At 36.2% G+C, this 1153433-nt stretch overlaps 4 protein-coding genes across 17 annotated transcripts in view; 1 reads left to right on the top strand and 3 right to left on the bottom strand.

Annotated features, from left to right (window-relative positions):
* Positions 1-250505, top strand: part of LOC150110591 (kinesin-like protein KIF14) — a 716770-nt gene extending 466265 nt beyond the window's left edge. For 3 of the 7 annotated variants that reach the window (XM_090399854.1, XM_090399845.1, XM_090399836.1), the window contains 10 exons: positions 15995-16089; positions 28148-28267; positions 73442-73540; positions 117053-117243; positions 125437-125574; positions 132949-133089; positions 149416-149493; positions 165083-165215; positions 172816-172975; positions 188340-189020. In XM_090399854.1, the coding sequence (XP_090255980.1) occupies positions 15995-16089; positions 28148-28267; positions 73442-73540; positions 117053-117243; positions 125437-125574; positions 132949-133089; positions 149416-149493; positions 165083-165215; positions 172816-172975; positions 188340-188532 (1348 nt within the window). In that variant the 3' untranslated portion in view covers positions 188533-189020. Of the gene's footprint in view, positions 1-15994; positions 16090-28147; positions 28268-73441; positions 73541-117052; positions 117244-125436; positions 125575-132948; positions 133090-149415; positions 149494-152724; positions 152858-165082; positions 165216-172815; positions 172976-188339; positions 189021-190980; positions 191039-250467 lie in introns of those variants that run through there. The other 4 variants (XM_090399877.1, XM_090399869.1, XM_090399862.1 and 1 more) reach the window with 4 other exon arrangements.
* Positions 210950-211357, bottom strand: LOC150110592 (uncharacterized). The gene has a single exon (XM_090402311.1). The coding sequence runs from the start codon at positions 211355-211357 to the stop codon at positions 210950-210952; it is 408 nt and encodes a 135-aa protein (XP_090258437.1).
* LOC150110590 (phosphatidylinositol-3,5-bisphosphate 3-phosphatase MTMR4) lies at positions 250322-610841 on the bottom strand. Of its 3 annotated transcripts, none has more exons than XM_090399896.1 (14): positions 610608-610841; positions 578757-579043; positions 558560-558714; positions 540902-541004; positions 515193-515306; positions 507901-508112; positions 473342-473561; positions 465705-465900; positions 444822-445007; positions 401891-402055; positions 368808-369698; positions 363486-363602; positions 252122-252309; positions 250322-251957 (listed from the first exon to the last, which is right to left on the bottom strand). In XM_090399896.1, exons 2-14 carry the CDS (start codon positions 579038-579040, stop codon positions 251798-251800), a joined length of 2991 nt encoding a protein of 996 aa, XP_090256022.1. In that variant the 5' UTR covers positions 579041-579043; positions 610608-610841; the 3' UTR covers positions 250322-251797. The 3 variants fall into 3 exon arrangements, with proteins under 3 accessions (XP_090256022.1, XP_090256030.1, XP_090256036.1); XM_090399904.1 differs by having other exon boundaries at positions 251799-251953; XM_090399910.1 differs by lacking the exons at positions 250322-251957; positions 252122-252309 and adding an exon at positions 344218-344354.
* A 56522-nt stretch (positions 610842-667363) lies between these two features.
* LOC150110589 (TBC1 domain family member 19) lies at positions 667364-1144348 on the bottom strand. 6 transcript variants are annotated; one of them, XM_090395037.1, is made up of 18 exons: positions 1144327-1144348; positions 1108861-1108986; positions 1096698-1096770; positions 1076906-1077018; positions 1039007-1039081; positions 1026193-1026256; positions 983999-984101; positions 971794-971854; positions 937118-937241; positions 907747-907859; positions 874689-874763; positions 857495-857557; positions 842161-842308; positions 774405-774514; positions 769119-769210; positions 733878-733993; positions 706528-706598; positions 667364-667562 (listed from the first exon to the last, which is right to left on the bottom strand). In XM_090395037.1, exons 2-18 carry the CDS (start codon positions 1108948-1108950, stop codon positions 667455-667457), a joined length of 1599 nt encoding a protein of 532 aa, XP_090251163.1. In that variant the 5' UTR covers positions 1108951-1108986; positions 1144327-1144348; the 3' UTR covers positions 667364-667454. The 6 variants fall into 6 exon arrangements, with proteins under 6 accessions (XP_090251163.1, XP_090251146.1, XP_090251138.1 ...); XM_090395020.1 differs by lacking the exon at positions 1144327-1144348 and adding an exon at positions 1144280-1144321; XM_090395012.1 differs by lacking the exon at positions 1144327-1144348 and adding an exon at positions 1144257-1144305.
* Positions 1144349-1153433: the final 9085 nt, after the last annotated feature.

Here is a 1153433-nt window from a genome sequence, read left to right as displayed (position 1 = left end):
GCTCCTAAATTAGGAAAATATCGTCCGTGTAACATAGCCAGATTTTGGGTTTCGTTGCCACTGAGGAAATGGCCTTTTCCTCAAAATCTTCCAGCTAGCACCGGAGACAATGGCTACCCATTGCCGAACTGCTGTTCTGTTTGTAGATCTTCTTTTCAAATAAGAAGTAGCCTGAATCCACACAATGCACAAGTAAGGCGAAAATCTTTTTAGATAACTTGTTTTTTTAAAAGATTAGGTACTTCCTGGGTTGGAACATTGGTGAATAGTCGAAGACTATGTCGAAGCTTACCATGCTTTCTGCTTTGTTAAGTTGGATGTTCTTTATCTTCGAGACAAAATCAGCTAAGTTTTTGATGATATGTGAAAAGGATTTTTCTGTGAGATGTTTTAAGGAGACAGAGAGATATTTCGAGAGATTGTATGTAGGGAAGTCAATGCCTACAACTATTGGTCTAAGAGGAGTGTTTTCTTTGTGGATCTTCGCAAGGCCATATAAACGGGGGCATAAGTGGATGAAGAGAGCGGAGCAATAAGCAGATATTCCTAGATAATTCTGAGGTGGATTTGAGATTATTTGTCCGGTTATGTAGTTCTCTTTTGGGGTTTCTTTGAAGTTCAGAGTAAGTATTACAATCTAATAATGCACAGATCTTGAGGCGATAATCGGATCCATTCAGGATGACAGTGGCGTTCCCTTTGTCAGCTGGCAAAATGATGATATCTTTATTATTCTGCAGTTGATGAATAGCTTTTCTCTTTGAACGGGAGACGTTGTCAGTGGGAAGTCTACTGTTGTTGATTGCAAATATAGCTTCTATCCTAAGTAGGTTTGCTTAGGATAGAAGTTGGTAGATTGGAGGCAGCTTTTTTCTATTTTCATAAGAAAAAGTTCTTTGGGAATAGATCTAGGTGAAGGGACGAAATTAGGCCCCTTGGAGAGTACATTTATTTCTGCCGTTGTAAGAATACTTGAAGATTTATTAATGACAACATTGGTAAGAGTGTGTGTGAAGCAATAATTAGAGGATAAACGGTCTTGCGTACGTTTGAGGGAATCAAATTTCCTAATCAGTTTATATTTATTGATGTTTTGAGTTCTAGCAGCAAAATGTGCACTAATAGATTTAGTCTCTTTCCAAGATATATTGTCTAATGAAGACTAAGTTGTTTTCTAACATACTTTTTTAGAGAACAAAGAAGCTAAACTATGTTTGGTATCAATAATCCTTTCTGCTAAAAGTTCTAGTTGGCCTTGCGATAAATACTATGCACTTGTTTTGTATGGATGGACTCTTTAAATTGTAAGAACTTAGGGATGATTGAATGGAACTTACATCTTTTTAAGAACACAAGTCTGTTTATGAAAAGTCCAATATTTTTAAAGGTCTTCCAGTACTCTTTTATGAGATGTTGGATATCCTTGTCAGAACTAACACTCGGACTCAATTTCAAATACAACTACTTGTTCTAAACTGTTTTTGTCTAAAGTACATATATTTTTAAGATGCTTTCTTCATGGTACTGTATTCACCTGACGAAGTCTGCATTTCTGATGAAACTAGTAGTGAAACCTTATTAAATCTCTTGTATTTTTTTCTTGGCATTTAAGTCAGTTAATAATTTTAAACATATATCTATATATATATATATGCATATAAATGATGCAAATTAATCATTTATTTATGTCAGATATACAAGCAAAAAATTTTAAATAAGTTTTACGAATGAAAAAGTTATGAATTACTTGGCTTAAGGGAACATGCCGACCAGCTTGGTTATCGATCTACACCATTAAGTTTTTCCATTTTAGCAATAAGATTGTTACATTTACGGATAACTGTGGTATTAACTGATACAGTACTTTTCACTAAGCGAAAAGTACTGTATCACACAGTATTTCACTAAGAACTTGATTTTTAACAGCTGTAACAATAGTAGTGTAAGGTAATTTAGCCTGTAATCATTTTAATTTTAGTATGTAATATCTATGCATCTTCTTTTCACTGGAAGCAGTAGCCCCCTTATTTTGAATTTTATCTGCTCTTATTAACAATAATAATAAAAATAGAATAAAAATAGTGATAAAGTTTATAATTCACAGTGAAACACCAAAAAAAAGGAAGATATAGAAAGCAATGATGTCATAAACAAATAGTTCACTAAAACTGTCTAATGAGTAAATGCAATGTCATATAAATGGGCATTGATCATAATTGAAAAGCATCATATGAGCAGATCATCGCAAAGCGAAGCATAGTAAGGTTGGGTATTGCTGTAGTTGTTTTAAAAATGACTTTTTTTTTTTTTTTTAACTCGTGGTATTACCATTTATTTAAATAGAAATATACTTTGTTATACAGAGCTATGTATTGACTTCTTGGTGATCATTTACACTAAGAAGTAAATTCTTGGTGTAAATGAATTTTACACCAAGAATATAATAATGCGCCGTAACTGTATGTTATTCTTATTATTGTTTAAAATTACTGTACTGATGATGTCCTAAGATACTTAGGATGAAATATATACAATTAAATAATTTTCAGTGTGGTTAATACGTGTGTTTCTTTTAATTATGATCGCACCACAGGTTTCGTTATTTAAAAAAGTTTTATTCCTTCACGGGGAAATGACAGCGCAGAAGACAAACTTACTAGGAAAACTGCAATTAAAACAGAAACAGATTTGTCAAATACGTTAAATCAAGAATTGCTACAATTAATTATAACTGTCTCAAAGAATTCGGGGAAAAAGGCTTTTGATAAAAGCAATAGTGCTCTACATATTAAATACCTTAATCTATTAAATCGATCAAAAAGATCACTAACAAATTACCAATGGAAAAATGGGTAGTCAATTTATCTAACCGTCCACTAACAAAAGATGAATTAAATGTTCTAGCAAGAGGCCATAAATTTGCGATTTCACCAAAGTGTTTCCCATATTTAGACTTCATACATAATATAGAAAGAAACGTCAAACATCTCTCCAGTATTGAAGCCAACAGATTTCGATTTGAAGTAGGTAAAGTGATCTACAATGCCAAACCTTCAGAATTAAATATCCCACCATCAGAATCGAAAGCTATTAATTCCTTAAAACGTAACAAAAATATAATCATTACATCATCATCAAATTCCTGCCATGTACCCTCAAGGGGTGTACAGGATATGATAGTACTACATGAAAAATTTCCATCATTACTAACTTCCTATCTACAATTTTCCTCCAAATCAGTCTGTTACTTGTCAAGACTCCAATATTATCAGATCTTATTTTTCTATCGTCTAAGGCACATTGTACCGTATCAATCCACCTATATCTTGGTCTTCCTCTGCATCGTTTTCCTGTCAACCTGGCAGAGAACACTTGTATTGCTAATCTTTCCTCGCCCATTCTGTTTAAGTGACCATACCACCTGAGATGAGCTCTGCTAACACACTCCTGGATGCCGACAATGTCAAGTTCTTTCCTAATATCCTCGTTTTTTAATATGATATTGCCATTAATGCCATCTGTTCACGCCTCTAATCTTTCTCAGGGCTCTCATATCTGCAGTCTCTAGTCTTTGGTCAAGTGTTTTACTTTTGACCTAGCCCTCAGATCCATCATCATCAAATTCCTGCCATGTACCCTCAAGGGGTGTACAGGATATGATAGTACTACATGAAAAAAATTACATCATTATTAATTCCCTATCTACAATTTTCCTCCAAATCAGTCTGTTACTTGTCAAGACTCCAACATTATCAGATCTTATATTTCTATCGTCTAAAGCACTTTGTACCGTATCAATCCACCTATATCTTGGTCTTCCTCTGGGTCGTTTTGCTGCCAACCTGGCAGAGAACACTTGTTTTGCTAATCTTTCCTCGCCCATTCTGTTTAAGTGACCATACCACCTGAGATTAGCTCTGCTAACACATTCCTGGATGCTGACAATGTCAATTTTTTTCCTAATATCCTCGTTTTTAATATGATATTGCCATTGATGCCATCTGTTCACGCCTATAATCTTTCTCAGGACTCTCATTGGTGAAGTGTTTTACTTCTGACCCAGCTCTCAGATCCATAAGTTAAAACTGGTTTGAACACTGTCTTGTATACATCTAATTTAGTGTTCCGACTAATTTCTCTCTTATTCCATATGAATTTATTCAATTGACTTCCCACCATACCAGCTTTGCTGATTCTGTTGTCTATTTCTATATTTAATTTACCATCTTCAGTAAAAATCGTACCTAAATAGCTGAAATGTTTTACTTGTTCCACAGGTTCTCCATTCACAACACAGTTGACATTTTCAATGATTCTGCCTATTTTCATTGTCTTTGTCTTTTTATTGCTGACCTTCATACCATATCTATTACAACAGCTATTCAATTTAGTCAGAGAATCTTCCAGACTTGTAGCAGATTTATTTAGAAGTATAACATCGTCTGCATAAAGCAAAGAGCTGACATTAACATCTCCAATTTTGATATCATGTTTAATACCACTTTCCTTCATAATGTGATCCATATAGATAATGAATAAAAGAGGGGATAATGTACATCCTTGTCTCACACCAGATTTAACATTAAACCATCTTCCTGTACTTCCTTCAATTCTAACTGCTGACTTACAACTCAAATAAAGACTAAGTATTGCTTGATATAATGCTCCATCGACACCATATAACTGCAGCGTATTGAATAGCTCTCTCTTGGCACTTTGTCCTATGCCTTTTCCAAATCGACAAAACTTAAATACAGATCTTTGTTGTATTCCCATGCTTTCTCGACTGTTTGTCGTAAAGTGAAGATCTGATCCTGACAGCCTCTATTGGGCCTGAATCCAGCTTGTTCTTCACCAAGATTTTCTTCCACAATTCTTCTCAACCGTTTCTCAACTATACTTCCATAGATCTTGCCAGGGACACTCAGTAGGGAAATACCTCTGTAATTCTCACATGCAGTTTTATTTCCCTTTTTATATATGGGTACTATGAGAGCTCTACTCCAATCATTGGGAATTCGTCCCTCTGTCCAGGCTTTCTGAACTATGCAGTGCAGCCACTGTAAGACTCTTATACCACCATACTTCAGCATTTCTGGTCGAATATCATCTACTCCTGCTGCCTTTCCACATTTCAGGCTTTTGATGGCTTTTTCTATTTCAAGTATGGATATGTATTCCAGTCGAGTGTTTTTTACCAATGTGCTATCACTGCTTGTTTCATTTAGCAATTTTTCAAAGTAATTACTCCATACTTCAAGGATATCTTTTTCTCCTGTTTTCATGTCACCTTTATCTTCTCTAACTCCTTTTACATCACTCTTTCCTCCATTCCTCTTCTTCAACAACCTCCAGAATATTTTACTACCTTCTTGAAATTTATTTTCTATGTTCTTGCCAAAGTCCTCCCATGACTTTTGTTTAGATAGTTTTACACAATGTTTCGCTTTCTTACATTTGTCTCTGTATTCTCTAAGAGCAAAAGCTGACTTATTTGCAAGGAACTTTTGATATGATTTCTTCTTTTCCTTCACTGGCTCTTTAACTTCCTGTGTCCACCATGGAGTCCTCATTTTTCTATCCTTGCAGACAACCTCTCCACATGTTTCTCTGGCTGAATCAATCAGGGTTTTCTTAAAGGCTTGCCATTGAATCTCCAAGGTTTGGTTCCTGTTCTCAAACTCTTTCATTTTTTTTTCAATAATCTTTGTGTATTTTAGTCTACAGTTCACATCTGAAAGCTGTTCAACTTTTATTTGCTTTAAAACTTTCTTACATGTTATTCTTTTCAATATGAAATTCAATTTTATCCTGCTCAAGACTAAGTAGTGATCGCTTCCAATTTCAAATCCTCTGTACACTCTGGTGTCCTCCACCAGGGAGAAAACATCACTATCAACAATAACATAGTCAATGAGACTTTTCTTCCTTGCTTCTTCTCTCCTTGTGAATTTGTGCACATTTATATGTTGGAACATGGTGCTAGAACCCAAAATATTTTTGTATGTCTGACAGTCATTTCCTACTCTGCTATTTAGATCCCCAACAAGGACCAACTTTTCCTTTTTCATCGTGTCAGTTGCTTTCTCTAAAGCATCAAAAAATTCCTCCACTTCTACCTTAGTAGAACCTTCTGTGGACCATAGGGACAAATAAGTCTCATTGTGCAGTTTCCCATTCTCATATTTGCCCACATCACTCTACTTGAGACTGCCCGCCATTCAAGAAGATTAGCCTCATATTTTGTGTTGAATACTATGGCTATTTCTTCTTTTCCTTGATTGTCATTGCCTGAATATAACATTTTGTATTTATTGCTCAAAAAGATCTCACCAGTTTTTGTCATTTTTGTTTCAGTCACCCCTATTATGTTGATCTGATACTTATCTAATTCCTCACTATCTCTGTTTCTTTGCCATTCAGGCTTCTTACGTTGATATTACCGATCTTTAACTCTGGTGATGTTGAGTTTGGGTGTGTTTTCACATTTGTTCCAGTAACAGACTTTTCTCTGTTCGCCCTGGTTCCCTGGTGAAAACAACGGGGATCTTGTTTAACCGGGCAATGCCCCAGCCAGCATGAAATTTTGTCATGTTGTACCATCATTTTTTATTGTGGTTTAAGCAATAAGAATACAATTTGGTTGGCTAAATCAGTCATTACTGAGCTGATAAAGGAAATACCACTGTGGTTCTTGATACCAATTCATATGACCGAAAAATTAATTTCCTACTTCGAGATCATAATACTTGCGCCAAATTGGATTATGATCCTACGAAATGTCAATCAGAAAATTAAATAAACTACTTAATGAAACTTCCTCCTTAGATGAAGAAACAATCAAAAAACTTAAGACATACCATGCAAGACCTCCTAGAATTTATGGCTTACCTAAGCTACACAAAACTAATGTTCCACCTAGACCTGTCGTAGACTGTATCAGCTATCCAACGTACAAGTTATTAAGATTCTTATATAAACTTCTCCGCCCACACATAGGCCACTCAGTCTCTTCAATCAAAAATTCTACTGAGTTTCACACAAAAATTAAAAACATTCAACTATCAAAAACTGACTTGTTAATCAGCTTCGACATTGTCTCTCTCTTCACAAACATTCCCCATAAAGAAATAGAATTACTAACTCAAAAATTTCCGTCTGATATAGTTGAATTATTCAAGTTTGTTATTGCATTAGGTTACTTCACCTGGAAAGGTCAAATATACAAGCAAGAAGAAGGAACAGCAATGGGATCTCCTTTATCACCAAACCTGGCAAACTTGTTTCTAGAACACCTTGAGGAAAAAATATTCACTCTTGAACCCAAACCAAAAATTTGGTTAAGATATGTCGATGACGTATTTGCAGTCTGGGATCATCCCGAACATGAATTACAACTGTTTCTAGATAAGATTAACCTTCTTCATCATCGCATCAACTTTACGTTAGAAAAAGAATCTCCACAGGGTATCTCCTTTTTGGATTTACACATCCAAAGAAAAGAAGATGGTTCCATTGCCACGTCTGTCTTTTGCAAGCCTACATTCTCAGGTCGCTACATTCACAATTCTTCTGCTCATCATCCATCTCAGAAATCTGGCATTATTAAATCACTAGTTTCCAGAGCACACAAATTCTGCTCTTCTGAAGAATCTTTAAGCCAGGAATTAGAAGTAATCAAAAATACAGCCATCCTAAATGGATATAATCCTAAAACACCTCAAAAAATCATCACTCACTTCTCCACACATCAAACCAGACAGGAAGAAGTCCATAGGATTTCCATACCTTACGTTAAAGGCATCTGAAAACGTCTTTCTAAAATTATGAAGAAATACAATTTTGCCACTACTTACAAACCTATCAACCAAATTTACAACTTGTTACCTTCTCCTAAGGACAAACTCTCACCATTGATGTTGCCTGGCGTTTATGAGATTCCATGCTCATGCAAATTATCTTACTTTGGACAGACATGTAGGTCTGTTCAGAAACGCATCTCGGAACATCAAGACCACATTCATCTTTTTAAACCGCAGAAATCTGGCCTCTCTCAAAAGGATAATACTTGGATAGGGAAGCAAACAAAGGTAATGGACATTGCATTAGTAATAAAAGGTAACAAATGCTGCTGGGCAGGACATTGGATTAGAATGTCTGACAGCAGATGGACAAGGAAAACAACAGAATGGACCCAAGAACTGGTTATCGGAAACCAGGTATAACACAAGATGTTATGGACGTTTATGGTTGGAGATATGCACAAGATTGGTCAAAATGGAAGAAGCATGGAGAGGCATTTGTCCAGCAGTGTACTGAAGCTGTTGATGATATCTTATTAAACAAGCTACTTATATATTGCATCCCAAAAATGAAACATTATAACATGTTTAACACTAAAATGTGGTTGTGTGGAGGATGCGCAACTGATTAAGGAGAAAGAAGCACGTGTGTATTTCTTGGACAGCTAGTTCATAGCTCTTGAAGACAATTTGAGGATGGGTGATCTATCATAAAAAAAAAATAATAATAAAAAATACATAGGTATGAGCAGGATGGGAAATTGGTTTGGTAAGTTTGAAACCAGACTGTGTATGAGTGTGGACCAACAGCTTATTCTTTTAGTTGAGGAACATGTAGAAGTTATTGGTGACCTGCTTGATGCAATAGTTTCCTGAAAATGCCTATAGAAAGGCATATGGTAGAAACTGAATGTCCGTGGAAAAGCATAGGGCAAGTTTGTGAAAGAAGAGTCATCTATTAAACAGATTTCCCCTCTTGTGATTGCTTCAAGCATATTTAAGGAGGTTTTTGGCTCTTCTGAGCATGGGTGAAGTTTGAACAGGTGAGGTTAGTGTCTTGGAAAGAAAATTAACATAAATTTTTTTGGAGGCTGAGGAGGCATGAATGTTATGTTTTTATGAAAAAAAAATGAGGTGAGCATCAGTTCAAGAAGATAAATCTGATCTTTTCTGGAGATGTAGGTATTATCAGAGTTAAGAGGAAGTGAAGTAATTTTTCTTGTGAAAAATACAATAGTGACAAAGTTCAGAAATTTCCATCATCTTACTTGAGAATGGGAAACATGTCAGTTATGGAAGATCTGTAAGCAAGAAGCATTTATGCACTACAATTTATGCAACAGTCTTCTATGCTGTATTCTATCAAATCAATGGCAATAATGTTTTGAATGTGCGAAAGTACCAATGATTCCAAAAATTTCGAACTAGGGGACTTTGCTTGAAAGACTCCTCGCTCTGGTTGCCCTGTCTCTCTTGATAGTGATATGCTGGTAACCGCTATTGCAAGAAATGGCAATGCAACTGTCGAAGATTTAGCAAAAGATCTTAATTCATCGTCATTGACCATCCATGCCATTTGCAAGAACTTGGAATTGTGTCTAAGCTCGGCAAGTGGGTTCCTCACAAACTGACGAACAACAATCGAAGAGAGCGCATCAACATCTGCATTGCCCTTCATTCTCAAGAGGTTCGATCTCTGTTTTTGAGTTGTGTAGTCAGTGGTGATGAAAAGTGTATGCAAGAATGTTAAGTGCCAAAGGCTTTAGGTTCATTCACGGAAACAGGCTAAACCTCAGCCAAAGCAAGATCTTCACCTTCAAAAGGTTTTGTTAAGCATTTGGTGGGATATGGCTTGTATTATATACTTTGAACTCTTGACACAAAACTGAACAATCCCAGCTGAAGTATACTGTGAATGAACAATTCGATCAATTGAATGAAAAACTGAAAGAAAAGGGTGTGCTTTGGTCATTCGATAGGGTGTTGTTTTTCACCATGATAATGTACACACTCGTTTTGCAAGAATCACCTGTACCAAGATTGAGGAACTTGACTGGAAAAAGCTTCCGCATCTTCCATATTCTCCTGATTTTGCACCTTCAGATTACCACATATTTTGACGTTTGCGACATTGCATTAATGAAAAACAATACAATACATTAAAGGCAGGAAATTGAGCATATATGACTTCTTTGTCTTCAAACCTCCTGAATTCTATAGAAATGGCATTATGAAGCTTTTAGACTGTTGGAAGAGCATTATTGATTCAAATGGAGAATATATACTTGATTAAATTAGCAAGTGATTTATCTTTCATATCCTTTCAAAACTTGATTTACTTTTTTGGGATGATCTGATACTATGTATCTGTCATTTCTTTCTCTTAATACTATCAGGCTCTCTTACACCCCTATAGTTTCCTGGGTAGTAGTCCTTCCCATTATACATGTCTGTAAGGATATGTGCATTGCATTATGGGATGCTAAGGTAATTGATGTGAATTCATCAACCTCTATATATTACTTGTATAAGTAGCCCAGTCATGAAGTGACTTCACATGCAAACTTTGCTTACACTTGGATAAAGAATTAAACCAAGAATATAATTTCTTGGCATCTTTAATTTATAATATCCCTACCTGTTTGATCACTTGAATTAGAGAAGGGAAGCCAACTAGTTTTGGGTTGTTGAAGTTGTGAACGTTAAATGACTTTAACTGCTCAGAAAGTCTATGAATACTGAAAAATTTGGAAAAAAAGAAAATTAAAAAGTTCAGAATATGAAAGAGGAATTTTTAGTTACAAAACAAAAAAGAAGTTGATTCTAGGTTGGATTCTTTCTGGCATAAGATGGAATGAAAAGAATCGGAGAATAATGCAATCAAGTGAGGTAAGTAGGTGTGAATTTGCAGCTTGGGATTGGAACTGAGACAGTTGTGCTTGTGAAGTTACTCTGGAAGATTTTTGGGAGTTTTTAACATGTATTCTATTTCTTTTTTACTTGACTTTTTCTTGGTTTTAGGGTAAATTGAAATTGGAAGAAAGGTGGAATATTATTATTTATGGCCTTCCATAAAGAGACTTTAAGTCCATGTAGACTAGCAATGGGCACGTTCCCCAAATTATCCATATTTTACTTTATAATTTACAAATAATTTACTACCAAATATATGTAAGATGAGCATTGTGGGGAAAACTGAGAGCATCCTGAGGAAATCCAACTCCACTTTCACAGCTGGAGAGTAACTAACTCACTGCTAAAAAAAAAAAGATGTACTTGAAATAAGATAAGTGTAGTACTGAGTAATTTCCACGACGAAACTGGAATGTAACATGAGATTCAAAATATGTTTTAGCACTCATAGATTTTTCTCCATTTTCTTGTCTCATTTTATTTTATTATTAATTTGGTTGATTACTTGACTTCATCCATAACAATTCTCATGATTTTTAAAGCTACCTAAATTTAATGTTTTTATAACCCATCGTGAAGATCAAAAAGAGCTGTTCTTTACTAACTTTTGATTATGCCTTTTACTAAAGCCAAGTGAAGCCTGCTTCTTATTGTTTCCTAAACTACCTCATAAACTTCAGTTAAATTTCCTGTTAGATAAATTCTACAAGTTACAGCTAACAAGCCAAATTTTTCAAATTTTAACAAATAAATAGGATATTTATTTCACTCCAATTCATCCCAATATCATTAATGTAAAATTAAATTTGCTGACAAGGTTGGCCAAGCAGAGAGCATGCCATTCTCTAACCTGTATATTGTGGGTTTCGCACTAACTGAAAAAATCTATCACCTAAAGACTGACAGAAATCCATCTTTTTTTTTTTCTCACCTAGTGTGAAACCACCACCCTGCTTGTCTCTTATTTCAAGAATAATGAGATGATATGACTTGAAAATTAAAATATTTACTTTTCAAGGTCTTGGTCTATAGAACAAGGTTTATATATTATTTAGCCCTTGGCTCACCTACAGTGCCAATGTACTGTAGATTTACAGCTTTCCTTGGTTGGGATTAGTCCAAGAACCAATGCCTCAGCTCACCTGCCCCCCCCCCCCCCCTTCCCTTAATTTTTCTACACCATATGCTACTTTTTTTAAACTGACCTGAAAAATTAATATTTTTTTTTACTCTTTTCAAATTAAGTTAGCAGTATCTTGTTGCATTCAGACAAACCAGCCAGAAGAGCATATTCAATTTACACACAAAAATATACATAACACTAATCTTGTTTATGGAAACAAGGATACATGTAAGTTGTGGGCCCTTCATCTGTAAGCACCACTAATGTATGAATTCTGAATCTCAGCTGATCATCTAGCATTCACCACCCACCTTTTTTTTCCGCAGCTGTGAAAGTTTTGGAGAAGCTTACATGATTGCGCTTGACATTTCTAGGACATATGATCAGGTTTTGAACAGAGGCCTGCTCTGCAAACTACCATTCCTATGGACTTCTTTCTGCATTTCACAGTTGGGTTGCCAGCTTCCTCTCTGGCTGCTTATTACATGCCATGGTAGATGTCTTCTCAGCTTTCCCAACTGGTATAGGATCTATTCTCTCACTGACTTCAAATCCTATTCATAGCTTTGATAATGACAGTACACTCCATTCCTCTTTCTCACTTGATAAATCTTGTAAATTCCAATTATTAGATGCCTCAGTCTTTCATAACTAATGTTCTAAGCTCCAGTCTCTTTGCTATTTTTTGGTGTGGTTAGAACAGTTTTGCGAACTTCAGTGCTGCCAAAACACAGTTCTGTTCGATTTCTTGTAATAAATATTCTGTTACATTTCCCCTTTTGATAATATCCAGATCACCAAATGATCAGATTTTTCTTCTGGGGCTGACTTATACCATACAAGCATATCTCAGGCATGCTTCTTCGGCATACAGGAAACTGGGTGTACTTTTTTACTCAAGACATTATTTCTCACCAGTACAACTTCTAATACTGTATAAGTGTCCCGCCATGGAATACTACTCACACATTAGGGATGGTACATCCAAAATCTCTAAGAGTGCTTCATGTTATACAGAAGAGGACAATCTGATTCAATGACTTCTTTCATCAATGAAACCTGAATTTAGATCGACTCCAGTTACTTTCTCATAGACATCTGGTTTCTTCCCTCTCTCCGTCCCCTCTCTCTCTCTCCCCCCTATTGGCACTTTCATAGACAACATTGATATACTATGATGCTTGTGATCTTTTATTGTGCAGTCTAATATATATATATATATATAAACTTAAGGTATTTGCATCTGAAATGAAATGTTCATGGAACAGTAAGGATTCACAAGTGGTGGTGGGGGGGGGTAATTTTTATCCTAGTTAATTAAGAGAGAAAATTTACTTTAACTGCTCAGTAGTGTTTTTGTAGGTGTTAATACAAGAAGAGAGTTATGATCTTTAAATATGCAGTGGATAAATCTGCTGTAAATTCTATTTTTATAGTTTCATTGCTACCCATGATGAAATTATGAGCAGCACTGAAACTGATGGGTAGCCAACTAAAGCAATAGCTTTCATACTAATTTAGACTGATTTGTATTTGCAATATTATCTGTATCTTTCCCTTCAGAATATTTTTCTTCTATACAGAACACGATTCTTTTCTGGTATCATATGATGCACTATATAATGTTTTAAATCATTGGAATTGTAATGTTTTTAGTAATCACATGATTAAATGCACATTTGGAGGTTGTTACTTAGTATAGTGTGCCGATGACTGTTGCACATTACCTAACCATCTTCAAATGTTCATGAAGGTTACAACATTCCCATCACATAGGAGCGATATATGGCAAATGATGACTCAACTACAGAAGAATCAAGAAAAATATTGTATGTTTGATTATTTTTCTAGGGCATCCATAAAGAAAACAGGAGCTGCGTGTTTGAAAATGGTTTTAGTTTCTTAGAAAATGTATTGATTTTACTTGGGTTGAATGTAATTGTTTCCTCTTTTGAACCCAGTCTGTAAAATTTATTTTCACTTGTTTAAAAAAAAAAAAAAAAATGAAAAAAGTGCACTATATTCCTTGAAGGCAACTTCAGGCTGAAAAATTAAGTACTATGTTGCATCTGAGGTCAGTCTTTTGCAAATGTATTTAGCTTGTACTTGAAATGCTAAAATTCAAAGTTAAAATGGTGATAGGTCTGTAACCTCACACTCAACACATGGCACAAATAACTTGCATTGTTATACTATCATATAAGGCAAAAAACATATGTAAATACATGAACATATACACCCTCTATCCAAAAAGAAACCGAACTGTTGATAGAAAATAAAACGCAGGCCAATTATAATTATTCAAATCATTTAAATTCAAATCAATAAATTAATTTGTTAAATGAGTTTTTTTTTTTATGTCAGTTTTTGGGATAATGTTGAGGGTTGTGGTTACTGCCGATTGAATGTTTTCAATGGTGTCATGTTGCTTTCCTTTAATTGGCAAATGAAGTCGGGGGAAGAGAAAGAAGTCACAGGGTGTTAAATCAGGTGAATACGGCAAGTGATCCAACACACAAACTTGGTTTTTGCTCAAAAACTGTCTCACAATGTTCGGACGATGAGATGGTGCATTATTGTGCAAAAGTGACCAGCTGCCTGCATCACGATATTCATGCCGTATGCGATGAATTCTCACTATCAATCGCTTCAAAAATTCGAGATAAAACTCACCATTTGGCCAGGCGGAACAAATTCTTTCTGGATAATGCCCTTGGAATTGTAGAAACAAATCAGCATTGTCTTTACTTTTGACTTCTCCAAGCGACTTTTTTTCGGATGCCTCTCTTCTGGTGGTCTCCGCTCAGCACTCTAGCGATTTGTTTCGGGCTCATACTCAAAGCACCACGTTTCCTTACCAGTAACGATCATTTCAAGTAAGTTTAGTTCATAAAAGTGGTTTTTATTGAGGTCCTTGCAGTGTTCAATTCGATACATTTTTTGGTTGTCGGGCAACTTGTGGGGAACAAATTGCAAATTCAATTTACGAAGACCCAAACTCTCAGTCAAAATGTGCATAGTTGATTTTGGAATCCCCAGTTCATCTTCAATCAATCTTGCAGATGATTTCGGGTTTTCTTTGATGAAATCACCACTTTTTGGATGTTAGCTTCGCTCAGTCCAGTTTTTGAATGGCCTGGCTTTTCGTCGTCCTCAAGCGTCTCACAACCACTTTCATATCGCTTAAACCACTCGTAAACTTGAGTATGGGATAAGCATTCATCACCATATGCTTTTTGAAGCATTTGTGTTAAACTCGGTAAAACTTTTACCGAGTTTAACACAAAAGTCAATCGCAGATCTCTGTTTTAAACTCATTTTCCGACCGTTCGTCAAAACACACTGTCACCCTTGGAACCATAACTTGGCTTCTAATGAAACAAATGTCATAAACAGTTGACACAACACTAATGAAGGTTGCCGCTTTCGACAACAAAAAGATACAAGTAGTGCCACTAGTTTCTTCTATTTTCGAAAAGTTTGGTTTCTTTTTGGACAGAGGATGCATATATTTGCCTTTTATCAGTACTTTTTTTAAGGTTGTGCTATTAGACAGTGGCAGATAGGAACTTTTGATGTTAAGTAACATTACATGTCATGAATTATAAATAGCCTTAGGGCAAAGCATAATGCTTTACTTTTACCAGCTACTTTGACAATTAATTTAGTGTATGATATATACACAAAGGTGATACAAAAGCATGGATATAACGAAAAATGAGGTAACTGATTAATAAAATAGTGGTGAGAAAACTTCAAACCTAGATCTTTCTCATTACTGGATGGTGTACATTTTACTGACTATGCTATGATGGCAATTATCCCAATGGACAATGTGTCCATTGGGATAATAAGTGTAAACTATCTGTTATTTATTCATATTTTAGTGTTATGAGATAATGATACTATCTTTGCAGCATTTTTCCATAATCATTAAACACATATTTTAAGAAACTTGAATTATTTCATTTTCTTTTTTTGTGATTTGAAATAGTTTTGTCCAAAAATAATGTAGATTATATTTTTTTTGTATTAATACAGAATAAATAACAATTATGGAACTTAATGATTTCAATATATTAAAGTTCTATGAACCACATACAAATTATTTAACAAATTCTATAATATATTATGTTTCTATTCCCTAACCATACAGCTCTCATTCCTTAAAGAATGCTCAACAAATACAAAAATCACTGACCCAAAAGCTGCAGACACATGTAAGTTCTTCTAGTGTTGATTCTTCATTAGGTAAGTTGAATGCTGATGATTCTATTGTCCATTGTTTATCTGAATACTAGGAAACATAAAGTGACCATAGAAAGCTGATTAGTGAAAACAAAAATAATGAAAATAAGAGGCAAATTGAAAGATAAATACAAAATGCTGTTGCTGAACTTATCATTACTGGTAGTGTTCTTGGAATCTGTAGTTCACTCAATATTGATAATACCCTTTGGTTGGAAAGACATGGATTTGAATTCCATTTAGGATGCATAGAATCTTTATCAGAGTTTCTTCATCTGAAGATCATATTGAGGTGGCAGGGTTTATCCTCTTGCAAAGTTTGGTCTCTTTATTGCTAATGTTCATGGAAAATTTGTTACAGCTGTTATTCAGTTTAGTTAGGGAATCCTGGACACTTGCACTGGTTGGGTGTAGGAGTACATCATCATCTGCATGAAGTAAAGAGCTAAGTTTGATATCTCTGATTCTACACCCAACCAGTGTAAGTGTCCAGGATTTGTCATCTATATGGATCAAATTATGAAAGAAATGTGGCATTAAAATGACAAATAAGAGTAGAGATAGTATGTCCTTGTCTTACACCTGATGTTTCATCAGACCATCTTTCTGTATTTCTTTCATTTCTAACTGTTTACTTACAACTTAATATTATAACTTACAACTGAATATTATCCAGAGTAATACATAGTCTACATTTGACTGTGTATTGCTGTATATATTCCATTTACCTCACACAACCATATCATTTTGAAAAGCTTTTCTCTGGGCACCTTGTTATTCCCATGATTTCTCAACAATCCCTACTTGTTCTCCAAGTTTCTCCTCCACAATTTTTCTCAGCCTCTTCTCAAGTATACTTGCATCAATCTTATCTGGAATTCTTAGCAGAGAAATTCCTCTATAATTCTTACGTTCAGCTTTATGCCACTTTTTATAGATGAGATCTCTACTCCAGTTATACGAAAATCAACCTTCTGACCAGGCCCTCTGAATTATGCAGTGTAGGCAAAGAAAAACTTTTGTATGTTTTTATATGTTTATCTCCATATTTGAGCATTTCTGGTTAAATAGCATCAACGCTAGCTGCCTTTTCACATTTCAAATTTTTGATGGTTTTGATAACTCAAGCATTCCCTCCATTAACATCTAAGCTTTTTCAATAGCTTCCAGAATATTTTTGCCACCTTCATGATATTTATTTTCTGTGTTTTTACAAGTCTTCCCATGACTTTTGTGTAGCTACTTTTATACATAGCTTTGCTCTCTTACGTTTTTTCTCTATTCTTTTAGGGCATCTGCTGACTTATTTGCTAAGAGGTTTTGGTATGCTTTCTACTTTTTCAGGACTGCTTCTTTAACTTTTTGTGTCCACCATGATGCTTTTATTTTTCTATCCTTGCAGACAGTTTCACCACATCTCCCTAGCTGAATCAATCAATGTTTTCTTCAGTTTGTCACTGAGATTCCAAAGTTTGGTTCTTGTTTTTGAACTGTTTCATTTTTTCATGAATAATTTTTGTATATTTGAGTGTACAGTTTACCTATAAAAGCTTTTCAACTTTAATTCTTTTTAAATACATATGATAGTATAACATGATGAGATCATTAATGTTGACATGGCATTTCTGTAAATTCTGTTAACTTTACTCTTTTCGATTTATGCATATGTTGATGACTTCACTGAATTCAATGTTTAATCTGGTTCCAAGTTTTGGAATCTGTAGTTCACTACAGTTTCTAAATTCAGTAAAATTCAGAAAGATTTTCCTTTATGATGGTGTTGGATATTGTACAATGTTTGTGTTATAGATTTAGAGTAATTAGCTACCCATATTCAGTAATAATGTTGTTCACTTTTTTAAATAACAAAACCTGTGGTGAGTTCATAATTAGAAGAAACACACGTATAAACCACAGTGAAAATTATTTAATTGTAAATATTTCAATAAAATTAGATAAACTTAACCTTCTTCATCATCGCATCAACTTTATGTTAGAAAAAGAATCTCCACAGGGTATCTCTTTTTTGGATTTACACATCAAAAGAAAAGAAGACGGTTCCATCGCCACTTCCGTCTTTCGCAAGCCTACATTCTCAGGTCGCTACATTCACAATTCTTCTGCTCATCATCCATCTCAGAAATCTGGCATTATTAAATCACTAGTTTCCAGAGCACACAAATTCTGCTCCTCTGAAGAATCTTTAAACCAGGAATTAGAAATTATCAAAAATACAGCCATCCTAAATGGATATAATCCCAAAACAACTCAAAAAATCATCAGTCACTTCTGCATACATCAAACCAGACAGGAAGAAGTGCATAGGATTCCCATACCTTACGTTAAAGGCATCTCAGAACGTCTTTCTAAAATTATGAAGAAATACAATTTTGCCACTACTTACAAACCTATCAACCAAATTTACAACTTATTACCTTCTCCTAAGGACAAATTCTCACCCTTGATGTTACCTGGTGTTTATGAGATTCCATGCTCATGCAAATTATCTTACTTTGGACATACAGGTAGATCTGTTCAGAAACGCATCTCGGAACATCAAGACCACATTCGTCTTCTTAAACCGCAGAAATCTGGCCTCTCTCAACACGGAATTGAAAATCCAAACCATAGGATCCATTGGGAAAAAGCTAAACTTTTACATAGATCTTTATTTAAACATGAACATTTATACAAAGAAAGTTCAGAAGCCCTACTACACAGACCAAACCTAAACCGCAACGACGTTCTTACTATTCCTAAAGTATGGGAAATTATCATACAAAACTGTGTTAAATAATTAACTTTTTTTGTACTACTTTAGCACGTTATGCACATTTTCATGAGATTCTATTGTAATCATGCGCCCTAACTCTATGTTATTCCTAATTTTTGTTTAAATACTGTACTGATGATGTCCTAAGATACTTAGGATGAAATATTTACAATTAAATAATTTTCACTGTGGTTTATACGTGTGTTTCTTCTAATAATGTTGTTCACTATAAACCTATAATATGATAAGAGTTTTGGGCCAAGATTTTCATTGTAGAAGAGTTATTTGCTTTAAATTATGATAAAAGGAATTTACATACCAACTGTGGTGTCCATATCTCTTGCTGTTTAGGTGAAATCTCTCAGAATTTGGTTTTGACTTCTGAGTGTTGTTGGATGGCCTTTTTAACTCTTACCCTGTTTTGTTATGACTAGAATAAACTGTATGCCTAATTTGGTGTTTCTTGCACTTACTATTTGGATAAAATTCGTTTAGCTGTTCATCTGAGGGTTCATTAAAATCATAATTGCTTTATAGTGTCACATTGTCATCCTTTCTCAAACTAGTTCTTGTGAATTCTTGATACAAGAAACATGTAATCTAAAACTTGATATTTTTTTTTACTATTAAATGAAGTTAATAAATACACTGTTAAGAAATAATACTGCACTCTACATATCATGAAGTACAGTATTATTATTTAGGAATGGGTTGCTTAAGAGTTAATACTAGATAACAGGACAGATACCTCTCTTTTAGTGTTACACGGTGATCAGCATTCATTTTAGAAATTATGGATTTTATGACTGTGTTATAAATAACTCATTTTATTATCCTGATGTTTCGATCTTCATATCAAGATCATCATCTGGAGCATACACAAATATACAAGACAAGCTGCGTTACATTACAGACAGTAAGCTAGAGAAACAATGATTTGATCATGTTATTCTACTGGCATGACCTCTAGTGAAAAAAAAAAAATTACATCAAGCTAGATTTATGATAACATGAATAATGAATAAACATTCCTTCTTACAGATAGTTTTCTTTCAGTAACAGTGTTATCCTATTTTTTTATTACAATTGTTATTTTTGATTTAGGATCCTGGATTTTCTACAGTCCTGTTTATAGTTGTTCTTAGAGAGGAAGGATTCGTAGGTCGAATATATGTTTTGGATTTTTAGACCATCATTATTGTTCAGATTGGGGTGGTTGATAATGATCTCACAGGCTTCCTTAAATTTGCATTCATACCATGTTTTGGTGTGATGTAGACAACTCGTGCTTTTCCACTCAATTCTATGTAAGCTGTTCAGAGCATGATCAGCTTACATAGAACACCTCATGGAGGTATCTGTCCTTCGTTTTATTCATTTTAAAAATTATGAATTTTACAACCGTTTTGATCTGCATATCAAGATCATTTGGAGCATACACAAATATACAAAACAAGCTGCGTTACAATACAAACAGTAAGCTAGAGAAACAATGATTTGATCACGTTATTCTGCTGGCTGACCGAGTGAAAAAAAAAAAAAATTGTTCTTTATGGAACACGGAGAAAGAACTAATTAGGGCTTCTGACACAATATCCAATCCTCATCTTCACATGGAGCCCACTGTTATTAACTATCCACCCTGACATTGAATGAATGAGGATGAGCTGATAATTCAGGACATAGCCTACCAAATTGTCTTTAATAAAGAAAAAACCTGATGGTTGAACAGGATGAAATGCCATGCTGGCCATGATGTCACAGTTATACAAGGCCAGTACTGTTTTCTTCAGGGAAAACCATGAAGAGTCAAGTATTGGAATAAACTCATTTGTTAACTGGATTATAGATAACATCTATTTCACAAGAAGCAGAAGAATTAGAGAAGTGCTACATTGGCATGCTTGGTTTCTGAGACAAAGCAAATTAGTACAGCTGATGCATTGCTAAATTAAGGATATTTATATATATATATAGGCAATAGTGATTAGGAAAAAGAAAGAGCTACAATAGTATTATTCAACAATAAACACAAACTTCTTAATAGCAGGCAATTTCAAGTAAAGTGATATGGGCAAGTTTAAAAAAGGGAATTATACAATAAGACTTAATTTCACCTATGATTCCATAGAAGGTTCCACTAAGGAAGAAGTGACTTGTTGAGAAGTCACTGGCTTAAAAACAGAGAAAGTTGGTTTATAGCAGTCAGAACAGCAGAGTACTAAATGAATACATACAGAAATGTTTGAGAAAATTCAGAGAACAAGATAATAATGGTTAAGTACCTGCTGTGAATTAGTTATACAAACACCATGTTCTAACTTAATGATGTTTATAAATTCATATTAAAGAAGACACAAGAAGTAAGTCTTATTGACTGTGCTGTTGTTGATAGGTCTTCACACTGGTTCAAAATTCAATATTTTACAGGAAACTTGACATGTGCAAGCAACATGAAGTCGATTGCTTATTTCAAGACCTGATGCAAGATTTGAAATAAACAATTGTTGCTTTAAAAAAAAAAAAAACAGACTAGTGGCTTTCAGAGGCCGAAAAGAAATATGCCGGAACTGTAAGGGCTGAAAGTTCCTAACTAGACCATCTAGCTAAGAACTTTTGGATTATAGTCCACAGATGTCAGAGTTCTAAGGAAAATTAGGAGAGTGAACGGGTGGCATTGGTGACAAAATCATAAAAAAATGAATATTTTTCATATATGATTTTAAGGAACTTGCGATTATTAGCATTCAAGCATGTTTAGCTGAGCTCATCTAAAGTTATAAACAGAATGGAAGAAGTTTGCAGAACTTGCATTTGATGGGGGGGGGGGGGGACCTAGAGGACAACTAAGAACTAGGTAGATTGAATCAGTAGTGTGTTAGATATGACTGAGTTCTGACAAATAACAGATTTTTTTTTTTTGTGGGAGAGGGAGCTAATGGGAAACTAGGAATAATGCAAACTTAACATAGTACTATCATATTCTATTTGGTAGGGAATGGAAATTTACTGACTTAATTACCACTATGATAAAAAAGAAAACTTCATAAAATACTAGTTTTACCAGTAATTTCTTACCTTTTCAAAAAGTTATATTGAAAGACAGTTAATAAATATTAAAACATCAATTTTATGGAAACATAAAACATGACTTAAAACATTTTAAAAAATTATTCAAAAGAAAAATTTAATATTATTAATATAAATTATAAACAAATCAAATTTTTATTTCAAATCACAACTAATAATTTAAGGATAAGGAAAACACTTATAACTCAGCATAAACCATTATTTAAAGTTTATTTATGGTCCTTTTTTATTAAAATGATTGCATAGAAAACATATTATAGCTGTTCCTTTTTTATGAAGGTGTTCCACTAAGTCCATGATTATTTTTATTAACTGTATATATATATATATATATATATATATATATATATATTTACTAGGGGGGGGGGGAACCCATCCCATGTCATGCTTGCTACTACACCAGTGTTGTGTCCCATTTTATGATTCTTATTCTATCTAGTAATTTCCTTTTATCTATGTTCTTTTATTATCTACGCACGAGATATCACCAAAATTTTTACTAATACTTAAGTTAATTCTCCCCTTAGTACCCCTAATATTTGTATTTATACTGCGCCTTTTGGGATATTTAGTTTAAGATATTATATACAAAAACAAGGAGAAAGAACTCAAATATGTCTGAAAGTGTAACTATGTTGCAGTCGTGACACTTTATCTCGTTTCTTAACATTAATTTCCCGCGTGATTAGGTTCGTATTTTTCAAGTGGTGCATTGGACAGCAATTTCAGACAACTCTTTTATCATTTGAACAAAGGTTTATTAAATTCCCTAACATGGTACAATTCAATTTTTATGATTACTCAATTTAATGCTAAACTAAATACTTACAAACTAACATTAGCTTATTACAAGTAATTAGGCTATGATCCTATAATGAGTATTACGATCATGCCGCCATAACAATTCAACACATAAATTCACTTGACATGGACAAATAAGATTAATTCACACTATTTAACAAATTTAACTTAAGTAGATTAACTAAACCCTTTTCTGCACTAACACACAATTATGACATTTTAACTTTCTAATACATTACAATAGACATGCAAAATTCTCGGGACTCTTAATTTTTCACATAACATTAACACTAGCCAGCTTACTTTTAATATATTCTATCAGATACTCAAGTCCTAGTATAAATTTTCCTTGGTCACTTCAACAGTTCCGTATTAGATTAATGATACTTATCACAGACAAATTTTAGTTAACATTAGATATATTTTACAGTACCTTTCTTTCTTGGGTTTTTCATATGGACCTTTACCTTCTTCTGATTGAACTATTTCGATATAACCTCTCCGATAATCTGCTACTCCTACGTTCCTTTTTGAGTTGAACTATGCTTAGACACACTCTGAATCATCTATATATTGGCTGTGCAACTCGCGACGTGGACATCTATTTCTTTACAGCTCTCCGTTTTTCGTAGTTGTCATTGAAGTTGGAACACAAAGAATATGCTTTCTTTTCCTCGACTATATGGCATTCTTCGCTTCTCACATAGAAAATACGGAACCGAAATTCTGCTCACTTTCGTTTCTGTGTTGTGACGTGGAGATATAATCCCTATCTCGCCACTCAGGAAAACACCGTGAAATTCCTACGAAAGAGCTCGCGAAGGACTCTCCTGGAACAGAATCAAAATCTAAACCAAAACAGCCTCGTGCGGGGGTTTCCAACCCTTTTATACCTGTTCTCCTAACGGCACTTTTTCTAACTTCTTTTCTCCGCTCCCTACTTGTTTTTACTTCGACCAATTAGGGTGGCGTTTTTCTGCCAAACGTCATTTGATCGGCGGGCCCGTAACGATGTCTCAATCCGGGAATTGACCCTAAGCGATAGTCTGTTGTTTTTCTTGTGCTAGCCTCTAATATAAATTTTTCTATGAACTTACTTAATAACTTAATCTCTAGCCTCTCACATACCATCTTTTATGACTAATCCTTTTCTGTCTTATTTATTTAACTTTTCTCATTTAAATCATATCACAATATTAATATTTTCTTTCTTTTGTTATTTAGTTTAACAAAACCTTTATATTTTATATATTTCATTGGATGCAAGAATCTTTCTTTTTCTTTTAATTAATTCAACTATTATCTTTTATGCAGGGTTTTTAATTTATTTTATTTATTCTTCATGTTACACCATGATAGCTGAGAATTTTACATTCTTAAGATATCAGGGTGTAACACCAGAAAAGAGACATTAATTTTGTTAAAATTTGATGTAATTTTTGATCGAGAATTCCAATCATTCTTAACTTGAATAATTTTGGTTGAAGATTCTGTATCATCAGCATCTTCAACTTTTATTTCTCTTTTTAATAATTTTGTGCTTGCTTTTAAAATAGTTATGCTAGTCACTAATACTTACAACTGCTTTTTTGGGAAATAGCCTTGTTTACTCTCTGACTTCAGTATATTTAAAATCAAACCATGATGAATTATTACAAAATTCTGTGGCTTATATATATATATATATCAGTATCTCCTTTTTTTTTTATCAAATATTCACATGAAATATTCTAATTCTTGCCTTTGACTTTTCACTGTTTTGCACAATATGTAAACAAATCATGATCAGTCAGATTGTAGAATCACAGAATATAATTAAGTCATTAACACTCAAACAAACTTGGGTAATTCAATGCATTCTTGCAATGGGCAAGGAGAGTGCTTCCATCAAAATGGGGTAATGGGAGACACCCCATTACTCCCAACCCTGACCCTTTCCCATCAATCCTTCCTCTTCCCCCAAAAAATAGTTTCCGTTTTAGATCCTTCTTTCACCCCCTCCCATCTCTCTCTGCCCCACCCCTTAATAATAATATTACATACATACATAATAAAAAAAAAAGTTTTTCAAATAATTCTTCCACATCACTTTACCCTCCACCTTTTCCAAAACCTTCTTCCTTTAACAGCTTAACAGCAGATGAATGCATATTATCATGGGATAAAGAGACAGACAACAACATCCAAAAAGGTATGTCCGAATTTTCCTCTTATATTATTCTTCATATATATCTGTCTTTATAACACATCAGTAATGCCCTAAGATTTGAGTAAAAAGCCAATGACATTGTAAAAGGGGACATTACTAAACGAAAGTAGGCTATATAGCCATATAAATAATATTTACTTAGAGGAGTAACATGGGAAATTTCTCAGAAATAATATCTATAGATATTTGCAATTATCTTTACGTGGGAAATGAATTTCATTGCTTGGTGTAAGATTGCCACCTCACATACTCGGAGGCCTGAAGTAGCTTGAAAAAATTTTATGAAAGGTCTCTAGAACTTGTTTTGGATTATATCAAAAATAAATAAAAATGCAAAAAAAATTATATATACAGGTATACCTCCGGGAATGAAGCCTCGCTATAACGAAGTCTGCAATTTCAACCCCCATTTTACGTAAAAATATTAAAATTTTAAGATCAACACCTGGTAATCATGCGATTGGCGAACGATGGCCACTCATCACGTACTCCCAAGCTGTGTGTGTCTGTTTTAACAGTTTCGCACGTCATCCGTGTTAATTTAGTCCTTGCTTACATTTCGTAGGGTGCATTACAATAAATGCTGTATGTTCTCTGATAGCATTATTGTAAATTTTGTAAATATTAATTGATATTTCATTTTTCTACCCATATAGTTAAAATGTCAGAATCAAGGAAAAGAAAAGCAATTTCTTTAGAAACTAAATTAAATATTGTACAACAGGTTGAAAGGGGTAAAAGAAAATCCGATTTTGCACTTTCTTTAGGATTAGTGCAGTCAACTTTAACAACCATACTTAGTCAATCAGAAAAAATAAGAGTCTACTCAAAATTGTACAGATGTTACAGCAGCAAAATTAACTCACTTAAGGAGCCCAATTTTAGATTCTTGCTTGTTTGTTGTTTGTGGATAGATGACATGTCACAATGTCATATGCCTTTTAACTCAAATGGTGATTCAAGAAAAAGCATTATTTTTGTTTAATCACCTGAAATCTGAAGAAATTGCAGAAAATTTTGTGGCTTCTCGTGGTTGGTTTGAGAAATTTAAAAAATGGGCCAGAATTCATAGTGTAAAATTATCAGGAGAAGCTGTGAATAAGTTTCCAGAAAAACTAAAGGAAATAATTGAATGAAAAATTTTCACCAAATTTGGTGTTCAATTTTGAAAAGCAGTTTGTTCTGGAAACAAGTACCATCAAAAAGCTTCATTTCTGTTGAAAAAAAAAATCAGCAGCTGGGTTCAAAGCAGCCAAAGACTGTTTAACATTACTCTGTGGATCAAATGCCTCTGGCGATTTTAAATTAAAATTGTTATCAGTTTATCATTTAGAAAATTCGAGGTTAAAAGGTAACATAAAAATGAATTTACCCGTAATATGGAAAGCTAATAGAAAAGCTTGGATTACCAAGGAATTATTTACTGATTGGTTTGTTAACCATTTTTGTCCAGAAGTGAAATAGTATTGCCAAAGAAATAATTTTGAAGAAAAAGGTCTCTTGTTGCTGGACAATGCTCCAGGACATCCTGCTGATCTTATTATGTTAGGCACATGCATTCCTGTCAAAGTTGTCTTTCTTCCAGCAAACACAACTTCCCTGATTCAACTGATGTATCAGGGAGTAATAGCAACATTTAAAGCTTATTATCAGCATGGTACATAAAGTAGAAGATAAAAAGCAAATGTCAATTAAAACTTTTTTGGAAAAACTGCGCCATTAAAGCTGTAATTGAAAACATTAATAACTCTTGGAAAGAAGTCACTCAGAAATGCTTAAATGGAGTTTGGCACAAATTATGGCCAGAAGTTGTACTAGAAGAGGAAAATAACACTTGAGAGAAAGGAACTTATCCAGATGGCTCAATCAATAGGTTTCAAAAATGTCAACGAAGAGGATGTAAGAAATTTATTAAATGCAGATGATGATGGCTTTTCAGTGGAAGATTTAGTAAAACTTGTTAGCAATGAAGCCAAATAAAATGAAGACGAAATTAAAGAATTTCCTACCAAAAAAGTGTTAGCAACCAAAGATTTAAAAAGGTGCTTGAATGACATTGAAAACATTTAAAATTTTTTCAGTGAAAATGATCCTGATTTGGAAAGAAGTGTTGTTGTTAAGCGATCAGTGTTAAATGCTATAAATCCGTGTAGGCAATTATTAAATGAAAGAGAAAAAAAGCATAAACAATCAACTTTAGATTAGTATTTTAAAATGTCGTGATTTTATTTTTGTATGTAATATTGACTTTTTATTTAATAAAGCTTTTCTTTTTTCAAAAGATAAAGACATTTTCTTTACGTACGAACGTATTCCTATTATGGCCATAGTATTTTTACCTCTGAGAATGAAGTTTCACTTAACAAAGTAATTTTGTGGAACTCATCCTCTTCGTTAATCAAGGTGTACCTGTAATTAATGAATATAGGGGAAAAATTCTTAGTCCGCTCAGTACTGTGTTACTACAGATGCAAAATCCCTCGACACTTCTGTGCATGTCAAAAGAAGGCAAATCCATTCTGATAATTGGGCAATCAATGCATTTTGTTGGATGAGTGTTTATTATTATATGTCGGAAAATTAGCTTTTTTTTTTTAATGAAAATTCTAGTTTTTAAAGTGGTAACTATTTTTTGTGTTGATAATGAATGTGTACATCACCTTATTCCTTTCTCCCCTTCAACATGAATTGACTCCTCTTGTCACATTGCCAGATGAGGATCTCACATCTGTAGTCGGACAGTACTGGCATACTTTATCTTTACAACCTTCCTTGGACTGAGCATAAAACAAAATAATAAATAAAATAAAATTAAATACCCAAGTATATTAGTGGGTGATGTCTGGAATACTTTTCAAACATAATTTTATAAATAAATATTTTACATTTTATATATTTAAACTTTAAATATTTATAAATTTACCTGGCTTCATGAAAAAATATATTTTCTCTGTCTATTTAACCACCCATGATGTGTTTAGCTGTCACACAAACATTTATGCAAAGTGTGTCATTAAAATTGAAATATCATTAAAATTACATGAGTACAAAATTTAATGTGATAGATGTTTCATTCATCATGCCTGGTTGGGTGGTAAAATAGCTTTTCTGTTCTTTTTTTAATAAAGAAAAAGCAGTTGTTTTTTTTTGTTGTTCTTTTTTGTTTAATTTATTACATTGGACATTAGGTTCACAGTCAAGTGATATCTTTGACCGAAAATTAACTTCTCCTGTCTCTGTTTGTACAATTAATGAAACAGCAGTTGTCTGCCATAGCCTTATGGCAGAAAGAGTTGCATCATTTGAAAGTAAGTCTTTTATATGTTAAAGTTCTTTCTAAAGTTTAGAATCTTTACTAATTATATAGTTACTGTTTTTTTTTTCTTTTATTTTAAGAAACAACCAGTTAAACTTCTTATTGCAGCCATTTCACATAGGTTAGTTGCTTTAATATGTTGCTAATTCACTATTTTACTACAATATAGAAACAATATTTAATTATAAGAGGCATGTTGTAACTATAGTCTGTCCTGTTCACAGAAAAATTGTGAAATAGCTTGACAAATTTTAATGATTCCAAATATACAGAGTCTGTCAAAAAATGTATACACACTTTAACAGATGTCATCTATGAACTTTTTTTTCGAAGTTGGATCGAATTATGGTAGCAATGTATAGTATGATGTTCTCTCAAAAGATGCCGTTACTCACAAGAATACTAGCATCAACACATAACCGGTAGGACAGTCAAACAATATGGCCGAGGCACGAATGTCTGGTGTGGATTGTGATCTAGTGGTTTAATGGGACCATTCTTCTTTGAAGGTACTGTTACCAAGTGTAACTAGACATGCTACATCCATTTTACCTGCCAGTGATCAATTTCTCTTCTAACAAGATGGTGTACTACCACTCAGACATGAGAGTTTGCAGGGACAATGGATTGAACGAAAAGGTGCAGTTGAGTAACCCCCCCCCCCCCCCCATGTTCTTCTGATTTAACATCCTTGGACTTCTACCTATGGGGGACTCTAAAGGATGTAGTGTATCATAGAAAATCAGCTACACTGGTGGCCCTTCGGAAAGATATTGAAACGGCATGTGCAGCATTCCCACTGGACACTTATAGACACTGGACACAAATAAAAAAAATAGTTTGCTAATAATAAGTATCTGGACACTAATGGTAACCACTTTGAGCACCTCGTGTAATTGTAAAAGTCAAAGGTAACTTGTATTCATGTCTTGATGTCTGTATAAATTTAGTATTACAATTTTTATACAGGTTTTTCTTTTGCTGAAGTGTGTATACATTTTTAATGGACTCTGTATATAAAGTTCATGATTGACCCAGTCATCATTGATCTTTTGAATACAGGCAGACATGAATGATTAATACTACTACTAGTCATACAGAGCATGTTTAAAATATTGCACAGGGATGAGTAAGCAAGACACATATATTCCAGACTTTTATTTTGATCTTGGCCATCCAACTATGGAACAAAAATGTATCATCAAAAAATAAATAAAAACTAATATAAGGAAAATGTGTGGGTATCTCTGTGGTCATTTTTGCCTATTAACATGTTCATACCAGGTAGTCTCTTGTGGTCTTAACTTCAGAAATAAGTAAATTGAGTCTTCACACCTCTATTTAAAAAAATGAAAAACATTATATATATAAAATACATTCAAAGAAATTTACAATATTCTCAACTTTGACCGCAACTTAAAATCTAAAAAGATAATTTATTGAATCATATCTTATCTGGTTTTTGGGGCCAAAAATATGCCACCTAAAAAGAACATTGTCTATTAACTGTGTCTGGATCCCTCTTGAAACAAACAATTTCTTTGGCAAAAACAGTTCTTCTCCTGAAAACCACTTTATCTTGGAAATAACTGTAGATTTACTAATCTCAGTTAGAGATAAAAATGTTCAAACTTGACAATAAAATCTTCAACTTTGAATGCTGTCTAGTGTTCTTCCTTTAATGCCTTCTTGAAAAATCCCACAAAAGCGTTTCTTCTTTCTACTTTCATTTTCAAGATTCACAATCTTTTTCCTCTTCCTGTATGAAGCTACACATAAACATATTATGTAAACAATTCACTATTATATACAGGGGGTCCTCGAGTTATGTCCGACGTAAGTTTCGATGCAAGTTGGAATTACCATAGCCTAAGTTACTTACCTAACCTAAAACACCCTAAAGTCATACGTATATATATCAAGAAACAGAACTAGGCCATAGGAAAATAAAAGGGAGAACATAATTACTGTATAGTACAGAAAAATGACAACAAATGAAACTGTAATAAAAAAACAAACATAAAAATGAGAACAATCCCCAAAATTACAAATGAAACTATACATTCTGTACAGGTGATTAAAAAAAAAAAAAAAAAAAAAAATGAAAACAATTCTTTGCCTTTTATCCAGTGATTTCATGGGTGCAAATCCTTTCACGTGTTCAAGGATGCAAACTTTATCCTTGATAATAGTCCTGACTGTGGTACAACTTAGGTTCAACATGTGGCCAATGTTCATTGGCGTTTTTTTTTTTTGCCCTTTTAATAATGTCTAATTTCACTTCTAATGTAATGGCTTTCCTTTTCTTCGACACGCTGCCATCGGAAGAGTCTGCCTTACGTTTGGGGAGCCATATTGAAGGGGAAAAAGTCGCAAAAAAACACAAACACAAAAGTGAGAGCTGATGTAAACAAAGCGCGTGGTACCCAAAGAGTGGATGCCTGGACCCAAGCGATGCCACCTCTTCCAAACAAACAGCTTATTCTTCTGCCTCACTCACAAACAAGTTCGCCCAAGACGTTTGAATTTTACTCCACACTGCTTCAAGTCGAAATTTATTTTTTTAAAATTATTTATGGAATTATCGCCGTAAAGTCGAAACAACGCATGTCGAGGACCCCCTGTATATATATATGTGTGTGTGTATATATACAGGGTGTTCGGGATAAATTTGACAGTTTCGTAAGGAAAAAGAAAATCTTCTTTGTATCTATTAAATTTAATGAATTGACAAAAAAACATTACAGGCAGAGTTAATTACAATACTATCAACAAGATTTACTCAAAATAACCACCATTAGCATCGATCACAGCTTCAATTCTGCTTCGGAACCTCGAACAAGCTGATGCTACAGTCTCCCTGGGAAGGGCCGCAAAAACTGTTTTAATTTTATCCATTAACTGGGCTTTTGTATTACTGGAAGTGCGATTGGTGTCTTTTTCAACTGCGCCCCATACAAAATAATCCATGGGGTTAAGGTCTGGGGAGTTTGGAGGCCAAACATTTGGACTGGTGAAGTCGTAGAAATTTTCAGACAACCATTTTTGACTTTTCCCAGAGGTGTGGCAAGGGGCCGAATCCTGCTGCCATACATACGGCCTACCATTGGCTACCCTTGTTATCCAGGGCTTGACTACAGTTAGCAACTCCACGAACAAAGCCCGAATTCCAATGCCAGGGTTCTTCAACACCTGTTCCTGCAGATTTGCGAGGAATTCTGCTGTACGAACGCAATCAGATCGTCTGCTAGGGATCTTTCTTCTTGCTACATCCTCGTAGTCACCATTGCAAGTCTCTAGTTCATGCCTGATTGTTTTTACTGTATTCAGGGAGCATTGGGCAGCAGTCGTAATATCCTTATTTTGATGGCGGGCACGAATCATCATGATACAAGTTATTCTCTTCCATGATTCAGGTGGGTTCCAGCTATCCATCCTTTCTGACATCTTGTATATGAATGAAGAAGGGTCCAAACTTTTAAATGAAGAGAAGTGTGTGTTAATACATGTAACTTACGGAAAAATATAATTAATTATAAATATGTCAAATTTATCCCGAACACCCTGTATATATATAAACAAGCAATTAATCATGAGTTCTCACAATATAAATGCACTAACAACCAAAACGGTAATTTGAAATGGAAAATTTAAGTTTACTCTAATTTACATAAAGAAAATTCTGTAGCATATCTGTATGGATATATGGCAATATGCATGTGTTTACTGAGTCATGATAAAATGTATTTCTCATTGTGGATCACAGTCAAAAACATTTGAAAAACACTGAAATCACTATTACCATTTTTCTCTGTCTCACCATTAGCTGAAAGAACTATTGTGATTTTCCTTTGGCTAAACTTTTGTATTGCATTGCACTTTATTTCCTTACTATATAATTTTTCTAAACATCATACTTGTGCCTCTGGTCATTGCATGCTATTTTATACATCTCCATTACTTTTTCAAGACTGTTTGATTTCAGTTCGTCATATTATTTCTGCCTTATTTATCTTTCCCACTCTTAGTTATACAGTTGTTTCTGTCAAATTTAAACCCATAGGAGGAATAAGGTATATTGAAGGGGAAAGAGTAGATTTTGGGGGCATTAATATAGGCTAGAAATGGAATGACCCTATAGCCCTCAAGTACTCTAATAGCATCAGGATCATAAAATAAGAATTGGCTGATAAGGCCTTATAGAAAAGATTAAAGTAAGTGGATCTTCTTCAAAGTAGATGAAGAAGAAGAGGATAGATCCAGCTGGGGACCATGGGAATGCCACTTCCTTTACAATCAAGATGATTGCCCCTTATAGTCCTGTTGGTCTAAGAGTCCTTATTCAATATATTTGGACCACTCCACCATATCCGGTGGGCTCCACCTAAGGGATGCACTCTCTAGAGGTTACTAGTTCCCCTGAAAGAGGGACATCTAAAGAGATTCAACAATGACTTCTAAGGTCAGAACAGGCCACTCTAAGCCTAAATCCTTGAAAAGTGTGATGTTGGTGATGAAATATGTTTGCTTCCCATGCTATATCAGCCAATTAACTCCATGATATTGATATAGGCTGGCTGTGGAGCCTTCCATGATTATGGTCCTTATAGTTCAACATAATACCTTTTTTTTTTCACTGAAACTATGTCCTGTTTTTCTTCCTCTAGTCATTGCCTCATGGCCAACTGGTGGCATTGTTAATATATAATTCATATGTATGCTCTGAGCTGTGGCCAAATTCAACATTCTAATACCTCATGTTAACTTCATCACATGCTTTCAAAGGTAATAATTCTGTATAAACTCCAGAATATACTCTTTGAAGAAATAAATAAACCTTGGTATCTCTTCTTTCCAATCTATATTCTTATAATTAAAATCTTACCCAGTCAGTTTATCAAAATATTTCATGATCGTTGCCATTTACATTCCCAGGCCTATGATAACGTTCTATTACATATGCCATTCTGTTTATTTTAGCCTTCATGCCATCTCTTCTACTCCTGTTTTTCACTTTTATGCTGAGTTGGCATAATTCCTTTGCTATGATTAACTGGATCTTCCTTCCTTCCAGTCTTCCCAGAATATAAAGTAGAAGCAGCAGAAGTGTAGTATTCCTTAAATAATATTACAGAGAGGGGGAGCCTGTGAAACGGCTACCACTTCCAAGGAAGGCAGCAGATGCGCAAATTACCTGCTTCTGGCAAGGGGAGGTAGTGAAAGAACTGTGGCTAGCCATATGCAAACTTCTGTGAGGAAAGGACATATGTAGAAGTACAAGGTTGGTGATTATGACAAGCTCAGGAGACAGCTTGGAGCTATAGCATGGAATGAGGAATTGAGTGGTGAAGAAATAAATGCTGCTTATCATTAAAGAAATACATAATAGCATCAGTGTGTGAATGTATTGCCAAGGTCAAAAGGCTGAATAAGGTAGGTGTAAAATGGATGAATAATAATAGGCTTAAGCATGAAAAATGACAGAAAGTAGCACTTTGGAGCAGTACAAGATGAATAATGGTAATAATCAGTTACATGAAGAGTATAAAGAGCAAGCTAGGAGAGTGACTCAGTGAGGACAACAAAAGTGCATTTTGAGCAAAAATTAGCAGATCAGGCAAAGACAACCCTAGAGAGTTTTTTAGATATGTGGCAAGTAGAAGGAAGAATGATTATGGTAAGATGGTAACATCCTCATTAGAGTGAAATCATGAGAAACTCAAATGTAGAGGATGTAAGAGAGTATGACTTAATTGTGAGTGATTAGGAGATATATGAAGGAATAAAAACTTGATGTCAATAAGGCAATAGGATATGATGACATATCACCACACATCCTAAGGGAATGTTCCAGGGAATTGGCAGTAGCATTGACATGCCTGTTTAATAAGCGTCTTATATCAGCACAGGCTCCAAGAGAGTGGAAAGAGATGCCATATATGGTTGTGACTACAAATTATAGGTAAATCTGTATGTATGGATTGTGGTGAAGATACTAGAGAGAGAGAGAGGGGGGGGGGAGATTGCTGAGAAGTAAAATATAGAAATGGGTTGATAATGACAGTATTCTCTGTGGTTATCAGCATGGGTTTGTTAAAGGGAGATCATGTTTTGCTTGCTTGCTTATGTACTATAATAAGGTGACAAATGGCTTGTCACCTTGTTATTAACAAGACGTATATAACTTGGACAAGGTCATATACAGTTGTAAACGGTAGGCTATTACTTGCTATTTATAAGCCACCATTATTATTAACTTTTATATATATATATATTCCTTTCTTATTCTTATTTATTGCGTACTTAGTTTATCTACCTTTCGCACTACGAGTTTTATGCCTATGGATAATAGAAAATTTATTTGATAAGACTGCGCCACCAGTATCTTTTAATTAGCATAAAACTCAGTAATATAGCCGATTGATTTCTCTCTCTCTCTCTTTCTCTAACAGATTCCTTCAGTAAAACTTTAGACAAACAGTCGTGGCCTATTTGCACTTGACTATATGCTTCGGCTATCTTACTTGGTTTCCCGCTCTTAAATTCACGTTTTTTTAGGAACAGTGCATTGTAAAATAAACAGTCAAGCAGCACTCTATTGGCATATAATTAAAACACATTTATTTACAATAAAAACAAAGTACATTAAATAAGCGATAGGGAGGTTACTTTCTACCTATCCTTATACTTTTGGTATAAAGAAACAAACTTTCCCTTTTCAATATTAAATGACAATACAATGGTAATTACTCTGTTACGTCTCTGCTTAAAATCAAATTGCCGAGACTAATTTACTCATAAAGAGATTAGCTAGCCACAGCAAGTTATCTTACAATTTACATTCCAGTTAACAACAAATCAGAGGACTCTCTTATATATTTCTTATTACTATTTCTTATCAGTCCATCTATGACATATCTCCTAGATTACGCAAAGAATGTACATAAAAGGATGTAACATGCTTACAGAGGATCTTTGTCATGACACCTTCCAAAGTTCTGCATCAAAGTCTCTATGGTTTTTCTTTCATCTCAGGCCTTAGGTTTCCATCTGGAGAGTCTTGCTTCAGGGGGCATTTCGTCGGAATATCAGCGGGTCTTGGACTGCAATCTTCTCGGTACTCAAAAGCTCAGGCAAGAAGTTTCAACATTCAGGCTTGAAGATCATTCTGTGGCTTTTGGCTTTGGTTGACTTCCCACAGCACTAGGACATCCGACCAGCACTTGGCATCGGCTGTTCTCGAGATTTTTCCTCTGGCGTGGGTTCGCCGTAAAGTCTGTTCCTCTGGGTCCGACTGCCTCTGGCTCTCTTCAGTAACACCACTTCACCTCTGCTCTCTTGACAACTGGATCTCAGCTTTCCTTTGTCGGGAACTGGACCTGGACTCCCCTCTCGATGTTTGGCTCAGTCCCCTTTTATTTTCACCTTCTCGGGACCTTGCACCAAAGGTTGTAAACCCTGAAGAAATCAGCAGTTCTCCTTGATCCTTTTGTTAAGGCTGACCCCTTCTTTCTTCTCCACCGTGCACTCTTTTTTTTTTTCTTCTCGGGCAGCGGAAACTTCTCTGGAACTAGCGGATCTCTTTGATACTGACTTTGAAGGTGTTCATGCACAGAGCTTGCAAACAACTTTCTTGTGCTCTTATACAGGGTGTCCCAAAATTCACGCAAGATTTAAATTAGCACCATTTGTGCGGTAAAGTGCTGCCAACAAGAAAAAAAAGACAGCGTGACAGCTGATAGTTCAGGGTTATTATTAAAAATGGAGCGCTACACAAAAGAACAACGCATTTTCATTTTGAGCAATATTTTAAAAATAATGAAGGTTTGGCAGCTACAGTTCATGCAAAATTTTCATACAAAATATGGTCGGAATAGTGATTTAACTTCAACTGTGAAAGCATTAATTAAAAAATTCAAGGAAACTAGATCAATTAGTGATCTTATACACTCTGGCTGTCCTTCAACAAGTTGTTCAACAGAAAACATCGAAGCAGTTCGTGAGAGCGTTGCTGAGAGTCCAGGAACATCGATTCGGCACTGTGGTCTTGAATTGGGCATTTTGAGAAGCTCTCTACAGCGTATTCTGATGAAAAATTTGCATCTCTATGCTTACAAAGTTCAATTGACTCAAGAACTGAAGCCTACTGACCACACACACACACACACACACACACACACACACACACACACAGCGAAGAGAGTTCGTTGAATGGATTATGGAACAACAACAAGTGGATGCTTATTTTTCAAACAAAATCATCTTCAGCAATGAGGCTCATTTTCATCCTGATGGCTTTGTTAATCGACAAAATTGTCGCATTTGGGGGTTCAGAAAATCCGCGAGCGATTGTTGAGAAACAAATGCATCCACAACGTGTCACTGTGTTGTTCCATTCGTCTTTGAAAATGTGGCAGGTAAGGCAATAACAGTTAATGGTGCTCGCTATCGCGACATGATAATCCAGTTTTTTTTTCCCAGATTGCAAGATATGGATGTGGACGACATGTGGTTTCAACAAGACAGTGCCACATGCCATACAGCCCGAGAAACAATTCAATTACTGCATGAGTCATTTCCTGGTCGTGTAATTTCCCATTTGGTGATCAGAATTGGCTTGGATCCTACTTCTTATCAAACTACACTTTGGATCCGACATGATTACTATTACGATGTTCTTAACCTAAAAAATAGTTGCTAGTTGATTTCTAATACAAATATAGAGAAAATTTATATTTATAGACTGCGCCACTCTATATCTGGATTAGTTCAACAATTGAAGATAAATCAACCTTCAACTATTTCTCCTTAAAATATATATTGGCCGAGTATATTTGACTTATTTATTTCTCCCGCTTTGGTTCGAATATTTTATGAATGGTGTAGTAAAAGAGATTCAGGCAAAACACAACTTTAGATTAACAAAAACAAATATTTAATTTTATAATCACAAATTATACACTCAAGATTAAATCACTAATTAAGTTATTAGAAACACTTCAGCCTTTCCTATAATACTGTCATACAAACTCAGACAGTGGTAAATTTGTCATCTCTGATACAGTCTTCTCACAGTTCCTTAAGTTCCAAAATACAATAAAATAGCAGTAACACCGCTTTACAAGCAAACACTTTTAAATTTTCACTTCAGTTAATCTTCGCGATAGTTACTGTTAACATAAGGAAATTCTTGGATGAAACTCGCACACTTCTCTGTACAGAAATATTAAGGTCGGAATAATCTTACCGATAATCTTTTATCTTCATCTACTTATACATAAACACTTTTTATAACCGTAAACACTTTTAACAATAAGCAGCACTCATTAAAATAAATCTTCTAAGCATTAACTGAATTAATTCACAGGCACAATACATATAATCAGACGTTCTTGTATGACGCACTACTGATTACTACTGAGCACAATAATTCTTATCTTGGGGTTTTATATGCACAGTTGTTCATTCCTCCGGCATTCAATTAATTCTTTAGGCACTATAATTCTAAACAATCAATTTTACGGCCTCTACTATCCTCTAGTAACTTCGTGTTTTACTTCAAGGTTCCGTATGTCCTTGAAAGGTCGGCGCTGAAATTAAATCCCAATTCAAATATCGCTAGTCTATTTAGTAGTCACTCAGCTGTCTTGCTGTCTTCCGTAGCCATAATTGTTATTCTACAACTTATTAGCTAACCGCCTCTCGACTAGTAGACTTTATTTAGCTGCTCGAGTGACTTGCCAACTCGCTATTATCGCACTGTGATTCCCGAATGCCTGATTCCAACCTAATACCAATCTCTCTCTTATAAATCTCTAATTCTTCTAATTAATAATTCCAGCATTCGTCGCTTATATATCAGTTTTTCCCCCCTAAATTGCTCACGTCATTTCTTTCTAAAACTCTTTTTAATAAACCTTACGTGGTGTTCCAAAACGTGCTTGCTCACTTACATATGTTTCCATGACAACAAAACAAAATATAATAAAATTGAGCTATTACATAACGTTAAACTTTCACAAACAGGAATAAATAAAGAATATTTATATTTCAATTAATGCGCAGTTAATTTATCAGATACAAATTCCTATAATATTGACATAACAGTAAATAAAATAACTTATTAATATTTAATACAGTCTTTTCATTATTAATACATATCTTTGTTTAAATAATTAAATATTAGACAAAGTTAAGGTAGTTAAATGAATATTAAATTGTAAAATAAGTTGTTTACATTAAATAATATTTACAAGTCCAGCCTTTGTGATGGAAGATCATGTTGGATTCTGAAGCAAATAATTATTACTTTAATCTCTACATAATCAGAATCCAACACCGCCCAGATCATGTGACTTAACGTCATTGGACTTTTTTCTTTGGGATTTTTTGAAGTCTAAGGTTTATGCCAACAAACCTACGACTACCCATGCCTTGAAGGAGGAAATTGAGCGCTGTATCAACAAAATTCAGCCACATTTATGCAAAACGGTCATGAAAAATTTCGACAAAAGAGTGCGTATGTGCCAGCAAGGCCGTGGAGGCCATTTACCCGATATGCTATTCCATGCATAACCCTATACTGTATACTTTATGAATCAATAAGAAATTACAATTTTTAATTAAAAACCTGTGTTTTCTATCAAAATTACTTCTTGCATGAATTTTGGGACACCCTGTATATATAGCTATTATACGAAGTTCTGATGGCAAAAGCATTGCCTTTGTTTTTGATATTCTAGAAACTTTAAATAAAACAGTAAATACAATCAATTCCCATAGTATTTACAATAATATTTAGCATAAAACATATAGACAAACAAGGTTATTTTTATAACATTCTCATGAGACTTGACCTCTGTAAAAATTGATGTAAAGCGCTTTGGTATTTCTAAGCTACATCGAGTTTTACACTGTGGTTTACTTATAAATTAGTTATCAAGAAATTATATTCTTGGTTTCATCCTTTATCTAAGTGTAAGCAAACAATGTTTGCATTTCACACCTAGGCTACTTGTATATAGAGGTTAATGACTTCACATCAATTGCCTTGGTATCCCATGATGCAATTCACATATCCTTATGGACATGTATAATGATATGCATATTGATCAATATGCATCAAAAGTTAAACCAGTCTGGGTAGTGGTCCCTCCCATAATGCATAGCATTATACATGTCCATAATGATGTGCATTGTATTACGGGATACTAAGGCAATTGAGTGAAGTCATTAGCCTCTACATACAGGTAGCCCAGTCATGAAGTGACTTCACGCACAAACTTTGTTTGCTTACACTTGAATAAAGGATGAAACCAAGAATATAATTTCTTGGTATCTTTAATTTATAGTATAACCAAATGAAAAAACTTTCAACAAGTGGTATACTTAAATTTTGGTAAAGCTTTTGATAGAATACTACATGACAAGCTGTTAAATAAATTGAGATAGATGGGATTGGATAACAGACTTCTGAAGTTGGATCAGTGACTGGCTGTCAGATAAGTATCAGAAAGTTGTGTATGAGGGATGCAGCATCCCAAAAGAGGAAGGTCACTAGTGGTGTGCTGCAGGGGTCAGTTTTGGGACCATTGTTGTTCAATTTGTATATTAGTAATATTGGGATGAGTTTAACTGGTGATATGTAGATGTTTGCAGATGATGCAAAATTGGGGAGAGCAATGTAGAATCAAGTAGATATTATGGCCTTGCAGAAGTGCTCGAATAAATTGCATGAATGGGCAGATAAGTTGAACTGTCAGTTCGGTGTCGCAAATTGTAAGGTTTCGAAATTTGGTGAGTGATGATGTGTTGCAAAGTATACCTATACTTTGCAATCCATAAAATTAAAGATATAAAGATAAAAGCATTTGGGGATAGATAGATTAAAAGCTGTGTATCACATTGTTGGCACTGTACTCCAAGAAATAGATGAAACTAGAGATTTAGGGGGTTATGGTAGACAGAGTTAAAGTTTGCAGGACATTTTGCTAAGGTAGCCCATAAGATTACTTGGCTATTGAAGAACACATTAACAAGTAGAGATAAGGAAGTTGTCATTCCTCTTTATATAAAGCCTCAATACGCCCACATCTGAATTACTGTGCTCAAGTTTGGTCCCCTGAGTTTCTGGGGGATGAAGAAGTGGTGAAGAGGATTCTGGGGCAAGTGACCAAGATGGTGTGTGGCCTGTGGAATGCTTCTAATGAGAATAGATTGAAGGTATGTGGATTGCAGAAGTTAGTTGATAGGAGAAAAAGAGGGGATATGATAGAAACATTTAAGTTGCTTAAAAAGTTTTATAGGATAAATGCAGGGGAAATATTTCAGCACTTGGCCAGAGGGACCAGAACAAGGAGTTACCCCTGGAAGTTGAATAAAGGTGTGGTCAGTAGGAGTGTGACGACTAGATTTTTTGCTTGGAGAGTTGTGAATGAGTGGAATGGGTTACCAGTGTCAGTTGTGAGTGCTTTGTCTGTTAATGAGTTCAAGGTGAGGTATGATATATTATGTGGATAGATTGAGTCTCCTGCAATGAGTCTTCGGACTCCATGGAGGTGCCCGTAGAATAATAATAATTGATCCACAGGGAATGTTCTTACTTTGGCATTCATTTCCCCCCAAATGAATGACAAAGTAAGACAGAGTAAGAAGTCTTCAAAGCAGTATAACTGGGAAGAATCCTCCATGTAGCCTTTTAAGGAATGCAGGAAACCAACCAGACTTCTGACCTAATATCCATTCCTCACCTTCTCATGGTGCACCCTATTAGGTATCTACCTGGATACTAAATGAACGAGGATGGACTGCCAGTTTGGGATTTCTCATCTCATTTTCCTTTTACCCTCTTTTACCTTGCGGTGTCGAGGGTTTATTAATCATCGGACTTCAAAATGTTCACAGGATAAGGTGGTCAACCCAACGCTCTGGTGTATCCTATGTCCGTAATGTTGAGTTTTCAAGGCTGGTTTGCCTGCTTTGCGGAATGAAAAACCCCAGGATAGACTGGGGAAAAAACCCTACTGTCCACGCCCAAGACTGGCTAACTTGGCTGAGGAAGATCCTTCAGCTCCTCACGTCACCGACGGGAATCGAACCTAGGACACTCCTTCCCCAGGCATGGTTGCGAAGCGCACAGCCACTAGGCTAGCCGCGTGGACAGTTTGGGATTTACCCAACCAAATTGTATTCTTATTGGCTTAAACCATAGTGCAAAATGATTGTAGAACATGACAGAATTTCATGGTGACTGGGGCATTGCACGTTGTTTTCATCAGGGAACCAGGATGAACAGCATAAAGTCAACTATTGGAAAAAATTCCAGAATACATTCTAACTCAATGTCAGCAGAGTTCAAGATTGGTACTATCAGCGTAAGAAGCATGAATTGAAAAGAAACAGAACTAGCAGAAGGATTTTATTGTACAATGAACCTGTGGAAAATTCACGACTAAACAAACACATAATAACCACAGTAATAAGTTTTAATTAGTAAATATTTCATCCTAAGTATCAAAGGACATCGTCAGTACAGTTAATTCAAACAATACTAGGAATAACATACAGTTAGGGCACATGATTACAGTGGAATCCTAATATGTGTGCAGTAGCGTATTATAGAATTAAATTAAAATATATCTGGAGAGGGGAGGGATTTAGATTTTATGCACAACATTGAAAGAAACATTGGTCATCTTTCCAGTATTGAAGCCATTAAACTTCATTTTGAAATAGCCAAAATAATCTATGATGCCAAACTTTTGGACTTGAATATCCCACCATCAGAATTGAAAGCTCTTACCTCCTTAAAATATAATAAGAACATAATCATCACCAGAGCTGACAAGGGAAATACCACTGTAGTTCTAGATACCATATCATATGACCGAAAAATGAATTTACTACTCCGAGATCGAAATACATATGTCAAACTTGATTGTGATCCTACAAAAAAACAGCTGAAGAAAGTCAAGTTACTTGATGAAACCACTTCCTTAGATGAAAAAACAATAAAAAATTCAAGACATACCATGCTAGGCCTCCTAGAATATACGGTTTACCTAACATGCTACTTAGCTTCGACATTGTCTCCCTGTTCACTAATATTCCCCACAAGGAAACAGTAGACTTGTTAACTCAAATTTCCATCTCATATTGTTGAATTATTCAAATTTGTTATTACGTCTGGTAACTTCACTTCACTTGGAAAGAGAAAATTTACAAGCAAGAGGAAGGAACAGCAATGGGGTCTCTCTTATCACCAAACTTAGCCAATCATCTGTTTCTAGAATACCTGGAAGAAAATATTTTCATGTTTAACCCAAACCAAAAATTTGGTTACGATATGTTGATGACGTCTTTGCTGTCTGGGATCATTCTGAACAAGAACTATTCCTGTTTCTAGATAAAATAAACCTTCTTCATCCTCTCATCAAATTCATGCTAGAAAAAGAATCTCCACAGGGTATCTCTTTTCTGGATTTACACACCCAAAGAAAAGAAGATGGTTCCATCTCCACTTCTGTCTATCACAAGCTGCCATTTTCAGGTCGCTACATTCACAAATCTTCTGCTCGTCATCCATCTCAAAAATTTGGCATCATTAAATCATTAGTAACCAGAGTACACAGATTCTGCTTCTCTAAAGAATCTCTAAACAAAGAATTGGAAATAATCAAAAATACAGCCATACTAAATGGATATAATCTTAAAACAACTCAATAGATCATCAGTCACTTCCCCCATACATCAACTAGACAAGAACAAGCCCGTAGGATTCCCATACCTTATGTCAAAAGCATCTTTGAGCGTCTTTCAAAAATTATGAAGAAATACAAACTTGCTACTGCCTACAAACCAATCAACCAGATCTATAACTTGTTACCTTCTCCTAAAGACATACTCTCACCTCTGATGCTACCTGGCATGTACATGGTTCCATGCTCCTGTAAATTGTCTTGCTATGGACAGACAGGTAGATCTGTTCATAAACACATTTTGGAGCATCAAGACCATATCCGTTTTATCAAACGGCAGAAATCTGGCCTGCATAACACGGAGTTGAAAACCCAAACCATAGGATCCATTGGAAAAAGGCCAAACTTTTACATAGATCTTTATATAAACATGAACATTTATATAAAGAAAGTGCTGAAGCCATACTTCACAGACAAATCTAAACCGTAATGACATTCTTGCTATTCCTAAAGTATGGGAAATTGTCGTACAAAATTGCATAAAATAATTTTTTTCCCCTCCAGATATATTTTAATTTAATTCTATAACATGCTACTGCACACATATTGGGATTCCATTGTAATCATGACCCTAACTGTATGTTATTCCTAGTATTGTTTGAATTAACTGTACTGATGATGTCCTTTGATACTTAGGATGAAATATTTACTTATTAAAACTTATTACTGTGGTTATTACGTGTTTGTTTAGCAGAAGAATTGGATAAGTACCAGATCAACATAACAGGTGTGACTGAAACAAAGAAGACAAACAGGTGATCTTCCTAAGCAACAAATACAAAATGTTATATTCAATCAATAACAATCAGGGAAAAGGAGTAGCTGTAGTATTCAACACTAAATACAAAGATAATCTTCTTGAATGGCGGGCAGTATCGAGTAGAGTGATGCGGGCAATTATCAGAATGGGGAACTGAACAGTGAGAGTTATTTGTGCCTGTAGTCCCACAGAAGGTTTTCCTAAGGAAAAAATGTAGGAATTTTTCGATACATTACAGAAGGCAGCTGATAGAACAAAAAAAAAAGTTGGTCCTTGTTGGAGATCTAAACAGCTCAGTGGGAAATTATTACCAGACATACAGAAATGTTTGGGGAAAATTTGAAAAAAAGTTGAGCAGCTTTCAGTGGTGAACCGTAGACTGAAATACACAAACATCATTCAAGAAACCAAGTACCAAGAAAAAATGGAGTCTGAAAACAAGAATTATATTATATTGATATATTTCGATATGTTGAACACTTCCTGTTCATCTGCCTCAATTTTGATTGGCTTAAAATCTCCACCTGGATATGCATCAAAGGTACATCATTCAGGTGAAGATTTTGAAATTGCTGATGAGACAGAGATGAATATCAAAATTGAGGCAAATGAACAGAAAGTGTTCAACATATTGAAATATATCAATATAAATGCAGCAGTGAGACTGGATGGTATGTCAGTCCACTTACCATGTGAATGTGTAAGAGAATTGGCATTGTCTTTGATGAAGTTGTTCAATCTAAGACTCAGCCCTAGAAGGGTTCCAGGGGAGCGAAAGAGAGTAAGATAGTAGTTCCATTGCATAAAGGTGGCTCCAAGACAGAGGGAGAAAACTACAGACTAATTAATATATCAGGAGTGGTTATTAAAGTATTTGAAAAGTTAAGGGTAAAATCCAACAGTGGGTGAATAGGGATTTGATACTCTATTACGGGCAGCAGCAGCAGCACTGCTTTGTCCTGTCTTAGTAATTTATTCACATTTTATAAGAAATTGACAGCTGAATTGGATAAAGGAAATGGCTACACCATGATACTGCTGAACTTTGTAAAGGCATATGACAGAATACCACGTGAAGCACTATTACAAATGTTAAAACAAATGGGAATGGATATGAAGCTAGTAGCATGGATAAGGGGATGGCTGACAGACGGACACCAGAGAATAATATATGGTGGAATGGAATCTAAGAGAATGAGGGTGACTAGTAGAGTACCTCAGGATTCTGTATTAGGGACACTATAATTTGTATATCATTGATATGGAACAGATTAAAAGGGGGGATATTCAGTTGCTTGCTGATAATGCAAAACTGGACAATAATTGATAAAAAAATAATGTAAATATCCTGCAGGATGATTTAAATAAAGTTGCATTGTGGGAAAAGGATAACGATTGTCACATTAATACAGCCCCCCCACCCCATCCCCCACACACTTATTTGCCAGGTTAGGGACCAGAGCACTGGTGAAAAGCAGAATCCAGCCTTTATTTAGCTTGCAGAAATGCATTTTGGCCAACTGAAAAACATAAATAATGTACTATATATCACTTGCAAATGCATGCAAAAGCAAAATAACATACCAGGATATATAAAAGCTTACCTTTAAATATTTTAATTCTTGCAAGTCGATTAAGAGAAGTGCATGGAAGGTTGGTGAAAGTGTGAACCATGTGGCAAGTATAAGGATCATGGTTACATTTGAAAGGGGCAGAATGGTGAAAGTGGGTAACTAGTGTATTGCAGAATGTGAAGTTATGCCCTTCAGGTTGAAAAGGTTACATACAGTGTATCATATTTGATGGTATTGGATTGCAGGAAATTGATGAGGTTAGGGACTTCAGGATAATGATGGACAGAATGGAAGTTCAGAGAGCATATTGCAAAAATTGGTAAGATGATTGGGTGAGGCTCTCATTGTACCTGTCTGTAAGGGAAATAAAACTGAGTATAAGAATTACAGAGATATTTCCCTACTCGGTTCCTTGTAAGATTTATGCCACTATTCTTGAGAAATGGCTAAGAAAAATTTGGAAGGGAAGCTTCAGGAGGTATAAGAGAGGATTTAGAGATGAGTGACAGCTGTTGACAGGTCTATGGAATGCTCCCTACGAGGATAAGTTGAAGGTATGTGTGGTGAAGAGCAACCTGGATTCAGGCCAAATAACAGTCAGGATCAGATTTTCGCTGTAAGAGAAATACTTGAGAAATCTTGGGAGTACAATAAGGATTTATATTTCAGTTTCATAGATCTGGAAAAGGCATGTGACAAGGTACTAAGAGGAAAGCTGTTCAAAATGCTACAGTTATATGGGGTAAATGGGACATTATATTGAGCAATACATAGTCTCTATTTAAGCTTTAAGTCATCAGTTAGAATTGAAGGAGATACAGGAGGATGGTTTGAAGTTAAAGCAAGTGTGCAACAAGGGTGCACATTATCTCCACTGTTATTCATTATCTATATGGATCATATTATGATGGAAAATGGTATTAAACCTGATATCAAAATTGGTGATGTTAATCTTAACTCTTTACTTTTTGCAGACAATGTTATACTTCTAAATAAATCCAATACAAGATTTTCTAACTAAATTGTATAGTTGTTGTAATACATTTTGCATGGAAATCAGCAATAAAAAGACAAAGATAATGAAAATAGGCAGAAATATTGAAAACATCAAATGTATCCTGAATGGAGATCCTATAGAACAAGTAAAACATTTCATCTAAAGATGGCAAATTAAATATGGAAATAGACAACAAAATTAGTAAAGCTGATATAGTAGACATCTGAATTCATTCAGCTGTCTACTATATCAGCTTTACTAATTAATATTATACTATATTAAAACACTAAATTAGCTGAATACAAGATAGTGTTCAAATCAAGTTTAACTTCTGGATCTGAGATATGGGTTAGAAATTTTTTTTAAAAAAATGTCATTTAAACAGAATGGAAAAGAAAAGATTAGTAAAATTATTTTTCTTTGCCAGTCTGGCAGGAAAAATACCCAGAGGAAGACCAAGATGTAGGTGGACTGATACAATAAAAATTTCCTTAGAAAACAGAAATACAATATCTGATAATGCTGGAGTCTTGACAGATAACCAATCAGTTTGGAGGAAAATCATCGATTGGATGATGCAACTTTTTCATGTAATACTATCATAATATCTGTATACACTTGAGGATACATACCAGTAATCTGATTGGGTTTGACACAAAAGGTCATAAGCTTTGATCATATTGCAAGCTTTCTCTCTGGTTGCATTTCTGTGTGATGGTAAATGGATTTTTATTCTAAGGCTTTTCAACTGATAACAGAATATTATGAAACTTCATTTTTTCACCAGTTCTCCTGTTCTTTTTTCTCTCTCTCTCTCTCTCTCATTGATCTCTTTCAATTGACTGCAAATGTGTTGCACACGTCTGAAATATCTATCTGTAATCTTAAATACTGATCACAGTACCATTTTTGGTAACTTTGTATTCTTCAGTGCTAGCTAAATTCAGTCTTATCTTTTGAGAGCACTCATTGGTAGACAAAGCAGGATTTCTCTTCTTGGTGATAACTATCTCCAGTCCTTCTTAACATAAGCATTGCTTATTACCTCCTCTTAACTATCGCATATTACTTCATACACCCCTTTTAATGCATGCCAAAATACTAAGCATTAACCAAAACCTTGCTGAGTTGACCATTTTCAGTGTAATGTGTTCCAAACATTTATTATAACCCTTTGTTTCTTAGGTCTTTCAATTCCTTTATACTTCCTGTTCCAACTCATAATTGCATATGAAGGGGTGATAAATTGCACACAAAAAGTTGTTTGTCAACCAGCAACAGCTTTGCTGCTGCAATATACTGTACTGTGGCTTGATATATATATATATATATATATATATATATATATATATATCAGTATAATAAATAGGAACAAAATTGAATTTTCTGGAATTCTTGGAAATGCAGAATGTTTTCATAATACTTGGAAACTCTTTCTACCTTAATTTTGTAATACATTGCTGCTTCAATACAGTGAACAACTATTAATGTAAACTATAATCAATATGATTACCTTTCTGAAAAAATTACAATAAATGTACTGCTGTCGTGACGTTCTGTTTTCATGTTATGTTCTAAATCTGCTATCTTGGAATTCTTGGAAATGCAGAATGTTTTCATAATACTTGGAAACTCTTTCTGCCTTAATTTTGTAATACATTGCTGCTTCAATACAGTGAACAACTATTAATGTAAACTATAATCAATATGATTACCTTTCTGAAAAAATTACAATAAATGTACTGCTGTCGTGACGTTCTATTTTCATGTTATGTTATAAATCTGCCATCTTGGTTCAAGTCACTCTTATCAATATAATAACTAATTGCAAATTGATCACCGATCCAAAAGTAGAGAAATTTATAATTATACTGCGCCACTCTATTTTTAGATTAGTCTATATAAAATAGTAGGATCAATTCTTAATTAAGTTAGCAGTCTTCTCCTTAGGCCGAATTATTTATTATTCCACTTGGGGCACCCGCAAGATTCGAATTTTTTATGAACGGTGCAATAAAAGGGAGTTCAGGCAAACACAAAATTTGGATTAACAAAATAAAACATTTAATATACAATATATAGCAAATACATAAATTCTACTTTTAAATGAAACAATACAAATAACTTAATACATCTTGCTAAGTCACTCATTCCAATTCAATGTTCTAAACTTTAGCATACAATTCACAGCTTCAAAATTACAAGTTTTCTTAACTCAAGTTAATAAAATAAAACTTCTCATTTGATCAGTCTGCACACATCTATCAGTTGTACTTAATGTTTAAATTCACAGCAGGCACTAATCGAGGTAGACAATATTCCAAGCAATCTTATTTCGGACCTTGAACTTCGAAGATACGCTATAGTTAATGTTAGAATAAATAAACATGTATGACTACTCTTACCAGATACAATCTTCAATACATCTATTAATTGTGAGCACACTTATGAATTAACTTATTTACGTTAGCGGAAAACATTAATAAAAATTCTCCAACGATTTAACTGAACTACTGTTAATTGCGCTTCACTACTCAAAAAAAAAACACATCAATAAGGCACTGATATCTTCCCTTGTTTACTTTTCTCAACTAGTTAATTTCAATATAATTCTTCTTAGGGCAACATAGAATTAAGACGTAATCCTAGATTAACTGGAACTAATCAGAATTTTTTATTGAATGTCCAGTTCTTTATTTATCCGGATATGGCATTAATTTTCTTTTACAACACAGCTGACTTCACTTGCAGCTAAATATATGATTCACTATGTTTTGGCTCACTTCTAAACACTATTCTCATGAATTTCTGCCCTAGAGAACTTATAATTTTCTTCCACTTCTTTTGCTTGTATCCTACCTTCCTTCCTGCTCCGCAAAAACTTCCTCTTTTTTCTAATTCAAAATCTTCTCTCTATATAATATCTTTTCTCTCCTTTTCGTCCGAAGGTCACGCTCTATTCGACTCGTGCTTGTTTATTTCATGCGTCTACATGACAACAAATAAACGCAAACATTTCGCTAATGTAATACAATGCTCTACTACTACATGAGTGATTACATAACGTTAAATTTTCACAAATAAGAATAAACAGAATATTTGAGCTACTTAATCATCTTTTTCATTACGTATAGAATTAATTATAATAATACTTTTTGTTACATCATATATATATTTTAGTTATTATAAATTCTGCACATATTATTGCTTAACAAATTAATAGTAGGTTAAGTTTAGAATAAATATTTAAATAGTAATCCTAAATTAAGGAATAATAAATAATTTTTATACAAATCATGATTAATACATAATAAGTAATGTTAAATGTGAATGAAAAAAAAAAAATTACACAACATAGTTTCATTCACAATTTAACACTGCCATGCATTTTACATTAATTACAAACTGCATTAGAGTAAAATCCATAATGTTTTAAGCAGCTTTATGAAAATATTGTTGTATATCTTATGCAGACAAAAGGTCTGAAACTGTTGTATCAAGATCAAGAGCATGTTTTTTTGGAATTCTCGTAAATTGGGTAGTGGGGGGGGGGGGGCATTGCTATATCGTCTGTTTATATGTAGCATCCTTCCATGTGAAGACATGGAAAGCAAAAGGAAAATTGAAGAGATTGGTAATGTCTTGTTGAGGGGGAGTTGGGAGGTAATTTTAAGTAAGTGTCAGAAATGGGAATATTGATGAACTAAATTCTAAATTAAATATTTAAAGTAGATGGATGTTATAAGATGAACAATCACCAATATTCTTTTCCTAAAAGTGGGGTAAACAGTAGCAACTGCTATAAGACAGAGGTGGTTATTGGATTTATAATTTTTGGGTAATCTCTATATTAGGGAGGGCAGGAACTAAAAGGTTGTGGTATTTTTAGTTAATCCAATCAATCATGATATAAAATTTTTAAGAAGTATTTTTAATGTTTTCTTCTGAAAATTAGGATTATAGTCTAATGAAATATAGTGAGATATCTGAGCACACATTCATTTTATAATTGTATTCACTGGTACTGTGGACCATAGTGGTACATACCTTCATCAGTAGTTATTATACTTTTGTCTTTGTAATTTATAAAGCATGGAGAGTTGATTGCTAAAGATTTTTGTTTTTTTAGGCAGCAATGCTCAGACAAAGATGTTAGCTATGCCAAGTTTGTCGATAATATCTGAACACATTAATGCTGCAATCTTTATACAATATAAAGTATACATTCAGGACTTAACAAAGATGTCATAGCACAGTTAGGGCCAGTTATGGTTTCAAAGCTCATCCAACAATGTTAGCTATGCTAAGCCTAATGTTGACAATATCTGAAGGCAAATTTTGGATGCTACAATCTTTATGCAACCGTATGGTATAACTTCAGGACTTAACAAGATGTTATAGCAAAGTTGGGGCCATTTATGGTAGTTGCTGTTTTGTTTAATTTTGTAAAAGAAAGGCTGATGATAACCTGAAGAATCTGAATATGCAACTTATTGGAAATTAGTACTGCAAAGGTTCTTATATTTCTCGTTGTATTTGTTCTTGATTTTCAGAAATTCTTTGTGAGAACATTTATTAAAAGTATCAAAAAATTATAGGTATTATTTCTGGGAAAATTCCCATGTTACTCTAAAATAAACTATTATTTTGATGGCTAATATAGCCTACTTTCGTAGCTTAACAGCAGATAAATGCATATCGCCGGGATAAGGAGACAGAAAACAACATCCAAAAAAAAGGTATGTCTGAATTTTCCTCCTATATTATTCTTCATATATATTAGTTTTATAACACTTCAGTAATGCCCTAAGATTCGAGTAAAGAGCCAATGACATTGTAAAAAAAAAAGGGTCACTCCTAAATGAAAATAGGCTATATTAGCCATTAAAATAATAATAAAAAAAATTATGCTTTTAAGTTCTGAGTTGAGAATAGAAGAGAGCTAAGAACTGCATTTGTTGTGGCTAGGCTAATACAAAAGGCAGCCTACTCTTCATGTAGCAATGCAAAGCTAGTACATCTCTTGTTACTGAGGATTTTTTTAAATTCAAGTGAAAAGGCTTATGTGTTGGCACAACATTTAACATTATTGATTACAACACAGAATAAGAAAATAATTAATATTTATTAACTTATTAGCTGATATTTTGCTGGTATTATATCCAACATCTTCTGAGCACAAGAACAATTTGTCACAGTACCCAGAACAACAACAATTTGGTATGACAGTGGAACTAGTTCAAAAAAATTGTAATGGACAACACTAGGAACTAAAGTGGATTTTTTGCTTTTACAGTGAAATTTTCGATTTTTAACTTTAAGTGTGTTGGTATCATTTTGGTATCCCTATGTATTTTAAAGATGGCTAGTCAGTTCCCTGAAGAAATAGTTTCCACTTTATTGTTTTGCTTTGTGTAGAGTGAAGAATTAAGAATTGTGTATATAGATTTGGTGCTGGTTGAAGGTAATGCTCAGGTTGAATGAAAAGAGTGCAATGAGAGAATTAAACACAGGTGTAATGGTTCCAGTATTTCATCTCTCTCACAGAGATATCGTCTAGGATTCAGTAGGAAAATTTATAACGATGCACATATCTCTTCTTCTTCTGCAGCTTCTCCCACTTAAGTGGGGTCACTGTTGATAATGAGTCTCCTCCACACCTTCCTGTCTTGGGCTGTCACCACATCCAAGTTCTTCATCCTCAAGTCCCCTTCTACCAGCTCCCTCCATCTCTTCTTTGGCCGCCCACGCTTCTGCCTTCCTTGTACATCCATCTGCATGACCCTTCTTCCCACATATTCGTCCTCCCTCCTCACCACATGACCAAACCACCTCAACCTTGCCTCCTGTATTTTCGCTCCTAAGTTCGTAACTTTCACTGTTCCCCTGACATAGTCATTTCTCAGACGATCCTTTCTGGTCACACCGCACATCCACCTAAGCATTCTCATCTCTGCTACTTCCATCCTGCTGATGTTATTTTTCCTCAGGGCCACAGTTTCTATAGCATATGTCATAGCTGGCCTCACTACTGTCCTATAGATTTTGCCTTTCAGATTGATCGGCACTCTCTTATCGCATAACACTCCAGCCATCTCCCTCCAGTTCCTCCAACCTGCTTGTATCCTGCATCCCACTTCCTTCTCAGCTCCTCCATCTTCTTCCACTGTTGAACCTAAGTATCTAAAGTCTCTCACCTTCCTGATGACATTTCCTTCCAGCTCCAGATATGTCTGCTGCCCACTGTGCAACACATACTCTGTCTTACTTCTGCTCAGTCTCATACTTCTCTCTTCCAGTACTTTTCTCCATCTTTCCAGTTTAGTTACCGCTTCTTCTCTTGCATTTGCACACAGCAAGATGTCATCTGCATACTACATTGTCCAAGGTACATCTTCTCTCACCTCCTCTGTTACCACCTCCATCACAATATTAAACAGAAACGGACTTAATGCTGACCCGTGATGCAAGCCAACTGTTACTTGAAAACTTTCTGTCTGTCCCAAACAGGTCCGAGCACTTGTCTTCACATTTCTGTACATTTCCCGCACCAACCTGACATATTTCTCCGGCACCTTCTTCTCCCTCAGACAACTCCAGACTTCTTGCCTTGGTGCTCTATCGTATGCTTTCTCCAGATCAATAAATGCCAGATGTAGCTCCCTTCGTTTCTCTCGACACTTTTCCATCATCTGCCATAACCCAAAGATAGCATCTGTTGTTGATCTACCAGGTATAAAGCCAAATTGTTCCTTTGCAATCTCTACCTTCTTCCTCAATCTACCATCAAGAATCCTTTCTAGGATTTTCATTGTGTGGGACATCAACTTTATTCCTCTGTAATTTTTACGGTCTTGTGCATCCCCTTTACCCTTGTAGATTGGGACAAGAGTACTCTCCTTCCATTCCTCGGGTATATTTTCATAGTTTTTCGGGTATATCCTCAAGGGCTCACTTTAGTGAGTACGGGCATGGCAAACCCGAGGTACCAGATGCTGGACCATGCCTTACTTCATGTAATATACATCTGTTATATTATTCTGTAGACTGGTCCCTCCTCTTCTTTTTTTTGCTTCTTTCTCCTCTCCTTGCTGCTTCTCCCTGATGCTATTAGAGTATTCGAGGGCTAGGGGGTGAGTCTTTCCTATCTTGCTAAGTTATTTCGTCTTATGCAGCCACCGAATGAGGCAAGCTAGCCTCAATAGGTGCCGGGCCCAAGCCTGGATAAATGGTAAGGGTTGATGTCAGGAAGGGCATCCGGGTGTAAAACTGCAATGCCAGCTCAAACTATGATATGAGTCAAAGAGAAATAAGGGCTAGGGCGTACCCCTTAAGCAACGCGCAGCCTCATCGCCCTACAGCTGTGAGAAGTGGACGAGGGCTACCACATCAAGGACGGGTGCGGTTAAAGAAGCGAGCCCAGCAGGTGGAGAGGATGTTGTGAGTGGGAACACTGAATGTTGGAAGCATGACTGAAAGGGGAAGAGAGGTGGCAGACATGATGAGGAAGAAGAAGTTGGACATTTTATGTGTGCAGGAGACAAGGTGGAAGGTGGGAAAGGCAAAGGAACTGGGAGATGGATATAAATTGTTCTACTCTGGAGCGAATAACGTGAGAAGAAATGGTATAGGAATTGTGGTGTGTGGCAGAATGAAGGGCGAAGTACTGGAAGTGGGTAGAAGGAACGACAGGATCATGCGAATGAAATTGGGTCTTGGAGAAGAGTGGGTGGTCGTATTATGTGTATATGCCCCGCAAGTTGGTTGTGCAGCAGAGGAGAAAGATGAGTTCTGGAATGTGTTAGATGAAGAAATGAGGGAACTGGAAGAAAATGAGATGGTGATTGTCAGAGGAGACTTGGACGGACACATAGGAGACAGAATAGAGACTGTGAAAGGGTGCATATTGGCCACGGAGTGGGAATGATGAACCAGGAAGGAGAGAGGGTTGTGAACTTTGCAGTAGTGTTTGATCTGGCAATTGTGAACTCGTTTTTCTGCAAGAGGGAAGAACATTTGATAACATTTAGGAGTGGTAACAAAAGTTCACAAATTGACTATATTTTGACTAGAAGAAAACATCTTAAGGTTGTGACAAATTGTGAAGTAATTCCAACAGATCAAGTAGCACAGCAACACCGACTGCTGTGCGCAGACTTTAAAATAAGATCGAAGATAAGAACCTCTGGATGCCATGGGATGAAGACAATTAAGTGGTTTCGCTTAAAAGAGGAGAGTGTGAGGAATCGTTTTAGGGCGAGGGTGGTAGAGAGGATTTCAGATGGACTGGAAAGTGTACAAGATTGGTGGAAACATAATTCAAAAGTAATCCTGAGCGGTGCAATCGAGGTGCTTGGTGAGACATCTGAAAGATTAGAGAGCAGAAGGAGGGTTGGTGGTGAAATAATAATGTACAAGTGGCAGTGACAGCTAAGAGGAAGGCAAAGCAGAAGTGGGATGAGTCAAGAGTGGAAGAGGACAGAGAGAGAGAGAGAAAGCAAGAAGACAAGAGAATTGTGGCAAAGGCCATGGCATATCAAGATCTGTATGATCAATTAGAAACAAAGGAAGGACAGAGAAAAATTTACCAACTAGTGAAATGTAGAAATAAAGCAGCAAAGAACATCTTACATGTGAGATAGATCAAAGACACTGAAGGAAGAGTATTATGGAGGGATGTGGACATAAGAAACAGATGGAAAATATACTTTGAGGGACTTTTGAATTAGGAAAATGCAAGGATTTGATTTGGAGAAAGAATAACTTTGTAGAATACGAATTAGTAGGTTATCAACAGCTGCAGAGGAGGTAAATGAACTACTAAATGACCACTTTGTGAAGAGTCCATCTGCACAGAACTAGCATAACCTGATGTTGCACTGAGAATAGATAAGGAGATGAATAAAAATGAGTGGAAAATTTTAAAGATATTGAAATGTCTCAAAATAAACAGTTACTTTAGAAAAGATTTCAGTACATGCATGAAGGAATGTGTAAGTGAAATGCTGCAAATTTTCAGTCAGTATGTATTTCTGGGTAGTAGTTCAAGTCTTGGTAAAATTATATAATCTTGCAAAAGGACTTTATAAAAATGGGATCATTCCATATGCAAGAAATTAAAGAGGCATTCCTGGAAAAAAGATAAGTAATGCTGATGTAATATGTTATTCATAGACATAATGAACTCGCTGTAAATGTAAATTACATAATTTATAAAGCATGGAAAGTTGGCTGCTAAAGATTTTTGTTTTGTTTTTGTGTAATTTTTTAGGCAGCAATGCTCAGCTAAGGATGTTAGTTATGCCAAGTTTGTCAATATCTGAGAGCAAATTTTGGATGCTGCAGTCTTTATGCAATATAAAGTATAACTTCAGGGTTTAACAAGATGTCATAGCAAAGTTATATGTGTAATTTTCTTTCTCTTGCTCTCCTACCAGTCACATATTATTATTAACACAGCAGTTAACAAATTTAGCCTATAGGCAATGGAGCGAGAACCTGTAGCTCAGTGGATGTGGCGTTTGCACACCACAGTGCTTGACCGCACGAAGGAAGAGCTCTTGGTTTCGAATCTAGTCGAAACCAAGAACACTTCCTTCAAGAACCGACTAGAAAAAATTTCTTCTAGTCAGCGACTAGAAGAAATTTTTCTAAGTCTTTTTTCGACCAGTTCCCGAGTTAGTCGATCTCTGGCACAGGCAAGCGGGTTTTTTTCTCCTGGAAACTCGGGTTTTTCATCCCGTAAACTCAACAAAATCGACTGTAGAACCCACATTGTTTCAGACATTAAATACGAATGTTAGGGTCATGGACCACGAGATGGTGGCACTTGTTGAACCGTCTCTCTTCACTGCGTGTTGCTTAATTAGTGATAACCTTGGGCCAGCTATCTCTGATTAGATACCAGTGGAGATTGAACTGCCCACTCAGTCTTCAAAAGTTAGATAGGGCTAAAATGTCCTTGCCTACTCCCTATATATGGGAATAAAAAAGCATTAGCTGATTTTTTTTAAAATTTTTTTTTAATTTTTTTATTTAGGCAATGGAGCACAAGGCTGTTGCATAGAAATTGAATATAGAATACATATAAATACTTTATTAACATATGTGTGTGTATAAAAGTATATACTTATAATAATATAAAAAATACTGTTTTCTTAAGAATACATATGCACATTACAAATAAGGTTATATTATTAGTGAGAATGCCAAGTTATTTCACAGAATTTTGACATTTTTAGACCATCACTGCAATTTAGAATGAATTAATTATGAAAAGCTTCATACTTATCATCTCTGATGAGTCCCTCAAATTTGAATGGACTTGTGTGAAGAATTTTTGTTTCATAGGATCCTGTGGCTAGTAGAAACTCGGTGTTCTGATCATCGTATGTCTACATTATTGAACCCTCTGGCCAAAATAGGATAAACTAGCTCCTGAAGGCAAACCAGGAGAGGAAATTTGTCTTTTGTTCAAGGCAGTATAGAATAGATTTTGTTTACTAGCGTGGAAGTTGTCAGAAAATCAGTTTTTTTTTTTCCTCCAAAATATTTCAGATACATTCAGAAGTGCTTATTATATAAGAAATGGAAATTCTTTTGATATCTGATAAGGAGCTATTAGTAAGAGAGTAATTATCCAGTATGTGTTGCACATCTTGGATGGAAAATAATTGTTGAATGATTATTCAGTCACATAATTGGTATCATTTTGGTATCCCTATGTATTTTAAGGATGGCTAGTCAGTTCCGTGAATAAATAGTTTCCACTTTGTTTTGCTTTGTGTGCAGTAAAGAATTAAGAATTGTGTATTTTAAACACAACAACAGAAAAATATATATATACACAAAACTCTCTTCTTTGTTGTAACACTGCTTTAAGCATTCCTTGATAGCCTGTTTGGGTGGAGTGGTTAGCACATTGATTTTCAATTAACAGGCTGCAGATTCAAATCCTACCATGGGCATAGATGTTTGTGATTGTCTTTAGGTGAAGGATGAATTTCATTACTCAGTGTGAGACCACTGCCCTGCTTATTGGAGGCTTGAAGTGGTTTGAAAAAAAGCTCCATATTTTGTCTCTAGAGCAGGGTTTCTGGGCTGTGGAAAAAAAAATAAATACAAAAAAAAAGTGTATATAAAATGTAAAATCGATATAAAAGAAAAAAAAAGTCCTTAGCCTGTTCACTGTTCAAATGTATCATAGATTTGCAAATCACCTTTTGGGAGTGAAAGCCACATAAAAAAAAATTACGGATATTATTACTACACTTGAGTATTTAATTTTTTTATGACAGCTATGCTCTTGAAAGATAGTAAACTTGTAATACATGACAACCGTGACGGGATGAAGTATTAGATAATCTCATAACCCTGAGAATTCATTTTAAAAAATTTTATGTTTTTAAGCCTGCAGCCCCCCCCCCCCCAACTCAAATTTTCATTTAAGTAGGATAGTAGTTTCATGGTTTCGTGATGGGTGATGAAAATCCTCTACATAGATACTATCTAAAGACATTCACAACAAGTATCCATGCCACAGTAAGATTTTGGTCCACATCCTGGCAAAACTGAGATGCTGTTCACTTTAACAGATAAGCTTAAGTGTTGATGATTATTCGTGACTTACTTTTAACAGTATTAACAATATTAACAACGCAAAATGCACTCTTTTATAAAAATATGTTTTATTAACTTGTTTATATTTTGCTGAATTTCAAATCGGCATCATCAGAGCGCAACACAGCATGTATATGCAACAGTGAGTGAAACAATACAATTGTAATGAACAAAAGATCTAGAGTCCTAATTTGGCACCCTCTAATGTTGTAGGGAAAAAAAAATGCAGCTATGTGAGAGTTGCTCTTAAGATAAGTTTTCCAAATTTTTGGCAAATTAATGCAGCCATATTTATTCACGTTAGGAGAATTTTCCATAGCCATGGCTGACTCAAAAAATAATCTTTCGGATCTGTAATGACTTCTAAATAGCACATTGGTTTTCTTCTATCTAATCCTGTGTTAAAGGCTGTCCAAAGCATGGTCTGCCAGTCCTGACTTGCCATAATAACAGTAGTGAATGTATTTTTATGTTCTTCCAGGCAGGTGTAACAGATCTTCCTGTGTGACTTGGCCCATAGTAGGCCAAGTCAGTCGCAAGGAACTTCATATAACCCAGGGTGTGCTAGAGGGTGCAGTTCATCCTTAGGCGAGCAGAATCAGAGAGTTGCTAATTTAACATAAGGTTTGAATGTGGTGCAAAGGCCATGTTTCATTAATACTTTGGCTATCTTTTCTGTACCTCTGATGTAGGGAATAGAAATGGTAATGTTGTGTTCCTGTAAAATTAGAAGAGGGAGAAGTAATGGGGCTATATAGTATTTTATCTATTTTGTATCTGTGCCCAAGAAAGTGTGGCAAATATTTGTTTATGAAGATATCTTCTTCTTTGTGTGTTAGCTTTCTGTAAATGAAAAAAGATAGTGATCCATCTGAAAGTCAGTGACTAATGTGTCAAGAAAAGTTAAACAGTTATTAGATTATTTTTTCTGCTGTGAAGTGGAATTTGTGGTGTTGCTGTTTAGGTAAGTTACAAACACATCCAAAGTGTCTTGTCCATGGGGCCAAATGGCAAACACATCACCAACATAGCGTAACCACACTAGGGGCTTGTATGTAGCTGTGGTAAGTACTTCGTTTTCAAAGTATTTCATGTAAATTTTGCTAAGGGGGGGGGGGGAACCCATAGCAGTACCATTAATCTGTTTGTAGATTTTTCCTCCCCATGTAAAGTAACCTGCATATATGCTAAATTTGAGTAATTCAAAGAAATGGGGGGGGGGATTTACACTTGATCAAATCAAAAGTGTTTATAAGTGTACATTAGTAAATAAAGAGATAACATCAAAACTACCCATTATGTCTAAATTTTTTAGGATATGATTTGTAACTAGTGATGTGAAATGGAGTGAATTTTTTTACAAAAGTAGAGGAGTTGTCAGTAAACATGGCCTTCACACCACATTCAAATATCATGTTAAATTAGCAGCTTTAACACAGTATATTAGATGTAAAGAAAACCAGTATGCTATTTAGAAGTCATTACAGATCCAAAAGATTACTTTTTGAGTCAGCCATAGCTATGAAGAATTCTCCTAACCTGAACAAATATGATTGCATTAATTTGCCAAAAATTTGGGAGACTGTGACCTAAAGAGAAACTCCCACATAGCTGTAATTTTTTTTTTTTTACAACATTAGAGGGCATCAAAATACGACTTTAGATCTTTTGTTTGTTATGTATTGTTTCACTTACTCACTATCGTGTATACATGCTGTGCTGTGTTCTGATGATGCTGATTTGAAATTCAGTGAAATATAAACAAGTTATTGAAAAAAACATCTTTTTATAATTTAGTTTGTTTGGTGTTGTTAATACCATTAAAAATAAGTCATGAACGCTGTTCACTTGATAAATCATGCTGGCAATTTAATATAAATTAAGTTGATATTAATTATAGCTGTTACTCAAACATGTACAGGTGTATTTTTTTTTTTTTATAAAAAATAACTGCTAATGTAGGATGTAAAACTTAGTGAGATGTCTGATAATGAATCCACTTTCAAATACATTATTTGCTAGCTTATACTTATTATATAAAATAAGTATAAGTACTCCCCACTAATGAAGTACCCAAGAAAACTTGGATTTTTCCACACCATGAGTTAATTTTTTTTTTTAATAGAAATATTTCATATTACACTATCAAGCTTGTTCTGCTATCTTTTAACAATGCACATAAACTATTGTTTTTACATTTGCAGAGCTTCTGTAGCTCAATCAGTATAGACGAAGCCCTTTGGTCAGAAAGACCTGGGCTCGATTCCCGTCAGCGACATGAGGAAATATTAAATTTTATCTGGTCTCTTTCGATGAAAGGCGAGTTAGCCAGTCTCATATGGAGGTAGGGTTTTTTTTTCACCCAGAAATTCAGGTTTATCACCCTCGAGAACAGGCAAACCATCCCCGTGAACACCCACGGACTACAGTCAGAAATACTGCCCTTAGGGGATGCAGCAAGTAGTGGCAACCTGGTTGCATTAGTTGTGAGCCTCCTTGGTGTGTGTGGGGGGGGGAGGCTCAACTCTTTTTAGGATAGGATGGACGAGTAGATATGATATGATGATGATACATTTGGCATTGTTGTAGCTGTAATTTGATTTTATTAATTATTGAATGAAGACTTTATTGTTAGAAGTAGTGAAGCTTGTAGAAACCACTCAAGTTAAGGCCTCTTAAAAAGCAGAAGAGCCACAGTATTTTATTGCAAAAGTGATGACACATGGATTCAGTGAGATTGCATCAGGAACAGTATGATTTGAGATGGATCCCAATGTGACTGCATAGTAGGAAGCACAGGATCCGAGTATGAGGGGAAATTAGCCAAGCAGAGAACATCCTGGGAGTTCTTTTGCTACCACCCTACTTAAATGAAAATCTGAGGTGGGGGAAGGATGGCTTGGAAAGTTCCATATTTAGCCTTTTTCAAGTTCATAAACAATGCTTTTTTTTTATGATAGGACAACTTTTATAAATACTGATGGTAAGGAGGTGACAGAAGCATATGAAATAGGTGAATTACTGAGCAATCAGTTTGCAAGAGTATATAATCTAGTTGGAGATACTGCTGTGACATGGGCTGAGATGCAAATAGTGGTGGATGAACTAGAAGTGCTTGGAATATTACAGAATCTTGATGTGACTACAGCTATGGAACTAGGTAAAATTTCTGCTCATATATGAGAATATTCATTGAAATTGGCTGAACTGCTGTCAAACTGTTTGTCTCTGCTCTCATAAGGACCCAAGTGGTCAACGATGACAAAACATTACATAATGTAGGCTCCAAGACATATATAGCAAGTTATATACTGGGTAGACTGCTCACCATCTCAGGTCTACTGATCAACATATCGGAGTAGTTGATTAAGGACCAAATTCAAGAATGAAAGGATAAGAATAGAAGGAACAGGAATCTGAACTTGGGCAACTTCTGTTTAATTTCTACATTAATGATAAAGGAAATGATTATTATTTTATTGATACTTCCATGGAGACTGAACCTGTGTAACTCAGTGGATGTGGAGTTTGCACACCACAGCGCTTGACTGCATGAAGGAAGACTTGCTTTCGAATCTAGTTGGCGACTAGAGGGAATTTTTTTAAGCCTTTTTTCAACCAGTTCCTGAGTTAGTCAATCTGGCATGGGCAGGTGAGTTTTTTCCTCCCGGAAACTCGGGTTTTTCGTTCCATAAACTCAGGAAAATTGACCGTAGAACCCACATTACTTCAGGCATTAAATATATTGTGTTAGGTGTTAGGTACCACAAGATGGTGGCACTTGTTGAGCCGCCTCTCTTCACTGTGTGCCACTTAATTAGTGATAGCCTTGGGCCAGCTATCTCTGATTGGGTACCAGAGAAGATTGAACTGCCCACTCGGGCTCCAAAAGTACTGCCTATATGGGAATAAAAAGGCGCTAGCCGATTTTTATTTTTTTTTTAATTTATTTTATTTATTTTTTTTTTTAACTTCCATATAGTCAAAGACAAATTGTGGAAGACCTGAATGATCCACACAATATCTGTCATGCCTCTCCTTGAACCTGACAGATGAAACACTCACAACTGACTGGTAATGGTATTCCACTCATTCACTACTTTCAAAAAAAAATAAAAAATTAAAAATTCTAGTCCTCACACTCTTACTCAATACCCAAGAATGATCTTTTGTTCTTTCTCCCCATGTCTAATGCCGACATATTTCATATTCATCAATCCTATAAAATCCTTTAAGTTTGTCATATCTCTCCTTTTTTTTTGTTGGTGGATCAGTCTTCCAACCTTATGCAACACATAAATCCCCAATCTATTCTCATAGGGAACATTCCATAGACCTCTCACCATCTTACTTATTTACCTCTAGATCCTTTCTGCTACTTCTCATTCCTCTAAAAACTCAGGTTGACCCATGCCTGAGCACGGTAATCCAGATGTGGACATACCAAGACCTGTATACAAAGAGGAATGATAACTTCCTTATCTCTGCTTGCTAGTGTGCCATGTAATCCTATGAGTTACCTCAGTAACCTTGGCAATGTGCCTCTAAACTTCAACCCACTATCTATTATCACCCTCAAATCTCTACCTTCATATGTTTCCTGGAGTACAGTTCCACCAATGAGATGCACAGCTTGTAATCTTTTAATCCTAAAATGCGTGACCTTATGTTTTTCCACATAAACTGATTATTTTATGTCTATACTGTCATCCTATTTAAGTCATTCTTGAAGCTCTTTACATCTCCTTGATTAACCATTACCCTACCTATAAATAATAATCACATGATTCCCACAGTAATTAACTTTAATGAAATAAAGGTACAAAAATCCCCAATCTATTCTCATAGGGAACATTCCATAGACCTCTCACCATCTTGCTTATTTACCTCTAGATCCTTTCCGCTACTTCCCATTGCTCTAAAAATTCAGGCTGACCCACGTCTGAGCACAGTAATTCTGATGTGGACATACCAAGGCCTTAATGATAACTTCATTATCTCTGCTTGCTAGTGTGCTGTAATCCTATGGGTTACCTCGGTAACCTTGGCAATGTGCCCCCTAAACTTCAACCTTCTATCTATTACCACTCCCAAATCTCTAGCTTCATAAGTTTCCTGGAGTACAGTTCCACCAATGAGATGCACAGCTTGTAATCTTTTAATCCTAAAATGCATGACCTTATGCTTTTCCATATAAACTGATACCCATTATTTTATGTCTATACTGTCATCCTAGAAGCTCTTTACATCTCCTTGATTAACTATTACCCCACCTATAAATAATAATCACACGATACCCACAGTAATTAACTTTAATGAAATAAAGGTACATCATCAGTGTAGACAACAAGCAATTCAAAGGAATGGAATACAAAGTACATAACAGTCAGTGGATTACCAATTAAAAACTGTTGTCATGTGCTAGAAATTAATATTAATAAAATATTAAATAATTCTTAAAAACTATTTCCTTGATGATTGCATAAGAATCTCCCAAACTTGAGAGAGAGACAATCATTTCAATTCAGATTTGGCTGAATGTAAAAAGGCTTCGCAACTTTCTTTAAAAAGGCGTTTGTATTTAAATTTGCATCTATGGAGAAGATGAGCTTTATCCCACTGGATATTGTGTTTAGTGTCAATACTATGTTATGCCAGATCAGACTTTTGAGGTTTCACAGTTTTTAATTGGTAATCCACCGACTATTATATACTTTGTATTCCATTCCTTTGAATTGCTTGTTGTCTACACTGATGATGTACTATTAATTTCGGTATGAAATATTTGCACCTTTATTTCATTAAAATTAATTACTGTGGTTATTGTGTAATTTATTATTTATAGTTATGCCACAGGTACCTCTAAAGATTACTATCCCACCTAATTTTGCATCATCAGCAAACAAATGAATATTTCCCTTCAAATTATTTCATATGTCATTTATATCAATCTCACACCAAATTGTCTCAAGTGAACTTCTATCAGTACACACACTTCTCTTCTACTCTTCCTACTCTTTTATGGTTGCAGTTCATCTATCATCAGTAGTACCTTTTCCCTGAAAAATACTAAGCTCTTCGTGTTCTATCCCTGTAACTACATCTGATGTCAGCTAAATTTCACTAATCCCTATAAGTTTTGGTGATTTCTTCTACCTGGATCAGTCAACTGCTGGATAAAGGTCTCCAATTTTCTCCATTCCATTCTATTTTCAGCTTTTCTCATCCATTGCATTGCAGGAATCCTAACAACTTTCTCAGTTTCTTTTTTTCCCCTATTGCCAAAGCTGTTCACAAAACTGTCATATTCTTATTATTTTCAATAGTTCGTTTTATTTTTCTAGTATTAAAGTTCCCTCTTTGCATAATTCTGAATATTCTGTTGAATTTCTTTTTTTAATTTCTTTTCTCAATCTTTTTTTAATTCTATGCATTTTCTTAAATCTTTTGAAAGTTTGTCATTTTTTGTATGAAAAATAATTCCACCTATTTCATGAGAGACATTAATTATTATAGTGTTGCTTAATTTTTGATTAATCTCATCTAGGTTATCTTTTTTACCCTCTTTGCTCTGAATTTATTTGAAGGTTCTCTTTTAAAACAGATTAAAAGAGAGCCTTCAAATAAATATCTACTTTTTCCAAGTTTTAAATTTTTGAGGTTTATTGCATTGAACTTCTGTTTGATTAGTTTATTTCTTTCCTATTTGTATTATAATGTTAGATCTTACCATTCTGTGATTACTGCCTGTATTAAAAAAGTTTAGAACTGTTACATCATTTACAATAGTTCTTAACCTTTTTTTGCCTGGCACCCCCTTTCAACTATTTGTATGGCCTAGCACCCCTACTCATTTTTATACTAGGTTAATGATAATAAGATTTAAGATAATTATAATATGTTATTAGGCAAACCTAAATTACCATCAAAATATTTGAACTGACAGTTAATTAAAAAATTAGTGACTGATACAAATTAATTTTTACTCAAAAAAGATGTAAACTTACTGTAATTAATAAGCCAGTCATTAATGGCTACCCTGAGCCTGATGAAATCCTGCTAATTTTTTGATATTAGGTTCAATGTTTGACAAACGAAGTCTCAACTTTTTTATATTAAGTTTATTATTATAACATTTATTATTTATAAGTTTATTATTTTTTATTATCCACGCGTTTATTATTTCAAGTTTATTATTATATTTGTAGTACTATAATGCTTACTGCCCCCCCCGGGGGGGGGTACTATTGCCTAGGTTAAGAACCACTGATTTACAATGTCTCATATGTTATATCTATTTCAGTAAAGTTCTGGCTGTTTAGACTTAGTTTTCCATGTCCATTTATGTGTTTTTTAATTAAAGAATGAATTTATATAAAAGAATCTGATCTTCAGTAAATTACAGCAGTCTTTCTTTCCTATCATTCTTCTTTCCCTTTGAATATAAGTTATTATTGTTTTCACCTATTTTTGCATTTAAGTCACTCGTGATAATCATATAAAATTCATTACTGTAATTTGAAGAGTTTCTTTTAGTTTGGCACAGAATTCTTCGATTTCTTTATCTGAGTAATTTGAAGTTTTAGCATACACTTGTACAACTTGATAACTTTAATTTATAGATATTCGTATTTCTGCTATTTGGGTTGATATTTCTTTCATTGTAGATTATATTATCTTAATTTTTTATGTGTTAGAAAACTAATGCCACCAGTGGAATTGTTATCCATTCTGTGATTTAATTAGATATACTTCCAAGAGTTTGATCATATCCCATTTAATATTTCCAGTTTCTCTCAGTAGCTCTCAAAATTGGATTTCATCTTGAAGAGATCTAAGATTGTAAGTGTCAATGAATATTCTTCTATTGCAGTATTGTTTGTCCATTTTCTTTATTTGAGTTTATGCTAACCAGTACCAAGAACTCCTCTCTCTTGTTCCTGATACTTCTGGCATCAGTATATATAAATTGTAACATCTCCTTAAGCTCCCAACTACCTTTACAATCTGTACTGAATACCCCATTCAATATTGTTGCCTGATAGACCAAATTGCACATTTTTTAAAGGAAAATATCCAGTTCTTTTGCTAATAATGCATAACTAGGTAGAAGAGTAGTTAATGAAGGTGATGTAGAAAACTTGCAGGACAATTTAAAGAGCCTGACAATATGAAAAAAGAAGAATGTTTGTCATTTTAATGTTTAAAAGTATAAAGTTTCACATTCTGAGGTGAAAAGATATACTACATTGATAAAATTGTAATTTAGGAAATTGAGGAATCTAGAGATTAAGGTTCTGATGAACAGAATTGAAGTTTACAGGATATATTGCAGAGATAGCTAGAATAACTCATTGGATTATCTGGTTATTGAAAACACTGATATTCACAGATAAGGAAGGTATTATATCTCTTTATAAGACCTTGCTACTGCCACATCTGGAATACGGTGTATGGATCTATGAATTGTGGGGAGAATCTAAAGGCAGGTCCATGGACCAGCTTCAACCTATGAGGATAGGTTGAAGATTTTGGGGTTATAGTTGTTGAAAGGCAGAAAATGGAGATGTGATTGCCCTATAACTTATTACAGGGTTTACACCCCCCTGTTCTTCCCCCTCCTTTAGAGGAGGAGAAGAACAATCAGATCATCCCTGAAAACTGACTAGGAGTGGTTAGCATGAGTGTAAGGACTTGTGGTGAATGAGTTCACAGAAAAGTATGACAAGTATTGTGTGAATATTAATAACATATTAATGCTGGCATATATTAATAACTACAAAGCTGACAATCATTGAAAACTTTTAGGTGGCAGCTAGGAATAGTGCCATAGCATAAGAAACTACAAGGAAAGAATGTCAGTACTGCAGAGGAAGTGGTCGGGGATTGTTTGAGAGAGGTGGTACTGGACAGCATTACCAAGGATCAGGAGGATAAACCAAGTAGAGATTAAATGGATGAGTAGCAATAAAAAGCAGTAGCTACAAAAAGAGAAAGCATTGGGGAGGGAATATAAACAAAGAAAATTATCGACATTCTCATGAGCAATACAAAGTGCAGGCAAGAAGGATGACTAGAATTGTAAGGTGAAAGAAAATTAGCTAACCAGGTCCACTTAATCCAAAAGATTTTTTGCTGTGTGCAAATAAAAGGATGTGATTACAGAAGGATAAGTAAAAAGAAGAATGGTTACAGAAGGATGATTAATCAGTACTGAGGGTAGGAAGTTGACAGAAGTAGAAGAAATACTTAAGCTACTATTTCTTTCTTTAGCTAGACCCAAATGGAAGTGACAGAATTTTTCATCCTGCAAAACAAACATAATTCACTGGCCACATAGCCATAGTTACTTCAGCAATAAATCCAAAATAATTAAGTGATCACTTTGAAAGTATCATCCAGGTATAGGCTTTGCAATTACTGATGTGGCAGAGACTAATGTGACAATTGAGGTAGACGAACTGGAGGTGCTCAGAAAAATATCAATGTGAATACAGCAGTGGGACTGGATAGTATATCGGCCAGTTTGCTATGAGAATGTGCATGAAAACTGGAAGTACCTCTGAAGTTGTTTAATGTAAGTCTCAGCTCTGGCAAAGTTCCAGCCTTGGAGTGGAAAGAAGGTAAGTTATTTCCATTACATAAAGGTGGTTCCAAGACAGAAGTAGCAAATTACACAGTATCTCAGGAGTGGTGTTTAAAGTATTGGAAATGTTGATTGAAGATAAAATTAAGGAATGGGTGTATAGGAATATATGGAGGATAGCCAAGTTTTGTAAAAGGTAGGTCCTGCCTAAGTAACTTATTTGCATTTTATAATGAGTGACAGTAGAATTGGATAAAGGAAATGGTTATACCATGGTACTGCTGGACTTTGCAAAGGCATTCAGTGAAATACCTCATAGAAAACTAGTACAAGTTGGAGCAAATGGGAATAAATATTGAAGTGCATGGGAAGTGTTTAAAAATACTTAAATGATGCAATATCAGAATGTGTCCCTAGAGTTTGAAGAATAAATAGGATAGGAGTAAAATAGATGTTTAATTTAATTAAGAAATTTGTAAGAAAAAAAAGCTGTTGTTTCTCCTAAAAGTCCTGATGGTCCCCCCATAGCCGGCTATTTAAGTATTCTCGGCCATTGGGCTGAAGGTTGTCTGATCTAAGTCTCCCAAATTTGGGGCAGTCTCATGCAACCAAATTTGTTGAGGTTTGGCATGTTTCTTAGGGCTGGGGCTGATTCCGAATAGTCTTTCAAATTTGAATTTACTATGGTGTATAACCGTAGCTTTCTTCCACCGTATTCTGTGGCAAGTATCCAGAGAATGATCTGCAAGACCAGAATGGCTATACTGGTGAAAACGGATGTAATCCTTGTGTTCTGATATTCAGTGTCCTGCCTGTTTAGCCAAAATAGGACAGCTTACAGCTGCAAGGAACCTAGTATACACCAGGTAGGTCTAAGGAAGGTGGTTGGTCTTTAGTTGAGCAGATAAGGGATGCCAATTTTTTATATGATCTGTAACAAGAGGTCAAGTTATTAATTATAAATTATATGAAGAGCCAAAGGCACCTTCTTGGCAATTCTCATAGTAGGGTATATAAGTTCTGTTTGCTACAAACTTGGTATTACTAGGTCTACCTACTCACTGATTATTCCTCAATAAAGGTTGAAACCGGTATGGGTAGTGACCTTCTCTCATAATGTAGAACAGTAATGCAGCTCCTATGAGCTGGGGTTCACATTATGGGTAAATACCAAGAATAGTGATCAGAGCTTGCTCCACTCTTACTATGAGTTGCCTCAGTGGCGTACTATCAGATGAGTCATGTGTTGCACTATCCAGGTATTTGCTTACGCTTGGACTCGCCGAACTTTATATAGTTTCTGTATTCGGATATGAAACAATATGAGATGTAATATCCCTTAACTTAAATAAGGTCAAGTTATGTTTTTTTAGGATTTTGGTAATTTTTTCCAAGGTGCCTCGGATGTATGGAATGGTGATGGATTTAGAATAATCCTTGTTGTGTGTGTGTGTGTGGGGGGGGGGGGGTTTGGTTAACTGGTGTCAATATTTTTTGGATTTTTTAGGGGGTAGCCATTGGCTGAGAAAGTGTTGAGGATGTGGTTTAGTTCAGTAGTTAGGACATTATCATTTGAACAGATAAGTTTAGCCCTGTGTGTAGTGTCTTAATAACTCCATATTGTTGTGTGTGGGTGGGGGGGGGGGAATTGTTGGTGAATGTATCTGCCTGTGTGGGTAGGTTTTCTATAAACTGAGAAAACCAAGGTTCCATCAGGCTGGTGGGTGACTAATGTGTCTAAGAAAGGGAGGCTGTTCTTTTTCTCATTTTCCAGGGTGAACTTGATTCTGGGGTGTTGGTTGGTTAAGTGTGTTAGGAAGGAGAGGAGTGTATCAGAGCCATGTGCTCAAATAGCGAAACCATCATCAACGTAGTGAAGACATATGGTTGGTTTCTGTGGGGCAGAGTTTCAGGCTTTCTCTTCAAAAGTCTCCATAAAAAAGTTGGCCAAGGGTGGGGAGAGTGGTGAACCCATGGCTGTCCATGCTATTTGTTTGTAGAATTTTCCTTGCAAAACAAAATAACCTGAGTTCATAGTGAACTGAAATATCGGGATGAAATTTAGCTTGGATTAGCTGTAAGGTTTCTTTGAGTGGGTCATTTATGAATAAGGAGGAGATGTCAGAACTCACCATTATGTCTATGTTGGAGTGTAAGGTTTTTCTATGCTGGCTTTGAAATGGGCTGACTTTTTTATGTGTGATGGTGTGTGAGCGTTTGCCAAATGTTAAGCTAATTTGTATGTGGTGGAATCAATGCCATCCACTATGGGACATAATGGCACATTTTCTTTGTATTTTTGGGAGCCATATATACAGGGGGGGGGGTAAGGAGTTGAAGGGTTTTAATTTGTTAATGATGACTTCTACAGGCGAAGAAGTGACCTTCTTAAGGAGCCTGTGGAGTTTTCTAATTTGTGAGTTACTGGAATTGTACTCAATAGGGAGGTAAGTAGTCTGATCTAATAATAGAGCTTTAAGCTTGCCTGTGTAGTCCGTTTGGTTAAGTACTACCGTGCCGTTACCTTTATCCGCTTTGGTGATTATTATTTCTTGGTTTTTCTTTAATTCCTGCAGCGATTTATATTTCTTATTGGATATGTTGGTTTTTGGTGGTCTAGTTTTGGTGAGAACACAAGTTACATCCAATCTAATATCGTTGACCATGTGGTTGGGAAGGTGGCGGATTCCGCATTCAATTTGGATCATTATATCCTCAGCCTGTAATTTTCTGGGAGCAATGGCGAAGTTGTGGCCACATAAGAGAGCGTTGACTGTTTCAGACTTCAAATTAACTGAAGAAAGGTTGACCACAGTGTCGGTAGGAAGTTTTGGTTCGGAGGTCGAATTCTTTTTTAATTTCTCAAACTTCTTGATATGTCGACCTCGTAATTTTTTAAATTCTTTATCAGCAGCAGTGCATGAAATGTCGTATAAGATTGACTCATGGTTTAACGTGCTAGGAAGCTCTTCTTCGAGCACCTCTATAGCTAAGTTAGCGTTGGCTATGAGACAGCACGTAGTGGCGATTTGTTCTCGTAGCAAAGCCTGGCTGGTGCAGTTATTAATTCAGAGAGCCTTTTGTGACAAGAAACAGTGCTTGAATTTAACACAATTTGGGATTATCTGATTATCCTGGCAGCATTTTAGGAAGGTCAGACGGTTCAGTTGTCTTGAAAGTACTTAACCAAACAGACTACACAGATAAGCTTAAAGATCTATTATTAGATCGGACTACTTGCCTCCCTATTGAGTACAATCCCACTAACTCGCAAATTAGAAAACTCCATAGGCTCCTTAAGAAGGTCACTTCTTGGCCTGTAGAAGTCACTAACAAATTAAAAACGGTTCAACTCCATACCCCCCCCCCCCCCGTATATGTGGGCTCCCAAAAATAAATAAAGAAACTGTGCCATTACGTCCCATAGAGGATGGCATTGATTCCCCACACACAGAAATTAGCTAAACATTTGGCCAAAGTGCTCACACACTATACTGGAAACACACCATCACACATAAAAAAGTCGGCCCATTTCAAAGCAGCATAGAAAACCTTATACTCCAACATACTGACATAATGATCAGTTTTGACGTCTCCTCCTTATTCAGAAATGACCCACTCAAAGAAACCTTACAGCTAATCCAAGCTAAATTTCATCCCGATATCTCAGCCCTATTTCAGTTCACTATGAACTCAGGTTATTTTGTTTGGCAAGGAAAATTCTACAAACAAATAGAGGGGACAGCCATGGGTTCAGTACTCTCCCCACCTTGGCCAACTTTTTTATGGAGACTTTTGAAGAGAAAGCCTGCAACTCTGCCCCACAGAAACCAACCATGTGGCTTTTCTATTTTTTTTTTTTTTTTTTTTTTTTTTTTTTTTTTTTTTTTTTTTAAGGGTTACACGGTGATCAGCACTCATATTTGTAGATTTAGGGACTCAAAAACACACGTGTTGAACAGATTATTTTATTAATTACAAATAAAATAAAACTTGACGTTTAGACCTCTATATCGAGGTCATCATCGGAAGAATACAACTGTATGCAGAACCAAGCTACGTGCTCATGCTTTCTATACCAGTAAACTAAATCTACGTAGTTAATAAATCTTTTTTCTAGCCTGACCTCTAGTGATAGAAAAAAGAAAAAAAAATATATATATATATATATATATATGACAGAATGATCATTGACTCGGTTAACATACATAGTTTTATGAAAAAAAAATTGAATGACTAGAACCGAGATTTAATTAAAAAGGTTTTAATATAAACACACTACTAGTTTCGGCCTGTAACAGCCTTCTTCAGGTGACATTTTAAAAGAAAAAACACTAAACATTGAGGGTTAAAAGACTATGAACAACATAGACAGTCTTTATACATAATTAGCATGAAAACGTTGTCTTTGAAGCTGTTCTTTCATTTGTTGCATTGTTGGCAGAGTGCGTGCTTGCTGCATCACGTGAACGCCAGTACATGATTACAGCTGAATGACTATCTGGGAGGTTGTAGCTTAAGTTGTTATTTAGATGAACAGGATTGAAGATGATTTCTCTCGATTCCACAATTTTTCTCTCTATTTCGTCACTGCAACGGAAGATGTTTGTAGATTTTTCCCAGCAGACTTTGTGACTTTGGTTATCATCATTAGGATTAGCCGAGAAAAGGATATGACTTGATAATGCACTTGCTCGCTGTCTCTTGTAAGTAATGTCTCTCATGTGTTCTTCCATACGCATTTCGACAGATTTGTCTGTCTGCCGGAAATAAGGAATATCGCAGTCACATAATATTTTATATATGCCAGGGTATTTGAGTTGATGATGACAAGGTTTTGGGTGGCTAATTAAGGAACGGATCTTTGGAAGTGGAGTGAACAAGGTTCTGATATTGTATTTTTTTAGAACTTTTGCTAATTTATGTGAAACAGTACTTATGTAAGGAATAGAAATATTGCCTTTGAATCTATTTGTTTCTTCTGAGTGATGTCGAGGAGGATTAAGAAGGAATTTGTTAATGATTTTCTTGGAATATCCATTAACTTCGAAAGAAGTTTTCAGGTGGTTTATTTCTGTAAGACCGCCCCAAATTTGGGAGACTTATATCAGAAGACCTTCAGTCCAACAGCCGAGAATACTTACATAGCCCCACTAGGGGGCACCATCAGGACTTTTAGGAGAAACAACAGCTTCATCATCAGTTACTGTGTGTAGTGCCTGCGTGCATGTGTCTTTATTTTAAGTTCCTGTAAAAATGGCAACGTGACGTTGCCGAAATATTGGAATATAGATTAAAGTTTAATTTATATCATTTGTACATTGTAAATTCCTTAAGTGATTTATAAGCTTGTATAACCAACGTCTAAGCCTTTCTACGAGAACTCCCATGATGTGTCTTTTGATTCCATGGAGACACACTGTATAATAATAATAATTATAACAGTGCTGGTGAAATGTTTAGTAGATTCCCATGCAGTAATATTAGCTATAATTTTCCACTGCTTTTGAAAGTCCAGAGCAGGGGGGCTTTTTTATTCTATTATCGAGAAAGCAGTGATTAATTATCTTGTGATTTCAATTTTTGATTTCTTTAATTGCCATTCATAGTGAAATAACATTCACAAATAACATTATCATTGTGAAAAATGTAAGATCTAACTTGCTATGAGTCAAATTCTGAACTAATGAAAAATTCAGCTTACAAAAGGATTTATGAAATAGAATAAGTTGAGTAGTGTCTGTATCTACTATGGGGTGGGGTATGGTAAAAAAAAACTCTGAAGATTAACTTTCAGTTGAATGTTAGATTTAAATTGTATGTAGTGATAAGAAGTATTAAGGAAAAATCATAAATGTTTTTTAACTCTTGCAGCACTAAATTCTGAATATTCAGTATTAGATGAGGTTCTATTAAATTGTCTAAAGTTGATGAATGTTGCTAATGGTATTAAACATTGCTCCAGGATTACAGGTATTTTATAACTGTTACTATATGACAATAACATATGAAATATTGATTGGTCATTATTTACATTCTAATTAGCTTGAATATTAGTTTAACATGTGTTACAGTTGCATTCTCTACCCATTTGGGACAGTTGACCACCAATAATAATATTACATACAGATAAACATAGAAAGGATTTTTTTTTTTTTTTTAATTAGTTATCATTGACATACTCATGATAAGTGCTAATTATCTGGTTCATGTAAACTGATAACATTAAATGACTAGCAACAAAACTGTATTTGAACTCACAACTCATGATTTTGTTATTTCTATGTGTCAGAGATATGAATTTCAATAACAAAAAAAAAATTCATATCTTTTATATCAAAAATCAATATAATTGATGAAAAAAAATCTGGTCTTCACACACTGGAAATATGTAAATTTTGTTTTAGCGTAAATTAAAGATGTAAAATTGATTGACACATAACATTAAATTTGTTATCAGAAAACTGACTGCCAAGCTCAATTATTATTCAGGTCTTTCATACTATTTCTTGAAATCATTTCCTGTCTTCACATTCTACCTTCTCAGAGGTTTATTTCCTCTCCACTGAAATAAAATAAAAATAACCTTACATCTCTCTCTCTCTCTCTCTCTCTCCACTCTTATGTTACTTCCATGCATGGCCCTTGTCCATATCAAAATTCCTCTGGTGCCTATCCAGTAAATATCTCACAACAGCTTAAACATCTCGATCATATTACTCCTTACATCCACTATGCTGTGTAGATTATGTATTATGTTCTCGGTCTTCCTCATAATAAAGTTCCACAGTCCTAATAGCATCCTAATTGTTAGTTTTTTCATCCTCTTCAAAGTATGGTGATCAGATATGAGCACAGTAATTTGCATGTGGTTATGTGGTTATTTCTGATAGTCAGTGTCCTAATTATTGCAGCACCTAAAGATATTCACCCATAACATGTAACATTATTGGTTGAGAGCATATATGCTTATCACTTAGCCAACCTGTCCAGTCACCAAACTCTAGAAGGAATTGAAGATATTCTTCTTGAGATATCCAAGATAGATAGAATATTCTGAACTTCTGTTTAGTCTGTATGACTTTCAGCAACCAATTCCTTCATGTAGGCTGGGCTCTTAGTGGTTCTGGATATATCTTTCCCAAACCAATAGACGGGAGGAAACTGTTTAGGAGTGAATTAATGTGGGCAAGGTTATACTCAATGTGTTGCATCTACATCCTCCCCGTTAGAGAAAAGGATGAATCACTGTGGTTCTAAGCACCACTAGGTGTTAGATAAGTTCATCACCTATGTAACATTTCCACATTGCTGCACTGGAAGCGTCAAATGTTTAGAAACCATTCTTGAGCTCTTGAGCAAAGCCAAGTTTTTTTTTTAAATCTCTCCATTTTTTCTGCCATGCAAAATGAACGATGTTTTCAAAATTACATCAGACATCATAAAGAGAAACAAGAGTTTTTCTTTTCAAAGTACAGCTTTGAAATAGTTATTCCACAGACCACCTGCTGGATAGTATACTCGATAATGCTTTATTAGGCTTCCAAGTAAGCTGAATAGCTTGCTGTTCTGCCAGGTGTGCTTAGGAGGAGCCTTGAAATGGTATGAAAGGAGCACTATACTAAGAACAGGATTGGCATAGTTTGGTGAGATTCTCTATGTGTAGGACTTAGTAAAGAATCTCTGTTACTAGATAAATATGTAAGTTTCTGTGGTTTAGCAGTTCTGTAAAAAAATTTCCAGTATTGAGACTACATGTTTTTAGACATAACTAGTTGAATAAAATAAACAGATATATTTGTTTGTTGTGGGATTATATTTGTTTATTTTATTAAATTCATATGTCTAAAATCATTTTTGATACTAGAAATTTCTACAATCTCCGTTACTCTTATTCCATGTCCTACTCTGACCATGAAAAATCAAGTAGTGAGAGCTAGACTACTGTGGAGTGTATTGTAAATTGAAATGTTCCATTCAAACTACATGTACTGCTTCACTCTATAAATGTAAGCTTTGGCATGAATCAGAGTTCTCACATGCAAACACAGTACAAAGGAGTTTTCAAAAAAGCTTGACAAGAAAGTGTGAGATAATGTAACTAAGATTAAAGTAAGAAAAATTGCATTTTATTATAATTACATATTCTTATTTATATAACTTTGTATTAAATATAGTTTTATTGTTTGATTAAATATTCCTGTATTCTGTGTAACACTTATAACTTCATATTAGAATAAAAGCTGCCTTTAGTCTCACCTCAGTGATGTTCATTTCCATCTCAAACTGAAAACCCACACCTGCAAAATCTCCTAAACTCAAATTTCATCATCTTCAAGTAGTATACTGATCTCAACTTTTCAAAACACACTGTTGTTTTTTGTCTCAGAAATGGTATTATCTACAATATATGTCAGTTTCCAATTTGGAATCTTCTCTCTTTTGCCTTCTTCAGCTAAAATTCTCTCTTCACAAATTCCCATTTCACAAAACTCATTTTCAGATTCCGTCACTCTCGTAATGCATCTACTGAATGTTGATTGTCTCTAACCCATTTTAACATATAAGGCAAGATAGTGAAAGTGTTGTAGAGAATGTGGAAGGAGTGAATGATGACAGTAAGGAATAAAATAGCATGCTTACACAGCATCCTTCACAGGACAAAATGTGAGCTAGAGCCTACTGGAGAAATGATTGTTGTGTGACATACCAGGAGGGAAAATAAATGAAAAAATGAATGGCAAAAGTAGTAAAGTGCAAGAAACTGGGAGTAAGGAGAAGATATTCAATGATCAGAGGTGTACTTAATGAGAAAGTGAGAAAGGCTTGTTTTCCAGGTGTAAAGATCAAGGATGTTTGTGAACCTCTTTATGAATTCTTTCACTTCTCCCTATTGTTTACAGATGGGAGAAGTGAAAGAATTGGTTGTTTTGGCTGCCATGAATGATCAGGGCTCCATGATAGACTCAGGAAATTAAATACGCAGTCAAGAAAAGGAAGAAGAAAGCATATCAAAAGATCTTTGGAAGTAAGTTAGCTGGTTCTCTTTACAGAGAAAAATGGAAGAAAGTGAAGCACTGTGTAAAATTAGCTAAACACAAGTCATGAGAAGGCTCTTTGGTAAGAACATTGAAAATAAGCACCATGAAGGTGGCAAAATATTCTGGTTTCTATTGAAAAAGCTTAGAAATGGAGGAAAAAGTGCAAGATAAAGGTATTCTAGATGTCTGGAGTAATTATTTTGAAAGACTGTTAAATGAAACAATCAGTGTAAGCACGGTGGTAGAAAACTCTCAACAGGAATACATATCCATATTTAAAGTAGAAAAAAAGTCATCAAAAACAAATGTGGAAAGTCAGCTGGAGTAGATGAGATTTGGCCAGAAATGCTCAAATATGGAGTTAAATAAAATAAAATAAAAGTTTTACAGTGGCTGCATTGCATAATTCAGAAGATGGTCAACGGGTCAAATTCCAGATGATTGGAGCAGAGCTCTCATAGTACTCATCTTTAAAAAGGATAATAAAACTGAATGATAAAATAACAGAGGTATTTCCCTACTGAGTGTTCCTAGTAAGATTTATGCAAGTATACTTCAGAAACGTCTAAGAAAAATTGTGGAAGGAAAGCTTGGTGAAGAACAAGCTGGATTCAGGCCAAATAGAGTTGTCGGAATCAGATTTTCACTTAAAGACAAATAGTTGAGAAATCTAAGGAATGTAACAAGGATTTATATTTAAGTTTTGTTGACCTGGAAAAGACATAACAAGGTGCAAAGAGGAAACTCATCAAAACACTAAGTTATATGGTGGAAATGGAACATTATCTATACGAATCACATTATGAAGGAAAGTGGTATTAAATCTGATATCAAAATTGGTAATATTAATCTTAGCTCTTTACTTTATGCAGATCATGTTATATTTCTGAATGAATCCAGTACGTCTACAAGATTCTCTCACTAAATTGAATAACTGTTGTAATAAATTTGCTATGAAAATCAGCAATAAAAAGACAAAGACAATGAAAATAGGCAGAAACATTAAAAACATCAACTGTATCCTGAATGATGAAACATTTCAGCTGTTTAGGCAAAATTTTTAGTGAAGATGGTAAATTAAATAAGGAAATAGACAACAGAATTAGTAAAGCTGATATGGTTGGAACTCAGCTGAATAAATTTAAATGAAATAAGAGAGAAATTACTCAAAACATTAAATTAGCTGTATACAAGATGGTGTTCAAACCAATTTAACTTGTGGATCTGAGGGCTGTGTTAGAAATAACACTTCGCCAAAGACTAGAGACCACAGATATGAGAGTCTTGAGAAAGATTGGGGGTGTGAACAGATGGCATCAATGGCAATATCATATTAAAAATGAGGATATTAGGAAAGAGCTGGACATTGTTAGCATTCAGGAATATGTTAGTAAAGCTAATCTCAGGTGGTATTGTCATTTAAAAAGAATGGGAGAGGAAAGATTAGTAAAACAAGCACTTTTGCTGACAAGAAGATCCAGAGTAAGACCAAGATGTAGATACATTGATACAGTAAAAAATGCCTTAAAAACAGAAATATAAGATTTGATAATGTTCGAATCTTGACAGATAATAGATTAATTTGCAGGAATATTGTTGATGGGAAGTTAATAATAGTGTAACTTTTAGTACTATCATAATTTTCCTGTACACCTCTTGAGGGTGCATATCAAGAATTTGATGAGTGCTGAGGGTAGGAAGTTGACAGAAGCAGAAGAAATACTCAAGCTACTATTTCTTTCTTTAGCTAGACCCAAATGGAAGTGACAGAATTTTTCATCCTGCAAAACAGACAATTTACTTGCCACATAGCCATAGTTGCTTCAGCAATAAATCCAAAATAATCAAGTGATCACTTTGAAAGTATCATCCAGGTATAGGCTTTGCAATTACTGATGTGGCAGAGACTAATGTGACAATTGAGGTAGACGAACTGGAGGTGCTCAGAAAAATATCAATGTGAATACAGCAGTGGGACTGGATAGTATATCGGCCAGTTTGCTATGAGAATGTGCATGAAAACTGGAAGTACCTCTGAAGTTGTTTAATGTAAGTCTCAGCTCTGGCAAAGTTCCAGCCTTGGAGTGGAAAGAAGGTAAGTTATTTCCATTACATAAAGGTGGTTCCAAGACAGAAGTAGCAAATTACACAGTATCTCAGGAGTGGTGTTTAAAGTATTGGAAATGTTGGTTGAAGATAAAATTAAGGAATGAGTGTATAGGAATATATGGAGGATAGCCAAGTTTTGTAAACGGTAGGCTGCCTAAGTAACTTATTCGCATTTTATGAGTGACAGTGGAACAGAATGATTTGAAAGGTGAGAAATATGCAATGAGTGAAGGAGTTGTATTAGCAATTTTGCTTAAATGAAAGGGTTGAGAAAGTAAAAAAAAAAATAAAAAAATTGTGCTTCCTCAGTCTGATTTTACTGTATTGTATTGAGCAGAAAGGTCATAATTACAAATGAGTCGGTGAGAACATTCAGATGGAGGAATGGTGTGCAGTTTATAGATGTATGGAGTTAATTTGATGGATGAATGGATGGAAGTGCAAAATCGGGAAAACTGGAAATATTGGGAAGGGATGTAATCAAGTGTGAGTCCTGTCACCCCGAGACAAATGACTGTGTACAGAAATTATTATGCAATGCTGAATGTGATTTCACATTTAAGTGGGTTAGTAATGACATTACACAAGGATAACTGTGAGTCCAAGGGCATGTGGAAATGCAAGTAAACAAATGTCAGAAGTATCAGCAAAAAAAGGAGAAAAACTTTTGGCCTTGCTCAACTCAACTTAGCCAGAAATTATACACATCAGTGAGACCTGGTTGACAGAAAATGATATAACTGGTAATTAGTTTACGGAATTAACAACGCAAATGAAGTATATTAATTAAAGGTAACTTTAATGAATCACTTCTATATTTCGGCAACGTCACATTGCCATCTTCAAGAACATAAAGATATGGTATGTGCACTCGGGAACTAACACAAAGCAAATGAGGAAGAAGCTTTGTGTTAGTTCCTGAGTGCACATACCATATCTTTATGTTCCTGAAGATGGCAATGTGACATTGCCGAAATATAGAAGTGATTCATTAAAGTTACCTTTAATTAATATACTTCATTTGCGTTAATTCCGTAAACTAATTACCAGTTATGTCTAACCAACGTATAAGCCTTGCTACTAGACTCAAGAAAATGATATAGTCGTGGGCAGATTATGCCAAACAAATTAAGCCAAATCTTACTTACCATGTAAAAAAAAAATATACTTGCTGAAGTCCTCCCCTTATTTTATTATTATTTTTTTTTTAATAATATTCCCTAATCAGTATATTGGAATTTCATAAAGTGATTAGTGATGCGGAATCATTGTTTGGAGAACATTTCCTTTCTGTGAGAACCATTTCAAGTCATCATCATCATGCGTATCAAGGATTTAGGCCTAGCATGGCCTGTTCCGGCCTTAGAAGTCATCGTTGAATCGTTTAAGAGGACGTCCTGGTTTTCTTTTTCCTGATGGCTTATACTTTAAGGCTTGTTTTAGTAATCTTTCTGTTTTCATTCTTTGAACGTGTTCCATCCATTTATGTTTATATTTTTTAATTTTTTCTATTACTGGTTCTTGGTTTAATTCTTTCATAATTTCTTCGTTTCTTTTGTGATCAAATAGGGTATACTTTGCAGTTTTTCTCATAAACTTCATTTCTGCTGTTATTAATCTTTGTTTGTCTTTTTGTTTTATTGTCCAGATTTCGCTTCCATACATTAAGACTGGTAGGGCTAATGTATTGTATACTTTAGCCTGGTTTGTTTTTGAACTAGGTTTGGTTTAAATATAGAGTTAATTACACCTGTTATTTTTAAATATTTTGCAATGTTTACGTTTATATCTTTTTCATTTTCATATGTGATCATTCATCCTAGGTAGTTAAATGAATTCACCTGTTCTAAGATCTTGTTATCTATTACTATTTTAGTTCTTGCTGGATCTTGTCCTTTAAAGGCCATAGTTTTTGATTTGATTACATATAGAGTTAATTACACCTGTTATTTTTAAATATTTTGCAATGTTTACGTTTATATCTTTTTCATTTTCATATGTGATCATACATCCTAGGTAGTTAAATGAATTCACCTGTTCTAAGATCTTGTTATCTATTACTATTTTAGTTCTTGCTGGATCTTGTCCTTTAAAGGCCATAGTTTTTGATTTTTCCGATGATATTATCATACCATAATCTTTGGATATCTCATTTAGATCTAAAATAGCTTTCTGTAAGTTATCTTCAGAATTTGTAATTATTATTTGGTTGTCGGAAAAGAGGAGAGCGTTTAAGTTCACTGTAGAAGAAAGTTTAATTCCTTGATGTAAATTTTTATTCCATTTTATTATTATTTCATTTCAGTAGATATTAAAAAGAGTTGCTGAGAGGGGACATCCCTGTTGGACCCCTTGGTTTATCTCTCTCATATATGATAGCTCGTGATTTAATCTTATTTGTATTTGATTATTTTCATATATACTTGTGATAGCTTTTAGGATATTATTTGGTATTTGTCTTTCTTTTAATATGTTAAATAATATGTTTCTTTTAACTTTGTCAAATGCTTTTTCAAAGTCGATAAATGCAATATGTGTTTCTAAATGATATTCTCTTCTTTTCTCTGTTATTAATTTTAGGCAAAAGGCCGGGTCTATACATGATCGTCCTTTTCTAAATCCATTCTGTACTTCTAAAATAAAGTTTTCGGAATATTTCATTAGTTTGCTGTTTAAGATTCTGCTATATATTTTGTAACAGGAATTTAGTATACTGATACCTCTAGTTTTTAGGGTCATCTCTATTACCTTTTTTAAAGATAGGAATCACAATTGCTTTTTACCATTCTACTGGGGGGGGGGATACCAGTTGAGTAAATTTTATTTAAAAATAATAAGAGTCTTTCTTTGAATCTTGTTCCTGCGTATTTATATAGTTCTGAACCTAGTTTATCTTCTCCTGGTGATTTTCCATTTCTTGTTTCTTTCAGGCTGATTTCTAATTCTTCTTCACTTATTTCCTTTTCATTCTCATTAATTGTTTGCCAGTTGTCTTTTTTAAAATATTTGTCTGTCCACAGTTCTGTGTAGTAATTTAGAAATTCTTCTAAATTCAATTCAGTGTTTAATTTTATGTTTTCTTTGGTATCTGCATTTAAGTGTTTCAAAATTTTATATACATTGGGTCTTATTTTATGTAAATCATGTTCTAAATTAGAAACAAATTTGTTCCATGATTCTCTATGCCTTTTTCTGGCTTCTCTTTTAGCTATGGCTCTTATTCTTTTATATTTATTTCATCTTCTAATCTTTTACTGCTTAACCATTTGCGATAGGCTTCTTTTTTATTTTTGATTATTTCTTTGCTTCTTAAATTAACCAATATCTAGATTAAATTTTATTTAATCTAGATATTGGTTAATTCTTTGTTCATATAGCCATTGTACATTTGTGTCATTCAGTAGTCTAGTTTTATAAAGAAATGTTTCAATTTTTCTTTCTGTTCTTGTTACTTATAGCCATTTAGGTGGTAATCTTAATTTTATTTTAACAAGGAAGTGGTCACTGCTTATTTCATATCCTCTGTGAACTCTAACATATAGTGAAAATTTTGATGTCTTTTCATTTAGTATAAAGTAATCTAATATTGATTTCCATCCTCTTGCTGCCCAAGTATATTTATGTGTGTCTATGTGTGTTTTTATGTTTATAGAAGGAATTCATTATTTTCCTTTTCATTTTTGTTAATTTTTTGCCAGTTGTCTTTTAAAATATTTGTCTGTCCACAGTTCTGTGTAGTAATTTAGAAATTCTTCTAATTTCAATTCAGTGTTTAATTTTATGCTTTCTTTGGTATCTGCATTTAAGTGTTTCAAAATGTTATATACATTGGGTCTTATTTTATATAAATCATGTTCTAAATTAGAAACAAATTTGTTCCATGATTCTCTATGCCTTTTTCTGGCTTCTCTTTTAGCTATGGCTCTTATTCTTTTATATTTATTTCATCTTCTAATCTTTTACTGCTTAACCATTTGCGATAGGCTTCTTTTTTATTTTTGATTATTTCTTTGCTTCTTAAATTAACCAATATCTAGATTAAATTTTATTTAATCTAGATATTGGTTAATTCTTTGTTCATATAGCCATTGTACATTTGTGTCATTCAGTAGTCTAGTTTTATAAAGAAATGTTTCAATTTTTCTTTCTGTTCTTGTTACTTATAGCCATTTAGGTGGTAATCTTAATTTTATTTTAACAAGGAAGTGGTCACTGCTTATTTCATATCCTCTGTGAACTCTAACATATAGTGAAAATTTTGATGTCTTTTCATTTAGTATAAAGTAATCTAATATTGATTTCCATCCTCTTGCTGCCCAAGTATATTTATGTGTGTCTATGTGTGTTTTTATGTTTATAGAAGGAATTCATTATTTTCCTTTTCATTTTTGTTAATTTTTTGCCAGTTGTCTTTTAAAATATTTGTCTGTCCACAGTTCTGTGTAGTAATTTAGAAATTCTTCTAATTTCAATTCAGTGTTTAATTTTATGCTTTCTTTGGTATCTGCATTTAAGTGTTTCAAAATGTTATATACATTGGGTCTTATTTTATATAAATCATGTTCTAAATTAGAAACAAATTTATTCCATGATTCTCTGTCTTTTTCTGACTTCTCTTTTAACTGTGGCTCTTATTCTTTTATATTCTATTTCATCTTCTAATCTTTTACTGCTTAACCATTTGTGATAGGTTTCTTTTTGATTATTTCTTTGATTGTATCATCCCAGATCTTCAGTTTCTTTCTTTTATTGAATTTTTTGGTCTTTCCTAAGCTTTCATTTGCTGCTGTATTTAGTATTGTTTTTATATTAAGTCATTCTATTTCTTCATTTTGTTTTATTTTATCTAGATATTGGTTAATTCTTTGTTCATATAGCCATTGTACATTTGTGTCATTCAATAGTCTAGTTTTATAAACAAATGTTTCAATTTTTCTTTCTGTTCTTGTTACTTGTAGCCATTTAGGTGGTAATCTTAATTTTATTTTAACAAGGAAGTGGTCACTGCTTATTTCATATCCTCTGTGAACTCTAACATCTAGTGAAAAATTTTGATGTCTTTTCATTTAATATGAAGTAATCTAATATTGATTTCCATCCTCTTGCTGCCCAAGTATATTTATGTATGGCTTTATGTTTATAGAAGGAATTCATTATTTATAGGTTATTATAAACTACAAAGTCGATCAATTTTTAACCATTTCTGTTTAGAGTGTGTTCTCCATGTGTTCCTATATTATTATTAATTTTCGTGTTTCCAATTCTTGCATTTAAGTCTCCTGCTAAAATTATGTAATCATTTTTATTTATTTTATTATATATGTTTTGTATCTGATTATAAAAATCAATATTATCCTGTTCTCTTCCTTCTTCTGGGGCATATAAACCAATTATTGTTAAATAGCCTCTATCTATTTTTATTCTCGCTTCTATTATCTTTCATTTCATAATTTATAATGTTTTAACTGTTTTGAAAGGGAGTTATGAATCCAAATCATGACTCCTGCTTGTGCTCTTTGGTCTCTGTCGACTCCACTGTATATCACATTAAAATTTTCAGTTCTCATAGCTCCTTTTAATTTCTTTCATTTAATAACTGGTCTAATTCTATTTCTTTATATGCTATTCCTCTTACATTCCTGTTTGCTATGTGTATTATATTTTGTCGTTTCCATTTTTATTTTACCTTTTCCATTCCAGGGTCGTTTCCCATAGATTCAATCCGATTATCTTTTTCTGTCAGCTTACAAGTAGGATTATGTTCTCCATGTCAGGGGACTAGCCTGACGATGGAATAGTTCAGTGATAGGGCTGCTACCTTAAGGCTTCTGAACTAGCCTTCTTCCGAATTTAAACCCATAGGAGGAATAGTGTATATTGAAAGGGACAGAGTAGATTATAGAAGAATTATAGTAAGGTTTATAGAGAGGGCATAGTTGTAAAGCCAGAAATGAAAAGACCCCATGGCCCTCGAGTACTCATTTCAAGTCAGTAAATAAAAATAGGAAGAACAGAAAAACAAGTTTGATTTTGTGGAAAATATGATTTGTTACATTAATTTTTCTTACTAGAATGGCCCTTTATATTATACATATTCTGTTGTGTTTTCTTAAAGTTAAAAAAAATTGTTTGAAAGTTAACTTTTTTTTATTAAAGATATTCCATTTTATCTAGCCCAGAGATACTTGCCACTCATGAGTGGGCAAGCATTATGGGCTTTGGTTATAGGGATAGAAAGTAAAAAGCAGTGTACTTTCATGGAGGATATAGGAAACAGGACAAGAGATGGAGTATTGCTAATGATACCTGAAGATCTTCGACAAACAAAATTAGAAGTTAAAGAGGATTTCAGGTCTGCGGGAGGTGGTTCATTTGAGACCTTCTGGCTGGAGATTAAACAGCAGTACAACAAAATATATTGTTGGTTGTTGCTATAGACCAGTGAATCGCCAGTAAGATATGAATGTCATACATTGGCAAATTACCATGCGTGCAGAATGAGCAATTATTATGGAGGATTTCAGCCATGGAGACATAGAGTGGAGGGAACAAAGAAGATATGTAAAGATGAAAATGGAATTTATACATTTAAGATATAATTACCTGATACAGCATTTCATGGAGAGAACCAGAGGTTTGAGAGTATTGCATCTGGTAACAGCATCAGAAGATGAAGTTGTTCGATATAAGTCTAAAGTTCTGGAAAGGTCCCAAGGAAAGAAAGGAGGCAATATATTTCCATTACATAAAGATGACTCCAAGACAGAAGTAGCAAATTACAGACCATTTCATATTTCAGAAGGTGTTTAAAGTATTGGAAAAGTTGGTTATACGTAAAATCCAGCATTGAGTAGATAAGAATACACACAATTCTGTATGGTGGGCAGCATGGCTTTGTAAAAGGTAGGTCTTACCTTAGTAATTTGCTCACATTTTATAATGGTGACAGCAGAATTACACAATAGAAATGGCTACACCATGATACTGGATTTTTTAAAGCCATTTAACAGAATATCACATGGAAAGCTAAAGTTGGAGCAAATGGGAATGGATATGAAACTGGTAACGTTGATAGGGAGTTACTGATAGACACAGAGAGTAGTATATGGTGGAGTGGAACCTAGGAGAATGATGGTTACTAGAGTAGTGCCTCAGGATTCTGTACTAGGGACTGGAAAGTATAGGGCCACTATTTAATTTGTATATTAATAATATAGAAAAAGATTTAAAGGAGGAGGATTCAGTTGTTGATAAAGGTGTAATGTAAATATCTTGCAAAATTATTTAAATTATTTTAAAATAATTATTCTTATCTCTGACTAGTGTCGAGGCTAGCAGGTGAAAAGACGTACTGTCAGAGAGCTCTTTAAAGATTTGTGATTTTTGTTAATTTATTAAGTGTTTTCTTCTTGTAGAAAGGCTTATACATTAGTTGCCCATGATTACTAAATAACTTAAGGAATTCACAACGTATACTGGAATGTAAATTAAAATAAACTTTAATATATACTTCCTATATTTCGGCAGTGTCACGTTGCCGTCTTCATGGGAACATAAGATAAAGACGTGCACACAGGCACTAAAAACAGCAAATGAATTCGAAGAGAGGAAACTACTGTTTTTCCTAAAGTCTTCGACCTCATTTGCTGTTTTTAGTGCCTGTGTGCACGTGTCTTTATCTTATGTTCCCATGAAGATGGCCACGTGACACTGCCGAAATATAGGAAGTACATATTAAAGTTTATTTTAATTTGCATTCCAGTATACGTTGTGAATTCCTTAAGTTATTTAGTAATGAAGTGTTTTCTTAGATTTAATTCTGTATTTTTAGTATATTATTGTAGTTTTATTAGTGTAGTTATTGCAATAAAGTGTTTTATAACATAATTTCGTGTATAGAGGCTTAAGTGCTGTGAGGACATCATGTTGGAGGCTTAATGGAATGTATACAGCACTCAGAAAGGATTACCATAGGTTTAATACTGCCTATATTTCGTCCTAGACACTAGGACATCTTCGGGGATTACAAAAACAACTAATGTAACATGAACACAAATATTATACAATACTAAGCCCAACCATATGGGTGACACTAAAGTCCTATCTAGGTGGAGCACCCTCTAAGGGCAGTTGTAGGTGGCCTGGAATGTAAGGTGGGACCTCTGGTGATGAGTGTTTCTCAAATCTTCGGAAGCTTAATGCAACCTTATTTATTGAGATTTGGTTGATTTCTGAGAGCTACTGCTACTTCTAAGAATAGTCTCTCTTTCTTGAATTTGCTGTGGTGGAGTATGGTGGTTTTCTTCCAAGAGACCCTGTGAGTGGTGTCCAAGACATCACCAGAGGTCCCACCTTACATTCCAGGCGACCTACAACTGCCCTTAGAGGGCGCTCCGCCTAGATAGGACTTTAGTGTCACCCACGTGGTTGGGCTTCGTATTGTATAATATTTATGTTCATGTTACATTAGTTGTTTTTGTAATCCCCGAAGATGTCCTAGTGACTAGGAGGAAATATAGGAAGTATTAAACCTCCGTTAATCCTTTCTGAGTGCTGTATACATTCCATTAAGCCTCCAACATGATGTCCTCACAGCACTTAAGTCTCTACACACGAATTCTAATCATTCATGGAGAAGATTTAGCATGCAAATCCAAGCAGTACGGTAAGTCAAAACTACGACTATCTAGGCAACTAAATAGGCTGGCCTTTTTAAAAAGATGTCGGGATACAAGAGTGATACTGAACTGCGTTAAACTAAAGGCCAATTTCGATTCCAAAAAAGCCCTCCGCATACATAACCGTGCCAGCCTGGCATTACTACGTGAGCAAATCGCCTCTACTCGTGCCACCCTCTCGGTGACGAATGGCTCTATTGGCTCCTTACATTCAGAGCTCTCCACCGTTCTTAACCCTGAACTTTGGTCAATTCTCTCTGGCATTTTGGAAACTCGCGCACAGAAAGGATTTCGAAAAATAAAAAATAAACATGTCAAGAAATATAACAACCTGGTTAAAGACAAACCACAACTGCAAAATCAACCGCTCCAGACAGTAGTAAACCTTTCTTCCAAAAGGCTCAACGACAATGCCGTCAGCGCCCTATGCCTCGGCCATAATTTCAGCATCGCTCCAAAGGAAGTGCCGGTGATTGATGTTTAACATCGAACGTGGGATCGGTCACTTACCGTTGGAGATAGCCAACAACATCAGACTTGATGTAGCCAACATCCTCGCTCATTCTTCGCCTCCAAAAAGTAATCTATCGTATGCCCAACACATGGCTCTCCTGAAATTATGCAAAGAAAAAAGTATCATCATCACCAGAGTGGATAAGGGTAATGCCACAGTCATTCTTAATACCAGTGAATACAATCGTAAAATGAATATTATCCTCCGAGTTCGCGCTACCTACATCCTGCTAGAACACGACCCCACAAAAACACAAGTTAAGAAATTAAAAATCTTACTTAAAAAAAAGTATCTTCCTGGCCCCCTGACATCACGAAAAAACTTAATCCTTCCCCCCCCCCCCCGAATATAAATCCACAAACCCAATTCCCCACTTAGACCTATAGTAGATGCCACCAATGCACCTTGCTACAGGTCTAAACAGCTGGCCAACTCTCTGATCCCCCTCACTGGAAGGTCCACATCCTATATAAAAAAATTCTACCCACTTTAAAGCCCTCATAGAAAATTTAACCTTGAATAATGCAGACATATTGGTAAGCTTTGATATCTCCTCTTTGTTTACTAATATTCCCTTAACTGACACCTTATCTCTCTTAGAAAACGTTTTTCCGTCTGACATCTTAGATCTCTTTTCCTTTGCCATTAACTCTGGGTATTTTTCTTGGAAGAACAAAATCTACAAGCAGATAGAGGGAACGGCCATGGATTCCTCCCCCCCTCTCACCTCCTCTTGCAAATTTTTATATGGAAGATTTCGAAAAACGAGCCATAGACTCAGCCCCACTCAAACCTTCTATCTGGCTAAGATATGTAGACGATATGTTCTCTAATTTGGCCTAATGGCCCAGACACGTTAGACTCCTTCCTCGGTCATCTCAACAGCCTACATTCAAGAATCCAGTTTACTATGGAAAAGGAAAAGAACAATTGTTTATCCTTCCTAGACACCTTAGCTACACGCCTGCCTAACGGTACACTTGCCTTCACTGTATACAGAAAACCCACACACACACAGGCAGATACATTCACAAACTCTCCTACCACCACCTCTCTCCACAGTATGGCATTATTAAAACTCTTACCAAGAGAGCCCACAATCTTTGTTCCAGTGGAACCGCCCTCACTACTGACTTAACCACATACACAGCACTTTCCTCTCCAATGGCTACAGTGATCACAGTATCAAAAAAAAAAAATCGGTTCCTCCCCTATTCCCTACCCTTGTCAACAAGAGTTTAAAAATGCTATCACCGTACCCTACGTCCATGGCACATTTGAAAAAATAGCCAAGATTCTAAAAAAGTACAACCTACACACAGCATATAAGCCCCACTGCAAACTTGCTACCCTTATCCGTTCTACTAAAGATCAGCTCCCTCCTCTCTCTCTGCCTGGAGTTTACAAAGTACCCTGTTCCTGTAAGCTGGTATACTTTGGACAGTAAGGCAGATCAGCATCCATCCACCTGGAGGAACACAAGTCTTACATCTGTAAGCACAACTATGGTCAGTCAGGTTTGGCTGACCATGTCTTGGACACCACCCACAGGGTCTCTTGGAAGAAAACCACCATGCTCCACCACAGCAAATTCAAGAAAGAGAGACTATTCTTAGAAGCAGCAGCAGCTCTCAGAAATCAACCAAATCTCAATAAATATGGTTGCATTAAGCTTCCGAGGATTTGGGAAACACTCATTACCGGAGGTCCCACCTTACATTCCAGTCCACCTACAACTGCCTTTAGAGGGCACTCCACCTAGATAGGACTTTAGTGTCACCCACATGGTTGGGCTTAGTATTGTATAATATTTGTGTTCATGTTACATTAGTTGTAACATGAGCACTTGTTTTTGTAATCCCCGAAGATATCATAGTGACTAGGACGAAATATAAGAAGTATTAAACCTATGTTAATCCTTTCTGAGTGCTGTATACATCCATTAAGCCTCCAACATAACATAATTTCAGAGAAATTATTAGTTTTTACTACTCTTCAAAATGGCGCCAAAAACTCGTCGTAACAAGGCGGTGACTAAAGCTAAAGTTGCTACTGTGGAGAGCGTTTGTCCTGAACAAAAACTCTGCTGCAGTGATGATGACAATTTATCTGAGGATACACTGACATTAGAAATAGCTAGGTTAAAAGAAATTATTAGGAAATCAACCAGGGAATTGGAAAAGGTGGAAAAATATTTGTTTAAACTTCGACAGGATAAGACAAAGGATGAGAACAACAACAGGCACGAAAATACTGAACTTGGTAATCAAAATATTAATAACAACAAAGTAAGTCAGTTAATATAAGAAAAAAGAGATGATATGATATGGTGACTCAATTTTAAAATTGCGCTTGGCGAGGGAGTCACCACTTCTAGTTTCCCGGGAGCAAAAATTAAAATATGACAAACATAATTGAAAACCAAAAATGAAATGTTAAAGAAATGGTAGTGCTGGTAGGTACAAATGATTTAACTGGTGACAAACATAGTATGAGAGAAGATATGAGAGGTCTGTTGGAAGAAGCGAGAAAGAAATGTGAAAGAGTAAAAATTGTAGGATTGCTACCTAGCTATGTACACCAGTACAGCCACTCTAGTCTTGCAGACCATGCTCTGGATACTTGCCACAGTTATACACCATAGTAAATTCAAATTTGAAAGGCTATTCATGGAATCAGCCTGAGCCCTAAGAAACATGCCAAAACTCAACAAATTTGGTTGCATGAGACCACCCCAAATTTGGGAGACTTATATCAGAAGACCTTCAGTCCAACAGCCGAGAATACTTACATAGTCCCACTAGGGGGCACCATCAGGACTTTTAGGAGAAACAACAGCTTCCTGCTTCGTCCTCAGTTACTGTGTGTAGTGCCTGCGTGCATGTGTCTTTAATGTAAGTTCCTGTGAAAATGGTACCGTGACGTTGCCGAAATATTGGAATATAGATTAAATTTTAATTTATATCATTTGTATGTTAATTTAATAAGCATACCTAGCTATGATAGTACTGAGTTAAGAAGGAGGGCAATGATAGCAAATGATTTCACACGCAGGCTATGTAGAAGATATGGATGTGAATTTTTAGATGTGTGGGGGGGGGGTGTTTGATGGCGGAAAAGATTTGTATAAGAATGATGGTCTACACTTGAATTCATTTGCCATCAGAAACCTGGAGAAATGACTTCTTGGTATGAGACTTAATGCAGAGAGTCAGGGAAACTAGATCATCAAGGGAGGAATGGGGAAATGTGTGTGAAAGCTCAGCAATGGTATACAAACGTCATCAAAATATAAATGCCTTTGAACATGGTTATGTATGTGGCAAAGGAGTGGAAAAATATGCTTTGGTTTAAGTAAGGAAATACCGTGAGAAGACATATTAATTACTATTATAATAACGGAATTAACTCGCGTAAAATATTCTTTATTCGTAGAATTTTTGCCCGAGTATCACAGGCATCATCAGTACAGGCAGAAAGGCTAATTAAACAATAACTGTTATATTCACAAAGCGCCACCTAAGTGGTTTAGGTTAAATTTCCTAAATTTATTTTAAAAAAATAAAATTAATAAATAAAATAAAATTTGATCTGATCCCGTGGCTTCCTCTCTAGAGAGGTTTGCAACTGATTACTAGGGATATAATGACGCAAGGTGGTTTCTCGTTGCCTTCCTTGTCGTATTTTTATGACTGTAACCTGTGTGTTTACGGGTCTGGTTTGCCTGCTTGCAGGATGAAAAACTCCAGATAAACTGGCAGAAAAAAACATTCTGTCCATGCCCAAGACCGGCTAACTTGGCTATGGCCGAGGAAGATCCTTAAGTGCCTCACGTCGACAGGAATCGAACCTAGGACACTCCTTCCCCAGGCATATGGTTGCGAAATGCAAATCCACTCGGCTAACCGCGCAAACAAAATAAAATCTTCTTTCGCTATGCCTTATCTCGTGTTAAACAGGGTCAGCGTTCCCATCTTTAATCTTCATCCAGATTCTCTGGTCCAGGGCATCTTCCCGACTCCGTCCTTTCTCCCTAAGATCCTCTGCCACCTTATCCCTCCATCTGAGTTTGGGCCTGCCTCTTTTCCTCCTTCCCTCCATCTCCATACGCTCCACTCGTTTACCAACATACTCCTCTCTACATGACTGAACCACCTCAGCCTGCTTTCTTGTGCCTTCTTACCGATCGGTCCCCACCTTGATCATCCCTCTGATGTAGTCATTCCTTATCTTGTCCTTCTTTGTCACACCACTCATCCATTTCAACATCTGCATCTCCACCACCTACATCTTCCTCTCCTGTGCCTTTGTTATACGCCACGTCTCCGCGCCATGGAGCATCGCCGGCCTCACCACCATCTTATACAGCTTTCCTTTCATCTTACAACTCACTCTCTTGTCGCACAGGACCCCACTGTGTGACAAGAGAGTGAGTTCTTCATCTTCCTCCAGTTCATCCAGCTGCATGTTATTCGGTGCTGTATTTCCTCATCCAGGTCACCATTCCTCTTGACGACCGACCCGAGGTACTTGAATTTCTTCCCTGAAGTTAACCTTTCACCCTGGAGTCGTATGATCATATCCTCGTCACTCCCCGTTGATATATATTCGGTCTTTACCCAGTTAATTTTCATGCCTCTCTTGTCCAATACCTTTCTCCACTCTTCCAGGGTCTTTTCAAGCTTCTCTTGGGATGATTCGCAGAGAACAATATCATCAGCAAACATCATGCTCCCTGGCGCCTTCTTCTTGACGTCCTCCACTAGTACATCCATGACCAGATCAAAGAGGTAAGGGCTCAGAGCTGATCCCTGATGGAGCCCTACAACAACGGGGAACCCCTCAGTCATGCCAACACTAGATCTGACCTGAGTTTTCACTCCCTCATACATCTCCTTCACCAAACTCACGTACTTTTCCGACACCCCTTTCTTCCTCATAAACCTCCATACCTCCTGTCTGGCCACTCTGTCATATGCTTTTTCCAGGTCTATAAACACCATATGTAGCTCCATCTGCATCTCCCTATATTTCTCCATTAATAGCCTTAGCTCAAATATTGCATCCATTCTCCCTCTTCCTGGCATAAATCCAAACTGCTCCTCACCAATTTTTGTTTCTCACCGTATCTTTCAATTACTCTTTCCCATATCTTCAACATGTGTGACATCAGCTTGATCCCTCTATAGTTGTCACAATCTTGAACATCTCCTTTTCTCTTCTAGATTGGGACGAGAATGCTTTTCCTCCATTCCTCTGGTATCTTTTCCTGTTGGGCTGTTTTCCTCATCAGATCCCATAACATGTTGTCTACACCCTTGCTGCCCAAGCTTCTCCACACTTCTCCAGGTATCTGGTCCTCCCCTGCAGCCCTTCCATTCTTTGTTTTTCTCAGTGCCCAATACACTTCCTCTCTGCTTATGTCCTGCACTGATCCTTCGTTTGTCTCTCCATCCTCACACCTCTCTCTCTCTTGAATTCTCCTCATTTAGTAGATTACGAAAATATTCTTCCCATCTTCCTCTGATTTTGTTCTCCTGTTGTAGTACTACTGCTGCTGTGGCATCCTTTATCTGTTTAATTGATGTTATGTCTTTTGAGGCCTTATCTCTAGCTTTTGCTATTCTCAACAACCTAGCTTCACCACTGTTTCTCTCCAGTACTTCATAAACCTCTTCAACTGCTCTCGCCTTTGCCCTTGCCACAGCTCTCTTTGCACTTTTCTTCGCTGATCTATATGCCTCCTTGTTGGCTCTAGTTCCAGTCATGTCCCATTTTTTCTTTGCCTCTTTCTTTTCCCTGATCTCCAACTGTACATCCTCATTCCACCACCATGCCTCCTTATCCTCAGGCAGCCCCTTTCCTGATGTTATATCGAGCACCTCTTCTCCAATTTTTCTAATATTCCGACTATCTACGTCCCACCATTCTTCCACATCCTCTGGTAAATTCATTCCTTCCAATACTTTCTCTTTAAACTCATTCCTTGGACCTTCCTCTTCCAATTTCCACCACTTTATTTTCCTATCTTTCTGCCACTTCTGTCTATTCTTCTTTTCCCCTTTTATTTCACAGTCTACCACAACCAACCTGTGCTTTGCTGCTACACTTTCTCCGTTAATCACTTTACAGTTTTTCACCTCCTTCAGATGTTTCCTTCTGCACGTAATATAGTCAATCTGACTCATCCTGTCCCCGCTCTTATAAGTTGTCAGGTGTCCAACTCTCTTCTTAAACCACATGTTAGCTATAGCCAGGTCAAAGGCCACAACATGCTGTATGATACTTTTTCCTTCATTTCTTTCACCACTACTCCAACCCCCCCCCTGGACCCTTTCTTCACAACTTCGTCGCCTTCCTACATGCCCATTCAGGTCTGCTCCGACGATCACTCTCTCACCGTCAGGGATTCCCATTACTACCTGGTCTAGTTCTCTCCAGAATGCCTCTTTCTCTTCCTCATCACAACCTACTTGCAGAGCATATCCACACACTATCACAGCCACGCTTCCTCCAATCTCAAGCTTAACACTCATAATCCGATCGTTCTTCCGGCACAGCTCGCAGACTCCTTCAGCTCCTTGTCGATGATGATTTCGACTCCGTTTCTTCCATTCTCATAAACTGTAAAACAGTTTATATCCTTCCGCCAGCTCCTTTGCTTTATTGCCCTTCCACATTCTCTCCTGCATGCACAAGATCTTCAGCTTCCTTCTTCTCATCATGTCTACTATCTCTCTACTCTTCTCATTCATTGTACCCACATTCAGCAACCCGATTCTTACTTTACACACTCTCTCTTTCTATTGGACTCGCTTCTTTAGCCGAAACCGTCCTCTGTTCGGTAGCACATGCCCACTTCTCACAGTCCTCGGAAGACAGAATTGCGCGTCGCTTACAGGGGACGCCCTAGCCATTGTCCTTTCTCTGTTATTCGACATTTCATCCCTGGTTTTGGCATGTTTTTTTATGGCCGGATGCCCTTCCTGACGTCAACCCTCCCCATTTATCCGGGCTTGAGACCGGCACCGATATAGACTAACTTGCCCTCCCCAATGGCTGAGCTGCAGACAAAATAAAATAAATAATTAAAATAAAATCATCATCATCATCATGCGTATCAAGGATTTAGGCCTAGTATGGCCTGTTTCAGCCTTAGAAGTCATCGTTGAATCATTTAAGAGGACGTCCTAGTTTTCTTTTTCCTAATGGCTTGTACTTTAAGACTTGTTTTGGTAATCTTTCTGTTTTCATTCTTTGAACGTATTCCATCCATTTATGTTTATATTTTTTAATTTTTTCTATTACTGGTTCTTGGTTTAATTCTTTCATAATTTCTTCGTTTCTTTTGTGATCAAATAGGGTATACTTTGCAGTTTTTCTCATTAACTTCATTTCTGCTGTTATTAATCTTTGTTTGTCTTTTTGTTTTATTGTCCAGATTTCGCTTCCATACATTAAGACTGGTAGGGCTAATGTATTGTATACTTTTAGTCTGGTTTGTTTTTAAACTAGGTTTGGTTTAAATATAGAGTTAATTACACCTGTTATTTTTAAATATTTTGCAATTTTTACGTTTATATCTTTTTTATTTTCATATATGATCATACATCCTATGTTGTTAAATGAATTCACCTGTTCTAAGATCTTGTTATCTATTACTATTTTAGTTCTTGCTGGATCTTGTCCTTTAAAGGCCATAGTTTTTGATTTTTCCGATGATATTATCATACCATAATCTTTGGATATCTCATTTAGATCTAAAATAGCTTTCTGTAAGTTATCTTCAGAATTTGTAATTATTATTTGGTTGTCGGCAAAAAGGATAGTGTTTAAGTTCACTGTAGGAGAAAGTTTAATTCCTTGATGTAAATTTTTATTCCATTTTATTATTATTTCATTTAAGTAAATATTAAAAAGAGTTGCTGAGAGGGGACATCCCTGTTGGACCCCTTGGTTTATCTCTCTCATATATGATAGCTCGTGATTTAATCTTATTTGTATTTGATTATTTTCATATATACTTGTGATAGCTTTTAGGATATTATTTGGTATTTGTCTTTCTTTTAATATGTTAAATAATATGTTTCTTTTAACTTTGTCAAATGCTTTTTCAAAGTCAATAAATGCAATATGTGTTTCTAAATTGTATTCTCTTCTTTTCTCTATTATTAATTTTAGGCGAAAGGCCGGGTCTATACATGATCATTCTTTTCTAAATCCATTCTGTACTTCTAAAATAAAGTTTTCGGAATATTTCATTTGTTTGCTGTTTAAGATTCTGCTATATATTTTGTAACAGGAATTTAGTATACTGATACCTCTATAGTTTTTAGGGTCATCTCTATTACCTTTTTTAAAGATAGGAATCACAATTGCTTTTTACCATTCTACTCGGGGGATACCAGTTGAATAAATTTTATTTAAAAATAATAAGAGTCTTTCTTTGAATCTTGTTCCTGTGTATTTTATATAGTTCTGAACATTTTTAAAATATTTGTCTGTCCACAATTCTGTGTAGTAATTTAGAAAATCTTCTAATTTCAATTCGGTGTTTATTTTTGTTTTCTTTGGTATCTGCATTTAAGTGTTTCAAAATCTTATATACATTGGGTTTTATTTTATATAAATCATGTTTTAAATTAGAAACAAATTTGTTCCATGGTTTTCTGTCTTTTTCTGACTTTTCTTTTAGCTCTGGCTCTTATTCTTTTATATTCTAGTATAATTTCTTTTATATTAAAATAAAATAATTAAATAAAAAATGAAATTATTTTTTTGTAATTAAAAATACATATATGTGTATACAATTACAAGTTAGGAAAGATTTGCTGATTTATAGAGTACTATCTCCCACAAGGGGGAAAGATGTAGACCATCCGATCTATTTAGGTTACGGGAGTGAAGTAACGTTTCGCGTTTCTTTGTAAAGCCGTTCCATTAGGAACCAACTTTTGTGAATGACTTTTGTCTTGTTCCACTGAACTCTATGTCTAATGTTGATGGCATGCTCTGCAAGACCAGACTGTTCAGGTTCAAGGTACTGGATATATGACTTGTGTTCTTCTAATCGGATCAGAGCAGATCTTCCTATTTGTCCGAAATATAACTACAAGAGCAGGGAATCTGGTAGACACCTGGATAGCTGAGATGTGGGAGCTTGTCCTTTGGAGATATGAGGAATGCAGAGATTTTTCTGACGGATCGGAAGGCCACACAAATATTTAGTGGTTTTAACACTTTAGCTATGTGTTTGCTAATGCCTTGCACATAGGGGATAGGTATACGCATAGGTTCTTCTGTATTTGAAGAGGATGCTGAAGCACGACTACTTAAAGCTCTTTTTATGAAGAATTCTTATAACCATTGGATATGAAGGAGGAATTAATATATTGTAATTTTTTTTTATAATAGTTCTTCTGTAAAACAAAAGGAGTGGGCTCTATGAATCCGTGTTTTTATAGTACCTCTCTTTTTGTAATAGTTCTGCAAAACAAAAGGAGTGGGCTCTATGAACCCGTGTTTTTATAGTACCTGCCATTTGCCTGGGATGGTGATGTGAATCAGCATGGATGTACTGGCTTGTATGAGTCTCCTTCCTGTAGACTGTGAATTGTAGGTTATCAACTGGTTAGTGAAGAATTAAGAGGTCTAGAAAGGTTAACTGTTTACTTACTTCTCCTTCTAGGGGTCACTGTATCCTTTGGTGAAGTGCATTTATTTTTGAGAGAAACTGTTGTAATTCTTCTGAAGTACCCTTCCATATGGCAAAAATGTCCTCCACATATCTGAACCAAAGGTTAGGGCTGGGTGTAATGCTGTCAAAGGTACGTTCTGTTCAAAGTGCTCCATGAAGTTGTTGGCAATAGCAGGAGATATTGGATTATCCATTGCTGTTCCTTCGATTTGTTGGTATAACTGGTTTTTGAAGGAAAAATACCAGACTTTATTACAAATTCAAATAATTTGACTATATCTGGAGGAAATTATTGGTGCAGTAATTCAATGCTGTCTGCCAACGGAACATTCGTAAATAGCGAAACAACATCTAGACGAATGTTCCGTTGGCGGACAGCATTGAATTACTGCACCAAGAATTTCCTCCAGATATAGTCAAATTATTTGAATTTGTAATAAAGTCTGGTATTTTTCCTTCAAAAACCAGTTATACCAACAAATCGAAGGAACAGCAATGGGTAATCCAATATCTCCTGCTATTGCCAACAACTTCATGGAGTTAATTTGACAGAAATTTTGATATTTTGTAAGTGGGACAACCTATGCAGGCTGCAACAGGTCTTAATGGAATTCCTGGCTTATGTACTTTTGGAAGACCATATAATCTCAGTGGGAGCTCGAGATTATATGGTCTTCCAAAGACCATATAATCTCGATTTTATATTATATGGGAGTGCAAAAATTCTACGAATAAAGAATATTTTACGTGAGTTAATTCCATTATTATAATAGTAAGTAATATGATTTGGGTTTGGACCTTTTATGTATGTCTGGGGAGGGAAAAGAGGAAATTCTAGAACAAGACCAAATACATTGCATATCTAATTATAAGAATTGGCTAGGTCATAATTTATTGTCTATACACAAATGCCAGGAGCATTAGAAATAAAGGGATTCATTTTGTTGCTTTATTGAATACGATGTGGCCTAAGATTGTTGGCATTAGTGAAACCTGACTATCAGAATTAGATATGGTAAGTGGGATTGAGTGTAAAAGATATACTATTTTTAGGAATGACAGAAGAGATAGGAGAGGAGGAGGAGTGCTACTAATGATATCAGATGACTTAAGTCCAGTTAGGGTAGAAATACAAGAAAACAATGATGGTAACAATGTCCCATGTAGCGATGAGTTTGAGTCTATTTGGTGTGAAGTGGAGGTTAACAGAATGAAATATATGGTGGGGTGTTACTACAGACCTGGCAGCTCAGTTGTAAGGGACGAAGAAATGCATTGCCAATTTAGCCTTATGGGGACCAAGCGAATGATCATTATGGGTGACTTTAATTTTCCAAGCATTGATTGGGTAGAAGAGTAATCTCATGATCAGAAAGAACAGAATTTATCGAATTATTGCGAGATAACTTTCTCAAGCAGCATGTGAAAGAAGGAACTCTAGGTGAAAGAGTGTTGGATTTGCTCATAGCATCAGAAGGGATCTCTGTCAAGAATATTGCTATTTTACCACCAATTGGTGATAGTGATCATGCTGTTCTTCCTTGGGAAGTATCTACTTGTATTGAAACTCCAATTAAATCAGGCTACATGCTGAATTACAAAGCTGGAAATTATGATCAAGTTAGAAGAGTACTATCTTTGGTCCCATGGTATCAGTTACTGAATGGAAAAAATGTCAGCAATGCATGGAATCTTTGAAAAAGTGCTTGAATTTAAGGTATCTGAATGTATCCCTAGTGTTCGAAGAATAAATAGATTGGGAGTGAAATGGATGTGCAGCCTTATTAAGCTAGAGATCCACAAGAAGAAGATGATGTAGAAAGAATATCGTGAGAATAAGAGTGAGAGGAGTTATGAAATATGTAAAGCTCAATCCAGAAAAGTAACGAGTATTGTGAGAAAAGCTAAAACGGAGTATGAAAAGAAATTGGCCATGCAAGCCAAAGGCAATTCGAAAGAATTTTATCGTTATGTTGCAAGCAAAAGAAAGAATGAATGTGGAAGAATAACTTGATTGAATGCATATGGTACACGAGTGTCGGAAGCTAAGGATTCAGTTAATGAGTGCTCACCTTGCTAAGATATATCAACCAGGTATATGGTGCTACTGCTACGTTGGATGAAGAGTTAGAGGTTCATGAAAATGAGGTTGAAGAGCTCTTGCATAACCTCGATAAGAATTTGTCAGTAGGGACAGATGGAATATCTGCCCGTTGTTAAAGGAATGTTCAGCTGAATTGGCTAGGCCTTTCACACATTTGTATAACTTGAGTCTCAGCTCAGGAATGATACCAGAGGAATGGAAGGAATGTATGATAGTTCCATTGCACAAGGGTGCAAAAACTGATGTGTCTAACTACCGACCTATTAGTATCTCTAGTGTGGTAGTGAAGATTTTAGATTGGTAAGAACTCGCATACAGAAATAGGTAGATGAGCATTCTATATGCTTAAGGAAACAGCATGGGTGTTACTAAAGGAAGGTCATGTTTTAGTAATTTGCTCATATTTCATAACAATGTTACGGCCGAGTTGGATAAAGGGAATGGATACAATATGATAATGTTGGATTTTTCTAAGGCATTTGATAGGATACCACATGATAGGCTGTTGTGTAAACTGGAGAATATGGGATTGGAACATAATCTGTTGACTTGGATCAGGGGATGGTTGACAGACAGACATCAAAAAGTGGTATACAATGGGTGTGAATCTGCCAAATTTAAGGTAACCAGTGGTGTACCTCAGAGTTCAGTTCTTGGGCCATTATTGTTCAATCTATACATTAATGACATCAAGCAGGGTCTATCATCAGATTTGCAATTGTTTGTTGATGATGCGAAGATAGGCAGGGCAATCAGGGATGCTACTGATATTCAACAATTTTGTTGATTTTGTTCAAATCAACAAAATGATTTGAATAGACTGGAAATCTGAGTAAACAAAAATTGCTGTCAGTTTAATGTTAGTAAGTGTAAAGTTATGCACTTTGGCGTGATTAGAGTTCCAGCGGCATATTATATTAGCAAGGTTATGCTACAAGAAACTAAAGAAGCAAGGGATCTTGGTATATTGGTGGATAAGAATTTAAAGTTCATAGGTCACATAGCAAAAGTTGCAAATACAACTCGGAGGATAATTGCTATGTTGAAGCGAACCTTGACATGTAAGGATAAGGAAGTAATTTTGCCTCTTTATAAGGCTTTGAGAAGACCACATTTGGATTACTGTGCGCTGATTTGGTCTCCCGGGTTCCAAGGAGATAAAGAAGCCGTGGAAAGGTGCAAAGAAGAGTTACAAAGATTATATCCTGATTATGGGATTTAGATTAAGAGGACAGATTGAGAGTATGTGGATTACAGACTCTGGTTAACAGGAGAAAGAGGGGTGATATGGTAGAGGTCTATAAACTTTTGAATGGATGTTATAGCATTTCAACTGATGAAATTTTTCGTTATATGGAAGGTGGGGAGAGAACATGGGGGCATCCGTGTAAGTTAAATTTATTTGCAGTCAAGAAAGGGGTAAGAGCTAGGTTTTTCTCCAAGAGAGCAGTAAGTGAATGGAATAATTTGCCCTTACGGGTAGTGAGTGCATCTAGTGTGAATAAATTCAAGGGTGGGTATGATAGCTGGGTTGGGTAATTTACAGCCTCCCTTGATGAGTCCTTGACTCCATGGGAACAAAGTATAATGATTACTTATTGATGGTACTGGATTACAGGAAATTGATGAAGCTAGGGACTTGGGAATAATGGTGGACAGAGAGTTGAAGTTCAGAGGGCATATTGCAAAAGTTGGTGAAATAGCTGAAAGGATTACTTCAGTGTTGAACAACATGCTAAGAAGTAGAAATGGGGAAGTTGTTCCTCTTTATAAGGCTATGATTCAGCCATATCTTGACTACTGTGCACAGATTTGATCATCTGGGCTTCTTGGGAATCAGGAGGCAGTGGAGAGGATTCAGAGACAAGTTACCAAGCTGGTAAGAGGTCTCTGGAATGCTCTCTGTTATGATAAACTGATGATAATCCTTTTAATGTATGGAATGGTTACAGTTTTATTGTAGTTTAGTTTAGTTTTGTATTTTCGTGAGGTCTTGTACAGAATTTTGTTGGTAGTATTTTGGCTGTTACCATTTTTAGGAAGATATTGCTGATAACTTTTAATTCATCTTTAAGTGCTTGTTCATTGGAGCAAATCTTCAAAGCCCTATTTTTTAGTATTAATGACACCTAGTGTTTGTGATGGGTGGTGGTAGGAGTTTGTGTATGTATTGGCCAGTATGTGTCGGTTTCCAGAAAACAGTGAAGGAAAGACTTCCAGAAGGAAGACGTCTGACAAGTGCATCTAGAAACAGAAGTGTGTTCTGCTTTTAAATCTCAATTGTGAATTGTATGTGTTTGTGTTGTTTGTTTAGGTGGCTGAGGAAAGTGTCTGTCTAGTGGCCATGGGGCCAGATAGTGAAAACATTGTCAACATATCTAAGCCAGGTGGGTTTTAAAGGAGAAGAATCTAGAGCACATTGCTCAAAATGTTCTATGTAAAAGTTAGCAATTGGGAGGATAATGGTGAGCCCATGGCTGTGCCTTCTTTTTGTAGGTAGAAAGTGTTTTGCCACACAGAACACTTCCTATGTAGTACGTGTGCAAAGAGTGCTGTGATATCAGGAGGAAATTTGTAATAGAGGGATTGTGTCATTGATCGGGACATTTATGAAGAGGGCAGAGACATCAAAACTGACTAAATCATCTTTTTCCAGTGTGATGTCTTTGATTTTGTTTACAAAGTGTTGTGTATTTTTAATATAGGAGGGGAAATGACCTACCAACTCCTTGAGTGTTGATGCTAGTTTCTTGGCTAGGTGATAATTGGGGCTGTCTATATCCTCGACTGTCGGCCAAAGTGGTGTGTTTTGTTTGTGAATCTTTGGTAGAACATAAATTCTCGAGGAATGAGCATAGTGCAGAAGTAATTTTTTAACTGTATCTTTGGGCCATGTAGTGACTGATTTAAGTAGCTTCTCCATTTTCTTTTTTATTCGATTGGTTGGGTCATAGTTAACAAGTTGATAGGTGCTGTTGTCCGAGACTATTAGATTCATTTTTTCCAAATATGTAGTTCAATTTAGAATAACTGTGGCACTGCCTTTATCAGCTCTAGTCCAGATTACGATGTCCAAATTTAATTTTAGTGATTTCACTGCTGTCAGTTCGGATTTCGTTAGGTTGCTAATTATTGTTTTTATATAATTTAAAATGTTAGAGGTTTCTAAACGTATTTTATCTGTTTTTTATTTTATTCTATACATGATGCTGTATTCATGCAATAACAATCAGCGAAAAGAAGGAGTGCCTATAGTATTCAGTACTAAATATGAGGATAATCTTCTTCAAATGGCAATTATTTGAGAAAAAGTGATTGCCATTTAGTTTAAAAAAGGATAAAATTGAATATCATAATGAAATGGGCGTAAAAAGTTTCAAAACAAATCAACGTTGAGCACACTTCTATTTTTTGGCAGGCGATATCAAGTAGAGTGATGTGGGCAAACATCAGAAATGGGAATTTGGACAATGAAATTTATTTGTGCTTATGGTTCGAAAAGTTTTAGAAAGAAAGAAGCAGAGGAATTTTTCAAGGCATTAGAGAAGGAAGCTGACAAAAAGAAAAAGGAAAAGTTAGTCCTTGTTGAAAAACTAAACAGCAGAGTAGAAAATGATTACCAGACATGGAAATTTTGGGGTAAATTTGGAGAAAACAGCAACGCGGATAATGGTATCTGTTGGATTTCTGCTCAGGATATGGACTAGTTATTACTAACGTCATGTTCCATCATAATGGTGTGCACAGATTCACATGGAGAGAAGATGCAAAAAATAAGAAAAAATTTCTTTGACCATGTAATTGTTGATAATGATATATTTCCACTGGTCCAGGACACAACCGTGTACAGAAGAATTGAAATTGAAAGTGATTGCCATTTAGTTTTAAACAGGATAAAATTGAATATCATAATGATAAAGATGTAAGAAAGTTTTAAAACTAAATGTTGAGTCAGGGAGGCATATAGTGAGGTTGTCTGCACAGATAGAAAAATAAAAATCAGAACTCAATAGTGGACTCAAGAAGTTATACAAGCAGTGATTGAAAAGAAGAAAGTGTATTGGGAAGTAAGTCACCTTGTAATCTTAGAAAATACAGAGAAAATTTTAAGACATCAAAGCACTGTGTAAAAGTAACTAAACAAAAGCCATGAGAAGATTTTGGTAGGAACATAGAAAATGCACATTAGGAAGGTGGCAAAATATTCAAGGCAGTTATTGTAAAAGCTTAGAAATAGAGGAAAGAGTACTGTAAAAGGAATCAGAGATGATAAAGGTGACATGAGAAACGAAGTAGATATTTCAGATGTCTTGAATAATTCCTCAGAAAAATTGTTAAGCAATGACAACACAGTGATAGAAAATATTCAAGAGGAATGCAATCAGGATTACATATACCGTATTGATTTTTGGATCAAAATTTCCTTGTCTCCTTTTCTGATTCATCTGGCTTCTCCAAAAGCTGAAATTTGTCCCACAGCTTGATTAAAAAAAAAAAAAAAAAAAAAAAAAGAAGTGGAATTCAAACAAAGTACCGTATTTTTCACACGATAAGACGCCCCAAATTTATGAGACGATTTTTAGAAAAAAATATTTTATTATATAAAGATATTTACAAATTCTTACTTAATTTTTATTTATTGTTACAATCATTTGTATTAGCAATGTTCAGTCATCTTCACTCTTGGTATTATCACTCGTCTCGTTAACCCTTTGACATATAAATTATTTTTTAACTCTAAATTCGTTTGAAATTGACGTGAACTTTGTAACGTCTGCAATAAGTCAAAATCAATTTTGGTGCAATAAACAAAACATGTCACAGACGTCTTTGTGTGAAATTCATTTGAAATTGACACAAACTTCGTAAAGTCTGCGATACGTCAAAATCAATTTTGGTGCAATAAACAAAAGACGTGTCACAGGCGTCTTTGTATGTTAAAGGGTTAATATCACCGTTCGTATTACTTTCGTCTGAACTATTGTTGATACTCCCTTCAAAAACTGCATCATCAAAGGTACCATCCATCGCATTACTTATCCAGCATTTCTTAAATGACTTTATAATCGTCTCTTCTTGCACAGCTTCCCATGAGTTTTTCACCCAGGTACATGCTTCTGAAATTGTTGGCCGTTTCATACGTCCTTTTGCTGTAACATCGTGATTTGGCTTTGCCATCCATTTGTTCCATTCTTCCCGCATAAAATTTTTGAATGGTTTATTAATAGATCCATCCAAGGGTTGTAATTGACTTGCAAGGCCTCCAGGAATGATAGCTAATTCTGTATTCATTTCGTTTCTTTTAGAAGCTTCTTTGTTGATTCTGTTTTATGCGCTCTGAATTGATCCCACACTAACATCGCAGGCTTTTTAAACAACGCACTGGATGTTTTGCCCATATCTTTTGTATCCATAATTTCATTCGTGTTTCATCCATCCAGCCTTTATCTTAAACGTGGATAATAATGCCACAAGGAATTTCATCGCTCGGTAATGTTTTTCTCTTGAAGATTAACATGGGGGTAGTTTTGTTCCATCCGCGCAACAAGCTAAAACTACAGTGTAGTGAGTTTTTTCATGACCTGTTGTTTTGATCAATGTTGATTTGAATACTTGCCGTTTGAATCTACTGTCCGATTTGAAGGAAAACATCAAAAGTTAGAGGCACTTCATCCATGTTCGCAATTTGATTAAGCTCAAAATTAAATTTCCTTCTCGCTGATATGACAAATCTATGGAATTCTATCATTTTAACTTCATAGTCAGCCGGCATATTTTGGGCTAGAGTGGTTTTTGCATGCATGCATAACTCATGTCTTTTCATAAATAGCACCAAGACGGTGATCTGGTAAAATCTAAAATTCCATTAGCAGTTGCCCATCGTTTCGCTTTCATTATTTTCATAGAAACAGATATTCCCATGTTTCGATATTTTATTACCCAATTTTTCATTTGTACATCTAATTCTGGCCATTTTTCTAGATGGTGCGAACAGAATGTTTTCTTGTGTTTGCATAGCTGTTTTAAATGTTCCTCTTGTTTTCTCCACTCACAAACCATTTTTTCTGTTGGTGGTGGACCAAAATGTCTTTCTGCTGCTCTGTTTCCATATTGTTTTGCATAATTTTTCACATTTAATTTATAACTTACATTATATGAAAGTCTTTTTTGTTTTATACTCATTTTTTTAATTTTAAGATAAAAATTTTAACGACTTATAAAAAATAATTCAAATGATCCGTACAAAAGCACATATGTTTACGCACTAACGACTATTGATGCTCTGAATTGGTGATTCACTCACATGCAGCGAGATAACTTAGGTACCTACCTTCAGTGGTGTACTTACTAATTTTATTAACATATTGCGATAGTAATTGAACTTCGCTAACAGCTTCAGTACAGTGTAAAGATTTGTATTTTAATGTTACCTTCGGACCATAAGACGCACCCCAATTTTCAGTCGATTTTTCTATATAAAAGGTGCGTCTTATGGTCCGAAAAATATGGTAATAATTAGGCACAAAAAGTCATCAAACACCTTGAAATGTTGAAAGGTAGCTGGAGTAGATGATGATCAACCATAAATGCTCATAAAATGGAGGTGTTTATTATTATTTTTTTTTTTTTTATATGTGAGATATAAGAGTAACAAAAGAAATTCAATCATTTGATTCCCTTAGCATAGCTGCTTCCTCTGCCCAGTTTATATTGTTATAGTTAGAAGTCTAATTGTTATAATATGGAAGTCCCCCATAATGATCACTCAGTTTGCATTTGCCAGCCAAATTTGAGTAAACATTTCCTATTCAGCACGCCAATATTTCATGGTTTATAGCAGCATCCTACTAAATATCTTTTCCTATAAGCTTCTATCTCCAAAGCCATTAGTGTCATTTCTGCTCTAATTCTTCCACCCTGAGAGGGTGAAATTCATCTCTTATCATGGATAACACCCACCACTGCATTTACTTCCCTGTTCTACTGAAATATGGTGTACTCTTCGATTTCTATTCTTTCTGTCAGAACATCTTCTCCAGTTAACCCAGGTTTTACTGATACTAACAGTCTTTTGAGAAACTAAGTTGATCAATGAAACAAACTCATTCCCTTTATTCCTAACGTTCTTGTCTCATGCACTTTGGCATTTGCATACAGAAAAAGCAGTTCATTTCCAGTTCTTATATAGTTATTTTTACTCCCCACATACTCTACTTGTCTCTGCAGTATAATATGTATTTTCTCAAGCCACTGTCCCCCATGTGAGGCCATTCCACCCTTGCAGTTCTAGTTTCCTTGCCTTAACACATCCATTTGCCCAGAACACAACAGATATCCAAATACTTGTGTCCTTGTATGATCAAATTTAATCCATCTCTTACATACGAGGGCGATCTGAAAAGTTCTCGGCCTAACAATGAAAAAACAGATTTTTAATTTCAAAATTATTTTTATTTTTCAACATAATCTCCTTTAAGACTAATACATTTATTCCAGCGATGCTCCAGCACCATTATCCTGTCCCTATAGTTGTTCTCAGTAAGATCTGCAAAATACCCCACTATAGCTTCAATCACCTCTTGATTCAAAGAAAAATGCTGACCAGCGAGGAAGAGTTTTAGTTTTGGGAAGGGATAGAAGTCAGAGGGAGCCAAATCTGGGGAATAGGGTGAATGTTCCGACAATTCATAGTGCAGATCTCTTAATTTTCCCATTGCCAAAACACCTTTGTGGGCAGGTGCATTGTCCTGATGAAAGATGATTTTTTCCTTCTGCAAACCGGGTCTTTTCTGATGAATTTTTTCATCTAGTCTGGTTAAAAGATCGGAATAATATAACCCAGTTATTAACCCTTTTCAAGATAATTAATAAGCAAAATGGCTTTAGCATTGCAAAACACCAATGCCATCACCTTTCCTGCTGATGGAACCCACTTTGTCGTCTTTGGTGTTGAACAACTGGCTTTTGTCCACTGTTTTGATTGCTGTTTGGATTCTGGTGTGTAATGGTGAATCCAAATCTCATCCATAATAATAAAGTGACGCACAAAATTACTTTTGTTCTTGTTAAAACACTGCAGGAAGTGTTCAGTGATTTTCATGTGAGTGCATTTTTGATCTGCTATGAGTAAATGTAGCACTCATCTTGCGCAAAGCTTTTTCCTTTGCAATTCTTCCTGCAAAATATATCCTACATTTGAAAGGGGAATGGTAAATCCCGTTCTATTTTATAGACGGGTCCGAAACTCGGATCAAAATCCATGGAGTTTCATGCCGAAAAACTATCGGCAGGCCCAAGTGTAAATGCTCACTTGGGTAGTACAACATCAGGGCAACCCCATGCAAAGGTGCAGCAAGCTCCATCACTAACTTTAATATTCTCTCATAATGTAAAACCCAGTTCCTAAGAGATGTATATATATATTGTTTTACATTATGAGAAGAGGTCACTACCCAGACTGATTTCAACCTTTTTTGAGGTCTCATCAGTGAGTAGGTAGCCCTGGAATATCAAGGTTTTTAAGTGAACACGAACTTACATACCTTTACTATCGAATTGCCAAAGTGGTGCACTCCTATATTGTTAATAATCTTAATTATATATCTTAAATATATTTTATCTTAATTATATATCCTACGTGTTCTTTTTGAAATACCTATAGTCTCAGCAATTTCACACACTTGGACTCGCAGGTCATCCAATACCATATCGTGCACTTGATCAATGATTTCTGGTGTTGTTGAAAGTTTTTCACTTGGTAATATTATAAATTAAAAATACCAAGAAATTATATACTTGGGTAAGTAAACAAAGTTTGCACCTGAAGTATCTTTCAGGACTGGGGTAACGCATGGCAAAGGTGGTATAAGTTCTTATCACTTGCCTCAGTATCCCATAATGCAAAACACATCTCCTTGCAGACATGTATAATGCTATGTATTAAGGGAAGGGTCACTACCCAGATCTCAATAAAGGTGTTCGACCTTTATTTGAGGTCTCATCAGTGGGAGCCAGACCCAGAAGTGGTAATGATACTGAGGTGGAAGTAATGGAGAAGTCATATTTCCATATACCAGTTGCCAAAAGATGTAACACCTTATTATTAAAAATACTCTAGATTAGAGATAGTTGTTGAAAGTTTTTCACTTGGTTATATTATAAATTAAAGATACCAAGAAATTATATACTTGGTTTAATCCATTATCCAAGTGTTAGCAAAGTGGACATGTATAATGCTATACATTTTATATGTCTGCAAGGAGATGTGCATTGCATTATGGGATACTGAGGCAAGTGATGAGAACTTATACCACCTTTGCCATGAGTTGCCCCATTTCTGAAAGATACTTCAGGTGCAAACTTTGTTTGCTTACACATGGATAATGGATTAAACCAAGTATATAATTTCTTGGTATCTTTAATTTATGATTTCTGGCGTTGTTACACATTTTGGATGTCCTTCATGTGGATCATCTTCAAGGCTAGTACGGTCACGTTTAAACTCAGCATGCCATTTCTTAATTGTTGAAAACGAAGGCGAAGAGTCCCAATAAACTTTTATGAACTTCGAATGAATTTCTTTTGGCGTTAAACCTTCTTTTACAAAGAATTTTATAACCGCACAATACTCAATTTTATCCATTTCAAGGGATACAGACAACACTTTTGCTTCAGACAGCTGTATAAAACAAATTACATGATAGAATGACTTGCAGTTTCACATGGATGCTTATGAAAGATGTACGAACTTAGAGAAAAAAAATTGTGATTGTGCCAATAGTGTTTCTCGAGAACTTTTCAGACCACCCTCATATAGCAAGAGATGGATTAAATTTAAATTTCTGTTCTCAGTTGTACTCCACTTCTTCCTAAATGTTCTTACCATCATCATACTTATTATTAATGCTTTTATTCTCCACTCTGCATCTGCATTATTATTCCACTGGCAGCACACTTGCTATATCATTCTAAAATCTCTTGCTACGTGATTCATGCTGCCTCTCAGGGTCAGTTATCTCCTCTACATTTTCACCTCACCTCACTGCCATCACTACTCTGTTGTTCCTCCTGGCTATCACTCAACTCTGCACAATCATCAACTCTTGCTAGCATCTGTGACTCTTCTTCTTGCCTTTCTCCAGTTATTTGTCTGTCCTATTTGTGTATATCATCTTTTTCTTTCCTTTATTGTCACACCTGGCATCATTCTTACACTGGATAACCCTCTAATCTTGGGGTCATGCCTGGATGACCAGAAAGCCTGCTAGGCTGCATACTACTTTAATGTGCAAGAGAAATGGCAGTGCCTCTAGCATAGTTGTTCAGTCTAAGTCTCGGCTCTGGAACGGTTCCAAGGAAGCTGAAAGAGGACAAGTTAGTTCCATTACTTAAGGTTGCTCTTGCTCCTAGACAGAAGTAGCAAATTATGGACAGATTAATATCTCAGGAGTGGTGGTTAAAGGCAAAATTCAGCAATGGGTGGATAAGAATACCCTACTCCAGTGCTCAGCATGGCATAAACGGTTGAATCTACCATAGTAAATTACATATCATAATAGAGTAACAGCAGAATTAGATAACAGAAATGGCTACACCATGATATCACTAGACTTTGCAAATGCATTTGACAGCATACAGCATGGAAAACTATTACAAAAGTTGGAGGGAATAGATATGGCTCTGGTTGTAGGGATATGGAGTTAGCTGACACACCAGAATGTATTGTATGGTGGAGGGAATCAAGGCAAACAAGAGTAACTAGTGGAGTGTCTCATGGCTTTGTACTAGGACCACTACTCTTTAAATTGTATGTTAATGATATAGAGAATGATTTAAGGGAGATAGTCAGTTGTTTGCTGATGATGATGCAAAACTGGGAAGGGCAATGGTTGGTAAAGCTGATGAAGATATTCTGCAGGATGATTTAAGTAAATTAGCATTGTGGACAAAGGATAATGGTTGTCAATAGATTTTATATTTTATAATGTAAGGTTATGCTTTGGGATGAAATTATTTATATATACCATGGATATATAAATTGATAGCATAATGAAATTCAGGAAATTGATGAGACTGTGGATTTAGGGGATGATGTTGGATGAAGTTGAAGTTCAGAGGGCTTGTTTGCAAGAGTTGCAAAGCATTACTTAGTTGTTGAAGGACACATTAACAAGTAAAAATAGGGTAGTTCTGAATAAGTAACACGTCAACACAGTTGAAAATATTTAATTAAGATGGATTAATTACAGATCTGTCAATTCGCATATCATGGATCGTTGTGAATAGGTTGATAAGGAAGTTGTGTAGGAGTGTTGTTACTAGAGGTGTGCGACTAGATGTTTTTCTTTGATAGTGATGAATGAGCAGACATTCATTCCCAGGATTAGTTGAGTGCCATTATAGTGAATGAATAAAGTAGTATAATAGGTATTGTGTGTATAAAGGTTGGTGGCAGTCTCTCATGATGGGTTTTCTGACTCCATGGAGATCCCATTCCATTCATGTGCCATATATCTAGGATTTTGACTACAATGATGTGCATCATGTTTAACAACTACAGGCACATGGAGATATCCATATAATAATAATTATTAGTATTTTTGTATATCATTTTAATTTATGGATGTAAGAGCTGGATTACAAATCAAACACTTGATCAAAAGACTGGAGACCACAAATATGAGAATTTTGAGAAATGATTAGGAAAGTGAACAGATTGCATCAGTGGAATAATCATGTTAAAAATGAGGATATTATGAAGGACTTGACATTGTTACCGTTCAGGAATGTGTGTATGTGCACGTGCGTGCATGTGCAGAACTAATATCAGATATGGTCACTTAAACAAAATGAGATGGGAAAGATTAGCAGAGCAAGTATTTTTTTCTAGAATAACAGGAAAAGTGCCAGAACTAGGCTGATCAAGACAGTAAGAAATACCTTAGAAAAATGAAATATGAGTTTGGACAGTATTTGGAGAGAAATTAGTGCCATTGTATATCCTGTACATCCTTCTCCTCCCCAGGGGGTATATATCAGTAATTTAATGATAATTATCTTACCAGTTTGCACTTTTTCACAAGATATCAGTTTATGCTGCTTGCAATTTCTATAAATATCTCAGTCAGAATTGACATGAGTAATTTTTCACTCTTCTCTAAATCTGTTAAAGCATGTGCAGCAGATATTCAAGACTCAGCACTTCATTTCCGAACGGACTTAAATATTTTTTCCTTGTCATTCATTCCTTTTATTGTAGTCTTTTGGAATAGTTGTGCAAGTTGAAAAACAAACTATCATGCATAAAATTGTCTCCCCCTACACCCACACTGAAAAAATAATGGCAACTTATTTCATATATCCCCACTTTCGAAGAACTCAGATACGGGCAGCCCTCAATTTATGCCTCACTTCCTTTCCTGAAAAAATGGACGTAAACCGAATCGCCGTAAAACGAACCTAATTTTAATGGGAGTTACAAAGTTATGTTCCACACAGTCAAAAAATATGCACATGAAGTATGTGTAACATTATTATATTTAAAGCTTTGGTAATACATACATACATATTTGTTAAAATAAAATTTATTAAAATAACGAAAACGAAACAAAATTATATACAAAAAATATGAAACTTCGAAAAGATATTACATATTTTTATGTTGAAGTTCCTGGTTTCGGATCACCTGTATTTTGAAAAAAGTATCCAGTGTTAACTGCCTAGTTTTTCTTTCTTTAAGGAGTTCAGTGTAAGGTCAAATGGATGCGATTACTCTTTTTTATGTTCGCACTCCGTTCCCAATCGTGGTCCATTTTGCAGAGTTCATCAGTCAATGTCTCTATGCTTGCAAGGATACGCTGTAAATCTGCCATTTTTATATCTCTCAGGGGATCTTTGTTTTCTTTCTCCTCCTTTGGATGTTGACTTAATTGTTCAGCTAATTTTTTTAAGTCTTAATTGAAAAGTGGTTTATCATGGCTCTCTAAGACTTCTGTCACATTTTCAGCTGTAGTATCATCCACTCCCACTTCTCATGCAAGCTTGGTAACATCAGTAACATTCTCCTCTTCTCTAATTTCTCGAAGTCGTGCTGGAAGAAGTTTTCGGCATGCTCCTTTTAAATACTTTGCTGACACTTCGTTCCAAGCTGCCTTGATGTTATTAATGCCCTTCAAAATATCGAATGACTGCCAATAGTCTTTAATAGTTTTTCCTGATGTGTCCAAGACTCTTACCATTTCCATAAATGTTATACGGAGGCTTTGAAGATTGATATAATCCCCTGATCCATCGGTTGCAAAAGCGATGTTGTGTTTGGGGGCATGTAAACAACCTTGACATCCAATGGTGTTCTTACTTCACCAAGGTTTTGAGGATGTTCAGGGGCATTATCCAAGAGAAGCAATGCCTTGGCTGGCAAATCATTTTCTTTACAGAAGCGAAGCATGGTAGGATAAAAATAATTTGTGTACCAGTCTATAGAAACATCTTGTGTTACCCAAGCTTTCTTGTTCCATTTCCAATAGTGTGGCAGCATGGCTTTTAGACCCTTGAAGGTGCATGGTGTCTGTGAATGGTACACCAACATTGGTTTAAGCTTCAAAGTTCCAGAGACATTTGCACCCAACAAAAGCAGCTTTAAAATCTGGAGCGGAACGCTCTTCACAGGAAATGAAGGTGTGTGATGGCAATTTTTTCCAGTAGAGCCCAGTTTCTACTGGAAAAAATTATATTTATATAATTAAAATTATAGTATATGATTAAAAAATTAATTATATACATGGTATATAATTACATACTCATCAACATTAAAAATGAGATCTGGAGGATAACTTGTTCTACACAGTCTTGAAATTCTTTAGGAAAAGCAGCTGCTGCTGCAACATCTGCACTTGCCGCCTCACCACATAATTTGACACTATGGCACTTACTTCGAGACTTAAATTTCATGAACCAACCTTTGCTTTCTAAAAATGTTTCTTCGCCTCCATCTGTCTTTTTAAGATCCTTAAATTGTTTTTGCTTTTTCAGTTATAACAGCCTGCTTCAGAGGAATGTTTTTCTGATTCAGGTCATCCACCCATAATGATAATAATTTTTCTATTTTTTCATGAAGTTTACCCCTGCTATAACGTACATGTTTTGCATTTAGTGCTGTGCCATAGATTGTTGTGCAGACTGTTTTATTCTATATGCATTTTTCGTAATTGTAGTAACAGTTGATGGAGGTAAGCCTTCTTAACACCAAGTTCTGCTAACTTTTATGCACTTCCTTTATCAGACATGGTATATAATTACATACTTTATCAATTTAAATATGTATGTATGTAAAAAAAATTAAATAGAACAATTAGGTAGATTCAACAGTAAAACTAGGTTTGATATATATGTATCATAGTAGCTCGGTAAACACTGAGTGCCTGCTAGCATTGTTTCTCAGTCAGACTACACTACAGTAAGAAAGCACGCACAGGCATCCGGCATTATTGTGAATCGCCGTAGATTGAATCGTCAACCATCGTAAACCGAGGGCTTCCTGTACTTATATTCTATCCTCAACAGTATCTCCTTCCATCTGCAATCTGTCTACAGGGTGTCCACATTGAACCTCCCTAGTTTCAACTTGTTACTACTACTACTTAAGTGTATGGACCATGGTGTTGAAATTGTACAAATGATAAGGAACACTCACCAAGTTTTTGTAAAAAAAAAAAAAAAAAACTGATTGAAACTCAGTTTGAACAACACAAACCTTGCATATTTCTGCATTTCAATTTTTTTATTGTTCTTTAAAACTAGGGAGGTCCAGTGTGGGACACCCTGTACATTATACCTTTTGCTCCTGTTATTATATGCTCCTCAGTCAGTAGTGTATCATTTAGGCCAATGTTTATTTAGTTTTCATTTACTAAATTATACCCTTACCTAAAAATATGCTCTTCCATATATTCCTAATATTGCTGACAGGTATTATTTGGAATATAGGATTGTGAGCCTTTAGCATTAGTTACCCTCAGTCATGCAACATTCATCTTTCTCAGTAGCAGCTGCTACTCAATTCAAAAAGTATGAGATTTATGATGAGGAGTTAGATGCGCATGAAAATGAGATGCTACATCTATCAGCAAATGGGTTGATAGATGGAATATCAGCCTATTTGCAAAAGGAATGTTCAGCCAAATTGTCTAGGCTTTTCACATATTTGTATAACTTGAGTCTCAGCTCAGGAATGGAAGGAATGTATGATAGTTCCTTTGTACAAGGGCAGTACAAAAACTGATGTGTCTAACTACCGATCTATTAGTATCTCTGGTGTGGTAGTGAAGATTTTAGAGAAGTTAGTAAGAATTCGCATTCAAAAATGGGTAGACAAACAAGCTATACTCTGCAAGGAGCAGCATGGATTTATTAAAGGAAGGTCATGTTTTAGCAATTTGCTCATATCTTATAACAATGTTACAGCCGAGTTGGATAAAGGGAACGGATACGCTATGTAATGCTGGATTTTTCTAAGCCATTTGATACAATACCACGCAAAAGGCTCTTGGAGAATATGGGATTGGAATATAAACTCTTGACTTGGATCAGGGTTCACAGACCAGACATATCAAAAAGTGGTATACAGTGGGTATGAATCTGGCAGATTTAAGGTGAACAGTGGTGTACCTCAGGATTCAGTCCTTGGGTCATTATTGTAATGATGTGCAGTCAGATGTGCAATTGTTTGTTGATGGTGCAAAGATAGGTAGGGCAATCAGGGATGCTACTGATATTCAGTACTTACAAAATGATTTGGATTGGCTGGAAATTTGGGCAAACAAAAATGGCTGTCAGTTAAATACTATTAAGCATAAAGTTATGCACTTTGTCATGATTAGATTTCCAGTGGCATATTATATTAGTGCGGTTATGTTACTAGAAACTGAGGAGGCAAGGGATGTTGGCATATTGGTGGATAGGAATTTGAAGTTCAAAGGTCACATAGCAAAAGTTGCAAATAAAACTCAGTGGATAATTGAAATGTTGAAGCGAACCTTGACATTTTAGGATAAGGAAGTCATTTTGTCTCTTTATAAGGCTTTAATAAGACCACACCTGGATTACTGTGTGCAGATCTGGTCTCCCGGATTCCAAGGGGATAAAGAAGCTATGGAAAGAATGCAAAGAAGAATTACAAAGATTATATCTGGATTATGAGATTTAGATTATGAGGACAGATTGCAAGTATGTGAATTACAGACTGGTTAACAGGAGAAAGAGGGGTGATGTGATAGAGGTCTATAAACTTTTGAATGGATATTATAGGATAGTGGCTAATGAAATTTTTTGTTATATTGAAGTCGTGGAGAGAGAGAGAGAGAGAGAGAGAGAGAACATGTGGGCAATCCAGGGAAGTTAAGTTTGTTCACAGTCAAGAAAAGGCTAAGAGCTAAGTTTTTCTCTCACACGACAGTGATTGAGTAGAATAGTTTGCCTTTATGGATAGTGAGTGCATCTAGTGTGAATGAATTTAAGGGAAGATATGACAGCTGGTTTGGATGATTTATAGTCTCCCTCGACGAATCCTTGACTCCCTAGAGGTCTCAGATAATAATAATATCATAATATGCATAGTCATTCTATCCATGTAAGCGTTCTTCTGGTTTTGCTCACATTATTTCTTTTTTACTTTGATTCAGCTTCTCTACTATTTACATAGAATATTCATCTTACACCCTAACTCTAATTTCACTACAAATTATAGTTGACAAGAAATTATTTTATTATTATTATTATTATTCAGGCCTCCATGGAGTTATATGCTTGGTTTTTATCTTACTTTTATTCAAGTGTGAAGAAACAGAGGTTTGTAAACATTAAATATCTTCACAGTGCAAACCAAAAGTTTGCACTGTGAACAAAATGTATCAATGAGACCATCTGGTCTCCTTCATACAAGGAAATTTTTTTTTGATTGGTTTAAATACTTTATTTAATTGGTTTAAATTACCTTTCATCTGCACACATTTAATGTAAGTAAGATAGTGTTGTCTTTGTGATAATGATGGTGATTAGCATAAATTCTCTTTTTATTAGTTATTGATTACGTGGATGTGGTTGTTGATGATGAATCCTCTGTGGTTTAATTATTGTCTTATCAGGTGTTCATTTGAATGAACAGTTGCTGAAATCCATCAGAACAATTGTATAGTTACAATTGCTTATTCTTCGTGAAAAACAGTATAATCTTTATCAAGTAAAACAGTTTTATTGGTGTGATTTTTCATGTTTTTATCAGTTGAAACTGAAAGTTTTAAATGTCATCAGCTATAGTTTCTAAATTTATCAAAAAAATCTTACAGAATCAACTGAATTAATTACATTAGTGTCATCTTATGAGTCGCTCTATGCACATAGTTTACAGCTTTTAAGTCAGTGGAATACTGTGGATCAAAATACAACAATGAAGTCTATGGATTTATTAGTAAAAATATCCAAATCTCTAAGAGACTCCCTTTTGAGGATATCTAAAGCAGTCACTTTTATACTTCAGGTAATGAGACCAAAATTTGCATGTATTATTTTAATTATAACTGTAAACAAGTATGATTCTTGCTGTATATATGCTTCAACATGCAAAAAAGTTACACATGCATACAGACCTTGATTTACACAAATTATCTTGAAAAGTCTATGGGAAAAAAATTTAATTGATAAAAAAAAGATTACTTACACACCACCTAACAGTGATCTTCAATAAGCAGATGGCCCATGTGTTGCATGGATGTATCATCACGTCTTGCTTTATTTACTGTTGAACATGGATGTTTTGTTTATTTATATTCATACACTTTAGAAGATGATAATCATGCTATGTGAAATTTGAAGGAATGGTACAGTTGGAGAAGATTGATGCTTTAATCTGTTAAGACATTTATGAACAGAAGAATGAAGCCACTATTCAGTTCACCTCTTGATAATTTTATAAGGGAAGGTTGAATGGCAAAATTGAACTTTTTTTTATTTCTCTATTTTCTCATACTGGTATACTGTATTATATTACTTCTTATAAATAATTATTAATTTTAATATGTAATTATAATTACATATTAAAATTAATTTGTGCATGCATCCTGTGAATGAAACTAACAGAAATAACTTTCCAAACAGTAGAAACAGACTAAATGCATGGGTAGGTTAAATTTGGTTTATGTAAAATTCATGTTATGTAAAGATTTGTGGAAAGTAATTGTTCATGGATTATCCAAATATTAATAATAACATGGAAATTCACTGTGAAAATGCTCTGGATATTTGACTTAATATCCAGAACACCCTCTGTCCAAAAAAGAAACCAAACTTTTTGAAAATAGAAGAAACTAGTGGCGCTACCTGTTGTATCTTTTTGTTGTCGAAAGTGGCAACCTTCATTAGTGTTGTGTCAACTGTTTATGACATTTGTTTCATTAGAAGCTGAGTTATAGTGCCAAGAGTGACAATGTGTTTTGACAAACAGTTGGAAAATGAGTTCCAAACAGAGCTGCGATTGACTTTTGTGTTAAACTTGGTAAAAAATTTACCGAAATGCATCAAATGCTTCATCAAAGCATATGGTGATGAATGCTTATCCCGTATACTGAAGTTTACGAGTGGTTTAAGTGATTTCAAAGTGGTTGTGAGACGCTTGAGGATGACGAAAAGCCGGGCCGTCCAAAAACTGGACTGAGCGAAATTAACATCAAAAAAGGGCGTGATTTCATCAAAGAATACCCAAAGTCGTCCATGAGATTGATTGAAGATGAATTGAGGATTCCAAGATCAACTGTGCACAACATTTTGACTGAGAGTTTTTGGGCATTCGTAAATTGAATTTGTGATCTGTTCCCCACAAGTTGACTGACAACCAAAAAATATATCGAATTGAACACTGCAAGGACCTCTTAAAACCTCTCGTAAGGACTCAAACGTCCTTGAAACGATTGTTACTGGTGAAGAAATGTGGTGTTTTGAGTATGAGACCGAAACAAAGCGTCATAGTGTTGAGTGGAGACCACCAGAAGAGGGACATCCGTAAAAAAGTCGCTTGGAGAAGTCAAAAGTAAAGACAATGCTGATTTGTTTCTTTAATTCCAAGGGCATTATCCACAAAGAATTCATTTTCTCCTGGCCAAACGGTCAGTGGTGAGTTTTATCTCGAAGTTATGAAGTGATTGATAGTGAGAATTTGTTGTGTACGGCATGAATATCGTGATGCAGGCAGCTGGTCACTTTTGTACGATAATGCACCATCTCATCGTTCGAACATTGATTTAGCACCCTGTGACTTCTTTCTCTTCTCCCGATTTCATTTGCCGATGAAAGGAAAGCGATACGACACCATTGAAAATGTTCAAGTGGTAGTAACCACGATCCTCAACAGTATCCCAAAAATCGATGTAAAAAAACTCATTTAACGAATTAATTGACTATGGCAAATGCTGTATCAAAGATGAGGGAGAGTATATTGATTGAAATAAATGATTTCAATAATTATAATTTTAAGGCCTGTGTAGGTCAGTGGAAGTGGCGCTTGCGTCCTCTGCACTTGGCCACTTGAAGTTAGACTTAGGTTCTAGTCTAGTCGCTGACTGGAGGAACTTTTTCTAAGCCTGTCTTCAACCGGTTCCCGAGTTAGTTGATCTCTGGCACAGGCAAGCGGGTTTTTCGTCCCGTAAACTCAAGAAAATCGACCGTAGTACCTACATTATTTCAGACAGTGACATATCTTGTTAGGGTTAGGTACCAAGAGATGGCAGCACTTGTTTGCCAGCCTCTTCATCGGTGGCTGCTATAATTAGTGATAGACATGGGCCAGCTATCTCTGATTGGCTACCGGTGGAGATTGAACTGCCCACTCAGTCTCCAAAAGCTAGATAGGGTATAAAGGCCTCACCTACTCTCTATTAGGGAATAAAAAGTGTTAGTTGATTTGATTTTTGATTAATTATAATTGGCCTGTGTTTTATTTTCTATCAAAAGTTTGGTTTCTTTTTGGACAGAAGGTGTATATTATAACTTTTGATGATCACAGGATTCAACATAATGCACTAATAAAACATCCATTATAGTGATATCAGCATGGTTCCATTTGTGTGTGTGTGTTAATTTTTCTCAAATGAAAGGGAATCTTAAATATCAAAAGGTTTGATATTAATTAAACTAGATTTAAAAACAAAAAATAATATGAGGGAGTTTTTAGTGATACCAAAAACTGCTTTGAAAGGTGCAGTAAAAGTGCTCGTGAAATGTAGTTAATTGTTCCTTTTTTTATTTTAATACTATTAAAATACCTATATTAAGCTGGAAATTGATATTTCTTAATGAAAATTTATTGAAATACAGGTTATTAAATTTGTTTTTCAGCATTTTGCCATTGGTATGATGTATCAAAGAAATGCTTAAATTATATTATTTATATTATATTATATTGATTTTCTAAAATTATTCAGATTTTTTTTTTAACATTCTGATTTTGTAGATATATTTATTATAAACACACACAGGCACACATAATTTGAAAAAAAGAAATAAACTCAGAGACTTATTAGCAAACTCTTAGGAAAAATTTGATTCACTGCAGAGGAAGTATAGTGTTGTTTGCTGTGATTTAAAAACCTGAACTCCGTGGTAGACTCAAGTTGAAGATGCAATCTTGGAAAGGAAGAAAGTATATCAAAAATAGCTTGTTAAACTAAGTTAGCAGGTGCCCTCATAGAATACAAAGAATAATGTAAGAAAACTAATAGTGAAGCAAAAGTTATTTGAAGAATTTTCCAGCATTGTACAAGATAATGAGGAAGGTTGGAAAATGTTCTAGAGGTTGTTGCCCCCCTTCCTCTGGCTTTGAAATAGAGAAAAGCATACTGCAAAAAAGAATCAGAATAGTGATAAAATATTCAAGAGGAATACAATCAAGAATACTTGTCAATACTTGATGTAGAGCCAACAGAATATGAAATATTGAAAGGCAGCTGGAGTAGATGATATTTGACCAAAAAATGCTCAAATACAATGGTGTTAGTTTTAGAGTGATTATACTGCATAATTCAGACGACCTGAACAGAAAGTAGAATTTCCGATGATTGGAGTAGAGCACGTACATTGAGGCTCACGGAGGAATATTCATGAACAATGCATTCCAAGGAAGAGTTATACAAATCTTTTTAAAGAATAGGGTAAGAAAAATTGTTGAAGAGAGACTAGAAGTGAGCACAAGCTGGATTTAAACTACATTAGGTTATCATTATCTGATTTTCACTTTAAAACAAATAGTTGAGAAACTATGGTAATATATAAAACTATATTTAAGTTTTGTAAATATGGAAAGATAATGTAATACAACAAGAGAAAATATTTCATAGCCCTGCTGTTCTATGATATAAAATAGGACATACAGAGCAATATATTGCCTATATTTAACAGTTATAAGTCAATATAACTTGGGAGGTACAGGAAGATGATTCAGTATAAAATCAGGTGTATGGTTAGAGTTGACAATCACAACTCTTATCTGTCATCTGTATTTAAATATGACATCATGAAGGAAAGTGGCAGCATAGCTTGATAACAAAATTGGAGATATTTAACCCAGCTCTTTACTTTATGCAGCAGGGTTATACTTCTAAATTAATCCAGTATAAAATTTCAGGATTCTTTAACCAAACTGCATGTTAAGGTTTAAGTGCTAGGTGGAACTCATGTTCGAGGCTTAATGGAGTAAAACAGCATTGGGAAAGGATTAAAATTGATGGTTAATTTTTCCAATATTTTATTTCAGTCACATTTTATATATCCTGGCATAAAATTATAACATACAAAGGCAACAACACAAAACTAAGCAACCCTCCATAGGCAAAACACCAATTCTTTCCTGGAAGCATTCTAGGAAAGGAAGATCTGGGGATTAACATATTTTTTGGCTAGGTGATGCAGACCACCGCATTAGGGAAGATAAATTTCTGTCTTTTTATTATGAGAGATTTTGCTGACTGTTCTATCTTCTTAATTAGTATTCTTATGATCAACTGCACTGCAAAGATGACTGGAGAGCAATCCTAGGCACTTGAAGGGCAACTCAAGGTAATTTAGAAAAAGCTAACTACTTGGTGTCTCTGAATTTTGAATTTTGGTTCTAATTTAGCATTTTGGTTATTTTGCTGTATAAGACTGTTGAAAAAGAGAAATATATACTTTCTATATATATATATATATATATATATATATATATATATATATATACTTCCTATAATGCACAGCAGTATATACACTTTCCAAAGGAAGTGTGCTGTGCATTATTGGGTACTAAGGCAATTGATATGAAATCAGTAGTCTCTGTATACAATTAGTCTAGTAATGAAGATACCTTGCATGTAAACTCAATTTGCATATGCTTTGAGTTAAGGATTAAAACAAAAATAGACTACTTGTTAATGCAGTACTTGAATTAAGTGTATGTTCATTGTTTGGAATGGAATACCAGAATGAAACAGACTGCAGGTGGATTCATGATGATAATAATCAGAGAATGTTTTGAGAAGCCTTGGATGGTAGTTAGAATGGTTATCTCTCAATGTTTCTGTGATTTCTTATTTTAGGATAATGCTATTAACTTTTTCATCGTTGGGCATAGGTGGGAATTAATAGCAGATTTCTTTGTTCATGCGCATATTAAGTACAGCTAAGTAAAGTAAATCACTTTTTATACTAGGAGAAGATACCCATGAAAGAACAATTATGTTCTTTCAGAGATGGTAGGCGAGAAAACTGTACCATCATAGTCTTAAACTTTACTGAAAAAAAAAGTCAACTAAAATTCATCTTTCTTACTTGAGATTTGAATTATCCTCTTTCTGAATAAATAATAGATTAAGCCGTACATATTATGATCTTTTTCTTGACCACTAGTATTAATAAATTAAAGACTAAATTCTGTATGTTAGTCAAGTAAATAATAGTTTAATATCTGTCAGCATTTTCAAAGGATACACTGGTAAGCAATAGAAAGTAACAAAAACTAGGAAACTAACCAACAATTCTAAAAATTATATAAAGTTATCACTGTGCATGATACAATGATATAATACGTGTGTCGCAAGTACAATGTTTTATTTGTTGAGATATTTATTGTAATTTTCATGAAAGTTCATTTCTTTTTGGTTAAAACTCTAATCAGATCTGATTAGAGTTTTCCATATATCTGGTAAGATTAGGCCTTGATTCTTATTTAAGTTACCTGTTGAATGGGCGACTGTAGCAGCTTCATTGAATGTTCTGGAATGGTAGTTCTCTTCTATGTAGGGCATATGACTCATATCCCATTCAATATTATGGTTGGTAGAGGCAAAGTGGGAAGAAAAGCCTGATATATATATCCTGTCTGTTATTCCTTACATAGCCTATGTGTTCTTTCTTTCTTGTTTCAAAACTTCTAAATGTCTGTCCGATGTAATTGATACCACATGAACAGGGTATGCTATAAACTCCAGAGTATTTGTAGAAAGGATGGCTATCTTTTGGTGATCTTATAAACTTTTGAATGGTCTCAATAGGTTTGAAGGTTACTCTGATATTATATGGTTTTAGAAGAAGAGCTAATTTTTTGGATATGGTACTAACAAATGGAATTGTTATAGATCTTTGCGGTATGTCACTAAAGAGAATCTTGTTGATGATTCTTGTAGGGTAGCCATTTAGGGATAGATCTCTGGATATTTTCATTAATTCTTCTTGTAAGTCACCAGGGTCTGTGGTGCACTGTATAGCTCTTTTTTTGAGCATATGAATGATGCTGAGTTTCTGGGATATGTGATGAGACGAGTCGAGATGGAGGTAGTGTCCAGTGTTAGTAGGTTTTCTATATACCAACAGGTTGATGCTATTGTCAGTTTGTTTCTTAATAAGGACGTCTAGGAATGGAAGTTTATTATCTTTATTATATTTATTATTATCTACAAACAACTTACTGGATTAGCCAGGGGTAGCCCTCTCTCTCTCCTTCTTGTACCGACCTATTCTTGGGAAATTTGGAAACTCAAATTTTATCCCAAATTACCCCTAAACCAGCTACATGGTTTAGGTTTGTTGGCGACATCTTCATCATTTGGAATCACAAAAAAGAACTAATAGATTATCTAAACAAAATTAATTGCTTTCACAACACTATGAAGTTCACATTGGAATTAGAAAAAGATAATAAACTTCCATTCCTAGACGTCCTTATTAAGAAACAAACTGACAATAGCATCAACCTGTCGGTATATAGAAAACCTGCTAACACTGGACGCTACCTCCATTTCGATTCGTCTCACCACATATCCCAGAAACTCAGCATTATCCATATGTTCCAAAAAAAGAGCTATACAGTGTACAACAGACCCTGGTGACTTACAAGAAGAAGAATTAATGAAAATATCCAGAGCCACCCTACAAGAATCATCAACGAAATGAAACCCAATACATCAGCTCTATAACAATTCCATTTGTTAGTACCATATCCAAAACTTTAGCTCTTCTTCTTCTATAACCATTTAATATCAGAGTAACCTTCAAACCTATTGAGACCATTCAAAAGTTTATAAGATCACCGAAAGATAGCCATCCTTTCTACAAATACTCCGGAGTTTATAGCATACCCTGTTCATGCGGTATCAATTGCATCGGACAGACATCTAGAAGTTTTGAAACAAGAAAGAAAGAACACATAGGCTATGTAAGGAAACAGACAGGATATATCAGGCCTTTCTTCCCACTTTGCCTCTACCAACCATAATATTGAATGGGATATGAGTCATATACCCTACATAGAAGAGAACTACCATTTCAGAACATTCAAGGAAGCTGCTACAGTCGCCCTTTCAACAGGTAACTTAAATAAGAATCAAGGCCTAATCTTACCAGATATATGGAAAACTCTAATCAGATCATTTAACCAAAAAGAAATGAACTTTCATGAAAATTTACAATAAATATCTCGACAAATAAAACGTTGTACTTGTGACATGCATATTATATCATTGTATCATGCACAGTGATATCTTTATATAATTTTAAGAATTGTCGGTTAGTTTCCTGTTTTTGTTACTTTCTATTGCTTACCAGTGTATCCTTTGAAAATGCTGACAGATATTAGTCAGTGAAACGTCAGATATTAAACTATTATTTGCTTGACTAACATACAGAATTTGGTCTTTAATTTATGAATTTACATAATTCAAATCATGGATGCAAATTATACCACTGAAATTGAAATAATACTATTTACATAACATAGATATGAATCTTGACTTAGATGGTGGATGGTTAGTTTCCTAGTTTTTGTTACTTTCTATTACTTACCATTGTATCCTTTGAAAATGCTGACAGATATTAGTCAATGAAACGTCGGATATTAAACTGTTATTTGCTTGACTAACATACAGAATTTAGTCTTTAATTTATGAATTTACATAATTCAAATCATGGATGCAAATTATACCACTGAAATTGAAATACTATTTACATAACATAGATATGAATCTTTACTTAGATGGTGGATGCATTTTACTTACCATGGCACCGTGATTGGTTAAAATGTTTTCCCTGCATGAATATATCGGAATGTTAAGATTCTCTTGTGAATGTATTTGAAATTGAAGTTTAATAGCTGACTTATAAATGTAAAAATTCTCTTATGAAAATTATCAAGTAGACTCATTTTTATATATTGCAGGGTATCATGAAAAACATTGAGGATCTAGTGAATGAATATGGAGAAAACATAGAAAAATCTATTTTAAATCTCATAACATTATTAGGGAATATTGGAGTTGCTCTTCAACAAATACCTTCTTGGACGGTATTGGAAAAAGTATGTAAAATTGATTAATTTTAGAAACAAAATATCCCAACTGCTTAGAATCTTTCTACTTTATATATTGTTTGTTTCCTAATTATTATCATCACCACATTAATTCATTCACAAACATCCATGTGACAGTGGATTTGAAATTTGAACCTATTGATTGGAAAGTATAAGTGTTATCCATTCAGCCAACCAGGTTACAAATAAAATTGAACAATGGTTGAACATTTTTTTGTATTGAACTGAAGACAAAGTAGTTGACTCTTAACTTAGCTACTGATTTACTCTAGGAACTTAAAATTGCCCTTTTGCTCTCCAGTTTTCAGGAATCAAAATTACATGTTGAAGATTCAAAATATGGATTCTCGAAACCTTGGAGAATTGGCAAGCCTAGAAAACATTGATTGAATCAGCCAAAGGCAAGTGGTGAGGTTGTATGTGAGGCTGTGTCCGTTATGGAGTTCTGATTTTTCCATCCTTTGCAAGGATGGAAAAATCAGAACTCCATAACGGACACAGGAAATTAAAGAGGCAGTGAAGGAAAAGAAGAAAGCATATTGAAAGTTCCTGGCAAATAAGTCAGCCTGTGCTGCTCTAATAGAATACAGAGACAAATGTAAGAAAGCTAAATACTGTGTAAGACTAGCTAAACAAAAGTCATGGGAAGACTTTGGTAAGAACATAGAAAATAAATATGAAGAAGGTGGCAAGATATTCTGGAGGTTGTTGAAAAAGCTCAGAAATGGAGGAAAGAATGTTGTAAAAGGAATTAGAGATGATAAAGGTGACACGAAAACTGGAGAACAAGGTATCATTGAAGTATGGAGTAATTACTTTGAAAAATTTCTAATTGAAGCAATCAGTGACAGCACAGTGTTAAAAAAACACTCAATAGGCGTGCAATCAGGAATACATATCCATACTTGAAGTAGAAAAAGCCATCAAAAGCCTGAAATGTGGAAAGGCAGCAGGAGTAGATGATATTCGACCATGATCAAGTATGGAGGTGTAAAAGTCTTACAGTGGCTTCACTGCATACTTCAGAAGGCCCGGACAGAGGAGGGACAAATTCCAGATGATTGGAGTAGAGTTCTCATAGTACCCATATATAAAAAGGGAAATAAAACTGAATGTGAGAATTACGGAGATATTTCCCTAATGAGTGTTTCTGGCGAGATTTATGGAAGTATACTTGAGAAACAGTTAAGAAGGATTATGGAAGGGAGGATTATGGAGTAAGCTCTGATCTCTTTCCTTAGTATCTCAGAATCTGGCTCCCACTGGCGAGACCTCAATAAAGGTTGAAACTGGTCCGGGTAGTGGCCCTTCCTTTAATGCATAGCATCATACATGTTTTCAAAGAGATGTGCTTTGCATTATATGAGATACTAAGGAAAAGTGATCAGGGCTTACTCCACCTTTTACTACGAGTTGCCTCTGACCTAAAAATACTCCAGGCGTAAACTTGACTTAACTGCTTGTTTGCTTACTTAGGCAAAAAGGATTAAAACCAAGTTTATAAAATTGCTTGGTATCTTTAACGTAATCTATTCAGCATGTTCGGGGAATAGGAATATTTGGTATACTTCTCAGATCTAGGAACATACCAGATTAGATGCACAGTAGATATCAGAAAAGAACACAAAAACTACATCCGCCATGGGAAAACAGGCCTTTCTAATCATGCTCTGGAAACGTTCCACACATTACATCAAACAAGAACATGTTATGAAAGAAAATTTAAAGAGGCATGTGACACTATCATAAAGCAATCAAACAAGATGGTTTCAAAATTTCTAAGTTACAGTCAACACATATGCTACCCTGATGCTAATGCCCACCCTCATATTGTATTGTCTAGAGTACAGTAACACTAATCTTTATAAACAAAAATAATGAAGATCACATTAATTATTGGCTACTTGAATGCAAAGAAGTAAAGAAATCTCATCAGTAAAGAAATGGCAACAGAAGCACCAAGGTGTTTTTTTTGAAAGGACTCTAACAAATACAATAATCAGGGCTGAACAAATTATTCATATCTCACTTGTGCATAATTTATCAATAAGAGTTCCATAAAGTTTATAGAAACAGTGGATATTAAAGATTATAACATTTCAAAATATGTAGAAACTTTGGAAGTTTCAAAATTTTGACCAGAGAGCTTATGAGAATTCAATCCTTAGCATCAGGGTTGCCTTGGCTTGCACTGCTTAAAAGATGAGCATTGCCCAAGCATCTGTATAGTCACCTTTCATTAGTTCATTTTGATAAAGGTTTCACTGGCCTGACAGCTGTTTCGAACTGGTTAGTTCTCTTCAGAACGCAAAAACTCTCATTCAGTACCAAAGTAATGTGATATCAGAGTTGTGTTTTTCGTGAGCCCCCGTTGCTCAGTCGTTATAGATGAAGCCCTTTGGTCAGAAAGACCACCTGGGTTCGATTCCCATCATTGACATGAGGATCTGGTCTCTTTAGTCAAAAGAGACCTTTATCTGGTCTTTTTTTGACTAAAGATGAGTTAGCCAGTCTCGGAGGTAGCGTTTTTTTTCACCCGGAAACTAGGGATTTTCATCCCCAGAACAGGCAAACCAGCCCCATATGCATCTACAGACATAGTACACACCGGGTGGCATAGGACTTTAACTACCTTATCCTCAAGTTAGTTGTGAAGTCCGAGAACATAAACTTTGACACTGTAAAAGGTAAAAGAGGAGGATTAAGTAAATTAGTAAAATATTTCATAAGTATGGCTCTTTCTTTGATAGTTCCATACGATGATTAGGGTATATCATGATTAGAAAAGTTTTTTTTTAAATAATTAAGAAGAGCTTCTTGCCAGCTAGCAAAATACACTTGCCATTGGTGAATGGGCAGGCATATTTGTTTAGCACTTGCAACTATTGCACAGGCAAAGAATTAACAGGACTTAGCTATATACTTAATATAAAGTGGCAGGAATAAGTATGTGGGGTTTAATAACTAGATCTCAAAAATAACAATTTTCTTTGATTGGCTAATATAATTTTTTTAATTAATTTATTTTTATTTGATTTAATTAGTTTTCACTATGAAGGTTAGTCTAGAAAAGTTAGTCAGTTTTTAGGTTTAGCTTATAGTGGAGTGAAGTGACAGTGGCTCTTGTCAGTACAGCTATGATCACCTGTTGTGCCTTGCACAGCAGGTGATCATAACTGGATAGAAAAGTAGAGAAATAACTATCAGATCATGACCATGGTAATTGTGATGATCTGATTTCAGCAAGCCTTCATATGAACCTGCCAATTGAAACATGCCAAATGGATTATTGGAGATTATAGAATAAAAGAATTTCTTAACAGATCAATGACAAAGAATAGTTCAGTGTGAGAATATCTAATACTTAATATCAAGCATTAAGTTCACTTTTGAGACCTTGTTATTTAATGTGTTCATTAATGTTTTAAGTTCAGAGGCAGAGTAAATTTATCTTTGCTGATGGTATGAAACTGGGTAGAGAGAAGTAAACTTTATAGACTGATCTCATTCCTATGGACTGTGCATAATTCATCTTGGAGAAGAGCTGGGATGATTCAGTTTTAAAAGAACTTTTAACTGTCATAAATAATTTTCCAGAGGATCTCTCAAATCATTGGCATATTGTAACTTAAAATTACTTTAATATTGTATTGTTTCTCTTTAATAAATATTTGATGAAAGTGATTTAACCTAAGATAAATCGCTTTCATCAAAGCGATTTATCTTAGGTTAAATCTTAGGTTAAATAAATTTTGCAAAAAATATTTGCAAAAATTTGATAAAATTTAATGCAAAAAGATATTACACAACTTTTTATTCATCCTGTATGATACACACCTTGGGAATGTTTAATAAAAACCACATTTTAGAATTGCTGGTTATAACTCCCCATACTGGCTGAAGTTGAGTTGAGGATCATCATCATCAAATTCCTGCCATGTACCCTCAAGGGGTGTACAGGATATGACAGTACTACATGAAAAAATTACATCATTACTAACTTCCTATCTACAATTTTCCTCCAAATCAGTCTTTTACTTGTCAAGACTCCAACATTATCAGATCTTATATTTCTATCATCTAAGGCACTTTGTACCGTATCAATCCACCTATATCTTGGTCTTCCTCTGGGTCGTTTTCCTGCCAACCTGGCAGAGAACACTTGTTTTGCTAATCTTTCCTCTCCCATTCTATTTAAGTGACCATACCACCTGAGATTAGCTCTGCTAACACATTCCTGGATGCTGACAATGTCAAGTTCTTTCCTAATATCCTCATTTTTAATATGATATTGCCATTGGTGCCATCTGTTCACACCTCTAATCTTTCTCAGGACTCTCACATCTGCGGTCTCTAGTCTTTGGTCAAGTGTTTTACTTCTGACGCAGCTCTCAGATCCATAAGTTAAAACTGGTTTGAACACTGTCTTGTATACAGCTAATTTAGTGTTCCGACTAATTTCTTTCTTATTCCATATGAATTTATTCAATTGACTTCCCACCATACCAGCTTTGCTGATTTGTTGTCTATTTCTATATTTAATTTACCATCTTCAGTAAAAATCGTGCCTAAGTAGCTGAAATGCTTTACTTGTTCCACAGTTTCTCCATTCACAACACAGTTGACATTTTCAATGATTCTGCCTATTTTCATTGTCTTTGTCTTTTTATTGCTGACCTTCATACCATATCTATTACAACAGCTATTCAATTTAGTCAGAGACTCTTGCATACTTGTAGCAGATTTATTTAGAAGTATAACATCATCCGCATAAAACAAAGAGCTGACATTAACATCTCCAATTTTGATATCAGATTTAATACCACATTCCTTCATAATGTGATCCATATAGATAATGAATAACAGAGCGGATAATGTGCATCCTTGTCTCACACCAGATTTAACATTAAACCATCTTCCTGTACTTCCTTCAATTCTAACTGCTGACTTAAAACTCAAATAAAGACTAAGTATTGCTTGATATAATGCCCCATTGACACCATATAACTGCAGCGTATTGAACAGCTTCTCTCTTGGCACCTTGTCATATGCCTTTTCTAAATCGACAAAACTTAAATACAGATCTTTGTTGTATTCCCATGCTTTCTCGACTATTTGTCGTAAAGTGAAGATCTGATCCTGACAGCCTCTATTTGGCCTGAATCCAGCTTGTTTTTCGCCAAGCTTTTCTTCCACAATTCTTCTCAACCGTTTCTCAAGTATACTTGCATAGATCTTGCCAGTAACACTCAGTAGGGAAATACCTCTGTAATTCTCACATTCAGTTTTATTTCCCTTTTTTATATATGGGTACTATGAGAGCTCTACTCCAATCATCGGGAATTTGTCCCTCTGTCCATGCTTTCTGAACTATGCAGTGCAGCCACTGTAAGACTTTTATACCACTATACTTCAGCATTTCTGGTCGAATATCATCTACTCCTGCTGCCTTTCCACATTTCAAGCCTTTGATGGCTTTTTCTACTTCAAGTATGGATATGTATTCCTGACTGCATGCCTGGTCAGTGTTTTTTATCACTGTGCTGTCATCACTGCTTGTTTCATTTAGCAGTTTTTCAAAGTAATTACTCCATACTTCAAGGATATCTTTTTCTTCTGTTTTCATGTCACTTTTATCATCTCTAACTCCCTTTACAGCACTCTTTCCTCCATTCCTAAGCTTCTTCAACAACCTCCAGAATATTTTGCCACCTTCTTGATATTTATTTTCTATATTCTTGCCAAAGTCCTCCCATGACTTTTGTTTAGCTAGTTCTACACACTGTTTAGCTTTCTTACATTTGTTTCTGTATTCTGTAAGAGTAAAAGCTGACTTATTTGCCAGGAACTTTTGATATGCTTTCTTCTTTTCCTTCACTGCCTCTTTAACTTCCTGTGTCCACCAGGGAGTTCTGATTTTTCTATCCTTGCACACAACCTCACCACATGCCTCTCTGGCAGAATCAATCAATGTTTTCTTCAGAGTTTGCCACTGAATCTCCAAGGTTTGATTCCTGTTCTCAAACTCTTTCATTTTCTTTTCAATAATATTTCTGTATTTTAGTCTACAGTTCACATCTGAGAGCTGCTCAACTTTTATTCGCTTTAAAACTTTCTTACATGTTATTCTTTTCAATATGAAATTCAATTTTATCCTGCTCAAGACTAAATAGTTATCACTTCCAATTTCAAATCCTCTGTACACTCTGGTGTCCTGCACCAGGAAGAAAACATCACTATCAACAATAACATAGTCAATGAGACTTTTCTTATTCCTAGCCTCTTCTCTCCATGTGAATTTGTGCACATTTTTATGTTGGAACATGGTGTTAGTAATAACCAGTCCATGTCCTGAGCTGAAATCCAACAGATATTTGCCATTATTATTAGCTTTGCTCTTTTCTCCAAATTTTCCCAAAATATTTTTGTATGTCTTACAATCATTTCCTACTCTGCTATTTAGATCCCCAACAAGGACACCAACTTTTCCTTTTTCATTGTGTCAGTTACTTTTTCTAAAGCCTCAAAAAATTCCTCCTTTTCTACCTTAGTAGAATCTTCCGTGGGACCATAGGCACAAAGAAGTCTCATTGTCCAGTTCCCCATTCTCATATTTGCCCACATTACTCTACTTGAGACTGACTGCCATTCAAGAAGATCAGCCTCGTATTTTGTGTTGAATACTATGGCTACTCCTTCTTTTCCTTGATTGTCATTGACTGAATATAACATTTTGTATTTATTGCTCAGAAAGATCTCACCAGTTTTGGTCTTTTTTGTTTCAGTCACCCCAATTATGTCGATCTGGTACTTATCTAATTCCTCAGCTAGCTCCATTTCTTTGCCATTCAGGCTTCTTACGTTGATAGTACCGATCTTCAACTCTGGTGATGTTGAGTTGGGGTTTGTTTTCAGATTTGTTCCAGTAGCTGACTTTTCGCTGTTCGCCCTGGTTCCCTGGCGAAAACAATGGGGACCTTGTTTAACCGGGCAACACCCCAGCCGGCATGAAATTTTGTCATGTTGTACCATCATTTTTTATTTTGGTTTAACCAATAAGAATACAATTTGGTCGGCTAAATCCCAAATTGCCAGCCCATCCTCGTTCGTTCAGTATCAAAGTAGATACCCAACAGGGTGCACCACGAGAAGGTGAGGATTGGACATTAGGTCAGAAGCCCTGGTCGGTTCTCTGCATTCCTTTAAAGGCTATGTGGAGGTCTCCTCTCAGTTATACAGCTTTGACCCTTAAGCACCCCTGAGTTGAGGATTGCTATAATAAATACTTGAAAGGAGAATTATTTGTGTAATTATCTCATTTTGTTTAATTTTATATTTTAATTTGCTTATTCTTTTAATTAGGATCCTCGGTTTGTTCTCAACATTTTTCATGGAGCTCAGGAGTATCTGAATGAAGTCCTTTCTTGCATTTTACAAATTGCTGAGGACTTAGAACTCAGACTGAATGCTATTTTAGATGACAGTTTCTTTGGGGCGCCTCGGGTAAGAATTTTCTTATTTTTCAAAGAGATTTTTAAAGTTCAGATCATCAGCTCTTTTAATTTAAAATATAAGTAGGATATCACTGTTATTTAAGAATCACGGGAAATTTCCTCACAGAAATGCATTGAAAGGAAGGAAGATTATATTGAGAGATTGTATATGAAAATAAGTTGACTTCAAATTGTAATAATGAAGTAGGCTGCGCCTTTTGTGATAATTATATACGTTCTGCTGTCTGTTTCATTTTCCACTACCCTGCTTTGTCTTTGCTTTCTCTTTACTTAATTAGTGTGAATGGGTTCATGTTCCCTGCTTATATATATCCTTACTTTAAAGTAGTTGTGGCTTAAATATAAATCATACAATTTATATTTTAATATAAATAATCATATAAATCTCAAAAAAAAAATAAAAGAAAAAAGAAAAAACATAGAGCAGGAAAGTAAAGCTTGTAATTCTGCTTCCATAGTTTGATAGGAACAAATTGAGAAGGATTGCAAGTAAATCAGTGTATATGCTGCAGATTGTACATGTATGGAGTGGTTTTGATAGACAAAAGAACATGATGATGATTTGCACTTGAATGAATATGAAGTTAGATGTCTAGGCTGGCAGGTGACCTTGAGGCAAATGATTGTGAGAATTATGGGAGGGAAAAATACTGAATGTTGTTATTCAACAAATCATAAATTTGAATGGGACACTCGATACCAGATGCAAGGGTAGTTTGAACCCAAGGAAATGTCGCACTTTTTATTGAGTGTACCATTCAAATTTAAGACTTGAATGCCTGAAACATCTGAAATTAAGGGAAAGAGTTTTAGCATTGGTTAATTTAACTTTGCAAAAATCATTGGCATTATTGCAACTTGATTGATGGACAATGATATAGGAACAGAACATAAGGTATAATATTTTCATGGAACAGAGAGAAGAGGATTGGGAGGGGGGTATGTTTTTTGATGATAAAATATGAAATGCAGCCAAAATGTAGTTCAGTAGATAGTCAAAGATGTGGAAGGAGTTTTTTTTTTTGAAGTTATTTGATATGAAATAAAGGCTGATGGAACAAAATGTATATTGTCAGTTGCTGATATAAGGGAAGATGTGGACAGCATGCATTGACAATTTACCAGCGAGTGCAGGGTTTGTAATTATGGAGACGGGATCAGATTTAAAGGAGAATAGGTCATATGGAAGGAAGAAAATGGAACTTATATAATTACCTGAAACAGCATGTGCTGGATTTGGTGATAGCATCAGAGGATTTGGCCCTAACTATGCAATATTGCCTCTAACTGGAGAGAAGTGAGTATGCAGTTTTGCCCTGAGAGTTTGCTAAATGTTAATTTTTAGTAAAGAAAGAAAGAGATGTCTGAAATTGCTGAGCAGATGATTGTGACAAATTTAGAAAGCAGTTTCTTGAAGCAGTGCCATTGCATAAAAATATGCATGAGAAGGATCTTATCAGCTCAATGGAAATGCTTAAAGAATATTTAAAGGAATTGGTATCAGACAATATACCCTGGTAAGGAGAATAAATCAAATGAAATTTAAGTGGATGCTTACATTAAGCAGGAACTGCAAAGAAGGAAAATATTTAAAGGATATATAATGAGAAAGGGGTGATTTCTTTAGGGTCAAAGCCAAATAACTGGGAGGAGACCTGTATTACCTTTCAGGAATGCAGAGAATTGACTGGGACTTCTGACCTAATGTCCAATCCTCACCTACAAGTGTTGCACTCCATTGATAGGTATCTACTGAGTACTGAACAAACAAGGATGGATCGACAATTTGGGACTTGGCCGACCAAATTGTATTCTCTATTGGCTTAAACTACAAATGCATATGATGAGATTTCATAACGACTGCAACGTCACCCAGTTAAACATAGCTGCTGCTGTTTACATCAGCAGGAGCTTTGAACCAGGGCAAACAGTGAAAAATCAGTTAGTGGAACAAGCTGCAACTCAACATCTAGAAGAAACCCAACATCAGAAGCACCATCAATATAAGGAGTACTAATGGAAAGGAAGTTGAACTGCAGAAGAATTAAAAAAGTACCACGTGGACATAATTCGCATTATCGGAGCAAAGAAGACAAAAAGCGAGATCGTACTAAATAATAAGTATAGTATGTTATATTCAGGCAATAATGATCAAGGAAAGGAAGAATGAGTGATAGCATTTAACACCAAACATGAAGATAAACTTCTTGATCAATTAAAAGAAATGTATTAACCACAGTGAAAATTATTTAATTGTAAATATTTCATCCTAAGTATCTTAGGACATCATCAGTACAATAGTTTTAAACAATAATAGGAATAACATACAGTTAGGGTGCATGATTACAATAGAATCTCATTAAATGTGCTACAGAAGTTTAAAAAAAAAAAAAAAAATTATTTAACACAATTTTGTATGACAATTTCCCATACTTTAGGAATAGTAAGAACGTCGTTGCAGTTTAAGTTTGGTCTGTGTAGTAGGGCTTCAGAACTTTCTTGGTATAAACATTCATGTTTATATAAAGATCTATGTAAAAGTTTAGACTTTTCCCAACCAATCCTATGGCTTGGATTTTCAATTCCGTGTTGAGAGAGGCCAAATTTCTGCGGTTTAAAAAGACGAATGTGGTCTTGATGTTCCGAGATGCGTTTCTGAACAGACCTACCTGTCTGTCCAAAGTAAGATAATTTGCATGAATAAGTCGTAGACTGTATCAGCTGTCCAACGTACAGGTTATCAAGATTCTTATCTAACCTTCTCCGCCCTCACATAGGCTACTCAGCCTCTTCAATCAAAAATTCTACTGAGTTTCACACAAAAATTAAAGACATTCAACTATCAAAAACTGACTTGTTAATCAGCTTCAACATTGACTTCACAACACAACATTCTTCACAAACATTCCCCATAAAGAAACAATAGAATTACTAACTCAAAAATTTCCGTCTGATATAGTTGAATTGTTCAAGTTTGTTATTGCATCAGGTTACTTCACCTGGAAAGGTCAAATTTACAAGCAAGAAGAAGGAACTGCAATGGGATCTCCTTTATCACCAAACCTAGCAAACTTGTTTCTAGAACACCTTGAGGAAAAAAATATTCACTTTTGAACCCAAACCAAAAATTTGGTTAAGATATGTCAACGATGTATTTTCAGTCTGGGATCATCCCAAATGAATTAAACTGTTTCTAGATAAAATTAACCTTCTTCATCATCGCATCAACTTTACGTTAGAAAAAGAATCTCCACAGGGTATCTCCTTTTTGGATTTACACATCCAAGGAAAAGAAGAAGGTTCCATCGCCACGTCTGTCTTTCGCAAGCCTACATTCTCAGGTCGCTACATTCACAATTCTTCTGCTCATCATCCATCTCAGAAATCTGGCATTATTAAATCACTAGTTTTCAGAGCACACAAATTCTGCTCCTCTGAAGAAAACCAGGAATTAGAAGTAATCAAAAATACAGCCATCCTAAATGGATATAATCCTAAAACAACTCAAAAAATCATCAGTCACTTCTCCACACATCAAACCAGACAGGAAGAAGTCCATAGGATTTCCATACCTCACGTTAAAGGCATCTGAAAACGTCTTTCTAAAATTATGAAGAAATACAATTTTGCCACTACTTACAAACCTATCAACCAAATTTACAACTTGTTACCTTCTCCTAAGGACAAACTCTCATCTTTGATGTTGCCTGGCGTTTATGAGATTCCATGCTCATGCAAATTATCTTACTTTGGACAGACAGGTAGGTCTGTTCAGAAACGCATCTCGGAACATCAAGACCACATTCGTCTTTTTAAACCGCAGAAATCTGGCCTCTGCCTCTCTCAACACAGAATTGAAAATCCAAACCATAGGATCCATTGGGAAAAGTCTAAACTTTTACATAGATCTTTATATAAACATGAACGTTTATACAAAGAAAGTTCTGAAGTCCTACTACACAGACCAAACTTATACTGCAACGACGTTCTTACTATTCCTAAAGTATGGGAAATTGTCATACAAAATTGTGTTAAATAATTTTTTTTTACTTCTGTAGCACGTTATGCATGTTTAATGAGATTCTATTGCAATCATGCACCCTAACTGTATGTTATTCCTATTATTGTTTAAAACTATTGTACTGATGATGTCCTAAGATACTTAGGATGAAATATTTACAATTAAATAATTTTCACTGTGGTTAATGTGTTTCTTTTAATTATGATCACACCACAGGTTTCGTTATTTAAAAAACTTCTTGATTGGAAGGCAGTTTCAAGTAGCGTCATGCAGCACACTTCAAAATGGGGAAATGGACAATGAAAAAACTTATTTGTGCCTGTGGTCTTACAGAAAGTTCTACGGAAGGGGTGGAAGAATTTTTCAAGTCATTAGAACAGGCAGCTGCCAAAAAAAAATGGGAAAGTAGTCCTTGTTGAAGATCTGAATAGCAGAATAGGAAATGAATCCCACCAGGCATATAGGAATATTTTGGGAAAAATTTGGATAAAAAAAGACCAAAGCAAATAATGGTAAATAACTGCCGAATTTTCGCTCAGGATATGGAGTAGTCATTACTAACACCATGTTCCGATATGAAGATGTGCACAAGTTCGCTTGCAGAAAAGACACAAGAAATAAGAAAAGTCTCATTTATTACGTCATTGTTGGTAGTGAAATCTTCATGCTGGTTCAAAATGCAAAAGCATACAGAGTATTTGAAATTGGAAGTGACCATTATTTAGCGCTAAGCAGGATAAAAATGGATATTACATTGAAATGAGTAGTATGTAAAAAAAAAAAAAAAAAAAAAGTTTTAAAAAGAATTAAAGTTGAGCAGCATTTATAGGCAAACTATAGACTCGACTATACAAATATTATTGAAGAAAATTTGAAGCTGTTTGAAAACAAGAACCAAACCTTGAAGACTCAGCAAAATGTTCTGGAAGCAATAACCAATAAGCAAGAAATGGAGGAAACAGTACTGTAAAAGAAATCAAAAATGATAAAGGTGACATGAAAACTGAAGATAAGGATATCCTAGATGTCTGGAGTAATTGTTTTGAAAGACTGCTAAATGAACCAAGCCCTGACAGAACTGTACTAGAAAATATTTTAAGAGGAATGCAAAGAGGAGTACATATCAATACTTGAGGTAGAAAAAGTTGTCAAAAACTTGAAATGTGGAAAGTCAACTGGAGTAGATGATATTTGACCAGAAATGCTGTATAATTCAGAGGGAGGGACCTGGTCAGAAGTTCAAATTTCCAATGATTGGAGGAGAGCTCTCATAGTACCCATCTATAAAAAAAAAAAAAGGAATAAATCTGAATGTAAGAATTACAGAGGAATTTCTGTACTAAGTTTTCCAGATAAGATTTGTGCAGGCATACTTGAAAAGAGTTTAGAAAGATTGTGGAAGAGAAATTTTGAGAAGAACAAGTTAGAATCAGGGCAAATAGAGGTTGGCTTGATCAGATTTTATTTTCACTTTAAGACAAATAGTTAAGAAATCGTGGGAAATTGACAAGGATCTATACTTAAGTTTTGTAGATCTGGAAAAGGCATATGAAAAGGTGCCCAGAGAAACAGAGAAAAGTTTTTTTCAAAACCCTTCAGTTATATAGGGTTAATGAAATATTATGCAGAGCAATACATTGTCTATATTGAATTGTCAGTCAGCAGTTAGAATTGAAGGATATACAGGAAGATGGTTTGATGTGAAATCAGGGGTAAGACAAGGATACACATCTCCATTCTTATTCATCATTGGCATTAGACCTGATATTAGAATTGCAGATGTCAAACGTAGCTCTTTGCTTTATTTAATAAAGTTGTGCTCCTAAACACATCTAGAAGAAGTCTCCAGTATTTTCTAATTAAATTGAATAACAAGATACTGTATGAAATTTGATATGAAAATCAGCAATAAAAATACCAAAACTATGAAAATAGGCAGAAACATTGAACACATGAGCTGCATTCTGAATGAAAACCCTATAGAACAAGTGCAGTATTTCAGTCGATGTTGACAAGGAGTTGAAGTTTAGAATTATTTTATCAGACTAATTAATGGTTTAGTTCAAAAGTGAACAATAGCTCATAGTATAACTAGGTTGTTGAAGAGCACAGTGACCAGTAGAGTTAAGGTTATCTCTTGTTGTAAGGTTTAGATTAAGCTGCATTTGTAATTTGCACAGATTTAGTCACTTGGTTTTTTTATAAATGAGAAGACCTCGATGAAAGTGACCAAAATGGTGATAAGGGGAAAAAATTACTACAACCATTGCCTTAAATACTAATCTTTACCATTCTTGGTGAGGTAAGGCTAGTCAATTCAGTGCTATTAAAATCCAGTTATGCCTTTTTTATTGCAAAAAGAACCTTTCTTTCCTTCATTGATACACATTTCATCAGTTGCTTCCTCAGCATCCATAAAAAGTAGGCATTCTTTTCCTCAAGATGTTAATTTTCACCCATTCAGCTACTAATTGTCCAAATCCCAAATTCCCCCTTCCTTAGAATATTGCTCAGATGGGTTAGGTTTAGGTGTGACACCTAAATCCTACTTAAAAATTCCTGATTCTGTCAAGAGAGCAATTCAGCTGATAGATGATCCCTCCCTCACTGACTCACTTCATTGACTATCTTTCATATGGTTTGCTACAGGTGCTGTCTCTTATATATATGTCTTTCATGGATGCTGCTCCTCCAAATCATGAGCAACAGTTGTGCAGCATCCTCCTTTTTAAATCCAGCTACAAATGCAATGAAACTGCTTATCCTCTTTTATTCCATCTACTTCTACTCTCTGAAACAGCCTTTTTCATAAATGATCCCCAACAACTACAATCTCCAGCTTCTCAAGAAAAATGTCAGCAAATTCCTTCTTTCTCACCTCTGCATGTCACTATGTTCCATAGATTCTTCTACCTCTTGTATGGAATTGATATATACAGTGCTTTGTCTGAGATGACACATGATGGTATGCCATATTAGTACCTTTATTAACAGTGAATTGTTGATTTATGGACTCATTTAACATTTAAAATTTTAAATGTACTGAGTAATTTATAGTAATTTTTTTATTCATTTACCTAGTATGCAAATAAACATAGTTATTTGATGAAATTTACATTTTTCACTACATCTATTGCTATCGATATTTACTATATAATTTTATTTTTATATTTGCTTTATAAATTTGTTTAAAAAAAAGTAACCTATTCATTTTGCCTATTTTTTATATACTTGTACATTGTTTTTACTTGTCCATTTATATTGCTTAATAAACTATGTTATATAATTCATTTGCTGTTTTTATTCCAAAAACCTTATCATACCATGGAGTATAAATATCAGTAATATTTTTTTACTTTTCTCTCTCTCTCTCTCTATATATATATCTCCTTTCAGTTTTTAATTTTTCTTGCTAGCAAAGATGGAGTACTACTGCTCTATAAAACAAGCATTGTGTGCGGCAGGTGGGGGGGATTAATCAACAATTATGAGATTTTTACTTCAATATTTCCTTTATATTTATTGCTTATTGCTCACTTTAAATCTAGTATATTCCATATCTTAAACACCTAAGTGACTCTGAAATACACATTCTTCCTTACAAGTCAGTGGTCTCTATTACATGCTTAGTTTACCTAATTTGAGCTTGTAATTCCTTAACAGCTAAATCAAAATTGATTGACTTTAATAGACATGATGTTAGTTTGTGGGGAAAAGTATTCATGGTTATGAATTGCTTGGTTGTGGTTGAATAAGAAGAGTAGTGTGAGATCTGGGAAGAGAAGGGATGAGAATTAGAGAACATTGCAAGACAGAATGAGAAATGGCAGCAAAATGTGTCTTATTAAGATTGTAAGTTAAATTACCAACATGGAGGCAAGAGAAGGTGAAGCTGGGTCTGGCTCCCACTCCTCAGTAGAGGTCAAATCCAGTATAAGTAATAACCCTTCCGATAATGCATAGTATTACACACCCAAAAGGATGTGTACTTTGCATTATGAGATACTAAGACAATTGATGTGGAGTCATTAGCCACTATATACAAATACACAATACAAGTAGCCCAGTTGTGGAGATACTTCATGTGCAAACTTTGCTTGCTTATACTTGGATAAAGGATTAAACCAAGAATATAATTTCTCATCATCATCATCATCATCAAATTCCTGCCATGTACCCTCAAGGGATGTACAGGATATGATAGTACTACATGAAAAAAAATTGACATCATTACTAACTTCCTATCTACAATTTTCCTCCAAATCAGTCTGTTACTTGTCAAGACTCCAACATTATCAGATCTTATATTTCTATCGTCTAAGGCACGTTGAACTGTAACATTTTGTATTTATTGCTCAGAAAGATCTCACCAGTTTTTATCTTTTTTGTTTCAGTCACCCCTATTATGTCGATCTGGTACTTACCTAATTCCTCAGCTAGCTCCATTTCTTTGCCATTCAGGCTTCTTATGTTGATAGTACCGATCTTCAACTCTGGTGATGTTGAGTTGGGGTGTGTTTTTCAGATTTGTTCCAGTAGCTGACTTTTTGCTGTTTGCCCTGATTCCCTGGCAAAAACAATGGGGACCTTGTTTAACCGGGCAACACCCCAGCAGGCATGAAATTGTGTCATTGTTGTACCATCATTTTTTATTTTGGTTTAACCAATAAGAATACAATTTGGTCGGCTAAATCCCAAATTGCCAGCCCATCCTCGTTCGTTCAGTATCCAAGTAGATACCCAACAGGGTGCACCATGAGAAGGTGAGGATTGGACATTAGGTCAGAAGCCCTGGTCGGTTCTCTGCATTCCTTTAAAGGCTATGTGGAGGTCTCCTCTCAGTTTATACAGCTTTGACCCTTAAGCACCCCGAATATAATTTCTTGGCATCTTAATTTGTTACATCTATTATATATAAAATAATATATTCATATTATTTCAGCACCTTTACACCTTAAGTAGGTGTACAATTGTAATATGTATTGTTCTATGCTTAGTTTCACAGCTCTCAACATGAATTAGCTTGGTTTAATTAAATACTTGAAAATTTTACATAATACATTCTTTTTAATACTGTTATTTAAAAAATACAATTACCTTGCAAAGACAAGTCAATGACCGGATCATATTATTGAGTGCCACCTACTTTTTTTGTTTTCATGAATTTTATTATTTGCCTGTCCTTAATAAACATGTTAAATGATTATTCATGGATAATTTATATAAATTCACCCTTCATTATGAACAATAAAGTAAAAAGAAGACACAAACTAAGTTGTGATGAGCTGTGTTGTGGCATATTAAAGGAAAGTGTATTTCTGTATAATTACATGTAATGTACAGTGAGAAGTAAAGATTGTGTTACTTTTTTCATAACATTAGGTTTTATTTTATTTTACTTTATTTTTAACATCATCTATAACAGTATTTATATAAAGTAGACAAAGATACCTTGAGTAATATTTTTCTTTGGCTAGGAGATTTGAGTCATATTTCTGAAGCTCTACCTTAGAGGACAGAAATATAAGATCTTAGTCTTGACAGATAACAGATTAATTTTGAAGAAAGTTGTAGATCAGAAGTTAGTAATGATGTAACTTTTTTCATGTAGTACTATCATAATATTCTGTACTCCCTTAGAGTATATATTAGGAATATGATGATAATAATTTATCACATCAGACCCTATTTAGAGAATCTTGCAGACCCTATTTACTTACCACATAACAAATACTTCAGATTCCTAAGAAGATTAATTAAAGCTAATACTTCTTTCTCTATTGCAGAGTAGTAGTTCTTCTCTGAGCTGCAAAGTTTCCTACTGAAGAATGTCACTGGCTTCAATTTATAATGTCAAAAGAAGAATTCAGGAATGTGCAGTATGGTTTTTTGAAAGGTAGTCATAGTAATTTACTCACTTTTTAATGATAGTGTGATGCAAGTTCATACAGAAAGGAAATAATGACCACATATTGATATGGCTGGATATTGCAAAGGCACTTGATAGGATACCATGTGGACTGCTGTTACATAAGATAGAGAAAATGAGGATGATATCAGTGACATGAATAAGAGATTGACTGATGGTAGACATCAGTATGGGGAGATGAATCCAGGAGAATGTGGATGACCAACAGTGATTTGCACTTGGGCTGTCTGCTATTTAAGTTGTATATCATAATATAGGAAATGATTTAAAGGGAAATATTCAGTAGCTTGCTCATGATGCAAAACTAGATATAGCAGTAGTTTAATAGAAATGATATAAAGATCTTGCACAATGATTTAAATAGACCTGACAGTATTGGTAGAGGATAATGGCTGCCAGTTTAATGCTTAGGTATCAAAAGATTACAAGCCATCTTACTACCTTGATATAACTCAACTGCAGGAAATTAGTGATTCTTATTCAAAATTAATTTCCAAACTGCAACTCTCCTGAATCACTAATTCAGGAGTTGCAATTTGGAAGACATTTTAAAAGTGAGAAAATAGCTCATAAGATCACTTCGTTGAAGAACAGGGACAAGCAGTTATTATGCTATTTTGTTCCCTGTTGTTTAATTGTTTTAGTATCCCATGATGCAAAGCACACATCCTTTTGGGTATGTATAAGTGAGTTAACTCTCAATACCGAATATAATTTCTTAGCATCTTTAATTTAAAGATTATATTTTGATTCCAGCATTTAAACAGGAATCAGTCTGAATAATCATAAAGCGATATGCAAACTTCACTTTTAAGTTTATTTTTAAAGCATTGTTATATCATTAATAACTCATGTTATAGAAAACAAGAATGTACGTTGTGAAAATGAGTGCGATAATCTGATATTGAAATTAAGTAAAGCTAATGAGAATTTCTTGGAATTTTACTTCAGGGTGCTTAAGAGTCAAAGCTGTATAACTGAGAGGAGACCTCCACATAGCCTTTAAAGGAATGCAGAGAACCGACCATGGCTTCTGACGTAATGTCCAATCCTCACCTTCTTGTGGTGCACCCTGCTGAACGAACGAGGATGGGCTGGCAATTTGGTATTTAGCAGACCACATTGTATTCTTATTGGTTAAACCAAAATACAAAACGATGGTACAACATGACAAAATATCATGCTGGCTGGGGCGTCGCCCGGTTAAACAAGGCCCCCATTGTTTTTGCCAGGGAACCAGGGCAAACAGCGAAAAGTCAGCTACTGGAACAAATCTGAAAAAAAAAAAAAAAAAAAAAAAAAAAAAAAAAAAAAAACCCAACTTAACATCACCAGAGTTAAAGATCGGTACTATCAACTGAATGGCAAAGAAATGGAGCTACCTGAGGAATTAGATAAGTAACAGATCGACATAATAGGGGTGACTGAAACAAAAAAGACAAAAACTGGTGAGATCTTTCTGATCAATAAATGCAAAATGTTATATTCAGGCAATGACAATCAAGGACGAGAAGGAGTAGCCATAGTATTCAACACTAAATACGAGGCTAATCTTCTTGAATGGCAGGCAGTCTCAAGAAGAGTGATGTGAGCAAATATCAGAATGGGGAACTGGACAATGAGACTTATTTGTGCCTATGGTCTCACAGAAGGTTCTACTAAGGTAGAAGTGGAGGAATTTTTTCAGGCTCTAGAGAAAGCAACCGACACAATGAAAAAGGAAAAGTTGGCCCTTGTTGGGGATCTAAATTGCAGAGTAGGAAATGATTGTCAGACATTCAAAAATGTTTTGGGAAAATTTGGAGAAAAGATCAAAGCTAATAATAATGGCAAATACTCGTTGGATTTCTGCTCAGGACATGGATTAGTTATTACTAACACCATGTTCCAACATAAAAATGTGCACAAATTCACATGGAGAGAATTTGTGCAAGGAACTCATTGACTATGTTATTGTTAATAGTGATGTTTTCTCCCTGGTGCAGGACACCAGAGTGTACAGAGGATTTGAAATTGGAAGTGATCACTATTTAGTCTTGAGCAGGATAAAATTGAATTGAGTTTGAGAACAGGAACCAAACCCTGAAGATTCAGTGGCAAGTCTTGAAGAAAACCCTGATTGATTCAGCCAGAGAGGTATGTGGTGAGGTTGTCTGCAAGGATAGAAAAATCAGAACTCCATGGTGGACACAGGAAGTCAAAGAGGCAGTGAAGGAAAAGAAGACAGCATATCAAAAGTTACTGGAAAATAACTCCGCTTGTGCTCTTAGAGAATACAGAGACAAATGTAAGAAAGCTAAACACTGTGTAAAACTGGCTAAACAAAAGTCATGGGAGGACTTTGGCAAGAACATAGAAAATAAATATCAAGAAGGTGGTAACATATTCTGGAGGTTGTTGAAGAAGCTTAGAAATGGAGGAAAGAGTGCTGTTAAAGGACTTAGAGATGATAAAGGTGACATGAAAAACGGAAGAAAAAGATATCCTTGAAGTATGGAGTAATTACTTTGAAAAATTGCTAAACAAAACAAGCAGTGATAGCACAGTGGTAAAAAACACTGACCAGGCATGCAGTCAGGAATACATATCCATACTTGAAGTAGAAAAAGCCATCAAAGGCTTGAAATGTGGAAAGGCAGCAGGAGTAGATGATATTCGACCAGAAATGCTGAAGTATAGTGGTATAAAAGTCTTACAGTGGCTGCACTGCATAGTTCAGAAAGCCTAGACAGAGGGACAAATTCCCGATGATTGGAGTAGAGCTCTCATAGTACCCATATATAAAAAAAGGAAATAAAACTGAATGTGAGAATTACAGAGGTATTTCCCTACTGAGTGTTCCTGGCAAGATCTATGCAAGTATACAAGAAACGGTTGAGAAGAATTGTGGAAGAAAAGCTTGGTGAAAAACAAGCCGGATTCAGGCTAAATAGAGGCTGTCAGGATCAGATCTTCACTTTACGACAAATAGTCGAGAAAGCATGGGAATACAACAAAGATCTGTATTTAAGTTTTGTCGATTTAGAAAAGGCATATGACAAGGTGCCAAGAGAGAAGCTGTTCAATACGCTGCAGTTATATGGTGTCAATGGGGCATTATATCAAGCAATACTTAGTCTTTATTTGAGTTGTAAGTCTGCAGTTAGAATTGAAGGAAGTACAGGAAGATGGTTTAATGTTAAATCTGGTGTGAGACAAGGATGCACATTATCCGCTCTGTTATTTATTATCTATATGGATCATATTATGAAGGAAAGTAGTATTAAACCTTATATCAAAATTGGAGAATGTTAATGTCAGCTCTTTGCTGTATGCAGATGATGTTATACTTCTAAATAAATCCACTACAAGTCTGCAAGATTTCCTGACTAAATTGAATAACTGTTGTAATAGATATGGTATGAAGGTCAGCAATAAAAAGACAAAGACAATGAAAATAGCAGAATCTTTGAAAATGTCAACTGTGTTGTCAGTGGAGAACCTGTGGAACAAGTAAAACATTTCAGCTGTTTAGGTACGATTTTTAGTGAAGATGGTAAATTTTATAGGGAAATAGACAACAGATGAACGAAGCTGGTATGGTAGGGAGTCGATTAAGTAAATTCATATGGAATAAGAGAGAAATTAGTCGGAACACTAAAGTAGCTGTATACATGACAGTGTTCAAACCAGTTTTAACTTGTGGATCTGAGAGGTGGGTCAGAAGTAAAACACTTGACCAAAGATTAGAGACATGAACAGATGGCATCAATGGCAATATGATATTAGGAAAGAACTTGACATTGTCAGCATTCAGGAATGAGTTAGCAGAGCTAACCTCAGGTGGTATGGTCACTTAAACAGAATGGGTGAGGAAAGATTAGCCAAACAAGTGTTCTCTGCCAGGTTGGCAGGAAAACGACCCAGAGGAAGACCAAGATATAGGTGGATTGATACAGTACAAAGTGCCTTAGACGAGAGAAATATAAGAGCTGATAATGTTGGAGTTTTAACAAGTAACAGGCTGATTTGGTGGAAAATTGTAGATAGAAAGTTAGTAATATCGTAAATTTTTCACGTAGTACTATCATATCCTGTATACCCCTTGAGGGTACATGGCAGGAATTTGATGATGGAATTTTACTGCAGTTAAGTTATGAGGGTACTCATTTCACAATGTATATTGTTGTTTCCTCTGAACATGAATTATTAATGATATAATGATGCTTTAAAAATTAAAACTTGCCATTTGAAATTCGCATATCAATTTTATAATTATCCAGACTGTTTCTGTTTAAATGCTAGAATCAAAATATAATCTTTAAATTAAAGACACCAGGAAATTATATTCTGTAGTGAGAGTTAACTCACTTATGCACACCCAAAAGGATGTGTGCTTTATGGGATGCTAAGGCAATTGTGGGATACATTATGGGATAGTAATGCAATTTATGTGAAATCATCAGTTCATGAGGAGACCACTTTTGAAGCTTAGACACTATTCCAAGTTCTTGCAAATGGTGATGGTTGGTCAATGATGAAGAATTAAAATCTTTTGCTAAATCTTCAACAATTGCATTGGCATTTTTTGCAGTAGCAACTTTCAGCATATCATTATTGAGAGAGACAGGGTACCCAGAGCGAGGAAAGTCTTTTAAGCTAAAGTCCTCTTGTAAAAAGTTTTGGAACTGTCACTGGCATTTCGCACATTCAAAACATTATCACCATACACTTCTTGCACGTTTTTTTTGCAGTGTTAGCGGCATTGTTGTCTTTTTTGAGCTCAAAGCATCGGACAACACAAGGAACTGTAGTCCTAATTGGTGCCATCTATTGTTGGATAAAGAGAGTGTGTTAATTAGATGTTGAAAGCTTTTGCACTTGGTTATACTATAAATTAAAGATGTCAAGAAATTAGATTCTTGGTTAACCAAGTATATATTTTCTACTTGAATCAATATTGTGATATTGATTCAAGTTCTTCCAATGTTATGAAAGCTTAATAATGTCATTTCTATAGAATTCATGAGGTTCAGAAGCAGAGAAGTCGTGTAGGCTCAATTTCAGTGCCTCTAACATACATTATTGTTTTTCATTAATGAAATGTTGCAATCTTCAGAATAAGTGGTAATCTGAAGGTGCAAAATCAGGAGAATGCAGAGGATGTGGAAGCTTTTCCCAGCCGAGTTCCTCAATTTTGCACTATGAGGGCAAACTGTAACAGACAACACAAGGAACTTTAGTCCTGATTGGTGCTATCTATTGTTGAATAGAGAGAGAGAGTATTAATTAGATGTTGAAAGTTTTCCCACTTGGTTATACCATAAATTAAAGACGCCAAGAAATTATACTCTTGGTTTAATCCTTTATCCAAGTGTAAGCAAACAGTTTGCACATGATATATCTTCACGACATGGCAAGTGGAAAAACTTTCAACATTTAATTAAAGAGAGAATTCTATCCAACAATTGTTGGATAGAATTCATTCTTTCTATCCAACAATAGATGGCACCAATTAGTACTAAAATTCATTGTGTTGTCCATCACTATATTTTTTTTAATTGATTCCACTGTTAAAAAAAATTGTTGCTGTTCGTAAACTGTGACAAACAGTTTTTGTGCTCTGAAGATGCTGTTTATAATACAAGAAATATCAACAAATAGTAAAATAAATATTGTTCATTTACTGGCTGTCACTCTCCTATTCTTTATGCTACTTCTGAGCCTTATCATTACCACTCTTATCATAATATCACATTTATGCACATCTCCTTTAAAACGTTATTCATTCATTTAAATCTCATGCAATTTACTCTTCTAACTCTTGTGATGTAGTCAGCTGTACCACATATTTTATTGTTATGCATTGTGAATTAATACCATCAAATAAATTGACAAGAACTGCCAACTCATAAGCCTTTCTATTCCTTTATCATATAATTGGTTGAGTAGATTTATAGTGATCACACTGGTGCCCCTTGTAGGCATTAACATGCTTTTCCAGTTTAAATAATGCTGTCTTGCTGATTCAGAATAATCTGAATCACAATTTCGCATGACTTTTAGTCTCTGAGTATAGCTATGCATGTTTTTTTTTTTTTTTTTTTTTTTTTTTTTTTTTTTTTTTTTTTCATGGGATGTCAAGCTACTCTAATTTATTTGGTTGTGCTATAGCTTATCATAGTGCTACTAGAATTAATTCTCTCCTTCAGTAAGGATACGTTCAAGGATATCTGTATGTACTTCAGATAATAATCTTGATTCTTATAAACTGGTTCTCAAAAACTTCATAAATAGTGAGAGCTTTTCATATGTCTAGACTGAAGTATAGTGAAATTATTTTCTACCATTGTGATATATACACTGTTATTTTGTTTAATTTTTAGGACTACAGAAATTTTCTTCTGTTAGTTCTGGATATAATAAGAAGGTTAAAAGCCCTGTTCGTATGGTTTAGTTGTCAGGTAGGAACATTTAACCTTATTAAATTGTACTTTGTTTTTATAGGCATTTAATCTGATTATCATGGAAGATATTGTATTTTACTCCCTATTTTCCATCCCAATTCCTCATGCTCTGAAAATTCTGCACTTGTATATTTGAGGAGATCCTTTCACAAATATATCTTGATCAAATTCCTACTGAACCTCTGGATATCAACTTTGCAACTATCTCCAATTAAGATTTAAAAAAAAACAAAAAAAAAACAGTCACCTTGTACCAGAACCCTGTGGTTCAGCTACTCATCTGTCATATAATTTTTCATACCTGTCCCTCTGAGAGTGTATAACATTCTTATATGCAGAATCCTTTTAAATGCCTTGACAAGATCCATGTGAGTTGTGGTATTTCATTTCCCTTATTCAGTTCTGCTTTTATTCTGTTATGGAGTGTGAGCAGGTTGATAAAACAATGTCTGTGTTTATCAGAGCCATGCTGTCCTTTATATAAAAGTATAGTGTTCTATCTACCCATCTTTGGATGCAATTATCTACATCCTCTCCAGTACCTTGATGAGATCTTTCTCAGCAATAAATACAAAATATTATATTTGGGCAATGACAAGGAAAAGGAGTAGCCATAGTATTCAATACGGCAATCCCTCGATTAGTGCACCTAATGCGTTCTTTAAAGCAGGTGCATTAATCAAAAACACACTAATCGAATATAATAACCTATGGGAAAATGTATTCGTTTCTCAGATTTCTTTTTTGACCCTTAATTTTTTTTTTATAAAAGAATTAGGGTATGTCTCAGGGCTAGTTAAAGGAAAACCATGAAGCCAAAAGACAATAAAACATATTCAGAATATAAATTTATTATTCTGGTTCTTAACAAAAGAAATGATTGAAAAAAAAAAAAAAAGAAAGAATCGAGCTAAGGTAGTTTGGCAGGCATTCTGTTTCTTTTTATCATACAACTGACGGTATGAACCTATTGCCTCTTCGGCATATTTTATTGGTTCTCTGTTCACCAGGGTCAGTTTCTAAGCATTGCTGCTTAAAAACTGCAATTGTACGAAAACTATTTTCAAATTGTTTCTGTAAAACCTCTTTGGGCTTGTCATTGATTAAATTTTCTTCATATTCTTCAAGATCTTCCCGCTGTGTATCTAAATTTAGCAGGTCTGAATCATGCAACTTCTCAGAATGAGAGTTAATTAACTTAGATTCATTTGAAAAGCCTCTGAAATCATTTGCACAGTGTGGAAGAATGTTCTTCCAAACGGCTTGCATATTGCTGGCAGTAATTTCATTCAACTTTGCGACTTTATAACCAGGCTGAGATTTCTCTGATTTGGCTAGAAAAGTCTTGGAAGGCATTCGCTTCCAAAAAAAGGCCGGTTTCATCGACATTAAATATTTGTTGATCACAATTTCTTCAAAATCTCTGGATATCTCCTTATCTGCACTTGTAGCTTCTCCTGTGATTAGAACATTATGTAGGCTATTTCTCTTTTTTCAAATCACCCAGCACTAACATGGAATTCTTCTTTTCCATCACTGATAGCCCTTTCTTTCCAGGTTACAAAGAGACAATGCTTTTGATTTAATAAGGCCAGTGTTTAGCAGGATCCGTTTTTGGCTACAATCTTCGATCCATGTAAAAAAAAATCTCTCTCTCTAATCCAATCATTGCAATACTTTGATTTTGAGTGCATCCATGATGAACTTGAAGCAGCCTTACCTTTCGCTTTGTATGCAGCAATTGATTCACCATTTTTGTGTTCTTGTCCTATCTTTGCTTTTGGCATACCTTGTTCATTTTTCTTTATTATTCCACGTTTTTCTTCCAATGAGATTACTTTTCTAATCATTTTCACACTTCTATTTTTTGCCCACTAATTCTATTACTCAGGATTAAAGGTTAAGAAAATAATTTAAAATAAAAAAGTAAGGAAAACAATTGCACGTGATATGATCAGCAAAATGCTATGTAAAGCAGACAACATAAATTTTGGCAGTAAATTTGGAACATAGTGTAGTATGCCATTAAAAAATAACTTTGTAAAATGTTTCAAATCAGTAACTAAATTATTTCATCCTGGTGAGTGATTTTTTAAATAGTTAGCCATAAAAAATGTATAGATCAAAAATTTTTAAAATCTGTAACATTTATTTTTAAGATGTATATAGGCGCACTAATCTAATTTGGGTATCGAAAAAAAATGACGCACTAATTGAAAACACACTAACTGGGGGGGGGGGTGCATTCATCGAGGGATTGCTGTATGAGGCTAATCTTCTTGAATGGCAGGCAGTCTCAAGTAGAGTGATATAGACAAATATCAGAATGGGGAAGCCTGACAATGAGACTTATTTGTGCCTATGGTCCCACAGAAGGTTCTACTAAGGTAGAAGTGGAGGAATTTTTTGAGGATTTAGAGAACCTAACTGACACATTGAAAAAGGAAAGGTTGAATCTGGTCAGGGATCTAAATAGCAGAGTAGGAAATGATTGTCAGACATACAAAAATGTTTTCGAAAAATTTGGAGAAATGAGCGTTCATAATAATGGCATATATGTATACCTGTTGGATTTCTGCTCAGGACACGGACTGGTTATTACTAGCACAATGTTCCAACATAAAAATGTGCTCAAATTCACATGGAGAGAAGAGGCAAGTAATATGAAAAGTCTCATTGACTATGTTATTGTTGATAGTAATGTTTTCTCCCTGGTGCAGGACGCCAGAGTGTAAAGAGAAATTGAAAGTGATCACCATTTAGTCTTGAGCAGGATAAAATTGAATTTCATATTGAAAAGAACATATAAGAAAGTTTTAAAGTGAATAGAAGTTGAGCAACTCTCAGATGTGAACTGTAGACTGAAATACACAAACATTATTCAAGAAAAATAAGAGTTTGAGAACAGGAACCAAACCTTGGAGATTCAGTGGAAATCTTGAAGAAAACATTGATTCAGCCAGACAGACATGACATGTAGTGAGGTTGTGTGCAAGTGTTAAATTTGATACAGCAGAAATTTTTTTTCTTAACTTTGCATCAACTTTTACAGAGGTCATGAATATTGTATAAAGAAGAATATTGCAATTTAACACTGTGATTGTAAATTTTGTTATGAATTTTGTATATAAGTTATATATTGACACTGTAGTTGTAATAATTTTGTGATTGAAAAAACCATGCAAGTATATGTTGAAACTGTATGAATGTTAAAATGTATATTTCAAGTTTAGTGCCTTAGAAGGCTGCCCTGCATTTGATGTGGTTCCGATTTAAAAGAAATAGCTTAGAAACTTTGTTTGTACAATGTAAAGTGCTTTCAATTGTGTTCGAGCTTAACCAAATGCAAATCTCAAGGACAGTGTAACAAAAGGCGGCGAACATCTAAGGATGTCCCATGTTTGGTAAATAAAATTGTTTTTGTGTGTTCTGTGGGAAATGGAAGTAATCGACAACTTTGAAGGTCACATCCCCTTTTGCTCGTGAATATTAGGGCTTCTCAACCCTTAATCCAGGGACCCATGAGAAGTATAAGAAATCATCGGAGGTGAATCAATAAGGGAGTCTCCTCTCATAGTGTCTCGATCCATCATCGCGGACAACGGTCCATTAGAAGTCCGGAGAGAAGCAGTGAGTGCCATGAGGCATCGAAAGGAAAGAGAAGTTGGACCAGCATGCCTTGCCAATAAGATAGTCATCGTCTGATGTGCATCGGACGTCGAAAGCCATCAGCTGACCTAGAAAGCATCGGTGTAATATGCCTCAAGCAGCTGGAGTCCTCCACGATACAACGCTGCTAAAGGAAAGAAGCCTGCACAAATGTTGAGGCCCAGGACGGAAAAGCAGTCAGTGGAACCAGTTAATATATATATGCATCAGAGAAGAACTGTGAATAAAATTTTGTGTTTGTCTAACATTACGGAAGATAGACTGATAGTCCATGGGACATTTACAGAGTTTAATTGTGATTGTTTGTTCTGGACTGAAAAGCAGAAGATTAATTTGTATACTTTAGATGCAAGAAACTTGTTAATTGAAATATATATTGCATGAACATATTAGTATTGGGATGAGAACAACGATTTTTGTATGATAGTATTGATGCATGTCTTAATGTGTGTACAATTATTGAGATATTATAATTCTTAGCTTTAGATTTTTAGAAAGAGCCAATTCATTTAAGATACTGTATAATTGCATTGTAGTTTAATAAATATGTTATGTTAAAAAATGTGTATTCACTGAGCCTTAATCCAATGCACTGTTTCTAAGAATAGCCACAACTGTCAATAAAGCTTGAGATAGATCTAGAGAGATTCTGCAGGTAATCTTAATTATATTTAATACCTATAAAGGGGAATCTTGGTGATGCAGTCGTAACATTAAATAAATTTTCCAAGGTTCCCAAGGTATTAGAAATTAGATAATCCATAGTAATTTTAGGTAAAGAGTAAAAGTGCAATAATAGAGTAAATAGAACATAAAGTTAATAATAGCATAATATTACAAACGTGCAATAGACCCTACGTTTACACAAGGATAGAAAAATCAGAACTCCATGGTGGAGTTCTGATTTTTCTCTCTACTTTTCTCTCTCTCTACTCGCTTTACTCCATACCAAGGCAGTGTTTCATTCAGCTAGTTTATAGTAATCAAATACAATTCCACATATGGCCCTGCTTTGTCAAAGTTCCAAGTCCCAGTTAAAATTACATGAATACTCTCAACATTTGGAAGCATATCTCATTTATAGACATTAATGAAAATGTGGTACAGTTACAAAATAAATTATCAAGTATGAAGTAAGGCCTAAAGTTTCACTCACTACAATTATAAATGCTCAATGTGCCTTCATTTGTGGTTCGTAGTTGCAGAGATATACAATTTTCAAAATGTGACATTCTTTTTGAAACACCCTGTGTATATTATTATTATTATTATTCAGGCCTCCATGGAGTCAAAAGACTCATCGTGGGAGGTCCTTCCTAAGAACATAAAGTCTGTCAAGACTCATCGAGGGGAGGTCCCCCCCCTAAGAAACACAAAGTCTATCATACCACTCCTTAAGCTCATTGACCGTTCTCGCTCTCACCACTCCATCAAGCAATGCATTCCACGGTTCAACCACCCTCCACGCAAAGAAACCACTCCTCACCCTCTTGCTCACAGTTTCCTTTCGTAACTTCCAGGATGGCCTTTTGTCATCACTCCTTCCCGCTGTTCAACCAAGCGAAAGAACTCCCCAGTGTCTCAACCCTGTAACCACCTCTCAACAGTTTAAAATTCTCAATCATATCACCTCTCCTTCTATCCACCAAACTCTGCAGTCCACATTCCCTCAGCTGATCCTCGTAACTATCCTTGTACAGTCCTGAAACCATCTTTGTCATCCGTCTTTGTATCTTTTCCACAGTTAATTTATCCCCTTCAAATCCTGGAGAACAAATCTGAGAACAATAGTCCAAGTGTGGTCTGATCACAGACTTATACAACAGAATGATAACCCTCTTATCTCTGCAGGTCAGTGTCCTTCTCATAATTGCAGCAATCCTCTGTGTTACCTTCACCACCTTTGCAATATGTCCCCTAAACTTCAGGTTTCTATCAACCATCAATCTCTTGTCTCCCCTACTTCCTCCAGCATAACTCCTCCCATAGAGTATGCTGCATCCCATCGATGTTTCCCAAACCTCAAGACCTTACATTTTGCTGCATTAAACTGAAACCCCCATTCATTTGCCCATCTATCTAGCTTATTCAAATCCTCTTGCAGGGCTATCACATCTGCACTATTACTAATAATCCTTCCCAGCTTTGCATCATCCGCAAACAACTGAATATCCCCTTGCAATCCACTGGCAATGTCATTGAAAAAAAAGTTAAACAATATAGGTCCTAGTACCGAGCCCTGTGGGACCCCACTTGTAACCCTCTGTCTCCTTGAAACTGCTCCACCATACACAACTCTCTGATACCTATCAGACAGCCAATCCTGAATTCAGTTGACTAATCTGACATCCAGACCCATGTGCTGCAACTTAAATATCAGCTTATCATGTGGCACCCTGTGAAATACCTTTGCTAAGTCTAAGAAAATTGCAGTATATGCCTTTCCCCATCTAATGTTCTTGTAACTTTATTATAAAAGGCTAGCATATTGCTAAAACAAGAGCACCCTTTCACAAATCCATGTTGACTCTCACAGATAACATTACCCTCATCTGCCAAATGTTGTATACGGTCCCTCACTACTTTCTCAATATAATACAATATATATAAAGGAAATGCTACCAAAAGTGCATTTTACACTGGCTCATTAAGTTCTTAATAGGCTTTGAGGAGTATGGTGTCCCACTCGCATCCCAGGCCATGTTGGAATCAAGTTTCCCTTGATTCCAACATGGTTTGGGATCAGTTCTTCCCTAAAATACCTTGCAGAGGACATCGTGGATTACAGACATATTATAAGACAAAAATTAGTTTACTCAGAGGTAATCGTTGCATAGTGAGTACAACAACAAACTATATCAGATTCAGTATAAAATTAAACTTTGGTAGTCCAATCTATACAATGTTTACATAGAGGGAGTTGTTCTTGTTTGGCTCAGCATAAGTCACACTCTTTGTGGTTATATAAAGGATGAGTATTATTCATACGCACTTGCTGTTTACCTTATTTTAATCAACTGCCCTCATTATTTTAATGAGTGCAGTTATTTTACCACTTTTGCCAATCTGCCAAGACCTTATACATTCAGGCAGATATAACACTGTCTTTCTTTAGTCCTGATTAACTTTTGATGACAACTAATTTCCATTCCTCAGTCTTCACTGATAGTGAGCCCAAGCTATCAATGAATCAGGTTTTTTTTTTTTTTTTTTATGTTCTAGAGGGGATAGTGTATATGACAGACTGCCACCATCTCATGGCCATAAATGCTAACACACACACATTGTCAGTTATAGAGGCCTATGTTTTTTGAGATATAGCTAAAGATTTTAAATTTCTACAAGATATTAATTTCTTTAATGTTTATAGTTATATTTTAATTTAGTTTCATACAAGCTGTATAAAAATTGAGCAGAATTTAAGTAGATTTCTTATGTGTAGATTATGTACCAAAGCACCAGAAAAGAGTACATCATCTTCAGCTAAGTACTTTCGGTTTATATGCAATCATCACAAAGAGGTTGCAATAACTTAACAGTGGCATATGTGAGCAAGTGGTTAAAGGGAACAAAGAAAGTTTTTCATTTTGTTTCTTAAATGCCTGGAGATAACACTTCCCTTGGGTGCCTCAAAGAAAAACAGTAGATGGAATGAGAGAGGAGATTGAGATGTTGATTCACTAAGTTTGAAGTTGAACTGTGTATGGATATTGACTAGCAGATGCTTGTATTTTTACATGTTTGGAGGATAGTAATAGATAATTCACTGTAACCCATGTCTGTCCTTCAAAATACTTATAGAAAAACATAATGCAGAAACAGAGAAATCTTTGAGAAAGTGATTGAAGGGAATCTGTAAATGAGAAAGTGTCATCCACTTAAGAGTGGATAGCATTAAACATTCCAACGGAGATTTTTAGCACACCACCACAAATGCAAGAACAATATTCTAAGGTATGTTATTGGGATTTATATACTGTTAGGAGTTGTACAGATGGATAATGAGGTTTTTAGTGGCACTTTCGACATAATGATGATTTTTAGACACATACAAGAATAAAAAATAATTTTATTATTGCAAATACAATCCCTATTCTTCTCAATCGATATAAACCTGATGCCATTGCAAGTACAGGACAGCTTGGATAGGCTGTATAGGATGACAATTAATTCTGGAATACAGATGGGATACCATCTGGACCAGAGACTTACTGATATCTAGAATAATGAGGATTTTTGTGATGACTTTCTGGCAAAGGATCAGGGGAGTTTCATAGCCAGAGGTAATTTGCCTTGGTCTTCAGTACAAAAGTTGTAGGAGAAAACTAATGCCAAGTGAGCAGCATTATTTTTGGTGATATGACAGATTGGTTAGCTAACACATGATGATACAGAAACTATGACCCACACAGGCAGGTATGACTCCATCTAATGAAACCAATATAAGACTAATGGTGAAAGTATAAAAGAGCAGAAGCAAAAATTGTATACAGTAACCTTTGTGAGGAAATAGAAAGCTTGATTGCCATTTGAGCAGGAGATAAGTGTAAGCTGAACTTAAATTTGTCAAACAGATAACAGGAATCTAGCTTTGATGTAAGATTTTTTACCCACCAGTGATCAGGCCAATAGTGTTAACAATTGACTAAATTAATGTGACTTTAGCATACTATGTGTATTTTAGCATAGTTTGTTTCTTTGAATATATGTATATACTTCAGATGATGTGAAGGTCAAAACGTTTGTGATTATTTTGGTTTATGTTAAACTGAAGTTTTACTATAATCTGGTTGTTGTCTCCATAATTTTTAAAAATTTTAATACAAAAAGGAAGGCAGTATAATTTCCTTTCTGATGAAATTACAATACTGTAATGCATTTTACACTAATTATAAACTGTACTATAGTAAAAACCTGCATTGTTTGAAACTGCATTATGCATGGAGTATTGCTGTATTTGTAGATTCTGAATTTTCAATAACATACAAAAAACTATATACAGTTTTTTTTTAATTATAACAGATTAAAATTTCAAAATAAACATGGTTAAAAAGTGAAAAAATTATAATAATAAATTTTTAGGCCACCAACCAGGCCACCTGGCCTGGTTGGCAGAGTGGTCAGCGTATCTGCTCTCCAGCCAAAAGGCTGCAGGTTCGAATCCTGCCGTGGGCATGGATGTTTGTGATTGTGAAAATACTAGTGATTGATGATGGGCGGTAGATGGCACTGGTGTCGATGATGGTGGTTGGTGGATTGAGCAGTGGGGACAGAGTTGTAGAGTGTCCTCCCTCGATGAGTCATTGGACTCTCTGGAGGTGTTACATAATAATAATAAAAGTTAATGAGTGTTTAGCAACCCCCCCCCCCCAAAAAAAAAAAATAAAAAATAGAAAAATCTTGATCATGTGAAACACAAGTCTCTTTGTTCCAAAATAGAAACTCTATCTTTCATAACATTGAACCAACATCTGTTCCCCTTTGCCTACATGTAATTTATCCCAGAGTCATTCCTTATTACTCTTTGGTACTTTGCATCATAAGAAACCAGTTGTAAATCCTCTTCAGACTACTATCAATATGTATTGTTAATATAAAAATTAAATAACTGTAACCTAAGACAGTGCCTTATGTGTTGTATTTCCCTACTTGCTGCATTTGCTCTATTTATCTCAGCTGTCTCCTCTTCTCCTTTAGATGTGTCAGTTTATTATCCATCTGTTCTGTTAAAGACTACTGCAAAATCCAGTAATATTACAGCATAGCTGGCCTGGTTGATTTGAGTGGATAGCATACCTGCTCTCCAATCAACAAGCTGTAGGTTTGAATCTTACTATGTGTGTGAATGTCTTTAGGTAGCAGGTGAATTTCATCACCAGGTATGAGACCATCACCCTGCTTGTCTGAAGTGCTTAAAAAGTTCCATGTTCACTCTTTGGAACATACTTTCTGGATTATCTAGCTGTTACCCCCCCAGCCATGGTTGTATCTTTAAGTTTTGGCAGAGGTTCTGCCTGGTCAAACAGTGGTAGTAGTAGTAGTAGCAGTTGGATCTTGTCATAAATTACCATCCTTCAGAGAATTGGTGATGTGAATGCAGGCATCTGTGTTAGAGAATCCCACTTGAGCAGGTAATACCTTTGTACCACCTGCTTAAAGCTATCATCTTTTCAGCTGCCATCTTAGGTTATTCCTCTTCTCACTCAATATAGTTAAAAGATTTTGAAGAAATTTATCAGAACATTGCTAAATGATGTCTCTATTACAACTAAGTACAATCATTTTTATGAGTCAGCATTTTTCAGGCATCATCCTTTCCTTCTTCCTGATTAATAAAATACATCATGCATCATCTGTTAATCAAGCAGAAAGAAATTCTTTCTTTTAAGGTTACAGAGCATTCATAGTGAGGAATTTATGGAGACACAACACATATTAGAATAATGTGTTTTTTTTACTGTGATTGTTACTTTACTTAACATTAAGCAAGTAACAATCGAAGTTTTTACCTCTGTATTGAGGTCATCATCAGGAAAACATATGTACAATATACGAACTACATGCCACTGCACTATACCAAAGTAAAATGAATAAATGTTTGTTAATCATTTATCCTAGCTTGACCTCTGGTGGTGGGGGGGGGGGGGATACTAACTACATTAAACAATTTCTACAGCGCTCACATGCAGACATTATATAAGGAGAGAATTGTTTGTGCCAAAAAAATAATGGATGATGAATGGAGCAACTCCAAGTGAGATGCACGAGGAGTTCGCTTTTGTCTTTTCCACTCCACCACCATATCTACCTTATTGAGTCCATTTTATCCTAAAAACCATTGGGGAAGCAGAACTTGCCCATCCATCTTGATGAAATAAAATCTTCTCTTTCAACTGCTTCATCAGCTGCAGGACCAAATGATTTTACTACCACTATCGAGCTGTGGTAAGTCCTTATGCTTGTCTTAATTGATTTACTTCCTTTTATCAAATGTATACCATCATATTTGTCTGAATCCTGGTGCCAAATTCTGTCTCTCTTTATGACATCTTGAGCCTCTAGAATTTCTTTGACAGTATCTTCTAGAGATATACAAAAAAGCAAGCTTAATTTTTTTTTTTTTTTTGGCTTTTTTTGAAGAGAAGATATCAAAAATCCTCAACGTTCATTCCTTATCTACCTAAAGGGATAAGAGAAAGCATACCTGCTCCATTGATATCCTCATACTTGGAAGAAATGAACTGCGAGCTCTCTCTCTATGTATATCACGTTGACTGCCGTATGAATCAAATACGATTCACACTACATTTTTTCAATGCATTGTGTGAATCATATTTGATTCGCATAAAGATTTTTCTTTCAGGCCGCGTAGTTCACCCGTGATTCATATCTAAATGAAATGCTTATGGGTAATGGAAATTTTTGGCCTGGTAAACAGGTTTATATAGTTAGCACAGTAGAATTTCAACTACATGTACAACAGGTGTCCTATTGTAAAACAAAAAGAAGTTGGCCTGGGGATCACAAAATTTTTTAACATTACTGCGGTCAATGTGATATATATACAGTATATATATGCATTGAGGTTGATTTACTCTGTTGTTAAACATATTTTTTAAAAGAATATATGTAGAAAGTTTTTTATCTTGTGTATACTATATGTTAAAGATACCAAGAAATTTTATATACAGGTAACTCTCATATAACGCAGTACTTATACAACGTGGTTTCAATATAACGCGATCTACAAATTGTAGTAACCCTTGTTCAGCGTGGTACTTATACAACAAGGTTTCAATATCACACGATATACAAATTGTAGTAACCCTTTATCTTTTCATATATTTTTCATCGCATGACATAAAAAATCAAATTTTATCTTCGTTAAATTTGTGTCTGCCCGTATCGCTCATGTAGTTAATATACCCTTTAGCACTCATGTATGTCAATTTTTTATTGTTGAAAATTGTCTTTGTTTTCTGCCAGGAAAGTGCATTAAAATTCATAACTGTGTTAATCTCAAACTGATCACTTTATTTTCTAGTGAGTTACACACAATATGTAAGGTTTTTTTTATGTAAAAAATGTAATGGCCACTAAAACTGCAACAAAAGGAAAAAAACATGGAAAAGAAAATTTGTTTTTCTCAAAGAAAAAATTAAAATCTTGGATCGGTTGAAAAATGGAGAAAAACCAGGAATTGTTGCAAGGACTTTGAAGTTAAATGAATCAGTATGATTTAGCTCCGCATCCACTGGAGGTGGATGCGGAGGAGGGTTTAAATGAGGAGGAACTGGTACAGTTAATAGATGGCGGGGAAAGTTCTGTGAAGATTCTGATTGTGATGAATCCATTAAAGAGTTCAGTCTAAAGAAATTAGCAGAAGGATTGGACGTGGCAAGAAAGTTAGGAAGTTATTTTACAGATAATGATTCCTCAATGGAGGCCTCCAGAAAATTCACGAGACAATTGGATATTTGTTTAGCTCCATATTATGAACTTAATAAAAAATTGCAGCCGAGTGGTAAGCAAAGTCTTATTACTGACTTCTTGATAACTAAACCAGCCGAAGTATGCAATGAGAATTATACAAATAATGTCCAAGAGATTTCAATTGATGATGACATCCGGCTACTTGTAAATAAAGAACATCTACGAAATGTTATTTCTGAAGACAGTGATGATGATTAAAATATGCACTTTATTTTATTTTGCCTAAAATATTTATGCATTATGTGAATGAACTTTATGTACAATTGGTAATTTTTATAATTTTGTACTATGTATTTGCTTCATAGCTTGTTTTCTTAACCCCTATAAATTACCTGAATTAAATAAAAATATTTTTTTGTTGGATATGTCAGTTTTTTATAATTAAAAAAAAAATGTTGGAACATAACCCTACTTTTTGTATGTGATCTGAGTCTCGCATAATGCGATTTACATAACGCACCATTTCTATGCAATCTAACATCCACGTTATACGAGGGTTACCTGTACTTGGTTTTAATCCTTTTTTTTCCCAAATAAGCAAGCAAGCTAAGTTTGCACCTGAAGTATTTTCAGGTCTGAGGCAATTTGTGGTAAAGGTGGCATAAGCTCTGATCACTTGCCTAAGTATCCCATAATACAAAGCACATATCCTTATGGACATGTATAATGCTATGTATTATGGGAAAGGTCACTACCCAGACTGGTTTCGACCTTTATTGAGGTATCATCAGAGGCGGTGATACCAAGGTTGAAGTAATGCAGAACTTATATTTACCTATACGAGTTGCCACAAGGTGTGCTTTTACCTTATTAATTAAAAATCTCAGGACAAGAGAAAGATGTAGAAAGTTTTTTACCTTGGGTGTACTATATGTTAAAGATACCAAGAAATTTTATATACTTGGTTGAAAACCGGTCTTGGTAGTGACCCTTCCCATAATACATAGCATTATACATATCCGTAAGGATATGTGCTTTGTATTATGGGATACTTAGGCAAGTGATCAGAACTTATGCCACCTTTACCTCGAGTTGCCTGAGACCTGAAAATAATTCAGGCACAAACTTAACTTGCTTGCTTGGGAAAAAAGGATTAAAATCAAGTATATAAAATTTCTGGGTATCTTTAACATATATATATAGTAGCAGTTGTACAGAATCAACACCAAATTGAATTTAAACTTCAAAGCCTGTTCATTCTTAATTATTTCCTTCTTCCTAGATTCTACCATAGGTAAGTACTAAGCCAAGTCTCTCTCTCTCTCGGTACTGTCTTGGATGGATGTAATTATTTACTCAGCAGTCTGTCTTCATTAGGTCTTCCTCAGGATATGCCATTAGCATTTTTCCATGCCACTATAAACTATGTAGGTCTTGTAGGATTCCCAGGTTGCAAAGGTTAGTGCTAGATTGTCTATCGATTAAAAAAAAATTTTTCCTATCCTCTTCAGAATTATGTTTTGCTCCCTCTAGGACTCCATGTTAAGGATGAATTCAACATATGAGGGTGGTTCCATAAATTTACGGCCTGACTAACTTTGAGAGGTGATAGAAAGAAAATAACTGTCACAATAGATGGTTGTACAGTCGATGTTCAATCTCTTGGAAGCCACAGTCCTTCACTACAGCCTTCGCAACATTTGCTGTATGGACTGAAGCATTGTTGTGAAGCAGGAGAATGCCATGACTCAACATTCCTCATCTCTTCTCCTTTATGGCATCGCACAGTTTGTGCAGGAGTGAAGCATAATATTCTGCAATCAAGAGACTTCCTCAGCAATCCCAAAAGATTGTTGCCATGATCTTGGTGGATTGAGACCTTGGCTTTTCTCAGCAGGTTTGTGCTACTCCATGGATTCCCTTTTTGAAAGAGGATTATAATAAAGGATGGGATTCCTGCACTTCTCACTGATTCCCGGCAAAGCTCTAAAAACTTGCAGAACAGATCACACGATACTGAATTGAAGAGAGGTCAGGGCACCCACCTTGCATGGACCTTCATCATGTAAAGCTTCTCGTGAATGATGCGAAAGATAGTTGTTATAGAAAGTCCTAACCTTGCTGAGATTTCTTTGAGCTTCATCTGTCTGTCATTGAGCAGTTCCTCTTCAACAGGAGAGATATTTTCCTCAGTCATCACTTCCACAGGCCGACCATCATGAGGATCATCTCTGATGCTCTCTTCCTGGGCGAAACTCTTCTTCCCATTCCTTCACAGTGGAATATGAAGGAGAAGCTTCTCCATGAACATCATCCAATCGCTTTTTGATAGCACTTGAAGAAAGCTCTTCTTTAGTGAAAAACTTGTATCATAGCACGGTACTCAATTTTTAACATTACAGCCACTTAGCATACTATGTGTTAGTCTAAGTGTCTCCAACTGAATGACAGAGGTAGAGATTTGAAACTGGTTTACTAAGCTCCTCCACAAATGATGCTATCTATCATGCACGGTGTTTTAAAATTGGCACAGATTTTATATGTCAGGCTGAAAATTGGAACCTACCTCTTCTGGATGGGTACTTGATGGAAGAATACCAATTACAACTGTCTTGGCTAAACAAAGGAGATGGGCTTTAATGCAGCACCATTCAATTAATGAAGCTGCATTATAAGAATCTGAACATGTCCCCTCCAACATCAATGGTTGGAGATGGCATTTGTCTCCTACCTGTATTTGAATATATTGATTTAATCAAGATAAGAATCAATGCTCTGCTGATTTGAGCTCATACAATATGTTGTTAGAGTATATAAATTTGCCTTAAAATTCATAATAGAAACATTGAATTTGCTGTTAGAGGAATGCATGATTTCTATTACTATACTATGTAGTAATAGGAATGCATGAGCCATGTGCTTCCAAGTAACAAAGTGAGTCAGTTTTGATTTTGTGGTGGACTCCATGAACTTTATTATTATTTCGTGACACCTCTAAGGAGTCCAAAGACACCAACTACAGCAATCTGCATCATCTACACCAATGCCATCTGCTGCCCACCACCACTAGTATTTTTAGAGACAATCACAAACATCCATGGCCACAGCATGATTCGAACCTGTAACCTTTTGACTATAGAGCGGATATGCTAACCACTCTCCAACCAGGCCGGCAAAAAATTAGTGACCATATGTATATAAACAACAAAGATTTGAAATTTATCGTAGGCTTCAGTTTTCATTCCTCTGCACTAGTTATTAAATTTATTAAAGGAAAATTTACGTAAAAGAAATGGATTTAAGTCTTCCCTTATCTCCTTTAATTATGAGTCCAAGATTGATTGTACTGTTCACTTTAATAAGATTATGAATGTATTTAATGAATTTCATCAAGGTAGCATTTTCTCATGACTTGAAGTAGTGTCTTGCATATTTCACATCTTGAAGTATTATTTAAGTAAAACTATTCTTATGTCTACTTTAGGCCTTTAAACCAAAAGATTTTTCTTATGAAGAATACAGTGACTATATGTATTGTGTGCAGCACTTAAAATCATTAGTTCACTTGGCTCACCAGACAGTGGAATCTGTAGAGACAGTCTCAAAGGACTCCATGGGTAAGATATTCCATTGACTTTAAACTACCTTAAATTTTCATTATTAGTTCTTATAACATTCCTCTTACAACTTTGCTGTATCTTAAACATGTAAAACACAAACAAAAAAAATTTTAAACTTGGGATAAATCGACTTCGTCTTCATCGTGTTGAGTCAGTGTAACATAGCTCAGATATTACAGAAAGGATTTTTTGGCCATAAGTACTAAAATTTAGTAACTTTATTTACTTTTCAATAATATAAAACAGTAAATAAGTGTTTTCCTTAAATAATAATGTTTCTAGTTCACTAGGACTATCATATTCATTTGCAATAGTGGACCCACAAACCAAATCTTGCAAAATTTTTTGACAAGATCGGGAAAAGGATAAGGTTACAGTGTATTGCTTCATCATTACACCATTATTTTTAGAAAAATGTCAAAAACATTGCTTTTTGTTCATCAAATTTCTCTCAACTTAATTTTAAATTAATTTATTTAAAAAGATTAGATGTCATAATTAACTTTCTGGTAAATAATGTCAATTTAAAGTTATTTAACTTAGGATTTCTTTACAAAATGCAATCAGTATGAAATATTTATAGGAGGTGAAAATGCATCACATTTATAGATTTTAAATATCCTTACAAAATAAAAAAGGGAAAAGTTACATTAAATTAAGTAGTTAAATTGCAAAATTTTTGTACATATATCGTAAGTATCCCCACTATGCAACATAAATGAATTAAGAGAAAGATTTAAAAAAAAAAAAAAAAAAAACATGCAATGCCAGCTTTTGCAAGGTAAGGTGACTATCATCATCATGAATTTCCTGAATATGTATCCTCTAGGAGTGTACAGGCTACTATGACAGTATTATATGAAAATGTTTGCATTGTTATTAATCTTTTCCTATCAACAGGTTTTTTTGCAAATTAGTCTATTTGTCAGCACTCCAATATGGTCATATCTAACATTTCTTTCTTCTAGGTCACTTCTGACTGAACAAATCCACCTACATCCGGGTCTTTTCTTTTTTCTGTTATTAGCATTAAACACCTGTTTTGCTAACCTTTCCTCTTCCATTCTGTTTAAGTGACCATACCACCAACTTAGATTAGCACTGAAGTAGTTGAATTGAATGCTAACAATGTCAAATTCTTTCAGTCTTATTTACTGCTAGTTTAGTGTTTTGGTTAATTTCCCTCTTATTCTGTATAAATTTATTCGAAACCCCCACCATGCAATCTTTGCTTATTCTATTTTGCCATCTTCACTAAAAACTGTACCTAAATAGCTGAAATATTTCACTTGTTCTGTAGATTTTCCATTGAGAACGCAGCTGAAGTTTTCTATATTCCTGCCTATTTTCATAGTGGCCTTTTTATTGCTGATTTTCATGTTCAAATTTCACAGCTATTATTCAGTTTAGTTGGTGAATCCTGGAGTCATGCACTAGATGTGTTTAGGAGTACAACATCATCTACTTGCTTTAGCAAGTAGCTAAGTTCGATATCTTCCAATTCTAATATCAGGTTGCTTTCTTCCATATTGTAATCCACATAGATGATGAATAAGAGTGAAGATAGTGGGTACCCTTGTCGTACCTGATTTCCCATCAAACTATCTTTCCTATGTTTCCTTTAATTCTTACTGTTGACTTACAACTTAAATATATAGACTATGTTATTCCTCTGTATAATGTTCAATTTACTCCATTAAATTTTTGAAAAGCTTTTCTGTAAGCACCTTGTCATATATCTTTTCTAGATCTACAAAATTTAGGTACAGATCCTGGTTGTGTTCCCATGATTTCTCCACTATTTGTTGTAAAGTGAAAATCTGATGTTAACAACTGCTATTTGGCCTGAACCCAGCTTGTTCTTCTTCAATTTTCTCTTGCACAGTTTTTCTTAGCCTTTTCTCAAGTATAGAGACATAAATCTGAATATATTACCTTAAAATCTTAATGTTAATAAGGCTGTAAGACTTGATGACGTATCCCATATTTTGAAGAAATGTACCAAGGAATTGACATGTTTGTTTAATATGAGTTTTACACTGGGTCAAGTTCCAAAGGAGTGGAAGGAAGGTACTGCTTTATAAATCAGATGATAGAACTCAAGCATCAAATTATAGGCCAATCTGTGTGTCAGGTGTTGTGGTTAAAGTGTTAGAGGCTGATGTGAACCAGGATTCAGAATTGGGTTGACAACAGTGGTATTATCTTTGATCAAGCAGATTTGCTAAAGAGCGGTCATGTTTAGTAATCTGCTTACTTATTACAATAAGGGAGATGTAGTATATGGAATATATAATAGTATAGACCAGTGTATTGGATTGGCTATCTGATAGGTATCAGCAAATTGTGTATGGGGAAACAATTATCCTGGAAGAGGAAAGCCACTAATGGTGTGCCTCAGGGGTCTGTTTTAGGGCTTTAAAGTCTGAATTCATTCACACTGCTTGCACACAACATCCAATGGAAATCCATTCTAATCACGCACCACTCTATGAGAGAAAAATCTATTATATAGGAGTACACGTCAAAGTATTGATGTGTACTCCTGATTACACACTGAATATTTTCTACTATCATTGTATCACTGCTTCTATCACTTTCATATAATTGTCTGCAAAGTAATCACATCAGACATCCAGAATATCTTCATCTTCTATTTTTTGTCAACATTATCATTTCTTATTCCTTTTACAGTACTCTTTCCTCCATTTTTAATAACCTCCAGAAGATAGATAAATTGATATCTATCTTCTTACCAATGTTTACTCCTGATTTTTGTTCAGCTGTTTTTACACTTCACTTCATGTTGCTTAATAGCATATTCTATCATCTTAGTCTTGGAATGCAGTGTTAGTAATGGCTGGTTTCCAGAATAGAAACCCAGCAGGCACTTAACCTTATTAGCTTTGCTGTTTTCTCAAATTTTTCTGAAATATTTCTTGGTGTCTGATATTCATTTCCTACTCTGCTGTTTAAGATCTTCAGCAAGAACCAGCTTTCCTGTTTTCTTTACGTCATGCCTTCTCTAAGGACTTGGAAATATTTCTTCCACTTGTTCCTTAGCAGAATTTCTCAGGAACCACAGGCACAAATGAGTCTCATTGTCTAATTTCCCAATTGGAAATTTGTTCACATTGCCCTACTTTACACTGCATGCTATTCAAGAAATTTGTTTTGTTTAGGGTTGAATGTTATACCTACTCTTACATTTCGATGTTCAGTGTTGCCAGAATATAACATCTTATAGTTATTTTTCAGCTTGATTCCACCTGATTTAGTCCTCGGTAAAACCAGTTAAGTACGCATTATACATCTAATTCTTCTATTAATCCTTCTTCTTTTCCATTGCCTCTCTGCCATTTTGATGGGATTTAGTTTGTTCCAGTACTCTCCTGACAAAAAAAAAAAAAAAAAAAAAAAAAAAAAAAAAAAAAAACAGCAGCAACATTCTTATTTAACCAGGCATCATGCTTTCCCCCAATTTGGCATAAATTTATCATGTACTATCATTCTGTTTGTGGTTTAAGCCAATTTAGTCTATCGAGTTCGAAAGTTGCCTGCCCATCATGATTAATTAATCTCCTCACAGATACCTGATAATGGGATACACCACAAGAATGAAAGGATTGATTCACTGCATTCCTTACAGGTTTTGTGCAGAGCTCCTTCTAACTTTGACCATTATGCAACTCATATATGATACCAGTGCATTGGTTATTAGTGTACTGAAGTGACCAAAACCATATATAAGGGTGGTCTGAAAAGTTCTCGGCCTCACCCATAGATGGCAACACTATCGGCAAGATTTTTTTTTTTTCAAAGTTGGTTTATCTGTCATAAGCATCAATGTGAAATTGCAAGTCATTCTATCAGGTAGTTTTTTTATACAGCTGTCTGAAGCAAAAGCATTGTCTGTATCCCTTGAAATGGATAAAATTGAGTATCTTGTGGTTATAAAATTCTTTGTAAAAGAAGGTTCAGCACCAAAAGAAATTCATTTGAAGTTCATAAAAGTTTATAAAGTTTAACTCTTCACCTTCGTTTTCAACAATTAAGAAATGGGCTGCTGAGTTTAAACATGGCCATACCACGTGATGATCCATGTGAAGGACGTCCAAAAAGTGTAACAACACCAGAAATCATCGATCGAGTGCACAATATGGTATTGGATGACCGGCGAGTTCAAGTGCATGAAATTGCTGAGACTATAGGCATTTCAAAAGAATATGTAGGATATATTTTGCACGAAGAATTGCAAATGAAAAAGTTTGTGCAAGATGAGTGCCATATAGCAGATGAAAAACGCACTCACATGAAAATCACTGAACAGTTCTTGCAGTGTTTTAACAAGAATAAAAGTAATTTTGTGCATCACTTTATTACTATGGATGAGACTTGGATTCACCATTACACACCAGAATCCAAACAGCAGTCAAAACAGTGGACAGAAGCCAGTTGTTCAGCGCCAAAGAAGACAAAGTTGGTTCCATCTGCAGGAAAGGTCATGGCATCAGTGTTTTGAGATACTAAAGACATTTTGTTTATTAATTATCTTGAAAAGAGTAAAACAATAACTGGGTTATATTATTCTGATCTCTTAACCGGACTAGACGAAACAATGGATCTGCACTATGAGTTGTTGGAACATCCACCCTATTCCCCAGATTTGGCTCCCTCTGACTTCTGTCTCTTCCCAAAACTAAAACTCTTCCTTTCTGGTCAGTGTTTTTCTTCAAGGAGTGTGATTGCAGCTGTAGAACGGTATTTTGCAGATCTTACTGAGAACCCCTACAGGGACAGGATAATGGTGCTGGAGCATCGCTGGAATAAATGTATTAGTCTTAAGGGAGATTATGTTGAAAAATAAAAACAATTTTGAAATTATAAATTCCTTTTTGCATTGTTAGGTCGAGAACTTTTCAGACCACCCTCGTATAAACTTCAGTCCCATAAATATTTGTTAACTGAACAAGAGTCATGGAATATTTATTTCCATTCAGTTTAATATTTTTTGTTTCAATCTTTTCTCTTTAGCATCCATGAACTGAGATATGTCTTCCAGGCTATTTTGAACTGAAACTGATTTAACCACTTTTGGGTTTAAAGAGGCTATGCTTTGAAAAAATTGGATTTTTTTCCCTGCAGAACCAACTTTTAAGTGATCACATGCAGTTGACCACTGTAATATACTCCTAATGGCCTTTACTGTCTTAGTTTTATTTCTAAATTATCATAACTCAGATTTTTGGAAAATATAGTATATACAAGTAACCCTCGTATAACGTGGATGTTAGGTTTCATAGAAATGGCGAGTTATATAAATCGCGTTACGCGAGACTCAGATTACATAGAAAAAGTAGGGTTAAGTTCCGAAATAGTTTTTTTTTAATTATATAAACAACAGTGACATACCCAACAAAAATATATTTTTATTTAATTTTTGTAATTCATATAAATTAAGAAAACATATAAACTATGAAACAAATATATAGTATAAACTTATAAAATAAAATTACAATTTGTACATAAACTTGATTGCACATAATAAAGTGCATATTTTAATCGTCATCACTGTCTTCAAAACAAACATTTCGTAGATGTTCTTTATTTACGAGTAGCCAGAAGTCGTCATCACTTGAAATCTCTGGGACATCATTTGTATAATTCTCATTGCATACTTCAGCTGGTTTAGTTATCAAGAAGTCAGTAATACTACCTTGCTTACCACTCGGCTGCAATTTTTTATTAAGTTCATAATATGGAGCTAAACAAATATCCAATTGTCTCGTGAATTTTTCAGAGCCCTCGTTGAGGAATCATTATCCGTAAAATAACTTACTAACTTTCTTCCCGAGTCCAATCCTTCTGCTAATTTCTTTAAACTGAATTCTTTAACGGATTCATCACAATCAGAATCTTCACAGAACTTTCCCCGCCATTTGGTTCAACGTCATCTATTAATTCTACCAGTTCCTCCTAATTTAAATCTATTTCTCCATCAATTAATTCACTAATTTTGTTTTCAACCATATCGCAAAAGCCCTCTAAGTGGCATTACTATAAAAATAAAATTTTTACCTAAAAAGCATTACATATTGTATGTAACTCACCAGAAAATAAAGTGCTCAGCTTGAGATGAACACACTTATGATTATTAATGCGCTTTCCTGGCAGAAAACGAAGACAACTTTCAACAATAATTAACACTTTACATGGTAAACAGTTGATGTACATGCGTGCTAAAGGGTATTTCCCCTAAAATTCGCAACTTATGACTACATGCGCAATACGGGAAGACACAAATTTAACGAAGATAAAATTTGATTTTTAAGTCCCACGATGAAAAAAATATGAAAAGATAAAGGGTTACTGCAATTTGTAGACCGCGTTATATCAAAACTGCATTGTATAAATACTGTGTTGAACAAGGGTTGCTACAATTTGTAGACTGTGTTGTATAAGTGCATTGTTATACAAGGATTACCTGTACTATAATATTAATTAAAAAAATTTAATTAATACTTCCCATATTTCGGTAATGTTACGTTACCATCTTCAGGAAACATAAAAATAATGTGATGTAACATTACCGAAATATAGGAAGCATTAAAGTTTTTTAATTAATAATATATGTTGTCTTTTCCAAAAATCTGACAGTTATGTATTACCAACCTATAAGTTTATCTACAAGAATTCTAAATTATCATAAGCTGAAGATTTAAAATTCTGTAATCATTGTATTTATAGCCATCTGATTAAATTGTACATGTTTTTGGTCATAAAATGTTACAATATATAAGACTTATTGTTATATTGACCATATATTTAAAATGTACTTATGTTCGTACAAATTGTCTACCAGTTTCACTAGTAACTGACTAGCTTTCTCAAGGCTTGCACAGTACAAAAAATGGTAAATGCAAAAAGGTTTAAGAATACAAAGAACCGTTAGTACCTGTTAGGTAGCTAAGGTAACACGTTCGCGTGACATATCTACTCAGCATCATGAACACGTGTTACATGCAAACACGTAATATGATTATTCGCGTACTGTAGCTCTGTTGAACTGAGGGAATTAATTAGATTTTTCCAAGTATCGTTCAGTATGGCCCCCTTGATTTCTGTTTAGGTTATTGCCCGTATGTAGTACAACGCGTTACATGCAAACGCATAATAATCATATTACGCATTTGCATGTAACGCGTGTTCATGATGCTGAGTAGATATGTCACGCGAACGTGTTACCTTAGCTACCTAACAGGTACTAATGGTTCTTTGTATTCTTAAACCTTTTTGCATTTACCATTTTTTGTACTGTGCAAGCCTCGAGAAAGCTAGTCAGTTACTAGTGAAACTGGTAGGCAATTTGTACGAACATAAGTATGTTTTAAATATATGGTCAATATAACAATAAGTCCTGTATGTTGTAGTCATCTGATTACTTATCAGTTTCTTTTCTTTCCAGGTAATGAAAAAAAAGCTGCAAATTAATAGTTATAATAAAATATAAATATCATGCAGACTATATTATTAATAGGTAAACTTTACTATGCAGCATGTTGACAGAATTGTAAATATATAAATCTCTCTCTTATAGATAAAAATAATTTGGCAATTAAAGAACTGTCATTTGTGACTAATCAAATGAAGGACAAACTTAATATAAATCTCTCATCATGTGAAAAGACTGAAAAACTGAAACATTTACAACAAGATGTAGTATTTGCCGTTCATGTTCTTCAAGGTACAGTTGAAAAGTAAGTACTTTTTTTTTTTTTTTTTTAAATTTAGATAATATCTTGTTCAAAATCTGATCATTTGGTCACTCAAGTCAGATAATTAGGAAGTTAGATAATCTGGAGCCCTTGCTTTTGGAACCAAACAAGAACTTCTTCAAGCTACTCAAGACTGCTAATACATGGTGTAAGTGGTCTCACACCACTAATCTGCTTATTGAAAGATAATCATCTCACACTAGGCAGTGAAATTCATATATTACTTAAAGATATTCACAAATATCCTTGTCCATGGTAGAATTTCAACGTACAATGTGTTAGTTGGGACTTAGTTGACACTCTCTATTGGCTTAAACCACAAATGCATATTTGTGGTTTAAATCATGTTATACCATCATGCACAAATGCATGATGGTACAACATGATATTTCATGCCAGCTGGGGTGTCACTCAGTTAAATAAGGTGGTCCCCACTGTTTTTGTCAGAGAACCAGAGTGAACAGTGAAAAGTCAGCTACTGAAACAAGCTCCAAATCAACATCTAGAAGAAGGAAGAATAAATCTGATATCAGAAGAACTGAAGATAGGAACTATTAATGCAAAGGAAATTGAACTTAAAGAAGAACTGGAAAAGTACCACGTGGATATAATTGGCATTACTGAGACAAAAACAAAGTAGTCAATGGTGAGATCTTACTAAATAATAAGAATAGGATGTTATTTTCAGGCAATAATGATCAGTTAAAGGAAGGAGAAGTGATAGTGTTAATTGAAGGAGATAAGATATTGAGGTTATCATCATAATATTAATCCTACCTATAGAGATGATCTCTGTCAATTTTTAATTTATTTTCGAGTGTACCTATATATTATATGCACAAGGGTTCACTCCGGTTGGTGCAATGACTTTAACTCTTCCTTTCAGAATCCAAAAATCACTGACTCAAGACCAAAATACAAAATAAACACATTTAATAAAACACAAACAATATATATACACTTCAAACAACTTTTACAAAACTATAACTAACTGCAGAATTAATTGGATCCAAGGCCTTTTAAAAATAAAACTTACACTTTAGTCTAGTCTTAACACTTTGTTTTCACAATCACAAGATGTTCATAGCCAATTTCTTTCTCTATCAAGGCCCTTTTCTGAAGATATATGACTTTATTCTTCATTTTCACAGGATCCTTTCTCATCACTCATGTTGCACACAATAATTCTTCCTAACTCAATTCTGTCTCTTTTTAGTATAAATAATAGTTAGATCCGCCGTCCTTAAGACAGATGAAACTTCCCAATTAGCTTTTCCAAGAACATTCCTTTAGAAAGTAAATAGCAACTTCTTCTTGCCTATAGCAATATTTTATGTTATTTACCAATACTTATTCCACTTTAACTTCATAGTTCCATGATTCCTTTTTTTGGAATATACTATTAATTTTCCTCCGACTGTCACATAAAAAACTTAAGTTCCTTCGAACCTAAATGTCTACCGACTTGGGTTCTAATTTTCTCCTGAATGCTATCTTGTTTATTTTCTCGTTGTTTCAATACCGAACTTGTCAGCTGTCAATCACACATCAAACTTCTCCGCGAGCATGCACACTCCATGAAAGTGGCAAGCGAAAAACTAAATACGATGGCTGACATGGTGTCTCCGTTAGCGACAAGAGAATGTCTTCATAAAACAACTTAATATTTTAAACTACAATAAAAATCTTTATAAAGTAATACAACTCTTCAAATCTGGTAAGTACATAAACTTTTTAAATGCTTTACATATCACTTTGACAAAATAATTTCAATAACGGGCACATCGCAAATGCTAACAATGTGTGTTATGAAACTAAAACTAATAAACATACTAACATAAACAATACATAAAAATATTAAGAATTTTAAATTATGATTATTTTTACAATAGCATTCAATACCAAACATGAAGATGTTTGGAATTGTTCTTGATTGGAAGGCAGTTTCAAGTAGAGTTGTGTGGACAAACTTCAAAATGACTAGTGTACAATGAAACTTATTAGTGCTTATGGTCCCACAGAAGGCTCATATAAGAAAGAAGTGGGAGAATATTTTGCATAGTTATTAGAACAGGCAGCTGAAGCTAATTTGTCAAAAATCAAAGCTAATAAGAGTAAGTACTTACTGGACTTCTACTCAAGAGATGGACTAGCCATTACTAACACCACATTTCAACATAAAGAAGTGCACAAAAGAAGACAAGGAATAAGAAAAGCTTCATTGACTACATCATTGTTGATAATGATATCATTATGTTGGTTCAAAATACAGTGTAAATAGGATTTGAAATTGGAAGTGACCATTACTTAGTATTAAGCAGGATTAAAATGGATATCACATTGAAAAGAACTATGTAAGAAAATTTTATAAAGAATTAAAGTTGGGCAGCTTTTACAGGTAAATTGTAGACTTGATTGCACAAACATTATTGAAGAAAAATTAAACAAATTGAAAACAAGAACCAAACCTTGGAGTCTCAGTGGCAAACTTTGAAGAAGAACATTGATTCAACTAAAGAGATATATGGTGAAGTTGTTTGCACAAGAAGTTAAAGAAGTACTCCTGGAAAAGAAGAAAGCATACCAAAAGCTTTTACAAAATATACACAGAAAAATGTAAGAGAGCTAAGCTATAAAAGTAGCTAAAAAAAGTCATTTCAAGACGTTGGTAAGAGTATGGAAAATAAATATCAGGAAGGTGGCAAAATGTTCTGGAGACTATTAAAGAAGCTTAGAAATGGGAAAAAGAGTACTGTAAAAGGAATCAAAGATGATAAAAGCGACATGAAAACTGAAGATAAGGATATCCTAGATGTCTGGAGTAATTACTTTGAAAGATTGTTTAACAAACCAATCAGTGACAGAACTATACTAGAAAATTTTCAGGAGGAATTGTAAAGAGGAGTGCATATCAATACTTTAGATAGAAAAAGTAATCAAAAACTTGAAATATGGAAAGGCAGCTGGAGTAGATGATATTCAACCAGAAATGCTTAAGTATATAAAAGTGGCTGTACTGCATGATTCAGAGAGCCTGGTCAGAAGGTTGAATTCCCAATGATTGGAGTAGAGCTCTCATAGTATCCTACCCATATATAAAAAAGAGAAGAAAACTGAACGTGAGAATTACAGAGGAATTTTTGTACTAAGTGGTCCAGGTAAGATTTATGCAAGCATACTTGAAAAGAGGCTGAGAAAGATTGTGGAAGAGAAACTTGGAGAAGAGCAAGCTGGGTTCAGGCCAAACAGAGACTGTCAAGATCAGATTTTCACTTGAAGACAAATAGTTGAGAAATCATGAGAATATGACAAGGATCTGTACTTAAGTGCCTAGAGGAAAGTTTTCAAAACATTTTACAATTATATGGAATGAATGGAATATTATACAGAGCAAGGCATAGTCTATATTTAAGTTGTCAGTCAGTAGTTAGAATTTATGGAAATACAGGAAGATGGTTTGATGTAAAATCAGGGGTAAGACAAGGATGCACATTATCTCCATTCTTATTCATCATCTATATGGATCACATTATGAAAGAAAGTGGCATCAAGCCTGATATTAGAATTGTAGATGTCAAACTTAGCTGCTTACTTTATGCAGAAAATGTTGTACTCCTAAACACATCTATTGCAATTCTCAAGGATTCTCTAACTAAACTGAATAGCAGCTGTAACAAATTTGGCATGAGAATTAGCAATAAAAAGACCAAAACTATGAGAATTGGCGGCAACAGTGTAGAAAACTACACCTGCATTCTGAGTTGAGAACCTATGGAACGAGTAAAATACCGGGTGATTACAAAATAACGTCAAGTGTTCAGAGCGTTCTAGCGAGTAATGTATTGGATGAAACACACCAATATTCAGTAGACATACACAGTGGAACATGGGAATTCGATTTAACGGGAAAAAAATAGTACCAAAAGTCGCCAACAGGGGAAATTTTGGCGCAGCCAAATTAATTTTAGTAGGTGTGACTAATGAATGACTAAATGGCAAATGAGAGACAGCACACATCAATTTCATGACGTTTATTGTTAATTACAAATGAGGTTCAATATGACCACTATTCTGATGTTCCAGGAACTACATACAGTGCACGACATTTTCCACAGTGGCTCGCAACATATCGGAATTGATTTGTCTCATGTGTAACGTTATTCGATCTTTCAAAGTTGGAATATTGGGTACATGTCCTTGATACACAATGCTTTTAAGAAATCCCCACAGCCAAAAGTCACAAGAATTGAGATCAGGCAATCTCGGTGGCCATGACGTGGAAAATGCATGATTAATGATTCTTCTGTCAGAGAAATGTTGTCCCAAAACACGCTGTACCTAAAGTTCAATGTGGGGTGGTGCACCATCCTGCATGAAGATGGTCGAATCGAGACATCCTCTTTGCTGCAGTTGTGGAACCACAAAGTTCTGTAGCATATTGGCATACCTGTTAGCATTGACGTAACAGATCACTGGTCCATTTTGGCGATTTTCCTCGTAAAAGTATGGACCGGTGATAAAAGATGCCGTAAATCCGCACCACACTGTGACTTTGGGCGAGTGGATAGGCATCTGCAGACACACGTGCAGATTAGTTGCAGCCCAAATGTGACAGTTGCGTGTGATATCGCCGTTCAAATAAAAGTACGCTTCATCACTTCGTAAAATCTGCCACGGCCATGCATCATCTACTTCCATGCGCGTTAAAAATCTCAAAGATAAGTCTATTCGTGTAGTCACATCACCAGGGGACAATTCTTGAACATGACTGATTTTATAGGGGTAAAACTTCAACATCTGATGTAAGATTTTCCACACCGTTGTGTTTGCGATATCCGTTTGCCAGGATATTGTTTGTGCACTGCTGGTACCCTGCACATTCGTCATCTCCTGTTCCACAATAGCAGTTGCAAGTTGTTCAACTTGTTAGTGATTGATTGGTTTGCGTCCCTTGCCTACCTGCACTGCTAGAGTTCCAGTAGTTTCAAATCGCCAAATCAGTTTTCGTAAGTTTGTTATGCTAATCGGTCCTTTTGGTAAATTTTTCATGTGCCGAAAATCATGAAGACAAGCACTGGCATTATTGTTGCGCTGATAATAGAGTTTGACTAACAAAGCACGCTCACGTAAGGTAAGAGGCATCAAAAAGCAGTTCATCTACGAATGATAAGAAATCTCACAGGCTTTCCTTTTATTGCATGATCGCTCACAAGAAACTGAGTATTAATGCAAATTAATGCATTTTACTCGGTAAACAGCACCAAAATTTCTCCCTGTTGGCGACTTTTGGTACTTTTTTTTTCGTTAAATCAAATCCCCATGTTCCACTGTGTGCATCTGTAGAATATTGGTGTGTTTCGTCCAATACATTACTCGTATTAAGAGGGCTCTGAACACTTGACATTATTTTATATATAATCACCCGGTATTTCAGCTATTTGGGTACAGTTTTTAGTGAATATAGTTTAAATATAGAAATAGGCAACAGTATAAACAAAACTGATATGATATGACAAGATGGTGTTCAAACCAGTTTTAAGTTATGGATCTGAGAGTTGGATTAGAAATAAAGCACTTGATCAAAAACTAGAAACCACAAAAATTGGGGGAGTGAAAACCAATGGCATCAATAGCAGAATTCTATTAAAAATGAAGATAGAAAAGAAAAACATGACATCATTAGCATTCAAGAATGTGTCAGAATAGCTAATCTAAGGTGGATTAATATTTAAGGCTATTTAAATAGAGTGGTTGAGGAAAGATTAGCAAAGCAGGTGTTTGATGGCAAGATTGCAGAAAAGAGACCCAGAAGACTACCAAGATTTAGGTGGATTGATTCAGTCAGAAGCACCTTAAAAGCATGAAATGTTAGATATGGCAATATTGGAAGTCTCATAAGTAATAGACTGATTTGAGGAAAATTGTTGATAGAAGATTAATAATATTGTAAACTTAATCATGTAGTGCCATCAAAATAGCCTAAACATTCCTTGATGAGACGTGTTGAAGAGCAGTTATCCAGTCCTTCATGTGTAAGGAATATTGGAAATACTAGAAGGCCTATGTAGTGTTAGTCCATTCAAAGGAACATTATTATAGGTTTAGTTCTAGTTGGTGACTAGAGGAACTTTTTCTCTAAGCTTTTGTAAATTAAAGATGCCAAGAAATTATATTATTAGTTTAATCCTTTATTCAAGTGTAACTAAACAAAGTTTTCACCTGAAATATTTTCAGGACAGGGAAATTCATATATAGAGTACTTCAACCTTGGTCATCTCTGGGTCTGGCTCCCACTGATGAGACCTCAATAATAGTTGAAACTACTCGAGGTAGTGACCCTTCCCATAATGCATAGCATTATACATGTCCATAAGGATTATGTGCTTTGCATTATGGGATATCAAGGCAAGTGATGTGAAGGCATGAGCTTCTATATATGAGTTGCCCTGTCCTGAAAATACTTCAGGTGCAAACTTTGTTTGCTTACACTTGAATAAAGGATTAAACCAAGAATATAATTTCTTGGTGGCATCTTTAATTTATAGTATAACCAAGTAAAAAACTTACATGTAAGCCTTTCTGTTGTGGTTTTGAGTTAATCTTTGGCATGGGCAAGTAGGGTTTCCTCTCTGAAACTTGTTTTGAATCCTCACATCTCAAAAATCAATAGTAGAAATGGTAGGATTTATGGCCAAGAGTGCACAAGTTATCTGCTGTACTCTCTCTCCAAAAAAAAAAAAAAAAAAAAAAAAAAAAAAGCCTTCATTCATTGAGCTGGTCTCCTTCAAGCCTTTACTAGTAATGAGCTCAAGCTGCCCATCTTCAAAACTTTGGTTAATGAGAAAGGAGCTGCTCTTCTAGGAAAATAAAAGATGTTAGTTTTTTTTAAAAAGAAGAAAAATGCCTTTCATAATGCATTCCAAGACACTGGCTTGGATGGCCAAGTGGTTAGTGTATCCACTCCAACCAGCTGGCTGAAGGTTTGAATCCCACTGTGGGCCTGGATGTTTGTGATTGTCTTTAGATGAGAGATGAATTTCATTGTCTTGTGTGAGATCACATCCCACTTATTGGACGCCTGAAGTGTCTTGAAAACATATTTAGTCTCTGGAGCAGAGTTCCCTGAGTAGGTAAAAGATGACAATTTTTTTTTTTTTAAATTAATTAAATCAGAAAAAAAAATCCTTACACTCACTGCGACATTATGTACTGTTGTTTACACCCTTTCATGAGTGGGAGTCACAGAAAAATAGACATACATACAACCTTGATACTGCTTTAAATCCCTCACAAAATTAGCAATTCCAAAGATCACCTAAAAACTATTGTCCCATCTAAAGCATCAAATGAAGTACACCTATTATTTATCCTACTTAGAGTAAACAGGATTTATAATACCTATCAAAAAAAAAGGAACATAAGTCACAAAAAATATATATATATAAAGAATATAGATTTATTAACCATGGGAAAACATTGAGCATTCCCAATCATGCCGTGGAAACTTTCAGTAGAATCAACTGGAAAAGCACTTGTTACTAAAACATGGTTCGAAATGAGCCCATGAGATCCTAATAAGTTGACTTCACCAAAAAAAAAGCTGAGGTAGACATATCTAAAATTTGGATGTCCCTCACCCAAGCCTTGCAAATAGTGATAGCTGTGAACATGCTTCTACATCACTGTGTTTTATAAAATAAAAATAAATTCACTAATGCCTTTTATTCCCCAAAGGGAGCAAATTAGGCCATTCAGCCCTAACTTACTTTTGAAGCTAGTCTCCATTCAAATATCATTGTTTTAATTTTTTTTCTGTGTTTGCTGTCAATCCATATCTCTTTCCTTAACATCCACACTGCTCTAATTCGATGTCTGTTATCTGCAAATCTTAAATTATTACTTCTTATACCGTGAAAAATTCCTCATATATTTTCCTTCATTCCTCCAAATGCATGATAAAGATTCCGATGGACGTTAAGTCTCATTGTCTGGAACCATCTTCCTGTTTTTCCACAATTTCTTAGAGAAGTATTTTCTTCTCTTAGTTTCCTTATTTGGAGTGCTTAAGGGTCACAGCTGTATAACTGAAAGGAGACATCCACATAGCCTTTAAAGGAATGTGGAGAATAGACCAGGGCTTCTGATGTAATGTCCAATCCTCACTGTTGTGTCGAGAAAATGTGATGAGTCATCCCCTTTTCCGACCCAACATAAGGTTGCCTCAGAAGGAGTAGATAAGGACATACTTATGCCTCCAAATAGAAAATGTGCTCATTAATGACCCAACAAACGTGTATATCCAGATTTGTGAATTCTAAGCAATGTTCAAGTAGCCTACAAACTAAATGGAGAATGATTGTAAATTTGTTAAGGTAGAAAATCATGTATAAATTCTAAAAAGATGTGTAAAAGTTAATAATAGTTTTAGGCCATGTCAGAGGCAGTTCGTGGCTACGGTATCCAATCGGCAGCCGCCGTACGTATGATGACACCACCGAGTGAGGGCGCTGTTTTGTAGTATATAGGTTTTGGCAGGGATTTGAATCTCTATCTTTTCTTCTCGTTTCGTCGATACCTGGTTTTCCTGTGCGGAAGGCTGCATAGTTGTGATTAGCTTGCCGCCATGCGTAGCGAGAGTCTTCCCTTGCTATGTGTGCTACGTGGAACAAAGCTGCAGCTATAATGCGTCCAGATTCCCAAGAAGAAAGGGTCACTGATGATTTAACATCAGTGTATAAGTCAGTGTAAGTTTGTTCCATTTCGTGTGGAACAAAGGAATGGTGAAGCCGCCATTAAAGAAAGTACAGTAAGGAGATCCGAATATCCAGATAAAGCAAGAACGGTAAGCAGAAATCTTTTCATATTAATATCGGAGTAACCGTGGAGTAAGAAGAACTGATCTTTAAGAACACAGCCCATTTCTGTGAAGTGTTACAAGAACTGTCTGCACTTTGGACACTTTGTCTGTATCTAAGAAAAGGCATCTTAGGCTTGAGCCGAGTAGGAGACCGAGGCTACGAACTGTTTGTGTCTAAAGGACCTAACTAAAATTTTGGGGGAGGATTAAGTCTAAAATACAAGAAGGAGCATTGCCTCAAGAAATCTATGTCAGAGTTATAGAATTGACTTGTATATATGTGTAATTTGCATGTGTGATAGTAAATAAGTAATTTAGCATATGTTGTCAGAGTCTGAGGATAGTTATATATAGATGTGAAGGATTTGTGTTAATATAAAGGATTACAGTGTAGAAATTTTCGATGTGTTAAATTAAGATAAGGAGAGAACCCAGACTCTAATTTAATTAAAGATTTAACTAACATGTATCTTTATGTTTTGTGCTAAAATAAACGTATTTCTTTATGTGTAAATCAAATGAGTTTGTCATGCTTTCTGTGGATTGAATTACCGTTTGGAAAATTACGAACCGTGTATAAAAGGGAAATCCACTAAGAATATAAGAAACAGGACCACGACTGCATATTTCATGATCCCTGCATTTTCTTTCTGAATAATCTTGGATAGCGTATCAGGATTCAGTTGTCGGCTGGCACAGTCATTAATTAATACAAATTTGTCGGCAAACGAGTTAACTGATAATAAGTAAAATAATAAATTAATAATAACTAAATTAAGAATAAAAGAATAAGACACAAAGACGAAGATATAACAAACCCCAAGATATAACACTCACCTTCTCGTGGTGCACCTTGCTAGGTATTTACCTGGATACTGAACGAACGAGGATGGACTGAAAATTTGGGATTTAGCTGACCAAATTGTATTCTTTTTGGCTTAAACCACAATATCAAATGATGGTACAACATGACAAAATTTCATGCCAGCTAGGCATCATCTGGTTAAACAAGGCCCCGTTGTTTTTGCCAGGGAATCAGGGCGAACAGCGAAAAGTCAGTTACTAGAACAAATCCTAAAAACCCACCCCAACTCAACATCACCAGACTTCAAGATCGGTAGTATCAACATAAGAAGCCTGTTAGGCAAAGAAATGGAACTAGCAAAAGAATTGGATAAGTGCCAGATTGACATAATAGAGGTGACACAGCATGTACAGAGGATTTGAAATTGGAAGTGATCGCCATTTAGTCTTGAGCAGGATAAAATTGAATTTCATATTGAAAAGAATAACATGTAAGAAAGTTTTAAAGTGAATAAAAGTTGAACAGCTGTTAGATGTGAACTCATCTCATCTTCCTTTTTCCCCTCTTTTACGTCGCAGTGTCGAGGGTTTATTAATTATCGGACCTCAAAATGTTCGTGGGATAAGGTGATCAGCCCAACTCCCCGGTGTATCCTATGTCCTGTAGTATTGAGTTCTCAAAGGCAGTTTTCGGGATAAAAAACCCCAAGATAAACTGGGGAAAAAACGCTACTGTCCACACCCAAGACCGGCAAATTTGGCTATGGCTGAGGAAGATCCTTCAGCTCCTCACATCACTGACGGGAATCGAACCTAGGACACTCCTTCCTCTGGCATATGGTTGCGAAATGCACAGCCACTGGACTAGTCTACAGATGTGAACTGAAGACTAAAATACACAAACATTATTCAAGAAAAAATGAAAGAGTTCGAGAACAGGAACCAAACTTTGAAGATTCATTGGCAAGCCCTGAAGAAAATATTCATTGATTCAGCCAGAGAGGCATGTGGTGTGGTTGTCTGCAAGGATAGAAAAATCAGAACTCCATGGTGGACACAGGAAGTCAAAGAGGTGGTGAAGGAAAAGAAGACAGCATATCAAAAGTTCCTGGAAAATAAGTCTGCTTGTGCTCTTTGAGAATACAGAGACAAATGTAAGAAAGCTAAACACTGTGTAAAACTGGCTAAACAAAAGTCATGGGAGGACTTTGGTAAGAACATAGAAAATAAATATCAAGAAGGTGGCAAAATATTCTGGAGGTTGTTCAAGAAGCTAGAAATGAGGAAAGAGTGCTGTAAAAGGACTTGAAAAAAAAAAAAAAAAAGCTAACGCCTTTTAATTCCCATAGGACTTAGAGATGATAAAGGTGACGTGAAAAATGGGAGAAAAAGATAACCGTGAAGTATGACATAATTACTTCAAAAAATTGCTAAATGAAACAATCGGTGACAGCACAGTGGTAAAAAAAAAAGCACTTAACACGTGTGCAATCAGGAATACATATCCATACTTGAAGTAGAAAACACTATCAAAAGCAAATGTGGAAAGGCAGCTTGAGTAGATGATATTCGACCAGAAATGCTCAAGTATGGAAGTATGAAAGTCTCACAGTGGCTGTACTGCAAAGTTCAGAGGGCCTGGACAGAAGGACAAATTCCAGATGATTGGAGTAGAGGTCTCTTGCACCCATATATAAATATAAAAAGGGAAATAAAACTGAATGTGAGAATTACAGAGATATTTCTCTATTGAGTGTTCCTGGTAAGATTTATGGAAAGGAATCTTGGTGAAGAACAAGCTGGATTCAGGCCAAACAGAGGCTATCAGGATCAGATTGTCACTTTACTACCAATAGTTGAGAAATCATTGGAATATAACAAAGATTTGTATTTAAGTTTTGTAGATCTGGAAAAGGCATATGACAAAAGAAAAGCTATTCAGAATGCTACAGTTATATCAAGCAAACTCAAATAATGATTAAATATTGAGTTGTAGCTCAGCAGTCAAGGAAGTACAGAAAGATGGTTTAATGTGAAATCTGGTGTTAGACAAGGATGTACATTATCCAATCTCTTATTCATTATCTATATGGATCACATTATGAAAGAAAGTGGTATTAAACCTGATATCAAAATTGGAGATGTTAATCTCAGCTTTTTTCTTCATGCTTCTAAATAAATCCGCTATAAGTCTGCAAGATTCCCTGAATAAATTGAATAACTGTTGTAATAGATATTTTATGAAGGTCGGTAGTAACAAGACAAAGACAATGAAAATAGGTAGAAGTATTGAATATATTAACTGCATTGTGAATGGAGAATCTATAGAACAGGTAAAACATTTAAGCTACTTAGGCATGATTTTTAGTGAAGATGGTAAATTAAATATGGAAATAGACAACAGAATCAACAAAGCTGGTATGGTAGGAAATCAACTGAATAAATTTATATGGAATAAGAGTGAAATTAGTCAAAACACTAAATTAGCTGTTTGTTGGGGCATGAACAGATGGCATCAATAGCAATATCATATTAAAAATGAGGATTATTAGGAAAGAAGTTGACATCGTTAGCATCTAGGAATGTGTTAGCAGAGCTAATCTGAGGCGGTATGGTCACTAAAGCAGAATGGGAGAGGAAAGATTAGCAAAACAAGCCATCTCTACCAGGTTGGCAGGAAAAAGACCCAGAGGAAGCCCAAGATATAGGTGGATTGTTATGGTAAAAAGTGCCTTAGAGGATAGAAATATATCTGAGAATGTTGGAGTCTTGACAGGTAACAGATTGATTTGGAGGAAAATTGTAGATATGAAGTTAGTAATGATGTAAATTTTTCGTGTAGCTATCATATCCTTGACATATACCCTTGAGGTATATGTCAGGAATTTGATGAGTTTTCTTATTCTTTTTATTAATAATATCATCATGGATACTTCGCCCATTGTTTTGGTAATTGTTCTGAATTTGAAGTTCATTCTCCTTCCTTTTTATGAGTGGATATTAAAATTTATCTTTTCCTTGTGTAGTTTGTCATCTTGCTGCCATAGTTCAGTTCAACATTATGCCAATGATTTCATCATTCCATGGGATTTTCTGATCCTTCAGAAAATTCCAAGTTGTAAAGGCAGCACCTGATCCTTCAGGTCTGCTGCTTTTACAACTTATTCCCTCAGTATATCCACTTGCCGTTTGTGCTTGGTTGTGATATTTCTTCAGTTACTTTGGACCTCCTGGACAGATATTACTGAGTAGCAGTAGTATGTTGCCCATCTCTAATTTCTTCTGCATTCATCAAGATTTACTCTGGTATGATTATCTGCTTTTGTTTTGTTTGATGCATGTGATCTTTTTCTTCTTCTGTTCTTTCTTTTCTATGCTCACCATGATACTTATTGATATCGTCACATACTTATTGATATCCTCCTGACCGGTTTGACTTGTTCTTTTTAGCTGCCTTCTTTGCTTTATTGCAATTAGCTTTATGCTATTCTTCTGCTTCCAGAGAAATCTCTCTCTCTCCTAAGGTTTAATTTTTTTTTCTTGAATTAGCTTTAACGTCTCTTGTGAAATCCACTTCTTCTCTGGCTTCCATTGCATTCTTGATTGCAAACACCACTCTGTTGTTTCCATCTTCCTGTATACTTCTTCTGTGATTTCCTTGCTCAGCATCCTTAAATTTCTTTGACTTTGAAACTACACCTTCTTTTGCCATTTGAGATTCAACTTAATGTTGACAGTCACTAAGCTGTGATCCTAGTTCATAATCTGCTCCTTGAAATATTCAACACCTCTGGACTACTGATATTGCCCATCTCTAACTTATGTGCATCATGTCCAACATGTTCTTTTCTTCTATCAGGTGATCATGTCTGCTTTTTGCAGTCATTTTGCTGTAATTTTGTATTGCAAATTACCATTGTGTTTTAAGACAAACTCAAGCATTCATTCTCCTCTTTCACTGCTCTCTCAATATCCATATTTATTCATTACTCTTTCCCATTCCTCACTGTCAGTTCCATTCTTAGCATTATAATATCCTCCAGTGATAAGTACATCTCTCTCTCTCTCTAGTACTTTCTGAAATCTGTGAATAGACCCATTTTGATGTTGAATGGTTTTGATGCAAATTCTTTGCAAATCTTATTATGTGACACCTACAAGGAATTCGAGGCCTCATCATGGGCACTGCACTACTTAATTCTCCATTTACACACAGCACTACTAACCACCATCTACAACATAATGCCATGCCATCTACTGCCCTCTAATAGTATTTTTTGTCTGTAAATTGCATACATTCTCTGGTTGAGTTGCTGCTATCATGGTTTTATTTTCATTTTCTCTTGTGCCTAAAAATGCTTCTCTTCCACTTTTACTTAGAAGAAATTCAAACCCTGTTTTGTATTATTTTTTTTTTAATAGTGGGCCATATGATTTTTCCACCTTTCTTCTCCCTTGACTGCCCAATACATCTCTGCTAATCCAACAATATCACATCTATATTGGTCCATCTCTCTCTGCAAACAAGTAACTTTCCAATGCCCACAAAGTATAGACATTTCACATTCCTATTGATAATGTCTCTTACTACTTTTGATGTGCCACTTCTTATGGTATATGATTGTTAATCCAGTCCAAATCGATCAATTGAGTATGCAGACCTTGTTTGTGCAGGTGACATTTGAGCCAGCATGTTGTACTTTTCCTTTGTGCTCTCATATTGCATCTGATTTCAGTCTTTTTTTTTTTTTAAGTCAGTACACTGATGCTTATTTGACACACCTTCGTTCATTTGGCCATTCCTAACATGGGGAATAGATCTGTTTGCAATTCCACTTTAGATTAGACCTGAGAGGTATTATGTTTCCTCCTCTATGCTCATATCTTGGAGGCACTGCCCCATATACCCCCAACAGACAAGAATGAAGGAAGGAAGGAGGGCAATTCCTACCTCTGCAGGTAGATACCTTTACATTTTGCATCATTCAACTGATTTTGACCAAATTTGGAATATAGTTTGTTACTAAAGGTCTCCTGAGAAATTCAGCCTGATTGGACTTCAATGATGAGGGGGAAGGGGCATACACACATTTTTTGTTGACACTGCTACAGGTGTCATTTTTGGTTTTTCACTAAGTTTAGAATATAGTTGTTTAAGAAGAAATTAATGGAGAGTGGAGAAAATAAAATTCTGTAGACACTGCTACAGGTCACATCGTTCAATTGATATTGGCAATTTAATGCTCGACTATTTTACTTATTTCATCTATCTTTAAAAAAATTGGACAATTTAGAAGTGACTACCTAGCTGACATTATTGTTGAGAAAGTGAATTCTCTGTAATTTGCAGAGCAGCAACAGTATTCTAAATTAATAAAAAATAATAAATAAATAAAAAAAAGTCAGTACCTAGTTTAGATCTTTATGTGTAAGATGTTTTATATGTGACTGTTTCAGCAGAGATGATGACAACATTGAGTTGATTTATTTTTTTAATAAATTATCCATAAACCGTTGTATCTAAATGGTTTATAGATAGAATGCTGTACTACTGTATCAAGAAAAGGTTATATAATAAGATTATCTTGCAACCTGAATTATTTGAAAATGGCATTTTTCTTTGTTAGCAATAATTACACTCTTCCCAATGGAAATTAATTTCATAAGATATACTTGTTTCTGTAGGTGGTGTTATTCCCAAAACATAATACTAAAAGAGCAAAAGTTGTTCTCTCGGGATGAATACACCAACTGGATTGCATTCACTGATAATACCTTAGGAAATAATATATCAGTTGGACATAGTGGCATTCTATCAAATTCAATTTCACAGAGCACTTCTTGGTTTAGTAGTGGAAATGATGTTGTTGATCTTTAATTATGATGTAAATGACAAGATAGAATCAGAGAATACTATTTGAATTATAATATATATATCTTTTTTATTACTATATCTTGATTCAGCTCCTGTGTTCTATGTTACTAAAAAGAAACTTTTCATCTTCTGTAACTTTTTTCTTGTATTGCTGATTAACAGTATATGAACTTCACAGTCAATCATGTTTCTGAAATTTCTCTAAACAGTTAATGCAAAGAAACCAAATCATTGGTATACATAATTACTAGAAGTTAATTTTATTGATGTCTGAGATTTTGCTTCCAACAGTAATTGCTGTGATATGTAGTTATTTTAAAAGATAGCGGAATTTTATATTTTATGTATGATTCTTGTGATTTATAGCCTTTTGAAACTTATGTAGATAAGGTATTATAGTTAGATGTCAGCAGCTGATTTATTTATTGTTTTTAGCAAGAGAACTTAATTACTAGATGAAATAGTGCATCTGTATAATTAAAAGTTCATGCTGTATTTAAAAATGGCAAATAGTTGTTAAAATAGATTCAATTATTTTGTATTAATTTAAGAAATAAAAATTAGAGGTTTATAATAGTTTTCAGCACAAAAATTGAATTACCATATTGACCAAATACTGAAGATATTTCATAATGAATATAATAAATTTAGTTTAATCCTTTATCCAAGTGTGAGCAAACGAAGTTTGCGCCTGAAAGCATCTTCAGGACTGGGGTATGGTGGTACAACACCAGGGCACTCCTTGCAAAGGTGGAGCAAGATACCAACACTCCTATCTCAGTATCTCCCATAATGCAAAACACATCTCCTTGCGGATATGTCTAATGTTATGCATTAAGGGAAGGGCCACAATCCAGACTAGTTTCGACCTTTATTGAGGTCTCTTCAGTGGGAGCCAGGCCCAAGCGGAGACACCAGGCAGAAGCACTAGCAGGTCATCTCCACCTATTTCTCATCTCCATCTCCACCAAAGGATTAAACTAAATTTATTATACTCTAACCAAGTGAAAAATAAACTTCCAACATCTTTCTCTAAATCCAGAGTAATTTATTAAAAAAGGGTGGCACACCATTTGGCAACTCCTATTGGTGGAGATGACCTGCTAGTGCTTCTGCCTGGTGTCTCCACTTGGGCCTGGCTCCCACTGAAGAGACCTCAATAAAGGTCGAAACTAGTCTGGGTTGTGGCCCTTCCCTTAATGCATAACATTAGACATATCCACAAGGAGATGTGTTTTGCATTATGAGAGATACTGAGATAGGAGTGTTGGTATCTTGCTCCACCTTTGCAAGGAGTTGCCTGGTGTTGTACCACCTTACCCCAGTCCTGAAGATGCTTTCAGGCACAAACTTTGTTTGCTCACACTTGGATAAAGGATTAAACTAAATTTATTATACTCTAACCAAGTGAAAAATAAACTTCCAATTTCATAATGAAGTCAACAGTTCTCAGTATATAAATATAAATAGTCAACTTTTATACAGCTAATTCTCTTTTTACACGGCGTTTTTACGCTTTCGAAATAACAAAAGCAATTCTATTTTTACACTGTATATTTTAACACGGTTCAAAGGATGCTTATTTTTAAAATTTCTGTGTGAATTCAGTTCTGTTAAAAAGGGTATTCCCATTATAATTATTATTTTAATCAGAGCCAGCACTAGGGTCTTTCGCGCCAGCATGCAATTTCTATCTAAGCGCCCCTGTAACGATCCAGGAGAGTGTGGTTCTTTTACAATAATAAAAATTTTAATTATTTGAAATTTCTTACATAAATTTTGACGGAACAGCCACACGTTGGTTCGCTAAATGTAACGAACCGGGGGTGTTGGCTGGGCAGGATAATCATTAAAAACCAGAATATTCAAAAAATTCTCAAAAGTTAAAGCAAATTTTGATAAAGCCACTTCACTTTAATCGTTGAATATAATGATACAGGGATTATATATAGCCTTCTCACCGACCCGAATTGCTAACAAAATTAAAATCAATTTTAATTAAAGTTAAAATTTATTTGAACTAAAGTTTAAAAAAATACTTGCATTTTACAAGTTACTAAGAATTTAGTAACTTGTAAAAAGTTTTTAATAATTTTTAAGTGGAACTATCTGTTAGGAATATAAAAGAAACTCAAGATAGATGAGAAAACACTAAAAGAATTCAGAAATAATTAGAACATTTAATATAAGTATTCAAAAAATTACATCTTTACAGAATAATAGAAAATAAATTAAATTACATAAATATACTTGAATTTTTTTAATTAAAAATTAAATTAAAAAATTTTTAATTAAAAATAAAATCAAAAACCTTAAAATTTCAAGGTTTTTGATTTTATATTCACAAAATTAGAAATAATGGTCTTAACGTTTAATTCTGCACATATATCATTTTCAATAGCTATTAACGCCTAACTAACAAGCCTTTTTTGTGACATACTTGTTCTTAAGTAGGATTTAATCGATTTCAACTTGGAAAAGGAACGTTCACTGCTTGCTACACTAACAGGTATGGTTAATAGTATTCTTAAAGCAATTGAAAAGTTATGGAAAGATAAATTATTGGACACAATAAAATTAACAATATCAAAAGGGCTTTTCAATATTTAAATTATCCTTCCGAAAAATATCCCGGAAAGCACATAACTCGTCATATAGTTCTATTGCATTTACGTCTTTATTGTCGCAGTCCTTCAAGAGAATCTCTAAATCATCACAATTTTTTCATAAATCTTCATTATTAATTTGTAGTAATCTACACAAGAAATTGAAATTATCATAATATGTTTTTAGTTGTTCAAAACGTTCTATTAACGAACACATTGCAACGTCTATAAGTGTATAAACACATTCACTCTAAATTTATCTTCTGTCGATTGTGGCATTTCGTCATGATGCTCGTAGTCAAATTGACGTCTTCTTTCGTCGTCGAACTTCCGTACCAGTTTTAAATTCTTGTTCTCCATCCACCTCTTCACTCAGTTCTTTTGCCGTTTTTGGAACTTCTTTAAAATTTGTATCTGATTGATACTCTTGTAAGAATATTTTTAAGTTTTCGATAGATTCTAAAGCAAGTGTATGTCATGTGTATGGCAAGTGTATGTCATGTTCAAAGCATTTTACTCATGGTTTATTCTATTAAGTAAATCATGCCAAGTTATAAGAGAGCAAATAAATTTGTAGTCCTTTATTTTAGCACATAATGTTTTTGCTTGATGCTGAGTTTCTTCATTAAAATTTTCATTATTTAAAATTTCAAAAAGTGCATCACAAATCTCTCCTAACTGATATCGTAGAAGGCGGATTGCATTAATTTTACTTTCGAATCGCGTTTCTGATGGCTGTTTCAATGTTAGTTTTTTTTACAAACTTTAAAAGGATTGCCCAACGTTTGTAAGAGAATGAAAAGAAATTTTATATTTCTTGAATAATTGCAAAGAAACTAATTGTATCTGCATTCACTTTGGCTGCATCGTTAATTATTAAATTTAGAGTATGAGCAGCACATGGCACTTAAAACGCTTGAGGATTTTTGTTCAAAAGCAAATTTTGGAGCCCATATTTTTTTCTCTTTCATATTTGCCCCATTTTCATACCCTTGATTGCATGTCTTCAATGGGAATGTTCCATTTTTTCCAGTTGTTCCATTATTGGTGCACATAAACCTCGTCCGTTCAAATATGATATATCTGCAAAACCTAAAACATTTTCCCTGATCTTGACAATTCCATTGTCACAGGAAACAAAGCGGATATTAATGGTCATTTGTTCTGTTTTACTTGCATCAGGTGTACAGTCTAAAATTATGGAATAATATTTAGATTTTCGAATTTATAATAAAATTCTATCCCTGATTGCATTACTTAAAGTTTCCAATATTTCATTTTTACTGTCTCTACTCAAATAGTGTACCCTATTGTATTCGTTGTAGGGCCCTTTCAACATGAGTTTCCGTAACGGGATCAAACATAGCAAACAGTTCGACTAATTTAAAAAAATTGCCGTTATTCCTTTCATATAATTTATCACATGATCCGCGAAAAGCTAAATTTTGGCTACCAAGAAATTTTATAATTACAATCAAGCATTCTAAAACACTCGTTCAATGTTTCTTTTCCATTTCATACATGCTTTGAGTCTGGCAATCAATAGTAGTTTTGTTTTTTAAAATTTTATCAAGTTCCTTCCATTTTAAGAAATTTTTCATGTGAGTTAAACTAGTCTCATGTCCATGCAAAGTTGTACTTACATTTCTCCAATCGTTATAACCTTCTACAAGACTACATGATTCAGTAGGTGCTTAAAGTTTGCAACAAAAGCAAAAAACAGAATTTAAAGTTTTGGAATAAATGAGCCATGTTCTTGGCACGAGCTCCCGTTTTCCATTTTTCTATTATAATATGTCACCAAATTTACAACCATATGTATTTCTGGGATATATATTGTATTTTTCTTTTGAACAGACCCCATTTCAATTAAAATAGCTCATAATTTTTCATCAATATTTCCCCATTCACTTGGATCTTCTAAATTTACAGACTACCAATGTGTTAGTTTCGTGGTCAACTACAACTAAATCTTGTTGTAGTTTACTAAATCCTAATTATTTTTCACTTAAATCATGTTCAGTTAACTTGTTCAATAGTTGCAATAGTACTTTCATGCAAACTGAATGATGTGCGCGGTTCATCAATTCTGATTTCTGATGTATCGAGTTGGTTACAATCTACATCAGAATATTTTAACAAATTTATTAAGAGCCCCAGTTTGTTTCTTAATATCTGCTTCTTTTGCAGCATGACGCTTACGATTTTGTGCACCGAATAACTTTTTTTTAAATTTTTGAATCCAATTCTATTTTATACCCACAAGAAATTATTACACAACATGACACAGAGATGAAATAATAGTCGGCACTGCGCTACTGTCAGTAGCCTACCGAGATGCGTACCATATGACTGGTTAACTAGCAACAAATGTTTTGTACGAAAATTTGTTTCTGCACATAAAAACTGTTCATTGTTTCACTTTAGATAGATTACAGTAGAGACAACATTCTGCAGGCAAGCATTTAGCCTGCTCTAGCTGCAAATTGTAAGCAGCCGCCTGATCAAAGAGGCGGCAATATACATTTTTTTAAAATTTTATTCGGTGTATCCAGCCTTATTTATTTTAATATTGATCATTTTAAGAATTTTTTGTTTTTATGATAAAAATTTTGTTTCTTAAAAATTAACTTATGAACTGCTCCCTGGCAGTGGCGCCCCCATCATAGCGGCGCTCGTATGCCCGCTTCTGCCGGCCCTGATTTTAATTATAATGAATTTTGGGGATTCCCCCCCCCCCCTTGATGCTTTAAATATTGGGGATTACTCTATGCTACCCCGGCCTTTTGCCTAAAATTAATAATAGAGAAAAGAAGAGAATACGATTTAGAAACACATATTGCATTTATTGACTTTGAGAAAGTTAAAAGAAGCATTTTAATTAACATATTAAAAGAAAGAAATATAGCAAATAATATCCTATCCTAAAAGCTATCACATATGAGAAAGATAAACCAAGGGGTCCGACAGGGATGTCCCCTCCCAGCAACTCTTTTTAATATTTACCTAAATGGAACAAAAATTTCCATCGAGGTATTAAACTTTCTCCTACTGTGAACTCTCCTTTTTGCCAATGACCAAATAATAATTACAAATTCTGAAGATAACTTACAGAAAGCCATTTTAGATCTAAATGAGATAGCCAAAGATTATGGTATGATAATATCAACAGAAAAATTAAAAACTATGACCTTTAAAGGACAAGATCCAGTAAGAACTAAAATAGTAATAGATAACAAGATCTTAGAACAGGTGAATTTATTTAACTACATAGGATGTATGATCACATATGAAAAAGATATAAACCTAAGAATTGCAAAGTATTTAAAAATAATAGGTGTAATTAACTCTATATTTAAAACCTAGTTCAAAAACAAACCAGACTAAAAGTATACAATACATTAGCCCTACCAGACTTATTGTATGGAAGTGAAATCTGGACAATAAAACAAAATTCAAACAAAGATTAATAACAGCAGAAATGAAGTTTATGAGAAAAACTGCAAAGTATACTCTATTTGATCACAAAAGAAACGAAGAAATTATGAAAGAATTAAACCAAAAATCAGTAATAGATAAAATTAAAAAAATATAAATATAAATGGATGGAACATGTTCAAAGAATGAAAATAGAAAGATTACCAAAACAAGTCTTAAAGTACAAGCCATTAGGAAAAAGAAAACCAGGACGTCCTCTTAAAAGATTCAACAATGACTTCTAAGGCCGGAACAGGTCACGATAGGCCTAAATCCTTGATATGCATGATGATGTGTTGGTGGCTTTAAAGCAGCTAAGGATCATGTGACTACTATTTTGCACCAATGCTTCAGGAGATCATATATTAAAACTATTACTCAATCCCTATGACTGCGGGCAATGAAAGTTATGGATTTTAACACGTTACCAGTGCAGTGCATTGGAAGGCAAGTAAAAAAAGTTGGGTTACAAATGATTTTAATGAATGGTTCTGTCAATGTTTTGTTCCAGAGGTTAAATGCTATTTCATGGAAAAAAATCTGGACTTTAAAGTTTTATTGATTATAGACAATGTGCCTGTTCATCCTGTTTTAGAACACCCGAATGTGGAATTTTTTCTGCCACCTAATACAACCACTAGACCAGGGTGTGATCACTAACTTCAAAAAACCTACTACATAAGAACAACATCCCAATACATTTTGGATAAAAACTAGATAAGGATAATTTACTGACAGTTATTGATGTGAGGAAGAAATTTTCTATTTTGGATTGCATCAAACTTCCTAAGTTGGCATTATCAGAATTGAAACCATCAAATTTAAATGCATGCTGGAAAACTACTTGGCCAGAATGTTTGAAAAAGAGAAAATCCCCTTTGCATACAACTGAATATCCCAATATAATCACTTTAGCACATGCAATTGGTGGAGATGGATTTGATAATTTTTCATCTACAAATATTAAAGAATTGATGGTTGACAAGGTACAGTTAACAAGATAGTTGTAGGGTTGTGTCAATGGGGCATTATATCAAACAATACCTAGTCTTTATTTGAGTTGTAAGTCAGCAGTTAGAATTAAAGGAAGATGGTTTAATGTTAAATCTGGTGTCAGACAAGGATGTACATTATCCTCTCTGTTATTCATTATCTGTATGGATCACATTATGAAGGAGAGTGGTATTAAACCTGATATCAAAATTGGAGATGTTAATGTCAACTCTTTGCTTTATGAGGATGATGTTATACTTCTAAATAAATCTGCTACAAGTCTACAAGATTCCCTGACTAAATTGAATAACTGTTATAATATATATGGTAGGGGGTGCTTAAGGGTCAAAGCTGTATAACTGAGAGGAGACCTCCACATAGCCTTTAAAGGAATGCGGAGAACCGACCAGGGCTTCTGACCTAATGTCCAATCCTCACCTTCTCGTGGTGCACCCTGTTGGGTATCTACTTTGATACTGAACGAACGAGGATGGGCTGGCAATTTGGGATTTAGCCGACCAAATTGTATTCTTATTGGTTAAACCAAAATAAAATGATGGTACAACATGACAAAATTTCATGCCGGCTGGGGCGTCGCCCGGTTAAACAAGGCCCCCGTTGTTTTTGCCAGGGAACCAGGGCGAACAGCGAAAAGTCAGCTACTGGAACAAATCTGAAAACAAACCCCAACTCAACATCACCAGAGTTAAAGATCGGTACTATCAACGTAAGAAGCCTGAATGGCAAAGAAATGGAGCTAGCTGAGGAATTAGATAAGTACCAGATCGACATAATAGGGGTGACTGAAACAAAAAAGACCAAAACTGGTGAGATCTTTCTGAGCAATAAATACAAAATGTTATATTCAGGCAATAACAATCAAGGAAAAGAAGGAGTAGCCATAGTATTCAACACAAAATACGAGGCTAATCTTCTTGAATGGCAGTCAGTCTCAAGTAGAGTAATGTGGGCAAATATGAAAATGGGGAACTGGACAATGAGACTTATTTGTGCCTATGGTCCCACAGAAGGTTCTACTAAGGTAGAAGTGGAGGAATTTTTTGAGGCTTTAGAAAAAGCAACTGACACAATGAAAAAGGAAAAGTTGGTCCTTGTTGGGGATCTAAATAGTAGAGTAGGAAATGATTGTGAGACATACAAAAATATTTTGGGAAAATTTGGAGAAAAGAGCAAAGCTAATAATGGCAAATATGTGTTGGATTTCTGCTCAGGACATGGACTGGTTATTACTAACACCATGTTCCAACATAAAAATGTGCACAAATTCACATGGAGAGAAGAGGCTAGGAATAAGAAAAGTCTCATTGACTATGTTATTGTTGATAGTGATGTTTTCTCCCTGGTGCAGGACACCAGAGTGTACAGAGGATTTGAAATTGGAAGTGATCACTATTTAGTCTTGAGCAGGATAAAATTGAATTTCATATTGAAAAGAATAACATGTAAGAAAGTTTTAAAGCGAATAAAAGTTGAGCAGCTCTCAGATGTAAACTGTAGACTAAAATACAGAAATATTATTGAAAAGAAAATGAAAGAGTTTGAGAACAGGAATCAAACCTTGGAGATTCAGTGGCAAACTCTGATAGGAAACATTGATTGATTCTGCCAGAGAAGCATGTGGTGAGGTTGTGTGCAAAGATAAAAAAATCAGAACTCCCTGGTGGACACAGGAAGTTAAAGAGGCAGTGAAGGAAAAGAAGAAAGCATATCAAAAGTTCCTGGCAAATAAGTCAGCTTTTACTCTTACAGAATACAGAGACAAATGTAAGAAAGCTAAACAGTGTGTTAAACTAGCTAAACAAAAGTCATGGGAGGACTTTGGCAAGAATATAGAAAATAAATATCAAGAAGGTGGCAAAATATTCTGGAGGTTGTTGAAGAAGCTTAGGAATGGAGGAAAGAGTGCTGTAAAAGGAATTAGAGATGATAAAGGTGAAATGAAAACAGGAGAAAAAGATATCCTTGAAGTATGGAGTAATTACTTTGAAAAACTGCTAAATGAAACAAGCAGTGATGATAGCACAGTGATAAAAAAACACTGACCAGGCATGCAGTCAGGAATACATATCCATACTTGAAGTAGAAAAAGCCATCAAAGGCTTGAAATGTGGAAAGGCAGCAGGAGTAGATGATATTCGACCAGAAATGCTGAAGTATGGTGGTATAAGAGTCTTACAGTGGCTGCACTGCATAGTTCAGAAAGCCTGGACAGAGGGACGAATTCCCGATGATTGGAGTAGAGCTCTCATAGTACCCATATATAAAAAGGGAAATAACACTGAATGTGAGAATTACAGAGGTATTTCCCTACTGAGTGTTCCTGGCAAGATCTATGCAAGTATACTTGAGAAACGGTTGAGAAGAATTGTGGAAGAAAAGCTTGGTGAAGAACAAGCTGGATTTAGGCCAAATAGAGGCTGTCAGGATCAGATCTTCACTTTACGACAAATAGTTGAGAAAGCATGGGAATATAACAAAGATCTGTATTTAAGTTTTGTCGATTTGGAAAAGGCATATGACAAGGTGCCAAGAGAGAAGCTATTCAACACGCTCCAGTTATATGGTGTCAATGGGGCATTGTATCAAGCAATACTTAGTCTTTATTTGAGTTGTGAGTCAGCAGTTAGAATTGAAGGAAGTACAGGAAGATGGTTTAATGTTAAATCTGGTGTGAGACAAGGATGTACATTATCCCCTCTGTTATTCATTATCTATATGGATCACATTATGAAGGAATGTGGTATTAAACCTGATATCAAAATTGGAGATGTTAATATCAGCTCTTTATGCGGATGATGTTATACTTCTAAATAAATCCGCTACAAGTCTGCAAGATTCTCTGACTAAATTGAATAGCTGTTGTAATAGATATGGTATGAAGGTCAGCAATAAAAAAACAAAGACAATGAAAATAGGCAGAATCATTGAAAATGTCAACTGTGTTGTGAATGGAGAACCTGTGGAACAAGTAAAACATTTCAGCTACTTAGGCACAATTTTTACTGAAGATGGTAAACTAAATATAGAAATAGACAACAGAATCAGCAAAGCTGGTATCATGGGAAGTCAATTGAATAAATTCATATGGAATAAGAAAGAAATTAGTCGGAACACTAAATTAGCTGTATACAAGACTGTGTTCAAACCAATTTTAACTTATGGATCTGAGAGCTGGGTCAGAAGTAAAACACTTGACCAAAGACTAGAGACCGCAGATATGAGAGTCCTGAGAAAGATTAGAGGCATGAACAGATGGCATCAATGGCAATATCATATTAAAAATGAGGATATTAGGAAAGAACTTGACATTGTCAGCATCCAGGAATGCGTTAGCAGAGCTAATCTCAGATGGTATGGTCACTTAAATAGAATGGGAGAGGAAAGATTAGCAAAACAAGTGTTCTCTGCCAGGTTGGCAGTAAAACGACCCAGAGGAAGACCAAGATATAGGTGGATTGATACGGTACAAAGTGCCTTAGACGATAGAAATATAAGATCTGATAATGTTGGAGTCTTGACAAGTAACAGACTGATTTGGAGGAAAATTGTAGATAGGAAGTTAGTAATGATGTAATTTTTTCATGTAGTACTGTCATATCCTGTATACCCCTTGAGGGTACATGGCAGGAATTTGATGATGATGATATATATGGTATGAAGGTCAGCAATAAGAAGATAAAGCAATGAAAATAGGCCGAATCATTGAAAATGTCAACTGCATTGTGAATGGAGAACCTATAGAACAAGTTAAATGTTTCAGCTACTTGGGCACAATTTTTAGTGAAGATGGTAAATTAAATATGGAAATAGATAACAGAAACAACAAAGCTGGTGTGGTAGGAAGTCAATTGAATAAATTCATATGGAATAAGAGAGAAATTAGTCAGAACACTAAATTAGCTGTAAACCAGTTTTAACTTATGGATCTGAGAGCTGATTTAGAAATAAAACACTTGATCACAGACTATAGAGACCGCAGATATCAGAGTCCTGAGAAAGATTAGGGGCATGAACAGATGGCATCAATGGCAATATCATATTAAAAACGAGGATATTAGGAAAGAACTTGACGTTGTCAGCATCCAAGAATGCATTAGCAGAGCTAATCTCAGGTGGTATTGTCATATAAACAGAATGGGCGAGGAAAGATTAGCAAAACAGGTGTTCTCTGCCAAGTTGGCAGGAAAACAAGCAAGACAAGATATGGGGCAGGGGTGTTCAACCCGTCGATCGCTGATCGATTTTTGGTCGATCTCTTGTGTATTCCTTCTTATTTACAAATTTAATTAAAACTGAAAACATATTTTATTTATCATTATTTTGTATTTTTTTAAATTCAAAGCTTATAGCTATTTTGACCACATCTTTAAAACATTTTAAGAAAATCTACTGCTAATCTTATTCAACAGCTAAGGTCAGTGCAAAAGTAATTTTTATTAGTAATATCTGCTTTAATTAAAGCAAAAGTTTTCATTTCATTTAATAATTATGCTACTCTCTTATATCAGGAACTTGTCTTTGTTGAGATACCTTTTAAACACTTTTTGCCTGAGCCAAATTATGCTGTTCTTGAAAAGTATTCTTTTCAAGACGTTGAGTTCTTTAATATCAGGAATCTATATTTCCCAAATAGTCCATCTTCATATTAGTGGAAATTTATACACAGTTTGGAAAGAAATCAATGGGCAAAATACATCGTGCCATGTAATGAGTCACTTGTTTGTACTCGGTCTAAGTGGGATGAATATGAAGCACCCAAGTCAGTGCAACTGAGTTTATGAACTGACAGATTTTGAAACAGGCATTGTGATAGGATACCATGTTGCAGGCCTATCTGTTTAGATAAATTAAGCAATCCCAGATCAATAATACCATACTGAGATGCAAGTGCAGTGAGTCAAGTGCTACACACAGTGGACCACCATAATCACCGAACGTGGCTTTACGATACTAAAACCTTGGAGGTTATATCGTAGTGAGTAGTGTTCGTGCAAGCTCCTGATAAGTATTATTTTCAGTTATCGTTGATAAAATTACTTAATATTGCGTAGTTTTGTTTGCCTTGCGTATTTTAGTGCATCTGTTTGTGACTGATGTAACTGAGTCTATTAGAGAGCAAAAGGAAAGGGTGAAAGAAATGATTGTGTGTTTTTGGTGTGTTATAACCTATAATTTGATAAAACACATTGCAAATAAGTATGGCACCTGTACGATGGAAAATGGCGGCCAGTAATGATGGTTCGCCATCTTTATCAAAGAACGGTAGTATAAAAGAGATGAATCAGTGTACTAGCTGCGAAATGTACGCTTTGAGGAGTGTGGTTAGATGATAATAAAGGAGTGAATGTGTGTAGAAAATGTAGGGAGAATGAGAAATTGAAGAATATTTCGGATCGTGAGTGATATTTTTGTCAAACTTCAGAATGAAGAAAATAGGGATATGACAAGAAACAGCGAGGTTGTACCAGAGAATTGTGAGAGTGTGAATAATAGTATTAATGGTTTTACCAAGAATAAAAAAGATGAGATAGGTGCAATGAGTGAGATCGCGTTGTTGAATGGTGCAGCTAGAGCGTATAAGCAAAAGTCGACTGAATGAACCAGCCAATAATAAAAAGTATGACAGGAAAAATAGACGTATGAGTGTGAACATGAACAAAATGAAGGATAGAGTGCTGTATGGAGACTCGTTAGTACGAGGTGTGATAGTAGAGGGTTTGACAAAATCGTACCAACCTGGTGCAACCATAAAGGATGTAACTGAGTCTATTAGAAAGCAAAAGGAAAGGGTGAAAGAAATGATTGTTGTGGCAGGTACGAATGATTTGAAAGGAGATAAAATGGAAATGATAGAAGACCTGAATGAATTGTTTGAGGTAGCAAAAGAAAAGAGTGAGAGAGTTAGAATGATTAGTCTTTTGCCATGGTATGACAGTGAAATGTTTAAAAGGAGGGCCATAATTGCGAAGGACTTTATGCGTGGGTAATGTATGATGAGTGGTGTGGACGTGTGGAGTGAGTTTGATGGGGGAAATGATCTGTATAAGATGGATGGCTTGCATTTGAATGGTTATGGTGTAAGAAGACTTGAGAAAGTGTTGCTGAATGTAGTGGATGTGCCAATTCAGGGAAACTATATTTGTTAAGTGGGGGGGAAGTAGATATACAGTCCTTAGGGAGGCAGTTGAATGTAAGAATGAACATAATATGCCAGAGCAAATAAGGACAACAAATCAGAGTGGGATAGTTAATATAAGGCATCAAGGTAGGGTTGGGGCTAATGGGGGTCTTAAATTCATGTACACTAATGTTAGGAGTATTAGGAACAAGAAGGAAGAGTTTTTGGCCATGGTTGGCACTTCCAGACCATAGGTTATTGGTATTAGTGAGACATGGCTGACTGTAGATGATATAGCCAGTGGGAATGAATGTGATGGGTATAGTGTGTTCAGGAATGACAGAGAGAATAAAATGGGGGGGAGGAGTATTGTTGATGATAGCTGATGAGCTATAGCCAAGGAGAATAGACGTTGAATTTCAGGATAGAGAAAAGAGCACATTTGAGGCCATTTGGTGTGAGATTGTGGCTAGCAGAACTAAATATACAATTGGGTGCTGCTATAGACCAGGTGATGGAAAAGATGGTGGTGACAGTATGCACAAGCAAATAGAAGAAATGAGTGGAAGGAGGGTGATTATTATGGGAGATTTCAACTATGGTCGCATTGATTGGAGTGAGGAGAGGAGACACGGGGAGAAGGAATTGGATTTTATGCGGTTATTAAGGGTTAACTATCTGCGACAGCATGTAATGGAAAATACTAGGGGGCAGAGAGTGCTTGACCTAGTAATTACATCTCAGGATTTGGCTGTAACAAATATGACCATATTGCCACCAATTGGTGAGAGTGATCATAGAGTCTTGACTTGGGAGGTGGCTAAAGGTGTAGAATTTTCAATTAAGACAGGGTACATGTGGAATTATCGGGCTGGAAAGTATGACAAGCTTAGGAGTTTGATTGGTTCAGTGCCATGGCATGTACAACTGCAAGGACTAGAAGTTGATAGTGCATGGGAGGTAGTTAAGAAGTGCTTGCATGAAGCAATGGCTGACTTTATACCTAGAGTCCGAATAATAAATCAAATAGGGGTTAAATGGATGAATAAAACCATTAAGCTTAAGCTGCAAAAAAAGAAACAACTATGGAGGGAATTTAAGGAGAAAGGTGACCGGCAGGCACATGAACGGTATAAAGCGCAGGCCAGAAGGGTGACGAGTGTGGTAAGAAAAGCAAAAAAGGATTACGAAAGAACATTGGCCATACAGGCTAAAGAGAATCCTAAACAGTTTTTTAGATATGTAGCAAGTAAAAGGAAAAATATACATGGCAGAATGATTTTAAAGAATGCCGATGGTAGGGAGGTAACTGAATCAGTTGAGATAGTTGAGTTATTGAGTGAGCACTTTGCAAGAATATATCATCCAGGTGGTGACATTGCAGAAACGAATAAACCAGTAGATTATACGGGAATTGTGGTGAATGAAGTGGAGGTGAGTAGTCTATTGCATAACCTCAATGTCAATACATCTGTGGGATTGGATGGTATACCAGCTCGTGTTGTACGAAAAGCAGCTAAAGAATTATCAGTACCCTTGACCATTTTGTTTAATTTGAGTCTCGGGTCTGGGTTAGTCCCGAGGGGGGTGGAAAGAGGGGAAAATAGTTCCACTGCATAAAGGTGGTTCCAAGACTGCTGTTGTAAATTACTGACTGATTAGCATGTCAGGAATCATTGTCAAGGTCTTAGAGAAATTAGTCAAGAAAAGAATACAGGTTTGGATAGATGAAAATGGGATATTGTATGGGTGGACAACATGGTTTTGTGAAGGGTAGATTATGCCTCGGTAACTTGCTCACGTTTTATAACACAGTGACGGCTGAACTGGATAGCGCTAATGGGTTTACAGTGATACTACTGTACTTTGCCAAGGCGTTTGATAGGATACTACATGGAACCCTAATCAGTAAACTGGAGCAGATGGGGATAGATATAGGGTTGGTGAGATGGATGGGAGGGTGGTTGAAGGAGAGATTCCAGAGAGTGGTTTATTCAGAAGTGGAGTCTAAAAGATGTCTTGTGACTAGTGAAGTGCCGCAGGGCTCTGTTCTTGGACCACTGCTTTCAATTTGTTCATCAATGATATTGGAAAGGATTTGAGAGGAAGTGTTCACTTGTTTGCTGATGATGCAAAGTTGGGTAGAGCAATTGAGAGTGCACAGGATGTCAAAATTTTACAGGATGATTTGGATAGTTTGGAGGACTGGGCTCGGAAAAATGGATGTCAATTTAATGTGGCAAAGTGTAAGGTTATGCACTTTGGGATGAAAAGAATAACAGCAGTATATCGCATTGGTGGAACCATACTCCAGGAGATTGATGAGGCCAGGGATTTGGGAGTGTTGGTGGATAGGGAGTTGAAGTTTAGGGGGCACATTGCAAAAGTGACTAAAACAGCTCACCAAATCACTTGGCTTCTGAAAAATACTTTAACATGCAGAGACCAACAAGTTGTTGTACCTCTGTATCGAGCCTTGATAAGACCCCATCTGGACTTCTGTGCCCAGTTATTGGGCACCAGGGTTTCTTCGTGATGGGGAGGAAGTGGAATGGACCTTATGAGAATAGGTTGAAGATTTGTGGGTTGCAGAAATTGGACGATAGGCGAAGGAGGGGTGATATGATTGAGACATTCAAATTACTGAAGGGTTTTTATAAGATTGATCCAGAAGATATTTTTTAAAATATGACTGGTGGTGGGAGGACTAGGGGCCATGCATGGAAGCTGGGCAAGAACGTGGTTGACAAGGATGTTAGAGCTAGGTTTTTTTCTTGGAGAGTGGTGAATGAGTGGAATAAGCTTCCAGAGTCTGTTGTGGGTGCTTCGACCGTGAATGAGTTCAAGGCAAGGTATGATAGCTACTGTGTGAATGTTGAATAGTTGTTCTTGACATGATGTTAGGGTCTCCCTCGATGAGTCTGTCGACTCCTTGGAGTTTCCCGGAACACTAATAATAATAATAATAATAATAATAAAAAAACCTCAATTCAATTGGTTGAATGCTGAGTTCTGGCATTGACTGGAACACGAATCTGCGCAAAAACATTCGCAACCGAGACTCTCAACATAGTTGTTTTCCATGGTAGGACCACAATATACAAAGATTAAAAACAGCAGAGTGTTGCAAAAGACCTAGTGGATCGTCCAACCAACAAGCTGAGGGAACGTTTTTTAACTTGGAAGTTTATTTTTCACTTGGGCAGACTATAATAAATTTAGTTTAATCCTTTATCCACGTGTGTGTGCAAACAAAGTTTGCGCCCGAAAGTATCTTCAGGCCAGGGGTAAAGTGCTACAACACCAGGCAACTCCTTGCAAAGGTGGAGCAAGCTACTAACAATCCTATCTCACTATCCCAGGTTGCGCCACTGTGTGTGTGTGTGTGTATATAAAAGAGGAAAAACTGATCACAGTAAACACATATATAAACACATATATATATATACTGTATATTATTGAGACCTCCAGGGAGTCCAAAGACTCGAGGGAGGGCATCTACTCTACAACTTTGTCTCCATCACTCAAACAGCAATACCATCTGCTGTCCACCACCACTAGTATTCCCACAGACATTGGCAAACATCCATGTGTGATTCGAACCTGCAACCTTTTGGCCAGAGAACGGATACACTGACCATTATCTCCTCTATCATATCACCTCTTTTTCTCCTATCACAAACTTCTGCAGTCCACACACCTTCAATCCATCATCATAAGGAACATTCCACAGGCCACTCACCTCTGAATCCTCTCCACTGTTTTCTCATCTATGGTCTGGTCCTCTGGAAAGAAACCCAGGGGACCAGACCATACTTCCCTTCAATAACCAAGCAATCTTATGGATTACCTTAGCAATATGGCTTCTTAACTTTCTCTTTCTAACCCCCCCCCCCCCAAATCTCTAGCTTCATCTATTTTCTGGAGTACAGTGCCATCAATGTGATATATAGCATGTAATCTGTTTATTCCAAAATTCATAACTTTAGATTTCTCATTAAACCGTTACCCATTATTATGACCTTTTTCTTAACCAGTTAATAAATTAAAGACTTAATTCTGTATGTTAGTCAAGTAATTAATAGTTTAATATCCGACGTTTCACTGACTAATATCTGTCAGCATTTTCAAAGGATACACTGGTAAGCAATAGAAAATAACAAAAACTAGGAAACTAACTAAGGCGTAGGTTTTTTTGAATAGAGGCCTTCTCATTAATTCAACACGCAATAGCCAGTGACTTACCACTCCCGCGAGATATTCTCACACCAACTCGAGCACTATGGAAAGAAAAGTACAACTGAAATTAAAGAACAAAGAAATCATACTGAGAGCGGACAAGGGCAACAACACGGTCATCTTAAATACTAAGGAATATGAAGAAAAGATCAATAATCTATTATTGGACACATCTGTCTGTGATGTTCTTAACACAGATCCTACCCACAAAAACCATCTTGATACCAATGAACTATTATGTGATATGACCAACTGGCCTGTGGACTTAATCAAAATACTAAAATCTATGCATCCGTTAACTCCAAGACTATATAGTGTTCCCAAAATCCATAAAAAAGTACACCATTACGTCCAATAGCAGATGGTATCCATTCCCGTACTTAGACTATCAAAATATCTTGCCAAAATGTTACAAAAATACATTCACAACACGGATTCTTATATTAAGAACTCCCAACATTTCTTGGAGAAATTAAAAAACATCTGTATCTCTGAAGATAATATTATGGCTATCCTGGATGTCGCATCTCTATTCACAAATATCCCAGTTTCAGAAGTCATCGACATCTTAGAAAACTTGCTCCCACCAAACATCACCAAGTTGTTCAAGCATTGCTCAACTTCGAATGCCTTTACATAACAAAAAACCTACTACAAACAACTTACTGGATTAACCATGGGTAGCCCTCTCTCTCTCCTTCTTGTGCCGACATATTCTTAGAAAATTTGGAAATCAAATTTTCTCCCAAATTACCCCTAAACCAACCACATGGTTTAGGTATGTTGATGAATCTAAATCATTTGGAATCACAAAAAAGAACTAATAGATTATCACAACACTATGAAATTCACATTGGAATTAGAAAAAGATAATAAACTTCCATTCCTAGACATCCTTATTAAGAAACAAACTGACAATAGCATCAACTTGTTGGTATATAGAAAACCTACTAACACTGGACACTACCTCCATCTCGACTCGTCTCACCACATCCCACAAACTCAGCATCATCCATATGCTCAAAAAAAGAGCTATACATTGTAACACAGACCCTGGCGACTTACAAGAATTAATGAAAATATCCAGAGATCTATCCCTAAATGGCTACCCTACAAGAATCAACAAGATTCTCTTTAGTGACATACTGCAAAGACAACGAGATAAAACCCAATACATCAGCTCTATAACAATTCCATTTGTTAGTACCATATCCAAAAAATTAGCTCTTCTTCTAAAATCATATAATATCAGAGTAACCTTCAAACCTATTGAGACCATTCAAAAGTTTATAAGATCACCGAAAGATAGCCATCCTTTCTACAAATACTCTCCTGTTCATGCGATATCAATTACATTGGACAGACATCTAGAAGTTTTGAAACAAGAAAGAAAGAACACATAGGCTATATAAGGAATAACAGACGGGAGATATATATATATCAGGCTTTTCTTCCCACTTTGCCTCTGCCAATCATAATACTGAATGGGATATGAGTCATGTGCTCTACATAGAAGAGAATTACCATTCCAGAACATTCAAAGAAGCTGCTACAGTCGTCCGTTCAACAGGTAACTTAAATAAGACTCAATGCCTAATCTTACCAGATATATGGAAAACTCTAATCAGATCATTTAACCAAAAAGAAATGAACTTTCATGAAAATTACAATAAATATCTCAACAAATAAAACGTACTTGCGACGTGTATTATATCATTGTATCATGCACAGTGATAACTTTATATAATTTTTTAGAATTGTCAGTAAATTCCAAGTTTTACTTTCTATTGCTTACCAGTGTATCCTTTGAAAATGCTGACAGATAGTCAGTGAAACGTCGGATATTAAACTATTATTTACTTAACTGACATACAGAATTAATTTAATTTATTGATACCCATTATCTTTTGCTCATACTGGCAGCCTATTTAAGTCATCCTACAAGTACTCCAACATTGCCGTGATTAACTATTACTCTACCTAATTGTGCATCATTAGCAAACAATTGGATATTTCCTTTCAGGTTATTTCCTATATCATTTATGTAGAAATTAAATAGTAATGGTCACACCACTAGTCACCTGTTTTCACCTTGATTCTGTCCCTCCCTATACCACTTTGATATCTGTCCAGCAGCCACCCTCTTATCTATCCCCATTTGTTCTAATTTGCATAGCCAAGTTCAATATGGTATTCTGTCATACCCCTTTGCAAAATCATTGTGTAGACATTTCATTTATCCAACTCAGCTGTCAATCGATTATAAAAAGCTGATAAATTACTAAGGCAAGACCGACCCTTCACAAAGCCATCTTTACTCTCATATAGTATTATATTTTTGTCTACCCCTTCTTGAATTCAATTTTTTTATCAATTTTTCTAGATACTGATTGATCTATAATTTGCTATATTTAAGGCATCTTAAGTAAAACAGTTACAATTAACAAATGGTCAAGAAATTCCTATTTAAAAAAAAAAAAACTTTGAAAGGTTAGGAGATTGAAAATGTAATCTCAATAAGAAAGATTACCAGACATCGCTAGATCTATTTAATAATATTACAACTTATGAAGAAGTATAATGTTTTTTCCATCTGATCTACAACACAAAAGGTTGAGACCTATAGCATCTATATGTGTAGGCAGTTTCCTTATAGAAATTGTAGTTCGCTACACAGAGTAGACAAGCAAGGCTAGTTTGTGCAAAAGACAGGAATCACAAACGCCTAGAAAATTAAGTGAGGAAGCTTGTCTTTTGGTGGAGAGAGAGAGAGAGAGAGGCAGGGATTTTTGAGAATTGCCTGTCTGGCATGCCATTTTTTACTTTTTTCCTTTTTTTTAAAAGTGAATTGCCCAGTAAAGGATGTAGCCTATAGTATATTAGTATTAATGGATGGGTTATAGGTTAGACAGTCCAGAAAACCTCCACTAGAGACCAAACTCTTTGAAACCACTTCAGGCCTCAAATAAGCAGGGTGGTAATTTTAAACCAAGTGATGAAATTCGTCTACCACCTAAAAACATTTAAACTTACAGCTTGCCAGATAGCATTTTGCAAAAATTAAATATGGATAAACTACCATAAAAGTGAATAGCAGAAAAAATATATGCATATTAAATTAATGAAATATAAGGTGACAATGTAATTCCTGGAATGCACCTGTAAAAAACCTGCATTCGGAGCTACACATAAGTGGCTACTATTGCCTTCGAAATAGTTCAAGACAATTCAAAAAAAAAAAATCAACTAATGCCTTTTATTCCCTAACAGGGAGTAGGCGAGGCCTTTATACCCTCTCTAGCTTTCGGAGACTGAGTGGGCAGTTCAATCTCCACTGATTGTCAATCAGAGATAGCTGGCCCATGTCTATCACTAATTATAGCAGCTGCCGATGAAGAGGCTGGCAAACAAGTGCTGCCATCTCTTGGTACCTAACGCTAACAAGATATGTCACTGTCTGAAATAATGTGGGTACTACGGTCGATTTTCTTGAGTTTACGGGACGCAAAACCCGAGTTTCCGGGAGGAAAAACCTGCTTGCCTGTGCTAGAGATCGACTAACTCCGGAACCAGTCGAAGATAGGCTTAGAAAAAGTTCCTCCAGTCAGCGACTAGATTAGAACCTAGGTCTAACTTCAAGCAACCAAGCACAGAGTACGCAAGCGCCACTTCCACTGAGCTACACATTCACTATTAAAATATTATTCATATACAAATCGTTTCATAAGAGAATATCAATTCTGCGCATAAATATCGTGTAAACCTCAAGATTTCAAAACTTAATATTATTGCATAAAAAAGAACAAAATAATAAAAGCTTATTACTTATGATGCAAGCGACATTAAACGAAAAAACAGCAGCCAATCTTACCCAAAAGCAATTTAACTACTCAGGAAAAACAGGATCTCAAACTACTATAGCATATAGCTAATTATCATTAGAATAGATATCAGCACAACTTAATATCAAGCCTAAATTACTTTTTCTCAGAAACTGGATCCAACTTGGTCAACTCCTAGGATTCAACATATAATCAGCTTGTCTATGCAATATAAAATAAATCTTGGAATACAAAATATCTCTCTAAGATGTACGCATGTCAGCTCAAGAGACAGTCTCAAACTGACTATGAAAGACGATCCACTAATAGTGTTTGTTCTGAAAGCATTAACTCAGAAATAGATCAGTAGTGTATGATTTTAAGCGTTTTAGGTTTGAACCCACCAAGTTATCAAAGCATGCAGTTTAAAGGTCAGTGCAAGAGAATAACGATGACGTTAAGAAACTTCAAGATGTAGAAATATTGAAGTTGAACTTTTATTCAAGTTTAATCAAATTCAGTTATAACTTTTCATTTTTGGAAAGTTACAACTGTCCAACCGGACCAGTACCTAGGTCGTCTGCAGACGATTTGGTGTCCACACATCACACCCGAATGGTGCGCCGTAGAAGGCAGTTACACTCGCAGACTGTGTGGTTACCTAAATTTCACAAATATCACTTCTATCTCCATATATGGATTGCATCAGTTCATCTTGCATATCTATCAAAACACTTGCTCAAACTTAGATTTATATACATATGGGTAGGTGGGTGTGTTTCACGTGCGCTAAAACCTGAATTTTTAATTCAATAACATTAATCGCCTTGTTGGTTGTCCCACCCCCACTGCAAAACTATACAGCAGAGACATCTGACGAGCAGTTGCTTGTCTCCAGCCATTCAGTGACTGTCCATGTGGCCAAGTAACATTTATTCCTTTCCATTACAGCTGGAAAGATGCAAATATTTATTCTCCGATTATTTCCAATATCAGTAGAATACAAATTAAACAGTAAAAGCCCAGCGACATGCCACTAGTCACAGACCTACTGGACTATTGAATAAACTACAGTGGTATGACATCCTTTTCATCAACCACTCTCTTTTCCATTTCACTGAGTCCAGACCAGAGTCTGGTCCTCTTCAGAGGTCCAGTTTTGATGGTCCCCACACTAGGCAAGGCAAAGCCTGATGACGACCTGTCAACAGCAGTACACGATTAGGGTGTCGGCTTCCGTAGCTCATGGTGTGCAGGGTATTCTGTACTATTCGCTCTCTGACGCTGCTTGGACCTCCGACATTGAAACTGAATGCAATTTGTGCCCCCGTTGCCCTTGAGGTTAGTCTGTATGCGCCTGGACCGTCTACATCGACCTCATTCATAACTTTTTCGCTGGTATGTCCATTGGTGGTATACTCGTGGCAGACCTTTGATACAGTTGCCCTTGAGAATCCTGAGATTCTTACCACTTGGGTAATAGAATGACCAATCTGTCTTCCGCCGATATTACGTCCACGATCAAAGTCGCTAAGGTCGCCACATTTGCCCATGTTTGTCGATTGCGATACACTATTGGGAAGCCCTGATGTCTGCCTATTTACCGTCTGTGTTTGGTTTGGGTACGTTTCACACTGTGCGGAGGACCAGTGTTAACTTTCCATCACCCCTCTCTCTAATGTTTTGTCCATTGAGTATATATGTTGATCGATTAAATGGACACAGTTGGAGAGTAAAGTGTCCTCCCTTGATGAGTTCTTGGAGGTGTCATGTAATAATAATATATTACTACTATGTGATCTATGAATATAGTAGGTTTCAATTATTTTATGTGGTATTTTTGTAATTTCTTTTTGATATAATATCAAAACGAATAAATAGGCGTTAGATGATTTTTTTTTTATTTTATCAAAACGAAATTCTAATCCCCAGTTAGTCGATCTCTGGCACAGGCAAGCGGGTTTTTCGTCCCGGAAACTCAATAAAATCGACTGTAGTACTCGCATTATTTCAGACAGCAACATATCTTGTTAGGGTTAGGTACCAAGAGATGGCAGCACTTGTTTGCCAGCCTCTTCGTCGGTGGCTGTTATAATTAGTGATAGACATGGGCCAGCTATCTCTTAAAGGCTACCAGTGGAGATTGAACTGCCCATTCACTCCATTCAAAATTCTCATCCAATATGCAAGCCATGGTTTTCCAAGAGGCTTGACATAAACTCTAACTTCATACACAGATTACATCAAATTCTTCAATCTTCTAAAAAGGTCACTTGCAAGAAAAAAAAAAGTTAGCTGCAACTTCTGCCCATATGTCCTCACACCTCTCTCTCACTCAGGTTGCAATATTGTAATATTAACTAAAGATAAAGCTGACACATTCTTCTCATCCAAATTTAATTGGAAGATTGCAATACCTCCTGCAGATGTTAGAATAATCTTGAACCTGGATACCAAAAAAAAAAAAAAAAACTGGATCCTGATGGTATTATTACCATTACCAGAGATCTCCAGTAAGTCAAGATTCACCAATAAAAGGCTATATATCACCTGCTCCAAGACCAGTCCTCTGCCTTTTTCTTGAATTCATTCCCACAACTTCCAAAGGCAACTGATTCTAATCGTGCATTCTTTGAGAGAAAAATCTAGCTGTTGCTCCTTTCTTAACTGCATTAATTATTCCATGGATCATTCTATCTCTGTCCATAAAATTTGAAGGTCTATCATCACCCCTTCTTCTCCTGTTTCCTAATGTCTGCATTTTCACTGATTCTCAATCTGTCCTCAAGATCTACTTTGTATTATCAACTTTATTTATCTGAACAGCCCTCAGTATCTGCATCAGTAATTTTTGCCTCTTTACAAGATTTTTATTTGATCTCACTTGGAGTATTGCACTCGGACCTAGTCTCGGTGCAGTACTCCAAGTGAGATCAAATAAAAGCCTTGTAAAGAGGCAAAAATTACTTATTCTTACATTTGAATGTTCATTAGAATATTGCAATTATCCTCTGAGTTGTAATCACAATTTTTGCTATCTGGCCCTTGAACATCATCTTTCAATCAATTAAGATCCCACACTTCCAACTTATTCAACTCATTCTGCAAGCTGTATGTCAGTCACATTCATGATTACGTTGTCTATCTCTGCATAATCAGAAAACAGCTATATGATACCAGTCAAATCCTTCCTAATGTCATTAATGAAAAACTGAATAACAATGGGCCAAGGACTAATCCCTGTGGTACATCACTGGTTAACCTTAAATATTGCAAACTTATTTTGCAATGCATTCCACTGTCACTAGCAACTAATCCACTAGGCCTGTAGCAACAACCCACTATGTCTTTGATCTTGTGAGGCTCCATCTCACACCATATAGTTTAACTAGACTCAAATCATGATATTATCCTTCTTTCTAAAAATACTGTACCCTTAGCACTCTCATTACCAGTTAGTATATCTATCTCTAAGAACCAACTCTCACTAGTGCCTACAATCTGAGGTATCCCAACTTATTCATCAAGGCCACAAAACTACTCCTTTGTTCACAATACTCTTGGCATTCATGTGCAAACATAAGCTACAATTCTCTCCATTTTTTCGTATACTCTCTGTAGTCTGTGTGACCTAGCTGAACAAATTACAGATCTCTATTTGTATCTAAAACTTGCATTCACACACACATACTTATTAACTCCAAACTAGATGAACACATGATCATCTTCATGATATCCAATCAACTTTGCCCAAGAGATATTTTCTGAACTAATGCCTGTCCTTTTATTATCTCCACAATATATATTATACTCAGCCAGCACTCATTCTGTTGCAAAGGATCAGGTCCACACATAGCTGATCCCAAAAAGGAGGAGGAGACAATATATACCATCAACCTATTGATATACTGCTCTCAAATCAGTACTGTCAAAAGTAATGCAGATTATCAACAGTCAACTTTTTCAAACCTGAAAGCCTGAGAAACACTCACACCATAACACACAGTAAATGGACTGCAAATTTTCGCCATGATCAGTCACTGTGTATTATGGTGTGAGTGTTTCTCAGGGTTCTTATTTTCCCCACCTTTTTCCTGATCTCTCACTGACAAATTCTGATAACAGTTTTGTTGATGATAGCATTCTCCATTGCTGCTATTCATATGACAAACCTTACAAAGTTCAACCAGCTGAAGTTTCAAGATCTATTAGTGCCTCATTTAAACACTCCCCCCCCCCTTTTTTTTTTAGAGAGAGAGAAAGAAGAGACAATCCTTTATAATTCGCCCACCGTTTGTAGATCTCTCCTTCGCATTTTGCGAAGAATAGTCGATTCATGCTGAAGGGGAGAAAGAAATGATGTACGTACGAATTGGTCGCCAACATGCGAAATCACGTGCTTTCTTGTCTGTCGCTGTACTATTATTATTATTATTCCTGACACCTCCAAGGAGTCCGAAGACTCATCGCGGGAGGACATCTACAACTGTCTCATCCACTACACCGAACCTCTACTACGAATCAACGCCGTCCACCTCCACCACAACTGGTATTCTATGTAAATTGCGTGTGTTCTGAAGGGCCAATTTGTCTGTATGCTGAATGGAAAACCCGAGTTTCTGGGAGAAAAAAAAAACCTGCTAGTACTAGCGTGATTTTTTGTCGTTGTTTTGCATTATTTTTTTATTATTAATTTGTATGATGGATCCGGTACAGTCAACAAGTTCTGTTGTTAAACTTTTCAGTACCTCTTGCAAAAGAATATTGAATAATGTCCTGACATTCTGCGAAAAAAGAATCGTCTCCTTGTTCCCCTTTCTCAAAACATAAAACGTGAAAGTGCAATTGCGAGCGTATCGGGGTCAACTGTTAAAGAATTCGTAGGGAATCAAAAGATGAAGGTAAGCCAAAATTTAAATCTCCTAAAAAAAAAAAAAAAAAAAAAAAAAAAAAAGCGCCAGAGTAAAGAAAACCATCGAAACCGTAGCTTTGAATGATTTTGATGTAGACGTTATAAGAACTATTCATGAATTTTACGTGGTCGAGAAAAGAGTGCCAACTGTCCCGAAATTGATTCCTGTGCTTAAAGAAAAAATTAATTTTCCTTGGAAAGGAGAAACTTTAAGGAAAATACTTCACGAAATCGGATTTTGTTTTAAAAAGTAACAGAATAAAAGGAAACTTATCATGGAGCGAAGTGACATTGTTTTATCTAGAATGCAGTATTTGAGAGCAATAAGACGTTTCAGGGAGGAGAAAAGACCGATTGTGTATCTAGATGAAACTTGAATTGATAGTAATTTAATTTATGGAAAATGTTGGCAGTCTAAAGAAGAATGTGGAGTGCTACAAACCGGAAATGCCTCGCGGCGCATAATAATTTTGTGTGCGGGTGGAGAAATGGTTTTTTTTACCGAATTCAAACTTACTATACAAAGCCAATTACCATACGCAAATGAATTCTACGATCTTCGAAAAGTGGGCAGAAGAAAAACTGATTCCAAACCTTCCTAAAAATGCTGTTGTTATAATTGATAACGCTTCATATCACTCTACTCAATTAAACAAAGTTCCAAATTGGTCTAATAAGAAGCAAGTTCTTATGGATTGGCTCTCTGCAAATTGCATTTCTCATTCCCCAGATATGCGTAAAATTGAATTGCTTAATTTGGTCAAAAGAAACTTGCCCACAACTAAACTATTTAAATTCGACACGATGCTCAAAGAGCATGGATTTCTAGCTTTGAGGCTACCACCATATCATTGCGATATTAATGCTATTGAGTATGTTTGGGCAGAAGTGAAAAGTTTCATTCGCCATCGCAGATATTAACATGTCGAAACTTTTTAAACTTTCAGAACAGGCGATTAAAAGTATTACAGTTCACAACTGGGGAAAATATTGCTTTCATGTCACCTCATTGGAAAATATGTATTGGGACAGAGACGGAATTATCGAAGAATTATGCGAACCTTTGGTGATCAGTTTAAATGAAAGTGATGGCGATTCAGATGACTATGAAGATTAAAAGGATTTGATAATGGTATTTTTTTCCAACCTTTTTTTGCATGGGTTTGTTAAAAGAGTCACGACAAGTCATAAACAATTAATCGGTTTAGAACATTAAAGTGTCTCAGTTCTCTCAAATGTAAGTTTAGAATATCTAATTTCATTTGAAAAAATTTCTGTTTTTCTGTATAATTATTTTTATTTTATAGAAAACCCTTAAAAAGAGCCTGTGTAGCTCAGTAGAAGTGGTGTTTGCGCTTGACTGCACGAAGAAAGGATTTGGTGGTTCAAATCTAGTCGCCGACTAGAGGAAATTTTTCTAAGCCTTTTTTCGGTCGGTTCCCGAGTTAGTCAATCTCTGGCACGGGCTAGTGGGTTTTTCGTCCCGTAAACTCGGGTTTTTCGTCCCGTAAACTCAAGAAAATCGACCGTAGAACCCACACTATTTTCAGACATTAAAAATATTGTGTTAGGGTTAGAGACCACGAGATGGCGGCACTAGCTTGCCGCCTTCTTCACTGCATACCGATGAATCAGTGATAGCTCTCGGCCAGCTATCTCTCTGATTGGCTACCAGTGGAGATTGAACTGCCAACTGTCCATTCCGATAATAGATTGATTACCCTATTATCGGAATGGATTCTCCTTTTTCTGACATGCGCAGAAGTGTCGATGGACCTATAATCGGTGGGCGAACTATACCTTTGATAATTCTCAGTATAACAGACAAAACTAGATCTCACTTCTTGAAATGACTTATCCTAGCCTTTCCTACTATAACCACACCACCACCTGTACAGCAACCAAGAGCTTAAAATAAAAAAAAAAACAGGTAACAATTGAATACAAATCAGCTTAACCATGCTCTCACGTTTTTAGTGATGTGTATCTAAGACCTCTCCAAAAATTCTTGATTCACTTCAGAAGAGGGCAGTTTGATAAACTTTCCCTCACAAATGGTCACTTTTAGCAATAAGTCGCTTTTACAGATATTTCTATGGCTGTTCAACAGAACTGGCTGGCATTCATCACATCCCTATTTCTGTTTAATCTACAATAATCATGAGCAAGGTGCTCATCATTACAGCAAAAATGCTGGCTCATCAAACCTTCTCCCATTCACTTCCCACCTAGGTTATGTGGAACACCCACTGAATGAAGTATATTCCCCAAAGAATGCAACCTCCAGTTCTTCAAAAGAAATTTCAATAATAAATTTTCTCTTTACTCAACTCCACACACAGGGAGAGAGAAAGCATTCATCTGCTATAAGTTAGCCTCATGTGTGTGTAGCAGTCATGTTAAAAAATAAATTCTGATGAACATAGCAGCATGAATTACCAAAAATCAAATTAATAAGATTTTCTTAAAACTGTAATCTAATGCAACAGTGAAAGATATGTAGATATTATTACTACCATGGCACCCCAACGAGTCCAGAGACCCAAAGGAGGGTACCTACTCTACAACTCTCTGTCTCCACCACTCAAATCCATCAAATACCACTACCAGTGGCGTATTTAGGTATATCCCGCTCCTAGGCCCGAAGATAGTGCCGCCCCTCATATTTAATGAACATGTTGATTTACATGCATAACCTATTTATATCGTAAATTCGTAATATAAATATATATGTATATGACTCACCCGAAATGTCCTAGAATATTCTACGTCTTGCCGCTCGCTCGGCGAAGGTATTTATCACCTCCTCGTAGTCCAGTGTCCTTGTAATATCGCTCTCAATTTGTAGAACTGCCAAGTTGCTGAGCCTTTCTTCTGTCATAGTTGTTCTATGGTAGTCTTTCAACCTTTTGAGGGTGAAAAACGATCGTTCAGCTGAGCAATTTGTTGCCATCTTACACAGAAAAATCGCAACAGGAGTGTCCAGATTAGCATATATACACACTGTAGGGCTTCCTGTCAAATTTTCTGTGAAAGTTGTAGGAATGTATTTATTTCTGGGCCACTTGATTTCAGGTGCGCTCTGAAGTGTAGACATTGGTTTACAAATTCGGGTTCAACATCAGTCGAAAAGTATTCTTGAAATTTTTTCCCCACTTTTATGGCTTTCTTTAAAGATATCACATGCATTGTTGTGAGAAACCGGAACTCTTTCGAGAGGTTTTCATACGACACTTTTCTTCGATTCATTTCGCATGAGAGACTGCAAAGCTGTGTCATAAGTATCAGTTTTGAAACTGACTGATGGATTGTACTCGTCTTCATTTTCGTTACTTTCATCTGCGCTATCGTCAAAAAACCTGGTAGGCTTTTTCTCTTCCTCATACATGTCAACTCCACTAAGTTTCTTGCTCTGTTCTTCATAGGATTCATAAAGTAACTCTTGCCATTTGAAATATTCTTCGAGGGACCCGTACAGTTCACACACAGTTCCTATATCAATGATTACACTTTGCAATTTCTTGCTTGTGGCATTCGTTCTTGCTAGAATATCACCCCATAAGCAGCTCATGATTAGGGATCCCAGATACATTGGAAAAAAATACAGCACTTATAACTGAGAGTGAAAGTTTAGTATGCGCATCCATCACATATGTCAGTCTTACAAAATGAATCTAACTTTCCAAGTGTATGCGTGGTAAGGTTTACTATGCACACACTTTACTAAGAATAAGTAAACAAATAGTAAATCCAATTGTTAGGCTGCATATTTTCATTAAGCCACTTCAAGTTGCCTTCAAATGATTCTAACTTACTATTATAGATACAAAATAGATTGTTAATACAGTAATGATCTTCTCACCTGACAATATTGTTATTAATCAATCAGATCTTGCAAGAGTGAGAATCTTTCTCACTCTTGCAATACTTTTCTGAAGAATGAATTTCGTAAAACGATCGTAAAATACGGGATCGTCCCGTATTTTGCGGGATGTCTGGAATCCTAGACGTCATGATCCCAACCCCCAGTGACTAAAGTTGCTGTGGAATCCCACTTGCTTCACATCGCGTAATTTTCTTCTGGATGGTGTCATTTCAATTTTGGACAAAGTGGAACTTATTTCCTTCCATCTCTCACGAAGACTCCGACAGGCATCATCACGAGCTGACCAACGAGTAGGCGAAGGACATTTGATTATTTTTGAAGAAGTTTCGAGGTGCTTTTTTAGAACACTCCACCGGTGCGTTGAAGATGCGAAAAATACGTAGTTTCTGAAGGACATCAAAAAATGCGGAAGAGTACCGACAGGATTCGGCAGCGCAAGTACCAATTAGAAACAGAATGCCCAGCGCATGGTGTGAATTCTGCCAATGGATTCAAGAATTCTTGCTCGCGGTCCTGTGTACTTGCCTGAAATGTTACTAGCATTATCATATGCCTGCCCTCTGCAATTTGCTACATCAATTCCAAGCTCGTTTAGTGAAGTCAATACCGCCTCTTGTAACTCTTCAGATTTGTGACTTACGTTAGGAATGAAACGCAAGAAACGCTCCACAGGAGTTCCATGTGCTTTCACATATCATACAATGAAGGACAGCTGATCAACATGAGACAAGTCTCGTGTTGAGTCAACATTTATGGAATAGTACTTAGCTATTTTAAGTTCTTCCACAATAAATGCGATTACTTTTTTTGCCCACTATTTTAATAAATTCCTCATATGTGGCAAAGGACAGATAGGAAACGAAACCTTTTCCTCCCCCCCCCCCCGCTTTTGGCAATGTGCTCAGCAAGAAAGAGATCAAATTCACTAATTAACTCTATACACATCATTACATTTCCATTATGCACAGAACCGAAAATGTCATGCGTTCCCCTCAAAGCAACTCCTCTACTGGCCTATGTTTTTAACTACTCGTTTTAACACCGCCTTCCAGTACTTAAGTTTTTCTTCCAGTTGCTGAGTTATTTGTAAGTCAATTCTCCCTGCAAGATTTTCTCCTTGTTTCAGAGCTATCAGACAGTTCATATGACTAGTTGCGATGAGGTGCACAGATCTTTCCTGTACTAGGAGAGTAAACAAGAAAATTTCTTATTATTTTGCCATTAATCAGATTTCTCTCAATGAGTTTCTTAGAAACATGTCTTACTTTGTCAGGATAAGCCCTTTTCGATTTTGAAAGGATACTAAATTTTGTGGAAACCTGTTAACTGTGATATATAATCGCGTGTTACGTCATTTAGAATCCACTCAGCTGGGTTATTACTCACTATTGACTGTTCTGCAAATTGTTGGGATTTGTTGTAGGCATGTCATTCGAAATAGATTCAATTTCGTCTCCTCAACCACTTGTACTTTTTCCAGATCAATTACTATTAACAGATACCGACGCAAAAAAACTGTCGTTTTCTTGTCTTTGATACTACTTCGTTAATTTTCGCTTCCTTTTCTTCTATCCTCTCCTTATATTCACTACCACTAAGTCGCTTTCTACCGTCACTCGTTTTAAAATTTAAATAGTAATTTAAAACACGCAGGAAGTATCGGAATGATTTAAACAATTTACAACTTTTTAAAAGCAAAACAATAAAACAGTATTACCTTCACTGTGATGACAACATATGACAAAGGCACTGAAAACTCTAAAAATAATTTCTGATTTAGTACGTCTTAACTGCCACAGAGATATCAGAATATTATTATTCCTGATACCTCCAAGGAGTCCGAAGACTCATTGAACTAAATAGTTGAAGAGCAACAACTAACAATCTTAATTTGAATTCGAAATAATCAAGAAGGAAAAGTTGTTAGTAAGAATAATACCCACACAAAATTAATTTGCATCAACAGTATCTTTCCGTGCACGTCTCGGTCTGTATAGTTATGCAGAATCTGATTACATGCCAATATGTTTGCAGCTAAACTTACAATGAGGAATAGAAAAATATTTCTCTATTTGTGAGTAGATGTGGAATATAAGAAACAAGTTATAATTACAAAAATGAGAGCCTGGAAATTTCTGCCACCGCTAAAAATTTGCCTCTCTAGGCCCGGGCCTATACCTAAATATGCCACTGACCTCTACCATCCTCTAAACCAGTGTTTCTCAAACTGTGGTCCACAGGCAGACTTAAATTAATTAAATAAATATATTTTTTAAAATTATCTAAACAAATTAAAATTGAATAAGTAAAAATTATCGTAGTCAAATGGAGACTTAAAAAACAAAACAAATATCGTCAGAATGTTCAAAGGCGGAAGCAATAAAACTATATTGTTGTTCACTTCACCCTTTTTATCAGCCATTCTGCAGAATGACAACAATAATAATAAAAGAGGGGTGAAGTGAACAATAATATAGTTTCGCTTCTGCCTTCCCTTGCTGTTTTGTCAGATTTGAAGTGAAAATGTGTTATCCATATATATCAACCAATGGCTTGTTTATTGATTTTTATTATTATTGAAGGTTTCCCTCCTTCAACCAAGACTCAGTATATCTTGAGAAGTGCCAAGTGATACTTGGACAAAGTGTGTCCTGAGTTAACCCCAGTATTATATATTTTTCGGAAACAAAAAATATATAATACTGGGGGAAAATATATTGTATATTTTTTGTAAACGAAAAATATATAATACTAGGACTTTGAAAAGAAGGGCAAATGAAACAGGTGATGCTAACCCTAATTGTGATACAAGTGTTGTAACGGCAAGTAAATCTGATACTATTAAAGAAACAAGCAGTTCAAATAAAAAATACAGTTGGAAATATAAATTCATATTTGGAATTCGGGTTTACTTGGTATGAAGATGAAAGCGAACAGAAACATCAGTGTGTTTCGTGTTATGAAATGTTGTCGAACGAGTGCATGAACCCTGCAAAACTCCGACGACATTTAGAAACTAAACAGTGATTCGAAAAATAAGCCAATTGAATTTTTTTCAGCGATGCTTAGGCGCATTAAATCATGGGAAAGATATAGTTTTGGCCATGGTTTCCATTAATAGCAAGGCACTGGAAGCGAGGTTTCCCTGTTTTCGCTATGCGTAAACAGGGAAACCTCGTTCTATTGAAGAAAATTTGCTACTTCCAAGCTATAAAAGATGTGGTAAAAACGATGTTGGGCAACAAGTTACTAAAAGATGTTGATTTGATTCCTCTTTCAAATGACACTGTCGATCGCAGAATTAATCATATGGCAGGTGACGTAGAATCTCAGTTAATTGAAAGAGTTAAGAGCCCTTATTATGCGTTGTAAATAGACGAGACTACTAATGTTACAAGTAATGTGCAGTTAATATGCTATGAAAGATATGCACATAACATTCATGATGATATTGTTTTGTAGAACTTTGCCATCCTGAATAACTGGAGAAGAAATATTTCAAACTCTTAATAATTACGTAATACAGAAAGGGATCCAATGGGAAAAATATATGGGTTTCTGTTCGGATGGAGCTCACGCCATTACAGGCAGGCATAATGGGGTTGTTTCTATGGTCAAGGAAGTAGCTCCGGATATGAATTGGGTACACAGTTTCATACATAGGAAGCGTTAGACACCAACGGAATGCCACCAGAATCTAAAACTATGCTATACAACGCTGTAAAGCTAGTTAATATTATTAAAGCTCAACAGTTAAATAACAGGTTATTTTCAGTGCTCTGCAATGAAATGGGCAGTGAATATATACAACTTTTGCTTCATTCTGAAATTCGCTGGCTTTCCAGGGGTATTAAGAAGGTTATTTTAATTGAAGCACGAAGTTTTATTATTTGTAAATGAACATAATTCTGATTTTGCATCACTCCTTGTTGACGAAGCATGGTTATGAACACTCTCCTATCTTTCAGACATATTTTCGAAATTAAATGAACTAAATCTCTCCCTTCAGGGAAATTCTTTAACCGTTCTTGATGTCTATGACAAAATAAAGGAATTCAAGAAAAAACTGCTTTTATGGATTATGTAAAAGACAGACAATTTACATCTTTTCCAAGATTGGAATCCTTTTTAGTGGAAAATGATATTTTTGTTGATTCTGAGTTTCTGGAAAAGGTTTGTGACCACCTCAAAAATCTGAAACGGAATTTTGACTTGGGATTTACTTGGGTTCGAGGTTATATGGTGAGTGGTCGGTGTAATTTAGGGCTCGTGTAAAATTGGTGATTTTTGGTGTTTTTCCTTAGAAAATTGGTTTTATAGTATATTAGAACGATTTTCGTATTTTTAGAGTATTTTGTGCATCTTTATAACATATTTTATTGGGCTGTCGCCGCTAGAGGAATTCGTAGTGTGTAGTGTTCATGAAAGCTCCGGATAAGATAAGTATTATTTTCAGTTATCGTTGATAAATTTATTTAATATTGCATAGCTTTGTTTACCTTGCGTCTCTTAGTGCATCTTTTTGTGTGTTTTAGGTGTGTTATAATTTATAATTTGATAAAATACGTTGCAAGTATGGCTCCAGTACGAAGGAAAATGGCGGCCAGTAATGATAGTTCGCCATCTTTATCAAAGAACGGTAGTATAAAATAAAAGATGATTCAGTGTACTAGCTGCAAAATGTAAGCTTTGAGGAGTGTGGTTAGATGATAATAAAGGAGTGAATGTGTGTAGAAAATGTAGGGAGAATGAGAAATTGAAGAGTATTTCGGATCGTGAGCGTGATATTTTTGTCAAACTTCAGAATGAAGAAAACAGGGATATGACAAGAAACGGCGAGGTTGTATCAGAGAATTGTGAGTGTGAATGATGTTTTTTTACTGAGAATATCAGTAATGATAGTTCGCCATCTTTATCAAAGAACGGTAGTATAAAATAAAAGAGATGATTCAGTGTACTAGCTGCGAAATGTAAGCTTTGAGGAGTGTGGTTAGATGATAATAAAAGAGTGAATGTGTGTAGAAAATGTAGGGAGAATGAGAAATTGAAGAGTATTTCGGATCTTGAGCGTGATATTTTTGTCAAACTTCAGAATGAAGAAAATAGGGATATGACAAGAAACGGAGAGGCTGTACCAGAGAATTGCGAGTGTGAATGATGGTTTTTTACTGAGAATAAAAAAAGATGAGATAGGCGCAATGAGTGAGATCACGTTGTTGAATGGTGCGATACAAAGAGCAAAACAGCAGCTGGAGCGTATGAGCAAAAGTCGACTGAATGAACCAGCCAATAATAAAAAGTATGACAGGAAAAATAGACGTATGAGTGTGAACATGAACAAAATGAAGGATAGAGTGCTGTATGGACTCGTTAGTATGAGGTGTGATAGTAGAGGATTTGACAAAATCGTACTAACCTGGTGTGACCATAAAGGATGTAACTGAGTCTATTAGAGAGCAAAAGGATAGGATGAAAGAAATGATTGTTGTGGCAGGTACGAATGATTTGAAAGGAGATAAAATGGAAATGATAGAAGACCTGAATGAATTGTTTGAGATAGCAAAAGAAAAGAGTGAGAGAGTTAGAATGATTAGTCTTTTGCCACGGTATGACAGTGAAATGTTTAAAAGGAGGGCCATAATTGCGAATGACTATATGCGTGGGTTATTTATGGCGAGTGGTGTGGAATTTGTCGACGTGTGGAGTGAGTTCGATGGGCAAAAGGATCTATATAAGATCCTTTCTTATATAGATGGCTTGCATTTGGATAGTTACGGTGTAAGATTTGAGAAAGAGTTGCTGAATGTGGTGGATGTGCAAATTCAGGGAAACTAGGTTTATTAAGGGGAGTCTTAGGGAGACAGTTGAATGTAAGAATGAATATAATATGCCCAAGCAAATAAGGACAACAAATCAGTGTGGGATAGTTAATATAAGGCATCAAGGTAGGGTTGGGGCTAATGGGGGTCTTAAATTCATGTACACTAATGCTAGGAGTATTAGGAACAAGAAGGAAGAGTTTTTGGCCATGGTTGGCACTTCCAGACCACAGGTTATTGGTATTATTGAAACATGGCTGACTGTAGATGATATAGCTAGTGGGATTGAATGTGATGGGTATAGTGTGTTCAGGAATGACAGGGAAAATAAAATGGGGGGAGAGAAGTATTGGTGATGATAGCTGATGACCTGCAGCCAAGGAAAATAGAAGTTGAATTGCAGGATAGAGAAAAGAGCACATTTGATGCCATTTGGTGTGAGATTGTAGCTAGCAGAACTAAATATACAACTGGGTGCAGCTATAGACCAGGTGATGGAAAAGATGGTGGTGACAGTATACACAAGCAAATAGAAGAAATGAGTGGAAGGAGGGTGATTATTATGGAGATTTCAACTATGGTCGCATTGATTGGAGTGAGGAGGACACACGGGATATAGGAATTGGATTTTATGCAGTTATTAAGGGATAACTATCTGCGACAGCATGTAATGAAAAATACTAGGGGTCAGAGAGTGCTTGACCTAGTAATTACCTCTGAGGATTTGGCTGTAACAAATATGACCACATTGCCACCAATCGGTGAGAGTGATCATAGGGCCTTGACTTGGGAGGTGGATAAAGGTGTAGAATTTTCAATTAAGACAGGGTACATGTGGAATTATCGTGCTGGAAAGTATGACAAGCTTAGGAGTTTGATTGGTTCAGTGCCATGGCATGTACAACTGCAAGGACTAGAAGTTGATAGTGCATGGGAGGTAGTTAAGAAGTGTTTGCATGAAGCAATGGCTGACTGTATACCTAGAGTCCGAATAATAAATCAAGTAGGGGTTAAATGGATGAATAACACCATTAAGCTTGAGCTGCAAAAAAAGAAACAACTATGGAGGGAATTTAAGGAGAAAGGTGACTGGCAGGGACACGAATGGTATAAAGCGCAGGCCAGAAGGGTAACGAGTGTGCTAAGAAAAGCAAAAAAGGATTACAAAAGAATATTGGCCATGCAGGCTAAAGAGAATCCTAAACAGTTTTTTAGATATGTAGCAAGTAAAAGGAAAAATTTACATGGCAGAATGATTTTAAATGCCGATGGTAGGGAGGTAACTGAATCAGTTGATATAGTTGAGTTACTGAGTGAGCACTTCGCAAGAATCCAGGTGGTGACATTGCAGAAACGAATAAACCAGTAGATTATACGGGAACTGTGGTGAATGAAGTGGAGGCGAGTAGTCTATTGCATAACCTCAATGTCAATACATCTGTGGGATTGGATGGTATACCAGCTCGTGTTGTACGAGAAGCAGCTAAAGAATTGTCAGTACCCTTGACCATTTTGTTTAATCTGAGTCTCAGGTCTGGGTTAGTCCCAAGGGGGGGGGGGGGGGGAATAGTTCCACTGCATAAAGGAGGTTTCAAGACTGCTGTTGTAAATTACCGACCGATTAGCATATCAGGAATCATTGTCAAGGTCTTAGAGAAATTAGTCACGAAAAGAATAAAGGATTGGATAGATGAAAATGAGATATTGTATGGGGGCCATGGTTTTGTGAAGGGTAGATCATGCCTCAGTAACTTGCTCACCTTTTATAACACAGTGACAGCTGAACTGGATAGGGGTAATGGGTTTACAGTAATACTATACTACTGGACCTTGCCAAGGCTTTTGATAGGATACCACATAGAACCCTAATCAGTAAACTGGAGCAAATGGGGATAGATATAGGGGTTGGTGAGATGGACAGGAGGGTGGTTGAAGGAGAGATACCAGAGTGGTTTATTCAGGAGTGGAGTCTAAACAACGGCTTGTGACTAGTGGAGTGTCACAGGGCTCTGTTCTTGGACCACTGCTTTTCAATTTGTTCATCAATGATATTGGAAAGGATTTGAGAGGAAGTGTTCACTTGTTTGCTGATGATGCAAAGTTGGGTAGAGCAATTATGAGTGCACAGGATGTCAATTTAATGTGCCAAAGTGTAAGGTTATGCACTTTGGGGTGAAAAGAATAGCAGCAGTATATTGCATTGGTGGAACCATACTCCAGGAGATTGATGAGGCCAGGGATTTGGGAGTGTTGGTGGATAGGGAATTGAAGTTTAGCGGGCACATTGCAAGTGACTAAAACAGCTCACCAAATCACTTGGCTTCTGAAATATACTTTAACATGCAGAGACCAACAAGTTGTTGTTCCTCTGTATCGAGCCTTGATAAGACCCCATTTGGATTACTGTGCCCAGTTATGGGCACCAGGATTTCTTCGTGATGGGGAGGAAGTGGAGAGGATCCAGAGACGAGTGACCAAGATGATAGCAGGTCTGTGGAATGAACCTTATGAGAATAGGTTGAAGATTTGTGGGTTGTAGAAATTGGTCAATAGGCGAAGGAGGGGTGATATGATTGAGACATTCCAATTACTGAAGGGTTTCTATAAGATTGATCCAGAAGATATTTTTGAAAATATGACTGGTGGTGGGAGGACTAGGAGCCATGAATGGAAGCTGGGCAAGAGCGTGGTTGACAAGGGTGTTAGAGCTAGGTTTTTTACTTGGAGAGTAGTGAATGAGTGGAATAAGCTTCCAGAGTCTGTTGTGGGTGCTACGACCGTGAATGAGTTCAAGGCAAGGTATGATAGATATACTGTGTGAATGTCGAATAGTTGTTCTTGACATGATGTTAGGGCCTCCCTCGATGAGTCTGTCGACTCCTTGGAGTTGCCCGGAACAAAAATAATAACTTTTATTTCAGGACTGCAGTCAAGAGACCGACCTTTCGTTATCGAAAAAAGAATAGTTATTTGAGCTTTCAAGTGACAGTGAACTTAAAAATGCAATTCCATTATCTTGGTTTGGCTCAATTTTGGATCTCTCTTTCAGTGAGAAGTGATTTCCCGAATTATCTGAAGCAGCGTTGAAAATCATCATGCAGTTCTCTACAACCTATCTTTGTGAGAAAGGATTTTCATCGCTCCTTCAAATAAAAACAAAATACAGAAATCATCTTCGTGTGTGTGTGCCGATCTTTGACTGCATTTGACCAATATTGAGCCAGATATCCAGCAAGTCTGCAAGGGTCAACAAGCTCAACTATCTCATTAAAAGTAAGTAGTAACATAATTAATATTTGTTTAATAAAAATTAAAACTTTGTTCAATGATGATACTTATAATCGTTTATTTCCAATTTAATTATGTTTCCATATGTATTCAAAACATGTTTTTAGATGTTAGATGGTACTGTTTTTCTGAAATGTTGGTAATTCCTACTTAGGTTTTTAAAAAAATTACGAAAAGTCAAACTGATGTATAGGGAAATAAATTAAAAACACTATGTTTATTTTTGAAGCAAAACTTTAATTCCAACATTCTAAAAAGTTATTTCTCTTGCATTTCTGTTCGTAAAATCGTCAATGGCACTGTCGAAATCTATTTCATCATTCAGTTGCTGTTTTATGTTTTATAGACAGTAAGGCAAGATTTGCTGCATATGAAAATGGATATAGGGTTGGTGAGATGGATAGGAGGGTGTTTGATGGAGAGAGATCAGAGAGCGGTTTATTCAGGAGTAGAGTCCACAAGACAGCCTGTGACTAGTGGTGTGCCACAAGGATCTGTTCTTGGACCACTGCTGTTTAATTTGTTCATTAATGATATAGGATAAGATCTGAGAGGAACAGTTCATTTGTTTGCGGATGATGAAAAGTTGAGTAGAACAATAGTGAATGCAGATGACATCAAAATTTTGCAAGATGATTTGGATAGATTGGAGGTCTGGGCTAAGGAGAATGGATGTCAATTTAATGTGGCAAAATGTATGGTTATACATTTTGGGGTCAAAAGATTAGCAGCAGTTTACTACATTGGTGGAACTGTACTCCAGGAAATTGACGAGGCACGAGATTTAGGAGAGTTGGTGGATAAGGAGTTGAAGTTTAGCGGTCACATTGCAAAAGTGGCCAAATCAGCTCATCAAGTTACTTGGTTGCTGAAGAATATGTTGACAACAGAGACAAGCAGGTTATTGTTCCTCTGTATTGAGCCTTGATAAGACCCCATCTCGACTACTGTGCCCAGATTTGGTCACCTAGGTTTCTTCTTGATGGGGAGGAGGTGGAGAGGATCCAGAGGTGAGTGACCAAGATGATAGGTCTGTGGAATGAACCTTATGAGAACAGGTTGAGGATATTTGTAGGCTGCAAAAATTGGTTGATAGGCGGAGGAGGGGAGATATGATTGAGACATTCAAATTACTGAAGGGTTTCTATAAAATTAATTCAGAAGATATTTTTGAGAACAGGGCTGGTTATGGGAGGACTAGGGGACATCCATGGAAACTGGGCAAAAGTGTGGCTAGTAAAGGTGACATCAAAACTGGGTTCTTTACTTTTAGAGTAGTGAATGAGTGGAATGCACTCCCAGAGTCTGTGGTGGATGCTGTGACAGTGAATGAGTTTAAGGCGAGATATGATAGATACTGTATGAATGTCGAACAGTTGTGATGAATATGATTTGGGGCCTTCCTCGATGAGTCTAATGACTCCCTGGAGTTGCCCGTAATAATAATAACAATTTCTTAAACACCAAAAAAGTGCTGCCCAGGGCAGATCAACCCCCCCCCCACACACACACACACAGCTACGCCTCTGTAACTTAGTTGTCTGTAGAATTGTTTTCAGAATTTTACTGGTCCTTGGCCTTAAAGGTTGAGAAATGCTGCTCTAAACCAATGCCATCTACTGCCCACCGCCACTAGTATTTTTTTGTCTATGAATTGCATGTGTTCTCAAGGCCGATTTGTTTATCAGGATAACATTAATTTAAGTTTAAGGAATTTAATTTAAGCTGTAATAGACTTGCTTTTAAGATTCAAAAGCAAGTCTATTCATAGTTTATTCAGGTCTTGAATAAACTATTATTAATTGTTATGTGCGTTAAATATCCCCAAAAGAAGGAATAATGGAAATCATAACTGCTATCACTACATTTTAGTAATAGCAACTGTAAAATAATGGTGGTTTATAATGTTAAAAATGACAGATTTCTGAGGAATTTTGATGCAAAAGTCAGATGAATGAAATGATGAAGACAGAATACCACCAAAATAAGCATAGGAGAGGTGGACATTGATGGTATACTCCAGAAATGTACACCACAGGTGGTGGTGGTAGACAGAGTTAAAGTTTACAGGACATATTGCTAAGGTAGCCCATAAGATTAACTGACTACTGAATAACACATTAACAATTAAAGATATGAATAGAAGGCCTTGATATGTCTACCTCTGGATTATTATGTATAAATATGGTCTCCTGGGTTTCTTGCAGATGAGGAAGCAGTGGATAAGATTCAAAAGCAAGCAACCAGGATGGTGAGTGGTCTGTGGAATGTTCACTATGAGGATAGAATGAGGGTGTGTGAATTGCAGAAGTTGGTTGATAGGCAAAGAAAAGGTGGAGGATATGATAGAAATATTTATTTATGTTACTTAAAGGCTTTTACAGGATTGTTGCTGGGGAAATGTTTCAGCACATGGGTAGAGGGAGCAGAACAAGAGATCATTTCTGGAAGTTGAATAAAGCTGTGGTTAGTAGAATTGTGAAGACTAGATATTTTGATTGGAGAGTTATGAACGAATGGAATGGGTTGCCAGAGTAATTTGCCTATTAATGATTTCAAGGAGAGGTATGAGAGATGTTGATAGTTTGGGTTTCCCATGATAAGTCTTAGGACTCCATGGAAGTGCTCATGCAATAATGCACAGCAGTTTCTAATTTCAAATATTTTTCATAATATTATGAATTTTGAAGTCTAACACCATTTAAATATACGTAGGGAATAATGTACATCCTTGTCCGACACCATATTTAACATCCATCTTCCTATACTTCAATTCTAACTGCTGACTTAAATAAATGCATTATCATCAGAGAAGTAGGTGTAGTTCATCAAATTCCTGACTCTCAATGGGGTATGGGATATTATGACAGTACTACATGAAAAAAACTTACATCATTACTAACTTCCTATCAAAGATTTTCCTCCTAATTAATATGTTACCTGTCAAGGCTCCAACATTATCAGATCTCATATTTCTGTCTTCTAAGGCACTTTTTACTGTATCAATCCACCTATATCAGAGAACACTTGATTTGCTAATCTTTCCTCTCCCATTCTGTTTAAGTAACCAAACCACCTGAGATTAGCTCTGCTAACACATTCCTGGATGCTAACAATGTCTAGTTCTTTCCTAATATCCTCGTTTTTAATATGATATTGCCATTGATGCCATCTGTTCACGCCTATAATCTTTCCCAGAACTTTCATATCAGAGTTCTCTAGTTTTATCAAGTGTTTTATTTCTGAGCAGTTCTCATATCCATAAGTTAAAATTGGTTTAAAAACTGTCTTGTATACAGTTAATTTAGCGTTTGGACTTCTTTCTTTCTTATTCCATATAAATTTATTCAGCTGACTTCTTACCATACCAGCTTTACTAATTCTGTTGTCTATTTCCATATTTAATTTGCTATCTTCACTAAAAATTGTGCCTAAGTAGCTGAAACGTTTTACTTGTTCTATAGGTTCTATTTATGATGCAATTCATATTTTCAATGTTTCTGCCTATTAACATTGTCTTTGTCTTGTTATTAGTGCTAATTTTCATACCAAAGTTATTACAATGGTTTTTTAATTTAGTCAGGGAATCTTGCAGACTTGTACCAGATGTATTTAAAAGTATAACATCATCTACATAAAATAAAGAGCTGACATTAGCATCTCCAATTTTGATATCTAGTTTAATACCATTTACCTTCATAATATGATCCATATGGATAATGAATAACAGAGGGGATAATGTACATCCTTGTCTGACACCAGATGTAACATCCAACCATCTTCCTGTACTTCATTCAATTCTAACTGCTGACTTACAACTCAAATAAAGACTAAGTACCTGCTTGATATAATGCCCCATTTCCTATTGCCTGCCCGGCTAATTTCTTCTCACAATCTTATTTTGCCTTCCTTAACATGTTGGTCACCTTTCTTGCCTGATCCTTTTATCATTCACGAGTTAGCTAGTCAACCTTTCTTATATACCTGCACTTTTTTTTTTCAAGCTCATGCTTAATGATACTACTCATCCGTCTAACTCCTACTCAAATTTATCCTCCTGACTTTTGGTACACAATGTGATATTACTTCCTCCAGATATCTCTTGATTATCCCGCAAATTGATGCTTAAAAACTAAAAAGCATGCAAATCACTTTCAAGTTCTTTGTAATAATGCATAGGTACTTTTCAGAATTTTTTTGTCCATTTCCAAATGCATATAATATATCTGTTCTTGACAGACATTTTAATAAAATATGGTACCTTGAATTTTTTTTACATCTCCAATTTTAATTAGACTATTTTTAATAGCAAAATTATTCAGAACATTACTCAGAAAAATATAAACTAATAGCACTTTTCTGGAAGTTAATAAAATTTGCATTTAGAATTTGTCATCTTAATTTTGGTATAACCAAAATTAAAATGACATTAAATTCTAAATACCATTTTTATTGAAAGGCAAAGTATTTCTCAATGATACAAATACTAACTGAGTTTATAGTAGATTAAGTCAAAAATTCTCAGCTTCAACTGATCTGTTAATGAAAGATATAACCATACAAGAATGGTATGGGAAATATACTCCATTTTTATCAATTATTTTTATAAAATTTACAAATGACTCAGGGGAAAAAAAAACATCACTACACAGTAATGGAAAGCACATCGCTGAAAGGATAATAACTGATATTTAAAAACTGATGGTTACATATACTTTTTTTAGCATAATTACTTATTTTGATTTCCCCCCTCTTTTAAGATACTGAATTGCACATACCACACGTTGAGTGACTAATTAACAGCACTATTTTTAGCTTTTTAAAATGATTTAACTTGCTTTACTAGTAGAAAGTATTTTTAACTTGGGTATAGTTATGTTAAAGATACCAAGCAATTTTAAACCTGGTTTTACTCCATTTTTTCCCAAGTAAGCAAACAGACAAAATGTCAAGTTTGCACCTGCAATTTATGCAAGACTAGCTGATCCCACAGGTAGTGCAAGACCAAGGCAACTCGTGGTAAAGGTGGAGCAAGCTCTGATCACTAATCTTAATATTTACCCTTAATGCCAAAACACATCTCCAAGAATACCCAAGTTAAAAATACTTTCTACATTTATATCTCCTCCTGAGATTTTTATTTGATAAGGTTATAACACCTTATGGTAACTTGTTTTGGTAAAATACTTACAAGCTCTGCATTACTAAATCTTGGTATTTCTAGCCTGGCTCCCACTGATGAGACCTCAATAAAGGTCGAAACCGGTCTGGGTAGTGGCCCCTTGCCTTTAATACAAAACATCATACATCCCCTTTCTTGGAGATGTGTTTTGGCATTAAGGGTAAATATTAAGATTAGTGATCAGAGCTTGCTCCACTTTTACCATGAGTTGCCTTGGTCTTGCACTACCTGTGGGATCAGCTAGTCTTGCATAAATTGCAGGCGCAAACTTAACATTTTGTCTGTTTGCTTACTTGGAAAAAAATGGAGTAAAACCAGGTTTAAAATTGCTTGGTATCTTTAACATTGCTTTACTAGTTTCTGTTTAAAAATATTTTATTTTTAAATTATGAAGGAATATCACAAGTGTGAAGGAAGTCCAATTAAGAACTGTTTCCAAACTTCAGTTTCTATGTGTTATCATTTGGATCTATCTTCAAATAACTAAATATATCTCAATCAGCTTTAAAAAACTACCAAACTAAAAAGTAATCATCATAATACATACAAGTATAATTGCCATGATTCTAGAAGCAAAAAAGTATATTAAGCAACAATGACATTATACAGCAAAGCAGTGAAAAGCACTGCAGTTATTGTGAATGTTGGAAATGTGCCATCATATTCTGTAATAAAGGCTGCAGAAATAATCACAGGATATTAATTCAACTAGTTATCAAGTAAGAAGATTACAAACAACATATCACTGCAGTGGTAAAGAAAAATAAATGAAGTTACAGTACTTAATTTCACTGCAATTAAATTAAACAGTGCAAAATTAGTTGAAACTATTTCATGATGACAACAAAAGAAAACAACATGGGCATATAAGTTTGTGTGTGTGTGTGGGGGGGGGGGATTATATTCGTTATTTTCTCATTTTCATTTCTTATTCAAAATTTACCATGAGAAACATAACTTCTGGTAAGTTTTAATACTACTAGAGTATCATACATTTTTACTTGTGCATCATGAAGCACACACGATAACATGTGCATCATTAGAAGAAACTACTTAATTTCACTGCATTTAAAGGCACATAAATGAAAAGCAAAGTATTTCATGATAATAAATAAAAACATACGTGCACACACATAACAAGTTAATGCTTGTTTTCTAGTCAAGTTAAGCATGGTAATTTTTTTAAGGTTAAATACTGAAAGACCATCATAGCCCAGTCAAAAGATCTGTACGTTATCAGAAGAAACTATGCATGAAACCCCATTTAAAAACCTTATACAGGAAAATCAATTGTTTTCAGAGAACAGTTTTAATTTAATAGTAATTCATCCATCATGGCATTTTCATGAATACTGAATTTTTCTGAGTGCATGACTAGTGGTTTCAAGGACCAGTACCAATAAAACTAGATCACTGAATAGGTGCAACAATCACTTGTGATAAGCAGCAGTTTCTCACCAAACTACAGTCACTTATGAATCGCATATGTTGAATAAGGCTAGCTTTTAGGAACAGATACATGTTTCTGTTGTCTACAGTCATTTGGGATAACCATTTTGTTTAGGAATGTAACAATTGTATGTTATTGAGATATAATACTGAATGAACTTCATTTTGGTATTCAACATACACTTGTACTAATTTAAAATTTTAAAACTACAAGAAAACTTTGATATTTGGCACCTTTCATAATTTATACATAGGCAGTTGCTTATGCATAAACAACCCAAAAAACATGCAGAATTGTGTCTATCACTTGTTCCATAATATTCATATCAACAGAAAATAAACAAGGCAAGAAAAATGCTTAAACAAGACTGTATCAAAAAGCACAATAACCTGTAAATGCAATATTTTAACACTTTTAACACTTGCTATTCACCAATGATTAAGGTTTATAAATTATGCTTTTTGACAGCAATTAATTCTTACACGTATCACTTTCTGTTAAAAAGCAGGTGCAATTATTCACAGATAAACTAATAATTAGATTAGAATATCAATAAAGTGTTAATTAAAAAAATAAATTTATTTTAACCAGAATAATCATGCTACAGAAGGGGTAGCAAACCTTCATTTTGAGAACATCTGCCAAAATTGCTGAAAGGTGAATGGATAAAAGTTTGTTGCATGCCAATGAAAATTCTTAACAGAAAATTGTTAAAATTGGGTTTATTTTATTATCATCATATCCTCTGAGTTAGCAGACTAATCGTGGGATGAGTTTGCTATTTATTAATTTAGTCAGTTAATTCATTTAAATATTATTTTGAAATACATATATAGTTTTTATCATGAACATATTTAAAACAATATATAAAGAAATTTTTGTTTACTTTTAAAAACAGTACATGCACAACATAGGACTCAACTGTAATCTCTTTCTCTATACATACATGCATACTAACTCTCTAAATAAAAACTGAAGTACATGAGTAGAATGGAACCAACAACCCCAACTCCTGTCATTACCAAAATGCTAATATTTACAACACAACCACATGTTAATATGGGCCTGTACATCATCATTAGCAGAAATCAAAACTGCTTGGCAACAGCACTGCCATATGGGTGAACTTTATAGGCATATCATGCACTGTTCGCCTAGATTTATTTACTTAATTGACAGGTAAAATAATTTGGGAGAATGGTGCATGCTGCATGTCATAGGTCCACCAGCTCTATACTAAAGAGTACTAATTTGAAGTTAGTGAAACTTGGGTTTTATGATATTCGTATTCTTTAATCCTATAATACTCAAATGCTCAACAATTAAAAGATAATTTTAAATGACATATGAAGGGGTACAGAGGAAAAACAACTTCAGTCCAATTTTTGTGAATTCAAGCTAATTGCCATTTGTTTTTTTAATTTTTAAGTACTATTTAAATTAATTATGCTTATTATACATGAATGTACCTTAGCTATTATTTTTTTATTTTGTTATGCTATGTTTACTTGCATTTTGACAAGGAAAATTTAATTACGTTTTTTACGGAAGTCAATATCGTGGACTGAAGTTGTTTTTCCCCTGCACCCTTCATATAATAAACATAACTTTACTAGCAGGCTTTCATCATTGTGGAATAAGTTGCAAGAGCATTAGTAGAACTGAGCTATAATTCTGTTTCCACTTTTGGAAATGATTTAGATGTATTTCAAAAAATGAAACTTGAAAAAAATTGATAGTGAAAGTAAAATATACTTTTTAGGGAAGCATAAAAAGCAATTCAATACTCACATGGAATTTCAAAAATGTGTTGAGGGATCAAAAAAGAATGTGCATTAAACATATATAAGTAGATAAAATATACATTGCAGTGAAATGGCTGGTTCAATAGTGATCATCATCAGAGTGAATACAAGCATATTATTCTTAAGCTATTAAGAATAATCTTCACTTTCATTGCAACAGGTTACAAATTGATACTGAAATGCGGGAAGGGAGAAAACAATCCATATTATAAATAAATTAATGCTCACCAGATCACACAATTGGGATCACTTAAGGGTCAACACCAAATAACTGGGAGGAGACCTCCACAGCACACCTTTCAGGAATGTGGAGAACTGACTGGGGCTTCTGACCTAATGTCCAAACCTCAACTTCACATGGTGCACCCTGTTAGTAGGTATCTACCGTGTACTGAATGAATGAGGATTGACTGACAATTTGGGACTTGGCAGACCAAATTGCACTTTCTATTGGTTAAACCACAAATGCATATGGTGGTGCAACATGATGAGATTTCATGCCGGCTGGTGTGCCACTCAGTTAAAAGGTCCCCCACTGTTTTTGTAGGAGGAACCAGGGTGAACAGTGAAAAGTCAGGTACTGGAACGTGACAATTCAGCATCTAGAAGAAGAATAAATGCAACATTAGAAGAACTGAAGATAGGAACCATCAATATAAGAAGTATTAATGAAAAGGAAATCGAACTTGCAGAAGAATTGGAAAAGTACCACATGCACATAATTAGTATTACTGAGACAAGGTGAGATCTTACTACATAATATGTATAGGATGTTATTTTCAGGCAATAATGATCAAGGACAGGAAGGAGTAGCAATAGCATTCAACACCAAACATGAAGATAAACTTTATGATTGGAAAGAAGTTTCAAGCAGAGTTATGTGGGCAAACTTCAAACTGGGGACATGGACATTAAAACTTATTTGAGCCTATGGTTCCACAGAAGGTTCTTCAGAGGAAGAGGTGGACGAATTTTTGGATTCATTAGAACAGGCAGCTGACAAAGAAAATGGAAAAGTGGCCACTGTTGGAGATCTGAACAGCAGAGCAGGAAATGAATTTCATCAGGCATATACAAACATTTTGGGAAAATTTGGAGAAAAAGGCAAAGTTAATAATAATGGTAAGTATTTACTGGACCTGCTCAGGACATGGACTAGTCATTATAACACTTGTTTCAACATAAAGATGCATACAAGTTCACATGGAGAGAAGCCTTATTGACTACATCATTACTGATAGTGATACCTTCATGCTCATTCAGGATACAAGAGTGTACAGAGGATTTGAAATTGAAAGTGGCCATTACTTAGTACTAAGCAGGATAAAAATGGATATCGATATTGAAAAGAACAGTATGTAAGAAAGTTTTAAAAATAATTAAAGTTGAGCAGCTTTTACAAGTAAATTGTAGACTCAACTATACAAACATTATTAAAGAAAAAAGTAACCAAAATGAAAACAAGAAGCAAACCTTGGAGTTTCACTGGCAAACTATGAAGAAGATATTGATTGGTTCAACTAGGGAGGTATGTGGTGAAGTTGTCTACAAGGAAAGAAAAATATGAACACCATAGTGGACACAAGAAGTTAGAGAAGCACTCCTGGAAAAGAATTACACCAAAGGTTTCTAAGAAATAAGTCAGATGTCCTAAAAGAATACAGAGAAAAATGTAAGAGAACTAATCTTTGTGTAAAAGTAGCTAAACAAAAGTCATGGGAAGACGTTCTGGAGGCTACTGAAGAAGCTTAGAAATGGAAGACAGAGTACTGTAAAAGAAATCAAAGATGATAAAAGTGACATGAAAACTGATGATAAGTATATCCTTGATGTCTGGAGTAATTACTTTGAAAGACTGTTAAACAAACCAAGCAGTGACAGAACTATACTAGAAAATTTTCAAAAGGAATGTAAAGAGGAGTATATATGAATACTTGATTTTAGAAAAAGCCATCAAAACTTGAAATGTGGAAAGGCAGCTGGAGAAGATAATATTTGACCAGAAATGCTTAAGTATGGCGATATAAAAGTGGCTGCACTGCATAATTCAGAGAGCCTGGTCAGAAGGTTGAATTCCCAATGATTGGAGCAGAGTTCTCATAGTACCCTACCCATCTATAAAAAAAAGGGAAGAAAACTGAATGTGAGAATTACAGAGGAATTTCTCTACTAAGTGTTCCAGGTAAGATTTATGCAAGCATACTTGAAAGGAGGTTGAGAAAGATTGTGGAAGAGAAACTTGGAGAAGAGCAAGCTGGGTTCAGGCCAAACAGACTGTCAAGATCAGATTTTCACTTTAAGACAAATAGTTGAGAAATCATGGGAATATGACAAGGATCTGTACTTTAATTTTGTAGATCTCAAAAAGGCATACGACAAGGTGTCCAGAGAAAAGCTTTTCAAAACACTACAATATAGGATGAATGGAGGATTATACAGAGCAATACATAATCCATATTTATGTTGTCAGGCAGCAGCTAGAATTGAAGGAAATACGGGAAGATGGTTTGAAAATTTTAGTCTCCATAATTTATTGAAATGAATACTGATCCATGTAACATTAAAGTAAAGGAAACAGTTTTATATATTCTATCCACTTAATTTTTTTTTACCACTCACACATACTTCATTTTCTTCTGTGTAAGAAACTATATTTCACTACAATTTTCTGAAATTCCATGTTGGGATAGAATAGCTTTTAAAGCTTATCTAAAATCCTTTTAGGAAATGTTTTATACATTTTGTAAAATGTATATAAAACATTACCTAAAGTGAAAATAAAATAATTGTATAATTTTGTTCTACCAATGGACTTGCAACTTAAAAGAGTCATCATATTTAACATACAACATATCCAATAGGGATAGCACTACAAATTTTGGGCTTTGCTAAAATTAAAATAAGTGCTGAATAGTATTTGCAAATAGAAAAACATTAAATGCCTTGTGTGTTTGGGCAAATTTTTCTCGCACAAGTTTTTTTTTTTTTTTTTTTTTTTTTTTTCACACACACACACACACACACCACTTGTTTGTTAGTGGGTAGCAATGATGATGTGGTAGTCACTTTGGGCAGCTAAGCTTATAGCATGTGAGTTGATCCATTACATTCGTTATTCTAATAAATGGAGTATAAAAGTTCACACTATCATCATATTTAACATACAACATATCCAATGCCTGAGAAATTCTGAGTTTTATGAAAATCTCTCTCTCTCTCTCTCATATATGTATAATTACTGAAACATAATGATAAAGAAACATTCAATACTGCAAACACAGTATTAAAGTAAATGAACAGATATTTAAGTATATTGATAATAAATTAAGGCAACGATAGCATACACACACATTGAAATATTGTTGAAGTAAAATGTTCCATCAGAGAGGTAAAATAACAAACTTATCAATGATAGCTGTTTTCAAGCAGAAGTACTGGGAGTCGACAAACTTGGGATAAACAGAACTAACAGCTGTATCTAGTATTTATGAAATATGCAGAGAAAGAGAACAGTCATCAATTATGAGGTCATTAATTCAAGTGTTTTTAATCAATAATTTTAAAAGCAATTAGAAAAAATACAAACACTTTATATGCAGAGTTGACAAAATATTATAGAATATGAAAAATACAGAAATAAAAAAATAAATTACCATGAAAGTAATAAGATTTCCTCAATAATACCTGATAGGCATTTTGAAGAGAAGACTGTAAGCTATTTAGATTGAACAATTAAATAATAAGATGAAAGTTTCATGGCTTCTCACAATGCAAATAAAGATATTTTATTAATGATATAATAATTATCAATGCATGAAAATCTCTATAGGTACTGAAAACTCACTGTAAGTGGCCTAGTATATCCACAAAATAGCTATAGTACCTCCTGCTTGAAAGCACTCACAACACATTCCACTTGTTCATCACTTCCCAAGTGAAAAATCTAGTCCTCATACCTTTGTTAACCATACTGTTACTCAATTTCCAGGGATGACTCTTTGTTCTGCATCCCTGTAGTCAATTACTGAAAAATTTCCTCTGTATTGTATTAATATAAAATCCTTTCAGTAATTTAACTGTATCTAGCATATCTCCTCTTTTCATCTATCCATCAACTTGTGCAACCAAGAAAACCCCAGTCTACTCTCATAGGGAGCAATCCACAAACTCTACACATACCATCTTGGTACTCGATTCTAGATCCTTTCCACCCCTTCCTTATCCCCAAGAAATCCAGATGGCTAGAGCTGTGCACTAGCAATCAGGGTTTCTTGCATTAGGCTTCACTCCCAGATGGCTAGAACTTTAATCTAGTTGTGGCCATATCAAAGCCTTAAGGAAAATGATAATGTGCATGTTAGTGTGTTTTCTTCAATAACGAAGTAATCCTATGAGTGACCTTTTCTACTTTTGCAACATGCCTTTTGAAATGCACCTGCCTATCCAACAATACCCTAAACTGCAGTACTTTTTCAGTAATATGATACAAATCTACGAATGTACCGTAGGCTTTAAGCCTACAGTACATTTAGTTCCATGAGTGGGCTAAGGATTTCTTCCTCTCTATTTTATATATATATATTGAGATATGATGTAGATTTCAGAATCCCCCTGCTTTTGATCTTCTCTGGCTAAAGGTTTCCTTGTCTTATTTAGTAACATTTATTTGCTACATTTACAGGTCTCTAAACACCCATAACCACTCAGACCTTTCATATTCCTGTCCACGAGACTCAACCATTTGCAATCCTTTCTTTCTTTTTTTCTTCATCTTTCCCTCTTTTACCTTTACGGTGTCGAGGGTTTCTATTAACTGCAACCATTATATGAGGATAAGGTAGTTGGTCCTATGCCTTCCAGTGTATCCTATGTCTGTAGAAGCATTATGTTCTCAAGGCTGGTTTGCCTGCTTGCAGGAGGAAAAACCCCATATAAACTGGGGAGAAAAACCTTGCAGTCTATTCCCAAGACTGGTTAACTTGGCTATGTCTGAGAAAGATCCTAAACTCCTCATGTCAATGACAGGAATCAAACTCAGGACACTCCTTTCCCAGGCATATGGTTGTGAAGCATAGCCACTCAGCTAACTGCACGGACCCATTTGTGATCCATCTATCCAAACATTAAGGTTGTCTAGGAATAGTGAGCGCATCTTCCTAGGCAACCTTAATGTCCACAATTTCAACCGGCTTCCCTTTTCCAACACCACTGACCAAGATGGATGAGAAGCAGAAGTCTACACTTTCCAAATACTCTCTCTCTCTTTTTTTTTTACCAGTTCTCCTTCCAGACACACTGTATAGGTCACCTTTTGGCAACTGAGACCACAGTTTTGGGCATGTCTCCTCTCTCACAAAATGCTCTTCCTCAAACCACTCCTGACCTCTCATCCTTTGGCACTATAAAGGTGGCAATTGAGATGAGCTCTGAAATTTCTATTCCTCTTTTCTATTGCTTCCATTTATCCAACTCCTGCTCTGAATGAGTTACAGAAATTATCCTCACTGGCAAGAAGGCCTTCAACCCAGACTCCGCATGTGCTCTCCAAGCAAGGATTCAATAGAAACTATATCATGCCAGTCGAAGAATAAACTTCAGCTTACTGTAGGTAGCTCACATCAATGACTCCAACTTCATACTCTATACATATACTAAAGCATACAACAAATGCAAAACGGTCATCAGCATATCCAAATCAGATTTTATAAAGGCCAACCAACAGCAGAAAACTTGGTTCCTGTCCAAAGGCCATACCTTCTGGTCCCTTACCAAAGCCTTAGGACACAACTTCTACTCACCTGCACTTCCACCTCACTGAAAGAAAAATCTGATCTCTTGTCATCACTCCTCCATTAACTCCTGACATACATATTGGAATGCAAGCACCATATGCCTCCTGTAGTTTTTTGATAAAAAGACATCAAAAACCTCAGGATTAGTAGTGATTGACAACAGGTCATTTACCCAATTACAGAAGGTGGGATGGCAGGGAGACCAAAGGATGACAATTTGTTTAGCAGCCCTCGTTGCCATATGTGGCATCGAGGGCTTCTAAATTTTCAAAAGCAACAGCATGTTCCCCAAACCTTTCCATGGCAAATGTAAGCTAAGAGGTCATGGCTGATCACTGATTAATTGTTAAGCCTCTAAGTAATGAAGTTGGATATTGATAAGTTTCTCCATCATTTTGGAGAGGACAGAGGTGATGGCAGTTTGATGGTTGATTTCTATCTCCCTTTTTTTGGAATAGGCTGGATATGACATTGCCACCACACATTGGGATAAGCACCAGCTAAATATAGTAGATTGTAAATGCGATGTAGGACATGTGTTAGCTCTGGAGCAAAATGTGCAGAGAACAATTAAAGAGATGCCATCAGAACCAGAAGACATTTTAGTCTCTCCAAGTTTAGTATGTTTCTCAACTTATTTAGTAGGTTTCTGATGTTTTTTTTCTGACAAAAAGACATCATTCAAGATGACCTCTTCGCTTACATCACTCACTACTGGACACATGGCATGAAAAGGTTCAGAGAAACATGTTGTTGCTCTTGAAATTTCCAGAGTTTTTAACCATGTCTGCCATCCCTTGGTCTCTCTGCCACCCTCTGTAATTGGGTAAATGGCCTATTGTCAATCACCACTAATCCTATCCACAGCTCTTCCTGCAGACAACAGTACTCTTCATTCATCCTAATTTGACAAGTCATACATTATTCTGACATCCCAAGTTACAAGATCATCTATCACCAGTGCCTTAAACACTGATCCACATACTATCATTCAACGAAGCAAAAATAATCTTGTCAATGTCAAAAAAAACACGATCTTGCCTTTTCTCTAGCAAAAGAGATCTCAACTCACCTACCTTAAGTAATACACAAATCACCAGAGAAGATCAGACATCTCTGCTTGGATTAACATTTATCGCCATTCTCTCCTGGCATTAAATACAAACACATCAATAGCTTCCTTGGAATCCAAAAAGCTATGTGCATTTTCTTTTGTTCAAGATGCTATTTTATGCCCAACCAACTCTTAACTGCATAAAAATTCCATATTTGCTCATGCTTAGAATACTTTAACTTAGAATGCTGTAATTTTTTAGGAAATGACAACATAAACTAAATTATTAATTAATAACTACCTATATTGTGGTAATTTTACACTGTTTCATGATCCCTGAAGATAGCAATGATATGTGCATGCAGACATTCACACTAAGCAAATGAGGCTGAAGAAAGGCAACTGAAGTCCTATAGTCCTAAAAGATGCCCCCTAGTAGGCTAAATTCATTTGTCTTGACATTGGTTGATTGACTTTCTTAGAATGTATGCTTTCTAAATTTAGGGCAATCTCATGTACCCAAATTTGTTGAGGTTTGGGAAGTTTTTCAGACCTAAGGCCGATTCAAGGCATAATTTTTCGTACTTGTTGCTGCCATAATACTGTGTAATAAAGTGGCCTTCTTCCAGCTTATTCTGTATGAAAGATTATTCCTTGAACCAGCCTCAGCTCTGTAAAACTTCCCAAACTTCAACAAATTTGGGTGCATGAGACTGCCCCAAATTTGGGAAGCATCAGCACAACAGCCAAGAAAATCCAATTTAGTCCACTAGGGGACCCCTTTTAAGACTCCAGGAATGACTTTAGTTGCCCTTCTACAACCTCGTTTGCTTAGCATGAGTGCCTACGTGCACATATCATTGATTTGTAATCAATGTAGATGGCAATGTAACATTGCCAAAATATAGGTAGTTATGAATTAAAGTTTTTATGATTAATAATTTAGTTTACGTTGCCATTTCCTAAAAAATTAGAAGTATGTCTAACCAACATACAAGCTTATCTACAAGAATTATGATCATCCAAGGATGATTCCATTGCATGCAAGGCCTGTCAAGACGGCAAGTTAAAGCTGAAGATATCCAGACAACTAAATTGGTTAGTTTTTTAAAATGCTTCCAGGATAATGTGATCCTAAATTGTATAAAACTGAAACACCTATTTACATAATCGAAGGCTCTCCACATATACAGATGCACAGATGAACTAGCTTCACTGTTCTACAGGAGCAGATTGCAGCCATCTGCATTCTCTTGGCAGACTCCAACAAAACTATTCGTGTGTTAAAAGTAGAGCTTGCCGCTGCACTGAACGTCAATCTTTGGACAATCCTTTCCGATGACTCAAATGCTTCAGCAGAAAAAGAATTTCAAAGAATATGATGTTAGCACATTAAAAAATGTGAAAGTTTACAAAAGAACTCAGCTTACAAACCTCAACTACCTCTCAACATGGCAATAAACCTATCATTTCTTACCCTGAAGCAATCAGCGCATTCGAGCATGGCCACAACTTTGCTATAGCACCTAAAAAAATCATTGCAGAAGAAATAATGATACAGGTAGGAATAGGTATCTGCAGCCTTCCCAACCATATTGCCAACAATATCAGATTGGATGTAGCCAGTGTTCTTACCCAAGCCAAACCACAAAAAAAAGCAACCTATCAAAGAAGAATTAAGCTCTGCAAGAAATGAAAAGCTGCAAAAAAAATTTTAAAAAAATAAAAATAACTACTAAAGCGGATAAGGGAAATGCCATTGTGGTTCTAAACCAATCAGATTGCACAGGTAAGCTTGCCTCTTTATTTCTAGATCATTCTACTTACCTCCCTATAGAACATGATCCCACAAACACCCAAATGAGAACACTCCATAGGCTCCCCCACAGACCAAGAGGTAACCTTAAGGTTACCTCTTGGTCTGTGGGGAAGCCTATGGAGTGTTCTGATTTGGGTATTTTCTGTGGAAATAACTAACAGACTAAAACCTTTTAACTTTATAACTCTAGACCCCTCCTCCTCCCTAGATATATGGACTACCAAAAATTCATAAGCGAAATGAACCATTACATCCCATTGTGGATGGCATTGATCCCCCACCACACACACACACACACAAATTAGCAAAACATTTAGCCAAAGTGCTCACACAATATACTGGTGTGTTACCTTCACACATAAAAAACTCAGCCCACTTTAAAGCCAGAATAGAAAACTTCTCACTCCAACACAATGACATAATGGTCAGTTCTGATGTCTCCTCCTCCTTATTCACCAATCCTATCCCAGTGGCTTTAACAGGCCTTTAAGGCCCTCAATCTTCCAAGCATGCTTGGATTTCATAACCGAAATACGAGGATAAGATGGTCAAACCCTATGTCTCTAAGTATTCCTGACTGTATCCCTGTCTGTTCACGGGGCCGGTTTGCCTGCTTGCAGGATGAAAAACCCTGCTGTCCACACCCAAGACCAGCTAACTTGGCTATGGCTCACAACGATCCTTAAGCTCCTCACGTCGTTGACGGGAATCAAACCTAGGACACTCCTTCTCCAAGCATATAGTTGCGAAGCACAAAGCTACTAGGCTAACGGCGCAGACCTTATTCACCAATGTCCCACTCAAAGATACCTTAGACCTTTAGATCTCATCCAAGCCAAATTTCCTCCTGATACCTCAAGCCCTATTTCAGCTCACCATGAACTCAGGCTATTTTGTTTAGCAAGAAAAATTCTACAAACAGATAGAGGGAACAGCCATGGGTTCTATCCCCCTTCCCCATCCAACTTCTTTATAGAGACCTTTGAAGAAAAAGCTTTAAACTCTGTCCCACATAAACCCACTGTTTGGCTAAGCTATGTGGATGAAGTGTTCGCCATTTGGCTGCATGGCCTGGATACACTCCACAATTTCTCAACACTTAAACAATCGATACCCCCCCCTCCCCAAGATCCAGTTTATCTTGAAAAAGAAAAACAACAACAGTCTCCCCTTCCCTGGCTTCTCTGTTTACAGAAAATTTACACATAAAGGTAGATACATTCACCAGCCCCCTCCCAACAATATGGGATTATAAAAACCCTATATATAACAGGGAAAATTATTCAGATAACAATGCTTTAACTACTGAACTTAACCATATCCTTCTTAGCCAATGGTGCCAATCCCCCCCAAAAAAAATCCAAAAAATATTAAAACCAGTTAACCACACCCCTCCCCCACCCCTTCATAGCAGAGATTACTCTAAATCTATCACCATTCCATATATCTGGGGTACATCCAAAAAACTAACAAGAATCCTAAGAAAGTATGACCTCACAACTAGTTACAAACTACATAAGAAATTGGCATCTCTTATCCACTCTACCAAAAACCAGCCACTTCACATAGACCTAACTGGAGTATACAAGGTCCCTTGCAGTTGCCAAACAAATAGGACAGCCAACATCAGGATATCCGAACAAGCACTACATCCAGTTCCACCACTACAGCTACTCAGGCTCAGGGCTTGTTGACTTTGCATTGGATACCCACCATAGAATATGTTGGACGAAGGCCACTTTTTTACATCACAGTAAGTGCAAGTGTGAAAGATTATTCCATGAATCAGCCTCAGCTCTGAAAAACTTCCTAAACCTCAACAAATTTGGGAAGGATACATTCTAAGATCATCAGCCTCAACTGCCAAGACAACTCAATTTAGCCTGCTAGGGGGACCTTATGAGATTCTAGGATCAAACTTCAGTTGCCTTTCTTCAGCCTCCATGTGAGTGGTTGTGTGCACATATCATTGTTTTGTGATCCCTGAAGATGGCAATGTAACACTGCCATAATATAGGTAGCTACTAATTAAAGTTTTTATAATTAATAATTTAGTTTACGTTGTCATTTCCTAAAAAAATTAGAAGTATGTCTAACCAACATATAAGTTTATCTGCTCAAAAAACTGCTCGCACGTTTGGGGGTGGTGTACCTAAAACTTTTCTTAAAATCTTTGATGCTGTCCAGCGCTGAGCAATTAGGCTCATAGATGATCCGTCTCTTACAGATTCACTTCAACCTTTATTTCAGAGAGGCAACGAAGTACTTCAATGGTCATTGCTCTATTGAACTAGCAACCACCATTCTGTTGGTTTAACAGAAGAACAGCAGCAGCTACCCAGCATCCCTTTATTGAGCAACTGCAAATATATCGAACCTGCTTCTCTTTTATTCCATCTAGCTCATGCCTTTCTCACAAAGTGTTTTTAAACAACTACAATTGTCAACTCTTGAGGGGAAGGGAAAAAAAAAAAAAAAACATTAATAAGCTTCTATTTCAGTCCTCAAGCAACTGCACCCCCCCACCAGTTCTGATGTGTTTATAGGTTCTTCGACTTCTCACATAAAGAATGAATATATATAAATATATATATATATATATATATATTGTATTTTTATTTATTTATTTATGTTTTAATATAGTCTGGAAACTCAGCTCTAGGTACCAATGGAACTTTTTCAAGCTGCTTCAGGCCAATAAATAGGGTTGTGGTCTCATAGTAGGTGATGAAATTCATCTACACTTAATCAAAAACGTCCATGGCTACAGCAGGATTCAAACCTACAACCTGAGTGGATATAATAACCACTCAGCCAGCCAGGCTAGCCAATCAGACGTCTTCTATTCCAATTACAATTTGTGCGATGTCATTCATAATAAAGAGAGAAATGCATACTTTTGTGAAATCAGACATTCCTTGCCAAAGGATATCAAACCTGGAATCATTGTTTTACAATCAGTTCTGGCTCTAGATTTCTTTCTCCCTTCATAGATTTCATTTCCTGCCTTTACCAATCACCTAAATCAGACAACCAAGCTGCACTTTTTGCTTGTCTCTAATTTTTCATACAATGTGATTACCAAAACTGTGAGAGAGTACCTTCTAAAAAGACTAACACACATTACACAAACTGGCTCTCATTCTGCAAACAGATTAAGCAAGAATGAAAGCTGAATCATTTGCTATCAGTCATGATCAAAAGCTACAGCCAACCATAATACTACATTCTTTCTTAATCCTCCTCTTCTACCTTTTATGGTGTCGAGGTAAGTATTCTTGTAACTGTAACTGAAGGAGGTTAGCCCTATGCCTCCCGGTGTGTCATGTCTGTAGATGCGTGTGTTCACAGGAGCCCGGTTTGCCTGTTCTGGGGGGACAAAAAAACTGAGTTTCCAGGTGAAAAAACTCCCTACCTCCATATGAGACTGGCTAACTCACCTCTTGTCGAAAGAGACCAAATAAAGGTTCCTCACGCCACTGATAGGAATTGAATCTAGGTCTTTCCAACCAAAGGGCTTCGATCTATACCGAATGAGCTATGGAGGCTCCATAATTCTTCTGACACTGTACCTTTTCTCAACCAGTTCTCCCTCCAAATACAGTGTAGATGACTGCTCTCATCTTGGCAACTTTAACCATAATGTTATCTGCATCTCCTTTACTACACATCTACCTTCTTCCAGCCAATCTCAACTTTGTCTATGGTACTTATAAAAGTAACATTTATGGTGCTAAGTGGGATGACCTCTGGAGATTCCAGACATTTGTGCTGTCCCAATTCATATACTTATTCCAAATAGCTGAAATACACCTCACTGGAATGAGAGCCTTCATAACCCACCCCAGTACAAATCCTCAACCTCTATCGAAGCTGTGGTTCTCTAAAAAATGTGTTTTTCAGTCTCTCATAACACATCACACATTTGATGGCTCAAGTCAAAAGCTCCAGCTTCTCACTCGGCTTACATTATAGACTGCAACAATTGTTAGAAAATCATCAAGAAATGCAATGCAGACTTCACAAGGGACAAATGCAATAATCTTCCCTCCTACTTAGATGGAGATGAGCTTTCTGGTACCTAGCACTATCAGTAACTTTCATATTGTTCGAAAGATTGATACCTTCCTTTCCTCACTTAAAAACAAGCTTTCTTCATTCAGTTGTCCTGGCTACCAGATCCCTTGCTCCTGTGTTTGCCTTACTTTGGCAGTCTGGAAGATCTGTAGGGAACATTGCCATGAGGGAACATAAATTGTATATAGATTTATACCTTCCTTTCCTCACCTAAAAACAAGCTTTCTTCACTCAGTTGTCCTGGCTACCAGATCCCTTGCTCCTGTGTTTGCCTTACTTTGGCAGTCTGGAAGATCTGCAGGGAAAATTGCCATGAGAGAACATAAATTGTATAGTCAGTATCATGAAATTGAGCAGCCTGGCCTAGCAGGAAATGCCATCCTGACTAAATATAGGATTCTTTGGAAGAAAACTAAACTCTTACATAAGATTGCATGAAATAGATTCTTTGTAGGATTCTTGTATGACCATACAAGACCTCTACACTGACCAAACTGAAACAGATCTGATAGCCTACGGTTATCCCTTTCATGAGAAATATTATTGTATCAATCTTATGTAGATTCCTGATTATTATCTTATTATATTAATTTATTTTTTAATTAGGAATTTACTGATCTCTGCTATCTTACTTATGTTGTATTGGCACTTTTAAAATTAATTACTGTTATTACACTTTATGTTGTGTTCCATTGTCAGCATACTGAATATGCCCCTGATACTTCGGCAAAAAATTTTACATCTGGCCGAGTGGTTAGCATATCTGCTCTCCATCCAAAAGGCGTTCGAATCCCACCATGGGCATGGATGTTTGTGTTGTCTGTAAAAATACTAGTAGCAGTGATTGGCAGCAGATGGCATTGGTGTAGTTGCGATCAGTTAGTGGATTGAGTGGTTGAGACAGAGTTGTAGAGCAGGTGCCCTCCCTCGATGAGTCTTTGGACTCCCTGGAGGTGTCAAATAATAATAATAATTTACGTTCACATAAGTTTCAGTTTCCATCTTTAATATTTTGTAACAGACAATAATTGCAATGAGTTGCTTCATAATTTTTCATTTTTTAAAATGTTTCCAAACTTCAACTGATTTATTTTCATTTATAGGCTGAAATGAAATATTAAAATTATAATAAGAAAAATTAAAATTATAAATACTGTTTTTATCTAACCAATATGTTATCAAATGTGATAATTTAAAACTAAAAATAAAGAATAAATTAGCCATACATTACAGCCTGTTTGCAAGTCCGTTTGCTATTAGTAGTTTTTAACTAATGGAACCACCTAATAACAGGGTCATTCTGTGAACGGAACTGACTCAAATCAGCTAAGTGTAATAAAAATGTCTACTAAGAGTGGCTGTTTCAGTTCACTTGATTTATAGTCACATAATATATTATTGTATAATATTTAAGATAAACACAAATCAATGTATAAAATAACAAATAACATATTTATTGCAATCATTAAACAGTTTCATTAATTCATAATAAAATTTTAATCATAATTAAAAAACTATACGATCCAATTCTCATTTTGTTAAAAGAATTACAATAAATCAAAATGCTTTTCTGTTTCAGGTTTCTAAATTCAGGACTTGGGACTGGATACAAGAAAGATTACATAATTTCCTGGGACAAAATTTGGGATTAAATGGTGATAAAATACCTGCAATCCTGCCTTGCTGTATTATAGTATGCCATTAAACTTACATAGTATTATGTATAATCAATACATAAGCCTAAATACACAAGCAATTAAAATTAAATTCTGCAACAAAGAATGGAAAGAAAATTAGTACTTTATGGTAATAACTGCAACTCACAAAAATACAAAATACCTCTATTTCACATAATTTGCATAAGGATCGTTTACAAATGTTAGTATATCACATAGCAAGGAAGGAAGAGAATTCATGATTTATTTATAAAACTTAAAAATAAAATTAAAGATGATAATCCTTGTTAATTCAAATGATTCATTTGAATTTCTTCATTAGTTTTTCACTTTGATTAGTGAAATTAATCTCTTGCTTCAAAAGGTTTTTCAAAAACTACAGTTTATATTCTTGCTCCTTATTCAAGAAGAGATTTGAACTAATAATAATTCCATGTCTACATTACAATAAAACTATTCTTTCACAGAAGCAACCTTCAAGGTAATGACAATGCATACACTTAAACAAACACCATTACACAAATTTTTATTTGTTCAGTATTATGAAAATAGGAACTTTGCTATTATAAAAAGTGCTGCTAACTGATAAAGAGAACTGAACAATTTCACAAGATTATTCATTGTAAAAAATAGTTAAAATAGCAAAATGTATTTTGTACAAATTATTACAGCCTTAATCAATTCTCTGATCATTATTTCAAATATCACTATTCAAACTTTTTTTTTTAATATCTAAATTCTCTCATTTAATATCTATGAAACTTGGAATGTAACTGTTGCAACATTACGATTGTTATAACAATCAATACAGCGAATCATCATAAACCTTACAGAGTTTTGCACACATATGTACTGTGTATTCCTTTCCAAACAGAAGGAGATATATGGCTTCTGAAATTAAATATATCTACATGTAAATGGTCAAATTACGAAAATTAGGTAATCATAACCAATTTTTTCCAAAAATCAACATGTAAACTAAAATCAGGGAAGAATTTTAAATTTCAGTATGAAATAATGTTTCGATACTTAAAGCTGGAAATCATATCTTATACGACAATATTACACTATAACAAAATCATTTTATTTTCACCGAAAATTGTAGAATGATTTTCAATTATATACAAAACATGAAATTATATTTCACATTTCATTATATGCTTATTGCACTTCAGAAGTTCTTATTTTTCTACAGTTAAAAAGCAAAAAAAATAATAATAATATATATATATCCTATGTTAAGTTTTCTCCTGATTCTGACAGAAAGGATTGATTATTTGTTTGCACATTGCTATAACAGGAATAGCAAACCCTCACTGGATAAAATAACTGCTCACTGGGTAAAGGCATCATTTGGTTGGAACAGTGTGCACAGAACACATGGCCACACTTCCTGAAACAGTTTGAACAATGTTACAGAAAATAAATCACTTATTGATATTAGATAAAAAAAGAATTTTTCACTTAAGTTTTGACTTGAGCAATGATATAAAACAGATACATAAAAAACCTTTAATCAAGTTTTGATGATTAATAATGCTTAAAATTTTTTCTAACCTGCAATGATGTTTACGTTTTGCAACCCAAAATTTAACACCACAGCCCATACAGGATGTAACTGCATGATCAGGTATCCAAAGAGTTCTTTGGGAGTCATTCAAATCAACTTGTTCCCAGCTGATATCTGATGATCCTGCACTACTTTCTAAAAGTTCACCACTGCAAACCGAATCTGGTAATGAAGCCTGTAAAAAATAACATGGTAATCTGAACCTTATTAATTGATCTAATCCCAATTATGGTTAGGAATGCCAAGTTACTTGGTTTTAATAGGATATTTGGTGTAATACATAAGAATATTTCAATATCTTATCATATATCTTGCAAGGAATTCTTGTGAAGTACTCAAACAATGCGGTCATCACAACAAATTGCTCTAATAAGCATCAGAGAGATAATTTAAACTACTTAATATAATTAATATCAGGGACGTATATTCAGGGTGTGATAGGTGTGTGATACACACCCATGGAATAGCAATATCACTGATATTATATTTCTAAATTTATTCCTGTTAAAAACTCATTATCAATCCTCCCATAATTATTTCCTGGCTTTGCATGATTCCTACAATTAAACATAATTTATTTATTTATTCTTATGGCAAAAGGAATACAGAACAGCTACAGGTCAATGTCCAGTCTGGAAAGCCAATCTAAGGCCTCATCCGTCACCTTGTGAATGTCCTGTATATATCGTGAAATTAGCACCTTGGGCAGTCGTTCACAATATGAGTAAAATCGTCTGAGCCACGGGAGAACAATCATAATAAGGGTGGTCTAACAGCTTCCATTTATGTAGAGGGTAGCAACATCTGCCCTGGTTAGTTTGATCCTGTTGAAAATGACCAAATCTTCCTAGGAAGAGCAAACCCAGGCTGCAGAGCACAGGGATCTTCTACCAGGAAGCCATTTGTTGGGAGATTGTTGGACCAGTATTCTCTCCACATGTCAGGCGTTGATGGCAGGGCAGCTGAAGAGAGTTCGTCCATGGACCAGAAAGGCTTTCTAGATTTTAGGCAAAGACTAGGTGGATTTATGAGAGAGTGGTACAGGAGCAGGAGTGGGTTGCTCATTGCTTCATTAAATTCTTTAATTGAGGCTTGACTTCTCCGTAAGTTTGGTGGAGCAATGTTAAATAGGACAGGCAGCCAGGAGAGAGGGAGTGCTTCTCACTGTCCCACTAATTGTGCACATCGTAGAGTTCAGCAGGGTGTCTATAATGTTAGTGTGTGCACTTCTTTCCCAGACAGGAGCACAATATTCTGCTGCAGAGAACGTGAAGGCTAGTGCAGATGACCTTAGGACTTCTGCACCACAATCCCAGGTTGTTCCAGCAAGCCTTGAAATGATATTGCTTCACGTTTTAATTTTGTTGGACAGGTTGGTGATGTGCCTTTTATATGTTAGGTTCATTCCAAGGGATCTCGGGTGAGGCTCATGTTCTAACATTTTTCCACAGAAAGAAAGGTTGAGGTGTCAATTAGCCTCTGAACTGTTGAAGTGAAATACCGTGGAAACAGTTTTTGTTGGATTTGGCTTCAAGTACCACTGCTTGAAGTACTCTTCCAGGATGTTCAGGTCTGTGTTCAAGGTTGATTCCAGGTTGGCAAAGGAGGTAGATTGATGTAGGATCGCTAGGTCATCAGCGTACATATACTTGCTTGAGCTGGTATGTGGTAAGTCATACACTTAGATGTTAAAGAGTAAAAGGGATAACAGAGCCCTGTGGGAGATCGTTGTGAAGGAATCTGGGCCTGCTCTTTTTTCTGCCAATATGGACCCAGATCTTTCTGTTGGAGAGAATGGATTCAAAAAGCTGGAAAGTTTTTTTTGCACCTTATATTTCCTAGCTTTAGGAGGAGGCCCCTGATCCAGACTGTGTCATAGGCTGATGTTAGGTCAATGAAAGTGGCTCCAGATTTTTCTTCTGAAGCCTGCTTCAATCTGTGTTGTCAGGGCCAGGACTTGGTCACAGCAACTTCTTCCCGGCATGAAGCCAGCTTGTTCAATCGGGCATGCTCTTTTGATGAGTGGTGAAATTCTTTTAAGGAGAATTCTTTCAAAGAGCTTAAACATGGAGCAAAGCAAGGAGATAGGTCGTAGATTTTTGACATCATTTGGATCATTCCCTGGTTTAGGCATGGCAATTATTTTGGCTTCCTGTCACAAACTTGGTAGTTTTCCAGTTATTATAATTTTTGAGAGAAGAGCGGCTAACCATGTTTGGCCTTGTTCACCAAGATGTCTTAGAAACTCGGGGAGGATACCATCCACTCCTGCAGCCCCTGCAGGAGTGGATGGTATCCTCCTGGACTTGTACACCCAGTATCTAGGGATACTGGGTGTACAAGTCCAGGAAGCATGGGGCCCCGTCTTCAGGATGCTTTGTGAAGCGGACACTTTCAACATGTAAATATTGCATCACATTCACATTAATAGCCCAGGTGTATGGTCACAAACATGGACACTTTTGAACAGACATACAGATGGTGCAGCTTAGCGTTCCAGTGGTTTTAAACCATCCAGAAGACGGCAGGGCATGCACTGAGACAATAGCACCAGAAATCAATGGCTGTGATCGGTTAATATGTCAACAAATCCAATTGATGTTGTCTTTTTTCATGAGTTGTGGTTTTAGTTTTCTGAGATTCATATGTTTTGTGTGCGTGAAGTGTGAACTGACATGTTTAGGACACTGATATAGACAAGTTTTTAATATATAATTTTTTATAAATAATTTATAACTTTTTTGCTCATATTTACAATGGGAAACTGTTGACAATCTATTGAATGTGCTGTTTTCTGCCATAGCTTTTGCAGATAATATTGTAGTCAAAAGAAGTAAGCCTCATCCCATTCTTCCAAATTTACTATTATATTTACTCCCATCCCATTCATGTGCCGTCCCTTATCCAGGGATTATATTTATACCTTTGAGTAATTCAAAAATACCAACCAAATACAGAATTCTCCTTCATTATTGTTTTCTAAATATATCTTAAAACAAAAACACATTGTCGTCCACTCTATGCAGATTTGGCTACAATTAACTGATAAAATTAAAATATTCAGAGTTATCCTACAATTGCTTCCATTGGACCAATTAAGATGAGCACTGATGTGCTATTCACTCTTAAAACTTTCATACATTGATAATAATGCAATCGTAGTCAAATTGACATGAATTTTGTAGTGTGGGTTGCATAAGCCACACGACACCACTGATGAATATAATTATTTTTCTAATGATAAGGAAAGCTACTTTTTTTCTTTTTTTTTTTAAATTTTCATGTTTGGTTTAGTTTGATTGGAATTAAGGTCAAAACAATTAAAGTTCAAGCTATGAAAACAGTTATGTTTGTTAACTGCATATATGTTGCCTGGACATTCCGCTTGTTTAACTGCATGAAAATTGAAGTTTCAGATGGAAAACTCTACTATCTCCGTAAACTGAAAATTTCTTATAAAAGCACTTCATAAGGGTTCTGTATTCCTCAGGGATCTTTCCAACCAAAGAATAAATGTTGCAGAGAGCCTTGTGTCTATTATGAAACAGTTATCTATACATTGCTAAACTTGCAGTCACTGTGGATGGCAACATACTGTATGCTGTGAGTCACGCAAATTAAGTAGGAGTGAATGGATGAATAGCAGAATTAGGCAAGCATCATCATCATCATCATCAAATTCCTGCCATGTACCCACACGGGGTGTACAGGATGTGATAGTACTACATGAAAAAATTATATCATTACTAACTTCCTATCTACAATTTTCCTCCAAATCAGTCTGTTACTTGTCAAGACTCCAACATTATCAGATCTTATATTTCTATGATCTATGATCTAAGGCACTTTGTAACTTATCAATCCACCTATATCTTGGTCTTCCTCTGGGTCGTTTTGCTGCCAACCTGGCAGAGAACACTTGTTTTGCTAATCTTTCCTCGCCCATTCTGATTAAGTGACCATACCACCTTAGATTAGCTCTGCTAACGCATTCCTGGATGCCGACAATGTCGAGTTATTTCCTAATATCTTCGTTTTTAATATGATATTGCCATTGATGCCATCTGTTCATGCCTATAATCTTTCTCAGGACTCTCATATCTGCAGTCTCTAGTCTTTGGTGAAGTGTTTTACTTCTGACCCAGCTCTCAGATCCATAAGTTAAAACTGGTTTGAACACTGTCTTGTATACAGCTAATTTAGTGTTCCGACTAATTTCTCTCTTATTCCATATCAATTTATTCAATAGTCTTCTCACCATACCAGATTTGCTGATTCTGTTGTCTATTTCTATATTTAATTTACCATCTTCAGTAAAAATCATGCCTAAGTAGCTGAAATGTTTTACTTGTTCCACGGGTTCTCCATTCACAACACAGTTGACATTTTCAATGATTCTGCTTATTTTCATTGTCTTTGTCTTTTTATAGCTGACCTTCATACCATATCTATTAACAACAGCTATTCAATTTAGTCAGAGAATCTTGCAGACTTGTAGCGGATTTGTTTAGAAGTATAACATCATCTGCATAAAGCAAAGAGCTGACATTACATCTCCAATTTTGATATCATGTTTAATACCACTTTCCTTCATAATGTGATCCATATAGATAATAAATAACAGAGGGGATAATGTACATCCTTGTCTCACACCAGATTTAACATTAAACCATCTTCCTGTACTTCCTTCAATTCTAACTGCACATGACTTACAACTCAAATAAAGACTAAGTATTGCTTGATATAATGCCCCATTGACACCATACAACTATAGCATATTGAATAGCTTGTCTCTTGGCACTTGTCATATGCCTTTTTCCAGATCGACAAAACTTAAATACAGATCACTATTATATTCCCATGATTTCTCGACTATTTGTCGTAAAGTGAAGATCTGATCCTGACAGCCTCTGTTTGGCCTGAATCCAGCTTGTTCTTCACCAAGCTTTTCTTCCACAATTCTTCTCAACCGTTTCTCAAGTATACTTGCATAGATCTTGCTAGGAACACTCAGTAGTGAAATACCTCTGTAATTCAAGCAGTATAGAAAGAAAGTTGTCATGGATGATATAAGATAACAGGCAATGATCAGATGTGTGAGGAATATAAAATGAATGTTAAAAAAGTGATAAGCATAATGGAATGAAAAGGAAATTCAAGCATTATCTTCTGCTCTATGGTGAGCAAGAGAAAAATAGTGACAGAAGGATGGCTCTAGTAGATAGTGAAGATGGCAAAGTGACACTGCAAAAGATATATAAGTATTCAATGTTATTATGTCAATGTATATCATAATGATGTGAATGTTGGTGTGCAATACCCAAAACAGAAGCAAATACTATAGTAATTAGAACGTAACGAAAGAGGGTTGTTATGCAATGTTAACAAAGCTCAAGGTTACCCAAATCTGTGAGGCTGGATAATATATTGCCATGTTTTGAAGAAATGTGCAAAAGCTCAATATGCCTTTATCTGGTCATATGAGTAGTTTGTTTCATTTTTCCAGTATCCCCTTAAAATATAGTGGATACCGGAAAGAAGATAAATTAATGCCATTGCACAAGAGTGGTGTTAAAATAGAAGTTTCCAGTTATAGACCAGTGTGTGTACACACACTGTATAGAGATCTGCAGTTGTTGCTAAGGTACTGAAGAGATTGGTTAAGAAGAAAACAGTGATTATACACTGAGATGATAGATATATTCTCCATGATAGTCAGCATGGGTTTATAAAGGGTAGAATTCTGAAAGAATTTTATGAAAAGATAACAAAAGGGGATAGATATTCGATATTTTTGGAGAAGACAGCTGATAAATCCACACATGGTAAGTTGATGTACAAGCTGAGGTAAATGGGGATGGATATAGAAAAACGATAATACAGTAATAGAATAGTGCTGAAAGCTAAGGAAAATGATAATAAAAGAGGCTATGGAAGAGATATAAGGAGATAGGTGAAGAGAAGATGCATGAAGAATATAAGACACAGGCCAGAAGAGTGACTAGTGTGGTAAGGAAAGCGAAACTGGAATATGAGAGGAGATTGGCCCTAAGATCCAAAGAAAGTCCTAGGGAATTTTTTAGCTATGTGGCCAGTAGGAGGAGAAATGACTGTGGAAGAATGATATTGTGGGATAAAAACGGGAATAGAGTGACTGATGCAGAGGACATAGTGGAATTGTTCAATGAACACTTTATTGGAGTATTTCATCCTAGAGATGTCAGTTTTAATGCTAGAGGGATAGGGCTGGTTCGAGGTTTAGAGGTACAGGAGGAGAGTGTGTTTCAGATACTGAGTACTCTGGATGTCAGTAAAGCTTTGGGACTGGATGGTATTTCACCACGAGTTTTGGGAGAATGTGCTAGGGAACTGACAGTGCCTTTAACCTGGCTTTTCAATGAAAGTCTGGCTTCAGAAAAGGTGCCCAGGGAATGGAAGGAAGGTAAGATAGTGCCATTGCATAAGGGCGGTAGCAGACTAGAAGTGTCTAATTATAGACCAGTTTGTGTGTCATCAGTAGTTGTTAAGATCTTGGAGAAAGTAGTGAGGGACCATATACAGCATTGGGCAGATGAGGGTAATGGTATCTGTGAGAGTCAACATGGATTTGTGAAAGGGCGCTCTTGTTTTAGCAATATGCTAGCCTTTTATAATAAAATTACAAGAACATTAGATGAGGGAAAGGCATATACTGCAATTTTCTTAGACTTAGCAAAGGCATTTGACAGGGTGCCACATGATAAGCTGATATTTAAGTTGCAGCACATGGGTCTGGATGTCAGATTGGTCAACTGGATTCAGGATTGGCTGTCTGATAGGTATCAGAGAGTTGTGTATGGTGGAGCAGTTTCAAGGAGACAGAGGGTTACAAGTGGGGTCCCACAGGGCTCAGTACTAGGACCTATGTTGTTTAACCTTTATATCAATGACATTGCCAGTGAATTGCAAGGGGATATTCAGTTTATTCCAGATGATGCAAAGCTGGGAAGGATTATTAGTAATAGTGCAGATGTGGTAGCCCTGCAAGAGGATTTGAATAAGCTAGATAGATGGGCAAATGAATGGGGGGAGGAGTGTCAGTTTAATGCAGCAAAATGTAAGGTCTTGAGGTGTTTGGGAAACATCGATGGGATGCTGCATACTCTATGGGAGGAGTTACACTGGAGGAAGTAGGGGAGACAAGAGATCTGGGATTGATGATTGATAGAAACCTGAAATTTAGGGAACATATTGTGAAGGTAGTGAAGGTAACACAGAGGATTGCTGCAATAATGAGAAATACACTGACCTGCAGAAATAAAATGGTTATCATTTCGCTATATAAGACTCTGATCAGACCACACTTGGACTATTGTTCTCAGATTTGGTTCCCAGGATTTGAAGGGGATAAATTAACTGTAGAAAGGATACAAAGATGGTTTCAGGACTGTACAATGTTAGTTATGAGGATCGGCTGAGGGAATGTGGACTGCAGAGTTTGGTGGATTGAAGAAGGAGAGGTGATATGATTGAGACTTTTAAACTGTTGAGAGGTGGTTACAGGGTTGACACTGGGGAGTTCTTTCGCTTGGTTGAACAGCGGGAAGGAGTGATGACAAGAGGCCATCCCTGGAAGTTACGAAAGGAAACTTTGAGCAAGAGGGTGAGGAGTGGTTTCTTTTCGTGGAGGGTGGCTGAACAGTGGAATGCATTGCCTGATGGAGTGGTGAGAGTGAGAACGGTCAATGAGTTTAAGGAGTGGTATGATAGACTTTGTGTTTCTTAGGGGGGGGGGACCTCCCCTTGATGAGTCTTGACAGACTTTATGTTCTTAGGAAGGACCTCCCATGATGAGTCTTTTGACTCCATAGAGCCCTGAATAACATGGAATCTAGAAATAAGAAGCTTTGTATTGATGACATAAATAAAAAACGTTAACATATGAAATTTCCAGACTAAAAGGAATTATGAGAAAATTGACCAGAGAGAGAAAAAACAGAAATGTTTGCAATAACTAAGACTAGAAAGGAAATATAAAGAGAACAAGAGGAAGAAAAGCATGGAAATTCATAAATTATCAAAGAATCAGAGAAGTTTAGTAAGATGATGACGATAATAATACTAGCAAGGTAAGTCAATCAGAATATAAAAAAAAAGAAGTAACATGGCACAATGATTTCAAAATTAAATTTGTGCTTAACAGTGGAGTCACTACATTGAGCTTCCTGAGAGCTAAAATAAAGGATGTGACAAATGCAACAGAGAAGTAAAACTGATGGTAGTGCTCATTGGTAATAATGATTTAAGTAATAATAAATATAGTATTAGAGAGGATATGAAAGACTTGATATATGAGAACATAAAAATGGTTAATTTATTATTGAAATATGATAGCAATGAGTTAAGGAGGAGGCTATGATAGCAAATGATTCAATGTGCAGACTACGTAAAAGAACCGGGTTTGAGTTTTTTGTATGTGCAGAGTCAGTTTCATAGAAAAGATGGTTATATGAGGGATGGTCAGCACTTGAAGAGATTTGCCAATGCAGGGAAACTAGATCATCTTGGGAGGAATGTTGAAAATGTATATGCAAGTTCAGCTAAGTTGGGAGATGTGAGAGTGATACAAATAACAATGAGTGCAGTTATGAATCTGCTGAAAGGATAAATAATTTGGGTTTGCCCATTTTGAATGTGTCTAGGAATAGAAAAGAGAAAGCTGTCAAACATAGCCAAGCAGACTGCAAATATAAGCAGATGAAAGGGCAAGGAGGTAACTTGTTATGTCTATACAAATGCCAGGAGCAACATGGTTGAGTTTGTTGCTTTGGTAAATACGTTGTGGACTAAAATTATTCGCATTAGTGAAACCTATCTATCAGAGCTTGATGATGTGGTAACTGGAACTGAGTTTAAAGGGTGTAGTATGTTTAGGAATGGCAGAAGACATAGGAAAGGAGGGGAGCTACTAATATATCAAATGACTTAAGACAATTAGAGTAGAAACTCACAAAAGAAATAATGGTAATGATGGCCCATGTTGCAGTGAGTGTGAGGAATTTGAGGTTTTCTATCTGGTGTGAAGCAAAGGCTAGTAGGATGAAATATATGGTGAATATATTTCATCCTACTAGCCTTAGAATAAGGAAGATGGATGCTAAACGAGTAATTATGGGTGATTAAATTAACCAAACACTGATTGGATAGTAGAGAAAACTCATGATAGGAATGAATGAGAGTTTATTAAGTGCTGTTGCAAGACAACTTTCTCTAGTAACATGTGAAAGAAGCAACTTAAAGCAAAAGAGTGTTAGATTTGATCATAGCAACAGAAGGTGTCTGTTAAGGATATGACTGTTTTGTCACCAGTTAGTGAGAGTGATCATGCCATACTGACCTGGAAAGTAGCCAACTATATGGATGATCCAATTAGGACATCAACATAAACAGGTTACCGAACTAGAAAACTGGAAATTGTGACAAACTCAAACGAGTATTATCTTTAGTTCCATGGTAATGTCAGTTACTGAATAGGGAATACATCAGCAATGTATTGGAAGATTTTGAAAAGGTGCTTAAATGAAGTTGTATCTGGGTGTGTCCCTAGTATTTAAAGAACAAATAGTGTGGGAGTGAAATTAATGTATAACCTTATCAAGCAAGAGATCAATACGATGATGATGTGGAAGGATTATCAGGAGAATAAGACTGAGAGGAGTTATGAAATACATAAAGTGCAGGTCAGAAAAGCTATGAGTATTGCATAGAAAATTAACTTCGGGCATGAAAAATAACCTGCACAGACTAAAGGCAACCCAAAAGAATTTTATCATTATGCTGCAAGTAAAAGAAAGAATAAATGCAGAAGAAGATGCAACTGTTCAAATAATGTGTGCTCACTTCATTGAGATCTATCAATCTGGTATATGTAACGTAGTACATAATTCTACAACTACACTGAATGAAGATATAGATGTGTGAGGAGGTTCTGGAGCTATTCTATGTTCTCCCCAGGACCTTTTGAATGAGCAAACTGCCCGGCTAATTAATGTTGTGAATTGACATGGCTAAATAATGAGCAAGAATGGAAAAATAATTTAAGACTTTTTTTAATTAATAGTGATGAGAAATCGAACTGGAGAGTCTTGATACTTGTGAGACCAGCTCAATTTCTTGCATTGCAAGCCATGGACAGTCATACAAAAATCTAGATCTAAGACAAATACTGCTGAAATTAGCAACAACATCTGAGCTCAAAGAGTCTTTTCCAAATTTAGCAAAACTAGCTGCTGTTGGACTGGCCATACCTGTGAGCACAGCTGAATGTGAAAGGGGTTTCTCTGCATTAAAAAAACCTGTACGAGGAATTACATCAGCCAGAACACTAAATAATCTGATGCTGATTTCACTGGAAGGACCAGATCCAACAGATTTTAATTACGAAAAAGCTGCTGACAAATGGGCTTCTAAGAGGAAGAGAAGAATTAATGTATAGAATTTTAAGTGAGCATTACAAGGTTTTTCATTACTTAATGAGAAAATAAGAGAAATCCTATTGTTTGTTATAATTACTATATAAAATATTATCCTTGTTTGAAGTAATTTCTAATAAAATTACTATTTTAATTTGTTATGAAAAAGGGTCTTTCTTAACTCATTCAAAATTTTTGTATGCCTGGCTAATGCTTCATTCCACCCAGCTGGGTGGAATGAAGCAGTGTTCTCCCTAGAAATTTCTATGGAGAGCACTGCTATTGCATAACTTGTATAAGAATTAAGTAATAGGGACAGATGGGATATCGGCATGTATGCTAAAGGAATGTTCATATGTCCTAGGCCCTTGACATAGCACATTCGTTTTCTTCCATCTAATCCTATGTGAAGGGGTGTCCAAAGAGTGGTCTGCCAGTCCTGACTTCCAATATAATTTGAGTCTCAACTCAGGAAAGATTCCAGAGGAATGGAAAGAATGTATGATATCCCAATGCACAAGTATGGTGCAAAAAGCAATGTGTATAACTACTGACCTATAATTATGATATTTCTCTGGAAAGGTGGTAAAGATTTCAGAGAAGTTTAGTAAGAACTTGCATATAGAAATGGCTAACAAAAGAGCTATACTTTGCAAGGAACAGCATGGGCTTACAAAGGGAGGTAATGCCTGAACAATATGCTCTTATTTTATAATTTTATAGTTGAGTTGGATAAGGGAATAGAATACATATGAAAGGTCAATCTAATAGATAAGTTTAGGTGTTGACAGTTATTCATGAGTTAGTTTTAACAGTATTAATAACACCAAAACAATTTTAACAAAAGATGTTTTATTAACTGCTTATATTTTGTTTTATTTTAAATCAGCATCATCAGAGCACAACACAGCTTGTATACGCAACAATGAGTAAGTGAAACAATACGATTGTAATGGACAAAAGATCTAAAGTCCTATTCTGGTGTCCTCTATTGTAAAAAAAAAAAAAAAATACAGCTATACGGGAGTTGCTATAGCACATTCGTTTTCTTCCATCTAATCCTGTGTGAAGGGGTGTCCAAAGCGTGGTCTGCCAGTCCTGACTTGCCAATATAATAATAGCGAATGTATTTTTTATGTTCTTCCAGGGAGATGTTAATCGATCTTCCTGTTTGCCCATAGTAGGCCAAATCACAGTCACAGGGAACTGCATACACTCAAGGGTGTGCTAGAGGGTGAAGTTTATCCTTAGGCGAGCAGATCAGAGTTGCTTGTTTAACATGGGGTTTGAATGTGGTGCAAAGGCCATGTTTCATCAGTATTTTGGCTATCTTTTCTGATGTAACCTCTGATGTGGGGAATAGAAATGGTAATGTTGTGTTCCTGTGTCTTAGGGGAGGGAGAGGTATTGTGACTATGTAGTATTTTATTTTGTAGGAATTGTAGCCGTTGACCAAGAATATATGGCACAAATATTTGACTTCTATGGACAGAGCTGCATCGTTAGAACAAATGGCTCTGGATCTGTGTGTAAGTGTTTTTAACACGCCATAACTGTTGGACTGGATGATGATGTGATTGTTTGTCTTTATCTTCCTGTGTGTGTGTGTGTTGGCTCTCTGTAAATGGAAAAGATAGCGATCCATCTGAAAGGTGGGTGACTAATGTGTCAAAAAATGGTAGACAGTTATTCGATTCTTTTTCTACTGTGAAGTGGATTTTGGGGTGTTGGCTGTTTAGGTAGGTGACAAATGCATCCAAAGTGTCTTGTCCATGAGGCCAAATGGCAAACACATCATCAACATAGCGTAACCAAACTAGGGGCTTGTATGTAGCTGTGTAAGTACTTTGTTTTCAAAGTGTTCCATGTAAAAGTTTGCTGGGGGGGGGGGGCATGGCAGTACTATTAATCTGTTTGTAGATTTTTCCACCCCATGTAAAGTAACCCGCATACATAATAAATTTGAATAATTTAAAGATATCAGAGGGAAATTTAGACTTCAAGTCAAGAGCGTCTATAAGTGATACATTTGTAAATAAAGAGGTGACATCAAAACCAATATTATGATGATGCATTTGTCATTTGGCACCATGGATAAGTTATTAGATTCTTTTTCTACTGTGAAGTGGATTTTGGGAACAAGACACTTTGGATGCATTTGTCACCTACCTAAACAGCCAACACCCCAAAATCCACTTCATAGTAAAAAAATAATCTAATAACTGTCTACCATTTCTTGACACATGGGTCTCCCTCCTTTTAGATGGATCACCAACACACACCGGAAGATACCTATATAAACAATCACATCTTCATCCAGTCCAACAGTATGGCATTTTAAACAACACACACAGAGCCATTTGTTCTAATAATACAGCTCTGTCCACAGAAGTCAAATATCTGTGTCATATGTTCTCCCCCCCACAATACACAGGAACACAACATTACCATTTCTATTCCCCATGTCAGATGTACATCAGAAAAGATAGCCAAAATTATTGATGAAACATGGCCTTCACACCACATTCAAACCCATGTTAAACTAGCAACTCTGATCCACTTGCCTAAGGATAAACTTCACCCTCTAGCACACCCTGGAGTGTATGAAGTTCCCTCTGACTGTGATTTGGCTTACTATGGGCAAACAGGAAGATTGCTTAATATACACCTGGAAGAGCAAAAAATACATTCATTACTATTATATTGGCAAGTCAGGACTGGCAGGCCACTCTTTGGACACCCCTTCACATAGGATTAGATGGAAGAAAACGAATGTGCTATTTAGAAGTCATTACAGATCTGAAAGATTCATTTTTGAGTCAGCCATTGGTTTGAAGAATTCTCCTAACCTGAACACATATGGTTGCAATAATTTGCTAAAAATTTGGGAAATGGTGATCTTAAGAGCAACTCCCACATGGCTGAATTTTTTTTTTACATTAGAGGATGCCAAAATAGGACCTCAGATCTTTTGTCCATTACAATTGTATTGTTTCACTTATTCATTGTTGCACATATACAAGCTGTGTTGTGCTCTGATGATGTTGATTTGAAATTCAGCAAAATATACGCAGATTGTAAAAGATCTTTTGCAAAAATTGTTTCGGGTTGTAAATATCGTTAAAAATAAGTCGTGAATGGACATATTATATTATTACGGGTAACTCCAAGGAGTCGACAGACTCATCGAGGGGAGGCCCTAAGATCATGTCAAGAACAACTATTCGTCTTTCACACAGTATCTATCATACATACCTCGCCTTAAACTCATTCACGGTCATAGCACCCATAACAGACTCTGGCAGCTTATTCCATTCATTTACCACTCTCCAAGTAAAGAACCTAGCTCTAACACCCCCTGTTAATCACATTTTTGCCCAGCTTTCATGTATGGCTCCTAGTCCTCCCACCACCAGCCCTATTCTCAAAAATATCTTCTGAATTAATTTTATAGAAATCCTTCAGTAATTTGAATGTCTCAATCATATCACCCCTTTTCTGCCTATCAACCAATTTCTGCAACCCACAAATCTTCAACCTGTTCTCATAAGGTTCGTTCCACAGACCTGCCACCATCTTGGTCACTCGTCTCTGGATCCTCTCCACCTCCTCCCCCATCAAGAAGAAACCCTCACGCCCATATCTGGGCACAGTAGTCCAGATGGGGTCTTATCAGGGCTCGATATAGAGGAACAATAACTTGTTTGTCTCTGCTCGTTAAAGTATTTTTCAGTAACCAAGTGATTTGATGAGCTGTTTTAGCCACTTTTGCAACGTGGCCCCTAAACTTCAACTCCCTATCCACCAACACTCCCAAATCCCTGGCTTCATCAATCTCCTGGAGTACGGTTCCACCAATGTGATATACTGCTGCTAATCTTTTCACTCCAAAATGCATAACCTTACACTTTGCCACATTAAATTGACATTTTCCTTAGCCCAGTCCTCCTAACTATCCAAATCATCCTGCAAAATTTTGACATCCTGTGCACTCACAATTGCTCTACCCAACTTCGCATCATCAGCAAACAAGTGAACACTTCCTCTCAGTTCCTTTTCTATATCGTTAATGAACAAATTGAAAAGTAGTGGTCCAAGAACAGAACCCTGCGGCACACCACTAGTCACAAGCCGTCTTTCGGACTCCACTCCTGAATAAACCACTCTCTGGTATCTCTCCATCAACCACCCTCCTATGATCGCTCTCACCAACTGGTGGCAACGTGGTCATATTCATTACAGCCAAATTTTCAGATGCAATTACTAGGTCAAGCACTCTCTGACCCCTAGTATTTTCCATTACATGCTGTCGCAGATAGTTATCCCTTAATAACCGCATAAAATCCAATTCCTTCCTCCCATGTGTCCTCTCCTCCTTCCAATTTATGTTACCATAGTTGAAATCTCCCATAATAATTACCCTCCTTCCACTCATCCCTTCTATTTGCTTATGCATACTATCTCCACCATCTATTCCATCACCTGGTCTATAGCAGCACCCAACTGTATATTTTGTTCTGCTAATTTCAATCTCACACCAAATAGCCTCAAATGTGCTTTTATCTCTATCCTGCAGTTCCACTTCTATTCTCCTTGGCTGTAGCTCATCCGCTATCATCAATAACACATCTCCCCCTATTTTATTCTCCCTGTCTCTCCTGAACACACCATACCCCTCACATTCAATCCCACTAGCTGTATCATCTTCTGTCAGCCATGTTTCACTAATGCCAATAACCTGTGGTCTGGAAGTGCCAACCAAGGACAAAAATTCTTCCTTCTTGTTCTGGCATTTATATACATGAACTGAAGAAGCCAATTTGTTCCCATCCCTATTTTGATGCCTTATACTAACTATCCCATTCTGATCTGTGGTCTTTCCTACTCGTTTGGGCATATTACACACATTCAACTGTTTCCCTAAAATCTGCATATCTACTCCCCCCCCCCCCTTAATAACTCTTGTTTCCCTGGTTTTGTACATTCACTTCCACCACATTTGACAACACCTTTTCAAGTCTCCACACACCAAATCCATTCAAATGTAATCCATCCATTTTATATAAATCCTTTCGCCCATCGAACTCATTCCACACATCCACAAATTCCATACCACTCAAACATAATTCACGCATAAAGTCATTAGCTTATGGCCCTCTTTCTATACTCTTCACTGTTATGCCGTGGCAACAGCCTCACCATCCTAATTCTCTCACTCTTTTCTTTTGCTACCTCAAGCAATTTCTTCATATCCTCACTCATAGCCTTTTTGTTTCCTTTCAAATCATTTGTAATTCCTTCACCCGCTGTTTTTGCATTCTAATTGACTCGCTTACATTCTTTACAGTCACACCGGGTTGGTACAATTTTGTTAAACTCTCAACTAACACACCTCTTACTAGGGAATCTCCATACAACACACGCTTTTTCATTTTGTTTAAAATGAAAGAGTGCGTGTTGTATGGAGATCCTCACTATCATACCCTTATTTTTTCTATCATACTTTTGCCGATTATTAGTTGGTATGCTTGTTAAAGATTTTTGCCAACGCAGAGCGTTGGCAAAAATCTTTAACAAATGTAATAGAGCTATTACATTGCTCTGCGTAACAGAGCTATTTCACTCATTATATCAGTGTCATCATTTTTATTTTCCGATGATTCATTCAATCGTTCTGTATGCTTAACTTCATTCTCTCTTACAACGCCACTCTCACAGCTATCAGGTACTACCTCGCAAATATCCTCATTCATACCTCGAATATCGCTGTTATCTAGATTCCCACTTTCGACAATGTTATCACTCACACGACCTGAAACACTCTTTAAATCCTCACATCTTTACACTTTTTTGCACGCATTCACTCCACATTGTTTAACCAGATTCCAACTGCTCTCCTCGATGCATACATTTCGCAAATGGTACAGTGAATCAAGTCTTTTAAGTTAAGGTTTTCAGACAAATATGGCGACCTGGATGTCATCTTTGTATTCCTCTTTATGGGAGCCATGTGCACAGATAACCGATCTATCAATTTACTATTAAAATACTCAAAAAACACACAAAAATCACCCAGACACATTAAAATACTAAAGTAAACAATACTATGCAAATTCATCAATTTTTACTCAAAATATCACTTATCTGGTCAGGAGCTATCCTCAGACACTACATACTATATAGCCCTCTAGTGGCTTGAAAGGCTGTTGCATAAAGTGGAGAAATGCAAGCTATTGCCTTGGATAAGCAGGTGGATATATCATAATTCCAAAGTTATGAACTTTGGAATTATGATATATCCAATGGAATATTATATTCCGTTGGAGATATCATCAAACGGAATAGGTGAGGCTACAGATCTTGTAGCTATGGTGGATAGGAAGTTGAAGCTCAGAGTTCACATAGTAGAAAACTGCAAATATAACTCAGAGGATGAGTTATACAAAAGAGTTTAAGAGCAGGCATGACAGCTGGGTAATGTATGGCCTCCCTTAACAAGTCCTCGGCTTCTTGGAGATCTGATGCTAGTAACAATAAATTACTTGATAGCTAGTAGTATGGAGATGGAAGGGAAGAAAACATTGTCATAGACAATACTACATAGTTCCATTACCCCTCTCTCTCTCTCTCTCTCTCTCCCTAAGACACAGGAACACAACATTACCATTTATATTCCCCACATCAGAGGTACATCAGAAAAGATAGCCAAAATACTGATGAATGCAATGTTCCAAACATTGACATTTAAGGATGTAGAAACCATTTTGCCTCTTTAGAAGGCCTTGATATGACTGGAACTACTTGCACAGATTTGGTCTCCTTGGTTAGGAAGGGATAAAGCTGCGGAAAAAGGAGAATAATTACAAAGATAATATTAGAATTATAGAATGTAGGTTATAAGGATACGGCAAGCGTATATGAACTGTAGACACTGGTAGACAGAAGAAAGCGAGGTGATATGATAAAAGTCTATGAACTTCTATATTATTAGACTTGAAATTTTTTGAATGTAGTAATATAGAAGCAAAGATGCACAGGACAATCAGAGATGACTGCAAAAATAACCATTATGGGCATCCTTCGAAATTAAGTTTGTGGGCAGTTTAGAAAGGAGGGGAGCTAATTTTTTTCCCTGAATGGAATAGTTTGCCTGCTGATAGTGAATGCATCTAGTGTGAATGCATTTAAGAGAAGGTATGACAGCTGGGTGATGTATGGCCTTCCTTAACAAGTCCTTGGCTTCTTGGAGATCTGATGCTAGTAATAATAAATTACTTGATAGCTAGAAGTATGAAGACGGGAGGGAAGAAAACATTGTCATAGAAAAGTTAAAGGGGTTCTGTTGATCAGGCCTTTGTAATGGTGTGATGAACAGAAAATTTCAATCTGAATCTAACATATCAACCTCCCCACCCCCAATGTGACAAAACTACTACTAATGACTGATAAGAATAAAATCAGAGAACATGATTTTCCCATAGTTCCTAAGAAAATTCCTTATACCAATCACACAATACTAGTCAGAACTTATCCACCATCAGTTGTGATGATGCCAAAAAAACATCATCCAGAAGTTCTACATTAATTAAGTCTAAACTTCTGCCCTCCTCAAAACACCACTCCTGCAGAAAGCCTTAAAATTTCTAAGGTGAAATTACTATTTAGCTATTACCAATGCTAACAAGGAGAGAGCCACTATAATTATGGATACCTCTTCTATACAACAGAAAATAACCATTCTGCTATACAACAGAACCACATATCATAAAGTTGACTGCAATCCCATTAACAGCCAAATCAACAAACTAAATTTTCTATGAAATTCCCTGTGATTGACATCTCTTGTACTTTGGACAAGCAGGACATTCTGTGCAGAAAAAACAACAAGGATAACAATTGTAAATTTATATTGCCTATAATAAGCCTAAGAATTGTAGTTTAGTACAGCATGGAATCAACATTGACAACAGAGTTTTTAATTTTTCATGAAATGGCAAACGTATAATAGAATATTAATTAAATCAATTTAATCAATATTCTAGTATACGTTGTCATTTCCTGAAAAATTAAAAGCTACATATAACCAACGTATAAGCTTATCTACAGATATGGTTTACTTGTTTACTTCATTGTCACTGCTATAAATTTGAATGCTTATTCAAGGAGAGTGCTAAGGCATTTTTCTACACAACCCAAATTTGAATTTTAACAACTGCCTTTCATTACAAAAAATTTGGGAGTCTAGTTCTTATGAGTCATTAGCAGTATTTTTTTTTTTAAAAATAACATCTCACTGTCTATTGTACTGTATAATACAGATGTGCAGTTGATATAATTTTGAACTCCATTGTTATTGTTCTGTTCCACCCTTGTTTGAAATGTCACTGAGGACTATATGTTAGATTCAGATCAAAATGTTTTTTTTTATAAAATTTTTTTTTTTAATTTTTTAATCAATTTCTTATGTCTATATGTTTCAGTAATCAGTATTCTACACGATGAGTCTGGCTTATCATGTATTTTGCATGATGAGTCAGACTCCATAAAGGTCTGCTAATAACAATCTTTTTACCATAACTCCATCCACCGAGGTAAAAGCAAAATAATTCAGTTTGCATATACATACTTAACATTCTATGTATTGAGAGCAATATAATAGCTGAATTGTAATATTCCCTCCCTCTCATTTATATTTCTTTTGCCAGCAGTGTGCAATAAACCTCTTAGAAACTAAGGGGTACACAACAGTTTGGCTATCGAACCAAACACTCAGTTTGGCTCAACAGCCTGTCACAGACAAGTAACTTACTTTCTTTGAAACCTAATTAATGCTCTTATAGGGCAGTTAATCATACCTGCATATTATATATTATGGCTGTCAGTTGTGTGCATTTGTTAGAAAGGAATACCTGTTTTTTTGTAATGAAAAACCAGTTTCTGATAGGGGAAAAAACCTTGATAAAGGTTCTTTGTATACACAGATGGGATCTGAACTCAGTTCTTTACAACCAAAGATTGTAAAATGTATTGACTGCTTCTGTTATATTATTATTCTTATTACACCCACCTTGGAGTTGGCAGACTCATTGTGGGAGGTTCATTCAACTGATAATAAATCTATCATAATGAATTTTAAAATCCTTAACACTTCCTTGGATTAACAACATACTCTGGTAATGCATTCCATTCATTCGCATTTCTCCCTATAAAAAAAACCTACTCTTTACACCCCTCTTCACCACACTCATACACAACTTCAGGGATCACCTCTGGTTCTTCCCCTCTCACCTTCTACTCTTTTTATAATCCCTTTTGGATTATGCTGCCACCACATCTTCAACCTCATATCCATCTTTCTCCTGTTGTACAATCAGTTTAGCTTGTGAAGCAGGATAGTTTAACTATCCTGCTTTGCAGGATACCCATTCAAATGTAATCCAACAACCATAAACCATTCCAACTTTCTTCCAATTCACTCCACAGATTCACATACTGAACCCCCCCCCCCTTTGTTTCACCACAATTCAACCATCTTGCTATTCGTTATCTCTATTCTCTTTTCAATTCACTAATGACCTTTCCAACAACATATTATCCTTTATCCGCTGCAACAACTTCAAGTTTCTATTAATATTCTTTTTTCACCAGCTAAGTCATTTGTGTCCACAACTATCATTAATCCAATGTTTGCTCTTTCCTTCTCTGCAAAGCGGTTATTTGTTTCATTGTTCCACCAGGAAAGCATGTTTTGTGTACTTTATTAGTCATGACACCTCTAATGATTGAATCCTCATGCAATGATATACGATTATCTTTTGACTCTTTCTTCATAACAGTAACCTCCTCCTTCTCATTCACACCAGCCAATCTCTTCTTTAGGTGTTTAATTTCATCTTCTAGATGTTTCTGTTCACCTTCCATTATTGACTAACTCTTGCCTAAGCTCTTCTACGATGGTCCCAACTCAAGCTCCCATTGCTAATCACTCTGACCTATCAATAGAATTTTCACATACATTAACGCTTTCCACCTTTTCGTTCACTCTAACGGTCAAGAAATCTTTCATTTTTCAGTGCATACATGAAGCAATTTTTGTAATGCATCCAATGGGAAATCTCCAGGGCAGAACTTGATCTTTGTACTGAAACTTTCTGTGCCGCTGACATGCACTTCTTTACAGATACTATTTTCAGAAGCAGTAGGTACAAGTAGCAAAAACAATAAACAAACACCACTGAAGGCCACTTGTATCTAGCATGAAAAAATGCAGCAATTTACGATAAAAAGACACACTAATACACTATTTAAAAAAGCCTTTCTTAGCACAGCTCAAAACTGCTATATGCAAGCGATTCATTTACAAGTAATGACATCAAACTATCACCTGTACAGTAAGGAGTGGACTACTTATTATTGCTGAAAATTTGATAATGGATTCAGAGAAAAATCATGACTTTTTAGATGACAATTATTTTGAAAGAATCAAATGACCATGTGGATTTCCTGAAGAGATATCATATCAGCAAAATGGATCAAAGAACATAAGCCCCACTCCCAAGTAAATGCTTTTGCTGTAACTGGTCTCGTGAAAAACTTTGTTCAAGCATTAGATAAAAACAGGCCTGTGATCCTACACAGAAAAGAATTAAAGCACGGGAAGACTCAATATACCCGGAACGGTGGTGTCAGGGTGATATAGCAGACCCTGCTGTATTGTCAGTCCATGACTGCTATAAAGAAACTCGACACAGAAATTGCTTGAATATTGCTAATTGGAATGTAAGAGGATTGAATAAATGCAGGAAATTGGCTAATGTGATGAGAGAGATGGAGAGATTGAGTATTAGTATACTAGGAATAAGTAAAACTTTTTGGAAAGGATCATCAGATTTTGAGTCAAAACTTCCAAATGGCAAGATATATAAAATATATATGTCAGGTGGTGAAATATCAAGAAGAGGTGTAGCGTTTATTGTAGAGAAGAAAACTAATAAAAACATTATCCATATAATCAATCAGATAGAGTAATGACAATTCTAGTGAAATTTAAACCTAGAGATATGCAGATCATTCAAGTATATGCTCCTACAAACAGAATGAGGAAGCAGAAATAGAATGGTGTATAAAGAAAAGATGGAGGCAAGAAAGATCGAGTTATTTATGCAATGGGTGACTGGAATGCAGAAGTTGAATCAGAGAGAGAACATCTATACACGTGGGTCCATTTGGACAAGGAATTGGGAATGAGAGAGGACAAAAGCTGATTGATTTCTGTAACAAGCACAGTCTCATCACAACTAACACTTATTTTGAGCAAAAACCAACAGCACATTATACATGGGAAAGTCCAGATGGAAGATACAAAAATCAATTAGACTATATTGTAGTCAGTAAACGTTACTTCAATGGAATACGGAACTCAAAGGTGATGCCAAGTGCTGACTGTGGATCTGATCATAGACTGGTCTTAATGAAGATGAATATTCGGCTGAAAACAATAAAATTTAAAAGAAGTCAACCCCTAAAATGGGATCTGCAAATGGTACAAAATCCAATAATAAAATCAAAATTCAATGAAAATATTTCAGAACTGCACAGTTGCAGAACAAAAATGAACCCTCTCAGTGGAATAGACTACACGCAGCTATCATAACATCAGCTAAAAACCACATCAATAAACAAAAAGAAAGAAAAACCATGGATAACTCAAGAGGTAATCAACCTTATTGATGAAAGAAGAACATGGAAAAGAGAAGCAAATGAAGATGAAAGGTTAAGATATAAAACTTTGGATAAAAGAATCAAACAGTTATGTAAAAGACTGCAAGAAAACTGGATAAATAGTACACTGAGATAGAAGAATTACAAAATAGGAACAAAACCAGAGAAGCATTCCTGAAAGTGAAAGAACTTAATGGAAAAGCAAAACGTACACAGTCTAATAACATCAAGGACAAAGATGGAAACATACTCATTAATAAGGAAAAGATAAATGGAAGATGGCGGAGTATTTATCAGACCTCTATGATGATAATAATGGTAACATGTTAGATGATTCACAACACCTTAAGTTAAACGTAACAACAGATACCACTCTACCCATAAGAAAGGAGATAGAACATGCAATCAAGAATCTTCCTAATAATAAATCCCCTGGGTGCGATAATATTCCGGCTGAGCTGTTGGAAGCTTTGACTGGCAATAATAACAACTATTTAGTGGAATCCATTCAGGACATCTACAAAACAATGCAATTACCTGAAGTTTTTACAACATCTATCTACATACCAATTCCAAAGAAACATAATGCACAAAATTGTGAGGATTACAGAACTGTGAGCCTAATATCCCATGCATCTAAAATTATTTTAACCTTCGTTAACAAACAAACTGAAAGAGCCATAAGCAGCGAATTGAGTGAACAACAGAAAGGCTTCAGAAGAGGAATGAGAACCATTAATGATATCCTTGAACTAAAAATACTAATAGAAAGATCACTTGAAAGAAATAAGAACATTTGCATATGCTTCATAGACTTTCAGAAGGCTTTTGACTGGGTAAAACATAATAAAATGTTCAATATATTAGATAAATTAGACACAGAAGATCATGTACTTGATCATGTAAAAATGATTTACACCAAACAGAAAATGCAGCTGTTTAACAATGAGACTTCTGCAGTGAAAATAAAAAGAGGAGTTAGACAAGGTTGTATCCTTTCACCAAATCTATTTAATATTTATAGTGAGACAGTGATGAAAAAGATTGAAAAACAAAAAACAGGAATTAGTATCAATGGTATAAAATACAACAATCTTAGATATGCTGATGATACCATTCTAATAGCAGAAAACAGGACATCACTGCAGATGATACATTACTGCAGCTGCTAATTGAAGAAGGTAAAGAATTTGGATTAGATATAAATGCAAAAAAGACCAAATTTATGAAAATCACAAAAGAAAGATCCGAGCCAGAAATATTCATAAACAATATGAAAATTGAACATACAACAGAATACAAATATTTAGGCACCTACTTTACTGCAGATGGAAAGCAAGATAAAGAAATAAAAATAAGAACAGCCATAGCTAAAGATGCATTCTGAAAAAATAAAGATCTGCTCAGAAGTTCTGTAAGTATCGAGACAAAGAAAAGAATGATAAGAACATTAGTGTGGCCAATTTTTACATATGGAAGTGAGACCTGGATATTCAAGAAGAGAGTAAGGCAACAGATAATGGCCTTTGAAATGTGGTGCTATAGGAGAGCTCTGAAAATCCCCAGGACAGAACATGTGACAAATACAGATGTCCTACAGAGAATGAGAACACAGAGATCTTTATTACAGGAAATGATCGAAAGAAAGATGAGATTGGCAGGACATGTACTAAGAGGTTCAGCAGGCCAGAGGATACTAACAGCTTTAGAAGGAAAAATTATGGGAAAGGGATCAAGAGACAAAAACGAAGGACATGGCTTAAAGATATAAGATCATGGACACGATTACATGGTTATGCAGAAACAAAAAGGAAAGCCACCAACAGAGAGAACTGGAAGAATATGGTGCTGCACCCTCTCACTGAGGACGCTACATGAAGAAGATCTTATACCAAGACTTCAGAAAATTTCCAAAGCCAAACTCAAAGAAGATATAAGAATGTTGATCCACAAATTCATATGAAAAGGTAACTTTCTAGTCTTATTGAAATCAAAAATGTAACACAAAAGAACTAGATGATCAACTTATAATGAAATACAACAATATGAAAGCCAGTATTCACCAGAGCTTAACTTCATTCTCATCTAGATTTCTGTCCTGAAACTCTGAAACTTCTGGTGCTGTGGGTGATGAGCAAGAAGGGACAGTTCTGCTAGGATCATGGTAATGGAACAATAATACCAAGAAAAATGGAAATGATCAACTTTTAATGAAGTACTACAAAATGGAAGTCTGTATGTCACTAAAGATCCACTTCACTCACCTGAACTTTCTTTTTGAAGCCTTTTATGCTATGAAGATCAGTTCTATATCATGGTGATAAAGAACTACCGATGGAAGCCTCCTCTAACTTTCTTCAAAGTTTCATCCCAGGAGAAAATAAGTACAGGAATACTTCGATTATCGCAGCTTATAATTTGATACCAAAATTTCAATTATTGCACTCCAAATTCGAATTATTGCAGCAGCGAGATGTAGCCCACTACATATGCAACCAGTTCGAGTCGCCACTCTCCAGGTATCGCTCTCTTGTAGCACTTCGTTTTTATCCGACGGCACCTGCTCACCACTCATCAGTAACTGTCTGCCTTTGCCTGAAGTACATGTGGATATTTATTAAAAAAAAAAAAAAAAAAACACAGGCTAAATGTGGATATTTATTTCTCTTCTTATTTACCCCTACAATGAATGCTAAAAGAAACAAGGATGATATGAAGTTAACAGCTATCAAGAAGAAATGTAGAGTGATCAGCTTAGAAGATAAGTTGCATATGATAAACAAGTATGAAGCGGGCATAACCAAAACTAAAATTGCAAGAGAGAGTACGGTCTAAATTAATCAACTGTTCGCCATATTTTAGACCATGCTGCAAACTACAAGCAACTAGGACAAAGTGCATCGACCTTATCTAGGTCCCAAACTACGAGAAACAGAAGCCATCTTATGATTGAAATGGAAACGCTATTGTCAGTGTGGATAGAAGATTGTAACCAAAAGAGAATTTCTCTGTCAAATGACTATAAAAAGAAAAGCATTGAATTTGTTTGAAACATCGTAAACAATTAGAAAGCAAAAATGATTCGGCGTCAGTAGTGGAAGAAACTTTCTCTGCATGTTCAGGGTGGTTTGATCGGTTCAAAAAGTGATAGAGCATTCATAGTATTCATGTACAAGGTGAAATTGCAAGTGCCGATGAAAAACAGCAGCTAGTTTTCCTGGTGAATTGCAACAGATCATTGAAGAAGGAAATTATACCGATGATCAGATATTTAATGCTGACGAAACAGGCTTATTATGGAAAAAAAATTGCCCACTAAAACATTTGTAGCAAAAAATGAAAAATCATAGCCTGGCTACAAGGTTTCGAAGGAGCGTGTAACACTTTTACTATGTGGAAATGCTTCTGGAGATTACAAGATGAAGCCTCTCTTTATTTATCATTCACAAAATCCTCACCCGCTTAGAAGTTTAGATAAAAATTTTCTCCCTGTTCATTGGAGATTCAATAGAAAAGCTTGGATGACAAAAACTATTTTTGAGGATTGGTTTAATGTTTTTGTCCTGAAGCTGAAAGGTACTGCAAGTCATTAAATTTTGATTTTAAAATCTTGTTGATGTTAAATAATGCACCTAGTCATCCAACAGCACTGAATGATTTGTGCAAAAATGTAAAAGTTATTTATTTACCACCTAATACCACTTCCATCATCCAGCCAGTGGATCATGGTGTAATCGCATAGTTTAAGGCATATTACCTACGAAGAACTTTTCACAAGCAATAGAAAAGACTACAGAAGATGAAGCTATGACTTTGACAGAATTCTGGAAGGCAGTCAATATCAAAAATTGCATTGAGAATGTCAAGGAAGCATGGAGTGAAGTAACATCTAGCAACCTGAGAGCAGCATGGCAAAAGATTATTCCTCATTGGTCACTTCATTTTCAAATCCTTTAAAATCATTTGCACAATGAGGAATAATCTTTTGCCATGCTGCTCTCAGGTTGCTAGATGTTACTTCACTCCATGCTTCCTTGACATTCTCAATGCAATTTTTGCAATGACACAATTAAGCTTGGCTTCGATCTAGGACTAAAAGAAATTGAAAAAGATGATGTCCAGGACCTGCTTCAGTCACATGATAAGGAGCTGGATGATGAAAACCTAATTAACCTCGAGAGAGAATGTACTTACGATGCTCAAATTGATGATGATGATGAACAAACTCATGTGGCACCGAAGGAATTTACCCTCAAAGAAATGGATGAAATGTTTAGAATTGCTGAAAATTTTAAAGAAAAAAATCTTGAATGGCGATCCTAATCTCGAGCGATCAATGAAAGTTTGTCAGGAAATTGAATATTCCATCCATGCTACCGAGTTTTATACGAAGAAAAAAAGAAAGAAAAAATTCCACCAGACAACTCTACACCAATTTTTATCCAAGAAAGAATAATTGTATGTACTGTATGTACTCCTTATATATAAATAAAGATTAAAGAATAATCTTGTTTTTCTAAATGAACCTTCATTTTTTACTTAACACGTTTAACACATTTCTTTTTTTTTTACTTCATATATAAAATTTAATTAATAGATTTGAAAAATCCTTGGCAATGATCACCCATTTTACATGCATTATTTATCCTGATTATCGCGGATTCGATTATTGCGGTATTTTTCATGGGAACAATAACCATGATAATCGAGGTATTCCTGTACTTATATAAGAGTAAATATAAAGACACATGACTAAAGAAACTCAATTAAGAATACATAATATGACTTCTAAAATACATCTCTCAAATTTGGAAGTGAAACTTGGATTCTAAAACAAAGAAAGAAACAGAAAAAACAAAGAAACTGGAAGGAGCACAGATGAAGTTTCTATGACCTCTCCTGGGACTCACTAGATTAGATAAAAAAAACAGAAATAAGAGAATAATTAGATGCAAAAACCATCATACAAGAAACAGAAGAATACCAGCAAAATGTAACAGAAAGAATGAATAACAATTTGATTCCTAAACACACTAGAATATAAACCACAGGAAGAAGAGACTGTGGACATTCAAAATTAAGATAGAAAGTTCAACCTCATCTGCAGAGTGGGAACAGGACACAAAAAGCCTATACTTAAATTTGTTGAGACAACAAACGAAATGTTTTTTTTTTTTTTTTTATTTCCTTCCTTATGTATAATAAAATAAACAAGTACTTGAATTTTGACTGCTTATATTCATTGTACATTTTTTCCAATAGTGTTCATTATAACTGGGATGTGGTCAAGTAGGGAAAATGTCATTATATATATAACTATTAGCAAACAAATTAAACTGGACTTTCGTCAAGTTTTTGGTTTGGTTTTTGTTTCACTTCACAATAATTCTGGTTTACTATTTTCAGTTTTGGTTTTAGGTCACTATTTTGGTTGAGTGCTGTGTGTGTTTTAACAGTCACTACAATGTTTATTAATAGTGTAAACAAGATGACATTCATAGTGTTTATTCATTTTCTTTATTATTTAGGCCTCCATGGAGTCAAAAGACTCATTGCAGGAGGTCCTTCCTAGGAAACACAAAGTCTATTAAGACTCGTTGTGGGAGATCCTTCCTAGGAAACACAGTCTATCATACCACTCCTTAAATTCATTGACCGTTCTTGCTTTATCAGGCAATGAATTCCACGGTTCAACCACCCTCCATGCAAGAAACCACTTCTCACCCTCTTGCTCAGTTTCCTTTCGTAACTTCCATGGCCCCTTGTCATCACTCCTTCCCACTGTTCAACTAAGCAAAAGAACTCCCCCCCCTGTGTCAACCCTGTAACCACCTCTCAACAGTTTAAAAGTCTCAATCATATCACCTCTCCTTCTTCTATCCACCAAACTCTGCAGTCCACATTTCCTCAGCCGAGTCTCATAACTAACATTGTACAGTCCTGAAACCATCTTTGTACCTTTCCCACAGTTAACTTATCCCCTTTAAATCCTGGGGACCAAATCTGGGAACAATAGTCTAAGTGTGGTCTGATCAGGATCTTATACAATGGAATGATAATTCTGATCTCTGCAGGTCAGCATCCTTCTCGTTATTGCAGCAATTAAGATTATATAACATGACCTCTATTTTGCATTCAGAATCAAGCCTGTCTTTGTGAAGGGAAATTAGCAGCTGCATTAAAATGCATATTATTACAAGTAACTTGAAATGCATTATGTCCCCTGAATTTCAGGTTTCTCTCAATCGTCAACCCCAGATCTCGTCTCCCCTACCTCCTCCCTCCAAGAAAGCGTTCGAAAATATGTATTCATTCTCAGCACACATTAATGATTCAAGGACAAATTACCAATTAGTGTTTGGGTACTTTTAACATGATTTTAAATAGGTTTAGGTAGACAGGTGCCTTTTCTCCTGACAGTAAAGGAAAATGTGGGTGAAAAAGGAAACTACACTTACACAATATCATTTACTAGTTAGGGAAAGCAAAATTAATCCAAGATTGCTGCTGTAGACTTAAATAGAGACAGCAGCTAGTGGGATTAATGTTTCTGACATGACAGTCTGTCTAAGATTATTGCAAGCAGGGAGGCTATGACAGCACCAAACAATAATTATTAACTTATCAAAAATTCCTTTTTAATTAATCGGCTATTTGTCAGGAACCGAATATTAACAGATCTTATGTTTCTATTTTCTAAGACACTCCTATATCAAACTGCTTAGATGTTTATTTCCACTGGATTTACTTTTCCTACTACCTATATGGGCATCAAACATCTGTTCTGCTAACCTTTTCACCTCCCATTCTGTACGAGTGGCCACACCACCATAGATTAACTCTGATCACATATTATGAATGTTAATAATGTCAAGTTTCTTCCAGATATTCTCATTTTGCTGTTTCTAGTCCTTGATAACCCAACTCTCAGATCCACAAGTTACAACTGGTTTGAACACTTTTGTATTGTGCTAGTTTAGTTTTTTGACTAAATTTCTCCTTTATTCCATATCAATTTATTCAGTTCACTCTGCACCATAACAGCATTGCCTTCAATTTGTCTATGTTCATATTCAATCTGTCAACTTCACTAAAAAATGTTTCTAAATAGCTGAAATATAGTACTTCTAGATATTCCACTGAGAAAGCAGTTGATGTTTTCCAGGTTCCACGTTGACAATTTGCTTTCTTATATTTTTCACTATTTTTTCAGCATTCTGCTGATTTCTTCACAAGAAATACGCATTCTTCTTTTCCAGGATTGCAACTCTGACTTCCTGAGTCCAGCATGAAAAATTTCTCAACTTCTTCTTTAATAGCATCTTCTTTGGGACAACAGGCACAAATAACTTTCATTATACAATTTCCCTTTCTGAAATGTGCAATATCGCTCTACTGAAACTACTTGCCAATCAAAAAGTTTCTCTTCATGTTATTGTTGAATGTTACTCCCTCCTTTCCTTGATCAGTATTACCAGAATATAACATCCTGTAATATTTACAATATTTGTTAACTGAATTAATATCATAACATGAAATATTTATCATATTTCATGTTATGATATTAATTCAGTTATGATTTCAATTGTTTCTGCAATTTCTAATCAAGTGCCGTGTGTTTACCACAACTATAATTTTTGCTCCAAAGATGCTGGGTAAAAAACAAACAAAATATTAGTAAGTTCAATAAATTAATATTTTATTCTCTTGTAGTTTATACAATGAAGTCCTGTTACGAATAACCAACAACACCTCAGCTCAATGATTCATTTCCCAAACACAGACCTGTGCCTTTCTTCTTCTTCTCTCTTCCATCATCTATGTGGATGATGATGAGGCCGAATGAACTCTTTCCACTTCTGTCTGTCCCAGGAGAGTCCGAACAATTCTGTCCAGTTTGGTGTCGCTTGTTGCGATTTGGTTTACAGGTCCTCTTTTATTATGTCTATCCATCTAATTCTGGGTGTCCTTTGGATCTTTTTCAAAGAACATGTTATAGAAATATTCTTCCAATTCAATGGGTACAAAAGGTAAGGAAAAAAAACTGTATTGCAATTGTAATTACAACACTCTATCTTGCTAGATGAAAAAGATGAGATTTTCTAAAAAAGGAGACACTTCCGAATCAGGGCTTTAGATGGTAGTCTTTCTGTTCCCATTTTGGTCACATGGCCAAAACTATCGCAGCCTTCTTTCTTGGATTTTGTCTATTATTGTTATTTCTTGTTTTAGTCGTTTTCTTATGTCTTCATTTCTTAGTCGATCCAGCAGCAGAGATACTCCAAGTAATCTTCTTAGCCAACCCATTTCAGTAACTAATTTTTTTTTTTTCTAAACCCATGTCACCTGACTATGCTGTACAACACTCAAGTATGCTTCTAGGCAAAAGTAGGTGATTTAACAATGACACCATACTGTCATTGTTAAATGACAGTATGGTGTCATTGTTAAATCACCTACTTTTGCACCCCTCCCCACACTTTCTCTTCACACACTCTCTGCTGAAGAAATTTCTTTTGTAATAAGTCTACAGCAGCATCGAATCAGTTCAAGGTCAACTTCTCAAGGATAAGCAGGTACAAAAGGATATAATGAACACATTATCTAATATCTATATATGCCAAGATCACTGTCTACTAAAGTTGTTAAATAGCATTGTGCATTTCAAGTTACTTGTAATAATATGTATTTTAATGCAGCTGTTAATTTTGCTCACAAAGACAGCCTGCTTGATTCTGAATGCCATCGTAAAGTTGCAGTCGCATATTACCCTGTGAGTGTAGGAAATGTATTCAATTTTGCTATAAGTGTGAGGAAAAACATTCACTCTACTAACTAAGCAAATGCGTGAGAAGTAATTTGGATACAAAGTAGATCAAACCTGGGATTCCTAATGTATGTGTGGCACTCAGAATGGTCTGAGGGTTTTATCATTTGCTATCTCAACAGGTATGGAGGGGGCCTAAAGCTCATGCACTTCTATGCTACCAACACTTCTATCTCAGTATCTCCCATAATGCAAAACACATCTCCTTGCGGATATGTATAATGTTATGCATTAAGGGAAGGGCCACTACCCAGACTAGTTTCGACCTTTATTGAGGTCTCTTCAGTGGGAGCCAGGCCCAAGTGGAGATACCAAGGCAGAAGCATTCTGCAAGGAGATGGGTTTTGCATTGAATACAACAAACAACTTTGGATTCTTTACTAAATTAAACCTCTAATAAAATATCCAAACATGCAGCCAGCAACCTCAGGATATTTGCCAGTTCCTAAATATCCTTGCAACAGTGAAAGTTGATGAAGGCAAACCAACAGAGCAGATATTTCAACACCATAACAGAATTTGTAAAAAAATAGAAATTGAACAACTGGAGATGTTTAGGATATTACAAAACCTTCATGCGAACATGGCTAGAGCAGATGGCATATTGATCCGTGTATTACGAGAATGTGCAAGAATTATCAGCTCCTCTGACTAAGCTGTTCGATTTAAGTCTCTGTATGGAAGGTATTTTAATCCATGAACACGTGATTGTATACATAAAGGGATTCCAATTTAACGAATGTGTTCTACTGTTTTGAAAGTTTATTTTTCACTTGGTCAGACTATAATAAACTTAGTTTAATCCTTTATCCAAGTGTGTGCAAACAAAGTTTGCGCCTGAAAGTATCTTCAGGACTGGGGTAAGGTGGTACAACACCGGGAAACTCCTTGCAAAGGTGGAGCAAGCTACCAACACTTCTATCTCAGTATCTCCCATAATACAAAACACATCTCCTTGCAGATATGTATAATGTTATGCATAAGGGGCACTAGCCAGACTAGTTTCAACCTTTATTGAGGTCTCTTCAGTGGGAGCCAGGCCCGAGTGGAGATACCAGTCTCCACTTCTCAAAACCCATCTCCAGGCAGAAGCATTCTGCAAGGAGATGTGTTTTGCATTATGGGAGATACTAAGATAGGAGTGTTGGTAGCTTGCTCCACCTTTGCAAGAAGTTTCCCGGTGTTGTACCACCTTACCCTAGTCCTGAAGATACTTTCGGGTGCAAACTTTGTTTGCACACACTTGGATAAAGGATTAAACTAAATTTATTATAATCTGACCAAGTGAAAAATAAACTTTCAACATCTTTCTCTAAATCCAGAATAATTTAATAAAAAGGTGGCACACCGTTTGGCAGCTCCTATAGGAGGAGATGACCTTGCTAATGCTTCTGCCTTGGTATCTCCACTTGGGCCTGGCTCCCACTGAAGAGACCTCAATAAATGTTGAAACTAGTCTGGGTAGTGGCCCTTCCCTTAATGCATAACATTATACATATCTGCAAGGGGATGTGTTTTGCATTATGGCAGATACTGAGATAGGAATGTTGGTAGCTTGCTCCACCTTTGCAAGGAGTTGCCCGGTGTTGTACCACCTTACCCCCAGTCCTGAAGATACTTTCAGGCGCAAACTTTGTTTGCACACACTTGGATAAAGGATTAAACTAAATTTATTATGTTCTACTGTTTCTTTATTTGATTCCTTATTGTTTGATGTTTGACCTGATGATGTCTTACGAGATATAAGACAAAATATTCACATAAATTTATTTTTACTGTGGTATTAAGTGTTATTATATAGTCATTAAGAACCATATTCTTTACTACCCAGAGACCCACTAATTAATTAGTGATCATCTCATTAACAGTGATACTCCATTATCAAAAGGAAGGAAATCTTTATCCAGTTTGTTTCTAGAAATAGAGATGTCATTCATCAAATTACCATTCTGCTACTCTTGAAAATACTCGAGAAGGCTGTTAAGAGCCAACTTCTTCACTAACTGTAGGCTGACCAATTAATCAATGATCACCCAACGTGGATTAACAATTTTCATTGCACAGCAGATCTATCCAATCAGATTTGCATCTGGACAGATACCATGGAAAAGTTTTGAGAAACGTGGTTACTCAATGTATTTGGAAAGCCTTTGCCATAGAGGACTTCTTATCAAGATACCGCCTTCTAGTTTCCCTCCTACCTTTTGCGATTAGGTCACTGTCTCCTCTCTTGTGGTTCATGCATGTTGTGCATCACATATCTCTGTAAATTTGGGGTACCCTAGGGCTCTATGCTTTCACCCATACTCTTCCCTCTAAACATTAATGACCTTCTCTCACTAACCTCAAATCCTACATACCCCATTTCACTTCTTCATTCAAGAAACCTTGTAGTGCTCAAATGATTCAAGATCTTCCATAACCAATGTCATAAACACAGATCTTTTCATCATTCTCAAGTAAATTGAAGATGGTGAACTTCACTTCTACCAAAATGTAAGTTGTCCTCCTTCACTTTCCCTTACATTTGATAATATTCTTAACTCCACTCAAGATCAATTTTCTCTTTTTGAACTGATTTTCATGTCTAGACTAATCTGGCATAAGCACATTACAGCTACAGCCTCCTCAAACTTCCAAAAAAAAACTGGATGGCCTTTTTCATGCAAATAATACTTCTCACATGCAAAACACCTAACACTTCATAAATCCCAAACCTGCTAAAACTTAAAATACGGTACTCATGTTTGGGATGGTACACCAAAAACCTTAAGAATGCTTCATACCATCCAGAAGAGGGCAATATACATAACACCACTTATCTCTCACAAACTTCCTCATAGATACAGACACTGTTTCTGAATTGTCTTTTTTTTATAACTTTTTAATGGACACTACTCCACTGAACTGGCTGCCAACCTTCTTCTAACCATAAGAACATAGGCAGCTATTGGGCAATATCCACACATACGCAAACACTCGCTCACTTCAGGTTTAAACTTATCAAAGAATCCTTCCCAAATTATTTTCTCCAAAGAATAAAAAAAATAAAATAAAAAATTCAGCCCTAATGACTTATCCATATGAGGAACTTTTGTATTGACAGTGTTTTGACCTCTTGTGTGTCAAATTGGTGTTAAAAATCAGTTTGATTTACAGCCTACATACTGTACACTATAAGTCAAACATCCAAACCAGTTTCCACCTTTAATGAGTTTTCATCAGTGAAAGTGAGATTCATGAAGATAGTGACAGCCTAATCATTGGCAGAAAATGTTTCTACATATGTTGAGCTGATTTAGGTGTGTCACAAAATCGGATATTTTTGAAGATTAATTTTTAAGATAATACTTAATTTTTATTATGCAGTATCAAACTTCACTGATGTTTTTTTTAAATAGAATTTAAGAGTGATCTAACAATATTTAGAAGCAGATATTGGTGAGTAATTAAATCATCATGGATTTTTTTTTTTTCATGTTATTGGAAAATGCAAATGAAGAACATAAGTTTGTTTTAATGTGAATACAGTCACAGATCCAATCATCTTTCTTTATGTAATACCAGAGAAATCACTACTTTTTTTTTTCTGAGAAAGTCGAAGTCATTGTTTTAAAACTTTTTGTTAAATTTTATATCCATAAAATTTGTAATGGCTTCTATCAGAACCATAAAAAGGAATACAAACAATATTTTGTATTTACAACGTGGTGATCTATGTTGCAGTTAACAATGACATCACACACACACTGCAAGGAATTCTGCATAAGCGCTGAAGAGCCTAGTTTAATCAGACTTCTTGGAAATTGATAGGACAACTACCAATTTACTCGACTGATATACCATCCTATTTTAAAATCTGAAAAGAAGCAATCTGTAGATCACATGGAGCCACACTAAAATAAGATCTAAGATCACCCAAATGTAGCTATTTTTGAAAGTTTTTATCTTGCTCAGGCTATAAATGAGAGAGAGAGACATTCCTGATAGCAGTAAAATTGGATTCAAAAAGAGATTGTTGTTTGGATGGAGAGTGGGTATGCTATCCACTCAACCAACCATGCCAGAAAGTTTTAGTTTTACATTACTATTTATATTAGTAAAGGCTCCTTTGAAGATATATAAAAGCCTTTTGAATGCCTCAATCTTCTGAGTTGTGGAAGAAAGGTATGCTAATGTTGAAAATGCTCGAGTCAGATGCATCAATATCACTCCAACTCAATATTTTTTTTTGTGCTCATCAAGCTGAGTTGATTGCAGAACTACACATACTCTTGTGCATGTTTGATTATATAACTCATTCATATTTTGAGTGTTGTTATTGTGAGAAGGGTTTGTTTGTAATGTGTTTAATGGTGCAAGGACAGTTATGGTCATACTGTGCCAGTACACAAAGTAATAAATAAGGAGCATGAACATGTATAAAAATCAGTACAAATTGGTAAAAGGTGTGTAAAAACAAATGTAAAAAAAAATATAAACATAAGTATAGAAAACTCCAAACAGCATCTAAAAGTTTCTATACACTAAATTAAATTAGTATGTACACAATTTCTATAAGATAGTATACAGTGATATTCTGTACAAATTTTAAAATGAGGATGTCACTTAATAAATCTGATAAAATAAAGAGAGTGCCTGTGTAGCTCAGTGGAAGTGGTGTTGTTTACACTCTTCAGTGCTAAACGACCTAAAGAAAGTGCATCACGAGTTTGATTCTTGTCACCAACTAGAAGAACTTTTGCTAAGCCTTTTGCCAGCCTGGTTGGCCGAGCGATTAGTGTATCCTCTCTCAAGCCAAAAGGTTGTGTTCGAATTCTGCTGTGGACATGGATGTTTGCGATTGTCTGTGAAAATATTGGTGGCGGGTGGTAGATGGCATTGGCGTAGTTGGTGGAGACAGAGAGTTGTAGAGTAGGTGTTTTTCCCTCGGTGAGTCTTTGGACTCCCTGGAGTACATAACTTAATAATAATAATAATAAAAATAAAATCTGCCTGAGTGCATAGGGCTCAGACAGATTATGAATACCATTAAAAGTGACTGCACTTGTTGATGAAATGAGGGTAGTAGATTAAAATGTGCTAGTCTGTTATTGCACTAAAGCTTCTGTAGCTCAGTAAGTATAGACAAAGCCCTTTGGTTGGAAAGCCTGGGTTCAATTTTCATCCATGACATGAGGATTATCTGGTCTCTTTCGACTAAAGCTGAGTTAGCCAGTCTCATACATTCATTGGACTGCCATACAACCCTTTGATATAATACCTGATATTAGAACTGGAAATATCAAACTTAGCTCTTTGCTTTTTTTTTTTTTTTTTTTGATATATCATGTTGTACTCCTAAACACATCCAATGCAAGTGTCCAGGGTTCTCTAACTAAACTGCATAACTGGGGTAAATGGAACATTATACAGAGCAATACACATTCTATATTTCAGTTGTAAGTCAGCACATCAGAACTGAAGGAAATATAGGAAGATAGTTTGATGTAAAATTGTGAGAGAAGGGAGGTAGAAGGGATGCACATTACCTCCACTCTTATTTCATCTTTAGGATCATATTATAAAAGAAAATGGCATTAGACCTGATATTAGAAATGGAAATATCAAACTCAGTTCTTTGCTTTTTTTTTTTTTTTTTTTTTTATTTTTTTTTTGTAGATCATGTTGTACTCCTAAATACATCCAATGCAAGTGTCTAAGGGTTCTCTAACCAAACTGCATAACTGCTGTAACAAATCTGGCAGGAAAATCAACAATAAAAATACCAAAACTATCACAGAAACTTTGGTTGCACTCTTAATGGAGAACCTACTGAATAAATAAAACATTTCAGCTTTTTAGGTACAATTTTTAGTGAAGATGGCAAATTTAATTTGGAAATAGACAGTAGCAAAGCTGCTATGGTGGGGAGCCAGTTGAATGAATGTATAAGGAATAAGAGAGAAATTAGCAAAAATACTAAACTAGCAATGTACAAGGCAGTGTTTAAAACCAGTTTTAAGTTATAGATCTGAGAATTGGGCTAGTAATAAAGCACCTGATCAATGACTAGAAACCACAGATAGTTGCAGAAACATTAAAAATGAAGATATTAGAAAGAAATTTGCTGTTTTAAGGATACTTGTGACATAAGACTGAATGATATATGCACGTAACCACAAGAAAGATATTTATTTAACCAAATATTTCGGTCTGGAAATAGCAGACCATCCCCAGTGGTATTACAAGAACAGTTTAGAAAAATACAAGCTAGAATACTAACAATAGATCGTTAAAAATAGAACACGCTGCGTGATGTTATATCACTAAGTATGAAACGGAATATTTTGAAGTAGAGACATGATTGGAAAAAAAAATAATAAAATAAATAATTAATGAGTAATCTTGATTAGACTTTCCCAGATTTTTGATATAGATATACAGTCATTACGATTCAGGTTGGGACGATGGAGCAAGGCCTCCACGCTTTCCTTGAACAAACGTTCGAACCTATAACGGAATCTATGTAAGAGGCGAGTCCTGGACCAAAAGATGCTGTGGTCAGTTTCAATCCAGTGTTGAGCCAATCCAGACTTTTCAGGTTTGTTGTGAAGAATGGAGGATTGATGTTCTTGGATTCTTTTTTCAAGAGAACGTCCAGTCTGTCCAAAATAGGAGAGATCGCAGTTGCACGGAATTTGATAAACTCCAGGAAGAGATAAAGTTGAGCGTTTGTCTTTAGGAGAAGGAAAATGAGAAGACAATTTGTTAATAGGTGAATACGTAGTTGTTAAATCATATTTTTTTTAAAATTCTTTTGATAGGTTCTGAAATACTGGAGATAAAAAAGAATTAGAGTTGCCAATGTAAGATTTCAATAATTTAGCTAGATATTTGGCTATACGGTAAGTAGGAGAATCAATACAATCTACTATTGGATGAAAAGGATAGTCAATCTTATGGATTTTTGGAAGGCCATAAAATGTAGGAGGGCTTGTAAAATGAGTTTTAAGTCTTTTAATTGTGTCTTTATCTAAACTGATGACTTCATCTAAAAAAAAACTTTAAAATTAAAGTTTTTTTTTAGATGAAAAACTTGCTAACATCTTTCCTCAAGACATTATAAAACTATTCGATTTCGTAATACATTCTGGATATTTCGTATGTCAAAATAAATTTTACAGCCAAGTAGAAGGAACGGCCATGGGAAGTCCTCTTTCTCCGGCTTTAGCCAACTTTTATTTAGAAAAAGTCCTCTTCTCATCTATTTTCCCTCAACCATCTTTACTATTTGGCCTCACAGCAAAAATGCTTTACCTTCTTTTTTAAACAGTATTAATTCCTTGCATCATCGTATAAAGTTTACTATGGAAATAGAAGAAAACAACCAGTTATCTTTTTTACATTCTCCTCATCCGGTCACCTTCAAATATTCTTACAACTACAGTATACAGGAAACCAACATTCACAGGTCGTTATATTCTTAAAGAATCAGCCCATCATCCATGTCAAAAAACAGGAATTATAAAATGCCTCATCAGAAGAGCCAAAACTAATTGTTCTACTTTTGATTATCTACAGAAAGAACTTTCTACTATCCAACAACACATGAAACTCAATGGCTTTTCTGAAAAAAAGTACTCAATATCTTCTCAATTCTTATAATCCTCCACAAAACAACAAAGTTTCAATACGTTGAGTGCCTATTCCTTATATCTCCGGTATTTCAGAACCCATCGCAAGAATTTTAAAGAAATATGATTTAACAACTACGTATTCACCTATTAACAAATTGTCTTCTCATTTTCCTTCTCCTAAAGACAAACGCTCAGCCTTATCTCTTCCTGGAGTTTATTAAATTTCGTGCAACTGTGATCTCTCCTATTTGGACAGACTGGACGTTCTCTTGAAAAAAGAATTCAAGAACATCAATCCTCCATTCTTCACAACAAACCTGAAAAGTCTGGATTGGCTCAACATGGGATTGAAACTGACCACAGCATCTTTTGGTCCAGGACTCGCCTCTTACATAGATCCCGTTATAGGTTCGAACGTTTGTTCAAGGAAAGTGTGGAGGCCTTGCTCCATCGTCCCAACCTGAATCGTAATGACTGTATATCTATATCAAAAATCTGGGAAAGTCTAATCAAGATTACTCATTAATTATTTATTTTATTTATTTATTTTTTTTCCAATCATGTCTCTACTTCAAAATATTCCATTTCATACTTAGTGATAAAAACAGAATACGGCGTGTGATGTTATAACGATCTATTGTCAGTATTCTAGCATGTATTTTTTTAAACTGTTCTTGTAATACCACTGAGGATGGTCTGCTATTTCCAAACCGAAATATTTGGTTAAATAAATATCTTTCTAGTGGTTACGTGCATATATCAATTAGAAAGAAGTTTGATATTGTTAGCATTCAAGAACATGTGAGCAGAACTAATCTAATGTGTACAGCCACTTAAACAGAATATGAGAGGAAAGATTAGCAAAACAGGTATTTGATGCCAAGATGACAGGAAAGAAACCCAGAGGAAGACCAAGATCTAGGCAGACTGATTCAGTCAAAGTGCCTGAGAAGGAAAATTGTAGATAGGAGATTAATAATAATGTAAACTTAATCATGTAGTGCTATCATAGTAGCCTGAACACCCCTTAAGGGTACATATCAAGAAATATTCCCTCTGAGGCCAAAACTGCATCAGTCTTTCAATATTCCCAATCTCCAAGCAGTATTGTATGCTTTTTCTATGTACTTTAAATACTTGTGTATTAGGCATCTAGGGATGGATACTTTCAGTCAGACTAGACAATCAGTTGCTGAATGATATTCAGAAACTGATTGTCTAGTCTGATTGGCTGATAGTTCATTGGGGATTTTGGACCTTTCTGGCTCTGGAAAGGCTATGATAATTGCTTTTTTTTTTTTTTTTGTGAAGTATCTGGAAAAACATTGGCAAAGAAAATTCTATTCAACAGGTGCACTGATCAATCACTGGCAGTTGGTGGCAGATGTCTGATCATTTCATAATAGATGTTGCTTTGTTCAACAACAGTTGAATGACATTTAAGCAAATATAGCTTCCCATGTCTTGTTCTGTGAATGCTATATTCTTCAATAATGCTCAAACAGAACAGAATTTGTTTTTCTGCTTTACATTTTTTATGGCAAGGAACTTGTGTGCGTGTGTGGAGGGGGGGGGGGAGAGGAAGCAATAATAAAAAGATATTGCTGATGTTTTAGCAAAAATCTCCCTAAGCATGCTGGCAATTGTACATCCCTTATGTTCAAGAATGAAGAACTGGTGACTAGAATATCTAGGCTTCATTTTTCCATATTTTGCCCCAGATTTCTTTACTGTTAGCTGCTCATGTGTAGAAGATGTGTATTGGATCCAGGATTTCTTTTGGCTCCGACAATGGATGTATCTTGCTCGAGCATGTTGATGGAAGTTGTTGTAGAGTGTTGTTAGTAAGAGTGTGCAGACTAGGTTCTTTACCTCAGGCAGGTTTGCTATTGATGTCAACAGACGAAAGCTTGGAATATCTTCCTCTGCTGCTGGACGATTATTGTTCTATCACAGTTTGGGGAAACATGAAAACTAGTCAGATGTTGTGGGAATTGCAGTTGCTGGATCGTATTACACAATCTGTCACATGACTAACTGCATCACTGATGATGCTCACTGTCATAGAATAAAATTCTGCTAATAAAGAGAAGGTGAGCGAGTCAGCTTGTTCAATTTTCCATCGTGATAGCCATGATGTAGTACATGGTTGCTCATGGATAAAAGTGAATATCACTGAGAAAATGATCTTTTTCAAAGAAGTTCTCATTAATTTTCCACTTAAGGAGTGAGAAAAGAGAAGTGGGCAGACAGTTAAGTTGATGGCAGTGAATATTTGGATAGGCACATTGAAGACGTTCAACAACTCTTCCTCTGATATTAGTTTGGCACTACGTCATATAATGTTGTATTAATTAAACTCATTAAAAGTAAAGAAGATGGTAACTGCAATATGATGTCATCAAGGTCATCCTGAGATATAATCTGCAACAGGAGGTAATTAGATGCAGCATACTTAATACTATTATAATCTCTTATAATAGTATTGCCACCTCTGGCAATGCTATTATAAAAGATCCGATTGGATTTCAACTGCCTCCATGTTTGTATTAAGTAGGACTAGCTGTAAGGGAGTATATGACCAGGTCCATCCCCTCTCCTATTCTTACAAACAATGATTACATTTCATAATGCTGGATCATCATCAGGCTTCAATATGTTTCTTCCAGGCAAAAGCAGCCTGGTTTATACTTCTGCATGAGAACCCCAATGTGATTAGTGTTTTTGATGGAATCCATAACATAATTATAGATATTTTTGGATTTCGGATTTTGATTTGATTTTTATGGCACAAAGAAATCAAAAGTAATATTGTGCCAGAATACGTTACAGCAGTAACATATGGTAAATGGTTAATATAACAGTTCATTATTTTGCTATGGGAAGCCAGATAATACCACTTTGTGGTGGTATCACATGGCTTCATATGTTGAAAGGTATAGTTTCATTAGCCTAGAATTTTTTTTTTTTTTTCTGGAGCATTGAGGATAGCCAGTGTCCATCATTTCTTCTTCATCAGCAAAACCACCCAAAGCATCATCAAATTGGACTGCCTCTTGGACACTAGGTATATTAATTGTTTTATTTCCTTGTGTGGGGAAACAAAGGCATCCATGTTATCTATTAATGGATCCAGAGGCATGTCTGTGATCCTTTGTGATGCATGTTCCATTATTTTTTTAACTTAGTGGATTCTCGTGCAGTGGGACCTTCCCCCCCCCCATCCCCTTTATAGAGACAGCAAGCAAATAATACTGTAGAGATGTAGTTATGAGAAGGCAGGATGAACACAAGTTAACATCCTTAATTACTTTTTACAGTTGCCTTCTCAGCATAAAAGGGTTTATCACTTGGTGCTGCAACTTTTGTGATATAGTGCCTCTTTGCCTCCTGGTATAGGATGCTCTGCTCAGTTTTCTTTTTTGAATCTCCTTTCCATCTTTCCACCTTTGGCATGCTCAGAAGTAAGCTTAGTGATCTCTCTCACAATTAGGGCATTTTGATGTTTTGCTCTTAGTCTTTGTTCTCATGATATTTACTGTGAGATCTAGCACAAATGGCAGAGCCACAACAGGCAGTTTGAGAATGACTATTATTATTATTTATATGAGTACTCCATGGAGTCAAAAGGCTCACTGTGGGAGATCCACACTATCCAATAGCACAATACCTATCATACATCTCCTTAAACTTATTTACTGTCTGGGCACTCACAACTATCTCTGGCAATCCATTCCACTCATTTATCACTCTCCAAGTAAAGAATCTAGTCCGCACACCCTTATTAACAACACTCTACGACAACGTCCATGTGTGACCCTTTATTTTCCCCCTATTCCCCATGTACTGAAAAATTTCTTGTGTCAATCGCATAGAATCCCTTTAATAACGTAAATGTTTCTATCATATCCCCTCTCCTCTGCCTTTGCAATCCACATACCTTCAATCTATTCTCATAGGGAATATTCTACAGACCTGACACCACCTTGGTCACCTGTCTCTGAATCTTCTCAATCACCTTCCAATTCCAAAGAAATGCAGGTGACCAAATATGTGCACAGTAATCAACATGTGACCAAATCATAGCCTTATAAAGAGATAATTACCTCCCTATCTTTACTTGTCAATGTATTCTTCAACATCTAAGTAATCTTATGAGCTATTTTGCCAACTCTTGCAATATGTCATCTAATTTGAAATCTCTACCCACCATCACTCCCCAAATCCCTAGCCTTATCAATTTCATGTGCACTAGTACCATTCACATACCAGAAACATATACACTGCACTTATAGTGTGTATGTATATTGCGAAGCCTGTTTTCATCCTGAAGTGCATTACCTTACATTTTACAACATTGAATTGACAACCACTGTCCTTTGCCCACACTACCAATTTATTTAAATCATTGTGTAAGATATCTATATCACCATTATCAACTATTGCCTGCCCTAGTTTTGCATCATCGACAAACAACTGAATGACCCCTTCAAATCTTCTGCTCTCTCATTAATGTACAAATTAAAGAATTTAATTTGTACATTAAACTCTTTGCTTAGTTCTAGTCAGGGGTGGCTCGTGCATAGGCATTGCGGAACTGCAGCACCTCCAATTTTTCTTGATATGTAAATATATTTATTAATTTATTTATATTTGCTTGTAATATTTAATTTTATCATCAAGAATCCTATACAATTCTCTTATTTTGTATAAAAAATAATAAAAATCCATTTTATAGCACTTAGGAGGACAAAGGATGCTAGCATCACTGTTTACCAGTGTCATATTGCTATGCGTGCAAGCATATGCACATCATAGTGAGGTGCGAGCTACTAGCGTAACGCGCCACTGTCCGTAATTCAGTTCCACTGCTGTTTATATGCAGTTTGCACCAGTAGTAGAGTGTTCGTAGTGCTTATCGTGTTTACTCTGTCTCTCTTTAAATATTGCTTTAATTGTAAGGTCTAAAAATTGTAAATCCATTCCTTTAATTACAATTAAAGGAATGGATTTTATTTTTAAGTAATTTTAAATTATACCAAACTGTATAATTTTATCAATAATAAACAATACTTTTTCATGTTTAATTTTTTAAAAAATATTTTACCATAATTTTGATATTTCATCCAAACACTTATTATACATTGTACTTACAGTGTGTACGCATATTTCGAAAGTTGCAGCACCCCCATGATTTCAAGCCACGAGCCACCACTGGTTCTAGTAAAGAGTCCTGGGGTACTCCACTAGTCACCCTCTTTCACCTTGATTCTACTCCATGATACATCACTCTCTGATGTCTATCAGTCCCCCCCCCCCCTTCACATCCATTCCCATTTGCTCTAACTTGTGTAATAGTTTTCTATGCAGTCTGTCAAATGCCTTTGCACAGTCCAGTATCATGGTGTAGCTATTTCCTTTATCTAATTCCACTGTCATCTTATTATAAAATGTGAATAAATTACTGAGGCAGGACCTACCTTTTACAGATCCATACTGCTCCCTATAGAGTATTATATTCCCATCCACCCATTTCTGAATTGTACTTTGAACCAACATTAACAATACTTTAACCACCACTCCAGAGGTACTAATTAGTCTGTAATTTGCTACTTCTGTCTTGGAGCCACCTTTATGTAATGGAACTATCTTACTCTTCTTCCACTCTATTGGAACCTTGCCAGAGCTGACACTTAGATTAAACAAACTTCAGAGGCACTCCCAGTTCACTTTTCTCTTTTGTTACTTTTAGTAACTCTTATGTCCTCTCTCATACCAAACTTTCAAATCATCCTTTCCTGCCAAAGCACAACTTTTTCACTTTATCCTTCTGCATTCTAATAGCCTCGCTAATCTTTGCACTTGAGAAGCATGATTTTGTCGCTATCTTGTCAAGCACACCCCTTATAATGAAATCACTGTAGAAGACTCTCTTTCCTTTTTTCCTTTATTTGAGTATTCATTTCTCTTTTCTTGCACCTCTTTTTTCCTGTTCTCAGCTGAGCCACTCGATAGACATTTCTGCATTTGCTTATGTTCTATCTTCTGAAGACGTAAGCAATATGGCCAAGTCTTCCTTCTGAACATCTTTCTCACTACTATTCTTCTGATCATCACTTCTGCGCTCTCTCTTAATCCTATCTTCCACTACACTATCACACACATAAAAGACTGCGATGGTTTGGCCATGTGACCAGAAAGACTACCATCTAAAGCCCTGAATACAACGATGGAAGGTAAAAGATCCAAAGGATGGCCCAGAATTAGATGGATAGACAAAATAAAAGAGGACCTAAAAACCAAATCACAACAAGCGACACCAAACTGGACAGAATTTTTCGGACTCTCCCAGACAGACAGAAGTGGAAAGAGTTCATTCGGCCTCATCATCATCCACATAGATGATGGCTGACTGACATATCAAATAGTGGTATATGGGGGGGGGGGTGAATCTGCAAGATTAACCAATAGTGTACCACAAGGATCAGTCTTTGGTCCACCGTTATTCAATCTGTACATTAATGACATCGGGAAGGATTTAAATAAGATAAGTAAGAAAACTGCAGATCAGCCATTTGCTGATGATGCAAAGATAGGTAGGGTGATCAAGAATGCAGATGATATGCAGTACATGCAGAATGATTTGAACAGTTTGGGACTGTGGGCATGGGAAAATGGATGTGATTTCAATGCCAGTCATGCACAATTGGCATGATTAGATATCCAATGTCATATTACAATGGTGGCGTTATGCTAAAAGAAGAAACTGATCATGCTAGGGATGGATCTTGGAGTGTCAGTATATAGGAAGTTAAAGTTCAGGGGCCATGTAGCAAAGACTGCAAATACAACTTAAAAGATATTGTGGTGATGAAATGAAATTTGACATGTAAAGATAAGGATGTCATTTTGCCTCTTTATAAGACCTTGATAAGACTCACTTGGACTATTGTGAGCAGGTCTGGTCTCCTGGTTTTGTGATTTTGGTTGTGCAATACTGATTATGAAGATAGATTAAGAATTTGTAGACTGCAAACAATAGCAAACAGGAGAAAGAAGGGTGGTATGATTGAGATTTATAAATTTCTGAAAGGACCATACAGAATTTCAGTTGATGGAATGTTTCATTTTATGGAGGGTGGAGAAAGGACAAAAGGGCATCCTTGCAAGCCGAGAATGAATGCTATCAAGAGGGGGGAGGTGTAAGATCTAGATTTCTCACATAGTGATGCATGATTGGCATGGATTGCCATTGGATGTGTGTGTATGTGCGCAAGTAGTGTAAATGAATTCAAGAACAAGTATGACAGCTGGTGTATGTAATATGTGGCTTCCCTCAATGAGTCCCCGACTCCCTGAATGCCTCACTTAATAATACTAATTTACTGCTCTAGTCTCTATTTGTTATGCACTTCTGACACTCACTTCTATAACATTTTTGATGCACTCTCTGACCACTCTTGCTTTCGAACCAAAGTTCCTTCATCTTCAGTAAGATACATTTTGCAGATATTGCACTGCACAAAGTCCTTCAGGCTGAATTCCTTAAATAATGTTGCATTGGATGCTACTGTTATATTTTGCATTGGTGCCATGCTACAAAACTTACCATACAAAATAACTTATATTTCAGGACAAAACTTACTTAAGTCTAATTAACACCAAATATAATCTACTTTTACAGTTTCTAACTAATATCACTTGTTTTTTAAAACAAACTACTTAACTTAAAGAGAAAACTTAAACACAGATGTGGCTACTAGACACCACCTATTGGCCTTTTCAAATTTATATGGAGTAAATGGGAGAAGCAGTATACTAGACAGTATTCAAACCAATTTTAACATATGAATCTGAGAGTTAAGTAAGAAAACAGCACATCAAAGACAACAGATAACAGATGGTGTCATTAGCAAAATTATATTAAAAATGTAGCTATAATAATCGAGGAATATATTTTTAGTATTGTGGGTTAGCAAAAAAAAGTTTATTAGAAGAAAAAAAATTATAATATAGAGGAAGATTAAGATCTACATGAACTGATGCAGTTAGTAGTAAGACCAAAATAAAAAGCTTAAAAAACAGGAAGACAATTTATTTTGATAGGATGCAAGTAGTAATGTAATTCTAATCATGTAGCACTATCATAGTATCCTGTATATTCCTTGAGAGTAATAACAGCAAATGATGAAAATGTGGAATGTGAGAGGAAACAATTGCAGAATGGTTATAAGAATGCTGATAATAGCAAAGTCGTTAACTATATCAGTACTATTTCAGTGTACACCATACCAGTGTGAATTATGCCTGTGCAGCACCTAGTAGAGAGTCAAATATTACAGAAAAGAGAATAAATGTGAAAGAACCAAAATAAAACAGGTGTTAATAAAGCTATGAGATTAGATGATGTTCAAAATGTATTTTTACAGAATGTATGACAAACTGTAGAATTTGCCTTACCAAATGAAATTATCCAAGTTTGTGGTGAAATGAAACTGGAGACAGATTCCCTCATTCATGTGTTGGCTCCTATCTAGGAGGTTGACTACCATGATGTGACTCATGGTTAACTATGGGCACAACGACATGTGGTGATGACCCTATCTCTTCCACATAATGTCGTAAGTATTCATGACTGTAATCTGTGTGTATTCAATAGGGCCGGTTTGCCTGTTCTGAGGGACGGAAAACCCGAGTTTCCAAGTGAAAAACCTCTCTACTTCCATATGAGACTGGCTAACTAACCTTTAATCGAAAGAAACTAGATAAAGGTTCCTCATGTCTTGGATGGGAATCGAACCCAGGTCTTTCCGACCAAAGGGCTTTGGAAACAGATTATTGGTAAGAAATTCAGCTAGGATTTGTTCAAAGTGTCTTTAAGTGAAAAACTGATGATGACAAGGAGATATCAGGAAAACCTACTTAACCTGGAGTGTTTTATTGGATAACAATTTGACATGATTAACTCGCATCAAAATCAATTATATGGGATAAAGCTTATGCAACTACTTCAAGAAAATTACTGATTAGCTGACCACAAAACACTTGGTAGTACCAAGAATGTATGGCACTCCTCAATTACACCAGGCTGATATTTCTTTATGTTCCAATGTAGATCTGACAGGCTCCCCCAACTCTAATCTGTCCAAATTTAAAGGCTACTAGTTCCTCATATAAGGAAGAAGTCTTATGTGAGAAATTCCTTGCCATTCATTGAGTATAAAAAAGTTAACACTGGCCTTCTAGAAGGCCTTGATATTGTTAGTATATTCATAATTTTCAGGGATAATTCCTTAAGCCTTTTACAGGAACTCATCTTGTCCTATATCAAACTCAATGTTTCAAAGTTCAACCTACACTGTGGGGCAGCAGTTGGACAAGAGGTGAAACATAGCCCAGTCTCTGCTGCAGAATGCAACAATGTTAATTTTCTTTTCTGATTCCAGGTGTTTCTATAAGAGAGGTATATAAACACCTGGAACCAGAAAAGAAAATTAACATTGTTGCATTCTGCAGCAGAGTTACTTTAATCTTACTTTAATAATGATTACTGAAGAAATAATGAACTTAGGAAATGCAGTATTTTCTTTTCTGATAAAGAAACTATTATAGAAGACAATTCTCCCCCCCCCCCCCCAAAAAAAGACAGACTGTTAAAATTGGGTTCTTTACTTGAGAGCACTTTGTCAAAATGATAAATCAAGACTGGACCTCATTTCTTACTAATATTAATATCATAAATAGTACTTGGAATGAAATATTACATGAGGTTAAATAAATATAAATGCTTTAATCTTTTTGTATTATTTAAAGAATCAATTTGTACATGCCAGCTGCATTATTCCTGGAATTCCAAAGTAACATGAGATTAGCAGACAATCTACAATGACAAAGTCACTCTGCACATGACATACAAAACTATACGAGAAATGGACATCAATCTTTCTACTTTCAAGTATAATATTAAACTAAATGGTAGGAATAAAAACCGTGCCAATTAAATGTAAAATTTACTTATTTTCATTTTACTTTCAGATTCACATTACTCTTTTTGTACAATCTTTACACATTTACAATTTATTACTGAAAACGAGCATTTAAGCTGTCATATAAGAAAATAATTTATAAAAAAAATTATACAATTAGATATAAAAACAAAAATTTGTTTAACAACGGTGCACAATACAAATGTTTTATATATATATACACACACACACACACACACACACACACACACACACACACACACACACACACACTCATGAGTAGTTGAATTAGAGATACCTGCCTAGTAGCAGGTAGCACCCCCCCCCCCTTTCGCCTTGATGACAGCAGCAATGGAGCGTGGAATGGAATCCACAAGGCACAGGAAGCGTTGGGGAGCCAAACTGATCCATGACAAATGTTTTTATATATATATATATATATATATATATATACACACACACACACACACACACACACACACACACTCATGAGTAGTTGAATTAGAGATACCTGCCTAGTAGCAGGTAGCACCCCCCCCTTTCGCCTTGATGACAGCAGCAATGGAGCGTGGCATGGACTCCACAAGGCAAAGGAAGCGTTGGGGAGCCAAACTGATCCATGACCACTGCACAGCCTCCCACAATGCACGGAGATTGGTCGGAGCAGTGTCCAGGGTGCGTAACTCTTTCTCGACAGCATCCCAGATGTGTTCAATAGGATTGAAGTCAGGGGACCTCAGGGGCTAGCCAAGCATCTTCATGTCTGTGGAGTGTTCATCCACCCACTCGGCCACAATTTGGGAGCGGGAGGCCAGTGCATTGTCTTGCTGTAGGTACAGGTCTCCTGCAGGATGCTGTAGGCACAGAAATGGGTGCACATGAACTGACAGCAGGTCCCCGTATCATTCGCTGGTGAAGGACGATGGTAGATGTACCAGGGGACCCATTTCATCCCACATAAATAGCCCCATATGAGGATACCACCACTGGCCTGAACTGTATTCAGCCGGCACAATGAATCCATCGTTTCATGTGCTTGGCGACGCACTTGTACCCTGCCATTGGCATGTACCAACATATACCTCAACTCATCAGTCCAGATGACCTTTTTCCATGATCCGAGAGTCCAATGGCAGTGTTCCTGTGCCCATACTAATCGTTGTGCCTTGTGACGTGCAGTGAGCAGAGGTACCCTAGTCGGGTGGTGGCTTCTGTACCCTATAGCGAGGAGATGGTTCTGGATGGTGTGGTTGTTCACACGTTGTTGTTGTTGTCCAGTATTGAACTGGCGAGTGATCTGTGGTCCATCTATCTGCTGTTACCATCCGAGCTAGCCGACACCATCCCCTGTCATCGACACATTGTACACCATGACAGTTTTCCCTGGTGGCTATGGTTTTACCCGATTCCATGTACTCATGACACACTCTTGACACAGTGGCCCGTGAAAAGCCCAGTGCCTGCACAACTTCGGAGATGGAATGCCCCATATGTCTGGCCGTGATCGAATTCGCTGAGATCTCGAGTCTTCCCCATTCTGTGCTCTACTATTACTCAGACAGTCAGTACAAGGTCTGACGACATCACGTGCCACAATTCCATTCGCCAGAGCGGCCACAGCACCATTTTGCCAACACGACAGGTATCTCTAATTCAACTGCTCACGAGTGTGTGTATATATATATATATATAACAAGAATGTATACAAAAATACTGTATATATGACATTCATGTAAAATGATTAAATATCTCTGAATATCAATATTTTCTACAGAGATCCTCTGTCCATATTTTTAATATGCATAACTGAACTGTATTTATAACTAATAATATAACTAATATTATTAGTTATATATAAAACAAAACCTCAATAGTATGCATCTTGTATGAGGACAATATACAAAATAGACCAATGCAAATGTTTTTGAGGAGTTCTCTGATAAAATTAACATTTGAAAGCTTCCACAAATATCTATACTGAAAAACAGCAAACTTTTTTTTTGGTATGCTATTAATAATATCCTAACCACAGTTCATCAATAAGATCATCTTATTAACCCACACAGCATTTATTTGCTGTAGTTGCAGCTGCCTTGTGTGTGTGTGTGTGACCTACACACACACACACACACACACACACACACACACACACACACACACATTGGAAAGAAGTCAACTGACACCTTTTTACATGGCAAGGTGCATGATGCCATTTAATATGTCACATGTTTGTAGCTGATATAAATTGGAAGACTATGATGCTCCCAAGTCAAGCAACTCTATCCAGGTGAAACTGCTGCAAGAAGTGAACTGACAGAGCATAAAAGAGGCACTGTGTAGGATGCCATGTTTTTCAGGCATATCTGTATGGCAAATTGGGCCATTCCAGGTCAACAATCGGTGATACCATACTGAGATGGAAGCACAGGGACTCAACTGCAAGTACTACCCACAGTGAAAGACCCACTGCACATGACTGTAGGGCTACGAAGGATAATATGTAAAAAATGCAATTTGTCAGCCAGCATGTTGAATGTGGAGTTCCAGACATCGACTGGAAAATCAATCTGCACAAAAAGATTCAGAACCAAGGTTCACAACATGGGTTTCCATGGTAGGACTGCAACATGCAAGCCATACATTACCCAAACCAACATATATCATAGTTTTCAGTGATGTAAAGAGAATGTATAGTGGGATGTGAAAGCTTGGAAAAGTTTTACGGAGCAATGAATCATGCTACCCCCTCCACTGAGCAGATGGTAGATACCTGGCAACATTCTTATCAGAGTGCATAACCACAACTATGAAATTTGGAAGTGTGGCGATGTGATGTGGTGGTTGGTTTAGCCTTGTACCTCTGATTGTGGTGCTACAAACATTACAAAACATTCTGGACAATGCAATGCTTCCTACTTAGTAGCAGTTTCCACAGAACTGACTATTGTCTCTTTCAGCGAGACAATGCACCATGTCATAAGGCTGCTGCTGTAACTGCATGGTTTGTGGACATGAACTTCACCACACTTGACTGGCTTCCACAGAGCCCTGATCTCAACCTTATCAAATATTTGTTTAGTGAACTGGAGTGTCAGATGAGGTCACAAAGGACGTCTGCTCCCACAGCAGTTCAGGACCTCATTATATGTCTACAGGAAGAATGGTCCAAAATTCCCATTGATCACTACTGTATGCTTGTGGAAAGTATGCCTCATATGATTGCTGTAGTCATTGCAGTGAAAGGAAGTCCTACATCTTATTAAGTTGGGTGCCATGGCTGTCTGTTCCTCATTATGGTGTCCATTGATTTCTTTCCAAGCAGAGTGAGTGAGTGTGTGTAATGTCAACCATTAACAGTTTAAACAGTAACAAAAAATTTTTCAATCACACAAATTCATAAAATTTAAGACTGAAATAATTATGTACAGCATTTGAAACCTAATGTAAAATGAAGTATGTAATGCCTTATTTGCTTCCATGTAATCTAAGTGGATTTCACTCTGTCACTAAAGAAAGTGGTGCAGTAAGGGTGGAAGGTGGCTAAGATGATACATTTTTTTTTGTCATGTTTTTATTTTTCAGTTGCTTCATATTTCCAAATCTCCTCAAACAGAAAATCACATTTCTTCATTTTTTCAGTGCCACATAATATCCATTACTTACATTAATAAAGTAATTCCTAATTGCTAAAATACTTCAAATTTTTCAGTTTATTATATTAGAGACTGCTGCTTAATGAGAGGACAGAAAATCAGATTCTCAATTTTTCAACTTACATATCAAAATATTCTTTCACGAGATTTGAAGCTGCATAAAATGAGGGCAATTCATGTTTTAAGAAAGCGTTTTAAGAAAGCATTTAAAGAAAGAGGTTAAAAAAATAATTAACTTAATTGTTAACAATAGTTCCACACCAGCAGATCACTGCTGGGATTAATACCCTCAGTCATTAATAATACAAATATATATATATAAAAAATTAAATACATGCACACTTAAGGTAAGACCAAATAAATGAAGATTTGGATGTAGTTTGAGCTTCCTTACATGCAGTTCTTGCTGGAATACTGCAAGAATTTGATAAAAACTGATCATTTGTAGTCACATTGATTCAGATCATTGGATCTTCAGCCAAAGTAAGTTAATTTACATTAATGGAAATGTACTTAGTTATAATAATTTCTCCCAAAAGAAGATATATTAAACAAAAGATTATACAAAATGGATTCTTTTTTGTGAGAAAGAGTACTAGTTTGATTCAGAAGGATTTGTTTAGTTTATCTTCAGCCCACTGAAGAAAGTTAACAAAATCAGCATTTAAGAAAGTGGTTGAGTGTTGATATCCATGTGACATTTTAAAACTCTGCATACTAAAAGTTTTAAAAAAGCAGCAGTGCAGACAGCAAAAGAAGATAACTGTTTTACAGTAGGGGAAAAAATGAAAACAAAAGACAATGCACTTTACCAATGATCAAGAATTTAAAGGATAAAATCTTTCTACCCTTCAGAAAATGAGTGACCACAGAGGAAAGTGGCTGATGAATACATGTGCAGGAAGAAAAGTACAGAGCAGATGTGACTAAGCAAGCTTTCATGACAGCTATGATCAAATGCATTTCTCTGAAGATAAATGAAATAACATTTCTGCATGTTAAACTCACCAAGGAGAATGAAATGATCTCACTAATAAGATAGCTGAAGTGCAGAAAGTCTATATTTGGAAAAAAATAAAAGAACTTTTCAGTATTTTGTTAAGTTAGAAAGGTGTGAAATGAAGTAAGGAAATTTTATGCAATAAAAGATCAATAAAGGGTGAGTCCATATTATGCTGCTATTTTGAATTTACAGTCAAAGCAAATAAGGCCAGCATATTATGTCTGTTAACTGCATGTGGTCTTCTGGCTGGTTTGCCTGTCCGTATTATGCATGCTGAAATGCAATATCAGAGTAGATGCACATATTCCTCTTTTAGAGCAGAAAGAATCCCAAAAGAAGTGAGCGGGAAAAGTAAGTTTTGTGGGAGGAGGGGATGCAGAGAAAACAAAAAATGGGAAACTTGACGATGAAAACTTCGTTGAGGTTGAAATTTAGGACATATACACTGGAATACAGGTTTATTTTTGCAGTAGATTTTATTTATATTTTTTTTTATGCTGGTTTATTTAGAGAGAACATGAAGGTTGGTAGAAAAATACACAGAGAGCAAGGGTTAACTTTTTGAATGCATGAGTATGTGAAACACCAGACTCCTTCAATGATTGGGTGAAAGAAGACACCTGTGCATTGAAGAAACCTTATAATTTGCATCCCACCAACGAAAAGGGGATGGAGATTCAAGAAAGGAGAATGGGGGGGGGAGAAAGTCAGGAAGCTACGACATTCCAACAGTCATACTGGCTTCATAGCTGTTTTTAAATAATGCTGTAAGTTCTGCATGTTCAAAATGACAGTGAACAAGTAAAATTATAATTTTACTTGTTCACAGATAGAACAAAAACTCAAAACTTACCGACACAGTTTTACAATAATAGTGTGTACTGTTGATGTTTATAGATGTAAAATATACTGAATGATAAATAACAGAAGTGAGCTTTTGATGCATATAAACATGAAGCCCAGTACATATATAGAAAGCATGTTAAATATGAGAGCTCATCTTTAGTTGCAGTTTTTTGCAGTACTACATGTCTCAAAGGCAAGTCAAATTGTCACATAAAATATAGACTGCATAACTTCTGTATTCTGAAAAGCTTAAAAAAAATAAATAAAAGTATATGTGATGATTATTTTGCTATTATTTATTTTTAAACCATAACATACCACTAAATGATGAAGAAAATTTATATAGTCAATTCTCACAACAGCAAATTACTTAAATCTCTTGGCTGATTCCTGAAACAACAGTACTGCTTTATGCCTATGGAAATCATAGGCATCAATCTGATGAATGATTTTATACCTTTAAACTTAAACCTAACTTATTTAAGGATGGAAGGCAATAGAAAATGTAAAGATCACAGTCAAAGTAGTTGATGTTGACTGAGGTGAATCAACATTGTGCTGTAAACTATAATGACAAAAATCTTAAATCATATTTCTGCCATTATCATATAATGGTTGAAATTTAATTCAAAACCTTGACTCAAGTGCCAGCCATACTGTCGAAGTGGATAACACTTCTGCTCTCCAAAGAGATATGGGTTCAAATCTTAATGCAGACATGGATGTTTGTGAATGTCATTAGGTGGCAGGTGAATTCCATCACTTGGTGCAAGACCACCTCTCCAGAGATTGGAAGTGGCATAAAAAAATTCCATTTTGATCTCTTGAATAAGGTTTTTGAATTACCTGGCATTTAGACTACCCAGAGTACTAAGGTATAGTATGTTACAACTTTCCTTGGGCATAATTCATTAAAAATAAGTTCAAAATTTGCAATTACACAATCTGCAAGTGATTTATAGCACTTGGGCTAATCATGTATTCTTAAGTATTTCTTTGTTTAAACAAAGCTAACACCAAACAACAGGAATAAAAGTGAAGAATTTTTGGCAAGTAGTAAAATTAAATGGAACCAAAAATTACTGGTATTAGAAAGTCCTGGCTAACAGAAGAGGTGAGGATACCCTTGTAAGAATAGAATGTGATGGGTACAGTGCATTCAGGAAGGCAGAGGAGATAAATCCAACACCCTAGTAGTGATCCCAAATAGTGGTGACAATAATATGAGTTTGAGGCCATCGTCATATGAAAAGAACTTAACTACACAGAGAGAATAACTTTATTAATGATAAAGTGGGACAATCATTATGAGTGATTTAAAATTGATATGGAGATGTTGATTAGACGAAGAAGAGGATGGCATGCAAGAGAAAGAAAAGAGAATTCAACTAAGCTGATGAGGGATAACCACCTTAAGCAGTATGCGATGGAAGGGACTTGTGGCACAGGAATATTGGATCTAGTACTGCAGCCAAGAATCTGTTAAAAAAAAAAAAAAAGGGTGGGGGAGATTACTGGTGTCTCCATATAAAGAGACTAATAGTAGACTTAACTTGTGAGGTGACAAATCAAGTGAAAACACTGAATGAGAAAAGATATATTTGGAATGCATAGTAGAGAAATTAGCAGTATATGATAAGTGTCCAAAGAATGCCTGAAGAAAATTGACTACATTCCTAAAGTTAAGAGCAAAAAATCAAATGGGAGTTAAAATGAGTGAATAAGACTGCGAAAAAAAGAGTTGTATAAAAAGAAACTTTTGTGGATGTAATGCTGAGAGAAAAGAGATGACTAGGTTCAGGAGAAATATAAAACAGCAGGCTAGGAAGAATAACAGCTATAGTGAGCAAGGCAAAATCAGACTACGACAAGCAGTTAGTCTTACAGGCAAAGAAAAATTCAATAGAATTCTCTTGATATGGGATTAGTTAAAGATAAAATTACTATGGAAGAATAACCTACAATGCAGAAGGCATTAGCATCTCTTTTCACTCATTAGGAAAAGTGCTAAACACATTTCCTAATTAGTACAAAGACAATCAAGATAATTCCATTACACAAGAGCAAAACTAAAACAAACTAATTATAGACCAATTAGCATCTTGAGAGGCCATTAAGGTGAACGAGAGGTAATTACAATCTGAATCCAGAGGTGAGATGGCCCAGGAGAAGCATTTTGATCTTTCACAGAGGACATGATGAGTATGTTAAATATAAAACTCTTTAGCAATCTGCAGACATTTTATCATAGTAACTGCAGAGTTTGGATATGGGAGAAGTAGATATACCATAATACTTCAAGATCTTTCCAAGGATGAAATAGGCTTGTGACAATGGACAGGTATTACAGAGGAGCAATGTATGAGAATGCAGAGTCTAAACAAAGGAGATGACCAGGAGAGTATCACAGGGTTCTGTACTTGGATCACTGTTTTTAAATGTATATTAAAGATACTCAGTTTAGTCTGGTTAGTAATTACAATTATTGCTTTGTTGATGATGCAAAGTAATGACATCAATAAGGGACATTTCTGGTACACAATCCTTGCAGGCTGATCTGAACAAAATGGTTGTATGGACATATGATAATGAATGTCAGTTCAATATTGCTAAGGTACAAGGTTATCCATTTTGGACTAGATAATGCTTAGGGCTAGCAACTCAGTCTCAGAAAAAAAATTTTGCTATGCAAACTGAAACCTTCCAAAATGTGAGGTAAAGAAAATAGAATACGAACTGCCACAAACATGACACACCTCTGTGAAAGCCCTTCTGGGGAAGCAAAGGTGTGGAAGAAAATGACAAACACCTTATCAAAACACAAACTTAGACTGGAATGTTGGAATGTTAGAACATGTTTGAAACTGGGAAAACATATCGTCTCGAGAGTTCTAGAAAAAATGGGATTAAGTGAAACGAGATGGATAGGAAATGGAAAAATCAAATTAAACTTTGGTCACTACTTAACCTACTCTGGGAACCAAAATACAAATGACCACACAAAGACAGTTGCACTAATGATGAAAAAGAAAGCTCATGGTGCACTAATGGAGTGGAACCCAATATCAGAAAGAATACTAAATGCTAGATTTAAAGCTGGCAAGCAGAACATCACAATAACTGCTATATATGCACCAACAAACAATGCGATTCAGCAAGAAAATTATAATTTCTATAATATGCTAGAGTGAAGTATAGAAACAACAAATAAAAAAGATATGCAACATATTTCGAGACTTTAATGCTAAGGGCAGAAATGATAATACTAATAAAGAACTGTTATGGGGAAAGTATGTAGAAGGAGAAATAAATGAAAATGGAGGGTTAATTATAGACTTTTGTATGTTCAACTAGCTTGTAATAGGAGGGAGTCTCTTCCAACAACAACAACAACAACAACAACAAAAAAAAAAAAAAAAAATACTTAAGTGGACATGGCTAGCACCAGACAGTAAGATGAACCAAATAGACCATATACTTATAACAAGGAATTGGAGGAAATCACTCCTGGATGTCAGAGTTAAAAAAAGGAGCCAAGGCATATTCAGATCACTTTCTCCTAACAGCTACAATAAAAGTAAAAATATTTAAAAATAAACAAACAATGATAGGAAGAGGTTTAGAACTGAAGAACTCAAAAGCAAAGAGATTAGAAATCAATTAACAACAACTCTACAGGATAAATGGGATAAACTTGAAAAAAGAGGAGAAGATAACATAGAGGAAAAATGGATAAAGACTAAAGACATACTAATAAGCACATCAGAAAAAATATTGGGATTTTGAACTAATACACATAATGCAAAGGATGGATAACAGAAAACACTAAATTAAAAATAGAGGAGTGAGAGATAGAATAAAAGAATTACAGACTGGCGAACATAGAGAACTTGTTGTTGAACAAGAAGAAAGATATATAGAGCAATTAACAAAGAAATAAAATGTGCAAGAAACGATAAAAGAAAATACACAGAGAATCTAGCACAAGAGGCAGAGGATACTGCATATATAAATAGTACTAGAAAGTTATATGATATTACAAGGAAATTAAGTGGAAAAAGAAATAAATGGATAGTTCCCATATACAATAAAGAAGGAAAACTATTATTAAATGCAAAAGAACAGATAAATAGATGGATAGAATTCTTCTCAGAGAAATTTTAAGAAACGACTGATGGTGACCAGAGCCTAGAATTAAATGAACAAAATGCATTGTTGGATATAAATTTGAATGAAATAAAAATAGAAATTACAAAAGCAATAACTCAAATCAAAACAGGTAAAGCGCCGGGAGCAGATAACATACCAGGCGATATACTAAAAGCAAATCCAAAACTTATAATACAAAATATTATATCCCTTACTAAATGAGATATAGCAGAAAGAAGAATGGCCTTAGGAATGGAATAGAAGATTCCTGGTTAAATTAAATTACCCAAAAAAGGGAACCTATCTGAATGCAAAAATTGGAGAGGTATAACATTGCTGAGTGTTATAAGTAAAATACTAGCAAAGATAATATTAGAAAGAATCAAAAGAGAAATAGAAAAAACAACTAAGACCAGAACAGGCAGGATTTAGAGCCAATAGATCATGCACCGACCACATTACTACTTTATGAATTATCATAGAACAATCATTGGAATGACAGGCAAGCTTATATTTATATTTTTATTGATTTTAAACGAGCTTTTGACAGTATAAACAGATCTTCCTTATGGAAACTACTTGGACATTATGGACTCCCCAAAAAAAATAAGAAGAATAATTAAAAATTGTATGAAGATTTCAAAATTAAAGTAATACATGGAAATATCCTCTCAGAACCATTTAAAACAAAGACAGGAGTAAGGCAAGGTTGTACACTCCCCCCCCCCCCCATTATGTTTTTAATTATCATAGAGTGGTGATGAGAAAAGTATCACATGAAAATACAGGATTACAATGGTTATTTCAAAACCAACTTCATGATCTAGATTTTGCAGATGATGTTTGCTTACTTTCACAGAAACACCAACATATAGAACAAAAAAAAACACGACACTTCTAGAAATAGCCAAAAAAAAGTTGGTCTTAGGATAAATAAAAATAAAACAATGTTGATGAAAATAAATACAAAGCAAAATAAACAAATAACAATATAAGAAACACTGATTAAAGAAGTAGAACAGTTTTCTTGGTTCAATAGTATCAGTAAAAGGAGGAACTACTGAAGATATAAATAGAAGGAAACAGCTGGCTTATTCAACTTTCAACCAACTTCGAAATATTTGGAAAAACAAGAACTTGTCTATAAAAACTAAAATGAGAATATTTAACTCAAATGTAAAGGCAATACTAATATATGAATCACAAAAGTGGATGTTAAACAAAAATATAGTTAACAATGTCCAGGTCTTCCTAAACGAGTGTTTAAGAATCATACTGGGAATATATTGGCCAAAACAAATATCAAACAAAGAACTACAGCAGGGAACAAACCAGAAACCCATGTTGCAACAGATACACAAAAGGAAATGGAGGTGGTCGGAGCATGTGTTGAGGAAAGAAGATAAAATAATAGTAAAACAGGCTCTGGATTGGAACCCACAGGGTAAAAGAACATGGGGAAGGACAAGAGAAACATGAAAAAGAATAATACTGAAAGAAATAACAAATATTAATAAAAACTGGAACCAAATAAAAGCAGAAGCACAAAACAGTCCAGTGGAAAATGGTGGTGGAAGACCTATGCTCCCAGGTGGAGTGAAGAGAATTAAGCCTAAGCCTTTAACGTAAAGAGAGATAAGTATTTTGTTACTGGAATATGTTCCCTTGAGTCCTTGATTCTATGGAGGAGCTGCCTGCATAATAATATAATTCTGAAGCTAAGTTACTACAATGCCCATCTTTGAGCTTTAAAAATTTCAAAAGTAATCAAGAAGTTATGAAAGTATTAGGATTTGTTGCAAGCATCATGAATTCCAGTCAGGAATGTGTACATTTACATTCTGATTAATGGTTTCAGCCTGACAGTAACTATATGCTTATCAGAGACAAGACAAAAAAACTCTGAAAATCATAGTAGTTCTCAGTTTAAAAAGTTATGTATTTATCACAAACAAGAATCACGAGTTCAGAAACAAATGAAATCAGAAATAACCAGAAAACTTAAGCAGGCAGTTGACTGGTCACACACAGAAAGAAGGGAAGGGACACATGTGATGAACAGCTGGCATGTACAAGTTAGCTGCCCAGTTACTTTCCCCTACCCACAGATGTTCATTAATTTATGTCCCTTCTCTCTTTCTAACTGGAGGTGCTCAATTATAAAGATGACTGACAGATGAAGTTTTCAGATTATTTTTGACTTTAACGGTACACATTGCATATATTTAGTTAACTGAAAATTCTCTAAGTGACATAAATTTAAGCAAACTTAGCATTTTGAAAATTTAAATCAGGATTTTCAATTTTTATAATTTCACACTCTTCTTTCTTATATGTCTCCTATTAATGTTTACATTTGCACTTTTTTCATGCTCTCGTTTTGTGTGTGCTTTATGTGGTTCCTGCCAATCCTGTATTCTGTTGTCAATGGCTGATTTCTACCATTTCTTCTTTATTCTATTTTCTGTCATTCTATCATCAATGTATAATCCCACATTTCCTTTGTTTCCTGACCTCAGCTACATTCTTCTTCATTTTCTAGTTTTAATACAAAAGCAAATAAATTTTATGCAGTATATTCAAAAGGATTACTTCTAACAGCTGTATTTTTTACAACATGGATTGTAATCTTATTTGTGAGGAAATTCAGTTCCCCCACTGTGAAGATTTTGAGCTTTCGCTGTTTGCAATTGGAAACATAAAGAACATTAGTTCTATGGGACTTTCCTAAAATTCATTAAAGTAGCAATTTTGCAATAGTTGTGTTTATCGTGTGTATCTTTTGTATAAAGAACAAAAAAAGCAGGAATTCTTGTTGAAAACAAAAATGACAGTGCTGCAAACAAAATGAAGCAGTGGCATAGCAAATGAAGTTTGAAAAGTTTTGTTTCTGTGAGAAAGAGAATTAAATTAGAACTGCCAGCAGATTTTGACACGAAACAGACATAAATATCTTGAATGTAGAAACCTGTGCAAAACTGTACATGTGATAGTTATTCAAAGAGAGAGTGAGAGAACACTTGAAACAAAGAAACTTCTCAAAATAGCAATTACTTTCTGGTAATTAATAAAATATGTATTTTTCCTAGGTAAATAGTTTAATTGTAAAAAAGAAATACAGTTAAATTCGCTCAAGCCAGATCATTTTTTTAAGTAACTCTGGTTAAAACTCACAAACACTATGGGTGTCAGCTTAACATGACACTGCTTTGCTTGATCTCCACATTGCTGTGGAGAGTGTGTTAAAACAAAACACACAAAATACAGTTAGACTTTAAGATGAAAAGCCAAACAGCTATAGTTTCTGGCAAAGTTAATTAAATTAAGGGGTTAAAAATCCCTTATTATTTTACAGCCAGTATGCGAAACTCTAAGATCGAAAACTACAATCTACGAGTTTCATGCCGAAGAACTATCGGCAAATCCAAGTGTAAGTGACCACTTATGCTTGGATTCGCCGATTCCTAGGAGTTGTGTTTTCACATTATGAAAAAATGTCAAGGATAGTGAGGGAGCTTGTTCCACTTTTGATTCGCTTTGCCTTGGTGTTGTACTACTAAGTGCTCACTTACGCTTGGATTCGCCGATAGTTCTTCGGCAGAAAACTCTTAGATCGTAGTTTTCGATCTTAGAGTTTCGCATACTGGCTGTAAAATAATAAAGGATTTTTATCCCCTTAATTTAATACAGTTAGACTTTGTTGTAACAAGCATGGAAATAACCAGCTGTAATAAGCAAAAATCCATAATGATTTGAATTTATGTGTATTCCCATACAAATTTTGGTAACTATGAAAACATTCTTAATTTCTTGGATAGTTCTTGGAATATGCAAAAATAAAAGGAGTGACTTAGCTTTTATGACCACCTGCATCAGATTACAGGTCAGCTTATAGCCTAATCTTCGTCTTGGGAGCTATCCTCATTCTACCTACCTCTCTGGCATCTAGTCCCCCCCCCCCTGCCCACTTTACCCAAGCATTGCCACAACTGTAAAATCAGTTTACATACTAGCAATAGAAAACAACATAAAAAATAAAAGAAAAAGTGCACGCTTACAAATGTTGACAAGGCATTGTTTCAATAGTTCACTACCCAAAGAAGTGCTGGATTATCAATAAACAGTCCAATCTTGAAGGCTTAAGTGGAAAAATGACTTTTTCTAAACAATTTAGATGTAAAATTTGGCTGGATTGATTTAAAAATTAACTTATCATTTATGCAAAAATTAGTGGAGAATCTTGACCTGCAGATTTAATAATGGCAAATGAATGAACTGACCATGTATGTACAGAAATCAGAAAACGTGATGAGTGGGGAAATGTGAGAAACATTAAAGTGAAATCTTTACAACAAAGATCAATTTTAAACTTTATAAATAAAAAGACTAATTGAAATTGTTTATTATTAATTAGTATTGTTTTTAAAAATGGACAAATAAAGTGTGTTTAATATTAAGTGCATACAAGAATATTCATAGAAAAAATATCTAGGTATGTAATTATATATTTCTCTCTCTAAACTTCTTTTGTTTATTTTTGAATATATTTTTTTTTACCAAGTTATTGAAGAAACGGCTGAGAAGAATTGTGGAAGAAAAGCTTGGTGAAGAACAAGCTGGATTCAGGTCAAATAGCGGCTGTCAGGATCAGATCTTCACTTTACGACAAATAGCAGAGAAATCATGGGAATATAACAAAGATCTGCATTTGTTTTGTTGATCTAGAAAATGCATATGACAAGGTGCCAAGGGAGAAGCTATTCAATATGCTACAATTATATGATGTCAATGGAGCATTATATCAAGCAATACTTAGTCTTTATGTGAGTTGTAAGTCAGCAGTTAGAATAGAAGTACAGGAAGATGGTTTAATGTTAAATCTGGTGTGAGACAAGGATGTACATTATCCCCTCTGTTATTCATTATCTATATGGATCACATTATGAAGGAAAGTGGTATTAAACCTGATATCAAAATTGGAGATGTTAATGTCAGCTTTTTTGCTTTATGAGGATGATGTTATACTTATCGATAAATCTGCTACCAGTTTGCAAGATTCTCTGCCTAAATTGAATAACTGTTGTAATAGATATCATATGAAGGTCAGCAATAACAAGACAAAGACAATGAAAATAGGCAGAAACACTGAAAATATCAACTGCGTTGTGAACAGAGAACCTGTGGAACAAGTAAAACATTCCAGCTACTTAGGTATGATTTTTAGTGAAGATGGTAAATTAAATATGGAAATAGACAACAGAATCAACAAAGCAGGTATGGTAGGAAGTCAACTGAATAAATTCATATGGAATAAGAGAGAAATTAGTCTGAACACTAAATTAGCTGTATACAAGACAGTGTTCAAACCAGTTTTAACTTATGGATCTGAGAACTGGGTCAGAAGTAAAACACTTGACCAAAGACTAGAGACCGCAGATATGAGAGTCCTCATATTAAAAACGAGGATATTAGGAAAGAACTTGACACTGTCAGCATCCAGGAATGCGTTAGCAGAGCTAATCTCAGGTGGTATGGTCACTTAAACAGAATGGGAGAGGAGAGATTAGCAAAACAAGTGTTCTCTGCCAGGTTGGCAGGAAAACGACCCAGAGGAAGATCAAGATATAGGTGGATGGATATGGTACCAAGTGCTTTTAGAGGATAGAAATATAAGATCTGATAATGTTGGAGTCTTGAAAAGTATCAGACTGATTCGGAGGAAAATTGTAGATAGGAATTAGTAATGATGTAAATTTTTCATGTAGTACTATCATATCCTGTACACCCCTTGAGGGTACATAGCAGGAATTTGATGATGATGAGTTATTGAAGAAAAAATACAGGAGGTAGATTTTACTCATCACTGATATAGTGAGTGGTTATAATAAGGAAATTTTGTTGGTCCCCTGATGCTCATTATAACAAAGTTTGACTGTAATAATCAAATTTGCTTGATCCTGAATTTCCTAGTCCTTCCCCCCTTAATTTAATTGAGAACAATTTGCAGTTCTGGTGCTTTGGAGTAAAGCAATTAACTCACAAGATGTCCAGCCATTAGATAAATGTCATAATTAATATATGCAGTCAATAGATTTTTTCACATTTTTATCAAATTTTAAGTCTCTTTTTGTGTATTTATGCATTAGATATTTGTTCTTGTTTCCAATTTGTCAAAGAGAAAGAGCAAATCTTCAGATTTTTTTGTCTAGTCTCATGTAATATAACAAGAAATATTATGTGGGTAGTACCAATGTGAAAAAGAAGTATACAGAAGAAACATTCTAGTCACATGCTGAACACCACATTCAGAATACAAACAGAAGTGTTATGGACAGATGGGACATCATTAATAAGAACTTGCACATAGAGCTTTATGAATGCTTTGCATGCATAAAGCTCCATTTGCAAATCCTTTTTATAATACAGTGACAAGATACCACATGGAACTCTATTGTGCAAATGGCAACAAATGGGGATGGATATGAAACTGGTGATATAGATAAAAAGGCAGCTGATGGACAGATACCAAAAAATAGTATAGGGAGGAGCAGAATCCAGGAAAAGGCTGGTGACTAGTGGTGTTTGTGCCACAGGGCTGTGTGTTGGTCTATTGCTGTTTAATTTGTACATAAATGATATAGGAAATAATGTGAAGGGAGATATTCAGTTGTTCTGATGATGAAAAGTTGGGTGAGATGATAGTTAAGGTGACAAAGAGCTTGCAATATGATATGTTGACGGCATGGACAAAACATAATGGATGTCATATTTGAAATTATTATAATTCTTGACCACTGAGATTAATGAATAACTAACTCTTATTTAGAAGTATTGGTCAAGTGTTAATAAATTATTTAATCACCAACTAGTTTTGCCAGCTATTGCTGTCGGCTTCTTCAGGATACAATAAGGTAGGCAAAGTAAATTACAAGCTACACGTTAACTGACAAGTCTAATTCAATAACAAAATGACCTTAATCAGATCACTAAACACACATGAAATGCACTTTAGTGCCAACTACAAAATGTTTCTCAACAAGTAAATCATGTATCTGTGATACGTGTATTGTTTCATGCTCAGTACTATTTTGTTATTGAATTAGAATTGTCAGTTAAATCTAGCTTGTAAATTACTTTGCCTACCTTATTGTACCCAGAAGAAGCCGACAGCAATAGCCGGTGAAACCAGTTGGTGATTAAATAGTTCATTAACAGTTGACCAATACTTCTAAATAAGAGTTAGTTATTCATAATGGATGTTAATTTAATGTGGAAAGTGTCAAGTTATGCATTTTGGGATACGAAGATTACAAACTGTGTACCATTGAGGGAACTGGATACTGATGAAGACAGGAATTTGGGGATAGCAGTAAAGTTTGTGGATTGTAAAAGTTTCCTATCAAAAATGTGACAGGAAAAAAATTTCAGCATTTGGCTAAAGGGAGCAGAACAAGAGGTCATCCCTGGAATTGTTAGTTGAAAGCCCACACAACTGAGTTAGTTATGAGAGCTTTATCTGTTAATGATTTCAAGGAGTGGTAAGACTGATATTATGTTGATAGTAAGGGTCTCCCACAGTGAGTTTTAGGACTTCATGGAGGTGCCCATGCAATAATAATAATAAAATGCTGAAGATACTTGCAGATAGATGTGGTGGCAAAAATTATTTGTGAAAGATGTGGACCATACATATTTCTGAAAAAAGGCAATCCTAGTTTCACATTCAAACTTAGAACAAGTTTTGGATGGTTGGCATTTTAAGAACAGAACAGGGATCAAACCAACTGGCATGGAATGCAGCATCACGAGACAGAACTAGCAAATTCAAATAAAATTTTGAAGAACTTTTCCAAATGTTAAACATCAATGAAACTGGTTTCTTCTGGAAAAAGATGCCCAAAAGAATATATATCAAAAAGGACAAACATGCTATAAGGGAAATGTCATCAAAAGATCACCTAATGCTGATGTTGTTTTAAGGATACTTGCGACATAAGACTGAATGATATAATCACGTAATCACAAGAAAGATATTTATTTAACCAAATATTTCGGTTATCACCGAAATATTTGGTTAAATAAATATCTTTCTTGTGATTACGTGATTATATCATTCAGACCTAATGCTGATGTTGGAATCAAATTCCTTAATAGATGTCAAAACGAAACCACTTCTTATTCTTATTCTTATCTCAAGGACACTGAAGAATGCAATTCTTGAATCCTGGTGATTTTTTAACTGAAAGGCAAAGGTGACCTGTGAAATTTTTCAAAACTGGTTTGTGAATTATTTCATGCCAGGAGTAAAGCAACATCTTCGGGCCAAGAACTTCCCAGAGAAGAATTTCCTATTTTCTGATAGGAGACCCTTCACTAGGAAATGTAGATCTTGGGTATTCTCCAGGATTCCCAGTGGAATTCATGCCTATGAACACTGCTCAATGATTCAACCAAAGAATCAGCATGTTATCACAAATTTCAGGAGAAAGTATACAATAAGCTCACATTTCACATAATGTTCTGCAGTGAGTAAATGGAGAAGTGAAGATTAAATGAATTCTAATAGTTATAACATCAGAGATGCTGTGCAAAATATTGGCATATAACAGAATGTGAGAAAGAAATCATTGTCAGCTGCACAGAAAAAAAAATCTGTGGACCAAAATTATACCTAATTCTGAAGACTCAAACCCACTGAACAAATAAAAATAAACTACAGAGATGGCACAGCCTGAAGCAAATCTTGGCCTGGAGACAATGTTAGGAGATGAGGAGGAGCTCGAATTGCCTCATTCTGAATATCTCTTTGAAGAAGAAATTTTTCACATCAATAATCAACTCAGCCAGCCAGCCTAGCTGGCCAAGTGGTTAGCATATCCGTTCCCCAGCCGAAAGGCTGCGTGTTCGAATCCAAGCCTGTGGGCATAGATGTTTGTGATTGTCTGTGGAAATACTAGTGGTGGTGGTGGTCGGTGATAGATGCCATTGGTGTAGTTGCAGTCAGTTGGTGTATTGTGAGTGGTGGAAAAGAGTTGTAGAGTGGATGCCCCCCCCCCCCTAAATGAGTCTTTGGACTTACTGGAGATGACAAATAATAATAATGAAGTTGCAACAGTATCAGTATATACAAAGGCTACAAAAGAACTCAAGATGCACAATCTGAAGGAAATTGTTGGAGAGACATAAACTGAAGTCAGTAGTAAAGGTCTGTAACAGTCAGGATCACATGAAGACATACTGTCTTCATGTGATCTTGACTGTAACAGATAAAAATTGATTGCTTAAGAAGTATCATAACAAGCTTCTCTCTGCATTGACAAAAATGTCAAAAATCTATCCTCTCTGCATCAGACATCCAAAATTTTTTTTAGTGTTTGTTGCAAGCGGACAACATTAGAAGACCAGGACAGTGTTCTATGCCTTTCTACCTATAAAAATAGACTCTGATCCCCAAACTGCAATAAAAATAAAAAATGATTTTAAAAAATGTTTTGGGGTAGCCTGTTCTAAAACAAAATGTGATACCCGCTCTCACCAAACAGAACAATGCTGTACATTTAATGAGACAGATAAGTAGTTTTCCTAAGAAAAAGTCAGTTTCACCAGATGAAGTACTTTGGTCTTTTTTGTAGCTGTTTGGGGATCAGTCTCTCTCTCTCTCTCTCTCTCTCTCTCTACTTATTTTTGCAGGCAGAACGTCACTGCTACCTCTACACTGGATGAAAAAACTCAGGTGTATGAGAGAGAGGTATTAGAACTATGGCATAAATCAAATAAAAAATCAGCAACAGGGTCTGGTGGAATATCAGCATAGATGCTGAAAGAGTGGTCAGCTGAACTTTGGCCTGGCTGTATAATTTGAGTAAGCACATGGTTGATTCTGCAGGACAAAAGATTATTATTATTCAGGACTCCATGGAGTCAAAAGACTCGAGGGAGGTCCTTCCTAAGAAACACAAAGTCTATCAAAACTCATCGAGGGGAGGTCCCCCCCCCCCCCCCAAGAAACACAAAGTCTATCATATCACTCCTCAAACTCATTGACCGTTCTCGCTCTCACCACTCCATCAAGCAATGCATTCCATGGTTCAGCCATCCTCCATGAAAAGAAACCACTCCTCACCCTTTTGCTCACAGATTCCTTTAGTAACTTCCATGGATGGCATCTTGTCATCACTCCTTCCTGCTGTTCAACCAAGCGAAAGAACTCCCTAGTGTCAACCCTGTAACCACCTCTCAACAGTTTAAAAGTCTCAATCATATCACTTCTCCTTTTTTTATCCACCAAACTCTGCAGTTCACATTCCCTAAGTCGATCCTCATAACTATCATTGTACAGTCCTGAAACCATCTTTGTTATCTGCCTTTGTACCCTTTCCACAGTTAATTTATCCCCTTCAAATCCTGGGGACCAAATCTGAGAACAATAGTCTAAGTTTGGTCTGATCAAGGTCTTATACAATGGAATGATAAATGTTTTATCTCTACAGGTCAGCATCCTTCTCATTATTGCAGCAATTCTCTGTGTTACCTTCACCACCTTTGCAATATGTTCCCTAAATTTCAGGTTTCTATCAATCATCAACCCCAGATCTCTTGTCTCCCCAACTTCCTCCAGTATAACTCCTCCCACAGAGTACACAGTGTCCCATCGATGTTTCCCAAACCTCAAGACCTTACATTTTGCTGCATTAAACTGACACTCCCCATTCATTTGCCCATCTATCTAGCTTATTCAAATCCTCTTGAAGGGCTGCCGCATCTGCGCTATTACTAATAATCCTTCCCAGCTTCGCATTATCTGGAATAAACTGAATATCCCCTTGCAATCCACTGACAATGTCATTGATATAAAGGTTACACAATATAGGTCCCAGTACTGAGCCCTGTGGGACCCCACTTTTAACCCTCTGCTTCCTTGAAATGTCCCACCATACACAACTCTCTGATACCTATCAGACAGCCAATCCTGAATCCAGTTGACCAATCTGACATCCAGACCCATGTGCTGCAACTTGAATATCAGCTTATCATGTGGCACCCTCTCAAATGCCTTCACTAAGTCTAAGAAAATGGCAGTATATGTCTTTCCCTCATCTAATGCTCTTGTAACTATCATAAAAGACTAGCATATTGCTAAAACGAGAGCGCCCCTTCACAAATCCATGTTGACGCTCACAGATAACATTACCCTCATCTGCCCATTGCTGTATACGGTCCTTCACTACTTTCTCCAATATCTTACTAACTACTGATGACACACAAACTGGCCTATAATTAGACCCTTCCAGTCTGCTACCGCCCTTATGCAATGGCACTATCTTACCTTCCTTCCATTCAATGGGCACCTTTCCCACAGCCAGACTTTCATTCAAAAGCCAGGTCAAAGGCACTGCCAGTTCCCTAGCACATTCTCTCAAAACTTGTGGTGAAATACCATCCAGTCCCAAAGCTTGACTGACATCCAGAGTACTCAGTATTTGAAACACACTCTCCTCCTGTACCTCTAAACGTCAAACCTGCCCAATCCCTCTAGCATTAAAACTGACTCTTCCAGGATGAAATACTCCAATAAAGTGTTCATTGAACAATTCCACTATGTCCTCTGCATCAGTCACTCTATTCTCATTTTTATCCCACAATATCATTCTTCCACATTATATGATAATTCCATTGAAAAAGGATAGTGTAAAGACCAGTGTATCTAATTATTGCCCTATTAGTATCTCTGGAGGGGTGGTGAAGATTTTAAAAAATTTCGTAAGAGCTTGTGTACAGGTGTGACAAAGAATCTGTACTTTGCAAAACACAGGTTACTAAGGGAAAGTCATGTTTGATACACCATGATACTTTCAGACTTTGCTAAGGCATTTGATAGGATACAACATGGAAGGCTGTTGCATAAGTTGCAGGATATGGGATTGGATTAGATAAGAGGATGCCTGAATGACAGACATAAAAAAAGAAACATATAGTTCATTGTTATTCAATCTCTACATTAATGACACTGGGAAGGATTTAACAGGAAATATACAACTATCAGTCGATGATGCAAAGATAGGCAGGATAATGAGAAATGTGAATGATAATGAACAGGATGGAACTGTGCGTATGCAAAGAAATGGTTGTCATTTTAATGTTAGTAAATGTAAAGTTATGAAGTTTGATGCAATGATGTTTTATTGGTGAGATTATGCTAGAAGAAACTGATCAGGTTATAGATCTTTGAGTCTTTGTAGATAGAAAGTTGAGGTTCAAGGACCATCCAGCCAATATTGTGAATATAACTCAGAGGATACTGCAATGCCTAAACTAACAATGACATGTAAGGATACGGAAGTCATTTTGCCTGATACAACCTAAACTGGACAAATCTGGTCTCAGTGAAAATGCAGACATCGTAGAGAGACAGAGAGCAAAGGAGTGTTATAGATAACATCCAGGCTGTGGAACATAATTATGTGGACAAATTGAGAATTTGTGGAATACAGGCACTGGCTGATAGGAGAAAGAGAGGTGATATGATAAAGATCCTCAATCTTTTGAAAGGATTATATAGGATACTAATAGTTGGAATTTAAATTTTATGGAAAATGGAGAGAAGACTGGAGGGCATACATGAAGTGAAGAGTGAATGGAGTGAAGAAAGGGATGAGAGAGCTAGATTTTTCTGTCAAAAAGCAGTGTGTAATTGGAGGTGATAAGTTGACGTAATTTAACCAATTCAAGAAAAGGTATGATAGGTGAGGTGGGTGAAATGAGGCCCAACTCTCTGGTAACATATTAAATAATAGCAATAATTTACATTCAAATTTACAAATGTTTTCATGTATTTTTCTTTTTAAAATTAATTTGTAATTTATACTTGTGTTTAACATACTTATATAAATGAAAAAAAAATCACAAAAACATTTCTTTATAGATTCTTTATTAGAAACCATCTGTATACTCTATCATTATTATATATAAAAAAAGAACATCTGAATTATTGTATAGAAAAACCTGATCCTATTGCCTGTTGATTGTGAATTCACTTACTGTAATTTTTTTGGTCCCAATTAATCGTGGTAAAGGATGACCCACTGTATCAAAAGAATACTGTGTATACATACACAATATTGTATTTTTTCACTGATTAATTTATTACATTTATTATTCAAATTAATATTTTGTATTCAAATTAAAATTAATATTTCAAAATAATTAGTAGAAATACAAATATAACACTGTCCAAATTTTTCAAAAGTGTCCATACCACTGAGAAACTATAACATATTGGTAGAACAATGTGATATTATTATTATTAACAGAGACTAAGTGATAAATGCAAATTAGAATTTGCATTTATCACTTAATCACTTATCATTTAAACACTGCCCAGTGCATGGGAAGTGTTTAAACAAAACTTAAATGATGCACATTTAAGTAGGTGAGGAAAATCTATTTTGTGGTATTTGCTTTTTGCCAAAATCATGTGTCTAGGTAAAGTGAATATATAAAACATGCTGAAAAAAAAAATTATAAACTTATATCACAAGAAACAAAAATGTCGTATCTAGCATACAACAATTAAGAAAGATGTTGATGTTGGAAGTCACTTGGATAAAGGATTAAACTACATTTATTATATTATAAACAATTAAGAAAGTTTAAAGAAACAGACAGGATGCATATCAGCTCAACAGAACAAAAATTAAGGACTTATATGACCAACTAAGGAGAATGCTGGATTCTGCGGCATGGTATCAGTGCCCTGTCTAACGACATTTGTCAGTTGTTAGACAGTGTAAAAATGTTTATGTAGCTATTACAAGTCTAAATATTTTTACATAAAGTTCACCAAGGTCAAGCCCAGTAAGAATTGTGACTTGTAAATAGATGTATGTTATATGTAAATAATCCCAATGGGAATTTGTATATTGCTCTATGCCAAATAAGGGAATATTCTGGAAGGTGTAGTATTAAGGCAATACCTTGCCAATAGTAAAGCAGTATATTTTTAGATTTTGTAAAGATGTCAAACTTTGTGTGTATTCTACATGGGAAGCTCAAGGTCAGTGCTAGGTGGACCGACAAAAGCTTCAAACGAATGTCCGCTGCCAGAACAAATAAGATTTAGGGAATGTAGGAGAAAAACAAAGGAAGGGTCAGTCAGAGAAAAGGATCAAGGGATTTCGCCAAAATGTTCAGGGTTCATTATCTCTGCACAAGGATTCGGAAGTGACCGAATAAACGGCGTAGGTGAAAAGATCGCATCATCGGTTCGAGAAATTTGTCAGAGATCCAGAGGTCAGGATTGAGAAGTTGCCAACGGTTGTCCGGCAGATGTAAGCCATTGAGGACACAACGTCGAGAGAAATTATGCCAGTGATCTGAAACAAAGATGACGAGGAGCCGATCCGTCAGATAAAACTGATAGTTGATGACAAATTGATGCGTCTTCGCCGGGAGCTGCCGTCAGAGGGAAGAAATTGCTCCATTAATCCAACGCGCATGCAAGCATTCCACAAGCTGATAATCTTCGCTCGAAGTGCAGCAGGACAGAGTATCCTAGAAACATCAGTAGATCCACTGCTGGCGTAAAGAGGGATTGAAAAAAACCTGACACAGAACGGAAGTCCAGTTCGAAGCCAAGTACACAGAGGGTAGCAGCTATAAAGTGAGTTGACCCATTTGTTAAATTTCCTTGAGCTTATAAGAGAACACTTATTAATGGACTGTAAGTAGATGCTGATCTAAATAGGCAAATCTAACAGTTAAAGAATAGTTAAGTGTCAGGAATTTGTAGTTTGAATTAAGTATTTAATTCAAATGATTATTTAATAAAGTATTAAATAATCATAATATAACTGTTTGCTGAAACTTGCCTATAGAATATTCCCAGCATAGAAGGGAAAGAGCAATTGAGTGTAAAAGATATTGTTTGTGTGTTCAATGAGTAAGATTTAATAATTTAGTAACAAGTACCATTGCTCAGTATAAATGACTTATGTTGCATTAAGAAAATTAGTTAAATATGTGACATGATTTTGCGCGAGATAATGCAGGAACTTAATTAGTCTATTTATGCAGATTTAAATTGTGATGTTTCCTTTTTTTTATTGAAAATGCAGTGTAAAAATGTATCTTATGTGAATTAAATGTTTGTTGTTTAAATATTAATAGAGTGTTGCCTGATAATTTAATTCTTTGATGCACTGATCTAAAAAACAACCGAGCTCGTGAGCGGGGAAGACAGATAATTAATACGAGAATTAGATAAAGGGATAGCCACAACTGTATATAAGAGTAGGGAATGATATCTACCGAAAGTAGTAATATTTAATGCCATAAAAGGATTTCCGGAGGCGCAGTCACTAATTCAAATAAATATCTAGAGATCCTTGGTATAATAAAAAATAAGAATACTGGAGGTAGAAATAAGCAACAGGAGGATATAGGGTTAAAGTTAACCCTATATCCTTATACAACTATTAAAGTTAATAGAGTTGTATAAGGGAAAGAGACATAAGTCAAAGTTTGGGAATTGATGATAAGATATAGAAGAGAGATCTTCTTCTTCTACGCGTTATTTCCTCTTCCTATGCAGGGTCCGCGTGTTACTTAGATGCGACTTCTTGTTAGTACTACTCCCAACCGACCCGTCTGCCGCTGGGGGGGGGGGGGGGTATATTTTTGACTGTAGAGGCGTATGTTCACGGGGCCGGTTTGCCTGTTTGCGGGATGAAAAACGCCAGATAAAATGGCGGAAAAAACCCTACAGACCGCGCCCAAGACTGGCTAACTTGGCTATGCCTGAGGAAGATCCTCAAATTTCTCACGTCTACAACGGGAATCAAACCTGGGACACTCCTTCCCCAGGCATATGGTTGCGAAGCGCAAAGCCACTAGGCTAACCGCACGGTAAGATATAGAAGAGAGATATAAGATATACAGAAATAAGATAAAGTGAAATATAGATAGAAAAACCTTAAGATGTTACAACAGGAAGGATATCAACAGTGCATGGGCAGTGTTTAAACAACAGAGAATAAATAGAGCAGGAGTGAAATGGATGTGTAATGTTATCAAGCAAGACATTTTGTAAGAAAAGGATGATGTGGAAGGAACAGTGTGTGCATAAGGATGATGTCAGTTATGATAATTATAAGCAGTAGACCAGAAGAGTCATGATTATTTTAAGCAAAGTCTTTTGAGTATGAAAAGAAACTGGCTCTGCAAGCTAAAGAAAACCCAAAAGAATTCTATTGTTATGCTGCAAGTAAAAGAAAGAATAAATATGAAAGAATAAATACTGAATGTAGATAGTGTGAGGGTGACAGGTGCATTTTTAGCTCATTTTGCTAAAAGCTATCAACCTGGAATAAGCAGTGTTGTGCTCACTGCTACCTCTTCAATGAATGAAGAAAGTCAGGTGTATGAGGAGGAGGTATTAGAGCAGTTGCACAAACTGAATAAGAATTCAGCAATAGGGACTGATGGTATATAAGCAAGGATGTTCAGAGTGTTCAGCTGAACTGGCTATTCCTTTGACCAGGCTATATAATGTGAGTTTCAGGAAAGGGAAGATTCCACAGGATTGGAAAGAATGTATGGTAATCCCATTACACAAGGTTGGTGTAAAGACTGATGTATCCAACTATCGACCCATTAACAGAGATTCTCTGAAGTGGTGGTGATGAAGATTTTGAAAAAGTTGGTTAGGGTTTGCATTCAGAAATGGGATGACAGAGAATCTCTACTTTGCAACAAATAGCATGGGTTTACTAAGGAAAGATGTTTTACCAGCTTACTCACATTCTATAATAATGTCACCACTGAGTTAAACAACAGGAATGGATACACTATGATAATTTTAGATTTTGCTAAGGAGCTTTTGACAGAATACGGCATGGAAGATTGTTGCATAAACTGGAGAATATAGGTTTGGATTATAGAAATAGCATGGATAAGAGGGTAGCTGACTGACAGATATCAAAAAGTGGTATGTGAGAGTAATGTAAGTCTACAAGATTTAAGGCAACCAGTGGTATTTAAGACAATCAGTCCTTGGTCCACTGTTATTCAATCTTTACATTAATGAAAACAGGAAGGATTTGAACAGGTGAAATGCAGCTATTTGCTGCATTTCACTTGTCATAAGGGTAATCAGGAATGCAGATGATATGCAATACTTGGAGAATGATTTGAATAGGCTGGAATTATGGGCATGGGAAAATGGATGTGAGTTCAATGTTAAGAGTTCAAATGTAAAGTCATGCACTTTGGTCTGATTAGATATCCAATGTCATATTATACTGATGCGATTATACTAGAGGAAACTGATCAAGCTAGGAATCTTGGAGTTTGGTAGATAGGAATTCATTTCAGATAAATCATGGAGACTACAACTTTGTTAGAATTAATTACTTTCTTTTCCCGACATTTCTTTTCCCTTCATAATAATGTCATCATCTGGAGTAAACACACGCATATATACAGAGACAAGCTATATTACATTTCAAACAGTATGTCAAAGATACAATGATGTGATCAACCGTTACTCTACTGGCCCGACCTCTAGTGGAAAAAAAAAAACTACATCAAAGTTATATTCTGTTTATAACATCATCAGAGAACAAATTCATATAGATAGTTTTATTACAGAAAAAGTGGTGTCCTAATTTAACATGAGAGTTGTTATATTATTATATTAGTCACTTCTTGGTCCAAGGATACAGTTAAGAAACTATGGTTTACTCAAGATTTGCACTCTGGATTATAGTTGAAGGTATAGACAGCCCCAATTATCATCTAGCCAAGAAACTAGCATCAACAAGAAGTTGGTAGGTCATTCCCCCCCCTGTTGATATTAAAAACAAACAATACTTTGTAAACAAAATTAAAGACATCACCCTGGAAATAATGATTTATTAGTCAATTTTGATGTCTCTGCCCTCTTCCCAAATGTACCTATCAATTCTTTTATAGGACAAATTCCTATAAATCACAACACTCTTTGCACATGTACTATGTTCTGACTATTTGGTGTGGCAAAACACTTTCTACCTACAAAAAGAAGGCACAGCCAGGCTCACCATTAACTCCCCCCCCCCCAATCGCCAACTTTTATATGGAAACTTTTGAGCAATGTGCTCTAGATTCCCTTTACCTTAAAACCCAAAATCTGGCTTAGATTCACTGACGAGGTTTTCGATATCTGATCCCATGGCCCCAGACATTAGACACCTTCCTCAGCTACCCAGACAAACAACACAAATGCCTACATTTGTATGCATTTGTGTTGTTTGTTTCTAGATACATTTACCACACGTCTTCCTTCTGGCAGTCTTTCCTCCTCTGTTTACCGGAAGCCTGCACATACTGGCCAACATATACACAAACTCTTACCACCACCACTCTACACAAAAACTAGGTGTCATAACACACTAAAAAACAGGGCTTTGAAGATTTACTCCAGTGAATAAGCACTTAAAGATGAATTAAACATTATCAGCAATACCATCCTGAAAAATGGCTACAGCCAAAATAATATCAAAATAATTCTTTAAAGACCCACTTAATAACCAAAATAAACTGGATTACAATAAAACTGTAACCATTCCGTACATTAAATGGATAGCAGATAAAATAAACGAAATACAACAGAAATACAGCATCTTTAAACCTCATGAAAATTAAAGAACTTATTCAAATGCATCCAAGGACCCACTTTGCTGGCCCACCTTGGAGTATACTGTATTCATTGCACCTGTAATCTACCATATATAGGGGAAACAGGATGCACAATTCCTATCCAAAAAAAGGATAAATGGCACATTAAATATAATAACCTTGGTCAAGCTAGCCTTTCTGATCATGCCCTGAATACTCTACATAGAATTGACTGGAAAGGTACCTATTGTTTATGTCACACCAAAACATGGTATGAACATAAATTTAAGGAGGCCTGTGAAATTCTTTTCAATCACCTGATCTTAACAATGATAGTCTAAAAATCCCAAGAATATGGAAAGCGCATACTCTATTCACATAACCTTTTCGTCTAAGAGTTAATTATAAATAGGACTGTAAATAATCCAGGATCTTAACTCTAATATAACAACTCACATGTTAAATTAGTACACCAATGTAATAAAGCTATCTATATGAATTTGTTCTCTGATGATGTTATAAACAGAATATAACTTTAATGTACAGCAATCCCTCGATTAATGCGGGCCCCGATGTGTGTCATTTTTTTCGATACCTGAATTCGATTAGTGCGCCTCTAAAATTCAATTAATGCACCTACATACATCTTAAAAATAAATGTTACAGATTTTAAAAATTTTCGATCTATACATTTTATGGCTAACTATTTTAAAAATTCACTCACCAGGATGAAATAATTTAGTTACAGATTTGAAACATTTTACAAAGTTATTTTTTAATGGCATACTACACTATTTCCATGTACACTATGTTCCAAATTTACTGCCAAAATTTATGACGTCTGCTTTACATAGCATTTTGCTGATCATATCTCGTGCAATTGTTTTCCTTATCTTTTTATTTTAAATTATTTTTCTAACCTTTAATCATGAGTAAAAGAATTAGCGAGCAAAATATAGAAGTGTGAAAATGATTTGAAAAGTAATCTTATTGGAAGAAAAACGTGAAATAATAAATAATAAAGAAAAATGAACAAGGCATGCCCAGAGCAAAGATAGGACAAGAACACAAAAATGGGTGAATCAACTGCTGAATACAAAGCGAAAGGTAAGGCTACTTCAAGTTCATCATGCATGCACTCGAAATCAAAGTATTATAATTATTGAATTAGAGAGACGTCTTTTTACATGGATCGAAGATTGTAACCAAACACGGATCCTGCTAAACACTGGCCTTATTAAATCAAAAGCACTGTCTCTTTGTAACCTGGAAAGAAAGGGCTATTGTTAGATCGTGAATGAACTACTTTCACTATAGAAATAATTCACTCAAGATTTAACAAATATAACAAATCAACAAAGAGATACCTCTGTTTAAATAAAGAAGCAAATTGTAAAAAGGGGGCTATAAATGAATGCCATTAAAATGGAATTACAAAAATATATTTAAGTAAAGTGATCTATTTGTAAAGTGTAACAATTAAAAGGTGTTTTATGTGAAGTGTTTATCAAAATGTAAAAACAAAAGTTTGAAGTCCGCTGGCGAGATTTCAGGTGAATGCTTGGCCTACGGCAGTAGCACTTGCACAGCGAGTGGCACGCTCATATTTCTCAGAAGATGCTGAGGAGAAGATCAACCCGTGTGCATAAGAAGATGCGGTATGGAGAAACGTCTCGCGTGAAAAAAAAAAGATTGGTGCTGAGCGGAAAAAAAACGTAGCTGTAAAGGGGGCACAAAGTGTGCAACATAAAAGGAGTCTGCACTCCTTTCATAGGCTTTTTTTTCCCCTTGGATGTTGGGTCACTCTCTCTCCCGCCTCACCGAGGGTTCTGGATTGCCTTCTGCTATTTGATGTCGACACCGGTTTGTTCCAGAGTCCAGGCTCGGTACGTCTTCGGAGAGGAATAGCTGAGTACGATAATCGGGACGGCAATGCAGACGAAGACAAGCAACGATGGAGCACGCCAAGCACGGGCACAACAGCAGCTTTCGAGATAACCAGATCGAATGACCTCCTTGAGTGACCACGTGGATCAAAGCCAGAATGAGACATCTAATCACGATTTGAGAGAAAAGGATAGAGCAATGCAAGCTGAATTATGAACTAAGTAACGAATTCGCTGAACATCACAGGAGTTGGTAATATACAGTTTTTGATTTCCTTTTCCGTTTGAAAAGATGAAATGCTGTGAATTAATGTACAAAGACATCCTAGTGTAGGACTTTTAAGTGATTGGTATAGGAAGCAGTGGCGTAACTCCTGTGATCAATTCTTTAGAGGATGTTATATTAGATGAATTGTGTCAAGTATGTTATTACAAGGTGATTGATAAATCTTAGTAGAGTAATTGTTGATGAGAATTTAGATCCTGTATATTGTATGAAGGTAGTGTTTAATTTTATAGAAAGGTTACATGTTGAATCTAATTGATTTGAAACTCAGTTGTCTTAAACAATTCCCTAACTTAGAATGACAATAATTTAATAGAGTGTATGAATGCAAATATGTATTCTTATGACTTCAATAAATGTACTGCATATTTTACTTGATTCTTGGCCTGAGAATGAATTCAATGCCCCACTCTTTTTTTAATCGGAACCTGAGCAGAACAGAATAGCATGTTTAAAACCACGACCGCAAATGATAGTTAACAAAAGTGATATAGATAGATTGATTATCTCTGCTTATTATCTGAGAGTTTTGCCTTGGTTAAGAGGTCTTTCTAACCTAATGGTATTGGCTGGCATAGCGAAACAAATAAATTTGCCAGTATCTTATCGGGAAGTAACTCCAGACAGTCGAAACACAGGATTTGTCTTCTGCCCGAGGCATACCCTTTTCTAAGTAATTAATGCACTTGATCAATCTAGGAATTGGCCAAATTCTGTAGATAGCATTTCTGCAACTAGCACCAAAGCCAAATTTTAAATTAGGATCTTAAGTGTAGAGAATAAATAAAATCAATAAAGGTAAAGTTGTGAGATATATACATACAAGGTGTAAACGAGTAATTAAGAAAAAATCAAAGAAACACAATTAATAATAAAAAGGAACGACACTATCAATGATGGAAAATAAGAAGAATTCCATGTTAGTGCTGGGTGATTTGAGCGTTTCAAAAAGAGAAATAGCCTACATAATGTTCTAATCACAGGAGAAGCTGCAATTGCAGATAAGGAGATATCCAGAGATTTTGAAGAAAATTGTGTTAAAAAGGGGACTATTATGGTCAACAAATACTTATTGTCGATAAAATTGACCTTTTTTTTTGGAAGTGAATGCCTTCCAAGATTTTTCTAGCCAAATCAGAGAAATCTCAGACTGGTTATAAAGTCGCAAAGTCGAATGAAATTACTGCTAGCAATATGCAAGCAGTTTGGAAGCACATTCTTCCACATTGTGCAAATAATTTTAGAGGCTTTTCAAATGAATTGAAGTTAATTAACTCTCATTCTGAGAAGTTCAGTGATTCTGACCTGCTAAATTTAGATGCACAGTGGGAAGATCCTGAAGAATATAAAGAAAATTTAATCACTGACAAGCCCAAAGAGGTTTCACAGAAACAATTTGAAAATAGTTTTTGTACAATCGAAGTTTTTGAGCAGCAATGCTTAGATACTGACCCTGGTGAAGAGAGAACCAGAAAATTTACAGAAGGGGCAATAGGGCCATACCGTCAGTTGTATGAAAAAAAGAAACAGAATGCCAGCCAAACTACGTCAGCTCAATTCTCTGTTAAGAAGCAGAATAATAAATTTATATTCTGAATATGTTTTATAGTCTTTCAGCTTAATGGTTTTCCTTTAACTAGGCCCTGAGACATACCCTAATTCTTTTATAAAAAAACTTAAGGGTCAAAAAAGAAATCTGAGGAACGAATTATACTTTTTCCCATAGGTTATTATATTCGATTAATGCGCCTGTTTTAAAGAACGCATTAGGTGCATTAATCAAGGGATTGCTGTAGTTTTTTTTTTCCCACTAGAGGTGAAGGCAGTTGATCAAATTATTGTCTCTTTTGCATACTGTTTGAAATGTAATATAGCTTATCTCTGTAAATATATGTGTATACTCCAGATGACGATCTTAATATGAAGATCGAAATGTCAGAAAATCAAAGTAATTAATTCCAACACAGTTGTAGTCTACAAAATTTGTCTGAAATGAATATTGATCCCAATTCAACACTAAAGGAAAGGATATGTAGATAGGAAGTTGAAGTTCAAGGGCAATATAGCTAAGATTGCAAATATAATTCAGAGAATAATTGCAATGCTGAAACAACTTTTGACACACAAAGATAAGGATATCATTCTACCTCTTTACAAGGCCTTGATAAGACCTCACTCAGACTTTTGTGTGCAGATCGTGTCTGCTTGTTTCATAGTGATTCTGATACAATGGAGAAAGTGCAAAGGAGAGTGTTAAAAATGATATCAGGAATACTGGTTAAAAATGATATCAGGGATATGGAATACTGATTATGAAGCCATATTGAGGATTTGTAAACTGCAGAACTAGCAAACAGGTGAAAGAGCAGTGATATAATTGAGAACTTCAACTTCTGAAAGGGTCATACAGGATTTCAGTTGATGGAATTTCTCATTTTATGGAGGGTGGGGGGGGAGGATGAGAGGGCATCCTTGGAAGCTGAGAATGATTGCCACCAAGAAAGGAGTGAGATCTCAATTTTTCTCTCATAGTGGTGAGTGATTGGAATGGATTGCCATTGTTATGTGTGCAAGTAGTGCGAATGAATTCAAGAACAGGTATGACAGCTGATATGTGTAGTATGTAGCCTCTCGATGACTTGACTCCCTGGAGGCCACTATAATAATAATATAATTAAACATATTAGCCATCCCCCTGTTTACAGAAATGTAATGCAGTTTTCTTTTATTACCATGTTGTGACATTTGATTTACCATTATAATTTAATTTAGTTATAATATAATTTATATAATATATAATATAATTTAGTAATTTTGTCTACTGTTTTTCTTCAACTTGAATTTACTCCAGACAGTGGATGAGATTGAAGTTAGAGCATTTTTATTTAGTTGCAAGACAAAGTTCTAATACTGAAGACAAGTAGGAAAGACAAACTTTCATCACTATGAAAGGATTGTACAGAAAAACTGTCAAGCCATACAGCTAAGTGTTTGCTCCTCATGGATAATTTTCTGAAGTACGGTAATTTTCTTGAAAAGATGTTTACACTCAAGTCTACAGAGGTAGAACAAGAATATTTCTTTCAGTAAATAGTTTTAATGGAACATGTGTACTAGACATTTAGGTAACTTTCAGGGCTTATGCATGTAACAAAAAATATATGCAGGTATCCCTTGCTTAATGTGGCGAAATTAATTGAGGCAAGAATTTTGATTAATGAGTGTTTAACCCTCCAGAGCTTGCAACTGATCTGACAGATACATGCAAAATGTTTAACATAAATATTCTTACACAATTCAGTGTATAGCTTGGAGGTCATGAATAGCTGTGCATTCATATGTTACAAGTAATACTATGCACTGTTTTTTATTGTCAGTTTGGTTTAACACATGTTATGTAAATATTTGTGATATTTGACGGTAAATTGTATCTGAGAGATACTGCGACCTCTGATGTCAGTATAGTATGATTTAGTTTTTTTTTTTTTTAATTCTTTGTTCAATAATTTCTAGATTGTAACTGAAAATAAATAAACCATCATGTATTACTGAAATAGAGAGCAAAAGGCTTATTTATCATATATGTCCTCTAGGAGATGTGCTTTACATTATGGAAAATACTAAGGAAAGTGATCTGGAGCTTACTTCACCTTTACTACGAGTTGCCCATAAGGATGCTTATGCTTGCATTCGCATTTCAACTCTTGTAGTTTCTATATTCGGCTGTGAAATAATGTTGCATTCAATATCCACTGAATTTGTATCATCATGTATTATATTTGTAGTGTTTTTTCTTTATGTTTTATTGCTTGTTTTCCGAGGTCTGGAGAGTCATTTTGCTTGTTTTCGTAGAATTTATGCCGATAAGAAAAAAACTAAAACTGTTCAAACGACTCTTGATAACTTCTTTTGATAAAAAAAATTTGCAGTAAATAATGTAGGTAGAAGCATTTATTAAACATTTACTTTGCATTCATTTTTTATCTTTCCTAAAAGAGTACCATATAAAAAGAATTATTAATACAGTAATCGATCATGGACGAATTGTAATTTTTACCATTGATTATTAGATTTGATTAACCCAATTTTGATATACGCGGTAACATCGAGGGATACCTGTATAGAATTTAATCAAAAATTTTAATATATTTCATTCAATGTTATGTGGACATCATCTGGGAGACAGACCATGTACATATGTGTCTCGGTCACAGCTGAAGTATATGATTACACTATTAGAGTTCCAAGCAGCAACTGTAAAAAGTTTAAGAGATAAAAAATAGTTTAAAAGTAATTAATAATTAAAAAAAAAAAACGACTTATGAACAATTTATAATGAGCGCTTCCCAAAACTTATAGATTGACATAATCAGATAAACATACATAAATGACATAAACAGACAAATAACAGGTGGTAGGGTCAATTTAAACAGAATGTGGAAAAGGAAAGATTAGAAAAAACCAGGTGTTTAATGCAGTAAGAAATGCTTTATAAGGCTGAAGTATAAGGTCTGACAATGCTGAAATCTTGACAGATAAAAGATTAATTCGGAGCAAAATTGTTTATAGGATGTTAGTAATAACATAAACTTTTCACATAGTACTATCATAGTATTCTGTATACGAGTTGTGACAATTCCCAGAATGCACCTGTAAAAAACCGACATTCAGAACTATACATTAGTGGCTGCCATCGCCTTCGAAGTAGTCCCCTTGTGCATTTATACACTGGTTTTGATAGTGTTCCCATTTTTGGAAACAGGCCTGGAACTCTTTTTCCAGAATACTCTTGAGTTCCTTTATCACATTATGCTGAATATCAGAAAATCGATGTTTTGGTGAGCAATTCTCTCAGGATGAGCGCACTATGGCTTGACACATTGTTGTGATGGATGATCCACTTGTCAGGCCACAATTCAGGTCTTTTTCTCAGAACAGAATCTCGTAATCTTTTCAGCACCTCTAAATAGCATTGCTGGTTGACCCCGGTGAACTCAGGGTTTTCTACTGCATGCTCTGGCATTTTGTTTTGGGATCGTACTGGAAGTACCAGTACAATCTTTTGTCACCTGTAATTACTCTCAGAAATGTGCTTATTTCCAGAAAGATCAGTTGCAACTTGAAGCCACTGCTGCTTCTGTTCGTCCATCAAGATCCGAGGCACAAACTTCGCAGAAATCTTTCGCATACCCAATTCTTCAGTTAAAATTACCCTGACTGTTTCTTGATTCATTTGCAATTCATCAGCCATTAATTACAAACTTAATCGTCAGACTTGACTTTTTCAGAGCATCCACAACATATGCCACTTTCAACAGCTCCAATGTTTCAGTAGCAGTTTTGCCAATTTTCACACAAAATTTGATGTTAACATGCTGCTCCAAATTTCAATCACACATTTTTATGCCAAATTTTCCATGCAGATCTCTACTTTTTTTGCAATAGCCAACTCGCAAATGGTCTATTGGCTTGAGGTTTGCACACACGTTAAGTAAAACATGTACAGAGATGATTACTCATGTGACTCCAACCAAATCACCACACGGGGACACTACAGCCATTCCGGGAATTAAATTGTCACACCTCGTACAGCAGGTATTTGATAATGGCATTTTGTCAGGAAACAAAATATATTTAGAATTAAAAGTTAGCCTCAGGAAAACACCCTAAATTACATATTGTAACATTATGCCGTGCACACAGATACCATAGTGAACAAATGAAAAAGCCAGGAAAATACAGTAGGTTCTCAATATAGTAACCGCTACAATAACAAACTCCAACAAGTAGAATTCACCACGGTGCAACCTTAAAAGAAAGAACTGCTGAAAGGTGATGTTGTGACACACAGTGTGATATTGTAAAATCTCTCATCATCATAAGTAATTCCATGACTTATCATGTTCGGTTTTACAATGGTTTTAATTCAGGAAATGCACAAAAAAAAAAAAAAAAAAACGACATGAAAAAAGTTCAACGAAATATAATTCCTTGTAAATTATTGTGTTAAGCAAAAAGGAATTTTCTTTGTTACTATAATGTGGCACACGAATCAGCAAATTTACAGCAAGATTAGTGAAGAACAAAGAGGATTACCATGAGAAAAAAAATTAAAGAGACTTGCAAAAGATGACATCACCCCATCAAAAGGTCAGCAAGTACCAAAGACAAAGAATTCGAAAAGCATTCAAAGATGACATCAACACGCCTGGAGGTAAGCACGTGGCAAGTTCGAAAAGCATGCGAATTTGAAAACAAAGGAAGCCTAGACACATTAGGCACCGCAGTAGTAAGTAAAATTATTACAGGATTTTCAATGCTTGCTCTTGCCTGTAATCACCGCCATCCGTGGTCGGAAAAAGAAAGATGGGCTTCGTGTATCTGCCTTCAGGATTCTCAAGATGTGCTCGTATTTGAAGATACATAGATTTAAATCGTTTGTGATCAAAAGGAATAGAATTGTGATCAGAGAGGCTTCGCCTATTGTCTATGTGGATCGCCTACTTGAAGGAAACATTGTGACAAGACGTTAGGAAGGAAGAGATCAACACAGTGAATGAAAGAAAGGTTAGGACAATTCCTGTAGAACATTTTGATTAATGCAAAGGATTGTTTGTGAAGAAGAAACTTGTAGCTATATCTCTGAAAACTGTGTAGAATGTGCATGAATCTATTGTATGTAATATGCCAGTGGGATATTGTATAGAAAATAGTTAATTAGACTACACCAGTGTGTGTCTCACGATCATATAATGCTATATTATGATAATTCAGAATCAAGAATTAGAGGAATGAGGAATTTGTATCTGTCTAGTGTGTATATCATAAATATTCTTTGGGCCTAAATAAATAGTTTGTAAACAACACACTGAACTGTGAAGTGTCAATGCACTATCTCCAAAAAATTCTGAACCTGTGTGTGAGTATTATGTACAATTTTTATGTAATTGCCATGACTGACTGAAAGGGATAAATTTAAAATAATGCGGGGAACGTGCATGCGATCTCAGAAACCTGAATTGTCTTTGAATAACGTCTTACACTCTCACTCTCGATACATAGTCTAGCTGGCAAAGTAGATAAACAAATATATTTGCTAAACTATAGAGAGTGAGAGATAAGACATAAGCATATATATGGCAGCAGTTGGAGATGGTCGACCATAGTAAGAAAGTTAAAGACAAGGCAGGATAGACACGGATATAAGAATTTACAAATGGAGCAGACAACATATATGTAATATGAATTTTACAATATGAGCTTATATAAAATCTTTAAGTGAGATTGTAATTTGAATGTTCTTTACAAAAACTGTACTAATCAGGAGAAGGTATCAAAACTTTACCATCTAAATTAAGGATTTGCAATTCTTAAACTAATATATTATGCCATTTTTAATTTCTTAATCGTACGTTACTGATACTGAATAGACTTCTTGCCTTAATGGCATACACTGCAGCAAGCTTCTTCCCATACTACATAAGATATGGAAGGAAGGGCAGAAACAGAAAATTATCAATTTTTAAAGGGATTTTTACCAATTCAGCTTAACATATAAAGCCATTATTTAAATATACTTGAAATATAACTTCACTAAGTGAAGTTATATGAAATATGAAAATATGACATGCTATATGAAATGATTTTAAAAAAAAATAGTGATTTTATCTCATAACTGTATCCCAAAGAGATGTGTGGTTTTGTCTTCTTATGTTTTAATAGTTCCCCCTAAATTAAGGAAAAAATATTTACTGTATTTTTCTGTGCATAAGATGATACTTTGAAACCAAAAATTGGGGACAGTCTTATACACGGAGGGGGGTAAGAGGGTAACCAGTTGAGAGGCCCGGGGTTGCCGTGGCAAAACTGCCGGTATCTTGTCTCCGTGAACAGGCTTCCGCCAATCACTAGCCTTTCTTAACTCTGTCGATTAAAGTCATTAACAACCGATTCTGAATAAACCAATCAGAACTACGAAAGCATTCATATGTCTGCAACTCTTTGGCAGGGTAAGTTAATGCAATAACAATATTTTGAGCACTAGCCCATAAAAATGTCTGAAAATAAAATACGACTGTCATATGATTGTCTTCAAAATTCAAGTTAAAAGTCATCAATTACGCAAAATGTTAATAGTTTTAAAAAAGTACCAGGGCGTTGCCCTGGTCCGACTACACTCCTGCATTTAACAGAAAAGACAAAAAGGGTTGCAGCGGATTTGCGAACATGGCTAGCAGTTATTCCTGGTGGACTTATAGTTCAGCTACAGCCACTAGATATTTCTATTAACAAGCCTTTCAAAGCTCTGATGAAAGAATGGAATAAATGGATGCAAAAAGCAGGTAATAACTTGACACTGACAGGAAGAGTGAAAAAAAAAAACAACCATTACTGCAAATGAGTCCTAAACTCATGGAATGGAGTCAAGCAAGAGGTGGTTGTGAAGTCCAAGAAATGTGAAATCAGCAATGCCATGAATGGAAATGAGGATGATCTCATATATATAGACAGTGACTCAGAAGACAGTAGTCAATAAACAGAGGTTGAAGAAAATGATATGCCCGGAACTGAAAGTGATGCATAATTTCTTAGTATGTATCTTAAAAATATTACCTAATTATTAAATATACTTTGAATATTTAAAAAAACATCAAATGTGTTCTATGTTTAAAATATTGATTTCTTAATTTTGGGTTCAAAAAGGTAGGATTCATCTTATACACGAAAAAATACAGTAAATCTTTTATTGACAGGTTACATAAAATGTTGTTGATGTAGCAAAAGTTACATACTAATAATCGAAAAATACTTATTTAAGCTAGAGTAATTAAAATCGCATTCATATGTGGAATATGCAAAGTCCATTCAGCAGTTATTCATCTACACTTTCAAAGGCAACAAACTGGGAATAAAAAAGCAGTCCCCAGCCAACAGAGTGAAGGCATCAAACTAGTGCTAATCTTATTATGTTTGGCCAAGTTGGCAAGGGGAGATATAATAGTTACTTTTCAATAAAGAAATCATGAGTTTTAATCCCAATGTGGGCATGGTTACTTTTAACTACCTTCTGGTGATATATGAATTTCATTGCAGTGTGATGGTCTCAAATCAAGCATAAAATTCATATGCCAACTTGTAAAACCACCATCATTTAGTGGAGACTTAGCAGCTTAAAAAAATTCTACACTGTTCAAAATTTCCATTCAGTATCCAAAAAAGTGCCAGTGTAATCCAAGAGAGCTTATTTTACATATGTGGCTTGAGACGAGAATTCCAGCTTCATTACTTACCAGCCTACATTGTTGTTGGGCTGTAGGGCGTAACATCTCTCTCACCCAAATGCAATACCACTTAAAGATAAAGCTGACCTCTTGGCATCTTTCTTCTCATCCAACTTTTGCAGAGATAAACCATCTCCTTCTTTAAATGGAAGACATGTGATACAGCATCCCAGATAAAGAAAAAGATGATATCAGAACAATTCTAAAAAATCTGGATACCAGAAAGGTTCTTTATAACATCTTTTTTTTTAATCATCTCTACACTATATTATACTCAGTTGTCATCTACCCTAGAGCACAGAAGAATGTCCTTATACACCAATTCCAAAAAAAAGTGATCACTGTTTACCATTGAACTATCAGCTTATTGTTTTCACCTTGGTGTTGTCTGAGGTTTAATGGAGAGGGCTGTCAACAGCCAACTTCTTTGACAGATGAAGAACTGACAACTAATTAGTGGTCATCAATAAAGATTCCAAAAGTACAAGATCCACTTCTAGACAAGTTCCAATGAAAGGTTTGGAGAAAACTGTACTGTTGCACTTGATATTTCCAAGGCATTTAAAGATGGTTTGGCATTGCCATTTTATGATCTGGATTCCTTCCTTTATACTGGATTGGTAGTTTTCTCACAGTGCATTATAATATAGGGTGTTCTCTCCATTCAGATTTTTCAACTAATGTACATGTTTCTCAGAATAGTATTTTTTACCTATCCACTTTCTCATATACATAAATGACCATTCTCACTAACTTCATCCTACTTATACATGCCTTATAGCACTAGAGCATCTGAAGCTACAAGATCGCTATAAGAATCTTAAATACCAATCTTGACACTGCTCTTCAATGGGGTGATAAAAACACAGTCACTTGCAATGGTCCATAACAAAGTTCTGTTTCTTTTTCTAGTAAAAAAGACCTTAGATAATGATCAATTTAATAGCTAAGAATAGATCTCTCCTCTCAGACTGATTCTTACTCCTAGACTTTCCCCTTCCATGATCGCATCACTTCTATATCATTATTGCTCAAATCACTTTCCATCTAGCTAGCTACTTATTCTGTACACATCTCAAATCCACCCAATTACAAAATACTGCTCTCACATTTGGAGTGGTGTATGTAAAACTGTCCTCAAACTTCTTAAAGCAGCTGTTTAAAAGAGGGCAGTTCAGTTGGTTGATAACTTTCCTCTTAAAGATTCTCTTCAACTACTGTCTCATACACAGTTTCTGCATTATGTCTCTTCTATAGATATTTCCATAGGTACTGGCACTGTTCACAGCAGAACAGAAATTCATCATACCTCCCCAATTTCTGCTAAATCTACAATAAGATATGATTCTTTAACGATACTTGTGACATAATGATTAGAAATATATACATGTTTACACAAGAATAATATTTAATTTGCCAAATATTTCGGTCTGAATATTACAGACCATCTTCAGTGGCCACATAGGAATAGTTTTAAAAAACAAAGTGGAATACGAACAACTGATCATTCACACATAGAACGAGCCACGTGATGTCATATTGCTAACTATTAGAAGAGTAAACATTTTTAAAGTCATAATTAAAAAATATCAAAACAAATTTTACAACCAAGTGGAAGGAACAGCCATGGGAAGTCCACTTGCTCCTGCTTTTGCCAACTTTTATTTGGAACATCTAGAAGAAGTCCTGTTCTCATCTATATTCCCTCAACCATCCTTTTGAGTTAGATATATAGACGACATCTTTGCTATATGGCCCCACAACAAAGACTCCTTACTTTCCTTTTTAAGCAGTATCAATTCCTTACATCCTTGTATAAAGTTTACCATGGTTATGATTTTTAGACGTCCTCCTCATCCGTTCGCCTTCAGGTATTCTTACAACAACAGTTTACAGAAAACCAACTTTCACATGTCGTTATATTCTCAAAGAATCTGCCCATCATCCTTGTCAAAAAACAGGAATCATAAAATGTTTAATCCGCGATCCAAAACTAATTGTTCAACTTCTCATTTATTACAGATAGAACTTTCAACTATCAAACATCACATGAAACTAAATGGCGTCTCCAAAAAGGGTACACAACATCTTTTCGATTCTTACAATCCAACACAGAACAGCAAAGACTCAATACGTTGAGTTCCAATTCCTTACATTTCCGGGATTTCAGAAAAAAATTTCAAGAAATTCTGAAGAAATATGATTTAACAGCCATTTATACACCTATTAACAAATTATCCACCCATTTTCCTTCATCTAAAGATAAGCACCCAAACTTGTCTCTACCTGGTGTGTATCAAGTTCCGTGTAACCGTGATCTTTCCTACTTTGGACAACTGGACGTTCTATAGAAAAAAGAATTCAAGAGCATCAATCATCAATTCAACACAACAAACCCGAGATATCTGGATTAGCTCAGCATGGATTAGAAACAAGCCACAACATCCTTTGGTCCAAGACTCTCCTCCTACACAGATGTCGCTAAAAATTTAAATGTTTATTTAAAGAAAATGTGGAGTCCTTCAACGTCCTAACTTGAATCGTAATGACTGCATATCTATATCAAAAATTTGGACAAGTTTAATCAGGATAACACACTAATTTTTTTTTATGTAAATTTCCTATATTAGTCTAATGTTATTTAAGATTATTACAAGAATTTCTGAATTAATATCTTTAATTATGACTTTAAAAATGTTCACTCTTCTAATACTTAGCGATATGACATCACGTGGCTCGTTCTATGTGTGAATGATCAATTGTTTGTATCCCACCTTGTTTTTTAAAACTATTCCTATGTAGCCACTGAAAATGGTCTGTAATATTCAGACCGAAATATTTGGCAAATTAAATATTATTCGTGTGTGTGTGGGGGGGGGGGGTTATCAAATGCTATCTTTTGTGGGTGGAATTCTTCACACACACAAAGCAAGTGTTCTATCCTCTTCTTAGAATAAAAGGCATGCTTAAATAGCTTCAACTAAATGTTACTCTCCCCCCCACTGATGCTGAGATGTTAGTAGATGATTAGATCTAACTGAAGAAAACTGATTGCAATATTTACAGAGCTCTCTTCATGTTCAGTTTTTAGACATTAGCATACATCTTCTTGTGAATGCTACAGGAAAGCCACATGTAAGAAATACATTACATCTAGCATATAACAGCTATACTAGTAAACAGCTATCACTACAGTTACATTAAGTGTATTGCACTCTCTGGAAAATATAATTCCATTATTTATGCATATGATGGAGACAACCAAAGTATACCCAAGTTTTCCCATACAGAACAGAATACAATTAGATATTACGATTTGTATAACAGATACACTTAGTGATTACCTTATCAGTTTCCATCCCAAATTTAGGGCGAACTAATATATATATATATATATATATAACACTTAAGAATTAAGACATAACAAAAACATGATGTCAAGACCTTAAATATGACAGCTAATATGATATTCATCCTGCAAAATGAATATCCTACAACTATGCCAAAAGATCATATAATGTACATGCTATGATGTTTTATACCAGTTTTCTAACTGGTTACCTAAGAAAGCCCTTCGCATAATTGTTTCCAACTTAAGATTATACAAGTTTCAGAAGCTGCTGCCTGCTGCTATCTCTAGGCTTTCAAATTCAGCAACTTATTAGTAGTTAATTACATCTGATGATGAAAAAAGCCTGCACAGCATTCTTAAACATTACCTGAACATCTTCCCTCTCAGTGAATAGATTAGCAGCAATGTTTCCGAAAAGATTCAGACAATAACTGTATTTCATATGTGTCTTTTGATGTATAGCTCTGCAATACCCTCCTCAAGAGGCTAATTGATTAAATAATCATCTGTATAATAGATAAAACAGAAAAATATAAATAAAAATGATGCTACGGTCCGCTTATAAAATACATAACACAATCAGATTACTATGTTACATAACATAATACTACAAAAGATAGCTTATCACATTCATGAAGTGTTCTAAATGTCAGGAGAAAAAAAAAATGGAACAGATTAAATATGCTGCATGGTAACAAGGTCAGCATATACCAAAATCACATTTTTATAAATGAAAGCTAAATATGCTACTCTGTTTAAAATAAACAAAGTGCAGCAGCAATTCCAAATAACTTTATCAATGACATTTAGCCCATTAAGAAAGAGTAAGAAAATAAGTTAACATTGATAACTCAAAATGGCTGCAGCAATCAGTGCAGTATATAAACTCAAAGCATGATAAGATGATCAATAAGCCAAGACTTAAGTAATATTGTTCTTGGCAACGGCAACTAAGTCCATGATGTAACACATTCAGGGGGATTAATACAAATTATCTTTATGCTCTTAAAACACTTATTACAATAACAAAACTACTAGCTTTACTGAGATAATTAACTATTAAGGAGAAAGACTGTCGTTATCAACAAATATTCAATATGAGAACTACTGTTCATTGCAGATGTGGTAAGAGTGAAATGATTTCTTCCTGCTCCATCATTTTGCACATGAAACAAATCATTAAAGAGCTATATTTTTTCTTTTAGATTACCAAGATTAGTTTGAACTACTATAAGAAACAATCTTTTACCCCCCTCCCCCCAAATCATGGGGTAAATTCCTGATAAACCTGGGACCAATCGACAGACTGAATAGTTTCTCACTGAGAGAGTCATGTCATGGTAGTGTTTAAACTAGACATGCATATTTATCCAGTAAAACAATTTCCTGTGTACATGTAAAGTTCTTTAAAATATGATCAGAAAACAAAATTAGTTATAGTAATAGTAAATAGGCTTTCCAAAATTCTTAACTTTGGTTAAGTTGTAAATTAAAACCAGATGTTTAATTTATTTCCTTTACATTTCTTAACTCTTCAACAGTACAGGTTGTGAAAAATGACTGGCTATGAGAAGTCAATTAAAAAAAAATTTCAAGTCAACCTTTAATGAAAAATGAATGTGCAAGATCACATAAAAACAAGTAACTCAATACATATCATTAAATATATTTGTGCTCATTTACAGAGAAAATAAAATAAAATTAAGAAAACATTAACCACAGTAAGATTTTACTTACTGTGGTTAATGGTTAAATTACAGATATTTCAGTTTATCATAAATCATTCTGAGTGTAGAAGAATAAAAACAATGAAAAATTCAAAAGCAGCCAATTAACGGATGATTTTTGATGCATTTGTTAATTTGTTGCACTTAATATCTGAAATGTACCAGTTGAAATCTGTAATTTTATGGAATATTTCTTAATAAAATATCTTTAGTGTGGTTATTTGTTATTTTCTTTATTTCAACAGATTTTACTTAGTTATATCTCCATCAAAAAATTTTCAGAAGCTTTATTGTAGCCTCATTCTCTGAATCACAACTTAAAGGAAATACTCCAGTTGGCTTTAAAGATAGTAATCAACCTTATCTAATTTTCCAGGTTACAATTAATATCAGGCTATCAGAACTTCTCTTAACACAACAAACTTCCCATGCAAAGATATCTCTTATTTGCAACCAAGCAATTTAAAATAATAAAAATTTTGGGAATGCCAATGAGTTTAATATATAGAGATCATAAGGTCCTTCACCTAATAATTTTCTTTTAATTAACAATCTACATTAAACTGGTTTGATGGGATTTACCAAGTTATTCATATTCAAAGAAAAACAGACATGAAATTAATTTAGACTGATTATACTTCACTGAATAACAAGGAACCAGTTAGATTACCAGTTAGATTACCAGTAGTCTTTTATTATTTTGAATATTGATCCAATATTCAAAAAAGGAAATGCACTTTACTGACAATGCCTGTCAGTAAAGTGCTAAATTTTATTATTGTCAGTGCACACTTATGCTACTGGACTTGCACTTTGCACTTGAAATCTCTAACAAATTAGAGATTTCAAGTGCAAACAATCTGTTTCTTGAATTATTTCCTTTCTTCAAGCAACTGCTGTTTTATACTTACAAAAATAGGATAAACTTATCAGTTTTGAGTCAGCTCCTTGGTAAATTTTTTCTTAGTCATTAAGTAGAATTTAGCACAATATATAGTATACGCTGTATAAAGTAATTAATGTTTAAGCAACTGATTCTGGTTTGCCAAATAAGCAAATGTTTCTGCTGTCCAAGAAAAACAAATAAAAATCACCAAAAAGCAAGCTTAAGATTTTAATACTCTTAGAACTTAGTTCAGAACTGCTTAATTCAGTTCTGAAATATTCTCGTCACATTCACACTACTAGCAACCTGTAAGTAGGTAACTAGGTAGCTACTCCACTGCACAAAAAATTTTTGTGCAGTGGAGTAGCCTAAAAAATTTCAGTGCTCTTGGCAGTTTTACAGCAAGTCAGCCATAAGCTGAGAAATTCCATAATCAAAATCATTCTAGTAAAAAATTCTATTGTGTAAAAGTTTTTTTTTCTCCCTTTCATAAGTATTCCTATAATCCAACCCATGAACCATGACTACATATGCCATAATTCTTTGAGAAGAGAGAGAGCAATGTTTACATGGGCACAAATGAAGCTTCAAAGCAAGTTTTATGACATTTTTCTGATAATGCACTTATCAAAAATTTGTCTAAGCTGTTTTACGATTCTTATCAATAGTTATACTTCATTTTCCTAAGTTTAAAACAGAACATGCAATCCTCAGGTAAACAGAGACTATGTGATTCAGCTATGTGTTTACTCTGAGAATATATACAAAAGAATTCTCATCAAAGCTCAAAAATACAAATGATATACTAGAAGCAATTCTCTAAAAAATTAATTATTTAATTTTCATGTAGAATATATGAAACTACAAACATTCTTCCACAGTACCAATGGGAAGGCGCCTTATTTCAGAGCAATAATTTCAGAGAAATCTTGTTTTGTAACAAAAATATAGTTAAGGTATTCAAAGTTGCTGCTGCAGCAGTAACTATGATCTTAAGCATGCCCTGACAGACTAATCTTTTTCTTCTTCAGAAAAAGAAGAAAGCACAGTACACTTTGTTATAGTCGGTGTGTGTAACACATTAAATGTGTACTTACTGCCTATAGATACCTTCAGAGCTCTAGATCCTCATATCATGCCAGTTAAATATTCCTGAGGATGATTTGCTTAGATTGGAGGTCTGGGCTAGGGAGAATGGATGTCAATTTAATGTGGCAAAATGTAAGGTTATGCATTTTGGGGTGAAAAGATGGGAGGCAGTTTACTGCATTGGTGGAACCGTGCTCCAGGAAATTGATGAGGCACGAGATTTAGGAGTGTTGGTGGATAAGGAATTGAAATTTAGGGGACACATTGCAAACGTGGCCAAATCAGCTCATCAAATCACTTGGTTGCTGAAGAATACGTTGACAAGCAGAGACAAGCAGGTTATTGTTCCTCTGTATCGAGCCTTGATAAGACCTCATCTCGACTACTGTGCTCAGATTTGGTCACCTAGGTTTCTTCTTGATGGGGAGGAGGTGGAGAGGATCCAGAGGCGAGTGACCAAGATGATAGCAGGTCTGTGGAATGAACCGTATGAGAACAGGTTGAGGATTTGTGGGTTGCAAAAATTGGTTGATAGGCGGAGGAGGGGAGATATGATTGAGACATTCAAATTACTGAAGGGTTTCTATAAAATTAATTCAGAAGATATTTTTGAGAACAGGGCTGGTTGTGGGAGGACTAGGGGACATCCATGGAAACTGGGCAAAAGTGTGGTTAGTAAAGGTGTTAGAGCTGGGTTCTTTACTTTTAGAGTAGTGAATGAGTGGAATGCGCTCCCTGAGTCTGTGGTGGATGCTGTGACAGTGAATGAGTTTAAGGCGAGGTATGATAGATACTGTATGAATGTCGAATAGTTGTGATGAAAATGATTTGGGGCCTCCCTCGATGAGTCTAATGACTCCCTGGAGTTGCCCGTAATAATAATAATAATAATAATAAATTAAAGGTAGGCTCACAAGAAGAACAACAGCACCAATGAAATTTTCATCATCATCTAACATCGTCACTTCAGAGCAAAAAATAGTATCAGCTTATCTTATTAGTGGTAAATATAAACTTGGTTTGATTAGATTTGCTTTATTGCATCCACTTCTCAGTTTTTTTTTTTTTTTTCATAGTTTGATACAGCATCAGGAAATTCCCAATGCTAGTTAAAGTACAGGTAAATATCAGGTATCTGAGAGTTGCCTTGTATATCTTGAATTTGCGACACTAATACTTTTTTGGGATGAAAATATACTAATCTTTTTTAAGTGCTTTCTTTTTAGTGAGAATATTTTAATGTACCAAATAAAATAAGATAAACAAAGTGAGATACACGTGAACCCCCAACTTACGAACATAATGCATTCTTGGAAATGTGTTTGTAAGTTGAATTTATTTTTCTCATATGATATATTGTTAAAGTGTTTCTGGAAGAACTTACCTTATAACAAAGATAGCAAAAATGCATAACTGAAACAATTAATTTATTCTAAAAACGTTAATTGTAAAAATACATAATTTAATTTCCTTCTCAAAGTAAATGAAGAAGAAAAAGATTGATCTTTTCAGTATATAGAAAACCTACCACAACTGGAATATTTTTACATGCTGCTTCATACTACCATCCATTACAAAAGACAGGTATGATTAAAACCTTATGAGTCCAGTATGTTAAAAAAAACAAACAAAAAAAAAAGTAAAGAACTGCACTGAATCATATTCTTGCCCTCAATGGGTACAAACCGAAGACAACTAACAAAATTCTTAGTACACCTTTGACAGCACCTTTACATAAACAAGATTTCAAGAATGTAGTCACATTACCTTACCTCAAGAATGTTACAAAGTTGCAATGCTGCTTCATGATTACAAAGTTAAAGTGGCTTTGGTGCTGTATAAGATGTTGATGTTCTTGCATCCTCCAAAGAAAAAACAAGGCGTTGACAAAATTCACTGCTCTTGTGGCATTTGCTATGTAAGCCAGATGGGAAGGTCTGGGGGAGATTCACATGTCTGAACATGTAAAAGATTTTGAAAAAATATGACAGCACAAATCAGGATTAGCCTTCTATACAATAAACACAAGCCGTAGTTTGGAAAGAAACAGAAATGCCATACATTGATCATAACTGTTTCACAAGAAAGTTCAAAGAAACTTCAAGAAATACTCTGGATCCCCACACAATGTAACAAAAACCAAGGCTTAATCCTACACCAAGTTTGGTCTTTCATCAAAAATCTAACAACTGCAGTCCTGGGATATGACGTGTCATGCTACAGAACATGACAATAACAACTGGCATTGTTCCAACGTGTATAGAACAATTAATACAACAGTTTTTCTGGCCACTTGTTTGTGTGTACTAATTGAGATAATGCCTAATGATTTAAGTCCAATGACTTAGGAAACTTGTGGATTATATTGTTTATTTTATTAAAACTGTTATATGTTAAGAAATGTAGTCTCAATACTGAAAGTTAACTGAAGAATTGCTAAACTACAAGCATTCACATTCAATTAATTTTTTTTTCCATTTTTTTTTCTTCTTGTACATTTGTTTGCAGCAGGCCCTCTCTACTAACAACTTTGCAATATAGGAAAACCAATCATTAGTTGTTTCTTCCACTTCCCACTATTGTGATCCTGAAACCTAATTGTAAAACAGCATTCAATTTCTTCAGCGATATTTCAATTTTTAGAAATGTACGGACTGAACAGAGCTTGCATTGTGAGTATAATCACACATTTTTTTCTTTTAAAATTGTTTCAAGTATTGGAATAATTGATGTTATAAACATAACCAACTGAAGCAAGTAATTTACCATTTGCAGAATGCTTACTTATATCCATTTTAGTATCTATTGAAATCAATGAATTTTTTTTTTGCCACTTTTACAATCACTACATTTCCATTTATTTTCCATACGAAATATGAAAATTAGGTATCAAAAAACAAAATGACATATATGTCATTAACACATAACATTAACGTGTGAAATACATTCAGCAACTGAAGAACATTCAATATAATATACTGGCTCAGAAAGGGGAAGGAATTATTGGACCAAATATTTTTCATGCATCATAAAATATCGGTGAACTTCACATGGTAAAATGTTGTAAGTGCAGGATTCTGTATTCATTAAAGGAATTGGGAGTCGCGATTTGTTAATCCATGCAATGTTTGCAAATATGAATTGTTCATATCTTGAAAGTTCATAAGCAGAGGTTGGCCTGTATTTTCAAAAAAAAAAAAAAAACCTTTTGCATTTTTCCAAGATGACAATAAGAACTCAATTCTGATATACACTATGACTGTAGTATGTTAATTAAAAAAGTATAATGTGCAACTGTCCTATAATACAGGAACCTAAAACTGTAAATTATTTATTAATCATTTAATTTTTTTTTCCTGAAAGAATAAATCTATTCAGTGACATAAGGACTACAAACTTGTTTAAACCATTCAAGGAAGGTACTGTGTGACAAGCATGATATGCATAACAAAAAGGGAAGATGGAATGAAACTTAACACATGAAAACTAGAATAATCATATAGTTAAAAACTATATGATTATTCTGAAATTATACTTGCATGTACATCCTAATTGTATTACTAATGATTTAACAGCATGCTTATTGTACAAAGGCACATTCTACTTAGCCAACCTTGACTGTAGTGGAGAGGTATAATTAAGGAACAGAAAACTATTGAATACTTGTGCTAATACAAATCAAGGAAAAAAATGACTTGTATTTTTATTAACAGTAAAACCTACCCACAAAACTATATTGAAAATAAAAAAAAAAAGTTGTGATCTTTACTTCATTCTTTTACTATGATTAGTCAAAGGTACAAGCTAACAGACTGAATGTGAAAATAATACCCAAATATAAAACCACAAAGAAAAAACTCAAAACGATCAATATAAAATGTGAATTAGTCAAATATATTATATATATTTGACTAATTCACAGAATATATTATAAATAGCTAAAAAAAAACAACAAAGATTAAGATGACTGGAGGGAAAAACTTATGGCATTAAATAAACAATGGAATAGGAAGAAACAAATTATAAAAAACATGGTGTGCGAGATGTTTTGAGCACTGTATCATCTTCAAATAAAAAGGGAAGATGAATGAATAAACAAACGATACCCATGGAAGATAGGTGGCAGAGCGCACTAAATAGACAGTCTTGAGCAACAGAAGCTTTATCACTGGTTGAGGACTTAACATGATCACTGCTATTTAGGATCAAAATCTCGTACACTTTTAGCAAAAATCAAACATCATTCAATTTCAGGTAATATAACAGTGATCAGAATAAGTCTTCATACTAAAATGACTTCTAAGAATGAGTTTTGTGTCTTTGTAACTGATGTCCAGTCCTCAACGTTCATGCCTCACTAAAGACTGGACATGAATGAATCGCCATAATGGGTGTATTTTGGTGTCCACTAATCCTCTTCTCAATCAAATAGCAGTTTGTCCAAAATACAATAAGTAACAGTGGCAGGAGACCCAATACAATATGATGATGGTTTACAAAAAAGTTTGTTTCTTCTTGTAAGTGTAAATGACTCTGGATATTATGGGAATTTTAACTATTCAGATACATTAAGGTTTTGATGATAAGGAGCTCCCAGTTGTTAAGCAGTACCAGATAAATAAATAGTGCTACCTCTGGTAGGTAGTAATTTTATGATACTGTACTACTGTGAAGGAGGGCGAGTTGACTTTTAATGTATATATCTGCCAGTTAAGATTGTTTACAGCATACAAAACTGGCACAAGTGTCTGTACGTGTGAATGAGAATGATGTTTAAGGCAATTTACTATCATTTGCTTTTGTTGTAGAAATCTGCTATGGGAGTAAAGATACTTTTTGCAGGATAGTGATCAAATTATATTCTGAATAAAGCCAAATGACAAAAAACACCATCAATGTAGTTGGATAAATTTTAAATGACTAAGGTATTAATATAGTTGAAAAGATGACCTGGAGAAGGCATTTATAGCAATGCATTTATATCTGTGTATAGATTCTGTTCATCCAAATGAAATAACCAAAGTGTACTACAAGATCTCAACAATATAAGCAAAGTCATGGACAGCAGATCTAAAGTGTCAGCAAAAGAGATGTTGGTAAACAGACAAACAATATCAAAACTAACTATTACATCTCTGCTGGTTGCAGAACATCACGTTTCTATATTATGTCTCAACTATAGTTATCCTTAAAAGTCTAAGTAACTCTGACAATTTTTGTAACTTAATGAAGTTACAAAAATAGTTTTTTTGTTTTCGACTATCTGCTACTTTCTCGCTGCCGCAGTTTGAATGAGAGAAGTAGAGTAGCCTATACACTACTTGGAAAAAAACTCAATGGACAATAGTGTGAGGAACAAATAGCCATGGTGCCCAATTAAGATGTAGGAATTCTCAATCATTCTTCTTGTAGGCATGTAATGAGGTCCTGAACTCTTGTGGGGGGGTAGATGTCCCTTGACCTCACCCGACATTCCAGTTCACTAAACAGATGTTCAATAGGGTTGAGATTAGGGCTCTGTGGAGACCAGTCAACCATGTAGTTACAGCAGCCTTATGACATGGTGCATTGTCTTGCTGAAAGACACAATAGTTAGCTTTGTAGACACTGCCACAAAGTAGGAAGCATTGCATTGTCCAGAAGGTTCAGATACTTCTCAGTGTTCAATGTTTGTCGCACCACAAACAGAGGTGCGAGTAAACACCAGGAAAAAGAGGACCATACCAACACACTGCTACCCCAGAATTTCATAGTTTGGGTTATGCACTCTCGTAAGAGTGCATCCACCACACAGAAACCATGCTCACAGCTGTTCATCTGCTCACGAGTGTGTAGCATGATTTGTTGACCATAACAGTTTTCTAAGCTTCCATGTCCCACTGTAAAGACAATGCTGCATTGTCTTCAGTGGTGCAAAGACAATGAAGACAATGCTGCATGTTAGTTTGAGTAATGTGGGACTTGCATATTGCAGTCCTACTATGGAAACCTATGTTGCACATCTCTGTTCTAAATGTTTTTATAGAGATTTGTGTTCTAGTTGATGACCAGAAGTCTGTCTTCAATGTGTCTGCCAACGAAGGGAAGATTTTACATATCATCCTTCATAGCGACCTACAGTCATGTTTGGTGAGTGTGGTGGGTCATCCACTGCAGTAAGCACTTGAAGTTGACTTCCTGTGCACTAATCTCAGTATGGTATCACTGATTGTTGACCTGAGATGGCCCAATTTGTCAACAATTTGCTGAACAGATAGGCCACGACATCTTATCACAATGGCTCTTTCAAACTCCGTCATTCCCTTCTTGCAGCCATTTCACCTGGATACATATGCACTGGATACACATGGGAGCATCATATTCCTCCAATTTATACAGGCTACAAACACATGACTAGTTACATGGCAGGATACATCTTACCTGTGGGAGTGTCCGTTGACTTCTTTCCAACCAGTGTATGAGCAATTAGCAGTTGTGATAAGAATTTGGTAATTATATTGGCAAGCACATTAAATGCAATTAAAAATAGGTATCAAAGGAGAGCTTTGATTCCATGATCTACTTAAATGTGTAGAATTTAGGAAGATAATAGAAACAAAGTGTTCCATGGTCAGGCAAGTTGGCTGCATTTCTGTTTCACAATCAAAGGTTGTGAAGTTTGAATCTCACTATAAAAATTGATACTGGAAATGTCAGGAGAAGAATTACACTGTCCAGTATGTGTGACCACTAATTTGCTTAATGGAGGCCTGAAGTAACCTGTAAAAGTTCAATGCTTAGTGTCTAAGCAAGGTTTCTTGATTATGTAAATCCGGCAAAGGTTGGTCGATTGGTAGAGCCTCTGCTACTAATGGCTCAGTTAAGTAAGTTTGAGCATGGTTAGTAGTTGAAAGTGGGCCAATCGTTCGATGCTGTTGGCACACTCTCCCTCGATGAGTCTTTGGACTCCCTGGAGGTGTCAAATAATAATAATAATAATAATTTCATGTTCAGTTTATTTTTATTCAGCTCCTATAGTGATTAATTTCTTGATAGGTAGCTCCATTCACGAGAGGGAATGCAGTTTTTTTTTTTAAATCAAATATATTCATAACAATAACTTTTCATTTATCAGCCTTCTCAATAACCTTAACACATCAGAGATTGCAAAGGTCAGTATTGGAAGTATTAGATGAAGGAAGTTTGACCTTAAATAAAACAGGGGCTACTTAAGAACCTGCGATTTAGCAGAAGTCTCCCTGACATGTTCACTACCTATTTGTAAACATGGGCCTAACCATAACAACTCCTGATGGATAGTGAACAAGGACCAAGTGAACCAAGGATTCAAATTTCTAATTTAGTTTTCTTTTATAGTTCTCAGGGGACTATACTAAAGACTGGAAATATACAAAACAATTTCCAGAAGCTCAGCATTAAAAATTTCAGGAATGAAAGTTAAAGCCCTGATGCTACCTCTCACTAAGAACCAAAGATTCAGTGGCAATTAAAAGCTTCTCTCAGTGCAATCTGCAATGAGAGAGGGATTTTGATTCTGTATCTATTTCTATCATTTCTGAGAAGATTGTCAGAGTTCTGATGAGGTTTGGGCTTGTTTTCACTTTTGTACCTTGAAACAAACTTCCTTGTTTTTTGCCTTCAAGAAATTTTTATCCTCTTTACCTGTTGAATCGATTTCCTCTATATATTTTCCTTCTTATATTCTGAAAAAAACTTCATTTGAAAATCATTTTGACAATTCACTAATACACTAAGAAGAGAATTAGTGAATATCTCTAGGAAACTATTATGATGAATTGCTCATCAGGTTGCTACAATAGTGCATTCTACAACAAAGGATCCTTTGAAAAGACATGAAGCTGATATAGAGAAGCTATTTTAGGCATGAACTTATTCAATAAGAGTTTGAAGCCCTATTAACATATCACTCTAAATGTAACTGGAATGATGATATTGGAAGTGTGGGAGATTCCCATCCTAAGTGGTAACAGTGTTCTAATATCAGTTTCATGTGTTTTCATTCTATCCAACTTCTTTCTTTCAGTACATCCTCTGGCATCAAGCAGAAATGAATACTTTTTAAAAAAAATTTAACACATGTAAGGGAAATTAGAATTTATTAGCAACTCCTATATATTTCACTCGCTGTAACACGAGTATTATTTAGGGAGAGAGCAAAAGAATTGGTTACAACATTCAAAATATTAACAGAAAAATGAGACAAATAGCACAAGTGTCTCAGCTGCCAAATAATTTTCAACAAAAATGATAAAAACTGGGTAAGCTATTTGTATATCCTACAGAGCAGCAGTCATGCATATTAATTTAAGAAAATGCAGTTGGCCTGCTTAAATCACATAAATATACTATTCTATCAGAAATCTTCAATATGATAGCACCTTTCACGACTCCCCACATTGCAGGCACAAAAACACATACTTCATGGAAATCTATAAAGAGGATGGGGAAATCATTTTGACAGTGTATGCAAAATAACGAAAAAAAAAAAAGTTAAAAGGGAGGAGTGCTAGCTGGTCATTTGAAAAAAGAAATATCTATATATATTATTGCATAGTACTTATGTATTCCTAAAATATACACAGTTGGCAATGTGTCAGAGAAATGGAAATCTGAAGTGAGAATGAGTCCAAGATATTGCCCGACTGGTCTAAAATGCTGACTGACAAGAGCTAAAGTTTTCCTTGAGAATAATGATACTTCATCTCATGTCTGACCACAGAAAATCAGCAGCATGTGAAGTCAGGATTCATGAGCAGTCTCTCACCATGCAATTCTATTAATGTTTCCACCAACATAAAAAGCTTGTTATGAATTTTCCCAGAACAACCAGCCTGGACAAGCCTTTGTTAAGTACAAACCTGTAAAGTGACATGTAACCCTGTAAGTTTTTTTTCATTTTGATATGTTTGGAAATGGAGAAAACCAAAGAATATTTTTTATCAGTATAATGACGTGGAAGTTTGCTTCCTATATTATGGAGTGGATGGAATCATTACTGCAAAATTTGATACTGATGTTCTACAGAATTTTGCTTATGTCTAACATTGTAGCAGATTTTACAGTAATGTGTCCACTTTTCAACATGATCACGATCCATGTCATGTTTGAAAACAATGACATCCAACCACTGGAATAGCAATCACAAAGTCCCAAAACAAGCTCAAAAGAATCGGAATTAATTAGAATGCAAAAATAGGAAATGGCAAGGTGGCTCTCACAATTTGTGGAACTTACTATTGATGTCAATTTGTTGTCAATTTCTGTCAATAAATACAGATATACCTCGATTAATGAAGAGGATGCGTTCCACAAAATTACTTTGTTAAGCAAAACTTTGTTCTCAGAGGTATAAATACTACGGCCATAATAGGAATACGTTCGTACATAAAGAAAATGAAAGACTTTTTTTTGAAAAAAGAAAAGCTTTATTAAATAAAAAGTCAATATTACATACCTAACAAAGATAAAATCATGACATTTTAAAATATAAATCTAAAGTTTATTGTTTATGCTTTTTTTTCTCTTTCATTTAATAATTGCCTATACTTAACAATAACACTTCTTCCTAAATCAGGATCATTTTCACTGAAAAAATTTTAATGTTTTCAATGTCATTCAAGCACCTAAATCTTTGGTTGCTAACACTTTTTCAGTAGGATCTTCTTTAATTTCATCTTCATTTTCTTTGGCTTCATTGCTAACAAGTTTTTCTAAATCTTCCACTGAAAAACCATCATCTTCTGCATTTAATAAATTTCTTACATCCTCTACGTTGAAATTTTCGAAACCTATTGATTGAGCCATCTGGATAATTTCATTTCTAATTTCTTGAATGTTATTTTCTTTTAGTACAACTTCTGGCCATAATTTGGGCCAAACTCCATTTAAGCATTTCTGAGTGATTCCTTTCCAAGAGCTATTAATGTTTTCAATTGCTGCTTTAATGATGTGGTTTTTCCAAAACGTTTTAATTGACATTTGCTCTTTATCTTCTAGTTCAATTAAATTGCTTAATGTACCATGCAGATAAGAAGCTTTAAATGTTGCTATTACTCCCTGATACATCAGTTGAATCAGGGAAGTTGTGTTTAATGGAAGAAAGACAACTTTGACAGGAATGCATGTGTCTAAAGTAATAAGATCAATAGGATGATGTCCTGGAGCCTTGTCCAACAACAAAAGGGCTCTTTCTTCAAAATTATTTCTTTGGCAATATCGTTTCACTTCTGGACAAAAATTATTAACAAACCAATCAGTTAATAACTCCTCGGTAACTCACGCTTTTCTATTAGCTTTCCATATTACATCTAAATTCATTTTTATGTTACTTTTTAATGCCCTCGGATTTTCCCTAATGGTAAAAACTGATAACAATTTTAATTTAAAACCGCCAGAGGCATTTGATCCAAAGAGTAATGTTAAATAGTCTTTGGCTGCTTTTAACTCAGCTGCTGATTTTTCTCCAATAGAAATGAAGCTTTTTGATGGCAGCTGTTTCCAGAACAAACTGCTTTTGTCAACATCGAACACCAAATTTGGTGAAAATTTTTCATGTGCAATTATTTCCTTTAGTTTTTCTGGAAACTTATTTGCAGCTTTTGCTGATAATTTTACAATACAAATTCTGGCCCATTTTTTAAATTTCTCAAACCAACCACGAGAAGCCGCGAAATTTTCTGCAATTTCTTCAGTTTGTTTAGTGATTAAACAAAAATAATTATTTTTCTTGAGTCACCATTTGAGTTAAAGGCATATGATGTTGTGACATGTCATCTATCCACAAACAACATTTTCTCCACTTTTTTTTCTAAAATTGGACTCCTTAAGCAAGTTAATTTTGATGCTGTAACATCTGTACAATTCTGAGTAGACTCTTTCATTTATTCTGATTGACTAAGTATGGTTGTTAAAGTTGATTGCGCTAATCCTAAAGAATGTGCCACGCCGGATTTTCTTTCACCCCTTTCAACAAATTGTACGATATTTAATTTATTTTCTAAAGAAATTGCTTTTCTTTTCCTTGATTCGGACATTTTTAACTATATGGGTATAAAAACAAAATATCAACTAATATTTACAAAATCTACAATAATGCTATCAGAGAACATATGCCATTTATTGCAATGCACACACTGAAACACACCCTACAAAGTGTAAGCAAAGACTAAATTACAGCGGATGACGCAAAACTGTTAAAACAGACACACAACACAGCTTGGAAGTACATGATGAGTGGCTGTCGTTTGCCAAACGGATGATTACCGGGCGTTGACCTTAAAATTTTAATATTTTTACGTAAAATGGGGTTGAAATTGCGGACTTCGTTACCATAGATAATGTTAACCGAGGTACACCTGTACATGGTTTACAAATAGTTTCTGTAGTTAAGCAGTTCTGTAGGAGGTTTTTGGTATTGAGATCACATTGTAATATAAAGAGTTTATTAAAAATAAACAATTAAAACCTGACAAGTTTTGTGCATCGTAAGACTCACATAAGTTTTAAACAACAAAAGCCAATTACCAATTAATTACACATATTACATGTTTTTGATAACTTCACAACTGTTAAATAATTGATAAACCAGAATTCAAATGGTAAATTCATTACTGTATGCATGTTGGAACATTACATTGCTAGTTGTTGCTATGACGTGTGCTGTATCCTAGATCTGTGGCAGCTAAATTTTTTGGTAAAAGAAGATCATACTTGATGTAAAATTAAGCCTCAATTTTTATTGCATTGTGTAGGGATACTAAGGATTTGTGAGGCTTAGATCCCTACATAATTGTTAATAATCTTTTGTTGTGTAAAACTTTTATGTACCATTACTCAGATGATGTAAGTCTTACGACACATGAAACTTCTCAGATTTTACTTATTTTTAATAAACTCCTTATATTACAATGTGGTCTCAATGCCGAAAACTTCCTACGGAAATACGTTTAGTTTATATATGCCCATGTTCCATAACGTTTGGAAGGAAAATGTATACAGGCATATTGAGAGCTTTACAAATCAGTAGAAAAACACAGAATGAACTCCTAATATATATATATATATATATATATATATATATATATATATATATATATATATATATATATATATAACTGCAAATGGATTCACTATCAGATAATATATAATACAGAAAGAAATGGATTGAACAATTTGAGACTATCCAAAATTACAATTAAATTTCAGCTGGAGGACAAAGAAGTCACTGACAAACAAGGAAAATATGAAATGAAACCAGAACAGGCTAGCCACTGGGTCTAACAGTGGATACATTAATGCAGTGGTCGCCAAAGTCGTCAATATCGATCCCCAGGGGTCGATATAACATTGTTAGGTGTCGATTCGGGCTCAGGAGTGTCGATAGAAAAATATAAGACATCATTGTATGGGTAATATTTAATTCAGTTAACTTGGATTACCTCCATCCTGAATGACAACGCAATTAAGAGTGAATCGTAGGAACAGTGACATGAACAAGACCTGTAAGATGGTGCAAGGTCATGAAAATAGTTACGGAGGCCAATCAAGTAGGCCAAAATGACGTATTTACCAATAAATGGATGTATGTGGTTCCCGCTTGGCCAGCGCGGCGGGGAGCGAGATGGCAACACATGCGCAGTCACTTATTTACTTATACTTACACGTATTCAATCCCAGTCTCATTTTTGCCATTTACATACAAGTGAGTCTTAATGTTCTAAAATTCATCAACATACATATTATAATTCAATCGTTATTCATTCACGAACTAAACTTCTCTATGCTGAAGAATTGAGAAGGGCTGGTAGTAATACCAGTGATATTAATACCAGTAGTTTATTAATATCACTAGTAATATCAGTGATATTACTAGTGATAGTAATAGTAGTAGTAATAGTAATATAATAATATATACTATATTATACATACAATAACACTAACTATAAAATAAACAATCTAAAAACTCACATAAGCGTCTTTTTTGCTTATGTGAGTTTTTATTATTACCTCCTATTATAATTACGTAATAGTAAAATAGAGGGGGGTTGATAAAACATCAAGAAACACTTGAAAGGGTCGACGGTCAAAGAAGTTTGGCAACCCCTGCATTAACATATACTAAACACTACTTGCATGCACATCCAAGGAAGAACTCAGAGGTTCCTTCTCAAGGACTGAAACAAAGCTCGTACATTCAGCAATGTAAGAACACTATTTTTACTCTGACATCAATTAGCATCACCACCATATTGGCAATGACTAAAACACATAAAGATAGGCTCTGGGTCAAATACATTTTTAGCCCTCTAACACTTTTGAGTTCTGGTATTGTTGAAGAATGATTTGCATTCATTGCAGCACACATACACTTTCAAGAAGCTCAGCAATAATAAAAATTAGCAGTGTTACATGGCCAAGAAATGTATCCAGCTGAGCTTTATGTTTATGTGCCAGTTTTAGACACCGCAAATAACTGGGATAATGAACAATCTATAATGTTCAATATCCCAGTTATTTGCAATACAATGAAATATTGATACCTAAACATCAATATCTTTAATTTGCAAGTCATAATAGGATCCATTTCAATTTTACGAATTTAACGTTACTGGGACTCGCTATACTATTACATTATACCATCAGCATAAGCACAGAAGGGAAAGGGAAGATATTTTCAATCCAGGACCCCATGATCTTTTCCCCTTGTGTCTAGATCAAATCCCCTTCCCAGGAGGATACACTAAGAGGATAGTGCACCAATTTAACATCATCATCTTGGCAAATTTGTTCATCATATTGAATTTCTTATGTGAATCCCATTAATGAAAGGATATGAGCCTATGGTACATTTTGTATTAATACTGTGAGTGAGCTTGACAGCATATTTATAAATAAGTGTACAAAAAGTTAATTTAAGAAAAGTCAATTCAACTTTTTAAAATTAACTTTAATATTTTAAAATATCCAGCTATATGCAACTTTATGAAGCTATTAAGCTTAATAATGTAAAAATTTCACATTTTACAGGGCTAATTTATATGCAGGCTGTATAAGTGAACATATATGCAATCAATAATGAGGAAAGATAGCTCTCACCTTTTTTCTGATAAAGAAGCAGAGGTATTTGCTGTATGGTCTGAATATCCAAATTAAATCACAAGTCCTTAGCAATATCAAGGATAAAAATCAACAAATTATATGCTGAGCTTTTGGAAGTTCAGCAGTTAGACCTTAAAATCAGTTATTCTTGAAAAGTAGAACAGAATAGCAGACTGTCTCTCAAGATCTATCTCAGAGGGAGATGATAAAAGGAAATACAAAAGTCATTATCAAGTGAATCCTATTTCTGAATACACAAGTGGGAACACATAGCAGTAAATGCTCAAAAGGAAGTTGGGGAAAAATTTACTTGCATCTTCAAGCTAGTAAGATTCCTAAAGATTTTTCTGTTAATTCCGAAATCCTTTGCTTTCATAGGAATGGAATGAGATATCTCAAGGATGCATCTATGAAAGGTAGTTTTCTTCAGGTGACTGTTCCTCTTGTGATGGTGTACGTTTCATTCTTCTCATTTTGTTGAACAAACTAGAAGAGTGACATATCACTCTACATGTCGCTCTTCTCATTTTGTTAAATATCCTGGGTTCATAACAAACTTGAGTTGTACAGTGTCTGATGGTAACAGAGGACAGAAGTTCTAAGGTAAGGAATTTAGAGGTATGTTGGTGAAGGCAAAGTAATGTCGAAACCAACTATTAAATCACAAAAGTTGTTTGATTTCTCCAAGTTTTGAAATAAAATCAGATTTTTTTAACATTGTATATAATAGTATAACAGATCCTAATAGTACAACATTTACCTGGCACTCTCTCATAACTGCAAGCAAAGAGACAATTCTCTAAGTGGTTACACTTTGTTTTTGAATTTCCAATTATTCACTTTCTAACATGGCCAATGCGTTTACAATATTTAAACCAAATTACCTATGTAATTATTAAACATTTTATTATACACACTTTTTTAATTATACTTTTTATAGATACTCCATATCATAGAATTAATCTAAACTCTTCTGAGGAAATGCACTTCAGTTTTTTTAATATCAAGTATGTAAGTACTGAGAGTCAAGACACTGTTGACTACTCTGTAGTGATTTAAATGCAAAGGTCTTTGTGAAAGGCTGAAATTTTGCAGTTCACATAGATGATAAAGGAAACCACTCTCTCTGCTTTTTTTTTTTTATGTTATGTTAAATGTTTCTTTTGTTATTTTCAGTCTACTTCACCTAGATTATGCTACCAAGATACTGTTCATTACCTACAGAAAAGTAATATAACTTGTTAGTTAGTAAAAGAAGATAGTGAGTCAGTATCTAAGGGGTAAAAAAAAGGGGGGAGGGAAGGACATTCATAGATGAGCTTAGAGAGCAAAAAGGGAAAGAAAAAAACAACAACTAATAATTAGTTTTATTAAAGAAAGAACAATTGAAAGCAACGATATTTTGGTTCCGACATAGTTTTGGAATGCTTATCTGCAACAAATTACAAAATACACTAAGAGCTTTTTTTTTATAGTCCTCCCACTCTGGATATGAACTCCAATCATATCTATCTAGAGTAAATCTAAAGATGTTACATAATAAAGGCTTTATCAAAGAAAAAAATAAACAAACTATTATAGTTTATCAAAGTCTACTCCGAAGCTTCTGCTGCTATTGAAAAACTAATATCCTGTTCTTCAAGCAACTGTAGGAGTAAAAATTATATTTATAAATAAATTTATTGAAAATAATTGTTCTAATGAACCTGATACAAAAACATTTAATAAAAACTATCAATATATATATATATATATATACACATTATTCACATAAATTAACAGAAAGCTGCATATACAAATTCATAATGAGTACATACAGCATCATCTGAAGATCCTAAATGCTGGCCATCTTTAATTCTACAGCTATGGCATACTTGTTGACATAACTCTAACTGGGTCACATATAACTCTCGACGCAAACTTGCAACTTCTTCCTGTAATATTAATAAATATTCAAAACAAATTTTTATCAATGAAAACAAGTATTTATAATGCTTTATTCCATCAACATGCATGTGAGGGGAAAACCAATACACCAGGGGAAAAAAATTTTAAATTTATCAAGTTAATGAAAAAAAACATTAACATTTATGAGATTAATGATAAAAGGAAATGTTTCCATCTCCTAACTCTTGCCATTTATTATTCAGCTAATTGGATCCAAACCTCTCTCTGAGATATCTCAGAGCCCATGCCAATGACATGTGTAAATTATTTCCATTCTTCATAAATAAGAGTTTGCATGCAGCACTTTAATTTATCTTCCACTCCGTCATAACCACATCCATTATATTTCTAACTCCAACAAAAAGTTTTATCAACCACATAGAGGAGGCATGAAACTTCTGACTTGGAGCTTTCAATAGGAAGTATACTTATGGTAACAATTATGACTCAATCGCAAGTATAAAAATCATTAATTGAAAGGAAGATGCATAAATGCTGCTATGTATTCTGCAGTACTGACAAATTTCATTATATGTTAGTGAGGATGAGCTTCAGTTCAACATATGATTACAGAAGGTAAAGTGTTATCATTTTTAATTGTGAGCAAGAGTACTAGATGGAAGAAAGGGAAAAGAAAATAATTTTTGGATGTTAAGAAGTGGAATAAACACAAATCAAAATCAATATTTAATTTATTTAAGTTTAACAAGTTTAGTAAATGGAGATGAAGAAAAATGCCAATGTGTTGAGAGTATGGAACTTAACAGTCTATAATGTAACTTTCATATCAAACAATGTACAATCAAGCAATCACAGCTTGCAGAGTTAACTGATCTGCAGAAATTCAAAATGTTTTGTACATGGAAAAGTCAAATTGGAATAAAAACCAAAGATGGCATGACAATTTTTTTTGCAAAGTTTTTGATTTTAAACACTGAATTTCCATAATATTCATCAAACAATCACTGAGGATTAACTTCTATACCGAAAGCTAACATGTATTTTATGTTTAATAAGTGTTGCTTATGTAATTTGCAAAATGTAGCTAATAAAAATTGATATATTTATCATTCCTTAGTTCAAATATTCTTTCTCATAAAAAAAAATAGTCATGGTAAAAAAAAAAAATTATATATCTATAATCTCCACAAACCAAGAGTACAAATTTATTTTTAATTATTTTGAACTAATTTACCCCTAACAAACTTTTGGAAATTGGTAAGCAGCCAGTCACCATTTCTTAATCACCAGCGATAGTTGAGTTCATGGCCACTGAAGATTAGAAGGCTTTAAAGTGAGAGTAAAAAAAAAAATTTTAAAAAAATAAAAATAAATAAAAAAAAAGTGCTAGCCATTTAATGTCCCTACATATTAATATCTTAGTGTCAATTTTTCAGTGGCTAATTCCTCTAACTTGTGAAGTTCAAAACTCAAGTTTCCGTGCAAAAAATACTATTTCCATGGGTCCAAAATCAATTAACTCTAGAACCAGTTATAAAAAAGGCTCAGAAAAAATCTACTTGGCAACTAGAATCAAAGTTATAATGGTGTTTCCTGTGGTAGTGATCTAGCATATGGAACCAGAAATGTTCCTAGAAGATTATACAAACAATTTGAGTGAAATAGCTAAAACAAATTTCGCGAATTAAAAAGTTATTACGCCAAACATGAAATTAAAATTTCACCCTTTTAAAACAATTCAGTGAAATAATTTTTTAAAAAAATCAGTCAAGTTATTTGGACTGCAGTATACCAATGAATTTAAAAATTCTTCTTGGGGGGGGGGGGGGGGGGGGGGGGGCTTAACAGTCAAAGCTGGATAACTGAAAGGAGAATGCCATGTAGCCTTTTAAGAAATGGAGAGAACTGCCCAGGCTTCTAACCTAATGTGCAATCCTCACTTTCTTGTCGTGCATTCTATTAGTAGAGATCAACCTGGATGCGAACAAATGAGGACACACTAACAATTTGGAAAACCAAATTGTATTATTATTGGCTTAAACCAAAATAACATGATGTACAACATTACAGAATTTTGTGTCGGCCTAGACATTCCAGTCAAAAAAAGCCCTCATTTTTGTTAGAGGAACAAGATCTAGGTGGAATGATACAGTAACAAGTACATAGAAGATAGAAATATAAGATTTAACCCTTTAACTGTTGATTTTATATTCTACTGACATTGTCCCATGTGCTGAATTAATTTTGCAAAAAATTTATAAATAAAATCAATTAAAATTCTTACTGAAGTAAGAAGTCTGGATAGCATCACACATTCTTGATATACACTTTCACTCACACAAATGGCAATAATAGCGTTTTATAAAATTTGCAAAATCAAGGAGTATCCACTTGATTATGTAAATTACATTCATTTATGTAGAAATTAATCAAAATATATAAAGAGCACTACTATTTACAACACAGTTATTACTAAGCCTACCAAGTGCCAGGGTATGAAAATCCTAAAAATTTAGCATGGAATGATATTTTTCAAAACAGGACTGTACACATTCCAGCATCACATTTGGTGCACACATACCAGCACTCATGACGCCTCTTCTGCTCAAGAGTGTTATTGGAACAGACATAACAAACTCGAGCTGCATTCTTCTTCTTCTGAGTAGAAGGTACAAGAGAAGGGAAATGCCTTTCTTTGAGATGCAGTGGTTGATCTCCAGGTGATGGACGTCCTTTCAACCTCCCTGTTGTTCTGGGGATATGGTACTTTTGAATTATTTCCCTGATAAGCATGAGTTGGTGGTCTGCTAAGTTTGTGTTTTTTCCAAATTTTACATTATAGAGACAGTGGGAATTTAGAGTATGGCCATATCCAGAAGGCATAAAAATAGTTTTTTGTAATAGCTAGAAAAATGTAAAGTTCTTGAGGAGTGGCATTTTTCCACTGCTTTAGTCGTGAAGATGGTGTAGATGGTCTATTATTATGTAGATGTTGCATATGAAGGTATGAAACTTGTTTGTTTCATCAGCTATTGTTGTCATTAGTTCTATGGTAAAAAATTGTTCAAAAATATCTAAAGCTGAAGAATCATCAATGATATTACCTGTGATTATTCCTGAATTACTGCTATCAAATTCGTGTACACTTGGAGTAAATGCATCATCATGCCACTTGAACAATACATCTTCGGTACGCATTCGCTTACGCACGTTCGTATCGAGACTTTTGTCACTATCTTGTTCGCTCGTTCTTCTTCATCTAAGTACACAATTCACTTAACTCGGACAATTCTTCTCCCGACTCATTTGTTGTTAATGATTCATCAATTTGATCATCAGTAAGATAACGTGGATATTTACTGGTAGACGCCATATGACATCCCTGAAATCCCCGCAGTCATGTGGTTTATGCATTGAGCTGCATATGATTAAGTTGTACCAGTTCAAATTTTTCTCTTTAGAGAAAAATTTGAAGGCGTCATACAAGGACAGAAACCCAAGTCAAATAAACTTCAATTGGTTGGCAATAGATGGAGGAACCTATTCACGAAGTCTGAATATCTTACGACGATTCTTTCCATACTAAAAAATGTGCATTTCTGAGCCCGTAATAATACGTTCTCAGAAGTTAAGGGGTTAATATAAATCCTGACAGGTAATAATTAATTTTTCATGTTACCAATTTGATAACTTTTGAGAAAAATTGATAACTTTTTCATGTATTACTATCCTAATATCCCATACACCTTCTGAGGTTACACAGGAATTCAGTGAAGATAAAAATTTCTCCACTTCATAAAAACATTTGGATGCTACTATATTTATACGAGGATAAATCAAAACAGTAAAAGCAATTTTGTACACACAGGATTATTTTTCAAAGTAATTCTCTTGCTTCTTCCAACTCTTGTTAAAGCTATTTTGAAGTAAACTTAATAATAATAAAAACTTAAGATACAGCAAGTTCAATAGCATTCATGTTTAACTGTGTCTATGGTCTACAGCAATATACATACTTTAGATTTGAAAAATTACTGCAGGGAAGCTTGTAACAATATAAACATAATTACGTATTACTATCATGGAATGTAAGTAGTGTTCTGATGCAATTTATTTAAATTGTACATTATGATTTGAAACAGCCACCAAAGCTCATTCAATATAGACTATCCTTCATTTGGAAAGATCTGAGTTGGAATCCAATCTAGAAGGTGTGTAGAACTATTTATAAAGGCTTTTCAACTGAAGGCAAGTTAGCCAATCACTGAGACTTTTTCCTCATAGAAACCCTGGTTTATTATCCATCAGACAGATCGTATATGCAACTGACAGAACAAAGCACACTATGCAAATAGGATTAATTGCCCTATTGAACCATTCATTTGATTTTTACGGAGCCAAATTACTTGGTTGTGACAAGTTCACAGGTCCAACATGTAAAGGGAAGATGGGATTATTACTTAAATCCATTCATAAACTTATTTTTTGGTTCTGGCAACCAAGTGTACTTATTCTTTAGCTCATCTTCACAAATTCTTCCCCCACCACATTTACGGTGAATAGGTTTCTTCTTGTTTTCTGAACTTTCATTTATCTATCTTTATTTGAATCATACATTTCTCACAGCACACTATACTAACTGTAAATCACAGATAGTGTGATTACTTCTGATTACCAAAAACTCATTTACATCAAACTGTTCATTAATAGTGCAAACAGGAAATGAATCTGGCATGTTTACTTCCTGACTGTATGAGACATGACGAACACTGGTAACTAGAAAAATAGAAAACTACCTTTACTTTTGGATTTTCTTCGTAGTTCAGGGATCTAACAGAGAATTTTTCCAAATGATTTGGTTCCTAATAACGAATCACTGAACCAATCATAACATATTTAGGATCTACTTTTCACAGCACAATAAAAACAAATTATTATATTACAGTTTTACTTATATGAACCACATGCAGTACAGCTGCTTTTCACTAGAGCAAACACCATTATAACCAACTAACAGAAAGTAAAAAAAAAAAAAAAAAAGTACCATGGGTACAACACTATTCTAAAAGAAATTCACTACAGTAAATTATTTATATGGTCTCCACAAGTTCATTACAGAGTCAACCATGTATTTACAGTAAAGTAAGGCACCATCTTGAGAAAGTTAATACATCTTACTTGGTGAAAAATTTTATCTGTATTTTAATTAAATATTTAAATAAAATAAATACCTGATAATGAGTGAATAACTGGTGCAAATGTTCTTGAATTTCATCTCGTATCATCATTAATCCATCAAGATCAAGTTTATGAGGAGGAATAATGTGACTACAGGAAGTAATACTTTCACAAGAGTGATCTTCACATGGTGTTGCTGGAAAGCCTGAACTTGGGGTTCTAGAAAGATGGCGATTTAACGGCCTTTCATTTTCTACAGTTTGGCTACATGGCTGTTTCACAACAACATCTTCATTCCCATTTAATTCTGGTTGTGATTTTAATACAGGAGAAATAGATGAACATTTTATCTGTGCATGACAGTCAGTAAATACAGGAGACGAGATACAATTGTTAGTATGAGAAATATTCATATTAGTTTCTGCAACAGTACTGGAATTTGATTTCTGTAATTCAATACAACTATTACCAACAATCTCAACTTGATTATTCTCCTCGCTAAGAAATGCAGAAGCACCATTTTCATTTACTAAAGTGTCTGTTGAGTCATCCACAGATGCACATGGATGTGTCTGAAGCTTAGTACTATTTTCTGCTTTTAGGTCTGTATTAGGAACCAAATTAATTTCTTCTTCACTGCCAGTGCCATGAGAATTACTTAAAAGAGAATGTTCCAAGTTGATGCCATTTGATTGCAACTTGGCAGCAAAGTTTGTCCCTCTATCTATTACAGGATCACTAGAATGTCTGTATAATTTGGAATGATGATCTATAGCAGAAATAGTATCATAGGAGTGAGTTTTTGTAAGTAAAGTACTATCTCTTTTCTGCAAAATTTGCTGTAATTCACGACTTGCTTGACCACTTACAGGAGAAAGCATGGTAGGCAAGTAAAGCTGGGACCAAAACACAAGATCCTTTAATTCACAAGATGGTTGTAAAACCTATAATGGAGGGAAAAAAACAATACCTCAAACTGCTAAAAAAAAAAAAGTAATTACAAGAAATGTAGCACATTAACAAAATCTTTAAATTCCTTGAAAATGCTAATAGTGAAGTGTTATAACAAGATTTTTTTTTTTTAAATTACAATAATTACTTACACAACTTCTGCCAAATTAATTCAGAAGTGTTATAAAACCTAGTTATTAAAGCCTGATCATAATATACAATACACCTTTCAGAATACATAGCAGAAAATGAAGGTCATTATAAACATTATCTGCATGATATAAAATATACATGGTGTGCCCATTGAATAAAAAGACAGATTATTTATGGCATACTGTAAATAGAACTAAGCCTAGTAGTATATCATTTTAACTCTTAGTGTGCTCTTTCAATGAGCAAATGCATGTTGCAATAACTTCATTAATTCTCATATAGCTGCTGTTTGAGCATTCAAAAGAGAGAGAGAGAATCTTAATTAATAATGAAGATTTATCCTGTTTTTAACTGCTTTCCAACTGAAAGATTATATTGAAGACCTCAATATTTTGTATGATGTAGGTAATTTTCACAGGTATTGGACAGACACAAGTATTACAAACGTGTAGCCAGACTTATGTGTTCGTTGAACATGTTGTTTATTTTTTAACGGTATATATTAGAACACAGAAACTAAGTAAATAATTAATTTATTAACTTATTGCTGATATTTCGCTGGTGTTATAACCAGCATCTTCAGAGCACAACACAGTTTGTCACAATACGCGAGATTATAACAACATAGTGAAATCAACGGACTAGTTAAACAAAATTGTAGCAGCAACACAAAGACTAGAGTCCTGATTTTTGATGCCCTCTATCTGAAAAAAAAAAAAAACTGTAGCTATCACATAAGACTAGAGTCCTAAAAAAAAAAAATAGTTTTTTCTTAAGATGACTGTCTCCCAGATCTTAGGCAAGTTAATACAGCTATATTTATTGAGATTTGGAGTGTGTTTCAGGGCTTCTGTGTAGTACTTTTGTGTTTTCCCAGTTGGTCCTGTGTGCAGGGGGTATCGAGAGCATGGTCTGCTAGGCCTGGCTTGCCATAGTGCTAATTCCGGACGTATCTTTTGTGTTCGCTGATGCGGATGTTCACAGTTCTTCCTGTTTGACCGTAGTAGGCTTGATTACATGAGCAGGGTACTTGGTAGACTCCTGGATGTGATAAAGGGGGAATGCTGTCCTTGGATGAGCGGATAAGGGTTGCTAATTTGCTACATGGTCTGAATGTAGTGCGTAGTGTATGTTTATTGAGAATTCTTGAAATCTTATCAGATGTGCCTTTAATGTATGGGATGGTGACTGTTTTGTTGTAGTTCTCTGTGGTGGATGGTGGGAGGGGTTTCTTAGGAGTGTTTAGTATTTTGTTTATCTTATGTGGATTATAGCCATTGGCCAAGAAGGTGTGGCATAAGTGAGCCAGTTCAGCAGCAAGAGCATTGTCATAGGAACAGATTGCTCTCGCTCCATGGGTTAGCATTTTTAAAATGCCATGTTGTTGAGAAGGATGATGGTGTGATTGTTTGTGTAAGTATCTCCCCGTATGTGTGGGTTTTCTAAAAACTGAAAATGATAAGGAACCATCTGGAAGACGTGTGATAAGTGTATCCAGGAAGGGCAGACAGTTATTACCAGTTCCATTGTAAAGTGGATTTTTGGATGTTGGCTATTTAAATGCGTTAAGAACGTTTTCAGTGTCTCTGGGCCACGTAGCCAAATAGCTAGCACATCATCAACATAGCGTAGCCAAAGTGTTGGAGAGATTGTTCTTAAAGGAACAATCTCTCACAGGACAGAAGCCCTGAAACACACTCCAAATCTCAACAAATATGGCTGTATCAACTTGCCTAAGATCTGGGAGACAGTCATCTTAAGAAAAAACTATTTTTTTTTTTTTTTAGGACTCTAGTCTTATGTGATAGCTACAGTTTTTTTTTTTTTCAGATAGAGGGCGCCAAAAATCAGGACTCTAGTCTTTGTGTTGCTGCTATAATTTTGTTTAACTAGTCCGTTGATTAAATCATGTTGTTATAGTCTCACGTATTGTGACAAACTGTGTTGTGCTCTGAAGACGCTGGTTATAAAACCAGTGAAATATCAGCAGTAAGTTAATAAATTAATTATTTACTTAGTTTCTGTGTTCTAATATATACCGTTAAAAAATAAACAAGTATTACAATAAATCAGTTCATCTTATTTTTTATTCTTATTTGGATATTCATGCTAGTTTTTCATCAACTTTTCTGTAGTATCAGTTGTAGTTAAATAAAGGAGTTCATAAATATTCTACATGTATGGTATCTATATGTATTTTCAGTGTAAGACAGTTATCTTGATATGCACAACAAAGCAACAATAGAGCAACAGATTACTATGTCAAGAAAATAAGCTATTTGGGATCTGGAAAAGGAATTAAGAAAAATACTACAGAAAAATTAATTTTCTGTAGTACCACAGTTGTAGTTAAATAAAGGAGTTCATAAGTATTCTACATGCATCATATCTATATGTATTTTCAGTGTAAGACAGTTATCTTGAGATGCACAACAAAGCAACAGATTACTATGTCAAGAGAATAAGCTATTTGGATCTGGAAAAGGAATTAAGTAATAGATGCTTAAACAAAAAGCAAGTGATTAATCATTTCAGGATGAGTGCTCTGCTTATTTCTGAAAAACACGGAATGTCATTAAAATTAAAAATTTAAGTGCAGCAATGCCGCACTAGTTTCTTGTTTTGTTTAAAAAAGACAAGTCTTATAAATTCAAGGAACCATACAAGCAGGCTTTTACAAACACCCATACTCACAGTGGGACTCCAGCCCACAACCTGCTGGTTGGAGATCAGGTATGTTATCCACTCAAACCAGGCCAGCTTTCTTTAAACAGCCTTTCAAGTTTGAAGTAATGGTATAAAACATAGTATTTCTCCATTGTATACTGTGGATATTAATTCAATGCTTAACTGCGTGAGTTCCAGACTTTCTGCATGGAATCAGAACAAACCTTATTCAAAGATTCTTAATTCAGTAAATATCCAGATCACCTAAAACAAGTACATGAAATTTTATCAATTCCTGAATGTGAGAGAGGAAGAATCTCATCTTTGACTTGAGGCATGAAGCCAGCAATTTTATTGACTTGTTCAGAGATATGCAGGATGAATATTCTTCTCATGTCCAATGTAGTAGGAATCAAAGAGATATCATCAAAATTCCTGATACAACATACTTCCAGGAGTATACAGGATACTATGATAGAGTAAACACAGACTATAGTGAAAACCACTATAAGAAATGATGTGCTATAATGAACTACAGAAAAGGACTGGCCTAAGTTCCACAGAACCAATGCCATTTTAAAATCACTATTACAAACAGTAAAAGCTGAAAAACTCCACTAAAGCAAACTGAATTTCTCAGCAAATGATGCTAGAGTCAGGAGATAAAGGAAATGGCAGAAAAATAAAATAAAATAAAATAATATATATATAAAAAAACAGAAAATCGTGGAAAATATAACAAAAGAATATCGAGGAAAAAGAACAAAAAAAGGTAGTAAATCGCACATTGAAGAAAAAACACATGGAACTGGACATTAACTACACAAAATGACAACTAAATTGAAATATATATTGATCTTTAATTGACCATGATTTATAAACATCTAATACCAATAAGTTTCGCTGTCCGGCTTCTTCAGGTCTTATAACGGTAAGAGAAAAAACTCAAAGTGACTAGTACAGAGAAAATGGAGTAACACTATCGTATAAATTAAACATTCAAATAGAATGAGTAACATTACACACATGGAGCATGTTGTGCTAGTCACTGTTATGAGAGCATGTTCTGTAGTTTTGAGCGAAATTAAATTCTGGCAGGCTGAGTGATCTTATTAAGGTTTTCCATATATCAATTATTATGGTTTCTGTTAAAATTTTCTCCAGAATGGAGGACTACAATGGCTTCTTTGAAATTTCTACAATGGAAATCTTCTTCTACGTAAGGCATGGAGCTGCTATCCCAATCAATAGTATGGTTAATCGCAAAATGATGGGCTAAGACCTGAGTTGTCTGTTCTGTTGTTATTAACATCTCTCCTATATGTTCTTTTTTTTCTTCAGATTTTGAGGCTTCTCGATGTCTGTCCTATATAGTTTAAACCACAAGCACATGGGATGCCGTACACTCCAGCATGTTTGAAAAAAGGATTGATATCTTTTGGCGATCTTAAAACATGACAGACAACTTGACCGGTTTGAATGCAACTCTGATGTTGAAAGGTTTAAAAGGTTTTGCAATCTTCTTGGACACCGCACCTGTATAAGGAATAACTAAGGATGAACTGTATTGAGTGATGGTAGGTTGTTGTTGTTGTGGGGGGAATGTTCTATGAAGAATCTTGTTGATTAGATTCTTTGAATGGCCTTTTTTTTTATTAATGTCTCTGACATATGAGTAATTTCATCATAGAGTTTTTTTTTTTTTTTTCTGAGATGATGTTCGTAGCTCTATTTTTGAGCACATGTATTATGCTGAGCTTCTGGGAAATATGGTGAGTTGACTTGAAATGAAGGTAGTGTCCAGTGTGTGTTGGTTTGCGGTAGACTGTTAGTTTGACGTGACCATCTGCTCGTTTCTTGATTAGGGTATCCAAAAATGGTAGTTGATCATCTTTTTCCAGTTCCAAAGTGAATTGTATTTTTTGATGAAAAGAATTAATTTTGGTTAAAAAGTCCAAAAGAGCTGTTTTTGTGTCCCTCCAAATTATGAAGATATGGTCTACATACCTCCACCACACTAAAGATTTTGGATCTAATTTTGAGAGGATGTCTGATTCTAGCTAGGGAAGCAAAAGGGGATTGCCCATAATTAAGCCATTTAGTTGCTCATATATCGTTTCATTCCATTTGAAATAATTAGATTTAAAGCAGTGATGAAAAAGGTGAGCTGTATCTTCAGGGAAGAGATTGTATAGGATACTGATAACTTCTTCTACTGGGATGTTGGTAAATAAAGATATCGCATCCAAGCTAGTGAAAATGTCTGTCTTTAAGATCGAGATGTTTTTCAATAAAGTGCTTTGAATTCTTAATGTAAGTGTCTGATTTTCTGATATGTCCTTTTAGGAGGCTGGAGGGGTGTTTGGACAATAAATATGTGGGAGCATTTCTTCCGTCAATGATCGGGCGTAGTGGAACTCCACTTTTGTGGACTCCATACAATCGTGGCGTCAATGGGTGTAGTGGCTTCAGATTCCGTTGCAAGTCTGTGGACCAACTAGTCATGTTCCATAATAAGTTGTTAGTGTCCTTGTGGTTTTTCCATGTTGGGTCTGACTTTTTCCATCCGACTCTAACAGTGATGGGTCTGATAGTAATTCTGCAATCTTAGCTATGTAGTCCTTAGTGTTTAAAATTACTGTAGCATTACATTTGTCTGCTTTTAAGATAGTTATTGACAACATGAAAAATTACAAATTTTAACAATAATAAAAGACAAAAACAACTACAACTGCAAAACATTATAAAAATCTAGAACATTTATATTTTGAAAGGTTACATTAACTTAAATTAATGCCACTTACCTGAAATACTCTTAATAAACTATAATAAATATGTGAAACTGTAAAAATGTAGAATTTACAATTAAAATTGAAAACTGTCAAAAACTTAGAAATTCTTAACCAGAGAGTTAGAATTTTTAACTTATAGAGAATCTTTCAAACACAAAGTGAGCTGCTACCTAAACAAATTTCATAACTTATACTTTCATAATTCTAAATTAAAGAAATACTGTATATAGTGCAATTTTTTTTTTTTTTTTTTAATTTTCAGTTTGAAGAGAATAGCTTTAAATTATGTATATCATTGGAATCTCTGTCCAATTGGAAATTTATACTCACACCAGCAGTTCTGTCTATTACTTTTCCCTTCCCTTCAAGCAGACTAATGCAGGCTAATGTTCATCACTTCTATTCCCTTGATCTTTGTAACTGGAGATGACCAAGTTTACTGACTTAACTACTGAAATTTTCAGGTTATTTTTGATTTTAATGGTAGACTGCACATATTTAGTTGATTGTGATGATTACAGATAATTGACATTGCTCAATTTAAACTAATTCTAGATTTTCTTTTTATAATTTCATACTCTTAGTTCTTTCCTTTGTCTCCCATCATTGTTTGCATTTTTACTTTTTCTTGTTATCATTTTGTGTTCTATGTATAGTCCCTGCCAAACTTTTGTGTTCAATCATCAATGTACAATTTCCTGCCATTTTCTTTGTTACATAATCTGTAACAAAGACAAGTAACAAGGAAATTTCAAAGACAAAGTAACAAGGAAATTGCAAGAAACAAAATTGCAAAGACAAAGTAACAAGGAAATTGCAAGAAATAGACCAAAAGAAATCCAACGATTTCTTTTGGTCTATTTCTTGCAATTTCCTTTATTCTCTTTCTCGTGATTTTCTTTATGAATTTTGCAATTTTTCTTATGCTCTTTCCTGTGTTTTCTTTTATTTCTTGTAATATGTTATGTTCTGGTGGTGATTTCTTTTGTTATATTTCCTACAATCAACCCCATTTACTTTTGTTCTCTTTCCTGTGATTTCTGTCTTTTGTTGTGTTATTTCCCATGATTTCTTTTATTTCTCATGATTCTTTTGGTTCTATTTCTGGCAATTTCCTTTGTTCTGTTTACTGTAGCTTTTCTATTGTTATGGGTTTTGATTTCTTTTGGTTATTTCCAGTGATTTATTTTATCTCTCATGATTTCTTTTGCTACATGGGAGAATGAATGTAAAGTACTATATATAAAGCATACATCCTGTGTAACACAAGTGTCATATGTTAATTGATTCAATGAACTGAATGAAAATTGGGAACTGAAAGTGAAGAATACTAGACAAAAGGCAATGAATGGATGTAAGACCAAGAATGATAGCCAGAAGAGTGGCAATGTGAATATGAGTGGGGAGAATGTTATTGCAAATATAGAAATGATTAAAAAAAAAATGAAAAATTTGGCATATTTAAAGAAGTGAAAGTGGGCCTGACTGAAAGAAAGAGCTGGTGTGACTGTGGAAATGAAAGAAAGTATGATTGATTGAGCAATAGCTGGAATGCAAGAGCTGAAGAATGAAATTAGGCATGTACAGAATGAAATTAAAGATAGTGGAGAGAAAGAAGTAGCACATGACTCAAGAATAGTACTGTATGGAGATTCTATCATAAAAGGTGTAGCCAAGTGGTTAGCGTATCTGCTCTCCAGCCAAAAGGCTGTGGGTTTGAATACTGCCACGGACTTGGATGTTTGTGATTGTCTGTGAAAATACTAGTGGTAGTGGTGGGCAGTAGATGGCATTGGTGTAGTTGTGGTTCATTGTAGTTTTTGGATTGTGGGTGGTGGAAATAGAGAGTTGTAGAATAGATGCCCTCCCTCGACAAGTCTTTGGACTCCCTGGAGGTGTCAAATAATAATAATAAAAAAGATGAGGGTGCACAAGGTATGTTTACCAGGAGAGAGAATGAACACAGTGACTGTGGCACTGGATACGAGAAATAAGCATGCAAGGGAATTAGTGGTTGGGATGAATGATTTGGTAGGACATAGGGAAAATGTGAGAGTGGATATCAGGAGATCGAGGATAGTGAAAGTCAAAAGTGTCATAGGAAGGGTAGGTTGTGTGTTGCCCAAGCATAAAATGAGCTGCAACAGAGAGCAAAGATCTTGAAGAATGTTATCAGAAATGTGTGAAGAGAAAGGAGTGCAGTTTGTGAATGTTTGAGACAAATGGAACTGTATAAGAAAGACAGACTGCATCTGAATGGTTTTGGAAGGTTGCTGCTAGAAAGAAGCGTAATAATTGATGCAGAAAAGATATCAGTAGAAGTCAAGATAACGTGAATGAGCAGGAGAGTGAACCAGGTGAGATTGAGGTAGTTGTGAATGGAGAATAGAATGTGAGAACAGGAATGCAAGTAGGAGAGGGAAATGGAGTGGGCCAGGGATACATGGCATAATGAGAATGGATTATGAAAGTGTAATGGATGCACGTATGTGGACAGTCAGCATAAGAATGGAATGGTCAGGAGTACATTTGGGGTTGGGTCTGGGAGGGGCTATGTGGGACCGGTTGAGTATGAAATTGTTGCACTAATTGAGATCATGTGTCCGAAAATAGTTGGAATAAGTGAAACATAGTTGGATGAGAATGACATCTTGAAGAGAATAGAAATGGAAGAATATGGCATTTCTCGCAAAGCTTGGAAAGACAAGAAGGGAGAGCAAGTGCTGCTGCATGGGAATTATATCTGTGCACGGTTGAAATACAACGAGAAAAAAGTAGCAGTGGTTTTGAAGCGGTACAGTGTGAAGTGGAGATAGATAGAAAGACATATTTGGTAGGGTGTTGCTGCAAGCCAGGGAATGTGAAAGGTGGAGACAAACATATAGGCAACTTGGCTTATGTGTTTAATTACCCATAACTGATCACCTTCTGCTAGCTTAGTGAGCAAGCAAAGGGCGATCAGTTTTGCATAATTTCAACAATGCCAATATTAATTGAAATGAAGAGATAGCATCAGGGAATTTCTCAAGTTCTTAAGGGACAACAATCTTAGGCACATGAGAGTTAAGTCTTACATCCAACGAGAGTAACCACAAAGATCAACCTGGGTTGCAGCCAGTCACGTGAGAACTTCTATAAAGAAGGGATATATATATATGTAGAACTAAGGCTGGCAATTATGAAAATCTTAGGAGACAATTGGGAACTACAGTATGGAAAGAGGAGTTGAGTGGGAAGGATATAGACACTGTGTGGGCATTGATTAATAGCTATTTAACATCAGCAATATCCAAGTATTTCCCAAAGGTGAAAAGACTAAATAAGACAGAAGTAAATGAATGAATGAAGAGATTAAGTGTGAAATCTTGAAGAGACAACACAAGATGAATACTGATAATGATCAGTTGCATAAAGAGTATAAACAGCAGGTCAGGGAGGAAACTTGGTTGGTAAAGGGAGCAAGAGTGCAGCATGAGAAGTTAGCCAATCAGGAAAACAAAAATCTTAGTGAGTTATTTTGATGTGTGGCAAGTAGAAGGAAAAATTACTACAGGAGGATGATGCAAGCTGATAACACTGGCAGATTGGTATTGGTAACCAATGCACAGGATATAGTTGAATTATTCAACGATCATTTTATTAGCGTATTTCATCCTCATGATGGCAATCTCAGGAGAAGCTGAAGTGTAGAGGGTATAGTGGACGAGGGACTGATGGTGAATTAGCAGAAAGTATACGAGGAATTAAGAAAAACTGCATATCTTTGTCACCTACTTCGTAATGAAAAATATAACATACTTCAATTGATTATAAAAGGGAAGATAAATGGAAGGAGGAAGATGAAGAAAATCTTGGCTGGCAGACTTCGACAGTAGTCTGACATGAGCTCTGAGTAACTCTCCACAGTGGCTGAGGATTGCTCAAAAATTGCCAAAGTGGTCGCCGACCTCTGACAGGAGATGGTGCTCGAAGAAGAATATGAGAAATTAAGTAAACTTGATATTAATAAGGCAATAGGATTTGAAAGTATACCATCATGTGTCTTGATGGAATGCTCTATGGAATTAATGTCACCTTTGGTGCAACTATTAAACCTGTCTTGTGACAGGATAGGTCCTGAGAGGGTAGAAGGTGGGAAAAATTATTCCACTTCACAAGGGGGGGAGGGGTAAGGCTAAGGCTACAAATCATAGGCCAATCTGTGTGCATGGGATTGTTGTTAAGGTATTAGAGAAGTTGGTGAAGACTAGGATTCAGAAATGGGTTGAAAATGGCAGTATCAACCCACTTCTGAATCCTAGTGGGTTGGTAATAGCAGTATTCTTTATGGTCAAGTATGGATTGGTTAGGGGACGTCATGTTTCTTCAATCTGCTTATGTATTACAAGGTGACCAATTCACACAATAAAGGAGATGAATATATGATGGTGTACTTGGATATTTCAAAAGTCTTTGATAGACTGCCACATGACAAGCTAGTAGCTAAACTGAAACAGATGGGATTAGATAACAAACCAGTAAGTTGGTTAACTAATTGTTTATGTTATGATCTGCTCTCAATTAGGACCACTAATGCAAAATATCAATGTATCATCAGTGTAGGTATACATACCAGCTTACAGCAAATAACATGCATTCTGCCATTCTGCAGACAAAACTGGTCCTCTGGAATGGAAATGTGCCCTGTTCCCATGCCCAAACTTGACAGAAATAGTTTAATGAACACATGAAAGACATCACCTGTTCTGAATGGCAAATTCACTGCATCTCAGCTGAACAGAACACTAATGGGACGTTCTGGAATGTACAGTGATACAACAACAAAACAACAACATTGCACTCTCCTCCATTCAGGGAATGTGGAATATCCTGCAGACAACGTGGCTATAGATCTACATTGAGATCATTAAACATTTGGTGAAGCTAATGCCACAGCAGATAGAGATCGTTATCCATGCCTAATAGTAGCTCAAGATGATATTAGAAAGATAGTCATAATTCAATATCATAAAAACCATTCAAGTTGAGTGTTTCCATAAGGCCAGAAATGACTCATCTTAGAGAAGATATGTATTTCTAGTTCACAAATTACTTTCTCATACTAAACACAGATGACCTGAACTTTGAATTATCTAAGTCCCCTTTATCTAAAAAACCATACACTAAATTAAATATGAACTACTCCATCTTTGTTTGGATTGGCTATCACAAAATTATTTCACCTCTACAAGTTTTTTTTTTTTTTTTCAACTCTACAATATAAAAAACCTCAGAATATTACATATATTTTGAAGTATTCTCAAGGAAGTATATTTGATAATGCAATTTTACTTTTTATTAATACATAGGGAGAAATAGGTCAATATGCGTTACTACTGAAATCCTCAATACCAACTATACTGCTAAGTAAATACACATATATGATGAAGATGCTTTGTGCATATGAAAGTGAAAAATAGCTCAAAAGCAGATCAGGAGAAACTCTGGTGAAAACACAGGAAATTGTAGCAGTCTGGTGTTTATGAACTAAATTTAGCTGGTTTCACTTAATTTACTTTATATATTATTATATGACTGAAAAGCTAAACTATTTTTGTCTTCTTGTATAAATGTGTTCTTGAGAAGGAAACACATTGGACAATAAATAACTTCAATCAAATTAACCAAATATTTTGTACCAAAACCAACAATATATCACCAGTGTGGAACAAATGAGCAATTCAAAGAGACAGAATACATAGTAAATATAAGAAAGAGTTAACCAATAGCAGCATATGCTGTCCATTAGAAGGATCATATCAAATCATTTCTGATATTTACATAGGATATACAGTTCCATGCATTGGTTGACAAAATACCAGAAGCTGTAAATTCTCAGAACACTTCTTTTTTTGTGATGAACAGAATACATGGATGTAGGCTATTGATTTGATATAGAAAGATGGTTGGTTCATTTCCACAATGAAACCAAATTTCAAATATATCAACTACATAACAAGCCCAAAAAGAGGGTTGAGGATAAATGGCTGAAAGCAAAGTATCTTCTAGATGATTTAAATAATAATTATCATGAGTGGAGGGCAGAGGGACCTAAGGATGAACTCTCAATGTTCATAGATGCTATTTTTCCAGCTAAAATATCCTGACTGTATAACGAATTTGAGCATCTTTACAACATCCAGAGAGAAATTATCATACAGGAGTGTCTGCTAAGGGGATGTTAGTGAACAGTGAAATGACGTAAAACCTGACAAAAATATCAGAAGACTGTATGGAAATATCCTTGATTTTCTCAGGAAAATGTGTAGAGTTATCGATAAATAATCCAGATTAAGTGATGAGTGCACTTAATAGACAGAAAAGGAACACACACACACACAGATTTAATATATAGAGTCAATACAATTCACAATGGGTCTCACATGCCAGACTTCATTTTCAGAAATTATATAAAGAGTCCATCTAAAATACTGATTCTTACTGTATTGCATCCCAGCTGACAATTTCATCAAGGAGCTTCTTCAACTGTCTGTGTTTTGGTAGGTTATAAATTATTTCTTGATAAGTAGGTGTATCCTGTGTCTCTCTTATTCCTCCCATGGTCATCTTTATCTCCTATCACAAAGGTTTTACCTTTCTCTGCTTTCAAAATAGATACAGTCAACTTCCAAGCATAATGTTGGCATTAACACTTGGAAGATCGGAAAGACTGCATTTGATATTATTTGATATCGTTATAAACCCTCGTATGTCAGTACGAGTTTTTATAGTTTATAGTATATTTGTGTTATGTTGTCTTTGGCAACAAATATTTTTCTATGCAAATACTTCTCAAAAGAATGATTGTTGATTCATATCTCTAAAAACAATCATTAATTTGCTCTTTTCTCAAAAGTCACAGGTTCCATTAAAAAAAAATGCTTCAGAAAATTAATTTGGGCTAGTTAAATTCAAAAGTTGAGTATAATTATTATTTTTTCCCCTTTTTCACTGGTTGCACACAGAAAGCATCTTCATGCAGTATTTCAGGTTCAGGGCGAAGAGGTGGGTAAGCATTCTGATCTGTAAATCAGACAACCAGTCACTTAACACCATGCATTACGTGACATGATTTCTTAAAGCTACCTTTGCATATTTTTTGCACCATCATCAAATTCCTGCCATGTACACTCAAGGGGGGGTGTACAGGATATAATAGTACTACATAAAAATTTACATCATTACTAACTTCCTATCTACAATTTTCCTCCAAATCAGTCTGTTACTTGTCAAGACTCCAACATTATCAGATCTTATATTTCTATCGTCTAAGGCACTTTGTATCGTATTAATCCGTCTATATCTTGGTCTTCCTCAGGGTCATTTTCCTGCAAACCTGGCAAAGAACACTTGTTTTGCTAATCTTTCCTCGCCCATTCTGTTTAAGTGACCATACCACCTGAGATTAGCTCTGCTAACGCATTCCTGGATGCCAACAATGTCAAGTTCTTTCCTAATATTCTCGATTTTAATATGATATTGCCATTGATGTCATCTGTTCATGCCTCTAATCTTTCTCAGGACTCTCACATCTGTGGTCTCCAGTCTTTAGTCAAGTGTTTTACTTCTAACCCAGCTCTCAGATCCATAAGTTAAAACTCATTTGAACACTGTCATGTATACAGCTAATTTAGTGTTCCGACTAATTTCTCTCTTATTCCATATGAATTTATTCAATTGACTTCCTACCATACCAGCTTTGTTGATTCTGTTGTCTATTTCCATATTTAATTTACCATCTTCACTAAAAATCATGCCTAAGTAGCTGAAATGTTTTACCTTGTTCCAAAGGTTCTCCATTCACAACACAGTTGACATTTTCAAGCTAATTTTCATTGTCTTTGTGTTTTTATTGCTGACCTTCATACCATATCTATTACAACAGTCATTCAATTTAGTCGGAGAATCTTGCACACTTCTAGCGAATTTATTTAGAAGTATAACATCGTTCGCATAAAGCAAAGATCTGATATTAACATCTCCAATATTGATATCATGTTTAATACCACTTTCCTTCATAATGTGATCCATATAGATAATGAATAACAGAGTGGATAATGTACATCCTTGTTTCACACCAGATTTAACATTAAACCATCTTCCTGTACTTCCTTCAATTCTAACTGCTGACTTACACCTCAAATAAAGCCTAAGTATTGCTTGATGTAATGCCCCATTGACACCATATAACTGTAGCATATTGAATAGCTTCTCTATTGGCACCTTGTCATATGTCTTTTTCAAATCGACAAAACTTAAATACAGATCTTTGTTATATTCTCATGATTTCTCCACTATTTGTCGTAAAGTGAAGATCTGATCCAGACAGCCTCTATTTGACCTGAATCCAGCTTCTTCTTCACCAAGCTTTTCTTCCACAATTCTTCTCAACAGTTTCTCAAGTATACTTGCATATATCTTACCAGGAACACTCAGTAGGGATATACCTCTTTAATTCTCACATTCAGTTTTATTTCCCTTTTTATATATGAGTACTATGCGAGCTCTACTCCAATCATCTGGAAATTCGTCCTTCTGTCCAGGGATTCTGAGCTATGCAGTGCAGCCACTGCAAGACTTTTATACCACCATATTTCAGCATTTCTGGTCGAATATCATCTACTCCTGCTGCCTTTCCACATTTCAAGCCTTTGATGGCGTTTTCTACTTCAAGTATGGATATGTATTCCTAACTGTATGCCTGTTGAGTGTTTTTTTATCACTGTGCTGTCATCACTGCTTGTTTCATTTAGCAAATTTTCAAAGTAATTACTCCATACTTCAAGGATATCTTTTTCTCCTGTTTTCATGTCACCTTTATCATCTCTAACTCCTTTTACAGCACTCTTTCCTCCATTCCTAAGCTTCTCAAACAACCTCCAGAATATTTTGCCACCTTCTTGATATTTATTTTCTATATTCTTCCCAAAGTCCCATGACTTTTGTTTAGCTAGTTTTACACACTGTTTAGCTTTCTTATATTTGTTTCTGTATTCTCTAAGAGCACAAGCTGACTTATTTGCAGGAACTTTTGATATGCTTTCTTCTTTTCATTCACTGCCTCTTTAACTTCCTGTGTCCACCATGGAGTTCAAATTTTTCTATCCTTGCAGACAACTTCACCACATGCCTCTCTAGCTGAATCAATCAGGGTTTTCTTCAAGGCTTGCCACTGAATCTCCAAGGTTTGGTTCCTGTTCTCAAACTCTTTCATTTTTCCTTCAATAATCTTTCTGTATTTTAGTCTACAGGTCACATCTGAGAGCTGCTCAAATTTTATTTGCTTTAAAATTTTCTTACATATCATTCTTTTCAATATGAAATTCAATTTTATCCTGCTCAAGACTAAATAGTGATCACTTCCAATTTCAAATCCTCTGTACACTCTGGTGTCCTGCACTAGGGAGAAAACATCACTATCAACAATAACATAGTCAATGAGACTTTTCTTATTCCTTGCCTCTTCTCTCCATGTGAATTTGTGCACATTTTTATGTTGGAACATGGTGTTAGTAATAACCAGTCCATGTCCTGAGCAGAAATCCAACAGGTATTTGCCATTATTATTAGCTTTGCTCTTTTCTCCAAATTTTCCCAAAATATTTTTGTATGTCTCACAATCATTTCCTACTCTGCTATTTAGATCCCCAACAAGCACCATATTTTCCTTCTTCATTGTGTCAGTTGCTTTTTCTAAAGCCTCAAAAAATTCCTCCACTTCTACCTTAGTAGAAATTTCTGTGGGACCATAGGCACAAATAAATCTCATTGTCCAGTTCCCCATTCTGATATTTGCCCAAATCACTCTACTAGACACTGCCTGCCGTTCAAGAAGATGAGCCTCGTATTTTGTGTTGAATACTATGGCTACTCCTTTTCCTTGATTGTCATTGCCTGAATATAACATTTTGTATATTAATATTTGTATATTGTTTATTTTTATATAAATTGTATATTTGTATATTGTTTCAGTCATCCCCTATTATGTCGATCTGGTACTTATCTAATTCCTCTGCTAGCTCCATTTCTTTGCCATTCAGGCTTCTTATGTTGATAGTACCGATCTTTAACTCTGGTGATGTTGTGTTGGGGTGTGTTTTCAGATTTGTTCCAGTAGCTGAATTTTCGCTGTTCGCACTGGTTCCCTGCGAAAACCGGGCGACGCCCCGGCCGGCATGAGATTTTGTCATGTTGTACCATCATTTTGTACTTTGGTTTAACCAATAGGAATACAATTTGGTCGGCTAAATCCCAAATTGGAAGCCCATCCTCGTTCGTTCAGTATCCAGGTAGATATCCAACAGGGTGCAGCACGAGAAGGTGAGGATTGGACATTAGGTCAGAAGCCCTGGTCAGTTCTCCGCATTCCTTTAAAGGCTATGCGGAGGTTTCCTCTCAGTTTTACAGCTTTGACCCTTAAGCACCCCTATTGCATATCTAGAGCAAAAGTAAGACTGAGACTCCAAAACCTTCCAAGCAGGGCCCATCCTGCAAAATGGTTGGACAATCTTTTTGAGACTAGCAAGGAAAACTTACCCGAAATGCTATGGGAAGGGGTCAAGGTTATAATAGAGGATACAGTCAAGAAGTATCTAGGACAGATTAGAACTAGAGACCCATGAATATCAGATTCAATATGGGATCTGATCAAAAGGAGGCAGTTGGAGAAACAAAGAGACACAAGAACTGAAGAATATAGAAGATTACATAGAGAAGTTAAAAAAAAAACCATCAGACAGAACAAGGAAGAATTTTATGCTAATAAGTGTGAAGAGATAGAATTCCAGATGAAGAGGCACAATTATAAAAGGATGTTTATTTTAGTTCATGACCTAAAGTACAAGTTTAAGCTCAAACTGAATGCCATCAAAGACAGGAACAGAGCAATAACAGAAGAACTGGAAAACAAAAACTGATGGAAAGAGTAATGTGAGGAACTGTACAGCAGACAGAATAAGGAAAATTTGGAGGTTGCTCTTATCAAAAAAATTTTGATTTGGAACTTCCTCCACATAGGCATGAGGTTGAAGAAGCAATTAAACAGCTTAACAACAACAAGGACTTGAGTGCAGATGGAATCCAAGCAGAGTTAAGGCCACGGGGGGGGGGGGGGGGGGATTGAAGGATAACAGTGTTTCATAGACTGATTACAAGGATATAGGAGACAGGATCATAGCCTAGAGATTGGAAGAAGTCATTCTTCATACCACTGCACAAGAAGGAAGATATGAAGGATTGCAAGAACTAAAACTATTAGTTTAATCTCTCATGTAAGCAAGATTTTATTAAAGATCATTCTAAATAGGATTGAGTCCAAAGTTGAGGCAGAGATGCCTGAAGAACAAGTAGGTTTTAGGTAAAGAAAGGGTACCAGAGATCAGATCCTTTGCCTTAGACAGGTCATTGAAAAGTATAATTTAGACTCATTATGGTTGTTTCATAGACTACTCTAAAGCTTTTGACTACATTCTGCATGTGAAATTGTGAGAAGTAATGTAATTAATGGGTTTTCCTCAACATATCAGGCTGATAGCTAACTTGTATGAGCAGGAAGCCATAGTAAGAACATGTGTTGGATTAACTGATTGGGTTCAGGTCAGCAAAGGAATCAGCAAGAATGCCTCTTTCTCCTCACTTATTTAGTATCAATGCTGCATGCATGAAGTATTGGATGAGCTTAACATAGGAATTAGGATAGGTTGCAGATTGATCAGTAATCTGAGGTACACTGATGACACAATACTCTATTGTAATGACAAGGAAGAACCAGGATGAATCCTTAACAAAGTTAATAAGATCAGTAGGAACAGAGGACTTCAGCTCAATTCTAGCAAGACAAAGATTATGGTTCTCAAAGGAAATATAGACAGCAAAGCTCCTGAGAAAGATGTGTACTTTAATGGAGAAAGAATTGAAGTAGTCAGCAAATTTGAATACCTGGGATCTGTTATTAATGTGAAGAATTGTTGTTCAGAAGACATCAGAAGAACTAGGAATGGCTAAAACAACAGTCAGAGACTTGTCTAAAATCTGGAAAGATAGATATATCTCTACAGGAACAAAGTTGAGGATTCTGGATGCAGCTGTTTTTCCAACAGCACTTAGGGATGTGAGACCTGGAACCTAAAGAAGTGTGATAGGATAAGGATAATTGCTTATGAGATGTAGTGTTACAGAAGGCTGGGTGCTAGAAAAGATCAGTAGAACTTTAAGGCTCCTAATAGATATTGACAGAAGAAAGCTGAAATACTTGAACACACTGAAAGGATGGAAGGAGGAGACCTTCAATGAGATGGGTGGATGGCGTGTCTGGAATGACTGATCTTTAGAGAGCTGATATCTCCAGAAAGGCATTCGACAGGGCTACCTGGTGAGGAACATTACCAAGGAAAGCAGTGACCATATGGCATCAGTCTTGTCTTATTCTTTTGGTTATTTTAATTTCTTCAGTCTGTCCATGTTCTGTATTTATTTACAACTGTTATCTGTGTCATATATATTCTTAATTAGTTCTAAAATTTATTCTTTTTCTCATTTTTAATGTGGTTATTATTGTATTTTAACACGTTCACTGTCACGCTACTCGGGCATAGTTTGTTACTGTATGCCAAGCAATTTCACTTCAAGGTCAGTACGAGTAATCTCGTTGCCGGCAGTAATCGACATACGAGTATATTCGTAGTTGGTTTGTGAGGCTCATATACCATCTACAAGTATATACACTTTCGCTGCTAGCTCTGCATGCCAAGCATTTTCGCTTCTTCAAGGTCAGTATGGGTAATCTCGTTGCTGGCGGTAAGCATCATATGAGTATATTCTTAGTTGGCTTGTGATGCTCATATACCGACTACGAGTATACTTGTAGTTGGCAGCGAACGTGTTAACTGAATTATATCAAATTTTAGTTAAAACAATAAAACACATGTAAAGAGGTTTATTGCTTTCTAATGTGTTCTCCATTATTTACTTTAATATAAATATTGCATCTGTCATTGATCTATTTTTCTAAATCTTTGATGCTCATTAGATAATTATTTCTAACTATTTTTGCACATAATTTTAACGTAGTGCAAAGTAGATTTCCTCTGTAGTTCTCTGGGTTTGCCCTGTCTCCTTTCTTAAAGATTATATTTCATGTTAAGCTCTTTTGCAGGCAATCGGTATTTTTCTTTCTTTAAATAATGTATTGAAAATATCACATAATTCTTTTATTAATTGTTGCCCTCTATCTTTTAATAATACATTCTGTATCTTATCTATTCCAGCTGATTTTCTGATTTTTATTTCTTTAAGAGTTTGTTCATTATCGTTTCTGTTATTTCAAAAGTTACATCGTATTCTTTATAAACATTATCTATGATCATATTATCTTTATTCTTTTCTGGGTACAAATTTTGAAAATAATCTTTCCATTTATTCAATCCAAATTTGTTAGTTATATAGTCAGTTAGTTCTTTTTGAGTTTATATTATTTTTCAGATTCTTCTCTGAGTACCATAAAAACCACTATAATTCTTTGGAGTAGTTATTCCAATATTCCTGTTTAATTTTCCTTATCCCACTATTTTGTATAGTTTTATATTATTCATACACTAAGGTATTCAATTTGATCTGTAGATATCTGTGAAATGCAGTTTTGTTTTCTTTAACTAAGTTTTTACTTCTTATTTTTAACCATGGTATCCATCTTTGATTAATTTTTGTACTAATTGTTTTTTTTCCCCCTAATGCCTCTTCTGCTGATTCATATACAACGCCTTTAAAAGATGTTCAGTTCTCTTCTGTTTGTTTTTGTCTTTTAAGGTTTCCATTTTATCTAAGAATCTTTTCTGGTATAGATATCTTATACTTTCTTCTTGAAATAATTCTATTCTGCATTTTGTTCTTCTCTGTGTCTTGTGTTTTCTTTAATAGTTTTATTTTTCCAAGAACTAACTTATTGCAACTTCCTATATCTGCTGATGTTAGAACTCTTATACCAATCATTTTTTCTGGCATAATTCCTCCATTAGTTATAATGTAATCAATTGCAGATTTTTATTTTATATGTATTTGATGATCAAAGAATGTACTATTTATTCTACATTCACTATTTATGCAAAACTGTAACAAATTTATCTAATTTTTATTAATTAATCCTGTCATGTAGCAATTCCCTTTATTCAAATCAACTATTACTATTATAAAAAGTGAGTAATGACCTACCCTTTTCAAAGGTGCTATGACACTCATGGAAAAGTAAGTGTTCTTTTCACTTTCTCCTTAACAAATTGCCGATTACACAGCTCTATCCTTGCAGTATGTACAGCTGTGCAACCAGCTTTTAGTAGTTCTTTACTCTATTTAAAAAGGAGCTAAGCTGAATTTTTGAACGTCAGAATGAAATAGTAGTAGAGATTCTAGCAATACTTTCTCCTAAGGGTGTCTGCAATTGCTTTAGGTTCAGCAACTCCACTTCCGTTATGTACAAGGATAGACAAATGGTGTGTTCTATATCTCTCCTTCATTCTTATGGATTTATCCCATACTACTTTTGCACTGCCTGCATGACTGATAGATGATGAAATCAAATCCAATACTGTATCTGACTTTGACATCCAATGTAACACGTTTTGGCCAGAACATATTTAAAAGCTGTGAAAGAGTATCTTCAAATATATATCCCATACTCTGTCTTCAATTTTTTTTTGCTGCCTGGCACTCAAAGTTCCACCCTGGTTTTGGATAGAGTGGAAATAAAGATGACATTTTTGGAACTGTTGTTGTTGCTGCCACTGACGAGACCTCAATAAAGGTCGAAACCGGTCTGGGTAGTGGCCCTTGCCTTTAATATATAGCATCATACATCTCCGCAGGGGGATGTGCTTTGCATTAGGGGAAAATACTAAGGAAAGTGATCGGAGCTTACTCCACCCTTACCATGAGTCGTCTCAGACTTGAACTATGTTCAGGTGCAAACTTGACTTACTTGTCTGTTTGCTTACTTGGGAAAAAGGATTAAACCTAGCTTATAAAACTGCTTGGTATCTTTAACGTAGTATATACCCAAGGTAAAAAACTTTCTACATATATTTATTCTCTTTAACAACATGAACATGCATAAACAGTGGAAGAATGACAAGGGAACAGAATGTAAGATGCACCACAAAATATGAGTAAATGGATATATTAAAGAAGGTACCATGTCCCTTATTAAGACAGATGTTATCTGACATGCATACACTCAACATTATAGCCTTGAACATTCATGTTAGCACTATCCTACAGAGGTAATGCATCCATTAAAGTCACGAATAAGAAGCATGAAGCAAGACAGTTACAATATAAGATTATCATGGACAGTCTAAGTTAAATCAGAACCCAATGTTAAGTAAATGAAACATAAAATTCTATTTATGTTTTTTTTCCCCCCTGCAATTCCTTAAGGCAGATCCTCACTTGGTTTTAAATGTCTCTGGCATAGAAATAGGTTATGTTACTACATATGGACCTTGATATTACCAATACACTGGCAGAATTCAAAGTTCCACTAAGAATTTCTGCATTCCTTTGACTTAGTAGAAATATCCAATTTCCAAGTGGCTGAGGTTTTACCTCTAGTTTGTGTTTGTTATTTGATTTTGGAAAGCCAGTATCCATCTTTTCCTCTGGAAAAAAGTAACATCTAATATTGCCATGGTCAGTTCTTATGCAAGATGTGAAATTTCTCACATTTTGCAGCAACAGAAGTATCCATTTTTTTTTTCTTTCTTTTTTTTTTTTTTTTTGAGGCAGTATATAGTGGTTTTTCTTTATGTGCAGCTCTTTCATGAGTTTTTGACAATTAGGTTTTGAATTTAGCAGGATCATTTTAACCATTTTTTTTTTCAGGTGTAAAACTATAATAAAATTAGGAATGCAGAAATCGCTGAATCACAAGACAGACATATAGGTTTGTGTTCCTTTTGATATTTTCTTAATTGCCACTTTTCTGAGCACAAGAGGACTTCATGACAAGTGCTGTAGTGGCAAACTTACTCTTTGCACCAAAACATGAAACGCTTGGTTTGGTCTTGATCTTACTTATCTTTTTTCATTCTTCTATCTTTAGCATGCTCAGAAGTAGGCTGGATGGTATCTCTCACTGTTGATGCAATTAGGTTCTTTGCAAAGCATGATTTATCATCATGCACTTTGCTAATGTGTTGGGCACAAATGGCAGAGTCATAACAGGCACTTTGAGTATACCCATATTTCTGTCATTTACAACATTGAAGTGAATTAGAGAGGTAGAGCCAAACAGTGTTTCAGATAATTCTTCTACATATGCTAAAGGTTTCAGTATGTCAAAAGATAATACTGCTGGTTGGAAACAGAACATCATCCCTATGTATCAGGATGTACCAAATAGCTGACACTCCTTCTTTAAACTCTGAACATATCTGCTGATTTAGACAATCAATATCAGATCCCATTTGAATATCACTCTTCTAGAAGAGTGTTTTATGTGGTGTTATCATAACTGGTATTCCTCCAGAGAATGTTTCTGAGTTTGCAGATATGGTCTTTCCACAAGAATACCACCAGAACATAATACTCTAACTGCTTTGGGAGATCCTCCAATCACTTCTAAACACTTCTTGAAAAAAGATGGGTAGCATTTTCCCTAGTGGTCACTCCCTTGTTACAAGAAAGAGAAACATTTATATGAGTGTCAGATGTTTTCTGTTTCTCTTTCTGTTATCAGGTGATGTATCTATCTGCATCTGGTTAGAGCTTTGTAAGAGTTTCTAAAAAATTTGAGAATGAAGGATTCGTGCTCAAAGAAATTTATTATTATTATTATTCGATGCCTAAATCCCCACTAGTAATACAGCAAGCCTTAAACCTGTCCTTAAACCATGGGGAAGGAGACTTAATACAACCATTGACCCTTCCAGGCAAGTCCTCTAAGCACAATGACCTTAGCCAAAAACCATTCAATATCACCATTGTTAGATCCTGAATAAAGGAATCTTGCAAAAGAAATCATTCATTCAGAGTCTAACATACTAAACTTACTAATAAAGAGAAATATCTGCACATCAGCTGAAATCAAAAGTGAAACTTCTTCACTTTATGTATAAATTTACAATTTTTATCTTATATTCCATGTACTGTAATCTTTTCATCACTACTAGAATTAAATTAGAGAATGCCTTAAAGGAAGAATTTTGTTAATATTAATTTTAAGCCTCACTTAAGCTGTATAGATTAACTGTGAGTCACCAAATAGTTACTAAATTATAATTCTTGGAAGGTATAAAACTACACGTGTACAGCGTAACGCTGGCGGCAATAGCACAAGCGGAATGCATAGTGATGCGAATTCTGGGAATAGAAGAGCATAACAGCATCGGGAAAAAGCAAGGGATGAACCCAAGGGGTAAAAAGATATGGGCCATATGCAAAGGGAACCCCAAAAAAAGAGGGCGCTCTATCGATCGAGGGCTCTCTTGTCGTATCGTTTTCCTGTTTGGTGGCTCGGAAGTTAGTAGGAGTTTGCGTAAGGGGGGGGGGAGAAGCGTCTGTGCTAAGATAAGATGTCGGACAGCAGGCTTTCTTTCTGGAAATTGCAGAAGGATTCTATGCAGAGCTGAAGGTAAAAAATTTCCAGTCCTAGCAGAATCAAGCCGTTGCCGAGAAGTCCCATTGAGTTGTTCCTGAAATGCAAAGATTTAAGTCTGTTTTCTGCAGAAATAATGAAGATAGCGTAACTCCTACGTTGGCATATGAACAGCCAACAGACAAGAAGTAACCAGACGTACACGTAGTGCTGAAAGACATGGGAAAAGTTCAGTAAGAAATTACTCTATTTTGTGTATAAAATTCATTAGAAGAGAGAAGATTGTTTGCGATTGTAAAATTTAAGAACAGTACTCTAAAGAACTTTGTGGACAGTCTCTAATTAGAAAGTTAACCTCCTTTGAGAGAGTAAGAAGAATTGTTTGGAAGAGACCTTTAGTATTGTATGTGATAGGATTAACTTAATGAGATCAGAATTGTGGATTTTAGTAACTGAGCAACATTAGAATGTTTGTTTATATTATCTTATGAATAGCATTACAGAAAGAAATTTTAGATTAACTTCATATCATTTGCTATTTATCCCAATATGCAGTTATTGTGTTTCGCACGCTTTATGACCTTTAATTAATTTAGAATATGTTAACCTCTTTAATCGAGTCTTTTCATTTAGTATTGAGTCATAATTGAGTGTATGAATTTTTGTGTATTCTGTTTAAATATTCCAATAAACATGTCATATTTACCTGAACCTGAGTCATGCCTGATTACAATTCCAAACTACCACTTATAAAAATAGAACCTATTTTGGTGGGAAGGAATTAGAAAGTGTATACAATTATAGATTTAGGTCACGACTGCAGTCTGAATCTATACAGCCGTATTAAAGTAAAGTATTGTGTAAGAACGCCTCAGAATCTAGTATTGTCTCCCTGAGTAAGGATCTTTTCTGCTAGAGGATACTGGCTGGTGCAGTATAATATAAATTTGCCAGTATCTGAAAAGGAAACAATCCTAGATGTAAGCATATTAGGCCCGATATCTGAAGAAGTAAAATAGCGATAGACAGATAGAATAGATATATATATAAAACAGAAAATATTGAGAAAGCAACGACATAACAATAGAGCAGCTGGAAGGATTTTAATTGAATAAGGTTTTGAATAAGAAAGGATTTAATCAAGTAACAATCAAATCAAGTAAGCAACTAATTAAGTATAAATCAATAAATCATATAAAAATATATAAAATATTTAACACCATCTTGTGAAGCAGAGGCCAAAGCAGCACATAATCATGATCCGCCTTTCTAGATATTCATGGTTTGTACCACACAGCAAACATAGCAGTAAAGGATTTAATCAAGTAATCAAGTAACAATCAAATCAAGTAAACAACTAAGTATAAATCAATAAATCATACAAAAAATATATATAATATTTAACACCATCTTGTGAAGCAGAGGCCAAAGCAGAACATAATTATGATCCACCTTTCTGGATATTCATGGTTTGTACCACAGAGCACACATAGCAGCAAGGTTCCCAATAAACTCTGTGATGGTGGGCTGGAGAGCAGGAAAGCAAAAAAATACTCAGGAAAAGGGGAGTAAAGGGCAAGCACCTTTACTCCCCTTTACTCCAAAACATCACAGGGAAGTTTTCACCACCCCCCCTCACCATGTACAGATGCCCCACGTGAAGGCGTGATTTTCAGAATTTGAGAGCAGTAAAGACAGCTGATGAATATAATGAATTGAGCAATGAAATCTTAATGCAAGAAAGAACAAAAAAAAAGAGAGGTTTCCAGATATGACATTCTCTGGCATATGGAACACTAGATGCTGAAGACATATATCATCCTTGTGCTGACCAAATTGTATTCTTATTGGCTTAAACCAATATAGAAAATGATGGTACAACATGACAAAATTTCATGCCAGTTGGGGCGTCGTCCAGTTAAACAAGGTCTCCGTTGTTTTTGCCAGGGAACCAGTGCGAACAGTCAGCTACTGGAACAAATTTGAAAGCACACCACAACTCAACATCACCAGAGTTAAAGATCGGTACTATCAACATAAGAAGCCTGAATGGCGAAGAAACGGAGCTAGCTGAGGAATTGGATAACTACCATATCGACATGATAGGGGTGACTGAAACAAAAAAGGCAAACACTGGCGAGATCTTTCTGAGCAATAAATACAAAATGTTATATTCAGGCAATGACAATCAAGGAAAAGAAGGGGTAGCCATAGTATTCAACACTAAATACGAGGCTAATCTTCTTGAATGGCAGGCAGTCTCAAGTAGCGTGATATAGACAAATATCAGAATGGGGAACTGGACAATGAGACTTATTTGTGCCTATGGTAGCACAGAAGGTTCTACTAAAGTAGAAGCAGAGGAATTTTTTGAGGCTCTAGAGAAAGCTACTGACACAATGAAAAAGGAAAAGTTGGTCCTTGTTGTGGATCTAAATAGCAAAGTAGGAAGTGATTGTCAGATATACAAAAATGTTTTGGGAAAATTTGGAGAAAAGAGAAAAGCTAATAATAATGGAAAATACCTGTTAGATTTCTGATGAGGACATGGACTGGTTATTACTAACACCATGTTACAACATAAAAATGTGCACAAATTCACATGGAGAGAAGAGGCAAGGAATAAGAAAAGTCTCATTGACTATGTTATTGTTGATAGTGATATTTTCTCCCTGGTGCAGGACACCAGAGTGTACAGAGGATTTAAACTTGGAAGCGATCACTATTTAGTCTTGAGCAGGATAAAATTGAATTTCATATTGAAAAGAATGATATGTAAGAATTTTTAAAGCGAATAAAAGTTCAGCAGCTCTCACATGTGAACTGTAGACTAAAAACTAAAATACACAAAGATTATTGAAAAAAAAAATGAAACAGTTTGAGAACAAGAACCAAACCTTGGAGATTCAGTGGCAAACCTTGAAGAAAACCCTGATTGATTCAGCCAGAGAGGCATGTGGTGAGGTTGCCTGCAAGGATAGAAAAATCAGAACTCCATGGTGGACACAGGAAGTTAAAGAGGCAGTGAAGGAAAAGAAGAAAGCATATCAAAAGTTCCTGGCAAATAAGTCAGCTTATGCTCTTAGAGAATACAGAGACAAATGTAAGAAAGCTAAACACTGTCTAAAACTAGCTAAACAAAAGATATGGGAGGACTTTGGCAAGAATATAGAAAATAAATATCAAAAAGGTGGTAAGATATTCTGGAGGTTGTTGAAGAAGCTTAGAAATGGAGGAAAGATTGCTGTAAAAGGAGTTAGAGATGATAAAGGTGACATGAAAACAGGAGAAAAAGATATCCTTGAAGTATGGAGTAATTATTTCGAAAAATTGCTAAATGAAACAAGCAGTCATACCACAGTGCTAAAAACACTCAACAGGCATTAAATTAGGAATCCATATCCATACTTGAAGTAGAAAAAGTCATCAAAGGCCTGAAATGCTGAAGTATGGTGATATAAAAGTCTTACAGTGGCTGCACTGCATAATTCGGAAGGCCTGGACAGAGGGATAAATTCCTGATGATTGGAGTAGAACTCTAATAGTACCCATATATAAAAAGGGAAATAAAACTGAAGGTGAGAATTACAGAGGTATTTCCCTACTGAGTGTTCTAGGCAAGATTTCTGCCAGTATACTTGAGAAACTGTTGAGAAGAATTGTGGAAGAAAAGCTTGGTGAAGAACAAGCTGGATTCAGGTCAAATAGAGGCTGTCAGGATCAGATCTTCACTTTACGACAAATAGTTGCGAAATCATGGGAATATAACAAACATCCGTATTTAAGTTTTGCCGATCTGGAAAAGGCATATGACAAGGTGCCAAGAGAGAAGCTATTCAATACACTACAGTTATATGGTGTCAATGGAGCATTATATCAAGCAATACTTAGTCTTTATTTGAGTTGAAAGTCAGCAGGTAGAATTGAAGGAAGTACAGGAAGATGGTTTAATGTTAAATCTGCTGTCAGACATTATCCCCTCTGTTATTAATTATATATATGGATCACATTATGAAGGAAAGTGGTATTAAACATGATATCAGAATTGGAGATATTAATGTCAGCAGTTTGCTTTATGCGCACGATGTTATACTTCTAAATAAATCCGCTAGAAGTTGGCAAGATTCCCTGACTAAACTGAATAACTGCTGTAATAGATATGGTATAAAGGTCAGCAATAAAAAGACAAAGACAATAAAATAGGTAGAATTGTTGAAAATGTTAACTGTGTTTTGAATGGTGAACCTGTCGAGCAAGTAAAACATTTCAGCTACTTAGGCTATGATTTTTAGTGAAGATGGTAAATTAAATATGGAAATAGACAACAGAATCAACAAAGCTGGTATGGTAGGATGTCAATTGAATAAATTTATATGGAATAGAGAAATTAGTCAGAACATTAAATTAGCTGTATACAAGACAGTGTGCAAACCAGTTTTAACTTATGGATCTCAGAGGTGGGTCAGAAGTAAAACACTTGACCAAAGACTAGAGACCACAGATATGAGAGTCCTGAGAAAGATTAGGGGCGTGAACAGATAGCATCAATGGCAACATCATATTAAAAACAAAGATATTAGGAAAGAACTTGGCATTGTCAGCATCCAAGAATGCGTTAGCAGAGCTAATCTCAGGTGGTATGTTCACTTGAACAGAATGGGCGAGGAAAGATTAGCAAAACAAGTGTTCTCTGCAAGGTTGGCAGGAAAACGACCCAGAGGAAGAACAAGATATAGGTGGATCGATACGGTACAAAGTGCCGTAGATGATAGAAATATAAGATCTGATAATGTTAGTCTTGACAAGTAACAGACTGATTTGGAGGAAAATTGTAGATAGGAAGTTAGTAATGATGTAAATTTTTCATGTAGTACTATCATATCCTGTACACCCCTTGAGGGTACATGTCAGGAATTTAATGATGTGACAGAATGAATCATACAAAGTGTAGCTGAGAGAGATGGTGTGATATGCACAATGATTACTAAGGGCGACATTTCAGGTGTGGATATCTGTAAATGATGAAGCACATCATTTATGATGTGAATGTTAGTGAAGTGGAAATGGAAATTATGTCATCATCAAATTCTTGACATGTATCCTCAAAGGGTTGCACAGGATATGATAGTACTACATGAAAAATTTACATCATTATTAACTTCCTATCTACAATTTTCCTCCATATCAGTCTGTTACTTGTCAAGACTCCAACATTATCAGATCTTATATTTCTATCGTCTAAGGCACTTTGTACCGTATCAATCCACCAATATCTTGGTCTTCCTCTGGGTCATTTTCCTGCCAACCTAGCAGAGAACACTTGGTTTGCTAATCTTTCCTTTCCCATTCTATTTAAGTGACCATACCACCTGAGATTGGCTCTGCTAACACATTCCTGGATGCTAACAATGTCAAGTTCTTTCCTAATATCCTTGTTTTTAATATGATATTGCTATTGTTGTCATCTGTTCGTGCATCTAATCTTTCTCAGGACTCTCATATCTGCGGTCTCTAGTCTTTGGTCAAGTGTTTTATTTCTAACCCAGTCTCAGATCCATAAGTTAAAACTGGTTTGAACACTCTTGTATACAGCTAATTTAGCGTTTTGACTAATTTCTCTCTTATTCCATATAAATTGATTCAGTTGACCTCCTACCATTCTGGCTTTGTTGATTCTGTTGTCTATTTCTATATTTAATTTGCCATCTTCACTAAAAATTGTGACTAAGTAGCTGAAGTGTTTTACTTGTTCCATAGGTTCTCCATTCACAACACAGTTGATATTTTCATTTTTTCTGCCTATTTTCATTGTATTTGTCTTGTTACTGTTGACCTTCATAAAATATCTATTACAACAGTTATTCAATTTATTCAGGGAATCATGCAGACTTGTAACAGATTTATTTAGAAGTATAGCATCATCCGCATAAAGTAAAGAGCTGAGATTAACATTTCCAGTTTTGATATCAGGTTTAATATCACTTTCCTTCATAATGCGATCAATATAACGATAATGAATAACAGAGGGGATAATGTATATCCTAGTCTGACCCCAGATTTAACATAAAACCATCTTTCTGTACTTCCTTCAATTCTAACTGCTAACTTACAACTCAAATAAAGACTAAATATATAATGCTTGATATGATGCTCCATTGACACCATACAACTGTAGCATTTTGAATAGCTTCTCTCTCTCTCTCTCTCTCTTTGCGCTTTGTCATATGCCTTTTCCAGAGCTATAAAACTTAAATATAGATCTTTGTTTTATCCTCGTGATTTCTCAACTATTTGTCATAAAGTGAAAATCTGATCCTGACAGCCTCTATTTGGCCTGAATCCAGCTTGTTCTTCACCAAGCTTCCCTTCTACAATCCATCTCAACTGTTTCTCAAGTATACTTGCATAAATCTTACCAGGAACACACAGAGAAATACCTCTGTCGTGCTCACATTCAGTTTTATGTCCCTTTTTTATATATAGGTACTATGAGTGCTCTACTCCAATAATCTGGAATTCATCCCTCTGTCCAGGCGTTCTGAAGTATGCAGTGCAAGTGTAGCCATTGTAAAACTTTTATACCTCCATACTTGAGCATTTCTGGTTGAATATAATATACTCCAGCTGCCTATCAACAATAACATCCAATGAGATTTTCTTATTCCTTGCCTCTTCCCTCCATGTGAATTTGTGCACATATCACACATTTCAGGCTTTTGATGGCTTTTTGTACTTCAAGTATGGATATGTATTCCTGATTGCATACCTGTTGAGTGTTTTTTTTTTACTAATGTGCTGTCACTGATTGTATAATTTAGGAATTTTTTGAAGTAATTACTCCATACATCAAGGATATCTTTTTCACCAGTTTTCATATCACCTATATCATTTAATTCCTTTTACAGCACTCTTTCCTTCATTTGAGCCTTTTTCAACAGCCTCCAGAATATTTTACCACCTTCTTGATATATATTTTCTACGTTCTTACCAAAGTTATCCCATGATGTTTGTTTAGTTAGTTTTACACAGTGTTTAGCTTTCTTATATTTGAGTCTATGCTCTAAGAGCACAAGTTGACTTATTTCTCAGGAACTTTTGATATGCTTTCTTCTTTTCCTTCACTGCCTCTTTATCTTCCTGTATCTACCATGGAGTTCTGATTTTTCTAATCTTGCAGCCACCATATGTCTCTCTGGCTGAATGAATGTTTTCTTCAGGATTTGCTACTGAATCTCCAAGGTTTGGTTACTGTTCTGACACCATTTCATTTTTTCTTGAATAATGATTGTGTATTTTAGTCTACACTTCACAACTGAGAGCTGCTCAACTTTCATTCACTTTAAAACTATCTCACATTTTCTTCTTTTTGATATGAAATTCAATTTTATCCTGCTCAAGACTAAATGGTGATCACTTCCAATTTCAAATCCTCTGTAAACTCTAGTGCCCTGCACCAGAGAGAAAACATCACTATCAACAATAACATCCAATGAGATTTTCTTATTCCTTGCCTCTTCCCTCCATGTGAATTTGTGCACATTTTTATGTTGGGCCATGGTGTTAGTAATAATCAGTCCATGTCCTGAGCAGAAATCCAGGTATACATATATGCCATTATTATTAACTTTGCTCGTTTCTCCAAATTTTCCCAAAACGTTTTTGTATGTCTGACAATCATTTCCTACTCTGCTATTAAAATCTCCAACTTTTTCTTTTTCATTGTGTCAGTTGCATTCTCTCAAGCCTCAAAAAATTCCTCCACTTCTACCTTAGTAAAACCTTCCGTGGGACCATAGGCACAAACAAGTCTCATTGTTCAGTTCTCCATTCTGATATTTGCCCACATCACTCTACTTGATATTGTTTGTCATCCAAGAAGATTGGCATTATATTTTGAGTTCAATACTATAGCTACTCCTTCTTTTCCCTGATTGTCATTACCTGAATATAGCATTTTGTATTTACTGCTCAGAAAAATCTCACTGGATTTTGTTTCAGTCACCCCTATTATGTCGATCTGGTACTTATTCAATTCCTCAGCTAACTCCATTTCTCTGCCATTCAGGCTTCTTATGATGATTCTAGTAGCTGATTTTTCGCTGTTCGCCCAGGTTCCCTGGGCGAACAGCGAAAGTCTTGTTTAACCAGGTGATGCCCCCAGCCGGCATGAAATTCTGCCATGTTATACCATCATTTTATATTTTGGTTCAAGTCAATAAAAATACAATTTGGTTGGCTAAATCCCAAATTGCCAGCCCATCCTCATTCATTCAGTATCCAGATAGATACCTAACAGGATGCACCACGAGAAGGTGAGGAATGGACATTAGGTCAGAAACCCTGGTCGGTTCTCTGCATTCCTTTAAAGACTATGTGGAGTTCTCCTCTCAGTTATACAGCTTTGACCCTTAAGCATCCCCTTTAATAGTTTTGTTTGGTTTTCATAACTTATCTTGTGTATGTACCTGTGTGCAGTGTGAATTTACTACTTTGTGCTCTGAAGTTGCTGCTGTGACAATAAAACCTAAGCAGTAAGATGATCCTACCCAAGAAAGGTTAAAAACCTACAGCCCATTACTGCATGGGATAAGGGTAAGATGATGTGCAAATACTGCTAAAGAAATCAAACAAGATACATAACCAAATCATTTCAATCCTAGAATGCAGAGTGGTGATATCACATTCTCATATCAGATAACAAACATCAGCTATAATCTGAATTATCATTAAACTTATAATAAATGTAACTAAATATAAGAAATAAGACACTTATTAATTTTAAAACACTGTTACACTTTCTGAATTTTCAGCAAAGCAATCAAGCAGAATTGCTAAGCACTTTACCCATTTACAATAATCAAAGCAGTTACCTTTATTTAACTGAATACAATCTATGAATAAAATATAGTTTATCTATAGCTTAAATAATTAGTTATAAAAGTATTATTACCTTTTTCCGTGGGACGTACAGAAAATTGTGAAAATGTGATACAGAGTGAAGATAAGCCCAAACAGAAAAAGTTTTATCATGCACATTATACTGCTTCCTTTCTTGACTATTATTACATAAGAATGTTCCAAACAAGCAAGAGTAAGTATGCAGAACTAATTTTATCTGAAAGTAAACACAAATAATTTAAAAAAAGACTTTGACTTGCAAGTATGAGGTTTCTGTGTTTTTTTTTGAAGATGTTCACATCACGGTTTTGGTATAATGACTACTTGACAGAATAAAAAATTATACTTGTATTCAATTAGAAATCTCTACTAGTTTTATGAACAGACAGAGCCCACTTCATCAGGAGCTTACTGATGTTATAAAAAAAACAAACAAAACTCACCAGAGAAGGTAAACACATAACATCAGTTAATTAAAAAATACAATGAATTGTTACAGTCTGCAATATAATATACATTATAGATAAGATCTTAGGATAGCAGATTAGCATTGGTTTTTAATGAACTGAGTAGGGGTGCACATTTCAGAAGTCTCCTTGACTTTCTTTACAAATCAGTTATGTTCAATATAAGATATTTCTGTTTTCTGCTTAAGTGGTTTACACTTGTCTGAAAAAGTAATCCTGATCTGTGGTGCTTTTCTTTTCAACATGAAGATCTCTCCAGGCATCCTGTTTGGCTAAGATAATGAATGTCACAACAGTAAATCTTGTGAATGATGATGATGGGGAAGGGGGGAAATAAGAACTTGGCACCTTGTAAAGTGGAGTGAAAGCTACTTTTATGTCACAGTTCCAAAGCAAATAAGAGATTCTGTCAGTGACATTGCAGATGGAAGGGAGGACAACTGTATCTTTGAATTCCAAATATTGAGTGCACCCAAGATATCGACTTGTTAGTCGATATCTTGGGTGCACTCAAGCCTGTACCAATAACGTTAGATTATTCATGACGTAACAAAATCTTTTATGATACTAGAGATGAAGACTCTGTTCCACCATATTTTGATCATACCTACCTACCTACTGTGAAGGGCGGTAGTGAGAGGAAGCATGTTGGAATCTAGCAGGATTGGTAGGCTTACTGTACACCGAGATTAATGATGTGACTAATTGAAATGTAAGCCATAATAACAATAATTAATACAGATTTGCTTACAAAATTTATTTAGTAACCATAAAATTTGTCTAGTTATCAAGCGCATGTTCAGTATGATTTTTAAATTAAACAACTAAAATGGAAACGGGAAGACCGAACAATGAAACGTGAACTACGTATACATGATATAGAGTGACAATCTCAAATAAATACATTAAGATCCTTGATAAACAAATTTAAACAAAAGACTACTAATTCATTAAAAAAAAAAGTAATTGCGTTTGGATGTGGAGAAATACTATTTCCTATAATAGGGATAATTTTAGTCTATTTCTGTTCATATTTGGATGCCATAGCAAGGCCTCACAACACATAGGCACTTTATCAGATTACTTTTATGAAAGACCTTAATCTTCCTCCAAATGACTATGTTTGGTGGCAATATGTTCTACAAGTCCTGATTGTTCAGGCTCATTGGATCTAATGCAAGCCAGGTGTCCATCACAGTGTATGGCAAAAATATGATTATCCACACTGGCAAGAAATTTCATTGACTCCAGGGTGGGCCAAAAGTCAAAGTTTATCATTTTCAGAGTGTAAATAAGTAGAAATCTTGTTCATAGGAGAAAAGAACATCTGCAAGCCAACAGATCTAAGTAGTTCTGTTCAGATTTGGATGGTGAAGCCTTGCTACACCATCCAAATCTGAACAGACAACATCATCATCATCATAATCAATACTTATCTGTCCAATACTGGATGATGATCTCCTCCATATTTTTCCACATTTCTCTGTCTCTGGCCCAGAAGCTCAGTCATTTCCCATTGAATGATGAAGTTCATCTCTCCACCTTGCTGATGGTCTGCCATGTCTTCTTGTACTTGCCATTCTGTACAAATTTTTGTCCAGTGGTTCTCTCCCTGTCTTGCAGTGTCCTGCCCATCTCTATTTTTTTTTAATTTTTTTAATGATGTCTTTTAACCTCGTTTTTTTTCTGATATCTGTTATTGACTTTTTTTTTTTTTTATATCTAACATTAATCTTTCCATGTTTCTCTGTGCAGCTCCTAATTTATTTTCCAGTCTTCTTGTGATGCTTCAAGTTTCTGCTCCTTATGTCATAGCTGGTATGATGCATTGTTCATATGCTCTTCTTTTTAGACAGATAGGTATGTTTTCTTTAAAAATTAAACACAGAACAGACATAATGGACTAAAATTATCCCTATTATGGGAAATAGTATTCCTTAACATATTCTGAAAGCAATATATATATATATATATATATATATATATATATATAATTGATAAGGGTCTCTTGTTTAAAGTTGTTTAGCTACAGCCTTAACGTATTTTAGATTGTGACACTTTACATTGTGTATATGATAGTTCATGTTTCAAATTTTCTGTTTTTTGTTTAATCTGAATGTTATGTGCCCTCAATATGAGTAAAAATGTTACATTTGCTAAATAAAATACTATGCTAATAAATCCATATGTTATTTACTGACTAAGAAATACTGCACCAGGTTGAGTCTTTATTTATCAAAAAAAGTATTACAGAGCTATGCTATAACAGGCATTATGTTACAGAATGTGGCAGTACCAACTGTTTCTCCTACCTTTACTCAATCATTGTTTAATTTTTTTTAATACTTTGTGTTTTTTCATTGCCTAATGTTATGTGTTACCTCTTCTAGTGTTTTCCAAACAATTTTTCTGAAAGATCAATAAGCTCTTGATGAAGGGAGGCCTGTTAACTTACAAAACTAGTAGAGATTTCTAGTTGAATAAAGTATAATTTTTTTATAATCTTTATGTCATTATACCAAAACTATAACAAAAGATTAATTTGTTCTGCTGCAAAGAATTAATTATTATTTTTATTATTTACAAAAACTAGTTCATATTTTATAGATACAATAATACTATTAAATTAAATCTTATGAGCAAATACTTTTGAGGTTTCTGAATTTCAATATGCAAGGATATTCAATGATTTTAACGAAGCACAGACTACTAGAAATTGTAGCATGTTTATATAATCTTGAACTTCACAATTCCTTACCTTTAGAAGAATCATTTTCATTGTTCACATGAAATAATAAATTCTTTAAACACAAGAGAAACAATTATTCCACAGACTTATTTACCAAAGAGTGCTTTACAAAATATTTAAAGGATGGAATTGTCTCAATTAAGCTAATAATGATCTATTAAAACTTTTGTAACACACATAAACAAATAGATATTTCATTATTACGAATGCTTTATGATTCAGTTTCAAAACTTGAATAATGAAGTATTAAGTTAGGATAGTTGAACACTAAGTTAGTTAAAATCCTGTAATACAAAACTAAAGAGATGAAATGTGAATAAAAATAGAAATATATTTACTCTAAAAACAAATAAACGAAATAAAATATACCAACAAGCAATATAGACAACAATTTTAACATAACATGTGCACATTATGTTACAGTTGTCCTATAGATCCAGATAGTTGTGGACTTGTCACAGAAATAATCCATATTGGAATGAGGGCCTTTGTTCCCCCAATCTGTTCAAAATTTCCACCAAACAAGTCCATAAAAAGTTTATTGCAAGTGGCTTGAGATAAAAATCCATCTTTATTCATAACCTACACCTTGCAAAACTATCATTAACAAGGCTAAAACTCTCCCTCATCCAAATAACATTGCAACATCACTAAAAAATAGTATGATCCTCTGGCATTATTTTTCTTGTCTAACTCTTGCACAGAAAGCAGGGCAAATCATTACCCCCCCCCTTTTATGACTTCCACTCACAAAAGACTGTAAGCCTGTAGTATGCTAATGCCATGAGAACTTTTTCAAGCTACTATAAGCAGGGTAGGTGATCTCACACTAGCCGATGAAATTCATCTCCCACCTAAAGACAATTGCAACCATTCATGATTCATGCCTAGATTTGAACCTTCATCCTACTGGTTCTAGAGTGGATACACTAACCATTTGGCCAGCCATGCCTCCCTGTGGCCTTCCCAAAAGACATCAGAGAAACCATGAACAACCTGGATGAAAAAAGGTCATATAAGTGCTGATGGCATCTCACCAATTGTACTCAAGAGATATGCTCTTCTAAAGCACTAGTTCTTTATCATCTCTACATTATATTATACAATGATGTCCAAAAGTTAAGGACGAACTATATTTTTATCTGTATATGAAAAAATTTTGACTACATCCAAGTGTGAACATAAATTTATTGCCATCATACTAATAGAGCCTCCGTAGCTCAGTTGATGAAGCCCTTTGGTAAGAAAGACCTTGATTCAATTCCATCCAAGAGATGAGAAATCTTTAACTGATCTCTTTCGACTAAAGTTGAGTTAGCTGGTCTCATATGGAGGTAGGGGATTTTTTCACCTTGGAATATACTTGAAACATACTCCAAACCTCAACAAGTATGGTGGTATAAATTTGCCAAAGATTTGGGAAAAATTCATCTTAAAATCTAATTAATACCTGCTTTCTCTCTCTGTTTTTTTTTTTTTTTTTTTTAATGTAGATGCCACCTAATTAGGACTTTAGTCTTTGTGTTGTATGTTACAATTGTGCAAACCAGTCCTATTGTTATACCGAATTGTTGTCTCGCATACTGTGACAAACTGTTATGTACTACTGCTTTGAAGATGCTGGATAGAATACTAGCAATAAGTTAATAAATAGATATTTTCTTATAAGTCTGTGTTCTCATCTAACGTTAAAATTAATCAACAAAACAACTGCAGATACTCTCAAGAAGAATCTGTCAAAACATTAGCAGTATGCCTTCATCCCCTCCTTGAATTCCTGGCTCTGAAAAGCAAAGCAGAACATCAAATTACTACTTTGAAAGGCATGGAACTGGCATTCATGAAACAAGAAAGGAAAGCAGCTCCGTTTTAATGTTAATCAACTCCTATAGGGCCAGATGACAGTCATTATGAGTTGGTTAAACATTGTCACCATCTTCCATGGCTCAACTACTCCTCTTTAACAAAATTCACTGTGGACACAAATTTCAGATTACTGGCAAAGAGCGATTAACTTCTTTCTAGCCAAGAAAGGGTCTAAAATCTCCAACAAATTAACATTCAGTTGCTCTGACTAGATGCCTGTTCAATCTCTTGTAAAAAATGGTGAACTTTCTGCTTTCATGGTTTCTAGAGAGTAACCACCTTTTTTCAAAGATACAATCTGGCTGTTGAAAGCATCTAACATTGTCTCAACATTAGATCACTTCATTAGACTGGAAACATCCATTAGAGATGTTTTCCTTAAAAAGTATTAGCACTTAGTATTATCTTTCTTTGACATAGAAAACAATTTGAGACAGCTTCCATCTTCGATGGAATCTTCCTCTTTTCATCAAAAACTTTAACTAAACCTTTCAAGTCCACAAGGAAACTACCCTGCCCTATTTTTTTTTTCTCCCAAGAGAAGGGAGTCTTGGCAAGTCAATGTTAAATGTCACATTATTTCCAATATGAAGGTGATTAGAAAGACAGTTACAGCAAGCCGGTCATTAACTTTCCACTTGGATGCTTGCAAACAGGTTAAGGTTTCCACCAAAGAAGACTTTTTATGTGTACACTTTTGATGCAGATGTAGCTTTCATATGACCAAGGGCTATGACTAAAACCAATAATGATCCCAGTTAAAACTAAAACAAAGTTCTTGTGGATCACATGCACATATATATAAAACACTCTTGCCCCCCTCTCTCTCTCACACACACACACAGTTACAGGATAAGTGCCAGAGAGAAATGGACATCCTTCATACCTACTTCTGCCCAGGGTGCAGACCTTAGGCTGAAGCACAGATATGTACTATTGCTCAAGTCTACACTTCATTGGTCAGATCCCATCCACCATCAGTAACTAGAATCACAACTGAAAAATTTCAGACATCAACTTTTCCTAGTCTAAACATCAATGCATATGCCTCTAATTTCAATGACAACTGTCTTTGCAATCCTCTTTCTCTTCTCTCTCATCTGTCAAGTGATGGGTAGAGTCCTCTGTGAAGAAATTGTTGCCATCTGATTCTGTCTCTGGTCATTTCTATCATCTCTCTGAGGCTGGAAAATTGTGACCTCTCCTTCAATGACTGTAGCCAAGGTATTTTTTTGGTTGTCTTCCTCCAATGATTCTGTTCGAGATTACATTCTGCAATCTTTGAGATATTCTCTAGAGATGTCCAAAATATCTTGATTTGTCATTTAAAAATTATATCCCTGATATCTTTTCTGTAGTTTAATCATTTTTAACTTGCTCATTTGTTTTATATTCTAACTGGTGAGTCTTAATTATTTTTATTAAGCATTTTGAGTGATCTAACTATTTCTTTATGGCCAGCCCATCCTCAATGTGGGCAAAACCTTCTCCAAGCCCTTGGTGGTGAATCTCCTGGGTTCAGGGGTTGGAACAGTTTCCTCCTCCTCAATCAGCTGCTTCTCTAACTGAATGAGTCCTTCTGCTGACAACTCCTCCCCATGAGATGCCAGAAGCTCTGCGACATTTTCGGCCTCCACTTCCAAATTCATCTGCTTCCCCAGGGCAACAACCTTCTCTGTGACAGTCTCAACTGTCTCCTCATAGCCATGGAAATCATTCACAAACTGGGGATACAGTTTTTTCCACACACCATTCAAATTTGTTTGCTTCACTTCATCCCAAGCATGCTCAATGTTTTGTATGGCATTATAAATGCTATACGATTTCCAAAAGTCTTTGAGGATTAAGTTCCTGTCTTTTTCAGTTGCCCTGAAAGCCATAGCAAATGTCCTGAAGAGGAAGAAGGCCTTAAAGGAAGCAATATCACCCTGGTCCATAGGCTGCAAAAGGGCTGTGGTGTTTGATGGAAGGTAAACCACCTTAACATTAGGGTGGAAGTCATCCAAGTGGGCAGGGTGACCAGGGGCATTGTCTAGCACTAATAATGCCTTAAATGGCAGACCCTTGGCTGTACAGTACCTCTGAACTTCTGGCACAAAATGGTTGGTAAACCAGTCCTCGAAGATTTGAAATGTCACCCATGCCTTCTTATTGGACCTCCAGATGACACACAGTTGACCCTTCCAAATGCCCTTGGATTTTCAGCTTGATAGACCAACAAGGGCTTCAGTTTTAAGTCGCCAGCATACATTTCCGAAATAGGCCTGTCTCGTCCACATTAAACACTTGAGCACTGTAGCCCCCCCCCCCTCATTTATTATCTCAGTCAACCCCTCAGGAAACTCACCAGCTGCTTTATCACCACCACTAGCAGCTTCACCTTGCACCTTAAGGTTATGTAAATTGCCCCAAGCTATAAACTGCATAAACCAACCTTCACTAGCATTCACCTGCACTCGTTTCCCCCTTTCACTTTTCGATGCCTCAAACAATCTTTTCGCCTTTTCTTGAATTAACATGAGGCTAATTGGGATACAACGTTAATGCTGGTCTTCCTGCCAAAGAACAAGAAGCTTTTCCATCTCAATCATGAGCCTACTATGTTTTTTCATAATCACAGTCGATTTCATGGGTGCCAATCCTTTCATGTGTTCAAGGATGCGAACTTCATCCTTGATAATAGTCCCGACAGTGGTACGATTTAAGTTCAACGCATGGCCGACGTTCCTTGCGTTCCTCCCTTTTTTTGCCCTTTTAATAATGACTAATTTCACTTCTAATGTAATGGCTTTCCTTTTCTTCGACACGCTGCCATCAGAAGAGTCTGCCTTACGTTTGGGAGCCATATTGAATGGTAAAAAGTCACAAAAAAAGCACAAACACAAAAGTGAGAGCGTATGTAAACAAAGCACACGGTACCCAAAGAGTGTATGCTTGGACCCAAGCGACACCACTTCTCCCAAACAAATGCCGCATAACGGCATATTCTTCTGCCATGCTCACAAACAAGTTCGCCCGCGACGTTTGAATTTTACGTCGCACTGCTTCGAGTCGAAATTTATTTTTAAAATTATTTATGGGATTACCGCCATAAAGTCGAAATGGCGCATGTCAAGGACCCCCTGTAATTTCTTTTACTTTTAATCTAGTTATCAATCTTAGATCATGATGTTCTATGGCAAAAATCGAGTTTGTAACTGATTATTCACTTATTGTCTTATTGGACAATACTATCACTATTAATTTCTCCATTCTAACGTTTGCCCACATTGCTGGACTCGATATTCCATTAAGGTTTTAAGGATACCATAGTACTGTATTGAGTAATGGTGAGTTATTATTTATTTATTTTTTTTTTTTTTATGTAGCAGAACAATGCATGTTGGTTTCTGTAAACAGAAAATACTAGGACCATTTTGAACTATGAATAACTAATAGTTCCTAGAAGTTTTTCCACTTGGTTATACTATAAATTAAAGATGCCAAGAAATTATATTCTTGGTTTAATCCTTTATCCAAGTGTAAGCAAACAAAGTTTGTGCCTGGAGTATTTTCACTTAACACGGTAAGCAGGCGATACATCGCATAAAGTGTGACAACTTTTGGCTACTCTTAAATGGAAATGCGACTTCTGCATTACTTCAACCTTGGTATCACCTATGGGTCTGGCTCCCACTGATGAGACCTTAATAAAGGTTGAAACCGGTCTGGGTAGTGACCTTTCCCATAATGCCTAGCATTATACATGCCCTTAAGGAGAAGAGCTTTGCATTATGGAATACTAAAGCAAGTGATGTGAAGTAATTAGCTTCTATATACGAGTTGCCCTGTCCTGAAAATACAGTGGAATCTCTGTAATCCGAACTAATAAAAACCGTGCTCATTCGGATTAGCAAATTTTCCCAAGAGACAACAATAACTAGCGTTTAAGACAAAAATAATCAGATTCTAATGTACATCAATTTAATTCTGTAAATTAATGAACCGATAAAAAAAAGCTACTGTACTGTAATGTAATACAAAAAAATAATATAGTACACGAGTTTATTTCAGTAAAAAATTTAATTTGTATGTACCTGTATTGTTGTGGATCCTTTCTGAAAGCCTTTCTGAAATGCAATTTAATAAAAGTGCATTTCAGTAAGGCTTTACGCAAGTTAAGTAAGCAACTTAATTTGCGTAAAAAATATCACTTTCTTGTACACAACACAAAACAAAGTTTCACAAATTAAGAGAAAAAAAAAAGTTTTTTTTTATTTCTTTGTAAAAAAGTCACTGATTTACTTTTGCTTCTAGGAAGCTAAACTTTTTTCAAATGCTTCTTCTCGGAGCTGCATTAGCAACAAAATTTTGTGGAATGCCATATCATTCTGCTTAGTCCATTCTATACACGCATTAAAACTGTCAGCTGCCTCTTCATGTTTTACTTTTATTTCTTCGAGTTCTTTCGAATTCACTTTCCATTCTACCTATAATCCATTCCGTAACATCTGTTTGTGAAATTTCAACATCTGGATTTATACAGTATTTTTAACCAAATTATGCACGTTTTGAATTTCCTCTTTTTGTGTATATTTGTGATTCTTGCCAACAATACAGTACGTACTGTACTGCATAAAAAAGCAAACGTGAATACACAATAAATCAAAATAGCCCTCCAGTATAACCGTACAATCGACAGTATGAAAAAATTCTGTACTACTGTAATAATAAAATAAATAATAATAATTAAAATAATAATTATTAAATAAAAATAATAATACCAAAATAATAATAATATGTAATAAATATTTTTGTTTTTCTTTCAAACTGCCGTTCGGATTACTGGAGGGGTTTGGATGAAAGAGGTTCGGATTAGGGAGATATCACTGTACTTCAGGTGCAAACTTTGTTTGCTTACACTTTGATGAAAGATTAATCCCCCTACTGGCTGAGGTGGATAAATAGTGAGATCGAATTGCACTTCTTATCTATGTTATTCAATAGGTGTTACAGAATAGTATTCAGATTTAGCTGGACATCTATAGTTGTCCTGACTGGTTGCGGGGTTAAACCAAGAATATAATTTCTTGGAATCTTTAATTTACATTGTGTCTGGGAGTAAAGAAATTGATTAGAGGGGAAAAGAAATGGGGTAATATCCATGGTACCATCTAGATGCTTGGATATTTTTTCCCTTCTTGTAAAATAATTATCATGAACATCGAATGTAAACAATTCAAATCACAGCCAGAAAGAGGGAGAAACTTAATATTGATTAGTAGTCTCTTTTAAAATACTATAAAAAAAAAGGGGGGGTATAATATCAAAGCTGATCAATAGCTGTTCAGCTTTGTTATTAAACAATTTTTGTGGGTGATGCTTTCTTAACTAGTTAAAAATGAAATGTTTTTTAAAGGATGCCACATGGGTGAACTATTTTTCATTTTGCTAACAAATGGGATTGTGCATGTTATTGACTATTGGATGAATGGAGTACTAGATTAGTCAATATTTGGAATCCTGTAAATCTAAGATGTTTTAGCATATAAGTTTCATCTTGATAGAGATTTCTTCGGGTCAATAATATATATATATATTTTTTTTTTTTTTTAATAATAATTTGTAATTTTGTGTGTGCATGTAAATTTAGTTGCAAATATTGTAACTGAATTCTCGCAGTGTTTCTATAGCATTTTGTTCAGCATTCAGGAAAATGTCTGATTGAAGAAGCAGTGAAAAAAAAAATGGAAAGAATATGTAGAGGATTTGTACAAGAAAGATAATAATATTGAAGGAGAATTTGAAAGGAGAAGATTTGTTGAGGAACCCATGATAATGAAAAGTGAAGTGATATGAGCAATGGAACAGCTTCCAAAAGGAAAAGCTCCTGGAGCTGATGGAATGCAAGTGGAATTATTGAGAGCAGCTGGAGATGAAGTAGTGAATAGTAGTTGATTGAAATTTGTCAACAGGTTTGGAAGAAATATACTGGCCTAAAGACTGGTATTCATTATAAAAATTAAGTGGATATTAGATCCAGCATTATTTCAAAGCTGAATGTAGAAACTATGAAAGTTTCATAAAAATAAGTTGACCAGAGCTTAAGGGAATACACTAGCCAGCATTTACGAGTTGCCCTAGTGCAGACCATTTAGAAAGTATGAACACTGCCCAGGTGTCCATATATTCGCTTTCTAATTAGTCCATTTTTGATTTTAATAAATGAGTATTCATCCCAATTAAAAAAATTAATTAAACAATTTAATTGTTTAAATTTAAATTTATTAAAATTAAACAAAAACAATTTAATTAAACAATTAAAAACACCCTGTTTTTGATTTTGGTAAATGAGTATTCATTCCACTTAAAAAAAAAAAAAAATCCCAGAGATTGTGAGAATTATAGAACCATCGCTTTAATTTCACACGAAAGTTAAGTTATGCTGAAAGAGATCCAACAAACGTTGGAGCAATATGTGAATAAAAAATGCCAAAAGAACAGGCAGGCTCTGGTAGAGGAGCTAAAAACCAAATAGTAAACATGAGATGGATTATGGGAAGAATAAGAGAATTTCAGAATGAAGTATTCATGTGTTTTATTGATTATAAGAAAAGCTTTTGATTGTGTATATCACAACAGACTTTGGATTGTAATGATATCAATGGGAATATCTGAACATCTAATTTTCTTGATAAGAGAGCTGTATAACAATCAAGAAGCTTCAATAAAAAGTCTCTGAGGAAACGGAAGTGTTCAAGTGGAAAAAAAGGGATGCAGCAGGGTTGTGTACTGTCACCCCATCTTTTTGATGTTTACAGTGAGAATATTATGAGAATGGCTAATTCCAGCTGGAATTAAGATTGGTGGCAGGATAATAAATAATTTAAGATATGCAGACGATACAACCCTCATAGCAGAAACTAAAAAGATCTGGAGCAGTTGATTCTATTGGTTAAAAGGGAAAGTAACACAACCAGGATTAATTTAAGCATCAGCAAAACAAAAGTGATAGCTTCTGACAATTTAAATGAATTTATAATAGAGAGAGATAAAATAGAAATCGTTAAAAGTTATGATTTACTGCGATCAATCAAAAATGATGATAAATGTGAAGATGAAATTAAAAGGATAATCGTGGGGGAAAAAGTGATGTTAAACCTGTCAAAAATTACGAAAGATAAGAGGTGGGAGTAAGGCCACGAAAATTAGATTGTTGAAGCAATGGTATTTCCAGTAGTGATGTATCGATGGGAAAGCTGGATTATTAAGAAGAAAGCGAATTGATTAATTTGAATTATAGATGTGGAGGTGACTATTAAGAATCCCATGGACTGCAAGAATGACCAATAAGAAGGTTTTAGAGAATATAAAGACAGAATGCCCTTGAAGGTAATGATCACTAAACAGCGGCTGATGTACTTTGGACATATTATGCAATCTGATGAATCATTGGAAAAGGCAGTTATGTTGGGGAAGATTGAGGAAATGAGAAGAGGAAGGCCACAAAAGAGTTGACTTAACTTAAAAGAACTTACCAACTGAAACTTACAAGTGCTGAAAGAAAGGACAAGAGTCCTGTGGGATAGGGAGTGTTTGTGCACAAGATGACCAAGAGTTTAAAACGACTGAAAAACGGATTCCTCCTTACTTACAAATTTAATTAAAACTGAAAACCTAATATTTTATTTATCATTATTTTGTATTATTTTTTGTTAAAATTGTCAAATCAGTAATTTTCTTATAAGTCTGGATAAATGAATTAATTTGGATCAGTGGAAGTCAAACAGGGAGCCGAGAGAATACGATTATAAGCAATGCACATCTTATGCATTTCGTTTATAACTGTGTTTACTCATACCTACATCACACACTTTCCACTACCCACTCTTAGAATTTCAGTTGAGTTTCAGTTGCTCTAAATTTATCATTGGATTTACCATTATTTTGTTCGCTAATTGATAAGTCATAAACATTTTTTATTTTAATAAAATATTTAAAAGTTTTTTTTTTTTTTTTTTTAATTTGAAGATAATCATGAGTGTAACAAAGAAATCAAAGATGTATCATTTTCACAAGGAATGGGAAATGGATTATTTCTTTACGATGATAAATGGAAAGTGTTGTTTGATTTGTAATTCATCTGTAGCAATTCCAAAAAAAGGTAATATTGAGAGACATTTTCGATCGCTACATGCAAAATATGAGAAGATTTTCCCAAAAATTCTGAAATACATGAATCAAAAATTGTAAATTTAAAGGCAGGACTTTCTGGACAACAAAATATGATTTCAAAAGTAATAAATAAACCAATATCAGCTACTATTGCATCTTTGAAAGTGTGTCATTTATTAGCAAAAGCAAAAAAAGCCTTTTACTGATGGAGAGTTAATAAAAGAATTGTTTCTTGCAGCAGCAGAATCTTTATTTTCTGATTTTAAAAATAAAAATGAAATCATTTCGAATATTAAAGATTTACAACTTTCCAGAACAACGGTTATGAGAAGAGTTGAAATTTTAAGTGCCGATCTGAATATTCAGTTATAGTTCACCCACCGTTTGTAGGTCCCTGCTTTGCGTCTTTCCAAGAATAGTCGATTCATGCTTAAGGGGAGAAAGAAATGAAGGACATCCGAATTGGTCACCAACACGCGAAATTACGTGCTTTATAGGTAAAATTTTCCAACTGTTATACAAGCAACATAGTTAACTACAATAATCATAAAAGAGAAGTTAATTTTCCGACCGTAATAATAAACAACTCATCCCACAATAAGGACTGATTACCCTATTATCGGAATGGGTTCTCCTTTTTCTGAGATGTGCAGAAGTGTCGAGGGACCTCTAATCGGTGGGCGAACTATAATGTCAGACATTCACCAGTGTATTGCATTTTCATTACAATTTGATGAATCAAACAACTTCACTGATACTGCTCAGTTAATGGTATTTATTTGCATGGTATTTCAAGATTATTCAAGTAAAGAACTTTTGAAAATTGTATCATTATTGGGATAGACTAATGGTGAAGATATTTTTTCAGCATTTGATGAATTTGTGAAACAACACAAACTTCTGCTTTTTAAACTTGTGTCTATTACTACTGATGGTTCTCCTGCAATGATAGGTAATAAATCAGGCTTCATTATATTATGTAAAAACGATGACAAATATCCATATATTTTAACATACAACTGTATTATCCACCAACAAGTACTGTGTAATAACAGATTAAACACAAAAGATGTTTTGGATATTACATTTAAAATTGTAAATTCTGTTCGAGGAAAAGCCCTGCGATGGCGGTTATTTAAATTATAGACAGATGACTGGAAGCAAAATCTGGACAATAAAACAAAAAGACAAACAAAGATTAACAACAGCAGAAATGAAGTTTATGAGAAAAACTGCAAAGTATACCCTATTTGATCACAAAAGAAACGAAGATATTATGAAAGAATTAAACCAAGAACCAGTAATAGAAAAAATTAAAAAATATAAACATAAATTGGATGGAACACGTTCAAAGAATGAAAACAGAAAGATTACCAAAACAAGCCTTAAAGTACAAGCCATTAGGAAAAACAAAACCAGGACGTCCTCTTAAACGATGACTTCTAAGGCCGGAACAGGCCATGCTAGGCCTAAATCCTTGATACGTATGATGATGATAGACAGATGATGATAGGGAACTTCTGTTGTACAATAATGTTCGCTGGCTCAGCAAAAGTCAATTTTTAGAAAGATTTCTTTAATTAACAATATAAAAAATTTTCTTGATGAAAAAGGAGATATTTATCCACAGTTGAGTGATAAAAGATGGTTGTTACACTTATAATTTTTAGTAGATTTCTGTACAAAATTAAGCAATTTAAATTTATAGAGTTACAAGGTAGAGATAAAAATTTAATTGACATGTTAAGTTCAATGAAAATTTCCAATACGTACTTTTATTAAAGAAAAATATAAATAACCGCAAATTTAGACATCTCCCATATTTATTAAAATTTTTTGAACAAAATCAAGAAATGCTTCGCTGTGATTTAAATTAATTTATTCGTGAAATAGAATTAGTTGAGGAAGAAATAAATTCAAGATTTAAAGATTTTAATAAAACTGAAATGATTGTATCTTTTATCAATAATCCATTTCAAGAAAACTTGAACATCACAGAAATTTCAAATAAAGTTAGTGGGCTGTTTGATATAAACCAAGCTGAAGTAGAACTTGAGATAACAAACATTCAGAATAGTTTACATTTAAAATCAATAAACAATGAAGTAATTTGGAAGTACATACATGAAAAATTTCCAATATTAACTGATACTGTGCGAAAAATTCTGTCGTGTTTCGGATCGACATGCTTGTCAGAATCCGCTTTTTCAAATATGAACGTCATATAAAATAAATTAAGAAATCAAGTTACAGATGATCATTTGGATGATTGTCTGCAATTGGCCACTTCATATCAACTTATGAAATTATTGCGAGGTTCAAACAATGCCAAATTTCACGTTAACTTTTTCTTTAATCAACGAGCATTTCCTGTAACTTGTGAGTTTGTAATCAATCTGTTGTTTTTTCTAACTTTGGTTTTCCAAAATAGAGAAATAAATATTTTATTCCAATATATTTGCTTTATTTGTTGTACTAGAATAATTAAAAGTGATAAATAAATTTTTAAATACACAAAGTTTTTAGGGCTGGGAGAGTGGGTCCTCCGAAGTGAGTGAGTGCATTTAACTGAATAGTTGTGTGCAATCAGATATCAGGTTGGGGGAACGTGATCTATATAAGAGAGTAGATTGCCGAATAACTTAGTAGAGAAAAGTAGTTCACATAGTAAAAAAAGGTTGAACGCCACTGCCCTATGCTGATTTTTTGGATAATCATCCTACATTGCTGCAGTTCATCGTCATCATCAAATCCTCCCTGATAGGTATCCTTTAGGGGGTACAGAATATGATATTACCACATGAAACTTAAATCATTACAAACTTCGTATCTACAATTTTCCTCTAAATCAATCTGTTACCTGTCAAGACTCCAACATTCTAACATCTTATATTTCTATCTTCTAAGGCACTTTTTACCATATCAATCCACCTATATCTTGGTCTTCCTCTGGGTCTTTGTAATGTCAACCTGGCAGAGAACACTTGTTTTGTTAATCTTCTTTTCTCTCCTATTCTGTTTAAATGACCGTATGGTCATTTAAACAGAATACACCTGAGATCAGCTCTGCTAACTCATTCCCGGAAGTTAACAATGTCAAATTCTTTCCTAATATCCTCGTTTTTAATATGATTGCCATTGATGCCATCTGTTCACACCCCTAATCTTTCTCAGGAATCTCATATCTGTGGTCTCTAGTCTTTGATCAAGTGTTTTATTTCTAAATCAGCTCTCAGATCCATGAGTTAAAACTGGTTTGAACAATAATTTAGTGTTTTGACTAATTTCTCTCTTATTCCAAATAAATTTATTCAGTTGACTTCCTACCATACCAGCTTTGTTGATTCTGTTGTTTACTTCCATATTTAATTTACCATCTTCATTAAAAATCTTGCCTAAGTAGCTGAAATGTTTTATTTTACTTGTTCTATAGGTTGTCTATTCACAATGCAGTTGATATTTTCAATGATTCTGCCTATTTTCATTGTCTTTGTCTTGTTATTGCTTACCTTCATACCATATCTATTACAACAGTTATTCAATTTAGTCAGGGAATCCTGCAGACTTGTAGCAGATTTATTGAGAAGTGTAACATCATCTGCATAAAGGAAAGAGCTGAGATTAACATCTCCAATTTTGATATCAGGTTTAATACCACTTTCCTTCATAATGTGATCAATATAGATAATAAATAACAGAGGGGATAATGTATATCCTAGTCTGACCCCAGATTTAACATAAAACCATCTTCCTGTACTTCAATTCTAACTGCTGACTTACAACTCAAATAAAGACTAAATATTGCTTGATATAATGCTCCATTGACACCACACAACTGTAGCATTTTGAATAGCTTCTCTCTCTTTGCACCTTGTCATGTGCTTTTTCCAGATCTACAAAACTTAAATACAGATCTTTGTTATATCCTCATGATTTCTCAACTATTTGTCATAAGTGAAAATCTGATCCTAACAGCCTCTATTTGGCCCAAATCCAGCTTGTTTTTCACCAAGCTTCCCTTCCACAATCCGTCTCAACTGTTTTGGTAAGATTTATGCAAGTATATACCAGGAACACTCAGAGAAATACCTCTGTAATGCTCACATTCAGTTTTATTTCCCTTTTTATATATAGGTACTATGAGTGCTCTACTCCAATCATCTGGAATTCGTCCCTCTGTCCAGGCCTTCTGAAGTATGTAGTTCAAGTGTAGCCACTGTAAAACTTTTATACCTCCATACTTGAGCATTTCTGGTCGAATATAATCTACTCCAGCTGCCTTTCCATATTTCAGACTTTTGATGGCTTTTTTTGTACTTCAAGTATGAATATGTATTCCTGATTGCATGCCTGGTCAATGTTTTTTTAGCACTGTGCTGTCACTGCATGTTTCATTTAGCAATTTTTCGAAGTAATTACTCCATACTTCACAGTTATCTTTTTCTCCAGTTCCATAATAATAATAACAATAAGCTAACACCTTTTTATTCTGTTATAGGGAGTAGCAAGACCTTTAAACCCTATCTAGTTTTTGGAGACTGAGTGGGCAGTTCAATCTCCACTGGTAGCCAATCAGAGATAGCTGGCCTATGTCTATCACTAATGATACGTGGCCACTGATGAAGAGACCTGCAAACAAGTGCTTCCATCTCTTGGTACCTAACCCAAACAGGATATGTTACTGACTGAAATAATATGATGTTCTACAGTCGATTTTCTTGAGTTTCTGGGAGAAAAATCCCACTTGCCTGTGCCAAAGATCAACTAACTTGGGAACCAGTCAAAGAAAGACTTCGAAAAAGTTCCTCCAGTTGGCAACTAGACTTGAACTATAAGTTTATTTCTGAGCAGCCTAGTGCCACTTCCACTGAGCTACATAGGCCTCTTGCCACAGTTTCAAGGTACTGGTATCAATTAAAAAGAAAAATAAACAGAAATTGTATGGGAGTTATTTCACATAAAATTTTCAGAAAGGCACAAACAAACCTAACTGAAGATTCAATAGTGTGAAAATGTCACAGTAATATATGAATATAGAGCAGCACAATCCAGTCTGTGCTAGAGACCTAACAATGTTTAAAAATATATTAAACAGAGTCACATGTCAAGAAGAAAACTTTCCTGTGACAGGGGAAATAAGATGTTGAATCTTTAGGTATCCTTGCATGTTCCTTTATTCCATTTTCATGTTTATACTAATTACACTTTTGACAGCTGATTGAAAATTTTATATGCAATAAATCATTTCATGTAAGTTTTCCATTGTTTTTCTTTTTGTCGGTTTTCCATTTAAACAGAAAAAGAAAGAGTAAGCAAATTATTCAGCCAATAAGAGTCAATATATACACGTGTTTAAGAGGGAGAGATTATTGCTGTTTGGCATACACTCCACAATTCTTCTTCATGAGGGATTGTGGAATATAAATCCACCATTATAAGGAGGAGAGGCAATTGTAACGCATGTAGCATATTATTGTAATAAGAGATCTGACTGAGAGCAGCACAGTCCAGCAGTCTATGGAAAATGGCAGCTGCCTCTATATTTGGGGGGGAGGGGGCTTCGTGGAAGGAAGGTAACTCCTCCTCCTTAGGCAGGGGTGTGTCTTTACAATGATGGTAACATTCAATAATGTAAGATCTTCACCAGGGTTTAAGGTATGTCCTCATACATGGAAAAAGCATACAAGATTATACTTCTGCAAGAGGACCTTTATTCCACTTTCTCTTGTGCTATAGGTTTGTCCTGCCCAATGATGTTTTCCACATTCTGGTAGATTAGATGACAATTCTATTGTAAATAAATAACCAAAAATAAATAATTTCATTATTTATTTTTGGTGGAGCCACCTATCTTTCAGCATTATGAGATATTATCATTATCAGTCTAGCATTTTTCCTTTTTGGGGAATTGTGAATGGCCAGCGTCCATGTCTTCTTCCTTACAAGAAATATCCAAGATGTCATTGAATTCTGCATCTATGTCCAGGACAATGGATAGTTTATGGTTTTCTTGTCCTCTGAGGGATGGGGTGGGGGCAGAGAGAAGTGTACTACATCTCATTAATTTGGATATCTGAAAGTATGTTCTTTAATGTACATGGCCCATCATTTTTATTTTTATTTTTTTTTTTTTAACTAGAAGGGTTTTGATGTAACTAAATAATTTTTGTTACTCTATTTACAAGTATATTATACTTGTAATCTCAGTAGAGGATATAGATGCAAGAAGAATGGGAAAATCAAGAGTTCCTCTTTGGTACTTTTTTTTTTGTTGTTGTTAGCAGCGTCTCAGTATATGAGGGTTTTTCACTACATGTTGTTATTATGGTGGTGGTATACTTCCTCTTGATAAGGTACATTTTTTCTCATATATTCCCCTTCAGTGTGTTTAGAAGTATGAAGAATTATTATCATCATTACACATTTGGGTATTTTGAAAGGTTTATTTTCATGCTCCTTAATGTTGCATTGGGCATAGATGGTAAAGCCACAACAAAGCAAAGGATTTGTATGATGTAGGGCATTTCAGAACATTGAGACAGTTTGCTTTCACTGATATTGGGATTTTCGGGTATGTGAAATGTAAGGATGATGTTCCTGGTTGCTACTAGCAGAACAGCATCTGTATATATAAGAATTCTTCTTGTGGATGTCTGGTCTTAATCTTTTAATTCTGAGCAAATTTCCTCATTAGGAACATCTAAGATGTCACACTCTGCTGTCAACCCAATTATGCTGCACAAAAGAGTTATTCTGATTGATTGTGGGAAGAGATTTCAATGACAATGTCTCTCAGTAATGGAGTTTAACAGTGAGATCTTGCTAACCCTTTGGATAAAGAATGTGACATTTTCCTGATCAGAGGTTCACCTACTGAATGTATAATAGAAAAAAAATTTTTTTTTCTTATTATACATCATCATCAGGAACAGAAAACATCAGGTATATCTGATGTTTTCTGTTCCTGGTTCTTATTGTCTGGTGATGTTACTATGGTTTATATATTTGGGTGGAGCTTGTTGAGGGCCTAGACATGCAGTCACAAAGAGTTCATTCTGAAATGAAGAGAGAACTTAGCTCCAGAGCTTCACACAAAGCCACACAGGGATGGACTTCCTCTAACAAGTGACTGTGCTCAAAAGTGGAATGCCAGGCTATCCCACATTGATTGATTGATTGATTGATTTGGGATTTTATGGTACAAAGACAGCAAAGGTCGCATTGCTCCAGGACACAGGTTACAGCAATACACACATGTTGATAGGTAAATAGTTAAATAAATAAACAGTTACACGGAGATAAAACAGTGAATATTATAAAATATATAACAAAGTTTATTACACTTTTTTATAATCTTTGTCAAGTAGCTTTATTTTATCCTCCTACATGTTTTGCCAATCCTTTTCTATTGGCATCCTCAGGGAATACAAACTAGTAAGCTAAAATGAAGGTTACAGACTAGGTTATAACCTAGTTCAATGAAGGTTACAGACTAGGTTATAACCTAGTCTGTAACCTTCATTTTAGCTTACTAGTTTGTATTCCCTGAGGATGCCAATAGAAAAGGATTGGCGAAACATGTAGGAGGATAAAATAAAGCTACTTGACAAAGATTATAAAAAAAGTGTAATAGTCTTATGAATAATTGTCAAGAAAAAATTCAACACAATATAACAAAGTTATCAGAATATAAATGAGTAAATAAAATATATGTACAAAGTTTAGTATTTATAATGCAGTATCTACATATATACAAATTTGTATATATGTAGATACTGCATTGTAAATATCAAATGTCTTTGATATTTGTATCAAAGACATTTGATACAAATCCATAATCAAATGTCTTTGAATAAATTAATGTTTTTTTAAAATCTAAAAACATTGTGCAATCTGAGTCTGATAACATCTGGCTGAGTGAACAGGGCTCAGCCAGATAAGTAAAAATATAATCTCTCTTGTGTGAAGCATTCACACTCCACCATAATGACTAATAGTAAAATGGGTATTGCATTTCCCACACATAGGTGGGACATCAGCCATCAGTAAATAAGGGTGTGTGAGATGACTATGACCTATGATAGCGTAGTAAGAACAACCTTCTCTCTTCCATTCCTACATTGACTAGACTGCCAGTGCTTAATGTCAAGCTTAATCTCATGTAATTTTTTCGTCAGTGCTTCCTGCCATGAATATTGCCATTGTGTAATTAACTTTGATTTTATAGCTCATGTGTAGTCAAGCATAAGGGGCTGTCAAACAGTAGGTCGAGAAAGTGAGCTGATCTAGCAGCTGCATCTGCAATGTCATTTCCCCTAATTCCAATGTGGCTGGGAATCCAACACAACTGAACATTGAAATTAAAGGGTCCTTATTTTGTACAAGGGTTTAAGTACTTCAAGCATTGGATGTGGATTATGCACCACACAAGACACGGCCTGTAAAGAACTCAAAGAGTCTGTATAAATTATACACTTCTGGAAGAAGTTTTCAATGAATGTTCAATGCTTTTTTTTTTTTTGCACTTATTCCTGAAGATGATGAATCTGTGTAAAGAAAGTGAGCTTTCTATCAAAGATGAGTCCCAGAAACTTGGCCTCTGGAACTATGCGGATAATAGTTTGCCCCATTCTTAAATCAGGATTGGATGAAGAATGCATTTCTGGAAGACGTGCACACAGATGATTTTTTTAGCAGATAACCTGAACTCATAAAAGAGCCATGAAGAAATACAATCAATTGCTTCTTGAAGATGTCTTTCAATGACTTGCATATTACAGGAATGACAGTAAATTGTGAAATAATCAAAATAAATTCAAAATAAAAATTGAAAAAATTACCTACTTTGGGAGAAAGCTGTTCAGTAATTGAGTTCACTTTAATAGCAAAGAGGGGCACACTTAAGACAGAGCCTTGAGGAATCCCCTCTTCTTGATGATGTGGTCAACACATAATGTTCTATCCACTCAGACATGGAGCACACACAGCTGGATGGAAATTCTTAATAAAAACAGTAAGGTACCCCCCCCCCTCAGACCAAGATTAAATAGTCCTTTAAAATGCCACATCTCTATCCAGTGTCAGGATTTTTCCATGTCAATGAATAGTGAAATCATATGTCTTGTTTCAGGAAAGTGTTTATTCTACATGTTTCTAAATGGACCAAATGGTTCAAGGTTGACTGGTGTCTACGAAAGCCACACTGCATGTTAGAAAGAAGTTTGTTGCTTTCTAAGAGTGCCAGAGAAGCTTTGTGTTTACCATTTTTAACAAGACCTTACAAAGACAGCTAGTCAGAGCAATGGGACAATAATTGCTGGTTTGGGCTGGATCCTTGCCTGGCTTTGAGATAGCAATGATAACTGACTTATGCTAAAAGTATGAAATAATTTTGGGATCAGCAATAATACATCCAATAAATTCAAATGTAGACAATTGTGTGCTCTGTATTTGTCTTGCATCTTCCTGATTTTATCCCACAGTTTTTACATTGGTTGTTTGATTAATCAATGATGTAAACCTGGATCCAGGATTTTTTTCACTTTGACATCTCACATGATGTGCTTTGGCCTGAGCAAATTTAAATGCTGTTAAGTTTGTTGTGGTAAGGTATCTACAAAATATACTCAATGCTCTATCTTGATCTTTTTTTGGCTGCTTGGTATTCTGGGTTCCACCAATGCTTTGAATATAGTGGAAATCAGGATGATGTTTTTGGCAATGCTGCAGTTACAATAAAATCTTTTATTAATGTTTAGCTGACTGCTTCAGTATTGAATTTTGCAAGATAGGAAAATGTATTCCAGTGAGCCTGCCTGGTTGATTTTCCACATGAGCATACAGCTAGGATGACATCATTCCTGTGAAAGCATAGTATTAATAAGAGAAAAATGATTGCTTCCATATATATTTTCATCAACATCCCATGTGAGCAGTGGAAAAATGATAGGGGAGCATATTGTGAGATCAATTGCCAAATAAGAGTGGGTAAGCATGTGGAAGAAGGTATTTGTGTTGCTATTAATAAGGGAGAAGTCATGGTTGTTGAGCATTTGCTCAAGGATTATACGACCTTGTCTATTCACGTTGGGGAGGATTTAATATGCACCACCCCACAGAGTGATGCACATTAAAGTCACCCAATAAATTAAACATGTCAAGAAATTATATTTTTAGTTTCATCCTTTATCCAGTAAGTGTAAGCAAACAAAGTTTGCATGTGAAGTGACTGCACAAATGAACTACTTGTATACAGAGGATAATGACTTCATATCAATTGCCTTAGTATCTCATAATGCAAAGCACATATCCTTACGGACATGTATAATGTTATGCATTATGGGAAGGGTCATTATCAAGACCTGGCTCCCAGTGACGAGACCTCAGTAAAGGTCGAAACCGGTCTGGTTAGTGGCCCTTCCTATAATGCATAATATACATGTCCGTAATGATATGTGCTTTGCATTATGGGATACTAAGGCAATTAATGTGAAGTCATTAACCTCTATATACAAGTAGCCCAGTTGTGAAGTTACTTTGCATACAAACTTTGTTTGCTTACAAAGTGGTTAGTGGCCCTTCCTATAATGCATAATATACACGTCCGTAATGATATGTGCTTTGCATTATGGGATACTAAGGCAATTAATGTGAAGTCATTAACCTCTATATACAAGTAGCCCAGTTGTGAAGTTACTTTGCATACAAACTTTGTTTGCTTACACTTCAATAAAGGATGAAACCAAGAATATAATTTCTTGGCATCTTTAATTTATAGTACAGGGTGTTTCAAAAAGAATGTCCTGATTTGAAAATTGTATATCTCTGCAACCACGAACCACAAATGAATGCACATTGAGCATTTGTAATTGTGGTGAGTGAAACTTTAGGCCTTACTTCATACTTGGTCATTTATTTTGTAACTGTACCACATTTTCATTATTAAATATAATTATTTGAAATCGGGTCATTCTTTTTGAAACACCCTGTATAACCAAGTGAAAAAGCTTTCAACATTAAAGTCAGCCATTAGGAGTATGGGCTGAGCCAGTTGCATTATGAGATTAAGTTCTGTTTCATTTAGTTCAGAACCTGGGGGTAAATGTATTGAGACTACCATGATTAGATGCCCCCCCCCACACACACACAGGCAAATCGCTACTGCTTCCACAGCATTATTAAGCTGAACATGATGGAATGGAGTATGACTGCCATGTGAATGGCTAATCCACCATGTGCAGGACCATGTCCAGTTCAGTTCTGTCCTTGCTTACAAGACTGATATTTCTGATGATGGGATCCTCACTGGGTTTTAAATAAATTTCCTGCAGACAGAAAAAAAATCCTGCCAGCCCTTCTGCTTGATATTATTAATATTGTGGCAAAACCCACAACATTCCACTGAAAAAATTTTCATATTGTTTAGGATTTGTAGATTTGTCTGGTTTCCGGGAGGTTGAGGACTTGCCCTTATCATGTTTATATTTCTCATTAGGTTTTGGGATGACCAGTGTCCACCTCTTCCTCTGGAAAAATATCCATTACATCATCAGATGAGTCAGGATCACCAGGTTATAGTTCAAGTTATTTACAGTGGATACTGAAGTATCCATTTTTTTTCTGTGGAAGGGTCTGGTGGTTTGTCTTTAAGTGTCACCTTGCCACAATTTTTTTTCCCAAGTGGATTCTCATCAAATGGAACCATTTTCAGAGGGCCGTACATTGTACTAATGATGTGCTCAAAATAGAAGCACTAGTGACCATAAAGTTCAGGTATGGTGAAATTATTAAATGGTGAAATAGACATGTGAGTTTGAGTTGCTGTTGGCATTTTCTTTACTGCTACCTTCTTGGCATAAGAGGATCTCAGAGTGGTTAACTTTCTTCTTGCATCCTGATTTATGTTCTCTTTCTGTTTTTATTTTTTGCATTTCTTTCTCATCTTTTCACTTCTGACACAGAGTACACTGGCTGATCTCCCCGATGGTTTACACATTTATTTTTCTTGGCAGAGCAAGATTGGTTATCATGCACTTTACTACCACATCTGGCACAGATGACAGAACCATGACAGGCAGTTTGAGTAGGTCCATATTTCTAGCATTTGAAGCATCTTAGTGTATTAGAAATGTACAGTTGAACAGGAGAATTGAGATACCGTGCTTTAACAGATGTTGGAGGCATAGGAGCATCAAATATAAGGAAGATGTTTCTAGTTGGAACTAAGTGACTATCCCTACGGATAATGATGAACCACACATGTCACACCCTGATCTTTCAGTTCTGAAAATATCTCCTCATCATGGACATCTAGGAGATCTCACTCTGAGATCATCCTCTACAGGAATGAGTTTTATGGGATTATTGATATTCAACCCATTGATGTTACTCTAAGTTGTTTTCCAGAATGTTGTTGATGTATGTTTCTACAAAGACATAATAGCAAGAAAATAGTTTCTTTGCTGTTTTGGGAGAACCTGCAAGCCCTTCTATACCCTTCTGAATGAAGAAGGGTAATTTTCCTTATTGGCTTTTTACCTGTAACATGGATGATTAGAAACTCTGGTGTATTTATACTGGTGTCATATATTGTGTCTTGCTTCTGTTGTTGAATGGTGTATCAATGGTATCAATACTTGGTTTGGGCTTTGTTAGGGTCCCTGAAATGACTAAGAATGAAGTATTCATGCTCAAGTGGTTTTTGGTTCAGCACCAGAAGCAAGCAATGACTGTGCTCAGGAGTGGAATGCCAGGGTTACTCTGGACACCATACTAGCACCAAAGGAAGTCTTGGGCACTGCTCCAGGACCATGGAAAAGGAGCCTTACTGTGACATCCTTGACCCTTGCAGGCAAGCCCACTAGCCAATTGATCCTGGCCAGGCCAACCAGGACCGTCCATCTTGCTGAGGCAGACAAAAGTAGTGCAAGACTACCAGGATTCTCCTTTCCAAATGTCCACAGTTCACACCGTATGGCAAGCACAGCAGTAGCAAGGTGTTGGATTCCAGTGATGGTAGTCTGGAAGACAGGATAGTAAAAAAGGACTCAGGAGAAGTAGAATGATGAAAAGCAAAGAAACAGAGGAAGAATGAAAGGGGTAAGTACCATCACTGGTAGGGTCCCTTCTGCCATGAACAGCACCTCATGTGGGAGGGGGAGGGGCTATCCCAGATACCATGCAGCCACATTACTAGTCATGAGCCTCGTCTCAAGAAAGAGGCTTAGTGCAATATCATTTACTTTGCAGGCAAGCTCACTAGCCAACTAGTCCTGAGTGAGCAATTCAGGACTGCCTGTTTGGTCAAAGCAGTACAAGGCTACCAGGATCACCCCTCTTTTTTTTTTTTTTTTGCTGTGAGGTATGTCTACAGGTCATACAGGTTGTAATGCTTAATTATCAGAAGATTAAGCATTACAACCTGATATCATGTTGTATTTCCACAAGCCAGTTGAGAGATCAGGAGGTGGAGAGATATCCCCAGGGCTAGTGGAGAAGACTCTGGAATGAACTACAAACAAGTACCTGATCACAGATCGAACTGTCCAACCTATTGGATTCAATCTACCTCAACACCTCTGGAGCCAGCAAAACAGATATAGAACTGGACAAGACTGCTATGGCCATTTATTACACCTGTGAGGAATTTCACAGTCACCCTATGTGTGGCACTGTGCAAATTATGAATCATATCACTGATGACCGCCCCACACCCCCCCCTTTCCTTGAAAGCCTCAGGATCTTGCATTTACCTCCCAGATAGTGTCATTTATTGGTTAACTGAACTGTCAATCTGTATGTAGTTTTGCTCATTAAATTCATTACCCATATACTAAATAATAAAATAAAACCCATCTTGTTCTTTGGTGACTTTTCATTCTCTTGGTAATCATCCACTCAGCACTTAATAAGGTCCATCTTCCATCTGTTAATCTACTAATATAGCCAACCTAACTCTATTTACCACTTTAAAATACTTCACAATGGTTCTAGGAAAATTCGGCGCAACATTTACGCTGAATGTTGCGCCGTAACATTCGGCGTAAATGTTACGCCGAATATTTACGGCATTGTTTTTAACTTAACACATCATCTTCAAATTCCTGCCATGTACCCTCAAGGTACATAACACATCATCTTCAAATTCCTGCCATGTACCCTCAAGGGGTGTACAGGATATGAAAAATTTACATCATTACTAACTTCCTATCTACAATTTTCCTCCAAATCAGTCTGTTACTTGTCAAGACTCAAACATTATCAGATCTTATATTTCTATCGTCTAAGGCAGTTTGTACCATATCAAACCACCTATATCTTGGTCTTCCTCTGGATCGTTTTCCTGGCAACCTGGCAGAGAACACTTGTTTTGCTAATCTTTCCTTGCCCATTCTGTTTAAGTGACCACACCACTTGAGATTAGCACTGCTAACGCATTCCTGGATGCAGACAATGTCAAGTTCTGTCCTAAAATCTTCGTTTTTAATATGAGGACTCTCATATCTGTGGTCTCTAGTCTTTGGTCAAGTGTTTTACTTCTGACCCAGTTCTCAGATCCATAAGTTAAAACTGGTTTGAACACTGTCTTGTATACAGCTAATTTAGTGTTCAGACTAATTTCTCTCTTATTCCATATGAATTTATTCAATTGACTGCCTACCATACCAGCTTTATTGATTCTGTTGTCTATTTCCATTTTTAATTTACCACCTTCAGTAAAAATCGTGCCTAAGTAGCTGAAATGTTTTCTTGCTCCACAGGTTCCCTGTTCACAACACAGTTGACATTTTCAACAATTCTACCTATTTTCATTGTCTTTGTCTTTTTAATGCTGACCTTCATACAATATCTATTACAACAGTTATTCAATTTAGTCAAGGGAATCTTGCAAACTTGTAGTGATTTAGAAGTATAACATCATCCGCATAAAGCAAAGAGCTGACATTAACATCTCCAATTCTGATATTATGTTCAATATACCACTTTCCTTCATAATGTGATCCATATAAATAATGAATAACAGAGGGGATAATGTACATCCTTGTCTCACACCAGATTTAACATTAAACCAACTTCCTGTACTTCCTTCAATTCTAACTGCTGATTTACAACTCAAATAAAGACTAATGCCCCATCAACTGTTACTTATCAAGACTCCAATATTATCATGTCTTATATTTCTGTCATCTAAGGCACTTTGTACCATATCAATCCACCTATAGCTTGGTCGTCCACTGAATCTTTTTCCTGCCAAACTGGCAGAGAACACTTGTTTTGCTAATCTTTTCTTGCCCATTCCGTTTAAATGACCATGCCACCTGAGATTAGCTCTGCTAACGGATTCCTGGATGTTGAAAATGTCAAGTTCTTTCATAATATCCACATTTTTAATATGATATTGCCATTGTTGCCGTCTGTTCACCCTCTAATTTTTCTTAGGATTCTCATATCTGCGGTCTCAGATCCATAAGTTAAAACTGGTTTGAACACTGTCTTGTATACAGACAATTTATTGTTCCTACTAATTTCCTTTTATTCCATATGAATTTATTCAATTGACTTCCTACCATACCAGCTTTGTTAATTCTGTTGTCTATTTCCATATTTAATTTGCCATCTTCACAAAAAATCATGCCTAAGTAGCTGAAATGTTTTACTTGTTCCACAGGTTCCCCATTCACAACGCAGTTGACATTTTCAACAATTCTGCCTATTTTCATTGTCTTTGTCTTTTTATTGTGGACCTTCATACCATATCTATTACAACAGTTATTCAATTTAGTCAGGGAATCTTGTAAACTTGTAGAGGATTTATTGAGTAGTATAACATTGTCCGCATAAAGCATACATTAATATCACCAGTTTTGATATCACGTTTAATACCACTTTCCTTCGTAATGTGATCCATATAGATAATGAATAACAAAGGGGATAATGTACATCCCTGCCTCACACCAGATTTAACATTAAACCATCTTCCTGTACTCCTTTCAATTCAAATAAAGACTAAGTATTGCTTGATATAATGCCCCACTGACACCATATAACTGTAGCATATTGAATAGCTTCTCTATTGGCACCTTCCCATATGCCTTTTCCAGATCTACAAAACTTAAACAGAGATCTATGTTATATTCCCATGATTTCTAACTATTTGTCATAAAGTGAAGATCTGACCTGACAGCCTCTATTTGACCTGAATCCAGCTTGTTCTTCATCAAGCTTTTCTGCCATAATTCTTCTCAACTGTTTCTCAAGTATACTTACATATATCTTACTAAGAACACTTATTAGGGAAATACCTCTGTAATTCTCACATTCAGTTTTATTTCCTTTTTTATATACATACATACTATGAGAGCTCTACTCCAATCATCAGGAATTTGTCCCTCTCTCCAGGCCTTCAGAACTATGTAGTGCAGTCACTGCAAGGACTTTTATACCACCATACTTCATCATTTCTGGTCGAATATCGTCTAATCCTGCTGCCTTTCCATATTTCAAGCCTTTCATGGCTTTTTCTACTTCAAGTATGGATATGTATTCCTGACTGCATGCCTGGTCAGTGTTTTTTACCACTGTGCTGTCATCACTGCTTGTTTCATTTAGCAGTTTTTCAAAGTAATTACTCCATACTTCAAGGATATCTTTTATTCCGGTTTTTATGTCACCTTTATCATCTCTAACTCCTTTTACAGCACTCTTTCCTCCATTTCTAAGCTTCTTCAAGAGCCTCCAGAATATTTTGCCACCTTCTTGATATTTATTTTCTATGTTCTTGTCAAAGTTCTCCCATGACTTTTGTTTAGCTAGTTTTACACAGTGTTTTGCTTTCTTACATTTGTCTCTGTATTCTCTAAGAGCAAAAGCTGACTTATTTGCCAGGAACTTTTGATATGCTTTCTTCTTTTCCTTCACTGCCTCTTTAACTTCCTGTGTCCACCAAGGAGTTCCGATTTTCCTATCCTTGCAGACAATCTCACCCTATGCCTCTCCAGCTGAATCAAAGTTTTCTTCAAGGTTTGTTCTCAAACTCTGTTTTTTTTTCTTCAATAACCTTTGTGTATTTTAGTCTACAGTTCACATATGAGCTGCTCAACTTTTATTTACTTTAAAACTTTCTTACATGTCATTCTTTTCAATATGAAATTCAATTTATCCTGCTCAAGACTAAATAGTGATCACTTCCAATTTCAAATCCTCTGTACACTCTGTGTCACCTCTATTATGGTCTCCTCTCAGTTATACAGCTTTGACCCTTAAGCAACCTGCCATAACACTTTGATCCTTAGGCATGCCGCTGAAACACATTTTGAATTAAGTGCTATAAATAATCAATGGATGATAAAGGTATTATAAATTCATTAAAAAGGCCAATTTTTATTAATGTGAATTTCAGTGATATAACATAATAAAATCATTTAAAAACTGTGCAAATTAAAAGAGATGCTTTGTAAATAATTAATTTTTTGCTGCGGATTGTCAATTCAACAAATCCATCAGTAACATCGCTCACTGGAAAAAATGCTAATGCTGTGAAGTATTTAATTTTCGTGTTGAATTCAGCATCTGTTTGATAGCGTAACTTCAAACCAATGGCAACAATTTTGCGATAAAGATTTTGTGCCATATGAAATAAACAACCTGTTATAGCTGTTGATGTAAATATGTTAGATAAAGCGTCGATAGTTGCTTTCTTGAAGTCAACCATTAATGTTTTGGGATCTAATGATGAACATAAGCCCTTTAAGGCACTGAATAATCTGCTGTAAGTTAATTCTGATTTGCCATGAAGCAAAGCAATAAGCTGCCATGGAATTCTTAGTGGTCTCATGCCAGTCCCAAGCCTGGATAAAGGAGGAGGATCAGTCAGATGAGTGTTGATACTCTGACCGTAAAGGAAACACACGATTGTTATCTGATGCATATATGATCAACAGCCACAATATGCTGGCTCGGATGTTGCCCAGATCAACAGGATCTGCGATACCAATTGCGCGATTGGAAGTTGGATCGAAAAGTGTGATACTGAAAGGAAACAAACTATCAGAACTATTATCAGTAGGAACATGGAATGTACAGACACTTTTGATGGCAGAAAAATGAATTACTTCACGAGGAAATTAAGAGATATCGGTGTGATATACTAGGACTGGCTGAGTTGCGATGGATATCAGCAGGAAAGATAAATAGATGCGAATTTATGGCACGACACCAAGCATGAAGCAGGAGTTGGTTTCCTTCTTGACAAAAAACGCTAGAAAGGCACTCTCAGTTAACAAATCGGGCAATGAATGAATCATAGCAGCAAGTTTTCAAACTTAACCATTTAATATATCAATAGTCCAGATATATGCAACCACATCTGACAGCACAGATGAGGATATTGGCTTATTTTACAAAGATCTGATAGAGACAATAGAAACAATACCAAAACAAGATGTACTAATTATTGAAGGAGATTGAAATGCCAAAGTCAGAATATATAAAGAGATGGACAGGTATAAAATTAACATCTTGGGATTTACTCAGGTGGTGACTCAAAACATCATGGAGTAGCTGTGATACTGAAGACAGCTCAGGCAAGAAGCCTTCTTGGTTATAACCCCATTAATGATAGGATACTCTCCATTAGACTTAAGGCTCAGCATACCAATGTATCAATTGTGGTAGTTTATGCACCCCACACAGATAGGCCTGAAGAAGAGAGTGAAGAATTCTATGAAAACTTACAAACTGTTTTGGACTGCCTACCAAGGAGAGGCATACTGTACATCTTAGGAGACTTAAATGCAAAAGTGGGAAAGAATATGAGAGTCAGGCTGGAGTGTGCAATGTTTGGTCTGGGTGAATGTAACACCCATGGTGAAAGACTGTTGGGATTTTCCCATGCTAACAGATTAGTTATTACCAATACCTGTTTCCAGAAACATCCACGACGGACCTATACTTGGACATCCAACATTGATAGGTCAAGGCACCAGATTGATTACATCCTGGCTCTCCAGTGGTGGAAGACAAGCATCTCTGATGTGCACACTTGTCCTGGAGCAGATTGTGGTACAGACCATCAGCTGGTAAGAGCCAAAGTAAGACTAAGACTCCGAAAACTTCCAGGTCAGGCACATTCCACTAGATTGGATGTTAGAGTAATTCCTAGTGCATTCACAGAAGAAACATCAACTCAGCTGGATGATTTTTTGGAGACCAATGAGGAAATCTCACCAGAAATGCTTTGGGAAGAAGTCAAGATGATAATACAGGATACAGCGAAGACGTATCTCAGCCCAAGAGAACCAAGAAAACCAAGAGACCCATGGATATCAGATTCAACATGGGAACTAATCAAAAGAAGGCGGTTGGAAAAACAAAGAGACACAGGGACCGAAGAATACAAGAGATTACATAAAGAAATCAGAAGAGCCATCAAGCAGGAAAAGGAAAAGTTCTATACTAATAAATGTGAAGAAATAGAGTTCCAGATGAGAAGGCATAATTATAAAAGGATGTTTTATTTAGTTCGTGACTTAAAGCACAAGTTCAAGCCTAAATTAAATGTCATCAAAGACAGGAATGGATCATTACTAACAGAAGAGTTGGAAATCAAAAACAGATGGAAAGAATACTGTGAGGAACTGTACAGCAGAGTGGATAAAGAAAATGTGGAGTCCTCCCACCAAGAAAATTTTGATTTGGAACCTCCTCCACTTAGGCATGAAGTTGAAAGAGCAGTTAAGCAGCTCAACATCAATAAGGCCCCAGGGGATGGATGGATAAGAGTGTTTCGTAGATTGATTACAAGGATATGGGAGACAGGATCATGGCCTTGAGACTGGAAGAAGTCAGTTTTCATACCACTACACAAGAAAGGTGATATGAAGGCATGCAAGAATTATAGAACTATTAGTTTGATATCTCATGCAAGCAAAATTTTATTAAAGTTCATGCTAAATAGGATTGAGGCCAAAGTTGAGGCAGAGATGCCTGAGGAACAAGCAGGTTTTAGGAAAGGTAGGGGCACCAGAGATCAGATCCTTTGCCTTAGACAGATCATAGAAAAATATAAAGAATTCAGACTCTCTCTGGTAATGTGTTTCTTAGACTACTCTAAAGCTTTTCACTGTGTTGAGCATGTGAAACTGTGGGGAGTAATGAAAAGAATGGGTTTTCCTCAACACACTATCAGGTTGTTAGCCAACTTGTAAAAGGAGCAAGAAGCCACAGTAAGAACAGGTGTTGGATTGACTGACTGGCTTCAAGTTGGAAAAGGAGTTAGACAAGGATGTTTACTTTCTCCTCACTTGTTTAGTATATATGCAGAGGACATCATGCGTGAAGCATTGGATGAGCTCAGGACAATTACGATAGGAGGTAGATTGATCAGTAATCTGAGGTACGCTGATGATACAATACTCCTTTGTAATGACATGGAAGAACTAGGACTAATTCTTGACAAAGTTAACAAGATCAGTAATAACAGAGGACTTCAACTCAATTCTAGCAAGACAAAGATCATGGTTCTCAAAGGAAAAACAAACAGAGAAGCTCTTGAGAAACAAGTGTATCATAATGGAGAAAGAATTGAGGAAGTCAGCAAGTTTAAGTACCTGGGATCCATTATTAATGTGAAGAATTGCTGTTCAGAGGATGTCAGAAAAAGGTTAGGAATGGCTAAAACAACAGTCAGAGACCTGTCTAAAATCTGGAAAGATGGATCTATCTCCATGGGAACAAAGTTGAGGATTTTAGATGCAGTTGATTTTCCAACAGCAACTTATGGATGTGAGACTTGGAACCCAAAGAAGTCAGATAAGAAACGGATATCTGCTTTTGAGATGTGGTGTTACAGAAGGTTGTTGAGGCTAACATACACTGAAAGGCGTACAAATGAATGGGTGTTAGAAAAGATTAGTAGAACTTTAAGGCTCCTTAAGGATATTGACAGAAGAAAGTTAAAATATTTTGGACACATAGAAAGGATGGAAGGAGGACTTCTCAGAACAGTAATAGAATGTAAAGTTCCTGGAAAAAGAGGCAGGGGTAGACCATCAATGAGATGGATGGATAGCGTATGTGGAGTGACTGATCTCCAGAGAGTTGAGGCTGCCAGAAGAGCAAACAACAGGACTACATGGTGAGGCCTAGTGAGGACATCATCGAGCATCGGAGTGACCATACAGCATCTGTAGATGCCCAGTGAACACAGACGGGAAAGAGTCGTGGGAAAATATGATTTCGGAGAAAGAAATGAATGAGGTGAAAAAATGTTAGAATTTGCTGTGGACCACAATATGATGATCTGTAACACAAGATTCCAGCAAAAGGAGTGTGGAAAATGGATGTGGTGATCAAATGATAGGAAAACCAAGAACATATTGTAAAATCTTGTATAGAAGGAATTTAGAATGAAATTTCTTCTATATCAATTTTACTTGGAAAATGAAATCAATATAATATACTTGTAATTTGATTAATACTTAACTCAATTATGCTGTAATAAACCTGAAAAAGAATGTTAGAATAAATTGTAATAAGAAAATTGTACAAACAAAGAAATAACTCAGATGGGATTAAAACCCCATACTTCGAAGGTCAACGAAGTATGGGGTTTCCTGCCTTAACACAGCAACCACAGGGTGGTGGAGAAGATCCCTCCAAGAAAATCCGGGCAATTCAATATGTAGGAGTTCCAAAGTTGGGAGAGCAAAATAAAAGGGGGAAGAATCGATGGAAAAGAGGCTTTTTTGGTTTCTGCTCTCACCACGAGGAGTTCCAGTGTGTCCTGCCATTCCAAGGACGGGGATCCACGTCCCACCAGCCAAAGCCCGACAATGATAGGAAGTTTGTAATAGCAGTGATGGTCTATTCCAGAGTTCCCACCACTAAGTTCCTTGATGATCTCTGAATGTGAAGTATCATCGATGTTGTAAAAAGTACCCATGTCTGAATTTTACCGGAAAGTAGAAGAAAGTGTCAACAATCTCTAGGCGCTTGTATAATGAACTCGATGATAAAGAAGTAAGACTTTTTGTGTAGGACTTTCCTAGATGTGAAATTTATGGCAAAGATTGCCGATTTTAGAGATTGTTAGCATAAAGAGCAGTAGTAAAGACGGAAAGCTGTTTTGTTAAATTAATTGTGAAGTAGTTTGCAGAGTTACGAGAAGTTAGCTACTAATGTCACATATTGAAATGGTATGTGAAAGTTTTAGTTAAGCTTAATATTTACAGTCTGAGTGAAATTAATACAAGTCTGCTTTCCACGTCTGATTTTTTTTTGTGAGCATATTTATTGCATTAGTCATTGAGCTTAAGCAAGAAATGTTTAATTAACCTAGTGGAGAACCAGACACGTGATTTTTATATCCATTCCATGTCATTTTATTTAGTGAATTTGAGTTAGATTATTTTAGTATGTGTACTGTTACCCTTTATGCGTATTTTGATTTAGCATAAATAAATTGTTTTGTTTGTCAAATAACTTGCCTGATTCTGACTTACCAATGCACTTCTCATAAAAAGATAGAACCAGTGTGACCTTAAGAATAAAAATAGCCACAACTGACGAATAGTAGATTTACATATTGCTTGAGTTAGAGATAAATATTAGATATATTTTCGTGTTGTGCTGGGCGCTTTTCTTGCATGTACAGGAAAGATATACCATTCCTTATGCAATTTCTGATGCCACAGTTGTATATACAAATAAATTTTTCAGAGATCAGCGTGGGAAAAAGCCAGCTATTTAGACAAAGAAATTGGCTCCAGCCAGAGGCAATTCCTAAATTCTAAAATATGTGCACGTGAAGTAGCATAGTCACGATCTAGAGAGAGAGAGGGGGGGGGGATTAAATTGATAGACTGAAAGGATTAAAGGAGATAGACTATTTCAAGCAACGAGATTATGACTCAGAGTTATGATTGTTAAGTAAGTTGATATAAATAAGATATAAAAGTAAATAAGACAAATAAGCAAAGAGAAGAAATATTGAATTTTGAAGTACAAACATTTTAAAGTACACATTAAAGAACAACATAAAAATCATTTATTTTTACAATATGATTATGATTAAAAGAAGATGGATAACATCAGTACAAACTTTTCAAGGAGCGGATATAGACTCGGACCATAGTTTAGTGATTGCAAACATCAAGTTGAAATCAAAAAAGAAAATATAAACTCCATCATCAGAAACGAAGACAGCAAGAACAAGAGAAGCAGAAATAGGAAGAAGGTACAGAACAGCGTTAGAGGAGAAACTTAAAAGTGTGGACAAAGAAAAAAATTCGAATCTAAGAGTGAAAGGAGTAATGAAGGCGATAAAAGATGCAGTTGAAGAAACAGTAACAAAAGAAGAGAAGATAAAAAAAGAAATGAATTAGACAAGAAACGTTGAAGTTAGTACAGGAGAAAATAATGCTGAAGATAAGAAGGAATATATCAGAACAAATAGAGGAGCAATATAGAAGAAAGTGTAATGAGGTGAAAAAAGCAGTCAGCCGGATAAGATGAAATGGTTAGAAGTCCAATGCAATAATACAGAACAGTACTATGGAGAGCATAAAACTAGGGAGGTGTACAAAATGATTAGAACCATTTAGAAGATGGCAACTAAAACAGAATACAGTTAATGATGAAAAAGGCAAAATATCGATGAATAAAGATAAAATTGTACAGCAATGGAAAAGATACTGTAGTGTTATATGAAAAAGCTAGATTTAGATAGCGTTGGGAAGCTGATTGAAGAATTGAAGCAGATATCGCCACTAGGTAATGATATGGAATCGCTCGATTGGTATCGCAAACCTTGTTGATCCAGGCGACGTCCGAGCTGGCATGTTGTAGCTGTTGATCGTATATGCATCAGATAACAATCGTGTTTTTTCTTTATGGTCAGAGCATCGACACTCACCTGACCGACCCTCCTCCTTTATCTAGGCTTTGGACTGGCATGAGAACCCCTAAGGATTCCATGGCAGCTTTTTACTTTGCTTCATGGCAAATCAGAATTAACTTACAGCAGATTATTCAGTGCCTTAAAGGGCTTACGTTCATTATTAGATCCCGAAACATTAATGGTTGACTTCGAAAAAGCAACTATCAATGCTTTTTCTAACACATTTACATCAATAACTACAACAAGTTGTTTATTTCATATGGTATAAAATCTATATCGCAAAATTGTTGCCATTCGTTTGAAGTTACACAATCAAACAGATGCAGAATTCAACATGAAAATTAAATACTTCACAGCATTAGCATTTTTTCCAATGAGCGATGTTACTGATGGATTTGTTGAATTGACAATCCGCAGCAAAAAATTAATTATTTACACAGCATCTCTTTTAATTTGCAATTTTTAAATGATTTCATTATGTTATGTATCACTGACATTCACCTTAATAAAAATTAGCCTTTTTAATGAATTTATAATACCTTTATCATCCATAGATTATTTACAAAAATTAATGCAAAATATCTTACGCCGTAAATATTGCGGAGTTTTCCTATGGCAAAAATGGTGCATTCTTCTCTCCAAACACTCTGATCATAACAAGCTGTCTCACTTCCACAAATAAACAGTGGAATGGGACACATATTAAATAGCTTTCTTTTTAAACACGGTTAAATTTCCTCCTCTACTAAATTTTGTAGAGGATTTGTATCTGTTTTTCTGCCTGTGCACAGATCCCTATAAAACACCATATATTTTCATTATTTTTTCCTCTATTGTATATACTGTACCATTCCTTGCTTGTGCTTAAGGGTCAAAGGGGTGCTTAAGGGTCAAAGCTGTATAACTGAGAGGAGACCTCCACATAGCCTTTAAAGGAATGCGGAGAACCGACCAGGGCTTCTGACCTAATGTCCAATCCTCACCTTCTCGTGGTGCACCCTGTTGGGTATCTACTTTGATACTGAACGAACGAGGATGGGCTGGCAATTTGGGATTTAGCCGACCAAATTGTATTCTTATTGGTTAAACCAAAATAAAAAATAATGGTACAACATGACAAAATTTCATGCCGGCTGGGGCGTCGCCCGGTTAAACAAGGCCCCCGTTGTTTTCGCCAGGGAACCAGGGCGAACAGCGAAAAGTCAGCTACTGGAACAAATCTGAAAACAAACCCCAACTCAACATCACCAGAGTTAAAGATCGGTACTATCAACGTAAGAAGCCTGAATGGCAAAGAAATGGAGCTAGCTGAGGAATTAGATAAGTACCAGATCGACATAATAGGGGTGACTGAAACAAAAAAGATCAAAACTGGTGAGATCTTTCTGAGCAATAAATACAAAATGTTATATTCAGGCAATGACAATCAAGGAAAAGAAGGAGTAGCCATAGTATTCAACACAAAATACGAGGCTAATCTTCTTGAATGGCAGTCAGTCTCAAGTAAAGTAATATGGGCAAATATGAGAATGCGGAACTGGACAATGAGACTTATTTGTGCCTATGGTCCCACAGAAGGTTCTACTAAGGTAGAAGTGGAGGAATTTTTTGAGGCTTTAGAAAAAGCAACTGACACAATGAAAAAGGAAAAGTTGGTCCTTGTTGGGGATCTAAATAGTAGAGTAGGAAATGATTGTGAGACATACAAAAATATTTTGGGAAAATTTGGAGAAAAGAGCAAAGCTAATAATAATGGCAAATATCTGTTGGATTTCTGCTCAGGACATGGACTGGTTATTACTAACACCATGTTCCAACATAAAAATGTGCACAAATTCACATGGAGAGAAGAGGCTAGAAATAAGAAAAGTCTCATTGACTATGTTATTGTTGATAGTGATGTTTTCTCCCTGGTGCAGGACACCAGAGTGTACAGAGGATTTGAAATTGGAAGTGATCACTATTTAGTCTTGAGCAGAATAAAATTGAATTTCATATTGAAAAGAATAACTTGTACGAAAGTTTTAAAGCGAATAAAAGTTGAGCAGCTCTCAGATGTGAACTGTAGACTAAAATACAGAAATATTATTGAAAAGAAAATGAAAGAGTTTGAGAACAGGAATCAAACCTTGGAGATTCAGTGGCAAACTCTGAAGGAAACATTGATTGATTCTGCCAGAGAGGCATGTGGTGAGGTTGTGTGCAAAGATAAAAAAATCAGAACTCCCTGGTGGACGCAGGAAGTTAAAGAGGCAGTGAAGGAAAAGAAGAAAGCATATCAAAAGTTACTGGCAAATAAGTCAGCTTTTACTCTTACAGAATACAGAGACAAATGTAAGAAAGCTAAACAGTGTATAAAACTAGCTAAACAAAAGTCATGGGAGGACTTTGGCAAGAATATAGAAAATAAATATCAAGAAGACGGCAAAATATTCTGGAGGTTGTTGAAGAAGCTTAGGAATGGAGGAAAGAGTGCTGTAAAAGGAGTTAGAGATGATAAAGGTGACATGAAAACGGGAGAAAAAGATATTCTTGAAGTATGGAGTAATTACTTTGAAAAACTGCTAAATGAAACAAGCAGTGATGACAGCACAGTGATAAAAAACACTGACCAGGCATGCAGTCAGGAATACATATCCATACTTGAAGTAGAAAAAGCCATCAAAGGCTTGAAATGTGGAAAGGTAGCAGGAGTAGATGATATTCGACCAGAAATGCTGAAGTATGGTGGTATAAGAGTCTTACAGTGGCTGCACTGCATAGTTCAGAAAGCCTGGACAGAGGGACGAAGTCCCGATGATTGGAGTAGAGCTCTCATAGTACCCATATATAAAAAGGGAAATAAAACTGAATGTGAGAATTACAGAGGTATTTCCCTACTGAGTGTTCCTGGCAAGATCTATGCAAGTATACTTGAGAAACGGTTGAGAAGAATTGTGGAAGAAAAGCTTGGTGAAGAACAAGCTGGATTCAGGCCAAATAGAGGCTGTCAGGATCAGATCTTCACTTTACGACAAATAGTCGAGAAAGCATGGGAATATAACAAAGATCTGTATTTAAGTTTTGTCGATTTGGAAAAGGCATATGACAAGGTGCCAAGAGAGAAGCTATTCAATACGCTGCAGTTATATGGTGTCAATGGGGCATTATATCAAGCAATACTTAGTCTTTATTTGAGTTTTAAGTCAGCAGTTAGAATTGAAGGAAGTACAGGAAGATGGTTTAATGTTAAATCTGGTGTGAGACAAGGATGTACATTATCCCCTCTGTTATTCATTATCTATATGGATCACATTATGAAGGAATGTGGTATTAAACCTGATATCAAAATTGGAGATGTTAATGTCAGCTCTTTGCTTTATGCGGATGATGTTATACTTCTAAATAAATCCGCTACAAGTCTGCAAGATTCTCTGACTAAATTGAATAGCTGTTGTAATAGATATGGTATGAAGGTCAGCAATAAAAAGACAAAGACAATGAAAATAGGCAGAATCATTGAAAATGTCAACTGTGTTGTGAATGGAGAACCTGTGGAACAAGTAAAACATTTCAGCTACTTAGGCACAATTTTTACTGAAGATGGTAAACTAAATATAGAAATAGACAACAGAATCAGCAAAGCTGGTATGGTGGGAAGTCAATTGATTAAATTCATATGGAATAAGAAAGAAATTAGTCGGAACACTAAATTAGCTGTATACAAGACTGTGTTCAAACCAATTTTAACTTATGGATCTGAGAGCTGGGTCAGAAGTAAAACACTTGACCAAAGACTAGAGACCGCAGATATGAGAGTCCTGAGAAAGATTAGAGGCGTGAACAGATGGCATCAATGGCAATATCATATTAAAAATGAGGATATTAGGAAAGAACTTGACATTGTCAGCATCCAGGAATGCGTTAGCAGAGCTAATCTCAGATGGTATGGTCACTTAAATAGAATGGGAGAGGAAAGATTAGCAAAACAAGTGTTCTCTGCCAGGTTGGCAGGAAAACGACCCAGAGGAAGACCAAGATATAGATGGATTGATACGGTACAAAGTGCCTTAGACGATAGAAATATAAGATCTGATAATGTTGGAGTCTTGACAAGTAACAGACTGATTTGGAGGAAAATTGTAGATAGGAAGTTAGTAATGATGTAATTTTTCATGTAGTACTGTCATATCCTGTACACCCCTTGAGGGTACATGGCAGGAATTTGATGATGATGATGATGATTTTTTGTATTCTATGTAGCTCTTATTTTATTGTTTTCAGATTTTTTTTTTTTTTTTTTTTCTATTATGTTTTGCAGTGTTATAGTTTCTGATATTTTGATTGCTTTTCTAACTTTCACATTCCTACAAATTCTACATGATCTGTGCAACTACTGTCTCCATTTCCTTAATTCTTCTGTATTTTAAATTAGATCAAGTATCTGTTAAATAAGGAAATGGAGACATTCATCCATGTAAACATACTTCTTTATTTCAACATTCGTTTCATTATTATCTTATTTTTCTTTATGGTTATATCCTCACCTTCTATTGTGGGTTTTTTCATTACCAATTTCGATTTTTCTATCTTATTTTTTTTTTTTTATCTCTGATCGTAGGTTAGATCTTTTTTGATCTAACCTACGATCACTATTACATTAACAATTCTTGTCAACTCCATTTCTTCAAGGACATTTGGTCAATATTCCAGCAAAAAAAAGAACAGTAACAGTGAAAAAATGAAAAGAGCTAATGCCATCACTGGGAGGTCACCGCTACTATCAGCAGGAGTATCCACATGGAGAGGGAGGAGTGCACTATGGAAGAGAGCAACTGGGTTAATTCATGACCTCTCAACCAATTTTCTCCCTTTCTCTCATACACTGCTTCTGCTACCTGCATTTCCTACCAGCATCTCCATACATCTGTTTAAATATGGCAATTCAATATTTCACATTTGAACTCAACATCACAGAACAAATTTTTCTTCTGCACTGACGGCCTGGTTGGCCGGTTAGTGTATCCACTCTCCAGCTATGAGGCTGAAGGTTCAAATCCTGCCAGGAACACAGATGCTTATGATTGTCCTACTAACCATTTACCATATGTACTGCTGTAACCTGTGTCCTGATGCAGTATGATCTTTGATATCTTTCCACCATAAAAATCAAAAATAACTCATCTTCTGCTGCTGTCTTTCAGTCTTTCCGTTATATATTTAATGAAGTGTAAAATCTGTTAAGTTTCAAACCCAGTGCTAACATGTTTTGTTTCTTTCACTTCAATATCTTACCTATCTATGGTATTAATGTAATACAAGAGCAACCTTTCGCGTATGTGATTATCATAAAAAACCCACATTCAACAAACGAAAAGAACTGTTTCCGGAAATATATATATATATATATATATATGGTATTAATGTAATACAAGAGCAACCTTTCGCGTATGTGATTATCATAAAAAACCCACATTCAACAAACGAAAAGAACTGTTTCCGGAAATATATATATATATATATATATATATATATATATATATATAATGTATAAGATTAATTACATAGCATTCCGAGTTCATATACATGTTAGTAGTAGGCCAGTTAGTTGAAGTTATTGCAGGAATCCATGTTTTTATCTATCCTTCATTAATAAAAAAAAAAAATAACACAGCAAAATGCAAGAGCTTTAAGATCAGAATTTTGCTTCTTTTTTTTTTTTTGAAAATATTTATTCAGTCAACCATCAGAAATATTTTAAAAATCATTTATAACAACTCCTTATCCATATAGAATAAATTTAATATAGACATACATGTACACTAATCGCACTCTAAAAAATAGGTTAGCAAAACAAAAAAAACAAACTTACAAGATACTGTTTGTTAAATTCAAAACTACATGGAAATTGATGCAAAAGCTGATATACACAATCCATCCACTGCAAGAAGACAGGACATCGCTCATTGGGATCCACACCACCTGGCTTGTGACCACAACGATCAGCAAATTTATGCCCAAAGTCACACCATTCTCTTTCAACTAACACTTGAAAACCCTGTATTAAAAAGGGGTATTGAAATAAAACAGTGGCCATAATCTAGGTTAAGCGTGGAAACAATGTTATTTCATAAAATTTTCGCTGAGATCTTAGTTCTTAGTTTTTAATATTAAAGAGCAAACTTCTGTGTAGTAATTTACCAATGATCTAGTTTACTGAAAGAATTGAATCTAGTCTATAAGAAGACAGAGAGAAGGGGAAAAAAAAGCATACATTTATCTTTTACTTCTGAAGATAGCAATTCATATTTATTCAGTCAACCATCCACAATTCAGTCAATGGAGGTATCATTTATCAATGATACCTCCATTGTAGTAAGTAGTAAGTTCCCAAGAAGATGGCAACGTGACATTCGCCTAAATATCGGAAAGTATATATTAAAGTTTATTTAATCTATATTTCTAGTATACGCTGTCAATTCCTTAAATATTAGTTATCATGTTTAACCAGCGTATAAGCCTCTCAACAAGAATAATGATCATCCACGGAGATCTCTTCGCACGCAAGGCCCGCCATTACAGCAAACTGAAGCTGAAGTTATCCAGACAACTTAACCGTCTGGCATTCCTAAAACGCTGCCGGGATAATCAAGTCATCCCGAACTGTGTTAAATTTAAACACCGCTTCATCTCACAGAAAGCTCTCCGTATTTACAACTGTGCTAGCCAGGCATTACTTCGGGAGCAAATTACCGCTACATGCGGTTCCCTAGCCGACATAAACAGAGCTATTTCAACGCTAGAAAATGAGCTTTCACTTACGCTGAATCACAAGCTTTGGTCAGTCCTACATGACGTCTCGTGTACGGCAGCTAAAAAAGAATTTGAACGAGTATGGAGCCGACATATCAACAAGTTTGATAAATTAATAAAGAACTCTGCGTCCAAACCTAAACTACAAACCAACACTGTTCTTAACCTTTCGTCAGCCTGAAGCACTCCACGCTCTGTCACGTGCTCACAACTTCGCCATTGCTCCTAAGAAATTACCGGCCGAGGAATTAATGATCCAAATTGAACGCGGGATTCGCCAACTTCCAAACCACATCGCCAACGATATTACATTGGATGTAGCCTGTGTTCTCAATAAAGCAAAACCTCCAAAATCCAACATATCCATTAGTGAATACAAGGCACTACAAGAATTGAAGAGAAACAAAAAAATAGTGATCACCAAAGCGGATAAGGGGAACGCCACTGTGGTACTCAATCTTAAAGACTACACAGGTAAGCTCAAGGCTTTATTATTAGATCGTTCCACTTACCTCCCCATTGATTACAATCCCACCAACTCACAAATTAGAAAACTCCATAGGCTCCTTAAGAAGGTCACTTCTTGGCCTGTGGAGATTACCAACAGACTAAAACCCTATAACTCTAGACCCACCCGCATATATGGGCTCCCAAAAATACACAAAGAAAATGTGCCATTACGTCCCATAGCGGATGGCATTGATTCCCCCACTTACAAACTAGCCAAGCATTTAGCCGAAGCGCTCTCACACTATACTGGCAATACACCATCACACATAAAAAACTCAGCCCACTTCAAAGCCAGTATAGAAAACCTTACACTCCAACATAATGACATAATGGTCAGTTTTGATGTCTCCTCCCTATTCACGAATGTCCCCCTCAAAGAAACCTTAGAGCTAATCCAAGCTAAATTTCCTCCCGATATCTCAGCACTATTTCAGTTTACAATGGACTCAGGCTATTTCGTTTGGCAGGAAAAATTCTACAAACAGATAGAGGGGACAGCCATGGGTTCACCACTTTCACCACCCTTGGCCAACTTCTTCACGAGACGTTTGAAGAGAAAGCCTTAAACTCAGCCCCACAAAAACCTACCATATGGCTTCACTACATTGATGATGTTTTCGCTATTTGGCCACATGGCCCGGATTCACTCCTCTCCTTCCTAACACACTTAAACAACCAATACCCTAGAATCAAATTCACCCTGGAAAAAGAGGAAAACAATAACCTCCCCTTCCTAGACACACTAGTCACCCGCCAACCTGATGGAACCTTGGTTTTCTCAGTTTATAGAAAACCCACCCATACAGGCAGATGCATTCACCAACAATCCCACCATCCCCCCTCACAACAATATGGAGTTATTAAAACATTATTCAACAGGGCAAAAATAATCTGTTCTAATGATCAAGCCCTAACCACTGAACTAAATCACATCCATGACACTTTCTCAGCCAACAGCTACCCTCTCCAAAAAATACTTAACCCAGTTATCCACAACCCACCACCCCCTCCCCTTCACAAAAAAGATTACTCTAAATCCATCACCATTCCCTACATCCGAGGCACCTCGGAAAAAATCAATAAAATCTTAAAAAAACATGACTTGACCACGTGTTACAGACCACATAGAAAACTGGCACCCCTCATCCGCTCCACCAAAGACCAACCACTTCCCCTAGACCTACCTGGTGTATACCAGGTCCCTTGCAGCTGTAAACTGTCCTACTTTGGCCAAACAGGCAGGACAGCAAATATCAGAATCTCAGAACACAAGGATTACATCCGATTTCACCAGTACAGCCACTCTGGGCTTGCAGACCACGCTCTGGATACTCGCCACAGAATAAGATGGAAGAAAGCCAAAGTAATACACCGCAGCAAGTTCAAGTATGAAAGACTATTCATGGAATCAGCCTCGGCCCTTAGGAACATGCCAAACCTCAACAAATTTGGATGCATGAGACTGCCCCAAATTTGGGAAACTTTTATCAGAAGAACTTCAGCCCAAAGGCCAAGAACTACCAATATAACCCGCCAGGGGGCACCATCAGGACTTTAGGAAAACGCTAGCTTCCCAGCTTCAGTCTCATTTGCTGTTATTAGTACTTGTGAGCATGTGTCTTTGTAGTAAGTTCCCAAGAAGATGGCAACGTGACGTTCGCCGAAATATTGGAAAGTATATATTAAAGTTTATTTAATCTATATTTCTAGTATACGCTGTCAATTCCTTAAATATTAGTTATCATTAAAATGATACCTCCACTGATAAATACAATCACTGTAATTTTCAGTTAAAGTATAAGCAGCTGCATTTACTGTTATCTATTTTTAAGTAGAGATTAAAAACAAATACAGGAAATAATAGTACATCATCAACAGTTAAAAGAAGGAATTCAAACTTTGCAAAATATAACACTCAATCGAAAAAAGGCAAGTAAACACATACACATGCTAAAAGGGTTACATTGCACAATTGAATAATCAAAAATTATTACCTTTATTAAGAATGAGAATCTTTCAAATTTAGGAATGGATAAGCCATCATTCTGATTTAAATCAGGATACTGCAATAAGTCTTCAGAGCTCTCAAGCATTCATGTTTGAAACTACTCTTCTATGCATTATCCTTTTAATGAAGGATGTGTTCAGTGTCAACATCTTGACTTGTGAGATTTATGTTAAAAGATACGGCAGTTACATTATTTAATTATTTTCTCCATAGAGGCATTAGTTTCTCAAATACAACAGATGACATTCATGTGAAACCTAATAAATACTAGATAAAGAAATAAGGGAGAGTTTATCCTTGGAGGGTGGTAGAAAACCAGAAAATTTGTTGTGGGAACAGATGCTGGTATACGATGATACCTCCTCAAAATTCTACCAACAGGTTGAGTAACTTTTTTTCCAATGGGAGATACAGCTAAGCATGATGATGACTACTGTGAAACCACAGATGAAGGAACCCATGCTGGCACAGTGCCAAGAATCAATTCATGTTGAAGGGGGGGGGGGAGGAATAAAGCGAGGTATGAATTCGTCACGAACATGCGAAATCAAGTACTTTATACATAAAATTTTCCAACTGTTGTACAGTTACCAACAAAACAGTTACCACTTTAAAAACTAGAATTTTCATAAAAGAAAAGCTAATTTTCATCATCATCATCATCAAATTCCTGCCATGTACCCTCAAGGGGTGTGCAGGATATGATAGTACTACATGACAAAAATTACATCATTACTAAATTCCTATTTACAATTTTCCTCCAAATCAGTCTGTTACTTGTCAAGACTCCAACATTATCAGATCTTATATTTCTATCGTCTACGGCACTTTGTACTGCATCAATCCACCTATATCTTGGTCTTACTCTGGGTCGTTTTCCTGGCAACCTGGTAGAGAACACTTGTTTGCTAATCTTTCCTCGCCCATTCTGTTTAAGTGACCATACCACCTGAGATTAGCACTGCTAACGCATTCCTGGATGCTTACAATGTCAAGTTCTGTCCTAAAATCCTCGTTTTTAATATGATATTGCCATTGATGCAATCTGTTAATGCCTATAATCTTTCTCAGGACTCTCATATCTGTGGTCTCTAGTCTTTGGTCAAGTGTTTTATTTCTGACCCAGCTCTCAGATCCACAAGTTAAAACTGGTTTGAACACTGTCTTGTATACAGCTAATTTAGTGTTCCGACTAATTTCTCTCTTATTCCATATGAATTTATTCGATTGACTTCCTACCATACCAGCTTTGTTGATTCTGTTGTCTATTTCCATATTTAATTTACCACCTTCAGTAAAAATCGTGCCTAAGTAGCTGAAATGTTTTACTTGTTCCACAGGTTCTCCATTCTAAACACAGTTGACATTTTCAATGATTCTGCCTATTTTCATTGTCTTTGTCTTTTTATTGCTGACCTTCATACCATATCTATTACAACAGCTATTCAATTTAGTCAGAGAATCTTGCAGACTTGTAGCGGATTTATTTAGAAGTATAACATCACAAGCATAAAGCAAAGAGCTGATATTAACATCTCCAATTTTGATATCATGTTTAATATACCACTTTCCTTTATAATGTGATCCATATAGATAATGAATAATAGAGGGGATAATGTACATCCTTGTCTCACACCAGATTTAACATTAAACCATCTTCCTGTATTTCCTTCAATTCTAACTGCTGACTTAAAACTCAAATAAAGACTAAGTATTGCTTGATATAATGCCCCATTGACACCATATAACTGCAGCATATTGAATAGCTTCTCCCTCTTGGCACCTTGTCATATGCCTTTTCCAAATCGACAAAACTTAAATACAGATATTTGTTATATTCCCATGCTTTCTCGACTATTTGTCGAAAAACGAAGATCTGATCCAGACAGCCTCTATTTGGCCTAAATCCAGCTTGTTCTTCACCAAGTTTTTCTTCCACAATTCTTCTCAACAGTTTCTCAAGTATACTTGCATCGATCTTGCCAGGAACACTCAGTAGGGAAATACCTCTGTAATTCTCACATTCAGTTTTATTTCCCTTTTTATATATGGGTACTATGAGAGCTCTACTCCAATCATCGGGACTTCGTCCCTCTGTCCAGGCTTTCTGAACTATGCAGTGCAGCCATTGTAAAACTCTTATACAACCATACTTTAGTATTTCTGGTCGAATATCATCTAATCCTGCTGCCTTTCACACATTTCAAGCCTTTGATGGCTTATTTTACTTCAAGTATGGATATGTATTCCTGACTGCATGCCTGGTCAGTGTATTTTACCACTGTGCTATCATCACTGCTTGTTTCATTTAGCAGTTTTTCAAAGTAATTACTCCATACTTCAAGAATATCTTTTTCTCCCGTTTTCATGTCACCTTTATCATCTCTAACTCCTTTTACAGCACTCTTTCCTCCATTCCTAAGCTTCTTCAACAACCTACAGAATATTTTGCCGTCTTCTTGATATTTATTTTCTATATTCTTGCCAAAGTCCTCCCATGACTTTTGTTTAGCTAGTTTTACACAGTGTTTAGCATTCTTGCATTTGTCTCTATATTCTCTACGAGCACAAGCTGACTTATTTGACAGAAACTTTTGATATGCTTTCTTCTTTTCCTTCACTGCCTCTTTAACTTCCTGTGTCCACCAGGGAGTTCTGATTTTTTTATCCTTGCAGACAACCTCACCACATGAATCTCTGGCTGAATCAATCAATGTTTTCTTCAGAGTTTGCCACTGAATCTCCAAATTTTGATTCCTGTTCTCAAACTCTTTCATTTTTTTTCAATAATCTTTCTGTATTTTAGTCTACAGTTCACATCTGAGAGCTGCTCAACTTTTATTCGCTTTAAAACTTTCATACATGTCATTCTTTTCAATATGAAATTCAATTTTATCCTGCTCAAGACTAAATAGTGATCACTTCCAATTTCAAATCCTCTGTACACTCTGGTGTCCTGCACCAGGGAGAAAACATCACTATCAACAATAACATAGTCAATGAGACTTTTCTTATTCCTTGCCTCTTCTGTCTCCATGTGAATTTGTGCACATTTTTATGTTGGAACATGGTGTTAGTAATAACCGTCCATGTCCTGAGCAGAAATCCAACAGATATTTGCCATTATTATTAGCTTTGCTCTTTTCTCCAAATTTTCCCAAAATATTTTTGTATCTCACAATCATTTCCTACTCTGCTATTTCGATCCCCAACAAGGACCAACTTTTCCTTTTTCATTGTGTCAGTTGCTTTTTCTAAAGCATCAAAAAATTCCTCCACTTCTACCTTAGTAGAACCTTCTGTGGGACCACAGGCACAAATAAGTCTCATTGTCCAGTTCCCCATTCTCATATTTGCTCACATTACTCTACTTGAGACTGACTGCCATTGAAGAAGATTAGCCTTGTATTTTGTGTTGAATACTATGGCTACTCCTTCTTTTCCTTGATTGTCATTGCCTGAATATAACATTTTGTATTTATTGCTCAGAAAGATCTCACCAGTTTTGGTCTTTTTTGTTTCAGTCACCCCTATTATGTCAATCTGGTACTTATCTAATTCCTCAGCTAGATCAATTTCTTTGCCTTTCAGGCTTCTTACGTTGATAGTACCAATCTTTAACTCTGGTGACGTGTAGTTGGGGTTTGTTTTCAGATTTGTTCCAGTAGCTGACTTTTCGCTGTTCGCCCTGGTTCCCTGGAGAAAACAATGGGGGTCTTGTTTAAACGGGCGACACCCCAGCCGGCATGAAATTTTGTCATGTTGTACCATCATTTTTTATTTTGGTTTAATCAATAAGAATACAATTTGGTCAGCTAAATCCAAATTGCCAGCCCATCCTTGTTCGTTCAGTAAGTAGATACCCAACAGGGTGCACCACGAGAATGCGAGGACTGGACATTAGGTCAGAAGCCCTGGTCGTTTCTCCACATTCCTTTAAAGGCTATGTGGAGGTCTCCTCTCAGTTTTGAGATATAATAAAAAAACACTCATTACTGATAATTTATTATTGGAACAGATTAACCTTCTTATGCCATGCACAGAAGTGCCAAGGGGTCTTGCATCTGTGGTCTGACAGTAGAAAGGCAAACTACTGGCATTATCCTATTCCCTAGCAAATTTGATTAACCCAGCATTAGAAGGGTGGAGTGTCACAGACCCTCAAAGATATAGAAAGAAATCACTGTGACATTGCCACCTTACTAATGCCAGGTTAATGGACAAAGGCTTGTTGATATGTTATAAATATATGATCAATTCAATTTTAAAATGTGGCCAGATAACAAAAATATCATCCAAGTAACAGACTCAGAGAATAATTCTCAAAAAAAGTTTCAGCAGGGAAGGGAGGTGGGAATTGCTATTTAAATCCATTGTATTTTCAACTTTGTCTTACACCACAGGTTACCACCAGAGAGTTGCTATCTCGCATGTTTCAGGTATAATCAAACATTAGAATTTTGACATATTACTATACTGACATTTATTCTTCTGAAAAAAAAATTTGGCTTTTTTTCCAACAACCACTTAAGAAACTCTCTCCTTTGTATTTACTTGGCTTTTATCAGATTCCATATTAATGTATTCTGGATCAACCACCCACACCGTAGATAAAATAATTAGTGAACATATTGCTCACGCAGCAGGGTGTCAAGGGTGAACAAAAAATCTGGAAGGATATGCAACAATTCATAGAAGTAATTTTAAATATGAATGTTTGTTCTGAAAGTCCTATTACATCATAAATCAGAACGATAGCCTGTAAACTAAAAAATTTGGAAGATATCTGATATATTTATTTATCTATTTTCATAATTATTCAATTGCATGTAACCTAGAGTATGGCACTTACATTTATCAGTTAACCAAGTATTATATTCTGATTATTTGAATGCTTAATCATGGTATGTGTAGAAAGTCTTTCCACTAATGTACAAATGTATATACTTAGTCTAGTCATAAATACTGTTACAACTTGAGCAGTTCATAAATCTTTAATCTATCAGTTTACAGCTATCTATTTACAGCTTTCAGCACACACCAATCACATGCATGATGTGCACGTAGCAGCACTCAATGTTTGAAATGTTACCCTTTTGCCCTCATGCATGCCCAAAGTCTGTGAGGCCACATATCAATGGTAGCATGCACATTGCTTGCTCCCAATCCGCCTTCAGGCTGGCGATGACAGGGTGTTGTTGCTTGCAGGCCACTCTCTCAAGCTCTGACCACAATTTGATGTCAAACGGATTCAGATTGGGACTTCTAGACAAACCAATCAGATTGTGACATATAGTCGGGCACATTTGCCTCCAACCACTGTCGTGTGTTTGGTCCTCACCTTTGGTCCTCACCAGGGAGGGGTGGGGGGGTGGGGTGAGTCCTGTTGAAAGGTCCACTGCCTACCATGAAACAAGGTGTTGTTCAGCGCTGTACGACAGTTTCCATCACGGTGTCTTGATACATTTTGGCAGAGGTTTGGTATCTTTCTCACAGAAATGCAACTTGAATACCCTCCTGATATGTCACCCTCCCCCACCAAACCATCATGATGCAGGGTGATGACCTCTGAATCCAATTTAAAATTCTGAATATTTCTACATATTGTTTATATTAGTATGTTTATTAGTTTTAGTTTCATAATACGCATTGTCGGCACTTGCGATGTGCCCGTTATTGAAATTGTTTGTGATATATAAAGCAGTTAAAAATTGATGTACTTACTGGATTTATTGTAATTTAAAATTATCAAAAGTTGTGTTTTATGAAGACTTCTCTTGTCGCTAACGGAGACAAAGTGTGACATCATACCTAGTTTCTTGCTTGCCACTTTCAAGGCATGCGCATGCTTGCAGAGAAGTTTGATGTGTGATTGACAGCTGACAAGTTCGGTATCGAGGCAATGGGAGAGGAAACAAGACAGTGTTCGGAAAGAAATTAGAACACAGACCAGCAGATATTTAGATTCGGAGGAATTTGAGTTTTTTTATGTGACAGTTGGAAGAAAATTAATAGTATATTCCGAAAAGGAATCGTGGAACTATGAAGTTTCAAAGTGGAATAAGTATTGATTATTAAAAGAAAATATTGCTATAGATGTTTTAAAAGGAATATTCGAGGAAACGCTAACTGGAAGATTAGCAGATTCCGAAAAGGGAATCATAGAACTGCGAGTCTTTTAAAGTGAAAGAGTTGAGACTGTCAATAAACATTAGTGAATAAAAGAAGAAATGTGCTATTTAAGTTCTAAAGGAATGTTTGAGAAAACTCTCATTAAGAAGTTTCATCTGTATTAAGGAGGTCGAATCTAACTGTTATTTCTACTAAAAAGAGAGGAGACAGAATTGTGTCAGAAAGAATTAATGTGTGCTACATAAGTATTGAGAAAGGATCCTGTGAAAATGATCAAGTCAGGGCCCTTTTCTGAAGAATGAATTCATATATCTTCGGAAAAGGGCCTTCACAGAGAAAGAAACTGGCTATGAACATTTTGTCATTATGAAACAAAGCGTTTAGTCTAGTCTTAAGTGTAAGTTTATTTTTAAAAAGGCCTTGGATCCAATTAATTCTGTAATTAGTTATAGTTATGTAAAGTTGTTTGAAGTGTATATATATATTTGTGTTTTATTAAATGTGTTTATTTTGTATTTTGGTCTTGAGTCAGTGATTTTTGGATTCTGAAAGTAATAGTAAAAAGGAGGTCATTGCCCCAGTCGGAGTGAACCCTTGTGCAATAAATAAATAAAAGCACTCGGAAAATAAAAAATAATTGCTGAACAGAGATCATCTCTATATTTAAACAACGGCACAGCCGGTAGGATTAATATTATGATAATATCCTCTATATAAACATATCTCTAAATCTATATAAAAATCTCTAATTATTAACAATGGTGTCATGATACAATTTGGCAGAGGTTTGATATCTTTCTCACAGAAATGCAACTTGAATACCCTCCTGATATGTCTTCTCACAGAAATGCAACTTGAATACCCTCCTCATATGTCTTCTCACAGAAATGCAACTTGAATACTCTCCTGATATGCCACTCTCCCCCATCAAACCATCATGATGCAGGGTGATGACCTCTGAATCCTAGGGGCTATGGCAGGTGTTGTGCAATCATCTGATCAATACTTGATCGTTTTGGTGGTTAAATGATGAAAATCTTCTCATCTAAGAAAAGGATATCTTTCTATCTGTTGTTCGTGTACTGCCACAGTCGTGCCTTTGATTTTATCCCCCCTCTGCTATGTAAGTTGTGGTGTTAGGAAGCATCCAGTGGAATGACGACAGGCTCTCATTCCCAGGTCAGTTAGTACATATGACATCGTTCTCTGAGAAATGTTAATCTCTCATGACATTACTTTCTACGTTCTCACAAGATTATGTAGGAGGCGTGCCTTCACAGCCCTCACAAGCTGTTGCATCCTAATACAGCATGGTCAACTTGTTCTTTGATGATCAGATACGTCTTCTGTATTGTTATGATGGTTAATAGCACCTGGTTGGCTGAGTGGTTAGCACATCCAGCCAAAAAAGGGTTCAAATCCCACCGTGGGCATGGATGTTAGTGATTGTCTGTGGAAATACTGGTGGTGGTAATAGGTGTAGTTGAGGTTAGTTGTAGTTGGTGGTGGAGACAGTTGTAGAGTAGGTGCCCTCGTACCTCAATGAGTCTTTGGACTCCCTGAAGATGTCATGTAGTAATAATAATAATAAGTCCAATACACAAACTACTGATCCCGAGTGTTTTTAGTATGTCGGAAATAAAGGTGGCTGCATTCCAACCTTGTGAAGTGCTATTACAGCTACACAATTCTCATAATCTCCCCACTGCATGTTAACCCATATAGCTAGACTCTCTCTCTCTCTCTCTACTGATAAACATGCAAATATTTGCTGTGCAGGGGTATGTAGAAGTTATAACAGTATTTATGGAAAGACTATGCATACTTGAAGAAAGCAGGTATATTCTTGTCTTAATCCATTACCCAAACTGAAAATAAAGGAAGTTTGCACGTGAAGTTATCTAGTTACAAAGATATTTCACGTGCAAACACTGCTTGCTTATGCTTGCATAAAGAATTGAAACAAGATTATAATTTCTTGTCAAGTGTAATATAGTTGTGCTGATATGTACTGTCATTTTCAGCATGAAATATTTGTGGCTTACTTTCAACAAATCTTTTGGTAATAATTTCTATAAAATTGAAACCCTCTCAAAGAAATGTTCTGTCAGATTCCCCTCCCTCTCACCTTTCTTTTACAGGTACAGGTAGAGGACATGTTTAAGGCATGCTGTTGGTTAATATTTAGATTAAAGACATATATTACCAGATATAATTCGTGATGTTAATAGAAAAAAAATAAAAAATAAAAATGAATGCTCTTGTGAAACAAATGAAAATTTGAAAATGAAAAATACTCATACAGACAACAAATTAGCTGAGTGAACATATGAATGTGTTCAAGGTTAGACATGTATTATAGTCTGGGGGAAGTTTAGCCTCCCATGATGATTCAGTAATTCCACAAAGGACTGGAAATAGTACTGCTACTATATTAGTGTATCAGATTTGGTAAAGTTAACATCCTTACTGTACAGCAATTAAAAATTTGTTCCAAAAGTACACAAATTAACCATCACAGTTTCCTAGTTCTTTACTTCTGGTTTGTTTCTTCAACTGCTTAAGGATCAAAGCTATATAACTGAGAGGAGATCTCCACATAGCCTTTAAAGGAATGGTGCACCTACTAGGTATCTACCTGGACACTGAACGAATGAGGATGGACTGACAATTTAAGATTTAGCCGACCAAATTGTATTCTTATTGGCTTAAACCAAAATACAAAATGATGGTACAACATCACAAAATTTCATGGCAGCTGGGGAGTCGTCCAGTTAAACAAGTCTCCCGTTGTTTTTGCCAGGGAACCTGGGTGAACAGAGAAAAGTCAGCTATTGGAACAAATCCTAAAAACCCATCCCAATTCAACATCACCAGAGTTCAAGATCAGTACTATCAACATAAGAAGCCTGAATTGCAATGAAATGGAACTAGCTGAGGAATTGGAAAAGTACCAGATCGACATAATAGGGGTGACTGAAACAAAAAAAAAAAAAGCGAGATCTTTCTCAGCATTAAATATAAAATGTTATATTCAGGCAATGACAATCAAGGAAAAGAAGGAGTAGCCGTAGTATTCAACACTAAATGCGAGGCAAATCTTCTTAAATGGCAGGCAGTCTCAAGTAGAGTGATGTGGGCAAATGCCAGAATGGGGAACTGGACAATGAAACTTATTTGTGCCTATGGTCTCACAGAAGGTTCTACTAAGGTAGAAGTGGAGAAATTTTTTGAGGCTTTAGAGAAAGCAAATGAAACAATGAAAAAGGAAAAGTTGGTCCTTGTTGGGGATCTAAATAGCAGAGTAGGAAATGATTGTCAGACATACGAAAATATTTCGGGAAAATTTGGAGAAAAGAACAATGCCAATAATAATGGCAAATACCTGTTGGATTTCTGCTCAGGACATGGACTGGTTATTACCAATACAATGTTCCAACATAAAAATGTGCACAAATTCACATGGAGAGAGAGAAGAGGCAAGGAATAAGAAAAGTCTCATTGACTATGTTATTGTTAATAGTGATGTTTTCTCCCTGGTGAAGGACAGCAGGGTGTACAGAAGATTTGAAATTGGAAGTGATCGCCATTTAGTCATGAGCAGGATAAAATTGGAGATTCAGTGGCAAGCCCTGAAGAAAACACTGACTGATTCAACCAGAGAGGCATGTGGTGAGGATGTCTGCAAGGATAGAAAAATCAGAACTCCATTGTGGACACAGGAAGTTAAAGAGGCAGTGAATAAAAAGAAGAAAGCATATCAAAATTTCCTGGCAAGAACACAAGAGGACCAAAGGTGTATTCTCTAAGAACACAAGTCCACTTGTGTTCTTAGAGAATACAGAGACAAATGTAAGAAAGCTAAATACTGTGTAAAGCTGGCTAAACAAAAATCATGGGAAGAATTTGGTAAAAACATAGAAAATAAATATCAAGAAGATTGCAAGATATTCTGCAGTTTGTTGAAGCTCAGAAAAGGAGGAAAGAATGCTGTAAAAGGAATCAGAAATAATAAAGGTGATATGAAAACAGGAGAAAAATGTTTCGTTTAGCAATTTTTCAAAGTAATTACTTTGAAAAATTGCTAAATGAAACCAGACGAACAATTTCCAGATGACTGGAGTAGAGCTCTGCTCTCATAGTGCTCATGTATATATAAAAAGGGGGAATAAAAACTTTTTAACACTGATGGTGTTAAAGGGGCATTATATCAAGCAATACTTGGTCTTTATTTGAGTTGTAAGTCAGTAGTTAGAATTGAAGAAAGAACCGGAAGATAGAAAATAAATATCAAGAAGATTGCAAGATATTCTGCAGTTTGTTGAAGCTCAGAAAAGGAGGAAAGAATGCTGTAAAAGGAATCAGAAATAATAAAGGTGATATGAAAACAGGAGAAAAATGTTTCGTTTAGCAATTTTTCAAAGTAATTACTTTGAAAAATTGCTAAATGAAACCAGACGAACAATTTCCAGATGACTGGAGTAGAGCTCTGCTCTCATAGTGCTCATGTATATATAAAAAGGGGGAATAAAAACTTTTTAACACTGATGGTGTTAAAGGGGCATTATATCAAGCAATACTTGGTCTTTATTTGAGTTGTAAGTCAGTAGTTAGAATTGAAGAAAGAACCGGAAGATAGAAAATAAATATCAAGAAGATTGCAAGATATTCTGCAGTTTGTTGAAGCTCAGAAAAGGAGGAAAGAATGCTGTAAAAGGAATCAGAAATAATAAAGGTGATATGAAAACAGGAGAAAAATGTTTCGTTTAGCAATTTTTCAAAGTAATTACTTTGAAAAATTGCTAAATGAAACCAGACGAACAATTTCCAGATGACTGGAGTAGAGCTCTGCTCTCATAGTGCTCATGTATATATAAAAAGGGGGAATAAAAACTTTTTAACACTGATGGTGTTAAAGGGGCATTATATCAAGCAATACTTGGTCTTTATTTGAGTTGTAAGTCAGTAGTTAGAATTGAAGAAAGAACCGGAAGATGGTTTAATGTTAAATCTGGTGTTTAGACAAGGATGTACATTATGAAGGAAAGTGGTATTAAACCGAGATGTTAATCTCAGCTCTTTGCTTTATGTGGATGATGTTATACTTCTAAATAAATCCGCTACAAGTCTGCAAGATTTCCTGAATAAATTGAATAACTGTTGTAATAGATATGGTATGAAGGTCAGCATTAAAAAGACAAAGACAATGAAAATATTAACTGCATTGTGAATGGAGAACCTACAGAACAAGTAAAACATTTCAGCTACTTAAGCACAAAAAAGAAAAGAAACAGCACAGTCAGACAAGAATTATTATATAAAAAGACAATAATAGAAAAAATTAGAAAACAACAACTGAGATGGTTTGGCCACATTGTACGCATGGACGTAGACAGACTTCCTAATGTCCTAATCAATACTTTTCCAACTGAAAAAAAGAAGACCTGGAAGACGAAGAATTACCTGGCTGAAATTAATAAAGAACATCTCAGGATGCAGAACATATAATGAACTTTTCCGAACAGCAAAGAATAGAGAAGACTGGAAGATCCTGCTCAAGAGAAGACTCAACCCATCTTAGACGGAAGAGAAGAAGGCACGATTTTTTACTGAAGATGGTAAATTAAATATAGAAATAGACAACAGAATCAACAAAGCTGGTATGGTAGGAAGTCAACAGAATAAATTTATATGGAATAAGAGTGAAATTAGCCAAAACACTAAATTAGCTGTATACAAGACAGTGTTCAAACCAATTTTAACTTATGGATATGAAAGCTGGGTCAGAAGTAAAACACTTAACCAAAGACTAGACACCACAGATATGAGAGTCCTGAGAAAAATTAGGGGCATGAACAGATGGCATCAGTGACAATATCATATTAAAAATGAGTATATTATAAAAGAGCTTGCCATTGTCAGCATCCAGGAATGCATTAGTAGAGATAATCTCAGGTTGTATAGTCACTTAAACAAAATGGGAAAGGAAAGATTAGCAAAACAAGTGCTCTCTGCCAGGTTGGCAGGAAAAAGACCCAGAGGGAGACCAAGATATAGGTGGATTGAGACATTAAAAAGTTCCTTAGAAGACAGAAATATAAGATCTGATAATATTGACAGGTAACAGACTGATTTGGAGGAAAATTGTAGATAAGAAGTTAGTAATGATATAAATTTTTCATGTAGTACTATCATATCCTGTACACTCCTTGAGGGTATATATATCAGGAATTTGATGATGATTGTTTCTTCAAAAGTTAATGCAAATTCTTTCCTAATTTTCTATCCTCTTTAAAACAATGATAATGCACAGTATTGATATTGAGAAATTTAAGGAGGAAATATGCATTAGTTTTCCAATGATGCTAAATTGGGAAGGATAATAGTTAATAAAAGTGATATAGAGATTCTGTAATGAATAAATGGACAGTTTGGGAAAAGGATAAATGGTTGCAATTTCAACATACAGGTGAAATTTGACTACGAAAAATTGAGGAGGCCTAAGAATATAAGTCATGGTAGATAATGTTGAAATTCAGAAGGAATATGCACAAGTAGACAAAAATAGCTCAGAGTATTAACTCAATGTTAAGAATCATTGACAAACACATAAAAAGTTATTAACCTTCTTTATAAAGCTTTGATGTGACTATATCTAGTATATTTAGTTGTCTACTCTCCCCTTGGAGAGTAGTAAATTAATGGAATAGGTTGCCAGAGTTGTCAATCGTAAGTGCTTTAAAATCAGCGAAATGAGTTCAAGGGGCATGATTGGCACTATGTAAATAATAAGTGTAACCTCCCAGTATGGACCCCCATGAAGATTATGCAGTATTTATAATAATAAATGCTGCATACTCATATACACATGCACAAATACAAATATAAGTCGTTTCTTTTAGAACTGAAAAGTTATATTCTGCATATGGTTTAAATTTTACATAGTATCTTGGTATGTTGCTCCATTTAAACTTACAAATGATATATGTGCAGTAAATACAAATAAATACAAGTTTCATAGTGTTTCACAGAAAAGACTACCAAATCTGAACCAGCTGGAAAGAGGAATCTTTGCAAACTGTCTAGTGCAAATGGCATGAGAAGTGAGGACAGACTTGTTGGTTGAACATTCCCATCCTTGGGGGGGGGTAATTTATCCTTTGTAGATGGTAAGAAAGAAGACAATTTCCAAGCTGGTTTAAAGGAAGCATGCAGATTGAATTTGTGAAGAATCCATGCTATTTCTTCAGGTTTCTTTAACACAGGATACTGAATTATTTAAGGTTTGTTCTAGTCTAAGTTCAGGATTGGGATTAGGACAATGCCTGCAGCAAAACTGCATGCAAACTATCTTTTGTTATGAAAATCTGAAACATTGACAAGTGCCCATTTAAAGATGGTCAATGACTTTCTGCCACTGTCTTTCTATGACTCATGTTACTTAAATGACAAATGGTTAATTCATCTACATAGAGGGCATTACTCACAGTTTTCGAAAGCTGTTCAGCTACTGAGTTAACCTTGCGTGCAAAAAAAGTAAGACCTTAAACTTGTGGTACTCCCTCCTCTTGAGTATACAGTTGAGAGAGTGCAGAACCTGTTCAGACTTGGAAGATTTGGTTGGATAAGAAGTTCTTTCCTTCTGAGTTCTGTGACCAAAGTTGTGTAAGATCTTTTGATATTCCAAATCTCCAAGAAGTGCTGTGCTTTTTTTTTTTTTTTCATATAAAAGAAAACTGATACTAAATGCTTGCATTTTAGGAAGGCATTTGGTCAGAACAACTGGTTGATAATTTATTGGGAGAGGGGGGGGGCGGGGATCTTTCCCTGTCTTAGGGAAAGGCAACAGTAATTGCCCTTTTGCCTGGTATCCAAAAAAAACATTCTCAGAAAACAATTTTGCTGAACTATAGATATAGTTGATCCTTAGCAGATGTTTGATCATCTCATAATGGATGTTATCTGGTTCAACAGCAGTTGGATGACATTTAAGCAAAGCAGCTTTCATTTCTTGTTTTATGAACAGCCCGTTGTATTCTTCTATACCACTCAAAGAGAGAAGAATTTGTAGTTTTTTTACTTTACATTTTTGGACAAGGAACTCTGGGGAATAAGAAGATACTGCTGATGTTTTAAGAAAAATCTCCTTGAGAGTCAATGACTGTCATTCAGTTAGCAACTGTATCCATTATGTTCAAAGATGGAGAATGGGCAGGCAATATATCTGCCCTTTATAGTCTGGATTTTATCCCATACTTCTTTGATGTTGATTGCTCTTGTTCTAGAAAATTGTACTGAATCTAGGATTCCTTTTGGTTCTGACAATGGATTTGTGTTGCTTGGGCATGTTTGAAAGCAAATAGTTTTTTGTTGTGGGGGTATTTGTAGAAGATACTCCAAGCTTTCTTCTGTGTTTCCTTGGCTGCTGTGCAATCACCATTCCAACATAGTTTAGGGAAAAGTGGAAACCAAATAGATGTTTTAGGAATTGCAGTTGTGGGAACTTGTGTAATACACGCCTTGTGACAAGATAAACTGCATCACTGATAGATGTGCCAAATGTCACAGAATCAAATTCTGTTAAGGAAGAAAAAGTAAGCTAGTCAAGTTTCCTCCAACTTCCACTATGATATCCATGTAGTACATACTTGTCCAATCAAGAACATGGATACCACGAGAAAATGATCACTCCCATATTACCTTATCATTAGACCCCCACTAAAACAATGGACAGAGGAAGGGTGCACAGATTGTTAGTCAATGACAGTGAATGTTAAGCTAAAATGGAAGAGATTACAAATGTTGAGCATATGCATGACAACTGTTCCTCTGATGTTAGTTCGAGCACTACCACACACACTATTGTCTGTTCAAATTCCCCATTAAAAGTAAAAGAGATGGTAAATGCAATATAACATCATCCAGGTCATCTTGAGAGATATCTACAGCAGGAGTTAGGTAGATGCAGCACATTGTTATAACAGATCTGAATGAAAGTCTGATGGGGACTGCCTCTACATTTGTTTAAAGTGAGACTTGCTGGAAAGGGATAAGGTTGTCCACAAGGATTAGTGACCTCTTCATGGGCAGGTTCATTGTCCCTGTCCTGAACTTACAAATGATGGTTATATTTTATAATGTCAGACTGTCACTGGGCTTCACAGATATTTCCTGTAGACAAGAGCATTTGGTATATAACTCTGAAATGCCTCAATGTTTTGACAGAATCCATTACAATTCCTTTGTAGAAATATTTTCATTATTTAATTTTGGTGATGCCATTTGGCTTCCAACATCATGAGGCCTTGTTTTCATTGGCCTTGGATTTTTTCCTTTTTGGAGAATTGTGAATGGGCAGTTTACATCATTTCTTCTTCATTAGGAAATATATTCATGACTTTGTCAAACTGGATTCCCTCTAGCACACTAGGTATATTAATTGTTTTATTTTCCTGCAGAGGAATGGATACATCTACCCCATCTATCAATAGATCAAGATATGTCCTTGATTATCTGCATTGAACCATTATTTTTTTCACTAATGGATTCTAATGCAGTAAGACCATTTTTGGCATATCCTGAAGAGTGAACCCATACTGATTTTTCTCTTGATACACTCTAAAGACAAAGCAAGCATATTGTACCGTTCAGAGATGTAGCTGTGTGACATACATGTTAAAGTCCTTACTGATACTTTCTTTACAGTTGCTTTCTCAGCATAAGAGAAACTTACCACTAAATGTTGCTAGCATTGTAACATACTGCCTCTTCACCTCCTGCTAAGGGATGCTCTGCTTAGTTTTTATTTTTTGGATCTCCTTTTCATCCAAATATACATACTTCTATAGTCCTAAAATATAACATCTTGCATACAGAGAATACTAATCTCCTAGCCATAATGCAGCTTTAATAATGGCTTCCATACACCCCTCTAAGCACCACTGCTGCTGTTTTAAATTATAGCCTAAGTATAACTATTCTTTTTCAGGAAATAGCAGCCTAAAGCCTAAGCAATTAAGAAGACAAGTTATTATGTGATAAGTGTGCACATGTTCTTCTGGCTAGTTTATCTGTTTTGGAACTAAAAAAACCTAAGTTTCCACTAAGAAAACTTGGTCATCTCTATATCAGACTGGCTAATTCTTCTACTTCAGTTGAAAAGTCAAAGATTCTTTAAATCATATCCTATACAGAATTTAAAACTAGGTCTTTCTGAAAGTAAATGACAGAATTATGATTGATGGTCATCCTGATTCATTACTATTAGATTTCATTCCATATACCATCTATATTAAAGGCCAAAACTATGGCCTTTAAAGGACAAGATCCAGCAAGAACTAAAATAGTATTAGATAACAAGATCTTAGAACAGATGAATTCATTTAACTACCTAGGATGTATGATCACTTATGAAAATGAAAAAGATATAAACATAAAAATTGCAAAATATTTAAAAATAACAGGAGTAATTAACTCTATATTTAAACCAAACCTGGTTCAAAAACAAACCAGGCTAAAAGTGTACAATACATTAGCCCTACCGGTCTTAATGTATGGAAGCGAAATCTGGACAATAAAACAAAAAGACAAACAAAGATTAACAACAGCAGAAATGAAGTTTATGAGAAAAACTGCAAAGTATACCCTATTTGATCACAAAAGAAATGAAGATATTATGAAAGAATTAAACCAAGAACCAGTAATTGAAAAAATTAAAAAATATAAACATAGATGGATGGAACACGTTTAAAGAATGAAAACAGAAAGATTACCAAAACAAGCCTTAAAGTACAAGCCATTAGGAAAAAGAAAACCAGGACGTCCTCTTAAACGATTCAACGATGACTTCTAAGGCCGGAACAGGCCATACTAGGCCTAAATCCTTGATACGTATGATGATGATGATCTATCAACTAGCAGAACTGTCTTACTGCTGTATCCTCATATAGGAGAATGTTCTGGATCTCCAATGTTTGCCATATCCATGAAAGATATTCTGACAAGCTGAGGAGCAAAATGATTAGTATCTGTAATCTTCAGCCCCTACAGCTGCCACAATTGGATTTAGCGAAGCAGTGTTTATCTAAATTGTACTAATTCAAAAGTTACAGGTTCTTTTCATATTTTATGAATTCGATTAATACTACTGCAATACCGTTTTTATAGAAGTGCTGTAAATAGTTTCCATGTTTGAAAAATAAAGTAATGTAGCACTCTAAAGAATGCAACATGGAATATAATATACATGGAATTTACACTAACATTAATAAACAGAAAATTAAACATACATACTTCCATAGTCCTATAATATGAATCTAGCATGAGTTCTGCTAAAGCAACAATCTGAGAGGTTCTATCCCATCCATCAGAGCAATGGACAAGCACAGGTCTCCTCTCTTGATCAACAGCTTCAACCACTCTCAATGATGCTTTCAACAACCCAGATATATAATGAAGCCATTTTGTACTTTCAAGTGAGGATAACCAACTGAAATACAGAAAATCTGGATTTAAGATTGACTTGTATACTAGATGCATATAAGTCAATCTTAAATCATGTTATCATATTAAATTATTTATATAGTTAAATATATACGAGGTGAAAACCTCGTATACATAAATAATTAAACTAATTATTTCATAAAATTATATATAAATTATTTAAAGCGGCAATCTGAATTATATACTCTATTTCATATGCCCTACTGACTGACCCATTTACCGTTTATACCCTGAAGATGTTAATCTCATCTTTCTATAGTCCATAATAGAAATGCTGAGCAGATAGCAGGAAATGTTCCTCACAGAAATCTTCCAATAAGTGTTTTTTTTTATGAAGAGGTTGATACCACAAACAAAACAGTGATCTGTTTTCAGTTTTTTTTTGAAACTTTTTTTTTAAAAAAAGTTGCCTAACTTGCAAAAAAGATAAATATTTCTGTTCTTCAGCAGTTGAAAAAAAATCCCATTATACATATCTGATCATTCTTCTGATGATAAGGTAACATTCATTATCTGGTGAAATCACTACCCTCCTTTAATGAAGAAATGCCTTGAAAAAAATACTACGTCTGGTTTCTAAAGCAGTGGTTCCCAACCTTTGTCCACTTGTGTACCCCTTTTAAACCCATTTCTATAAATTGTACCCCTTGTTTTTAAAACAGCTGTTTCAAACTAAACATTTATTGATCCATAACTAACATTTTGCATTTTGTTTACTTTACTTGTTTTTCCACCATTACTGATTATTTTTCATGTACCCCTGAATGGGCCAGCATGTACCTCCAGGGTTACGCATACCACCAGTTGGGAATCGATGTTCTAGAGCAACAGTGAAAGTTACTGGATTTTAACTCTCCATCTACTGTGTTACCAACTTGCTTATAGTGTTTTTTTTTTTTTTTTTTTTTTTTTAACCTTTCATGAATGGAATGTTGAAAAAAAAATATACAGAAATATTAACAATTAGCATTTAATTTTTTTTTTTTTTAAATGATAAAACTCTCCCCACAAAAAAAAAAAATGGAAACTGTCAACAGTTAATGATTAAGACAATCCAGGAATGATCTAAATATGATACTTTTTTCTGTCTTAAATGTGACACTTTTTCAAGCTGCTTCTTCCTTGCTTATTCAATCATCTATGCTGAAACCTGTAATATAAAAACCATTTATGCATAAGTTCACATGGAGAGAAAATGCAAGAAATAAGAAAAGACTAACTATGTCATTATTGATAGTGATATCTTCATGTTGGTTCAAGATACAAGACTATACAGAGGATTTGAAACAAAGTGGCCATCACTGAGTACTAAGTAGGATAAAATGAATATCACATTGAAAAGAACAGTATGTAAGAAAGTTTTAAAAAGAAAGTTGAGAAGCTTTTACAGGTACACTATAGACTCAACTATACAACTATTATTGAAGAAAACATGAAACAGTTCAAAAACAAGAACTAAACCTTAGAGTCTCGGTGGCAAACCCTGCAGAAAAAGTTGATCGATTCAGCTAGGAAGGTACATGGTGAAGTTGTCTGCAAGGATAGGAAAAAAAGAACACAATAGTGGAACAAGATATTAAAGAAGCAGTCCTGGAAAAGCATACTAAAAGTTCCTAGCAAATAAGTAGGCAGATGCCCTAAAAGAATACATAGAAAAATGTAAGAAAGCAAAACTATGTGTAAAAGTAGCTAAACAAAAGTAATGGGAAAACTTCAGTAAGGCTGAAGAATATGAATAAGAATATGAAGAAGGTGGCAAAATGTTCTGTAGTCTATTGAAAAAGTTTAGAAATGGAGGGAAAAGTATCTTAAAAGGAATCAAGGTGATAAAGCTGACATGAAAATTGAAGATAAAGATATCCTAGAAGTCCAGCTTTGAAGACTTAATAAAACAAGCAGTGACAGAACAGAAGTAGTAGAAAATTTTCAAGAGGAATGCAGAGAGGAGTATGTAAAAAAGCAGTCAAAAACATGTGGAAAAGCAGCTGGAGTAGATGATATTTGACAGAAATACTCGAATATGGAGGTATAAAAGTTTTACAGTGCTACACTGCATAATTCAGAAGCTTGGTTAGAGGATCAAATTCCAGATGATTGGAAAAGAGCTCTCATAGTTCCCATCCATTAAAAAAAAAAAAAGGGGAATAAAGCTGGGTGTGAGAATTACAGAGGGATTTCTCCCAGTGTTCCAAGTAAAATTATGGAATTATACTTGAAAAGGGGTTGAGAAAAATTGTGGAAGACATTGGAAAAGAACAAGCTGGGTTGAAACAAAATAGAGGTTGTCAAGATAAGAATTTCATTTTAGAACAAACAATTGAGAAATCATGAGAATATGACAAGGTGCAAAGAGAAAAGCTCCTTAAGACACTAAAATTATATGGGATAAATGGAACATTATACAGAGCAATACATAATCTATATTTATTTAGGTCATAAGGCATGAGTTACAATTAAATGAAATACAGGAAGATGGTTTGATGTAAAATTAGGAGAAACACAAAGGATACACACTATCTCCACTCTTATTCATAATCTATATGGACCACAATAGGAAAAATATGTATGCCCACAGTTCATAGCACTGGGGCTAACAGATGCAGAAGAGGAGAAAGAAATAAAGGATGTATGAATTGGTCACCAACAAGCGAAATCACATGCTTTATTGTCTGCTGCTGGTAGTAGCTTGATTTTTTATTATTAAGTAACTCCTGCAAAAGAATATTGCATAATGTGTTGACATTCTGTGAAAAAGAATCGTTAGAAACAGTCTCCTTGTTCCGATTTCTCATGTCACAATACATGCAAGTGAATTGTGGGCACATCAGAATCGACTGTTAAAAGAACTCATAAGTAATCAAAAGGTGAAGGTAAGCCAAAATTTAAATCTAAAAAGTGCCAGAGAAAGAAAACCATCGAAAATGTAGCTTTGAATGATTTTGATGTAGACATTCTGATGAATTCTGAAGTGCCACCTTTGTAGCAAAAAGAACTATGTAATGTGTAGTTTGGGCAGTTGAGGTTACAAGTTGGGATTCTGATAAGAATAGTAATTCTGGTTTAGATAACTGTAAGTTGTAGTGGCACACATAGTTTATATTGCTGTTTAGGCAACGAATGTTGGTGAAGTGGATGTAAATTTTTTTTTTTTTTTGGTAAGAATTAATATTGGTGGGCTGTTTGGTTGGATTTCTGTTGCTTTTTATGATTTTTCGGTTGAAATTTTTATTGTTTTTTTTTGATTTTTTTTGTGGGAGAATTTTTAAGATCCACAGTAAAATCACATTTCTTTTAGTTGTGGTCCATTGTATTTGGTAAGGAAGAGATAAAAAGGAAGTGGGGCATGCAGTGAGAAGTGACAGACTTGCAAACATACCGTCCACGCAGAGGGAACTCAGTCTCCTGTCCATATGTGGACTTGACAGTTGCCCCTGCAGCCACAGTATTTGGTCTCCCTCCAGTCACAAACTGGCAAAATATGTGGCTGCAGATTTGATGATAGATGATTGGGAAGCCTCGAGATTTGTTAATGATTGGTTTGTCCCCATGCATTAACCAGCAGCCAGCCTGCAGAACCGTTTTATTGCTGCACCCTTGAATGGGGGGTCCATTTATTGCTGTCTTTTTTCTTAATAATCCAGCTCTCACATCCATGCATCATTACTGGAAATACATTGCTTCGAAAATTCTAACTTTTGTGGCCTTAAACCTCTATCTTTCATAATTCTTGTCAGGATTAACATCGCTTTTTTTTTCTTATTTGTGGCTCTGAAAATAGTCTGAGTGAAACAAAAATTGGAATAATTTTATCTCTCTCTATTATATATTCATTTAAATTGCCAAAAAATCATCACTTTTGTTTTGCTGATGTTTAAATAAGTCTGCCTTTGTTACTTTCTGTCTTAACCAATACAATCAACTGGTTAAGACAGAAAGTAACAAAGCTTTGATTTAGTTCTGCTATGAGGGTTGTATCGTCATCGTCATCTGCATATCTTAAATTATTTTCCTGCCAACAATCTTAATTCGAGCTGGATCTTTGTCTAAGTTCATTCTCATAATAAACTCACTATAAATATTAAAAAGATAGGGGGTAACACTATCAACCCTGCTGCACCCCTTTCTTCCACTCAAACACTGTTTGTTTCTCCAAAGACTGTTTTTATTGAAGCTTCTCGATTGTCATACAGCTCTCTTATCAAAAAGATTAGATGCTCAGATATTCCCATTGATATCATTACAATCCAATGTCTGTTGTGATCCACACAATCAAAAGCTTTCTTATAATCAATAAAACAGATGAATACTTCCTTCTGAAATTCTCTTATTCTTTCCATAATCTATCTCATGTTTGCTATTTGGTCTCTAGCTCCTCTACCTCTCCTAAAGCATGCCTGTTCATGTGGGATTTCTCTATTCACATATGGCTCCAATTTGTTGGATCAATTTAAGCATAACTTTATTTGAATGTGAAATTAAAGTAATGTTCTATAATTCTCATAATCTGTGGGATTTGATTTGATTTGATTTTTTTTTTTTTTTAATTGGGATGAATACTCATGTTTTCCAATATCTAGGTCAGTATATTTTCTTCCAAACCTGTTAACAAATTTCAGTCAATATATTCACTACTTCATTCCCAGCTGCTCTCAATAATTCCACTGACACTCCATTAACTCCAGGAGCTTTTCCTTTTAGATATTCCATTGCTGATATCACTTCACATTTCATTATCATGGGTTCCTCAACAAATTCTCTTTCAGTATCATTATCTTTCTTGTACAAATCCTCTACATACTCTTTCCATTTTTTTTTTCACTGCTTCTTCTTCCATCAGACATTTTCCCCGAATTACTTTTTACAACTAAGCGAGGGAAAACTTCCCTGTAACATCACTTATTTTTCTAAACAGATCTCTTGTTCTATCTGTAATACTGCTTTCTTCAATTTCCTTGCACCTTTTGTTTATGTTGTTCCTTATCTTTCCTATTCTGTCATTGGATTCCTGTTGAATATTTTTGGTTAGCAATCCGTGACTGCTAGTTTCATTTAACCATCTTTTAACCACACTACCAGCCAACACGTCTAGATGTCAAGGTTATCATGGATGCGAAGTGCATATTAAAATTGTAATACCACTGATATTACATTGAAATATATGATGGATAGGAAGTGTATGAGGATGCGTACTTGATCCATAATGGCCAGTAAGGTGGTTAAAGTAATTAATCCAATTCTAATTCTAAATTTTCCATTTTAAAAAGTAGAATTTAGTAAGAAACAATGTAAATTGTTTTTTATTTTAAATATCAGTTCCACATACTAATGGTGACAGAACCTGCTGCACAAGAATGCAGCATGTAGGAAAGAAAAAGAACCTATCAATTCTTGAAAAACTGAAGGATGTGAGCATTTCACGAAAGATGGTTCCACAGAGCTGAAACAGTTGGAATGAGAGAGAGAGAAAAGCAGGTTTGGGAAAAGCAGGTTGAACTATAAAAGGGATGTTAGGGCTGCTACTCATGTTTTAACAGGCCCAATTAAAAGCAGAGGAATGACGGATATCAGCTCAGTGGAGCAGTATCCGTGGAAGTCTGAGCAAAAATTAATGTCTAAGAACAAAGACCTTACAGCCTCACTGGTAAAGTAGAGAAAACATTGACTGATTCAGCAAGAGAGGCATGTGGTAAAGTTATCTGCAAGGATAAAAAAAAGCAGAACTTCATGGTAGACACAAGAAGCTAAACAGAGTTCTGGGAAGAGGGGAGAAAAAGCATATCAAAGTTCCTAGCAAATAAGTTAGCAGATGTCCTAATAGAATACGGGAAAAAATGTAAAGGAACTAAGTTTTGTGTACAAGTAGCTAAATAAAAGTTATGAAAGACAAGTTACGTAGAAGGTATTTTACCTTGGGTATAATAAATGTTAAAAATACCAAGCAATTTTAAACCTGGTTTTACTCCATTTCCCAAGTAAGCAAACAGACAAACAAGTCAAGTTTGTGCCTGCAAGTGATGCAAGTCTAGCTGATCCTACAGGTAGTGCAAGACCAAGGCAACTCGTGGTAAAGGTGGCATAAGCTCTGATCACTAATCTTAATATTTACCCTTAATGCCAAAACACATCTCCAAGAAGGGGATGCATGATGTTTTGTATTAAAGGCAAGGGGCCACTACCCAGACCGGTTTCGACCTTTATTGAGGTCTCGTCAGTGGGAGCTAGGCTAGAAATATCAAAATTTAGTAATACAGAGCTTATAAGTATTTTATCAGAACAAGTTGCCATAAGGTGTTTTAACCTTATTAAATGAAAATCTCTGGAGGAGATATAAATGTAGAAGGTATTTTACCTTGGGTATAATAAATGTTAAAAATACCAAGCAATTTTAAACCTTGTTTAACTGACGAGACCTCAATAAAGGTCGAAACCGGTCTGGGTAGCGGCCCCTTGCCTTTAATACAAAACATCATGCATCCCTTTCTTGGAGATGTGTTTTAGCATTAAGAGTAAATATTAAGATTAGTGATCAGAGCTTATGCCACCTTTACCACGAGTTGCCTTGGTCTTGCACTACCTGTAGGATCAGCTAGACTTGCATCACTTGCAGGCGCAAACTTGACTTGTTTGTCTGTTTGCTTACTTGGGAAATGGAGTAAAACCAGGTTTAAAATTGCTTGGTATTTTTAACAAATATAAGAAAGTTGGAAAAATGTTCTGGAGACTACTGGGAAAAAAAAACACTAACAAATAGAAGAAAGAGCACTCTGAAAGGAATCAAAGATAATAATAGTCATATGAAAACTAAAAATAAAGACATTCTGGATGTCTGGATTAATTACTTTAAAAGATGGTTAAATGAAGAAAGCAGTGACAGAATACTACCTGAAAAGATTCAATAGGCATGCAAATAGTAGTACATAGTTGCTTGAGGTAGAAAAAAGCTATTAAGAAGCTTGAATTGTGGAAAAGCATCAAGCAGATGGAATTTGAACAGACATGCTGATATATGGTGATATGTTTTGCAGTGGTCAGAAGGTCAAATTCTAGATGCTTGGAATAGAACCAATTGTAATAATATCCATCTATAAAAAGGGAAATAAAACAATGTGAGAATTGAAGGAAATACTATTTTGAAATGACTATTTCAAAACCCATATCCTTTAAGATCTCCACATAGTTCATACTTCCTTATAAATATATATATATATATATATTTTTTTTTTTTTTTTTCACACACACACACACACAGATTTTCATCAAGGGACAATCGCAACAGCTAAATTAGTGATGAAATCAGTAATTTAGCTAAAATAGAATTTTTTCTTTCCTCATTAAAAATCAAAATATTATTTTTTCTTTTTTTATTCATTTTTTTTTTAATCATTGCACATAAGATAGACTAATTCAATTATTAAAAAAAAACTTACTTTTGATAGTCTAATGATGCACAGAGAGCTCTGACACCATGAAAACTTTTACGTATACTATGAATGTTTGCCAAACTCATAAACTGAATTTCACAATTGGGATATCGTTCTAAAGACTCACAACCTCCTCCTTTCGCTCTGTTAGTCACAGCTGCTGCATAAGAACGAGCATCTAAAATTAGTAATTTCGGCCTAGGAGATTCTGATGTCATAGACTGTTCTGCAGAGAAAAAAAAATTTCAGAAAATATTACTGAATATATATGGAATAGAAAAATTTTTTGCTTTTGATCTGAAAATAATTAAAGTACTAAGTCAGAAAATCACTAAGTTATAATAAAAATTAATTTTAATATGACATAATATTGCCAAACTGTAACACACCTGAGTTAGGATTCATGACTCTCTAAAACTATCAAATTTAAAACATAATTAGATCCCTAGATTTTAATGTTTATCAAATTTGTGTAGTTTTGAAATGCGTGATGCATTAAGCTTGGCTACATTCCTATTCATATGCAATTCAAAAATAAAAGAAAAAAAACTAGAGAATAAGTCTAGAGAATGCAGGTTACAAAATATGTAAGAGATAAAGAACTCTAAGAAGAAAAAAATTTAATAAAATTATCAAAAATAAATAAAATAAATAAATAAATACAACCAATCATTTAACCTCTCTACCAGCTAAGGTGGATAAAATAGACCACCTGAGCATTTTTCATGGATCAAATCATCATTGGCATTCTACCTTTTATCATGTAATTACCCTCCTCGACAGTTAATCCATTAATGGCAATAGTAGTGCCATTAGCAGATTAACTGTAATGGGGGGGTGACCTTTGTGCCAATTGATTTGTAGTCTACTGTTTACTTGGAATATATTTCACTGTCCTTCTATATTTAAATTTTTTGCTGCAAGACATATTGTATCTCATCCCAAAAAATAAAAATGAATGTTTCTTATGTGCCAAAATAAATAATCAATCCTGAAATGACTACAGATCAGTCTTTGGAATGAATTTATTTAGTAGCAGTAAATTTGCTATCTTTTATTCTTCAAATCAGCTTTCATTTTTATTTGAATTAAAAACTATTATGTTAAATATGAGGGTGGTCTGAAAAGTTCTCAGCCTAACAATGAAAAAATGAATTTATGATTTCAAAATTATTTTAATTTTTCAACATCATCTCCTTAGGACTAATACATTTATTCCAGCAATGCTCCAGCACCATTATCCCATCCGTGTAGTCTCAGTAAGATCTGCAAAATACCCCTCTACAGCTGCAATCACCTCTTGACTCGAAGAAGATGACCAGTGAAGAAAAGTTTTTGTTTTGGTTAGAGATAGAAGTCAGAGGGAGTACAATCTGAGGAACAGGGTTGATGTTCCAACAATTCATAGTGCAGATCCCTTAATTTTCCCATTGCAAAACACTTTTGTGGGCAGGTGCATTCTCTTGATGAAAGATGATTTTTTCTTCTGCAAACCAAGTCTTTTCTCACAAATTTTTTCATTTAGTCTGGTTAAAAGATTAGAATAATATTCTACAGTTATTGTTTTACCCTTTTCAAGATAATTAATAAACAAAATGCTTTAGCAATCCCAAAACACCGATGTCATGACCTTTCCTGCTGATGGAACCGACTTTGTCTTCTTTGGTGCTGAACAACCAGCTTCTGTCCACTGTTTTGACTGCTGTTTGGATTCTGGAGTGTAATGATGAATCCAATTCTCATCTATACTAATAAATCGATGCACAAAATCAGTTTTATTCTTGTTAAAACGCTCCAAGCACTGTTCAGAGATTTTCATGGAGTGCTGTGAGCAAGAGCGGCACCCATTTGCAAAGCATTTTCATTTGCAATTCTTCATGCAAATGATATCCTACACATTCTTTTGAAATGCCTATGGTCTCAGCAATTTGACACATTTTGACTCGCCGGTCATCCAATACCATATTGTGCACTTGATCAATGATTTCTGGTGTTGTTACACTTTTTGGACGTCCTTCACGTGAATCATCTTCAAAGCTGGTACGGCCAAGTTTAAACTCGGCAGCTCATTTCTTAATTGTCGAAAATGAAGGAGAAGAGTGCCCATAAATTTTTATGAACTTCGAATGAATTTCTTTTGGCATAAACCTTCTTTTACAAAGAATTTTACAACCACATGATACTCAATTTTATCCATTTCAAGGGATACAGACAACACTTTTGCTTCAGACAGCTGTATAAAACAAACTACTTGATAGAATGATTTGCAATTTCACATGAATGCTTATGACAGATATACCAACTTAGAAAAACAAAACCTTGCCGATAGTGTTGCTGTCTATGGTCGAGGCTGAGAACTTTTCAGACCACACTCATGTGTATACATTTCTTCAAATAACATTTATTGAAATAAATATGAACTTTTGTTTTTTTTCCCTGCAGAATACTATTATATGGATCTTCACACTTAAGTTTTATAAAGCAGTTTTTTGTTTTCATGAACAGTAAATGATGTTAAATTGTATTACTCACTTCCCAATTATGAGACTTCCTTATAATATTAAAAATTCGTATCCAATGATATTGAAAGATTGAGGGAATGCAGCGTGTAAAGCCTTATGAATAGAAGGAAAAAAGAGAGGATGTTATTGAGACATCTAATCTGATAAAAGGTTGTTACCAGGTTAATGTGGAAGAAATTTTTCATAAAATGGGAGAAGAGGATAGAACAAGGGAACATACCTGGAAGTTGTATAAGGAGGGTGTGAGCAGAGGCATATGGAGTAGTTCTTTTAATGGAGGATGGTTAGTCAATGGAATGTGTTTGCCTGACATTGTGGTGAATGCAGATACACTGAATGAATTTAAAGCACAGTTTGAAGGGCTTTATGTGTAACAGTGTTTGACTCCTACAATGAGTATTTAGACTCCATCGAGGTCTAGTGTTAATAACAATAAAATAATAAAAAATATGGAGTATTTTCTTTTTCATTGACTGAATTTACAATGTTCTTTCTTTCTTTGTTTTTTTGAAAAGAAAGTGCACTTTTTGAAAAGTTTTCTTTTCAAAAAACACTTTGAAAAGAAACTGTTTTTTGAAAAGATGATGAATGTGTTGGATAAGGGAGAATCATATACAGTGATATTCTTGGACTTTTCAAAAGCATTTGATAATTACCACATGATAAGCTGCTGTACAAGCTGCAGAGAATTTGGTATATTGGTAAATAAATGGATCAGAGACTGGCTCTCTGAATGATACCAGCAAGTTGTGTATGACAGAGTCTCAGAAAAGGAAGGCGATCACTGGTGTGCCTCAGGTTCTGTTCTTTGGGTCCAAATGTTTGCCAATGATGCAAAGGTAGGTAGAGTTATCAGGAGCAGTGCTGATGATAATCTCTACAGGAAGATTTGAGTAGACTTTTAGCTTGGACAAATGAGAGGGGTTGAAGTTTTAATGTTAATAAATGCAAGGTGTTACACTTTGGGATACAGAGATATAAGACTATGTATTGTATTGTGGAGCTATACTTCAGGAAGTGGATGAGATTTGGGATCTTGGAGTGATGGTGGACTGAAATTCCGAGGGCACATCACATATGTCGCAAAGACTGCACATCATATAGCTGCTATGATAAAAAGTACATTGACATGTAGGGATAAGGTGGTGGTGGTGCCTGTATATAAGGCACTGATCAGACCACGGACTTGTGTTCAGATTTGGTCACCTAGTTTTCATTGTGATGTGGAAACACTAGAGAGGGCCCAAAGATGAATAACTGAAGTAATATCAGGACTCTGGAGTATTGAGTACTGGAGTACAGGGCTATGAAGAGTGTTTGAGAGAATGTGGATTACAGAGGTTGATGGATAGAAGGAAAAGAGGAGATATAATAGAGACCTTCAAGTTAGTTAAGGGATTGTATCAGATTAATACAGAAGAAATTATAAAAAGAGTGGATGTTAAGATGGGAAGAAGAGGCCATCCCTGGAAGTTGTATAAAGATATGGTAAAGAAGGGTGTAAGGAGTAGATTTTTTAGATGGAAAGTTGTTAGTGAGTAGAATGCATAGCCTGAGTGTGTTGTGAATGCAGATAGTGTAAATAACTTCAAAGCTCATTATAATAGACATGCTGATTTTGTTGGCCTCCCACGATGAGTCTGTTGATTTCATGGAGATTACCAAATAATGATTATTATTTTCTTGAGACTTTTGCCAACAGAACATCAGAAATAATTATAAGAATGACAATTATAAGAATTAACTTAACTGTAGCCAAGTTGCAACATTTATGAACTCTTGACTTAGAAGAGTCAAATGTGTTACCTGAAATTTCCTCTAATTGGAAATTCCAAGTAAATATTTTGTTTTTTTGCAAGATATATATCCACTCTGGAAGATGTGTTACTGAAAATATTGTGGAAATTATTTTTGCTCTAATTTTCAAAGTTTGTGTTAAACAATTATTTTAAAATATTCTGAAAAAAAAGATGCTTTAAGCAACATTTATTGAAATAAATATATACTGCTCAAAACAATTAGGGGATATTTTGGTTTTCTTGTAAATTATAAAAATAATTTACAAATGTAACACATTTATTTTAAAATATTCTTAATATACAACAGTGTAGAACACACAACTGCGTACAAAAACATGTCAAGACTTGTCGAAACGTGTCTTAGCCGTATTAGCATGTGAGGGGTATAAAAGCATGGCTTGTTGCGCTCGCTTCTATAGTGCATAATTATCACTTCAATTGTAAACTTGTGTCACCTACCACCCATTATTTTGTTAAAAATGGCAGAGCAACATGATATCCCAGAACCCATGGCTTGGAGAGCCATTGATCAATTAGAAACTGGACAAATGCAGCAAGTTGTCGCTCAAATGTGTCGTGTATCTCTAAGCATAATTTTGGAATTGCTTTCTGGAGACAGAAAATGTTCGAAATCGTCTTCATGCCATTGGTTTATATGCTTGAAGATCAATGGTTTGCATTCCACTTACTGCAAATCACAAAAAAAGGCCGAAGAATTTGAGCAGGAACACTGCAATTGGACAATTGAGGATTGGGCTTGTGTACTTTTTAGTGACGAGTCCAGGTTCAGTCTGAAAACAGATAACCGACATATCTTGATATGGTGCAAAATTGGAACAAGAAATAATCCAGTTTGTTCGTGAAAGACCCCCAACATCAAGGTGGGAGTTTGACATAGGACAAACTGGCAGATCTGGGGAGACATGTCAATTGGAACACATCAAGAACATTGAGAATGAAAGCACAAATGTATCTACCAGCAGTATACAGCAAATCACAAACCAGAAGCCAGCGAATGCATGCTTTCCATTGTTTAAACATTTTCAAATATTTTCACTAGAAATGTTAACTGTTACTTTGCTTGTAATAGTTTAATTTATTTGTGCTATTTCCTGATGAAGTGAAACAAAGTTTTTTCACAAAACTAGTCAAATTAAAGGATAATTTATTTTTGACTTCTTTGTGTGTGGTTTATTACCGAAAAATAGTGAATCTAACATGTACTTTCTCCACAGATGCCTACACAATGAGATAATTATCTTGAATCAAGATAATTATCTCATTTTAATCTTTGAGAATAAAATGCATTATTAGCTAAGATATTAAACAATTAGCACAAAAAATTGATAATGAAATTATTTTATCAAGGTGATATAATATTTGAATCAAGAAAGTATAAAAGGTATAGACGTTGGTTATAAATTCTTAGTAAATAGCTTAAGGAAATTACAACGTACAATAGAATATACATTAAAATAAATTTTAATACACTTCCAATATTTTGGCAATGTCACGTTGCCATTATCACAGGAACTTAAATACAAGACACGTGCACGCAAGCACCAAACACAGTAAATGAGGAACGAAGCAGGAAGCTATTCTTTCTCCTAAAAGTTCTGATGGTGACCCCTAGTGAACAATGTTGGTATTCTTGGTCGATTGGGCTGAAGGTCTTCTGATGTAGGTTTTCCAAATTTGGGGCAGTCTCATGCAACCAAATTTATTTAGGTTTGGATTGTTTCTTAGGGCTGAGGCTGATTCCATGAATAGCTTTTCGTATTTGAATTTACTACGGTGTATTATCGTGGCTTTCTTCGTATTCGATGGCGGGAATCCAGCGCATGGTCTGCGAGACCAGAGTGGCTGTATTGGTGAAGCCGGATGTAGTCCTTGTGTTCTGAAATTCTGATATTAGCTGTCCTGCCTGTTTGGCCAAAGTAGGACAGCTTACAGCTGCAAGGGACTTGGTATACACCAGGTAGGTCTTTAGTGGAGCAGATAAGGGAGGCCAATTTTTTTATAAGGTCTGTAACAAGAAGTTAGGTCATGTTTTTTTAGTATTTTTGTAATTTTTTCCAAGGTGCCTCAGATATAGGGAATGGTGATGGATTTAGGGTAATCCTTGTTGGGAAGGGGGGGTTGTGGTTTATTGGTTTCAATATTTTTTGATTTTTTTTTTTTTGGGAGGGGGGTAGCCATTAGCTAAGAAAAGTGTTGAGAATGTGGTTTAGTTCTGTGGTTAGGATATTGTCATTTGAACAGATAAGTTTAACCCTGTTGTGTAGTGTCTTAATGACTCCACATTGTTGTGAGGTGTGTGTGTGTGGGGGGGATTGTTGGTGAATGTATCTGCCTGTATGGGCGTGTTTTCTATAAACTGAGAAAACCAAGGTTCCATCAGGCTGGCAGGTGACTAATGTATCTAAGAAAGGAAGGCAGTTGTTTTCTTCTTCTTCCAGGGTGAACTTGATTCTGGGGTGTTGGGTGTTTAAGTGTGTTAGGAAGAAGAGGAGTGCATCTGAGCCATGTGGCCAAGCGAACACATCGCAAAACCATATGGTTGGTTTTTGTGGGCCAGAGTTTAAGGCTTTCTCTTCAAAAGTCTCCATATAAAAGTTGGCCAAGGGTGGGGAGAGTGGAGAATCCATGGCTGTCCCCACTATTTGTTTGTAGAATTTTCCTTGCCAAACAAAATGGCCTGAGTGTTCATTGTGAATTGAAATAGGGCTGTGATATCGGGAGGAAATTTAGCTTGGATTAGCTCTAAAGATTCTTTGAGTGGGACATTTGTGAACAGGGAGGAGACATCAAAACTGACCATTACGTCAGTGTGTTTGAGTGTAAGGTTTTTCTATGTATAAAAGTATAAAAGGATCTCTTATTCTGCACTGGTATTAAAATTATAATTATACGATAAAAGACGTAGAAAAAAAAATCTCTGTAGGTCTAATATAATTGCATTTCTTGCTATAGGTAACTGAACATAGCTATAAATGTGAAGTAATCTGGTTCAAGATATTGTTGGGATATTTAGATTGGGAGTGAGAAATGAAAGAGGAGATATGTTGTTGCATTTCTGTAGAAAGCATGATTTAGCAATTATGAACATTTGGTTTAAGAAACATCGAAGAAGATTGTACACATGAAAAGCCCCAGGGGAGGATATAAATAGTAGAAGAAATCGGATAGATTATATTTTGATAAACAAAAGATATAGAAACATTATAAAAGATGTGACAACATATCCAGGAGCTGACTGTGATACAGATAACACATTGTTGTCAACTAAGATAAGGATTAATCTAAAAAAGATAACTACAGGGAAACGGAACAAATCATGGAACATGGAGTGGCAGAAGATACCAAGTACGGCAAATGAATTCTCAAAGAAAGTAGAGGAAGACATGAACGAGAGAAATATACAAGTAAATGATGACGCAAGTGAAAATGGAAGATTCTGAAGGAAAGCATAATTACTGCTACAGAATTGCATTTAGTCAAAAAAGAAGAGGAAAGAGAGAAAAGAAAGAAACCATGGATGACAGAAAATATTTTGAGGAAAATAACACAAAGAAGAAAGTTAGTTAATAGTAAAACAGAGGAGAAAAAAAAAAGCAGTATAAAGACTTGGGTAGGGAGATACAAAGATGGATAAGAAGGAAAAAGGAAGAGTGGTTAGATGAAATAAGTAAAGATACAACAGCAAAGGCAGAAAGAAGGGACAAAAAAGGTGTTTATAAAAACATTAATATGATGACAGGAAGGAGAAAGATGCTAAGGACTGGAGTAATCAAGAATGAAAGAGAGAGGTGAAATTCTGATAGAAAAAGAGAAGATATTACAGAGATGGGAAGAATATGTAAGTAAACTTTATGAAGACAGGGAAAGAGGAGAAAATCAAAGGAAAGGACATAGTGGGCAGAGACTGTGCATCATGAGGGAGGAATTGAATCTAGCAATTCAAAATATGAAAGAAGGAAAATCGCCTGGAATAAATGGTATACAGATAGAACTCAAAGAATATAGGTGAAAAAGGTATGTAAGTGTTATGGCAAATTATTAATGGAATTTATGAAGGACAAGAATTACCAGGAGTTTAGAAGATCAATTTTTATTCCCATTCCAAAAAAGACGGGAGTTTTAGACTGTAACAATTTTAGAACGATGTCTTATAACTCACACAGCAAAAATTCTGGTGCAAATAATTTTAGAGAGAATTAGGAATAAAATAGAAAAAGAAATGAATGAGGAACAGTTTGGATTCAGAACCAATAGAGGAACTAGAGAGGCTATAACTTGTCTAAGAATTATTGGGGAGAAAACACTAAACCATGGTGGAAAGTTGTTTTGGGGATTTCTAGATTTTGAAAAGGCATTTGATACAGTGAAACATGAAAGGCTTTTTGACATTCTAGAAAATACTGATATTGACTCTTATGACTTGGAAATTTTAAAGAGATTATATTGGTCACAAATAGCATCAGTATGTGTAAATGGAGAGGAAACAGGAAAATTCCTGGTGGAGAGAGGAGTCAGACAAGGATGCAAGTTATCACCATTATTGTTTAACTTTTATAGTGAACAAATGTTTAGAGAGGCACTTGAGGATGTAGAAGAAGGAATAAAAATAAATGGAAGAATCATTAATAACTTAAGATATGCAGATGATGTAGTGGTGATGGCAGAAAGTGAAAATGGGTTACAACAAATTATTCAAAGAATTGAAAACTTGTAAAGAGTATGGACTAAGAATTAACACAAAAAAGACCAAGATAATGATAATGGGTAGAAAAATAGGAGATGATGTAAAAATAAGATGTGGAGGAAAGATTTTAGAAGAAGTGGAAAGATTTCAATATTTAGGTAACTGGATCTCAGAAAAAGGAACTTCAGAGTTAGACATTAGAAATAGAATAGGCAAAGCTAAATCGGCATTTATGGAAATGAAGAGAATTTTAATAAACAAGAACACTAAAATAGGCATTAGAATTGGAATAGTTAAAGCAACAGTTTGGAGTATTGCAAGTTATGGAAGTTAGTCACGGACTCAGAAAGAGAGATATGGAAAGAATTAATGGATTGGAAATGTGGTGTTACAGAAAGATGGAAAAGATTAGCTATACAGAAAGAATATCAAATCCAGAAGTTTTAAGACGAGTTGGGATGGAAAGAACACTGCGAAAGAATATTATGCAAAGAAAGACCAGATTTGCAGGACATCTTCTAAGAGGTTCTTCAGGACACCTGACAAGAACTATATTACAAGGGAAAGTTGAGGGGAAGAGAAGACGTGGAAGACCAACTAGTGAGGTGGTTTAATGACATCGTGGAATGGACTGGTTTAAGAATGATGGAAGCGACAGACAGAGAGAAATGGAGAAGAGCTGCTCATCTGCTGCAACCCTCTTGCTAGAGGATGCTAACGGCCGACAACAATGACGAATCTGGTTAAATGTTCTCCTCAGCATGAAGGATTATTGCACCTTGGAATGGATATGACAGCAGACTTAAACTTCTTATCCATGTTCTTTCAACATAGAGTATGCATCATATTAAGGTTTTGCTGGATAACATTAATCCATCAATTTGAGTTAAAAAGTCTAATAACTGAAGTAAAGTATAGAGGTTACTTTCTAGAGGGTGAAATAAGGATATGATCAGGAAAATAGGAAATCTGAAGTGACCTACCAAGCTAGAGATCTAAAATCAATCTAGAAATACACAAATAAAATGACAGTAATTAATGGAGGTGGTCCTTGTTATTGTTTTGGTTATTATGGCATACCAACATCTCTGGCTATAATATACATCAAAACAAAAGAAAATTAACATGTTTACATAAATAAGTTAAAATTGGTATATCTGATGTATAAATAAAATAAAAATTAGTATATCAGAATATAGTATAGTACTAAGATGTTATATACAAAGAAAACATTGATTGATTCAGCTAGGGAGATGTTGTCAAAGGATAGAAAAATAAGAACACTATGGTCGATACAAAAGTTAAAGTAGTAGTCCTGGAAAAGAAGAAAGCATACTGAAAGTTACTAGCAAATAAGTTAGCAGATGCCCTAAAAGAATACAGAGAAAAATGTAAGAGAGACAAACTATGTAAAAGTAGTTAAACAAATATCATGTTTTTATTCATTTTCTATATTCAGTAAGAAATTAGAAAATAAATACCAGAAAGGAGACATGGAGACATAAAAACCAATAAGAATATTCTATATCTCTGGATTAATTACTTTGAAAGCCTATTAAATGAAACACATATTTAGTGAAACATATATTTAACATATATGTTGGGAGAATAACATGTATTCAACCAGAAATATTCAAATATTGAAAGTATAAAATTTTTGAAGTGGCTGTGCTGCATAATACCAACAGCCTGGTCAGAAGCCAAATTCCAATTGATTTGAATTGAGCTGCCGTAGTTCCCATATTTAAAAAGGGGAATAAAGCTCAATGTAAGAATTATAGACAAATTTCTCTATTCAAGGTAAGATTTATGCAAGCTTCTTGAAAAAAGGCTGAGAAAATTGTGGAAGAGAAACTTGAAGATCGTGCCAGGTTCAGGCCAAATAGAGGTTGTCAAAATTAGATTTTGACTTTAATTATGGCTAATTATAGCTTGTTTTTGATTAGGAGTGTCCCTTATTTTAAATACATTGGTTATAATTACTCAAAAATGGAGTATACAGGGTGTTCGGGATAAATTTGACATATTTATAATTAATTATATTTTTCCGTAAGTTACATGTATTAACACACACTTCTCTTCATTTAAAAGTTTGGACCCTTCTTCATTCATATACAAGATGTCAGAAAGGATGGATAGCTGGAACCCACCTGAATCATGGAAGAGAATAACTTGTATCATGATGATTCGTGCCCGCCATCAAAATAAGGATATTACGACTGCTGCCCAATGCTCCCTGAATACAGTAAAAACAATCAGGCATGAACTAGAGACTTGCAATGGTGACTACGAGGATGTAGCAAGAAGAAAGATCCCTAGCAGACGATCTGATTGCGTTCGTACAGCAGAATTCCTCGCAAATCTGCAGGAACAGGTGTTGAAGAACCCTTGCATTGGAATTCGGGCTTTGTTCGTGGAGTTGCTAACTGTAGTCAAGCCCTGGATAACAAGGATAGCCAATGCTAGGCCGTATGTATGGCAGCAGGATTCGGCCCCTTGCCACACCTCTGGGAAAAGTCAAAAATGGTTGTCTGAAAATTTCTACGACTTCACCAGTCCAAATGTTTGGCCTCCAAACTCCCCAGACCTTAACCCCATGGATTATTTTGTATGGGGCGCAGTTGAAAAAGACACCAATCGCACTTCCAGTAATACAAAAGCCCAGTTAATGGATAAAATTAAAACAGTTTTTGCGGCCCTTCCCAGGGAGACTGTAGCATCAGCTTGTTCGAGGTTCCGAAGCAGAATTGAAGCTGTGATCGATGCTAATGGTGGTTATTTTGAGTAAATCTTGTTGATAGTATTGTAATTAACTCTGCCTGTAATGATTTTTGTCAATTCATTAAATTTAATAGATACAAAGAAGATTTTCTTTTTCCTTACGAAACTGTCAAATTTATCCCGAACACCCTGTATATGTTTTAGGACATTATGGATGAGTACGCTCCCCATGTTCCTTCCCCCCATTATAAACAACTTTCAGCAGGATCATGGAATTGGAAGACATCCTAGCATCAAAACAAGGTATGTACAAAATTTTTCCAACTCTTTTATTCTGCTATAATTGCCTTCTATACTCGCCCATAATGCCCTAAAATATATATACCCCTTTTCTGAGTAATTATAGCCGATGTATTTAAAATAAGGAACACTCCTAAACAAAAACAGGCTATAATTAGCCGTAATTATAATAATAGTGTTTAAGAGGAGTAGCATGGGAATTTCCCAGAAACTATACCTAATTAGATTTTTATTTTACAAGGTGTGTGAAGAGAAAATCTTTTCAAAACACTACAATTATGAGGTAAATGGAACACTTCACACAACAATACACAGTCCATATTTAAGTTAAATTAAAGGAAATACAGGATGATGACTCCTTACTCTATGAGAAAGGTTCAAGAGAGGATTGCAGTCAGATATAAAGTTTTTAATAAAGATAGGAAGTTTCTCTGACGAAAGTTATGTAAGTCTTTCAATATGCCAAAGTTCTTAAGCTGTGTCACACATTTTTCATGTCAAAAAATACCAAGTACTCATGTTTTAGGAAAGCATCTCTAATGCAGGATTCCAAAAATAGACTTGCCATGGGCAAGTAGCAAAATTTTCAGCCTCTTTCTAAATGCACTCAAAATAATTTATTTCCTTTGCATAATTTACTTCCCCCCAACTTTAAAACATCTTATTTGCTACCAAGTTAGTGATCATAGGTGACTGCCAACAAATTTATTAAAGGAGTTTTATTTCCAGAGATTCAGGAATAAAATTTCTGGATCTGAAATTCTTAATTTGAACACAATGTTTCCTTTTTAAAGAATCACAAAAACATTTGAAAATTTTGGATGTCAGTTGGTTTTGTCTAAAAGTCATAATGTAAACCAATCAGTCTTAACTTTTTTTTTTTTTTATCTACCTGAATTTTTCTTTCTATATGAAAAATTACAAAAACATGAAAAATTCAATCTGACATATCCTTTTTCCCCCAACAGTCCTGTTGATTATCATAACTAATAACTGTGTGGAAAGGCTTATGTGTTCGGTGCACATGTTGAATGGATTTTAACAGTATAGATGTGAACACAGATTGATAAGAAAATAACTATTTATTAACTTAAATGCTAATATTTCGATGGTATTATATCCAGTGCACTCATTTTACAAGGAAAATATACAAACAATTGGATAGGACAGCTATGGGATCACCCCTTTCTCCCCTGTAGCCAACTTCTACATAGAACATCTGGAAAAGCTAGCTATAAACACAGCCACTCTCAAACCCTAGTCTCTGGCTATGCTATGTTGATGATGTGTTTGCTATTTAGCCACATGGCCCAGACACATTGAATGCATTTTTAGTACAGCTAAATAGTCAGCACCCTAAAATCCACTTTACAATGGAACTAGAAGCCAATGACTGTCTGCCCTGGATACACTAATCACAAGTCTTCCAGAAGTTCCTTATCATTCTCGGTTTATAGAAAACCCACACATACAGATATCTACACAAACAATCACACCATCATCCTTCTCAACAATATGGTATCTCAAAAACACTAACCCATAGAGCTAGAGCAATTTGTTCCAATGACATTGCTCTCACTGCTGAACTTTCTCACCTACGTCACACCTTCCTGACCAATGGCTACAATCCCCATATGATAGATAAAATACTAAATGCTCCTCCCCCAAATCCCCCCCCCAATATTTACCATAGAAGACTACAACAAAACTATCACCATCCAATACATCAAAGGCACATCTGAAAAGATATCCAAGGTGCTTAACAAACACCAACTACGGAGTGTATTTAAACCTTATGTGAAATTGGCAACTCTCATCCATTCACCTAAGGACAGATTCTCTCCTTTATCACATCCAGGAGTCTATGAAGTGCCCTTCATGTCATCGAGTCTACTATAAACAGACAGGAAGAACTGTGGACATCCACCTCAGTGAACACAAAAAATATATCTGGCACTTTCGCTATGGCAAGTCGGGTCTGGCAGACCATGCTTTGGATACCCCTGCAGACAGGATCAATTGGAAAAAAACAAAAGTACTGCACAGAAGCTTTTACAAGTCAGAGAGGTTGTTCCTGGAATCAACAGAAGCCTTGAAACATACTCCAAACCTCAACAAGTATGGCTGTATAAATCTACCAAAGATTTGGGAGACAGTCATCCTAAGACCAAATTATTATTATTTTTTTTTTTAACTTAGATGGCACCTAATTAGGACTTTAGTCTTTATGTTGCATGCTACAATTACTCATACTAGTCCCACTGTTATAGCAGGTTGTCTTGCTACTGTAACAAACTTTGTGTGCTCTGAAGATGCTGGATATAATACCAACGAAATATTAGCATTTAAGTTAATAAATAGTTATTTTCTTATCAATCTGTCTTCGCATCTATACCGTGAAAATCCAAACAACATAACTAATAACTGTTAAATGTTTTCCTTTTTATATGAAAAACTTCATAAACATCCACAATAAAGGTTCCAAAAATCATATTCTGTTTGTGTGTCCATAGCACCTGAGATTAGCTCTGCTAACACATTCCTGAATGTTAACAATGTCAAGTTATTTTCTAATACTCATTTTTAACATGATACTGCTAGTGATATTTGTTCACTTCCCTAATTTTTCTCAGACCTTTCAATATCTGTGGTCTCAACTATGATCAATCTAATAAACAAGCTTGAATACTGAATGTTATAACTTATTTTAATCGTATTACAACACTTAACCAACAAATTATAAAAAAGATGTTTATTAACTGGCTTATATTTTGCTTGATTTCAAACAAGCATCTTCCGAGCACATTACATGTTACAGTTAACAAGCGAAAATGAGTAAGTGAAACAACTTATGTTACGACTTCCAATGTTGTAAAAAAGAAGTATTATAGATATGTAGAAGTCAAATCTCCCAAATTTTTGGCAAATGAATGTAACCATAGTTGTTCAAGTCAGGAGAATGCTTGATAGCCATGGCTGACTCAAAAAAAGCAATTTTATTGACCTGTAATGACTTGTATAAGGAATATTCGTTTTCTTCCATCTAATCCTATGCGAAGGGATGTCCAAAGCATGCTTAGCCAGTCCATACTTACCATAATAATGGTAACAAATGTATTTTTATGTCCTCTAAGGCAGATATCAACAGATCTTCAGGTCTGTTCACATTAGACCAAATCATGGCCAGAGGGAACTTTATACACTGGAGGATATGCTAGGGAGTGGGGTTTATTGTTAGGAGAGAGCAGATCAGAGTTGATAATTTAACATGTGGTGTGAGGGTCATATTTTATTATATATACTATAAACAAAGTATATAGTCAGTTAAATTTTAATCTTACAGTGTGTGTAAGATTAAAATTTAACTGACTAGAAACCCAAGAAAGTATAACAAAAACCTTTAATAAATCACGACTAGTTTCACTGGTATTCCGACTTCTTCAGGTGAGTAAGAAATAACGTAAGACTTACTCACCTGAAGAAGTCGGAATACCGATGAAACTAGCCGTGATTTATTAAAGGTTTTTGTAGTACTACAGAAGGTTCTACTAAAGTAGAAGTGGAGGAATTTTTTTGATGCTTTAGAAAAAGCAACTGACACAATGAAAAAGGAAATGTTGGTCCTTCTTGGGGATCTAAATAGCAGAGTAGGAAATCATTGTGAGACATACAGAAATATTTTGGGAAAATTTGGAGAAAAGAGCAAAGCTAATAATAATGGCAAATATCTGTTGGATTTCTGCTCAGGACATGGACTGGTTATTACTGGGTCAGAAGTAAAACACTTGACCAAAGACTAGAGACCGCAGATATGAGAGTCCTGAGAAAGATTAGAGGCGTGAACAGATGGCATCAATGGCAATATCATATTAAAAATGAGGATATTAGGAAAGAACTTGATCCTTTCTTTTAGGCTTGCACGGTGATCCGAATGCATTTTTGGAAATTATGGAGACAACTACCATGTTTGAATAAAAACTTTAGTTTAATATTACTAAAATTTTACAATTCGACGTTTCGACTTTATGTCAAGGTCATCTTCTGGAGCGTACAAATATACACAAGCTATACTACAATCATACTGGTTCGTTAAAGACACTGACTGACCGCTACCATAATTGTTGGCCTGACCTCTGGTGGGAAAAAAAAAAAAAAAAATTATACATCAACGCTAGAGTCCTATTATTTGTGTTGTCTACTATATACATATATTAACATCATTCCAGCCAGTTGGAGTGGAAAGGTTTCTAATACTAGCGGATTGGCTAGAGTCCTGACTTATGTTGAATCTTTCATATTAGGTTGGCTGAATGTGTGCCATCCAGATCCTTGGAATTTTCATACCATCTTTATTGTTGATATTTGGGTGGTTTATCAGGATTTCGCAGGATTCTTTAAATTTTCTTTCGTACCATGTTTTTGTGTGGTGTAAGGAGCAGGTGCTTTTCCAGTTGATTTGGTGTAAGGTGTTAAGTGCATGGTCTGAGAGGCCTGCGTCACCATAATGGTTATATTTAATGTGTCTGTGTTCTTTCTTGCGTATAGGGATTGTCCGTCCTGTTTCACCAATGTACGGTAAGTTACAGGTGCAGCGGATGCAATAGACTCCAGGATGTGCTAATGGGAGGAGAGGATCCTTAGAGGAGCTGAATATGGTTTTAAGTTTAGTGGGAGGTTTAAAGGTGGCATTGAGGTTATAATGTTGTAGGATTCTGTTGATTTTTTCTGATAACCCTTTAATGTATGGGATGGCTATGGTTTTACTGTAATCTAGATTCGTTTTTGTTGTGGTTTTATAGAGTATTTTATTGACAGTATTTTTGTTATAGCCATTGTTTATGAATGTGTCACTAATGATTTTTAGTTCTTGTTTCAGGGCTTGCTGGTTAGAGCAAATAGTTGTGGCTCTGTTTTTAAGGGTGTTTATGACTCCATATTTTTGTGCTGGGTGGTGGTATGAATTCGCATGTATGTATTGGCCCGTGTGTGTCGGTTTTCGGTAGACCGTGAAGGATAGACTGCCTGAAGGTAGACGTGTAACTAGTGTGTCTAGGAACGGGAGCGAATTTTGGTTTTTGATTTCGATGGTAAATTGTATGCGTTCGTGTTGTTTGTTTAGGTGGCTGAAGAATGTGTTTAGCATTTGTCGCCCGTGCGGCCAGATCGCGAACACGTCATCAACGTATCTGAGCCAGATTGTCGGGTCGAAGCGTGGCGGAATCAAGAGCCCTTTGCTCAAAGGTTTCCATGTAGAAGTTCGCGATTGGGGGGGATAATGGTGAGCCCATGGCTGTACCTTTCTTTTGTAGGTAGAATTTGTTTTGCCACACGAAGTAACCAGACTTTAGTACGTGAGCAAAGAGGGCCGTAATGTCGGGCAGAAATTTGTTCTGTAGTAGGAGAATTGTGTCATTGATGGGGACATTAGTGAAAAGGGCAGAAACGTCAAAACTGACTAATAAGTCGTCTTTGTCGAGTGTTATGTTTTTGATTATGTTTATAAAGTGTTGTGTGTTTTTTTATGTAGGAGGGGGAATGACCTACCAACTCCTTGAGTGTTGCCACTAATTTCTTGGCTAGGTGGTAATTGGGACTGTCTATTCCTTCCACTATTGGTCGAAGGGGCACATTTTGTTTGTTTATTTTTGGAACCCCATACAGAAAGAACTTGACATTGTCAGCATCCAGGAATGCGTTAGCAGAGCTAATCTCAGGTGGTATGGTCACTTAAATAGAATGGGAGAGAAAAGATTAGCAAAACAAGTGTTCTCTGCCAGGTTGGCAGCAAAACGACCCAGAGGAAGACCAAGATATAGGTGGATTGATACGGTACAAAGTGCCTTAGACAATAGAAATATAAGATCTGATAATGTTGGAGTCTTGATAAGTAACAGACTGATTTGGAGGAAAATTGTAGATAGGAAGTTAGTAATGATGTAATTTTTTCATGTAGTACTATCATATCCTGTACACCCCTTGAGGGTACATGGCAGGAATTTGATGATGATGATGTAATACTTTCTTGGGTTCTAGTCAGCTAAGTTTTAATCTTATAAATGTATACATCCTGAGTCAATCCTAATTACAACAATATATATATATATATATGTTAAAGATACCAAGCTATTTTAAACCTGATTTTATTCCATTTCCCAAGTAAGCAAACACACAAACAAGTCAACTTTGCGCCTGCAAGTGTTGCAAGTCTAGCTGATCCTACACGTAGTGCAAGACCAAGGCAACTCATGGTAAAAGTAGAATAAGCTCTGATCACTAATCTTAATATTTACCGTTAATGCAAAGCACATCTCCTGGAGGAGATGTATGATGTTTTGTATTAAAGGCAAGGGGGGGGGGGGCACTATCCAGACCGGTTTCGACCTTTATTTAGGTCTCATCAGTTTGAGACAGGCTAGAAATACCAAGATTTTAGTAATACATTGCTTATAAGTATTTTACCAGAACAAGTTACCATAAGGTGTTTTAACCTTATTAAATAAAAATCTCAGGAGGATATATAAATGTAAGAAGTATTTTACCTTGGGTATAATAAATGTTAAAGATACCAAGCTATTTTAAACCTGGTTTTACTTCATTTCCCAAGTAAACAAACAGAGAAACAAGTCAAGTTTGCGCTGATCCTACACGTAGTGCAAGACCAAGGCAACTCATTGTAAAAGTAGAATAAGCTCTGATCACTAATCTTATCAGTACCATTAGTCAGTTTGTAGATTTTTCCCTACTAAATAAAGTAACTTGCATGCATAGTAAATTCGAAGAAATCATTGGGGAAATTAGGCTATTAATTCTAGAATGTCTTTAGTGGTACAAAATAAATAAAAATATGACATCAAAACTAACCACCATGTCTATTTTTAAGGATGTGATTTTTAAATACTGATTTGGAAAGGACAGCGTTTCATAAAAGTTCAGGAGTTGTCATGCGTGTGTGTGGAGGGGGAGGGGGAGTGACTCAGCTAACCGTTGAGTAAGTTTTTTATAAATAGGACTGTCTATGCTATCAATGGGCATAGGGGAATATTAGATTTGTGGAGTTTAAGTACCCCATAATACAGGGTAGTTTAACATGAACAGGTTTTATTTTGTTGATGATTTCTTTGGAACAGGAACTAACTTTTTTCAGTAATTTATGGCCTTTTTTCTTTTGAGACATAGTCAGGTCTCGATAATTTTTTCAATAATTCTCAATAATCTGGTAAGTAGAATTGTCACTTAGGAGATCTTGCTTTTTTTTTTCGTGATAACTGTGGTATTACCCTTATCAGCTTTATCACAATATTTTTTATTCTCATAAAAGCTTTTTAAAGCAATTATTTCATTCTGTGGTATACTGCTTTTAGGTGGATTAGATTTGCTTAGCTATTTGTTTAGATTAGCTATGTATAAAAGTCTGTAGATGCCTCATTCTATGTTCATCATAATTTCTACTTTTGGAACTTCTTTAAGTATAACAATGAAGTTATGTCCACAACTGACAGTGTTCTTTCCTGTAAGTACCTGTGATGATAAATTTATAACCACACAATCTCATTAGAGTTGAGAACAGAAGAGTAAATTAGCACTGTTGTAGGATTTAAAATTTCTTCAAATGTCTGCTTTTTATTTTTGCAAATTATTTTTTTTGCTGAAACTTTGGAGGTGTGATATAGGACAGTCCACAGTTTAGGATTTAAAATGTTAAATATCTTTTCATGTAGAGCCATTTGAATGCTGTTTAACTTGAGCTCTATGCAAGCAGCAGCAATTTATTCCCATAGGAGCACGAAACTCACCTGTTGGTAAATAAGATGTGCTTTAGCTGAATGTAACTTTTCTTTAAATTTGAGAAAAGCAGGAATAATAGAACTATCATGGCATCATTTGGGGAAGGTTAACCTGTTCAAATTGTCTAGCCAATTTCAGTTTCATCTTACAGAACTGTTGTGCTTTGTATACAATATCATCTTCGTGTAGAATCATCAATCTAACAGACAAGCTTAGGTGTTGAATGTTATTGATGACTTACTTTAACACTAAACCAACAAAATTATAAAAATGCTGTTTCTTTCTTTTAAGGTTACATGGTGGTCAGCATTCATAGTTAAGAATTTATGGAGACAAAACACGTGTTAAAATAATTACTTTACTTAATATTAGGAAAGTAACAATCTATGTTTTGACCTCTGTATTCAGGCCATCATCAGGAAAATGCATATGCATGAGATACAAGCTACATGTCACTGCACTTTACAAGGGTAAAATGAATCAAACTGCTTATTAATCTTTTATCTAGCCTGACCTCTTGTAAAAAAAACTAAATTAATAATATTAAATTTTTTTTAAATTATAGATTAAAAAATTAAAATTAAATTAAAATAAACACAAAACATTTCTACGAATTAATAAATTGAAAACAGAACTACATTAAACTTTTCTAAAGTCCTCTCATATTGAGATTTTCTTCTGGGCTTGTTCCAGTTGCTCTAAGGGTTGCAGATGGATCCTCCATATTCTTGGAATGTGTAATCCATCATTTTTTTTCAGGTTTAGATAGTGTTGCAACATTTCAGAGGCTTCTTTGAATTTTCTCTTGAACAAAGTTTTGGTGCAGTGTAGGGACTTGGTGCCTTTCCAGACAATTCTATGAATATATGCATAGTCTGATAGGCCTGTTTTACCATAATGGAGGTATTTAATGTGTCATTTGTATTCATCTTTTCTAATTAGGATCGTGCATCTTGTTTCTCCTATGTAGGATAGCTTACATGTACAATAGATTTTGTAAACCCTTGGGTGGGCAAAGTATGGAAGAACTGAGTAAATTTTTTAATTTTGTCAGGGATTTGAAGGTGGTCTTGATGTTGTATTTATGTAGGGTCCTGTCTATTTTTTCTGAAATGCCTCTAACTTAGGGTATGGCTATGGCATTCTTGTAATATTTTTTGTTTTTAGTGGTATTTTTATGGAGGATCTTGTGAACTGTTTTTTTATTGTAACCATTTTTTAAAAATGTATGGTTAATGATTTGAAATTCTTGGTTTAGGGCCTGTTCATTTCAACAAATTTTTAATGCTCTGTGTTTGAGGGGGTTTATGACTCCTAGTTTTTGTGTTGGGTGGTGGTATGAATTTTTGTATATGTATTGGCCCGTGTGTGTGTAGGTTTGTGGCAGACAGAGAAGGAGAGGAAAAGAAGGAGTAGCCATAGTATTCAACACAAAATACAAGGCTAATCTTCTTGAATGGCAGTCAGTCTCAAGTAGAGTAATGCGGGCAAATATGAGAATGGGGAACTGGACAATGAGACTTATTTGTGCCTATGGTCCCACAGAAGGTTCTACTAAGGTAGAAGTGGAGAAATTTTTTGATGCTTTAGAAAAAGCAACTGACACAATGAAAAAGGAAAAGTTGGTCCTTGTTGGGGATCTAAATAGCAGAGTAGGAAATCATTGTGAGACATACAGAAATATTTTGGGAAAATTTGGAGAAAAGAGCAAAGCTAATAATAATGGCAAATATCTGTTGGATTTCTGCTCAGGACATGGACTGGTTATTACTAACACCATGTTCCAACATAAAAATGTGCACAAATTCACATGGAGAGAAGAGGCTAGGAATAAGAAAAGTCTCACTGACTATGTTATTGTTGATAGTGATGTTTTCTCCCTGGTGCAGGACACCAAAGTGTACAGAGGATTTGAAATTGGAAGTGATCACTATTTAGTCTTGAGCAGGATAAAATTGAATTTCACATTGAAAAGAATAACATGTAAGAAAGTTTTAAAGCAAATAAAAGTTGAGCAGCTCTCAGATATGAACTGTAGACTAAAATACACAAAGATTATTGAAGAAAAAATGAAAGAGTTTGAGAACAGGAACCAAACCTTGGAGATTCAGTGGCAAGCCTTCAAGAAAACACTGATTGATTCAGCCAGAGATTCATGTGGTGAGGTTGTCTGCAAGGATAGAAAAACCAGAACTCCCTGGTGGACACAAGAAGTTAAAGAGACAGTGAAGGAAAAGCAGAAAGCATATCAAAAGTTTGTGTCAAATAAGTCAGCTTGTGCTCTTAGAGAATATAGAGACAAATGCAAGAATGCTAAACACTGTGTAAAACTAGCTAAACAAAAGTCATGGGAGGACTTTGGCAAGAATATAGAAAATAAATATCAAGAAGGTGGCAAAATATTCTGGAGGTTGTTGAAGAAGTTTAGGAATGGAGGAAAGAGTGCTGTAAAAGGAGTTAGAGATGATAAAGGTGACATAAAAACCGGAATAAAAGATATCCTTGAAAAACTGCTAAATGAAACAAGCAGTGATGACAGCACAGTGGTAAAAAACACTGACCAGGCATGCAGGCAGGAATACATATCCATACTTTATTATTATTATTCCTGATACCTCCAAGGAGTCCGAAGACTCATCGCGGGAGGACATCTTCAACTGTCTCTATACCTTACCTCTACTACGAATCAACGCCATCTACCGCCCACCTCCAACACCACCACAACTAGTAATAACTTGAGGTAGAAAAAGCCATCAAAGGCTTGAAATGTGGAAAGGCAGCAGGAGTAGATGATATTCAACCAGAAATGCTGAAGTATGGTGGTATAAGAGTCTTACAGTGGCTGCACTGCATAGTTCAGAAAGGCTGGACAGAGGGACGAATTCCTGATGATTGGAGTAGAGCTCTCATAGTACCCATATATAAAAAGGGAAATAAAATTGAATGTGAGAATTACAGAGGTATTTCCCTACTGAGTGTTCCTGGCAAAATCTATGCAAGTATACTTGAGAAACAGTTGAGAAGAATTGTGGAAGAAAAGCTTGGTGAAGAACAAGCTGGATTCAGGCCAAACAGAGGCTGTCAGGATCAGATCTTCACTTTACGACAAATAGTCGAGAAAGCATGGGAATATAACAAAGATCTGTATTTAAGTTTTGTCGATTTGGAAAAGGCATATGATAAGGTGCCAAGGGAGAAGCTATTCAATACGCTGCAGTTATATGGTCAATGGGGCATTACATCAAGTAATACTTAGTCTTTATTTGAGTTGTAAGTCAGCAGTTAGAATTGAAGGAAGTACAGGAAGGTGGTTTAATGTTAAATCTGGTGTGAGACAAGGATGTACATTATCCCCTCTGTTATTCATTATCTATATGGATCACATTTTGAAGGAAAGTGGTATTAAACATGATATCAAAATTGGAGATGTTAATGTCAGCTCTTTGCTTTATGCGGATGATGTTATACTTCTAAATAAATCTGCTACAAGTCTGCAAGATTCTCTGACTAAATTGAATAGCTGTTGTAATAGATATGGTATGAAGGTCAGCAATAAAAAGACAAAGACAATGAGAATAGGCAGAATCGTTGAAAATGTCAACTGCTTTGTGAATGGAGAACCTGTGGAACAAGTAAAACATTTCAGCTACTTAGGCACGATTTTTACTGAAGATGGTAAATTAAATATAGAAATAGACAATAGAATCAGCAAAGCTGGTATGGTGTGTAGTCAATTGAATAAATTCATATGGAATAAGAGAGAAATTAGTCGGAACACTAAATTAGCTGTATACAAGACAGTGTTCAAACCAGTTTTAACTTATAGATCTGAGAGCTGGGTCAGAAGTAAAACACTTGACCAAAGACTAGAGACCACAGATATGTAAGTCCTGAGAAAGATTATAGGCGTGAACAGATGGCATCAATGGCAATATCATATTAAAAACGAAGATATTAGGAAATAACTCGACATTGTCGGCATCCAGGAATGCGTTAGCAGAGCTAATCTAAGGTGGTATGGTCACTTAATCAGAATGGGCGAGGAAAGATTAGCAAAACAAGTGTTCTCTGCCAGGTTGGCAGCAAAACGACCCAGAGGAAGACCAAGATATAGGTGGATTGATAAGTTACAAAGTGCCTTAGATCATAGATCATAGAAATATAAGATCTGATAATGTTGGAGTCTTGACAAGTAACAGACTGATTTGGAGGAAAATTGTAGATAGGAAATTAGTAATGATATAATTTTTTCATGTAGTACTATCATATCCTGTACACCCCTTGTGGGTACATGGCAGGAATTTGATGTGATGATGATGAGAGAAGGAGAGACAACCTGAGGGAAGATGTGTGACGAGTCATTTTTGTTCAAGCTTGGATAGTGTTCTAACATTTCACAAATTTCTTCTAATTTTCTCTCAAACCATGTTTTGGTGCAGTAGGAACTTTGCCTTTCCAGTCAATTCTATGGTATGTTTGGAGTCCATGATCTGATAGGCCTGTTTTACTATAATGGAGGTATATAACGTGTCATTTGTGTTCGTCTTTTCTGATTACGATCGAAACACTATCCAAACCTGAACAAAAATGACAGATTAATCATTCCAAGAACATGGAGGGCCCATCTGCAACAAGTCTAGAAGAAAATCTCAATACGAGAGGACTTTAGAAATGTTTAATTAGTTATGTTTTTAATTTATTAATTTGTAAAAATATTTTATGTGTTTATTTGTTATTTCTTTTAATTTAATTTTTTTAATCTAGTTATAATTTTTTAAAATTTAATATTATTAATTTAGTTTTTCCACAAGACATCAGGCTAGATAAAAGATTAATAAGGAGATTCACTTTACCTTTGTAATGCGCAGTAGCATGCAGCTTGTATTCCCATACATATGTATTTTCCTGATGATGACAGCAATACAGAGGTCAAAATGTCGATTTGTTACTTCTTAATATTAAGTAATGTAATTATTTTAACATGTGTGTTTTGTCTCCACAAATTCTTAACTATAAAAAAATGCTGTTTATTAACTAACTTATATTTCACTGGATTTTTAAACCAGCATCTTCAGAGCACATTACATGCCATGTTACGGTTAACATGCGACAATGAGTAAGTGAAATAATTCAAATTGTAACAGACAAAAGATCTAAAATCCTAATTCAGCACCCTCTAATGTAGTATAACAGAGAATATTGTAAATGTTGTTCTCTTCTTAATAAACACCTTTTTTTATGTTAAAAAATTTATGTTAAAAGTTATGTTAAAATAAGATCAAGTACTTTATTTCTAATCCAACTCTCCAATTCATAACTTAAAACTGGTTTGTATAATGTCTTGTATATACTAGTTTAGTATTTTGGCTAATTTTCCTCTAATTTCATATCAATTTATTCTCTTATTATCCTAGCAAAGCTAGGATGATAAGAGAATATCTTTCCCTAATTCTGATGTCTATTTCCACATTTAATTTGCCATCTAAACTAAATGCCTATATACCTAAAATGGTATACTTATTTTATATACAGGTTTCCCCATTCATGTTGCAGTTGAAGTTTCCAATGTCGTCATCATCATCATCAAATTACTTGTAATTTGATGATGATGATGATCAAGGGGGTGTACAGGATATGATAGTACTACATGAAAAATTTACATCATTACTAACTTCCTATCTACAATTTTCCTCCAAATCAGTTTGTTACTTGTCAAGACTCCAACATTATCAGATCTTATATTTCTATCACCTACGGCACTTTGAACAATCAATCCATCTATATCTTGGTCTTCCTCTGGGTTGTTTTCCTGCCAACCTGAAGGAGAACACTTATTTTGCTAATCTTTCCTCACCTATTCTGTTTAAGTGACCATACCACCCGAGATTAGCTCTACTAACACATTAATGGATGCTGACAATGTCAAGTTCTTTAATATATTGCCATTGATGCCATCTGTTCATGCCCCTAATCTTTCTCAGGACTCTCGTATCTGCAGTTTCTAGTCTTTGGTTAAGTGCTTTACTTCTGACCCAGCTTTCAGATCCATAAGTTAAAACTGGTTCAAACACTGTCTTGTATACAGACAATTTAGTGTTCCGACTAATTTCTCTCTTATTCCATATGAACTTTCAATTGAACTCTTATTCAATTGACTTCCTACCATACACCAGCTTTGTTGATTCTGTTGTCTATTTCCATATTTAATTTACCATCTTCACTAAAAATCATGCCTAAGTAGCTGAAATGTTTAACTTGTTCCACAGATTCTCCATTCACAACACAGTTGACATTTTCAATGATTCTGCCTATTTTCATTGACTTTGTCTTTTTATTACTGACCTTCATACCATATCTATTACAACAGTCATTCAATTTAGTCAGGGAATCTTGCAGACTTGTAGCAGATTTATTGATAAGTATAACATCGTCTGCATAAAGCAAAGAGGTGACATTAACATCTCCAATTTTGATATCAGGTTTAATACCACTTTCCTTCATAATATGATCCATGTAGATAATGAATAACAGAGGGGATAATGTACATCCTTGTCTCACACCAGATTTAACATTAAACCTTCTTCCTGTACTTCCATCAATCCTAACTGCTGATTTACCACTCAAATAAAGACTAAGTATTGCTTGATATAATATCCCATTGACACCATACAACTATAGCATATTGAATAGCTTGTCTCTTGGCACTTGTCATATGCCTTTTTCCAGATCGACAAAACTTAAATACAGATCACTATTATATTCCCATGATTTCTCGACTATTTGTCGTAAAGTGAAGATCTGATCCTGACAGCCTATTATTTGCAGATGATCAAATTGTATTAGCTACATCAGAAGATGATCTACAGAGATCAGTAAAACCATTAAATAAAATTTCAGAATAATATGAGAATATCAAAAGTAAAGACAAAAACAGACTTTCAAAGGAGAAAACCCAATAAGAAATAAAACAGTGATAGATAATAAAATATTGGAACATAAATATATTCAAATACCTGGGATATAATTTATCATATAAAGATAAAAAAAGATATAGACATTAAAATATCAAATTTCGTTAAAGTAAATGGCATAATAAATAACATATTTAAGACATCTCTGGTACAAAAACACGCCACAATTACATTATATAACAACCTGTCTAAACCAACTTTATTATATGGAAGTGAAACATGAACATAAAAAAAGAAGAATGAAAAACAGATTCAAACAGCAGAAATTAAATTTCTCAGAAAAACAGCTGGATATACCAAGTGGAACCATAAAACAAATGAAAGTTACAATCCCTGAATGTAAAACTAATTACCTACTGTCTAAGTAAATATAAACAAAAATGTTTAGAATATCTAAATAGAATGGACAATAGCAGACTGTTAAAAATACTATACAGATATAAAATAAATATAAAAAGAAGAATTAGAAGACCGAAAAAAAGAGATTGCATGAGACTGGAACAGGCCATTTGGCATAAAATCTATGAAAGGAAGAAAAAGCATCCTCCATGGAGTTCTGATTTTTTCTATCCTTGCAAAGAACTTCCTCAAATAACTCTCTGATTGAATCAGTTTTCTTCAGAGTTTGCCAATTGAATTTCAAGGTTTGGTTCTTGTTTTCAAGCTTTCATTTTTTTTTTTTTCAGTTGAATAACATTTTTATAGTTCAGCCTACAGTTCACCTGTAAAAGTTGCTTGAGTTTACCTCTTTTTAAAACTTTCTTATGTATCCTTCTTTTCACTATGATGTGTATTTGTATCCTATTTAAGACCAAGTAATGATTAATTCCAATATCCCTATATGATCATTTATCCTGATCCAGTATGATGATATCATTTACTGGTACACCACTAATTTTCCAGCATTCTTGCTTCCAGAGTTATGTGGGATTAGCCATTTTGCAGACCAATGGAAGCCAGGTAATAATGATTCATCGCTTTGATGAAATCCATGTCTCTAAAGCATCATGTACCACTAGAAACTTAAATGTGAATTAAGAGATTAAGTGAAATCATCAGTATAAATTATACAGTACAAATGGATATAGACTTGTGCTTACACCACCACCACTCACTGAGAATTGACACTTGCTGGCAATGCCATCTGTGGCAGTCCAGTGAACTAGTCAGGTTGCAGGAATTTCAAGTGCTCTCATAATTTTGTCTGGAATAAAGGAGATGCTAGGCCATCCATTCACAGAAAATTGGTAGTGTATTTGTATCAACAATAACATAAACAAAAGTTTTTTTTGTCTTCTTGTGTGTTCTCTACATGTGAATTTGGGACACCTTTATGCTAATGAAAGATGGTGTGATTAGGATCGTTTCTGAACAGAAATCCAGTAAGTACTTGCTATTAATATTAGCAAGTGCCCTTTTCCCCAAATTTTCCCAAACATTTCTATATTCCTGAATTAATTTCATACTCTATTGTTAATATCTTCAATAAGGATTAGCTTTTCCATTAATATCAGCTGCTTTCCTTAATTGATTTGAAAAATTCCTCTACTTTCTTCATAGAACTTTCTGTAGACCATAGGCACAGATAAGTCTCCTTAATTCTCCATTTTGAAATTTGTTCACATTGCTTGAAATTGTCTGCCAATCAAAAAGTTTATCCTTGTGTTTGTTGTTAAATGCTATCACTGCTCCTTTCTCTGATCACTATTGCCCAAATATAACATTCTATATTATTTAGCAGGATTTCACCTGTTTCAGCCTTCATCTTGGTAATAATTATATCCACATGGTACTTCAACTTTTTTCATTGATACTTATGCTGATGGCATCAAACTTAAATTCTGCAGAAATATGACATGCCTATATAAACTGTTCCAGATTTCAGTTTCATAAACTAAAACAGACTCTAACAAAATATTTGTGCAATTCATTCACTTTCTGAATGAAAGAATATCTGATACCGATGATATCTTATTCATTACCCTCATTTTTTTTTTTTTTTTTGATCAAATTTAATTTCAATTTCAAGATTAGGAATTTACCATCTGCAAATGGAAAAATGAGTAAGTCTTATCCTTTACTTCATTCAAACATCTGCAATATGGAATAACAGAGATGATCAGGTGATTATCAAGGGAAAGAATTCAAAGGAATTACTCACCAGTATTCATTCGTCAATTCAGTTATCATTTAGTAATGATCTGCTTCAACTAAGCTAATTTTTTAATCTAATCCTGTGACATCTTCTTTTGAGAGGGTTGCAGCTGATTAAGCCTCTCTATCTCTTGCTTCTGTAAGACTCTTGCCCACCCAGTCTTTAATGTATTTCCATTGCAGTTGGGGGTCTTCCTCTCCTTCCCCCCACCATCCTCTGCAATACTATTCTGGGGAGCTCGCCAGAAAAATCCCTCATCAAATGTCCTGCAAACACAATTTTTCTTCTTTGGATACCAGCCATATAGTCTCTTTTCACCTTTAATATTTTAAGAACCTCTTCATTGTTGCTCACTCTTTCAGTCCAACTGATACAATCCATTTTTCTCAAGAACCACATTTCAAACACATTCAATTGGTCAGTCATCTCCTTATTGATCATCCAGGACTCACATCCATATGTCCCCATACTACAGATCATTGTCTTGAGGATTCTTACTTTTAACTTTTTGTTCAGATTTTTGTTTCCTGTGGTATATTTGGAAAAATGCTGCTTTTGCTTTTTTAATTCTGTTCTTAATTTCATAGTTAGATCTATTGTCATCTGTTAACCAGCTCCCAAAGTATTCAAAACTTTTTACATTCTCTATTCTTTGTCCATTCAAAGTGATTTCCATCCCATCATTTCCTTTCCTGGAAATCTTCATCACTTTTGTCTTTTGAACATTAATTTTCATTTTATATCTCTCATTTCCAACCCTATTCTGTCTATTCAAAATTCTTTGCAAACCTTCTTCTGTTTCACTCATGAGTACAATATCATCTGTGTATCTTATATTATTTATCAGATGTCCTTTTATCTTTATTCCATCCTTCAGGTCTTCCAAGGCCTCTCTCATCATCCATTCACTATAGTCATTAAAAAGGAGTAGGGACATCCTACAACCTTGCCTCACACCCTTCCTAATGGAGATCCATTCAGTATCTTCTCCTTCAAATAAAACCCTGGCTTCTTGAGTTTTATATATTCTGAACAGCAGTCTGATAATTTTTTCATCTATTCCTATTTTATGCATAATATTAAATAAAACAGAGGGATTAACATTATTGAAAGCTTTTTTGTAATCCACAAAACATAGATATAAATTTTTATTGCACATGATCATTCTTTTCCCCAATATCTATAATGTTGTGATGGCTTCCTTGGTTCCCTTGAAACCAAATTGTGCTTCGTTTAATTCTCTCTATCATCTGTTCCGTTCTTCTATATTGTTGATTAGGACTTTTGCAACATGGCTCATGAAGCTGATAGTTCAATGCTTATTGCAATCCATTGTTCCTGTAGTCTTGGGAATAGGAACAAAAATAGATCTTACGAAGTCTTTAGGTATTCTGTCCTCCTTCAGACTAATATTAAAAATGATGGATAGAAGTTTTATTTCTTCCTTTCCCAATGTCTTCAGCAGCTCCCCATGAATATCACCCACTCCCAGAACTTTCCCATCCTTTATTCTTTTAATGGCTGCTTTGGTTTCCCATTCCTTAATTTCTGGGGTATCATCATTTTCTATCTGATCACATTCCAGATTATCTTCATCTCCATAAAGTTCTGTTATATACTTCTTCTACCTTATCATTTTTTCCCCCAACAAGATCTTTCTTCTTTCATCCTCCAATGCACTGCTTTCTGTCCTTTTCTTCCCTGATATCAAGTTCAAGATCTTTCTCATATCTTTTGCTGTATCATTTTCCTCTATTTCCTTGCAGACCTGATTGAGCCAGTCTTCCTTTGCAGAATTTTTACTTGTTTATTGATCTCTTTATATCTGACATGGGCTTCGTCATTCTTCCATTTTCTTCTTTCAACCATTTTTCCTATCACTTTCTCAGTAATCCAGGTCTTTCTCCCTCTGCTCTCTGCCTCACCCAGAAGACCTTTAGCACATTCTTTGATTTCTCTCTCTCTCTTAAATCAGTCCAGATTACTTCCAAGGGTCTATCAGTATCAATATTGCTGACTTTATTTTCTAGTTCAGCTCGATATTTCTCTTTGATATCTTTTCTTTTTAGTCCATCAATTCTTATTTTTCTAGTGTCATTTTCTTTATTTATTCATTTTAATCTGATTTTTACTTTAATTGTAAGCAGGTTATGATCACTATTGCAGTCTGCCCCAGGATACGTTTTTGCATTTTTTATTATATTTCTATATCATGAGTTAATCAGTATGTAATCAATCTGATTTCTCATTTCTTCCCCTCTCTGTCCAGGTGCTCTGCAAGCATAAAGTCTTCTCTAGTGTTGTTGAAACCAGGTGTTAGTCACTATCAATTTGTGTCTTCTACAAAAGTCCACCAATCTGTCTCCCATTCATTTCTTTCTCCCAAGCCCCAAGGGTCCACCAGTCCATCCGCTCTTCCTCTCCCTATCCTTAGCATTCATATCTCCCATTATTATCAGTATATATCTGTTATTTTTCAAATGCTAACATTCATCTATTTGTTGGTACATCTCTTCAGCTTCTTCATCTATATGATCTGTTGTAGGCAAGTATACTTGAATTATAAGGATATTTCTAGGTTTGGCTTTTATTTTCAAAGCAATTACTCTTTCAGATCTCTGCCAATAGCCCTCCACTGTTAAATCTGGAATGAAAGGCTTAATTTCTTCTTAAGCATTTCATTCGGGATTTAACTGGGATGCAAAGTTTCCCTTTGATTTTTACCTATTTGTAAATAGATAAAAATCAAAGTTGTAAATATAGTAATAATGGTTCTTTTATGTATTTTGCTATGTATTATTTTATAAATGGTCCTGTAAATAACAGGAAAGTAAGGGCAAAGTGCAGACTTGTATAATCGGATTATAAACATGACCCCAGGCAGTAGCTATACGAGGTCCGAGATGACCACATGGAGACGCAATGGACAGGAGAAAGTACGGGGTGCAAAAAGGCTTGGGTGGTGTCTGCAATCGATGACATAGTAGGGAGAGCAGACACAGAGGAACATAAAAGGTTTGGTGGTGCAAGCTCTCTCTCTCTCTCTCTCTCTCATGGTCCTTTTCTCGTGGCATCAGAGTCGAGTAGAAGTCATTCGGGTGAATGAAGGATGGTCAAGTGGCAACGATACGGTTAAGTAGCGGCCGAGTCCGAGCATTGTCATCAATGCAACAAGACAACCATAGAACACTGAAATTTCGTGCAGCTCCAGCCATACCTTTCCGTCAGAGGAATTTAGAGTATGGAGCAAAGAGTGATTCGTGACCGAAATCACTGGAAGGTCGCGACGGGGGAACAACAGATCCCAGAACAAGGTAACCACCCAAAGGAAGCTTACAAGAAGATCTGATGAGAAGTGTCTCCTGAAAGATTGAACTGGTCAGTAATGTAGAGTTTTTATGTCCATTGTATTGTATTTCAAGACCAGGGTGAGCGAAAGTGTTAAACTTCTTGTGATAGGACTTGTTGATAGAATTCAGGACTCTAATACCTAATCTTCTAGTAAGAACTTTGTGGCGCTAGAAGTGCATTGTTTTAAGCATTGTCATTAGATTGATTTGATGTGTTATATCTTAATATTTGAGGAGAGAGCAAGATATTCATATATACATGACTGTAATAAGTGAGTGGGATTAAGACAGCTTGGCTATGCTAATGTCCCTTAATGTGAAATGCCAATTGTATTATAGATCTTGTCTGTTGGTATAGCATTACTTATAGACTTTCATTTAAATTAGTTTTTTGATTAATATGTACCTTTACTTGGAATGAATAAACATTCATGTTTTCTTTACCCAAAATATGTGTCTGATATTTCAAGCCAATGCACCACTTACTATAAATAGAACCTGTATAAGTTAAAGTGTGGGAACTGGTTACAACTGCAATATTAAAATAAGTATCATAAGAGTTTGTTAGTATTAGGTTGCTAATATGTGTAATAGTCTGTGGACTGACTCTCTGACAATATTAATTCTATTGTATAGGAATTAAGATGGTGCAACTAAACAAATAAATTTTCTTAATTCCGATAAAGAGTTGACTTTAGATTTTCAGCGCCAGAGAGAATTTGGCTCTACCTTGGGACAATCTCTTTGTCTGAAAGATTTGCACATGAGTTCGTTTAAGAGTGAGGCCACAGAAAGGCTGGGAGGTTTGATAGATAGCTGTAACTAAGGGAATTGAGAAGGGAAGAACGAAGCTGAAATAACCCAAGGTGCAAACAAATTTAGAATAAATAAATTAAAAGAAGAAGAGAACACGAAAATTAGGAAATATTACAAAGACGCAGCAGACAACAAGATTTAAAGATTTGATAAGAACAGAATTTGATAAAGAATTAATATAATAAATAAAACAATAATAATAATAATAAAATCATCATGATATTACACCACCATATCGGCTATCCTTTTATCAGCATTATTCTAACACCCTTTCGATGTTCTCCTCCAGAGTAAATAAATCTAAATCCATCATCTGTTCTTATATCTCCTTTCCCTCTCCATCTAACCTCTAAGATTCCAAGAATTGGTATCTTCTTTCTTTTCATTTCTCTGACCACACTGGCCATCTTTCCTGCTTGATACATTGAGTTAACATTCCAAGTGCTCATATTTGTGTTTTCCTTGAGGTTCATTTTCTTAGGTTGTGTCCTCACATCAGCTAAAGAACTTCCAGGAGGCTTTGATCCTGCAGTCATTTGGAGTCTTATCCTCCTGGGACTCCAACACAGATCTGCAAACCTCCTCCCTGGTAGCATATTGCACAAGGTTAGACCCAGGGGTCCCATCTGTTCTTGTACATAGTTCATACTTCCATCTTTATGTGGTCATCATTACTCGGGAAAAAAGTATGCATCATGGTGTTTCTATGTTGCCTTCCATGAATCTTAGTAGGTTGGACATTTCCTTCCAACCAGATGTAATGGCTATACTGCCATGACTCAGTATCTTCAGTTCAGATACCCCAGGATCGCCAGTTCCCATGTACACTTAGGTGTGTCCCTGAGGGGAAGTTAATTTTTAAGACATAAAAACAAGTAATTTTTAAAAAAACAAACTTTTTTTCAAGTTTCTATTTTCAATCCATATTAAAAAAACTCCTGTCTGCCTTAACAATCCCATTAATGAAGCTGTGATCCAATGATGCATTATATCATGGATAATGACAAGATAATCCAAAAATCATGTTTAGAAACCCAAGCATGAACCTTTTCTAAAGCCATATCAGACCATAATGATATGCATAGGACAGACATTCATCTGACAATATTTATAAAAATTCATACCTAAAGTGCGATTCAAACATACCGCTTACTGGGTGAAGAGATAGAGTATCCACTTGGCCAAAACTCTCTCATTACAGAACTGTTTTATAGAATTTTTTAAACCTTGCATGATGAACACAAAGAAAACTTCAGTTATTAATGCAGAAAACAAAACATTTTAATGACTATTATAATACAAAACTGACAGAATCATTAGCAATCTGCACTGTACAACATGATAATAGATTAAAAAATGTAATTCTATTTTGTAAACTACTTATCCATAGTAACATAAAACTGATATAATAATATGGTATAATAAGAATTATAAAACTTACCAATTGGTGGTAATGAATTTTCAAGAACATCTGCATTACTTTTTAAAGAATATACATCATCTTTTATGCTTCCATGGCCTTCAATGCCAGCATCAATAAGACATGCATCATAAATGGCCTGAACTAATTTCTCATCATTTTCATTATGCCAGCCAAACCATCCCACTTGAGGTTGACTACAACGAGCTATCACTGTTCCATAGTGCTGATGCCTAAACAGTTTAAATGAACCTTAAATAACTTTTATCTAAAACAGAATTCTAATTTTAAATATGAATACTGGAGAAGAATTTTTCAGTCCATATTATTAAGATCTAAAATTTTAAAATAAAGTGGATTTATAACTTCACTGCATTGACTGGACTAACACAGACACACAGGAGAGAGAGAGAGAGAAAGAAAAATAAAAGCTCACATTTCTCATTTTTTGTGTGTGTGTGTGTGTGTGTGTTACTGTGATTACGGAACTAATAAAACTGAGCAGTCATGTGAAAATATACACATATGAAGAAAAATCTGTTGCTAAACTGAATGCCAAAAACTGCATTGCATACTGTCATAATTTTTCTTTCACATATTATGATAATAATATTAAATTAAGATAATTAATTGCTTATCAACAATATTATACCAAACTGTCCAGTGTTTAGGAATTCAATAATATGAGCACTTTCATTTATTTTCCAACTACATTCATTTGACTGCTTCAATTATCTGTACTCTGATAAATCTAGCCATTTCTGCTTCAAATTGTAACGAGGATCCTAAAGATTCTAAATACCAGTAGAAAGTCTTATAAGCTGGTTAAACATGATAACTAATAATTAAGGAATTGACAGCGTACACTAGAAATATAAATTAAATCAACTTTAATATATACTTTGCGATATTTCGGCAACATCACGTTGCTATCTTCTTGGGAACTTAAAATAAAGACAAGATCATGCAAGTACAAATAACAGCAAATGAAAAAAAAAAAAAAAAGTGAGGAAGCTACCGTTTTCCTAAAGTCCTGATGGTGCCCCCTAGCAGGCTATATTGGTAGTTCTTGGCCTTTGGGATGAAGTTCTTCTGATAAATGTTTCCAAAATTTGGGACAGTCTCATGCATCCAAATTTGTTGAGGTTTGGCATGTTCCTAAGAGCTGAGGCTGATTCCATGAATAGTCTTTCATATTTGAACTTGCTGCGGTGTAATACTGTGGCTTTCTTCCACCTTATTCTGTGGCGAGTATCCAGAGCGTGGTCTGCAAGCCCAGAGTGGCTGTACTGATGAAATCGGATGTAGTCCTTGTGTTCTGAGATTCTGATATTTGCTGTCCTGCCTGTTTGGCCAAAGTAGGACAATTTACAGCTGCAAGGGACCTGGTATACACCAGGTAGGTCTAGGGGAAGTGGTTGGTCTTTAGTGGAGCGGATAAGGGATGCCAATTTTCTATATGGTCTGTAACACGTGGTCAAGTCATGTTTTTTTAGGATTTTGTTGATTTTTTCCCGAGGTGCCTCGGATGTAGGGAATGGTGATGGATTTAGAGTACTCCTTGTTGTGGGGGGGGGGGGGTTGTGAATAACTGGTTTAAGTAATTTTTGGATTTTTTTTTTGGGGGGGGGGGGGGTAGCCATTGGCTGAGAAAGTGTCAAGGATGTGATTTAGTTCAGTGGTTAGGGCTTGATCATTTGAACAGATTAGTTTTGCCCTGTTGAATAGTGTCTTAATAACTCCATATTGTTGTGAGGGGGGGGGGGGTGATGGGATTTTTGGTGAATGTATCTGCCTGTATGGTGGGTTTTCTATAAACTGAGAAAACCAAGGTTCCATCAGGTTGGCGGGTGACTAGTGTGTCTAGGAAGGGGAGGTTATTGTTTTTCCCTTTTTCCAGAGTGAACTCGATTCTAGGATGTTGGTTGTTTAAGTGTTTCTTCAAAAGTCTCCATAAAGAAGTTGGCCAAGGGTGAGGAAAGTAGTGAACCCATAGCTGTCCCCTCTATCTGTTTGTAGAATTTATCCTGCCAAACCAAATAGCCTGAGTTCATTGTCAACTGAAATAGGGCTGAGATATCGGGAGGAAATTTAGCTTGGATTAGTTCTAAGGTTTCTTTGAGGGGGACATTTGTGAATAAGGAAGAGACATCAAAACTTACCATTATGTCATTATGTTGCAGCATAAGGTTTTCTATACTGGCTTTGAAGTGGGCTGAATTTTTTTTTATGTGTGATGGTGTGTTGCCAGTATAGTGTGAGAGTGCTTTGGCTAAATGCTTAGCTAATTTGTAAGTGGGGGAATCAATGCCATCTACTATGGGACGTAATGGCATATTTTCCTTATGTATTTTTGGGAGCCCATATATATGGGGGGGGTCTAGAGTTATATGGTTTTAGACTGTTGGTAATCTCCACAGGCGAAGAAGTGACCTTCTTAAGGAGCCTATGGAGTTTTCTAATTTGTGAGTTGGTGGGATTGTATTCAATGGGGAGGTAAGTAGCTCGATCTAACAGTAAAGCCTTAAGCTTACCTGTTCTGCACAGGTACATGTAAATTAAAACATGCTGCACCCAACCAAAATAGTGAACTAAAACCAAAACCGAAAACAGTAAACCAAATTATTGTAAACCAAAACAAAAACCAAACCAAAACCAAAAACTTGACAATTCGGCTTGATCAGATTAATTTGTTTGCTAATGTATTTATAACAATGAATAGGAATGCAAACCAGCATAATGAAATAATTAGTAACAACAGAATACTTATGTGAAACTTTTTATTTAGAATAAAATTTTTCCTCTAGTATCTATAAGATCTGCAGTATGACTCAGACAGAAGAGATAATGAAAGACTCAAATGAAAGTATGTGAACTACTCAAGTTTGACAGAATGGCACAGTCTAAAATAGACTAAGGTTCTAACTGCATAAATTCAAAACAAAAATAAATGATTAATTTTATGAAGACTAATGACTACTGGATGTGTGGAGAAGAACTTTTTCTCGTGGGAAGAATAACTTCAGACCATAATTTCTGTTACTCCACTGATGTGTATAATAAATTCACATGGAGAGAACACAAGAAATAAAAGTCTTGTTGATTTCTGATAGCGATCTCTTCAGACTGATTTCAAGTTACATATATGAAATAGGAGGTGACCCAGTTCTGTTAATGATAGAAATGAGTATCAACATTGAGGAGAAAATCACGCAGAAGTTTGATTTTTCTCTTCAATGTTAAGTATAAAAATTATGCTTGCTTTTTCTTGTCAATGATGAGGAGAAAAATCACACAAGTTTTCAAAATAATCTAAGTCAAGTAGCAGCTTTCAGTTTAAACTGTAGAATGCACAACTATTACTGGGGGAAAAAAAAAAAAAGTGCCAATGTTTGAAACCATGAACCAATCCCAGTGGCAAAATCTGAAGAAAACAGTGACTGATGTAGAAAGAAAGGCATGTTGTAAAACTATTTGCAATAGAAAATTCATAACTTCATGATGGACTTCTGATTTTCCAACCCAAGAAGTTAAGGAGAGAAATTATTAAATGTGAATGGCAAATCCAGTAATCATCAGTTATCTGACCTTCAAAACAACGACCATTCAATTATCAGAATTGCAAGTTCTGATAACTGAATGGCTAGATGATTGGTAGGTTACGTATATCAGTCAGCATCCTTAGAAGTGTAATTCAGCAAGTTCCATAATGATACAAAATTTATGGGAATACATGAAAAGAATACAGAAGACAAATATTACGAAAATATCTTGCAGGCTATTCTGGGAAAACATTCTGGAGGATACCATAAAAGAGACAGAAAAGCTGATATATTAAAGGAGATAAGGATATCATGTCAGGAGTAATTACACTGAAAATGTAAATAAATTTTCAGTGGATTATACAGCAGCAAAACATTTGTACATAACATCCATGAGGATTGTAACCATGAGCACATTTCTGTATTAAAAATTAAAAAAAAAAAAAAATGGAAGCTGAAAGGGTCTAAAAGAGGACTGACACCATTTTTGAGATAACATGATAGAAATGCATGACTGCAGTGTCCAGGGCTACACTTCAGAAGTTTGAAACATTGATGGAACTGATGTTCTGGCTACCATAATGGAGTATGGTAGCCAGACTATGAAGTTCAGTGAGAATGTGGCAACCAAACTCACTACTTCATATTGGTGGACACGTTAGTAGCCCTGGATATATATCTCTAAGCCAAATGGCAGGCTAAAATGAAAGAAAATGAAGGAAACTATCATTCAAAATGAAGGTTCAAGTGTCTACAAACTTCAGAGAAAAGGTCAAATCTTGGTGGTAGTACCAGGCAGTACTAGGTGGTAGATGTGTTTAATTATCCGGAATAATACCACAGTTGTGCTTAATGAAAGTCCAAAGATTCCAAAATTCATGTTTAGATTACAGAGAAACAACTGTTTATTTATTTTTTTCATATTCCTTTCGTATGGAACTGATGTTTTCAGAATTATGTCATACATCAGGTAGAGATCCAACATTTTAAATATGCACTAGTGGCCAAAATTGTGGAAACCTTTTGGAAAAAGTGTATTTTTGAGGTTTGATGGCTCATAACACCACTTCTTTTTTGCTGTAATACCATACAATTATATATCAATGGAAAATTTAATCAAGAATGTAATGCAACAAAGTTTGTTCAATTATCTGTATTCTATGAAAAGTTATAGCCAAATAACCAGAAAAAAAGAAGCACAACTTGCTTAGGTTGATATGAAGTAGCTTTCCTTCAATTGAATGTAGCCAATGAGCATGAGTGTTTAGAGAGCCAATCAGGTGTCATCTTGTTTTGGCAATGAGCCAAGAAGTTCACAGTAGAATTCAGCTATTGATATCATGTATTGGAGCTGAGAGGAGGACATTTGTCAGCATGTTATGTGCAAAAAACCCAACCAATTTGTCAAGTTGGTTGGGTTTTTTGTGTCCTTTAATTTAGTGAGCTTGTAAAATGTAATCAAATTAAAGAAATGGCGCAAAGAGTTGACTGGTTACCAGAAAGCGATGTAAAATAGTACTATTAAGTGAACAAGGCTACAGTTATGAAGAAATTAGAAGAAAAATTGGTGGAAGTTTAACCAAAGGTGGCATTTCTAAATTTTTGAAGAGATATGAGGAGACTCAGTCACTACAATACCAGACTGGTAAAGGCAGGAAAAGGTACACAACAGTAAGTGACGATAGAAGAATTGAGAGACTGTGCCTACGTGACAGAAGAAAATCATCTGGGTGTATACAAGATGAAATGGTGCAATACAATGTGAAGTTGAGTGCAAGGACTGTTTGGAGCAGACTGCAGGAATTTGGTCTAAATGCTAGAATTCCACGAAAAAAACTATTTTAATCTCTCGAACAAAGGTTGAAAAGATTAAACTGGGCTAAAACCCATGTTAACTGGCCAGCAGAACAATGGGACAGTGTTATTTGGAGTGATGAGACCCAAAATCTCCCTGTTTGATAGTGATGGCATAAAATATGTAGAAGGAGAAGAATCGTAGAACATTTGCATCCTGATTGCATTACACTTACCCTGAAACACCCACTTAGTGTTATGATCTGGGTTGTATGACATCAAAAGGTGTGAGCAGAATTTGCATGATTAATGGGAATATAAATGCTCAAAAATACATAACTGAAATACTTGAGCCCACACTGAAGCCTTCCGCACATGATCTTTTCCAAGATAGTGAAGCATTTATATTTCAACAGGATTCAGCTCCATATCATGTTGGTGCTGTGTGCAAAACGTGGTTTCAAGATGATCATATTCCACTGCTGGAATCGCCTTGGAATAGCCTAGACTTAATCCAATCGAAAATCTATGGAGCTGACTAAAGAAACCTGTTAGTCAGAAGCAACCCGGTAATAAAACCCAATTAACAGAAGCAATAATTCAATCTTGGCTTCACATTATAACAGCTGCAGAACTAAAAAAATTGGTTCACTCCATGGGAAGGCGTTGTAAGGCCGTAATTAATGCTAAAGATTACCCAACTAAGTATTAACTCCAGTACATTGTGAGAATTTTTGTATATCTAATTTTTTCTATATGTTTCACTTTTTTTCTTTATAACTGCTGTTCTGCTAAAAAAAATCCTTCATAAAAGTTATTGCATTATATTCTTGATTAAATTATCTTTCCATTGATATATAATTTTATGGTATTACTCAAAAAAAAGTGGTGTTATTAGCCATCAAACCTCGGAAATACACTTTTTCCAAAAGGTTTCCACAATTTTGGCCACTAGTGTATACCAGATGGATTCTTGCATTCTCTGTTTACAGAAAATCCACACATACAGGTAGACAAGATTCACTAATAGTCACCTCCCCTCTCCAACAGTATGGGAATATTAAAACTCTGTATCAGAGGGCCCCTCATCACTTGAATGCATTCACACCTTCAATCCCTACCAAAAAAAAAAAAAAAAAACTACACTTCTTGTCTCCCACCAGAACAGACACACCACCAAATCTATCATCGTCCCACATATTGAATGCACATCTGAAAAATCAGTAAAAATCCCCCCAAAAAAATACAATCTTGTAACCACTTACAGACCATATAAAAAATTAGCATCCCTTATGCACTTCCCCAAAGACAAACCAGTCCCTAGACCTGAGTATTTACCAGACACCATGCAATCATGCTGTAAGCTGTCCTACTATGGCCAAAACAGACATCAGAAATGCTGAATCCCAAGGACTACATCCAGTTCCACCTCTACGACCGTACCTTGAACACCCACCACAGGATATGGAGGGAAAAGGATATCTTACTCCACAGTAGCAAATTTAAATCTGAAACACTTTTCCTGGAATCTGTCTCAGCCTTAGGGATTCATATACCTCAACAAATTTGGCTACATGAAGACCTGCAACCAAATGAGACCTGACAGGTCTCAAATCTGGTAAATACTCACTCACCTTTAGAACTTCAGCACAAACAGCCAAGAACAAGTGTAGTATCAGTTTGCTCAATATACCCTGATGATGGCAATTTGACTTTGATGAAATATTGACAATAGTATTATTCTAATTAATATACAGTCTAGGTTGTATCCTTAAATAATATTTTTACTGCGTGTACTCCTGATGTGCTTCACTTATTCTGTCCAGGCCACAGTGTGGCAGCCGGCAGGACTTGGAGAGGCTATCAGTGGTTAGTCAAGTGATAACATGTCTATCATTTTAACTACTGATAAGAATTTCAATATTTGGATTGCCTTTCCATAATGGACATTCTTCTAGTCATATAAATTTAACTTACCTCCATACTATGACAGGAATTCGTCGTAAATAACGGAAATCAGCAGCCACTTCCAAGTCACTATCAGACACAGATGATGGAACCAGTATATACCGAGGATAACTTGCACATAAGCTGCAAATAAAAGCAATACAGTATTAAAAATCTAATAAAATATCAATGCAGATACAAGTACTTGCTTTATAATTATTTTATTAGAAACCATAATAACCAGTCATTTAAACTGAAAACTTTCAATATTAATAACAACATATGGAACCAGTAGGAGGGAAAGTCTCAAACACCATTTCTTATATTTCAGATCCTAAACAAAGTAAACCAAGAATGCTGCAATTTACTTTTCCAATCCCATGTTCCCATGGAAAAAGAATCAAACAACTATCCTTTCTAAATACATCATGTAAAATTCTATCATATCTATTTTAAAATTCTATCAAATTCTATCTAAAAGGCATAGAGCCCTTATTCTACTCAATGCCATGGTGTATGTGGAAAAGAATGATAAGCCAAACCCAAGTTGTCTTCTGTTGTTTTTAACATCTCCATGTTCTTTTTGTCTTATTTTAAAACTTAGAGTCTGGTCTATGTATGAAAGGTCATCAGAACATGGAATTCCGTATAGAAGAGACTACAGTCTTTAGGAGGGAAGGGTAAACGTCATATAGTTAAAACAGGTTTGTAAGCCACCCTATTTTGACTATACAAAATTTACTCACTCCTGAAGATCATAACCCATTCCACAAACATCCTAGGGCATACAGAACTGTAGGCTCTTGTGGCCTTTCATACATAGACCAGACTTCAAGAAGTACTGAAATAAAACAGAAAGAACATATTAGATGTTAGCAATTTGACACACACACACACACACACACACACACCATGATCACCATGATACTGAGTACAATAAGAACTCTATGCCTTATATAAAAGACAATTTCATCGCTTGCAACATTAAAGAATCTACTATGGTCATCTTTTCACCTGGCATGTTTTTTAGGAACCAGGGAATAGACTTAAATCATGTATCAGATTTTTTTCATACATTGGACTTCAACTTTTCAGCCAACCATCTGCAAACAACGCTGAGCAGCTACCTCTTGCCACCTCCTATACTCCATGCATTTCTATGATTTATAATGTAACAGTTCCTATATAGCTTTGGTTAGTAATGTTTTAATTTGTGTTTGCCGATTTTTTATATATTTACCCAGAGGAAGCTACAAAATGTAATAGCAAAACTAGCAGGTTCATTAATTATTATAGTTATTTATGACCATTTATTATTTATTTGTTATTTATGACTGCAAAGTATACCCTATTTGATCACAAAAGAAACAAAGATATTATGAAAGAATTAAACCAAGAACCAGTAACAGAAAAAATTAAAAAATATAAACATAAATGGATGGAACACATTCAAAGAATGAAAACAGAAAGATTACCAAAACAAGCCTTAAAGTACAAGCCATTAGGAAAAAGAAAACCAGGACGTCCTCCTAAATGATCCAACGATGACTTCTAAGGCCGGAACAGGCCATGCTAGGCCTAAATTCTTGATACGCATGATGATGATTTATGACCATTAAAACATTATAAAATACACAGCTTTTTCTTGTTATACTCATTGGCTGAACATCTCCTGTCAAATATCTAGACTACAGGTTTTAAGCCAATAGCTACATCACCTATAAAACAGTTTGCTGAAGTGAAGATATGCGATCCAGTTTCTCTGTATGATAAGGAATAATAGTCTGGAACTGCAATGGAAATGAACTGAGCAACTGGCAAAAGTCAAGAACAGATGGAAAGAATACACAGAAGAGCAATGAGCAATATGCCAACCTGAATGAACACCAAGAAGACAACAAAAATGGCCTTACGGACAGAGAACTAAACAACTGGGGGGGGGGGGGGGGAGAGCTTGGGCCATGAGAAAAATGACAAAAAAGCCTCAGGTATTGATGGGATACCTGCAGAACTCCTAAAACCAGTGCCAGTCAACATTATCACTGCTTTGTGCCAAGAGATATGGTCAACTTGCAAATGGCCTGAATGGATCAATATTCATCCCATTACTAAAGAAAGGTGATGCCAGCGATTGCTAATTATCACAATAGCAATGTTTTCTCATGCAAGCAAGATCCTACTGGAGATTATTCAACAGTGGCTACAATAAGTCATCAATCAGGAGCTACCAAATGTCCAAGCTGGTTTCAGGAAAGGAAGAGGCACTAGAGATCACATCACCAACATCAGATGGATCAGTGAAAAGACCCGTGAATACTAGAAAGACTTGTACATGTATTTTCATTGATAACAGCAAGGCTTTTGACTATGTAGAGCATGATAAGCTATGAGTGGCTCTGTGTGATCAAGGTGTCCCATCTCACCTGATCAAGCTTATTGATTGTTGCATATTGATCAGGAAGCAGCAGTGCGAACACTTTATGGTGAACAGATTGGTTCAGGATCAGCAAGGGTGAGACAGATATATATATATTTCTTTTTTGTATTTGTATTTCATTTGTATTTCTTTTCAATCTCTATGCTGAAGTGACCATGAGGAAATTATACATGGACTCATCCAATATTGGAGTGAAGAAAACAGGAAGAACTATAAACAACTTGAGGTATGTAAATGACAATCTTATTTGCAGAAAGAAAAGACCTGCTAAATCTAATTTTGGAAATCAAGAAAGAAAGTGAAAAAATGGGCTGCTTAGCAAAGATCATGACAACAGCAGTTAGAGGAGAAGTGAAGTTTAAAATCAATGATGAAGAAATTGAATCAGTTCAGGATTTCATACTTTCATCAGGATTTCAAACTAAGTTTCAGAAAATTTCTGTCATACCAGAAAAAAATTCTTGATATATATCAGCAAATACAGGAGGTGACCATGTTATTACTGCAGAAAATACAACTAGAAAAGATACCAAAAAATGAAATAAACACAGCATACAGAGACAAATAAAATATAAGATATTACTCCAGAAAGCAAAACAAACCTATATTAGAAAAGAAAGCCAAATTTTTTTCACTTTCTTTCTTGATTTCCAAAATTAGATTTAGCAGATTATATAAATTTCATTAAATAAAAATGATTACGTAATTTTAGCAGGAGACTTAAATGCAACAATTGGAAACATGAAAATTAATAATAATATAGGAATACATGGAGAACATACTCAAAACAGGAATGGTAAAAAATTGATCGACTTTGTAGTTTATAATAACCTAAAAATAATGAATTCCTTCTATAAACATAAAAACACACATAGACACACATAAATATACTTGGGCAGCAAGAGGATGGAAATCAATATTAGATTACTTTATACTAAATGAAAAGACATCAAAATTTTCACTATATGTTAGAGTTCACAGAGGATATGAAATAAGCAGTGACCACTTCCTTGTTAAAATAAAATTAAGATTACCACCTAAATGGCTATAAGTAACAAGAACAGAAAGAAAAATTGAAACATTTCTTTATAAAACTAGACTACTGAATGACACAAATGTACAATGGCTATATGAACAAAGAATTAACCAATATCTAGATTAAATAAAACAAAATGAAGGAATAGAAATAGAATGGCTTAATATAAAAACGATACTAAAGGCAGCAGCAAATGAAAGCTTAGGAAAGACCAAAAAATTCAATAAAAGGAAAAAACTGAAGATCTGGGATGATACAAGCAAAGAAATAATCAAAAATAAAAAAGAAGCCTATCGCAAATGGTTAAGCAGTAAAAGATTAGAAGATGAAATAAATATAAAAGAATAAGAGCCATAGCTAAAAGAGAAGCCAGAAAAAGGCATAGAGAATCATGGAACAAATTTGTTTCTAATTTAGAACATGATTTACATAAAATAAGACCCAATGTATATAAAATTTTGAAACACTTAAATGCAGATACCAAAGAAAACATAAAATTAAACACTGAATTGAATTTAGAAGAATTTCTAAATTACTACACAGAACTGTGGACAGACAAATATTTTAAAAAAGACAACTGGCAAACAATTAATGAGAATGAAAAGGAAATAACTAAAGAAGAATTAGAAATCAGCCTGAAAGAAACAAGAAACAGAAAATCATCTGGAGAAAATAAACTAGGTTCAGAACTATATAAATATGCAGGAACTAGATTCAAAGAAAGACTCCTATTATTTTTAAATAAAATTTATTCAACTGGTATCCCCCCCCCAATAGAATGGAAAAAAGCAATTGTGATTCTTATCTTTAAAAAAGGTAATAGAGATGACCCTAAAAACTATAGAGGTATCAGTATACTAAATTCCTGTTACAAAATATATAGCAGAATCTTAAATAAACTTTATCCGAAAACTTTATTTTTGAAGTACAGAATGGATTTAGAAAAGGACGATTGAATAGACCCAGCCTTTAGCCTAAGAGAAAAGAAGAGAATACAATTTAGAAACCCATATTGCATTTATTGACTTTGAAAAAGCATTTGACTAAGTTAAAAGAAACATTATTTAACATATTAAAAGAAAGACAAATACCAAATAATATCCTAAAAGCTATCACAAGTATATATGAAAATAATCAAATACAATTAAGATTAAATCACGAGCTATCACATATGAGAGAGAAAAACCAAGGGGTCCGACAGGGATGTCCCCTCTCAGCAACTCTTTTTAATATCCACTTAAATGAAATAATAATAGAATGGAATAAAAATTTACATCAAGGAATTAAACTTAAACACTCTCCTCTTTGCCGACGACCAAATAATAATTACAAATTCTGAAGATAAACTACAGAAAGCTATCGTAGATCTAAATGAGATACCCAAAGATTATGGTATGATAATATCAACAGAAAAATCAAAAACTATGGCCTTTAAAGGACAAGATACAGCAAGAACTAAAATAGTAATAGATAACAAGATCTTAGAACAGGCGAATTCATTTAACTACCTAGGATGTGCAATCACATATGAAAATGAAAAAGATATAAACGTAAAAATTGCAAAATATTTAAAAATAACAGGTGTAATTAACTCTATATTTAAACCAAACCTAGTTCAAAAACAAACCAGACTAAAAGTATACAATACATGAGCCCTACCAGTCTTAATGTATGGAAGCAAAATCTGGACAATAAAACATAAAGACAAACAAAAATTAACAACAGCAGAAATGAAGTTTATGAGAAAAACTGCAAAGTATACCCTATTTGATCACAAAAGAAATGAAGAAATTATGAAAGAATTAAACCATGAACCAGTAATAGAAAATATTAAAAAATATAAACATAGATGGATGGAACACGTTCAAAGAATGAAAATAGAAAGATTACCAAAACAAGCCTTAAAGTACAAGCCATTAGGAAAAAGAAAACCAGGACGTCCTCCTAAATGATCCAACGATGACTTCTAAAGCCGGAACAGGCCATGCTAGGCCTAAATTCTTGATATGCATGATGATGATGATATAAATTTGAAAAAATAAGACAAAAAAAAAAAACAATATAAAAAAAATGGGCAGCCTTTAAATACACTGTGCATAAAGCATAGCAAAAGAAGCATTAGGAGAAAAAAAAACAGTTGGTACAAAAACTAATCAAAGATGGATCATAGATAAGAAGAGGAATAAAGTAAACAGTGAGATAAGAAAAATTAAACAAGAATACTGGAATAACTACTGCAAGAAATTAGAACACAATTTTCATGGTACTTGAAGAATTACGTGAATTCAAAAAGTAACTAACAAATATTAAATTGGAGAAAAGGAAATAGTTATCAAATTTACCAAGAGATTTTTTCAAAATCTATACACAAAAAACAATAAATAAAGATAATACAACCAAAGATAATGTTTTACATACAGGATAACAGAGCTGGCTAAATAAATCCTTAAGGAACTGAAAAACAACAGAAAATCAGCTGGAATATATAAGATACAAAATCAACTATTAAAATATGGAATGAAGCTCCCTTCCTTCATACACGGTGAAGGAAGGAAGGCAGAATTCATCTAAAAATTATGGAAACAATTACCATGTCAGAATAAAACTTCAGTTTAATATAAAACCAAAAAAAAAGTCGCCATTTCGACTTTCACACATATATAAAATGTAACAGAGCTAAGCTGTATGCAAAATAAGCCAAACAAAAGCCATGGGAAGATTTTGGTAAGAATGCAGAAAATAAATATCAGGAAGGAGGCAAAATGTTTTGGAGACTATTGAAAAAGCTTAGAAATTGAGATAAGAGTACTGTAAAATGAATCAAAAATCATAAAAATGACATGAAAACTGAAGATAATGATATCCTAGTTCATTATCATCAAATTCCTGATATGTACCCTCAAGAGGGATGTACAAGATATCATAGTACTGCATGAAAAACTTACACCATTACTAACTTTCTATCTACAATTTTCCTCCAAATCAATCTGTTACTAGTCAAGACCTCAACATTATCAGATCTTTTATTTCTATCTTCTAAGGCACTTTTTACCGTATCAATCCACCTATATCTTGGTCTTCCTCTGGATCTTTCTCCTGCCAACCTGGCAAAGAACACATGTTTTGCTAATCTTTCTTCTCCCATTCTGTCTAAGTGACCATACCACCTGAGATTAATATCTTTCCTAATATCCTCATTTTTAATATGACATTGCCACTGATGCAATCTGTTCACCCCTCTAATCTTTCTCAGGACTCTATCTGTGGTCTTTGGTCAAATGTTTTATTTCTAGCTAAGCTCTCAGATCCATAAGTTAAAATTGGTTTGAACACTGTCTTGTATACAGCAAATTTAGTGTTTTGACTAATTTCTCTCTTATTCCATATAAATTTATTCAGTTGACTATTTTCCTACCATAGTATCTTTGTTGATTCTGTTGTCTATTTCCATATTTAATTTGCCATCTTCACCAAAACTCGTGCCTAAGTAGCTGAAATTTTTTACTTGTTCTCCATTCAAAATGCATTTGATATTTTCACTGCTTCTGCCTATTTTCAGTGTCTTTGTCTTATTATTGCTGACCTTCATACCAATGATATCCTAGATATCTGGAGTAATTACTTTGAAAGCCTATTAAGCAAAACAGTAGTATAAAATGTTCAAAAGGAATGCAAACAGGAGTACATATAAATATTTAAGGTAGAAAAAGCATCAGAAACTTGCAATGTAAAAGGCAGCAGGGGTAGATGATATCTGACAAGAAATGGAGGTACAAAAGTTCTACACTGCATAATTTAGAGGGCCTGCTCAGAAGGCTGAATTCCAGATAGAGCTCTAGTAGTTCCCATCTATAAAAATGGGAATAAACCTGTATGTGAGAATTACAGAGGAATTTCTCTACTAAGTGTTCCAGGTAAGATTTATACAAGCATAGCATACTTGAAAAGAGACTGAGAAGATTGGAAAAGAAATTTGGTGAAGATCAAGCTGGGTTAAGGCCAAAGAAATGTTTGTCAAGATCAGATTTTCACTTTAACAACAAATAGTTGAGAAATCATGGGAATGTGACAAGGATTTGTACTTAAGTTTTGTAGATTTGGAGAAGGCATATGACAAGGTGCCCATAAAAAAAGCTTTCTGAAACACTAACAGTTACATGGGGTAAATAGAATATTATACAGAGCAATACACAGTGTATATTTCAAATGTAAGTCAGCAGTTAGAATTGAAAGAAATATCAGGGATAAGACAAGGATGCACATTATCTCCACTCTTATCATTTATATGGATCACATCATGAAAGAAAATGGCATTAGGCCTGATATTAGAATTGGAGATGTCAAATTAGCTCTTCATTGTGAAGAATTTATGGAGACAAAAACGTGTATTAGAGTTATTACTTCGTGCAGTTGTTATTGTACTCCTGAACACATCTAGTGCAAGTCTAAGTAAAATATTTCAGCTATTTCATAAAAGATTTTAGTGAAGATGGCAAATTAAATATGGAAATAGACAACAGAATAATCAAAGCTAGTATGGTGGGTAGCTGAAGAAATTTATATGGAATAAAGAGAGAAATTAGCTAAAACACCAAACTAGCAGTATACAATTAACAGAATTATATTGAAAACAAAGATATTAGAAAGGAACTTATCATTATTAGCACTCAAGAATGTGTATACAGAGCTAATCTAAGGTGGTATGGCCACTTAAATAGAATGTGTGAGGAGAGGTTAGCAAAACAAGTTTAATGCTGAGATGGCAAGAAAGAGACCCAGAGGAAGAACAGGGTCTAGGTGGATTGATTCACTCAATAGTACCTTAAAAACATGAAATATTAGATATGACAATACTGGAGTGCTCACATGTAACAGACTGATTTAGAGGAAAATTGTTGACAGGAGATTAACAATGTAAACTTAATCATGTAGTGCTGTCATAATAGCCTTGAACACCCATTGATGGTGCATATCAGGATATTGATGATGATGACTTATTAAGTCCCACCTTATTAATTTAATGATGGATGAAATAAAAAAAAGAAGTAAACAAAATGGAAAAGTTTATAATAATTAAAAATTAATTGGATATGCTGATGATATAATCTTACTAACAGAAAATGAATATGATCCACAAAGATTGCTAAATACATTCAATAATGTAACACAAAAGAATAATATGAAAATATTCAAAGTAAAAACTAAAACCTTGACAACTGCCTTTCATAGTTTTCTTTATCCATAGGAATAAAAAAAAATTTAAATGGAGAGAGACTGGGGCATTGTTGTGGTGCAGCAACTAATCTCTGCTACTCCCTGATCACAACTTTCAAAAGTTCTGGTCATTAAGAACTTGCTCCCTCAAATCGTGGCAAACATTCACGATTTTTTTTATCCTCTGTGAGCAAATAATGCACAAATTTAGCAGACACGCATTTCATTTGCAAATCTTCTGGCACGAATTCAATGACAAATTCATCTCTTCAGAAACTTGCTCAATGGTCTTTCGATGATTTTAATTGATTTCCTGGTAAACCTTTTGACGTTTTCATAATTTCTGCTTGTCAAGGGTCAGACAGATTGTGGTTGGTTTTCAACTGACATGTCCCCATTTTTGAAATGGGAAAACCATTCGTAGACTTGCGTTTTACCTAAAGCATCACCATTAAAGGTTTGCTGAAGCATAATAATAGTTTCAGCTGCAGTTTTACCCAAAAGAAAACAAAATTTCACATAAACTTTCTCTCTCTCTCTGTTCCTTGTGATCAGCCATCACAAAATCGGCAAAATTGCTTGTAAGCACTAACAAAAAAGCAGCCAGAACAATGAACTAGTTCGCACAGAATGATGCCACTTGCCAGACTGGCACAAAATCTGCACATTCATGATGCCTAACAGTATTATCCATGACTAGAAAATGTGCACATGCAAAGTTCAGATTTTGGTTATTTTTGGGTACCCCTTGTTTGTACTTCTACATGTTTTTTATTTTTAAAATGGAAAAAATGAATGGAAAGAAAATAAACAATTTGTTATAAAATTTTTATCAAATTACCATGGACATCCTCTGTGTGGATCAGTTGGAATACAGAAACAAGCAAACATGACAGAAAAATTAATTCAATGGAAAATCATAAGTTAACATAGAACAGCATAGTCACATTCGGGGTTGAAAAATGTGCTTGTCTGCTCACCTGTGATGAGTAAGAATTTTTAGTTGAATACAAAAGAAATCAGATTAAGTTGAATCATCAATTTTATTTATATAATGCCAATTGTATGTTTTTTTTTTTAAATGCTGTAAACAGTTCTTGTATTTTTACCTTACTTACCACTTCTACTGGGACATCATAATTGTCTGTTGTGTTTATTATCAGTGATTTTGCAGCAGTAAACCGTGAAGTAACCAACCAATCATGACATCGTAATAACCTACAATGTCAATATCTATTTCCCACCCCACTGATGGAATAAGAATTTTAACCATTAATAGGGGATAACTTAACAAGTTGAGAAAGTAGTATTAAAGATCCCCCCCACCCCCCTAAATTATACCATTTCTTGATATTCATTTTAAAAACATAACCTAAACGTGTTCTGGTTGTTTTTCAGATGCTGCTGCTTTGTACAAAACTGATAACAGAAATTACTCATGTTTTCTCAGTTATTGTTCAGTTTTACCTCAGTTAAACACATGGTTTTCTCTCACAGGTAACTAAAAAAACATATTACATAGTTTCTCATACCATTGCTATTATGGTCATGTATCACTGAGTTTTTTTCCCTTCATGTCCCATAATAAACTGATAAACATACTATTATATATAAGAGGATGGCTGACTGACAGACAGATATCAAAAAGTGGTATACGGGGGATGCGATTCTGCAAGATTTAAGGTATCTAGTTATTTATTTCGTATCCAAACACAAGTGGTACAGTAGTAAGTAAGTGGTACAACATTATTTATAACAAATTAGGTTACATTACAAATGAGAACAGCTTAAATTTGGTAGGTGAATTATACAGGGAATAATAATTAAATATGAAAAAAGGAAACTATACATAACTTATATACAATATGGTCAGATGTTCTTCCAGTATCTTGCACAATCAACTGCTCTTTCTGTGCAGGACAAGGCCCTCTTCTGTAATAGGTGATGGAAGAAAGGGACAACAAAGAAGGTGTTCCATGGACTGGGTTGTCCCACACCCACAGTTATCTGGGCTAGTGAGGTAGCCCCATTTGATGAGGTTTTGTTTGCAGCATCCTTCGTTCAAAGTCTGTTGAGGCTTTTCCAAGTATTCCAGTCCAAATGGGCACCACGTGGAAGATGTTTGGCTGTTGGAATACCAGTATTATTTTCAGGATACAGTGTAGATTTTCTACTGTTGTTGTGTTAATTGATTAGTGCACAATTGAAAATGTATGCTTATTCTATTTCTTTATACCTTTCTGCGATCTACATTTATCTTTGCTCTATATTTAATTCCTTTCTATATACTGTATTAATACAACTCTTTCTGTTCGCATTTAATCTACCTTCCGTAATGTCATATTCTTATACCTGAGGGCACTAGAAATTTGTTTTCGTTAATGACTGCACCACTAGTGGTCTCTTCGTGGTATAAGAAATAGTAAAACTTCCAGTAGGTCTCTATCTAACATAAATCCTTTCTCAATGATTAATATACAGTCGTGGCTTTTATGTGCTCCTTATCGTAGCTATCATTTAACTTCCTGCTTACAGGATCAAGTTTATTTGGAAACAGTGCATTGCATATTAAAGATCAGGCGACACTCCTTGAATATATAACAAGCATGTTTATTAATACTAAGATTGAATATACAACTCACGCAATAGGAAATTGCTTCTTCTAATTTCAGTTTAAGCTAGGCCCTATATGATAAAACTTCTATGGCAAATTCCTGCAATTATGTAATAAATTTACAAGAATCACTGCAACAAACTTATAACTCCTAGTTTAAACTGTCATAGAACAAAACTTCTATAGCAATTTTCTGCAATTAGGCAGCATAAAACTTTAGAATTCACTACAATCAACAATTAAAACTTCTAGCCTAATTACTTCTTAGGAAATTATTATGCTTTGGTCTATACACCTACAAATTCCAACTATTAACTTGCATCAATTACTCATTGCATCAATTAGATAGTTTTCTTACATCACAAACAAAACAATATGTAACAAACAACTCACATAAGTTCTTTATCCCTTTACTGCACTTCACAGTTCGTTCCAGAGTCCTTAGGTTCTTCTCCGTCTCGGGTTTTGGATTTCTCCTTAGAGAATCTTGGAGCACCGGCGTCTCATCCGGAATGGTTGGTGTGGTCTGGAATGTGATTTCCCAGCGTCTTGAAACTCGGGCGAAAGGATTCACGATCGGAGCATATGCAGATTCATCTAAGTGGAAAAGTATTCTGGTCTGGCACAGCTACTCCCTCCGTGGCTAATCGCTTCCGCGACTGTCCGTCGCAACGTCATTTGATCTGGATGACTTGCGGTGGATTGACTTCCTTCTCCTCTTTACCTCCTTCTGATCTCGGTGTGTCCCAGCCAAAAAATGTTGATTTCGATGGGCAAAGATCCATGCCTTATATTCATCCTTCCACAGAACCCTGGGTGAAGGATTGAGATCCCCCGAACATTTCTGAGCGACTCTCTTGATCTTCTACTAACGCCAACTTCTCTTCCTCCCCTTAAGTGCATTTTTTAATCTGTTTTACCGGACTGTGGAACTATGTTTGATTCATGCCACCCCTTTTACCACTGACCTTGAAGGTGGTCTTAGACTGAATTTGTAAACAAAAGGGTTCTCTTACACTTCAATCAGAGCACTAACATCAAAAAGTATTCCGATGGCAAGGCACTGCCCTTGGCTTTAACATTTAGACATCTTTTGTTTATACAAGTGAGCAAGCTAATTCCTTTTGGGCTTTATACATAGGCTTTTAGTATTATATTTACAGTAACAAACAAAGTTATTCTGGTAAGCTTTCTAGATGTGACCTCTGTAAAAGTCGATGCAAAGAGCCTTGAAAATATTCACTGCATCGAATTTTACAATAGTGCAAGCCATTGTTGAAGTCTTGTCTCTGGGAGGTTTTTAGGTGGTTCAACAGTTGCCAGGAAGCCATATCAGGATCTTAATCTTTGGGACACTGCAGTCGGCCGAATAGTGGGTGGCGTTCATCATTCATTTGTCTGCTTCTTTCGTCAGATGAGAATGCAGATCTTCGAATTAAAGGGGGGGGGTGCAATACCAGCCAAAGTATACAGGTATTTTAGTGGTGTTGGTTTCATACATCCTGTAATTAAGCAGCAGCTTTCATTCGATGCTGGGTCCAGTTTTTCAGCTTGGCAGGATCTGGACCATACTGGGCCGGCATATTCAGCAGAAGAATAGCCAAGGCAGATCTCAGTGTGCTAGGGTCTGCACCCCATCTGGATGAGGTAAGCTTTCTTAGTATATTGTTTCTTGCATTCACTTTTGCCTTTGTTTTTTCTATGTGTGTTTTATATGAGAGGGTGCGATCAAGAGTCACACCAAGGTAGATTGGGTTCCAGGAATGTTCTATATTAGAGCCTTCTCAAGAAATCTGTAGCTCCCTGTTGGCTTCCTTATTGTTAAGGCGAAAAAGGCCAGTCTCTGTTTTCAAGGGGTTTGGTTTTAGTTAATTGCTTCTATAATATGTGGTTAGACTATTTAAGGCAAGTGATAGAGTAGTTTCAACTTGAAATTTTTTGATTGAGTAGCTATGGCAAGGTCATCAGCATATATAAAATTTCTAGTTCCTGGAAAGATGGAGAGATCATTGACGTAGATGTTGAAAAGTAATGGTGAAACACACTTCCCTGGGGGAGGCCATGTTTTTTGGAGGTGCCAACAGCTATTCCTACCCTCCAGGTCCGCGTAAAAGCGTCTGTTTTCTAAGAGCGATTGGATCAGGAGGACAAGCCGATAGTCTTTAGTTATTCTGTATTTTACTTCTGAGTGTGAGATGGTTTATGGTATCATATGCTGCAGATAGGTCTACAAAGACTGCTCCTGTAGTTGGTTTTTGCTCATAACCATTTTCTATATATTGAGTGAGGTGAGAATTTGTGATGTGCAGGATTTGCCTGGTCTAAAATCAGCCTGCTCAGCAATAAGATGGGGTTCAATTAGTGGTTGTAGCCTATTCAAAATTAATCGTTCATAGAGTTTAAAGAGATTGCTGAGTAGTGATATAGGTCTGTAATTTTTTGCTTCTGTTGGAGTTTACCCTGGTTTCAGAAGGCCACCACTTTGGCATGCCTCCAGATAGTTGGTATCCTTAGGGTTCTGAGACAAGTGTTGTATAGGTTTAATAACCACTCTTTAGTCCTTGTTCCAAAATGTTTAATCTGTTCATTACAGAGATCAAGGCTTAGAGATTTTCTAGGTTTGAATAAGTTTATGGCAGAGTTGAGTTCAGTGATGGTGAAATCTGAGTTAATGAAATTTTGTTCCTCATTTGGGGTTCTAAGCAGCTTATTTTTTGGGTGCTTCTTAGGGAATTTTCCATTTAGTAGCAGCTGGTGAGCAATTTGATTAGCTGTTACCTGCAGATGCTCATATGGATTAGTGAAATCCCCCCTAATTCTGTTGATAAGGTCCCATGCCTTTCTGCTACTATGGGTCATATTTTGCCCCTTTACAAGGCCTTGATAAGACCTCATTTGGACTATTGTATTCAGATCTGGTCTCCTTGTTTCCATTGCGATTCTGATATATTGGAGAGAGTACACAAAGGAGAGTGTTAAAAATGATATCAGGATTGTGGAATACTGATTATGAAGACAGATTGAGAATTTGTAGACTGCAGACACTAGCAATCAAGGGTATCTATTTTTTTTTTTCCATGAGGAACACCTTTCCTCTGCCATCTTGGAGCAAAATTTTTCTCCTGATTGGATAGTCTCTTCTGAAAAGGGAGTTGGTGTTGTAAAGTTGTAAGTAATCAGTATACTGGGCTTATATATCACTGGAAAGGCCCGGAATGTCATTTGTGAGGCATCCTTGGAGGGGAGTGGGGGGGATGTGTTGGTGAAGATTTTCCTCAGTATTTTTATGAATTCAGGATGCTTGGTCCAGTGTTATTCAACTATACATTAATGATATTGGAAAGGATTTAACAAGCAATATACAGCTATTTACTGATGATGCAAAGACAGGTAGGGTAATCAAGAATGCTACTGATATGCATTACTTGCAGAATAATTTGAATAGGCTGGAATTGTGGACATGGGAAAAAGGATGTCAATTCAATGTCAGTAAATGTAAAGTCATTCACTTCAGCGTGATTAGATATCGAATGTCGTATTATATTGGTGGGATTCGGCTAGAAGAAACTGATGATGCTAGGGATCTTGGAATATTAATAATAGATAGGAAGTTGAAGTTCCGGAACCATGTGGCAAAGATTGCAAGTACAACTCAAAAGATAATTGCAATGCTGAAACGAATGTTTGCATGTAAAGATAAGGATGTTATTTTGTCTCTTTACAGGGCCTTGATAAGACCTCACTTGGACTATTGTGTGCAGGTCTCGTCTCCTTGTTTCCACTGCGATTCGGATATACTGGAGAGAGTACAAAGGAGAGTGTTAAAAATGATATCAGGATTGTGGAATACTGATTATGAAGATGGACTGAGAATTTGTAGACTCATACACTAGCAAACAGGAGGAAGAGGGGAGATATGATTGAGACCTACAAACTTCTAAAATGGTCATACAGAATTTCAGTTGATGGAATTTTTCAATTTATGGAAGGTGGGAAAAAGATGAGAGGGCATCCTTGGAAGCTGAGAATGAAGGCCACTAAGAAGGGGGATGAGGGCTAGATTTTTCTCTCAGAGGGTGGTGTGTGATTGGAATGGATTGCCATTGGATGTTGTAAGTACAAGCAGTGTGAATGAATTCAAGAATATGTATGATAGTTGTTGTGTGTAGTATGTGGCCTCCCTCAATGAGTCTCTGACTCCCTCGAGGTCTCTCTTAATAATAACAACATGAAGTACTTAACATAGATCCGAAAAAAGCAAATTCATTTTGGTAATGTAGCAGCCCTTTTAACTAACTAGATTTAAAAAAAAAAAAAAAAAAGATGCTAATTAAGAGAGATTTATTATATTAAAGGAACATGCAGCAAGTTCACAGTTTTCTCTGTCCTGCATCTGATGAAGCTTTAAACAAAAACAGCTAACATCATGTTGTGACTTGCCATGTACATAACAGGTTTTTTTCGTTGTTTTTTATTTTATAGAGTAATGTGAGACATACAAAAATATTTTGGGAAAATTTGGAGAAAAGAGCAAAGCTAATAATAATGGCAAATATCTGTTGGATTTCTGCTCAGGACATGGACTGGTTATTACTAACACCATGTTCCAACATAAAAATGTGCACAAATTCACATGGAGAGAAGAGGCTAGGAATAAGAAAAGTCTCATTGACTATGTTATTGTTGATAGTGATGTTTTCTCCCTGGTGCAGGACACCAGAGTGTACAGAGGATTTGAAATTGGAAGTGATCACTATTTAGTCTTGAGCAGGATAAAATTGAATTTCATATTGAAAAGAATAACATGTAAGAAAGTTTTAAAGCGAATAAAAGTTGAGCAGCTCTCAGATGTAAACTGTAGACTAAAATACAGAAATATTATTGAAAAGAAAATGAAAGAGTTTGAGAACAGGAATCAAACCTTGGAGATTCAGTGGCAAACTCTGATAGGAAACATTGATTGATTCTGCCAGAGAAGCATGTGGTGAGGTTGTGTGCAAAGATAAAAAAATCAGAACTCCCTGGTGGACACAGGAAGTTAAAGAGGCAGTGAAGGAAAAGAAGAAAGCATATCAAAAGTTCCTGGCAAATAAGTCAGCTTTTACTCTTACAGAATACAGAGACAAATGTAAGAAAGCTAAACAGTGTGTAAAACTAGCTAAACAAAAGTCATGGGAGGACTTTGGCAAGAATATAGAAAATAAATATCAAGAAGGTGGCAAAATATTCTGGAGGTTGTTGAAGAAGCTTAGTAATGGAGGAAAGAGTGCTGTAAAAGGAATTAGAGATGATAAAGGTGAAATGAAAACAGGAGAAAAAGATATCCTTGAAGTATGGAGTAATTACTTTGAAAAACTGCTAAATGAAACAAGCAGTGATGACAGCACAGTGATAAAAAACACTGACCAGGCATGCAGTCAGGAATACATATCCATAGTTGAAGTAGAAAAAGCCATCAAAGGCTTGAAATGTGGAAAGGCAGCAGGAGTAGATGATATTCGACCAGAAATGCTGAAGTATGGTGGTATAAGAGTCTTACAGCGGCTGCACTGCATAGTTCAGAAAGCCTGGACAGAGGGACGAATTCCCGATGATTGGAGTAGAGCTCTCATAGTACCCATATATAAAAAGGGAAATAAAACTGAATGTGAGAATTACAGAGGTATTTCCCTACTGAGTGTTCCTGGCAAGATCTATGCAAGTATACTTGAGAAACGGTTGAGAAGGATTGTGGAAGAAAAGCTTGGTGAAGAACAAGCTGGATTCAGGCCAAATAGAGGCTGTCAGGATCAGATCTTCACTTTACGACAAATAGTCGAGAAAGCATGGGAATATAACAAAGATCTGTATTTAAGTTTTGTCGATTTGGAAAAGGCATATGACAAGGTGCAAGAGAGAAGCTATTCAATATGCTGCAGTTATATGGTGTCAATGGGGCATTATATCAAGCAATACTTAGTCTTTATTTGAGTTGTGAGTCAGCAGTTAGAATTGAAGGAAGTACAGGAAGATGGTTTAATGTTAAATCTGGTGTGAGACAAGGATGTACATTATCCCCTCTGTTATTCATTATCTATATGGATCACATTATGAAGGAATGTGGTATTAAACCTGATATCAAAATTGGAGATGTTAATGTCAGCTCTTTGCTTTATGTGGATGATGTTATACTTCTAAATAAATCCGCTACAAGTCTGCAAGATTCTCTGACTAAATTGAACAGCTGTTGTAATAGATATGGTATGAAGGTCAGCAATAAAAAGACAAAGACAATGAAAATAGGCAGAATCATTGAAAATGTCAACTGTGTTGTGAATGGAGAACCTGTGGAACAAGTAAAACATTTCAGCTACTTAGGCACGATTTTTACTGAAGATGGTAAACTAAATATAGAAATAGACAACAGAATCAGCAAAGCTGGTATCGTGGGAAGTCAATTGAATAAATTCATATGGAATAAGAAAGAAATTAGTCGGAACACTAAATTAGCTGTATACAAGACTGTGTTCAAACCAATTTTAACTTATGGATCTGAGAGCTGGGTCAGAAGTAAAACACTTGACCAAAGACTAGAGACCGCAGATATGAGAGTCCTGAGAAAGATTAGAGGCATGAACAGATGGCATCAATGGCAATATCATATTAAAAATGAGGATATTAGGAAAGAACTTGACATTGTCAGCATCCAGGAATGCATTAGCAGAGCTAATCTCAGGTGGTATGGTCACTTAAATAGAATGGGAGAGGAAAGATTAGCAAAACAAGTGTTCTCTGCCAGGTTGGCAGCAAAACGACCCAGAGGAAGACCAAGATATAGGTGGATTGATACGGTACAAAGTGGCTTAGACGATAGAAATATAAGATCTGATAATGTTGGAGTCTTGACAAGTAACAGACTGATTTGGAGGAAAATTGTAGATAGGAAGTTAGTAATGATGTAATTTTTTCATGTAGTACTGTCATATCCTGTACACCCCTTGAGGGTACATGGCAGGAATTTGATGATGATGATGATGATGATAAATTTCATAGTTTAATTCATTTTTATTCGTGTTTTTTGCTATCTGATAAGAATTTATATGCTCAGTTATCAGTTCATGTTCGACACTTAATTATATACACCTTCTCGGCTCTGATCGAGTCCCGTACCAAGTATTAAGTTATCCATTTCTTCAAAAAAATGCACACACATCAAATTAATAATCCTTCTTTAATATACACACTCTTACCAAAAAGAAACCGAACTTTTGATAGAAAATAAAACACAGACCAATTATAATTAAATTCAAATCATTTATTTCAATCAATATACTCTCCCTCAGCTTCGATACAGTGCTTGGCATGGTCAATTAATTTGTTAAATTAGTTTTATATATCGGTTTTTGGGATACTGTCGAGGGTCGTAGTTACTGCCGCTTGAACGTTTTCAATGGTGTCTTATCGCTTTCCTTTCATCAGCAAATGAAGTTGGGAGAAGAGAAAGAAGTCACAGGGTGCTAAATCCGGTGAATACAGACCAACACACAAACTTGGTTTTTGCTCAAAAACCGTCAATGTTCGAACGATGAGATGGTGCATTATCGTGCAAAAGTGACCAGCTGCCTGCATCTCTATATTCATCCTGTACATAGCGAATTCTCGCTATCAACCGCTTCAAAACTTTGAGATAAAACTCACTATTGACCGTTGAAAGTTTATTTTTCACTTGGTTAGACTATAATAAATTTAGTTTGATCCTTTATCCAAGTGTGAGCAAACGAAGTTTGCACCTGAAAGTATCTTCAGGACTGGGGTAAAGTGGTACAACACCGGGCAACTTATTGCAAAGTTGGAGCAAGCTTACAGCACTCCTATCTCAGTATCTCCCATAATGCAAACACATCTCCTTGCAGATATGTATAATGTTATGCATTAAGGGAAGGGCCACTACCCAGACTAGTTTAGACCTTTATTGAGGAGGCATGCCCAGATGTGGAGATACCAGGCAGAAGCAATAGCAAGGTCATCTCTACCTATAGGAGTTGCCAAAAGGTGTGCCACCTTTTTTTTTTTTTTTTTTTTTTTTTTAAATTACTCTGGATTTAGAGAAAGATGTTGAAAGTTTATTTTTCACTTGGTTAGACTATAATAAATTTATATTTTCACTTGGTTAGACTATAAAAAGACCCCAGTCCTGAAGATAATTTCAGGTGCAAACTTTGTTTGCTCACACTTGGATAAAGGATTAAACTAAATTTATTATCATCACCATTGACCGTTTGGCCAGGTGGAACGAATTCTTTGTGGATAATGCCCTTGGAATTGTAGAAACAAATCAGCATTGTCTTTACTTTTGACTTCTCCAAGCGACTTTTTTTTTTCAGATGCCCCTCTTCTGATGGTCTCCACTCAGCACTCTGGTGCATTGTTTCAGACTCATACTCAAAACACCACGTTTTGCCACCAGTAACTATCGTTTACAGGAAGTTCGAGTCCTTATAAGTGGTTTTAATAGGGTCCTTGGAGTGTTCAATTTGATACATTTTTTTGGTTGTTGGTCAACTTGTCTCCTCAAGGACTCACTTTAGTGAGTACAGGCATGGCAAACCCGAGGTACCTGATGCTGGACCATGCCTTACTTCATATAATATACATCTGTTATATTATCTGTAGACTGGTCCCTCCTCTTTTTTCTTTCCTTCCTTCTTGCTACCTTCTCCCCAATGCTATTAGAGTATTCGAGGGCTAGGGGTAAATCTTTCCTATTTTGCTATTTCATCTTACGTGGAAAGGGCCTCTGCAACCCTACCACTTTCTTCTTGCAGTGACTTCACTCCAAAATGCTACTATGATTGTGCCTAATAACGCATCTCATGCTGCATCAGCTGTCGTGCAGAATAATCAGAGCCGCGTTCAGGGCTTAGGCAGAGGGTCCTGTTCGAGAAGTATATTACAGTCTCCATCAAAAGTCAGTGATACTGTGAATGAGCAACACAGAATGTATAAGATTAATCTTAGAAAGGAATTTTTACATAGGCACATGGAATGTCTGGGGTTTACAGATGGGTACTCTTGAGATTGTCTGTAAAGAGATGGATAGGTATAAAATTGACATCTTGGGAATTACAGAGACCAGATGGAATGGAGAAGGTCACTTCAAAAGACAGGATTGTAAGCCAGTTATTTACTCAGGTGGTGACTCAAAACATCATGTGGTAGCTGAAGACAGCTCAGACAAGAAGCCTTCTTAGTTATAACCCCATTAATGATAGAATACTCTCCATTAGACTTAAGGCTCAGCCTATCAATGTATCAATTGTGGTAGTTTATGCACCCCACACGGATAGGCCTGAAGAATTCTATGAAAACTTACAAACTGATTTGGACTGCCTACCAAGGAGAGACATAATGTACATCACGAGACTTAAATGCAAAAGTGGGAAAGAGTATGAGAGTCAGGCCGGAGTGTAGCATGTTTGGTCTGGGTAAACGTAACACCCGTGGTGAAAGACTGTTGGAAGTTGCCCGTGCTAACAGATTAGTTATTACCAATACCTGTTTCCAGAAACATCCACGAAGGACCTATACTTGGACATCCAACACTGATAGATCAAGGCACCAGATTGATTACATCCTGACTCTCCAGCGGTGGAAGACAAGCATCTCTGATGTGCATACTTGTCCTGGAGCAGATTGTGGTACAGACTATCAGCTGGTAAGAGCCAAAGTAAGACTAAGACTCCGAAAACTTCCAGGTCAGGCAAATTCTACTAGATTGGATGTTAGAGTAATTCCTAGTGGATTCACAGAAGAAACATCAACTCGGTTGGATGATTTTTTGGAGACCAATGAGGAAATCTCATCAGAAATGCTTTGGGAAGAAGTCAAGATGATAATACAGGATACAGCGAAGACGTATCTCGGCCCAATAAGAAAACCAAGAGACCCATGGATATCAGATTCAACATGGGAACTAATCAAAAGAAGGCGGTTGGAAAAACAAAGAAACACAGGGACTGAAGAATACAAGAGATTACATAGAGAAATCAGAAGAGCCATCAAGCAGGAAAAGGAAAAGTTCTATACTAATAAATGTGAAGAAATAGAGTTCCAGATGAGAAGGCATAATTATAAAAGGATGTTTTATTTAGTTCGTGACTTAAAGCACAAGTTTAAGCCTAAATTGAATGTCATCAAAGACAGGAATGGATCATTACTAACAGAAGAGTTGGAAATCAAAAACAGATGGAAAGAATACTGTGAAGAACTGTATAGCAGAGTGGATAAAGAAAATGTGGAGTCCTCCCACCAAGAAAATTTTGATTTGGAACCTCCTCCACTTAGGCATGAAGTTGAAAGAGCAGTTAAGCAGCTCAACATCAATAAGGCCCGAGGTGCAGATGAAATCCCAGCAGAGTTAATTAAGGCCACAGGGGATGGAGGGATAAGAGTGTTTCATAGATTGATTACAAGGATATGGGAGACAGGATCATGGCCTAGAGACTGGAGTTTTCATACCACTACACAAGAAAGGTGATATGAAGGCATGCAAGAATTATAGAACTATTAGTTTGATATCTCATGCAAGCAAAATTTTATTAAAGATCATGCTAAATAGAATTGAGGCCAAAGTTGAGGCAGAGATGCCTGAGGAACAAGCAGGTTTTAGGAAAAGTAGGGGCACCAGAGATCAGATCCTTTGCCTTAGACAGATCATAGAAAAATATAAAGAATTCAGACTCCCTCTGGTAATGTGTTTCTTAGACTACTCTAAAGCTTTTGACTGTATTGAGCATGTGAAACTGTGGGGAGTAATGAAAAGAATGGGTTTTCCTCAACACACTATCAGGTTGATAGCCAACTTGTATAAGGAGTAAGAAGCCACAGTAAGAACAGGTGTTGGATTGACTGACTGGCTTCAAGTTGGAAAAGGAGTTAGACAAGGATGTTTACTTTCTCCTCACTTGTTTAGTATATATGCAGAGGACATCATGCATGAAGCATTGGATGAGCTCAGGACAGGAATTACGATAGGAGGTAGATTGATGAGTAATCTGAGGTACGCTGATGATACAGTACTCCTTTGTAATGACATGGAAGAACTAGGACTAATTCTTGACAAAGTTAACAAGATCAGTAATAACAGAGGACTTCAACTCAATTCTAGCAAGACAAAGTTCATGGTTCTCAAAGGAAAAACAAACAGAGAAGCTCTTGAGAAACAAGTGTATCTTAATGGAGAAAGAATTGAGGACGGCAGCAAGTTTGAGTACCTGGGATTCATTATTAATGTGAAGAATTGCTGTTCAGAAGATGTCAGAAAAAGGTTAGGAATGGCTAAAACAACAGTCAGAGAGACCTGTCTAAAATCTGGAAGGATGGATCTATCTTCATGGGAACAAAGTTGCGGATTTTAGATGCAACTGTTTTTCCAACAGCAACTTATGAATGCGAGACTTGGAACCTAAAGAAGTCAGATAAGAAACGGATATCTGCTTTTGAGATGTGGTGTTACAGAAGGCTGTTGAGGATATCATATACTGAAAGGCATACAAATGAATGGGTGTTAGAAGAGATTAGTAGAACTTTAAGGCTCCTTAAGGATATTGACAGAAGAAAGTTAAAATATTTTGGACACATAGAAAGGATGACTTCTCAGAACTGTAATAGAAGGCAAAGTTCCCAGGAAAAGAGCAGATGTAAACCATCAATGAAATGGATGGATGGCGTGTGTGGAGTGACTGATCTTCAGAGAGAGTTGAGGCTGCCAGAAAAGCAAACAAGAGGACTACATGATGAGGCCTGGTGTGGAACATCATCGAGCATCGGAATGACCATACGGCATCTCTAGATGCCCAGTGAACATAGAGAGGTCAATTTGTGGGGAATTCAATTTACGAGGGCCCAAACTCTCAGTCAAAATGTTGTGCAGAGTTGATTTTGGAATCCCCAATTCATCTTCAATCAATCTCATGGACAATTTCAGGTTTTCTTTGATGAAATCACGCACTTTTGGATGTTAACTTCGCTCAGTCCAGTTTTTGGACGGCTTTAAGATGGCTTAGTAGAACTTTAAGGCTCCTTAAGGATATTGACAGAAGAAAGTTAAAATATTTTGGACACAAAGAAAAACGGCCTGGCTTTTCGTCATCCTCAAGCGTCTCACGTCCACTTTGAAATCACTTAAACCACTCGTAAACTTGAGTAAGGGATAACCATTCATCACTGTATGCTTTTTGAAGCATTTGATGCATTTCGGTAAAACTTTTATCAAGTTTAACACAAAAGTCAATCGCAGCTCTCTGTTTGAAACTCATTTTCCGACCGTTCGTCAAAACACACTGTCACTCTTGGCACTATAACTCAGCTTCTAATGAAGCAAATGTCATAAACAGTTGACACAACACTAATGAAGGCTGCCGCTTTTGACAGCAAAAAGATACAAGGTGGCACCACTAGTTTCTTCTATTTTCAAAAAGTTCGGTTTCTTTTTGAACAGAAGGTGTAATAAATCTCATTTACTTAATATCTTTTTTTTTGCCAAATTGGTTAAAAGGTCTGTGTTAAATATTTTAGGAACATCATGAATTTCTTCAGATAATCTTAAGTAATTATTATATCTGCTTAAACACTGATAGTTACAAATGTAAAACTTAATCACAACATTACAAAAGTGGCTAAATTTATTTTTAGCAGTTTGTACACAATATAATTCACAAAAACATTAATACTCCATAACATAAAATTAAATGTAATGTAACTTGTTAGTATGCTTACAAGTGGTACTCACAAAATTACTAACTGGCTAGATATGTTTTATGCCTCTCTAGATCTACTTGCAAAGAAACAAAGAAATTAATTTTATGTTTTCTAAATTTTTTTTTATTATTAATTCTATCTGTTAAATAAAATTTTATAAATGGTATAGTATATGGAAAAGCAAAGAAATTAGGAAATATTGAGGATAGGCTGGAAAGTCACCTGAAGATTAATCAACCTACCTTAGAAATGCATCCAGAAATGACTTTAATATAAGGAATGGTGACTATCTTGAGAGATCGAAAAAGGAGAAATCCTATATTGTTTATGAAAATTCATTGAAGAAAAACACACTAACCATCAGAAAAGAAAGAGGACTTAATGTATTGTATTTCTTCTTCTTTCATTTAAGGTGTTGTTGGACCAAAAGGAGTAAGCTATCTTTGATTTTCCACATTTGAAAAGAACAAAAATGTTCTTTTTAATTAATCAAGCTTTTTTGAAGACTACAAACAACACTTCTCAATCTTTGTAATAAATAGGATTCTAGGTCAATCAGTTCACAACTAAAATAAAAGACACCTTTAATTCTAGGAAGCATGGTCAGTATCTACTCACTATGAGTTTGAGATCTATACCTAGGGTCCCTGAGGTTGTGATGAATAATAAGACTATAAGCTAATAACTAAGAAATGCCATTATCATTAAAACACAGAATTGGTTTAGAATATGGCTACAACAAAATATGGCTAGAAGTATACCTTTTTATCTCATGATGCACAGCACACTCCTTCACAGATGTGTGTAATGCCATAGATTTTTGGAAGTCACTACCCAGACTGCTTTCAATCTTCACTTAATCTCATAAGTGGCAGCTAGTTTCATACAACTAATTTTACAGCAAAAGTCTTATTTCCATGTTAAGTAGCAAAATGGTGTATATCATCATATTATTATAATACTCTGGATCAGAGACATTTGTGGAAAGAATGTTTTATTTTTGCTAGCAAGGGAATTAAATTATACATGACAATTACACTCTTGTTTTCATTTTTATGTGTGAGAAAACAAATGGTTGCAAATGAAATAAATTTCACATTCAACCTTACCCCCCCCTTGTTTAAATTGTGAACATATAAAAAAAAACTATTTCCCAATAAATTACCAGACATTTATCAGAAACATTCAAGTTAGACAAAGTATAACTTTTTAAATAACAGCTTAATAAAGTCTTTTCTCTGAATGTAGTTCATGACATCTTGAGCTTTTATTTAGTTTTCTCTTAAGTATGTAATTTCCCAATATGACTGGGGAAAATTTTAATATATACTGATGTATATATTAAAATAGCTTCCTGGTCACTACTAATTTGAGGTATGTGGAAGGGGAGAACAATATTTATAAAATACTTGAACATTTTCTGTACTAATGCTGTTCAGTAAATTTCTACCAAAAAAATAGCTTAACTTAGCCACTCACTTTGATTAGAGGCATGAGTTTCCCTTCTTGCTACTCATGGGAAGTTTTTTTTTTTTTTTAATGTAACATAGCTGGAATTTGATTAGACCATAAATTCACCATACCATTTGTCTTTTGAAAGGAGTTCATTTTGGAGAATGCATAATTGTATTTCACAAGTATCATCTTGTTTTCCATAGATTCACTATCCAAACAGCAAAAATAATAAATGAACTACTTACTTATAATCAACATTTAGTTTGCTTATCTTCCATACATTCTTCATATCAAAACCCATTCTTTCAGCTTCCATCTCCAGACTCCACATAACTGTATCTTTTCCTTCTGAAATTTCCCAAAAATTAGATTCTTGCACATATTAAGTATTGTGAATATCATTAATGTAATTTTGATAATTCTAAAATTTAAATTCATTCATCATTTTTTTTTTCATTCTTCTACAGCATATAAATAAAATAATTTGTACATATGACAAAAACTGGAAAGTATATCGTGGAAAGAGTGGAAGATCTGCATTTTGCTATCCAATAAAAACAAGAAATAGTGTGGGATACTTAACAGGTCAAGAAACACAACATAACCTATAAGAAACGTGGAGGAGAAATAAAGATTTTGGCAGTATCCAAAGCTCGTATTCCTGCAGTGCACTTCCATTACTAGGTATCAGCACATGCACACACATGTATGTGGTTTAAACCAATACAGAATACCAACCAAGATGTATTCTGCAGTGGTTTAAACCATAGACTAAAACAATAGCATAGCACAATGAAATGTTATGTCAGCTGTACAGATACCCAGACTACTACTCTTGTGGAACAAGAGTATTGCTCAAGCAAGACTATTGCTCTTGTGGAACAAGGACAAATAGCAAAAAATTAGCTCCTGGAACAACCTTAATGTAAGCAAAACTGAAGACAGACACTGGCAATTTAAGAGCATCAATCCCTGGAGTTACAGAGACAAAGAAGATAGGTATAAAGAAGCAGCAACAGTGTGTGTAGGCCATTTCAAAATTCCAAACTGTAAAAGAGACAATGACAGTTATTCATGCCTATGTTCCCATAGTAGATAAAAAAGAAGCAGAGAAATTTTTAGTGATTTAAAGAGCAGAGTAGGAAGTGAATCCCAGATACAGAATAACATTTTTAGAAAATTACTAAAGAAGGGTAAAGCTAATAATGGTTATTGTCTACAATATCCACTTAAAACATGGACCACACATCACAGACGCCATATTCCAACATATCCCAACAGATGGGTCCAAGATACAAAAGTATAGGTTATCTGGAACATGAAGTGATGACATTAAATAGCAAGCAGGATAAAAATGAGTCACAGTAAAATGGAAAAAAAAATATATATATATATGTGTGTGTGTGTGTGTGTGTGTGTGTGTGTGTGTGTGTGTTTTAAATGAATCAGCAGATAGCTTTTAGAGATTCAACTGTAGATTCAAATGTACAAATATTAACTAGAGGAAAATGTAATGTCTGAAAACACAAACTAAACCTTAGAAATCCAATTCAAAAATCTAAAAAGTTCCAATCTTAAAAAAAGAAAACTTCCAAGTTCCTAGCAATTACTACATATTTTCTCAGAAAATACAAAAGTAAGTGTAAGAAATGTTATATGTAAAAATAAAATCATCATCAGCAGCAATTTTCTGTCCACTGCTGGACAACGGCCTCCCTCAATCATTTCTATCTTGAGCTTTTCTTTGTCACTGAATTCCGGCCATTTCTTTAATAAAATACAAGAACATAAAAGCAGTAAAATGCTCTGGAAACAATTAAAACGGCTCTTCAAAATGGTGAAAAGAATACTGTAAAAGTCAAAAAATCATGAAACCACAACATAATAACCTGCATTTAAGTATTGTAGATCTAGAAAAGGCATGTGATATAGGCAATGAGAAAAACTGTTCAAACCTTAGAATTATATGGTTTAAATGGGACTTCATACAGAACAATATACAGCTTATACTTAAATTGCAAGTCAGCAGTCAAAATTGAAGTAGACAGAGAAAACTGTTATTCATCACCTATAAAAATAAACATTATCAACGAAATTAACATTAAACATTATCAGGTTCCTGATATGTACCATCAAGAGGTGTACAGACTACTATGACAGTACTACACAAGTAAGCATACATTACTGTTATTCTCTATCAACAATTTTTTGTCAAATTAATATTACTTGCCAGGATTCTAATATTGTCATATCTAATATTTCAGTTGGGCAGGGTTCTTCTGATTGAATTAATTCACCAAGATCTTGGTCCTAAACTTTTTTTTCTTTCTTTTCCCTGCCATTTTAACACTAAACATCTATACTGCTGACCTTTCCTCTCCGTTCTTTTTAAGTGATAGTACTAATTTAGATTGCATCTGCTGCTCACACATAGAAAGTTCTTTCATAATATATTCATTTAGAATATGATTCTGCCATTGATGCCACCTATTAACTGTCTTGATTTTTCTCAGAACTAACATCCGTAGTGTCTAGTCTTTGATGGAGTGCTTTATTTCTAACCCAACTCTCAGATCCATAACTTAAAATTGCATTGTACAGTTTTATACACTGCTAGTTTAGTGTTTTGGCTAATTTCTCTTATTCCATATAAATTTATTCAATGGGCTCCCCAGCATACAAGCATTACTTATTCTATTGTTTGTTTTTACATTTAATTTGCTATCTTAATTTAAAACTGTGCATAAACAGCTGAAATATTTTACTTGTTCTATACGTTCTTCATTGAGAATGCAACTGAAGTTTTCTAAGTTCATGCCTATTTTATAGTTGGTCTTCTTATTGCTCATTTTTATAGCAGATTTGTGACAGATGTTATTCAGATTACTTAGAGAATACTGGAAACTTGCACTGAATGTGCTTCAGAATGCATCATAAAGAAAGAGCTAAGTTTGATATCTCCAATTCTAATATCAGATTTAATGCCACTCTCTTTCATAATGCAATCTATATAGATGATAAATAAGAGCAGTGAATAATATGTGTAGTATAATGGTGTAGTAAACCATTATATTACACCTTAAACCATTTTTCTGTATTTCCTTCAATTCTATAACTGCTGACTTACAACTTACATATAGACTATTTATTTCTCTGAATACATTTACCACACACAACTGTAGTGTTTTAAAAAAAGATTTACAAAACAGAGGTACAGAGCGAAAATCTGATCTTTATGATCTCTATTTGGCCTGAACTCAGCATGTTCTCCAAGTTTCTTTTCCACAATTTTCTCAACCTCTTTTCAAGTATGCTTTGGATGGCTTAAGATATCCTGGTGTCTACAGAGTTCTCTGCGATTGTGGTAAACTGTACTATGGTCAAGCAGAAAAATCCATCAAACTCCACCTAGAAGAGAATCAAAGAGATATCTCCTACAACAGAACTCGAGCCAGCGCCTTGTCCAGCCATGTATTATTTTCAGCAAACTCTAATGAAGAAAGCCTCCTACATCAAATACTCTGGGATTTAACTAACAACGTTCACAGATGTTATGACGAATTCTAGAATCTAAGGAAATCGTTCTTGATCCTGTTCACATTAATAGCAACCTAAGCTATAGTTCGCCAGACTTTCACAGCTCTGCCATTCAATATTGGAGATTGCGAGACTTTACGTGCATGCATGCCCATGAAGCTACAACCAAAGTTCTTTCTTCCATTTAAATGTTAACCTCTGTTGTTTCATACATTCTGCTATGTAGAAATCCAGTACTTGTACAGCTCTCTCAGATATGTTTTATGTCCTTTTCACTTGCACCTGACGAAGTCTATTCTCAGAAGAAACTAGTTGTGTGTATTAATAATGTTTAACTCAAAACCTCGGTTTTCAGTCATTAAATAACTTTAATACGTTATCAAACTGAGTAAACCTTCAATTTAATAATAATTGTATTCCTAATGATGAGGAAATCTACCATCATATCAAAGAATACCAAAAGATCCTCAAGGAGATTGGACTGTCTATCAACAGATTGATTTTCTTAATATGCTGTAAGTTTCATTCCATTAGTCCTAATTTTATTTCCTTCAAAGAAAACATTAAAACTGAGCAGTCCCACAGAATCTACCGTAAAGTGAAAGTAGACCTTTCTGAAAGAATATTCGATACTAAACGCACTTTGGCATTCTTGTTCATTAAAGAAAATCTTCTCTGGAAAATTACTTACAAAGTTTGCTCCTCAACAGTGTTTCTTAGAACAACATTAAGGAGGTCAGTAACTTTTTTGCCTCTAGATTACGAAATGCCAACAAGCTAGAACTTATTAGAAAATTTAATTTCCTTAAATAAGAACAATCCAATCTCACCAAACCTACTGAACTATTCAAAATAAAATGGTTATAAACTTATCTTCTCACAACCTCTCACCCACAGAAGAAAAAATTCTCTCAAGAGGCCTCAACTTTGTTCTATCACCAAGACCTATTCCTAAAGAATTATTTCTCACAAAAATTGAAAAGGCCACTTCTCTTCTCCCCTCCAAAGAAGCAATTACTCCCCATGGAATCAACTTTCACCATCAACAGTGCCAAACCTCCTGCACACAACATTCTACCTAGTGAACACAGGCTCTACAGCAATTAAAAAACAATAAAGATGTCATCATCCTTCCAGCCAACAAAGGAAATGCAACTGTAATCCTAAACAAATCCGATTACTGCCGAAAACTGTTGGAATTATTAAACTCAAACACTTACTCTCTGCTGAACAGGGATCCCACGAGAGAGAGACCCACAACTGCACAAATAACTTACTAAGAACTACTTCAGAATTATCTAGGAACATACGCCTTTCACTCCACTCCCTTCACCCACTTATCCCTCATCTTTATGGCCTTCCTTAGATACATAAAGAAGATATTCCTTTAAGACCGATAGTCAAAGATATCGATTCTCCTACCTACAACTTGTCAAAATATCTCACCTCTCTCTGAAATGCTTCACAAGAAAATCTTCTTCCTTCATTAAAAACTCATCTGACTTTATTTCCAAAATTAAAGACTTCAAATTGTCCAACTGGGAAATTATTATTATTATTATTTGACACCTCCAAGGAGTCCAGAGACTCATCGAGGGAGAGTGTGCCAACAGCATTGAACGATTTAACCCCTTCCAACTACTAACCGCACTCAAACTTACTTAACTGAGCAATTAGTAGCAGAGGCTCTACCAATCAACCAACCTTTGCTGGCTATGGCCAGCTTTGACATTGTTTCCCTCTTTACAAATGTCCCCACTGAGTAGGTTCTTATTCTTTCAAAAAACAAGGTTTCTAAAAAGATCTTTACACTACTATTGCACTGTGTCAACTCAGGATATTTTAAATTTGAAAACAGTATTTACAAACAGAAGTCCAGATTAGCAATGAGAATCTCCAGTCCTTGCAAACATTGAAGATTTTGAAGAAAAAGCAATTTCTTCCTCTCTGTTAAATCCGAAGATATGGCTCCGCTACATGGATAACATATTCTTGATTTGGCCACATGGTCTAGATAACGTCAAAATATTTTAAAATCACCTGAACGATATACATCCAAATATTAAATTCACATATGAGTTAGAAGTGGAAGGCTCCCTTTCCTTCTTGGATATTCTACTAGCCAAGTCAGCTGAACATATCAAATTCTCCATTTTTAGAAAACTGACACGTACCTTCATGCTGACTCGCACCATTATCCACCACAAAAGTTCGGCATCATCTTAACTCTGGGTCATCGAGCAAGATCTTTGTTGTCAGATAAACAAGAACTTCAGAATGAGCTCAAACGCCTTCAAAATAAGTTCAAAAACAATGGATACTCTAGGACAGTGTTTCTCAAAGGGTGGTAACCCCCCCGGGGGTACTTGGCAATTTTCATAATTAAAGGAGTCATATTTTACAACAAACAGTGCAATTAGAGACAACCGGGATAAAACGGCACTAACTAATGAATCACATCCCCTCTCCAACAGAAACTGCTTTATAGACCAAGCAAAACCACGTTGCCTGTGAAACATATGGTTTTGCTTGACACCACCCCCCATCGTTAATGTGTTAAAACTAAGAAACATATAGTGAATGTGTTTCAGATATTATGGAATTCAGTTGAAGGGAATTAGCATTTCAACTCAACTGTTGAAATGCTAATTTGTCTTTGGTTCGCGCGATCTTTTGTTAATACCACGCTAATCATATGCAGTTCTTCACTGCTCTACGTAACTCAAGTCTTGTAAATTACTGGTAATTTTTGCTTGAAATAATGGGAAAGAAGATGACGCTATTTGGGTAGATGACTTTGACGATGCACACAAAGAAATTGTTCTTGATGCCAAAAGTAGTGATAGCGAGTAGGAGCTTCTTGGCAAGTCGCACCATTTTCAGTTTTTTTCTGAAAACTTCAGTTTCCGAAAATTCCCGCACGTATCTTGCAAAACAATTTTTTAGCTTTAATTTTGGGAAAAAAGTTAGAGTTATATTCGAGTAAATACAGTATTTTTTTTTTTTTAAGCTTTCAAATTCTTACGTATGGATCACTGGTTAAAGATTGGATTTATAAAACCCCCAAGAGAGCAATATAAAATATACAAGTAGCTGTAAGCAACAAGAAAACGTTGATATTGTATTGGATCAAATGAAATTGATAAGAGTATGTCATCTGACATCTCTAGAGAACCAAAATTTAAAAATAAATTATATTTTTTGTTTACACGAACATATAAATTCAAATAAAATAGATATTTCATTTAAATTAATATTTTAAATTAATTTATTTTTAATTTAATTTGTTTTTAATTAATTAATAAATTTATTTTTTAATTAATTAATTCAGGGGTACTTGGTAATAATGAAAATTTTAGAAGGGGTACGCGGATATCTGAAGTTTGAGAAACACTGCTCTAGGAGAACTATAAATAGAATACTGTTTAACCGTAACCATCAACAACACAATGAAGATACAACTAATTCCAAAGACTGCATTTCCTTACCTTATATTAGTTCTCTATCACCAGTTTTAGCAAAAATTTTAAGGAAATACAATATCAAGACTTTTTTCACTACTTTACCCAAACTTCGCTCAATCTTAAGCCATTGAAAGGATAGCTATAATTATGCTATAATAATCTTCAATATCCTGGGGTCTACAGAGTTCTTTGCGATTGCGGTCAAAAGGAAAATTCCATCGAACTCTGAAATAGAAGGGCATCAAAGAGACATCTCCTACAACAGAACTAGAGCCATATGAATTAGATAGACGGATTATAGAATCTAAGGAAATTGTTCTAGACCCCGTTCACATTAATAGCAACCTAAGCTATAGTTTGCCACTCTCACAGCTTTGCCATTCAATATTGGAGATTGTGAGACCTTACACGCACGCATGCCCATGATGCTACAGCCAGAGTTCTTTCTTCCATTTAAATTTTAACCTCTGTTGTTTAATACATTCTGCTATGTAAAAATCCAGCACATGTACGGTTCTCTCAGATATTTTTTTATGTCCTTTTCGCTTGCAGATGATGAAGTCTCTTCTCAGACGAAACTAGTTGTGTGTATTAATAAAGTTTAACTTAAAACCTTGGTTTTCAGTCATTAAATAATTTTAACATGTTATCAAACCTAGTAAACCTTCAATTTAATAATATTATATATATACAGGGTGTTCGGGATAAATTTGACAGTTTCGTAAGGAAAAAGAAAATCTTCTTTGTATCTATTAAATTTAATGAATTGACAAAAAAACATTACAGGCAGAGTTAATTACAATACTATCAACAAGATTTACTCAAAATAACCACCATTAGCATCGATCACAGCTTCAATTCTGCTTCGGAACCTCGAACAAGCTGATGCTACAGTCTCCCTGGGAAGGGCCGCAAAAACTGTTTTAATTTTATCCATTAACTGGGCTTTTGTATTACTGGAAGTGCGATTGGTGTCTTTTTCAACTGCGCCCCATACAAAATAATCCATGGGGTTAAGGTCTGGGGAGTTTGGAGGCCAAACATTTGGACTGGTGAAGTCGTAGAAATTTTCAGACAACCATTTTTGACTTTTCCCAGAGGTGTGGCAAGGGGCCGAATCCTGCTGCCATACATACGGCCTACCATTGGCTACCCTTGTTATCCAGGGCTTGACTACAGTTAGCAACTCCACGAACAAAGCCCGAATTCCAATGCCAGGGTTCTTCAACACCTGTTCCTGCAGATTTGCGAGGAATTCTGCTGTACGAACGCAATCAGATCGTCTGCTAGGGATCTTTCTTCTTGCTACATCCTCGTAGTCACCATTGCAAGTCTCTAGTTCATGCCTGATTGTTTTTACTGTATTCAGGGAGCATTGGGCAGCAGTCGTAATATCCTTATTTTGATGGCGGGCACGAATCATCATGATACAAGTTATTCTCTTCCATGATTCAGGTGGGTTCCAGCTATCCATCCTTTCTGACATCTTGTATATGAATGAAGAAGGGTCCAAACTTTTAAATGAAGAGAAGTGTGTGTTAATACATGTAACTTACGGAAAAATATAATTAATTATAAATATGTCAAATTTATCCCGAACACCCTGTATATATATATATATATATATATATATATAATAAATAAATGTAATAAATCTTCACATTCTTACAACAGCAGAAATAAATGTACTCTCAAGGGGCTTAATTTCGTCCCTTCACCTAGATCTATTCCTAAAGAACTTTTTCTTATGAAAATAGAAAAAGCTGCCTCTCTACCAACACAAGACGCAAACCTATTAGGACAAAATATATATTTGCAATCAACATCAGTAGACCTCCTAGTGATGTCGCCCATTCGGAGAGAAAAGCTATTCATCAACTGCGGAATAATAAAGATATCATTTTACCAGCTGACAAAGGGAACGCCACTATCATCCTAAACAGAACCGATTATTGCCTCAAGATCTATGAATTATTAGATTGTAATACTTACTCTGAACTTCAAAGAGACCCCACAAGAGAACTACATAATAGGACAAATAATCTTTGCAAATCCACCTCGGAATTACCTAGGAATATCCACCTATTGCTCCGCTCTCTCTTCATCCACTTATTCTCCGTTTATATGGCCTACCAAAGATCCATAAAGAAAACACGCCTCTCAGACCAATAGTTGAAAGCATTGATTACCCTACATATAATCTCTTGAAATATCTCACAGGAAAATCCTTTTCATATATCAAGAACTCGGATGATTTTGTCTCGAAGATCAAGAACGTCCAAATTAACGAAGCTGATAGGATGATCAGCTTTGACATAATCTCACTATTCACTAATGTTCCAACCCAGGAAGTCCTTAGTCTTTTAAAAAACAAGTTATCTAAAAAGATTTTCGCCTTACTTATGCATTGTGTGGATTCAGACTACTTCCGATTTGAAGACAAGATCTACAAACAGAACAGCAGTTTGGCAATGGGTAGTCCATTGTCTATGCTACTAGTCAATGTTTTTCTGGAAGATTTTGAGGAAAAAGCCATTTCCTCGGCAACACTGAAACACAACATCTGACTGCATTACATGGATGACATTTTCCTAATTTGGGAGCATGGCCTAGAAAACTTATAAACCTCCCTGGATCATTTAAACAATTTTCATCGAAATATAAACTTCACATCCGAATCAGAAGTTAAACGTGTTTGGGCTTTTCTAGATATAAAACTTACTAGAACAACGAATGGTCTCAAGATTTCTATCTTTAGAAAGCCAACCAATAGATACCTACATGCTTCATCTCACCGCTATCCCCCTCAAAAATTAGGAATTATTTCCACACTAGATCATCGAGCGAGATCCTTCTTGTCAGAAGAAGAGGAACTTCAACAAGAACTTAGTTACCTCAAAAGGACCTTCTTAAACAATGGTTACTGTCCTAAAAATATTTATAATCATCTTAGTGTACATAATCAAAATAGTAATGAAGATAACTCAAACCCCACAGCCTACATCTCCTTACCGTATGTAAGTTCTCTTTCACCTAAGCTGGTGAAAATCCTAAAGAAATTTAATGTTAAAACATATTTCTCTACCTTTCCAAAACTCTGATCTTGCCTCAGTCAACCTAAAGTAAAACACAACCTTCGTCAGTTCCCAGGAGTATACAAAATCATTTGCAGTTGTGGCAAACCATATCATGGTCAAACAGGAAAGTTCATCTCTCTCTCCACCTAGAAGAACACCAACGCTCCATTTCTTATAACAGAACCAGTGCCCTATCCAGCCACATTTCATTCTCTGCCAATACCAATGTTGAAGGACGACAACATCAAATAGACTGAACTTAACTTCAAACATCCATAAATGTGCCGATGAATTAGAAAGACGTATCTCGTAATCCAAAGAAATAACTCTCGACCTTACCCATCTAAACAGCAATCTCAGTTACAGCCTACTCGATTCACATAGCGCTGTAATCTAGTTTTGGCATTAATCTAGTTTTGGCATACTTGTGATATCATTCACACGCAAAGTGCTTCATGCCAGAACTAACGCTCAGACTCAAATGTTCTAAACTCTGTGTTTGTCTAACATACAATATATTTTTAAGATGTTGTTTTCTCCATGGTACTATATTCACCTGATATAGAAAAAATTCCATTTCCTGAAATAGAAAAAGCCAGTTCACTTATTCCTAAGCATTTGGCTAAACTTCTCCTTACTGAATCCATCTTCATTATCAATAATGTTAAACCTCCAAGAGATAATCTTTCTCCTGAAGAAAGACAGGCTTAAAGAATCTTAAAAAGAACAAAAACATCATTATTTTACCTGCAGATAAAGGCAATGCCACAGTCGTCCTCAATTCTGAAAATTACCACAATAAAATGCTTCAATTGCTTGAAGACAAAATTACATATTCAATTCTTCAGGATGATCCAACAAGGGAACTACAAAACCGCACAAACAATGTGTTAAAGACTACATTTGAACTTCCTCACAATATTCGCCTTTCTTTACGTTCTCTTCATCCTCTTATACCATGCATTTATGGAGTTCCGAAGATACACAAAGAAAACACCCCCTCTTCGCCCAATTGTGGAAGGAATTCATGATTCTACTTATAAGCTTTCGAAACATCTTGCAGAATACCTCAAGTGTTTCTCCAATAAATCTTCATTGTTCATCAAAAACACCACAGACTTCGTTTCTCATATCAAAAATATTTCAATCAGTGAAAATGATATCATAGCAAGTTTTGACATTATCTCATTATTTACTAACGTCCCTACTGAGAAGGTATTAACATTCCTTAAGGACAAATTGTCTAAAAAGATATTTGCTTCATTAAAGCATTGTATTCAATCTGGCTACTTCAGATATAGGGACTCCATTTACAAACAAAACCAAGGCCTAGCAATGGGCAACCCTTTATCCCCAGTTCTAGTAAACATTTTCCTGGAAGATTTTGACACGAAAGCCATATCATCCTTCTCATTTAAGCCGAAACTTTGGAGATGTTATGTTGACGATATTTTCATTATATGGAGTCACAGACACACCTCTCATGGATTTTCTTCAACACCTTAACAACCAGCATCCTAATATAAAATTCACTGCCGAACTAGAACAAAATAACTGCCTTCCTTTCCTGGATGTAATTCTTATATGATGCTCTGGAGCACTGTCAATCTCATCACTTTCCACCACAAAAGCTCGGGAACTATTTCTAGCTTAGGAGACAGAGCACGATCTCTTTTAAATGAACCAGATGAACACCAAAAAGAAATTGAACAACTTTCTCTTATCTTTAAACAAAATGGATATTCTGAAAAAACAATTGAGAAATTTCTTCTGGATCCTCCGAGGCAGCGTACTACGGAAACTACTGATTTTAAAGGTAGCATCTCAATACCTTACATTAGTTCAGTCATCAGTAAATTGGCTAAAGTCCTTAAAAAAATACAACATCAGGACGTTTTTCACTACACTCCCTGAAGTCCGTTCTCTTATAAGCCATCTGAAGCCTATTCATCATAACCTGAAATATCCAGGTGTTTAGAAGTTATGGTGCGACTGTAATATTCCTTATTTTGGACAGACTAACAAATCTGTTGAACTGCGGTTTTGAGGAGCATAAGAGAGACATCTCCTATAAAAGATCACATGCACCTGCGCTATCCAGTCATGTTCTTTTCTCTAATAATCCTCATGACAATCTACAGAGTCACTCGGTTTGCTGGGATAAATCCAAAAACATTTTTTGCTGTAGTGATGAGTTTGAAAGGAAAATCGTGGAGTCCAAGGAAATCCTCCTTAATCCTGAACATTTGAACAGCAATTTGAGTTATAACATCCCTGATAGCCATGCTGCAGTTGTTCAATAATGATGCTCACGAGAACCTGCAAGCACGCATACAACGAACAATAGCGCGTTAGATAGAACGACTTGAAAAATACAACGTTTTTGTGTCAATTATGTATTGCATTTTTTGCCTGTAATTCTCAGTTTTTTGTAACTTCAATTTTTTATTACTGTGTTCTACCTTTAGTGGATACCTGAAGAAGGCTGTAAAAAGCTGAAACTAGTTGTATCATTAAAATTTAATATTTTATCTCTGTTTAAAGTCATTTAAAATTTATTCTTTAAAATATATATGTGTGTGTGTGTGTGTGTGTGTGTGTGTGTGTGTGTGTGTGTGTGTGTGTGTGTGTGTGTGTGTGTGTGTGTGTGTGTGTGTGTGTGTGTGTGTGTAAATGTTTTTTTTACCTTGGGTAATGTATATTAGGGTTACCAAGTAATTTTAAAAAACTATTTACATCTATATCTCCTCCAGAGATTCTTATTCAAAATAAAACACCTTGTTGCAACTTATATAGGTAACGTTGATAAGACTCTGTATCACTAAAACCTTGGTATTTAGGGTCTAGCTACTGAGGAGAACTCAAAAAAGGTTGAAACCAGTCTGGGTAGTGACCCAATCCATAATATATTGCAGTATGGAAAATACTAAGAATAGTGATCAGAGCTTTACCCACCTTTAGACTTGAACTACGTTCCGGCACAAACTTAACTGTTTGCTTACTTGGGATTAGGAGTAAAATAACCAAGTTTATAAAATTACTTGGTAACCCTAACACACACACACACACACACACACACACACACAGAGAGAGAGAGAGAGAGAGAGATGGGAACTATTAGAGGTCTACTCCAATCATATAGAATTAGACCTCCTGAATTATGCAGTGCAGGCACTGCAAAAGTTCAGGTGGTCTAATTCCATATTAGACCTAATAGCTCTCGATCCTTAAGGTCGAGAGCTATTAGGTCTAATAGCTCTCGACTATTAGGTCTAATAGCTGTTTTTTCTATGATGTTTTGGCAATATTCAACCAGAAATTCTTAATTAGGCAGCAGGTACTGCAAAAGTTTTATACCTTCATAATTAAGCACTTCTGGTTGAATAACTACTCCAGCTTCCTTTCCACATTTCAAGTTTCTGATGCTTTTTGTACCTGAAGTATTGATATGTACTCCTGTTTGCATTCCTTTTGAACATTTTATGCTAATGTTTTGCCACTGCTTGTTTTGCTTAATAGGCTTTCAAAGTAATTACTCTAGAGATGTAGGATATAGTTATCTTCAGTTTTCATGTCACCTTTATGATTTTTTAATAATTTTACAGTACTCTTATCTCCATTTGTAAGCTTTTTCAATAGCCTTCAAAATATTTTGCCACCTTCCTGATATTTTCTATACTCATACCAAAGTCTTTCATTGACCTTTGTTTAGCTACTTTTACACATAACTTGGCTCACTTACATTTTCTCTGTATTCTTTTAGGGCATCTGCAAATTTATCTGCTAGGCCTTTCACAGTATGCTTTCTTCTTTTCCAGGGCAGCTTCTTTAATTTCTTGTGTTCACCAGTGTTCTTCTTTTTCTATCCTTGCAGACTATTTCACTACACACCTTTTTAGCTGGCTCCATCACTGGTTACTTTATTGTCTCATACTTTAAGAGTCTGAGTAATGAGTAAAAGTATGAGACAATAAAGTACTTTTCCAGTTTTCAAAATACGAGGGTGGTCTGAAAAGTTCTCGGCCTCGGCCATAGATGGCAACACTATCTGAAAGATTTTTTTTCTTAAGTTGGTGCATCTGTCATAAGCATCCATGTGAAATTGCAAGTCATTCTATCAGTAGTTTGTCTGAAGCAAATGTGCTATTCATATCCCTTGAAATTGATAAAATTGAGTATTGTGCAGTTATAAAATTCTATGTAAAAGAAGATTTATGCCAAAAGAAATTCATTTGAAGTTCATAAAAGTTTATGGGCACTCTTCTCCTTCGTTTTCGACAATTGAGAAATGGGCTGACGAGTTTAAACATGGCCATACCAGTCTTAAAGATGATCCACGTGAAGGATGTCCAAAAAGTGTAACAACACCAGAAATCATTGATCAAGTGCACAATATGGTATTGGATGACCGGCGAGTCAAAATGTGTCAAATTGCTGAGACCATAGGCATTTCAAAAGAATGTGTAGGATATCATTTGCATGAAGAATTGCAAATGAAAATGCTTTGCAAATGGGTGCCGCTCTTGCTCACAGCACTCCATGAAAATCTCTGAACAGTGCTTGGAGCGTTTTAACAAGAATAAAACTGATTTTGTGCATCGATTTATTAGTATAGATGAGAATTGGATTCATCATTACACTCCAGAATCCAAACAGCAGTCAAAACAGTGGACAGAAGCTGGTTGTTCAGCACCAAAGAAGACAAAGTCGGTTCCATCAGCAGGAAAGGTCATGGCATCGGTGTTTTGAGATGCCAAAGGCATTTTGTTTATTAATTATCTTGAAAAGGGTAAAACAATAACCGTGGAATATTATTCCGTTTTAACCATAGTATTCAACACTAAATACGAGACTAATCTTCTTGAATGGCAGGCAGTCTCAAGTAGAGTCTCTAATATCAGAATGGGGAATTGGACAATGAGACTTATTTGTGCCTATGGTCCCACAGAAGGTTCTACTAAGGTAGAAGTGGAGGAATTTTTTGATGCTTTAGAAAAAGAGACTATTTTGGGAAAATTTCGAGAAAAGAGCAAAGCTAATAATAATAGCAAATACCTGTTGGATTTCTGCTCAGGACATGGACTAGTTATTACTAACACCATGTCCCAACATTAAAATGTGCACAAATTCATATGGAGAGAAGAGGCAAGGAATAAGAAAAGTCTCATTGACTATGTTATTGTTGATAGTGATGTTTTCTCCCTGGTGCAGGGCATCAGAGTGTACAGAGGATTTGAAATTAGAAGTGATCACTATTTAGTCTTGAGCAGGATAAAACTGAATTTCATATTGAAAAGAATAACATGTAAGAAAGTTTTAAAGCGAATAAATGTTCAGAGCTCTCAGATGTGAACTGTAGACTAAAATACACAAAGATTATTGAAGAAAAAATGAAAGCGCTTCAGAACAGGAACCAAACCTTGGAGATTCAGTGGCAAGCCTTGGAAAAAACCTCGATTGATTCAGCCAGAGATGCATGTGGTGAGATTGTCTGCAAGGATAGAAAAATCAGAACTCCATGGTGGACACAGGAAGTTAAAGAGGCGGTGAAGGAAAAGAAGAAAACATATCAAAAGTTCCTGGAAAATAAATCAGCTTGTGCTCTTAGAAAATACAGAGACAAATGTAAGAAAGCTAAACACTGTGTAAAACTAGCTTGGCAAAGTCATGGGAGGACTTTGGCAAGAACATAGAAACTAAATATCAAGAAGGCGGCAAAATATTCTGGAGGTGGTTGAAGAAGCTTAGAAAGGAAAGGAAAGAGTGCTGTAAAAGGATGTAGAGATGATAAAGGTGACATGAAAAATGGGAGAAAAAGATATCCTTGAAGTATGGAGTAATTACTTCGAAAAATTGCTAAATGAAACAAGCAGCGATAGCACAGTGGCAAAAAAACACTCGATAGGCATGGTCAGGAATACATATCCATACTTGAAGTAGAAAAAGCCACTAAAGGCTTGAAATGTGGAAAGGCAGCAGAAATAGATGATATTCGACCAGAAATGCTGAAGTATGGTGGTATAAAAGTCTTACAGTGCCTGCACTGCATAGTTCAGAAGGCCTGGACAGATGGATGAATTTCCAATGATTGGAGCAGAGCTCTCATAGTATCCATATATAAAAAGGGAAATAAAACTGAATGTGAGAATTACAGAGGTATTTCCACTGAGTGTTCCTGGTAAGATTTATGCAAGTATACTTGAGAATAATTGTGGAAGAAAAGCTTGGTGAAGAACAAGCTGGATTCAAGCCAAATAGAGGCTGTCAGGATCAGATCTTTACTTTCCGACAAATAGGTGAGAAATCATGGGAATATAACAAAGATCTGTATTTAAGTTTTGTCGATCTGGAAAAGGCATATGACAAGGTGCCAAGAGAAAAGCTATTCAATATGTTACAATTATATGATATCAATGAGGTATTATATCAAGCAATACTTAGTCTTTATTTGAGTTGTAAGTCAGCAGTTAGAATTGAAGGAAGTACAGGAAGATGGTTTAATGTTAAATCTGGTGTGAGACAAGAATTTACATTATCCCCTCTGTTATTCATTATCTATATGGATCACATTATGAAGGAAAGTGATATTAAACATGTTATCAAAATTGGAGATATTAATGTCAGCTCTTTGCTTTATGCAGACAATGTTATACTTCTAAATAAATTCGCTACGAGTCTGCAAGTTTCCTTGACTAAATTGAATAACTGTTGTAATGGATATAGTATGAAGGTCAGCAATAAAAAGACAAAGACAATGAAAATAGGCAGAATCGTTGAAAATATAAACTGCGTTGTGAATGGAGAACCTGTGGAACAAATAAAAAATTTCAGGTACTTAGGCACAATTTTTAGTGAAGATGGTAAATTAAATATGGAAATAGACAAAGCTGGTATGGTAGGAAGTCAATTGAATAAATTCATATGAAATAAGAGAGAAATTAGTCAGAACACTAAATTAGCTGTATACAAGACAGTGTTCTAACCAGTTTTAACGTATTAATCTGAAAGCTTGTTCAGAAGTAAAACACTTGACCAAAGACTAAAGACCACAGACATGAGAGTCATGAGAAAGATTAGAGGAGTGAACAGATGGCATTAATGGCAATATCATATTAAAAACAAGGATATTAGGAGAGAACTTGACATTGTCAGCATCCAAGAATGCATTAGCAGAGCTAATCTAAGATGGTATGGACACTTAAACAAAATGAGTGAGGAAAGATTAGCAAAAGAAGTGTTCTCTGCCAGGTTGGCAGGAAAAAGACCCACAGGAAGACCAAGATATAGACGGATTAATACGATACAAAGTGCCTTAGACGATAGATATATAAGATCTGATAATGTTGGAGTCTTGACAAGTTACAGACTTTTTTTTGGAGGAAAATTGTAGATAGGAAGTTAGTAATGATGTAAATTTTTCATGTAGTACTATCATATCCTGTACACTCCTTGAGGGTACATGGCAGGAATTTGATGATGATGAAATCTGTGTGATAGGAAGCAAACAATGTGTAATACTGTCATTGCATGAAATTCATTATGTAGTATTATCCCAATATCCTACATATCATTATTGAAACGTTATACATATTTCAAAGGACTTTTCAAAGGACTAAAAAGGAATGAAACATTATTTCTAGCTCTTTGATATATGCCATCTATACCTTCATTTTTGCTTTCTTATCTTGATTACACTAAGTTTGGAGGAATTTCATATCACATTTTCTTTCGAAAATGTGATATTACATATTTTATAAATTTAAAGTGCAGAATGTGATCATATGCTTTAATAAATACATGATTACAGGAAACAAAGATCACTTACGTGGTTTAAGCTGCTGAAATAAATCAATCTGTTCTGTCTTACAGCAAGAGTAAAATGAAAACCCAATTAAACTTTTCAATTCATCAGCAGGCAACAAAGCAGCTAACAGTCTTTTATGCCATTTGCAACAATCATCTGGTGTTGAGAAAACACATCTGAAAAATAGTATTCTATACATTTTATACCTGTATAAACATTGTGATGTGTTTTGCAATTAAAAAATATAAATTTTAATTTAATATCTAATCAATATATATTCATAGGGAAAGAATTGCATGGATTATCAGGATAGTCTAAATGTAATGCAGGATTAAAAACCAATTACAAGAGAGAAATCTGACATCTGCAAGAAACTGGTCAACTCCAAGTAACCTTTAGCTGAAACATCCCTAAGTTCCCCTTCTGCTAAATGAAAAAAAAAGACCTGTTGTGTATATGGTCTTATACAAAAACAAAAGAGCATTGATACTACCAGCTCCACCATACAAAATCGCAAGTGCCTCTCAAAACAGGAGATAACCAATTATTAACTATGATTTTTTATTATATGAGGATTATTCCAATTAAGAAGTTCTCAGGTCAATCAACAGTTCCAGATGCATATGCCAGACATCTTCCTGTTCAGGACTGCAATATTTTTATAGCCTCTAATCTAGATTCCAAATATCAGTCCCCAATCAAGTTCCCAAGAATTTTCTCAGCCTCCAATAGACTATCCTAAAAGCCAGAGTAATTGGAGAAAATACAACATTGTCTCTGTATGAGACTAGATAACTCTCCTTCAGCCAATAGTCTTTATTTCCAAGAAATATTCTACACCTTTACACAATAATTGAACTTCAGCCCTTTTAAAACAAAATGGCATAATGCACATGACTATTTAAATATTCTATAGAAGTGATCATTCTTAACTTTGGTTTATGTCACACCTGAGAGGTTAACTACTTTTTTTCTTTTTTACAAAATTTTAAATTTTGCATATTCAGTTATAGCTTGTTGAAAGTTTTTCCACTTGGTTATACTACAAATTAAAGATGCCAAGAAATTATATTCTTGGTTTAATCCTTTATCCAAGTGTAAGTAAACAAAGTTTGTGCATCAAGTTACTTCACAACTCGGCTACTGATGACTTCACATTAATTGCCTTAGAATCCCATAATGCAATGCACATATCCTTGTGGACATGTATAATGTTATGCATTATGGGAAGGGTCACTACCCAGACTGGTTGCAACCTTTACTGAGGTCTCATCAGCAGAAGCCAGACCCAGAAGTGATACACAAGTTGAAGCAATGCAGAAGTCATATTTCCATATGTGCCTAAATATATGAAATACAGGTAGCATAATGCATTGCATTATACATGTCCACAAGAATAAGTGTGTTGCATTGTGGGATACTAAGGCAACTGATGTGAAGTCATTAGCCTCAATATATAAGTAGCCGAGTTGTGAAGTGACTTCACACACAAACTTTGTTAAACTTGGATAAAGGATTAAACAAAGAATATAATTTCTTGACATCTTTAATTTTCAGTTACAGCTTGCAAAAAATATTATATATAATTTTTTAAATAACGAAACCTGTGGTGCGATCATAATTAAAAGAAACACACATCTTAACCACAGTAAAAATTATTTAATTGTAAATATTTCATCCTAAATATCTCAGGACATCATCAGTACAGTAGTTTTAAACAATAATAGGAATAACATACAGTTAGGGCGCATGATTACAATAGAATCTCATGAAAACGTGCTAGAGAAGTTTAAAAAAAAAAAAAAAATTATTTAACACAATTTTGTATGACAATTTCCCATACTTTAGGAATAGTAAGAATCGTTGCGGTTTAAGTTTGGTCTGTGTAGTAGGGCTTCAGAACTTGCTTTGTATAAACGTTCATGTTTATATAAAGATATATGTAAAAGTTTAGACTTTTCCCAATGGATCCTATGGTTTGGATTTTCAATTCCGTGTTGAGAGAGGCCAGATTTCTGCTGTTTAAAAAGACGAATGTGATCTTGATGTTCCAAGAATGCGTTTCTGAACAGACCTACCTGTCTGTCCAAAGTAAGATAATTTGCATGAGCATGGAATCTCATAAACGCCAGGCAACATCAAAGGTGAGAATTTGTCCTTAGGAGAAGGTAACAAGTTGTAAATTTGGTTGATAGATTTGTAAGTAGTGGCAAAATTGTATTTCTTCATAATTTTAGAAAGACGTTCTGAGATGCCTTTAACATAAGGTATGGGAATCCTATGGACTACTTGATGTTTGGTTTGATGTGTGGAGAAGTGACTACTGATGATTTTTTGAGTTGTTTTAGGATTATATCCATTTAGGATGGCTGCATTTTTGATTACTTCTAATTCCTGGTTTAAAGATTCTTCAGAGGAGCAGAATTTGTGAATTTCCCATACCTTACGTTAAAGGCATCTCAGAACGTCTTTCTAAAATTATGAAGAAATACAATTTTGTCACTACTTGCAAACCTACATACCAAATTTACAACTTGTTACCTTCTCCTAAGGACAAACTCTCACCTTTGATGTTGCCTGGCGTTTATGAGATTCCATGCTCATGCAAATTATCTTACTTTGGACAGACAGGTAGGTCTGTTCAGAAACGCATCTCGGAACATCAAGACCACATTCGTCTTTTTAAACCGCAGAAATCTGGCCTCTCTCAACACGGAATTGAAAATCCAAACCATAGGATCCATTGAGAAAAGTCTAAACTTTTACATAGATCTTTATATAAACATGAACGTTTATACAAAGAAAGTTCTGAAGCCCTACTACACAGACCAAACTTAAACCGCAACGACGTTCTTACTATTCCTAAAGTATGGGAAATTGTCACACAAAATTGTGTTAAATAATTTTTTTTTTTTTTGTACTACTGTAGCACGTTATGCACATTTAATGAGATTCTATTGTAATCATGCACCCTAACTGTATGCTATTCCTATTATTGTTTAAAACTACTGTACTGATGATGTCCTAAGATACTTAGGATGAAATATTTACAATTAAATAATTTTCACTGTGGTTAATGCGTGTTTCTTTTAATTATAATATGTATAAGAAAAATAAAGTAAAAAAAAAGAAAAGTATAAGGAATCAGCATTTGTAAACAAAATGAAAATGATTGAAATCATTTTTCAACTTGGAACTAAAAAGATATGCCTGCTTTTGAATAAAAACCAGAAATTAAAAGACACTAGTCACCTCCCTTTTTTATGTATCTGCAACTCACAAAAGGTTTTTGTAAATCTATCATACATTTGTACTGTGGATGTGCTAAGGATTTTTTTCTGTGTTTTACTAATTTAATACGAGGTGGTATCAAAAAGTTTCGAGACTAGCTCTGTTTACAAGAAATTACTTGATTTATCTACATTTACACACTATCACCTTCAAAATAGTCCCCTTGCATATCAATACAGCACTCCAAGCGTTCTTGCCACTTCTGGAATGTGTCCTGGAAGTCTTCTTTTCGAAGCATGTCAAGCACCTTTTGCGATTCGTGCTGGATCTCCGCAATGGCGTCAAAACGGTGACCTTTGAGCTGGATCTTCATCTTTGGGAAGAGGGCGAAGTCTGCAGGAGCCAAATCTGGTGAGTAGGGTGGGTGCGGAAGTGAGTTCATGTTGTTTCTGGCAAGAAACTCACGTGTGAGGAGAGCTCGGTGACAGGGTGCATTGTCATCATGGAGCATCCAGTTTTTCGCACACCACAGATCTGGTCACTTTCGCCGAATGTCCTCCCTCAGACGCCTTAAAACCTGGCAGTAGAACTCGCTATTGACAGTCTGGCCCCCTGAGGACGAATTCTCGATGCACAATGCCACGAATGTCGAAAAAGACGATGAGCATGCACTTGGTCAAGCTGCGGACCTGCCTTGCCTTTTTTGGTTGTGGAAATGATGGGCTCTTCCACTGTGAAGACTGTTGCTTCGTCTCAGGGTTGTACCCGTACACCCAAGTTTCGTCACTGGTAATGATTCTCAAATTTCAGGTTTGCTCTTTGTTCTAACTTGCTGTCCATGATGAAATTGCAGGTGTGGTAACGCAGGTGGTCAGAATAGCATCAGTTGCACAGTTCCCGATGTACACAGGACGATGTCTTTTGGCATATTGACTTATGAAGGTAGGTGCTCCCTGTGACTGTGCATGCAGCATTGTGCTGCCATCTGTTGGTGTGTTACAAACTTAGTCTCGAAACTTTTTAACTTTTTGATACCACCTCGTATATCTGTGACGTGATGTACCTGTTTTGGTTGGATGCTGTCGTGCAACCTATGCTACAAAATTTATGTCAATTTGACCATATGACTGCATTTTTATCAATGCATGAAAGTTTTTTTAAGAGTACATAACACATCAGCACTCATCTTAATGGGTCCAATGCAATTAACTGTAGGATAACTTTGAATACTTTAATTTATCAATTGTAAGAATTGATAAATAAAAGTATTCACAAAATTTGCATAGAGTGGAGGACAATATGTTTGTTTTAAGATATATTACAAAACAATAATGAAGGAGAATGCTATATTTGGTTGGTATATTTGAATTACTCAAAGGTGTAAATATAATAGTAAATTTGGAAGAGGAAGATGAGGCTTATCTCCTTCAACAACAATCATACAATCCACAAAAGATATGGCAGAAAACAGGATATTCAGTAAATAGTCAACACTTTTCATTGTAAATATGGGCAAAAAAATTATAAACTTTAATTCGAAAAATATATATTGAAAACTTGTCTATATCAGTGTCCTAAACATGCCAGTTCACACTTCATGCATGCAAAAGAGATGAACACAGAAAACAAAAACAGCAACTCATAACAAATGATAACATTCAATTGGATTGGTTTACACAATAACCAATCACAGCCATTGACTTCTGGATACTACTGTCTCAGCGCACACACACACACACACACCCTGCCTCTCCTAGGTGGTTTAATACCATTGGAACACTAAGAATTTTACCCACTGTGCAAATCTGTAGATCTGTTCAACAGGCTCAAAGGTGTCTATATCTGTGACGGCACACCCAGACTATTAACGCAAACGTGATGCAATATTTACTTGTAAAAAAAAAAGTGTCCTCTTCATGAAGCATTAGTATATTGTGTTTAATTTTAGGAATCAGGCAAAGCCAGGAAACAATTAGGGGAGTCTTTAACAGGAATAAATGCAAAAATATAGTATCAGTGAAATTGCTATTGCATGGGTGTGCACTGCACACCCTAAATATACACCCCTGATATATATTGCATTTTTTAAATAGTCTAGAAACCTGCTCTAGAGACCAAACATGGAACTTCAACACTACTTAAGGCCTCCAAATAAGAAAGGCAATGGTCTCTCATAAGGTGTAGAAATTTATCTCCTACCTAAAGAAAATCGCAAACATCTATACCCATGACAAAAGATTCACACTTGCAATTTGCTGGTTGGTGAGCAGATATGCTAACCACTCCTATTTTGATTCCAGGTACATTGTATTCAAAATAGATAACAAACACCTAAATTAACTTTCATATACCAACATCAGAAGATATTAATTACCTATTTTGTTTCCAGGCATATCCCCCCCCCCCAGTGTATTCAAAATAGAATACACTGGGGAAAAAACTTCTCAACCAATCTTTTGACACTTTTTTTTTTTTTAAATTGCTTATCAGTGTTAAAGTGATGTTTAAATATGCGATTCTTTAGAGGACCAAATAAATTAGTCATCTGGAGCAAAGTCCGGAATATTTCTGCCACCACAAATTTTTAACTGAAACTGAGTGAACTATCCTTAAGATGAGGATGTGAAAGGAATACTGTGAGAATAAGAGTGAGTGGATTTATGAAATACAGGGTGATCAAAATTAAAGTATCCCTGTTTAAGGCCTGGTGGAGTACCATTCAGTGATCCAAATGCTGAAAAACTTTGCAGGAATACATATCTGGGGGTGGGGGGGATTCCAAAATTCACCACTATGGGCATTGCAAACAAATGCCAGATGCCAGTAGGGTTTAAAAAGATGGACATGGGATTTTTCCTTTCATTCGGGGTGTTAGTACCACCCACAGTGATGCCACTAACCTTGCCCCAATGTGCTTTGCTCGTGAAGCTGTACTACCTGAACAACTACAATGCCTTTACTACACTCCATGAATTTTGTCGCCTGAACAAATGTTGACAAGGTCAACTATTTCCATATGTTCTGCAATGAATGATTATTTGTTTTGAAGAAACTGGATCATTGGGAGTTAGACCTGGCAGAGACTGTAAACTAATCAGTTCACAAGTGAATGAAGTTGCTACTGCCATTGTGGAGCAGGTCATGAATAACAGCGTTGTTCATACCTGAAGTGCAAGTACTGTATCAAAACATATGGATGCGCCTTACACAACTGTCTGGAAAATTTTACAGATGATTCTGCATTCCTGTCACGGAAGTTGCACCCACAGGAATTCAAAAGTCAACATTCTTTAACATTCCTTGCTCGAGTGGAGTTGGATGTTGGGTGGCCATAGATAATTTTGTGGGGAGATGAGGCTCATTTTCATCTGAATAGAACTGAAAACACCTTTGCCAAGCATTAAGGGCTACACAAAACTTGCATAATTCCTTTGCATTCACACAAAGTTACTATCTAGTGCGAGTTTACAGCTTTGTTTATCATTGGACCATACTTCTTTTAAGACATTTGCCATTCGGGACCTGTGACCTGCTCAGTTACTGCCAAGGGATATTGCGATATGATAAACAATTTTGTTGTGCCACAGCTACAGCAGTACTTGTGCATGAATTCAATCATTTTCATGCAGGATGAAACCCCTCCACACTTTGAAAACATTTCACTCAGTGAAATGTTCTCAAAGAACATTTCAAATTCTCAAGGAACAAAGTCAGTGATCTGCTGTGTGTTTCCCACTGCATGGCCACCTCATTCACCTGATTTGACCCCCACTGTGACTTCTGACTTTTGGAATTTTTCAAAGGCAGGGATTATTGGGATCATCCTGATAACTTGCCAGTGGACAAGCTGCATTCTGTCATTGAATACACTGTGCAGAGAACGCAGCTTGTGGATACCGGGAAGGGAAGCACACTGAACAGTACAGCTAATGAATGCATAATGGAAGTGAATATAGATGTGTTAATTATGCTTGTGTAACTTTTCTTCTCACACAAACACAAAGAAAAATTACATTATCATTTGGTAAATCATGCAGTAACATGTTGGATGATTCATGACACCTTAAGTTAAACGTAACAACAGATACCACTCTACCCACAAGAAAAGAGGTAGAGCATATAATTAAGAATCTTCCTAATAATAAATCCCCTGGGTGTGATAATATTCCAGCTGAGCTGCTGAAAGCTTTGACTGGCAATAATAACTATTTAGTGGAATCCATTCAGAACATCTACAAAACAATGCAATTACCTGAAGTTTTTACAACATCTATCTACATACCAATTCCAAAGAAACATAATGCACAAAATTGTGAGGATTACAGAATTGTGAGCCTAATATCCCATGCATCTAAAATTATTTTAACCTTCATTAACAAACAAACTAAAAGAGCCATAAGCAGCGAATTGAGTGAACAACAGAAAGGCTTCAGAAGAGGAATGGGAAGCATTAATGCTATCCTGGAACTAAAGATACTAATAGAAAGATCACTTGAAAGAAATAGGAACATTTACATATGCTTCAAAGACTCAGAAGGTTTTTGACCGGGTAAAACATAATAAAATGTTCAATATATTAGATAAATTAGACATAGAAGATTATGTACTTAAGATTATAAAAATGATTTACACCAAACAGAAAATGCAACTGTTTAACTCTGAGACTTCTGAAGTGAAAATAAAAATAGCAGTTAGACAAGGGTGTATCCTTTCATCAAATCTATTTAATATCTATAGTGAGCTTTCACCTTCTTCTTCAGCTTCTCCCACTTAAGTGGGGTCACTATTGATGATGAGTCTCCTCCACACCTTCCTGTTTTGGGCTGTCACCACATCCAAGTTCTTCATCCTCAAGTCCTCTTCTACCAGCTCCCTCCATCTCCTCTCTGGCCGCTCACGCTTCCTCCTTCCTTGCACATCCATCTGCATGACCCTTCTTCCCACATATTCGTCCTCCCTCCTCATCACATGACCAAACCATCTCAACCTTGCCTCCTGTATCTTTGGTCCTAAGTTCGTAACTTTCACTGTTCCCCTGACATAGTAATTTCTCAGATGATCCTTTCTGGTCACACCGCACCTCCACCTAAGCATTCTCATCTCTGCTACTTCCATCCTGCTGATGTTATTTTTCCTCAGGGCCACAGTTTCTATAGCATACGTCATTGCTGGCCTCACTACTGTCCTATAGATTTTGCCTTTCAGATTGATCGGCACCCTCTTATCGCATAACACTCCAGCCATCTCCCTCCAGTTCCTCCAACACGCTTGTATCCTGCATCCCACTTCCTTCTCAGCTCCTCCATCTTCTTCCACTGTTGAACCTAAGTATCTAAAGTCTCTCACCTTCCTGATGACATTTCCTTCCAGCTCCAGATCTGTCTCCTGGCTGCCGCCCACTGTGCAACACAAGACTATAGTGAGCTTTCACCAAATCTATTTAATATCTATAGTGAGACAGTGATGAAAAAGATCGAAAAACCAAAAACAGGAATTAGTATAAATGGTATAAAATACAACAATCTTAGATATGCTGATGATACCATTCTAATAACAGAAAAGAGACACAAATTAATCAAATTACTGCAACTACTTACTGAAGAAGGTAAAGAATTTGGATTAGATATTAATGAAAAAAAAAAAAAATAAAAAATTTATGAAAATCTCAAAAGAAAGCAGATCCGAGCCAGAAATATTCATAAACAATATGAAAATTGAACATACAACAGAATACAAATATTTAGGCACCTACTTTACTGCAGTGGAAAGCAAGATAAAGAAATAAAAATAAGAGCAGCTGTAGCTAAAGATGCATTCTGGAAAAATAAAGATCTGCTCAGAAGTTCTGTGAGTATCGAGACAAAGAAAAGAATGATAAGAACATTAGTGTGGCCAATTTTCACATATGGAAGTGAGACCTAGATATTCAAGAAGTGAGTAAGGCAACAGATAATGGCCTTTAAAATGTGGTGCTATAGGAAAGCTCTGAAAATCCCATGGAAAGAACATGTGACAAATACAGATGTCCTACAGAGAATGAGAACACAGAGTTCTTTATTAGAGGAAATGATCCAGAGAAAGATGAGATTGGGAGGACGTGTACTGAGAGGTTCAGCAGGACAGAGGATATTAACAGTTTTAGAAGGAAAAATTATGGGAAAAGGATCAAGAGGCAAAAAACAAAGGACATGGATTGAAGATATAAGATCATGGACAGGATCACATGGCTATGCAGAAACAAAAAAAGGAAAGCCACCAACGAGAGAACTGGAAGGACATGGTACTGCATCCTCTCACTCAGGAAGCTACATGAAGAAGAAGAAGAAAGCATGCAGTACCCCTGGTGGTGAATTTAGGAATACTTTTTTTTTTTTTTTTCCCTCAGATATTGCTTCCACATGATGCACAATGAATTCCTGCAAAGTTTCACAACATTTGGATTACTGGATGGCACACCACAAGGCCTTATACAGGGATACTTTAATTTTGATCACCTTGTATATAAATCCCAGACCAGAAAAGTTATGAGTATTCTATGGAAAGGTAAGTTGGAGTATGAAATTGCCATGCAGGCTGAAGGCAATTCAAAAGAATTTCATCCTTATGATAGAAGTAAAAGAAGGAATTAATGTGGAAGAATAACTTTACTGAATGCAGATAGTACACTTTGTCAGAAGTAGATGAGACTGTTCAAATAATGAATACTCACTTTGCTAAGAACTATCAACTTGATACATGTAAAATGGCATGCAGCGCTACCACTACATTGGATGAAGAAACAGAGATGCATGAGAAGGAGGTTCTAGAGCTTTTGCATAACATGGATAAGAATCAGCAATACAGACAGCTGAGATATCAGCTGTCCAAAGAAACGTTCGGCCAAACTGGCTAGGCCCTTCACATGGTTGTATAATTTGAATCTCAACTCGAGAAAGATGCCCACAGGAATTGAAATAACGTATGATAACTGCATTGCACAAGAGTGGTGCAAACATCAGTATCTAATCTTATAACTCATATACAAAAATGGGTTGACAAACAAGCTATATTTTGCAAGGAACAGCATCGATTTGCTAAAGGGATGACAAGTTTGACTAATCTGTTCTTATTTTATAATAATGTTATAACAGTTGGATAAAGAGAATGGATATACTATGATATTGTTGGACTATGCTAAAGCATTTGATAGGGCAATGTATGAAAGGCTGCTGCATAAATTGGAGAATATGTTCTCCAGTTTATTATGCAGCCATCTTTCCTTCAATAAGTGAGTGGCTGATGGACAGGTATCAAAAAGTGGTGTATAGGTAATGTGCCAGATTTAAGGTGACCAGTAGTATGCCTGGAGATCAGCCCTTGAATTGTTGTTTAATCTATATATTAATGATATTCTCTCAGGGGACCCTGTAACCCCTAGAGAGCGCGTCCCCTGGGTGGTGGATATGGGAGCCCACCGTGTGTGTGTGTGTGTGCATGCACGTGCGTGTGTGTGTATATATATGGTGGGGGTGGTCCGAATATACTGAATAAGGACTCGTGGACCAACAGGGCCATAAGGGGCAATCATCTTGATTGTAAGGGAAGCGGCATTCCCATGGACCCCTAGCTGGATCTATCCTCTCCTTCTTCTACTTTGAGGAAGATCCACTTATTTTAATCTTTCCTATAAGGCCTTATCAGCCAACTCTTCTTACTTTATGACCCTTATGCTATTAGAGCACTCGAGGGCCATGGGGTCTTTTCATTTCTGGCCTTACAACTATGCCCTCTCTATAAACCTTATTATATTTCTTCTATAATCTACTCTTTCCCCTTCATTATACCCTATTCCTCCTATGGGTTTAAATTCGGATTAAATCTTTTGTTTCCAAAAGTTTCATAATGTATTCTGATCACCATGTAAGTATGAAGGAAAGGATGATCTTTGAATTTTAACTTCTTAACCAGCATACCTCTGAGATCACCCCATCAGTTTCACTAAGCATAATCTCACCAACATAACATGCTTTGGAAATCTCATCACACCAACATGCATAACTTTACATTTACTAACATTAAATTAACCCTGCGGAGGTCATGGTCGAAAAAAATTGCAGCTTAGGTCGCATGTATCTGAGAGATACATTCACTGCAAATATAATACGATGGTTTATTTATTTTCACGTTACAATCTAGAAATTACTGAACAAAGAAATATAAAGAATAAAAATTTAGCTGACTGTTGCGATGTAAACCAGCTAGATATAACAGGCCTAAAAATGCTTTCAATTCTGTTTTGTCTATTCATTTAGCATCTCTTTCTCTTGAATACTGGTTCGAAATAGAATTGATGTATTTATTTGTATATAATAAGATTAGATCTAAAATATCATCTGTGATTTTTGGATTTTCGTCCATTTTAATTCTTTATCCTTTCCAAAAAAATACTCTTTTTGTCTTCATTCATGTCTAATTCATCTTCACTTTCTTTGCTAGAAATATCTTGTTCGGTATCCGAATCTTCTGAACTAACTTTCACATAATAATCATCTTCTAAATCACTTTCATCTTTGCATTAGACTCTATATCATTCTCATCATTGGACTCGAGTAACATTCGCTGAACCTCTTCAATATCTGATGGATTATTCAATTGATATATTTTTCCAGGCATTTTCAACGGTAAAACCAATACTTTTAAACCAATACTATATTAGCATCGGAGTATACAGTATCTCTCAGACACTATTTACTATCAAGTATCACACACCTTTTCATAACATGTTTAAACCAAAACTGATCGCATAAACAGCATGGAATATCACTTGTAATATATGCATGCGCAGCTAGTCATGACCTCCAAGCTATACACTGGATATATGTAAGAATATTTATATTAAACAATTTATTTGTATCTGTCAGATCAGCTGCGACAGGGGGCTATTCTCCCCCCCCCAGGTAGTGACTCTTCCCATAATGCCTAGCATTATAGGAAGTCACTTCATGCACAAACTTTGCTTAGACTTAGATAAAGGATTAAACCAAAAATATAATTTCTTGGCATCTTTAATTTATAGTGAATTTGAGAGCGGCATCATTGCTGGCTGTCACACTGGTGGCATGTCCATACATGCCATTGCTACTCAACTGGAACATCCAAAATCAACGGTTGGCAATGTGATCAACAAGTGGAGACGTTCTGGCATCACTAGTGCAGTTAAAAACACAGGGCAGCTGCTGAAAATGAACAGGGACAGGAGAGTGTTAAAACAGGTGGCACGTAAACACCAGCTACAATTGGCACAAACCATCCGTGATGAGCTCCAGAGCACCAGTAACACCATGGTCAGCACTAATACTGTACAAAAAGAACTCCACTTACTGGGTTTCTATGGAAGAGCAGCGACACACAAACTGAACATCACAACGACGAACAAGGCGGCTTGTCTGGCCTGGTGCCAAGAGCATTAATATGCTCTTTGCACCATTTTCAACTGGACAATTCACCAGTGGAAAACAGTACTCTGGAGCGATGAATCCAGAGTACTGTCTCCAAGTACTCTGGATTACTCCAAGTACTCCAAACAGGTGATGGCAAGGTGTGGAGACACCTTGCCATCACCTGTTTCCAGTCTGATGGCAAGGTGTGGAGACAGCCTGGTGAATGCTTATTACCACGGTGTGTAGTACCCAAAGTAAACTTTGGTGGTGGAGGAGTAATGGTGTGGGGTGCATTCAGCTGGTTTGGAGTGGGACCACTGGTGGTTCCATGAAGGCAGCTCAGTAACTTGATATTCTGGATAATCAGGTGCTGCCCACCCTGTGGAGGTTTTATGAAATGGACCTTGTTACTATCAAGACGACAATGCCCCATGCCACAAAGCTGTGGTTGTTATGGAATGGTATGAAGAGATAGGTGTTAAATGACCATCCTGGCCTGTGCAGAATCCTGACCTCAATACCAAACACTGTGGGACAAATTAGAGCGCCAATTGAGATCAGAGCATAACATCCTGGATCTGTCGCTGAACTCACTGCTGCTTTGATAGAGGAATGGAGTCAAATTCCACCTGATGTCTGCCACACATTGGTGGAAATTCTCCCTCAAAGGTGCAGGAGGTGATCAGAGCCAAAGGTTGACATACCCAATATTAGAGTTTGCGTGCTGGTATCAACTGTACAATGTGTCCAGACAACTATTGGTAGATAGCGTATATTAAATAAGGTAGGAGAAAGGCTACATCATTGTCAGACTCCCTGATTAGCTTCTATTTCTTCTGTTATATATTCACTGATATTTATGATAGCAGTTGTATTGTTATATAGGTTCTTAATTGCATTTAATAACTGTTTGGATAGCCTCAATCTTTTATTATATTCCACAATTTTTTTCTGTTAACTCAAGTCAAGGCTTTTTTCATAATCTTTGAATGCTAGGTGAGTTTGTAAATTAAATCCTCATCTTTTTTTCTATGAGTAGTTTTAGTGGGAATACATGATCAACGCAACTTTGGCCCTTCCTAAATCCAGCTTGTTCCTCCAATAACAAACTAATGGCAATAGTGGTGTCTTTTATTTAAAATTTTACTATCTAATTAGTATGCTGTATTTAATAAGCTAATACCGCTGTAATTTTCACATAAACTTCTATTTCCCTTCTTAAAAACTGATATTATTTTAGCTTTTTCTGTTCTTGGGGTATATTGAGAGTAATCCAACAACTATTTAACAAGTGGAGGAACCTTATTTTAAAAGAGATATCAATATACTTAATTCTGAGGTAATTCCATCTGTTCCTGCTGCTTTTCTATTTTTTTTATTATTGAAAGCTTCTTCCAATTCCATCATCTCCAATAAGTCTATTCTTGTATTATTTACAATTTCATTTTCTATTTTTTTCATTACTAAAGGATGGATTGTAGCATAACTGCTTGTAATGCTGTATCCATTCGTTTGAGATTCCATACATTTCTGATACATCTTTTTCTGATTTATTCAAATGTTTCATTAATTGATAAGCAATGCTTTGGTGGTCATGTAGATCATTTTCAATATTACTAATAAATCTATCCCAAGAATCTTGGTGAGGCTTTACATTTTTTGCAATTTCTTTTATTTCTATAAGCTACTAGTATTTCTGGTGTTTGTTTCTGAAAGTGTAGCTAGCAAGCTTTTTTTTCCTACAGCTGTTGCTAGTTTATCATTCCAAATTTTCAGTCCCCTCTTTTTTTTCCCTTTTAATCTTTGGTTTTCTCCCAAAAACCTCTTTTGTTGTTTTGTTTTATTAATTTGCTCATATTTATTCATTCTTTATTTATGTCAGAAGAAACAGGAATTTGAGATGAGTACTGAGTCAATTGGTTTTGATACAGATTCCTAATACTTCCTGGAGTAGATAAGTTTTTTTTTTTCTTTAGATTCTCGTGGTTTTCATGATTTCCATTTTGCTTGTATTGCTATTTTTGAGACTACCAGATAATTGCCAGTCTGATTGGCCAAGTGATTAGCATATCCTCTCTCTCTCTCTAGCCAAAAGGCTGCAGGTTCGAATCCCACCATGGGCATGGATGTTTGTGATTGCCAGTGAAAATACTAGTGGTGGTCAGAGGTAGATAGCGTTGGTGTAGATGATGAAGGTAGTTGCAGTTGGTGGATACGGAGAGTTGTAGAGTGACCTCCCTCGATGAGTCTTTGGACCCTCTGGAGGTGTTACATGATAATGATGATGATGATGATCTGAATATATATCATTGTCTCTACAAACTGTTGTGTCTCTTACTTATGAAGATAGCTTTTTGTTAACAATTATATAGCCTGTTAATGATGATAGACCTCTGGTGGTCCAAGTATATTCACAATAGATATCTTTTTTTTTCTGCAAAATGTGTTTGTGATTTTTAATTCATAAAATGATGAGAAATCTCTCAGTTTGTTTCCATTGTGATTTAAATGTTGTTCTCCATATCTACCTACAACCTGTGGCATACTTTGGTTCCCTACTCTAGTATTAAAGTCTCTTACAATTATTAAATAATCATTTTTATTACAATGTTTCATCAGCTTTTCTAAGTCACTGTAAATATTTCACTTTCTTCTATTTTTCCACCTTCTGGAACATATACGCCTATTATTGTTAGGTAGCCTCCTTCAAATTTCAGTCTCAGAGTGCTTATTCTTTCAATAAAACTATAGCTCTTAATTCTGATCTTCTATTTTTGATCTACCATTATAGCTACACCACAGCTTGCTCTTTTATTCTGTTCTATCCCATTATATATTACATAATTTGCCATTTCAACAGTTCCATTTAATTTTTTTTTAGTTTCAGTTAATAATGCTATATATTTTTTTTTTTAAAAAACTGTTTGTTGAGTTCTGTTCCTTTCCTAGCTAAGTCCCTAACATTCCATGTGGCAACATTTAATATATCTGTTATTCCAAATTCTTTACCCTTTTTCTTGCAATTGTCATTTCCAGTAAATCTGTCCTACTTTTCCTTTGAATGTTTTTGAGTATCTGCTTTTACAAAAAGAGGTGATCAGCCTCTTACTCAAATGCTTAATGCTACATTAAAGTCTAAAGAATGAGGGTGTTTCAAAATAATAATAATAATAAATAAATAAAAATGCACACTTTTACATGAACACACATCCTAATGATTCCAAAACACTGGTGGTCATGATCCTCTTTGCTGAAGGCATTGCTTAGAATTTATCTTTCCCACTGATATTTTTACATCCTTACCTGATTTTACATTAAACTATCTTCAGAGCTGTGCATCCTTCAATGCTAAATAAAAATTGCAAACTTTGTGCACTTCAAATCTTACTTGTCAGACTTGATCCTTAAAGATACTGACATCATGGTCAATTTTGCTGAAGCCACCCTATTCACAAATGTATCTTTAAAAGTAGCCTCAGAACTAATTCCAACTCTCTTTTCCTTTGAAATAATAGCCTTATTCAGTTTTACCATGAACACAGGCTATTTTAGGAGACCAGGAAAATCCTACAAGCAGATTAAAGGCACAGTTATGGGCTCCTGTTCTCTTCACTCCTTACTAATTATTTTGTAGAATATTTTGAAAACACAGCCCAAACTCAACCTTTCTCAAACCCACATCACTACACTATGTGGACAATGTGTTCTCCATTTAGTCACATGGCAGAGATACGTAGGAAACATTTTAGCACATCTCAACAGCCAACACCTGAGGATCCATTTTACAACTGAAAAAGAAACAATTGCTGTCCACCTTTTCTTGACACTCTGATCAAACTTCAACGGATTCTTATCCTTTTCTATCTACACAAAATCTATCCACATGGGAATGTATATACACTGTCTGTCACATCACCACCCCTCCTGGCAGTATAATATAGTATTATCAAAATTTTACCTAATCGAGTTAGAACCATTTACTTTACCACATTAGTCTACCCACAGAAATCAATCGCATCCATGACACATTTTAGCCAATAGCATGCCCCTTCACAAAATCAAAAGAATACTCTACTAATCCCCTAAACAACCCTTCACCCAAAATCCAGAACATAAAAACTATTACCATTCCCTACATCTGGGGCAATCTCAGAAAAAATCTCACAAGGTTTAAAAAGATATAACATACAGACTACTTCAAGCCAAACCAAAAAATTAGATCCCCTTATCTGCTGACCGAAAGATCCTCTCCATCATCTAAACCATCCTGGGGTCCGCTGCATTCCTTACTTCTGAAGGAACATAGAGACTACATCCATTATTCGCTACAGCCATGCCATGGATACAAATCACAGGATCCAATGGAAGAAAACATCCCTTTTAAGGAACGGATACAAATTGGACAGATTACTAGAATCTCCAATGATGTTTCTTAGCTACACTGAAAACCTATGAAATTACAATCTAAGGCTGACTGGAGTTAATGAGCCAGCCTGGTTGGCCAAGCGGTTAGCACATCTGGTCTCCAGCCAAAAGGCTATGAATCCAGATGTAGGCATGAATGTTTGTGATTTCTGTGAAAATACTAGTGGTGGTGAGTGGTAGATGGCATTGGTGTAGATCAGTGTTTCTCAACCTTTTTGATGTTACACACCACCTGCAGTGAATGTTAATTCAACGCAGCCCCCATACATTCCAAAATAGAAATTTTTTATATTTTACGTATCATAAAGTAGAAGTAATAAATAACAATTTTACAACACTAAATGTGTCATTTATGACAATGCAATACTGTTATAAATGAAAATATTCAGACGAATATGAATATATCAATTAGGCCTAATATTATGAATTTAACACTCACCTAATGTGATGGATGTTTTTTCAGATGTCAACTTTTGCATATCAGGATCAAAACTGGATAATATGTAGATCTGGCTTCACGTTAACTCTGTCCCTTTATTTGTTTTTCATATATGCAAGATGAGAAAATGTTGTCTTGCAGAGATAGGTAGTGGCAAATGTCAACAGATGTCTTACACTCCTTTTGGAAATTTCAGGGTAAACAGACTTAGCTTGGAACCAAAACTCCAGTAACGGTAACAAAGGAAACAGCATTTTGAACGTAGAATCACAGGAGAGCTCGATAAGTTGTTCTCCTTCGATAGAAAGAAATTCATATTCCGAGTCTAGAAAGAGAGTTTTCATCCAGATGTTTTTTCCAGGACAAAGCGGAAAATACAGACCTAGTTGAGATGCCAATGACCTCATATGTTCATCCATACTTTCTACAACATCACTAGAAAGGGGTTGTTCACTGAAATCACTCAGCGTGTGAAAGGAACAGCATTTCCTTTCTCAATACAGTTGCATCACAAATTTAACTTCTTGATTGTTGACTATCTTGTCTTGCACAGAAAACATGGTGACAGAAGTACTTTGAAGACTCGAGTTGAGTTAAAAATGTCTGCCAAGTAAGCAAGAGATGAGAGCCATGTGAAATCATTTAAATAGTGTGTTAACTCAAATTTGGAGTTTATGAGGAACAATCTTACTTCGTCACGAAGCTCAAAGAACCGCATCAGAACCTTACCATAGGACAGCCATCGGATTTCTGAGTGCAATAATAAATGTTCGTGATCACTTCCCACTTCATTACAAAGTGCGAAAAATAACCGGCTGTTAAGAGGATGGGCTTTAATAAAATTGACAACTTTTACTGCCTCGTCTTTAACGGTTTTCAATTTGGAGGGTATACAGCATGTAACTAGTACTTCGCAGTGTATACGACAATGTGTCCATTTCACAAGAGGTGCGACTTTCTGGATACGTGCAGCCAAACCTTTATGTATTCCAACATTGCCTGAGCACCATCTGTGCTGATACCTACACATTTTTCCCATTGAAGTTTATTTGTAGTTATGAAGTCACTGACAACTTTGAAAAGGGCTTCAGCAGTTGTATGAAGAGGTAATGATTCACAGAACAAAAAGTCTTCACAAACTTTATTTTCGTGTTCATATCGCACAAAAGCTAGCAAATTATCATTATTTGAAATATCATGGCTTTCATCCAACTGCAACGCAAAATATTCACTATGACATAACCGTTCTAGCAATCTCGTCGATTCTTCTTTTCACAGTATTGTCAGATAACGATATTAGAGACACCTTGTTGACATGTGTTTCACTAAACAAGTTCTTTGTTATCGCAGCCAAAATTAAATCTTCCCCAATAGTATGGAGTTGTCCATTTCTAGCGATCAGAAGGGCGACTTCGTAAGAAGCAAGAACAGCCTTTTCATTTTTTGTTTCACACACAATATCCTTAACTAAATTGTGTGAGCCACAAAGTTGCAGTTTTTTATTTTGAAAAACTTCTATTGGTTTATTAACTGATTCACCATGTTTTGTTTCAAGGTGACATCTCAACTTCGTTGGTTTCATTCGATAACACTTTGCAACAAAGAACACACTGTGGTCTGTCTTCGCAGTCTTTATTCAGAACGGAAAATCCCATTTGCAAATAGGATGGACAAAATTTGCGGAAAAGAACTTTATCTGCACTAGTACTATTTTCGACAACACTAGATCCACTCGGATTATCGTCTGTCTTGCGTTTCAACAATCCACACTTTAACTAACGATCCATATCTAAATAAGATCGTGAACAAATTGAAAATCAGAAGTTTCGTTGTGAACTCAATTATTTGACCAAAAGCAGAAAAACTGAATATTAAACCGACAAAAACACGCTTGTATAATATTATAAAATTTATAATATAAATTATATTATAAATCTCAAACCCAATATAATATTATAAATAATAATTTATTAAATTAAATTAAATTACAAAGAGTTGGTTATTCACCTCTGCTTTACAAAGGGAAGAAGTAACAGTACCAACATTTGTGTTAAATTTTACTTAACCATGGGCCTCAGGAGCCAGAGATATACATTGCAAATATCCCAGGTGTGAGCAACATGATAAGGTAAAGTTCAACTCCCTTTGAATTACTCGCGGACTAGAGGTTGGGAAACACTGGTATAGATGATGATGGTAGTTGCGGTTCATTATAGATGATGGATTGAGTGGTGGAGATAGGGAGCTGTAGATTAGGTGTCCTCCCTTGATGAATTTTTGGACTCCCTGGAGGGATCATGTAATAATAATAAATCTGCCACAGCATTCACCATACCTGAACAAAATTGGCTTCCTCACTTTACCTAAAATATAGTAAAGTGAAAGTTTCAATACTGTCAGCGAGTTTCTATCACTGTAGAATCCTGCCTTTCATATTCTATGTTTGCCTCCATACTAGTGTGCCTGCATAAAAATGCTTACTTTTATTTCTTTGTGTCTGTGAAAGCAAAATATAGGCATAGCAACTTATTACCATTTCTTAAAAAGGTTCTTGTTAAAGTTAAAAAAACTTCTACAAAATCTAGAAAAAAAAAATTGTGCTAACACAAAAAACCGTCTATGAAATTCTGTTTGCCACAATCACGTTTATCAAATGACATATATTTATAGCAAATAACAATAATAAAACTTCATGCAACATTACCTCAAAGTTCTGGCATCTTTGCAATAAATCAGTAACGTAACCATATACTGACATTCTACTTGTTCAATAAGGCCTAGAGGAATGTTGAAAACAGTATCTTTACTCATATAAAAAAAACGATAGTTTGAAAGGGCTAAAACACTGTTTGATGTATGTCCCAAATTGCTCACTCCTTCTCCAGGAAGAGTTGGAAAAGGTATGGATGTATTTTCATCATCACACTCTAAATGTTTCTTTGAAAATGTTTCCCCTGAATGACTCCAGACCTCTTCAGTTCCATCCATTACCTATATTTAGAAATGCATAATATTAGTAAATGGAAAGTTTGGTCAACATGTCATTGCATCCAACAGTAAATCCAGGAACTTTTGCTGATAGCTCCAAAACGAAATTAGTTAAAAAGACATTCATTCATTATTTAATAACAAATACAGTCAATTCTAAATATTTATTTAGAAACAAATATATTAAAAAAAAAAATTAATTAGTTTTGAGGTCAGTGGCAGCATCAGTGAGAGCAAAATATGAGGTATGGTAAAAAACAGAATTGATTACACATATACCATTCATGAAATGACAAACAGTGAAAAGGGAATGTCTGCAATTGGAGAAAGAAAGTACATTGGGGGGGGGAGAATATTCACCAATTCCATCACAAATTATCATCATCAATCAGAGCTGCACATGAAGTCAAAGGAGTCATCGTGAGAAGTCTTTGCTATCAAGATTTATTATGCTTAATAGAGAATACTGCTCAGTGCATCCATGCATACACATCACTTTTCAAGTTAGAAAAATGATTGCTTTTCACTCTCGTACTCACAATTTCCTTACATTTCCATCTAAATACAAATGAAAGATGAAAAAAAACTCAAAAGAAAACCACAAACAAATTTTGCTAAATAAAAGAACAAAGAAAGCAAATGAATTCATGAAAGCTAAGTTCATAATTCTTAAATTTATGTCACTTAAGAGTCAAAGCTACTTGATAGACAGCACTGGCTCTTCTATCCAGGACTTCTGATCTAATGACTGATACTCACATACCGCTAATCTTCCCATTAGCAGATAATCCAAGATACATGTTCAAAAAAAAGACTGAACTTCTGCTTTAAAGATTTTATTGCTCATTTTACAACATTTTAACCTTTTGACATATAAATTATTTTTAAAGTTGGCTCTAAATTCGTTTGAAATTGACGTGAACTTCGTAACGTCTGCGATACGTCAAAATCAATTTTGGTGCAATAAACAAAAGACGTGTCACAGACATCTTTGTATGAAATTCGTTTAAAATTGATGCAAACTTCGTAACACCTGCGATACATTAAAATCAATTTTGGTGCAATAAACAAAAGACGTGTCACAGACGTCTTTGTATGAAATTCGTTTGAAATTGACGCGAACTTCATAACGTCTGCAATACGTCAAAATCAATTTTGGTGCAATAAACAAAAGACTTATCACTGACGTCTTTGTATGTTAATAGGTTAAGCACTGTCCCCTCTACTGGCAATACACCATTCCCAACATTTCTTCCATTGTTGGAATGCTTCTTGAATGCACTTTCTGTGATGCCAAAACCAACGTTGTTCCAAAACGTTGGTTTTGGAACAACGTCCTTTCAAATTGGTTTTAAATTTGGGAAGCAAGAAAAAGTCTGCTGGGGCTACGTCTGGAGAATAGGATGGATGGGGCACAACAGATGTCTGATGTTTTGCCATGTTGTATTGTCATGGTGCAACATCCAAGTATGGTTTACCCACAATCAGACCTCTTCCCGCACACAGCATCCCTCAAATGCACTAACTTCCTGGTACAACTCTGTTTACCATCTGACTATGTGGTACAAATTCATAATGGACAATGCCTTTTGAATAAAAAAAAAACACAACCAACAGCCTTGATCTTTGACCGACTCATCCGTGCTTTTTTGGTCGAGAAGATCCTTCCCACACCCACTGCAACGACTGCATCTTGGTTTCAACATTATAGCCATAAACCCGCGTCTCAATGACTAATGCTCATAGCAAAATTGGGCAAATGGCAATTTGTTATCAAAATCTTTCGCAAGGTGCATTCAGTAGCTGCAGCATGCTCTCTTTGCCAGTTGGCATGCTATTTAAAAAGTTTGGTCTTTTTTTGAACATATCTCATATGAATGAGTGGGCTGACAATATGTAGCCAGCCAAACTGTATTCTGTTCTGGTTCATTGAACATCAGATGCCATATGATCACTCTACTCCACAGTGACTGTCTGCTGTATTCTTTTCTGGAAGTTTCAACTCTCTAAAGACCAATCATTCTAGACACACAAACCCATTCATCTCACTGAGGATCTACCTCTTCCTCTTTTTTCAGGGACTAGATCTTCTATTACTGTTTTGAGAAGTCCTCTTTCCATTCTTTAAATCCAAAGTATTTCAGCTTCCTTCTGTTGATACACTTAAGGAGACTTAAAGTTCTACTGGTGCTAGAAAGGATCAGAAGAACTTTAAAGACCCCCTTAAGTGTATCAACAGAGTAGCAGAGTGATCATATGGCATCTGATGTTCAACAAACCAGAACAGAATACAGTTTAGCTGGCTACATCCCATATTGTCAGCCCACTCATTCATACGAGGTGTAAGATCCATCAATTTGTCCAGCTTTCAGTATGCGGGATCCTCAACAGACTTCTGAAATCCCACATCTCAAAAGGCTATCCTTTTCTAGACTTCTTTAGGTTCCATGATTCACGTCCGTTTATTGAATAAACAGCTGTATCCAGAATCCTCAACTTTGTTCCTGTGGGGACAGATCCATCCCTTCAAATTTTCATCTCACTTTCTAATCCTAATCTTCTGATGTCTTCTTAACAGCACTTCTTCACATTAATGAAAGATCCCAAATACTTGTTTCCTGTCTATATTCCCATTGAGAACCCTAATCTTTGTCTTGCAAGGTGAGTTTAAGTCCTTTGTTCTTGCTAAATCTCAAGATTTGTCCTAGTTCTTCTTTATCATTACGAAGTTTTTTTCAGCTTCCTTCTGTCATGAAATGTCATGCTGGATGACACACTGTCTGGTTAAACAAGGAGCTTCCTTTCTCCACTGTTTTCATCAGGGAATCAGAGTAACAATGAAAAGTGAGCTACTGGAACTTATTTTAAACAGAATTAAATTGAATTTGTGATCTTACACAAACTTAATTATTTTGACTAACCATAGGGAGTAGATGGAATAAAAATACTCAACTTTTTTTACTTCTATGTTGTGAATAACTATTAAATCTCTTTAGCAGCAAGTCTAAACAACAAATTTCAACCAACTCCATCCTAGATGGAGTGCTGGTCCTGAGGACAAAATTCATTCTTTCAAGGCAAAGTTTGCAGTTTCCCACAAGTTGCACAAGTAGGAACTATATGAATGCATTGCAACAAGCACATCCAAAAGGACTAAGGCCTCCTTTTTTTTTTCCATTTCAGTGATAAAATTAATCCAAAATTTCTCAACATTAAACTGACACTCATTAACTTTTGCCAATACTGACAGCCTATTTAAATCGTCCTGCAAGCTCTCCATTGCCTTAGTTAACTATTACTTTACCTAATTTTGCATCATCAGCAAACAACTGAATATTTCCTTTCAGGTTATTATATCACTTATGTGCAAATTAAACAGCAATGGTTCCAGACCTTGCAGACATCACTCCTATCATTATCGTTTTGCATTATGGGAGATACTGAGATAGGAGTGATGTTAGCTTGGTTCACTACGAGTTGCCCGATGTTGTACTACCTTACCCCAGTCCTGAAGATATTTTCAGGCGCAAACTTTGTTTGCTCACACTTGGATAAAGGATTAAACTAAATTTATTATAGTCTAACCAAGTGTAAAATAAACTTTCAACATCTTTCTCTAAATCCAGAGTAATTTAATAAAAAGGTGGCACACCTTTTGGCAACTTCTATAGGTAAAGATGCCTGGTATCTCCACTTCTGGACCTGGCTCCCACTGAAGAGACCTCAATAAAGGTCGAAACTAGTCTGGGTAGCAGCCCTTCCCTTAATGCATAACATTATACATATCCGCAAGGAGATGTTTTGCATTATGGGAGATAATGAGATAGGAGTGATGTTAGCTTGGTCCACCTTTGCTACAAGTTGCCCGGTGTTGTACTACCTTACTGAATTTGTACTACTGTTTTTTTGAATTACCTGAAGGTGCAAACTTTGTTTGCTCACACTATAGGATTAAACTAAAGGATAAAGGATTAAACTAAATTTATCATAATCAACTGCCTTGTAGTTCCACAAAATACTCCTTGATGAACGTTCTTCGTGTTTCACAATCTCCCAAGTCAAGACCACATGGTCACTTTCACCAATTGGAGGCAATGTTGTTGCCTTGGTTATGGATAGCTCTACTGATCCTATGACCTGTTCCAATACTCCTCCGCCCATAGACCCCCTTCATTACATGCTGCCTTAAGTATTTATCTCTTAGCAGGTGTATAAATTCCATTTCCTTTCTGCCATGTGATCTTCCTTCCTTCCAGTCTATATTTCCAGAGTTGAAGTCCTCATAATAATCACCGACCTGTACTCATTATAATAATTTGCCAATAAATGTCTTCCAGGCAAAGGAAGACATTTATTGGCACCTGATTGCTTTAAATGAACAACCACCAGTCTCCTACTCTTTTTGGCTGCAATTCATCTGCTATCATCAGCAGTGCTCCTTTCCCCATCCTATCTTTCCTAAAAATACTAAACTCTTCACATTCAATCCCTGTAACTATATCATCTACTGTTAGTCAAGTCTCACTAATGCCTATAACTGTTGAACTAACTAATGCCAAAAACTCCATCCTCTTGTGCCTGATACTTCTAGCATTAGTATATAGCAGGGGTGTTCGACCCGTCGATCACGATCAACCGGTTGATCGGTGTATTCCTCCTTACTTACAAATTTAATGAAAACTGAAAACATAATATTTTATTTATCATTATTTTTTATTAATTTTAATTCGCTTTAAGTGCATTGCTACTGTTTATTTATTTTTTTGTTAAAATTGTCAAATCAGTAATTTTCTTATAAGTCTGGGTAAATGAATTAATTTGGATCACTGGAAGTCAAACAGCGAGCAGAGTGAATACGATTATAAGCAAAGTGTAAAAACTCGATTGTAGCTTAAATATTCCAAAGCACATTACATCGATTTTTTACTTAGGTTAAGTCAAATGTGAATATTGTAAAAAAAAATAAACTTTGTTTGTCTCGGTATAGTTTGTATTAGATGTTTTTGTAAATAACTTTTTTGAAGCTAACTGTATATGCTACTTTAATAAGAATATGTTACAGTGTTCAAAACAAAGCCAATGTTTTTGTCGCTGAAGCTGTACATGGCGGCATTAGAAAGATTGTTATTGAAACTTGTATGTATGAGAAAGGCTTGCAGGCTCTAAGTGTAAACATCTCCGAAGTCAGTCAGAAAGAGTTCAAACAACTTACCGATGGCCGGCAATTTACAATCAAAAGCGGAGGAAAACAAAAGGTGTGCCAAACTTGAAACTTAAGATGAAAGACTCATACCAATTCTTTGGGGGTTGAATTTCTACAAGAATTACTTTTAAAAAAATCTAATAAACATTAAATATATCAAATATCAGTTTCATGTAATGACTGTTTTAATTGATTGTCCCCAAAAGAAAAAGAAAATTTAGCTATAAGCATGCTGCACCCCTCGATAAGGCCAAATATCTCATGAGTCAGTTGTCAGCCTAGGTGGGGCATCACCGTCACCTAATATATCATAGTCGCATATTCAACCTTAACATAGTCAATTTATAAACTTTTGTTAATGATACAGATAATCTTTACCACAACATTGAAGCAAATGTAACTTTTAGATGGGAGATGACATCACCGAATGTGAGATCACCAGCTCACTTATTGGTGACCTACAGAAGTTCCATGTTTTTTGGAGAGTGTTTACAAATTAGGTTTCCAAAATAAAAATTTATATAAAATTTCAAACTGGGTTAAAGATATAAAAAAGGTATGTTTAAAAAATAACAACATTGGTCCTTACACTTATTAGTACTGTAAATACAAGCATGCTATGGGTGCCACATAAAAAAAAAATAAATAAATAAAAAAATACTCATATATCAATGTCCATCAGTCAATGAGATATGAACCATTAATTCTGCCACACCATTATAAACAAATATTGAGGATAAAAACAATCAAAATCATCATAAAATCTTACAGTAAAATAAACCTATTAGATCTCTCCACATCAGATCTACAAACACACACAAATTATGACACAGCATGAGGTTAAGAAGTGTAAACAGTGAGTTGCTTGGAGTACACTCTGCAACAACCTTTGGAAGCATCACATAATAATAAACTACATTTGCAAGTTTTCTGGATGGAAAGGGTTAATGATGCCCTCATAGTGATTTTATATTTATCTATTTCATAGTGATTTATAGAGAATTTATATTTACAACCCAAAAATATTTAGGTTAATTGTAGAATCAGCATAAAGAAATCAAATATTTTAAGAAAATAAAAAATGTAATTCTTTCTTAACTTCCTCAAAATATATAAGTTATCTGTCCATTCTACACATTTTAGGTTACCTTGTCACAATTAGTTGGTTACTTTATTATTATAGTAACCAATTAACCAACTTTGTTTAGTTGGTTATAACAGTTATTTTGAGATTAATTACAAGTATATGAAAAATGAAACAACTACAAATACAGGCTATGATCACATATAACAAAAGAAGAATAGGAACCTCATTATAACATATGTTGGAAGTTCTTTTTACCAGGTTTGATGCCTTGTTCTGCACAGCGATGTTTTCAATCACTGTTGAAATGTTCATTTTTAGTTCATCCAGTGTGAGAGGATTATTCTGATAAACAACACCTTTGAGATATCCCCAAAGGAAAAAAAAAATCTAGTGGTGATAAATCTGGTGATCTTGAAGACCACAATTCTTTTGAGACGAGACAGTCACCGAAAAATTATTACAAAAAAAATACAGTACTATTCACTCTGTGACACATGGCACACTCTTGCTGGAACCAGCAATGGTGTTTGTTGACATCAAGGAGTGTCAAACTGTGTGATGATGTCTTGGTAGATGGAACTATTCACTGTTGTTTCAAAGAAAATGGGTCCCACTATACAATGGCATGGTATCACATACCCAACTCCAATTTTTTGAGAATGCAAAAGTTTTTCATAAAAAGTGTGGATTTTCACATGACCAAATCTTATTGTTTTGACTATTCACATACCTACTGAGAGGAAACCAGGCCTCGTCACCAAAGAAAGCTGTTATCAAACATATCTATAGCATGTTCTTCAATGAATGAGCATAACCATCGGCAGAAAATTATGCATTTGCCTTTATCTGGGTCCTTCAGTTCATGAACTTCAGTACACATAATATGGATGAAGGTGTAACGATCTTACAGCTTAGTGAGCACTACCATGTGACATTGATGATTGCATGGCAAGCATCCTGAAGCTTTTTTTTGTTGGGGATTGCTCTAGTGTTCTCTTTACCTCATCCATTTTATTGTCAGTCAAAATGCAGGGTCTTCCAGAGCGATTCCAATCTGCAACAGATCCAGTTTCCTGAAAATGCTGCACTATTCTCGTTATCATCGACTTCTGAGGGACTGCTGTACCCAAATATTTCTTGCAAAATTCCCCAGCAACACATGCATAAGAGCAATTAGCGAAATAGCATTCCAAAATGAAAACTCACTGCAGATGGGAAAAAGACATTTAACATCCACAATGAACAAAGTTACACTGAGAACAATCTGTACACATCACAGTGAACTCGGCATCTCCGATAGTATGTAATAATATGATGGTGACATCTAGTGGCATAAGGAATGATTATAACAACTTTCAGTTGTGCAACTTTACGCTCACCTGTATTATACACAGAAAACCTATCATACCTCTAAATAAACTCATTCACTGTCAGAGAACTCGCAACTAATTCTGAAAATCCATTCCACTCAATCATTACTCTCCATGCAAAAAATGTGGTCTGCACAACCCTACTGACCACACTCTTACACAACTTCCTTGGATGGCTGGCTGCCTAGTTCTCTGACTATTTGTCGCATATTGAAAATTTTCATCAATTTTACAAATCCGCTGTAATATCTTAAAAGTTTCTAGGATGTCTCCCTCTTCTTAGTTCACTCTCTTCTCTACCACCTCCTGGTCCCCAAGAAACCCAGATGATCAAATCTGTGCACAGTAGTCTAGATGCAGCCGAATCATAGCATTACAAACAGGGATAATAACTTCCCTATCTTTACTTGTTAGCACGTTTTTCAACATCCAAATAATCCTTTGAGCCATTTTACCCACTTGCAATATGCCATCTGAACTTTAGTTCTCTGATCACCATTATCCCCAGGCCAAGTCCCTAGTCTCATCAATTTTCTGCAATTGAGCACCATCAGTATGATACAACGTATGCAAACCTTTTCAACTCAAAATGAATAACAAAAAGCCAAACATCACAACAAACAAGGTGGCTCGTCTGACCTAGTGCAAAGAGCACATGAACTGGACAGTTGACCAGTGGAAAACAGTACTCTGGAGCGATGAAACAAGGTTCACCTGTCTGATGGCAGGGTGTGGGTGTGTGGGCAGCCTGGTGAACACTTGTTACCACCAGTAAAGTTTGATGGTTGAGGAGTAATGGTGTGGGGGTGCACTCAGCTGGTTTGGAGTGGGATCACTGGACACTGTCTGTGGTTCCGAAGGCAGCTCTGTACTATGATATTCTAGATCAGTGTTTCTCAACCACCAGGCCACAGCCCGGTACCAGGCATCAATTATACCGGACCGCGAGAAGTTCTCCTAGAATTTGTCATTTGTCAATAGTTTTTCTCAGCATTTTTCATGAATAAATATTTTATAGTGGAAATATTCTGAGGATTTTTAAACATGGAAGTATTCGTGAATTATCGTTAATTTTCACACATCGACATCTTTCAACATTCAGGAAAAGGATTACCGCTGTTTATGACTGGTCATAAAAATTGCCTGCAAGCTGATTACAACAATGGGCGGCGTATCCTCTGTTCTCAAAACTGAATGAAATAACATCTGTGTTGCAAATGTTAGTGACCAATCAGCAAGGAAGTATAAAGAAAATGTTTCCACTAAAATTGAAGATCAAGGTAGTTTGTATCGGGTTCTCAAATCTACTAATACTGAATACTTTCTTCACAAGTTCGTATTGCACCGTGTAAGTGCTTGTTTCAAAACCAGAGTGCCATGATTTTTTAAAAGTAATAGGTCTACAGATTTAAACTTAATATGAATGAGACAAGGGACTTTGTTTAATTTTGGTATTAAGAAATCTCGTATTGAAGGTGTGTGTGTGATGTAACAAATAGTGTTTCATCAACCTCAAGCCTGCAGAGCATCTCCAGGATGTACAAAAGGAGGGGAAAACTACCAGCACACAGAAGAAAAAGTCTGCATTCACTTGTAAGTACATGGACAGCTATTTAATTAATTATTAATTTAATTATTAATACTTCTGTTAGTTTAATGTATGAACTTTAAAAAAAATTGGAAAGGTATTTACGAGTAAATTTGTTGGGACAAGGTCCTCATCTTATAAAAAAAGAATTTACTGAGCCACGGTCTCACAAAGGTTGAGAACTGTTCTAGATAATCAGATGCTGCCTACATTGTGAAGTTTTTATGGAAGGGACCCGTGTTACCATCAATGTCCAATGCCACAAAGCTGCAGCTGTTACGGAATGGTTTGCAACCCACAATTTAAAAAAATATTGGTTTATACATACAGATCCTCAAAGATAATTTGCATCCAGTCCTTGCTTTCCACCAATGAAGAGATGGGTGTTAAATGACTGTCCTGACCTAGTCTGCACAGAGTCCTAACCTCAATCCCCATCGATCACCTGTGGGACAAATTGGAGCAGCGATTGAGGCCCAGAGTAGCATGTCCTCGATCTGTTGCTGAGCTCAGTACTGCTTTGATGGAAGAATGGAGACAAATCCCACTTGATGTATGCCGCACATTGGTGGGAAGCCTCCCTCAAAGGGTGTAGGAGGTGATCAAAGTCAAAGGTGGACATACCCGATATTAGGATTCACCTGCTGGTATCAATTGTAAATTGATAAAGTGTCCAGACAATTATTGGTAGATAGTGTAGGCTTAACTAGGAATATGTTTGCAGATGATGCAAAGTTAGGAAAAACTAGGAGTAGGAGGGGTACAGCAAACAAATGAATGGAGCTGCCATTTCAATGATGCAAAGCAAGGACAGGATGCAGATTATCTTAGTGGATCTGTATAGACCAGTACTTTTTTATTAAATTGTGGGTCGCAAACCATTAGTGGCGAGAAGTCAGTTTAGTGGGTTGCACCAACATTTTTTTAAACAAATAGAATGAAAAATATCAAAGTGTATCTCATGGGTTTCATAGCATTACCACATTCAGTGATGTATGGTGCCATCGCATCTGCATATTTGACTTCAAGCAGGAAACTACTTTACAGTGCACATGTCTCTTCTGCATGAAGGTGATATATTTTAAAAGTTTTAAACAAGTAACTTTATTTTATCACTAAATACAGCACATGCACACACACACACACATATATGTATTTAGTGATAAAATAAAGTTACTTGTTTTTTCTTGCAACTGCATACTGCAGTTGCAAGAAAAAAGTTGCAACTGCAGTATGGTGTCTGTTGTGAAGGAATGTTTATTGCTATGGGACATTTTCAGAAAACATACTACAGTCTTCCCAAAGAATAGGCATAGTGAGCAAAAATATGTTTATTTCTGTTAATAATAAGACTCCTATGTTTTATGGTAAGCACCTGTTGCATGAAGTAAAACATATTTCCTAATTTCTATTTTTTTTTTTTATGTATATTTAAATTTACAGAAGCGAAAAAAAGTATAGCTGAAGAAACAAAAGCAAGTGACACTGTGGAAGTAAAGAAAAATCGGAATGAGGAAACTAAAGATAGACTGACAGATGGTATAATGGCCAAGATGCAAGACTTGAAAAATGAGCTGATCAGAATAAGAAGTGAAATGAGAAGCTTGGTAAATAAGAATGGATGAGTACAAAAGGTTAGAACAAAGGAAAGCAGAGAAAAACAGGTGACGAATAATTCGAGAAAAGTATGGAGATTCCATTATTAGAGATATAGTAAATGAGATTCATAAGGCGTTTTCCAGAAGGGAGAATTAGCAGGATAATTAATGCATTGGATAAGAAAAGCTGACGAACAAAGTGAGCTAGTGGTGGTTGGATATCAGGAAGTTGTTAAGAAAAGTGAAAGATAGTGTGGTTGGAAGGGTGGTCAGTGTGTGTTGCATAGGTATGATAATGGTGAGCTGAGACATGGAGGAGGAATCATGAATTTTCATGTTTTAAAGAATTTATCGGTTTTCTAAAGTGTGTATATATGTGGATTTGAATTTAATTAAATCTCAAGTCATTAAAAGATGGATTGGAAGTATTTGTTTATCAATTAATATGTTTAATTTATTAGATATAAATGCAAATTTTCTTTACATTTACTAAAATAAAAAGCCAAAAGCTTCATTTCAGTGATGCAAAATTATATAAATTAAGTAGATATTAAATCCAACATCATTTCAAAGTCGAATACAGAAACTATAAAAGTTTTGTGGGAAAATTGACCAGAGAGCTTGTAGGAATACGGTGCCGCCATAACATGAGTTGCCCTAGCCGAACCTTATAGGAAGTGACGAACACTCAAAGCACGCACATATTCACCTATAGGCCTATCTGTGTGTCAGGTGTTGTGGATAAGTTGCTGGAGAAGCTTGTGAGAACTAGGATCAGGAGTTGGGTTGACAACAACGGTATCATCTTTGATGGACAGCATGGATTTGCTAAAGAGAGATCATGTTTTAGTAATCTACTTACTTATTACAATAAAGTGACTGCTTCCTTGGAACAGAGGAGAAGGATACACAGTGATATACTTGGATTTTGCAAAGGCTTTTGATAAAGTACCTCATGATAAATTGATAGTCAAACTAGAGCGGATGGGGTTGGATATTAAATTGGTGCATTAGATTGGAGATTGGCTGTCTGATAGGTATCAACAAGTTGTGTATGGGGGGGAGCGATGTCAAGGAAAAAGAAAGTCACTAGCGGAGTGCCTCAGGGATCTGTTTTAGGGCCATTACTGTTTAACTTGTATATTAATGATATAGGTGAAGATTTGGATGGAGATATCCAGTTGTTTGCAGATGATGAAAAGTTGGGATGAACCATGAAGAGTAGTGAGGATGTTGTGACCTTGTAGAAAGACTTGAATAAATTGAGTGATTGGGCATGGAAATGGGGATGCGAGTTCAATGTTGCAAAATGAAAGGTTTTGAAATTTGGAAAACAAAGATGGGATGCAAAATTTATGCTTGGTGAGAATATATTGTTGGAGGTGGAAGAAATAAGAGATCTGGGGGTGATAGTGGATAAGGATCTGAAATTTAGGGGACACATAGCCAAAATTGTGAAAACACAAAGGCTTCTGGGAATGATGCGGAGGATACTGACGTGTAGAAGTAGGGAGATTCTTGTTCCATTGTATAAATCTTTGATTAGGCCACACATGGACTATTGTACCCAGATTTAGTCACCAGGTTTTTCAGAAGGATGAAGAGATATTGGAAAGGGTCCAAAGGCAACTGACTAAGGTAGTTTCTGACCTCTGGAACGTCAAATAGGAGGAAAGATTGAGGAGATGCAATTTGCAGTCTGGTGGACAGGAGGAAGAGGGAGAGATATGATAGAGACCTTAGTCAAGAGAACTTATAACAATCCCTTACAAGTTGGTAAGGGATTGTTATAGGATCAATGCTGGAGAAGTTCTACAGAAAATAGTGGGAGAACCAGAGGTCATCCCTGGAAACTGTATAAAGAAGGTGTGAGTAGGGGAGTGAGAGGCAGTCTTTTATCGTGCAGAGTTGTAAATGATTGGAATGCCTAGCCTGAGAGTGTGGTGTCTGCAGGGAGTCTGAATGTGTTCAAAGCACGGTATGATGAGCTGTGTGTATGATAAAAGGACCTCCCAGATGAGTCTTTGACTCCATGAGGTCTTGGGTAATAATAATAATGATTTTACGTCAACTGCCTTAGTATCCCATCCATAATGGGAAGGGCCACTACTAACCAGACCAGTTTTGACCTTCATTAAGGTCTCATCAGTGGGAGGCAGACCCAGAAGAGATACCATGGCTGAAGTAATGCAGAAGTTATATATTTTGCATATATAAGAAGTCAAAAGGTGTTACACCTTATTACTAAAATACTCTGGATTAGAGATAGATGTTGAAAATTTTTTCACTTGGTTATACTATAAATTAAAGATGTGAAATATGTCTTCTCCATTACTTCAACCTTGGTATCTCTTCTGAGTCTGGCTCCTCCCACTGATGAGAACTTAATAAAGGTTGAAACCAGTCTGGATAGTGGCCTTTCCCATAATGCATAGCATTATATAAGGAGGACCAGAAAGTAATCTATTTTTAATAGGTCATTTTTAGCCGATTGTTTTTTTTTTAAATAACACATAAATTAATCATTTTGATTTTTATTTAAATATTAGCATTACTTTTCTATTTAAAAAATATGTTTTTTTTTTTAATTTTAGATTATTTTTTTTTAATATGGCTGACTTTAAAGTTGAAGAGCACCATTTACGTCATTGTATGCTGTTTTTGTTTCACCAAGGAAAGAATGCTACCGAGGCTACCAAAATCATTTGCTCAACTTATGGAGATGTATTGAAGGTTAACAAATGTCAGTGATGGTTTAGGAGATTTGCAGAAAAAAATTTTGATCTCTCTGATCGTCCTCAATCTGGAAGACCTCTTAATCTAGATGATGATGCTCTTAAGACTCTCGCTGAATCAGATCCAAAACAAATCATACAAGAATTAGCAGAGAAACTTAATTCATCATGGTTAACTGTCCAAGAGCACTTACATAAGAGTGGCAAGGTTCTTAAACAGGGTGTATGGGTACCACATGAACTGTCAGAAAACAATAAAGCACAGAGACAGGTGATTTGCAATTCATTGTTGACCAGACAACAAAATTACCCCTTTTTGGATCGAGTCATAACTGGTGACGAAAAATGGGTGCTGTATAAGAATAATAATAAACACAAAAACAGTGGCTTTCTCCAAATCAAACACCAATTCCAACACCTAAATATGGACTTCATCCACAAAAAGTTCTGTTGTGCGTTTGGTGGGATATTCGTGGAATTATTCATTATGAACTCATGGAACAAGGTAAGACTATCACAGCAGCCATCTACTGTGAACAATCAGAGCAACTACATCAAACATTGTTAATCAAACGTCCTGTGCTTGTCAATCGAAAAGGGGTAATTTTGCAGCAAGATAATGCAAAACCACATTCTGCAAGAATGACTCAAGAAAAAATGAGGCAGTTAGGATGGGAACTTCTACCACATCCTCTATATTCGGCGAATATTGTCCCTACTGACTATCACTTATTCGTCCTTAGAACACAGCATAAGAAATAAAACCTTCCGTTCACAAAATGATATCCAAAGGAGTTTGATATCATTTTTTGCCTCCAAAGAAAAAACTTTTTTCAAAAAAGGAATTCTAAACTTAGTAGATCGTTGGAATAAGGTTATAATTAACGATGCCGATTAGAGAACTGAATAATGTTAATTTGTTGTTTAATAAAATTTATATTAAAAATATAGTTCAAAAATTGATTACTTTCCAGTACTCCTTATACATGTCCATAAGGATATGTGCCTAACATTATGGGATACTAAAGCAATTGATGTAAAGTCATTAGCCTCTATATACAAGTAGCCCAGTCATGAAGTTACTTCATATGCAAACTTTGTTTGCTCACACTGGGATAAAGTATGAAACCAAGAATATAATTTCTTGGCATCTTTAATTTATAATATAACCAAGTGAAAAAACTTTCAACAAAATTGTTAAGAGTATTTCATCCTCATCAGGGTTCAGGGTGAAATCATGAAAAACTCAAATGTAGAGGATAAACGATAGAATGGCTTAATTGTGAGTGAGCAGGGAGGTATATGAGGAAATAAATAAGCTTGATATTTATAAGGCAATAGAATTTTATGACATATCACCCTGTGTCTTAAGGGAATGTTTCAGGGAAATGGCAGTGGCATGCCTGAGTCCTACAACAACACAGGTTCCAAGAGAGTGGAAAGAAAGAAAAATTGTTCCACTGCATAAAGGTGGTGATAATGCTGTGGCTACAAATTATAGGCAATTCTGTATATCTGGCTTGTGGTTAAGGTACTAGAAATTGGTGAGAACTAGGATACAGAAATGGGTTGATAACAGCAGTATTCTCTGTGCTTGTTAGCATGGGTTTATTAAAGGGAGTTCATGTTTACTAACTTATATACCATAGCAAGGTGACAAATGTTTTGGACAAGGGAGAAGCATATATAATGGTATACTTAGATAATTAAGGAAGAGTAACCATATGGCTTCATTTTGGTGACATAAATTACATAGAAATAGTGGATATTAAAGATCTAACATTATTTCAAAGCTGAATTTTTGTATCAACTATGAAAGTTTCATAAATTTGACCCAGAGTGCTTAAGAGATAACAATCCTTGGTAATCCTTTGCTTGCACTACTTAAAAAACTGCTGCCCAAGAGTCCATATATTCACTTCTTATTGCTGGCCTGACAGCTGTTTCAAACTGGTTGGTTTTCGTCAGAGTCCAAGCAGAAACCTTAAGAGGGCAAAAAAAATGTCCATTCAATGATAAAGAAATCCAATGTGAGAGAAATGTATTTTTTGTAAGTGAACAATACATTTCACAACAATACACAAAACAATACATACAACATGAAAAATACATTTCTCTGACATTGGATTTCTTTAGCACTGAATAAAAGTTTTTGCTCTCTTGAATGCTACACATTTTAAGATTCAAGCAGTTAACTGCTAACAAACATATGGTATGAGATCTAATAATGATAGTCAGGGAAACTAAATTATAATAGGAGGAATAGTGAGAATCTGTGCAAAACAGCAACAATGTTACAACTGTGTTAATGAGAGAAATGTGTATTATCATGGAAATTATTATGATTGTAAAATTGTATAGTGAGACTTATTAACCAAGTGCAAGGATGTCAGCATAAACAAAGCATTACATAAGAAAAGAGATCTGCATGTCCAACTGGGGGACACACACACAACAGAAGTGTGTATACAAAAAAGCATACAGGTAACTTATGTCTGCCAGCAGTATTAGAAACCAAAGGATAGAGTTTGTTGCCATGATTAACATGCTGGGGACAACTGTAGGCATTAGCAGACCTGGCTATCAGAGGCAGATATACTAGTTGGTATTGAGTGTAAAGGGTACAGTATTTTTAGGTAGGTAAAGGAGGGATGTGCTGCTAATGATATTAGATGATTTGAGTCCAGTTTAGGTAGAAAGCTATGACTGAAATACTAGTAACAATTTTCCACACAGCAGTGAATATGAAGCCATATGGTGTGAAGTGGAGTCCAACAAGATCAAATACATAGTGGGGGTGCTGCTACAGACAACAAAACACATTACCAAATCAACACAATGGGTTTGAAACGAGTACTCATCATAGGCGAATAATTATTCGATCTGATTAGGTAGCAGTAAAATCTCATGAGAAGAATGAAAAAAAAAAAAAAAAATTAAATTCATCAACTGTTGTGAGACAACTTCCTACAGCAGCCTGTGATAGAAGAAACTTAAGGTCAAAGAGAGGTAGCTCCGATTATAGCATCAGAAGGGTTTTAGTTAAAGACGTAGTTGTTCTGTCTCAGGTTTGTTACAGTGATCATGTTCTATTAACTTGGAAAGTGTTTAAGTTCATGGATGTTCCTTTCAGTTTAAAAGGTTACATGCTACAAAGCAGGAAATTATTACCAACTGAGAAGTATACCAGGTTGTCTCATTGTATTATTTCTTAGACAAGAAGGATATTGATAGTGCATAGGAAGCATTTAAAAAATACTTCAATGATGCAATAACAGAATGTTTTTAAAATCGAAGAATAAATAGGGTAGGGATGAAATGGATGTGTAATCTTAATAAGCAATAGATTCAAAAGTAAAGATGTAGAAGGAATACTGTGTGCATAAGGATGTCAGTTATGAAAATTATAAGCAGGAAAGAAGAGTCACAGCCATTGTACAAAAATCTGAATATGAAAAGAAACTGGCTCTCAAGCTAAAGACAACCCAAAGGAATTCTACTGTTCTGCTGCAAGTAAAGGAAAGAATGAGCATGAAAGAATAACTCTGCCGAGCATAGATGGCCTTTGTGTGACAGATGCAGAAGAGATCATTTAACTAATGAATTTCCATTCTGCTTAAAACAACTAACTTCACTGGATGAAAAAATAGGTGCATGAGGAGGAGGTAGTATTAGAGGATGCACAAACAAGCCACAACCAAGAATTCCGCAATAGGGGCTGAGGGGATATTAGCACAGATGCTAAAAGAGCATTCTGCTGAAATGGCAGTTCCTTTGACAAGGCTATATAGTTTGATCCTCAGAACAGGTATGATTCTACAGAAATGGAAAATAATGTACGATAATTCAATTACATAATGGTGGTGCAAAGACCAATGTGTCTAACTAGCAAATTTCTGAAATCTCTAAAGTGATTAAGATTTTGGAAAAGTTAGTACAAGCTAATATAAAGAAATGGATTGACAGTAGTAGTGATGATAGATACCAGTAGATGGAATTTTTCATTTATGAAGGGTGGAAAGAACATCCATAAAAGTTGTGAATGAATGCAGTGAAGAAAGGGGGGGGGGGGTGAGAGCTAGATTTTTTTTCTCATAGTCATGCATGATTGAAATGTATTGCATTTGAAGACTGTGAATGAATTCAAGAAACGGTAAGACAGCTGAATTGTGTGAGCTCCCATAGAATTTTGCGAGCCTGGTTCTGTTAGCACCGTGTGCAGCCAACAGAGTGTTTATCAGCAGAGAGAGAGAGAGCAGTCTAGCTATATGGGATAACATGCAGATTAAATAACAGGTGGCTGCATTCCAACAATGTTGGAATGCAGCCACCTGTTATTTCCAACACACTAAAAACACTCAGGATCAGTAGGATGATGGTGCATTGGACTATTAACTGTTATAACAATACAGAAGACATATCTAACTGCCAAAGAAAACAAGTTGAGCATTCTGTGTTATGAAACAACTTGTGAGGGATGTGAAGGGAAGCCTCTGCTATAATCCTGTGAGAGCACAGGAAGTGATGTCATGAGATAAATGTTTCACAGAGAATGATGTCCTGGGGATGAGAGCCTATCGTTGTTCTACTAGATACTTCCTAACACCACAACATATGCAGTAAAGGGTGATAAAATCAAAGGCACTTCTCTAGCAGTACACGAATGACAGACACATAGATATCCTCTTCACAAATTAGAAGATTTTCACCACTGAAGTCATTTAACCAAAATGATCGAGTATATGCCACAAATGGTCACACAGCACATAGGATTCAGAGAGGTCATCACTCTGCATTTGGTGGGGGTGATACATTTGGGGGGGGGTATCCCCCAAATGCATCACCTTGAAGTTTGGGGGGGGGTATCGCCCAAACTTCAAGGCATGAGTGAAGCCCCTGAACACAAGGCAAGGACCACACAACAGTGGTTTGAGATGAATATGCCCAACCACATATCACCATCTGATTGGCCATCTGGAAGTTCCAATCTGAATCCAGTGGACTTCAAATTATGGTCAGAACTTGAGTGAGTAGCTTGCAAGAAATGACACCCCAGCATTGCCAGCCTGAAAGTGGATTTGGAGTGAGCAGTGACAAGTTTACATTTGATGTTGTGTGTGCCACCATTGATTGTGGCCTCACACACTTCATGGCATGAGTGAAGACAAAAAGGGAGAGATTTCGAACACTGAGTGCTGCTATATGCTTGTTATACATGTGGTTTGTATGTGCTAAAAACTGTAAATGATTTACTGATAGATTAACGGTTTATGTGCCGTTCAAGTTGTAACAGTATTTATGTTCAGTCTGGGTAGTGACACTTCCCATCGCATACCTAGTCTAGGCATAATAATACTGTTACATCGTGAACAGCACATTAACCTTTAATCTATCAGTAAATCATCTACAGCTTTCAGCACATACAAACCACATGTATAACAAGCATATAGCAGCACTTAGGAGCTAGATCCAAAAAGATAAGAGGTTAAATCAATGTAGAAGATGCAAAGAAAGGCAAGATAATCAGAAATGTGGCTGATATACAGCATTAACAGAATGGTTTGAATAAATGGGAAGTGTGGGCTGAATCATATAAAGCCCTATGACACTGTCCTAATCTTAAATAGATTGTATGCCTATCTCTTATTTAAATTTTGGAAAGTGATTGCTGTTAATTGTTTATAATTTTTTTTTAATTATATAACCATACTAACTTCGTTAGAACTAATAGTTTTTCTCTTAATAGTGTCTCTTATTTATGCAACTGTGACAAAGACACATGATAGTATACACATCCTGTATGGCTTGTTCTTGTATTCATAAATTAAATCTTCTAGCCAATTCTCCTACCTTCTCATTGAATGACGCTCATGACATAAGAGAAATACATAGGAGTAATAAATTTTATTTAGTTTTCTCATACACGTGTAAAGCCATTATTTAAAATATCATACATGTGTAACAAACATCTCTATTAAACATCAAGAAACTGATTTCTACAACTATATCTGATCCACAGTATTTCAATAATATTGTTACATTATTTTACTACCTCTATATACAGGGTATCCCACAATTCACGTAAGATTTAAATTTAGCACCATTTGTGTGGTAAAGTGTTGCCAACGAGAAAAAAAAAAGACAGCTGACAGTTCAGGGTTATTAAAAATGGAGCACTACACGAAAGAACAATGCATTTTCATTGTTGAGCAATATTTTAAAACTAATGAAGGTTTGGCAGCTACAGTTCGCAATTTTCGTACAAAACATGGTCAGAATAGTGATTTAACTTCATCAACTGTGAAAAGATTAATTAAAAAATTCAAGGAAACTGGATCAATTAGTGATCTTATACACTCTGGCTGTCCTTCAACAAATCGTTCAACAGAAAACATCGAAGCAGTTCATGAGAGTGTTGCTGAGAGTCCAGGAACATCAATTCGGCACCGTGGTCTTGAATTGGGCATTTCGAGAAGCTCTCTACAGCATATTCTCACGAAAGATTTGCATCTTTATGCTTACAAAGTTCAATTGGCTCAAGAACTAAAGCCTACTCACCACACACAGCGAAGAGAGTTCGTTGAATGGATTATAGAACAACAACAAATGGATGCTTATTTTTCGAACAAAATCATCTTCAGCGATGAGGCTCATTTTCATCTTGAAGGCTTCGTTAATCGACAAAATTGTCGCATTTGGGGTTCAGAAAATCCACGAGTGATTGTTGAGAAACAAATGCATCCACAACGTGTCACTGTTTGGTGCAGAGTTTGGGCTGGAGGCATCATCGGCCCATTCTTCTTCAAAAAGGCTGGTAAGGCAATAACAGTTAATGGTGCTCGCTATTGCGACATGATAATCCAGTTTTTTGTGCCTAAATTGCAAGAACATGTCATCCACATTGGATGTGGATGACATGTGGTTTCAAGAAGACAGTGCGACGTGCCATACAGCCTGAGAAACAATTCAATTACTGCATGAGTCATTTCCTGGTCGTGTAATTTCCTGTTTTGGTGATCAGAATTGGCCGCCGAGATCATGTGACTTAACGCTGTTGGACTTTTTTCTTTGGGGTTTTTTTGAAGTCTAAGGTTTATGCCAACAAGCCCACGACCACCCACGCCTTGAAGGAGGAAATTGAGCGCTGTATCAACGAAATTCAGCCACATTTATGCAAAACGGTCATGGAAAATTTCGACAAAAGAGTGCGTATGTGCCAGCAAAGCTGTGGAGGCCATTTACCCGATATGCTATTCCATGCATAACCCTATACTGTATACTTTATGAATCAATAAGAAATTACAATTTTTAATTAAAAACCTGTGTTTTCTATCAAAATTACTTTTTGCGTGAATTTTGGGATACCCTGTAGAAAATGACTTCTGCACTGATTTAACCTCAATATCTTCCTGGGTCCAGCTCCCACTTATGAGTTCTCAATAAAGGTTGAGATACAATGCATAGTGACATACATATTCTAAAGTATGCTGTGCATTATGGGGTAGTGAGGCAATTTGTGTGAAGTTAACAGCCTTTATATAAAAGTAGGCTAGTTGGGAAGATACTTCATATGTAAACTGTGCTTACTTATCCTTGGATACAGGATTAAAATGATATAATTTCTTGTACAGTATAAGTGACTTTGTAACAAAGCAGAAAAACTTTCTTCAGCCTGGTACAGGGTATGAAAGCAGTGCACATTATATTTAATTAAAATTTGATTTTTTTTTTTTTTTTTTTCTGAGGTGCCTAATACAGGGAATGGTAATAAACTAGATTTGCTATAATCTATATTTTGAGATGGTGGTGGGATGCAGAAAGAAACAAATAGGTTGTTAACTGTTGGAACTGTAGCCATTAAATATGAAGGCGAGATGAATGTGATTGAATTTAGCTGCAAGGGAAGCCTGTTTAGAAAAGAGGTTGAGGGTCCTCGACTAGACTGCTTATAACACTCTACTGCTGCTTTAATATATGTATGTACATTGTCATATTTAGAAATTAAATACAGAAACTTAAACGTAAATGAAATAAATTTACTAGCTGTAAAATTTTCACCTACCATTAACAAGCATCCTCAGTACATTAATAAGTGAAAGCAAAATAAAATTACAATAAAAAAAATAATTTTGAAAAAGCCCACTATGTTAACTGGACATGAGACAATTAGTAAAATTTCCAATTATTTAAAGGAAAAAAAAAGTATAATAATATGATAATCAGTAATTTGCATAAAAATTATGCAATAATAATTCCCATAAAGGAGATACAGGGTGTTTGGGATAAATTTGACATATTTATAATTAATTATATTTTTCCGTAAGTTACATGTATTAACACACACTTCTCTTCATTTAAAAGTTTGGACCCTTCTTCATTCATATACAAGATGTCAGAAAGGATGGATAGCTGGAACCCACCTGAATCATGGAAGAGAATAACTTGTATCATGATGATTCGTGCCCGCCATCAAAATAAGGATATTACGACTGCTGCCCAATGCTCCCTGAATACAGTAAAAACAATCAGGCATGAACTAGAGACTTGCAATGGTGACTACGAGGATGTAGCAAGAAGAAAGATCCCTAGCAGACGATCTGATTGCGTTCGTACAGCAGAATTCCTCGCAAATCTGCAGGAACAGGTGTTGAAGAACCCTGGCATTGGAATTCGGGCTTTGTTCGTGGAGTTGCTAACTGTAGCCAAGCCCTGGATAACAAGGGTAGCCAATGGTAGGCCGTATGTATGGCAGCAGGATTCGGCCCCTTGCCACACCTCTGGGAAAAGTCAAAAATGGTTGTCTGAAAATTTCTACGACTTCACCAGTCCAAATGTTTGGCCTCCAAACTCCCCAGACCTTAACCCCATGGATTATTTTGTATGGGGCGCAGTTGAAAAAGACACCAATCGCACTTCCAGTAATACAAAAGCCCAGTTAATGGATAAAATTAAAACAGTTTTTGCGGCCCTTCCCAGGGAGACTGTAGCATCAGCTTGTTCGAGGTTCCGAAGCAGAATTGAAGCTGTGATCGATGCTAATGGTGGTTATTTTGAGTAAATCTTGTTGATAGTATTGTAATTAACTCTGCCTGTAATGTTTTTTTGTCAATTCATTAAATTTAATAGATACAAAGAAGATTTTCTTTTTCCTTACGAAACTGTCAAATTTATCCCGAACACCCTGTAAATGAAGGCCATCAGATCTGTGTAAGTTACATTCAGTACTATGAACCTGAACTGGCCTACAAAACATGCCATCTCAAATATTTTTTTGGAAGAAAACTAAGCTTTTAAATAGAAGTACATTCCTTATAGAATGCTTATTATTAATATTATTATTATTATTATTACCCAAGACCTCGTGTCAAATACTCATCTGGGAGGTCCTTTTATAACACACACAGCTCATCATAACGTGCTTTGAACACATTCAAACTCCCTGCAGACACCACATTCTCAGGCAAGGCATTCCAATCATTTACAACTCTGCACGAAAAAAACCTGCCTCTCGCTCCCCTACTCACACCTTCTTTTTACAGTTTCCAGAGATGACCTCTGGTTCTCCCCCGATCTCCCACTATTTTCTATAGAAAAATATAGCTTGGAGAACTTTTACACCAACCGAACTTGAATAGATCTGATGGCCTTCGGTTATCCCCTTTATGGGAAATATTATAATTTTTATGCAAATTCCTGATTGTATTATATTGTGCGCATGTGTGTGTGTGTGTGTTTGTTTGTTTTAAATAATTGGGAATTTTACTGATCTGATCGTCTGTTGTCCTATTAATCTATAGTGGTACATTTTTGAAAATGATTCTTTTATTGTAATTTTATGTTTATTATTAATGTACAGAGGATGCCTATGATATGAAAGTAAAAATTTTACAGCTTTTATGTGAAATAAATTTATTTCATGTAAGTTTAAGTTTCAATCTAATTTTTCTGACCCTACTGCTGAGAGAAAGAATAACAAGAAACTTTGTGAATGCATCAGCCTGTGCAAGCAGATTTTCAATTAACTGCATAAAAAAAAAAGTACCATTTTGAAAATGTGTAATTAAAGTATCTAATAAAGCTAGAACAATTATTTTCTTTCTTAAATAGCAAATGTTCTTAAATAGTAAATTGTTCTTTTCTCTCCTGCTAGGTATTTATTAACAAATTTCTCCAACACACATTCTATAGAGTCCCTTCAACTACATATTTTCATCATATCCCTCTCATCCACCTATCAACCAATTTCTGTAATCCACAAACTTCAATCTATCCTCATATGAAACATTTAATGGATCTTGGTTACTCACCTATAAATCCTCTCCACTTGCTCATTCCTAAGAAATTTAAGCAACCAAATCTGACACCATATGATACAGATGCATCAAAGCATTAGAAAGAGGGTAACATGTTTGTCCTTACTTTTCAACGTGCAAATGATCCTAATTTTGCTCCGTTTTTTTTTTGTTTTGTTTTGTTTTCCCAATATGTTCTCCGATATTCAACTTTATCATGCAAAAATCTCCAGCCTCATCAATTCCTAACAGTGTAATCCCATCAATATGACACATAAAGCAATGACAGCCTTCAATGCCTATTCCACACAAAAGCCCAGATCACTATCCAAACCTTGCTTTTCTAACAAGAGAAGTTGAAGGAAACAATCCTCCATATCACAAGTGTATTGGCTTGAAATTAAAACTCCAACATCCCACTAAGACTTCAATGCAGCATGCAGAAGCTTCAAAATAGACCCTAAAAAAAAAAAAAATGGCCTTCTCGAATAGCAGTCCCTTCTGGTCCCTTGATAAGAACACATTGGAGGCAACTTCTTCCTATTTCGACCTCTTTCATATCCAGATGGCCATTGTAACCACCCAAAGATGAGGCTAATCTTCTGGTATAACTCTTTCTCTAACTCCTGCAGTGATGACCTAAACAAAGCACCCCTACATTACCAAGAACTGCATATCATATGCTTCCTCAAGAGTCAGCAGAAAGACATCAAAAAAATTGTGAATAGCATGGGTATCAACAACTCTAGCTGTCCTGCTGGTTGTACTTAAACGTGTGCTCCTGGACTAACATACATCTAGCATTGTCTTTACAAACTTTCAACTACCATTTAGCATGGAAATAAGTCTATATCCAACCCACCTCAAAGAAAGGCAATAATAACTAGGAAACCATTTAACTATCATCCCATTGCATCTCATTCTATCACAAATAATGAGAAAGCCATCAACAATCTTTCTGTAGATAATTTTGATTATCTACAGAAAGTTCTTTCTGTAGATAATCAAAAGTAGAACAATTAGTTTTGGCTCTTCTGATGAGGCATTTTATAATTCTTGTTTTTTAACATGGATGATGGGCTGATTCTTTAAGGATATAATGACCTGTGAATGTTGGTTTCCTGTATACTGTAGTTGTAAGAATATTTGAAGGTGACCGGATGAGGAGAATGTCTAAAAAAGATAACTGGCTGTTTTCTTCTATTTCCATAGTAAACTTTATACGATGAGGCAAGGAATTAATACTGTTTAAAAAAGAAGGTAAAGAGTTTTTGCTGTGAGGCCAAATAGTAAAGATGTCATCTATATATCTTACCCAAAAAGATGGTTGAGGGAAAATAGATAAGAGGACTTTTTCTAAATGTTCTAAATAAAAGTTGGCTAAAGCTGGAGAAAGAGGACTTCCCATGGCCGTTCCTTCTACTTGGCTGTAAAATTTATTTTGACATACGAAATATCCAGAATATATTACGAAATCGAATAGTTTTATAATATCTTGAGGAAAGATGTCAGCAAGTAATTTTGAAGTTTCCTTGAGAGGTACATTGGTATAAAGATTCTATATCAAAGCTAACCATAAGATCTGTAAGTTGTAACGAGACATTTTTTAATTTTTCTAAGAAATCTGAGGAGTTTTTTAAAAAAGAATTAGAGTTGCCAATGTAAGATTTCAATAATTTAGCTAGATATTTGGCTATACGGTAAGTAGGAGAATCAATACAATCTACTATTGGAAGAAGAGGATAGTCAATCTTATGGATTTTTGGAAGGCCATAAAATCTAGGAGGTCTTGCAAAATGAGTTTTATCTAAACTGATGACTTCATCTAGGAGAGAATTTAATTTCTTTAGTTGTCTGTTGGTTGGATTATAATCAATTTCTTGATATGTGGAGCAATCTCGAAGCAAAAGAGAAAGTTTTCTTCTGTAATTTGCTGCGTCCATAACTACCGTTGCTTTTCCCTTGTCAACTTTGGTGATAATGAGGTGATTATTTTTTCTCAAAGACTGTAAAGATTTTATTTCAGAAGGAGATATGTTGGAAGGAGGAAGTTTGGCCTTAAGTAGAGAAGAAGCGACTTTTAGGCGAAGAGCTTTATCACTAGTTAGATGATTGAGATTCCTTTCAATGTTTACTAGGAAATCTAGATTATGGTATCTGATTTGGAACAATAGAAAAATCATGTCCTTTTGACATGATTTTTCTACTGTTCTCATGAGGTTTCGCTTTCAGTCAAAGGACGTCTGGATATATTTACAATCCAATTATCTGGAGTTATGAATGACTTGGATTGTCTGACGAAAGAGATTCATATTTACGGTTAAGATGTTGACTTAGTTTATTATAAGCACACTGAGTAGAACATTTAGCCACATTTAGAACTATGCGAGAAAGATGTGGATCCAAATTTGTGGAAATATAGGTGCATAGATCAGAAATGTGATGATTGTGAATAGCAAGGAATAGCAAATGGAAAATATTCCGTTTCATACTTAGTGATATAACATCACGTAGCGTGTTCTATTTTTAACGATCTATTGTTAGTATTCTAGCTTGTATTTTTTTAAACTATTCTTGTAATACCACTGAAGATGGTCTGCTATTTCCAGACCGAAATATTTGGTTACATAAATATCTTTCTTGTGTTTACGTGAATATATCATTCAATCTTATGTCACAAGTATCCTTAAAACAGCAAATTCTTATCCTTCATGGGGAAAATGCTACCAAAATAACTGATTATGGATGATCTTGTAACAGGTATGGATATTGCAAGGTTTGTTGAATGAAAATGGTAATATCTTATTTCATTTAGAACTAGATATGATAGGAATTGATGTTAATGATAAGTCATTTATGAATAGAAGAAAGTGTGTGCAAAATAGAATGCCTTAGGTTATTCTAGCATTAGTAGAGAAATCTGGTGGAGAAATACATGAAGTAAATTAAGTAAGTAAAAAGTTATAGGATGATATAAAATGGGTTTAATAGGTTGGAGATTTTTGATACATAATGTTTTTATTATTACGGGCGACTACAGGGAGTCCTTAGACTCATCGAGGGAAGCCCTAAACATCATGTCCACACAACTATACGACATTCTCACAGTATCTATCATACCTTGCCTTGAACTCACTCACCGTCATAGCACCCACAACAGACTCTGGCAGTTTATTGCACTCATTTACCACTCAAAAAGTAAAAAACCCAGCTCTAACACACTTACTAACTACACTCTTACCCAGCTTCCATGGATGTCCCCGTATCCTCCCACCACCAGTCCTGTTCTCAAAAATATCCTATGAATTAATCCTATAGAAACCCTTCAGCAATTTGAATGTCTCAATCATATCTCCCCTTTTCCGCCTATCAACTAATTTCTGCAACCCACAAATCTTCAACCTGTTCTCATATGGTTCATTCCATAGACCTGATATCATCTTAATCACTCACCTCTGGATCCTCTCCACCTCCTCCCCATCAAGAAGGAACCTAGGTGACCAAATCTGGGCACAGTAGTCGAGATGAGGTTTTATCAAGGCTCGGTACAGAGGTACAATAACTTGCTTGTCTCTGCTCGTCAAGTCTTTTTCAACAACCAAGTGAGTTGATGAGCTGATTTAGCTACTTTTGCAATGTGCCCTCTAAACTTCATCTCCCTATCCACCAACACTCCCAAGTCCCTGGCCTCATCAATCTCCTGGAGTACAGTTCCACCAATGTGGTATAAATCTCCTGGAGTACAGTTCCACCAATGTGGTATACTGCTGCTAATCTTTTCACCCCAAAATGCATAACCTTACATTTTGTCACATTAAATTGACATCCATTCTCCTTAGCCCAGCACTCCAATCTATCCAAGTCGTCCTGCAAGATTATGACATCTTCTGCATTCACTATTGCCCTACCCAACTTTGCATCATCAGCAAACAAATGAACTGTTCCTCTTAGATCATTCCCTATATCGTTAATGAACAAATTAAACAGCAGTGGTCCAAGAACAGAACCCTGTGGCACACCACTAGTCACAGGCCATCTTTTGGACTCTACTCCTGAATAAACTACTCTTTGATATCTCTCCATCAACCACCCACCTATACATCTCACCAATCCTATATCCATATGTTAGCCTACTAGTTTCGCCATCTGACTTGTGGCTTTGTCTGGGTAAGATAACTCTATACAAAACAGCTTAAAGAACAAAAAAGCTTAAACTACAGCTAATACATAACCGAATGGATGAAAAATATCAAATTCATATGAACCGTGACATGAACGCATGGAGCGTGTATGCTAGCAGTTGGTCAGTCATTGTTTAGTAGGTGCATCCTATAATTGGCTGCAAAGTTGAACTCTGATGTGCTGAGCGATCTTACGAGTGATTTCCAGATGTCACCAAGGATCGTCCCTTGGTTTCTGTTTAGGCTACCTCTTGAACGGATCACTACTGCAGCTTCTTTTATTGAGCAGGAGGTGTAGTTTATCCCATTCAATATAGTGATTTGTGTTAGAAAAATGGAAAACCCTAAAGACTATTCAATCTGTAGAGATCTGGATGATGGTCCTGGTGACCATCATCCAGATCTCCCATTTGACTGGTGGAGATCTACATGATGGTCACCAGGACTGGTAGAGAAGATTCTGGAATGAATCTACAAACAAGTACCCAATTACAAATCCATTTAGCAAATCTCCAAGATTCAATGTACCAGTGGCCCGCAGAGCTCTTTGCCATGGCCCGCCAGTCATTTTGAAAAATAACTACTTTAAAAAAAATAATTTCAATGAAGCCCACAAGCCACTAAGCTATACTGTGGTATTTAGAATTGTAAGATGCTTTCCAGATTCACAAGGAATGCTGTGCATTTGATACTTTACATAAAATCCCATCAAAATAAATATTAAATAGACATACTTCTTCAGCAGTCTACCAGATCTGAGCGGTACTTAAGTACTAGTACTAACGTCACAGGTAGATGGCTGAAGAAGTAGGTTCGTTCGAGTGCGCTGTCTAGTGCTTTCAAGATACATCTCGAAGGTTCTCGATATTTCGTTATTTTCATATAAATACAAGAGGATCTCATCCACAGTCAGTCAGTTAGTCAGTAGTGAGCAGTGTGATATTCGTGTATAAGGGCTGGCAGGTTCGTCGTGTCAGATATTGCCTATTATGGTTTTATACTGCCAAACTTTTTTCATTAGTGCGAGACATATTCAGTGGATAATAACCATTACATGGTCATTTTGGATCATTTTTTGGGTTCACCTTCCATCACTATGGCATCTACGAGTAAAAAGCATAAATTAAGTAATTCTTATCGGGTTTTAATGAAAACTGGACCAATTTGTACTTTTTTGTGCCGATCGACGATAAGCAAGTATGTTTAATTTGTTGTGAGCCAGTGTCAGTATTAAAAGAACACAATAGAAAACAACACTATGAGACAAAGCATGTGTCTAATTTTGATCACCTTCAAGGGCAGCTTCGTGTGGACAAAGTGAACCATCACCAAATTGATTTAAAATGCCAGTAGGGTACATTTAAAAGGCAGCAGGAAGAGAGCGAAGCATGCATCAAAGTAAGTTATGTAATAGCTGAATACACTGCTAAAATAGTATGATTAATAAAACATTGATAACAGTATGAGACACTCTTTTACAAACTTGCTGTCCAAAAAGACAGCAAGTTTGTAAAAGAGTGTCTCATACTATTATCCTTCCTAATTTAGCATCATCAGCAAACAACTGAAGATCACTTTTAATGCATTTCTTGTATCATTAATTTACAAATAAAACAACAGTAGACTAAGATGTTGAAAGTTTATTTTCCACTTGGTTAGACTATAATAAATTTAGTTTAATCCTTTATCCAAGTGTAAGCAAACAAAGTTTGTGCCTGAAGTATCTTCAGGACTGAGGCAACCCGTAGTAAAGGTGGACCAAGCTTTCATCACTCCTTGTCTCAGTAATACTGAGACAAGTACTGCAGGACCCAGGACCAGCACTTAAACAGGGAAACCGGTTGGAAGCTTGGGTAATGAATGGCAATGATGTAGCCTGTGAAGTTAACTGAGGCACAGCTGTTGCTGTTACCCCTCAGATGAGCAGCTCTGATCAGAGGTGGGGGAGCTTGCCATGGTGTAGAGCCAACCAGTTCTCAGAGTTCTTCTCAGTGGCAGAGTGAGCCTGTAATTGGGAGAAACAATGCTGAGTTTCTGAATTTTTGATCCTGCGGGTCACTCGTTATTGGGTGATCCAGGGGATCTCGCAAAATTTTGGAAAGGTTACCTCGCACTTAAACAGGGAAACTGGTCTGGGTAGTGGCCCTTCCCTTAATGCATAGCATCATACATGTCCACAAGGGGATGTGCTTTGCATTATGGGAGATACTAAGACAAGGAGTGATGAGAGCTTGGTTCACCTTTACTACGAGTTGCCTCAGTCCTGAAGATACTTCAGGTGCAAAGTTTGTTTGCTTACACTTCGATAAAGGATTAAACTAAATTTATTATAACAGTAGACTAAGTCCAAAGATCTGCATTTACCACCCTTTTTATCCATATTACTGGTTTCATGTCCATCCCTACTTTTTACGGTTATAAAAGTAGTTTTTTTTTTTTTGTTTTTGTCATATCCACACACACAAAGGCTCAAGGTCTAGGGGTACATCAATGTCATGTGTAGACATTTGACAATGCTGTGTGATATCCTATCAAACTTCTATGCAAATTCCAACAACATTTTAGCATAACCAACATTTACTTTAATCAATTCTGTTAGCCCACTACAAGAGTAAATTGCTTAAGCAAGAATGTTTCCTTCACAAATTCGAGAGAAAAAAAAAACGGAAGGAAAAGAGAAACTGAGTTGATGTCCACAGTATTTGTCAAATGCTTTCTTTAATTTTATTATAAAGCTATAGTAGATGGTTGCAATAAAGAATAAGTCCTGGGTACATTTAAGTCTCATGGCAAATTCTATTTTAAATTTTGGGTAGAGCACAAACAATTTGGGAAAAAAGACAGCAGACGCTTTCCTCCTGGGCCATCACAATCCACTAAGGAAATGCTTAGGAGTGTCAAGATTGGAGTGCGGCAAAAACCGACAAAATTTACATGAAAAATAAAAACACCATTTTTTGTTTTTAATTTAACATATATTCTTGAGGTGTCCGTAGCAGCAAATAGCGCTTGTAAAAAGCAGGACCTAATAACGGTCCTGCTTTTCGCAAAAATAATGGTATATGTATGTCCTTTAAACAAAGTCGAACTACTAGTCATTAAGATTGTCAGCAATTAAGTATATAATAGGTTATTTCCTCGATATTATCACATTTATTGCTTCTCTGTTATAATCATTAACATGACTTGACAACACACCTCTCCAGACAATTTTACGCAAGTTGTGGTAGAAAATTTATCTCTCTCCTAGGTTTAAAATTAATTTAGTTCTGTAATATGATTCATTTACAATATTAACTCACCACTCCTCAAATACCTATCCCAAAATAAATTCCAAAAATGCATTGTTAAATATTTGTTCCCTTTTCTTCATTCTTCTAAAAATGTAATGAATTTACGACATACCGCTTAGTGCCCAGATGTTATTTGCTATTATTAGTGAATTCTCCTCAAATCGGAATCAAAGGATAAGTTTAAATATTTAACTAAATAAAACTGGATTCGAAAACTTACCCAAAAACTGTGGTAGAATAAATTTTACACACTAAATAAAAATCAGTTCCTTATGGATTTTTTTTGCTCATATGCCGAAATATTTTGAAATGCCAATACACCGGATTTTAATTAATATCACATTTAACAGGCGAGTTCCATTAACATTTCGCTTTCACCCTCATACAATAAAACCATCAATATCATCTATTTACAAACATGATATTTAAATATAATCATTCCGATGCACGGAAGAATACGAAACTCATCTTATCTGCCTAGTTTATAAACAATCCATCTAGCGGGGAAAAAATGCAAACTGTTGTTCAAAAATATATTTTTTTTTTTGCTCCAATACTGCACAATCAAGTTTTTTACGTGTTATTTTATTGGGATTTGAACATGCAGTAGGCGTATGTATTGAGTTCCTAATCCAATGTCAAAACCAATGATTGATACTATTTAACACAGTACAAAAACAGTTTGGGAATAGGTCCTGTGCATAAAAGTACCTCCTCCTCCTCCTTAAACGTATATTAGGTCCTAGTGGCCATTACGTTCGAATTAAACATCGCCTATTACGATTCCAAACCGCGACCGCCTTGAGGATAAGGTCGTTAGCCCTATGCCTCCCGATGTGTCCTATGTTTGCAGATGCGTGTGTTCACTGGGCCAGTTTGCCTGTTCTGGGGGATAACTCAACTTTATCTGGTCAAAAGAGACCAGATAAAGGTTCCTCATTGATGGGAATGGAACCCAGGTCTTTCCGACCAAAGGGCTTTGTCCATACTGACTGAGTTCCGGAGGCGCGAATAAAGGTACACTGGTGTCCAAAATCAGAGGAAGAATACAATTTTTGAAGATTAAAACGGAAAATTCAGATGAATCAGCTTGTGTAAAGTTTTATAATTGACGATTTCGAGTAGAAAACGGGTAAACATTCATTTTCGAATCTCCCGCAAAGGGGGTCACATGGTAGCACTCAACAGGATAAAAAGCAAAAGGCTGCACAAAGCGAATTGTGTTTGCACTTTTCGTGAAGGAATAAAGCTCCAAACCTGGATGTCTTTTAATGTCTCAAAGATATCATCTAAATCAGTAATGAACAACTCATTACCCACGGATCGCATGCAGCTCTCCAACTATTAACTTACGGAGCGCCGAAACGTTACACTTCATTTAGCTGAAGTGTAAAAATTTTAGCAAAAGGCACAATGTGTTATCAACATGAAGCACGCATTAAAAAGTCACGTGAAAAATATCTGCTCGCGATGATAGTTACCACGATTGTACCATTCACCTTTGCATTTTCAGTCGCGCACTAGCAATCATACTTCAACGACATATGAAAGTAGTTGCATTATTCTTGAATAAACTTATTGATACAAATTCTTTCAAAACCTAAGCAAATTATAAATTTATAACGGTAATATAATTTTCGTTTTAAAGAATAGGATCTTTACAAAAGTGTTTTTTTTTTTTTACAAACAGAACAGTGTTCAAAATCTAGAAAATGCAAAGTTGAGAACGAAAATCGTCAGTTTAACGAAAGATGGACAAGCGACAATTTTTTTACTTGCATAAAAGACGATGCTGTTTGCTTGATATGTTGTGAAAAGATATCTGTTCTCAAGGAATATAACATCAAGAGGCATTATAAAACTAAACATTAGTCAAAATTTTACAATTTTCAAGGACAGTTGCGCAAAGACAAAGTGAATCAAATGCAAAAAAAAAAAAAAAAAAAAAAAAAAAAAAAAATCTTAAACCAGGGCAAAATGTATTTAGAGCTGCTTCATTAATCGCAGATACTGCAGTTCGTTCAAGCTACGTTTTAGTCAAATTTTGGCAAAAAGAATGAACTCATTCTCTGGTGGAGAAATAGTCAAAGAATACTTACAGCGGTAGTAGATGTCGCTTTCCCGGATTTAAAAATAATAATAATAATAATAATAATAATAAATAAAAGATATAATTTCGAAAATCACCTTGACGCTGTTTACAATTGCAAGAAGGATTGATGATCTTCTCGCAAAGAATTGAGGAAATTTTGCAGGGACATATTTCTAAGTTAGAATTTTTTAGAATGGATTTCTTTGGCTTCGGATTAAAATTGTGATATTAGTGATACGGCACAACTTGCTGTCTTTTTGAGAAGAACAGATTCTAGTTTTAACATCACCGAAGCATATGCATCTTTAGTTCCATTGAAAAGGAACTACTACTGGAAAAGATATATATACAGGGAACTGAAACTGTTCTTAATCAATTAACTGTCTCAATGGAAAAGATCGTCGGTATAACAACAGATGGAGCTCAAGCCATGTCTAGAACGAATATTTGTCTGTCGGAATTATTATCCAGAAGTATAAAAAGATTAACAGGACGCGAAATAATTATTTCTCACTTCCTTTTTGAATCAAGAAAATCTGAGTGCAAAAGATTTGAAAATGTCCAATGTTGTCTCACCGATCATTAAAATTGTAAATTTTATCAGATCTCGAGGACTGTGTCATCACAAATTAAGGAATTTTTGACAGATATGGAAAGCGAATATGGCGATATTCTTTCTAACACCGTGGTTCGATGGTTAAGTCGCGGCACAATGCTTAAACATGTATACGAATTGAAGAGCGAAATTCCGTTATTCTTAGGCTGACCACAGGTACTGTTTGGAACGGGACAGTACCGTTTTTTTTTTTTCATATTTCCCCGCAGTCCGGTCGTTTTAATAAAAATGTCAATTTTGTCCGGTTTTTAATAAAAACTATAAATATACTTTCATATTGGTCAATCATAAATTATTATTCATAACCTCTAATCGTATATCAATATCAGGGATACCAATAATTTGTATAACCACGCAGGCGCATTGTTCGGTACTGAATTACCTTCAGAACACAGGCAATTTACAGACTAAAATACTAGTTGTGGTGGTGGTGTGGAGGTGGGCGTTAGATGGTGTTGATGGAGATGATTCGTAGTGGAGGTTCGGTGTAGTGGTTGAGAGAGACTTAGTTGAGAGAGTTGTAGTGTCCTCCCGCAATTAGCCTTCGGACTCCTTGGAGATGTCAGGAATAATAATAATAATAATAATAATAATAATAATAATAATAATAATAATAATAATAATAATAATAATAATAATAATAAATATCGATATCTGCAGTGATTTATTCAGAGAAATTAAAAATATGCATGTTGGCAACACTTGCGCAGCTCAGACGCGGCTTATGTTCTGCTACAGCGTTAGTTTTTGTTTTGCCTGTATGCTAACCTGTGGTTTAAATTTCATATTTCTTAGAGTTTTAAGTCTTATTTTTTAAAATTTTAAGTCTATCCTTGCAAAGTAAAAGAGGCGAGACTGCAGTTTTAATAACGATCTCAAAAAATTCAAATTTATTTAACTAGACAAGCTGTGTACAATTGAAGGAACAAAAGTACGGATTTTTTCTGCAATGAGCGAAAAATGTCTAGACTTTCAAGACTTATCTAATATTGTAGAGTTTATTCTTTGTTTTCCAAGGATGTACAGCACCTGTTGAGAGAATATTTTCTTTGTGTTAATAACACAAAGAAAATATTCTCTTTTATATATTTTATATATTTATTTATATATTTTATATATATTTTCTTTGTGTTCATAACACAAAGAAAATATTTTCTTTGTGTTATGAACAGTATGTGGTCAAAGGAGAACTCTAGATTAAATGTTGGGAGAATCAGGGCTATGTTAGTTGTAAGACAAAATTGTGTCATGTATTGTGAGAAATTTTTTGATAAGATGTTGAAAGACCGAAATTTGCTGAGTAAGATCACTTCATCGGAGAAATATTCATGGTATGATCGTGGGGAAATACAGTCCCCGCTCTCCATCTACCAAAATTTTTGTATGGGTTCTGTCACTGAACAATAATGGTAAGCTCAATATGTTTATGTAATAAAACTTTTTTCATCGTCCTACTTTTTCATGAATACAGCATATTACGTAACCCCCGTACCGTTTGTGTCACAAGGAAATATGGTCAGCTTAGTTATTCTTGAAGATCAAAGACAACCCATTTCCAGAACTTAATGACAAGACCTGGATGAGCAACTTTGCCTTTTGCGTTGATATTATTCAACATTTCAACGAATTAAATGTAAATCTTCAAGGACAGAACAAATTTATTAATGAACTTTTTGATAAAATGAAAAAGCCTGTGAAAATAAACTAAAAATTTGGAATTAAGTGGAATCTAATAATATGCTTCATTTTCCAATTTTGAGAAAAGAAAATCCATCTAAAACGAAAAAATATGCAAAGGAAATACAGAGACTACAAGAAGAATTCAGTTCGCGGTTCAAAAACTTACACGAAAAAAATGAAACTGATTTTGATATTTTCTAATTGCCATTTAATATAGACGTCGAAAGGGATCCGGAAGAATTTCAAAGGGAAATAATTGATCTGCAAAGCAACACTGAACTAAGAAATAAGTATCTAAATTTTAGTCTTATTGACTAAAATATATTTCGATATATTTTAGTCAATAAGATATATATTTCGATATATTCCTGATATATTTCGATACCTGGCTACCCATTCCACACAAATAATGAGTTTATTTGGTAGTACTTATCTGAGTGAACAACCCTTTTCTCATCTGATCTAATTTTCTATTTTCAGTCGGTTCCGTATTGCCAACATATCATCTCACTTAATAATAGTGAGATTTTTACAGGTTAGTTCATCATTGCTCCCCCCCCCCCCTCAAATTTTATCCGGTCTTGGGATGGGTAAATTTCTCGGACGAATTCATGAGTGTAAACAATGTGTGTTCAAGGGGACAGTTTGTTCTGGCAGAAGAAAAACTCGAGTTTCCGGGAGAAAAACCCCTACCTCCGTATGAGACCGACTAACTCACCATCCGACGAATGAGACCAGATAAAGGTTAATGTTACTGACGGCAATCGAACCCAGATCTTTCCGAACAAAGGGCTCCGTCTATACTTACTGAGTTACTGAGGCTCAACAACTCTTTTCGAAAATAAAAATTATAAAAAATAATCGTCGAAATCGCCTTCATGACAAACAACTAAAAAATTGCATTAGAGTCGCAGTTTCAAACATACCTCCCAATATTGAAAGGTTTGTTGATGAGAAACAGAGACAAATATCTCAATAATTAAATTTAAGCAGCTATTTAATTTCTTTTGATTTAAAAAAAAAATGATGTAAGTTTACTTGTGTACGTTGTCGATCTGAAAAATTCTGGCATAACAATGAAAAAACGAATTTATAATTTTTCAATATAATCTCCATTGACTAATACATTTATTCCAGCGATGCTCCAGCACCATTATCCCGTCCCTGTATGTTCTCAGTTTTTATTTATTAATTTATTCATATGGAGTTTCCTCCCTTTTCTCCCCCGTTCCCATTGGGGCGATTTGAGCCCCCTCCTGGGGTGTTAAGTATTTATGTCTGTAGATCAATGTGGTCACGGGGCCAGTTTGCCTGCTTGTGGAATGAAAAACCCCAGATATACTGGGGGAAAACACCATGCTGTCCACGCCCAAGACAGACTTAACTTGGCTATGGATGAGGAAGATCCTTAAACTCCTCACGTAGGCGACGGGAATCGAACCCAGGACATTCCTTCCCCAGGCATATGGTTGCGAAGCACATAGCCACTAGGCTAGCCGCACGGACAGGTTCTCAGTAAGATCTGCAAAATACCCCCTCTACAGCTGCAATCACCTCTTGATTTGAAGACAAATGCTGATCAGTGAGAAAGCGTTTTAGTTTTGGGAAGACACAGAAGTCAGAGAGAGCCAAATCTGGGGAATAGGGTGGATGTTCTAACAATTCATAGTGCACATCCCTTAATTTTCTCATTGCGAAAACACTTTTGTGGCCAGATGCATTTTCCTGATGAAAGATGATTTTTTTTTCTGCAAACCGGGTTTTTTCTCCCGAATTTTTTTGTCTAGTTTGGTTGAAAGATCAGAATAATATTCCACAGTTATTGTTTTGTCCTTTTTAAGATAATTAATAAACAAAATGCATTTATCATCCCAAAACGCCGATGACATGACCTTTCCTGCTGATGGAACCAACTTTTTCTTCTTTGGCGCTTAACAACCGCTTCTGTCCACTGTTTCGACTGCTGTTTGGATTTTGATGTGTAATGGTGAATCCAAGTCTCATCCATAGTAAAACGTCGACGCACAAAATCAGTTTTATTCTTGTTAAAATGCTCCAAGCACTGTTCAGAGATTTTCATGCGAGTGCGTTTTTGATCTGCTGTGAGCAAGCGGGGCACCCATCTTGCACAAAGCTTTTTCATTTGCAATTCTCCATGCAAAATACATCCTACACGTTCTTTTGAAATGCCTATAGTCTCAGCAATTTCATGCACTTTGACTCACCGGTCATCCAATATAATATCGTGCACTTGATCAACGATTTCTGGTGTTGTTCCACTTTTTGGACATCCTTCATGTGTATCATATTCAAGGCTGATATGGCCACGTTTAAACTCGGCTGCGCATTGTCGAAAACAAAGGAGAAGAGTAACCATAAACTTTTTTGAACTTTGAATGAATTTCTTTTGACGTTAAACCTTCTTTTACAAAGAATTTTTTAACTGCACGATACTCAATTTTATCCATTTCAAGGAGTAAAATCTCTTGTGGTGAAAAATACAAATAATTTTCACCTATATCGATTATACATGGGCCATAAAATACATATAATTCCACAAGCCTTATAATTCCACATATATCCTTTTCTCGAAAAAGCCTGCATATGAGTAGTCACAGCACAGGCGATTACTTCATGATCACTTTCACCAACTGGAGGAAAATTTGATCATGTGTCACTAACTTAATTATGTACTATAACAAGGTGACAAATACCTTGGACAGAGGAGCTGCATATATAGTGGTGTAGTTGGATTTTGCAAAGACTTTTGGTAGACTGCCATATGACAAGCTCTTAAATAAATTAATGGAGATGGAATTGGATAACGGACTTCTGTTTTGGATCAGTGACTGGCTATCAGACAGGTATCAGAAAGTTGTATATGAGGGTAAAGTATCTCGAAAGAGAAAGGTCACCAGTGGTGTGCCACAGGGCTCAGTTTTGGGGCCATTATTGTTCAATTTGTATGTTAATGATATTGGATTGGGTTTAACTAGTGACATCCAGCTGTTTGCAAATGATGTAAAACTGGGGAGAGCAATGCACAGTCAGGCTGATTTTAATGTTTACAAGATAATGTTATAATATAATGCTTACAAGAGGACTTGAACAGATTGCATGAATAGGCAGGTAAGTGGAACTAACAGTTCAATCTTACCAAGTGTAAGGTTTGAGATTTGGTAAGCAACGATGGGATGCCAAGTATACACTTGGTGGGGAAACTTTAACAGAAGTAGAGGAGATGAGAGATCTAGTAGTGATGGTGGACAAGGACCTGAAATTCAGGGGCCACATTGGACAACTTGTGAAGACATCACATCGAATAATGGTAATCATGCAGAGAACCCACATGCAGAAATAGAGAGGTTATGATTCCATTGTATAAGGCCTTGATTACGCCTCATATGGATTATTGTGCACAAATTTGGTCGCCAGGTTTTCAAGGTGATGAAGATATGTCGGAAAGGGTACAGAGAAGATTCACAAAGGTAGTCAGTGGTCTTTGGAATGTGGAGTACGAGGAGAGATTGAGAAAATGTAAGTTGCAGATCCTCATGAATAGGAGGAAGAGGGGGGGATGTGATTGAAACATAAACTTTTCAGGGATTGTTATCAGGTATACATGGAAGAGATTTTTCATAGGATTAGAGAGGGAAGTAGAACAAGAGGCCATTACTGGAAACTGTATAAGGAGGATGTGAACAAAGCAGTGAGAAGCAGGTTCTTTCATGAAGGGTGTTTGATGAGTAGAATGCATTGCCTGAGTGTGTTGTTGATGTGGACATATTGAATCAGTTTACAACATGGTTGGATAACCATTGTATACAATAGTGAATACCTCCAACGATGAATCTGTGACTCTATGGAGGAGTTGGCTGCTGATAATAATAATAATAATAATAATTGTCACTTGTCACTTGTTTCCATTCTGTTATTGATTTCAGAATATGGCAATTACCATGTTCCGGGTGATTACGTCTGCTTGATGGTCTGCATTCATGTTGGTTGGTGTGCTGTTCCTTCTTTACGAGTTGTCAATATTCCTTTCAATGCGGCAGCCTGTTGAGGTCGTCTACGGATTTTATTTCGATTGGTTTTGCGTCTTGTGTCTTTCAAAGGAATATTTTGCTGTCTCTTATCCATATAAAGTAATTGTTTTCTGTTTTTACTTTCCTTGCTTGGTAGAATATTTTCTGATAATATGGCGTTAGTATTCGGACAAGTATATTGGGGTATCGTCTTGGTCTCCTTTCAGATCCTTGACTACTGTTTTTTTAATCCTGCTAGCTTTTATAAGCGTAGTTTTTATTGGGCTGTTGGCGAGTCGCACTACGACGGGAGAAGGACGGGTATTATTTTCTCTTTTCCTTTTTTGTGGTAACCGATGTACTGACTGGATGTCTCTAGATTCAATGGGAGAGGCAATTTTTTGGCTTAATTGTATTACGGTGTCTCTTAGATGTTCAATAGCTATTTCTGGGAGACCATCTATGAGGAGATCATTTTTTTTTATTTTGCATTTTTTTATAATAATAATAACAATAATATAATTAGAAATGTAAGTATCCTACTGTGAGGTAATAAATTTTGTAATATAGTGTTAGAATAACTGAATGTAGAACCACATGCAATTGTAACTAAAAACGCAGACAGGATTAGGCTAGTAAACTGAAGGTCCACAACAGTCTCAAATGTCACCGGATTATCAGTTTTGCCGCCAAACCTAACGTAAGCGTGAGTGATAAGGGAGCGTCCAGTAAATTTTTTGGAGGGATGGCCAATGATATAAATGGTGGAGATTGATGGGCGAAAAAGGCTCTCTTATTTTTTGTTCCTGTGGCAATTTTTTCGAGGAGGTGCTGTCCTGCGAGCAGTAGTTCTGAAGATTATGGGGAATTTGCTGGCAGAATTACAAGATATCCTTCCGTGAAATTATTATTATTATTATTATTATTATTATTATTATTATTATTATTATTATTATTATTATTATTATTACATGACACCTCCAGGGAGTCCACTGACTCAACTCATTGAGGGATGTGCTGATTTTTAACAGCCGACGACGTTCCTAACATCGACGAAAAAATGCATTAAAGTTATAAGAAAGGAATTTGCAAGACGGCAACCGCCCGATAACAGCCGTTGCACAAGAAAAAGAAATGAACCAACAGAATTCATTCTTAATCCTTTTGGATTCTGGACAGTAGTGATATAGTGAGCGTGTAAGTAGATTGCTTTATGTTACTAGCCTATATTGTGTGTATGTACAGACGATAGATGCTGATTCTGTTTAACTAATGGCATGATATATTGAAAGCTGGATGTGAAAGCTGGATGTGAGTTTGAAAGCTGGATGTGAGTTTGAATGTTCTTAAAAGAATACTGTAGACTTGAATAGTGCTTGTGTTACATAATATTTAGAACGTGTACAGTATAATTTTGCCTTATGTTAATTGTAGTGAGATATGTATGCTAAAATCAATCCACGTGTCTAATTTATTAGTTGAGTGTAAATAATCTCTTTGTCTAATGTTTTAAGTGAATTGTTTTAATGAATGTATGGAGAATCAGGCACGTGATATGTTCTATTTCCTTTGTACATTAACTGTCTTAATTAGAATAAATATGTTTTTGGTTTTGTTAATAGTTGCCTGATCTTTGTAACCAATGCACTGTAGTTAGAAGGGGATCAATCGTTCGAAGCTGTTGACACATTCTCCCTCGATGAATCTTTGGACAACCTGGAGGTGTCATATAATAATAAAAAAAACAAATCAAACCTGTGTGACCTAAGTAAAGTAACAGCCACGACTGAGTAATTCGGAGCTGGTTGAGATAAAATTGATTTAAGGTTATTATACGTGCTCAGCTAAATTATTCTTTTGTAAAAAAAAAAAAAAATCAGCTAACGCCTTTTTATTCCCGTATATACGGGAGTAGGCGAGGCCATTTAGCCCTATCTAACTTTTTGGAGACTGAGTGGGCAGTTCAATCTCCACTGGTACCCAATCAGAGACAGATGGCCCAAGGCTATCACTAATTAAGCGGTACGCAGTGAAGAGAGACGGCTCAAATGTGCCGCCATCTCGTGGTCTCTAACCCTAACACAATATATTTAATGTCTGAAATAATGTGGGTTCTACGGTCGATTTTCTTGAATTTACAGGACGAAAAACCCGAGTTTCCGGGAGGAAAAACCTGCTTGCCCGTGCCAGAGATCGACTAACTCGGGAACCGGTCGAAAAAAGGCTTAGAAAAATTTCCTCTAGTCGCCGACTAGACTCGAAACCAAGACTTCCTTCGTGCGGCCTAGCGCGGTGGTGTGCAAACGCCACATCCACTGAGCTACACAGTAAAGGAAAGATAGAAAATTCTTTAACACGATTCTTAATGGCACAGTCGTTAACAAAAATAAATTTTTAAGGATTAATACATTTGAATTATAGCAATGTAGATTAAGGATTTGGTCCCAGCCAGAGGCTTTTCTTAAGTCTACGATAGAGCACATGTGGGACTATACAGCAATCCCTCGATCAGTGCGCCAAATGCGTTCTTAAAACAGGCGCATTAATCGAAAACGCACTAATCGAATATAATAACCTATGGGAAAAAGTATAATTCGTTCCTCAAATTTCTTTTCTGAACCTTAATTTTTTTATAAAAGAATTAAGGTATGTTTCAGGACCTAGTTAAAGGAAAACCATGAAGCTGAAATACAATAAAACATATTCTGAATATAAATTTTATTATTCTACTTCTTAGCAAAGAATTGAGCTAACGTAGTTTGGCGGGCATTTTTTTTTTTTTTTTTTTTCATACAACCGATGGTATGGCCTATTGCCTCTTCTGCAAATTTTACTGCTTCTCTCTTCCTCAGCATCAGCCTCGAATCATTGCTTTAAAAACTTCGATTTTACGAAAAATATTTTCAAATTGTTTCTGTGAAATATTTTTTGGCTGACTATCAGTGGTTAAATTTTCTTCATATTCTTCGGGATCTTCCCTCTATGCATCTAAATTTATCAGGTCGGAATCACTCAATTCTTCAGAATGAGATTTAATTAACTCTTGGACGTTATCATTGAAGGGGGGACAGAAATGAAGGACGTACGAATTTGTCGCCAACACTCGAAATCACGTGCTTTATAAATAAAATTTCCCAACTGTTATACAAGCAAAATAGTTACCACTTCAAAATCTACAATGATCATAAAAGAGAAGTTAATTTTCCGACGTGTAATAATAAACAACTCATCCCAGAAGATGGATTGATTACCCTATTATAGGAGTGGATTCTTCTTTTTGTGACATGCGCAGAAGTGTCGAAGGGTCTCGAATCTGTGGGCATACCATAGCAGACGACATAAATTTTGACGGTAAAAATTTGGAACATAGTATACATAGTGTACATGAAAGTAGTGTAGTATGCCATTAAAATAACTTTGTAAAATGTTTTTAATCGGCAACTAAATTATTTCATTCTGGTGAGTGATCTTTTAAAATAGTTAGCCATAAAAATGTATAGATAGAAAATTTTTAAAATCTGTAACATTTATTTTTAAGATGTATATGGGCGCACTAATCGAATTTTAGCGGCACACTAATCGAATTTGGGTATGGATAAAAAAAAATGACGCACTAATTGAAAACGCACTAATCGGGGGCGCATTAATCGAGGGATTATTGTTCTTTACGGCTTTGAAGGGGCGGGGAGAGTAAAGTTAAGTAGATTACGAAATGAATAAAGTCAATGAATAGTATTATACGTGAGTTAGAGATTGGGGCATATTGGCATTTTATGCTAGTTCAAGCAACCAGGAAAATTACGAAGTAAGAGTGAAAACACACAGAGGAAAAAAGTAACGTTATATTCAATATAATAAACGATAAATATAAAATACTAAAATATTACAAAAGGATACAGACAACACTTTTGCTTTAGACAGCTGTATAAAACAAACTACTTGATATAATGACTTGCAATTTCACATGGATGCTAATGACAGATGTACTAACTTAGAAAAACAATCTTGCTGATAATGCAGCCATCTATGGTTGAGGCTGAGAACTTATACGATGTTATACGATGGTGGTCTAAGCCACCATCGTATAACAGCAAAACGTAATCGATGTACCATGGCAAGTCGATTTCACTCAAACATAGCTATGCGGATATCTCGACAATTATGGCAAGATGTCTGCGACAAGTAGACATATACGGCCTGAAGCCTGTATTCCGCTCCACTTTCTCCAACACTCTTCCTACAGCACGTTTTCAGTGGTGTTGTATGCATAAAAATTGAACAAGATATCAATGGGCTAACGTCTTTGCAGGTGAATGTCGTTTTAGTCTATCCACCGATTCTTGATGACTTGATCTAGCATAAAAGTAGTATTGTTTGCCATTGCGCGAATGTTCTTGAAAGTGATAAAAAAGGAGGTCTGGTTATGGTGTGGAGAGGCATTATGCTTAATGGGATCTGACTGGTGAACGATATTATAATGAAGTTCTTCAATGTCATGTTGGATTGTTCCCCGTTTCAGATATATTTTCAGATATCCTTCAGAAGGATAAACAAAGGTTTATCCTTCTTCTGAAGGAGGAGTTGGCCAGTTTGCCAGAAGAATTCCTGAATCACTTGGAGCTAAGCATCGTGCGTCGTTGTGCGAGAGCTACATAACTATCGCAACATCGCAGTATGGAAATATCTGAATAATAAAAACTGTAGATGAATTCCTTAACTACATCTTTAAGAAATTTGTAATTTGCTAAAAACTATCGCAATTTAGTTTCAATGAAATTTATAATACGATTTTTGTGTAATATAATTTATTAGTATGCTGGCACTAAATTTATGTCGACATTTGGCTGAAGTCATGAAAATTTTTTCATATACAGGTAAAGGTGAAGTTCGACTTTAGCTTATCGACAGCAGGGTAATATCATCCGTAGCTGAAATCTCGATTCGAAATTAATCTACGATGTGAAGATCCTGTATGCATGCTTTTCAGATGATGTGTTAAGGTGTGTTAACCGTTTTCGTTGGGAAAAACACTGCCACTTTTGTGGCAGTGTTTTCCCAATAATAATTCGTGTTTTTCGTGAGCCTTCAGAGTACGGTATTGACAAATGGTTTGGTAGGAAAGACTTAGGGTTCGGATCCTGTCATATGATATGATGGATTTTGCTTCTTCTTCTTCTCCTCTCTTCCATCATCTATGCGGATGATGATGATGAGGACGAATGAACTCTTTTCACTTCTGTCTGTCCCTAAAGAGTCTGAACAATTCTGTCCAGTTTGTAACTCGTGATTTGGTTTTCAGGTCCTCTTTTATTTTGTCTATCCATCTAGTTCTGGGCCGCCCTTTGCCTTCCATCATTGTATTCAATACTTTAGTTGGTAAACTTTCTGTTTCCATTCTGGTCACATGGCCAAACCATCGCATTCTTCTTTCTTGAATTTTGTCTATTATTGTTATTTCTTGTTTTAGTCGTTTCCTTATGTCTTCGTTTCTTAGTCCATTCACCAAGATACTCCAAGTACTCTTCTTAGCTAACCCATTTAAGCTGTTCATAATTTTTTTCTCTTCAGCCTTTTTGAGATTCCAGTATTCACTTCTATAGAAGAGCATTGGGAGAGCCACTGTCTCGTAGATTCTTACTTTTGTTACTTGGATGTCTCTTGACTTCCATATTTAATTAAGTTGTCCAAAAGTTTGGGATACTTGGCTGATTCATCTGTTTACATCTTTTGTAATTCCACCGTTGTACTCAATTACTCCTCCCGGTAGGTGAAGTTTTCCACCTGCTCTAGATTCTTACTATCAATTTCAGTTTTCAGATTGGTGTTTCTTTTTCCTATTTGCATAGTTTTTATTTTGTATATATTTATGTTTAATCACGGCGAAGACGTCTATAGCCGTAATGGTATTGCCATTACTCTATAGTAATGACAACACCATTACTATAGAGTAATGATATTACTAAAATTGTAATGCCCTTAATATTTCATTGAAATACATGATGGATACGAAGCGTATGAGGATGAGTATTTGATTCATAATGGCCAGTAAGGTGGTTAATCCAAATTTTATACATTCCTCCTTTATTTTATCAGAAATTCGTTGTAGATCTTCTTCGGTGATTGCAAGTAATGCAATGTCACCTGCAATTTTAAATTTGTTATAGTTTTCTCATATATTTTGACTCCGGAGTCTTCTTTGTTTATGGCCTTACTGGATGCTCAGGTCTGGTGACAGATTGCATCCCTGTCTTACTCCATTTCTATGTGGAGCCAGTTGGATAAGCTGTCCTCCAATCGTACTACACTTTCAGATTTCTCCTATAGATTCTTATAGACTCTTTATTATTCTTATAGTTTTGTTAGGAAATTCGGAATTTTTCTTAGTTTTTTTGGTCAGGTGGCGAATGGTGTAGGCCTGTCTTTGGAGAGCTCCGAAGAAATAGTGATATTACTTACAAATTTTGATAGAATTAGATTGTGTTGTGGTGTTACTTAGATTTAAGTTAAAAATTTTATTTTCAAAATAGTTAATATAGACTTTTTGCATGGCAAATTGCTTGGAGTAACACATGGCAGTGATGCGAAGCTGAACATTGAAGACCAATGCATTATTATTAATATTATTTGACACCTCCAGGGAGTCCAAAGACTCAACGAGGGAGATGTGCCAACAGCATCGAACGAATTAGTAGTTGGAACGAATTCCAACTACTAACCACGATCAAACTTGCTTAACTTCTTGCGTGAGCCATTTGCAGCAGGGGCTCCCAATCGATCAACCTTTGCTGTTTAAAGAATTCAATGAAAGACTTCTCAACATATGATGTCTGCGATATGTACGCATTACTAAAGGCAAATGGAATTTGGTTTGAAGGAGACAGTTGCGGGAATGTGCGTGCAGATAATGCCATGAAAGCAATGGTGAAAAGTGCGGGACAGGTCGCCACACGATTGAGAGAGAGAGAGAGAGAGAGAGAGAGAAAGTGTTGATCGAAAGAACAGTAGCATGAAGGATGTAAAGAATGAAGAGTTAGTTGTAATGAGGGAGAGAGCTCCGTTGCGCGGGGTGATATACAAGACGAATCAGGAACTGCAACTGATGTAGAAACATCTGGAGAGTGGGTCAGCTTATATGAGAAAGAAAGATATGTGAGAAATGAGAAATATTTCACTAACAGAGAAGGTAATATCAAAGAGCGAAAGTATCATAAAAGGGTGCGATTGGTGAGAGATTGAAAATATTGTGCTTCCCGGAAGCAAAAATTGACTTTTGTGTAACGTGAGAAAAGAGATTTTTTCACGTTACACAAAAATGTAACATGAAAAAAGAGATCATCGTTTTAGCTGGAATGAATGATTTGAAAGGAGAAAAGAATGAAATGAGGGAAGACATGAACGAATTACTGGAAATAGCAAAAGAAAAGAGAGACAAAGTCAAGATAGTAAGTCTGTTGCGAGGGTAGGAGAGACAAACTAGAGCTTAGAAGGAGGTCCATTATAGCCAATGTCTTGATGCTTATGTTATGCAGGAGGAATAATGTGAATTTTGTTGATGTGAGGAGTGAATTTGACGGACGAATGGACTTATACAACAAGGATTGTTTGCATATGAATGGATTTGGTGTGTAATATATAGAATCAGGAAGTTGTATCTTTTAGGGGGGGGGCTGTTAAGTGGATATGCAGACATTAGTGAGGCAGTTGAGTGCAAGAATGTGTGTAATATGCCTAAGTTAGTACTACTACTAACAAACCAGAATGAGATATAGTTTGTATAAAGCGTAAAGATAGAGATGGGCATGAGTGGCTTTTGCACTTTTAAAGCAGGAGGAATTTTTGACATTGGTTAGTTCATCCTGGGCAAAGGTTCTTGTCACTAGTTAGACATCGCTGACAGTAGATGATATATTTATTGCATAAAATGTGAATCGTATAGTGTGGTCAAAGGATAGACAGAAAAGAATGGGGGTGAAGTATTATTGATGATAGCCAATGAACTTCGACCAAAGAGATAAGGAGTCAACTACAGGCCAGTGCAATTAGCACATTTGAGGCCATCTGGTGTGAGATAGTGGCCAGTAGCACAAAATATACAGTTGGCATTGCTTCTATAGGACAAATGATGTAAAGGATGATGAGGAGAGTATGTATCAGCAAATAAGCTCAACGAGTGCAAGTAATTATTATTATGGGGGATTTCAACTATGAAAGTGCATATTGGAAGGAAGAAAGAAAACATGGAATGAAGGATATGTAATTTACGCAGATACTAAAGGATAATTACCTGTGACGGAATGTGGTGGAATATACTAGCAGTTCGAAGTACTCGATCTAATAACTGCATCTGAGAATGTGTGCATAAGGAATATGACCATGTTGCCACCAACTGGTGAGAGTGATAATATGCTCTTGACCTGGGAGGTGAGTATTTGTGTGGAATTTTCAGTTTAGACGGGGTATATTATTATTATTATTATTATTATTATTATTATTATTATTATTATTATTGTTATTTGACACCTCCAGAGAGTCCAAAGACTCATCGAGGGAGAGTGTGCCAACAGCGTCGAACGATTGGATCCCCTTCCAACTACTAACCGCGCTCAAACTTACTTAATGAGCCATTAGTAGCAGAGGCTCTACCAATCAACCAACCTTTGCCCGCATATGAGGAATTACAGGGATAGTAAGTATGACAAGCTTAAGAGATTGCTTGGATCGGTGCCTTGACATGTAAAACTACACGCGTTGGATGTTGGTAGTGCATGGGAAGTGGTAAAGGTAAGGGAGGTAATGGCAGACTGCATACCTAGAGTCAGCAGAGTAAATCAAGAGGGAGTTATAGGATTGAAAATCATCATTAAGCTGGAAGTGCAAAAAAAAAAAAAAGAAAGAAAGAAACGAAACAGTTATGGAGGAAATGGAATAAGGTGACCAGCAGGAACATGAGCAGTATAAGGTAGAGGCCAGAAGAGTAACTAGTATGGAAAGAAGGGCAAAAGCAGAGTATGAAATGAAATTAACAATACAGGATAAAGATTATCTCAAACAGTTCGTTCGATATGCTGCAAGCAAAAGAAAGAATGTATATGGCAGAATGATTTTAATGAATGCAGATGAAGTAATCGAATCAGTTGAAATATTAGAAATACTAAGTGAACACTTTGCAAGAATATATTATGCATGTGGAAATATACTCTTCCAAAGGTTCTGCAGGAACAAGAGAGCCAAAGGCTTATACGGGAAGGAACTGAGGTAAATGAAATGGAGATGCATAGCATATTACAGAACCCTAATGTGAATACAGCTGTGGGATTGGATGATATCCCGGCTCGAGGTTTACATAAAGCAGCAAGCGAATTGTCAGTGGCCTTGACCATATTCTTTATAAGCCTCAGCTCTGGAATAGTGTCCCGAGGGGGGGGGGATAGTGCCATTTGCATAAAACAGGCTCCAAGCTTGATATAGCAAATTACTGACCAATCAGCATATCAGGGGGTGGTTGTCAAAGTATTGGAGAAGTTGGTCAAGAACAAAATACAGTAATGGATAAATAGAAATAGGATATGTATTGGGGCAGCATGGTTTGTTAAGTAGGTCATGCCTTAGTGATTTGCTCATGTTTTATAATACAGTTACAGCTAAATACAATTGGATAAAGGAAATGAGTTTACAGTAATACCGTTGGACAAAACTTTCCAAAGGCCTTGGACAGCACACCAAATACTCATGGCATTTCGTATCCTGTAGTAAACTGCAGCACATGGGATGAATATAGGGTTGGTGAGATGGATATAAGGTTGATTGATGGAGAGATATCATTGAATAGTTCATTCAGGAGTAGAGTGTGCCACAGGGTCTGTTCTAGGACCGCTACTATTTCATTTGTACATTAACGTTGTACTAAAGGATATGAGAGGAATTGTACAGTTATTTATAAATGATGTAATGTTGGGTAGAGAGAAATAATTAATACAGATGATGTCAAAATTTTGCAGCATGATTTCGATAGATTGGCAGACTGGGTAAAGGAGAATGGATGTCATTTTAATGTGGTAAATTGTAAGGTTACGCATTTTCGTTGATAAGATTACAGTTGTAGGCCACATTGGTGGAACTGTACTCCATGAAGTTGACGAAGAAAGATACTTGGGAGTGTTAGTTAGGATAGGAATTTAAAGTTTAGAGGACATAAAAAAAGTGGCTAAAGCATCTCATCAGAATACTTGGTTAGTGAAGAATACTTTGACTAGCAGAGACAACCAGATTATTGTTACTCTTTAGCGAACTTTCATAATACCCTGATCTTGATTACTGGGCACAGATCTTGTGGCCAGGGATTCTTGAGGATGAGTAGAGGATTCAGAGGCGAATGACCAATATGGCAGCAGGTCTATGGAATGAAGCTTACGAGAACAGGTTGAAGATTAATCACGCTACCGGCCAAGGTTATCACGGATGCGAGTGCACATTAAAATGGTAATACCATTGATATTACATTGAAATATATGATGGATACGAAGCGTATGAGGATGCGTATTTAATCCATAATGACCGGTAAGATGGTTAATGGGTTACTACCAAAAACAGGTTGTTAGGCGGAAAAGCGATGATATCATTTAGACATACAGATTACGGAATGATTTTTACAAGATTAATTCAGATCAAAATTTTCAGAATAGGTCTGGTAATGGGAGAACAAGAGACCATTTTTTTTCGACAATGAGTAAGAGTGTAATTAGCAAGGGTGCTAAAACAAGGTTTTTGCTTGGAAATTAATGAATGATTTGAATAAAATCGGAAAAGTCACCAGAGTCTGTTGTAGGTGCAAGGACTGTGAAAGAATTCAAAGTGATTGCACTAACAACAAACTCCATACCAGTTTCTGAACCAGATTAAAAGATATTAAAATTAATAAAACTAAATAAAAAATCTTAGCCCACTCATTACGAATGCACTGTCGCCTTACATCTTTTTCATGGATGGGAGACAAAAAAGAAAAACGCATTACACTCTATAGTTAGTTATATTATTATTATTATTATTACTTTATTCACATAATTGGTACACACGGTCAATACAAGATATCATTCAAACAACAATTCGAATGGTGATATAGAGCAATTCAGATTCTTTCCAAGAATCAAAGGATAGACTGTCAGGTACCATCTTAAAATATGGACTGTTCCAAGTAATGCCTTTTTAGTAGACCATATGTGGTCGTTTCCTTGATGTTTAATTCTTGTAAATAGTTGGATAGCTTTCTTGAAATTGTTCCAAGTGCACCGATAACTACCGCGATGACTTCGGCGTGTTTAAGCCACAGACAGCCAAATTCAATTGCCAAATCTCGATATTTAGTAATCATTTCCAGTTCTTGTTGTTAATGTTATTATCACTAGGTAGAGCGACATCAATAATCCAAATCTGTCGATGCTCTAAAATTATGCCGGCAGGTCTGTTGTGTTCCAAATGCCGAACAGTTTGTATTCTAAAGTTCCAGAGAATTTTGATGATTCATTTTCAAATACTGTCTCTATTTTATGCTGACACCAATTATCAGAAGTAGGAAAGCCATATTTTTTTGCATACATGTCAATGAATTATTTTGGCCATTTGATCATGGCAGTATTTATAATCAGTTTTAGCTATCTTGCTATAGGCACTAATTAGATGTTCAACTCTCTCATCTTCCTGATCTCATAACCTGCATTTGCTGTTATTATTGATGTTCAAAATTTTTGCTTTTATTGCATTAGTTTGTAACGCCTGTCTTTAAGGTGCTCGGATAAATCCCTCTTTTGTAATAAATACATATTGAAGCTATTGCGACGTCAATTTTTTTCTCAGTATCTCGAAGAAATTGGACATGCAAAGGTTTATTTTTTCCAACGCACATATCGGTTATTTTTGTGTTCCTTTTTGCAATCGGATTTGTTTCCTGCTGCTTTTAGAAAGCCCTCTTGTGAAATGGCTTGAAGCATTTCCTCAAAGCTATTGTTGATGTAAATTTTTTAAACTAATTGTTTCTTCTTCCACAGTCTGTTTCACTCGAAGCAAACCTCGTCCACCTATTCTTCTTGGTAGATAAATCCGGTCAACATTACTTCGTGGATGTAATGCATGACGTATAGTCATTAATTTTCTAGTTTTGTGGCCCAGTTTGTCCAGTCTATTATGCCAGCTATTAATCCGATCACTGGTGTATAGTCGAAGAGTTTATCGCTCTAACTGTATTTAATCCATTGAGTTTTGTTTTGGAAAATTTCTAATTCTTTTGGTGTATTCTGTTGCTGCTTGTTGTTTAACTTTCGAGTGGAGCATATGACCTTATTCTAATATTCCTAGGTATTTATAATGTTCGCTAGCTTTAATTGCTTTTATATATTTCTCTTCATCAAAATTTAAATTGCTAGTGTCATTTTTTTTTTATTTTGAATAGATAAAATTGCGCATTTATCTAAACTAAATTCCATTTTGATGTCTTGACTGAAAATACGAACTGTGTTCACTAAAGAGTGTTTGCTGTGCCGATTTTCCACATAACTTCAAGTTATCCATATACAACAAATGGGAAATTTTAATATTATATTTAGAAATTTCATATCCCAGTTTTGTTTTCTTCAAAATCATAGACAAAGGTATGAAAGAAATGTCGAAGAGCAATGGTGACAAGGAATCACCTTGGAGAATTCCACATTTAATGGTAATATCTCCGAATCGTTCATTATTGACTATACAAGTTGCTTTCCATGATTTCATAGCAGCAGCCAGAAACGAACGTATGTTTTTGCTATTTTCAAATATTTTTCGTGATTTTAGGATACAGGAGTGTGGAAGGGAATCAAAATTTTCTCCTTTTTGAATTTCAGAGGATCATTTTATTAATAAAGATCTGGTTGTTTGTTCCTCTAGATATTTGAAAACTGTCTCTTTGTTCAATCGCATAAATCTGATTATCTGATAAGTAGCGGTATATGGAATTTGCTATGATTGCAGCGAACAGCTAAATTATAGTTGGTAGGTATATTTTTGGAAGATAGTTACTTGGGTCTGCTCCCTTATCCTTATCTTTCATGAAGAAAAAAGTACGCCCAGATATCATCCAGTCTTCCACTGATCCTGACTACAACAAATAAATTGTTTCTGCCATTTGATCACATAGATTGGTTAGATGCTTTAACCAAAAACCATGTAGTTCGTCTTTTCCGGGTGCGCTTCATTTTTTTTTAATTTTCTACCTTTTACACTGACCATTTCTTTAGTGATAATGGCATTTTGCAATCGCTTTTGTTCATTTCTGATTCTATTTCCCTAATCCATGTCTCGTTTTTCCAAGCATAAACTGATTAAAAATTATTTGCGAACAGCAATGACCCAAGAAAAATTTGTTGGTCTAGCAACTATATCGATAGAGGTGGACATAGCTTATAATTTAAATTTAGAAGAGCTTATAGACAATTTCATAAAGCAAACATTTAATTATTATTATCGTTTTACTGTAATGTTTCTCTTGTTATAAAAACAAAATAGCAATTGGAGATTTTCTTATATTTTTGTCTTATAATCCATCCGATATTTATTTGTTTGCATTTGTATTTCTCTGGAGAGACTGAATGAAGTGATATTGGTTCTATCGAAATTGCATATATTGTACATATTGGTTTTATTCTTGGTTCAAATCTTTTAATTTTCTGTGCAGTCGCTATAATTCTTTGTTTCAGCTCATCGGTGTTATTATTATTTACTATTATTATTATTACGGGCGACTCCAAGGAGTCCTTCGACTCATCGAGGGAGGCCCTAAACATCATGTCCACACAAGTATGCGTCATTCTCACAGTATTATCAGACCTTGCCTTGAACTCACTCACCGTTATAGCACCGACAACAGACTCTGGCAGTTTATTGCACTCATTCACCACTCTAAAAGTAAAAAACCCAGCTCTAACACACTTACTAACTACACTCTTACCCAGCTTCCAGCTTCCATGGATGTCCCCATATCCTCCCACCACCAGTCCTGTTCTCAAAAATATCATCTGAATTAATCCTATAGAAACCCTTCAGCAATTTGAATGTCTCAATAATATCTCCCCTTTTTCGCCTATCAAGCAATTTCTGCAACCCACAAATCCTCAACCTGTTCTCATAAGGTTCATTATATAGCCCTGCTATCATTTTGGTCACTCACCTCTGGATCCTCTCCACCTGCTTCCCATCAAGAAGAAACCTAGGTGACCAAATCTGGGCACAGTAGTCGAGATGAGGTCTTATCAAGGCTTGGTACAGAGGTACAATAACTTGCTTGTCTCTGCTCGTCAAGGCATTTTTCAACAACCAAGTGAGTCGATGAGCTGATTTAGCTACTTTTGCAATGTGCCCCCTAAACTTCATCTCCTTATCCACCAACACTCCCAAGTCCCTGGCCTCATCAATCTCCTGGAGTACAGTTCCACCAATGTGGTATACTGCTGCTAATCTTTTCACCCCAAAATGCATAACCTTACATTTTGTCACATTAAATTGACATCCATTCTCCTTAGCCCAGCACTCCAATCTATCCAAGTCGTCCTGCAAGATTATGACATCTTCTGCATTCACTATTGCCCTACCCAACTTTGCATCATCAGCAAACAAATGAACTGTTCCTCTTAGATCCTTCCCTATATCGTTAATGAAGAATTAAACAGTTGTCCAAGAACAGAACCCTGCAGCACACCACTAGTCACAGGCCTTCTTTAGGACCCTACTCCTGAATAAACTACTCTTTCACATCTCTCCATCAACCACCCACCTATCCATCTCACCAACCCTATATGCATTCCCATATGTTGTAGTTTACGGATTAGAATTTCATGTGGTGTCCTGTCAAATGCCTTAGCCAGGTCCAGCAGTATCACTGTAAACCCATTACCATTATCCAGTTCAACCGTCACTGTGTTATAAAACTTGAGCAAGTTACTTAGGCATGATTCTACCCTTCACAAAGCTATGCTGTCCCCCATACAGTATCTCATTTTCATCAATTCATTCTTGTATTTTTCCCTTGAATACTTTCTCCAAGACCTTGACAACGACTCCTGATATGCTGATGTTGGTAATTTGCAACAGTAGTCTTGGATCCCCCCCTTTATGCAGCGGAACTATTTTCCCCTTTTTCCACACCTTCTTGACTAAACCAGACCTGTACCTTCAGCAATTGTTTTGTTGGCCAAATTATGGGTATTGTTTTTGTGTTTGCTTTAGATGCTATTATTTTTCAGCCGTCCTTCTTTAAGTTGCTCAGATCAGCTCGAAGTGTCGCGCGGTTAGCCTAGTGGCTTTGCGCTTCGTACCCATATGCCTGGGGAAGGAGTGTCCTAGGTTCGATTCTCGTCAGCGACGTGAGGAGCTTAAGGATCTTCTTCAGCCATAGCCAAGTTAGCTGGTCTTGGGCGTGGACAGCAGGTTTTTTTCCGCCAGTTTATCTGGTGTTTTTCATCCCGCAGGCAGGCAAACCAGTCTGAGGACACACGGATTACAGTCAGGAATACTGACCCAGCCATAGATCTGATTTGTCAGCCTATTCCGGTTCCGGAGCATGGATAAAAGTAGGGGGACTAGATGATACTGTGAACTCCAGTAAAAAGGGGGAACGCAGTATCATCAGAAGAAATTTATTTTTAGCTCGAAGTTTGTTGACTTTTCATTTCCACCAGATTTTCGATGGTGCAGATTGCTTCATCCTCGGCTTTTGCAACCAAGTTTCACTGTAATGATATAGGCTGTGCTGTATAGGAGTCGATCTGGTTCCTCTATATTGTTGGTTGTGATGGGTTTTTATCACAGCATTTGGTTCTAAGAGGAGCTGTTTTAACTTAGATTTATGAAAAGCTTTTAATGGTGGTTCATTTAAGTTCTCATGTTCCAATCTCCCTGATTTCGTTTTACACTCTACTTCTCTCAAAATATTCTGAGGCATGCCTTCAACTTGATGCTCACTGAGTTGAATTCTAAAGTTAGATTTAGCTAACTACTGATGATTTTCTGTTACTGAAGCTGTTGGTTTATTACGTAACTCATGCATCTCAAGTTAAGTAAATATTTTGATGCAGAAAATGAAATTCTTTTGGTCCATAAGTCGTTGTTCTTTTATTGCAGATTCCAGGAATTTTTTTTCCCTTTCAAATTAAATGCATACGCTTTCTAAAACCCAATTTTTCTGGTGTTGATCTTTAATAACATTTCATAACTTCTCTGTTCTCTTCTACAGTCCATTTTTAGTTATTTTATTTTCAATACTTTTCAGCTTCCTGCCTTGGCTGCCCAGGATCCCCAGCATCTGATGCAATCCTTCATTGCATCAGACTGATTCGGTATGGATTTCTTCTTGCTTTTCACCATTATGATGGGTGATGGATTATTATTTATTACAGTTAATGTGAAAGAACTGAAGTACAAGTATGACAGATGGTGCTGATAGCATGGCCTCCCTCGATTAGACTCTAGGGAGTCAGAAACTCATTGAGGAAGGCCATACTATCAGCATCAGCTATCACACTTGTACTTCAATTCCTACACACTAACTGTACACACAACATCCAGTGGTAATCCATTTCAATCACGCACCACTCAGTAAGAGAAAAATCTAGTCCTCACCCCTTCTTGACAGCATTCATTTTAACATCTAAGGAAGATCTCATATTCTTTTCCCAATCTCCATAAAATGAAAGATTCCATATACTAAAATTCTAACTCTTTCAGAAGTTTGTAAGTCTCAATCAAATCATCCAATCTATCTCTCTCTTTCCTGTTTGCTAGTATCTGAAGCTAATACTCAATCTATCTTCATAGTCAGCATTTCACAATTCTGATATCGTTTTTGACACACTCTCTCCACTATCAAAATCACCACGGAACCAGACCTTCATCAATAGTCCAAGTGAGGTATTATCAAGGCACTGTAAAAAGGCAAAATGGCTTCTTTACATGTCAAGGTTTGTTTCAGCATTCCTGTTATTCTCTAATTTGTATTTACAATTTGCTATACAATCCTTGAACTTCAACTTACTGTCAACGCAAGCTCCACTTCGCTATCTAATCGCATCAACGGTAAACGACTTGATCGAGGCTAAACACAAAAAACTCAACGTCATCATTTTGAACTTCCCGACGGAAAATCATTACAAGAGGATATCAACAAACTAGCTGAAGAATGCAACATCGATCCTAAGAATATCGTCAGGTGCCATCGCTGCGGGCCTATAAAAGGAAGGACGGAACGAACTTTCCGCGCCTAGTAAAAGTAACTTGCGACACGCCGACAAGCACATTAAAAATAATAACAGCAATCAACAAGTTCAAAGACGCCAGCTTCGAAGACAACTCGAAGAAAAACGTCAAAATGGTAACAACAGTTGAAACATCGACTACAGACAAGATAAACTGGTGAAAAAATCCAAGTGATGCCACTAGCAGCAACCATGGAGACCAGCATGCAGGCACCACATAGGAAATGTGCAAGATCCATGTGGTCCAACATATGACTCACAAAACCTACACATCCACTTCACCAACATCCGTGGCCTCAACTCCAACCTGAATAGTGTCCACTACCACCTAATCTGCCAAACCCCACCTACTATTCCTGGCAGAAACTAAAATCTCACCCCCCCCCAAGCGCCACTTATCTCAACCTTCCAAACTACTCACTCTTTAACAACTATCGTCCTAAGGGTGGTGTCTGCGCATTCATCTGCTCTCAATACCTTGCCAGAGAGCACCCATCTTCGCCCTTCTTTGGTTGAAAATATCCCCTCCCCACTCAGTCCGATTCATCTGCTGCTCTATCGCTCCCTCAACACAACCAACTAACTTGAGCTCTAATTTCCTCTCCCTAAAAATCGACTTTCTCCAATCCCACTTTCCCAACAGCGACATCATCAATAGCTGGCTTTCCTCCTACAGATCTTGCAGGCAGAGATGCTAAAATATTTGCCGTCACTAATGACCTCACAATTTGTCCAGATGGTAACCAGAATATCTGATAACCCAAACCACTCCCCAAACACCCTAGATCTCTTCCTCACCAATGACCCCTCCAAATAAACAGTGAAACTAGTGAGTCCCCTGGGCAATTCTGACCACAACCTAGTGCTCATCTCCCACATGTAACAACGTTTACACAGATACTCCCATACTATAGTAGTTTGGTACTCTAACAGTGCCAAGTGAGACAGCCTCTGCAACTTCTATGCCATATTCCCATGGTTGGAATATTGCTTCCAGCCTTCCAATCCAAACATATGCACCGGGCTTATTACCAAAGTAATTCTCACCAGCATGAATACATACATTCCACACAGCAGCACTGTAAACTGCCATTCTCTAACGAAACCCTGGTTCTCCAAAAGATGTGGCAAGGCTGTAGAGATGAAACACCAGACATACCAAAACTGGCTGAAATCAAGAACCTCATCCTCCTTCAAAGCTTACACTGAAGCCCGTAATAGATGCAAAAAAACAACTAATGCTTCCAAAACAGAGTTCGAAAGAGCAAAATGCAGAAAACTAGCAGCTGTCCAAACGGCAGCCGCGCCTTTTGGTCTCTCGTCAAAGCAATTGGCCATAACTTCTGTCCAACACTATTCCCAACCCCTATCATACCCAGATGGCTCTACTGCATCATCACCCACAGAAAAGGCCAATCTTTTGGCTTCATATTTTGCTTCAAATGCATGCATAACTGACGATGGTAAACGTCTCCCAACTATTCCAGACACCCAACATACAATGACCTCTATATCCTTTTGACAGGATGAGATCAGAAAAATACTGTCTAAATTAGCCACAAAAAGTCTCCTGGCCCTGATGGCATTCTCCCAAATTGTTCTGAAAGTTTGTGCTCCAGAACTGACCCCATTCCTATGCCACCTATATATACTCTCTTACTCCACTAGAATCTATCCCACAAACTGGAAATTGGCCTATATTCAGCCAAATCCCAAGAAGGGTGACAAGTCACTACCATCCAATTACTGCCCTATCTCGCTTACCTCAGTCCTGTCAAAAGTAATGGAAAAAATCATCAATTCCCAACTCCTACACTATCTAGAAGACATTCACCAAATAAATGACCGTCAGTACGGACTCTGCTACTGCCAATCAACAGGAGATCTACTCACATACGTCACCCATCTCTGGACAAATGCTATGGAGAGGTTTGGCGAATCTCAAGTGGTTGCACTATCTCCAAAGCCCTTGACTGGGTATGGCACATAGGCCTATGTTATGTCCCCGTTTTCTTGTTTTATCTTTAATTTGGCTTTTACTTTACTTTAACTTTTACTTTTAACATTATACTTTGTATCTCTTGCTATCAGACTTCAGTTGCCGACAAATTTGTATAGATTTAAGGCTGTGCCAGCCAGCAACCAAATTCTGATACACTATCTAAAACACTTAAAGAAAATTGTAGGGATCAAGATATATGCAGTCGTGGTCCCTATTCACATATCACTATTGGTTTCCCCTTTAAATGCAAGGTACGAAATTTTCCAAACGGTAATTCAAATCCGCAGAAGATATGACAAACTCAATTGATTATGTAAAAAGAAACACATTTATTATTTCACAAAGACAAGTATACATTTTATTTAAATTCTTAATCTTAAAAGAGTCTGGGTTCCTTTTTCTTAATAAATCACAATTCAAAACTTCTGTACTATATTCTCTTACTGGACATAAATTCCTCACTTCTATACATATCTATCTTCAGACTCTCACAATTAAGTTACCTGATAATATCATACATGAAACATTACATATAAACATTAGACAATCCAATAAATCTGACATGTAATTCTCTAGGACAATAGCACTTGTTTCTACTTAATTCTTTCCCCCAAAATATCTGTTAACACTTAATCACTCTCTGATCATATGACATTACTTTTCTTAAATCACTTAAACAGTCCGGAGCTCGGCCTCCTGTTTCGGCTGGAGCCTAATATGTTTTCTTCTTAACAGTAGACACAAGTGTCCAAATTGCAGACTGTTCTTGTGGCACAACACGTAAATAGCGTGTGTTCTTAACTTCTATTTCTTTACTCTACGGATACTTTAATCCTACACTAATATAAGAAAATCTTCGTTTACCATTCTTGCTTTGACTAGGTTTTCTGATCTGTTCACTGTACCTCCTCTGATGGCAGGCTTTGTTCCTTTGTTCTACACGAACCGAAAACATTCATGCACAGATCTGTACGCTGACGTGGATTTCATCAGCTGCTCTTTCTCCTAATGTGTTGAACACATTGTAGTTGCAGCTTTGACTGATGTAACATGCATAGTAAGGGGAGATCCTTGCTACACGTGGCGGCAGGCTCTACATAGCTCTCCTATGGGAAACTTGGTGCCGACGAGCCTCGGAGACGAGACACCAGAAATCCGAGATAAGAGACAAGAGAGCGATTCGAACTCCCGCCGAAACTTTTATACTCCGGAACAGCTCCCTCACTCGGCGGTGTCGTCACGCATATGGCGGTAGCCGATTGGACGCCGTGGCTACGAACTCCCTTTACATGCCTTAAACTTGTACTTAGCTTACACATATTTATTTGTTAATACTACATGACTTTCTGCTTTAATTCATTCACAATTACTATCTCAATAAACATATGGGCTATCTTAACAGTGTTTAGAATTTACATTTTCCTGGGACATTATTCGGTACATCTCCCATCAGGAGGCATAAGCATGTCCTTATCCCTTCCTTCTGGGGTAACGTAACATTGGGTGGGAAAAAGGGATGACTCATCACTTTTTCCGACACAACACCTACTAGGCAAACTGCCATCATTCGGTTTGACACAGGATTTCTGTAGTTGGATTGCCAGCTTTCTATCTGGATGCACACCGTGTGTGATGGCGGATGGCTCCCTATCCTCTCACCATTCAATTAATGCTGGGGTCCCACAAGGTTCTGTCTTCTCACCAACCCTCTTCCTGCTATATGTCAATGACCTACTGCAATTGACCTCCAACCCAATACACTTTTGCAGATGACAGCACACTACACTCCTCGCTTGCATTTGATAAGCTTTACCCTACACAACTCACCTCAACCTACAGAACATCAACCACCACCCTCAACTCCGATCTCCAAGCCATTCTAGAACGGGGTTCGGATAACCTCATAAATTTCAACGCCAATAAAACCCAGTTCTGTACTATTTCCCACAAAAAAGAACAATTTTTTCCCAGTATCCTTTTTGACAATACCCAAATTTCCAGATAGTTTGAGATCTCGCTTCTTGGAATCACCATCACATCAAACCTCTCCTGGCATAAACATATCACAACCACTGCATCCTCAGCCTCAAAAAAACTAGGATTTTTCTTTCACTCAAAACGTTACTTTACCCCCGAACAGCTATTAACATTATACAAATCACAAATCCGCCCAGCTATTGAATGCTGCTCCCATGTATGGGATGGAACCCCTAAAAGCTCTGTCAAAATGCTCAATTCAATACAGAGGAGACCAATTAGACTTATTAATGATCCATCTCATACTAACTCTCTATCTCCACTTTCACACAGACGTATGGTTTCTGCAGTATGTATATTCTACAAACATTTCCATGGGAAATGCTCATCAGAAATAACATGAATAATTCTTCTGCTAAGTACTAAGCTCATTGGAACAGGTGCAGCTGCTGCACAACATCCCTTCACAGTATACCTAGAAACAAAAAGAAGTTTCTTTTCCTCTTCCTTCATCCCTGCAACTGCTGCAGTGTGGAACAGTCTCCCACCTGCTGTGTTCCCCAAGGAATACAATTTAAAGTTATTCAAATCAAATGTAAACAAATTCCTCCTTTCCCAACCCACTACCCATACACGGTACTAATGTACTATAGGTTGACCAACCAACCTCCTGTATATGGGCTCAACATAAAAACACTCCAAATCCCTAGCCTGATCAGTTTCTTCTAGCATACTCATACCATATTATACACCATTGGATATCTAATCACACTTAAGTGCATGACTTCACATTTACTAACATTGAACTAGAGGTACTTTGCTCGACGGCTTTGGCATTATGTTTTGCTGCAGGGGAGAATGCTGCCACGATGTGGGTGGTATCTGCCCATGCGAAACACGAGGATGTGGCTTTAAATGATAAAGTAAAGAAAGTCTTTCCGGACTCGGAAAGTAAAGTAAGTAACATTGAACTAATAGCCATTTTCACATGATCATAATTCCAGCCTATTAAAATCATTCTTCAAGTACTGCATATCATCAGCACTCCTGATTACCTTACCTGTCTTTGCATCATCAGCAAATAGCCGTTATGTCATTAATGTCAGACTGAATAACAGTGAACGAAGGACAGATCCTTGTAGTACAGAACTGGTTCCCTTAAATTTAGCAGATTCACATCCCCCATTTACAACTTTTTGATATCTGTCAGTCCATACTCTTATCCATGCTAATAGTTTATAATCCAATCCCATATGCTTCAATTTTACAACAGTCTTCCATGCTGTATGCTGTCAAAAGCCTTAGTAAAATCCAAAAGTTTCATGGTATATCATTCCCCTTGTCTAACTCAGTGGTAACATTATTATAGAATGTGAGAAAATTGCTAAAACATGACTTTCCCTTAATAAACCTATGCTATTCATTGCAATGGAGAGATTCTCTGTCAATCCATTTCTGAATGTGAGCCCTTACCAACTTTTCAAAAATCTTTATCAGCATTCTTGAGATACTGATTGGTTGATAGTTGGTACAGTCTTGGCACTACTGTTGTGCAATGGGATTCCCATATATTCTTTCCACTCCTGCAGAATCTTCACTGTTCTGAGACTCAAATTATATAGCCAGGTCAAAGGAATAACCAGTGCGGCTGAACACTATTTTAACATCGTTGCTGATGTCCCATTAGTTCCCATTCATATTTCTGATTCAGTTTGTGCAACAGCTCTAGTACTTCTTCCTCATCACTGTATAAGGAAACTCATGTGAACTCATTGAAGCAGTGAGTTAAATGTTGCTTATACCAGGTTGCTAACATTTACAAAATGGATGCTCATTAGTCGAGCAATCACTTCTCCATCAGTCGCCCGCTAACATCTGCATATAGCAGAATTATTCTTTGAAATTCATTCTTTCTTATACTTGCTGCATAACAATAGAAATCTTTAGGGTTGCCATTAACTTGCAGAGCCAGTTTCATTTCATGCTCGTACTTAGCTTTTTGTATAACACTCGTGACTCTTCTGGCTTGCTGTTTATAATTATCATAACTGACATCATCCTTGTGCACACAATATTCCTTCCACATCATCTTTTTCTTACAAATCTCTTGCTTAATTAGATCACACATCCATTTCACTCTTACTCTATTTATTCTTCAAATTCTAGGGAGAAATTGTGATATCACATTCAAGTATTTTCTAAACTCTTCCCATGTACTGTGGATATCCTTCCCATCCAATAACTGATACCATGGTGCAGAACCCAGCATGCTTCACAATTTGTCATAATTTCCTGATTTGTAGTTCAACATGTAACTTTTGTTGAATGAAATATTCATAAACTTAGTCACTTCCCAAATGAGTACCGCACGATTACTGTCACCAAACGGAAGCAAAATAGTTAAGTCTTTAAATGAAATTCCCTCTGACACTATAATCGGATCTAACATTCTTTGACCATGAGTTCCTTCTGTCACATGCTGCTTGAGGAATTCATCTCACAACAACTCAGTCAATTCAGTTTCATTCTTCTCACGTGATTTCACAGCCACCCCCAATCAAAGTTCAGACAATTAAAGTCATCATCATCAAATTCCTGCCTTGGAGTACTATGTGATAGTACTCCAAGAAAAATTTATTGATACATCATTGCTAACTTCCTATCTACAATTTTCCTCCAAATCAGTCTGTTACCTGTCAAGACTTCAACATTATCAGTCCTTATATTTCTATCATCTAAGGCACTTTTCACTATATCAATCCACCTATATCTTGGTCTATTTCCTGGCAACCTGGCAGAGAACACTTGTTTTGCTAATCTTTCTTCACCCATTCTGTTTAAGTGACCATACCACCTGAGATTGGCTCTGCTAATGCATTCCTGGCAGCTGAATATGTCACGTTCTTTCCTAATATCCTCATTTTTAATATGACATTGCCATTGATGCCATCCGATCATGTCCCTAATCTTTCTCATATCTGACGTCTCTAGTCTTTGGCCAAGTGTTTTACTTCTGACCCAGCTCTCAGATCCATAAGTAAAAACTGGTTTGAACACTGTCTTGTATACAGCTAATTTAGTGTTCCGACTAATTTCTCTCTTATTCCATATGAATTTATTCAATTGACTGCCTACCATACCAGCTTTGTTGATTCTGTTGTCTGTTTCCATATTTAATTTACAATCTTCGGTAAAAATCGTGCCTAAGTAGCTGAAATGTTTTACTTGCTCCACAGGTTCCCCGTTCACAACACAGTTGACATTTTCAATAATTCTACCTATTTTCATTGTCTTTGTCTTTTTAATGCTGACCTTCATACCATATCTATTACAACAGTTATTTAATTGTATGATGGTCAGCAATAACTAGACAAAGACAATGAATCTTGCAGACTTGCAGCGGATTTATTAGAAGTATAACAACGTCCGCATAAAACAAAGAGATGAGATTAACATCTCCAATTTTGATATAATTTTTAATACCACTTTCCTTCATAATGTGAGCCATATAGATAATGAATAACAGATGGGATAATGTACATCCTTGTCTCACACCAGATTTAACATTCAACCATCTTCCTGTACTTCCTTCAATTTTAACTTCTGACTTATAACTCAAATAAAGACTAAGTATTATTTGAATGCCCCATTGACACCATATAACTGTAGCGTTTTGAATGACTTTCCTCTTGGCACCTTGTCATATGCCTTTTACAGATCTACAAAACTTAAAAACAGATCTTTATTACATTCGCATGATTTCTCAATTATTTGTCGTAAAGTAAAGATCTGATCCTGACAGCCTCTATTTGGCCTGAATCCAGCTTGCTCTTCCCCAAGCATTCCTTCCACAATTCTTCTCAACCGTTTATAATCCCCATTATGATTACTCTTTTTGCATCCATCATATTTATTTGTTGATGTATTTCTTCATCACTAGCAATGACTGTAATAACACCTATAATGTATTTAGTCTTGACAGACTTTAATCAGATACCCTCAAAGTTACTAGTATTACTATCAGAGGTCTCAATACCTACCGGATTCAAGTCATCTGATATCATTTGCAGGGCCGCCACCCCCTCTCTTATCCTGTCTATCTTTCCTAAAAATATTGTACCCTTTACCACCAATACCAGTAAGTATGTCTGATGCTGATAGCCAGGTCTCACTAATGCCTACAATCCGAAGTCCCCCACATAGCGACTAAGGCTCTACCCCTTTGTCTCTGATACCCCTAGCATTTGTTTACAAACATAATGAGCTACCTGCATGTTTTTTAATACACTCTTGTTTGTAGTCTGCATGATACAGTTAGACAACTTGCAGATTTCTCTTCTTCTTCTGTAATGCCTTATATATGATAGAAGAGGAGAGAATGGAAACAGTAGGAGAGAGGAAATGGTAGGAAGTGTAATGTACGGTGACTCAATGATCTGTGATGTGCAAGACAGGATATGTGAAAAGTGTTTGCCTGGAGGAACAGTAGAAAGTGTGGCTATAGCAATTAAGAGGGGTGAAAGGATGGATGAGAGGACTGTGATGGTAGGAACAAATGACTTGAGAGGTAATGTAAATTGGGAAGCGAGAGATATGCGCTTCTTGCTTAAGATAGTACGAAAGAAGACAAAGAGAGGAAAGATAGTGTCCGTGTTGTTGCCTAGGTATGATTGTGATGAGTTGAGCAGAAGAGCAGTCATATTGAATAACATAACAGCTAGAATGTGTCAGAAGAGAGGATTGGAATATGTGGATGCTTGGACAATGTTTGAGGACAGAGATGAATTGTATGCAAGAGACCGGTTGCATTTGAATGAGGAAGGCTGTAGGCATCTGGAGAGATTGCTGTTCTGAATGAGTTAGTGTGTCAATGGAGGGAAACTAGAATGCCCTAGGTGGATGGTAGCAGGGGTGGCCTCTTGTGGGAAAGTGTACTTGGGAGAAGGGGGACAACATCAGGTAGAGCTGAGTCCAGTGGAGTCTATAGCGGATAATGCTGGGTATAGAAATAGTGGCATTTTTATGCTTTATACTAATGCCAGGAGTATCTGGAATAAAGGAGAGGAATTGGTGGTGCTGATAGCATCAGCCTGGCCAAAAATTATTGAGATCACTGAGACGTGGTTGACAGAAGAGGATATAATAACAAGCATAGAAGTAGCAGAGTACAGCATTTTTTGGCAGGATAGAAAGGGAAAGCGTGGTGGCGAAGTATTGCTTATGATAAGTGACGAGTTATGTCCTCTAAAAGTGGAGGCTTTGGAAGGCAGTTACACTAATGATTTTGAAAGCATATGATGTGAGGTAGAGATAGGCAAGATGGGATATTTAGAGGGGTGTTGCTACAAACCAAGGAGCACAAGGTGGGGACCAGGAGATGTTTAGACAGTTGGGCTTGGCAAGTCCAAGAAGAATGACTGTCGTGGGAGATTTTAACTACAGCAGTATAAATTGGAGAGAGGAAGATGCATGTAGCAATAAGGGAATGGAATTTCTAGAATTCTTGAGAGAGAAATATCTTAGGCAACATGTAATAGCGGGAACAAGAGGTTCAAGAGTTTTGGATTTGATCATAGCATCAGAAGAGCTGATAATAAGTGAGATGACATCTCTCCCACCAGTTGGAGAGAGTGACCAAGTGGTTTTTGATTTGGAAGATGAATAGACATGCAGGAGTATCAAAGAGATGGGAATATATATGTGGAATTATAAGGCAGATGATTACAATAGTCTTAGACATCAACTTGGGGAAGTTTCATGGAGGGAGGAATTGGAAGGCCGGGATATCATTAGTGCTTGCGAAATTGTGAAGGAATAATTGTTAGCAGCAATAGTAAGCTGTATTCCACAAGTGAAGAAGAGGACACAATATAGTGTAAGGCAATTGACAGGGTGCCACATGATAAGCTGATATTTAAGTTGCAGCAGATGGGTTTGGATGTCAGGTTGGTCAACTGGATTCAGGATTGGCTGTCTGATAGGTATCAGAGAGTTGTGTATGGTGGGGCAGTTTCAAGGAGGCAGAGAGTTACAAGTGGGGTCCCACAGGGCTCAGTACTGGGACCTATATTGTTTAACCTTTATATCAATGACATTGTCAGTGGGTTGCAGGGGGGATGTTCAGCTGTTTGCAGATGACGTGAAGCTGGGAAGGGTTATTAGTAATAGTGCAGATGTGGTAGTCATGCAAGAGGATTTGAATAAGCTAGACAGATGGACTAATGAATGGGGGTGTTGGCTTAATACAGCAAAATGTAAGGTCTTGAGGTTTGGGACACATCGATCGGACACTGCATACTCTATTGGAAGAGATATACTGGAGGAAGTAGGGAAGACAAGAGATCTGGGGTTGATGATTGATAGAAACCTCAAATTCAAGGGACATATTGCAAAGGTGGTGAAAGTAACACAAAGGATTGCTGCAATAATGAGAAGAACACTGACCTGCAGAGATAAAACAGTTATCATTCTGTTGTATAACACCCTGATCAGACCACACTTAGACTATTGTTCTCAGATTTGATGCCCAGGATTCAAGGGGGAGAAATTAACTGTGGAAAGGGTATAGAGGCAGTTAACAAAGACAGTTTCAGGACTGTACAATATGAGGATTGGCTGAGGGAATGTGGACTGCAGAGCTTGGTGGATAGAAGAAGGAGAGGTGATATGACTGAGAATTTTAAAATGTTGATAGGTGGTGAGAGGGGTGACAGTGGGGAGTTCTTTCGCTTGGTTGAACAGCGGGAAGGAGTGGTATGACAGAATTTGTGTTTCCTAAGAGGGACCTTCCACGTTGAGTCTTGATAGACCTGTGTTTCCTAGGAAGGACCTCCTGCGATGAGTCTTTTGACTGCTTGGAGGCCTAAATAATAATCTTCTTATTCTGCAGCTTGTCTCACTTACGTGGGGTCGCTGCTAATGAGTCTCCTCCACATCCTCCTATCTTTGGCTATCACCACATCCAAGTTCTTCATCCTCAAGTCATCTTCTACCAGCTCCCTCCATCTCTTCTTTGGCTGCCCATGCTTCCTTCTTCCTTGCATATTCATCTCCAAGACCTTTCTTCCCAGATATTCGTCCTCCCTCCTCATCACATGACCAAACCATCTCAACCTTGCCTCCTGTATCTTCGCTCCTAAGTTCGTAACTTTCACTGTTCCCCTCACATAGTAATTTCTCAGATGATCCTTTCTGATCACACCACACATCCACCTAAGCATTCTAATCTCTGCTACCTTCATCCTGCTGATGTTATTTTTCCTCAGGGCCACAGTTTCCATAGCATATGTCATAGCTGGCCTCACTACTGTCCTATAGATTTTGCCTTTCAGATTGATCAGCACCCTCTTATCGCATAACACTCCAGCCATCTCCCTCCAGTTCCTCCAACCCACTTGTATCCTGCATCCCACTTCCTTCTCAGCTCCTCCATCTTCTTTCACTGTTGATCCTAAGAATCTAAAGTCCCTCACCTTCCTGATAACATTTCCTTCCAGCTCCAGATCTATCTCCTGGCCACTATCCACTTTGCAACACATATACTCTGTCTTACTTCTGCTCAGTCTCATACCTCTTTCTTCCAGTACTTTCCTCCATCTTTCCAGTTTAGCTGCCACTTCTCTTAAATCTGCACACAGCAAGATGTCATTTGCATACAACATTGTCCAAGGTGCGTCTTCTCTCACCTCCTCCATCACAATATTAAACGGAAATGGACTTAATGCTGACCCTTGAAGCAAGCCAACTGTTACTTGAACACTTTCTGTCTGTCCCAGACAGGTCCGAACTCTTGTCTTCACATTTCTGTTCATCTCCTGCACCAACCTGACATATTTCTCTGGTACCTTCTTCTCCCTCCCAGACTTCTTGCCTTGGCACTCTATCATATGCTTTCTCCAGATCAATAAACACCAGCTGTAGCTCCCGTTGTTTCTCTCAAAACGTTTCCATCATCTGCTGTAACCCAAAGATAGTATCTGTGATTGATCTACCAGGCATGAAGCCAAATTGTTCCTTTGCAATCTTTACCTCCTTCCTCAATCTTCCATCAAGAACCCTTTCTAGGATTTTCATTGTGTGGGACATCAACTTTATTCCTCTGTAATTCTTACAGTCTTGTGCATCCCCTTGTAGATGGGAACAAGAGTACTTTCCCTCCATTCCTCGGGTATATTTTCCTGTTGGCAAACTTTCATAAACAGGTCCCTCAGCAGGTCAATTCCCTCTTTCCCCAGTGCCTTCCATGCCTCCACTGGCATCTGGGACCACTGATTTTCCATTCTTCATCCTCTTTATGGCCTCCTTCACTTCCACTCTACTGATGTTCTGCACCATCTCCTCAGAAGGCTGTCCATCTTCTCTGTGAGTCCTCGCATTTTCCTCATTCAAAAGTCCTTCAAAGTATAGTCTCCATCTGTTTCTTATGTCCACATCCCTCTATAATACTCTTCCTTCAGCATCTTTGATCTGCCTCACATGTAAGATGTCCTTTGCTGCTTTATTTCTACATTTTGCTAGTTGGTAAATTTTTCTTTATCCTTCCTTTGTTTCTAATTGATCATACAGATCTTGATATGCCATGGCCTTTGCCACACCTCTCTTGGCTTCTTGCTTTCTCTCTCTGTAAACCTCTCTGTCTTCTCTTCCACTCTCGACTCATCCCACTTCTGCTTTGCCTTCCTCTTAGCTGTCACTGCTTTTTGTACCTTATTATTTCACCACCAACCCTCTCTAATTTTTCCAGATGTCTCACCAAGCATCTCGATTGCACAGCTCAGGATTACTTTTGAATTATGTTTCCACCAATCTTGTACACTTTCTGGTCCATCTGAAATCCTCTCTAACACCCTCTCCCTAAAACAATTCCTCATACTCTCTTCTTTTAAACAAAACCACTTAATTGTCTTCATCTCATGGCTTCCAGAGGTTCTTATCTTCGATCTTATTTTAAGGTCTGCGCACAGCAGTCGGTGTTGCTGTGCCACTTGATCTGTTGGAATTACCTTACAATTTGTCACAACCTTAAGATGTTTTCTTCTAGTCAAAATGTGAACTGTTGTTACCACTTCTAAATGTTATCAAATGTTCTTCCCTCTTATAGAAAAATGAGCTCACAATTATCAGATCAAATGCTACTGCAAAGTCCACAATCTTCATTTCTTCCTGGTTCATCTTTCTCCTCTGCTGTACAGCCAATTTGTGGGGAGTATACACATAAGACAACCACTTGCTCTTCTCCAAGACCCAATTTCATTCGCATGATCCTGTTGTTCCTTCTACCCACTTCCAGTACTTCATCCTTCATTCTGCCACACACCACAATTCCAACACCATTTCTTCCCTCTTTATTCGCTCCAGAGTAGAACAATTTATATCCATCTCCCAGTTCCTTTGCCTTTTCCCCCTTCCACACTTTGTCTCCTGCATACATAAAATGTCCAACTTTCTCTTCCTCATCATGTCTGCCACCTCTCTTCCCCGTCCAGTCATGCTTCCAACATTCAGTGTTCCCACTCGCAACATCCTCTCCACCTGCTGGGCTTGCTTCTTTAACCGCACCTGCCCTTGATGCGGTAGCCCTCATCCACTTCTCGCAGCTGTAGGGTGATGTCGCTACGTGTCGCTAAAGGTTTATATCCTAGCCCTTATATCACTTTCTTTTTGACTCACTGGATCATAGCCAGAGCTGGCAGTGAAGTTTTATGACCGGATGACCTTCCTGACGTCAACCCTTGCCATTTATCGAGGCTTGGGACTGGCACCTATCGAAGCTAGCTTGCCTCCTTCGGTGGCTGCATAAGATGAAATGACTTAGCAAGATAGGAAAGATTCACCCCTAGCCCTCGAATACTTTAATAGCATTGGGGGAAAGGAGCAAGAAGAGGAGAAAGAAGTGGAGGGACCAGTCTACAGATAATATAACAGATGTATATTACATTAAGGCATGGTCCAGCATCAGTTACCTCGGGTTTGCCATGCCATTACTCACTAAAGTGAGCCCTTGAGGAACTAAATAATAATAATAATATACAGCCATCTTTGCACATGTTTCATGCGTCCGAACTAGACAAACACAGAATTGCCCTTCAGGACACATGAAATTTACAGACAAAAAATACTAGTGGTGGTGGGCAATAGATGGCATTGGTGTAGATGATGGTGATGGATGGAAGTGGCAGAGACAGACAGTTGTAGAGTAGGTGCCCTCCATTGATGAGTCCTTGAACTCCTTGGAGGCGCCATGAAATAATAATAATAATAACAACTACCTTTGCTATGTTATATTTTACTCTCCTCAATAACATTCTGATATCCATTCTGACTCAAATCAAATCACTTTGCTCATCATCTCTTGGAAGCAAATTTTGTGTACTCTTTAATTTAGCACACCTTTAATAACAGACTACCCATAAGCACTATTCTTGAATCATTCACTGCCTCTTTCCCAAGACTATATTTCATTTTATTCTTCCACATCCTTTCATTAATATCCATTAATCTTTAAATTTCATTCTGTATATGTCCCATGTTCACAAACTCAGTTATTAGATATTGCATCACTTTCTCACTGTCTTTTATGTTTGCTATTATGCTATTAGATAAGCTTTTTGTATTGCTAGTTGCGTTTACTTTCACAAAAAACACATTGTTGAGAACTGGAATTGAACTACTGACCTTCAGTTTTTTGAAGGTCAGTGGTTCAATTCAAGCATAACAGGATATAAGGCCTATTACCAATTTGCTAGCATCTAAATCTACTAGTTAAAAGTTTAATGGGAGTTCATTTTGGGGGACACATTATTAGTGAAAATATATCTAAACATGCTTCAAAGGAAAGGTGATATTTGTAGGATCATTTTCTGAATGTTTTTTTTTTACTTAAAATTAGGCCAAAATTCAACATAAAATTAAAATGAAACTTAATACAGAAAGCAAAGATTCAAAATGTGCGAACAGATAAAAATAAAAGACAAATATAATCAAATGAATGTTAAGAATAGGAAATATGTATTAAAACACTGTCAAGTCATTTCAATCCAGGAGGTTGACTATTATGGACCTCTACCTGAGATCCTTCTTATCTTTCTACTGCACGTTATGGATCTCAGGTAGAGGTCCATAATAGTCAACCTCCTGGATTGAAATGACTTGACAGTGTTTTGACAGTGCTCTAATCTCTTCTATATTTTAGTTAGTATCCTATGTTTGTAGACATGTGCTGGTTTGCCTGTTTTGATGAGACCAAAAAAAAAAAAAAAAAAAAAGAGTTTTGGGAAGGAAAAACTTTCACCCCTGTATGAGACTGGATGCATCGTTATTTGATTGACAAAGGTTCATCCTGTTGTAGATGGGATTCTAACTCAGGTCTTTTCAATCACAGGGCTCATCTATACTGACTGAGCTATGGAGGCTCTATTAAAACACCAGTAACCAAAAAAAAAAACCTGCAGCATACATGACAACCCAGTAGGAAAAATGACATCTGCTTTTTCTTCCATAATCTGATGATCTCTTGAAACAGCCAACATACCTTTTTTGTTGTTGGCCAATCATGTATATTATACAGTTTTAGTTACTAGTGTTTTAATACATATTTCATGTTCTTAACATTAATCTGATTCATATTTTATTGCTACATATTTTTATATTGAATTGTGGCTTAATAATTCTAAGGAATTATTAAGTTTAGTAGTACAAGAAACTTTCAGATTCTACAAAATGTCCTTTCAGGTATGTTTTCATATTAAAAATCCTTCAAAATATTCAATTTTACTAGGAAGGAGACTGATACCTATTGTAGGTATATTTTCTATTACACTTTGCTTAACAATTTAGTTTATTTTATATGTTTCACAAGGTACCAAAACATGGATTCATTTGAAAAACCAGCAGTTTCAAGATACAGCTTTTTTGAAAAGCAAAATATCAACTACAATGCATATAGAAGGCAAAATGTCAAGAAATAAGCATAAATACTTTGGTAACTAGCAAAAGAAACATTTTATTATGATGAATGTACCTAATATGCACTATTTTTCATCCATCTTGCAGTCACTGAGACATCTCACCACTGACATCTTCAGGACACATGATGTTAAATATGTTCCTGCAGTTCATCATCATTCCTCCTACTGGCACACAAATGATTTGAAATGGCCCTACATAGAAACATCCACAGGATTCAAGTCAGTTGACCAAGAAGGCCATATAGTTTTATTATTATTATTTTGTGACACCCCCAAGTAGTCCAAAGACTCATCAAGGGAGGGTATTAACAAGTTGTGCAACTCTACAACTCTCATGTCCACCACGTTATCCAGCAACTTACAATGACCCGCCACTACCATCATCATCTACACCAAAAGGCATCTACTGCCCACCACCATTAGTATTTTTTGTATGCAGACTGTATGTGTTCTGAAGGCCAATTTGTCTATATACGAGATAAAAAACCTGAGTTTCTATGAGAAAAAACCCTGCAACCTCCCTATGAGATTAGCTAACTAACCTTCAATTGAAAAAACCCATATTAAGATTCCTTCTGTCACAATGAGAATCAAACTTAGGCCTTTTCCAATTGAAGGGAGTAATGTACCATCATTCTTTCAATTGCACTATGGAGGTGCTCAATTGATCCACCTTGACCAATCCATCTTTCAGGAGAAACCCCCCCCCCCCTAATAAAAATAACCCAGACTTTGCAAATAAAGTGTGGTGGAACTCTATCATGTATAAACTTCCTTGATATGCTTGATAACATTCCCTTGGCATGGAGGAGAAATGAGGCTCACATACGATGGAGTTCCACCACACTTTATTTGCATTCTAACAGGTAAAGATTCTGTAAGCATGTTTGGGAAAACTTTGGCACTGTTAATCTGTCTGTCAAGACATGCACATGCTGATGCTTAATTTAATAACTCCATGTGGATTTTGATTGCCCCATATGTGATTACTATAATAACTGAAAATACCATCTTAAGCAAATATCACCTCATCAGGTGATATTTGATGGGAAATCAAATTTCCCATCAAATTTGATTTCCAGTAAAAGTGCATCAACCTTCTGGAAATGCATGGGTAAATCTTGTTTTCATGAATCACCTCTGTACTTGGGAGACAATCTCTTCCATTGCAATTCTTGTGCTTATGCATGGAATCTATACCACTAGATGCAGTATATTTTCTTCAGTTTCTGGCATCCACAATTCTTTATTCTCCACCTTCTTCATTTCATGTTGCTGAAATGCTCAACTGACAAAGGTGGTGAAGAAGAAGACAAATTAATGTATGCAAGCATAGAATTCAGCAGTGAGGGAAAACAACAACTCAGTTAAGCAGACATGCAATATGTGCCTTTCCAATGGTATGTCCATAATAAAAATGTATATAAGCCAAGTCAGTAAATATGAATTTACCACCCCCCCCCCTCCATTGCAAAGCACTGACATATGACTTAGAAACTGGGGGGAAAAAAAAACAGCAGCAGTAAATTCCTTTTTTTTGCTCAGGAAAACATTAACTCCCAAGCATGTCTGACAAGGGATTCCAGTTGTTTACAATTGCATGATTCATCAATCAGCATCTATCTGCTTTGCATATTTTTGGAATTTGCGCTGCAGTGATAAGAGAAATGTATTTCACAAATATGAAGTTTGGACCCATGTTTATTATTATATTTTTTCAGACATCCCAATGGGGTCAAAGACACATCATGGAATGCATATGCTAACCGTTATTTTTCACAATACCTATTATACCTCTCCGTGAACTCATTTAATGATGATATTCACGAATGTTTCTGGTAACCTATTCCACCAATTCACCATTTCCCAAGCAAAAAATCCATTCCTCACATCCTAGTTAACCCCACTCATATACAATCTTCAGGAGTGACTCCTTGTTCTTTCCTTCCTGTCATGGTTTGAGGACAATCTTCTGTATCAATTCTAAACAACCTCTTTAATAACTTATACATTACTATCTTATCCTCTGCTTCTTGCCTATCAATTAGCATTTACAATCCACAGGCCTTTCATCTGCCTTCATAGGAACCTTCTAGATTTGCACAAGTTTTAGAATTCACAGAGCTTCAATAAGTTTCATAGGGAACATTCTATTGACCTGTCACAATTTCGGTCAGTGACCTCTGGTTGCTCCCCTCTCCCCGAAGGATCCAGGTTACGAAATCTGTGCATGTGCAGTAATCTATATGTAGATTTTATTAAAGCCATATAAAGAGGTTCTTCAACATTCAAGTGATCTGATGAATTTTGGCAACCTTTTCACAATAATGTTCTCTAACTATAACTCCCTGTTCACAATCACTTCCAAATCCCTGGCCATAACAATCTCCTGCAGTCCAGTCTATCAAGTACACAGCTTGCGATTTCTTCATACTAAAGCACATGACTTTATACTTTGTCATTTAAATCTGGCAGCCATTATCTTCGTCCATCACACAATGACAGTTTAAGTCATCCATCAGGATATCATCTTTACTGACTACTGTTCTTTGTGCATTGGCAAACAACTGGATATTTACCCTTCAATAATTGCATAATGTCAGTGATGTACAAATTAAATAGCACCCGTTCAAGTATAGAGGCTTACAGTACACTACTAATCACCTACCTTCCCCTGGATTGATTTCCTCCATGTGCTACTTTCGAATATCTGTGTAGCAATTTCCTTTATCTAACAGGGACTTTATTATATTATAAAAGAAAAGCAAGTAAATTACTAAAGCAAGACCAGAAAACTATGATATATCCCCTTACCCATAGTGTGTTTGGTTATTAGTGCCATTTTTGTCATTATTAACAGTTATATATAAAACCTACAAACAACTTTGATAATTAATACACAGTCAGTCTTGTTATCACTAGTTAAAAAAAAAAAAAAACAGTGAAATGCATATAATTCTTCAAAAATATTCCAAAAAATAAAACGTATCTTTGCTCCAGCAATTGTATTGGCTAAAGGGTAAATATCACCATTAAGTGACACGATGCTTCCCTGTTACAAAGATCCTATTTAATTTCTTATCAAAACTAAATAGTTCCATATGCATAACCTTTTCATAAACATGACTTATTTTTTAACGGTATTAAGAACACCAAACAATTTTATCAAAAAGATGTTTTAAAAACTGCTTATATTTCGCTGAATTTCAAATCAGCATCATCAATGCAAAACACACTCGTACACGCGACAGTCAGTGAGTGAATCAATACAATTGCAATGGACAAAAGATCTAAAGTACTATTTTGGCACCCTCTAAAGTTGAAAAAAAAAAACACTCAAATTGTTTGGTGTTGTTAATATTGTTAAAAAATAAGTCATGAATAACCGTCAACACCGAAGCTTATCTGTTAGACCTTTTCATATTTTTGGGCAATCTTTTTTTTAAGTATGTAAAACAGTTGTACCAGGTTTCAATTAATCTTTCTAAAATTAAATTTGCTTCTGCTTTCTCTCTCTCTCTTCCAATGGCGAGTAAATTAACACTAAGCATAAAAATCATACTCATCTTTCCTTTTGACTCATTAAACCACTGAGTCTCTCAGGTCACAGTTCAAAGACTTTGACCTGTGTCCTGAAGTTAAACATGTATGTTGAAAATAGTAACTATATCATGTAATATTGGTGAACATACATGGTTCCTTTGTCAAAATCATTTTAATTATTTCAAGCAAATCACAAAAATGAAACAAAGCTCAATTCTTTTCCCTAGAAAAATTTTAAACCAAGCCATGTGGCAGTGAAAACGAAAGAACAAGAGATGAGGTTTTAAAATTTCAAAATCTAGATTGAATATTACTCACTCTCTTGTCAGTTTTCAAATTGGACAGGGAAAACTTTGAAGTAAGCCCTTTATTTTTTCTTTACTTATTATTATTAAACACCTCCAGGGAGTCCAAAGACTCATCGAGGGAGGACACATGCTCTACAATTGTCTCTGCCACTCAATCCACCAACTGACTGCAACTACACCAACGCGATCTACCACCGACCACCACCACTAGTATTTCCAGAGACAATCACAGACATCCATGCCCACGGTGGGATTCGAACCTGCAGCCTTTTGGCTGGAGGGTGGTTAGTGTATCGCTACTTAAATCAATAAATGTTCTTAATCAACTTTATTATCATTGCATGAACACTTCAATGGAGTCCGATAACTCATCGCAGGAGACCCAAACAATTCACAGAATCTATCATGCCTCTCTTTGAACCCATTAACAGACAAAGCAAATATAACTGACTCTGGCAACACATTCCACTCATTCACAACTCCTCAAGTCCTCACATCCCTACTAACCCCACCTTTATTCAACTTCCAGGGATGACCTCTTGCTTTGGCCGAAACATTTCCCCTGCATCAATTCTATAAAACCCTTTAAGTAACTTAAATATTTCTATCATATCCCATATTTTTCTCCTATTAACCGACTTCTGCAATCCACGCCCTACAATCTATCTTCATTGGGAGCAATCCACAGACCTTTCACCATCTTGATTACTTGTCTTTGAATCCTCTTCACAACTTCCTCATCCTCAAGAAACCCAGGTGACCAGATTTGAGCACAGTAATCCGGAATGCGATCATATCAAGGCTTTGTAAAGAGGAATGATAACTCGCTTATCTCTGTTAAACATGTATATTCAACATACATAAACGTGTGGACAGACTTATGTGTTCGTCGAACATGTTGTTTATTATTTTAAAGGTATAATAGAACACAGAAACTAAGTAAATAATTAATTTATTAACTTGATGCTGATATTTCGCTGGTATTATAACCAGCATCTTCAGAGCACAAAAACACTGTTTGTCACAATACGCGAGACTAAAACAACATGGCGTACTTAAACAAAATTGTAGCAGCAACACAAAGACTAGAGTCCTGATTTTGGCGCCCTCTATCTGAAAAAAAAAAAAAAAAAAAAAAAAAAAACGCTATCATATATTACTAGAGTCCTAGAAAAGTGCTAGTTTTTTCTTAATATGACTGTCTCCCAGATCTTCGGCAAGTTAATACAGCCATATTTGTTGAGATTTGGAGTGTGTTTTAGGGCTTCTGTCGCCTCTAAGAACAATCTCTCTGATTTATATGGGTTTCTGTGTAGTACTTTTGTGTTTTTCCAGTTGATCCTGTGTGCAGGGTATCCAGAGCATGGTCTGCTAGGCCCGACTTCCCATAATGATATTTCCGGACATATCGTTTATGTTCGCTGATGCGGATATTCACAGTTCTTCCTGTTTGACCGTAGTAAGCTTGATTGCATGAGCAGGGTACTTGGTAGACTCCTGGATGTGATAAAGGAGGAATGCTGTCCTTGGGTGAGCAGATGAGGGTGGCTAATTTGCTACATGGTCTGAATGTAGTGCGTAGTTTATGTTTATTGAGAATTCTTGAGATCTTTTCGGATGTGCCTTTAATGTAAGGGACGGGGACTGTTTTGTTGTAGTTCTCTGTGGTGGATGGTGGGAGGGGTTTCTTAGGAGTGTTTAGTATTTTGTTTATTTTTTGTGGATTGTAGCCGTTGGCCAAGAAGGTGTGGCGTAAGTGAGTCAGTTCAGCAGTAAGAGCCTTGTCATTTGAACAGATTGCTCTCGCTCAATGGGTTAGCGTTTTTAATATGCCATATTGTTGAGAAGGATGATGGTGTGATTGTTTGTGTAAGTATCTGCCTGTATGTGTGGGTTTTCTGAAAACTGAAAATGATAAGGAACCATCTGGGAGACGTGTGATGAGTGTATCCAGGAAGGGCAGATGTAAGATGCTTGTTGGCTTCCAGTTCCATAGTAAAGTGGATTTTTGGATGTTGGCTATTTAAATGTGCTAAGAATGTTTTCAGTGTCTCAGGGCCATGTGGTCAAATAGCAAGCACATCATCAACATAGCATAGCCAAAGTGTTGGTTTGAGAGTGGCTGTATTGATTGCTTGTTTTTCCAGGTGTTCTATGTAAAAGTTGGCTGGGGGGGAGAAAGGGGGGAGCCCATGGCTGTCCCATCAATATGTTTGTATATTTTCCCTTTCCATGTGAAATATCCTGCATGTATTGTGAATTTGAATAGTTCAAATATATCAGGGGGAAGTGTGACTTCAGTAGATTGAGGGTTTCTATTAGTGGTACATTTGTGAATAGTGAAGTGATGTCAAAGCTTACTATTAAGTCTGAGCTTTTTAGGGTGAGGTGTTGTAAGATGCTTTTTAGGTGTGCTGAATTTTTGATAAAGGAGGGAGAATTGTTAGTGAGAGTGGCTAGTAGCTTTGCTAAATGTCTAGCCAGTTTGTATGTGGGACTATTTATACTCTCCACAATTGGGCGTAGGGGTGTGCCTGGTTTGTGAATTTTTGGTGATCCATAGATCCTCGGTGTTTTAACATGGAAGGGTTTGAGTTTGTTAACTGTGTCTTTGGGCCAGGAAGTGACTTTTTTTTAATAATTTTCGTGCCTTATTCTTTTGTGTGTTGGTGGGATTGCGATCTATAATTTTGTATGTTGACTGATCTTGTAATAGTGTGTGCATTTTGTTTTCATATTCAGTTGTGTCCATCACCACGGTTGCATTTCCTTTGTTTGCTTTTGTTATGGTAATCTGGCTGTTGTTGTGTAGCTCTTTTATAGCAATGAATTCCTTATGTGGGGTATTATTTTTTGGAGGCTTGGACTTGATTAGGATGTTGGCCACATCTAAACGTATGATGTTAGCCGAAATAATGGCATCCATCGAACGAGGAATTTATGACCTGCCTCCAACAATAGCTAACAACATACGTTTAGATGTGGCCAACATCCTAATCAAGTCCAAGCTTCCAAAAAATAATATCCCACATAAGGAATTCATTGCTATAAAAGAGCTACACAACAACAGCCAGATTACCATAACAAAAGCAGACAAAGGAAATGCAACCGTGGTGATGGACACAACTGAATATGAAAACAAAATGCACACACTATTACAAGATCAGTCAACATACAAAATTATAGATCGCAATCCCACCAACACACAAAAGAATAAGGCACGAAAATTATTAAAAAAAGTCACTTCCTGGCCCAAAGACACAGTTAACAAACTCAAACCCTTCCATGTTAAAACACCGAGGATCTATGGATCACCAAAAATTCACAAACCAGGCACACCCCTACGCCCAATTGTGGACAGTATAAATAGTCCCACATACAAACTGGCTAGACATTTAGCAAAGCTACTAGCCACTCTCACTAACAATTCTCCCTCCTTTATCAAAAATTCAGCACACCTAAAAAGCATCTTACAACACCTCACCCTAAAAAGCTCAGACTTAATAGTAAGCTTTGACATCACTTCACTATTCACAAATGTACCACTAATAGAAACCCTCAATCTACTGAAGTCACACTTCCCCCCTTATATATTTGAACTATTCAAATTCACAATACATGCAGGATATTTCACATGGAAAGGGAAAATATACAAACAAATTGATGGGACAGCCATGGGCTCCCCCCTAGCCATCTTTTACATAGAACACCTGGAAAAACAAGCAATCAATACAGCCACTCTCAAACCAACACTTTGGCTACGCTATGTTGATGTGCTTGCTATTTGGCCACATGGCCCTGAGACATTGAAAATATTCTTAGCACATTTAAATAGTCAACATCCAAAAATCCACTTTACTATGGAACTGGAAGCCAACAACTGTCTGCCCTTCCTGGATACACTCATCACACGTCTCCCAGATGGTTCCTTATCATTTTCAGTTTTCAGAAAACCCACACATACAGGCAGATACTTACACAAACAATCACACCATCATCCTTCTCAACAATATGGCATATTAAAAACGCTAACCCATAGAGCGAGAGCAATCTGTTCAAATGACAAAGCTCTTACTGCTGAACTGACTCACTTACGCCACACCTTCTTGGCCAACGGCTACAATCCACAAAAAATAAACAAAATACTAAACACTCCTAAGAAACCCCTCCCACCATCCACCACAGAGAACTACAACAAAACAGTCACCATCCCTTACATTAAAGGCACATCCGAAAAGATCTCAAGAATTCTCAATAAACATAAACTACGCACTACATTCAGACCATGTAGCAAATTAGCCACCCTCATCTGCTCACCCAAGGACAGCATTCCTCCTTTATCACATCCAGGAGTCTACCAAGTACCCTGCTCATGCAATCAAGCCTACTACGGTCAAACAGGAAGAACTGTGAATATCCGCATCAGCGAACATAAACGATACGTCCGGAAATATCATTATGGGAAGTCGGGCCTAGCAGACCATGCTCTGGATACCCCTGCACACAGGATCAACTGGAAAAACACAAAAGTACTACACAGAAACACATATAAATCAGAGAGATTGTTCTTAGAGGCGACAGAAGCCCTAAAACACACTCCAAATCTCAACAAATATGGCTGTATTAACTCGCCGAAGATCTGGGAGACAGTCATATTAAGAAAAAACTAGCACTTTTCTAGGACTCTAGTAATATATGATAGCGTTTTTTTTTTTTTTTTTTTTTTTTTTCAGATAGAGGGTGCCAAAATCAGGACTCTAGTCTTTGTGTTGCTGCTACAATTTTGTTTAAGTACACCATGTTGTTTTAGTCTCGCGTATTGTGACAAACAGTGTTTTTGTGCTCTGAAGATGCTGGTTATAATACCAGCGAAATATCAGCATCAAGTTAATAAATTAATTATTTACTTAGTTTCTGTGTTCTATTATACCGTTAAAATAATAAACAACATGTTCAACATACATGCTTAACAGAGATGAGATAAAGCTCCACTAGAAAAAAAAAAGTTAAAAAAAAAAGTTAAAATAAAAGATTATATTTCTAACTACTGTAAAAATTTTCCTTTTCTTCATTAAGGTTTAACACCCCTAAATCTCTAGATTCATCTAGTACAGTTCCATCAATGTGATACAGCTTGCAATCTGTTTATCCCAAAATGCACATTTCTCCATGTTAAACAGATACCCATTACTTTTTGCCCATATTTAAATCATCCTGCATGCTTTCCACATCACCTCGATTAAGGCATTACTCTACCTAATTTTGCAGCATGAGCAAACAACTGAATATTTTCTTTCAGGTTATTTCTTATATCAATTATGTACAAATTAAACAGCAGTGATCCTAGCACAGATCCCTGCAGCACACCACTAATCACCTGCTTTTGCCTGTATTCTGATCCTCCATATACCACTTTCGGATATCTGTCTAGGAGCTACCCTCTTATCCATTTAACCAGTGTCATATCCCCTATTTGTTCTAATCTGCATAGCAGAGTTCCATATGGTATTCTGTCAAATGCCTTTGCAAAATCCAGAATTTATCCAAATCAGCTGTCACTCTATTATAAAAAGTTAATAAATTACTAAGGCATGATTGAGCCCTAACAAAATCATGTTGCCCTCATACAGTATCTTCTTATCCATCCATCTTGAATTTTCTTTTTGAACAATTTTTGAATAACTTTTGGCAGTAAACCATAATTACTGCTTATAGATAAGGCCTTTCATTCATTACAAACTCCACGAGAAAAAAAAAAAAGTTAAAATGAAAGATTATATTTCTAACTATTGTAAACATTTTCCTTTTTTTTAATTTAAAAAAAATTGCAGACATTTTTAAAAAAAAATTATTATGTGACACCTCCAGGGAGTCCAAAGATTCATCGAGAGAGAGTGTGCCAACACAATCAAATGATTGAACCCTTCAAACTACTAAACGCGCTCAAACTTGCTTAACTTTTTGCGAGTAATTAGTATCAGAGACTCTACCAATCGACCAACTTTTTGATGGCATTACATTATCATTCCAGCATTCTCAGTTTAGTTCTCTGAAAAATCATGGAAAAGGTCATCAAACCTGGAGGCTTACTAATTAAATACCACCAACATAGCTTTTCCCACTGTTAACCCAAAACTATCCACCTACAGGGTGTCCTAAAATTCATGCAAGAAGTAATTTTGATAGAAAACACAGGTTTTTAATTAAAAATTGTAATTTCTTATTGATTCATAAAGTATACAGTATAGGGTTATGCATGGAAGAGCATATCAGGTAAATGGCCTCCACGGCTTTGCTAGCACATACGCACTCTTTTGTCGAAATTTTCCATGACCGTTTTGCATAAATGTGGCTGAATTTAGTTGATACAGCGCTCAATTTCCTCCTTCAAGGCATGGGTGGTCGTGGGCTTGTTGGCATAAACCTTAGATTTCAAAAAACCCCAAAGAAAAAAGTCCAACAGCGTTAAGTCACATGATCTGGGCGGCCAATTCTGATCACCAAAATGGGAAATTACACGACCAGGAAATGACTCATGCAGTAATTGAATTGTTTCTCAGGCTGTATGGCATGTGGCACCATCTTCTTGAAACCACATGTCATCCACATCCAATGTGGACATGTTCTTGCAATTTAGGCACAAAAAACTGGATTATCATGTTGCGATAGCGAGCACCATTAACTGTTATTGCCTTACCAGCCGCATTTTTGAAGAAGAATGGACAGATGATGCCTCCAGCCCAAAATCCGCACCAAACAGTGACACGTTGTGGATGCATTTGTTTCTCAACAATCACTCGTGGATTTTCTGAACCCCAAATGCGACAATTTTGTCGATTAACGAAGCCTTCAAGATGAAAATGAGCCTCATCGCTGAAGATGATTTTGTTTGAAAAATAAGCATCCATTTGTTGTTGTTCCATAATCCATTCAACGAACTCTCTTCGCTGTGTGTGTGGTCAGTAGGCTTCAGTTCTTGAGTCAATTGAACTTTGTAAGCATAAAGATGCAAATCTTTCGTGAGAATACGCTGTAGAGAGCTTCTCGAAATGCCCAATTCAAGACCACGGTGCCAAATTGATGTTCCTGGACTCTCAGCAACACTCTCACGAACTGCTTCGATGTTTTCTGTTGAACGACTTGTTGAAGGACAGCCAGAGTGTATAAGATCACTAATTGATCCAGTTTCCTTGAATTTTTTAATTAATCTTTTCACAGTTGATGAAGTTAAATCACTATTCCGACCATATTTTGTATGAAAATTGCGAACTGTAGCTGCCAAACCTTCATTATTTTTAAAATATTGTTCAACAATGAAAATGCGTTGTTCTTTCATGTAGCGCTCCATTTTTAATAACCCTGAACTGTCAGCTGTCACACTGTCTTTTTTTTTCTCGTTGGCAACACTTTACCATACAAATGATGCTAAATTTATATCTTGCGTGAATTTTGGGACACCCTATACAAGGGTGGTCTGCAAGTTCTCTAAATAACCATAGATGGCAATGCTATTGCAAGATTTATTTTTTCTAAGTTGGTACATCTGTCATAAGACAGATGTACCAACCATGTAAAATTGCAAGTCATTCTATCAAGTAGTGAAATTGCAAGTCATTCTATCAAGTAGTTTTTGTTTTATACAGCTATCTGAAGCAAAAGTGTTGTCTGTATCCCTTGAAATGGATAAAATTGAGTATGTGCAGTTATAAAATTCTTTGTAAAAGGAGGTTTAATGCCAAAAGAAATTCATTCGAAGTTCATAAAAGTTTATAGGCACTCTTCTCCTTCGTTTTCGACAATTAAGAAGTGGGCTGCCAAGTTTAAATGTGGCCATACCAGCCTTGAATTTGATTCACATGAAGGATGTCCAAAAAGTGTAACAACACTAGAAATCATTGATCAAGTGCACAATATGGTATTGGATGACCAGCGAGTCAAAGTGCATGAAATTGCTGAGACTATAGGCAATTCAAAAGAACATGTATGATATCTTTTGCATGAAGAATTGTAAATGAAAAGGCTTTGCACAAGATGAGTGCCGCACTTGATCACAGCAGATCAAAAACGCACTCGCATGAAAATCTGTGAACAGTGCTTGGAGCGTTTTAACAAGAATGAAACTGATTTTGTGTGTCGATTTAGTACTATGGATGAGACTTGAATTCACCATTACACACCAAAACCCAAACAGCAGTCAAAACAGTGGACAGAAGCCGGTTGTTCAGCGCCAAAGAAGAGAAAGTTAGTTCCATCAGCAGGAAAGGTCATGTCATTGGCGTTTTGGGATACTAAAGGCTTTTTGTTTATTAATTATCTTGAAAAGGGCAAAACAATAACGGGCGAATATTATTCCGATCTTTTAACCACTCTAGACAAAAAAATTCGGGAGAAAAGACCTGGTTTGCAGAAGAAAAAATCATCTTTCATCAGGAGAATGCACCAGCCCACAAAAGTGTTTTCGCAATGGGAAAATTAAGGGATGTGCACTATGAATTGTTGGAACATCCACCCCTATTCCCCAGATTTGACTCCCTCTGACTTCTATCTCTTCCCAAAATTAAAATGATTTCTTGCTGATCAGCATTTTTCTTCAAATCAAGAGGTGATTGCAGCTGTAGAGGGGGTATTTTGCAGATCTTGCTGAGAACCACTACAGGGATATGATAATGGTGTTGGAGCATCGCTGGAATAAATATATTAATCTTAAGTCTTGCAATAGCATTGCCATCTATGGTCGAGTCCGAGAACTTGCAGACCACCCTCGTAGGTGGGTAGTTTTGGGTTAACAGTGGGAAAAGCTATGTTGGTGGTTATTAATTAGTAAGCCTTCAGGTTTGATGACTTTCTCCATGATTTTTCAGAGAACTAAACTGAGAATACTGGAATGATAATGTAATGCCAGCAAAGCTTGGGAGATTATGTTGAAAAATAAAAATAATTTAGAAATTATAAATCTATTTTTTTCACTGTTAAGCCAAGAACTTTTGAGACCACCCTCGTAAGGAAAAGGTCTAGAAAAACTCATGCAGGCATTCTTGTCTTCTATTGCTTTTGAACTGGTCTGGTATGAAGAGTTCATCAAGTTACCATCTTATGATCTGTCTTCTATTCTTTGCAACTGGGTCAACAATTTCCTCTATGGTTATTCACTTCCTGACTAAAAATCTTAAAATCCTATCTACACTTTTTGCAGATGAAGCACATTCCACTGCTGTTCTTCATGTGTCATACCTAATAATGCTTAATCATTAGAAGCATCAAGATCTTCCATAACCAATTCCTTAAATTCTGATCTCCTTACCATTCTTTAATAGAAAAAGAACTTTATAAATCTCAATGCCACCAAAATACAATCCTGTCTTATTTATCATAAGGATGCTGGAATAGTTAGCGTATCTGCTCTCCAGCCAAAAGGCTGGGGGGTGGGGGGTTCGAATCCTGCCGTGGGCATGGATGTGTTGTGATTGTCTGTGAAAATACTAGTGGTGGTGGGTAATAGATGACACTGGCATAGATGATGATGTGGTTGTGGTTTGTAGTAGTTGGTGGAGACAGAGAGTTGTAGAGCAGGTGCCCTCCCTCAATGAGTCTTTGAACTCCTTGGAGGGGTCATGTAATAATAATAATAAAATCTCACTTCATTTTAGAGGTAAAGATACCTCTGAGAATACAGTCAACTGTCATAGTGAACTCAGAGAAACTACAAGAATCATCTGTTATAGTGGATAGCTTGGTACAGTGAATGAATTTGTTATAATAAAGTTTGCTAGTATGAGCTGGCTATATCCAAATCTACAGTCAAACTCAGGTGTCTCTTCTTGGACAGATTTACATCTCCAACCTTTATTAGCACAACCGCATCACATTTATAATCTCTTTAGCTTCCAGAAAACTTAGTGCATTTTTACGCTCAAGACATTATTACTCACCTGTAAAGCTACTAAATCCAAAATCTGCATAACCTTGAAATAGTGGTTTCACATCTTGGAGTGTAAAAAACCTCTCTAAAATGCTTGATGTTATTCCAGAATAGGCAATACAGTTAATCTCTCTCTCTCTCTCTCTCTCACACACACACACACTTACTCTAGTTACTCTTTCCTAGATGTTATGTTTCTACCTTATGCCTCATCTATAGGTACAATCATGAACAATGTTCTCTGAACTGGCCACCATTGTTATTCTTTGTTATTCCTCACTTTCCTTTAAGTCTGCAAGAACATGAGCAGTACATTTGCTGATATGCATCCATTTTCAATCCAGCTTCAAACTTACTAAACCAACTTCTCATCCATATTCATTCTGTCTGCCTCTGTTCTCTTGAAACATTCTTTATGCTGTTTTTCCTCACATCTACAATCTCCATCTGTTCAAGCAACTGAACATATCAAGTTCATTTTTCCTCAACCTTCTGCCCACATACTCCACTGATGTGCTAAAGGTTTTGCAACCTCCCAGAAAAGCAGCAGACATGAAAAAAAAAAAGAAAGAAAACGAAAAAAAAAAAAATGCAATAAGATTAGACAACTGAGCTACGGAACCTTGGTAAATATGCAGAGGAGAGGTAACATGATATAGATATATAAGCTGGTAAAGAAATTATAAAGGGCAGAGATGGGTGAAATTGTGCAGTAAAAGGCAGGAAGGGAAAGAACATGAGTTAATTCCTGGAAATTATGCAGGAGTAGTTAGTAAGCATGAGGATGTGAAAATTGTATGGTGTGAGTTGAGTGGACCCTTCTGCAATGAGGCCAACTTCTAGAAGTTCCCATATAATAATAATACCAAGCATTTTAACAGTGTACAAATGAATTTCATGTCATCATCATCAAATTCCTGCCATGTACCCTCAAGGGGGTGTACAGGATATGATAGTACTACACGAAAAATTTACATCATTACTAACTTCCTATCTACAATTTTCCTCCAAATCAGTCTGTTACTTGTCAAGACTCCAACATTATCAGATCTTATGAATTTCATGTTTCATGTTATAAATAATAATAATAATCAGCTAATGTCTTTTATTCCCTTATAGGCGAGGTGAGGCCTTTTAACCCTGTGTAGCTTTTGGAGGCTGAGTGGGCAGTTCAATCTCCACAGGAAGTCAATTAGAGATATCTGGCCCATGACTATCACTAATTATAAGTGGCAATCGATGAAGAGACTAGCAAACAACTGCTACCATTTCTTGGTATACCTAACTGTAACAGAATGTGTTACTGTTTGAAATAATGTGGGTTCTATGGTCAATTTTCTTGAGTTTCCAGGAGAAAAATCCTGCTTGCTCATGCCAGAGATCGACTAACTTGAGAACGGGCTTAGAAAAAGTTCCCCCAGTCGGCGACTAGACTTGAACTTAAGTCTACCTTCGGACAGTATAGCTAGCACAGAGGATGCAAACAATTTCATGTTATTCCTATCTACTTTCCCACATTATTTTGGATGTATCTAAATTTAAGAAACATTTTATATTCACCAGCATAGTTGATTGCATGAAAATTTAAATTTTATTCAATAAGAAATTGTTACAAGTATTTTAAACAATGAAGACTCTGTACTTAATAAAAAATAAATTTGCTTTACAGTTCATCAGATAATCCATTTCTTTCTGTTTCAGATTTAGCTGCACAGAGGACTCCTTGAAGTAAAGGGATTACTTTCATTGTGGAAATATCAGCCAACATGCTCTGAAAAAAAGAAAAATCCATCATTTACAAAAAATTAACCTAACTGTATACAAAAAATCACCTAAAATATTCATTTATCCAAATATGATTCTAATTTGGGAATGAAAAACAATATAATGGTGAAAAAAAAAAGTCATAATGGGAGAGTAGCTGCTGATGGATTATTATGGAAAAGGGATTATGCTCATACAGAATAGTTACTCATGGAGAAATAAAGGGGAACTAATACTAGTGGTTTTGAGGTGGTACAGTATGAAATGGAGGCAGACAGAATCATATCTTTCACTAGATATTTTTATCAGCCTAGGAATGTGGAGTGTGGTGGTAAGGAAATATATTGGCAAATTGGCCAAAAGTAAGAGAGAAAATGGTCATTTTATGGATGATTTTAATTATGGTAATATAGATCAGAATGAATAGATAATATCAAAGACATAGAAAACGAATTTTTTAAGTATTTGAGAGACAACTTTATTAAGCAGTAACCACATAATGATTCCTGTGAAGAAAGGATGCGTGTCTGTGTGTGGAATGATGTGGGTTATGAAAAGATTATGAAAAGCTTATGAGACAGCCTGGAGAATAGCAATGAATGGGGAGTTAGATGGAAATGAGATTGGTGTTGTTTGGGTACTAGGGAAGATGTATTTAACATCAAGTAGGTCTGAAAGTAATCCAAAAGTCATGAGATTAAATAAGATGGATATAAATGCCCAGCCTGGCTGGCTGAGTGGTCAGCGTGTCTGCTCTCCAGTCAAGACGCTGCGGGCTTGAATCCCACCATGGGCATGGATGTTTGTGATTGCCTGTGGAAATACTAGTGGTGGCGGTCAGCAGTAGATAGTGTTGGTGTAGTTGCGGTCAATTGGTGGAAGCAAAGCTGTAAAGTAGATGCCCTCCCTCGATGAGTCTTTGGAGGTGACAAATAATAATAATAATAATAAAATGGATGAATGACAAGATTATGCATGCAATCTGAAAGAAGTGGTTATTATAGAATCAACATAAGATGAATGGTAATAATCAGTTACATAAGCATTATAAATCAGGCCAAGAAGGTGATGTCTTGTTTGATAAGGAAGCAAAATGCAATATGAATAGAAATAAGCTAATTAGCCCAAGGAAAAATCCTAGTGATATAATTTGGCATGTAGTCAGTAGAAAGAAACATGATTAGGAAAGGATGACAGTTGGTAAAAATAGTTAAATGTAACAACTATAGAACATACAGTTGATGAAATATCAGTTTTAAGGGAATCTACTATGAGTTAATGACGACATTCACTGACATACTTATTTAACAAGAGTCTGCAACAGGATGAATCTCAAAGGAGTGGAAGGAGGGTAAAATAGTTTATCTTAATGAAGGAGGTGATAAGACCAAGGCTTCAACTTACAGAAAACAATTTATGTTTAGAATAGTAACTAATATTGGAGAGATTGGTGATGGCTAAGATCCAGAAATTGGGCTGACAAGAACAGTACTTAAATTAAGGGGATATTAAATTCCACATTATTTCAAAGCCGAAAAAGAAACTCAAAGATTGAAATTAAAGAGTTTCATGCCGAATATAGTAAATTATACAAGTTTTGGCAGATTGTAGCGTAAGCTAAAGCATGTAGTTCAACACTACGGCAACTCGTTGCAAAGGTGGATAAAGTTCTGCTCACTATTCTTGGTATTACCAATAATGTAAAACACATCTCCTAGGAGATGTATGATTATTATTATTATTCAGGCCTCCATGGAGTCAAAAGACTCATCATGGGAGTTCCTTCCTAAGAAACACACAGTCTATCAAGACTCATCGAGGGGAGGTCCCCCCCCCTAAGAAACACAAAGTCTATCATACCACTCCTTGAACTCATTGACCGTTCTCGCTCTCATCACTCCATCAGGCAATGCATTCCATGGTTCAACCACCCTCCATGCAAAGAAACCACTTCTCACCCTCTTGCTCACAGTTTCCTTTCGTAACTTCCAGGGATGGCCACTTGTCATCACTCCTTCCCGCTGTTCAACCAAGCGAAAGGCCTCCCCAGTGTCAATCCTGTAACCACCTCTCAACAGTTTAAAAGTCTATCATATCACCTCTCTTTCTTCTATCCACCAAACTGTGCAGTCCACATTCCCTCAGCCAATCCTCATAACTATTATTGTACAGTCCTGAAACCATCTTTGTTATTCGCCTTTGTACCCTTTCCACAGTTAATTTATCCCCTTCAAATCCTGGGGACCAAATCTGAGAACAATAGTCCAAGGGTGGTCTGATCAGGGTCTTATACAACGGAATAATAACTGTTTTATCTCTGCAGGTCAGTGTCCTTCTCATTATTGCAGTAATCCTCTGAGTTACCTTCACTACTTTTGCAATATGTCCCCTAAATTTCAGGTTTCTATCAATCATCAATCCCAGATCTCTTGTCTGCCCCTACTTCCTCCAGTAGAACTCCTCCCATAGAGTATGCAGTGTCCCATCGATGTTTCCCAAACCTCGAGATCTTACATTTTGCTGCATTAAACCGATAACCCCATTCATTTGCCCATCCATCTAGCTTATTCAAATCCTCTTGCAGGGCTGCCGCATCTGCACTATTACTAATAATCCTTCCCAGCTTTGCATCATCTGCAAACAGCTGAACATCCCCCTGCAATCCACTGACAATGTCATTGATATAAAGGTTAAACAATATAGGTCCCAGCACTGAGCCCTGTGGGACCCCACTTGTAACCCTCTGCTTCCTTGAAACTGCCCCACCATACACAACTCTCTGATACCTATCGGACAGCCAATCCTGAATCCAGTTGAGCAATCTGACATCCAGACCCATGTGCTACAACTTAAATATCAGCTTATCATGTGGCACCCTGTCAATGCCTTCGCTAAGTCTAAGAAAATAGCAGTATATGCCTTTCCCTCATCTAATGCTCTTGTAACTTTATCATAAAAGGCTAGCATATTGCTAAAACAAGAGCGCCCCTTCACAAATCCATGTTGACTCTCACAGATAACATTACCCTCACCTGCCCAATGCTGTATACAGTCCTTCACTACTTTCTCCAAGATCTTACTAACTACTGATGACACACAAACTAGTCTATAATTAGACACTTGTAGTCTGCTACCGCCCTTATGCAATGGCACTATCGTACCTTCCTTCCAGTCCATGGGCACCTTTCCAGTAGCCAGACTTTCACTGAAAAGCCAGGTCAAAGGCACTGCCAGTTTCCTAGCACATTCTCTCAAAACTCGTGGTGAAATATCACCCAGTCCCACAGCTTTACTGACATCCAGAGTACTCAGTATTTGAAACACATTCTCCTCCTGTACCTCTAAACCTTGAACCTGCCCTAACCCTCTTGCATTAAAACTGACTCCTCCAGGATGAAATACTCCAATAAATCTCTATCAATCATCAATTCCAGATCTCTTGTCTCCCCCACTTCCTCCAGTATAACTCCTCCCATAGAGTATGCAGTATCCGATCGATGTTTTCCCAAACCTCTAGACCTCACATTTTGCTGTATTAAACCGACAACCCCATTTATTTGTCCATCTATCTGGCTTATTCAAATCCTCTTGCAGGACTGCCATATCTGCACTATTACCCTTCCCAGCTTTGCATCATCTGCAAACAACTGAACATCCCCCTGCAATCCACTGACAATAATGTTATACATTATGGTGGAAGGTCACTACCTAGACCGGTTTCAACCTTTACTGAGGTCACATCAGTGAGTAGGTAGACCAGGTAATACTGATGTTATTGCGAAAAGAACTTATGTACTTTACTATACGAGTTGTCAAAACAGTGCACCCATAAATTACTTAAAAAAAAGAGCCAATAGGCTTCACTTCAGCGATGTAACATTATTTAAATCAAGGGGATATTAAATCCCATATTATTTCAAAGCCAAATAAGAAACTCAAAGATCAGAATCAAACAGTTTTATGCCGAATATAGTAAACTATAAAAGTTTCAGCAGATTGTAGCGTAAGCTAAAGCACGTAGTTCAACACTAGGGCAACTCACTGCAAAGGTGGGTAAAGTTCTGATCACTATTCTTAGTATTACCCATAATGTAAACCACATCTCCTGGGAGATGTATGATGTTATACATTATGGTGGAAGGTCACTACCCAGACCGGTTTCAACCTTTATTGAGGTCTCATTAGTGAGTAGGTAGACCAGGTAATACTGATGTTATAGCGAAAAGAACTTATGTACTTTGCTATACGAGCTATCAAAAAGGTGCACCCATAAATTACTTAAAGAGGCCAACAAGCTTCATTTCGGCGATGTAACATTATCCACCTTTGCAAAGAGTTGCCCTAGTGTTGAATGACATGCTTTAGCTTACGCTACAATCTGCCAAAAAAATTTTATAGTTTACTATATTCGGCATGAAACTCTGATTCCTACCTTTGAGTTTCTTTAAATTATACATTTTTGGTCGTTTTATAATAGAAATACAATTTTATTAATACAGACCAGTATTTTACAATAAAAACATTTATTCAAACCTACCAGTTTCGCCAGCAAACTGTCTGGCTTTTTCAAGGCATTACGGAGATATGAATGTTAGTAAATGCAAATTAAAAGGAACATAAAAAACGTTGTAAACCAAACTAGTATCTATGGTTACACATTTTGCGTGACAGAGATGGCTTATTGTTCTTATTCATTATCACGCATGCGTTTGTTGTAGACTTGTAATGTGATTACTGGCTAGTTCAGATTGATTGAGAGAGAGGATCAAGTTTTTCCACGAACTGTTTAGAATTACACCCTGATTTCTGTTGAGGTTTCTGCCGGTTATTAGTACTATTGTGGCTTCCTTAAATACACGATGCCTGTAGTCGTAATCGAGATTGAGGTCTCGATTAAACCGCAGAAATCTGGCCTCTCTCAACACGGAATTGAAAATCCAAACCATAGGATCCATTGGGAAAAGGCTAAACTTTTACATAGATCTTTATTTAAACATGAACGTTTATACAAAGAAAGTTCTGAAGCCCTACTACACAGACCAAACCTAAACCGCAACGACGTTCTTACTATTCCTAAAGTATGGGAAATTATCATACAAAATTGTGTTAAATAATTAACTTTTTTTTTTTTTTTTTGTATTACTTTAGCACATTATGCACGTTTTCATGAGATTCTATTGTAATCATGCGCCCTAACTGTATGTTATTCCTAATTTTGTTTAAATACTGTACTGACGATGTCCTAAGATACTTAGGATGAAATATTTACAATTAAATAATTTTCACTTTGGTTAATATGTGTGTTTCTTCTAATACATACAGTAGTGATAAAAGTTCAGATGTTGAAAGTTTTTTCACTTACTTATACTATGAATTAAATATCCTAAGATATATTCTTGGTTTTTGACCCTTTATCCAAGTGTAAGCAAACAAAGTTTGCACATGAAGTCACTTAACACGTGAATGCTGTGATTAACTCATCACAGCATTCACGTGTTAAGTGATTAACTAATCACAGCATTCACGTGTTAAGTGACTTCATGTGCAAACTTTGTTTGCTTACACTTGGATAAAGGGTGAAAAACCAAGAATATATCTTGGCATATTTAATTCATAGTATAAGTAAGTGAAAAAACTTTCAACATCTGAACTTTTATCACTACTGTATGTATGTTTTCATCAATATTGTGAGATAGAAGAAAAACTTCTTTAAGACGATTTTGCAGATACGGTGCTATTCCATATACTTCATAATAAGTTGCACCAATAGCAGTGTAACCTGGAATGTGACCTCTTTTAAGCTGTTCAGGGGTATCACCTCTGGGTCTGGCTCCCACTGACGAGACCTCAATCATATTTTCATATACGAATTGCCAAAAGGTGTCACACCTTATTATTAAAATACTCTCGATTAGAGATAGTTGTTGGAAGTTTTTCCACTTGGTTATGCTATAAATTAAAGATACTAAGAAATTATCTCTAATCCAGAGTATTTTAATAATAAGATGTGACACCTTTTGGCAACTAGTATATGAAAATATGACTTCTGCATTACTTCAACATTGATATCACCTGATTTTTTTTTTTTTTTTTAAAGTATTGACAGTGGATTGATAGAGATATGGTGTTGAAAGTAGTGATTACAATTGTGATGAATTAGGATTGATTTCTGGTGAGATTTGTTTTCAGTGCAAGGTAAGGTTTCGGCTTTTAATGCAACTTTCTCAGGCCCTCTCCTGTTCACTGCACTGTACCCGTCAGTAGTCTTCCACCTCTAATAAAGAAATTTTGACTGCCAGTCTACACTTGGTGAAAGGAAGGGACAAGGCAGATCCTAAATCATGGGCTGATTTAATTTGATTCATTGCTGCAGCTCTCGGTCTTGTTGGCAGTCCTTTTGCGACTGCGGGATCTTTTTGCAGGTGGATCATCGATTTGATCTAGGGATTTCACATTTGGGTTCTAGGACCTGCTTATCAAACTTATTAAGTTTTGATAATTGACACTGATAGACATAAAGATGGAAAAACTAATAGACAAAACAAAATTTGATGATGTTTATCAGGAATTTATCCACTTAGGTGAACTACTTAATAATAACTGGCCAGGAAAAGTAAAACTCTATGACACATTTCCTCCTACAAGTGTCATAGATGACAGTCTGGAAAACAGTCACCATGAAAAGGTGACGGCATTGGACATTGACCACTAAATCCTGAGGGTACAGCAATATCCCAAAATAATGTCCACCACATATTGGATACAGCTGACACAGAGGAAGAATTCCAAACCATTAAAACTAAAAAAAGGAAAATTTCCGTTACTAGAGAATCACCCAAAACAGTAGAAATGGAGACCGAAATTAATATGAACTGAAAAGAAAGAATACTCCCCTAAGGGATAAAAATCATTCGACATCAGTTGTTTCCGAACTCTAGCAATATCATTTACGAAAGCCACTAATACAGAAGAAGGAATTCGCATCCAGCCAAAAACACTTTCGGATTACAGACAACTAACAAAATTACTGGATAAAATCAACCTACCCTACCACACATTTGCACTCAACAGTGAAAAGAAACAAAGTTGTGCTGAGAGGGGTAACAGAAACCATTACAACAGACGAAGTACAAGCAGATCTCCAAAACAAAGGCTTCAGACCTACAAAAGTCAGCTATATGTGTAGAGCTGATCAAACACCATCCCCTCTAATATTGGTAGTGATCAACAAAGACCAGAAACACATCTACGATCTTCAAACTATCTGTGATTTAGTCATAAAGACAATCACTAAAACACAAACAAACAAACAACGACACAATTCATTGTTGTCAAACGTTTGGCCACTCATAATGCTGCTGCAAATCACATTACCACTGTGTTAAATGTGGTGGCAAACACATAACAATTGAATACAAAAAACCCTGCACACAACCAGCAAAGTGTGCAAATTGGGGAGGCTCAAATAACAGGAGCTGCATAGCATTTCCTCAAAACCAGCAAACCTATACAAGAATGCACGTCCTCCCATCAAACCACAGTCTTCACAAAAGGTCGTATGCTGAAGTTACAAGACCAACCTACCTAAAAGACCCAAATCCAAACCAGTCACAGCAAACCAACATACCTATCCTACAGAACATAACAAGCCACATAGGTGAAATGCTTGCTGAACTCCGGCAAACCAACCCAACTCAAGAAGCCAAGGATATCATCTTAAGACACACACACACACACACACACACAAACAAATACACACACACACACACACACACACACACACACACACACACACACACACACACACACACACACACACACACACACACACACACAGTCACTGCTTGTTGAAATCCTTAATGGACAAGGCTAATAAAAAAACTTAAATCATTACAGATTGTCAGTTGGAATGCAAACAGACTATCCAACAATACACAGCAGTGGTGTTCAACCTTTTTTACTACGCAAGCTACTTTTCTATATAAAGTTATTCGGCGATCTACTCTCTTATATAGATCACGTTCCCCCAACCTGATATCTGATTATGCACAAACAAACTAAAAATAAACAACTAAAAAAAAAAATACACAACTAACAACTTTATTTGTGTATTTAAAAATTTATTTACCACTTTTAATTATTTTAATACAACAACAAAAAAAAAATATATTGGAATAAAATATTTATTTCTCTATTTTGGAAAACTGAAGTTAGAAAAAACAACAGATTGATTACAAACTCATAAGTTACAGGAAATGCTGGTTGATAAAAAAAATAAATAAAAAATAAAAAAGCGAAATTTGGCATTGTTTGGACCTCGCAATAGTTTCATAGTCAAGTTGAGATGAAGAAGTGGCCAAGTGCAGACAATCATCCAAATGATCATTTGTAATTTGGTTTCTTAATTGATTTTTTTATGACGGTCATATTTGATAAAGAGGATTCTGACAAGTATGTCGATCCGAAACACGACAGAATTTTTCGTGCAATATCAGTTAATATTGGGAATTTTTCATGTGCATACTTCCAAATGACTTCATTGTTTATTGATTTTAAATGTAAACTATTCTGAATGTTTATTATCTCAAGTTCTACTTCAGCTTGGTTTATATCAAACAGCCCACTAATTTTATTTGAAATTTCTGTGATGTTCAAGTTTTCTTGAAATGGATCATTGATAAAAGATACAATCATTTCAGTTTTATTAAAATCTTTAAATTTTGAATTTATTTCTTCCTCAACTAATTCTATTTCATGAATAAATTCTTTTAAATCATAGCGAAGCATTTCTTGATTTTGTTCAAAAAATTTTAATAAATATGGGAGATGTCTAAATTCGTGGTCATTTATATTTTTCTTTAATAAAAGTAAGTATTGTTGGAAAGTTTTTATTGAACTTAACATGTCAATTAAATTTTTATCTCCACCTTGTAACTCTAAATTTAAATTGATTAATTTCGCACAGAAATCAATTAAAAATGATGTGTAACAACCATCTTTTATCACTCAATTGTCAATAAATATCTCCTTTTTCATCAAGAAAATTTTTTATATCATTAATTAATATAAGAAATCTTTCTAAAAATTTACTTCTGCTGAGCCAGCGAACATTATTGTACAACAGAAGTTCCCTATCATCATCTGCCTGTAATTTAAATAACTGCCGTTGCAAGGCTTTTATTCGAACAGAATTTACAATTTTAAATGTAATATCCAAAACATCTTTTGTGTTTAATCTTTTACTACACAGTACTTGTTGATGAATAATACAGTGGTACGTTAATTATTATTATTAGTGACCTCCAGGGCGTCCAAAGACTCATCGAGGGAGAGCATCTACTCTACGGCTCTGCTTCCACCACTCAAAATCCACCAACTGACAGCAACTACAACATCATCATCTACCACCGTCCTCCATCACCACTGGTATTTCCATAGACAATCACAAACATCCATTTGAACCCGCAGCCTCTTGACTGGAGAGGGATATGTTTACCACTCGGCCAGCCAGGCTGGCCTATAAAAAATCTGAATATTTGTCATCATTTTTACATAATGAAATGAAGCCTGATTTATTACCTATCATTGCAGGAGCACCATCAGTAGTAACAGACACAAGTTTAAAAAGCAGAAGTTTGTGTTGTTTCAGAAATTCATCAAATGCCGAAAAAATGTCTTCTCATCTAGTCCTTCCCAATAATGGTATAATTTTCAAAAGTTCTTCTTTACTTGAATAATCTTGAAATACCATGTGAATAAATACCATTAACTGAGCAATATCAGTGAAGTCATTTGATTCATCAAATTGTAATGAAAACACAACACAACATACTGGTGAATGTCTGACATTAACCTGGCCTGGAAACTTTTCTCCGGCAATTGGAACTTTTCCTTTCGGCAATTTGAAACCTTGTCTGCGGCCTAGAAGTAGTCTCTCTCTCTAGTGACGTTTAAAGAAAGAAGCTTATTTCTGGAAGCGGAAAACTCCTCTCTCAAGCAACATGGATCCAGGCAGTCTCTCTGATGGTGACTCTGGACTGGGCAGCCTCCTCTTTGATAGCAATTATGGATCCAGAAGCCCCTTCTGCTTGCTTCAGTCCCTTTTCATTAGGCCTCCTCTGAGACCTCGCATGAAGTTTGGCAACCCACAAAGAATCGGTATGAGTCTTTCATCTTAAGTTTCAAGTTCGGCATGCCTTTTGTTCTCCTCCGCTTTCTTTTGATTGAAAGTTTCCGGCAATCGGAAAGTTGTTTGAACTCTTTCTGATGACTTTGGAGATATTCACACTTAGAGCCTACAAGCCTTTCTCATACATACAAGTTTCAATAACAATCTTTCTAATCCCGCCATGTACAGCTTCGGCAACAAAAACATTGCCTTTGTTTTTAACACTTTAACATATTCTTATTAAAGCAGCATATACAGTTAGCTTCAAAAGAGTTATTCACAAAAACATCTAATATAAACTATACTGAGACAAACAAAGTTTATTTTTTTACAATATTCACATGGGACTTAACCTAAGTAAAAAATCGATGTAATGCGCTTCGGAATATTTAATATTTAAGCTACAATCGAGTTTTTACACTTTGCTTATAATCGTATATTCACTCAGCTCGCTGTTTGACTTCCACTGATCCAAATTAATTCATTTAACTGGACATATAAGAAAATTACTGATTTGACAATTTTAACGAAAAATATATAAACAATAGCAATACACTTAAAGCAAATTAAAAATAATACAAAATAATGATAAATAAAATATTATGTTTTCAGTTTTAATTAAATTTGTAAGTAAGGAGGAATACACAAGAGATCGATCAAAAATCGCGCCGTGATCGAGGGGTTGAACACCCCTGAGATATAGGAACTACAGGGGGGTTTGCAGCAGAAACTCAAGCTGACATTATCCTTATAAATGAATCACACCTTCGTCCAAGTGACAAGATCAGAATCAACAGTTATAACACTTACCGTACAGACAGATCCTATGCAAGAGGAGGAAAGCAGTGCCATCTTTGTCAAAAGAAACATAAGGCATAATACAATTGTGGAAGAATGACATTGTGGGATAAAAATGTTAACAGAGTGACTGATGCAGAGGGCATAGTGGAAATATTCAATGAACACTTTATTGGTGTATTTCATCCTGGAGGAGTTAATTTTAATACTAGAGGGATAGGGCAGGTTCGAGGTTTAGAGATGCAGGAGGAGAATGTGTTCCAAATACTGAGTACTCTGGATGTCAGTAAACTATAGAACTGGATGGTATTTCACCATGAGTTTTGAGAGAATGTACTAAGGAACTTACAGCTCCTTTGACTGGCTTTTGAATGAAATGAGATTTTTTTATTGGGCAGGGGGTGATCGGGGTGCCAACTACTCCAATCCAACAACAAATCCATCTCACCGACAGAAATATATATGATCATAAGAAAACTAAATAACAAAAAGGCTCTGGGCCCAGATGGTATAATGAATAAGGTGCTCAGGCTACTCCCATGTAAAGGGGTTATGCATCTGGTAGCCATCACTAATGCCATCTTTTGGCTAAATTATTTCCCAGAGCGATGGAAGCTTGCGGATGTCTTTCTAATTCCAAAACCTGGAAAAAATACACAATTTCCACAGAACTATCAGCTTATCAGCCATCTATCATGTGTAGGCAAGATAGCTGAACCTGCTATACTAACATGGATTCAAGAAGCAACAGATAACAACCACATTCATACAAGAAGAGTAATTTGGATTCAGAAAACAGCATTCTACAACTCTCCAAATTTACAGAGCTGTTGAATACATCACCCAAGGGATGAATGGCAACAACATTCTGGTGCAGTCTTCCTGGACATAATACAAGCATTTGATAGAATTTGGCATTGATCTAATTTTTAAGCTACACCAAGTAGGAATACCATTACCACTAGTTCTACTTATCAAATCAATCATATCTCAAGAACAGAAAATTTTAAATAAAACTCAATGGAATCAGATCAGAAAGGAGAGTCAAATCACGGTAGGAGTCCCTCAAGGATCTCGTCTATCTCCCCTACTCTTCTCCATATACATGGCAGATCTCCCCAAGTTGTCCCCATCCATCACCACCCTCTATGCTGATGACACAGTTATCATAGTCAGATCCCTCTGTCCACATCAAACAAGCTGCAGAGAGCAGTCAACGAATTAGTACACAAAATGGCGCATCGTAATCAATCCAGGAAAAAGCTCAGCAGTACTTTTCACCAGACGTAAAGCAGAACCGAACACAAGCATACAAATGTTTGGCAAAATCATTCCTTGGCACAACTCTACCAAATATCTAGGAGTTCATCTTGATAAACACCTAAATTTCATGACACGCATAAATAGTGTCTCCACTAAAGCAAGTCAGACAATAGCACAGCTATATCCACTTTTGAATAGAACAGCTTCCTAAAGATAAACAACAAGATTCTCCTCTACAAATCTGTGATAAGACCTCAACTAACTTATGCCTCACCAATCTGGGGACACACAACTAAAAGAAACATCAATAGATTACAGACAATCCAGAACAAATGCCTGAGAATGGCATTTAATGCCCCTTGTTTCATCAGAAACCTCCAGTTACACCAAGAAGCCAACTTTCCAGATATCAAGACCTACAGTACATGATTAGGCATTGCAGAGAAATTCTTCGCAATCACAGATAATCATCCAAATCAGCTAGTTCAACAGGCAGTGGACTACAAACCCTCAGATTGTTTCAAACATAAAAAACCAAAATCCTCCATTGCAAGAGAAAGCTGATATAGCTTACAATGCTCACAATGAGCAGGTAAATTACTCACAATAATTCTCTCATACACAAGCTAAAATTAGATGAAGGGATAAAGAATCAAGGATTTGGCCCATCTTCCAAAGAAGTTCCAAGTTCCAAGTGGTATCACCTGGCTCCCACTGACAAGATCTTGGTTTTTGGCAAGATAAGTACTTTGGTTTTCTTTTGTTTGTTTTTCACTTTAATTTATTTTACTGGTGCTAGTGGTGGTTTCATCCCCACTAGCACTGGTTTCTTTTAATAAATATTGGGATTGCTGGTAGTGCAGTTAGTATCTGCATTACGGGATTACTTTTAAAGGTATCACGGCATATTTATATATAGTAGCTCAAACAAACATTTGCTGGTGGTGTAGAATTATTTCTGTATCACGGGATTATTTCATTCCCAGTCTTACAATGGAAAGTTTTTTTTCTTCCAATTAAAAGCAGAGGTTATAGTGTTTTTCCCACTTGAGATAATGGTATCAACTCCTCCAAGGGTGTGAACTCTAGGAATTGAAATTCCCAGATGTGAAGAAGCAAGACGGGTAACTAAGGTTTTAAACGAGATAGTCGGTGCAAACAAGATTTATTCTTTCACCCCTTAAGATGGAGGAAATATTTAATTGTAGTTAAAGATGTGGAAACAAGGGACAAACTATTGCAGAGTTTTACTTTCGAAGGCAGCACAATTATTCCTGTAATGGTTGGGAGGCAGTAAAAACAGTAAAAATGGAAAGATTTCTGATAGAATATACAGAGAATAGTAATGAAATTCTTATATAGACATTTTCAAAATGGGGTAAGATTAGTAATATACGAAAGGATTTGTCAAGTGAAGATCCAAATTGGTTTTCTGGTGATGTCACCTTCACAATGGATATGAAGACGTCCGTACCACATTTTGTCAACAATGGTACAACTCGAATTATGGTAAAGTATTCCAGAGTACAACGTCAATGCCTGCATTGCGGTTCATACGATCACTTAGGTGGTAACTGTCCCAAATCTAAATGTTTCAAATGCATGGAGATTGGACATATCGCTAATCAGTGCCTCAAACCCTGTCAGAAATGTGAAAGTTCTCCGCAAGAGAACTTTCCTTTTAGAACTTTCGCAGAAAGAGTAGGAGCTCCTGTAGAGCCAATTAGAACACCATATATATATATATATATATATATATTAGAGAGGCATAATGAAGATTTCCTGGATCTTCCAATTCAGTCTAGTAAAGATGGTGCTTTTAAGCAAACTAACTTGGTAAAATCACAAAAAGTTCATGACCAAATCAGTTAGAAATTAGTCCCAAAATTCCAGATCTGCAGGAGCAACTTTTCCATTCAAATACTGATGGAACATCAGTTGAAATTATCAACAATGAACCTAATATAACAACTTAACAGGTACACAATGAAATGCAAAAACATTCAACTGTTCTAAGGCAAAGAAACAGAAAAGCAAGTAAGATAACTGAAAGAACTTAATATGCAGACAAGATCATCAAAAAGGAAAGACAAATTAATAAAAAAAATTGAAGATAAACAAAAAAAAAATTAAAAAAAGAACTACAACTAAAAGAAGTAATAAGAAAATGTAAAGATGAAGAAGGCTGTGGATCATCAAATGAAAACTCTTCAGGCTTAGAAGAGTTTATGAATTATGAAGAACCAACTCATGCTAATAAAGAGAAAACAAGAGATACAATTAAAGAAAATATAATAAACTTTGCTGATTCAAAGTTTTCTCAGTATAGTTATCATCTACATGAAAAGAAAATAACTAGCTTCCAAATCAAAAATGACAGCCATGAAAATGAAGTAATGGAAAGCAACCGTAAAAAAATGGAAAACAGTTTACAAGAAGCAGGTTAGTTACACAATTGCTTCTTCACAGATTGAAGACCTCATCAGGTTCATCCAAAATTTAGAAGTTAGACTTACCAGTGACATTTCAATAATCATAGCATCTCCTTTCTGCATTGCCTCGTTAAATGTATGATGATTCCATAGGCAAATCAAACAAGAAAAACTATATGGAAACTTATGCTATGCCATAATATCAGGTTTTTGTTTCTCTAAGAAACATACTTCTGCAGATATAAAAAGTTTAACAGATAGACAAAAACTTCTTTCTTATTGGAACTTTGGAAGATTTAACAGGGCTGGAGTAGGAGTTCTTATTCTTGCCCCCCCCCCCCCCTCCTTGGGTCATTCTGTAATGCCAGCAAAAGTTGGTCGATTGGTAGAGCCTCTGCTACTAATGGCTCACGCAAAAAGTTAAGGAAGTTTGAGTGTGGTTAGTAGTTGGAAGATGAAGAATCGTTTGATGCTGTTGATACACTCTCCCTCGATGAGTCTTTGGACTCCCTGGAGGTGTAACATAATAATAATAATATCCAAAGGGATGCAGAAGGGAGAATCTTGACATTTTTAAGGTTTATAAATGTTTATACTCCATTCAATGGATGGAACAGTTAGACAAAAATTCTTCCAAGAATCGGAGACATATTTATATGGTGCCCATTACATCTAGCAGTTGGAGACTGGAATTGTATTGAAAACCTCACATTAGACAAAATATGAGGAGATCCCAGGAGTGGAAAAGTGGGATATGCACAGTTAAAATATGTCTTGACAATGCTCAACTAGTAGACATATGGAGGATTCGCAATCCTAATCTCCAGGCATACATGAATCAAGGTATTGGTACTCATATTCATCGAATTTATATTTCTTATTCCCTTATAAATAGGATAATTCAGATAAAACATCTTGACATCAACATGTCAGATCATAATCCAGTTATACTTAAGTTCCACTGCATGTGGAAAAAGATCTCTTCTGGACCATGGAGACTTCCACCAAATTTTCAGTTGATCTTTTCAACTAAATTCCAGACCCCCTGTTTGAATTGGAATGATGTGACCTGGAATTGGGATATGTGGTTAAAATTCAAACAAGCAGTAAAGCAGAATATGATGGAATGGGGAAAGGAAAGGAACAGGCTTTCCTCAAAAGGAAAAAGTTGTAAAATCTGTATAAAGAGAGAAGCTGGCTTGCAACAAACCAACGCAATGGTATAGAATGTAGCAAATAAACAAGCCCTAGAAACATTAACATAGAGATAGAACTGGAAAGGCAGAAACAAGTAGAAGAAAGAAATTTTAAGATAAGAACACAACAGCACTTAGCAGATAGGCCTTCTGCTGCATTCTTCAATAGACAATTTACAAAATTTCACAAAGAAAGGACTAGCACTGAAATCTGTGTTGATGGAGAAGACATGTCCACCACTAAAGATATCCTTGACTCCTTTCAAAAACACTACAGAAATCTGTTTGAAGACAACAGTACTGTTGGAAATGATAACTCTTGGAACATTAAAGTGTAAGCAAACTTGTTTGCTTACACTTGGATAAAGGATTAAACGAAGTATATAATTTCTTAGTATCTTTAATTTATAGCATAACCAAGTGGAAAAACTTCCAACAATTACTATGTCATTGTCGATAGTGATATCTTCATTCTGGTTCAGGATACAAGAATGTACAGAGCATTTGAAACTGGAAGTGACCATCACTTAGTTCTAAGTAGGATAAAAATGAATATCAAATTGAAAAGAAGAAAAGTTCTAAGTAGGATAAAAATGAATATCAAATTGAAAAGAAGAGTATGTAAGAAAGTTTTAAAAAGAATCACAGTTGACTAGCTTTTATAGAAAACTGTAGACCTATGCAAACATTACTGAAGAAAAAATGAAACAGTTTGAAATCAAGAAACAAACCTTGGAGGGTCAAATGGCAAACTGAAGAAAATTGATTGTTTTAGCTAGAAAGACATGTAGTGAAGTAGTCTGAAAGGATAGAAAAATAGGAATGCAATGCAGCCAAAAGATGTTAAAGAAGCACTCATGGAAAATGAGAGCAAATCAAAAGTTTCTAGCAAACATGTTGGCAGTTCCCTAAAAGTATACAGAAAAAAAAGTAAGTTATGTTAAGAAAAGAAAGTAAGTAAAAGTAGCAAAACAAGTCATGTGAAGATTTTGGTAAGAGGATAAGTATTGAAAATGCTTAAAAATGAAGGAAAAAGTGTTGTAAATGGAATCAAAGATGAGGTGCCATGAAAACTGCAGAGAAGGACATTGTTGGATCCTATTTCGTCTTAACCCATACTTTGGATCCAACATGTTTGTCACTACGATGTTCTTAAACAAAAAATAAGTTGCTAGTTGATTTCTAATCCACATATACAGAAAATTTGTATTTATTGACTGTGCCACTCTATATCTAAATTAGTCCAAGAATTGAAGTAAAACCAACTCTCATCTATTTCCCCTTAATATGTTATTATCATGTATACAGGCCGAGCTTATTTAACTTATTTAATTCACCCGCTTTAGTTCGAATATTTTATGAACGATGCAGTAAAAGGGATTCAGGCAAAAAAAACAACTTTAGATCAACACAAACATTTAATTTAGGCTTACAATTTATACACTTTAGTTTAAATCACTGAATAAGGTATTATAAACATTTTAGCTCATCCACTAATACAGTCATATCATCTCAGGCAATGGTTAATTTGTTGTCTGAAATACAGCTTTCACAAAGTTCATTTAACTATTTAATAAAGTTCAATGTCATAAAGTTCCTTAGTAATCAATTACACTAATATCTCATAGTTACTTAAGTTTCAAATACAATAAAAGGGCAGTAACACTTCTTCACAAGTATACACTCTTAAATCCATACTCCAGCTAATCTCCACAATAGTTACTGTTAATATAGGAATATTTTAGGAAGAACACACACACACACACATCTCCGCATAGGAGTATCAAAAGTTGGATAATTCTTACCGGTATTCTTCCTTGTTCATCTACTTATGTATGAACACCTTTTATAATTGTATTCACTTAAAACAAATCTTCTTAGTAATAACTAAATAAATTAATAGTCGCGATTCACATAGTTCAAGGTTCTTGCATGAAGCAAAACGCTTGTACCATCTTTGACATCACTTGACCAATTCAGTATTCTACTAATAACTTTTGAACTAAGATAACACACAGTAATTCTGAAGTTTTTACGCACAACTGCCTATACTTCCGGCATTTAATTAATCTTTTAGGCACTATATCTCTTAACACAGCTATCGTTTAAATTCAACCTTGCTGCCTCTACTTATTCTCTTAGTTACTCTGTGCTAAGCTTCAAGTTTCCGTGTGTCCCTGAAAAGTCGGTCCTGAATTTAAATGCCAACTAAAGTATAGCTAGTCATCCAGTTGTCACCTTGCTATCTTCCATTGCTTTATTTGTTGGTCTACAACTTACTAGCTAACTCACTCCTCGACTAGTAAACTTTAATTAGCTACTTGAGTGACTTGCCGACTCGCTGTTATCGCACTCTGATTTCCTGAATGAATAGCTTTCTCCGTGTTCTTAGCTTATATATATCCCTTCTTCCCGCCGAAATTATTCTCGTACTCTCTTCAACTAAAATCCTTTCCAGCCCTTCAATACTAATCTGTCACGCACTGTTCTAAACTCGCGCTAGCTATCTTACATACGTCTCCATGACAACCAAAACAAAATATAATAAAACTGAGGCATTGCACATACAGGAACAAATAAAGAATATTTACACTTCAATTAATACGCAGTTAAAATGTTGGATACAAATTCTTACAATATTAACATAGCAATAAATAAAATAAATTCAATAATATTTTAATACAGTCTTTTCACTATTAATATATATCCTTGATTAAATAATTAAATATCAAATAAACTTAAAGGTAGTTAAGGTTGGTCGATTGGTAGAGCCTCTGCTACTAATGGCTCAGTTAAGTAAATTTGAGCGCGGTTAGTAGTTGGAAGGGGACCAATCGTTCGATGCTGTTGGCACACTCTCCCTCGATGAGTCTTTGGACTCCCTGGAGGTGTCAAATAATAATAATAATAATAATAATAATATTAATTTATAAACAAGTGATTTACATTAAATAATAATTACAAGTTTAGCTTATGTGATGGAAGATCATGTTGGATTCTGAAGCAAATATTAATTACTCAAATCTCTATATATTCAGAATCCAACAACATCTTAGATATAATTACTTTGAAAGACTGTTAAACAAAAAAACAGTATATAAAATTTTCAAGAGGAAAATGCAAACAGGAGTATATATCAATACTTGAGGTAGAAATATCCATCACAATTTTGAAATGTGGAAAGGCAGCTGGAGTAGATGATATCTGACCAGAAATGTTCAAATATGGAGGTATAAAAATTTTGCGGTGGCTAAACTGCATAATTCAGAGGGCTTGGTCAGAAGGTCAAATTCCAAATGATTGGCATAGAACTCTCATAGTTCCTATCTATTAAAAAAAAGGAATACAGCTGAAAGTGAGAATTATAGAGGAATTTCTCTAATAAGTGTTCCAGGTAAGATTTACGCAAGCATTCTTGAAAAAAGGCTGAGAGAAATTGTGGATGAGAAACTTGGAGAAGTGCAAGCTGGGTTCAGGTCAAATAGAGGTTGTCAAGATCAGATTTTCACTTTAAGACAAATAATTGAAAAATTGTTGGAATATTACAATGATCTGTACTTACGTTCTGTAGATCTGGAAAAGGTGCCTAGAAAAGATGCCAAATTATACGTGGTAAATGGAACATTATACAGAGCAATACATAATCTGTATTTAAGTTGTAAGTCAGCAGTTAGAAATGAAGAAAATACAGGAAGATAGATGGTTTGATGTTAATTAAGAGATAAGACAGGGATATACATTATTTCCACTTGTATTCATCATCTACACATACCAGCCACTTAATCAGAAACCTTTATGCAGATGTATGTAAACATCATTATGCATTATATATGCAAAATACTTGGTCAAGTGCATCAACATATGTTGTAGGAAGCTGTTTAAGAATGCTGCTGGTCAGTAATCATCAACAGTGTTGATCACAATTGGAAAAACAAAGGCTCTTTAGGAGTTCAATAAAGAGCTTATTGTGAGTGCCTGTCTGGCTGGAGCCACGATTTTGAAAAAGAGCTGACTGGTTTCTCAAAAGGTGAGATAATTTGGGTGTTTAATCAGTGGGTAAATAACCCACAATGCCTGACTAAGAGTTATAGAACTGTTCCTGATAGACTGTCTTAGAACTGTAGTTCTAAGACAGTCTATCAGGAATGAAATCGTCGTTGCCTGAGAAGACATGGAAGAACAAACAGAACTTTCTTTATGCAGCAATTGACCAAAGCATTTAACCTGGTATTAATAAGGTGGGATGTCACAGACCCCAAAGATTTTAAATTGACTATAACTTTTTAAAATTACGTGGCAGTGAGGCATGCCTCAGTATAGCTTCCCCTCCTGTAACTCGCTACTCGACGCCATAGACGACAGGCTGTTGCGTGCAAGTAAGTTTAGTGTGCAGAGGCATAAAGTGTGCTGGGGTCCATCAGACCTCCACCTTACCAAAAGTGTGACTATATTTACTTCTGAAACATAAGTTGTTTTCGTGTATATTCTACTAAAATATTATTGTTACTGCTGTGTCTCCTATATTTTTGCATACCAACTATAAGCAAATATGTTTTCGTAAATATTTAGAGGGTATTTTGAGAATAATATCTTTTTTTTACCAGATGAGTTACGAGAAGGAAGAACAGAGGTTATGTCAACTTATAGATGACGCTTTGATAGACGAGGAGCCATTTAGCGGGATGATGATAATGATAGTGAAATTGATTTAGAATTAGTCAGTAACCATGAGTCTGATACAGAACAAGACTGTGAGGAAGAATCCACAGAGAATCTACTAATATTGATTAAAAAGATATGGATTTCTATAATACACTACATTATTTGGGTGGGTCTGTGGGACCCCACCTTACCACTTTTGTTACATTTTCCTACCTCACCAGTACCGGGTTAATGAAGGCTGTTCCTGATCCATATTTTACAAAACTATTAAACATGATATTACAACTGGAGATATAATATTTAGCTATTTGCTTTATGCAGATAATGGTCTTCTCCTAAATACATCCAGAGCAAGTTTCCAGGATTCTTCAAATTCCATGACAGCTGTAAATTTGGTATGAAAATAGGCAATAAAACTATGAAAATAGGCAGAAACAGAAAAATTCAGATGCATTCTCAATGGAGAACCATAGAACATGTAAAATATTTCAGATATTTAGACAGTTTTTAGTGAACATGGCAAATTAAATTTGGAAATAGACAGAAGAATAAGAAAAGCCTTGCTCTGCTTATTCTGCTGTCTGTTTATTCAGCTTAAATTTTAGCAATAAATTTATTCAGCTAGTGGGCAGCCAGCTGAATATGTTTATATGGAATAAGAGAGAAATTAGTGCCAAAACATGAAACTAGCAGTATACAAGATAGTGTTCAAACCAGTTTTAAGTTATGGATTTGAGAAATGAATTAATAATAAAGCACCTGATCAAAGATTAGAGACCACAGATATGAGAGTTTTGTGAAGAATTATGAGAGTGAATGGATGGCAGAATCAAAATTAAAAATTAAGATGTTAGAAAGGAACTTGACATTATCAGCATTCAAGAATGTGTGAGCAGAGCTAATATAAGCTGGTACGGCCACTTAAACAGAATGCAAGAGGAAAGATTAGCAAAACAGGTTTTTGATGCCAAGATGGCAGTAAAGAGATGCAGAGAAAAACCAAGGTCTAGTGCAGTGGTTCCCAACCTTTTTCTACTTGTGCATCCCTTTTAAACCCATTTCTACAAATTGTACCCCCTGTTTTTAAACACTGACACTTTTGTTCAGTGCCTATCTTAATGTAATGCACTTATACTCAGTCAATAACTGAACTAATAATGCATCAATAATGTCTACAGTCAATAACACGTACCTCCAGGGGTACGTGTACCACTGGTTGGGAACCGATGGTCTAGTAGATTGATTCCATCAGAAGTGCCTTAGAAGAACAAAATGTTATATACAATATTGGAGTGCTTGTTGTTTATTATTTTAACGGTATAATAGAACACAGAAACTAAGTAAATAATTAATTTATTAACTTGATGCTGATATTTCGCTGGTATTATAACCAGCATCTTCAGAGCACAAAAACACTGTTTGTCACAATACGCGAGACTAAAACAACATGGTGTACATTAACAAAATTGTAGCAGCAACACAAAGACTAGAGTCCTGATTTTGGCGCCCTCTATCTGAAAAAAAAAAAAAAAAAAAAACGCTATCATATATTACTAGAGTCCTAGAAAAGTGCTAGTTTTTTCTTAATATGACTGTCTCCCAGATCTTCGGCAAGTTAATACAGCCATATTTGTTGAGATTTGGGGTGTGTTTTAGGGCTTCTGTCGCCTCTAAGAACAATCTCTCTGATTTATATGGGTTTCTGTGTAGTACTTTTGTGTTTTTCCAGTTGATCCTGTGTGCAGGGGTATCCAGAGCATGGTCTGCTAGGCCCGACTTCCCATAATGATATTTCCGGACGTATCGTTTATGTTCGCTGATGCGGATATTCACAGTTCTTCCTGTTTGACCGTAGTAGGCTTGATTGCATGAGCAGGGTACTTGGTAGACTCCTGGATGTGATAAAGGAGGAATGCTGTCCTTGGGTGAGCGGATGAGGGTGGCTAATTTGCTACATGGTCTGAATGTAGTGCGTAGTTTATGTTTAATGAGAATTCTTGAGATCTTTTCGGATGTGCCTTTAATGTAAGGGATGGTGACTGTTTTGTTGTAGTTCTCTGTGGTGGATGGTGGGAGGGGTTTCTTAGGAGCGTTTAGTATTTTATTTATTTTTTGTGGATTGTAGCCGTTGGCCAAGAAGGTGTGGCGTAAGTGAGTCAGTTCAGCAGTAAGAGCCTTGTCATTGGAACAGATTGCTCTCGCTCTATGGGTTAGCTTTTTTAATATGCCATATTGTTGAGAAGGATGATGGTGTGATTGTTTGTGTAAGTATCTGCCTGTATGTGTGGATTTTCTGAAAACTGAAAATGATAAGGAACCATCTGGGAGACGTGTGATGAGTGTATCCAGGAAGGGCAGACAGTTGTTGGCTTCTGGTTCCATAGTAAAGTGGATTTTTGGGTGTTGGCTATTTAAATGTGCTAAGAATGTTTTCAATGTCTCAAGGCCATGTGGCCAAATGGCAAGCACATCATCAACATAGCGTAGCCAAAGTGTTGGTTTGAGAGTGGCTGTATTGATTGCTTGTTTTTCCAGGTGTTCTATGTAAAAGTTGGCTAGGGTGGGAGAAAGGGGGGAGCCCATGGCTGTCCCATCAATTTGTTTGTATATTTTCCCTTTCCATGTGAAATATCCTGCATGTATTGTGAATTTGAATAGTTCAAATATATCAGGGGGGAAGTGTGACTTCAGTAGATTGAGGGTTTCTATTAGTGGTACATTTGTGAATAGTGAAGTGATGTCAAAGCTTACTATTAAGTCTGAGCTTTTTAGGGTGAGGTGTTGTAAGATGCTTTTTAGGTGTGCTGAATTTTTGATAAAGGAGGGAGAATTGTTAGTGAGAGTGGCTAGTAGCTTTGCTAAATGTCTAGCCAGTTTGTATGTGGGACTATTTATACTGTCCACAATTGGGCGTAGGGGTGTGCCTGGTTTGTGAATTTTTGGTGATCCATAGATCCTCGGTGTTCTAACATGGAAGGGTTTGAGTTTGTTAACTGTGTCTTTGGGCCAGGAAGTGACTTTTTTTAATAATTTTCGTGCCTTATTCTTTTGTGTGTTGGTGGGATTGCGATCTATAATTTTGTATGTTGACTGATCTTGTAATAGTGTGTGCATTTTGTTTTCATATTCAGTTGTGTCCATCACCACGGTTGCATTTCCTTTGTCTGCTTTTGTTATGGTAATCTGGCTGTTGTTGTGTAGCTCTTTTATAGCCATGAATTCCTCATGTGGGATATTACTTTTTGGAGGCTTGGACTTAATTAGGATGTTGGCCACATCTAAACGTATGTTGTTAGCTATTGTTGGAGGCAGGTCGTAAATTCCTCGTTCGATGGACGCCATTATTTCGGCTTTTGGAATTTGCTTGGGAGGAATTTGGAATTTGCTTCCAAAAGCCGAAATAATGGCGTCCATCGAACGAGGAATTTACGACCTGCCTCCAACAATAGCTAACAACATACGTTTAGATGTGGCCAACATCCTAATCAAGTCCAAGCCTCCAAAAAGTAATATCCCACATAAGGAATTCATGGCTATAAAAGAGCTACACAACAACAGCCAGATTACCATAACAAAAGCAGACAAAGGAAATGCAACCGTGGTGATGGACACAACTGAATATGAAAACAAAATGCACACACTATTACAAGATCAGTCAACATACAAAATTATAGATCGCAATCCCACCAACACACAAAAGAATAAGGCACGAAAATTATTAAAAAAAGTCACTTCCTGGCCCAAAGACACAGTTAACAAACTCAAACCCTTCCATGTTAGAACACCGAGGATCTATGGATCACCAAAAATTCACAAACCAGGCACACCCCTACGCCCAATTGTGGACAGTATAAATAGTCCCACATACAAACTGGCTAGACATTTAGCAAAGCTACTAGCCACTCTCACTAACAATTCTCCCTCCTTTATCAAAAATTCAGCACACCTAAAAAGCATCTTACAACACCTCACCCTAAAAAGCTCAGACTTAATAGTAAGCTTTGACATCACTTCACTATTCACAAATGTACCACTAATAGAAACCCTCAATCTACTGAAGTCACACTTCCCCCCTTATATATTTGAACTATTCAAATTCACAATACATGCAGGATATTTCACATGGAAAGGGAAAATATACAAACAAATTGATGGGACAGCCATGGGCTCCCCCCTAGCCATCTTTTACATAGAACACCTGGAAAAACAAGCAATCAATACAGCCACTCTCAAACCAACACTTTGGCTACGCTATGTTGATGTGCTTGCTATTTGGCCACATGGCCCTGAGACATTGAAAATATTCTTAGCACATTTAAATAGTCAACATCCAAAAATCCACTTTACTATGGAACTGGAAGCCAACAACTGTCTGCCCTTCCTGGATACACTCATCACACGTCTCCCAGATGGTTCCTTATCATTTTCAGTTTTCAGAAAATCCACACATACAGGCAGATACTTACACAAACAATCACACCATCATCCTTCTCAACAATATGGCATATTAAAAACGCTAACCCATAGAGCGAGAGCAATCTGTTCAAATGACAAGGCTCTTACTGCTGAACTGACTCACTTACGCCACACCTTCTTGGCCAACGGCTACAATCCACAAAAAATAAATAAAATACTAAACGCTCCTAAGAAACCCCTCCCACCATCCACCACAGAGAACTACAACAAAACAGTCACCATCCCTTACATTAAAGGCACATCCGAAAAGATCTCAAGAATTCTCATTAAACATAAACTACGCACTACATTCAGACCATGTAGCAAATTAGCCACCCTCATCTGCTCACCCAAGGACAGCATTCCTCCTTTATCACATCCAGGAGTCTACCAAGTACCCTGCTCATGCAATCAAGCCTACTACGGTCAAACAGGAAGAACTGTGAATATCCGCATCAGCGAACATAAACGATACGTCCGGAAATATCATTATGGGAAGTCGGGCCTAGCAGACCATGCTCTGGATACCCCTGCACACAGGATCAACTGGAAAAACACAAAAGTACTACACAGAAACCCATATAAATCAGAGAGATTGTTCTTAGAGGCGACAGAAGCCCTAAAACACACCCCAAATCTCAACAAATATGGCTGTATTAACTTGCCGAAGATCTGGGAGACAGTCATATTAAGAAAAAACTAGCACTTTTCTAGGACTCTAGTAATATATGATAGCGTTTTTTTTTTTTTTTTTTTTTCAGATAGAGGGCGCCAAAATCAGGACTCTAGTCTTTGTGTTGCTGCTACAATTTTGTTTAAGTACACCATGTTGTTTTAGTCTCGCGTATTGTGACAAACAGTGTTTTTGTGCTCTGAAGATGCTGGTTATAATACCAGCGAAATATCAGCATCAAGTTAATAAATTAATTATTTACTTAGTTTCTGTGTTCTATTATACCGTTAAAATAATAAACAACATGTTCGACGAACACATAAGTCTGTCCACACGTTTAATATTGGAGTGCTGAAAAGTAATGGACTAATATGTAGGAAAATTGTTGACAGGAGTAATGAATAGTAATGAATTATATAGAAATTTAATAGCAAATAGGGTGGTTGAACCGTGGAGTACATTGCCTTATGGAGTGGTGAGAGGCGAGAACGGTCAATGAGTTTAAGGAGTGGTATGATGGACTTTGTGTTTCTTGGGGGGGGGGGGGCCTCCCTTCGATGAGTCTTAGGAAGGACCTCCCATGATGAGTCTTTTAACTCCATGGAGTCCTGAATAATAATAATAATAACAGTAGTGAAAACTTCAACATGCAGTGCTGTCATAGTAGCCTGAACATCTTATGAAGATGCATCAGGAACCTGATGATGATTTCATGAATTTTGTGACCTGGTTTTCAAGGGGGGGGGGGAGAGGATATATTGGAGAGAATCCAGAGAGGCTCGACTAGAGTCATTGGGTCTCTGAAATTTTGGGCATGATGACAGCCTTATACTCTGATATTCTTGCTATTCATAAGTAGTGCAGTGAATATAATGTTGTACACTTCACTGTTACCAAAACAAACCAAAAACTTTCTTCAAAGATTCATTTACGGACAGAAACCTATACCAGAGCCTCCGTAACTCAGTTCATATAGATGAGCCCTTTGGTTGGAAAGACCTGGGTTCGAATCCATCTATCATGTGAGGAACTTTTATCTAGTCTTTTCAATCAAATGGTGAGTTAGTCTCATATGGAGGAAGAGGTTTTTTCCCTCCTGGAAACTTGGATTTTTTCTTCCCTCAGGACAGACAAACTGGCTGTGAACACACAGATCTACAGTCAAAAAATACTTGCCTTATGGGATGTAGAGGAGTGATGTGCCGGATGCATTAATTCATCGTGACCCTTAATTGGGGACTCTGCCCATCCTGATAGGTTGAAAAAGAAGAAGATGCCTATACCTATACCAACTCTTTCACTTCATCTACATCTATCCTTTGAACACAGCATCCCTTATTGTATCTTTCCTAAAGACTGCAACCTTCAGCTGTTCAAGAAAGATATCAGATGCCTTGTTTCTCCTTAACTTACATGACATAAACATGCCATAGGTTTTGCAACCTTTTATGCATGTTTAACACACGCACGCACGTGCGCACGCACGCACGCACACACACACACACACACACACACACACACACACACACACACACACACACACACACACACACACACACACACACACTGTCCAGTCAAAATATCCAGGAAACTAACAAATTGAATGCAGTTTGCAGAGTGCCATAGTTTAAGGTGTTCCAAGAGTGGAAGGATATTGGGTGGAACAGCAGTCGCTGGACCAATAATGAGTACCTGTGTTCATCAATGTTCAGTGTGAATGTAGGGTATTCTTCCTTGTGTAAGTCCATACACAAAAAATGATGGAAAGTCTGACCATGCAATTTAACCATGGGTCAAACAGTTACCAGCCCACAATCCAATATACGCTACTTTCGTGGACCTCAAAAGTAGGTGCTAGGTCAAGGTACCCTTGCTTTTGCCTAATCATCAGCAATTATATCTAGTTTGCAACTGAGAGACATCATTGGACCACTGAAGAATGATTGGTTGGTTGGCTTATGGTTTATTGGTGTAAGGACACAAGGTATTAATAAATAGTCATGGATAAATTAGTAAATAATATGCATGTACAAAAGTTACGTTAGTGAAGAATTTATGGAGACGCAACACAAGTGTTAGAATAATTACTTTACTTAATGTTAAGCAAGTAACATTAAGTATGCTTTCCTGATTATGACCTCTGTATTGAGGTAATCATCTGGAAAACATACATATGTACACAATACAAGCTACATGACGCTGCACTATACAAAAGTAAAACGAATCTGAATCTTTGTTAATCATTTATCCTAGCCTGACCTCTGGTGAGGGGGAAAAAACCTACATTAAACAATTTCTAAAGTCTTTTCATAATGAGATTTCCTTCTGTCTGTGGAAATCTGGTTGCTATATGGGTTGAAGATGGGCCCACCACATTCTCGGAATAATTAATCCATCTTTTCTGTTCAGATTTGGATGATGTATCAGCATTTCACAAGCTTCTTTGAATTTTCTTTTAAACCAGGTTCTGGTGCAGTGTAGGGACTTAGTGCCTTTTCAGTCAATTCTGTGACATGTTTGGAGTATGTCTGATAGGCCTATTTTACCATAGTGGAAGTATTTAATGTGGCGTTTGTGTTTTCTGATTGGGATGGTGCATCCTGTTTTCCCTATGTAAGATAGGTTACAGGTATATTGAATTTTGTAAACCCTTCGGTAGGCAAGGTATGGAAGAGGATCTTTGGAAGAGCTAAGTAAATTTCTCCACCAAAATATGACAAATGTAAGATGCATATTGCATTTTTCACATATAGGTGAGTCCTCAGGCATCAGTAAATATGAATGTATGAGATGACTGTGATCGACGCAGAGCCTAGCAAGAACAACTTCCTCTCTTGTTATTATGTTGATAAGACTGTCAATACTTAATTTTAGGCTTAATATCATGTAACTTGTTTGTCAGTGCTTCCTGGCATGAAGACTGCCACTGGGCAATTACCTTTGATCTTATAAATTGTCTATAGTATATACGTATATGGTAGTCAAACAGTATGTGGAGAAAGTATGAACTCATCTAGCAGCTGCATCAGCAGTCTCATTTCCCTTAATTCCAATGTGGCTGGGAATCCAGCATGACTGAACAACAAAATTAAGGGTCTTCATTTTGTACAACAGATGTAACACCTCAGACTGCACTGGATGTGGATTATAGGAGGGGGATATAGCATGTATAAATTAACAAACTTTTGGTAGCAGTTTTCTTTTATATGCACAAGTGCAAGCTGAACAGCATGCAACTCTGCTGTATAATTACTGCAATCAGGTGAGATCTGGTTGGAGAAAGTAATGTCAGGAAACAATGCAGTACAGCCACACATAATCAGTCCTTGAATCATCAGTATAGATGGGCAAGAAATCAAAGTGGACTACTCTGTGTGCATTAAACAATTGCAGGTAGGCAGATGATGGAGTATGACACTTATGTAGTTGATAAACTGAGAGACTGCAGGATGGAGAGCAAACTTGCAATAGAGGAATGCTGTTTGCTGCAGACAATCTTGTCAACATTGATGCCAACAGCTCACACAGTCTCTTTAACACACATACAAAAAGGATATGTGGCAGTCTAATGTGTTTGGTATTGAGCTTCCTGATGTAGAGGAAAGAGACTAGTCCAACTAGGATGCTCTGGAAGAGACTATTTTTAGGGTATAATTAAGTGACAGCGGTTTCTGTTCTAAATGAAAGAGCCAATTTATTTGCTTCAATATAAAGACTTTGAGTGGATGATGTGCAGAAGACACCAGTAGCTATTTGTATACTCTGATGATGAATGGAATTTAACCACTGCAGGTTATTCTGCCTTGCAGAACCAAAATTGAGACACCTATAATCCAGCTTTGAACGTATAAGTGCACGATAAAGACAAAGCAATGAAGATCAATCTGCACCCTATTTAGTAGAGGATAGAGTGTTAAGGAGATTCATTGCTCTTTTGCACTTTTAGTTGATGAATGTGTGCAAGGGACTCATCTTTTCTGTCAAAGATGAGTCCCAAGAACTTGGCTTCTGTTGATATTGGAATAACATTTTATCCCATTCTTACTTCAGGATCTGGGTGATGACTGTGTTTTCTACAGAAGTGTACAGAGACACTTTTTTTCTACTGAAAACCTGAACCCATTACTAAGAGTCCATAGAGAGACATGATCGATTGCTTGTTCAAGTTGTTTTTCGATTACCCACGTGTTACAAGAGTGACAGTAAATTGTGAAATCATCAACATACAGAGGGTAAAATCTTGTATAGAAAGAATTTTGTACAAAATTCTTATATACTGATTTTACTTGAGAAAGAAAGTCAATACCAAATATTTGTAGTTTAATTAACAATTTTTCATAAGTGTTTTATGTAATCTGGTAAAATAGTAGAATAAATTGCTAAATTATTTGACTGCCAATATTGTACAAACAAAGAGAGAGCCCAGACAGGATTAGAAATGTAAACCTGAGGCTATCGCCGGGCGCGAAGGTCAGCGAGTTACGGAGTTTTCCTGTCATGACTCAGCAATTTCATAGGGGTAAGGAACCCCTGGTAGAACATCTGGGGATCTCGATCTGAAGAAGTCCCAAGGTCGTGAAGGTAAAATAAAAAGGAGACATGGGTGCTCTGCTCCTGGCTTGTTCCAGTGTCGCTTCGAAGAGGTCCCTGTGTCCAGCCATTCCAAGGATGGGGGAAGGATATCCCGCTAGCAGTATTTCGATGATGACAGGAGAATTTTAACGATTGTGTCGGCCTATTCGAGAAGTCCAATCACGAACTTCCTTAAGCAATCTCCAAGAATGCTGTATCGTCATTGCCGTGGAGTAGTGTCTGTTTGCAGTTCTAAAGGGAAAGAAGATTTTTTTTGTGATTTCTAGGATCTTGAATGCTGAACTGGCTGAGACAGGTTTCAAGTAAGATTAATGTAGAACTGTTATGGACTGTGAACCTTAGAGCAGGGATTGTTGATTATATAGTTACTAGCATATTGTAAAGTTGTGAAGTCAGAAAACCGCACTTCTAAATTATTGTGAAAAAGTAATCTACTGAGTTCTGAGCATTTTGTTAATGATAAGAGTTATTGTTAAGAGTTAATGTTTCCAGGGAGAATGAATGAGAAGTTTAGCATAATTCTGTTAATGATCTAAGTTAAACTGTTGTGAAGTGTGTGTGAAACTAACCACGTGTCTGACGTATATGTGAATGTATATGTTTGTCTTTATCTTTGAGCTAAAGGCTAGAAGTGCTGAATTAAGTAATTTGAGAACCAGACACATGCATTGCTTTGTTACTTACTTGCCAGAATTGATAAGAACCAGGTGAAATTTGATATGTGTGAAATCTTTTTCTTTTATGTTGTACTTACAATGTCTTAGTATGAATAAATTGTTTTGTTTGTTAATAACTTGCCTGATTTCGACTTACCAATGCACTTCTCATAAAAATAAAGAACCTGTGTGTCCTTAGAGTTATAATTAACCACGAGTGACTAAAAGTAAGTTTCAAACTTTGCTTGACTTAGAACTGAGTTTTATAGATAATTCCGTGTTCCGCGGAGCATTTCTCTTACACATATAGGAAATACAAACAACCCCTATGCACAATCTTTAATGGCACAGTCATTATACAAATAAATTTTTAAAGATCAGTGTAAGAGAGAGTCAGCTAGTTAGACAAAGGAATGGGTTCCAGCCAGAGGCAATTCCTGAATCTATACTCCACACATGTGAAAGTAGCATAGTTACGACCTTGAGAGGGGGGAATGAAATTGTATGCAGAAGGATTAAAGGTGATAAGACTAGCTCAAGCAACGATTACAACTCGGTATTGATTATTATCAAGTCGTACTGATTATTATCAGTACGACTGATAATAAGAGAAACAAAAAAAAATAATATTGAGATATAATAGAGAATATATCAAAAGATATGAATTTGAAATCAAGATAAAGAAAATAAAATATAACATTATTTTTACAAGAGCATTGTCTATAATGGGAGGAAGTTGTTCAGTGATTGGGTTAACTTTGATAATAAAAAGTGTCACACTTAAGACAGAGCCTGGAGGAATATCCTGGTTTTGATGATATGGCTGAGATAGTGCACTTCCCCACTCTGACTCGAAAAGTTCGCCTGGACAGAAAGTATTTAATAAATACAAGATGGTATCCTCTGAGAGTCAGGTTATAGAGGTCTTTTAATATGCCATATTTCCAGACTGTGTTAAAGCTTTTTTCCATGTCAAAAAACACTGGAACTAGATGTTCTTCCTTCAGGAATCTGTTATTCAAGTTTCTAAAAGGACTAAATAGTCCAAAGTTGAATGATATCTACGAAAGTCACACTGCGTATTGGAGAGAAGTTCATTGCTTTTTAAAATACCAGAGAAGTCTGGCATTAACATTTTCTCTAATATCTTACAAAGACAGCTGCTCAGAGCAATAGGGTGATAATTATTTGCTTGTGTTGGATCCTTTCCCTGTTTTGGGAGAGCAATGACAACTGACTTATACTAAGAGTCTGGAAACTCTTCGTCTGCAAGTATTCTGTTGTATATTAAGAGAAGGAGATCCATGGAAGATGTTCTATCATCTCATAATGGGTGTCATCAGGACCTACTGCACTAGGGTGAGACAGCAAAAGAGCTTTTTAGTGTAGTTTTGTATAGAAGAATGTAGTTATTCCTTAACAAATGGCCGATTGTATGGCTTAAGCCCATTAGCAGAGATGAACTGGATCAAAGACTGCTTTTCACTGACATCTCACATAATATGCTCTGACCTGAGCATGCTTAAAGGCTATTACGTTTAATGTGATGGGGTGCATATGAAATATACCCATGCTCTGTGTTGATTTTTTTTTGGCTGCCTGGCATTCTGGGTTCCACAAAGGTTTTGGAAAGAGTAAAAATTGAGATGATGATTTTGAAAATGAGGCTGTTGCTGTCGGGATAACATCATAAGCAGTAAAGTTTGTAATACACTATTACAAACTATACTGCTTCACTGACAGGTGTTTGACTGATTGTATCATCATTAAATTTTGCAAGATGGGAAGAAGTATTCAAGCTGGCTTGATCACAAACTTTCAACAACACACAAACTGTAGACAAACTAAATGAGATGGTGGAATCATAATATTTAGCAAGAAAAAAAAAATAGAAGTAAAAGAAATAAACTATAAACTAGAATATGCAGAAATTATATGCATCCAAGTAAAAATACTGAACAAGAGAACTGCTTGATATTAAACATTATTTACAGACCACACCAATATAAGAACCACAAAATTTCTTGATGGCTTTCTATTACAGAAGAATGTGGTTTGTTACATAATTTACTGCTTCACTGATAGGTATTTGAATGATTGCATCAGCATTAAATTTTGCAAAATGGGAAAAAGTATTCCAGTCACCTTGATCCATTTACCATATGGGCATCCATGTAGGAGAACATGGTTTGTGTGCAGATACAAGGAAAATGATCATTTCCATAGATAATGTCTTCAACATCTGATGTGAGTAGTGGAAAAATGGCAGGGGAGCATATTGCATGATTGATTGTAGAACATGAGTGGGTAGGCATATGGAAGAAAGTATTCAGTTTATTATTCAAAAGAGCGCAGTCATTATTGTCACGGATTTGTACAATGATACAACCTCTTCCATTGGTGTTGGATTTATTCCATGGAGTGTTGTACCCATTAAAGGCATCCATAAGAAGCATAGTTTCAAGCAGTTGCAAGATCGATTTCATTTAACTATATGTGGAACTACAAGGGGGAGGGTGATTATGAAGCACTCAGGAGACAGCTTGCATGTGTAGCATGGAATGAGGAGTTAGATAGAAAAGAGATCAATTCAGCTTGGGGGATTTTCAGAAACTATCTAGTAGATGCAATGTCTAAATGTATTCCAAGGGTGAGAAGGTTAAATAAGGTAGGAGTGAAATGGATGAATAAAGAGATTAAGCATGCGATACAGAGAAAAAGGGCATTATGGAGGCAGCATAAGAGAAGTGGAAATAACCAATTCCATGAGGACTACAAAGACCAGGCAAGGTGGGTGACTTGGTTGGTGAGGATAGCTAAAGAGAGGTAAGAACAGCAGTTAGCTAATGAAGCCAAAAAGAATCCAAAGGAGTTCTTTCGATATGTAACCAACAAAAGAAAGAATGATTATGGAAGGATGACACTGATTGGAGAAAATGGTATAAAGACAGCTGTTGCAGAAGGTGTGGTGGAGATACTTAATGAGCAGTTCATAAAGGTCTTTCAATCTTGTGAATGTGACTTCATGGAGAGATTGAGAGCAGTTGATGATAGGAAAGAGAGACTGACTGTAAGTGAGCGAGAGGTGTATGGGGAGTTGAGCAAACTAGATGTAAATAAGGTTGTGGGACTTGATAATATATCACCACGTATTCTGAAGGAATGTGCCAGGGAGTTGATGCCGGCCTTGACATATTTCTTTAATATGAGTCTTGCACTCGGTCAAGTTCCTAAGGAGTGGAAGGAGGGCAAGATTGTGCACTTCATAAAGGAGGGGTGATAGAACTCAAGCATCAAACTATAGGCTATCTGTGTGTCAGGTGTTGTAGTTAAGTTGTTGAAGAAGCTTGTGAGAACTAGGATCCAGAATTCGGTTGACAACAATGGTATTATCTTTGATGAACAGCATGGATTTGCTAACGGGAGGTAATTTTTAGTAATCTACTTACTTATTACAATAAGGTGACTGCTTCTATGGACAGAGGAGAAGGATACACAGTAATATACTTAGATTTTGCAAAGGCTTTTGATACATTACTACATGATAAGTTGATAGTCACACTCGAGTGGATGGGGTTGGATATAAGATTGGTGCACTGAATTGGAGACTGGCTATCTGATAGGTATCAACAAGTTGTGTATGGGGGAACCATATCCAGGAAAAGGAAAGTTCCTAGTGGTGTGCCTCAGGGGTCTGCTTTAGGGCCATTGCTGTTTAGCTTGTATATTAATGATATTGGTGAAGATTTGGATGGAGATATTCAGTTGTTTGCAGATGATGCAAAGTTGGGACGAACCATGAAGAGTAGAGAGGGATGTTGTGGCCTTACAAGAAGACTTGAATAAATTGAGTGATTGGGCATGGGGATGTGAGTTCAATGTTGCAAAATGTAAGATTTTAAAATTTCATCATCATCAAATTCCTACCCTCAAGGGGTGTACAGGATATGATAGTACTACATGAAAAATTTACATCATTACTAACTTCCTATCTACAATTTTCCTCCAAATCAGTCTGTTACTTGTCATCCAACATCACCAGATCTTATATTTCTATTGTCTAAGGTACTTTGTACCATATCAATCCACCTATATCTTGGTCTTCCTCTGGGTCGTTTTCCTGCCAACTTGGCAGAGAACACTTGTTTTGCTAATTTTTCCTCGCCCATTCTGTTTAAGTGACCATACCACCTGAGATTAGCTCTGCTAATGCATTCCTGGTTTTAAAATTTGGAAAACAAAAATGGGATGCAAAATTTATGCTTGTGAGGATATATTGTCGAAGGTGGAGGAAATAAGAGATCGGGTGGTGATAGTGGATAAGGATCTGAAATTTATTGGACACATAGCCAAAATTGTGAAGACAACACAAAGACTTCTGGGAATGATGCGGAAGACACTCACTTATAGAAGTAGGGAGATTCTTGTTATATTGTATTAGGCTTTGATTAGGCCACACATGGACTATTATCCCCAGATTTGGTCACCTGGTTTTCAGAAGGATGAAGAGATGTTGGAAAGGGTCCAGAGGTGACTGGCTAAGGTAGTTTCTAACATCTGGAATGTCGACTATGAGGAAAGATTGAGAATATGCAACTTGCAGAGGTCTGGTGGACAGGAGGAAGAGGGGAGATATGATAGAAACCTACAAGTAAGTGAGGGGTTGTTATAGGATCAATGCTGGAGAGGTTCTACAGAAAATAGTGGGAGATCAGGAGAGAACTAGAGGTCATCCCTGGAAGCTGTATAAGGAGGTGTGAGTAGGGGAGTGAAAGGCAGGTTTTTTTCATGCAGAGCTGTGAATGACTGGAATGCCTTGCCTGAGAGTGTGGTGTCTGCAGAGGATTTGAGTGTGTTTAAAGCACGTGTGATGAACTGCGTATTTGATAAAAGGACCTCGTAGATGAGTCTTTGACTCCATGAAGTCTTGGGTAATAATAATAATAATAATAATAATAATAATAACTGAGCATCCAGTGGTAAATAAATTGAACATACTGTAATAAGAAATCCTATGGATAAGCAAATCACTACCGCTTCGAGAGCAGTATTAAGCCGAACATGATAGAAAGGAGAAGGACTGCCCACTATGATAGCTACTTCTCCATGAGCAGGATCATCTGCAGTTCTGTCTTTGCATAAAACAGTGAAATTCCTTAAGATAAGGTCCTCATTAGATCTTAAATATGTTTCCTGCAGAAAGAAACAGAAAGTTTTGTGTTTCTACAGTAAAATCTTGATATCCTCGATAGTCTGGCAAAAACCCACAACAGTTCTATTGTAAAAATATTTCTATTGTTTAGGCTTTGTTGACTTGTCTGATTTCTGGAAATTTGAGTACCCACGCTTGTCAGGTTGATATTTCTCATTAGATTTTTGGAAGTATGGATTTATTGCCTTCGTCAGCTTTAAGTATGATGATGTCTTTATTATTCTTCAATTTGAGTAGTGTTCTTCTTTCCATTTGGTTAGAGTTGGTGTTATGAGATCTTGACGGAGCGGAAAGAATTATGCTGCTTTTTAATCGTAAGTCATTATTTATTGGGTGTGGTAGCAATGGGATGGCTTTTTCTAAGTTGCAGATGAACTCTATTTTAGAAATAGCAGTAGGTTTTAAGGCAAAATTGAATCCTCTTTTGAGAATTGAGATGTCAGGTTTTGTTAAAATGTGTTTAGATAGGTTTATTATCACTTGGTGATCTGGTAGAGACGGTTTAGAGTTAATGTAATTATCATACAGCAAGTTGAATTTATCAATTTGCATCTTTTTGCTGTAACTAAAGGTTTTGGCATAACTGTTGCTAATCATATTATCTAAAAGTTGCCAAGTATCTACGTCAAGGTTATTAGAGATGTCTGTGAACAAGTCATAGCATTGAGAGTCTATTTGGCTGAGCAAGACTCTCGTATGGCTAATTCTTTCTCGGAGAAGGGCAAATAAAGTTTGGTGGTAAATAAAAAAGGGTTTTTATTTTTGGTGGTTTTTAAAAAGGTGTCGAGACAATAACGTTATCCCAAAATTTCTTCGTCTCAAACAACATTTTAAAACAAAAAAAGCTAATATTATTTACCACCAAACTTCATTTGCCCTTCTCCGAGAAAGAATTAGCCATATTAAAATAGAGTTCATCTGCAACTTAGAAAAAGCCATCTCATTGCTACCACACCCAATCGCTAATGACTTACGATTAAAAAGCAGCATAATCCTTTCCGCTTCGTCAAGATCTCCATAACACCAACACTAATCAAATGGAAAGAAGAATACTACTCAAATTAAAGAATAATAAAGACATCATCATACTTAAAGCTGATAAAGGCAACAATACTGTTATCTTAAATACAAAAGATTATGAAGAGAAAATTAAAAATCTATTATCAGACATGTCTGTCTATGACGTTCTCAGTACAGATCCTATGCAAAAAAACCATAACGACACCAATGAACTATTACATTGAATGACTAACTGGCCTATAGACTTAATAAGAAAGCTAAAATCCATGCACCCGTTGACTCCAAGATTGTATGGCGTTCCTAAAATACATAAAGAAGGTATATCATTACGTCCAATAGTTGATGGAATCTATTCTCCAAGTTACCAACTGTCTAAATATCTAGCCAAGATTTTACAACAACACATTCACAACTCGGATACTTATATCAAAAACTCACATTTTATTGAAAAATTAAAAAACATCCCTATCTCTGAAGATGATATACTAGCAAGCCTTGACGTCACATCTCTGTTTACAGACATTCCAGTTGTGGAAGTCATCAACATCTTAGACAACAAAACCAAAAAATTGGTACAGATACGTAGATGACATCTTTATCATTTGGAATCATACGAAAGAAGAACTAATGGATTATCTCAACCAAATCAATAGTTTCCACCATACCATCAAATTCACATTAGAAATTGAAAAAGATGAAAAACTTGCATTCCTGAACATCCCAATAAAGAAACAAACCAATAACAGTATCAACCTGTCTGTGCATAGAAAACTTCGAATACTGGACGTTATCTCCATTTCAACTTGTCACATCATATATCCCAGAAACTTAGCATTATCCATATGCTTAAGAAAAGAGCTATACATTACACAACAGACCAAGATGACTTACAAAAAGAAATAGCTACAATATCCAGAGAGCTATCCTTAAATGGTTATCCTAAAAGACTCTGCAACAAGATTCTCTTTTCGGATATACCACAAAGACAACATGATGGCACCCAACATATCAGTACTATAACTATTCCATTTGTCAGCAGCATTTCCAAAAAATTGGCTATCCTTCTAAAACCACACAATATTAGAGTAGCATTTAAGCCAGCCAATACTATTTGGAAATTTTTAAGATCACCGAAAGACCCTCATCCATTCTACAAGTACTCTGGAGTATATAATATACCTTGCTCCTGTGGTGTTAGTTTGTTGGTCAGACCTCTAGAAGCTTCGAAACGAGACAGAAGGAGCACACAGGCTATGTTAGAAACAACAGACAAGATATTTCAGGCCTTTCTTCCCACTTTGCCTCTACCAACCATCATTGAGTGGGATAAGAGTCATATGCCCTATATAGAAGAGAACTACCATTCTAGAACCTTCAAGGAAGCTGCTATAGTCGCCCGTTCAACAGGAAACCTAAATAAGAATCAAGGTCTAATCCTACCGGAAATTTGGAAAGCTTTAATTATATCACTAAACATCAAAGAAATGAACTTTCACACCAATTACATTATGTCTCATAACAAATAAATCATGTTCCCAAGACACGTGCATTGTCTTGCACAATACCAATTTTGTATGAATTAGAACTGTCAGTTAAAACCTAGTCTGTTACTTTCATATCGCTCACCAATTGTATCCCTGAAGATGCCGATAGTAAAAATTGGTGAAACATGTAGGACGATTAATTAAAACTCACTTGACTAACATTCAAAAAAGTGTTATAGTTATTATATAAGTAGTCAAGAAAGAAAATCACACAAAATAAAACAGAAAATTTGTAGTCACAGTATTTTGCATATTTTAATGAGCTGAACTATTTAAAATAACACAAGGTAATATTCATACCTCTACCATTGTTTGGTTTTCAGCTTGTAAGATAACAGTTTTTCTGAATGATAAGATGGCAACTGCAAGAACTAAATATTAAAAAAAAAAAATCCAAATGAATGAAAATACAAGTGGAATATATTAAATATATAAAATTTATTCAAGAGACAATTAAGTAAAGATTTACAGTAGTCTTATTTTCAAAAATTCTTAACAGTATTATTTGACAAATCTAGATCGAAAAGAAAATTATTTACAATATTTTGACACCATGTCCTAATGAAGTTTGAGAATTACTAGTTCTCATAAAGTCAAAACTAAAACAGCTGACACAGTTGTATTTAACTCCTAGCATGCACACATTATAAGGCATATGAGAAGACAGCCTGGCTATGTTGGCAAAAAATCTTTTGTTTCTTAACTTCATTGTCTCCCATATCATGGACAATGTCATGCAGCTATATTTTTGAGGTTGCATTATGGATGGTAGTAGATCATTCAAAAAAAAATCTCTTTGGCTTTAGTTTTATTTTAATGATTTTCATTGTTCTTTACATAGAAAACATGTGAGGTAGCCAAGAACATGGTCAGCAGGACTTTTTACTTTTTAAGAAAAGTAATGATAATGAAACCCATACCAAACTTCAATAAATATGGCTTCAGGACAATGTCCCAAAAATGGAAAAAGAATCTTAAAAAGTAATGATTTTTGGCACCATTTCCAAGGTCAATTTTGCACCACTGTTAGGATGGCTATGTGCACTTGTCATCAAGTATGCTTACACAGTTGTAATACAGTAATACTTACTCTGTCCTTAAAAGATGACGGAATAACGACAATTCAAAAGTTACTATTATTACTATTATTTAGGACTTTATCGCATCCAAGAATTCCCATCACACTATCATTAAACTCATTTATTCCTTGCATTCTGATATCTTTTCAGAAAATGTATTCTACACACTACTAGTTTTCATGAAAAAAAAACCCACTATTCATTCTCTTAATCAATACTCACTTGGACAATCTCCAGAGATGATCCTTTGTCATTGTCCTCTTCTACTTATTTAAAAAATTTCTGTAGTGTCAATATCTCAGTTATGATTGTTTTATCCTTACTTTACCAGATCTGAGCAGAATACTATAGATGTGACCTGATGAGGGCCTTATACAATGGAACTACCACAACTTTTTCAATCGATCAACATCCTTTTCAGTGCTATTGCAATCTACTAGGTTGTCTTCATTACCTCTGAGACAATCTCTTGCCTCCTCCACTTCTGCATTAAGCAGAGAATGCAGTCTCCCATCTGTGGTTTTCAAAGAAAACCATATATTTGGCTACATTAAACTATTATTGCCATTCATTCACCCATTTTCCCAGGTTATTCAGAGCTTCCTGGTGTGTCACAACATTGGCACTATTATCCCTACCTCCCTATAGCTTCACATCATCTGTATTAACTGAATGTCTCCCTACAATACAGTGAAAATAACAGAGATATAAAAGTTGAATAATGATGATCCCAATACTGAGATATACTGATGGAGCAGTGAAATTCCATAGGACTTGATACTGAGCTCTGTGGAATCCCCACATCTTTCAGACATTCAACTGTCAATAATCCAATAACCTGATATCTACACAACAGATATTAAACTACTTGTTACTTTATTATAAAAGATAACTAGATTACTGAAACAACAATATTTTTCTTTAAAAAATTCATTATTATTATTTATACTGATATCTCCATGGAGTCAGAACACTCACTGTGGGAGATTCATTATTTATATTTTTACTAATTATTATAATAACGGAATTAACTCACGTAAATTATTTTTCATTATTCTTTATTCGTAGAATTTTCACCTGAGTATCACAGGCATCATCAGTACAGGTACAAGGCTAATTAAACAATAACTGTTATATTCACAAAGCGCCACCTAAGTAGCTAAGGTTAAATTTCCTAAATATATTTAATTATTCAATTATAATAATTTAATTTTTTTTTTTTTTTTTTTTTTTAATCCAATGTCCATGTCCATGGGTGACCCCTTGTTCTCTACCTTCCTGCCATGCACTGAAAAAAAATCTTCAGCATCAATTCTATAAATTCCTTTTAACAACTTACATGCTTCGATCATGTCTTCTCTATTTCACATATAACCTAGTTTTTAAGGTCCACAGACCTTCCACAATTTTTGTCATTAGCCACTCCACCACTTCTTCATCCCCATGGAATCCAAGTATCCAGATCTGTATACACGAGTTCAAATGTGTCCTTATTAAAGTCTTATATAGGATCTTATTGATTTATTATCAATATTTATCACTAATAATTTTAATAAATTAATAAAGTTTAATATAATAAAATTTAAGTATCATCAAAATATAAATTAAATTATTAATTTATTATTAATAGTCTTATATATAAAAGTCATATATAGAATAATCACCTCACCTCTATATTTCTGTTTGTTAGTGTGTGTTCTTCATCAACTACATAATATGATGTGCTGTTTTGGCTATGCCCTCTAAACTTCTCGTCCATAATCACCCCAAGTCCCTGGCCTCATCAGTTTCTTATAGAGTTCCATTAGTATAGTACACAGCTTGTGATCGCTTCTCACAGTGCATCACTTTATTTACACTTGGCCACATTAAACTGGCAGCCATTTACCTTTGCCCATACTGCTAGTCTATTTATCCCTCCTGCAGGATCTCCACATCACCTTCATTTCCACTATTCTTCCAAGTTTAGTATCATTAGAAAACAACTGAATATTCCTGTTGATTCCTTTCCTTTATTACTAATATACAAATTAAACAACAGAAGGACCAAGTACTGAGTCCTGTGGAAAACACTGGTCACATGCCTTCTTCTGGACTCAATTCCTTCATAACCCATTCTTTGATATCTATTCATCATCCCCCCCCCCCCACCAACTCTAATCCAAATTACCAGATTCATATCCATCCACATTTGCTTCAATTTATGCAACAAATTTCTATGTGGAATCTTGTCAATTGTCTTTGCAGAGTCTAGCAATATCATTGAGTAGTCATTTCCATTATACAACTCCAATGTCACTTGATTATAAAAAGTAAGCAAATTACTAAGGCAAGACCTACCCTTAACAAAACCATGTTGTCCCTTATAGAGTATCATATTTCTGTCCACTCGTTCCTGAATTCTGTCTTTCAACAATTTCTCTGATACCTTAACCATCACTCTTGAGATGCTGATTAATCTATAATTTGCTATTTCTGTCTTGGAGCCTCCTTTATGCAATGGGACTATTTTGCCCTTTTTCCACTCCATTGGTACCTTCCCAGTACTGAGGATTAAATGAAACAGCTTGGACAAAGGAGCTGACAATTCCCTTGCACATTCTTGTAATACACAAGCTGATATGCCATCTAATCCCATGGCTGTGTTCACATTGAGGTTCTGCAGTATTTTGAGCATCTCTGTTTCTTGAGCCTCTATCTTTCCATCAGTCAATGTCACATTTGGCATGGCAACATCACCACCTAGATGGTACACCCATCAGCACTTTTTGAAGTCATCTCTCCATAGTCATTCCTCCTTTTACTTGCTGCATATCAAAAGAATGCTTCAGGATTTCTTTTTGCATCATTGGTTATGATTCTCTCATAATTAGCTATACAGGTCACCCTTCTTGCCTGTGCCTTGTACTGCTCATGGGTATGCTGATCACCTTTTTCTTTAAATTTCCTGCACAACTTTTTATTTGCAACTCTTGCTTAATGATGCTATTCATCCATGTAACTCCCACCTGTTTTACCCTTATGACTCTGGGTATACATTCTGATACTGCTTTCTTCAAACACCCCTTGACTACCTTCTATTCATCACCAGCATCTCTCACCGCTAAATTCTTATGCCATAACACTGCTGAAAGCTGACTCATCTGTTTATCATAATCACCTGCTTTGTAATTCAATATATATCCCTTCTTATCAGAAAATTCTACATATCTGGCAGTTTTCAAGGTGCAATTTCTCCAAGCAGAGATAGGCAGCATAGCTAGATTGGTTGCTGTTAAGTTCTCTGATGCTATGATCAGATCCAGCCCTGTTGACCCTTGTGTCCCTTCCATTACATTTGGCCTTAGGAAATTATTTCTCAGTTCCTGTATAAATTCTATTTCATTCCCTGAGTGTGACTATTCCTCCTCCCACAATCTATGTCTACATGGTTGAAATTCCCAATAATAATTACTTGACCTGTACTCATCATTCTAATTTGACAATGCATGTCATCTACAGTCTTCCTTATAACTCCTGAATTATAGCAGCAATCAGTTATATATTTTGTTCTGCTGGCCTCTATCTCACACCAGATAGCTTCAAATGAACTGCCCTCTGAATTGAATCCTTGTACCCTGATGTATTTCCACTCTTTTTTGGCTTCAATTCCACTGCTATCATTAGTGCCCCCCCCCCCCCCACACAATCCCATCCTGTTCCTTCTGTCCTTTCTGATGACACCATATTCCTTGCATTCTATTCCTATGACCATATCATCTTCGGTCAACTAAGTCTCACTAATGCTTATAACTTTTGGCCAAGTTGAGCTAACTAATACCAAAAACTCCTCCCCCCTTATTCCAATACTTCTGGCATTAGTATACATAAACTGCAATATCCCTTCATCCTACACCCTACTCACCTTGTGTTGCTTAGGCCAGTACATGAAATCACTGTCTCACTTACTAACATCTGGGTTGCTTAGACTCAATGCTAGCCAACAACTTCCCCTCCCCTACACAAACCCAAACATTCTAGTTTTCTTGATTCTGCACATCTGAACTCTCACTTAACAACACTTTTTCAAGTCCTGATCCCAAATAATTTCTAATGCAAGCCCCCACCTTATATAAATCCTTCCTTCCATCAAACTTACTCTACACATCAACAAACTCCATACTATTCCTCTTGCATAATCTCACCATGACTCTTTCGTGATCATAGTTCTGCACCTCAGCTTGCGTCTATCATACTGCAGAAACAGACTCACAACTTTTACTTTTTCACTATTCTTTTACACATGCGCTAGCAATTCTTTCATGTCTTGTCACATACCACACCTGTCACTTGCTAAATCATTTGTACCAGCCAAAATAAACATCTCTTTCACCTTCACCCTCTGTATCCTTACAGCATCACTAACATCCTTAATCTTATCACTAGGAAAATAGGATTGTCACACTCTCCTCAAGCACGCCTTTTATCGATGAAAATCACTATACAAAATCCAATTCTTATTCTCACATTTTTGCTCTTTCATAAATAATATTACTAACATCTCTGTAATTCTATACAGGAACAACTGATAATTTTTCCAAAATCATAACAACTACAGAAGATATAAAAACTGGATATGGCATTCATTTTACCATTACCCTTATACAACAGCAATGTCAATTCCTCTTAAAATGTATATTAAAATCTCATCCAGAACCTCCTCCACCTTCCATCTATCATCAAAAGTACTCAGTATTCTAAATACATCCTACCCCATTCACTTCTAATCCTTCAGACATCCAGGAATAACTAACTTAATGAAGAATAAAATACTCTAATAAAGAGAGTAATAAATAGCTCTGCATTGGTCATCTGACCACTTTTGCCATCCAGCAAAGTTTTTGTTATTCATCTGCAATCATTTCTCCTCCTGGTAGCCATATAATGAAATATCTAATTGGAATCTTTCTTCCTCAGATCACAGTGCTAGTGGTAATACAACTACATCTTTAATCCAGAGAATTTTACTTTACTCGCAGTAAAGGATTTCATCGCATGCTATGCAAGTTGCATGCTTGCATCCTGGTTTAAAAATGGCAGGCGAGGAATGGGAATGTGTGCCTTAAATGCAGGCAGTGGGAAGTGCTTGGAAATTCAAATGCTACTGTCTTAGCAGTGGAGGTAGTATACTGGAAATGGGTGACTTGTGGATATCAATAGTGTGTTAGAGGGTGAAGAGAATATGAAAGAGGTGTCTATGGATTTGACTTTGAAGAGTGTGGTAAAGGGAGGTTTTGATGGATGGTTGTGTTTGTGTAAGTGAATTCTGGGTGAGAGCAGAATGTGTGGAGAGAGAAAAATAGAACTGCAGAGAAAAGAAGTGGAAAGAATGAAGGCTGAGTTGAGGAGGGTGAATGAAGAGATAAAGAGGTTAACTAGTGCAAGAATGAGAGTAGGTGTAAGAGAAGTGCATAACTCAGCAAGGGAGAGAAGCACAGAAAGAGAAGAAATTGGAAAAAGTCAAGAGAGTGTGGACACAGAGGATGGTGAGATGAGAGGAAGGAGGGAGAGAAAGAGTGTGAGAAGAAAAGAGAGGGAGAGTGGAAGCAGAAAGGATCAGAGATGCTAGTGAGAGAAGCAAGAATGAAACTGTGGGGAGTGTCACATATGGAGATGATGATGATTTGAGGTGCACCGAGTAGAATGCAAGAGAAGTGCTTGCCTGAAGGAACAACAGAGAGTGTGGAGATAGCAATGAAGCAGGGTGAAAAACATTGAAGAAATGATAGTGATGGTTAGTACAAATGACCTGAGAGGTAGCATGAACCATGTAATAAGAGATTTCAGCTCGCTGCTAGGAGTTCCTCAGCAGAAATGTGTGAGAAGGAACATAGTATGTTTCCTTGGTATGATAATGCAAAGTGGAGGAGAAAAGCAATAATAATGAATGAGATGATGGCAAGAATGTGTAAGAAGAGAGGTCTGGAATACATGGATGGTATAGCATATTTCGGCAGGATAGAGAATGTAAATGGGGTGGTCGTGATGTGTTACTCATGATAAGAGATGAATTGTGTCTTCTCAAGGTGGAGAATCAGAGAGGAAATGACACTAATGGCCTTTGAGAATATATGGTGTGAGCTAGAAGTGGACAGGACAAGATATTTAGTGGAATAGTGCTAAGGTCCAGGTAATATCGAATGGTGATGAGAAGGAAATGTTTAGGCAAAGTTTGAAAGTGCAACGTAAGTGATCATCATTGGGGACTTCAATTATATCAATATAAGCTGGGCAGAGGAAGCACCATAAAAGGAACTGAATTGCTGGACTTTTTGAGGGATAACTATCTTAGGCAGCATGTGGAAGGAAAGTAGGAATCAAGAATTTTGGACTTGGTCATAGCATCAGAGGATCTGATTATGACGGGTGAAAAGATTTTGGAAAAATGAGCAAGTACTCATATACAGGTACTGTGCAGATGAGAACAATGACATTTTTGCAGGCTACTATGCATTTATTAAGGGGAACTCTTGTTTTAGCAATCTAGCTGTCTTTTTATTATTATTATGTGACACCTCCAAAGAGGCGTATCGAGAGAGGGCACCTACACTACAACTCTCCATCTCCACCAACTACAACAAACCACAACTATCATAATCATCTACACCAACACCATCTACTTCCCACCACCACTAGTATTTTCACAGGCAGTCACAAACATCAATGCCCATGGAAGGATTCGAATCCACAGTCTTTTGGCTGGAGAGCGGATATGCTAATCACTCGGCCAACCAGGCTGGCTTTATAATAGAGTAACAAGAGCAGTGGATGAGGGTAAGGCATAAACTGACATTTTTGGATTTTTCAAAAGCATTTGACAGGGTGTTGCATGACAAGTTCTTATTTATGTTGTAACATATAGATTGAAATGGTAACTAACTGCCTTTCTAACAGGCAATCAGAGTTGTATACGGGTAAGCAGTATTACAGAGTGGGAAGTTATATGGGAATTCCACATGATTCAGTACTCAGATCATTACCGTTCAATCTTTATGTCAGTATATTATCACTGGACTACAGGAAGATATTCAGTTGTTTGCAGATGATGTGAAGCTTAGGATGGTTATTAGTAACTTTGTGGGTGTGTTTTTGTACTCTGGGATGATTTGAATAAGCTGCAAATGAATGATGTTATCAGTTTAATGCAGTTAAATATAGGATTGTGAAATTTGAGATCCACACATGGGATGCATTATACAGAAACATATTACAAAGGTAACAATATTGAATAGCAGACATAAATGGGTGGTGGTTCCACTATATAAAGATTTGATCAGACTACATCTGGATTACCATGCTCAGATCTGGTCACCAGGATTTGAATAGGATGAAATAACTTGAAGATGGTGAAGAGGTGGATAATGAAAACAATACCAGGAATGTACAACACCGGTTATGAGGACAGACTGACAGCATAGGAATTACAGAGTTTGGTGGATGGAACATGAGCAGGAGAAGGAATAACATGGAGAATGGAGACATATAAACTACTGAAGAGTATTTATTGGATTGACACCGGGGAAATTTTTCATATGGTAGAGCGACAGGTAGGAGCAAGGACTCAGCACTGGAAGTTGCAAAAGGAAGTAGTAAGTAAGAGAGTAAATAAATTTTTTGTATGAGGGTTGTAGGAACATAGAATGCATTGGCTGAGAGGTTTAGTGAAGGTGAAAATGGTGGATGAGTTTAAAGAATCGCAAGGTAGACTGTGTTGTCTAAGGTGGCCCTCTCACAATGAGTCTTATGGCTCCATGAAGCCATTAGACTCATTTATTATCAACAATAATAATGATGATGATGATAGTAAAAATTTCATTTCTAATCAAATATCCATGGGTTAATACCATGATGATCAACAAATGTCATCTATATCTATCTAAGGATAACCAAGCAATTTTATAAGCTTGGTTATTTTTTCTCCTAATCCCACGTATGCAAACAATTAAGTTTGCGCCTGAAACATAGTTCAAGTCTAAAGATGGTATAACACCAGGGCAATTCATTGTAAAGATGGGTAAAGCTCTGATCACTATTCTTAGTATTTTCCCATAATGTAAAGCACATCTCACTAAAAGATGTATACTGCAATACATTATGGGTGAGGTCACTACCCAGACCGGTTTCAACCTTTTTTGAGGTCTCCTCTTGATATTTAGGGTCTAGCTACTCACTGAGGAGACCTCAAAAAAGGTTGAAACCGGTCTGGGTAGTGACCCAACCCATAATGTATTGCAGTATACATCTTTTAGTGAGATGTGCTTTACATTATGGGAAAATACTAAGAATAGTAATCAGAGCTTTGCCCATCTTTACGAGTTGCCCTGGTGTTGTACCATCTTTAGACTTAAACTATGTTTCAGGCACAAACTTAATTGTTTGTATACTTGGGATTAAGAGTAAAAATAACCAAGCTTATAAAATTGCTTGGTTATCCTAATACAATATCCCCAAGTTAAAAATTCATTTACATCTATATCTCCTCCAGAGATTTTTATTAATAATAAAAACACCTTGATGTTGAAAGTTTATTTTTCACTTGGTTAGAGTATAATAAATTTAGTTTAATCGTTTATCCAAGTGTGAGCAAACAAAGTTTGCGCCAGAAAGTATCTTCAGGACTGGGGTAAAGTGGTACAACACCAAGACAACTCATTGCAAAGGTGGAGCAAGCTACCAACATTCCTGTCTCAGTATCTCCTATAATGCAAAACACATCTCCTTGCAGATATGTCTACTGTTATGCATTAAGGGAAGGGCCACTACCCAGACTAGTTTTCGACCTTTACTGAGGTATCTTCAGTGGGAGCCAGGCCCAAGTTGAGATACCAGGCAGAAGCTTTAGCAGGTCATCTCTACCTATAGGAGTTGCCAAATGGTGTGCCACCCTTTTTTAATAAATTACTCTGGATTTAGAGAAAGATGTTGAAAGTTTATTTTTCACTTGGTTAGAGTATAATAAATTTAGTTTAATCCTTTATCCAAGTGTGAGCAAACAAAGTTTGCACCTGAAAGTATCTTCAGGACTGGGGTAAGGTGGTACAACACCAGGGCAACTCACTGCAAAGGTGGAGCAAGCTACCAACATTCCTGTCTCAGTATCTCCTATAATGTAAAACACATCTCCTTGCGGATATGTCTAATGTTATGCATTAAGGGAAGGGCCACTACCCAGTTTCGACCTTTATTGAGGTAGAATGGGAGTTCATATCTCATCATCATTGGCCTCTTTAGAGTCAAAAAGTTGTGCTGAGAGCCAGCTCTGATAGTAAGAGAGGAGTAGAAAAGATAGAGTTGATAGTAGTAGGTAGTTAAAAGAGGCCTCAGTCGATCTGCTTGGCCACATTCAAGAGTCATCACCAAGCAGATCTCCGACATTTCCTCCCTCCATCAATTCTTTTCAGCTCTCGACGGCCAGTCATCTCTTCAGATGTCTGGCCGGCGAAAGGAGTAAAAAACAAATGAAAGAGGACACTTAAAAAAGAAAAACTGAGAAAGGACACAAGAAGTTACATATCACTAATAGCAAAGACAAACCGGAGGAAAAAAAAAACACCTGGGTGACCTGAAAGACCAATTTAAACTGAGGAGAGTGGGGGAAAATCCTGGCCTGGGTGATACAGCCCACAAGGAGCTGCACCGCCTCAGTGTAAGCCTTCGCAGCCCAGGTTCTCAGGATACTCCCTCCTGTGTGGACAAAATTTAAACGGAAACAAAACTTAAAGGAAAATTTTTTTTTTTTTCCCCTCTCTGGCAGATCGATACTAGGAGTCGACTGACTTGTTAGGCGAGGTTTAAATCCTCCTGCTGTCTATTGTTGTGGGTTTTAATGATGAGATCTGCTAATTTGTCTCCACAGACGTGGTTTAGCATGTAGAGGCCTCTGTGCAGTGCTAGTCCCATGTCGTCCTCTGCATCGATAAGACCAATGATCTTTTCAGGAGTGATTTCATCTATATTATCGACAAACACGTCGTTCCATTCTGCACTGACGACTCTTGGCCCGTTTTGTCCTGTGAGTATCAGTTGAATGTCTCCGAATGTTTCTATTGCTTTTCATAGTCTCGCCTCCTCCTTGGGGAAATCTTTTAAGAGATGCATTATAGGTGCATTGGCCTTTGCATAAGGGAACTTTGTGGGTTCTGAAGTTGACTTTATTTTTCCAACTTCAGCTGGTTTTGGTTTTTTTATATATACTTCTTCAGGGCTGGCTGGCCTCTTTTGTGTGCTTTATGCATTGTTGATTTCCATATCTACTGCCTCCATGTCCTCGTCTATTGTGACTGCAGTGATAGTTCCTTTTTGTTGGTGCTGCTGGTTATTTTCGGTTGCTACATTTGTAGTGACGGTTTGCTCGGTGGCTGGTTCTTTCTGCCTTTTGTCTTTCCTGGTTGTAGGTTTCTCTATTGGTGTATTCGGCAGTGTTTCAGACGTGGCGGCATGATTCTTTCTTGTTGTTCCCTCATGCGCGGCCTTCAGGGTAGGGAATTCATTCGGTTCTGTGCCAATGACATTTTTGGCTGTTGCTTCCGTGTTGGGCATAATACTGCCTCCCAATTTTTCGGCCAGGTTTCTGTCCGGACAGGTGTCCACCTTATGGCCGTTAGTGCCACATTTTAGGCATGCTGACTGGCATTGTGCTACTGTATGGCCCGCTGTTAGGCAGTTCTTGCATATTAACTTCGGGCACTGGGCCCCTAGATGAGTGAGGGCGCCGCATCTAAAGCATTGCCTCTTTACTCCCGGGTAACTCACCATTACCCTGGCCGATCCTATCTTGACGAAATTCGGAATTTCTGCCTTCATCATGATGGAAAAGGTGACTTCACCAGATTTCCATTGTGGGATCTCAGCGTCCGTGCCAATTTCGATATCCCGAACAGCTCCCCATTTCGAGAATACTTTAGTTATGATGTCATCGTCTTCTTCTAAATATTCAAGCGGAAAACGATCTATTCTTACTCTTTTGACAAAGCTTCCTACCACAAAAGGTTGAAAAATTTTTGCCTCGCACTCGACTCCTTTCAGAAGTTTTTCTCTAGTTGCAGCGTCTTTGCATACAACTTGAAACCTTCTCCCCCCATAAGGGGTGAAACCGGAAATATTGTCTGCCCCGATGCAGTCAATAATAGCCCTCGCAAATGTCCTCTGCTGAATACCAGTATCTATTTCGAACCCGAGGGTTCTTACCATTGGTAAAACCGAAGAGATTATTTAACGAAAGAAAGGAAGAAGACTTTCCAAGGATAGTCTATTCCTATAAAATAGCGGAATGCCGTGTATAGGCCTAAAAAAAACCACAAAAAAGAACAAAGGAATCTTACCAAGGCAGGACTTCAATCGGAGCTCTCTTTTCGGTTCTCCTAAACTGTTGCTAGAATCCGCTGGAACAGGTTTGAAGAAGGACTGGAACATGGAGCTTTCTCTCAGGGCTGCTGAAAAAAGGTCTCTTCAGTGGGAGCAAAGCCCAAGTTGAGATACCAGGCAGAAGCTTTAGCAGGTCATCTCTACCTATAGGAGTTGCCAAATGGTGTGCCACCCTTTTTTAATAAATTACTCTGGATTTAGAGAAAGATGTTGAAAGTTTATTTTTCACTTGGTTAGAGTATAATAAATTTAGTTTAATCCTTTATCCAAGTGTGAGCAAACAAAGTTTGCACCTAAAAGTATCTTCAGGACTGGGGTAAGGTGGTACAACACCAGGGAAACTCATTGCAAAGGTGGAGCAAGCTACCAACATTCCTGTCTCAGTATCTCCTATAATGCAAAACACATCTCCTTGCGGATATGTCTAACGTTATGCATTAAGGGAAGGGCCACTACCCAGACTAGTTTCGACCTTTATTGAGGTCTCTTCAGTGGGAGCCAGGCCCAAGTTGAGATACCAGGCAGAAGCTTTAGCAGGTCATCTCTACCTATAGGAGTTGCCAAATGGTGTGCCACCCTTTTTTAATAAATTATTCTGGATTTAGAGAAAGATGTTGAAAGTTTATTTTTCTTATTAAGTTTATTATTATTATTATTATACTCTAACCAAGTGAAAAATAAACTTTCAACATCTTTCTCTAAATCCAGAGTAATTTATTAAAAAAGGGTGGCACACCATTTGGCAACTCCTATAGGTAGAGATGACCTGCTAAAGCTTCTGCCTGGTATCTCAACTTGGGCCTGGCTCCCACTGAAGAGACCTCAATAAAGGTCGAAACTAGTCTGGGTAGTGGCCCTTCCCTTAATGCATAACATTAGACATATCCGCAAGGAGATGTGTTTTGCATTATAGGAGATACTGAGACATTAATGTTGGTAGCTTGCTCCACCTTTGCAATGAGTTGTCTTGGTGTTGTACCACTTTACCCCAGTCCTGAAGATACTTTCAGGCTCAAACTTTGTTTGCTCACACTTGGATAAAGGATTAAACTAAATTTATTATAATAAAAACACCTTGTTGCAACTTGTAGAGGTAAAGTTGATAAGGCTCTGTATTACTAAAATCTTGATATTTAGGGTCTAGCTGCTCACTGAGGAGACCTCAAAAAAGGTTGAAACCGGTCTGGGTAGTGACTCCACTCATAATGTATTGCAGTATACATCTTTTAGTGAGATGTGCTTTACATTATGGGAAAATACTAAGAATAGTGATCAGGGCTTTACCCATCTTTACAATGAATTGCCCTGGTGTTATACCATCTTTAGACTTGAACTATGTTTCAGGTGCAAACTTAATTGTTTGCATACTTGGGATTAGGAGTAAAAATAACCAAGCTTATGAAATTGCTTGGTTATCCTAATATACAATATCCCCAAGTTAAAAATTCATTTACACACACACACACACACACACACACATATATATATATATATATTTCACAATATACTTCTTAGCCATTAAAGAAAAAATGATACTAAAAAATGCATTAAACTGAACAGATTCCTAAATATCACGTGTATGGAGGGATAATTGCTTTCACATAATATCTACTCTTTTATCTACTCTTTAGTAAGTTTTTCTCTTTCTAAATCAGAGAAAATGAAAAGTATGATCAAGAATGCCTTTAATGCCACAACAAAATTTAATAGAAAGGAAGAGAGAGAGAGAGAGAGAGACTTTGGTTCCGAAGAAACATATATTTTTATTTTAAGAAACTGCTAACAATAAATCCTATTACATTTTCACTTTGGCATGATTAAATAAATGTTTCTTAATTATTTAATTATTTAAGCAATTTGCTGTAATGTTACAGAATCAGCAAAGCTGGTATCGTGGGAAGTCAATTGAATAAATTCATATGGAATAAGAAAGAAATTAGTCGGAACACTAAATTAGCTGTATACAAGACTGGGTTCAAACCAATTTTAACTTATGGATCTGAGAGCTGGGTCAGAAGTAAAACACTTGACCAAAGACTAGAGACCGCAGATATGAGAGTCCTGAGAAAGATTAGAGGCATGAACAGATGGCATCAATGGCAATATCATATTAAAAATGAGGATATTAGGAAAGAACTTGACATTGTCAGTATCCAGGAATGCGTTAGCAGAGCTAATCTCAGATGGTATGGTCACTTAAATAGAATGGGAGAGGAAAGATTAGCAAAACAAGTGTTCTCTGCCAGGTTGGCAGGAAAACGACCCAGAGGAAGACCAAGATATAGGTGGATTGATACGGTACAAAGTGCCTTAGACGATAGAAATATAAGATCTGATAATGTTGGAGTCTTGACAAGTAACAGACTGATTTGGAGGAAAATTGTAGATAGGAAGTTAGTAATGATGTAATTTTTTCATGTAGTACTGTCATATCCTGTACACCCCTTGAGGGTACATGGCAGGAATTTGATGATGATGATGATGATGACTGTAATGTTATATAGTTCAGGGAAAATTTTCAGAAACGGAATAATAACCAGTAGCATCCTACATGGTTTTGATCTTGGGCTGCTGTCATCTCATTTCACCTTATTTGTTCATGATATTTAATTTTACAGGGGATATTTATTTACTTTTAAATGTCAGTCTCACTCATAAAAAGTTAAAAAAATTTGGTTCCCTGCTACAGATACCAAATATGTTACATTTTTCAAGGTTCTTCATGTACAGTTATGCCCAGTTATTTTCTGCAATAAAAGGAGATATGAGCTCCCACTGGACATAAAAGGAAACACGAACTTACACTGGCAAAACTAGTGAGTATTCCCACTATAAAGGGATATCTTCTAGTTGGAGGAAATGTCAACTAGACCACTGGGAAGTAGATGACTTTCATCACCTAGTGAAATACCTCCACCTGGTTTATTGGAAGATTGATTGCACATGCTGTTTGATCTCCAGAGCAGGGATTCTGGTTTCTGTTTACCCCACCCCCTTCTCTGTGGCATGTGAGTGATACCCTTCAAGGATATGCCAAACATACTTTGAGACACATGACCTCCTCGATTCAAGGGTACATCAGTTAAAACACAATGCCATATGCTGGCTGCCAGTCGGTGTGCACTGGCCCAAACCTGTCAGTAATGGGGGGCAGGAGAGGCTTTCTGGTCAAATGGTGCATAATTCCACTGTCACATACTATGTAGGTTATGCCTGGAGAGGAAGTCCAAGTAGTGGTATGTGAGAGGTACTGATCAGACTACATTTGGATTACCATGCTCCCTGGCCAAGTCATGACAAGGAGACTGATCACTCTCTATATGGATGTCAACTTTAAGTGTATCTGTTCTCAGTGCACTTTTCTACTTATCCTTCTAACTATAAATGAACTAATGATGAATCTAAGATTCATCATTAGTTCATTTATAGTTAGTTATTAGTTCAAACAATGACAATGCAATGAAAAGACATTTCTATCATAAACTAATCCAAATAATAAAAAAAAAAATGCAACCAATCACAATATACAAACCAAACCAGACTCCTCGATAAAATCACTTTCACATTTACTTCACTAAGTGCTGTTCACCAGAACTTCCACCTCTTGCTTATCCTGATGGCACTACTGTTACTTTACCAAAAGATAAAGCTGACCTCCTAGTATCCTACACAACTCATGCTGATCAGACAGCCAATCCTGAATTCTGTTGATTAACCCGACATCTAAACCCATGTGTTGCAAGTTAAGTATCAGCTTATTATGTGGAACCCTGTCAAATGCCTTTGCAAAATCAAAAAAAAGCAGTATGCCTTTTCCTCTTCAACTACTCTTGTCACTTAATTATAAAAGGAAATCATATTACTAAAACAAGAGTGCCCCCTTAACAAATCCATTTTGATTCTCACAAATAACATCACCCTTATCTGCCCAATGCTGTATTTTCTCACTAATTTCTCCAAGACCTTAACAACTACTGCTTACACACAAACTAGCCTATAATTAGACACTTCCAGTCTGCTACCACTTTTGTGCAGCAGCTATCTTACCTTCCTTCCATTCCTTGGGTACCTTTCCCACAGCCAGACTTTTATTGAAGAGCCAGTCAACGGAGATGTCAGTTCTTTAGCACATTCTCTCAAAACCCATGGTGAAATACCATCAAGTTCCACACTCACCTCTAAACCCTGAACCTGCCCTATCCTTCTAGTATTAAAACCTTCTTCTCCAGGATGAAATACTCCAATAAAGTGCTCATTGAACAACTCCACTATGTCCTCTGCATCTATCACTCTATTCCCATTTTTATTCTGCAATATCATTCTTCCACAATCATTTCTCCTCCTACTGGTCACATAGCTAAAAAATTCCTTAGGATTTTCTTTGGATCTTAGCCAATCTCTTCTCATATTCCAGTTTTGCTTTCCTCAACATACTGGTCACTTCCCTGGCCTGCGTCTTATATTCTTCATGTATCTGCTCTCCACTTCTCTCAGTATATCTCTTCCATAATCTCTTTTTCAACTGCATTTCCGGTTTGATATTGTTTGTCATCCACTTTACACCAAATTCTGTCCGCTTCTTCACTCGTGGAATACAAATTACTATTGCTGCTAACAAATATCCTTTCACAATTTCCCAAGCACTAATGATATCCTGGCCTTCCAATTCTACCCTCCAAGGAACTGCCCCAAGTTGATACCTAAGACTATTATAATCACCTGCCTTATAATTCCATATATGTTCCCTTTTCTTTGATACACCTGCATGTCTATTCATCTTCCAAGTCAAAACCACATGGTCACTCTCTTCAACAGGGGGGGGGGAGATGTCATCTCAGTTATTATCAGCTCTTCTGATGCTATGACCAAATCCAAACCTCTTCCACCTCTTGTTCCCTCTACTACCTGTTGTCTAAGAGATCTGTCCTTCAAGAATTCTAGAAATTCCATTCCCTTATTACTACATGCATATTCTTCTTCCCAGGTTATACTGCTGTAATTAAAATCTCCAATAACAATCATTCTTCTTGCACTTTGCCAAGCTCAACTGCCTAAACATCTCCTGCTCCCCACCCCTCTGTGCTCCTTAGCTTGTAGCAACACCCAAATAAATATCCTGTCTTGCCCACCTGTACCTCACACCATATGCTTTCAAAACCATTAGTGTTGTCGCTGCCTTCCAAAGCCTGCACTCTTAGAGGACATAAGTCTTCACTTATCATAAGTAGTACTACACCACCACGTTTTTCCCTTTCTATCCCGTTGAAAAATGCTGTACCCTGCTACTTCTATTCCTGTTATTATATCATCTTCTGTCAACCACATCACAAAGATCCCAATAATCTTTGGCCAGGCTGATGCAATCAACGCCACCAATTCATCCTTTATTCTGGATACTCATAGCATTGTATAAAGCATAAAAATGTCACTGCTTCTATACCAATTCAAAATCCCCTCAAGACTCAGTGTTATCTGATGTCGTTTCCCCTTTCTCCAAGTACCCATTCCCACAAGAAGCCACACCCCTACTACCATCCACCCTGGGAATTCCACTTCCTTGCATTGACACACCGACTCATACATGCATCCCCCCCCCTTCTCATCCGACACATATCCAACTGCCGGGACACACGTACATCTCACAAGCACCGCATACCACAAAATCCTGTATTATGTTATTATGCAAAATAGAGTTCCTAAATGGGGAAGGACCTGGCGATATGCCATTTGTAATTGGAGCTACGGCTGCCGCCATCATTCAAACAGTGGCGAGGAACTACTATAACTAGATGCTAAATACTAAATGCTCTATTATACTGTGTTATATGCTCTACTGTAAGCTAATTTACTTACAGTAGAGCATAAGTAAATTAGCTTAAAAAGAGATAATAGTTACATAAGTATAACTATTTTTAACGTATATATAACATAATCTAAAGTATAAACTATATTCAATTATACTAAATACGAAACTTATCTTTATTATTATTATTATTTATTAATAATAATAATAATAAAAATGACACCTCCAAGGAATCAAAGACTCATCAAGGGACCTTCTCTTCAACTCTGTCTCCACCTCTCAATCCATCAACTACAACAAACCACAATTATACCATCGCCATGTACTGCCCACCGCCACCACTAGTATTTTCACAAACAATCACAAACATCCATGCCCATGGCAGGATTCAAACCCACAGCCTTTTGGTTGGAGAATGGATACGCTAATCACTTGGCCAACCAGGACAGCTTATCTTCTTCTTCTCTTCCACTGTAGATGAGTTCGAATCTGATCTCACCTTCTCAATAACCGAAAAATAACACAATATAAATAACAACTAAACTCCTAAAGCAGCATAACTTGTATTACTGAAAAAATGTAGTGCAATTCGTGACAGAAGTCACACTATACACCACCATACATTTAATTAATTTATTAAACCTGCTTATATTACATTACACTGGTTTTCTAACCAGTATTAGCATAGTAGAAATTACGACTGTGGTGATTCACAGTTGTTATGGGAAACAATTCAAATTGTAACTGACAGGAACAAATGTTCTAACAAGTCAACTCCCTAAGGGCCAGATAACAGAAAAATTACTTAAGAGAAGATCGTGTTATTTTGATCTTAGAATGGCTATCTCTCAGATCTATGGAAAATTAATACAGATATACTCAAAGAGTGTTGGATTTGCTCATAGCATCAGAAGGGATCTCTGTCAAGAATATGGCTATTTTACCACCAATCAGTGACAGTGATCATGCTGTTCTTTCTTGGGAAGTATCTACTTGTATTGAAGCTCCGATTAAATCAGGCTACATGCTGAATTACAAAGCTGGAAATTACGATCAACTTAGAAGAATACTATCTTTGGTCCCATGGTATCAGTTACTGAATGGAAAAAATGACAGTAATGCATGGGAATCTTTGAAAAAGTGCTTGAATGAGGCGGTATCTCAATGTATCCTTAGCATTCAAAGAATAAATAGGCTGGGAGTGAAATGGATGTGCAGCCTTATTAAGCAAGAGATCCACAAGAAGAAGATGATGTGGAAAGAATATCGTGAGAATAAGAGTGAGAGGGGTTATGAAATATGTAAAGCTCAGGCCAGAAAATTAACGAGTATTGTGAGAAAAGCTAAAACGGAGTATGAAAAGAAATTGGCCATGCAAGCTAAAGGCAATCCAAAAGAATTTTATCGTTATGCCACTCACTTTGCTAGAATATATCAACCAGATGTATGTAGCATGGTGCTACTATTACATTGGATGAAGAGTTAGAGGTTCATGAAAACGAGGTTGAAGAGCTCTTGCATAACCTGGATAAGAATTTGTCAATAGGGACAGATGGAACATCTGCCTGTTTGCTAAAGGAATGTTCAGCTGAATTGGCTAGACCTTTCACACATTTGTATAACTTGAGTGTCAGCTCAGGAATGATACCACAGGAATGTATGATAGTTCCATTGCACAAGGGAATTATCATACAAAATGCAAAAAATGATGTGTTTAACTACCGACCTATTAGTATCTCTTGTGTGATAATGAAGATTTTAGAGAAGTTGGTAAGAAATAGCATACAGAAATGGGTAGACAAGCATTCTATACTCTGCAGGGAACAGCATGGGTTTACTAAAGGAGGGTCATGTTTTATCAATTTGCTCATATTTTATAACAATGTTATGGCCGAGTTGGATAAAGGGAATGGATACACTATGATAATGTTGAATTTTTCTAAGACATTTGATATGATACCACATGATAGGCTGGGTGCAGTGTGGCCGGTGAAAATTTTTAAGTAGGGGTGCTGCATATAAAAAAAAAAACATCACTCTTAATCAAGGTAGACAGATGTTAACAGAACTACCTGTCTGTTCAAAGGAGGCCAAGCAGCAAGCACAAGTAACTTTATACACTCCAGGAAGTGTAAGAGGATGACGATGATTCTTAAGAGAATGGATGAAAGTAATTAGTTGAGAGTGTGGTTTGAAGGTGGTACGTAGATTATATTATTCAGATATATACCTCAAACAAGGATGAGAATACTTTCGTTGTGATCTTGTGTGTGGTTATAGGAGGGTGGTGGTGGTGGGGGGAATGCAGTATTTTGTTTATTTTGCAAAGGTACTTGAGTGCATTTTCTAGGGCTGTGTCATTAGAACAAATAGCCCTAACTCCATGCGAGTGTTTTGAGGATGCCATACTGTTGGGATAAGTGGTAGTGCAGCATCCCAAAAACAGCATGAAAAATGTTACTGCGTCCATTTTTCTGAGTATTTCTCTCTCTCTCTCTCTCTCTCTCTCTCAATAATTGCGTCAATTATTGAGAGAGAGAGAGAGAGGTTGTTATTGTCAAACATGCTCAAAAATCTGATCTTGCCCATTTGTGTTGGCAGCCCCAAAATAGTATGTCTCAAGATTATTAAATCAACCATAATAAGTATAGGCAGAAGTAGCTGGAATATATGATTATCAAGATCTGTTTGAGTCATAATCTGATGGAAGATACTGTAATAGGAAATCCCACCTATGTAAATAGCTACATCTGCCCAAAGTATTAAGCTGGATGCTGAAAAGTGGTACATTTGCGACCAAGGATTACAACTCTCCATGAGAAGCTTCATCTCCATCTTTATGAATAATAGTAACACCTGGTAAGGATCCTGACTTAAGGTAGGATCCTCACTAGGTTTTAAATGTTTCCTGCAAAAAGACAGCCATATCATTAATATCTGGATGGAATAATGATTGTTCCAATTAATCCAATTACTGAGAGATTGATAATGTCATGTGTTTGCCATTTGAACATTAAGGGTAGCTAGAGGCAGAAAAGATAAATAGATTGTTGATTTATAAGTTAAATTTCATATTTGTTGTGTGGTAATATTGAGGATTTTCAACTGAATTTTGTTGTGTGATAACTGAGAATGGTTTGCAGTGTTCAGTTGAGTATTAAGCTGTGTATTAATTATTATTGTTATTATGTGACACTCCAAGGAGTCCAAAGACTCATCAAGGGAGGGCAGCTACTCTACTGCTCTCACTCCCCACTACTTAAATTATCAACTGCAGGGAACCGCAACTACTATCATCATTTTTTTTATTATTAATCTTTGTTTCTTTTGTTTCTTTGGGGTTAATGATTTAAGAAAATAGCAGTGTGAGTTATGAATTTTTCAAAAATGGTCAGATGCCATGAATGTAATATGAATGTATGGGGAAATGATGATTATGTCTATGTGGAGAAGTTAAACAGGAGAGGTGAGCAAGTGCAGATATGTAAGTAGTGTGATATGCTCATGGAGTACGAGACAAATATGAATGTGAATGGCAGAGGGGAAAAAAAGGCAGAGAGAGAGAGATCATGAGCATAGCAATGGAAGCAAGTGATAGTGTGTGTGTGTGAGGCTGATAGCGAGCAAGAGAATGCCACTGACAGTAACTCTAAGATAGCTTGTAAGATAGATGAAGAGAAACAGCTTGCCACTAGTGGTAAGATATAATATGGGACTGATGGTAAGACCTTTAGAAAGAGAGTGCAACTGATAAAGTAGCCAGTGTGAATGGCACTAAAAAGTGATTCAAGAAGCAAAAGTGGAGATGAGGAAGACGAAGCAAGAGATAAAATATATGTGGAGTGAAATGAGGAGGATTTCAGATATGCATGGAAGAGTGAGGAAGAATGGAATGAAAGCTAGCCATGTGAAAGAAGTTAACAAGTACACAAGAGTGAAAGAATGGATTTCAGAAGGTTTTTAAGGAGAGTAAGAGATAAAAGTGAGGTAGGAAAGGTATTCAGTATGTTGCCCAGGTATAACGGTGAATTGAGACAGCAAGCAATGATTATTAATGGTATGCTATAGGAGCTGTGTAAGGAGAAAGGAATGTATTTTGTTAATGTGAGGAATGAACAGACAGAAATTTGATGGATGGACAGAATTACATAAGAGGGATGGGCTTCATTTAAATGGTTTTGGTGTGAATCAGCTGGAGAAACTGTTGCTGGAAGGAAAAGTAATGGCCAAAGTAAATAGAGGATCTGAGGAAGTAAGAGGTGATTTGGAAAAGGATGAAAGTAAGGTGGAAGAGCTTGTGAATAGAGAGCTAAGTAGTGTGAGTGAAGGGAATGAGAGGACAGGAACACCAGATTGACAGGGAAAAGTGGGAAGGGGAGGTCAGGGAGAACAGTGTAAGCAGCGCAGATGCTGGATACATTAGTGAACATGTGAGCAGACAAGAAAGGAGTGAGATGGTCTTGGATAAGGGGGGGGGGACAGGGCATTTGGGTCTGGGACAATTGCAGGATTGGCGGTGATAGAGAAGAATGACAAGGGAGGGGGAAGCATGAAACAGTCACATCTGAGAAGTGGCATCAGTGGAACTTGTTACAGAAATGGAAATGCGCTATTATGTTGGTATACGAAAGCTAGCAGTATCTAAAATAAGCAGAACAAAATTTCCCTCAAAAACTATCAGAAGAAGTGAGATGTTGTTGGATGATGATGGCATCCTGGCAGAAATAGAGATGGAGGGATATGTTTTTCATGAAAACAGAGCACAGAAGGAAAGGAGAATAAGTGTTGCTGAAACAGCAGAAGAGTGATGCCCATTTGAGATGCAAGGGACAAATAGCAGTAGTGGTTTGATGCAATATCGTGGGAGGTAGAAGCAGAGGACAAAAATACATATTGAACTATAAATATGGTGATTATGACAAATTGAGAATTCAAGAAAAGGCATGCGGTGGAATGAGAAACTGGATGGAAAGGAGATCATTGCTGTTTGGGCCCTACTCAGAAACTATCTGGCAGATACAACATCTGAATTAAAAAATGGAAGCATACATTCTGGAAGGGAGGAAAGTATTATGGGGAAGGTGGTACAAGATAAGCAGTAATAATCAGTTGCATACAGAGTACAAAAGTAGATGAGAAAGGTAACTAACTTGGTAAAGGTCACAAAAGGACAGTATTGCCAGCAAAATGAGGCCAAAAAAAAAAAATAAAAATAAAAAAATCACAGAAAGTTCTTCAGAAATTTTGCTATTAGGAAAAAAGAATGATTATGGAAGGATGATATCAGTTGATGATGGTAGAAAAAAAATGAAGGATAAGATTTTATTTATTTATTCATTCATGTGGGGTTCTCCCCTTTCCTCCATCATCCCTTAGGACTGGTTGAACCCGCCTAATGAGGGATTAAGTATGCACTTTTATGACTGTAGATCCTGTTCTGAGGGACGAAAAACCAGAGTTTGCAGGTGAAAAAATCCTCTACTTCTGTATGAGATTGGCTAACTTACGGTCAAAACAGACCAGATAAAGGTTCCTCATGTCATGGATGGGAATCGAACCTAGATCTTTCCAACCAAAGGGCTTCGTCTATACCAGAGCTTCTCCACAACTTTATCCACTCGTGACCCCAGGTATATAGGTATATAAAATAGGTATACAAATCAAACATTTACTGATAATAAATCATAAAGAAATTTATTTTAAAACAATTCTTTAGTATACATATAATTTTACCATTTACATAAAGAATTACAATACAATAGTCTCAAATATGAACGAGGTGTTTCTGGCAGTGTTCGTTAGTGTTGCATGGCGTGATGGGATGCTCAGTGCAAAGGGTGCATGTTGTGTGTTCAGAACCAAGGCTGACGTGAAGTAGTATGATGCAACATGGGCGAGCGCTGCCAGAAACATTTCAGATTCATTACGCGTTTGATTTTGAATAAATTTTTGGTTGTTGCACGTTCAGAAACTTTTTACCGTTGCCAGATTTTTTGCAACCCCCCCCCCCACACACATTCAGTTACACGACCCCAAATGGGGTTGCGACCCACAGTTGAAGAAGCTCTAGTCTATACCGATTGAGCTACAGAGGCTCTGAAGGATAAGGTGACGATAATAAATGAGCAATTCATAAAAGTATTTCTTCGTTGTGAATGTGACATCATGCAGAACATGAGTGTACAGAGAAGGGGATGAGATGCTGATGGTGAGTGAGCAGGAGCTAAGAGATATTGGTTAAACTTGATGTTACGAAGGCTGGAGGGATTGATGACATATCACCACATTTTGAAGGAATGTTCAAGGGAATTAACAATGGCACTGACGTATCTTTTTAACATGAGTTTTAGAATGGGCTAAGTTCCAAATGAGTGGAAAGAGCAAAATTGTTCTACTTGACTTCAAATTATAGGTCAATCTGTGTCTAAGTAGTTTTGTGATTAAAGTGCTAGAAAAGTTAAAGACCAATATTCTGGACTGGATTGACATTCTCTGTGATGGACAGTATGTGTTTGCTACAGAAAGATCATGTTAAACATTATACATAGAATCTCTTTTAACCAGCAACAATGGGACTTCGCCGATTCCGGACATGAGATTTTGCAGGATAATCGAATATATATTTCGAGAACTTACCTGTTCATGTTTTGTGATGCCATCTGTAGAAATTGCAGTATGCAAAGTTTGTTGGTCGTGTTTTTCAATCTGCCAGTCATAATTATATAAATAACATAAAAAAATTGTGCAGATTTTTAAAATTTAAAACACATACATATAATTTTATATTTTACAATTAACTCGAGAGTGAGAGCATTTCTCTTATGTTTCACAGGAGTAGCCATAGTGACACCACATGGAGCGTACATATATGCTCATAGGAGCAGTTTGTTGGCACGAGTTCTGGCTGTGCAATAAACAAAACAATCCATATGATCTCTCTTAGCAAATGAGTCACTGGGAGTATTGTGTGAAGCATATGTTCAGGAGTCGCATGGGGCACGTGACTCAGTTGTACATACGACAGTGTTACCAGAATGCGAGCCCACTGCATATTTTTCTCGTCTCATAGGCTTAAATTTTGGGTTTAAATTTAGACCTTCAAAAGTGCTGGTGTTTTGGTATTGCCAGTTACAAGAGATTTTACTGTACTTACTTATTATCACTTGGTGACAGATGCATACACCATGCTATATACAGATTTAGAAAAAGCATTTTACAAATTGCCACATACAAGCTAGTAATTAAATTGGAAAGGGTGGGATCAGGTGTAGATTAGTGCATTGGAATAGAGATTGGTTATCTGGCAGATATCAGCAAGTTGCGTATGGAGAAGCAATTTCTCAGAAAATAATGTCACTAGTGGTGTGTCCCAAGAGTGTTTTGAGACTGTTGCTATTTCACTTGTGTATTAGTGATATTGGAAAAGGCTTGAATGGTGACATGCAGTCATTTGCAGATGATGCAAAGTTGCATCATCTGCAACTTTCCCAGGTAAACGGGAAAGTGAGTAGGGCTACAAGTTCAATATTGCAAAGTGAAAGATTTTAATATTCAGGAAGCAAACAGAGCATACATTTGGTGGGGATATCTTAGATGGGGAAAGGAAATAATGGATCTGGGGGAGGGGTGATGGTGGACAATGATTTTGGGTACACATTGCTAAAATTATGAGGATGTAAAGAACACTGACATGTTAAATGAGAATGTTATAGTTAAATTTTATAAGGTTTTGATCAGACACATATGGATTATTGTGCACAGATTTAGTCACCTAGTTATCAAAAGGATGTAGAGATATCGGAAAGAATTCAGGAACAATTAACTAAGATAGTTTCTAGTCTCTGGAATACTGAGTATTGCAGTCTAGTGGATAAGATCAGGAAGGGGGATATGATTGAGTCATATAAGATAGTAAGAGGTTATCACTGGATCTAGGTTATTTCATAGAATGGAGGGGGGAGAAGGTGGAAGGACAAGAGGCCATCCCTGGAGGGTATGAGCACAGGGGGGTGGAGGGGGAAAGAGTAGGGTTTTTTTATGGAGAGTAGTAGGTGATTGGAATGCATTTCCCAAGATTGTGGTGAGTGTGGAAATGAATGTATTTAAGGCATGTTATGATGAGCTGTGTAACAGTGGGACCTCCCATGATGGACTCCATGGAAGTCTGATGCTGATGATGGATGATCTGGATGGCCAACATCAATCTCTTCTTGTGTTTAATAAAACGTTTAATACATCATCTGATATGTGATAGTCAGTTCTTCTGTTTACTTGAAATTCAGTGGATATAGAGGCTTCATTTCTTCTGTGAAGGTATCAGGGAGTTTTTCTTTCAGTGATGCTGTTACCATGAAGTTCTTGACAAGTAGGATCCCATTCAGCATGATCATTTCAGGAGTTGTTTCAGGAGTGATACCATAACAACTTGAGCAATTAATGTGTGCCAAAGAGAAGCAATAATGGTCATAAAGTTCAGGTATGCTTAAATTATTGGATGGTGGAACAGACATACAAGTTTATGCTACTTCTGAAATTTTCATAACTGCCAGCTTCTCAGTGTAAGAAGATGTTCAGGACAGGTGTTGTGATGGGCAGCTTACTTTTTTACATCCTGATATCAGATGATAGGTTTGGTCTATCTTTTGTTTTTGTATCTTTTTTTTTCATCCTTCCTCCTTTAGCATTCTCAGTAGTATGGGGATATAATTTTGCATTTAGTTTTTTTTTTGCAGAGTTTACTGCCACATCAGAGACACAGATGGCAGAGTCATGAAAGACTGCACAATCCAGTATTCCTGATATTTAAAGCATCTTATTAGTGGATTAGGAATGTAAAACAGAATGAGATATTCTGTTTTTACTAATGTTGCAGTTTTAGGATATGTCAAAAGTAAAGATGATATTAATGGTCAGAAACACATAACAACCCTATGTATCAGGATCCATCTCATACCTGTCACTCCTTGATCTGGGTAGATTGAAAGAATGTGCATGGCAGAACTCAGCAGATAGGAAGAGGAGGCTAAGATGTAATATGACTTAGACATCTAAGTTTGTGAAAGGAACATATCATACAGATTTGGGAAACATACTGCACAGACTACTGGGTGGTGGGAGAATGAGAAGTTATTCCTTAAAGCTGTAGAAGAGCTGTGAGTAGAGGAGCAGAAAGTAGATTTTTTGCATAAGGAATACTGAATGAGTGGAAAGTGGCTAATACAGTGGGTAGTGAGAGCGCTAATGATGAAAGTATTTACAGTAGAGGTATGATAGATATTGTGCCCTACAGTGAATCAAGCTTTTGCAAATGAAGCTTCTTACTCTATGGAGGTGAGGAAATGATAATTCTTATTCTGCAATCTTACCTGGTAATATTTCCAAGGAATTGTATGCCAGTATCCTATCCCAAAGCAGAAGAATTTGGTCAGTTGCTAAGTAACCAGAGAATGCCCTCATTAGCCACTTAACAGCTATTTTCAGACTGCAAAAAATGCATATTACATATATATTTTTTACTAAAAACTGAAAAAATGAATGATAATCTAAAAAACTGCTTAATGGAATTCAAGTACAAATACCATTCACCATCACAACAAATGGGAATAATTCTGTTTATCAAAATTATTATTATTATTATTATTATTACCCCAAGACCTCATGGAGTCAAAGACTCATCTGGGAGGTCCTTTTATCACACAGACAGAGCTCTTCATACCATGCCTTGAGCACATTCAAATTCCTTGCAGACACCACACTCTCAGGCAAGGCATTCCAATCAATTACAACTCTGCATGAAAAAAACCTGCCTCTCACTCCCTCTTAATACAGTTTCCAGGAATGATCTCTGGTTCTCTCCCGATCTCTCACTATTTTCTGTAGAACTTCTCCAGAATTGATCCTATAACAACCCCTTACCAACTTGTAGGTCTCTATATATCTCCCCTCTTCCTCCTGTCCACCAGACTCTGCAAATTACATCTTCTCAATCTTTTCTCATACTCCACTTTCCAGAGGTCAAAAACTACCTTAGTCAATCGCCTTTGAACCCTTTCCAACATCTCTTCATCCTTCTGAAAACCAGGTGACCAAATCTGGTCTTTGTCCATATGTGGCCTATATAATCAAAGACTTATACAACGGAACAAGAATCTCTCTGCTTCTACAAGTCAGTGTCCTCTGCATCGTTCCCAGAAGCCTTTGTGTTGTCTTCACAATGTGAAGACAACACAAAGGCTATGTGCTTATGTGTCCCCTAAATTTCAGATCCTTATCCACTATCACCCCCCAGATCTCGTATTTCTTCCACCTCCCATAATACATCCTCACCAAGCATATCCCTTCTTTGTTTTCCAAATTTTAAAACCTTACATTTTGCAACATTGAACTCACATCCCAATTTCCATGCCCAGTCACTCAATTTATTCAAGTCTTCTTGTAAGGTCACAACATCTCCACTACTCTTCATAATACATCCCAACTTGCATCATCTGCAAACAACTGAATATCTCCATCCAAATCTTGACCTATATATAGTCAATATACAAGTTAAACAGTAATGGCCCCAAAACAGACCCCTGAGGCACTCTACTAGTTACTTTCCTTTTCCTAGACATCACTTCTCCATACACAACTAGCTGATACCTATCAGATAGCCAGTCTCCAATCCAATGCACTAATCTAATATCCAACCCCATCTACTCTAGTTTGACTATCAATTTATCATGAGGTACTCTATCAAAAGCCATTGCGAAATCTAAGTATATTACTGTGTATCCTTCTTCTCTTTCTAAGGAAGCAGTCACTTTATTGTAATAAGTAGGTAGATTACTAAAACATGACCTCCCTTTAGCAAATCCATGCTGTCCATCAAAGATAATACCATTGTTGTCAACCCAACTCTGGATATTAGTTCTCACAAGCTTCTCCAACAACTTAATGACAACACCTGACACACAGATAAGCCTAGAGTTTGATGCTTGAGTTCGATCACCTCCTTTATGAAATGGCACAATCTTGGCCTCCTTCCACTCCTTAGGAACTTGACCGAGTGCAAGACTCGTATTAAAAAAATATGTCGACAGGTGTCAACTCCCTGGCACATTCCTTCAGAATACGTGGCGATATATTATCAAGTCCCACAGCTTTATTAACATCTAGTTTACTCAACTCCCCATACACCTATTGCTCACTTATAGTCAGTCTCTCCTCCCCATCATCTACTGCTCTCAATCTCTCCATGAAGTCACATTCACAGGATGGAAAGACCTTTATGAATTGCTCATTAAGTATCTCCACCACACCCTCTGCAACAGCTGTCTTTATACCATTTTTTTCTATCAATGTCATTCTTCCATAATCATTCTTTCTTTTGTTGGTTACATATCGAAAGAACTCCTTTGGATTCTTTTTGGCTTCATTAGCTAACTGCTGTTCATACCTCTTTTTAGCTACCCTTACCAACCAAGTCACCCTCCTTGCCTGGTCTTTGTAGACCTCATGGAATTGGTTATTTCCACTTCTCTTATGCTGCCACCATAATGCCCTCTTTGTCTGTATAGCATGCTTAATCTCTTTATTCATCCATCTCACACCTACCTTATTTAACCTTCTCACCCTTGGAATACACTTAGACATTGCATCTACTAGATAGTTTTTGAAAATCCCCCAAACTGCACTGATCTCTTTTCCAGCTAACTCCTCATTCCATGCTACACCCGCAAGCTGTCTCCTGAGCTCTTCATAATCACCCCCCCCCCCTTGTAGTTCCACATATACCCTTTTCTCACGGAGGTCCTCACACTGCTGGCAACCACCCAGGTAATCACCTCATGGTCACTCTAACCAATTGGTGGATGATTTGACACCTGATTTATAATTACATCCTCTGATGAGATGACCAAATCCAAGACCCTCAATCCTCACGTGCCCTCTGTTACACACTGTCTGAGGTAGTTATCCCTCAAAAACTCAAGAAATTAATTTTCTTTACTTCTAGTTGCTATCTCATCATTTCAGTCTATATTGCCATAATTAAAATCGCCCATAATGATCACCCTTTTATTATTTGCTTGACTAATTTGACTATCTCACACCATACTGCCTCAAAACCACCGTCACTATTTCCCTCTTGCATCTCTACTTTGTATGGACATAACTCTTTCTCTATCATCAATAGCATTCCCCCTCCCTTTTTACCCCTTCTATCCTCACGAAACACATCATACCCTTCCATCTCTATTCCTATCAGGATGTCGTACTCTTCCAACCATGTCTCACTTATTCCTACACTCTTTGGGTGAACAGACACAATTAATGCAACCATTTCAACTGCCTTGTTTCTTATACTTCTAGCATTTGTATACAAACACAACAGCTCATTTCTGGATCTACAGCTAGTTCCACTGATACCACTCATTCAATGTGATCTCTCCATCCTTAACTGGGACCATTTCCCTTTCTGCTTATTCATTTTAAAATCCTTTTCAATTCCAACTGTTTCCTCTTGATAGCAGGTCATCCCATTTCTTTCCTGTCTACACATGCTCTCACCTCCTCTCGGAGCATCCACCCTTCTCGCCACCCAAATTAAAGTGACTAAAGAAATATCAATAAGAATTACTTTCTATTGTATACCCTAAATGGGTATGCTGGATATTATGTGAGTCCAACTTAATTAGTTTCCTATCAGCTTTCTTCTAAGCTGGTCTTATCAGGTCTCTGATTTTCATCAGCTATTGCATTTTATTTGTCTAAATCAGTGGTTCCCAACCTTTTTCCACTTGCATACCCCCTTTTAAACCTATTTCTATAAATTGTACCCCTTGTTTTTAAAATAGCTGTTTTTAAATAATGATACTTTTGTTCAGTGACTATTTGAATGTAAAATAGTTTACTTGTTTTTCCACCATTACTGATTATTTTTTGTGTACCCCTGAATGGCCCAGCATGTACCACCAGGGGTACACATACCACTGGTTGGGAACCGACGCTCTAAAGCATTCCAAACTACATCATCTACAAATAAGTCTTCTTCAGGTTCTGTCCTTACTTCTTTCCCCACCAATCAGTCAATTTGCTAATCTTTTATCTATCATTGACTTTAAGTGAACATCCCAGCTTAGATTAGCTCTGTTTACAAATTTTTAAATATAAATAAATCTAACTGAGTGAATTGAAATCCACCAGGTGGCATATACTGGAGATCCATAGTCATGAGAACATGAACTTACAGATAAGTCATTGTCTTGATATTAAATTCATGATATATTTAATAAGTACTTTGTAATGTCCTTGTGTATGATTCAGTGTGTTTTATTTATTTTTTGACATATTTATACCCTGCACAATACATAAATAGCATTTTTATTTATAAGGCTATTTTAGTCTGTTTTCGTTTAGGAGTGTCCCTTATTTTGGCTTTTTACTCAAGAATTGGCCTTTTTATTAAAAAAGAATTTGGCTTTTTACTCAAGAATTTTTAGGGCATTATAAGTGTATTTCAGAGGTAAATATATGCAGACAGGGGAAGAAATTTTGCATATACCTTGTTTGGATGTTAGGATGTCTTCGTTCTCCATACTTCTGCTGTTAGGCCGTTAAAGGGGGTAGGAAACATGGGGGGGGGGAGTTGAGGCGAGGTGGGAAGATTAAATTAGAAAAACTTGGTTTGTTTTTAAAATAATATATATATATATATATATATTAAGGGTTTTATGGGAAACAGGGGTGGGAGAGAGCGTTAACGGGGTGCGAGCCGTTGTATATATATATATATATATATTATTTTAAAAAAAAAACCAGGTTTTTCTAATTTAATCTTCCCACCTTGCCTCAAACACCCCCACCCCAACACACACACACGTTTCCTACCCCCTTTAACGGCCTAACAGCAGAAGTATGGAGAACGAAGACATCCTAACATCCAAACAAGGTATGTGTATTTCTTCCTCTATTAGTCTGCATATATTTACCTCTAAAATACACTTATAATGCCCTAAAAATTCTTGAGTAAAAAGCCAATGTATTTAAAATAAGGGACACTCCTAAACAAAAACAGGCTAAAATAGCTGTATAAATAATAGTTTCTTAAGAGGAGTAACATGGGAATTTTCCCAGAAATAATATCCATAAATAGCATTATTCACGGTACCAATTAGAATGAGAACAATGGTGACAAAGACATCATTTGACAGGGGGGAGGTTTCATGTGGGGAATTTTGTAATAGAATATAGTGTGTGTTATGTATTTGTTGCCAAGAGAAAATGGATTGTGAGAGAGAGAGAGAGAGTCATAGATGTTTTGAGCCAGAAAAGTGAGACCTGTTGGAAGCAGGAAAATGAAGTATCAGAAGATGATGCTTCATTCACAACAACACTGAGAGTGTTGCAGTGAATGGAGTTCCAGGTTTAAATGATAGTGTAAGAAATGTGACAGAGAATATAAAATAAGGTGAGTGAAAGCAGTAACATAGCATATGCAAAAAGTTAAACCGATGGACCATAAGATAATGAATGTGATATACAGCGAGGAAAAAAATTGCGACTGATCTGGTAGAGATAGCATAGAGTGGCAAGAAAGTAATTCAGGATGTGAAAGCAGAGGTGAAGATGAGACAACTGCAGAGCGAAATGAAGAAAATAACAGATGTGTATGGAAAGGGAGAGGAAGACTGGAATAAAAGGTAGCAGGAAGAAGTGAAAGAAGTGTCCACTGATTCGAGAGTGACCACAAATGACGATTTGATTAAGATGTAGTAAATGAGAAGGTGCACGACATTTGCTTTTCAGTAGGTAGATTGAGCAACGTCATTGAAGAACTAGATATGAGGAAGAAGCAAGCAAAAGAGTTGGTAGTGGCAGCAGGTACAATGATTTAAATCAGTGGTTCTCAAACCATGGGGCACGAATAGCTTGAAAGGGGGGCGCAGCATACTTTCCTACAGATAAAAATTAAAACTACCCTAAATCAGTTTTAAAAATAACAACAAATAAAAATACAGGAAGAAAAACTTTTGACGATACAGGTTTTAATTATCATGAATTTCAAAATAACTAATAATTATTTTCTTCACTTGCACTTATAAAAAGCATGTGCCAGAGGCAGTGTTGATAGTTCGGCAGTGGCTGCATCCTCTTCCAGGCAGCACTATATACACACAGGTGAAAGCAGCGACTTAATGACATCTCATTGGTGCTTGTTTCAGTGTAATTGTGCTGATTTGTTTACCTCTTAAAGTTGACTTGATTATGAACAACTGATCATGAAGCGTTTCCTGAATAGTGATAGAAATGAAGATACCAGTGCTCCTTCAACTTGTGGTGGGAAAGAAGCTACTTGGAGTGTGAAAACAAGAAGGTATGATGAGAACTATTTATCACTAGGCTTTATGAAAACTGTAATCAATGATGAAAAACGTCCGCAATGTGTAATCTGTTTAAGTATTTTAGCTGCAGATAGTATGAAACCTAACAAATTAAAGAGACATTTTAAAACCAAACATCCTGAGTTTAAATATAAACCAAAAGATTTTTTTTGTTTAGAAAGCTTAGTGGCTTGAAGTCCACCCAACTGAACTTTGCTAAAACTACAAATATGACTTCCAAGGCCTTTTTAGCCCCTTATCAGGTTTCTCATAGAATTACTAAATGTAAGAAACCACACACAACTGCAGAAACACTGATTTTACCAACAGCAACTGACATGGTATCAACAATGTTGGGTGACTCTTTTGCTCAACAATTGCAAATATCCCCCTCTCTAATGACACAGTTTGTAGAAGAATTTCAGATATTTCGGACGATTTATGTCAGCAGTTAATTGAGAAGTTGCGTAACAACTACTTTGTACTTCAAGTGGACGAAGTGACTGATATTCATCAAGATGCTCATTTGATTGCGTACATTCATTTTGTTGATGAGTGTAATATGCGAGAGGAATTGCTTTTCTGTTAGCCTATCTTCAAAGCAACAACAGCTCAAAAGTCTTTTTGACATGATTAATGCTTTCTTTAATGTAAATGATATATCATGGGATAGGTGCACTGACATATGTACAGATGGAGCTCGTTCAATGTCTGGCGTCATTGCTGGATTACAAGCAAAAATTAAAGCTGTTGCTCCTGAAGCAGCATGGACTCAGTGCATGATACATCGGGAGACTCTGGCAGCTAAAGAACTCAGTCCACCTCTTCATGAAGTGCTGTAGACGATTGTAAAACCGTCAATGTTATCAAGACAAATCTTCTGAAGTCTAGACTTTTTAAAATGCTGTGTGAGGAAATGGGTGATGAACACATTGCTTTGCTGTTTTTTAATGATGCTTGATGGCTTTCAAGAGGCAAGGTATTAAAGAGAATGTTTGAGTTGAGACATGAGGCGCTTTGTTTTTTAAATGGGGGAAACCACTCACTGGGAGACAGTTTCAGCAATAAGGATTTTTATTGAAAATGGCTTACTTCACAGATATATTTAAGAAACTGAATATTCTCAACACTTCAAGGGAATGAGGCAACTGTACTTTCTTGGAATTATTATTATTATTATTATTATTATTATTACGGGCAACTCCAGGGAGTCATTAGACTCATCGAGGGAGGCCCCAAATCATTTTCATCACAAAATATTCGACATTCATACAGTATCTATCATACCTCGCCTTAAACTCATTCACTGTCACAGCATCCACCACAGACTCAGGGAGCGCATTCCACTCATTCACTACTCTAAAAGTAAAGAACCCAGCTCTAACACCTTTACTAACCACACTTTTGCCCAGTTTCCATGGATGTCCCCTAGTCCTCCCACAACCAGCCCTGTTCTCAAAAATATCTTCTGAATTAATTTTATAGAAACCCTTCAGTAATTTGAATGTCTCAATCATATCTCCCCTCCTCCGCCTATCAACCAATTTTTGCAACCCACAAATCCTCAACCTGTTCTCATACGGTTCATTACACAGACCTGCTATCATCTTGGTCACTCGCCTCTGGATCCTCTCCACCTCCTCCCCATCAAGAAGAAACCTAGGTGACCAAATCTGAGCACAGTAGTCGAGATGAGGTCTTATCAAGGCTAGATACAGAGGAACAATAACCTGCTTGTCTCTGCTTGTCAACGTATTCTTCAGCAACCAAGTGATTTGATGAGCTGATTTGGCCACTTTTGCAATGTGTCCCCTAAATTTCAATTCCTTATCCACCAACACTCCTAAATCTCGTGCCTCATCAATTTCCTGGAGCACGGTTCCACCAATGCAGTAAACTGCCTCCCATCTTTTCACCCCAAAATGCATAACCTTACATTTTGCCACATTAAATTGACATCCATTCTCCCTAGCCCAGACCTCCAATCTATCCAAATCATCCTGCAAAATTTTGACGTCATCTGCATTCACTATTGCCCTACCCAACTTTGCATCATCCGCAAACAAATGAACTGTTCCTCTCAGATCCTTTCCTATATCATTTATGAACAAATTAAACAGCAGTGGTCCAAGAACAGATCCTTGTGGTACACCACTAGTCACAGGCCGTCTTGTGGACTCTACTCCTGAGTAAACCACTCTCTGATATCTCTCCGTCAACCACCCTCCTATCCATCTCACCAACCCTATGTCCATTCCCATATGCTGCAATTTACTGATTAGAATTCCATGTGGTATCCTGTCAAAGGCCTTAGCAAGGTCCAGCAGAATCACTGTAAACCCATTACCCTTATCCAGTTCAGCCGTCACTGTGTTATAATACGTGAGCAAGTTACTGAGGCATGACCTACCCTTCACAAAACCATGCTGTCCCCGATACAGTATCCCATTTTCTTCTATCCAATCTTGTATTTTCCTCTTGACTATTTTCTCTAAGACCTTGATAATGATTCCTGTTATGCTGATTGGCCGGTAATTTTCAACAGCAGCCTTGGAACCACCTTTGTGCAGTGGAACTATTTTCCCCTCTTTCCACCCCCTTGGGACTGACCCAGTCCTGAGGCTCAAATTAAACATAATGGTCAAGGACACTGACAATTCTTTTGCCGCTTCACGTACGACACGAGCTGGTATACCATCCAATCCCACAGATGTATTGACATTGAGGTTCTGTAACAGACTAGTTACCTCTACCTCATTCATCACAATTCCAGTATAAGCTGTTGGTTCCTCCATTTCCGCAAGGCCACCACCTGGATGATATACAGAAAACAGCAATCTCTCCAGATGCCTACGTCCTTCCTTATTCAAATGCAAGTGGTCTCTTGGATACAGTTCCTTTCTCTTCTCAAATGCCCTTCAAGCATCCACATATTCAAATCCTCTCTTCCAGCACATTCTGGCTATTATGCTATTCATTATTACTGCTCTTCTGCTCAGCTCGTCACTATCATACCTGTGCAACACACACACAATCTTTCCTCTCTGTGTTTTTCTTTTGTACAACCTCAAGCAAGAATCGCAGATCTCTCGCCATCCGAGTTACATTGCCTCTCAAATCATTTGTGCCCACCATCACAATCATGTCATCTACCCTTTCACCCCATTTATTGCCTATCGTATCTTGCATACCACGGTTCATCGAGTCTTCATACATCACAGCTCTGTTCCTTGATTGCTCACCTGCATCCCTCACTCTCTCTCTCTCTCTCTCTCTCTCTATGTTCCCCTACTTACCTGCTGTCCTGACATCACTCTATTCCTGGTTCCAGCACTCCCTCACATTCTTCTCATTCTCTCTCTCTGACTGTTTCCATTCTCTCCTTTTCTATCATTCCCATAACTGTCTCTCATTCTCTCTCTCCTACTGTTCCTATTCTCTCCTATTCTATCATTCCCCCTCTTCTATTGTTTCTATTCTCTCCTCTTCTATCATTCCCATAACTCTCTCTCACTCCTACTCTGATTTGCCTCGTATTCATCTCTTTCATTTGCCTAATCTCATCTCATTCCCGAGATATTCCATCATCTCTTTCAACTCATCTATCTCTCTCTCTCTCTGCAAGTTAGCCACTCTTACTCGCCATTCATCCTCCCAATCATGACCATCTCCAAAAACTTCACAATCGTTCAAGCCTTCGACACTCCTCACTCTTATTTTTTCATTCATATTTCGCTCATTATTCTCACCTATCACACTACTCATCTCTCGAAAATCTTCTGCTCCTGATGCAACAAGGTCAGATATCATAACATCTAACTCACCGAATTCCTCCCATTTCCTACATTTTACGCATATATGTACTCCCCCTCCCCCCTTCTCTCATCAACCGCATATCCATCTGCTGAGACACATACATGCCACAAATATGACATTTCCGCATGCCATTTGTATTGGAGCAGTAGCAGTCACCATCATTCAAACTGTGCTGAGGAACTACTACAACTATACTCTAAATATTATGTTATATGCTCTACTGTAAGCTAATTTACTTACTGAAAACTATAAACATAAACTATATTTAACTATACTAAATAATGAAAACTTATTTTCTCTTCCATTGCAGATGAGTCTGACTCTGACCTCGCTTTCTCGGTAACCCAAAAATAACACAATATAAGCAAAACTAAATTTCAAAAGCAGCACCACTAAAGAACACTTGTATTACTGAGAAAAATGTAGTACAAATCACGACAAAAGTCACACTATACACCTTTAAAAACACTTCTTTTTTTTTTTTTACCACAACTGAAATCCACTGCCATGGTCTTCAGCGACTCTAGCGCCACTCCAGAAATCATAGAACTAGAAACAAGCTGGTATGTATGTTTACAAATGACAGAAGTATTCGAAATAAAGAAAATTAAACTGTAGCATTAATAGAGTATATTCACCAAAAAATTGTTGGAATAAGTGAAACATGGCTAGATGAGGATGACATTCTGACAGGAATAGAAGGGGGAGAAAAGTGCTGCTAATGATAGCAGAGGAATTTTTCGATCTAAGATGGGAATGAAAGGAGCAAACAGTGGCAGTGGTTTTGAAGCAGTATGGTACAGAGGTGAACAGAATGAAATATCTAGCTGGGCATTGTTATAAACCTGGTAATGTGGAAAGCAGTGAGAAGGAAATGTATAGGCAAATGGAACTAGCTAATAAGAAAAGAATGATCATTATAGGTGATCTCAATGGTATTATAGACTGGAATGAAGAGACAGCATCTGGGGTAAAGAAATACATTTCTTGAGTTTTTGAGGGACAACTACCTTAGGGAATATGTAACAAAGGGTACACAGGGATCAAGGGTCTTGGATTTGATTATCTCATCAGAAGATATTACGGTAAATGAAGTGTTAAATCTTCCTCCAGTTGGTGCATGTGACCATGAAGTAATAACTTGTGTGGTGGCCAGCCATATGAGGATCTCTGTGAGAAAGCAGTGTATAATAGTGTCCAAAATCTAAGGACGAACACTATTTCTGAAGATTGCAACTGCAAATTCAGATGAATCAGCTAGTGGCAATTTGTATAAGAAATGATTTCAATGAAAAAGCAGGTACGCACACAAACGACTCACATGGTAGCACTCAACAGGATAAAAGGCAAAAGGCTGCACTAAGTAAACACTGTTTGAAGGAAGCTCTTTTCGTGAAGGAATAAAGTTGCAAACTTGGATGTCTTCTTATAATGTTCCAAAGACATCATTTAGATGATTTCACATGAGGAAGAATTATTGGAAAGCTTGAAGAAGGTTGCAGAATTACTGATATTGCCAGAGAGTTCGGAATCTCACATAGCATTGTATCCAGGCTCTGCGCAGCATTTCAAACCAATGGAATGTGTTCCAGACATTTTCTAAGAGGCTGCGCTCACTCTACCACAGAACATGAAGACAAATTTTTGGTTATAACAGCAAAACTTAATTGATGCACCATGGCAGGTAAGCTTGCAAGTTGGCTCCATTCAAGTACAGGTATGCAGATATCTCCACAAACTGTGGTAAGACATCTGCGACAAGTAGGACTATATGCCAGTAGTCTGCTTCCCTTTATTCACAGTTCAGCGTAGAGCACATTTTCAGTGGTTTTGTATCATTAAAAATTGGACAAGACACCAATGGACTAATGCACTCTTTACAGATGAGAGTCGTTTTAGTACACCGATTCTAGACGACACTTGAACTGGTGAGAAAGTGGTACTGCTTACCATTGCAAGAATTCTCTTGAAAAGGAGAGTGGCAGTGCTCAGGTAATAGTATGGGGAAGCATTATGATTAATGGATGCACCGAGATACAAGTGCTGGAAAAAGGGACTATGACTGGAATGATATTGAAACGAGTTCTTCGACGTCATTTCCAATTGTTCTGTGTTGTTGTAGGCAAAGAATTAATTTTTATGGATGACAATACCACATCACATCATACATGAGCAATGGGGATGCTTCTGAAGACCTAGGATAATAATCGAATCGAGTGGCCAGCATGCTCCCCAGATCTCAAGGTACAGAAGACATTTGGAATGCAACAGAGAGATGAATCTGCTTAAAATTTCCATCCAGAAAATAAACAAAGCCTTATCCTTGCTCTAAAGGAGGGTTTGGCCAGTTTGCCTCAAGCACACCTGAATCACTTGGTGCTAAGCATGGTATGATGAGAGCTGCACTGCAGTTCAGGATGGGCATATTCCATACTGACATGTCTCTCTCTCAGTTTTCTTAAAGCACTGTACATTAATTCCTTAACTACATCATTAGGAAATTTGTAACTTTTGCTGAAAACATATTGCCAAAAACATATTGTAATGTAAAAACTCCTATTGCTACACATTTTTGGTGTAATATTGGGTTGCTGAATAAGTTCGTTTGGTTTATGCGTTAGTACAAGTTTATGCCACTGCCTGTCGCTATTGTTGCACTACCACATAACGGCATTGCACAGTTGAAAGGTGACATTTCACATAACCTTGCAGTGAATTTTCGTTTGGCCTATTTCAGTTGCATGTGTGTAATATATTTTTAGAAATGGAAGGAAATAACGTACATTGCCGGCATATTTTGCTTTTTTATTTCAAAAAAGGCAAACGAGCTGTGGAGGCCCATAAAAAAAAAATGCAGCGTATATGGGGATGGTGCCATAACAGAATGTGTATGCCAAATTCTGTTTTGGAGATTTCGACATCAGTGATGAGCTTCGTCCCGGTCGCCCAACCGAATGTTGTGAAGGATATTGTCAACAAAAATCCGTCCCAAACAGTGCACGAGATTGCTGCAGTACTGAACATATCCCATACAAGCGATGAAAACCATTTGCACAAGCTGAGATATGTTTCAAAACTCAATGTTTGGGTGCCACATGAATTGACTGAGGCCAATATGACTGCTCGCATATCCATCTGTGATTCGCTGTGATGTTGCCAAGAAACGACTCATTTTTGAAGCGGATGATTATGGGAGATGAAAAATGGGTTGTGTACGATAACATGGTACATAAAAGATCATGGGGGGGCACAAGAGCGAACTACTGCAAACAACCTCGAATGCGGGATTACACCCAATAAAGATCATGCTCTTTGTGTGGTGGGGTTATAACGGTGTTGTCGACTAAGAGGTGTTACCATCAGGCAGAACGATTGATTCAACTGTCTATTGCTCACAGTTAATGCAACTGGCCCATGCAATAAGCACAAAACGTCCTGAATTGGCAAATCAGAAAGGAGTTGTCTTTCACCACAATAATACCAGACCCCACACATCGTTAACAACCCAGAGTAAATTGTTACGTCTTGGCTGGGATGTTTTGCTGCATCCTCCGTATTCACCGGACCTGGCATCTTCCGATTACCACTTATTCTGATTGTTGCAGAATTTTCTGAATGGGAAAACCTTCGCTAATGAGGAGGCTGTCAAAAGACACCTGGATCAGTTTTTCGCCAGTAAACCTCAGGAGTTTTATGAATGCAGCATAATGAAGTTGGTGGACAGATGGCAAGAGGTCATTGATAAAGAGGGTAAATATATAACTGACTAGTATGTATTATATATATTAAATAAAATGTGTTTCATTCCACTCTGAAAAACCGAACAAACTTATTTGCCAACCCAATATAATTTATTAGTATGCTGGCAATAAATGTACGACCGCATTTGGCTGTAGTCATGAAAATATTTTCATATACAGGTAAGGATGTAGTTCAACCTTAGCTTTTGGACACCAGTCTATGTAGAACTACAAAGCTGGTGATTATGACAAGCTCATGAGGTAGCTTAGCTAAATCATGGAATGAAGAATTGGAAAGAAAGGAGTTCAATGCTGCTTGGGAGATACTCTGGAACTACCTGGCAGAGGTGATGTCCAAATACATTCCGAAGATCAAGAATGCATTTGCCTGAATAAGGTGGATGTGAAATGAATGAATGAATGAATGAAGAGGTGAGGTAAGCAATTTGGAAGAAAAAAGCATTTTGGAAGTAGCATAAGATGTGTAGGGATAGCAATCGAAGTACAACGAGCAAGCAAGAGAGGCAACTCATTTGGTAGGGATAGCAATAGTGTGGTATGAGCAACATTAGCTAATGAGGCTAAAAGGAATACTAGGGAGTTTTTTTTTCAGTATATGGTGGCCAGTAGAAGAATGATTATGGAAAGATGATACTGGTTGGAGAGAATGACAACCACTTAAGTGGATATCGTAAAGATGTTAAATGAGCATTTCATAAATGTGTTTCATCCTCATGAAAGTAATATCTTGCAGAACTTGAGAGTAGTGGGAAGGAAGGAGGAGTCAGTGATAGTGAGTGAGCAGCAAGTACATGAGGAACTGAGTAAACTTGATATCAATAAAGCTATAGGACTTGATGGTATATCACTGCATGTTTTCAGGAAATGTGCCAGGGAGTTAACAACAGTTTTAACTTAGCTCTTTTAATTTGAGTCTTAGATTTGCCCAAGTTCCAAAGGAATGGAAAGAAAGCAAAATTGTTTTGATTCATAAATGAGGTTATAAGACTAAAGCTTTGAATTACTGACACATTTGTTTGTCTGGAGTTGTGGTAAAGGTGTCAGAAAAGCTAGTAACTACCAGGATTCAGAACTGGGTTGATGACAACCCTACAACATTCTCTTCGATGAACAGCATGGATTTGCTAAAGTATAGTCATGTTTTAAGGATCTACTTACTGACAGGTGCAGTGGACAAAGAGGAGCATACACAGTGGTATATTTAGTTTTGCTAAAGCCTTTGAAAGATCACCACATGGCAAGCTGATAACAGATGGTTTAGGATAGTAGACTTGTGCACTGGATTGAAGATTGACTGTCTGATAGGTATCCAAATCAGACAAATTGTACGTAGGGAGCAATATCTCAGAAGAGAAAAGTCACCATAGTGTGTGTCCCAAGGATATGTTTTGGATTCATTGCTGTTCAATTTATTTGTAAATAATATTGGGAAGGGCTTGAATGGTGATATACAGTTATTTGCAGATGATGCAAAGTTGGACTAGTAGAACTATTAGGAGTACAATGGATGTTGTAGTCTTGCAAGTGAACTTGAATAGACTTTCTGAATGGGCAAATGAACAGGCTACCAGTTCAATGTAGCAAAATGGGAAACACAAATAGGATGTAGAGTATAAGACTGGTGGATATATCCGAGAGGAGGTGGAGGAGATGAGGGATATGGGGATGTTGGTGGATAATGACCTGAAATTTTGTATGACATTTTTCTAAAATTGTGAGGGCAGCACAGCACATTATAGGAATGATGCACAGACATGCATGATGAGGATGTTAGTATTTCATTGTATAAGGCTTTGATTAGAATGCACATGGATTATGGATTACTGTACACAGATTTGGTCACTGGGTTTTCAAAAGGATGAAGAGATGTTGGAATAGGTTTAGAGATGACAGATTAAGTTGATTTCTGGTTTCTGGAATGTAGAGTATGAAGGCAAATTGAGGGAATGAAAAATGTAGTCTAATGGACAGGAAAGACAAGGGGAAACATGATCGAGACATAAGTTGGTTTAATGTAGATCAAATTTTTCATAAAATGGATGTAGACTGGGGAGAACAGGAGAACTATCCCTGGAGGAAGCTGTATAAGGAAGTCGTGAACAAGAAAGGGGTGAGAAGTAGGTTTTTTTTTTAGATGGAGAGCTGTGGGTGGTTAGGATGAATTGTCTGATGTGATGATTGTAAAGACAGTGAATGCATTCAAGTCACAGTATGATGGAGGGCCTCCTGTGATGAGCCACTGATTTCACAGAGGACTAATAAATGTGATGTTGGCACATCAAAAAAAAAATAACAATAATAATATCATGTTCTTTTTCTGATATTTTCATTATAAATGGTTCTGTCACTGATGACATTTATTCACTCCTTTCTAGCTCTGTGATCTGTATGTTCAAATTGCTTTGAATGCTGTACTATTAATTTCAAGAAAAAGAATTAACTTAATTTTTGTTATGTAAATTAGTCTGAAAAAATGTAGCCAAAATAAAAAATTATTTGATATTCATTTTGGCTATCTCTCTCATTTCCATATAAATTTACTCAACTAGATTCCAACTCCACTAGTCCTATTTCTTGCATTCCATTACCTACATTAATATTTCATTTGCCATCTTCAACAAAAATTGTGCTAGAACATGTAATCTGTCCTATATTAGGATTTCTACAGAGAATGCAACTGAGGTCGTTGTTTTTTTCTATGAGATATCAGTTTTATATCTTTTAATTATTTATTTTATATCAAATATTGCCACAACAATTATTTAATTTGACTGATGACTTTTATACTTGCATATTTATTTATTATGATAACATCATCTGCACTAATTTAATAAAAATGTAAGATTAATATCCTTTATTTGGATATCATGTTCAAATACCATTATCTTTCTTGTCGATAAACTTATACGTTGGTAATACATCACAGTCAGATTTTAGGGAAAGACAACGTATACTAGAATATTAATTAAAAACTTTAATTAATACTTCCTATATTTCAGTAACATTACATTATCATCTCCAGGTATCACAAAATAATGATATGTGCATACAGGCACTAACATTAAGTAAATATAGTTAAAGAAAATAACTGAAGTCGGTCCTAGAGTCCTAAAGGTGTTGCCTAGTGTTCTAAATTGGATAGTCTTGGCTGTTGGTCTGATACTCTTAGAATGCAAGTTTCCCATATTTGGGGAAGTGTCTCATGCATCCAAATTTGTTGAGGTTTGGGGAGTTTTTTTAGAGCTGAGGCCGATTCAAGGAATAATCTCTCATATTTCTACTTGCTGCGGTGTGGTAAAGTGGCTTTCTTCTAGCATACTTTGTGATGGATGTCCAAAGCATGGTCAGCAAGTTCTAAGTGGCAGTATTGGTGAAACTGAACAGTCCTTATGTTCAGATATCCTGATATTAGCTGTCCTGCCTGTTTGCCGTAGTAGGACAGTTTGCAAGTACAAGGGACCTGATATACTCCAGGTAGGTCCAGGGGAAGTGGCTGGTCTTTGGTGGAGCAGATAAAAGATGCCAATTTTTTAAGTCATATTTTTGGGGAGTTTTTTAGAGCTGAGGCTGATTCCAGGAATAATCTCTCATATTTATGTTTGCTATGGTGTAGTAAAGTGACTTTTCATGTCACCCTTTCCTAGACACTGTGATTACAGGACAGCCTGACGGATCCGTGGTTTTCTCTGTTTACAGAAAACCTACCCATACAGGTAGATACATTCACCAGCAATCACCCCCCCACAATATGGGATTGTAAAAAATATATATATAACAGGGCAAAATTAATCTGTTCAGATAACAATGCTCTAACTACTGAACTCAACCATATTCTTAACACCTTCGTAGCCAATGGCTACGAGGTGTTAAGTTAGCCCCCCCCCCCAAATCCCAAAAATATTAAAACCAATTAACCACAAACCTTCCACCCCCACTTCATAACAGAGATTACTCTAAATCTATCACCATTCCTTATATCTGGGGGACTTCTGAAAAGCTAACAAAAATTCTAAAAAAATATGACCTGACAACTTGTTACAAACCATATAAAAAATTGGCAACCCTTATCCACTCCACCAAAGACCAGCCACTTCTCCTAGACCCACCTGGAGTATACCAGGTCCCTTGTAGTTTCAAACTGTCCTACTACGGCCAAACAGGCAGGACAGCTAATATCAGGATATTTGAACATAAGGACTTCCACCAATACAGTAGTAGTAGCAGTAATTTTTATTTTGCTGTTGTTTTTTTAATTCCTGCAGAGATTTGAATTCTTCTTTAGATAGGTTGCCTGGATGTAGCCAGTAAGAACACTGGCTACATCCAGTGTGATATTGTTGGCATTCTGGTTGGGAAGGTTGCAGATACCATGTTCTACCTGTATCATTATTTCTTCAGAAGGGCTTTTTTTCAATGCTTCGGCAAAGTTGTGGCCTAGCACGAGTGCGCTGATTGCTTCACGGTACAAATGACAAATTTATTACTGTATTGAGCAGTAGTTGGGATATGCAAGCTGAGTTCTTTTTTAAACTTTAGAATTTTTTTTTTGATGAGCCGACATCATATTTTTTGGAATTCCTTTTCTGCTGAAGCATTGGAGACATTGGAAAGAATCGCCCAAAAGTTGTTATTCAGCATAGCAGTAGGCTCTTCTTCTAGCCCACAAATAGCCTTGTTGGCATTGACCAAGAGAACGCAGGTGGCAGTAATCTAAAGTATTCAAGACATCAGAAAGGATCATCGTTCAGCATAGCGGTAAGCTCTTCTTCTAGCACATAAATAGCCTCGTTGGTGTCGACCAAGAGAACACTGGTGGTGGCATTCTGCTGCTGTAATAGAGCAAAGCTAGTGCATCTATATATGTGGAAAGCTTTAGGTGATATGAAAAGCCACTTTACTACACCGCAGCAAACATAAATATGAGAGATTATTCCTGGAATCAGCCTCCGCTCTAAAAAACAACTCCCCAAAAATATGACCTCAGAACTTGTTACAAACCACATAAAAAATTGGCATCTTTTATCTGCTCCACCAAAGACCAGCCACTTCCCCTGGACCTACCTGGAGTACATCAGGTCCCTTGTACTTGCAAACTGTCCTACTATGGCAAACAGGCAGGACAGCTAATATCAGGATATCTGGACATAAGGACTATATTCAGTTCCACCAATACTGCCACTTAGAACTTGCTGACCATGCTTTAGACATCTATCACAAAATATGCTAAAAGAAAGCCACTTTACCACACTGCAGCAAGTAGAAATATGAGAGATTATTCCCTGAATTGGCCTCAGCTCTAAAAAAACTCCCCAAACTTCAACAAATTTGGATGCATGAGACACAATATGGGAAGCTTGCATTCTAAGAGTATCAGCCCAACAGTCAAGACCACCCAATTTAGCCCACTATTGGACAGCTTTAGGACTCTGACTGACTTCAGTTGTTTTCTTTAGCCATATTTGCTTAGTGTTAGTGCCTGCATGCAAATATCATTATTTGTGATCCCTGAAGATAGTAATGTAATATTACTGAAATACAAGAAGTATTAATTACAGTTTTTAATTAATATTCTAGTATACAGGGGCGTAGCTAGAGAGGAGCGGAGGGGGCGGTCCGTCCTGGGCGGCACTTTGAACCTTTTTGAACTTTTGCAGTTAATTCAAAAATACAGTCTCCAGAACTCATTTCCAAATATTTTAATACTACTGTGAATTTTCCTCACAATTGCTGTAAGTGTTGCTAGTTGTGAGAGGAGTTTTTTCTAAACAAAATAGATTAAGAATTATCTACATTAGTATGAAATAGACTATGCCAATGTCATCGACGACTTTGCTAACAGAAAAGCAAAAAAATAACATTTCAGAATGTCGAAATTAAAGTTTCTTCAAAAATAAACATAGTGTTTTAATTTATTTCCTTATACGTTGTTTTGACTTTTTCTAATATTTTTGGTGTATATTGAGAGGGCGGCAAGCTCAGGGACCGCCCCGGTTGGCAAAAGCTCTAGCTACACCACTGCTAGTATATGTTGTCTTTCCCTAAAATCTGACCATTATCTTTAATAATCCTCTATTCTAATTAACACTGAATATAGCATACAGTCCTGCATTTACACTTTGTTTAATATCAAACCATAACGGTCTTGCTGTATAAACTACAGCAAGACCATTTTTAAGACTAAATGGAATTAAATAGTGATACTTATTATTATGTTTCCATGATTTTCTGACTATTTGTTATTATAGGTAAAAATCTGACATTGCTGTCAACCTCTGTTTTACTAAGCTCAGCTTGTTCCTACCAATTCTCTCTTCAACTATCGTTACCATAAAATAAGTATTTGTTATTGCAAGGTAGAAATCTGTCATCATTGTCAATCTCTAATGTACTAAGTTCAGCTTGTTCCTCATTGATTCTCTTTTAAACTACTATTTTTATGTTTGTCTCAGGTGTGTTCAATGGACAAAACAGACAACACAGAAAAAGGAATCGTCTGGATACTTACAAATACAATGACCAGTATATATGATAAGGAAGTTATTATTCTTATTTGTAAAGTTGTGATACATATCAAAGAACTGATTGACTGGATTTCTTGAGAGTGAGAAAGTGGTTTAAAGAATCCAGAGGTGGATGACCAAGATAGGAGGAAATCATACATCTTAAAAGTTCAGATTGAAGGTTTATGAGTTATAAAATTAGGTTGATAATGGTGGCAGATTTCTACCTTACAATAACAAATATTTATCGTAAGGTAATGATAGTTGAAGAGAGATTGATAGGAACAAGCTGAGCTTAGTACAACAGAGGCTGACAGCAATGCCAGATTTTTACCTACAATATGAAATAGTCAGAAAATAATGGGAGCATGATAATAAGTATTTAATTAAATAAAAATGAGACCTTTGGGAGTTGAATAAGAGTACGGTTAGTAAGGATTTGATTTATATGCTTGGAGAGTAATGAATGGGTGGAATGGGCTACAAGACTAGGTTTGAGTATACAATCAGGGAATGCATTCACAGAGGAGTATAACCAGTGGTGAGGGGTATAACCAGCTATAAGGGGCTCGCACGAGCCCTTTGTTAATTTTTTCTCAAATTTGCGAGCCCACATGTTCTTCTTGTTTACTTTTAATTTAAAAAAAAACATAATTTTTTGAATTATGTTTTTGAATATATTAAGTCGGTAACCTAACAAAAATTATTCTATTGCAGTGTATAGTGTTGTGTCGAGAAAATGTGATGAGTCATCCCCTTTTCCGACGCAACATAGGGTTACCTCGGAAGGAGTGGATAAGGACATACTTATGCCTCCAAATAGAAAAAAGTGCCTAGTAATAACCCAAGAACATGTATACATTCAGATTTGTAAATTCTAAGCAATGTTAAAGCATCTTATAAACTAAATAGAGAAGGTGTGTTAAATTAATTAAGCTAGAAAATCAAGTATAAATCATAAAAGGATGTGTACAAGCTAATAATAGTTTTAGGCCATGTCAAAGATAGTTCGGGGCCATGGTATCCAATCGGCACCACCGCTTGAGGGTGCTGTTTGGTAGTATATAGGTTTCGGCGGGGATTTGAATCGCTCTCTTTTTCTTCTCGTTTTGTTGGTACCTGGTTTTCCTGTGCGGAAGGCTGTATAGTTGTGAAGAGCTTGCTGCCATGCGTAGTGAGAGTCTTCCCTTGCTATGTGTGCTACGTGGAACAAAGCTGCAGCTATAATGCGTCCAGATTCCCAAGAAGAAAGGGCCACTGATGAGTTAACGTCAGTGTAAAAATTATTATTATTATTGTTCCAGGCAACTCCAAGGAGTCGACAGACTCATCAAGGGAGGCCCAAAGAACAACTATTCGACATTGACACAGTATCTATCATACCTTGCCTTGAACTCATTCACAGTCGTAGCACCCACAACAGACTCTGGAAGCTTATTCCACTCATTCACCACTCTCCAAGTAAAAAACCTAGCTCTAACACCCTTGTCAACCACGCTCTTGCCCAGCTTCCATGCATGGCTGCCCCTAGTCCTACCACCACCAGTCATATTTTCAAAAATATCTTCTGGATCACTCTTATAGAAACCCTTCAGTAATTTGAATGTCTCAATCATATCACCCCTCCTTCGCCTTTCGTCCAATCTCTGCAACCCACAAATCTTCAACCTATTCTCATAAGGTTCATTCCACAGACCAGCTATCATCTTGGTCACTCGTCTCTGGATCCTCTCCACTTCCTCCTCATCACGAAGAAACCCTGGTGCCCATAACTGGGCACAGTAGTCCAGATGGGGTCTTATCAAGGCTCAATACAGAGGAACAATAACTTGTTTGTCTCTGCATGTTAAAGTATTTTTCAGAAGCCAAGTGATTTGATGAGCTGATTTAGTCACTTTTGCAATGTACCCCCTAAACTTCAATTCTCTGTCCACCAACACTCCCAAATCCCTGGCCTCATCAATCTCCTGGAGTACGGTTCCGCCAATGCTATTCCGCCAATGCGATATACTGCTGCTATTCTTTTCACCCCAAAGTGCATAACCTTACACTTTGCCACATTAAATTGATATTCATTTTTCCTAGCCCAGTCCTCCAAACTATCCAAATCATCCTGTAAAATTTTGACATCCTGTGCACTCACAATTGCTCTACCCAACTTTGCATCATCAGCAAACAAGTGAACACTTCCTCTCAAATCCTTTCCTATATCATTGATGAACAAATTGAAAAGCAGTGATCCAAGAACAGAGCCCTGCGGCACACCACTAGTCACAAACCGTCTTTTAGACTCCACTCCTGAATAAACCACTCTCTGGTATCTCTCCTTCAACCACCCTCCTATCCATCTCACCAACCCTATATCTATCCCCATCTGCTCCAGTTTACTGATTAGGGTTCCATGTGGTATCCTGTCAAAGGCCTTGGCAAGGTACAGTAGTATCACTGTAAACCCATTACCCCTATCCAGTTCAGCCGTCACTGTGTTATAAAACATGAGCAAGTTACTGAGGCATGATCTACCATTCACAAAACCATGTTGTACGCCATACAATATCCCATTTTCATCTATCCAATCCTGTATTCTTTTCTTGACTAATTTCTCTAAGACCTTGACAATGATTCCTGATATGCTAATCGATCGGTAATTTACAACAGCAGTCTTGGAACCACCTTTATGCAGTGGAACTATTTTCCCCTCTTTCCACCCACTCGGGACTAACCCAGACCCCAGACTCAAATTAAACAAAATGGTCAAGGGTACTGACAATTCTTTAGCTGCTTCTCGTATGACACGAGCTGGTATACCATCCAATCCCAAGGATGTATTGACATTGAGGTTATGCAATAGACTACTCACCTCCACTTCATTCACCACAATTCCCGTATAATCTACTGGTTTATTCGTTTCTGCAATGTCACCACCTGGTTGATATATACTTGCAAAGTGCTTACTCAGTAACTCAACTATATCAACTGATTCAGTTACCTCCCTACCATCGGCATTCTCTAAAATCATTCTGCCATGTACATTTTTCCTTTTACTTGCTACATATCTAAAAAACTGTTTAGGATTCTCTTTAGCCTGCATGGCCAATGTTCTTTCGTAATCCTTTTTTGCTTTTCTTACCACACTCGTTACCCTTCTGGCCTGCGCTTTATACCGTTCATGTGCCTGCCGGTCACCTTTCTCCTTAAATTCCCTCCATAGTTGTTTCTTTTTTTGCAGCTCAAGCTTAATGGTGTTATTCATCCATTTAACCCCTACTTGATTTATTATTCGGACTCTAGGTATACAGTCAGCCATTGCTTCATGCAAACACTTCTTAACTGCCTCCCATGCACTATCAACTTCTAGTCCTTGCAGTTGTACATGCCATGGCACTGAACCAATCAAACTCCTAAGCTTGTCATACTTTCCCACCCGATAATTCCACATGTAACCTGTCTTAATTGAAAATTCCACACCTTTAGCCACCTCCCAAGTCAAGACCCTATGATCACTCTCACCGATTGTGGGCAATGTGGTTATATTTGTTACAGCCAAATCCTCAGATGTAATTACTAGGTCAAGCACTCTCTGCCCCCTAGTATTTTCCATTACATGCTGTCGCAGATAGTTATCCCTTAATAACCGTATAAAATCCAATTCCTTCCTCCCGTGTGTCCTCTCCTCACTCCAATCAATGCGACCATAGTTGAAATCTCCCATAATAATTACCCTCCTTCCACTCATTTCTTCTATTTGCTTGTGCATACTGTCACCACCATCTTTTCCATCACCTGGTCTATTGCAGCACCCAATTGTATATTTAGTTCTGCTAGCCACAATCTCACACCAAATGGCCTCAAATGTGCTCTTTTCTCTATCCTGAAATTCAACTTCTATTCTCCTTGGCTGTAGTAGCTCATCAGCTATCATCAATAACACACCTCCCCCCATTTTATTCTACCTGTCATTCCTGAACACACTATACCCATCACATTCAATCCCACTAGCTATATCATCTACAGTCAGCCATGATTCACTAATACCAATAACCTGTGGTCTGGAAGTGCCAACCATGGCCAAAAACTCTTCCTTCTTGTTCCTAATACTCCTATCATTAGTGTACATGAATTTAAGACCCCCATTAGCCCCAACCCTACCTTGATGCCTCATATTAACTATCCCACTCTGATTTGTTGTCCTTATTCGCTCGGGCATATTATATTCATTCATACATTCAACTGCCTCCCTAAGGACTGTATATTTACCCCCCCCCCCACCCTTAATAAATCTAGTTTCCCTGAATTTGCACATCCACTACATTCAGCAACACTTTCTCAAGTCTCCTTACACCGTAACCATTCAAATGCAAGCCATCCATCTTATATAGATCCTTTCACCCATCAAACTGACTCCACACATCCACAAATTCCACACCACTCGTCATACATAACCCATACATAACCCACGCAAATCAGTGTAAGTGTGTTTCATTTCATGTGGAACAAAGGAACAGTGAAGCCGCCATTAAAGAAAGTACAGTAAGGAGATCCGAATATCCAGATAAAGCAAGAACGGTAAGCAGAAATCTTTTCATATTAATATCAGAGTAACCGTGGAGTAAGGAGAACTGATCTTTAAGAACACAGCCCATTTCTGTGAAGTGATACGAGAACTGTCTGCATTTTGGACATTTTGTCTATATCTAAGGAAAAGGCATCTTAGGCTTGAGCCGAGTAGGAGACCGAGGCTACGAACTGTTTGTATCTAAAGGATAATAATGTTATACTGCTAAAACCTAATTGAATGCTAACTAAAATTTTGGGGGAGGATTAAGTCTAAAATATAAGAAAGAGCATTGCCTCAAGAAATCTATGTCAGTTATAGAGTTGACTTGTATATATATATATATGTAATTTGCATGTGTGATAGAAAATAGGTAATTTAGTATATGTTGTCAGAGTCTGAGGATAGTTATATACAGAAGTGAAGGATTTGTGTTAATATAAAGGATTACAGTGTAGAAATTTTGGATGTGTTAAATTAAGAAAAGGAGGGAACCCAGACTCTAATTTAATTAAAGGTTTGATTAACATGTATCTTTATGTTCTGTGCTAAAATAAATGTATTTCTTTATGTGTAAATCAAATGAGCTTATCATGCTTTCTGTGGATTGAATTACCGCTTGGAAAATTACAAATCGTGTATAAAAGGGGAATCGATTAGTAACATAAGAAACGGGACCACGACTGTATACTTCATGATCCCTGTATTTTCTTTCAAAGTAATCTTGGATAGTGTATTAGAATTAGTTGCCAGCTGGCGCAGTCATTAAATAATACAAATTTGTCGGCAAACGGATTAACTGATAATAAGTAAGATACAAAATTAAGAATAAGACATAAAACACAAAGAAGAAGATATAGCCAAAAACGTTAAGATATAACAATAGATTATTTGGAATTATTGTTTCAACTCCTCTATAATGAATGCACCCTCTATAACTCCACTATAACGAAAGTTTGAAAATAAATAAAGATAGCATGCTCTATCATTACCATTCTCCCTTCTGGTAGCCAATCGTATGGTAAACAATCAAATGTTTGTAAAACTGTCATCAGCGGATTGTTCCACTGGACATTAGTTCTGTGTTCATCAGTACACTGATGTATAACAATTGTTTGTGTTTAAAATTTTATAAATAATAATAAATTTAAAAACTGTATATTCAGCAAATTTTATTTTTATAATTGTAAAAGTATTTTTACCCATGAAACATGAAAGACAGTGAAATTCATTAAATTTTTTGGGGAAAAAAAAATAACAAAAAGTGATTCTGCTGATTCTACTGCTGTTGAAAAGAAGTCAAAGATGAAGTTGAAGATAATACAAGCATTGATTCAATGAAGATGCAACAAGTTGGAGGAGAAAAAGAAAATCATTTACCTGATTGCTGGAACGAGAAGCAAGCATTGTATTTCTAAACGCAGTATAAGTGGTTAGAAGTTAAAAATGGTAAATTAGGATGCCGTGTTTGCTCAAAATATAAAAACTTAAGTGTTGAAGGAGAAAAAAGTTGTTTTATCATCAAAGGAATGGTTAGAAATGAAAATGGAACTGAATGGAAACACTACAGACTCAAGAACCGCAAGTTTGCATAAAAAGTTATCCAAACATAATGAATTGTTTGCTCATAATAAAATCATAAAAATAAACGAAGAATGAAGCAAATCAATATTACCAAATTTAATTGACAAACTAAATGAAAAAGAAATTTTGATAACTTCAAAAATGTTTAATTCTGTTTATAATTTGGTTAAGAGAAACCGACCTATGTCTGATTTGCCAGATTTAATCGAGCTGCAAATTAAAAATGGTATTGTTCTGGGATTATCATTGCATTCTAGATTCTCAGGAATTAGAACAGTTGAACATATTTCTAAAGAAATAAAATTAGAAATATTCTCCAAAATAATAGAAAAAAAATTGCAAAATTTCTATAATAGCAGATGAATCGATAATGTTGTGAATTAGTCTGCTATTATAGAAAATAAGTGTTTTAGTTATTCACATACATGATTTTTGTAGAACTTGTAGAACTAGAAAATACCACTGTGAAATGTATATGCTACTATAATTGCTACTTTAAATTCATATGGATTTTCTGATAACTATTTAAAAAATCATCTCATTGCATTATGTTCTGATCGAGCTAGTGTAATGTTAGGAAACAAATCAGGTGTTGCAATCAAACTTCTAAAAAAATTTCCCAACATTGTGATTTGCCATTGCGTAGCTCATCGTTTACAATTAGCATTAGACGATTCGATAAAAAACATTAAAGAAATAAATCATTTTGAAATATTTATGGATAAATTATATGCTTTTTATGATCAATCATCAAAAAATCAACGAGAATTAAATACGATTGCAAAAGACCCTGGTATTGAAATTTTAAAGATCGGCCATGTGTTTGGAGCACGATGGGCAGCTTGCAGTTTACGAATGACTCTTGCTGTGTGGTGAAATTACCCAGCTTTATGCAAGCATTTTGCATCGAACGATAAATATACGGGCTTTTTAAACCAACTACTCAATTTCAATTTTTAAAAGATCTAGCATTAATGATTGACATCCTACAGGAATTATCATATCTGTCAGAAGCTCTACAAAGTCGCAATATAAATATTATAAGAGCTAACTCCTTAATCATGCGAACAATTAATGCAATTAATGATTTTAAAAATTCTGTAGGTTCTTGTGAATCTAAAATTGATACCATGTTAAAATCAAAAGAATTTGAATTTGAAAGTGAAAGCAAATTAGATTTCACAAACTACCACGAGAAACATTACTAAGCCGTCTTATAATTTCTTTAAAGAATAGATTAATGCAGCAAATAAATTTTAAACTTAAAAATGAAAATTATGAGGATTTGGAAGATGAAAGAAGAAGAACTGAAAAACATTTTAAATGTATGTTATCCTGAAACATGGAATACGAAAGAAGTTACCTGTCCATGGTTAGAAGGAAAAAAGAGAATAAGATCTTTAAATTTTATTTTTAAATATGAAATTAAAATTAACGATTTTAGAGATTTAGTGGAAATGGCTTTGACTGGAAAGTTACAAAAAGAAATTCAAAGTATGGTGAAAAAAGCCAAACAGAGTATGGCAACAATTGCAGTTTACAGCACTGAAGCCGAACTAGCTTTTAGCGTGATGAATAATATCGTAATGACAAAGAGATAAGCTCTGCATTACTAAATCTTGGTATTTCTAGCCTGGCTCCCACTGATGAGACCTCAATAAAGGTCGAAACCGGTCTGGGTAGTGGCCCCTTGCCTTTAATACAAAACATCATACATCCCCTTCTTGGAGATGTGTTTTGGCATTAAGGGTAAATATTAAGATTAGTGATCAGAGCTTGCTCTACTTTTACCATGAGTTGCCTTGGTCTTGCACTACCTGTGGGATCAGCTAGTCTTGCATAAATTGCAGGTGCAAACTTGACATTTTGTCTGTTTGCTTACTTGGAAAAAATGGAGTAAAACCAGGTTTAAAATTGCTTGGTATCTTTAACATAACTATACCCAAGTTAAAAATACTTTCTACTTTCTACAAAAAATAGATCTTCTCTCACTATAACATATTTCAGATTTAATGACAATATGTATAAATGGGAAACCCTTGAATGAATTTAATCCGAATCCCTATGTCAAATATTTTCTATAAAATCATCGCTCGGCTATAGATCCTCCTAGAAGAACACAAGACATGAAGGAGGAAGGAAATAAGGCGTGGCAGCTGTTGTCGTAGCTATTTCCTTAAAGTAATTGTTTGTAAATGTTAACCTGTAAAGGAGAGAGTTTTTTTCTGGGTAAATGTGCACCAGACAATGAGTTTTTTTTTTTTTTCATGTAAAATCGTCTCATCGTCTCGAAAGTGATTTTATTAAATAAAATATTATAGTTACTGTTACTACCATTCTACAAATAAGAATTCACTTTTGGTAATTACATATAAATAAATAGGACTATAAAATAATGCTCCTTGATTGGTACTGTTGATTATCACTTGAAGTCTAAAAACAAAAGAGAAATATAACGTATTTCAATATTATTGTGTTTTAGATAATATTTATATATTATTTATAGATTGTTTGTGCCTGGGGGAGGAGTGTCCCAGGTTCGATTCCCGTTGTAGACGTGAGGAATTTGAGGATCTTCCTCAGGCATAGCCAAGTTAGCCGGTCTTGGGCGCGGTCAGTAGGGTTTTTTCCCGCCAGTTTATCTGGCGTTTTTCATCCCGGAAACAGGCAAACTGGCCCCCGTGAACATACGCCTCTACAGTCAAAAATATATCCCCCTCCCCAGCGGCAGACCAGGCGACGGGTTGGTTGGGAGTAGTACTAACAAGAAGCCGCATCTAAGTAACACGCGGACCCTGCACAGGAAGTGGGAATAACGCATAGAAGAAGAAGAAGATGATTTATAGATTGTTTGTCATAAAAACTTCTATCGTAAACAAAACAAATTTATTTTGTTTATAAACACCCTGCAAACATCCCACCATGGGCATGAATGTTTGTGATTGTCTGTGGAAATACTAGTGGTGGTGGTCGGTGGTAGATGGAGTTGGTGTAGTTTTTTTTTTTTTTTTTTTTTTTTTGTTCGACGATGCGAGTCCTTTGTTAAAATTTCCATAGCTCACCACTGGGTATAACAGGTATGCAATATGTATAATGGTTAGTGTTGAATCCTACATTAAATTGTCAGACCCCACATAGATGTTATATAAATAACCATAGAGATAACCACAACCACAATAAAAATAATAGATCTTTCTAGGAATACTTCATAAGGAAATTCCTCTATTATTTCCACATTCCAGCTTGTTTTGCTTTTTTAGAATGGTAATTCTACTCAAATTATGAAATTTCACTTTCTGAACTATTCAGTGTAGCTATTTTAAAATTTTTTTTATCAGCATACGTCAACAGTTCAGGTTGAATGTCACCTGCTCTAGCTGGATTTTTCTACCTGTTGACATGTTCTCCAAATTCCATTTCTTTCTGAATATTTTCATTTTTTCATCCATTTTCTTATATATTTTTTTAAAATCTCATTTTAATAACTTTTCAAAGCATTGTAATTACTCCAGACATTCAGAATATCTCATTATGTTTAGTTTCTATATAAACGTTTCCAGCTTTCCTTTGTTTTACAGTATACGCTTTGCTCTATTTCTAAACTAAGTAGCTTCCAAAATATTTTGTTACGTTCATGATAATTAATCCTACATATTATTTCCCAATTACTGCCTGAAAATGTAAGACAGACTGACTGGGTGAAGAATGTTCCCATAAGAAATGAAACTTAGATGAGGTTATGGAATGATTTATTAAGAGGAGAGCTGAGTGACATCTACAGTATATCTAAAAGGAGAACTGGTTAAGAAAAGATGAAAGTTGGGAGAATAGTGAGGGTTATCTAATATTCTGGTGGAAAGACAACTTCCTTTATGGACAAGTTTACCATGTGGTGAAGTTGTATATAGAGGAAAAAAGGTTCCCTAGATGAGTCAGTCAAGTTCTGAGCATGCTATCTAGTCTCTAAGAATTTGTTCTTATTTTAAAACTTCTTTATTTTCATATCATGATTTGGACATTGCCTATCAACTTTATTGCCTGCTGCTGCTGCTGATGTTGTTTACTACAATACAGGGCGGGCATAAAGCTACAACTTGAGTCATTTGTATTATGCTGAATTTTTTTGGTTTGGATTGCCTTAGCATGCTTAGAAAACGAAACCTTGGGCAGTATTCAGGAGTTTTTATTAGTATGGGTAATTAACGACTTCATTCAAGTTAGAATTGTTTCTGTTATTTAACTTTCTGTTACAAATGGGATTACTTTTTAAAAGTAATCCCATTTGGAAGTACTGTAATTACCTAAGGATGTCAGACAAACTGGATGGGTAAAGTATGTTCCCATAACAAATGAAACTTAGATGAGGTTTATCAAGAGGAGATCTGAGAGACATCTACAGTATATCTAAACTTTTGGTGGAAAGATTTATAATTTGTATTAGTCCTTTGTATTATAAATCTAATACAAATTATATTTGTATTAGATTTATAATTTGTATAATGCGATGCTTGAAGGGAGGTTGGCAGAAAGGGGGAAGTTACTAATCAGGGGAATGGGTGATCTCTCATACTATGTCATTGTTCATAGTAAACATCTCAGCAGCCATTCCAGCTTGGTTGCTGGAACTGGACAAAAAACTAGTTTGAATTATGGAGGATGAAGTCCTCAAAACTATGAATTTCCTTTTTGAGTATTTGAACAGCAGAAAGTCTAAACATGCTACAGAAATGATCTGTCAGTCTAACTATTAGCAGAGTAATTTGCTAGCTGGTTGGAAAGCAGCCTGATTCATTACCATCAAGTTCAGTCAATATCTAGCAGCTGGAGTGCAGAACCATTTTCCTGTTCTATCTCTCAGGGCAGGAGGTTCTGGGTTCCTATGCTCTGCTTTCAGTTAACAAATGTAATATAGTCTAAGTCCTTTGAAATGCTTAAATGTCTCCTTATATTGACCATTGATTTTCTGTCTATTAAGCTCTGCAGATTACTTCAATCTATCCTCGTTGTCAGTACTTCACAGTCCTGATATCATTTTATCTACCTTTGTACTCCTTTCAAAAGTTTCTTTATCTCCTTAAACTACACTCAGATCTAGTCCCTTCAAATCTCAGGGACTAGATCTGAGTGTAGTAGTTCATGTTATACGGTTAGGGACTTACAGAATACAAATATCACATGCTTATCTCTACTAACCAACATCCATCTTACTAATGCAACAATGCCATGGGTCTTTACCATGTTGGCAAGTCTCTCTCTTTTTTTTAAACATGTAACTACCATTACCACTTCCTTCAATATACTTCACCAACAGAGCATGTAGCCACCCATCTGCAGATCAAAAAGTTCAAAAACCTTACATTTAAAAATGTTAAAATGTCATACCTATTCATTCATTCACTTTTCTGATTATACAAATCTTTTTTGAAGAGCCACAATATAAGCACCATTATTAATAATGGAGCCACTAACATGCAGGTGAATACAATGTTAATCTATCCCTGTCAATTATTAAAGGCATTTTTTGTGGCCAATCCACAAAATGGGTAGGTGAGGGGGACTCTGATGAATTCAGTGAGTATTCCTGCTACAAATGAATAACCTTGTACTTGGAGGAAATGTCATTCTTCCGATAAATCCCATGCAAATACACACTGGATTTGTCAGAGTTATGTAGAAATACCCGAAGAGAACATATGGTTGACACCACAATCCTAGTTTTGGAGATCAAACTTATCATCAGCCACTTCAGGTTCCAGGAAGCATGGTTGAAGCATTATACTGGACAATGAAGAGCAAGTAAAGAACACTACACAGTCGAGTGTAATGCTTCAACAATGCTTTCTGGAACCTGAAGTGGCTGATGATAAGTTTGATCTCCAAACTAGGATTGTGGTGTCTATTGTTCCCCCTTTCTTATTGAGGTTGGTAACACCATTCAAGGTCATACCAAACATGCTGTACAGACCCAAAACCTTATGCATTCAAAAGTACAGCAGTTCAACAAAGTAGCAGGTGATGCTTGAAGGGAGTTGGAAGAAAGGGGAAAGTTACTAATGAGGGGAATGGGTGATCTCTCATAGGTGGCATGTCTAAGAATCTATTTCTTCTGAATATATGTTCCTACAACTGTTCAGTAAACTGAACCATGAACAAAGAACCACAAGTCTCCCTGATGTTAAAAAAACTCTCTCAAAGGACAGAATAAAAAATTATAAAAAAGAACTGCAAACAAAATCATTTCCACATCACTTCATCATCACTGATATATAAATAAAAATAAAACAACACATACACACCAAATGAGGCTCAGAGATATCCACACCTCATTTCCCATTTATGACAGAATCTTAACTACTCTACATCTCAACTGACTGAACTACATTTTCAATGATTCCTCCTATCACAAAGATAACTTTGTGCAATCAGATGTCCAATGCAAGAGAATTAAGAATTATCAACAAGTTAGCACAAGAAGATTAGATTAGATTAAAAGGACATGAATTCGGTATAGCCTAAAAAGATTCCATATTTAGATTTCCTTTTTAACATTGAATGGAACTTATCTCACCTCTCCAGTGAAAAGGCTAATACTTTTCACCTAGAAGTTGTATCCATACTACTTAAAGCCAAGCTTCCCCCATCTAAAATATCTCCGTCTGAAAAGAAAGCTCTACATTCTCTAAGAAGCAACAGCCTTTTTATCACTAAAGCAGACAAGAGAAAAGTGACAGTAATTATGGATTCTTCAAATTACAAAAGAAAAATTTCTCTTTTACTATGAGATTGCTCAACATACCAAGAACTAGATCATGACCCCACTAACAGGCAACTAAAGAAATTAAATTCCCTTCTAGATAAAGTTGCAAGTTTAGATGCAGACACCATAGAAAGGTTAAAAATAGGTTAATAACAGGCAACTGAAGAAATTAAATTCCCTTCTAGATAAAGTTGCAAGTTAGATGCAGACACCATAGAAAGGTTAAAAATTCATTTTGCAAGACCTTCTAGGTTTTATGGTCTACCTAAATCCACAAGACAGACATTCCTTTGAGTCCTATTGTAGACTGTATTGATTCACCTACTTACCGCACAGCCAAATATCTAGCAAACTTATTGAAATCATATATAGGCAAACCTTGTGCTTTTTTGAAAAACTCTTCTAATTTCTTAAATAAAATAAAAAATGTCTCCTTACAACTTACTGATCTTATGGTGAGCTTCGATGTAGAATCTCTATTCACAAATGTACCTCTCCAAGAGACTTTAGAATTACTGACATCTTCCCACAAGATATCGTAAAATAATTCAGATTCGTAATGCACTCTGGATATTTCATGTGTCAAAACAAATTCTACAAGCAAATAGAAGGAAATGCAAAGAACTCTAGCCAACTTTTATTTGAAAAATTTAGAAGACATCCTTTTTTCATTTATATACCCACAACCTTCATTCTGGGTTAAGATATACAGATGACATTTTTGCGGTGTGTCCTCACAACAGAGATTCCTTACCTTTCTTTTTAGCCAAAATCAATACTTTACACCCTCATATCAAGTTTGCCATGGAAATTGAAAAAGATAACAAATTATCCTTTTTAGATATCCTTCTCTTCCAATCACCATCAGGTAATTTAACTACATCTGTAGTTAAATTACAGAAAACCCACTCTTACTGGACGTTACATTCTCGAGCAATCTACTCATCATCATTCTCAAAAAAACAGAAATCATTAAATGTTTAATTCGATGAGCTAGAACTAATTGTTCAACTCCCCAGCAGTTAAAGAAAGAACTTTCTACTATCAAATATTAGATGAAGTTAAATAGTTTCTCCGAAAGGACCACACAACATCTCTTTGAATCCTAAAAGCCATACCTAAACAACAAAGAATCTATACGTTGAGTTGCAATACAATATATCACTGGAATTTCAGAACCAATTTCAAGAATTCTGAAGAAATACAATCTAACAGCTACTTATATTCTTATCAATATATATCCACGTATTTCCCATCGTCTAAAGATAAATGCTTCCAACTTCCATGTGACTGCCATCTTTCTTACTTTGGACAAACCAAACACTCTATAGAAAAAAGAATACAAGAACATCAATCTTATATTCTTCACAACAAATCTGATAAGTCTGGATTGGTGCAACACAGAATAGAGACAAACCACAACATTCTCTGGTCTAAAACTCGCCTTCTACAGAGATGCTGATATAAATTCAAATGCCTATTCAAAGAGAGTGCTGAGGCCTTACTTCAATGCCCTAACTTGAACCGAAATGACTACATATCCTTGTCGAAAATATGGGAAAATTTGATCTGAATAACACATTAATATTTATTTATTTATTATTATTTTTTTTTGTAATAACCTCTAGATACTACATCTGTCTAATGATATCTTTAATATGATTTTATAAATTAAGTTTTTTGTATGACATTGTGAACTTATACATGTAATTTATTTCTGCACTTTTATGTTTACATTTCTTTAGTGAAATGTTATCGTGATTAGCAACATAACATCACGAGACTCGTTCTAATTTTAAATGATCAACTGTTTGTATTCTATCTTGCAAGAATGCCACATCTGATGTGGCTCTGGCAAGGATGTTCATGAGCAACAAGATATTTTCAAAAAAATTCTAAACATTTCTATATATGACAGAGAAGGCATACGAGTTTCTCACATTTAACAGTAAAGTTAAAGCTTTCCTTTAATTTCTGTTTAAAAATTATTTTTTAGCTTCATATTTTCATTTTCATTTCTTGTGCTTTGGTTTTTTTTAAACAACTATGCGGTTGTATAACTTTGACTTCTAGTGGCAAGTATTTCACCTTAAAAGACTAATTTTAAAACACACTTACTCATCACAACACAAGGCCTGCAAGGTGAGTTGTGAGGTATTAAATACAGAATACAACCAATTTAATACTTACTGTTCTTTGACTTTTTTTTTTTTTTTTTTACTATTAAAAGAATATTGTACAAATACAGGAACACTAGTTGCTTTTACTTACGGAAAAATATCATGACAGTTGAAATGGTAGAACAGTTCAGGTTCATATTCTTGCAGAAGTGTTTCAAAGAGAAGACACAAAGATAAAATACTCTGAAATTAATTTTAATCTGTGTGAGAAACAGTAAATATTTTCAAGTATATTGCTTTTTATATATATCTTAACTATTATTTTTTTTAATACTTCTAAACATCACTATATCTTTCCAAATTACTTTATTAATTTTTCTCAAGGTTCAACCTTCATTAATAGAAGAAAAAGACAATATTCAAAGTCATGCTTTAACTTTCATAGGAAGCAAGAAATAAGAAGGAATTGAAAAATCATATCTGCAAAGCTTTCTTAGAGATTAGTTTATTAAAAAAAAGTCAAAATATATGCAAGTTACATATTACAAAATAATATGTAACTTTTGCATATTATTCTAAACACATTAAAGACTACTTTAATCATATTCCATGTTTATGTAATCATACATAAACATGGAAAAAGAAATAAGTAATAACAAACTCATTGTTACTTTGTCAGTGATCAACCAAATTATGGAGTCCATCACGTCACAAATCCTCCATATATACAAAAAAAAAAAAAAAATTCCATATCCTCCCAAAAATAAAGTATGGTTTTCAAAAGAATAAAGGAATGACAATGCTCCTGGAAGATTTCACAGACCTAATAAATGCTGCATTAGATAAAAAAAAAAGAATAATAGTTGTTCTTATAGACCTAAAAAAAATATTCAACAAACTCATACACAAAAGCCTAATCCTAAGGTTTAAGATGTACCTGTCAAACAGAAAGTGCATTACATGTGCAAGATCAACCCATATCAGAGAATTACCAGTAATCCATGGAGTCCTACAGGGAGCTGCTCTCTTTCTACATGCATAGTGTTAACCAACTTCCATTAAAACGTAAGCTCTTCCAAAACATAGATGACACAGCTATGGTGTTCATCCACAATGATGCAAACATACCTACACCATCGTGCAGCACATTAACCTGATCACCAGTGGCTAACCGAAATTGGCATAAATTCAGAAAAAAACAAAGTTAATGGTATTCAAAAACCTATAGACCTATCCTGCAGAAAAGTATCTCGCCATCTGATACCTACACTCCTACACTCAAGGCACCACCCACCAACTAAAACAATAAATATCACATAGATAAACAGAAAACAATACCTTGGACTTCACTTCAATGCAGATCTAAATCAGAATAGTAATGTAAGCTATTTGCAAAAAATTCCAGATAACAGCTAGCAAACAAAATCCATTATAAGATATAGCTACTGTATACATAAAAACACTAATCTATAAAGCATTACGTGAAAACATCCTAAGATATGCAAAAAAACATATACATTCTACGCAGACTACAAACTAAGTAGATTACAATCACTGCAATATAAAATGGTAAAAACGATACTTAAACTCTAACTACAGAATACCAGAACATAAGACCACAAATATCCAACTTGAATAAAAAAACAACAAATATATCAACTACCATCACAATTATGGTCAGTCAAGTTAGAATGGGTTAGGGTAATATTTCTCTCTCTATGTTCACTGGGCATCTACAGATGCCGTATGGTCACTCCGATGCTCAGTGATATTCCACACCAGGCCTCGCCATGTAGTCCTGTTGTTTGCTTTTCTGGCAGCCTCAACTCTCTGAAGATCAGTCACTCCACACACTATCTTTTCTAACACCCATTCATTTGTATGCCTTTCAGTATATGATATCCTCAACAGCCTTCTGTAACACCACATCTCAAAAGCAGATATCCGTTTCTTATAATATTATAAATTTAGGGTAATATTAAAGGGAAGATATTGGAGAAATAACTAAATAAAATAAGTGAAAAGTATGGTTGATCATTTTATAATATGTTCAAAAATAAATTACTGACCGCAAATTAGAAATTCTGAAAGCAAAAATTTTGTGCATGCAGTTACTAGGCATTCTTTTTTTTGATTACTGTGAACACATACATGTATCCAGTTTAGAGAGAGAGCATTGCATAAAACAATCTGAATTAACACAGACCAATTTCTTGTTATTGGCATTATGAGTTTGTTTTTTATTTTATGAGATTGACATCTAGTACAACACTAGAATTTATTGATGAAATGACCAAGGTACACATCAAATCTTAAAACTTATTCAGAGTTAGGCAGCAAAATAAATTCTTACACTAAAGCAAAAAACACAGAAAATGCAAAATTACTGAAACAACAAAAATTCAAAAAAAAAAAAAAAAATCATAAAAAGAACCTCATTTTCAAAGTCCAATGCATGCCAGTTAACCATTGCCAAAAAAGCAAAATTCTCCTTTTTTTCCCTCTTATTTGTTTATTTATTAACAAATAAATAAACTTGTACATTTATTCCAGTTTACAGTTTTAGTATGATCTGCGGGACTCTCCTCCCTCCAAATACAGTATAATATTGTATTTATCAATGTATTAAGGATTACTATGCTACTTACTATTATTTCTTAATTCAGAAATTGTTAATGCATTTAATATGCAATGTCAGTCATATTATTAAAAATTAATAAACCATAGTTTAGTAGTTATATATAAATTCATAAAAAAAAAACTTTAGAATAATATTACACTGTTTTTTTTTTTATGGACCAATGAATTTAATGATAAATTATGCCAATAATTTCACCAACTAGGCTGTTTGGCTTCTTCAGGGCATAAAAAAACGGTAAAGACATCTCAAAGTCGCCAGTATATAGAACAAATGTATGAAATATAACAAAATTAAAATGAAGTGTAACATCATCATACGCACGGAGCGTGTGTTTCATTAGTTATTGTTGTGTGTGCACGCTCTGAAGTTTGCAGCGAAATTAAATTCTGGCAAGCTTAGCAATCTTATTAGGGTTTTCCATTTGTCAGGAAGGATCATTTCTTGATTTCTGTTTAGGCTGCTTCCAGAACAGAGAACCATGCGGCTACTGTGAAATTGTGACACTGGAAATCTTCTTCTAGATAAGGAATGGAACTTTTGTCCCATTCAATGGTGTGGCTTGTGTTGAAGATGTGCATGGCTAATTAGGAACTATCTATTCTGTTGTTTTAACATCTCTGATGTGTTCCTTTTTTCTTATTTCAAGACTTCTTGATGTCTGACCTATGTAGTTTAAACCACAAGAGCAAGGGATGTTGTATACTCCAGTGTATTTGAAGAAGGCATTACTGTTTTTTGGTGACCTTAATATGTTTCAGATTGTCTTGATCGGTTTGAAAGTTACTCTAATTTCAAAAGGTTTGAAGAGTGTCGAAATCTTTTTTGACACTGTTCCTGCATAAGGGATGCCAATTGAGGATTTATATTGAATCTTGGCAGATTGTTGTTGTGGGGGGTTACTATGAAGAATTTTTTTAATCAAATTTCTTGGATAGCTATTGTTTGCCAGGGTCCGTGATATATATGAATTAATTCATCCCGGAGGTCTTTTTCTTCTGATTTCATTCTGGTGGCTCTATTTTTGAGAAATGTGGTGAGTAGATGAGAAGTGAAGATAATGTTGAGTATGGGTTGGTTTACGGTAGACACTTTAAGGTTGATATGCTCATCTGCTTGTTTTTTTTAATTAGGATATCTAAAAATGATAGTTGTCTATCCTTCTCAAATTCCAAGGTGAATTTGATTTTCTGATGGAAGGAATTTATCTTTGTTAGAAAGTCAAAAAGCACTGTTTTAGTGTTTCTCCATATTATAAAAATGTCATCAACATACCTCCACCATACTAATGGCTTAGGGTCTAATTGGGAAAGGATGTCATTTTCTAGTTTCTCCATGAATAGATCTGTACACGGAGGAGATAGGGGTACGGCCCATAGCCAAGCAAATTAGTTGTTCGCATATAGTGCCGTTCCATTTAAGAAGTTAGATTTGAGGCAATGACTGAAGAGGTTAGCAGCATCATGAGGATACAATTGTGTAAAATGTTGATAACTTCTTCTATCGGGATGTTGGTGAATAAAGATACCACGTCCAGGCTGGCAAGAATAACTGTTTCAAAAATAGAGATGTTTTTCAATTTAGCAATGAAGTGCTTTGAATTCTTTATGTAAGTGTCAGAGTTTTGAATATGATCTTTTAGGAGACGGGAAAGATTGTTTAGACAATAGGTAGGTTGGAGAATTTCTTCCATCCACTATGGGGTGTAGAGGGACTCCACTTTTGTGAAATTTAGGAGAACCATATAATCGAGGTGTCACTGGGTGCAACAACTTCAATCTCCATTGTAGATTTGTAGACCAACTGTTCATATTTCATAATAAATTATTTGTGACCTTGTGGTTTTTCCATGTAGGGTCTGAATCTAATATCCGATAAGTTGATATATCTGAGAGTAACTCTGTGATCTTAGCTGTGTAGTCATTGGTGTTAAGGATAACCGTTGAGTTTCCTTTGTCTGCCTTTAAAATGATGATTTGTTTGTCCTTCTTCAAGTTGGAGAGAGCTCCCCTTTCTCAAGGTGTTATATTTTGGTTTGGTGGTCGTGACAACAAAAGGATAACAGCACTCTTTAATCTAAGATCATTGGCTATTGTTTCAGACAAAGATGAGAGTGCTGTCTCTATGTTGCAAATAATATCAACCTATGGAATATGGTTAGGTGCAATAGCAAAATTAGGTCAGACATCAAGAAGTCTCAAAATAAAAAAGGAACGCATTGGAGATGTTAAAAACAAAAGAATAGATAGTTCCGGATTAGCCATGCACTTCTTCAACACAAGCAATGGGACAAAAGTTCCATGCCTTATCCAGAAGAAGATATCCAATGTCGTAATTTCAAAGAAGCCACAGTGGTTCTCCGTTCTGAAAGCAGCCTAAACATTAATCAAGGAATGATCCTGCCTGACATATGGAAAACCCTAATAAGATCGCTAAGCTTACCAGAATTTAATTTCGCTGCAAACTTCAGAGCGTGCACACACAACAATAACTAATGAAACACATGCTCCATGTGTATGATGTTATGGGTCTTTATAATTTTGTTATATTTCATACATTTGTTCTATGTACTAGCGACTTTGAGTTGTCTTTACTGTTTTGTATGGTCTGAAGAAGCCAAACAGCCCAGTTGGTGAAACTTGTTGGCATAATTTATTATTAAATTCATTGGTCTAAAAAAACCTAGTGTAATATTATTCTAAAATCAAGTTAGTGGCCAAAATAATATACTTACAATAAACAAAAAACGTATTTATGCATTCTTGATTTACCTACATTTAATTCATCTAAAATAAATACCTGTGATTGTGATGATAAATTATGAAGCTTACAAAAATATCGACAGTAGAGTTCTTTAAAAACAAGATATAAGGTAACAGGATCTTCATAGATATAACAGAGAGGTGCAACTGAAAAAAAAAAAAAAACCACTTAATATACAACCATATAATTTGCAACATTATAATGAACATGTTGAATTGGATTTTCACGGTATTGATGCGAACACAGATTGATAAGAAAATAGCTATTTATTAACTTAAGTTAATAAATAGTTTATTAACCTAAGTTAATAAATAGTTATTTTCTTATCAATCTGTGTTTGCATCAATACTGTCAAAATCCAATTCAACATGTGTGACGAACACATAAGCCTTTCCACATGATTATAATGAACAGGAGGTATATGAGGAATAAAGTAAACTTGATGCGAATAAGGATGCAGGACTTAATGATATATTACTGTGTATCTTGAAGGGGAATGTTCAGGGAGTTAACAACACCACTGCTGTACCTTTTTTAACATGAGTTGAGTCTTAGAGTAAGTCTAGTCTCAAAGGGGTGGAAGAGGAAAAATTATTTCTCTTCATAAGTGAGATGATAAAACTAAGGTTTTGAATCAAAGGCCAATCTGTATGTCTGGAATTGTGGTTAAAGTGTTAGAGAGGTTAATCAGCACCAAGAAACTGGGCTGGTAACAGTAGCATTCGCTTTGATGGGCAGCATGGGTCTACTAAAGGATGATCATGTTTTAGCAATCTACTTATTATGGCTTCACTGGACAAAGGAGATGTATACACAGTGGTACATTTAGATTTTGCAAAAGTCTTTGATAATTTGCCACACGACAAGCTGGCAATTAAATTGGAATGGATGGGTATGGATAGCAGATTAGTGTCTGGATTGGGTGTCTGATAGGTATCAGCAAGTTGTGTGAGGGAGAGTTATATCCTAGAAAAGGAAAGTCATTAGTTGTGTGCACCAAGGGCCCATTTTGGGGCTATTGCTGTTTAACTTGTATGTTAATGATATTACGAATTATTTAAAAGTTTACACATAGTTGTTTGAAGTTGATGCAATATTAGGAAGAATTATGAGGAGCAGAGCAGATGTTGTGGCCTTGCAAGAGGACTTGAATAGACTGGGTGAATGTGCAAGTGAGTGGGGGTTACTAGTTCAACATTGAAGAGTGTAAAGTTTTAAATTCGGAGAAGAATAGAAGAAATGCAGAGTATGTAACTGGTGGAGAGATATTAGAAGAGGTTGAGGAGATGAGGGATCTGAGAATGATGGTGGACAAGGACATGAAATATTGGGAACACACAGCTAAAATTGTGAGGGCAGGATAACATCCTTACCTCTATATATCAGTGTCCTCCATATCATTGCCATAACATAACATAAGGCTGTGATCAGGCCCACAACTGGCATAGATTTGATTATTTGGCTTTCAAAAGGATGAAGAGACATTAAAAAAAAGTCCAGATGTGATTAACTAAGTTGCTTGCCTGTGGAATATAAATACAGCTTGAGTGGAATGAATATGCAGAGTGTGGTGGATAGGAGGAGATGGGATATAATCAAGATACATAAGCTTGTAAGGGATTATTGTGAGATTGAGGTGGATGAGATTTTTCATAAATGGGAGAGACAAGGGGAGGGCAAGAGGTCATTTCAAGAAGTATATAAGAAAGGCGTGAGCAGGGCAGAGGATAAAGAGTAGTTTTTTTTTTGCATAGAGAGTGGTGGGTGATTGGAATGTATTACCTGAGAGTATGTAGCAAGTGTGGAAACAGTGAATGCATTTAAGTCAAGATGTGATATCTTGATAAGGCAAGATATTAAGACAGATCTCTCACAATGAGTTTTAGAATTGTATGTAGGTCTCATGATAATAATAATTTGAGTTCTGATAGTAAAATCCTGAATTACAGTACAATAAAATTCATGGAGTTAATTAATTAGTCAGCCTGTTAACCATAACATCTAAAGTTATTATTACTATTATGTGGAACCTTCATGGAATTCAAAGGCTTGTTGAGAGAGGCGCTACAGCAGTGTTCCTCACTTTCTCTCATGTGTGTCCCATTTTTTAATATTAGTTTTTGTGTCGCCCCCACCTTTCCCCCTTGCAATTCTTGTGTTGAGACACTGACAAAACCCATAAAAGTTAGCAAACAAAAAACCCAAAAAACTAGGAATTAATTAAAATTTTAAAATATTCATACAAATTTAAATATGCCATCAAATCTTTCAAAAATTGTACAGATCTGGCATCACTGCACAGACCGTTGAATCGTATCAGCCTTCCAGAAACATTCGCAATTTCATCACAAGAAGTCTCGAATATTCTGGAAATGTTTCTAAGGCTTGAAATAGCAAGACAGCAGTAGCATAACACTGCAACAGTGAGAAGTCGATGGTCGGTGTTATTTCACTCCTATTCACAACGACTGTGATAGGAACTACACTAGAAAAACAATCTTTTCTAGTATAGAAAAATGGATAAATTTATAACTGGATGTAAGCAAGCATCTGACAACTGTGGAGTATCGACATTAACAAATTCAGGTTCCCAGAATATCACGCCGAAAGTAAAATCAAGAGAGCATGCAGCAGAATATTTAGATTTCGGTTTTACAAAGACTGAAGTAAATGATGAAGAAAGAACACTGTGTGTTATTTGTTCAAAAATTTTGGTGGCTGATAGCATGAAACTGAATAAACTTAAAAGACATTTAGAAACACTTCATGAGGAGTATGTTAACCACGCTACCAGCCAAGACATCTATAGACGTCAAGGTTATCAAGGATGAAAAGTGCATATTAAAATTGTAATACCATTGATATTACATTGAAATATATAATGGATACGAAGCGTATGAGGATGCATATTTGATATGTAATGGCCAGTAAGGTGGTTAACAAACCTTGAGAGATCTTTGCTGCCAAACTGAAATGCTTTGAAAAGCAAAAATCTAGCATTAAAAAGCTTTATCTGTAAATGAAAAAGCTTTACTAGCTTCTTACAAAGTTGCATATAAAATAGCTTTATATGCAACTTCTTACAAAGTTGCATATAAAATAGAAGAGCTGCAAAAAGCTCCACACTATCGGAGAAGCCTAATTATGTCAGCTGCGAATGACATTGTGGAAACTATGCCCGGAGAAAGATTTACTAAACAACTACAGTGCATACCTGTATTAAATTATACTCTTGCTTGGCAAATTGGTGATATACGACATGCAACAACAACTTTTGTCAAAACTTTGTGACAAATTATTCTCAATTCAGCTCGACGAGGCAACAGATAGTAATAAGGATTGTTATTTAATCGCTCATGTGCGATTTTGCAATGGACTATCAACAGTTGAAGAGTTATTATTTTGAAAACTAATAGAAAGAAGAGCCACAGCACACCAGAATTGTTCAAATATTTGATGATTATATATGCAAGACAAACATAGAGTGGAAACATTGTGCAGGAATTTGCACTGATAGTGCTCAAGTTATGTCTGGAAGGTATAAAAGTTACAAGTCCTTGTGAGGAAAAAATCCCCACAATGTATTTGGACACATTGCATGATTCACAGAGAAGCTCTTGCTGCAAAGGAAATGAGTTCTGGTCCAAACATTGTGTAACAACAGTTATAACCAATCTGTTAGTAGCTCAGCTGGCAGAGAGGTGGACTGTAGATGTGTTATGCAGCTATTCATAGATAAGTGGTTCAAATCCGCCTCGAATGAAATTTTACTTTAGCCTGTGTAGCTCAGTCGATGTGGCGTTTGCACACCGTTTGGCGCTTGACTGCGTGAAGGAAGACTTCATTTCGAATCCAATCGGCGACTAGAAGAAATTTTTCTGCGAGAGAAATATGAATAAAATAATGAGAGTGGGGAGTATGAATAGGTTGAATGATTGTGATGTTTTCGGAGATGGTCTCAATTGGGAGAAATGAATGGCAAATAAGAGTGGATGACTTGCAGAGAAAGAGACAGAGAGAGAGATAGATGAGCTGAAAGAGCAGGTGGAATGTCTAGAGAATGAGATGAGAAGTGAGAAAGATGAGATTAGCTGAATGGAAGAGACGAATGCAAGGCAAATCAGAGTAGGAGTGAGAGAGAGTTATGAAAATGATAGAAGAGGAGAGAATAGGATAAGTGGAAGATAGGGAATGAGAGAGAGTTATGGGAATGATAGAAGAGGAGAGAATAGGAACAGTGGAAAAGAGGGAATGAGAGAGAGTTATGAGAATGACAGATGAGGAGAGAGGGAATGAGAAGAATGCAAGGGAGCATTGAAACCAGGGATAGAGTGATGTCAGGAAGGAAGGTAAGTAGGGGAATGCAGAGAGAGATATGCATGGGAGCAATCGAGGAACAGGGCGGTAAGAGGTGTAATGTATGGAGATTCAATGATCCATGATGTGCAAGATGGGATGCATGAGGAGTGTTTGCCTAAAGGAACGATAGAAAGTGTGGCTATGGCAATCAAGAGGGGTGAAATTGTGGATGAGATGATTGCGATGGTAGGAACGAATGACTTGAGAGGTAATCTAAATTGAGCAGTGAGAGATATGAGATTCTTGCTTCAGGTTGTACAAAAGAAGATGCAGAGAGGAAAGATAGTGTGCATGTTGCCTAGGTATGATAGTGACGAGCTGAGCAGAAGAGCAGTAATATTGAATAACATAACAGCTAGAATGTGTCAGAAGAGAGAACTGCAATATGTGGATGCTTGGAGGGCGTTTGAGGACAGAAAGGAATTGTATGCGAGAGACCGCTTACATTTGAATGAGCAAGGACACAGGCATCTGGAGAGATTCCTGTTCTGAAAGAGTTGGTGTGTGTCAATGCAGGGAAACTAGAATGCCCAGGGTGGATGGTAGCAGGGGTGGCCTCTTGTGGGAATGGAACTTGGGAGAAGGGGGAGACAACATCAGGTAACGCTGAGCCCAGTGGAGTCTAGAGGGGATAATGCTGGGTATAGAAATAGTGGCATTTTTATGCTTTATACTAATGCCGGGAGTATCCGGAATGAAGGAGAGGAATTGGTGGCGGTGATAACATCAGCTTGGCCAAAGATTATTGGGATCACTGAGACGTGGTTGACAGAAGAGGATATAATTACAGGAATAGAAGTAGCAGGGTATAGCATTTTTCAGCAGGATAGGAAGGGAAAGCATGGTGGTGGAGTACTGCTTATGATAAGTGACGACTTATGGCCTCTAAGAGTTGAGGCTTTGGAAGGCAGTGACACTAACGATTTTGAAAGTATATGGTGTGAGGTACAGGTGGGTAAGACAGGATATTTAGTGGGGTATTGCTACAAATCATGTAGCATAGAGGGTGTTTAGACACCAGGAGATGTTTAGACAGTTGAGCTTGGCATGTGCAAGAAGAATGATTGTTATGGGAGATTTTTAACTACAGCAGTATAAATTGGAGAGAGGAAGATGAATGTAGCAATAAGGGAATGGAATTTCTAGAATTCTTGGGGAACAAATGTCTTAGGCAACATGTAATAGAGAGAACAAGAGGTTCGATTTTTTGTATTTGATCATAGCATCAGAAGAGTTAATAATAACTGAGATGACATCCCCCCCCCCGGTTGGAGAGACTGACCATATGGTTTTGACTTGGAAGATGAATAGACATGCAGGAGTATCAAAGAGATGGGAACATATGTGGAATTATAAGGCAGATGATTATAATAGCCTTAGATATCAACTTGGGGAAGTTTCATGGAGGGAGGAATTGGAAGGCCGCAATATCATTAGTGCATGGAAAATTGCGACGGAATTTTTGTTGGCAGCAATAGTGAGTTGTATTCCAAGAGTGAAGAAGAGGACACAATTTGGTGTAAAGTGGATGATAAAAATATCAAACAGGAACCGCAGGTGAAAAAGAGGTTATGGAACAGATATTAAGAAAGGCGTGGAGAGCAGATGCATGAAGAATATAAGTCTTGTGCCAGGAGAGTGACTAATATGGTAAGAAAGGTGAAACTAGAATATGAGAACAGACCGGCACTAAGATCCAAAGGTAATCCTAGGGAATTTTTTAACTATATGGTTAGTAGGAGGAGAAATGATTGCGGAAGAATGACATTGTGGGATAAAAATGGGAATAGAGAGACTGATGCAGAGGAGATAATGGAGTTGTTCAATGAACACATTATTGGAGTTTTTCATCCTGGAGAAGTAAGTTTTAATACTAGAGGGATTAGGCAGGTTTGAGGTTTAGAGGAAAGCTTGTTTCAAATACTGAGTACCCTGGATGTCAATAAAGCTGTGGGACTGGATGGTATTTCACTGCGGGTTTTGAGAGAATGTGCTAGAGAACCGACAGCTCTGATGGCCTGGCTTTTCAATGAAATCTGGCTACGGGAAAGATACCCAAGCAATGGAAGGAAGGTATAATAGTGCCTTTGCATAAGGGCAGTAACAGATTGGATGTGTCTAACGATAGGCCAGTTTGTGTTTCATCAGTAGTTGTAAAGATCTTAGAGAAATTAGTGAGGGACCATATACAGTGTTGGGCAGATGAGGGTAATGTTATCTGTGACAGTCAACATGGATTTGTTAAGGGGTGCCCTTGCTTTAGTAATATGATTGCCTTTTATAATAAAAGTGACAAGAGCAGTTGATAAGGGAAAAGACATATACTGCCATTTTTTTTTAATTATGCAAAGGCATTTGACAGGGTGCCACATGATAAGCTGATACTTAAGTTGCAGCACCTGGGTTTAAATGTCTGGTTAGTCAACTGGATTCAGGTTTGGCTGTCTGATAGGTATCAGAGAGTTGTGTAGAATACTAGGAGGTCAGCTTTATCTTTTGGTAAAGTAACAATAGTGCCATCACTATTGTTACTTTACCAAAGCAAGAGGTGGAAGTTCTGATGAACAGCACTTAATAAAGAAAATGTGAAAGTGTTTTTACTGAGGAGTCTGGCTTGATTTGTATGTTGTGATTGGTTGAAGTGTATATTTTTTTTTTTATTGGGATTAGTTTATGAGGGAAATTTCTTTTCATTGCATTGTCAGTGTCATTGTTTGTGAGATTCATCATTAGTTCATTTATAGTTAGAAGGATAAGTAGGAAAGTGCACCGAGAACAGACACACTTAAAGATAAAAAAGCCATATACTGCCATTTTCTTGGATTTATCATAGGCATTTGACAGGGTGCCACGTGATAAGCTGATATTTAAGTTGCAGCACAGTTTGGATGTCAGGCTGGTCAACTGGATTCAGGATTGGCTTTCCAATAGGTATCAGAGAGTTGTGTAAGGTGAGGCAGTTTCAAGGAGGCAGAAGGTTACAAGTGGGGTCCCACAGGGCTCAGTACTGGGACCTATATTGTCTAACCCTTATATCAATGACATTGTCAGTGGATTGCAGGGGGATATTCAGCTGTTTGCAGATGATGTGAAGCTGGGAAGGGTTATTAGCAATAGTGCAGATGTGGTAGCCTTGTAAGAGTATTTGAATAAGCTAGACAGATGGGCAAAGGAATGGGAAGTATTAGTTTAATGTAGCAAAATGTCAAGTCTTGAAGTTTGGGATACATCGATGCGATGCTGCATGCTCTATTGCAGGAGCTATACTGGAGGAAGTAGGGGAGACAAGAGATCTGGGGTTGATGACTGATAGAAATCTGAAATTCAGGGGACATATTGCAAAGGTGGTGAAGGTAACACAGAGGATTGCTGCAATAATGAGAAGGAACCTGCAGAGATAAAAGAGTTATCATTCCGTTGTATAAGACCCTGATCAGACCACACTTAGACTATTGTTCTCAGATTTGGTGCCCAGGATTCAAAGGAGAGAAATTAACTGTGGAAAGTGCACAGAAGTAGATAACAAAGATGGTTTCAGGACTGTACAATGTTAGTTATGAGGATTGGCTGAGGGAATGTGGACGCAGAGTTTGGTGGATAGAAGAAGGAGAGGTGACATGATTGAGAATTTTAAACTGTTGAGAGGTGGTTAGAGGGTTGACACTGGGGAGTTCTTTCGCTTGGTTGAACAGAGGGAAGGAGTGATGACAAGGGGCCATCCCTAGAAGTTATGTGGGAAGCTGTGAGCAAAAGGGTGAGGAGTGGTTTCTTTGTCTGGAGGGTGGTTGAACTGTGGAATGCATTGCCTGATAGAGAGGTGAGAGCGAGAATGGTCAATGAGTTTAAGGAGTGGTATGATAGACTTGTGTTTCCTAGGAGGAACCTCCTGCGATGAGTCTTTTGACTTGATGGAGGCCTAACTAATACTACTACTACTAATAATAATAAAAATGAGACCCTCATTTCTCATCATTCTCATCAAGACTGTTTTCTGAGCTTTGCAAAGACATGACTGGAACAGAACATTCAGCATTACTAATTTGCTGCAAGACAGGATAGTTATCACAGAGAAAATGTTTACAATGTGTTTACGAATTAAGAGAAAATAGCAATCTTCTTCAAAGAGGAAAATCATGAAGAAGCAGATAAGTTTAGAGACCACTTATTTGTAATGGAATTGAGCTACCTGATGGAAATATTTGAGAAACTAAATATATTAAACCTGCAACTCCAAGGAAAAAATACACATATCTTAGAGATGAGTGACAAAGTTAATTGTAAAAAACTAGAGTTATGGAACAAAAAGGTAAAGCAACAAAAATTAGATCTGTTTGCAAATGAGGATGAATTTATCAAAACCTACATGGCAGAAGAGCAGCACATCAAGGTTTTATTTGCAACTATTGAAAACCATTTAACAATGTTGACAAGAATTTTAGAAACTATTTTATAACTGACAAAAACATAATGGCAAAGTATGAGTGGGTTGGATACACATTTCAAATTGAAAAGGAGGAACAATTTATAGATTTCATGTTAAGCGACGAAATCAAAAGACAACTTGCATCTAGCTCGCTGTTTGAATTTTGAGCACTAATTTTGTGAAATTGGGTTTTCTGCAGTGGCTGCCTTAAAAACAAAATATAGATCTCAGTTAAATATAGAAAGAGAACTAAGAGTGTCACAATTTCCAATGTATTACTGTCATATGAAAAGCTTTGCTCTGAAACACAGGCCCAAGGAAGCCATTAATATTTAGATTCATTGTTATTGTTTAGTTTTAATTAGTTGCTCGGTATATTTTGCAATACTGATATGTTCCCGTAAGTGTAACTAGTTTGTTCAATATAGTGGATTATATACCTTTTATTGTTTTATTTTCAGAGTGTATTTTATGTTTTTATTTTTATACTGTTTTTGTGTCAATAAATATGACTGATATTTATGACTACTGATAAATATGACTACTACTGGGTGCGTCCCCAGGTGGCGGATCGGGGAACAGCCTTCAGATATGGAGGTTAGCTGCGATATAAGCAGAGCAATCTGGCAAATAAGCAGCCGTGGACCAACAGCGACTGAGTTATCAGGGCATGGGGGAGCAGAAGTGGCAACTCTGTCTCACTTAAAACCTCACAAAGCCCAATGACAATTCAGTGACATGGCGAGTAGTGCCGCCATTAAATAAGTACCTACTGGGGTCACCGCCCCTGACATTGGGAAGCAGCATTGTCAGTACTGACACAAGGTTGAAGCCAAATGATGACGGAAAAGCTTGTGATCAGAGATTTGCAGATGGCAATATGATTATATTGTGTACGTCTGTAATACTGCGGAGCAGAAAGCAAATGGAGAAACTACTGCTCTAACTTATCTCCAGAACAACCACCATGGCGAGCAAACCCTTACAATTGGCCCCAAGTTCCCCGCATCCCTTAAATGGGACAGGGGTGCGAAGAATCTCCGGGCTCAAAATGGTGTCCACTTTTAAAATTGCAACTTGGAATGTCAGAACTCTGTATGAAGCTGGCAAATTAAGAAATGCCACAAGAGAAATGAAGAGGCTGGGCATCCGGATTTTGGGAATTTGCGAGACAAGATGGCCAGGATCTGGAAAGTGTCAACAAGATAATATGACAATGTATTACTCTGGGAATGATGAGAACAAACATCGACATGGTGTAGCTGTAATAGTAGATGAAGAAATCAATAAATCAGTAATAAATTGGATTCCATTTTCTGAAAGGATAATGCTGTTACAACTTAAGGGAAACCCCGTTAACATAAATATCATCCAAGCTTATGCACCCACAGCTGACAAAAGTGAAGAAGATGTTGAAGAGTTTTATGAACACCTAAAAGAGATTAAAAACCTAACAAAGAAACATAATATAAACATAGTGATGGGTGACTTCAATGCAAAAGTGGGAAGAGGGGGTGATGGAGAAATTGTTGGCGAAAATGGCTTAGGCACCAGAAATGACAGAGGAGATCGCCTAGTCCAATTCTGTCAGGAAGAAGATCTAACAATAGCAAATACCTGGTTTAAACTTCCACCCAGAAGACTGTACACTCGGAAATCGCCTCAAGATAACCAACATAATATTGTCAGAAATCAAATTGATTATATACTGATAAATAAAAGATTCCACAGTAGTATAAAGAGTGCAAAGACTTATCCTGGAGCAGATATCTCATCAGACCACAATCTCATAGTTGCAGAAGTACGTCTTAGATTAAAATCAGCTAAAAAATTGGGGGGGGGGGGGGGTGGGGGGGGGGGGGGGTGGGGGGGGGGGGGGGTGGGGGGGGGGGGGGGTGGGGGGGGGGGGGGGTGGGGGGGGGGGGGGGTGGGGGGGGGGGGGGGTGGGGGGGGGGGGGGGTGGGGGGGGGGGGGGGTGGGGGGGGGGGGGGGTGGGGGGGGGGGGGGGTGGGGGGGGGGGGGGGTGGGGGGGGGGGGGGGTGGGGGGGGGGGGGGGTGGGGGGGGGGGGGGGTGGGGGGGGGGGGGGGTGGGGGGGGGGGGGGGTGGGGGGGGGGGGGGGTGGGGGGGGGGGGGGGTGGGGGGGGGGGGGGGTGGGGGGGGGGGGGGGTGGGGGGGGGGGGGGGTGGGGGGGGGGGGGGGTGGGGGGGGGGGGGGGTGGGGGGGGGGGGGGGTGGGGGGGGGGGGGGGTGGGGGGGGGGGGGGGTGGGGGGGGGGGGGGGTGGGGGGGGGGGGGGGTGGGGGGGGGGGGGGGTGGGGGGGGGGGGGGGTGGGGTAACTAAGTTGCTTGCCTGTGGAATATAAATACAGCTTGAGTGGAATGAATATGCAGAGTGTGGTGGATAGGAGGAGATGGGATATAATCAAGATACATAAGCTTGTAAGGGATTATTGTGAGATTGAGGTGGATGAGATTTTTCATAAATGGGAGAGACAAGGGGAGGGCAAAGAGGTCATTTCAAGAAGTATATAAGAAAGGCGTGAGCAGGGCAGAGGATAAAGAGTAGTTTTTTTTTTTGCATAGAGAGTGGTGGGTGATTGGAATGTAATTACCTGAGAGTATGTAGCAAGTGTGGAAACAGTGAATGCATTTAAGTCAAGATGTGATATCTTGATAAGGCAAGATATTAAGACAGATCTCTCACAATGAGTTTTAGAATTGTATGTAGGTCTCATGATAATAATAATTTGAGTTCTGATAGTAAAATCCTGAATTACAGTACAATAAAAATTCATGGAGTTAATTAATTAGTCAGCCTGTTAACCATAACATCTAAAGTTATTATTACTATTATGTGGAACCTTCATGGAATTCAAAGGCTTGTTGAGAGAGGGCGCTACAGCAGTGTTCCTCACTTTCTCTCATTGTGTGTCCCATTTTTTAATATTAGTTTTTGTGTCGCCCCCCACCTTTCCCCCTTGCAATTCTTGTGTGTGAGACACTGACAAAACCCATAAAAGTTAGCAAACAAAAAACCCAAAAAACTAGGAATTAATTAAAATTTTAAAATATTCATACAAATTTAAATATGCCATCAAATCTTTCAAAAATTGTACAGATCTGGCATCACTGCACAGACCGTTGAATCGTATCAGCCTTCCAGAAACATTCGCAATTTCATCACAAAGAAGTCTCGAATATTCTGGAAATGTTTCTAAGGCTTGAAATTAGCAAGACAGCAGTAGCATAACACTGCAACAGTGAGAAGTCGATGGTCGGTGTTATTTCACTCCTATTCACAACGACTGTGATAGGAACTACACTAGAAAAACAATCTTTTCTAGTATAGAAAAATGGATAAATTTATAACTGGATGTAAGCAAGCAATCTGACAACTGTGGAGTATCGACATTAACAAATTCAGGTTCCCAGAATATCACGCCGAAAGTAAAATCAAGAGAGCATGCAGCAGAATATTTAGATTTCGGTTTTACAAAGACTGAAGTAAATGATGAAGAAAGAACACTGTGTGTTATTTGTTCAAAAATTTTGGTGGCTGATAGCATGAAACTGAATAAACTTAAAAGACATTTAGAAACACTTCATGAGGAGTATGTTAACCACGCTACCAGCCAAGACATCTATAGACGTCAAGGTTATCAAGGATGAAAAGTGCATATTAAAATTGTAATACCATTGATATTACATTGAAATATATAATGGATACGAAGCGTATGAGGATGCATATTTGATATGTAATGGCCAGTAAAGGGTGGTTAACAAACCTTGAGAGATCTTTGCTGCCAAACTGAAATGCTTTGAAAAGCAAAAATCTAGCATTAAAAAGCTTTATCTGTAAATGAAAAAGCTTTACTAGCTTCTTACAAAGTTGCATATAAAATAGCTTTATATGCAACTTCTTACAAAGTTGCATATAAAATAGAAGAGCTGCAAAAAGCTCCACACTATCGGAGAAGCCTAATTATGTCAGCTGCGAATGACATTGTGGAAACTATGCCCGGAGAAAGATTTACTAAACAACTACAGTGCATACCTGTATTAAATTATACTCTTGCTTGGCAAATTGGTGATATACGACATGCAACAACAACTTTTGTCAAAACTTTGTGACAAATTATTCTCAATTCAGCTCGACGAGGGCAACAGATAGTAATAAGGATTGTTATTTAATCGCTCATGTGCGATTTTGCAATGGACTATCAACAGTTGAAGAGTTATTATTTTGAAAACTAATAGAAAGAAGAGCCACAGCACACCAGAATTGTTCAAATATTTGATGATTATATATGCAAGACAAACATAGAGTGGAAACATTGTGCAGGAATTTGCACTGATAGTGCTCAAGTTATGTCTGGAAGGTATAAAAGTTACAAGTCCTTGTGAGGAAAAAATCCCCACAATGTATTTGGACACATTGCATGATTCACAGAGAAGCTCTTGCTGCAAAGGAAATGAGTTCTGGTCCAAACATTGTGTAACAACAGTTATAACCAATCTGTTAGTAGCTCAGCTGGCAGAGAGGTGGACTGTAGATGTGTTATGCAGCTATTCATAGATAAGTGGTTCAAATCCGCCTCGAATGAAATTTTACTTTAGCCTGTGTAGCTCAGTCGATGTGGCGTTTGCACACCGTTTGGCGCTTGACTGCGTGAAGGAAGACTTCATTTCGAATCCAATCGGCGACTAGAAGAAATTTTTCTGCGAGAGAAATATGAATAAAATAATGAGAGTGGGGAGTATGAATAGGTTGAATGATTGTGATGTTTTCGGAGATGGTCTCAATTGGGAGAAATGAATGGCAAATAAGAGTGGATGACTTGCAGAGAAAGAGACAGAGAGAGAGATAGATGAGCTGAAAGAGCAGGTGGAATGTCTAGAGAATGAGATGAGAAGTGAGAAAGATGAGATTAGCTGAATGGAAGAGACGAATGCAAGGCAAATCAGAGTAGGAGTGAGAGAGAGTTATGAAAATGATAGAAGAGGAGAGAATAGGATAAGTGGAAGATAGGGAATGAGAGAGAGTTATGGGAATGATAGAAGAGGAGAGAATAGGAACAGTGGAAAAGAGGGAATGAGAGAGAGTTATGAGAATGACAGATGAGGAGAGAGGGAATGAGAAGAATGCAAGGGAGCATTGAAACCAGGGATAGAGTGATGTCAGGAAGGAAGGTAAGTAGGGGAATGCAGAGAGAGATATGCATGGGAGCAATCGAGGAACAGGGCGGTAAGAGGTGTAATGTATGGAGATTCAATGATCCATGATGTGCAAGATGGGATGCATGAGGAGTGTTTGCCTAAAGGAACGATAGAAAGTGTGGCTATGGCAATCAAGAGGGGTGAAATTGTGGATGAGATGATTGCGATGGTAGGAACGAATGACTTGAGAGGTAATCTAAATTGAGCAGTGAGAGATATGAGATTCTTGCTTCAGGTTGTACAAAAGAAGATGCAGAGAGGAAAGATAGTGTGCATGTTGCCTAGGTATGATAGTGACGAGCTGAGCAGAAGAGCAGTAATATTGAATAACATAACAGCTAGAATGTGTCAGAAGAGAGAACTGCAATATGTGGATGCTTGGAGGGCGTTTGAGGACAGAAAGGAATTGTATGCGAGAGACCGCTTACATTTGAATGAGCAAGGACACAGGCATCTGGAGAGATTCCTGTTCTGAAAGAGTTGGTGTGTGTCAATGCAGGGAAACTAGAATGCCCAGGGTGGATGGTAGCAGGGGTGGCCTCTTGTGGGAATGGAACTTGGGAGAAGGGGGAGACAACATCAGGTAACGCTGAGCCCAGTGGAGTCTAGAGGGGATAATGCTGGGTATAGAAATAGTGGCATTTTTATGCTTTATACTAATGCCGGGAGTATCCGGAATGAAGGAGAGGAATTGGTGGCGGTGATAACATCAGCTTGGCCAAAGATTATTGGGATCACTGAGACGTGGTTGACAGAAGAGGATATAATTACAGGAATAGAAGTAGCAGGGTATAGCATTTTTCAGCAGGATAGGAAGGGAAAGCATGGTGGTGGAGTACTGCTTATGATAAGTGACGACTTATGGCCTCTAAGAGTTGAGGCTTTGGAAGGCAGTGACACTAACGATTTTGAAAGTATATGGTGTGAGGTACAGGTGGGTAAGACAGGATATTTAGTGGGGTATTGCTACAAATCATGTAGCATAGAGGGTGTTTAGACACCAGGAGATGTTTAGACAGTTGAGCTTGGCATGTGCAAGAAGAATGATTGTTATGGGAGATTTTTAACTACAGCAGTATAAATTGGAGAGAGGAAGATGAATGTAGCAATAAGGGAATGGAATTTCTAGAATTCTTGGGGAACAAATGTCTTAGGCAACATGTAATAGAGAGAACAAGAGGTTCGATTTTTTGTATTTGATCATAGCATCAGAAGAGTTAATAATAACTGAGATGACATCCCCCCCCCCGGTTGGAGAGACTGACCATATGGTTTTGACTTGGAAGATGAATAGACATGCAGGAGTATCAAAGAGATGGGAACATATGTGGAATTATAAGGCAGATGATTATAATAGCCTTAGATATCAACTTGGGGAAGTTTCATGGAGGGAGGAATTGGAAGGCCGCAATATCATTAGTGCATGGAAAATTGCGACGGAATTTTTGTTGGCAGCAATAGTGAGTTGTATTCCAAGAGTGAAGAAGAGGACACAATTTGGTGTAAAGTGGATGATAAAAATATCAAACAGGAACCGCAGGTGAAAAAGAGGTTATGGAACAGATATTAAGAAAGGCGTGGAGAGCAGATGCATGAAGAATATAAGTCTTGTGCCAGGAGAGTGACTAATATGGTAAGAAAGGTGAAACTAGAATATGAGAACAGACCGGCACTAAGATCCAAAGGTAATCCTAGGGAATTTTTTAACTATATGGTTAGTAGGAGGAGAAATGATTGCGGAAGAATGACATTGTGGGATAAAAATGGGAATAGAGAGACTGATGCAGAGGAGATAATGGAGTTGTTCAATGAACACATTATTGGAGTTTTTCATCCTGGAGAAGTAAGTTTTAATACTAGAGGGATTAGGCAGGTTTGAGGTTTAGAGGAAAGCTTGTTTCAAATACTGAGTACCCTGGATGTCAATAAAGCTGTGGGACTGGATGGTATTTCACTGCGGGTTTTGAGAGAATGTGCTAGAGAACCGACAGCTCTGATGGCCTGGCTTTTCAATGAAATCTGGCTACGGGAAAGATACCCAAGCAATGGAAGGAAGGTATAATAGTGCCTTTGCATAAGGGCAGTAACAGATTGGATGTGTCTAACGATAGGCCAGTTTGTGTTTCATCAGTAGTTGTAAAGATCTTAGAGAAATTAGTGAGGGACCATATACAGTGTTGGGCAGATGAGGGTAATGTTATCTGTGACAGTCAACATGGATTTGTTAAGGGGTGCCCTTGCTTTAGTAATATGATTGCCTTTTATAATAAAAGTGACAAGAGCAGTTGATAAGGGAAAAGACATATACTGCCATTTTTTTTTAATTATGCAAAGGCATTTGACAGGGTGCCACATGATAAGCTGATACTTAAGTTGCAGCACCTGGGTTTAAATGTCTGGTTAGTCAACTGGATTCAGGTTTGGCTGTCTGATAGGTATCAGAGAGTTGTGTAGAATACTAGGAGGTCAGCTTTATCTTTTGGTAAAGTAACAATAGTGCCATCACTATTGTTACTTTACCAAAGCAAGAGGTGGAAGTTCTGATGAACAGCACTTAATAAAGAAAATGTGAAAGTGTTTTTACTGAGGAGTCTGGCTTGATTTGTATGTTGTGATTGGTTGAAGTGTATATTTTTTTTTTTATTGGGATTAGTTTATGAGGGAAATTTCTTTTCATTGCATTGTCAGTGTCATTGTTTGTGAGATTCATCATTAGTTCATTTATAGTTAGAAGGATAAGTAGGAAAGTGCACCGAGAACAGACACACTTAAAGATAAAAAAGCCATATACTGCCATTTTCTTGGATTTATCATAGGCATTTGACAGGGTGCCACGTGATAAGCTGATATTTAAGTTGCAGCACAGTTTGGATGTCAGGCTGGTCAACTGGATTCAGGATTGGCTTTCCAATAGGTATCAGAGAGTTGTGTAAGGTGAGGCAGTTTCAAGGAGGCAGAAGGTTACAAGTGGGGTCCCACAGGGCTCAGTACTGGGACCTATATTGTCTAACCCTTATATCAATGACATTGTCAGTGGATTGCAGGGGGATATTCAGCTGTTTGCAGATGATGTGAAGCTGGGAAGGGTTATTAGCAATAGTGCAGATGTGGTAGCCTTGTAAGAGTATTTGAATAAGCTAGACAGATGGGCAAAGGAATGGGAAGTATTAGTTTAATGTAGCAAAATGTCAAGTCTTGAAGTTTGGGATACATCGATGCGATGCTGCATGCTCTATTGCAGGAGCTATACTGGAGGAAGTAGGGGAGACAAGAGATCTGGGGTTGATGACTGATAGAAATCTGAAATTCAGGGGACATATTGCAAAGGTGGTGAAGGTAACACAGAGGATTGCTGCAATAATGAGAAGGAACCTGCAGAGATAAAAGAGTTATCATTCCGTTGTATAAGACCCTGATCAGACCACACTTAGACTATTGTTCTCAGATTTGGTGCCCAGGATTCAAAGGAGAGAAATTAACTGTGGAAAGTGCACAGAAGTAGATAACAAAGATGGTTTCAGGACTGTACAATGTTAGTTATGAGGATTGGCTGAGGGAATGTGGACGCAGAGTTTGGTGGATAGAAGAAGGAGAGGTGACATGATTGAGAATTTTAAACTGTTGAGAGGTGGTTAGAGGGTTGACACTGGGGAGTTCTTTCGCTTGGTTGAACAGAGGGAAGGAGTGATGACAAGGGGCCATCCCTAGAAGTTATGTGGGAAGCTGTGAGCAAAAGGGTGAGGAGTGGTTTCTTTGTCTGGAGGGTGGTTGAACTGTGGAATGCATTGCCTGATAGAGAGGTGAGAGCGAGAATGGTCAATGAGTTTAAGGAGTGGTATGATAGACTTGTGTTTCCTAGGAGGAACCTCCTGCGATGAGTCTTTTGACTTGATGGAGGCCTAACTAATACTACTACTACTAATAATAATAAAAATGAGACCCTCATTTCTCATCATTCTCATCAAGACTGTTTTCTGAGCTTTGCAAAGACATGACTGGAACAGAACATTCAGCATTACTAATTTGCTGCAAGACAGGATAGTTATCACAGAGAAAATGTTTACAATGTGTTTACGAATTAAGAGAAAATAGCAATCTTCTTCAAAGAGGAAAATCATGAAGAAGCAGATAAGTTTAGAGACCACTTATTTGTAATGGAATTGAGCTACCTGATGGAAATATTTGAGAAACTAAATATATTAAACCTGCAACTCCAAGGAAAAAATACACATATCTTAGAGATGAGTGACAAAGTTAATTGTAAAAAACTAGAGTTATGGAACAAAAAGGTAAAGCAACAAAAATTAGATCTGTTTGCAAATGAGGATGAATTTATCAAAACCTACATGGCAGAAGAGCAGCACATCAAGGTTTTATTTGCAACTATTGAAAACCATTTAACAATGTTGACAAGAATTTTAGAAACTATTTTATAACTGACAAAAACATAATGGCAAAGTATGAGTGGGTTGGATACACATTTCAAATTGAAAAGGAGGAACAATTTATAGATTTCATGTTAAGCGACGAAATCAAAAGACAACTTGCATCTAGCTCGCTGTTTGAATTTTGAGCACTAATTTTGTGAAATTGGGTTTTCTGCAGTGGCTGCCTTAAAAACAAAATATAGATCTCAGTTAAATATAGAAAGAGAACTAAGAGTGTCACAATTTCCAATGTATTACTGTCATATGAAAAGCTTTGCTCTGAAACACAGGCCCAAGGAAGCCATTAATATTTAGATTCATTGTTATTGTTTAGTTTTAATTAGTTGCTCGGTATATTTTGCAATACTGATATGTTCCCGTAAGTGTAACTAGTTTGTTCAATATAGTGGATTATATACCTTTTATTGTTTTATTTTCAGAGTGTATTTTATGTTTTTATTTTTATACTGTTTTTGTGTCAATAAATATGACTGATATTTATGACTACTGATAAATATGACTACTACTGGGTGCGTCCCCAGGTGGCGGATCGGGGAACAGCCTTCAGATATGGAGGTTAGCTGCGATATAAGCAGAGCAATCTGGCAAATAAGCAGCCGTGGACCAACAGCGACTGAGTTATCAGGGCATGGGGGAGCAGAAGTGGCAACTCTGTCTCACTTAAAACCTCACAAAGCCCAATGACAATTCAGTGACATGGCGAGTAGTGCCGCCATTAAATAAGTACCTACTGGGGTCACCGCCCCTGACATTGGGAAGCAGCATTGTCAGTACTGACACAAGGTTGAAGCCAAATGATGACGGAAAAGCTTGTGATCAGAGATTTGCAGATGGCAATATGATTATATTGTGTACGTCTGTAATACTGCGGAGCAGAAAGCAAATGGAGAAACTACTGCTCTAACTTATCTCCAGAACAACCACCATGGCGAGCAAACCCTTACAATTGGCCCCAAGTTCCCCGCATCCCTTAAATGGGACAGGGGTGCGAAGAATCTCCGGGCTCAAAATGGTGTCCACTTTTAAAATTGCAACTTGGAATGTCAGAACTCTGTATGAAGCTGGCAAATTAAGAAATGCCACAAGAGAAATGAAGAGGCTGGGCATCCGGATTTTGGGAATTTGCGAGACAAGATGGCCAGGATCTGGAAAGTGTCAACAAGATAATATGACAATGTATTACTCTGGGAATGATGAGAACAAACATCGACATGGTGTAGCTGTAATAGTAGATGAAGAAATCAATAAATCAGTAATAAATTGGATTCCATTTTCTGAAAGGATAATGCTGTTACAACTTAAGGGAAACCCCGTTAACATAAATATCATCCAAGCTTATGCACCCACAGCTGACAAAAGTGAAGAAGATGTTGAAGAGTTTTATGAACACCTAAAAGAGATTAAAAACCTAACAAAGAAACATAATATAAACATAGTGATGGGTGACTTCAATGCAAAAGTGGGAAGAGGGGGTGATGGAGAAATTGTTGGCGAAAATGGCTTAGGCACCAGAAATGACAGAGGAGATCGCCTAGTCCAATTCTGTCAGGAAGAAGATCTAACAATAGCAAATACCTGGTTTAAACTTCCACCCAGAAGACTGTACACTCGGAAATCGCCTCAAGATAACCAACATAATATTGTCAGAAATCAAATTGATTATATACTGATAAATAAAAGATTCCACAGTAGTATAAAGAGTGCAAAGACTTATCCTGGAGCAGATATCTCATCAGACCACAATCTCATAGTTGCAGAAGTACGTCTTAGATTAAAATCAGCTAAAAAATCACAACAGAAGAAAAAGAAAATTGATGTAGAAAAACTGAAAGACCCGAACATAAATAAAAGTGCCAAGACGCAGCTTAACCTGCGATTACAACAGATTAACATAGAAGAAAATAAAAGTGTGGAATCTCTTTGGAATAGCTTAAAGAATGCCATCGTAACAACAAGTATTGAAGAAGTAGGTTATGTGAATAATATAAAACAACAGGAATGGATGACAGATGAGATTCTTTCTCTTATTGATACAAGAAGAATGTATAAAAACAAAGACCTAGCCAGGTATACAGAAACACATAACATCATCAAGAAAAAAATAAAAGAAGCCAAGGAAAATTGGATGAAAAATTTATGTACTGAAATTGAACTGCTTCAGAAACAACATGATAATTTCAATCTGTATAAGAAAATCAACAAAATTTCCAGAAAACTGAGGAAAAAGCAAATAGTGTCTCTAAGAGACAAAAATGGAAAAATAGTTCTAGAAGAAGAGAATAAAGCACAGATTTAGATAAAATATGTAACAGAACTTTTCAATGATACTAGACAGAAGCCTATAAATATAAAAGATAACATTCAAGGACCAGCAATCATGAAATGCGAAATAGAGAATGCTATACAAACAAGTAAAACAGGAAAAGCCAGTGGACCAGATGGTGTGCAAACAGAATTTTTAAAATTAATCGAACCAGATAACATCAAACTTCTTGAAAAACTATTTAATAAAATATATGAAAGTGATGAATTTCCATCAGATTGGCTCAAATCTACATTTATCACTGTCCCAAAGAAACCCAAAGCGAATTCCTGTGGTGACTTCAGACTTATTAGTCTAATGAGCCAAACATTAAAAATATTTTTGAAAGTAATTCAGAATCGCATTTATAGAAAAAGTGAAGAAACTCTAAGTGAAACACAATCCGGCTTTCGGAATGGTTTTGGTACTAGAGAGGCCCTTTTCTGTACCCAAATATTGATACAAAAATGCATAGAAAAACAGAAATCTGTCTTTATGTGTTTCATAGATTTTGAAAAAGCATTCGACAAAGTCAGACACACCAACTTAATAGAAATCCTTCAACAAATAAGGCTAGACGAACAAGACATAAGACTAATAACAAATCTGTATTGGAATCAGTCAGCTACCGTTCAATTAGACAACATTACCACCAGTGATATTAACATCAAAAGAGGAGTGAGACAAGGATGTGTGCTCTCACCACTCCTGTTCAACATATATGCAGAGGTAATCTTTAAAAAAGCATTGGAAGAATGTCCAGAGGGAATCACAATAAATAGAAAGATTGTTAACAACCTACGATATGCAGATGACACCGTGCTAATTGCAGATAACATTATGGATCTCCAAAAACTCGTTGACAGAGTATACATAGAAAGCCAAAGAATGGGAATAAATATAAACATCAACAAGACAAAATACATGATCATCAGCAAACATCCAGCCTCATCAATGAAACTGACACTCAATGGGAAAAATATTGATCAAGTGTCAAGATATAAATATCTTGGTTGCTGGCTTAATGAACGGTGGGATCCAGAAATAGATATAAAGACAAGGATTGAAGTTGCACGGCAGTCCTTCATGAAAATGAGAACACTATTCTGCAATAAAGACCTAAACATGGAAGTCGGATGCCGAATGCTGAAATGCTACGTGTGGTCTATTCTGCTCTATGGAGTTGAAACATGGACATTGAAGGCGACAACCATCAAGAAAATCGAAGCCTTTGAGATGTGGCTATACAGAAGAATGCTAAAGATATCATGGACAGAAAAAATTACCAATGAAGATGTCTTAAAATCCATTGGCAAAGCTAAACATCTTGTACAAATAATCAAGAAACGAAAAACATCATATCTTGGACACATCATGAGAAACAGCAAATACCAACTTCTACAAACTATTTTGGTAGGAAGAATTGATGGCAAAGGAACTAGAGGAAGAAAAAGAATATCATGGTTTGACAACATCAAGATGTGGACAGGAAAGAGCAGTGCACAACTGCTCAGATTAGCACAAGAGCGCAGTTTGTTCGCCAAGATGGTCGCTGACCTTCGATAGAAGATAGCACAATAAGAAGAAATGCTTTTGTTTCAATAAAGTAGTTTTTCAGTTTTTCCTTTGATTTCCACTTTCTTTGTGCCTTCCAAAGGAGATGCGCCAATAGATTGAGAATCGCTGGCCCTACAGTAACCATCGTTCATACATTTATCATTTCTCTCTCTCTTTAAGCTCGTTAACATACAATACACAAAGGATTGTCACTGAAAACCATTTCCACTCATTCACCACTCTACCAGCAAAAAATCTAGTTCTGATGCACTTGTGGAAGGACCAGATTGTGTCATCACAACTTGTAGGGATGATTCTTGTTCTCTCTTATCCTGTGCTGGAAATTTCTTCAGTTGTGAAGATACTTCATGTGCAAGCTTTGTTTGCTTATAGGTAAAGGATTAAAACAGGAATCTCTTCCTACTACATCCCATCTTGCCTTTTATGTTAGGCTCAATGGCCTGTCACGGGTAAGCAACTTGGCTTCTCAGAACTCCACTTACTGCTTTCTGATGATACGGTAATTAATCCCATCTGAATTGCCTGCTATGTTTGCCTATATATGTTTTCTGGTCAGTCTACCTGTTTTGCAAGATGAAAAACTGAGTTTTTCTAGGAGGATGAATCCTGCAACCTCCATATGAGAACAGGTAACTCACTTTAACTTGGAAATTCCTGATAAATCTTTTTTATCATCCTAGGCAGGATTCAAAACCAGATTTTTTTCCCAAATGAGGGGAAGTCATAATGTACAAATTAAACTGAAGCAGTCCAAGTTTGAGCTCTGGGGTTCAAATGCTTTCTCAGATTTTATTCCTCAATGTACTATTCTTTTGATGACTGTTCATTAACTTTTGAGCGTGTGTGTCACCTCGATTATCAGTAGCATATGTATTCCCATTTGCTCCAATTTGTAACAGAGTTTCATGCAGAACCCTGTCATATGCCTTTGCGAAATCCAGCATTTCCTTTATCCAACTCAAATGTCACTGTCTCCACTTTATTATAAAGAAAATAACTAAGGCAAGATCTATCATTAGGAGCCATGCTTTTCAGAAGGATGGGTATTTCAGTTTGGAGTGGGAAACGAAGCAAGTGATATGTTCTTTACTTTTTGTTGACAACCAGGTGATAACAGCCCAGACAGATAATGCAATGCAGAATACATATGAGTAAAAAAGTTACAGGCATATTTTTAAATCCTAGATATGATTTAAAGAGGTCTTTCCAACTGAATGGCATCATTCATCAATATTAACTGAACTATAGAGGCCCTTCAAGAATTTCTTGTGTGTTATAATTTACTCTCATCCCCTCATGCCTGCATCTACCCTTGCATCTAGTAAAGACTATCATATTCATAGGCATGATGACCTAAGAAACTATATTCAGCATTTTGTGGATTCCTACTCTCACACTCGCTCCCATGCCTGCATATACTGACCTGTATCCACCACAACAGTTCTGGTTACTCTGATTTTACAGTTCCAATCAATTACCATATTTTTTGCTTTATAAGACATGCATTTTGTACCTAAAATTTATCTGAAAATTTGGATGCGTCCTATAAGCCGAATGCATCTTATACACAATGTGTTTTTTATGTATGTGCAATTATAGTGTGTCATTGCTTGCCGGTAATGAGTGATCAGTCTGAATAGTTGCAAGGTATTAATGGTCATGCATTTAAACTAGTAATCAATACATTATTTACATTTTTTTTATAACCCATGGATTCTAGGAAGCACAGACATAGCTATAAGATTGCATTTAAGCATAGAGTGATTGCATATGCAAAAAAGATTTTCAATAGGGCAGCAAAGTGGCACCATGGGCCTCTGCCTACAGAAAAAAAAAAATGGTACGAACTTGGTGGAAACAAGAGAAGCAATTAATAGAAGCAAATTCTAACAAACACAATCTCCACAGAAAATCAGAAAAATGGCCAGTAACTAAAAATGAATTAAAAACTTGGATACTGGATCAAAGAAGATTGGGTTGCTGCATATCTACAAAAATGATGATTCAATAAGCAAAATTATTGCTAACAGAAAGAAATATCATTTGATTGGGTTGCCATCATGGTGCTTTAGATTTATGAAGAGAAATGATTTATGCATGCACGCAAAAACAAAAATATCACAAAAAAATGCCAGATGAATTCAAAAATAAAATTGAGTTTCACAGATTCATCATAAATGCTAGAAAAAACAAGACAATTTTAAACTTTCACAAACAGCTAATATGGATGAAGCACCCTCGAACAAGACTGCTGACTCCAAAGGTTTAAAAAAAAAAAAATATTGTTAAAACTTTTGGTCATGAAAAAGCCCACTATACTGTTATTTTGCCACACTGTGCAGATGGAACAAATATGGCACCTTGTTTTAGTTTTTAAAAGAAAATCAATGCCCAAAGAAAAACTTCCCAAAGGAGTTTACATTCATTCTTTCTCATCTATCCAAAAGAATGAATAGATGAGAAAGAGATCAAGTTATGGATAAAGAAGGTGTAGTCTGGACGTCCTGGCAGTTTACGTCAGAAACATGCTTTTGTTAGTATGGGATCAGTTTAGAATGCCAGAAAACCAAAGCTGTAATCGCAGGGGGACTCACCTCTGCGCTTCAACCTTTAGATGTATCAATAAACATACCATTTAAAGGATTTATAAGGGAAAAATGGGTCAATTGGATGCAATCTCCAAATTTTGAGGAAACATCTACAGTAAGAGAAAGAAGGCCACAATTTTGCAGGTGTGCAAATGGGTCAAGAGTTCATGGAATGAAATGAAACCCGAAATTATTATAAAATCTTTTCAAAAGTGTGGCATTAGTAATTCTCTTGATGGTACTTAGGATGATTTATTATTTCAAGATAGCGATGACTCCATTTCTGATGAAGAATCAAATGTAGAAAATTTTCAAAGAGAAGATGAAGAATAAAGATTTGAAAAGAAGATTAATGAAATTTATAAAAATTATTTTATTTATATTATATATATATATATATCTACTCTACTATAAAATGATAAGCTGAAATTAGAAACAGATGTTTCTAATTTAATTTCTAATACAAAAACCATTATATAAATGGTTTTTATAACGTTTTTATGTAATGTTTTTGTCAAGTTATTTGAAATGTTTTAAAATTCAGGGGCTACCCTGAGTGTCGAGTCTTCAAAATTCGAGTCATCGGAATTCAAGGAGAACTGGCCTACCAGTCCGGAACAAGGGAGGGGGGTAGGCATCAGAGCCCCCCCTAGTATATATTATTATATATTAGATTTTTAATGAGCTGATGATTTTTTAAAGCATAATTGTTTTTTTTTTAAATCTAATAAATGCATAATACATTATTAAAATTTAAAAAAAAAAAAAAATTAATATTTACATGAAAAATTTGATGCATAATTGATGAACCTTATATACTGAAAGAATATTTTTTCCCAAAAATTTGAAATGAAAAATGTGATCCATGCAATACAACAGTGAAACAGTACTTAACATGTCTAACTATAAATACATTCTGACGCAATCCCTCATTATTGTATAACTCTTTTCATCCATCAAATTCACTCCATACATCTGCAACATATGTAGTGATTCATTTGCAATCATTGCCCTCATATAGAAATAACTGCTAATGCACACAGAATCTGACCAAAAAAAAAAGTATACAAAAAAACTGTTGTCATAACTACTTCAGTATAACAATAAAGAATGAATAAACCTTAAAGGTTTCAGGTATTACTATTATTCAGAATATGTAATGTTGGGGATGATAAAAAAGAAAATATAATAAAAATATCAGGACTACAAAATGTTGGCAATGAGATTGATTGAGTACATATAATCTGCAGTTTGGTGACAAGATATTGTAATATGATCGAGAAGTTCAAGCTGTTGAGAAGTATTTACTGAAAAATCACCCCAGTTTCAATCAAGTAAATGCATCTCAACAGCTTTTCAGTCATATTAGGGAGGTAGGGAGGTAACTGAATCAGTCGATGTTGTGGAATTACTGAGCGAGCACTTTGCAAGAGTATATCATCCAGGTGGTGGCTTTGCGGAAATGGAGGAACCAACAGCTTATACTGGAATTGTGATGAATGAGGTAGAGGTAACTAGTCTATTACAGAACCTCAATGTCAATACATCTGTGGGATTGGATGGTATACCAGCTCGTGTCGTACGTGAAGCGGCCAAAGAATTGTCAGTGCCCTTGACCATTATGTTTAATTTGAGCCTCAGGACTGGGTCAGTCCCAAGGGGGTGGAAAGAGGGGAAAATAGTTCCACTGCACAAAGGTGGTTCCAAGGCTGCTGTAGAAAATTACCGGCCAATCAGCATAACAGGAATCATTATCAAGGTCTTAGAGAAAATAGTCAAGAGGAAAATACAAGATTGGATAGAAGAAAATGGGATACTGTATCGGGGACAGCATGGTTTTGTGAAGGGTAGGTCATGCCTCAGTAACTTGCTCACGTATTATAACACAGTGACGGCTGAACTGGATAAGGGTAATGGGTTTACAGTGATTCTGCTGGACCTTGCTAAGGCCTTTGACAGGATACCACATGGAATTCTAATCAGTAAATTGCAGCATATGGGAATGGACATAGGGTTGGTGAGATGGATAGGAGGGTGGTTGACGGAGAGATATCAGAGAGTGGTTTACTCAGGAGTAGAGTCCACTAGACGGCCTGTGACTAGTGGTGTACCACAAGGATCTGTTCTTGGACCACTGCTGTTTAATTTGTTCATAAATGATATAGGAAAGGATCTGAGAGGAACAGTTCATTTGTTTGCGGATGATGCGAAGTTGGGTAGGGCAATAGTGAATGCAGATGATGTCAAAATTTTGCAGGATGATTTGGATAGATTGGAGGTCTGGGCTAGGGAGAATGGATGTCAATTTAATGTGGCAAAATGTAAGGTTATACATTTTGGGGTGAAAAGATGGGAGGCAGTTTACTGCATTGGTGGAACCGTGCTCCAGGAAATTGATGAGGCACGAGATTTAGGAGTGTTGGTGGATAAGGAATTGAAATTTAGGGGACACATTGCACAAGTGGCCAAATCAGCTCATCAAATCACTTGGTTGCTGAAGAATACGTTGACAAGCAGAGACAAGCAGGTTATTGTTCCTCTGTATCGAGCCTTGATAAGACCTCATCTCGACTACTGTGCTCAGATTTGGTCACCTAGGTTTCTTCTTGATGGGGAGGAGGTAGAGAGGATCCAGAGGCGAGTGACCAAGATGATAGCAGGTCTGTGGAATGAACCGTATGAGAACAGGTTGAGGATTTGTGGGTTGCAAAAATTGGTTGATAGGCGGAGGAGGGGAGATATGATTGAGACATTCAAATTACTGAAGGGTTTCTATAAAATTAATTCAGAAGATATTTTTGAGAACAGGGCTGGTTGTGGGAGGACTAGGGGACATCCATGGAAACTGGGCAAAAGTGTTGTTAGTAAAGGTGTTAGAGCTGGGTTCTTTACTTTTAGAGTAGTGAATGAGTGGAATGTGCTCCCTGAGTCTGTGGTGGATGCTGTGACAGTGAATGAGTTTAAGGCGAGGTATGATAGATACTGTATGAATGTCGAATAGTTGTGATGAAAATGATTTGGGGCCTCCCTCGATGAGTCTAATGACTCCCTGGAGTTGCCCGTAATAATAATAATAATAATAATATTACATCACCAATTTCTTGCCACCAAATTCTGCAGATTACATGCTCTCAATCTGTTTTCACAGAGCACAATTTTAGTTTGGATATTTCTGTTATATCTGCCTTTGTATCTTCTTCAAAGTTACTTCATCCACTTCTAATTCTGGACATTAAATTGCAGCATAGTAATCTAGATGATCTAATTATTATTATTATTACCCCAAGACCTCATGGAGTCAAAGACTCATCTGGGAGGTCCTTTTATCACACACATCTCATCATATTGTGTCTTAAACACACTCAAACTCCTTGCAGACACCACACTCTCAGGCAAGGCATTCCAATCATTAAGAAATCTGCATGAAAAAAGCCTGCCTCTCACTCCCCTACTCACACCCTCTTTATACAGTTTCCAGGGATGACCTCTGGTTCTCCCCTGATCTCCCACTATTCTCTGTAGAATCACCATTGATCTTATAACAACCCCTTACCAACTTGTAGGTCTCAATCATGTCTCCCCTCTTCCTCCTCTCCACCAGACTCTGCAAATTACATCTCCTCAATCTTTCCTCATATTTGACATTTTCGAGGTCAGAAACTACCTTAGTCAGTCACCTTTGGACCCTTTCCAACATCTCTTCATCCTTCTGAAAACCCAGTGACCAAATCTGGGCACAATAGTCCATGTGTGGCCTAATCAAAGCCTTATACAACGGAACAAGAATCTCTCTACTTCTACAGGTCGTGTCCTCCGCATCATTCCCAGAAGCCTTTGTGTTGTCTTCACAATTTTGGCGATGTTTCCCCTAAATTTTAGATCCTTATGCACAATCACTCCCAGATCTTTTATTTCCTCTACCTCCAATAATATATTCTCACCAAGCATAAATTCTGCATCCCATCTTTGTTTTCCAAATTTTAAAACCTTACATTTTGCAACATTAAACTTATATCCCCATTTCCATGCCCAATCACTCAATTTATTCAAGTCTTCTTGCAAGGTCACAACATCTTCACTACTCTTTATGGTTCGTTCCAACTTTGCATCATCTGCAAACAACTGAATACCTCCATCCAAATCTTCGCCAATATTGTTAATACATACAAACATACATACATCTTCAAGGCCCACTCTTCCTAATTGGGTAGTGGGGGGTAACAGCTGCAAGAGGAACTTCCAATGGTCACGATCCTCTGCCACCAAGCTCAGGTGTTCTGGTGGGATTCCCAAACATGTCCACCCAAGGTTTTAATATAATCTATCCAGCAAGTCCTTGGCCTTCCACGTGGCCTCCCACTCTCTGGCTTGGTAAAGAGTGCCTGCTGAGGGAGCCTCTCTTGTAGCATTCTGACCAGGTGCCCGTACTAATGTAACTGTGATCTCTCAACACGGAGAAGCAGCAGTTGGGTATTGAGGGTTTCCCAAATTGCAGAGCTTCTGACTCTATCGAGTTTTGTCAGCCCCGCAACCCCTCGAAGGAACCTCGTTTCAGCCGCTTGGATTTGTGTCCGCATTCTTTCGGTCATTACCCAACTCTCATGACCATAGGTGAGAATGGGGACATAGACTGTATTGACGATAGCAAGCTTTGCCTTCTGGCTTAACTCCCGCTTCAATACTACCGAATGGCCAAGCTCCCGCAATATTGAGCTTGCTAAGCCAATTTGAGTATCTAGCTCTATGTCCCATTTTCCATCATTCGTGAATATGGATCCAAGGTATTTAAACTTCTCCACCTGCCTCATTGGGACTCCACTTACATTTAGAGTGCACTGGGATGGTTGTCTTGAGACCACAAATGTTTCAGTTTTGGCCACACTGATCTTCATTCCGGCGTCTGCACAAACAGTTACATACCTATCCAGGGTCCGCTGGAAGTCATCTGTGGAAGAGCTAAGCAGAACTAGGTCATCTGCAAAAAGCAGACGTCCAATGCTACATTTTCCAATTCTGACACGCTCACTGCCTCGGCTGTGCCTATCAATCCAGTCCATAAATATTATGAAAAGGAGGGGGTGACAGAACACACCCTTGGCGGAGGCCAACAGAGACTGTGAAAGGTTCAGACTTTGTGCTGTTTACCCTGACACAAAACTCTGTGGTCATTCATACAGGGACTTGATGGCAGCTAATAGTTGACCATCCACTCCATACTACTGTACTACTTGCCAAAGCTTATCCCAAGGAACCCGGTCATATGCCTTCTCCAAGTCCACAAAACATGTGTAGACATTCTTGGCATATTCCCAAGATTTCTCAAAGACTTGCCTTAAAGTGAAGATTTGGTCAGTTGTGCTTCTACCAGGATGAAAGCCACATTGTTCTTCCTGGAACTTTGACTCAACTATGCTCCTGCACCATCTTTCCAAGCACTTAGCATACACTTTCCCGGGCAGGATGAGCAGAGAGATTCCACGATAGTTACTGCAATCCTTCTGATCTCCCTTCTTAAAGACTGGTATTATTATGCCTGTCTGCCATTGCTTTGGTGCTCGCCCAGATATCCAAGCAGCCTGACACACTCGAGTCAGCCAGAGAACACCGTCTCGATTTAAGGCTTTTAGCATATCGGGCCGAATTTCATCATTGCCAGCAGTCTTGCCCAATTTTAGCGATTTTATTGCTAAATGGATCTCTTCTGCTGTGAAACTAGTCATTACCCTGATCTGCACCTCTTGGATGTCCACAACTGCTGGGCCACCTGGGTTAAGAAGGCTCTCAAAGTATTCCCTCCATCTGTGGAGGATATCCTTCTCAGTTGTTAAAAGTGCACCATCAGAGGCCTTAATTATCCTTGCTGTGCACGATTTCCTCCCTCGAAGGCGGCAGATGGTCTGCCAGAATACTTTGTTTGCATTTGCATAGGATGAGTCTAATCTTTCTCCAAAGGATTTCCAAGCCTTCTGCTTTGCTGTGTTTACTGCCTTAGCAGCAGCTTTTCGTGCCTTGGCATACCGCAAATGCATCTCAGGTGACCTGACTCTAAGCCATGTTAGGCAGGACTCCTTTTTTGTCCGGACAGTTTTTCGGACTTCTTGGTTCCATCAAGGTGTCCTTTTCTCACTGCCCATTGCCATGCCGAGCCGCTTTCTGCAACACCATGAGAGTGCAGAGGCAGTGACAGCTCTTCTGAACAGCTTCCATTCCTCCTCAACATCTGCAGTATGCTTGGGAATCTCTTTGAACCTGGAGGAAATGTCATCTGCAAAATTCTTCCTCACAGCCTCATTTTCCAATGTCTCCATTTCACGCAGGTATAATTGCTTAGGCCTACCAGCGTTGATGGTAGCATCTGGTTTCTGAAGCCGTAGAGTGCACACAACAAGGTGGTAGTCAGTTAACAGTTCTGCCCCTCTTCTCACACGAACATCCAACACTGAGGAAAATAGGTCTGCTGAGACTATAAAGAAGTCAATCAGAGACCTTTTCTAGTGTATCCCTGTACCAGGTATACTTATGGACTTCTCGGTGCTGGAAGAAGGTATTCATTATGGACAAGCTGTTAGTACAGCAGAAGTCCAATAATTTCAACCCATTCGCGTTAAGGTCAGGGGCACCGTTCCTCCCAACCACACCCCTCCATGTCTGGTCATCTGTTCCAACATGTGCATTGAAGTCACCCATTAGCAGGACTGATTCCATGTCTGCCACCCTGTCAAAAGCAGCATCCACTTCCTCTAGGAAGGCAGAGTATTCTGACTCCAGATTAGGTGCATAGGCTTGCACCACAGCCAAATCATGGTTTTTCACCTGAAGCCTTAACACACATACCTGTCCCCCCGATGGGATCCACTCAGCAACACAGTCTGACAGCTGGGGGCTTGTGAGTATCCCCACACCTGCCTGAGCAGACATTGTCGGGCTCACACCAGAGTAGTAGAGCTTCCACCCCTTATCCAGGTCGACAGTTCCAGAGCATCTCCTCTTGGTTGAAGAAAGCCGAACTAAGTCTAGCCGGTAGTGCTTGGCTTCCTCAACCAGTTCCAACTCCTTCCCTGTCAGAGAGAAGATGTTCCAGTTGCCTTAAGCCATAGTCTGGTGCCGTTGTCGTTGCCATTTCCGTCCCTTTGCAGAACCATTTCTTTGCGCTGCCCCTAAACACCTCCCCAAATGGGTAGCGGGCCCATTGATGAAGTTTCCTCTAGCAGAGTGCTGAGGAGTGGTGTCTAAGGGAGACTGTAACATATTTTTTGAACGGGTCCCTCTGCCTAAAACCCGAACGCATCCCTTGGTAACCCGCGCAACGGACGATACGGTATGAACATTTTTTGATGGCCTGATCATGTTACAGTGTTTGATAATGTCCCATTGGCACAAGACGAAATGACATAGAAAGATTCCCCTCGAATACTCTAATAGCATTCGGGGGAAGGAGCAAGAAGAGAAGAAAGAAAGAAGCAAGGGAGGAAGAGGAGGGACCAGTCTATAGATAATATAACAGATGTATATTACATGAAGTAAGGCATGGTCCAGCATCAGGTACCTCGGGTTTGCCACACCCATACTCACTAAAGTGAGCCCTTGAATGTAATATCATTAATATAACAAGTTAAATAGTAATGGCCCTAAAACAGACCCCTGAGGCACTCCACTAGTGACTTTCCTTTTCCTGGATATTGCACCCCTATACACAATTTGTTGATACCTATCAGATTGCCAGTCTCCAAATCAATGCACTAATCTAATATCCAACCCCATCTGCTCTAGTTTGACTGTCAACTTATCATGAGGTACTCTATCAAAAGCTTTTGCGAAATCCAAGTATATTACTGAGTATCCTTCTCCTCTGTCCAAGGAAGCAGTCACTTTATTGTAATAAGTAAGTAGATTACTAAAACATGACCTCCCTTTAGCAAATCCATGCTGTCCATCAAAGATTATACCATTGTTGTCAATCCAACTCTGGATCCTAGTTCTCACAAGCTTCTCCAACAACTTAACCACAACACCTGACACACAAATAGGCGTATGTATAGTTTGATGCTTGAGTTCGATCACCTCCTTTGTGAAGTTTCACAATCTTGCCTTCCTTCCACTCCTTAGGAATTTGTCCTAGTGCAAGACTCGTATTAAAAAAATTTGTCAAGGCAGGTGTCAATTCTCTGGCATATTCTTTCAGAATACGCGGTGATATATTATCAAGTCCCACAGCCTTATTTACATCTAGTTTACTCAACTCCCCAAACACCTGTTGCTCACTTACAGTCAGTCTCTCCTCCCCATCATCAACTGCTCTCAATCTCTTCATGAAGTCACATTCACAAGATTGAAAGATCTTTATGAACTGCTCATTAAGTATCTCCACCATACATTCTGCAACAGCTGTCTTTATACCATTTTCTCCAATCAATGTCATTCTTCCATAATCATTCTTTCTTTTGCTGGCTACATATCGAAAGAACTCCCTAGGATTCTTTTTGGCTTCATTAGCTAACTGCTGTTCATTTCTATGGTTTTAATACAACAGAACCACCACTCTACTATCTGATCAACTTTGTTCTTAGTATTTCAGCAATTCTATTGACTGTCATTACTGTCTTCACAGCAAGTTCCCCAAACTTCAAATTCCTATCTACAAATACCCCCACTTATAGAATATGCAGCCTCCCATCTGTGAATTTCAAATTTCAAACCCCTCCTTTCTTTTTCTCTGCAATTTTTCACACAGTTCTCTTTTTATCATCAAATATACTCCAAGCATCCATATATACTAGCTCTTCTCTTCTTGCACATTTTTGCTATCACGTAAGTCATTATTGCTGCTATTTTTGACTCTGCACATCATATCTAGGAGATACACTTTATCTTCCTTCTCACACTATTCTGTTGCATACTGTTGGCCAAAAAAGTTAAACACAACACAAAAGAAATTAATCATTATGCTGCAAGTAAAAGTAAACTGCATCTGAAACAGATGCAATTCTTCAAATGCTAAGCATTTGCTTCCCTAAGATCAATCTGGGATATTGTAAAATTTAGCAAGAACATATGGGATATCAATAAGAATGTTAAATGAATGTTCAGCTGCTTATGTTGTTGCAAAAATTGCAACAAAAGTAACATGTTGCAGTTATCAGTACCTGCTTATGCTCTTACTCCTGGATGCTGATGATGTCTGCGACTGCATGATATCCTTCTAACAAGAGCCATGACCAGTGCTGATGATTGTGTGACTGATTAGTCTTATATGCAAAATCACGGCCAACAAGACTACACATAATATGAGCTTGCAATGCAAACTACACAGACAGGCAGACTAAATACTGATGCTATAAAGATCTTGAAAAGTAGAGCCAGTTCCACAATGTCTCAATAGCAAATTACTCGCTGAGCATCCTCAGTTGACTCACTCACTTTTTGAGTCAGTAACCTGGTTGTATAACCGAGTTTTAGAACCAGAAGTATGTAGTATGACAGTATACCATTGAAAGGATAATACAAAATTGATGTATAACTACCGATCTATCAGCATCTCTGGAGTGGTGGTGAAGATTCTAGAGAAGTTGATAAGAACTAGCACATAGAAATGGGTTTTTAGACAAGATATACTTTGCAAGGAACAGCATGAGTTTACTAAAGGAAAGTCATATCTGAGTAATTTGTTCATATTTTATAATAATGTCAGAGCTGAGTTGGATAAAATCCTTTTTGCTGTCCATCATTCAGATGGACAACAAAAATACTCCATCTGAATGATGGACTACTTTTGTTGCCAGTAAAATGAAAAAGTCTTAACATCAGTATAGTTGTTCTCTTAGCTAAGAGCACATGGAATAAGATATATCTTTTGGAAAGGGAGAGTAGAAGCTAAAAAAAAAAAAAAAAAGCATTCATTGTTAGTTTTGCTATTAAAAATGAACTTTTAGCATTTTTTATTTTAAGATTACACGGTGATGAGAACTTTTAGCAATCTATCTGAAGTACCAATTGAAATCAATCAGAAGCTGACCAAGAATCAGCATGTTGCAGTTATCAGTACCTGCTTATGCTCTTACCCCCTGGATGCTGATGATGTCTGCGACTGCTGCATGATATCCTTCTAACAAGAGCCATGACCAGTGCTGATGATTGTGGGACTGATTAGTCTTATATGCTAAATCATGGCCAACAAGACTACACATAATATGAGCTTGCAATGCAAACTACACAGACAGGCAGACTAAATACTGATGCTATAAAGATCCTGAAAAGTAGAGCCAGCTCCACAATGTCTCAATAGCAAATTACTCGGCTGAGCATCCTCAGTTGAGCAGCACTGCCTGGCACTTATGTCTCCATCCTTGTTATCTGCAAAAAATGATTAACTACTGGTCTAAGAGACAATAAGACTGGTTTAATGAAAATGACAGTGAAATCAGCTTCTGATTAATAAGGAAAAACTCACCATGCTTGGTGCAATGATTCCAACTGCTCTTTAAAGAAAAAGGCACATCTAGTAGAAATCACTGCATAGGTACAAAGAAGAACACAACTTCTGAAAAAATCAGTGGTGATTACAAAAATTTAAGGTAATGTAATGCCTTCCAGACAGTATGCTGTATTGTACAGCATTTACCAGTCCTGTACAGCATTAGTATGTGTACAGCAAAACATAGAGCATTTGAAATATCTTATTCACCTTAACAGAAAGAGTAAACTATGAATATACATTAGTTGTTTATTCTGAGGAACTTTTTCATATAAAATTTTTTTGATTATATGCCAAACTTTTAAAGTGTATAGTTGTGCGGCTCATATAGTTCACAATGCCATTCAAACTGCTGCTGATCTTTTACCACTAGACATAGTCTATTGTAACAATAGCCATTTTTACATTTACACTGTCAGAGTAGAATCTATGAAAGAACTCTGTGAAGAAGCAGAAGTTGAATATCACAAAATACTAGCTACAGTAAAACTACAGTAAAACTAGATGGCTAGCTTTAATGTCTGTGATTGAGAGTATTCTGAAATTATACAGTCCATTGAAGTTATATTTCTTATCCCTTGATAACTGGTCAAGAATAATTTAACTCTTTTTCAATGATAATACCTCTCAGTTGTGGTTAACATTTCTTCATAGTCAGGCATTAGTATTTGAGGCAGTAGTCAGAAACATTGAAGGAAATGATTGTACAATAGGGGAAGTCTCAGAGGAACTTGATATGCTAAAAGCAAAATACAGAGAATGTCTCAAATCAAACTATGTTCCTATTGGCATAAGAAGAGATTTAAGAATTTTAGAAAATGAGGGAAGCATAAAAAAAAAATTGTTTATTTCTCATGTTAAAACTTTTTACAGTAGCTGTTTGGAATATTTGGACATGTGGTGATCTCAGTTCCTGGAAATTAAGACATTTAAATGGGTGAACTTTAAAAGTAGGATATCATGGCATGATTTTGAGACATCGTTGGAGTATATAGATTCTAATTTTGGAAAAAATTAGAATGGAATATATGAAAATAACCTTTCTGATGAGGTTTCTTGTTTAAAGAAGTATATAATTGATTTAAAAATTGAAGAATGGAAGGAGAAAAAAACTCCTACAGGAGATAGATGGAGTGAAATATTTGCATTTTTTGAGAAACAAAAAGCCTTATGGTAATATAAAAAAAAAACAGTGGAATTTGCCCTTTGCTTACCTTGGACAAATGTTGTTACAGAAAGAGTATTTTCAATTGTGAATAAATTATGGACTGCAGAGAAAACAATTAAAACCTGAGACAATCAAGGCCATTCTTATTGTGAAATATAATATGGTTGATTCCTATGAAGATTTTATTAGTGAAATATCAGAGGATGAATTATTGAAAAGAATTCATTCTTCCAAAAAATATGTTTAAATTACTTAAATATAAAGAGCTAATAAGCTTCATTTCGGCAATGAAAACATTACTTAAATTAAGGGGATATTAAATCCCACATAGTTTTAAAACCGAATAAGAAACTCAAAGATTGGAATCAGAGAGTTTCTTGCCGAATATAGTAAACTATAAAGTATTGGCGACAATAGCGTTAGCAAATGCAAGTGATCCTAGTACGTAGTACAATACCGGGCAGCTTGTTGCAAAGATGGAGAAGTTCAGATCGCTATTCTTAGGTATTTTCCATAATGTAAAAACACATTTCCTAGGAAATGTATGCTGTTATTACATTATGGAGGGAGGTCACTACCCAGACCGGTTTCAGCCTTTTTTGAGGCTTCATCAGTGAGTAGCTAGACCTAATAATACCAAAGTGTATAGCGAGTATATAAGTACTCATTCGCAGAGTATATAAGTTCTTTTCGCTATACACTTTGGTATTATTAGGTCTAGCTACTCACTGATGAAACCTCAAAAAAGGCTGAAACCGGTCTGGATAGTGACCTCCCTCCATAATGTAATAACAGCATAACATTTCCTAGGAAATGTGTTTTTACATTATGGAAAATACCTAAGAATAGCGATCTGAACTTCTCCACCTTTGCAACGAGCTGCCCGGTATTGTACTACGTACTAGGATCACTTGCATTTGCTAACGCTAATATCGCCGATACTTTATAGTTTACTATATTCAGCAAGAAACTCTCTGGTTCCAATCTTTGAGTTTCTTATTCGGTTTTAAAACTATGTGGGATATAATATCCCCCTTAATTTAAGTTATTCAAATTTATTTAAATTGTTCATTTCGAGAGTTTTAATAGATATTCATTGTATAAGATAAATAACTTTTGTGTGATATTTACTTTTGCAAATATTATTAAGAATTTAAATAAAAGTTGCTTTTAATAAATATCTATTCACTGTATAAATAAAATAAATAAGTTTTTTTGGGATATTTACTTTTGCATCCATTATTGAGAATTTAAATAAAAATTTCTTGATAGTTTAGCAGTAACAATATTATTAATTAGTAATAATAACAAGAATAAAAGCAGAATATTTGACTGAAAAGGTATTATTAAGTTTCTGTTGGGATAAGAAGAAATACAGCAATTTTAGAATATATGCCTGGAGGGAAGGCAAACCTGCAAAGCAGGAAACAAATATGCAACCAGTGGAACGTGTCCAGCATTGGTCCTTGGAGGGAAGGCAAACCTGCAAAGCAGGAAACAAAAGTTATGCAACCAGTGGAACGTGTCCAGCATTGGTCCTTGGAAGGAAGGCAAACCTGCAAAGCAGGAAACAAAAGTTATGCAACCAATGGAACGTGTCCAGCATTGGTCCTTGGATAATCTGGTCACTATACATTCAAGCATTTTATGGACCTTCAACTCATAGCCCATATGAGTACAGGAGGATCAACTCTCCTCAAGGACATTGTCTCAATCAATGCTGTTGGAGGAGGATTTTGTAAATCTCCTTAATCAGAACACAACCATTAATGAATTTCTCAAAAACATTATCCAAGAGCCAATTAGAAAGGACCTCAGTTCTCTTTATCTTCTGGCTGCAGATGACCATCAATCTCAGAAAGCTGAAGTTGCTGGTCATCAAGCAGTGTGGAGCTCAAGCATCTAGTTCACATCTCTGTTCAGATTTGGAACATAACAGCCATAACTGTAACTATACATAAAAAAAGGTGGTAACTCAGACTGACAATTAATTGGGACACATCTTTATTACCTATTGCCGAGAAGAATTTTTGCCTGCATTTTTGCTAAATGACTGTTTGCTCTTACTGGAAATAAGTCTTCCAGTAATACTTAGAGTTGTAGGCCATTCCATGGAATATGACATGATCTTTGTTGTACATAAATTCTGAGAGAAGTGTTGTGAATAAAATTGTCACTTTTCATGGTCTTTATTGAGCTAATGAAAGTATTCAATTTGGCAATGGAAAGTTCTATGAAAACTCCTAATGAAAATTTGGTTGCCCAACAAAATTATTTCCATTTTGAAAATGCTATGTGACAGCATATCAGCAAGTGTAAACCACTGGGGAGACTCGATCATTGTAAAACAGGTATGAAGCAAGTTTGTGTTTTAAGTAGCAAATTAAGTAGCAAAGACAACTAACAACACATCACTTGTGAAACTCCAGTATGCTGATACAAATGTTATTTTCTCTCATTCTGAAACTGAGTTTAAGCCATTGTTCACATTTTCAAAAAAGCCCATGGAAAAATTAGACTAAGTATAATCAAAAATAAATAAATGAAATAAACAAATAAAAGCATAATTGCTTTTCTTAAGTTTCAACGGCAAATATTATTTAGCCACTCGAGTACAAAGCAATAACAGAAAATAACAATATTCATAAACTTTCACTGCATACAGATGTGAAAAAATATAGAATTTCATTAAAAAAAGTCCAGTATATTTCATCCAGTGTTGCATGAACATCATCAGGGAGACAGGCCAGTTACTATTGCAAACATGAATCATAAGAATGAGTAATGAGGCATGTGCCTACTAGCAGCAAAAGTTGTCATGCAGTTCTATTTGCATGACAACTTTTAAAACTGCATAACAGCTAAAGCTGGTGAGATAGGACTGTCCATTTCTGTTCCTTTGATTTGTTTGAACGACTTATTACAACATATAAAACAGCCAGCACTGATGGTGAATTCAAATAGCCTAAATTTCCTTCTGGGAAATCTGATTGCAAAAACTGAAGAGTCTCTTGTAGTGGTGTGTTGGTGAATAGGGAGACTACATCAAATGAAACCATAATCTTGTTATTAGACAGATAAAGATCTTTAGTTGATTTTTTTTTAACAAAGTTATTTTTAACCTAAGAGTTGGTGAGAAAGATGTTTTGCAGGGTAGCAATGGAAGAGCCACTTTTGGGCATAGTAGGTTGCCAAACTTTGAAGTAGAGCATAGAGACAAGGCAGATGGGCCTGATAAATTGGTAACCTCTCAACAGTAGTGCTATCTTGAGATGGTACATTATTCAATAATTTATTTAATTTATTAATTTGACTTTTCATTGGATCATGCTGATCACAGTAGGTTGTCCCATCTCTCAATAAGTTATTAATTTTACCATTATACTCAGTGGTATTGTATTCAAAACAATAGTGGCATTACCTTAGCCAGCCTTTTTTGATGACAATGTTAGTGTTCTCACATAGGGAGAAAAGAGCTTGTACTTCTAAGAAGAGTATATTTAAAGGAGATGATTTTGTTTGTAGAGTTTTGCAATCTCAAAACATAATTTATTAGCTATCTGTGCTATTCTCTGATATCATTTTCCACATTTACCATAATTTCTAAGTAAGGTGTATACTTAAGCAAGGCAAAATCATGACCTTTAGACAGATCATTTGTTTAACAGTCTGTTGGTTATTTGTTGAAAGTACTTTCACTTGGTTATACTATAAATTAAAGATGCCAAGAAATTACATTGTTGGTTTCATCGTTTATCTAAGTGTAAGCAAACAAAGTTTGCATGTGAAGTCACTTCACAACTGGGCTACACTCGGGTCTCTTTTTATGCAGATTTGAAGCTATGCAGTGCACGCCCACAGATATGAGAATCCATTCCGATAATAGGGTAATACAGCGTTTCCCAAACTTTTCCTACAACAGAAATACTTCACAAATCCTAAAATTTTCATGGAACACCTCGGTTATTTTTTAATGTATTCATTAATAATTAATTGTTAATTTAGCCGATTTTTTTTATTATTAATTAAATTTGGCCCAATGGAGAAAAAAGCACCAAAAAAAAAGCAATTTCTTTGGAAATGAAAATCACAACTTTTGATCACTTAGCAAAAGGAGAGAGATCTACAGTGATTGGTAAACATTTTAATTTAGGCGAATCTACTATAAGAGCAATTAAAAAGAATTAAGTCGCACTAAGAAAATCTGTAATTTCTGGCACAAAACTAAGTGCCAAATTATCATCGTACTCAAGAGATGCTTTATTGGAAAACACAGAATGCATGCTCGTAATTTGGATTGAAGAATTAACTCAAAGGGGGATTCCTATAAGTGGTTATTTAATTAAACAAAAAGCTCTTTGGTTATATGAACAGATGAAGCAATTAGAGCCATCTACTTCCGCTTCCCAAGCTGATAAAGAATTTTCGGCTAGCAAAGGATGGTTAACCGGGTTTTTAAAAAGGAATGCACTTCTTCATAATGTGAAGATTACAGGTGAGGTTGCAGCAGCAGATGAAGCAACCAAAAATTTTCAAGAGAAGTTAGCCAAAATTATTAAAGATGGTGTATATTGTCCCGATCAAGTGTTTAACGCTGATGAAACAGGATTGTTTTGGAAGAAAATGCCTAGTCAAACTTACATCGCAAAGCCTGATGAGAAAAAAAGCAAGTGGGTTTAAAGCAAGCAAAGATCAAGTAACATTGTTACTTTGTAGTAATGTATCAGGAGATTTAATGTTGAAACCCCACCTAGTAAATTAATTTCTAAGACCATGTGCTCTAAAAGGCAAAGATCTAAAACAGCTGCCGGTACATTGGATGGCTAATACAAGGGCCTGGGTAACAACTGCTGTATTTACTGAATGGTTCAATAATTACTTTGTATCAGAAGTGGAAACATGTATGAAGCAAAAAGTTCTCGATTTCAAAGTTTTATTAATTGTTGACAATGCATCAAGTCATCTGCATTTAGAACATTCAAATGTGCAGGTAGTGTTTTTTCCACCCAATACAACAAGCATTATTCAGCCATTAGATCAAGGCATACTTGCTACTTTTAAAAAATATTATGTTAAGCACACTTTTCAATTTATATTGGCTAAACTACAAAATGAATCATTAAGAGTAACTGACATTTGGAAAAAAATTTCTATTTTGGACTGCTTAAATCACGTTGCATCTGCTATCACTGAAATAAAACCACAATCTTTAAATGTTTGCTGGAAAGCAGCTTGGCCTGGATTTATTGCAAACAGTGCAACCATGCAAACATCTATATTATCAGCTGAAATCATTACATTGGCACATGAAATTGGTGGAGAAGGTTTTGATACATTTAGCCAGAACGATGTAGATGAATTGCTTGTGGATAATGCCTTAAGTGACTATGATATCATTGAATATCGTCGAAGATTCAGAAAACTATAGTAAAGTGGAAGAAAACCCTGTCCTCCTCACTGCAAATATAATTCGAGAAGGTCTAAATTGGAAAATCATTTTCTTGTTAATGACACAAATTCTAAACAAGCCTTTAAATTCCAACATGAGCTGAAGAACTGTATGTCTGGATATCGTGAGCTATTTAAGAAATTAGTGAAATCATCATCGCAAAGTTTAATCACTGATTACATTGTCAGAAGAAAAAAATCAGCACAGAATGAGGGTGAAGCTAATTCTTTGTGAAAAACCACTGCCTTTACCATACAGATATGTTGCGCTGACTATCTCTTCTGGTGATGAAAGTGATTTTGCACCAGTTCGCAAATGTTGCCGAATATTGTCTAATAGCAATGATAATTCTGATGACAAAATGTTAAAAAAAAAGTTACTTTTCAATAAAATTAAATGAATAAAGCTTTAAAACCAACTTAGGCATTCTTATTTTCCTGAATTTTCATAAACTTTTTTTCATGCAATTTTAGGTTTATTTTAATTTATTGCTTCGGTTTTATGCGGTTTTAGAAAATTATGGATCGTATCCCTGATTTTTCAATGTAAGTTAGGCCTTTTTTGTACCATTTTTTATATGCGGTTTTCTGTGGAATGTATCTACCGCATAAAAAGAGACCTGACTCTACTTGTATATAGTCTAATGACTTCCCATCAATTGCCTTAGTATCCCATAATGCAATGCACAAATATATATACTTATGGACAACATGTATAATACTATGCATTATTAGAAGGACCACTACCCAGACCAGTTTATACAGAGGCTAACAACTTCTGGGTAGTGGCCCTTCCCACAATGCATAGCATTGTACATGACTGTAAAGTTATGCATGTGGCATTATGGGATACTAAGACAACTGATGGGAACTTGTTAACCTCTATATATAAGTAGCCCAGTTGTTAAGTGACTTCATGCTCAAACTTTGCTTATACTTGGATTAAGGATGAAATCAGGAATATAATTTCTTGGCATCTTTAATTCATATGCTGTTGGTTAGTTACTGGTCAGTCTACCCAATGATGTCCATGTAATGTTGGATGAAATATTATTATTTTATTTACATAACTGATACAGTCAAAACAAGATATCATTTAAACAACAATTTGACTGCAATAAAGAGCCAAGAGGCTATTTTTTCAGACATAAATTAAGTTAAGGGGATAATAAATCCCTCATTATTTCAAAGCCGAATAAGAAACTCAAAGATCGAAATCTAAGAGTTTCATGCCGAAGAACTTCCTACCAGGTATTGACTTACTTGGACTCGCCAGAAGTTCTTCAGCATGAAACTCTTAGATTTCGATCTTCGAGTTTCTTATTTGGCTTTGAAATAATGAGGGATTTGTTATCCCCTTAACTTAACAATTTGACTGGTTATACAGAGCAATTCAGAATTCTACCCAATAATCTGTCAGGTGGTGTTGTAAAATATGAACTGTTCCAAGTAATGCTGTTTTTTGTAGAACATATGGTTACTTCAATAATAAATTTAATTTAATCCTTTATCCAAATGTAAGCAAACAAACATACACCTGAAGTATCTTCAGGACTGAGGCAACTCATGGTAAAGGTGGACCAAGCTCTCACTCCTTTGTCTTAGTATCTCCCATAACAAAGCACATCTCCTTGCAGACATTTATAATGCTATGAATTAAGGGAAGGGCCACTACCCAGACCAGTTTCAACCTTTACTGAGGCCTTGTCACTAGGAGCCAGACCCAGAGGTGGTGATACCAAGGTGGAAGCAATGGAGAAGTCATATTTACCTACATGAGTTGCCAAAAGGTGTCTCACCTTATTATTAAATTACTCTGAATTTAGAGAAAGATGTTGGAAGTTTTTTCCCACTTGGTTAGACTATAATAAATTTAGTTTAATCCTTTATCAAAGTGTAAGCAAACAAAGTTTGCGCCTGAAGTATCTTCAGGACTCTCGTGGTAAAGGTGGACCAAGATCTTATCACTCCTTGTCACAGTATGTTATACATATCCACAAGGAGATGTGCTTTGCATTATGGGAAATACTAGGACAAGGAGTGATGAGAGCTTGGTCTACCTTTACCACAAGTTGCCTGTCCTGATGAGGGACAAAGTTTGTTCAGGTGCAAACTGTTTGCTTACACTTGGATAAAGTATTAAACTAAATTTATTATAGTCTAACCAAGTGTGGGAAAACTTCCAACATATGGTTACTTTGTTGATGTTTAATTGCTGTAATAGTTAGATAGCGTCTTTGAAAGTACACCAATAACTATTGGGAAAACTTTGGTGTGTTTAAGCCAAACCCGGCCAACTTCGATTGCCAGATCTTGATATTTAGTAATTTTTTCCAGTTCTTTGTTGTTAATGTTGTTATCACTGGGTACTGCGATATCAATAATCCAAACCTGTTGATGTTTGCTAATTGTGATGTCAGGTCTATTGTGTTCCAAATGCCAATCAGTTTGTATTCTAAAGTCTCGGAGAATTTTTGCTGTTTCGTTTTCCATTAGTTTCTATTTTATGCTACCACCAGTTATCAGAAGTAGGAAAGCCATATTTTTTGCATACATGTCAATGAATTAATTTGGCCAATTGATCATGGCGGTATTTATAATCAGTTTGAGCAATCTTGCTGCAGGCACTGATTAGATGTTCTACACTTTCATCTTTCTGACTGCATAATCTGCATTTGCTGTGATTATTGATGTACAAAATTTTTGCTTTGCTTGCATTAGTTTGTAATGCCTGTTCTCGAGCTGCTAGAATAAATCCTTCTCTAATATATCTATATGCCAGCCTGGCTGACTGAGTGGCTAGCATATCCGCTCTCCAGCAAAAAGGCTGCGGGTTTGAATCCGAACGTGGGCATGGATGTTTGTGATTGTCTTTGGAAATACTAGTGGTGGTCGGCGGTAGATGGTGTTGTCGTGGTCAGTTGGTGGATTGAGTTGTGGAGGCAGTTGTAGAGCAGGTGCCCTCCCTTGATGAGTCTTTGGACTCCCTGGAGGTGTCAAATAATAATAATAATAATATTGTAGCCATTGTCATGTCTTGTTTATGTCAATTTTTTCCCTCAGTATCTCGAAGAAATTGGCCATGCAAGGGTTTCCTTTTCCAGCACACATATTGGTTATTTTGCTGTTCCTTTTTGTAATTGGATTTGTTTCCACCCTCTTGTTTAATTGCTTGAAGCATTTGCTCAAAGATCTTGTCGATGTAACTTTTTAAACTAATTTTTTGTTCTTAATCTGCCTCACTTGCAGTAGACCCTGTCCACCTATTCTCTTTGGTAGGTACAACCAATCAACATCACTTTGGGGATGTAATGCATGATGCATAGTCATTAATTTTTTAGTTTAGCAGTCCAATTTGTCCAGTCTATTATGCCAGTTGTGTATCGGATCACCGGTACAGCCCAAGAATTCATTACTCTAATTGTGTTTAATCCATTTAATTTTGTTTTCAGAATATTTTTAACTCTTTTGGTGCATACTGCTGCTGCTTTTATTTAAATTTCGAGTAGAGAATATCATTGTCTTCTAATATTCCTAGGTATTTATGGTGTTCGGTAGTTGAAATTGTTGTTATATATTTCTCTTAATCAAAATTAAGATTGCTAGTGTCATTAATTTTTCCTCCTTTAATAGATAAAATTGCACATTTATCTGAACCAAATTGCATATTGATGTCCTGAATGAAAATATGAATTGTGTTCAGTAAAGACTCAATTTGCTGTGCTGATTTTCCATATAACTTCAAGTCATCCATATACAACTTATTTGAAATTTTAATATTATATTTATGAATTTCACATCCAAGTTTTGTTTTCTTCAGAATCATAGACAAAGGTATGAAAGAAATGTTGAAGAAAAATTTTGACAAGGAATCACCTTTGAAAATTCCATGTTTAATGCTAATATCTCTGAATCATGCATTATTGATTATTAAAGTTGTTTTCCATGATTTCATAGCAGCAGCAGACAGGGGTGTGTCAGTAGTGTCTGGCACCTGTGTGCAAAACTTTAGTAATTCACTTTATAAAAACGTATCAGTGAGTAAAAATGAAATACGAAATATATTAATTAGAATTTGAATGAACAAAAAGCAGAAATTGCAAAAAAAAAAAAAAATGTATAAAAAAATAAACATACAAGAAGGGTACAAAAACAGCAAAAATAATTTGGAAAAAAATAAATAATAGTAACTTACAAGTATATAAAATAGGAACATATTAAACATTATTGGGTAAAGAAATAGGTAAATAAATATTTAAACAGAAAGAAAAATCACTTAGTGAATTGAACTTTTCTAGTTTTCATTAATGAAAATTCTCACTTTATAAAAATGTATATCAAGTTGATCCAAAATATCTGACTCTATTGATAAATGGCAAGATTTGAAAGTTTGTCTTGTATGATTGTGGAGTGCAAGTAGTTTTTAATAATTTTATGTTTAGAAAAGGATTGTTCTGCAGATGCTACAGATACTGGTAATGACAAAAGAATCTGAAGAGCAATTGTAAAGTTTCAATAAACTGTGATTAAGTCGTTTGAATAAATATACTGAATTATCTGATATATATTGTTTTAAAATTAGAAATAAATGGTTGACAGTGTAAAATTTCTTCACATAAATCGTCTGAGTCAATGTTTAAATGATTCTCGTGTGTTAATTTTTGTCATAACTTTTTACAAGATAATAAATATTCTTGTTTTGTGAAGTACTTAACAAATACAAAAACTGAAATTAATTCATATTTTCTTTTAATAAAGTAAATCTTTCCTGCAAAGATTGTAATGTTTGATCTACTATGTACAGAAAAAATAAATTACTTTAAATGAAATTTTAGGATCTACTATATTTTCATTTTCATAATCAAATTGTGTTGTCTTTTTACGTCGCCTTAGTGGTCTACTACTACAAAATAGATTCTGCATCAAATTTCGCTGCAATTAATTTTGAGCTTTCTACAATTTCTTTGAAAGTTTCATCAGACCTATAATCATTTAAAAATTTATTTAGATCATTCAATGCATCTAAAGCAAGTGACATTCATAGATGAAGACTGCAGTAATTTGCTGACAAAATTCACTAATATCATACCAAATCTTTGGCGCCTTTACTATCCCGGCACCTGTGTGCATCGCACATATTGCACATATGGCCGGTGCACCCCTGGCAGCAGAAGAACATATGTTTTTACTAATTCCAAATATTTATAGTGATTTTAGGATCCAGGAGTGTGGGAGGGAATCAAATGCTTTCTTACAGTCTATCCATGCCATATTTAAGTTAGTTTTTCATCTTTTTGAATTTCTGAGAATCATTTTATCATTAAGGATCTGGTCTTTTCTTTCTCTAGATTTTTGAAAATTGCCTTTTAGTTCAATCAGATAAATCTGATAAGTAGTGGTATATGGAATTTGCTATGATTGCAGTGAACAGCTAAAGCATAGTTGGTAGACATGTAATTGGACAATAGTCTCTTGGGTCCACATCCTTATCTTTCATGAAGAGAAAACTATGCACAGATATCATCCAGTCTTCCATTAAGCCTGACTGCAACAAATAATTAAATTGTTCTGCCATTCAATCACGTAGACTGATTAGATGCTTTAACAAAAATCCACGAAGTTCATCTTTGCCAGGTGCACTTGTTTTTTATTTTCATAGCTTGTGCACTGACCATTTCTTTAGTGATAATGACATTTTGCATTTGTTTTTGTTTTATTGATGATCTATTTCCTTAATCCATGAGGCATCTTTATTATGTTCAATAGAAATATCCCAGATTGATGTCCAAAATTTGAATATTTCTTCTATTTCTAGTGAGTGATTGTTTGCATTTGTATTTCTCTGGAGAGACGAAAGAATCGATGTTGGTTCTGTTGAAATTGCATATTTTGTAAATATTGGTTTATGTACATGACTGTAAAGATATGTGCACGGAATTATGGGATACTAAGACAACTGATGGGAAGTCATTAGCCTCTATATACAAGTAGCCCAATTGTGAAATGACTGACTCACAAACTTGTATTTGTTTACACTTGGATAAAGGATGAAACCAGGAATATAATTTCTTGGCATGTTTAATTTATAGTCTGTTGGTTAGTTACTGGTCAGTCTACCCAATGATACCAAATTTCAAAACCTTACACTTTGCAACACTGAATTCACAGTTGGATGAAATATTATTATTATTATTATTAACATCTGACCTCCATAGAATCAGAGACTCATTGTGGAAGCTACATATTATTGCACACAATGCTCATCCATCCGTGTCTTAAACTGATTCAATGTGTCTACATTCACAACAAACTCAGGCAATGCATTCTACTCATCAACCACTCTCCATGCAAAGAACCTCCTCCTCACTCCTCTGCTCGCATCCTCCTTACACAGTTTCCAGCGATGGCCTCTTGTTGAACCCCCACAACTCTCATTCTTTAAAGTTTTCCCCCAAGTATATACTTTGCATTCCATAGTTGCTTACCAAATTTCAAAACCTTACACTATGCAATGCTGAATTCGCAGTTCCACTGTCGATTCATTGACCATAACGTCTTCTTCACTCTGCAATGCTCTCCCCAATTTTGTATCATCTATAAACAGTGGCACATCACCAGTAAACCCGAGGAACCCGGTCATATGTCTTCTCCAAGTCCACAAAACACATGTAGACATTCTTGGCATATTCCCAAGATTTCTCGACCTGCTTTAAAGTGAAGATTTGGTGAGTTGTGCTTTTACCAGGAAGAAAGCCACACTGTTCTTCCTGGAACTTTGCCTCAACTATGCTCCTGCACCTTCTTTCCAAGCACCTAGCATATACTTTCCCAGGCAGACTGAGCAGAGAGATTCCACAATAGTTGCAGCAATCTCTCTGGTCTCCCTTCTTGAAGACTGGTATTATTACGGCTGTCTGCCATTGCTTTGGTGCTTATGCAGATATCCAAGCAACCTGACACACTCGAGTCAGCCAAAGAACGGCGTCTCGATTTAAGGCTTTTAGCATTTCGGGCCGAATTTCATCATCACCAGCAGCCTTGCCCGATTTTAGCAATTTTATTGCTAAATGGACCTCTTCTGCTGTGAGACTAGTCATCACCCCGATCTGCACCTCTTGGATGTCCACGGCTGCTGGGCCACCTGGGTTAAGAAGGCTCTCAAAGTATTCCCTCCATCTGTGGAGGATATCTTTCTCGATTGTTAAAAGTGCACCATCAGAGACCTTAATTGCCCATGCTGTGCACAATTTCCTCCCTTGAAGGTGGCAGATGGTCTGCCAGAATACCTTGTTTGCATTTGCATAGGATGAGTCTAATCTTTCTTCAAAGGATTCTGCTTTGGAAAGCTATCTGCTTTGCTGTCTTTACTGCCTCAGCAGCAGCATTTCGTGCCTCAGTGTACTGGAGACGCATCGTTTTTGAATAAAATTCTATATTTTTTTTATATATGTAAACCATGAAAGTTTATAAATATGTCTAGTACACATGTCCCATTAAAACTATTTTAGAAATTAACAATATTTTTTATTATTAGCTTTAAAATGCAAAGGAAAGCTTTTTGCATTCATTTTTCAAAGCTTAAACTGTTAAAATATTTATTCCATTCATTTTCTAATATTCCAACCTTCTGAAATCCTCCCAAACATTACAGCTAACCATTTCTAGTACCTCTTCCTAGCACATCAGAGAACAACTGCATACTCCTCTTTTCCCTTGCAATTAATTTCTGCATATCCCTCATGTTGTGATCCTCTTCCTTGATATTTTCACCAAACATTACAATCTGTGAAAAAGCTGGATTCCTATTCATTCCATTAGATTATTATCAAACCCATTTCTTGCAACTCAAATATAAACTCCCTTCATGTAGTACTATCATATCTCGTACACCCCTTGAGGGTACATGGCAGGAATTTGATGATGAACATGCACCAACCTGTCAAATTCCTTTATGAGATTTAAAAATGTTAATATTCATTCTCTCTTCAACTACTTTTGCTGTACATTTCTGAATTCTTACTAAACATTTCCAAAATTTGAGCTACCAATGAAAAAACTGCAAACTGGTCTATGATTTGACATATTTCCATTTTTGCATGATATTTATGAAACAAAGCATTACCTTTTCACTCCTCAGAGTTTCGACCACTTGCAAGACTTTTGCTGGAGAACCAAGTCTATGATTCAATTTCTTAAGAAAATCTCATCCAGTACTGAAAACATACATGATTAAAAAAACTACCATAGAACACACCCACACAGTGAGGACAAAAATACCATGTAGTGGATATCAGATGGTGTATATATATATCGATGGCCTGTGCAATGTCATAGATGACAGATTGTGTAATATTGAGCAGCATTCGGCAATTAGTTTTGAGAGTCCATGCAAATGTCATGCATGCATGCACAAACTTATAAAAAGCTGCAATTGAATAACTATTTAATTGTAACTGTTTACATTCAATGTTTCAACAAGCATTGCATCATATATAACATACAGAAGTGAAAAATTATCAATCTTTCAAATAAATAAATAAAAATTACTACTTATTTGCTTTCTTGTTGAAATATACTTTTAAAACAACAGATGTACTTTAAATACTTTCCTTAAAAATACCTATAACATTGATTCTCAATGCTAAATATATTATTACATTCTCCATGGAGTTGGCAGACTCATTGTAGGAGAATTGTTCAACTGACAATGTATTTATCATACTGAATTTTAAAATCATTAAAACTCCCTACATTAACAACATATTCTCCATGTAAAAAATCTACTCCTAACATCCCACTTCACCACACTCTTACATAACTTCCAGGGATAGTCTAATTTTTCCTCCTCTTGCCTTCTACTCTTTTTATAATCCCCTGTGGATTAATCCAAGAAAATCTCCTCACTAACTTAAATCTCTCTATCATGTCATGTAACCGGTGGCATGCTTGGGGCATGCCACCGGTTACCCTCTCTTTTTTTTTTTTTTTTTTTTTTTTTTTTTAACACACGACTCGATCATACACAAATTGCTGGTATCATTGGGCAATTGCCAATCCATCTAAACAATGTACACTGGTGTCCAAAATCTAAAGACATACACTATTTCTGAAGATTAATCTGCAAATTCAGATGAATCAGCTTGTGGTAATTTGTATAACTGATGATTTCAAGTAGAAAGCAGGTACACATCAAATTCTCGAAATGTGAGCAAAGAGATCATGTGGTAGCACCAAACAAATAAAAGGCAAAAAGATGCAATAAGCAAATTGGGTTTGAAAGAAGCTCTTTTTGTGCAGTAATAAAGTGCAAACTTGGATGTCACTAGATAATTTCACATAGGGAAGAATTATTAAAAAGCTTGAAGAAGCCTGTAAAAGTACTGATATTGCCAGCGAGTTTGGAATCTCACATGGCATTGTATCCAGGCTCTAGGCAGTGTTTCAAACCAATGGAATGTGTTCCAGACATTTTCTAAGAGGGTGGCTTGCTCTACCACGAAACATGAAGACAGGTTTTTGGTTATAACAGCAAAACTTAATTGATGCACCATGGCAGGTCAGCTTGTAAATTTGCTCCATTCAAGTACAGGTATGCAGATATCTCCACAAACTGTGATAAGAAATCTGTGACAAGCAGGCCTATATGCCAGAAGGCCAGCAGAGTACTTCCCTTCATCCACAGCTCAGCATAGAGCACATTTTCAGTGGTGTTGTATCCATAAAAATTGGACAAGACACCAATGGGGTAATGTACTCTTTACAGATGAGAGTCATTTTAGTCTGCTGATTCTAGACATCACTTGACCTGGTGAGAAAGTTATATTGCTAATCATTGTGAGAATGTTCTTGAAAGGAATGGATGGATATGGCAGTACTGGAGAGGCATCATGTTTAATGGATGCACCAAACTTCAGGTGCTGGAAAAACAGACTGGCTGGTGAATGATATTGCAACAAAATTTCAATGTCATTCAATTGTTCCATGGTGCTGTAGGCAAAAAATTATTTTTATGAATGACAATGCCACACCACAAGGTACACAAGCAGTGGAGATAATTCTGGAGACTGAGGATATTAATGGAATTGAGTGGCCAGCACACTCTTCAGATCTCAACCCAACAGAATACGTTTGGGATGCAATAGGGAGATGCATTGCTGCTCGAAATTCCCCTCCAGAAAACAAACAAGCTTATCCTTGCCTCTGAAGGAGGAGAAGGCCAGTCTGCCCAAGAACTCCTGAATCACTTAGTGCTAAGAATGGTAAGATGTTGTGAGAAATGCATAGCAATTCAGAGTGGACATATTCATACTGAAATAACTTTCTGTATAGTTTTCTGTTAGCAATGTACATTAATTCCTTAGTAAGTCATTGGGAAATTTGTAAGTTTTGCCAAAAACAAATTGCAATTAACTTGTACAAAATTTTATGTCCATATTTGGCTGTAGTCATGAAAATTTTTTCATATACAAGCAAAAATATAGTTCGTCATTAGCTTTTGGAAACCAGTGTACTACAGTGTATATAATTGGAAACTTCTGTCTTAGAAGCATTCTTGTAGAGTGGTACTATTTTGTCTTCTGTTCACTCCTTAGGAACCTTACCCACTGAAAGACTTCAGTTAATTAACCAAGTCAAGGCATAGATTACTGTTATGCTAATTCCTTAAGAAAATGTGGTGATATGTCATCCATTTCCATTATTAACATCTAACCCAATCAATGCCTGATACACTTCTAATTCTTTCACTTCCAATTCCCTTCTATATATTGCATTATTTACGCTAGTATGATATAAGCTGATAAATTGCTTATTCAATAATTCCACTATATCCTTTGCTATAGTTACTCTGTTAACATGACTATCTACCAATGTCAACCTGGTATAATTATTCTTCCTTTTCCTTGCCATATAGCAGAAGAATTCCCTTGATTGGCAAAGTGGTTAGCGTATCTGGTCTTCAGCCAAAAGGCTGTGGGTTTGAATCCCACCTTGGGCATGGATGTTTGTGATTGTCTGTGAAAATGCTAGTGGCAGTGGTGAGCAGTAGATGCGGTTCACTGTATTTGGTGGATTGAGTGGTGGAGATGGAGAGTTGTAGAATAGGTGCACTTCCTCGATGAGTCTTTGGACTCCTTGGAGTTAGTAATAGTAAATGGGAAAATAAATGAATAAGGACTTCTGTTGCTATATTGGCCTGACCAGCCAACCTCCTTTCATACTGCATCCTTTCTTTTTTTAATGTGCTCATTACTTTCCCAGCCTGCGTTTTATACTCTTCATGTATCCAATAACCACCAACTCTTTGTATCTTCTCCATAGCATTTTCTTTTCCAACACAGCTTAATCGATTTCACTGTTCATCCATTTCACTCCTACTCTATTTGCTCGCTTAATCCTTTGAAAGCAGTTATACATTTCTTGTGTCAGATATTGCCTTATGAATTTCCATGCACTGTCAACATTTTATCTGCACAGTTCATCTAACCACATACTATAATACAGAGCTTTCCATAATTACCCACCTTATACTTCCACATATATCCATTTTTGGCAGTAACCTTTTCTTGTTTCACCACTTCCCCAACAAGTACCCAACTGGTGGCAGTGTCAATACCTCATTAACAACTGATAACTTGTGAAGTTATTAACAACTGATAACTTGTGAAGTTATCAAATTCAAAACACTAAAGCTGCTTCTAGTTGCTTTAGTCACATTCTGCTTAAGATATTTATCCCTCAGAAATTCCACAAATGCACTCTCCTTGTTCTCATACATTATCTCCTTTCCATTCTATATTTCAGTAATTGAAGTCTTCCATCAGGGCCACCTTATAATTTTATTTATTTCTAAAAAAAAAAAAAGTTAATTTCAGATTTACTTTAATGGAGGTCTTTATTACCCAGTTAACATTGTTATCCACCAACTTAGAGGCTCCAGGTTTGGCTTGAATCCCACTGTTAATTTTTGCAAATATGTTTGAGTGGCAGATAACTTTCAGTGCTTGATAGGAGACCACCATCACTCTATTTATTTGAGGCCTGGAGTGGCTTTTTAAAAGTTCCATGTTTGTATCAACAGCAGGGTTTATGAATTATGCAATACACATAAAAATCATTAATTATACTTTTAATTACAGCTTACGGAATTTAAATCATAACATGCATGGATATCTTTTCATTCTGTAAACCTTCTTGAGTCTTTTGGAGTTTTGGAGATTATAATAAGAAGTCATATATTGAAGAATATGCTCAATTCTCAGCTAGCAGTTAAAAACTAATTTAAGTGAAAACATTTTTTAACTTTTTTTTTTACTTCCTATCAAGTAATTTACAAAAGAAGATAATTTAAGTTATGCAACAAAAGTCACTATTCAGTTAAAAAATATTTCATAATTTCAGATGTGTTAAAATGGTAACAAAAAATGAATGACAGTTGATGGAATTGCTGGAGCAAAGATAAGTTTTATTTTTTTTGGAATATTTTTGAATTATATGCATTTCACGAAAATTTATTTAATCAGTGATAATAAAACAGAATGTGTATTAATTATTGAGGTTGTTAGTAGTTTTGTAGTGAATTTTGTGAATAACAATTAACGAAGATGGTAAACAATGGCGGTAAGAACTAGAACTACAAGGCACATGGCACAAAAATTAAGTGTGTTGAGTAGTGTGGATTTTACTTAAGATCATTCATTGTTGGAAGTGTAATATGTATGCGTGGGTGAATGTGGAAGATGTGTTTTTTGTAAGATTAAACAAGAGATGGGAGAGAGTGAGAGTCTGCGAAAAATGTGATATATTAATGGACTTTTTTGACTTGAATGAAAGTCGTGGGCAATACTAGATGAAAGGCAAAAGGCACTGATGAATGTAACAATGAAAAGAACAGTCAGAAGAGTGAATGCAAGAATATGTTTGGATAATGTGACAGAGAATATGGAAGTGACTGAAAAAGTAGAACTGATAGAGCAAGAGCTTCCATGATTGAACGGAAGAAAGTCTGACTGATGGAACAATAGTGGGAATGATTATTGAAATGCAAGAATAGAGGAAAGAAATGATTAAGACAAGAAATGAGATGCAGCTTATACAAAATGAAATTACGACATATGGCGAATATGAACAGAAGAGTGCGAAAGAATAAAATAAAAGTTATGGTGGATGGAGTGCACAAGGTCTGTTTTCCAGAAGAGAAGATGAACAGGGTGATTGAAGTGCTGAATATGAGAAGTAAGCATGCAAGGGAGTTAGTAGTTGTGAATCGAATGAATGATTGATTCAGCAAGATAAATAAGGAGAGTGAAAGAAAACTATGTAGTAGGAAGAGTAGTTCTGTGTTGCTCATGTATGACAATGATGAATTGCAGCAGGAGAGCTTGAATTAGCAGAAATGTGTGAAGAGAAAGGAATGTAGTTTGTGAATGTGTGGGATGAGTTTGAGGGATGAAAGGAACTACATAAGAGTGATGGACTGCATTGAAATGGCTTTGGAATGAGTAATCTAGAAAGGTCATTGCTGGGAGGAAGTGTAATGGAGAATGCAAGCCAGGTATCAGCAGAAGTCAAAAATGCAAATGAACAAAAGAGTGAACCAGGTAAGACCAATGTAACTGTGAATGGAGATGAAATGTGAGAACAGGAATGCAAATTGGACAATGGAAATGGGGTGAGCCTGGGAGACACAATATAAGGAGAATGGATTCTGAAAGCAGTAATGGATACTTGTATTGGGATGGTCAGCATAAGAATGAAACAGCCTAAAATACATGGAGGGTATGGAGTGGGTGATATGGGACAAAGGCTACAGATAAGTAGACAGGAGCAAGTGTGGAGAGGCAGAATGGGCCGGGAGTATTTTATACTTTGCCGATTTGCCTTTTGGCATTCTATAGAATGCCTAGGAAATGTGTGAAATTCAAAGCATCTTGTACTTTAACATCCCACTTTCGGCATTCTATACAATGCCTAATTTCACACTTTGTCGTAACATAGAACTGGTTATAGACTAAGAAATAAACTATTATGCTTATTTACGAATGCCAGGAATACCAGAAATAAGGGAAATGACATTTTTTGTACATTGAATTTATCTGTCTCAAAATAGTTGAAATAAGTGACACATGGTTGAATGAGAATGATACCTTGATGGGAATAAAAATGGAATGACATGATGTTTTTGTCAGGAAGGGCATGAAGGGAGGGAAGGGGATGATGCTAATGATAGCTGGGAAATTATATCCATAGAACACTGAGATATGAGGCAAAAAGTGACAGTGATTTTGAAGCAATATAGTATAAGGTGAAGGTTGAGAGAATGAGATATCTAGTTAGGTGTTGCTACTGGCTGGATAATGGAGAGGATGGAGACAAAGAAATGTATAGGCAATTTGGCTTAGAAATCAAAGGGTGATTTCAATTACAGCAATATTGAATGGAATAAAGAGACAGCATCAGGGAATAAAGAGAATGCATTTCTGGAGTTCTTAAGGGTCAACCATCTTAGGCAATATGTAACAAAGAATAACACACGAGGCTTATGAGTCTTAGATCTGGTTATATCATCAGAGGATGTAACTGTGAATGGAGCATCAAACTTCCAGGTTGGTGAGAGTGACCATGGAGTGAGCATCTGGGTTATAGCAAGTCATATGAAAACTTCTGTGAAGAAGGGATATATGTGGAACTACAAGGCTGGTGATTATGAAAAGCTTAGGGACAACTGGGACCTACAGTGTGGAAAGAGAAGTTGAGTGGGAAGGAGACAGAAGCTGAATGGACAATGATTAAGTGCTATTTAATGGCAGCAATGTCTGAGTGTATTCCAAATGTGAAAAGGCTAAACAAGGTAGAAGTAAAATGAATCAACGAAGAGATTAAGTATGAAATCTGGAAGACAAAGGCACTATGCAGGCAACACAAGGTGAATGTTTGTAATAATCAGTTGCATGAAGAGTACAAAGAGCTAGGATGGTAACTCCTTTTAAGAAATCTTAGCAATCAAGCTAAGAAAAATCCTAGTGAGTGCTCTTTCAATATGCAGCAAGCATAAGAAAAAAGGACTATGAGAGGTTGATGCTAGTTGATGACAATGGCAGAAATCGTAACCACTGCAGAGGATATAGCTGAAATATTCAATGAGCAGTTTATCAGTAAATTTCATCCTCATAAAGGCAACATCATGAGAAGCTGGAATATAGAGGGTATGGTTGTGGAGGAGGGACTCATGGTGAATGAGCAGGAGGTACATGGTGTATTAAGTAAACTTGATGTTAATAAGGCAGCAGCAGCTCATGATAATATATCACTGCATGTCTTGAAGGAATGCTCTTGGGAATTAACAGCACTTTTGGCATAACTGTTTAACATGAGTCTTGCAACAGAGAAAAGTCACAAAGGAATGGATGGTGGGAGTTGTCTGGAGTTAAGGTATTAGAGAAGTTGGTGAGGACTATGATTCAGAAGTGGGTTGATAATAACAGTAATCTATATGATGATCAGCATGGGTTTGTTATGTTATGATAATAACAAGCAATCTGCTTGTTATTATTGTTATTACCCAAGAACCCATGGAGACAAAAACTCATCTAGGAGATCCTTTTGTCAAACACACAGCTCATCATACCACTTTAAACACACTCAAATTCTCTGCAGACACCACACTCTCAGGCAAGGCATTCCAATCATTCACAACTCTGCATGAAAAAACCTTCTTCTCACTCCCCTACTCACACCCTCTTTATACAGTTTCCAGGGATGACCTCTGGTTCTCCCCTGATCTCCCACTATTTTCTGTAGAACCTCTCCAGCATTGATCATATAACAATCCCTTACTAACTTGTAGGTCTATATCATATCTCCCCTCTTCCTCCTGTCCACCAGACTCTGCAAGTTGCATCTTCTAAATCTACTTCTAAAAGAATATACTTCTACTTCTACTAAAATCTTCTAAAAGAAACTACCTTAGTCAGTCGCCTCCAGACCCTTTCCAGCATCTCTTCGTCCATTTGAAAACCTGGTGACAATAGCCCATGTGTGGCCTAATCAAAGCCTTATACAATGAACCAAGAATCTACCCACCTCTACAAGTCAGTGTCCTCCACATCATTCCCAGAAGCCTTTGTGTTGTCTTCACAATTTTGGCTATGTGTCCCCTAAATTTCAGATCCTTACCCACTATCACCCCAAGATCTCTTATTTCCTCCACCTTCGACAATATATCCTAACCAAGCATAAATTCTGCATCCCATTTTTGTTTTCCAAATTTTAAAACCTTACATTTTGCAACATTAAATTCACATCCCGATTCCCATGCCCAATCACTCAATTTATTCAAGTCTTCTTGTAAGTCCACAACATCCTCTCTACTCTTCATGGTTCATCCCAACTTTGCATCATCTGCAAACAACTGAATATCTCCATCCAAATCTTTACCAATATCATTAATATACAAGTTAAACAGCAATGGCCCTAAAACAGACCCCTGAGGCACACCACTAGTAATCGTCCTTTTCATGGATATCGCTCCACCCCCATACACAAGTTGTTGATACCTATCAGATAGCCGTCTCCAATCCAATGGACCAATCTAATATCCAACCTCATCCATTCCAGTTTGACTATCACCTTATCATGCAGTAATCTATCAAAAGCTTTTCCAAAATCTAAGTATATTACTGTGTATCCTTCTCCTCTGTCCATGGAAACAGTCACCTTATTGTAATAAGTAAGTAGATTACTAAAACTGACCTCCCTTTAGAAATCCATGCTGTCCATAAAAGATAATACCACTGTTGACAATCCAATTCTGGATCCTAGTTCTCACAAACTTCTCCAACAACTTAACTACAACACTTGACACACAGATAGGCCTATAGTTTGATGCTTGAGTTCTATCACCTCTTATATGAAGTGGCAAAATCTTGCCCTCCTTCCACCCCTTAGGAACTTGACCGAGTGCAAGACTCGTATTAAAAAAATATGTCAAGGCCGGCGTCAACTCCCTGGCACATTCCTTCAGAATATGTGGTGATATATTATCAAGTCCCACAGCCTTATTTACACCTGGTTTTCTCAACTTCCCATACAACTCTCGCTCACTTACAGTCAGTCTCTTGATGATGGGGGACATCATCAACTGCTCTCAATCTCTCCATGAAGTCACATTCACAAGATTGAAAGACCTTAATGAACTGCTCATTCAAGGTTCTCCACCACACCTTCCGCAACAGCTGTCTTTATACCATTTTTTCCAATCAGTGTCATTCTTCCATAATCATTCTTTCTTTTGTTGGTTACATATCAAAAGAACTCCTTTGGATTCTTTTTGGCTTCATTAGCTGTTCTTACCTCTCTTTAGCTATCCTCACCAACCAAGTCACCCACCTTGCCTGGTCTTTGTAGTCCTCATGGAATTGGTTTCCACTTCTCTTATGCTGCCTCCATAATGCTCTTTTTCTCTGTATTGCATGCTTAATCTCTTTATTCATCCATTTCACACCTACCTTATTTAACCTTCTCACCCTCGGAATACATTTAGACATTGCATCTACTAGATAGTTTTTGAAAATTCTCCAAGCTGCATTGATCTCTTTTCCAGCTAATTCCTCATTCCATGCTACACCTACAAGCTGTCTCCTGAGCTCTTCATAATCATCCCCCCCCCAGTACTTCCACATATACCCTTTTATTTATTTGTATTTATTTGTAAGCTTCCTATAATAGTATAAAATGTTGAACAATCATATGTGTAACCTAAGAGCAACAGCTCATCCAGGTTATGATATGCATAAAGTTACAAAAATTTATGTAATGCATTTTCATTATATACATGTTGTCGCAGGGAAATGATGAAAATAGGCATTTGATCAAATCCCTAAGGGATATGATCAATTCATGGAAGATGTTAAAATAACAACTCTGTGGGGTGATTTCCCTGAAGAAAGTAAGTTATTTGATCAAATCCCTTAACTGTTTTAGTGATTTGATCATATCCCTTAACTGTTTTAGTGAAAAGATGAAATAATATTGTTTAGATATTAAAAGTATTTATTTAGTAAACCATGCATTATTAAATGTAGAATAGTTAATACAACAATAATCATTTAAGCTGATATTTTTAAAAACAAAAAGGATATTTTTAGTGAAATTTTAAACATTTTTCGTGGATACAAGCTCCCCTCTGGCGTCCGTGCCGGCCAAACAATACGCGAGGAAGGTTGCGCGCATTTTTATTATTGTTTTCTATATTTCGAGTTTTATCAAGTACCTACTTTAGAAAAATGAGTTCAGATATAGAAAAAAAATCAAACTCTGACCAAATTTGTATCTGAAGAACAGTTCAATGAAACTGTCAGGACGTTTTTGAACAAGCGGCATGAAAAAGAAAAACCTTTGTGGACTCACGAAAGGATAGAAGAAGCTGTCACAATCATTGAACAATTTAAATTAGCACCACTACTTAAACTGCAACGGACATATAAACAGTACTATTATGGAAAAAAATACGATGTTATGGAAGTAGGTACTAAAAAATCTTTGATTTTGAAGAGAAAGTCTGAATTCGATCCAATTGTGAAAATAGTACCAACGGAAAATTTTTACCACATACGTCGGGAAACCCATCAGTCAACTGGCCATGGAGGAAGAGATAAAATGCTGTATAGTTTGAAATCGAAATACCTAATACCTACTTCAGTTGTACTGGAGTTTTTAAAGCTGTGCACAGTATGTCAGTCTAAAAAAAAAATTCCAAACAAATGAATCGTTGTTTGCCCAATTGTATCTAGAGACTTCAATCATCGTGGCCAAGTCGATTTAGTTGACTTACAGTCGACACCAGATAGAAATTACAAATGGCTATTAAACTACCAGGACCACATGACGAAATTCAGCTTTCTTCGACCGTTGACTACAAAAAGAGCTGCTGAAGTAGCAATGGAGCTATTAAAAATATTTTTGGAAGTAGGTTGTCCTCATATACTACAAAGCAACAACGGCCGTGAGTTTAAGGCTGCTGTCATACAAGAATTAACAAGTCTGTGGCCAACGTGCAAAATTGTAAATGGTAGGCCTAGACATCCAGCTAGTCAAGGATCTGTTGAGCGATCAAATCAAGATGTTGAAGCTATGTTATGTGCTTGGCTAATTGACAATGACACAAAAAATTGGGCTATAGGTTGTTACTTTGTTCAATTCCAAAAGAATTCCTCTTTTCATCGAACCATTAAACGATCACCTTACAAAGCTTTATTTGGAACAGAACCAAAAATCTAGTCATATTTCGAAAGAGCTGCTTGAAAAACTTGTTACTGAAGAGGACTTGGATCTACTTCTTAATCAGCAGGACCATGACATTATTTTAACACCAGAAGACTTACCAGCAGCTTCCTTAGAGAACAACACTTCGACTTCAAAAGATCCACCAGCATCTGAATTAATTGATTACAATGCTTCAACTTCAAACGATCTATTAATAGTTAAATCAACCAACAATAACACTTCAATGTCACACGATCTACCGGCAGCTGATTTACTCACCAAAAAGGCTATAAATTTAGAGGATCTAACAGAAATTGAATCAATTTCTTTATCGATAATAAGACAACTCGAACCAGTTAACAACTCTACTTCAACTCCTGCTTCAACAGTTAAAACATCTGTAGTGTTACTTGCATCAGAAGGGGAAGCAGCTGTCAGCGACAGTAAAGCATGTTGTGTTGTTTGTAGAATGGAATCTACTGGAGCCCATTCATGTGACATTTGTAAAAATCCGGTGCACTCAATATGTGGGAATACAGTAGGAGAAGAAGGATATGGATCGAAAATTCTATGCTATTTATGCCAAAAAGAAGAGAGCATTAAAGATCAAAGGGAAAATGCTGCAAAACACCTGAAAAGATCAGCTGAAAAAATGAAGGAAGTTTCTTTGAAGAAATTTAAAGATGTGTTAGTGAATTCCACAGTTTTGGTGTATGTACCTAAGGTAGATAGAGGCCCATTAGATGGAAATAACATCGTGGGGATCGTATTAGATATAAAAAATAATTTATACTAAATTGGTACCTCAGTTGGAATTATAAAAGATTGGCTACCTAGAAACGCTCTTCAAATAGCTACTACAACATTTACCGAAACAGTTCCACAGATTAACCTAAGTCTGCGTGAGATTGCAGAAAAATTATCCGTATTTGGAGGTCAAGGATTTAAGAAGTGTTCCTGTGGGCAATCCAAATTACAATGTAAAACAAAAAGATGTGCCTGTAAAAAAAGTAACGTACTTTGTAACTCGAGATGCCACAAATCAACAACGTGTTTAAATAAAAATGAATAAACATTATTATTTATTAATTACATTCACGAAAAATGTTTAAAATTTCACTAAAAATATCCTTTTTGTTTTTAAAAATATCAGCTTAAGTACCTATTTCTTTTGTTAATTAGTTTCGAATAAATAATTTGTGTTTCAATGACTATTGTTGTATTAACTATTCTACATTTAATAATGCATGGTTTACTAAATAAATACTTTTAATATCTAAACAATATTATTTCATCTTTTCACTAAAACAGTTAAGGGATTTGATCAAATCACTTACTTTCTTCAGGGAAATCACCCCACAGAGTTGTTATTTTAACATCTTCCGTGAACTGATCATATCCCTTAGGGATTTGATCAAATCCCTATTTTCATCATTTCCCTGCGACATACACATATGTACATTCATATAATATACATATTACATATTATTATAATATAATTACATAATAAAATCACAGGAGACATGCTAATATGTACAGAGAATATGCAGTTGCATAACAATTAATTTGGAACAAAATAAAACAAAGTAGTTAAATAGCATTTAAATTTTTACGTTTTACACATGAGACTGGATCTTTGAATACAAATATGCTAAAAACCAATAATTTATACAATTATTTCGAACAGAGTTTCCTCATTACTGTGGGAAAATAAATACTCTTTGATTAGAGTTTTGTATTTGTTTGGGTTAGTTTCATTTCTTATTGTTAAAGGTATTGCGTTGAGTACTTTTGGTGCTAAATAAGTATAATATTTGTGTATTGTTTCTTTATTTGTTTTTGGAACTATATATTTTAGGCCCTTATGTCTACTAAGGAAAGTATCTTGTTTGATATTTACATATTTGTTGTTGTTTTTTATAATAATAATACCCTATAGATGTATAAATATCTAAGGGATAGTATGTTTAGTATGGTGTATTTATTACACATTGCAGTATCCTTATATTTGTTTCTAGTTAAAATTTTAATTATTTTACTCTGAGTTGAGACTAAAGGTTTCAGCATAGTGCGAAAGATTCCTCCCCAACTTAATATACCACATTGTAGTGTGCTTTGAATCCATGCAGAATATAATATTTTTAGCATATTTAAATTTAAGAATCTGTTTAGGTAGTAAAGTGTGTTTAGCATAATCCTTACTTTATTTATGACATCAGTAATATGGGTTTCCTGCTTAAATTTCTAACAATTTTTAATCCCAAGTAAGTTCACTGATTTTTTCTATTTTCTTGCAGTTGCAATTTGAATTTGTCCTGCAATTCCAATCATGCAAAATTAATTGTGCAGTGACGTTCATTTTGCCAGTTGTATTTCGCAAGATAAAATTTATATATTTGGTTTTTGAGACATTCAGACTAAGTTTGTTTGATTGGAACCAATTTGTTACTTTCAAAAGATCAGCATTCACGATGGTTTTCATTTGTTTGGCTGTGTCCGTAGAGAAAATTAGTAGTGTATCATCTGCAAAAGTATTTATTTTACTGTTTAGTTTAAGAATGCAGAAGTCATTGCTATAAATATTAAATAAAAGTGGTCCCAAGACAGATCCTTGTGGTACACCGTAGTCTACTGTTTTGGAGCTGCTATGGTCCTCACACTGCTGGCAACCACCCAGGTAATCACCTCATGATTACTTGGGTGCTCTCACCAATTGGTGGGTGATTGGACACTTCATTTATAATTACATCCTCTGATGAGCTGACCAAATCCAAGACCCTCAATCTTCGTGTGCCCTCTGTTACACACTATGTGAGGTAGTTATCCCTCAAAAACTCATGTTCTTTACTTCCAGTTGCTAACTCATCATTCTAGTCTATACTGCCATAATTAAAATCGCCTATAATGACCACTCTTTACTTATTTGCTTGGCTAATTTGATTATACATTTAATAGTCACTGCCATCCATATTTCCTGGTCTATAACAACATCCAACCAAGTATTTCACTCCATTCACCTCTATCTCACACCATACTGCCTTAAAATCACTAGCACTATTTCCCTCTTGAATCTCTACTTTGTATGGACATAACTCTTTCTCTATCATCAATAACACTCCCTCTCCTTTTTACCCCTTCTATCCTCATGAAACGCATCATATCCTTCCATCTCTATTCCTGTCAGGATGTCATCCTCATCTAACCATGTCTCACTTATTCCAACAATTTTTGGGTGAACAGACTCAATTAGTGCAAACTATTTCATCTGCCTTGTTTCTTACACTTCTAGCATTTGTATATAAACACAACAGCTCATTCCTGGATCTACAGCTAGTTCTACTGCTAACATTCATTATGTATTACAACAAGGTGACAAATTTGCTTGATAAAGGATATGCCTGTACAATGGTGTACTTAGATATTTCAAAGGCCTTGGAAAGACAGCCACATGACAAGCTGGTAGTTAAATTGAAACAGATGGGATTAGATAACAGACTAGTGAGTTGGATAGCTGATTGGCTGTCAGATAGGTATCAGCAGGTTATGTATGGAGGAGTGGTATTCCAAAAGGGGAATGCCATATATATTGCAAGGCTTAGGTGTCATTGATGATTCATAATATAGTTTTATGGTATAAACAACACCAAGAGAGGAAAAACTACATTTATTAAACTGACTAATAAATTTAGTTTAATCCTTTATCCAAGTGTAAGCAAACAAAGTTTGCACCTGAAGTATCTTCAGAACTGAGACAACTGGTGGTAGAGGTGGACCAAGCTCTCATCACTCCTTGTCCCAGAATCTCCCATAATGCAAAGCACATCTCCTTGTGGACATGTATCATGCTATGCATTAAGGGAAGGGCCACTACCCAGACCGGTTTCGACCTTTATTGAGGTCTCGTCAGTGGGAGCCAGACCCAGAAGTGGTGATACTAAGGCAGAAGCAATGATGAAGTCATATTTACCTATACAAGTTGCCAAAAGGTGTACCACCTTATTATTAAATTACTCTGGATTTAGAGAAAGATGTTGGAAGTTTTTTTTTTCCCTCCACTTGGTTAGACTATAATAAATTTAGTTTAATCCTTTATCCAAGTGTAAGCAAAAAAGAAAAGAAAAGAAACTTCCAATAAACTGATTAATATTTTGCTGGTTTTCTATCCAGCATCATCAGAGCACAATACTGTGACAGGCGCACAAAAATAAATTGTAACTGACAACAGAAGAACTAATGACTTTACATGACTCCATCTATAGGTTAGATAACCATAAAATTAATTTGAAGAAGTGAGACTATCAGGTCTTAAAATGATATCTCCCAGATTGGTAAATTGATGCAACCATACTTGTTAAGGTTGGGAGAGTTCTTCACAGCTGATGCTGACTCTAAAAATATTTCTCAGATCTATAACAGCTTCTATGTAGTACAGATGTTTTCCTCCATCTGATCATATGTGGTAGCATATCCAGAGCATGATCTGCCAATCTCAGCTTGCCATACAGATGATCATGGATGTAAAATTTTTGTGTTCTTTAAAGTAGATGTAAACTGATCTGCCAGTTCCTCCAAATTAGGATAAACTGCAGACACAAGGAACTTTATATATGCTGAGATGTTCAAGAGGAAGCAGTTGATCTTTAGGAGAAAGCGGCATAGAAATCATATTTGTGGAGAATTTTGGCCATATTTTCTGATGTATCCTTAACATATGGGAAGGAAATAGTTCTGCTACAATCCTGTATGTCGAGTGTAGAAAGGATGCATGCAATATTTTATCTATTTTTATATGAGCTGTAGCCATTGGCTAAAAAGGTGTTGGCAAAGATCCCTGAGCTCAGTTTCAAGAGCTGTGTCATTTGAAAACAACCCTGGATCACTGAGTGTTTTGAGGAAGCATACTGTTGAGGAGGGGGGGGGGGAGTTGGTATGAATGTTTACATAAATAACTGTGTATGAGTCAGTTGGAGAAGGATAATGAGCATTAGGAAGATGTATGACTAATGTATCTAAGAAGGGAAATTGTAGCTTTCTTATGGTGAAGTTTATTTTTGGGTAAAGTTTAATGTTGTAAAGTACAACAGCTTGAAATTTGGCATGCAAGGTTAGGATGCGGGCTATACAATTAAAGGGAAAACTGATGGAAAAGATGAAAGATCTGGGAGTGATGGTGGACAGAGACTCAAAGTTTGTCATCACACTGCTCAAACTGTATGAGCATCACAACAGATTATGGCAATAATGAGGAGGACATTGACATGCAGAAGCAAACAAGTTGTGGTTCTGTTGTATAGGATTTGATCAGACCACATGTACTACTCTGCACAGATTTGAGTGCCTGGTTTTTCCCTGGGATGAGAATGTTTTGAAGAGGGTCCAGAGATAGTTTGCTAAGTCAGTGTCACAGCTATGGAATGCCGGATATGAGGAAACACTGAGGGAACATAACTTGCAGAGCCTTGTTAATAGAACAAGCAGAGGAGATATCAGTGAGACATATAAGTTGGTAAGGAGTTGTAACCAGATTAATGTGAAGGAGCATTTTCATAGAGTAAAGGAAGACAAGAGGCCATCCCTGGAAGCTGTATAAAGAGGATATGAATACGGAAATGAGAAGCAGGTTGTCTGCATGGAGAGAGATTGGTGAGTGGAATGCACTGCCTAAAAGTGTGATGAGTGTGTGAATGGGTTTAAGGCATGGTTCAATGATCTTTTTATTATTACCCAAGACCCCATGGAGTCAAAGACTGATCTAGGAGGTTCTTTTATCAAACACACACAGCTCATCATACCGCTTTAAACACACTCAAATTCTCTGCAGACACCACACTCTCAGGCAAGGCATTCCAATCATTCACAACTCTGCATGGAAAAAAAACCTTCTTCTCATTCCCCTAGTCACATCCTCTTTATACAGTTTCCAGGGATGACCTCTGGTTTTCTCCTGATCTCCCACTATTTTCTGTAGAACCTCTCCAGCATTGATCCTATAACAACCCCTTACTTACTTGTACTATCATATCTCCCCTCTTCCTCCTGTCCACCAGACCTCTGCAAGTTGCATATTCTCAATCTTTCCTCATACTCGACATTCCAGATGTTAGAAACTACCTTAGTCAGTCGCCTTTGGACCCTTTCCAACATCTCTTCATCCTTCTAAAAACCAGGTGACCAAATATGGGGATAATAGTCCATGTGTGGCCTAATCAAAGCCTTATACAATGGAACAAGAATCTCCCCACTTCGACAAGTCAGTGTCCTCCACATCATTCCCAGAAGCCTTTGTGTTGTCTTCACAATTTTGGCTATGTGTCCCCTAAATACAGATCCTTATCCACTATCACTCCCAGACCTCTTATTTCCTCCACCTCCTACAATATATCCTCACCAAGCATAAATGCTGCATCCCATTTTTGTTTTCCAAATTTGCATGATAGAGTCAGAGTACTCAATGCAAGTCATATAACAACAATAATGATATTGTTATTTCAGATAATGGCAATAACAAGAATAATAAACATCAATAGTTACCATACATTGAAAATCCATGAAAAGGGATTACTCCATTTGGTGGATACACTGCCAAACCTTGTCCTCTCAAATTTGCATTTGATACGGACCCAGTTACTTTATTCAAATATACTGATACCGAAACATCCCGGGAAAACAAGAGGAGAATCTAAGAACAAAAGAAAACAATTTATTTATTTTATGTTGAGCCCATACACGAGAGGCTGGTAGATCAACCTATAGTACATTAGTGGCATGAATGGGTTGGTAAAGAAGGTGCTTCACATTGGATTTGAATGACTGTATATCATATTCCTTAGGGAACACATCAAAGGGAAGACTATTCCATAGTACAGTAGTTGCAGGGATGAAGGAAGAGGAGAAGAAGAAACTTGTTCTGTGGGCTTCAAGGTGCACTGTGAAGGGATGTTGAGCAGCAGCTGCATGTGTTCTGAGCTTAGTACTAAGTGGAGGAATTATTGATGCTATTTCGGATGAACATTTTCCATGGAAATATTTATAGAAAACACAGTGCAGAGACCAAATGTCTGTGTGAAAGTTTGGGAAGTGAATTGTTAAGAGATGGGTCATTAATAAGTCTGATTGCATTCTCCTCTGTATTGTGGTGAGCATTTTGAGGGAGCTTTTTTTTGGGGGGGGGACCCATCCCATATGTGGGAGCAGTATTCGATGGTTGGGTAGATTTGTGATTTGTATAAGGTTAACAGCTGTTCAGGGGTGAAGTAACGTCATGAGTAAAAGAGAAATCCTAGTTTTTTAGAAGCTGAGGATGCAATGGTTGTTATGTGTTTATGCCAGGAGAGACTTGATGTCAGGGTAATTCCAAGAAGAGAAATCTCAGATTGTCTGGAAATTTGGGTGTTGTCAAAAATAATACTGAGAAAAAATGGTGCTTTTTTTATGAGAAATAAGACAGTACTGGGTTTTGTTTGCATTGAAATTGACTAGGTTATCTGAACCCCATTGGAGGATGGCTTGGAGGTCTGGATTGAGGGCAGTGGTGGTTGCTGTTCTGTATATTGAGGTGAATTGTGTGGAGTAAGGTTTATCAAAAGAAAGGGAGGAGTGCAATGTGTTGTCATTTGCAAAACTGTGTATTGGGTTGGAGGAAAGCTGAAGTAGATCATTGATATATAGTAGGAAGAGGGTTAGTGAGAGGACAGAACCTTGAGAAACCCCGGCATTAGTTGAATGGTGAGAGGATAAGGAGCTATCCACCACCACCACGCAGTGTGCGTCCAGACAGAAAGCTGGCAATCCAACTACAGAGGTCTTCAGATAGACCAAATGATTGCAGCCTTACTTATTGAAAGTTTATTTTTCACTTGGTTAGACTATAATAAATTTAGTTTAATCCTTGATCCAAGTGAGAGCAAACAAAGTTTGCGGCTGAAATTGGGACTGAATATGGTGTTGTACTCAGTCCTGAAGATATTTTCAGGTGCAAACTTTGTTTGCTCTCACTTGGATAAAGGATTAAACTAAATTTATTATAGTCTAACCAAGTGAAAAATAAACTTTCAACATCTTTCTCTAAATCCAGAGTAATTTAATAAAAATAAAAAAAAAAAAAAAGGCAGCAAACCTTTTGACAACTCGTATAAGTAAAGATGATCTTGCTATTGCTTCTGCCTGGTATCTCCAACTCTGGGCCTGGCTCCAATGAAGAGACCTCAGTAAAGGTCAAAACTAGTCTGGGTAGTGGCCAATCCCTTAATGCATAACATTATACATATCCGCAAGGAGATGTGTTTTGCATTATGGGAGATACTGGGATAGGAGTGTTGGTAGCATGCTCCACCTTTGCTACGAGTAAGTAGTACCTGGTGTTGTACTACTTACCCAAGTAAGATAGTACAACACCATATTCAGTCCTAAAGATATTTTCAGGCACAAACTTTGTTTGCTCTCACTTGGATAAAGGATTAAACTAAATTTATTATTGCAGCTTACTTAGTAAGCCCTTATGCCAGACCCGGTCAAATGCCTTGGAGACATCAAGTCCAACTGCTTGAGAGATGCCAAACTTCTCCATGGCATTTGTCCAGAGATGGGTGACATATGTGAGCAGATCTGTTGATTGGCAGTGATGGAACCCATACTGGTGATCATTTATTAGACGGGTAGCTTTGAGGTATTGTAGGAGTTGGGAATTGATGATTTTTTTCCATTACTTTAGACAGGACTGAGATGAGCAAGATGGTGCAGTAGTTGGACAGCAGTGACTTGTTATGCTTCTCAGGAATGGGTTGAATATAGGCCAATTTCCAGGCTGTGAGATAGATCCAGTGGAGTAATGCAGTATATATATAAGTGACATAGGACAGGAGACAGTTCTGGTGTGTGCAAACCTTCAGGACAATTGGAGGAATGCCATCAGGGCTGGGAGACTTTTTGGTCTAATCTGGAGAGTATTTTGCTGATCTCTTTCAGGCAAAAGGATATAGTGGGCACTGTATGTCGGGCATCTGGAATGGTTAGGAGACATTTGTCATTGTCAATTATGCATGCATTGGAAGCAAAGTGTGAAGCCAGGAGATTGGCGTTTTCTGTGGGTGATGATGCAATGGAACCATCCGGGTAGGATAGAGGTGGGAATAGTGTTGGGCAGAAACAATTATCTATTAACTCAGTATAACAGAGTGACAAACATTTTTGGAATTTGTCTTTAGGTTTCATTTTTTTTTTAACTATTCCAATTTTTTTTTTTTATGCTGCTCCAACCTGCAAAAGGTTATTTGCACGATAGTACATTTGGTACCATAGTAGGCTAAGGTTTTTTTTTCTATTTTTTATCAATTTTATATATTTTTTTGTATTGCATCATCCAGTGGTTTCCCACCAGATGATGCAATTCATCTCCCACCTAAAGACAATCACAAACATTCAAGCCCACAGTGGGATTTGAACCTGCAGCCTGTTGATTACAGAGCAAGCATTGCATGCCCACAGTTCATAGAACTGGGGCTGGCAGATTGCCAAGAATAGTCAATTAATACTGAAGGAGAGAAAGAAATAAAGGATGTACAAATTGATCAGCAACGCACAAAATCACGTGCTTTATATGTATAATTTCCCAACTGTTATACAAACAAAATAGTTACCACTTTAAAAACTACAATGTTCATAAAAGAAAAGTTAATTTTCTGACTTGTAATAATAAACAACTCATCCCACAAGACATATTGATTACTCTATTATCAGAATGGATTCTCCTTCTTCTGACATGCACAGAAGTGTTGAAAGGTTTTGCATCTGTAGGCATACAGTACATTAACCACTTGGCTAACCATTCTGGCAATAAATGACTATTCAAAATAATTTTACTTCAAACATGAAAACTGACACATTCTCCACCTAAAAGACCAAAGCATCAACGAGAAGAGAATTCAGTGAAGGAGACCAGTGAATTTCACAATTTCAAAAAGTAGCATCACATGATCTTCATTTGAAAGACTAGAGGGGGGGGGGGCACGGAATAAATGTTCTTGGTGAAGTGGAAAGTAATTTGCCAGTCATCCAGAATGATGCAAGGATATCAGCCTTTTAACAATGTACATCTAGATACAAGAAAGGAGAGCGCAAGGAAGAGCTGAAATTTGTCCAATGGTACCAGAAAGAGACAGCACTTTAAGCCTTTACAAAATAGGATTTGGATGTGTTGATTTTTTACAGTACACATGAGTAGCAGGGTAAGGCTGAGCATGCAGTTGGAATTTTGGTCTCAAGCTACCATATGTGACATTCCAAATTTTTTACTTGTATTATACTGGCGCACTTGGAGAATCAGACTGGATAATGGTAAGGAGTTTAAGCAGAGTGGTTATTTTAGTCCTTGCAGACATGTATAATGCTATGCATTATGGAAAGGGTCACTGCCCAGAACAGTTTCCATGTTTAAGTGCAGGGATACTTCTCCAAAAACTCATACAGTAACTCAGATCACCCAACAATGAGAGACCTGGGTGATCACTTAACTCATTAGTGGCTCTGCTCAGTGACAGGCTTCCCTACCACCAAGCAGAACCACTCATATTCCAGGAAAAGCATCAGCTAAGGAAGCCCTAATACAGGCCACCCCAAAGGATCCAGATCTCTGGATGCTCAAAAGTTCCCTAAGGCAAAAATTTAAGGGAGTAAAAACTCTGTTCCCCAGAATCAAACAACCAACCAGTTTCCCTGTATTATGTGTGGGTTACCTCTCCAAAAACTTGTGATCCCCCAGATCACCAATGAATGACCCGAAGGATCTTCGACTCAGTGTTGTTCCACTCAGCAACAGGCTCTTCCCGTCACCGGAAAGAACTCTCAGCGTTGGTTCTACCCAGTGGCAGGCCCAACCCACTGCTCATATCTCATCTGAGGGATAACAGCAACAGCTGAGCCTCAGTTAAAACTTCATTGGCTACAGCATTGCAATTCATTACCCCTCAACCCAAGGGTAACAGCAACAGCTGAGCCTCAGTTAAAACTTCATTGGCTACAGTATTGCCATCCATTACCCTGGGCAGAAACTCTGCTTCCCCAGAATCAAGTCACCAACTGGTTTCGACCTTTATTGAGGTTTCATCAGTGGGAGCCGGACGCAGAGGTGATACCAAGGTTGAAGTAATGCAGAAGTCATATTTCCATATATGAGTTGCCAAAAGGTGTCACACCTTATTATTAAAATACTCTGGATTAGAGATAGTTGGTTGTTGAAAGTTTTTCCACTTGGTTATACTATAAATTAAAGATACCAAGAAATTATATACTTGGTTTAATCCTTTATCCAAGTATATAATTTCTTGGTATCTTTAATTTATAGTATAACCGAGTGGAAAAAACTTTCAACAACTAACTGTGCCTTATAAGTTTGAAGTTTGTGTATTCTCATCAAATCCTGTGATCGTCAATAGAAGAGACAAGAAATCATGTGTGATGTTTATGTTATTTAAGTCTGATTAAGTTTGTGGGCCTTTTCTCTTTAAGAGATAAGTTTTATTTATAATATGCACATTTGTATATAGTGTTTGCAAAATACGAACATTTTACACACACTGTTAAATCAACCATAAATTTACGCTAATATTTTTTTTTGTAAATAAAGATAATTTTGCATTTTCTTTGTCTTTCATTGAATCTTAACTTATTATAATAATAATATCTCAAATCCAAATCTGTGCTATTAACTAAAAAAAAGTTCACAAACCACTTAGGTACAAATATGCAGGGACCAGAGAAGACATACAGTAGTTTTATTTATATACATATATATATATATATATTAATTTAACTAAAAAGATCATGAACCACTCAAGTACATATATACACATATGCTACTAAGACATATTACTGCATTTCTTACTGTGTGTATATATATATATATATATATATATATATATATGTGTGTGTGTGTGTTAAAGATACCAAGCTATTTTAAACCTGGTTTTACTCCATTTCCCAAGTAAGCAAACAGACAAACAAGTCAAGTTTGCGTCTGCAAGTGTTGCAAGTCTAGCTGATCCTACACGTAGTGCAAGACCAGGGCAACTCATAGTAAAAGTAGAATAAGCTCTGATCACTAATTTTAATATTTACCCTTAATGCAAAGCACATCTCCTGGAGGAGATGTGCTTTGCATTAAGGGTAAATATTCATTCCATCTTTGCATTAAGGGTAAATATTCATTCCATCTTTGCATTAAGGGTAAATAACACTTCCATTATCTATTTTCCATATAGGTATCCATGTGGGTGAACATGGTTCCTGTGAAGACATTGTGCAGAGAACAGGAAAGTGATCTCTTCCATATATGTTCTCTTCAACGTCCCACATGAGCAGTGGAAGAATGGAGAGAGAGCAGATTGTAAGATCAATTGCAGAATATGAACGGGTAGGCATATGGAAGAAAGTATCGAGTTTATTATTTAAAAGGGAGAGGTTATTATTATCAAGAATTCTTTCAATGATTCGACCTTGTCTATTAGTGTTAGCACTACCCCATAGAATATTGTGACCATTAAAGTCACCCATCAAAAGTATGGGTTCAGGCAGTTGCGAGATAAGGTTATCAAGATCAATTTCATTTAACTCGGCACTTGGTGGTAAATAAATTGAACATACTGTAATAAGAAATCCCATGGAGAAGCGAATCGCTACTGCTTCCAGAGAAGTATTAAGTTGGACCTGATGGAAAGGAATATGACTGCCCACTAGGATAGCTAGTCCTCGATGAACAGGACCACCTCCAGTTCTATCCTTGTGTACAACAGTGAAATTCCTAAAGGTAAGGTCCTCATTGATCTTAAGGATGTTTCCTGTAGACAGAAACAGAAAGGTTTGTGTTTCTGCAACAAAATCTTGATATGGTCGATATTCTGGCGAAATTCACGACAGTTCCATTGTACAAATTTTCCTATTGTTTTGGTTTTATAGACTTGTCCGGTTTTGGGAGGTTGAGGGCTTACCTTTGTCATATTTATCAGTTGTTTTGGGGAAGTATGGATGGCCAGTGTCCATTTCTTCCTCTGGTAGAGTATTCAATATGTCTGATGTGTTAGGGTCAGTTGGTAAGTTTAATTTACTTTATCTGGGTACTGAAGTATCCATTTTTCTGTGGGAGTATCTGGTGGTTTATCTTTAAGTGATATCTTTGCCATAATTTTTTTGACAAGTGGGTTCTCATCATCCTCACTGAACTACAAAAGTTGATCAACAAGCTAAATGAAACCTGTAAAACATATGACATGACAATAAATATACAAAAGACAAAAGTGATGAAAATAGGGAGGAACAGAACTACCATCTCAGCTACCCTAAACGGAGAACAATTAGAACAAGTAGACAACTTCATATACCTTGGATCAAAAATATTACTCTAAGACAAATACAATAATTAAAAAGGACACACTCACAACAGAACCCATAGAGATCCAAAAAGGAGTAATGCAAGGATGCCCATTATCCCCATGCCTATTCAACATATATCTAGAAGAAGTTGTAAAGAAAGCAATAGATAATGAGCCTGGAATCAATGTCAACGGTTTAAACATAAATAATATCAAATATGCAGATGATCTCGTCCTTCTTGCAAGAACCCCAAATGAACTACAAAAGTTGATCAACAAGCTAAATGAAACCTGAAAAACATATGACATGACAATAAATATACAAATGACAAAAGTGATGAAAATAGGGAGGAACAAAACTACCATCTCAGCCACCCTAAACGGAGAACAATTAGAACAAATAGACAACTTCATATACCTTGGATCAAAACTAACAGAAACAATAGATGAACTCAAAACAATCAAACACAGAATAGCGATAGGATGGACCACCATGGGAAAATTACAGAAAATCTGGAAAACAAACAAGATATCTAAACAAGCCAAAATCAAATTATATGAAGCAATAATTATACCAACAGTCATCTATGGAGCAGAAGCGTGGACAGTTAAAAAAAGAGAGGAGAAAAAACTACTGGCATTTGAAATGAAATGCTTAAGAAAAATAAATAGAACAAGTTGGATAGAAAAGAAAACAAACATCACAGTCAGACAAGAACTATTGTATAAAAAGACAATAATAGAAAAAATTAGAAAACAACAACTGAGATGGTTTGGACACACTGTACGCATGGATGCAGACAGACTTCCTAACGTCCTAATCAATACTTTTCCAACTGAAAAAAGAAGACCTGGAAGACCAAGAATTACCTGGCTGAAATTAATAAAGAACATCTCGGGATGCAGAACATATAAGGAACTTTTTCGAACAGCAAGGAATAGAGAAGACTGGAAGATCCTGCTCAAGAGAAGACTCAACCCGTCTTAGATGGAAGAGAAGAAGAAGGGTTCTCATTGAGTGGTATCATTTTTGGAGTTGTCTGTGGAGTAAGGCCATAGGTCATGTGATTGATGTGCTCAACAGAGAAGTACTTTTGATCATAAGGTGCAGGTATGATGTAACAGACATACAAGTTTGAGTTGCTACTGTCACTTTCTTGATTGTTACCTCCTCAGCATAAGAGGATCTCAGAGCAGGTGTGATTGTGGCTAGATTTCTATTTGCATACTGGTATGTTATGTTTTGCTCTATTTTCATTCTTTCTATTTCTTTTTGATCTTTCCATTTCTGACATGCACAAGAGTAAGCTGGATGATCTCCCTGACAGTTGACACATTTAGTTTTTTTTTTTTGCACAGCAAGATTTGTTATCATGCTCTTTACTACCACATCGAGCACAGGTAGTAGAACCATGACAGGCAGTTTGGGCATGTCCATATCTCTGCCATTTAAAGCATCTCAGTGGGTTAGGGATGCATTCTAACAGGGCAGCTGAAATACCATGCTTTTACAGATGTTGGAGGCTTAGGTGTATCAAAAGGATGATGTTCTTGGTTGGAACTAGGCGACCATCCCTACGTATCGGGATGTGGCTCACACCTGTAGGCACATAAGTTCTGAACATATCTCCTATCTCCTCATCAGGAACATCAAGGAGATCCCATTCTGATATCACTCCTCTACAGGAGTTAAGTGTTTTATGAGGTGTTACTGTAATTTCTATTCCACCCATTGTTGTTGCTCTCAGTAGTTTCTCAGAATGTTGCTGACAAATGTTTCCACCACAAGGACATCACAGAATGCAATTTCTTAACAGTTTTGGGAGGTCCTGCCAGTCCTAAATCTTTTTGAATAAAGAAGGGTGACATTTTCCCTATTGGTTTTTCACCTGTAGCATGAATGATTAAAAATGTTGATACATTTATGTTAGCATCATATGTCTTTTGTTTCCTACTTCTGTTTCCATATGCTGTATCTACAGTATCAGTACTTGGTTGGGACTTTGTTAGGGCTCCTGAAACATTTGAGGATGAAGGATTCATGCTCAAGAAGTTTTTGGTTTGGCACCAGAGCTCCCACCCACCATGGAGCCACACATGGACACCCACTGCCTGGCAAGCAATGACTGCACTCAGGAGTGGAACGCCAGGGCTACCCCAGACACTATACTGAACTACAGCAAGCCTAGGATCCTGACCCTGGACCATAGGGTGAGAGACTTACTGCAGCATCGCTGACCCTTGCAGGCAAGCCCACTAGCTGATTGATCCTGGCTGGGCCATCCAGAACTGCCCGTCTTGCTGAAGCAAGAAAAGTAGTGCAAGACTACCAGGATCCCCCTTTCCAGATGTCCACGGGTCACACCGCACGGGAAACATGGCAGCAGGGCATTGGATCCCAGTGATGACGGTCTGGAAAAAAGGATAGTGAAAAAGACTCAGGAGAAGTAGAGTGAAGAATACAGGAAGAAAAGCAAAGAAAAAGAGCAAGAATGAAAAGGGACAGTATCATCACTGGGAGGTCCCCTTCACCACAAACAGGTGCCCCACATTAGGTAACAAATATTTAAGTTGTATGGGAAATGATGGTGTACAACATCAAAGTAAAAATCGACTAAGATTAATTGCGTTGCTCTATTTAATAAGCTGAAAATAGTAAATTTCTTTTAGAGACATGAAGATGTACAAAAATATACCAGTTAAGCATGATGCCTTAAACCTTAAAAGTATAACTAACCTGCATAATAGAAAGTAAAAAATAATAAAATGAAATGTCAGAGTTTTGAGAAGTCTACATTTACAGGTCATTTTGTAGTTACTGGAAACACGTCATTATCTCCAAAATGAAATTTCATTATCTCAATGAAAATTAGAAGATAATTTATTAGAAATAGAGATAAATGAAAACAATGGAATAGAATACAGTAACATATAAATATATCCCTATCCTATCCCTATGGCTTTAACAGGATTTAAGGCCCACAATCTTCCAAGCATGCTTGGATTTCGTAACCGAAGTACAAGGATAGGATGGTCACTCCCTATGCCTCTAAGTATTCCTGGCTGTATCCTTGTGTGTGTTCACGGGGCCAGTTTGCCTGCTTGTGGGATGAAAAACCCCAGATACTGGTGGAAAAAACCCTGCTGTCCATGCCCAAGCCCGACTAATTTGGCTATGGCTGATGAAGATCCTTTAGCTCCACACATTGGTGACGAGAATCAAGCCTAGGACATCCTTCCCTAGGTATATGGTTGTGAAGTGCAAAGCCACTAGGCTAACCGCATGGACAACATCTAAATATAGGTAGCGCATAAATAAAACAACCTAGGGAAAAAAGTAAACAAAAAAGACAAAATAAAAGGAGCATCAGAAAATGGAGTAAACACACAGAAAAAAAAAAATAACAAAAGAGAAAAACAAAGCACACAGAAAATGGAGTATATTCGAAATATAGAAAATAAAAAAATGATGAGACAAAGGAGCTAAAAGGAAATTAGAACTTTAATGTATACAGGAGTAAAGAGGTTATGGTTCTATGGCACAAGGACTTCATCAGGTCACTTGTAGATTGCTGTATATTACTGGTTTTCTGAGTAGTTGAAGATATAAGAGAAATTTAACAAAAGCAGTTCCAGGAACGTCAGGTATGAGGACAGATGGGGGAATAAACTATATGGCTCACAAGAAGTTGTAACTTTCTTGTTTTTTCCACATTTACTCAAGTGTAAGTAAAAAAATGTTGTGAGTATATTTATAACTAGACTATAGGTGTATATACAGGCAGTTCACTTTCATTATGTATGCAGCATACTTCCTTACAGACAAGTATATTTCCATGCCTTATGAAAATCATCACTATCCAGACCTGATTAAACCTTTATTGAGGTCCCAGGGTTTCCAAAAACTGTGAATCAATCAAAGATCTAAAAGGATCATTCTCTGATCAATCTTAACCCAGATCACTCCAGGACACTGGGTCTCTGTATTATTTCTATCAGTCGGCACTGTGCAAAGAAACAGTGCTTAATGGCCACAGTCAAAAGTCCCACACCATGATGAACCTCAGCTTTATGACAGCACCCTGTACATGGCATCATCTTTAATTGACAGCAGACCAACCTGCCAATGTTTGTACAGCAAGTGCCTTCTAGACAACCTAAAAAAAACCTGAAAAAGGTGAAGGATCATCTCCAAATATTATAAATGGCATAAGGAGATCAGTTTAAACTTTGTTGAGAGAAACATCATTTTAAGGCCTTTCTTTTAGTGTTGCATGATGATCAGCATTCGTTTTAGAAATTACGGACTTTACAACTGTTATAAACAACTATTTTAATTTCCTGAAGTTTCAACCTTCATATTAAGGTCATCATCTGGAGTATATACAGATATACAAGGACAAGCTGAGTTACATTTCACATGGTAAGCTAAAGAAACAACTTTGATCACCGATTATTCTACTCCAATGAACAAGCGCTGAAAGACGAATTTAAAGTTATCAGCAATTACTTTTCTAAAAAATGCCAAAACAATATTAACAAAATTCTCTACAAGACCTCAACAAAAAACAAAGATAAACAAGACTACAATAAAACTATAACCATTCCTTACATTAAAGAGACATCAGATAAAATAAACAGAATACTACAGAAATACAACCTCAAAGCCACCTTTAAACCTCCTGCAAAATTAAAAAGCTTACTCAACTCATCCAAAGACCCACTCCCTCTGCTGGTCCACCCTGGAGTATACTGTATTTATTGCACCTGCAATCTACCATATATATGGGAAACAGGATGCACAATTCCTATCAGAACATAAACTACACATTAAATATAATAACTATGGTGAAACTGGCCTTTCTGAACACTTTACATAGAATCGACTGGAAAAGCATCAGTTGTTTACATCACACCAAAACATGGAATGAATGCAAATTTAAGGAAGACTGTGAGATTCTTGTCAACCACCCCAATCTGAACAATAATGATGGTCTAAAAATCCCAAGCATGTGGAAAGCACATATTCTATCCACGGAACCCTAAGAGCTAACTATAAACAGGAATGTAGATCAGTGCTTCCCAAACGTCTGGATGTCGGGGCCCCCTTTGCAAAAATTAAAATATTTCACGGCCCCCCTCGAAAAAAAAATCGTAATAGAGAGATATATTATTATAATATTTATTGTATTTATATTCAATACAAAACATGCACAGCAAATATTGTAAAAATCAAATGCAAATATTACATTTTTTTGCCTCTTACCGTTTGGTTCTGAAGACTATGCGGGCTGTTCTGGTAAAATATGAAATACTGTCCTTTTTTTTTTTTTTTTTTTTTGAGTCTGTTTCTGCTTCTTCTGATTGTTTGCGGGAATTTTTTTATATTTTTTATCAGCCACTTATCCATCTCAGGGTTAAATTTTTTAACGTAGAATCGATCAAATAATATCACCACTTACCGATACTGGCACACCACAGACTGATAACATGAAATTAGTGAATATTACCTGAATAAGGGAATCACCGGACCAGGAACATTTTTCTCTTTTGTGACTTTTCTCCCTTTATGGTAATTAAGCCTAACGCGAAACAGACAGCAAAGGCAGGTTATTAAAACGTGCACATGATTGGTGCGGTATTAACAAAAGATCGTGCAACCGAAAGATAAAAGCATAGCTGACAATTGAGTTGAAATGCTAACTCTCTTCAACCGAATTCCATATGTGAAACTGCCATAACATTCATTATATATATATATATATATATATATATATATATTACTTAGTTTTAACACTTTTACGAATTTTAACACGTTCGGTTGAATTTTATTGCTGCCTTGGGAAATCGAACTCATGCACATCTAATTAATAACAATAGTTTTTAGTTAGACTCTGTGTTTGTCCATGCAACATATGGTTTTGTTTCAGTCTATACAGCATAGTTTCTGTATGGGGGACATGTGATTCATTAATTAGTGTGTTTTTATCCCAGTTGTCTCTAATTGCACTATTTGTTGAGAAATATATTACACAGACTGCTCATACCTTATTCACTGGCATAATAAGAGTACTTATTTTTATTGCCTCTGCAGTATAGTGACTGTTAAGGAGGGTATGTTGTTTACCACTGCAAGGGAGTTACTATCTCCCAACATGAACTTGTTTAAGCTTTTTTTCATGTGTGAAGTGTATGCGAAACTTTTATTGGTAACAGAAACTAGCTCGGATGACAGTGATAATATAAAACGAGTTTTGATATGTATATAAAGTCAATATCAACAGTCCCTGATTACGAACGAGTGATGAAAGGGACAGGAAGATTTGGAGCTTCCCTGGAGAGCATTCGAAGTAAATACAATTAACCACTGCTTTGAAATGAAACATATGAATAAGCAATATTTACTAATATTCATTAAGCGCCGAAATACGCAGGAAGCAAAGTTTGTGAACCAACACCAATGTGTGCATTTTTCCATTAAAATATAAAAAATAACAAAAAAGAAATAATAAAAGTTAAATACGTTTCTTTTAAAATAAAAAAATCTACTTAGTCTTAAAACATTTTAAATTTGTTTTCATTATTTCACGGCTCCCCTCAACAAAACCTATGGCCCCCAAGGGGGCCGCAGCCCACAGTTTGGGAAGCGCTGCTGTAGATAATCCAGAATCGTAAATCTAATAAAATAGCACATCATTGTTACTATAAGAAAAACTATCTATATGAAAGAATGTTTCTCTCATGTTATCTTAAATAGAATTTAGCTTTGATGTAGTTTCTAAATATTTAATTAATTTTTAATTTTATCTGTTTTTTTTTTTTTTTTTTCACTAGGTCATGCCAGTAGAATAACCGGTGATCAAAACATTGTTTCTTTAGCTTACTGTGTGAAATGCAACTCAGCTTGTCTTTGTATATTCTGTATATACTCCAGAAAGTGACCTTAATATGAAGGATGAAATGTCAGGAAATTAAAATAGTTATTTATAACACAGTTGTAAAGTCCATAATTTCTAAAATGAATCATTTTAAGGCATCACTCTAAACTGGATTAATGTAAGATATTCAGTATCGGTTCTGCCAGACAACACTACTGAGTCTTAGCTCTACTTGGTCACAGCCAAAACCCCAACACCTACTGGACCTCATCTTTAAAAAATAGATAGCAGGAACCAACTCAACTCTTAGGGTAATTGCTCTGAAAGACTATGGTTAAGATCACGTCAAAGGAGCTAATCCAACAATAGGGTAACGTGGTTTCCAAAAAGTATGAGTGATCTAAAAAAAAGAACACTTTAAGCTTATCTCAGTTAGCCAGGATCACTCCAATACACTCAGCAGCAGCAAGTTCCACCAGGGGGAAAAAAAAAAAAAAAAAAACTGTCAAATCTTGGCTCATCTCAGAAGCAGAAATCAATCACAGAAATTATTTTCCATACACAAATAGGAAAATGGTATATCACATGGTGCACCATTCATGATTCTAAAAAAAAAAATGTTTTGATAAGGAAGTATTAACATGCTGAAAAATTAAAAAAAAAAAAAAAATGATTCCTTCATTTTCAGAGTCCAGGCTGCAGAGATGAAAATAGAATGAGACCAATTTTGCTTTATAGCCAGCAATCTACAGTATCTCTCATAAAAAAAAAAAAAAAATCAATTTTTATAAATGTCTCCTGTTTTGGCTTCAAGGTCAGACTTTTCAATTTTGAAACAATTTCTTTCATTGAAGAAATACTTCAATCATGGTGATTTGGGGAGTACATATTCCACTACCTGTATAAATGAGGGGGGGGGGGAAAGATTAAGCTTGTAGCCACCTAAGAACTACAGTGTAGAGTACAACCTGGAGAAAAAGAGCACTCAGAACACCTAAATTAGGTGACTGCCATCTTGAAAAAATTTGTTCAAAAAATGCAAATAAGAAATCTAAAAGTATACACCATTAAAATTGTTGTAAAAAATTAGTACTTAGACAATCTGGAAATAAGCTGTGATTAATTTTAAAAGCCTAAGAAATTATAAAAATTCTGTGCATCTGCCAAATAAAAATGGCAGCCTTAATTAATTGGATGTCCTGAAAAACCTAAAAAAATGTTGAAAGATTGCAGAAATGCAATTTGCAAAGTCTAGTAGATTGGAGGATTGGAGCGGAATAAGACTGAGAACTATAAAAGTTCATTAGGATTATTACCAATTATTGTGGTTGAGGGTGGTTTCATACAGTGGAGAGAGAGAGAGAGACAGGAAAAACAAGAGGCAATCTCTGGAAGCTGTATGAGGTGGTGTGAGCAGGGTGAGAAACAGGATTTCTTTAAATGGAAAATGGTAGTGGTGCCTGAGAGTGCATGCAGAGAGACAGCAGGGTATAAGCTATACATACGACAAGGGGACTTCCCATACTAGGTCTTGACTCTCTGTGGGTCTGATAATAATAATTTAATTGCAAAGGTATGATTAAACTTTAGTCAGAATTTTTTCTAATACTTTAAAATATAAATTACCTGATACAGAAGATCTTCAAAGACAAAGTACTGATCATCATTTGAGGCTGTTAAATGAATATCCTGAAAGGAAAATTAATTATTTCAAAGAAAATAAGTCACTTCTCAAAAAATCTAAAATAAAATATATGTTAAAGATACCATAAAGATACCAAGTAAGCAATTTTATAAACTTGGTTTTAATCCTTTTTTCCCAAGTAAGCAAACAAGCAATTAAGTCAAGTTTGCGCCTGAAATATTTTCAGGTCTGACGCAACTCGTGGTAAAGGCGGAGTAAGTTCTGATCACTTTCCTTAGTATCTCCCCCATAATGCAAAGCATGTCTCCTTGCAGACATGTATGATGCCACAAGGTGCTTTGACCTTATTAAATAAACATCTCAGGATGAGAGAAAGATGTAGAAAGTTTTTTACCTTGGGTATACTATACGTTAAAGATACCAAGAAATTTTATAAACTTAGTTTTAATCCTTTTTTTCCCAAGTAAGCAAACAAGCAATTAAGTTAAGTTTGTGTCTGAAGTATTTTCAGGTTCGAGGCAACTCGTGGTAAAGGTGGAGTAAGTTCTGGTGGAGTAAGTGAAAAAGGATTAAAACCAAGTTTATAAAATTGCTTGGTATCTTTAACACGTTCGCTGCCACGCTACTTCGGCATAGTCTGTTCCCGTACGCCGAGCAATTTCACTTCTTCAAGGTCAGTACGGTAATCTCGTTGCTGGCGGTAAGTGTCATACGAGTATACTCGTAATTGGCTTGTGCAGAGCATATACCATCTATGAGAATACACAGTTTTGATGCTAGCTCCACAAGCCAAGCATTATCACTTCTTCAAGGTCAGTACAATAATCTCGTTGCCGGCGGTAAGCATCATACGAGTATACTCGTAGTTAGCTTGTGGGGCTGGTTTACCAACTACGAGTATACTCGTAGTTGGCAGCGAACATGTTAACGTATAGTATACCCAAGGTAAAAAAACTTTCTACATCTTTCTCTCATCCTGAGATTTTTATTTAATAAGGTCAAAGCACCTTGTGACAACTTGTATAGGTAAAATTCATAAGTTCTGCATCACTTCAAGCTTAGCATCTCAGGGTCTGGCACCCACTGACGAGACCTCAATAAAGGTCGAAACCGGTCTGGGTAGTGGCCCTTCCCTTAATGCATAGCATCATAAATGTCCACAAGGAGATGTGCTTTGCATTATGGGAGATGCTAAGGAAAGTGATCAGAGCTTACTCCACCTTTATCATGAGTTGCCTCAGACCTGAAAATACTTCAGGTACAAACTTGACTTAATTGCTTGTTTGCTTACTTGAGAAAAAAGGATTAAAACCAAGTTTATAAAAAATGTAAAAAAACTTTCTACACTTTTCACCCAAGGTAAAAAACTTTCTGCACACACACACACACACACACACACACACACAAAGAAAAGAAGACTATGTTAACAAAAGAGTAATTATTTAAAATATATTTGATAGACTGTCACACGACAAGCTCTTATATAAACCGAAACAGATGGGATTGGATAACAGACTGGCTCTCAGATAGATATCAGAAAGCTATATATGGGGGTGCAGTATCCCAAAAGAGAAAGGTCACTAAAGGCTGCCGTAGGGGTCAGTTTTGGGGCCACTGTTGTTCAATTTGTATGTTAATGATATTGGGATGGGTTTAGCTAGTGATATGCAGCTGTTTGCAGATGATGCAATACTGTGGGGGGGGAGCAATGCAGAGTCAAGCGGATGTTATGGCCTTACAAGAGGACTTGAAAAGATTGCATGAATGGGCAGGTAAGTGGAACTATCAGTTTAATGTTGCAAAATGTAAGGTTTTGAGATTTGCAATGATGGAATGCAAAGTATACACTTGGTGGGGAAACTTTAATGGAAGTAGAGGAGATTAGAGATCTAGGAGTAATGGTGGACAAGGACCTGAAATTCAGAGGCCACATTGCACAAGTTGTGAAGACGTAACATCAGATAATGGCAATGATGCAGAGGACCCTGACATGCAGAAACAGAGAAGTTATGAAGCCACTGTAATAAGGCCTTGATCAGGCCTCATATGGATTATTGTGCACTGAATAGGAGGATGAGGGGGGGGATATGACTGAGACATATAAGCTAGGCAAAGGTTGTTATCACACCAACATGGAGATTTTTCATAGAATGGGAGAGCAGGTAGGACAAAAGGTCATTCCTGGAAACTGTATAAGGAGGATGTGAGCAGAGGAGTGTGGAGTAGGTTCCTTGCATGGAGAGTGGTTGGTGAGTGGAATGCACTGCCTGAGTGTGTTGTGGATGTAGACATTGAATCAGTTTAAGGCCTGGTTGGATGAGCATTGTGTGTAACAGTATGTACCTCCCACGATGAGACTCTGACTCCATGGAGGTCAAATGTTAATAACAATAATAATTTGAGATGGATTATTTCTAAGAAAGATTTCTTATTTTTGAAACGACAAAAACACTTAACAATTAGAATGCAACTTTATGAGAAGATTAAATTTAAAAAACATAACTTATTTCTTGTATATTCTTTTTAATTTTAGCAATGAGGGGAAGAAGGAAGGTGTTTATTCATTGAATAAAAATATCTGAGAAATGCTGTTCTAAAGAACAGAGTTACAATATATAAGACCCGTGACTGCTTGTGTTACATGATTAGAGGAAAGTTGAGTGATTAGAGGGTAGCTGCTAATCTTATGGCAGAATCCATGAAAAATACCTATAAGAAAGACAATACAGAAAGAGAGCATTATGAGAAAGTGACTGAAGCGAATTTATTAAAAAGGGATCCCATTAGTGAACTGCCCTCTTCTGGATTCAAACATTCTCAGAGGCATTTTAGGTGCAGTACTCCAAATATGAGAACAATATTCTGAGTTAAGGCAGATTTGGGATTCATAGTACTTAAAAAAGTATAGAAAGTTTTTCAGAAGATGAGGAGGACAATGGATGTGCTTCATACCAGGATAAGCAAGGTGTGAAAGGAAATCAAGGAATATCACACCACTCTTCAGTGGAGATCAGAACATTATCAAAACTAGAAGAGTGAAGCAAGCCTTTCTTCAGAAAAAATGCAACAGGATTGTATTTCAATAGCATCAAAATTAAATAAATTACAATATCCCACTTAAGAACAGTGAGGAGATCAGTATTTATGACACTTATTGTGGAAGATTCTTTAGTTAGAATCATTTGAGAAGAATACAAGGTTTTTGTTAATGATGAAAACAAGTGGAGTTATCAGCTAGACTAGGATATTGTCCAAGGTTAAGTATTAGTACTTTTATTACTTCCAAGCCACCATGGAGACCAACTTTCTCACTGGTTGCTCACTACAGGTCATAATGGACAGTTTACTCTCTTCAGATTTCCCTACCAATGTAAAAGTATCCCAAGGTTCTGTTCTTCCACCCACTCTCTTCCTACTGTATATAAATGACATGCTCTCTCAGACTTCCAATCTTATCCATAACTTCACTGATGACAGTGCACTCTACTTCTCCTTTTCATTCGACAAACCATGTAGTATCAGAATCCTCAAGATCTACCGTGACCAGCAACCTGAACTCAGATCTCCTAGCTATATCCCAGTGGGGCAAGGACAACCTTATGAACTTCAATGCCACCAAAACCCAGGCCTGTCTGATCTCTCACAAAAAAGAGCTCACATTTCTCCCTGTTATATTCAGTAATACTGAGATATCCAAACACAATCAGATTTATCTAATTGGACTGACCTGCAAATCCGATCTTTCTTGGCACAACCACATTTTAACTATAGCTTCCACAGCTGGGGACATATTGTGAAAGTTGTAAGGGTTACCCAGAGAATTGCTTTATTTTTTTTTATATCTGATCCACACATGAAAGGTCACTAGCCCTATAGAACATTAGTGCCATGCGTAGGCAAGAGAAATAGAAGAAAGGAGGTATCTGTTCACAATTTGCTTGAACAACTGAAGGTCGTAATCTTGGGGAAGGCAGAGTGGGGAAGACTGTTCCAAAGGAAAGAAATAAATGGGATGAAGGAGGAGGAGGGGGCATTGAAATTGGTTCGGTGAGTTTCAAGATGTTGTGTATTTGGTGTACTTTTTCACACAAGAAACTACTTCACGCCTTCACAGCTGCTAACTCTATACAAAGCCCAAATCTGCCCAGGCATGGAATATTGTTTCCATATTTGGGGTGGAGCACCAAAATCCTCTCTAAGATTGCTGTCCAGAAGAGGGAAATCCAGCTTAATGATCCCTCTCTCACAGATGTTCAGTTTCTGCTTTGTGCCTCTTCTACAGATACTTTCATGGACAGTGCTCTGCTGAATTGCCACTATTATTCCTTCACTCTCCTCCAAAATCATTAAAACAAGAACCACTGCTAACCAACACCTTTAACAGTCCATCTTGAAACTCACCGAACCAACTTCACTGCCTCCTCCTTCCTCCCATCTACTTTTGTCCTTTGGAACAGTCTCTCTCTCTCCCCCACTCTGCTTTCCCCAAAGATTACACCCTTCAGCTGTTCAAAGAAAATGTAAACAGATACTTTCTTTCTTCTATTCCTCTTACTACACATGGCACTAATGTGCTATAGGTCTAGTGACCTTTCGTGTGTGGATCAGATATATATAAAGCAATTCGCTGGGTAACCCTTACAACTTTCACAATGTGTCCCCTGAACTTCAGCTCCCTGTACATCAAGATCCCCAGATCTCTTGCCTGCTTCAGTTCCTGAAGCAAAGTTCCTCCAATATGGTAAATCTCATTCCATCTTCTCTGGCCAAAGTGCATAACTTTACAATGACATGACATCCCCATTCTTCAGCCCAAAGCACCAACCTATTCAAATCCTCTTGTAACAAAAACTCAGAACTTCTCTAATTTAGCATCATCAGTAAACTAATGAATATCTCATTTCACACTGTAAACTACATCATTAATATATAAGTTAAATAGCAGTGGTCCCAGAACAGAACCCTATGGTACCCACACATCACCATCTTTTTTTGGGAAACTGTACCCCTCTACACAACTTGCTGACTCCTATCAGTCAGCGAGCTGTCCCTGTAACTGTACTACCAAATAACTATCCATCACCATCCTGCTCAATTTCAACAGTAGTTTATCATGTGGTACTTGATCAAATAATTTATTAAAATCCAAATAAATCATAGTATAAGCATCTCCTATGTTCTATACTAATCATCCTATTATAAAATGTAACCAAGTTACTAAAGCATGAACTATCCCTAACAAACTCATGCTCTATCTCAAAAGCTTTCTATTCTCATTAATCCAGGTTTGTATTCTGTTTCTAACACCATCACCACTTCGAATTCCACACACACACACACACACACACACACTGGCCTATAGTGTGATTTCACATTACTGGCTTACATTACAGTAATGCTATTATTCCTTCTTTCCATTATTCAGGTACTGTTCTTATTGCCAGACTTCTAATGACCAACTAAGTAAAGGGCACTGCTGGCTCTTTTGCACATTCCCATAATATACACAACGATATCCCATCCAGTTCCACAGCCATATTAAGTTGTGATAATCACCATGAAGGAAATGAGGTAGAACCATGTAACTTACACATTATTATTACTACATATTCCCCATGAAGTGTTATATACTTGTTACAATGCTGTTGCATCATTTGCAATCCTCTTATTAAAATCACCCTATTATTTGAGAAAAAAGTCTTTCCCTTGTTGCACAAACTGGTCATTTTTGTTCTAGGCATTTATCAGAACTTTTCAGCCTCCTCCCTCATACCATTCTTGAACTGTCAGTCTTCTATCTTCTTTCCAATTGTCATTCAACACTACTCTTAACCTCCTCCCCAAATGAAATACAACAAAATACTCATTGAATATTTTCCCTATATCTTCAGCATATGTGACTCAAGTTTATCTCCAGCAACTAAAGTCAGTCTTCCATATTCACATATTCTTCTAACAGACATAACAGTTAAGTCTGTTAGAAGAACAGACATAACTGTAGAATTCTCTAGGATTCTGCTTTACTGCCAATCTATTTTCAATACTGCCAATTCAGTCAACCTATTTTCATATGCTAATTTCACTTTCCTTACTACACTTGTCACCATCCTAGCCTGCCTTATATATCCTGCTAGATATAAAGAACATGGGGGGGGGGGGTACCATGTTCTTTACATCTCCTCCATAATGTCTTCTTTCTCAGAACCTCCTATATAATTCCATGATTAATCCATTTACTGTTACTTTATTTATCCTCCAAACCTTGGGATTATAATCTGACAATACTGTAATTAATTGATTCTAGACCAAATCCCAGACACTGCTGATTTCTCTCTCCTCACTTGGTGACATCGTGGCGACCTCTGCTATCACCATATCAGACGATATTATTAAATCTATTTGCTGCTTCATACATGCTATATAACATAGTTGTCTCTAAGTGGCTCAAGGAATTCCATCTCCTGGTTCATCCTTGCTATCTAATGGTTATAAGAATTGCTTCATTAAAAGAGCTTTGAGTAGTTTTAATATGTCTTCCTCTTCAAAAGAAATAACGTGCATTCTTATCCCTTATGTACAAGGCATCAGTGAACATATAGCAAAAGTTTTAAAACCACTGAATATTTTTGTTGCCTTTTGACTGTTTAGAAAAATCCCCACCTTTCTCACTTCTCCTAAGGACAAGCTTCCACATCTTAATCATCCAGGTGTCTACCAGATTCCATGCTCTTGTGGATTATCTTATTTCGAACAAACAGGAAGATCTGCCTCTATTTGGCTAGAGGCAGATCTTCCTGTTTGTCCGAATACTTTAAACCTGAAAAGTCTGGACTTGCAGAACATGCCATCTTCACTAGACATAGAGTTCACTGGAGAAAGACAAGAGTTCTTCACAAAAGTCAGTTCCTCATGGAACGTCTTTATAAAGAAACATGTGAAACTCTACTTTATTCTCCTAACTTAAACAGATCTGACGGCTTACATCTATCCCCTTTATGGGAGATAGTACTTTACAAATTAGCTAATCTTTCCTAACCTCTTTTTTTTTTTTTTTTTTTTTTTTTTTTTTTTTTTTTTTTTTTAGGAAATTTATTGACCTTTTTAGTTATCTTATACCAGCTACTTAGGTGGTGCTTTGTAGAATTGTCAGTTATTGTTTAATTTGAGCTTAATATGTACTGAAGATGCCTGTGACACACAGGCGAAAATTATACTATTAAATAATCTTTGTACGTGAGTTTTCCGTTATTAATTTTGTATTATCATTACTGTTTTCTTCTAGTACCACATTGAGAGGACATAATTCTGAAATATCATCAGTAATACTCCACCTCCTCTTTTATCTTTTCAGTCTTTTTGAAAAATGCTATAACCATCACATTATATTCTGGGTGAATACATCAATCTCCATTAACCATAACTCACTGACACCAATGATTTCTGGACTGTCAAAATGCATCAGGGACATAATCTCTGCATCCTTATTCCTAATATTCCTTGCAGTAGTGTATAAGCACAGTAGCTTTCCTCTAGTCCCCTCCCTTTCCTTCCCCTGATTCCTTATCCCATTGTTCATGTCCTTTGATGCTTCCATTGAGGCCATCTCTATGTTGTCTGCCTTTGTCCATTATCTTATACCAATTCTGGTATATTACAGTCCCACTGTGTAGTTTTTGTTTTCATGACTGGCTACACACTCTCCTCTTATCAACAATCTACACAGTTTCACACTACTGCTTTCACTCTCAAATGCAGACAGCTGCAACAAACAGCTCTCGCCTACCTTCAAATTTATGCCATACATCCATAAATTCAAGTCCTCTCTCCTTGCAAGTTCTAGCTATCATGCCATTTGAAATCACTGCTCTTCTCCTCAGCTCTCTACTAACATATTGTGGCAACACACTCACAATTCTCTCTCTCACACTCTTCCTCTTCTTCAATGTCTCCAGCAATACTCACAAATCCCATGCTACCTCATTTACACTTCCTCACAAATCATTTGTTCTAACCAGCACAGTCAATTCTGCTGCATTTCCTCTCCACATCCCCAGTCACTCTTCCTATCGCTGATCTCATCAGACATACTTTTGATGCCTTCATCATTTTCACATCTTTCACCACAGACGCCATACAGCACTACACACTAGTTTCCACCATTCCACTACAATCATCTTTGACTCATCTACCACTGGCACCTTCTTTCTTACACCTCCAAGTACCAATTTCTTTCTAAATGTCCTATGTCACTCTGCACATACCACAATTCATTCCTCAACCTTATCAATTCTTTTCTAATATCTTCACTAGTGTTCACATCTTTCATGCTAGCTTCTTTGCCATTCTTCATTTATTATTCTACCATTCCACCATCTTTCACATTTTCCTCTGTCTTACGACACAACATTTGTACTACATTCACTATTCCAGACTTTCACTATGCTCGTATCATTTATATCATTCATGCCACCATCACATGCCTTTCACCAGATTACTTGCTTGCTTTTTCATAACTTTTTACCACTTACTCACTGCTCTTTCATAAGTATCTCTCTTCACTATTAGACAGGCACTCATTCTTCACATTACATTCTCACTATTATTACCAATAGTTGTGAGAATGTAATTGCAGAGAGTCACTGATACATCACTGCTCATCAACTCTGCATTCAAGTTGCACTTTGCACACACACACACACACTCTCCTTCACCCCTTAAAAATCCATAACTTATCACCATAATTCTATGAAGACATCTAACACACCTCACATTTCATAAAACAACTAAAATGAAAATTTAACTAATGCAGAGACAAACTCCAGTCAACTTGTTTTTGATCAGTATACCTCATGTAAGTTTAAAGATTTTATAAGCTAATCTCAAACAAACAAGCCCATACACTACAAACATTGCAAGCGCACAACTTCTAAAGAAACTGTTACACATAAACAAATAAAAATCCACAATTAATTAGCCAAAAAAAAAAAAAAAACTTATCTGAACCCAGATTGCTCATGCACAAGCCTGCCAGCGAACTGCCACCTGGCATCCAATCAATAACTTGTTGAGAAAGCCTTGATGCCAGACATAATCCAATGTCTTTGAGATATGAAGAGCAACCAATTGGTTTCTCCAAATCATTTCATTTCAATCATTTCAAATCGTTTCTCCAAATTATTTCCTCATTAAATCTTGCCCAACGTTGGGCAAAAATAGTGAGGAGATCTACTGTAGAATGAGAATCACAAAATCCATACTAGATTCAGTTTTTATTTATTTATGCTTATGGCTACATGAAAACTACAATCTAGTGTGATTGTACTAGATTCGGTGATACTGGTAATCACTAATTTAACTGATAGGTCTCCAGGTAGTGAAAAGGTAGTTCTTGAAGACCCTATCCACCACTTTCAAGAGTACTGATTTGAGAGCAGTAGGACATTAATTTAGGGACAGACTGGATAAAGGCTTGCTTTCATGCTACTTGGGTAGATGCCAAGTGTACCAGCTTATATAGGCAATACAGGATGAGTGTTAAATCTGCAACATAAATTTTGAACATATGCGGAGGGATACTACCACTAGGTGATGTATTAATATTGAGATAAATGAGTATTTCACTAATGTCTTTCTGTTGAAAGACCAGAGAAGGTATATGGTGAGCTTGATATTGAAGAAGGTGATTTACTTTGATCATCTGTAAAAGAGTTGGAGGAAAAGACTGATGCCAAAAATCCTTTCCTTTAGCATTACACAGTGATCAGAATTCATTTCAGACAAATTATGGAGACTACAACCATGTTAGAAATAATTACTTTTATTTCCCGACATTTCAAACTTCATATTAAGGTCATCATCTGGAGCATGCATGCACACACACACACGCACAGAGAGAGAGAGAGAGAGAGAAGTTATATTACATTTCAACAAAGAGACAATGATTTGATCAGAGACAATGATCAGAGAACAATTTCATATAGATAATTTTATTACAGTAAAAGTGGTGTCCTAATTTAACACAAGAGTTGTTATATTAGAGTTAAGATCCTGGATTATGTACAGTCCTATTTATGACTCTTAGATGAAAAGGTTATGTGGGTGGAATATGTGCCTTCCATATTCTTGGGATTTATCCAAGAATATGGAAGGCACATATTCTACTCACATAACCTTTCCGTCTAAGAGTTAATTATAAATAGGACTGTACATAATCCAGGATCTTAACTGTAATATAACAACTCTCAAGTCTCCTGGCCCTGATGGCATTTCCCCAATTGCCCTGAAGGTCTGCACAACAGAACTGACTCCTATCCTATGCCGTCTGTACACACTCTCTTACTCCACTGGTATATATCCCAAAGCCTGGAAACTGGCCCACATTCAACTCTTTCCTAAAAAAGGGTGATAAATCATTACCATCTAACTACTGCGCTACCTCACTCACTACAGTCCTATCTAAAGTGATGGAGAAAACCATAAACTCTCAACTCCTTCTCTACCTCAAAGGTAACCAACTATGAAGCGACCACCAGAATGGATTTTGTCAAAACCGATCAACAGGAGGTCTACTCTAATACATCACCCATTGCTGAACAAATGCCATGGAGAAATTCGGCAAATCCCAAGTAGTTGCACTTGATATCTCTAAAGCCTTTGACCAGGTCTGGCACAAAGGCTTACTAAGCAAACTTCCATCATTTGGACTGTCTCAGGACTTCTGCAGATGGATTACCAGTTTCCTGTCTGGCAATTAAGCGACCACCAGTATGGATTCTGTCAAAACCGATCAACAGGAGGTCTACTCTAATACATCACCCATTGCTGAACAAATGCCATGGAGAAATTCGGCAAATCCCAAGTAGTTGCACTTGATATCTCTAAAGCCTTTGACCAGGTCTGGCACAAAGGCTTACTAAGCAAACTTCCATCATTTGGACTGTCTCAGGACTTCTGCAGATGGATTACCAGTTTCCTGTCTGGCAATTAAGCGACCACCAGTATGGATTCTGTCAAAACCGATCAACAGGAGGTCTACTCTCATACATCACCCATCGCTGAACAAATGCCATGGAGAAATTCGGCAAATCCCAAGTAGTTCCACTTGATATCTCTAAAGCCTTTGACTGGGTCTGGCACAAAAGCTTACTAAGCAAACTTCCATCATTTGGACTGTTCTGCAGATGGATTGCCAGCTTCCTGTCTGGGCAAACACTATGTGTGATGGTAGATGGCTCCCTATCCTCTCACCATCCAACTAATGCTGGGGTCCCACAAGGTTAAGTTCTCTCACCAACCCTCTTCCTTCTATATATTAATGGCCTACTTCATGTGACCTCTAACACAATACACAGTTTTGCAGACAGCACCATCACACTCCTCTCTCTCATTTGACAAACCCTACTCTACACAACTCACTTTGACCTACAGAACATCAACCACCACTGCCCTTAATTCTGATCTCCAAGCCATCCTCCAATGGGGGCTCAGATAACCTCGTCAACTTCAAAGCTAGTAAAACCCAGTTCTGTCTTATTTCTCACAAAAAAGAACCATTTTCCCCCAACATTGTTTTTGATAACACTAAAATTCCCAGACAAGATGAGATTTCTCTTCTTGGAATTACCCTGACATCAAGACTCTCCTGGCATAAACACATTACGATCATTGCATCCTCAGCTTTCAAAAAATTAGGTTTTCTCTTCTGCTCAAGACACTACTTCACCTTTAAACAGCTGTTAACATTATACGAATGACAAATCTGCCCAGCTATCGAATACTGCTCTCACATTTGGAGTGGGGCTCCTAAAAGCTCCCTCAAAATGCTTGACTCAATACAGAGGAGAGCAATAAGACTGATAAATGACCCATCTCTCACCAACTCACTCCCCTCACTTTCACATAGATGCTTGGTCTCTGCGACTTGTATATTCTATAAATATTTCCATGGGAAATGTTCATCTGAAACAGCATCAATAATTCCCCCACTTTGTACTAAGCCCATTGAAACACGTACAGCTCCCACCCAACATCCTTTCACAGTACACTTTGAAACCTACAGAACAAGTTTCTTTTCCTCTCCTTCATCCCTGCTACTGAGGTACTGTGGAATAGTCTTCCCCTGACGTATTTCCCAAGGAATACAACATACAGGCTTTTCTATCAAATGTAAACAACTTTCTCCTTTCCCAACCCACTACCCATATACAGTACTAACGTACTATAGGTTGACCAGCCAACCGTATATTGGCCCCCCAAAAAAAAAAAAAAAAATTAGGACACAACTTTTGCTGTAATAAAACATAAAACTGTTCTCTGATGATGTTATAAACAGAATATAACTTTGATGTATGTGTTTCAATAAGGAAATACTGTGAGTAAACATATTTAAATAAATTATAATACCAGAATTAACCCAAGTAAAATTGAGTCCACCTAGATTGTATGGTCTTCCAAAAGTTCATAAACCAGGTATTCCATTAAGACCAGTTGTAAACTATATAGGTTGTCCAACTTATAAAATTTCAAAATTTTTATCAAATTAACTCACTTGTTCAACTAGAAGAACTGCTACTTATATAAAAAATAATTTGGATTTCAAAAATAAAATTTCAGATCTTCATTTGAACACTCCGGATATTATAATTCGTTTAGATGTTATTTCATTATTTACTAATGTTCCTTTATCTGACAACATTGAATTACTACAAGAATTTCCTTCCGACATTATTAAAATATTTCATTTTGTAATACGTTCCGGTTATTTTTCTTTTAAAAAGAAGTTATATCAACAAATTGAAGGAACAGCAATGGGCAATCCTATTTCTCCTACTATCACCAACTTCTTTATGGAGCACTTTGAACAATGTATTTTTGACAACATTTCACCTAGACCTATTCATTAGTTCAGATATGTGGATGACATTTTTGCTATCTGGAATGGCTCTTCTTATGAATTACAACAGTTTTTCTCTAAATTAAATGCACTTCATCCAAGGATCAAATCTAATCTATTCTTTGCCAACCAGATGGGTAACCTACATTTCTCAGTTTTTAGGAAGAAGACTCATACAGGCCATTATATCCATGCTGAATCTCATCACCATCACAGTCAAAAGGCTGGAACTATTAAAACACTGGTCATCAGACCCACTCCTTATGTTCTTCAGATGAGCTATTACAGAAAGAATTGCCATATATTATTTACACTCTTTTTTTTATCTAATGGTTATAAGAATTCTTTCATCAAAAGAGCTTTGAGCAGTTTTGGTATCTCTACCTCTTCAAATACAAGAGAAATATTCGTATTCCTAATGTGCAAGGCATTAGTGAACACATAGCAAAAGTTTTAAAGCCACAAAATATCTTTGTTGCCTTTCGCCCCATCAGAAAAATCACTACCTTTCTCACTTCTCCAAAGGACAAACTTCCACATCTCAATTATCCAGGTGTCTACCAGTTCCCTTGCTTTTGTGGGTTAACTTATTTAGGACCAACAGGAATATCTCTTTTATTCGGCTAGAAGAACACAAGTCTTATATTCAATACTTTAAACCTGAACAGTCTGGACTTGCAGAGCATGCCATCAGCACTAGACATAGAGTTCACTGGATCAAGACAAGAGTTCTTCACAAAAGTCGGTTCCTCATGGAACAGCTTTATAAAGAAACGTGAAACTTTACTTCACTCTCCTAACTTAAACAGATCCGATGGTCTACATCTATCCCCTTTGTGGGAGAGAGTACTTTTTAAATTGGCTAATTCTTCCTAATATTTTTTTAATTGTATATATAAATATTTTTATTTTTATTCATTTTTTTTTATTTAATTTAATTTTTTAAAATAAATTAGGAAATTTAATGACCTTTTTTAGTTATCTTACATTGGCTATTTAAGTGGCGCCTTTTAGAATTGTCAATTATTGTTCTATTAGCTGTGTACTGAAGATGCCTTTGATGCTTAGGCGAAAATGATACTAATAAATAATATTTTTACATGAGTTAATTCCAGTATTATAATTTATTTAATTTTGATGTAGTTATTTTATTTTTTTCGAATTTTCCCTAGTCAGGCCAGTACAATAACATTGATCAAATCATTGTCTCGTTGCATACTGTTTGAAATGCAATATAGCTTGTCTCTGTATATATATGTGTATACTCCAGATAATGACCTTAATATGAAGGTCGAAACATCGGGAAATTAAAGTAATTATTTCTAATATGGCTGCAGTCTCCATAATTTGTCTGAAATGAAGCCTGATGCCAAGAGGTCTGTCTTATCTTTGGGTGATATGATAACATTATGAGAATGCAAGATAAATGGAAACATGGAGAAGCACAAATTATGCTGAACGGCCTTAGAAAGGGATCTTACGCTTCATTTGGGCTATAGTGAGAAGCAGAAGTTTATCACTTAGCCACCTGAATATTTACACTGTTTTTTTATCACAGACTGCAAAGGTACATTTTTAGAGAACCAAGGATTGGTCAGTAGTCAAGGATTTGCAGTAGACAAAACTCATGAATAAATAGGAACAGATCAATCTGTAGAAAAAGAGATGCAGATAAGGATAAGAATATGGAAAGAGTTGTCAAGTGAAGAGCAGACATCTATAGTGTATTTGGAGGGAGAGCTAGTTTCCTTTGTAGAAAGTATTTTACTTTGGGTATAATAAATGTTAAAGATACCAAGCTATTTTAAACCTGGTTTTACTCCATTTCCCAAGTAAGCAAACAGATAAACAAGTCAAGTTTGCACCTGCAAGTGTTGCAAGTCTAGCTGACCCTGCACGTAGTGCAAGACCAAGGCAACTCATGGTAAAAGTAGAATAAGCTCTGATCACAAATCTTAATATTTACCCTTAATACAAAGCACATTTCCTGGAGGAGATGTATGATGCTTTGTATTAAAGGCAAGGAGGGGCCACCCCAGACCAGTTTCGACCTTTATTGAGGTCTCATCAGTGGGAGCCAGGCTAGAAATACCAAGATTTTAGTAATACAGAGCTTATAAGTATTTTACCAGAACAAGTTACCATAAGTTGTTTTAACCTTATTAAATAAAAATCTCAGGAGGAGATATAAATGTAGAAAGTATTTTACCTTGGGTATAATAAATGTTAAAGATACCAAGCTATTTTAAACCTGGTTTTACTTCATTTCCCAAGTAAGCAAACAGACAAACAAGTCAAGTTTGATAAATATTAAGATTAGTGATCAGAGCTTATTCTACTTTTACCATGAGTTGCCTTGATCTTGCACTACATGTAGGGTCAGCTAGACTTGCAACACTTGCAGGCGCAAACTTGACTTGTTTGTCTGTTTGCTTACTTGGGAAATGGAGTAAAACCAGGTTTAAAATAGCTTGGTATCTTTAACATCTAGTTTCCTTTGTTTGTTTTTTAAAAAAATTCCAGAGTGTTGGAAGAATGATGAGGATTGTTTGCTATTGTGGTAGGTGGGATATCTATTTCTGTTAGATCGTGACTAACAGCAAATGACTCACCTTCCCTACCAGCATGATGTGTGAAGTCATCAAAAGGGAGCCACTTTGTGTTATGGATATTGAAAATCTCTCAAGAAAGCTATTTCACAATCTGGGTAATTAGACTACATGAAATCAACTTTTAGCGATAAGTGTTAAAAAATGTTTAAATTAGGAGAGTGGTAAAGATAGCAAATGAAAATTATAAAGTGAAATAAGGAAATCTTGAACAAGAGTAGATCAGAAAGCAGGAATTCCAGGTCTTTTAATCTTTGGCAAGGAATATCTGATTTGACAAAAATGCATTTTCCTTCCTTTTTGTGAAATGCAAGATTGCAAGATTTAGTGGGGACAGCCAAGGCGGAAAGTAGTCATGGAGGATGCCAATTAGGATTACATTAGGAATAGCAAATCAGGTTTTGATGCCTGTACATGATGGTTGTGGTGCATGTCATTCATGTTTGCATTGATGCCCCAAGTTTGTGAAATGGATTTAAAAGTGTTTTTTTATTGCATGAAATCTGCTATTATCTAGTATCTTGGCGCTTTTTTTTTTTTTTTTTTACAAATTTTTTGTGGTATTTTTAATGTTTTTTTTTTTTTTTTTGTGATTTTTCTGTGGGAGACTATTTTACATCTGCAGTGGTGCAGTAAACTTAAAGAATAAGGGTATGCAGCTGGGATTAGGGACTTGTGTTCATAATTCCCACACAGGGAGTGCCAAGATGTCAGCCAAGTGTGGCCATAACAGTGATCTCTGAATATTGCTTTGCTCGGACTCCCTCTAGGCACAACTTACAGGATATGCAGTAGCAGGATTACTCACCAGCTGATGAGGAAGCCTCCAGCAGATATGCTACCATCCAGATTCAGTTTGTATTATCTAGTAGCCAGCCTGCGAAGACTGCTTTACTGCAGTACCTTCAAATGAAAGAGGTACCAGTTCTCTAATTCATTAACAGTGTTGAACATGCCTAGTAAGGCATGTTCAACACTGCACAGCATGTGAGGTGTAGGATAGAAATCAGAAAATTAACTCCAGATACCAAACATATCAAAAGCCACTTCATGCCACCAATAAGCAAGGTGATGGTATTTCACTGGATGATGCAAGCCATTTCCTTTAACTAGGGAAGATAGTCAGCACTATCAGACATGGCTCTATTGAAATACTCACTCACCTTGGCAAAGCCCTGTCTCTGGAAATTAGCCATACCACGAGAAAGTGAGGCCTGTCTGATTGAGATAAACTATATACAGAACATCACCAGTCCATCAATGGTCCCAAATATGACATAAGGTGACAAGAAGATCAAGTTTAGTCCTTAGCTATTCTAATTTTAAAATACTTCATAACTGCCAACCACAATACTTGAAATGCATGAGGAGAACAGATGATCCCAAGAGCTTCACTATGGCTTGCAAGATAAGATTGATATGTCAGTAAATGCCACTACTTTGTTGGGTATTTATTTGTTCATGAATTGGATTCTTATTTCATTAAATTCACTATAACAAACCTTGCACTCATGGAAATTATATTGTTTCTCTGGGCCCTATGGGTTTACTGTAGTGCGATCTACTGATCAGGAAAAAGATCGTTTTTTTTTTTTTTTTTTTTTTTTTGAATTTTACTAAAATCATACTAATAGTATTGCAACAATAAAATGTACATGAGAAAACAAAACTTACCTTGAAAATCAGTTTATCAATCATAAGTTCATGCTGAAAAACACACGACTTCAAATGCTGATACTGAAGGTAATCCTGACAAAATGTAATGCAATGTGTTCTATATTATGAATATATAAATTAGCAGAAAATATAAACTTTCAAAACATAAGGGACTCTCAAAAGAAAAAAAAACATTATTTTTTTTAACAACTTATTTATGTGGGATAATTACTTATGTAATTTAAAGAGACAGCTAAGTCTAACACTGAGGGCACACAGTGTGTGAGTTACTACATTTGCGATGGAATTGGACGAATCATGTTATACTGTATTTGTTTATATGGTAGGATGGGTCAACAGTACATATGTCATCATTTGGTGACATATGTACTGTTTTAATATCAGTGAAACTAAAATGAGAACAGAAAATAAACTGAATAGTTGAAAAGCAAATAATAATGATTTTGGTTTGGTTTGACTGAATTACAGCCAAGGCAAGTCAGCATGTTATACCTGTTAACAGTTAACATTCTGTTCCATCAGCAGCTTCATCCTGTAAAAACTAAGAAACAAACCTATTTCCATGAGAGAAAACTCCTGCCACAACAGTATAAGACCAGTTAACTCAGCTTGGTGGTGTCTCTATGTAGTGAGGAACCTTATAAATGTTCCTCCCCTTCCAGATAGGATTTTAACCCAGGTCTTACCAAATGAAATATAAATGTCATATCCTCTGTATACACATACTCTAAGGAGAATAATTAAGGGAATTTTCATGTATGAGTAGCACAGAAATTATGACAGAGTTGATCAATATCAAGTGATTGTATAATTATTCATGTATGAAATTATATGAGCATTTGTGGTACCTAAGGTAAAAAAGAAAAATGCACACATGCAAACACAGAGAGAAGTCAAGGAGACACTCAATACAGAAACAATAAAAAACCAAGAAGTGAGAGGATTTTTGCATTCTAGGTTTTAAATAAATTACTATGCATTAAAAAAAAATCCAGATAGATAAATGGCATGGAAATGGACTGTGAGGCATTTAAACAGCTGCTGCATGTTTTAACAGATTTAGAAAAGTAGAGTGTATGAATTATTGATAGCACTTCCAATAGCAGTATCCATCAAAATATTTGCAGAAATGTAAACAGCAGAAACTAAACATCTGAACAACATTTTTAATATGTTTATGCCAAGAGAGAGAGAGAGAGATTAGAAGTTAGAATATAATCTCAAGAAGAGAAATCTCTTTTTTTGAGAATAAATAAACTGCCAGCCTGATGGTTGAGTCGTTAGTGTATCTGTTCTCCAACCAAAAGGCTGCAGGTTCGAATCCCACAATGGACATGGATGTTCATGATTGTCTGTGAAAATACTAATGGTGGTGGGCAGCAGATGACATTGGTGTAGCTGTGGTTCGTTGTAGTTGGTTGATTGAGTGGTGGAGACAAAGAGTTGTAGAATAGGTGCCTTCTCTCAATGAGTCTTTGGACTCCTTGGAGGTGTCACATAATAATAATAATAATAAATAATAATAATAAAAAATCCATTCACCATCGCACACAACATCTAGGAGATAAAAAAAGACTAACAACCAATTTTAGAAGTCAGAAGAGAGAACACATGATGGAGCTTACTTAGCAGATCTTTTCTACCAAACCCAACCAAACGTTTTAGGGATATCAACAGAAACCACTTGAGATTCTTCATACTTTTCCATAACATTTGTCCAAAGGTGGGTGACATACACAAGAAAACTGATTCCCTGTTGATCGACAGTATCAGAAGCCATAATGGCAACTGCTTATCAGATGAGTTTTTTTTATTTATTTACTTTTAATATTATTATCATACCCATACATGAAAGGTCAAAGAGCCTTTAAGAACATCATTGATGTGGGGGGGGGGGGAGGTCAAAGTTTCTTTACATTTTTCTTGAAGAGATGAAAGTTGAAGTTGTTGGTAATACTTCATGACAAAGGCTGTTCAAGGGGACAGGGTTAGACAATAAAACAGGAGGAAGGAAAAGCAGATTGGTGTGTTTGCAATTGCTGAAAAAGGAATGATGCTTCTATTTTAGCAGACCCAACAGAAAGTAAAGGAATGAAAGCTGCCAGTTCAGTGAAGCAGTAATAATCATGAAAGTACCTAGAAAACAAACCCTATATCTCACACAGAAACATTGTGTGAGATATAGGGATTAAAGTGCATTTGTAAGGAAGGGATCATCTATGAGCTGAACAGCAATCTGCTGGAAAGAATAGAGAATTTTTAGGCAGATTTTATGTGGATCACCCAAACTGTGAGCAGTATTCTAAGAATGATGTGGAAAGTTTATTTTTCACTTGGTTAGACTATAATAAATTTAGTTTAATCCTTTATCCTACCAAGTGTGAGCAAACAAAGTTTGCACCTGAAAATATCTTCAGGACTGGGGTAAGGTAGTACAACACCGGGCAACTTGCAGCAAAGGTGGAGCAAGCTAACATCACTCCTATCTCAGTATCTCCCATAATGTAAAACATCTCCTTGTGGATATGTATAATGTTATGCATTAAGGGAGGGGCCACTACCCAAACTAGTTTCGACCTTTATTCAGGTCTCTTCAGTGGGAGCCAGGCCCAGAGGTGGAGATACCAGGTATAAGCAATAGCAGGTCATCTTTACCTACAGGAGTTGCCAAAACTATGAAATTTGGGTGAATAAATTATTACATAACTGTTATTCATACAACTATTTGTATATATTATTGTAAAAACGAAACAAGTATGCATATTTGATACACTGCAGTTGCTTCCTAAACACGAAATACGTTTGCTTTTCTTAGGTTTACGATCAAGCCAACTCTGCACCAGTGAACAGAAGGAAGCTTAAATACACTATGAAAAAATCTAACCATGATGGAAAATATTACTATACTACAAAAATTTTAAAGGCGAGATTTAAAAATCTTTCTCTAAATCCAGAGTAATTTAATAAAAAGGTGGCACGACGTTTGGCAACTCCTATGGGTAAAGATGACATGCCATTGCTTCTACCTGGTATCTCCACCTCTAGGCCTGGCTCCCACTGAAAAGACCCTGGGTATTGGCCCTTCCCTTAATGCATAACATTATACATATCTGCAAGGAGATGTGTTTTGCATTATGGGAGATACTGAGATAGGAGTGATGTTAGCTTGCTCCACCTTTGCTGCGAGTTGCCTGGTGTTGTACTACCTTACCCCCGTCCTGCAGATATTTTCAGGTGCAAACTTTGTTTGCTCACACTTGGATAAAGGATTAAACTAAATTTATTATATTCTATGAACGAACTGATTTGGGATTTGTATATCCAATAGATATGTGGATGAAAAATAGCATCTTGAGTGGAAAATAATGCCTAGTTTTTTAGATGTTGAGGAAGCAATTGATGTCACATGTTTATGCCAGAAAAGGGTGGCATTAAATGTTAATTCAACCAGAGAGAGCGATCTCATCCTGTCTAGTGATTCATGTATTAGTGAGGAAAAGTGAGGTGATATCCCTTTTGAGAAAGAGAGAGAGAGAGAATATACAAGACTGCATATTGGCAACATGTAAGATGACCAGATTGTCCTCATCCCATTGAAAGATGGTATAGAGATTAATGTATAAAGCACAGGATGAAGATGATCTTGAAGCTGGAGATGTCTGAGCACTGGCTTGTCATAGAAGTAAGATGAATTGAGAGTAAAATCATCAGCAAAGTATTAGTGTAAATAGAATTAGTGGTTTGTTGTTTCAAGGATACTTACAACAACGTCTAAAAAAAAAAAGATAACTGGCTGTTTTCTTCTATTTCCATAGTAAACTTTATACGATGATGCAAGGAATTAATACTGTTTAAAAAGGAAGGTAAAGCTTTTTTGCTGTGAGGCCAAATAGTAAATATGTCACCTATATATCTTACCCAAAAAGATGGTTGAGGGAAAATAGATGCGAAGAGGACTTTTTCTAAATGTTCTAAATAAAAGTTGGCTAAAGCCGGAGAAAGAGGACTTCCCATGGCCGTTCCTTCTACTTGGCAATAAAATTTGTTTTGACATACGAAATATGCAGAATGTATTACGAAATCGAATAGTTTTATAATATCTTGAGGAAAGATGTCAGCAAGTAATTTTGAAGTTTCCTTGAGAGGTACATTGGTATAAAGATTCTATATCAAAACTAACCATAAGATCTGTAGGTTGTAATGAGACATTTTTTAATTTTTCTAAGAAATCTGAGCAGTTTTTTAAAAAAGAATTAGAGTTGCAATGTAAGATTTCAATAATTTAGCTAGATATTTGGCTATATGGTAAGTAGGAGAATCAATACAATCTACTATTGGACGAAGAGGATAGTCAATCTTATGGATTTTTGGAAGGCCATAAAATCTAGGAGGTCTTGCAAAATGGGTTTTAAGTCTTTCAATTGTGTCTTTATCCAAACTGATGACTTCATCAAGGAGAGAATTTAATTTCTTTAGTTGTCTGTTGGTTGGATTATAATCAATTTCTTGATATGTGGAGCGATCTCGAAGCAAAAGAGAAAGTTTTCTTCTGTAATTTGCTGAGTCCATAACTACTGTTGCTTTTCCCTTGTCAGCTTTAGTGATAGTGAGGTGATTATTTTTTCTCAAGGACTGTAAAGATTTCATTTCAGAAGGAGATATGTTGGAAGGAGGAAGTTTAGCCTTAAGTAGAGACGAAGCGACTTCTAGACGAAGAGCATTAGCTTTATCACTGGTTAGATGATTAAGATTCCTTTCAATATTTACTAGGAAATCTAGATATGGTATTTTATTTGGAACAATAGAAAAATCATGTCCTTTTGAGAGGATGAGGGTTTCGCTTTTAGTCAAAGGACATCCGGATATATTTACAATCCAATTATCTGGAGTTATGAATGGATTGGATTGTCTATACGAAAGAGCTTCATATTTACGGTTAAGATGTTGACTTAGTTTATTATAAGCACGTTGAGTAGAACATTTAGCCACATTTAGAACTATGTGAGAAAGATGTGGATCCAAATTTGTGGATATACAGCTGCCCAAATCAGAAATCTGATGACTGTGAATAGCAAGATGACATATTTACTATTTGGCCTCACAGCAATCCATACTTTAAAATTACTTGCTGACATCTTTCCTCAAGATATTATAAAACTATTCGATTTCGTAATACATTCTGGATATTTCGTATGTCAAAACAAATTTTATAGCCAAGTAGAAGGAACGGCCATGGGAAGTCCTCTTTCTCCGGCTTTAGCCAACTTTTATTTAGAACATTTAGAAAAAGTCCTCTTCGCATCTATTTTCCCTCAACCATCTTTTTGGGTAAGATATATAGATGACATCTTTACTATTTGGCCTCACAGCAAAAACTCTTTACCTTCTCTTTTAAACAGTATTAATTCCTTTCCTCATCGTATAAAGTTTACTATGGAAATAGAAGAAAACAGCCAGTTATCTTTTTTAGACGTTCTCCTCATCCCGTCACCTTCAAATATTCTTACAACTACAGTATACAGGAAACCAACATTCACAGGTCATTATATTCTTAAAGAATCAGCCCATCATCCATGTTAAAAAACAAGAATTATAAAATGCCTCATCAGAAGAGCCAAAACTAATTGTTCTACTTTTGATTATCTACAGAAAGAACTTTCTACTATCTAACAACACATGAAACTCAATGGCTTTTCTGAAAAAAGTACTCAACGTCTTCTCTATTCTTATAATCCTCCACAAAACAACAAAGTTTCAATATGTCAAGTGCCTATTCCTTATATCTCCGGTATTTCAGAACCTATCGCAAGAATTTTAAAGAAATATGATTTAACAACTACATATTCACCTATCAACAAATTGTCTTCTCAATTTCCTTCTCCTAAAGACAAACTCAACTTTATCTCTTCCTGGAGTTTATCAAATTCCGTGCAATTGTGATCTCTCTTATTTTGGATAAACTGGACGTTCGCTTGAAAAAAAGAATCCAAGAACATCAATCATCCATTCTTCACAACAAACCTGAAAAGTCTGGATTGGCTCAACACGGGATTGAAACTGACCACAGCATCCTTTGGTCCAGGACTCGCCTCTTACATAGATCCCGTTATAGGTTCGAACATTTGTTCAAGGAAAGTGTGGAGGCCCTGCTTCATCGCCCCAACCTGAATCGTAATGACTGTATATCTATATCAAAAATCTGGGAAAGTAAAATCAAGTTACTCATTAATTTTTTTTTTTTTTTAATAGCAAATTCATTCATATTTCTACTTCAAAATATTCCGTTTCATACTTAGTGATATAACATCATCACGCGCCATGTTCTAATTTTAATGATCTATTGTTGGAATTCTAGCTTGTATTTTTTAAACTGTTCTTGTAATACCACTGACGATGGTCTGCCATTTCCAGACCGAAATATTTGGTTAAATAAATATCTTTCTTGTGATTACGTGATTATATCATTCAGAATTAGTGGTTATTGAGACTAAGTCTGTAAAGAAGATAGATGGAGAGAAAGCTAGATATCCAATTACAGTTGGTGGAAGGAAGACCAGCTGATGGTAATTTGTATATCAGGCCTTGGTGTCAGAGGTGATCAAAAGTTCTGAAAATGTCAAAAGTGAGAGCATGTTTCTCCAAACCTTTCAAAGGCATGTGTCTAGTGGTGGGTGATGTTGGTCAAGAGTTCATTCATGGACCTTGAATGGCAGAATCCATACTAAATAATTGAAGGACTTCAAAGGAGTGGAGAAATCGACTATGATGACTTTTCTGTCATTCCGGAGAGGATTAGTCGAGAGTTTGATAATTGTCGGTACTTTGATGGTAGACTCCTATCTTCCTGTTTTGGAATAGGCTGGACAGGCCCGGCTGGTGGCATGTGCAAAGTGTGCAATATACACAGGCAGATGGTAGACTCCTATCTTCCTGTTTTGGAATAGGCTGGACAGGCCCGGCTGGTGGCGTATGCGAAATGTGCAATATACACAGGTGCCGCAGAAGAAAAGGCGCCTATAAGATGTCAAAAAATATGAGATAAGAGTTTAAACGAACAACAACTGGTACATATAATTATGAATGTAATGTACATCATTTCCTGTTCGGCCCCTTCAGATCTTCCTGGAAACGAACAAATAAATTCTGAAATTGTATCCTGGACCTGATTATATCACTATAATTTTTGATTGAAATTTACGAAAATATACCTAAAATAGTTCTTCTTTATTTTTTGATGTATCATAAATCAACTTGTGATTATTTGTTGAGTTCTTATACAAATTTTTTTTAAGCAGAACTAATCCGTAGGTAACATTATACTGTAAAGCAGTTTTTTTTTTTTTTTTTTTTTTTCATTTCCTGTTCGTTTTATTCACACTTTATTCAAAAAAACTTTTTTGGGAAAGGCGCAGAACATTAATCACACACACACAAGAAAAATACTAGGCACCGGCGCTGAGGTTGGATATATGATTACTTCCACAAGTTGGAATGAGCACCATCTAAGTAGAATAGAAGACTGACGTCTGAAGAAATAGAAGACTGAAGAGATGATACAGTATAGGTGTTACTGCTTTCTTTTAAGGTTACACGGTGACAAAACTTTGATAGTACCGATCTTTAACTCTGGTGATGTTGAGTTGGGGTGTATTTTCAGATTTTTTCCAGTAGCTGACTGTTCGCCCTGATTCCCTAGCGAAAACAATGGGGGCCTTGTTTAACTGGGCGACACCCAAGCCGGCATGCAATTTTGTCGTGTTGTACCATCATTTTCTATTTTGGTTAAACCAATAAGAATACAATTTGGTCGGCAAAATCCCAAATTGCCAGCCCATCCTCGTTTGTTCAGTATCCAATTAGATACCCGACAGGGTGCACCACGAGAAGGTGAGGATTGGACATTAGAAGATGTATCTGACCACCAAAGAACAGGTTGAACATGCTGTGTTAGGATGCAACAGCTTGTGAGGGCTGTGAAGGCATTCCTCCTCTGTAATCCTGTGAGAATACAGAAAGTGATGTCACAAGAAATTAATGTTTCACAGAGAACAATATCACATATACTAACTGATCACATGGGGGGCGAGAGCTTATCATTCTACTGGACACTTCCTAACACCAAAACTTATGTGGCAGAGTGATAAAATCAAAGACACAGAGGTGTTTTCACAGAGGATATTGTTTCAATGTCTTGCACTAATGCAGTAGAACATTCAGTGTAGATTTGTACCCAATCACCCATTTACATTAATCAATATTAGACTCCATTGAAATATATGGAGCATTTTCAAAAACTACTCCAGGAATATGAAAAGGGAAGAATAATTGAGAAGTCAAATTCTCAGTGAAACAGCCCATTCATCTTAATTGAAAAACCAAATGGAAGTCTAAGATTTGTCTTAGACGTGAGAGCCATCAATAAGGTTACAAAGCTAACTGATTTCTCTCTGTGTAAGATTGAGGAATTATTTATCTGTTTGGAAGGGGCACAATATTTTTCAAAACTGGAATTAAATTTTGGCTACTTTCAAATCCCTTTGAAGAAAGAAGACAGAAAATACATTGCATTTACTACTAGATGGCAGAAATATCAGCTATGTAGATTACCACAAGGTGCAAGAAATTCTGCCATGTCATTCCAATCTTTAATGAATTCGGTCTTATCAGATGGATTACTCTTATCTAGACAAATGGAAGGAGGAAAGTTGAAAGTGAAAATATTTGTCAACTCAAATGATTCCTTGGATTATGTACACTTTCCATGATTCTGACTTGGCAGGGCACCAAGGATTTTCTAGAACTTGGGAAAGAATAAAGGATCGTTACATCTGGAAAAGTATGAGGAGTGACAATACTTGCATATGTAAAATCATGCCATAAGTGCCAATTAAGATCCCCTTTCAGAGGAAAAGTTCCACTACAACCATTTCCAATTCTAAAGACCTTTACAGGCTGTTGCTATTGATGTAGTAGGTCGACTGCTAACTACTAAAAAAAGGCAATAAGTATATTCTGGTAGCAGTAGATAGGCTAACTAGATTTCTTGAAGTAGTCTCAATGAAAGATCAAACTGCAAAGACTATTGCAAGAAAGCTCTTGAATATGATTATTTGTAGATATGGAACTCCTCAGACCTTACTTTCAGATCAAGGAGCAAATTTTACTTCTGAACTGATTTTACAACCCTGTAAATTATGCAATTTTATGAAAATTTTTACTACTCCCTATTACCCAAAGTGTAATGGTATGTGTGAAAGGCTAAATAAAAATATTAAGCAAATACTTTCCATCTGGCAAACAGTAATATGAATGATTGGGACCAGGGCCGTTGAGAGGGGGTGACATCTGAGACTTTTGTCACAGATGCCGGGCAAATGAAAAGGATGCCGGCATCGAAAAGAGCCCGACTGTCAGGCCCCGACGTGTCACATAATAGTGTTTATAATGCATGGTTTTAATTCTCGTAATAATACAACAATGATAAAGGATAATGGCATATCAACGATGATACTGTGTTTTGTTTCAGACAGACGGCTATGCTCTTTAGGTGATTAAAGATTTCGCTAACCATAAAGTGAGGAAGTGGATGAGGCAGATGAGGCAATAAAAATGTAAAAATTCTCTTTTTATTTAATGTTTGTATTTTGTATGGTGTGTAATGTATCGAATTTTGAATTTATTGTACACTTTTTTAAAATAATTGTTTATTAAACAAAAGTGATGCACTTTTTTAAGTGGGGCCCAGACTACAGACTTGTCAAGGGCCCAAAAATTTCTCACGGCATCCCTGATTGGGACACCTATCTTTCTCAGGCATTATTTGCATGCAGATCTGATTTTCATTTTGCTATCAAAGAAAAACCATCTTTTGCTTTATATATAGCATACACTTGATCATGTTTACCAGACTAAACACCTTGTTATTAGAGACATTTTCTTTGTAGGGATTTTTTCTGAAAACAAAACTAGCTCTTCAATTAGAAGCATTTTCACTTTCCTCTGGTTTATTTAACTCTAAGTTAACTAACCTATGATATTCTGCTACTATTTCATCTATATCAGATTCTTTTTGATCATCATCACTCTTATGTTGTACATTATCTGAATTATGCACTTTAGGGTGTCTGGAATTTCATGCATTAGGTTTTGTTTACCAGAATTTCTTAATTTTCTCCTTCGCTGTGTATTTCAATTATGAGGTTTGAAACTATTTTTTTTTTCTACTATCTGATTGTGAACCAGGTGCACAATTAGTATCAGGAAAACAACCCTCATTTTTCAATATTTTACTCATATTATCTGCTAACATAATTAAATTTTTTTTCCCTAAAAAGTATCTTTTTAACCTATCATCAGAGTTACGTTACAATTATACTAGAATTTCTTACATCTTTCACAGGAGAAAGTTGGTCTAAAATTCTATATGGACCTGATGCTTTCTTTCCCAATTTTACTACCCTTTTTATACTAGATTTATCATCCAACAATACTAAATCTCCTAGTGCAAATGACTTATGCTTTCTGAAATTATTAATATACTGTCTTGTTTTCTTTGAACTTAATTTACTTATTTCACCTACTAACCTATGAGTAGTAGAAAATTTATCTACTACTATTTCCAATTCATTTATGTCGTTGTATCCTGTATTAGGAATGACTGAAACTAGTTCATTACTGAAGTTTGGAGGTGCATGAACACTTCCAAAGAGAGAGACATTGATAAAAGTCAATTGTGATATGCCTGGTTCTTATCTTGTACAACTTTGGCACACTGCTTTGAGACCCAATAATTAAGGAATGAAAATTTAAGGTGGAACGGGGAATAAATGATTCCAAATCAGTAATAATTGCTTTAGGGATATGTTTGGATCTCTTCTGATCCAAACAATAATCCAAAAGAAATGAGCACAGAAATCAGTAATGAATCATCCCAATTTGCAGTCATATAATTATTTAGTGGGGTGCTTAAGGGTCAAAGCTGAATAACTGAGAGGAGACCTCCACATAGCCTTTAAAGGAATGCAGAGAACCGACCAGGGCTTCTGACCTAATGTCCAATCCTCACCTTCTCGTGGTGCACCCTGTTGGGTATCTACTTTGATACTGAACGAACGAGGATGGGCTGGCAATTTGGGATTTAGCCGACCAAATTGTATTCTTATTGGTTAAACCAAAATAAAAAATGATGGTACAACATGACAAAATTTCATGCCGGCTGGGGCGTCGCCCGGTTAAACAAGGCCCCCCGTTGTTTTCGCCAGGGAACCAGGGCGAACAGCGAAAAGTCAGCTACTGGAACAAATCTGAAAATAAACCCCAACTCAACATCACCAGAGTTAAAGATCGGTACTATCAACGTAAGAAGCCTGAATGGCAAAGAAATGGAGCTAGCTGAGGAATTAGATAAGTACCAGATCGACATAATAGGGGTGACTGAAACAAAAAAGACAAAAACTGGTGAGATCTTTCTGAACAATAAATACAAAATGTTATATTCAGGCAATAACAATCAAGGAAAAGAAGGAGTAGCCATAGTATTCAACACAAAATACGAGGCTAATCTTCTTGAATGGCAGTCAGTCTCAAGTAGAGTAATGTGGGCAAATATGAGAATGGGGAACTGGACAATGAGACTTATTTGTGCCTATGGTCCCACAGAAGGTTCTACTAAGGTAGTAGTGGAGGAATTTTTTGAGGCTTTAGAAAAAGCAACTGACACAATGAAAAAGGAAAAGTTGGTCCTTGTTGGGGATCTAAATAGTAGAGTAGGAAATGATTGTGAGACATACAAAAATATTTTGGGAAAATTTGGAGAAAAGAGCAAAGCTAATAATAATGGCAAATATCTGTTGGATTTCTGCTCAGGACATGGACTGGTTATTACTAACACCATGTTCCAACATAAAAATGTGCACAAATTCACATGGAGAGAAGAGGCTAGGAATAAGAAAAGTCTCATTGACTATGTTATTGTTGATAGTGATGTTTTCTCCCTGGTGCAGGACACCAGAGTGTACAGAGGATTTGAAATTGGAAGTGATCACTATTTAGTCTTGAGCAGGATAAAATTGAATTTCATATTGAAAAGAATAACATGTAAGAAAGTTTTAAAGCAAATAAAAGTTGAGCAGCTCTCAGATGTAAACTGTAGACTAAAATACAGAAATATTATTGAAAAGAAAATGAAAGAGTTTGAGAACAGGAATCAAACCTTGGAGATTCAGTGGCAAACTCTGAAGGAAACATTGATTGATTCTGCCAGAGAGGCATGTGGTGAGGTTGTGTGCAAAGATAAAAAAATCAGAACTCCCTGGTGGACACAGGAAGTTAAAGAGGCAGTGAAGGAAAAGAAGAAAGCATATCAAAAGTTCCTGGCAAATAAGTCAGCTTTTACTCTTACAGAATACAGAGACAAATGTAAGAAAGCTAAACAGTGTGTAAAACTAGCTAAACAAAAGTCATGGGAGGACTTTGGCAAGAATATAGAAAATAAATATCAAGAAGGTGGCAAAATATTCTGGAGGTTGTTGAAGAAGCTTAGGAATGGAGGAAAGAGTGCTGTAAAAGGAATTAGAGATGATAAAGGTGAAATGAAAACAGGAGAAAAAGATATCCTTGAAGTATGGAGTAATTACTTTGAAAAACTGCTAAATGAAACAAGCAGTGATGACAGCACAGTGATAAAAAACACTGACCAGGAATGCAGTCAGGAATACATATCCACACTTGAAGTAGAAAAAGCCATCAAAGGCTTGAAATGTGGAAAGGCAGCAGGAGTAGATGATATTCGACCAGAAATGCTGAAGTATGGTGGTATAAGAGTCTTACAGTGGCTGCACTGCATAGTTCAGAAAGCCTGGACAGAGGGACGAATTCTCGATGATTGGAGTAGAGCTCTCATAGTACCCATATATAAAAAGGGAAATAAAACTGAATGTGAGAATTACAGAGGTATTTCCCTACTGAGTGTTCCTGGCAAGATCTATGCAAGTATACTTGAGAAACGGTTGAGAAGAATTGTGGAAGAAAAGCTTGGTGAAGAACAAGCTGGATTCAGGCCAAATAGAGGCTGTCAGGATCAGATCTTCACTTTACGACAAATAGTTGAGAAAGCATGGGAATATAACAAAGATCTGTATTTAAGTTTTGTCGATTTAGAAAAGGCATATGACAAGGTGCCAAGAGAGAAGCTATTCAATATGCTGCAGTTATATGGTGTCAATGGGGCATTATATCAAGCAATACTTAGTCTTTATTTGAGTTGTGAGTCAGCAGTTAGAATTGAAGGAAGTACAGGAAGATGGTTTAATGTTAAATCTGGTGTGAGACAAGGATGTACATTATCCCCTCTGTTATTCATTATCTATATGGATCACATTATGAAGGAATGTGGTATTAAACCTGATATCAAAATTGGAGATGTTAATGTCAGCTCTTTGCTTTATGCGGATGATGTTATACTTCTAAATAAATCTGCTACAAGTCTGCAAGATTCTCTGACTAAATTGAATAGCTGTTGTAATAGATATGGTATGAGGGTCAGCAATAAAAAGACAAAGACAATGAAAATAGGCAGAATCATTGAAAATGTCAACTGTGTTGTGAATGGAGAACCTGTGGAACAAGTAAAACATTTCAGCTACTTAGGCACAATTTTTACTGAAGATGGTAAACTAAATATAGAAATAGACAACAGAATCAGCAAAGCTGGTATCGTGGGAAGTCAGTTGAATAAATTCATATGGAATAAGAAAGAAATTAGTCGGAACACTAAATTAGCTGTATACAAGACTGTGTTCAAACCAATTTTAACTTATGGATCTGAGAGCTGGGTCAGAAGTAAAACACTTGACCAAAGACTAGAGACCGCAGATATGAGAGTCCTGAGAAAGATTAGAGGCGTGAACAGATGGCATCAATGGCAATATCATATTAAAAATGAGGATATTAGGAAAGAACTTGACATTGTCAGCATCCAGGAATGCGTTAGCAGAGCTAATCTCAGATGGTATGGTCACTTAAATAGAATGGGAGAGGAAAGATTAGCAAAACAAGTGTTCTCTGCCAGGTTGGCAGGAAAACGACCCAGAGGAAGACCAAGATATAGGTGGATTGATACGGTACAAAGTGCCTTAGACGATAGAAATATAAGATCTGATAATGTTGGAGTCTTGACAAGTAACAGACTGATTTGGAGGAAAATTGTAGATAGGAAGATAGTAATGATGTAATTTTTTCATGTAGTACTGTCATATCCTGTACACCCCTTGAGGGTACATGGCAGGAATTTGATGATGATGATGATGATAATTATTTAGTGTTGGCCAATGCAGTACTAGTAAACAGAATAAAAAAAATAAAAATAAATAAATTAAAAAAAAAAAGCAGATGATCATAAGTATAAAAACTATAATTGCAAATCTAAATTTGTGACTCAGGTCAATGGTGATTGTAAAGCATGGCGGAAGTGGATCTAAACACCTTGATAACACACAGGCAGCATTCAATGGTGATGTCACATCTGCTAACAAACTGTTTGTTTATGAGCATCGCATCACGCTAAGGGGAAAGATGTTTTTTCCACATGAATAGCAAGTCTGCACATATTCTATAGTTCATGAAAATCCTGTTCAGAGATACCCATGTCTTATGGGTGAAGCTCAAGAACAGAAGTTTTGATATTAATACTTCAAAACCACATTTGTAGTTGAGGATCATCAGTGTTTGTATCCCATCAACTTGTCCATTCTTCTCTGGAGATGTAAAATTATTTGTGACTAAATTTTCTGCTTTGAATATTGGTGGTTGCCTAGATTTTAACAGAATGATTCTCAAGTCTGGAATGTCCTCATATATAGAAATTATTATTTATCTACTTATACTCTCATAGAAGAGCATAAAATCTTCAGAGGTGTGATAAGAAAGATGCTGAGCAAGACAGGAAGCCATTAAGTATTTGCTGATCTGATTGCACCAGATATCTTGAGGAACTTTGTATGTGGACTGTTGAGCCAAACAGGTCAACAGTATTTGACTACAGAGAATACCAAGCCTAAAGCTGATGAACATAAGGTGGTAGCAGAGGATGCACAAAGTTTTTGAATGATGCAATTTTGTGTTTTGATTTTACCTGATGTATTCTCCAGGTGTTTCTTGCAGGATAGCATGTGGTCTAGTGTTAGATCTAAATACTTGGGAAACCTGTTATATCACAGTGTAGTACAATTTAAGGTAACCTGAAGGTCTGTGCTACCTGGCCTGTTAAGTTTTATCTATATCTGGCCAGAGACTCCATTTTTAAAATAATTCCCTAGAATGCATAGGTCAGACATTAGAGTTTCTTTTATATTTGTAAATAAATCATGTCTGGCAGCAAGAGTGATGTTATCTGCATAACAGAATTTTCTGGCTTACTTATTAGGGAGGTCTGGAATATATAGATTAAAAAAGGAGGACTAATGCTAATCTGTTGTTTTTCTTCTAGGCAGTTCAAACCACAATGAGAGTTACTAGTCAGGAAAAGAATTAGACTGTTTGGAGAGTGGTTAGGATTATTTTTTGGCATTCTGGAAGACACGAAAAATGTGTATATGATTACTCCACATCTCTACCTACTTGATCAGTGCAGTTGGAAAAATGAAACTAGTCCAAACTGTGAACATTAAAAGCTACAAGGAAGATGATCTAACTATTAGGAGAGTCGGTCTGGAGAAAATCAACATTTAAAGAGAGGAAATCAAAAAATTAAAATAGTTGGAGACATGAAGGTAGTGTCTGAGACAGCAAATCAATTCAATGGACAGGGAAAGATTTTTAGCCACAGAAAATCCAAATAGAAGAGTTTTTAAACTGGAAACTCTCTGACATGGTATATCAATGCAAACATGTATACAAATACCTCTTGTGCAATGAGGAGTTAAAGAGACTGTAATTAAGGATTTTTTTATGCGACTCCTACTTACTAAGGTTGTAGACCTATAGTACATAAGAACATGGTTAAGCTTAAGGATTTTTTTTTAAAATCAGTCTTTACTAATTTCATATATTTTTTGTATTTTTATTTTTTACATAGTCCAAAAACCTTGTTCCAAATATAGAACTTTTTCGAGCCACTTGAACCTCCAATAAGTGAGGCAGTGGTCTCACACCAGGTTATGAAATTCATCACCCACCAATGCAGTGCTAAGAAGCTGAAATCTCCTTGAGGAAAAGATTATATGGTTTTGCAGACCTTTGTAAATCTGAAAGGATAGAGAGCGTGTGTGTGTGTGTGCACATGTGCATGAGAAATGTTGTATTATGTAAGTGAGCATCAGAAGTGCATGTGCCAAAATGGAAATAGCAGTATGATGAATGGCTGTGGAAGGAAATAAATGTACAAAAAGGTGAGTATTGTAGAAAATAAAGAATACAAAACTACATGAAGCTGAATAAACTACAAATGACAAAAAAGTGAGTAGGAAGGGGAAAAAAAGGAAGAATAACGAGGAAAATAACAATGAATGAAACCTGAGGGTTTAATGAATGAAACAGCATACTCATGGAGTCTTTCACAGAATAAAGCATGAGCTAGAGCATTTAGTGAAGCATCTGGCAAACAATATATAGAGAACAGGATAGATAAGAGGAAAATGGAAGGAAAGTATTAATGAGCAAAAAATGCATACTAAGAAGACAATATTATGGCTTTTTGATGATCATGGGCATAGTTTAATGGTGTGTGACTCATTATTATTTTCCTTGTGAGAGGATTAAGGCTTCAGATTTTTAAAAAGGAGAAGGCAAAGAATTAATAATTTTTACAGGAATGAAAGATTTACAGCATAAAAAGTAAGGAATGTGAGGGAATATAAAAGAATTACTAGAAAATTTGAAAAAACAGGGTGACAATAAACTGCAAGTCCCTTGGTAAGTTTGATTAACTCAAAGTTATTGCCAAGTGTGATATTACACTTAGCAATGAAACTTATAAATTAAAGATACCAAAAAATTATATACTTGGTTTAATCCTTTATCCAAGTATAAGCAAACAAAGTTTGTGCCTGAAGTTTCTTCAGGACAGGGTAACTCGTATATAGAATCTAATGACTTCACATTACTTGCCTTAGTATCCAATAATGCAAAACACATATTCTTGTGGCCAGTATAATGCTATGCATTATTTGAAGGGTCACTATCCAGACCAGTTTCGACCTTTATTGAGGTCTCATCGGTGGGAGCCAGACCAAGAGGGTCTGGCTCCCACTGATGAGGATTAAACCAATGAAAAGAATTAAACCATGTATATAATGTCTTGGTATCTTTAATTTATAGTATAACCAAGAGGGAAAACTTCCAACAATGAAACTTATGCCCTGACTATTAATGTCTAGTAACAGATGGTTGGCCTTTCTTCTGAAAGGTATGGACAGAAATAAGAAATCCAGATAAAATTTTCAGACTAAAGTGAAGCATGTAAGAAATGCAAAACAGCTCTCAACAAATCCAATTCTGAACTAACTAAACACAAAAAACCTGCCTCGTATACAAATGGCTGTTGTGAATTCTGGTTCAATCCTACAGCTTAGATATCAACAATTCATTTGGATCTCATGATATTCTCCAAACTGTGTGCAGAATTTGTGATCCTAGAATCAATATTCATCTTATATCAGCATCACAATCTTTCATACTTGTCTAGCTTGCACTGCCCTCATTCAGTTGTCTATAAAATAATGAAGAAGAAGCAGTCCACATCTTTGCCATTTGGAAACTCAGCAGTTACTGAGATTGATGACTATTAGTACAGATTCAACCACTCTAGATCCACAGCAGATCTCTTGACAAGATCACCCACCTCAAAGCCACTGAAAGGTATGGCCTCTGCTATGGCATTTAATCAATAAAATATTATTTATTATTATATACATGACATATAAGGACAATTCATTATATCTATCAAGAATTAAAATATTAAATCACTATCTCCCAATTTAACTGTGCAAACAATCAGAGATAAATGTGTAATGAGACAAACTAAAAATTCGAACAGACTCATAATAATAATTATGTAGGCCAAGTTATCACATTATATTAATCCATTAGACTTAAACAAATAGAAATAAACTTTTCTATATGAGATAACCACAGCAGATAATTACACCAACTGTCTATTCTGCATTCAAAGTTCATGGTATTAGTAACCACCTTCACCATGAGAGAAGAATTTAACTGAGAAAACTAAATAATCATAACTTTTAATAAACTGAGAGAAAATTCAAACAAAACACTGCTCCATTCCAAAATGAAGAATACAAGTTCTCACATAATATAACGGAAGTAAATGTTAGTTTCTTCTGTTTCTAATCACTGTAAGAATTATCAACAGTTCCTTTACTTCAAATGAACAAATTCCTGTAAGAAGTAGCTGAAAAATATTGGCATATACACCATTTGCTGTTAACAGACTGTATGTCTGTGCACTTCTAAATTAAATTCTTCATTTCATTCTTTATATTTAAAGAAAATTTTGGATCCAAATTAATCCATCCTTGAATTTACTTCTCTCAATGCTACACTCTCTCTCTCTCTCTTAGAAGATACAGCAACAATCATTACTGGTTTCAGTGATTTACTGAATGTGTGCTATACTCGCCCTTCCACTTTGTTCTGAAAATAGGGTTATCACAGTATGACATTTTATTCCATTTTATTCAACAAGTTTATAGTTGGAAACCAAAGAACAAGAGAAGAAAGGAAGGCCTAGAAAAAGACTAAAAGATACCATTAAAGAAGATGAAGTCTTGGTCGCAACAGATATTACATCTAATGTGTGAAGAAGAAGACAGCATGCCATGATAACAGAATTTACTAATAAGATATGTTGAATTGAATTTAAATGGTATTGAATCAAACACAGATTGATAAGAAAATAACTATTTATTAACTTAAAAGCTAATATTTTGCTAGTATTATATCCAGCATCTTCAGAGCACACAAACAAAGTTTGGTACAAATGTAATACCAACAAAATATTAGCTTTTAAGTTAATAAATAGTTATTTTCTTATCAATCCGTGTTCGATTCAATACCGTTTAAATTCAATTCAACATGTGTGACGAACACATAAGCCTATCCACACGTACTAATAAGATAGTATATTTTTGTAATTATATGATTAATTAACTAAATTAATGATAATTCATGATTATTTATAGGTAAAAATGGACTAGATTATTTCATATAATTTCTTAAAAATGTTCTCAAAGTTTTTTTCTTTTGTGGAGAATGAATGGCATACACTATGATCAGCACTCATTTCAGACAAATTATGGAGACTACTGTTAGAAATAATTACTTTAATTTCCTGACATTTCACCCTTCATATTAAGGTCATCATCTGGAGAATACACACACACACATATATATACACACAAAAACAAACTATATTACATTTCAAGCGGTATACTAGAGAGAGAGAGACAATGATTTGATCAACCATCATTCTACTGGATGACCTCTAGTGGAAAAAAAAAAAAAAACTACATCAAAGCTATATTCTATTTATAACATCATCAGAGAACAAATTCATGTAGATAGTTATGTAGATATTAGAGCAAAAGTGGTGTCCTAATTTATTATTATTACCATACAGGAACCTTCATGGAGTGGAGTTCTAAGACTCATTGTAGGAGACCCAGTCTATCCACACAATCTATCATACCTCTCCGTGAACCCATTAACAGACAAAGCACTCGCAACTGATTCTGTCAACCCATTCCACTCATTCACAACTTTTCCAAGCAATAAATCTAGTCCTCACACCCCTACTAACCACATCTTTATTCAACTTCCAGGGATGACCCCTTGATCTGGTCCCTCTAGCCAAGTGCTGAAACATTTCTCCTACATCTATCCTATAAAACCCATTAAGCAACCTAAATGTTTCTATCATATCCCCTCTTTTTCTCCTATCAACCAACTTCTGCAATCCACACACACCATCACATCAACCCATCCTCATACGTACCATTCTACAGGCCATTCACCATCTCGGTCACTCGCCTCTGAATTCTCACCACGGCTTCCTCATCCCCCAAGAAACCCAGGGGACCAGACTTGAGTACAGTAATCCAAATATGGGAGTGTTAAGGCCATATAAAGAGAAATAACAACTTCCTCTTCAATTTAACATGAGAGTTGTTATATTAGAGTTAATATCCTGGATTACTTACTTTTATAGTTATAATTAATTCTTAGACGAAAAGGTTATGTGGGTAGAATATGTGCCTTCGATATTCTTGGGATTTTTATGATTAGGGTGGTTGATAAGAATTCACAGGCCTCCTTTAATTTATGTTCATACCATGTTATGGTGTGATGTAAGCAACAGGTGCCTTTCCAGTCAATTCTATATAGAGTATCCATGAAATGATCAGAAAGGCACGATTTATTAGTTATTAAATTTAATGTGTCATTTATGTTCCTTTTTTTTTTGGATAGGAATTGTGTATCCTGTTTCATCTATACAGGAAAAATTAAAGGTTCAATGAATATGATATACTTCAGGGGGCCAGCGGAGGAAGTGCTTGGATGAGCTGAATAAGTTCTTTATTTTTGCAGGAGGTTTAAAGTGGCATTAAGGTTGTATTTCTGTAGAATTCTGTTTATTTTATCTGACATTCCTTTAATGTATGGAATGGTTACAGTTTTATTGTAATCTAGTTTAAATGAGTTTTAAAGTGGGGTCTTCTGAAGAACTTTGTTGATAGTATTTTGGATAGCCATATTTCCAGAAGATATTGTGATAACTTTTAATTCATCTTTAAGTGCTTGTTCACTGGAGGAAATCTTCAAAACCCTGTTTTCAGTGTGTTAATGACACCTAATTTTAGTGTTGGATGATGGTAAGAGTTTATGTGTATATATTGGCCAGTATGGGTAGACTTCTAGTAAACAGTGAAAGAAAGACTGCTGGAAGGAAGGAAGATGTGTGACAAATGTATCTAGAAAAGGAAGCATGTTCTGACTTTCAATCTCAATTGTATGCATTTGTGTGTTGAGGCTAAAGTGCTGTGAAGAATTCACAGCACCTTAGCCTCAACTTTGGAGGTTTAATGGAATATTATCAGCACTGAGAAAGGATTAAAACTAATTTTAATGAATCCAACATTTCATCTCAGTCATAGAGATATCTTCAGGGATTATAAAAAAAAAACTTTTTGTAACAACACACACAAATACAATACAACAGTGAGTGAAACTAAAGTCCTATCCAGGTGGTGCACCCTTCAGAAATGCCATCACCATACCTTACATCCGTGGCACATCATAAAAAATAGCCAGATCGTTAAAAAAAGTACAACCTCCATACAGCTTTTAAGCTCTACCGTAAACTTGCTACCCTTATCCGTTCTACCAAAGATCAGCTCTCTCTTCTCAGTGCCTGTAGTATATAGAGTACTTTGTTCCTATAAACTGGCTTACTTTGGACAGACAGGCAGATCAGCAACCATCTGGTTAGAACACAAGTCATATATCTGCAATCACGATTATGGTCAATCTGGCCTTGCAGACCATGTTTTGGATATAACCCACAGGATCTCCTGAAAAAAATCCACCATGCTCCACCATAGTAAATTCAAAAAAGACTGTTCTTTGAATCTGCATCTGCACTCAGGAATCAACCTAATTTAAACAAATACGGTTGCATAAAATTTCCTAAAATTTGGGAAACATTAATTATCAGAGATCCCTCTTTACATCCTAGGCCACCTGCAAACATCCACAGAGAGCACACCACCTAGATAGGACTTTAGTTTCACTCACTGTTGGATTGTATTTGTGTGTGTTGTTACAAAAAGTTTTATTGTAATCCCTGAAGATGTCTCTGTAACTGAGATGAAATACTGGAAGCATTAAAATTAGTTTTAATCCTTTCTCAGTGTTGATAATATTTCATTAAACCTCCAACATGTATGCATTTGTGTTGTTTGTTTTGGTGGCTGAGGAAAATGTCTAATGTCTGGCGGCCATGAGACCAGATAGCGAAAACATAGTCAATATAACTAACCCATACTTTGGGTTTTAAAGTAAAAGAATCTACAGCATGTTACTCAAAAGCTTCCATATAAAAGTTAGCAAATGGAGGGGCTGGGAGAGATAATGGTGAACCCATGGCTGTGCCTTCATTTCGTAGGTACTAAGTGTTTTGCCACAAAAAATAGGCAGAATGTAGTACATGTAAAGAGCACTGTGATATAAGGCAGGAATTTGTCCTGTAAAAGTATTGTGTCATTGATTGGGACATTTGTGAAGAGGGCAGAGATGTCAAAATTGACTAATAAATCACTTTTTTCCAGTGTAATGTCATTAATTTTGTTTACAAAGTGTTGTGTGTTTTTAATATAAGAGGAGGAATGACCTACTTACTCCTTGAGTGTTAATGTTATTTTCTTGGCTAGATGATAAATCGAGCTGTTTATACCTTCAAATATCGGCTGGAGTGGTATGTTCTGCTTGTGAATGGGTAAACCATAAATTTTCAGGGAACAAGCATAGTGCGAAAGTAGTTTTTTAACTGTATCCTCGGCCAAGAAGTGACTGATAATTTTCTGTTTTCTTTTTATCCAATTTGTTGGGTTATAGTTAACAATCTTAGAGTTAATTATAATCAGAACTGTAAGTAATCCAGGATCTTAACTCTAATACAACAACTCTTACTAGGACACCATTTCTGCTGTAATACAACTATCTACAAGAATTTTCTCTGATGTTCTAAATAGAATACAGCTTTGATGTAGTTTATTTTATTTTCTACTAGAGGATAGGCCAGCAGAATAATGTTTGATCAATTCTTGTAGATAAACTTATATATTGGTGATACATAATTGTTAATTTTTAGGGAAAGACAACGTATACTAATATTAATTAAAAAACTTTAATTAATACTTCCTATATTTCGGTAATGTTACATTAACATCTTCAGGGAACCTAAAAACTAATGATGTGTGCACGCAGGCACTAACAATGAACAAATATGGCTGAATACAAAACTGAAGTCAGTCCTAGGCACCTAAAAGGTGCCACCTAGTGGGCTAAATTGGATAGTAGTCTTGGCTGTTGGGATGATGTTCTAAGAATGCAAGTTTTCCATATCTGGGGCAGCCTCATGCATCCAAATTTGTTGAGGTTTGGGGAGTTCTTTTAGAACTGAGGCTGATTTGAGGAATAATCTCTCATATTTAAACTTGCTGCAGTGTAGTAGTAAAGTAGCTTTCTTCCAGCGTATTTTATGGCGGGTGTCCAAAGCATGGTCAGCAAGTGGCTGTATTGGTGGAAATGGATATAATCCTTATGTTCAGATATTCTGATATTAGCTGTCCTGCCTGTTTGGCCATAGTAAGACTGCAACTACAAGGGACCTGGTATACTCCAGGTAGGTCTAGGGGAAGTAGCTGATCCTTGGGGGAGTGGATAAGAGATGCCTATTTTTTATATGGTTTATAACAAGTTCTCAAGTCATATTTTTTTTAGCATTTTTGTTAACTTTTCAGAAGTATCCTGAATATAAGGAATGGTGATAGATTTAGAGTAGTTCTGTTATGGAGGGGGGGGCAGGGGTTTGAGGTTAATTAGTTTTACTATTTTGGATTTTATGGGGGTTGTAGCCATTGGCTACAAAGGTGTTAAGAATGGTTAAGTTCAGTAGTAAGGGCATTATTGTCTGAACTGATTAATTTTAGCCTGTTATATAGGGTTTTTATAATCCCATATTGTTGGGAGTTGGGGGGGGGGGGGTGATTGCTGGTGAATGTATCTACCTGTATGTGTAGGTTTTCTGTAAACAGAGAAAGCCAGGGATCCATCAGGCTGGCATGTAATCAGAGCGTCTAGGAAAGGGAGATTGTTTTCTTTTTCCAAGGTAAACTGGATCCTGGGGTGTTGAATGTTTAAGTGTGATAAGAAGTTGTGGAGTGTGTCCAAACCATGCGGCCAAATAGAAAACACATCATCTACATAGCATAGCCAAACAGTAGGTTTAAGTAATGCCAAGTTTAAGGCTTTTTCTTCAAAGGTCTCCATAAAGAAGTTGGCCAGAGGTGGAGAACCCATGGCTGTCCCCCTCTATTTATTTAAAAAAATTTCCCTGCTAAACCAAATAGCCTGAGTTCATGGTGAACTGAAATAGGGCTGAGGTATCGGGAGGAAATTTGGCTTGGATGAGGTCCAAAGTATCTTTGAGTGGGACATTGCTGAATAAGGAGACATCAAAACTGACCATTACGTCAGTGTGTTGGAGGAAGAGGTTTTCTATACTGGCTTTAAAGTGGACTGAATTTTTTTGTGTGAAGGTGTGTTACCAGTATATTGTGTGAGCACTTTGGCTAAATGTTTGGCTAATTTGTATGTGGGGGGGGAATCGATGCCATCCACAATGGGGCGTAATGGCACATTCTGTTTATGGATTTTTGGAAGCCCATGCATTATGGGAGGTCTAAAGTTAAAAGGTTTTAGTTTGTTAGTCATTTCCACAGGCCAAGAAGTAACCTTCTTAAGGAGCCTATGGAGCGTTCTGATTTGGGAGCTGGGCTCATATTCTATACGGAGGTAAGTAGACCGATCTAACAGTAAAGAGGAAAGCTAACTTGTGTAGTCAGTTTTGTTTAGAACTACCATTGCATTTCCCTTATCCACTATTTTACTGTTATTTTTTATTTCCTGCAGAGCTTTGAATTCTTCTTTAGATAGGTTGCTTTTTGGAGGTTTAGCTTAGGTAAAAACACCAGCTACATCTAGTCTAATAAATACTCATCGCGGTATCCTCCCGCGATGAGTCTTCGGACTCCTTGGAGGTGTCAATAATAATAATAATATTGTTGGCAATATGGTTGGAAAGGGTGTGGATACCATGTTCTACCTGAATCATTGTTTCTTCAGAAGGGATTTTTTTCAGTGCTATGGCAAGTGTGGTCTAGGGAGAGTGTGCTGATTGCTTCAGGCTTCAAGGTAATGGATGACAGTTTATTACTGTGCTGAGAGGTAGTTGAGGTTTGCAAGCTGAGTTCTTATTTAAACTTTCAAATTTTTTAATGTGCCGACATTGTACTTTTTCAAATTCCTTTTCTGCTGAACAATTAGAGATGTTGGAGAGGATAGTCCAAAGGTCATCAATTCAGCATAGTGGCAGGCTCTTCTTCTAACGCACGAATAGCCTCGTTAGTGTTGGCCAAAAGAACGTGAGTAGCGGCAAGTTGATCCCGTAAAAGAGCGAAGCTAGTGCATCTATATATGCGAAGAGCTTTAAGAGAAGTGAGTCGGTGCTTTAATTTTACACCATTAGGGTTCACATTATTATCCCAGCAGCGTTTTAGAAAGGCTAATCAATTCAGTTGTCTGGAGATCTTCAGTTTTAACTTTGTGTATTGACGAGCCTCGTGTGCGATAGAATCTCCATGGATTATTGTAATTCTTGGAGATAAACTTATACGTTGGTGATACATAACTGTTAATTTTTAGGGAAAGACAACATATACTATTATATTAATTAAAAAAGTTAAATTAATACTTCCTATATTTCGGTAATGTTACATTACCATTTTCAGGGAACATAAAAATTAATGCTTTCTTTTAGGCTTACATGGTGACTTACACAGCTCCAATAGTGTACAACAAATAAGGGAGACAAGGGGCAACCAACCACCTGCAAGCAAGAACCATGTGAACAACTTATCAAGCCATACCTTAAATAGCGGCCAACTTGCGCTACTTGAAAAAGGCCTTAACTACGCAGAAGCACCTAAAAAGGTCAATAAATTGGATTTTATTTACCACATAGAAAGAGGCATTAGGTCCCTACCCAACAAAATAGCCGATAAAATACGATTAGAAACTAGCAATGCTCTGAACAATAAGAAAACCATACATAATAATCTTACAAAAACGGAACTAGCAGCAATAAAGTCATTGAAAGCCAACCAAGACATCATTATAATGAAATCGTATAAAGGCAATGCCACTGTCATCCTTGACAGGTCAACATCCATCCATCAGATGAATGAACTAGTATCTGATAACAGCACCTGGTCAACTATAACCCAACAAACAGGATAAAGAATAAAACAGAGAAACTACTTAAGTCCGTCACTTCATGGCCATCAGACACGGTTAAAAAACTTATACCCCACTACGCCCACTCTCCCAGAATATATGGTGTCCTGAAAGTACACAAACAAAATGTGCTGCTTCGACCTATTGTGGAAGGAATAGATAGCCCTAATTACCACTTAGCCAAGAAATTAGCATCAACACTCAAGGAGTTAGTAGGTCATTCCCCTCCTACATAAAGAACACACAACACTTTATAAACAAAATTAAAAACATAACACTCGACAAAGATGACTTATTAGTCAGTTTTGACATTTCTGCCCTTTTCACAAATGTCCCAATCAACGACACAATCCTTCTACTATAGAACAAATTTCCGCCTGACATTATGGCCCTCTTTGCTCACGTACTACAGTCCAGTTACTTCGTGTGGCAAAATAAATTTTACCTACAAAAAAGAAAGTACCACCATGGGCTCATCACTATCCTCCCAATCGCTAACTTCTATATGGAAACTTTTGAACAAAGTGCTCTTGATTCCGCCACTCTAAAACCTACAGTGTGGCTTAAACACGTTGATGATGTGTTCGTTATCTGGCCGACAAATGCTAAACACATTCCTTAGCCACCAGAACAAAAAACAACATGAACGCATACAATTTACCATTGAAATTGAAAATCAGAACTCGCTCCCGTTCCTGGATACACTGGTCACACATCTTCCTTCAGGCAGTCTATCCTTCACGGTCTACTGCAAACCGACACACACTGGCCAATACATACATGCTAATTCATACCACCACCCATCACAAAAATATGGCGTCATTAACACCCTTAAAAACAGAGCTATAACAATTTGCTCCAACTAGCAAGCTCTGAAACAGGAACTAAAAATCATCAGCGACACATTCGTAAATAATGGCTTAACAAAAATACTATCAATAAAATACTTCATAAAACATCAAAAAGAAATCTAGACTACTAAAACCATAGCCATCCCACACATTAAAGGGTTATCGGAAAAAATCAACAGAATCCTACACCAATATAACCTCGATGTCATCTTTAAACCACCTACTAAACTTAAAACATATTCAACTCCTCTAAGGATCCTCTCCTTCCATTAGCACATCCTGGAGTTTATTGCATCCACTACACCTGTAACTTACCTACAATCCCTATACGTAAGAAAGAACACATAAGACACATTAAATATAACATTTTGGTGAAGCAGGCCTCTCAGATCACACTCTCAACACCTTACACCAAATCGACAGGAAAAGTACACGCTCTTTACACCATATTAAAACCTGGTATGAAAGAAAATTTAAGGAAGCCTGCAAAATTCTGATAAACCACCCAAATATCAACAATAATGGCGGCATGAAAATTCCAAGAATCTGGATGGCACACATTCAGCCCGCCTAACACGTAGCATCCAGCATACATCAGGATTCTAGGCAACCTTCAGCCAGTATTGGAAACTATTCTATACCAACAGGTTGGAATATATATGTATGATCATGATGCTAATATATATATATATATATATATATATACACACGCACAGACTTGTTGTTACTTCCAATGTAATTTTGCATAATATTAATAATAGAACTCTGGCGTTGATGTATATTTTTATTTTTTATTTTATTTTCATTTTTTTTTTCGCCAGAGGTCAGGCCAATAATTGTTGCAACGGTTGATCAGTAACTTTAACAAACCATGTAGATTGTAGTGTAACCTGTTTTCTGTATATAGTGCATATGCTCCAGAAGATGACCTTGATATAAAGGTCGAAACATCGAAAGTGGATCTTAGTTTATATTAAACTAAAGTTTTACTCAAACAAGGTAGTTGTCTCCATAATTTTCCAAAATGTATAAAAAATAATGATATGTGCACTCAGGCACTAACAATGAACAAATAAGGCTAAGAACAAGAACTGAAGTTGGTCATAGAGTCCTAAAAGGTGCCACCTAGTGGGCTAAATTGGGTAGCAGTCTTGGCTGTTGGGATGATGATCTAAGAATGCAAGCTTTCCATATTTGGGGCAGCCTCAACAAATTTGCATCCAAATTTGTTGAGGTTTAGGGTGTTTTTTTAGAGCTGAGGTTGATTCTAGGAATAATATCTCATATTTAAACTTGCTGCAGTGTAGGAAGGTGGTTTTTTCTTCAAGCGTATTTTATGGTGGGTGTCCGAAACATGGTCAGCAAGTCCTGAATGGTGAGATTGGTGGAAATGGATGTAATCCTTACGTTCAGATATCCTGATATTAGCTGTCCTGCCTGTTTGGCCATTGTAAGACAGTTTGCAACTACAAGAGACCTGGTATACTCCAGGTAGGTCTAGGGGAAGTGGCTGGTCCTGGGGAGTGGATAAGAGATGCCAATTTTTTATATGGTTTGTGATAAGTTGGAAAATTGTTTGGAAAAAGAAAACAATAACAATCTCCCCTTCCTAGACACATTGATCACACACCAGCCTGATGGATCGCTGGCTTTCTCTGTTTACAGAAAACCTACACGTACAGGTAGACACATTCACCAGAAATCCCCCCCCCTCCCAACAATATGGGATTATAAAACTCTATATAACAGGGCAACATTAATCAGTTCAGATAACAATGCCCGCTACTGAACTTAACCATATTCTTAACACCTTTGTAGCCAATGGCTACAACCCCCATAAAATCCAAAAAATATTAAAACCAATTAACCTCAGACTCCCCCCCCTCCCCTCCCTGCATAACAGGGACTACTCTATATCTATCACCATTCCTTATATTCGGGGTACTTCTGAAAAGTTAACAAAAATCCTAAAGCAATATGATGTGACAACTTGTTACAAACCATATAAAAAATTGGCATCTTTCATCTGCTATCCCAAGGACCAGCCACTTCCCCTAGACCTACATGGAGTATACCAGGTCCCTTGTAGTTGCAAACTGTCTTACTACGGCCAAACAGGCAGGACAGCTAATATCAGGATATCTGAACATAAGGATTATATCTGTTTCCACCAATGCAGCCACTCAGGATTTGCTGACCATGCTTTGGACACCTGGCATAAAATATGCTGGAAGAAAGCCACCTTACTACACTGCAGCAAGTTTAAATATGAGAGATTATTCCTAGAATCAAATTTGGATGCATGAGACTGCCCTAAATATGGGAAGCTTGCATTCTGAGAACATTATCCCAACAGCCAAGACTACTACCCAATTCTCACTAGGTGGCACCTTTTAGGACTCTAGGACCGACTTCAGTTCCTGTCTTCAGCCATATTTGTTTATTGTTAGTACCTGCATGCACATATGGTTATTTTTTATGTTCCATGAAGATGGTAATATAACATTAGTGAAATATAGGAAGCATTAATTAAAGTCTTTTAATTAATATAATAGTAAATGTTGTCTTTCACTAAAAATTAACAGTAATCGTTGATCAAATCATAGTCTCTTTGTCATTCTGTTTGAAATGTAATATAGCTTGTCTCTGTATATATATATATATATATATATAGGTAGAAACATCGAGAAATTAAAGTAATTATTTCTAACACGGTTGAAATCTCCACAATTTGTCTGAAATGAGTAAATGCCACATGATCTATACCATTCATGTGCTGACGATCACACCACTTCCTAATCTCCAGTGCACTCTGGTCTGTCCTGCATAATGTGAATTGATATTGATCCAAAAGGGACATGAACAAAATAAACTTTAAGTTACAAAAGTAGTTTTGTTTCAATTGATATCCAGAAGGGAAAAAAAAAAAAAAAATATATATATATATATATATGTAGAAAGTATTTTACCTTGGGTACAATAAATGTTAAAAATACCAAGCTATTTTAAATTTTAAACTTGGTTTTACTCCATTTCCCGAGTAAGCAAACAGACAAACAAGTCAAGTTTGCACCTGCAAGTGTTGCAAGTCTAGCTGACCCTGCACGTAGTGCAAGATCAAGGCAACTCATGGTAAAAGTAGAATAAGCTCTGATCACCAATCTTAATATTTACCCTTAATACAAAGCACATCTCCTGGAGGAGATGTATGATGCTTTGTATTAAAGGCAAGGGGCCACTACCCAGACTGGTTTCGACCTTTATTGAGGTCTCATCAGTGGGAGCCAGGCTAGAAATACCAAGATTTTAGTAATACAGAGCTTATTAGTATTTTACCAGAACAAGTTACCATAAAGTGTTTTAACCTTATTAAATAAAAATCTCAGGAGGAGATATAAATGTAGAAAGTATTTTACCTTGGGTACAATAAATGTTAAAAATACCAAGCTATTTTAAACTTGGTTTTACAAAACAACATACATCTCCTCCAGGAGATGTGCTTTGCATTAAGGGTAAATATTAAGATTAGTGATCAGAGGTTATTCTACTTTTACCAAGAGCTGCCTTGGTCTTGCACTACTTTGAGGGTCAGTTAGACTTCCAATACGTGCAGGTGCAAACTTGACTTGTTTGTCTGTTTGCTTACTTGGGAAATGGAGTAAAACCAAGTTTAAAATAGCTTGGTATTTTTAACATTTATTGTACCCAAGGGAAAATACTTTCTACATTTATATCTCCTCCTGAGATTTTTATTTAATAAGGTTAAAACACCTTATGGTAACTTGTTGTGGTAAAATACTTATAAGCTCTGTATTACTAAATTCTTGGTAGTTCTAGCCTGGCTCCCACTGATGAGACCTAAGTTCAAGGTCAGTAAAGAGTGACCGAGTATTGCACTACCTTAAGGATCACCTGTAAGCAGAGACCATCAGTGGATTCCAGTAGCAGATTAGGCGAACCAATGAGAGAGCTTCATTCCTGCAGCCGAGAACTTCTTCTTGTGACCGATATTACAGCTTGGATTCAGATCACGCGAACGTATGAGAGAGCTCCAACACCTGTGGTAAGCCCTGAAGAGACTGCAGCTTTGGTAAGAAATCCTTTGTTTGTCTCTTACATTCCCTTTGTCTATTTTACGCTCTTTGTCTGCTCGATTTTAAGTACAATCTATGGGAATTTACTTTTCTAACATAGGGCCTCCCCATACTTCTTGAGCAATGTCTTTGGCCTTACCAAGGGTGAGAACCCTCGGTTTTGAAATAGATGAGAGAATTGATAAGAGGGTGTTCGCTAAATCTATTAGTAATTATGTAGGGGCAGAAAATATCTCCGGTTTTACACCGTACGGTGGCGGCAGGGTTCAGGTCGTCTGCAAAAACGCTGAAACAAGAGATAAACTACTAAAGGGTATTGAATGCGAAGGGAAAAGTTTTAGTTCATTTGTAATAGGAAGCATAGCCAAAATAGTGAAAATAGATAGGTTCCCGATCGAATACCCAGAGGAAGACGGCGATATAATCTCTAGGGTTTTTTCGCAATGGGGACCCATTCGCGACATAAGAATTGGTAGAGACGCAGATTTCCCTTAGTGGAAATCGGGAGAAGTATCGTTCTCCATCATAATGCAGAAGGAAATCCCCAACTTCATTATGATCGGTTCAGCCAAGGTGATGATAAATTATCCTGGCGTGAGGAGACAATGCTTTCGGTGCGGGTCGCTCGGGCACCTGGCCGCAGACTACAATAAGAACAAATGTAAAAACTGCATGAAGGCGGGTCATGTGATAACCCAATGTAAAGCACTCTGCCTGAAATGTAGGGAGGCTCCCCACAGGGTAAACAATTGCTCTAAAAGGACAACAGTAGAGAGAACAGGAGGCACCATATCGCCAATCCTGGCTAACATTCCTGCAAACAATCCGGAACCTACAGAGGGAGACTCCCTTACGCCAGAGGAAACTGTGAATGAGGCTAACGTTATAGATGAAGCCTTATTTCCAACACTTCAAACCCCAATCATAGAGGAAATAAGTAACGGAAATCATTCACCGCCTAGCAATAATACAAAGAAAAAGCGTAAAGCAAGGAATAATATTGAAACTGAAGAAAATAGCAACGAACCTATAGAGGAAAGATGGGGGGGTGGGGGGGGGGGGGGGTGGGGGGGGGGGGGGGTGGGGGGGGGGGGGGGTGGGGGGGGGGGGGGGTGGGGGGGGGGGGGGGTGGGGGGGGGGGGGGGTGGGGGGGGGGGGGGGTGGGGGGGGGGGGGGGTGGGGGGGGGGGGGGGTGGGGGGGGGGGGGGGTGGGGGGGGGGGGGGGTGGGGGGGGGGGGGGGTGGGGGGGGGGGGGGGTGGGGGGGGGGGGGGGTGGGGGGGGGGGGGGGTGGGGGGGGGGGGGGGTGGGGGGGGGGGGGGGTGGGGGGGGGGGGGGGTGGGGGGGGGGGGGGGTGGGGGGGGGGGGGGGTGGGGGGGGGGGGGGGTGGGGGGGGGGGGGGGTGGGGGGGGGGGGGGGTGGGGGGGGGGGGGGGTGGGGGGGGGGGGGGGTGGGGGGGGGGGGGGGTGGGGGGGGGGGGGGGTGGGGGGGGGGGGGGGTGGGGGGGGGGGGGGGTGGGGGGGGGGGGGGGTGGGGGGGGGGGAAATCTTCAGTTAATGAAATGAAAGTTTGAAAATTACATTAATGTAATTTTCAAATGAAAGTTTGAAAATTACATTAATGTAATTTTCAAATGAAAATTAAATTAGCTTATTATTTCTTGGCAAAATTATTAATTATATAACGCAATTTTTATTTTGATTTCACTTAAAAAATGCAAATGCAAAAAATGTGGCAACTGTGTCGTCTACTAAAACACCAAATTCAAACTGCTAAGAACTGCTTTTTTATGCGCAGTCAGTTATGTAATTCGGGGAATTCCCAATAAATGAAATTCGTAAGAATTTAGAATTTTCTTAATTGAAATGAGAATGCAATTCTACAAAATTCTCAGAATTTTCTTGAATTACAGATTTTTCCCTAACTTAGACTTAAGGTTGGTCGCGTAAAACATACAAATTTGTAAGTTCTTAAAATTAACTTATTTAAGTATCACATACAGACTACAAAATCAAAAAACTTACTGCATTACATGTATCTATACCGAGTATAAGATTCCACATATCTGCTCTCAAACTGGATGGAGAACCTTGTTTGGAATATTCTCTTACTACAGATGAATCCCCTACTTCCAGTACTTAAAAATAAATAAATAAATAAATATCAGATTTAATTTATAAATGCAATTTCCAAATATACATTTATTCCCTTTAATATATAATCTGTGTGTGTGTGTGTGTGTGTGTGTGTGTGTGTGTGTGTGTGTGTGTGTGTGTGTGAGAGAGAGAGAGAGATACACTGTACTGTACTACCTTGTCATTCATAAATCTCCTTAAATTTTTAACATTATGTTTTTCAGATCATAATGTGATCAAAAATATTCTAGTCTGCATCTGGATATAGCACAGAAATTCGGCTATCATCTTCTCTCTCTCTCTCTCTCTCTGTGATACAGTAAGCCAAGGGTATTGCACCCTTTCAATAAATTATACAAGTCAATATCTAAATGTCTTAAATATGTTTGTATACAGATGTAAGGAATATTTAAAATAAGAGAGCAGAGTTTCTTGAACTGATTAAGTTAGTATGCCCAAAGATAATCAGTATAAGTGAAATGTAGTGTCTGTGTATGATGCGATTTCGGGAATAGAATGGAAAGGGTATACAGTTTTCTGGGATACAAAGCTGAAAAGAGTAGGGAGAGTATCGTTAATGACTGCAGAGGAATTGTATCTACAAGTGTGGAAGTTGATGTGCAAGTTTTGAATCTGTGTGGTGTGAAGTTGAAATTAACAGGATGCTGTTATAGGCCAGGGAATGTAGAGAATACTGATTGTGAAATGCTTAAGTAAATTGGTTGGACATGTAAAAAGAAGGTAATCTTGATGGGAGACTTGAATTATAAGAATATAAAATGGAAGGAGACAGTGTATGGGAACAAGAAAAGTGAGTTTGTTCATTTGATGAAGGATAAATATCTTAAGCAGCATGTGATTGAAGCAACTAGTGGATTTAGTATTTTGGATTTGGTGATAACTTTAGAAGATGTAGTTGTTAATGAAGTACTGACCATGCCACCAGCTGGTGAGAATGATCATTAGGTACTTGTTTGGGAAGTGGTGAAACAAGAAAAGGTTACTGCAAAAAAAAAAAAAAAAAGAATATATGTGTAATTGTAAGGTGGGTTATTATGAAAAGCTTTGTAATCAACTAGCATCAACATGTTGGATAGATGAGCTGTGCAGAAAGGATATTGACAGTACATGGAAATTCATAAGCCAGTATCTATCTGACACAAGCAATACCACATACCAAGGGTTAAGTGGCTAAATAGAGTAGAGGTGAAATAGATGGACAGCAAAATCAAGCAAGCCATGTTGGAAAAAGAAAAGGTTAAGTAAGTAGGTACAAGATGGTGGCAATCAGATCCATGAAGAATACAAAGTGTAGGCTAGGAAGGTGATGAGCATGGTAAAGAAAAAAAAAGAAAAAAAGATGCAGTACATGAAGCGATTGGCTGGTCAGGCCAGGTTAATTCAAAGAAATTCTTCTGCTATATGGCAAGCAAGGAAAAATAATTAAGGCAGGTTGATACTAGTGGATAGTCATGGCAGAAGAGTGACTATTGAAAGACTACAGTGGAATTACTGAATAAGCACTTTATCAAAGCATATCATACACATGGGTCAGTTGTTGTGGTTAAAGGGTTGGAAAGGCTGGTGAGAAGGATTCAGCATTGGGTTAACAACAATTGCATTATCTTTGATGGACAGCATGGATTTGATAAAGGGAGGTCAAGTTTTAGTAATCGACTTACTTATTACAATAAGATGAGAGCTTCATTGGACAAAGGAGATGGACACACAGTAGTATACTTAGATATTGCAAAGGCTTTTGATAGACTGCTGCATGAGTTTATAAGTTGATATTAAACTAGAGTGATGGGGTTGGATATTAGACTAGCACATTGGATTGGAGATTAGCTATCTGATAGGTATCAGCAAGTTGTGTATCAGGGAGAACAAGAGGTCATCCCTGGAAGCTTATTAAATTGGATGTGAACAAGGGAATGAGAATATAATAAGTTTAGTTTAATCCTTTATCCAAGTGTGAGCAAACAAAGTTTGCACCTGAAAGTATCTTCAGGACTGGGGTAAGGTAGTGCAACACCAGGCAACTCGTTGCAAAGGTGGAGAAAGATCTCATCACTCCTATCTCAGTATCTCCCATAATGTAAAGCACATCTCCTTGCGGATATGTGTAATGCTATGCATTAAGGCAAGGGCCACTACCTATACTGGTTTCGACATTTATTGAGGTCTCGTCAGTGGGAGCCAGGCCCAGTAGTGAAGATACAAAGGCAGAAGCAATGAGAGGTCATCCTAACCTATAGGAGTTGCCAAAGGGGTGTGCAATCTTATTATTAAATTACTCCGGATTCAGAGAAAGATGTTGAGAGTTTATTTTTCACTTGGTTAGACTATAATAAGTTTAGTTTAATCCTTTATCCAAGTGTGAGCAAACAAAGTTTGCACCTGAAAGTATCTTCAGGACTGGGATAAGGGAGATACTGAGATAGGAGTGCTGAGAGCTTTCTCCACCTTTGCAACAAGTTGCCTGGTGTTGCACTATCTTACCCCAGTCCTGAAGATACTTTCAGGCGCAAACTTTGTTTGCTCACACTTGGATAAAGGATAAAACTAAACTTATTATAGTCTAACCAAGTGAAAAATAAACTCTCAAGGGAATGAGAAGCAGGTGTTTTGCATACAGAGTTGTGAATGATTGGAATGCCTTGCCTGAAAGTGATGTCTGCAGAGAATTTGAATGTGTTTAAAGTGTGGTGTGATAAGTTGCGTATATGACAAAGAGACCTCCTAGATGAGTCATTGACTCCATGGGGGTCTTAGGTTAGTAATAATAATAATAACACTGGTGTAAACAATACCATGCAATATATAAAAGGGAGGCAAGTATTAGGAGAATTGGAAATGAATGTAACATTTTTTTCATTATGAAATTTGAAATTTAACAAATGTTAATTCATGGATGATGTCTCTGTCACCATCCTAATACTGCCAGTCCTGCAGTTCTTAATTTCCTTTCTTTATCTGTTGATTTTTAAGTGAAGTCACCTCCTTGGATATTTTCACATTCATACCCCAGTTGGCTTGCTCTTTCAAATGCCTAAGCATCTGTTATTACCAATTATCTTGCACATATTGTTCCATCTACCAGAATATATTATAAATTTAACCACCTTTCGAACACTTGTGATCTCTTTTCCAATATTGATCTTTAAAGTACAATGTGGATTTCGATGTTCTTCAGTTTATCTCAACTCTTTTACACTTATACATTCTCATGTTTAGCTTGATAGGAATGCCATGTGGAATGAGCTTTGTGATTTCTTTGCTTCATTTCTTTGGTGTATTAACTGTTTCCAGTATTCTTATCCAAATAGTGATTCCCTGTTCTGCCTCAAATTCTCATCTCTTATCTAAACTCTAGTTCTTCTCCAAGAATTGCACCATTATTCAAGACAAGAATTAAGCATATCCCAACTAGCTTTCATCAAAATCTCCATTCTTTTTTGTCCATACTAAAACTTGAAATATCTCAAATTCCTGGTATGTACCCAAATGATTATACAGGATATTATAATAGTACTACATTAAAAGTTGACATCATTACCAACTTCCTGTTAACAGCTTTCTTTTAAATTAGTCTGTAATTTGCTAGGACTCCAATTTTGTCAGATCCTATATTTTGGTCTTCCTCAGGATCTTTTTTGCACTTTCTTGATAACAAATACTTGCTTTACTAACTTTTTATTTCTCATTCCACCAGAGATTTGCTCCACATACACATTCCGTTTCTCAAGTATGCATAGATCTTGCCTGGAACACTCAGTAGGGAAATACCTCTGTAATTCTCACATTCAGTTTTATTTCCCTTTTTATATTTACTTAAAAATCTTATTACTGTGGCCACGTGTGTATGTTTAGCCATAAAGCTAATGTCATGTTCCTCCAAGTATACTCATTTTTAGTAACAAGTCTCCCATCGATTCCTTATGTTCACTTTCTAATCATCTTGCTAATTCTGATCATTTCTATATTTAATTTGCTATGTTCATTAAAAATTGTGCTGAATAACCAAAATGTTTTACTTCTTCTGTAGGTTGTTTTCAATGTACCTGCCTATTTCCATAGTCTGTCTTTAATTGCTGATTTTTTATGCTAAATTTATTATAGCAGTTATTCAGGTTATTCAGTTTAGTTAGAGAATTCTGCAGACTTGTACTAGATTTATTTAAGAGTATAACATCATTTGCATAAAGCGGAGCTGAGATTAACATCTTCAATTTTGATAATGATTCACATAGATGATCTTGAGTAATTTTTTGTATTTGAAATCTGTGGAGCATTTATGGCTAAACATACACACGTGGCCACAGTAATACGATTTTTAAGTAAACATAAAAAGGGAAATAAAACTGAATGTGAGAATTACAGAGGTATTTCCCTACTGAGTGTTCCAGGCAAGATCTATGCATACTTGAGAAACGGTTGAGAAGAATTGTGGAAGAAAAGCTTGGTGAAGAACAAGCTGGATTCAGGCCAAACAGAGGCTGTCAGGATCAGATCTTCACTTTATGACAAATAGTCGAGAAAGCATGGGAATATAACAAAGATCTGTATATAAGTTTTGTCGATTTGGAAAAGGCATATGATAAGGTGCCAAGAGAGAAGCTATTCAATACACTGCAGTTATATGGTGTCAATGAGGCATTATATCAAGCAATACTTAGTCTTTATTTGAGTTGTAAGTCAGCAGTTAGAATTGAAGGAAGTACAGGAAGATGGTTTAATGTTAAATCTGGTGTGAGACAAGGATGTACGTTATCCCCTCTGTTATTCATTATCTATATGAATCACATTATGAAGGAAAGTGGTATTAAACATGATCAAAATTGGAGATGTTAATGTCAGCTCTTTGCTTTATGTGGATGACGTTATACTTATAAATAAATCCGCTACAGGTTTGCAAGATTCCCTGACTAAATTGAATAATTGTTGTAATAGATGTGGTATGAAGGTCAGCATTGAAAAGACAAAGACAATGAAAATAGGCAGAATCATTGAAAATGTCAACTGTGTTGTGAATGGGGAACCTGTGGAACAAGTAAAACATTTCAGCTACTTAGGCACGATTTTTACTGAAGATGGTAAATTAAATACAGAAATAGACAACAGAATCAGCAAAGCTGGTATGGTGGGAAGTCAATTGAATAAATTCATATGGAATAAGAGAGAAATTAGTCGGAACACTAAATTAGCTGTATACAAGACAGTGTTCAAACAAGTTTTAACTTATGGATCTGAGAGCTGGGTCAGAAGTAAAACACTTGACCAAAGACTAGAGACCGCAGATATGAGAGTCCTGAGAAAGATTATAGGCGTGAACAGGGCATCAATGGCAGTATCATATTAAAATCGGGGATATTAGGAAAGAACTTGATATTGTCAGCATTCAGGAATGCGTTAGCAGAGCTAATCTCAGGTGGTATGGTCACCTAAACAGAATGGGCGAGGAAAGATTAGCAAAACAAGTGTTCTCTGCCAGGTTGGCAGCAAGACGACCCAGAGGAAGACCAAGATATAGGTGGATTGATACGGTACAAAGTGCCTTAGACGATAGAAATATAAGATCTGATAATGTTGGAGTCTTGAGAAGTAACAGACTGATTTGGAGGAAAATTGTAGATAGGAAGTTAGTAATGATATAATTTTTTCATGTAGTACTATCATATCCTGTACACCCCTTGTGGGTACATGGCAGGAATTTGATGATGATGATGATGATGAGAATAAGCATATCAGATATTATTAACATAATTAATAAGGACTTGGGAATGGATGACATATCACCATGTACTTTTAAGGAATGTGCACAGCAGTTAGCTATGTCCCTGACCTGCATATTTAATGAAAGTCTTGAAGTGGATAAGGTTCCTAAGGAATGGAAAGAAGGCAAAATAGTACCACTCTACAAGGATGATTCTAGGACAGAAGTTTCCGATCATAGACCAGTCTGTAAAACTGTGATTGTCGTCCAGGTGTTGGAGAGATTGGTTAGGAATAGAATATAAGATTGGGTTGATGGACATAGCATTCTTTATTATGGTAAGCATTGATTCCTAAAGGGTAGGTCCTGTTTTAGCAATTTACTTGTATTTTATAACAGGGTAATGGGTGTGTTAGATAAGGGAGAATCATATACAGTGATATTTTTGGACTTTGCAAAAGCATTTGATAGATTACCACATGATAGGTTGGAGTACAAGCTGCAGAGAATGGGAAGATGGATTGGTGAGTGACTCTCTGAACGATACTAGCAAGATGTGTATCTGGAGCAGTGTCTCAAAAAAAGGAGAGTAACCATGTCATGTGCCAGGATGGCATATGACATGGTTACTCTCCTTTATATTATATAAAATGCGAACTGATTGAGGATCCTCAGTTTTTATTATTATTATTTTTTTTTTTTTTATGCTGCCACTCACAAAAGGTTTGCAAACACATGATACATTTTGTACTGTGGGTGGGCTAAGGAATTTTTTTTAATACTTTCTTCAATTTTATATATTTTGTATATTTTGACTTTATTTTTCATGAGTACAGAAACCCTGCTCTAGAGATCAAACATGGAACTTTGGAAGCCACTTTAGGCTTCCAATAAGTGAGCTGGTTGTTTTACACCAGCAATCCCAAACATCTATGTCCATAGCAAAATTTGAACTCAAGAGTGGGTAGCTAACCACTAGTCCAACCAGGCAGCAAGTAGAGAAGAATTATAAGTAACATTGCTGATGTTAATCCACTTCAGTAAGATTTCAGTAGACTTTTGACTTGGCCAAAGAAGTGAGTTGTAGTTCTAATATGTAAGTGCAAGGTATTGCATTTTATAAGTCACCCTCCTTGCCTATTCTTTGTATTCCTCATGGAATTGATTATTATCAATCCTTTTATGTTACCTCCATAATGCTTTTTTCTCTATTGCATGCTTAATGTCTTCATTTGTCTATTTAACACCTACCTTATTTAACCTTCTGACCTTTGGAATACGTTTAGATATTGCTTCTACTAGATAGTTCTTAAATAGTACCCAAGCAGCATTGATCTCCTTTCCACCCAACTGCTCATTCCATGCTACAGCTGCAAACTGTCTCTTGAGCTTCTCATAATTACCAGCCTTGTAGTTCCACATATATCCTTTCCTCATGGAAGTACTCACATGGTTAGCAACCACCCAGGTAATCACTTCATGGTCACTCTCACCAACTGGATGATCTGACATGTCATTTATAATAGCATCCTCTAATGAGATGATCAAATCCAATACCCTCAATCCTTGTGTCCTCTGTTACATATTGCCTGAGGTAGTTGTCCCTCAAAAACTAAAAGTCATTTTTTTTTACTTCTGGTTGCTATCTCAACATCCCAATCATTATATAATTTCATTTTGGTTCTTGTGTCTTAGAGAGCAATGTGAATTATCTTGTTTTAGAATACATGGTTTGTATTTTGCATATTAATTATCTGTTCATATAAGCATTTGCATTGTGTTGTTAAGAGTAATTTCAAGCAACTGTTGTTGACTGTTAAGTAATATTACATGCATGTGCTAATATAATATGAATCCTCACATAACTATTAGTAAATTTATATATTCAAGCTGTAATGTCAGTAAAGACATGACAGCAAAGATTCTGACTAAGAAGATAGTTGTATTTTAATAACAACTAGCTTCATAATCACAGATTATATTTTTGTGATTAATGTATAATTGATGGAAACCTGGCAAATCTGTTTAAAACATTATCCCAATATCAATACATTAACTTTTCAATAAATTACATTCTATGAAGTTCTTGTAGATGTGACTTTATTGTGTAAAGGTTGGAGCTGAAATGCTCAATTCCAAATACAGATATGTTATATTCCTGGAAAACGTAATGTAGTTGCTGACTACTTATCCAGGGCCTTAGATGATAAAGTAGATGAAAGTACCAGTGCAAAAGGAAAGATAATGAACTTGATAGCCAAGGCAAATGAGGAAGAAGAAAACACGAGAAAACCCCCACACCTTCAGAATTGGAGCAAATTCTCCATTATAGATGCACAAAAATTAGATCCAACATGGGGAGGAATATATCAACGAATCAAAAATGGGGAGAAAATCTTGGAGGAACACTCCTTTTTGCAGTCTTTATTTTTGGATGATGATGGCCTCCTGATGGCAAAACATGATATCACCGGAAATTGGAAGAACAAAATAGTAGTTCCTGCTGTCATGATCCCTTGGGTGTTATATACCTTTCATGATGCTGATCTAGCAGGACACCAAGGGTTCTTTCGGACATGGGGGAGAATAAGAAACAGATATGTGTGGAAGGGAATGAGACGAGACGTTGAAAGTTGTGTTTTCATGTCATCTATGTCAAAGAAAATCAAATTACGGAGGAAAGGCTCCTCTTCAACCTTTCCCTATTCCTAGTTGCCCTTTTCAAGCTATAGTCATAGACATTATAGGTCCACTCCCTACTACCTCTAAAGGAAACAAGTATGTACTTGTTGTAATAGATATGTTCTCTAGGTTTCCAGAAGCCACAGCTATGAAGAATCGAACTGCACAAACAGTGGCTGACAAGTTGTTTAAGATGATCATTTCAAGATATGGAACCCCCCAAACACTCCTCACTGATCAAGGTTCAAACTTTACAGCTGAAGTTATGCTTCAATTATGTAAATTATTGAAGATAAAAAAGCTTTTCACTACTCCCTATCACCCCCAAGGAAATGGAATGTGTGAGAGGATGAATCGTACCCTGAAACAAACCCTATCCAAACTTGCAGATAATCACTTATATAATTGGGATAATTTCCTTCCACACACCCTTTTTGCCTGTAGAACAGCCCTGCATGCTGCTATAAAAGAAGCCCCTGCTGTAGTTTTATATGGTTTTGAAACACTGTTTCCCAGTGATTTCAAGGACTCGCATGCAAGCTCAGGATTCCCAGACATTGATGAGTACTTTAACAATATAATCTCTGAAAACAAAGTTGCATATGACCTAGTAGCAGAAGCCAGTCAAAACAGCTTTATGCAAATAAACTAAGAAACTACAAGGAATTAAAACCTGGAAACTTAGTACTTTTACGACAAGAGCATAGTAACAAGAAAACAGGAAAGTTTGGAAAATGTGCAATAGGACCTTATGAAATTGTTGAAAAGACATCACCTGTCAACTTTCGAATAAGAGAATCTACAGGATTGAAAAGAACAATAATTGTCCACTCAGACTAATTGAAATTGTTCATGAAGAGACCTGACAAATTAGTCTGCCTAGGAGATTCTGTAGAGGCAATATGGGGAAAAAGAAAGGAATTACCAGAGAAAAAGTAATTACAGAAGGAACACAAATATTACAAAACAGCCAAAACACAGTAGTATTAATGCAGAACATGAATTGAATTCGGAAGAGACAGTCCCATACTACAGACATAGAAGACACGCGGAATTTGATAATGAAGGTAACAAGAAATTTAATGAGAAAGAGAATCAGAATAAATGCACAAGTCATTATAAGGAACCAAGTTTTATTCAAACTAGGTACTACTTAAGAAATCAAAAAAGAAATATGTAGACTAATTCCTCCATAAAAGAGCTTAGTGTGAAAGGCTCACCCTTTCAGAGAAAGGGTGAGCCTTGTTAAACTGTGAAAAATTGTTTTGCATATTTTTGTTTTATTTTTCATTCACATTTAACATAATATACCATATACCAAGCAAGACTCGTGTAAATATTATTAAATGTAAACAACTTATTTTACAATTTAATATTCATATAACTACCTTAATTTTGCCTAATATTTAATCAAAGATATATGTATTAATAGTGATAAGACTGTATTAAATATTATTAAGCTATTTTAATTATTACTATGTTAATATTACTATGTTAATAATAATAAGAACTTGTATTTGATAATTTAACTGCGCATTATTTGAAATGTAAATATTCTCTATTTATTCCTGTTCGTAGAAGTTTAACGTTATGCAATAGCTCAATTTTATTATATTTTGTTTGGTTGTCATGGAAACGTATGTAAGTGAACGAGCACGTTTTTGGAACAGAACGTGGGGAGAAAACTGAAAGTTTACTAAAAAGGAATTAGAAAGAAATCACGTGAGCAATTGAGGGGGAAAAACAGATATATAAGCGACGAACGTGGGAATTATTAATTAATTAGGAGATTAGAGATTTATTAAAGAGAGATTGGCATTAGGTTGGAATCGGGCATTCGGAAATCACAGTGCGATAATAGCGAGTTGGCAAGTCACTCGAGCAGCTAAATAAATTCTACTAGTCGAGAGGCGGTTAGCTAATAAGTTGTAGAATAACAATTATAGCTATGGAAGACAGCTGAGTGACTACTAAATAGACTAGCAATACTTGAGTTGAGATATAATTCCAGCGCCGACCTTTCAAAAACATACGGAACCTTGAAGCAAAGTACGAAGTTACTAGAGAATAATACAGGCTGTAAAATTGTGTTTGGAATTATAGTGCCTAAAGAATTAATTGAATGCCGGAGGAATGAACAACTGTGCTCATCAAACCTAAAGTTAAGGAATTATTCTATTGCTTTATTTCATGAGTGATCAGTAGTACTTTATACAACAACGTTTGTTTATGTGTATAGTGACTGAAGATTAATTCAGTTATTGCTTAGAAGAATTATTTTAAAAGAGTGCCGTTTATTGTTAAAAGTGTTTACGGTTATAAAAAGTGTTTATGTATAAGTTGATGAAGATAGAAGATTATCGGTAAGATTATTCCAACCATTAATATTCCTTTACAGAAAAGCGTGAGAGTTTCATCCTAGAATTTCCTTATACTAACAGTAACTATTGAGGAAGTTAGCTAAAGTGTAAATTTAAAAGTGTTTGTTTGTGAAGAGGTATTACTGTAATTTTTGTTGTATTTGGAACTTAAAGAACTGTGAGAAGACTGTATTAGAGACAACAGAATTACCATTGTCTGAGCTTGCATTACTTTATTATCAGAAAGGCTGAAGTGTTTATAATAACTTATTTAGTATTTTGATCTTAAGTGTATAATTTGTGATTTTAAAATTAAATGTTTGTTTTTGTTTATCTAAAGTTGTATTTTGCCTGAATCTCTTTTACTGCACCATTCATAAAATATTCGAACCAATGCAGGTAAATTAAGTAAGCCAAATATACTCGGCCAGTATATATTTTAAGGAGAGATAGTTGAAGGTTGATTTTTCTTCAATTCTTGAACTAATTCAGATATAGAGTGGCGCAGTCTTTAAATATAAATTTTCTCTATATTTGAATTAGAAATCAACTAGCAACCTTCTATTTGGTTAAGAACATCGTAGTAACTAACATGTCGGATCCAAGGTACAGATTAAGTAGAAGTGGGATCCAACAGTAACATGATGATGAATCACAATGCTTTTGAAGTAACCACTATTATTGTGTCACTAATCAAGAATCACATGATCAGCATCCTCATCTACACAGTCAGAATGTCACTGAGGAAAAGGCACATGAGTCAGTTCAATATATTTGGAGACCCTTGCACAATATCAGTATAATAAATTTAGTTTAACCATTTATCCTCTTCAGTGGGAGCCATGCCCAGACTGGAGATACCAGGTAGAAGCAATAGTGAGGTCATCCTTACCTATAGGAGTTGCCAAAAGGTGTTGCCACCTTTTTATTATATTACTCTGGATTTAGAGAAAGATGTTGAAAGTTTATTTTTCACTTGGTTAGACTGTAATAAATTTAGTTTAATCCTTTATCCAAGTGTGAGCAAACAAAGTTTGCACTTGAAAGTACGTGGGCTGTTTAATAAGTAATAAGACTAATTTTACAGTGGCGAAACCACGCATCACAATATTAATTTCTGTGGAATAACGAAATGTTGCTGTATGTATTAACAAAAGAGGTTGATAGATGGCATATACGGGCTGATGTGCCAGAGTGTCACATGACTAAATGCAAGTGCTCATCGGCGCCCCTACAAGGTGCGACCAGTCTTCGAAATGGAAGCGTTATGCGATTAAATTTTGTGTGCATTTGCAAAAATCAGCATCGGACACTTTTAACATGATACGCGATGCTTTCCACGATGAAGCAATGTCAAGGGCAAGTGTTTTTCGCTGGCATAAAACTTTTAAGGAAGGAAGGCCAAATGTGGAAGATCTTGAACGTGAGGGAAGACTTTCAACATCCATCACAGAGACAATGATCAACACAGCAGCGATTATCATCAAACACGTCAAAAGGAAGCATCCATTGCTGAAGAATGGCTTCTTATAGCACCACGATAATGCAAGGCCACATATTGCTGGTTGTGTAGTGGACGTTTTGCAGAAGAACAACACAGATATCCTAGCGTATCCTCCATACAGTCCTGATCTAGCACTGTGTGATTTCTGGCTGTTTCCTCAGCTCAAGAAACCACTAAGAGGCTGCCATTTCGAAAGCAACAAAGCATGCGTAAAAGCTGCGGAGGCAGTTTTGAAAGAACTCTCAAAAAACGGACTCTCACATGTGTTTAAGAAGTGGACGCAACGTTGGGACAAATGCATCGCGTCTCACAGTAGTTACTTCGAAAAAGACCATATAAATGATGACGATTAACTGTAATCTGTTTTCTGTATAAATATAGTCTTATTACTTATTGAACAGCCTACGTATCTTTAGGACTGGGATCAGGTAGTACAACACTGGACAACTTGTAGTAAAGGTGGACTTAGCAACCATCACTCCTATCTCAGTATCTCCCATAATGCAAAACACGTCTCCTTGCAGATATGTATAATGTAATGCATTAAGGGAATGGCTACTACCCAGACTAGTTTCGAACTTTATTGAGGTCTCTTCAGTGGGAGCCAGGTCCAGACGTGGAGATACCAGGAGATACCTTTTGGCAACTCCTATAGGTAAGGATGATCTCGCTATTGCTTCTGCCAGTTATCTCCACGTCTGCATTCCTTGGTTCAGCCACCCTCCATGCAAAAAAACCACTCCTCACCCTCTTGCTGACAGTTTCCTTTCGTAACTTCCAGGCGTGGCCCCTTGTCATCACTCCTTCCCGCTGTTCAACCAAGCAATAGAACTCCCCAGTTTCAACCCTGTAACCACCTCTCAACCAAATTCTCTCAGCTGATCCTCATAACTAACATTGTACAGTCCTCACACTGTCTTTGTTATCTGCCTACCCTTTCCACAGTTAATTTATTCACTTCAAATACTGGGAACCAAATCAGAGAACAATAGTCTAAGTGAGGTCTGATCAGAGTCTTATACAGCGGAATGATAACTCTTATCTCTGCAGGTCAGCATCTTTCTCATTATTGCAGCAATCCTCTGTGTTACCTTCACCACCTTTGCAATATGTCTGCTGAATTTCAGGTTTCTAACAATCATCAACCTCAGATCTCTTGTCTCCCCTACTTCCTCCAGTATAGCTCATCCAATAGAGTATGCAGCATCCCATCGATGTGTCCCAAAATCAAGACCTTACATTTTGCTGCATTAAACTGATACTCCCCATTCATTTGCCCATCTGTCTAGCTTACTCAAATCCTCCTACAGGACTACCACATCTGCACTAATACTTACAATCCTTCCCAGCTTCACATCATCTGCAAACAACTGAATATTCCCCCTGCAATCCACTGATAATGTCATTGATATAAAGGTTAAACAATATAGATTCCAGTTGAGCCCTGTGGGACCCCACTCATAACCCTCTGCCTCCTTGAAACTGCCCCACCATACCAACTCTCTGATACCTATTGGCTAGCCAATCCTGAATCCAATTTACCAACCTGACGTCCAAACCCATGTGCTGCAATTTAAATATCAGCTTATCATGTGGAACCCTGTCAAATGCCTTTGCTAAATCCAAGAAAATGGCAGTATATGCCTTCCCCCTCATTTACTGCTCTTGTAACTTTATTATAAAAGACTAGCATATTACTAAAAACAAGAGTGCCCGCTTCACAAATCCATGTTGACTCTCACAGATAACATTAGCCTCATCTGCCTAATGTTGTATATGGTCCCTAAGTAATTTCTCCAAGATCTTAACAACTACTGATTACACACAAACTGGCCTATAATTAGACACTTCCAGTCTGCTACCAGCCTTATGCAATGGCACTATCTTAACTTTTTTCCATTCCCTGGGCACCTCTCCTGTAGCCAGACTTTCATTGAAAAGTCAGGTCAAAGGAGCTGTCAGTTCTTTAGCACATTCACTCAAAACTTGTGATGAAATACCATCCATTCCCACAGCTTTACTGACATTCAGAGTACTTAGTATTTGAAACCCTCACTCCTCCTGCACCTCTAAACCTCGAACCTACTCTATCCCTCTAGTATTAAAATTTACTCCTCTAGGATGAAATACACCAATAAAATGTTCATTGAACAATTCCACTGTCCTCTGCATCAGTCACTCTATTCCCATTTTTATCTCACAATGTCATTCTTCCACAATCATTTCTCCTCCTACTGGCCACACAGCTAAAAAATTCCCTAGGACTTTTTTTGGATCTTAGGGCCAATCTCTTCTCATATTCCAGTTTTGTCTTCCTTACCATGCTAGTCATTCTCCTGGCCTGTGTCTTATTTCTTCATGCATCTACTCTTCATCTGTCTCCTTATATCTCTTCCATAGAATCTTTTTCATGCAGTTCCTGTTTAATACTGTTTGTCATCCACTTTACACCAAATTGTGTCCTCTTCTTCACTTGTGGAATACAACTTACTATTGCTGCTAACATATATTCCTTCACAATTTCCCAAGCACCAATGATATCCCTGCCTTTGAATTCCTCCCTCCATGAAACTTCCCCATGCTGATGTCTAAGACTATTATAATCACTTGCCTTATAATTCCACATATGTTCCCGTCTCTTTGATACTCCTGCGTGTCTATTCATCATCCTAGTCAAAAACACATGGTCACTCTCTCTCTCTCCAACTGGTGGGAGAGATGTCATCTCAGTTATTATCAAGTCTTCTGATGCTATGACCAAATTCAAAACTCTTGAATCTCTTGTTCCCTCTATTACATGTTGCCTAAGACAGCTTTCACTCAAGAATTCTAGAAATTCCATTCCGTTATTGCTACATGGATTAAGGGAATGGAAGGTTCTCGCATTCTAACTACTGCTGTAGTTAAAATCTCCCATAACAATCATTCTTCTTGCACTTGCCAAGCTTAACTGTCTAAACATCTACTGGTCCCCACCCTCTGTGCTCCTTGGTTCGTAGCAACACTGCACTAAATATCCCGTCTTGCCTATCTCTACCTCACACTATTTGCTTTCAAAATCATTTATGTCACTGCCTTCCAAAGCCTCCACTCTTTGAGGACATAAGTCTTCACTTATCGTTAGCACTACTCCACCACCACGCTTTCCCTTCCTATCCTGCTGAAAAATGCTGTACCCTGCTACTTCTATGCCTGTTATTATATCCTCTTCTGTCAACCACATCTCAGTGATCCCAATAATCTTTGGCCAAGCTGATGTTATCACCGCCACCAATTCCTCTCCTTCATTCCGGATACTCCCGGCATTAGTATAGAGCATAAAAACGCCACTATTTCTATACCCAGCATTATCCCCTCTAGACTCCACTGGATTCAGCGTTACATGATGCCAGACCCCTTCTGCCAAGTACCGTTTCCCACAAGAGGTCACCCATGCTACTATCCACCTTGGACATTCTAGTTTCCCTGCACTGACACATTCAGAACAGAAATCTCTCAAGATACCTACGTCCTTCATCATTCAAATGCAAATGGTCTCTAGCATACAATTCCTCTCTGTCCTCAAACGCCCTCCAAGCATCCACATATTACAATCCTCAGTTCTGACACATTCTAGCTATCATGTTATTCAATATTACTGCTCTTCTGCTCAGCTCGTCACTATCATACCTAGGCAACACGCACACTATCTTTCCTCTCTGCATCTTCTTTTGTACTACCTCAAGCAAGGATCTCATATCTCTCACTGCCCAATTTACATTACCTCTTAAGTCATTTGTTCCTACCATCACAATCATCTCATCCACCCTTTCACTCTTAATTGCCATAACCACACTTTCTATCGTTCCTCCAGGCAAACACTCCTCAAGCATCCTATCTTGCACACCACGGATCAGTGAGTCATCATTACACCTCTTACCGCCCTGTTCCTCAATTGCTCCCATGTATCCCTCACTCTCTCTTCTCAAACACTTTCTTTCTGTGTTCCCTACTTACCTGCCTTCCTGACATCACACTATCTTTGGTTCCAGTGCTCCCTCACATTCTTCTCATTCTCTCTCTCCTACTGTTTCCATTCTCTCCTCTTCTATCATTTCCATAACTCTCTCTCATTTCCTCTGTTCCACTGTTCCTGTTCTCTCCTCTTCTATCATTCCCATAACTCTCTCATTCCCTGTCTTCTACTGTTCCCATTCTCCCCTCTTCTATCATTCCCATAACTCTCTTTCCTAATGCTTCTATACTCTCCTCTTCTATCATTCCCTCTCTCCTACTGCTTCTATTCTCTCGTCTTCTATCATTCCCAAAACCTTCTCTCACTCCTACTCTGATTTGCCTTGCATACATCTCTTCCATTCTGCTAATGTCATCTTTCATACTTCTCATCTCGTTCACAAGACATTCCACCTCCTCTTTCAGCTCACCTATCCCTCTCTGCAAGTTAGTCACTCTTACTCGCCATTCATTTATCCAATCAAAACCATCTCCGTAAACTTCACAGTCATTCAAGCCTTCCACACTCCTGACTCTTATTTTCTCATTCATACTTCACTCATCATTCTCTCCTATCACACTACATGTCTCCTGACATTCATTTCCCATCCCTGAAGCAACTAGGTTGGTTATCGAAATATCTAATTCACTGATTTCCTCCCACAGTCTGCATTTTGTGCATATATGCACTACCCCTTCTCTCGCCCACCACATATCCAACTCATGGGAAGCATACATGCTGCATACACTGCATGCTACAAAGTCCTTTATTATGTTACATATAATAGAGTTCTTAAATGACAGAGGACTTGGTGACATGCCATTTGTGATTGCAACTGCACCTGCCATTCCTTACTGCCAAGTAACTACTAAACTAATCGCTGAAAGTATATATGAACCCTGTATCACAGATATATATATATATAAATAAATGCTAAATATAAACATATATATATATATATATATATATATATATATATATATATATATATATATATATATATATATATATAATGCTATATTCAACTATACTAGATAGCTAAAACTTATTTTCTCTTCCACTGTAAATGCTGCCGACTGTGACCTCACCTTCTCAGCAACTCAAAAATAACACAATATATAACAACAAAACTCCAAAAGCAGAACCACTAAAGAACACTTGTGTTACTGAGAAAAAAATGCAGCACAATTCACAAAATAATTCACACTATATATGCGGTATTTGGAATTGTAAGATGCTTTCCATATTCACAAGGAACGCTGTGCATTTGAGACTTCACATAAAATCCTATAAAAATAAATATTAAATAGACATGCTTCTTCAGCCATTTACCAGCACCAAGCGGTACTTAAGTACTAGTATTTAACTGCTAGTACTAGTCGCAGGTAGATGGCAGAAGCAACTAATATACTATCTATTCTCATCTTCTGCAGCTTGTACATCAACTTATGTGGTAATCTATCAAATGCTTTTGCAGAGTTCAAGAACTCTGCAAAAGCATTTGATAGATTACTACATAAGTTGATCACTGTATATGATTCTCCCTTATCTAACACACCCATTTTCCTATCATAAAATGCAAGTAAATTGCTAAAACAGTATCTACCTTTTAAAAATCCATGCTGACCATAATAGAAAATGCTATATCCATCAAGTCAATCTTGTATTCGATTCCTAACCAATCTGTCCAACACCTAGACCACAACTGCAGTTATACAGACTGGTCTATGATTGGAAACCTGTTCTAGAACCATGCTTGTGGAGTGGTACTATTTTGCACTCCTTAGGAACTCTACCCACTGCAAGACTTTTGTTAAATGTTTCATTAAGAAATTCATTAATTCCTTAAGAATGTGAGAATACCTGGTGATATGTCATCCATTCTAACAGCCTTATTAACATTTAACCCAGAGGTCTTCAATGCATGGCCAGCAGGCCACAGGTGGCCCGCGCTATTTGCCGTGACCTGCCAGCCATTTTGAAAAAATAACTACTTAACGTTAAAACGCAATTAAATAAAAAATAATTTCAATGAAACCCATGAGCCACTAAGCTATACTGCGGTATTTAGAATTGTAAGATGCTTTCCAGATTCACAAGGAACGTTATGTATTTGATACTTTACATAAAATCCTATAAAGATAAATATTAAATAGACATGCTTCTTCAGCCATCTACCAGTGCGAAGTGGTACTTAAGTACTAGTACTAGTCGCAGGTAGATAGCTGAAGCAGTAGTTCATTCAAGGGCACTGTCTAGTGCTTTCCAGATGCATCTCGAAGGTTCTCGATACTTTGTTATTTTCATATAAATACAAGAGAATCTCATCCACAGTCAGTCAGTCGTGAATAGTGTGATATTCGTGTGTAAGCGCATGCAGTTCGTCTTGTCAGCCATAGCTTATTGTGGTTTTATATTGCCAGACTTTCATTAGTGTGAGACATTCAGTGGATAATAACCGTTTCATGGCTATTTTGAATCATTTTTTGAGTTCATTATGGAGTCTACAAGTAAAAAGTGTAAATCAAGTAATAGTTGTCGGGCTTTTAATGAAAACTGGACTCTTTTGTGCCAATCGATGATAAGCCAGTGTGTTTAATATGTCATGAGTCAGTGTCAGTATCGAAAGAATAGAATATAAAACGACACTATGAAACAAAGCATCCATCCAATTTTGATCATCTTTAAGGGCGGCTTCGTGTGGACAAAGTGAACCGTCTCCAAATTGTTTTAAAATGCCAGCAGGGTATGTTTAAAAGGCAGAGGGAAGAGAGCGAAGTGTGCATCAAAGTAAGTTATGTAAAATCTAAAAAAAATTGCTAAAAAATCAAAAGCCTTCTTGGACGGCGATTTTGTAAAAGAGTGTCTCATCGCTGCTGGGATATTCTGTGCCCAAATAATAAGGAAGTGTTTTAAAAACCAAGTTTGTCTGGGGAAACTGTAGCACGACGTGTCGAAGAACTTGCCGATGACATTGAAGGAACTTTAAAAAAACGATCGTCTGAATTTACGTCATATTCACTTCTTTTACATGAGAGCACAGATGTGAAGGATTCAGCACAACTGGCTATCTTTGTCCGTAGCATTGATCAACAATTCAATGTGACAGAAGAACTGCTAGCACTCGTACCTATGAAGGGAACAACAAAAGGCACTGATATTCTTGAAGCCACCAAGAAAATGCTCCAGTGTTTTGAACTCAGCTTAACCAACCTCGAGGGTGTGGTAAATGATGGTGCCCCTGTTATGGTGGGAAAGAATGAAGGGTTTGTTGTGCTGCTATGGAAAGAATCAGAACTAGAAGGAAAAGATTTCGTCCATTACCACTGTTTAATCCACCAGGAGAATTCGTGCATGAAAACTATTGGATTTGAGAATGTCATGTAAGTTATTGTGACTGTTGTCAACATTATTAGGGCAAGAGGATTGAATCATCATCACTTCCAAGAGTTTTTGACCAAGAGTGCAAAGTGGATCGCAGCGATGTGGTTTATTATAGTGATGTGCATTGGTTGAGCAGAGGGAAGGTTCTTAAAAGAGTCTTTGACTTAAGGGGTGAAATACAGCAGTTCATGCAAACCAAAGGGAATTCGATTGCGGAATTTAATGATCCGAAGTGGATGACAGACTTTGCATTTGTGACTGACATCTCATTGCATATGAATGACCTAAATATGCAGCTATAATCCAAAGATCAATTGGTGCACACTCCATTTGATCACATCAAAGCTTTTGTGGCCAAGCTCAAACTTTGGGAGGCACAACTTGCAAAAAAAGACTTAACTCATTTTCAGCTTCTCGCTGAGTCCAACTGTTCATCTCTTGATGAATTGCTACAAAATTAGCCATGTTGTGAAGCGAGTTCGAAGAGAGATTTAGTGATTTTCGTAACCAACAGTCTTCTTTAGATTTATTTTCAATGCCGTTCAGTGTCAATGCTGCCGAAATGCCAGGCTGAGTATAAATGGAGCTGCTTGAACTCCAAAACAACTCTTCTTTGAGAGAAAAATTATTCAATGTGCCCTTTCTTACATTTCACAAAGACTACATTTCTGAGGACGCATTCCGTAATCTTTGCCGGCATGCTTTGAAGATGTGCGGTTTGTTAGGAAGCACATACTTATGTGAGCAGTTCTTTTCCAGAATGAAGCATGTGAAGTCCAAGAACTCAGATTATGGGACCAACATCTCGAGAATACTCTGTGCATAGTGACTTCCAACATTAATGCCAAAATCGACAAGCTGGCCAAGGGAAAACATTGCCAAGTTGCTCATTGACATTGTAAAAAATGAATTGTTTTCTTCATTAAATTATCTTTTTTTAAGTATCGATTGTATTTACTTATCACGAACCCGACTCCTACCTATGTTCTTAAAGCTCAGTTTATTTTTATAGAATTTTATGTATTGCGCTGTAGTACATGTATAGACATGAACTACAGTGCTGCTTCGTCAATCAGTTCTCAGAAATTAATCAAATGCACAGCGTTCCTTGCGAATCTGGAAAGCATCTTACATTTCCAATACCACAGTATAGCTTAGCGGCCCGCATGCTTCATTGAAATTTTGAATGTGGCCCGCACTGTCTGAAAGGTTGAAGATACCTGATCTAACCCAACCAACTCCTGATACACCTCTGATTCTTTTACTTACAATTCTCCTAATACTTGCCTCCCTTCTATATATTGCAATGCATCATTTACAGCCGTGTAATATATGCTGATAAAGTGCTCATTCAATAATTTACTATATCCTTTGCAACTGTTATTCTGCTGCCATGATTATCCACCAGTGTCAACTTGCCATGATTATCCAGCAGTGTCAACTTGCCATAATTATTCTTTCTCTTGCTTGTCATATAGCAGAAAAATTCGCTTGAGTAAACCTTGGCCTGACTAGTCAATCTCCTCTCATGCTGCCCCTTTTCTTTCTTTACCATGCTCATTTACCTTTCTAGCCTGTACTTTATATTCTTCATGGATCCGATCGCCACCAACTATATTATACTTCCTCTATAGTATTTTCTTTTCCAACACAGCTTGCTTGATTTCACTGTTCATCCATTTCACTCCTACTCTATTTACTCCTTTAACTCTTGGTATGCAGTCATACATTGCTTTTGTCAAATACTGCCCTGTGAGTTTCCATGCATTTCTTCTCAACGTACTGATGCTAACCGACTGCAGAGCTTCCTATAACATCCGCTTTATACTTCCATATATATCCATTTTTGGCAGTATCCTTTTCTTGTTTCATCACTTCCCAAACAAGCACCTCATGATCACCCTCACCAACTGCCAGCAGTGTCAACACCTCATTAACATCTTGTGAAGTTATCACCAAATCCTAAACATTAAAGCCTCTATGAGAATTTTCGGTATTGAAACCTATGCAATCAATGCAACAAACTCAGCTCTCTTGTTTTGAATACTCCTTATATTTGTGTACAAACGTAACAATCCCTGTGTGTTTGAGGTATTCAGTATTCTAGCTGCCATACTGAACCTCTCTCTCTCTCTCTCTCTCTCTCTCTCTCTCTCTCTCTCTCTCTCTCTCTCTTCGGTCTGACCACTCCCATTTTCCTGATCCTGACTCTGATTTCCACTTACCTGTCTCATCCTCACCTTTATGCATTCCATCACCTTGTGCTGCTGCTGCTGCAACCACATCTTCAACCTTATATTCTTTTTCTCCTGTTATACAATCCATTTAGTTGTGCTTCACAAGTAAACTTTGATCATTTACTACATTAACTTCTTGACTCTGTGCCTTCTCAGAAAACTTTCTAAATGCTTAACACCAAGCCCATTCAAATGCAATCCATCAACTTTAAACAATTCCAACTTTCCTTCAAATTTACTCCACAGATTTACAAATCCCCCCTTTGCATCACACAACTCAGCCATCTTACTAATCATTATCTCTGCCCTCCTTCCCAATTCACTATTGTCTTATTTGAGCAACAAACCTATGACTTTTCCAACAACACTATTCTTCTTTACCATTCTGCAACTATCAACATTCTCTTTTCTCCAACTATCATTTGTGCCCATGACTAATCAAGTACTGATTTTTCATTATGCAGCAGACATCAAATCTGTGAACAATTTCCTTATCATGGAGGATAATAAATTGATTTCTGTGAATAAAGAAATAAGCCTTGAGACCATTTCATATGTTTACATGTTGATGTAATAATCAAAAATTTGCATTTTTGTGGTTAGTATATTTTTATTTGATAACGAAATTAATCCATCATGCCTTCCCAATATCAGTTTTAAATATGTGGCAAGTAGAAGGAACAATGATTATTAGTGGAGATAGAGGAGATGAGAGATCTGAGAGTGGTTGTGAACAAGGACTTGAAATTCAGGGGCCACAATGTACAGGTTGTGAAGACACAACACTGAATAACGGCAATAATGCAAAGGACCCTGACATGTATTTATTAGCCTCCTTTAAATAAAGAGGCTATGATGCCACTGTATAAGACCTTGATCAAGCATCATATGGATTATTGTGCACAGATTTAGTTGCCAGGTTTTCATGGTAATGAGGATATGTTAGAAAGTGTCCAGAGAAGATTCACAAAAGTGGTAAGTGGTCTTCGGAATGTGGAGTATAAGGACAGATCGAGAGAATGTATATTGCAAAGGATTATGAATAGGAGGAGAATAGCAGGGGATAGGCTATGATTGAGACACATAAACCAGTCAGGGATTATAATAAATTTAGTTTAATCCTTTATCCAAGTGTGTGCAAACAAAGTTTGCGCCTGAAAGTATCTTCAGGATTGGGGTAAAGTGGTACAAAACCGGGAAACTCCTTGCAAAGGTGGAGCACTTTATCACTTTACCCCAGCCCTTAAGATTTACCCCAGTTCAGGCGCAAACTTTGTTTGCACACACTTGGATAAAGGATTAAACTAGATTTATTATAGTCTGACCAAGTGAAAAATAAACTTTCAACAGTCAGGGATTGTTGAGCTAATCGTATTGAGATGGAAGAGATTTTTCATAGAATGGGAGGGGGGGGGGTAGAACAAGAGGCCATCACCAGAATTTATATAAAGAGGGTGTGAGGAGCATGTTCTTTGAGTAGAGAGTGGTTGGTGAGTGGAATGCATAGCCTGAATGTGTTGGGAATGTAGACACACTGAATTAGTTTACAGCATGGTTGGAAGAGTATTGTGTACTTCCCACATGAGTCTCTGACTCCATGGTGGTCAGATGTTAATAATAATAAATCTGACTTCATAAAGACTGATAGCAGTAAACTTGCATCCTGTTCAAATGAAAGTTATACCCTCTGGTCCCTTGATTAGGCTACTGGATGCAACTTCTGCTCACCCGTGCCTCCATCTCTCCCTCTCATCCAGATGGAGCTACTGTTGCAGCAGCTAAAGAGCTAGCTGTCCTCCTGGTATTGCTCTTCTCCTTTAACTCCTATAAAGATGACCAAAGCCAATCTTCTGCTATACCAGAAACTGGGCATCATAAGTCTTCAATGGTTTACTGATAAAGATATACATCAGAAGAATGTTAAACAACTTAAGATGCTCTAAAGTCTTCCAATCCTAATGACATCATGTTGAAAGTTCATTTTTCACTTGGTTAGAGTATAATAAATTTAGTTTAATCCAAGTGTGAGCAAACAAAGTTTGAGCCTGAAAGTATCTTCAGGACTGGGTTAAGGTGGTACAACACCAGGGCAACTCGTTGCAAAGGTGGAGCAAGCTACCAACACTCCTATCTCAGTATCTCCTATAATGCAAAACACATCTCCTTGGAGATATGTCTAATGTTATGCATTAAGGGAAGGGCCACTACCCAGACTAGTTTCGACCTTTATTGAGGTCTCTTCAGTGGGAGCCAGGCCCAAGTGGAGATATCAGGCAGAAGCATTAGCAGGTCATCTCTACCTACTAAATTTATTATACCTAATGACATCAGTCAAACATGGGGCTCTAAAAATAACACCTGTTCTATATTGTCTCTATAATCTTTTATAATTGGCTAGCATACTTATCCAACCTATTTCATAAAAGGGAGATAAAAGTCTGTTGTGTAACTACTGTCCATAACCTCAACCCTGATGGTTCTTTCCAGTTTCTACCTGCACACTATGCTCCAGAATTAACTCCTATTCTATATCATTACTGCAATCTTTTATACTCAACTGGCACTAATCCAAATGCATGGAAGCAAGCACATATCCAACCTATTATCTGAATGCCAAATACTATGATCCTCTCCAAAATAATGGAGAGGGTCATCAATAGTCAACCTCTCCACTACTTGCAGGCATAACATTTAAACAGCCACCAGTATGGATTCTGCCACTCTAGATCCATGGCTGATCTCTTAGCCTATATCATCCACCACTGGATAGGTGGCACAGAAAGATTAGGGGAAATATGTTCTGTCACTCTTGGCATTTTCAGAGTTTGTAATTGTATCTGGGGCCTGCTATGCAAATTGACATTCTTTGGTTTGCCTGCTACCTTCTGTAATTCAATAGCCAGCTTTCTCTGCATTTATTCCCAACATGTCATGGTGGATAGCTCCCTCTCTCTTCAAGCTTTGCCAAAAATGCAGAAGCACTTCAGGACTCTATTCTATCACCTACCCCCCTCTCTCCTATAGTTTTATAGAACTACAGTACATTCCTTCATCCTACTCATTTGACAAACCATGCAGTCGGTGATGGATTTAAGGTTGTTATTATCCATAAGGTATAGCTGTTCAATGTTATAGCACTGGGTAAATATTATGTTATCTACACAGAGATGGAGGCCTCTTGTAATGTTAGGAACCTAATCATGTCCAGCTTATGCATAAATCTGTCCCACCAATTCACACCATATTTCAAATCATCTCCAAATCATTGAGTTGAATGCCAATCTCTATACCACCATCCTTAAATGGGAGATGAGAATAACCTAGCCACATATGATTAACAATATACATCTTCAATACACAAATTCTTACCAGAGTGTGTAAGTCCAACTATGAAATTTGGAGGAGGGGGCAGTGTGATGTATGATCCTGTTTTTCCTGGTTTGGACTGGGACCTCTTTTGTGGTGCCATGAACACTGAATTCTGAGAGATTCTGGACAATGCAATGCTTCCCACTTTGTAGCATTTCTACAGAACTGACCATTATCTCTTTCAGCACTATGTCGTAAGACTGCTGCTGTAACTGCATGGTTTGTGGATATGAACATCACCATACTTGACTGCATTCCTGTTGGGAGACTATGTAGTGCTAAATATAATGTCCCATTTACACCATATAATGTGGTGTTTTGAAGAGCTTTCTTCTTGGTGCCTTGTCATATGTATTTTCCAGATCAACAAAACTTAAATACACATCCTTGTTATATTCCCAAGACTTCTCAACTATTTGTCTTAAAGTGAAAATCTGATCCTGACAACCTCTATTTGGCCTGAATCCAGCTTGTTCTTCACCAAGCTTCCATTCCAAACCTTTTCTTAGCAGTTTCTCAAGTATACATACATAAATTTTACCAGGAACACTCAGTAGGGAAATAGCTCTGTAATTTTCACATTCAGTTTTTTCCACTTTTTTTAAAGATGGTACGGTACTATGAGAGCTCCAATCATCTGAAATTCAACCCTCTGACCAGGCCTTCTGAATTATGCAATGCAGCCACTGTAAAACGTTTCCTTCTTTCTTTTTTAATCCTCCTCTTTTAACTTTATGGTGTCAAAGTTTGAAGGTTTGAAGTCTTTTAATAATTTTCAATTCGAACTTGCAGGTGATTGGTCTACAGATTCTTCTAAGTATTCTTGTCTGTACATTGTGTGTGTTCTACTGGCCGGTTTGCCTGTTCTGAAGGACAAAAAAAACGAGTTTCCGGGAGAAAAAGCCCTCTACCTTCGCATGAGACCAACTAACTCACCTTTAGTCAAAAAGACCCAGATAAAGGTTTCTCACATCATAGACAGGAATTGAATCCAGGTCCCTTCCAACCAAATGCCCTTCTTCTATGACTGAACTATGGAGGCGCTTGTAAAACTTTTATACCTCCTTATTTGACCATTTCTGGCCAAATTTCATCTACTCAGCTGCGTTTCCATATTTTAGGTTTTTGATGAGTTTTTCTTACTTCAATTATGGATATACATTCCTGAGTGCCATTCCTGTTAGGAGCTTCTACCATAATGCTGACAATATTTGTTTCATTTAGCAGTCTTTCAAAATAATTACTCCAGAGATCTAAAATATATTTATCTTTATCATCTCCGATTCCTTTTACAGTACTTTTTTCCTCAATTGCTAAGTTTTTTAACTAGCCTCCAGAATATTTTTCCATCTTCCTGATATTTATTTTCTATGTTCTTACCATGACTTTTGTTTAGCTAGTTTTACACAGTGCTTCACTTTCTTATATTTTTCTCTGTATTCTCTGAGAGCACAAGCTGATTTATTTGCGAGGAACTTTCGATATGCTTTCTTCTTTTCCTTTGCTGCCTCTTTAACCATGGAGTTCTGATTTTTCTATTTTACAGATAATCTTCCCACATGAGGTTTTTCAAATGTTCCATACAGAATTGGGCTAGTGGGTGGGTGGGGGGGGGAGAGGATAGTATTACGGGCCAATTTAACTGTTTTTATGTTTTTTTCTTTCTGTGAAAAATAACCAGAATAAATGATGAATATGAATAATTCAAAAATGTTGGGAGGGGGCTTAATAAGGTCAAGGGTCTTTGTCAAAGGTGCACTGGTAAATAATGAAGTAAGGTCAACAAAGCTGACTAGGGAATGGATTTTTTTGTTGCTTAAGAAAGAAGAAAGAGATACAAAAAACTATGTAGTGATCAAGGGACAGGGGAGAAGGAAATGTTATGCTAAATGACCAACTTTTGAAGACAAAAATTAAAGAAGACAAGAAATTATATTTTCGTGTTTTCACATGAAATATCTTCACAACTTAATCTGATTTATAACCAAGTGATAAAAACACTCAACAACTAGCTCTAATCCAGAGTATTTTAATAATAAGATTTTACACCTTTTCAGTACTTGTATATGGTATATATGTGACTTCTATGGTATATATGTGACTTGTATATGGTATATATGTGTGTTTTGCATTATGGGATACTAAAGCAATTAATGTGAAGTCACTAACGTCTATATACAATAAATAGACTACTTGTGAAGATACTTCAAGCACAAATTTTGTTTGCTAATGCTTGGATAAATGATTAAACAAGAATATAATTTCTTGGCATTTTTAATTTAATTTATAACAGTGAAAAACCTTTGAAGAAGTAAATGATTTTCAGTACCTTGGTTCTTACATTGATACTCTGACATAGTGAAAAGAAAGCACGAAGCTCTCTGATTCCATAAAAGCCTAATTAATATCTGGAAATCCAATGTCACCACCACAAATACCAAAATTTGTCTGTACAAAAACCACTAGTCAAGCCATATTTACATATGGTTCACAGATAAAGAACATCACCACTCAACGAACAGCTAATATATCATCAACAGCTTTGCAACAACATGTCTTCAATCAATACTAGGATACATATGAAAAGATTACATTCTCGAAGAAAGCCAGCAAAGACCCCTAATAGAAACAATTCAGAAAAGTCAGATAAGGTGGTTGGGACACCAACTTGGACATCCACCTTCGCCTACATTCAATGCTCATGTTCTCTATTTGACCAACTAATGGACACAGAGGAAGACCAAGAAAACAGTTTGGCAATACATAAACTTGTTTTGGGAGATTAGAGTCATGAATCATCTAATGCAGTGGTAACCCCCCTCTGGAAAAAATGTGTATATAACTGGTGTACCCCTTGTATATATAGATAAAACTATAGTTATAGTTTTATCTATATATACAAGCTATATCGATAAACACAAGGAGTTAAATTGTTTACAATTTAACAAACATGTATAGACATGAACTACAGTGCTGCTTCATCACTCAGTTCTCAGAAATTAATCAGTATCAGTGTTGCCAACTTAGCGACTTTGTTACTAGATCTAGTGACTTTTGGGATCTCACAGCATACCTCCAAAAAATTTTACTATGATATATATCACACTTTGTGATGTGTGTATATATATATATATATTGTGATGTATATATAGAATGTATATATATACAATATATATATATATATATATATCACAAAACTGGGGTTCTTATCAGAGAAGCAATAAGAACACAGAACTACAGGGAGGTGAAGGCTTGAAACATGCCATGACATAAAAATCTGCAAGAGAAAGATGTGAGCAGCACAGGGGAGACAGTCAAGGAATGGCTGAAGTAAGCAGCATCAGAGTGCATACCAAGAAACAGGAGAATAAACAAGTAGAACTTAGCTGAATGAATAGCATGAGAGGCAACGATATGCTGCTCTGTTTCTCAGGAAAGAATGAGGTATACCTGGTCTTGAAAAAGTATACACATCATCAATGCCTAAATTCAAACTATTGTAGAATAGCAAAAAAAAAAAAAAAAAAAAAATGATGGAGACCATATAAAGAGAAAGGTAATCAAATATCTCCCATTGCTCATGGGAGAATTGTGCACAGCCTCCTGGGTTTCTTGGGATGAAGAAGTGGTAGAGAGGAGTCAGAGACGAGCAACCAAGATGGTGAGTGGTCTGTAAAATGCACCCTATGAGGATGGATTGAGGGTGTGGACTGCAGAAGTTGGTTGATATGTAAAAAAGAGGGGATACGATAGACACATTTAAGTTAGTTAAAGGGATTTATAGGATTAATGCAGGAGAAACGTTTCAGCACTTAGCTAGAAAGGACAGAACAATAGTTGTGAGCATTTTGTTAATGGTTTCAAGGAAAGGCATGATAGATTATGTGAATAGTTTGGGTCTCCTGTAATGAGTCTTCAGACTTCATGGAGGTGCCCATACAATAATAATAATAATTAACTGAAGAAGAAAAAAAAGGCAAAAGTAGTTAAAAAAATTAAAAATGTAATGCAAACCTATTTTTCCCAAAGCTGCTCTGTTTCTCAGGAAAGAATAAGGTATATCTGGTCTTGAAAAAGTATACACATCATCAATGCCTAAATGTGGCAGACTGTTAGACAGTTCTTCAAAATCCCTCCTCTGTAAAAGAATCAATCAATAAAAAAAAAAAAAAGTATATATATATATATATATATATATATATATTATATAGCACATTTTCTGTTTAATGGAGTGACCTACACAGTCTATCTTTTTGGTTACTAGTTAATGTACAATAAGGGCATATGATGTAACATTTAAGATAATATTTGATTAAAAATAAAATGAAAGCATTGCTCGATCTATCAAATATTAAAAGGGAAACTTACTTTCAGAACTTCAAGGTAATTGAATGACTAATTACTTCCGTTTCCTCAAATATACAACTGTAGTTAACTTTAAAAACTAATCTGTGTACTATAGTTAAAATGAAAATTTGATAACACATGTACACTGGAATAGTAAAAATGAAAAAAAAAAATTGAGAATTAAAAGACAAAAAAAAAAACAGACAAATTCAAAATAGAAAAATGAGAAATGCAGGGTTGTCCACTCTCATTAAATTTATTTACTATCTATCTCAAAGATATATGCAAAACCATTGCCAAAGAATAAGGTCTACAAATAAATGGCATAAATATCAGTCATAATAAATATGCAAACAATACTACTATTTGTGCAGAATCTAGAGTACAAAACTAAAACAATGAAAATAGGAAAAGATAAGGAAAAAAATTTAATAAACTTAGAAAATCATATACTTGAACAAGTAAAGCAATTTAAACATCTTGGCAGTTTCATTACTCACAACCTTAACAATACAGAAACAGTAAAACACAGACTTTGATAAGGATGGTCTAATATGAATAAATTAAATAAATTATGGTAAAATAATAATATTTCAAAAAGCCTCAAACTAAAACTCTATAAAACCATTATTAAACTTGCAGCAACATATGAATCTGAGACATTATTATTATTTTGTGCATGACACCTCCAAGGAGTCCAAAGACTTATATCAGTCTATATAAGTTAGGGCACCTAGTTTACAACTCTCCATCTCCACCACTGCCATCCGACATGGACTGATCGATTTTCCCTTTCAGTTGTTTCTGACCGTAGGTGACTTTGTAGGCATTTTGCCCACAAAGTATTGCTGGTGAGATTTTTTACAGGGTAGTTCACCATTGATTCTCCCCACCCCACCCCACCCAATTTTATCTGGCCTCGGGACCGGCATGTGGCTGGGACGTATTCATGGCTGTAATCTATGAGTGTTCACAGGGTTGATTTGCCTGTTCTGGGGGACAAAAAAACTCCCAATCTCCATATGAGACTGACTAACTCACTTTTAGTCGAAAGAGACCAGATAAAGGTTCCTCATGTCACTTATGGGAATTGAACCCAGGCCTTTCCGACCAAAGGGTTTCATATATACTGACTGAGCTACGGAGGCTCATCCAACATGGAGACTCATTCAAAAAAAGAAATACAGAAAATCTGAGCATTCAGAATGAAATGCTTAAAATAACAAATAAATAAATAAGACTCAGTAGTCAGAACGAATGAGCAACATCAAACACGAATTAAACTATAGAGAAGATATCATAGCTATAATTCTTAAACAGCAATTAAGATGGTTTGGACACCTCCAGAGAATGTCCTCTCAGAGATTACCAAATATAGTCTTGAACAGAATCATTGGAGGAAGATGATCAAGCAGTAGACCAAAAAAGAACTTAGACAAGTCTTTGAAGGATAAGTCACAATTATCAAACTTCAGAGAGAGAGATAACAAATGGCAAAAATTTGTTCATAGGGGAACTCAACCGATCATCTGATGGATAAGAAAGAAAAGAAGAAACAGGCAATTATATAAAAGCAACTATAAATTAATAAAATAATAAAAACCTGAGAACATTTGGCGAAATGAAGAATAAGTGAATGAATGAAGTAGCTCATCAATGATCTTACAGATGACTAAAGAGGAAGAAACAAAAGAAGGGAAAACATTCAATCAGAAACAATGTGGACAACTGACATTTTTTCATAGCCATAATGGAGCATAAATAAATGAAAATGAATAAAAACTTTATGGTATGAGGCTGTTTTGAACTATAGAGCAATGCTAAGAAGTAAAATGTGAAAAATGTGAAATCATAGAAGGCAGCAGTTTTCATATAGATGGCTACAAAGAGCAAGATTTATTTTGACTGACTACAATTTCAGGTTAATTTTAATATGATTCAGTTGTCAGATTTCTGTGATCAAGTAAGGACAATGGACATCTGTTGCATTAATGTTAATTTTGATTGCCACAGTTTCAGATATGTAATTTTGTCTCATTATCATTCAGTACAGAAACTTTTTCGATTTGTGCATGTAGTTTTGTTCTATTGCATGGGTAGAAATTTCAGTTGTTGAAGCTTCCTTTCAATATTTTTACACAGTCTTACTGAGATTATTAGGAATGGGAATAGTACAATCTTGAAAATGTTCATAAAATTTGAGACCATAATGACCTAATTGAAGAACCAATATGAAATAAATCAACTGACACAAAAACAATATACTATGTAAAAAATAGGAGATATAAGTAGCTTGCTATATAATTTTATATTTAGTATTTTGAGAAGCAACTTGAACTCGAGGTTCAACAAAATATACATATATAATAAAAAGAGTGCATTTATAGAGCATCTGAATACTGACAGTCTTTTCAACGACATTTACAATTCAAGTATTTCAGTTTATTCTTTCCACTGAGTGAAGAAGAGAAAGGAAAAGAAGGGTTTTCTAACAAGGACAAAGAATAATATGAAAAATTAAATTGCTATGAAAATAAAAGTCTTGTCCTGATCATTTAAAAATTACACTTTAATTGAATGCAAGTTAAAGAAATGCCCATATATATATATATATATATATATATATATATAGTCTGCTGGTTAGCCGCTTTGCAACTGTTGCCTGGGAAAGGAGTGTCCTGGGTTCGATTCCCGTCGCTGATGTGAGGAGCTTAGGATCTTTCTCAGACATAGCTAAGTTAGTCGGTCTTGGTTGAGGACTGCATTTTTACAGTTTATTTGACTTACATTTTTCTCCCCAGTTTATCTGCGATTTTTAATCCCGCAAGCAGGCAAACCGGCCTTGAGAACTCAATGCTTCTACAGACTTAGGATACACCGAGAGGCATAGGGCTAACCACCTTATCCTTGTGTACAGTTGCAGTTAAATGAATAGAAAACCCTTGACACCACAAGGTAAAAGAAGGAAAAAGGAAGAAAAAGAATATATATATATATATATTCTGATATAGATGGCAGTGCCAATATTTCAGTGAAGTCCATGGGTCATACCCAAGAAGTCTTAGTATCATGCCTCCATGTGGATCACCCCGGGAAACATGGTGTCGTAATGAGCCATGGCAAAGTTGATACTGAGCAAAGAACTGGCAGAAAGCTATAAAATGCATCTCCCAAGACGTTATGTGGCCAGTGTGGGAGATTAGGCCACAACCCCTCCACTACAATGCCAAGAAGAAGAAAGAAAGGTTGTAAAGCCAATAGCCAGAATGGGCAAACACTGGATGTGACTAAATTTCCCCAACTATATGACTACTCTGATCAAAACCATTTATGGAGACCAGAGCATGATGCAGTGGGGAAGCTTTCCCAAATAATAAGCAATACTGGAATAGCCCAAGGAATTCATAAACATAACGGTAATCAATACAATCCTCTTTTCCTCTATATAGGAACATTTACTTGTCAAACAATTATGTAATTCTTGCTGTAAGATGGTAAGGAAGACCTTACCATCTTACAGCAAGAACTAAAACATATTAAATGGGACATCATAGGTTTAAGTGAAGTTTGCAAGCAAGATGAACATTTAAGAAAACTAAAAAATGGAGACTACTTATACTATTATGGGAAAACTAAAGAACAATACAGAGTTGGATTTCTAATGATTGTTTTTTTAAGAAAACAATTGCACACCTTATAGAAAAATTTAATTATACAGATGAAAGAATAATAGAAATCACACTTAAAATAAACTCCAAACTTAAAATCAGGATCATCCAAATATATGCTCCCACCTCATCCCACACTGATGAAGAGATAGAAGCATTTTATGACTCACCGTAGCACACCACTCTAGACAAAAAAAGAAACAGCAATCAAAACTTTACTATTATAGTTTTGTATTCTGATTTTAATGCCAAAGTAGGTCATCCCATTCACCAAATAGACACAATAGGACCATATGTATACAGTACAAGCAGCAACTCAGGAATGGCTCTTACAGAATTCTCTATCAGTAACAAGCTTTACATTATGAATGCATTTTTTAAGAAAGCCCTCAAAAGAAAATGGACATGGAGAAGTCCAAATGGAGAAATAAAAAATGAAATAGATTAGTATAGTGTGTAACAATAAAGAAATAGTTCAAGATACGTCAGTACTAAATCAAGTAAAAACAGAAAGTGACCACCGACTGGTGAGGGCCTAAATTAAAATAAACCCTAAATTGGAAAGAATAAAATGGCTAAACAGTAAAAAATCATGAAGTTAAAACCTATTAAAAACAAGGAGGAGGATTACAAAGAAAAATTAATCAAAAACTAGACTTGATAAATATATTTGAAAAAGAAGAAATAAATAAAATAAGCAGAAACCTAATAGAAGTAATAATCTTAGCAGCCAACGAATTCACAAACAACAAAAAGACCATAAACTTTGAGAGGAAATCGTACAACTACTAAAAAACAGACGAAATATGAAACAAGACAAAAACTTAATTTCTAAAATAGAATATGCAGAACTATCCAAAACAATAAGGAAAAAGATAAGAAATGAAATAAGATCTTATAACATTAAAAATAGTAACCGAAACAATTGAAAACAATAAAAATATGAAAATACTAAGAAAACATTTATCAGTTGGCAAAAGTCAAATAATTGCAATAAAACACAAGAATGGAACTATAATAAGGAACCAAGAACAAATCCTAAGCAGGCTAGAAGAATTTTATAAAGAGCACTACAGTGATCCTCAATAGATAAATCAAATATAAATAACTCTTCTTCATTGCATATAGAATTCATCTCCCCATTCACTTCAGATAAAATAAAACAAACATTAAAACAAATGAAAAATGTCCTGGTGAAGACCTAATTCACATAGAATTAATTAAATGGGATGGAAATAATATCATTCACCATGTCACAAACTTACTAAATCTATGCCTAGAAGAGGGGGAAGATACCAGAAAACTGGAAAAATGCTACTATGATACTGTATTTAAAAAAGGGGACAAAGAAGAAGTAAAGAACTATAGACCAATTAGTATTCACTCCAATCTGTACAAAATTCTCACAAAAGTAATAACAAACAGGTTAACCCCTCTTCCAGACTCAAATCAACCAGTAGAACAAGCAGGATTCCATAAAGGCTTTAACACAATTGATCATATTCATGCAGTTAAACAAATAATAGAAAAAGCAGAAGAAAACCAATTGCCTCCCTGTTTAGCCTTTATTATGAAAAAGCATTCGATTCCATCAAAACTAATAATCAAAGCACTCCAGAATCAGGGAGTTCCTGGAGAATATATGGACCTCTTCCAGGAAATATACCATACTGCAACAGCAACAATCCAACTTCACACAAGTAGCAATTTTATTGCTACTTGTGTGAAGTTGGATTATTGCTGTTGAAAACCTTGAACAGCACATCAATGCTTTAAATGAAACTTTTACCTCCAAATTACATGCAGTCTAAGCTAAGCTAGAACAAATTGAAAACCAGAGCAACGCAAGCTCTACTTCGTGATCTAATCGCATCATCGGTAAATGACTTGATGGAGGCTAAACACAAAAAACTCAATGCCATCATTTGAACTTGCCGACATAAAATGGAAAATCATTACAAGAGGATATCAACAAACTAGCTGACGAATGCAACATCGATCCTAAGAATATCATCAGGTGCCATCATTTCGGGCCTATAAATAAAAGGAAGGATGGAAAGAACTTTCCACACCTAGTAAAAGTGACTTGCAACACGTCGATAAGCATATCAAAAATAATAATAGCGATCAACAACAAGTTCAAAGATACCTGTCCCCAATCACGCATACATGCACAACCAGACTTATCATTTGCACAAAGGGAACAAAGATGCCAGCTTCGAAGACAACTCGAAGAAAAACGTCAAAATGGTGACAACAGTTGGACCATCGACTATAGACAAGATAAACTGGTAAAAAAACCAAGTGATGCCACTAGCAGCCACCATGGAGACCATCATGCAGGCATCGCATAGGAAATGTGCAAGACCCATGCAGTCCAACATATGACTCACAAAACCCTACACATCCACTTCGCCAACATCCATGGCCTAAACTCCAACCTGAATAGTGTCCACTACCACCTACAGTCTACCAAATCCCACCTACTCTTCGTGACAGAAACTCAAATCTCACCTCCCCACAGCACCACTTATCTGAACCTTCCAAACTACTCACTCTTTAACAACTTTCATCCTAAGGGTGCCTGTGCATACATCCGCTCTGACATACCTTGCTAGAGAGCACCCAACCTAGAATCACCCATTCACCTTCTATGGGTAAAAATATCCCTTCCCCACTCAGTCCAATTCATCTGCTGTCTCTATCGCTCTCCCAACACAACCAACCACCCTGATCACTTTAATTTCCTCTCCCTAAAAATGGACTTTCTCCAATCCCACTTTCCCAACAGCGAAATCATCCTCCTAGGAGATTTTAACATCCACAAAACTAGCTGGCTTTCCTACTCCAGTTATACAGATCTTACAGGCAGAGATGCCGAAACATTTGCCATCACTAACAACCTTACACAACTTGTCCAGATGCCAACCAGAATGCCAGATAGCCCGAACCACTCTCCAAACACCCTAGATCTCTTCCTCACCAATGACCACTCCAAAATACATGAAAATAGTGAGCCCCTGGGCAATTCTGATCACAACCTAGTGCTCATCTCTCCCCCATGCAACAATGTTTACCCCCCCATACGAGTAGTTTGGCACTATAACAATGCCAAGTAGAACAGCCTCCGCAACTTCTATGCCACATTCCCATGGTTGGACTATTGCTTCTGGCCTTCCAACCCAAACATATATACCAAGCTTATTATTACCAAATTAATCCTTGCCGGCATGAATACATACATTCCACACAGAACTCTGAACTGCCATTCAATAACTAAATCCTGGTTCTCCAAAAGATGTAACAAGGATGTAGAGATGAAACACCAGACATACCACAACTGGCTGAAATCAAGAACTTCATCCTCCTTCTAAGCTTACACTGAAGCCTGTAATAGATGCAAAAAAAAAACAATCAACGCTTCCAAAACAGAGTTCGAAAGAGCAAAAAAGCAGGAAGCTAGCAGCCTGTCCAAACAGCAGCCGAGCCTTTTGGTCTCTCGCAAAGCAATCGGCCGTAACTTCTGTCCAACACTATTTCCCCACTATCATACCCAGATGACTATACTGCATCATCACCCACAGAAAAAGCCAATCTTCTGGGTTCATACTTTGCTTCAAATGCATGCATAACTCACGATGGTAAATGTCCCCCAACCATTTCAGACACCCAACATACAATGCCCCCTATATTCTTTTGCCAGGATGAGATCAGAAAAATACTGTCCAAATTAGCCACAAAAAAGTCTCCTGGCCCTGATGGCAATACCCCAAATTGTTCTGAAAGTTTGTGCTCCAGAACTGACCCCTATCCTATGTCACCTATATATATTCTCTTACTCCACTAGAATCTATCCCACAACTGGAAATTGGCCTATATTCAGCCCATTCCCAAGAAGGATGACAAGTCACTGCCATCCAATTACCGCCCTATCTCGCTTACCTCAGTCCTGTCAAAAATAATGGAAAAAATCATCAATTCCCAACTCCTACACTATCTTGAAGACATTCACCAAATAAATGACCACCAGTATGGATTCTGCCACTGCCGATCAACAGATCTACTCACATACGTCACCCATCTCTGGACAAATGATATGGAGAGGTTTGGCGAATCTCATGTGGTTGCACTAGATATCTCCAAAGCCTTTGACCGGGTCTGACACAAAAGCCTACTAAGCAAACTACCATCATTCGGTCTGACCCAGGACTTCTGTAGTTGAATTGCCAGCTTTCTGTCTGTACGCACACTGTGTGTGATGGTGGACAGCTTCCTATCCTCTCAGCACTCAATTAATCCTTGGGTCCCACAAGGTTCTGTCCTCTCACCAACCCTCTTCCTGCTATATATCAATAAACTACTGCAATTGACCTCCAACCCAATACACAGTTCTGCAGATGACAGCACACTACACTCCTCGCTTGCATTTGATAAACCTTACCCTTCACAACTCACCTAAACCTACAGAACATCAATCACCACCACCACCTCAACGCTGATGGGGTTCGGATAACCTCATAAATTTCACACCAATAAAACCCAGTTCTGTACTATTTCCCATAAACAAAGAACCATTTTTTCCCAGTGTCCTTTTTGATGATACCCAAATTTCCAGACAGTTTGAGATCTCACTTCTTGGAATCACCCCCATATCAAACCTCCCCTGGCATAAACATATCACAACCACTGCATCCAAAGCCTCAAAAACACTACGATTTTTCTTTCGCTCAAGATGTTACTTCACCCCCGAACAGCTATTAACATTATACAAATCTGCCCAGCTATTGAATACTGCTCCCATGTATGGGATGGAACCCCTAAAAGCTCTGTCAAAATGCTCGATTCGATACAGAGGAGACCAATTAGACTTATTAATGATCCATCTCATACCAACTCTCTACCCCCCACTTTCAGACAGATGCATGGTCTTTGCAGTATGTATATTCTACAAATATTTCCATGGGACATGCTCATCCGAAATAACATCAATAATTCCCCAGCTCAGCACAATGCTCATTGGAACACGTGCAGCTGCTGCACAACACCCCTTCACTGTACACCTAGAAACAAACAGGACAAGTTTCTTCTCCTTGTTGTGTCGGAAAAAAATGATGAGTCGCCTTTTTTTCCCACCCAACATTAAGTTATCTCAGAAGGAGTGGATAAGGACATGCTTATGCCTCCGGATGGGAAATGTACCGACTAATGTCCCAAGAACATGTAAATATCCAAGTGTGTAAGCTCTGAACAGTGTTAAAATAACCCATGAGTTTAATAGAGAATAGTTGTAAAAGAATTAGAATATAAAATCATGTATAAATTGCCAAGTAAATATGTATAAGCTAGAGCATGTTTTAAGCCATGTAAAAACAGTCCGTGGCCACGATGTCCAATCGGCAGTTGTCGTATGTGTGACGACACTGCCGAGTGAGGGAGCTGTTTTGAGGTATAAAGGTTTCGGAGGGATTCAAATCGCTCTCTTGTCTCCGGATTTCGTCGGCACTTAGTTTCCTGTCAGAGAGCTGTGTAGAGCTTGCCGCCACGTGTAGCAAGAATCCCCCCCTTGCTATGTATGCTACGTGGGCCAAGGCTGCAACTACAATGTATTCAGATCCATAAGAAGAAAGAGCCACTGATGAGATCAACGTCCATGTTCAAATCTGTGTATGAGTGTTTTCGGTTCGTATGGAAACAAAGGAATAGCAAGGTCGCCATCAGTGAAGATACTGTAAGCAGACCAGAGTATCCAGTTCAAGGCAAGAACGGTAAGCGTAAGATTTTCTTATGTTAAATGTTGGATTAAAGTAACCGTGGGGTAAGGAATCAGAAGTTAAGGAAACATGCTATTTCCGTGTGGTGCTATAAGAACAGTCTGCGATTTGGACACTTTTGTCTGCGATTGAGAAGAAAGCATATTAGGCTCCAGGCGAACAGGAGGCCCCGAACTGTTTGTGTGATTTAGGAACAGTAATATTATATGGTCAGAACGTAATTAAATGTTAGCTAAAAATTTTGGAGGGAGGATTAAGTAAGAATAAGAAGTATTACCCTAGAGAAGTTCATTGTCAGAATTATTGCGTTGTCTTGTGTATATATGCAATATTACATGTGTGATAATATTAGGTAACTTAGTTATAAGAGTCTGAGAATAGATGTACGTATAGAAGTGAGAAATTTATGTCAAGTAAGGAACTATAACATAGAAGTTTGGATGTGATTAATTAAGTAAAGGGAACCCAGACTCTTTTAAGATTAAGGATTTGATTAACATGTATACTTGTCTTTGTGCCATAATAAATGTGTTTCTTTATATACAATCAAATGAGTTTGTCATCCTTTCTGCAGATTGAGCTACTGTTTGAAAACTTACGTACCGTGCATTAAGGGTGAAACAATAGTGATATAAGAATTGGGACCACGACTGCATGCCTCATGATCACTACATTTTCTTTAAGTATTCTTGGATAATGTATCAGAGTTTAGTTGCCGGCTAGCACAGTCTTTAATCAATACAAATTTGTCGGCAAACGAATATCTGATATTAAGTGATACAAAAATTTAATGTTAACTGTAAAGTTAAAGTAAAGACAGTTAGAGATATAACAATAAGGCAGTCACACAGTCACACAGACCACAGACAATATATATAAACCAGAGAATATAACATCCTCTTCCGTCATCCCTGTAACTGTTGCACTATTGTCGTGACGTTCTATTTTCATGTTGTGTTCTAATTTACCATCTAGTTTCAAGTCACTCTTATAAATAAAATAACTAATTGCGAATTGATCACCGATCCAAAAGTAGGAAAATTTATAATTATACTGCGCCACCCTATTTTAGATTAGTCTATATAAAATAGTAGGATCAATTCTTAATTAAGTTAGCAGTCTTCTCATTAGGCCAAATCATTTATTATTATTCTACATGGGGCACCCGCAAGATTCGAATTTTTTATGAACGGTGCAATAAAAGGGAGTTCAGGCAAACACAATATTTAGATTAACAAAATAAAACATTTAATATACGATATATAGCAAATACATGAATTCTACTTTTAAATGAAACAATACAAATAACTTAATACATCTTGCTAAGTCACTCATTCCAATTCAATGTTCTAAACTTTAACATACAATTCACTGCTTCAAAATTATAAATTTTCCTAATTCAAGTTAATAAAACAAAACTTCTCATTTGATCAGTCTGCACACATCTATCAGTTGTACTTAATGTTTAAATTCACAGCAGGCACTAATCAAGGTAGACATTATTCCAAGCAATCTTATTTCGGACCTTGAACTTCGAAGATATGCTATAGTTAATGTTAGAATAAACAAACATGTATGACTACTCTTACCAGATACAATCTTCAATACATATTTATTGCGAGCACACTTATGAATTAACTTATTTGAGCTAGCGGAACACATTAAATAAAATTCTACAACGCTTTAACTGAACTACTGTTAATCGCGCTTCACTACTCTAAAAAACACAGCAATAAGGTACTGATATCCTTCCTTGTTTACTTTCCTGCAACTAGTTAAATTCATTATAATTCTTCTCAGGGCAACATAGAATTAAGACATAATCCTAAATTAACTGGAACTAATCAGAATTTCCCACTGAATGTCCAGTTCTTTATTCATCCGATTACGACATCAATTTTCCTCTATAACAACAGCTGATTTCACTTGCAGCTGAGTATAGGATTCACTACGTTTCTTGCTTACTTCTAAACACTATGCTCTTGAATTTCTGCCCTAAAGAATTTACAATTTTCTTTCACTTCCTTGCTTATATCCTACTTTCCTTCAGGCTCCGCAAAACTCTTACTTATCTCTCTATAAAATTCTTATTGCCTCCCTTTCTCCTTTCTGGTTCCAAGGACACGCACTCTTCGACTCGTGCTTGTTTATTTCATGCGTCTCCATAACAACGCATGAACGCAAACATTTCGCTAATGTAATACAACGCTCTACTGCTACATAAGTGATTACATAACATTAAATTTTCACAAACAAGAATAAATAGAATATTTGCATTTCAATAAATGCGTAGTTAAATTACAAATACAAGTTCTTATAATATTGACATAACAATAAATAAAATAACTTATTAATATTTAATACAGTCTTTTCATTATTCATACATATATCTTTGATTAAATAATTAAATATTAGACAAAATTAAGGCAGTTATATGAATATTAAATTTTAAAATAAGTTATATACATTAAAAAATATTTACAAGTCTGGCCTTTGTGATGGAAGATCATGTTGGATTCTGAAGCAAATAATAATTACTCTAATCTCTACATAATCAGAATCCAACACTATGGAACAGTCTCCCACCTGCTGTGTTTCCCAAGGAATACAATTTAAAGTCATTCAAATCAAATGTAAACAAATTCCTCCTTTCCAAACCCATTACCCATGAACGGTACTAATGTACTATAGGTTGACCAACCAACCTCCTGTGTATGGGCTCAACATAAAAAAAAAAAAAAAAATTACTGTCTGACATGATAATCGATATTCATATTTATAAATTTAGGGAAACAGAAACATACGTGCTGAACAGATTATTTTATTAATTACTAATAAAATAAAACTTGACATTTCCACCCCTGAATCGAGGTCATCATCGGAAGAATACAAGTGTATACGGAACCAAGCTACATACTCATGCCCTCTATACCAGTAAACTAAATCCACATAGTAAATTAATTCTTTTCCCTAGCCAGACCTCTAGTGGGGGGGGGGAATAAAAAAATAAAATAAAATAATAATAATAATAAAAATAGATAAAATAAAAAAATAAATAAATACAACTACAATAAACTGCTAAAGTCCTCATGTATTAATATTCTTCTGGATAGTTCTGATTGTTATAATATGATTTCCTTCAGTTGCTGTTGAATGTTACAAACACTTCACCAAGTTGTCTTCTTGTAGTGGGATTTTTCTATGACTAGTTTAGGTTGTTATATAGGTTGTTGATGGGTCCTCCACATTCTTGAAATAGTTAGGCCATCATTTTTGTTGAGATTTGGATTGTGTTTGAGCATTTCACATGACTCTTTAAATTTTCTCTCAAACCAGGTTTTGGTGCTGTGTAGGGACTTAGTATTTTTCCAATCAATTCTGTGGTATGTTTGGAGTGCGTGGTCAGAAAGGCCGGTTTTTCCAAAATGGAGGTATTTAATGTGTCGTTTGTGTTCATCTTGTCTGATTGGGATAGTTCGCCTTGTTTCCCCTATGTATGGTATGTTACATGTGCATTGTATTTTGTATACCCCTGGGTGGGCTGGGTGTGGAAGAGGATCTTTAGAAGAACTGAGGTGTCTTAACTTATTTGGGGGTTTAAAGGTGGTTTTAATGTTGTTGCAGCGGGGTCAAATGGCGAAAATATCGTCGACGTATCTGAGCCAAATTTTGGACTTTAGACATGCTGTCTGTAGAGCACGTTTCTCAAAGTCTTCCATAGAAGAGTTAGCTATGGGGGGGGGGGGGGACGTAAAAATCTAGCATCCACCCAAGTCAAAGTTCTACAACTTAAATTAGAGCTATCCGACTACGTTATTCCAGAAATTTGGGAGATCTTAGACAGGATCACAGATGACTCGGCCAAGTACTTATTACTGAAAAACAAAGAAAAATTGGTAATGATATTTCAAGCCCTAGAACAACAGAAAAGCACAAGACCATCAAGATGCATAACGAAAGGAACAGCCAATCACAAACCGACATCATAAGGAGCAGCCAATCGCCCACAAATGAAGTTAGGAGCAACCTACCACCATCGGACCACTGCTTGGTTATCAACCAATCAAACCACAATCTCATCCAAGGTGAACTCTCGCTGCTAAAGAAAGATCTAAACTACACCATTGCTCCGAGGTCAGTGAACATACTTGATATTGTGTATCATATCGAGATAGTTTTAAGATCCCCTCCCCACCATTTTGGCTGATAAAATATGAATTGAAACATCGTGTATACTAAATTCCAACAAAAAACTAAGCACCAACTTAAACAAAACCAAAAATCTAGCCCTTAGATCCTTAAAAAATAACCAAGACATTATAATCATGAAAGCAGATAAAGGCAATGCCACTGTCCTTTTAGACCATACAACATACATTGAAAAAATGAACCATTTGATATCAGACCACAACACTTACCAAATGGTAAACTACAACCCCCACAAAACGGAACAAAAAGAAAACAACTGAATTAATCAAATCCATCCACACATGGCCCAAAGAAACAACAAAAAAATTAATGCCTCATTATGCCCGTGCACCCAGAAAAAAATACACAAACCAGGCAGGCCACTACGTCCGATCGTTGAAGGAATTGACAGCCCAAATAATCACTTAGCCAAAAAATTAGCGGCCACACTCAAGGAATTGGTAGGTCAGTCCCCTTCCTACATAAAAAATACACAACATTTCATTAATAAAATTAAAAACATTACACTCAAAGACCAAGATTTAATTGTCAGCTTTAAAAAAAACTTCCCTTTTCACGAATGTCCCAATCAATGACACTATCTTGCTCCTGCATAACATATTTCCACACGAAATCATGGCCCTCTTTGCCCAAGTACTCCGCTCCAGATATTTTGTGTGGCAAAACAAATTTTACCTTCAAAAAGAAGGTACAACCATGGGCTCACCACTTCCCCCCCCCCAATAGCTAACTTTTATATGGAAGACTTTGAGCAACATGCTCTACAGACAGCATGTTGTCTGAAGTCCAAAATTTGGCTCAGATACGTCGACGATATTTTTGCCATTTGGCCCCATGGCCGCGAAGCTCTAAATACACTCCTTAGCCACCTAAACAAACAACACAAACGTATCCAATTCCCATTGAAATGGAAAAAAAACAACTCTCTTCCTTTCCTAGACACACTTATCACATGTCTTCCCCTCTGGCTGTCTCTCCTTCTCAGTTAACCGCAAACCTGCACACACACACACACAGGCCAATACATACACAAAAATTCTTACCACCACCCAACACAAAAATTAGGTGTCATAAGCACCCTTAAACACAGAGCTCTAACTATTTGTTCTAATGGACTGGCTCTAAACCATGAATAGGGGATCATCAACCAAACATTTATGAAAAATGGATACAGTAAAAAGACTATTCACAAGATCATCCATAAAGACACCAATAAGAACAAAAAAAGATTTCAGGAATGCTACTGCCATTACTTATGTTTTTTTTTTTCTGAAAAAAAAATAAATTAAAAAAAAAATAAAAAATAAAACACTACGCAAATACAACATTAAAACCACCTTTAAACCCCCAAATAAGTTAAGACACCTACTCAGTTCTAAAGATCCTCTTCCACACCTAGCCCACCCAGGGGTACACAAAATACAATGTACATGTAACATACCATACATAGGGGAAACAAGGCGAACTATCCTAATCTGACAAGACGAACACAAACGACACATTAAATACCTCCATTTTGGAAAAACCGGCCTTTCTGACCACGCACTCCAAACATACCACAGAATTGATTGCAAAAATACCAAGTCCCTACACCGCACCAAAACCTGGTTTGAGAGAAAATTTAAAGAGTCATGTGAAATGCTCAAACACAACCCAAATCTCAACAAAAATGATGGCCTAACCATTTCAAGAATGTGGAGGACCCATCTACAACCTGTATAACAACCTAAACTAGCCACAGAAAAATCCCACTACAAGAAGACAATATTATAACAATCATATTATAACAATCAGAACTATCCAGAAGAATATTAATACATGAGGACTTTAGCAGTTTATTGTAGTTATTTATTTATTTATTTTATCTATTTTTATTATTATTATTTTTTTTTTATTATTATTTTTATTTTTTCCCCACTAGAGGTCTGGCTAGGGAAAAGGATTAATTAACTACGTAGATTTAGTTTACCGGTATACAGGGCATGAGCATGTAGCTTGATTCCGTATACACTTGTATTCTTCCGATTATGACCTCGATACAGGGGTCGAAATGTCAAGTTTTATTTTATTAGTAAATAATAAAATAATCTGTTCAACACGTGTGTTTTTGTGTCCCTAAATTTATAAATTTGAATGCTGATCACCGTGTAACCTTAAAAGAAAGAATGATAATCAATATGGTGGTGAGATGAAGGGAGTTTATAAACAAGTCAGCAGTTCTTCAATGAATTGTGAAAATGTTGTTGGAAAGTTCAATCATTTCTTCTCTCAAGTTTATGTTATGGAAATAAAAAAAACACACTAGAGGCAAGTCCTCTTTTAAAAATAAAATATCACCATCAAATAGTTTTCGATGGGCCATAAGTAACAACACTTTCTTATATTTTTAATTATTACTAGAAATAATGCATTTTTCCGCTATACATTTTTAGAAATGTTTAACTACATGATAAATAATAATAAAAAAAAAAAAGTTATCCTTTCCTTTTTATTTAGTTATTTTATCAAATTCGGCCAGGCTATTTCAAGAGATCAGAGTATCTTTGTTAATGGTTGCCTTCTTAACTTATATGATGCACCACAGTGGCCACATATCTCTTGTTTACTATTAAGGAAAGTTTTAAAATTTAAACTGAAGATATCCCTACATAGGCCCATCCTTAGAAAAATGCCAAGGGATAATATAATAGTAAAACTATTATGAAGGACAAAACTTACAAGCTATTTTTCTTCTATCCCTGTTCGACCCGAGAAAATATTTCTTTCTAGATTTTTCATCACAATTAGACTCAACTGATCCCAATGATAACATGCTACTAGATTATAAATGTTATAATCTAAATCCTGATTTACAATCTGCTCACTATCAGGACTGCTGTCTAATTGTATATCCTCCTCAAAATTTCCTGGGCAACATTGTCAGCAGAAGGAATTTCTGTAGAAATCACCTGCTGCTCCTTATTAATGCTTCTCAATTCATTGATTATATTTTGAATGCTTTGATAAAAAGTGTCCAAATTATAATTTTTATTGTAATCACTCTCAATGCTTTGTAAATTGCAGCTATGATTTCTTTTATCATGATGCTTATTAGCTGGCCTAGTTGGCTGAGTGGTTAGCGCATCTGCACTCCAGCCAAAAGGCTGTGGGTTTGAATCCTGCCATAGGCATGGATGTTTGTGAAAATACTAGTGGTGGTAGTGGTGGTGATGGGCAGTAGATGATGATAGTAGTTGTGGTTTGTTGTAGTTGCTTGGTTGAGGTGGAGATGGGCAGTTCTAGAGTAGGTGCCCTCTCGATGAGTCTTTGGACTCCTTGGAAGTAAATGTAATAATAATAATTATAATTTTGACTGCAGTTAACCTTACCAACACTTTTTATGTTTTTAACAAGGATAAACTTGGAATTTCTAGATCTAGGTAAAAAACCTTCCTCCTCAACTTTGTTTTTAGCCACATGTACATTAACATGTACATCAGAAGTAGCAGCCTTTGCAGGGCTCTTACCTGGATTTTCCACTGAGTCTTCAGTTGTGGCAGCTCAAGACAAACAGTCTGCTACAACATTTTAAGCTCCAGGCACATAAGAAATCTTTAAATTAAATTCTTGTATTTCTAATGCCCATCTGATAATCCTTAAAATTGCTCTTATCCTTAAAGAAAAGCTACTGTCCTTAAATTTCATTCATCCATCTGCTCTATAACAGCTGCAATATAGTCCTGTGATGCATCTGCTGAAATGTATAAGGTTTTTTTCCTAACTCAGGGTGGTGCTTTAGTCAATGCTGCTTTGAGAGCATCAAATGCCCTTTGTTCTCGAGCACTCTAAAACCGTTTTTTGTAAGGTAGGTGAGAATGTTCAAATAAAGAGAACAATGGGAAATAAACTTTTGATGAAAGTTCAACATTCCTACAAAGTGCTTGCCTTGCTTTACAGTCTTAATAACAGGGAAAGAAGACATCGCTTTCAGATTATCTGGATCAAGTTTTATTCCTTCTTGTGAAATAAGATGACCTAGATATAAAACTTTACTCAAGAAGAATTCACATTTTGAAGTTTTTTGTCTGAGCTTTGCCTCATCTAACTTCTTCATGATTCTCTTGAGCAGTTTACTGTGTGAATTTATATCTGGAGAATAAAGCAATATATCATCCTGAAAACACAAAACTCCAGAGACTAATAAATCTGACAGAACCAAATTCATAACTGCTTGAAAACTTTGTGCAGAATTTCTTGCGACCTTAGTGAGCTGAAATTTTCTCCATTGGGTAGAAAAAGCAAAATACTGTTGATCTTCTTCTTTTAAAGGTATCTGATAAAAACCACTGTTTAGATCAAGCTTTGAAAAAACTTTGGCACCACTTAATTGAGCCAAAAGCTCCTCTATATTATGAAGAGAGAGTCAATGGTTCTGTAACCTTATTTACTGTCCCTAGATCAAGAATAAATGTAAGATTGCCATGTGTTGCTTCTCTAGAACTAAAGATGGAGAATGCCAGAGAGAGATGTTTATGGTTTTAGAATTCCTATAATCCAGATGTTGCTGTAACAACTTCTTCAGTTTCTTTGCATATTTTAGAGGTGTTTGATACTGCTTAACATAGACTTAACTGACTTTCAGACTTAACTGTGACTGAATGCTCTAAAACATTGGTCTGAGACAGTCCCAATATTCCTTCTGAAAAACAGTCACTAAACTTCTTTTTCTAAGTATTCATACATTTCGTCACTTTCCTCTTATCATCCTCTGATGTTATTCCTTTAAGAATTTTGTGTAATAAAATCCTCAAATTAGAATAGAATCCTCACTTAAGAATTCTGAAGAAGATTCCTTATTCTCTACTTCTCTACTTCAAAAGAACAAACCTCAGGGGTCAAGCAATGAGATTGTATTTCTTTCTTCTAGTCCCATCCCTCCTCTTACCAACAGGAAAATAATTTTGATCTTTATAATTAATGAGTTAAAATATTATTTATGGAAAGTTAGGGAAAAACAACATGGCTTTCGGAAAAAACTAGCAATATAACATACAGATGCTTTATAATTGAAATATGGAAATTTAACCAAGTGGAAAAACTTCCAACAATCATCAGACTAAATATTATTTAGTGACGATTTTTATATTTAAGAATGATGCATTCTAGGAAATAAATTTTGGTCAAAGTTATGCAATGTTCATCAGGAGAAAATAAAATTCTGTCTATTCTTATTATAAAATTCTTGTTTATCACGCTGTTGTATCATTAAATTAAAAATGCCAAGAAGTTATATTCTTGTTTAATCCTTTATCTAAGCATAAGCAAAGCAAATGGGTTTTCTTGTCCCACTAAATGCCAAGAAATTATCATTTTCATGATAATTTCTTGGCATTTTTAATTTTATTTATAACCATGTGAAAAAAAAAAAATTTCTACATTGCTGAATCCTTTTATCTCACTGTGGTCTTATAATCAACTATAGGGATGAATGGAGAGCAATCCTAGGTAGTGAATTCCAACTCAGTGTGGTTAACATAGGAAAGACTAACCACCTAGGCAGCAAGTCATCTCTGGATTTTTGTACCAATTGTTCTTTTGGTGTTCAGATGCCTAAGATTATTGAAAAAGAGTAAATGACTACCTTTGACTACATGATGATATAAAGGAGCCGATACTATTCTAGTCCCATGATGAACACCTCCTTTACTTTTTCACCTCAATAAAGGTTGAAACTGGTCTGGGTAGTGGCCCTTCCATGAGCATAGCAAAGCACACGTCCTTTTGAAGGTGTGTTTTACAATATGATATATTGAAGCAATTGATATGGTCTACAGATTCTACATACAACAGACTAGTTTTGAAGATACTTCATTGCTTATAACTGAGCAAAGGATTAAAACAAGAATATCAGTTCTTGTCTATTATAATTTACTTTGTAACAAAACTTTCTATGACTATCTCTGATTCAGATTATTTTAGTAATATAGTGATATATGATTTTACTACTTGTCTATGGAAAATATATTACTTCTGCATTGATTTAACCTTCATATTTTCCTGGATCTAGTTCTTATGGATGAGACATCAATAAGGGTTGAAACCAATCTGGATAGAATGCCTTCCAATAATGCACAGCAATATACACATCTGAAAGGAAATGTGCAAAGCACATTTCCTTTCAGATGTGTTAGATTCAATTAATGATGGGATACTAAAGCAAATGATGTGAAGTCAAGAGCCTCTGTATACAAGTAGGATACTCATGAGGATACTTCATGCACAAATTTTGTACATGAAGGTAAAGGATTTTGTACATACAGGGTAATGGATAAAGCCAAAAGTTAATTCTATTTTTATTATTCATATGATTCTGCCATTGCATACTGCTTATTTAGTGTCTTGACTAATTTCATTCACTTGTTTGATATAAATTGACAGTTTTCCTGATTCTATTATCTATTTCCATATTTAATTTGTCATCTTCACAAAAAATTGTGCCTATATGTTTAGCCGAAATAATTTATTTGCTATTCTATAGGTTCTCCATTCAGAATGCAGTTGAAATTTTTCATACTTCAGTATATTTTTATTTTATTTTATTTTATGGAGATTTTATTAGCAAATTTGTAGCTTTCATTCAATTAAATTAAAGAATCCTGGAGACTTCATATAGCGACTTAATGCTACTTTCTTTCCTAATATGATTCATATCATAAGGGACTTTGTGGCATGCAGTACTTGCGGCATGTATGCGTCTCGGGAATTACATATGTGGCTTGTTAAAGAGAGTGGAGAGCATATGTGCGCAAAATGCAGGCAGTTGGAGGAAATAAGTACATTAGATATATCGATATCCGACTTTGTTGCTCCAGGAACGGGGAATGAATGTAGGAAGACAAGTAGTGTGATAGGAGAGAATGAGAAAATAATAGTTGATAGTGTGTGAAGGTGTGAGTGACTGTGAAAGTTTAGGAGATGGTTTTGTTTGGGAGAGTGAATTTAGATTAAGAGTGACTGACCTGCAGAGAGAGATAGATGAATTGAAAGAGGAGGTGGAATGTCTTGTGAATGAGAGCAGAAGTATGAAAGATAAGATTAGGCGAATGGAAGAGATAAATGCAAGGCGAATCGGAGTAGGAGAGATAGAGAATTTAGGGAGTATGAGTGAGAGGTATGGGGGTGCTAGAAGAGGAGAGAATGGAAACAGTAGAAGAGAGGGAATGAGAGAGAGGTATGGGAATGCTAGCAGACGAGAGGATGGAAACAGTAGGAGAGACGGAATGAGAGAGAGATATGGAAGTGCTAGAAGAGGAGAGAATGGAAACAGTAGGAGAGATGGAATGAGAGAGAGGTATGGGAATGCTAAAAGACGAGAGGATGGAAACAGTAGTAGGAGAGACAGAATGAGAGAGGGATATGGAAGTGGAGAAAATGGAAACAGTAGGAGAGAGGGAATGAGAGAGATGTATCGGAGTGCTAGAAGAGGAGACAATGGAAACAGTAGAAGAGAGAGGTATGGGAATGAAAGAAGAGGAGAGAACGGAAACAATAGGAGCGAGGGAATGGTAAGAGGTATAATGTATGGCGACTCAATGATCCGTGGTGTTCAAGATAGGATGCGTGAGGAGTGTTTGCCAGGAAGAACAATAGAAAGGGTGGCTATGGCAATTAAGAGAGGTGAAAGGGTGGATGAGATGATTGTGATGGTAGGAACGAATGACTTGAGTGGTGTAAGTCGGGCAGCAAGAGATATGATATTTTTGCTTGAGACTGTACGGAAGAAGACAGAGAGAGGAAAATTAGTGTGCGTGTTGCCTAGGTATGATAATGATGAGCTGAGCATAAGAGCGGTGATATTGAATGGCATAATAGCGAGAATGTGTGACAAGAGAGGACTGGTATATGTGGATGCTTGAAGTGCGTTTGAGGAAAGAGAGGAATTGTATGCGAGAGAACATTTACATTTGAATGAGGAAGGACGTAGGCATCTGGAGAGATTGCTGTTCTGAACGAGTCAGTGTTTCCCAGGGAGGATGATAGCAGGGGTGGCCTCTTGTGGGATGGATACTTGGGAGAAGGGAGACAATGTCAGGTAACACTGAGCCCAGTGGAGTCTAGAAGGGATAATGCTGGGTATAGAAACAATGGCATTTATATGCTTTATACTAATGCCAGGAGTATCCGGAATAAGGGAGAGGATTTGGTGGTGCAGATAGCATCAGCCTGGCCAAAAATTATTGCGATCACTGAGACGTGGTTGACAGAAGGGGATATAACAACAGGAATAGAAGTCGCTGGGTATAGCATTTTTCGTCAGGATAGGAGGGGAAAGCGTGGTGGTGGGGTACTGCTTATGATAAGTGATGACCTATGTCCTCTAAGAGTGGAGAATTTGGAAGGAAGTGAGACAAATGATTTTGAGAGCGTATGGTGTGAGGTAGAGGTAGGCAAGACAGGATATTTAGTGGGGGTGTTGCTACAGACCCAGGAGCACAGAGGATGGGGACCAGGAGATGTTTAGACAGCTAAGTTTGGCAAGTGCAAGAAGAATGATTGTTATGGGAGATTTTAACTTCAGTAGTATAAATTGGAGAGAGGAAGATGCATGTAGCAATAGGGGAATGGAATTTCTAGAATTTTTGAGGGACAAATGTCTTAGGCAACATGTAACAGAGGGAACAAGAGGTTCAAAAGTTTTGGATTTGGTTATAGCATCAGAAGAGTTGATAATAACTGAGTTTGATGTCTCTCCCACCAGTTGGAGAGAGTAACCATATGATGTTGACTTGGAAAATGAATAGACATGCAGGAGTATCAAAGAACTTATGTGGAATTATAAGGCAGGTGATTATAATAGTCTTAGATGTCAACTTCGGGACGTTTCATGGAGGCAGGAATTGGAAGGCCGGGATATCACTAGTGTGTGGGAAATTGTAAAAGAATATTTGTTATCAGCAATGGTAAGTTGTATACCATGAGTGAAGAAGAGGACGCAATTTGGAGTAAAGTGGATGACAAACAATATTAAACAGGAATTGCATGCGAAAAAGAGGATATGGAAGAGATATAAGGAGACAGGTGAAGAGATGCATGAGAAATATAACACACAGGCCAGAAAAGTGACTAGTGTGGTAAGGAAAGCGAAACTGGAATATGAGAGGAGATTAGCCCTAAGATCCAAAGAAAATCCTAGGGAATTTTTTAGCTATGTGGCCAGTAGGAGGAGAAATGACTGTGGAAGAATGATATTGTGGGATAAAAATGGGAATAGAGTGACTGATGCAGAGGACATAGTGGAATTGTTCAATGAACACTTTATTGGAGTATTTCATCCTAGAGGAGTCAGTTTTAATGCTAGAGGGATAGGACTGGTTCGAGGTATGGAGGTACAGGAGGAGAGTGTATTTCAGATACTGAGTACTCTGGATGTCAGTAAAGCTGTGGGACTAGATGGTATTTCACCACGAGTTTTGAGAGAATGTGCTAGGGAATTGACAGTGCCTTTAACGTGGCTTTTCAATGAAAGTCTGGCTTTGGCAAAGGTGCCCAGGGAATGGAAGGAAGGTAAGATAGTGCCATTGCATAAGGGTGGTAACAGACTGGAAGTGTCTAATTATAGACCAGTCTGTGTGTCATCAGTAGTTGTTAAGATCTTGGAGAAGGTAGTGAGGGACCGTATACAGCACTGGGCAGATGAGGGTAATGTTATCTGTGAGAATCAACATGGATTTATGAAAGGACGCTCTTGTTTTAGCAATATGCTAGCCTTTTATAATAACGTTTCAAGAACATTAGATGAGGGAAAGGCATATACTGCAATTTTCTTAGACTTGGCGAAGGCATTTGACAGGGTGCCACATGATAAGCTGATATTTAAGTTGCAGCACATGGGTCTGGATGTCAGATTGGTCAACTGGATTCAGGATTGGCTGTCTGATAGGTATCAGAGAGTTGTGTATGGTGGAGCAGTTTCCAGGAGGCAGAGGGTTACAAGTGGGGTCCCACAGGGCTCAGTACTAGGACCTATATTGTTTAACCTTTATATCAATGACATAGCCAGTGGATTGCAGGGGGATATTCAGTTGTTTGCGGATGATGCAAAGCTGGGAAGGATTATTAGTAATAGTGCAGATGTGGTAGCCCTGCAAGAGGATTTAAATAAGCTAGATAGATGGGCATATGAATGGGGAGTGTCAGTTTAATGCAGCAAAATGTAAGGTCTTGAGGTTTGGGAAACATCGATGGTATGCTGCATACTCTATGGGAGGAGTTATACTGGAGGAAGTAGGGGAGACAAGAGATCTGGGGTTGATGATTGATAGAAACCTGAAGTTTAGGGGACATATTGCAAAGGTGGTGAAGGTAACACAGAGGATTGCTGCTATTATGAGAAGGACACTGACCTGCAGAGATAAGAGGTTTATCATTCCGTTGTATAAGTCTCTGATCAGATCACAATTGGACTATTGTTCTCAGATTTGGTCCCCAGGATTTGAAGGGGATAAATTAACTGTGGAAAGGATACAAAGAACGATGACAAAGATAGTTTCAGGACTGTACTGGGATAGTTATGAGGATCGGCTGAGAGAATGTGGACTGCAGAGTTTGGTGGATAGAAGAAGGAGAGGTGATATGATTGAGACTTTTAAACTGTTGAGAGGTGGTTACAGGGTTGACACTGGGGAGTTCTTTCGCTTGGTTGAACAGCGGGAAGGAGTGATGACAAGAGGCCATCCCTGGAAGTTACGAAAGGAAACTGTGAGCAAGAGGGTAAGGAGTGGTTTCTTTGTGTGCAGGGTGGTTGAGCCGTGGAATGCATTGCCTGATGGAGTGGTGGGAGCGAGAACGGTCAGTGAGTTTAAAGAGTGGTATGATAGACTTTGTGTTTCTCAGGGGGGGGGACCTCCCCTCGATGAGTCTTGACAGACTTTATGTCTTAGGAAGGACCTCCCTCGATGAGTCTTTTGACTCCTTGGAGGCCTGAATAATAATAATAATAATAATAATATAGATGATAAATAACTGATGACTCTTTCTTTTAAGTTTACACAGTGATCAGCATTCATATTTATGAATTTAGGGACACAAAACACGTGTTGAAATGATTATTTTACTAATTATTAATAAAATAACACTTGACATTTCTAACTCTGTACTGAGGTCATCATCAGAAGGATAAATATGTACAGGGAACCAAGCTACAGTATAGAGTGCTCTGGCACTCTATACTGGTAAATTAAATCTACACCGTTAATTAATTTTTAAGTTGAAAAAAAAATTTTTAAAAATATATATATATATATATATATATAAAAAATTGATTCAACATTAATTCCAAAAACATTTCAACACGTATGTTTTGTGTCCCTAAATTCGTAAATATGAAATAAGTGATGAGATAGTGTGTGCCTTTATCTCATACCTAATTTTACATCAAACCATCTTTGGTGTACTTCCTATGATTCCAACTACTGACCTACAGCTTAAATACAAACTATGCATTGCTTAATATAATTCCATTTATTTTATATAATTTTACCATCTTTAAAAATCTCTTTTCGCTTGGGACCCTGCCTCATGTTTTTTTTTGAGAATTACAAAACTTGAGTATAGATCCCTGTTATATTCTTACAATTTCACAACTGTATGTGGTAAAGTGACTGTGATCTGATCTCAACAACCTCTATCAGTACACAATATATAATGGAAAAAACTCACGCAGAAAGATTATTTATTAGTATAATTTTCGCCTGTGTGTCACAGGCATCTTCAGTACATTAAGCTCAAAATTAAACACTAACTGACAATTCCAAAAAGAGCCACCTAAGTAGCTGGTGTAAGATAACTAAAAAGGTCAATAACTTTCCTAAAAATAAAAAATGAAAAAAAATTTAAAAAATTAATACAATAAAAAGTTAGGAAAGATTAGCTGATTTGTAAAGTACTATCTCCCATAAAGGGGATAGACGTAAGCCGTCGGATCTGTTTAAGTTAGGAGAATGAAGTAGAGTTTCACATGTTTCTTTATAAAGGCGTTCCATGAGAAACTGACTTTTGTGAAGAACTCGTCTTTCTCCAATGAACTCTGTGTCTAGTGAAGATGGCATGTTCAGAAAGTCCAGACTTTTCAGGTTTAAAGTATTCAATATAAGATTGGTGTTCTTCTAGCCGAATAGAGGCGGATCTTCCCATTTGTCCGAAATAAGATAATCCACAAGAGCACGGAATCTGGTAGACACCTGGATGATTAAGATGCGGAAGCTTGTCCTTAGGAGAAGTGAGAAAGGTGGAGATTTTTCTAAATGGTCGAAAGGCAACAAAAATATTCAGTGGTTTTAAAACTTTTGCTATACGTTCACTGATGCCTAGTACATAAGGGATAGTAATGCGCGTTATTTCCTCTGTGTTTGAAGAGGAAGACATATTAAAACTACTCAAAGTTCTTTTAACACGTTCGCTGCCAACTACGAGTATACTCATAGTGGGGAAACCTGCTTCACAAGCCAGCTACGAGTATACTCGTATGACGCTTATCGCCGGGAACGAGATTATTGTAGTGACCTTGAAGAAGTGAAAATCCTTGGCTTGTGGGGCTAGCATCAAAACTGTGTATTGTCATAGACCGTATATGCTCTGTACAAGCCAACTACGAGTATACTCGTAGGACGTTTACCTCCGGTAACGAGATTATCGTACTGACCTTGAAGAAGTAAAACTGCTCGGCGTAGGGGAACAGACCATGCCAAAGTAGCGTGGCAGCGAACGTGTTAATGAAGCAATTCTTATAACCATTAGATAGAAAGGAAGAAGTTATGTATTGTAGTTCTTTCTGTAAAAGATCGTCTGTAGAACAAAAGGAGTGGGCCCGATGAACCAGTGTTTTAATAGTTCCTGCCTTTTGACTGGGACGGTGATGAGATTCCGCATGGATATAATGGCCTGTATGAGTCTTCTTTCTATAAACTGAGAAATGTAGGTTACCATCTGGTTGGCGAAGAATTAGAAGATCTAAAATGGCTAACTGCTTATTTGATTCTACTTCTAGGGTAAACTTGATCCTAGGATGAAATGCGTTTAACTTAGTGAGAAATTGTTGAAGTTCATCAGAAGAGCCATTCCATACAGCAAAAATGTCATCGACATATCTGAACCAATGCGTAGGTCTGGGAGAAATATTGTCAAAGATACGTTGTTCAAAATGTTCCATAAAAAATTGGAGATAGCAGGAGAAAGAGGATTACCCATTGCTGTTCCTTCAATTTGTTGATACAACTTATTTTTAAAGGAAAAATAACCAGAATTTATTACAAAATCAAATACGCTTACAATGTCCGAAGGAAATTCCTGTTGTAGTATTTCAATACTTTCCGAAAGAGGCACATTTGTAAATAAAGAAACAACATCTAAACTGATCATGATATCAGAAACGTCCAAATGAAGATCTGAAATTTTATTTTTGAAATCCAAAGTATTTTTTATATAAGTATCAGTTTTTCTAGTGGAAGAGGAGAGTAAATTTGATAAAAATTTTGAGATTTTGTAAGTGGGGCAACCTATACAATCTATGACTGGTCTCAACGGAATGCCTGGTTTATGAACTTCCGGAAGACCATACAATCTAGGTGGACGACCGAAGAAGGTTTTAAGTTTTTTCTTTTGATCTTCATTCCATGTAGATACATTATCTATAAGAGAATTAAGTCTCTTCAATTGACTCCAGGTAGGATCTGATGTAAGAGGCCTATAAGTTGAATAGTCGCGAAGTAAAAGAGACATTTTTCTCTCATATTCCTTCCTATCTCTTGAATCACTATAGCCTTCCCCTTATCAGCTTTCGTAATTATTAAATTATTGTTATTCTTCAGTGATTTCAATGCTTTAAACTCAGAGTAAGAAAGATTAGGATGAGGACGCTTGGCATGAAAAAGAATTTGTGCACATTCAAAACGTAATCTGTTGGCTGTGTTTTGGGATAAGGATCGAATACTCCTGTCTATGTTATGAAAAAAAACCCTGAAAAGTCTGGACTTTCTGAACATGCCATCTTCACTAGAGTTCATTGGAGAAAGACAAGAGTTCTTCACAAAAGTCAGTTTCTCATGGAACGCCTTTATAAAGAAACATGTGAAACTCTACTTCATTCTCCTAACTTAAACAGATCCGACGGCTTACGTTTATCCCCTTTATGGGAGATAGTACTTTACAAATCAGCTAATCTTTCCTAACTTTTTATTGTATTAATTTTTTTTTTTTTTTTTTAGGAAAGTTATTGACCTTTTTAGTTATCTTACACCAGCTACTTAGGTGGCACTTTTTGGAATTGTCAGTTAGTGTTTAATTTTGAGCTTAACCTCCCAACCGGCCGGTGTGGATGAAATATTCAACACTCCCTAGCTTTTTTCATGAATCAAAACTTCTTCGGCATTCTACCTTTTATCATGCCATTACCTTCCTCCGCCGTTAATCTCGTTACGGCTATTCTATAGCATTAGTGGATTAACTGTTGCTGAGTGACCTTTGTGTCCCATCCCCCTGTCTTTACATCTATTGTGTTGCTTAGAATTTCATTTACTGTCCTGAGTTATTTGACCTTTCTTGCCTCTAAAATGATTTATTGTGTCTCTTCCCAAAAATTGAAACCAATTTCACATATGCGAAAAAAAAATCAATCCTGAAATGCCCACTGATCAGCTTTTGCAATGAATCTATTTAGTGATAGTGAATGTGGTGTATTTTATTCTACAAATCAGTGCACCGGAAGAGATGCACTGATTGTTCTTTCACTTTACGTATAATAATTGAATAATTTTTTTTCGAATTTTAAAATTTTCAAATGTTTGCTTTGAAAATATTATGTCAAATATTTATATTTTTAAATAATATTTATTGAAATAAATATGTCCTTTTTCTTTCGTTTCTAGCGAAATAGCATTATATGGATCATCACATTTCAGATTTAGAAACGATTTTTTGTTATTCATAAAGACAAAATAAAAAAAATTTTAAAATGCTAAATTGCCTTACTCGGTTTCTGATTGTGTCTTTTTGGTATCAAAAATTTATATCCAATGATATTTTAGCAGTGATTCTTCCCCTTCGTCATTTATTTATTTATTTGTATTATGCATATTACGATAATATCTAGTGCATAACCTCGTAGATATGTTGAAAATATAATGTGAAAAATATCATATACGGAATGATTCAACATTTTTGCTCATTTTGAAGATTTTCTAATGCTTCCCCCCCCCCCCCTTATTCTCTCCTGGAACTGAATTGCATAACTACTCTAAATTTCTATACAGGTTTGAAAGCTTTTCTAGACAGCATTCAAAATCAATTACTTAATTTTACCATTTTGACAAAAGATATACGGCAATCAGATTGTATCGTGAAGCTTCTAAATCTGTTCTATTTATTTGCAATCTAAAACCAGCTGTTCTACTACCCGCTGAAATTATGTGAAATTTTAGAAATAATATGCTATATTTTCACCATGCAAAATTGTTTATATGCATACCACACAAAAGAAAGTTCAGTAGTATTATTTGTGTTTGTTTTTCTTTTAAAAAAATCTAAATATTACTTCTTCTGCTGCTGGAAGCTATTTCTGAAATAATCTACGTCTTATAAATACTTGGTAATTCTACAAATCAGTGCACCGGAAGAGTTGCACTGATTGATCTTTCACTTTACGTATAATAATTGAATAATTTTTTTTCGAATTTCAGAATTTTCAAATGCTTGCTTTGAAAATATTATGTCAAATATTTATATTTTTAAACAATATTTATTGAAATAAATATGTCCTTTTTCTTTCGTTTCTAGCGAAATAGCATTATATGGATCATCACATTTCAGTTTTAGAAACGATTTTTTGTTATTCATAAAGACAAAATAAAAAAAAAATGTTAAAATGCTACATTGCATTACTCGGTTTCCGATTGTGTGTCTTTTTGGTATCAAAAATTTATATCCAATGATATTTTAGCAGTGATTCTTCGCCTTCGTCATTTATTTATTTATTGTATTATGCATATTACGATAATATCTAGTGCACATCCTCGTAGATATGTTGAAAATATAATGTGAAAAATATCATATACGGAATGATTCAAAATCCTTTTTCATTTTGAAGATTTTCTAATGCTTTCCCCCACCACCACCACCTTATCCTCTCCTAAAATTCACAGGTTTGAAAGCTTTTCTAGACAGCATTCAAAATCAATTACTTCATTTTACCATTTTGACAAAAGATATACGGCAATCAGATTGTATTGTGAAACTTCTAATTCTGTTCTATTTAGTTGCAATCTAAAACCAGCTGTTCTACTGCCCGCTGAAATTATGTGAAATTTTAGAAATAATATGCTATATTTTCACCATGCAAAATTGTTTATATGCATACCACACAAAAGAAAGTTCAGTAGTATTATTTGTGTTTGTTTTTCTTTTAAAAAAATCTAAATATTACTTTTTCTGCTGCTGGAAGCTATTTCTGAAATAATCTACGTCTTCTAAATACTTGGTAATATCCTCTTAGCTGGAGGAAAAGTTGAAGGCTTATTACTCTCAGTGCTATTGAGAAGAAAAGGGAGAACACTAAAGTGCCCCAGGCTGTAGTGCAGAATATGTCAAGAATGTCTTGTTTCCTTTTCGATTGTTGATTACCTATATTCTAACAGAAATACTGATATTTCGTTTACATGCTTATACATTATTTATGCCAAAATAATTGCTTAATTTATAATGATCAGTTTCACTTTTATTATCAAAAATTAGAAATTAAATCATACAATTATCTTGAAAAAGAGGATTTGAATTATTTTCAAAGAAAAGGTGCATATGCGTTTCATAATCTTCTTTTTTTTGCGGGGGGGATATAGACCTAAGCAATCTGCGGATATTTCAGATAATTTATTTCATAAATTGTTCGCAAGACAGCTGTTACAAACGTAAATTACTTGGGGAACATACCCATTCATTTTAGTGTAAAATAGTAGCAAAGGTTCAGTTACTTTAGATATCTAATCTAGAAGAAAATGTTATGTCTGCTGAGATTAGAATCATACGTGAATAATTTTTCTGACATGATTTCTCTATTCGTTATAATGTAACCAATTTCCAGATTTTTTTCCCTCCTGCAGACTTCATGTTATATGCAGTGATTTCTTCTTTGAACTATAAGAAAAAAAATCAGTTAACAGGAGAAAAATATGTAGTATTTTCTTTTCCACTGGCTGAATTTACAATGTTCTTTCTTTGTGTTTTGAAGAGAAACTGCAAATGACTATTTTCTTACTATTTTTGCCATTATAACATCTCATATAATTATAAGAGTGACATTTTACCGTTTTTCTCCCACACGAGAAACAGAAATAAGGTGGTAATAATATTGTTGATTTTGCCAAACTTCATTGTAGCAGAAATTTTTATTACAAAACTTTGTAATATATATATATATATCTCCGAAACAAGAAATTTGGAACCCATATCACATCAATTTTGAGTGTTGGCAAGGTGAAAATGTTCCCGTTATTATTTATATATTTCATTTATTAACTAGGGGGGTATGCCCAACCCCCCGTGTTCCGGTATGGTAGACCAGTTCTCCTTCAATTGTGATAACTCGAAAGGGGGTTCAGCCCCTGAATTCTAATGACTCAACACTCAGGGTAGCCCCTGAGTTTCAAAACGTTTCGATAAACATGACATAAAAAAGCTTATCATTTTATATATATATAAAGTAGATTTTATTTCATTATTTTTTATTGTTTTGATGAAATACTTTACCTGGAATACTCCTTCCAGTTTCTCTGTCATAAAAAGAACTTAAAAATTAGTCTTCAAGATGAAAAAGAAACAGTGCATTCGGGTATCCCTCTATCAATATTTGTAGTCCTGAAAAGGACTGTTTTGATGGCCTTGAAAACAAACATTTTTTATTTCATACTGTTCAGAATTTAAAATTCTTGAACAGCGTGGAACACCTTGAAGCAAGGGTAAACACACAAAGCAGTTTTACACTCAGGGCACCAGATTTTTCTTTCCTTTCTGATATTATGCAAGACCTTTATTTTGTCCAGAAATTAAAATTGTATTGTACAATAAAAAGAGAAAACGAAAATATAAATAATTTCTCTATTTTTAGTCTATCATATATAACTAAAATCCAGTTCACCAGCATGGAACAAGAAAGTCTGTTTCTTGTTATAGGCAACTGAGAGGCAGCTACGAACGGGAGATAATCCGATTAACCTTTCTCTTCAGCGTGAGGGTTTATCACACCTTCTAATGGACATAACAGTCAAATTGCACTTCTTATCCAGGTTCTTTAAACAGGTGGGCTGAATCTTATCCAGATTTAGTTGGACGTCTATAGACGTCCTAGCCGGTAGGAAGGTTAATGTACTGAAGATGCCTGTGACACACAGGCGAAAATTATACTAATAAATAATCTTTCTATGTGAGTGTTTTCCATTATATATTGTGTACCGATATGTCTACTCATGGTTTACCTCTTTTAAAACTTAACCTCTATCAGGCCTGAAACCCTAACTTGTTCTTCTCCAAGATTCTTTTTCAGACTTTTCTCAAACTCTTTCAATATTTTATAAGAACTTGTCTAAAATAAGTCAATTCCTGTTTCTTTTTTGTTCTCACTAGATATGCCATATACTCTGTGTTTGAGGACTTTTATGACAACATTGTTACTATCTACTATTTTCTTTCTTTATTATCTCAATATCTGCTATTATCTATTGTACTGTCTAGCCTGTCTTATTTCTATCTAGGGTTATTTCCTCTTCAGATACTGGCAAAATTTGTATTATGCTGTGCCAGCCAGTATCCTATAACAGAAAAGATTATTGCTCAGGGAAATAATCCTAGATCTTAAGGCATACACACATTATTTTACTCTTTGTTAAAATTATATAGATTTCTGGTACTTTTCAGTTGTGACCTGAAATCTATAGTTATATAACTTCTAAATTCTTCCTGCTAAGGTTCTATTTTTATAAGTGGTAATTTGTCCTCACAATCAGGCATAACTCAGGCATATGTAATAAAATGTTTATTGGGAAATCAAATATTTTACAGTTAAAAGGTAACATATATTCAATGCTAAAGAAATCAGTACATGCTAAATAAAATCAGTTCCCGCTAAGTTAGTTCAAAATGCTATATCACATTGCATAATGTGTAATCTCTTTCCTCAAGTTATTCTTAAGTTACACATATACACATTCTTAAGATTTTCAATTAAAAGCTTTCAGTAATACTCGTTTCATTTTATCAGGTTCAATCTCATTCAATAATATAACTGCCTCCAGACAATCTCTGCTAAGGTTACTAGTTATTTTCAAAAAGGAATTCTTACTAAAGTCCTCTATTAATTGTCCATACTTTATGCTTACACACGTTTTTTCTTCCTCTAACAATTCTGAAACATACAATTAAATATTCTACATTACCGATTCTGTTCCGGACAATATGTCGCTTCCATGTGGTATGGTTACCTTCTGCTTATTCCGTCTGTGTCAGGTGATGAGCTCATGCTGTCCTTGAATTCTGCTACCGGATACGAAAGTATTTGTTGCCACATCTTAGGGGACTTTCTCCACTCTTTCCAATGGGACATCCAGCGATTAGCACGATTCTGCAGGGCCAATAATTCACGAACGGCTCTGAGTGGAATTTCTTAGGCATCTTCAGGAAAAGGCCCGCTGTTCTACATCGCAACACCTACGCACGACTCTCACGAGCCACCAGTCAAAATCACAAGCAGCAACCAGGAACAAGAGAGGGAGCGAGATATGCAGTGCATCTCCTTATATTCTCTGTATCTTTTCTGCACGACACTCTTTATTTTATGCCCCCAAGTTGATCCTTTGCTGTTAGAGTGCTGTTCTTGGAAAGCGTGCCTGCGTCATCTTCCACGTATGTTATTGCCCCCGGCATTACGTCGATCTGGGTGGCTAGCACGCAACCTTTGGACTGTTACTTAAAATTGTCTGGAAACTTACAATACACTGGATATCTTAATGAACTAAATATTTTCCTTACACAAATACTATATTATGATACAAATTCTCACTTTGATCTCTGGTTAAATAAGATCTTAGTAATTTACATACAAAGGAATATATACTTTCACATACAGTAAAAAAGTTTTCTCTATTTTCTGCTGAAGTGCAGGCATCTCCTTTAGTTGTTAATTTTTTTGCATGTTAAATCCTGAATGAATAATTTCTTCTCGAAATTTTCTCATTCAGGATCTAACAACATGCTTCTGAACAGTATAAAGATGAGAAGCAGAATGTAAAATATCCTCCAGTGTTAAATTTTTTATTGTATGCAGAGAATGATAATCTGTTTTGTTCAGTGGCCGAACACATCAAGGAATAGTTTCAGTAGAGCAGGCCAAATGAGGAAAATATCAAGAATTTGGGATTAGGATAGCATTTTTGAATCCCTATATTTTCAAAAGATTCCATATGCATATTAATCAGGTAATGTGAAATTTCTTGCATGCAATATTTTCAGATACTATCTGGAGAGCACCTTCTTCAGGAAGTATTCTGTTATCATTTTAATGACTAAGGTCAAAAACATTAATCAAAATATTCATCAATCTGCATTACTAGGATGTCTTGATGAATAAGAAAGGATGAATACTAGAATCAACAAGAAAGACAAAATGCTTACTACATACCAGCTGTTGAAGATCCTTTGCCTTGAGTGATAATTTTATCTGGCCCCACACATTTGTATACCTAAGATAACATAACGAAATGTAAGATGAAAAGTCAAACAGCTATTTTTTTCTGGCGAAGTTAATTAAATTAAGGGGATAAAAATCCCTTATTGTTTTACAACCAGTAAGTTCTTTTCACTTAAACTTTGATATCATCCAGGTCTAGCTACTCACTGATGAGACCTCAAAAAAGGTTGAAACTGGTTTGCATAGTGACCTCTCCTCATAATGTAAAGCAGTATTACATCTCCTAGGAGCTGTGTGTTTTTACATTATGAGAAAATATCAAGGATAATGAGGGAGCTTGCTCTGCCTTTGCTTCGAGTTGCCTTGATGTGGTACTACCAGGTGGTCACTTATGCTTGGATTCGCCGATAGTTCGTCGGCATGAAACTCTTAGATCATAGTTTTTGATCTTAGAGTTTCACATACTGGCTGTAAAATAATAAGGGATTTTTATTCCCTTAATTTAATAACAAAATGTAGTTAAGTCATACAGCAAAAGTCACCTAAATAAATAAAATATAAACAAGTTGCAAGCCATGAAAATTAAGTCATGTGTTATCTAGTTGTCTTTTTAACTTCATAGATGAAATGTAGAAAAAACTTATGGCACTAGTATTCTATATATCAAAGAATAGTTCCCACCCACCCCTCCCTGAAAAACTGGGTTGAAATCCCTGCTGAGAAAAAATAAGTTCTTTGTTATCACAAGTTTAGGATGGCTTCCTTTTGGTCGGAGTTGAATGTGCAAGTAGAATTTACGAGTAGACGTTAGGTTCCTTTTATGTTTAATTAATTAAATATCTATATACTTATAAATTATTCGCAACATAACAGTGTAGCATAACAACTGCTACATGTATTTTAAGACATAAAATAATGCGAAACATATAGTACAGAGATTCGATTACTTGAGGTGTGCTGAATGAGAAGGAGAACAAGGTTTGTTTTCCTGTAGGAAGAATGAAGACTAAGTGAGGTGTTGGATACGAGGAGTAAGCGAGTAAAACAGTTGGTACTGTCTGTGTGTTAAGGCTTAAGTGATGGGCAGACATCATGTTGGATGTTTAATGGATTATGGACAGCACTAAGAAAGGATTAAAGTTGTAGGGAGAGTGGATGTTGAAAGTAGCAGCCAATGTATGTATGGAGATGAAGTATATTGAAATGTGGGGGGAGAAGTTCAGATTGAGCAGATATATGTGGTAAGTGGTAATAAAGGTGATTGAGCAAGGGAAGGTGTGGTGGGGAAATCACAACCAACCAATGGCTTGGATAGGACTGGTTATCGATCTAAAATGAACTAATGTTTGTTTACAAATGATAGAAGTATCAGAAATAAGGGGGATAAAATGGGTTTCGGTGATCGAGTTTATTCGCCCAAAAATCATTGGAATAAGGGAAACATGGTTGAATGAAGATGATAACGTAACAAGAAAAGAAATGGAAGGATACAGTATTTTTGCAAGGATAGAAAGGGCAAGAAGAGAGGGGGAGTATTGCTGCTAATGATAGCAGGGAAATTAATTCCACGTAAGGTAGACATGAAAGAGGAAAATAGTGACACTAGTTAAGAGGTAGTGTGGTATAGCGTGGAGGTTGACAGAAAGACATATTTAGCTGGATGTTGCCATAGGTCTGGGAATGTGGAGGGTAGTGATGAAGAAATGTATAAACAATTTGGATTAGTGAACAGAGGAAGGGTAATTATTATGGGCAATTTTAATTATGGCAGTATAGATTGGAATAAAGAAATAACATTTGGGAATAGGGAAAATGAATTTCTTGAGTTCTTGAGAGATAACTATCTCAGGCAGCATGTAGAGGAGGGCACACGAGGATCGAGAGTTTTCAATCTGATCATACTGTCAGAGAATGTAATTGTGAATGGGATTTCACACTTTCTTCCAGCTGGTAAGTGATCATGAAGTGATCATCTGGGTTGTGGCTAGTCATATGCAGACTTCTGTGAGGAAAGATTATTATTATTATTATCACCCAAGACTGCATGGAGTCAAAGACTCATCTATGAGGTCCTTTAAACACACTCAAATCCTCTGCAGGCACCACACTCTCAGGCAAGGCATTCCAATAATTCACAACTCTGCATGTAAAAAACCTGCTTCTCACCCCCTCCCCCTGATCACACTCTCTTTATACGGTTTCCAGGGATGACCTCTGGTTCTCCCCTGATCTCCCACTGTTTTCTGCAGAACCTCTCAAACATTGATCCTATAATAACCCCTTACTAAATTGAAGTTTTTATCATATCACCCCCTCTTCCTCCAATCCACTAGACTCTGTAAATTGCATCTTCTCGATCTTTCCTCATATTCAACATTCCAGAGGTCAGAAACTACCTTAGTCAGTCTCCTCTGGATCCTTTCTAACATCTCTTCGTCCTTTTGAAAACAAGATGACCAAATCTCGCCACAGTAGTCCATGTGTAGCCTAATCAAAGCCTTATACAATGGAACAAGAATCTCCCTACTTCTACAAGTCTTTGTGTTGTCTTCACAATTTTGGCAATGTGTCCTCTAAATTTCAGATCCTTATCCACAATCACCCCAAGATCTCTTATTTCCTCCACCTATGACAATATATCCCCACCAAGTATAAATTCTGCATCCCATTTTTGTTTTCCAAATTTTAAACCCTTGCATTTTGCAACATTGAACTTGCATCCCCCATTCCTGTGCCCAATCACTCAATTTATTCAAGTCTTCTTGTAAGGCTATAACATCTTCTCTACTCTTCATTGTTCGTCCCAACTTTGCATCCTCTGCAAACAACTGAATATCACTATCTAAATCTTTGCCAATATCATTAATATACAAGTTAAAAACAGACCCCTGAGGCACACCACTAGTGACCTTCCTTTTCCAGGATATTACTCCCCATACACAACTTGCTGATATCTATCAGATAGCCTGATCCAATGTGCTAATCCAATATCCAACCCCCATCCACTCCAGTTTGACTATCAACTTATCATGTGGTAATGTATCAAAAGCCTTTGCAAAATCTAACTATATTACCGTGTATCGCTCTCCTCTGTCCAAGGAAGCAGTCACCTTAATGTAATACGTAAGTAGATTACTAAAACATGGTCTCCCTTTAGCAAATCCATGCTGTCCATCAAAGATAACACCAACGGTGTTATCTTTGATGGACAAAGATAACACCAACTGGATCCTAGTTCTCACAAGCTTCTCCAACAACTTAACCACAACACCTGACACACACACACATAGGCCTATAATTTGATGCTTGAGTTATCACCTCCCTCCTTCCACTCCTTAGAAACTTGACCAGCTGCAAGACTCATATTAAAAAAATATGTCAAGGCAGATGTCAACTCCCTGGAACATTCCTTTAGAAAATGTGGTGATATATTATCGAGTCCAACAGCCTTATTGACATCTATTTTGCTCAACTCCTAATATACCTCTTGCTCACTTACAGTCAGTCTCTCCTCCCCATCTTCAACTGCTGTCAATCTCTCCATGAAGTCACATTCACAAGATTGAAAGACCTTTATGAACTGCTCATTAAGTATCGCCACTATATCTTCCTCAACAGCTGTCTTTATACCATTTTCTCCAATCAATGTCATCCTTCCATTATCATTCCTTTTTTTTTTTTGCTGACTACATATCGAAAGAACTCCCTAGGATTCTTTCTGGCTTCATTAACTAACTACTGCTCATACTTCACTTTTGCTATCCTTACCAACAAAGTCACCTGCCTTGCCTGGTCTTTGTAATCCTCATGGAATTGGTTATTACCATTTCTCTTAAGCTGCCTCTATAATGTTATTTTTCTCTGTATCGCATACTTAATCTCTTTTTTCATCCATTTCACACCTACATTATTTAACCTTCTGACCATTGAAATACATTTAAACATTGCTTTTACTAGACAGTTCTTGAAAATTCCCCAATCTGTACTGATCTCTTTTCCAGCTAACTCCTAGCTACACCCGCAAGCTGTCTCCTCAGCTCTTCATAATCACCCTACCCCTTGTAGTTCCACATATACCCTTTTCTCACATAGGTCCTCACACTACTGGCAATCATCCCAGGTAATCACTTCATGGCAGCTCTCACCAATGGTGGGTGATTGGACACCTCATTTATAATTACATTCTCCAATAAGTTGATCAAATCCAAAACCCTCAATCCTCGTGTGCCCTCTGTTACATACTGTCTGAGGTAGTTGTCCCTCAAAAACTCAAGAAACTAATTTTCTTTACTTCATTTACCTCATCATCCCAGTCTATACTGCCATAATTACAATCACCCACAATGATCACCTTTTTCTTATTTGCTTGGCTAATTTGATTATACATTTCATAGTCACTACCATCCACATTACCAGGTCTATAACCAAGTATTTTATTCTATTCACCTCTATCTCACACCATGCTGCCTCAAAACCACTGGCACTATTTTCCTCTTGCATCTTTACTTTGTATGAACTCTTTTTCTATCATGAATAGCACTTCCCCTCCTCCCTTTTTACCCTTTCTTTCTTTGGGAAACACATCATACCCTTCCATCTCTATTCCTGTTCAGGATGTTGTTCTCATCCAACCATGTCTCATTTATACCAACAATTTTTGTGTGAACAGACTCAATTAATGCAACCATTTCATCTAACTTGTTTCTTATGCTTCTAGCATTTGTATACAAACACAGCAGCTCATTCTTGGATCTACAGCTAGTTCCACTGATACCATGCATTTGTTGTGCTATCTCCATGCTCAACTGAAGCCATTTCCCTTTTTGCTTATTCATTTTAGAACCCTCTTCCTCTTGATCCCAGGCCATTCCATTCCTTTCCTATCTCCACGCATTCACATCCTCTTGGAGCATCCAACTTTCTCACGCTGTGTTCCCCTGTCCACCCTGAGACTCTCCGTTTCCTTATCCGTCTTGTACACCCATTCTCTCATTCTTTATACTTATGCCACTCACTTCCTCATTCAAAACCACCTCTTCAATCTCTCCTGTCTTACTCTTCCACATCGCTTCCCACTTGATCAGATTCATCCTCTGTACTCACTTCTCTTCCTTCTAGCAGAGAAGTGAGTACAGAGCATATTCAGTTTGAAACAACTCACTCCAAACCCACTCAAATGCAGTCCACCACTCTTATATAGTTCAATTCATACTTCAACTCATTCCACACATTAACAAACTGCACTCCTTTCTCCTCACACATTTCAGCTAACATATCATTCATAATCCATGCTATCACACTACCTTTCCTATCTAAGCAATCTCCTGATATCCAATCTGACATGATAATCAAGTCATTTGTATCTATTAAAACTATCAACTCTTTTGGTTGCTTTCTTCTCATATCCAATGCCTCAATCACTCTACTCATTCTACCTCCAGTAAAACATACCTTGTGCATCCTCTCATCCAGCACACTTTTAATAATTGAGTTACCATACAATGCCACCCGTGGGTCTTTTGTTACCCTCTTTTATACCAACATGATTTGTTTTCATCATTTTCGCTCTCCTATACATTTTCCATATTTTCTTAACTTCAGTCTCTATCCATTTCATCTCTTGCCTCAAACTAACCAACTCAACTTTCGAATCTTGTGTCACATTTTCTCTGTCATTCATTCTTTCGGATTTTTGAACTCTCAAACCTTGCGTCACACTTTCACTCTCATTCTTTCAAGTTTTTCTACTTTCGATCCTTGCATCAAACTTTTGCTGTCATTCATTCTTTCGATTTTTCGAACACACCATAGCTTTCATCACACTATTTCCACTTTCATTCATTCTCTCAATTTCGTTGTCTTCCGCCACATTCTCATCACTTTCTTCCTTCTTACCATCCATTAAGTTTTACAGATCACTCATTTTCTTTTTCAATAATTTAAAATTTTTTCGCTGTTCTTTCACATCATCCTTCTCTATCAGAGGAGCACTCATTCTCCTTGTGACATTCTCGCTACTAACACTTTCTGTCATCAACATATTAGCACTCATCAAATCCTCATTCAGCTTACACTTCGCACCACCCTCCTTCCATCTGCCTTAAATATCCACAATTTATCAATGTAATCAAACGAGTACATGTAGTACACCTCACATTTCATGAAATGACTAAAGTCAAAGTTAAGTTCATGCAATGACAAAGCAGTCAATATCTTTCCTTTGCCGGTTACTATGATAAACTCTAATATCAACGAATTTGTAAATAAATTTAGACGAAATATCTCACACACTAATAACACTACAAGTGCATAACCTTTATGGCAACTCTTACTCATAAACACACACTTATATACAATTAATTATTTCCAAAAAAACTTATCTGAAACCAAAGTTCTCTTTACACACCGCTACTTCTCTTGCCACACGAGCACGCTCATATGTGTGTGTGGAATTATAAGGCTGGTGATTATGACAAGCTTAGGAGACATCTTGGAGCTATAGAATGGAATGAGGTGTTGAGCGGTAAGGAAATAAATGCTGCTTGGGGAAGTGACAAAGAAATATATAACAGCATGAATGTGTGAATGTATTCCAAAGGCCAAATAAGGTAGGTGTAAAATGGATGAATGTGGAGCTTAAGCATGAAATATGGAAAAAAGAAGGTACTTTGGAGGAAGTACAAGATGAATAATGGTAATAATCAGTTACATGAAGTCTATAAAGAACAAGCCAGAACAGTGATTCAGTAAGGAAAACAAAAAGTAGAGTATGAGCAGAAGGCGAATCAGGCAAAGAAAAACCTTAGAGTTTTAAGATATGTGGCAAGCAGAAGGAAGAATGATCATGGTAAGATGATGCTAATGGATGAAAGTGAATGAATGGTAACTGCTGAAGAAGACATTGTTGAGGTATTCAGTGATCAATTTATAAGAGTGTTTATCCTGATCAGGGTGAAATCATGAGGAACTTAAGTGTAGAGGACATAGGAGAGGATGGCTTAATTGTGAGAAGGAGGCATTTGAGGAAATAAATAAACTTTTGATGTCAATAAGGCTATAGGATTTGATGACATATCACCACACACATCTTAAGGGAATGTTCCAGGTAACTGGCAGTAGCAATGGTATACTTGTTTAATAAGAGTCTCAAAACAGCATGGGTTCCAAGGGAGTGGAAAGAAGGTAAAATTGTTCCACTGCATAAAGGAGGTGATAAGGCTATTTCTTCAAATTTTAGGTCCATCTGTATATCTGGAGTTGTGGTGAAGGTACTGGGGAGATTGGTGAGAAGTAATGCTTTACTAACTTATGTACTATAACAAGTGACAAATACCTTGAACAGCAGAGATGCATATATAGTGGTGTACTTGGATTTTGCAAAAGCTTTTGATAGACTACCCCACAACATGTTGTTAAATAAATTGAAACAGATGGGATTGGATAACAGACGTCTGAGTTGGATCAGTGATTGGCTGTCAGATAGGTATCCGAAAGTGTGCTGCAGGGGTCAGTTTTGGGCCCACTGTTGTTAAATTTGTATATTAATGAATATTAGGATGGGTTTCACTGGTGATATGCAGCTGTTTGCAGATGATGTAGACTGGGAAGAGTATTGCAGAGCAGATGTTATGATGTTATGGCCTCCTGTAAGGCCATAACATACTTACAGGAGGACTTGAATAGATTGCATGAATGGGCAGATAAGTGGAACCAGCAGTTCCAAATTGCAAAGTGTAAGGTTTTGAAATTTCATAAGCAACGATAGGATACAAAGTATACAGTTGGTGTGGAAACTTTAAAGGAGGTAGAGGAAATGAGAGCTCTGAGAGTGGTAGTGGACAAAGACCTGAAATAAAGGGACCACATTGCACAAGTTGTGTAGACATCACATCAAATAATGGCAATGATGCAGAGAGTCCTGACATGCAGAACTAAAGAGGTTATAATACCACTGTATAAGGATTATTGTGCACAGATCTGGTCACTGGGTTTTCATGGTGATAGGGATATGTTGGAAAGGTCCAGAGAAGATTCACAGAAGTTCTCTCATGAATAGGAGGAGGGGAGAGGAATATGATTGAGACATATAAGCCAGTCCGGGGTTGTTATCAGGTTGACATGGAAGAGATTTTTCATAGAATGAGAGAGGGTGTAAAACAAGAGGTCATTGCTGGAAACTGTGTAAAGAGGGTGTGAGCAGAGGATGGGGACTAGATTCTTTGCATGGAGAATAGTTGGTGAGTGTCTGAGTCTGTTGTAAATGTAGACACACTGAATCATTTTAAGGCATGGTTGGATGAGCATTGTGTGCAATAGTGAGTGTACCTCTCACGATGAGTCTCTGACTCCAGAGGATGTACAACAAAAGGTCATGGAGGTCAGATGTTAATAATAATAATAATAAAATTTTGAAGCTTACAATATTTTGTCTCAGTCACTGAGACATCTTGTAAAGTTGTAGAGGTAGGGGTGCTGTGTAGATTATGGACTTCACAACTGTGTTATAAATAACTATTTTAATTTCCCGACGTTTTGACCTTCATATTAAGGTCATCATTTGGAGTATATACAAATATACAAGGACAAGCTGAGTTACATTTAACACCATAAGCTAAAGAAACAATGATTGGATCACCAGTTATTCTGGCATGACCTCTAGTGAAAAAAAAATACAGATAAACTAATAAAATTAATAAACTAATAAAAAAATTAATAAAATTTATCTGTATTTTTTTTCCCACTATAGAGGTCATGCCAGTAGAATAACCGGTGATCAAATCATTGTTTCTTTAGCTTACTGTGTGAAATGTAACTCAGCTTGTCCTTGTATATAGTCAAGATGATGACCTTAATATGAGGGTCGAAACATCGGGAAATTAAAATAGTCATTTATAACATGATTGTAAAGTCCATAATTTCTAAAATGAATGCTGATCACCATGCAACACTAAAAGAAAGGGTGTTGTGTAGATTGTGCTTTTTTAAAGATCTGTCTATTTTTTCCGATATACCATGGACATAGGGAATGGGAATGACATTTCTGAAATCCTTCTGACTGAGAATTTTTTTTTTTTTTTGGGGGGGAATGATTATTTTTTAAAATTATGTAAGCACTGTAGCCTCTGAATAGAAAGGTGTTGTGTATATGGTTAAGTTCTGTTATAAGAGATGTTCCACTGGAACAAAGATTGTAGGGGTTATATGGTTACAGTTTTAATGATGCCATATTGTTGAGAGGGGTGGTGGTGCTAAGGAAGTTTATGAATCTATTTGCCTATATCTTCACTGTATACAGAAAACCCACAGGTTTTCTGTATACAGTGAAGGAGAGCTTACCATTCAGAAACCATGTCATTAAGGTGTTAAGACGAGTAAACTATTGCTATTTTCCTTTTCCATTGTAAACTGACTTCTTGGAGACTATTGAGGTGACAGAGAAAAGAGTCTAATGTGTCTGGGCCATGAGGCCAAGAAAAGAATACATCATCTACATATCTTAACCATATAGAAGATTTGAGGAGGCTGAGTCTATGGCTCATTTTTCAAAAATATTCCATGTAAAATTGGAAAGTGGGGTGACAAGGGGAGGGGGGGGATCAATGGCAAAATTATATATAAAGAATATAGCATAATATTTAGATATACAACTATGATTACTGGTCTTGTTAATTTTCAGTTTTAGCAAAGTTACTAAAATTGAAAATTAACAATACTTTGCTAACTTCTCAAGCCTGTTAATTTTAGATAAAGGTACAATTTGAGACTACAATTTACTACTGTCTGTGTTCCACTTGATGAACCCTGAAATAAGATATTAACATTTCGAGATCATTGAATGATTGTACCAGAATATATTCTACAACCATTTGAGTGTAATGTGTCTCATGTTGAATTGATTCTTAAAGAAGAATTATGTGAAATGACAGAAGATTTGAAGGTCAAATCTGTATTCCAAGCTAAAGATGTATTCCAAACTATATCTCCTGTTGGAATAATAAAGATATACAAAATAAATATCCAAAATTGAAATTATGGCAAAACTGCTTTTGTTACTTTACCCAGTTCATATCAAGTTGCACCTGGATTCAATCAAATTCATAATTTACTGAGAAAAACAAGAAACGATTTCTTGTTTTTTTCTTGTTTTTGAACATGTTAGAAAATGGAGACCTAAGGATCAAATTAAGTAATTTCATCCTGAATACTACACATATTGCCAACCATAAACCATATCTGTGTATAAACCATATCATAAACCATAACAATTAATGCTAATGGCTAAGTGATGGGATATGATTTTTACAAAAACTAAAATAGCAGTAATAAACCATATAATAATTTTTGCTTTATAAAATGCTTTTATAAAGAGATTGAGATTGACTAGTATAAAGAAAAACATGGAGAGTATTGTTAAGGACCTCCATGGAGGCCCATCTCAGACAATATGAAGTCTATCATATCATTCCTTAAACTCATTCACTACCTATGCCCTCATCGACTTATCAGGCAATGCATTCCATGGTAAAATCACCCTCCATGAAAAAAGTCACTTCTTACCTTTTCACTCACCACCTTCAATTGCAACCTCCAGGGTAGAACTTGTTCTTGTTCCTTTCCCTTGTTTTACATATCAGAAATTAATATTTAAGTTGCAACATAGGATTTAAATATAAGGTTAGTGGATTGAACATGTATAAGTATCTTTAGTATTTAACTTTATGTCAATAATCTTATTGCTATATTGAAAAAGGAGGAGGGAGGATATTCAGTTGTTTGTAGAAGATGTGAACCTGGGGAGAGTTATTAGTAACAGTTGTGATCCTTAAGGACAATTTGAGTAAGCTTGACAGGTGGACAAATGAATGGGGATATCAGTTTAGTGAAACTAAAATATAAGGCTTTGAAATTTGGGATCCACAGATGGTAGGTTGCATATTCTATTGGTTAAATTACATTGGAGGAATAGACAAGAAATTTTGAAGTGACAGTTAACAGAAATTTGAAATTCAGGGAAAATCTTGCAAAGGTAGTTAAGGGAAACTACAGAAGTGCTGCAATACTGAGAAGGACATTAACAGTAAAGATAAAAGGATGGTAACTCCATTATACAATGCCCCAATTTAGACCACACCTATATTACTGTGCTCAGATCTGATGCTAGGATGAGATTGAAAGGGGATAAAGTAATCTTGTAGGGTAGAAATGCAGATAACAAATATACTAGATCTGTGGAATGTTGGTTATTGAGATAAATTGAGGGTTTGCAAACTGCAGTTTCATGGATAGAAGAAAAGGGGGATCATTTAGCAATTATCTGATTGAAATTTTAAAAGTGCCAAGAGGTATTTACTGGATTGACATGGGAGAGATTTTTCATATGCTAGAACCAGCAGACATGGGAAGGAAGTGAATAACAGTAAGTGGGTGAGAAGCAACTTTTTCTGCATGTGGAGTGTTTGAAGTATGGAATGCACTGATGTAAAGGTGTAAGAGTGTGTACTTGGAACAAGTAGGAATGGTGTGTGTCTTATTGTCTTAGTTGGACCCTCTGTAATGAGTCTTGTGACTGCATGAAGGTTCCAAATAAAAATAATGTCATCTCTCTCTATTTCATAAAGACATGTTGGTGGGACCCAAATGCTTTTAGAAATGCAGAACACAAAATATTACAAAATTTAAAATCCAGGTCTTAACAAATTAAATGCAAATATTTTGCATAAATTTTCTAATTTTACTCACTTTAACAAATAGCTAGCTGCAAATAATGCAATACTTTTGAAATTTAGAATGGTCTTCATCAAATGGAAATTAAAAGCAAATAACATTAAAAAAGTGAATATGGAACTACATAAATTCATCATGTCCACCTCAAGTAAGACGTGGGGCGTTTCCAGAACTGCAAGAGCGGTGTTCTGAAATATTGAAGCATTTCTAAATTTTATAAATTGGCAACAGTGTATGTGTGTGTGTGTGAGTGAGAGAGAGAGAGTTAAGTGTACAGCAAAGAAATAAAAATTTTAAAAAAATAATAATAATAAAGCATACTTTGAAGCATAATTATTTCTGAACTTCACTAATTCAGTGAGTATCCTTGATTGCTGTTCCAAGAGACCAAAACTAGACTCAGCAATTAGGGAGTCATATAACTTACTACTAACACAAAATATTCAAGTTAAGCACTAGATGTGAAACCTACCCTGAATCAGGATTTGCTGTTTTAGATAAGTTAGGACTACGAATATTTACAAGAACTTCCAGGAAATCTTTAGGAGAATATACTGGTCTAAATCTGCTCAAATCTGGAAAATAAACAAGATTCTAAAATTTCAAAAGAAACTGGCAGTGTTTTATATGCTGAACATAAATTTATACAAAATTATTATATTACTTCATATTACTTATATTACTTCATTAGCATCAAGTTTCTTATCCATTAATTGCATTCACTTTAATAGTTCTTTATGCATTTCTATATTTCCATATTTATCAGAAACATCTTATGTCATAAGCCTTACTTTCCTCTAAATCTACCAAGACTAATTTCTTCTGAAAGGTTAGGAGGCTAAATATGCCATATATAAAATGAGTAAATGAAGATATTGGGTAACAATCTGGAAGAAACCATTATAGAGGTAGAATGAGAGAGAGAGAGAGGTAAGAATCACTTATATGACAGATATTTTCAAGAAATGAATGATTATGGAAGGATGATGTTAGTTGATGAAAATTGTGCAGTGATATATCTGAAACAGTGTACCAATAAAAACTAAACATTCCAGTTTAGTTTTTATTGGTACACTGGTATCTGTGATTATAATATGTCAAGTACAGGGTGCTCGTGAGGCAACAGTAGCAGCAGTGTGTAAGAAGTGCTCCAGATTCAGATAAGTTATTCCTGAAATAATTAATTGTATATGAGTGATTGTTTGAGTAAGAGCTGCTATAAAAGTTGTGTGCTACTAGTATTATTAGTGTGTGGGATATTTTGCTTAAACTTGATTACAAATTCATTGTTTTTCAGCCCTTAGAGTAGTAATCAACAGAGGAAAGATGGCGGCAGCTTTGTCAGTGCATGACTTTAACTTAGACTTCAGTCGTTTCGTGAATGAAGTGTAAGCTAAATGAGGATTTGAGGAGTGCTAATATGAATTTGATGACAGAAAGTGTTAGTGTCACAGGAAGATTGAGTGCTCATTAGAAAGAAAAACAAAAAATTGTTAAGCACTGAAAAAGAAAACGAGTTATTTAAAAACCATAATGGATGGTAAAAAGAATGAAAGTGAGGTGAATGTGGCAGAAGGAAACAAAATTGAGAGAACAAAAGAAACCGGAAATAGCGTGACAAAAGGATCGGAAGTGAGAAAAATAGAAAGAATGAATGAAAGTTGGACACATGGACCGAAAGTACAGAAACTCAAAAGGATGAATGAGAGTGAAAGTGTGAAGTGGGAGTCGAGAGTTCGAAAATTAGAAAGACTGAATGATAGAGAGAATGTGGCGAGAGATTTGAAAGTTGAATTGGGTTGGATGAGGCAAGAGATGAAATGGATGCGGAGTGAAATTAAGAAAATTCGGGTGAAAACGATTAAAACAAATCAAGTAAGTACGAAAGATAAGCGAGTGGTGTTGTAGGGCGACTCCATTATTAAAGGTGTGCTGGATGAGAGGATGCACATGAGAAAAGCGATTGAGGCATTGGATATGAGGAAGGAGCGAGTGAAGGAGTTGATGGTTTTAATAGGTACGAATGACTTGACAGAGGACAAAGATCACGTCGGAATGGCTATCAGGAGGCTTCTTAGATGGATAAAAAAGAATAGTGTGACAGGAAGGGTAGTAAGTGTATTGCCTAGGTATGACTATGGTAAGATGAGGCAGAGAGCAAGGATTATGAATGGTATGTTGGCTGAAATGTGTGAGAAGTTAATGTGTGGAATGAGTATGAAGGACAAAGTGAACTGTATGGGAGCAATGAACTGCATTTCAGTGGTTATGGTGTGAGTCATTTGGAGAGACTGTTGCTGGAAGGTAGAGAAGTATAGAGAATGAATCAGATCAAGTGGGAAGTGATGTGGAAAAGCAGGAGAGTACAGGAGAAGAGATTGAAGAGGTGGTTATAAATGAGGAAATAAGTGCCATGAATATGGAAAATGAGAGAATGGGTGTGCAAGATGAACAGGGAAATGGGGAGGCTCAGGATAGACAGGGGTATACAGTGAGAAATGTGGATGCTCCAAGAGGATGTGAGAGCATGTGTAGACAGGAAAGGAATGGGATGACCTGGGATCAAGAGGAGACAGTTGGAATTGAAGAGGGTTCTAAAATGAATGATCAAATGATCACATCAAACAAATAAAAAATAGTGGAACTAGCTGTAGATCCAGGAATGAGCAGTTGTGTTTATATACAAATGCTAAAAGTGTAATAAACAAGGCAGATGAAATGGTTGCACTAATTGAGTCTGTTCACCCCAAAATTTGGGGTGAACAGAATTATGTTGGAATAAGTGAGACATGGTTAGATGAGGATGACATCCTGACAGGAATACAGATGGAAAGATATGATATGTTTCGTGAGGATATATGGGGTAAAAAGGGAGAGTGCTATTAATGAAAACGAAAGAGTTATGCCCATACAAAGTAGAGATGCAAGAGGGAAATAGTGCCAGTGGTTTTGAGGCAGTATGGTGTGAAATCGCGGTGAATGGAATGAAACACTTGGTTGGATGTTGTTATAGACCAGGAAATGTGGATGGCAGTGACTATGAAATGTATAATCAAATTAGTCAAACAAATAAGAAAAGAGTGATCATTATGGAAGATTTTAATTATGGCAATATAGACTGGAATGATGAGATAGCAACTGGAAATAAAGAAAATGAGTTTCTTGAGTTTTTGAGGAATACCCACCTCAGACAATATGTAACAGAGGATTTTCAAGAACTATCTAGTAGATGCAATGTCTATATGTATTCCAAGGGTGAGAAGGTTAAATAAGGTAGGTGTGAATTAGATGAATAAAGAGGTTAAGTATGCCATACAGAGAAAAAGGGCATTATGGAAGTACCATAAGAGAAGTGGAAATAACCAATTCCATGAGGACTACAAAGACCAGTCAAGGCAGATGACTTGGTTGGTGAGGGTAGCTAAAGAGAGGTATGAACAGCAGTTAACTAATGAAGCCAAAAAGAATCCTAAGTAGTTCTTTCGATATGTAGCCATCAAAAGAAAGAATGATTATGGAAGGATGACACTGATTGGAAAAAATGGTATAAAGACAGCTGTTGCAGAAGGTGTGGTGGATATACTTAATGAGCAGTTCATAAAGGTCTTTCAATTTTGTGAATGTGACTTCATGGAGAGATTGAGAGGATTTATGATGGGGAGGAGAGACTGACTGTAAGTGAGCAAGTGGTGTATGGGGGGGTTGAGCAAACTAAATGTAAATAAGGCTGTGGGACTAGATAATATATTACCATGCAGTCTGAAGGAATGTGTCAGGGAGGTGATGCCGGCCTTAACATATTTTTTTAATATGAATCTTGCACTCGGTCAAGTTCTTAAGGAGTGGAAGGAGGGCAGGATCGTGCCACTTCATAAAGAAGGTGACAGAACTCAAGCATCAAACTATAAGCCTATCTGTGTATCAGATGTTGTAGTTAAGTTGTTGGAGAAGCTTGTGAGAACTAGGATCCAGAATTGGGTTGACAACAATGGTATTATCTTTGATGGACAGCATGGATTTGCTAAAGGGACATCATGTTTTAGTAATCTACTTACTATTGTAATAAGTCACCTTATTTATATAAGGTGATTGCTTCCATGGACAAAGAAGAATAATACACAGTAACATACTTAGATTTTGCAAAGGCTTTTGATAGATTACTGCATGATAAGTTGATAGTCAAACTGGAGTTGATAGGGTTGGATATTAGATTTGTGCATTGGATTGGAGACTGCTATCTGATAGGTATCAACAACTTGTGTATGGGAAAGCGATATCCAGGAAAAGGAAAGTTACCAGTGGTGTGCCTCAGGAGGTCTGCTTTATAGCCATTGCTGTTTAATTTGTATATTAATGATATTGGTGAAGATTTGGATGGAGATATTCAGTTGTTTCCGGTAATGATGCAAAGTTGGAACGAACCATGAAGAGTAGAGAAGATGTCATAGCCTTACAAGAAGACTTGAATAAATTGAGTGATTGGGCACAGGAATAGGGATGCAAGTTCAATGTTGCAAAATGCAAGGTTTTAAAATTTGGAAAACAAAGATGGGATGCAGAATTTATGCTTGGTGAGGATATATTGTCAGAGGTGGAGGAAATAAGAGATCTGGGAGTGATAGTGGATAAGGATCTGTATTTAGGGGACACATAGCCAAAATTGCGAAGACAACACAAAGGCTTCTGGGAATGATGCAGAAGACGCTGACTTGTAGAAGTAGGGAGATTCTTGTTCCATTGTATAAGGTTTTGATTAGGCCACACATGGACTATTGTGCCCAGATTTGGACACCTGGTTTTCAGAAGGACGAAGAGATGTTGAAAAGGGTCCAAAGGCGACTGATTAAGGTAGTTTCTAATCTCTGGAATATCGAATATGAGGAAAGATTGAGAAGATGCAACTTGCAGAGTCTGGTGGACAGGAGGAAGAGGAGAGATATGATACAGACCTCCAAGTTATTAAGAGGTTATTATAGGATCAATGCTGGAGAGGTTCTACAGAAAATAGTGGGAGATCAGGGTCATTTCTGGAAGCTGTATAAGGAGGGTGTGAGTAGGGGAGTGAGAAACAGGTTTTTTTCATGCAGAGTTGTGAATGATTATAATGTCTTGCCTGAGAGAGTGGTGTCTGCAGAGAATTTGAGTGTGTTTAAAGCATGGTATGATGAGCTGTGTGTTTGATAAAAGGATCTCCTAGATGAGTCTTTTTCTACATGGGGTCTTGAGTAGTAATACTACTACTAATAATAATAAAAGTACAGAAACATATGGGGGGGGGTGGACTTTGTATATACAAAAACTTTCCTAAGGTGGAAAAATGAAAAATTACAGAATAAACAATCATATATATAAACCGAAATATTTCTAGATACAATTATACAAATAATTTATTTTGTAAAAAGTTTTAAAAAAAACAAGATTAAAAAAGAAATTAAAAACCACAATTCAATTTCAGACTTATTTTGGAATACTCTTCTTGTTCTCCCTTTTCCCCTCTTTTTACCTTGCAGTGTCAAGGGTTATCTATTCATTTAACCGCAACCGTACACAAGGAGAAGGTGATTAGCCCTATGCCTCTGGGTGTATCCTATGTTTGTAGAAGCATTGAGTTCTCAAGGCTAGTTTGCCTGCTTGTGGGATGAAACACCCCAGATAAACTGGAGAGAAAATTCTGCAGTCCACACCCAAGACCGGCTAACTTGGCTATGTCTGAGAAAGATCCAAAGCTCCTCACATCAGTGATGGGAATCGAAACCAGAACATTCCTTTCCCATGCATATGATTACAAAGTGCATAGCCACTCAGCTAACTGCACAGACTTTTGGAATACTCTTAATGTCTATTGCTAAAATATTAATTTTTTGTTTTGATTTATCTATAATTAGTATAAGAGATAGGCAAATGGTGATCCTGTTGAGGACAAGCTGATCTAGTTTTAGATTTATATCCTTGTTTCCTATGATACCAATCAATGTGGCTTGAGATCGAACACAAACAATCAGGGTGGAGCCTCTTTATTTTATGTAATGTTAAATCTAGGAGAGCAATGGATATGGGTAGCACATGAGAGATTGTAACACTCATAGGTATGGGGATGTTAAGAATCAGAAATGATGAGCTCCTGGTAATGTTTCAATTTTATACAGTTTAATGCAAGATCAGCAGTATAGTCATATCTAATGGATCTAATGGAAAGAAAGCAGTGAACTCACAAAATGGTGATTCTGAACTATTTATACAGGTTGGCAGAAAATCAGAGTACTTTGCTGTGAGAGTTGAAAAAAAAACTACTGATATACAAAGGGAGGGATGAAGTACTTCCCTAGGCTGCACATAGAGAAACTGAATAATGTGATGTAGGCATATCAAAATGAAAGGTTGTTTTGTGTCATGCACATGTAATATCTACATCATACAATAATAGTTCTTTCCTATGATAAGAAATACATTGACATGTAGGGATAAGGAGGTAGTTGTGCCACCATATAATCAGTTAGACCACACTTGAACTACTGTACTCAGATTTGATGTTTAAGGTAATGAAGAGCTTTTATTGGATTAATAAGGAGAGTATAAATAAAAAAGATTAGAAGGGGGAGAGAAAAAAACAGAAGCCATCCCTGGCAGTTGTTTAAGAGTGTGGGGCTGGAAAAGGACACAAAGAGTAGGTTTTTGGCATGGAGAACTGTGAGTGAATGGAACACATTACCAGAACATACTGTGAATGCAAGGAGCATTAAGGATTTTAAGGTTTAGTATGATAAATATGTTATCAATTGAATGAACTTCCCATGAAGAGTTTGCAGACTCCATGGAGGATGTGATTATAATAATAACATGCAGATCAAAGGAATGTATAGAAGTCTGACATATAGACAAAAAAATTAATAAATAAATAAAAAAATAAGAAAACTGGTCCATGTAAGGCAGACTAGCAAAGGATTTTTATTTTGATTGCACATTACAGAGATAACTACTAATGTCAAAATGCATTAATGTGTAAAAATAAAATACCTCATTGTTCTCCTACATGAACTACTGTTCATTTTTTTTTCTTTGTGACTACATTAAGAAAACTATTTTATTTATTTATTTTTTATTTTTATATCGGGCCCATACATGAGAGGTTGGTTGGTCAACATATAGTACATTAGTACTGTACATGGGTAGTAGGTTGGGAAAAGAGAAACTTGTTTACATTTGATTTAAAACTGCGTACTGTATTGCTTGGGAAACAGATCAGGGGAAAGACTGTTCCACAATCCAGCAGTAGCAGGGTTGAAGAAGGAGGAAAAGAAACTTGTTCTGTGGGGGGGGGGTTCAAGGTGTACTGTGAAAGGATGTTGGGCAGCAGCTGTACGTGTTCCAATGGGCTTAGTACTGAGTGGGGGAATTATTGATGCTATTTCAAATGAACATTTTGCCATGGAAATATTGGTGGAATAAACAAATTGCAGAGACCAAACATCTATGTGAAAGTGAGGAGAGTGAGTTGGTAAGAGATGGATCATTTATCAACCTAATTGCTCTCCTCTGTATTGGGTCAAGCATTTTGAGGGAGCTTTTAGGAGCCCCACTCCAAAATGTGAGAGCAGTGTTTGACAGCTGGGCGATTTGTGATTTGTATAAGGTTAACAGCTGTTTAGAGGTGAAGTAACATCTTGAGCTAAAGAGAAATCCTGGTTTTTTGGAAGCTGAGGATGCAATGGTTGTGATGTGTTTATGCCAGGAGAGGCCTGATGTCAGGATATTCCAAGAAGAGAAATCTCATCTTGTCTGGGAATTTGAGTGTTATCAAAAATATTGGGGGAAAATTGGTTCTTTTTTGTGAGAAATAAGACAGAACTGGGTTTTACTAGCACTGAAGTTGAAGAGGTTATCTGAGCCCCCGTTGAGGATGGCTTGAAGGTTAGAATTGAGGGCAGTGGTGGTTGATGTTCTGTAGGTTGAAGTAAGTTGTGTAGAGTAAGGTTTGTCAAATGAAAGGGAGGAATGCAATGTGCTGTCATCTGCAAAACTATGTATTGGGTTGGAGATCAACTGAAGTAGGCCACTGATATACAGAGGGAAGAGGGTTGGTGAGAGAACAGGTTGAAGTAAGTTGTGTAGAGTAAGGTTTGTCAAATGAAAGGGAGGAATGCAATGTGCTGTCATCTGCAAAACTATGTATTGGGTTGGAGATCAACTGAAGTAGGCCACTGATATACAGAGGGAAGAGGGTTGGTGAGAGAACAGAACCTTGTAGAACCATAGAATTAGTTGAATGGTGAGAGGAGAGGGAACTGTCTACTATCACAGATTGTGTGCGTCTAGACAGAAAGCTGGCAATCCAACTGCAGAAGTCCTGAGACAGTTTGAATGATAGAAGTTTGCTTAGTAAGCCTTTGTGACGGACCCAGTCTAAAGCTTTGGAGATATCAAGTGCAACCAACTGAGATTTGCCAAATTCTCCATGTCCAGCGATGAGTGATATATATAAAAGCAAATCTCCTGCTGATCAGCAGCGACAGAATCCGTACTGGTGGTAGCTTAATAGCTGGGTGCCTTCAAGGTAGTATAGGAGTTGAGAATTAATGGTTTTCTCCATCACTTTAGACAGTGAGTGATGTAGGTCAGTAGTTAGATGGCAGTGATTTGTCACCCTTCTTAGGAATAGGTTGAGTATAGGCCAATTTCCAGGCATTGGGATATATACCAGTGGCGTATAAGAGTAAGTACAGGCAGCATAGGATAGGAATCAGTTCTGGTGCACAAACCTTCAGGACAACTGAAGGAATGCCATCAGGGCCAGGAGATTTTTTTTGTATCTAATTTAGACAACAGGTTTCTGATCTCTTTCTGGCAAAAGGATATAGGGGCATTGTATGTTGGGTAGTTGAAATGACTGGGGGCATTTGCCATTGTCAGTTATGCATGCATTGGAGGCAAAGTGTGAAGCCAGGAGATTATCTTTTTCTGTGGGTGATGATGCAATAGAGCCATCTGGGTACGATAGGAGTGGGAATAGTGTAGGGCAAAAGTTACGAACAATTGCTTTGGCAGGAGACCAAAAGGCACTGCCATTTGGGCAGGTTGTGAGTTTCCTGCTCTTTGCCCATTCAAATTCTGTTATGGAAGCATTGATAGTTTTCTTGCATTGGTTTCAGGCTTCAATATAAGCATTGAAGGTGAATGGAATTCTTGATATGAGCCAGTTGTGGTATGCTTGATTTTTCATTTGTACAGCCTAGGGACATCTCTTGGAGAACCAGGATTTAGATAGGAGTTGGCAATTCAGAGAAGTGTTGGAAATATGTGTTTCCATGCCAGTGAGGATTACTTTGGTGATACGTTTGGTGCATATGTATTGGAAGATCGGAAAAAATAGTCCAACCATGGAAATGAAGCATAGTAGTCTTGGAGGCTGTCCCACTTGGCACTGTTATAATGCCAAATTACTCTTGTGTAGAAGTGGCTGCGTAAGCATTGTTGCATGGGGGGGGGGGGAGATAAGCACTAGATTGTGATCAGAATTACCCAGGGGTCTAACTACATTTACTGCGTATTTGGAAGGGTCAACAGTAAGGAAGAGATCTAGAGTATTTGGGGAGTGGTTCGGGTTATCTGGTATTCTTGTTGGTATGTGAACAATATGTAATGTCATTAGTGATGGCAAATGTTTCAGCATCTTTGCCTGCAAGATCCATATAAGTGGAGGAGGAAAGCCAGTTGGTATTATGGACATTGAAATCTCCTAGGAGGATGATTTCACTGTTAGGAGAGTGGGACTGGAGAAAATCAATTTTTAAGGAGAGGATATTAAAGAGCTCAGAGTGGTTGGTGGCACTAGGAAAATGATAGCGAGAGCAGATGAATTTGAATGAGTGGAGAAGAGATATTTTCAATCAAAGAAGGTCAAAGTTGTGATTCTAGGTTAGGTGCTCTCTGGCAGGGTATATCAGAGTAGATATATGTGCAGACATCACCCTTGGACTGCAAGGGGCTAAACAGTGTGTAGTTTGGAAGGTTGAGATGGATAGTGTGAAGTAAGTTTTGAGTTTCTCCTAAAAAGAGTAAGTGGGGTTTGGTGGACTGCAGATCGTAGTGGATGCTATTGGAGTTGAGGCCACGGATGTTGGTGAAGTGAATATACAAGGTTCTGTGGGGCATGTATTTGACTGCAAGCACCTTACATATTTCCTATGCAGTGCCAGCATACTGGTCTCCTTGGTGGCTACTAGTGGCATCACTTGATTTTTGCACTAGTTTGGCTTGTTTGTAGTCCAACTGTTGTCTTTGTTTTGGAGTTTTTCTTCAAGTTGTCTTCAAAGTTGGCATTTGTGTTCTCTATGGCGAAATGTTAAGTCAGGTCAAGCACACGTCGGGAGAAAGTGTCCTTTAACTTGTTATCGCAGTTATTAATTTTGATGCACTTATTAGCATGTCACAGGTCACTTTCAGGAGACGTAGAAAGTTCGTTCCGTCCTTTCTTGTGTTTATGGGTCCATAACGATGGCATTTGACAATGTTTCTGGGATCGAAGCTGCATTCTCCTGCTAATTTGTTGATGTCTTCTTTTAATGTCATGTGTTGGAGGCTTAATGGATTTTTTACAACACTCAGAAAGGATTAAAACAGAATTTAATACCTCCTATATTTCGTCCTAGTCAACAGGACATCTACGAGGATTACAAAAACAACTAATATAACATGAACACAAATATCATACAATACTAAGCCCAACCACGTGGGTGACACTAAAGTCCTATCTAGGTGGAGCGCCCTCTAAGAGTGATTGTAGGTAGCCTGGAATGTAAGGTGAGACCTCTGGTGATGAGTGTTTCCCAAATCCTCAGAAGCTTAATACAACCGTATTTATTAAGATTTGGTTGATTTCAGAGAGCTGCTGCTGCTTCTAAGAATAGTCTCTCTTTCTTGAATTTGCTGTGGTGGAGCATGGTGGTTTTCTTCCATGATACCCTGTGGGTGGTGTCCAAGACATGGTCAGCCCAGCCTGAATGACCATAGTTGTGTTTACAGATGTAAGACTTGTGTTCTTCCAGGCGGATGGATGCTGATCTGCCTGTCTGTCCAAAGTATGCCAGCTTACAGGAACAGGGTACTTTGTAAACACCAGGCAGAGAGAGAGAGAGAGAGGAGGGAGCTGATCTTTCAAAGAACGGATAAGGGTGGCAAGTTTGCGGTGGGGCTTATATGCTGTGTGTAGGTTGTACTTTTTTAGAATCGTGGCTATTTTTTCGGATGTGCCATGGATGTAGGGTATGGTGATGGCATTTTTAAAATCTTGTTGATGAGAAGGACGGGGAATGGGGGAGAAACTGATTATTTTTTTTATACTGTGATTGCTGTAGCCATTGGAGAGGAAAGTGCTGTGTATGTGGTTAAGCTCAGTAGTGAGGGAGGCTCCACTGGAACAAAGATTGTGGGCTCTCTTGGTAAGAGTTTTAATAATGCCATATTGTTGAGAGGGGTGGTGGTGGGAGAGTTTGTGAATGTATCTGCCTGTGTGTGTGTGGGTTTACTGTATATAGTGAAGGCAAGTGTATCATTAGGTAGGCATGTAACTAAGGTGTCTAGGAAGGGTAAACAATTGTTCTTTTCCTTTTCCATAGTAAACTGGATTCTTGGATGTAGGCTATTGAGATGACTGAGGAAGGAGTCTAACATGTCTGGGCCATGAGGCCAAATAGAGATCACTTAGCCAAACTTAGCATAATATGGCTAAACCATGTTGAGGATCTTTTACTTGTCTGTGCAGATTCCAAAGAAACAGTATAGTTTTACAAACTTTCAGAACAGCTTAAATCACAAAATATGCCTCACAGTAGAAGAAGACGAAACAGTACACTTTCTTTCCTAATGTTCTAATCAATTACTGATCTAAACAAACCTTTGCAGCATTTAGAAAAAAACTGAATCCACTGTAAAACATTTACATACTACTTCCCACCACCTGTTTGCACAGAAGTGAGGTGTCCCAAAGACACTGAAAGATAGAAGATTACCTGAGGGGTGCTTAAGGGTCAAAGCTGTATAACTGAGCAGAGACCTCCACATAGCCTTTAAAGGAATGTGGAGAACCGACTAGGGCTTCTGACCTAATGTTCAATCCTCACCTTCTCGTGGTGTACCCTGCTGGGTATCTACTTGGATACTGAACAAATGAGGATGAGCTGGCAATTTGGGATTTAGCTGACCAAATTGTATTCCTATTGGCTGAAACCAATACAGAAAATGATGGTACAACATGACAAAATTTCATGCCAGCTGGGGGCATCGCCCGGTTAAACAAGGCCCCTGTTGTTTTCGCCAGAGAAGCAGGACGAACAGCAAAAAGTCAACTACTGGAACAAATCTGAAAACACACCCCAACTCAACATCACCAAAGTTAAAGATCGATACTATCAACATAAGAAGTCTGAATGGCAAAGAAATGGAGCTAGCTGAAGAATTAGATAAGTACCAGATCGACATAATAGGGGTGACTGAAACAAAAAAGACAAAAACTGGTGAGATCTTTCTGAATAATAAATACAAAATGTTATATTCAGGCAATGACAATTAAGGAAAAGAAGGAGTAGCCATAGTTTTCAACACAAAATATGAGGCTAATCTTCTTGAATGGCAGACAGTCTCAAGTAGAGTGATGTGGGCAAATATCAGAATGGGGCATTGGACAATGAGACTAATTTGTGCCTATGCTCCCACAGAAGGTTCTACTAAGGTAGAAGTGGAGGAATTTTTTTATGCTTTAGAAAAAAAGCGACTGACACAATGAAAAAGGAAAAGTTGATTCTTGTTGGGGATCTAAATAGCAGAGTAGGAAATCATAGTCAGACATTCAAAAATATTTTGGGAAAATTTGGAGAAGAGAGCAAAGCCAATAATAATGGCAAATACCTGTTGGATTTCTGCTCAGGACATGGACTGGTTATTACTAACACCATGTTCCAACATAAAAATGTACACAAATTCACATGGAGAGAAGAGGCAAGGAATAAGAAAAGTCTCATTGACTATGTTATTGTTGATAGTGATGTTTTCTCCCTAGTGCAGGACACCAGAGTGTACAGAGGATTTGAAATTGGAAGCGATCACTATTTATTGTTGAGCAGGATAAAAATTAAATTTCATATTGAAAAGAATAACATGTAAGAAAGTTTTAAAACAAATAAAAGTCGAGCAGCTCTCAGATGTGAACTGTAGACTAAAATACACAAAAATTATTGAGGGAAAAATGAAAGAGTTTGAGAACAGGAACCAAACCTTGGAGATTCAGTGGCAAACCTTGAAGAAAACCTGGATTGATTCAGCCAGAGAGGCATGTGATGAGGTTCTCTGAAAGGATAGAAAAATCAGTACTCCATGGTGGACATAGGAAGTTAAAGAGCCAGTGAAGGAAAAGAAGAAAGCATATCAAAAGTTCCTGGCAAATAAGTCAGCTTTTGCTCTTAGAGAATACAGAGACAAATGTAAGAAAGCTAAACACTGTGTAAAACTAGCTAAACAAAAGTCATGGGAGGACTGTGCAAGAACATAGAAATAAATATCAAGAAGGTGGTAAGATATTCTAGAGGTTGTTGAAGTAGCTTAGAAATTGAGGAAAGAGTGCTGCAAAAGGAGTTAGAGATGATAAAGGTGACATGAAAACAGGAGAAAAAGATATCCTTGAAGTATGAAGTAATTACTTCGAAAAATTGCTAAATGAAACAAGCAGTAATAGCACAGTGTTAAAAACACTCCATATGCATACAGTCAGGAATACATATCCATACTTGAAGTAGAAAAAGCCATCAAAGGCTTGAAATGTGGAAAGGCAGCAGGAGTAGATGATATTCGACCAGAAATGCTGAAGTGAGGTGGTATAAAAGTCTTACAGTGGCTGCACTGCATAGTTCAGAAAGCCTGGACAGATGGACAAATTCCTGATGATTGCAGTAGAGCTCTAATAGCACCCATATGTAAAAAGGGAAATAAAACTGAATATGAGAATTACAGTGGTATCTCCCTACTGATTGTTACTGGCAAGATCTATGCAAGTATACTTGAGAAACGATTGAGAATAATTGTGGAAGAAAAGCTTGGTGAAGAACAAGCTGGATTCAGACCAAATAGAGGCTGTCAGGATCAGATCTTCACTTTACGACAAATAGTTGAGAAAGCACGGGAATATAACAAATATATGTATTTAAGTTTTGTCGATCTGGAAAAGGCATATGACAAGGTGCCAAGAGAGAAGCTATTCAATATGCTACAGTTATATGGTGTCAATGGGGCATTATATCAAGCAATACTTAGTCTGTATTTCAGTTGTAAGTCAGCAGTTAGAATTGAAGGAAGATGGTTTAATGTTAAAACTGGTGTGAGACAAGGATGTACATTTTTCCCCTCTGTTATTCTTATCTATACGGATCACATTATGAAGGAAAGTGGTATTAAACATGATATCAGAATTGGAGATGTTAATGTCAGCTCTTTGATTTATGCAGACGATGTTATACTTCTAAATAAATCTGCTACAAGTTTGCAAGATTCCCTGACTAAATTGAATAACTGTGGTAATAGATATGGTATGAAGGTCAGCATTAAAAAGACAAAGAAAATAGGTAGAATTGTTGAAAATGTCAACTGTGTTGTAAACGGGGAACCTGTAGAAGAAGTAAAACATTTCAGTTATTAGGCACGATTTTTAATGAAGATGGTAAATTAAATATGGAAATAGACAACAGAATCAACAAAGCTGGTGTGGTAGGCAGTCAATTGAATAAATTCATATGGAATAAGAGAGAAATTAGTTGGAACACTAAATTAGCCGTACACAAGACGGTATTCAAACCAGTTTTAACTTATGGATCTGAGAGCTGGATCAGAAGTAAAACACTTGACCAAAGACTAGAGACTGCAGATATGAGAATCCTGAGAAAGATTACAGGCGTGAACAGATGGCATTAATGGCAATATCATATTAAAAACGAGGATATTAGGAAAGAACTTGACATTGTCAGCATCCAGGAATGCGTTAGCAGAGCTAATCTCAGGTGGTATGGTCACTTAAACAGAATGGGTGAAGAAAGATTAGCAAAACAAGTGTTCTCTGCCAGGGTGGCAGTGGCAGGAAAATGACCCAGAGGAAGACCAAGATATAGGTGGATCGATAGAGTACAAAGTGCCTTAGACGATAGAAATATAAGATCTGATAATGTTGGAGTCTTGACAAGTAACAGACTGATTTGGAGGAAAATTGTAGATAGGAAGTTAGTAATGATGTAAATTTTTCATGTAGTACTATCATATTCTGTATACCCCTTGAGGGGTACATGTCAGGAATTTGATGATGATTACCTGAGTGAAGTACTTTTAAAGAATAGCAATAATCATAAAAGTGCCTCTGTAGGACAATTGGAAGAACTACAATATGTTGCACTGTAAAAACTCGATGTAGCTTATAAATACTAGGCACTTTAATTCGATTTTTTTACAGAGGTCAAGTCTCATGAGAACTGTTGTAAAAATAACCTTGTTTGTCTCTATATATTTTATGCTAAATATTAATGTAAGTAACCCTATGGGAATTAACTGCTCCTTTAACAAGAATATTTTTGAATGTCAAAAATAAAGGCAATGCTTTGCCATCGGAAGTTTTGTATAATAGCTACGTATAAGAGCACAAGGAAGTTGTTTATGGTGAAGTGTGTGAGAAAGTTGTTTGTGAGCTATGCGAATGAACACCTTCAAAGTTAGTATCAAAAAGATCCGCTAGTTTCAGAGAAGTTTCCACTGCCTGACAAGACAAGAAAAAAAAGAGTACACGGAACAGAAGAAAGAATGGGTCGGCCTTATCAAAAAGATCAAGGAGAACTGCCGATTTCTTTGGGTTTACTACCTTTAGTGCGAGGTCCCGAGATCGCAAAATAAAAGGGGCTGAGCTGAACATCAAGAAGAGGCATGGCCCCCATTTACTAAGCAGGAGAGGCAGTTGGAACCAGAGCAGTGGTGGCAGAGAACAAGGAGAGGCGAGGCCCGGTTACCAAAAGGAGAGGGAAGGTCCAGTTACCGAAGGCAGAAGAGAGGCGTAGTCATCCGAGTGTGCAGTCATTGGAAGCCAGCAGAGATCTAGAGGCAGTCGGATGTCTTATTACTGCGGGAGATCAAACGAAAACCAAAAGCAACAGAGCAATCTTCAAGCCTGAATGCTGAAACTTCTTGTCTGAGCTTTTGAGTAATGGAAAAATTGCAGTCCAAGACCTGCCAATATTCCAACGAAGCACCCCCTGAAGCAAGATTCTCCAGACGAAGCCTAAGGTCCGAGATGAAACTAAAGGCATGGACACTCTGGTGCAGGATCTTTGGAAGAATATGCGACACAGCCTCTGTAAGTTCCATCTTTATTGTATATTCTTTTGTAATCTAGGAGATATGTCATAGATGGACTGATAAGAAATAGATTTAAGAAGTATCTATAAGAGAGTCCTCTGAGCTGTTATTAATTGAAATATAAATTGTAAGGTAACTTGCCATAACTAGCTAACCTCTTTGTGAGTAAATAAGTTCGGTAACTTTGATTCAGTAAGCAGAGAATAAATAGAGTAATTATATTGTATAGTCATTTAGTATTGAAAGGGAAGTTTGTTTCTTTATACCAAAAGTCTAAAGGGGAGGTAGAGAGAGTAACCTTATCGCTTATTTAATGTACCTTGTTATTAATGTAAATAAATGTGTTTAATTTATGTATCAATAGTGTCGTCTGTTACTGTATTTTACAATGCACTGTTTCTAAAAAATATTTGGATCTGTGAGTGGGAAACAATTAAGGCAATAAAAGTGCAGTTTAAGTACTTAAAAACCACGATTGTTTATGTAAACTTTGGTGAAGGAATTTACGCTAGTAAGAGGGACAGAGAGAGAGAGAGGGAGAGAGAGAAATCAACCGATCGTTTTACTGAGTCTTGTGCCAATATAGAGATACTGGTGGCGCAGTCTAACAAATAAATTTTCCAGTGTTCATAGGCATACGACTAGTAAAATACAAAAGGCGGATAAACATAGTATGCAAAGGAATAAGCAAGAAAGGTAGTAGAGAAAAAGGGCATACTTCTAATCAGAATAAAGATATTACAAGGGAGCAGCAGACAGCTTCCGTTACAGCACCATTCAATTGAAAAAGGCATAAGTGATTCTCACCATGACAGGAGAAATCATAATGTGGGTTTTCTTCAATTGAAGGTGAGTTAGCCAATCTCATATGACAGTAGCAGGATTTTTTCCCCTGGAAACTCAGGTTTTTCATTATGAATACAGACAAATCGGCCCTGAGAACACATGCAGTTTACAGACAAAAAATACTAATGGTGGTGGTGGGCAGTAGATGACATTGGTGTAAATGATGATGGTAGTTTGGTGTAGTTGATGGAATACATGGTGGACACAGAGGGTTGTAGAGTACATGCCTCCCTTGATGAGTCTTTGAACTCCATGGAGGTATCACAAAATAATAATAATAAAAACTATCAATAACATTTTACAATGCCCATCAAATGTTTCGGCACATGCACAATAAAACAGATTACAAAGGTGCAGTTTCCTTACCTTGCATAAAAATGCCATGAATAAAACTGTTAATGTGTTAAAGCTGAAAAACTTAAAAGTTGCCTTCGTGCTCATGACAAAGTCTCCATGATGTTGAGGTCACCAAACAACTTCATTCACTGCTTAAGGGACCAGGTATATATAAAATTTTCTGCAGATGGAATATCTGTTACATCAAATACACAGGATGCTCAGGAGGGATTCATATGAAACAGTATCTCTTAAACCAGACAAACACAATGCTCGGGAGGGATTAATATGAAAGAACATATTAAAGATATAGAGAAAAGGCAAGCACACAAATCTGACCTGGTTTTCACACTGCAAATGGAAAGCATCAGGTACTCTGGCAACTTATAAAAATGCCATATGTTGAATTCAAGGACAATATTTGCAAATATAAAGAAGCTGCTGAAATGATGATATTGTCGAACTCAGTGCAAAAAATCAAGCTAATCAACCAACTAATGATCAGCATACATGAAACACCTAAGATGCTTGGAATTAAATGATGATAGATATTACATAGCACAGTTCAACAATGAGCCATGTGTGAAATTTCAGCATGATGTGCACCATTGATTTAATGACAATTCTATATATGGGAATTTGTGTTTTAGAATCAATTTTTCAACATAAGTTTTTCAAATTAAATTATTTTATATTCTTTTATTTCTGATGAAGCTTAGGAAACATGTTCAATTAAATGATTTTTTACTTAGTGTTTGCTATAAGGGAAGGAGGGCCATAATTGCCAATGACTTTATGCGTGGGTTATGCATGGAGAGTGGTGTGGAATTTGTGGATGTGTGGAATGAGTTCGATGGGCGAAAGGACTTATATAAGATGGATGGGTTGCATTTGAATGGAGTTGGTGTACGGAGACTTGAAAGAGTGTTGATGAATGATGTGGAAGTGGATGTACAGACTCAGGGAAACTAGATTTATTAAGGGGGGGGAGTAGATATGCAGACTTTAGGGGGGCAGTTAAGTGTATGAATGAGTATATTATGCCCGAGCGAGTACGACGGACAACAAATCAGAATGGGATAGTTAGTATAAGGCATCAAAGTAGGGATGGGACAAATGGGCTTCTGCGATTCATGTACACTAATGCCAGGAGTATTAGGAACAAGAAGGAAGAGTTTTTGGCCATGGTTGGCACTTCCAGGCCACAGGTTGTCGGTATTAGTGAAACATGGCTGACAGAAGATGATAAAGCTAGTGGGATTGAATGCGACGGGTATAGCGTGTTCAGGAGTGACAGGGTGAATAAAAAGAGGGGAGGAGTGTTATTGATGATAGCTGATGATCTTCAGCCAAGGAGTATAGAAGTTGAACTGCATGATGGGGAAAAAAGCACATTTGAGGCTGTTTGGTATGAGATAGAATCCAGCAGAACAAAATATACAATTGGGTGCTGCTATAGACCAGGTGATGGAGTGGATGGTGGGGATAGTATGCATAAGCAAATAGAAGAAATGAGTGGAAGGAGGGTAATTATTATGGGTGATTTCAATTATGGTAACATTGACTGGAAAGAGGAGAGGGCACATAGAAGGAAGGAATTGAATTTTATGCGGTTATTAATGGGACAACTATCTACGGTAACATGTATTGGAAAATACCAGGGGGTAGAGAGTGCTTGACCTAGTAATTGCAACCGAGAATGTGGCTGTAACGAACATGACCATGTTGCCACCAATTGGTGAGAGTGACCATAAGGTCATGACTTGGGAGGTGGCTAAAGGAGTCGAATTTACAATTAAGACAGGGTACATGTGGAATTACCGGGCTGGTAAGTATGACACGCTTAGGTGTGTGCTTGGCTCAATGCCATGGCATGTAAAACTGCAAGGGCTGGATGTTGATAGTGCATGGGAGGTGGTTAAGAAGTGTTTGCAGGAGGCAATGGTTGACTGTATACCAAGAGTCCAAATAATAAATCAAGTAGGGGTTAAATGGATGAATAACACTATTAAGCTTGAGCTGCAAAAAAAGAAACAATTGTGGAGGGAATTTAAGGAGAAGGGTGACCATCAGGCGCAGGAACAGTATAAAGCTCAGGCCAGGATGGTAAAGGGTGGTAAGAAAAGCAAAAGCAGATTACGAAAGGAAATTGGCCACGCAGGCTAAAGAGAATCCCAAACAGTTTTTTCAATGTGTTGCAAGTAAAAGGAAAAATGCTCATGGTAGAATGATCTTAAAAAATGCTGAGGGTAGGGAGGTAACCGAATCAGTCGATATTGTGGAATTACTGAGCGAGCACTTTGCAAGAGTATATCATCCAGGTGGTGACTTTGCAGGAATGGAAGAACCAACAGCTTATACTGGAATTGTGATGAATGAAGTAGAGGTAACTAGTCTATTACAGAACCTCAATGTCAATACATCTGTGGGATTGGATGGTATACTAGCTCGTGTCGTAAGTGAAGCGGCCAAAGAATTGTCAGTGCCCTTGACCATTTTGTTTAATTTGAGCCTCAGAACTGGGTCAGTCCCAAGGGGGTGGAAAGAGGGGAAAATAGTTCCACTGCACAAAGGTGGTTCCAAGGCTGCTGTTGAAAATTACTGGCCAATCAGCATAACAGGAATCATTATCAAGGTCTTAGAGAAAATAGTCAAGAGGAAAATACAAGATTGGATAGAAGAAAATGGGATACTGTATCGGGGACAGCATGGTTTTGTGAAGGGTAGGTCATGCCTCAGTAACTTCCTCACGTATTATAACACAGTGACGGCTGAACTGGATAAGGGTAATGGGTTTACAGTGATTCTACTGGACCTTGCCAAGGCCTTTGACAGGATACCACATGGAATTCTAATCAGTAAATTGCAGCATATGGGAATGGACATAGGGTTGGTGAGATGGATAGGAGGGTGGTTGACGGAGAGATATCAGAGAGTGGTTTACTCAGGAGTAGAGTCCACAAGACGGCCTGTGACTAGTGGTGTGCCACAAGGATCTGTTCTTGGACCACTGCTGTTTAATTTGTTCATAAATGATATAGGAAAGGATCTGAGAGGAACAGTTCATTTGTTTGCGGATGATGCGAAGTTGGGTAGGGCAATAGTGAATGCAGATGACGTCAAAATTTTGCAGGATGATTTGGATAGATTGGAGGTCTGGGCTAAGGAGAATGGATGTCAGTTTAATGTGGCAAAATGTAAGGTTATGCATTTTGGGGTGAAAAGATTGGCGGCAGTTTACTGCATTGGTGGAACCGTGCTCCAGGAAATTGATGAGGCACGAGATTTAGGAGTGTTGGTGGATAAGGAATTGAAATTCAGGGGACACATTGCAAAAGTGGCCAAATCAGCTCATCAAATCACTTGGTTGCTGAAGAATACGTTGACAAGCAGAGACAAGCAGGTTATTGTTTCTCTGTATCGAGCCTTGATAAGACCCCATCTAGACTACTGTGCTCAGATTTGGTCACCTAGGTTTCTTCTTGATGGGGAGGAGGTGGAGAGGATCCAGAGGCGAGTGACCAAGATGATAGCAGGTCTGTGGAATGAACCGTATGAGAACAGGTTGAGGATTTGTGGGTTGCAAAAATTGGTTGATAGGCGGAGGAGGGGAGATATGATTGAGACATTCAAATTACTGAAGGGTTTCTATAAAATTAATTCAGAAGATATCCTTGAGAACAGGGCTGGTTGTGGGAGGACTAGGGGACATCCATGGAAACTGGGCAAAAGTGTGGTTAGTAAAGGTGTTAGAGCTGGGTTCTTTACTTTTAGAGTAGTGAATGAGTGGAATGCGCTCCCTGAGTCTGTGGTGGATGCTGTGACAGTGAATGAGTTTAAGGCGAGGTATGATAGATACTGTATGAATGTCAAATAGTTGTGATGAATATGATTTAGGGCCTCCCTCGATGAGTCTAATGACTCCCTGGAGTTGCCCGTAATAATAGTAATAGTAATAACCTATTGAACTTAAGCGCATGCTCTAAAAACAGTTGAACTAAAGGATAATAAATATATCACTTGTTTTATAATTATCATTTACAAGTTTTATAAGTGATCAAAACCTAGCAAAAAATAAGATTTCTATTAGGTTCATTTTTTATCAATAATTATAATTTATTCACAGATAAAGAATTCACTTATGAAAAATGCATAATTTTTTTTTTTTTTTGGACATGAGATAATGTATTTTGAAATTTTCTACTCTGCACCTGGCAAGAATCAATCATTTGAAAATAGTTACTAAACTAGTGAAACTGTTAATCAAAAGCATCAATAAAGGCAAATATGGGCTCTTTGCCAGAGATGTTCTTCTAAAATACAATACCAAGATAACTTCTGCAGAAAATGTATATTTTCATCAACTTTTCAATTACAGTTCAATTACTCTCAAAAGAGTGAAAGGCAAACTGTTTCTTATTTTGTTAGAAAATAAAAATAGATACACACAGACCGAGATACATAAATCCATACTTATGTAAGAAATTTCCTGAGATACACAATATTTATGCACAAATGGTATGCACGTTGCATCATCCCAGTTCCTGGATATATCTCTTGCCATGAATATAGCTAGATTAGTGTTGTGCTTATTTTAAACGTTTTTTGGTGTTTGTTTTTAAATATTATTCATAATGGCTGGTGGTAAACATTCAAAACTGCAAAAACCCACGGGCATTAAAAGACATCAAAGTAACACTTCAAGTCCATTATCGATCCAACTGGAAATCATGAATGACTCTAGCATTACTTGAAGACTGGTTTATCAATTGCTTCATTACTGAAACAGAAAAATATTGCAATGAAAATGACATTCCCTTTAGATATGTGTCTTATTTTAAGATGTCTTATTTTAGACAATTCTCCCAAGCCATCCTGTCCATCTGGATGATTTTCACTCCACAGTAAAAGTCTAACTTCCACCCAACACTACATCTTTACTGCAGCCAATGGATCAAAGTGTTATGGCGAATTTCCAGGTATACTATCTACGGAGAACATTTGTCCAAGCAATTGAAGCACTGGATACAAATCCCTAACTTGATAAGTCCTCTCAATGAGTCCTTGACTCCTTGGAGGGCTCAGACAATTATTATTATTACATGACACCTCCAAGGAGTCCAAAGACTCATTGAGGAAGAGCGCTCACTCTACAACTCTCCATCTCTGCCACTCAGTCTACCAACTACAGCAAACCGTGCAAACAGTGTGAATGAATTCAAGAAAAAGTATGATTAATTATTATTAATCATACTTATTCTTGAATTCTATTATTATTTATAATATTAATAATATTAATATAATGTTAATAATAATAATAATATAATACTAATAATAATTATTATTAATCATACTTATTCTTGAATTCTATTATTTATAATATTAATAATAATAATATAATGTTAATAATATTAATAATAATAATATAATACTAATAATCTTTGTAACTCTTCTTTGCATCCTTTCCACAGCTTTTTTTTATCCCTTTAGAATCCAGGAAACCTTATCTGCACACAATAATCCAGGTGTGGTCTTATCAAAGCCTTATAAAGAGGCAAAATGACTTATTTATTCTTAAATGTCAAGGTTTGCTTCAACATTGCAATTATCCCCTGAGTTCTATTTGCAACTTTTGCTATATGACCTTTGAACTTTAAATTCCTTTAAATGCTTCTTCAGTTTTTGTAGCATAAGCCCACTAATATAATATGCAGCTGGAACTCTAACCACACCAAAGTGCATAACTTTACACTTAGTAACATTAAATTGACAACCATATTTTCGTTTGGTCAAATTTCCAGTCTATGCAAATCATTTTGTAATTGCTGAATATCATCATCATCAAATTCCTGCCATGTATCCTCAAGGGGTGTACAGGATATGATAGTACTATGTGAAAAATTTACATCATTACTAACTTCCTATCTATAATTTTCCTCCAAATCAGTCTGTTACTTGTCAAGACTCCAACATTATCAGATCTTATATTTCTATCGTCTAAGGCACTTTGTACCGTATCAGTCAACCTATATCTTGGTCTTCCTCTAGGCCGTTTTCCTGCCAACCTGGCAGAGAAAGCTAGTTTTGCTATCTTTCCTTGCCCATTCTGTTTAAGTGACCATACCACCTGAGATTAGCCCGGCTAACGCATTCCTGGATGCTGACAATATCAAGTTGTTTCCTAATATCTTTGTTTTTAATATGATATTGCCATATGCCATCTGTTCATGCCTCTGATCTTTCTCAGGACTCTCATATCTGCGGTCTCTAGTCTACACCAAAGACTAGAAAAACACTAGTCTTTGGTCTAGTGTTTTACTTCTGACCCAGCTCTCAGATCCATAAGTTAAAACTGGTTTGAACACTGTCTTGTATACAGCTAATTTAGTGTTCCGACTAATTTCTCTCTTATTCCATATGAATTTATTCAATTGACTTCCTACCATACCAGCCTAAATATATTTATAATGAAATTGTATGTGTTCTCCTGGCTATTTTCCTGTTTTGAGGAATGACAAACCCTGAGTTTTCAGAAGGGAAACACCTTGCCATCGCTATATGAGATGAGATAACTCACCTCCAACTGGAAAACCTTGATAGGGGTTCAAGCTCAGGTCTTTCTAATCAAAGGGCTTAATCAAAACCATCACTCTCTTCCTTTTATATATCAGCGACCATCCGTTGACTACAAATCCAGTCTAGTTTTCTGAGGACAACACACATTCCCCCCCCCCCTTTTCTTTTATTAAGTCATTTGACAAACTTTGTACTACACAAGCAACAAAATTTTCACAAAATACCAACTTCTACAACCCTCAAATTCTGTTCTCTGAGTCATTCTTCACTGCACGTTATCGTAAACTTGCTAATTTCAGTGCCAACAAAACTGGGTAACAGTCAGTCTTATTTACCATTAAAAATAAATAAATAAAAATTCTTTTTCCTAATCCAGAGATTCGGACAAAAAAAATTGCTTGTAATAATTTTTTCTTGACATAAAAAGTTTTCATTGCTATTCAAGCAAGTCTTTTTCAATCAGGGACATTAATCAAAACCAACTGAACTATGTACCCTCAAGTTATATGCACAGTGAATTTGAAATAAGATAGATGGCAGCTAAAGATTATTAAATATCATCATCAAATTCCTGACATGCATCCTCAAGGGGTGTACAGGATATGATAGTACTACATGAAAAATTTATTTCATTACTAACTTACTATCTACAATCTTCCTCAAAATCAGTCTGTTACTTATCAAGACTCCAATATTATCAGATCTTACATTTCTATTGTCTAAGGCACTTTGTACCATATCAATTCACCTATATCTTGGTCTTTCTCTGGGTCATTTTCCTGCCAACCTGGCAGAGAACAATTGTTTTGCTAATCTTTCCTCGCCCATTCTGTTTAAGTGACCATGCCACCTGAGATTAGCTCTGCTAATGCTGTTTACGCCTCTAATCTTTCTCAGGACTCTCATATCTGTGGTCTCTAGTCTTTGGTCAAGTGTTTTACTTCTGACCCAGCTCTCAGATCCATAAGTTAAAAATGGTTTGAACACTGTCCTGTATACAGCTAATTTCTCTCGTATTTCATATGAATTTATTCAATTAACTTCTTACCATACCAGCTTTGTTGATTCTATTGTCTATTTCCAAATTTAATTCACCATCTTCACTAAAAATCGTGCCTAAGTAGCTGAAATGTTTTACATGTTCCACAGGTTCTCCGTTCACAATGCAGTTGATATTTTCAACGATTCTGCCTCTTTTCATTGTCTTCGTCTTTTTAATGCTGACCTTCATACCATATCTATTACAACAGTTATTCAATTTAGTCAAGGAATCTTGCAGACTTATAGCTGATTTATTTAGACGTATAGCATCATCTGCATAAAGCCAAGAGCTGACATTAACATCTCCAATTATGATATCATGTTGAATACCACTTTCCTTCTTAATGTGAAATTCCTCCATACAGATAATGTATAACAGAGGGGATAACGTACATCCTTGTCTCACACCAGATTTAAAATTAAACCATCTTCCTATACTTCCTTCAATTCTAACTGTTGACTTACAACTCAAATAAAGACTAAGTATTGCTTGATATAATGCCCTACTGACACCATATAACTGTAGCATATTGAATTGCTTCTCTCTTGACACCTTGTCATATGCTTTTTCCATATCAATAAAACTTAAATATAGATCTTTGTTATATTCCTATGATTTCTCAACTATTTGTCGTAAAGTGAAGATCTGATTCTGACAGCATCTATTTGATCTGAATCCAGCTTGTTCTTCACTAAACTTTTCTTCCACAATTCTTCTCAACCATTTCTCAAGGTATACTTGCATAATTCTTATCAGAAACACTCAGTATGGAAATACCTCTGTAATTCTCGCATTCAGTTTTATTTCCCTTTTTATATATGGGTATTATGAGAGCTCTACTCCAGTCATCGGGAATTCCTACCTCTGTCCAGGCCTTCTGAACTATGCAGTGCAGCCACTGTAAGACTTTTATACCACCATACTTTAGCATTTCTGGTCGAATATCATCTACTCCTGCTGCCTTTCCACATTTCAAGCCTTTGATGGCTTTTTCTACTTGAAGTATGTATGGATATGTTTTCCTGACTGTATGTCTGTTGAGTGTATGTCTGTTGAGTGTTCTTTACCATTGTGTTTATTTATTTATTTATTTATTTAGCGTATGGCTCACACATGAAAAGTTACATTACATTAATCCTTAATATATATATGGACATAGTAATAGACGTATGTACAATAATAAGACGTAATAGAGTCATAAAAGAGTCACTCAAGAATAGGCTACAACTGAATGTCTAGGTTGATTATCCAGTCGACTGCACTTGGTGTAGCATGGATGAAGTCTGACAGGTTTCCACTGTATGCATGTTGGACACATTCTGCTGTAATATGATTAATTGTCTGGCGGGGTGATCCACAGTCGCACCTGGGTGAGGCAATCATGCCCCATTTGTAAAGGTGGTCTGCACATCTGCCATGGTTGGTGCAGATTCGGTTAAGGGCAGACCAAGTTTTCCGAGATAGGTCAAAACCTGAAGGTATCTGTCTTGGGTCCACTAATTCATGGAAGATCCCTGTTGAAGTGTTACACCAGGACTCTTTCCACTTCTCCTTCATGTTGAAACTTGTCTCTGCAAGATTTTTTGCTGTTAAGATTGAAGGGTGCCTTGACTTAAGCCTGTTTATTTCTAGGGGTGGGATGTCTTCATGGATTGGAAGATTTTGGATTTCCATGATTTTTCTGTATTCATGTAGAAGAAAGTTGGATCTGCAGATGTGTGGAGGCAGGATGTTGCTTTGTTGCTTAGCACTGGGAGCCAATAGATTGGGGGTTGATTTCACAGTTCCAGAAATAAGGCACATAGTGGTGTTAAGCTGGGCATCAACCAAATACATATGGGTGCTGTTCAGCCATACAGGTGAGTAATCAGCTGTAGAGTAAACGAGGCCAAGAGCAATGCAGCCAAGTGTTGTTGCTGAGGCACCCCAAGTTGTTCCACATAGTTTTTGCAGTATATTGTTTCTTGTTTTTAGCTTGGATGCTGTGTTAATGAGATGTGGTTTAAAAGATAATATTCTATCCAGAGTGACGCCTAGATATTTTGGGAATCTGTTGTAGCGTAGCAGTTTGTGGCTGAAGTAGACCATGAATTCTTTGTTAGCCTGGTTATTGTTCAGGTGGAAGCATGAAACTTCTGTTTTGCTAGGATTTGGGCATAATCTCCATTTGCTGAAGTATTCATCTAGGACTGCAAGGTCGTTTGTTAGTGTATCTTCCATTGTAGTAGAATTGGTGTGTCTGGTGGCTAGAGCAATGTCATCAGAGTAGCAAAACTTCTTGTAGGTTGTATTAGGCAAATCTGCAATGTATAAGTTAAAAAGGAGGGGAGCCAGAACTGAACCCTTATGGTAGTTCATTATACAGTGTTCTTTGTTTACTTTTGTTCTCGTCCATACATACTTGGAACCGGCTGTTGCTTAGCATGTTATCGATTAGTTTTGCTATTGTTCTGCATGGGACTGCACGGAGCAAATTGCAGACTGCGCCATGCCTCCAGACTGTATCAAAAGCTGCAGCAAGATCTACAAAAGCTAGAGCTGTTTTCCAGCATTGTTGGTAGCCTGCCTCTATATGAGTGGTGAGTGACAGAACCTGATCACCACAGCTTCATTTATGTCTGAATCCAGTCTGTTCCACTGGGACTTGTTCTATTATCTTAGGGGCAATTCTATTAAGGATGAGCCTTTCTAGGAGCTTATAGCAGGAGCTAAGCAGAGCGATTGGTCGGTAGTTTTCTGGTTTGTTGTTGGTTTTTCCTGGTTTTAAGATGGGGATAATTTTTGTCCTCTTAAGCTCTTTTCAAAGTCTACCAGTCTGGAGGATGTCAGAGGAAAAAGCAAGCCAACCACTGTCAAGCTTTTTGGCCTATCCTCAACAGGAAATCAGGATGAATTCCATCGAAACCTGGAGCCTTACCTAGTTTCATATCCATTAGAGCAGTGTTAATATCTTCAAGAGTGAAGGGTCATGAATATAGAGGGTCTGATGGTCTGTTATTTTTCAAATATGTAAGTTCTCTTTTTATTTGAGGAGTGTGTTGTTTTTCCTTGGTGGTATATCTTGACGTGTTGACAATATGTGATGCATATTGGTTAGGAGAAATAGCTGATTGTTTCCGGGCATTCAGGGTGACGCTACCTAGTTTTCTTAGAAGGCTCCATGCTTTTCTATTGGAGTGCTGAAAATCGAGTCTTTCTACTGTTTCAGTCCATTTCTTCTGTTGGCTGGTGTCAAGGCTGTGAATGAGTTCATCTGCAATATCAGGATTGTCATGCTCTAGATATTCTTGATACAGTTTATTATTATCATCGTCCCATCCAGGAATATATACTCCTTCCGGAAGCCTCTTGATATGGTCTTCTTACCTACGGCTAAGACAGCTCCCACGAATCTCTTGTAATTACTGCTTGTTGGAGGGATCCAACGGCAGCAAATGTATCCCAATCGGCTTTCTGGAAGTTCCAGTGGATGGATTTGACAAGTTGATATTGTTGTACCTGCAGACTTACCTCTAATATAATTGGTCTATGTTGGCTATTGGGAAAGTTGGAGAGAACACTTCTCGATGTAGGTAACGGTCATCCATTGTTGTCTTAAGTGATGAAGCAGAGGTGGGTTGAACTCCCTGTTGCAAGCTGCTGACCTGAAGGAAGATCTATCTTTTGCATCAAAAATTAGGTGCATGTTGTGAATTTCTTCCCATTCAGTCAAAGTCTCTCCGCATTCATTGTTGTTAGCATATTTCCATAGCGTGCCGTGGCTGTTAAAGTCGCCTATATGCATCGCAGGGTGGTTATGCACTGGTAGAACTTGTGGAGGCCACAAGAGGGCTGGGGGGGGGGGTTTATACATGCTGGTAATGGTTATGTTCCCTATCATAGTTGTTATCAGATGCATGCCACCAACAATGCTGGTTGTAATGCGGTGGGAATCTCCTAGGGTACTACGTACATAGGTGGCAAGGCCATGTGCATGACGGTAAGTGGCTCCAATGATAATGTAACCAGGAATTCGGCCCCTGCACTGGAGCTGATCCTCATCCTTACAGCAAGTCTCTTGAATTGTTCTTATTCAACATTGTTCTTGAATAAGAACAATGTTGACATTGTTGTAATATAAAATCTTTGAGAGGTATTCACATTTTGCTCTACATATACCCTCAATGTTAATTTGGCAAATTCAAACAAAACAACAGGTCCAATATTCCTAGTAATCTTACCCTTAAGAGAGCTAATTCGTGTGTTTGAGTTCATGTATGCTCTAACCAGGAGATCGAGAAGATAGTCTGGTTGCCAAGTTGCTCTAGCTCATTAGCGTTATCCAGGATGCACTACGAGGAGGCGAGCAAGGATTGCACCCCACCACTGTGCTATCACTGCTTGTTTCATTTAGCAATATTTCGAAGTAATTACTCCATATCTCAAGGATATCTTTTTCTCCTGTTTTCATGTCACCTCTATCATCTCTAACTCCTTTTACAGCACTCTTTCCTCCATTTCTCTTCTTCAACAACCTCCGGATTATCTTACCATATTCTTGATATTTATTTTCTATGTTCTTGCCAAAGTCTAATTTCTATGTTCTTGCCAAATGTAAGAAAGCGAAACACTTTACACAGTGTTTCGCTTTCTTACATTTGTCTCTGTATTCTCGAAGAGCACAAGCTGACTTATTTGCCAGGAACTTTTGATATGCTTTCTTCTTTTCCTTCACTGCCTCTTTAACTTCCTGTGTCCACCATGGAGTTCTGATTTTTCTATCCTTGCAGACAACCTCACTACTCACTACATGCCACTTTGGCTGAATTAATCAAGGTTTTCTTCAGGGCTTGCCACTGTATTTCCAAGGTTTGGTTCCTGTTCTCAAACTCTTTCATTTTTGTTTCAATAATCTTTGTGTATTTTAGTTCACATCTGAGAGCTGCTCAACTTTCATATGCTTTAAAACTCTCTTACATGTTATTCTTTTCAATATGAAATTCAAATGCTCATTATCCTGCTCAAGACTAAATTGTGATCACTTCCAATTTCAAATCCTCTGTACACTCTGGTGTCCTGCACCAGTGAGACAACATCACTATCAACAATTCCCCAGCATATCAACAGTCCTGTTCCCCATCCTGATATTTGTCCACATCACTCTACTTGGGACTGCCTGCTATTCAAGATTAGCCTCATATTTAGTGTTGAATACTATGGCTACTCCTTCTTTTCCTTGATTGTCATCGCCTGAATATAACATTTTGTATTCAATGCTCAGAAAGATCTCACCAGTTTTTGCCTTTTTTTTTTTTTTTTTTTTTTTTTTATTTCAGTCACCCCTATTATGTTGATCTGGTACTCATCTTATTCCTCAGCTAGCTCCATTTCTTTGCAATTCAGACTTTTTATGCAGATAGTACCAATCTTTAACTCTGGTGATGTTGAGTTGCAGTGTGTTTTCAGATTTGTTCCAGTAGCTGACTTTTCGCTGTTTGCCCTGGTTCCTTGGCTAAAACAATGGGCAAACTGCTAAAACATGACCTTCCTTTAGTAAACCCATAAACTAGAGTATCACATGCTTGTCTACCCATTTCTGTATGCCAGTTCTTCCAACAGCTCTAAAATCTTCACTAACCACACCAGAGATACTGATAGGTCGGTAGTTAGACACAACGGTTTTTGCACCACCCTTGTACAATGGAACTGTCATACATTCTTTCATTCCTGTGGTATCATTCCTGAGCTGAGACTCAAGTTATACCAACATGTGGAAAGGCGTAGCCAATTCGGCTGAACATTTGTTTAGCAAATGGGCTGATATTCCATTTGTCGCTATAGACAAATTCCTATCCAGGTTATGCAAAGGCTCTTCAACCTCATTTTCATGGAACCCTCTAACTCTTCATCCAATGTAGTAGTAGCACTGTGCACCATGTTGCATACACCTGGTTGATATATCTTAGCAAAGTGAGCACTCATTAACTAAACAATCTCATTAGCTTCCAACACTCGATACCATCTGCATTCAATAAAGTTATTCTTCTACATTCATTCTTTCTTTTACTTGCAGTATAATGATAAAAATCTTTTGGATTACTTTTTATCTTGCATAGCCAATTTCTTTTCTTACTCTAATTTAGCTTTCTTCACAATACTAGTTACTTTTCTGGCCTGAGCTTTATATATTTCATAACTCCTCTCACTTTTTTCTCATGATATTCTTTCCACATCTTTTTCTTGTGGATTTCTTGCTTAATAAGGTTGGACATCCATTTCATTCCCAACCTATTTATTCTTCGAACATTAGGGATACATTCAGATACATCCTCATTTAAGCACTTTTTCAAAGATTTCCATGCATTGCTAACATTTTACCCATTCAGTAACTGATACCATGGGACCAAAGTTAGTATTCTTCTAAGTTGATCATAATTTCCAGCATTGTAGTTCAGCATGTAACCTGTTTTAACTGGAACATCAATACAATTAGATACTTCCCAAGAAAGTACAGCATGATCACTCTCACCAATTGGTGGTAAAATAGCAAAATTCTTGACAGAGATCTCCTTCTGATGCTATGATCAAATCCAATACTCTTTGACCTCGAGTTTCTTCTTTCACATGCTGCTTGAGAAAGTTGTTTCACAACAATTCAATAAATTCCTCTTCTTTCTTATCATGAGATTTCTCTTCTATCCAATCAATGTTTGGCAAATTAAAGTCACCCATAATGCTTATTCGTTTAGTACCCATAAGGCTAAGTTGGCAATGCATTTCTTTGTTCCCTGCAACTGAGCCACCATGTCTGTAGCAACACCCCACAATATATATACTTCATTCTGTTAACCTCCACTTCACACCAGATAGACTCTCATCACTACATGGGACACTGTTACCATCATTGTTTTCTTGTGTTTCTACCCTAACTGGACTTAAATCATTTGATATCATTAGTAGCACTCCTCCTCTTTTCCTATCTCTTCTGTCATCCCTAAAAATAGTATATCCTTACACTCGATCCCACTTATCACATCTGATTCTGAAAGCCAGGTTTCACTAATGCCAACAATCTTAGGTGACATCACATTCAATAAAGCAAGGAACTCAACCACTTTGTTTCTAATACTCCTGGCATTTGTGTATAGACATGATAAATTACCACCTAGCCTATTCTTATAATTAGATATGCAATCTAAGTTAAGGGGATAAAAATCCCTTATTGTTTTTCAGCCAGTAAGTGAAACTAAGATCGAAAACTACGATCTGAATGTTTCATGCCGACGAACTGTCAGCAGATCCAAGCGTAAGTGACCACTTGGTAGAGCCACACCAAGGCAACTCATTGCAAAGGTGGAGAAAGCTCCCTCACTATTCTTGATATTTTCTCATAATGTAAAAACACACAGCTCCTAGGAGATGTAGTACTGTTTTACATTATGAGGAGAGGTCACTACCCAGAGGTTGAAACCGGTCTGGGTAGTGACCTCTCCTCATAATGTAAAACAATACTACATCTCCTAGGAGCTGTGTGTTTTTACATTATGAGAAAATATCAAGAATAGTGAGGGTTCTTGCTCCACCTTTGCAACGAGTTGCCTTAGTGTGGCACTACCAAGTGGTCACTTACACTTGGATCCACCGACAGTTCGTCGGCATGAAACGTTCAGATCATAGTTTTCGATCTTAGTTTCGCTTACTTGTTGAAAAACAATAAGGGATTTTTATCCCCTTAACTTATCAACCTCGTCAGAAAAAAATAGCCGTTTGGCTTTTCATCTTAGATATGCAATCTATTTGGTCTTGTTCTAGAATTTTCTCTTTTCGCTCCCTAGACATACATAAAATGTCCGAACCTAAAGCACATTTTTCCATCCCTTCGCCACATACATAATCATGTTCGAAGACATCCATATCTTTATCAAATTTGCATATCATAGCGGAACTTTCACACATATTTTCCCCATTCCTCCCTTGATGACCTAGTTTACCTGACTCTCTGCATTAGTTTTCATACTAAGAAGTAATTTCTCCAGGCTTCTGATGCCAAATGAATTCAAGTGCAGGCCATCCTTGTTATACAAGTCTTTTCTGCCATCAGACACACACCCCCACGCATCTATTCTTGATTTTCTTCTTTCATCCTTCAAATAAGTTTGGATATTGAAAGCCACAAGTTAAAAGATAATGTGCAGTGACAATTCCCTGTTAATATATTGTGTTGCCAGCACTAAAGTGTGGTCAAATTGTGAAATATATTTGCCGTGTTCAGTATTTATAAACTGTTAATCCAACTGGATGTGGTTTAAATGTATGTATCTTCTAAGTATTTAATACAGTAAGTTGATTTTTTTTTTTTTTTTTTTTTTTTACTATTTAAAATCTCTGCATTGCATTACATTTATTTTTTGAATATGCGTTTGACATGACAAAGTCTATTATGAAAGGATGGGAGAATCCGACTTACGTAAATTTCGCCTTGCATAAGAAGTTGAGGAATAGTCTACTTACAAATATATCGAGGAGTGTCTATACTATTCTTTAGGTTAACAGTTTCTGATATCTTTTATGCTCTTGAATGGAAGCTTCTGTGATTTTAGTAACCTTTGCATGCATTAACACAAATAAATAGACAACAGAGGAATGTTACCATTCCACTAATTTCACTATTCCACACTTGTTCTTGAAAAAGTTGTCCACAACAGAAACAAAACTAGGTGGTGACATAGAGAAACAGCCAGGGGAATATATGGAGAAGTCACAGCTAAGAGGGAGCATGCAGGACTGGTTATAGATCCAGAAATTAATTGCTGTATTTTTTTATGAATTCCAGGAGTACCAGAATAAGGAAAGAGGCAAAACAGTTGCATTGATCAAGTTCATTTGCCTAGAAATTGTTGGAATAAGTGAAACATGATGGAATGAGAATAATATCTTGATACAAACAGAGATGAAGAGTATGATATTTTTTCTTGAGGATAGCAAAGGAAAAAAAATGGAGGGAGAGAGAGAGAATGATGCTGATAACAGCAACAGTTATGTCCACACAAATTAGAAATAAAACCAGGAAATAGTGGCAGCAATTTTTTATATTGTAATGTGAGGTATAGATGGAAAGGATGAAATGTTTAGTTGAAGTGCACCAAGGTGACTTTTTAAAAATAGCAAAAGTACAGTATGAGCAGAATAAGCCAACCAGGTCAAGGAATATATCAGTTTTGCTGCCATGTAGCCAATAGAAGAAAGAATGAACATAGAAGAATGATATCACTTGGTGAATATTGCTGGAGGAATAATGCTGAAGGTTTTTATATTGTGATAGATTGTGATTTTAGGACTCCAATTTTATCATGATTCGTCATGCGTATCCCAATGAAAAGGAAAATAAAAACATGTGTTTGTCTCTAGGTATTAAAATACAATTTTGTAGATATGTCAAATATTTCAAACTTAAGGAAAACAAGGTGGTTATTTATATAGTATTTCAACATAGGACCACTCACTAGTTTGTATAAATAATAGTGGAAACATAAATATTTAACATTTGTTAGGGCAATAAGTATTAGGAGTTGTTGAATGACTTGCACAAACTTCCAAAGGGCATGTAAATCCAAAGGTCACGAAGCAGTAACGCGAGGGGAGTGGTTTGCCCCGGGTAATCGTGCACCAACAGCGCTCGAAAAGTGTAGCAGAGAAAGCTGGATGCTGTGACATCAACCTACGTGAAAGTGCTAGGTGGATATCGCGGAGTACGAGAATCGCCGGGAACCGAGGCGAAATAAAAGGGTCAAGAACCTCCCCACAAGGGGCTTTTTTGTTCCTGATCTCCTGGTGTTGGTCTCTCAGTGTCATGAGCAGAAGAAGGGTGGCAGCGTGTCTAATCCGGAGGTTTTGATAGGGGCATCGGCGGAAACTCGAAGTTCGTATCTCCGTGGAGAGAGCATAGACCCAGCTGTCCACAGAAAGCCAGATAGGAACCTATGGAAATTTCGGTCAAGGCGAGACAGATTCCTGAAGACCTCTTAATGTGATGCAGTGCAAGATAGATAAGTAGAACTTTATTGAATTTGTTAACTGTGAGTGAAAGGATTTGTGCCGTGCTGTGATTCAGAGGGAAGAACATTAATATTATATAGTACTGAATTGAGTGATCTTGAGAAAATTACTGTAAATTTACTGTCTCCTACTGTGATTGAATTATGTTATGTGTTTAAAGAGTGTTATGACAAAGTTCAGAGTAAAAATTGATATTAATGACAAGATCGTAAGAGATAGATGCTATCTTGAGTGGTTTGGTTGTTACTGAATTAGAAAGGAATTACTGTGAATATCATGCCTAACTAGAGTAGTTTAACATTGATAAGATTTATATTACTAAAGATAACAGTAATAAGTTTGTATATCCTTATGTTGTTAAAATGTTTCAATGATTAACCTGATTGTCAGGAACTCTCTAAAAATGAGATTAAAACATGTTGTATGAATGTAAATATAGTGTTTAATAAACCTTGCTTTTGAATACAATTAAGTCTATCTGTGATTTGGAATCCAATGCACCTCTTATAAAACTTAATACGAACCTAGGCGGGAAATTAGAAAGAAGAGAATTTGGCCATGTCTGCAAGGTCAAGGTATCACTTAAGTACAATCTAGAGATCACTTCTTGATCGATATAGTCTATTTAATATAAAAGCCCTAAGTGGCGCAGCGAAAAAAAAAATTTCTTAGTGCTTTAGGAGAGGTTGATCTCAGATACTCTAATATTGGCTCGACCCTGAGGCAATTCCCTTGTTATTCAGAAGTACCATGTGATACCTGAGAAAGAGACTAACGAGAATTTGTATGAAAGACTAAAAGATAGATATATCAGGAGAAAGTCGACAGGAAGTATATGAAAGAAATCAGCTAATGCCTTTTTCTTCCTGTATAGTGAGGGCAAGGCCGTTTCAGCCCTATCTAAATTTTTTAGAGCCTGAGTGGGCAGTTCAATCTCTGCTAGTAGCCAATCAGATATAGCTGGCCCAAGGCTATCACTAATTGAGACATTGCTCAACAAGTGCTACCATTCTGTGGTCCCTAACGCTAACACAATATTTTGATGTTTGAAATAGTGTGGGTTCTACGACCGTACGAGCCAAACTTAGAGTGATATATTTAGATTTTGCAAAAGGTCTTTGATATATTACAGAAGTTGTTAATTAAACTGTAACTGAGGGAATTTTATTACAGATTAGCTTTGAATAGGTGACAGGCTATCAGCAAGTTGTGTATGAAGGGAAAATACCCAGGAAGAGGAAAATCACCAATGTTTGCATCACAGAGTTTGGGGAACACTGTTGTTTAACTTGGTTTTCACTTAGTTTCATTACTTTAATGTCTAGGGCAAGAGTTGGCAACCTATGACCCATGAAAGCATTTTAAAAATAAAAAAGCAAATCAGTTCATTCCTTTTTGTGTTTTTATTTATAATTAATACAGTTATATATTGGTGCTTAAGGGTCAAAGCTGTATAACTGAAAGGAGACCTCCACAAAGCCTTTAGAGGAATGCGGAGAACCGACCAGGGCTTCTGACCCAATGTCCAATCCTCACCTTCTCGTGGTGCACCCTGTTGGGTATCTACTTTGATACTGAACGAACGAGGATGGGCTGGCAATTTGGGATTTAGCCGACCAAATTGTATTCTTATTGGTTAAACCAAAATAAAAAATGATAGCACAACATGACAAAATTTCATGCTGGCTGGGGCGTCGCCCGGTTAAACAAGGCCCCCGTTATTTTCGCCAGGGAACCAGGGCGAACAGCGAAAAGTCAACTACTGGAACAAATCTGAAAACAAACCCCAACTCAACATCACCAGAGTTAAAGATCGGTACTATCAAGATAAGAAGCCTGAATGGCAAAGAAATGGAGCTAGCTGAAAAATTAGATAAGTACCAGATCGACATAATATGGGTGACAAACAAAAAAGACAAAAACTGGTGAGATCTTTCTCAGCAATAAATACAAAATGTTATATTCAGGCAATGAAAATAAAGGAAAAGAAGGAGTAGCCATAGTATTCAACACAAAATACGAGGCTAATCTTCTTGAATGGCAGTCAGTCTCAAGTAGAGTAATGTGGGCAAATATCAGAATGGGGCATTGGACAATGAGACTTATTTGCCTATGCTCCCACAGAAGGTTCTACTAAGGTAGAAGTGGAGAAATTTTTTGATGCTTTAGAAAAAAGCAACTGACACAATGAAAAAGGAAAAGTTGGTCCTTGTTGGGGATCTAAATAGCAGAGTAGGAAATGATTGTCAGACATACAAAAATATTTTGGGAAAATTTGGAGAAAAGGGCAAAGCTAATAATAATGGCAAATATCTATTGGATTTCTGCTCAGGACATAGACTGGTTATTACTAACACCATGTTCCAACATAAAAATGTGCACAAATTCACATGGAGAGAAGAGGCAAGGAATAAGAAAAGTCTCATTGACTATGTTATTGTTGATAGTGATGTTTTCTCCCTGGTGCAGGACACCAGAGTGTACAGAGGATTTGAAATTGGAAGCGATCACTATTTAGTGTTGAGCAGGATAAAATTGAATTTCATATTGAAAAGAATAACATGTGAGAAAGTTTTAAAGTGAATAAAAGTTGAGCAGCTCTCAGATGTGAACTGTAGACTAAAATACAGAAAGATTATTGAAAAGAAAATGAAAGAGTTTGAGAACAGGAATCAAACCTTAGAGATTCAGTGGCAAACTCTGAAGAAAACATTGATTGATTCTGCCAGAGAGGCATGTGGTGAGGTTGTGTGCAAGGATAAAAAAATCAGAACTCCCTGGTGGACACAGGAAGTTAAAGAAGCAGTGAAGGAAAAGAAGAAAGCATATCAAAAGTTCCTGTCAAATAAGTCAGCTTTTACTCTTACAGAATACAGAGACAAATGTAAGAAAGCTAAACAGTGTGTAAAACTAGCTAAACAAAAATCATGGGAGGACTTTGGCAAGAATATAGAAAACAAATATCAAGAAGGTGGCAAAATATTCTGGAGGTTGTTGAAGAAGCTTAGGAATGGAGGAAAGAGTGCTGTAAAAGGAGTTAGAGATGATAAAGGTGACATGAAAACAGGAGAAAAAGATATCCTTGAAGTATGGAGTAATTACTTTGAAAAACTGCTAAATGAAACAAGCGGTGATGACAGCACAGTGATAAAAAACACTGACCAGGTATGCAGTCAGGAATACATATCCATACTTGAAGTAGAAAAAGCCATCAAAGGCTTGAAATGTGGAAAGGCAGCAGGAGTAGATGATATTCGACCAGAAATGCTGAAGTATGGTGGTATAAAAGTCTTACAGTGGCTGCACTGCATAGTTCAGAAAGCCTGGACAGAGGGACGAATTCCCGATGATTGGAGTAGAGCTCTCATAGTACCCATATATAAAAAGGGAAATTAAACTGAATGTGAGAATTACAGAGGTATTTCCCTACTGAGTGTTCCTGGCAAGATCTATGCAAGTATACTTGAGAAACGGTTGAGAAGAATTGTGGAAGAAAAGCTTGGTGAAGAACAAGCTGGATTCAGGCCAAATAGAGGCTGTCAGGATCAGATCTTCACTTTATCACAAATAGTCGAGAAAGCATGGGAATATAACAAAGATCTGTATTTAAGTTTTGTCGATTTGGAAAAGGCATATGACAAGGTGCCAAGAGAGAAGCTATTCAATACGCTGCAGTTATATGGTGTCAATGGGGCATTATATCAGGCAATACTTAGTCTTTATTTGAGTTGTAAGTCAGCAGTTAGAATTGAAGGAAGTACAGGAAGATGGCTTAATGTTAAATCTGGTGTGAGACAAGGATGTACATTATCCCCTCTGTTATTCATTATCTATATGGATCACATTATGAAGGAATGTGGTATTAAACCAGATATCAAAATTGGAGATGTTAATGTCAGCTCTTTGCTTTATGCAGATGATGTTATACTTCTAAATAAATCCGCTATAAGTTTGCAAGAGTTCCTGACTAAATTGAATAACTATTGTAATAGATATGGCATGGAGGTCTGCATTGAAAAGACAAAGACAATGAAAATAGGTAGAATTGTTGAAAATGTCAATTGTGTTGTGAATGGAGAACCTGTGGAACAAGTAAAACATTTCAGCTACTTAGGCACAATTTTTACTGAAGATGGTAAATTAAATATAGTAATTGACAACAGAATCAGCAAAGCTGGTATGGTGGGAAGTCAATTGAATAAATTCATATGGAATAAGAAAGAAATTAGTCGGAACACTAAATTAGCTGTATACAAGACAGTGTTCAAAAGTTTTAACTTATGAATCTGAGAGCTGGGTCAGAAGTAAAACACTTGACCAAAGACTTGAAACCGCAGATATGAGAGTCCTGTGAAAGATTAGAGGCGTGAACAGATGGCATCAATGGCAATATCATATTAAAAATGAGGATATTAGGAAAGAACTTGACATTGTCAGCATCCAGGAATGCGTTAGCAGAGCTAATCTCAGGTGGTATGGTCACTTAAATAGAATAGGAGAGGAAAGATTAGCAAAACAAGTGTTCTCTGCCAGGTTGGCAGGAAAACGACCCAGAGGAAGACCAAGATATAGGTGGATTGATACGGTACAAAGTGCCTTAGACGATAGAAATATAAGATCTGATAATGTTGGAGTCTTGACAAGTAAAAGACTGATTTGGAGGAAAATTGTAGATAGGAAGTTGGTAATGATTTAATTTTTTCATGTAGTACTGTCATATCCTGTACACCCCTTGAGGGTACATGGCAGAAATTTGATGATGATGATGATGATGATGATATATTGCCCTTGCATTGTGAACTAGCATAAGCATAGTTCACATGACAAGCATTTGAATCTTCATCTTCAGGATAAAATAAAAGTTTCATTTTTGTGTAATGCTTAGTAATTTGTTTATAAACCATATTTTTTACTAACATCACTGTCCGTGTGTGATCAGCACATTAAGCAGTGAACATACAAATTCAAAATTTGACCCATCGTGAAAAAAAAACCTGCTGGCACCTGGTCAGGGATTTCAAAATTTAGAAAGCAAATATGGTATGCAGAACATACAATTGGAGGGATATCGTGCTAGAGGTGGAGAAGATAACAGTGATTGTAAACAAGGACATAAAATTTGGTGACAGGCACTGCTAAAATTGTAAGGATATCATAACAGATTATGGCAATGATATAGAAGAAACTGACAAATAAATGTAGGGAGGTCATGATTCGATTCCCTTGAACAAGCCTTGATTAGACCATATATGGATCACAGTATGCAGATATGGTCACCTGGTTCACAAAGAGACAAGGATATGTTGGAAAGGGTCCAGAGATGGTTAAGTTTTTTTCCAGTCTTTGGAATGTTGGGTATGAAAAAAAAAAGAATGAGAGAATGGACAGGAAATGCAGTTTACTGAGTCCCATGAATAAGCGAAGGGAAGAGATAATTATTATTATCATTATCTGACTTCCACAGATTTAAAGACTCATCATGGAAGGTCCCCCCATCATGTGCATGCACAGCTCATCATACTATGCCTTGAATACATTCATATCATTCATATTCTCTGTAGTTACCACACTCTCAGGAAATGTGTTCCACTATCCTTTAGTTCCACTATCCATACAAAAAACCTACTTTTCACTCCCCTGCTCACCCCTCCCATACAGTTCTTAGGGATGACCTCTTGTTCTCCTCCTATCTCCCAAGATTCTATGGAAAATGTCTTGCATGCTAATCTGACAAAAACTCCTTACCAACTTATAAGTCTCTATCATATCTCCCCAACTTATTCACCAAATTATGCAAACTGCTTTTTCTCAATTTTTTTTCATATGCATTCTAGATACCACAAACCACCTTAATCAATCACTTCTGGACCCTTCCAATATTTCTTCATCTTTCGAAAACCAGGTAACCAAATCTGTGCACATTAGTCCATATATGGTCTAATCAAGACCTTATACAATGGAACCAAATTTGCTTATACTACAGATCATTGCCCTCTGCAGAATTTGTTGTTCTGTTCTCACAAATGCAATATGTTCTCTAAATTTATGATGTCCTCTAAATTTTAGATTCCTATTCAGCATCACTCTAGATCTTTTATTTCCTCCACCTCCTCCAATATATCCCCACCAAATGAACACTCTGCATCCCATTTTTGGGAAGCAGAGCGTTCTTTTTTTATGAATCTTTGTTTCATGAATTTTAAAACCTTACACTTTGTAACATTGAACTGGCAAATGTCCACTACCATGCCCATTCATGCATTCTATTCAGGTCCTCTTTTAAGGCCACAAAATCTGCTCTGGACAAAAATCTGATTAAATATGGATATGATTGAGACATAGAAGTTAGCAATGAACTGTGATAAGATTAATGAAGAAGACATTCTTCTCAGAATGAGGTAAATAGGCACCTTTCAGTTGTATAAAGAGTGTTAACAGAGAATCAAGTAGTAGGGTGGTTTATGAAGTAAGTGGAATTCATTGCCTGTCAATAACATGACTGTGGAAATAAAGCATACTCTGATGAAGAGAGAGAGAGTGTGTGTGTGTGTGTGTGAGAGAGAGAGAGAGAGTGAGTGAGTGAGGCAGTAGAATCCCTCACACCTGAGTCTTGACTCCATGGAGGTACTGTGATGATATCTAGTAAAATAATTCATGCAGTAATATACTGATTCTAATTTATAGCCCTTTTCTTCACAAAGTATAATTAAATTTTTGGAAAGGATTAATAACAACTCACAATGAACATGATTACCCAAAGTTGTATGATCAACTCTCACTATAGCAAACACCACTGTAACATACTAAACTTCCCGATCAAAGTTCTATGGGCACAATGCTATGTTAAAAGAAAGTCACTATGGCAGGCTGTTTACTATAACACTATAAACTATTCCTGTGGTCACTACAAGTTTGTTATAGTGAGAATCAACTGTACCATTTTCTAGCAACACATTAAAACACTGCAAAAAAACAGTTATATTTCTTCTTCTGTTTCCATCCATTGATGGATGCAGGCTCCCCATAAACTTTCCAGTGTCTTTTGTTATTTAGCCAATGTTCACCATCTCATATCAAACCTTTGTAGCTTAATTTTGTTCACCTTTTGTGGACAAAATCTGTTGCACATTCCTGCACAGTGACACTTTCCACTGAAATAGTACCAAATAATTCCCAGTTCATGAGTACTATTCCACTGATGAGGAAATACCACCTTAAACATCTCAAGGAATATCATCAGTCACCTACTACTTAACTGCCCAAGACTAAAAGGTGTGCAGATAATTATGGCTAAACCAAGGACACTAACTGAAATATATACAGAGGATTTTGCAAATCAATGACATGCTACAGTATCTGCAATAAACATATGAACTTAACAAATTTCACTATCTTAACAGATTCTAAAAAACTTTGATTTTGAAAGCTGAAATAGCATTTACATTAGGCTTACTCACCCATGTCTTCTGTTCCCAGTTCTGACCATTTTGCTTCAAATTCTTTCTGCTCAGAAACTGGTCTCTAGGAAACATTTATAAAAATCTGAATATCTGAATAAGAAAGGATGTTAATTATTCTAGTATTATAAACATATGTACTGTCTGTTACAGTTATTTCAACAAAAACTGAAATGTGATGATAAAGTTTAGTGAAGATCTGAAATAATAGCTTTCTTCAAACATGCTGACTAGCAGACAATAAAAAGAGTATTATGATGTCCTTGATGTTAAGTGAATTTTGCAGAATGTACCCATCAAAGACATCATACACTATCAAATATATCATAATTCTGAACTTTTAAATGTATTTTATCCAATTTATAAAGTACCATCTTTTTTGAAGTCAGAATAGCAACATAATTATAATCAACCTAGTCCACTGATGTGTGTCTATGTAAAAGGAGTATTCTCATAAATACAATTATGATAACTTGGCATTTAAGCATTGTCGTAAACAATGCTACATTAGTTAAGCAAACAAAAAAAAAAATCATTATTCTTGCTCAAATATGAATAAGGTAAGCAAGAATAAAAAGTTAAGACTTTTTATAAAAATTTTATAATAATAAAAAGTTAAACCATCTTCTATTTCTTCACAATTTCTCACAGGGGCCTCTGCATTGTTATTAATGTTCTGCAATAGCCATATCAGGTTCCTGTCCACTCCATAAGATTCAAGTGTAGCCAATGCCACTTTCTGATCTATACTACTGAATGCCATCTTTAATTCAATAAACCAGGTATAAATTTTGCACAGAGCCTTCTCTGCAAGATTTTCCTCCAATAGTTTTCTTAATGTTTCTGTTAATATTATTGTCAATACTTTCCTCACATTACTCAGGACAATTCATTGTTCTGTACTTTTTTCTGTAGGCTTAACTTTCTTGTTCTGTAGTCTTAACTTTATAATGTACAATTAGTACAAAACATAACAAAACTGCATTATCCAAGATTTTCTATTAAAATGATATAATCAATGATTTTTAATGACAATCTCATCCATGAAAGAATGTAAACTTATAGCACCATTATCATCAATGCCAATGGGTGCAATGCCTGTTGGTGTCTAATGCTTGCTTCACCATTTTTTGCCATTTTTCTCACTTTTTATTACCAAGTGACTCAAATCCTGCACCTTTCTTTACACACCATCTACTCACTCTCACCTTGGGCATCCTCTTCTGTTTATACCATCCATTATACTAAGCATCAAGGTTTTGATCTCTCTCTAATGTTATCGATTCTGCAGATATGTCCAAAAAAAAGCTTCTTCCTTTGAATTATTTTCATATTTTCTGCGTTAGATTTTCTTTGCAGTTTACTTTGCTATACGAGGGTGGTCTGAAAAGTTCTCGGCCTAACAATGAAAAAACAAATTTATAATTTCAAAATTATTTTAATTTTTCAACATACTCTCCCTTAAGACTAATACATTTATTCCAGCGATACTCCAGCACCATTACCCCATCCCTGCAGTGGTTCTCAGTATCATCATCATCAAATTCCTGACAGGTACCCTCAAGGGGGTGTACAGGATATGATAGTACTACATGAAAAATTTACATCATTACCTACTTCCTATCTACAATTTTCCTCCAAATCAGTCTATTACTTGTCAAGACTCCAATATTATCGTTATCATATCATATATTTCTATCGTCTAAGGCACATTGTACCGTATCAATCCACCTATATCTTGGTCTTTCTCTGGGTCGTTTTCCTCCCAGCCTGGCAGAGAACACTTGTTTTGCTAATCTTTCCTCGCCCATTCTGTTTAAGTGACCATACCACCTGAGATTAGCTCTGCTAATGCATTCCTGGATGCCGACAATGTCAAGTTCTTTCCTAATATCCTCGTTTTTAATATGATACTGCCATTGATGCCATCTGTTCACGCCTCTAATCTTTCACAGGACTCTCATATCTGCGGATTCAAGTCTTTGGTCAAGTGTTTTACTTCTGACCCAGCTCTCAGATTCATAAGTTAAAACTTTTGAACACTGTCTTGTATACAGCTAATTTAGTGTTCCGACTAATTTCTCTCTTATTCCATATGAATTTATTTGATTGACTTCCTACCATACCAGCTTTGTTAATTCTATTGTCTATTTCCATATTTAATTTAAAATCTTCAGTAAAAATCGTGCCTAAGTAGCTGAAATGTTTTACTTGTTCCACAGGTTCCCCGTTCACAACACAATTGACATTTTCAACAATTCTACCTATTTTCATTGTCTTTGTCTTTTCAATGCAGACCTCCATGCCATATCTATTACAATAGTTATTCAATTTAGTCAGGGACTCTTGCAAACTTATAGCGGATTTATTTAGAAGTATAACATAGTCCGCATAAAGCAAAGAGCTGACATTAATATCTCCAATTCTGATATCATGTTTAATACCACTTTCCTTTATAATGTGATCCATATAGATAATGAATAACAGAGGGGATAATGTACATCCTTGTCTCACACCAGATTTAACATTAAACCATCTTCCTGTACTTCCTTCAATTCTAACTGCTCACTTACAACTCAAATACAGACTAAGTATTGCTTGATATAATGCCCCATTGACACCATATAACTGTAGCATACTGAATAGCTTCTCTCTTCGCACCCTGTCATATGCCTTTTCCAGATCGACAAAACTTAAATACAGATCTTTGTTATATTCCATGCTTTCTCAACTATTTGTCGTAAAGTGAAGATCTGATCCTGACAGCCTCTATTTGGCCTGAATCCAGCTTGTTCTTCACCAAGCTTTTCTTCCACAATTCTTCTCAACCGTTTCTCAAGTATGTTTGCATAGATCTTGTCAGGTACACTCAGTAGGGAAATACCTCTGTAATTCTCACATTCAGTTTTATTTTCCCTTTTAAAATATGAGTACTATTAGAGTTCTACTCCAATCATCGGGAATTCGTCCCTCTGTCCAGACTTTCTGAACTATGCAGTGAAGCCACTGCAAGACTTTTATACCACCATACTTCAGCATTTCTGGTCGATTATCATCTACTCCTGTTGCGTTTCCACATTTCAATCTTTTGATGACTTTTTCTACTTCAAGTATGGATACGTATTCCTGACTGTATGCCTGTCGAGTGTTTTTTACCACTGTGCTATCACTGCTTGTTTCATTTAGCAATTTTTCGAAGTAATTACTCCATACTTCAAGGATATCTTTTTCTCCTGTTTTCATGTAACCTTTATCATCTCTAACTCCTTTTACAGCACTTTTTCCTCCATTTCTAAGCTTCTTCAACAACCTCCAGAATATCTTAGCACCTTCTTGACATTTATTTTCTATGTTCTTGCCAAAGTCCTCCCATAACTTCTGTTTAGCTAGTTTTACACAGTGTTTAGCTTTCTTACATTTGTCTCTGTATTCTCTAAGAGCAAAAGCTGACTTATTTGCCAGGAACTTTTGATATGCTTTCTTCTTTTCCTTCACTGCCTCTTTATCTTCCTGTGTTAACCATGGAGTTCTGATTTTTCTATCCTTGCAGACAACCTCACCTGATTGATTCAGCCTCTCTGGCTGAATCAATCAGGGTTTTCTTCAAGGCTTGCAACTAAATCTAAGGTTTGGTTCCTGTTCTGAAACTCTTTCATTTTTTCTTCAATAATCTTTGTGTATTTTAGTCTACAGTTCACATCTGAGAGCTGCTCGACTTTTATTTGTTTTAAAACATTCTTACATGTTATTCTTTTCAATATGAAATTTAATTTTATCCTGCTCAACACTAAATAGTGATCGCTTCCAATTTCAAATCCTCTGTACACTCTGGTGTCCTGCACCAGGGAGAAAACATCACTATCAATAATAACATAGTCAATGAGACTTTTCTTATTCCTTGCCTCTTCTCTTCATGTGAATTTGTGTACATTTTTATGTTGGAACATGGTGTTAGTAATAACCAGTCCATGTCCTGAGCAGAAATCCAACAGGTATTTGCCATTATTATTGGCTTTGCTCTTTACTCCAAATTTTCCCAAAATATTTTTGTATGTCTGACAATCATTTCCTACTCTGCTATTTAGATCCACAACAAGAATCAAATTTTCCTTTTTCATTGTGTCAGTTGCTTTTTTCTAAAGCATCAAAAAATTCCTCCACTTCTACCTTAGTAGAACCTTCTGTTTGAGCATAGGCAAATAAGTCTCATTGTCCAATTACTCATTCTGATATTTGCCCACATCACTCTACTTGTGACTGCCTGCCATTCAAGAAGATTAGCCTCATATTTTGTGTTTAATACTATGGCTACTCCTTCTTTTCCTTGATTGTCATTTCCTGAATATAACTTTTTGTATTTATTGTTCAGAAAGATCTCACCAGTTTTTGTCTTTTTTGTTTCAGTGACTGAAACAAAAAAGTCACCCCTATTATGTCGATCTGGTACTTATCTAATTCTTCAGCTAGCTCCATTTCTTTGCCATTCAGGCTTCTTATGTTGATAGTACAGATCTTTAACTCAACATCACCAGAGTTAAACACAGGGTGTGCTTTCAGATTTGTTCCAGTAGCTGACTTTTCGCTGTTCGTCCTGGTTCCCTGGCGAAAACAACAGGGTCCTTGTTTAACCAGGCGACACCCCAGCCAGCATGAAATTTTGTCATATTGTATCATCATTTTCTATATTGGTTTAAGCTAATAAGAATACAATTTGGTCGGCTAAATCCCAAATTGCCAGCCCATCCTCGTTCATTCAATATCCATGTAGATACCCAAGAGGGTGCACCACGAGAAGGTGAGGATTGAACATTAGGTCAGAAGCCCTGGTAGGTTCTCCGCATTCGCTTAAAGGCTATGTGGAGGTCTCCTCTCAGTTATACAGCTTTGACTCTTAAGCACCCCGTGGTACTCAGTTCTCAGTAAGATCTGAAAATACCCCTCTACACCTGCAATCACCTCTTGATTTGAAGAAAAATGCTGACCAGCGAGGAAGAGTTTTAATTTTGGGAAGAGATAAAAATCAGAGGGAGTCAAATCTCGGGAATAGGGTGCATGTTCCAACAAATCATAGTGCAGATACCTTAATTTTCCCATTGATAAAACACTTTTGTGGGCAGTACATTTTCCTGATGAAAGATGATTTTTTTTCCTTCTGCAAACCGGGTCGTTTCTCATGAATTTTTTCATCTAGTCTGATTAAAAGACCGGAATAATATTCTCCGGTTATGGTTTTACCCTTTTTCAAGATAATCAATAAACAAAATGTCTTTAGCATCCCAAAACACCGATGCCATGACATTACCTACTGATAGAACCAACTTTGTCTTCTTTAGTGCTGAACAATAGCTTCTGTCCACTGTTTTGTTACTGCTTTTTTTATTCTGGTGTGTAACAGTGAATCCAAGTCTCAATCTGATTTTGTGCATCTAATAGATGCACAAAATCAGTTTTATTCTTGTTAAAATGCTCCAAGCACTGTTCAGAGATTTTCATGTGAGTGCGTTTTTGTTCTGCTGTGAGCAAGCACGTACCCATCTTGTGCAAAGCATTTTCATTTACAATTCTTCATGCAAAAGATATCCTACACATTCTTTAGAAATGCCTATAGTCTCAGCAATTTCATGCACTTTGACTCGACAGTCATCCAATGCCATAATCGTGCACTTGATCAATGATTTCTGGTGGTGTTACACATTTTGGATGTCCTTCATGTGGATCATCATCAAGGCTGGTATGGCCACATTTAAACTTGGCAGTGCACTTCTTAATTGTCGAAAACGAAGGAGAAGAGTGCCTATAAACTTTTATGAACTTCGAATGAATTTCTTTTGGCATTAAACCTCCTTTTACAAATAATTTTATAACTGCACGATACTCAATTTTATCCATTTCAAGGGATACAGACAACACTTTTGCTTCAGATAGCTGTATAAAACAAACTACTTGATAGAATGACTTGCAATTTCTCATGAATGCTTATGACAGATGAATCAACTTAGAAAAAAAAAACTTGCCGATAGTGTTGCCATCTATGGTCGAGGCCGAGGACCTTTCAACCTACTACACCCATCCAAATGATAGAATCTTTCTATAACATGTTATTTCAAAAACCAATTGCCTCACAGAGTCTTTGACCATTACCCACATCTCACAACAAACGGAGTGCTTGTGAATATGCATGTTTCAGCAGTATCAGCTTTATGGGATGGCTCACTGATTTACTTTTCCATGTCTTGTCTGCTGGCTATAGATTTACTTTCACTTTTGTTATCTAAGATATTCTCTTTTTTAGTCTAAATTATGTGTCACGTTGCACTCTAGGTACATGAAGTTCCTAACCTCTTCCAGCTGTTGGTCAACAAGATCATATCTGTTGATCTTTATTCACTTTTTCATCCTCTTCTCTCAAGAATATCATTGTTTTAGTTTTTTCAGGGTCTGCACAGTTAGCCTGGTGGCTGTGCGCTTCACAACCATATGCCTGGGGAAGGAGTGTCCTAGGTTCGATTCCCAGTCGGTGACGTGAGGAGCTGAAGGATCTTCCCCAAGTTAGCTGGCCTTGGGTGTGGCCAGTAGGGTTTTTTCTCCAGTTTATCCTGGGGTTTTTCATCCACCAAAGCAGGCAAACCGGCCTTTAGAGCTCAACACTATGGACATAGGATACATCTGGGCATAGGGTTGACCACCTTATCCTGTGAACGGTTTGAGGTCCGATGAGTAATAAACCCTCAACACCACAAGGTAAAAGAGGGAAAGAAAGATGAGATGAGATGAAATAGTTTTTTCAGTGTTCATTATTACAGCACTGTTCTCTCTAGTTCCTCATCATCTTCTTCAATAATGATTTTGTCACCTGCAAACCATAAATTATCTATTTTTATACCTTAAATTGAAATTCTCCTTATATTATCCTTTATGACATCCACTGTTCTTTCCAAAAGCAAGATAAAGATGCTCAGGGATATTGGGCCTCCTTGTCTTGTGCCTCTTGTTGTCCAAAACCATTTTCCTATTTCTTCACAATTTCTCACAGGGGCCTCTGCATTGTTATTAATGTTCTGCAATAGCCACAAGATTCAAGTGTAGCTCATGCCACTTTCTGATCTATACTACTGAATACCTTCTGAAATTCAATAAACCAGGTATAAATTTTGCACAGGGCTTTCTCTGCAAGATTTTCCTCCATTAGTTTTCTTAATGTTTCTGTTAATATTATCGTAAGTACTTTTTCCACGACTTAGAGCAATTAATTGTTCTTTAGTTTTTGCAGTACATTTTGTTTTTTTTTTGTAAATGAGTATTGAATTGATCCTGTCCATTCTTTTAGTGCCCTACCCTTTGTTCCATGCAATGTTAAACATTGCATGGAACAAGAAGCTCCCCAACGAATAAAAACAAGTAAAATGAGATTATTATTAACACCAGACCTCTGTGAAGTCGAAAGACTCATCATGGAAGGCACACACTGTTATATACAAAACCCATCAAACCATGCTTTAAACTTATTCAATGTATCTGCATTCACCACAATATCAGGTAACTTCCTTATGCTCACACCTTTCTTATACTGCTTCCAGGAATGGCATCGCCTTCTACCCCTTCTCCATTCTATGAAAAATTTCTTCCACATTAAACCAGTAACAACCTTTTACCAAGTTAAATGTCTCAATCATATCTCCTCTTTTCCTCCTATTCACGACTTTGCAAACTGCATCCTCTCAATCTGACTTCATATATCATGTCCCAAACACTAGTTACCATCTTAGTCAGTCTTCTCTGCACCCTTTCCAATGTATCCTTATCACCAGAGGACAAAATCTGTACACAATAATCCATATGAGACCAGATCAAAGCCTTATGGAATGAGAAGCTCCCTACTTCAGCATATTAAGATCCTCTGCATCATTGCTATAATCTGATTTGATGACTTTGCAACCTGTGCAGTGTGATCTATGAACTTCAGATCCTTACCCACCACCACTTCAAGATCTCTTATCTCCTCAACTTCCTCAAATTTCCTCACCAAGTGTATACTTTGCATCCCATTGTTGCCTACCAAATTTCAGAACCTTACACTTTCGAACATTCAATGCTCCAAAGTGTAAGCTTGTACTGAACAGCTTGCTTGTTTCTGCAAGCTGGCTTACTTCGGACAGACAGGCAGATCAGCAACCATCTGTTTAGAAGAACACAAATCATACATCTGCAATAACGACTATAGTGAATGCAGATCAGCAACTATCTGTTTAGAAGAACACAAATCATACATCTGCAATAACGACTATAGTGAATATGGCCTTGCAGATCATGTTTTAGATACAACCCACAGGATCTCATGGAGAAAAACCACCATGCTCCACCATAGTAAATTCAAAAAAGAAAGACTGTTTTTAGAATCTGTGATGGCATTCAGAAATCAACCGAATTTAAATAAATATAGTTGCATAAAACTTCCCAAAATTTTGAAACTTGAATTATCAGAGATCCTACGTTACATTCTCAGCCACCTACAAACACCCACAGAAGGCATTTGTTGGAGGCCTTTTACTTCTGCATATATCCTTTTCTCACATAACTGTGTCTTCATATGACTATCCACAATCCAGCTTCACTTTAAAATCACTCTCACCAACTGGAAGGAAGTATGAAATCCCACTCACAATTACATCCTCTGACGAAATTATCAGATCTAAAACTTTTGATCCCCAAGTGCCCTCCTTTACATACTGCTTAAGATAGTTGTTTCTCATGAATTCAAGAAATTCTTCTTCCTTATTCCCAAATGCTACTTCTTCATTCCAATCTATACTGCCATAATTAAAATCACCCTTCACTCATTCACTAACTTATATATTTGCTTATACATTTCATTACCTCCCTCCACATTCCCTGACCTTTAGCAATATCTAACTAAATCTCTCTTCCTCCAAACCTCCAACTCACACTGCCTCAAAACCATTGCCACTATTTTCCACCTTTCATGTCTACCTTAATGGTGGACATAATTCCCTGCTATCATCGGTTTGATCAATTGGTGAAACAATTTCATCTTCCTTATTTCTGATATTCCAGGCATTTGCAATAAACACAGCAGTTCAATTTTAGGTCTATAATCGGTCCTATCCAAGCCACTTGTTGGTTGCGATTTCCCCACCATACCAGCCCTTGCTGAATCACTTTTATCACTGCTTACCTTATATATCCACTCAGTCTCGCCTATCCCACTCACATCCTGATCTTTTCTATTCTTATGCTGATCATCCTCGAACATACATACATTCATTACTATTTCATGAGATTAATGAAAAGAAATGCAAAATGCTCATTATTAGACAAAAAAAGGAATGAAGATATTTTAAAAGAACTAAAAATAAAATCAACAGAAGAAAAACTAAACAAACATAAACCAAATTTAAGAACATGTAAACCAAATTGCCAACACAGGATATCCTAAACAATTCATAAAATATAAACTAACTGGGAAGAGAATGCTGGGTAGATCTCAAAAGAGGTAATTAGATTAAAAATGAGACTGGAACAGAAAAATTGTCAGTGCCTGCATGACCAAAGAAAACCAAAAGATAACTTAGCAGAATAGTTTGAGGCTGTGGGCAATAGGAGACCTTCAAAAGAGAGAAACAGACAAATAGGAAAGATCTGTTATCAAACATGATTATATTCTTAGAAGAAGAAAAAGAATTTAATCAGATTTTATAAGATACAGTAACTGTGCCTTCTAACACATAGGAATATGTATTTACTCTGATACTTCTGCATTTTGCTAGCACTGAGAGAATAATTCATGACAGTTTATCTTTTTAATTTACAGGGACATGAGATAACAGATAATTGAGTTTAAATATGAAAAGAGGTGTTGTACACAAAAGAGAAATGAGGTTCCACATGGTCAGGTCCTGGTCATAATTTGTTTCACCACTGTAATTCAAGAAAAATAAGTATAACATTTAAATGGCAGATGGCTAGCCAGGTTGAACAAGTGTATTATAATGTCTCTGCCCTCTAACCAAGCAATATTTCATGAATTTTAGGATTGTACTATTTACTTTTGATTAAGAAGTGTCTGCATGATTTTTGGCATGAATTCTGAGTGATTTATTAGTTGAAATTGCCTTTTTTAAGTATAACACAATGGAGGTCACGAAGTCAACAGAGCAGGTGTCGACCAGTGTGACTAGGTGAGCACTGCAAAAATCAAGTGGCATTAATTATTATTATTATTACCCCAAGACCTTATGGAGTCAAAAGACTCATCTGGGAGGTCCTTTTATCACACACACATCTCATTATACCGTGTCTTAAACACACTCAAACTCCTTGCAGACACCACACTCTCAGGCAAGGCATTCCAATCATTCACAACTCTGCACAAAAAAAACCTGCCTCTCACTCCCCTACACAGACTTTTCAAAAATGATTTGATGTTGTGAGTGCAATATGTATGCATGGTGGAATGTAAGACATGTGTTTGTGTTATACTTAAAAAAGGCAATTTCAACTAATAAATCATGCAGAATTCATGCCAAAAATCATGCAGACACACTTCTTTATCAAAAATAAATAGTACAATCCTAAAATTCATGAAATATTGCCAATTATGTATAGCTCTTGGTTAGAGAGCAGAAACATTATAATACACTTGTTCAACCTGGCTAGCTATCTGCCATTTAAATGCTATACTTATTTTTCTTGAATTACAGTGGTGAAACAAATTATGACCAGGACCTGACCATGTGGAACCTCATTTCTCTTTTGTGTACAACAGCTCTTTTCATATTTAAACTCAATTATCTGTTATCTCATGTCCCTGTAAATTAAAAAGATAAACTATCATGAATTATTCTCTATGCAAGCAAAATGCAGAAGTATCACAGTAAATACATATTCCTATGTGTCAGAAGGCACAGTTATCTTATAGAATAGAGAGAATGAACAAGGGATGAGAGAAAGTATGGATTTGTCGGAAGTGCGATATATTATTAGACAAAATTAGAAATGAAACAAAAGCCAAAGAAACTGAGGGAATAAAAGAATGCAAGGATATAAAAGCAAAAGTTAGTGACAAGGGAGCAAAAGAAAGTATGAATGAGAAAACGGAAGGGAGCAAAATAAAAAATAAGAGAGCAGAAGAAAGAATAAATGAGAAAACAGAAGTAAGGTGTGGCAGAAAGAGAGGTAGCAGGACTGCTGGAGTGATAGAGAGTCAAATTGTAAGAATGCACGATTTAATGAAACAGTTATTGAAAATGAAATGAGCAATAAACAGAATGATACTAGAGTGATATAAGCGAACATAATGAAAGAAAAAAGAGTAAAAGAGCTGACGAGTGCTTCCAGGATAGCAGTATACAGAGACTCCATATTAGAGAACTAGTTACTGAGAGAATCCATAAGGTCTGCTATCCAGGTGAGAGAATGAGTAGGATAATTAAGGCATTGGATATGAGGAAGAAACAAGCAAGAGAATTAGTCATGATTGTGGGGACAAATGACTGAGTGAACATAGGGAGCATGTGAGGACAAAATATCAGGAAGCTATTGAGAAGAGTGAAAGATAACAATGTAGTAGGAAAGGTTGCCAGTGTGTTGCTGAGGTATGATGATGACGAGATGCAACAGAGAGCCAAATTCATGAATATACTGGGCAGCAGTGGTGTCGAGTGCCCATTTCGGTTGGGTGTGCTGTTATGTGGGTTATGCAACCCACGCTACAAATTTCATGTCAATTTGACTGTATGCATCGACGCCCGCAGAAATTTTTCTGGCAGGGGGAGGGGGGAGGAGCTTGGAGACAAATAAAATATGCTAAAAGACATTTATTGATATAAAGGTCTTTTAGCATATTTTATGTAATTATTTGTCGATGTAAACTATAAATACATTATTTTCATTTTACATCAATTTTAATGATCTTTAATTCTTGAAAAAAAAGTATTTGGAATTAATACAATTTTTAGCACAATTTCATATAAAAAAAAATTGAGAAGAGTGAAATTTTATTTTATTAAAAATCAACTAATTAATCCCAAAATCCTAAATCAAATTATTGCAGTTTAAAAAAAAAAAAATCATAAATCTCCACTTTCCAACGAAGGCCTCAATAGTTCCGTCAGTAATGGTGATGTGTCCATTTGAAAAGACTTGGGTTCCAGTCTGTTCCAGGATGCAAAGAACGTTTATTATGGAAGATGAGTTAATCAGTAAGAAAGTAGTAGAGTTATTTCATGTTGAATAACTTAGGTGTCTCATTCCAAAAAACAGACTAACTGAAGACAAACACAATTAACTGGCCTAATAATCTTGGGTTTAACTTCAATCAACCAACATTTGACATATACAAGGCTGTGGATTCAAATCTTACTAGTGCATAGATATCACTGTTTTGTTCAAGCATTTCATTCTACCCCTCCTCCTTGATACCTCATGTATTAACCCTGTTGGGTGGTCATCAATTGAGGCCACCTAAATGGGTGGAAATCAAGAAAGACATAAGTTTAGAACATATTTAAAAAGCAGAATATCATCCAGAATTTCCAGACAGAAAATAGCAGATTAGTAGATTGCGCTATTACCAGAAGGTGGTCAAGTAGACTGATGATGATTTAATAACATATAAGGAAATGATTAAAACAGGCTTAGTGATAAACTTAATTATTAGTATCTTATGAATCTATGAAGGTTAAGTAACAGTAATCAAATATTTTTTTTTCATTAAATAATCAAATATTTCATAATTAGAAATGTTTTTAGAAGCAACATGATAAATTATATTACAAATAAAAAAACAACAACATACTTTTCTAGAGAGAGGTATTCCCAGTTCACTACATATACTATTAAGACTCTTGACAATTCTTCTTTCCCAGTTTACCTACAAAAGAAGAAGATGCAATAATTAACTTCATCTGATCTGATAGCTTATGATTTTTGAAACATACAATTTAATTACTATATCAGATAAATGCATTACAGATGTTCAAGTGGCTTTGTTTTCAGAAAATTCATGAAAAGAAATTTGTCTAGGACAGTATTATAAAAAATGAAGATATGAATCTTAAAAATAAACCATTTTCTTTTTTTTTTTGATGTTTTTTAAACAAAAATAAAAATAACAAAGAAAAAAGTATTCCTTTGTTAGTTAAGCAGAGTCAGATAAGGGAAATATACCATGATACCTCTGGATTTTACATGACATCTGACTGTATAACAACCTTGCATATGGAACTCTAACTGAAATATATGGGTATTGAAAATAAACTTGTGACATGGATAGGAGAGAGAGAGGCTGATGGACAGGTATCAGAGAGTGATGTATGGAGGTGCTGAGTTTAAGAGAATAAAGGTGTCCAGTGGTGTACCAAAAAAGTTCTGACTGTTGTTATATAACTTATTCAAATATCTAATTATTTGCAGATGATACTAAGTTAGGTAAAGTGATAAGGGACATATACATTTTTAGCATCTTACATACACATTATCTCATAAAAGAAGTTTAATAACAATTTAATGTGATGAATGTGTTTTAATACTGCTACACAAAAAGTCAATATCAGGTGAAATATTTGAAACTGCAATTCTTAGATTTCTACTTTGAAATGAAACTTATACGAATAAGCATATATTTACTAATATTCATTAAGTGCCAAAATATGCAGGAAGCAAAATTTGTGATCCCGCACCAATGAGTGATTTTTTTTCCATTAAAATATAAAAAATAACAAAAAAGAAATAATAAATAATAAAAATTAAATACGTTTCTTTTAAGATAAAAAAAAATCTACTTAGTCTTAAAACATTTTCAATCTGTTTTCATTATTTTCACGGCCCCCTCAACAAAACCTATGGCTCCCAAGGGGGGGGCTGTGGCCTGCAATTTGGGAAGTGTGCCCTACGCGATCTTTAATGGCGCCGTCGAAAAAACAAATAAATTTTTAAAGATCAGTGCAAGAGAAAGTCAGCAAGATAGACAAGGGAATTGGTTCCAGCCTGAAGCGCTTCCTGAATCTAGACTAAGTACACGTGAAAATTAGTATACTGCGGCCTTGAGAAAGGGGGGGGGAGTAAACTATAGCCAGAGAGGATTAAGAGTGATTGAACTAGCTCAAGCAATGACTACAAACTCGGTACTACGACTGATAGGAAAAAGAATATAAAGGCACAGTTCGAAAGTTTGATAATAAGTAAATAAATAAATAATAATTACAAGTTCTTCATCATCATCATCATCAAATTCCTGCCATGTACCCTCAAGGGGTGTACAGGATATGATAGTACTACATGAAAAAAAATACAAGTTCTTAAATATACATAATAATAAAACAGAAGATATTACAATAGCAAGTCATCCCATCGAATGATAACTGCATTGATGAAGGGAACATTAACTTGTAAAAAAAGGAAGTTATTCTCTCTCTCTCAAAGGTTTGGTAAGATGGCAACTGGACAACTTTGCATAGTTATGGTCACTTGGGTTCTGAAGAAAAATGACAGACATATGAAAAGATCTTAAAGTAGATGACTAAAATGATAACTGTCTTATGGAAGTGTGCATATGAGGACAAAAGGAGGGAATGTAATCATTAAAATCTGAGAAAGAGATAGATGAAAGAAGATATGAACAGAAAACATTAATAAGGAGTACTTATAATATAAATATGTGAGAAATTGTATCTTATGCTTGATGCAGAGAGAGAGCTCATCCTTGAAAAATGGCTAAAGATCTCCATAGCTGGAAACCATATGGAAAACAGATTCTTTTCATGGCAAGTGATGAATGTATAGGATGAACCACAACAACCATCTGATGTTGTGAGGGAGTCTTTGATTTATGTGTTGATGAGACGATGAATTTTTTAATATATTAACCATATACTTGTGTGTGTGCACGCACGCATGCGCGCGCGCGCGCACACACACACACACACACACAGAGGTCACAAAGCCTATAACACAATATGTTAACATATTTTTTGAAAGGAATGTATTCACTGAGAAATACAATATGAGGAAGAATGCTCCAAAGAACAGAGGTAAATAGAATGAAGCGAAAAGAAATGGGTCTGATGAGTTGGAATGAACTGTGTGAGAATGATGATCAGTGGTTGGTTGTGTTCTTAAATAATTACAGGAAAGCAGAGTAATGGAGGTGACCAGTTTGGTCGAGCAATGCCCACGAAAGTACCTATAAAAAAACAATGCAGAAACAGAGTAACTGCAAGAAAATCACAGGAAGTTTGTGAGATCATCTATTAAGTGAACTGCCCTCTTCTGAATATAATTGAGGATTTGATTATATTCAGGATTTGAGGACTGCAGAGAGTATAGAGAGCAGATAGGAAAATGTAAATATCAGTGATAATACTGAAAGTGTGGTGGAAGAAGTACAGCAGAATGTACAAGACCTGAATAAAGAAATAGCTTGCTTGCTTGCATGTAGTATAGAAACAGCAAGAGATTAGTTGACCTGAGAACAGAAAAAAACAAGATGTCCAAAGCCAAAAAAATAATAAAAATAAAAATTAAATTAAAAATAATAATAATAATCAAGAGAAAGAGTGCAAGCGGATAAATTTCTATGGTGATTCTATGAAAATGGGAGTACTTCATGAAGGTTCTACAAAATCTTGTTTCCCTGGTGTGAAAATTAATATTAGTAATGATGTCAGAATACAGAAAATAAATATAAAAGAATTGATTCTTTTGGCTGGAACCAATGCCTGAGAAGTAGTGTATGAGGGAGGATAGTGAAAGAGTTATTGGAAGAAGTGAAAAAAAAAAAGAGTGACAGAGTGAAGTTGGTAAGTCTGCTGCCAAGCTATGATAGAGGTGAACCTATGGCCTGGGTTTGATGGATGGAAAAGAATCCATCAATGCTGATAGATTCCACTTAAATGGATTCAGAGTAAAGTGTCTAGAGAGAGCTTTGCTCAGAGAGAATGTGGAAGTGCACAGTCAGTAAAACTAAAGAAATTAGGGCAGATGCAGATGTGCATGTGTGCAACCATGAAGCAAATGTGTGTGTGAATATACAAAAAATGCAGACTCTTGTTTCTCAGGCAATAATATTGAATAGAGTAGTCAATCCAGGATGTAAAAGTGTTGGGACTAAGGGGATGTTACAGTTTCTATAACATATACTAATGCTAGAAGCATCAGGAATAAGAGGGGGTAGTTTCTGGTATTGGTTAGTGTAATCTCGGCAAAAGTTATAAGCATTAGTGAGACTTGCTAACAGTGGATGATGTTACAGGGATAGAATATAATGAATTTAGTATTTACAGGGAGGACAGAGTAAGTAAGCAGGAGAGGGGCTGGGGTAAAATGAAAATTAAGAATTGCAGCCAACAAGTCAGTTGGGCAAAAGGCAGTGCTTCTGAGTCAATCTGGTATGAGATTCAAGCCAATAGGATAAAAGATAAAATTATTTACTGACAGGGATGATGGGGAAAATAGGCATCAGTTGATTGCAATGAGCACAAGTCAAGTAATTATTATGGGAGATGTCAACTTCGAAAACACATATTGGAAGGAGGAAAGATCACGTGGCAGAAGGAAATGGAATTTATGCACTTACTCAGAGATAATTACTTGAAGCAGAATGTGATAGAGGGGAATCAGGGTACAAGAGTGTTGGATCTTGTTATAGAATCAGAATACTTGTCTGTAACTAAGGTGGCTACACTGCCCCCAATTATGAAGAGTAATTATGTAGTCTTGACTTCAGAACTAGCAAAACATGTGGAAATTTCAGTTAAGAAGAGGTATATGTAGAACTACAAGCCAGTTTATTATACACTTAAGAAGTAGCCTGAAGCGGTACAATGGCATAAAGATCTGTTAGAGAAAGATTTTCACTGTGCACGGGGAATAGTCAAGAGGTATCTGGAAGAAGCAATATTACACTGTACAAGAAAACTTCGCTTTATGTAAATTCGATATATGTGATAACCAGTTAGAATGATTGAGTGAAATCATACTATTTCCCGCTTTAAGTGAGTGATTAATCAGTTAACACGATTTTTTACGTTATGCGAAATTTTACATGACACAAAATTTTTTATTGACAATCTGCCGCGTGCAGGAATTCATTAAGAGACATGAAAGTGGTGCTAGTAATACAATGATTGTGCAAGACCTAGAATACAGCGAGTATACAGTTTGGACTATATTAAATAAGAGCAAAGAATAAGGAAAAGTTGCTACCGCTTCTTTAAGCATGCAGATCACCCAAAATAGAAGCCATTTAGTGATCGAGATGGCGCGTCTTCTATCGCTCTGGATTGATGATTATAACCAAAAAAGAATACCTCTTAGTACAGGGAATAGTCAGGCAAAAGCTCTCAATATTTTTATCTCACTGAAAGAGACCAAATTTCAAGAGGAATGTGAAAGCTTTACTGACAGTTTAGGATGGTTTGACTGTTTTAAAAATCGAAATCGACTGCATAACGTAAGAATAACTGGGGAATCTTCTAGTGCTGATAAAGATTCTGCAGCCAAGTTTCTCGAAGAATTGCAAAGGACAATTCAGGAGAGTGATTATGACGATCGTCAAATATTCAATGTCGACGAAACTGGTCTCTTTTGGAAGTGTATGTCAACAAAACCTTTCCTAGCTAAAACTGAAGCATCTCAACCAGGATACAAAGTATCTAAAGATCGTCTTGCACTTTTATTAGGAGGCAATGCAGAAGACGACTTTAAACTCAAGCCTATGTTAGTTTATCGTGCACAAAATCCAAGATCTAACATTATTGAAGAAATCAGCACAACTGGAAGAGAACTTGGATTTAATGAACTGGATAATGAAGATGTGAGAAACTTGCTCGATTCCCATTGAGAACATTTAAGCGAGAATGATCTCCTTCAACTAGAAGAACAGCATGTATATGAAGAAGAAGAAAATAAGGAGCGCGAACACGAGGAGAGTGTTATGACTAAGAAGCTAACTGTAAAAGAACTTGAACTAGTTTTCAATCATAATGAGTATGCCAATAAAATTTTGATACTGATCCTGATAAGGAACGAAGCTTCAAAGGCTGCTGAATTCTTGATAAAGCAATTGCAAATTGACAAGATGAAAAAGTTGAGCAGGATTCAAACATCTTTGCATAATTTTTTTTTGTAAAAAAAGTAGCTCAATCAAATGTTTGGAAATTAAATAAAAATTTAAGCAAATGATTTTTATTAACTTTGATTAACTATCCTCTAATATACTTTATAACTATATTTTTTTTTCCAAATTTACGCTGATGGATGAATTATAATTATTCCTATTGTTTATTGTATTCACTTAATGTAATTTCGCTTAGCACACATTAACTGATGGATTAATTAATCACATTATGCGAGGTTTTCCTGTATACCCAAGGACAGGAGGATAAATTGGGTAGGAGACAGATGGATGAGTAGTATTATTAAACATGAGAGCTTCCAAAAAAGGAAAAAGTTGTGCAGGGTATATAAGAGAACCAGGTAACTCATGAACAGTACAAGGATCAGACAAGAAGGTGATCAGCATGGTAAGGAAGAAAAACTAGATTATGAGAAGATGAGCAGACAAAAAGAAATCCCAAAGAGTTTTTTCATTATGTAGCAAGTAGGAAGAAAAATGACTATGAATGGATAACTTTCGTGAGGACAGATGGTTGAGAGGTGACAGAGGTAGATGAAATTGTTGAGCTATTGAATGACCACTCTGCAAGGGTATATCATCCAAGTAACGATACCGTTTTACTAGAGGTGACAGGGAACTGGCAGTGCCCAGGCTCATATTTTATGAGAATATGCAGGGAACTGGTAGCGCCCTTTTACTAGGCTGTTCAATTTAAGTCTCAGCACTGCCAAAATCTCAAGAGAGTGGAAGGAAGGCAAAATAATTCCTTTGTATAAAGGAGGATCTGAGTTCTGTGGTAGCAAATTATAGACCAATCAGTATGTCAGGAGTGGTGGTAAAAGTATTTGAAATAGTGGATAAGAATATGATATTCTATGAGGGGCAGCATGGCTTGATGAAAAGTTGGTCATGCCCAGTAAACTAACTTTTTATAATAGAGTGACAGCTGAGTTGAATATGGATGGATACACGATGATACTGCTGGATTTTGCAAAGGGTTCTGATTACATAAATTGCAACACCTATTTAGATAACAGGATGGCTGATGGACAGCCAGAAAGTAGTATATGGAGGAGCAAAATCTAGGAGAAGATAGGGGTAATCAGCAGTGTGTGTCACAGGGCTCTGTGCTTGGACCACTGCTGTTTAATTTGTACATAAATGATATAGGAAATAATTTGAAGAGAGATATTCAGTTGCTTGCAAAGTTGGGTAGGATAATAGTTAATCAAGGTGATATGGGGAGCTTGCAGGATGATTTCAATAGGCTGACAGTATGAGCAAAACATAATGGATGTAAATTTAATGTGCAAAAATGTAAAGTTATGCATTTTGGATAGAAAGATTACACGCTGTGTATCACATTAAGGGAACTGTACTCCAGGAAATTGACGAAGCCAGGGAGTTGGGGGTTAGTAGTAGATAGAGAGCTGAAGTTTAGAGGGCATATTGCTAAAGTAGCCAGGGTAGCTCACATGATTACTTGGTTACTGAAGAACACATTAATAAGCTGAGATAAGGAAGTTATCATTCCTCTTCATAAAGCATCGACATGACCACATCTGGATTACTGTACTCAGGTTTGGTCAACTGGGTTTCTCAGGTATGAGGAAGTAATGGAGAGAATCCAGAGGCCAGTGATTAAGGTAGTTAGTAGTCTGCAAAATGTTCTCTATGAAGGCAGATTAAGAGTTTGTGTGTGTTGCAAAAGTTGGTCGATAGGCAAAGCGGGGGGGGGATATGATAGAAACATTTAAGTTACTTAGGCTTTTACAGGATTGATCCCTTATCTCCGTTATCTAACACACTTGTTATCTTATCATAAAATGCAGGTAAACTGCTAAAACAGGACCTATCTACAAATCCATGCTGACCATCATAAAGAATGCTATTTCCATCAAGCCAATCCTGTGTTCTATTCCTAACCAATCTCTCCAACCTTGACCACAACTGCAGTTATACAGACTGGTCTATAACTGGAGACTTCTGTGCTAGGACCATGCTTGTGGAGTGGTATTATTTTGCCTTCTTTCCACTCCTTAGGGAACCCTACCCATTGCAAACGTTTATTAAATGATGAGGTCAAGCCAACTGTGGTGCACATTCCTTAAGAATACGTGGTGATATGTCATCCATTCCCACAGCCTTATTAACATCTAAGCCAATCAACACTTGATACACTTCTGATTCTTTCACTTCCAATTCTCCTAACATTTGCACCTCCCTTCTATATAGTGCACGGCATTATTATTTACACCAGTATGATATATGCTGATAAAGTGCTCATTCAATAATTCCACTATATCCCTTGCAGCTTTTATTCTGCTGCCATGACAATCCAGCAGTGTCAACCTGCCATAAATATTCTTTCTCTTGCTTGCCATATAGCGGAAAAATTCCGTTTAGTTAACCTTGGCTTAACCAGTCAATCTTCTCTTATACTGAATCTTTTCTTCTTTATCATGCTCATCACCTTTCTAGCCTGCACTTTATACTCTTCATGGATCCAATCACAACCAACTGTCTTGTACTTCCTCCATAGCAATTTCTTTTCCAGCACAGCTTGCTTGATTTCACTGTTCATCCATTTCGCTCCTACTCTATTAATTCGCTAACCCGTGGTAAGCAGTTATACATTGCTTTTGTCAGATACTGCCTTGTGAGTTTCATGCATTGTCAACACCTTTCCAGTCAGATCATCTACCCAATATACTGATTCTAACTGATTACAGAGCTACCTATAATCATCTCTTCATACTTTCACATATATCCAGTTTTGGTGGTAACCTTTTCTTGGTTCAATGAAACAAGATCACTTCAATCATGATCACTCTCACCAACTGACAGTAGTGTCAACACATGCTTATTAAATAACTTAAGGAAATTACAATGTACAACAGAATATACATTAAATTAAACTTTAATATATTTCCAATATTTCGACAACGTCACGTTGCCATCTTCAAAGGAACTTACAGTAAAGACACATGGTCGCAGGCACTAAACACAGTAAATGAGAAACGAAGGGAGGAAGCTATGGTTTTCCTAAAAGTCATGATGGCGCCTCCTAGCAGGCTATGTAGGTATTCTTGGCCATTGGGCTGAATGTCTCCTGATATAAGCCTCCCAAATCTGGGGCAGTCTCATGCAGCCAAATTTATTAAGGTTTGGCATGTTTCTTAGGGCTGAGGATGATTTCATGAATAGCCGCTCAAATTTGAACTTGCTACGGTGTATTATTGTGGGTTTCTTCCACCATATTCTGTGGCATGTATCCAGAGAATGGTCTGCAAAACCAGAGCGACTGTACTGGTGAAACCGAATGTAGTCCTTGTGTTCTGAAATTCTGATATTCGCTGTCCTGCTTGTTTGGCCAAAATAGGACAACTTACAGCTGCAATGGACCTGGTATACGCCAGATAGGTCTAGGGGGAGTGGTTGGTCTTTAGTGGGGTGAATAAGGAATGCCAATTTTCTATATGGTCTGTAACAAGAGGTCAAGTCATGTTTTTTTTAAGATTTTTGTAATTTTTTCCGAGGTGCCTTGGATGTAGAGAATGGTGATGGATTTAGAGTAATCCTTGTTGTGAGGGGGAGGGGGGGTTGTGGTATACTCTCTTCAATATTTTTTGGATTTTTTTTGGGGGTAGTCATTGGCTGAGAAAGTGTTGAGGATGTGATTTAGTTCAATGGTTAGGGCATTGTCATTTGAACAGATTAGTTTAGTCCTGTTGTATAGTGTCTCTACAACTCCATATTGTTGTGAGAGGAGGATGGCGGGATTGTTGGTGAATGTATCTGCCAGTATGGGTGGGTTTTCTATAAACTGAGAAAACCAAAGTTCCATTAGGTTGGTGGGTGACTAGTGTGTCTAGGAAAGGGAGGTTGTTGTTTTCCACTTTTTCCAGGGTGAACTTAATTCTGGGGAGTTGGTGGTTTAAGTGTGTTAAGAAGGAGAGGAGTGTATCAGAGCCATGTGGCCAAATAGTGAACACATCATCAACGTAGCGAAGCCGTATGGTTGGTTTTTGTGACGCAGAGTTTAAGGCTTTCTCTTCAAAAGTCTCCATAAAGAAATTGGCCAAGGGTGGGAAGAGTGGTGAACCCATGGCTGTCCCCTCTATTTGTTTGTAGAATTTTCCCTGCCAAAACGAAATAGCCTGAGTTCATTTGTGAATTGAAATAGGGCTGAGATATCAGGAGGAAATTTAACTTGGATTAGCTCTAAGGTTTCCTTGAGTGGGACATTTGTGAATAAGGAGGAGATGTCAAAACTGACCATTATGTCAGTCTGTTGGAGTGTCAGGTTTTCTATGCTGGCTTTTAAGTGGGCTGAGTTTTTTTATGTGTGATGGTGTGTTGCCAGTATAGTGTGTGAGCGCTTTGGCCAAATGTTTAGCTAATCTGTATGTGGGGGAATCAATGCCATCCACTATGGGGCGTAATGGCACATTTTCTTTATGTATGTATATTTGGGAGGCCACAAAATATTGAAGCAAGTAAACCATAATCTCCCCACCTCACAACAAGGATTACTCTAAATCCATCACCATTTCCTACATCCGAGGCACCTCAGAAAAAATTACAAAAATCTTAAAAAAAACATGACTCGACCTCTTGTTACAGACCATATAGAAAATTGGCATCCCTTATCTGCTCCACTAAAGACCAACCACTCCCATTAGACCTACCTGGTGTATACCAGGTCCCTTGCAGTTGTAAGTTGTCCTACTTTGGCCAAACAGGCAGGACAGTGAATATCAGAATTTCAGAACACAAGGACTACATTCGGTTTCACCAGTACAGCCACTCTGGTCTTGCAGACCATTCTCTGGATATATGCCACAGAATACGGTGAAAGAAAGCCACAATAACACACCGTATTATTGTGGCCTTCTTCTAGAGGCACTGAAGCCTCAAGCTGCTTCAGTCACATGCTGCTTAAGATACTTATCTTTCAGAAATTCCACAAACTCACTCTCCTTGTTCCTATATTATCTTCTCATTCCTTTCCATATTCCTGTAATTAAAGTCGCCCATCAGGATCACCTTCTTTTTGCATGCCCAATTAATTTGCCTAAACATTTCACAATTAGTATTCTAAGCATTCCCTTGCCTATAACAGCATTCCATCAGATACACTAACCTGTTTATTTCAACTTCGCGCCACAAAGATTCAAAGTCTGTGCATGCACTATGAACTTCCACACTTTGTGGACACAATTTCTCTGCAATCATTAATAGCACTCAACCTCCTCTTTTTGCATTTCTATCCTTCTATTTCTATTCCCATTACATCCTCCTCAAACAACCAAGTTTCACCTATTCCAATTATCTTTGGGCATACTGACTCAATCAATGCAATCAAACTCAGCTCTCTTGTTTCGAATTCTCTTTATATTTGTGTGCAAACATAACAATCCCTGTGTGTTTGAGGCCATTCTACCAGCACTAACATTCTCTATTCTAGCTGCAATACCACACCTTTCTCTTTGGTCTGACCACTCCCATTTCCCTGATCCTGACTCTGATTTTCATCCCTACCTGTCTCATCCTCATCTTTATACATTCCATCATCTTGTGCTGCTGCAACTTCATATCCATCTTCCTCCCGTTGTATAATCCATTTAGTTGTGCTATCCTGCTTCACAAGTAGACTCTGATCCTTTACTACATAAAGTTCATGACTTTGTGCCTTCTCAGAAAATATTAGTCTTTCTAAATGCCCAACACCAAACCCATTCAAATGTAATCCATCAAATTTAAATCATTCCAACTTCTCTTGTTAGGACAATTTTAATTATGGTAACACTGATATCATGGAACAGACAGAGAGAGAGAGAGAGAGAGAGAGAGAGAGCATCAGAGAATAAGCAGAATGAATTTCTTGTGTTCCTGAGAGACAACTCTCAGGAATTCAAGTATATATTTAGGCAATATGTAAGTAAAGAAAAGTATGGTTGTGAATAGAGTATATAATCTTACCCCAAACTGACACGAGAGTGATGAGGTGATCACTTGCGTTGTAGCCAGTAATCTGAGAACTTTGCGAAGATGACATATGTGGAACTACAGATTGTGATTAGGGCAAGTGTAAGAGAAAAAACTAGGAGTTACAGAATAGAAAGAGGAGCTGAAAGGATACACTCTATTTGGGAGCTGATCAAGAGATATTTAACAGCAGCAATATCTGAGTGTTCCAAAGGTGTAAAAGCTAAATAAGATAGGAGTAAAATGGATGAATGAAAGCATTAAGCATAAAATTGTATCAACAGACAAAGATTATGTCAGGAAGGCGACAACAAAAGTGCAGTATGGGCTTGTGCTCATTAGCCATTCAAACCAAGAAAAATCCTAGTGAATTTGTATAAGCAATTTATGTTAGTGGTGTTCTGAACCTTTCCCAAAGGTTCAGGTTCAGAACACCACTAAGTCCAACTAAGTTCTTTCTGTATGTAGCAAGCAGAAGAAAGAATAAGTATGGGAGGATAAATGATGTTGGCTGATGGACTGTTCACTGATGCAGAGGAGATAGTTGCAATACTCAATGAATAGTTTATCAGAATAAATTGTGAAATTTAAGGATGTAAGTGAGAGTATTAGAGCACAAAAACAGAGGGTGAAAGAATTAATAGTTGTGGCGGGTATGAATGAATTGAAAGGAGATAAATTTTTTATGAGAGAGGACTTGAAAGTATTGTTAAAGACACCAAAAGAAAAGAGTGACAGAGTTAGGATGGTGAGTCTGTTGCCGCCAGATAGGAGTTTAGAAGGAGAGCCATAATCGCAAATGACAAATGACTTTATGCACAGGTTATGCAGACAGTGTGGAGTGGTGTGGAGTGGTGTGGAATGAGTTTGATGGGCAAAAAGATTTATACAAGATGGATGGCCTGCATTTAAATGGATTTGGTGTGCAAAGACTGGAAAAAGTGTTGCTGAATGAAGTGAAAATGGATGTGAAGAACCAGAGAAACTAGAACTACCAAGGAGGGGGGGGGGGGGAAGTGGATATGCGGACATCAGTGAGACAGTTGAGTGTAAGAATGTATATAATGTACCTGAGCCAGTACTAAGGACAAGAAATCGGGATGGGATACTTTGAATAACGGATCAAGATAGGGGTGGGACAAAGGGACCTCTACATTTCATGTATACCAACGCCAGGAGTATTAGGAACAAGAAGGAAGAATTTTTGGCCTTGATTGGCTCTTCCTGGCCACAGGTTATTGGCATTAGTGAAACATGGCTGACGGAAGATGATATAGTTAGTGGGATAGAATATGTAGGTTATAGTGTGTTTAGGAGGGACAGAGAGAATAAAATGGGGAGGAGGAGTATTATTATTGATGATAGCTGATGAACTGCAACCAAGGAGAATTGAAGTTGTATCGCAGGATAGTGAAAAGAGCTCATTTGAGGCTATTTGGTGTGAGATTGAGACTAGCAGAACAATATATACAGTTGGGTGCTGCTATAGACCAGGTGATGGAATAGATGGTGGAGATAGTATGCACAAACAAATTGATGAAATGAGTGGAAGGAGGGTAATTATTATGGGGAATTTCAACTATGGTAACATTGATTGGAAGGAGGAGAGGACACATGTGAGGAAGGAAATGGATTTTATTCAATTATTAAGGGATAACTATCTGAGACAGCATGTAATTGAAAATACCAGGGGTGTGAGAGTGCTTGACCTGGTAATAGCATCTGAGAATTTGACTGTAATGAATATGACCATGTTGCCACCTATTGGTGAGAGTGATCATAAGGTCTTGACCTGGGAGATGGCTAAAGGTGTGGAATTTTCGATTAAGACAGGGTATATGTGGAATTACCGTGCTGGCAAGTATGGGAGTATGGCAAGCTTAGGAGATTGCTTGGATCAGTGCAATGGCATGTAAAACTGCAAGGGCTGGATGTCGACAGAGCATGGGAAGTAGTCAAGGAGCATTTACAGGAGGTTATGGCTGTAAATAGTAAAACAAGTAGGGATTAAATGGATGAATAACACTATTAAGCTTGAGCTGCAAAAAAAAAAAAACAAATGTGGAGGGAATTTAAAGAAAAAGGTGACCTGCAGGCACACGAACGACATAAAGTGCAGGCCAGAAGGGTAATGAGTGTGGTAAAAAAAGCAAAAGCAGTTTTTGAAAGGAAACTAGCTATGCAAGCTAAAGAGAATCCCAAAATGATTTTAAGGAATAACGATGGTAAGGAGGTCACTGAATCAGTCAGTATAGTGGAATTACTGAGCGAGCACTTTGAAAGAGTATATCATCCAGGTGGTGACATTGAAAAAAATGAAGGAACCATTAGTTTATACAGGAATAGTGATGAATGAAATGGAGGTGAATAGTCTATTACAGAACCTTAATGTGAATACATCTGTGGGATTGGATGATATACCGGCACGGGTCTTACGTGAAGCAGCTAAAGAATTATCAGTGCCCTTGACCATGTTGTTTAATCTGAGTTTCGGGTCTTGTTTAGTCCTGAAGGTGTGGAAAGAGGGGAAAATAGTTCCACTGCATAAAGGAGGATCCAAGACTACTGTTGCAAATTACCGACCGATCAGCATATCAGGAGTCGTTGTCATGGTCTTGGAGAAAGTAGTCAAGGGAAAAATATAGGGATGGATTGATGAAAATGAGATACTGTACAGGGGACAGCATGGCTTTGTGAAGGGTAGATCATGCCTCAGTAACTTGCTCAAGTTTTATAACACAGTGATGGCTGAACTGGATAGGGTAATGGGTTTACAGTGATACTACTGGACCTGGCTAAGGCATTTGACAGGATACCACATGGAATTCTAATCCGTAAACTACAACATATGGGAATGCATATAGGGTTGGTGAGATGGATAGGTGGGTGGTTGATGGAGAGATATCAGTGAGTAGTTTATTCAGGAGTAGAGTTCAAAAGACAGCATATGACTAGTGGCGTGGCACAGGGTTCTGTTCTTGGACAATGCTGTTTAATTTGTTCATTAACGATATAGGGAAGGATCTAAGAGGAAGAGTTCATTTGTTCGCTGATGATGCAAAGTTGGGTAGGGCAATAGTGAATGCAGAAGATGTCAAAATCTTGCAGGATGACTTGGATAGATTGGAGTTCTGGGCTAAGGAGAATGGATGTCAATTTAATGTGACAAAATGTAAGGTTATGCATTTTGGGGTGAAAAGATTAGCAGCAGTATACCACATTGGTGGAACTGTACTCCAGGAGATTGATGAGGCCAGTGTTGGATTCTGAATATATAGAGATTTGAGTAATTAATATTTGCCACAGAATCCAACATGATCTTCCATCACTTAAGCTAGACTTGTAATTATTATTTAATGTAAATCGCTTGTTTATAAATTAATATTCATGTAACTACCTTTAAGTTTATTTGATATTTAATCAAGGATATATATTAATAGCGAAAAGACTTTGTATTAAAATATTATCAAGTTTATTTTATTTATTGCTATGTTAATATTATAAGAATTTGTATTCAACATTTTAACTGCATATTAATTGAAATGTAAATATTCCTTATATGTTCCTGTATGTAGAGGTATAACGTTATGCAATGCCTCAGTTTTAATATATTTTGTTTTGGTTGTAATGGAGACGTATGTAAGATAACTAGCATGAGTTTAGACAGATCGGTATTGAAGGGCTGGAAAGGATTTTAGTAGAAGTAGAACACGAGAACAATTTCGGCGGGAAGAAGGAATATATAAGCGAAGAACAGAGAAAATGATTCATTCGGGGAAACAGAGTGCGATAACAGTGAGTCGGCGAGTCACTCAAGTAGCTAATTAAAGTTTACTAGTCGAGGAGCGAGTTGGCTAGTAAGTTGTAGAATAACAAATAATGCAACGGAAGATAGCAAGGTGACAACTGGATGACTAGCTATACTTTAGTTGGCTTTAAATTCAGGACCGACTTTTCAGGGACACACGGAAATTTGAAGCTTAGCACAGAGTAACTAAGAGAATAAGTAGAGGCAGCAAGGTTGAATTTAAACGATAGCTGTGTTAAGAAATATAGTGCCTAAAAGACTAATTAAATGCTGGAAATATAGGCAACTGTGCATAAAAACTTCAAGTTAAAGAATTACTGCGTGTATCCTTAGTTCATGAGTTATTAGTAGAATACTGAATTGGTCAAGTGATGTCAAAGATAGTACAAGCGTTTTGCTCTATACAAGAACGTTTAACTATGTGAATTGCGACCATTAATTTATTCAGTTATTACTAAGAAGATTTGTTTTAATGAGTGCTGTTAATGTTTTAAGTGAATACAGTTATAAAAGGTGTTCGTATATAAATAGATGAACAAGGAAGATTACCAGTTAGAATTATCCAGCTTTTGATACTCCTATGCGGAGATATGTGTGTGTTTCTTCCTAAAGTATCCCTATATTAACAGTAACTTTTTGCGGAGATTAGCTGGAGTGTGGATTTAAGAGTGTATACTTGTAAAGAGGTGTTGAGCCCTTATATTGTATTTGAAACTTAAGTAACTATGAGATATTAGTGTAATTGGTTAGTAATGAACTTTATGATATTGAACTTTATTAAATAGTTAATTGAATTTTGTGAAAGCTGTATTTCAGACAACAGATTAGCCATTGCCTGAAATTACATGACTGTATTACCAGATGAGCTAAAATATTTATAATACCTTATTCAGTGATTTAACTAAAGTGTATAATTTGTAAGCCTAAATTAAATGTTTGTTTTGTTGATCTAAGGTTGTATTTTGCCTGAATCTCTTTTACTGCACCATTCATAAAATATTCGAACCAAAGCGGGTGAATTAAATAAGTTAAATAAACTCGGCCTGTATACATAATAACAACATATAAAAGGGAAATAGTTGAGAGTTGGTTTTACTTCAATTATTGGACTAATTTAGATATAGAGTAGCGCAGTCAATAAATACAAATTTTCTCTATATTTGAATTAGAAATCAACTAACAACCTATTTTTTGTTTAAGAACATCGTAGTAACAAAATGTCGGATTCAAAGAATAGGTTAAGACGAAATAGGATCCAACACCAGGGACTTGGAAGTGTTGGTGGATAGGGAGATGAAGTTTAGGGGGCACATTGCAAAAGTAGCTAAATCAGCTCATCAACTCACTTGGTTGTCAAAAAATACTTTGAATCCGACATTTTGAAGATTTGTGGGTTGCAGAAATTAGTTGATAGGCAGAAAAGGGGAGATATGATTGAATCATTTAAATTGCTAAAGAGTTTCTATAGGATTAATTCAGAGGATATTTTTGAGATCAGGACTAGTGGTGGGAGAACTAGGGGACACCTATGGAAGCTGAGCAAGAGTGTGGTTAGCAAGGGTGTTAGAGCTGGGTTCTTTACTTTTAGAGTGGTAAATGAGCGGAATAAGCTGCCAGAGTGTGTTGTGGGTGCTATGACGGTGAGTGAGTTCAAGGCAAGGTATGATAGATACTGTGAGAATGTCGTATAGTTGTGTGGACATGATGTTTAGGGCCTTCCTCGATGAGTCTAAGGAGTCCCTGGAGTCACCCGTAATAACAATAACATCATGAGAATCTGGAGTGTAGATGCATGGTAGAGGAGGAACTAATAGTGAGTGAGCAAGAAGTATATGATGAATTAAGTAAACTTAATGTTAATAAAGGAAGTAGGACAAAACATCACTGTGTGTCTTAAAGGAATGCTCCAAGGAATTAACAGCATTCTTGGCACGTGATAAACATGAATCTTGCAACAAAGCAAGTCTGAAAGTGGGGAAAACATTCACCTTTAAAAAGCAAGGGAGAAGCTGAGGCTACAAATTATAGGTCAATTTGTGTGTCAGATAGGTTGATGAGGATTCAGAATTCAGTGGATAATGGCAGTATTATCTAGGACAGTCAGAATGAGTTTGTTAAGAGGAGATCATGTTTGAGCAATCTGCTTATGTAATACAAGGTGATGAAGTCACTGGATAAAGGTGATGTATACTTGGATTTGTCAAAGACCTTTGATAGATTACCACACAACAAGCTAGTAATCTATCAGCTTGTTGTGTGGTAATCTAAAATGAAATTAATATGATAAGAAAAGAGAGGCTAGAGAGCTGGATAGGTGATTGACTGCCAGAAAGATATCAGCAGGTAGTGTATGGAAAAATAGTATCTCAAAAGAGGAAGGTCACTAGCAGAGTGCTTCAGGAGTCTGTTTTGGGGCTAATATTGTTTAACTTGTATGATAATGATTTTGGGACAGACTTAAATGGATATATGCAGCTGTTTGCAGATGATGCAAAGTCAGGAAGAATTATGAGGAGTAGAGCAGATGTATCTTACAAAAGGATATGAATAGACAATGTGAGTGAGAAGTGAGTGGAGATACCAGTTTAATGATGCAAAGTACTGCCAGTTTAATGGCAGTACTTTACATCATTTAATGTCTGTATAAGCAAAAATTGCTTATACAGGCTATTTAAAATATTTTTATTATATAGATGGACCATTTAGAAAACATGCACAGTGCCCAGGTGTCCACATATTTGCTCTCTAATAAGTCCACTTTTATAAGATTTCACTGGCCTGACAGCTGTTTCAAACTGGTTGGTATGCTTTGGAGACCAGGCAGAAACCTAAAGAGAGCAAAAACTCTCTTTTAACTAAGGAACTTGAAATATATTTTTCATAAGTAACCTCTCAGGCAGTGCATATATGGACTCCTAGGCAGCATGCATGTTCTCTAAGTCTGTGCTACGGCGACTCGTAAATGCCAGCAAGTGTATCTCACAAGCTCTGTTCAACATATTTTGACAAAACTTTCATAGTTTCTACATTTGACTTTGAATAATGATGGATCTAATATCCACTTGATTTTTGTAATTTTTTGGCTCTTTATTTTAGTAAAAAAACAAAAAAACTTGGTTTTGCTCAGATGGATTAGTAGGTAATCAAACAGATCATGTAAATATTATTAATATTATTAACATCTGACCTCCATGGAGTCAAAGAACTCATTATAGGATGTACACACTATCACATATAAAGCTCATCCAATCATCTCTAAAACTATTCAAACTTCTCAAAGACCTTTGATAGATTACCACACAACAGCTGGTAATCTATCAAAGGTGAAGAACCTTCTCCCTCACTCCTCTGCTCACACCCTCCTTATAGTTTACAGGGATGGCCTATTGTTCTGCTCCCTCTCCCATTCTATAAAAAATCTCTTCCCTTGAATAGCTTATACACCTAATCATATCTCCCCATCTTCCTTCTACTCACAAAGCCTAAATTTTATAATTTACATTCTTTCAATCCATCTTCATACTCCACATTCCAAAGACCAGTGACCCATCACCATCATTAAATTCCTGTCATGTACCCTCAAGGGGTGTACAGGATATGATAGTACTACATGAAAAATTTACATCATTACTAACTTCCTATCTACATTTTCCTCCAAATCATTCTGTTACCTGTCAAGACTCCAACATTATCAGATCTTACATTTCTATCTTCTAAGGCACTTTTATAGTATCAATCCCCTTATATCTTGGTCTTCCTCTGGGTCTTTTTCCTGCCAACCTGGCAGAGAACACTTGTTTTGCTAATCTTCCCTTGCCCATTCTGTTTAAGTGACCATACCACCTGAGATTAGCTATGCTAAAGCATTCCTGGATGCCGACAATGTCAAGTTCTTATCTAATATCTTCCTTTTTAGTATGATATTGCCATTGATGCCATCTGTTCATAACCCAAATCTTTCTCACAACTCTCATATCTACAGTCTCTAGTCTTTGGTCAAGTGTTTTACTTCTGACCCAGCTCTCAGATCCATAAGTTAAAACTGGTTTGAGCACACTGTCTTGTATACAGCTAATTTAGTGTTCTGACTAATTTCGCTCTTATTCCATATGAATTTATTCAATTGACTTCCTACCATACCAGCTTTGTTGATTCTGTTGTCCATTGCCATATTTACTTTACCATCTTCACTAAAAATTGTGCCTAAGTAGCTGAAATGTTTTACTTGTTCTATAGATTCTCCATTCACAATGCCTCCATTCACCTTCATACCATATTTATTACAACAGTTATTCAATTTAGTCAGAGAATCTTGTAGACTTGTAATGGATTTATTTAGAAGTATAACATTGTCTGCATAAAGCAAAGAGCTGATATTAACATCTGCAATTTTGATATCAAGTTTAATACCACTTTCCATCATAATGTGATCCATATAGATAATGAATAACAGAGGGGATAATGTACATCCTTGTCTGACACCAGATTTAACATTAAATTATCTTCCTATACTTCAATTCCAATTGCTGACTTACAACTAAAATAAAGACTAAATATTGCTTAATATAATGCCCCTTTGACACCATACAACTGTAGCATTTGGAATAGCTTTTCTCCTGGCACCTTGTCATATATCTTTTCCAGATCTACAAAACTTAAATACAGATCTTTGTTATATTCCCATGATTTCTAAACTATTTGTTGTAAGGTGAAGATCTGATCCTGACAGCCTCTATTTGGCCTGAATCGATCTTGTTCTTCACCAAGCTTTTCTTCCACAATCTTTCTCAACCGTTTCTCAAGTATACTTGCATAAATCTCAACATGAACACTCAGTAGAGAAATTCCTCTGTAATTCTAACATTCAGTTTTATTTCCCCCCTCTTTATATATGGGTACTATGAGAGCTCTACTCTAATCATCTGGAAATTGACCCTCTGTCCAAGCATTCTGAACTATGCAGCAGCCACTGTAGGACTGTTATACTTTCATAATTTAGCATTTCTTGTCGAACATTATCTACTCCTGCTGCCTTTCCACATTTCAGGCTTTTGATGGCTTTTTTCTACTTCAGGTATGGATATTAATTCTGACTGCATGCCTGTTAAGTGTTTTTGTTATCACTGTGCTGTCACTGCTTGTTTCATTTAGCAATTTTCCGAAGTAATTACTCCACACTTCAAGGATATCTTTTTCTCCCAGTTTCTTATCACCTGTACCATCTCTAATTCCTTTTACAGCACTCTTTCCTCCGTTTCTGAGCTTCTTCAGCAACCTCCAGAATATCTTGCAACTTTCTTAATATTTATTTTCTATTTTTTTACAAGTCTTCCCATGACTTTTGTTTAGATAGTTTTACATGGTGTTTAAGCTTTCTTACATTTGTCTCTGTATTCTCTAAGAGCACAAGCTGACTTATTTGCAGGAACTTTTGATATACTTTCTTCTTTTCCTTCACTACCTCTTTAACTTCCTGTGTCCACCATGAGTTCTGATCTGATTTTTCTATCCTTGCAGACAACCTCACCACATGCCTCTCTGGCTGAATCAATCAGGGTTTTCTTCAAGGCTTGCCACTGAATTTCCAAGGTTTGGTTCCTGTTCTCAAACTCTTTCGTTTTTGTTTCAATAATCTTTGTGTATTTTAGTCTACAGTTCACATCTGAGAGCTGCTCAACTTTTATTCACATTAAAACTTTCTTACATGTTATTCTTTTCAATATGAAATTCAATTTCATCCTGCTCAAAACTTAATGGTGATCACTTCCAATTTCAAATCCTCTGTACACTCTAATGTCCTGCACCAGGTAGAAAACATCACTATCAAAATAACATAGTCAATGAGAATTTTCTTATTTCTTGCCTCTTCTCTCCATGTGAATGTCTGCACTTTTTATGTTGGAACATTGTGTTAGTAATAACCAGTCCATGTTCTGAGCAGAAATCCAACAGGGATTTGCCTTTATTATTATTAACTTTGCTCTTTTCTCCAAATTTTCCCAATATATTTTTGAATGTCTGCCAATCATTTCCTACTCTGCTATTTAGATCACCAACAAGAACCAACTTTTCCTTTTTCATTGTGTCAGTTGCTTTCTCTCAAGTCTCAAAAAATTCCTCTACTTCTCCCTTGTAGAATCTTTTGTGGGACCATAGGCACAAATAAGTCTCATTGTTCACTTCCCCATTCTGATATTTTCCTACATCACTCTACTTGATATGGCCTGATATTCAAGAAGATTAGCATCGTATTTAGTGTTGAATACTATGGCTACTCCTTTTCCTTGAGTGCCATTGCCTGAATATAACATTTTGTATTCATTACTCAGGAAGATATCACAAATTTTTGTCTATTTTGTTTCATTCACACCTATTATGTCGATCTGGTACTTATCTCATTCCTCAGCTAGCTCCATTTCTTTGCCATTCAGGCTTCTTATGTTGATAGTACCGATCTTGAACTTTGGTAATGTTCAGTTGGGGGTATGTTTTAGGCTTTGTTCCAGTAGCTGACTTTTCACTGTTCACCTTAGTTCACTGGCGAAAACAATGGGGGGGGGGGCATTGTTTAACTGTGCGACGCTCTAGCAGGCATGAAATTCTTTCATGTTGTACCATCATTTTATATTGTGATTTAAGCCAATATGAATATAATTTAGTCGGCTAATTGCCAGCCTATCCTTGTTTGTTCAGTATCCATAGATACTTAATAGGGTGCACTAATGGAAGGCGAGGATTGGACATTAGGTCAGAAGCCCTGGTCATTTCTCCGTGTTCCTTTAAAGGCTATGTGGAGGTCTCCTCTCAGTTATTCAGCTTTGACTTTTAAGTACCCCAAATCCCAATTATTGCTTACCATATCTCAATACCCTACATTTTGCAACACTGAACTGATAGTTACACTTACCTGCCCACTCATGCAATCTATTCAAGAGCTCCATTAAGGCCATAACACCTGCTTGACTTTTGCTCTCCCCAATCTTACATCATCTGCATATCACCAGTTAAACTCATCTCAATATCATTAATATACAAATTGAACAACAGCAGTTCCAAAACTGGGGTGTGCAGTACACAACCAGTCACCTTCCTTTTTTAGGATACTACACCCACATATACAACTTTCTGATATCTATCTGGCAGCCAGTCACTGATCCAATTCAGAAGTCTGGTATCCAATTCCATTCATTTCAATTTATTTAAAAGCTTTTCGTGTTGCAGTCTATCAAAACATTTTGCAAAATCTAAGTATACCACTGTATATTCATCTCTCTTTTCCAAGACATTTGTCACCTTGTTATAGTACAAAAGCAAGTTAGTGAAACATAATCTCCCTTTAACAAACCAATACTGATACTGCTGTTATCAACTCATTTCTGTATCCTACTACTCACCGGTCTCTCTAGTACCTTCACAATTCCAAATATACAGAGTGGCCTACAACTTGTAGCCACAGTCTCATCACCATCTTTATGCAGTGCAACAATTTTACCTTCTTTCCACTCCCGAACCAATGCTACTGCCAATTCCCTGCAACATTCCTTTAAGATCCTTTCTTTTAGTGTTGCATGGTGATCAGCATTCATTTTAGAAATTATGGACTTTACACCCTTGTTATAAATAACTATTTTAATTTCCCGACGTTTCAACCTTCACATTAAAGTCCTTATCTGGAGTATAGACAAATACACAACGACAAGCTGAGTTATATTTCACACAGTAAGCTAAAGAAACAATGATTTGATCACCGGTTATTCTACTGGCATGACCTCTAGTGAAAAAAAAAATAAAAAATACAGATAAAATTACAAATTAATTATTTAGAAACTACATCAAAGCTAAATTCTATTTAAGATAACATGAGAGAAACATTCTTTCTTATAGATAGTTTTCTTACAGTAACAATGATGTCCTATTTTTAACATTACAATTGTTATATTAAGTTTAGGAGTACTGTTTATAGTTAACTCTTAGGGAGAAAAGTTCCGTGGGTAGAATATGTGCCTTCCACATGCTTGGGATTTTTAGACTATCATTATTGTTAAGAGTGGAGTGGTTGATAAGAATCTCACAGGCTTCTTTAAATTTGCATTCATACCATGTTTTGATGTAATGTAAACAACTGTTTTTCCAGTCAATTCTATGTAAAGTGTTCAGGAGATGATCAGAGAGGTCAGCTTCACCACAGTTATTATATTTAATGTGTTGTTTATGTTCCTTTTGTCTGATAGGAATTGTGCATCCTGTTTCCCTTTTATATGGCAGATTACAGGTGCAGTAAATATGGTATACTCCAGAGTGGGCCAGCGGAGGGAGTGGGTCTTTGGATGAGTTGAGTAAGCTTTTTAATTTTGCAGGAGGTTTAAAGGTGGCTTTGAGGTTGTATTTCTGTAGTATTCTGCTTATTTTATCTAATGTCCCTTTAATGTAAAGAATGGTTATAATTTTATTGTAGTCTGGTTTATCTTTGGTTTTTTATTGAGGTCTTGTAGAGAATTTTGTTAATTCTGTTTTGTAAGTCCATAATTTCTAAAATGAATGCTGATTACTGTAATATTAAAAGAAAGGATTCTGATAATTCATGGAGATTCAACCCACAAACGATGCAATCAATACGGTAAGTTGAAGATTCATGTTTCTGGTTTGATCAATTGACTGGCATTTTTAAAATGTTGTAGGGACAGCAATATCAGTCCGAATTGCATCAAACTAAAGAGAAAATTTACCTCAACAAAGGCGCAACGAATATACCACTGCATGGAGAAAGCGTTACTCAGAGAACAGACCCAAGCAATGAGAAAAAAAATTGGCCATAACTCAAAACCAGGTGCAAATTATAAAATCTGAACTTTCAAGTTACTTGAACGCAGATATTTGGATTATCCTCGAAAAGATTACGGACAACACAACAAACCATATCCCTTCAGACTAAGAAAGAAAATCTCATATCCAAATTTCTTAGGCTAAAAGATAGACAAAACCAATGAACATATTTGAATTTCTTCACAGTGAATGTTAACAACCAACCAGAAGCAAGAAACAACAGAAGCCACCAATCGCCTGCAGGTAACAGTAACATAGTTAACCTATCCAACCACACCTTAAACAAAGATGAACTCTCGCTACTCAGCAAAGGTCTAAAATTTGCCGTAGCACCCAGATCGATAAACAAACTGGATTTTATTTATAATATTGAAAGAGACTTAATATTCATCCCAAATAACATAGCAGATAAAATATGTTTAGAAACTGCCAACATTTTAAATATAAATCATAAGAAAACAATAACAAGCAACTTAACGAAACACAAATTAACAGTGGTGAAATCATTAAAATCAAATCCGAACATCGTAATAACTAGAGCCGATAAAGGAAGTGCCACTGTTATTCTAAACCAAACCACTTATTGAGAAAAAAATGAATCTGCTAGTTTCAACAATAGTACATACCAACTTGCTAACTACGACCCAACCAATAGAAAAAAAAGAAAACAGAAAAACTACTTAATCAATTACTACATAGTCCAAAGATACAGTCAAAAAATCACTTCCGCACTATGCTCGTTCCCCAGAATTTACAGTCTACTGAAGATACACAAACAAAACACACCACTCCAGCCAATAATAGAAGGTACAGACAGCACGAATTATCACCTAGCCAAGAAATTAGTGGCGACACTCAAGGAGTTTATAGGTCATTCCCCTTCCTATATCAGAAACACACAACACTTCATAAACATAATCAAAGACACTACATTACAAAAAGATGATTTATTAGTCAGTTTTGATGTCTCTGCCCTCTTTACGAATGTCCCAATCAATGACACAATCCTTCTTTTACAGAAAAAATTCCCTCCAGATATCATGGCACTCTTTGCGCGTGTATTACGGTCTGGTTATTTCGTATAGCAAAACACTTTCAACCTACAAAAAAGAAGGTACAGCCATGGGCTCGCCATTATCCCCCCCCATTGCTAACTTTTATATGGGACATTTTGAGCAACATGCTCTAGATTCCTCTCCTTTAAAACCCAAAGTCTGGCTCAGATACGTCAACGATGTTTTCATGATCTGGCCCCATGGCTGCCAGACACTAGACACTTTCCTTAGCCACCTAAACAAACAACACAAACGCATACAGTTCACAACTGAGATTGAAAAATAGAACACAATTCTGTTTCTAGATACACTTGTCACACGTTTTCCTTCTGGCAGTCTTTCCTTCACTGTTTAATGGAAACCGACACAAACTGGCCAATATATACGCATAAACTCCTACTACCACCACCGCCCAACACAAAAACTAGGTGTCATTAATACTCTAAAAAATAGGGCTTTGAAGATCTGCTCCAATGAACAAGCACTGAAAGACGAATTTAAAGTTATCAGTAATACTTTGATAAAAAATGGTTCAGCCAAAACACTATTAATAAAATTCTCTACAAGACCTCAATAAAAAAACAACGATAAACTAGACTACAATAAAACTATAACCATTTCTTACATTAAAGGGACATCAGATAAAATAAACAGAATATTACAGAAATAGAACCTCAAAGTCACCTTTAAACCTCCTGCAAAATTAAAAAGCTTACTCAACTCATCCAAAGACCCACTCCCTCCGCTGGCCCACCCTGGAGTATACCATATTTACTGCACCTGTAATATACCATATATAAGGGAAACAGGACGCACAATTCCTATCAGACAAAAGGAACATAAACGACACATTAAATATAATAACTGTGGTGAAGCTGGCCTTTCTGATCATGCCCTGAGCACTTTACATAGAATTGACTGGAAAAGCACCGGTCGTTACATCACACCAAAACATGGTATGAATGCAAATTTAAGGAAGACTGTGAGATTCTTATCAACCACCCCAATCTGAACAATAATGATGGTCTAAAAATCCCAAGCATATGGAAAGCTCATATTCTACCCACGGAACCTTTCTCCCTAAGAGTTGACTATAAATAGGACTGTAGATAATCCAGAATCCTAAATCTAATATAACAATTATAATGTTAAAAATAGAACATCATTGTTACTGTAAGAAAACTATCTATAAGAAACAATGTTTCTCTCATGTTATGTTAAATAGAATTTAGCTTTGATGTAGTTCCTAAATAATTAATTAATTTGTAATTCTATCTGTATTTTTTTTTTCACTAGAGGTCATGCCAATAGAATAACCGGTGATCAAATCATTGTTTCTTTAGCTCACTGTGTGAAATGTAACTCAGCTGGTCCCTGTATATACTCTAGATGATGACCTTAATATGAAGGTCGAAATGTCAGGAAATTAAAATAGTTACTTACAACACAGGTGTAAAGTCCATAATTTCTAAAATGAATTCCCTTAAGACATGTGGTGATATGTCATCAAATCCTATCACCATATTGATATCAAGGTTACTTATTTCTTGAAATACTCCTTCTCAGTTACAATTAAGGGATGCTTTCCTATGTCCTCTACATCTAAGTTTCTCAAGATTTCACCATGATGAGGATGTCACACCCTTATAAATTGATCACTGAATATCTCAACAATGTCTTCTGCAGCAGTTACCATTCTATCATTTTCATCCATTAACATCATCTTACCATAATCATTTTTCCTTCTAGTTGCAACATATCTAAAAAACTCTCTATGGTATTTCTTCACCTGATTTACTAATTTCTGCACTTACTGCACTTTTGTTGTCCTTACTAACGAAGCAAACTTCTGGCTTGTTCTTGATGCTCTTCATGTAACTGATTATTACCATTATTCATCTTGTACTCCCTCCAAAGTGTCTTCTTCTTCATCTTCCAGATTTCATGCTTAAGCTCCTGATTAATCCATTTTACACCTACCTTATTCAGCCTTTTGAACTTTTGAATTCATTCGCACATTGACGAGTTATGTATTTCTTTGTCGGTTCCCAAGTAGCATTTATTTCCTTACCACTCAACTTCTCATTCCAAAGCTATAGCTCCAAGATGTCTCCTAAGCATGTCATAAATATTAACCTTTACTTCAAAATATATCATTTCCTCACAGAAGTCTGCAAATGACTAACCACAGCCCAGGCGATCACTTCATGATCACTCTTACCAACTGGAGAAAAGTGTGAAATCCATCTCACAATTACATCCTCTGATGAAATTATCATATCTAAAACTCTCGATTCTCACAAGCTCCTTTATGTGCTGCCTGAGATAGTTATCTCTCAAGAACTCGACAAATTCATTTTCCTTATTCCCAAATGCTATCTCTTCATTCTATACCACCATAATTAAAATTAATCATCATAATTTCCATTCTTTTGTTTGCTAACCCAAGTTGTTTACACATTTCTTCATTACCATTCTCTACATTCCCTGGCTTATAGCAACATCCAACTAAATGTCTTCCTGTCCACCTCCATCTCACAGCCTCATAACCACCACCACCACTATTTTCCTCTTTCATGTCTACCTTATGTGGGCATAATTCCCATGCTATCATCAGCAGCATCCACCCCCCTCCCTTCTTGTTCTTTCTATCCTCATGAAAAACACCATATCCTACTATTTCTATTCCCTTCAGGATATCATCTTCATTCAACTATGCTTCACTTATGCCAACGATTTTGGGATGAACGAACTTAATCAATGAAACCATTTCATTTCCCTTATTTCTGATACTTCTGGCATTTGTAATAAACACAACAGTTCACTTTTAGGTCTATAACCAGTCCTACCCCAGGCACTTGTTGGTTGTGATTTCCCCACCCCACCTGCTCTTGCCCAATCACCTTTATCACCACTTACCACATACTCATATCTGCTCAGTCTCAACTTCCCCAACCACATCCCAATCTATTCCATTTCTATACTGATCATCCCCACGCATATTTTCACTACTACTATGAACATCTACTCTCCATATCTCATATTTCCTTGTAACCATAAGTTCCCCCCCCCGTTTCCCTGTTCCTTTTGCATTCTTATTCTCTCTACTACTACTGTTTCCATTGCCAAGCACTTCTGTCTCTTCAATAGTCCTGATCTTTCACTCTCCTAATTCTGATCTCTTGCTTGCATCACACAATGCACTTCATTCTAGCAACACTTTCTCCAGTGCACTCACTCCAAAGTCAATCAAATGCAATCCGTCAGGTCTGTATAATTCCATTCTTCTCTCAAATACATGAACAAACTGCACGCACAGCTCTGCTAGATACCATTCATGATTCTGGCTCTCTCTGTCTTAATTCATCATTGTCATACCTAGGCAACACTGACAACATTTCCCAAAATACTGTTATCTTTCACTGTTCTCAATAACCTCCTGATATTCATTCTTATATAATGATAACAAAGATGCAAGATATGTCTAAGAAACATCTGTACTTATAGAGGCAGCAATACAGAACAAGGTTACATTTCATATTAAGACTTTGTCAAATGGGAAATGTTAACAGAAATACTAATCGATATAATATCAAAAAAGTGCAATTATATAAACATACAAACACTATAATGAAAAAAAAGATAAAGCAGGAAGAACAATATTCAATCCCTCCTATATTCAAGAGAAACATGGAAAACAAATGGACTCAAATCAAAAATATTACTACTTGTATATGAATACTACTTGTGTTGTCATTTGTGAATCCTTCAATTCACAAATGACAAGGCTGACAGAGAAAAAAAAATAGAAAAATAAATAAATAAATATGTCAAAAAGGTTCTTTGAATGCAGTGGGATACTTTAAAGATGATAAAAACTCAAATATTGACTTAATAACTAAGGAGATTTAATTGCTCAAGAGAAAGAAACTGAGGAATTCAGACAGTGTTTTGAGAAGCTGTTAAACAAATCATCATCATTATCACTAGATAAAATCTTAACACTAAGGGACATGTTGAAGAACTGAGAAACCATTTCTAACAGAAGTTATGAATGTTATTAAATCAAAAAAAGCAGCCAGTGGAAATAAACTCACAGCAGAACTTCTAAAATTGGAGGAACACCATTAACAACTGAGAATTATAAACTCATTAAGCTAGCATGGCAAAAAAGAAAGAAATCCCAGTTTGCTGAAATACACCATACTTTGTTCTGTTTGGAAATGGAGACCCCATGATGACTAGTATCTACAGAGGCCTGGTTGGCTGAGTGGTTAGCATATCCACTCTCCAGCAAAGGCTGAGGGTTAGAATCCTGCCGTGGGCATGGATGTTTGTGAGTGTCTGTGAAAACTAGTGGTGGCAGGCGGTAGTAGATGGAGTTGGTGTGGATGATGAAGGTGGTTATGGTTAGTGGAGTGGTGGAGACTTAGAGTTGTAGAGTAGGTGCCCTCCCTCGATGAGTCTTTGGACTCCCTGGAGGTGTTATGTAATAATAATAATATCTTCCTCTTGGATACTTGCTACAAATTATAATCATACACACTAATTTGGTAAAGAATTAATGCATGCAAGGGTGGTTCCATAAGTTTCCAGCCCGATTAACTTTTAGAGGTAATAGAAAGAAAACAGTTATGTCACTCTTCAACATAATTTCCCTTTACTTCAACACAGTTTTCACATCTTTTAATTAACATTTCCATGCCCTTGAAAAACTAATCTGTACTTTTGTCTGCAAAATCGCCTAAAACTGCATCTTTCATCTCATTGTTGTCTGCAAATTTTCTTCATCATAGGTCTTCCTCTTCAGTTTCAAGAAGAGGTAGTAGTCACTGGGTGCAAGATCTGGGCTGTTGGGTGGGTGTTCAATCTCCTGGAAGCCACAATCCTTCAGTGCAGCCCTTGCAACAATAGCCATATGAACTGGAGCATTGTAAAGCAGGCAAACACGATGACTCAGCATTCCTCATTTCTTCTCCTTTATGGCGTTGTGCACTTTGTGCAGAAGTGAAGCAGAATATTCTGCATTCACGGTGGTATTCCTTTCCTTGAAGTCTATCAAGAGAATTCCCAGCAATCCCAAAAGATTGTTGCCATGATCTTCTTGGTGGACTGAGTGATCTTGGCTTTTCTTGGTGATGCTTTGCACCACTTCATGGATTCTCTTTTGGAAAGAGGATCATAATGAAGGAGCATGGATTCATCCCCAGTGACAAAGGATTCCAGAACTTCTCTCTGATTCCCTTGGCAAAGCTCTAAAAACTGGCAGAAACAGGTCACACAATGTTACTTTTGAATTGAAAAGAGAAGTTGGGGCACTCGCCTTGCACTTCGTCATGAAAAGCTTCTCGTGAATGATGCAAAAGATATTGTTATAGGAAGTCACAACCTTGCTGAGGTTTCTTTGCGCTTCAGCAGTCTGTCATTGAGCAGTTTCTCCTCAACAAGAAAGACATTTTCATCAGTCATCACTTCCACAAGCTGAAGGCCAACCATCACGAGGATCACCTTCGATGCTCTCTCTTCAGGTCAAACTGTTTACCCATTCCTTCATGGTGGAATATGAAGGAGAAGCTTCCCCATAAACACTATCCGATTGCTGTTTGATAGCACTTGGATAAAGCTCTTCTTTGGTGATAATCTTTATCACTGCAAGGTACTCAATTTTAACATTACAGCCATGTACCGTGCCATGTGTTAGGCAAATGAGTGCCTCTAACTGAATGATGCAGGTAGAGAGTTAAAACAGGTACACTGAGCTCCCCACAGATGGTGCTATCTGTCACGCATGGCATTTTAAAATTGGTGGAAATTTTGTATGTCAGGCCAGAAACTTTTGGAATCTGCCTCATATAATTCAATCAGAGACTATTTGTGTGGCTTCTGCAAGAAAATGCCAATAAATGATCATATTTTCACACTTCAGTTGTTACAAAAACATTATGAATTAGATAATTACATCTAGTATTTGTGGATGATACGCAAGCATATGACAATATACATCAAAACACACTATAGAATGCAAAATGACTTTTTTTAGAATATCAAAAAAATATACAATATGATATAACTACGTAACTGCCATATAGCATTTCTCTACTAGGTACATTTCCTACAGGAATATTCATCAAGTTTTAAAATAAAATCTGGACTTCACCAAAAAGATGCTTTCCCTTCAATCTAGCATTGGAAAAAGTCAATGGAGACCTAAATGAACAAAGGATAATGGAAATAAATGGGAATAGCATCATATATACAAACTACATCTTATTTATTTAAGCCAAGTAACTGGATTTTATCATAAACCATGAGAAGACTATGAGCATTTCAAAGACATATCCAGACCAATCCAACTTGGTTGTTAATAATTATATCTTTGAGCATGTGAATCATTTCAACTATCTAGGAGTCAACAGTTACAATGATATGCATCACGAGTTAGAGAAGAGAACTGAGAAGACCAAATGATATTTTTACAATTTTTTCACTCTCAAAATCTAGTATATTAAACAAAAGAAAATCTCTGTATAAGCTATTCATGACCAACATTAACTTATATTTATGAAACAGTCAACAAGAACATGTATCACATTTGAAAGAAAAGTACTGAGAAATTTTTTGGACATCTTACAATCAAAACACCAGACTTGATAAGAAACGATGAAACTTGTTTCAAACACCCAACATTCTATCACTTATTAAGAAGTAAGAGAATTGAGTTGTCAATTAATCAAACCAGTGCTCTTACAAATAAAACTGACAAGATTTCTACACCTCTTTTTGTCATAGGCTACATCTTATGTAAATTGTTCATCCAGCATGATGGATAGATGTGGTCTGAAAGACCTAAGACAGCTGGATGAACAATTTACATCAGATGCAGCCCTATGACAGAAAGAAGTATAGAAACCTGGCAATGGCAGCATTAGTTACATAAATGGCCCATTAAGCTGTTGAGGAGGAAGAGGATAATAAAATTAGCGAGCTCTCCAAAATTAATAGAACATTTGACACTTATAAAGAATTTAAAAGTTGTCACATATGCAAATTCAAAAACCTCCAGCAACATGTACAGTCGATACTGAATGGTGGCTCATCTATTGCTCATGCCATTATTACAAAAAAGAATCAGCAACTGCCAAAATTAAAAATTATTAAGATTGCATATGAAATCTATGCTCCATCTCTCATTATTGTCTCTATAATAATGTGCATTTAAATTTGGATAACATCCATATGAAAGCTAAACATCTAATTTACATATTGTGCTAAGATTATTTTGTTATTTTCAAAATTACAATAAGCAAATCAGCATTAAAAAGAATGGAATTTAATGACCAATTCTCTGCCATTCTCCATCTGAATGAGAGTGACTACCTGCTTATTCAAGCATAATTCTTAAAAACATTCCTGATATTTGCAAAGTATAGAAATCGAGCATGATATTAAATATAATTAAATTAAATAAAATCACCATCACCAACTGGTAGCATAATAAAAAATGTCACCATGATGCAGTTAGTGATGGTGATCACATGGTTTTGAAGGACTGAATGGCTAGGTAGGTACATGATTCACAAAAGAGAGATGTGTGGACGGGAACTATGATAAATTAAGGAAAGAGACTGGTGATGTGAGTTGGCTTGATCAGTTCAAAGGGAGAGAAATCAGCAATGCCTGGGATTTGGTCTGGAATCAGTTACTTATGGAATTGTCAGATTCTATTCATAAGGTTATTATTATTATTATTATTTAGGTCTCCAAGGAGTAAAAAGACTCATCGCGGGAGGTCCCTACTAGGAAACACAAGTCTATCAAGACTCATCGTGGGAAGTCCGTCCTAGGAAACACAGAGTCTATCATACCACTCCTTAAACACATTGACTGTTCTCGCTCTCACCACTCTATCAGGCAATACATTCCACGGTTTAACCACCCTCCATACAAAGAAACCACTCCTCACCTTCCTGCTCACAGTTTCCTTTCGTAACTTCCAGAGATGGCCCCTTGTCATCACTCCTTCCCGCTATTCAACCAAGCAAAAGAACTCCCCAGTGTCAACCCTGTAACCACCTATCAACAGTTTAAAAGTCTCAATCACATCACCTCTCCATCTTCTATCCACCAAACTCTGCAGTCCACATTCCCTCAGGTGATCCTCATAACTAACATTGTACAGTCCTGAAACTGTCTTTGTTATCTGCCTTTGTACCATTTCCACAGTTAATTTATCCCCTTCAAATCCTGGGGACCAAATCTGAGAACAATAGTCTAAATGTGGTCTGATCAGGGTCTTATACAATGGAATGATAACTCTTTTATCTCTGCAGGTCAGCATCCTTCTGATTATTGCAGAAATCCTCTGTGTTACCTTCATCACCTTTACAATATGTCCCCTGAATTTCAGGTTTCTATCAATCATCAACCTCAGATCTCTTGTCTCCCCTACTTCCTCCAGTATAGCTCCTCCAATAGAGTATGCAGCGTCCCATCGATGTGTCCCAAACCTCAAGACCTTACATTTTGCTGCATTAAACCGACACTCCCATTCATTTTCCCATCTATGTAGCTTATTAAAATCCTCTTGCAGGACTACCATATCTGCACTATTACTAATAAACCTTCCCAGGTTCACATCAACCGCAAACAACTGAATATCCTGCTGCAATCCACTGACAATGTCATTGATATAAAGGTTAAACAATATAGGTCCCACTGAGCCCTGTGGGACCCCACTTGTAACCCTCTGCTGCCTTGAAACTGCCCCACCATACACAACTCTCTGATACCTATCAGACAACCAATCCTGAATCTAGCTGACCAATCTGACATCCAAACCCATGTGCTGCAACTTAAATATCAGCTTATCATGTGGCATCCTGTAATGCCTTTGCTAAATCCAAGAAAATGGTAGTATATGACTTTCCCTCATCTACTGCTCTTGTAACTTTATCATAAAAGGCTAGCATATTACTAAAACAAGAGCACCTCTTCACAAATCCATGTTGACTCTCAAAGATAACATTACCCTCATCTGCCCAATGTTGTATACGGTACCTAACTGATTTCTCCAAGATCTTAATAACTACTGATGACACACAAACTGACCTATAATTAGACACTTCCAGTCTACTACCGCCCTTATGCAATGGCACTATCTTACCTTCTTTCCATTCCATGGGCACTTTTCCTGCAGCCAGACTTTCATTAAAAAGTCAGGTCAAAGGAGCTGTCAGTTCTTAGCACATTCTCTCAAAACTCGTGGTGAAATACCATCCAGTCCCACAGCTTTACTGATATCCAGGGTACTCAGCATTTGAAACACTCTCTCCTCCTGCACCTCTAAACCTTAAACCTGCCCTATCCCTCTAGTATTAAATTTACTCCTCCAGGATGAAAAACATCAATAAAATGTTCATTGAACAATGCCACTATGTCCTCTGCATCAGTCACTCTATTCCCATTTTTATCCCACAATGTCATTCTTCCACAATCATTTCTTCTCCTCCTACTGGCCACATAGCTAAAAAATTACCTAGGATTTTCTTTGGATCTTAGGGCAAATCTCTTCTCATATTCCAGTTTTGCCTTCCTTACTGTGCTAGTCACTCTCCTGGCCTGTGTCTTATATCTTCATGCATCTACTCTTCATCTGTCTCCTTATATCTCTTCCATAGCCTCTTTATCAGATGCAGTTCCTGTTTAATACTGTTTGTCATCCACTTTACAACAAATTGTGTCCTCTTCTTCACTTGTGGAATACAGCTTACTATTGCTGCTAACAAATATTCCTTCAGAATTTCCCAAGCACTAATGATATCCCTGCCTTTGAATTCCTCCCTCCATGAAACTTCCCCATGTTGATGTCTAAGACTATTATAATCACCTGCTTTATAATTTCCCATATGTTCCCTGTCTCTCTGATACTCCTGCATGTCAATTCATCTTCCAAGTCAAAACCACATGGTCACTCTCTCCAACTGGTGGGAGAGATGTCATCTCAGTTATTATCAACTCTTCTGATGCTATGACCAAATCCAAACCTCTTGAACTTCTTGTTCCCTCTATTACATGTTGCCTAAGGTTAGGAAGATAAATAAAGTAAGGATAAAATGGATGAGTCATAGAATTATGCTGCAGCATCTAAGAAAGAGGACATTATGGAGAGATATAAAGAACAGGATACCCTTCCCCACTAAGCACATGAGGAATACAAGGTGCAGGCCAGGAAGATGACAAATGTAGTGACGAAAAAGAAATTGCTATACAGAAGATTTGCTGAAGCAATAACTAGAGAATCTACAATTATCCTAGTAGAAGAAATGGTGAATATGGAAGATTGACTTTAACTGCTGGAGGTGGAACACGAATCACATCTGATGAAAATATGGTAGAAATGATTGGGTATTTTGTTGGTGCATTTTATGTTGGATAATAACAATGGGGGGGGGGGGGAGGATAGCACACTAACAGTTCAAAAATGGCAAGTGTTTTTGTAATATTAAGTAACCTTAATAGCAATAAGGCTGTGAGACTGGATAGAATATTACTATTATTATTATTACGTGACACCTCAAGGGAGTCCAAAGACTTACCGAGGGAGGGTACCTAACCTACAACTCTCTATCTCCTCCACTCCAATCCACCCACAACAATGCCATCTACCACTCACCACCACCACCACTATTTTCACAGACAATTACAAACATCCATGCCCACAGCAGTATTTGAACCCACAGCCTTTTGGCTGGAGAGTGGATATGCTAACCACTTGGCCAACCAGGCTGGCAAAAACTTTTTCTAGTCGATGATTAGAATCGAACTTAGGACGCTCTTTCTTCAGTGGTTTAGCACCTTGGATGCACACGTCATTTCCACTGAGTTACACACACACACGCGTGCAATCACCATGTATATTATACGTAAGTGCAAAAGAGCTAGCAGTGCCTTTGACTTGGTCATTCAACAGAATGTCTGGCAACAGGAGCAGTCCCAGAAGAGTGAACAAAAGAAAAAATAGTGTCACTTGTAAAAGGAGAATCCAAGCCAGTAGTGGCCAAACTAATATGTATATCAAGTGTAGTGGTGAAAATGTTTAACGAACTGGTTAGAAACAGAATACAAACTTGTATTGATGAGAATGGGAATCTTTCAAGAAAGCAGTGTGGGATTGTTAAGAGGAGGTTGTGCTTTAATAATCTGCTTACATTTTATAATGGGGTGACTAATGTATTGGACAGAGGAGATGCCTATACAGTGATTTATCTGGATATTACTAAAGCATTTGACTGAGTATTACATAATAAACTACTGTGGAAACAGAGCAAGATAGGGAGATGAAATGGATAGTAATTTGGTAGCTTGGTTACAGGAATGGCTGACTGACAGAAGTTAGTAATTTGTATTTAGGTTTAGTGTCCTGAAAAAGGAAGGTGACAAGTGGGTTCTGTTTTGAGACAACTACTGTTTAACTTGTATATTAATGAAATAGTTCACAGTGTGAAAGGTTGTTTATTGATGATGCTAAATTAGGAAGAGCAATGTATGGAAGTTCTAATATGTTGTTCTTACAAAATGATTTGAATAGTTTGGTGCTTTGTGAGCTGAGGAATGAGGAGTCATATTAGTGTCACTTAGTCTAAAGTTATGCAATCTGGACATAGAAGATGGAATGAGGTTTATCATATTGGATGAACTTTGTTTCAGAAGGTGAATGAGGCAAGGGATCTTAGTATATAAGCAACTGAAGTTCAGGGGATACATTGTGAAAGTGGTAAAGGTTACCCAGAAAATTGCTGCTATCATATGAAGAACACTGACATGTATGGATAAGAAGGCAATAATTCCACTATATAAGACACTGTATATATGGGTCCATTGATGAGAGGAACCTGTGATATAGACACAAGGGAATTATTTACTATTATTGATATCTGTCCTCCATGCAGTCAAAAAGACTTATCATGGGAGGTTTATATTCTCTCATGCCAACAGATCGTTAAGCCATGCTTTGAACCTATTCACAGTTTCTGCACTCACCAATCACTTTCCATGTAAAGAACCTTCTTTTCACTTCTTCCCTGCTTACATCCTCCTTATACAACTTCCATGAATGGCCTCTAGTCGTACCCTTGCCTCCTCTATGAAATATCTTCCCCACATTAATCTGGTAACAATCTCTCACCACCTTATATGTCTCAATCATATTCCCTCCTTTTCTTCTATTAACAAGGCTCTGTAAGTTGCGTTCCTCAATCTCTCCTTGTACCTGAAAACCTTCTCTAGACCTTCTCCAATACAGCCTCATCTCTCTGAAAACCAGTTGACCAAATCTGTGATCAACTGGTTTCATATACACAGTAGTCCATATGTGGCCTGATCAAAGCTTTATACATAACCTCTTTGCTGCTGCATGTCAATGTCTTCCTCATTATTGACATAATCTGTTGGGATGTTCTTACAATTTTAGCAAATGTTGCGTAATAGCAATTATTGCATAGAATAATGGGCAATGTGAGATTGATAGGTGGTCCCTAGAAACTATGCAAAGGTCACATGAATAAGGAAGCGAAAAGGAGATTTTTTGCTTGGTGGGTGAAACCAATCTTTCTGGTTTCATTAAAGTAGCTTTTACTGCACATGTTTTAAGGCATTATAAGTGGTTAGTGCTGAGGATGTACAAGAATAATTTGCCATCATAACTGTTTTGGAGAATGATGGGAATTTGTAAACTGTCTGAGCTTTCAAAAGATCTGGAATTATCCATCAGTTTTAATACCTACATACACTGTACTAGATATCAAATTGTTTCTTGGAGATAAATCACCGGCGGAAGTAAAAAGAAGGTGCTTTAAAATTATAGAGGAAAGAAGTAATTTAAATTATTTTAATCCATCTACCAACCTTTGCTTTCTCAATAAAATCCATTGGTTCTTTGAAATTTGTTAAAGTATCACCCAATGTCAAATAGCGCATATAATACTGATATACAATGTTCCATATCTTTTCACGATAACCTACAACAGAAAAAAACAAATGCAGAAAAAATGTACATTATTTAAAAAGCATTTTGCAACTGATTAACATGTGTGTGTGTGTGTTCACTAACTAGAGCAGGATTTCTGGACTATTTAAAAAAAATAAAAATACAAAAAATATATATAAAATTAATAAAAATATAAAAAAAATCCTTCTACACCCATAGAAAAGAGTACTACATGTTTATAAAAAACCTTTCATGAAAGAAAGTCACAAAAAAAAAATCATTATGGTAATCAAATTCCTATGTTCCCTCATGGGTGTACAGGATATTATGAGAGCACTGCATGAAAAGATTATATCATTAACAACTTCCTATTGGCAATTTTTTTCAAAATGAATTTATTATCTGTCAGAAATTCTACATTATCAGAGCTATACTACCTAAGTTTAGCTCTATAAACACATTCCTCAATGATAACAAGGTCAAGTTTTTCCCTAATATCTTTGTTTCTAATATGATACTGACATTGATGTCATATGTTTATGTTCACTCCCTTAATCTTGTTCAGAACTCTTATATCTCTGATCTCCAATCTTTGTCAAGTGTTATTTCTAATCGAGCTGTCAGACCCATAAGTGAAAATTGATTGAACACTATCTTATATAGTGGTTTGACTAATTTCATTTGGGAGATGAAATTGTTTCACCAAGTTTATTTGCCCCAAAATTGTTGTAATAAGTGAAACATATTTGAATAAAGATGAAATCCTGATGAGAACAGAAACTGAAGGGTACAGTGTTTATTGCAAGGACAGAAAGGACAAGAAAGGTAGCGGGAGCTGCTGATTAAAGCACAGGAATTAATAGCATAATTATAATAATTAATAGTAATTATAATTATAGTAAATTGATAATAATAATTTTCACATGAAATGTGAAAATTATTATTATTATTAATCAAATATACACATGAAGAGGAAAACAGTGGCAATGGTTTTGAGGCAGTGTGGTGGAAGGTGGAGGTTGATGGGAATAGGCCAGGGAATGTGGAGGGAGGTGATGAAGAAATGTATAAGTAACTTGAGTCAGTGTATAAGAAAGGGTTGACTTTAATATGCCAGTACAAACTCGAAAAAAGAGATAGATATAATCATCCCATAGAAGACTTCATATTGCTAGCCACAATCCAGGTGATCACTTCATGATCATTCTCACCAACTGGAGGAAAGTGCATTATCCCACTTACAATCACATCCTCTGATGAAATGAGCAGATCTAAATCTCTTGATCCTCATGTGCCCTTCTTTACATACTGCCTAGCTGTAACTGTCTAGCTTTGTCAAGCTGAGAAAGGTTATGGTGGTATCAAATGCAAAAAACAAAAGAATGTAGTAATGGTTTAAAACAGTTAGGAAAAATTGGAGAGAACGCGTGACATCACATGCATCAAGCGTGAAGACTTACTTATTGTTATTAAGTCATGTTTTATAATTTTCCGCGTAATTTAGTTCTGCTAAACTTAATGATTTTAACAGATTTTTCCACATATCTTTTAATATTATTCCCTGGTTTCTATTGAGGTTATTTCCTGTTCTTAGGACAACTACAGCTTCTTTAAAGGTTCTACATCTATAATCCTCTTCGATATATGGCATGTAACTGTTATTCCAATCTATTGCATGGTTAGAAGTTGAAAAATGATGAGCTAACCCTGAGGTGTCTGTTCTATTATGATTGACATCTCCGAAAAGTTCCTTTTTCAAATTCCTAGGCTTCTTGAAGTTTGGCCTATATAGGTAAGTAAACACGTGCACGGTATGCTATAAACCTGCATATTTGTAGAAAGCGATGCTATCCTTAGGTGATCTTAATAACTGTCTTATAGTTGTGGCAGGTTTAAAAACAACAGTGGCGAATTCTCCATGCTTGCTGCGCAAGCTTTAATTGAGAAAGAAGTACTATTTATTTGTTAATAAATGCATGCATTTATAAGCATTCCATTTAGGCTTTAATTTTGTAGACAGAAGAAAACTTCTTAAGCTTGCACGGCAATAATTCAGCTTTGTGTTCTGTACTGAAGCCGATGCTTGCTAGTCTAGTCAAAGCTACCTTGCCTTGCTCGGTTGTAGGAACTTACAGTTCCTTGCAGCAGCACTGGGATTTCATGTGCATGCATAGCTATTTCACGTCGTCTCACTCTGTTGCTTAATTTACAGGTCATATGCAGTCAACATAGTTCTAGCCAGTGGGCTTCAGCAGCCTTTACAAGTGTGCATGCTGCTTGGGAAAATTAAGTTACAACCAACTTTTTATGAGGATGTTATTGACCAGTTCATAAAGAAGAACCGTAGGGTAGAATTTGTATTCAAATAGCTAAATTGAAAAATGTAGAATATCATTTGTAAAATAAATGTTGTATTTGTATGATTAAATGTACATACATTTCTAAATATATAGTTCTAAATGGTCAGTACAGGAAACACTCGTATAACACGGTGCTTATACAACACAGTTTCAATAAAGCACGGTCTACAAATTGTAGTAACCCTTGTTCAACGCGGTACTTATACAATGCTGTTTTGACAAAAACACAGTCTAGAAATTGTAGTAACTGTTTATCTTTTCATATATTTTTGACAGCGCGACTTAAAAATCAAATTTTATCTTCATTAAATTTGTGTCAGCCTGTATCGCGCAGGTAGTTATAAGTAGCGAATTTATATTAGAGGAAACACCCTTTAGCATGCATGTATGTCAACTGTATACCGTATAAAGTATTTATTGTTGAAAATTGTCTTCATTTTCCCAGGAAAGCGCATTAAAAATCATAAGTGTGTTATCTCAAGCTGAGCACTCTATTTTCTGGTGAGTTACATACATAATTAATATGTAATGCTTTTTTATTTAAAAAAATTATTTTTATAGTAATGGCCACAAATTGCATTGAAAGGGATAAAATGAACATTGAAAAGAAAATTCGTCTCGAAGAAAAAAAATTAAAATCATGGATCGGTTTAAAAATGGAGAAAAACCAGTTGTTGTAAGGACTTTGAATTTAAATGAATCAACAATTCAAACAAGTAAACATAATGAACATAAAATCCGAGAAGTTTATTGCTGGGTCAACGGTAAGTGCAAATCTCGTTGCTCATGTACGCAATTTTCTAAGAGAAAATTGAGGAAATCTCTAATGATTTGGAAAGAAGATGCACTCAAAAGAAAATTCCTTTGGATGGAAATCTTATTAAACAAAAAACTCTCAACGTTTATAAACATTTATAATGCAGACCAGGTGTTCAATGCTGATGAATCCGGGTTATACTAGAAAAAAATGCCAAAACACACATATATTTTGAAAAATGAAACATCAGCTCCTGGATTCCAAGATTCCAAAGACAGAAATACTCTACTGTTTTGTAGTAATGCATCAGGTGATTACATAACAAAACTAATCTTTATTAACAGATCCTCAAATCCTTGTGCTATGAAAGATTAAAATATGCACTTATTTTTATTTTGCATAAAACATTATGCATTACGTGCAATGAAGCTTAATTACAATTTGTAATTTTTATAATTTTATACTATGTATTTGTGTCATAGTCTATATGTTTTCTCAACTTACATGAATTGATCATCATCATCATCAAATTCCTGAAAGGGGGGTGTACAGGATATGATAGTACTACATGAAAAATTTACATCATTACTAACTTCCTATCTACAATTTTTATCCAGATCAGTCTGCTACTTATCATCAAATTCCTGACATGTACCCTCAAGAGGTGTACAGGATATGATAGTACTACATGAAAAATTTACATCATTACTAACTTCCAATCTACAATTTTTCTCCAGATCAGTCTGTTACTTATCATCATCATCAAATTCCTGACATGTACCCTCAAGGGGGTGTACAGGATATGATAGTACTACATTGAAAAGGGACTAAGTTCGATTCTCGTCACGACGGGAGGAATCTTTATGTGGACTTTTTCAATCGAAGGTGAGTGAGCCGATCTCATACAGAGGTAGCAGGGCTTCTTCTCCAGGAAACTTGGGTTTTTCAACCTGCAAACAGACAAATCGGCCCTTCAGAACACACGCAATTTACAGACAAAAAAAAATACTAGTTGTGGTGGCAGTGGTGAGCGGTAGATGCCGTTGATGGAGATGATTGGTAGAGGTTCGGTGTAGGGTGGAAACAGTTGTATAGTAGGTGTCCTCCCGCGATGAGTCTTCGGATTTCTTGGAGGTGTCACGAATAATAATAATAGATCTTGCCAGGAACACTCAGTAGGGAAATACCTCTGTAATTCTCACATTCAGTTTTATTTCACGTTTTATATATGGGCACTATTAGAGCTGTACTCCAAACATAGGGAATTCATCCCAATGTTTGGAGTACAGCTTTTTTTTTTTTTTTTTTTGGTCGAATATCATCTACTTCTGCTGCCTTTCCACATTTCAAGCATTTGATGGCTTTTTCTACTTCAAGTATGGATATGTATTCCCTGACTGTATGCCTGTTGAATATTTTTTTACCACTGCGCTATCACTGCTTTGTTTCATTTTGCAATTTTTCGAAGTAATTACTCCATACTTCAAGGATATCTTTTTCTCCCATTTTCATGTCACCTTTATCATCTCTAACTCCTTTTACAGCAATCTTTCTTCCATTTCTAAGCTTCTTCAACGACCACCAGAATATCTTACCACCTTCTTGATATTTATTTATGTTCTTGCCAAAGTCCTCCCATGACTTTTGTTTAGCTAGTTTTACACAGTGTTTCGCTTTCTTACATTTGTGTCATCAGTAGTTAGTAAGATCTTGGAGAAAGTAGTGAAGGACCATATACATCATCTGGCAGATGAGGGTAATGTTATCTGTGAGAGTCAACATGGATTTGTGAAGGAACGCTCTTGTTTTAGCAATATGCTAGTCTTTTATGATAAAGTTACAAGAGCATTAGATGAGGGAAAGGGATATACTGCCATTTTCTTAGACTTAGCGAAGGCATTTGAAAGGGTGCCACATAAGCTGATATTTAAGTTGCAGCACATGGGTTTGGATGTCAGATTGGTCAACTGGATTCATTGGCTGTCCGACAGGTATCAGAGAATTGGGTATGGTGGGGCAGTTTCAAGGAAGCAGAGGGTTACAAGTGGGGACACACACAGGGCTAGTACTGGGACCTATATTCTTTAACCTTTATATCAATGACATTGTCAGTGGATTGCAAGGGGATATTCAGTTGTTTGCAGATGATGCAAAGTTGAGAAGGATTATCATTACTAATAATCCTTGATGATGCAAAGCTGAGAAGGATTATCATTACTAATAATCCTTCCCAGCTTTGCATCATCCGCAAACAACTGAATATCCCCTTGCAATCCACTGACAATGTCATTGATATAAAGGTTAAACAATATAGGTCCCAGTACTGAGCCCTGTGTGTCCCCACTTGTAACCCTCTGCTTCCTTGAAACTGCCCCACCATACCCAACTCTCTGATACCTATCGGACAGCCAATCCTGAATCCAGTTGACCAATCTGACATCCAAACCCAACTTACTGCTGCAACTTAAATATCAGCTTGTGTGGCACCCTGTCAAATGCCTTCGCTAAGTCTAAGAAAATGCCAGTATATGCCTTTCCCTCATCTAATGCCCTTGTAACTTTATCATAAAAGATTAGCTTGCTAAAACAAGAGCGTGCCTTCACAAATTGATTTGAATAAGATAGATAGATGGGTAAATGAATGGGGGTGTCAGTTTAATGAAGCAAAATGTAAGGTCTTGAGGTTTGGGAAACATCCATGGGACACTGCATATTCTATGGGAGGAGTTATACTGGAGGAAGTAGGGGAGACAAGAGATCTGGGGTTGATGATTGATAGAAACCTAAAATTTAGGGGACATATTGCAAAGGTAGTGAAGGTAACATAGAGGATTGCTGCAATAATGAGAAGGATGCTGACCTGCAGAGATGAAACAATATACATCATTCCGTTGTATAAGACCCTGATCAGACCACACTTGGACTATTGTTCTCAGATTTGGTCCCCAGGATTTGAAGGGGATAAATTAACTGTGCAAAGGGTATAAAGGCAGATTACAAGATGGTATCAGGACTGTACAGCAATAGTTATGAGGATCAGCTGCAGAGTTTGGTGGATAGAAGAAGGAGAGGCGATATGATTGAGACTTTTAAACTGTTGAGAGGGGGTTACAGGGTTGACACCGGAGAGGACTTTCGCTTGGTTGAACAGTGGGAAGGAGTGATGACAAGAGGCCATCCCTGGAAGTTACAAAAGGAAACTGTGAGCAAGAGGGTGAGGAGTGGTTTCTTTGCATGGAGGGTGGTTGAACCATGGAATGCACTGCCTGATGGAGTGGTGAGATCGAGAACGGTCAATGAGTTTAAGGAGTGGTATGATAGACTTTGTGTTTCTTGGGGGGGGGGGGAACCTCCCCTCGATGAGTCTTGATAAACTTTGTGTTTCTTAGAAAGGACCTTCCACGATGAGTCTTTTGACTCCATGGAGGACTGAATAATAATAAAATAATAATAATTCTCTAAGAGCACAAGCTGACTTATTTGCCAGGAAAACTTTCGATATGCTTTCTTCTTTTTCTTCACTGCCTCTTTAACTTCCTATGTCCACTATGCAGTTCTGATTTTTCTATCCTTGCAGACAATCTCACCACATGCCTCTCTGGCTGAATCAATCAGGGATTTCTTCAAGGCTTGCCACTGAATCTCCAAGGTTTAGTTCCTGTTCTCAAACTCTTTCATTTTTTATTCAATAATCTTTGTGTATTTTAGTCTACACTTCACATCTGAGAGCTGCTCAACTTTTATTCACTTTAAAACTATCTCACATTTTCTTCTTTTTGATATGAAATTCAATTTTATCCTGCTCAAGACTAAATAGTGATCACTTCCAATTTCAAATCCTCTGTACACTCTGGTGTCCTGCACCAGGGAGAAAACATCACTCTCAACAATAACATAGTCAATGAAACTTTTCTTATTCCTTGCCTCTTCTCTCTCTCCATGTGAATTTGTGCACATTTTTATGTTGGAACATGGTGTTAGTAATAACCAGTCCATGTCCTGAGCAGAAATCCAACAGGTATTTGCCATTCTTATTAGCTTTGCTCTTTTCTCCAAATTTTCCCAAAATATTTTTGTATGTCTGACAATCATTTCCTACTCTGCTATTTAGATCCCCAACAAGGAGCAACTTTTCCTTTTTGATATGAAATTTTTTTTTTTTTTTACGCAAGGTTTTTTTTTTTTTTTTTTTTTTTTTTTTTTTTTTTTTTTTTTTTACGCATTCGCTGCCACGCTACTTCGGCATAGTCTGTTCCCGTATGCCGAGCAATTTCACTTCTTCAAGGTCAGTACGGTAATCTCGTTGCCAGCGGTAAGCGTGATACGAGTATACTCGTAGTTGGCTTGTGCAAAGCATATACCATCTACGAGAATACACAGTTTTGATGCTAGCTCCACAAGCCAAGCATTTTCACTTCTTCAAGGTCAGTACAATAATCTCATTGCCGGCAGTAAGCGTCATACGAGTATACTCGTAGCTGGCTTGTGTAGCTGGTTTACCAACCACGAGTATACTCGTAGTTGGCAGCGAACATGTTAAAGATGCAGATTTGTATATAGTGTCTACAAATCATAACATTTTACTCACACTGTTACAGTCATGTAATACCTAAATTTACATTGATATTATTTGTTTGTAAATAGAGATATTAATTTTGAATTTTCTGTCTCTCACTCAATCGCTTAACTTATTTTATAATAAAATTCCAGATAAGAATCTCTTTATGAATTTTAATTTGTCCAAAAATGTAGGGAACATGTGGCTCAGGGAATATTTTTTTTTCCATGACAAATTTATCTATTGTTTGATAAGGTTAGGGGTAGTGTCAATGGCTATTTTCGGCAAGACAATGAGCTTGACTATGTAATGGTGCTCCTTAATACAGCAAGCTTACTGTAATTACCTATATTTGACAGTAAAGATATTTTAGATGTCGAATAATTGCTTTGAAAGATTGTTAAATGAAACAAGTGATAGAACAGTAATAAAAACTTTTTAAGGGGGTGCATCAGGAAGTACATATGAACACTTGAGATAGGAAAAGTTATCAAATCCTGAAATGTGCAAAGACAGCAGGATTAAATGATAATTGTTTCAAAAATGTTCATAAAAGTTTTATAGTTGCTGCCCTGTACAATTTGGAAGGTATGGTCCAAAGGACAAATTCTGGATGATTGGAGTACAGCTCTTATAGTATTCACATTTAAAAAAAAAAAAAAAAGAATTAAAATTAAAGGTGAGAATTATGGAGGAATTTCTCTATTGAGTAAGATTTAGATTATTTAGATACTGAGTAAGAGTAAGATTCCAGGTAAGATTTACAAGCATACTTGAGAAGAGGCTAAGAGAAATTATTGAATAGAAACTTGAAAACGTTGGGTTCAAGCCAGATAGGGATTATTATGGAGATCAGATTTTTACTGAGAGATATATAATTGAGAAATCATAGGAATGTAACAAGGATCTGCAAGTTTTGTAGATGTCAAAGAGGCATATGATTAGGTCCAAGAGCTGTTCAAAATGCAACAATTACGAGGTGGGGTGTGTGGGAAAAGTCCTGATAAATGCCTAGAACACAAATGATATTAAAGCAACTGATATAACCAAAAGAAAGAACATATCTTAAAACCCTTTAACCCTCATGTTTCATTAAATTGTAATAATTTGCTCTTTTTCTTTTAGGATATATAAAAAGACATGTCAGAAGTTTTGAAGAAATTCAAAGACACAGAAGTGCAGGCCGTCATCAAGTTTTTTTGTCCTGCAAGAAAAGTCTGCAACTGAGATTCACTGAACTTTGTGTAAGACTTTAGGGGACTCTGTCCTGCATATCCAACAGTTGTTAGATGGGAGGCCAAGTTTAAAATTGGGACAACAGATGCCCCAGGTCAAGAAGACCTTCCACAGCAATCACACCTGAAAACTTTGACACAGTGCATGCCATGATCCTTGATGACAGACAAACACCAGCCAAAAACATTGCAAATTCTTTGGGTATGTCCATGGAACAAGTTGGAGTCATTATCCACGAACAGACATGCAGAAGTGGAAGCTCTCAGCAAAGTGGGTCCCCAATTGTTTGAATGCTGATCAAAAGAGAGAATATGTGTTGTCATCTCAAGGAATTATGTGTCATTTTTGAGAAATCAGGTGCAAAGTTTTGGCTTGTATTGTGACTGCTGATGAAACATGGCTTCATCGCTATAAAGAGTACACCATTACCCCTAGGAACTTAGGAGAGGGCATATTGCAAAAGTTGGTAAAATAGCTCAAAAAAGTACTTATGTGTTGAAAAGCACACTAACAAGTAAAAACAGGGAAGTTATTATCCCTCTTTATAAGGTTATGATTGGGCTGCATCTTGACTACTGTGCACAGATTTGGTCACCTGGGTTTCTTGGGCACCAGGAGGTGGTAGTAGAAAAATTCGCAGATGAATGACTAAGCTGGTGGCAGGTATGGGGAATACTCCCTGTGAGGATTAGGTTGAAGGTGTGTAGGTTACATAGTTTAGTTGATAGGCAGAAAAAAGGGTACATGATAGAAACTTTTAAGATATTAAAGGGATGTTATGAATTTGATGCAAAAGAAAACCATTCAATATACGACAAATAGAGAACTAGGGGTCCATGAAAGTTGTGTATGAGTGTGGTTACTAGGGATGTGCAGACTAGATCTTTTTTGTGAAGAGTGGTGAATGAGTGGAATGGATTGCCAGAATTAGTTGTGGGTTTTCTGACAGCGAATGAATGAGTTCAAGGAGAGGTATGATAGGTTTTGTGTGTATAATGGTTTGTTTGGGTATCTCCATGGAGTCCAGAGACTTCATGAGAGAGACCCAAACAAACCATATGGTAGCAAAAGTCAAAATTGCTACCATGTTACAGAAGAGGATCATATAGTGCAAATCAAAATAAACTGTAATTCTAGACTTCCAAAATAAGAAAACAAAATAATACATTTTAGAAATCCAGGCAACCAGAACTAATATCAAAGCCATAAACATTCACCACCTTCCTTACATGCCATCGGAGAATTGGCAACTGAATAACATCCAGACTAACCTTAAGCTTTCAACAAAAAAGAATGTTCCTGGCTCTTTGATTGCCATCTATTTCTCACTATTCTCATTAATCTCTCTCTCTCTCTCTCTCTCTGTCTGAGCACTGCACAGTTCAAAATGGCTCACACACCATAAATTCTTCATTTCCTTATTTACTTATATTATCAGGTTAAGAATTCCGATGGAAGAAATACCAGCTATCCATACGTTTTTTTTTTTTTATTAAAAGTACTAAATAACAGACAATTCTTTTTCATCTTGATTTATAAAACCATTCACATAGTAAGGTTATTTTTTCATTCAATATTATTATTATTATTATGTGACAACTCCAGGGAGTCCAAAGACTCATGAAGGGAGAGTGTGCCAACAGATTCGAACAATTGATCACCTTCCAACTACTAACCATGCTCAAACTTGCTTAACTTTTACTTGAGCCATTAGTAGCAAAGGCTCTACCAATCGACCAACCTTTGCTGGCAATATCTGCCATTTAAAATTTCACAATACTTTTTTTTTTAGGTTTTTATTTTTTATATGGTGGTATTTTGTTTATTTTTGACTGTGTTGTTAAGTGGTGTTGTTTAGCCTCGACTAATATTATGTGATATTCTTTCAAAAACATTCTTTGTTATGGCACCAATGCATACAAGAAAAATGGCAACTAAGATATCAATATTGACTGATATCAAAGTGTGGGATTTGGTGTGATGTAGCATGCATTTAATGTATTCATTGCCAAGAATGAATGGTTTCTGGTATGAGAGCGATAATGGAAAGAATATTTTTTCAAAGTAAACATGCCAGTCACCCAAGACACTCGGTGAAGAGAATCAAGGAAAACCGGCGAGATTGTCCAGGCTGAGCAGTAACCACCGTACGGTGGACCACCCATCTGGAATGAGAGTTTAAAGGAAGTGGTTGAAAGTAATAATGTGGATGATGAGATGCCAGCGAGGAAAGAAAATGCATGCTTACGCACTCCTTCACACAACAAAATGTGAGCTTGAGCAACTGGAGAAATGATTGGCCAGGACAGAATTGACAAGAAAAGCAATGATTGCCAAAGAGTCAATGAGAAGACTGTGCAAGAGGAATGCTGTGCAGTTTATAGACATGGGGAGTGAATTTGATAGACATAAGGAGCTGTGTATGCCTGATGGACTGCACTTAAATGGAGTCAGGTGCTTGGAAAAAGTGTGTTGTTCAGCGAAAGTGTGGAAGTGCAAAACCAACGGAAACGAGAGATATTAAGTAGGAACCAATCAAGCATGTGTCTGATCATCCTTGGGACAAATGAGTGCAAGAATGATTGTGCAGAAATAGATAGATAAGTATGATTGGAGAAATTATTGTGAAAAGCAGGGTACAGTTTTCCAGGTGTGAAACCTGAATGGGCAGGTAATGACATTACGTAAGTGTGACTGTGGGCCCAAGCAGATGGTTGAAATACATGCACAAGAATGCCCAAAAAGTATCAGAAACAAAGAAGAGGATTTTGGGCATTGGTAAGTTTGACTTGGCCAAAAAATAATTGGCATCAGCAAGATCTGGTTGCCAGAGAATGATGTAATCACAGAGATAGAATGTAATGGTTGCTTTATTTTCAGAGAAGATAGAGAAAATAAAGCAGGAGGAGGAGTATTGTTAATGATAACTAAAGAACTTCAACCAACAGAACTGAAGGAAGATTGTAGATCTGATGGATATGATTCATTTGAGGATGTCTTATGTGAGATAGAGGTCAATAGGACAAAATATATTGTTGACTACTGCTATAGACCTGTGGATCCAGAAGAAGATGTGGATGACATGCATCAGCAGATTAGTGCAATGAGTGAACAATATCATGGGAAACTTCAACTATGGTGATACAGACTGAAAGGAGAAAATGGCACATGGCAAAATGCAATGTATACAATTACTAAGGGATAATTACCTGAAACAGCATTGTGATAGGACCAGGAGTTTGAGAGTGTTGGAAATGGTAATAGCATCAGAAGATCTATTTATAACTGTAGTAGCAACTTTACCACTGATTAGAGAAAGTGACCATATAGTCTTGTCTTGGGAGGCTGCTCAACATGTAGAAATTTCAATCAAGGAAAGCTTTATGTGGAATTACAAAGCTGGTGATTATGACACTTAGGATGCAACTTGGAGCAGTGCCATGGCATAAAAAACTACATGGATTGAATATCATTAGTGCATGGGAAGCAGCCAAGAATTGTTTGAGTGAGGCACTATCAGAGTGTATACCCAGGGTCAGGAGGATAAACCAAGTAGGGATTAAGTGTGGATGACTAGCAATATTAAACAGGAGCTACAAAAAAAAGCACTGTGGAAGGAATATAAACAAGATGATTAGCATGCCCATGAGCAATATAAAGCACAAGCAAGAAAGGTAACTAGTATGGTAAAGAAGGCTAAATCACATTTTGAGAGAAAATTAGCTAAGCAGGCCCTCCAAAAGAGTTTTTGCACTTCGTAGCAAGTAAGAGAAAAAAATTATAATGGAAAGATAATTTTACTCAGTGCTGGTGGTAAGGAAGTGACAGAAGCAGAAGAAATAGTTCAGTTACTAAGTGAACAATTTGCAAGGGTATATCATCTATGTGGTGACTTGGCTGTTAATGAGTTGACAGAGACTGATGTGAGCACTGACATAGATGAACTGGAGGTACTCAGCATATTGAAAAATATCAATATGAATACAGCAGTGGGTCTGGATGGTATGTCAGTTCGTGTGCTACAAGAATGTGCAGGTGAACTTGCAGTGTCTCTGATGATGTTGCTTAATCTAAGTCTCAGCTCTGGCAAGGTTCCAAGGGAATGGAAAGAGGGTAAGATAGTTCCATTACATGTGGTGGCTCTAAGAACAAAAATAACAAATTACAGACCAATTAGTATCTCTGGAGTAATGATTAAAGTATTGGAAGAGTTGATTAAAAATAAAATTCAGGAATAGGTGGATAGGAATATGATACTCTATATGGGGCAACATGGTTTTTAAAAGATAAGTTCTGCCTCAGTAATTTATTCACATTTCATAATAAGGTGACAGCAGAACTGGATAAAATCAATGTCTACACCATGATTTTGCTAGACTTTGCAAAGACATGTGACAGAATAGTTCACGGAAAAATATTACATAAGTTGGAGCAAATGGGAATGTATATGAGACTAGTGGAATAGACGTGTGTGTGTGGGGGGGGGGGTGACAAACAGACATTGGAGTGTGATGTATAGTGGTGTATATCAAGGCGAATGAGGGTGACTAGTGGAGTACCCCAGGGTTCTGTAGTAGGACCACTACTCTTTAATTTGTACATTAATGATAAAGTCGAAGATTTGAAGGGAGGAGGGGATCTTCAGTTGTTTGCTGTTGATACAAACTGGTGAGGGCAATAGTTGATACAAGGGTGATGTAGATATCTTACAGGATGATTTAAATAAATTGGCAGTGTGGGCAAAGGACAATAATTATCAATTCAATGTTGAAAAAGGTAAAGTAATGCACTTCAGGATGAAAAGATTACACACCTCATATCATATTGATAGTACTGGTTTACAGGACATTGATGAGGCTAGGGATCAGGGGGATGATGGTGGATAGAGATTTGATATTTCGAGGACATATTGCAAGAGTTGGCAAAATAGAGCTCAGGGGATTATTTAAATGCTGACAAACACATCGACAAGTAAAGATACAGAGGTTATTATCCCTCTTTATAAGGCTAAGATTGGCCACATGTTGACAACTGTGCACAGATTTGGGCACTTGTATTTCTTGAGGAAACGGGAGGTGGTGAAGAGGACTCAGAAATTAGTGACCAAGTTGGTGACTGATCTCTAAAATGTTCCCTATGAGGATGTGTGGGCTGCAAAGTTTAGCTGACAGACAGAGGAGAGTGGATATGATATAAACTGATAAGTTACTAAATGGATTCTATAATATTGACACAAAAGAAATTTTTCAATACATGGGGAGTAGGGGGAAAACAAATGGTTACAACACTTGGAAGTTGTCTAAGAGTGTAGTTAGTAAGGGTGTGTGAACTAGGTTCTTTACTTGAAGTGAAAAATGAGTGGAATAAATTGCCAAAGGAGGTTGTGAGCATCCTAACAGTGAAGAAGTTTAAGGAGATGTATGATACAGATTGCCAGCCTGGTCGGCCAAGTGATTAGTGTATCTGCTCTCCAGACAAGAGGCTGTGGGTTTGAATCCCACCTAGGCATGGATGTTTGTGATTGTCTTTCACTTTCATACATTCATTCATACAAGTGAATAAATATTCTCCCAAGATGGACTGGGTCATCATGGGAGAAGCAGACACTCCCCTGCAGTGGGGGGGTCTTCACCCTGTAATGGATAGAAAACAGGCTTAAAATCATCATCACAGGTATTGTTAATGGATAGAGTAGGTCTCTAGGGATGAATTTTTTGATTCCATGAAGTACCCATATATATAATAATAATAATCATCTATTTTATATATATCGTTTATTTATCAAGTTGTTTTTACTTTTCCAGTTAGCAAACTGCTCATTCTTCATCTTGATGTTTTTTTGAATTTTCACAAGTTTGTCTCAAACTACATTTTTTTATGTCAAGGAAACGGAAAAAGCAATTATGCCATCATACATCCTAGATATTTCGAAAGTAGATTTCCTTTTCGTTAATCATGTAAGTGTGGTCCTTAATACAACAGGCTTGCTTCAATTACTTATATCTGCAATTTAATAGAAAATACATAAAATTGAAATTTCAGAATACTCAAAATATCTTTAGCATCAATTTTTTATGTCATATTTCATGATATAATTGTTTACAGTACTTTTACCTCCATTTCTTACTTTTTACTCAATATTCATCAGATTAACACATTTACAATATTTACATATTATGTATGTTCTTACCAATGTTTTTCTGTAATGTTTGTTTATCTACTTTTATAGATGCACTTTCATACATTTTCCTCTATATTCTCTCAAAGCACATGTTTTCAAAGAACTTAGGTACACTCTGTTCTTTTCCAGGACTGCTTCTAACTTAACCTCTAAGTAAGTCCACCAAGGCATTCTGACTTTTCAATCCAACAAAACTTAACCACTTTGGTTGTTCCAAGGTTGTGTCTATATTTCAAACTTGTTTTAATATTTGCATATTTGAATTTACAACTTGCCTCTGAAAGCTTCTTGGCTGATTCTTTTTTAAAACTCATGTATGCATTTTTCTTTTCAATATGAAATTCATTTTTATCTTGCTCATAACTAAATCATGATCCCTTCTTATTTCAAATCACCTGTATATTCAAATGTTGCTATCAACAATAGCATAGTCAATGAGTCTTCTCTCCATGTGTGTGTGTACATCTTTATGATGGAGAATGGTATTAGTAATGGCTAGTCTATATCCTGAACAGAAATCCCGACAAAAACAGTGGGAATCTTGATTTAAGTGGAGACTGTCCAAGACAAAATGATATTTCATCATGTTGTGCCTTCATTTCCTTAAGCCAATATAGAATATAATTTAGGCAGCTAGATCCCAAATTGCCATTCCATTCTTTTGTTCAGTATCACATTAGTTCAAAAGTAATAATAGGTTCTGCACAGAAGCTAAAGGATGAAGGTTTTCTTTCAGATATCACCTTTCTTTTTCTTTAATAGTCTACATGCCAACCTCATATTATGAATTATAGTTTTGTTTTTTCTCAATGTGACAGTCACCATTTTCATCTGCCAGTGGTCATACCCAAATGCAGATATCAATCCACTTAAGAATAATTTATCATTTTATATCTAATGGCACTCCTGATACTGTTAACATTCATGAGTGTCAGAAGTGGTAACCTTCAGGTGGTATAGTCACCTAAAGAGAATGGTTGAGGAAAGTTTAGCAAAACATATTTAGTTGTTTTTTGCCAAGTTGGCATGAAAAAAAAGTCCAGACCAAGGTCTAGGTGGATTGATAAAGAAGTGCCTTATAAAACTGAAAAATAAGATATGAAATATTGGAGTGTAGGATGTCTACTATTTAGCAATATCAGATTATCTTACATTTTAATTTTTTTTATTTTTTAAAGGTTTAGTGAAGGATGATTTTTTTTTTTGTATAAATAAACAAAAAGGAAAGGATAAGTTTTAGTTTTATTATATATGTAAAAATTTCACTAAAAGTATAATGATAATGCATTATTTATTGTAATTAGAAATTTCTTTAGTAATGTTCTGTATAATCTGACCTGTATAATCTGTATATGTATGTCTGACCAAGATGATAGCAAGTCTAAGGAATGAACCTTATGAGAACAGGTTGAAGATCTGTGGGTTGCAAAAATTGGTTGATAGGTGGAAAAGGGGAGATATGATTGAGACATTCAAATTGCTGAAGGGTTTCTATAGGATTAATTCAGAGGATATTTTTGAGAACAGGACTGGTGGTGGGAGGACTAGGGGACATCCATGGAAGGTTTTTTTATGTTTAGGGTGGTGAATGAGTGGAATAAGCTGCCAGTCTGTTGTGGGTGCTATGACAGTGAATGAGTTCAAGGCAAAGTATGATAGATACTGTGTGAATGTCGAATAGTTGTGATGGACAAGATGTTTAGAGCCTCCCTCGATGAGTCTAAGGACTCCTTAGAGTCGTCCGTAATAATAATAATTATAATAATTACTATTATTACGTGACACCTCCAAGGAGTCCAAAGAATCATTAAGCAAGGGAGGACACCTACTCTATAACTCTCCATCTTAATCTTTAATCCACCAATTACAGTGAACTGCGACTACCATCATCACTTACACCAACACCATCTATTGCCACCACAACCACTAATATTTTTTGTCTGTAAAGCATGTGCATTCTCAAGGCTGATTTGTTTGTATGTATGTAGGATGAAAAACCTGATCTCACTTTCAATTGGAAAAAAAAAAAAAAAAAAAAAAAAAAAAAAAAAAAAAAAAAAACCACGTTTCCTCTTGTCACAATGAGAATCGACCTTAGGCCTTTTCCAATTGAAGAATGCAATGTACTGTTGTTCTTCCAATTGCGTAGTACAACTGGAAGAATGACAGTATGTTGTGTCCTTGGAGCACAAAATTACAGCAAACTGTTTAATTGTGATATTTATTAGTAAAAAGAACACACTTGGAATTAATATTAATTATGTAACTTAAAACACCTGAAAAGAAAATACTGAACAATCCGATAAGCATTTTCACACCTCTAAAGAACTGTAGTCTTGTTTACACCACAAGCAATGGTTTTACTTTTGTTTTCGGCACCATGATTATTTGCCATACCAATCAGTAGTGTGTTTGTACAAAGTTTGTATTTCAGAAGAAGAGGTTGATATAGTGAGAGAGAAAAACAGATAATTAAGTTGGTAAAACATGATCTCTCTCTTTAACAAACCCATGTTGACAAGCACAGAGAATATTGCAGTTATAAATCCATTTCTGTATCCTACTTCTCACCAATCTATCCAGTATCTTAACCAGAACTCTGGATATACAAATTGGCATACAATTTGTAGCCACAGTCTTATCAACTATGCAGTACATGAATTATCATTTTATTCCAAAGGATTACAAAAAAAAGGAACTGACATGTTAGAGAAGACATGAAAGAAGAATTATTATTTTATTCAAGAAATGAGGCTGTACACATATTATTTTTTTGTTTTCAAAGAAAAACAGGTATGAGTTAATTATATTTCAATGACCATTGCTGAAAGAAGAAAAATTTTGAAGCGGTTTTTATCTGTGTGTTTCACCAAATCCTGAAGAGAAGAAATAAGAAATCTTGTGTAATACTTATTTTTATTTTATTATGTATGATGTTATGTTGTGGATCCTTTCCTCTTTAAAATACAAGTTTTATTTATAATGCAGATTTGTAGATAGTGCATGCGACAAACAATTTATGCACAGTTACACCCATGCAATACTAAAAATCTACACTAATATTGTGTTTGTAAATAAAATATTAATTTTGAATTTACTTTGTATCTCACTCAATCTCTTTAATTCTTAAGTTAACTTATGTGTATAATAAAATCCCAAATCTGAATCTGTGTTATTAACTGAAAAGAAAAAGAATAGTTAATAAATCACTCTGGTATACCATAGACAGGAGTGCTGACAGATTAACATGGAGGAAAACTGTTAATAGGAAGTTGGTAATTACTGTTATTATTAATATTATTTTACAGCCATCTCCACAGAGTCCAGAGACTCATTGCTGGAGACCCAAACTAACCATACAATCGGTCATACTTCTCTTTGAATCCATTAACAGACACAGCACTAACAAATGACTCTCTGGATACTCATTCCATTCATTGACAACTCTCCAAACAAAAAAATCTAGTCCTCATACTCCTGCTAACCACACTTTTACTCAACTTCCAGGGACAACCCCCTTGTTCTGACTCCTCTAGCCAAGTGCTGAAACATTTCCCCTGCATGTATCCTATAAAACCCTTTAAGTTACTTAAATGTTCCAAACATCTTTTATGCCTATCAACTAACTTCTGCAGATCACACACCCTCAATCTATCTTCATAGGAAATACAACACAGACCACTCACCATCTTGGCACTGGCCTCTGAATCCTCTCCACCACTTACTCATCTCCAAGAAACCCAGGAGATTAGACCTGAGCAAAGTAATCCAGATGTGGACACAGTTAAGGATGCTAACTTTTCATGTAGTACTATTATATTCTTACACCATCTGAGGGTAGATCAGATATTTGATGATGATGATGCTCTCCAGTGGTATTGTGTGTATGTGAAAGTGCATGCACACATTACCACTGCTCACATACATCAATAACCATGGTGATATTGAACCCACAACTTGTTGGTTGCCAACTAGTTGCTAACCAGGTTAACAAACTATGATTCCAGTTGCTATGTTAATTGTTTACCTTTAGTATCTATTAAATCATTTGTAATAATGTTGCACTGACATAAATTTAAAAACAAGAATCTTTTGTGCTTTTTGTCCACAATAGAAATTGTTGGCTACCATTCTGTTACTTCAGTTACTCTAACTGAAGTCCCAGTACTGAACCTTGCAACATACCACCAGTCACATGTTTCTGCCTCAATTCTACCCCTCCATATCCACTTTTTGATATCTGTCCAGCAGCCACCCTCTTATCCACTTAACCAGTGTCAATATCCATCCCCATTTGTTCTAATTTGTGTAAAAGAGTTCCATGTGGTATTCTATCAAATGCCTTTGCAAAATCCAGCAAAATCATCGTGTAGCCATTTCCTTTATCCACTTCAGCTGTTACTCTGTTAAATAATAAGTAGTATTTTTCTATTTTGGTATCTCTTGGCTTCTAGTCATTAAATTTATTAGCAGAGTGCATATATAGAATTTTTGTTTTTCTTTACCATTTCTAACTTGGCATGCTGATGATGTGACCTCTTTGTTTTGATATGTATCAATTCTCTAAGCCCTCAATAATGCTAGGCATATAAAGTTTATACAAAAATTTTACTATTACCAGATTCCTTTAAGAAGCACTGTATTTTTTCTTCAAGTTCAAGAGCTGTTACCTCTGGATTAGTAATGAGATCCTAAAAGATAAAAAGGAATAGACTGAAATTATTTAATGAATTTAATGTGACTACTATAGCATAAGGGAAATACTTAACTTCGTATGTTGATTATTCAAGGTAAAGTAAAGTAATGAAATTTTCCTAGTTTCTTTACAAAGAAAAGGTTAAAAAGGGAATTGCAAACTGTTCATCACTAACATTAATAACTCTTGAAAAAATCATGTATCTTTATAAATGAGATTTCATACTTCCAAATCAGCACTTTTTTCTTTTTGTTGCCAAGTTTCTAAATCATGTTTTGAAAAACCACTTTAGAAATATCAAAAAAATAAGTTAGTTGATATTACCAAGAATAAATCACCATCAAATAGAAAAAAGTAAAAGAGTAAGACCTTCCAGCCACATTATGATTAGATTGTGGTTGTCTGTACCTCTGTTGACTTTCTTTCTTGCTGGTGTATAAGTGTTTTTTTTATTGTCTGATAGCTTTCAAAAGCCCATCATGAACAGAATTAAAGAAAATGGGAATGATATCACAACTACTGCTACATCCAGCAATACTATGTACTCTGTATTAAAATCAATATTGTTACATTGCCATCAATTCTCCTATATGTTTGAACGTATACAAATGCACGCATGCTATGGGCTGCAGCTCGGATCTTCACTCACGAATTCCACCATGGAAGTTTGTTTTTCTCATCCAAGTTTCTGTTGTAAATAGAAATGAAAAGCTGTATTGTATGATACCTGACAGAGACAATTTCTCCATTAAAATAACATGAAATAATGAAAGAAAATAATATTTTGATATATATAATTAATATATATATATTGTTTTTCATTCTAATCACGATTCTCATGAAAAGTACACTATACTGAACTATGTATAAAAACCCAGCTGAGAAGAACAAAAAGATAGATAACATAGTGATAAGAATAGTGAGGGAAAGGAATCAGTAATACAAAAAAAAAAAAAAAAAACAATATTTGAAATGAGTGTTCTTTATTGTACTATGAAGACAGAATATAAAGAGATCACTCTCTTTACTGAGGGAGACAAACTGATATTGTTTGTAGAGCAGATTGATGTCATCATTTTGGTGTTGATGACCTTTGAAGTGTTACCACACAGATGTTGCTTCAATATGTGTGCATGTGTTCATTATATGGGTTATGAAACTGTAAACCAAAATGATTCTAAAATGGAAAAAAAGAAGAGCAATGGAAAAAGAAATCTAACAGATGAGAAATCAGCAGTGGAAGCATTTTTTTTTTTAATATTAAAAATAACTTAATCAGAAACAAAAATTAACAAAGTCAATTTAAATAATTTTATTCAGAATCTGGAGAAATCTGCAAAAATCAACTCTCATATCTGCTGAATTGTTAACAAACCCCATTGAAGTGCAACTTAGTGAAAGTTTCTGGCTATACCATGAACAACAAGAGTTTTAATTAACGCGCCTTTAAATTTACCATGCAAAAACATGCAAGCCTCAAGGAGTGTTTCCTGGCCAAGAGAAAGAAAGTCGTGAGCATGATGACATCATTCCTCCTATTAAGCATTAAGAGTGGGAGTATTACAAGCTCCAATTGTTCTGCTGTATTTACAAATTATGTTCTTCCTAAATTTTTTCATTCAAAAAAGAATTTCATTGAAATGAAATTCTCTTAATGGTGTGGGAATGCGTTAGTTTTATTTTTTCTACCAAATATGACATCATTGCTACAACCCGTGGACATGGGCATCATTGCAACTTTGAAAGCCTATTTTCTTAAAAAGACATTCTCAAAGGCAGTGGAAACAACAACGGGAGAAAATGCGATTATGCTCCATGAATTTTGGAAAACTTTTAACATTAAACACGCAATTGAAAATATTCATGACTCGTGGGAACAAGTGTCCAGCTGCATGAGAGCTGTTTGAAAAAACTTTTTGCCAGAATTCGCTAATGACTTAGGTGGTTTTCAAAAGCCTGTGAACAGCATGGTTGAAGAAATCATTGCAATTGGTGAAGACTTTGGTTTTGATGGTGTTGATACAGAAGATGTTAAATAATTACTGGATTCAAATTCAAAAGATTTCAGTGACATCGATCTTCTTGAAATTCAACAACAATGCGCATAAGACAAAGAACAAATGGAATGTGAAGATGCGGTTCCAAAGGAGATAACAATCGAGGAACTGGATGGAATATTTCACAGTTTAGAATCGCTTAAGCAAGTAATGGATATGGATCCAGATGTTAATTGAAGAATGCTTGTTTGCCGAGGTCTAGAGAGTCATTTTGTTTGTTATTGTAGAATTTATGCTAATAAGAAAAAAACTAAAACTGTTCAACTACTCTTGATAACTTTTTTGATTAAAAAAATTGCCATAACTAACATAGGTACAAGCATTCATTAAACATTTCCTTTGCATCCATTTTTTATTTTTCCTAAAAGAGTACCATATAAAACAAATTATTAATAAAATAATCGATCATGGATGAATTGCAATTTTTACCATTGATTATTATATTTGATTAATGTGATTTTGACATATGTGATAATATCGAGGGATTAATTAATCGCATTAATCAAGGGATACCTGTACTGTATTTCATTGGCAGTTAAATGTGATATACAAGTTGATTATCATAATATTTTTAAAACAACAAAGTTATGCCATAACCACAGTAATAAACTTTGAGGAAAGTACAGATAAGGTGCATAAAAGAATGTGTTTGCCAATTAAAAACAGATGCCCCATTAGAAATAAATAATATTAAAACTATTTGAAGCCATTGTAGCTCCGCAGAAGTGGTGCTTGCAGCCTCTGTGCTCTTGCTCTAGTAATATGATTGCCTTTTATAATAAAATGACAAGAACAGTTGATGAGGGAAAGGCATATTCTGCCTTTTTTTTTTTTTTTTTTGGATTTCACAAAAGGCATTTGACAGGGTACCACATGATAAGCTGATATTTAAATTGCAACACATGGATTCAGAATTGGCTATCAGATAGGTATCAGAGAGTTGTGAATTGGCCGGGGGGGGTAATCAAGGAAACAGAAGGTTACGTGGGGCCTCACAGCACAGGGCTCAGTACTGGGACCTATATTGTTTAACCTTTATATTAATAACATTGTCAGTTGTTGGATTCTGAATGAAGAGAAATTGAAATTATTAATACTCCCTTCAGAATCCAACATAATCCACCATATCATAGGCTACATTTGTAGATAATATTTAACGTAAATCTCTTGTTATAAACTATTATTCATATAATTATCTTTGAGTTTTTTTATTTAATTATTTAATCTAAGATATGTATTAATAATAGAAAGGACTCTGTATAAAAATAACGTTCAGATTGTTTTAATTATTCCTATATTAATAGTAGAAGAATTTGTGTTCATCATATTTAATTGTATATTATTTGAATTGAAAAATATCCTTTTATTTAGTTTCTGTATGTAAAGGTATAATGTTATGTAATGCTTATGCTTATATACTGCTCTAATTGTTGTCATGGAGACGGAGTTAAAAGTAAAAAGTGCGAGCGTAGTAACACATGAGTTATGGACGTGAGATGGAATTGATATGAGCTAGACGGTGAAAACAAGTATTGGTGGGAAAAAGAAGGAAGGTATATAAACAGAAAGCGAGAGTAATCAGGGACACAACAGAGAATTAGTCGGCAGTCAGTCATAGCACTAGAACTAGGGACTGAGTACAATTGGAGCACTCAGCACAGTAACGCTACTGAGAACAGCAAAATAGAGATGAGGAAATAATTTATTAGCAGCACGGAGTTAAGTAAGAGGCTGTAGTATAAAGAATTAAGTGCTGTAATCAGTTTACGAAGGATCGAAATGTAAAGTGACAACTCAGAATATTGATATGGAATTCTGAAGTTAATGTTGTATTCCAGAGCTTTCAAGGAAGATTAGTAGAAAGCTGATTCTATTGTAAAGTAGTATATGGGGAATAAGTAGATTTTCTAGTGCAAGTGTGTCTGCATTTGTGATGTGCTGAAATTGAAGATTAAGTTAATTTAAAAAAGATTACTTTTGAAATGTGTAGCTCCAGTATGATAATTAACTAAAGTTTTAAGTGTGGTTCAGTGAATAATATGTGCAAAGATTTATTCCGGTAAGAACAGTTGTATTTTATAGCATTTTAGAGTGAAGTTATAAGAGTTATCTCCTTCTATTAAATCCAAACATTAACTGTGGTGTTTATGCTGAATTTTGCCGAAGCTAGAAGATTAAAAGTCCCCCCCCCCTTCCTTAAAGTGATAGCTATCTCTTGACTGAGCTATGTGATTTCTGACTAAGGGATAGATAAAGAATACTATTGTAAAAATATTTGCTGTGAATTTCAGTGGTAAAGAACTTTAGAACTATCTTTGCCTATTAGAGAGAAATTAGATTTTGAAGCTCAGTTTAATACCAAAAGTTAAGTGAATGTTATGTATAGTTGAACTGAGTTAATTTTGCATTATCTTGTATCCAAAGTATGCTTATGTATATATTATATAACCTTGCATTAAATGTTTTGTTTTATTGATTTCAATTTTTTGTCAGCCTGATTCTTTTCCACTGCACCGTTCATAAAATTGTCAGACCTAGCGGGAACCTCAAATGTTAATGTAAAATTCGGCCTATATATATATAAACATTAGGCTGCTAAAGTTAATTAATATTTGATTACACTATTTTGCATAGACTAATCTGAATATAGGGTGGTGCAGTATAATAGAAATTTCCCTATATTTGGATTAGTAATCAACATATAATTAATTAACCTTAATAAGAACAACATTAAAGCAAGATGGTGGATCAAAAAACAGGAAGGACGATCTAACACAGTCGATTGCAAGTGGATGTTCAGTTGTTTGCAGATGATGTGAAGCTGGGAAGGGTTATTAGCAATAGAACAGATGTGGTAGTTCTGCAAGAGGATTTGAATAAACTGGACAGGTGAGCAAATGAATGGGAAGTATCAGTTTAATGCAGCAAAATGTAAAGTCTTGAAGTTTGGGATACATCAATGGGAGGCTGCATACTCTGTCAGAGGAACTGTACTGGAAGAAGTAGGGAAGGCAAGAGATCTGGGGATGATGATTGATAGAAACCTGAAATTCAGGAAACATGTTGCAAAGGTGATGAGGGTAACCCAGAGGGCTGCTGCAATACTGAGAAGGATGTTGACCTGCGGAGATAAAAGAGCTGTCATTCCTCTGTATAAAACCCTGATCAGACCACACTTGGACTACTGTTCTCAAATTTGGTCCCCAGGATTTGAACAGGATAAATTAACTGTGGAAAGGGTGCAAAGACAGATATCAAAGATGGTATCAGGACTGTACAATGTTAGTTATGAAGACAGGCTGAGGAAATGTGGACTACAGAGTTTTGTAGATAAGAAGTAGAGGTGATATGATTGAGACTTTTAAACTGTTGAGAGGTGGTTACAGGGTTGATGCTAGAGAGTTCTTTCACTTGCTGGAACAGAGGGAAGGAGCGAGGACGAGTGGCATCCCTGGAAGTTATGAAATGAAGTTGTGAGCAAGAGGGTGAGGAATGGTTTCTTAGCATGGAGGGTGGCTGAACTGTGGAATGCATTGCTTGATAGTGGTGAGAGCATGAACAGTCAATGAGTTCAAGGAGTGGTATGATAGACTCTGCGTTTTCTAGGATGGGCATCCCATGATGAGTCTTTTGACCCCATGGAGGCCTGAATCATAATAATAAATTTCTTAAAGACGACTCAAGATGAGGAACATATTATGTCAGCTCTTGATAGAAGCATTTAATAATCATATTTCGATATGTGGAGGAGTGATGTGCTGATGTTTGATAAATATGATGGCTAGAGAAAGTAAGTCTGCAACAGACAGAAATTGACAGAGAACTATCTTGTTTTTTCTCTTTTTAAGGAAATATTTTTTTTTTAACTTGGCATTTATATTTTATTTATTTGATAAAAAGGATAAAATAGATGTTATTTTTCTAGATGTTCTAATTAAATATTTGGCCAAAGTTCAGGAAAGCGGGGAGACTACTGCAGTTCCTTCAATGTCTTTCGAGTTTTCCAAACAATCTTAAATATCCTGAGTTCAGAATGAACTTGAAGATGTCCACAATAACTGATAATAATAAACAAAACAGGAGTTCAAAGGTATCATTTAGAGGTATGCCAGAGAAAAGTGAGGTAATGTCAAAATTGACGAAGGTCGAGTTTAAATTCTCCAATTTATGGAAAAAAATTGGAGGTATTTTTTTTATTTTATAAACAGGTAGGAATGCAATAAAAAATTAGAGAGTTGAAACTTGGCTCTTGTGATTTAATGGCAGTTTCAATATTATTTCACTCTTCACCAACATATATTTAAATGACACCTTAGACCTATTTTCTTCATTTTCATCAGCCACTGTAGATAGACTTCTTCAAATTCGTTACGAACTCAAGATATTTCCTATCGAATGGGGGAACTCTACAGACAGATTGAAAAAACTACAATGGGCTGTCCACTTTCCCCAAATTTTATTTAGAACATCTAGAGAAAAAAAAAAAAAAAAAAACATTTTCTGCATAAATCCTAAACTCTCTCTTTAATTCTGCTATACAGATGACATGAAATTAACAATATTAGACTCAGGATCCTCTAGAATGAAGCTAATGGCAATGCAGAAGAAACCAGGAATGCAAACATCTTTCAAAAAAAAGTGCTGAGGTCCCTTACCATCCAAAATTCATTCTTGATGGATTATCAATGCCCAAAATTTGGAGAATTGTAATCAATAAGTGTATTTTTTAATTTTTTTTTTTTTTTTTTTTTTTTTTTTTAATATTATACTCACATTAGATCATAACAGTATAATGTTGAAAATTTTTTCACTTGGTTATACTATAAATTAAAGATGCCAAGAAATTATATTCTTGGTTTAATCCTTTATCCAAGTGTAAGCAAACAATGTTTGCACATGAAGTATCTTCATGATTGCTGAAATGATGTGTGTGTGCTTTCCATTATGAGATACTAAGACAATTGATGTGAAGTCAATATATGATGATATGATGTGAAGCCTCTATACAGAAGTAGTCTAGTTATGAAGATACTTCCCACGCAAACATTGTTTGCTTACAGTTGGATAGAGAATTAAAACAAAAATATAGTTTCTTGACATTTTAATTTATAATGCTGTTTGGAAGGATAAAAGAGAATAGTGTGACAGGAAGGGTAGTCAGTGTGTTGCCTAGGTGTGATTGTGGTGAAATAAGGCAGAGAGCAAGGATTATGAATGATATGCTGGCTGAAAAGTGCGAGGAGATGGGAATACAGTTTGTTAATGTGTGGAATGAGTTTGAGGGATGAAGTAAGCTGTATGGAAGTGATGGACTGCATTTCAGTGGTTATGATGTGAGTCGCTTGGAGAGACTGCTGCTGGAACGTAGAGAAGTGAATAGAGAGAATGAATCAGATCGGGAGGGAAGTGATGTGGAAGAGCAGGAGAGTAAGACAGAAGAGATAGAAGAAGTGGATATGAATGGGGAAGTGAGTGGTATGAGTATAGAAGAAAAGAGAATGGGTGTGCAAGAGGAGCAGGAAAACGGCGAGGCTCAGGGTGGACAGGGGTATACAGCGTGAGAAAGGTGGATGCTCCAAGAGGAGGTGAGAGAATGTGTAGGTAGGAAAGGAATGGGATGACCAGGGATCAAGAGGAAACAGTTGGAATTGAAAAGGGTTCTAAAATGAAGAAGCAGAAAGGGAAATGGCCCCAGTCCAGTATGGAGAGATCACATCGAGTGAGTGGTATCAGTGGAACTAGCTGTAGATCCAGAAATGAGCTGTTGTATTTGCATACTAATGCTAGAAGTATAAGAAACAAGGCAGATGAAATTGTTGCGCTAATTGTGTCTGTTCACCCAAAGATTGTCGGAATAAGTGAGACATGGTTGGAAGAGGATGACATCCTGACAGGAATAGAGATGGAAGGGTATGATGCATTTCGTGAGGATAGAAGGGGTAAAAAAGGAAGGGGAAGTGCTATTGATGATATAGAAAGAGTTATGTCCATACAAAGCAGAGATGCAAGACGGAAATAGAGCCAGTGGTTTTGAGGCAGTATGGTGTGAGATAGAGGTGAATAGAATCAAATACTTGGTGAGATGTTGTTATAGACCTGGTAATGTGGATGGTGGTGATAGTGAAATGTATAGTCAAATTAGCCAAGAAAATAAGAAAAGGGTGATCATTATGGGTGATTTTAATTATGGCAATATATACTGGAATGATGAGATAACAACTGGAAGTAAAGAAAATGAGTTTCTTGAGTTTTTGAGGGATAACTACCTCAGAGAGTATATAACAGAGGGCACGCGAGAAATTGAGGGTCTTGGATTTGGTCATCTCATCAGAGGATATAATTATAAATGAGGTGTCAAATCATCCACCAATTGGTGAGAGTGATCATGAGGTAATTAACTGGGTGGTTGCCAGCAGTGCGAGGACCCCTGTGAGAAAAGGGTATATGTGGAACTACAAGGGGGGGGGGGTGATTATGAAGAGCTCAGGAGACAGCTTGTGGGTGTAGCATGGAATGAGGAGTTAGCTGGAAAAGAGATCAATGCAGTTTGGGGGATTTTCAAAAACTATCTAGCAGATGCAATGTCTAAATATATTCCAAGGGTGAGACAGTTAAATAAGGAAGGTGTGAGATGGATGAATAAAGAGATTAAGCATGCAATACAGAGAAAAAGGGCATTGTGGAGGAAGCATAAGAGAAGTGGAAATAACCAATTTCATTAGGTCTACAAAGACCAGGCAAGGATGGTGACTTGGTTGGTGAGAGTAGCTAAAGAGAGGTATGAACAGCAGTTAGCAAATGAAGCCAAAAAGAATCCTAGGGAGTTCTTCTGACATGTAGCCAGCAAAAGAAAGAATGATTATGGAAGGATAACATTGATTGGAGAAAATGGTATAAAGACAGCTGTTGCAGAATGTGTGGTGGAGATAATTAATGAGCAGTTCTTGAAGATCTTTCAACCTTGTGAATGTGACTTCATGGAGAGATTGAGAGGATTTATGATGGGGAGGAGAGACTGACTGTAAGTGAGCAAGAGTTGTTCAGGGAGTTGAGTAAACTAGATGTAAATAAGGCTGTGGGACTTGATAATATATCACTGCGCATTCTGAAGGAATGTGCCAGAGAGTTGACACCTGCCTTGACATATTTTTTTAATAATGAGTCTTGCACTTGGTCTAGTTCCTAAGGAGTGGAAGGAGGGCAAGATTGTGGCACTTCATAAAGGAGGTGATCGAACTCAAGCATCAAACTAAAGGCCTATCTGTGTGTTAGGTGTTGTGGTTAAGTTGTTGGAGAAGCTTGTGAGAACTAGGATCCAGAGTTGGGTTGAGAATAACGGTATAATCTTTGATGGACAGCATGGATTTGCTAATGGGAAGTCATGTTTTAGTAATCTACTTACTTATTACAATAAAGTGACTGCTTCCTTGGACAGAGGAGAAGGATACACAGTAATATACTTGGATTTTGCAAAAGTTTTTGATAGAGTACCTCATGATAAGTTGACAGTCAAACTAGAGCAGATGGGGTTGGATATTAGATTAGTGCATTGGATTATTATTATTATTAGACAAGTTGTGTATGGGGGTGCGATATCCAGAAAAAGGAAAGTCACTAGTGGAGTGCCTCAGGGGTCTGTTTTAGGGCCATTACTGTTTAACTTGTATATTAATGATATTGGCAAAGATTTGGATGGAGATATTCAGTTGTTTGCAGATGATGCAAAGTTGAGACGAACCATAAAGAGTAGTGAAGATGTTGTGGCCTTGCAAGAAGACTTGAATAAATTGAGTGATGGGGCACGGAAATCGGAAATGGGGATGAGAGTTCAATGTTACAAAATGTAAGGTTTTAAAATTTGGAAAACAAAGATGGGATGCAGAATTTATGCTTGGCGAGAATATATTGTTGGAGGTAGAGGAAATAAGAGATCTGCGGGTGATAGTGGATAAGGATCTAAAATTTTGGGGACACATTGTCAAAATTGTGACGACAACACAAAGACTTCTGGGAATGATGCGGAGAACACTGACGTGTAGAAGTAGGGAGATTCTTGTATAAGGCTTTGATTAGGCCACACATGGATTATTGTGCCCAGATTTGGTCACCGGGTATTCAGAAGGATGAAGAGATGTTGGAAAGGGTCCAAAGGCGACTGACTAAGGTAGTTTCTGACCTCTGGAATGTTGAGTATGAGGAAAGATTGAGAAGATGTAATTTGCAGAGTCTGGTGGAGAGGTGGAAGAGGTGAGATATGATAGAGACCTACAAGTTGGTAAGGGGTTGTTATAAGATCAATGGTGGAGAAGTTCTACAGAGAATAGTGGGAGATCAGGGGAGAACCAGAGGTCATCCCTGGAAACTGTATAAAGAGGGTGTGAGTAGGGGAACGAGAGGTAGGCTTTTTCGTGCAGCATTGTGAATGATTGGAATGCCTTGCCTGAGAGTGTGGTGTCTGCAAGGAGTTTGAGTATGTTTAAGACACAGTATGATGAGATGTGTGTGTGTGATAAAAGGACCTCCCAGATTAGTCTTTGACTCCATGAGGTCTTGGGGTAATAATAATAATAATAGTATATTTATCCAGAACTCTTGAGATTTCAAGTAAAAAGATACAATTCTCCATTCAATTGCACTGTTGTTTTTGAATTTCCTATTATTCACTTTCTAATAATGACTTTCAATATGATGCAAAATATGCATGCAATTTCATTAAACATGTTTTTCTGTGCATAAATGTATTTTACTATACGTTCTACAAATGCTACACAGTTTATTATAATTGACAAGAATATGTATATATATATATATATATCTTTGTTTTAATCCTTACTCAAGTATAAGCAAACAATGTTTGCAAATGGCATATCTTCACAACTAGTCTACTTGTATATTAAGGCCGTCGACTTCATATCAGTTGCATCAGTATGTCGACTTCATATTAGTTGCTTTACATACTTTACATACTAATGGGATATTATTAATATCCCATTAGTATGTAAAGCAAACTTCCTTTTGGACATGTATATTGCTATGAATTATGGGAAGGATCATTATCCAGACCAGTCTTTGAGATCTCATCAGTGGGAGCCAGACCTAGGTTAAATCAATGTAAAAGTCATAGTCATATTTTCCACATATTATTATTACATCCTCTATGGAGTTGGCAGACTCATTGTGGGAGGTTCATTCAATGTCAACATATTTATCATATAGAATCTTAAAATCCTTAATGCTCCTTGCATTAACAACCCCTTCTGGTAATGCATTCCATTCACTGACAATTCTCTATGTAAAAAATCTACTCCTCACACCCCTCTTCACCACACTTTTACATAACTTCCAAGGATGACCTCTGGTTCTTCCCCTTTCACTTTCTACTCTTTTTATAATCCCCTCTGCATTAATCTGATAAAATCCTCTCACTAACTTAAATGTGTACCATATTACCTATCTTCCTCCTATCCACCAAACTCTGCAATCCACATTTCTTGAACCTCTGTCCATAGCCAGCATTCCAAGGTCTCGAGATTGTCTTAGTCACTCGCCTCTGGACCCTCTCCAATATCTCTAATGGTGTGTTACCATTTTTTAAAGTACTTCTGATCAGAGAAAGTTTTAGGAAATTTTTGACTTAGTCATAAAATATATTATGCTTGACAAGATCAATAAATAAAGGTGGAAACTAGACTGAGTAATGACCTTTCCCATAATGAATAGCAATACACGATATATACATTCAAATGGAAGTGTGCATTACATTACATTATAGGTTACTAAGGCAAACAACAAGTAGTCAACAGCTTCTATGTACAAGTAGACTAGTTGTGAAGATAATTCACATGAAAAGTATTTGCTCTTGCACTTCAATAAGGATTAAAGCAAGAATATCATTTTTTGTTAAGTATAATATACTGCATAACCATGTGAAAAAAAATTAACTTCCTACAATGCTACACAGTTATCTCTTTTGACAGAATATAACTATACTGATCATTGAATATATTACAAAGTCACAGCATACATACCTGGACATTATTCATTAAATTAAAATAAACAACTGACTTTTGCAGTTCTTTCATCACAGCAAGTACAGTAGATTCACTTACTGTTTCCATTTCACATTACAAAATAAACAACTTCACACATAAGACCTGTAAAATGAAATAATATTATTGGTACAATTCATCAATTAATACACTTCAACTAAACACTTCAATTAATCACTTCATAAACTGAAATTTATCACTGATTTCACAGACCACTTTAGTATTAATTAATTAATGGAAATATGATGTTGGCTGTCTGTTGATGATGCAAAGTTAGAAAAATTATAAAGAGTGATGTGATGTCAAGTGATGTGATGCTTCACAAGATTTTGATCAGACTACAACTGGACTATGATATGCAAATTTAGTTTCTTTTGTAATGGTAAACCCACTCTGCAAGAATACAGAGACAAATAACTAAAGCAATATCACAACCATGGAATGATTATCAGGAAAGGTTGGGGTATTGTAAATTGCAGGATGTAGCATAGAAGGGATAAGTTAGCAAGTAGGGTTTTACCAGATTAATATGCAGAAGACTATACACAGACACACACACACAAACAAGAAAGGGAGGGGGAAAGAGCATAAGACTATTCCTGGAAATTGTTTAAGATTGTGGTGAACGATGGCCTTTTTTTATTTTTTTTTTAATATTATTATTTTATTAGCCGAAGACCCCATGGCCCTCCTAGATGAGTCACAGACTCATCTAGGAGGTTCATCCTAGATGAGTGTGTGTCATACAGAGATCATCATATTATGCCTTAAACACATTCAAATTCTCTGCAGACACCATGCTCTCAGGCAATTCATTCCTATCATTCACAAACTCTTCATGCAAAAAACCTGCTTCTCAATCCCTTGCTCACACTCTCCTTATACAGCCTCCAGGAATGAGCTATTGTTCTCCCCAATCTCCCTCCATTTTATGAAAAAAATTTCAACGTTAATCCTATAACTTGTATATCTTTATCATATTGTCCCTCTTACTCCTAGCAACTAGACTCTGCAAATTGCATCATCTCAATCTTTCTTCATATTTAACATTCCAGGGATCAGAAACTATTTGGGTCAATTGCTTCTGTATCCTCTCCAACATCTCTTCATCCTTTTGTAAATCAGATAACCAAATCTGTGCACAGCAGATTTGGTTATCTGATTTACAGTTTAGGTTATCTAACCTAACCTAATCAGAGCCTTACACAATGGAACCAGAATCTCCTTATTTCTACAAGTCAGAGTCCTCTGCATCACTGCCAGAATTCGTTGTGTTGGCCTCAAAATTTTGGCAATGTGTCCCCTAAATTTCAAATCCTTATCTACCATCATCCCAAGATCTCTTATTTCCTCCACCTCCAACAATATATCCCCACCAAGTGTAAGGTCTACATCCCATCTTTGTTTTCCAAATTTTAAAACCTTACATTCTGCAACATTGAACTGTCATCCCCCATTCCCATGCTGCCCATTCACTCAATCTATTCAACTCTTCTCATAAGGCCACAACATCTGCTCTACTTCTCCTAGTTCGTCCCACCTTTACATCATCTGGAAACAACTGAATATCCTTGTCCAAATCTTCCCCAATATCACTAACATATAGGTTAAACAGCAATGGCCCTAAAACAGACCACTGAAGCACATCCAAAACTGAAGCACCAAAAGTGCTTCAGTTTTGGATGTAAGTCTCTTAGCTGCGATTGGAGGACTCCTGTGTGGTGTCGTCGTTCATAAGTTGGGAGTGTTTGAGGCTGAGCTAAGTTTGCAGGAACTTAGCTGGTGATTTTTTTTGTTGTTGCACTTGGGAAGTTTGTTTGTTTGCTGCTTATTGCATTCATCATTGCTGGAGAATGTGGTATATTGTGTGTGGCTACCCTGTTATGCTATATAAGTTCATCACTACAACTGCTTTTCTTATGAGCTGACAAGTATTCATGGGCAGGATTTTTTTATTCTTTCTGTTTGTTTGTTTTCTCCAAGACTGGTTGAGTGGTTGGCATTTTTTTATAATGATATTTTTCCTTTTGTTGGCATTCCTCACTACCAGTGTTCCTCTATGTTTTGGGGTCTGTTGTTGGTGGCATATTGAGTTGTCGGATTTATTCCTGCCATGGAAAATATAAAAGTTGTTCTTCTGACTGTCATCCTTGTCAAGGCAGTAGCAACATTACGATGAAAAAGATAAACAGAAATTTAAGTGACTGCATTCATATCATATCTATGATACATAGGAAGTTGCTTGGTACATCACTGTTAGCAAAATACATGAGCATTGTCTACTAAAACTTAAGTGTTCAAATTCAGCTGTGGCTGATGATAGCAAAAATATTTTTCCAGTGACTGATCTGCATCTTGCTCCTGGATGAGGCAATGAGTAACTGGGGAAAGTGATGATACCATTACTTTTATCACAGCAAGTGCTACTGAAGCTTCTAAATGACATGGCTTTTATGCTTATCATATCAATACTTTTTTGCAGTAATTTCTGTGGCTGTCTTGCAGCTATATCCTGCACTGTTGTAGCTACACAAAGAAGTGTCAGTGTTGAATGGACACAGATGGATAAAATAATTTATACAATCCAGCACAAGTATGTTTTTAGCAGATTCATGGTACTCCTCTTTAAGTAATCTGCTCACATTTCAAAACAAAAACAGCTGATGGAGGAATATATACATGATATTTTTATATTATTATTATTATTAACATCTGATCCTCATGGGCTCACTTTAGTGAGTACGGGCATGGCAAACCCGAGGTACCTGATGCTGGACCATGCTTTACTTCATGTAATATACATCTATTATATTATCTGTAGACTGGTCCTCTCCCCTTCTTTCTTTGCTTCTTTCTCCTCTTCTTGCTCCTTATCCCCCAATGCTATTAGAATATTCAAGGGCTAAGAGTGAATCTTTCCTCTCTTGCTATGTCATTTTGCCTATTGCAGCCACTGAAGGGGGCAAGCTAGCCACAATAGGTGCCGGTCCCAAGCCTGGATAAATGGCAAGGGTTGATATCAGGAAGGGCATTCGGTCATAAAACTTCACTGCCAGCTCTAGCTATGATCAAATGAGTTCAAAAGAAAGTGATACAAGGGCTGGGGCATACCCCTTAAGCGACGTGCAGCCACATCGCCCTACAGCTGCGAGAAGTGGACGAGGGCTACTGCATCAAGGGCAGGTGCAGTTAAAGAAGTGAGCCCAGCAGGTGGAGAGAATGTTGCGAGTGGGAACGTTGAATGTTGGAAGCATGACTGGAAGGGAAAGAGAGGTGGCAGTCATGATGAGGAAGAGGAAGTTGGACATTTTATGCATGCAGGAGACAAGGTGGAAGGGGGAAAAGGCAAAGGAACTAGGAGACAGGTATAAATTGTTCTATTCTGGAGTGAATAAAGAGGGAAGAAATGGCGTCGAAAATGTGATGTGTGGCAGAATGAAGGGAGAAGTACTGGAAGTAGGTAGGAGGAATGACAGGATCATGAAAACGAAAGTGGGTCTTGGAGAAAAGCAACTGGTCGTCTTACGTGTATATGCCCTACAAGTTGGCTGTACAGCAGAAGAGAAGGATGAATTCTGGAACGTGCTAGATGAAGAAATGAGGGAACTGGAAGAAAACGAGATGGTGATTGTCGGAGGAGTCTTGAATGGACACATAGGGAGACAGAATAAGGACTGTGAAAGGGTGCATGGTGGCCATGGAGTGGAAATGATGAACCAGGAAGGAGAGAGGATTTTGGACTTTGCAGTAGCGTTTGATCTGGCAATTGTGAACTCCTTTTTCTGTAAGAGGGAAGAGCATTTGATAACATTCAGAAGTGGCAACAATAGTTCATAGATTGACTACATTTTGACTAGAAGAAAACATCTTAAGGCAGTAACAAATTGTAAGGTAATCCCAACAGATCGAGTGGCACAACAACAACAACACCGGCTGCTGTGCGCAGACTTTAAAATAAAGTCGAAGATAGGAACCTTGGGAAGCCATGAGAGTAAGAAAATTAAGTGGTTTCACTTAAAAGAAGAGGGTGTGAGGAACCATTTTAGGGAGGTGTTAGAGAGGATTTTGGATGGACTAGAAAGTGTACAAGACTGGTGGAGACATAATTCCAAAGTAATTCTAAGCTGTGCAATTGAGGTGCTTGGTGAAACATCTGGAAAGATTAGAGAGCAGAAGGAGGGTTGGTGGTGGAATAATAATGTACAAGATGCAGTGACGGCTAAGAGGAAGGCAAAGCAGAAGTGGGAAGAGTCAAGAGTGGAAGAGGACAGAAAGATCACTACCCACACCAATTTAACCTTTCTTGAGGTCTCACCAGCAGCAGATGCACAGTAGGTGGACAGAATTAATGCAAGTCATATTTTCCATATATACAAGGTATCAAAAGATGTTTCACCTTTTTATTAAAATACTCTGAAATAGAGATTATCTCTGGAAGCCACAAAGGGTGCAGAAGCATAGGAGTTAGGAAAGGGAAGGGAAAGGTTAGGAAAGCAAAGGGTTAGGAAGCATAGGAGTTCTAGGTTCTTGGTATGTTGCAAGTGTATGTAATAGGCTACAATTAGTGATATGTTCAAAGAATATGTGACAGGTATTTATGAATGAATGGCTAAAAAGGTCCTTCCTCAGTGAGTCCTTGGACCCTCTGGAGAATTATGCATAATAACAATAATAAAAGAAATGCATATACCATAATATTGTCAGACTTTGTAAAGGTGTCTAACAGTATTCCCAAGAAACAAAAATCCTGAACCTTTTTAATAAAGAGTGAAAGAGGTGAGACAGAAGTGCTTGTGAATGGAGAGGAATATACAGGATACAAAATAAGTGAATGATAGAATAGGATCCAAGATGGACAGAGAATAGGGGAAGGTGAGATACATAGGGAGAAACAACATAAAAGTGGATGTAAGAAGCACCGATGTGTGTGTGTGTGTGGGGGGGGGGGGTTGGAATGGTCAGTAAAGGCAATGAGATGGCCACTGATGCAAGGGGAGTAGTTCAAAATATTGGATAAATGGTTATAAAGGTAAGTAGCCAGGGGTAGGGATAAATAAGTTACAGTTGAGTGACAGAAGTAGGACTGGTTACAGACAAAAACAAATGTTGTGTTTATTTATAAATGTCAGAAGTGTAAGAAATTGTTGTGTTCAAATGAATGAACTATTGCTGAATGTATGGAAATGATGCCTGCACAAGGTGAAGATGCAAGAGGAAAATACTGCCAGTGGTTTTGAGGCAGTACAGTGTCATACTGAGATAGAGATTATGGAGAGAGATGAAAATGTATTGGCAAATTGGCTTACGGAAGAGAAGGATGCATTATGAGCAATTTTAATCCTACTAATATAAACTGGAATGAAAATAAAACATATGGGAATAAATTATAAGTTTTAAATTATGCCTATACTATGTAATGATGTGGAGGCAGGGGATTGCAACAGTAGTAATTATTCAGATGTTATAGAAATATTTAGTTAGATCTTACTATAGATTTTAAAAAAAGCTTAGGAGATAGCAGAGCTACAGACCTCCAGTATAAAATGAAACCTCCCGTTTTATTATAGCCGTTCTTAAATTTTTATATATTTATCTAAAAACCATTATTTTCTTGTTTGTAATACAATACTGCTCGATAGTATTGTATATAATTTGTTTTGTAGCAATAGTCAATGTGCCGTGCGGGCTAGGACTCGTATATTCAATGCAAACTGCACCAAACTTCTACCTAGTGGGGATAACGTAGTAGGGGTTACGTGTGATTTATGTGCAGTTTGGGCTAGTAGCACTGCAGCCCAAGATACGTTGCTACTACAAGCGCACAAACAATACAAATTAATGTTGTCATTATTGTAGGTAAATATTGTGCATTTACTAGCATTTAATTTATATCTTTGTAGAAATGAATGAAGAGAAGAATTCTGTTAAATATTTGCAAAATAAAAACTTTTCACACCTGAAACTGCATGAATTATATATTTATAGTTAGCATAAATTTATATAGTTATCTAAAAACCGTTATTTTCTTGTTTGTAATACAATACCACTCAATAGTATTTTATATAATTTGTAGCAATAGTTGTATTTTGCAATAGTCAATGTGCCGTGCGGGTTAGGACTGGCTATCAGTCCTGGCAAGTATATTCAATGCAGACCGCACCAAACTACTAACTAGTGTAGGGATTCCAGATGTCTCGTAAAATATGGGATCATCCCGTTTTTGGCTAATTAGTCCCATTGTCCCGAGAAAACTCTTCAGGAAAGCTTTTTGTCCTGTTTTTTTGAGTTCAAGACTGAATAACAAAATCGATGAGTTACAATTTCTATTCTATTATACAAACATCGCTCTCTGTCATTACAGGAAACTGTAGACACATAGTTATTTTCTCAAAGCAAGTGATGGCAACACTGCAACAATGATAAGTTCGTTAGAACATTGCGCATGTGCACTGATATTTTGGTGTGTGCTGTGATATTGGCTCAACTTTAAATAGCATGGAACGGTCCACTTGACCCACGCCATTTTCGAAGCTTGCTCCGAGAGAAACAGGTTGGTGCTTGCAGAGCATGAATTACTGTACGGCTGCTGTATGGTTTTTCAATTCTCCTGTGGCCCTGTTGAACGCTGAAAATGCCAAAAAGGAAGTGTGATTATACAGACACTTTAAAAATTCGATTTCCGTTTTTAAAAAATTCTACTAAATTGGGCGAGACAAATAAAGTGGAGTTTACGGTTTGTGGTGGCTTGTTTAGCATCGAGCATGGCAGAAAGTCTCCGACATTACCCAGCACATTGCTACGGAAAGACATAAATCTGCATATCGAGCTAGTACAAATGCAAAAGTCAGTGATTTCTTTACCAAGAAAGAGATGGGGGAAGTGGAAAAGAATCTTACTTATACTTAATAAAGTGTGTACATAGTAAACCTTACCATGCACACACTTAGAAAGTTAGAATCATTTTGTAAGACTGGCATATGTGATGGATGTGCATACTAAACTTTCACCCTCAGTCATAAGTGTCCCGTATTTTTTTCCAATGTATCTGGGATCCCTAATCTAGTGAGGATAACGTAGTAGGGGTTATGCATGATTTAAATGCAGCTTGGGCTGGTAGCATTGCAGCCCAACATGTGTTGCTACTACATGTGCACAAATAACACAAATTAATGTTGTCATTATCGTAGGTAAATATTGTGCATTTACTAGCATTTAATTCATATCTTTATAGAAATGAACGAAAAGAAGAATTCTGTTAAATATTTGCAAAATATAAAATTTTCCACCTGTAACTGCAGGAAAAATTTAAATTAAAGAGGCATCTTACACCTGATTTAAACATTTCTCAGGCCTCAAAAAGTAGAGCACAGAGTTATGTACGAAAATTTAACACTGATATTTATAACAAGCATAACTTGACTGACAGACTGTACTGAGAAAAATGCTTTCTTTTGTTTTCTATAGAGATGATTCAGCATGGATAAAAACAGGAGTAACAGATTTAAAACATTTACGTGAAAAAATTAAAAACATGAGAAATATGTTGAACATTTAAAAAATGTGTGTAATCTTGGAATGTTAGGGACAATTAATATTAAAACACAATTAAGTGAAGCTTATAGGCTAGAAATAAATAAACATAATGAAAATGTGAAAAAGAATCATGATATTTTGTCTAAAATTATAAATTGTATAGTGTGTTGTGAGGCTACAGCCCCACCACTACAAATTCTTACGGCCGCCACTGGGAATGTCATGGAAATGAGCAATCAGGGGCAGAAAAAAAGAGATCAATACAGGTCAGCCAATGATGTTTTGGAATACATTCAGACATATATTCCAAAATATAAAGAGGTTAAATAAAGCATTTGTAAAATGAATTAACAGAAAGCATGTATTTTTGAAGAAAGCATTATGGAGGAAGCATAAAAGCAAGATAGGAAGGTGACTAGGTAAGGACAGCAAAAGGCAGTATAAGCAGAAACTGGCAAGTTATAAGAAAAATAGATTGCTTTTTTGATATATGACAAGTACAAGAAAGAATGACTATTGGAGGATGACATTAATGGATGAAAATGGCAGTGTGGTAAACAAAATATACTCAAGGTGTTCAAAAGGACGATTCACTGATTCCTCATAAGTGTGACATGAGTACCTCAAGTTAGAGGGAATGGTGGAGGAGAGGCTAATGGTAAAAGCAGAATGCACAGAATTAAGTAAACTTGATGCTAATAAAAAAAATAGGACTCAATGACACATCACATCTTAAGGGAATATTTCAGTCAGTCAGTTAACAGCAAACTTGCTATACTTGATTAACATGAGATTTTCAATAGAACAAGCACCAAAAAAGTAGAAACACGGTAAAAACTGTTCCACTTCACAAGAGAAAAGAATGAAAAGATTGAAGTTTAAAACTATAGGCCAATCTGTGTGTGTGTGTGTGTGTGTGTGTGTGTGTGTGTGTGTGTGTGTGTGTGTGTGTGTGTGTGTGTGTGTGTGTGTGTGAGTGAGTGAGTGAGTGAGAGAGAGAGAGAGAGAGAGAGAGAAGTTGTGGCAAGTTTTTTCACTTGGTTATAAACCAAATTATTACTATTATTATTCAGACCTCCATGGAGTCAAAAGACTCATCGAGGGAGGTCCTTCCTAAGAACATAAAGTCTGTCAAGACTCATCGAGAGGAGGTCCCCCCCCCCCTAAGAAACACAAAGTATATCATACTACTCCATCAGGCAATGCGTTCCACGGTTCAACCACCCTCCACGCAAAGAAACCACTCCTCACCCTCTTGCTCACAGTTTCCTTTCGTAACTTCCAGGGATGGCTTCTTGTCATCACTCCTTCCCGCTGTTCAACCAAGCGAAAAAACTCCCCAGTGTCAACCCTGTAACCACCTCTCAACAGTTTAAAAGTCTCAATCATATTACCTCTCCTTCTATCCACCAAACTCTGCAGTCCACATTCCCTTAGCCGATGCTCATAACTAACATTGTACAGTCCTGAAACCATCTTTGTCATCCGTCTTTGTATCCTTTCCACAGTTAATTTATCACCTTCAAATCCTGGGGACCAAATCTGAGAACAATAGTCCAAGTGTGGTCTGATCAGAGACTTATACAATGGAATGATGTATACTGTTTCATCTCTGCAGGTCAGCATCCTTCTCATTATTGCAGCAATCCTCTATGTTACCTTCATCAGGTTTGCAATATGTCCCCTAAATTTCAGGTTTCTATCAATCATCAACCCCAGATCTCTTGTCTCTCCTACTTCCTCCAGTATAACTCCTCCCATAGAGTATGCAGCATCAATTCGATGTTTCCCAAACCTCAAGACCTTACATTTTGCTGCATTAAACTGACACCCCCATTCATTTGCCCATCTATGTAGCTTATTCAAATCCTCTTGCAGGGCTACCACATCTGCACTATTACTAATAATCCTTCCCAGCTTCACATCATCTGCAAACAACTGAATATCCCCTTGCAATCCACTGGCAATGTCATTGATATAAAGGTTAAACAATATAGGTCCTGGTACTGAGCCCTGTGGGACCCCACTTGTAACACTCCTTCCTTGAAACTGCTCCACCATACACAACTCTCTGATACCTATCAGACAGCCAATCCTGAATCCAGTTGACCAATCTGACATCCAGACCCATGTGCTGCAACTTAAATATCAGCTTATCATGTGGTACCCTATCAAATGCCTTTGCTAAGTCTAAGAAAATTGCAGTATATGCCTTTCCCTCATCTAATGTTCTTGTAACTTTATTATAAAAGGCTAGCATATTGCTAAAACAAAGAGTGCCATTTCAAAAGTCCATGTTGATTCTAACAGATAACATTAGCCTCATCTGCCCAATGCTGTATACGGTCCCTCACTACTTTCTCCAAGATCTTAGCAACCATTGATGACACACAAACTGGCCTATAATTAGACACTTCCAGTCTGCTACCGCCCTTATGCAATGGTACTATCTTACCTTCCTTCCATTCCCTGGGCACCTTTGCCGAAACCAGACTTTCATTGAAAAGCCAGGTTAAAGGCACTGTCAGTTCCCTAGCACATTCTCTCAAAACTTATGGTGAAATACCATCTAGTCCCACAGCTTTACTGACATTCAGAGTTCTCAGTATCTGAAACACGCTCTCCTCCTGTACCTCTAAACCTCGAACCAGCCCTATCTCTCTAGCATTAAAACTGACATCTCTAGGATGAAATACTCCAATAAAGTGTTCATTGAACAATTCCACTATGTCCTCTGCGTCAGTCACTCTATTCTCATTTTTATCGCACAATATCATTCTTCCACAGTCATTTCTCCTCCTATTGGCCACATAGCTAAAAAATTCCATAGGATTTTCTTTGGATCAGGGCCAATCTCCTCTCATATTCCAGTTTCGCTTTCCTTACCACACTAGTCACTCTTCTGGCCTGTGTCTTATATTCTTCATGCATCTTCTCTTCACCTGACTCCTTATATCTCTTCCATAGCCTCTTTTTCACATGAAATTCCTGTTTAATATTGTTTGTCATCCACTTTACTCCAAATTGTGTCCTCTTCTTCACTCGTGGTATACAACTTACCATTGCTGCTAACAAATATTCTTTCACAATTTCCCACGCACTAATGATATCCCGGCCTTCCAATTCCTCCCTCCATGAAGTTGACGTCTAAGACTATTATAATCACCTGCATTATAATTCCACATAAGGTCCCATCTCTTTGATACTCCTGCATGTCTATTCATTTTCCAAGTCAAAACCATATGGTCACTCTCTCCAACTGGTGGGAGAGATGTCATCTCAGTTATTATCAACTCTTCTGATGCTATAACCAAATCCAAAACTCTTGAACCTCTTGTTTCCTCTATTACATTTTGCCTAAGACATTTGTCCCCCAAGAATTCTAGAAATTCCATTCCCCTATTGCTATATGCATCTTCCTCTCTCCAATTTATACTACTGTAGTTAAAATCTCCCATAACAATCATTCTTCTTGCACTTGCCAAACTTAGCTGTCTAAACATCTCCTGGTCCCCCATCCTCTGTGCTTCTGGGTCTGTAGCAACACCCCCACTAAATATCATGTCTTGCCTACCTCTACCTCACACCATACGCTCTCAAAATCATTTGTCTCACTTCCTTCCAAAGCCTCCACTCTTAGAGGACATAGGTCATCACTTATCATAAGCAGTACCCCACCACCACGCTTTCCCCTCCTATCCTGACGAAAAATGCTATACCCAGTGACTTCTATTCCTGTTATTATATCTCCTTCTGTCAACCACGTCTCAGTGATCCCAATAATTTTTGGCCAGGCTGATGCTATCTGCGCCACCAATTCCTCTCCCTTATTCCGGATACTCCTGGCATTAGTATAAAGCATATAAAAGCCATTGTTTCTATACCCAGCATTATCCCTTCTAGACTCCACTGGGCTGAGTGTTACCTGACATCGTCTCCCTTCTCCCAAGTATCCATTCCCACAAGAGGCTACCCCTGCTATCATCCTCCCTGGGACACACTGACTCGTTCAGAACAGCAATCTCTCCAGATGCCTACGTCCTTCCTCATTCAAATGTAACCGGTCTCTCGCATACAATTCCTCTTTCCTCAAACGCACTCCAAGCATCCACATATACCAGTCCTCTCTTGTCACACATTCTCGCTATTATGCCATTCAATATCACCGCTCTTATGCTCAGCTCATCATTATCATACCTAGGCAACACGCACACTATTTTTCCTCTCTCTGTCTTCTTCCGTACAGTCTCAAGCAAAAATCTCATATCTCTCGCTGCCCGACTTACATTACCACTCAAGTCATTCGTTCCTACCATCACAATCATCTCATCCACCCTTTCACCTCTCTTAATTGCATAGCCACCCTTTCTATTGTTCTTCCTGGCAAACACTCCTCACGCATCCTATCTTGAACACCACGGACCATTGATTACCATTCCCTCGCTCCTATTGTTTCCGTTCTCTCCTCTTCTTTCATTCCCATACCTCTCTCTTCTACTGTTTCCATTGTCTCCTCTTCTAGCACTCTCATACATCTCTCTCCTACTGTTTCCATTCTCTCGTCTTTTAGCATTCCCATACCTCTCTCTCATTCCATCTCTCCTACTGTTTCCATTCTCTCCTCTTCTAGCACTTCCATATCTCTCTCTCATTCCGTCTCTCCTACTGTTTCCATCCTCTCATCTGCTAGCATTCCCATACCTCTCTCTCATTCCCTCTCTTCTATTGATCACCATACATTATACCTCTTACCATTCCCTCTCTCTCCTATTCTTTCCATTCTCTCCTCTTCTTGCATTCCAAGTGATGCAACTTTGCATAAAGTAACTAATAATGAAAACTTTTCTTTGTTCTTGCTTGAGTAAAAGAATAAAAAATAAGGATATAATTTCTTGCAAGTATAATTTATATCCAGAGTTCAGTTGATAAAATTAGTATTCTGTGTGGTGGTGGTGTTAGCATAAATTGGTTAAAGGAGTAGTCATGCTTTGGCAAACTACTGATGTATTACAACCAGATTATAAATGCATTGAACAAAGGCATTGAACAAATGCATTGAATATATATATATATATATACAGGTAGACCTCGACTTACGATGATTCGCACTTACGACGGCTGAAATTATTATTAAAAATTCTCTAATTTACTTTGGTGCCAGCATATACATACATATATCACATTACTTTTGTATACGCATTGCAGCGTCTCCATTAGTCGACAAGCAAAGCCGATCTTGCAATAGTCACTGTTATGATTCACCCACTTCTAACTTATCACATCATTTGGTAAGTTGGTTACTAATCAGCAGTCGAAGTGTTCATTTCTCTCGTTGCAATTTTTGTATCTTGTCGTAACTCTATCATGTCCAGTAAGAGAAGTAATACTACTGATGAAAATTCCAACATAAAAAAGAAGGCAAGAAAAGCTTTAAGTTTAGATGTTAAAACGAAGATGATTAAAGCATATGACAAAGGAAAGAAAGTCGGTGAAATAGCACGAGAAGAAAAACTATCACATTCAACTGTTTCAACAATTATAAAAGATAAATCAAGAATAATGGAGGCAGCTAAAGGGGCAATTAATATGAAATGTACAGTTTCAAAGAAAAAAAGAGAAGGGCCAATTCATGAAATGCTTTTAATGATATGGATAGATGATCAAATCAACAAGAATATTCCTCTCAGTTTATGACTTCCTCAACTGGTACGTTTGTAAATAAGGATACAACATCAAGTCTTGCCATTATGTCATCAAGACATGCTTTCCAAGACAGACATAATGGCAGGTCTTGATGTATTCCTCTCAGTTTGTTTACGATTCAAACAAAAGCACACAGCCTATCTGACAATTTAAGGAAACAGCAAGAAGATAAATTTGTCGAGCATACATTTAACGTTAGTAAAAGTTGGTTTCATCGATTTGAAAGCCGATTTAACTTACATGACATACGAATAACGGGAGAAGCTGGTAGTTCCAATTTTGAAACTGCCGAAAATTTCAAGAAAAATCTGAAATAAACAGATATCAAAAATGGTGATTTTTGATATGTGTTTATGTATTTTTTTCTTAAATTTTTCTTTCTTAATTTTGTATTTATATGTGCTAATAAATAATTTATAAATGTTTATGTAAGTATAAACATTTTAAATGTTTTAAGTTAAATAGAAACCTAATTTATGAAAATATTATAACACAAATCAAGAATTAACAAAAGTCCTCGACTTACGTCAGAATCGACTTACGATGGAGACGTTGGAACACAACCCTGTCTTAAGTCGAGGACTACCTGCATATATATACACATATAGTATATTTAAATTTCACAAAGACTCATTAGAAGCTTAATCGAGAGAAATAGCACTGAGAAAGGATTAAAATAATATTTACTTCCTCTAATATTTCATCTCCGTTATTGAGACATCGTCAGGGAGCACAATAACAGACTTGTAATATACAAAGGTAATACAAAACTAAGCGAAAACACACGGATGACAGACTAGAGTCCTAACTAGGTGGGGCACTCCTCTGTGCACCCTGTTGGTGGCCCAGGATGTAAATTGGGATCTCAAAGTATTAGTGTTCTTCCACTTCTTGGCTGATCTTCCTGTCTGTCCATAGTAGGTCAACTTGCAGGAACAGGGAACTCTATATATACTTCAGGAACTGAGCGAGCACGAATCTGGTGTATAGTGAAGCAGATAAAGGTAGCTAGTTTCAAGTCTGGCTTAAAAGCAGTGCAGAGGTTGTCTTTAAGATTCTAGCTATATTTTCTGAAGTGTCTCAGACATAGGAGATGATGACAGCATTACTAAAATCTTTCTAAAGGGAATGTCAAGGATTGGGGGAAGGATTGATTATTTTTTTTATACTGCATGAACTGTAGCCATTAGATGTGGTGAATACGATTAAGTTCTGCTGCAAGAGCAGACTCATTGGAACAAAGGTTATTGGCTCTACTGGTTAGTGATTTTAATGATACTATACTGTCAGAGGGGAAGAAGGGGAGAGGATTTGTGAATGTATATGCCTGTGTTTCCTGTGTACCTGCTTGGGCTTCCTGTATACTGTATACTTAACACACAGATTTCACAAAGAACTTTCATAAATTGCCACACAACAGTTTGAAAATTAAACTAAACTAGAATAGATGGAGTGGGAGAACAGATTGATGAGTTAGATGGGTGACTGGCTATCGGATACGTATCAGAAGATGAGTGGAGCGAAGTGATATTTCAACAAGAGGAAAGTCACTAGTGGAGTGCCACAGTACTCTGTACCGAAAGAATGAGTTTAAATTGTATACCAATGATATCGGGACAGGTTTAACTGGAGATATGTAGTTTGAGATGATGCAAAGATGGGAGAACTATGAAGAGTAGTACAGATGTGGCTTTACAAGAGGAATTCAATAGACTGTGTGAATTTGACAAGTGAGCAGAGCAACTAGTTTGCTGCTACAAAACACAGGGCTTTGAAATTGGATAGGCAAGGATGGAATACCATATAAGTTATACTCTGTGAGTTATAAACATGTATAACTGGTGGGATAAAACTGTAAAGGAGACAGATGAGATGAAGGATCTGAGAGTAGTGATGGATAGGAGCCTGAAGTTTATGAGTCACATTGCTAAAATTGTGAGGATATCAGCCAGGGATTATAGGAGTCAGTGAGAGCCTAATCAGTAAGAACTATACCTAGGGTGATATTGAAAGGTGACTCATTGCATATACAAGTATAAAAATGATGTATCACTATGGTTACAATATTTCTGGATCAGAAATAAACACAAGTCTTTTCCTCTCTCTCTCTCTAAAGAAAAGAAAAGAAAAGAAAATTATGTTTGATGTGAAATTATATTCTTATTTTATCTAAACAAGAGTAGATAAAAGTTTGCACATGAAATATCTTCAAGACTCCATAAAAGTCATGACCATGAAACCTCAATAAAGGCCAAAACTAGTATGGTCAATGACCCTTTCCACACTGCATGACATTAATACAGACCTCAGAAGGGAGTGCACTGTATTATTATTATTATTATTATGGAATAACAGGTTGACTTCACATTCGTGAAATCAGCTACCTCATACAAGTAATTGAATAGTCTAAAAGATTATTCTTATCACATGTGCATCTCATCTTCTATAGATAGAAGACTCGCTCAGTGAAGCTTACAATGAATAACTGACTCAATGTGGCCCATACTTATGCTCATCACTAACAGAAGGTGGTTAGAACCACTTCTGGCAATCTGTTCCACTCACTCAAGCTTTTCAAAGCAAAAAACCACTCCACAGACCATTAATAACAACACTCTTACATGAATTACAGGGTAATTACCTTGTTCTGATGGTGTCATGTATTAAAAAAAAAATTCTGCTGCATCTATCCTAAAAAACCCTTTCATATATTTTTCTTATTTCCCTAAAATAATTTCTTTTTTGTAATATGAACCACTATAATCTGCAAATCTTCCAGTGATCTACGTCAGGAGAATTCCACAAGCCAATCACCATCTTAGCCACTTCACTCTGGATCCAGTACAGGACTTTCTCCTCCATGGTAAACCAGATGACCAAATCTTTCCAGAGTAATCCAGATGAGTTGGTATCAAAGTCTTATAAAGAAGAATAACAATGCCCTTATCTCAACTCATGTTCAACATACAAATGAATCTTTGAACTATGTCCTCTGAACTTCAACTCCCTGTCAACAAGTGGAATGGATTGTCAACTACCCAAATCCTTACTCTTCCCAAATTTCTGCAATCTAGTCTACTACACTGGCACACTTGTAATCTTTTCATCCTGAAGTGCACAACCTTACACTTTGCTTACTACAGGAATGCAGTTTTGTTTTCCATCCAACAGGCATCGGCCTGGTTGGCTGAGTGGTTAGCATGTCCGCTCTCCAGCCAACAGGCTGTGGGTTCAAATCTCATCATGGGCATGGATGTTTGCGATTGTCCTACTAACTCTGTGTGGAAAGGGAATCCGCAACCTACCACTTATTCTAGCAAAAGACTTCACTCCCAAAATCTTGTGAGGTATGGGAGTGACCATACGTCATCTACGGACATCAAATGTGAAAAAAATAAATGAATAAAATCCAACAGGCTGTAGGTTCATCCTACTGTGGCATGAATGTTTGTGAAAATTATGCATGAGGCACAAAAAAAAGAAAATGATATGGGAGATATATGCAGAAAGGTGACTAGCAAGCCCATAAACAGTACAAGGATCAGGCAAGAAAGGTGACCAGCATGGTAATGAAGGCAGAATCTGATTATCAGAAGGAAATACCAAAGATAAATTAAAGATGCCAAGATGTAAAGATTTCATCCTTTATCCAAGTGCAAACAAACAAAGTTTGTGCATTAAATAACTTCACGACTGGGCTACTTGTATACAGAGGCTAATGACTTCACATCAGTTGCCTTAGTATCGCATAATGCCTTGCATTATGGGAAGGGCCACAACTCAGACCGGTTTCGACCTTTACTGAGGTCTCATCAGTGTCATATCATACCAAGGCATGTGAAGGCATACTAATGATGTGAAGTCATTATAGAAGTAGCCCAGTCATGAAGTTATTTCACGAACAAACTTTGTTTGCTTACACTTGGATAAAGGATGAAACAAAGAATATAATTTCTTGGCATCTTTACTTCATAGTATAACCAAGTGAAAAAAACTTTCAACAAAATCTCAAGAGTTCTTTTGCTATATGGTAAGTAAGAAGAAGAAGAATACCTATGGAAGGATAACTTTAACGAGGGCTGATGGTGGCGAGGTGATAGAAGATAAAATAGTTGAATTACTGAATGACCACTCTGCAAGGGTATATCATCCAAGTGAGGTTACTGCTGTGACATATGTGACAGGGACTGGTGTGGGAACAGAGGCAAATGAATTAGAGGTTCTTAGGATATTGCAGAATCTCAATGTAAATATGGCCATGAGATTAGATTATATATCAGCTCACATTTTATGAGCATGTTCAAAGGAACAATGCCTCTGACTAGGCTCTTTAATTTAAGTCTCAGCTCCGCAGAGTTTGAAAGGAGTGGAAAGAGGAGAAAATAATTCCTTTGTATAAGGGAGGTTGTAAGACTGCAGTAGTAAATTATAAACCAATCAGTATCTCAGGAGTGGTGGTAAAAGTACTGGAAAAACTGGTCAAAAAGGGAATTCAAGAATGGGTGTATAAGAAGGGCGATAGCATCGTCGTTATTTTTTAATAGATATTGGCAGTATTGTTAAATATAATTGTAGTATTTTGTCTATTTTTGACTGCATTGTATTTATGCAATATTCTTTCAAAAACTTTCTACATTATGGTACTGATGCATAAAAGAAAAATGGCAACCAAGACTTAGTGCAATGTAGTGTGTGTGTTAAATGTATTTATTACCAAGAGTGAATGGTTTATGGAATGAGAGCGAGAATCGAGAGAATATTTGTTGGAATTGTTTTGCAAGTGAGTGTAAGAAATGCAAGTTGTGTCAAGAAGGAAAGAATGAAGTGACTATGGATATAAAGTAGGACTGTGAAAGTGTTGTGGCGAATGTAGCAAAAGCAGTGAATGATGGTGTACAAAATACAAATGAGTTTGAAGGAAGTCGTTGAAAGTAATAATGTGGATGATGAAGATGCCATCACAGAAAGAAATTGGGTGCTTACACAGACTCCTTCACAGGACAAAGCATGAGCTTAAGTGACTGGAGAAACAATTGGCATGTAGTACAGAAGGACAGAGAATGAAAGAAACAGTGAGTGGGAAAAGCATAAAAGTGCAAGAAACTGATAGAAAACAGATAATATTATATGGGGATTCAATGATAAGAGGTATACTTCATGGGAAAGTGACGAAAACATGTTTTCCAGGTGCAAAGATAAAGGATATAAGTGAAGCTTTAAGTTTGTAGAAAAAAGAAGCGAAGGAGTTGGTTGTTTTGGCAGGCACAAATCATTTGCAAGGTAACAAATATGCAATGAGAGAAGAGATGAAAGAGTTGTTAGAAGAAGCAAAAAGGATGAGGAAGAAAGTAAGGAAAGTAAGTCTGCTGTCTTCGTGTGATAGGACAGAATTGAGAAGGGCCATGATTGCCAATGAGCCAATGAGAAAATTGTGCAGGAGGAATGGTGTGCAATTTATAGATGTCTGAAGTGAATTTGATGGACGTAAGGACCGTATATGCCTGATGGACTGCACTTAAATTTTTGGGGGATTAGGTGCTTGGAAAAAGTGTTGCTCGATGAGAGTTTGAAAGTGTAAAACAATGGAAAAAAAAAAAAGAGATATTAGGGAGAAGCATACATCAAGCATACATCTAGCCACCACCAAGACAAATGAGTGTGCAAAAACAGCAACCCCCCCCCCCCCCAGGATAGATAAGAATGAGAGTAGGAATGATTGTGAAGAACTGGGTACAGTTTTACAGGTCACAAATCTGAATAGGCAGGTATGTAAGTGTAACTGTGGGCCCAAGGGGACATTGAAAAGCAAGTGCATGAATGCCTGAAGCATCAGAAATAAAGGAGAGGAGATTTTGACATTGGTCAGCTCGACTTGCCCAAAAATTATTGGCATCAGAGAGACCTGGTTGTCAGAGAATGATGTAGTTCAGGGATAGCATGTAATGGCTATTGTATTTTCAGAGAAAAGAGAGAGGAAATAGGACAGGAGTAGGAGTATTATTAATGATAGCTGAAGAAATTCAACCAACAAAAACAGAGTTAAGGAAAATCATAGATGTGATGGAAATGGTTCATTTGAGGCCGTCTGGTGTGAGACAGAGGCCAATAGGACAAAATATATTGTTGGTTACTGCTATAGACCCAGGGAAAATGCAAGATGTTCATATCTAGAAGATATGAACATCTTGCATCAGTAGATTAGTACAATACGTGCAGGCCGAGTAATTATCATGGGAGACTTCAACTATGGTGGTGATATAGATTGGAAGGAGGAAAAGGCATGTGGCAAAATGGAAATGGAATTTATAAAATTACTCAGGGATAATTACCTGAAACAGCATGTGATGGAAGAGACCAGGTATTTGCAAGTGTTGGATCTGGAAATAGTGGCAGAAAATCTAGTTATAACTGCAGTAGCGACTCTACCACCGATTGGGGAAAGTGACCATACAGTCTTGTCCAGGTGGTTGCTCAACATTGGAAATTTCAGTCAAGAAATAGTTGATGCAGAACTACAAAGCTGGTGATTATGACAAACTTCGGAGGCAACTGAGAGCAGTGCCATGGCATAAAAAACTATATGAAATGAATGTCATTAGTGCATGGGAAGCAGCCAAGGATTGTTTGAGCAAGGCACTATCAGAGTGCATACCCAGAATTATTATTATTATTCATGACACCTCCAAGGAGTCCGAAGACTCATCGTGGGAGGACACCTACAACTGTCTCAACCACTACACCGAACCTCTACTACGAATCATCTCCATCAACGCCATCTACCGCCCACCTCCACCACTACCATAACTAGTATTTTTTTGTCTATAAATTGCGTGTGTTCTGAAGAGTAAATCAGGAGGATAAACCAAGTAGGGAGCAATAAAAAACAGGAGCTGCAAAAAAAAGAAAGCATTGTGGAAGGGATATAAACAACAAGGTGATCAGCATGCCTATAAGCAATAAGAGTAGCTTAGTATGGTAAATAAGGCTAAAGCAGATTTTGAGAGAAAATTAACTAAGCAGACACAAGTAAATCCAAAAGTATTTTTTCCCTGGATTTAGAGAAAGATTTGAAAGTTTATTTTTCACTTGGTTAGACTACAATAAATTTAGTTTAATCCTTTATCCAAGTGTGTGAGCAAACAAAGTTTGCACCTGAAAATATCTTCAAGACTGGGGTAAGGTAGTACAACACCAGACAACTTATAGGAAAGGTGGACCAAGCTAACATCACTCCTATCTCAGTATCTCCCATAATGCAAAACACATCTCCTTGCAGATATGTATAATGTTGTGCATTAAGGGAAGGGCCACTATCCAGGCTAGTTTCGACCTTTATTGAGGTCTCTTCAGTAGGAGCCAGGCCCAATAGTGGAGATACCAGGCAGAAGCAATGGCGAGGTCATCTTTACCTATAGGAGTTGCCAAAAGGTGTGCCACCTTTTTTTATTAAATTACTCTGGATTTAGAGAAAGATGTTGAAAGTTTATTTTTCCCTTGGTTAAACTATAATAAATTTAGTTTAATCCTTTATCCAAGTGTGAGCAAACAAAGTTTGCGCCTGAAAATATCATCAGGACTGGAGTAAGGTAGTACAGCACTGGGCAACTCGTAGCAAAGGTGGACCAAGCTAACATCACTCCTATCTCAGTATCTCCCATGATGCAAAACACATCTCCTTGTGGATATGTATAATGTTATGCATTAAGGGAAGGGCCACTACATGGGCCTGGCTCCCACTGAAGAGACCTCAATAAAAGTCAAAACTAGTCTGGGTAGTGGCCCTTCCCTTAATGCATAACATTATACATATCTGCAAGGAGATGTGTTTTGCATTATGGGAGATACTGAGATAGGAGTGATGTTAGCTTGGTCCACCTTTGCTATGAGTTGCCTGGTGTTGTACTACCTTACCCCAGTCCTGAAGATATTTTCAGGCACAAACTTTGTTTGCTCACACTTGGATAAAGGATTAAACTAAATTTATTATTTTTTCCCTTTGTAGCAAGTAAGAGAAAGAACAATTATGGAAAGATAACTTTACTCAGTCAAAGATGGTAGGAAAGTGACAGAAGCAGAAGAAATAGTTTGGTTACTAACTTATCACTTTGTCACCTCTTTAACTGCAAAGTCATCTAGGTGGTGACTTTGCAGTTAAAGAGGTGACAAAGACTCATGTGAGTACTGAGACAGATATACAAGAGGTACTCAAGTATATTAAAAAATATCATTGTAAATACAGCAGTGGGCTTGGATGGTATGTCAGCTTGGGTGCTATGAGAATGTGCAAGTGAACTGGCAGTGTCTCTGATGAAGTTGATTAATCTAAGTCTCAGCTCTGGCAAAGTTCCAAGTGAGTGGAAAGAGGGTAAGATAGCTATGTTACATAAAGGTGACTCTAAAACAGAATTAGCTAATTAGTGTAGTGGTTGTTTAAAGTATTGGAATTAAAATTAAAATTAGGAATGGGCGTATTGGAATACGATACTCTAGAGGGGACAGCATGGCTTTGTAAAAGATAGCTCCTGCCTCTGTCATTTATTCACATTTTATAATAAGGTGACAGCAGAATTAGATAAAGAGAATGACTACACCATGATACCACTGTACTTTGCAAATGCATTTGACAGAATACTGCATAAAGAAACTATTGCATAAGTTGGAGCAAATGGGATTGGCTATGAGGTTGGTGGCATGGATCAAGAGGTGGCTGATAGACATCAGAGGGTGGTGTATGGTGGAGTGGAATTAAGGCAAATAAAGATGATTAGTGGAGTGTCACAGAGCTCTGTATTAGGACCACTACTCTTTAATTTGTACATTAATGATAATGGTTGTTAATTCAGTGTTGTAAAATATATGGGAAATTTGGAAGGAAGGAAAACACTTTGGAAGGAAAAGATTACACACTTCATATCATACTGAAGGTTCACAGGAAACTGATAAGGCTAGAGATCTGAGGATGATGGTGGATAGAGATTTGAAATTCAGGGGAGATATTGCAAGAGTTGGCAAAATAGCTCAGAGGATTACTTGGATGATCAAGAACAGATTGACAAATAAAGATAGGGAAGTTATTATCTTTCTTTATAAAGCTATGATTTAGCCACATGTTGACTACTCTGCACAGATTTGGTCATCACCTGTGTTTTTTGAAGATCAGGAAGTGGTGGAAAGAATTCAGAAATGAGTGACCAACCTGGTCACAGGTCTGTGAAATGTTCCCTATGAGGATAGATTGAGGATATGTGGGTTGCAGAGTTTAGCTAACAGGTGGAAATGAGAGAATATGACAAACTTATAAGTTACTAAAAGTTGACATTGAAAAAAAAATGTTGATGCATGGAATGTAGGGGCAAAAAAGGTCACACACTTAGAAGTGATCTAAGGGTGTGGTCAGTAAGGTTATGCAGACTAGTTATTTACTTGGAGAGTGGTGAATGAGTGGAATGGATTGCCGGAGGTGTTGCAAGCATCCCAAAAGTGAATAGGTTTAAGGAGATGTATGATAGGTATTGTGTTAATGGATAGAGTGGGTCTCTTGCCATGATAATAATAATAATATTTCCCCCTTGCATCTCCAGCTTACACATGAAAACATCATACTTTTCCATTTCTATTCGGGTCAAAATATTCTCACCCATTCATGTTTTATTTATTCCAACTATTGTCATGTCAGGAAATAAACTTAATCAATGAAACATTTTCTTCTTCCTTATTTTTGTTACCCCTGGCATTAGTAAACAAATATAGTAGTTCATTCTGGGTCTATAACAAGTCCTACTGACTGTACTTCAGATTTCTTCACACCTCCCTTTAGCCATTCTTCTCTATCACCACCTATTCCATAACTATATCCAGATCCAAATGCTCTCTTTTGTATTCCATCCCATGCCATTATATTTCTTACTGTCTGAACACCCATTCACTACTGCTTCCAGCATCAACTCTTCTCACACAACGTCTCGCTGTTTGCTATGACTTCAAATTCAAACTGTAATTTCAAATCGACACACATACAGATTGCCCAAACAAATTTAAATATAAACTATTCTAAACATACCCCCTCATAGGCTGACTTCAGTGAGTATGGTGTGACAAACTCGAGGTACCAAATGTTGGACCTTTTTTCATGTAATATACATCTGTTATATTATCTGCAGACTGGTCCCTACTCTTCTTTCTTTCCTTCTTGCTCCTTTGTCCCAATGATATTAGAGTATTTCAAGGACTAGGGATGAGTCTTTCCTATTTTACTTTTCTTCATCGCTTGCAGTGGGAGTCTACCTCTCTTCCAGGTATTTGCCTTACCTAGTAGGCTAAACAAACGCAGAAGGCAATGGCAAACCACTTCTGTATAGATTTTGCCAAGAAAATCTTATGAACAGAGGTTTAAGTTATTGTGATATAGTGCTGCCCAGGTCGGAAGAACAGAAAGGAACTTCCAATGAAGTTAACAAGAATGACAAAGTTGGATCAAAACCTTCTGGAAGTTCAACTTCTGATAGAGTTAATCTGAGAAGATGCCTCTGCTTTACTGATTTACATAAAATAGGAACGTGGAATATAAGAAGCATGTATCAATGTAAGCTGAATTGGTAAAGAAAGAAATGAGAAGAACTTAAGATTTTAGGAATCAGTGAACTGAAATGGACAGGAATGGGTCACTTTGATACCGATGATTTCATGATGCTTTACTCTGGACATCGAAAACTTTGAAGAAATGGAGTAGTTTTCATAGTTAGAAGAGATACAGAAAATACATTTTGATTACAACCTACAGTCTGATAGAATAATTCTAATCAGAATAAAAGCATATCCAGTGAATGTTACACTCATACAGGCGTATGCATCCACAACAGATTCGAGTGAAGATGAGGTCAAAGAAATTTACAACAGCATGAAGTAGTAGTATATAGCATTGATAAAAACAGATTTTCTCTTGATATTAGGTGACTGGAATGCACAAGTGGGAGAAAAAGAAGATTGTGGCATCACCAGAAAATTTGGTTTAGGACTGAAGAATGAAGGAGGAGAAAGGATGTTGGAGTTTTGTGTCGAGAACAGCTGCTTTATTGCAAACACTTGCTTTCAACAATATAAAAGATGACTGTACACATGGACGTCACCTAATGGTATACAGAAATCATATATATTATACTGGTTGCAAGCAGAAGGTGAAGCACTATACAAGCAGTTAAAACACTACCTAGTGCAGACTATAGGACAGATCATGAATTATTGATATCTAAATTGAAATTAAGGGCTAAAAAGAAATAAAAGGACAGTATCAGATTTGATTTGAATCATATAAATAAGTATTTAAAGTAGAAGTCAGAAAGAAACTAAAAAGGTGGGAGAAGACAGAATAGAATTAGAAGAATTGCAGGAAGAAGCTAAGGGTTAGTCACACTAAGTACAGATTTCTAGAGATAGGCTAAGAAAGATAAGGAAAAAATATCTAAACAAAAGGCACAAGGAAATTGAAGAAAGCAATATTATGGGTAGAACAAGAGATATAGTTAGAAAAATAAATGATGTTACAGGAAAGTTTATCCCCAGATTATGACATGTAAAAGTAATTTGGGAAAATGGCAGGTGGAAGAAGCAGCAGTGATTCCAATTCATCCAAATTCCAAAAATGAAAAGAATATGTAAAGGATTTGTACAAGAAAGATAATATTGAAGGAGAAATGAAAAGAGAAAATTTCTTGACGAACCCATGATAATGAAAAGTGTAGTGATATCAGCAATGGAACAGCTCCTGGAACTGATGGAGTGTCAGTAGAATTATTAAGAGCAGCTGGGGATGAAATAGTAAATATATTGACTAAAATTTGTCAACAGGTTTGGAAGAAAATATACTGACTTAGAGATTGTAAAACATCAGTATTCATCCCAATTCTAAAAGAATCAAATCCCAGAAATTGTGAGAATTACAGAATCATCACTTTTGTCCGTGCGGTTAGCCTAGTGGCTTTGCGCTTCGCAACCATATGCCTGGGGAAGGAGTGTCCCAGGTTCGATTCCTGTCAGAAACGTGAGGAACTTGAGGATCTTCCTCAGGCATAGCCAAGTTAGCTGGTCTTGGGCGCGGGCAGTAGGATTTTATCCGCTAGTTTATCTGCTTTTTTCATCCTGCAAGCAGGCAAACTGGCCCCCGTGAACATATGCTTCTACAGCCAAAAATATATCCCCCCCCACCAGCAGACTAGCCGACAGGTCGGTTGGGAGTGGTACTAACAAGAAGTTGCATCTAAGTAACATGCAGATCCTGCATAGGAAGCAGGAATAATGCATAGTGAAAGATGACCGAATCATCACTTTAATTTCACATGCAAGTCAAGTTATGCTGAAAGTGATCCAACAAAGGCTGGAGCCATACGTGAATAGAGAAATGCCACAAGAACAGACAAACTTTAGGAGAAGTGGAGCAGCTAGAGACCAAATAGCAAACGCAAGATGGATTATGGAAAGAACAAGAGAATTTCAAAAGTATTCATCTGTTTTATTGATTATAAGAAAACTTTTGATTGCATGGATCACAACAGACTGGAATGTAATGAGATCAATGGGAATACTTGAGAGCATCTAATTCTCTTGATAAGAGCTGTATGACAACCAAGAAGCTACAGTAAAAAGTCTTTGGAGAAACAGACAGTATTAGATTGGAAAAAGGGATGGAGCAGAGTTGTATACTGTCATCCTATCTTTTTAGTATTTTTAATGAATATATTATGAGAATGGCTAACTCATACAAAGATCTAACTGAAATTAAGATTGGTGGCAGAAAAATAAATACCGTATATGTCGGAGTATAAGACGACTCTCAAATACTACAGAAAACCCCTTGAAATCATGGGTCGTCTTATACAGCAACTATAAAAAGGGAAGCTTAATTTCTTGGATGAACATTTAGATAGTTACAATACATCATTATATATGAAAATAGGCAGCGTTTATCAACAAATCAGATTAATGTTTTGTTGCATAAATTTATTTAAAATATTACAATAGATGTGTCTTAAAAAACAAATAATAATTATTAACCTAAATTTTCATGTTAATTTTCTTCATCATCAGTTGAAAATAGTTCTTCAGATTATTGTTTAAATGATCATCATATGGATCCCAGTTTGAATCTGGTGAATTGATTTTGTTTTCATCGTCAGTGTCCCACAACAGATCATCTTCCGTACCATCCATAAGATTAGAGATACCACACTTTTTAAATGATTTTATTACAGTCTCTACTTTTACTTTATTCCATGCTTTGATCAAAAATTGGCACAACATATCAAGTGATGAAGCGTGCATAGATCCACCGTTTGTAAATGATTTTTCACCAGTCAACATCCAATTATTCCACTTTTCTTGCATGTGATCTTTAAATGGTTTGTTCAAGCAAACGTCTAGTGATTGCAATACAGAAGTTAAATCACCTGGTATAACAGCAATTTTTGTGTTTTTTTTTTTTTTTAGAAGATTTTAATATTCTCAATTAAATGACTACGAAACATATCCCATACTAATAAACTGTGTTTCTTCATTATACAGCCTGGTCGCGTGTTCCACACATTATTTATCCATAATTTCACACCATTTTCGTGAAAATGTACAAAAACACCTGAAGGAAATTTTATCTTAGGTTTAGTTTTACATTTGAAGATAATTGTTGGTTTTAATTTGGTTCCATCAGCCAAACATGACAACACAACTGCAAACCTTGTTTTTTCATGACCTGTACTTCAGAACTAGCACACTCTTACTACCTTTAGACTCCACTGTTTTACTGCTTATCATATCAAAGTTCATAGGAGTTTCATCTATATTTCCAATATTTGACAATAGAAATTTATGTTCTTGTCTCAACTGAATAATAAATTTATGGAAACTGGTAAATTTGTAGTCAAGATCTGCTGGTAGTTTTTGAGCAATTTTCGTTTTTTGTCGTATTACCAGATTTTGTTTGTTCACAAAACAATTAAACCATCCTGAAGTAGCTTGAAATTCTATACTTTCACCCAGATTCAATCTTGACCATTTTAGTGCATATGCTGTAATCATATTTCTTGTAACAAGATAACCATTCTGCCTTTGTTCAAATACCAACGTGATTTTCCACTTGCTGCCATCGGGTGATCCCTGTTCTCATCGCAAATTTTTTCTTTGGCATTTTTTTAAAAATATCTTCTGTTAGATCTGAAATAGGTGACTTCAAATTTTACATTACGTCACCATTCCAGAATCTAACAATTAACAAAAAAATATATATGCATACTTATCTTATAGCGCAGTGTAACTATGTTTTTTCTTTTTTGTAACAACATCTTGTATGATAAACTGTGAATTATGTGAATTTAAATTAATGTATCTATATGTCTAGCATGAATGTAAGTCAGCAAAAGAGGCAAATATGAAAGAAATCATTAGTGAAATATTATAAATGAAAGAATGCATATTATTCAGCAACATAGGGCAAAGATCACCCTAATAGTATAAGAGCAGCATAAGCACCCATGGGCATCACATCTAAGAAGACATCATCACGCATACGTTCCTGGAAACAAGATCCCGTATGTTGATTGGTAAAGTCACCCAGCCTGAGACCAATGGGTGAGACGATAAGAGAAATTCAAACTAGGAAAGGTGGTGCTCTAGGGGAGCGAATAAAACCTGCGACACAGAAGTAAATCCCCTCGTTTTTTCTTGTTCCTGCATTTCTCTTCATGTGCTCCAAGAGTTCATCGTAGTTCATAGCTCTCGTTTTTGAGGGCTGACTAACCAAAGGATCCGCCATGACACCGCAGCAAATTTCAGCAAGATCAACCATAGGCCGTCAATGAGAGGGCAATCGACATAAAACCTTAGCAGAGAGATAGCACCCAACTCAGGTGAGCACGTGTAACCCACGTGGCGATAAGATCGAGACAACCAGAATCGAAACAAAGAAGGAAGGAGGGAAGAAAACCGATAAAGAACAGATAAGTACTCTCACTTGTTCTAGCCTCTTTTGAGAATTGACTAACAGTGTTAAGAGAATGCATCTTAAAATTTGTAATGGAAGAAAGAGTGAAGAACTAAGATTTATGTAAATGACTATGCTTTTAAAATGAACTTTAAGAACTTTCAGTTAGATAGGGATTCTGTCGTAATTAATCCGAGAGAGATTATAAATGTGCTAAAATGCCTAAATGTCCAATTGAGCTGTAATTAAGAATGTATTATATGAGTTATTGAATTTTGAAGTCAATGCATAATTGTTTTAAGAGTGAGAGGGTAAGAGAAAGGGAGAAGATTAAATTAGAATTAATAAGTACTTTAACTTGTATGGCATTATATAATGAATTTAATAAATATTTTGGTTCCTTACACGTGTTTCTGATCATGATGACTGACCCGTCATAAAACTTCGAACCTGTGATTGTGTGTGCGTGCGGGAATACCCCAATTGAAAATAGTAGGGCACGACTGCAAATAAAATAAGCCAGAAAACCCAAGACTTCTAAGAATTCAGTTAACATTATTAGTGGCACCTGATAATCTATGTTTATCCTAAAGGTTAAGTTTATCTCTAACTTTAAGACCCAGGCTGGCACAGATAAAAAATAAATTTTGCCTGAGTGACCAGGATAACTCATAGAATTCAGGGAACAGGTAATCTCTGGTGGCCCTTAAAAGGTTAAATTACGTAAGAAAAGGTATAAAAGAAGAGAGAGAGACATAATGATAAGACTAAAATTAATGAAGATCACATAACAATGATGCAACCGACTTAACAAAGAGGTACATGCGATTGAATTTGATATAGTGGCTGAAGTAGAAAAGGATAAAGTTAATTATATTGCCTTGATATATCAATATCAGAGATATACGACGCAACACTTCTTTCTTCCTCCATTCTCTTACCATCTTCTCGGTTATGTCAAACTTTCTTGCAGCAGCACAGTTATTAGTTTGCTTTGCCGCTTCAATTACCCTTATTTTAAATCGAACTTCATATTTCTTCGTTTTGTAGCTGGTACCATGATTTTAAATGATAATTTTAATAATCCTAAAATTTAAAAAAAATGCAAAATTAATAATTAAAATTGGAGCTAATCACTTTTAATTAGGGAAATTCACATAAATAATAAATCTATGCTGTGCAAAAAAATTACGGATATGCATAGATTTAAAAATAACGGATATAAAAACAATACCTAACATTGCATTAATACAAGAAAGAAGAAATTGGGGGGGGGGGAGTGTCGTCTTATACAACCACCGGTCATCCTATACACCAACATATATGCCAATTTAAGATATACAAACGATACAACCCTCATATCAAAAACTAAGTAAGATCAGGGGCAGTTGTTCCTATTAGTTAAAAGGGAAAGTAACAAAGTTGGATTTAATTTAAACATCAGCAAAACAAAAGTGATGGCATCTGGCAATTTAAATGAATTTATAATAGAGAGAGATAAAATAGAAATCGTTGAAAGTTATAAATACAGAATCAGAAATGATGGTAAACGAGAAGATGCAATTAAAAGAGGGATAGTTGGGGGGGGGGGGGGGGTATGTTAAACTTGACAAAAAGTATGAAAGATAGAGGTGTGAGTAAAGCCATGAAATTTAGAAATGTCAAAGCAATGGTATTCCCAGCAGTGATGTATGGATGTGAAAGCTGGATTATTAAGAAGAAAGACAGAACGCAAATTGATTCATTTGAATTATGGATATTGAGGAGACTATTAGATGGCTAGAAAGGAGATCAATGGAGATTGGGTGATATTCAAGAACTGTCTAGTAGAAGCAGTGTTTAAATGTATTCAAGGATCAGAAATTTAAATAAGGTAGGTGTGAAATGCATGAATGAAGAGATCACGCATGTGATACAGAGAAAAAAGGCATTACGGAGGCAGCATAAGAGGTAATAATCAATTCCATGGCGATTACAAAGACCAGGCAAGGAGGGTGACATGGTTGGTAAGGATAGCAGTTTGCTAATGAAGCCAAAAAAGAATCCTAAGTAGTTCTTTCGATATGCAGCCATAAAAATATAAAATTAAATTAAAATTTAAAAAAATGATTATAGAAGGATGACACTGATTGGAGAAAATGGTATAAGAACAATTGCTGCAGAGGATATGGTTGAGATATTTAATGAGCTGTTCATAAAGGTCTTTCATTCTTGTGAATGTGACATCATGGAGAGTTTGAGAGCAGTTGATGAGGAGGAGGAGAGACTGATTGTAAGTGAGCATGAGGTAAATGGGGAATTTGGAAAACTTGATGTTAATAAGGCTGTGGGGCTTGATAATATATCACTGCGTATTTTTAAGGAATGTTCCAGGGAGTTGTCATCTGCTTTGACATTTGTTTAATATGAATCTTGCACTGGGTCAAGTTCCAAAAGAGGTGGAAGGAAGGCAATATTGTGATCCTTCATAAGGAAGGTGACAGAACTCAATCATCAAATTATAGGCTTATCTGTGTGGTTAAGTTGTTGGAGAAGCTGGTGAGAACTAGGATCCAGAATTGGGTTGACAACAATGGTACATAGTTAAAGATGGGTCTTTAACTACATGGGGGGGGGTCTTAGGGTAATAAGAATAATAATTAAGAATTCCATGGACCAAGAATGACCAATAAGGTTTTAGACAGAATGCTCCTTGGAGGTGATCACTAAACAGAAGTCTATGCACTTTGAATATAACAATGGGAGGTAGTGCAGAATAGCTCCACTCATATTCATGATCAATATATATCATATGTGAGCTGATGAATCATCAGAAAAGGCAGTTATGTTGGGGAAGATTGAAGGAATGCGATGAGGAAGACCACAAAAGAGTTGGATGGACAACATAAAAGAACTTACCAAGTTGAACTTACAATTGCTGGATGGCACATAATAACATTCTAAACATGAAGAAAGGTCATCCATTAAAGAGACTTACTATAACTTCAAAGGGCAGAACAATCCAGGAATAAATTCTCGAAAGGAATGATAAAATTAAAAAATATATAAACAAAACATAAATCTTGTCAATTTGAAATGTTTCCTAGTTACCTAAATATAATTTGTATTTTACGATAAGGTGTTTTCTGCTCTGAAGATACTAATCTGAATCCAACAAAACATCAAGAGTTCAATAGATATGGTTTGTTTTATTCTTATATGGTGTTATGTGCTAAAACCATCAAAAAAAATGAACTTGAGAATTTTGACAAGCCACTGTTGCTTACAGCCTTGGGCACAATGAATCCATGAACCACTTAACTTCCACCCCCGATCCATTTCATAATATAGGGTTTAATAAGTATCAGCTAAGCTAACGCCTTTTTTATTCCCATATACGGGGAGTAGGCGAGGCCACTTAGCCCTATCTAACTTTTGGAGACTGAGTGGGCAGTTCAATCTCCACTAGTACCAATCAGAGATAGATGGCCCAAGGCTATCACTAATTAAGCGGTACACAGTGAAGAGAGACGGCTCAAATGTGCCGCCATCTCGTGGTCCCTAACATAATATATTTAATATCTGAAATAACGTGGGTTCTACGGTCGATTTTCTTGAGTTTACAGGACGAAAAACCCGAGTTTCTGGGAGGAAAAACCCGCTTGCCCGTGCCAGAGATCGACTAACTCGGGAACCGGTCGAAAAAAGGCTTAGAAAAATTTCCTCTAGTCGCCGATTAGACTCGAAACCAAGTCCTCCTTCGCGAAGCCAAGTGCCGTGGTGTGCAAACGCCACATCCACTGAGCAACACAGGCTAAGTATCTAATTATCTAATTAATAAGTATCTAATTACTATTAATTTAACAGTAATTAAATTGCTATATAAAATATAATAAAACATTTTATTTTATTATATTTTATAATATAATAATAAAATATAATAATGATAAATAGTAATAATAAGATAAAGTACATTTTCTCTTCCTGTTGCATTTCTACTATCTCTATTTTCTGAAATCCAGGTGCTGAAATCAAATTACAAGTTAGGCAATTAAGGTCATGAGGTCTGTTTAACAAACATACTGTGTCTGTTAATATATTTTTTTCTTTTTTTTTGTCAAAAATTGTGTTTTGTGTGTAGGAAAAATCTGAAGCTTTCTTATTCTACCTAATTAAACTTGAGTTGAAAAGTCATCTCATTATATGAAGAATCAAGTTCTGTTCTTTTCAACTAAGGTACTACTTGTGTAACTTGGGTACCTTAGTTGGAAAGAACAAAACTTTCTCTGGAACAACCTTCCTCACTAAGTGTTGTTGTTACTCTAGAATTATTATTATTTTTATAAGTCAGGAACTCATCAAGGGAGGCCATACTATTCACACCAGCTGTCATACCTGTTTTTGAATTCATTCATGCTACTTGCACATACAACATCCAAAGGCAATTCATTCCAATCTCGTACTACTTTATGAGAGAAAAATCTAGCTTCATCCTCAACTTCCATGGATGCCTTCGCATCCTTTCCCCACCCTCCATAAAATGAAACATTCCATCTAATGAAATTCTGTATATCCCTTTTAGAAGTTTGCAAGTCTCAATCATAACATCCCTCTTTCTCCTATTTACTAGTGTCTGCTGCATCTTACAAATTCTTCTGTACTTCACAATCCTGATATTATTTTTGACTCTCCTTTGCACTCTCTCCACTGTACCCTACCTATCCTTGCATCATAAGCAAACAACTGTAAGTCACATGTTAAATCAGGTTCGTTTCAACATTGCCACTATTCTCTAAGTTGTATTTATGATCCTTATGATATGCTATATGATCCTTGAACTTTAACTTTCTGTATAAAACTCCAAGATTCCTAGCATCATCAGCAGTTTCTTCAAGCATAATACCACCAATATAATACGACATTGGATATCTAATCACATCAAAGTGCATGACTTTACATTTATTAACACTGAAATTACAGCCATTTTCACATGCCCACAATTCCAGCCAATTTAAATCATTCTGCAAGTACTGCATATCAGTAGCACTCCTGATTAGCCTACCTATCCTTGCATCATCAGCAAACAGCTGTATGTCACATTCTCATTAATTCTCATTAATGTACAGACTGAATAACAATGGACCAAGGACTGATCCTTAGGGTACCTCGAATCTTGCAGATTCACATCTCCCCTACACCAATTTTCGATATCTCGCAGTCAGCCATCTTCTTATTCATGCCAATAGTTTATAATCCACTCCCATATTCTACAATTTATGCAACATTATTCCACGATGTATTCTGTCAAAAAGCCTTAGAATCCAAAAGTTATGGTGTATCCATTTCCCTTGTGTAACTCAGTTACCACTGAGTACACAAGGGGAATGGATACGTTCTCACATTTCACTTCTCAGTGGAATGTGAGAAAGTTGCTAAAAGATGACCTTCCCTTAGTAAATAAATGATGTTCAATGCAAAGTAATGAGTCTCTGTCAATGCATTTCTGAATGCGAGCCCTAACCTACTTTTCCAAAATCTTCAACACCACTGCTGAAATACTGATTGGTAAATAGTTGGATACATCTGTCTTTGCACAAATTCTTGTGCAATGGGATTACCATACATTCTTTCCACTCATGTGGAAACTTACTTGTTCTGAGTCTCAAATTATATAGCCTGGTCAAAGGAATAACCAGTTCAGCTGAACACTTTTCAGCATCCAAGCTGATATCCCATCAGTTGCTATTGCAGAATTCTTATTCAGTTTGTGCAACAGCACTAGTACATCCTCCTCATCTACATGAGTTTCCTTACACGTTTAAGAGGTAGCAGAGCGTTCAATATTGCATATACCAGGTTGATAGCTTTTAGCAAATGGAAGAAAAATGAAGTTTTCTCTATGCTGTTTTGAGCAAGCAATGTACTATACCCACAGCATGTGATAACTACTTTTTATTTAAGAGAGTGATTTTAAAATAAAAAAAAAAGTATATATAAATATATAAATAGTTAGATAATTAAAAGTTTTATATATAATTAAACGTTTAAGACTGGGTAATTCTTTTATAATGTCCCCCAATCATTCTTACAAAGCCATTTGCCCTGCCTGAAGTGTAAAACTTGCAAAATGAATGTTCATAAGGAAGATTCAGTAATTGGACATGTTCATTAAGATAAAAAAATAATAAAAAAAAACCAACAAGTTTCGTAAGTAGTTTGACTTACATCTTCAGGGGTCAAAGGTAACTAAAAGTTTAAACATAAGAAATGAGAAATTACTCAAAATAGTTCATTCTATGCAGTTGTGGCCATCTAACTGTTCATTAAATTAAATATCCGAATGCAGATTCAGTGCAATGCTAAGTTTGAACAATGCTTGATGCTGTCACATTCTGTTGTTCATGTTCACATTGTCTGAGGTCTGACTTGGGTATATTTTTTTAATTGTTATTTATCTTAATAAACATTGGTCCAATTACCAGAACCTTCCTTATGAGCTACTAAACCACAGAAACCTACGCCTACAAAATGAATGTTATTTAAACATAAACACCCTATTCTTTATGACCTTTTCACCAGCCATTTAATTTATGGTAGCAACAGCATCAATCCTCTTTTAAGTTGACAGAATTAGGCAAGTTGTTTCCACAACATGCTAGATAAGAGGCACTGTTTCCTGATGTAAGCAGTATTCATTAGTTTGTAGGGTATGCGCAATATACGGTTGTTTTCCACTGAGTTGCAGGGTTAAAATTCCGAGTTTTTTTTGGGGGGGGGAAGTAGGGATAAAAATCAAGCTCGCCTAAACACAATCGAACCCATCTTTCTATGAAAATTACCAAGAGCTACTGAAGCACAAATGCGAAATTGTCTTTACCACATGACTTACTTGAATGCTAAAATTTAAAAATGACGGAAATCAACTTTAATTTAAATGAGGTATACACTCTAAATGAATTCGTTGGCTGCACTTTGATCATGCAATATTGTTTTAATCAAGTACATCATAATAAGCATTTCTAAAATAATGCGAATATTGTATACACCGTATGGATTACATACATACATACATTTCGTATTTTTAAGCATATTTACATTTACATAGCAAAATAAAATTTATCTTTCATTCAAAACGTCTCTCTCTCTTTTAAATTTTCTTAAGTTTCTGCATGAGTTTTAGCTATGTAAAATATACCGGAGATGTGATAATATACAAACAAAATTCTCATGAAGTTCACGCGGACAAACGCCACATAGATACTAACTTCAAAGTGAACTAGGCACACTGGTGCCAGATTTCGTTAAACTTACCGCTGGGCTGATTTCGAGCCAACTGAGAGCCAGGGTGACCACCCAGGAAAAAAATTTAAACCAACTTATGCAGAAAAAAAGGTACTAAATCTGAAAAAAAAAAAAGTACTAGATTTTTATGTAACATTTTATGTAAATAATGCAACATTAAATTTTCAGTTATTTAATATGCTATTTACATATACACAGGGGTTACAACTCACAAGAAAAACACTGGAAGTATTTGGGAAATATGAGAATGGCGATGTCGAGTACATCGCCATTCTCATATTTCTCATTCTCATATTCTGAGTTTCCAGCTGGGCTCTGATGGGTAAGCTCTGTGGGTCCGGCTATAACAATGGACTTTCGCGTTGAGTAATGGTTTAGAATACGACCTTTGTCATTGATTGTGGAGCTGAACCAATCTGTATACTTGGCGTTAATGTCTCCAGCCATGGTGATGGAGTCTGTGGAGCAGAGAATGGAGCAGAATGGACAAGTCGACTCGGAAGTGAATCTTGTAGATACCAGTAATGGAATGCTGGATGGATTGTATACAGCATAGATTTTGATACTGCCAGCATTGTTCGTATGAACTTCAATACCTGTTATCTCTAGGTTCTTAGTTTGCGGATTGATCAGAACGTTGTGGCTTAGATAGTTTTTAAGGTATACGGCTGTACCTCCTTCTCTGGTAGTGAATCTGTCTGTTTTATTCAATATGTAGCTCCGTAATTTAGAGTTATTAGTTTGCCTGAGATGTGTTTTATTTACTAAGATTATATCAGGATTGTATCAGTGAGTGAACTCTTGCAGTTTCAGGTCTTTGTTGCTCAGTTCATTTGCGTTCTACGCAGTTATGATGAGGAAGTTAGGCTTATATTTCCTTTTATTCGTGATTGAGGGCTGTCAGAATTGAATGGGTATCTTGCAGGAATTTCATCGTGGAGGATGGCATAGGATTTGTTTTGCTGAACTCAACTCCTGAAGCATGGTAACTAGTGAGGCAGTTAGTAGTAATGTTAGGTTGGAGCTTGTGAGTTCGTTGGAGGAGGTATCCTTGGATCTTGCAGCCTCGGCGCATGTTTTGGTCCTAGTTTCAGGTTTATGCCGGGGCCGTTTTCAGGTTGTTTTCCTTCCTGAGTTGTCAAAATGGAGGTTGTTTGGACTGGTTGGCGATCTGCACGGTTGCCCGGAGTGAAATTGCAGAGCGGAGGATGGGAGACTTTTGCTGACCAGCGGTTCTTTGGTGTGCTATGCATCCTTTATAATTGGCAGGATGGAGACCTCTGCAGTTTGTGCACTTAGCCAGCATAGATCTTGGCTTGGTGCATGTCATGGTCTGGTGGCTTTGGCCACATATTAAGCACCTGAAGTTCGCCCGGCATAGTTTTTGGGCATGCCCAAACCGCTAACATTTGCGGCACTGTCCTGCTGACGCTCTTTTTCTTAGAGGTTCTGTAGTAATTCTGAGGTCGCAAATAGTAGTCAGTTCATATATCTTCTTCTGAGTGTTATCAATCTCTACAAGTACTAAAGACATTGGCCTTTTGTCAGACCTGAGCATCCTGCTCACTTTGATTGGGGTTGCTGATCTAGCAACCAGGGTCTGGATGCTTAGATTAGTGGAGATTTCTTCGGGGATGATTCCTTATGTGACACCGCATAAAACCACCTTTAGCGTCTTTTTGCTTGGTAAAGCAAAGGTATGGTAGGAATATTTTTGTTGTCCATTAGCCTTGTCATCTGCCTGTAGTCAGTGACAGTAGCCTGCTGGATTTTAACTCCCTCATCTGAGTTTTTTGCCCAGGAGTATATGATGTTGTGCTCCCTGAAGGCTGATGTAACAGACGTACATTTTTCCTTATCCCGTAATATAAATGGGGGGGGGAACCTTCTTCGAATTTTTCGGAACGTCCTGTGTGGTTGAGTCCTCCTGCATAGGATCTGTTGTTCTTCGCCGTTTGTTTGAATGCTCCCCCTTGTAAGTGGTTATAGCAAGGGGTTTTAGGTGCCTGAACCGTAATGAGTTCCCCTTGAGATTCTTCATCCTCTCCTTTTGGATCGTTTGTTTCAGTGTACAGGTTTAAATAACCCGACCAGTCACTCCCAAACTTTGTCATGATGAACTTGAGCACTTCTAGTGACTCCTGCTTGTTTAGAGTCCGAATCTGCCCCTTGATGTCCTCCATGCCAATGGGGCGTCTCCTGGAGTTATTTGAGGCTGTGAAAGACTTGGTAATAAAGTAGGACGGTGAGCCTACAGTTATATTTCCGCAGGCCTAAGCACCTGCCAGCACAATCCTGTTGACTGGAACAGTCAAGTAGCAAAGATCGAGAAGCGGTGTTGTGTTGTAGTGTTGTGGGAAGAGACCTTGAAACTGCTTGATTCAGCTCAGATTTCCTACCTCCCTAAAACCATACATCCACCACTGGTCATCAATTGAGGATAGGGGCTACGCGGCCATTGACCTCATGCATATTTCGCGTATAGGGGGATAGAGTAGGAATTCGGGCAGGGTTAGAGCCACTGCAATGCAAGATTCACAGAATACCTCCGTAAATTGTGTTGTACAGCCTAAAAGAGTGCAGTTTTCAAGCACAGTAAATAAAACACGTCTATCTGCATCGAGATCCTCCCATTCATTCACTCCTCTAAGTGATGGCTGGAATAATAATACGAATAACGTTTCTGGCGAGTTGCGTGAAGCAAAACTGCTTTTCATATTCTCATTTGTCTGTAAAGGAAGAACTAAGAATGGAGTGTTTATGAGCTACAAGCTCGCCCAGTGAGGGCAGTGAAATTAGTTGTGTTTACCTGGATGTAACATTGATTTGGGCCTTTTATATTTGTAGCTTTCTGCTTCATTATTTTTCAAAGTTTCCTTCATCAACGGGTTTGGGTGGTTGCTTGTCTTGGTAATGAACTTCTCAGCTAGATCTAGTAGAAAGGAGGAGATGTAAGGACTGTTAGCTTCTCTGTGGATCTGGGAATTTCCAATAAACCAAGAGACATCTAGAATCATCCTCAGGCACTTGTTTTGTAAACTGTAGTTTTTGAATATTTTTATTCGTGTGTGGCTCCATACGGGGGAGGTGTAAGTGATGATCCGTCTTATTAGCATCTTGTAAATTATTCACTTTGTTTGTGTATCCAGTTTGCTTTTTCTGTTGATCAGAGGATTTCTTCGAGGCTATGTCTTATATGATTGCTGAAATGGAGTTTTTTTTATCAACCATTACTCCATGGAATCGTCACTCCCAAAACATGAATGTCCTCCATACTATGGATTTTCTTTCTAGAAAACAGTATGGCTGAGCTCTTTTGGGAGTTTACTTGGATCCTTCTGTCTGTTAGTCATTTATCTAGTAGGTGACTGCTTTGAAGTCTTCTAGTTGCCGGTTTTGGGCTCAGAGATCTTGCCATTAATGCAGCATCATCTGCATAAGATGAAGTGAATGTTGTTCTCGGGTTTCAGAGGGATGTCCACTATGTAGATTTTAGACATTTAAACTAAGCATCACACATCTTCTTGGCGTGACCAAAGTTTTTACATCTGTGGCGCTGTACTGCTGAAGTCCTTTTCCTTAAGGGTTCTAGGCTGATTTTCAGTCCACAGATGGACGTAGAGTCGCATATGTGTTCATAAGCTTGACTGATCTCTACTAATACTAGTGGCATCGGAGTCTTGTCTTTATTGGTCATTCTGCTGAGCTTAATGGGTGGTAAGTCTTGCTGGTGTAGATCAGCAGCCACTTCTGTGGATACACCTTCAGATATGTCTCTGAACCAAGTGAGAAGGTGTGATACTGAAGGACTCTGGCCATCATTTTACCTGAAAGTTTATGGTAGTCCATCACTGTGGTGGGCTGAATCATTATGCCATCAGTGACATTTTTTGCATATTTGTAAGAGATCTGTAAATTCGACATGGTAGCCCTTAGAGACATCCTTTTTGCTTTTCGCCCAAAATAATTGGTGGTATCTTTTCTCTAGTAGATGTAGAGGAGTCTGAAACAGGACTGTCTTCCTTTATTCCATCCTCTTTTGCAGGTTCGGAGGCTGTGGTTTTGCGTTTCTTACGAGCGCGAACCACCGTGAAGTATGAGGGGGCGAAGATCACCAAGTCCCGTCTTTCCTACGCCAGAGCACTGTCGTCTTCCTCGTCATGTTCCCCCGACATAGTACAATATAAGTTAAGCTCAAATTTTTTGAGAATCTTTTTTGGATATTTATGGCTAGTCCTCTGTCCAGTGACTTCACCAGGGTGTCACTCTGTGTCAATCCCACTCATATCGGGAGAACAACGTGCCTAAGTAGATGTTCTGTAGACGCAATCAGTAGTCTACCTGCAAAGAGAATCCCACAGTCATAAAAGACTGCCAGCAAAATCAAGCGCTGGAAAAACGCGCGAAGTAACCGCACTTTTAGGTTTATCGTACCGTAATAAATGGAAAAAGGAGTGTCAAGAACTGACTTGCCACAGAGTGAAACCTACCGCCTTAAAAAAACCATACATCTACCACTGGTCTTATTTTCGGGTGGGACCTACACGGCCATCAGACCTCCTGGATGTTTTGTGCAGAGGGGGGAAATAGTAGGTTTCAAACTGTGTTAACTCCAGTGCAATGTGAGTTTACCAAAACCTTATACAAATTTAATCAGGTACAGACTAAAATAACACGTCCGGTCACATCAGAAGTCATAAGCACAATCATATCCTGACAATTGACAATTCACATTAATGTCTTTAGGGGTGAAGCAAGAAGCATTTGATATTTCCCGCTATCTGTTAAGGCTACAGTGAGGGTAAAGTTTTATGAGTAGTTTGCTCGCGCTAGATGGGCATGGAGCTTATACAGTGCAACAGGAAGTTAAAATGGCTGTTGGTCTTTTATATTTGAATGTGTCTGTTGCCTCGTATGTTACAACTTGCTGGACAAGGTCATTGGGGTGTATGAATGTCTTTAAGAAGAATTCTTTGCTAAAGATTGTAGGATAGAGAAAATATAAGGAATATTTGTATCTCGATAAAGTTGATTGTTTTTGACGAACCACGGGGCGGTCAGGATTATTCGCAAGCACTTGTTTTTTACATGTTGCAGTTTGATATTTGTATTGGAGGTGTGGCTCTAGGCTGCAGAAGCGAAGGTGACTAAAGGACGAATTATCAGCTGGTATAAAAGTAATTTGATTTCGATGTTTAGCTTGCTGTTCCTGTTGATTAGGGGGTAGATCTGGGCGATGGCTTTAGATGCCTTTGCACACGTAGCCTTGATGTGTTGGTTAAAAGTTAATTTTTTTGTGGAGGATGACACCAAGGTATTTTTTTCTGTCTGCCAGGGAATTTTGGTATTGAATAGTATGATGTCTGCAGGATATGTCGATCTCTTCGTGAAGAGAATGGCTGAATTTTTTGGGGGGATTTACTTCAGTCTCCATTTGGAGAACCATCTCTCTAATTTCAGAAGGTTTTCTTGAAGCTTTCTATTAATGAAGTATGGTCGGAGAGATCTAGCTAACAATGCTGTGTGTCATCCACATATAGGGCCATGATGGATGACATTGGGTTGAGCGGAATGTCTGTCATATCTGACATGTATATACAGAACAGCGGAACCAGTAGAGATCCCTGCGTTACTCTGGCCAAGATATGGCGCTGAGATGGGGTAGTACCATTGATCTTCACTTGCATGGATCTGTTTTGTAGATATGATCTAACTAAATGTACCATTTTAGTGAGATACCAGCTGAGGTACGTTTGGTAGCAATCCGAAGTACCATATTTGTCAAATGCTGTAGATAGATGAAGAACAGCTCCAGTGTATTGACGCCAGTTGTAACTGGTGGTAATATATTTCACAATTCTGTGGATTTGCTGGGTAGTACTATGATTTTGCCGAAAATCGAACTGTTCTTTACGAAAGATGTCTAGTTCATTTACTGGGGCTTGAAGTCGTGTGAGGATGACCTTCTCTGCAACCGTACCCAGGTTGGAGATGAGACTGATTGGACGATAATTTTGGGGTAGGTGTGGCTCCCTGCCTGGCTTATGTATAGGTATCATCATCATCCAGTTTCAAGGTGGAAGGAAAATGGAGAAATCTTAAGACTGCATTTATTATTATGGTCAGGTGCACTACAGTTTTTCGGGGCAGTTAGATCACCCTGTTTGAGATTCCGTCTCGCCCAGAAGCTTTCTGTTCTTTACATTTTCAATAATATCATATATTTCAGAAGGTGATGAGGGTGCAGTATGGTCAGCACTGGTATCAGGAAGTTTGAGTGAGTGTCTGACCTGTCTGTGAGTTTTTATATGTAAACGAAGTCTAGGATTTCATATGAAGGTTTGCACTGCTCTTCTAAATTTTTTGCTATGACTTCTGCCTTGTCTACATCTGTGTGAACAAGGCCCTGGTCAAAAAATATTGGGGGGGGGGAAGGGATCTGCCTTTGTTTCTGATATTTCTCAGTACTCCACAGATAGAGTGATCAGTAGGTGAGATAGAGGTTAACTTTTCTTCCCATACTTGGTCTCTGCAAGCCTTTAGTGCATCTCTCACTGCCCCATTTAATCTATTTAGAACTGTTTTGACTTGTGGTGCACAAGTGTTTATGAAATCTTTTCCAGGCTCCGTTTTCTTCTCTGATCAGATTCATAATGTCTTTCGGGAAACGACAAGGCTTGAGGACAGATTTTGTAGGAAATGGCAACCGTTATACCCGAGTTAATTTCTTGTGTGGATTTGTAACTGCAGATTCTACATCTCCTTTTGTACATATGTGAGCAACAGGTCCGATACAATCTTCGAGCACTTATCACAATCTTTCCCACGATATATAGGAGTGAGAGAGAGGAGACAGGTATTCTTGTTTTTCCAGCTGTAGCAGAATTGGGTTGTGATCAGATGATAACTCGTTTAATGATTTTAGGCTGCATTGAAGTTTAATGTCCTGCAGGATAGCTATATCCAGGATGTCAGCAGTGCCAAACGTACTAAGATGAGTTGGTTCGGTGTAGCCTGCAAAACAGCATAGTTTGATCCTATGTATTTGGAAAGGATGCAGCCATTCTTTTTGGCTGCATCCTTGATGTAATTTGGTGGTTCTACAATTCCAAGCAGGGTGCTTGGAGTTCAAATCCCTGGCAATATCGGTGGACTCTCTGGCGCCTAATATGGCATTTAGATCAGAGTGCAGTAAAGTTTTTTAGGGGTGGGTTGTAAGCTGAGTAGTCTTTCAGTCTGCCAGCCGAGCTGGTGCATACTTCCACGCCTGTGATCTCAAGGTTAGTGGTTGGAGGGATGTTTACAGAATAGTGCTTGATGTAATTTTTAATGAAGATGGCAGCCCTGCCGCCTATGTAGATTAATCTGTCATTTTTATATAGGAGATAATCCCTTATTTTAGGGTTGCCTGATGGTCTTTAATGTGTCTCGCTAATTAGTATAATATCTGGCTGATACCTGCAGGTGAAATCTTGGAGCTCCAGAATGTTGTTTTTAAGACCATTTGCATTCCATGCAACGATCTGAAGAGAGGCTGGAATAAGTTTGTTTCTACTCATCTATAAGTACTGTGAGGATGGCCTGTGTTTCACGTAGAAATCTTTTAGTGGAGGTGGTTGAAAGGTTTGACAGGCCGAAGCCTTGTAGCATGTTTGGTAGAGAGGCCGTAATAACAGCTGTCAGGTTTCTAGATGCTGATTGGTTAGTATGGGCCATATCAGCATAACCTTTTGTTTGCCTTTGGCTCCCTCTATCTATGAATGTCTCGGACTGTGTCCGCAGAGCCTCTGGCTGTGGTCTGGGGCCACTGATAGGAGCCTCTTTACTAAAGGATGAGGGCCACCACAGTTTGCACATTTAGCAGAGGTAGTTTTTGGCTTTGTGCAGGTATTGGTTAGGTGGCTATCCCCACATTTCAAACATTTAAATTCAGCTTTACATAGTTTCTAGGCATGGCCAACCTTTTGACACCTGTGAAATTGCCCAGAAAATGCCATTTTCCGAGTGGTTCTGGTGTGACAATGAGCCTGCAGATTGTTTTAAGTTTTAGATATTTTTGTATATGTTGTGGATCTCTTCAAGGACTAACGGCATGATAGTCTTGTCGGATCTGTACATTCTGCTGACCTTAACTGGAGGCAGATCCTACAAGTTAAGATCAGCAGCTACGTCATCTGAAAAGTGGTCCTCCATGGCGTCTACGTCTACTTCACAGACGCCACGGAGGACCAATTTTAAATTTTTTTCCGAGCGGAGCGAAAAGGTATGATACCGAATACCTCTGTCATCCATTTCTTTAGTCAATCTTCTGTAATCTGTCACCGTTTCAGAATGTATCTTTATACCCTGATCCACATTTTTGGCCTTTATACAGACAATGTGTAAATTGGACATTGTAGATCTTAGAGTTGCCCATGTGTGGTTTTCTCTTAAAATAATCGGAGGCATCTTTTCTTTTGGAGAAGTAGTGGAGTCCGACACTTGACCGTCTTGTTCCATTATGTTGTCTTTGATTGGTTCAACTGTTGTTGTCCGCTTTTTACGTGCGCAGACCTCTTGAAAATCTGAAGGAGTGGAGATCACGTATTCTAACTGATCTTCCATTTATTCGGCATCAACTTCTGTGACACTTGTCGGGGGACAGGTAACATAAAGCTTCACCTTTCCCGGCGAATTGTTGTTAAGCAGCTCGCCTAGTCTGATAAATTAACGATATACTTCCTCAGATATGGTCTCGTTTAACTATTTTTCCCTATCTGTTAATGTGAAGTATCTGAAGCTGGCTAAAGGGGAAAAAAAACGCTTACTGTGCAGTTGTAACCTTGCCGGCACTTCTGCAGAACTCGGAATTTTTTGGGTAAGAGCACTGATATAAAATGGCGTGATCTTCTGGACACATTTACAACAAGTTTTCTTCAATCCTCCATTCACAGTTTAAAATAACGCGTCCGATCATATCAAAAGTCACTAGTGGAATCCCATATTCCGACAATTCAACAACAACAATAACAATGTTACTGACCTACAGGGTGAAGCAGATACTTTTCATATTCCCCGTTATGTGATGAGG

The sequence above is a fragment of the Typopeltis vanoorti genome, chromosome 1, assembly GCF_054136105.1.
Source record: "Typopeltis vanoorti isolate ZY-2024b chromosome 1, IOZ_Tvanoo_1.0, whole genome shotgun sequence".
Lineage (NCBI taxonomy): Eukaryota > Metazoa > Arthropoda > Arachnida > Uropygi > Thelyphonidae > Typopeltis > Typopeltis vanoorti.
Note: the sequence above shows the minus strand (reverse complement) of the source record. Positions and strands in the feature narration are given on the sequence as shown.

Coding starts and splice junctions, on each gene's coding strand:
- LOC150110592 (XM_090402311.1), bottom strand. CDS start 211,357: ATGGGCAAATGTGGCGACCTTAGCGACTTTGATCGTGGACGTAATATC.
- LOC150110589 (XM_090395037.1), bottom strand. CDS start 1,108,950: ATGGAAACAGTAAGTGAATCTACTGTACTTGCTGTGATGAAAGAACTG. Junction 1,096,771..1,108,860: donor ATTTAATGAATAATGTCCAG/GTATGTATGCTG, acceptor TTTATCTTTTAG/GATCTCATTACTAATCCAGA. Junction 667,563..706,527: donor AAAACCAAACAATGGTAGAG/GTATGAATATTA, acceptor TCTTTTTTTCAG/AGCATGTTGGCTGATATTTC.
- LOC150110590 (XM_090399896.1), bottom strand. CDS start 579,040: ATGGATGGAACTGAAGAGGTCTGGAGTCATTCAGGGGAAACATTTTCA. Junction 558,715..578,756: donor AAAGATGCCAGAACTTTGAG/GTAATGTTGCAT, acceptor ACTATTTTTCAG/ATGTGTTTTCTCAACACCAG. Junction 363,603..368,807: donor AGTTATTCACTCATTATCAG/GTATTTATTTTA, acceptor TTAATATTACAG/GAAGAAGTTGCAAGTTTGCG.